Raw genomic sequence first — 1153433 nt, 5'->3', positions numbered from 1 at the left:
AAGAAAGAGAATAAAGACTTTTTAGAGTTTAATGAAAATGAAGCCACAACATACCCAAACTTATGGGACACAGTGAAAGCATTCGTAAGAGGAAAACTCATAGCTCTGAGTGCCTCCAAAAAGAAACTAGAGAGAGCATACATTAGCAGCTTGACAACACGCCTAAAAGCTCTAGAACAAAAGGAGGAAATCTGTCCAAGAGGAGAGACAGCAGAAAATAATCAAACTCATGGTTGAAATCAATCAAATAGAAACAAAAAGAACTATACAAAGAACCAACAAAACCAGGAGCTGATTCTTTGAGAAATCAACAAGATAGATAAACATTTAGCCAGACTAACCAGAGGGCACAGAGACAGTATCCAAATTAATAAAATTAGAAATGAAAAGGGAGGCAAAACAACAAAATATATCTTAAAATATTTATTCTGTTTGTTAAATACTAACAGTTGAAAATATTAAAATCATGTTCTACAAGCATCATGGAAATATTATTGATAATTTTTCTCACTGTGTTTGAAATTAGCATTTTCTTTTCTTTTCTTTCTTTTCTTTTTTAAAAAAGATTTATTTATTTATTTTATATAAGTACACTGTAGCTGTCTTCAAACACACCAGAAGAGGACATCAGGTTTCATTACAGATGGTTGTGAGCTACCATGTGGTTGCTGGGATTTGAACTCAGGACCTCTGGAAGAGTAGTCAGTGCTCTTAATCACTGAGCCATCTCTCCAGCCTGAAATTAGCATTTTCTTAATGTTGAACTTCAAAGAGTTTTTTTTTTTTTGCTATTTTGAAAAATTTTAAATATACTTACTGATAAAGTAATTTCTTTTCTAGAAACACTGATGATATTTTTTAAGTAAACTGATTGTTAGACAATGTACACAGATATATAATGCGCTTTAAATACTCTCTCACTATGCCAGGTGGTATCACATAAGGGCCTTTGAATATATTTCTTAATGATTCTTTTTTAATATTTTATGCTCCTTTACTATGCATAACTCCCAAAGAATATTTTGTATGTTTTGAAACAATTTAGTATTCCACATTAGATATAGGATCCTAAGTTATGAATAGTATTAAATATTCATTATTGATATTTTTAGGGTATGAAAGGATATGAATATAAAAGCTGAATATTTTTATGTATTATTTAATTCTCAAAATACTATTTTTAATATGTTTGATGTATAAAATGCATTTAAATAATAAAAAAATTACAAAAGAATTGTTTTTGCTATGCTAAGTTTTTTTGCTTTTCCATATAAAACTGAAAATTTCTATTTTCATGACTTTGAAGAATTGTGTTGGGATTTTGATGGGGATTGCATTGAATTTGTAGATTGCTTTTGGTAGGATGGCCATTTTTTATAAAGTTAATTCAACCAATCTATAAGCATGTAAGATCTCTCCATTTTCTGAGGTCTTCTTCAATTTTTTTTCTTGAGGGACTTAAAGTTCTTGACATACAGGTCTTTTACTTGTTTGCAAGTAAAGATATACAAGTTATTTTATTTTATTATTTTATTTTATTTTATTTTATTTTATTTTATTTTATTTTATTTTATTTTTGGCTTTTTTGAGACAGGGTTTCTCTGTATAGCCCTGGCTGTCCTGGAACTCACTCTGTGGACCAGGATGGCTTCGAACTCAGAAATCTGCCTGCCTCTGCCTCCCAAGTGCTGGGATTAAAGGCATGCGCCACCACCGCCTGGCACAAGTTATTTTTTATTATTTGTGGCTATTGTGAAGGATGTCATTTCCCTAATTTCATTCTCAGCCTGTTTATCATTTGTATAAAGGAAGGCTACTGATTTTTTTTGAGTTAATTTTATATCCAGCCACTTTGCTGAAGTTGTCTAATCAACTGTAAAAGTAGAATTTTGGGGGTTGCTTATGTGTACTATCATATCATCTGCAGATAGTGATACCTTGACCTCTTCTTTGCCAATTTGTATCCCCTGTATCTCCATTTGTTGTCTTATTGCTCTAGTTAGAACTTCGGTTACTATATTAAATAGGTAGGGAGAGAGTGGGTATCCTTGTCCCTGATTTTAGTGGGATTGCTTCAAGTATCTCTCCCTTAAATTTGATATTGACTGATTGTTTGCTGTATATTGCTTTTGTTATGTTCAGGTATGGGCCTTGAATTCCTGATTTCTCCAATACTTTTAACATGAAGGGATGTTGTATTTTGTCCTATGTTTTTTCAGCGTCTAATGATATGATCATGTGATTTTTTTTTCTTTGAGTCTTTTATATAGTGGAGTACGTTAATGAATTTGTGCATATTGAACCAACTTTGCATCCCTGGGATGAAGCCTACTTGGTCATGGTAAATGATGGTTTTAAGATGTTCTTGGATTCAGTTTGTAAGAATTTTATTGAGTATTTTTGCATTGATATTCATAAACGAAATTGGTCTGAAGTTCTCTTTTTTTTTATTGTGTTCTTGTGTGGGTTAGGTATCAGGATAATTGTGGCTTCATAGAATGAATTAGGTGAATTAGGTAGTGTTACTTCTGTTTCTATTTTACAGAATGGCTTGAGGACTGTTGATATTAACTCTTCTTTGAAGGTCTGATAGGATTCTGCACTAAAGCCAACTGGCACTGGGCTGTTTTTGGATGGGAGGTTTTTAATGACTTCTATTTTCTTATGGGATATGGGCCTGTTTAGATAGTTTACCTGCTCTTGGTTTAACTTTGGTATGTGGTATCTAACTAGAAAATCATCCATTTCATCCAAAATTTCCAGTTTTGTTGAGTATAGACTTTTGTAGTAGGATCTGATGATAGTTTGAATTTCCTCAGTTTCTATTATTATGTCTCCCTTTTCATTTCTGATTTTGTTAATTTGGATACTGTCTCTTGGCCCTTTAGCTAGTTTGGCTAGGGGTTTAATCTATCTTGTTGATTCTCTCAAAAAACCAGCTTTTGGTTTTGTTGATTCTTTTTTAATTTTTTTATTAGGTATTTTCCTTATTTACATTTCCAATACTATCCCAAAAGACCCCCATACCCTCCCCAACCCACTCCCCTACCCACTCACTCCCACTTCCTGGCCCTGGCATTCCACAGTACTGAAGCATCTAAAGATTGCAAGACAATGGGCCTCTCTTTCCAATGACAGCTGACTAGGCCATCTTCTGATACATATGCAGCTAGAGACATGAGCTCTGGGGGGGGGGTTACTGGTTAGTTAATATTGTTGTTCCACCTATAGGGTTGCAGACCACTTTAGCATCTTGGGTACTTTCTCTAGCTCCTCCATTGGGGGCCCTGTGATCCATCCAATAGTTGACTGTGAGCATCCACATCTGGGTTTGCTAGGCCCCGGCATAGCCTCACAAGAGACAGCTCTATCTGGGTCCTTTCAGCAAAATCTTGCTAATGTATGCAATGGTGTCAGCGTTTGGAGGCTGATTATGGGATGGATCCCCAAATATGGCAGTCTCTAGATGGTCCATCCTTTCATCTCAGCTCCAAACTTTGTCTCTGTAACTCCTTCCATGGGTGTTTTGTTCCCAATTCTAAGAAGGGGCAAAGTATCCACACTTCAGTCTTCATTCTTCTTGAGTTTCATGTGTTTTGCAAATTTTATCTTGTATCTTGGGTATTCTAAGTTTCTGGGCTAATATCCACTTATCAGTGAGGACATATCATGTGAGTTCTTTTGTGATTGGGTCACCTCATTCAGGATGATGCCCTCCAGGTCCATCCATTTGCCTAGGAATTTCATAAATTCATTGTTTTTAATAGCTGAGTAGTACTCCATTGTGTAAATGTACCACATTTTCTGTATCCATTCCTCTGTTGAGGGACATCTGGGTTCTTTCCAGCTTCTGGCTATTATAAATAAGGCTGCTATGAACATAGTGGAGCATGTGTCCTTCTTACCGGTTGGGACATCTTCTGGATATATGCCCAGGAGAGATATTGCAGGATCCTCTGGTATTACTATGTCCAATTTTCTGAGGAACCGCCAGACTGATTTCCAGAGTGGTTGTACAAGCTTGCAATCCCACCAACAATGGAGGAGTGTTCCTTTTGATCCACATCCTCAGCAGCATCTGCTGTCACCTGAATATTTGATCTTAGCCATTCTGACTGGTGAGAGATGGAATCTCAGGGTTGTTTTGATTTTCATTTCCCTGATGATTAAGAATGTTAAACATTTTTTCAGGTGCTTCTCAGCCATTAGGTATCCCTCAGTTGAGAATTCTTTGTTTAGCTCTGTACCCCATTTTTTAATAGGGTTATTTGATTTTGTGGAGTCCACCTTCTTGAGTTCTTTATATATATTGGATATTAGTCCCCTATCTGATTTAGGATAGGTAAAGATCCTTTCCCAGTTGTTGGTGATCTTTTTGTCTTATTGACGGTGTCCTTTGCTTTACAGAAGCTTTGCAATTTTATGAGGTGCCATTTGTCAATTCTCGATCTTACGGCACAAGGCATTGCTGTTTTTCCCCTGTGCCCATATCTTTGAGGCTTTTCCCCACTTTCTTCTCTATAAGTTTCACTGTCTCTGGTTTTATGTGGAGTTCCTTGATCCACTTAGATTTGACCTTAGTACAAGGAGATAGGAATGGATCAATCCACATTCTTCTATATGATAACCTCCAGTTGTGCCAGCACCATTTGTTGAAAAGCCTGTCTTTTTTCCACTGGATGGTTTTAGCTCCCTTGTCAAAGATCAAGTGACCATAGGTGTGTGGGTTCATTTCTGGGTCTTAATATCTGTTCCATTGGTCTACTTGTCTGTTGCTATACCTGTACCATGCAGTTTTTTATCACAATTGCTCTGTAGTACAGCTTTAGGTCAGGCATGATGATCCCACCATGAGAAGAGTTTTTGCTATCTTATGTTTTTTGTTATTCCAGATGAATCTGCCGATTGCTCTTTCTAATTTGTTGAAGAATTGAGTTGGAATTTTGATGGGGATTGCATTGAATCTGTAGATTGCTTTTGGCAAGATAGCCATTTTTACTATATTGATCCTGCCAATCCATGAGCATGGGAGATCTTTCCATCTTCTGAGATCTTCTTTAATTTCTTTCTTCAGAGACTTGAAGTTCTTATCATACAGATTTTCACTTCCTTAGTTAGAGGCATGCCAAGGTATTTTATATTATTTGTGACTATTGAGAAGGGTGTTGTTTCCCTAATTTCTTTCTCAGCCTGATTATTCTTTGTGTAGAGAAAGGCCATTGACTTGTTTGAGTTAATTTTATATCCAGCTATTTCACCGAAGCTGTTTATCAGATTTAGGAGTTCTCTGGTGGAATTTTTATGGTCACTTATATATATACTATCATATCATATGCAAAAAGTGATATTTTGACTTATTCCTTTCCAATTTGTATGCACTTGATCTCCTTTTGTTGTCTAATTGCTCTGGCTAGGACTTCAAGTACAATGTTGGTAGGGAAAAAGTGGGCAGCCTTGTCTAGTCCCTGATTTTAGTGGGATTTCTTCCAGCTTCTCACCATTTACTTTGATGTTGGCAACTAGTTTGCTGTAGATTGCTTTTATCATGTTTAGGTATGGGCCTTGAATTCCTGATCTTTCCAAGACTTTTATCATGAAGGGGTGTTGGATTTTGTCAAATGCTTTCTCAGCATCTAATGAGATGATCATATGGTTTTTGTCTTTGAGTTTGTTTATATAATGGATTACATGGATGGATTTCTGTATATTGAATCATCCCTGCATCCCTGGAATAAAACCTACTTGGTCAGGATGGATGATTGATTTGATTTGTTCTTGGATTTGGTTAGTAAGAATTTTATTGAGTATTTTTGTATCGATATTCATAAGGGAAATTGGTCTGAAGTTCTCTATCTTTGTTGGATCTTTGTGTGATTTAGGTATCAGAGTAATTATGGCTTCATAGAATGAATTGGGTAGAGTACCTTCTGCTTCTATTTTGTGTAATAGTTTGTGAAGAACTGGAATTAGATCTTCTTTGAAGATCTGATAGAACTCTGCACTAAACCCATCTGCTCTACGCTTTTTTTTTGGTAGGGAGACAATTAATGACTGCTTCTATTTCTTTAGGGGATAAAGGACTGCTATCATTAACCTGATCCTGATTAAACTTTCTTACCTGGTATCTGTCTAGAAATTTGTCCATTTCATCCAGGTTTTCCAGTTTTGTTGAGTATAGCCTTTTGTAGAAGGATCTGATGGTGTTTTGGATTTCTTCAGGATCTGTTGTTATGTCTCCCTTTTCATTTCTGATTTTGTTAATTGGGATGCTGTCCCTGTGCCCTCTACTGAGTCTGGCTAAGGTTTTATCTATCTTGTTGGTTTTCTCAAAGAACCTGCTCCTCGTTTGGTTGATTCTTTGAATAGTTCTTCTCCTTTCCACTTGGTTGATTTCACCTTTGAGTTTGATTATTTCCTGCCATCTACTCCTCTTGGGTGAATTTGCTTCCTCTTGTTCTAGAGCTTTTAGGTGTGTTGTCAAGCTGGTAGTGTGTGCTCTCTCTAGGTCATTTTTGGAGGCACTCAGAGCTATGAGTTTCCCTCATAGAAATGCTTTCACTGTGTCCCATTAGTTTGGGTGTGTTGTGGCTTCATTTTCATTAAACTCCTAAAAGTCTTTAATTTCTTTCTTTATTCCTTCCTTGACCAAGGTATCATTGAGAAGAGGGTTGCTCAGTTTCCACGTGAATGTTGGCTTTCTATTATTTATGTTGTTATTGAAGATCAGCCTTAGTCCATGTTGCTCTCATAGGATGCATGGGACAATTTCAATATTTTTTATCTGTTGAGGCCTGTTTTGTGACCAGTTATATGATCAGTTTTGGAGAAGGTACCATGAGGTGCTGAGAAGGTATATCCTTTTGTTTTGGGATAAAATGTTCTGTAGATATGTGTTAAATCCATTTGTTTCATAACTTCTGTTAGTTTCACTGTGTCCCTGTTTAGTTTCTGTTTTCATGATCTGTCCATTGATGTTGGTGTTGTGTTGAAGTCTCCCACTATTATTGTGTGAGGTACAATGTGTGCTTTGAGCTTTACTAAAGTTTCTTTAATGATTGTGGCTGCCCTTGCATTTGGAGCATACATATTCAGAACTGAGAGTTCCTCTTGGAAGATTTTACCTTTAATGAGCATGAAGTGCCCCTCCTTGTGTTTTTTGATAACTTTGGTTTGGAAGTTGATTTTATTTGATATTAGAATGGCTACTCCAGCTTGTTTCTTGGGACCATTTGCGTGGAAAATTGTTTTCCAGCCTTTCATTCTGAGGTAGTGTCTGTCTTTTTCCCTGAGATGGGTTTCCTGTAAGCAGCAAAATGTTGGGTCCTGTTTGTGTAGCCAGTCTGTTAGTCTACGTCTTTTTATTGGGGAATTGAGTCCATTGATATTCAGAGATATTAAGGAAAACTAATTGTTGCTTCCTATTATTTTTGTTGTTAGAGTGGGCATTCTGTTCTTGTGGCTGTCTTCTTTTTGGTTTGTTGAAGGATCACTTTCTTGCTTTTCTAGGGCATGGTTTCTGTTCTTGTATTTTTTTTCCTGTTATTATCCTTTGAAGGGCTGGATTCCTGGAAATATAATGTGTGAATTTGGTTTTGTCGTGGAATACTTTGCTTTCTCCATCTATGGTAATTGAGAGTTTGGCTGGGTATAGTAGCCTGGGTTGGCATTTGTGTTCTCTTAGTGTCTGTATAACATCTGTCCAAGCTCTTCTTGCTTTCATAGTCTTTGGTGAAAAGTCTGGTGTAATTCTGATAGGCCTGCCTTTATATGTTACTTGACCTTTTTCCCTTACTGCTTTTAATATTCTATCTTTATTTAGTGCATTTGTTGTTCTGATTATTATGTGTTGAGAGGATTTCTTTTCTGGTCCATTCTATTTGGAGTTCTGTAGGCTTCTTGTATGTTCATGGGCATCTCTTTCTTTAGGTTTGGGAAGTTTTCTTCTATTATTTTGTTGAAGATATTTGCTGACCCTTTAAGTTGAAAATCTTCATTCTCATCTACTCTTATTATCTGTAGGTTTGGTCTTCTACTTGTGTCCTGGATTTCCTGGATGTTTTGAGTTAGGATCTTTTTCCATTTTCCATTTTCTTTGATTGTTGTGCTGATGTTCTCTATGGAATCTTCTGCACCTGAGATTCTCTCTTCCATCTCTTGTATTCTGTTGCTGATCTATGGTTCCAGATTTCTTTCCTAGAGTTTCTATCTCCAGCATTGCCTCACTTTGGGTTTTCTTTATTGTGTCTACTTCCCTTTTTAGGTCTAGTATGGTTTTGTTCATTTCCATCACCTGTTTGCATGTGTTTTCCTGTTTTTCTTTAAGGACTTCTACCTGTTTGGTTGTGTTTTCCTGTTTTTCTTTAAGGACTCTTTAGCAGTGTTTTTCTGTATTTCTTTAAGTGAGTTATTAAAGTCCTTCTTGATGTCCTCTACTATCATCATGAGATATGCTTTTAAATCCAGGTCTAGCTTTTCGGGTGTGTTGGGGTGCCCAGGTCTGGGTGAGGTGGGAGTGCTGTGTTCTGATGATGGTGAGTGGTCTTGGTTTCTGTTAGTAAGATTCTTACGTTTGCCTTTCGCTATCTGGTATTCTCTGGAGTTAGTCCTTATAGTTGTCTCTGGTTAGAGCTTGTTCCTCTCATGATTCTGTTAGCCTCTATTAGTAGACCTGGGAGACTAGCTCTCTCTTGAGTTTCAGTGGTCAGAGCACTCTCTGCAGGCAAGCTCTCTTCTTGCAGGGAAGGTGCCCAGATATCTGGCGTTCAGACCTGTCCCCTGGCAGATGTTGTGTTCCACTCACTAGAGGTCTTAAGATCACGTGGAGTGTCCTCTAGGGACCGTGGGGGTGTCCACCGACTCCGCGCCTAAAGTGACCTGGTGCTGGCGCCTACCGGAAGGGACTTGTGACCCTTGTCAGGCTGGGTTTTCTGTTTCCCTAATTAATGCTGTCTCAGGTCTCTCACGACTGGATTGGTACAGAAGTTGTGTTCCACTCACCAGAGGTCCTAAGATCGCGTGGAGATTCCTCTGGGGACCTTGGGGGTGTCCACACACTCAACGCCCAAGGTGACCCAGTGCTGGCGCTGACCGGAAGGTTGGTTTTGTTGATTCTTTGTGTAGTTCTCTTTGTTTCTATTTGGTTGATTTCTGCCCTGAGTTTGATTATTTTCTATCATCTACTCCTCTTGGGTGTTTGCTTCTTTTTGTTCTATAGTTCTCAGGTGTGCAGTTAAGTTACTACTGTAGGATTTTTTCAATTTCTACACTTAGTGCTATGAATTTTCCTCTTAGCACTGCTTCCATTGAGTCCCATATGTTTGGGTACACTGTGCCATCATTTTCATTGAATTTCAGGAATTCTTTAAATTTTTTAAAAATTTCTTCCCTGATTGAGTAGATAGTTGCTTAGTTTTTGTGAGTATGTGGGGTTTCTGTTGTGTTTTTCACCTTTTCTTTCTTTCTTTTTAATAATTAATTAATTAACTTTACACTCCAGATTTTATTCCCTTCCCGGAATATCCTCTGACTAATCCACATCCCATCCCTCCTCCCTGCCCCCTTATCTCCACAAGGATGTCCCCACCACCCATCATCCATCCCACCATACCTCTTAACTCCCTGGGCCTCCATTCTCTTGGGGGTTAGGTGTATCTTCTTTGACTGACCCCAGACCTGGCAGTCCTCTGTTGTATAAGTGTTGTGGGGATGGGGGTGGTCTCATATCAGCTGGTATATGATGCCTGGTTGGTGGTCCAGTGTATGAGAGATCTCAGGGGTCCAGCTTAATTGAGACTGCTCGTCCTCTTACAGAGTCGCCTGCTTCCTCAGCCTCTTCCAGCTTTTCCCTAATTCAACCATAGGGGTCAACAGCTTCTGTCCATTGGTTGGGTACAAATATCTGCAATTGATTCTTTCAGCCACTTGTTGGGTGTTTTGGAGGGCAGTCATGATAGATCCATTTTTGTGAGCACTCCATAGCTTAGATAATAGTGTCAGGCCTTGGGACCTCCCCTTGAACTGGATTCCACTTTGGTCCTGTCACTGGACCTTCTTTTCCTCAGGCTCGTCTTCATTTCCATTCCTGCAGTTCTTTTGGACAGGAACAATTACGGGTCAGAGTTTTGACTGTGGGATGGCAACCACATCCCTCACTTGATGCCCTGTTTTTCTGCTGGATGTAGGCTCTACAGGTTCCCTCTCCCCACTGTAGGGAATTTCATTTAAGGTCCTCCCTTTGAATCATGACAGTCTCTCACCTTCCAGGTCTCTGGTACATTCTGCAGGGTCCCCTCAACCTCCCTATTTCCATTCTTTCTGCTGGTCCTTATGGCTTCAGTTCTTTCCCCACATCCAATGCCAGATCATGTTCCCCTCTTCCCCCTCCAACCCCCAGTCCAGTTTCCCTCCCAGATCCCTCCTTCCCTGCACCCTTGTGATTGTTTCCTTCTCCCTTTGTTGTTATTGGGGTCTAGCCTTAGTGTATGGTGATCTGATAGGATGCATGGAATTATTTCAGTCTTTTTGATTCAGTTGAGGCTTGTTTTGTGTCCATTTATATGATCAATTTTGGAGACCAAAATGACCTGTGGTCAATTAGTATAGGGTTTAATGTGTGTTTTGAGCTTTAGTAAAGTTTCTTTTATGAATGTGGGTGCCCTTGTATTTGGGGCATAGATGTTCAGAATTGAGAGTTTCTCTTGGTGGATTTTTTTCCTTTGATGAATATGAAGTTCCTTCTCCATCTTGCTTTATAACTTCTGGTTGAAAGCCTATTTTGTTGGATAGTACGATGGTAACTCCAGCTTGTTTCTTGGGACCATTTGCTTGGAAGACTTTTTTCCAGCTGTTTACTCTGAGGTAGTGTCTGTCTTTGCTTTTGATGAGGTGTATTTCTTGTATGCAGCAAAATGCTGAACCCTGTTTGCATATCCAGTCCGTTAGCTTATGACTTGTTATTGGGGATTTGAGTCCACTGATAACTGCAGTTATTAAAGACAGATGATTGTTAGTCCCTGTTATTTTTTTTTGTTGTAGGTGGTATTATGTGCATGTGGTTCTCTCCTTTTGGCTTTGTTGTGAGATGATTAATATCTTGTGGGTTTTTTTTTTTTTTTTTTTGGTGTTGGTAACCTCCTTGTGTTGGAAAATTTTCCCTAGAATTCTCTGTAGGGCTGGATTGGCAGATTGATATTGTTTCAATTTGGTTTTATCCTGAGATATTTTGATTTCTCCATTCATGTTGATTGAAAGTTTTGCTGGGTAAAGTAGCCTGGGCTTGCATTTGTGTTCTCTTAGGGTCTGCATGATATCTGTCCATGTTCTTGTGGCTTTTAGTGTCTCTGTTAAGAAGTCTGGTGTAATTCTGATAGGTCTGTCTTTATATGTTACTTGGCCTTTTCCCCTTACAACTTTTAATATTCTTTCTTTGTTCTGTGCATTTAGTGTTTTGATTATTATGTGACAAGAGTATTTTCTTTTTTTGTCCAGACTATTTGGTGTTCTATAGGCTTTTTGTCTATCTATGGTCATGGGGAAGTTTTCTTTTATGATTTTCTTGAAGATGTTTTTGGGTCCTTTGAGCTTGGAGTTTTCACACTCCTCTATTCCTATTATTATTAGGTTTGACCTTTTCATTATGTCCAGGATTTCCTGGATATCTTGGGTTAGGAGTTTTGCATGTTTTGAATTTTCTTTGACAGTTGTTTCAATATCTTCTACGGTATCTTTTACACCTGAAATTCTCTTATATTCTGGTGATGCTTACATCTGTAAATCCTGACCTCTTTCCTAAGTTTTCCATTTCAAGGGTAGCCTCCATTTGTGTTTTCTTTATTGTTTCTACTTCCATTTTTAGGTCTCAGACCACTTTGTTCAATTCCTTCGCCTGTTTGTGTTTTACTTTATTTCTTTAAGGGGTTTATTTGTTTTCTCTTTAAGGCTTCTACCTGTTTACATGTCTTCTCCTGTATTTCTTTCAGTGAGTTATTTGTATCCTCTTTAAAGGATTTTATTATCTTCATGAGATAGGATTTTAGGTCAGCTTCCTGATTTTCAGGTGTGATGGTATATCCAGTGCTTGCTGTGGTAGGAGAACTGAGTTCTGATGATGCCAAAGGCTTCTGTGGCTTATGGTCTTGTGCTTGCCCCTCACCATCTGGTTATCTCTGATGTTAGCTGGTCTGAGAGTCTCTGTCTGGAATCTGCCTCCTGTGTTCCTGTGTTGCTACAAGTCTCCTAGTAGGCCTATGGCCCTGGCTGTAGCAGACCTCTTGTGAAACCTTTAGCTGCTGATTTATTGTCCTGCATGCAGCATGTCTCCTGGGAGACCTTCAGTCTGTGGGGTGTTCAGAGGAGCAGACAAGCTCATGATCCTGTGTGTAGCAGGTCTCCTGGGAGGCTTTCAAACTTTTGGGTCTTCAGAGGAGCAGTCAGCCTATTGCCCTGCATGTAGTTGTTCTCCTGGGAGGCCTGCAGACTGGGGTCTGTTATCCTGTGTGCAGCAGAACTCCTTGGAACCCTTCAGACTGTTGGATCAGTTCTCCTTCATGCAGTGAAACTCTTGGGAGGCCTTCAGACAGTGGGGTCTGTTGCTCTGCATGCAGCAGAACTCCTGGGAGGTCTTCAGGTTGTGGGATCTTCCAAGGAGCAGATAAGCTGGTGATCTGCTCAGGTGCAAGGCACAGGCTGGAAGGGCATGTCAGATGAATTTATTGTACAATTTTACCAGATCTTCAAAGAAGAACTAACAGTTCAAGAGGCTAATACAAAATATTGATGTGATTGACAGGACTGACTAAAGGCATGCTCAGCTTGAGCCATGAGATTTTAGTTGAAAATAAGGAAAGGAAACTGAAGGTGCCTTAGTATAGGACTCTGCTTTTGTAGGTGCTCCTTTCAGAGGCTAAAAATTTCCCCAGAACATTTTTAAAAAAAAATCATTCTTTAGAGGGACTGTAATAAAGTCTATTTTCTGAATCTGCTTGTGGCTGAATGGAGATACTTTTTTTTTCTTCTAGTTCTAGCTTTTTATTAAAGGACCAATGGCATCATCAGCCTCATTGTTTTTTTTCTTACCATTTCTCAGCTGTGGCTGAAAGACTCTAAGACTCCCAAAAGGAGTCACTTACTCAAACCTCGGGACAGCCGCGCACCCAAGAAGACACTGAGACCGAACTTAAGATATAGAGAGTAAGATTTTATAAAGCAACAGCAAGCAAATACATGAACCAGAGCTCTGGGGTCGAAACTCATACACCAAGCAAGGTGCAGAGGAGAATCGACAATCGGCCCAAACTTTTCACAAGCTTTTATAGGAAAAAAAAAGGCAGGTTGGGGAAAGTACAAATGTGCGTCACTAAAGAGTTCTGCCAAAGGTTATTTCCAGGGACTTTCTAAGGGGCTTTTCGTAACCAAGGGGTCGTGTCCTATATTTTGGCAATGTATATTGATTTATTGAAACACTCCGAGGTTGTTCTTATCTCAAAAATGTTCTTGAGGCTTGTTCCAGGAAACCCCTATTTTAAAAATGTTCCTGGCACAGTCTCAAGTTGGGAGGGTTTGGACTGGGTTTGTTCCAGGAGACCCTTATCTAAAAATGTTCCTGGAACAGTTTTCATTTGGGAGGGGGTCAGCCCTGGGGTGAGAAGTTCAGAAGTGTTTCGGGAACAGTCTCTGGATGGGAGGGGTAAGAGGACTAGAGGACTTTGAGTTGAAGGGTTCAGGAAGAGTTCAGCTTTCCCTCTTTCATGGCAATGGTGGTAGAGGGGTCAGGACTGACTGCTGGGGTGGAACCAGTAGTTAGAGCAGTTGACCAGCCTTAATACTGCAGATGAAGCTCTCAATGTTAACAATGGGTAGGGCCCTTGCAAAAAATGTCAGGCCCAGAAGGTTCAACATTGAAACTTGCTTCTTAAGTGAGAGCATCAATATCACCTTCAGTGTAGGCAATCTCATCTTTGTGCAGGGTGAGGGGGAGTAGGTACAGGCAATCTAAAACCCAAAGTCATTTATGTGAACTGGCTGGTGCAGTGCTAGGCACTAGGTGAAGCAAGGGACACAGCTTCCTCAGAAAGTTGGAGCATTTTGGCAGCAGCTGAGCAAAACTGGTGACATTTGACAGGGCATTGAAACTCTCTCGTTATTAAAGCAAATAGTTCTTATAAAATCAGATCTACTGTATTAGTCAGGGTTCTCTAGAGTCACAGAACTTATGGATAGTCTCTATATAGTAAAGGAATTTATTGGTGACTTACAGTCTGCAGTCCATTTCCCAACAATGGTTCAGTAGTAGCTGTAAATGGAAGTCCAAGGATCTAGCAGTTACTCAGTCCCACAAGGCAAACAGGTGAAGGAGCGAGAGCGAGACTCCCTTCTTCCAATGTCCTTATATGGTCACCAGCAGAAGATGTAGCCCAGATTAAAGGTGTGTTCCACCACACCTTTAATCCCAGATGACCTCGAACTTGGAGATCTCCCTGTCTTAATCTTCTGGAATCCATAGCCACTATGCCTCAAGATCTCCATTCCGAGATCCAGGTCAGAAACTTCTATCTCCCAGACTCCAGATTAGGGTCACTGGTGAGCTTTTCAATTCTGGATTGTAGTTCATTCCAAATATAGTCAAGCTGACAACCAGGAATAGCCACTACATCTACTCTAGGTTATTTTCTTCCAATTGTAAAAACATTTTAAAGCATATGTAATTATTATATAAACTCTGAGCAAACACTGACATTTGCAAGTTATGTGGCCCTGAAAATATAGATTTACAATCTGTGAACTCCAGTGACCAAGATGGTCAGGCAGACAGGCTTCTCGAAAGGAGAAGTTGCTTGTCATAATGCAATTGCACTGATTCAGATTTCAAACTTAACTAAAGTTAAAATGTGAGATGCTCAAACCATCAGAAGAGTTCAGGGTTAGGGTTAGGGTTAGGGTTAGAGTTCTCTTCTGATGATGAACAAACAGGATGGCAGGACAGACAGACTCATTTACTGTCCAAAGGTCTTTGGTTGATGTTGTTTTCTTGAGCAGGTTTTATGGACACTGTTCCTAACAGGAGCAGTAGGAACTTCATTAGAGTTCTGATTCTTTTTGTCCTGTTTACTCTGGCATATTTAATTAAAGGAATTAGCAATGTTATTCAAAAAGGTTTGTAATTTGCAGTTAGTTACTGATATTTAAAAAGATCATAATCAAATTAAGTTAGATTTATCTGAGGGGACTGTGATTCCTAGGCCTTTTAGTATTTTTATTTCCCTGATTCATATTAGCGAAGTCTTATCTCCATAGAAGAAATATTAAGGTTTGGATATCTACGTAGCTTCAAGGTTATATGCCATTCATTTAATATTAAATGACTTTAAAGGAGCTGAGATTGCATTTCTCTTTGAGGTCAGCTGCAGTGTAGATGAGAGCAGCAGGTGCCAATTTTAACTCTTTTTTATAAGGTTCTGACACAGCCTGGCCAATGTAACTGTAAGTGTATTATTGACCCAATGACTGGGCACCCCATGTTGCATTGAATCAATATTCTCTAACAGTCTAGGAAATTCTACTCATTACCTTGAAATAAAAGTACCATTTGAATCCATAGATGTAATGTTGTGTGCCATAGTTTACATCTATGCTTCTGTGAAGACTGACTGCTTGCATTTGCCCGGGGGATAATTTGCATCACCCACACCATCCCATTCTATAGTCAGACTTCCCAAGTCCTCCTCCAGTGTCTAGTCTGGTAAGTACCATAACCTCTTCACCTTTTCATCTTTTCCACAATCTATCAAATTTAGCCTGGGTTGTAAAACCAGTGTACTAGCTTAGTCTGGCTTTCCTTATCTTCAGTGCAGGAAAGCTCTGGACTTGGGCCAGTGTCCTCTCTACCTATCATAGATACTACAGGACTCTTCCACACCATATCGAATTTTTCCTCATAGATATATCTAATCCCATACTCTCAGCTTGAAACAGGAAGCACACACACACACACACACACACACACACACACACACACACACACACACGGGACCATGAAAGGCATCTTGTTGTTTTCTGGTTGAGCTAGGTTTAAGCCCCAGAGACCCAGCAGATAACTCTGCAAGGAATGGAAGGTGTTTGCCACTCTCCTAGACACCAGGATCCTGACACAGGGCCTCAACTCTCCATAATTCTGTGGCCATCAGTCATGTAGGGCCATGCCCCAAGCCCCTCCACAGATAAGAGGGTGTGAGTACAGATCATGTAGCCTGAAGGCAGATCTCCATTTTAATGCAGTACCTAAAAGCCTGAAGGGCTTAGCCAATTAAGCTCTCCTTCCCAGACATTCCTCCCTGCAAAAGGTATTTAACCTCAGGTCTGCCATGTGAAGTGGGGCGGGTACAGCTTCACTCATCACAACTCTCTGCCATGACAATAAATGCTTTAAAACCATGGACTCACTCTTCTCATCAAGATATGCCTTGCTGGAGCAATGCAGCAGGTCTTCCTCTAAGGAGCCACATCTAATCTCCCACAGGAGGCCTCTCTGCACTCCCAGCCACTATTTCCACTGAGCCAAGGAGCTGCCCCTTAACAAGCCAAGGACACTCTCTTCCCAAGGGACCCAGCCAGAGCTCTCCTTCCCTTCTTTTCCCTTTGTCTCCAGGCTAGAGTCCCCTGCCTCCCACACTCCCCTCAGGCTCACACTTTGTTCTCAGCTCTTCCACAGCATCCAGCAGCATTGCAGTGCCCAAGAGCTTCCTTGCCTCAATGTGGCTTGGGAACCCACTAGCTGAATTCTGGCAGTTCCTCAGGGACCTCAGACTGTGTTTCCCAACCCCTGGAGCGGGGCCTCGTGGCTCGCTCACCCGATAGCAGTGTGGAGTGTGCAGTCAATACTTCCCATATCCAACCTCCACCATGCCCTAGTCCTGTGGCAGACCAGACATCAGACATCACTCTAACCTCTCTCCTGCCTCCTGTCCCCCACAGACTCCAGTACCCTGTGCCCATCTATTCTCTACTAGAATAGAGTTTATTCAGGGCATGGGGAGGGGAGTTCAGAGGGTTGTAGAGACATAGAAGGGGAGAGAGAGAGAGAGAGAGAGAGAGAGAGAGAGAGAGAGAGAGAGAGAAAAGAGAGAGAGAGAGAGAGAGAGAGAGAGAGAGAGAGAGAGAGAGAGAGTAAAGGAGGAGAGGAGAGAGGGGAAGCGAGATGGGGAGAGAGGAGGAGTGAGACAAGAGCACAGAGCAAGAGCAAAAATGCAAGAGCTAGAAGAAACTTTCTAAAACTAAGGAAAGACCCATCCATTCAAATACAAAAAGCACACAGAATCCTGAAAAGAAAAGTCTAGAAAAGAAAACCCCAAAGAATATCATAGTTAAAATTCTAAGTATTCATAACAAAAACCGTGTATTGAAAGCTTCAAGAAATGAACCAAATGGAATTAAGAGATATCTATAGAATATTTTATTCTAAAACAAAAGGATATACCTTTTTCTAACACCTTATGGTACCTTCTCCAAAACTGACCATATAATTGGTCACAAAACAGGCCTCAACAGAAACAAAAATATTGAAATTATCCCATGCATCCTATCAGATCACCATGGACTAAGGCTGATCTTCAATAACAACATAAATAATAGAAAGCCAACATTCACATGGAAGCTGAATAACACTCTATTCAATGATAACTTGGTCAAGGAAGAAATCAAGAAAGAGAATAAAGACTTTTTAGAGTTCAATGAAAATGAAGCCACAACATACCCAAACTTATGGGACACAATGAAAGCCTTTGTAAGAGGAAATCTCATAGCTCTGAGTGCCTCCAAAAAGAAACTAGAGAGAGCATACATTAGCAGCTTGACAACACACCTAAAAGCTCTAGAACAAAAGGAGGAAATCTGTCCAAGAGGAGAGACAGCAGAAAATAATCAAACTCAGGGCTAAAATCAACCAAGTGGAAACAAAAAGAACTATACAAAGAATCAACCAAACCAGGAGCTGGTTCTTTGAGAAAATCAACAAAATTCATAAATCCTTATCTAGACTAACTAGAGGGCGGAGGGACAGTATCCTAATTAACAAAATCAGAAACGAAAAGGGAGACATAACAACAGAATTTGAGGAAATCCAAAAAAAACCATTAGATCATACTACAAAAGCCTATACTCAAAAAAAAAAAAAAAAAAAACAACAACAATAAAACAAAAAAAAACCAAAAAAACCCTGAAAAATCTGGATGAAATGAACAAAAGGATATACCTTCTTCTCAGCACCTCATGGTACCTTCTCCAAAATTGACCATATAATTGTTCACAAAACAGGCCTCAACACATACAAGAAAACTGAAATAATCCCATTTCCATGCATCCTATCAGGTTACCACGGACTAAGGCTGGTCTTCAATATCAACAAGAACAACAGAAAGCTCACATACACATGGAACCTGAACAACACTCTACTTAATGATAACTTGGTCAAGAAAGAAATAAAGAAAGAAATTAAAGACTTTTTAGAAATCAATGAAAATGAAGGCACAACATACCCAAATTTATGGGACCCATTTTTTGCTAGGAGCAAAAAATACAGTTTCTCCTTTTGAATGAGTTTCACAATTTCTTCGTTAATATTTTCAATGAAAGTTTAAACCTGTTCTTATTTTACATTAATTTTTGAGTATTTTAAAATTATCCTCTAACAATAGAGTAATGAAGCCTATCTCCAAATACTACTACAATGATGAAACTGGAGGTTGTTTAAGAGAGATATAGTCATTGTAGTTTCAATTGTTTGTGTGTTTATACTAATAAAATAAGGCACATTGAAATAGGTTTTCTGACCTTCTCCAGGCAGGTATGGCAGTTTATACCATAGCTACAGTCAGATGCAAGTTCACACCTCTAAGCCAGTCTGTCCCCCTAATTTAGAAAATTTCTTTATTATGAAACCAGTATTTAATTTATTTAATTATTTGTTGCTCTGTTCTGCACACACACACAAATACTAATGATGAACTGCTTATTCATAACTAAATAATCATACTAATAGAAATTAGAAAGAAGTCTGTTTTTCAATTATTTGCATTTAATTTTCATAATTATTCCATAGACAATCGGAAGTTATCAAACTAATTCCACGATTGACTATAATTATATACACTATAATTACATGTACTTTATCTACTGTATAATAAACTTTACATTGTTACAAAAAGAAAACTATTAACAGAAATCATTGATAGTACCTTAGTATTTCTCAATGCATCTTTTAAATCATTCATTCATGATTTGAACTGAGAAAATTCAGTTGTCCCATTTTACATGTTACTTGTTAAATTGGTTTTGTATCTCAGAAGAAATCTGCATTGTGTTGAGCATGCCCTCCAGGTCCATCAGATGTAGCGCCATCCACACCCCTGGGAGATGTTACAGAGTTTTCAAGTTGCAAATAACCTACAGGCAGGTAGATTCTCTCCTCCCTGATAAGATTTTAATTGATTTCTTTATTTCCCAGAGAAAATCAATTTGTATACATTTTCAGCTTATCTTAAAATTCTTTCTTTGACATGAATATGTGTTGTTTTCATGTTTATTTTGAAGCAATGACAATGTTCCTAAGTGAGTAAACATTTCATATCTTATGAAAGTGGCTCATTACTCTAAATAATACCTGTAGCTGTCACACATCTTAAATTTATATAATATTTGGGAAATATTTTCTTATGTAATATTCAGTCCTGATATGTGAAGTTTTGTATGTTCCTGGTATATGTTTTCATAATTTTAAATATTCCTTTTACAGTATTTTGCAGTATCTCTTTGTCTGCTAACAGAAATATAGTTGAAGACTGATCAGCCAACAAAATGACATTTAATTAAATCACATTCTCCTTACCCAATTTGTTTATCAAATTCAAGTTGGTATGTTGTCTTATCACTTTGACCTTGATCTTTTAGCTGTCTGTTAATAGTCTTAACAGAAAGCAAAATATACCGCTGTAATCTGCACTTAAGACATACACAGGAATGCTGAAATTTTAACATGTTTATATTTCAGACTTGCAGATATTGAGATAGAACTCTGCACATTACAGTCTGAGAGTACTAGGCTTCAGCTTCCAAAGCATTGAGCAGCCTTAAGGAGAGATGGCTGATTGAAGACTTGTTAGAAATGCTGGGACTCAGAGTATGGAATTTTGAATTCAATAATATTAGAAAGGTTTCAGAAGTGAGCTTCTTCTGATGGTGTGGTGGATGGTTTTATGTCAACTTGACACAAGCTAAAGTTATCTAAGAGGAGGGAACCTCAATTAAGAAAATGCCTCCAAGAACTCTCGAGGGGAGGGCTTTGATGGAGACATCCCATTTACTCTCTCTCTCTCTCTCTTTCTCTCTCTCTCTCATGTCTGGCTGTGATCTTTGAATCTGTTCCCATCTGCTTCTAGAGAAAGCATCTCTGATGATCTCTGGATAAGACACTCATCTGTGAGTCTAGTTATCATTAGTTGGCATTTGGTTGATACTATATTTTTAGACCAGTCTTATTTGCTTTTACAAATTGGTGTCTGGGCTGTCTTGTCTCTGGTTCTTGGTCACCTAAACAATGTCAGGTATGGGCAATAGTTTTTGTTTATCTTATTATATTTTATGTTGTCATGTTTAGTTGCTATCTCTTAAAAACTTGCTCTTCTCTAATAAGAGACAGAAAGGGAGTGGATCTGGAGGGAAGGGAAGGTAGGGACTGTCTTAGTCAGGGTTTCTATTCCTGCATAAACATTATGACCAAGAAGCAAATTGGGGAGGAAAGGGTTTATTTAGCTTACACTTCCACACTGCTGTTCATCACGAAAGGAAGTCAGGACTGGAACTCAAACAGGTCAGAAGCAGGAGCTGATGCAGAGGTCATGGAGGGATGTTTCTTACTGGCTTGCTTCCCCTGGCTTGCTCAGCTGGCTCTCTTGTAGAACCCAAGGCTACCAGCTCAGGGATGGTCCCACCCACAAGGGGCCTTTCCCCCTGATCACTAATTGAGAAAATGCCTTACAGCTGGATCTCCTGGAGGCATTTCCCCAACTGAAGCTCCTTTCTTTGTGATAACTGCAGCTGTGTCAAGTTGACCCAAAACCAGCCAGTACAGGGAGTAACTGGGAGGAGTAGAGGGAGGGGAAACTATAATCAGGGGGTAGTGTATGAGAAAAGAATCTATTTCAGTAAAGGGTGTGTGTGTGAAAAGAAGAATGCCTTCATAAAGAGTATTTCCTTAGTCAATTGATAGAGGAGGGTCCAGCCCATTGTGAATGGTGGCAATTCCTGGGCTGGTGGTCCTGGGGTCTATAAGAAAGCAAGCAGAGGCAGCCATGGGAATAAGGTGGTAAGTAACACCCCACTATGGCCTCTGTGTCAGCTCCTGCCTTCAGGTTCTGTTTGAGTTCCTGTTCTGACTTCTTTTGATGATGAACAGTGGAAATGTAAGCTAAATAAGCCATTTCCTCCCCAATTTGCTCTTTGCTCATGGTGTTTCATCAGAACAATAGTAACTCTGATTAAGACAAATTGATACCAGCTGCGGTGCGTGCGGTGAGGCAGTGCATAGACAGCCTGGTTCCCAGTCAAGCACAGGCCTTGAACCCCGTGACTTGGTGGTTGGTGACTTCTTTCTGCATGGGATGGCAGGTGTTTGGCCACGCCTCCTGGGCCCCTGGCTCCTGTCATAGCTACAGTCTTCTACAACCCCCTGCAGAGAGGTGTGTGGCCATCAGTCATATAAGCAATGCCCCAAGCTCCTGCTATTCTGTCTGGACTCCACCCACAGTTACCTGGCAACAGATAGGTAGGCCTAGCCCACAATAAAAGTAGCTGCTTGTCCCCTCCTTGATCTCTTAACCTCTTATTCTTTGCTCTTACTCTTGCTCCCTTGTTCCCCCTCTCTTTGCCTTCCCTTCTCCACCACTCCACATGGCCAGGCCAGCCTCTACTTCTCAATCTCTCCCTCTCTCTGATTTACTACAATAAACACCTTAAAACCATGGATTGCCTCTTCTCATCAGGACCCATGTGCTGGAGCAATGGAGCTGGTCTCCCTCATTATAGGGAGATAACTGCCTTGTCTAACCTCCCGCTGGGAGGCCTCCCTGAGCACCAGCCATGACTGCCAACCAACGCAAGGAACCTTCCCACTGAAAGACTCTCCTTGTCACTGCAGTAACCAGCCAGAGCTCTCCCTCTCTGCCCTTTTTCCTTCGGCCCCTGGGCCAGAGTCTGCCCGAGGGTCCCCACTCTGTTCTCAGCTCTTCTGCGACATCTAGTGGCATCTGAGGTGTCCAAGACTGAAAACCTGACATACCTGGCCTCCATGCGGCCCAGGGACCCCAGAATGGGCTCTTCTGAGGCACCCAGTGGCGTCTGTGGTGCACGAGTCTGATCTCCACTCCAGCAGGTCCTTGGGGACCTCAGACTGTGCCTTCCCCACCCCTGGAGTGGAGTCCTGAAGCTTTCCACAACCTGACGCCTGCCGGGTGGTGGCAGTGGGGCCCACGCAGTCAGACTTCCCATGTCCCGCCTTGCCCAGCGGCCCAAGCCCTGAGTGGACACGGGACCCCATTTTGACCCACAACCAGCTATGGGGTATTTCCGTAACAGACATAACCATGTTGTTTTGGGGAGGATTGTGGGAAGACTTTGGAGCTTTGTGCAAGAAAAGCCACGGAGTGTTCAGTGTTTGGTGAGGTGTTCTGTATGATCTTGGAAGATATGAATGCAGAAGGTGGAGTCTTGGCTTGTAAAGTTTCAGAGGGAAGTGTGGATTGTGGGGTCATAACAGTGATGTCATGTTCTACATCTTGAAGATTCAGTGAGATCACTCAGTGAGAACTGAGTCTATAATCCCAAGGAAGAACTACAGTTCTCATTTTAAAGTTTGACTCATCTAAGGTCTCTCCCTTTGAGTCCTGAGTGTTTCTTACCTCCCACATCTCTGGTACCTCCTAGAGGATCCCCCCACCTCCTACCTCCTGAGGTTGCCTGTTTCCATTCTTTCTGCTGGTCCTCAGTGCTTCACTCCTGTTTCCCACCTGCCCCTAGTACTGGATCATGTTCCCCTTTTCCCCTCCCTCTCCCTTCTCCCACCCAAGTTCCTCCCTCCCTCTGCACTCTGTGATTGCTTTCTTCTCCCTCTTAAGTGGGACTGAGGCAACCTTACTTGGGCCCTTAGGTTTGTTAATCTTTTTGAGTTCTGTGGATTGTAAACTGGGTATTCTGTACTTTTGAGGGGGGGGGGCTAACATCCACTTATTAGTGAGTATATACCATGCATGTCCTTTTGGGTCTGAGTTACCTCACTCAGGATGATATTTTCTAGTTCCATCCATTTGCCTGCAAAACTCAGATGTCCTCATTCTTTTTTTTTTTATTAGATGTTTTCTTTATTTACATTTCAAATGTTATCCCCTTCCCTCCAAAAAGTTTAGTTTCCCCTCCAAAAATCCCCTATCTCCTCCTCCCTCCCCATGCTCCCCAACCCACCCACTCCCATTCCTGGTCCTGGCATTCCCCTATACTGGGGCATAGAGCCTTCACAGGACCTAGGGCCTCTCCTCCCATTGAAGACCAACTAGGCCATCCTCTGCTACATATACAGCTAGAGCCACAAGTTCCACCATGTGTTTTCTTTGATTGGTTGTATATTTCCAAGGATCTCTGTGGGGTACTGGTTAGTTCATATTGATGTCCCTTCTATGGCTTCAGACCCCTTCAGCTCCCTGGGTATTTCTCTGGCTCCTTCATTGGGGACCTTGTGCTCCATCCAATGGATGACTGTGAGTATTCACTTCTGTATTTGCCAGGCACTGACAGCCTCACAGGACACAGCTATATGAGGCTCCTGTCAGCAGGGTCTTGTTGGCATCTGCCTAGTGTATGGGTTTGGTGGTTGTTTATGGGGTGGATCCGGATGTCCTCGTTCTTAATAGTTGAGTATTATTCTATTGGGTAAATGAGTCACATTTTCTATATCCATTCTTCTGTTGTGGGACATCTGGATTGTTTCTGTCTTCTGGATATCACAAATAAAGCTGCTATAAGTATAGTGGAACATGTGCCCCTGTGGCATGGTGGGCCACCTTTTGGGTATATGCCCAAGAGTGGTATAGCTGGGTCTTCAGGTAGATCTATTTCCAATTTTCTAAGGAATCTCCAGATTGATTTCTAGAGTGGTTGTTTGTAATTCCACCAGCAATGGAGGAGTATTCCTCTTTCTCCATATTCTTACCAACATGTGCTGTTGAAAGGAAATAAAACTTGAGACCTGTGATTCATGTAATGTATGTCAAATAGCCCAAAGAGTTGTTTGTGAGCTTTGAAACCTGGGGCTGAGAACATAGCAGAACAGACCAGGACATGCCCGGGCAGGCCCATCGCCTCCCTATCTCCCACCCCTCTGACCTAAGTTAAATGTTAACAGGCTGCTGATGTTTAAATGGACTAATCATGTGAAACCGCGCCAATTCCTCCCCCAGCCCCACTCCTTTTCTATAAAAACCCCTAGCTTCCAAGCCTCATGGTCGAATCCACTGTCTCCTGTGTGAGATACGTTTCGACCCGGAGTTCCGCCATTAAAATACCTCGTGTTGTTACATCAAGGTGTTGTGTTCTATTCGTGATTCTTGGGTGCATGCCGAATCGGGAGTTGAGTGGGGGGTTTCCCCACTAGGTTCTTTCACTGTCACCTGAGTTTTTGACCTTACCCATTCCGATTGCTGTAAGGTGGAATCTCAGGGTCATTTTGCATTTTGATTTGTATTTTCTGAAGACTAAGGACTTTGAACATTTCTTTAAGTGCTTCTCAGCCATTTGAGATTCCTCTGTTGTGAATTCTCTGTTTAGTTCTGTACCACATTGTTTGATTGGGTTGTTTCGGGTTTTTGGAGGCCAACCTTCCTGAGTTATATAATTTGGATATTAACCCTCTATTAAATATGGTGTTTGTGAATATTTTTTTCCCAATCTGTAGATGAAATGCCCTAGAGTGGGAAGAGGGACCTTGTTGTATCTCCAGTAGAAAGACAGGGCATCAAGTGTAAGGATAGGGTTGCAATCCCACTGTCAAAAACTCTGACCCAAAATTGTTCCTATCTAAAACAACTGCAGGGACAAAAATGGAGAAGAGACTAAGGGGAAGGAGGTTCAGTGATTGGCCCAACATGAGATTCAGTTCAAGGGGAGGCTCCAAAGCCTGACACTATTACTGATCCTACAGTGTTTTTATATATGGGGCCTAGCATGGCTGCTGCCCTTTAAGAGGACAAACAAGCAGCAAAGTACCCAAGGAGCTGAAGAGGTCTGCAACCCTATAGGTGGAACAGCAATATAAACTAATCAGTATCCCCAGAGCTCGTGTCTCTAGCTGCATATGTAGCAGAAGATGGGCTAGTCAGCCATCATTGGGAAGAGAGGCCCCTTGGTCTTGCAAACTTTATATGCCTCAGTACCGGGGAACGCCAGGGTCAAGAAGTGGGAGTGAGTGGGTAGGGGAGCAGGGTGGGGAGAGGGTAGGACTTTTGGGATAGCATTTGAAATGTAAATGAAAAAAAAAACCTAATTAAAAAAAAAGAGTCAGATAGATAGAAGCTGGGTACCCCTGGGGTTAAATTAAGGAAAAGCTGGAAGAAGCTGAGGAGGAGGGCGGTCCCTTAGGAAGACCAGCAGTCTCAACTAACCTGAACTCCTGAGATCACTCAGACACTGAGCCACCAACCAGGCAGCATACACCAGCTGATATGAGGCCCCCAACACATATACAGCAGAGAACTGCCTGGTCTGCCCTCAGTGAGAGAAGATGCACCTAACCATTGAGAGACTTAAGGCCTCAGGGAGTGGGAGGTTTGGTGGGGTGAAGGTAGGGGGCTGGGACATCCTTTTGGAGAAGGGGCAGGAGGAATGGGATGAGGTACAGTCAAAGGGTGGACTGAGGGGCAGATAATGACTGGGCTATAAAAAAAAAAGATTAAAGAATAAAAAAAAAACAGTTTGACTCACTCTTTCAATGCGCAGTGTTATTCAAGCAGATGCATTGAAAATAAACTAGATTGACCAGGGCAGCTGGGGCGCAGAGTCGGCTGACACTCGCCAGCTACCCACAACACCCGCCACAGGATCTTAAGACTTCTGGTGAGTGGAACACAGCTTCTGCTCCAATCCAATTGCGCGCGGGACCTGAGACTGCATTAGTTAGGGAAGCAGAAACCGGCCTGAGTAGGGCCACAGGCCTCATCCGGCCGGATCAGCGCCAGGGTAGCGGGAGAGCAGGGTTGCCTGACACCCGCCAGCTACCCACGACCCCCGCCGCAGGATTTTGGGACTGCTGGTGAGTGGAACACAGCTTCTGCTCCAGTCCAATCACGCGGGACCTGAGACTGCTCTGGTTGGGGAGAGAGAAATCCGGCCTACATAGGGCCACAAGCCTCTTCCGGTCAGAAAAGCACCGGGGCAGCTGGGGCTCAGGGTCGGCTGACACTCGCCAGCTACCCACAACACCCGCCACAGGATCTTAAGACTTCTGGTTAGTGGAGCACAGCTTCTGCTCCAATCCAATTGCGCGGGACCTGAGACTGCACTAGTTAGGGAAGCAGAAACCGGCCTGAGTAGGGCCACAGGCCTCATCCGGCCAGATCAGCGCCGGGGTAGCGGGAGCGCAGGGTTGCCTGACACCCGCCAGCTACCCACGACCCCCGCCGCAGGATTTTGGGACTGCTGGTGAGTGGAACACAGCTTCTGCTCCAATCTTTAAACAGTGACAACGATAACAACTAACCCCAGAGAATACCAGATGGCGAAAGGTAAACGTAATAATCTTACTAACAGAAACCAAGACCACTCACCATCATCAGAACCCAGCACCCCCACTTCGCCCAGTCCAGGGCACCCCAACACACCGGAAAAGCTAGACACGGATTTAAAAGCATATCTCCTGATGATGATAGAGGACTTCAAGAAGGACTTTAATAACACACTTAAAGAAATGCAGGAGAACACTGCTAAACAGGCAGAAGACAATAAAGAGGAAGCACAAAAATCCCTTAAAGAATTGCAGGAGAACACTGCTAAAGAGTTACAAATCCTTAAAGAAAAACAGGATAACATAATCAAACAGGTAGAAGTCCTTACAGAAAAACAGGAAAACACATCCAAACAGATGATGGAAATGAACAAAACCATACTAGACCTAAAAAGGGAAGTAGACACAATAAAGAAAACCCAAAATGAGGCAACACTGGAGATAGAAACCCTAGGAAAGAAATCTGGAACCATAGATACGAGCATCAGCAACAGAATACAAGAGATGGAAGAGAGAATCTCAGGTGCAGAAGATTCCATAGAGAACATCGGCACAACAATCAAGGAAAATGTAAAATGCAAAAAGATCCTAACTCAAAACATCCAAGAAATACAGGACACAAAGAGAAGACCAAACCTACGGATAATAGGAGTGGATGAGAATGAAGATTTTCAACTCAAAGGACCAGCAAACATCTTCAACAAAATTATAGAAGAAAACTTCCCAAATCTAAAGAAAGAGATGCCCATGAACATACAAGAAACCTACAGAACTCCAAATAGACTGGACCAGAAAAGAAATACCTCCCGACACATTATAATCAGAACAACAAATGCTCTAAATAAAGATAGAATACTAAAAGCAGTAAGAGAAAAAGGCCAAGTAACATATAAAGGCAAGCCTATCAGAATTACACCAGATTTTTCACCAGAGACTATGAAAGCCAGAAGATCCTGGACGGATGTTATACAGACACTAAAAGAACACAAATTCCAGCCCAGGCTACTATACCCAGCCAAACTCTCAATTAACATAGATGGAGAAACCAAAGTATTCCACGACAAAACCAAATTCACACATTATCTCTCCACGAATCCAGCCCTTCAAAGGATAATAACAGAAAAAAACCAATACAAGGACAGGAACCACGCCCTAGAAACAACAAGAAGGTAATCCCTCAACAAACCTAAAAGAAGACAGCCACAAGAACAGAATGCCAACTTTAACAACAAAAATAACAGGAAACAACAATTACTTTTCCTTAATATCTCTTAATATCAATGGACTCAACTCCCCAATAAAAAGACATAGACTAACAAACTGGCTACACAAACAAGACCCACCATTTTGCTGCTTACAGGAAACTCATCTCAGAGAAAAAGATAGACACTACCTCAGAATGAAAGGCTGGAAAACAATTTTCCAAGCAAATGGTAGGAAGAAACAAGCTGGAGTAGCCATTCTAATATCTGATAGGATTGACTTCCAACCCAAAGTCATCAAAAAAGACAGGGAGGGGCACTTCATACTCATCAAAGGTAAAATCCTCCAAGAGGAACTATCAATCCTGAATATCTATGCTACAAATACAAAGGCAGCCACATTCATTAAAGAAACTTTAGTAAATCTCAAAGCACACATTGCACCTCATACAATAATAGTGGGAGACTTCAACACACCACTTTCACCAATGGACAGATCATGGAAACAGAAACTAAACAGGGACACAGTGAAACTAACAGAAATTATGAATCAAATGGATCTGGCAGATATCTACAGAACATTCTATCCTAAAACAAAAGGATATACCTTCTTCTCAGCACCTCATGGTACCTTCTCCAAAATTGACCACATAATTGGTCACAAAGCAGGCCTCAACAGATACAAAAATATTGAAATTGTCCCATGCATCCTATCAGATCACCATGGACTAAGGCTGATCTTCAATAACAAAATAAATAATAGAAAGCCAACCTTCTCGTGGAAACTGAACAACACTCTTCTCAATGATACCTTGGTCAAGGAAGGAATAAAGAAAGAAATTAAGGACTTTTTAGAGTTCAATGAAAATGAAGCCACAACATACCCAAACTTATGGGACGCAATGAAAGCATTTCTAAGAGGAAAACTCATAGCTCTGAGTGCCTCCAAAAGGAAACTAGAGAGAGCACACATTAGCAGCTTGACAACACACCTAAAAGCACTAGAACAAAAGGAAGCAAATTCACCCAAGAGGAGTAGACGGCAGGAAATAATCAAACTCAGGGGTGAAATCAACCAAGTGGAAACAAGAAAAACTATTCAAAGAATCAACCAATCAAGGAGCTGGTTCTTTGAGAAAATCAACAAGATAGATAAACCCTTAGCCAGACTCACTAGAGGGCACAGGGAAAGCATCCTAATTAACAAAATCAGAAATGAAAAAGGAGACATAACAACAGATCCTGAAGACATCCAAAACACCATCAGATCCTTCTACCAAAGGCTATACTCAACAAAACTGGAGAACCTGGATGAAATGGAGAAGTTCCTAGACAGATACCAGGTACCAAAGTTGAATCAAGATCAGGTTAATGATCTAAACAGCCCTATATCCCCCAAAGAAATAGAAGCAGTCATTAATAGTCTCCCAACTAAAAAAGCCCAGGACCAGATGGGTTTAGTGCAGAGTTCTATCAGACCTTCAAAGAAGATCTAATCCCAGTTCTTCACAAACTATTCCACAAAATAGAAACAGAAGGTACTCTACCCAACTCATTCTATGAAGCCACAATTACTCTGATACCTAAACCACAAAAAGACCCAACAAAGATAGAAAACTTCAGACCAATATCCCTTATGAATATTGATGCAAAAATCCTCAATAAAATTCTTGCTAACCGAATCCAAGAACACATCAAAACAATCATCCATCCTGACCAAGTAGGTTTCATCCCAGGGATGCAGGGATGGTTCAATATATGGAAATCCATCAACGTAATCCAGTATATAAACAAACTCAAAGACAAAAACCACATGGTCATCTCGTTAGATGCGGAAAAAGCATTTGACAAGATCCAACACCCATTCATGATAAAAGTCTTGGAAAGATCAGGAATTCAAGGCCCATACCTAAACATGATAAAAGCAATCTACAGCAAACCAGTAGCCAACATCAAAGTAAATGGTCAGAAGCTTGAAGCAATCCCTCTAAAATCAGGGACTAGACAAGGCTGTCCACTTTCTCCATACCTATTCAACATTGTACTTGAAGTCCTAGCCACAGCAATTCGACAACAAAAGGAGATCAAAGGGATACAAATTGGAAAAGATGAAGTCAAAATATCACTTTTTGCAGATGATATGATAGTATATATAAGTGACCCTAAAAATTCCACCAGAGAACTCCTAAGCCTGATAAACAGCTTCGGTGAAGTAGCTGGATATAAAATTAACTCAAACAAATCAATGGCCTTTCTCTACACAAAGAATAAACAGGCTGAGAAAGAAATTAGGGAAACAACACCCTTCTCAATAGTCACAAATAATATAAAATATCTTGGCGTGACTCTAACTAAGGAAGTGAAAGATCTGTATAATAAAAACTTCAAGTCTCTGAAGAAAGAAATTATAGAAGATCTCAGAAGATGGAAAGATCTCCCATGCTCATGGATTGGCAGGATCAACATTGTAAAAATGGCTATCTTGCCAAAAGCAATCTACAGATTCAATGCAATCCCCATCAAAATTCCAACTCAATTCTTCAACGAATTAGAAAGTGCAATCTGCAAATTCATCTGGAATAACAAAAAACCTAGGATAGCAAAAACTCTTCTCAAGGATAAAAGAACCTCTGGTGGAATCACCATGCCGGACCTAAAGCTCTACTACAGAGCAATTGTGATAAAAACTGCATGGTACTGGTATAGTGACAGACAAATAGACCAATGGAATAGAATTGAAGACCCAGAAATGAACCCACACACCTATGGTCACTTGATCTTCGACAAGGGAGCTAAAAACATCCAGTGGAAGAAAGACAGCATTTTCAACAAATGGTGCTGGCACAACTGGTTGTTAACATGTAGAAGAATGCGAATCGATCCATTCCTATCTCCTTGTACTAAGGTCAAGTCTAAGTGGATCAAGGAACTTCACATAAAACCAGAGACACTGAAACTTATAGAGGAGAAAGTGGGGAAAAGCCTTGAAGATATGGGCACAGGGGAAAAATTCCTGAATAGAACAGTAATGGCTTGTGCTGTAAGATCGAGAATTGACAAGTGGGACCTCATGAAACTACAAAGCTTCTGCAAGGCTAAAGACACCATCAATAAGACAAAAAAACCACCAACAGATTGGGAAAGGATCTTCACCTATCCTAAATCAGATAAGGGACTAACATCCAATATATATAAAGAACTCAAGAAGGTGGACTCCAGAAAGTCAAATAACCCCATTAAAAAATGGGGCTCAGAACTGAACAAAGAATTCTCACCTGAGGAATACCGAATGGCAGAGAAACACCTGAAAAAATGTTCAACATCCTTAATCATCAGGGAAATGCAACTCAAAACAACCCTGAGATTCCACCTCACACCAGTCAGAATGGCTAAGATCAAAAATTCAGGTGACAGCAGATGCTGGCGAGGATGTGGAGAAAGAGGAACACTCCTCCATTGTTGGTGGGATTGCAAGCTTGTACAACCACTCTGGAAATCAGTCTGGCGGTTCCTCAGAAAATTGGACATAGTACTACCGGAGGATCCAGCAATACCTCTCCTGGGCATATATCCAGAAGATGTCCCAACCGGTAAAAAGGACACATGCTCCACTATGTTCATAGCAGCCCTATTTATAATAGCCAGAAGCTGGAAAGAACCCAGATGTCCCTCAACAGAGGAATGGATACAGAAATTATGGTACATTTACACAATGGAGTACTACTCAGCTATTAAAAAGAATGAATTTATGAAATTCCTAGCCAAATGGATGGACCTGGAGGGCATCATCTTGAGTGAAGTAACACAATCACAAAAGAACTCACACAATATGTATTCATTGATAAGTGGATATTAGCCCAAAACTTAGGATACCCAAGATATAAGATACAATTTGATAAACGCATGAAACTCAAGAAGAATGAAGACCAAAGTGTGGACACTGTGCACCTTCTTAGAATTGGGAACAAAACACCCAGGGAAGGAGTTACAGAGACAAAGTTCGTAGCTGTGATGAAAGGATGGACCATTTAGAGACTGCCGTATCCAGGGATCCATCCCATAATCAGCTTCTAAACGCTGACACCATTGCATACACTAGCAAGATTTTGCTGAAAGGACCCAAATATAGCTGTCTCTTGTGAGACGATGCCGGGGCCTAGCAAACACAGGAGTGGATGTTCACAGTCAGCTATTGGATGTATCACAGGGCTCCCAATGGAGAAGCTAGAGAAAGTACCCAAGGAGCTAAAGGGATCTGCAACCCTATTGTTGGAACAACATGATGTACTAACCAGAACCCCGGAGCTCTTGTCTCTAGCTGCATATGTATCGAAAGATGGCCTAGTCGGCCATCAATGGAAAGAGAGGCCCATTGGACTTGCAAACTTTATATGCCCCAATATAGGGGAATGCCAGGGCCAAAAGAATGGGAATGGGTGGGTAGGGAAGTGGGGGGCGCTATGGGGGACTTTTGGGATAGCATTGGAAATGTAATTGAGGAAAATATGTAATAAAAATATTAAAAATAAAAAAAACAATAAAAAAGAAAATAAACTAGATTTAAATTATCTACTCAGTAAAATCTTTGAAATTATTCAAGAAAATCATCAAGATTGAACTCTTAAGATTCTATTGCAAGGTCAGTAAGAGTTTGTATTCAGTATGCTTGGCAATTACAATGAGTGTTAAACATGGTTATTGTAGCTACTTGAAAAGCATACAGCAGAGGCAACCTTGTCCTTTGGGCTACTTTTTAAACTCTTCCGAATTCTTTAAGCAGCTTCCTGTGGAGACAGTTATTGGAATGCCATAAAAATGTTCTTTTTGAAAGACTGTAATTTTCTCAGTTGTTAGAAAAAATAGTATATGTGACAAATGTTTCTCCTGCTATGGCTTGCAGCATGACTTTATTTTACTCCTGGTGGTAACTTAAATAATCGTACCAGCACGATGGAATATTAATTCTAAATATGTTTTTGAAAATATTATTTTAAGAATAATTCATGTTCCTGATAGATTGAATTGGCATTTTAAAAAGCCATTTTCACAGCAAGCACCTGTATTTAATGGTGTGGCTGATTATAGGAAATGTTTTGTGAATCTATTTTTGCTTTTTCCTTGCATATTTTTTCTACAGTTGATTATCTGATTTGACCAAAGCTTTGGTTATATACTTTTATCACATTTCATAATGAAGAATGTTCTATAACTTTGAAAGCTGTTTATTACACTAGCCTTATAGCACTACTTTGTATAACCAATTAGATAATGTTGTATTCTGTTTGCAAACATTAGACTTGAGTTGTCTACTCACCTGTGTGCATCATTCTCCTTACCATACATGAGAAGACTAAGATGTTTCGGGAACAGGACACAAAAGCCTTGGTGGCATCTACTTTCTCTTTAGCCACCTATAGGATCTAGTGATTTTTTTTATGCTGCAATCCTATGATTGAAAGTATATTTTGGCACAAACTGAAGCAGTCCTATAGGTATGTGTATAGGTCTCCCTACAAACACATGGTCTACATAGACTGTAAGGCTACAGCCTAGTGAGCACGGTTATCTTTGCAAACATTTACAAGTATAACTTCCTTTGTGAAAGAAAGGATTTGTGCAAAGTTGCTGGATATGAAGCTTTGAAGTGTATTATCCTGAGAGATATGACTACATGTTCTGGTAAGCTTTTGTGAAAATCTCAGAAAAAATTAACGTGTGCACTACCTCATTTAGTTACACAGCTCAGAACAGCTATACTGAGACAGGAAAGCTGTTGCATTTCATGTGTCAGCCTTGGTCTCAGGCCATAAGGTGCATAAAATCAGGCCAAAACAAATTGTTTAACTTCATAGTGGCTGGCAGATGGTGACACTCATTACTATATGAATGAAAAAAAAAATGGGTTGACGAAGTGCAGTGACTCAGTTACTCTAGAAGAGAGGAACACCATCTCTTGAGAAACAGTGGAAATTTGATAAGATAGGGGAAAATAGATGATGTATAATATGTTGGGTGGTTTGATTTTTGTATGTACATAGCTATTACACAAAATAAAGCATATTATTTAACACGAATTTATTGTTGTTCCATTTTCCCTTTTCTTAAAACAGAAAGTCATGGCAGAGGAACAAACTCTCTGCCCTAATTAAAGTAATAGACCATAATTAGAGCTGTCTTTACCAATTGCTTTTCTATTTTTGCTGCTTGCATTTTTTTCAGTAGAATGAAATTTTGGAATCTCCTGAAGCATTAAATTGTAATTTTGAAGGTATAGGAAGTTTTCAAACAACTTTCTTGGACATTTTTTTTTGAACAGAGCATCTAAGATGATTTCAGGGACTTTGCATTCTCATCCTCTTCCCCACTGAGGGCAGAGGAGATGATAGGGTGACTTCCGGAACATCTATCAAACCAGTCTACATTCTGCAAAAGTCTCACAACTGTATCCAATGTCTCAAGAACAGTACAGGAATTAATGAGAGGTGCTTCCTTTAAGATTTTAAAAATCTCCTGAATGGATTTAAACTGACTTCTAGTGAATTATTATTATACCCATGAATGAATGACTTGTGAAACTCTCACCAGAAAAGCTTTTATCTTTAATAGAAGCTGACTAACACAAATACCTACAATTGGTCAAGATGCAATAAATAAGACTGCAGAGTATGCTCAACCCTAATGGAGCATCTACAGCACACCCTCTCATTCTGTGGCTCAGGGATTATTGCAGAAGAAGTAGTAGATAACAAGGAAGTAATGTATTTTGGACACAGCAGGCTAGTTATACATATGAACTCATACCTTTTGTGACAATGTACATAAGACCTAAGCAAATTCAAGCCAGACAAAAATCTCAGTATGGAGAAGTGAGTTGGGCATGAAATTCCACCACTAACAGAGTAGCTATAGCTAATTAATAACTACAGGAGAGGAAGAGCCAGTTCTTTGTAAGGTGTGTGTGTGTGTGTGTGTGTGTGTGTGTGTGTGTGTGTGTGTATGCTAAATCTACCATGCTCTAGTGAAAGAACATGTTTCTAAATATAGAAATAGTACAAATTAAACTTTACAAGTGATGAACAAAAGAAGACAAACCTTGGTTGGTTCAGAAGAGGGTAGCGTGCATGTATTTGAGAAAGGTATGAATATGACCAAAAGACATTGTATGAAATTCTAAAAGAACTTGAGTTTTTTTAAAGCATACATTGTAGGAAGTACATCTTCATCAAAGACACTATAGAGAATTGCAGATGAAGCTTCATGGTACAACTGAGTTGTATTTTGGATGAAAGCAACTATAGGAGACAAAAGCTTTGTTTTTACTGATTTCTGTCTTAAAAAAATTTAAAATTGATTTCCATTCTTCTATAATTAAAAATTTATTTATGTATGTACTTTAAAAAAATGTATCAGTGTTCTGTCTATATATACACCTGCATGCCAGAAGAGGGCATCAGATCCCCTTATAGATTGTCATGAGCCACCATATGGTTGTTGGGAATTGAACTCAGGACTTTGGAAAAGCAGGCCGTGCTCTTAAACATGAAGCAACTTACCCACCCACCACTTATTTGTTTAATAAAAACAAAGATACTCTTTATTTTATAAATAATCTTTAAAAGGATATACATTTTAGGGAATTAAATGTAATGGAATTCAGGTTATAGTAAGGTTCTTCTGTTACTATGAGGACAAACCATGATTTTCATGAGTATGAACAATTACTTAATGTCAATTCAACTTAGGTTTTAAAAAAATACATGTTTGAAAAAGTATGCTCATGTCTCTATATTGCCAAAACCTACAAATATGGGCCTAATTTTCTATCATTACAATGCTGCCTTTGTAGAATTTCACATAAAATTAAACCATCTTTTTTTCTAACATTTTGACTTAATATAAATCACTGCAATAATTATAATTATAGTTTTAATTCAATGCTTCGATTGAAAAGTAGTTTATAAGCACTGACCTTTGCATATTCCATATTTAAGATAAATACATACACTTTGAAACCTCTATGCTCATTCTATTAGCTCAGAAGCAAAGAAGCTCCTGTGAGCACGTATGTGAGCACGTATGTGGGGATCTGTATGGATTTCCACTTGCCTTCAATGTGAATAGGAAGATGTTTACTAGGAAGTGTGATAAATAGAAATTTGATGTATCAGAAAAAACTCCAAAATGACTTTCCAAAGTTATAAAATTTTACATGCCAATAAGCAATGTATTGGAAATTATTGGGTATACATCTTGACTGGCCCGTTTTCTACATTAACCACTATTCATAAGTAGCATATGGCTATTGATTCCTCCTTCTAAATTTTGTCATGGTTCTCTAACACCAGATAGTATCTTGACATATGCTTATGATGACTGTATATATATGTCACCAAAAATATGTTAATGTAGTTTATATTCTTAGAGTTAAATTGTATGATATGACATAGAACACTATAGTAACACTGATGGTTTACAGATGCATTTCTTGATTTGCTTCCTATTTATATGTAATGTAAACTTCAGTAAATTAAAAATTTTTGTATTTATTCTATAAAATTTTATTCATACTTCAGACCCATCTATTTATATCATAAAGGGTTTCCTATTTTGATGTCATAAAACAGTCTTGTTTTTGTCCTGAAAGGTTTTAGGTTTAGAGGTATATCACAGTTAAAATGTGAGGTTTGCTTGAACAGTTATTGCCATTTGTCAACTTGGAAAAATCTAGACTCATCTGATAGTTTTGTCTCTGGACATGCCTGTGGAAATTACTTTGACTTGTTTAGCTGAAGTGGAATGATAAACCCACTGTGGTTGGTGACAATTCATACATAAGGTTCCTGACTCTAAGGAAAATGAGTAGCTAATTCTTTTGTTGACAGATATCATGTCACTAGGTGTTTTGATTCTATGCACATTGATTTTACAGATACTACACCTTGAACTATGAGCTAAAAATAAACCTTTAACCAAAAGTTATCATAAAAGGTAAGGAAGGGCACTTCATACTGGTCAAAGGAAAAATCTACCAAGATGAACTCTCAAATTCTGAACATCTATGCTTCAAATACAAGGGCACCCACATTCATAAAAGAAACTTTACTAAAGTTCAAAACACACATTGCACCTCACACAATAATAGTGGGAGACTTCAACACCCCATTCTCATCAAAGGACAGATCATGGAAACAGAAACTATACAGAGACACAGTGAAACTAACAGAAGTTATGAACCAAATGGATTTAACAAATACATACAGAACATTTTATCCTAAAACAAAAGAATGTGCATTCAGGAACCTCATGGTACCCTCTCCAAAGCTGACCATATAATTGGTCACAAAACAGGCCTTAACAGATACAAGGAGATTGAAATAATCCCATGCATCCTATCACATCACCATAGACTAAGGATGATCTTCAATAACAAAAAGAACAACAGAAAGCCCACATACAGATGGAAGCTGAACAATGATCTACTCAATGATAACTTGATCAAGGAAGAAATAAAGAAAGAAATTAAAGACTGTTTAGAACTTAATGAAAATGAAGTCACAACATACCCAAACTTATGGGACACAATGAAAGCAGTGCTAAGAGGAAAGCCCATAGCTCTGAGTGCCTCAAAACCAAACCAAACCAAACCAAACCAAACCAAACCAAACCAAACCAAACCAAACCAAACCAAACCAAATCAAACCAAACAAAAACCTAGTCAGAGCATGCACTAGCAACTTAACAGCACATCTGAAAGATTTAGAACAAAAAGAAGCAAATACACTAAGAGGAGTAGGTGGCAGGAAATAATCAAATTCTGGGCTGAAAACAATAAAGTAGAAACAAAAAGCTATACAAAGAATCAACAAAACCAGGAGCTGGTTCTTTGAGAAAATCAACAAGATAGATAAACCCTTAGCCAGACTAACCAGAGGGTACAGAGACTGTATCCAAATCAACAAAATTAGAAATGAAAAGGGAGACATAACAGTGGAAAACATGGAAATTCAAAAAATCATCAGATCCTACTGCAAAATTTTATACTCAACTAAATTGGAAAATCTGTATGAAATGGACAATTTCATACTACCAGATTCATTCTATAAAGCCACAATTACTGTGTGTATTCTCCCTTGGAGATGGAAAGGTTACTGTCTAATCAGGAACTTGCCACAATTTTCTTTCACAGAGGACTTCAGAACAAATTTTCTACTTCTATCATGTTTAATATCCAAATAGATTTTAAAAATGGGTTGAGTGCATGTTATTTTTAGCTTTAGAAGATATCATGTATATTTAAGAGGCAATTAACTATTATAAATTATTTTGATGACTTAAAATGTCAATACTGAATTGTATAATTTAAAATAAATTGTATTAGTTTAATAAAAATAAAAAAATCCAAAAAAGAAATACTTGCTGAATAACTAGATATTTCTGTCACTAGCTCCACAGGTTCATTGAAAGCTAAAAACTATAATTCTCATGTCTAAGTTAACAATGAAGTTTTGTATAGATAAACTAGTCAATATTTTATCTTCTGTCCTTGCACCTACAATAAATCATTTGCTACCCTTTATGACCTTTGGCTAATTGTTTTACATCTCTAAGGAATGTATCCTAAGTTGTAAATGTTTGTTATCTATCTCAGAAACTATTAACTTGTGACACTTGAATATTGGTAGAGTTTTAATTGCAGTTCTTATATATCAGAGAGTACTTAATAGCAGTCTTATAAAGCACTTAATAATTACTAGTATAATTCTAGGAATTCTTATAGAATCATAATTAAGAAATCATTTTTTTTTTTGTCTGTATAGCATTACTACAAGACAGGACATCTCCGCTGGTCTGGAAAAAAATGTGCCCAATAGTGTGGGTGAATGCCCAGGGATTATTATATTAATTTAATAATGACAGGAAAGGCATATGAGTAGCAGGAATCAAGTCCTGAAAATGTTGTTCTTTGGGCCTTGGCTGCAAGGGCTCATTCATCACCGTTCACAGTCCACGGTGAAACCATCTCAGGAAGAATACCTGCTAGCTTTTATCCTTTCCTAGGTGGCTCCGGACAGAACCTGACTTTGTTCTGTAAACCTATGTTCTGTAAACCTGAATGAAACTGAGTTTAAAAACAATGGACTAATTTATTTCTCAGAGTAAACTTGAAAGGGAGAGAACATTTAGGTTGATACTAAGAAAGTACTTGTAATGGCTAGGAAGGCTGGCTATTCTGTGGGTTCTTTTCCTTTTACCCTTTTTACCCCTGAAAGTTATGCTGATTTTATAGGCATGAAAGACTGGATGTGGGAGTCATGGGCTTTTCATCACAGTTTAAGAGAAAAGGCAAGTGTGAGCAATGAGTATTGTGATTTGAAACCTTGAAGGGAGGACTTAATCAGATATTATATGAGGATATGAAGGTGGAGACTAGCTTATAATAGAGATCTCAGGAAACTGGAGACGTTAGAACCATGGGATCGGACTTAAAGAGAACTAGAGAGCTGAGAACATGAAATGGAACTGGCCCAGGAGAGAATCTATCTGTGTGTGTTGATTGCAGCAGAGTTGAATGGGATGGATACCCACAAATCCAGAGCCCAGTTAGTAACATTATGAGTACCAGATGGTGTACATGGAGCTCTAGAATTTTAAAAATTGATTTATTTACTTTACATCACAATTACAGCTTCCCATCCTTCCTCTCCTCCCAGTCCCTCCTTATTCCTACATCTTCCCTAACCCTTTCTCCACAGAGGAGAGGCCTCCCATGAATATCAACTGTCTTTGGCATATCAAGTTACAATAGGACTAGGCACATCTCCTGTTGAACCTAGACAAGGAATCCCAGTTAGGGCAAAGGAGTCCTAAGGCAGGCAACAGCCAATACAGCTCCTGCTCCAGTAGTTAGGGGTCACATATGAAGAGCAAGTTGTACATCTGTTACATATGTATAGAGGGCATGCTCTTTGGTTATTGGTTCAGACTCTGTCAGCCCCTATTGGCCAAGGTTAGATGACACTGTAGGTTTTCTTATGGTGTCCTTCATCCATCTGGCTTCTTCAATTCCTCCTACCCATCTCCCACAAGATTCTCAGAGCTCTGCCTAATGTTTGGCTGTGTGTCTCTGCATCTGTTTCCTTCAGCTGCTGGGTAAAGCCTTTCAGAGAAAATAAGGAATGTTTCATGAATTTGCATGACATCCTTGTGCAGGGGCCATGCTAATCTCTGTATCATTCAATTTTAGCATATGTGCTGTAGAAGTGTGCACTCTAGAATTTTTTGTTCCTCCAGATGGATTTTGCTTTTGCTTAGATGTGATTATGTATTTCTGTGCTAAGAAAATTTACATTTGACATTATATGTTGTAAGGATGTTATTTTTATTTTTTAATATTATAACATGGTCATCAGTCTATAGGGTCAAGTGTTAGTCAAGGTTATAGTTTAAAAGTGACTTAGTTGGATGTCAAGATGCCAAGGGCTGGAGTTGTAATGGTGGTAATTGTTAACTTTAAAGAATCCTAAATCATCTGGGGGATGGTTATCAGGCCATGCCTATGGGGGATTATCATGATTTTATTTGAAATTTAACTTAATTTAATTGCTTATCTTGTTTATCTGCTAGCTGAAATCGTATACTAAATAAGTGGGGAAGGGTAACTGCACAACATGCATGTGTTCATTGCTCTGGTAACTTTATACATATGACCAACTTCGTTTCTGTTGACGTGACTTCCTGGATGATGGACTTTAAGTTGAACTTTGAGCTAAAATAAACTCTTCTTTAAGTTTATTTGATCAGATCAACAGAAAATAGAGCTAAGATATAAGCTAAAAGGATATTTTTATTCTTTCATTATATCTTACTAAAAGAAAATACCATGCATTTTCTCTGTGTGCTGCCTTTGTATTTTTTTAAGCCATTCCTACCCATTCTAGTTTCATTTGAAATGTCTCCCAAGGCCTCTGTTGGGAAAGATGCAGTCCTGAGTAACGGTTCACTGAGAAAAGACAGAACCTTGAAGAAATGGGGACAACAGGAAAAAGTTCAGTTATTGGAGGTATGTCCTTAGCTTGGTTGCAGGCCCCTGGTGTTTCTTCACCTTCCCTCTTGAGCAGATTTCTCCTGGCATGCTCTGTAAGCACTGGGGAAGCCATGACTTGTGCTAGAAGCATAGTCAGGCATCACAGATGGAAACTTCTAAAACAGAGAGAAAACAGACTTTTCTGTAAACACTGAATATTTGGTGTGTTTCTATACAGCAATGGGCAGGTAACGGCTAGAAGCTCTTTGTAACAAGCTGTGAGAAGTGCACTATATAAGTCTGTAATGTGAAAGTGTCACAAAATGTGGTGGTTTGTGAGTCTCTTACTCACTTTTTTGAAAACCGTCTACTAAAATTTTCCTTAAAATTTCTTTACCGGTAAATTGAGGGAAAATGATACTTTGAGTGAACATTGCAAGTTTAAGATGCCTTTTCCGTGTTTTGTAATTTTCAGTATAAAAATGTTCCTATCTACACTTTTCTTGCAAATTTTTATTTTTTATTATCTAATGATAGAGGTTTTAATGCTTTTAAAGAGTTTAATGTTAACATTTGCATGTTAAACTCTCATTCTATAATAATGCTAGATTGCCTTATTGTTTTCAAAAATCATATTCCTGGTGATTAACTAGAAAGATAACCATAACACCAGAAAATGAAAACAATTTTTTCCTTTATTCCTCTTTCCACAACTTTTTTTAAAAGTTACTTTAAACCGAGGGCTTATGTTTAGCTTTGAACATAAGGAAGGGCATACTTTTATTACCAGAGACATGGAGCTGAGGATAGAAAACAAAGCCCATTAAAACAACACTCTCTGTATGAGTTACTTTTGAACTGCCTTGATAAAGCACCATGACCAGGAAGGGTTTATCTGAGCTTACAGCCCCAGAGGGATAGAGTTCATCACGGCCACAGTGTAGAAGTGTGGAGCAGGCAGGCATAGTTTCTGTAGGAACAAGCTGAGAACTCACATCTTGAACCACAAGCAAGAATCCAAGAGGGTCACCTCCAAATGGCAGATCTTTAAATTACATGATCCCAGTGACCTTCTTCCTCCAGCACAACCATCCCTTCTAAACTTACCCAAGCAGTACAATCAATCGAGGACCAAGAGTTCAAAGGCCCGAGACTATGGTAAGCATCTCATTCAAACCATCATGGCCTCTAATTTCCCCATGTATCTTATTTTTATCCCCAGAACTCTCTTTCTGTTTCAGCATGTAAAACACGAGGTTCAGGTGCCATTGTTCCTCTGTTTTTTTCCCATGAGAATTCCTTGTCTGTATAAAAATTTACATATGTATATATATATATTTAATTCCCAAGGTTAACCAGATACTGGCGGAAGCCTTACAGTCTTTCTGTAAGAAGTATAGACTGCTGTCTATACTTGCAATATTAGTTAGGCTGACATTTTGTTCCTGCTTTTGTTTTTGTGAGATGTGGACATCTGTATATACTTAAGCTTGATGTTTTTTTCATAATATTATCCTTCAAAGAATTTCTCCACTTCATAAATCATTAAAGTTAGCATAATATCACAGTCACATTTTTACATGTGTGCAGATCAATAAACATTCTATGTTTCTTTCCTAATGTTAGTGAATTCATTCTTTTTGAAATTTTTATTTAATTTTTCAAAAAATTTAGTGTTTTACTTGATTAGTTTTATTGATTGCCATGATTTTTGGCATTTTCCATTGCACTTGCCTTTATTTTGTTAGCAATATCCTCCTCCTCCTCCTCTTCCTCCTCTTCCTCCTCTTCCTTCTCCTCCTTCTTCTTTTGGTTTTTCTTTTCTTTTATTAAATGTTTTCTTTATTTACATTTCAAATGTTATTCCCTTTCCCAGTTTCCCCATTGAAAATATCCTATCCTCTCCTCCCTCCCCTTGCTATCATCTGTTATTTCAGATGAATTTGCAGCCTAGAGCCCCCCCCTCCCCCTTGCAGATTCCAAGATGTCTTTCCAGACTAGAACCCAGACATGTGAGCCGCTGGCTGGCTGCAACAGCTATTAATGACTGTTTTTTATTTCTTTAGGGGATATGAGACTGTTTAGATCGTTAACCTGATCCTGATTTAACTTTGGTATGTGTTATCTGTCAAGAGAATTATCCATTTCATGCAGACTTTCCAGTTTTGTTGAGTATAGGCTTTTGTAGTAGGGTCTGATTCTTTTTTTTTTTTTTTTTTTTTAATTTCCTCAAATTCTCTTTCTAACTCTGTGAATAATTGTGTTGGGATTTTGATGAGGATTACATTGAATCTGTAGATTGCTTTCAGCATGTTGGACATTTTGAGTGTTAATCCTGCCAATCCATGAGCATGGGAGATCTTTCCATCTCTGAGGTGTTCTTTGATTTCTTTCTTCAGAAACTTGAAGTTCTTATCATATAGATCTTTCACTTGCTTAGTTAGGGTCACAGCAAGTTATTTTATATTATTTGTGACTATTGTGAAGGGTGGTGTTTCCTAATTTTCTTTCTCAGTCGGTTTATCCATTGTGTAGAGAAAGGCCACTGATTTGTTTGAGTTAATTTTATATCCAGCTACTGCACTGAAGCTGTTTATCAGGTTTAGGAGTTCTCTGGTGGAATTCTTGGGGTCACTTATATATATCATCTGCAAATAGTGATATTTTGACTCCGTCCTTTCCAATTTGTATCCCTTTGATCTCCTTTTGCTTTCTAATTGTTCTAGCTAGAACTTCAAGTACTATATTGAGTAGATAGGGAGAGAGTGGGCAGCCTTGTCTAGTCCCTGATTTTAGTGGGATTGCTTTAAATTTCTCTCCATTTATTTTGATGTTGGCTACTGGTTTGCTGTATATTACTTTTATTATGTTTAGGTATGGACCTTGAATTCCTGAACTTTCCAAGAATTTTATCATGAATGGGTGTTGGATTTTGTCAAATGCTTTCTCAGCATCTAGTGAGATGATCTTGTGGATCATGTGATTTTTGTCTAAAAGTTGGTTTATATAGTGGATAATGTCGATGGCTTTCCTTATATTAAACCATCCCTGCATCCCTGGGATGAAGCCTACTTGATCATGATGGATGATTGTTTTGATGTTTTCTTGGAATAGGTTTCTGAGAATTTTATTGAGTATTTTTGCATCGATATTAATAAGGGAAATTGGTCTGAAGTTGTCTTTCTTCGTTGGGTCTTTGTGTGGTTTAGGTATCAGAGTAATTTTGACTTCATGGGATGAATTGGGTAGAGCACCTTCTGTTTCTGTTTTGTAGAATAGTTTGAAGAGAATTGGAATTAGGTCTTCTTTGAAGGTCTGATAGAACTCTGCATTAAACCCATCTGGTCCTGGGCTTTTTTTGATTGGGAGACTATTTGTAACCTCCCCAACCTGAAACCTGTTTGCTCAGGTTTCAGAAGAGAGCATCGGGGCAGAGCTTGCCACCCTATCGTTCTGCCACTCCCACTGCTGCTGCCTGCCACCTTGCTGTACCGGAGTCAAATGTGTGGTCACCTGCAACTTTACTCCAGGATGATTTGGTGGGAAAGGGCCCCTTCCCCTGCTTCATAACCGAGTGTCGGAAATAGTAAAATCGAACCTTGATCAGACTGGTTGTCTTGGTTCCATCTTTATCTTGCAGCCTAGCGCCCCCCCCCCCCCCTTGCAGATTCCAAGATGTCTTTCCAGACTAGAACCCAGACATGTGAGCCGCTGGCTGCAACAGCTATTAATGACTGTTTTTTATTTCTTTAGGGGATATGAGACTGTTTAGATCGTTAACCTGATCCTGATTTAACTTTGGTATGTGTTATCTGTCAAGAGAATTATCCATTTCATGCAGACTTTCCAGTTTTGTTGAGTATAGGCTTTTGTAGTAGGGTCTGATTCTTTTTTTTTTTTTTTTTTTTAAATTTCCTCAAATTCTGTTGTTATGTCTCCCTTTTCGTTGGTGTTTTTGTTTACTAGGATACTGTCCCTGTGCCCTCTGGTTAGTCTAAAGGTTTATCTATCTTGTTGATTTTCTCAAAGAACCAGCTCCTGTTTTTTTTTTTTTTTTTTTTTTTTTTTTTTTTTTTTATTCTTTCCATAGTTCTTTTTGTTTGCTCTTGGCTGATTTCAACCCTGAGTTTGTTTATTGCCTGCTGTCTTTTCCTCTTGGATGAATTTGTTTCCTTTTGTTCTAGAGCTTTTAGGTGTGCTGTCAAGCTGCTAGTGTATGTTCTCTCTAGTTTCTTTTTGGAGGCACTCAGCTATGAGTTTTCCCCTTAGGAATGCTTTCATTGTTTTCCATAAGTTTGGATATGTTGTGACTTCGTTTTCATTAAACTCTTAAAAAGTCTCATTTATTTCTTTATTTCTTCCTTGACAATGTTATCATTGAGTAGAATGTTGTTCAGATTCCACGTGTATGTGGGCTTTTTATTATTTATGTTATTACTGAAGATCAGCCTTAATCCATTACGATCTAATAAGATGTATGGGATTATTTCAATGTTTTTGTATCTGTTGAGGCCTGTTTTGTGACCAATTATATGGTCAGTTTTGGAGAAGGTACCATGAGGTGCTGAGAAGAAGGTATATCCTTTTTTTTTTGTTTTAAGATAAAATGATCTATAGATATGTTAAATCCATTTGTTTCATAACTTCTGTTAGTTTCATTGTGTCTCTGTTTAGTTTGTTTTTCCAGGATCTGTCCATTGATGAGAGTGGGGTGTTGAAGTCTCCCACTATTATTGTGTGAGGTGCGATGTGTGCTTTGCCCGTTAGTGAAGTTTCTTTTATGAATGTGGGTATCCTTGTATTTGGAGCATAGATGTTCAGAATTGAGAGTTAATCTTGGTAGATTTTACCTTTGATGAGTATGAAGTGTCCCTCCTTGTCTGTTTTGGTAATTTTAAGTTGAAAGTTGATTTTATTTGATACTAGAATGGCTACTCCAGCTTGCTTCTTGTGACCATTTTGCTTGGAAAATTGTTTTCCAGCCTTTTACTCTGAGGTAGTGTTTGTTTTTATCCCTGAGGTTGGTTTCCTGTATGCAGCAAATTGTTGGGTCCTGTTTATGTAGACAGTCTGTTAGTCTATTCTTTTTATTGGGGATTTGAATCCATTGATATTAAGAGATATTAAGGAAATGTAATTGTTGCTTCCTGTTATTTTCCTTGTTATAGATGGAATTCTGTTTTTGTGGCTATCTTGCTGAAAGATTACTTTCTTGCTTTTTCCTTTTCTGTTTTTTGTTTGTTTGTTTGTTTGTTTTGTTTTTAAGGCATCAACATACATCCTCCAAATTTCAAGGTCTTTATTTTTGATAATCTGTCCATAATTTGGTTAAATAATATATAAACTAGAAGTCAAAGTTACCATTTTAATGAGAAATAAACTTGAGATTCTCTGGAGCTCTTGAGAATTTCTTATAAATCAAGGACCAGTAAACCATTTCTGATGAAGACCAGAGTAAAAACTTGTAGACACTTGACGTGCTATGTGTCATAAAAAGTCTGTGCTCCACATTAGCAGCTTGACAACATACCTAAAAGCACTAGAACAAAAGGAAGCAAATTCACCCAAGAGGAGTAGACGGCAGGAAATAATCAAACTCAGGGGCGAAATCAACCAAGTGGAAACAAGAAGAACTATTCAAAGAATCAACCAATCAAGGAGCTGGTTCTTTGAGAAAATCAACAAGATAGATAAACCCTTAGCCAGACTCACTAGAGGGCACAGGGAAAGCATCCTAATTAACAAAATCAGAAATGAAAAAGGAGACATAACAACAGATCCTGAAGACATCCAAAACACCATCAGATCCTTCTACCAAAGGCTATACTCAACAAAACTGGAGAACCTGGATGAAATGGAGAAGTTCCTAGACAGATACCAGGTACCAAAGTTGAATCAAGATCAGGTTAATGATCTAAACAGCCCTATATCCCCCAAAGAAATAGAAGCAGTCATTAATAGTCTCCCAACTAAAAAAAGCCCAGGACCAGATGGGTTTAGTGCAGAGTTCTATCAGACCTTCAAAGAAGATCTAATCCCAGTTCTTCACAAACTATTCCACAAAATAGAAACAGAAGGTACTCTACCCAACTCATTCTATGAAGCCACAATTACTCTGATACCTAAACCACAAAAAGTCCCAACAAAGATAGAAAACTTCAGACCAATATCCCTTATGAATATTGATGCAAAAATCCTCAATAAAGTTCTTGCTAACCGAATCCAAGAACACATCAAAACAATCATCCATCCTGACCAAGTAGGTTTCATCCCAGGGATGCAGGGATGGTTCAATATACGGAAATCCATCAACGTAATCCAGTATATAAACAAACTCAAAGACAAAAACCACATGGTCATCTCGTTAGATGTGGAAAAAGCATTTGACAAGATCCAACACCCATTCATGATAAAAGTCTTGGAAAGATCAGGAATTCAAGGCCCATACCTAAACATGATAAAAGCAATCTACAGCAAACCAGTAGCCAACATCAAAGTAAATGGTGAGAAGCTTGAAGCAATCCCTCTAATATCAGGGACTAGACAAGGCTGTCCACTTTCTCCATACCTATTCAACATTGTACTTGAAGTCCTAGCCAGAGCAATTCGACAACAAAAGGAGATCAAAGGGATACAAATTGGAAAAGATGAAGTCAAAATATCACTCTTTGCAGATGATATGATAGTATATATAAGTGACTCTAAAAATTCCACCAGAGAACTCCTAAGCCTGATAAACAGCTTCGGTGAAGTAGCTGGATATAAAATTAACTCAAACAAATCAATGGCCTTTCTCTACACAAAGAATAAACAGGCTGAGAAAGAAATTAGGGAAACAACACCCTTCTCAATAGTCACAAATAATATAAAATATCTTGGCGTTACCCTAACTAAGGAAATGAAAGATCTGTATAATAAAAACTTCAAGTCTCTGAAGAAAGAAATTATAGAAGATCTCAGAAGATGGAAAGATCTCCCATGCTCATGGATTGGCAGGATCAACATTGTAAAAATGGCTATCTTGCCAAAAGCAATCTACAGATTCAATGCAATCCCCATCAAAATTCCAACTCAATTCTTCAACGAATTAGAAAGTGCAATCTGCAAATTCATCTGGAATAACAAAAAACCTAGGATAGCAAAAACTCTTCTCAAGGATAAAAGAACCTCTGGTGGAATCACCATGCCGGACCTAAAGCTTTACTACAGAGCAATTGTGATAAAAACTGCATGGTACTGGTATAGTGACAGACAAATAGACCAATGGAATAGAATTGAAGACCCAGAAATGAACCCACACACCTACGGTCACTTGATCTTCAACAAGGGAGCTAAAAACATCCAGTGGAAGAAAGACAGCATTTTCAACAAATGGTGCTGGCACAACTGGTTGTTAACATGTAGAAGAATGCGAATCGATCCATTCCTATCTCCTTGTACTAAGGTCAAGTCTAAGTGGATCAAGGAACTTCACATAAAACCAGAGACACTGAAACTTATAGAGGAGAAAGTGGGGAAAAGCCTTGAAGATATGGGCACAGGGGAAAAATTCCTGAATAGAACAGTAATGGCTTGTGCTGTAAGATCGAGAATTGACAAGTGGGACCTCATGAAACTACAAAGCTTCTGCAAGGCTAAAGACACCATCAATAAGACAAAAAAACCACCAACAGATTGGGAAAGGATCTTCACCTATCCTAAATCAGATAAGGGACTAATATCCAATATATATAAAGAACTCAAGAAGGTGGACTCCAGAAAGTCAAATAACCCCATTAAAAAATGGGGCTCAGAACTGAACAAAGAATTCTCACCTGAGGAATACCGAATGGCAGAGAAGCACCTGAAAAAATGTTCAACATCCTTAATCATCAGGGAAATGCAAATCAAAACAACCCTGAGATTCCACCTCACACCAGTCAGAATGGCTAAGATCAAAAATTCAGGTGACAGCAGATGCTGGCGAGCTTGTGGAGAAAGAGGAACACTCCTCCATTGTTGGTGGGATTGCAAGCTTGTACAACCACTCTGGAAATCAGTCTGGCGGTTCCTCAGAAAATTGGACATAGTACTACCGGAGGATCCAGCAATACCTCTCCTGGGCATATATCCAGAAGATGTCCCAACCGGTAAAAAGGACACATGCTCCACTATGTTCATAGCAGCCCTATTTATAATAGCCAGAAGCTGGAAAGAACCCAGATGTCCCTCAACAGAGGAATGGATACAGAAATTATGGTACATTTACACAATGGAGTACTACTCAGCTATTAAAAAGAATGAATTTATGAAATTCCTAGCCAAATGGATGGACCTGGAGGGCATCATCTTGAGTGAAGTAACACAATCACAAAAGAACTCACACAATATGTATTCATTGATAAGTGGATATTAGCCCAAAACTTAGGATACCCAAGATATAAGATACAATTTACTAAACGCATGAAACTCAAGAAGAATGAAGACCAAAGTGTGGACACTGTGCACCTTCTTAGAATTGGGAACAAAACACCCAGGGAAGGAGTTACAGAGACAAAGTTTGTAGCTGTGATGAAAGGATGGACCATTTAGAGACTGCCGTATCCAGGGATCCATCCCATAATCAGCTTCTAAACGCTGACACCATTGCATACACTAGCAAGATTTTGCTGAAAGGACCCAAATATAGCTGTCTCTTGTGAGATGATGCCGGGGCCTAGCAAACACAGGAGTGGATGTTCACAGTCAGCTATTGGATGTATCACAGGGCTCCCAATGGAGAAGCTAGAGAAAGTACCCAAGGAGCTAAAGGGATCTGCAACCCTATTGTTGGAACAACATGATGTACTAACCAGAACCCCGGAGCTCTTGTCTCTAGCTGCATATGTATCGAAAGATGACCTAGTCGGCCATCAATGGAAAGAGAGGCCCATTGGACTTGCAAACTTTATATGCCCCATTATAGGGGAATGCCAGGGCCAAAAGAATGGGAATGGGTGGGAAGGGAAGTGGGGGGCGCTATGGGGGACTTTTGGGATAGCATTGGAAATGTAATTGAGGAAAATATGTAATAAAAAAAAAAAAAAAAAAGAAAGTCAGTATTCCTTGTGGGGGGATTCCTGATAGGCTGATAAGCCTGAAAAGTTTAATTATATAACACATCAGGACATTTATGCTCTACTGATATAGATTTGTTAAAATAAATTATCCTTCGTGAAAAAAAAAAAAAAGTCTGTGCTCGGCCAGGTGTGGTGGCGCACACCTTTAATCCCAGCACTCGGGAGGCAGAGGTAGGCGGATTTCTGAGTTCGAGGCCAGCCTGGTCTACAAAGTGAGTTCCAGGACAGCCAGGGCTACACAGAGAAACCCTGTCTCAAAAAACCACAAAAAAAAAAAAAAGGTCTGTGCCATGCCCACTCCAAGTATCCATAGAGAACAAGCTTTGCTATGCTGCAGAAAGGTTCCACAAAACATTGGTGTTTGTACTTCAGCTGTCATATCATGAAAAGGTATAAATACTGGTGCTTAAACTTTAGGCAACCACTGTATCATGATTAGTTTTTTCATTTCCTTCCCAATAATTAAAAAATGAGAAAACCATTTCTAGCTGCAGGCTGCATGAAAATGGACAAGATTCCAGGCCTAGCCTCTGTGCTATGGTGTGTTGACCTTTGCTCTAAAATAAAGTTCAGAATTTCAAATCAGTGCTTCCCAGAGATTTAAAATAACTATTCAAATCTTTATCAGTAAAATCTTTTAGACTGCTGGTTTTCATTTTGAGTCTGGTCTTTGTCAATGATAACAGCTCTAACACCTTCATAAATGTTATAACCTTTCATACATGCTTGAGTTAACTGATATTCCATGGTCAGTATCTCTTGCAAGGTCTTTGAAGAACCCTCCATGAGCTGCCTTTGTGTGATCTTTAGTGATGTCAGAGACATTTTATTAATTACCTTCATCTATTCTATGGCAAAAGGTGATCCATTTTGCCATAAGTTTTCAATTATCTGTTCCATCGTATTGGCTGAAAAAGGAGTGTATTTTGCCCATGTATTCCTTAAATATAAAGATTTGTCTTGATCCATCTTGGACTTGGCATGATAGCTTTCTAAGACAGCTGCAACATCCTCAGCTGGAGGTGAGTTTAAGGCTACCAGCTCCTCCTCCAACACATGCAACTTTTCTGAATCTACAAAGTGTGTGTCAATTCCCGCTCTGTGCACATCTCTTCCTTTTAGTCTGTATCCCGTCAGTGCAAGGAAGTAACCCAGTTTTCCTTGAAGTCTTGGCAGGAAATAACCTCTACCCACATCAGGAAATAGTCCTATTCCTGTTTCTGGCATAGCAAAGAGAGACCTTTCTGTAGCCACTCGGAATTGACCATGGACTGAAAGACCAACTCTCCCAAACATGGTGATTCCATTAATAAGGGCAACATATGGTTTCTGACAAGATGCGATTGCATTGTTCAGGATATATTCTTCTCTGAATACATCATGAGTCAAATTCTGTCTCACTTTTTTAGCTTCTGAGAGTGCTTTGATGTCCCCTCCAGCACAGAAGGCCTTTCCTCAGGCTCCCTTTATGATGATCAACAATGTGTCAAGGTCTTGTTTCCACTTCTTTAGCTGTGGATAGATCTGCTGGATCATATTCAGATTCAGTGCATTGAGTCTGTTGAGTGTTATGACCCCTGCACAGCCTCTCCTTTCCAGCAGCACTTCTGTAGCTTCTGTGTGCATGGACATTCTCAGTTGTTGCAGAATAACACTAGCTCTTCTGAATGAGATGACCCTCTTCTGAATGAGATGACCCTCGACAGGAGCCGCCACGCATTCTGCTGCCCCATGGCCTAAAAATTCAGAGCTGAAGAAGTAGATCCTAGCAGCTAGACCTGCTCTTGTAGTTAGATCCACCCACCCTTCTTGCTTTTTCTAGGGTGTAGTTTCCCTACTTGTGTTGTAGTTTTCCCTTTATTACTCTTTGAAGGTCTAGATTCATGGAAAGATATTATGTGAATTTGGTTTTGTCACTGAATACTTTGGTTCCTCCATCTATGGTAATTGAGAGTTTTGCTGGATATAGGAGCCTGGGCTGGCATTTGTGTTCTCTTAGGGTCTGTAAAATATCTGTCCAGGATCTTCTAGCTTTCATAGTCTCTGGTGAGATGTCTGGTGTAATTCTAATAGGTCTGCCTTTATATGTTACTTGACCTTTTTTCCCTTATTGCTTTTAATATTCTATCTTTGTTTAGTGCATTTTGTGTTTTGATTATTATGTGTCTGGAGGAATTTCTTTTTTGGTCCAGTCTATTTGGAGTTCTGTAGGCTTCTTGTATATTCATGGGAATCTTTTTCTTTAGGTTAGGGAAGTATTCTTCTATAATTTTTTTTTGAAGATATTTACTGGCCCTTTAATCTTCATTCTCATCTATACCTCTTATCCTTAGGTTTGGTCTTCTCATTGTGTCCTGGATTTCCTGGATGTTTTGAGTTAGAATCTTTTTGCATTTTGCATTTTCTCTGATTGTTGTGTCCATGTTTTCTATGGAATCTTCTGCACCTGATATTCTCTCTTCATCTCTTGTATTCTGTTGATGATGTTTGCATCTATGGCTCCTGATTTTTTTCCTAGGGCTTCTATCTCCAGAGTTGCCTCCCTTTGTGATTTTTTTTTTTATTGTTTCTACTTCCATTTTTAGATCCTGGACGGTTTTGTCCAATTCCTTCACCTGTTTGGTTGTGTTTTTCTATAATTCTTTAGGGGATTTTAGTGTTTCTTCTTTAAGGGCTTCTACCTGTTTACCTGTGTTCTCCTGTAATTCTTTAAGGGATTTTTGTTTTTCCTCTTTAAGGACTTCTACTTGTTTAACTGTGTGCTCCTGTATTTCTTTAAGGGAGTTATTAATGTCCTTCTTAAAATCCTCTACCAGCATCATGAGATATGATTTTAAATCCAAATGTTGCTTTTACGGTGTGCTGTGGTATCCAGGACTCACTGTGGTGGGAGATCTGGGTTCTGATGATGCCAAATAGTCATGGTTTCTGTTGGTAAGATTCTTATGTATGCCTTTTGCCATCTGGTAATCTCTGGTGTTAGATGTTCTAGCTGTCTCTGGCTGGATCTTGCTCCTCTTATGAGTCTGTAAGCCTCTGTCAGAGACCAGCTTCCATTGGGCAAGACCAGTGCACAGAAGGCTGCAGAACAGCCCCACCTCCTGGCTGCAGATGTAGGCCTGTAGAAACCTATCCTAGAAGCTCTGTTGCCTGTGCTCTCCTGAGCAGACTGCCTTAGTCACCTGAGAGAAAATGGCAGTCTCACCTGAGTCCTGGGGGTCAGAGCACTCCTGCAGGCAAGCTCTCCTCTGGCAGAGAAGGTGCACAGAGGACTGAGGATCAGATCTACCTCCTGTCTGCAGATGTAGGCCCATAGTAGGACCATGTCCAAGAAGCTCTGTGTTTTAGGTTTTTCTAGACAGGGCTTCTCTGTGTAGCCCTGGCTGTCTTGGAACTCACTCTGTAGACCAGGCTGGCCTCAAACTCAGAGACCTGCCTGCCTCTGCCTCCCAATTGCTGGGATTAAATGGTGCACCTCCACTGCCCAGGGCGATATTATCTTCTTACTTTGGCTTTCTCTATCCTTATTTAATTGCTTTATGCTGCATAGTTGTAGATGGCATTGACTTTAGACAGTTTCTTTATTATTGTGTTTGAAATTTAAATAGTTTTGGATACTTTATTTAGAAGCAATTCACATTTGCTGGGGCTTCCTTTTTGTGTGTATGTGTGTTAATTTTTATTTAATTCACAATATTTTCTGGCTTCTCTGATACTTCTTATGTGAGTCATAAAGTATATGTGTATTTTTCATTTAATAGTATGTTATGTAACTTTAAAATATTTGAGACTTTAAATTTTATTAACTTATAATTTAACTCAGTTTCTAGAACATGCATTTTATATTATAGTTTTCTTAACTATGTGAACTTGCTTAATATTTTTGTTTTGTTTATTTAGTTTTTAAAATGGAGTTTAACTGTAGTACTGAGACTGGGAATTTCTGGGCTTCCCTAAGCCTCTCTTCTCTCCTTTCCTGCAGATGAGCAAAACCAAGCTAACTTTAAAAACTGAGTATATCTTGGGCAACACAGAGCTCAGAATATACTCAGTTGGCAAATGTTATGGTTTGAGTCTTGAATATCATCAATAGGTTTAGATTTTCACTGTTCATTTTCTAGATGATAGCACTGCTATGAATACTGTAAATTGTTTATGATTTGGTATGCCCCTGACAAAAGTTACTAGGAGCTGTGTTTCTTTTTTAGACTGTTTATATTGTTTTATGTGTATGACTGTTTACATTATTTTATGTTATGTGTAAGACTGCTTATATTATTTTATGTGTATGACTGTTTTGTTTATGTATCACATGTGTACCTATGCAATGGAGTTTAGAAGAAGGTGTCAGACACATAACTGTCAGCTCTCATGCTGGGAAACAGAATCAAGGTCCTCTGCAAAAGCGACAAGTGCTCTTAACCCCTGAGCTATCTCTTCAGCCTTGAGGCTTATCTTTTAAGGCTATAGCCAAGTGCTAGTTATTTTCTTGCCCTTTGCTTGGTCTAACAGGACATGGCATCAACAGTCCCTATTCCACATTCCTACAGCTGTGAGTTTTGTAAGCCTTCTTTTACTGTCATAATGAACCAAAGAGTCTTTGACAACGTGAGACAAAATAACGTTCCTTCTCTTCAATTGCTTCTGTCAGATATGTTGGTCAGAATGACAAAGAAAATAATTCCCCAAATCTCTTTTAACTGAAAAACAATTATGAATATTATTGTGTTTAGTCAAGTGCTTCATTAATGCCAATTATTTCATGATTGTTATAATTTTCATCTAAATTCTTAAATTTGTTATCTTCTACCTTCTTCTCTTACCAAACTCTTAATATGTTTTGAAATTCCAAAGTAAAATATTAGATGTGTCTATTTTCTTTTGAATGTTTTAAGCTTTTACCTTAGTAGTTTCTGTTAATAGGAAAGCTAGAAAGAACCAAATGTATATATCATTGACACATTAAGGACCAAATGTATATCATTGGCATATTTTCTAAGTTTTATTTTTTTAAAAAAAATTTAATTAGATATTTTCTTTATATCCATTTCAAATGCTATCCCAAAAGTCCCCTATACCCTCCCCCTGACCTGCTCCCCTACCCACCCACTCCCACTTCTTGGCCCTGGTGTTCCCCTGTACTGGGGCATATAAAGTTTGCAATACCAAGGGGCCTCTCTTCCCAGTGATGGCCAACTAGGCCATCCTCTGCTACATATGCAGCTAGAGACAGCAGCTCTGGGGGTACTGGTTAGTTCATATTGTTGTTCCACTTATAAGATTTCAGACCCTTTCAGCTCCTTGGGTACTTTCTCTAGCTCCTCCATTGGGGGCCCTGTGTTCCATCCAATAGCTGACTGTGAGCATCCACTTCTGTATTTGTCAGGCACTGGCATAGCTTCACAGGAGATAGCTATATCAGGGTCCTTTCAGCAAGATCTTTTTGGCATATGCAATAGTGTCTGGGTTTGGTGGCTCATTATGGGATGGACCCCTAGGTGGGGCAGTCTCTGGATGGTCCATCCTTTTGTCTTAGCTCCAAACTTTGTCTCTGCAACTCCTTCCATGGGTATTTTATTCCCTATTCTAAGGAGGAATGAAGTATCCACACTTTGGTCTTCCTTCTTCTTGATTTTCTTGCGTTTTGGAAATTGAATCGTGGGTATTCTATGTTTCTGGACTAATATCCACTTATCAGTGAGTGCATATCAAGTGACTTCTTTTGTGATTGGGTTACCTCACTTGCTACCTCCACTCCAGTAGTGACAAGTGCGACACGCCCCGAAAACCTGGGTGCTGTCCCGAGGTGAAAAGTTCATGGAAACTTAGTCTCCTGGAACCGTGGCATCCTGTATAAAGAATGCTCCAATGTCCTTGCTTTAGTTGGTAAACGGATCTGTGTGCTTTCCCTTAATATTGCTTTATTACAAGTGCTCCTAAGGATTGATATTTTGACATATAGCTAAGTTAGTTTCTAGGCAGTCTGAGATCCGACCTTGGGCATGGATAGCTAAATCACTGCCATACACAGGAATTTACCATTATCTAGGAAGAAGGAAGTTTGTGACCTAAAGCAGAACCAGAGTAGATACTTAGAACTATAGACAGCTGAGTTACACCCATACACAAGTATTTACAATGGCCTAGGAGAAGGTGGACTATACAATAGACTAGAGTAGGAACTATGGCAAGGGCACGAAGCCCTTGCCCCTGACTCCTAAGATTAAGTGGACCTTAGGTGGAGCTGTTTTTGATCCCAGTTGTTAACATTGAATTTTATCCCAGTTGGTTCCTGCTAGTCCTTCTGTGTTTGCATTCCTCTGTTTTGTGTAAGAATCCAGTAACCTCTTTGTACCTTGCTGGTTGTGTCACCCAACTTCCCTATTTTCTTCTGTATAAAAAGTTTGATGCTCGATTTGACAAATTACATTCAGATCCACACTCCCTTTTGTCGTCTGTCTGTCACTTCCTTCCTTGCCCACCTGCACTAGAGACCCGTTCCACGCAGACAAGGGACCAAGAGGGTCTGCGGCACTCACTCAGGATGATATCCTCCAGATCCATCCATTTGCCTAAGAATTTCATAAACTCATCATTTTTAATAGCTGAGTAGTACTCCATTGTGTAAATGTACCACATTTTCTGTATCCATTCCTCTGTTGAGGGACATCTGGGTTCTTTCCAGCTTCTGGCTATTATAAATAGGGCTGCTATGAACAACAATAATAAGACAAACAATAATAATAAGACAAACAATAAGACAAAAAAACCACCAACAGATTGGAAAAGGATCTTTACCTATCCTAAATCTGATAGGGGACTAATATCCAATATATACAAAGAGCTCAAGAAGCTGAACTCCAGAAATTCAAATAACCCCATTAAAAATGGCGTACAGAGCTAAATAAAGAATTCTCACCTGAGGAATATCGAATGGCTGAGAAACACTTGAAAACATGTTCAACAGCCTTAATCATCAGGGAAATGCAAATCAAAACAACCCTGAGATTCCACCTCACACCAGTCAGAATGGCTAAGATCAAAAATTCAGGTGACAGCAGATGCTGGTGAGGATGTGGAGAAAGAGGAACACTCCTCCATTGCTGGTGGGATTGCAAGCTTGTACAACCACTTTGGAAATCAGTCTGGCGGTTCCTCAGAAAACCACCTAAGTTTTATTTTATCATCATAAAATATTCTTTTACATTTTTGATAGTTAACATTTTGAAGTTGACTGTTATGAATATTAATTAATCATCACTTGAGCTTTCTTACTGTGTTTTTTTAATATATCTGTCTGTATTTCTACTGGTAACTAGTTTGTGATTAAGGTAGAAGAGGCATGTCCTTTTGGCCAGCTACATATAAATCTTTATTTTCTAAAATTAAGTATAACTTCTGAATTTCAATGGAAATTTTAGATTTTTATACAATCACATATGCAATTATGAATAACATTGCACTTAATTTGATTTTAAAATTGTTTTCTATTAAATTTCAATTATCTTTATAGTGTCTTTGCTTTATTTTATTACTGATTTGAATAAATATGCTTAGTGTTGCACTGATCTTTAAATTATTCACTAGGTATTCTGATTTATTGCTGGTGGATTTAGTGTTTACAATATGAGCCTGTAATTTACATCAACTGTCATATCACGTGATGATAGCTCACATACAAGGACCTCACACTTCTCATCTTTTCTTTTTTCCCTTACAATTGTGGTTCTCAACATGTGGGTTGTGACCACTTTGAGGTTCACATATTAGGCATCCTACATATCAGATATTATGATTCGTAATAGTATCAAAATTACAGCTCTGAAGTAGCAACAAATTTTATGATTGGGGTCACCACAACATGATAAACCATATTAAAGGGTCACAGCATTAGGGAGGTTGAGAACCACTGACTTACAGAATTAATTTTGTGTATGTTTTCTATCATTATATTTTATTAATAACATATTACAACTGCTAAATTTTGTTTCAAAAATTTTGTTTTAATTTTCTAATTTTAAATAGCAAATATATTTATTCATATATTTCTACTTCTAATATGCTTATTTATTTATAAATGAAAGAACTAAAATGTTATCACTTTCTTTAGAGTGTTGAAGCTATTCTTTCATAATTTTCCATAATTTGACTTTATAATTTTATATATTTGTACTGTATTTCTATCATTCTTCCTTTCCCTAATACCTGCCCATGTTAACTTCTGCCCAGTTTTCCTCTAATTTATGGCACCTTTTAATGTGTATGCGTATGTGTGTGTGTGTGTGTGTGTGCGTGTGCGTGTGCGTGTGTATGTGTGTGTTTGAGTGTGTGAATGTGTGTGTGTGCATGTATGCACACACGTGCACATAATATATGAATACATTCTGAGTCTGTTTAGTGTTGCATCTATCTATCTATCTATCTATCTATCTATCTATCTATCTATCTATCAGCTATCTCTATGGTTTGGGACTGATTGAGTGTTTTTTTATTAGATAATGAATTAGGAGACTCGTCCCTGAACATTTGATTCTCCTTCTCTCAGTAGATATTAATTGCCTGTAACTCTTCATCTAGGGTTGGACTTTGTGAGATTTACCCCTTCCACACTGACATGCAAACTGGTGTCAATATTGTGCAGGTCTTGTTTAGGCATCCATGTGTTTGAGATTTCATGGGTATATCTTCTGTGTCACATATAGAAGATACTATCTCAGAGTAGATATCCTAGTCTGCTGACTCTTATAATCTTTCTAACTCTTCTTGACAGTGTTTCTTTACCTTAGGTATAGAGTGGTGTTAAAGATGGGTCAGCTTGAGCTAAACACACCACAGTCAGTTTTTCTCTGCATGTTGTCTACGTTTATCTTCTGGAATGATCTCATTCTCATGCAAAAAGAGGCTTTATTGATAAAGTATGAGAACTACAGTCATCTGTGGGGATAATAATAACTACTGAGGGGGCAGTAAGAAATTATATTGATTTCAGAAAGTAGTTCTGGTAGGTTTTTCACTAGGTTTCCTGACCTTAGCAGTTTTGAGTAGTTGGTTAGATTTACAATATGAGACATGAACTTTCATCTATTGAGAGAGACTTAAATCCAATTATACATCTGCTGGTTATGTCCAAGATGTATGTGACTCTATTGTATCTCTTTCCATGTTGGTGATTGTTGTGGTTTGTAGGCATTATAGCTGGGTAGGATTATTGTTGTTTTCTTCTTGGCAATTTTCTCAGAACTATCTAGTATCATGAAAGCTAATCCTAAGCAGGAGGTTTCTGGGTCAGACACAGATAAATTCTTAGCCATGTGTACGAATTTATTTTTTTTTTCTTTCACAACAGGATTGTATTTAAATTCTAGGAAGTGACCAAGGACAAAAGATTAGCCTATATTGTTTTGGGAGTTGCATGGACTCCCCCAAACAAAAACTTGAAAGGTTTGTCATATTCCATCCTTGAGAATTTGTGAGATAGTCTATGGATTTTGTGGGAATAGCCTTTATCTCTTTGGGGATTCATTATCAGCCAGGTTTCTTCCATGTCTGTTCTTAGTTTTTATTGGTCATTCTTTTTTCTTCATTAATTAATTAACTTTACAACCCATTCATAGCCCATACTTTCCTCCAGGTCCTCTCCCTTACACAGCTCCTTCCCCAAGCCTCCCTACCTTTCTCCAATGAGAAGGGGGTGCTCCTTACCCTGTGTATAAATTCATCCTGGTGCATCTAGTCACTACAGGACTAGGCATATCCTCTTCCATGGAGGCCAGAGAAGGCAGCTTAGTTCCAAGGTGGCCCAGCTACTGTAACGGGATCCACAGACAGGCAACAGAGTCATGGTAAACCCTTACTCCTGTTGTTGGGGGACCCTCATGAAGACCAAGCTGCACATCTGTTACATATTTCTGGGGGCCTAGGTCCAGGCTATGCTTGCTCTTTGGTTGGTGGTTCAGTTTCTGGGAGCCTCAAGGGTCCTTGTTAGTTGATTCTGTTGGTCTTCTTGTGGAGTCCCTTTCCTTTTTGGGTTCCTCAATCCTTCCCTCAATTCTTCCACAAGACTACCTGAGCTCCATTTCATGTATGGCTGTGGGTCTCTGTATTTGTTTCCACTGCCTGATGGGTGGACCTCTTAGAGGACAGCTACGCTAGACTCTTGTCTGTAAGCAAAACAGAGTATCATTAATAGTACTAGGGACTGTTTTTTGCCATTAGTATGGGTCTAAATATGGGTCAGTCAATATTTGGCCATTCCCTCAGTCTCTTCTCCATCTTTGTCCCTGCACATATTGTATGCAGGACACATTTTGGGTCTAAGATTTTGTAGATGGGTTGATGTCCTTATCCTTCCACTTGGCAGTCCTGCCTGGATATAGAAAGTGGTACTTCAGAATTCATATCCTCCACTGCTGGGTGTCTCAGCTAGAGTTGCCCTGCTGACTTCCTGGGGCCTCTCCAACCTCTTGCCCAAGGCCACTTCAGGCTATATATCTCCCACTACTAGGGGTCTCAGTTAGAGTTCACCCCCATAGACTTCCTGGATCTCTCACTATGCCCAGTCTCTGGCACATCTTGGATATGCTTCTCCCCACACCCCCAATCAGCACAGCCTATTTCCATTCTCTTTTCCCTGCTTTCCCTACATTTGATCCCTTCCAAGCCCTGTTACCCTTACCATCCACTCTTCCACCCAAGTTCCTCTCTTCATCAACCTCTGATGTCTATTTTACTTTACCTTCTGAGTGAGATTGAAGCATCTACACTTGGGCTCTCCTTGTTTTTTTGGCTTTTTTTGTGTGTGTCTGTGAATTATAGCATGTTTATCTTGTACTTTATGGCTCAAATCCACTTATCAGTGAGTACACACCATGCATATCTCTTTGGGTCTGGGTTACATTACTTAGGTTGATTTTTTTTCTAGTTCCATAGATTTTTCTGAAAAATTCATAATATTCTTTTAAAAAATACTTTTTAAAAATAGTATTCCATTCTTTTGGTCTGAGCTGGTTCCCTGAGCAAACCTTGGGTGCTAGATCCACACCCAGTCCAATAACACCCAGAGGAAGCTCCATGCCCAGGTGCTCTGACACACCCAGGATCTCAGAATCACAGGTGCTCTAACATGCCCAGGATCACAGGATCTTAGGAGCTTGGTCACACCAGGATTTCAGGATCCCAGAGGCAGCTTGACTCCCAGGAGCTCTGAAACACCCAGGATCTCAGAATTACAGGGTCCAGAATCACAGGATCACAGAGACAGCTGGACTCTGAGGAGTTCTGACACAACCAGGATCATAGGAGGGATAGGCTTCAGTCAGAGACAGCGAGGGCAGGTAGCACCAGAAATAAACAGATGGCTAGATCCAAGTATAAGAACATAAGCAACAGAAACCAAGATTACTTGGCATCATCCGAACCCAGTTGTCCCACCATAGCAAGTCCTGGATATCCTATAACACCAGAAAAGCATGATTCACATTTAAAATCACTTCTCATGATGATGATAGAGAACTTTAAGAAGGTAATAAATAGCTCTCTTCAAGAAATATTGGAGAGAGGAACTGAGGAGTTGCCTGGGATAGAAATCTTCTGGTTTTTGATTAGGCTGGAGCCGGTCCTCTGCCACAGGGCTCCATACTCAGGTGGCACATGGAGAGCACTAGCCTCCCAGGAGTGCAGACAGGCCTGTGAGAGCAGGTAGGATCAGCAGTGCTGCTCAGAGGAACCCACCCAGAACCCTCAGAACACAAGAACCAAGGGGCGACCTGGTATGGAAGTCTTCCAGTTTCCGTCTGTGCCCAGAGCTGATCCAGTGCCACAGAGCTACTTACACAAATACCACCAGGAAAGAGCTGGTTTCTCAGGAGTGCAGACAACCCTGTGAGAACAGGTAAGACCACCACATTTCTTCAAATTCCTGGCCCAAGAGGGACCCTCATAGAGCCATCAGGAAACAGGAAGCAAGGACCAGCTGAGGACAGGATCCTTCTGGTTTCTGTCTGCACCGTAGAGCTGACCTTGTACCATAGTTCTCCAGCTTCCTCTGGGAACTAAATTCCTCCCAAAGAAAATTCATCTCCCAGGAGTAGTGACACAGAGGCTTGGCAGAAGGACTAGCCACAGTCAAAGACAGCAAGACCAGCTAACACCAGAGATAACCAGATGGTGAAAAGCAAGGGCAAGAACATAAGCAACAGAAACCAAGAGAAACCAGATCTCCCACCACAGCAAACCCTGGTTACCCTAACATACCAGAAAAGCAAGACTCTGATTTAAAAATCACATCTCATGATGATGAGAGAGAACTTTAAGAAGGACATAAATAACTCCCTTAAAGAAATATAAGAGAACACAGGTAAATAGGTAGAAGACCTCAAAGAGGAAACACAAAAATCTCTTAAAGAATTATAGGCAATCACAACTAAACAGGTGAAGGAACTGAACAAGACCATCCAAGTTTTGGAAAATGGAAGTAGAAACAATAAAGAAATCATAAAGGGAGTTCTAACTCTGGGGTTAGAAAACCTAGGAAAGAGATCAAGAGTCATAGATGCAAGCATCACCTACAGAATACAAGAGATAGAAGAGAGAATCAATCTCAGGTGTAGAAGATACCATAAGAAATATTGACACAAGAGTCAAAGAAAATGCAAAATACAAAAAGTTTCTAACCCAAAACATCCAGGAAATCCAGGACACAATGAGAAGACCAAACCTAGAATAATAAGTATAGAAGAGAGTGAAAATTCCCAACTTAAAGAGCCAGTAAATATCTTCAACAAAATTATAGAAGAAAACTTCCCTAACCTAAAGAAAGAGATGCCCATGAATATAGAAGAAGCCTGAAGAACTCCAAATAGATTGGACAAGAAAAGCAATTCCTCCCATTACATAAAAATCAGAATACCAAAGGCACAAAAAAAAGAAAGAATCTTAAAAGTAGTAAGGTAAAAAGGTCAAGTAACATATAAAGGCAGACCTATCAGAATTACACCAGACTTCTGATTAGAGAATATGAAAGCTAGAAGATCCTGGGCAAATCTCACATAGACCCTAAGAGAACACAAATGCCAGCCCAGGGTACTATACCCAGCAAAACTATCAATTACCATAGATGGAGAAACCAAAGTATTCCATGACAAACACAAATTTACACAATATCTTTCCACAAATCCAGCCCTACAAAAGATGACTGATGAAAAATGCCAACACAAGGTGGAAAACTACACCCTCGAAAAAGGAAGAAAGTAATCTTCTTTTAACAAACCCAAAAGAAGATAACCACACAAACATAAAAATAACCTCAAAAATAACAGGAAGCAACAATCACTATTCCTTAATATCTCTTAACATCAATGCACTCAGTTCTCTAATAAAAAGACATAGACTAACAGACTGGACACGTAAACAGGACTCAACATTTAGCTACATACAGGAAATGCACCTCAGTGTCAAACACAAACACTTCCGAAGAATAAAGGGCTGGAAAAAATTTTCCAAGCAAATGGTCTCAAGAAACAATCTGGAGTAGCCATTGTAATATCAAATAAAATTAACTTTCAATCAAAATTCATTAAAAAAGATAAGGTGTGGAGAGCCGTTCCGCGAGCAATCGCCATTATAAGATGGCGCTGGCCTCCGCTGTGCCTAACTAGTAAACAAGCCTTGTACGCAGGTGTGAGAGTGAACTCACACCTAGTCACTGCCCATCTCTGGGCGTACGTAGTAATGGGGTGATGGGCGAGCAATGAATCAGGAGCTGACACAACACATCAGGTGCTGAAATACCATGGCTGAGGGCTATATAAGCAATGCCATTTTCCGGGGTCTGGGTCTTCCCTCTTGAAGAAGCAATAAAGCTTTTTGCTGCAGAAGAATCCGGTTGTCCTAGTGTGTTCTTGCTGGTGAGAACGTTAGCTCGGGACAAGTGGTGCCGAGGAACCCGGGAACTTTATACCATCACACCGGCACAAGGGAGATCCCCCGTTCGCGGGGCGGAATCAGAACTGCAGGACATTAAGGCTCTGTAAGGTACGTACAGTCTTGAAATTTCTCCAGAGTTTTGTTTTCACGGCGATTGTTCCTTCGCTTTTGGTTTCATTTTGCTTCCACCGCTGAAAGTGCTGACTGGTTCTTAGTCGAGGTCAGGCCTGGACAGCGACCAGTATGGGAATCTCCCACTCTGTAGTAACGGTCTTGAAGCAGTGTGGCCTGAAAATCGCCACTAAGACTATAGAGGGATTTGTCAGGGAGATAGACCGTGTGGCACCATGGTATGCTTGCTCAGGGTCATTAACTGTCGCCTCATGGGACAAACTGAAAGGAGATCTAGTTAGGGAACAGCAGAATGGCAAACTTAAAGCAGGGATCATGCCATTGTGGAAAATGGTGAGATCGTGCTTAACAGACGAGGATTGTCAGCAAATGGTTGAAGCGGGGCAAAAAGTTTTGGATGAAATTCAAGACAGTCTATCAGAGACAGAGCGGGGAGAGAGAGTAAGAGTTGAGAGGAAACAAGGTGCACTGAAGAATAAAGGCCTTTCCACGGGCCTTGAGCCCGAGGAAATGAAATATAAGGGAAAAAATGCACTGGGAGAGCTTAGAAAAAGGGATGGAAAGGGAGAGAAGAAGAGAGATCGAGCTGGGGAGGCACATAAGGAAAGGAGCCTCTACCCGCCATTAGATGAGTTCAAGGCACTAGCTGTCAGTAGCTCAGAATCGGATAAGGAACTTAGCTCCTCTGAGGAAACAGACTTAGAGGAAGAAGCGGCAGGCTATGAGGGAGAAAGATATCAGCCAGATGAAAGGCGAGCTAATCAGTCACAGAATAACATAGAGAAAGCAAAAGCAGCTAGAGATAAATGTCAAATCGCTGCATGGTCTCCGGGCCCTCGACTTCTGGGTCCTAGTGCACCTCTGCCCTATGTGCAGAGGTATCATTCAGACTCATTCATTTCAAAAGAGGAACAGAGAAAAGTGCAGCAAGCATTCCCAGTCTTTGAAGGCGCCGATGGCGGACTCGTTCACGCCCTGGTGGAGTATATACAGGTTAAAGAACTTGTGGAGTCAGTCTGTAACTATGGAGTCAATGCCAATTTTACTATAGCGCCAGTCGAAAGGCTTGCTACTCTGGCAATGACCCCCGGCGATTGGATGACTGTAGTGAAAGCTGCATGTCAAGCTTTACAAACTATAGAAAAGGCCTTACAAGATGCTCAATTACAACGCATTGACGAGTCAGAGTCATTTGAATTGTGCATATTAAAAACTGCACAGTTACCAACAGCAGTCTTGTGGCAAAATGGACCCTTATTGTGGGTCCATCCTAATGCTTCCCCTGCAAAAATCATTGAGTGGTATTCTAATGCAGTTGCTCAACTCGCACTTCGGGGGATAAAAGCAGCCATTACTTATTTTGGGAAAGAACCTCATATGCTAATTGTGCCTTATACTTCTGCTCAAGTTCAAACCCTGGCAGCAACAACTAACGATTGGGTAGTCTTCGTTGCCTCCTATTCAGGACAAATTGATAATCATTATCCAAAACATCCAATTTTACAGTTCGCCTTAAGCCAAGCCATAGTGTTTCCAGTAATAACAGCCAAACACCCACTTCTGGATGGGGTAGTAGTATATACAGATGGATCCAAATCTGGTATAGGTGCATATGTAGTAAATGTCCAAGTAACATCTAAACAATATAATGAGACATCACCCTAAGTTGTAGAGTGGTAGTTCTAGAGGTCCTTGAAACTTTTCCGGGACCGCTCAATATTGTATCTGATTCCTTATATGTGGTTAATGCAGTTAATATGCTTGAAGTTGCTGGCTTAATTAGACCCTCTAGCAAGCTTGCTCACATTTTTCAGCAAATTCAGTCATCCCTGTTACATAGAAGACATCCTGTGTATATTACTCATGTTAGGGCTCATTCTGGCCTTCCTGGCCCCATGTCTCATGGAAATGACTTGGCAGACAAATCCACTAGAATTGTGGCTGCTGCTCTGTCCTCACAGGCAGAGGCTACAAGGGAGTTTCATAAACGCTTCCACGTGACCGCTGAAACATTACACTGCCGTTTCACTTTAACCAGGATGTCAAAACTTTAACCCAATGTCAAAACTGTTGTCAATTTCTGCCTACTCCTCATGTAGGGGTAAAGCCCCGAGGCATCAGGCCATTACAGGTCTGGCAAATGGATGTCACTCATATTTCCTCCTTTGGAAGAAATCAATATTTACATGTTTCCATTGACACCTGCTCTGGTGTTATGTTTGCTACACCTTTAACAGGTGAGAAAGCCTCTCATGTTATACAGCACTGTTTAGAAGCGTGGAGTTCTTGGGGCAAGCCCACAATCCTTAAAACTGATAATGGGCCAGCATATACCTCTACTAAATTTCAGCAATTTTGTCATCAAATGGATGTCACTCACCTGACTGGCCTTCCTTATAATCCTCAAGGACAAGGCACTGTGGAACGTGCCCATCGTACACTCAAGTCTTATTTTATAAAACAAAAGGGGGGAGTTGATGAGACTCTGCCCTCAGTGCCAAGAGTAGCTGTATCCATGGCACTCTTTACACTTAATTTTTTGAATCTTGACGAGCAAGGCCGCTCTGCAGCCGATCGACATAGCTCAGACCCTGATAGACCAAAAGAAATGGTGAAATGGAAGGATGTCTTATCTGGTCTGTGGAAAGGCCTGGATCCTATTTTGATAAGTTCCAGGGGAGCTGTTTGTGTTTTTCCACAGAGTGAAGACAACCCATTTTGGCTGCCAGAATGACTCACCCGCAAGATAGTAATCAAGGATGGTGTGGAAGATGCTGACCTCCCGAGGACTGCTCCTGATCCTGACAATGCTGAACTTGTCTCAGGTTCCTAGTATGATGGGAGAACAGAGATGGGCCACTCTCTCGACTTTCCCTAAACCAATGCCAGTTCGCCATGATGCTATAGTTTTTCCAAAATTCTTTACTACTAATAAAACATTAGATTTACCATATCTACCCTATGATCCCACCCGAGCACCATTAAGAGAAAATCGCTCTTTATTAGAACAGGGTTCTTTATGTTTTCAAATTAATGGACCAGGAAAATGTGTTAACCTCACAGCTCGAGCTTTGGGGATGTTTAATGAGTACCGAGGAGGTTGGGTGAGCACAACCCAAGATACTTCCAATGCAGATATAACCTTTACAAATCCGACCTTCTGGCAGGAGGCAATTTGGGTTAATGGTACATTTCTACCACCTAACTTTTCAGACAAAGGTTGTCCCCACCAACCAAAAATTGCCCCTCATTGTAGCTTGGAAGATGAAGGGCTGGCTGATTCTGCCTTGGTCTGATTGTCAATCCTCTATCACTCATTGGGCAGATCGGAGTAAAACCTTTTCCTTTTCTCCCAACATGATGGCTGACCCAGAGAAGGAATTTGTTATGAAAAAGGGACTTTTCATACAGGACTTTAGAATGCATCCCTTTCACAAGTGGGTGCTTTGTGGAGTCAATGACAGTTGTACAGAACTCAATCCTTTGATCTTTATTCAGGGAGGAGCAGTTGGAAAGGCTTCTTTTACTGGCATCTCAAGATTTGCTCAGTATTGGGGAATACATGCTGCCTCCCTGGACTCTTATGGATATACTAATACCAGTGTAGAGATCACTGGGTTCAATAAAACTCTGGTAAACCAGATTAATTATCCACCTACCCCAGTCTCTGTTTACCCCCCTTTCTTGTTTATTCTTTCAAATGATTCATTTGAAGTCTGTTCCAATGATTCTTGTTGGATTTCTCAATGTTGGGATGTAACAAAGGACACCCATGCCATGGTGGCACGGATCCCACGTTGGATCCCTGTTCCGGTGGAAACACCCTCCACCTTATCCATGTTTCGACAAAAAAGAGATTTTGGCATTACTGCTGCCATGATCATAGCAATTTCAGCCAGTGCAGCTGCTGCTACAGCTGCAGGGTACTCTATGGCTAGTACGGTTCCATCAGGCACAAAATTAAATCAGCTTTCAGCAGATCTGACTGATGCCATCACTGTCCAAACTTCTGCTAGTACCAAGTTAAAGGGAGGGCTGATGATTTTGAATCAGTGCCTTGACCTGGCGGAGGAACAGATAGGCGTCCTATACCAGATGGCCCAGTTGGGTTGTGAAAGAAAATTGGGCGCTCTGTGTATTACCAGTGTACAATATGAAAATTTTACTCATGCAGCTAATCTGTCTAGACAGCTTTTCTTGTATCTTGCAGGAAATTGGTCCGAGGGATTCGATGAGACTCTTGAGGTCCTGAGGGTGACAGTTTTAAAGATCAACTCAACATGAGTGGACCTGTCATTGACAGAGGGCCTCTCCTCCTGGATTTCATCTGCATTTTCTTATTTTAAGGAATGGGTGGGGGTAGGTTTATTTGGTGTTGCCACCTGCTGTGGACTTGTGTTCATGCTCTGGTTGGTTTGCAAGCTCAGAACCCAACAAACACGTGACAAGGTTGTGATAGTCAAGCACTTGCTGCCATTGAGCAAGGGGCCTCCCCCGAAATCTGGCTATCTATGCTCAAGAACTAGTTGACATTGGTGGCTGGCCTCTTTTGTAGAGTTCGCCCTAGGTCATTTAGTAGTTACTGTCACATAGCACTGCGGTATCCAGGGACGGGCAACTTTCCTCATGCACAGTTCAACCTAAGACACAGGGCCTGGTGGTGATAGGGTTACCCTATGACAGGAAAGGCTGTGACATTAGAGGAACGACCTAAGACAGGAGCCACAGTGGATGGACATAATTACACAGACCTAATCCAGCCTCATTTTAATAAAATAAAAAGGGGGAGATGTGGAGAGCTGTGCCGCGAGCAATCGCCATTATAAGATGGCGCTGGCCTCCGCTGTGCCTAACTAGTAAACAAGCCTTGTACGCAGGTGCGAGAGTGAACTCACGCCTAGTCACTGCCCATCTCAGGGCATAGTAATGGGGTGATGGGTGAGCAATGAATCAGGAGCTGACACGCCACATCAGGTGCTGAAACACCATGGCTGAGGGCTATATAAGCAACACCATTTTCCGGGGTCTGGGTCTTCCCTCTTGAAGAAGCAATAAAGCTTTTTGCTGCAGAAGAATCCGATTGTCCTAGTGTGTTCTTGCCAGTGAGAACGATAGCTCAGGACAATAAGGAAGAACACTTCATATTCATCAAAGGAAAAATCTACCAAGAAGAACTCTCAGTTCTGAACATCTATGCTTCAAATGCAAGAGCACCCGCATTCATAAAAGAAACTTTATTAATGCTAAAAGCACACATTGCCCCTCACACAATAATTATGGAGACTTCAACACCCCATTCTTATCAATGGACAGATCATGGAAATAGAAAATAAACAGAGACATAGTGAAACTAACAGAAATTATGGACTAAATGGTTTTAACAATATGTATAGAACATTTCATCCTAAAACAAAAGAATAAACCTGCTTCTCAGAACCTCATGGTACCTTCTCCAAAACTGACCATATAATTGGTCACAAAACAGGCCTCAACAGATACAAGGATCTATGCATACTATCAGATTACCACAGACTAAGGCTGGTCTTCAACAACAACAACAACAACAACAACAACAACAACAAAACAGTGGAACTACTTTAAGTTTCTCTTCATTTAATTTGATGTTGGCTATTGGCTGCTGTATGTTGCCTTTACTGTGTTTAGGAATATGTTTTGTATCCTTGATCTCTCTAAGACTTTTAACATGAGGGAGTATTTGATTTGTTAAAGACTTTTTCAGCATCTATGAGATGATCATGTGTGTTTTCCTTTTAGTTTGCTTATATGGTAGATTATTTTGATGTTTTTCTTGTATTGAATTACCCCTGCCTACTTAACCATGGTCGACCATATCTTTGATATATTCTTGGATTTGGTTTGTGAGTATATTATTACTTTTACATCAATATTTAAAAGTGAAATTGGTCTCAAATTCTTTTCTTTGTTGAGTCTTTGTGTGGTTTATGTATTAGAGTGACTGTGGCCTCATAGAATGAGTTTGGCAGTGTTCTTTCTGTTTCTATTGAGTAGACTAGTTTGAGGAATATTAGTATTAGCAGTAAAGAAAACACAAACTGAGGCAATATTGGAGATAGAAAACATAGGAAAGAGAACAGGAGCTAGAGATGTAAGAATCATTAACACAATACAAGAGATAGAAGAGAAAATCTCAGGGGTAGAAGATACTATAAAAAATTGATACATCAGTCAAAGAAAATGATAAATACATAAATTTAATGACATAGAACATCCAGGATATATAGAATGCTATGAAAAGTCCAAACCTAAGGATAATGGGAATAGAAGAAGGTGAGTATTCACAACGACCCAGAAAATATCTTCAACCATATTATAGAAGGATATTTCACTAAAGAAAGAAATGCCTATAAAGATAAAAGAAGCTTACAGAACACCAAATTGATTGGACCAGAAAAGATAATCCTCCAACACACAATAATAGAAATGCTAAATATAGAGGATAAAGAAAGAATATTAAAAGCTGGAAGGAGAAAAGGCCAAATTTTTCGACAGAGATTCTAAAAGCCAAAATGGCCTCAGCAGTTGTCTTGCAGACCCTAAGAGACCACAGATGCCTGCCCAGACTACTATACCCAACAAAACTTTCAATCACTATAGTTGAACAAAACAAAATATTCTATGATAAGACCAAATTTAAATAATATCTTTCTCCCAATTCAGCCCTACAGATTATTAGAAGGAAAACTCCAACCCAGGGAGGATAACTAACTACACAGAGGGAAAGAGAAGATAAAGAATTTGAGACCAGCAAAACCAAAAGAAGACACACACACACACACACACACACACACACACACACACTACCACTACCAACATCAAAATAACAGGAATTTATAATCATTGGTCATTTACATCTCTGAATATCAATGGATTCTATCCCCTAATAAAAAGACACAGGCTAACAGAGTCGATGTGTAAATAAGATCTATAAAAGAAACACACCTCAGAGTAAAGGGCTAGAAAAAGATTTTTCACCAATCAGATCCAAGAAATATGGTGGAGTAGCCATTGGAATACTTAAACAAAATACACTTTCAACCAAAAGTAATCAAAAGAGATGGGGAAGGACACTTCATACTCATAAAAAAAAAAAAAAAAAAAAAAAGAAAAGAAAAAAGAAAAAAAAAAACATACCAGGATGACATCTCAATTCTAAATATCTACCAAGTGCAACGGAGCATGTATTCATAGAAGAAACATTACTAAAACTTACATCACACACTGAACCCCACACAATAATGGGAGACTTCAACACCCCACTCTCACTAATGGACATGTCATTTTGACAGAAACTAAATAGCAAAATAAATAGTGAAGTGCAGGTAGCTTTGAAATAGTCTGTAATGCTGGTCCCAAGTTGGGGCTCAGACTGGTAGAAAATTTTGTCAGAAGTACTTGGTTTATATTGGTTTTAATGTGGGATTTGCTAGTTTTGAAAGACCACCTAAGGCTGGTATGTTTGCATTCTTTAGCTGATTGGAAATCTGCTGGGACAAATATATAGACTAGGAGCAAAAGTTAAAGAATTTAAAGGAAAATCTTATATTTGTAACTTTTAGGCCCATTATCCTGGTAGGGGGAGAAGAGGAAGCTCAAAGCTAGGGCAGGGGGAGGACTATCCTTAGGGATAGGCAAGTGGGGAAAACTCAGGCCATACTTATGTGGAGTCTATTTGACCTGTGAGAGGTGGATCCAAGTCTTAGGACTCCCTCTATCCCCTGAAGCTTATATGAACTCTTTTTTTTTTTTTTTTTTTTTTTTGGTTTTTCGAGACAGGGTTTCTCTGTGTAGACCAGGCTGGCCTCGAACTCAGAAATCCGCCTGCCTCTGCCTCCCGAGTGCTGGGATTAAAGGCGTGCGCCACTACGCCCGGCGTTATATGAACTCTTTTAGTTTATTCAAAGAGATGAAAATTTTAGGCATAATAGCATTACTATTGTTTGGAATCTATACTAAAACCTATATTGTAGAAAAATCTGTAAGACAGCTGTAGTAGACTCATACTACTAAATCATAGCAAAAGCTATGAATTGGGTTAAAAAGCATGAACTTTGTTTTCTCTGTTCAGAGAGCTGTATGTATGTATGTATGTATGTATAGAACATGTTTTTAGTTTGTTAAGAAGCGCCTTGAGTCTATATTTAGAAGACAACCAAAGGAAATCTAAAATCTTGAGCTTGTGACTGAATGGTAAGTAGTCTGAACTTATCAGAGCTCCATTGATCAGTGTTAAAACTCTGAACTTCTGAAATATTAGTATAACAATAGCAAAAATGGGAAAAGATTTCAAATACTTTATTTTTCATGTACCTTAAATAATTTTCTTACATCTTTACAATGTGCATTTATATACTTCTTTAGACCCTCAGAACTTAAGCTTTCTTTTCCTCAGAACTTTCATACATCTTAGAACATTTTCTTAGATTCTCAGAACTAACATAGACGTTAACCCTTTTTCTTTTCATCTAATCCTTTACCAGAGTTGTGAATGGTTATTGCTGAGACATTGCAAAGCAAATTCTTTTAAATAAAAGAACAGTAAAAAGTAAAACCTGTTTAATATAAAGCCTGTTAGCACAGCAACAGCAAACTTGTCTGTCTTTCTCAGCAGGAGACCCAGTAGCTCAAGAAAATGCAAGGCCTTATTTTTGCATATGAAGTGAACTAACTGGGTGGCTATAGCCTTGGGGAAAGGAGTTGGTTGCTAATGGACAAAGTTCATTTAACCAGCAGAGATCTGAGTAGAATTCATTGTAGGAGGAAGTATAATCCAAATATATCAGTGAAAATGACAGAGACTTAGGAGGCAGAGGCAGGCAGATTTCTGAGTTCGAGGCCAGCCTAGTCAACAGAGTGAGTTCCAGGCTACACAGAGAAACCCTGTCTCTGAAAAAAAAAAGAAAAAAAAAAAGAGGAAAAAAAAAAAAAAGAAAAAGTTAAAGTGACAGAGACTTGCCCATTACTTGACAGTCACAACAACAGACTCCTGTGGTCTCCATGGGTTTGTTGTGGGTATAGGCCCAAATGCAGCGAGTCTTCAATCCCAGGCCCAGAAGTTCTGAGAGGCTTTCTTGTGGAGGAGTGTGTGAAATAAAGGGGGGGGTGAGAGGAACGGCGGGGGGGGGGGGGTTTGGGGGGAGGGGGAGGGAGGATAGCCCACATCTAGCCAGAGTTCTTCCTATGCTCTGGGCAGGCAGATCCACTTGGCCCCGGGTGGGCATCTAAGCCACTGACCCCACTCGACAGGGGGTGGACAGGGGCATATCCCGACTGGGGGCCCCTGGGGTGACACCCTATAGCCCCGGGGTTATGGGAGAGAGGGCAGAGGGAGAAAGGTTCCTACACAGGCGAGAGTAAGCATAGCTGGCCTTGATGAAGAGAGACAGTCTATGATTTTAGAGCTTTATTGTAGAAAGGCAGGGGGAAAGAGAAAAGGTAGAAGAGAGAGAGAGAGAGAGAGAGAGAGAGAGAGAGAGAGAGAGAGAGAGCAGCCATGGCCAAGAGAAAGTGGGGGGGGGTGCGAGAGAGAGAAGAAAGGCTAGAGAGTAAGAGGGAGGAGAGAGGAAGAGAGTGAGAGGAGAGAGGAGAGGATAGAAGAGAGTAAGGGGAGAAAGAGGAGTAAGAGAGTGAGGAGGGGGCCAAGCAGCCTTTCTTATGTTGTGCTTTTATTTCTACCGTTGCTAGGTAACTGGGGAGGAGTTTAGCCTGAAGGTCAGAAGCTTGGGACATTGTCTTCTTGACTGCTAGCCATGGTTCTCTTCTGAGGGCTGAGGGGTTGGTAACTTCGACAGGACCCAGAGTCCAGGAGACATGAGAGAACTCCTTCCATCCCATGTAGGAATTAATACCACCAGGTCCCCTGGTTCAACATCTCAGCTCAACTGAAGACCAGACTGTCTGTATAGCCCAATGCCCAACAGAGGAGGAACTTGTGGGACTGACCTTAGCTCATCTATGCAAAGTGGGGCAATCAACTCTGTAATGTCCTGCTTATCCACAGTTTGGGCCAGGTCCTGGCAACAGGCAAGGCATTTGCCATGGATATGGCCCATGGCTAGTGTTACCACATCCAAATAGAGTCTGAGTGTTCCATCATTTTCTTTGGAGACCTGTGGAGATCTTTGGTCACCACTAGGAGCTGGGTATGTTTGTCATAGTAAGCTTTTTTTCCATTAAACATTTAAAATGACACATTCAGCAGATATCTGACATATTTGAGGATCATTATCTATTACAGATATCTGAGCTAAACAAACTTTGCTTCTTTTAGTTACTAGTTTTAGGCTTAACTTAGAAAACATAAACAAAAGGTTAAATAAAGCTTGTCCTTGAAAATGAATTACATTTGTACTTAGCATGATTACAAACATACTTTTGAGCATATTAAAGAATTTGATCATTTATAACATGACTTTACATTAACTTGCAGGTCCTAGTTATCATTAATTAATTACAAGAAGCTAACAGCTTTAATAAGATTAGGATTTTACAGTTTTATCTCTGGTAAGTTTTAGCCTTAAAAATTATAATATTTGTATTGAAGCTTAGTATCAAAATAAAACTTTATATCATAAATGTAGCCTATAGAGAGACTGGGAATTATATAAAACCATAAATATAGCCTATAGAAAGATTGAAAACCTTATTATATTTTATTTTTGATTCTTTTACAGAACACCATTACAGAATATTATAGTTTGCTGTATGATTCAATCTATCCAAATAGTTAAAGCTTAACAATGCTAGCAAAGACTTGTAAGGAAGGTAGACATATATCTCTAGGTCAGTTATTCTTTATCTACAGAGACTTTAAAAAATTATAAAACTTATTTATCAAATATATTTCATTTTTTAAACATGTATTGTCTTTTATTTAAAAATTTCAAAACAAATATCTTCATATAAAAATCTATCTTGGTGGGTTGGGGTGATGGGGACATTCTCTTGGAGATGGGGACAGGAAGGAGGAGTAGGATGAGGACCTGTCAGAGGGTGGACCGGGAAGGTGATAATGACTGGACTGCAAAAAAAAAAAAGATAATAATAATAATAATAATAAACTATCCTAATCTACACATCTTAGAACCTGTTGTTGTCTCTTTAGTATAGAAAGGATATAATCAGAGTTCTATTCAAGTTATATATAAGCATGCAATAGCAAATTATGATTATGTATTGAGTTTTAATTATTAATTTTCTTGCTACAAGTTTTAAGCTAATATTTTTGCTTGGCATTTTATAGGTCTCCCTTTCCCCTACAATACATTTTAGCAAGAGTTTTGAAGATCCATGACCTTGAATGAGGAAATAATTTTTGTAAACAATAACCAAGAAAGGGAGGAGAAGTCAAGGAGTTAGACATTTTAAATTACATTTAGCCATCTTTCCTAATTTTTCTATAAGCACTTAAAAAACTTCAAGGTGTACAAACAGAATCTCAGTGATCCTCAGTCGTCTGAGCCAGGCAAGCCTCATGGAAGTAAAACATGGTGGGCAGGCATTGTGAGATGCTGGCTATGAATTTGATATGCTTCACTCTTGTACAGAAGAGAGCAATCTGGGATCTCTGAACAGTCTTGGATGCCACTGACCAGATGTGGCTGCCAGTGGTCAGGACCTGGTGCTTCAATGACAGATACTATGGTGGTGGTGGTATGGTGATAGGACTATTTAACTGGTTGGTCTCAATAAAGCAGAAATGGTGAGGTGCAGATAAAGATCTGAGGTGATCATCCAATTTTCCACTTCCTCTGATGGAGCCCAATCACCCCTTATACAGCAACATTAGTAAGGACCACAGATATGTAGACTTTACTGAGGACTAACTACCCTCCTGCATGAGCCTGAAGGACACTATTTCCATAGCACTGCCTTTCTGGAATGAAGCCATTGTCCCCTAAATCAAGGAAGGGGAAGAGTCTTGACTGCTGACCATAGCAACAGCCTTCAGGGCATTGCCAAGCATCTGGAGAGTCTCTCAGAAGAGGCCATCATGGAGCTGAACCCATGACCAGGCAATTCCACTGCCTATGAATTGGACAAGAACTGGCCCCCCATCAGGTGGATATGGTTCCTGGAAGATGAAGAGATCAAGTGTAAAGCCATGCAAGCTGTGGTTGCCCAGGGCAAGATGAAGCAGTGAAGGCGAGCAGGCAGACTCCCTGCCTATTCATGCCTCTTATACGCTTCCACAACATCGGTCATATAGACTACATCTTTAGGATCTTAAGTTATGGCTGCAGATGGGGATATGTGGATCCTGTTTTCATTTTATTATTTTATCTCTGTACCCACTCACTTCAAAGAATCTAGTCAGAATAACACCTTTGGGGAGAGGGTACAGGTTCTTGGTCAACACCCAGGGATGGCTTCTCTTACTAGGAGAGGTTGAAGGTAGTAATTATTTGATTTCCTTACTCCTTTATTTATAAAGGGTCTATGTAGGAAGATGTCAGGGAGGAATCAAGCTGTGGCATGACCAATGAGGAGAAGCTGAAGCCTAGTTTTGTCCTGGGACACAGTAAGGTAACTGGGGGCTGCAGTCATTCTAGTGGAGGTTTAAAATAACTTACATACTGATTTAAAAGATTATATATATAATCTTTTAAAAGCCCCTTTGAAGTTTCTGGTGGCTGTTGAAACAGTTTCACGTGGCCACCAGAAAATGCCATACCTCATATCAAACGGGATAACCTTCTCCCCAGGGGTCAGGAGTACCTCATGCTATGTGCCTTGTTCTGTAGAGGTGAAGTACACCTTAGTCATGTCCAAGTTTTTTTGTCTTTACAGTCTAAATCATGTTCCAGCTGCTTGACCCTCCCATGTGGGTTCAGAACTTGTTTGGGAATAACTACTAAATTTCATATAATAAAAGAACAATGTGCAATAAAAAATGAGAGATAATAGTAACACATTTACAGTTGGTTATAAGATTTTTTTTCCCTATGGGTGCTAGACAATATCTGGAGCTTTTACCCAGTATGTGTATGTGTATGTGTATGTATGTATGCATGCATGTTGCATAGGGGAACCCCATCCTTATTCTTAATTTTTCACCAGTATATTCTTGTTTCTCCAGAAAACTCTGAGACTTTGCTTAATTAGGGCCTAATTGCATACAACCAGCTGGAAGGAGTGACTGGATTCTCTGGTGAAGGTTCAATGACCTTGTCTAGCTCCTTTCTGTTTTCAAAGGAATATTAACTTTTAACAAGTCCAGCTCTGATTATTTTAAGCAAGCATATCTAGGGTTGTTATTGGGAGATTTTAGACTGCAGATTTGATTTGATTTTATAACCAGTTTGTGTGTGTCAGTAGATGGAGGCAGACAACCCGAAAAGCTATCTTGTTATAACTTTAATAAGTTATCTTGTAAAGTCATTAGGTTGTATAATAATATGAGTATTTGCAACCTAAACACTATTAAACAGGAAACTGTAAAAATCAGACCTCTACAGGGACTCAGAAAATGTTGGCATTGGGCTGTATTTGTTTTCTTTATGGATTTTGTTTTACAGGTTTTTAACCATATCCAATAACCTTACAAATCTTAAGGTACGGAATGTTTTTATTTTAGCTGTTTTAAAGAACTTAGTATCTTTTCTTGGGTTGTTTTATTTTCCCTTTTTGTCCTAGAGTCAGATGATCTTCAGACTCAGGACAATGATTTTGGAGGAAAATTTTAAACAACCATACTTGCGTTGGAAAACTGAGGCCATACCTCAGCTCCAGAGCCAGCTTTTTAATAAAGAAGATGAGCATAAAAGAGTATTTTAATATTAAACATATCCAAAGACCCTTAATCCCTGCAGTGATCATATGGGGAAAACAGAGCAAACAAAGAAGGTCTAGAGATAAGAAACTGTGGGTGCAGGCCAGCTGCGCTAGCACAGAGAGCAGCAGGAGGCAGAACAGTGGGCTCATGTTGTCCAGGAGGAGGTCTGCATGCCAGGAGTTTCCATAATGATCCATTCCTGAGGTGGGGGAGTGGTTCAAGGCAGAGCTCCATGGTCAGAGACAGGAGACAGCTGGGAGATAGCACAACCTGGAAAAAGGCATCCTTCCTAACAGAGTGAGAAGAAATGAGCCAATTAGAGGGACATAGACAGAGCAAGCTTCAGTGGGAGCTGTTGTAACCAAGAGTAGCCTACCTCACAGCAATCCTGAAAATACTGGATGGAGCTCAGGGGCAGTTTGGATGTGCTTAGTTTGATTCCAACTGTGACAAAGCTTGAAAACACAAATACAACGGACAACAGAGAAGAACAGAAAAAGACAGTATGACAACACAGTCAGAAAAAACAAAAATAAAAAACAGACAAAACTCAGAAATACCTTCACTCACATACCAAAACCAGAAGAATATTAGGTGTCTTCTCTGTCCCAGAGACTGGATCTACAATCCTGTCAGATCTCACTTTCTTTCTGTCCAAATATCTGGACTCTAAAACAGAACAGAACAAACAACTCACCAAAAGGGCCAAGCTTCAGAGCACATTGGCCAATGATTCTTGCTTTCAATGTTGAAATTTAGGGTAGTTGCAGTATAGGACACTTGATGCATCATCTCAAGTCCACGTTGGACTTTCTCCTTCTAGTGTCTACTACAGACCCCTAGCTGAGAACTCCCAGGGATCTCACTTGGGCCTCCAAATGTTATGAAGTTTGTAAACCCCTGGGAAAAGGCTGTAGACTCAATCCAATTATAAGGGAAATATTTCTTGATTAACTGCTAGCAGGATGAAAAATCTCTGAGCCAAAATTGAGATTTAGATGTCGGAGGGGTATGAGAAATAATTTTTAAAGGGGAAAACCACACAAAGACCTTTTATATCTAGGCAAGTAAGTACAAACTGTTCTGTTCTGCCAAGTTACATGGTTAATGCAACTCCAAACAATCTGTAGGTATCTGTTTAAGAAAATTACAGAAGAAAAAAGCAGCTAGTCATATCATGACAAATCGATAGTCATTGCTGTACACTTTTGCGTGGGGATCGCTGAGTCATGGTTACTGGAAACTTATCTTCCAGGGACTGGAGTCAGAGACTAATGTCTGATAGGTACCAAGATGGATGCCTAGTATAAAATGGAGCCATAACACTTATTTCATTTCTTATTCTTTGTCCTCCAGGGACTGTAGCTGGGAGGATTGGGAGGATATCATGCCTCATTCCCTGTGGGTATACAGTACTAGTTTTGTTTCTTCCTTTGTTTTTATGTATATTTGAAATCAAAGGCTCAGCTTTTAATCTGTTATTTTCTAGACAATTGATGTGAGTATGTGCATTGCCTCCCCCCCCCGTTTGTCTGTCTCTGTCTCTGTCTCTGTCTCTGTCTCTGTCTCTGTCTCTGTCTCTGTCTCTGTCTCTCTGTGTATGTGTGTGAAGAGCCAGAATTAGTTAACTTTTCTCATTGCATGGTACCAGTAGTGTAATAATGATTCATTGTTATAAGAGAAGAATATAATAGGGGTCAGCCTTGCTCATAGATGCATTCTTTTGATGATAATTATAGCAGAAACAATATAAATTAGAATAAAAACTGTATACAAAATGTGTTTGATATCTGAGAAGGAACAGTTAATGATAAAAACTGTTGCAAATGTTTGCTTGGCTAAACAGTGTTTGAAAGCTGGTACATTTTTTTTCACATTTCTTATATTACTGTGACCTGTACTGTTTTTAGACTGACCTTACACAGCTGACAAGAATGAAGAAACAACAGTGCACAAACATAAAAGCTGGGATTGGGTGTGTTATGCATTCTGAGAAACACCAGCAGCAGCCTGCCACAGCCAGCACAATCACGAGCATCACAGGGACCTGGAAAAGAGAATCATGGTAGACAGATACATAAGACTCCAAGTTTACTTCAAACATAAACAAGTTTTTATTTTTCCACTGCTGTTGGTATATTGTTTGGGCAGCTGTTAGGGAACACTGCCGCTAAGTTAGAGTAAACAGCATCTCTGATCCAGTGTCTGAGATTTTTTTTTCCCTGTCCTTGTGACTTAGTTTTTTGCCATGGAGAACATTCTGTGTAAGCTTTAGTTGTAGCTACATGAGTCAAAGTTTGTGTGTTATGGAAGTATGGACACTCTGGATTGGAGAAACTCAGCACAATTATTATATAGCATGAATGAGGAAGTGGGTTAGCTAGTCTGGGTAGGAGGTCTCCCTATGGGAACAGTCTCAAGTTGTAATCATCTGGGAGGAGGGACTTCCAGGTGCCAATTTCTGCACACATTATCAGCATCCTTATTTTAACTAGGCAAAAGCTTTGTCATTCTTCTGAGCCTGCTTCAGGGAAAACTTTCCCATTCCCATGGATTTGAGGCATTTGAGGCCCTTAACATGGCTGTGCTCATATCAATGATATACATTCATTAAGGACGTCATTTGCTCTCACAATAGTAGTTTCCACAATATCAAAGTTCTTAACTGATTCCCCAGTACTCTAGTCATTTCAGTTTCAAAAGTTAATGTCTTTTGCATATATTCTGGATGAAGTAGACTTATGAGCTTGTCCAGATGACTTTTATTACAAATTCAATGTCAGTTTTCAACAAGTACATTGCTGTTGTTAGACCCAAAGCATTTCTGCTGGTAAGGGAATGTAGCTATAAACACTAATTAAGATCACCCTTGCAGTTCTTGCTCTGTGGAGTTTCCAGCCATATTGCCTCCTTTTAGTGTGTCTTTTATATGTAAATTATTGTTGAATGTCACTTGTGACTTGTCACTAGCATGTCATTTGTGGATCATCACTAGCACATCTTGCCCTCATCAGAAGCCTTTCTTTTTTAGTAAACAGAAGCTGGTCAAATTCTGAGTCCTATATTACCTTCAAATCTGGCTTTGATTGTAACAGATGCCTATATTTTTACTTTGCATGTTTATTTTATTTGACACAACTATACATATTTATGGCTGCATAGTGATGCTTATCTATATGTCCACAAATTAGATATTTAGTATGCTCATCTCCTGGGATTCCTATAATTTTTGTGTTATGAAAAAATTCAAAATTCTGTTTCCACTCATTTTGAAGTCTACAATCTAATGATATTAACTACAGAGTACAAAACACCAAAATTTATTCTTTTTACCTAATTGTGCTATTTCACTTGTTGACAGATCTCTATATTATGGTTTCCTTTTGAAGTGAATGTTTTTTTTTTTTTTATCTTTTATCAAATAAATTTTATTGTTCCTGTTCTGATCTTCAAATCTATTGGGAAAGACCAAAGACTTAATCCAAGTTTACACTAAAATTAATTGAATATATTTTTACTAAGGTATTCTCAGGAATCGTTTTAGGTTTCTTTTTCCAAGTTAGGGTGTAGCCCTTCCCCTAAAGCAATACCATTGGAACCGCCATTCGGGACTGGCTTTGTTGCTGACTCTGGAGCTTCCATGCTCTCAAGCTTGCAACGTTCCAAGCAATGCAATGTTTTCCTGTTCTCCAGAGTCCTGGGCAATACTATCACCAAAGTGACTCTGAAAACTACCACAGTCTGTGTCTGTACATGCTAAACAGTGAACAAAGGTTAAATATTTGTGTTATCAGAAGCTATAACGTTGTTGAGAATCCCATTGCTTTGGCTTTTTAGGGTCATGTATATGAGTGTTGTTGGCTAAGGAGGCTCTCCACTCCAACCCCCACCCCAAATAAAGGCTATTACCATCTGTAGTGGATTGAATATGCTTGGCCCAGAGAGTGGCACTATTAGGTGTATCCTTGTTGAAATAGGTGTGGCTTTATCGGGGCAAGTATGTCACTGTGGTGGTGGGCTTTGAAACCTTCCTCCCAGCTGACTGAAAACAGTCTGCTCCTGGCCTCCTTACAATGAAGAACTCTCAGCTCCTCCAGTACCATGCCTGCCTGGACACTGCCATGATCCTGCCTTGATGATTATGGACTAGACTTCTGAACCTATAAGCCAGCCCAAATTAAATGTTGTCCTTTATAAGATCTGCCTTGGTCATGGTATCTCTTCACAGCAACAAAACCCTAAGACAGAACTTGGTACCGGGATTTGTTATTGCTGTGATAGGCCTGATCATGCTTTCATTTGGAGGAGTGTGGTTTTTGGGACTTTGGGAAGCAGTGAGATGGTTTAGATGGGGCTCAATGGGCTATCTTAGTAGGAATTTGGAAGACTTTGTTGTTGAGGGTGATTTGAACTGTGGCACCAGGAAGTAGAATGGAGCTGGATCATATGTTCTAGGTGATAAACAGATTAAGGTAGTAGTGACCTCAAAGCAAGTTCAGGCACGGTGGTACACAACTTTAATCCCAGCAGATAGAGGGCAAGCAGATCTCTGAGTTCAATGCCAGCCTGTTATAGGACAAGTTCCAAGTAGAAAATGCTTAGGTAGGTGTGGTTGAACACACCTTTAATACCAGCATTCAGGAGACTGAGCCATGGAGATCTGTGGGTTCAAAGGTCAATCTACAGAGCAAGTTCCAGGACAGCCAAACTTAGGCAGTGAAGGAATTAGAAACATAAAGCTTGTGATAATATAGTAGAGTAAGGGGGCCGTGTTTCATCTCCAGTAAGCAGCAGAAATTTTCAGCTTTGACCATATGGCTCTGGCTTTAGAATCAAGAGTAGAAGGAAACTACTGTACCACTTGATGCTGGGTAAGTGGAGCTGAGAAATTAGTGGTGATTAAGAAGAGACCAGCATCACTGAGTTGAAATCTTCTGGGAAGTGTTTTCTGAGAGCACAAAGAAGTTGTGTTCCAGAAATAGCCAAGGTTGTGTCCCATACTTCAAGTGGACTTGGTGATGTGTAAGAATTACCCAGGGGTACTGGTTTTGGAGGCATGAAGGGGTTATGGAGAACAGCTGAGGCTTGGCATTGTGAGAGGCCAGGGAAAGTCAGTATTGAAGGAGTATCCTCAGTCACAGTTAGTGGCCCAGGACTGAAGGGGTCATGCAAAGAATTTGAGGCTTATTACCATAACGGAACCTATGAGAGACTATTGGTGAAGCCCAGTTGTAGTGGAAGATTCCAGATTATTGGAGATGCCAGTACCATGGGATGATCACCAAGAACAGCAACAGCAGTGGAGTGGAGTCAACCAGGACCTAGAGTGCTACAGAGGGCAAAACTGGAGATGTAACCCAAGCCCTTTTGAGAAGCCCAGAAGATTGTGAATGGATTCCAGACATTGGAGCGAGAATCTGTGAAGTTGAGTTTGCTTTGGATACCCCAAGATGTTCTTAGAGATGCCAGAGCCCTGGGGTACTTGTCAAGAAAATCTGCTAAGAGGGAGCGGAAGGAACCAGCCCAGAAGAGAAATGTTTGTAGTAGTCAACAAAGATGAAAGGAGTTGGAGATATGAAGATCCCCTTTACACCAGACATGGTGATGCAGAGTTTGGAATTTTTCCAGCAGTGTTTTTGGTTTTGCTTTGGTCCAGTATTTCTTCACTATGACATTTTAGAACAGTAATGTATGCCCTGTTATGTTGGAGGCATGTGATCTGCTTTTTGATTTTGCTTTTATAGGGGATTACAGTTAAGTGACTGGATGAACATCACAAGACTTTGAGCTTTGGGCTTTTAACATTATGTAGACTGTTATAGACTATCAGGACTTTTGTTGTCAGACTAAAGGTTTTAGAATTATATTATAGCTAGGTATGGCCCCCACAGACTCATGTGCTTAAAAAACCTGTGGGTGCCAGGGAGTAGAATGTGGTGGATTGAAGGTGCTTGGCCCAGGGAGTGGCACTATTAGGAGGTGTGGCCTTGTTGGAGGAAGTGTGTCACTGTGGAGGTGGGCTTTGAGATCCTTTTCCTAGTGACATGGAAACTAGTCTTCCGTTTGCCTTCAGAACAAGATGTAGAACTCTCAGGTCCTCCAGCACAATGCCTGGTTGGATGCTGCTATGCTCCTGCCTTGATAATGGACTGAACCTCTGAACCTGTAAGTCAGCCCTAATTAAATGTTGTCCCTTATAAGAGTTGCCTTGGTCATAGTGTCTGTTCACAGCAATGAAACCATACCTAAGATACTGGAGAAGGAATTCTTTCAACGTTGCATAATATTTTCTGAAAAATTCGGACACTTTCACAATTCTGATATTAGATCAGAATCAAACATTAAAATAATGTAGTAATTGTACTGCATTATACTAACAACAGTAGATTCTCTGCCTTTAAACTAGAATTTTAAATAAAAAAATTTATACAAAATTTAGTTCAGAGAACACTTAAATTCACAGAGACCAAAGAATACCAAAGAGAAATGAATATTCAGTGCATACTGAACAGAATCTATAGATTACTCGAGTCTGATTACTTTCTTTAGAACATTGCTTCATAGTACTCCTAATAGCTCAGCAGGAAGGAACATGCTTCAAAGTCCAGAACTGTCAGGAGAAGATGATAGCTCCTCAGTAAACTGTTGCCTCCTATTCCGACCAGCAGAAAAGAGCGACAACACTACGTTCTTCTCAAAGCAGTTTATTCAGGAACCATTCAACATCATGCATGAATCTCTCTCCAGAAATAAATCTCTCCAGGAAAAAAACAACAACCACCCACCCCCAATCACAATCCCTTATATATCCTCTCAACCACACCCTATCAGCCCAGTCCACGTAACAACAGTCCATTGGCCAGAATCATCACTCGTCATATGGTCCGATCTTGCATCAGGGTGCACCTGCGCAGTTCTCACAATGGATGCGGCTTATTTTCAGGTGTAGAGGAAGTCAGGTGCAAGTCATAAGACTTGGCTGCAGTCCCAGGCACCATCTTGGGACTGCTGCCACACCTGCTCCTCACAGTAAGCTTCACTGACACACAGGCATGTACCAGTCATATCATCATAGGTCATGATTATAGGTCATATCATCACACTTCTCCCTAACTTTTCAAGCCTGTCTAACACAACGATATCACCCCTCTGTGATGTGCATAAGATAAGAACCATCTAAAGATAGAATACTTTACTCAAGCCAGGGAAACATCCAGTCTAACTGTGGGTTTTCCCCTCTTCCTCATTTCCTCTAAATACAATTTCCTAGTCTCACCCCCAACTTTGTAGCAGGCTACGTGTTGTAGCCTGTCTCCCCTCTGTTCATCTCTAGTGGATTGCATAGATCTTGTGCACATTTCTCCCCACACATTCTGTTATCCCAGCCCTGGAATCCATCAGGTATTGCCTGAAAATCCAACATCAACCCTGCCAGAGAAGCAAGTAGGCCAGCAAAGCAGGAAGTGGTCTTCAGATATTCACACTCCCTCATTTCCTCCATATCCAATCATCCAGTCTCAGCCTCAGCTTTGTAGCAAACTGACTACTTGTTGTGGACTCTTCTCACTCCCTGACCCCATTTGCAGGGGATTAAGCACATCCTGGTGGGACACCCTGTTTTCTGCCCACCCATGGAACTACTTAGTACTCCTCTCCTAGCATATTCCCGTTTTTTAAGTGTTAGCCTGTAATACCTGGAAATACATTTTATCAGGAATCTTCAATGGCAACAAGTAGAAGTATTCCTTCCTAGGTACATACAGCCAACATAACCTCCTAAAAAACAGAGAGGAGACATAAACCAAGGAAAAAAAATAAAGACAACACCAGATATCAGCACCTAGAGTCACAATCTTCCCAATCCTAGGTGCCTAGATTTATTGGCAGAGTTACTGGAATAATACCTGAGTTACTGATAGAGACTCTAGAATCTAGAAGGACCTGGTCATATATTCTACAGACTTTTAAGAGATCACAGATGCCCGTCTGAGGAGAACAATGGCTTCCCTTTGGTTCTGGCCTGAAAGGGTCAGAGCAGTTAACTGGGGGAAAGTTCAGGGGTCGTCCCTCCTGGAAGGGAGGGATGTCCTAACATGACTTTCTGTGTGCCAAAGTTATGTCCTTGTTCCTAGCCAAGAGTCAATATTTACCCGGTGAGGAGTGTGTCTTGGGTCTACTTGAAAAACAGTCCTTATTTTGAAGAAGTTCTTATTATGAGAAAATGAATCTGAGAATGATAATATTGTGTGTTAAGGTTAACTAAGCAAAGATGTTATTGTTTGAGTAAAAATTGCAAAGACATACCCCATGCATATAAGCTAAAGAAATCAGTAAAGCTTTGTTACTTGCCACCAGAGCAGTAGTCTGTCTGTCTCTTTAAGGCGTTCGTGAAGCTGGTCTTTGTCATTTTGTGCTGGAACCCGGAAATCTTCAGAGCCTTGCTTACCTCCAAAAGCCGCAGCTAGGTAAGAGAATCGGAGGTAAGGAATAGAGTAAAAATAGGGACAGTCGTAAAGTGTAAATACAGTGAAACTAAAATATGGGAGTTTCCGCTAGCACTGAAAGAGCTCTTTTTGAAGGAATGCTTAAATCATTGATACAAGCTAGAAGGATTTCTGTACATGCAAAACAGATTCATTGTTTTCTTGCTTTTATAGAGGATGTGTGCTATTAATGTGGAAACATGGAATAAAGTTGGTGAGTGAATTAGAAGCTTTTATGCTGCTCATGGTCCTGAAAAGGAGCCCACTGAAGCTTTTACTTTGTGGTCCTTAGTAAAGGAATGCCTGAAAGGAGATACAGGAGATGAGAAGTGGGCACGGGGGACTCAGTCGACAGTAAATCTGAGAAAGGTAGGAAGAGTGGCTAGACAAACATTAAGTAAACATGAATTGTTTTTAACGGGATCTCAAGGAATCCCTCAAGACATGAGGAATATGGGTTAAGAAAATTTGTTCACAGCCAAGAGCTGTTCCAGGTGGGAGGAATAGGGTTTAAAATAAAATAAAATAAACAAAAAGAGTAAAACACAAAACTACAAAACCAAAATAACAGGTGTTAGAAAAAATTCTTAGCTCAAGTACACTTATGTTGTTCTTAATTCCCAGAAGTAGGAATGGTATATATATATATATATATATATATATATATATATATATATATATATATATGAAAGAATTTGACAAGTTTGAGGAGTAATTAGGAGAGTTAGAAAAGCAGGGCACTGGGCAGCAACTATCAGAAGCAACCACTGTGACTCCTCGCCCTTATCTGGCAGTATTAGAAGAAGGAGATAAAGAATTAGACTTTGAACATGAGAGAGAGAAAGAGAGAGAGAGAATAGGTTTCAGAAAAGCAGTTATCCCCTGTTCAGGACCTTTTAGCAAAAGAGAAGGAAAATGAAAATAAGCTATTTCAGAGCTCTCCTAGGGAAGGATGAAATCGGGAGACGTCCTGCTTCCTCTCTGGCTCCTATGGAGATATTCTGAGTTCTGGTTAGGATATCTGGGTCCCTTTGAGACATCAAGTTCTATTCCCTGTCTGTCTATTGTCTGTTTTTGGTGGACCAATTTGTCCATACGTCTGTCAATTTTTGTTTTTGTTTTGTTGTTTGAATGATTGTTCTGTGTTTCATGTTGAAAAATAAAAATGGTTAAAACTTTATCTGCTGGCTGTACATCCTTTGATTTAGTTTAACTTGTTTAAAAGGTAGTCTCAATTTGCACAGCAAAAACTGATAAGTTACACTGCACAGTGGCTAGGAGTTAAGTAAAGCTGGAAAAGCCCTGCTAGAGGCTGATTATCTACATAAGCAGCTCTTAAAGGGGCCAACAGATTTTTGCTTGTAACAGAAAGTTAGCTTAAAATTGATAACTCAGGGTTGGAGTCATTCTAAGCAACATGTGGCATGAGCCAAACCAGGAAAACAGGTCTTTAAAGATACTTCTAAATTGGGATAATATTTTGTGTAATTAGTATTCTAGAAACTAGATTTATAAAGGATAGAATTTAAAACAATGTCTCTTCAATGAGGTATTCAATGCTTCCAGCACTAAGGTTATAAGGAATGTTTTAAGTATAAATCTTAAGAAAGAATGTCCAAAAATTAGAGGCATGGACAGACAGTCGAATTGTTCCCTGGAATCTATTCTCACTGCAGAAGGGATAATCCTTGGGCCACAACTCTGGCAATATGCTCAGATTATATTTGAGTTAATGAAAAACTTAGAGCAGCCTCATCGAGGCTTGTGTGGCGCTTCTTTGGTTTTGCAAAACCTGCCTAGGGAAGTTTTGGGACCTCACCTCTCCTTGCCTCTTGGGAATTATTTTTAAGCCAAAACAACATTATTACAGATATATTCAGATGTTGTTCAAAATAAAATTTAAACTTAGATATATGAAATGTCAATGAGGCTGTGGAACTTCTAAAGGCATTACAATCTGGCCTGTCCATTCCATATAGAATAGAGGAAGCTTCTGTAATCAATTGTTATCTATTGTAATCAGTGGTAATTAAACATTAGCTGCTTATTTTAGTTATTGTATCTCAATGTGCCCACAGCAATTCTTTGGTAAAAGAGAACAGTAATGTGGAATCACCTTTCTTCATCTCCATGTAAAGTTTTAACATCCTATTATGACACTGTTGTGGTGTTAATCAAGAATTGTAAGATAAAATCATGAAGATATTAAAAAAAAATCTTGAAGACCCGATGAGGTGTCTATTTCTTGTCTCAAACAGCAATTAAATTGGTTATTGCAGAATATTGATACTTGGTCTCTTACATAGTAAATTTTTTTTTTAGGTAAAATTGATAATCATTACACAAAAGATAAGTTGTTAAAATTTCTTCTATGTGTGGGACGCCTGACTCGCCAGCAAGAAAGACACCACAATAGGATCCTTCTGCACACGTTTATTGGGAGAGCATTGACTGTGTAGGTGAAAGACCCCGAGCCCTGGGCCTCTCACTCTTATATACTATCAGTTCCCATCCACTCACAGCAGGCCACATCACCTCACCAGGTACACAGCTTCAGCTAATCAGGGCAGCAGGGGCATATCTCCACCAAAATGGCTTCGCCAGTAACCTGGTACACCTGCGCAGCTCTCACGATGTTTGTGGCTTATATTCAGGTGTATGAGGAAGTCAGGTGCAAGTCATAAGACTTAGCTGCAGTCCCTGGCGCCTTCTTGGGACTGCTGCCACATCTGCTCCTCACATTTCCCCCTTTTATCTTTTTTGGCAGAGAGAATGTCTTAGTTTGCCCCCTGCAGCAATGTCCCTTACCCGTCCTTGGGAGACAAACAGCATTGGTTTGATCCCTGTCTTAGGTTGGTGACATGCCCAGGGAGTCTTATCACTGACTACCTCTCTGTCATGCCAAGCCACACTTGGGGAGATTGTGCTTTGCTTGCGGCAGGTGCATCAAAAGGCCAGGATGCTGATTAATCTATGGCCAGATCTTAATTGCTGCAAGCAAGCCTCATGGGTGAAGGTAGAGGTCTGATCCCCAGTGTGCAAGCATAGGGGCCTTACACAAAACCATCCCTTGGGCTCATCACCCAGAGAGGTCTTGGCCAGCTCCTGTGTCGTTTTTCCTGGGGGAAGGGAAGTAGGACACTGAACCTTCATGCAATCAGACATGCCTTCCACAGGATGCCAACAGCAAGCTATCCTCTGTGCAGTGCTTAGCCTCGCAACCCATGGCATAATGCAGCATAATTTCTTTTAGAGTGGCAAACCGAATCTGAGGAGATTGTCCCGCCTCCACTGCAGCAAAAGCCTATGCTACCATGGCGAAAGTGCAGGGCTGCACACGCTGCACCTGACACATGTGCCAAACACACAACACACACACACTATTACAAGCATACATCCCAGGGCTCCCATCCCCGCTCATCAGCCCTGAAGTAAGGGATAGACAGTTTGTAAACAAAGTAACTTGAACAGGCAAAGGTACAAAGCAAGGCATCCTAGTCACAACAGCCAAATGATATAACGAATATCACTACTACAATTAACATTCTTATAAACAATAAACACAAAAGGAGATCACATACAAACAGGCATAGCCAGAAAAGAAACATTCCTTCCTCCAGCAAATTGAAATACAGAAGTTTCAAACACATTAGAACCATTCCAATAAAATTTGCATTATCCCAGGTCCCTCCTGCCACCTGGCTTAAGGGGGAAAGATCAGTGCAACTACCATTCACCCCACATAACAACCATACATATAAGGAGCACTGCCCAAGGTGGAAGGGAATCATGAACACTCCTACAAAAAGGAAAGGGAGCCCATCTAGGTTGGGAGGGTATAGTGCCATTGCCCTTGGATATACTGGCAGGCCACACCCCTCGAATCCAGGTAGCATTAGTTTTAGTAGATACAGCTGAACACAATCACTCAGTGAAATATTTTGAATCATCTGAAAACAACAATCCTTTTAGCTGAAGCAGCATAGAAAAATGGCAATTGTAGTGAGGCATTAGATGTAAAGAATTGAGGAAACACTTGAATGCGTCAATGACATGGGTTTCAGGAACACAGCCCCAATGTAGCTCTTCAGTTCTCACTAGCCAGAGCACCTCCAGCCACAGGAACATCCACGTCCTCACAGCTCCACCTGCCCTGAATTGCTCTGGTCAGCCACTCTGGGACCTGCAGCTGTTGTCAATGATCCTGAGGAAACACAAACAGACCCTCTCTCCCAAACCAATTGAGAGCGCTCCTCTCTTACCTGATTCAGCGCCTCATTGACTCTCTGGAGTTCTACAAGACCTTATAGGGAGGGGGCGAGGAAGCTAATTCGCCTTCCTCCTCCGCCTCGGCTCTTTTGTTTTGTCCTTTCTGTCCACCTGATAACACTGTGTCTCCTTTCTTTTTTTTTTTTTTTCTTTTTAAGCCCTTCTCCTCTTCTGATATACTTTCTTGTTGCTCTGTAAGGATTTTCTGACCTGTCTTGACTGCCTGACAATTCAAACAGTAACAGAGTCCATATATCAGAACAAACAAGACCAAAATTATCAGACCTACCCACAAAGGGTCAATGGGAGAAAAAAGCATAACTACACAGCGAGGATCTATTGATCACTACACTGAGATTATCATAGTTCCTTAAGTTGTCCCCAAACCATGAACCTTAACTTGTCCCAAAGCTGGGAACCTTAACTTGTCCCAAAGCCGGGAACCTTATCGTTACTTTGTGCCTGCTTCCTGGCAACTTTATATTTGCCTCTAAAACAACAAAACAAAAGCAAACACGAATTGACAGACATATGGACAATTTGGTGCACCAAAAACAGATAATAGACAGGCAGGGAATAGAACTTGGTGTCTCAAAGGGACCCAGGTATCCTAACCAGAGCTAAGAATATCTCCATAGGAGCCAGAGAGGAAACAGGACATCTCCCGTTTTCCTTCTGTCCCTAGGAGAGCTCTGAAATAGCTTATTTTCATTTTTCTTTTCTTATATTCCTTATTTTACTTATATTTCTGCGCATGCCTTCTTTTTCATTTCTGTTTCTGATATGCTTCCCTGGTGCTCCTGCAAAAGTTGCTACCCTTATCAAGGCAAGCGACAATTACTGGACCTACTGCGTAAGAAAGCATACCTCTCAGAGACTCACAGCTGAAGAGTTCTGAATCCACGCAGTTGAATCCTTCTCAAGAGTCTGTGTTGCGAGAACACTACATTAACCGCTCCTTCCCCGTGATGCAGTTCTGAATCCTCCCTGTAACAGGGGGTCTTCACTCATGCCTGAAGATGTTACTTCTCCCGGGTTTCAGCACCATTTGTGGGACGCCTGACTCGCCAGCAAGAAAGACACCACAATAGGATCCTTCTGCACACGTTTATTGGGAGAGCATTGACTGTGTAGGCGAAAGACCCCAAGCCCTGGGCCTCTCACTCTTATATACTATCAGTTCCCATCCACTCACAGCAGGCCACATCACCTCACCAGGTACACAGCTTCAGCTAATCAGGGTAGCAGGGGCATATCTCCACCAAAATGGCTTCGCCAGTAACCTGGTACACCTGCGCAGCTCTCACGATGTTTGTGGCTTATATTCAGGTGTATGAGGAAGTCAGGTGCAAGTCATAAGACTTAGCTGCAGTCCCTGGCGCCTTCTTGGGACTGCTGCCACATCTGCTCCTCACATCTATGCATGCTTTTTTAATTTCTGTAATTTTATGCATGCATCCCATAAAAATACATCTACTGTATTTATAAACAGCCCTTCTATGGGAAAGAAGTATATGTGATTGGATCACATGTTTATTCTTTGGCATTTCCTCCTGCTTCGGCACAGATAATTGAATTGTGTGCTGTAGTTAGTGTTTTGAAATCTTAAAAAATCAAGCAGTTGGAGACATTCATAAAGGATATTATAAAATAGTAGTAGATTTGTAAGACCGTTTCTTTACTATTCCTTTGCATTCTAAGGATTGTGAAAGATTTGCTTTAAGTGTTCTTTCTATTAATTTTAAAAAGCCAATGAAAAGGTATCAATGGATAGTTCTTTCTTAAGGCATGGCTAACACTCCTATATTATGTCAAAAATTTGTGGCACAAGCTGTTCAGCCTAATAGACAGCAATAACCAATGATATACATAAAACATTGCATGGATGATATCTTATTAGCAGGGAACAATCCTCAGTATAGTTAGAGAGCTAGAATCTCTGGAGACCATCAGTCCTTAAAGTTACACCTGCATCTAACTCTGTCACCATTTAACTCATTCCAGGCTGGAAGGCACACTAAAAGAAAAATATACCAACTACAACAAATAGTGTTGGTCAAACTCCATGACTACATGTAGAAGTATCCAAATAGATACATATTTATCATGCTGCAAAAAGTCACAAGGACCTCAACATACACTGAATATAATAGAAGAGAAAGTGGGAAATAATATTGAACTAATCAGCACAGGAAAAGTTTTTCTGAACAGGACAACAGTGGTACAGGAAAAATTGAGTGTAACCTTATGAAACGGATAAACCAACAGGCTACAGAATGGGAAAAGATTTCTACTATATACACATTGGCTAGAGGGCTACAACCTCAAATATATGAAGAACTCAAAAAACTTGACATCAAGAAATCAAATAACTGCTGGGCAGTGGTGGTGCACGCCTTTAATTCCAGAATTTGGGAGGCATAGAAAGGCAGATTTCTGAGTTTGAGGCCAGCCTGGTTTACAGAGTGAGTTCCAGGACAGTCAGGGCTACACAGAGAAACCCTGTCTTGAAAAAAACCCACAACCAAACAACAACAACAACAACAAAACAAAAAACAAAAAAAGGAGAAAGAAATCAAATAACTGAATTTAAAATGGTGTACAGATCTAAACAGAGAATTCACAAAAGAGGAAACTCAAATGTCTGAGAAACACTAAAAGATATGTCCAACATCCTTAGCCATTAGGGAAATGCAAATCCAAACTAGTTTGATATTTCATCTCACACCTATCAGAATTGCTAAGATCAATAAAACAAGTGGCACTTCCTGATATGGAATATGTTTGCTGCTGGGAGTGCAAGCTTGTACAGCCACTATGGAAATCAGTTTGGAGTTTTCCCAGGAAGATGTGACTCAGTGTACTTCATGACCCAGCTATACCACTCTTGGTCATATACCCAAAGGATGGAGTATCCTAGCACATACACCTTATTCATTGATGCTTTATTCATAATAGCCTGAAACTAGAAACAACGTAGATATCCTTCAACAGAAGGATAAATGAATAAAGAAAATATGGTACATTTGCACAGTGGAGTATTACTCAGAAGTTAACAAAAGTAAAATGAATGGAACTAGATAAAAGCATCCTGACCCAGACCCTGACTCAGATCTAGAAGGAGAAATATGGTATCTATTCACTTATAAGCAGACCTTAGCTGTTATGTAAATGATAACCATGCTACAATCTGTGGAATCTCAGAGGTTAGGTATAGAGTAACAGACTAGAGAGGGATAGACTGATAGTTACTTGTGACTTAGAACACCTGAAGCAGGAGAGTCAAGTGTGGGGGAGAAGAGAAGAGAGAGGTGTGGGATGTTATATGGGAAGGAATCCAATTAAGGCCAATTTGAAGGATAGCATGGAAAAATAATATAGTAGAAAGATACTAAAATATACACATATATGGAGGGTATTTTGCCTTAATGTATCTCAGTACACATGTGCATGCCTGAATCTGCTATGAAGGGGTTCTAAAATATTAAATCAGCAAATAACAGGGGAATCAAAGCTCCTCTTGGACATCTAGTGTTACCAAATGAAGCTTCCAACACTAGGATTGTATTACATCTAATGTTGGTCAAAGGGGTCTCAGTGAAGCCCCCAAACAACCTTGGTTTTGCCAAAAATATATACTGCTCTCCAGAAGTTGACTACAAGGCACCATTGCCAAAGAACATCATACAATTCATGGAGAAACCAGGCTGGTTAATAAAGCCTTAACCCCTACATACTAGCATGGTTGGGTACTAGGATGTATTCTGCATGCTACCAAAGGAGACATGTAAAACACCAATCTAGCTGCAAACCCTTAGATCTACAAGGCTGTTCTGCTGACAAGATATGCTTGTGCAATGGTGGTACAAAGCTTGTGAGGGTAACCAACCAATATCTGATTTGTTATAAAATTCACTCCACAAGATGGAACACAAATCTGAATCTTCTTGGATGTCTAAGAACTTTAGATTAGCTAGCCTGGGATCCTAGCGTAAAACCAAATACTATTGTTCTAAACCAGCCAACCAAGCAAAAAGAACAATAAAGTGACCCCTATTGACATTATGCTATACTCATAATTCAGTGCCTTGCTTAGCCACCATCACAGAAGCTTTCATTTCAGAGACCCACAGCCAGACATTATGCAGAAAGTGAGAGACCTTGGAATACCCACACCTTAACAGGATATTTCCATCAAATCCCTCCCCTCAGGGCTCAGGGAACCCTGTGGAAGAGGAGGTGGAGAGAGTGTAAGAGTCTTATGAGATTGAGGACATCAAGAAAAGAAGGTATGATTGAAGTACATATGAACTCACAAAGACTGAGGCAGCATGCATGGGGCCTGCATGGGTTTGTACCAGATGGGATCCTAGAGCTGTACGTTAAAATGGACACATGTTCCTATTCCTAAGCTGTCTCCACTTGATAACCATTTGCAAATGCAAATTTTGTTTTATCCAGATGAGTCTCACTGGGGAAAATACCTCTTTTTCTTCTTTTTCACTGTACAGGTCCTTTGTGTATATACTATGGCTTGTAAATGCCAGTGCCAAGCCAGGGTGACCTGATTATGGTAACTGAGTAATGAAAACCAGGCCCGGATGGAGGGGTCTTAGCAAAACTGAGGCTGAGAGAAGTTTATTGCAAGCAATCAGACTTTTTATACCTTTATCACAAACAAAATATAATTGTGGTTGCCAGGATCAAAACAATTGTAGTTTCTAGTATACAATGACATTTGCAAACTATACAGAGTACACAAGATTAATGTCTGAGACCAACTGTTCTGTCAAGCCTCTGTATGCTTCACTGACTTTTAGGGAACACAGATACACAGAAGTGGCCTGAATGCTTCACTGCCTGGAAGAGGGCCCTGATTTCTTAGGAACTGAAAGGCATACAGTGCCCCAGGAGCCATAGGCTCTAGCCTGAAATACTCATGCTTCTTAAGGCAGCTAGATCAGGCCAACTCTCTGATTCCTGGCAATGGCTTCCAGTTTGGTGTTTTTATGTGATTAGTGAGCATGGAAACAAGTAGGTCTCTGTATTTATATCTGTTTCATATGCTTTTTCTTGGGCTCTTGTTTTCTTCTGTTTGTTTTGTCCTACTACAAACTAATAGTTTTGGCTTTATCTTATCTTTTATTTTATTACTGTGCCTTAGAAACTTGTTTGTTTCCTAATGGAAGAAGTGCATTTGGATAGAAGAGTGGCTGGTACAAAACTAGAAGTAGAGGAAGGGGAAACAATAGTCACAATATATTATATGAGAAGAAATTGTTCTCAATTAAAGGGAAAAGAAAGATGGAGTCTTTCACTAAGGAAAGTTCCTCTTCCTCATCTTCATCCCCTACTCCCCTCTTCTCCTTCTCTCCTTATTCTCCCTCTCTTTTTCCACTCATCTAACCATACCTCTTCTTTCTTTCCATTCTTCCTTTCTTTTTCTCCCCACTTCCTGTCTTCTTCTTCCTTTACCTCCCCTTTTCCCTACTGCCCACCTTCTTCCTCCTCTTTTCTTCTCTCCTTCTGGGGTAACTTTTTGTTTTAAATACAAAAGGATGTTGTGATTAACATTCACTAAACCACCATATTTAGTGGGGGAAGAGTATGAATTTTAATGAAGAATAAATTGTCCTACTTGCAGTAATTTATTATAAGGTTTATCACTTTTTACACAAGTTAATACAAGAATATATTGCTGCTTTTGATATAGCAGCAAAACCCATAGAGATTTTAACATTATATTTATGCATAGAAAAGACATTTCAAAATATCATCTCACTCCTCAGTGAGGTGATGACATTTATCAATTGAAGTAGGCTTTAATAAATTGCATTCTTTATTAGTCCACTGTTAGATCTTGTTTACTGTAGCTAAGAAGTACAATTCAAATTAATTTCAGTACACTCTATTTATTTCAGAAGGGGAAGCATACCATGAGAAAAGGGCTTGAAGAATTGGCATTTGTTTTGAGACATGAATATCAAGAAGATTCTAATCACAATAATCACATTGATAGGAGAAACTCTAGAATGCAGACACTCCTGGGAATTACTTAACCCATGAGAGACAGGGAGAAGTACATTTCTGAACTTATTTGATATGCATAAAGTAAATAGAGGTGGAGCCACAGCAAAGAGTTTATGGCACCTTAATCTTTTTATTCTTTGACAATTTCACACATGCATATAATGATGTTGAGTCATTTGCATCCTGTCTTAATTCTCTTGTCTGATCAGTGCCTGTGGAATGTTCTAGAGGAAAGTAAATTCCATCTGATAAAAGCAGATACTACTGGTTTATGTTGAATTAGCACAGGTCTAGAATCAAGAACAGGCTTGAATCATATTATTAACAAATAGAGTAGCACTGAGATCCTCTTTCAGGCCATTCTTTCAGGGCTTGTTAAGAAATAGCATTTTAGGAAAGATGAGGATATGTGTATAATTTACTCTCCAAACTATGACACTTAAAACTAAAATGAAGTAAATTCTTAAGCCAGGATGAATGGTATAAATCAGGACTCTCTTTGTTCCAGATTTAAAGAGAAAGAACTACATGTTTAGGCCTTATTAAATATATGGGGAGAAGGGGTATTGGTTAAGGAGTCAGTAAACTTGTGGCTTGATGAAACTTGTAGGAGAAGCTGAACTTTCCCTTCTAGAAGTCCTGTTGGAGAGACAGATATGCATGCATTCTCTGGCAAGGTCCCAATTACAGGGTTGGGTTTAGAGGTTTAGAATCCACTGCCGACAGTGTATATTCCTGATCTACTTGGGGTTTTCCTTTTAACTTGCTAAAATAGCTGGGCCACACTTTACAGCTCTATATTCTGAATTTAATAAAAAAGAATCAGTAGCAATGTTACTTCCTAAGGAATGATAAGAAAGAGATTATAATTAAATATATCAAAATATATTGCTTTTTCATGCTCATTCCTTTGTAAAATTGTTTGTATATGACTGGCTTGTCATTTCAAAATTGGAATGAGAAATATATACAGTGGCTAAGTTTGATTTTCTTCTTTTTTTTTTAAGGAACTCCAGTGATATTTGGAAACTCTGTCAAAGTGAGCACTAGCATTTAGAATTTCAAGGATATGTATTCTTTTAAGACATAGTTAAAACATGTGTGTTCAATAAAAGCCAGTTCTAAATCCTCCCACTTCATTTTAAGCTGAGGACACAAATTCAAGGTGGATAAGTTATTGTCTGGTAGTGATGGCTTCTTAGCATTTCTTTTTTTTAATTTTTAATATTTTTATTACATATTTTCCTCAGTTACATTTCCAATGCTATCCCAAAAGTCCCCCATAGCGCCCCCCACTTCCCTACCCACCCATTCCCATTCTTTTGGCCCTGGCATTCCCCTATATTGGGGCATATAAAGTTTGCAAGTCCAATGGGCCTCTCTTTCCAATGATGGCCGACTAGGCCATCTTTCGATACATATGCAGCTAGAGACAAGAGCTCCAGGGTTCTGGTTAGTACATCATGTTGTTCCGACAATAGGGTTGCAGATCCCTTTAGCTCCTTGGGTACTTTCTCTAGCTTCTCCATTGGGAGCCCTGTGATACATCCAATAGCTGACTGTGAACATCCACTCCTGTGTTTGCTAGGCCCCGGCATCGTCTCACAAGAGACAGCTATATTTGGGCCCTTTCAGCAAAATCTTGCTAGTGTATGCAATGGTGTCAGCGTTTAGAAGCTGCTTATGGGACGGATCCCTGGCTACGGCAGTCTCTAAATGGTCCATCCTTTCATCACAGCTACGAACTTTGTCTCTGTAACTCCTTCCCTGGGTGTTTTGTTCCCAATTCTAAGAAGGTGCACAGTGTCCACACTTTGGTCTTCATTCTTCTTGAGTTTCATGCGTTTTGTAAATTGTATCTTATATCTTGGGTATCCTAAGTTTTGGGCTAATATCCACTTATCAGTGAATACATATTGTGTGAGTTCTTTTGTGATTGTGTTACTTCACTCAAGATGATGCCCTCCAGGTCCATCCATTTGGCTAGGAATTTCATAAATTCATTCTTTTTAATAGCTGAGTAGTACTCCATTGTGTAAATGTACCATAATTTCTGTATCCATTCCTCTGTTGAGGGACATCTGGGTTCTTTCCAGCTTCTGGCTATTATAAATAGGGCTGCTATGAACATAGTGGAGCATGTGTCCTTTTTACCGGTTGGGACATCTTCTGGATATATGCCCAGGAGAGGTATTGCTGGATCCTCCGGTAGTACTATGTCCAATTTTCTGAGGATCTGCCAGACTGATTTCCAGAGTGGTTGTACAAGCTTGCAATCCCAGCAACAATGGAGGAGTGTTCCTCTTTCTCCACATCCTCGCCAGCATCTGCTGTCACCTGAATTTTTGATCTTAGCCATTCTGACTGGTGTGAGGTGGAATCTCAGGGTTGTTTTGATTTGCATTTCCCTGATGATTAAGGATGTTGAACATTTTTTCAGGTGCTTCTCTGCCATTCGGTATTCCTCAGGGAGAATTCTTTGTTCAGTTCTGAGCCCCATTTTTTAATGGGGTTATTTGACTTTCTGGAGTCCACCTTCTTGAGTTCTTTATATATATTGGATATTAGTCCCTTATCTGATTTAGGATAGGTGAAGATCCTTTCCCAATCTGTTGGTGTTTTTTTTTTTTGTCTTATTGATGGTGTCTTTAGCCTTGCAGAAGCTTTGCAGTTTCATGAGGTCCCACTTGTCAATTCTCGATCTTACAGCACAAGCCATTACTGTTCTATTCAAGAATTTTTCCCCTGTGCCCATATCTTCAAGGCTTTCCCCCACTTTCTCCTCTATAAGTTTCAGTGTCTCTGGTTTTATGTGAAGTTCCTTGATCCACTTAGACTTGACCTTAGTACAAGGAGATAGGAATGGATCGATTCGCATTCTTCTACATGTTAACAACCAGTTGTGCCAGCACCATTTGTTGAAAATGCTGTCTTTCTTCCACTGGATGTTTTTAGCTCCCTTGTCGAAGATCAAGTGACCGTAGGTGTGTGGGTTCATTTCTGGGTCTTCAATTCTATTCCATTGGTCTATTTGTCTGTCACTATACCAGTACCATGCAGTTTTTATCACAATTGCTCTGTAGTAAAGCTTTAGGTCCGGCATGGTGATTCCACCAGAGGTTCTTTTATCCTTGAGAAGAGTTTTTGCTATCCTAGGTTTTTTTGTTATTCCAGATGAATTTGCAGATTGCACTTTCTAATTCGTTGAAGAATTGAGTTAGAATTTTGATGGGGATTGCATTGAATCTGTAGATTGCTTTTGGCAAGATAGCCATTTTTACAATGTTGATCCTGCCAATCCATGAGCATGGGAGATCTTTCCATCTTCTGAGATCTTCTAGAATTTCTTTCTTCAGAGACTTGAAGTTTTTATTATACAGATCTTTCACTTCCTTAGTTAGAGTCACGCCAAGATATTTTATATTATTTGTGACTATTGAGAAGGGTGTTGTTTCCCTAATTTCTTTCTCAGCCTGTTTATTCTTTGTGTAGAGAAAGGCCATTGATTTGTTTGAGTTAATTTTATATCCAGCTACTTCACCGAAGCTGTTTATCAGGCTTAGGAGTTCTCTGGTGGAATTTTTAGGGTCACTTATATATACTATCATATCATCTGCAAAAAGTGATATTTTGACTTCATCTTTTCCAATTTGTATCCCTTTGATCTCCTTTTGTTGTCGAATTGCTCTGGCTAGGACTTCAAGTACAATGTTGAATAGGTATGGAGAAAGTGGACAGCCTTGTCTAGTCCCTGATTTTAGAGGGATTGCTTCAAGCTTCTCACCATTTACTTTGATGTTGGCTACTGGTTTGCTGTAGATTGCTTTTATCATGTTTAGGTATGGGCCTTGAATTCCTGATCTTTCCAAGACTTTTATCATGAATGGGTGTTGGATCTTGTCAAATGCTTTTTCCGCATCTAACGAGATGACCATGTGGTTTTTGTCTTTGAGTTTGTTTATATACTGGATTACGTTGATGGATTTCCGTATATTGAACCATCCCTGCATCCCTGGGATGAAACCTACTTGGTCAGGATGGATGATTGTTTTGATGTGTTCTTGGATTCGGTTAGCAAGAACTTTATTGAGGATTTTTGCATCAATATTCATAAGGGATATTGGTCTGAAGTTTTCTATCTTTGTTGGGTCTTTTTGTGGTTTAGGTATCAGAGTAATTGTGGCTTCATAGAATGAGTTGGGTAGAGTACCTTCTGTTTCTATTTTGTGGAATAGTTTGTGAAGAACTGGGATTAGATCTTCTTTGAAGGTCTGATAGAACTCTGCACTAAACCCATCTGGTCCTGGGCTTTTTTTTAGTTGGGAGACTATTAATGACTGCTTCTATTTCTTTGGGGGATATAGGGCTGTTTAGATCATTAACCTGATCTTGATTCAACTTTGGTACCTGGTATCTGTCTAGGAACTTCTCCATTTCATCCAGGTTCTCCAGTTTTGTTGAGTATAGCCTTTGGTAGAAGGATGTGATGGTGTTTTGGATGTCTTCAGGATCTGTTGTTATGTCTCCTTTTTCATTTCTGATTTTGTTAATTAGAATGCTTTCCCTGTGCCCTCTAGTGAGTCTGGTAAGGGTTTATCTATCTTGTTGATTTTCTCAAAGAACCAGCTCCTTGATTGGTTGATTCTTTGAATAGTTCTTCTTGTTTCCCCTTGGTTGATTTCGCCCCTGAGCTTGATTATTTCCTGCCGTCTACTCCTCTTGGGTGAATTTGCTTCCTTTTGTTCTAGTGCTTTTAGGTGTGTTGTCAAGCTGCTAATGTGTGCTGTCTCTATTTTTTTTTTTTTTTTTGGAGGCACTCAGAGCTATGAGTTTTCCTCTTAGAAATGCTTTCATTGCGTCCCATAAGTTTGGGTATGTTGTGGCTTCATTTTCATTGAACTCTAAAATGTCCTTAATTTCTTTCTTTATTCCTTCCTTGACCAAGGTATCATAGAGAAGAGTGTTGTTTAGTTTCCACGTGAATGTTGGCTTTCTATTTTTTATTTTGTTATTGAAGATCAGCCTTAGTCCATGGTGATCTGATAGGATGCATGGGACAATTTCAATATTTTTGTATCTGTTGAGGCCTGTTTTGTGACCAATTATGTGGTCAGTTTTGGAGAAGGTACCATGAGGTGCTGAGAAGAAGGTATATCCTTTTGTTTTAGGATAGAATGTTCTGTAGATATCTGCCAGATCCATTTGATTCATAACTTCTGTTAGTTTCACTGTGTCCCTGTTAAGTTTCTGTTTCCATGATCTGTCCATTGGTGAAAGCGGTATGTTGAAGTCTCCCACTATTATTGTATGAGGTGTAATGTGTGCTTTGAGATTTACTAAAGTTTCTTTAATGAATGTGGCTGCCTTTGTATTTGGAGCATAGATATTCAGAATTGATAGTTCCTCTTGGAGGATTTTACCTTCGATGAGTATGAAGTGCCCCTCCCTGTCTTTTTTGATGACTTTGGGTTGGAAGTCAATCTTATCAGATATTAGAATGGCTACTCCAGCTTGTTTCTTCATACCATTTGCTTGGAAAATTGTTTTCCAGCCTTTCATTCTGAGGTAGTGTTTATCTTTTTCTCTGAGATGAGTTTCCTGTAAGCAGCAAAATGTTGGGTCTTGTTTGTGTAGCCAGTTTGTTAGTCTATGTCTTTTTATCAGGGAGTTGAGTCCATTGATATTAAGAGATATTAAGGAAAAGTAATTGTTGTTTCCTGTTATTTTTGTTGTTAAAGTTGGCATTCTTTTCTTGTGGCTGTCTTCTTTTAGGTTTGTTGAGAGATTACCTTCTTGTTGTTTCTAGGGCGTGGTTCCTGTCCTTGTATTGTTTTTTTTCTGTTATTATCCTTTGAAGGGCTGGATTTGTGGAGAGATAATGTGTGAATTTGGTTTTGTCGTGGAATACTTTGGTTTCTCCATCTATGTTAATTGAGAGTTTGGCTGGGTATAGTAGCCTGGTCTGGAGTTTGTGTTCTTTTAGTGTCTGTATAACATCCGTCCAGGATCTTCTGGCTTTCATAGTCTCTGGTGAGAAATCTGGTGTAATTCTGATAGGCTTGCCTTTATATGTTACTTGGCCTTTTTCTCTTACTGCTTTTAGTATTCTGTCTTTATTTAGAGCATTTGTTGTTCTGATTATTATGTGTCGGGAGGTATTTCTTTTCTGGTCCAGTCTATTTGGAGTTCTGTAGGCTTCTTGTATGTTCATGGGCATCTCTTTCTTTAGGTTTGGGAAGTTTTCTTCTATAATTTTGTTGAAGATGTTTGCTGGTCCTTTGAGTTGAAATTCTTCATTCTTATCCACTCCTATTATCCGTAGGTTTGGTCTTCTCATTGTGTCCTGTATTTCTTGGATGTTTTGAGTTAGGATCTTTTTGCATTTTACATTTTCCTTGATTGTTGTGCCGATGTTCTCTATGGAATCTTCTGCACCTGAGATTCTCTCTTCCATCTCTTGTATTCTGTTGCTGATGCTCGCATCTATGGTTCCAGATTTCTTTCCTAGGGTTTCTATCTCCAGTGTTGCCTCATTTTGGGTTTTCTTTATTGTGTCTACTTCCCTTTTTAGGTCTAGTATGGTTTTGTTCAATTCCATCATCTGTTTGGATGTGTTTTCCTGTTTTTCTGTAATGACTTCTACCCATTTGATTATGTTATCCTGCTTTTCTTTAAGGATTTGTAACTCTTTAGCAGTGTTCTCCTGCAATTCTTTAAGGGATTTTTTTGATTCCTCTTACTGTCTTCTACCTGTTTACCAGTGTTCCTTTGTATTTCTTTAAGTGTGTTATTAAAGTCCTTCTTGAAGTCCTCTACCATCATCATGAGATATGCTTTTAGGTCCGTGTCTAGCTTTTCCGGTGTGTTGGGGTGCCCTGGACTGGGTGAAGTGGGAGTGCTGGGTTCTGATGATGGTGAGTGGTCTTGGTTTCTGTTAGTAAGATTATTACGTTTACCTTTTGCCATCTGGTAATCTCTGGGGTTAGTTATTGTCGTTGTCACTGTTTAAAGATTGGAGCAGAAGCTGTGTTCCACTCACCAGCAGTCTCAAAATCCTGTGGCGGGGGTTGGGGGTAGCTGGCGGGTGTCAGCCGACCTTGCACTCTAGCTACCCTGGTGCTCGTCCAGCCGGAAGAGGCCTGTGGTCCTACTCAGGCTGGTTTTCTGCTTCCCTAACTAATGCAGTCTCAGGTCCCGCGTGCAATTGGATTGGAGCAGAAGCTGTGTTCCACTCACCAGAAGTCTTAAGATCCTGTGGCGGGTGTTGTGGGTAGCTGGCGAGTGTCAGCTGACCCTGCGCCTTAGCTACCCCAGCGCTTTTCTGACCGGAGAGGCTTGTGGCCCTACTGAGGCCGGATTTCTGCCTCCCCAACCAAAGCAGTCTCAGTTCCCGCGTGATTGGACTGGAGTGGAATCTGTGTTCCACTCACCAGCAGTCTCAAAATCCTGTGGCGGGGGTCGTGGGTAGCTGGCGGGTGTCAGCCGATCCTGCGCCCTAGCCTCCCGGAGCTTTTCTGACCGGAGAGGCTTGTGGCCCTCCTTAGCATTTCTTAAGAAGTAATTTTGCTAATGATTCTTTTTCATAGAATTTGGAATATAAAACTTAGTAGCTCAGGTGTTCTAGGGATACCACTGAGCTGCAGTCCCAGACTGTAGACATAAGAATCTTAATTCCTGTATTCAAAAATATCTCATGACCTTCCATGCTGTCTTTGAACATCAAATTGCCATGTACACATATTTAAATAGTAAATTGTAGCAATTCCACTAACATACAGCAATGTGTGCACATGGGAAAGCAAGTAATTATAGATCATATCTTAGGATTTTACTTCTGTGGACAGAAACCATGACCAAGGCAATTCTTATAAGAATGACATTTAACGCCGGGCAGTGGTGGCACACACATTTAATCCCAGCACTTGAGAGGCAGAGGCAGGTGAATTTCTGAGTTCGAGGCCAGCCTGGGCTACAGAGTGAGTTCCAGGACAGCCAGGGCTACACAGAGAAACCCTGTCTCAAAACAAACAAACAAACAAACAAACAAACAAACAAAGATCAAAGTCCTTAGTCATCAGGGAAATGCAAATCAAAACAGCTCCCCGAAGACTCCATATCCTCATATATCCCAGATGACCTGCTGCACTCAGAGCAGTTGGTGAGAACACACACCCCTGCTCCAAGTCCCTGAGCAGCTGCTGGGAGCCTGGTGGACTCAGGACCCATCACCCAGGAAAACCCCACCCGCCCACAAACCACTTCCCTTCCTTCCATCCCTCCCACCCCTTCTGCCTGGTTCTTGATGCCTGGGTAGACCCCTAGTTGCTCTGTTCCCCTGAAGACTCCATATCCCGGTACATCCCAGAGGACCTGCTTCACTCAGAGCAGTTGAGAAGTTGAGGAACCTCTGCACTCAGAGAAGTTGAAGATCCCCTGCTCTCAGAGAAGTTAAGGATCGGTTACACTCAGTGCAGTTGTTCAACTTGACTGCTCCATGGAAGACCCGACAGTCTGAAAGCCTCCCAGGAGATCTACTGCATCCAGGGCAACAGATCAGCAGCTTCTCTGCCCCCTGTGAAGAGCCCCCAGTAGAAAGGAGGCCCCACAGGTGGTCTGATACAGCCAGGGCTGCAAGCCTACCAGGAGACCTGAAGCAACCCAGGGACAAAAGAGGCAGACACCCAGATCAACAAACACCATATGGCCAAAGGCAAGCACAAGACCATAAGCAACAGAAGCCAAAATACTTGGGCATCATCAGAACCCAGCTCTCCCATCACAGCAAGCCCTGAATACACCAACACACCTGAAAATCAGGAATCTCTCCTAAAATTCTATCTCATGAAGTTTATAGAGTCCTTTGAGGATGATATCAATTACTCAGTGAAAGAAATACAGGAAAACACAGATAAACAGGTAAAAGAATTGAATAAAGTGATCTAAGACCGAAAAGTGGAAGTAGAAACAATAAAGAAAGCATAAATGGAGACAAACCTGGAAATGGAAAACCTAGGAAAGAGGTCAGGAATTACAGATGTAAGTATTACCAACAGAATACAAGAGATGGAAGAGAGAATTTCAGGTTTAGAAGATACAGTAGAAGAGATTGACACAATTGTAAAAGAAAATTCAAAACATAAAAAACTCGCCTCTGCCTCAGGAGAAGGGAGCGCCATCTTGGATCCGGGACTCCGCCGAACTTAGGAACTTAGTCTGCACAGGTGAGAGTGTGCACCATAGAAGCTGACAGCTTCTGTGACCTGCCAAAGCAACACAGCATCTGGGAAAGGTCCTGTTTTGGGCCTACTTCTTCGGCCAGGAGGAGGTCCAAACACCAGGTATCTGTGCACCTTCCCTGTAAGAGGAGAGCTTGTCAGCAGAGAGTGCTCTAACCACTGAAACTCAGAGGAGAGAGCCTGTCTCCCAGGTCTGCTGATAGACGGTAATCAGAATCACCAGAAGAACAATCTCTAAACAGAGACAACTATAACAACTCCAGAGATTACCAGATGGCAAAAGGTAAACGTAAGAATCTTACTAACAGAAACCAAGACCACTCACCATCATCAGAACCCAGCAGTCCCACTTCGCCCAGTCCAGGGCACCCCAACACACCTGAAAAGCTAGACCTGGATTTAAAAACATATCTCATGATGATGGTAGAGGACATCAAGAAGGACATTAATAACTAACTTAAAGAATTACAGGAGAACATTGCTAAAGAGTTACAAGTCCTTAAAGAAAAACAGGATAACACAATCAAACAGGTAGAAGTCCTTAAAGAAAAACAGGAAAACACATCCAAACAGATGATGGAAATGAACAAAACCATACTAAACCTAAAAAGGGAAGTAGACACAATAAAGAAAACCCAAAATGAGGCATCACTGGAGATAGAAACCCTAGGAAAGAAATGTGGAACCATAGATGCGAGCATCAGCAACAGAATACAAGAGATGGAAGAGAGAATCTCAGGTGCAGAAGATTCCATAGAGAACATCGGCACAACAATCAAAGAAAATGTAAAATGCAAAAAGATCCTAACTCAAAACATCCAGGAAATCCAGGACACAATGAGAAGACAAAACCTACGGATAATAGGAGTGGATGAGAATGAAGATTTTCAACTCAAAGGACCAGCAAACATCTTCAACAAAATTATAGAAGAAAACTTCCCAAATCTAAAGAAAGAGATGCCCATGAACATACAAGAAGCCTACAGAACTCCAAATAGACTGGACCAGAAAAGAAATACCTCCCGACACATAATAATCAGAACAACAAATGCACTAAATAAAGACAGAATACTAAAAGCAGTAAGAGAAAAAGGCCAAGTAACATATAAAGGCAAGCCTATCAGAATTACACCAGATTTTTCACCAGAGACTATGAAAGCCAGAAGATCCTGGGCAGATGTTATACAGACACTAAAAGAACACAAATTCCAGCCCAGGCTACTATACCCAGCCAAACTCTCAATTAACATAGATGGAGAAACCAAAGTATTCCACAACAAAACCAAATTCACACATTATCTCTCCACAAATCCAGCCCTTCAAAGGATAATAACAGAAAAAAACCAATACAAGGACGGGAACCACACCGTAGAAAAAACAAGAAGGTAATCTCTCAACAAACCTAAAAGAAGACAGCCACAAGAACAGAATGCCAATTTTAACAACAAAAATAACAGGAAGCAACAATTACTTTTCCTTAATATCTCTTAATATCAATGGACTCAACTCCCCGATAAAAAGACATAAATTAACAAACTGGCTACACAAACAAGACCCAACATTTTGCTGCTTACAGGAAACTCATCTCAGAGAAAAAGATAAACACTACCTCAGAATGAAAGGCTGGAAAACAATTTTCCAAGCAAATGGTATGAAGAAACAAGCTGGAGTAGCCATTCTAATATCTGATAAGATTGACTTCCAACCCAAAGTCATCAAAAAAGACAGGGAGGGGCACTTCATACTCATCAAAGGTAAAATCCTCCAAGAGGAACTATCAATTCTGAATATCTATGCTCCAAATACAAAGGCAGCCACATTCATTAAAGAAACTTTAGTAAATCTCAAAGCACACATTGCACCTCATACAATAATAGTGGGAGACTTCAACATACCGCTTTCACCAATGGACAGATCATGGAAACAAAAACTTAACAGGGACACAGTGAAACTAACAGAAGTTATGAATCAAATGGATCTGGCAGATATCTACAGAACATTCTATCCTAAAACAAAAGGATATACCTTCTTCTCAGCACCTCATGGTACCTTCTCCAAAATTGACCACATAATTGGTCACAAAACAGGCCTCAACAGATACAAAAATATTGAAATTGTCCCATGCATCCTATCAGATCACCATGGACTAAGGCTGATCTTCAATAACAAAATAAAAAATAGAAAGCCAACATTCACGTGGAAACTGAACAACACTCTTCTCTATGATACCTTGGTCAAGGAAGGAATAAAGAAAGAAATTAAGGACATTTTAGAGTTCAATGAAAATGAAGCCACAACATACCCAAACTTATGGGACACAAGGAAAGCATTTCTAAGAGGAAAACTCATAGCTCTGAGTGCCTCCAAAAAAAAAAAAAAATAGAGACAGCACACATTAGCAGCTTGACAACACACCTAAAAGCACTAGAACAAAAGGAAGCAAATTCACCCAAGAGGAGTAGACGGCAGGAAATAATCAAGCTCAGGGGCGAAATCAACTAAGGGGAAACAAGAAGAACTATTCAAAGAATCAACCAATCAAGGAGCTGGTTCTTTGAGAAAATCAACAAGATAGATAAACCCTTACCATACTCACTAGAGGGCACAGGGAATTCATTCTAATTAACAAAATCAGAAATGAAAAAGGAGACATAATAACAGATCCTGAAGACATCCAAAACACCATCAGATCCTTCTACAAAAAGCTATACTCAACAAACCTGGAGAACCTGGATGAAATGGAGAAGTTCCTAGACAGATACCAGGTACCAAAGTTGAATCAAGATCATGTTAATGATCTAAACAGCCCTATATCCCCCAAAGAAATAGAAGCAGTCATTAATAGTTTCCCAACCAAAAAAAGCCCAGGACCAGATGGGTTTAGTGCAGAGTTCTACCAGACCTTCAAAGAAGATCTAATCCCAGTTCTTGGGCAAATGATTGTATCTGGAGAATATCAACCTTAGTGGGGTACCCAATCATAAAAGAAGTCATTAGATATGTACTCACTGATAAGTGTATATTAGCCCAGAAACTTAGAATACCGAAGATACTATTTGCCAAACACAAGAAAATCAAGAAGAGGGAAGACCTGAAAGCTTGTACAACCACTCTGGAAATCAGTCTGGCGGTTCACCAGAAAATTGGACATAATACTACCGGAGGATCCCGCAATACCTCTCCTGGGCATATATATGCAGAAGATGTCCCAACCCGTAAGAAGAACACATGCTCCACTATGTTCATAGCAGCCTTATTTATAATAGCCAGAAGCTGTAAAGAACCCAGATGCCCCTCAACAGAGAAATGGATACAAAAATTGTGGTACATTTACACAATGGAGTACTACTCAGCTATTAAAAAGAATGAATTTATGAATTTCCTAGGCAAATGGTTGGACCTGGAGGGCATCATCCTGAGTGAGGTAACACAATCATAAAAGAACTCAAATGATATGTACTCACTGATAAGTGGATATTAGCCCAGAAACTTAGTATACCCGAGATATAAGAGACAATTTGTAAAACACATGAAACTGAAGAGGAACAAAGACCAAAGTGTGGACACTTTGCCCCTTCTTAGAATTGGAAAGAATCACCCATGGAAGGAGTTACAGAGACAAAGTTTGGAGCTGAGACAAAAGGATGGACCATCTAGAGACTGCCATATCCAGGGATCCATCCCATAATTAGCCTCCAAACGATGACACCATTGCATACACTAGCAAGCGTTTGCTGAAAGGACCCTGATATAGCTGTCTCTTGTGAAACTAGGCCGGGGCCTAGCAAATACATAAGTGGATGCTCACAGTCAGCTATTGGATGGATCACAGGGCCCCCAATGGAGGAGCTAGAGAAAGTATCCAAGGAGCTAAAGAGATCTGCAACCCTGTAGGTGCAACAACATTATGAACAAACCAGTACCCCGGAGCTCTTCACTCTAGCTGCATATGTATCAAAAGATGGCTTAGTAGGCCATCACTGGAAAGAGAGGCCCATTGGACATGTAAACTTTATATGCCCCAGTACAGGGGAACCCCAGGACCAAAAAGTGGGAATGGGTGGGTAGGGGAGTGGGGGGAGGGTATGGTAGACTTTTGGGATAGCATTGGAAATGTAATTGAGGAAAATACGTAATAAACAATTAAAAATAAAAAAATAAATAAATAAAAAAGAAGAGGGAAGACCAACGTGTGGATACTTCATTCCTCCTTAGAATAGGGAAGAAAATACCCATGAAAGGAGTTACAAAGACAAAGTTTTGAGCTACGACAAAAGGATGGAGCACCCAGAGACTACCCTACCTGGGGATCCATCCCCTAATCAGCCACCAAACACTGACACTATTGCATATGCCAGAAAGATTTTGCTGAAGGGACAATGATATAGCTGTCTCATATGAGGCTATGCCAGTGCCTGGCAAATACAGAAGTAGATGCTCACAGTCATCTGTAGGATCAAACATAGGGCCCCCAATGGAGAAACTAGAGAAAGCACCCAAGGAGCTATAGGGGTGTGCAACCCTATAGGTGGAACAACAATATGAACTAACCAGTCCCCCCGGAGCTTGTGTCTCTAGCTGCATATGTAACAGAAGATGGCCTAGTTGGCCATACTGGGGAGAGAGGCCCCTTGGTATTGCAAACTTTATGTGCCCCAGTACAGGATAATGCCAGGGCCAAGAAGTGGGAGTGGGTGAGTAGGGAAGCAGGGCAGGGGGAAGGTAGAGAGAACTTTTGGAATTACATTTGAAATATAAATTAAGAAAATATCTAATTAAAAAAAAGAACTCTCAGCTCCTCCAACCCCCATGTTTATCTGAATGTTGCCTTGCTCCTGCCTTGATGGTAATGGACTGAACTTCTGAACATGTAAGCCACAATTAAATGTCATTCTTCTTTTGTTTGTTTGTTTGTTTTAATTTTTAATTCATTATCTACACTCCATATTCCATTCTCTGCCCCCCACCATCTACCCTCTGACTGCTCCACATCCCACACCTCTTTCCCACACCACCCCATCTCCACGTGGATTCCCCCATGCCCCATGCCCCATGCCCCAGGCCCCATGCCCCAGGCCCCGCCCCACCCCACCTGACCTCTAAACACCTGGGCTTCCAGTTTCTTGAGGGTTAGGTGCTTCATCTCTCAATGAACCCAGACCTGGAAGTCCTCTACTATATGTGTGTTAGGAGCCTCATATCAGCTGGTGTATGCTGTGTGTTTGGTGGTCCAGTGTTTGAGAAACCTCAGAGGTCCAGATTAATTAAGACTGCTGGTCCTCCTACAGAATTTCCCTTCTCCTCAGCTTCTTTCACCTTCCATAATTCAACAACAGGGGTCAGCTGCTTCTGTCCATTGGTTGGGTGCAAATAAATGCATCTGACTCTTTCAGCTGCTTGTTGGGTCTTTTGGAGGGCAGTCATGACAGATCCCTTTTTTGTGAGCATTCCACAGCCTCACTAATGGTGTCAGGCCTTTGGACCTCCTCTTGAGCTAGATCCCACTTTGGGCCTGTTGCTGGAACTTCTTTTCCTCAAGTTCCTCTCCTTTTCCATCCCAGTAATTCTTTCAGACAGAAACAATTATGGGTCAGAGGTGTGACTGTAGGATGGCAACCCCATTCTTCACTTGATGTCCTGTCTTCCTGATGGAGGTAGGCTCTATAAGTTCCTTCTCCCTACTGTTGGGCATTTCATCAAAGATCCTCCCTATGAGTCCTGGGATTCTCTCACCTCCCAGGTCTCTGGTGAATTCTGGGGGATCCCCCCAACCTCCAATTTCCTGAGGTTGCCTGTTTACAATCTTTCTGCTGGCTCTCAGGTTTTCAGTCCTTTTCCCTCACCCTATACCAGATCAGGTTCCCTCCATCCCCTTCTGCCCCACCCCCACCCCATACACATCCCCTCCCAAGTTCCTCCCTTACTCCCTCCCCACTTGTGATTGCTTTCTTCATCCTTCTCCCAAGTGAGACTGAGGCATCCTCACTTGGGCCCTTCAGCTTGTTGAGCCTTTTGAATTCTGTGGACTGTATCTTGTGTATTCTGTATAGGTTTTTTTTTTTTTTTTTTTTGCCTAATATCCACTTATTAGTGAGTACATACCATGCATGTCCTTTTGGGTCTGAGTTACTTCTCTCGGGCTGATATTTTCTAGTTCCATCTATTTGCTAAGTAGTATTCCATTGTGTAAATGAACCACATTTTCTGTATCCATTCTTCTGTCCTGGGTTGTTTCCAGCTTCTGCCTATAAGGCTGCTATAAACATAGTGGAACACGTACCCCTGTGGCATGGTGGGGCATCTTTTGGGTATATGTCCAAGAGTGGTATAGCTGAGTCTTCAGGTAGATCTATTTCCAATTTTCTGAGGAACCTCCAAATTGATTTCCAGTTTGCAATCCCACCAGCAATGGAGGTGTGTTCCTCTTTCTCCACATCCTCTCCAACATGTGTTGTCACCTGAGGTTTTGATCTTAACAATTCTGACTGGTGTAAGGTAGAATCTCAGGGTCAATTTGATTTGCATTTCTCTGATCACTACGGACTTTGAAGATTTCTTTAGGTGTTTTTCAGCCACCAGAGATTCCTCAGTTGTGAATTCTCAGTTTAGTTCTATAACCCATTTTTTTGATTGGGTTGTTTGGTTTTTTTTGGTGATTAGCTTCTTGAGTTCTTTATATATTTTGGATATTAGCCCTCTATCGAATGTGGGGTTAGTGAAGATTTTTTTCCCAATCTGTAGGTTGTTAATTTGTTTTACTGACTATGTCCTTTGCCTTACAAAAGCTTTCCAGTTTCATGAGGTCCCATTTATCAATTCTTATTCTTAGAGTGTGAGCCATTGGAGTTCTGTTTAGGAAATTTCCTCCTGTACCCATAAGGTTGAGGTTTTTCCCCCACTTTCTCTTCTGTTAGATTTAGTGTATCTAGTTTTATGTTGAAGTGCTTGATCCACTTAGACTTGAGCTTTGTACAAGGTAACAAATATGAGTCTATTTTCATTCTTCTACGTACGGACAGCCAGTTAGACCAGCACCAGTTATTGAAGATGCTTTCTTTTTTTTCCTCTGTATATTTTTGGCTTCTTTGCCAAAGATCAAGTGACAGTAAGTATGTGGTTTTATTTCTGGGTCTTCAATTCTATTCCATTGATCAACATGTCTGTCTCTGTACCAATACGATGCAGTTTTTATCACTATTGCTCTGTAGTAAAGCTTGAGGTCAGGGATGGTGATCTCCCCAGCCGTTCTTTTATTGTTAAGAATTGTTTTAGCTCTTCTGTGTTTTTTGCCTTTCCAGATAAATTTGAGAATTGCTCTTTCCATGTTTTGAAGAATTGTGTTGGGATTTTGATGGGGATTGCATTGAATATATACATATCATCTGCAAATAGTGATGCTTTTATTTCTTCTTTACCAATTTGTATCCCCTTAATCTCTTTTAGTTGTCTTATTGTTCTAACTAATGCTTGGAGTACTATATTTAATAGATATGGGGAGAGTGGACATTCTTCTCTTGGCCCAGATTTCAGTGGGATTGCTTCAAGTATGTCTCCATTTAATTTGATACTAGCTATTGGTTTGCAATAAATTTCTTTTATTATGTTTAGGTATGGGCCTTGAATTCCTGATGCCTCTAATACTTTTAACATGAAAGGGTGTTGTATTTTGTCAAATGCTTTTTCAACATCTAAGGAGATGATCCTGTGATTTTTTTTTCTTTGAGTTTGTTTATATAGTGGATTACGTAAATAGATTTTTGTATATTAAACCAACCTTGCATCCCTGGGATGAAGCCTACTTTATCATGGTGAGTGGTGATTTGGATGTGTTCTTGAATTTGGTTTGCAAGAATTTTATTGAGTATTTTTGTATTGATATTCATAAGCGAGACTGGTCTGAAGTTCTCTTTTTTGGTTGAGTCCTTGTGTGGTTTAGGGATCAGAGTAATTGTGGCTTCATAGAATAAGTTAGGTAGTGTTCCTTCTCTTTCTATTTTATGGAATAGTTTCAGGAAATGGTCTGGTAGAACTCTGCACTAAATCCATCTTGCCCGGGGCTTTTTTTTTTTTTTTTTGACTTCTTCTATTTCCTTGTCTGATATGGGCCCGTTTTAGATAGTTTACCTGCTCTTGATTTAACTTTGGTATGTATAATCTGTCAAGAAAACCACCCATTTCATCTAGATTTTCCAGTTTTGTTGAGTATAGCCTTTTATAGTAGAATCTGATGGGTTTTTTTAAATTTCCTCCATTTCTGTTGTTATGTCTCCCTTTCCATTTCTGATTTATTAATTTGGATACTGCCTCTTGGCCCTTTAGTTAGTTTGGCTAGGGGTTTATCTATCTTGTGGATTCTTTCAAAGAACCAGCTTTTAGTTTTGCTGGTTCTTTGTAATGTTTTCTTTTTTTCTATTTGATTAATTTTGGCCCTGAGTTTGACTATTCCCTGTCTTCTCCTCTTGGGTGAGTTTGCTTCTTTTTGTTTTAGGACTCTCAGGTGTGCTGTTAAGTTGTTAGTGTAAGATCTTTCCTGTTTCTTTACCAGGGTACTTAGTGCTATGAACTTTCCTTTTAGCACTGGTTTCATTGTGTTCCAGAGGTTTGGGTATGATGTGTTAACATTTTCATTAAATTCCAGGAAGTCTTCAATTTCTTCCTGTATTTCATTCCTGACCAAGTTATCATTGAGTAAAGAATTGTGCAGTTTCCACATATATGTGGGTTTTCTGTAGTTTTTGTGAATACTGATGACCAGGCTTAGGCCATGGTGGTCTGATAAGACGCATGGTATTATTTCAATCTTCTTGTATCTGTTGAGGGCTATTTTGTGACCAATTATATAGTCAATTTTGGGGAAGGTACGATGAGGTGCTGATGTTTTAGTGTGAAATATTCTGAAGATATCTGTGAAATCCGTTTGGTTCATAACCTCTTAGTTTCACTGTATCTCTGTTTAGTTTCTGTTTCAATGACTGGTTCATTGGTGAGAGAAGGGTGTTAAAATTTCCCACTATTATTGTGTAGGGTTCAATGTGAGTTTTGACTTTAATAAAGTATCTTTTATGAACTTGGGTGCTCTACATTTGCGGCATAGATATTCAGAATTAAGACTTTCTCTTGGTGGATTTCTCCCTTGATGAATATGAAGTGTCCTTCTTCATCACACTTGATAACTTTTGGTTGAAAGTCTATTTTATTGGATATTAGGATGGCAACTCTTGCTTGTTTCCTTGGACCATTTGCTTGGAAGACCTTTTTCCATCCTTTTACTCTGAGATAGTACCTGTATTTGTTGTTGAGGTGTGTTTTTTTGTATGCAGCAAAATGCTGGATCTTGTTTGCATATCCCGTCTGTTAGTTTATGTCTTTTTTTTTAAATTCATTTTTTATTAGGTATTTTCTTCATTTACATTTCCAATGCTATCCAAAAAGTCCCCAATACACTCCCCCCCCAATCCCCTACCCACTCACTCCCACACCTTGGCCCTGGCATTCCCCTGTACTGGGGCATATAAAGTTTGCAAGTCCAATGGGCCTCTCTTTCCAGTGATGACCTACTAGACCATCTTTTGATACATATGCAGCTAGAGTCAAGAGCTCTGAGGTACTGGTTAGTTCATAATGTTGTTCCACCTAAAGGGTTGCAGTTCCCTTTAGCTCCTTGGGTACTTTCTCTAGCTCCTCCATTGGGGGCCCTGTGATCCATTCAATAGCTGACTGTGAGCATCCACTTCTGTGTTTGCTAGGCCCCGGCATTGTCTCACAAGAGAGAGCTATATTTGGGTCCTTTCAGCAAAATCTTGCTAGTGTATGCAATGGTGTCAGCGTTTGGAAGCTGATTATGGGATGGATCCCTGGATATGGCAGTCTCTAGATGGTCCATCCTTTCGTCACAGCTCCAAACTTTATCTCTGTAACTCTCTCCATGGGTGTTTTGTTCCCAATTCTAAGAAGCGGTACAGTGTCCACACTTTGGTCTTCGTTCTTCTTGAGTTTCATGCGTTTAACAAATTGTATCTTATATCTTGGGTATCCTAAGTTTTTGGGCGAATATCCACTTATCACTGAGTACATATTGTGTGAGTTCCTTTGTGATTATTTTACCTCACTCAGGATGATGCCCTCCAGGTCCATCCATTTGCCTAGGAATTTCATAAATTCATTCCTTTTAATAGCTGAGTAGTACTCCATTGTGTAAATGTACCACATTTTCTGTATCCATTCCTCTGTTGAGGGGCATCTGGGTTGTTTCCAGCTTCTGGCTATTATAAATAAGGCTGCTATGAACTTAGTGGAGCATGTGTTCTTATTATTAGTTGGAACTTCTTCTGGGTCGTGGGACACAACATGGCTCTCTTACCTGCTCTGGTGGTCAGAGCTCTCCTGGGCAGGTACCTCTCCTCTGGCGGGGAAGGTGCCCTGATGTCTGGAGCCTGAAATGGGGTCTGTCCCAGAAGCTGTGTAGCTTCTGCAGTCTGTTGGCTAACCCTTCTCAGTTCGTGAGCTGACTTGCACAGACTTGGAGCTGAGAGTTCTACCTCTTGTTCCTAAGTCAGCTAGATAGCAGAAGACAGGCTTTTAGGCAGAGAGGAGGAGGGTCTTAAAGCTCAAGCCTAAAGTGACACATCTATTCCAATGTCACACCTACTCCAACAAATCCACACATCCCTTGGCTAAAGCATATTCAAGCCTCCACAGATTACAATGTGGGAAGTTACTTTATTTTTCAATATCTATGAAAGATTGTAGCAGAAAATACATTTGACTAATTTGTTAAAAGGCTCACTTTAACAAACAAAATAATAATTAACATGATAGTGTCAAAACTAACATATTGAGTATGTTATTAAAGTATTAGAACCATAAATTTTAATGACAAAATAAGAATGAATTACCAAAATGTGTTTGCAAGGCTTAGTTGCAACAAAATTTACATAATATTATTTATGTAATAATAATGAAGTGCATGCTTTATGGCATTGTCATAAAATTAAGGAAGCAATCACTCCATTTTATGAAAAATAGATGAACTCTTTTTAGATAACCTTCAATTCTTATCTCAAATACCATAATTTGTCCCATAACTCTTTTCAAGTTACTTTCCTATCTCTGTATTTTTGCTGCAATATCAGCTTCTTGTCTCTAATAGACTTGTAAAAATGTATTTCATTGTCAAGTATGATAATTAAAAAAAACTCTAAGGATCACTTTGTACTGAACAATCTCCTTGATATTTATTTTGTAATATTTGTTTCATATACTTAAAACTTGATAAAAATTAATGTTTCTCTATAGCATTTACAAACAACAGAAAAACTTGTAGAATGTTTTCAGTCACTTTGTGCTTTCATCCTTTCATCCTGGCATCCTGGCTCTCACCACCACCATCGTCCCCATCACAACTATCAGTTATGCTTCACTGAATAGATACCATGCTTCCTGCTTGTGATCTTTGTATCTTCATGCCCTGGTGAATATACTCCTTCCTTCACCTAGATCTTTGATTATTTTCTTATCTAGAGCAGAAGGAATTTATTTTGGCAACATTGGAAAAAAATAAGTGAAATATTCTACCTTGTTACAAAGATATGACCAGAGAAAATTAGTACCTGGCTGTAGGACCATGAAAGGCAGCCTGGTTCCTGGTTGAGCTAAGGCTAGAAACTCCGGTGACCCTAAAGGGATGGCAGGCATTTTGCTTGATTCCTGGACACTAAGCTCCTGACAGGAGGTGGCAGCCCTCCATAGATTTGTGGCATAAATCACCTATGCCCCAAGCCCCCCCACAGGTAGAGGATTAGACCTGTGGCCACATAGCCTCAAGACAGATCTCCATTTTAATGAGGTACCTAAAGGCCTGGAGTCTTAGCCAATAAATCCCCCTTCCCAGACACTCCTCCTTGCAAAAGGTATATAACCTCAGGCTTACCCTGAGGATACAGTTTTACTCATCCACTTTCTGCCCCGACAATAAATGCCTTAAAACCATGGACTGTCTCTTCTCACTAGGATCCACTGTGGGGAGCCATAGAGGAGGCTTTTGCCTATAGAGCCATGTCTAATCTCCTGTATAAAGCCTCTCAGCAACCCCAGCCATGGCTGCCATCAAGACCAAGCTCAAACCTGCGCGTGCCATGCCACCAAGCCAAGGACTCTCCCCTGAGGGATCAGCAAGTGTTCCCCTCTTTTCCCCCTTGGCTCTTGGCTAGATTCAGCCCACTGGCACCCACTTCTTTCTCAGCTCTTCCAAGGCATCCAGTGGCGCCTGGGTGCCCAAGATCCTGAGGACCCGATAGCCCTGGCTTCCCTGAAGGCCCAGGGACCCCAGAGCCAGTTTTGACTGTCCCATGCCTCAGACTGTGCTCCCCCTACCCCAGCAGTGTCCCTAGGCTTCCCCATAGCCTGGCAGCAGCCGGATACAGTCAAACTTCCCTTGTCCTGCATCCCTGAGTAGACGCAGGACCACACTAACCCTGCTCCTGACTTCTCATAATATAATGTTATTATAAGAAGTAATCTTGAGAAATCTTTTTTTTAACATTTCTTTTTTTATTAATCATTTTCTTCATTTACATTTCAGATGATATCTTCTTTCTGGTTACCCCTCTTCATCAATATTACACAATGACTTGTGTTTCCTGTAGCTGGAGGGATGGTTGTGATATTAATAATTTTCTTAGAAACAAAGATTGATGGACTGTGCTTAAGAGTGTTGTTTATGGCTTACACATCCCTAGTTAGCATCCGTATGTGTTCGGTTGTTTATGTACAGAAAGTTAGGAGTATCTTTATTCTCAGGCATTGTAGTCCAGGCTAAGGGGTAAAGTTTACATTTTCTTATCACTCATAGATAAATTGCTGTATTCAGAATTTGATTAGCAAGAACAGATTTAAATAGAGAATATTGTTGAATACCTCTGGCTGATCAAGATAAGGAGAAATACATAGAATCTTATCTGTAGACTAAGAATGCAAACAATAATAGAATTAGCAAATGCTTCTTGAGATCTTACATTGGGTTACCACTATTCAATCTGTGTTTTTTGCAACAAATTCTGTACTGCAAATTCTGCAAAGAGGGATTGCTGTTGCTGTGGCAAAATATTTTAGAAAACTATTTGACAAAGGTGATTTATTTTGGCAAGATGGGTATTCTTGCACCAGATTTTTCTTGCTCCCCTTTATTATATCTCTATCTCTAACATATTGCATGGTAGTTTACACATTCAAGGACTACTCCCTTAACCTTCTCTAGAAATGATCTTTATGAACATACAAGAGATAAACTACTTAGAACAGTGCATCAAGCCAACAATCAAGATTAATAATCACAATACTTACCCCATTACCACTTGTGAAAAGAAATGGGGGGCATGTTCATTATCTTATTCCTTTCTGCTCTTCGACGCTGCCAAGAAAGCATCGCTGAAGGCTCTCATAACCCTGCCATCTTGTCTAAGTCAGAGTCTCCCAAGGAGTTGGAACAGCTGTGGAAGCTCTTCATCAGAGGGCTGAGCTTCAAAACAACCGACAAGAGACTGAGGAGCCATTTTGAGTAATGGGGAACACTAACCAACTGTGGTAATGAGAGATCCAAACACCAAGAGATCCAGGGACTTTGGGTTTGTCACATAAACCACTGTAGAAGAAGTGGATGCTGCCATGAATGTAAGACCACACAAGGTGGATAGGAGAGCTGTGGAACCTAAGAAAGCTGTGTCAAGAGAAGATTCTCAGAGACCAGGTGCCCATTTAACTGTGAAAAAGATCTTTGTTGGTGGTATTAAAGAAGACACTGAAGAATATCACTTATGAGATTATTTTGAGCAGTATGGGAAGATTGAAGTGATAGAAATTATGACTGACAGAGGCAGTGGAAAAAAGAGGGGATTTGCTTTTGTCACCTTTGATGACCATGACTGTGGGAATTAAAAGGGGGCAGGGGAAGGAGAAGGAGGGAGGATAGCCCATGTCCGGCCAGAGTTCCTCCTATGCTCTGGCAGACAGATGCGGGAGGGCTGCTTTCCACCTGGGGCCGAGTGGACATCTAAGCATCTGACCCCACTTGATGGGGGGTGAGGTGGGGGATAGACAAGGGGCAGCCCCTAAAACCAGGGGTCCCAGAGCCACACCCTGAAGCTCCGGGGTTATGGGAGAGAGGGTCCCACATATGCAAGAGTTTGCACAGCGGCCTTGAGGAGCAGAGACTGTCTATGGTTTTAGAGCTTTATTATAAAAAGGCAGGGGGAAACAGAGAAGGTAGAAAAGAGAGAGAGAGAGAGAGAGAGAGAGAGAGAGAGAGAGAGAGAGAGAGAGAGAGAGAGAGAGAGAGAGACCGGCCATGGCTAAAAGGAGACATAGGGGAAAGTAAGAGAGAAAAGAAAGGCTAAAGAGTAGGGGAAGAGAGGAAGAGAGAGGAGAGAGGAGAGAAGAAGATAAAGAGACAGGAGAGAGGAGTGAGGGGCCAAACAGCCCCTCTTAAAGTATGCTGCTATCTTTTCTGTTGCTAGGTAACTGGGGAGGAGTTTGGCCAGAAGGTCAGAAGCTTGGGACATTGCCTATGTGACTGTTAGCCATGCTTCTCTTGTGGGGGCTGGGGGGGGGGGCGGTAACTTAGACAGGAGCCAGAGTTCCAGGAGACATGAGAGAACTCCTTCCATCCCATGAAGGTGAATTAACACCACCAGGTCCTAGGGTTCAGACCTCAGCTCAACTGGAGACTAGGCCATCTGTGTATAGCCCAATGCCCAACACATGACTCTGTGGATAAGTTTGTTATTCAGAAATACCATACTGTGAATGGCCACAACTGAGAAGTAAGAAAGGCTCTGTTGAAGCAAGAGATGGCTAGTGCTTCATCCAGCCAGAGAGGTCGCAGTAGTTCTGGAAACTTTGGTGGTAGTAGAGACAGTGGTTTTGGTGGCAATGACAACTTTGGTCAAGGAAGGAACTTCAGTGGTCATGGTGGCTTTGGTGCCAACTGTGGTGGTGGTGGATATGGTGGCAGTGGGGATGGCTATAATGGATTTGGTAATGACGGTGGTTATGGAGGAGGCAGCCCTGGTTACTCTGGAGGAAACAGAGGCTATGGAAGTTGTGGACAGGCTATGGAAACCAGGGCAGAGGTTACGGCGGGAGTGGCAGCTATGACAGTCATAACAACAGAGGAGGCAGAGGCAGCTTTGGTGGTGGTAGTGGAAGCAATTTTAGAGCCGGTGGAAGCTACAATGATTTTGGCAATTACAACAATCAGTCTTCAAATTTTTGACTGATAAAGGAAGGAAACTTTGGAGGCAGGAGCTCTGGCACTTATAGTGGTGGAGGCCAGTACTTTGCTAAACCACGGAACCAAGGTGGCTATAGATATTCCAGCAGCAGCAGCAGTAACTATGGCAGTGACAGGAGGTTCTAATTACATACAGCCAAAAACAAAGCTTAGCAGGAGAGAAGAGCCAGAGAAGTGACAGGGAAGCTACAGGTTACAACAGATTTGTGAACTCCACCAAGCACAGTGGTGGCAGGACCTAGCTGCTACAAAGAAGACATGTTTTCGACAATACTCATGTGTGTGGGCAAAAACTCCAAGACTATATTTGTGACTAATTGTATAACAGGTTATTTTAGTTTCTATTCTGTGGAAAGTGTAAAGTATTCCAACAAAAGGTTTTACTGTAGACCTTTTTCACCCATGCTGTTGATTGCTAAATGTAATAGTCTGATCATGACACTGAATAAATGTGTGTGTGTGTTTTATTGTTTTTTTATTAGATATTTTCTTTATTTACATTTCAAATGCTATCCCAAAAGTTCCCTATACCCTCCCCCTGCCCTGCTCTCCTACCCACCCACTCCCACTTCTTGGCCCTGGCATTCCCCTGTACTGGGGCATATAAAGTTTGCAATACCAAGGGGTCTCTCTTCCCATTGATGGCCGACTAGGCCATCTTCTGCTACATATGCAGCTAGAGACATGAGCTCTGGGGGTACTGGTTAGTTCATATTGTTGTTCCACCTATAGGGTAGCAGACCCCTTCAGCTCCTTGGGCACTTTCTCTAGCTCCTCCATTTGGGGCCCTGTGTTCCATCCTATAGATGACTGTGAGCATCTACTTCTGTATTTGCCAGGCATTGGCATAGCCTCACAAGAGACAGCTATATCAGGGTCCTTTCAGTAAAATCTTGCTGGCATATGCAATAGTGTCTGCATTGGCTGTTTATGGGATGGATCACCCCCACCCCTTTTAATGTGCTGTGTAAAGTTAGTCTACTCTGAAGCCATCTTGTCAAACTTTCCCAACAGTGTGAAGTTAGAATTCCTTCAGGGTGGTGCCAAGTTCCATTTGGAATTTATTTATGGTTGCTTGGGTGGAGAGGCCATTGTCTTCAAAGATCTTGGTGTTGTTAAACTGCCAGTTACTGTTGTAAATTTAATGAGTTTCACCATTGAAAGTGTCATCCAAGCAAGGTCACAATTTGGCTATAAAATGGTTTTTGGCACACCTATGCAATATCAAAAGTGAATAATGATATCAGATAAAAATAACAGATGGGAATGAAGCTTGTGTATCATCCATTATCATGTGTACTCAATAAAAGATTTAATTCTCTTGAGTGGAAAAGAAAAGTAAAGAAAAAAAAGAAAAGAAAAGAAAAGAAAAGGAAAGGAAAGGAAAGGAAAGGAAAGGAAAGGAAAGGAAAGGAAAGGAAAGGAAAGGAAAGGAAAGAAATGTGGCCCCAGGTAATAAGGAAAACAGTAATAGTGTTGCACCAATATTCTGTTAGATGGTCTATTTCTTTATGTTTGTATTGCTATTATTGTTATTATTTGGTTTTGGACACTGAGTTTCTGTATACGGTTTCAGTTGGTCTTGAACTCATGGTTCTCCTGTTTTTGCTTCCTAAGTCTTAGACTTACAATGATATGCCACCATACTGGAACGATGGAGCTAGAATTCTGCTTTAGGCTAACCCATACCAAAACATGGGATCTAGTCTATCAGGGTACTGTGAATTATACCATTCTTCATATTATTAAACAAGAAACAAGGATTTTTGTCAATGGTATTGTCTTTAGATATTATAATTATATATTAATCAAGCTTGAAAATTTCATCAAAGGATTTCTTAGGTGCCAGACTACTTGAAAAGTGTATATTAGAAACTGTATAATTTGAAATACACATAATTTCTAAAAATGCTTAGGCTTTATCCCCTCATATTTATAAGATATTCCAGTATATATATGTGTATATGCATATTTTAATATAGAATTCCTATATTAAAATATTAGTTCTATGTTTTATCATAGTAACTTTCTTAAACCTTTACATGATAAGTAGGAATATAGACAACTAAGAGGACAAGGAGTTCTCCATAAATAGAAGGTCTTGCCCTTCTCCCAAGCATTATGCTGTATAGAACTCTCTCCACTGAGAGAGCTCATTTGGTTTCTAAGTATTTTGTTGAGAATTTTGTAGCTATGCTTATAAGGAAAATCAGTCTGTAGTTCTCTTGTTTGCTAGAATCTTTGTGTGGTTTGGGTATCTGGGTGACTACGACCTCATAAAATGAATATGGCAGTAATCCTTATGTTTCTATTTTGTAGAATAATGAGTAACTCTTCTTTGAAAGTCTTATAGAATTCTGTCCCCAGTTTGTTTTTGTTTTTATTTTTTGTTTGTGAGACTCTTATTCTATTTCCTGAGGGACTATAGGTTTATTTAAATTGTTATTATTAAATTGTACAATCTTGATTGTAAGTAAGTAGTAAGTAGTATTGTGAGATAGTAGGTAATATCTATTGAAAAATTATCCATTGTTTTTAGATTTTTAAATTTTGAGGACCACACGTTTTTAAATGAAGTCCTTTGGTTCTTCGAATTTCCTCGGTGTCTGATGTTATGTTTCCATTTTTGTTGATTGTTTTAAAATTTTGATATTCTCTGTCTTTTAGTTAGTTTGGATAAGGGTTTGTCCATCTTGTTGATTTTCTCAAAGAACTAACTCTATTTTTGTTGATTCTTTGTATTGTTCTCTTCGTTTCTGTTTTATTGATTTCAACCCTCAGTTTGATTACTTCCTGACATCTACCTCTTGGGTGTGTTTACTTCTTTTTGCTCTAGAGCCTTCAGGTGTGCATTAAGTATGAGATCTCTCCATTGTTTTTTAAATGTAGACACTTAGTGCTAAGAACTTCCCTCATTCATTGTGCCCCATAAGTTTGGGTATGTTGTGAATTCATTATCATTGAATTCTAGAAAGTATTTTATTTTTTTTCTTGACCCAGATTTCATTTAGTAGACAGTTGTTTAGTTTTCATGGGTTTGAAGCCTTTCTGTTGTTCACTTGCTTTTGAAATTGAGCTTTAATCCATGGTGGTTTGATGGGATGTAGGGAGTAATTTCAATTTTTTTGTATCTATTGAGACTTGATGAGTAGCCAAGTCAATTTTAGAGAATGTTCCATGAAGTGCTGAGAAGAAGGCAAATTCTTTATGTTTGGGTGAAATGTTGTATAGCCATCTCTTAAGTCCATTTGATTTATAATGTCTCTTAGGTCCAGTAATTAATTCTCTGTTTAATTTTTGACTGGATGGTCTGTCCATTGGTGAGAGTGGGGTATTGAAGTCACCCACTAACAATGTGTGATGGTTAGCCTGTGATTTAAGCTTCAGTAATGTTTCTCTTATAAACATGGTTGCATGTGTTTGGTGCATACATGTTAAGAACTGAACGATCATCTTGGTAGATTTTTCCTTTGATGAATATAAAGTGTCCTTCCCTGTTTCTTTTGCTTACTGTTGGTTTGGTCTATTTTGTTAGGTTCTAAAGTGGCTACACCAGCTTGTTTCTTAGGTCCATTTGCTTGGAAAATCTTTTTATAACCCTTTACTCTGAGGTAATGTCTGTCGTTTATATTGAGGTGTGTGCTTTGTGTATAGCAGAAGGATGGATTCTGTTTTTGCATCCATTTTGTTAGTCTTTGTATTTTTATTGAGGAATTGAGACCATTGATATCATTGAGAGATATCACTGGTCATCAATAACCATCAAAACCCAATTCCTGTGGGTTTTGTTGACATTGATGTTGCTGTTGGTATGTGTGTGTGTGTGTGTGTGTGTGTGTGTGTGTGTGTGTGCACATGCTTCCCTTCTTTTGTTTTAGATGGTATTAGATTATTATTTCCTGTAGTTTCATGTGTCTAATTAACCCAAGTTGGAGTTCTTTTTCTGGTGCCTTCAGTAGAGCTAAATTTATGGACAGATGTGGTTTAAATTTGAATATATCACAGACTATCCTGTTGTTTCCATCTGCGATGATTAAAATTTTTGCTGGGTATAGTAGTCTGGAATGGCATCCGTGTTCTCTTAGAGTCTGCAGAACATCTTTCCAGCTCTCTGGCTTCTAGAGCCTCCATTGAGAAGTTTGTTATAATTCTTTTTTTAAATATAATTTTTATTTAAGAGTTTGCTATCCAAAGAAATATTCTATGCCTTTTACGTGGAGCTTTTTGCATCAGCAGTTCTTTTTTTAAAATTTAATTAAATTAATTAATTATTTATTTATTAGATATTTTCTTTATATACATTACAAATTCTATCCCATAAGTTCCCTATATACTCCCCCTGCCCTGCTCCCCTACCCACCCACTCCCAATTCTTGGCCCTGGCATTCCCCTGTACTGGGTCATATAAAGTTTGTAATACCAAGGGGCCTCTCTTCCCAATGATGGCCGACTAGGCCATCTTCTGCTACATATGCAGGTAGAGACATGAGCTCTGGGGGTACTGGTTAGTTCATATTGTTGTTCCACCTATAGGGTTGCAGACCCCTACAGCTCCTTGGGTGCTCTCTCTAGTTCCTCTATTGGGGACCTGTGTTCCATCTTATAGATGACTGTGAGCATCCACTTCTGTATTTGCCAGGCACTGGCATAGCCTCATATGAGACAGCTATAACAGGGTCCCTTCAGCAAAACCTTTCTGGCATATGCAATAGTGTCTGGGTTTGGATGGATCCCCAGGGGGGTAGTCTCTGGATAGTCTATCCTCTCGTCTTAGCTCCAAACTTTGTCTCTGTAACTCCTTTCATGGATATTTTGTTCCCTATTCTAAGGAGGAATGAAGTATCCACCCATTGGTCTTCCTTCTTCTTGATTTTCTTGTGTTTTGCAAATTGTATCTTGGGTGTTCTATGTTTCTGGGCTAATATACACTTACCAGTGAGTGCACATCTAATGACCTCTTTTGTGATTGTGTTACCTCACTAAGGATGATATCCTCCAGATACATCCATTTGTCCAAGAATTTCATAAATCCATTGTTTTAATAGCTGAGTAGTACTCCACTGTGTAAATGTACCACATTTTCTGTATCCATTCTTCTATTGAGGGACATCTGGGTTCTTTCCAGCTTCCAGCTATTATAAATAAGGCTGCTATGAACATAGTGGAGCATGTGTTCTTATTAACAGTTGGAATTTCTTCAGGGTATATGCCCAGGAGAGGTATTACTGGATCTTCCTGTAGTATTATGTCCAGTTTTCTGAGGAGCCTGAAGAATGACTTCTGGAGTGGTTGTATAAGCTTGCAATCCCACCAGCAGTGGAGGAGTGTTCCTCTTTCTCCACATTCTCGACAGCATCTCCTGTCACCTGAATTTGTGATCTTAGCCATTTTGATTGGTGTGAGGTGGAATCTGAAGGTTGTTTTGATTTGCATTTCCCTGATGATTAAGGATGCTGAACATTTTTTCAGGTGCTTCTCAGCCACACAGTATTCCTCAGTTGAGAATTCTTTGTTTAGCTCTGAACCCCATTTTTTAATGGGGTTATTTGAATTTCTGGAGTTCAGCTTCTTTAGCTCTTTATATATATTGGATATTAGTCCCCTATCAGATTTAGGATTGGTAAAAGTCCTTTCCCAATCTGTTGGTGGCCTTTTTGTCTTATTGATAGTGTCTTTTGCCTTACAGAAGCTTTGTAATTTTATGAGGTCCCATTTGTCAATTCTTGATCTTACAGCACAAGCCATTGCTGTTCTCTTTAGGAATTTTTCCCCTGTGCTCATATCTTTGAGCCTCCCCCCAACCCCGCCACATTCTTCTCTATTAATTTCAGTTGCTCTGGTCTTCTGTGGAGGTCTTTGATCCATTTAGGCTTGAGCTTTGTACAAGGAGATAAGAATGGATCAATTCCCATTCTTCTCCATGATAACTTCCATTTGTGCCAGCACCATTTGTTGAAAATGCTGTCTTTTTTTCCAGTGAATGGTTTTAGCTCCCTTGTCAAAGATCAAGTGACCATAGGTGTGTGGATTCTTTTCTGGGTCTTCAATTCTATTCCATTGATTTACCTATCTGTCACTGTACCAGTACCATGCAATTTTTAATTGCAATTGCTCTGTAGTACAGCTTAATGTCAGGCATGGTGATTCCACCAGAGGTTCTGTTATTGTTGAGAATATTTTTTGCTATCCTAGGTTTTTTATTTTTCCAGATGATTTTGCAAATTGCCCTTTCTATCTCAGTGAAGAATTGAGTTGGAATTTTGATGGGAATTTCATTGAATCTGTAGATTACTTTCAGCAGGATAGCCATTTTGACTATATTAATCCTGCCATCCATGAGCATGGGAGATCTTTCCATCTTCTGAGATCTTCTTTAATTTATTTCTTCTGAGACTTGAAGTTCTTATCATACACATCTTTTACTTCCTTAGTTAAAGTCACACCAAGGTATTTTATATTGTTTGTGACTACTGTGAAGGGTGTTGTTTCCCTAATTTCTTTCTCAGACTGTTTATCCTTTGTGTAGAGAAATGCTATTGACTTGTTTGAGTTAATTTTATATCCAGCTACTTCACTGAAGCTGTTTATCAGGTTTAGGAGTTCTGTGCTGGAATTTTTGTGGTCACTTACATATACTATCATATCATCTGCAAATAGTGATATTTTGACTTCTTCCTTTCCAATTTGTATCCCCTTGATCTCCTTTTGTTTTCGAAATACTCTGGCTACAACTTCAAGTACTATATTGAATAGGTAGGGAGAAAGTGGGCAGCCTAGTCTAGTCCCTGATTTGCTTGCTTCTTATTTCTTGCTTGCTTCGTGTTTCTCTCCACTTAGCTTGATGTTGGCTACTGTTTTTCCTGTATATTGCTTTTATCATGTTTAGGTATGGGACTTGAATTCTTGATCTTTCCAAGACTTTTATCATGAAGGGATGTTGGATTTTGTCAAATGCTTTCTCAGCATCTAATGAGATGATCATGTGGTTTTTGTCTTTGAGTTTGTTTATATAGTGGATTACATTGATGCATTTCTGTATATTAAACCATCCTTGCATCTCTGGGACAAAACCTACTTGGTCATGATGGATGATCGTTTTGATATGTCTTTGGATTCAGTTAGTGAGGATTTTGAGTTTTTTTGCATCGATATTCATAAGCGAAATTGGTCTGAAGTTCTCTTTCTTTGTTGGATCTTTGTTTGGTTTAGGTATCAGAGTAATTGTGGCTTCATAGAATGAATTGGGTAGAGTATCTTCTGTTTCTATTTTGTGGAATAGTTTGAAAAGAGTCAGAATTAGGTCTTCTTTGAAGGTCTGATACAACTCTGCACTAAACCCTTCTGGCTATGGGCTCTTTGGGGGGTGAGGGGAGGAGGCTATGATGACTGTTTCTATTTCTTTAGGGGAAATGGGACTGTTTAGATCGTTAACCTGATCCTGATTTAACTTTGGTACCTGGTATCTGTCTAGGAAGTTGTTCATTTCATCCAGGTTTTCTAGTTTTGTGAGTATAGCCTTTTGTAGTAGGATCTGATGATGTTTTGGACTTCCTCAGGTTCTATTGTTAGGTCTCCTTTTTCATTTTTGATTTTATGAATTAGGATTCTGTCCCTGTGCCCTCTAGTTAGTCTGCCTAAGGGTTTATCTATCTTATTGATTTTCTCAAAGAACCAGCTCCTGGTTTGGTAGATTCTTTGAATAGTTCTTTTTGTTTTCCACTTGGTTGATTTCAGCCCCGAGTTTGATTATTTCTTGCCATCTACTCCTCTTGGGTGAATTTGCTTCCTTTAGTTCTAGAGCTTCTAGGTGTGCTGTTAGGCTGCTAGTGTATGCTCTCTCTAGTTTATTTTTGGAGGCAGTCATGGCCATGAGTTTTCCTCTTAGGACTGCCTTCATTGTGTTCCATAAGTTTGAGTATGTTGTGGCTTCATTTTCATTAAACTCTAAAAAGTCTTTCATTTCTTTCTTTATTTCATCCTTGACCAAGGAATCATTGAGTAGAATGTTGTTCAGGTTCCATGTGAATGTTGGCTTTCTAATATTTATGTTGTTATTGAAGATCAGTCTTAGTCTGTGGTCATTAGATAGAATGCATGGGGTAATTTCAATATTTTTGTATCTGTGGAGGCCTGTTTTGTGACCAATTATATGGTCAATTTTGGAGGAGGTAGGATGTGGCACTGAGAAGAAGGTATATCATTTTGTGTTAGCATAAGATGTTCTGTAGATATCCATTGAATCCATTTGTTTCATAACTTTTGTTAGTGTCCATGTGCCTCTGTTTAGTTTCTGTTTCCAGGATCTGTCATTCGTGAGAGTGGGGTGTTGAAGTCTCCTACTATTATTGTGTGAGGTGCAATGTGTGCTTTGAGCTTTACTACAGCTTCTTTAATGAACTTGGCCCTTGTATTTGGAGCATATATATTCAGAATTGAGAGTACATCTTGGTAGATTTTACCTTTGATAAGTATGAAGTGTCCCTCCTTGTCTTTTTTTTTTTAAACTTTGGGCTGAAAGTAAATTTGATTCAATATTAGAATGGATACTCCAGCTTGTTTCTTTGGACCATTTGCTTGGAAAATTGTTTTCCAGCCTTTCACTCTGACGTAGTGTCTGTCTTTTCCCCTGAAGTGGATTTCCTGTAAGCAACAAAATGTTGGGTCCTGTTTGTGTTGTCAGTCTTTTAGTCTATGTCTTTTTATTGAGGAATTGAGTCCATTGATGTTAAGAGAAAGTAAAGAAAAGTAATTGTTGCTTCCTGTCATTTTTGTTGTTAAAGTTGGGATTCTGTTCTTGTCCTGCCTTCTTTTAGGCTTGTTGAAGGATTACTTTCTTCCTTTTTCTAGATGTAGTTACCATTCTTGTGTTGGTGTTTTCCCTTTATTATCCTTTGAAGGGCTGGATTCATGGAAAGATATTGTGTGAGTTTGGATTTATCATGGAATACTTTGGTTTCTCCATCTATGGTAATTGAGAATTTGCTGGGTGTTGTAACCTGGACTGGCATTTGTGTTCTTTTAGGGTCTGCATAAATCTGTACAGGATTTTCTGGCTTTCATAGTCTCTGGTGAGAAGTCTGGTGTAATTCTAATAGGCCTGCCTTTATATGTTACTTGAACTTTTTCCCTTACTGCTTTTAATATTCTATCTTTATTTAGTGCATTTGTTGTTCTGATTATTCTGTGTCGGGAGGAATTTCTTTTCTAGTCCAGTCTATTTGGAGTTCTGTGGGCTTCTTGTATGTTCATGGGCATCTCTTTCTTTAGGTTAGAGAGATTTTCTTCTATAATTTTGTTGATGATATTTGCTGGCCCTTTAATTTGAAGATCTTCATTCTCATCTATACCTCTTATCCGTAGGTTTGGTCTTCTCATTGTGTCCTGGATTTCCTGGCTGTTTTGAGTTAGGATCTTTTTGCATTTTGCATTTTCTTTGATTGTTGTGCCCATGTTCTCTATGGAATCTTTGGCACCTGAGATTCTCTTTTCCATCTCTTTTATTCTGTTGCAGATGCTCACATCTATGGTTCTTGATTTCTTTCGTAGGATTTCTATCTCCAGAGTTGTCTCACGTTGAGTTTTCTTTATTGTTTCTACTTCCCTTTTTAGTTCTTGTTCAATTCCATCACCTGTTTGTTTGTGTTTTCCCGTATTTCTTTTAGGACTTCTACCTTTTTTTGCAGTGTTCTCCTGTATTTCTTTAAGTGAGTTATTAAAGTCCTTCTTGATGTCCTCTACCAGCATCATGAGATATGATTTTAAATCTGAGTCTTGCTTTTCAGGTGTATTGGTGCATCCAGGACTGGCTGAGGTGGGAGTGCTGGGTTCTTATGATGGTGAGTGGTCTTGGTTTCTGTTAGTAAGATTCTTACATTTGCCTTTCGCCATCTTGTAATCTATGAAGTTAGTTGTTATAGTCTGTGGTTGGAGCTTGTTCCTCCTGTTTTTCTGTTGGCCTCTGTCAGCAGACCTGGGAGTCTCAGTGGTCACAGTACTCTCTGCAGGCAAGTTCTCCTCTTGCAGGGAAGGTGCACAGATATCTGGCATTGGGACCTGCCTCCTGGCTGAAGATGAAGGCCTGAAGCAGGGCCTGTCCCAGAAACTGTCTAGCTTCTGTAGTCCACACTCTCACCTGCGCAGACTAGTCTCTGAGGCATCTGGGACCCAAGATGGCTCCCCCACCTGCTCCAGCAGAGCCCTCCTGGGCAGACACCTCTCCTCTGACAGGGAAGGTGCCTGGATGTCTGGTTGGTATAATTCTAATAGGTTTTTCTTTTTTGTGTTACTTGTTTTTTTTCCTTTCCAGCATTTAATATTCTTTCTTTGTTTAGTATTTTGGTTATTTTATGGCAAGAGAATTTTCTTTTCTGGTCCAATCTTTAGTATTCTATAAGGTTTTTGTACCTCTATAGGCATCTCCTTCTATGGGATGGGGAATTTTTCTTCTATATTTTATTGAAAATATTTTCTGGGTTTTGAGCTGGGACTCTTCTCCTTCTTCTATTCCTATTATTCTTAGATTTGGTCTTTTCATGGTGTCCCAGATTTACTGGATTTTTCTTGAGTCAGGAACTTTTTAGATTTAACAGTTTCTTTGATGGATGAATCTATTTCTTCTATTATATCTTCAACACTTGAGATTATCTTTTCAATCTCTTGTATTCCATTGTCGATGCTTGCCTCTTATGTTCCTGTTCACTTACCTAGATTTTTAATTTCCAGACTCCCCTCAGTTTGTGCTTTCTTAATTGCTTCTATTTCCATTTTCAGATCTTGAACAGTTTCTTTTGTTTCCTTCAACCTTTTGGCTTTTTCTTGGTTTTCTTTTAGGAATTTATTCATTTCCTCTTTAAGAACTTCCATCATCTTCATAAAGTTGATCTTAAGATTGTTTTCTATTGCTTCAAATGTGTTGGAATATTCAGTACATGCAGTAGTAGGATAGCTAGGCTCTGGTGGTAATATATTACTTCAGCTGATTTTGACTGTATTCTTTTTTCTTTATTTTTATTAGATATTTTATTCATTTACATTTCAAATGTTATCCCCACAGCCCCTATACCCTCCCGTCACATTGCTCCCCAACCCACCCATTCCCAATTCTTGGTCCTAGCATTACCCTGTACTGGGGCATATGATCTTGGCAAGAGCAAGGACCTCTCCTCCCATTCATGGTCAACTTGGCCATCCTCTGCACATATGAAACTAGAGACACAGCTCTGAGGGGTACTGGTTAGTTCATATTGTTCCTCCTCCTATAGGGTTGCAGACCCCTTTAGCTCCATGGATACTTTCTCTAGCTCCTTCATTAGGTGCCTTCTGTTCCATCCAATAGATGATTGTGAACATCCACTTCTGTATTGGCCAGGTACTGGCATAACCTCACAAGAGAGAGCTATATCAGGCTCCTGTCAGCAAAATCTTTCTGGCATATGCAATAGGGACTGGGTTTGATGGTTTTATATGGGATGGATCCTTGGATCTGGCAGTCTCTGGATGGTCCTTCCTTCCATCTCAGTTCCGAACTTTGTCTCTGTAACTCCTTCCATGGGTATTTTGTTCCCCATTCTAAGAAGGATCTAAGTATCCAACTTTGGTCTTCCTTCTTCTTGAGATTCATGTGTTTTGCAAATTGTATCTTGGGTATTCTAAGTTTCTGGGCTAATATCCACTCCTCAGTGAGTGAAAATCATGTGTGTTCTTTTGTGTTTGGGTTACCTCACTCAGGGTGATATCCTCCAGATGCATTCATTTGCCTAAGAATTTCATGAATTCATTGTTTTTAATAGCTGAGTATTACTTCATTGTGTAAATGTACCACATTTTCTGTATCCATTCCTCCATTGAGGGACATCTGGCTATTATAAATAAGGCTGCTTTGTACAAGGAGATAAGAATGGATCATTCCCATTCTTCTCCATGATAACTGCCAGTTTTGCCAGCACCATTTATTGAAAATGCTGTCTTTGTTTCCACTGGATGGGTTTAGCTCCCTTGTTAAAGATCAAGTGACCATAGGTATGTGGGTTCATTTCTGGGTCTTCAATTCTATTCCATTGATCTACCTGTCTGTCATTGTACCAGTACCATACAGTTTTTATCATAATTGCTCTGTAGTACAGCTTGAGGTCAGGCATGGTGATTCCCCCAGAGGTTCTTTTATTATTGAGCTTGTTTCTTCTGACCATTTGCTTGGAAAATTGTTTCCACCCTTTTATTCTGAGGTAGTGTCTGTCATTTTCCCCGAGGTGGGTTTCCTGTAAGCAACAAGATATTGGGTCCTGTTCATGTAGCCAGTCTGTTAGTCTATGTCTTTTTATTTTGGAATTGAGTACATTGATATTCATAGATATTAAGGAAAACTAATTGTTGCTTCCTGTTATTTTTGTTGTTAGAGTTGGAATTCTGTTCTTGTGGATGTCTTCTTTTAGGTTTGTTGAAGCATTACTTTCTTACTTTTTCTAGGGCGTCATTTCTGTCCTTGTGTTGAAGTTTTCCCTTTATTATCTTTTGAAGGGCTGTATTCATGGAAAGATATTGTGTGAATATGGTTGTCATGGAATACTTTGGTTTCTCCAGCTATGATAATTGAGAGTTTTGCTGGTTATAGTAACCTGGGCTGGTATTTGCGTTCTCTTAGGGTCTATATAACATCTGTCCAGGATCTTTTGGCATTCATAGTGTCTGGTGAGAAGTCTGGTCTAAGTCTAATGGACCTGCCTTTATATGCTACTTGACTTTTTTCCCTTACTGCTTTTAATATCTATCTTTTTTAGTGCATTTGTTGTTCTGATTATTTTGTGTTGGGAGGAATTTCTTTTCCAGTCCAGTCTATTTGGAGTTCTGTAGGCTTCTTGTATGTTCATGGTCATCTCTTTGTTTAGGTTAGAGAGATTTTCTTCTATAATTTTGTTGAAGATATTTGCTGGCCCTTTAATTTGAAAATCTTCATTCTCACCTATACCTCTTATCCTTACATTTGGTCTTCTCATTGTGTCCTGGACTTCCTGGATGTTTTGAGTTAGGATCTTTTTGTATTTTCATTTTCTTTGATTGTTTCAATGTTTTCTATGGAGTCTTCTGCACCCAAGATTCTTTTTTCCATCTCTTGTATTCTGTTGCAGATGCCTGCATCTATGGTTCCTGATTTCTTTCCTAGGGTTTCTATCTCCAGAGTTGTGTCCCTTTCAGTTTTCTTAATTGTTTCTACTTCCATTTTTAGATCCTGGATGATTTTGTTCAATTCCATCACCTGTTTGGTTGTGTTTTCCTGCAATTCTTTATGGGATTTTTGGTTTCCTCTTTAAGGACTTCTACCTGTTTAGCAGTGTTCTCCTGTATTTCTTTAAGGGAGTTATTAATGTCCTTCTTAAAATCCTCTACCAGCATCATGAGATATTATTTTAAATCTGAATCTTGCTTTTAGAGTGTGTAGGTATATCCAGAACTTGCTGTGGTGAGCATACTGGGTTCTGATGATGCAGAGTGGTCTTGGTTTCTGTTAGTAAGATTCTTATGTTTACCTTTCACCATCTGGTAATCTCTGGTGTTAGATGTTCCAGCTGTCTCTGTCTGGAGCTTGTTCCTCCTGTGATTCTTTAGCTTTTCTCAGCACTCCTGGGAATACATCTCTCTTCTGAGTCCCACTGGTCAGAGCACTCTCTGCAGGCAAGCTCTCCTCTTGTAGTGAAGATGCACAGAACTCTGGAGCTCACATCCACCTCCTGAGTCCTGGGGTCAGAGCCCTCTCTGGAGGCTGACTCTCCTCTGGTGGCGAGGGTGCCCAGGGGTCTGGGTTTCAGCTTTGCATCCTGGCTGAGGATAAAGGCTATAAAGGACCCCATACAAGAAGCTCTGTTGCTTCTGCCACCCACATGCTCTCTTCAGTAGACTGGTCTCAGTGATCCCAAATCCTCAGTGTGCTAGGGCTTGTCGAGTTTGTATCCAAGATGTTGTGGGGCTGGTGCCACCTGAAACAAACTCCAGCCACTGATTGAACGGGTTTCCTTTGTTCCTGTTCCTGCTGGCACAAGACCCTCCGGGTTTTTTGGAACAGATGTTGCATTCCACTCACCAGTGCTCTCAAGATCCTGGGTGTGCTAGTGTGCCTGCAGCGTGGAGAGTCCTCTGGGGACCTTGGGACCCTCCACCAAGTTTGCACCCAAAGTGGTGTGGGGCTGGTAGGATCCCCAGCCACTGATCGGGCAGGTTTTTTTTTTTTCCCTGTTCCTGCTAGCACAAGAAGACCCTCTGGGGTTTTTGGAACAGATGTTGCATTCCACTTACCAGTGATCTCAAGATCCTGGGTATGCTAGGGTGCCTGCAGCATGGAGAATCCTCTGGGGACCTTGGTACCCTCCACCAAGTTTGTGCCCAAGATCTTGACTGTATTCTTAAGCTGGCATCTAGGTATCTGGTGACTATAGGTCTAGGTGCCAATTTCTGAGTTTGGTTTGTTGAATGTGTTCTCTGTTTACTATCTGGTCTTCTGGCTGGTGTGGTCTGTTGTTAACCAGAGTTCTCCACAGGAGTTGTTGACTGGATGTCTGGTGGCCCAAATGGCCTCTGGTTGAGCAGGTTGTCTTTGTCTGAATTGAGGGTTAGGACAATTCAGGAGGGGCTGTGGCATTAAGAGATAATTTAGAAAGTGAGGTGGGTCATGGGAAGGTGGCCTATCTGGACTTCTGGCAGCACATATAGTCTCTGGTAGAGCAGGGTATCTCCACTGGAGTTGGGAGTGAGGACACAGTGAGGACTAGGGGAACAGCAATTGGTGGTAGGGTGAGTGTGCACTAAAAGAGTGGGTGTGATCCACAGGTAGGCAGCCTATCTGGAGTTCTGACAGCTGGCATGGCCTCTGTTTGAGTTGGTATGTTTTTTAGCTCTTGGGGATCATTATTACTCTAAGTGGCAGAACTTAGTTTTAATTATACACACACACACACACACACACACACACACACACACATATGTGTGTGTGTGTATATTCCCATTTATATGTATTATATATGTATTTTAAGTAAACATAAAATATTCTTATAGCATTTTTAATCATCCTTGATATTCTTTTCCCTCCTAATTTGGTCTACCTCACTGTTTCCCTCCACCTGTCCTTCCCCGATAAAGTTGAAGACTTTCAACTCAAATAGTACAGTAAAGTCATACAGCAATTAAACTCTAAGAAGAGAAACTAATTTAAAGTGTTAAATGATCAGTGTTAAGGAAGCTGAAAGGTAGGGTTCAGAGATGACTGCGGAAGTGAGGACATTCCTCAGCATGAAAATCCAGGTAACAGCCTTCAATGTAGAACCACCATGGGCAGAGGTCCAAAGCTGCTCATCTGAGAGCACAGCTACTGAGCACAGCTACACACACTGCTGTGGTTTGAGAAGGTCATGCTCAGCCTTGTCTGTGTGAGGAGGGGGAACCAGTGAGTGAATTACTTCTTGCCTGTAGCTGGAAATAAGACTGAAATCCTTAAAAGGGTGGCTGGAAACTAGGCCAGGCCAGCATAGTTGGTTTAGAATAGCTCAGTATCTGCCCAGCTATAGCATGAGGAGTTTATTAATAAACAAAAAGATGTCTGTGTCATTTTTTGGGAACAAGGGTACATACAGAAAAACCTGTACCTCTACAATTAGGCCAAGGTCCCTGATAGGGCTACAAGGAGTTAAATCAGGCTAGTTGGAGGGGCCACAGCACAATTGAAGCTGTGACAATTTTGAGATCAAGCAGACCTTTTATACCTGTATGAGAAATAGAATATAATAACATTTGCCAGGATTAATACAGATGTAGTTGCCAAGACACAATGACCTTTGCAAGCTATACAGGGTACACAAGATTAATGTCTAAGACCAATTGCCCTGTCAAGCTTCCATGTTTCCTTGACTTCCAAGGGAATGTACAGAGAAACACAAAGTGGTCTGAATGCTTCACTGCCTGATGAAGGGCATCAGTTCCTCAGGAACTGGAAGGAACATTGTGCCCCAGGAGCCATGGACTTTAACCTGAAAAATCTATTATGTATGCTTTTCAAGGCAGCTAGGCCAGGCCAGCTCAATGGTTCCCTGAAATACTTCTCTTTTACTCTGATTTTGCTGTTGGTATTCAGCTTTCCTTGGTAGGTAACCCATAGTTCTGGAACATCTAACTTCCTGGGGTCTCCAATACAACCCAGGCTTCACTTTCAAAATTTCACACACAGGCTCTTGGAGCCTCCATATAGAAAATCTTCCTGCCAAGTGCCTGGACTCAGAAGCTCCATTTAACCATGAAAAAGATTTCACAGCCCCTTACTGTATCCTTCATGACGCTAAAACCAGAATGACACAGATAACACTGTCATGTTTAACTACCATCTTGAAGTTTAGCAGAGGCCTTGCATTTGCAGCATCTTTCCTTTATTTATGCCTTTTAGCAGTAGCAAATTCTGCAGGCCTTTCCTTTGCACAAGTTAGAGGTTTAGCTGGGTGGGTGTTGCCCTGAGAGCCCCTTCCCCTTCCTTCATTACATTTCATATCAAGCATCTCCTTATCTCTTTTAGCACAAGCCTTGCCTCCAACATTAAATTATGGTGCTTATTTTCACTTCAAATTCTTCACTTTGTAATTATTTTTATCTTAATTTATGCCAAGACTACACCACAATGTTATTTGATGGGAGTCTAGATAATTGCCACTACTATGACTTGGGTTAAGCCTTTTTTTTCAAGAGCTAGAATTTTCATATTTAAAACAATGTAAAATGGGAGAAATTAATGATAGTAAAAAAGGTGCTTCAAAATGCATTTGAGGTTGGCAATGTTTGTTGGTACTGAAGAATAGCTCCCTAGTAAGGAGAGGAATGTTTTCAAAAGTTGATGGAGCCAAGAGAGCTGACTGATAAATTGTATATTGCTGTTTTCTTACTAGCCCAGAGAGTGAAAAGAACAGTGTATTTTCTCTTGCATTTACACAAGACATATTTTTTCATCTGTGCTCAATTTAGAACTGAAGGAAAAAAAAACAAGAAATGGATGCCAGCCCTAATACCTACAGCCCCATTCAGCAGGGATGCCAGCAGATCAATTGTTAAAAAACTAAGCAAGCAATGTTAGAGAGTATTGCTTCTCTTCAAAATAATTTTTATAGGAACATGGGCCTGTCAGCCTAACAACCAACCACCAATGGCAGAGCAGATGGTGTTTGAGCTCTGAGTGTTGAGTTTGGTCTGTTGCTATGTATTGTAATGCTAAATATAGGTCCCCAAGGTCTGGCTGCCACAGAGAGAAGAAAGTCCACTTGTAGACAAAAGTGCCCCTATGTGACCTTTCCCTCAATTTATTTCTGATTGGTCAATAAAGATCCAACAGCCAATAGCTGGGCAGAGGAGACATAGGTGGAGTTTACAGTTCCTGGGCTTGGGGTCAGAGGAGAACTACAAGGCTGGGGTGGGGAGAAGGTGGAGAGAGCTGAAAGCTGCCATGGGTTAGGAAAGTCATAAAATAATGGCCACATGGGTTGGCTAACTGGAGTTAAGACCAGCCCAAATGAAACATAGCAAATTATATAATGGGATTATTGGCTGGGAAATAGACATAATAACATAGAGAATAGATATTTTCTAAGCTCTTGTGCTGATTGAGGCTTATTATAAACATAAAGGTTGTGTGTGTCTTTTATTTGGGAACTAAATGGTCAAAGGCAGGGTAGAAACTGGGATTGAGATGAAATAATTTCTACATATCTCAATTCTTAGAATTGTCACTAAATTTTTACGTCCAATAGTTAAAACAGTATATATTTCAATGGCAGTGTATGGGTTTTGTTTTGTGGTATTCATCGTTTATTATGTTTTAAATATCACAAAATATGGCATGTATTTTCTCACAAATGGCTGTGCAAGTGTATCCCTTCTAGACATGGATGTTGTAGGGAGATTAGATAGCAACAGAGGCCTAGGTGACAGTATCACATGTAGCTCTTGACATTTTGGAACTTAACTTTACAATTATAAATTCTAATGTTTATTTTATATCTATAGGTATATGGCTGATTAAAACACTACTAAAATAACAAACCCACACATAAAGCTTTACCAGGTTTCTGGTTTAATTTTTTCCCCCCAGGAATTGTATTGTTCTAGAGTTTATATTAGTTAATGCTCTGATTTCAATCTATTGTGATTCTCTGGGTTCCACAAGGAGAACCATGGAGCAGTAAATAGCTTTAGAATTTCCTAGTTTTTTAGTCTCTGGGATTGATGAGATATTGCTGTCAGTAACTACTTGGTCAAGTGTTTGGGGCTTCTGAAATCCTCCAAACTCCACTTTACAGTGTTGACTGGCTTGATCTTGTAATGGATGTATGCAGATAGAAAATCACAGATTTTGTGAGTTCTTGAGTACAGTGGTCCTATCATAATCATATGGCAGCATTTCTCCCTGTCCCTTCTTGACCCATGGTTCTTGCAATCTTCCTATTTGCTCCATCTTCCTCCTTCCTCAATCTTCCTATTTGTCCACTGAGACTAAGAGGGGACATATATGACCCATTTGTGGCTGACCATGCACAGAGTTATTCACTATTGTATATGTCTTCATTAACCACCATCCACAGGACAAAGAAACTTCTCTGATGTTTGAGAGCTTCAGTAATCTATAGGTATAGATGCCAGGAGCCATAATGGGACAAGATAATAACTAGCAGGTGATTATCCTGAAGTGGCTTGCCTCGGATTATTATATAATCTGTGACAGGTGAGCCCTCATTAAGCAAGACTGTGAGGGACTAACTTTAGGAAAGACTCCTGCTATTAGTATGCTTTTCCTGTTATATATGTTTAATAATAACAATCACTAAGTAGGAGCACATCCCCTTTGAGGCAGATCTCTGCAGATCCACAAAGATGTACTATCTTGTAGTGATGCTATATAGACAAATAGATGACTTAAGTCTTAATGATGATCCTATAAGAATTCCTAAAATTATATTTGTGATTATTAAGCTCTTTTACAACGGGACTGCTATTAGGTCCTTTTCTGATAGTCAAAGCTGCAATGAGAACTCTGCCAGCCTCCCAAGGGTCACCAAGTTAATTGCTCTTAGATGGTAACCAGACTTTCTCCTACTCAGAGCACATTCCAAGAGGTTGTAAAACAATTAACCAAAGGTCATTAAAAGGCAACTAATGATTTTTGTAGGTGATAGGACAGAAGATAAAATATCAACTGGACTTATCTCTACACAACTTCACTAATAACTTAGTTATGGTTTTAAACAATCAGTGAACCTGTGGAGCTGAGACAGGTGATGGATGTTTAGCCAGATAATTACTACTAATGGATATGCATGTAAACATTCACTGTTGTAAACTTCTATTTCAATTTATGATTTGATTTTTTGTGTGAACTTGTGATGAACTTTGTAACATGTGATCATGTACTCTGAAAGATGTCTAAGTACTGAGGACAAGGAGAAGCACAAAAAATTACCAATGGCGAGCTAAGATCAATAGAGGAGACTTTTTTACCTTTCCCACTTAGACTAGAATCTTTTCCCTTTCCCCACTTAGAGAATTTTTCCCTTTACCCACTTAGGATCTTTCTGCTTTCCTCCTTAGATAGCTTTCATAGGAAACTTTTTACAACTTGATAATAAACTCTGTAACAACTTATCTAAGTGTCTTCTCCTTCTGAGACTTCTAGCAGGCTAAAAGTTAGAGCCCAGGAGTTCCTGGTGAGATAGAACAAAGGCTGCATTGCTTAATCCTCTGCTGTTAGGCTACAGGTGTTAATCGCCTAAGCCAGCAATCTTTTACCCTCAGAAAGAGCAAGAATGTTTTAAAAGACTTTTTAGAAGTTATCATCAGCATAATTAGAGAGCTAGAGAGCCCTGAGACCCTCAGACTTTAAAGCCATCACCAGAGTCCTACTCTGTGGATTCAACGCTACCCTGGCCTGGGCCGGGAGGTTCCTGGCATATAGAAATATGAATTACATGACAATCTGATAGTGTGTCCATTTAGCAACATAATAATAGGTTCAGCTCTAGGACTTACGAGTTTCTCTGCTTGACATTTTGGTTATATTTAAAGTATCAGGCTTTGGCTTCCTCCTGTGGAGTGGGCCTAGATTTTAAATTGAATTAGAAAGTGCTTGTCAATCTCAATAACAATTGTGCCATGATTGTACTCATAAGTGTATCTTGACAGAATGGAAATTATTATTCGCTCACAGGGTTCGCAGCTGTATAAAACTATTGATGACTCTTTCCCCCCCAGTATTCTGTATGGCACCTTTAAGTACTGTGAAAATTAGCCAGTAGGTAGGTGGTTTCTTGGTCATTACTAACTTGATTTCTGTATGCTCCATGTCTGGTACAACTACTCTGGAAATCAATCTGGAGGTTCCTCAGATAATTGGAAATAGATCTACTTGAAGACTCAGCTATACCACTCTTGGGCATCTATGCAAAAGATGCCCCACCATGCCACAGGGGCATGTTCCACTATGTTCATAGCAGCCCTATTTGTGATAGCCAGAAGCTGGAAACAACCCAGATGTCCCACGACAGAAGAATGGATATGGAAAATGTGATTCATTTACACAATGGAATACTACTCAGCTCCTAAGAATGAGGACATTCTGAGTTTTGCATGCAAATGGATGGAACTAGAAAATATAATCCTGAGTGAGGTAACTCAGACCCAAAAGGTATGTACTCACTAACGAGTGGATATTCACCAAAAATAAAATATAAAATAAAATAAAATAAATTTATAGACTACCCAAGATATAGTCCACAGAACTCAAAAAGGTCAACAAGCTGAAGTGCCCAAGTAAGGATATCTCAGTCCCACTTGGGAGGGAGAAGAAAGCAAGCACAAGTGGGGAGGGAGGGAAGGACCTGGGAGGAAAAGTGGAAGGAGGTGGGGAGGGAGAGAGAGGGGACCTTGATCTGGTATTGGGTGGTTAATTAGTTTTTAATTCCATATTTTTGTTCCATAAGACAATTTTAAAGTAAGTACATCAAGAAAATATAGGACTTAATGTTGGGCATTGGGCTATGCACAGACAGCCTTGTTTCCAGTTGAGGCTAGATGTAGAACCCCAGGACCCGGTGGTGATAATTCACCTACATGGGATGGAAGGAGTTCTCTCATGTCTCCTGGAGCCCTGGCTCCTGTTGAAGTTACTGCCCCCTCAGCCCCCCACAAGAGAAGCATGGTTAGTAGTCAGAGGCAATGTCCCAAGCTTCTGACCTTCAGGCTAAACTCCTTCCCAGTTACCTAGCAACAGTAAAGATAGCAGCATACCATAAGAGGGGGCTGCTTGGCCCCACCTCACTCTCTTACTCCTCTTTTTCCCCTTACTCTCCTCTCTACTCTACTCTCTCTCTCCTTGTCCTCTCCTCTCACTCTCTTCCTTTCTCTCCCTCTTACTCTCTAGCCTTTCCTCTCTCTCTCTCTATTTCCCCCTACTATCCTCTTGGCCATGGCTGGTCTCTCTCTCTCTCTCTCTCTCTTTCCACATTTTCTCTTCTCCCTGCCTTTCTACAATAAAGCTCTAAAACCATAGACTGTCTCTGTTCATCTGCACTTACTCTCGCCTGTGTGGGAACCTCTCTCCCTCTGCCTTCTCTCCTGTAACCCTGGGGCTACAGGGTGTTGCCCTGGGGGGCCCCTGGTCAGGGGATACCCCTTGTCCACCCCCCTGTCTAGTGCGGTCAGTGGCTTAGATGCCCACCCTGGGCTGAGTGGAAAGCGTCTGCCTGCCCAGAGCATAGGAGGAACTCTGGCCGGTCATTGGCTATCCTCCCTTCCCCCTCGTCCCCAGCCCCCTTTAGTTCCCACAAGTTAAGATATAAAACATTATAAGTATTGTTTTTGTATTATAGAAATAATATATGCTTTCCCAATGAGAAGTAACTCCTCATACTTAGAAATTATTAACGGAAAGTATTTTCATTTTGTATATTTGTTTCTGGCTAATGTTCAAGAAGAATCCGGTCCCCAAAAGAAGATTCTATTAACATATATAGTTATCATCCATATTATTCTATAACTATTGTAATTTATTCCATAACTTATATATAAAGCTTCAGCTTATGTGACATATGCTGTTATTCTTAATTTTATTTTAGGTTCTGACTTTCAATATACTCTGAAGAATTTAAATAGAAATAGGAGGAGACTGCAAATCTAGTCACTTGGGTAGGTTGGAAATCCATACAGCAAAATATGTTGCCAGAACTGTTTATTAAGTATACCAATGTTATTCTTTCATTATAGCCGTTACCCAGGTTCATCTTGCCCACCTGGCATAATCATGCTGTTCTTGATAAGAGCAGAGGGATTTAATGGCAACCCAGGACTTCAAGATTGTTATAACCTTATGCTGACTCCGTGAGTTGCCAGATTGAGAAATGTTCTTTGATGCAGAGATGTAGCTAATGGCTGGTTATAAGTCTGGCTTGTGTCCTTTTGTTATGGGAATGAAGCCTAACTGGAGGTCAGTCTTGGTAAATATCAGCAGAAACTTTCTCAGCAACCTTAAACTTCAATTATGGTACAACATTTTCTTCCTCACAGTTCCTACCAAGCTTGATTACTGCACAATTTATCCTCCAGTCATATTGGAAACAGCATTCCTTAGCTGTCTTCTACTTCATGCAGCTTAGTATTCCCTCAGCAAGTTTATTAGAAAATCCTTCATTAGCAGCAGTTTTATTTCTTCAAATTTCTCCTGCATCTATTAGAGATTGGTATCTTTCTAAAATCAGACTGAGTTAACCCAAATCTTTGCATATCACTAGCTAGAGTAAATGGAGTTAAAATTTAACTTGAAAACTAAATTTCTGGATTTGTACAAATTCTACTGAATAATTACTGAATAATATACATAAACTTGAATCTTTCAAGTATTAGTTTAAATAAAGTAGGAGTTTAGGCTATTCAAACATAACAAATGAAAGCACATAATACTACTTTGTCATTTATAAACATGCCAGGTATAATATTAGGTGTCATAAACAATTTTAAAAATTGAATTACAAAAAATATTTAAGCAATATAAATAGTGAGAGGAATGTTTAGTTACTGTGAGAACTTGATAGAGGTTTTTAGGTTTCTTAGTTTTACTTGATAAAGTCTTTGGATTTTTCATGTTGTTTTTGAGAAAAACTGTATAACTTTGCATTTTGGTTATTGAAGTTAAGTCTTTTACAATACTATGTGCTATTTGTTTATCTAAGAGACCAATTTTATAAACAGATTTAAATATTTTTTCTTAAACAAATTTTACAGTGATTATTTATTTTAATAGGCATATTCTGAGCAGTCATCCCTCTTTAAACAGGATTTATTATTGTTAATGTTATGCTGAAAGCCCCAAACACAAAGTCTGTCCAATAAGAATTCATTGAAATCTAAGAGTTAATCATAGGTTTTTAAATGTCCATTTAGGAAAAGAATTGCTTTGTGTTGTATAGACACTTTCTGTAGATATGAAAGTTAAAAGCAAAAAACACTCAAGGAAAACCATATGATTGGTAAAAGATAAAGAAGCAAGGTCAGAGAAGAAGAGGAAGTAGTTATTTTAGAATTTATTGTAAATTCTGATATAAGCTCTGAAAAGTTAACTTTTTTATTTTAACATTAAATGTAACTAATATATAGCTTTTCAGGAGAGCTCTTTTTCATTATGAACTCCCAGTTTTATATTTTTACAGACCATTTTATATTTTAATTATAGTAGGTTATGTATTTGAGTTCTAAATTTTTATTGTCTAGAACTTTTGTTAAGTGTGCAAGTTAAAGCACTTTGAAGGTAATAATATTTCCCCAAATTTCCCCAAGTACTTACAAGTTAGTAATTATCACACAAAAAGCCAGTTATTATACCAGATGGCTCTTTATCACCAACCCTTGTCTCCTTTTTGCAAACACAGAAAATGTGTTTTGGGTCAGTTTTATGTTTTGCTTTTGGGATCAACTTTCTCAGTTTTTACCCTAATATTACCTTGCACATATGCAAGTATGTGGGGATTCAAGACACCAGGTGACCAATTCCTCACATGTGTCAAGGAGAAAGAGTTCCTTCTGATCCGAGAATGTCGTTTGTAGGTTGGGTTTTTTCTATGAGCCTGTTGTACATTGTGGGGTATTCTCTCTGACACATCTATACATTGAGCTAGGAAGAAACCAATGCCTTTCAATGTCTTTATCATCAGTTGCTCATAGAGTTCCTAAGCTAAAGGCTTAGCAAGGTCACAAAGAAGCAGCAGAATATTTGAAAAGAAATGTTAAGGATAGAATGATAATAAATCAAGATATTTCAAGGGCAAAGAAAAAAAACAAGACAAAAAAAGCAAACCCCAAAACTCTAGACCAAAATGTTTTCAAAGAGAACAGCAATAAATATTCTGTGGCAAACAATTTAAAAGTAAACAAAGATCTAAACAAATACAATCCTAAACTTCAGCTCAGAATAAACAACAGGATCATCTACCAAACCAAGGGAGGACCTGAGCTCCAGAAGGAACTCACCAACAACCCCCTGCAGGAAGATCAGATGGCTGGACTCAGTTGATCCATGGATGTACCTGGTTTCCATTCAGGTGATAAAGTTGATTGTTCTTGGAGTCACATTTTATGGTGCCATAGTTGTCAATATAAAATCCAAAGCTCTCATCTTAAAGACAAAAAAGCAAAACAAAACATAGTTTATTCTGGAGCAATCTGAGTGACCATGAACTGGGAACACAGATTTAGGTTACCTCAAATTCTATGTTCCAACATGAAAGCAGTTTCATGGAGTTTTATAGTTTTGTAGAACAACAGGAAAAATGTCATAAATCAAAGTGAGTTTAAAATACATTGGCAGATAAATGAGAGGCATTTACAGTAAGATGGGGGAACATTTCTATAGGTCTGGATGCCATCTGGTGACATTCATAGCTTTGGGTTGGTGAGGGCTAGTGCTCTCTTACCTTGATAAACTATAAAATATCTAGTAATCATAAGATGTTAGTTTTGATACAGAGGTGGACAAGGAATGGCTATGCTGAGGGCTAGACTAGACCAAGATAATGTACATAGTATTTGGATGTGCAACATTCCAATGTTTCCACATTACTGAAATTCTAATCAGTCATTTGGCAGACACAGCTTCTTTTAGGGAGTTTTCTGCAGTCCCAGTAAGCACCATGGCAGGCAGCAAAATGATCTGCATGACATTAAGAATAAAGACTTTCTAGGTCCATTTTTGTGAGCACTCTATAGCTTCAGTAATAGTGTCAGGCACTGGGACCTCCCCTTGAGCTGGATCCTACTTTGGGCCTGTCACTTTTCCTCAGGCTTCTCTCCATTTCCATCTCTGTAATTCTTTTAGACAGGAACAATTATGGGTCAGAGTTGTGACTGTGGGATGGCCCCCTCCCTCATCTTCTTGCTGGAGGTGGGCTCTATAAGTTCCCTCTCCCTACTGTCGGGCATTTCATCTAAAGTCCCTCCCTTTGAATCCTGAGAGTCTCTCACCTCCCCGGTCTCTGGTTCATTCTGGAGGGTTCCCCTAACTTCATATCTTCCGAGGATGCCTGTTTCCATTCTTTCTGCTGACTCTCAGGGCTTTAGTCCTTTTCCCTCACCCAATACCAGATCAGGTTCTCCTCTCTCTCTGACTCCCTCTCTACCCCTGTCCACTTTCGCTCCCAGGACCCTCCTCTCTTCCCACTTGTGCTTGATTTCTTCTCCTTCCCAAGTGGGACTGAGACATCCTTATTTGGGGACTTCAGCTTGTTGAGCCTTTTGAATTCTGTGGACTGTGTCTTGGGTAGTCTGTACATTTTATTTATTTTATATTTTATTTTTGGTGAATATCCACTCATTAGTGAGTACATACCTTTTGGGTCTGAGTTACCTCACTCAGGATTATATTTTCTAGTTCCATCCATTTGCATGCAAAACTCAGAATGTCCTCATTCTTAGGAGCTGAGTAGTATTCCATTGTGTAAATGAATCACATTTTCCATATCCATTCTTCTGTCGTGGGACATCTGGGTTGTTTCCAGCTTCTGGCTATCACAAATAAGGCTGCTAGAAACATAGTGGAACATGTGTCCCTGTGGCATGATGGGGCATTTTTTGCGTATATGCCCAAGAGTGGTATAGCTGAGTCTTCAGGTAGATCTATTTCCAATTATCTGAGGAACCTCCAGATTGATTTCCAGAGTAGTTATACCAGTTTGCAATCCCACCAGCAATGAAGGAGTGTTCCTCTTTCTCCACATCCTTTCCAACATGTGTTGTCACCTGAGGTTTTGATCTTAGCCATTCTGACTGGTGTAAGGTGGAATCTCTAGGTCATTTTGATTTGTATTTCTCTGATCACTAAGGACTTTGAACATTTCTTTAGGTGCTTCTCAGCCATCTGAGATTCATCAGTTGTGAAATCTTGGTTTATTTCTATACCCCATTTTTTGATTGGGTTGTTTGTTTTTTTGGTGATTAGCTTCTTGAGTTCTTTATATATTTTGGATATTAGCCCTTTATTGGATGTGGGGTTAGTGAAGATTTTTTTCCCAATCTATAGGTTGTTGATCTGTTTTACTGACTATATGTCTTACAGAAGCTTTCCAGTTTCATGAGGTCCCATTTATCAATTCTTGATCTTCGAGCATGAGCATGTTTAGGAAATTTCTTCCTATGCCAATGAGTTCAAGGCTCTTTCCTACTTTCTCTTCTATTAGATTCAGTGTATCTGGTTTTATATGAAAGTTCTTTATCCACTTGGACCTGAGCTTTGTGCAAGGTGACAAATATGGGTCTATTCTCATTTTTCTACAAACAAACATCCAGTTAGACCAGCACCATTTATTGAAGATGCTTTCGTTTTTCCATTGTATATTTTTGGCTTCTTTTTCAAAGATCTAGTGTCCGTACATGTGTGGTTTTATTTCTGGGTCTTCAATTCTATTCCATTGATCTGATCTACCTGTCTATCTCTGTACCAACACCATACATTTTTTTTTCTTTATCAGTATTGCCCTGTAGTAAACCTTGGCATCAGTGATGGTGTGATTCCCTGAGCTGTTCTTTTATTGTTAAAATTTGTTTTAGCTATTCTGGGGATTTTGCCTTTCCAGATGAATTCTAGAATTGCTCTTTCCATGTCTTTGAAGAATTGTGTTCGGATATTGATGGGGATTGCATTGAATATATAGATTGCCTTTGGTAGGATGGCCATTTGTACTATGTTAATTCTGCCAATTCATTAGCATGGGAGATCGCTCCATTTTCTGAACTCTTCTTCAATTCCTTTCTCGAGAGATTTGAAGTTATGGTCATGTAGGTCTTTCACTTGTTTGATTAGAGTTACCCCAAGATATTCTATACTATATGTGGCTATTGTGAATGAAGTTGTTTTCTTACTTTCTTTCTCAGTGTGTTGATCATTTGTATAAAGGAGGGCTACTGATTTATTTGAGTTAATTTTATAGCTGGCCACTTTGCTGAAGTCATTTATCAGCTGGAGAAGTTCTCTGTTAGAAATTTTGAGACCGATTATGTATAAATCCATCTTGCTCTGGGCTTTTTGTGGTTGGGAGGTTTTTAATGACTTCTATTTCCTTGTGAGATTTGGGCCTGTTTAGATAGTTTACTTGCTCTTGATTTAACTGATATGTGGTATCTGTTCATATAGTTTTTTCTGGTTTTGTTGTGTATAAGCTTTTAATAGTAGGATCTGATGATTTTCTGAATATCTTCCATTCCTTTCGTTATGTCTCCCTTTTCATTTTTGATTTTGTTAATTTGTATACTGCCTGTAGTCCTTTAGTTAGTTTGGCTAGGGGTTCATCTATCTTGTTGATGCTCTCAAAGAACCAGCTTCTGGTTTTGCTGATTCTTTGTATTGTTTTCTTTGTTTCTATTTGGTTGATCTCAGACTTGAGTTTGACTATTTTCTGCCTTCTACTCCTCTTGGGCTAGTTTGCTTCTTTTTGTTCTAGAGCTCTCAGATAAGCTGTCTTTTGTGATGAGTAGTTGTTAAAAAAAATCCACTTCTATAGGCTGCAACTATGTCTGAATGGTGCTGTCCTTTGCACTACAAAAGCTTTTTAATTTCATGAGGTCCTACTTTGACTCTGCTCAAATTCAAACTCTGAATCTCTTGAGACAATAGGAGAGAGTATTTACTGTGTGGCTTAGACCAGGAACCAGATGTGAGTTTGAACTCTGGTCTCCCTTAAGGGGGTCAAACAGATAGAGGAAAAGTGAGTCACAGTGCCCTTAGTGATCTTAGTGGCCTCATTTGTTGCTCTAGTCCTCAGCCCCTTAAGATAGTCCTTAGGGGTAGCAGGTAAGAAGTACAAAATCAATGACAGACTCAGGGAGTCAAGTGAGAAGTGGAAACAAACTCATTTATTGTGGAATAGGATGTGTGTGCCTTTATACTTTCCATCTGTGCCTCATTGGTCCATGACAGCTCTCTCCCTGTAGCTGGCACCATCTGGATTAGTTGTTCTGGTCATTATTGTCATTTGTGTCCAGGTGGCAGGCAGATTCCAAGGTTGTTGAATGCAGAAGTAGCTGTTGTGCATGCATGAGACATTATAGGCCACCAGTCAGGATGTGCTGACTCATTCCTTCCATACTCCTTAACAGTGTTCTGTTCAGGAAATCTTTTCTTATGCCAATGACTCAAAGGCTATTCCCACTTTATCTTCTATCAGGGTCAGTATACCTAGTTTTATACTGAAGTCTTTGATCCACTTGGAGTTGAGTTTTGTTCAGGGTGATAAGTATGGATCTATTTGCATTCTTCAACATTCAGACATCCAGTTTGACCAGAATCATTTTTGAAGATGCTATCTTTTTTTCTAAGATGTATTTCTGGCTTCTTCATAAAAAATAGGGTGTCCATAGGTGTGAACATTTATTTCTCTGTCATTTCATTCCACTGATTGACATGACATGTCTGTTTTTGTGTCAGTGCAATGCTATTTTTATAACTATAGCTGTGTTTTAAAATTTGAGGTCAGAATAGTGATATTTCCAGCTGCTTATAGCTATTCTGTCCCCCCCCCCCGTGTGTATGTATCTATATGAAGTTGAGAAATGTCCTTTCAATATATGTGTAGACCTGTATTGGAATTTGGATGGGTATCACATTGATTATATAGATTGATGTTGATTGGATGGCCATTTCTTACTATATTAATGCTACTATTCATAAGTATGGGAGATATTTCCATCTCCTGATCTCCTTTTTAATTTCTTTTTTTTTAATATTTTTTTATTAGGAATTTTCCTCATTTACATTTCCAATGCTATCCAAAAGTCCCCAATATACTCCCCCCTCCCACTCCACTACCCACCCACTCCACTTTTGGCCCTGGCTTTCCCCTGTACTGGGACATATAAAGTTTGCAAGTCCAATGGGCCTCTCTTTCCAGTGATGGCCAACTAGGCCATCTTTTGATACATATGCAGCTAGAGTCAAGAGCTCTGGGGTACTGGTTAGTACATCATGTTGTTCCAACAATAGGGTTGCAGATCCCTTTAGCTCCTTGGGTACTTTCTCTAGCTCCTTCATTGGGGGCCCTGTGATCCATCCAATAGCTGACTGTGAGCATCCACTTCTGTGTTTGCTAGGCCCCGGCATTGTCTCACAAGAGACAGCTATATCTGGGTCCTTTCAGCAAAATCTTGCTAGTGTATGCAATGGTGTCAACGTTTGGAAGCTGATTATGGGATGGATCCCTGGATATGGCAGTCTTTAGATGGCCCATCCTTTCGTCACAGCTCCAAACTTTATCTCTGTAACTCCTTCCATGGGTGTTTTAATTCCCAATTCTAAGAAGGGGCACAGTGTCCACTTTGGTCTTTGTTCTTCTTTTTTTTTTTTTTTTATAGTTACTTTTTATTTTATTTTTATTTTTTTAATATATTTTTATTACATATTTTCCTCAATTACATTTCCAATACTATCCCAAAAGTCCCCCATAGCGCCCCCCACTTCCCTACCCACCCATTCCCATTCTTTTGGCCCTGGCATTCCCCTATATTGGGGCATATAAAGTTTGCAAGTCCAATGGGCCTCTCTTTCCATTGATGGCCGACTAGGCCATCTTTCGATACATATGCAGCTAGAGACAAGAGCTCCAGGGTTCTGGTTAGTACATCATGTTGTTCCAACAATAGGGTTGCAGATCCCTTTAGCTCCTTGGGTACTTTCTCTAGCTTCTCCATTGGGAGCCCTGTGATACATCCAATAGCTGACTGTGAACATCCACTCCTGTGTTTGCTAGGCCCCGGCATCGTCTCACAAGAGACAGCTATATTTTGGTCCTTTCAGCAAAATCTTGCTAGTGTATGCAATGGTGTCAGCGTTTAGAAGCTGATTATGGGACGGATCCCTGGATACAGCAGTCTCTAAATGGTCCATCCTTTCATCACAGCTACGAACTTTGTCTCTGTAACTCCTTCCCTGGGTGTTTTGTTCCCAATTCTAAGAAGGGGCAAAGTGTCTACACTTTGGTCTTCCTTCTTCTTGAGTTTCATGCGTTTAACAAGTTGTATCTTATATCTTGGGTATCCTAAGTTTTTGGGCTAATATCCACTTATCAGTGAGTACGTATTGTGTGAGTTCCTTTGTGATTGTGTTACCTCACTCAGGATGATGCACTCCAGGTCCATCCATTTGGCTAGGAATTTCATAAATTCATTCCTTTTAATAGCTGAGTAGTACTCCATTGTGTAAATGTACCACATTTTCTGAATCCATTCCTCTGTTGAGGGGCATCTCGGTTCTTTCCAGCATCTGGCTATTATAAATAAGGCTGCTATGAACATAGTGGAGCATGTGTCCTTCTTACTGGTTGGAACATCTTCTGGATATATGCCCAGGAGAGGTATTGTGGAATCCTCCGGTAGTACTATGTCCAATTTTCTGAGGAACCGCCAAACTGATTTCCAGAGTACAAGCTTGCAATCCCACCAACAATGGAGGAGTGTTCCTCTTTCTCCACATCCTCACCAGCATCTGCTGTCACCTGAGTTTTTGATCTTAGCCATTCTGACTGGTATGAGGTGGAATCTCAGGGTTGTTTTGAGTTGCATTTCCATGATGATTAAGGATGTTGAACATTTTTTCAGGTGCTTCTCTGCCATTCAGTATTCCTCAGGTGAGAATTCTCTGTTCAGTTCTGAGCCCCATGTTTTAATGGGGTTATTTGATTTTCTGGAGTCCACCTTCTTGAGTTCTTTATATATATCGAATATTAGTCCCCTATCTGATTTAGGATAGTTAAAGAACCTTTCCCAATCTGTTGGTGGTCTTTTTGTCTTATTGATGGTGTCTTTTGCCTTGCAGAAGCTTTGCAACTTGATGAGGTCCCATTTATCGATTCTCAATCTTACAGCAGAAGCCATTGCTGTTCTATTCAGGAATTTTTTCCCCTGTACCCATATCTTTGAGGCTTTTCCCTACTTTCTCCTCTATAAGTTTCAGTGTCTCTGGTTTTATGTGGAGATCCTTAATCCACTTAGATTTGACCTTAGTACAAGGAGATAGGAATGGATCAATTCACATTCTTCTACATGATAACAACCAGTTGTGCCAGCACCATTTGTTGAAAATGCTGTCTTTTTCCACTGAATGGTTTTTGCTCCCTTGTCAAAGATCAAGTGACCATAGGTGTGTGGGTTCATCTCAGGGTCTTCAGTTCTGTTCCATTGGTCTACTTGTCTGTTGTTATACCAGTACCATGCAATTTTTATCACAATTGCTCTGTAGTACAGCTTGAGGTCAGGCATGGTGATTCCACCAGAGGTTCTTTTATCCTTGAGAAGAGTTTTTGTTATCCTAGGTTTTTTGTTATTCCAGATGAATTTGCAGATTGCCCTTTCTAATTCGTTGAAGAATTGAGTTGGAATTTTGATGGGGATTGCATTGAATCTGTAGATTGCTTTTGGCAAGATAGCCATTTTTACAATGTGGATCCTGCCAATACATGAGCATGGGAGATGTTTCCATTTTCTGAGATCTTTAATTTCTTTCTTCAGAGACTTGAAGTTCTTGTCATACAGATCTTTCACTTCCTTAGTTAGAGTCACGCCAAGGTATTTCACATTGTTTGTGACTATTGAGAAGGGTGTTGTTTCCCTAATTTCTTTCTCAGCCTGTTTATCCTTTGTGTACAGAAAGGCCATTGACTTGCTTGAGTTAATTTTATATCCAGCTACTTCATTGAAGCTGTTTATCAGGCTTGGGAGTTCTCTGGTAGAATTTTTAGGGTCACTTATATATACTATCATATCATCTGCAAAAAGTGATATTTTGACTTCATCTTTTCCAATTTGTATCCCCTTGATCTCCTTTTGTTGTTGAATTGCTCTGGCTAGGACTCCAAGTACAATGTTGAATAGGTAGGGAGAGAGTGGACAGTCTTGTCTAGTCCCTGATTTTAGTGGGATTTCTTCCAGCTTCTCACCATTTACTTTAATGTTGGCTACTGGTTTGCTGTAGATTGCTTTTATCATGGTTAGGTATGGGCCTTGAATTCCTGACCTTTCCAAGACTTTTATCATGAATGGGTGTTGGATTTTGTCAAATGGTTTCTCAGCATCTAACGAGATGATCATGTGGTTTTTGTCTTTGAGTTTGTTTATATACTGGATTACGTTGATGGATTTCCCTATATTGATCAATCCTTGCATCCCTGGGATAAAACCTACTTGGTCAGGATGAATGATTGTTTTATATGTTCTTAGATTCAGTTAGCGAGAACTTTATTGAGGATTATTGCATCCATATTTATAAGGGAAATTGGTCTGAAATTCTCTATCTTTGTTGGGTCTTTTTGTGGTTTAGGTATCAGAGTAATTGTGGCTTCATAGAATGAGTTGGGTAGAGTACCTTCTGTTTCTATTTTGTGGAATAGTCTGTGAAGAACTTGGATTAGATCTTCTTTGAAGGTCTGATAGAACTCTGCACAAAACCCATCTGATCCTGGGCTTTTTTTGTTTGGGAGACTATTAATGACTGCTTCTATTTCTTTAGGGGATATGGGACTGTTTAGATCATTAACATGATCTTGATTTAACTTTGGTACCTGTTATTTGTCTAGAAACTTGTCCATTTCATTCATGTTCTCCAGTTTTGTTGAGTATAGCCTTTTGTGGAAGGATCTGATGGTGTTTTGGATTTCTTCAGGATCTGTTGTTATGTCTCCCTTTTCATTTCTGACTTTCTGTTAATTAGAATACTTTCCCTGTGCCCTCTAGCGAGTCTGGCTAAGGGTTTATCTATCTTCTTGATTTTCTCAAAGAACCAGCTCCTCGATTGGTTGATTCTTTGAATAGTTCTTCTTGTTTCCACTTGGTTGATTTCACCCCTGAGTTTGATTATTTCCTGCCGTGTACTCCTCTTGGGTGAATTTGCTTCCTTTTGTTCTAGAGCTTTTAGGTGTGTTGTCAAGCTGCTAATGTGTGCTCTCTCTAGTTTCTTTTTGGAGGCACTAAGAGCTATGAGTTTTCCTCTTAGAAATGCTTTCATTGTGTCCCATAAGTTTGGGTATGTTGTGGCATCATTTTCATTGAACTCCAAAAAGTCTTTAATTTCTTTCTTTATTCCTTCCTTGACCAAGGTATCATTGAGAAGAGTGTTGTTTAGTTTCCACGTGTGTGTTGGCTGTCTATTATTTATTTTGTTATTGAAGATCAGCCTTAGTCCATGGTGATCTGATAGGATGCATGGGACAATTTCAATATTTTTGTATCTGTTGAGGCTTGTTTTGTGACCAATTATGTGGTCAATTTTGGAGAAGGTACCATGAGGTGCTGAGAAGAAAGTATATCCTTTTGTTTTAGGATAAAATGTTCTGCAGATATCTGTCAGATCCATTTGTTTCATAACTTCTGTTAGTTTCACTGTGTCCCTGTTTAGTTTCTGTTTCCATGATCTGTCCATTGGTGAAAGTGGTGTGTTGAAGTCTCCCACTATTATTGTGTGAGGTGCAATGTGTGCTTTTAGCTTTACTAAAGTATCTTTATTGAATGTGGCTGCCCTTGTATTTGGAGCATAGATATTCAGAATTGATAGTTCCTCTTGGAGGTTTTTACCTTTGATGAGTATGAAGTGCCCTTCCTTGTATTTTTTGATGACTTTGGGTTGGAAGTCCATTTTATTAGATATTAGGATGGCTACTCCAGCTTGTTTCTTCCTACCAGTTGCTTGGAAAATTGTTTTCCAGCCTTTCCTTCTGAGGTAGTGTCTATCTTTTTCTCTGAGATGAGTTTCCTGTAAGCAGAAAAATGTTGGGTCCTGTTTGTGTAGCCAGTCTGTTAGTGTATGCCTTTTTATTGGGGAGTTGAGTCCACTGATATTAAGAGATATTAAGGAAAAGTAATTTTTGCTTCCTTTTATTTTTGTTGTTAGCGTTGGCATTCTGTTCTTGTGGCTGTCTTCTTTTAGGTTTTTTGAGGGATTACCTTCTTGCTTTTTCTAGGGCATGGTTCCCATCCTTGTATTGGTTTTTTTCTGTTATCTTTTGAAGTGCTGGATTCTTGGAAAGATAATGTGTGAATTTGGTTTTGTCATGGAATACTTTGGTTTCTCCATCTATGGTAATTGAGAGTTGGGTTGGGTATAGTAGCCTGGGCTGGAAATTGTGTTCTCTTACTTTCTCTATAACATCTGTCCAGGCCCTTCTGGCTTTCATAGTCTCTGGTGAAAAATCTGGTGTAATTCTGATAGGCTTGCCTTTATATGTTACTTGACCTTTTTCCCTTACTGCTTTTAGTATTCTATTTTTATTTAGTGCATTTGTTGTTCTGATTATTATGTGTCGGGAGGAATTTCTTTTCTGGTCCAGTCTATTTGGAGTTCTGTAGGCTTCTTGTATGTTCATGGGAATCTCTTTCTTTAGGTTCGGGAAGTTTTCTTTTATAATTTTGTTGAAGATATTTGCAGGTCCTTTGAGTTGAAAATCTTCATTCTCATCTACTTCTATTATCCGTAGGTTTGGTCTTCTCATTGTGTCCTGGTTTTCCTGGATGTTTTGAGTTAGGATCTTTTTGGATTTTTTATTTTCTTTGATTGTTGTGCCGATGTTCTCTATGGAGTCTTCTGCACCTGAGATTCTCTCTTCCATCTCTTGTATTCTGTTGCTGATGCTCACATCTATGGTTCCAGATTTCTTTCCTAGGTTTTCTATCTCCAGCGGTGCCTCATTTTGGGTTTTCTTTATTGTGTCTACTTCCCTTTTTAGGTCTTGGATGGTTTTATTCAATTCCATCACCTGCTCGGTCTGGTTTTTCTGCAATTCTTTAAGGGATTTTTGTGCTTCCTCTTTAATGTCTTCTACCTGTTTAGCAGTGTTCTCCTGCAATTCTTTAAGGGATCTTTGTGCTTCCTCTTTAATGTCTTCTACCTGTTTAGCAGTGTTCTCCTGTATTTCTTTAAGTGTGTTATTAAAATCCTTCTTGATGTCCTCTACCATCATCATGCTTGTTTACCTTTCGCCATCTGGTAATCTCTGGAGTTAGTTGTTATAGTTGTCTCTGTTTAGAGATTGTTAGCCTCTGTCAGCAGACCTGGGAGACAGGCTCTCTCCTCTGAGTTTCAGAGCACTCTCTGCAGGCAAGCTCTCCTCTTACAGGGAAGGTGCACAGATATCTGGTGTTTGGACCTCCTCCTGGCCGAAGATGAAGGCCCAAAACAGGACCTTTCCCAGAAGCTGTGTTGCTTTGGTGGGTCACAGAAGCTGTCAGCTTGTGTGGTGCACACTCTCACCTGTGCAGACTATGTTTGGTGGAGTCCCGGAACCAAGATGGCTACCGCTACTCTAGAGGCAAAAGCCTCCCGGCCCCGGTGGATACCTGTCCTCTGGCTGGGAGGGTGGCCTGATGTCTGGGGCCCAAAAAGGTGGCTGCCTCAGAGGCTCTGTGGCTCCCACCTGTCCCAGAAGCTGTCAGCTTCTGTGGTGTACACTCTCACCTGTGCAGAGTAAGTTCCTAAGTTCGGGGGAGTCCCGGAACCGAGATGGCCTCTGCCGCTCCTGAGGCAAAGGGCTCTCGGCCCGGGTGGACACCTGTCCTCTGGCCAGGAGGGTGGCCGGCTGTCTGGAGCCCGAAAAGGGCACTGCCTCAGAGGCTCTGTCGCTCCCGCCTATCCCAGAAGCTGTCAGCTTCTGTGGTGCACACTCTCACCTGTGCAGACTAAGTTCAGTGGAGTCTCGGAACCAAGATGGCTTCCGCTGATCCTGAGGCAAAGGGCTCCCGGGCTGGGCGGAGACCTGTCCTTTGGCCGGGAGGGTGGCCGGATCACCTGAAGTCTTAAGATCCCGTGGCTGGTGTTGTGAGTAGCTGGCAGGTGTCAGCCGACTCTGCGCCCTAGCTACCGTGGTGCTGGTCAGACCGGAAGGGACTTGTGCCTCTACTCAGGCCGGGTTTTCTGCTTCCCTAACTAATGCAGTCTCAGGTCCCGCGCGATTGGATTGGAGCAGAGGCTGTGTTCCACTCACCAGAAGTCTTAAGATCCCGTGGTGGGTGTTGTGGGTAGCTGGCAGGTGTCAGACGACTCTGTACCCTAGCTATCCCAGTGCTGGTCGGACCAAAAGGGCTCCTTTTTAATTTCTTTCATTGATGTTTTCACTTTCTTGGTTAGAGTTACTCCTAGACATTTTATATTTTTTGAGGCTATTGTGAAAGGGTCTGCTTCCCTGATTGTTTTATAAGTCCATTTTTCATTTTTGTATAGGAAGGGTATTGATTTCTGTTACCTATTTTTTATCTAGCTACTTGACTTAATGTTTTCATCAGCTATAATAATTTCCTGGTGGAAATTTTAGGGTTATTTTTTATATACTGTCATTATTATTAACAAATAAAGATACTTTGATTTCTCCTTTCCCAATTTGTATCCCTTTGATCACCCTCAGTTGTTCAAGTACTATATTGAATGGCTATAGATACTAGAAAACCTTGTGTTGTTCCTGATTTTAGTAGATTTGTGTCACAAATTGTCATGAATCGGGGTTAATGACAGAGGTGGAAAGTAAATCCTAGAACTAGGACAAACGTTTTAACAGCTTATAAACATAAACAGCAATAACCAATTAAATGGCAAAATGGGACCGCACTCGTTCACACAAATACATGCTTCACTAATCTTCTGGTCTGGCCGGCAGTAACTTGGCTAGGATCCACTGGAGCTGAACTGCGGTGGTGCAGGCTTGTCTCGTCTGGGCTGGTCCAGGTGAATTGTCTCTCCACACGATGCATCTCTGTTGGGCAACGGGAGTTTAGAGAATCATAGTGCCAGACTGGAGTTTTTAAGATAAATTCAGCCAATCAAAACTACAGGGGAACGCCAGGGCCAAAAATGGGAATGGGTGGGTAGGGAAGTGTGGGGGGGGGAGGGTATGAGGGACTTTTGGAATAGCATTAGAAATGTAATTGAGGAAAATATGTAATAAAATATATATTAAAAAAAAAAAAAAAACAAAGCCGGGTGTGGTGGCGCACGCCTTTAATCCCAGCACTTGGGAGGCAGAGGCAGGAGGATTTCTGAGTTCGAGGCCAGCCTGGTCTACAAAGTAAGTTCCAGGACAGCCAGGGCTACACACAGAAACCCTGTCTCGAAAAACCAAAAAAAAAAAAAAAAAAAAAAAACCAACCCCCCCCCCAAAAAAAAAAAAACAAACTAAGACATTTCACACAATACTTCATGGGCTGCCCTTATCATCCACACACACACATGCTCTCTATGGCTTGGTTTTCATAATTATCTGGGGCCACAGGTGCCGTCCAGAGCCACAGGGGATGTGCAGGGCAATGTCCCCTCCAATTCTATTTTGTGGAATAATTTGAGTAGTATTGGTATAAACTCTTCTTTTAAAGTTAGATAAAATTCTGCAAAACCATTGGACCTTTGACGTTTGATTTAGGAGATTTTTAACTACTAATATTTCTGATAGGTCTGTTTAAATTGCTTATCTGATATTGATTTGACTCTGATAGGTAGTATATATTAAGAAAATTATCAATTCCTTTGAGTTTTAAGATTATTCATTTTCTTCAAACTTTTGAGTTTTTATAGACTTCTTTAACAGATATATTTATTTCCTCTTTAAGGACCACTTCATACTCAGAAAGGCTAGTATAAGGTGTTTTCCTTGTGCTTTAACTATGTTGCATTTCTTATTACCTACTGAGAATGGGGTGCTAGGCCTTAGTGGACATATATTGTCCTGATTGTTATCGATTGCATTTCCATGCTGGCATATAGACATCTGTTTTGAAGATAAATATAGTTTCAGGTGCTGATATTTTTCCTTTTCTTTTTTTTTTTTTTTTTTTTTTTTTTTTTTTTTTAATATTTTTATTACATATTTTCCTCAATTACATTTCCAATGCTATCCCAAAAGTCCCCCATAGCGCCCCCCACTTCCCTACCCACCCATTCCCATTCTTTTGGCCCTGGCATTCCCCTATATTGGGGCATATAAAGTTTGCAAGTCCAATGGGCCTCTCTTTCCATTGATGGCCGACTAGGCCATCTTTCGATACATATGCAGCTAGAGACAAGAGCTCCGGGGTTCTGGTTAGTACATCATGTTGTTCCAACAATAGGGTTGCAGATCCCTTTAGCTCCTTGGGTACTTTCTCTAGCTTCTCCATTGGGAGCCCTGTGATACATCCAATAGCTGACTGTGAACATCCACTCCTGTGTTTGCTAGGCCCCGGCATCGTCTCACTAGAGACAGCTATATTTGGGTCCTTTCAGCAAAATCTTGCTAGTGTATGCAATGGTGTCAGCGTTTAGAAGCTGATTATGGGATGGATCCCTGGATACGGCAGTCTCTAAATGGTCCATCCTTTCATCACAGCTACGAACTTTGTCTCTGTAACTCCTTCCCTGGGTGTTTTGTTCCCAATTCTAAGAAGGTGCACAGTGTCCACACTTTGGTCTTCATTCTTCTTGAGTTTCATGCGTTTATCAAATTGTATCTTATATCTTGGGTATCCTAAGTTTTGGGCTAATATCCACTTATCAGTGAATACATATTGTGTGAGTTCTTTTGTGATTGTGTTACTTCACTCAAGATGATGCCCTCCAGGTCCATCCATTTGGCTAGGAATTTCATAAATTCATTCTTTTTAATAGCTGAGTAGTACTCCATTGTGTAAATGTACCATAATTTCTGTATCCATTCCTCTGTTGAGGGACATCTGGGTTCTTTCCAGCTTCTGGCTATTATAAATAGGGCTGCTATGAACATAGTGGAGCATGTGTCCTTTTTACCGGTTGGGACATCTTCTGGATATATGCCCAGGAGAGGTATTGCTGGATCCTCCGGTAGTACTATGTCCAATTTTCTGAGGAACCGCCAGACTGATTTCCAGAGTGGTTGTACAAGCTTGCAATCCCACCAACAATGGAGGAGTGTTCCTCTTTCTCCACATCCTCGCCAGCATCTGCTGTCACCTGAATTTTTGATCTTAGCCATTCTGACTGGTGTGAGGTGGAATCTCAGGGTTGTTTTGATTTGCATTTCCCTGATGATTAAGGATGTTGAACATTTTTTCAGGTGTTTCTCTGCCATTCGGTATTCCTCAGGTGAGAATTCTTTGTTCAGTTCTGAGCCCCATTTTTTAATGGGGTTATTTGACTTTCTGGAGTCCACCTTCTTGAGTTCTTTATATATATTGGATATTAGTCCCTTATCTGATTTAGGATAGGTGAAGATCCTTTCCCAATCTGTTGGTGGTTTTTTTGTCTTATTGATGGTGTCTTTAGCCTTGCAGAAGCTTTGTAGTTTCATGAGGTCCCACTTGTCAATTCTCGATCTTACAGCACAAGCCATTACTGTTCTATTCAGGAATTTTTCCCCTGTGCCCATATCTTCAAGGCTTTTCCCCACTTTCTCCTCTATAAGTTTCAGTGTCTCTGGTTTTATGTGAAGTTCCTTGATCCACTTAGACTTGACCTTAGTACAAGGAGATAGGAATGGATCGATTCGCATTCTTCTACATGTTAACAACCAGTTGTGCCAGCACCATTTGTTGAAAATGCTGTCTTTCTTCCACTGGATGTTTTTAGCTCCCTTGTCGAAGATCAAGTGACCGTAGGTGTGTGGGTTCATTTCTGGGTCTTCAATTCTATTCCATTGGTCTATTTGTCTGTCACTATACCAGTACCATGCAGTTTTTATCACAATTGCTCTGTAGTAGAGCTTTAGGTCCGGCATGGTGATTCCACCAGAGGTTCTTTTATCCTTGAGAAGAGTTTTTGCTATCCTAGGTTTTTTGTTATTCCAGATGAATTTGCAGATTGCACTTTCTAATTCGTTGAAGAATTGAGTTGGAATTTTGATGGGGATTGCATTGAATCTGTAGATTGCTTTTGGCAAGATAGCCATTTTTACAATGTTGATCCTGCCAATCCATGAGCATGGGAGATCTTTCCATCTTCTGAGATCTTCTATAATTTCTTTCTTCAGAGACTTGAAGTTTTTATTATACAGATCTTTCACTTCCTTAGTTAGAGTCACGCCAAGATATTTTATATTATTTGTGACTATTGAGAAGGGTGTTGTTTCCCTAATTTCTTTCTCAGCCTGTTTATTCTTTGTGTAGAGAAAGGCCATTGATTTGTTTGAGTTAATTTTATATCCAGCTACTTCGCCGAAGCTGTTTATCAGGCTTAGGAGTTCTCTGGTGGAATTTTTAGGGTCACTTATATATACTATCATATCATCTGCAAAGAGTGATATTTTGACTTCATCTTTTCCAATTTGTATCCCTTTGATCTCCTTTTGTTGTCGAATTGCTCTGGCTAGGACTTCAAGTACAATGTTGAATAGGTATGGAGAAAGTGGACAGCCTTGTCTAGTCCCTGATTTTAGAGGGATTGCTTCAAGCTTCTGACCATTTACTTTGATGTTGGCTACTGGTTTGCTGTAGATTGCTTTTATCATGTTTAGGTATGGGCCTTGAATTCCTGATCTTTCCAAGACTTTTATCATGAATGGGTGTTGGATCTTGTCAAAAGCTTTTTCCGCATCTAACGAGATGACCATGTGGTTTTTGTCTTTGAGTTTGTTTATATACTGGATTACGTTGATGGATTTCCGTATATTGAACCATCCCTGCATCCCTGGGATGAAACCTACTTGGTCAGGATGGATGATTGTTTTGATGTGTTCTTGGATTCGGTTAGCAAGAATTTTATTGAGGATTTTTGCATCAATATTCATAAGGGATATTGGTCTGAAGTTTTCTATCTTTGTTGGGTCTTTTTGTGGTTTAGGTATCAGAGTAATTGTGGCTTCATAGAATGAGTTGGGTAGAGTACCTTCTGTTTCTATTTTGTGGAATAGTTTGTGAAGAACTGGGATTAGATCTTCTTTGAAGGTCTGATAGAACTCTGCACTAAACCCATCTGGTCCTGGGCTTTTTTTGGTTGGGAGACTATTAATGACTGCTTCTATTTCTTTGGGGGATATAGGGCTGTTTAGATCATTAACCTGATCTTGATTCAACTTTGGTACCTGGTATCTGTCTAGGAACTTCTCCATTTCATCCAGGTTCTCCAGTTTTGTTGAGTATAGCCTTTGGTAGAAGGATCTGATGGTGTTTTGGATGTCTTCAGGATCTGTTGTTATGTCTCCTTTTTCATTTCTGATTTTGTTAATTAGGATGCTTTCCCTGTGCCCTCTAGTGAGTCTGGCTAAGGGTTTATCTATCTTGTTGATTTTCTCAAAGAACCAGCTCCTTGATTGGTTGATTCTTTGAATAGTTTTTCTTGTTTCCACTTGGTTGATTTCACCCCTGAGTTTGATTATTTCCTGCCGTCTACTCCTCTTGGGTGAATTTGCTTCCTTTTGTTCTAGTGCTTTTAGGTGTGTTGTCAAGCTGCTAATGTGTGCTCTTTCTAGTTTCCTTTTGGAGGCACTCAGAGCTATGAGTTTTCCTCTTAGAAATGCTTTCATTGCGTCCCATAAGTTTGGGTATGTTGTGGCTTCATTTTCATTGAACTCTAAAAAGTCCTTAATTTCTTTCTTTATTCCTTCCTTGACCAAGGTATCATTGAGAAGAGTGTTGTTCAGTTTCCACGTGAAGGTTGGCTTTCTATTATTTATTTTGTTATTGAAGATCAGCCTTAGTCCATGGTGATCTGATAGGATGCATGGGACAATTTCAATGTTTTTGTATCTGTTGAGTCCTGTTTTGTGCCCAATTACGTGGTCAATTTTGGAGAAGGTACCATGAGGTGCTGAGAAGAAGGTGTATCCTTTTGTTTTAGGGTAAAATGTTCTGTAGATATCTGCCAGATCCATTTGATCCATAACTTCTGTTAGTTTCACTGTGTCCCTGTTTAGTTTTTGTTTCCATGATCTGTCCATTGGTGAAAGTGGTGTGTTGAAGTCTCCCACTATTATTGTATGAGGTGCAATGTGTGCTTTGAGATTTACTAAAGTTTCTTTAATGAATGAGGCTGCCTTTGTATTTGGAGCATAGATATTCAGGATTGATAGTTCCTCTTGGAGGATTTTACCTTTAATGAGTATGAAGTGCCCCTCCCTGTCTTTTTTGATGACTTTGGGTTGGAAGTCAATCTTATCTGATATTAGAATGGCTACTCCAGCTTGTTTCTTCAGACCATTTGCTTGGAAAATTGTTTTCCAGCCTTTCATTCTGAGGTAGTGTCTATCTTTTTCTCTGAGATGAGTTTCTTGTAAGCAGCAAAATGTTGGGTCTTGTTTGTGTAGCCAGTTTGTTAGTCTATGTCTTTTTATCGGGGAGTTGAGTCCATTGATATTAAGAGATATTAAGGAAAAGTAATTGTTGTTTCCTGTTATTTTTGTTGTTAAAGTTGGCATTCTGTTCTTGTGGCTGTCTTCTTTTAGGTTTGTTGAGGGATTACCTTCTTGTTGTTTCTAGGGCGTGGTTCCTGTCCTTGTATTGGTTTTTTTCTGTTATTATCCTTTGAAGGGCTGGATTCGTGGAGAGATAATGTGTGAATTTGGTTTTGTCGTGGAATACTTTGGTTTCTCCATCTATGTTAATTGAGAGTTTGGCTGGGTATAGTAGCCTGGGCTGGAATTTGTGTTCTTTTAGTGTCTGTATAACATCTGTCCAGGATCTTCTGGCTTTCATAGTCTCTGGTGAAAAATCTGGTGTAATTCTGATAGGCTTGCCTTTATATGTTACTTGGCCTTTTTCTCTTGCTGCTTTTAGTATTCTATCTTTATTTAGTGCATTTGTTGTTCTGATTATTATGTGTCGGGAGGTATTTCTTTTCTGGTCCAGCCTATTTGGAGTTCTGTAGGCTTCTTGTATGTTCATGGGCATCTCTTTCTTTAGATTTGGGAAGTTTTCTTCTATAATTTTGTTGAAGATGTTTGCTGGTCCTTTGAGTTGAAAATCTTCATTCTCATCCACTCCTATTATCCGTAGGTTTGGTCTTCTCATTGTGTCCTGTATTTCCTGGATGTTTTGAGTTAGGATCTTTTTGCATTTTCCATTTTCCTTGATTGTTGTGCCCATGTTCTCTATGGAATCTTCTGCACCTGAGATTCTCTCTTCCATCTCTTGTATTCTGTTGCTGATGCTTGCATCTATGGTTCCAGATTTCTTTCCTAGGGTTTCTATCTCCAGTGTTGCCTCATTTTGGGTTTTCTTTATTGTGTCTACTTCCCTTTTTAGGTCTAGTATGGTTTTGTTCATTTCCATCATCTGATTGGATGTGTTTTCCTGTTTCTCTTTAAGGACTTCTACCAGTTTTGTTGTGTTTTCCTGTTTTTCTTTAAGGACTTGTAACTCTTTAGCCATGTTCTCCTGTAGTTCTTTAAAGTCCTTCTTGATGTCCTCTACCATCATCATGAGATATGCTTTTAAATCCAGGTCTAGTTTTTCAGGTGTGTTGGGGTGCCCTGGACTGGGCGATGTGGGAGTGCTGGGTCCTGATGATGGTGAGTGGTCTTGGTTTCTGTTAGTAAGATTCTTACCTTTACCTCTCGCCATCTGGTAATCTCTGGAGTTGTTATAGTTGTCTCTGTTCAGAGGTTGTTCTTCTGGGGATTCTGAGTATCCTCTGTCAGCAGACCTGTACAGACTAAGTTCGGCGGAGTCCCGGAGCCAAGATGGCGCTCCCTGCAGGGCAGGTCACTGTTCTCCGGCTGGGAGGGTGTCGGATGTCTGCGGCCCCAAAAGCGTGCTGCCTCAGCGGTTCTGTGGCTCCTGCCTGTCCCAGAAGCTGTCTGCCCCCGTGGTCCCCACTCTGACCTGTAGAGACTAAGCTTGGCGGAGTCCCGGAGCCAAGATGGCGCTCCCTGCAGGGCAGGTCACTGTCCTCCGACTGGGAGGGTGCCGGATGTCTGCGGCCCCAAAAGGGTGCTGCCTCAGTGGCTCTGTGGCTCCCGCCTGTCCCAGAAGCTGTCTGCCTCTGTGGTCCTCACTCTAACCTGTAGACTAAGTTCGGGGAGTCCCGGAGCCAAGATGGCGCTCTCTGCAGGGCAGGTCTCTGTCCTCCGGCTGGGAGGGTGCCGGAAGTCTGCGGCCCCAAAAGGGTGCTGCCTCAGCGGCTCTGTGGCTCCTGCCTGTCCCAGAAGCCGTCTGCCCCCGTGGTCCCCACTCTGACCTGTAGAGACTAAGCTCGGCGGAGTCCCGGAGCCAAGATGGCGCTCTCTGCAGGGCAGGTCACTGTCCTCCGACTGGGAGGGTGCCGGATGTCTGCGGCCCCAAAAGGGTGCTGCCTCAGCGGCTCTGTGGCTCCTGCCTGTCCCAGAAGCTGTCTGCCCCCGTGGTCCCCACTCTGACCTGTAGAGACTAAGCTTGGCAGAGTCCCGGAGCCAAGATGGCGCTCCCTGCAGGGCAGGTCACTGTCCTCCGACTGGGAGGGTGCCGGATGTCTGCGGCCCCAAAAGGGTGCTGCCTCAGTGGCTCTGTGGCTCCCGCCTGTCCCAGAAGCTGTCTGCCTCTGTGGTCCTCACTCTAACCTGTAGACTAAGTTCGGGGAGTCCCGGAGCCAAGATGGCGCTCTCTGCAGGGCAGGTCTGTGTCCTCCGGCTGGGAGGGTGCCGGAAGTCTGCGGCCCCAAAAGGGTGCTGCCTCAGCGGCTCTGTGGCTCCTGCCTGTCCCAGAAGCCGTCTGCCCCTGTGGTCCCCACTCTGACCTGTAGAGACTAAGCTCGGCGGAGTCCCGGAGCCAAGATGGCGCTCTCTGCAGGGCAGGTCACTGTCCTCCGACTGGGAGGGTGCCGGATCTCCTTTTCTTTTTTGGGTAAATACTTTGTTCCTTGTTTTCTATTGTCCTCTCTGTTTTTCTGTTTCTTAGGAGGTTGTGCTTTCTGTATGTTGTCTGCTTGAAAATTTTTCTGGGATCCTGTCATGTACAGCCACTTGGGGTTCCATGTAGAATGTGGTACTAGGTATTGGTAACTGACACTTAGGCCTTGTCATGGGCTTGGAGGTGATGGCTATGTTGGTCCACAGTCCATTACAGGCAGTCTGCTTCTAAGAAGGAGATGATACTGGTAGATTAGGTACAGAGGAAGAGTGAAGATCTGCAGTTACTTGCTTTTCTTGTAGGCATGGCTGGTGGGTTCCTAAGGAATGCCTATGTAAGCTGGGACAACAGGATAAGTTGGGAGAAAGGTTTGAGGAGACTGTTTATATAATCTACTGGAGAAAAGGGGCAGAGGGAAGGAGACAATGCAGCAGATGGTTTGGTACAGAGATGGTAGTGAGGTTGGAGGGTTATATTTGGAGGAGATGAAGAAGAGGTGAAGATCTATAGTTAGCTGGCCTGCTACCCTGACTGGCATCTGGAATATATTTTTGACATAATTATAGAACATTTCCTCAAACTAAAGAGAAAGATGAGTATCAAGGAACAAGAAGCATATAAAACACCAAATAAACAGGACCAGAAAAGAAATTCCCCATAACACATAACAACAAAACACTAACTATATAAAATAAGAAAAACTATTAAAAATGCACAAGAAGAAGACCAAGTAACATGAATGCAGGCCCACTAGAATAACACCTGACTTCTCAATGGAGTCTCTAAAGACAAGTTGCGCCTGAAAGATTGAGATTCTAAGACCCAAGAAGATGGATATTCTATAAACTCTGATAGATAACAAGTGGTTATATACCAAAACTATCAATCACAGTTGACAAAGAATGAAAACCATTCCATGATAAAACCAAATTTAAGCTATCCAACTCTACAGTAGGTACTAGAAAGAAACCTTCAACTTGAAGAGATTAACCACACCAAATAAGAAAGAGGAGCTAAATAATACCAGAACAGTAAGTCAAAAGCAGGAGGGGGCACGCCATAGCAACATAATATTAGGAATCAATAAACACTTCTCATTGGTAACTCTCAATAGTCACCAGGGGGGCATGGTCTCAGGTCAAGCAGCTTGGGTTCCAGTACTAGCCCATCTCCTGCTCACTGTGACCTTAGGCAACTGCCACAACCTACTAGAATCTCAGTTTCCCCACTTGTGAGTTGGCTCAGAGTTACTGAATAGAACACTGGGCCCAAAGCCTGCTCACCAGCCTGGGAGCTAATTGAGTGTCTCCAGGGTTCTGGAGACTTGTTGCCTGTGGGCTTATTGGCAGCTTGGGAAACTCTGTCTGCTCTCAGCATGTCTCAGCTCTCCTTCTCTTTTTCCCACATCCACACACTGGATATTATTTGCAAGAATCTGTGAGGCTCTGGCTCAACTGGAGCATCCAAAGAGTTGGGCTTTCCAAGGGGGTAAGGGGAGTTGGATCAAGGTGGGCTGCCAGACCTTTTCTGTGGCTGCCACTGCTCCAGAGTTGATTGCAATGGGCCGATGGGGAGTAACTAGAAGGGTGCAGTGGGTGGCTGGGGGCCAAGGTTGGGCAGGAAGTGACTGCCTATGGACTAATTGTTACAGTCCTCTCCATGGTATGTTGTGGTCATGTGTTACATAATAGGAACCTGGTCAGAAGTAAATGAAATGCTTGCCATTCTCAGGTATGAGAGTTACTGGATTTCTAAATCCACTTGACCTTACCAAGTTTTCTGTCTGGTGGCACAGTACATTGTCCCACAATGGTCAGAATTTCCCCAATAAAAAGACAGATACTAATAGATTGGATATAAAAAAAATAGGACCCATCTTTCTGTTTTATCTAAGAAACATACCTTAACACCAAGTAGGGATATTACCTAAGAGGTGAAGTATATCCCAAACAAATAGAACCAAAAAGGAAGTAGGTATAGCTCTTCTTGTTTTCTCACAAAGTAGACCTCAAATCCATATATATCAAAAGAGATAAAAAGGAACACTACATACTCAACAAAGGAAAAATTCACCAAGACAATAATGTAATTCAAAACATTTATGCACCAAACACAAGAGTAAACAAACACAAGGGTAAACAAAAAAGAAAGGTAAAATCGCATACTGACTTTACACAGTGTTTTATGTGATTTCAGTATCCAAAACTAACCAACAGACAAGTCATCCATACAAAAACTTAACTGCACTGAAGGTGTTTATCAGGTTTAGGAGTTCTCTGGTGGATTTCTTGGGGTCAGTTATGTATACTATTATATCATCTGCAAATAGTGATATCTTGACTTCTTCCTTTCCAATTTGTATCCCCTTGACCTCCTTTTGTTGTCTAATTGTTCTGGCTAGGACTTCAAGTACTATATTGAATAGGTAGGGAGAAAGTGGGCAGTCTTGTCTAGTCCCTGATTTTAGTGGGATTGCTTGCAGCTTCTCTCCATTTAGTTTGACGTTGGCTACTGGTTTGCTGTAGATTGCTTTTATCATGTTTAGGTATGGGCCTTGAATTCCTGATCTTTCCAAGACTTTTATCCTGAGTGGGTGCTGGATTTTTCAAATGCTTTCACAGCATCTAATGAGTTGATCATGTGGTTTTTGTCTTTGAGTTTGTTTATATAGTGGATTATGTTGATGGGTTTCCTCATATTAAACAATCCCTGCATCCCTGGAATGAAGCCTACTTGATCATGATGGATGATCATTTTGATGTGTTCTTGTATTTGGTTTGTAAGAAAAATAAAGCTTTCGAACTCATGGAAACTAAGCATCTCACTACTGTTTGTAAAATACGTCAACACAGAAATCAAAAAGTAAATTAAGAAGTTTTTGACTTAAATGAAAGTGAAAGTATAGCATACTTAAATCTGTGAGGCCCAATGAAGGGCGTTTTAAGAATCAAGTTCAAAGTACTAAGTTCCTAATCTAATTTTTTTTTTTATTAAGAACTTAGTGGCATATGTGGTAGCACTAGACCAGAAATAATAACACCCAGAAAGTTTAGACTGCTAGAGATAAACAAACTCAGGGATGAAAGGGACAAGATAGTAACAAACAAACAAAACAATACGGTACAATGAATCAATGAAATTTAGATTGACAAACCCTTAGTCAAATTAATTAATAGATGAAAACAGAAGAGCAAAATTAATGAAGTTAGAGACAATGTGGTGAGATAAAACAGATATCAAGGTAATGCAGAGAATCATAAAGAAATACTTAAAAAAAAAACTATACTCCATCAAATTGGAAAGCCTAAAAAAAATGGATAAATTTCCTGATTAACATAATCTACAAAAGTTCAATTAAAGTCAGATAAGCAATTTGAAGAGGTGTATAAACTCTATTGAAATGGAAGTAATAAATTAAATATGTGCAACAACAACAACAACATCAGCAGCAATAATAACAATAGCAGCAGCAGCAGCCCTTGGACAGATGTATTTAATTTACAATTTTACCTGTACATCAGTGAACAATCAATGCAAATACTTTGTATTGTATTGGTTGTATTTGTATTATATAATACACAAAATATTCAATCTTGAATTGATCTTGAAGTGAATAAATATTGAATTGAATATCTTGTGTAATTGTATGGATGCATCACCAACCATTTAAAAAACCGTATGGCCTATAGAAAAGGGTAGAATAGAAGTTGGGAGATCCAGAAGGCAGAAGAAATTCTGGGATAGAACCAGTCACAGAAGATTCACCTGGAAAGATGTATGAATAAGGATACATGGTACTTCAATACAGTTACCAATGGTAGAATGTAGATTAGAGTAAATTAGTTATAATATTATGATCAAGTCAGAGAAGAGTCTAGCTATATGGCCAAGGTATTTGTAAATATATTTTGAGACTGGGTTTTATTTTTGGGAGCATGAGGGTGGGAGGAAGAGCCAGAACCAAGTTTCAACAAAATACTTTTCACAACATTCCACAAAATAGAAACTGAAGGAACACTACCTAATTCTTTTTATGAGGCACCAATTACCCTGATAGCTAAACCACATAAAGACCCAACAAAGAAAGAAAATTAGATGCCAATATCTCTTTGAACATAGATGCAAACATTCTCAATAAAGTACTTGCAAGCAGGAATCCAAGGAAACATCAAAAATATCATTCCCTGTGATGAAATTGGCTTCATTTCAGAAATCAGGGTTCATTACTCATAATTTGGTAAGTGTAATCTACCACATAAAGAGACCCAAAGACAAAAACCACATGGTCATCTTATTAGTTGGAGAAGAAACATTTGATAAAATCCAACATTTTTTTTCATTGTTAAGAGACCTGGAGAGACTAGGGATACAAGAAGAATAAATACTTCAACATAATAGAGGCAATATACAGCAAGCCCACAGCCATTATCAGCATAATCTAAGAGAAACTCAAAGTATTTCCATCAAAATCAAGAATAAGACAAATCTGCTCACTCTCCCCATTCCCATTCAATATAGTAATTATTGTCTTAGCTAGAACAACAAGGCAAATGAAGACCAAGGGTATGTAAATAGGAAAGGAAAAAAAAAGCCAAAATAGCAAAGTTTATTTGCAGATAATATTATTTTATACATAAGAACACTAAAACCTCCACCAAAGAACCTTTACAGTTAATAAATATTTCCATTAAAATAAAAGAATACAAAATTAAAATCTTGAAGTGAGTATACTTTATACAAATGAGAAATAGACTAAGAAAAAAATCATAATAGCTTCAAAATAGCAAAAATATCTTGTCATAACTCTAGCCAAGCAAGTGAAAGTCTTGTATGATAAAACATGTATGATAAAGCTCATAGGATAAATAGGTTAAAACCTTGAAGAAGAAATTGATGGAGATATTTGAAGATGGAAACATGTTCATGAATCAGTAGTATTATTACAGTCATCCAACTAACAGCAATCTAAGGTGCAATGCAATCCTCACAAAACTTTAACACAGTTATTCAAAAGAATTAAAAAAAGCCAATTTTTAGCTTTATATGGAAATATGACCTAGTATAAATAAAAACAATACAAAACAACAAACAAACAAAAACAAACTTATAAACAATAAAAGAACTGCTGGAGGTATCATCATCTCTGATTTCAAATTATGTGACAGAGCTATAGTCACAAAAGCAGCATGATATTGGTATAAAAACATATATTGATCAATGGAATAAAATTCAATACCCCAAAATAAATTCACACATCTACAGACACTTGATTTTTGACAAATAAACAAAAATATGCACTATAGAAAATACAACATTTTTAAAAAGATGGTGCTGATTCAGTTGGATGGCTGAATGTAGAAGAATGCATATTTATCTATATGTAACCTCCAACAAGCCTAAAGTAGGCTGAGCCAGACTTTGACATTGCTGCCACTTAGGGGATTTCCTAAGGTGAGCCTTCCTCCCTAGATTACTCTATTGTTCAGCCATTGTCCCTGTTCCTCTTCAAGATACTGCTACCTGCTGAGAGGCCCCTGGAGCTATTCCGGAGACTATGCCCTATCCTGCAAGTCATCACCTACAGCTGGTTCCAGGCTCCAAGAAAGAATTGGCGGGAATGGGCCTCCCCCTCCTTTATAAAGCGTGTCCGCCTTTAAACATTTGAACCTTGAGCAGACTAGCATGTCTTGGTTCCATTACTTCTCTACCTGCCTAAGTTCCCTCTTCTTTTTCAGTTCCAGGCTGCCTCCCAGGCTCGAACCTGGACATGAGAGCTGCTGGCAAGCTCACAACATCTATACTTATCACCCTGCACAAAACTCCACTCCACATTGACCAAGAACATCAGATATCCTTTATATGACAGAAGATAAAGTAGAAGATAGCCTTGAACTCATTGTTACATTAAAAGATATTCTGAATAGGATACTGACAGAAGAAGCAGTATGATCAACAAGTAATAACTGAACCCCATGAAATTGAAAAGCTTCTGTATGGCAAAGGACACCATCATTTCGGCAAAACAGCAGCCTTCAGAATGGAAAAAGATCTTTAAGAATTATACATCCAATAGTGGGTGAGTATCTAAAATATATAAACAACTAAAAATGTGGAATCAAGATCACATCCCAATTAAAAATGAGGTACAGATCTGAGCAGAGAATTCTGAAAAGATGAAACACAAATGGCTGAGAAGCACTTAAATTTTCAATATTCTTGTCATGAAAGAAATTCTAATTAAAGCTATTTTATATGAATCAGAATGGCTAAGATAAGATAAATGATATAGCTCATGCTGGCAAGGATGTGGGAAAAGGGAAAACATCATCCATTGCTGGTAGGAGTGAGATCTTTTACAGCAGCTGTAAAAATCTGTGTTGTGGTTTCTAAAGAAGCTGGGGATAAATTTACCTCAAGACTTAGTTGTACCCAAAGGTCTCTACATCCTACTACAGAGATATTTGCTGCTTATGATCACTGCTTCTCTGTTCAGAAATAACCATAAATTTGATTTGTCCTAGATGTGGTTCATTTACACAATGGAATATTATTCACCTGTTAAGAAAAATCATATCATGACATTTTATAGGTAAATTGATTTAGACAGAAAAAATTATCCTGAGTATGATAACTCAGACCCCAAAAGACAAATATTGTATTCCTTCTCTTAATAGGTATGCTAGGTTTTCAGCCTTTGATAAACACACTATAATCTCTGCAAAACTTAGTTAGCTAGAAAGGTACTAGAGGGAAGGACAGAATCTTGAAAAGAAGAGGGAATGGTGGCACACACCTTTATCCCAGAACCTGCAGAGGCAGGCAGATTTAGGAGTTCTAGGCCAGCCTGGTCTACAGAGTGAGTTCCAGGACAGCCCGGGCTACACAGAAAATCCCTGTCTCAAAAACCAAAACCAACCAACCAACCAACCAACCAACCAACCAACCAACCAACCAATAAAAGACACAGGAGGAAGACTGGAAACTAAATGAAAAATGGAAAGGCAGGGAGGGGAAATGGAGGAAATATGGGGAGGGACAAGTGACACCAAGAGTGATTCCCGGGACCTTATGGAAACCTACCATTACTATATACTGTGTATATAAAAGAAATCTAAATGGCATCACCAAATAACAATGTAGACAATGTCCCAACTAGACACCTTACATCATGAAGTATAACCCACAATTTCAGGAATGGGCTACTTCTATTGAGTCATTGGTCACAAGTATACCAAGGAAACCTCTAAACATCTCAAGCTGTTGAGAAAGCTATTGATTACTCTTTAAAAGCTTTTTGTAATGGCCTATATGAAGATGACACTTGCTTATCTCATCCTACATGGAGATCTTAAGCTGGTACCCGACTAGGGGTTTCATCACTTACTTAAAGTTATGCTGAATGCTACTGGGGAGAAAGATTAGCATCAACCCAGCCACAGACCCTTCTCCATACAATGGTTACCCACCTGAAAGATATTCTGGTGCTGTAATGGCATAGATGTTATGAGAATAATGCTTTGATTGGATTTAAGACATACTATATGAGATGGAACCCATGTCTGACCCTGCTTGAGGGTCAAGAATCTGTGATTAGGAAACCAGTAATTGCTGTTTTGATAAAGGAACATTTCAATAAAATGATTCATAATGACATTATTCCATATTCATAGATCAGTGCCTTGCTTATCCTTCATCATAGAAGCTTCTTCCTGCAGTAGATAAGAACTAACACAGTGGCCTTCCAGTTTCCTTCTGTGCCTGGAGATCTGTGCCACCGCATCCAGAGCTGATCCTGTGCCACAGTGTTCCATATCTAAATATTAGGAGAAAGCTGGTCTCCCAGGAGTGCTGACACACCTGTGAGCACAGGTAAGACCACCACATCTCTTCAAATTCCTGGCCCAAGGGGGATCCTCCCAAAGCCATCAGGACACAGTAACCAAGGGACAGCTAGGGACAGGATCCTTCTGGTTTCTGTCTGCACCATGGAACTCACCTTGTGCCACAGCTCTCCACACCCAAATTCCTCATGGAGAGAACTGGTCTTCCAGGAGTACTGACACACAGGATTGCAGGAGGGACAAGACACAGTCAGAGACAGCAAGACCAGCTAACACCAGAGATAACCAGATGGCTAGAGGCAAGGGCAAGAACATAAGCAAATTAAGAATATAACAACATAAGAAACAAAGAAAACTTGGCATTATCAGAATCCAGTTCTCCCACAACAGCAAGTTCTGGATACCACAACACAACAAAAAAGCAAGACTCTGATTTAAAAATCACATCTCATGATGATGATGGAGGACTTTAAGAAGACATAAATAATTCCCTTAAAGAAATACAGAAGTACACAAGAAAACAGGTTGAAGACCTTAGAAAAGAAACACAAAAATCCCTTAAAGAATTACAGGAAAACACAACCAAACAGGTGAAGGAAGTGAACAAAACCATCCAGGATCTAAAAATGGAAGAAGAAACAGTGAAGAAATCACAAAGGGAGACAACACTGGAGATTAAAAACAAAAACAAAAACCAAAAACAAAAACAAAAAACCTAGGAAAGAGATTAGGAGTCATAGATGCAAGCATCATCAACAGAATTCAAGAGATAGAAGAAGAATTTCAGGTTCAGAAGATACCATAGAAAATATTGACACAAGTGTCAAAGAAAATGCAAAAATGCAAAAAAGCTACTAACCCAAAATATCCAGGAAATGAAGGACGCAATGAGAAGATCAAACCTAAGGATAGTAGGAATAGAAGAGAGTGAAGATTCCCAAGTTAAAGGACCAGTAAATATCTTTAACAAACTTATAGAATAAAACATCCCTAACCTAAAGAAAGACATACAAATAAACATACAAGAAATCTAAAGAATTCCAAATAGGTTCTACTAGAAATGAAATTCATCCAGTCACATAATAGTCAAAACACCAAATGCACAAAACAAGAAAGAGAAAAACAGTAAGGGGAAAAGGTCAAGTAAAAGACAGACCTAACACCAAGACTTCTCACCAGAGACTGCAGATCACATACAGACCCTAAGAGAACACAAATGCCAGCCCAGACTACTGTACCCAGTAAAACTCTCTATTACCTTAGATGGAGAAACCAAATTTACACACTATCTTTCCACAAATCCAGCCCTAAAAATGATAATAAATGGAAAATGCAACATAAGGAGGGAAACTACACCCCAGAAAAAGCAAGAAAGTAGTATTCTTTCAACACACTCAAAAAAAGATAGCCACACAAACATAAAAATAACCTCAAAAATAATAGGAAGCAACAATCACTATTCCTTAATATTTCTTAACATCACTGGACTCAATTCCCCAATAAAAAGACATAGACCAACAGAGTGGATCGGTAAATAGGACCTAGCATTTTGTTGCATACATGAAATCCACCTCAGTGTCAAAGAAAAGAACTACCTCAGAGTAAAGGAGTGAAAAACAATTTTCTAAGCAAATGGTCCCAAGAAGCAAGCTGGAGTAGCCCCTCTAATATCAGGTAAAATCGACTTTTGATAACCAGAAGTTATCAAAAACAATAAGGAAGGACACTTCATACTCATTAAAGGAAAAATGTACCAAGAAGAAATCTCAGTTCTGAACATCTATGCTCCAAATGCAAGGACACCAACATTCATAAAAGAAGCTTTACTAAAGCTCAAAGCACACATTGCACCTCGCACAATAGTGGGTGATTCCAACACCCTACTCTCATCAATGACAGTTCAGGGAAACAGAAACTAGACAGAAACACTGTCAAACTAACGGAAGTTATGGACCAAATGAATTTAACAGATATGTGTAGAACATTTCATCCTAAATCAAAAGAATATACCTTCTTCTCAGCACTTCGTGGTACCTTCTCCAAAACTGACTATATATTCGGTCACAAATTAGACCTCAACAGATATAAGAAGATTGAAATAATCCCATGCATCCTGTCAGAACATTGTGTATTAAGGCTGGTCTTCAATAGCAACAAAAACAACAGAAATTCCACATACACATGAAAGGTGAACAATGTTCTAGTCAATGATAACTTGGTCAAGGAAGAAGTAACAAGAGGAATTAAACACGTTTTAGAATTAAATGAAAATGAAAGCACATCATACCAAAATTTATGGGACACAAAGAAAGCAGTGCTAAGAGAAAAACTCATAGCTGTGTGTGCTTCCAAAACGAGCCTGGAGAAAGCCTAGACCTGCAGCTTAACAGCACACTTGAAAGCTCTAGAACAAAAGGAAGCAAACAGACCCAAGAGGAGTAGATGGCAGGAAATAGTCAAACTCAGGTCTGAAATCAATCAGGTAGAAACAAAAAGAACTATACAAAGAGCCCACAAAACTAGGAGCTGGTTCATTGAGGAAATCAACAAGATAGATAAACCCTTAGCCAGACTAACCAGAGGCACAGAGACAGTATCCTAATTGGCAAAATCAGAAATGAATAGGGAGACAGAACAACAGAAACTGAGGAAGTTAAAAAATCAAGAGATCTTACTACAAAATCCTGTACTCAACAAAACTGGAAAATCAGGATGAAATGGACAATTTTCTAGACAAATAGCAAATACCAAAGTTAAATCAGGATCAGTTAAACCATCTAAATACTATCATAATGCCTAAAGAAACAGAAACAGTCATTAAAAATCTCTTAACCAAAAAGAAAAAAAAAAGCCCAGGATCAAATGACTTAGTGAAGAATTCTATCAGACCTTCAAAAAAGACTTCTAATAACAATACTCTTCAAAATATTCCACAAAATAGAAACAGAAGGAACACTACCCAATTCTTTTTATCAAGACAAAATTATGCTTATACCTTAATCACACAAAAACCCAACCAAAAAAAAAAAAAAAAAAAGAACTTCAGACCAATTTCCCTTATGGATATTGATGCAAAAAATACTCAATAAAATAATTACAAGCCGAATCTAAGAACACAGCAAAATGATCATTCACCATGACCAAGTAGGCTTTATTCCAGGGATGCAGGAATGGTCCAATATACAGAAATCCATCAATCCATCCATTATATAAATGAGCTCAAGGAAAAAAAATATACATGATCATTTAATTAGATGCTGAAAAAGCAATTGACAAAATTCAGCATCCTCTCATTTTAAAGTCTTGGAAATATCAGGAATTCAAGGCACATAACTAAACATAGTAAGAGCAATATAAAGCAAACCAATAGCCAACATCAAACTGAATGAAGAGAAACTTGAAGCAGTCCCACTAAAATCAGGGACTAGGCAAGGCTGTCCGCTCTCTCCCTATCTATGCAATATAGTACTTGAAGTTGTAGCTAGAGCAATTAGACCAAAAAAGGAAATAAAAGGGGTACAAGTTGGAAAGGAAGAAGTTAAAATATCACTATTTGCAGATGAAATGATAATGTAATTAAGAGACCTCAAAAACTGCACCAGAGAACGACTATAGCTGATAAAACAACTTCAGCAAGTGTCTAGTTTTGTAATTAACTCAAAATTAATAGCCTTCTTATTCTCAAAGGATAAACAAGCTGAGAAAGAAATTAGGAAAACAACAGCCTTCACAATAGTCAAAAATAATATAAAACACCTTAGTGTGAGTCTAACCAAAGAAGTGAAAGATCAGTATGACAAGAACTTCAAGTCTCTGAAGATAGAACTTGAAGAAGACCTCAGAAGATGGAAAGATTTCCCATGCTCATGTATTGGCAGGATTAATATAGTGAAAATGGCCATCTTGCCAAATTCATTCTACAAATTCAGTGCAATCTGCTTCAAAATCCCAACTCAATTCTTCATAGATTTAGAAAGAGCAATTTCCAAGTTCATCTGAAATAACAAAAACCCAAGATAGTGAAAACTATTCTCAACAATAAAAAACTTCTGGGGGAATCACCATCCCTGTCCTCAAGCTGTACTACAGAGCAATTGTGATAAAAACTGCATGGTGTTGGTACAGTGACAGGCAGGTAGATCAATGGAATAGAATTGAAGACCCAGAAATGAACCCACACACCTATGGTCACTTGATCTTTGACAAAGGAGCTTAAATCCATCTTATGGAAAAAAGCATTTTCAATCAATGGTGCTGGTTCCACTGGCAGTTATCATGTAAAGAATGTGAATCGATCCATTCTTATTTCCTTGTACAAATCTCAAGTCCAAGTTGATCAAAGCCTGCCACATAAAACCAGACGCTGAAACTTATAGAGGAGAAAGTGGCGAAGAGCCTTGAACATGTGGGCACAGGGGAAAAAATTCCTAAACAGAACACTAATGTCTTGTCCTGTAAGATCAAGAATTAATTAATGGGACTTCATAAAATTGCAAAGCTTCTGTAAGGCAAAGGACACCGTCAATAAGATAAAAAGGAATCCAATAGATTGGGAAAAAATCTTTACCAATCCTACATCTGATAGATGGCCAATATCCAATATATACAAAGAACTCAAGATGTTAGAGTCCAGAGAACCAAATAACTATATTAAAAAATGGAGCACCGAGCTAAACAAGGAATTCTCAACTGAGGAATACCAAATGTCTTAGATGCACCTAAAAAATGTTCAACATCCATAGCCATCAGGGAAATGCAAATCAAAACAACTGTGAGATTCCACCTCACACTAGTCAAAATGGTTAAGATCCAAAATGCAGGTAATAGCAGATGCTGGCAAGGATGTGGAGAAAGATGAACACTCCTCCATTGCCAGTGGGATTGCAAGCTGGTACAACCACTCTGGAAATCAGTTTGGGAGTTATTCAGAAAACTGGACATAGTACTAACTGAGGGCCCAACAATACCACTCCTGGGCATATACTCAGAAGATATTCCAACATGTAATAAGGACACATGCTCCACTATGTTCATAGCAGCCTTATTTATAATAGCCAGAAGCTGGAAAGAACCCAGATGTCCCTCAACAGAGGAATGGATACAGAAAATGTGGTACATTTACACAATGGAGTAATATGCAACTATTAAAAACAGTGAATTTATGAAATTCTTAGACATATGGATGGATCTGGAGGATATCATCCTGAATGTGGTAATGCAGTCACAAAAGAACACACATGATATGCACTCACTGATTAGTGGATATTAGCCCAGAAACTCAGAATATCGAAGATCCAATTCACAAACCACATGAAACTCAAAAAGAAGGAAGACCAAAGTGTCGATACTTCTATTCTTCTTAGAATGGGGAACAAAATACCCATGGGAGGAGTTACAGAGACAAAGTTTGGAGCAGAGACTGAAGGAATGGCCATCCAGAGACTGCTCCACTTGGTGATTCATCCCATAAACAACCACCAAACCCAGACCCTATTGTGGATGCCAACAAGTGCTTGCCGATAGAAGCCTGATAAAACTGTCTCCTGAAAGTCTCTGCCAGTGCCTGACAAATACAGAAGTGAATGCTCACAGCCATCCTTTGGACTGAGCACGGGGTCCCCAATGGAGGAGTTAGAGAAAGTACCCAAGGAGCTGAAGGAGTTTGAATCCCCATAGAAGGAACAACAATATGAACTAACCAGTACCTGCAGAGCTCCCAGAGAGTAAACCACCAACCAAAGAGTTCACATGGTGGGACTTATGGCTCCATCTGCATATGTAGCAGAGGGTGGCCTAGTTGAACATCAATGGGGGGGGGGAAGCCCTTTGGTCCTGTGAAGGGTTTATGCCCCACTGTGGGGGAATAACCAGCCAGGGCCAGGAATCAGGAGTGGGTGGGTTGGGGAGCAGTGGGATGGGTGAGGGGATGGGGGGGGGGGGTGGGGTGTTCGGAGGGGCAACCAGGAAAGGGGATCACATTTGAAATTTAAATAAAGAAAATATTAAATAAATTTTAAAAAGCACAAAATGACTTTATTGCTTTTGCTTTTCTTTCATGTCTTTTCGTGAAATGTGTGCTTGTGTCTATGTGTTAGCAGATGGTGGTGTATGTTTCTCTCTTCTTCTTCTATATCAACAGAACACTGTTGATATAATAGAACACAGCTGATTTTTTACAGCAGACAAACGAATGGATACTTCAGTATGTTTTGAAAATGTTCTAAATCAAAGCCTCCTATGGCATGCTTGCTACAGCAGTCACAGATGAACTGCAGTTTGTAAGAACAATAAAACAATCCTAGGAAAACAGATATCCCAAGTTAAGATGCAAAAGGTTTGTATGGGAAATAATTAGTAGAAAAGGCTATCAGATCAACCTGCTGTATATGTGGAAATTAGAATCAAGCTTTATTTATTCTAGTTAGCTTTTAGCTATGTAACAGCAGCAGCAGCAGCAGCAGCAACAATAAACCCTGAAGTACTTTACATATAAAATAATGACACTGAGAGTGGGGTTTCTTAGTAGGATGTGTAACTGCAAGTGTTTATGACTGATTAGAACTTCAATGAAGTTCAGAGGTTAGATATTTCAAGTCCAGATCCAAATTATCTTGAGGCATTCTTAGCTTTGTAATAATCATTTATTGTTATACTTTGTACTTGGTCTAACATATATTGTGAGCATCCATAAAATTTTTGGAATATAAAAACAAACCCTTAGTTTTTATCAAATCATAGATGAAGCATTCTATCACATAGCAACACAAGATTGTAATAGAATTTTCTCCAGTTTGCTGTAATCTGCTTACTTCTTATACCTATCAATGCATTGGAAAAGTGTGTTTCATGGGTGTCTTCTATTACTATAAATATTTGTGAAGCTGCTACTTCATTGGAACTTGGTATTTGGAGTGATGTAAATCAAGCAACACACTACATCATTGGTCACTCATATTTGGCCTCAGAATAAAATATCTTTGTTTCCTTTAAAAAGAAAAAGAACTAAAAAGTGATTTCAATTGGTCAATATTCGTAAAACAAGAGATTTTGGAGTAGTGGAATCAATTTCAAATGGTCAGGCTTGTGTTCTATGGCAAATATCTTTATATATAGAGTCAACTTGCTGGCTCTAGATTCAGTGATCTTTAAATCCAATGTCTAAGTGTAACGAGGGCACCTTTGTGTATTCCTTTATTGCTAGATACAATTCCTGCTTTCATAATATTTGCCAAGCAAAGTGAAGCTTATATATCATTACATTTTTTAGATGTAATATGTTCAGTTTTTTGAGTGTCTTAATTAAAAAATTTGCTAATATTTGTTTTTTTTTCCCTAGAGGCTCCTTTGCTTTTCCATAGCTGCAGACATCAGTAGATAAGGTACCAGTGGGGTCAGTTGCTCTATCTATTGTACCTTGCATTGACTATTGATAGATCTTTGTGGCTTGGTAATGCATTCTATATGCTGGAAATATCACCAGGATCTAAGCCCAGCTTCTGCATAGAAGCCCTATTCTTGTGATCTTTATTGAAAGAATTCAGGCAAGACAAAAAGAACATATGTGGTATAGAAAGGAGGTGGGGGATGTTGCTTTAGTGTTTTTTTTTTTGTTTGTTTGTTTGTTTGTTGACAGTCTCACACATATATATACTGAATTGTATCCATATGCAGATACCTCCATTCCTATTATGGTCTTCCTCCCATTTCTTCAGAAACCTCTCTTCCCAAACAGGTCCTTTCTTATTATCATGTATGTAACTCATTGAATTCAATTACAGTTGCCTGTGTACACTGGGTGAAAAGTTTTAACTTGAGCATAGGCAGCTACTGAAGAAAATGATGGCTCCTCCTCTAGCATCTGTTAATGACCAATGTCCCCTGGAAAAGATTATGTAACATGTAGAGACAAAAACCTAAAAGTAAGAGACAGAATGACAATGATGGCAGCATTCAAGCTCAGTTGTGCCAGAACTGTGTCAAGCAGCCATGATGGCTTCATGACTTTTGCCATTTCCAGTGGAAATGGCAGTGTCTGAGTGCTATTTCTAGTTCTGGAGAGTAAGCAAACAATAGAAGTAGTTTATTGTTTGGGCGACATCTGCCCCCCCCCCCCCGATTAAAAACTCATAAAGAAGTATCTTACATAAATCTTGAGATTTTTCACTTAATAAACTATGGCCTTGGGAGAAATAGTATCTATACATGCAGGATACCTTCATTTAAACTCATTTTTAAATTACATTTTTAGGAAACCTACAAAATGTAGGTTTCCATTTGACCTTTAATTTTACATCCTTATTTTGGGTTACACCTTCCATATTTCCCTCCTGTGATGGTTTGTGTATTCTTGGACCAGGGAGTAGCACCATCTGGAGGTATGGCCTTGATGGACTAGGTGTGACCTGGTTGGAATAGGTGTGTCACTGTGGGTGTGGGCTTAAGACACCCCAGTTGCCTGGACGTCAGTCTTCCACTAGCAGCCTTTGGATGAAGATGTAGAACTCTCAGCTCTGCCTGTGCCATGCCTGTCTAGATGCTGCCATGCTTCCACCTTGATGATAATGGACTGAACTTCTGGACTTGTAAGCCAGCCCCAATTAAATGTTTTTTATAAGACTTGCCTTGGTCATGGTGTCTGTTCACAGCAGTAAAACCCTAACTAAGACACCTCCCATTCCTTGCTCTTGCATTATCTCCCATATTAAACCTCTACACCCTCAGTGTCTTTCTCCATTTTAATGTCACATGAGTTCACTGTCACTCCTACATTAAGGACTCTTTTATTTTCCTCTCCTTCTGATTGGTCACTTTCTACAGAACACTGGTGTTTGTCTTTCTGAGTCTGGTTTATTACACTCTGTATATTTTGTAGTTCTGTTCACTTTCCTATAAATTTCACCATCTCATTTTGTTACATGTGGGAAAATTCCATTTTATATGTACACCACATTTTATTATCAATTGATGGAAGCATATGCTGTTTTCATTCATTGTTATGAATACAGCAGCGATGTACATGGGTGCACAAGTGTCTCTGCTTGGTTTGTTTTTTTGTGGTCTAGTTTACCTTTCTATCAGTGATAGTGGGGGTATCAATGCCTCCTACCACTACTTTGTTGGGGTTAATCAGCGTCTGCATATATAATAGTATTTTTTAAATATGAAATTAATCAGCCCGTGATTGGTACATATTTATAGATTGTTTTTGAAACTAAGTCATAGGATGTTAAGAACAATCAATCATCTACATTTCAGTTCTACAATACTAATATTTGAAATTAGCATTTGGTATTCTTACACTCAAGTAATTGCTTTCTTTGGCACAAGGGGTTTCAACCCCTTAAATTTGTACTTGATTAACTCCTTGAGGAGTCAACTTTTGAAATTTCAAAGATCAAAAAGAATTAATTTCTATGCAAATTCTTTTAGCTAGGTTAAGTTCTCTTTCTAGAAATTCTCTCTCTAATCTGTCTCTAACATCTCTTCTCATATTTTATCAATATTTCTACTTATTTTTACATTTGCATTTTTTCTTTTACAATTTTGCACACATTTCTTTTTACCTTTAAATTTGTATTTAAGAAAATTTCAGATAATATATTTTGATCATATTCTCCCTACAACTCCTCTCATATTCTTCCCACCTCCCTACCCATCCAACTTTATATTCTTTTATTGCTCTCAAAACAAAACTACGGAAAATAACAACAAAATTAAAAAAAAACTAGAAAAAAAGTAAAGACGAAAAAAATTAGTAAGACAAACAAAAAACAAGCAAAAAACCTCACCCAAGCCAGTCAAAACAAAACAAAACAAAACAAAACAAAACAAAACAAAAACCAAAAAAGTGACTGACAGCTACTTACTCCTGGGCAGACGGTCTGTGTTAGACTGGGGTAGTTGGACCTAGTAACACTCTATTGGAAAAGAAATTGATGCCTCCTTAGATAGCTGATTAAATACAAATGGCTTCTATGTTCAGATTGAGACTTTATGTCCACTTCCCTTTCTCAGTGCTTGGATTTTGTCTGGTTTTAACTTGTGCAGGTATCATGTGCATTGTTACAGTCTTTGTGAGTTCATATGTATCAGTTCTACTTTGTCTGAAGGTACTAATTCCTTGGAGTCATTTACCATTGGTGGCTCTTAAAATCTTTCTGCTTTCTCTTCTATGCAGGTCCCTAATCTTTGAGGGGTGATGTTTAATAAAGATGTACAATTTAGGGCTCAATTCTCCAAAGATTCTCACTCTGCATATTGTCCTATTGTGGACACTTACCATGTGCTACAAGAAAAAGCTTCTCTGATGAGGGTTGGGCAGCACTAGTGTTCAGTTTTATGGGTATATCAATATGCCACAGGATCACTTTATTGCTATGTTCTGTTAGCAGACAAATAGTCATAAGTTTTTCCTAGCCCTGTTTCCTAACTAGCGTTTGGTTCTTTGTCACATTCGCAGTCTCAGGTATGGGTTCTATAACATGAAAAGGGCCTTAAGTGGAATTCTCTTAAAAAGTAGTTTGGTTCACAATGGTGTCAGTAAATTTTTCAGGCAGGTCCCTTTTGCATTTACCTTGACCGTTGTATTTTTGAATTTACCGTTGTATTTTCAACATGAAACTTAGTGACTAATATAGAGTGAGCTTTCCAGAACAATTTTGCAGTAAATTCATTAAAGTATATTCAATTTTAAGCTTGTCTTTTTAAAAATTAGGCAGTATTCAAACAGCAAACCAGTAACCTTCAGAGTAAAATGTCATATATGGCAATCTTTGAAGCTTGGGATGCCATCAAAAGATTATAAATCCTTGAGGGAACATTGCTTTATGAAAGGCATGTAATAGTGGAGGATTATAAGAAAAAAAATAAGCACTTCCACTTTTTTCCTTCTGAGAATCTGAGTTCTCAAGTTGAAAATCTTAAGTGTGAGTGATGACTGTTTAGTAGCTTCATGGACTTTGACAAGACAAACAATTTCATTCTACTTCTCTGAATGTAGATTATGATTGGTATCAGTATCAAGAGGATAATGGAATATAGAGCAGAATGCTTGGCATTTAGAAAACTGTAGCATAGTGGGGCTGGTGTCACAAATATAGTGATTAATATTGTTGTAGTTGTCACTCTTGCCCCTAATCAGCAAGAACATGACAAGTATTACATGAGGAAAATGTAGAGCAATTGAGGCACTTCCTAGAAGGCAATTTTAATTCTTGAAATATGGGTTTCTGAATGGCATATTTCAAGCTGAATAATGAATTTCTTTCATGGCTTTATTATGGATATTTTAGAAATTCACAACTCTGTCCATTCTTGCCTAGAAAAATGGACACATTTTATCTAGAAATTCATTTTTGAATTCAAAGTGTTCATAAAATCCCCAATTGAGAAATTTGCCTGTATATAACATGTACTTAATTCTTTGGAATCATGTTAAAATCTGCATGGCAGACTGTGTATCGTAAGCAGTTACTGACCAGATTTGAAGGAATACCTTGAACTGTGACTTCAAATGCCTTTGACAGCTTGCTTTGATCTTTGTTGAAATTGTGTAATTACTGATGACTGCTTTGCTACTAAGGAGGGTAAACAGCTTCTGAGCTTTCCCCAAGAGTAGTTTGAGGCCATGCCTGGTGATATACATCTGTAACTACAGCACTTAAAAGAGAGAGAAGATGATGAGTTCCTGGCCAACCTGAGTCTCTGTCACAAAACAAAACAAAATCAATCAAACTCACAAAAAACAGATACTCATGATATTTTAACAGTTTACATAAATTTCTTGAAAATCTCAATAAATATCATCTGTGTGATATTTCCTTTTGACGTTATTTCCATTTTTCCATTTTTTCTTTGTATTTCTTTACATTGACCCTCAGGTTAAAAATGAAATTTTAGCCAAGGTTGTCATTGTAAATTAATCTTAAAAGGAAGTTAAAAAGGAAACTTTATTAATGAATTGATAAAAAGATACATTTTGGAGAATGATAACATGGGCTTGGACATATGCAGTGACATTGAAAATGACTTTTTATTTTTTTCCGTGTGTAGTGGTGCATAAATGTAATCCTAGCAATTGGAAAGTGAAAGGAGGAGGATCAGGAGTTCTGTCCAGTTTGTGTTATATCAGTAGTGTGAAAAAGAAGGCATTGCTTAATGCAAAAATTTTTTCCCTTCTCACAACCACACACATTATTACAACAAAACTGATGCCTTTTTATTTAGAGAGACATAAAAATGGGTTTATAACTTCCCCTCCTCAGAGGAGAAGGGGAAAGGGATTTATAAGGGTGGGATTGGGAGGAGGGGTTGCAATTGGAATGTAATATGAATAAAAAAGTAAATTGTGAAAATATGAATTTATAAAAGTGATTCAATAGACAACAAGGAAAAAGCCAATTACTTTTAAAGAAATTGAGTACTAATTTTTTTTGCTGAAAAAAATACATGATGTGCAATTTCTAGATCCTTTTAAAATTTGCATTTCAGTGGCATTCACACTGTGCAATGCACACACTAAATAAAAGTAGATTGAAATACTTGATAAAAAATCTGTCATTCTTTCTTAATTGACATCGGGGAGCAAAGAAGATGCCTAGAGAAATATGGCAAAAGGTAGAGTTGCCCAGGTAACTGTGTAGCTCTCTAGACCCTTAACTCAGATCCCTTTTCACTTACCTGGCTCAATATGCTGCAACCAGAATAAATTTTATCTTCATATTAGGTTTCTTTTTAAATTGAGATTACAATATAACTACATCAATTTCAGGAGTGCTGAGGGACTAGGGGAGAATGATGGTACCATCTGATAGATTTATTTTTTAACTGTCCTAGTATGAAGGAAGATATTTTAAAGAGATTCTTGTGCCCCACCCTTCAGATATCAGATCATTGAACTAATGAACAAATTGCATTTTTCCAGGAATCTCATAATGGGAGAATGAAAAGATTGCCTGAGAGCAACTTGTATCTTCAGAAAGCATTCATGAGCCTTCCAGGAGTGCAGACAAGCCTGTGAGTGCAGTTAAGGCCACAACTGCTGCTCAGAGGAACCTGCCTGGAACCCTCAGGACACAGGAACCCAGGAGCTGCCTGGGACAGGGGCCTTACGATTCCCATCTGTGTCCATAGCTGATCCTATGCCACAGAGCTACCTATACAAATACCGCCAGGAAAGAGCTGGTCTCCTAAGAGTGTAGACAAGCCTGTGAGCACAGGTAAGACCATCACATCTCTTCAAATTCCTAGCCCAAGAGGGACTCCTCCCCCAGAGCCATCAGGACACAGTGACCAAGGATCAGCTGGGAATAGGATCCTTCTGGTTTCTGTCTGAACTCTAGAGCTGAACCTGTACCATAGTTCTCCATACCTAAATTCCTCCCAGAGGGAACTGGTCTCCCAGGAGAAGTGACACAGAGGCTTCCAGGAGGGACAAGCCATAGTCAGAGAGAGGAAGACCAGCTAACACCGGAGATAACCACATGGCAAAAGGCAAGTGCAAGAACATAAGCAACAGAAACCAAGGCCACTCAGTATCATCACAACCCAGTTCTCTCACCACAGCAAGCCCTTGTTACCCCAACACACCATAAAACTAAGAGTCTGATTTAAAAACACATCTCATGATGATGATAGAGGACATAAGAAGGATGATAGAGGACCTAAGAAGGACATAAATAACTCCCTTAAAGAAATACAAGAGAATATATGTAAATAGGTAGAAGACCTTAAAGAGGAAACACAAAAATCCCTTAAATAATTACAGCAAAATACAACCAAACGGTAAAGGAATTAACAAAACCATTCAGGATCTAAAAATTGAAGTAGAAACAATAAAGAAATCACAAAAGGAGTCAACACGAGTTAGAAAACCTAGGAAAGAGATCAGGAGTCGTAGATGCAAGCATCACCAACAGAATACAAAAGATAGAAGTGAGAATCTCAAGTGCAGAAGATACCATAAAAAACATTGGCACAACAGTCAAAGAAAATGCAAAATGCAAAAAGCTCCTAACCCCAAACATCCAGGAAATCCAGGACACAATGAGAAGACCAAACCTAAGGATAATAGGTATAGAAGAGAGTGAAGATTCCCAACTTAAAGAGCCAGAAAATATCTTCAACACAATTATAGAAGAAAACTTCCCTAACCTAAAGAAAGAGATGCCCATGAACAAACAACCACCAAACCCAGACCTTGCATATGCCAGAAGATTTTACTGAAAGGACCCTGATATAGCTGTCTCTTGTGAAGCTATGCCAGTGCCTGGCAAATACAGAAGTAGATGCTCACCGTCATCCATTGGATGGAAAACAGGGCCCCCAATGGAGGAGCTAGAGAAAGTACCCAAGGAACTGAAGGGTTTGCAACCCTATAGGAGGAACAACAATATGAACTAATGAGTATGCCCAGAGCTCATGTCTCTAGCTGCATATGTAGCAGAATATGGCCTAGTAGGCTATCACTGGGAGGAGAGGCCCTTGGTCTTTCGAAGATTATATGCCCCAGTACAGGAGAATGCCAGGGCCAGGAAGTGGAAGTGGGTGGCTTGGGGAGCAGTCCTGTGGGAGTGTGTAGGGGATTTTCAGGAATGCATTTGAAGTGTAAATGAAGAAAATATCTAAAAAAACCAACCAACCAACCAACCAACCAACCAACCAACCAACAAAACAAACAAAAAACTCTAAATATATTGGACCAGAAAATAAATTCCTCCTGTTACATAATAATCAAAACAACAAATGTACTAAACAAAGAAAGAATATTAAAAGCAGTAAGGGAAAAAAGGTTAAGTAATATATAAAGGCAGACCTATCTGAATTACACTAGACTTCTCACCAGAGACTATGAAAGTCAGAAGATCTTGAGCAGATCTCATACAGATGCTAAGAGAACACAAATGCCAGCCCAGACTTCTGTACCCAACACAATTCTCAATTACCATAGACGAAGAAACCAAGATATTCCATGACAAAACCAAATCTACACACTATCTTTCCACAAATCCAGCCCTAAAAAGGATAATAAATGGAAAACGCCAACATAAGGAGGGAAACTACACCCCAGAAAAAGCAAGAAAGTAGTGTTCTTTCAACACACTCAAAAAAAGATAGCCACACAAACATAAAAATAACCTCAAATATAACAGGAAGCAACAATCACTATTCCTTAGTATCTCTTAACATCAATGGACTCAATTTTACAATAAAAAGACATAGACTAAAAGATTGGATATATAAACAGGACCCAGCATTTAGCTGCATACAGGAAATGCATATCAGTGTCAAAGACAAACACTACTTCAGAAAAGAGCTGGGAAACAATTTTCCAAGCAAATGCTCCCAAGAAACAAGCTGGAGTAGCCATTCTAGTATTGGATAAAATTGGCTTTCAACCAAAAGTTATCAAAAAGGATAAGAAAGGATACTTCATACTCATGAAAAGAAAAATCTACCAAGAAGAGCTCTCAATTCTGAACATCTATGCTACAAATGGTGGGACACCCACATTCATAAAAGAAGCTTTACTAAAGCTCATAGCACACATTGCACCTTGCACAATAATAGGGGAGGACTTTTAACACCACACTCTCATCAATGCACACATTAGGGAAACACAAACTAAACAGAGACACAGTGAGACACAATGAAACTAACAGAAGTTATTGACCAAATGAATTTAACAGATATGTGAAGAACATTTCATCCTAAATCAAAAGAATATATCTTCGTCTCAGCACCTCATTGGACCTTCTCCAAAATTGACCATATAATTAGTCACAAAGCAGACCTCAGGAGATATAAGAAGATTGAAAGACTCCCCTACCTCCTATCAGATCACTGTGGATTAGGGCTGGTCTTCAATAGCATCAAAAACAAGAGAAAGCCCATATACACATGGAAGCTGAACAATGCTCTACCCAATGACAACTTGGTCAAGGAAGAAATAAAGAAAGAAATTAAAGATGTTTTAGAATTTAATGAAAATGGAGGTACAATATGCTCAAACTTTTGGGACACAATGAAAGCAGTGCTAAGAGGAAAAGTAATAGCTCTGAGTGCCTCCAAACAGAAACTGGAGAGAGTATACACTAGCAGCTTGACAGAACACCTGAAAGCTCTAGAACAAAAAGACACAAATACACTCAAGAGGAGTAGAAAGAAGGAAAGAATCAAACTCAGAGCTGTAGTCAACCAAGTAAAAACAAAAAGAACTATACAAACAATAGTAGTTGGTTCTTTGACAAAATTAACAAGATAGATAAACCCTTAGTCAGACTAACCAGAGGGCACAGAGACATTATTCAAATTAACAAAATCAGAAATGAAAAGAAAGATATAACAACAGAAACTGAGAAAATTCAAAAATACTCATCAGATTCTTCTACAAAAGGCTGTACTCAACACAAATCGAAATTCTGGATGAAATTCTGGACAACTTTCTTTTTTTAAAATATTTTTATTAGTTATATTCCTCATTTACATTTCCAATGCTATCCCAAAAGTCCCCCATACCCTCCCCGCCACTCTCCTACCCACCCACTCCCACTTTTTGGCCCTTGTGTTCCCCTGTACTGGGGCATATAAAGTTTGCAAGTCCAATGGGCCCCTCTTTCCAGTGATGGCCCACTAGGCCATCTTTTGTTACATATGCAGCTAGAGTCAAGAGCTCCAGGGTACTGGTTAGTTCATAATGTTGTTCCACCTATAGGGTTGCAGATCCCTTTAGCTCCTTGGGGATTTTCTCTAACTCTTCCATTGGGGGCCTTGTGATCCACCCAATAGCTGACTGTGAGCATCCACTTCTGTGTTTGCTAGGCCCCGGCATAGCCCCACAAGAGACAGCTATATCTGGGTCCTTTCAGCAAAATCTTGTTAGTGTATGCAATGGTGTCAGCGTTTGGAAGCCGATTATGGGATGGATCCCCGGATACGGCAGTCTCTAGATATTCCATCCTTTCGTCACAGCTTCAAACTTTGTCTCTGTAACTCCTTCCATGGGTGTTTTGTTCCCAATTCTAAGAAGGGGCAAAGTGTCTACACTTTGGTCTTCCTTCTTCTTGAGTTTCATGTGTTTAGCAAATTGTATCTTATATCTTGGGTATCCTAAGTTTCTGGGCTAATATCCACTTATCAGTGAGTACATATTGTGTAAGTTCCTTTGTGATTGTGTTACCTCACTCAGGATGATGCCCTCCAGGTCCATCCATTTGCATAGGAATTTCATAAATTCATTCTTTTTAATAGCTGAGTAGTACTCCATTGTGTAAATGTATCACATTTTCTGTATCCATTCCTCTGTTGAGGGGCATCTGGGTTCTTTCCAGCTTCTGGCTATTATAAATAAGGCTGCTATGAACATAGTGGAGCATGTGTCCTTCTTACAGATTGGAACATCTTCTGGATATATGCCCAGGAGAGGTATTGAAGGATCCTCAGGTAGTACTATGTCCAATTTCCTGAGGAACCACCAGACTGATTTCCAGAGTGGTTGTACAAGCTTGCAATCCCACCAACAATGGAGGAGTGTTCCTCTTTCTCCACATCCTCGCCAGCATCTGCTGTTACCTGAATTTTTGATCTTAGCCATTCTGACTGGTGTGAGGTGGAATCTCAGGGTTGTTTTGATTTGCATTTCTCTGATGATGAAGGATGTTGAACATTTTTTTCAGGTGCTTCTCTGCCATTCGGTATTCCTCAGGTGAGAATTCTTTGTTCAGTTCTGAGCCCCATTTTTTAATGGGGTCATTTGATTTTCTGGAGTCCACCTTCTTGAGATATATATATATATATATATATATATATATATATATATATATATATATATATATATTTATTCTTGGCCCCCTCCATTCAGGTGTGTGGGGAGAGAGAAAGTGCTGGGAGAAATGACTCAAATTGGGGCATATTTGGGGATTGAGATAGACACCTAGGAAAATGGAAACTCCATGGAATCTGTGAAAGTAACCACACAAAGTCATTTAGTAAATGGGGGACAAGGAGCCTGAACCAGTCATCTTCTGTAACCAGTCAAGGTCTCAAGTGGAGGAATTTGGACACCAATTCAGCTACAAAACCTTTGATCTGCAGTTTGTTTTTCCTGCAGAGTTGTTCTGGGGCCAGGGCCCAAAGATCAAAGAGACCAGAGAGACTTTGTTCAGCAACTGATGGAAGTATATGCAAAATTCCACAGCTAAACAATGGGTGGGGCTTGGGGCGTGCTGTGGAGTGGGGGAAGAAGTATCAGAGGAACCAGAGTGGTCAGGAACACAAGAACAGGGTGCACAGAATTAATTGACCATGACTCATTGGAGGTAGGTCACAGAGATCCAGGAGCATGTAGGGGTCTGATAGAGGTCCTCTGCATATGTGTCAAGGCTATGAAGCTTGGTCTTCCTAACTGTGGGGTTCCTAATAGTGGGAGTGGGATCTGTCCTTACTTTTTTCCTCCTTGTGGGATCCTTCTCCTCCTATTGGATTGCCTCATCTAGCCTTGACATGATGGTAGGAGTGTTTTGAAACCTCAAATTCCACCGTAAACTATGACACACTTCCTCCAACAAGGTCACACGTAATCATTCCCAAACAATTTTACCACCGGAGGACTAAGTATTCATATATAATGAGCCAGAGGTGGGGAGGAATTTTAATTCAAACTACTACACTAGGCAAATTCAAAATGTGAACTTAAATGATCCATTTTAGAACTGGCTTATAGGTATATGTGATTAGGTTTGATTTGTCACCCTTGGTCCAAATGAAGTATGCCTGTATTTTTGTCAGTGTTCAAATACACAACTTTTTCTATTGAAATACTTGCCGATAGGTAGTAAATAATGCTATAAAATTTCATATTTTAATGTCTGATCTAGTGTACCTATGCATCCTGTGATTACCATGATTGTACATTTCTTTAAAGTAAATGCTTATGCTTCCTTCTGGTTTTTATCAGGGTTGTTATTACTTAGAAAACTGTCTTAATACAGCCAAGAGTCATTTAAATATTCATGTTAAAGTCCTTTATATGTTATAAGAAATCATTTTTAAATTTAGTCTGGTTAGTTTTAACTGTCTGATTATCACAACTTGTAATCACCTAGGAAGAGAATTTTAATAAAAAATTTTCTAGACCATCTTAGTCATGAGACATGCCTGTTGGGGTGATTTGATTATTAATTAATTTATGAAAAGTGAGTGCATTCTGAATGGTATCATTCTGTAGGCACAATGTCCTGGACTCTGGAAGAGAGCTAGCTGAAAGCAGGTACTTCTACAAGAATGTGCTTCTGTCTTTCTCCTTTGGGCGATTGCTGTGATATGAATAGCTTCCTGAGTTCAAGCCTAGACTTCCAGAGCTTCAGTGATGGATTGCAGCTGGAATTTAAGCTAAAAGTCTTTTTATCTCCTACATTGCTTTTCCTCGGGGTGTTGTCACAATGATAGAAATGAAATTAGATTGAATTACAGTTGTCTTATTTAGGCAAAGATCACCAGACACACTTGCATTCCAGTGATTCATAATAATGAAAATATATAGGATGTTGTTCATCTAGGGACTCCATCTGTAAGCAAGTATCTGATCCTCAGAGTATTTTTCTTGAAGGATTTTCTCTTGATTGCTGTGTTTGGTCTATTAAAATTCTAAGGAAGTAAAGCTTCTGTCACAAGAACCTGAGTGAGATTTCTGAGATGCTAGAATATCTTTCAAAGAACAGATACAATTAAAAATCAGGAATAGACTCTAGGTAGAAGAGACCTAAGAGCTACCACTTCCATACATCTAGCTGCTTAAAATCTGTTAGAAAGAATTTTAGTGGCATTAAATCCTTGAGCTCTGTCATTTTTATGTGATCCTAAAGTGAACCCAGATTGGATTAACTGGGAAAGATCTTATCCCTGCAACAAGAGACAGGTGACATCAAACTACAAGATGGTTAATCAGTGATGTTTTCAGAAAATATTGTTCTGAGACGAAAGAGGAAGTTTTTAAACCTGAAAACGTGTTCTATTGGACATGGAGAATAAGGCAAGTAGATTATAAGTTTGAGTCCAGCTTGCCTCAAAGCTGTCTACATAATGAAGTCACTAGTGCTATCCATTTCAAAAACAATTAAGGTTTTAGACATTTTATTTTTATAAAGAAGGTTACAATTCTTGATTTTTGTGCAAGGGTATTTGTAATTAACTGAAAGTTAGTCATTTCTCCTTACATTTTTTGATAACTGTTTTTCAGACATAAGTACATTTCACCTCAAGATTGAGATCTAAAAGTAAAGATTAGGGAAATGTAATTACTCCAATAAGAATAAAGATAGTCTAGAGATACTTACACATTCCCTTTGGGTATCAGATTATTAAAAGAAAATTCTTCGAGAACTGTCTTAGCAGTCTCTTGCAGAAAGAATACAAAGCTTGGGGTCCTGCTGCAAGTCAGAATGGAAATTTGTCTTTGGGAAAAAGATTTGTCAGTTCTGACAGCTTGTGAGACCTTGTTGCAGGAGAGAGTGGAGCCTGACAAGGATGGTTAATAACCCATACCTGTTTTCTTCTATTTAAATCTAGTCCTCATGTCACTACGCTAGAAGAGGCAGTTGGGAATACTGAGTCTCTGAACCGTTCTGTGTCTCTTCCCGCCATGGCCGGCCACACTGCATAAATCCCTTTCCTAGTTTCACTTTTGTAGTTTCAGTTGGCCCATTGAGGGCATGTAGCTTAATCTAGCTTGTTAGGCATGTCAAGGTCCAGCCTGTACCACTGTCATCTCCAGTTACAATACCATTATTGAGAAGTGCTTAATTTAAGAAATGCTCAGTTTTATAGAGATGCTGCTGCAAATATAGTCAACTTTTGCTCTATAATCATCTTTATTATTTTAATAGAAGCATCTTCCATATTGCTTCATTACTTTGGGCTCCCAAGGGGTTTGCTATACAAACATTTCTGAAAAGATTGTATTAGATGAAGACTACTGCAGGACATGTAGGAATGCTGGGAAGAATCCTTGCTTCCTGGTATCTACTTCCTTTATAATAAATTAGAATGAGTGTTATTTGAGGTGTGTGTGTGTGTGTGTATGTGTGTGTGTGTGTGTGTGTGTATGTGTTTGTGTGGCAGAGCCCACACTTGGTAGGTTCCAGTATGTGGATTCGTCTTGAATAAAGTTACAGAATAAATGTGACTTACATGTCATACCTTATATGACAAAGAGAGAGAACAATCAAACACTCAGCTTTGGAAAAACAAAGGAGGTGTGTCTCACTTTGGTTTGGGGTGACAGCTAGAGAGCCATCTCCCAAAATGGCTCACAGGGACAAGGCCTCACATACTTCCCTTTCTATATACTTCTTAAATGCTGAGATAAGGCACGGTGAGAGAAGGTTAAAGCAGTATTTTAAAAATTTAAATCAATTTCCATTTTATAATTTTCACATGTAAAGTTCAAACTTATGGTTACTTTTCTACTACTTCTGATACAAAATGGTTAACATTCTAGCAATCCCTTGGATTAAATATGGTGCCCTACAGTAACTTAAATATTCAAATATTCATGCTTACTCTTTTCCATTTTCAAAAATTACTTTTTAATGCATATTATTTACTCAGAATTAAAGCATATACATATAATAGTCATTGAAACTGAGGTAAAACTAAATATTAAAAGCTGTGTTCTGAATTGTAGAAAATGAATTCTAAGACTTTTCCATTGATTTTTTTCCAAAGGTTTTTGTTGAAACATTGAAGACTAATGTCAAGATACACATTCTTTTGTGGAAGTGAGTTCAAGGCTATTTCTCCTCACTTTCTCTTATTTCAGGTTCAGTGTATCTGATTTTTATATTGATTTATGTATCTTTGATTATTATACCTGCTCTTGGGGCTCTTTTATTTCTGTTGGGTTACCTTGTCCAGTGTACTGTGATAGTTTTTGTTTTATTTTTTATTTTGTAATGTTTCATTAAGTAGAAGAGCAAGAGAAGGGGGAGGAGGAGGAGGAGGAGGAGCAATTCCTCCACCAGATTGAGTTATGACTTTATCCCTTGGTCCTAGGCAAAGCCTTCATATCCATCTTCAGTCTCATTTCTGCTATTGCTAAATCAGCCATGATTGATAGTATCTTTGGATGCTTCATATAATGCACAGGATATGGTAGAAATGTGAAAATAACATTGGAAGAAAGGGATACATGCAAACCCTTTGTGTTATTTAAACAAGTGTAACAGTGTCATAATTGGGGTGGGGGTGCTGTTCAGGCTTCATGGTTCAGTTTTGTGTTATTTGCTGCTTGGTGCATTCTTAAATCAAATTCATATATATATATATATATATATATATATATATATATATATATACACCTCACCCTCAATTGTTTGAGGCCAGGAATCTGTAAGGGCTTGTGAATCTGGCAAACTCCTGATTCATGCTGGTGATAGAAGAAATGATACAAAATAACATTAATGAGTCTGTCTTTCATCTATGGAGATAGATAGCCATATTCAGACCTTACATTATTTTAGTTAAATTGACATTAAACTAAGAGTCCCATAATCAGCTTCCAAACGCTGACACCATTGCATACACTAGCAAGATTTTGCTGAAAGGACCCAGATATAGCTGTCTCTTGTGAGACAAAGCCGGGGCCTAGCAAACACAGAAGTGGATGCTCACAGTCAGCTATTGGATGGATCACAGGGCCCCCAATGGAGGAGCTAGAGAAAATACCCAAGGAGCTAAAGGGAACTGCAACCCCATAGGTGGATCATTATTATGAACTAACCAGTTCCCCAGAGCTCTTGACTCTAGCTGCATTTGTATCAAAAGATGGCCTAGTAGGCCATCACTGGAAAGAGAGGCCCATTGGACTTGCCAACTTTATATGTCCCAGTACAGGGGAATGCCAGGGCCAAGGGGTGGGGGTGGGTGGGTAGGGGACTGGGGGGGGGAGTGTATTGGGGACTTTTTGGATAGCATTGGAAATGTAATTGAGGAAATTACCTAATTAAAAAAAATAAATAAAAAAATTTAAAAAAAGAAATATTAAAAAAAATAAAGTTGCAAATGGTCAAAAAAAGTTGCAAACATCTTATAAAATATGTATTCCTAATAACTGAACATTTTAGGAATTAAAAATTTTATGGTTAAAAAAGGGCACATTTCTCTAGACAGAAAGTATATAGGCTAAGTGGTAAATGTTTAACATGGTAAAGAGAATTTCTTTTAACCCATATAAAGTAGAAAAATTTCTAAATTATACATACACCCAAACTACTTCTTTAGATTATGTTTATGACTCATGACATGAATATTAGAGTTCAATTTTAAAATGAGTTCTAGTAACATTCTACTTTATTACTATTGGCAATAAGTTGTTCCAGAACATTCACTCTTAAGTTAATGTACAGGTTACCAGAGAAACAAAGCTGTGTGCCTGTGGTGCTTTCCCAGATTACATGAAGCTATATGCCATCTCTAATAGTTTACAGACTTTAAAGCATACTTTAACTATAAATTGAAAACTTACTTTGTTAGCTCTATTTGAAAATGTAATCTTAAATCCAAGTTTCTAACTTTTGGAAATTGTAGGGCCCAGAAACAGCCTTTCTGAACAAAGCACCATTACTTACTGGGTCAGTCTGAATAAGAATAGTTCCCATACATTCACATATTTAAATGCTTGGTCCCCAGTTGGTGAAACTGTTTGGAAAGGATTAGAAGGTGTGTCCTTGTTGGAATATGTGTATCATGTTGGAATAAGTGTGTCCTTGTTGGAGTATGTGTGGACTTGTTGAAAGAGATGAGTCAATGATGGTGGGCTTCAAGGTTTCAAAAACACACACCATGCTCAGTCCTCTCTCTTCCCCCTGCTCCCCTCTGCTACCATCTGCCTGCAAATGGTAGATAAGATGTGAGTGCTAGGCAAATGGATGGACCCAGGGGACTTTTGGGATAGCATTGGAAATGTAAAAAAAAAAAAAAAATGGGAAAAAAAAAAAGATGTGAGTGCTCATCTACTTATTTTTTTAATTAGGTATTTTCTTCATTTACATTTCAAGTGCTATCCCAAAAGTCCCCCACATGCTCCCCCACCGACTCCCCTACCCACCCACTCCCACTTCTTGGCCCTGGCGTCCCCCTGTACTGAGGCATATAAAGTTTGCAAGACCAATGGGCCTCTCTTTCCAGTGATGGCCGACTAGACCATCTTCTGATACATATGCAGGTAGAGACAGGAGCTCAGGGGGGGTACTGGTTAGTTCATATTGTTGTTCCACCTATAGGGTTGCAGACCCCCCCAGCTCCTTGGGTACTTTCTCTAGCTCCTCCATTGGGGGCCCTGAGATCCATCCCATAGCTGACTGTGAGCATCCACTTCTGTGTTTGCCAGGCACTGGCATAGCCTCACAAGAGACAGCTATATCAGGGTTCTTTCAGCAAAATCTTGCTGGTGTATGCAATGGGCTCACCTACTTATATAACACCATATTAGCATGCCTGCCACCATGCTTCCCACTGTGATGATAATGGACAAAATAAGCTCCTGGAATTGAAGGTTGTAAGCAAGTCTCCAATGGAATGTTTTCTTCTGTAAGCTGTTTTGGTCATGGTGTTTATTCACAGCAACAGAACAGCAACTAAGACAGAAGTTGGTAGAAGTTGCTGTGATAGGCTTGACTATGTTGTTGTTTGAAGGGATATGAGAGACTTTGTGATTTTAGACTGGAAAGTAGTTGAAAAATGTAAGTAAGGCTCCTACAATCCTAGTAGGAGCCATGGAAGACAGTAGTGCTGAGTGTGTACTGTGGAAGCCTGGTCCATGAGATTTCAGAGGGGAAGAATATTGGTACCTGGCCTAGAGACAATTCTTATGGTGTTTTTGCAAAGATTGGCTTCTTTCTTCCTGAGGAAGAGCTTAGAATTAATGTTGTTGGCAGAGTAGATTTTTCCAGTATTGACTGGATAGGCTAGTATTGACTGTGTCAAGTGGTTACTGGTGATCACTCTTATGCAGATCTACAATAAAAAAGAGAAAATAGGGCAAAAGAAAAAACTATAGAATTTGAGGAGAGAAAATAACACTGGGAAATACAATTTTTGAGCCAAGTCTTGTGCTCAAGGATACAAAATGTTTAAAGGAAGGCCTGATTCAAAATGGAATGCACAGAGTGGTGTCCTCAGGGAAAGACCCACCCAGCTAAGTTTCCAACTTATGAGAAGGAATTAAAGGAGAGCTTAAGCACTGTAATTCAAAGACAGGGACCAAGTTTCATAGCAAGCAGGCAGATGAACCTGAGGTTTTCAAGCCCCACCTACTTCTCTTCTGCCTAGCTACAGGTGTAGGCATTTCTTTTAACCAATAAGGGATAACTTACCGGACAAGGTTTATACACACACACATCCCCAGGAGGGATGAGATAGACTGATTCCATGATGTTGGGTAGTGGGTGTGGGGGAATAAAGGGAGTGGGAGTTCCGGTGTTCTGGGCAGGCAGACATGGGAGGACTGCCGCTCGCTTTCCACGTGCCCTGGTGGGTGTCTGGCTGTGGGAAGCCACAGAACCCCAGCTCAGCGGGCAGTGGAAAAGGGGCAGTCTGAGGTAACAGCTTCTCAGTCTTGGGCATCCCAGACACCTCTGGACACCACGGAAGAGCTGAGAAAAAATGGGGGGGGGGGGCGGGGGGCTAGGTCAGCCCTGGGGTGGAAGGGAGGAGGGGCAGGGAGAGAGGGGGTGCTGGGTGGTTCCCACGCAGGCGAGGGTCCTTGGTTGTGTCTGTGGCTGGAGTGCAGGAAGGCCTTCTGGCTCTCTCATCGTTCTAGCATGGCAGGCCTTGATGAGCAGAGAGAGTCTGTGGTTTTAGAGCTTAATTGTAGAAAGGCAGAGAGAAAGAAAAAAGGTAGAAAGAGGGAGACTGGCCATGGCCACATGGAGAGAAGAGGAAAGGGAGGGTGAGAAGGAGAGCTAGTGATGAGAGTAAGAAAGGTGAGAGCTTTAAGAGAGTGAGTAGGGGCCAAACAGCTCCTTTCATAGTGGACTGGGCTATCTTGCTGTTGCCAGGTAGCTGTGGGGAGGAGCATACCTATCTATAGTCAGGTAACTGTGGGGATGGAGTCTATCCAGAATTCCAGAAGCTTGGGGCTTTGGGATAGTCACACACCTCTCCTGCGGGGGCTGTGGGGGTGGTAACTTCAACAGGAGCCAGGGGCCCAGGGGAGGCATGCTCGAACACCTTCTGTCCCATGTAGGTGGAAATCACCACCTATTGAGTCTCCGGGCTTCCAGACCTTTGCTCGACTGGAGACCAGGTTGCCTGTGCCCAGCCCACTGCCCCACACCATGACAGGCTTCAAATAGGCGTGACTAGGCCTAAATCTCTGTTTCCAAGAAGTGGGCAAGTCCCAGCAAGCCCAGGTAAGTCAGTTACAAAAACCAACCAACCAACCAACCAACCAACCAACCAACCAACCAACCCAAACAAACCAAACCAAAACCAAAACCAAAACCAAACCAAACCAAACCAAACCAAACCAAAACGCCCAACCTTCAGGCAACTAATTAGAAGCTGCCCTGCTACCTGGCCTGAGGCAAGGACAATTGGTCAGCAGCAGGTCCCAGACTTCCCCAGCAACAGTTTTTAGCCTAATGCCCTGGTAATGGTTCTGGAATTTCCATAGAGATGGACCCAACAGATTAAGCTAGAGGTCATCTACCCTGGAATTCCCCTAATATGCTTTAAATTGGGCCTGTCAGCTCACTTTGGGGTCTCTTTATCTTAGTAATGGGAGACCCCAGCATGCTGGACTTCTGCAAAATAAAACACTCTTTGTGTTTACATATTCCTTGAGTCTGGGGTATCATTCTTCAGCAAATCATGGGCCCTTATAATCCCTTGGGAATATCCTCCCCCTCAAGTCTCTCTGGCCACTGGCTACTCTGATCTTTTAAGAGTGTTTGCCTTCACAATGATCTCTCGTGCAACAGATGATATGATTCTCACCCCTTAAGAATGCTTGCTCCATAATGGTCTCCGTGATCATGGCCTACCCTGATCTCTTGTGGGTACTTCATGATCTCTATAGTGACCCTATGTTCTAAGTTACATTCTGTGTGCTATGTCTGGACTTTTTTTTCAGGAAGATCTCCAGACATGGAAGCTAAGGGGATGCCACTGCAAGATCCTTGTAACACTGTTCCCTACCTCTTAGATATTTTGAAGTGAATCCATATTTCCTATAGTGTAACAGTGATATATTGCCACTGAAACTTTTCTTTTCAGAGCTGCAGGAATAGTTTGGATCCTGATGTCTGTTGGTAGGAGGGACACGTCTTCCCTCCATTGTTTTGCAAAGTGCCTAGCATAAAGTATAGTGGTAAGCAAATAGGATACTGATCAAAAATAAACTGAACATAATTGAGAATAAAGAAAATTACATTTCACCTGAGGTTAATAAGGATAGAAATTAAGAAAATTAGATCCCTTGAAAATGTGCTCTAGTACTTTTCAAAATGACAAATGTATTTATAGCCTTAAACACCAAGGCAGTTGGAAATAGAGTGTTTTAGACAGAAATTATGACCATGGCTAGTAACTGTTGAGTTCTTATAAAAAAGGGACTGAGTACAGCCTGTTGGGGGCATTTGGGCGATGGGTTCCTTTTTCAGGTCACCAGAAGTTAACAGTATCTCAAACACTCAGAGTTGGGGCTGTCATTGTGCAGTTTAGAGTGACCTTCAGACTAAACATGTCCTTGTAATTTTGATTTAAAAGACACAGCAACTGATACAGTTACCATACAGTTGTGATACTGTTAACCATCCCAGAAGGAGTAAGAATATTCTAAAAACACACTGTGGCCTTCCTATTAGGTATTAGACTAGTAAAACAATGGTCCTCAATAAATTGGAATTTTCTATTCTAAAAGAAGGAAGAAGTCTATACCTGCTGCTAGCTAGAGGAGAATCTTGTTTTCAAGATACTGATTTAATACAACTCTAATAATTTGTCAGATCATCTTGCAGGGGAGTCTGGAACATGGAGATTTTCCCTACTATGATTTTCTGTTGCTGTAATTAAATACTGACCAAAAAACAGCTCAGGGAGGAAAGGGTTTATTTCAGCTTACAGGTTACAGTTCATTGCTGAAAAGACCTCAAGGAGGAACCGGGAGGCAGGAATTAAAGCAGAGACCATGGAGAATCACTGTACGTTGGATCACCCAATTTCTTCTATATTTCAGGACCATCTGCCCGAGATGACACTACCAATAGTGGGTAAGCCTTCCAAACCCAAATGCAAATCAAGAAATCATTTCCAGAGAGAGGCCAATCTGATGGAGGCAATTTCTCAGGTGAGTTTGCCTCATCCCAGGTGTCTCTAGTTAAGATGACAGGAAGTCAAACAACAACAATGAGTTAATAATTTGTATAGCCATGCTTTGTCCAGGGCACCTTAGTTTCATATAATTTTTTCTTTGTACTCACACTTAAATCTTCAGTTATGACCTGGAAGATTGTGGTGTGTGTGTGTGTGTGTGTGTGTGTGTGTGTGTGTGTGTGTGTGTGTGTGTGTAGAAGTAGGCTTTCATTTGACCTCCTTTTTATTCTTTCCCATGTGACCACATTAAATGCATCTCATTTCTACATTTTCATTCCTTTTCTCTTTAGTAGGAATACTGAGGACAGGTGACTGAACCTAGTTGTTGGGTCTTCTATGGTCTAAGCTTTGACTATCAACTCTAATAACTCTATACTACTATGATGTTTTTCCTTGTTCAGTAAGTCCAAAAGGATTCACTAGATGAATTTTGAATGAAATCATGGAAGAATCAAATAAATGCTCAACACACATTGCTGCTCCAGACAAGCAAGCAGAATGTCTAAAGATACTTCTCTGCTCCCCCCCACCCACTTGCCTCCTCTCTATGCCTAGCAAGAGGCTCATTCTACATAGAAAGTTTGGCTCTGCAAAAGTCACTATGGTTTCTGATAATACAAAAACTCACAAAAATATTTTGCACTGAAAATATAAATCTCCATTGGTAATAAGGTCTGTGTTATATATGAAATGGTGGGGTGGGGTCAGGTGTGGGCTTAAACTATTTCCTAAGTCCCATCAGCTTTTAGACCTGTCAACGAAAGGTAGATTCACAGATAAAAGCAGGAATTTTGGTAACAGGTGCATGTGAATACTGGAGACAGAATTGTTTCTCTTTGAAAACTAACTTCCTCTCAAAACAGTGGCTTGGAACTCTGTCTTAAGTGGGATTCCAACAAAGAGGAATGTATTTTAGAATGACAGACAGAGGAACAAAAAGATGCTAGCCCCAGAAGGAATGTTCCAGAGTCCACGCTGGGTTCTACTGTCTATTGGCTAGGCCTCAACCTGATATAGAGCTGTTTTCATGGATCGGGGTTTTTCATATCTTCTGTAGGAAGGAACTGGAACAGATATGAAAGGCCTTTTGTCTCTATGAGCTTGTGTTCTGTGATTAGGCAGACTGAAAGGAAGAGAACTCTTCTGTATTCTAACTATCATTTTATTCAACAGTGCTTAATTGTTTTATTTATAGTATATTTTGCTTGAGGACAGGACCCAAGGCCTTTCTTTCCCATGTGACAAGTACTCCTGTACTGTTACACTCACAGTCCCACACTTTAGGGAGAGATAGTTAATTTTCAATGTATATTTCTATACTTTGTCCTATAGAAGATGAACTGAAAATGAGAGAAGAAGGAAGAAAAGGAGATATGATAAAAGGGATGGGTTAAAAAAAATCAAAGTCTAAGCATATACTGCGGAAAGAAAATGAAAAGATTCCACAACAGCTAAATGTGGCCAGTATTTATATAGCCTGCTTACTGCAGCTTTGGGAATTTAGGAGTATAGAAATACTAATATTTACTCAAAGAGGCATAAAGCCGTTTCATAAAAAGTATTTCTTCATTAACATATGTACATTTTATATCTGTTGGTTTTAAAGCTATAATATCTAAGTCTCATATACCATTAATTAGTGTTATTTTAATGTTGAAGCAGATATTTGGTCTTCAAGTAAAAGATCCTGAAATTGAAGAAATTCCTTTTTGGAAGAATGGCCTATTTTTTTTTTTTCTATTTTGAGGGAGTTCTTTGGATTCCACAGTAGAACCTTCTTAGGTGCTAAAGAGAGGGTTTTCTGAAACTTACTAGGGGCAGCATGGCATCTCTGGGCCTATAGACAGTCACATTTGTGACTTAATTGAGAGAGTAGAATGCTCTCAGCTGTGGCAATAGATCACAGGAATTATTACTGAATATAATGAGTCTAACAACCTCTGCTTTAAAACAAGCAAGGAGATAGGTGGATAAATGGTAAAAGGAAGTGGCTTTAGTAAAAGTTAGGCCTGAAGAAAATAGAGGATTTTCTGTTTCAAATTTCCATTGTGGGTAGTGGTGGTGATAAAGGGCATGGGGGTGTAAAGGGCTTCTGTGGGGGCACAGTAGATAATCATGACACAATGGACATAACTAGGATCAACTAGGATCTAGGACCTTGACCTTCTGGGAGAGCACACACATTATATTATCAGAAAAGTTAATTATCTCTAAATGTCAATTCATATGAGCTGAAGCAAAAAGAAGGTATTACAAAGAAGTCTCAGTTTAAAGTCTAGAAGCATGTGCTAAGGAAGGCAAATGTGACTGTTTCCATCCGCCTTGCTACAGAGAGATAACATGAGCATCCTTTGATCAGCATCTGTTATGACTAATTCCTGAGTCTGTATCTTTACTTGAGATTCACAGACCCTCAGATTCCAGCTGCCCTTCCATCATTCCTTAGTGAGCACAATATACAATCAATAAATATTTTCCAGATGAGCTTGCTGAATGGGTATCCAGAGCTATCTTTTCCTGGTTATTTCATTAAATGTTTGAAATAGCAAGCCAACTCACAGAAAGGTTGGGAAATGGAGTGTCAATGTTTGTACCTGACATCAGCCCTAACACACCAAAATGCCTAATTCTGCTTTTCTGGAACTCTCATATAGGAATTGTTAATGTATTTCTTATTTTATCTTTTAAAATGTCAGCATAAGTAAAGGAATGACAGCTGACTGTGAAACATGTTATATGATCATGTTTGTGGGTTCATTCCCTCCATACATTTTATTCAATTCCTGCACAGAAAGAGAAAGGGGGAAAAAGAAGCATGGGAGATTGTGTTCTCAGTCAGGTTGTCACTAAGGGATTTGTAGTAGGTCCTGGAGATGAAAGATTATGTTCTCAATCAGATTGTTGCTCAGGGATTTGTATTGGGTCACAATGATGGCTCAGCAGGTAAAGGTACCTGTCACCAAGACTGGCACCTTGAATTTCCACAAATGTTCCATGGTGTGTATGCCCACATGTATACACACTGCTCATAGAATAAACAGATAAAATGGAACAAAATGCTTTGAAGGCTTAATGAAAAACATTGCATTTTAAGTGTAACTATCCTAAAACGAGTCTCACTCATATAATCTCATGTGGATATCTATCTATCTATGTATCTATCTATGTATCTATCTATGTATCTATCTATGTATCTATGTATCTATCTATGTATCTATCTATCTATGTATGTATGTATCTATCTATCTATCATCTATCTATCTATCTATCTATCTATCTATCTATCTATCTATCTAATCTATCCCAATAGTAACTTGGTGAGCTGGCTATGTAAAAGTCTTCTTGGATAATTGGTTGGGAAGGCAGAACACTTTCCTTCTCATGCCTCATATTCTAGCAGGTTTTGTGGGAAAAGTTCTGTGGGAGAACTCAACTGTTCAATGGCTCTTGATGCCCAGTCTTTATACCACACAGCCAATGTTGCTGCACTGCATTAGTAAAAGCAGATCCCAAAGGCACAGAGTCAAGATGTGAAGACATAGATCACATCTCTATGGAAACTGCTAAGATTAATTGCAGAATGCACAGCCTATCATTTTTAATTTTTTGTTTTAATATTTTATTAGATATTTTCTTTATTTACATTTCAAATGCTATCCTGAAAGCTCCGTATAGCCTCCCTGCCCTGCTCCCCTACCCACCCACTCCCACTTCTTGGCCCTGGCATTCCCCTGTACTGGGGCATATAAAGTTTGCAAGACCAAGAGGCCTCTCTTCCCAATGATGGCCGACTAGGCTATCTTCTGCTACATATGCAGCTAGAGAAATGAGCTCTGGGGGTATTGGTTAGTTCATATTGTTGTTCCACCTATAAGGTTGCAGACCCTTTCAGCTCCTTGGGTAGTTTCTCTAGCTCCTCCATTGGGGGCCCTGTGTTCCATCCAATAGATTACTGTGAGCATCCACTTCTGTATTTGCCAGGCACTGACATATCCTCACACGAGACAGCTATATCTGGCTCCTTTCAGCATAATCTTGCTGGCACATGCAATAGTGTCTGGGCTTGGTGGCTGATTATGGGATGGATCCCCGGGTGGGGTAGTCTCTGGATGGTCCATCCTTTCCTCTTAGCTCCAAACTTTGTCTCTGTAACTCCTTCCATGGATATTTTGTTCCCTATTCTAAGGAGGAATGAAGTATCCACAAATTGGTCTTCTTTAGACAGAGTCTATCATTAATTAAATTTATTATTTTAATCACTCCACAACCAGTGGTTACATAGAGATGAATATTGAGAAGTTGATATGTTTCACACATCTTTGTATTTGACTAGCAGACTTTGACATGATGTGGCACAAAGATAGTCACAACAGAGCAGACAGCAGAGTCCCTTCAGAGAGTTACTACTTTCCATCTGTGGAGGCAGAAAAGGCAGTGAGTCAGCAATAAAAGGGTATGATATTTATTCTCCATGCAACAAAAAGTTTTGAAACCCATCACAAATTTTTATTTTCATATGTTGCATTCCAGCTAGTGATTCCAATATTTCTGAAGGAACAAATATGTTTAATTATGCCCACTGCCCCCTTTAGAGAGAAAACATATACTCTATGACATTGGATGTTAGATTAATGTGATTTTTTTGTTTTAAAAGTGAAGTTCAAGGTCTTGAGATTTCCTGGGGTTTCAGAAGATTCTTTGGCCTTTGAACAATGTTGATATTTTAAAGACTATGGATATTTTAAAAACTAGATTGAACATCTTGTGCATTAAGAAATAATGATACACCTATGAGATGTGGATGATGTTTGAATAGGACATCTCCCTCATAGGCCTCATGTTTGATTCTCATTTGGTCTCCAGCTAGCAGCACTGTTTCTGAAGATTGTAAAACCTTTCAGAGGTGAAACATCAATCGAAAAGTGGGTAAAATCAAATATTGAGGTGACAAATATATAGCTTCTGTGTTCGGTCTGATTTTCTTGTTTTTTTTTGTGTATGTTTTGATTTTTGTCTTTATCAATCAAGTTGTTATCAGTCAAGTGGGGCATGGTAGTGTATTTCTGTTATTGCCCAGCATTCATGAGATAAGCATAGGAGGATCAAAAGTTCAAGGTCATGCTTGACTACATAGTGGTTCATGATTTGAAATTTACTCTGGTATATGTAATGCTTCACCTCAAAAAACAAACCAATACAATAGAAATGGGATGAGAGCAGACAAGGCAACTTTAGCAAACATGCAGATAAGTGAAAGTAAAGACAGAGGGAAAACATTCTTGCGTGTGAAAAGAATCACCTTAGAGAGGGGAACAGTGCCTCAGTGAAGAGGAAGTGACTGACAGATGTGTTAAAAGCAGATAGCTATCAGGTAGAATGCAGTGGACAGAAAGGACAGAATAAGAGATAATGCTTTGGAAACAGTGAACTCATTTGGGTCCGTGACAGAGAAGTCAGATTAGAAGAGTCTAAGGAAGAAATGGTGTTATAAGAGTTAAGTTAAAATAACAATACAAGTACAAGTTAAAATAATACAATACACTTTCCAAGTGCTTTTTTCCCTCCTAATTTAGAATACATCACTGGGAGTTACCTAGAAGCATATCCCTAAATATCCATGTGCTATTAATTTATTTTTGTTTATATGTATTGACATGCACATTCATATACATCCATGTATAGACACACATATGTATACATGTACATGTATACATACAGAAAAATAGGAACATTTTTTTCTTAAGAAAGGAACTTTTGATAGCAAATGATTGGCTATATAATATAAATGCTATAAATCATTTAATAAATATTTAGTGAAGCTTAGTTAATTAGGTAATATATCCTTTAAGTAGGTTTTTAAATTTTTATTGTTAGGAATTTATTGTTTATATGTTGTAAAGACATTTCCATAGTTCAATAGTCAATCTAAAGTTAATGACATTTCTACCATTTGTGCTTGGCACTAAGGAACCCAAGATGTGCATGGGTAAAGAATTCTTGGCAAAGAGGTGTGGAGAAATGCTGCTCTACCAAGGTTTCCTCCTATATGAAATGTTTCCTCTTGGAGGGAACATTCTCAGAACACAGTGTTATCTAGAGAGGGGGAACACCTTGTAACATGCATGGGTGATCTTTAAAGATTCAGGATGGTCTAAAGAGAGGTGCTATTCCTTCCTTTGGGGAAGCTCAGGTGGTAAACAACTCAAAGCCATCAAGAAGTCCTGGATGTAACAAAATATACTGGGCATCTCAGTGTTCAAGCTTTTGTAAAGAATCAGGACTATTAAAAGATACTGTCATACAAACATCTCAGTCAGTAAAGTGCCCATCATACAAGCCCAAGGACAAAAATCTATCTGCATATATCTACATAAAAAGATAGGCATTGCAATATGTACCTTAATCCCACCTCCGGGAAGACAGAGACAGGAGAATCCCTGATGCACATGGGCCAGCCAATCTATTTGAATATGTAAGGTCCAGGCTCAGTGGAAGTTTCAAAATATGATGAGAGTGATACAGAAGGGCTGCATGTCTATTTTTGGTCCCTGCACACACTCTTGCACACACATGTAAATGTGTACTTGCACACACACACACACACACACACACACACACCACATGAATACATCCTATTAGATCAGGTATGACGGAGGTGTCATGGAAATATAAGATGGCAGATAGTGATCTCCAGAAGCAGAATTGTTCATCTAGTCCAAAAAACTTAAGAGATGGAGGCTCTCTTTGGAAGTAGGGAGGGAGCATGTGGTATTGTGTGTGTGTGTGATTGTGTGGTGTTGGGGGTCTTGGACTTTTATAGGGTGAAATGAGGGGGAATTTGGAGGTGGAAGAGTCCATGTGCAGGTCAGTTCCCCTACAGTCTTAGAGGTGGGTGCTAGCAGGTTTGATGTGTGGATCTCCTTACCTGAGGCTTCAGTGGGTGATATTGGTCAAGTCAGCTTTCTTGTCTGGAGTTTTGCAGTTCACACAAGGCTTTTAGTTAACTTACTCACCATACACCAACAACAATAAAACTAAATGAAGAAACAAACTAAAAAGTTTAAGCAACTTTTCTAAGTGGCAGAAAAGAGCATTCTTTTTCAAGTGAGTCAGCAATCAGAATCGAGTAAGAGAAAGCGTGAAAACAAAGTGGTGTGGGATGGGACCTCACGGATGCTGCTAGTGGCTGTTTAGGTGTCTACTTTTCTTCTGCTCCATTCGACCCACAAACAAGAAGCAAATTGGACTGAGTTTTGTACTTAGTCAATGTGAGGCATCTGCCTTTATCTGAAACCAATTGTGCTCAGCGCTACAAGCACAAGCACACAAGAAGCCCCAAGGCTTGCCTGGTGATGGTTCAACAAAGAATATCTGAGCTGATTAAAGTCACCCCCGCCCCCGACCAGTTCTTACACAGAAAATGAGCAAGGGATGTGCCCCCTAGCACCACTTCGTTAGGAAGTCCTCAGAACACATCAAGATAACTGTTTCATTTCAGACGTACTTGCCTATAGGTATTTTTAGTTGTATTTGATACAATAAAAAGAAACAAACTAGAATTCAACTGAAGGCACTGAAACTTTGAATTGAACACTACCTAAATTTGTTAGATTGAGTGTTGACTAGGTCAGTTGAGGACTCTGGTCACTGCCTGTTTTTCATAGGTTGTTGTGCTAACTTACCTTCTGTATTCTATTTATGCATTCTATATAAGAACATTTAGAAAATAAAAGTAACCTTTCAGAATGAAAGTGATTTAAATGATTTTTTTGACAAATCTTATCCAACAGAAAATTTACTTAAAATAGCTCTTCAGTTCACCTCAGACTATCTGTCCCTGTTTTATTTATACTTTATTTATTTACACTTCATTTATACACATTTGTAGCATCAGGTGATACACTTCATCATCTCTGTCCCACAATGCTTTGGACAGGTTGACGAGGAGGAATGTGCTACAGGTTTGTTTCTTCACAAAAAAAGACATCAAATGTCATAATCAGCTAGTCTGACAGTTCAAAATTAATCAACCCTTTCTTTTTTCTTGGTGGCAAGAGAGGGTGGCAGGAGAGAGGGAGGAGGGGAGGATTGAGAGAGAGGCTCTGTTATTAGCATGAATCTGTGCTCTACAAAGGGAAATCTGTCCCTGTGGTTGGATAATGAAGTGCATATGTTTTCAATTAGCAACATCTCGGTGCTTCACTTAAAGGCTTTTATTTGCTGTGCTAATTTCCTGTATGATTCATGTTTCTACATGTACAAAGAAAATGATTCAAACAATTACTTGAATCAATTGAAACAAGCATGCAAAACAGCAAAGAAAACCCATTTATTTTCAGGGGTTGGCCACAACAGGCAAACACAGCCTTTAAATAAGCCATTTTCATTCTCTAACCAAAAATAGGGCAGCTACTGAAACTTATTTGGAGAAAGACGTATTTGTTTGCATGGATAACAGAAACACATGTTTGCATTGGTAGAATGAAGGGGGAAACGCAATTTACAATAATGCTGGAGAATTTATTTCTCCAGGAACCGGAAAACAAAGCAGCTCTTTTAAAATTATCTCCTAGTGCTAAATTGCATCTTATGTAGTGTTATCTTAGAGTGCTGAAGCGCTTCATCAACTAGGCAACCTTTGGACTCCAGAATTCAGACATGGAGAAAGTGGAAGCGAGCCTGGTCCCTTGAGCTTTTCCTGTGAGGGGTAGCTCCACAAAGCATCCCGAAACGAGGGCGACACTTACTGGGAGCCTCTTCTAGCGCGAGCCAGGGGGTGCAGCCAATGCAAGGAATGGCCCCAGACCAGGGAAAGGAGGGTTCTTGCTGGAGGAAGGATGTTCAGTGCACTTCTCCAGAACTCCTTAGTTTCCCTCAGGGCAGTCGCCAGGCCTTTGGCGGTGCTGTTGCCTCCCGCATCCACCCTACAGCCCAGTGAACTGCGTAAAATGCGGGGGCGCCGCAGCTCAGGCCATAGGGTCGCGGAACCCAGCGGGAGACGCTTGTGCAATCACTCCACGACTTCCCCAGTGCAGCCGGAGGTGGATAGGAGCGAGCATCCAGCAGCACTGCGTGCCCACGCGTTGTCCCTGCGCTAAGCCTGCACGCCCCCCTCTGTCGGAACAAACTCCGGGTGCACAAGTCTGCGCTGCACAAGTTCTTCAGCTGGAGCTGGGCGCTACCCAGGTTGGCGTTTGTGGGGCGCTCTTCAGCCTTACCACAGTCACTCAGAGCTCCGCAAAGACGCCTTGTTAAGCAGATTGCCTCATTCTCCACTCTGTGTATTTCAGTTCCCCCACCTCACTCCATTCGTGCCTGCACCAGTTGCCTTGTGTGGGCGGCGGAACCTCGGCGGCCTCCTATAGGGCCACCTTCTCGAACCCGCGTCCAATTCCACCGCAAGCTTCTCTACTGGAAGCCACCAGAAGCCTGACCGCGGAGCTAAGTAACCCGGGGGACGTCTCGGTCCCGTGCCTAGGCCTTGCTGGAGCCTTTTAGGGATAACAGCCCTGCCTACCTGATCCACTACCCTCATCCAGTCTTTTGGGCGGCGACACGCCCCCGCCCCTGCGGGAACCAGGGCTGTAGGCGGTGGGAGGGCGGGAGCTGGAACCCAAGCTCCCTGTCCCTGCTGTCCCTGTTTGAGTCTCGCGGCCGTGGCTAAGCTCTCCGTGGCGATACAGCCTCTCGGAAACAAAGGTATCCCTAGCCTTTTCCTGGCCCTTTCACGGTTTCTGCATTTTCTGACAAGAGTCTGTCTGTGTATCTGGGAACTGAGCATCCTTACTCTGTCATCTCGGAATTCCATCTAGAGCTTCGAAAATGTGAACGTGTCCGCGCCCTAGTTAGGAAGCAATATCGCAGGGGGACCTCCAAAATAGCCCTTCTCGTCTTATGTAATTAAGGACCCACGAGCTTCCCAAAAGCAGAAGTCTCCACAGTGCTCAGCTTCTCTCCTCCTCCCCCTTCTCTCGCCTGTCTCTTTCTCTCTGTCCCCTGTCCCCGTGCGCGCTTGTGCGCGCGCCCGTGTTCGTGCGTTCTTTTTTCATTTCTACCATTAGGAAACCTACTCAGAGCCGCTGTGAACTTAGAAGAGGCTCAGCATTTGTTTCCCACGGATTTCTGCCTCTCCGGAAACGTTGCCAGCCTATACACATAAGGGTATCAAGATGGAGAGAACATTAATCCCCAAGAAATGAAACACAGCGGAGAAACGGCAAAGCCAGAAGTCTGGAAGAGGCCTTAGCAGGAGTATAGGGTCTGGAGTAGACTAAGGGGTCCTGGTTTCCCCTCGCTTCAGCACCGGAAGGGATGGACAGCGTCTCCCAGCTGCGCGGCTGCCTGGGAGACCCAACTGTGTTGCTGCTGCTGCCTCTGCTGCTGTCCTCCTGGCCACAGTCATCTACAAGAGCTGTTAGCAGCTAAAAGGCGGTGCCTCTGGTCCCCTTCCTTGATGGACAAAAACTAGCCCTCCTCATCCTCTACCACTCATATCAACCTGGCTCTACGGAGTTAAACTCTAGGCAGCAACTTCAGGAAATTTTTCTATATAGGACTCCGGGGAATGCAGGCAGAAGAGTGGAGTCGAAGTTCTTAGAAGCACCAAAGAACCATGGGCGTTGCAGTAGGAATTGAAATTCTCAAAGGCCCAGAGTTTTTAAAATAAGAACGTCCCTGAGTGGATTGCAGCTGTTGTGGAGTCAGCTTTGTGAGAGGTCAGAGATACTAATACCCCAACATTAAAGAAGCTGAGAAGACATCAATACCTCTGCTCAGCAGGTATGTGATAATAATATTACATCTGTGTTTCAACACACACTAATGACTTTGCAAGGTTTAACAGAAAAGATGATGAGAATTAAGGAAAATGAGTACTTCTGGTTGTTTAAAAGTAATAATTCCTAGATTAGTATCTTAGAAAATCTCTTCCTTGATAAATTAGTGTGGAATTTTACTTTTCTGGAATCTCTTGACAGAGGTGACAACAATATGTAGTTGGCTTACATTAGTATAGCAAACTTTTACTTGGACATTTTCTTCTTGCTTAACTAATAGCTTTGGGGATCTCTGTGTACCTTATTGTTTTCTTTAAAACTAATGTACATTGGTGTTTGGCGATCATACATATTTAGCTAAAAGCAACTCTGGTTGTGTTACATTGCATCTGAAATATATATTTGAAATTTAAATATATTAAAAAGTTGAAAATGGTCCAATGACCTCATATAATATTCTAAATGGTTATATTTTGTTAAAATGTTTAAGGCACAAAATATGTATACATCAATATCTGATCCCTTTTGTAATCAGAGTCCCCAAGTGTAGCTAGACCTTAGACTTAGCAACAGATATCTCAAGGCAGGAAGTGAGCAGCCTCCTTGTGCGTCTGTAAGAGAGTAGGGGTTCCTTCAGTATTCTGACTGATTAGTTCTACAAAACCCATTTGTTTCTGAAATCAAGTGATAGAGACTAATCGGTTAGTAATAGACCAGAAACCTTAACATGATAATTAATTTTTCTTGATACTTAACGTGATAATTTTTTCTTGATACTTCTTTCTAGACTCTTCCTTTAGAACTTTAAAATTACAGCTTCCACAATGACCTTGATAAGCATTGGACTTTAATGAAAGGGTTTTCTGTGTAAAAAGCAGTTATACAAATGTGTAGTCCCTGGCTGGCATTTCAGAAAGAACTCATTCAATTCCAGCGATTGCATTCTGCTCAACGGAGAGCTTTGACTCACAGTAATGATTCTCATAGTCGTGATGGCATATGCTTAGCCAAGTCTGTGGAGTTTGTCTCTTGAAAAACTGCAGGAGTTTGGAAGACTTTTTTTTTTTAAATTTTATAAACCATGTATAGCTGAAAATAAAATACCTTTACATCACATACAGTAACTCTCACTTTCTTTATTTGAATGCCCAATCTCCTGAGCCAGGGTGGTACTTGTTGGTAGACTCATGGCTGCCTGTTATATAGTGACCAAGAGTAACAATTCTACTCTGAGGAACTGTCATTTTTAACTGTCACTCACCACAAAGCTGCCTGCCTCACAGAGAGCAGCATCTCCTTGGAGCCATGTTTGCCCTAGATAGGTCAGAAGTGATCTTTGGAGGATTAGAAAATCTGCACTAATTGCTATGGATTCTTCCAATGGAGCTCAGAATTTGTTTCTTTTTCTAGTTTAAGAAACGTGGAAGCAGATTGCCACATGGAAGATGGAATCACATTTTAGCAGAGTTACAGCATGTGACTAGACTATTATTTTGATTCTTAATTAATGTAGACAGACTCTCCCACTCAGTGGAGCATAAAATGAAATGTGGGAATGTGCTCTGGAATGAAGAAGCCTGTGTGTCTTATGACCGCAGTTCCCTTCTCGGTGGTGGAGGGGGCAGGCTTTCTCTACATGGAACAGAAATGAGTAAAGTAAAAGTTACCTTTGTCTGTCCTTTTGCCGATTTGGAAGTAAATAAGTTGAGTTCACCACTCCAAACTCAACCAAGTGTATTGAAGTTCTTGCCAGAAGCTGTCTCTGGAGAAATGTTAAAATACTGAGATAAAATTTTTGTAAGCATCTTTAGTAGCTGTCTAAAGGCTAATCTCTAATCACAATTAAGCAAGTAAGTAAGTGGATAAGTAAGCGAACCAATAAAAGAGTAACAGGGTCATTGGAAATCTGCCTTTATTTTGATTTCACTCATCTCTGAAAAGAAATCAGCACTGTATTTGAAAAATTGTCTCCTATGCATGCAAGCAGTCCTTGCCTATTGGATATATATATATATATATATATATATATATATATATATATACATACACACACATATCCATATATATATGTATATATATATATATGTATATGTATATGTATATATATCCCTCCATATCCAGGTTTTACGAGTATGGCAAGTGTCAACTCAATGAGTATCTCAATACTAGAGGTGATTTGAATCCTGGAATCTTTTTGCCCGGAGATAGAGGGATAACAATTTGGAAAGAAATTCTGACTCAATTTTTTAAAATTATAAATTATTATAAAAACAGGGCATAGGTGCTAGGAGTGGTAAATCATACCTCTAATTTAAGCATTGAGAAGGCTGAAACACTACAACTATAGGAAGGCTGAGGCCCACATGAGATACACAGTGAGCAAGCGTTTAAGTGGGATAATGATGCCAAACATCAAAGGCTTCTTAAATATGAAAATAATATTCTCATGCTTTGAAAAAATTTGAACTTATTAAAACTCAAGTAAGTGAACAACATTAGCACCAAGCCATGGAAACTCAAATTAAAAATGATCTAGAATTAATGATACTTAAATTGGGATAGTCAGTTAACATTTAGGTAGTCTTCAGAAAAGTTTAGCCAAATGGTTTTTAGTTTTCTGGCTTAGCTTGTATTTGGGTTTGGGTTTCAGTCAGATTCTCAATATTCTGCCCAATATTCTGAAAAGCTAGGAATTACAGACAATGAATCTGTTCATTGAACTCTTACCTGTGAAGTGAAAGCTACTAAGGAAGAAAAGAATATTATCAGCTAGAAACTGATGGTCATATCTTTCCCCAAACCTGTACAGCAAGCAATGGCAGAACACTCATACAGAGAGCACCTTTACTGAGTGTTTTTTTTTTTTCTCTGTAGCTGAATGAGCTAAACATGGCATATTCAGCACCAAACATGCTATGTATTATGATGAGGAAAAACAAGGGTGGTTTGGTTGTAAAATGACCAGGCTTCCTGAAATGCTGGTGTGAGGAGAGGATAAGCCACCCGCCCCATTGAGGCTTCATTTCTTCTCTCAAGTGGGAGAAACTATATCCGCCAGTCAGAAGCGGATCTTTACATATAGATACACATTTGTTTCTTAAATGTTAGTGGCTGGTTAAGTGATATGTACTTTATGGACAACTAGGAGGTGTGAACATCTGACAGTCTCCTGGGAACCTCAGTGTTGGATCTTGGTGTGATTATAAGGGATTTCTAACAGCATTCATTCATCCATGAAAAAGTTCCCTGAAAATTATTACATGTCAGGAATGTAGGTAAAATCTCTTTTGCTGAAAATATAAAACTTTATCCTGATAATGCTGTAGTTTTTAACATCTGTTTTTGGTATAACTATATCAAACTAGGTTGAGTTTGTTTTAAAATATTTAATACCAGCAGTGCTATGTTTTCTATCAATTGGTCAAATTTAGGTCAGCATGATCCCATTCAGTCTATCACCTTTCATTTAGACCTTTGAGAAAATTATTACTGTCCTTTTGTTATGATTTTCTTCTAATTTATCACTAATTGTATGGACACAGAAACTCAGAAGACTAGGTAGACTTTGATACTATTTGAAAATGCATGAAGAAAGCATTTTGTTTGGTTTCTGGTCTGTGGGGATGGGTGAAATGTAGATTCTGTGGCACTGACTGTTGAGAGGAACCTGCAGTGGGTGTGGGGTGCAGCCTTCACATGGACTGAAACCTATGCTGTGCTCATGTTCCTTCAGGGATTCCCAAGTTTCATCATGTCACCATTTGTTTTTGTCAGATGGCATTTTCTAGAATGCAACACAGAAATATTTTTATTTGTATAGGTTCCTAGGCTATCACTGAAGTATACTGGTACTATGTTTGAGAAATATAAATGATTGTTAGACATTATAGTCATTTCTAGTATGTTTTATGGTTAAACTATTTATGATTAGTCCAGAAAATAATAATTTGTAATTATTTGGATATAGAATTTTAAATTGTGAGAATCTACTTTTTATATATGAAAGAGAAAGAATAGATGATAAAGATTTAAGAAAGAGAATAGAAAGTGAAAGAAAATAATTTCTTGTGTCTGAGAATTTTATTTTTTATCATTGTGAAGCTTCCTCAGAATTATAAATACTCAAAGAATACTGAAGTTTATTGAGCGATTCATTAAATAATTGATAATTACTTATCAATTTTAACTTATATATGTATATATTTAAAAAATAAAACATTGTAATGTAATTATAGGTTTACTATTATATAATTATTATACCTAGTGAATATATTAACATCCATTCAGAATTTTAGCTAAGGATTTCTCTTTCTCCTTTTTTAAAGGAATGAATACTTGACAATTATTCATAATAAATGGATAAAAGAACAATCTTTTAGAAATTGCTCCTGAATTTAATAGTAATGTGTTAAAAACCTATAAAACACATTTTAAAATGCTTAAGTAAAAGAGGGCAATGCATCTCATCTTCAAATCTTTGGTAAGGACTAAGTATCCCATAGGAAGCAAACTTATGATATGAGTGAGAGAACAGTGTTGCACTGAGTACATACAACATGCTTTTTATTACATTCATGGTTACGTAGTATTGGCTAAATTAATTTACTTACTAGCTTATATGAATTCTTGATACTGTAGTAAAATCACTACTGTGCCCATAAGGAAAGTATATGGAAACTCAAAGATTCATGTGAACTCAAAACTCTTTCTCATGCTCTAGTGTGCTCGTGGCGGGCAGAGCACAAGCTCAGGACCCATTGGTACATTCCTTGCTGGATTACTTTGTAGACAAATGGATTCAGGTGTAGAGATAGCACTTACACCTCATAGTCCTGTCTTCACTTACCTCCTTTCTCTCTCTCTCTCTCTCTCTCTCTCTCCCCTCTTCCAGTTTTGTTAACTTTTACATCTCTTTGGCTTATTCAAGGTTAACATAATTTCTGTTTCAAATTCATTTCTTCTTCCTTTTTTCATTCCTTCCCCTTTTTCTTTTTAACTGTGGTACTTGCCTACCAAGACTTGAGTGGGGGAGGCTCTTCCAAAACCACACTGACTGAGGGGACAAGGTGATCTTCAACGGATAACTATTGTGCATTTGTCAGGGGAAAGTGAAACACAGTATGAAATAGTTAAAAATCATGCCCTGAAATCCTATTGACTACTCTAATAAAGATTTCCAAATTACTTATCTTTACTTGTTATAATCAGCAAAAACAGCTTCATTGCTTTCATGCCTCATGAAAGTTCACTGATTTGTAGTGAAAAGTTAAGATGAAATTCTCAGTGTGGTCTTCAAGACAGGAACCCATTCTTTGTGGATATCCTTCTGCTTTGTTATTCAGAAACAATAATCCGAGGCACAGAAATGGAAAATAAACAGTGAGCACAAATGTAATTTATATTGAATAGATTTTTGTCATATATTAGTTTTGTTAACCATCAATTTCAAATAATATTAGCTAATTTGTTATATGTGAGGCCTGCTGCAGATTAGCTAGACTATTTACCCTTTGACTTCCTGGTCTCTTTTTAATTTTGAAGTTAAGCCTTAAAAACAGATCAATTTTGTTGTCTACACTTAACACCAAGGTATAATACATAGGTTGAATTTAAAATCAATGTAAGTCAGCTCATGGTAGTCTAATTTAGTAACTGTACAATGTAGGGGCTGCTCTTTTTCTCTCTGAGTACATAATTTTCACCAATTAAGGATCATTCTCATAATTTATAAAATGGAATTTTCCTGTTCACTTAATCAGCTTATTTTAATTTCTATATATTATGATAGTAAATTTCTGATCAGTCTCTTAGAGTGTGTGCATTTCATTGGTATGTGAAAACTTCATTGAACATAATAAATAAACCCCAGGAAACTTAACACTGTCTTGTTTCTGTTAATCAAATTATTCCATGGTATTTGGCACAATGTTAATGACTTCTAGAGGCCAATTTAGGAGATCTTACATAGTTCTGACAGCAGAACTATGTAGCTGACTTTCATTACTAGTTTCAAAAGTTATGATCGAAAGCAAGTACAGATAAGTTGTTCTAACTCCTAAGTCAACGTTATAATTTAAGGGTGAGTTTTCATGCTTTTCTACATTTTACTTGTGGTTTAGGAAGAGCTCTCTCTTCTATTGTCTTGTTTACTACATTATTACATTGTAAATACATTATATTATTTTAATTGTGTGTAAATGTTTGTGGGGGCTGCTGTATGTACACATGGATGCAAGTGCTTATTAAGGTCAGAGGAATTAAATCCTTTTGAACTTGAGTTACAGGTGATTATGAGCCATACTTTGTGATTGATGTGAAACAAATTTAGGATCCTTTGTAGGAGCATGCTCTGGACTGCTGGGCCATCTCTTTCCAGGTCACATGCTTCCCTTTTCAGAGTATGATAATATTTTTTAATAACAAAAGGAATGAACACATGAACAAATGCCATTGTGACGGTCTTTTATTGAGTTTATATTTGGGTGACTCAGTTTCAGGAGTTATTGAGATGTGTGAGGATCTTGAAAGGATCATGCAGTATTTTGACTTTAGCAGCATAATCAAATGTTGAAAGTCACAATTTAGGAGCATCATTCAGTTATAGTGGGCCAGGCTTAGTTCTGTAGCAGAGTCCAGATCTGGGGTGAGGACAGATATACTTTATGGGGTGAAGTTCAGAAAACTGTCAATTAAAACTGGATGGCTAGATGCCATCAGATCACAAAAGAGAAGCAAAAGTCAGAGCCAACTGACACCGTGTATGCTTTGTACCTGTCAGGTCAGTGCTATTATTCTCTCCTTGTAGAGTATAAAGTACTCTTCAGAAAGGTTTAAAAATTTTTCAGAGATGGAAGGTTGCCTTTCATCAGAAAGGGAAAACTGACACTTGTAATGAAGTTCTCTGAATGGAGGTTCTGCTAAAACTGTGAAACTGTAAGCTACTGAGAAAATGAAAGAAATATATGGATGAGCAGAACAACACATATTTCAGAAGGAAGACCAGATAGAAGGAAAGATTATGAGAAAAGGAGACTTAGGAAAATATAGAGAAGAAAAGCGAGGGGCAGGAAAAGTGCACAGAACTGTTTCATATTCTCTGTACTTTCCTCTTGCTTTTCCATGTCATGGTGTCCTTGGTAATGGTGACACTCCATTTTGGGTAATATATATTATGTAATTATATATTATAGAAATTTATATTAATAAATATAAAATTACAATTTCATAGTATATTATATAAAATATATTGTATATATAAAAGAGTGAAGTATAGATACATACATATATACACACATACATACATACACACACACACACACACACATATGGGGGAATTGAAATTCATTTTGTTTGCTCTGAGTTGTTATAGGCCCATTTTTAGGTAATCATGTAAAATACAAATGAAAGACGAGAACAATATTTGCCTTAGTCACTAAAATACTGATTTTACTAGTGACATGTAGCATGTTATTGACGAGAGGTTAAAGTAATCTGGAAAAGTAATATGTCTCTTTTTTTTATTATACATTCTCATTATAAATTCATATAAGCTATTATTTTTCTTTGTTTTTGATGTGAAAAACTGAAAAATTCTGAATATACAGAATGAGCTCAAAAAGAGCTACACACTAATGTCATGTTCTGTGCTTTATGTTTGCTTTAAACTCTTCATTACTTTTATTTTACTTATTATTTGTGTGGGTGAGGGGACTTGTGCAAGTCTGAGAATGTGTGTCCATGCATTAATGAAAACATGATACATGCCTCATTGAATGTTAGGGAACAACTTAGCATGCAGCAACGGATTCTCTCCTTTGTCATTTGGATCCCAGGGATTGAATTCTATCAACAGGAATGGCCGTCAGCATGTTTACCCTGTGACCCAAAAGGCCTATAGAGGGCAATTTCATAGAAACAGGTAGTAATCCCCAGGCGGTTCGGGCAAAGTGTAAATTTCCATTTATCTGATGCTCAAGTTTTTTTTTTTTTCTTGAACCACTTAAATTCCCTGTGTAACAGTCTGGCTTTATCATGCATCCTGCAGGAGTAAATTATCTACTTTTCTAGAGGCCAATTAAGTTTTCTAAATCAACAATGTACCATTTAGCAAATTACCTTTCAGTACACTAAAAGACTCCCCAGTAACCCAAAGAAGTTAATGTACCACCAAACAGTGGGCAATTTATTCCATCCTTGCTGAGAGATCAGACAGCCGAAAGCATTAATGGGAGCTGTTGCAGGGGATCACTGTGGAGCACAAAGTCCTGGGTGGGGGCGTCCTGATCTGTGTGGAAGAGGCGGGGGACGTGGTATGAGGTGCAGTTATCTGTATTCTTAAGACCAACAGCTAGCTTGGTCTCAGTGGCATCCCTATAGGTCATCTGTGTGCACCACCTGTACATATGGAAACATAGATAAGTCACCAATCTGTGCTCTCAAAGAATTATGTGGTTGTAGCTTTATATATAAGTGTTCCTATTGAAATAATCAGCACCCTCATTTTTCATGTAGTGACAACTGGCTATTTATGTCTTGACTGTGTTATGAAATGGGATAATTTATTCCCTCAGAATCAAAAATAGCTATATGTAGATGAATGTACTAAATGTAATCCTTTTGGATATAACCTTTTTATAAACTTGTGAAAAATGTTGTGACTCAGGCCTACCTGTTATTTACTATTGTTTTCTGTTGCTATTACTATTCTATCAGAATACAGTTTTCTGTTCTTTTTCCTTTTAACTATAGCTGTTATTAAAAAAAAAACATGAGCATAAATAAATAAATAAATAAAAATAGCTGACAAATTTTAGAACATTGTGAAAATTATGGAGGGATGTTGAAAAATGTAATTGTGTGTAAAGAGGATTGACTGTTTTGTGACTCAGGAATTTCTATTATGCTCAAAGGCCTTTTTCTCAACAATGAAATTCCTTTGGAGTCTCATCCTACTTTTGTTTTTATTTGAAACTCTTTCCAGAGATGATATGTGTAAGTAAGGTATGATCAAAGAATAGTAAATTAATCAAATTAGATAAACAGCATACATTACTTTTATAAGCATATAAAACTTTGAACAGGATTTTTTTTTTGTGCTACAAAATTAATGAGATTGTAAATCACATAGTTTCCTCCTTTGGTATGCAGACCTAGAGTATTTGCACAGGAGCCTCAATGTCCTATGCTCAGCTAAGCCAATTACTGTCCCTTTACATATAGAGCATGGCTGCATTTTAAGAGGCTGAGCCTCAGGAGAAACATGGCACTCAAATAAAAATTTAAGTGTCATTCTGAGCCTATATCATAATTGTTCCTGATGAATGTGGATTTTGAACACTTGGACTAAGGCCACTATATGGAAATTAAAAGGGAAAAAAAAAGGCTGGCATGTGATGAATTACTTAGCATTTCTTTTTGTAAAGAATAAAAGCTTCCTGGCTGGCAATGAAGGATTTGTGATCTGTATGGCAGTATTTTGAACAAGGAGATCTTTTATAAATGCTGTCCTTGTATTTAGTAGATGATTATGGGATGCAGCTGCAGGTTTTAATGGCTTTTAATAAGATATGTTAGAAAATGCATTAACAATAAATGTCTAACATGAGAGCCAAGACACTATGAAGCATCATTAAATATACATATTGCTTGGCTAAAATAACATACGTGTTCCTGTAATACTAGTGGGTTTGTAATTTTCTAGGGTATTTTGGAGAAAATTTCAAGACACACTTAGTGATTAAGATTAGTTTAGATGAAATCTGTAAAAAGCAATAAAGTTTCAGATTTATAACTGATAAAGGGTTGAAACACCTAAGTTTCAAAAAAAATGTACAATTGCAAAATAATTTTATATGTAGTGCATGAAAATATATTCCAGCTGTTTTTGGTAATTATTCTTTCATGAACAAAAATGGATATACTCTAAAGGAAAAAGTAACTTACTAAAAATCTCTGTTTAGCATTTGTCTTGCTTAGTTTACTACAATTCTTGTTTTCAACATCAAGTTGCCAGGATACCAATGAGAAAGCAAGTGCTTGTCAATCAGAGATGTCTTTTTGGTAGTCATTTGCTTATACATTAAAGATTCATTTTAAAAACTAAGCTGGATCACCAAGTTCAAGAAGATTAAAGTGTAATGAAGCATAGCAAAGTCACCGTGCAGTCAAGATGCTGTTGCTGGACAGAGATGGAAATGCTTTTATTGATTGCTATATCCAGTTAGCCCTTGGGAGATATGTGATATTTGTTATGATTTTAAAGTTTAGTTCATGCCCGAGTTTAAGCAGAACCATTTAGGTAATGATTATATTTGAAGAGTGGTGAAAGTTGAACGATTATCAATCTCCAGCATAGAAAAGGGAAATGAATAAAGGAGCTGGAGGAGAAAGGGCAGGGTGCAAGGTTTCCTAAGGAAGGCATAGCAACATTGGATTTAGACAATCGATGTATTTCATATTTTTATTTTGAGATCGTTATAGACATTAAGGAAGTTATAAAGTTTCTTGTGGGACTTGATCCATCATACCCAACTAGAGTTTGTAGTTAGACCAAGAACTGATATTTGTGCAATACTGTGAAAATTAGAATCTAGCCTTTCTTTGGGTCTCATCAGTGTTGACCTGGACTCATCTGCACCTTGAATTTGTATTTCTGTATCATTACTCTTCATGGATTTTTTCAGAATCTCATTCATAGTCAGGATACACAGTGCTTTATTAACACAGAAATGTTCTCTTTGTAGTGTGTCTCAGTCCACACTTTTCTGTTTTCTGCCTCTGTAAGCTTGCTGCTTGGGAAGATTCTATTCGTGGGATCATTTAGTATCTAGCATTCCATATTTACTGAGGCACTGTCTTTGAGGCACAAGCTTTAGCACATGTAAGTTGTTTGAACTTTTGTAACTGAGAACCTTCCAGTATATGGATTTGCTACTTTGCCTGCTTCCTAGTTGAAGGACATTTACATTGCTTTTTGTTTGATGTTAACACCTGAAGAGGTGTTGCACACAAGATGGTTTTTTTTATATAGTAACATAAATAAGTCTTTCTCTCTGTGTCTAAATTCTGTCAAAGATGTTAGCATAGCAACATATGTTGAACAGATTAGCAATGTTCTAGAGAGAGCCTAGACTTTGACCCAGTCATGTTCTATTGCATTTCAAATGCTGACTTTCCACCACTGAATAATAATTCCATGCAATACTAGTTTCTCTTGGTCTATAAGCATCGATTTCTGATATGTAGAAAACATAAAACAGAATAATTTTTAAAAAAAGCTCTGACAGAAATATTGGTATATTGATATCTTGAGATCCTAAGTACCATTTTATAATTTCCTACATATATCATAGCAACAAAAAAGGATGCATTAGAGAAAGTTCTAAAAATCTGTACATACTTCACCAAAATGTCATTTACAATGTTTATTCTTAGGAATCTCACAAATACATTTATAGAGTTGAAGTGTACATTGTGCTATAAAATAAACTATGCCAAAGTTAAAATTACTGCAGCACTAAGGCACAGACGGTCACCAAGAGTTTGTCTTATTTCCCTTCTGGGGATTAACCCAGGGCTTCACACACACCAAGCAAGGACTTCACCTCTGACTGTTAGCTCTAGCTCTCACCAAGAGATTGATTTGTTTAGAGACAGTGCAGGCCAGAATGGTATGAAACTCATGTTCCCTTTACCTCAACTGGGATTACAGATTTAAGTCAAAATAGGATTTAATTAAAAATAAAATAAAAACCACTAGTCTTTTTTTTTATTAGATATTTTCTTCATTTACATTTCCAATGCTATCCCAAAAGTCCCCCATACCCTTCCCCCCAATACCCTCCCCCCTCCCACTTCTTGGCCCTGGCATTCCCCTGTACAGAGGCACACAAAGTTTGCAAGACCGATGGGCCTCTCTTTCCAGTGATGGCCGACTAGGCCATCTTCTGATACATATGCAGCTAGAGACACGAGCTCCGGGGGGTACTGGTTAGTTCATATTGTTGTTCCACCTATAGGGTTGCAGACCCCTTTAGCTCCTTGGGTACTTTCTCTAGCTCCTCCATTGGGGGTCCTGTGATCCATCCAGTAGCTGACTGTGAGCATCCACTTCTGTGTTTGCTAGGCCCCGGCATAGCCTCACAAGAGACAGCTATATCTGGGTCCTTTCAGCAAAATCTTGCTAGTGTATGCAATGGTGTCAGTGTTTGGAGGCTGATTATGGGATGGCACTAGTCTTTTTAATAAGTGGTTTTGAAACACTTGAACATCTATATGCAATAAAAAAGATTCTGAACTTTACCTTATTCTCCTAAATTAGCTTACAATGAATCATCTACCTAAATGTGAAACACAAACTGACAAACTCTTAAATATAATGTAGGTGAAAATCTGTGCAGCCTTGGATATATAACTGACTTTTCTTGGTATACCACTAAGGATATCATCTGAAAAAGAACTGCTAGATAACCCGGACTCATCAAAATTAAAAGCTTCTCTGAGAAACCAATATTCAAAGGACAGTAAAGCAAGCCACCATGTGGGAAAGAAAAATTTCAGTACTGCGCCTGATAAAGGAGTATTATCCAACACACATAAAGAATTCTTAAAATACAACAATTAAAAAGTCAACCCAGCAGCCGGAGGACAGTGATCTGCCCTGCAGGGAGCGCCATCTTGGCTCCGGGACTCCGCCGAACTTAGTCTGTACAGGTTAGAGTGAGGACCACAGAGGCAGACAGCTTCTGGGACAGGCGGGAGCCACAGAGCTGCTGAGGCAGCACCCTTTTGGGGCCGCAGACATCCGGCACCCTCCCAGCCGGAGGACAGTGATCTGCCCTGCAGGGAGCGCCATCTTGGCTCCTGGACTCCGCCGAACTTAGTCTGTACAGGTTAGAGTGAGGACCACAGAGGCAGACAGCTTCTGGGACAGGCGGGAGCCACAGAGCTGCTGAGGCAGCACCCTTTTGGGGCCACAGATATCCGGCACCCTCCCAGCCGGAGAACAGTGATCTGCCCTGCAGGGAGCGCCATCTTGGCTCCGGGACTCCGCCGAACTTAGTCTGTACAGGTTAGAGTGAGGACCACAGAGGCAGACAGCTTCTGGGACAGGCGGGAGCCACAGAGCCGCTGAGGCAGCACCCTTTTGGGGCCGCAGACATCCGGCACCCTCCCAGCTGGAAGACAGTGGTCTGCCCTGCACAGGAGCCCTCTGCCTCAGGAGCAGGGAACACATCTTGGATCCAGAACTCCACTGAACTTAGGAAGTTAGTCCGCACAGCTGAGAGAGTACACCACAGAAGCCTACAGCTTCTGTGACCTGCCAAAGCAACACAGCATCTGGGAAAGGTCCTGTTTCCGCCTTCTTCTTCGGCCAGGAGGAGGTCCAAACACCAGATATCTGTACACCTTCCCTTTAAGAGGAAAGCTTGTCAGCAGGGAGTGCTCTAACCACTGAAACTCAGAGGAGAGAGCCTGTCTCCCAGGTCTGCTGACAGAGGATACTCAGAATCACCAGAAGAACAACCTCTGAACAGAGACAACTATAACAACTCCAGAGATTACCAGATGGCGAGAGGTAAACTTAAGAATCCTACTAACAGAAACCAAGACCACTCACCATCATCAGGACCCAGCACTCCCACTTCCCCCAGTCCAGGGCACCCCAACACACCTGAAAAGCTAGACCTGGATTTAAAAGCATATCTCATGATGATGGTAGAGGACATCAAGAAGGACTTTAAAGAACTACAGGAGAACATGGCTAAAGAGTTACAAGTCCTTAAAGAAAAACAGGAAAACACAACCAAACTGGTAGAAGTCCTTAAAGAGAAGCAGGAAAACACATCCAATCAGATGATGGAAATGAACAAAACCATACTAGATCTAAAAAGGGAAGTAGACACAATAAAGAAAACCCAAAATGAGGCAACACTGGAGATAGAAACCCTAGGAAAGAAATCTGGAACCATAGATGCAAGCATCAGCAACAGAATACAAGAGATGGAAGAGAGAATCTCAGGTGCAGAAGATTCCATAGAGAACATCGGCACAACAATCAAGGAAAATGTAAAATGCAAAAAGATCCTAACTCAAAACATCCAGGAAATACAGGACACAATGAGAAGACCAAACCTACAGATAATAGGAGTGGATGAGAATGAAGATTTTCAACTCAAAGGACCAGCAAACATCTTCAACAAAATTATAGAAGAAAACTTCCCAAATCTAAAGAAAGAGATGCCCATGAACATACAAGAAGCCAGAACTCCAAATAGGCTGGACCAGAAAAGAAATACCTCCCGACACATAATAATCAGAACAACAAACGCACTAAATAAAGATAGAATACTAAAAGCAGTAAGAGAAAAAGGCCAAGTAACATATAAAGGCAAGCCTATCAGAATTACACCAGATTTTTCACCAGAGACTATGAAAGCCAGAAGATCCTGGACAGATGTTATACAGACACTAAAAGAACACAAATTCCAGCCCAGGCTACTATACTCAGCCAAACTCTCAATTAACATAGATGGAGAAACCAAAGTATTCCACGACAAAACCAAATTCACACATTATCTCTCCACGAACCCAGCCCTTCAAAGGATAATAACAGAAAAAAACCAATACAAGGACAGGAACCACGCCCTAGAAACAACAAGAAGGTAATCCCTCAACAAACCTAAAAGAAGACAGCCACAAGAACAGAATGCCAACTTTAACAACAAAAATAACAGGAAACAACAATTGCTTTTCCTTAATATCTCTTAATATCAATGGACTCAACTCCCCGATAAAAAGACATAGACTAACAAACTGGCTACACAAACAAGACCCAACATTTTGCTGCTTGCAGGAAACTCATCTCAGAGAAAAAGATAGACACTACCTCAGAATGAAAGGCTGGAAAACAATTTTCCAAGCAACTGGTATGAAGAAACAAGCTGGAGTAGCCATTCTAATATCTGATAAGATTGACTTCCAACCCAAAGTCATCAAAAAAGACAGGGAGGGGCACTTCATACTCATCAAAGGTAAAATCCTCCAAGAGGAACTATCAATCCTGAATATCTATGCTCCAAATACAAAGGCAGCCTCATTCATTAAAGAAACTTTAGTAAATCTCAAAGCACACATTGCAACTCATACAATAATAGTGGGAGACTTCAACACACCACTTTCACCAATGGACAGATCATGGAAACAGAAACTAAACAGGGACACAGGGAAACTAACAGAAGTTATGGATCAAATGGATCTGGCAGATATCTACAGAACATTTTACCCTAAAACAAATGGATACACCTTCTTCTCAGCACCTCATGGTACCTTCTCCAAAATTGACCACGTAATTGGGCACAAAACAGGACTCAACAGATACAAAAATATTGAAATTGTCCCATGCATCCTATCAGATCACCATGGACTAAGGCTGATTTTCAATAACAAAATAAATAATAGAAAGCCAACATTCACGTGGAAACTGAACAACACTCTTCTAAATTATACCTTGGTCAAGGAAGGAATAAAGAAAGAAATCAAGGACTTTTTAGAGTTCAATGAAAATGAAGCCACAACATACCCAAACTTATGGGACGCAATGTAAGCATTTCTAAGAGGAAAACTCATAGCTCTGAGTGCCTCCAAAAAGAAACTAGAAAGAGCACACATTAGCAGCTTGACAACACACCTAAAAGCACTAGAACAAAAGGAAGCAAATTCACCCAAGAGGAGTAGACGGCAGGAAATAATCAAACTCAGGGGCAAAATCAATCAAGTGGAAACAAAAAGAACTATTCAAAGAATCAACCAATCAAGGAGCTGGTTCTTTGAGAAAATCAACAAGATAGATAAACCCTTAGCCAGACTCACTAGAGGGCACAGGGAAAGCATTCTAATTAACAAAATCAGAAATGAAAAAGGAGACATAACAACAGATCCTGAAGACATCCAAAACACCATCAGATCCTTCTACCAAAGGCTATACTCAACAAAACTGGAGAACATGGATGAAATGGACAAGTTTCTAGACAGATACCAGGTACCAAAGTTGAACCAAGATCAGGTTATTGATCTAAACAGCCCTATATCCCCCAAAGAAATAGAAGCAGTCATTAATAGTCTCCCAACCAAAAAAAGCCCAGGACCAGATGGGTTTAGTGCAGAGTTATATCAGACCTTCAAAGAAGATCTAATCCCAGTTCTTCACAAACTATTCCACAAAATAGAAACAGAAGGTACTCTACCCAACTCATTCTATGAAGCCACAATTACTCTGATACCTAAACCACAAAAAGACCCAACAAAGATAGAAAACTTCAGACCAATATCCCTTATGAATATTGATGCAAAAATACTCAATAAAGTTCTTGCTAACCGAATCCAAGAACACATTTAAACAATCATCCATCCTGACCAAGTAGGTTTCATCCCAGGGATGCAGGGATGGTTCAATATACCGAAATCCATCAACGTAATCCAGTATATAAACAAACTCAAAGACAAAAACCACATGGTCATCTCGTTAGATGCAGAAAAAGCATTTGACAAAATCCAACACCCATTCATGATAAAAGTCTTGTAAAGATCAGGAATTCAAGGCCCATACCTAAACATGATAAAAGCAATATACAGCAAACCAGTAGCCAACATCAAAGTAAATGGTCAGAAGCTTGAAGCAATCCCTCTAAAATCAGGGACTAGACAAGGCTGTCCACTTTCTCCATACCTATTCAACATAGTACTTGAAGTCCTAGCCAGAGCAATTCGACAACAAAAGGAGATCAAAGGGATACAAATTGGAAAAGATGAAGTCAAAATATCACTTTTTGCAAATGATATGATAGTATATATAAGTGACCCTAAAAATTCTACCAGAGAACTCCTAAACCTGATAAACAGCTTTGGTGAAGTAGCTGGATATAAAATTAACTCAAACAAATCAATGGCCTTTCTCTACACAAAGAATAAACAGGCTGAGAAAGAAATTAGGGAAACAACACCCTTCTCAATAGTCACAAATAATATAAAATATCTTGGCGTGACTCTAACTAAGGAAGTGAAAGATCTGTATAATAAGAACTTCAAGTCTCTGAAGAAAGAAATTCTAGAAGATCTCAGAAGATGGAAAGATCTTCCATGCTCATGGATTGGCAGGATCAACATTGTAAAAATGGCTATCTTGGCAAAAGCAATCTACAGATTCAATGCAATCCCCATCAAAATTCCAACTCAATTCTTCAACGAATTAGAAAGTGCAATCTGCAAATTCATCTGGAATAACAAAAAACCTAGGATAGCAAAAACTCTTCTCAAGGATAAAAGATCCTCTGGTGGAATCACCATGCCAGACCTAAAGCTTTACTACAGAGCAATTGTGATAAAAACTGTGTGGTACTGGTATAGTGACAGACAAATAGACCAATGGAATAGAATTGAAGACCCAGAAATGAACCCACACACCTACGGTCACTTGATCTTCGACAAGGGAGCTAAAAACATCCAGTGGAAGAAAGACAGCATTTTCAACAAATGGTGCTGGCACAACTGGTTGTTATCATGTAGAAGAATGCGAATCGATCCATTCCTATCTCCTTGTTCTAAGGTCAATTCTAAGTGGATCAAGGAACTTCACATAAAACCAGAGACACTGAAACTTATAGAGGAGAAAGTGGGGAAAAGCCTTGAAGATATGGGCACAGGGGAAAAATTCTTGAATAGAACAGCAATGGCTTGTGCTGTAAGATCGAGAATTGACAAGTGGGACCTCATGAAACTGCAAAGCTTCTGCAAGGCAAAAGACACCATCAATAAGACAAAAAAACCACCAACAGATTGGGAAAGGATCTTTACCTATCCTAAATCAGATAAGGGTCTAATATCCAATATATATATATAAGGAACTCAAGAAGGTGGACTCCAGAAAGTCAAATAACCCCATTAAAAAATGGGGCTCAGAATTGAACAAAGAATTCTCACCTGAAGAATACAAAATGGCAGAGAAGCACCTGAAAAAATGTTCAACATCCTTAATCATCAGGGAAATGCAAATCAAAACAACCCTGAGATTCCACCTCACACCAGTCAGAATGGCTAAGATCAAAAATTCAGGTGACAGCAGATGCTGGCGGGGATGTGGAGAAAGAGGAACACTCCTCCATTGTTGGTGGGATTGCAAGCTTGTACAACCACTCTGGAAATCAGTCTGGCGGTTCCTCAGAAAATTGGACATAGTACTACCGGAGGACCCAGCAATACCTCTTCTGGGCATATATCCAGAAGATGTCCCAACCGGTAAGAATGACACATGCTCCACTATGTTCATAGCAGCCCTATTTATAATAGCCAGAAGCTGGAAAGAACCCAGATGTCCCTCAACAGAGGAATGGATACAGAAATTATGGTACATTTACACAATGGAGTACTACTCAGCTATTAAAAAGAATGAATTTATGAAATTCCTAGCCAAATGGATGGACCTGGAGGGCATCATCTTGAGTGAGGTAACACAATCACAAAGGAACTCACACAATATGTATTCACTGATAAGTGGATATTAGCCCAAAACTTAGGATACCCAAGATATAAGACACAATTTGTTAAACGCATGAAACTCAAGAAGAATGAAGACCAAAATGTGGACACTGTGCCCCTTCTTAGAATTGGGAACAAAACACCCATGGAAGGAGTTACAGAGACAAAGTTTGGAGCTGTGATGAAAGGATGGACCATCTAGAGACTGCAGTATCCAAGGATCCATCCCATAATCAGCTTCTAAACGCTGACACCATTGCATACACTAGCAAGATTTTGCCGAAAGGACCCAAAGATAGCTGTCTCTTTTGAGACTATGCAGGGGCCTAGCAAACACAGGAGTGGATGCTCACAGTCAGCTATTGGATGTATCACAGGGCTCCCAATGGAGAAGCTAGAGAAAGTACCCAAGGAGCTAAAGGGATCTGCAACCTTATAGTTGGAACAACATGATGAACTAACCAGTACCCCGGAGCTCTTGTCTCTAGCTGCATATGTATCGAAAGATGGCCTAGTCGGCCATCACTGGAAAGAGAGGCCCATTGGACTTGCAAACTTTATATGCCCCAATATAGGGGAATGCCAGGGCCAAAAGAATGGGAATGGGAGGGTAGGGAAGTGGGGGGCGGTATGGGGGACTTTTGGGATAGCATTGGAAATGTAATTGAGAAAAATATGTAATAAAAAAAAAAGATGCAAAAAAAAGTCAACCCAATTAAAATTATCTAAAAGATCTTTAAAAATAACTCAAAGGAGATATCACAGCTGTCAGACAAGCACTCAAACATGTTTTCCATTAATTTTTCTAATTAAATGATTAGAAAAATAATTAAAATTGAACATTAAATAGTAAATACTGGTACAACTAAAATATTTACTGAAATAAATAAATAAAAATAGAAAATTAAAATGGCCAAATTCCAAAGAATCAACAATACTGGAGAGGTCGTACAAAAACAGGATCTCTTGTTCAGTGCTGGTAGCAATGCCCAGAATTAGAGCTATCATCCCCAGGCAATTTGGCATTTTCGTCAAAGTCTAACCATATGGTTACTGAAGATCCAGAAATACTACATGGTATGTACCCAAATGAAATGAAAACTAATCTACATACAACATTTTTACAGGAATATCTATAGCATGTTTATTCTTAAATACTAAGCTTTGGGCAACCAGTGTACCCCCAAGGAGGTGAATGGATCCATAAACTATAGCACAGACAGACAAAGTATACCAAGTGTGCACATGTGTACTTATATCAACAGACTGGTGCAGCTCTTAACCTTTGTCAGCAAAGCTTCTTACTGTAGTATGTTATTGCAGATATTTTGTTCATTGTGGAAAATAAAGAACTGTGAGTACTGAGCCTTAGACAGGATATCTCTATCAATTCCCCATCTTCATGACTTAGGAAACAGTGAACAAAAGGTGCAGAAAGAATGCTAAGAGGTAGAGGAGGGCTGTGTAGTGCTGTCATCCTAACATCACATGTTTGTTTTATACATGAACCCTTTGCAGCAGAGATTACCCACACAAGACCTGCACAAGATCCAGCCAGTGAAATATTCCAAACATGGAGGAGGGAGGGCCTCCCAAGGCCACATCCTTGAATGAGGAGCTCAATAGCAGTTGATGGCTGCTGGTTGAAATAGAGTCACTTTTATTCAGGAGTACAGCTACTGGAAGCTTGTCCACACTTGAGTGATGGCCACATGCCATTGGTTTGGGAAGAATGGGAATGATAAACATAGAGCACATGGACTTTTGAGGCTAGTGACACCAATCTGTGGGACTGTGATTGTGGACACATTTTCATACATTGTCTAAGCCAATACAATGTGCAACACTAAGAACAAAACCTACAAAGCTGCATCAACTGGAATAAACAGGTGTGCTGTGTGGTGGCAGACATCAATCACAGGAGGGTTGTGTTAGGAGCAGAGCCCTTAGGAGAACTTTAGATTTTCTGCTTAATTTTTCTGTGGATGACAACTGCTCAGTTGGTAGAATGCCTGCCTAGAATGCTCAAAATCCTGCATTCAATGGTAGCACTGAACACAGCTACAATAATGCACATCTAATCCTATTACTTAGGAAGCAGAGGGAAGAGGCATCCTGGAATACATGAGACCCTATCTCAAAACTATAAAATTCCCATATGGTTAAAAATAAAGAATCATTTTTTCCTGCAGTAAAACAACTCTTTTTTTATTTTATTTTATTTTATTTTATTTTATTTTATTTTATTTTATTTTATTTTTTAATTAGGCATTTGTTTCATTTACATTTCCAATGCTATCCCAAAAGTCCCCCACAAGCTCCCCCACCCACTCCCACACCCACCGACTCCCACTTCTTGGCCCTGGTGTTCCCTTGTACTGAGGCATATAAAGTTTGCAAGACCGATGGGCCTCTCTTTCCAGTGATGGCCGACTAGACCATCTTCTGATACATATGCAGCACGAGCTCAGGGGGGTACTGGTTAGTTCATATTGTTGTTCCACCTATAGGGTTGCAGATCCCCCCAGCTCCCTGGGTACTTTCACTAGCTCCTCCATTGGCCGCCCTGTGATCCATCCAATAGCTGACTGTGAGCATCCACTTCTGTGTTTGCTAGGCCCCGGCATAGCCTCACAAGAGACAGCTATATCTGGGTCCTTTCAGCAAAATCTTGCTAGTGTATGCAATGGTGTCAGCGTTTGGAAGCTGATTATGGGATGGATCCCCAGATATTGCCGTCTCTAGATGGTCCATCCATTCGTCTCAGCTCCAAACTTTGTCTCTGTAACTCCTTCCATGGGTGTTTTGTTCCCAATTCTAAGAAAGGGCAAAGTGTCCACACTTTAGTCTTCGTTCTTCTTGAGTTTCATGTTTCACAAATTGTATCTTACATCTTGGGTATTCTAAGTTTCTGGGTTAATATCCACTTATCAGTGAGTACATATCATGTGAGTTCTTTTGTGTTTGGATTACCTCACTCAGGATGATGCCCTCCAGGTCCATTCATTTGCCTAGGAATTTCATAAATTCATTCTTTTTAATAGCTGAGTACAGCTCTTTTTAAATAGAAAAATGATAAATACCACACACAAGAAATTGTAGAGCACAGACAATTTAAAGGTAAATTTAATGACAAATATTTTTTAGAAAGAAAAAAGGAATGAAATTAGTAAGAACAATATAACTTCTAAAGACATAAAAAATAATGTAAATTGAAGAAAGGCAACAATTAATATAAGAATGCAATTAATGTAAACAAAGAAAAACATAGCATAGAAAAATCAATAGGGAAACAATTGGTTCTTTAACAACTTAAGACCAATCTTTGATTTGTCATTAAGGAAAAGTGTGTGTGTGTGTGTGTGTGTGTGTATGTGTGTGTGTGTGTGTGTGTGTGTGTGAATGAATAGCATGGGAAATGAGGAGAGGCACACAATGACAAAGTGCATTTCATAGATAGTAGTGGCCCAAAAACCAGTTTACAAAATAATAGATCTTTCATTTACAACTTACAGACTGTAAGAAAACATAATTCCTTGAGGAATAAGAGTGAACATGTGATTCACTCCACTTTTGGCTGCATATTGACTATTTCTGATCTCCTCATGAATAGGTAGGAGCCCAGGCTCAGCTGTGCCATTTGTTGACAGAATGCTCGACTTGTGGAGCACTGCCCTGAGTTGGGACCGGCCAGAGCAAACAGGCATGGCATTCATAGCTTTCGGAAGAACCATTATCCAACTATCTGATTTTATGGCATTCATTTGAGTTCACCTGTGCTTCAAGATCTCCTCTACAGTGGTCTACTGAGTGGTTAGGATCAAAAGAAGCAAGTGGTCCATGCAGGATTGAAGCCATCTCTCACCTCGAGACTGCAGCCGTCATGGCTCTAGTTATCAGGGCTTGAATCTGGCTGAGATGCCTACACCATGGATATCATATTAAGCAACTCATCCCTTTGCTTTAGCTCACCCTACAGAGTGTTGCACAAAAGAGGCAGAAAATTGAAAGCTTAACTGGCGGAAAACAAAACACAGAGCAGACACCCAGCAATCTCTGTGGGCAAGACAGGAATTGGATTGTTATGAAGGGGAGGAAAACCACCATTCCATATAGCTTTGAAGTCAAGTTGCACCGAGTAGTTAAAATACTCTGGAGGATGTAAAGGCTTCTGTTGTGAATGTTCCACAGCTACTATGGTTGACTGTGAAATGTTTCTGGCAGCTTTGTGCATCACAGTCCTGCTTCCCTCTTGGTGGTGCTGCTTTCCTAGCTGGCAGAAACACTGGGAAGTCAGCCCTTATCTGAGTAAGTATGACACGGGCTGTGCCTTGAAGATTATTTGTGGTTCCTAGTCCCTTTCCTTCTAGTGGCTTCCTGTCCTCTATAAGCTTACTGTTATCTACCACATATTGCTTTGCTGTGATGCTCCGCTTCCTCAAGGTCCAGTAGGGCAAAGGATTATAAACTGCACTTAGGAAACCATTAATGAAACAAATCTTTCCTCCTTCTCTCAGACATTCTAGTCATAGAATGATAAAACTGAGAAATACTTTAGATTTGAAAAATTTCTACCTATACATGGAAAGAATCAAATGCAAAGCACTGTACAAAAATCTATTAAAAATACATTTAGGAACATTTAGCATGATCCTTATGACTGAATTACATGTGTACCAGAAGACAAAACCATCTTAATTATTTATAAAGTCACAGAGCTCTTAATAATTGTGAGAGGGCCAGCTAAATTGCCCAGTGGGTTGAAGCATTTGCCTTCAAACCTAATGACATGAGTTTGATCCCTAAGATTCACATGGTGCAAGGAGAAAATTCATTCAAACAAGTGTTCCTTGACCTCCATATACACATTGGTATATGTGTGCTGACAAATGTGCATGTGTGTACACACACAGATGAATAAATGTGCTTTCTTAATCTGATGAAGTATATACAGACACATGTATATACATATTTTTATATTATTTAGTAGCATATTATTTACAATTAACATATATTCATAAATACTATAGAAATCAGTATATTTTTATTAGTTTTCAGGCTACCATAAGAAGTAATGGACTTTATCATGGCATTTCCACATATATGAATCATCATAATTCATTCTCATGAGGTTCCCTTCCCTATTGTCTTCTTGTGCCTTCTACCCTCTTCTGACTGTTTCTTTTTTCCCTCCAGATAATCCCATTTTCTACTTTATTAACATTTGTGTTCTATTTCCCTCATTTATCGTTTTTTGTTAAGCTTCTTCCTCCTCACTCATGAAATTCTCTTTAGTTTTATGCCCCTCATATGAACACACACACACACACACACACACACACACACACACACAGTTTTTGAAAGTAAAATTTTTTAACCATATATTTTGATCATATTTTTCCTCCCCCCAATTTCTCTCCACATTCCCCCAACATTCAACTTCAAACCAAAATAAAAAATAACCAAACAAAATGAAAACTGAGAACATACACACACACACACACACACACACACACACACACACACACACACAATAAAACCCCCAAACAAAAAAAAAAAATTGGATACCATAAAGACATATAAGATGACAAAAATACTCAAACAAAGCAACGAGACAAAGAATCTACAGAAATACCATTGAGTTCATTTGAATTGTGTTGGCTATCTAATGCTGGGCATGAGGCTTACCCTGAACTGTTGTTAACATACACAGTGAGATTGCATTAAAGGAAACTATTTTTCTCTTTTGCAAGAGAGTATCAATTACAGATAACCTCTTGGTCAGAGTGCCCAAGTCCATGTCCCCTTTTCAGTGCTGGAACCTGGTCTAACTAGAACCTGTGCAAGCCCTGCACATTCTGCTACAGTCTCTGTGAGTTCATATGTGTATTAGTACTGTTGCTTCTGGAAGATACTGTTTTCCTGGAGTCATTCATCACTCTATCTCTAACAATCTTTCTGTCTCCTTTTCTGAGGGGAGGGGTTCATCCCCTTTAGGGCTGAGTGCTCCAAGGTCTCTATCTGTGCATTTTCCAATTGTGGGTCTCTGATTCCCTAATGATGAGTGATCTCTGATCTATAGGTATAGCAGAATGTCATTAGGAGTCATTTTATAGCCACACATGTTCCTTTATCAGAACAGTAGTATTTGGCTTTTCTTAGACCTGACTCTATATAGTCTCAGGTTCTTGGCATGAGTTGCATCTCATGCAATGAGCTTTTAATCCAGCCAGAGAGGGTTTAGCAATTACCACAATGCTTGCTGCCCTATAGTGACAGCATATGCTGCAGGCAAGTCAGCTGCTGTAGACCACAGAGGTTGTAGCTGGCTGCATGGTTACCTTTCTCCTCTGGCATTGTGTACAGTCACTTCCAGCACCATAAACGATTGCTAGTAGAATTGAAGCCTCTAGTTAGCCATTGGTGTTTTGGCTTTTTGATGAGATATGTAAGTGGTACACTAGCAATTTTTAATCTGAGTTCATATAAGGGCAAATGTGATATTTGCCTTTCTGAGTTTGTCTTATTTTGATTAGCATGGTACTTCCCATTATATCTTTTTTGTGCAAATGTTATGATTTCATTTTCTTTATAACTGAATAAAATTCTAATACGAATATATACTACTTTTTCTTATCTGTTACTCTCTTTGTGGATGTTTAGGTGGGTTATAATACCTGGCTGTGATAAATAGTCCAACAGTAAACATGGAAGAGCAGTATTCTTGGGTCCCACTGTAGCTCTGTATTTTACTTTTAAGGCAACAGCATACTGATTTCCACAGTGACTCCCAATATTTGCATTCACTCCTACCAGCTCTGAAGAAGTGTTCCTCTTTCCTCCAGTCTTCAGCAGAACTTGTCATTTATCTTATTGATGATACCCATTCTGATTATGGTGAGATAGTTACAAAGCTGCTTTAATTTGCATGTCTCTGATGGCTAATGGTGCAAAAAATGCTTTTTAACTATTTATTGGCTACCTAAATTTCTTAGTCATTTAATGTTTCATTGTTTGACAGTTTCATACATTTATAGGAATTTTATTTATTTTCATGTCCTCATTCTCTCCTTCCATCCACCCCCACCTCTACCACTGTGAACTTCCTTTTTAACAAGCATGCCTTCTACTTTCATGCTGTATGTGTGTGTCCCAGTGAGTTTAATTAGAATTTATTGCAGGAGCTTAGGTGAGGCAAAGTATCAATAGCTACACCACTGATACTTTTGTCCAACAACTGTTAGTTGCCAATAGGAGTGTAGCCTCACTGGTACCTCTTCTGCGCATGAAGAAATGTCAACTGACCCTATGTGATGCAGATACTGTACAGATAATGACAGCTGAGTGCAATAGTCTTGTCATGTCCAGAGACATTTTGCTATACATCTCCTCACCCCGTGGCTCCTACATTATTTCTATACTCTCTTCCCCACTGTTCCTTATATCTTGTAGGGAGTTATATAGATGTCTCATTAATTGAGAAGTACTTCACAATCACGTATTCTTAGAAGTTTGGCTAGTTATGGGTTTATGCTTTAACTGCACCCCTCCCTGCACTGCAGTAAAAACTCTTAGTCATGGCGTTTCAACACAGCAACAGTAACCCAAACTAGGTCATTACACACACATCCTTCATATCTCTCTATTTCTATCTCTATTCTATTTTATCTATCATCTTTGTATGTATGTATGTATGTATGTATGCATGTATCTATCTATCTATCTATCATCTATCTATTTATCTATCTCTATTGTATATCTTCTATCTATCAATCCATCATCAATCAATCAATCAATCATCCATCTCTCCATTGTCTATATACATTCATCAGTTGATGGACATTTTGGTCCATTCATTCTGGTTTTGGTGCTTGTGACTTAAGCGGGTAACATACATGTAGCTAAGGTAAGGACTCAGTTACTCTCCAGCCCTTTCCTTTTTTACCATTATTATTACAATAACTTAGACAATTTTATAAGTTTTATGTGATTATACATTTTTAGGTTTTGTGGGTATGTGCCTAGTTGGATTATGTACATAGTATTTTAAAAGTAGTCTTTCAGAACATCTTAGCCCAAATGATTTTTAGCAGTTACTCCATCTTTATTTTGGGTACCATCTGTCATTAGTTTGATTTGGTCATGGAGGCAGATCTTTGAAGGACCCTGATTCCAACAGATATTTCACAGTAAATGTCTGTTTTCACTTCACATTTCTCTTAGTAAAAATGAACAGTGAAGGGCAATGAATTATTTAAACTTGTGGAGATTTTTGTGGGCTGAGCCTGGATTTCTATCCAAAGCATTTATTCAGTTCACTATACCTTTCCGACAGTAGCAGATTCAGGGTAGGAAGAAATCACCTGTGATTATTTTAGCATTTATTCTCAAATTTTAATTTCACTTGTATTTGTTATAAAGTTGTTCTAGTACAATCTTAATTTCAGGGGCTGGAAAGTCAGCTCAATGGAGAGGTCCCAGGTTCAGTTCCCAGTAATCTGTGGCTAAAACAGTTGTAACTCCAGTTCAGGGGAGCTAACACTTTCTTAGGGTCTTCAGGAACTGAACACATATGGTGTGTGCACATACACAAACATACATGCAGGTGCAATACCCACATGAACAAATAAAAATAAACAAAGATTTAAAATAAATTCAAGTACCATTCAGTCTGCTTTCATAACATGTCACAAATAGATAAGTAGTAATTGAGAATTTAATACCTTACTTAAAATTAATCAATTTATTCCATCTTTTGTTACAATGTTAAAGTGTTATAAGTTTACTAAATTAATATTTGTGCTAAGAGGTGCAAGGCATGCACACACATACACATGTACTAATAGGCTGATGTGTATTTGATGTGTGTAAGGTTCTCCTTCCCATTTAGCCAAGTGGGGTCTGATTAATGACCAAGGCCTTGTTCTTGGATTTCATTCTCATGTCTTTCCTTAAGGTTTTCTCTCTGTATCAATCTGTCTGTCTCCCTTTCCTCCCAAACTGCATAAAATAACATCTCTGCTTTAGCTACCATCTTTCTTAATGTTCTATTAATTCTTTGTATATACCTATCCATCACCTTATGTCTAGCCAGACAGCCATCTGTTATTTATTTGTAAGAGTTGGAAATGGATTCCTAAAGCTTTGTTTTGCTTCAGCCTTACTGTTCTTCCTAATTATTCTCAGCATCTCTTCATTTTTTCTTGTAAATATAACTCTTAGCTACAGTACTCAAAATTATTCTGCATTCTTAAGCATATTAAATGTATTTCTACTGAGTTTATCAGAATATTAATCAAAAATGTTGCATAGAATTTGGACTACTATTATATTCTGTGAATAAAACTTCTCCCCATTGAAAGCTGTCAAACTATACATGAGTAGAGATTTCAAATGTTCCTAAATCCTCTGTTGGTTTCTTTAAGTTTTTGGTACTTCAGACACTATTCTAAAACTGAATGGAGCTATCTAATCTTTTGGAAAAGTCAAAAGGAGCTAATTTCAAAATGTCTTTTGTTTTTAATCCCAGAAAAGATTTTATTTTACTTCATTTAAGGCAGAGAAAACTGAATGTTTCTTTTTCTTCTTTGTAAAAAGTAGCTTGAATATGGTTTAAATTGAGTTATTTTTAATATATATATATATATATTTCGATATAATCAGAAATGATCATGTTGGTAAAAGTAATCATTGTGCAACATACTTACATTTTTTTTATCTAGATATTTTCAAAACTATGAAAAGGTCAGCTTTTTATAACTGGGAAATAATCTTAAGAAAATTAGATTAAAATTGATTTCAGCTGCATAGCATTTTACTAACTAAATGAATATGTTCATAAGTTTTCTTAGTTTTAATTTTCATATAAACATGTATGTTCATTATATTTACTATTTAATTAAGTAGACCTCAGATGTTATAAGGAGTATAAAAGAGAATAAAAACATGATTTCTGTTCTTAGTTAAAGTCAGCTTCCTCTGTCATAAGACAAATATAATGAACAAAAGCCTCAGTGAAAATTGTCACATAAAACAAGAATGAGAAAACCACACCTTGCTTGGCTTGGCCACAGACACTGTTGCCATTTGAATGCTATAAAAGTAGCTATCTCCTAAGTTTCATGTAGCTCATTTGACCAAAACTACAAAGCTGTTAGATTTTGTAGAAAGGACACAGATTGTTGAGTTATCCACACAAATTCCTACTGTGAGGATTCTCAGTAAATATGTGCTTTCTATATTTCTTTTCTATAATGAATTTCATTAAATTCAAAGATGAGGAATATAGATGATAATGTATGTACTAGCAAGGCTTTCATTTCTAGAGTATATCCATTTATTACCAATATTTATATAAAACTAGTCATCACAGTCATCATTCAAAACATAAGTTTCTGAACTCATATGTTATAGGGACTTGGATTTAGGTATATTAACATTTCAAAGTATTTGAATTTTGAAGTGCAACTTTTTCTTTAAAAGTATTTTGAAGGACAATCCAACCAGGGAAGCAGATAGAGTGACTGCAGATGTTCATTTTCTCTTTGCTCTTCCAAACCCAATTCCCCAGTTTCATTTGCAGCTCTGCAGCAGAACACTGGCTGTAGCCTCTTGTACCCCTCTGCCCCTGTTCCCAGTAGATCACACAGATCTTCCTTGCCTAGTATTCCTCACCTCACTCACCGCTTTATCCCAACCAGCCAGGCTGGCCAGGGAAGCAGTAGGCTAACTGCAAATCTCCAATTCAATGGTCCAGTCCCCTCCCCAGCTGTTCAGCAGAAGACCTGCTGTGGCTTCCCTTCTCACCTGCTCTCATATGCATTTGATCACACAGATCTTCTTCTAATACCTCCATCCCCAACTCATTGCTTTATTTCAACCCTCCAACTCCAGCAGAGGGTCCCTGAGAATGCAAGGACACTCTGACCATGGAAGGAAGTAGGCCAAGTGCAGATCTTCACATCTCCCTCAATTCTTACAAATGTCTGTAACAGACCTGTTGTGGCCTGTCTTCACTCTCTGCCACTATTGCCAAGGGACTAAGCAGATCTCAGTAGAACACTTTGTTTTTCTCTTTTTCGTGGACTCCTTCATCTACCCATAGCCCATCCCATTTCTAAGATTCAGCTCAAAATACCTGGAACCACCAGTGGGCAAACATATCTGGATCACAGAAGAATTTCCTAGCAGGCAGCACACAGCCAGGACACTCTACTAAAAACCAAGAGCAGAACAGCTATCATATAAAGGCAATGTCACCTATCAGCACCTAGAATTAGAATATTAATTCCAGATGCTTAGACACCTTTATGAAAACACAACCAATAACAACCAAAACAATGTTTCCACTAGAACTCAGCAAACCTAGCAGAGCAGGCATAGTGTATTGCAACACAATGGAAGTACAAGAAAAGACCTTGAAATAGCCCTTATCAATATGATAGTGGTCCTTAAAATTGAAATGACTGAGTCCTTTAAAAAATATAAGAAAACACAGTGGGAGAAAATGAATAAAACATACTGAAATGAATAAAACATACATTTAAATGGCTATACCAGTTTCTTAAGTCCATTTGCTTGGGATTTTTTTTCAACCCTTCACCATGTGGTGATGTCTATCCTTGATGTTAAGTTGTATTGCTTGAATGCAGCAGAATGATGCATCCTGGTTTTGTATCCATTGTGTTTAGTCTGCCTTTTTTTATGGGAGAATTAAGACCACTGATATAGGGAGTCATCAATGAGCAGAGTCTATTGATTCTTACTTTTTTATTGGTGGTGATTTTGGTTTTGATGGTGGTGATGGATGGGTATATACATGTGTATATTTCACCTTTTTTGATTTGCTAATCTGGAGTTCTTTATTCCTTGTGTTTTGAGACTGTAGATAACTTCTTTATGTTGGAGTTTTCCTTCTTAATGCTTTATGTATGGGATATTTTTGCTTAAATTTGTTTTTTTCCATGGAGTGTGTTATTTTCTCCATCTATTGTAATTGAATGTTTTTCTGTGTATAGTAGTCTGGGCTGACATCTGTAGTCTCTTAGAGTCTGCAACACATCTGTCCAGACCTTCCGGCTTTTAGAGTCTCCATTAAGAAGCCAGGTATAATTCTTATAGCTCTTCCTTTATCTTTTTTTCCTTGTAGCCTTTAATGTTCTTTCTTTGTTCTGTAATTTAGTATTTTGAATGCCTGTCAAGCAGAAGTTATTTTCCAGTCATGCTTTTTTGAAGTTTTACATGTTCCTACTATCTGAGACATCTCTTTCTTTAAGAAAGTTTTTTTCTGTGATTTTGTTGAAAATATTTTTTATGCCTTTGATCTGGGTTTCTTCTCCTTCCTCTATTCCTATTATTCTGAGATCTGGTGTTTTCATAGTGTCCTAGATTTTTTGGAGTTTTCTACCAGGAGGTTTTTTTTTTTTTTTTTTTTTTTTTTTTTTTTTTTTTTTTTTTTTATATTTAACATCTTCTTTAGGTAGCCATTTCTTCTAGTATGTCTTCAATGGCTGAGATTCTTTCTTCTATATGTTGTATTCTGTTGGTGAGGCTTTCCTCTATGTTTCCTGTTAGAGTCCCTAAACTTTTCCATTCCAGATCATCTCAGTTTGGATTTTCTTTATTGGTTCTATTTCCATTATTAGGTGTCAGTATGTTTTATTCATTTCCTCCCACACTATGCCTGCTCTGCTAGGGTTGCTGACAAATTAGACTTCAAACCAAAATGTAGTCATAAGAAATAGGAAAGAATATTACATGCTCATCAAAAAGAAAATCCACCAAGAAGTCATTTCAATTCTTAATTTATGTCCCAAACACAAGGGCATCCAAGTTTGGTAGGGCAAAACTTCAATATCCCATTCTTGCCAATAGAGAGACAGGTTATCCAGACCAAAAAAAAAAAAGAGAATAATGCTGGAGGATAATACTGATGAACTTAAATGGTATTTAGGACCTGAATTAAAAGGACCTAAAAGGTATTTATAGTATGTTTCACATGAACACACACACACACACACACACACACACACACACACACACACACACCTTTCTCCAAAGTTAACCACATACTTGAACACAAAGCAAGTCTCAGCAGATATAAGAAAATGAAAGTAACACCCTGCATTTTATCTGACCAACATGGATTAAAGCTGGAGATCAGCCACAACAGAAACAATAGAAAAAGTACAAACTCATGGAAGCTGAACAATTCTCTATTGAATGAAAAAATGGGTCAAGACAGAAGGGTTAAGGACACTTCAACAAAAAACACAGAATCAACTAACCTGGGTTCATAGGAGCTCACAGAGATGGAACTAACCAGGGAATCTGTATGGGGCTGACCAAGATATGCTACATATATATTACAGTTATATATCTTGATCTTATTGTAGAACTCCTGATAGTGGGAGCAGTGGTGTTGCCTGCTTTTGAGACTATTTCTTCCTACTAGGAGAGGAGGTGCCTAGTCTCATTGCAAGTTGATATGCTTTGGGTAGTTGATATATATGGAAGAACTGCCTTTTTTCTGAAGAGAAACAGAGGAGGAGTAGATTTGAGGTCAGGGTGTAAGGGAGCTAGTGGGGAGGGACTGGGAGAAGAGGTTAGAAAGCAATCAATCAATCAATCAATCAATCAATCAATCAATCAAGCTGGTTGAGTAAGTCATGATAAGTAAGCCAGTACACAGCACCCCTCCATGGCCTCTGTATCAGCTCCTGTCTCAATGTTCCAGTCCTGTTCGCCTTCCTTTTCTGGCTTTCTTAATGATGAACTACAGCATAAAAGTGTAAACTAAATAAACCCATTCCTCAACAACTTGCTTTCTGGTGATTGTGTTTCATAGAACTGATATAAACCTCTCCCGAGCTTGTGCCTCGCCAGCAAGAACACACTTGGACAACCAGATTCTTCTGCAGCAAAGCTTTATTGCTTCATTAGGAGGAAGACCCCGAACCCTGGAAAATGGTGCTGCTTATATACACCTTGGAGTGGTGTGTCAGCACCTGATTTGTTGCTTGCCCATTGCCTCATTGCTACCCCCCGGGATGGGCAGTGACTTGGCACGAATTCACTCTTGCATCTGCGCACATTGCTTGTTTACCAGTTAGGCATAGTGGAAGCTGGCGCCATCTTGTAATGGCGATTGCTCATGGCTCTACACATCTCCCCCTTTTTGTTTTATTAAAATGAGGCTGGACTAGGTCTGTGCAATTATGTCCATCTGCTGTGGCTCATGTCTTAGGTCGTTCCTCTAATGTCACAGCCTTTTCCATCATAGGGTAACCCTATCCCACCGGGCCCCGTGTCTTAGGTTGATCTGTGCATGAGGAAAGTTGCCCATCCCTGGATACCGCAGTGCTATGTGACAGTAACTACTAAATGACCTAGGGTGAACTGTACAAAAGAGGCCAGCCAAAAAATGAAGAACTCAAATGCCGACTAATTCTTGAGCATAGATAACCAGATTTCGGGGGAGGTCCCTTGTTCAATGGCCGCAAGTGCTTGAGCAATGATGACCTTGTCACATGTTTGTTGGGCTCTGAGCTTGCAAACCAACCAGAGCATGAACACAAGCCCACAGCAGATGGCAGCACCAAATAAAACTACCCCCACCCATTCCTTAAAGTAAGAAAATGCAGAGGTAAGCCAAGAGATGAAGTCTCCAAGGGTCACTGGTTTCACTCTGGTTCCATTAAGGTGCAGGATCTGTATCTGCAGCTTCGTCTGCAACCTTTCCAACTCCTGCGACCAGTTCCCCTTCAGATAATTCGATAAATCTGTACTTTTAATGAAAGAATTGTTAATATACCTAATGGGAGTAATGCACACATGCGGGGTTGATGCCACACAACTCATTTGTATGGCATCCATCATCTGTTCTATGTCATGTTGTAAAATATCTACTCTTTGATTCACTAACATTAATCCTGAGGCGATATGAGAATCCACCCTTTGCAGGGTAAGCAATGCCTCAGACGTTTTTTCTGCTATCTGACTTATGGTGTCAGCAGTATTAACTTGATTGGCCATAGCAATTCCTGCGGTAACCGCTGATGCCACGGACACTGCAATGGCAGTAACAATGGCAGCTGTGATTCCAAAATCTCTCTTTTGCCGAACAAGACTCATGATTGGGAACTTCTCTGGATCTGCCTCAACAGGGACAAAGGTTGGTAAATGTACCACTAAGGCTAAGAAACTAGTTCTATTCTAGCGTGGCGTCAAAAAACAAGTGACATTTGTACAATCTAACCATTCTGTATTATTTTGAAATTCAGCCAATATAAGGAAAAATGGAGGATTAACACAGACTTCTACTGGAGAAGTAGTCATATTTCTGATAACTCTATTAGATGTCACATTATCTAAATGAGCAGAGATATTGGAAAGTGTGGCAGAAACATTCAATATCTCATGAAAGGTTCCAGTCAGCAGTGCAAAGGCTGACAAACTGGTACTAGCACCTGCCTCATTACTTAAAATCCATAGGTAATATGGCTAAATATTTTCTTTTCCTGTAGCATCGCCTTTATCATACATTACAGCAAAATCCAATGGAGGTGACAAAACAAAACCCTTTGCTATTTCTTTCCGAGGAAAAATTTTTTGATTGACAAGGTGAAAAAACTATAGGAAATGCAAGGTCCGGATGGCACCAAGGCACACTGCATATAGCAGTAGCATTGCCAACAGGCCACCGTGATCTTTTGGGAATAGTCGCATTTCCCTTTATCATAATTGTGGTGATGTTTATAGGTGAAGTTACATTATTTCCAACATCACTTGAGCCTGACTGTGCTCCTTGAGCAACTGCATTAAAGCATTAAATAACACTCCAGAGCTCACTTTATTTTGGCTAATGGAATCTGCCCAATTAGAGATAATCTTTTTCTTTAAAAATTGCTTGTTTACCAGTTAGGCACAGCAGAAGCCGGAGCCATCTTGTAATGGCGATTGCTCACGGCTCTCCACATCAACCCTAACTGAGACAGTAGTCCACTCTTTCCATGCTTATTCAATATAGGCTAAAGTGGAAAATAACAAGTCAAAGTGTCATTATTTAAAAATGATATGTGACCCAGAAATTTATACTGGGAAACTTTGACAACTGATAAACAGTTTTAGCAAAGTAGTTGAATACAAGATAAGCTCAAAAAGAAAAAATCAATAGCCCCTCTCCCATATACAACTGACAAATAGATTGAGAAAGAAATCAAGGAAACACATTTTACAATATCCTAAGATATTAAAAAGTATCTTGTGATAACTCTAACCAAGCAAGTAAAAAACTTGTTTGATAAAAACTTTAGGACATTGAAGAAAAACATTGAAGATTACACCAGAAGATAGAAAAATCTCACCAGAGGAAATTTACAAATTCATTGTAATCTTTATCAGAATTCCCATGCAATTCTTCACAAACCTTGAAAGAACAATGTTCAGCTTTATATGGAAATACAGAAACCCCAGTATTTCTAAAAGTACCCTGAATAATAAAAGAACTGCAAAGTGTATCATCATCCTTAATTTCAAACTGTACTTGAGCTAAAATACTAAAAACAACATGGTATTGGCATAGAAACAGGCACATTTATCAATAAAATTGAATTGAAGACCCAAATATAAGTCCACACACCTATGAATACCTGATTTAAAAAGAAGAATCCAGAGCTACACATTAGAAAAAAAACCATTATCTTATTAAAAAAAAGCACTGGTCAAGTTTGATGGCTGTGTGCACAAGAATTTAAATTAATCCTTATTTATCATCCTGAAACAACTCAAGTCCAAATGGATCAAAGACCTCAACATAAAACCAGATACACTGAATCTGATAGAAGAAAAGAGAGGAATACTCTTGAATTCCTTGCCACAGTAAAAGACTTTCTGAACAGAACTACATTAGCACAGGCACTAGGATCAACAGTTAATAAATGGAACCTCATGAAACTGAAATGTTTCTGGATGACAAAGGACATCATCATTTAGACAAAGTGCCAGCCTACAGATTGGGGAAAGAGTTTTTACCAACTCCATATCTGATAGAAGACTAATATTCAAAATATAATGAGAACTCAAAAAATAGGATATCAGAAAATAAATAACACAATTAAAAAATGAGTACAGAACTAGAAAATTCTCAAAGTAGGAAACTCAAATGGCTGAGAAATCCTTAAAAAAATGTTCAATACCCCTGGCCATCATGGAAATGCAAGTCAAAACTACTCTGAGAGTTTATCTTATACCTGTCAGAATTTAGTGTGGTAGTTCCTCAGGAACATAGGACTAGATGTACCTTAAGATCTAAAAGAGGCTTAATTCTATCACAAAGACATTTGCTCAACAGTGTTCATTGCTTCTCGATTCATATAGAAATCGGAAAAAGCCAAATGTATCTCAACAGAAGAATGGATAAAGAAAATGTGGTGCATTTCCACAATAGAGTATTACTCACCCATTAAAAAGAAAGGACAACATGAAATTTGCAAGTAAAAAGTAGAAAGGGAAATATCATCCTGGGTTAGATATTCCAAAGATAAATGTGATGTTATATGTGTACATTAAGTACTAAGTCAATGATAACTAAGCTACAACCTTTAGAAGAATAGAGGCTAGGCATAGAATAAGGGACTAAGTAAAACAGGTAGATCTTGTTAGGAAAGGGAAGTAGAATAGATACTTATGGATATATGGGGGTTGGAATGAGAGGATCATTTGGGGAGGGGACAGAGAGAGATAGACGGATAAGTGAGGGAGTATGGGTGAGACAAAGCTAAAGCTAATGGGCATTTGAAGGTTAGTATGGAAGTCTAATACAATAGAAGCTTTATAAATTCTATACATATATAAAGCCAATCTAAATGAAATTGCAAAATAATGGGAGAGACAGAGTCCCTACTGACCATCTCTGGTTACCCTATAAAATCTATTCTATTTCTTCCTCCCAAGAATATCCACATGTACACTGTAGTTCTTTCCTCTATGCCTAACTTCTCTTGGTCCATAGAGACTGGTGGCTTAGTTGTCATTTACTTAACAGCTAATATCCAGATAGAAGCAAATATGTACCATATTTATCTTTCTGGGTCTAGATTACCTCATTCAGGATAATTTTTTTCGAGTTGCATCCATTTGTTTGAACATTTGATGGTGTTTTAAAAATAGCTGAGTAATATCCCATTGTATAAATATATCATATATTCTTTATTTACTCTTCTATGGAGGAACATCTAGATTGATTCCAGTTTCTGAATATTATAAATAAATCAGCAATGAACATATTTGAGCAAGTGTCCCTATGGTAGGATGAAGTGTCATTGATATATGTCCAAGAGTAGTAGAGCTGGATCTTGAGTTAGATTGATTTCCCTCTTTCTGAGGAACCACCATCCTGATTTTTATATGGTCTACACAAGTTTTTATACCCACCAGTAATAGTGGAGTGTTCCACTTGCTCCACATCCTCACCAGCATGAGCTGACACTTGTATTATTGATCTTACTCATTCTTACAGGTATAAGATAGAATTTCAAAATAGTTTTGATTTGCATTTCCATGACAGCTAAGGTTGATGAATATTTTTGATGTGTTTCTCAGTCATTTGAGGTTCCTCTATAATAATTTGAATTTTATTAAGAATAAAATTAAATACATTAATATCTTACATCTTCTGCAATATAGGACTGATAAAAATTAAACAACTTCTTTCTTATCTAAGTATAATTTTAAATGGTTAGAACAAATGTTCTGTGCATTTTGCAAAGTATTTTTCTAGCAGCAACTGTTTGAGATACTTTTAGTCTATCTAGTTGAAATTAGGAATTCATGGTAAACAATTAATACTTAATTGAACAAAGAAAGGTATGTTATTTTGTCTTATAATTCAGAAATGGCTTCATGAAGCTTTTAGGAGTAACCAACTCATGTCTGATTTGATTTAAGGACCATTTCATGAAATTGAACCCATACACAACACTTCTTGGGTGAACAAAAACCTCATCCAGATTATGTATTTTATTTCACAAAATGATAGATTAGCTGTGTATGAAATAGCAAGTTGAATTTAGTTTGTCCAAAACCAAAGCCTATATTTCTCACCTTCCACATTTGTCAAACATGGGCTATATCACTATTTCCTGGCTATTATATGATCCCCAAAGCTCAGAAAAGTATGAATTATGTCTGGATTTCCAAAAAATATTGTCTATATTTTTGGTTTTTATTTTTCCACATTTTTATTATTTCCTTTTAACTTTTGTATAAATTCTTTTGATTATATTCAATCTATTTTCCAACTCTTTCCAGATCCACCCACTTTCTCCCCATCCAATTCATATTCTAACTCTTCTAAACCTCATCAAGTTTAACTTGTGCTGTACAAATACTCTCTGATGTCTGGCTTTAGAATGGAGCTTGATCCATCAAACTGCTGCCACATCCTTCTTTATATGCCCCAGTACAGGGAAATACCAGGGCCAAAAAGCAGGAGTGGGTGGGTAGGGGAACAGGGCAGAGGGAGGGTATAGGGAACTTTCAGGATAGTATTTGAAATGTATATAAAGAAAATATCTAATAAAAAATAAATTAAAAAAAAGAAAGAAATCTGACTCTCTAGCCAGCAGCTATCAGTTGCCAATAGCTCCTTATCTAAAGGTGGGACTTAATGCTCATTTTCCCTTTATATTATGAGATTTTGTCTGGCTTGAGTCTACATAGGTTATTTTGTGTGTGTGTGTGTGTGTGTGTGTGTGTACTGTGGCAACCATTGTGATTTCAAGCATGCAGCTGGCCAGTTGTATCCAGAAAACACTGTTTTCTTGTAGTACCTCTAGATCTTACTATCTTTCTACTTCCTTTTCTGTAATGAGCCCAAATCCTTAGGAGAAAGAGTATGTTATAGCTGTGTACTTTAGGGCTGGGTATTCCTCAGTCTCTTGTTATCTGAACTTTGATTATAGGTGTTTGTGTTAAATTACAACTACTTCAATGAGGAACTTCTTCATTTAGAGTTAAGAAAAGCACTAATTTATTGGATTTAGAGATTAGTCAGTAGGGGTTTAACATTGTGGCCATTTAACATCAGAATAGTAGTAGACTTTTCCTAGGTTCTATGACCTGGGTAGTTACATGTTTTTGGCTCCAATTAATGGTATCATGTATGGGTTTCAAATCGAGCAAGCCTTAATTCCAAGTAGAACATGATTGGTTACTTTAATTATGTTTATGCCACTATTGCATAAGTGGACACATCCTAAAATGTTGATTATTGTTGTAATTCACTGGATCAGAGCTGTATAAGCTTGATGACCACTTCTGTCCTCTGGCAGTTGCATAGAACATTATACTTCTGTGAAAACGAGCCAATACGTCTGAAGCTTCGATATAAACAGCAGTTTGTTTCCCATGTGCTGTGAATTAAGTATGTGGTGTTTCAACAATAATCTGAAGGGTAGCCAAGAGCACTGATAACAACATAATTATTCTTTTGGTGATGGTGGTGGTGGTTCTAGGGAACTAAGAGATCTTGCTGCCTAATAGTTCCAAAACCCATTTCTATCCCTGGACCTTTTTATTTGTTAGCTTGGGTTGTATATCAGGGGCACATACATTCAGCTATCTGACGAACTATAAATTTCAAGTCAAAGCTAGTTAGAAGAAATAAGGAGTAACAGTGACATTTAATACTCATTAAATGAAAAAAATCAAAAAACATAATATTGCATCTTAGAACATATATGCACCAAGCATAGAGTACCCAGTTTCACAAAAGGATATACTATTACATCTAAAATCAAAGGTTGCTCTCAACATAGTAATAATGAGTGAATTCAGAAGAGAAACTCTGGAGTTAAATGATATCATAAACTAGATAGATCTAACAGAGAATCTATAGAACATTTCACGCAAGCACTAAAGAATATGTTCTTTTTAGAAGCTCCATTCCAAAATCAACCACATATTAGAACACAAAGCTACTTTCAACAAATATACAAAAGTTGAAATAGCATCTTTTATTCTATCTGACCACTATAAGATAAAGCTGGATGTCAACAGAAAGTACATGCACTCATGGAAGTTAAGCGACATGCTACTGAGTGATAACTGGGTCAAAGAGGATGTTAAAAATTATCCAAGGTAAATAAAATGAACATACACATATCAAAGTCTATGAGTTTTACCTTTGATAGTTTTAAACCAGTTTTACCGTTGCTAGCGCTTGGAGGTGCTAAGCATGGGAGAAGAGGAAAGTAATTATCAGTTTTCCTCACTAAGTACCTATGCCCAAAACATTGATATATTGAAAATTAATAACAATAATGCACATGAAGAACTTAGAAAATGAAGAAAAATGTTTCCTTGAATAACAGGTAATAAAAGTCAGAGTTGAAGTGAATAAAAAAGGGAAAATACAAAGAATCAATGAAACAAAATAGACCAATATGATGGCAAATATTTCATCAAATTTACCAAGAGAAAGGAAGAAAGGATCTAAATTCTTAAAGTTAGAGATGAAAATGAACTACTACAATGACTATTGAAGAAATACACAAAATTTACTTTAGAAATCCTCTAAATATACTAAACTGAAAAATCTAAAATAGTGGATGCATTTGTAGACATATACTGCATATCAAAACCAAATTAAGATTACATAAATAATTTAAATAGATTCATAATATTGAAGGAAATATAAACAATAATTAAAATCTAACTGTAAAAAACCCATGGAAAAAAGGACAGAGTACTGAATTCTACTAGAACTTCAAAGAACAATATTAACTATTAAATATTAAGTAGTAGTAAATATTAAGGAGTATTAGCCATCCTATTATATAAAATGGGAAAGGAAGCAACATTTCCAAATTCTTTTTTTATTTGATATTTTTTAAACTACATTTCAAATGTTATCCCCTTTTCTGGTTTCCCCTCCGAAAGCTCCCTATCCCTTCCCTCCTCCCTGTGCTCACCAATCTACCACTCTCACTTCTTGTCCCTGGCATTCCCCTACATTGGGGTATAGAGCCTTCACAGGAACAAGGGCCTCTCTTCTCATTAATGTTCAACTAGGCCATCCTCTGCTCCACATGTAGCTAGAGCCATGAGTCCTACCATGTGTACTTTTTGGTTGGTGGTTTAGTCCCTGGGCGGTCTGGGGGGTACTGGTTAGTTCATATTCTTGTTCCTCTATGGTGCTGATACCCCTTCAGCTCCGTGTGTACTCTCTCTAGCTCCTTCATTGGGGACTTTGTGCTCAGTTCAATGGATGACTGAGTGCATCCACTTCTGTATTTGTCCTGCACTGTCAGAGCCTTTCAGAAGACAGCCATATCAGGCTTCTGCCAACAAGCACTTGTTGGCATCCACAATAGTGTCTGGGTTTGGTGGTTGTGTATGGGATGGATCCCCAGGTGGGGCAGCCCCTGGATGGTCATTCCTTCAGTCTCTGCTCCACACTTTGTCTCTGTAACTCATTCCATGGATATTTTGCCCCCACTTCAAAGAAGGATTGAAGTATCCACACTTTTGTCTTCCTTCTTTTTGAATTTCATGTGGTTTATGAATTGTATCTTGGGTATTCTGAGCTTGTTAGGCAAATGGATGGATCTGGACGGTATCACCCTGAGTGAAGTAACCAAATCACAAAAGAACACACATGATATGTACTCACTGATAAGTGAATATTCCAAATTCTTCCTACAAAACCAGTTTTTCTCTAAAATTAAAGCATACAAAGACGCAATAAATTAAGACCACTACAGGCTAATATCTCTTTGAATATGGATGCAAAAATTCTTTTTTAAAATATTTATTTATTTATTTTTATTAGATATTTTCTTTATATACATTTCAAATGCTATCCCGAAAGTTCCCTATACCCTCCCGCTCCCTTAATAAAATACTTGAGAAGGTCCCCAGAAGACTCTCCAAGCCTACCACACCCAGGATCTTGGGATCACTGGTGAGTGGAACACAACATCTATTCCAAAACAACCCACAGGGGCTTGTGCCAGCAGGAACAGGGAACAAAGGAAACCCACCCGACCAGACCAGCAGCTGGGGTTCATTCCATTCAGAGCCAGATCTCTGCCACCTTGGGCACAAATTCAGTGGACAGTCCTAAGGAGGTCCCCAGAGGACTCTCCACACTGCAGGTGACCTAACACACTGAAGATCTTAGGATCACTGAGGAAAGTTGGCCTCCAGAGAGGGCTCTTACCCTGAGCCTCAGGTGCACCTTCCCTGCCAGAGAGAGCTTGCCTGACAACTGGGGCTCTGGAGAAAGTTGGACTCCCAAGAGTGCTAACAGAGGCTAACAGAATCACAGGAGGAACAAGCTCCAGCCAGAGACAGCAAGAACATCTAACACCAGAGATTACCAGATGGCAAAAGGCAAATGTAAGAATCTTACTAACAGAAAACAAGACCATTAGGCACTCCACCCAATTCATTCTATAAAGACACAATTACTCTGATACTGAAAACCACATAAAGACCCAAAAAGAAAGAGAACTTCAGAGCAATTTCCCCTATCAATATCGATGCAAAAATACTCAATAAAATTCTTGCAACCTGAATCCAAGAACACATCAAAATGAGCATCCATCATGATCAAGTAGGCTTCTTCCCAGGGATGCAGGGGTAGCTTAATATATGGAATTCCATCAACATAATCAACTATATAAACAAACTCAAAGACAAAAACCACATGATCATCTCATTAGATGCTGAGAAAGTATTTGACAAAATCCAACATGAATTCATGATAAAAGTCTTGGAAAGATCAGGAATGCAAGGCCCATACCTAAACATAATAAAAGCAATATACAGCAAACGAGTAGCTAACATCAAAGTAAATGGAGAGAAGCTGGAAGCAATCCCACTAAAATCAGGGACTAGACAAGGCTGCCCACTTTCTCCCTACCTATTCAATATAGTACTTGAAATCTGAGCAAGAGCAATTAGACAACAAAAGGAGATCAAGGGTATATAAATTGGAAAGAAAGAATTCAAAATATCACTATTTGCAGATGATAGGAGAGTATATATAAGTGACCCTAAAAATTCCACCAGAGAACTCCTAAACCTGATAAACAGCTTCAGTGCAGTAGCTGGATATAAAATTAACTCAATCAAATCAATGGTCTTTTTCTATACAAAGGATAAACAGGATGAGAAAGAAATTAGGGAACCAACACTTTTCACAATAGTCACAAATAATATAAAATACCTTGGTGTGACTCTAACTAAGGAAGTGGTAGATATGAAAGATAGGAACTTCAAGTCTTTGAAGAATGAAATTGAAGAAGATTTCAGAAGATGGAAAGATCTCCCATGCTCATGGATTGTTAGGAGCAATATAGTGAAAATGGTTATCTTGCCAAAAGCAATCTACAGATTCAATGCAATCCCTATCAAAATTCCAACTTAACTGTTCACAGATTTAGAAAGGGCAATTTGCAAATTCATCTGGAATAAAAAAAAAACCCTAGGATAGCACAACCTCTTCTCAACAATAAAAGAATCTCTGGTGGAATCACCATGCCTAACCTCAAGCTCTACTACAGAGCAATGTGATAAAAACTTCATGGTATTGGTACAATAGATCAATGGAATTGAATGGAAGAAACAGAAATGAATCCATACACCTATGGTCACTTGATGTTTGGCAAAGGAGCTAAAATCATTCAGTGGAAAAAAGACAGCATTTTCAACAAATGGTGCTGGCTCAACTGGCAGTTATCATGTAGAAGAATGTGAATTGATCCATTCTTATCTCCTTGTACAAAGTTCAAGTCTAAGTGGATCAAGGACATCCACATAAAACCAGAGACACTGAAACTTATAGAGGAGAAAGTTGGGAAAAGCCTCGAAGATATGGGCACAGGGGAAAAAATCCTGCACAGAACAGCAATGGCTTGTGCTGTAATGTTGAGAATAGACAATTGGCACCTCATAAAATTGCTAAGTTTCTGTAAGGCAAGATACTGTCAATACAAAAACAAGGATACCAACAGATTGGGAAAGGATCTTTACCAATCCTAAATCTGATAGGGGACTAATATCCAATATATACAAAGAATTAAAAAAGCTGTACTCAACAAAACCAAATAACCCCATTTAAAAAAAGGTGTACAGAGCTAATCAAAGAATTCTCAACTGAGGAATAATGAATGGCCGAGAAGCACCTGAAAAAAATGTTCAACATCCTTAATCATCAGGGAAATGCAAACCAAAACAACCATGAGATTCCACCTCACACCAGTCAGAATGACTAAGATCAAAAACTCAGGTGACAGAAGATGCTGGCAAGGATGTGGAGAAAGAGGAACACTCCTCCATTGCTGATGGGATTGAAAGCTGCTACAATCACTCTGGAAATCAGTCTGGAAGTTCCTCAGAAAATTGGACATAATATTACAGGGTATCCATCAATACCTCTCCTGGGCATATACCCAGAAGATGTTCCAATTTGTAATTATTACACATGCTCCACTATGTTCATAGCAGTCTTATTTATACTAGCTAGAAGCTGGAAAGAACCCAGATGTCCCTCAACAGAGGAATGGATACCAAAAATGTGGTACACTTACACAATGGAGAACTACTCAGCTATTAAAAACAATAAATTTATGAATGTCTTAGGCAAATGGATGTATCTGGAAGATATCATACTGAGTGAGTGTCTTAGTCAGGGTTTCTATTCCTGCACAAACATCATGACCAAGAAGCAAGTTGGGGAGGAAAGGGTTTATTTGGCTTACATTTCCATCACCAAAGGAAGTCAGGACTGGAACTCAAGCAGGTCAGAAAGCAGGAGCTGATGCAGAGGCCATGGAGGGATGTTCTTTACTAGCTTGCATCCCCTGGCTTGCTCAGCCTGCTCTCTTATAGAACCCAAGACTACCAGCCCAGAGATGGTCCCACCCACAATGGGCCTTTCTCCCTTGATCACTAATTGAGAAAATGCCTTACAATTGTATCTCATGGAGGTATTTCCTCAATTGAAGCTCCTTTCTCTGTGATAACTGCAGCTGTGTCAAGTTGACACAAAACTAGCCAGTACAGTGAGGTAACCAGTCACAAAAGAACTTACATGATATGCACTAACTGAGAAGTGGATATTAGCCTAGAAACTTAGAATACCCATGATACAATTTGCAAAACACATGAAACTCAAGAAGAAAGAAGACCAATGTGTGAATACTTTGTTCCTCCTTAGAATGAGGAACAAAGTACCCATGGAGGGAATTACAGACACAAAGTTTGGATTTGAGATAGGAGGAAGGAATTTCCAGAGACTGCCCCTCCTGGGGATCCATCTTTTAAATAGCCACCAGACCCAGACACTATTGCATATGCCAGCAAGATTTTGCTGACAGGACCCTGATATAGTTGTCTCTTGTGAGTGTGTGCCAGTGCCTGCCAAATACAGAAGTGGATGCTCATAGTCATCTATTGGATTGAACACAGGGCCCCCAATTGAGTAGCTAGAGAAATTACCTAAGGGGCTGAAAGGGTCTGCAACCCTATAAGAAGGCCAACACTACGAACTAACCAGTACCCCCAGAGCTCGTGTCTCTAGTTGCATATGTAGCAGAAGATGGCCTGGTCGGCCATCATTGGGAGGAGAGGCCCTTGGTTTAGTGAAAATTATATGCGCCAGTACAGGGGAATGCCATGGCCAGGAAGCAGGCATGGGTGGGTTGGGGAGCAGGGCATGTGGAGTGTATTGGGGACTTTCAGAGAGGAAACTAGGAAATTGGATAGCATTTGAAATGTAAATGAAGAAAATATCTAATAAAAAATACTTGAAAGTTGAAGTCAAGAACATATTAAATAGATTATCCACAGTGATCAAATCAGCTTCATTCCTGAGATACAGGAATGGTTCAGACTAAGTCTTAAGTTACAAAGAGCTCACACCATACTATTGTTTGTTTTTCAGTTTAATATGTGAGAAATCCACCAGCCAACATATGAAAGTTACTTTCCACATTGACTAATTTTGTGTCAAGTTGACACAGGCTGGAGTTATCACAGAGAAAGGAGCTTCAGTTGGAGAAATGTCTCCATGAGATCCAGATGTAAGGTATTTTCTCAATTAGTGATCAAGCCGGTGGTCCCCCTTGTGGGTGGAACTATCTCTGGGTTGGTAGCCTTGGATCTATAAGAGAGCAGTTTGAGCAAGCCAGGGGAAGCAAGCCAGTAAAGAACATCCCTCCATGGCCTCTGCATCAGCTCCTGCTTTCTGACCTGCTTGAGTTCCAGTCCTGACTTCCTTTGGTGATGAACAGCAGTATGGAAGTGTAAGCCAAATAAACCCTTTCCCCACCCCCAACTTGCTTCTTGGTCATGATGTTTGTGCAGGAATTGAAACCCTGACTAAGACACTTTCTTCATTGGTTATTCAGGAAACCATTATAATAGAACTTGAGTGGGATTTTAATTTACCACTTTTCACACTTGCACTTTGTGGGTTGTAATATGGTACCAAGAAAGACTATTTATTTAAATCCCATGTAGAAACTTCACATCCCAAATAAGGGTAGTTTAGACTTGTTTTTGTGCAATTCCTCAAAAAGTTACTTCAAAGGTGAAAGAATTTATGAAGTAAGAAATTCTGATTATATACAGTGTTATTAACTGATGCCCAATACAGCATAGTGTAGAAATCAATATTTACAAACTTTTATCAAGACATTTGTCATGGAGTTAGACAAATTAATTGCCCAAAATCACCCATGTGTGGAGACTACATGTCCTAGCTATGCCACCTTTGCTTAGAAATAATAATCCTTCCCATATCCTATACTAACAGACTGATTTTCAAGAGGTCAGTGGCGATTTCCCAAGGCCCACTTTTACTATTAGAAAATGTACCTCATCACTAGCATTCATTCAACCTTTAAAACAACTGCTACATACAAGGGAAGGGAACAGTAGTTAGTTATAAGTGAATATATCTCAGAGCTACTTTGTGTTTGTCTTGCCATAGGAATAGTTGGAATTAGATGGATCTCAGAAAATCTCATATCACCTTGTCTATAGAGAGACATAGTGCTGGTCCTCAGAGAGCTTCTTATGGAGTAATCAGATTGAGAAAAATGCCTTAAACTCTCTGTGCAGTTTGTATTAAGTAACAGAAAGGCCCAATGAGGATGTGGAGAGAGGGTGTGAAGGGAAGAGAAGGAGTCAGGCCTGCATAACATGGTGGGAGAGGTGTTACAAAAAGGAGAACAGAGGTTAGAGGATAGGAGAGGACTGAGAGATAAGTGACTAGTACTCACTACAGTGGGAATACAGGAATAAAGCAATGATTTTTAGACTCAATCAGAGACATAGGCTATAGCTCCATACATGCAGCTGACATGTGGCATAGTATATCTTTTATTATCATTGCCACAATTTTACCAACAACCTTTATACCTTGATAACTGATACGTAACATGAAACATGGCTATGATAGAACCCAGTACACTGTGATGTTCCATTAAGATCAATGTACATCATGGAACCTTGCACTAGCACCATTACTCCCAGACTGGAATTTACCACTGGATCCCAGTGAAAGTTTGATCTTTAGCTGACAATGAATCAGAGGAACTCCTGGGCTGACTTGGTAGTGATATAACCTACTGAAATGGACATCACTTGAACAAGAACAAATTTTGAATGAGAGGATAATTGAAAATCAAATTTCAGCACCACAGTTGTTCATGCTCATGTCTTTATGCCTTTCAAGATTTAAATCAGTAGTTAGATTTAATTCAGGAGAGTGGGATATACAAACTTAGATACTGTTAATTCTTAGATGAGATTAATAGCCATGGCAATGGATGAAGCTAACAGTGGTACCAAGATCAGAATTAATGATTGAACTTACAATGTTTCAAAATTCAGAAGGAGTATGGACTGAAAAACCTAGCAAAGAGACTGAGTGAGTCCCATTCCCAATAAAAACAGAATGCACAGAAGAGTAGGAGATTTGTACTTGAGGGATTTGTAGAAAACATCCATGATCCATAGTCTACCAAGAAGGCCAACTAGTCTGCAGAGAGATGAGTCCATCTTAGATGACTTTGAGAGAAATGTAAGAAATGTTCTTTCTTTATCCCTCTCTTCTGTGCTGACACTGATTATATACTGGAGGGTAGCTTATAAGCACCTGTCAGGTGGGTCATGCTTTGGAATAGATAATAATGGGGGAAGGCAACAATCACAACAGGGAATCAACCAAAGACACCAGGGCCAGAAAAGTAACTATTATCAAATTCAATCAGAAGCTTGTCAAATAGCTATGTGGCTTGTGTTTTGTTAGCAATTGTGTCAAACATAAAAGTCACCAACAGCTCTCCTATTAGAGTTAGTGTGGGCTGTAACACATAAGAAGGACCATCAATCAGAGCCAGTTTTTACATGCTTTTATAAAAGATAATCAGCTTACATTTTCCCAATTATGTGTTGCTTTTATGGGGAAATGTGTATCCAACAGCCAAATTAAAATAATTAGAAAGATTTAAGATCTCTCCATCTTTAATGCATGATTTTGCTGTTTGGTTTTTTATTGAAATAGTTTGATGCTCTTTCACAACAGAGCATGTGGAAAGTCTTAACTTTAGTATTCCAATTTCAAAATGATCCTGAGATAGTCACTCCACCAGTAGTATTTCCTATTCTCCTAGAAAAGCAAAACATTTTAATTCATTCATGTACAGTATTATTTTATGCAGTGTGTAGTTTTAGTCTCTTGTTCTAATGAAATTATTAAACTGCTATTTCAGTTGTGCTCTAGGTGGTTTTGATACACAGCAGTTCATTATCCAGAAATACTCAAGCATGCTCTTTGTCAGTACTATTAATGACTACAAGAATGTAAACACTTAAAGCATTTCATGAACAACTGAAGGAGAATTATCCTTGCTGTCACTCTAATTTTTCTTTAATTTACTATCATCATTTTCAGATTATGTTTCATACTGCCTTGGCTTGTTTCCATCTTAGGATCCTCTTGCCTGGATCATGGCTATCCTGGGATTATAGTTGTGGCACCAGGATCATTGCTCTTTTTAAATATTAGTTGTATTTTGTATTTTTTTCTTTTCTTGGTGCACAAAACACATGTTTCATGAATTCTTAGCCACAGTACTTAATATCCTTCCAAGTTTGAAGAGTTATGTAAGAATATATTTCAATGTATGTTGGGTTATCTTCTTTTTAAAATATTTTTATTAGGTATTTTCCTCATTTACATTTCCAATGCTATCCCAAAAGTCCCCCATACCCTCCCCCCCCACTCCTCTACCCACCCACTCCCACATTTTGGCCCTGGTGTTTCCCCTGTACTGGGGCATATAAAGTTTGTAAGACCAAGGGGGCCCCTCTTTCCATTGATGGCCAACTAAGCCATCTTTTGATACATATGCAGCTAGTGTCAAGAGCTCCGGGGTACTGGTTAGTTCATAATGTTGTTCCACCTATAGGGTTGCAGATCCCTTTAGCTCTTTGGGTACTTTCTCTAGCTCCTCCATTGGGGGCCCTGTGATCCATCCAATAGCTGACTGTGAGCATCCACTTCGGTGTTTGCTAGGCCCCAGCATAGTCTCACAAGAGACAGCTATATCCTTTCAGCAAAATCTTGTTAGTGTATGCAATGGTGTCAGTGTTTGGAAGCTGATTATGGGATGGATCCCCAGGTATGGCAGTCTCTAGATGGTCCATCCTTTCGTCACAGCTCCAAACTTTGTCTCTGTAACTCCTTCCATGGGTGTTTTGTTCCCAATTCTAAGAAGGGGCAAAGTGTCCACACTTTGGTCTTCGTTCTCCTTGAGTTTCATGCGTTTTGAAGATTGTATCTTATATCTTGGGTATCCTAAGTTTCTGGACTAATATCCACTTATCAGTGAGTACATATTGTGTGAGTTCCTTTGTGATTGTGTTACCTCACTCAGGATGATGCACTCCAGGTCCATCCATTTGCTTAGGAATTTCATAAATTTATTCTTTTTAATAGCTGAGTAGTACTCCATTGTGCAAATGTACCACATTTTCTGTATCCATTCCTCTGTTGAGGGACATCTGGGTTCTTTCCAGCTTCTGGCTATTATAAATAAGGCTGCTATGAACATAGTGGAGCATGTGTCCTTCTTACCGGTTGAGACATCTTCTGGATATATGCCCAGGAGAGGTATTGCAGGATCCTCTTCTGAACCCCTCATGAGCACTGACTTGAGAAATGACATATTGTATACTGGCTAGTCAAAGAAACATCATGCATGGCACAGAAGTTTACTTCTGCAGCAAAACTGCTGTCCAAGGCTCAGTGGCAAGTGTACTTGATGTTGATTCTGGCAAGGTATTGTCTTGATCTCTCCACTGAGGCAAATCTCTGCTCTTCCATCCAGCCCAAGTACTTTGTGCCTCTGCTACACATTCAAGTGCACAGCATAGAAGAATTTCAGGTGCCCCTTTCATCACTTACTTAACTCTAATGGGAAATAAACTAATATGGTGCTTACCATGCATTTTGTGGTATTCCTTGGACTTTAACAAAGTTTCTGCTTATAGATGTTCACTCATAACATACTAAAGTTGTTAGTATTCCCTGTGTTCTCTTTGGTAAACAGAGAAAATTGTTATTTGTACTTGCCAGAGACATTGCAAAAGTCTTTGACTCTCAGACAGATTACCAAAAAACAAACAAACAAACAAAGAAACAAACAAACACCAAAAAAATAAAAGAATAATCACTCAATACATTATGGTTAAATATAGAACTTGACATTGTAGCTAAAGCCACAAAACAATGAAGTTACTGGTAGAGGGGAATCCCATTAGAAAAGAAAGATGTGCTGGGCAGTGGTGGTGCATGCCTTTAATCTCAGCACTTGGGAGGCAGAGACAGGCAGATTTCTGAGTTCGAGGCCAGCCTGTTCTATAGAGTGAGTTTCAGGACAGCCGGGGATATACAGAGAAACCCTGTCTTGACCCCCCCCCCCCAATGCCCTTCCTCCAGAAAAAAAAGAAAAGAAAGACATTAAATATATTCACTTGTATATTACCTGGTTCTATTATATAAAGGAACCAAAGACTTAACCAGAAAACTCCTACAGCTGATAAATACATTCAGCAAAGTAACATGATACAGAAAACATAGAATTTCGAAGCTTCTTTAAATGCAACAAATAATCGCATTGAAAAAGAAATCTAGGAAACAATACCATTCACAAAAGTGGAAATGTGTCATGTGTAAATTTCTTTGATTTTATTGCATATTTTAAGGAAAATTATAGCACATTATACAAAGTTATCTAATAAAATTCCTAATTTGGTTTTATCTTTTATATTAACTAGAAAATTGATTTTAAAGTCTACTTTGAACATAAGTTACCTTGTCTCTGAGAAGACTGAAAATGTTTCAATCACAGTATCTACTAGACATAAAAATTCTGTTTCAAATAGTTTTCTGAGTTAATTGTAAAATTCATGCACATGTACTGTCATATGTTCACATATGTCACCTGTTACTAGAAGGCACAGAGTAATCAGTAAAAATAATTCTGACAGGAACTGTGTCTTATTCTAGTTTTGCTACTCAAGACTTTAGAACAGTGTTCCTTAGCATCTCATTTTGTTGGAATACAGCAAGGAAAATTCCCAGGACCAACATAAAAACCAAAATACACAGCTAGGAGAAGGTTCTTCCACATTCTCTCACAGTGCAAATGAACTTTCATCAAAAGGGACATGTTGAGGAATCACCATTCTGTGCATGGCTAGGATCCTTCCCAGACAAAGTTATCAAAAGAGAAAGGAGCAGTTTCCATCCTCCCAGGGAGGGGTCCATATAGTGTTGCTCTTGGTTCCTAGTGTCATGTTCACACAATGTACAGAACCTTAAAATGTCTATACAATGTACAGCCTGATTGACTGGCTACATGTGAATAGGGAGGATTTCTTCAAATTCTCTGCTGCAGAAACCTACTTAGTTGGGAGAAACCTTGACTTTTAAATGCAACAGCTCATTTATTAGGGAATAATGATGGCATCTATGTCATAATTCTAAGTAGGGAAAAGCTGCTGGTGCCAGCTCAAGCCATTGTTACCTTTGGGAACACTGCTGACATCAGCATCATCTCCTCCAGGAACACTGGCCAATGAACTATGCTAATATCATTTGCTGCTATTGGAGCCATCCCAACTGCTATCTGCTTTACTTCTGGGACCTTCATCATATCCAGAAAGCTTTCAGGAAACCATGACTTCTGGTGATGGCTAATCACAGGCCTGACTACCAGCCCCTCACAGGACTGTCTTACACAACCTGCCTACCATTGTTCTGCTCTGTACAACACAGATTTTCCTCTGCAGTATCTGCACATTGTCATTTCATGCAACAGTAGGGAAACTCACTCAGTGGATTTGACATCTGTTAGGAGAGGGAGAGTCAGTTTTCTTCAATTATGTGGACCCTAGTGGATTGACCATGCTTCAATAGAAGGTCACACATTCGAGAAAAATGGTCCATGCTAATTGGACTTGATGGGCATTAAAAACAACAGAAGGAAATGCAGGGTTGGATGGATAGGAAGTGGAAGGTGTATCTGAGTAAAGTTGGGGGAAAATCAACACACTTTGTATGAAATTCTCATACACTTTGTATGAATTAATAAAAATTGAAAATCATGGAACCAAAGAAGGAAGGAAGAAAAGAAAGAAAGGAAGGAAGGAAGAAAAGAAAGAAAGGAAGGAAGGAAGGAAGGAAGGAAGGAAGGAAGGAAGAAGGAGAAAAGAAACCCAATTCTCACCAACTCCAATAGGCCTATTTCCACTGTTTACTCAAATCCACTAGCTATGTGAGCCAGAACAGTCAGTGCCAACTTGCAAAATCATGGAGACAACTTTTAGTCTATAAAAATAACCATTCTTAGATCCCGACTCTTTCTTTTCCGAAATAAAGCTTTTGATTTTTGCTTTTAGTTGTTGATGTTATAATTCCATTGGGATTCCTTGTGGTAAGACTTGCTAGTATGAATTGCTTGTCAGATGCCCGAGATGCCAGGTGGCAGCACTGGTCACATCTGTAGAGGCACTGTATGATTCAGATGTCCCACGTATCCTCTGAGTCTGGGTCTCCTGTCATCTCTTCCCAATGTGGGACAATAAGACTTGGCAAGGTTCCATGATTTTCTCAAGCTGCAGAATTAAAATAATAACAATTCACCTTTTGCACATTAGACCAGTTATAGAAAAGAGTGTAGTTTCTACTGATTTTTCAATAGTGAAAAAGTTATGATTGACTTGTTGGGATTCTGAGAATGGCAAGGAAAGGCATTCTGCCAGCAACTAGGCAGTGTTGCCAACCCTACCTTTTCCAGGAGCTCCAGTCCAGGATGTGTAGAAGATCTCATGGGTTTTTGCTGCTGATGCTGCAGACTCAGGGAAGATACAGAGGGTGGGCATGGGATTCCACAGCCTTGACCAGAGGGTAGGCTTAATGGCCCAATTAGATTTGACTGGGGTCCCAAATGCCAGACTTCCTGGGCAATTCGTGGTGAAAAAGAGCAAACCAATTCCAGTTATCAGATGGCACACCCATAATAGGCACAGAGCATGGTGGGATAGGAAGCACTTGTTAGTGGCTGCTCTTCTCTCTCTCTCTCTCTCTCTCTCTCTCTCTCTCTCTCTCTCTCTCTCTCTCTCTCTCTCTCTCTCTCTCTCTCTCTCCTCTCTCTCATTCTCTTTCTCTTTCCTGCCATAGTTACATAGGCAAACGATCAAAAGGCTTAAGAGGTATCCTTTGTCCTCAGCCTTCATTGCCTCCCTGGTCAGCACACGTAGCTGCCAACAGAGCAACATTCTGTGAACATCATTCTGGAGCTTGAATGACTCCTGGAAGGAGAACCAGTTAGAAATGGAACTAGGAATTGCCTACTTCTTAGGTTCTTATCTTGGCAGAGATAATTTCGTTTTGATTCCTGTCTCGGACTTTCAGTATCTATATATTCGCTAAAACATTTTAATCATTTGTGTTATATGAAAGTGTATGGGTACACAAAACATGTGGACATAGTAGGGCAACTTGTAGGACTCTGCTTTCTGTTTCTTCCAAGTCTGCAGGCCTGTTGCCTGCTGGGTCATCTTGCTGGCCCTCAGTGTTTATTTTAATGTTTCTACTTCATGATCTTGTTTTCACTCTTAGTTTGTAAAGACAAAGTTCATTATATTTTAATTGCCATTATTTCAATGTAGTAGCCTCTCCTCTCTCTCTCCTCCCTCATTTCCCCTCTCCCTTTATCCATTTCTTGCTCACTTGGTACCTGCTTTCTGGTGTTTGGTATATTTTTCCAAAAGAAATTAAAAAACATCTTGTTTCTTTATTTTTTGGGGGAAAGCTTCTGAGCAGCTGACCATGTCAGCCTCTTTCCATGTCAGAGACAGGGACTCTGGGCCCAGACTGTGCTGGGTAGAGTTTCATTTGTGGTAGCCTGTAGGTTTTATGCTTTACCTAAGTGCCTATTTGAACTTACAAGTATGTCTTTGTGCTAGGAATGGAGCACAGCCTACTCCATTGATTCTAAAACCTTTATAGTGTGATGTCTTAACAGCAGCACTGCTTTCTTTGCCTCCCAGGGCAGATGAAATCAAATATTATTTGTAAATTTCTTCAACTAAAAAAGGAGTTTCTTCTTTAATTCCCATAGATTTTTTTTTAAAAAAACCAACTTCTGAAGATCAAAATGTTAAAACAATCTTCAGTCAAGTCAATTAAATGCCAGGGTTTATGTCTCAACACAGCTAAATGGAACATGCGTTTCCCGTGTGCCACAGTGCCCTGTTCATTGCAGGTATGATAGTTACATCATCTTGGCTGGGCCAGTGGCTGATCATTACTCCAGATAATTCTGTGAAGCTTTCCCCCCCCCTTCATTAACTCACTATTTTTTTCCAGTTGACCTGACCATTTTTTTTATGAGCTTTCATTTTCTTACATAGGAACCAACATTAGCCACATTACTGAGATTTTGTTCTGGCTTCTGTGGAGTTTCTCAGCTTGAGTTTTCTTCCCCTTGTAGTGCGTTTTTGTGTGTCACTCCTGAACATCTTTGCCTTGTCATATTTCCCTTAAAAATACATTAGAATTGTAAACTGGTTGGCTTAAATCCCTGTCAATCATCAAGTAGCATTTTAAATATTTAGCTACCCTCATCATTTTTCTTGTTGAAAATCCTATTATTGACTATTATCTTCAAAGAGTTTGTTTTGGTTTATTCCTATAATTGAGTTTTTTTTTTTTTTAATAAGCAAAGAGAATGATGATGTGGGAAATTACTTTTGTTACTACTTAGCCATGTTCTGTGCATGCACTATATGTCTACCTAGCATATATGAAATAGTCAATGAATAAATGTGCTAAGATTATACTGCTGTGCAAATAGATGATTCATGGGTTGTTTAAATTTACAGTCACAATATGATTGTGCCAACAGATTCTTTTAAATATTTCTATAAACAATGCCAATAATTATGTTTTTACTCCATTGAGTAGGAGATGTATTGTGAGGTTTAGTGATCTGATTCTATGTCTCATACCTCATGAAATGGCACAGAATGACATGAAGAACAACAGACTTGCTTTGATTACATATTCTGAAAATCATTCTATATAGTTCTGCCACATGGCAGAGCCCCACCTTCAGAAGATTGCAATCTTCTTATGCTGTGGTAATTGTATACAGCACAGCTCCATTATAAAATATATATTTCTTGATATGAACCTAAGTTACCATTTTTTCAAAGAAAATGCAAATTTCATGTAAATGAGCAGAAAGTCTAAGAAAAATATTTTCATCTCTGTAAAGAATGTGCTCAGGAAGATCACTCCAATTTTGTGTGTGGACTAACAATGAGAAAAAGAATGGGGATAAATCGAAAAATACAGATATCCAAAACGTTTGCAAAGAAATGATCAAACTTTTTTTCGTAGTATACTAAATTAACAGTAATTATTTTCTTTTTTTCTTTTTTTTATTAGATATTTTCTTCCTTTACATTTCAAATGCTATCCTCAAAGCCTCTTATACCCTCCCCCTGCCCTGCTCCCCAGCCCACCCACTCCCGCTTCCTGGCCCTGGCATTCCCCTGTATTGGGGCATATGATCTTCTCAAGACCAAGGGCCTCTCCTCCCAATGATGGCCGACTAGGCAATCCTCTGCTACATATGCAACCAAAGACACAGCTCTGGGGAGTACTGGTTAGTTCAAATTGTTGTTCCTCCTATAGGGTTGCAGACCCCTTTAGCTCCTTGGGTACTTTCTCTAGCTCCTCAGTTAGGGGCTCTGTGTTCCATCCTATAGATGACTGTGAGCATTCACATCTGCTCTTAAAACACATAAATAAATGAGAAAAATAATAGGAATAATAAATAAGATTTAATATAAAAAGATACTGTCTCTTTTTTTCTTTAATTTTAATTCTGATATACAAATTTACTCTTTGCATACTTGTTATCAGCATTTGTAAACTCATTATAATGCATGTACTTTTGCTTAAATTCCAAAGGTTGGACTTCAGGATGTAATTTCCTCAAGTTTAATTTCTAGGTATGCTTAGTTTGCCTTTGCCATGTTAGTGGCAGGTTTTCTGAGTTCATTGAACTTTCTGGGATACCCTTCCTTACAGTGAAAATAGATAGGTATTAACTATCACTGACAACAGAGTAAATCTCCTAAATGTTCCATTCAACAGAATGAATCATGGTGTTGTCATTTTGCTAAAAGGTTTTAAGCAAATCCTACAAGGATCCTCTTATGGCATTTTGCTATTATTATTTGTAATCTAAGAAGTGGTGAACAAATTCTGTTTTTCACATCCTCTTCCCTATAATTGTCTACGTAGGAGGGCATTTCTTTGCAATTGGCTTTGTGCCACATGTGTCCTGTAACTCACGCCGGAATCACCCACCTGTGGCTCACACCAGAATCAAGTCTGATACTCTTGGTATCTGGAAGAACATTCTTTGATTTATATGTAAAGAAACGGAATAGTTGCTGCCTTGTGTGTATCTTTTTCCTATCTGTTACATGTTCTTTGGGAGCAAAGACATCTCTGGAAGAAAAAAAATGACTGATGTCTTTTTCTCTACCTTCTCTGTGTCTAAATCATATCTCACATACTGCACTGAAACCAACGATTTGAGATTTACTATTAATAGTGATGTTTTTTAGCAAACCATCATATGCTAAATTCGAGAATGTCAGCATTATATTATAACAAATCATCCCAGAATAGAGGTTTTATTAATTGGTTATTTTATTTATTTACATTTCAAATGTAATCCCCCTTCCCAGAGCTGGACCAATACAGATGAAGATGTACACAGCCAAACATTGGACTAAGATTGGGGACCCCAATGAAGAAATCAGAATAGAGTATTTTTTCCTCCCTCTGAGGATTTAGTAAGTTTTTTTGTTATGATTCTTATTTTTATTAGATATTTTATTCATTTACATTTCAAATGCTATCCCCTTTCCTAGTTTCCTCTCTGAAAGTCCCCTATATCCTCCCCCTGCCCTGCTCCCCAACCCTCCCACTCCAGCTTCCTGGCCCTGGCATTCCCCTGTACTGGGGCATATAATCTTCACTAGACCAAGGACCTCTCCTCCCAATGATGGCCAACTAGGTCATCTTCTGCTACATATGCAGCTAGAGACATGAGCTCTGGGGGTACTGGTTAGTTCATGTTGGTGTTCCTCCTATAGGGTTGCAGACCCCGTTAGCTCCTTGGGTACTTTTTCTAGCTCCTTGATTGGGGGCCCTGTGTTCCATCCAATAGATGACTGTGAGCATCCACTTCTGTGGATTGGCATAGCCCCACTTGAGACAGCTCTGTCAGGGTCCTGTCAACAAAATCTTGCTGGCATATGCAATAGTGACTGTGTCTGGTGGCTGATTATGGGATGGATCACCGGGTGGGGTAGTCTCTGGATGGCCCATCTTTTCATATTAGATCCAAACTTTGTCTCTGTAACTCCTTCTGTGGGTATTTTGTTTCCCATTCTAAGGAGGAACGAAGTATCTACACTTTGATCTTCCTTCTTTTTGAGTTTCATGTGTTTTGCAAATTGTATCTTGGGTATTTTAAGTTTCTGGGCTAATATCCACTTGTCAGTTATCATGTGAGTTCTTTTGTGATTGGGTTACCTCACTCAGGATGATATCCTCCAGATCCATCCATTTGCCTAAGAATTTCATAAATTTATTGTTTTTAACAGCTGAGTAGTTCTCCATTGTGTAAATGTACCACATTTTTGGTATCCATTCCTCTGTTGAGGGACATCTGGGTTCTTTCCAGCTTCTGGCTATTATAAATAAGGCTGCTATGAACATAGGGGAACATGTGTCCTTATTACCAGTTGGAACATCTTCTGGGTATATGCCCAGGAGAGGTATTGCTGGATCCTCCAGTAGTACTATGTCCAATTTTCTGAGGAATTGCCAGACTGATTTCCAGAGTGGTTGTACCAGCTTACAATCCAGCAGTGGAGGAGTGTTCCTCTTTCACCACATCCTTGCCAGCATCTGCTGTTACCTGAATTTTTGATCTTAGCCATTCTGACTGGTGTGAGGTGGAATCTCAGGGTTTTTGGATTTGCATTTCCCTGATGATTAAGGATGTTAAACATTTTTTCATGTGCTTCTCGGCCATTTAGTATTCCTCAGTGGAGGATGCTCTGTACCCCAATTTTAAATAGAGTTATTTGATTTTCTGGAATCCAGCTTCTTGAGTTCTTTGTATAGTTTGGATATTAGTCCCTTATCTGATTTAGGATAGGTAAAGATCCTTTCCCAAACTGTTGGTGGCCTTTTTGTCTTATTAAACAGTGTCTTTTGCCTTACAGAAGCTTTGCAATTTTATGAGGTCCCATTTGTTGAGTCTTGATCTTAGCACAAGCCATTATTGTTCTGATACAGGATTTTCTCCCTGTGCCCACAAAAGGAGATCAAGGGGATACAAATTGGAAAGGAAGAAATCAAAATATCACTATTTGCAAGTGATAGCATATATAAGTGACCCTAAAACTTCTACCAGAGAACTTCTAAACCTGATAAACAACTTCAGTGAAGTAGCTGGATATAAAATTAACTCAAACAAATCCATGGCCTTTCTCTACACAAAGGATAAACAGGCTGAGAAAGAAATTAGTGAAACAACACCCTTCTCAATAGTCACAAATAATATAAAATACCTTGGTGTGATTCTAACTAAGGAAGTGAAAGATCTGTATGATAAGAACTTCAAGTCTCTGAAGAATGAAATCAAAGAAGATCTCAGAAGATGGAAAGATCTCCCATGCTCATGGATTGGCATGATTAATATAGTAAAAACGGCCATCTTGCCTAAAGCAATCTATAGATTCAAAGCAATTTCCATCAAAATTCCAACTTGATTCTTCACAGAGTTAGAAAGGGCAATTCTCAAATTCATCTGGAATAACAAAAAACCTAAGAAGGCAAAAACTATTCTTAACAATAAAAGAACCTCTGGTGGAATCACCATGCCTGACCTAAATCTGACAGAGCAATTGTGATAAAAACTGCATGGTACTGGTACAGTGACAGACAGGTAGATCAATGGAATAGAATTGAAGACCCAGAAATGAACCCACACCTATGGTCACTTGATCTTTGACAAAGGAGCTAAACCCATCCAGTGGAAAAAAGACAGGTTTTTCAACAAAAGGTGTTGGCTCAACTGGCTGTTATCATGTAGAGGAATTTGAGTTGATCCATTCTTATATCCTTATACAAAGCTCAAGTCTAAGTGGACCAAAGAACTCCACATAAAACCAGACACTGAAACTTATATAGAAAAAAGTGGGGCAAAGCCTCGAAATATGGGCAAAGAACAGAGTTTTTATCCCCACCTTATAACTCTTTTTTTTGTTGTTTTGTAATTATTTTCTAACTTGGCAATACCCATAAAACACACACACACACACACACAGCAAAGAAACAATTCCAAAATTTCCAACACTGTGGATGAAATTTTTAGTTACCAATATTTCAGAAAAAATACAGAATAGTAGATGAAAAATAAAATATGAAGTGAATTTTCTGTTAGTTTTCCTTGTGAGGAATTCTAAATTCATCAAGTAGATTACCCCAGCAGAAGCCTTTTTTTTATAGGACAAAATGTGTTTTATGCAGGGCTCAGATGCAATTTGATAGGACAAACAACAATGAATGTACATCTGGGAGAACAAGGTCTATATTCTCATTGGAGATAGTGTCCCACCACAGGGGGACTCTTCATTCCTATAATTTATAAGAAATCCACTCTTAGTTGAGTTTTTTTTGTAGGCAATGTAAAATGGTAGGGCAGATGAGAGAATCCAGGCTGCATGTGAGGCAGAAGAGCTTTGGGTGCCAAGTGAATGTATTTGAACAACTCTTAAACATCCCAAATGGGACAGGTGAGAACATTTGCAAGAATCCAAATATCAGTTTCAAATACCATTATTCGAGTGAATTGAAGAAAAATGAGAGATATGGTATGCAACAGTCTGTCCTTCTGGGTAACTAATGAAGTAGTGGCTTGGGTGGATGCTACTTAACTCAATTAAAGTCTTTCATTTTGCTTAGTTTTCTCTGTAATGAGATGTTGAACTTTTTTTTTTTAATAAGCTCAGTCCACTTTTCAATTTCCTCCTTTTAATTAGTTTTAAGCCTACAGAACTCTTTGAGAAGCATTAATACAAAGAAACTCTGGATTTGTTTAACCACAGAGCCCATCAATTATACTATGGGGACTTGAAGACCTTAGCGAGACTCTCAAGAGCAAGTTTGTTTTAAATTTGGTTTTCCAAATTATTCCTGCTGCATATGTTATGCTTGAGGCATGTTCAAAGAAAAGACATTACTGTATTATCAAGGCAGAGAAGATGTAGTGGTGTTGATTCAAGCTTTCAGAAACTGGAAAGTAGCTTTTTATTCTGCATCTCTTCTCTTCAGTCACTCTCTACAAACTGCCACTGAGCTTTCTGCTAAGTGATGTTAGTGATGGGAGGAGCTATTTGTGTTTTAGATGACTGAATCTTAACAACGTAAGATTTTACTATTTATTTTAATCAACTTGCTATTGTATTTACTGGCTCATGAGACCACTTGCACCAACCATGGGAAGATTCAAGGGTAGAGGTAGGTGGTATAATGGAGCTCCTAGTCTGGATAATGTCAGATTATTAAATGGCTCAGTGGTTTGGCAACTCTAGTAATAACATCTCTGTTTCTCCCTTTCTTGGAAAATTTCCTAGTGACTGTTTGGTGACGAACAGAGTCTGCATGGCCATAAGGCAATTGTGAGCACCAAGGAAGAGTTTCAACCATGGCTTGCATCAGTGGGTTCTGGTGTAAGCTCTGGCATGTGGCATCCTTTCAGAAGAACTTTCTGTTCCTTGTGTCTGTTTCATTAAAAATCCAGATCCTGTTGACTTCGTATGATCTGAGCACTGATACTCTCTCAGGAAACATAAAGTATCAGATGGTTGTTTCTGTCCTTAAGCATCTAAACTAACCATTTCCGAGTTGTCCATGTTATTAGAAACATTAATATTCACTACCTTAAGTTCCAAACTTATACAGCTCCTCCATGTCTCTGGAGAACATTCTGCTGTCCTAGATTCTGCAGCTAGTAAGCCCTGAGAAGAGCTCATTTATAAATGCTAAAGACTCCTTTCTTCCACCTTGAACAGTTGGCAGCTGTGGTTAGGGAGTGATGCCAGGGACAAAGTTGATTTAAAGGTACAATAGATCTGGCCAAACCAGTAATGCTATGGATGCATGAAGGATTCTTCTCTCAGTGTGCTGTAGAGGGAACGAACCTGGTTGTGCTTCAGAGGAAATGAAACCCTCTGCTTCATTTTGATGAGTCTCAACTTTTATAAAGTATGTACCAATATAGCAAAAAGAATTCAAATAATTCAAGCAAAGTTTTAAATGTATAAGTACATTTCCAACAGGAATATTCTTTTAAATAACTTAACATGGATCAAATCATTTGAACTTAGCATTTTAGAATCTAAAAACTAGTGAGGCAGAGGTCACAAAGGAATATTTATAGAAAACAGAACTGAAAACAACCATAATAATTCTGACCCTATTTGATAACCTATATAGCATTTTGTGTTGCAGTTGCACTAGCATCTAGAGTGGCTTCCAGTTTCAGTCTGAAATTAGAGAAGAATCTTGACATTTGATTCTGTCATCTGTAGCACTATTTTGAAGAACCTCATTTCCTGTAAGCCTTCTTGGCAGCTTCCAGTTTGGATTCACTAATTGTGTCTTTCAGTTCAAGTTTTTACACTTACACTGGTGTGCATGCTGCTCTCCAGAGTGAATGAATGCATGCTCAGAAGTTCCAAATTGTCCTTCTTTTCTAATCTAACAGCACACCTCCATAAAAATTAACTACAGGTTGAGAATATTAATTACTAAAACACATATTTTTATTTCTCAAGTAGAGGTCAGTGAAATACAACAGCCTCCAAATTCTCAGTGCGGATATAGTAATGCTTCCTGGCCTCATGTCATGCATGGACTGATATATTTTCACTTCTTTGATATTTATAATTCTGCAAATGGATGATAAAACCTATTATTAATCTGAATAACCTACATGTTCAGTTTAATATATTTAACAAGGACTCTTGAGCTCAAATTCTATAAGCATATCTACAATGATGGCCTGGGGAGTTAAATGGCACAACCTTTTTTTCGTCAGATCAGCTCACCCAGCTGTGTGAAATATGGTTATCCTTCAGTTGGAGAGAAACACTTTGAATCAAATGTTTAATTGCTAGCAGCTATGGTATGCAGTGATTCTACTTAAATTGTTTCAGAAAGTTGTACATATCATATTTTAATATATTGCTCAGAATATACTTTCTAGACAATGGCTAAATAGGTCTTCATATACATTGTGGGCATGGATGAAATTTTAGCCCATATGACTTGGGGAAATTGAGGGTAAAGGTTTCAAGACCATCTCTCCCTAAGATATGACTTCTACTAGGAAAATTCCAACTTAATATATCATGTATAGAGAAAGGAGCAAGAGGACTAAACATGTGCCCCCTCCTTGGTGGTGTATCCTCAGGAGTGATGGATCCAAAGATGCACATTGGGAAAACCCACCAGTACCAGAACAGTCACTGGTGGTTTTCATATGACAAACTTAGTTTCTTCCAAAACTGATTTTGAGCCAAGTGTTATGTATTAAATGACATGCTTTATTAAATAGAACTGCTACAGTGTCTTCATCACCTTCAGCTCACTTCAACTGTCCAGAATGTTAAGGAATATTCAAGGGAGGTTTTTCATTTGTCTTTACTTTCAATAGTATCTTCTGTGCTCACAACTCTCAAGGATGTTTAAAGAGATGGTCATTATTGTAGTTTGAGTAAATCTTTGTCCTGACCCTCATGGATACAAAGGAGTATGAAATATACTAGACTTCTTGATAGATGTTATTGATTTTTAAGATGAACACTTTAATTTACTATAGAAGAATTATTCAAAGAAGATGTACTTTGTGACCAAAGGCAACTTTAATTAAATTTTTGATCATTTAAAATCAAGTATGACTTTCCTTGAAGGTACAGTGTGTAAATATTTTTATAAAAATAGAAAGGGATAGGGAGAGAAATGGGTCTCTGTTTTGCTTTTGAAGGGGATTTTTACATAAACCTATTCTATCGGTGGCAAGGCTTACTCTCTGTCCTTTTCTATTTATTTGTATTCTCCGGATATACATAAAGCATACTTTATGGCAGTTCAGGAGGATGAATAAGTCTGTTTTTAATTCCACAAAACATACATTCTAGTGTACATACTTGGGTGAATTGGATTAACCAGAAATAACCAAAAGAATTATAATGCAGGTGATTCCTGAATGTGATGCAGAACATTTATAAATATCAGGCAAAAAAGAGGAGCTTAAGTTTTCCCAGGCAATCCTTATTTGAGGGGTGGATGGAAAACTGTGATGTAATCAACAAAACAGAGCATCCACATGTGGATTAGAGGAAGAATTAATGAAGTATAGCAGAAGTGCCAAGGTGATAGAGAGTCAGAGGCAGAGAACTGGCAACGTGGGTCCTGATCTTGTGGAAAACTGAAAGCTGAGCAAAGGAGATTGACTTCAAGTGTGACTCCAGAGAACCAAATAACCCTATTAAAAATGGAGTACAGAGCTAAACAAAGAATTCTCAACTGAGGAGTCTCCAATGGCCAGGAAGCACCTAAGGAAGTGTTTAACTGATTAGGGGATGGATCCCCTGGTGGGGTACTCTTTGGATAGATTGTCATTTCGTCTTAGCTCCAAACTTTGTCTCTGTAACTCTTTTCATGGGTATTTTGTTCCCTGTTCTAAGGAGGAACGAAGTATCCACCCATTGGTCTTCCCTCTTCTTGATTTTCTTGTGTTTTGCAAATTGTGTCTTTGGTGTTCTATGTTTCTGGACTAATATTCACTTATCAGTGAGTGCATATCTAATGACTTCTTTTGTGATTGGGTTACCTCACTAAGGATGATATCCTCCAGATACATCCATTTGTCCAAGAATTTCATAAATTCATTGTTTTTAATAGCTGAGTCAGCCACCAAACCCAGACACTATTGCATATGCCAGCAAGATTTTGATGAAGGGACCCTGGTCTCATATGAGGCTATGCCAGTGCCTGGCAAATACAGAGTGGATGTTCACAGTCATCTATAAGATGGAACACAGGGCCCCCAGTGGAGAAGCTAGAGAAAGCACCCACGTAGCTGAAGGTGTCTGCAACCCGATAGGTGGAACAACAATATGAACTAACCAGTACCACCAGAGCTTGTGTCTCTAGCTGCATATGTAGCAGAAGATGGCCTAGTCGGCTATCACTGGGAAGAGAGACCCCTTGTTATTGCAAACTTTATATGCTCCAGTAAAGGGGAATGCCAGGGCCAAGAAGTGGGAGTGGGTGGGTAGGGGAGCAGGGCAGGGGGAGGGTATAGGGAACTTTCGGGATGGCATTTGAAATTTGAAATGTATATAAAGAAAATATCTAATAAAAAGAGAAAGAAGTGTTTAACTGTCGCGTCCGCTCTCGACCAGCAAGAACGACATGACCACGAGTCCTTCTAACAGCAGTTTATTCAGTCCTGTTTCTTCTTGTTTATATCTCCCCCTGAGCCCTGGGCCTCTCACTCTTAAATACTCTCAGTTCTCATCCACGCACAGCAGGCCACGCCACCTCACCAGGCATGCAGCTTCAGCTAATCAGGGCAGCAGGGGCATATCTCCATCAGAATGGATTTACCGGTATCCTGGTACACCTGCGCAGCTCTCAAGATGTTTGTGGTTTATATGAGGAAGTCAGGTGCAAGTCATACAACTTAGCTGCAGTCCCTGGCGCCTTCTTGTGACTGCTGCCACACCTGCTCCCCACATTTCCCCCTTTTTTTTTGGCAGAGAGAATGTCTGTTTTAGATTGCCCCTGCAGCAATGTCCCTTACCCGTCCTTGGGAGACAAACAGCATTGGTTTGATCCCTGTCTTAGGTTGGTGACATGTCCAGGGAGTCTTATCCGTCACTGACTACTTCTCTGTCATGCCAAGCCACACTTGGGGAGATTGTCCTGTCTGCATGCAGCAGGTGCATCAAAAGGCCAGGATGTTGATTAATCTATGGCCAGATCTTGATTCCTGCAAGCAAGCCTCATGGGTGAAGGTAGAGGTCTGATCCCCAGTGTGCAAGCATAGGGGTCCTACACAAAACCATCCCTTGGGCTCATCACCCAGAGAGGTCTTGGCCAGCTCCCGTGTCGTTTTTCCTGGGGGAAGGGAACTAGGACACTGAACCTTTATGCAATCAGACGTGCCTTCCAGAGGATGCCAACAGCAAGCTATCCTCTGTGCAGTGCTTAGCCTCGCACCCCGAGGCATAACGCAGCATAATTTCTTTTAGAGCGGCAAACTGAATCTGAGGAGATTGTCCCGCCTCCACTGCAGCAAAAGCCTATGCTACCATGGCAAAAGTGCCGGCCTGCACACACTGCACCTGACATATGTGTCAAACACACAACACACACACACTATAACAAGCATATATCCCAGGGCTCTCATCCCCGCTCATCTTCCCTGAAGCAAGGGATAGATAGCCAGAGGGGCTATCTCTTTAAAGGGAATTCAGGGATCAAAAAGGTGTGGAAAAATTTGAACGTCATGTCGAGCTGGTATCGGCTTCTGGAACACCGAAAGGATCTCCCATCTCGGCTCCATCGTTTGTGCTTGTGGGACCATCCACCACATCCACAGGGGCAACTGGATCAGGAGCCTCATTCTTGCAGCGTCTCACCAATCTCTCCGGCACCCAAAGAGGTTCCTTCTGGTCCTGTGGAAACACACAAACAGACCCTCTCGCCCACGTCAACACCGGATCTGGTCCTTTCCATGTGCCTGTAAGCACATCTTTCCACCTGGCATATCCTTGTAGGCCAGGCACTCTTTGAACATGTCTATCTGCCGCTGCGTGGCCATCTTTATTCAAATTTTAAAAATTTAAAGTATAAAGAACTAAAGAAAGTCTCATCTTAGGGGTGTGGCTATAGCCTATTCCCCCCTTTTGTTTGTATAACATCTCTTTGATGGTTCTATGGGTTCTTTCAAAATCCCCTGCCCTTGAGGATTATAGGGCAAGAAGTAGGTGAAGATTCATTGGTAAGTCTCAAGCCTAAATCTTTTAATAGATCTCTTCCCCATAAAGAAATGGGGAACTCCAGCACGTAAGGCTGAATTTCCCCTGAATGGCCCTCAGCATCTTTCCATTTCAGACTCCGTGCACTCATATCCGGAGTGCATACCCTAGGCCTCGCAGCATCTGATTAGAATTTTGCACTGGCCATCCCTGGGGCCAATCCTTCTGTGCTATGATGCTGCGATCAGCTCCAGTATCTAGGAGCCCTAGGATGGCTTTGCCATCCACCTTCAACTCCAGAACTGGACGCTGGTCCATCTGGAGAGAGAGACATGTCAGGTCTACGCCCGAGGCACCAAACCCTCCTTTTCCTCTTTGTTTACCAGCGGAGGGGAAGAGCCAATGAAGGCTAGGTAAAAGTACAATTTGAGCTACTCGATCCCCAGGGGAGATGGACACAATACCTCATGGTGATGAGACCATAACCTTAACTACCCCTTGATAATCAGGGTCAATAACTCCTGGATGGACAATGAGCCCACGTAAAGCAGATGAGGAGCGGCCAAATAACAATCCTACCGTGTCTTTTTGTAGAGGACCTTTAAAATCTGTCTCAATCACCTTTGTGCCCATCTGGGGAGTTAATACGAGTCTGGTGGTGGAATGGAGGTCCAATCCTGCTGAACCTTCAGTGGCTCTCCGCGGTTGTGGGGATGTCTCAATGTTGGCCAGGTCTCCTCTTCCCCCTGGAAATTGTCCACTGCCCCATATATTTGCGGGCCCTGGAAGCGAGGGCCCCACTGCCCGTTTTTTGACCACACACTTTCATTTCCAGGAGTAAGAGGCTGGCCATGGATGTTTCTGACTGATCTGCATTCACTAACCCAGTGGTTCCCTTTCCTACACTTTGGACACAAAGGGACTCCAGGGGGGCGAGTCCTGCTTCCCCTGGAGCCACTTCCTTTTCCAGGACAATTCTTCCTCAAGTGTCCCTGCTTGCCACACCTAAAGCAAGCTCCGAGAGGCACATCCCTCTTTCTCTTTTGCAACTGCATGACAGCTGCAGCAAGACCAGCATTGGTCAATGGCCCACCAAGCTCTCAGCACACCTTCATCCATGCCTCGATACCCCTGCTTTTAAAGGGCGTAATGGCAGTCTTACACTCTTGGGTACATTGTTCATAAACCAACTGCCTTATCAGGGGCATAGCAGTATCAGGGTCACCAAAGATTCTTCCTGCTGCCTCAACCATCCTAGCTACAAAGTCTGAGAAAGGCTCAGTGGGACCTTGGATGATCTTAGTTAAGTTTCCACTAACTTCCCCTCTGTTGGGCAATGATTTCCATGCCCTTATGGCAATCTGATTCACCTGCTCAAATACCTGCAGTGGATATCCTATTTGTTGTTGTGCAAATCGACCTTGACCAAGCAGCATATCCCTATCCCATGCTAGATTTCCTGCAACAGCGTTAGCAGCTGCCTGTTCGTTTGCAAATTCAATAAGGAAGGCTTTCCAATCTAAATACTGCCCAGGTGAAAGGCACGCCTTCACCAAGCCTGCCCAATCGGATGGCGTCATGCAATGTCTATTCAAGGCCTTCACCTGAGCCACAGTATAGGAAGCACTCAGGCCGTATGTCCGCATGGACTCAGCCAAATTCCTGATTACTTTGAAATCCAGAGGCTCGTGATATCTCTGCCTTGCTTGGTCGGTGAAAATAGGACATCCCAGCAAGGAGAGCCTAACTTCTTTCCAGACCTCCGGACAGAAGGTCTGCCCATTGATGGCCGTCGAGGAGGCATAGGGAGGGGGAGCAGAAGCTAATTCACCTTCCTCCTCTGCCTCAACTCTTTTATTTTGTCCTTTCTATCCACCTGATAACACTGTGTCTCCTTTCTTTTTCTTTTTTCTTTTTAAGTCCTTTTCCTCTTCCGACATACTCTCTTGTTGCTCTATAAGGATTTTCTGACCTGTCTTGACTGCCTGACAATTCAAACAGTAACAGAGTCCCCATATCAGAACAAACAAGACCAAAATTATTAGACCTACCCACAAAGGGTCAACGGGAGAAAAAAGCATAACTACGCAATGAGGATCTATTGATCACTACACTGAGGTTATCATAGTTCCTTAACTTGTCCCAAAACTGGGAACCTTAACTTGTCCCAAAACCGGGAACCTTATCGTTACTTTGTGCTTGCTTCCTGGCAACTTTATATTTGCCTCTATTTTATCCGAGGTCCTTCCCAAACTCCTGGGTTACTTTGTGCCTACTTCCTGGCAACTTTATGCTTGCCTCTATTTTATCTGAGGTCCTTCCCAAACTCCTGGGGTCGCAAGTTTCACTCACCGTGAACTTACCCTGCCGGCAACCACTGACTGCTGAAAGTTCTGAACTCGGTGGGGGAGTTGGTTCCCCGTACGGGCCACCAATTGTCGCATCACATATGAAAAAGACATGTAATATTTGTGTTCTTGATTCTAACTTATTTTGCTTGACATAATGATCTCTTACTTAATACATTTTCCAACAAATGCCATGACATGATTCTTCTTCATGGTTGAACACAGTTCCATTGTGTGCACATCATTCTCACTACTACATGCAAAAGAATGTTGTAGGGACAAGATGGCTGCTGATAGTGGGGAGAACTTATTGCTGAGACCAGGGGCAGAGCTGGCAGTTTGTAGTTCTTGCCAGCAAAGAACAATGGGCATATTTGGAGTTTTGATTCTTCAGGTTAATAATGAAATATGTAAAGGACCGGCCAGATCATCCAACCTATCCAATTAAAAGAAAAATGATGGTAGTCTGAAACAGAATGCAGGATAGAATTAAACAGAGTAGATAACCCTGTGTTCTGGAAAGTTTAGGTAAATACCTTCTGTAACATATGTTAGACGAAACAAAGGGAAAAACCATAAAAATGGGTATATAAATGCATAGAAAACTTTTGTGGATTTGTAATACATCTTCATACATAGAAATATTCTTTAGTAAACAGAAACACATTTGTAGCCTTGAAGGAAATTAAAGGTTGGCATCACAGCAGAAACTTGTGTCAAAATTGAGCTTTTGGCTAGTGTGAGGAAGAGGAGGAGGAAATAACAACAACAACAACAACAACAACAACAGAATGAGAATTTATTCTTTTGGTACTCTTGGTTCATGGAGATTTTCATACCTAAGGCATATGGATGTCACCAACCAGGCTTCTAAGAAGCAGACTAATGGGCCAATGGTAAAATTTCATCTTTCCATGTTGAATCACATGTAGGTTCAACGAAAAGGTTTTGTTCATTTGGTTTTTTTTTTGTTTGTTTGTTTTTGTTTTCAAAAAACAGGCATTAAAGAGGAAATCATCTCTAGAAGACATTCAGTAGTTAAGAGGTTGGTCTGATGGTGTGGGCACTGATGGATACAAGAGTCCTTGGGGTGGTGTCAAATGTCACTATTCATTCACTAAAGGAAGAAAATAAAGAGATACTCTTAAGTTCAGCATTTCTCTTTAGAGTCTCTATTCTGGCATACAGCTCTGGGAGCAGCATTCTATCCAGTGTTGGGTCTTCATATGTCACCTGTGTGAGCCTATTGAGCGTCTACTGTCAGCAGATGCTGTGTTTAGGACTTTATCTCTGATCTTTCTGGATCTTTCTCCCCTGCACACTTACTACTTCTCATCATACCCGCTGCCTCATATTTCCTCATTCTCTTGTTCTTGGGTGACCTGGGATGTTTCCTAATGCTTTATAAATGTTATAAATGGTTTATTTAAAGGTTTATTTTACATGTTTCCTGTCTGTGAATGGGGACTATAGTCACTACCTGTGTGGATGGCATACATTCAGTCAAAGAAACATGAAGTGTCTGCATTCAGATCAGTAGAGACTACAAAGAGTGTGGGACTCAGTCAGAGCTCTGTGTTTGTGCATGAGCTCCTGCATTTGTGAGTCTCTGTCACTCTTTCTCTATATGTGCACATGTGTGTGTATATATGTATATGTTTACATATATTTGTGTATGTTTGTTGGTATGGACATCTTCGACAGGACAAAGGAATACAGTTATTTTTATACAACTTCAAGTTACTTCTGTGGATAAATTCTCCACTGGTAATAGAACCCACTGTTGAACATAATCACTGTAGCCATTTTGAAGTCATAAAATTCAGAGGGTATTGCTGGATAATTAGATGTCTTATTGTCAGGTTAAAAGCAGGCCAAAAGCCACTTTGACATGCAGATGGCAAAAGAGCCAATAAAGGGAAAAATACAGAACAGGGACTTTTTGTATTGTCCTTCAGTTGTTTAGACAAATTTTTTTTCTGTTAATTCTTTGTGAATTCTATATATTGTATTTTAATCATAGTCACCCCCACCAAATTCTCTCAGATCTATTCCTTCCTTATCCACCCAATTTATGTCTTCTTCATAATTCCATCAAAATCAATTTGTGCTGTCCATATATTCTTGGATGTGTGGCCTATCATTTGAGTTTGTTCTACTTCAGAGGCTGCACTTATTATTATTATTATTATTATTATTTTTATTATATCTTGTTTTTTTACAGTCCAGTTGTTATCCCTCTCCTGGTCTGCCCTTTGACTGTTCCTCATATCATACCTCCACCCCCCACACCACGCTCTTTCAGTTTCCAAAAGGATATCCTCACCCCCACTCCACTCTCCCAGGCCTCCTCACTCCCTGAGGCCTCAAGTCTCTTGGAGGTTAGGTACTTCTTCTCTCACTGAAGCTAGACTCAGCAGTCTTCTGATATATATATATATATATATATATATATATATATATATATATATATATGTTGGGGGACTCATTTCAGCTGGTGTATGGTGCCTGGTTGATGGCTCAGTGTTTGAGAGATCTCAGGGGTCTAGGTTAGTTGAGACTGCTGGTCTTCCTATGGAGTCACTCTCCTCTTCAGCGTCTTCCAGTTTTTCCCTAATTCAATCACAGCTTATGTCCATTGGTTGGGTGTAAGTAAGTGCATCTGACTCTTTCAGCTGCTTGTTGGGCCTCTCAGAGGGCAGGCTCCTCTCTGTAAGCACACCATAGCATCAGTAATAGTGTCAGGCCTCTTAATACCAAGTATCCCTTTTCTGCCACCTATAACTTTCTAGTAGTTTTTTGATTAATGTAAGATATCATGTACACCTCTCTTCTCCATGCTGAGATTTTGTCTGGTTTGAACTTACACAGGTCTTATACATGTTGTTACATGTGAATAGCTAATTGTCCTGCAAAACTCATGTGCTTTCTAGTGTAAGTGTCCCCTTTCTGTTTGGTGGTTACTCAAGGGACACTGATTTCTTGCACTCTTCATTCTGTCTGAGTCTTAAAAACTTTCTGGGTTCTTTCTGTCTTTCTGTCTTTCTGTCTTTCTGTCTTTCTTTCTTTCTTTCTTTCTTTCTTTCTTTCTTTCTTTCTTTCAATTAGCCTTGGGAGGAGGAGATGAGATATAGATAGCCCATTTAGGACTGACCATTCCAGTCTCTTATTCTCTGGATTTTGGCCAGTTGTTAGTGTCTGTGCTGATCTGCTGCAAACAGAAGCCTCTCTGATGAGGACCGAGGGATGTTTCAATCTATGGGTATAATGATAAACTACATGATGTTCATGCCTCTATCGTACCAGTACCTGTGTCTTGCCAAGCTAGTCATCAGTTTAGCTTAAAGAGTTCATGACAAAGGAGTATACAATATACAAATAATTCCAAAAATAATAGCCAGGAAATTAAACAATTTAACTAAAAATACAGTCTGGAACTATAAACAGAGTTATAAGAAGCTGAAACACAAATGGCTAAGAAACATGTTTTTTTTAGAAATGTTCAGCATCCTTAGTCATAAGTAAAATGCAAATTGAAACTACTCTGAGATTTCATTTTATTCCAGTCAGAATGGTTAAAATAAACAAAAACAAACAGAGAAGAACAAACAAAACACAATAAATGCAGACAAATGTTGCCATAGATACTGGGAAAGAGGAACACTATTCATTACTGGTGGGAGTACAAACTGTTGCAGCCACTATGGAAATCAATGTGGAGGTTCCTTAAAAAGCTGGAAATAGATTTGCCCAGTGACCCAGCTATAATGTTCCTGAGCATACAGCCAAAGGACTTTGTATCTCCCTACAGAGATACCTGCTCATCCTGTTTATTGCTGTTCTATTCACGATAACCAGGAGATGGAAACAGCTTAGATTCCCACCAGCTGTGAATGAAAAGTGAAAGCATGGGGTATTTCACCCTTGGATGTTATTCAGCTATTAAGAAAAACAAAATATGAAATTTGCTGGCTAGTTGATGGAGCTGGAAGCAATCATTTTAAATAGGGGTAACCTGGACAACAGTATTTTGTAACTAAATTTTCTAATTTCCTTAAATTTGTAACTTCTTTGTTATTATTAAATCTAGTCCATTATGTTAGTTCCTTGTTTTATTTTTTAACAAATTCGTTAAAATACATGTGGAAAAGACATACAAAACAAAATTTACCATCTTCACCATTTAAGTGTCCAGTAGTTGATTATATTAAAATTACCAATACAACAAATTTCCAGAGTCCCTCATCTCACAAAACTGAAACGGAACACAATGAAGCATCAATTACTTTTCTACCTTTTTCCAAGATGCTCCTAGAAATTATGGCCTCTTTCTGTTTGTATATATTTATTCCTGTAGATAGTGCTTTACATGTTTATTGTAATGTGAGAGACTTCTTTTGGACAAGCAAAACTTATTCTTCAACAAGCAACTATTCTACAGACCACGACAAAACCTCTAGTTGCTTAAGCTCCAGCAGGCTTAGTTCTTATCCCTTTGGTAAATCCCCCTTTTCCCAACTTCTGCTCTCAGGTTTCATGCTCTGCCCTCTTTTCCCAGACTCCTTTTATGCAAGCTCTTGGTCCAAACCTGTGCTACCTCTTCTCCTGGGAATCTGGACTCGTGAAGCACAAGTACATTGGATTGCTCTCAGCAAAAACTAAAACTGTCACCAATACAGTTATGCCTGGAAGTGATTATTCATACTTGAGTGTGGTTGAAGTGGCATTAGTTCAAGGTATTTCTTAATATAATATGACTGTGTGGCTCATACCAAAAAGAAAAGATTCAGTAAAAAATTATTTAGCAGAATATGTCCCTATACATTTTATATAGAATACACCTAAATTCTGGAATCAACTACCTATCCAATACCTAAATAGACTGGACTCCTGATAAACATTGGATTGAGTTTCCTGTGTCCCTGTACCAAAGCAGACTTCAGCGTTTGTGGAGTTAGCAAAAAGTCTAAACATTGAGAGAAATCAACCAGCAGAGAGAATCAGCCAGCAGCAGACCCGTGTGCATAACTGCAGGTGCCCAGTGGCCCACACGGGAGCACAAGACCTTGTATTTAAGCTCAATTCTCAGGCCCACAGAATTTGAGCTCCACAGCTTTGCCTGTCTCTTTACTGTACTCTAAAAGTGATTGCTCTGTTTATATTAGAGGCAGCTAGACTAGGATCATGGAGAGGCAGCATGCTATTACATGTAAGTTTACAGTGCTAAAGGGCTGTTTTAAAGCGCAGCATTATTGATTAGAGCAGGACAAAGACTTGGAGCCATATAATTAATTTAATTTGTTTAAGTCTGTCCTGCATCACTTGTTTATATAGGTTGCTGCCAACTGTGTTAAACAGCACCTCAAGGAAAATAATGGCTAAAGTATCACTGTATCTTATAATTTGTGGGTGAGCATTAATAGTTGAAACAATATTATGTGCATTTATACTTCTTCTACTAGTTCCTTCAATTTATAGTACAATATTTGCTTTCAAGTACATTTTTTTTTCTGGTAGTTTTATTTCAACTTGATACAAGCCAAAGCTACTTGAGAGGAGGAAACCTTAATTAAGAAAATGCCTCCATAAGATCAACAGGCAGGCCTGTAAGGCATTTCCTTAACTTGTTTTGATGGGGAAGGGCCTAGCCCATTGTGTGTGGTGCCATCCCTGGGCCATCGTATTACAAAGTATGTTAAGCAAGCCATGAGAAACAATCCATCTATACCCTTTGCATTAGTTTCGACCTCTACATTCCTGCCTTGCTTAATTTCCAGTCCTGACTTCCTTCCATGATGATCAGCAATACGGTAGTGCAAACTGAATAAAGCTTTTTCTCCTAGAGCTTTTGGCTATTTGGCTTTTGTCATAACAATAGAAACCCTAACAAAGGCATACAGCTTAAACCTGATTTAATACTTTTACCTCAAGATTCTTAGGACACATAAAATTTCTAAATACACACAAATAAAAATTTGTAGTAAAATAATAGTACCAAAAAATAAAATTCTACCTTTAGGGTATCTGTATAATTGCTATAACAGTATAGTGTGTTTATTGTGAGGGTGTAGATAATATTTGCACTTTTATTACAGTTCATTGTAAATAAGATAAAAACTAGATATTATAATCACCAGAGAAGATAATAGCACCAGAAAAAAATCTTTGTAAAAATGTATGACTTTAAAATATTTTGGTTCAATTAAAATACACTCCTTATAAAACATGTACTAGCTGTCCAGCTCAGTATGAAGTAATTTGAAGCAGTAAAGGCATGTCTGCTCGCTGGAGCATTGTGTGATGAACATTTCATTTCTCTCTCTCTTTTTTTGTTGTAACAAGTGTGAGCAAATGAAAATGCCCAGTCTTTTAATGTTTAGCTATTTTCGTTTGAATACTTCATTTTGAAGGTTCAAAATATTTTGTGGATTAAAGTGAGCTACTTTTTATACACACACACACACACACATATATGTATATATACATATATACACATATATTTCTGTATAATATACATATATATATTATACAGAAATATATATTTCTGTATAATATACATATATATATTATACAGAAATATATGTTTTACATAGTTATTTGCTAAGCTCTGGTTTAACTTTTATAAATAGGAAAATGTAAACTAAACCCTAATTGTTACATAATAGTAACATTATAACTGTATACATTCAAACATTTTCAATTGCAAACTATGATAAACACGTATTCACAAAATATTGTGTTTGTAAATATAAATTTATATGTATATTACCCTAGCTTTTATTTGCCTTAAGAAGTATGATGAGAAGTTTTATAAAAGTAACCAAATGGATATTGATAATTGCTGGCCAGGCTCTCATAATTATTCAGATTCTGTTAGAGTTCTTCATTCAGTCTTGTCAAACAGCAAGAAAAAGAAAATACAGCATCATTGGTGTAGTTTAATTTAACTAAGTTGGAAATTTTTTTTAATTAAAAAGGGAACATTAAACAATATGTACCATTTGATGACATCTAAAAGTCTGAAGTGCCTGCCTAAAAGTTCTTCATAGGCACAGAGCCCTTTCCTTCGCCAGAGGACGGACGGTGCCAGGGGAGCAGGATTTATGTCATACTGCTTCATGGGCCATAAAGCCTTCAGTAGCTCCACAGCTCTCTCATCACTCTGAGGCTTGGCCACTGTCTGTGAGGGATAATTTTCTTTTATGGGAACTTAACTATAACTGACAAGGGAAACATTTAAAGGAGAGGCTTCTGATTAATCTTTATAAAGAGAGGCTTGTCTACATCTCAAGTAAATTTCAGAAGACCTCAATAAAATAAAATAAAATATCTTTATATTTTAAAAAAAGTAAAATAACCGACTCTATAAAAATTACATTTATAGTGTGACTTCACATAGATGAGACTACTACTTATTTTGTGGTTAAAGGATTGGACTCAGCCTTCAACACTGTGGGTGTGAATGTTATATATTTAAAGATTCCTTTAACAGTTTGGGTTGTCTAATACTTTAAAAATAATCTCATTTACTCTTTTTCCTGGAAACCTATGAGACAGGTGAACATATACACCCCATTAAGTAACATATATTAACACTTGAGTGTATTGCCTGAATGTCTAGGAACCTGATGTCTTCTTGTTGTTTCTAAAGAAGGATATCAACTTTGATCTGAAGAGAAAGGCCACAGTTTAGCCACAGACACCTGGAGTGGCCTCTTCAGTTCCCTCCATCTGGTTAGTCTGAGGCTTTTATAGGTTTGCAGAGAGCACCATAGAGAAGAAAGAGTTGGAATTATGCATCCCCCTAAGAATTCTTTATCCCCCTCTAAAGATGACTGCTCTACTGACTATCAGGTCTTCATGCAAAATCTTATTCCTCCAACTCTTTGCCACAGTTAGATGGGGTGGGACTGTGGTCTCGTAACTCCGGTAGGGTTTGACTTTGAGGCATGATCATCTACTGCTTGCTTAGTTCAACCCTTGTTTATTCTACACTGGTTGTTTCTTACTCACTGGGTTGCTGGTTTCCTTTGGGGGAACATTTTATCGTTTAGATTGTAGATTGAAAAGCTGACTTCAAGTAATGTATAAACATGTAGAAGTAAAACTCATGATGTGTTCAGTCCTTGTTTTATGTTTTTTATACAGCATAGCTTTCTTGGACGGGAGGTAGATCAGATATGAATTAGTTCCAACAATACTAAATGAACAGAGATAGATTGAATGCCTCTGTAATGCTCCAGCTCTCAATGCATAATCCTTATTACTTAGATGCTATAGTGAGTAGCTCCCTTAATTTAACAACCATCATGACATTCCATAGAAGTAAACTGAAGAACTGACACTCTGGTTCTCTATCTAGATAGAGTGCAAATTGAAGAAATTGCTGCCTTGCTAGATTCATTAACCAAATGGCACACTTCCCAAAGATACCATTAAGAACATTTAGCTGGAGGTATGTCAACAAAACATAGTTCCTTCTGTAGCCTTAACCTTGTTATCATGTATAACTCCAAGAAATCTAGCATTTTGTTGGAGTACCTCTCCTGACTCTTGCCTTTACTATTTCCAAATGGAAATGGTCTCAAAGGCACATTTGATTGGATTGTAACTAATCAGATTTCCTCTGATGCCCAGGATTCGATTTCCAAGGAAATAAAACACCAGAAAAATGAGCTCAGGATGGAAGTTGAAGAGGCACAGATTGATAGCTGGCACATAGCCAACCCAATATGAAACTGGAAGCAATCTGTGCTTTGTTCTATTAATACAAACATCAAAGGTATAATTCATATTATCAATAATAAATGTTATTTTTTTAACTGAAGAAAAATTATCCTTATGCTTGAAGTTTGAATGATGTCTCAAAAATATTTTATGTAAGTTGTATAACAGATTAAAGTAATGAAAGAACATACTCAGAAATAGAAATTTTTGATGAAGTAAATCAGACATTTCCAATTGCCACACAGAAGTACTGCACTCCAGTTCTAAGTGGCTTATCTCTCACCCCAGAAATCACATCTACATGAGACAGTTTTCTTTCTTTTTTTTTTTTTGCGTATTTTATTTATTTATTTATTTTATTTATTTATTTATATATTTTATTACATCTTTTCCTCAATTACATTTCATCCTAAAAGTCCCCCATACCCTCCCCCCCACACACTCCCCTACCCACCCATTCCCATTTTTTTTGCCCTGGCGTTCCCCTGTACTGAGGCATATAAAGTTTGCATGTCCAATGGGCCTCTCTTTCCAGTGATGGCCGACTAGGCCATCTTTTGATACAAATGCAGCTAGAGTCAAGAGCTCCGGGGTACTGGTTAGTTCATAATGTTGTTCCACCAATAGGGTTGCGGATCCCTTCAGCTCCTTCGGTACTTTCTCCAGCTCCTACATTGGGGGCCCTGTGATCCATTCACTAGCTGACTGTGAGCATCCACTTCTGTGTTTGCCAGGCCCAGGCATAGTCTCACAAGAGACAGCTATATCTGGGTCCTTTCAGCAAAATCTTGCTAGTGAATGCAATGGTGTCAGCGTTTGGATGCTGATCATGGGATGGATCTCTGGATATGGCAGTCTCTAGATGGTCTATCCTTTCATCACAGCACCAAACTTTGTCTCGGTAACTCCTTCCATAGGTGTTCTGTTCCCAATTCTAAGGAGGGGCATAGTGTCCACACTTCAGTCTTCATTCTTCTTGAGTTTCATGTGTTTAACAAACTGTATCTTATATCTTGGATATCCTAAGTTTTGGGCTAATATCCACTTATCAGTGAGTAATATTGTGTGAGTTCCTTTGTGATTATGTTACCTCACTCAGGATGATGCCCTCCAGGTCCATCCATTTGCCTAGGAATTTCATAAATTCATTATTTTTAATAGCTGAGTAGTACTCCATTGTGTAAATGTGCCATAATTTCTGTATCCATTCCTCTGTTGAGGGGCATCTGGGTTCTTTCCAGCTTCTGGCTATTATAAATAAGGCTGCTATGAACATAGTGGAGCATGTGTCCTTCTTACTGGTTGGGACATCTTCTGGATATATGCCCAGGAGAGGTATTGCTGGATCCTCCAGTAGTACTATGTCCAATTTTCTAAGGAACCTCCAGACTGATTTCCAGAGTGGTTGTACAAGCTTGCAATCCCACCAACAATGGAGGAGTGTTCCTCTTTTCCCACATCCTCGCCAGCATCTGCTGTCACCTGAATTTTTGATTTTAGCCATTCTGACTGGTGTGAGGTGGAATCTCAGGGTTGTTTTGATTTGCATTTCCCTGATGATTAAGGATGTTGAACAGTTTTTCAGGTGCTTCCCTGACATTCAGTATTCCTCAGGTGAGAATTCTTTGTTCAGCTCTGAGCCCCATTTTTTAATGGGGTTATTTGATTTTCTGGAGTCCACCTTCTTGAGTTCTTTATATATATTGGATATTAGTCCCCTATCTGATTTACAATAGGTAAAGATTCTTTCCCAATCTGTTGGAGGTCTTTTTGTCTTATTGACGGTGTCTTTTGCCTTGCAGAAGCTTTGCAGTTTCATGAGGTCCCATTTGTCAATTCTTGATCTTACAGCACAATCCATTGCGGTTCTATTCAGGAATCTTTTCCCTGTGCCCATATCTTCAAGGCTTTTCCCCACTTTCTCCTCTATAAGTTTCAGTGTCTCTGGTTTTAGGTGAAGTTCCTTGATCCACTTAGACTTGACCTTAGTACAAGGAGATAGGAATGGATCAATTCGCATTCTTCTACATGATAACAACCAGTTGTGGCAGCACCATTTGTTGAAAATGCTGTCTTTCTTCCACTGGATGGTTTTAGCTCCCTTGTCGAAGATCAAGTGACCATAGGTGTGTGGGTTCATTTCTGGGTCTTCAATTCTATTCCATTGGTCTACTTGTCTGTCACTATACCAGTACCACGCAGTTTTTATCACAATTGCTCTGTAGTACAGCTTTACGTCTGGCATGGTGATTCCACCAGAGGTTCTTTTATCCTTGAGAAGAGTTTTTGCTATCCTAGGTTTTTTGTTATTCCAGATGAAGTTGCAGATTGCTCTTTCTAATTCGTTGAAGAATTGAGTCGGAATTTTGATGGGGATTGCATTGAATCTGTAGATTGCTTTTGGCAAAATAGCCATTTTTACAATGTTGATCCTGCCAATCCATGAGCATGGGAGATCTTTCCATTTTCTGAGATCTTCTTTAATTTCTTTCTTCAGAGACTTGAAGTTCTTATCATAGAGATCTTTCACTTCCTTAGTTAGAGTCATGCCAAGATATTTTATATTATTTGTGACTATTGAAAAGGGTGTTGTTTCCCTAATTTCTTTCTCAGCCTGTTTATTCTTTGTGTAGAGAAAGGCCATTGACTTGTTTGAGTTAATTTTATATCCAGCTACTTCACCAAAGCTGTTTATCAGGTTTAGGAGTTCTCTGGTGGAATTTTTAGGGTCACTTATATATACTATCATATCATCTGCAAAAAGTGATATTTTGACTTCATCTTTTCCAATTTGTATCCCCTTGATCTCCTTTTGTTGTCGAATTGCTCTGGCTAGGACTTCAAGTACAATGTTGAATAGGTATGGGGAGAGTGGACAGCCTTGTCTAGTCCCTGATTTTAGTGGGATTGCTTCAAGCTTCTCACCATTTATTTTGATGTTGGCTACTGGTTTGTTGTAGATTGCTTTTATCATGGTTAGGTATGGGCCTTGAATTCCTGACCTTTCCAAGACCTTTATCATGAATGGGTGTTGGATCTTGTCGAATGCTTTTTCTGCATCTAACGAGATGATCATGTGGTTTTTGTCTTTGAGTTTGTTTATATAATGGATTATGTTGATGGATATCCGTATATTAAACCATCCCTGCATCCCTGGAATAAAACCTATTTGGTCAGGATGGATGATTGCTTTAATGTGTTCTTGGATTCGGTTAGCAAGAATTTTATTGAGGATTTTTGCATTGATATTCATAAGGGAAATTGGTCTGAAGTTGGCTATCTTTGTTGGATCTTTCTGTGGTTTAGGTATCAGAGTAATTGTGGCTTCATAGAATGAGTTGGGTAGAGTTCTTTCTACTTCAATTTTGTGGAATAGTTTCTGCAGAACTGGAATTAGATCTTCTTTGAAGGTCTGATAGAACTCTGCACTAAACCCATCTGGTCCTGGGCTTTTTTTGGCTGGGAGACTATTAATGACTGCTTCTATTTCTGTAGGGGATATGGGACTGTTTAGCTCCTTAACTTGATCCTGATTGAATTTTGGTACCTGGTATCTGTCCAGAAATTTGTCCATTTCGTCCAGGTTTTCAAGTTTTGTTGAGTATAGCCTTTTGTAGAAGGATCTGATGGTGTTTTGGATTTCTTCAGGATCTGTTGTTATGTTTCCCTTTTCATTTCTGATTTTGTTAATTTGGATGTTGTCCCTGTGCCCTCTAGTGAGTCTAGCTAAAGGTTTATCTATCTTGTTGATTTTCTCAAAGAACCACCTCCGCGTTTGGTTAATTCTTTGAATAGTTCTTCTTGTTTCCACTTGGTTGATTTCACCCCTGAGTTTGATTATTTCCTGCCGTCTACTCCTCTTGAGTGAATTTTCTTCCTTTTTTTCTAGAGCTTTTAGATGTGCTGTCATGCTGCTAGTGTGAGCTCTCTCTAGTTTCTTTTTGGAGGCACTCAGAGCTATGAGTTTCCCTCTTAGAAATGCTTTCATTGTGTCCCATAGGTTTGGGTAAGTTGTGGCTTCATTTTCATTAAACTGTAAAAAGTCTTTAATTTCTTTCTTTATTCCATCCTTGACCAAGGTATCATTGAGAAGAGTGTTATTCAGTTTCCACGTGAATGTTGGCTTTCTATTATTTATGTTGTTATTGAAGATCAGCCTTAGTCCATGGTGGGCTGATAGGATGCATGGGACAATTTCAATATTTTTGTATCTGTTGAGGCCTGTTTTGTGACCAATTATATGGTCAATTTTGGAGAAGGTCCCGTGAGGTGCTGAGAAGAAGGTATATCCTTTTGTTTTAGGATAAAATGTTCTGTAGATATCTGTTAAGTCCATTTGTTTCATAACTTCTGTTAGTTTCACTGTGTCCCTGTTTAGTTTCTGTTTCCAGGATCTGTCCATTGATGAAAGTGGTGTGTTGAAGTCTTCCACTATTATTGTGTGGGGTGCAATGTGTGCTTTGAGCTTTACTAACGTGTCTTTAATGAATGGGGCTGCCCTTCCATTTGGGGCATAGATATTCAGAATTGAGAGTTCTTCTTGGAGGATTTTACCTTTGATGAGTATGAAGTGTCCCTCCTTGTCTTTTTTGATAACTTTGGGTTGGAAGTCGATTTTATTTGATATCAGAATGGCTACTCCAGCTTGTTTCTTCAGACTATTTGCTTGGAAAATTGTTTTCCAGCCTTTCACTCTGAGGTAGTGTCTGTCTTCTTCCCTGAGATGGTTTTCCTGTAAGCAGCAGAATGTTGGGTCCTGTTTGTGTAGCCAGTCTGTTAGTCTATGTCTTTTTATTGGGGAATTGAGTCCATTGATATTAAGACATATTAAGGAAAAGTAATTGTTGCTTCTTTTTATTTTTGTTGTTAGAGTTGGCATTTTGTTCTTGTGGCAGTCTTCTTTTAGGTTCATTGAGGGATTACTTTCTTGCTTTTTCTAGGGTGTGATTTCCGTCCTTGTATTGTTTTTTTTTTTTTCTGTTATTTTCTTTTGAAGGGCTGGATTCGTGGAAAGATAATGTGTGAATTTGGTTTTGTCGTGGAATACGTTGGTTTCTCCATCTATGGTAATTGAGAGTTTGGCTGGGTATAGTAGCCTGGGCTGGCATTTGTGTTCTCTTAGTGTCTGTATAACATCTGTCCAGGATTTTCTGGCCTTCATAGTCTCTGGTGAAAAGTCTTGTGTAATTCTGATAGGCCTGCCTTTATATGTTACTTGACCTTTCTCCCTTACTGCTTTTAATATTCTATCTTTATTTAGTGCATTTGTTGTTCTGATTATTATGTGTTGGGTGGAATTTCTTTTCTGATCCAGTTTATTTGGAGTTCTGTAGGCTTCTTGTATGATCATGGGCATCTCTTTCTTTAGGATTGGGAAGTTTTCTTCTATTATTTTGTTGAAGATATTTGCTGGCCCTTTAAGTTGAAAATCTTCATTCTCATCTACTCCTATTATCCGTAGGTTTGGTCTTCTCATTGTGTTCTGCATTTCCTGGATGTTTTGAGTTAGGATCCTTTTGCAATTTGTAATTTCTTTGATTGTTGTGCCGATGTTCTCTATGGAATCTTCTGCACCTGAGATTCTCTCTTCCATCTCTTGTATTCTGTTGCTGATGCTTGCATCTATGGTTCCATATTTCTTTCCTAGGTTTTCTATCTCCAGCGTTGCCTCACTTTGAGTTTTCTTTATTGTGTCTACTTCCCTTTTTAGGTCTAGTATGGTTTTGTTCATTTCCATCACCTGTTTGGATGTGTTTTCATGTTTTTCTTTAAGGACTTCTACCAGTTTGGTTGTGTTTTCCTGTTTTTCTTTAAGGACTTCTACCAGTTTGGTTGTGTTTTCTTGTTTTTCTTTAAGGACCTGTAACTCTTTAGCAGTGCTCTCCTGTATTTCTTTAAGTGAGTTATGAAAGTCCTTCTTGATGTCCTCTACCATCATCATGAGTTATGCTTTTAAATCTGGGTCTAGATTTTCGGCTGTGTTGGGGTGCCAAGGACTAAGTTGGGTGGGAGTGCTGCGTTCTGATGATGGTGAGTGGTCTTGATTTCTGTTAGTAGGATTCTTACATTTGCCTTTCACCATCTGGTAATCTCTGCAGCTAGCTGTTATAGTTGTCTCTGATTAGAGCTTGTTCCTCAGGAGACTCTGTTAGCCTCTATCAGCAGACCTGGGAGGCTGGCTCTCTTCTTAGTTTCAGTTGTCAGAGTATTCTCTGCAGGCAAGCTCTATTCTTGCAGGGAAGGTGCCCAGATATCTGGTGTTCGAACCTGCCTCCTGGCAGAAGTTGTGTTCCAATCACCAGAAGTCTTAGGATCCCGTGGGGAATCCTGTGTGGATCCTTGAGGGTGTCTGGAGACTTCACTGGCAAGGCACCCTAGTGCTTGAGTGGACCGGAAGGGACTTGTGCCCCACCTCAGGCTGGGTTGCCTGCTTATGTAGTTAATGCAGTCTCAGGTTCCGCACAATTGGATTGGAGCAGACGCTGTGTTCCACTCACCAGAGGTCTTAGGATCCCGTGGGGAGTCCTGTGTGGGTCCTTGCGGGTGTCCGGAGACTCCTCTGGCAAGGCACCCTGATACTTGAGTGGACCGGAAAGGACTTGTGCCCCAGCAGAGGCCGTGTTGCCTGCTTCCCTAGTTAATGCAGTCTCAGGTTCCGCACGATTGGATTGGAGCAGATGCTGTGTTCCACTCACCAGAGGTCTTAGGATCCCATGGGGAGTCCTGTGTGGGTCCTTGCGGGTGTCCAGAGACCCCACTGGCAAGGCACCCCGATACTGGAGTGGACCGGAAGGTACTTGTGCCCCAGCAGAGGCCGTGTTGCCTGTTTCCCTAGTTAATGCAGTCTCAGGTTCCGCACAATTGGATTGGAGCAGATGCTGTATTCCACTCACCAAAGGTCTTAGGATCCTGTAGGGAATCCTGTGCGGGCCCTTGCGGGTGTCCGGAGACTCCTCTGGCAAGGCACCCTGATGAGACAGTTTTCTAAACAAACTTATAGACATCTCCTTGTTTGGCATTTTCCCCCTCTGAATATAATATTGGTGCCTCTAAATCAGGCAATCTGTTATAAAAGTATGTATTCTTGTGACAAAAATCTTACAAAAGTCATTAAAAATATTCATTTTAATAATAAGGACTCCTTCAGGAAATTGTTACATTGTTAATTGTTTGAGAATCATTTACAGTTACTGAATTGACCCTTATTTGAGGTCTGGGTACAGTCTGCTAATTTATGTTCTAAAACATATCAAGACATTTCTAAACAGCAGGTGTACTGATAGATGTCTATAAATAATTTTCTAGATTTAGTGTTATGCAGAGCTCTGACTCATTTCTAGTGATTCCATTTCAGCCAAGAAATTTTTGTGTGATTTTTATATACATATATATGTATATGAATATGTGTATGTGTGTGTAGTGTATATCTGTATTGTGAAATGTGCATACAAATTAAGCATTTGTTGATTGATAAAACAGGAAGAATTTATTTTAAATAATTCTTTGTGTATATATAATTATGCTGTTTATTTGAAATGAAAGAAAATTTGCATACAAATACGACTGTGTGTGCTTATTATACAATGACTTATACTTTGAACAATATTTGGTGCTTTTGGATATAAGGCATCTTCAACAGTTTTCAGAATGGACTAGGTTTTTGTAATCATCTATGCTACCAGTACCTCTCCCATGAAAAATGCTGTAGCAAATGGAAGAAGCATGTTCACAGCCATTTTAGAATTGAGCTGCGTATGATGAGAAATGTCCTCAATACTAACACCTGAGGGGAGGGCACAGAGACAGGCAGGTTTCTAAGAGGTTCAGGCCAGTCTGAGCTATCTGATGAGCATACATTATAACACTACACATTTTCAAAAGGTCAGGATACATACCAGGATATACCAAACATACTTACATTTTCATGATTTTATATATCAGTCAAAAACAAACTTAAGCCGGGCGTGGTGGCACATGCCTTTAATCCCAGCACTCGGGAGGCAGAGGCAGGCAAATTTCTGAGTTCGAGGCCAGCCTGATCTACAGAGTTAGTTCCAAGACAGCCAGAGCTACACAGAGAACACTGTCTCGAAAACAAAAACAAAAACAAAAACAAAAACAACTAAAAAAAAACAAACTTAAATTTTCTGAATCTGAATAAGATCTCAACCATTGAGCAGAGCAGCAATGCTTAAGCTAATTGGGTCACACGTGTTCCTCTATGGAAAACATATATCAGTTTTTCCAGATGAGGTTGAGGTCTATAATCCCAGCACTTATGATTTACACTGATAAAATTATGAGTTTGAGGACACAGGACATTATATACTGAGGTCATATCTCAAAAGAAAAATAAACAAAAACTCTCCCTAGAAGACTTCATCAGAAAAAAGGAACAAAGCACTACATACAGAAGTAGGCACTGTAGATTAGGTACAACACTCAAGTAGCCTATAATAAAGGGGATCCGATTAGATACCAAAGACTGACAAAAGTCTTTTAATTGAGACCAAGATTCAAAAACAACTTAAAGCTGAAAAATGAATTAATTAATTCCATTTGCCCTTAGATTATGCTAGGAAATGAGAAATGGGTTAAGTAGAGGGAGACATGAACAATTACACTGAGGGAACATTGAACTTGAATCACATGCTCCTATCCATGAGGAGATACAGTTGCCCTAAAATGATTCATTCGGCCCAGAAGAAGCTGAGTCATATGTATACAGAGTCATATATATACTATATAGATAGACAATAAGGTAGTGTTTATATAGTGAAAAAGCATGAGGTCTGTAAAGTTTGTACACATAAAGTCATGAGACCAAGGTTGTTCTAACAATGACTTCCAAATGGCACCATAAAATAGATCTATAGGGGATATAATGAAATAAACAGAGACAATAAATAAGAATTTTTAAATGTCTGAAAATTATCCTAAATGCCATAGAGCTTATGTAGAAATATTTTAGAGGTTTGCCAGATCTTGATAACAAAATTGGGAGTCTACATTTCAGCTGCAAATGCTTTACCTTCTCTGGTGCATCTAGGAATACAAGGCTCACTTCCTACTTAGTTTGAAGTCTAAGCTCAGTTTCTATCTAGTTCCAAATGTTCTCTTTTGAAGGCTCAAACACACTTCTCATCTCTAGCTGTTTTCTGTGGCAACTCCATTGTAGTCAAGAAAAACTTGAGGTTTGTGCCTCACTTCCTCTATTCAGCATTGCAGGTATTGGAACCCTGATTTTCCTAGTCCCAGTGTATTCATGGTCACATGCTAACAATAACGTCAGAACCTCTTTCAAATAGCCAGAAGACACTGCAGAACAGGTACATATCAATATTATAAGGGGACGACTGTTTCCACCTAAACTCTGGTGCAGTGCAACACAAGATTTTCAAGGAAGACATGAAACCTTGAGCCAGCATTCCCTAAGAAGGTTTTAAAGGAATCTATTCCATTTGTTGCAGGCCAGGAGAAACTTATGTTCCAAAATATTATTGAATAGTATGAAATTCCCCCCCCTTCCCGCATAGTAGCTGCAGATTTCCATTCATTTTTCTGGCTCTCTAGATTTCTCACCTGTCTCTCTCTACACCAGATCCTGTCTCACCATTCCCCTCCCCCTCTCCTCTCTACTACCTAGTTCCCTCCCTCCCTCTGCCTCCTATGACTATTTTGTTTCCCCTCAAAGTGTAATTCAAGCATCCTTGCTTGGGCCTTCCTTCTTGTTTAACTTCTTTGGGTCTGTGGGGTGTATCATGGCTATTCTGTACCTTTGGCTAATATCCACTTATTAGTAAGTACATATCATGCCTGTTCTTTTGGGCTTGGATTACCTCACTCAGGATATTTTCTAGTTCCATCTATTTGCCTGCAAAACTCATTATGTCCTTGTTTTTATTACCTGAATAGTATTCCATTGTGTAAATGAACCACATGTTCTTTGGTTGAGGAACATCTGGGTATGAAGATGTTGGTTGTAAGCATTAAGTAGACATCAGGAGCACTACATGGAAAGAAATCTAGAGCCCGTGTCACTTAAAACAGGGAGAACTAAAGACTCAGAAGGACTTTCCCGGGTCAGAATAATGTGGAAATAGTACCTAGAAATTACCACTGATGATTTATTCAAAGTACGCATATATAAACATGTGAAATATATTGATTTGCATAATTAATACATAGCAATTAACATCTCTGCCTCCCCAATTTTAATTGGAATAAGTGATGGAGTAATTGGTACTCAGAGAATTCTTCTTTTGTATATAGAGTGCTCAACATAAGATGAAATGTTTTTATTTTTTGTAAGATGCCTTGGTCATGGTGTTATATCACAACAATAGAAACATATGTAGTAAAGAAGACAGAAGTTGGTACCAGAAGTAGGATTTGATTTGGAGTTTATAGTTTTAGAAGGTTAGAGTTCATGAAGGCAGAGTGAAGGCATAGCATCAGGAACAGGTGAAATCTTATAACTTATCTGCAAGTTGGAGGCAAAGAGAGGAATGGTAAAAATATTTTGAAATCTCAAAACCTACCTCCAGAAACAACACACCTATCAACAAAGCCATGCCTTCTAATTGTTCCCAAAGAGTTCAGCCTCCTGGGAATCCAGTATTATTTGCAGCAGGGTCACTTTTCAGGACTCCTTATTACGAGGAAAGTACCAAGAAGATGAAAAAAGGAAAAGACACCTGTGTAAAGCCATAACCCACTACAAATTATGGAGCCCACTGAAAATACAAGTGGGTGGAGAATTATCCTCTCCTCAATGGAGGGAGTTATTAGTATGATAGATATGGAAGGATATTACCATGCCACTGTAAGGTAAAGTGATAGTCTGGAAATGTAGGTCTCATAGGCTTCTCCCAAGAATATAATTGCCTGCATGGATATAATTAAAAGCTACATCAGAAATATAGCCACTGTGTTATTCTTAATTCTTTCTGGTTTATGTCAATGTAACACAGGCTAGAGTCATTGTGAACCTTAATTAAGGAACATTAATTGATAAAATGCCTCACCACGTTGCCTTCTGGGCAAGGCTGTGGTACATTTTGTCTTTCCTTCTCTTCCATCATTCTATACCATTCCATATGCTTTCTCCACTCTTTTCAAATTCATGGACTCATTTTTACTAATTTGTTATTTCATGCATATTTGTATATACATATATATTCCTAAATATGATCTGTTCATTCCATATGTTACTTGTATACATGTCTTCAAGGCTGACCATTTCGCCTATTCCCAGCTTTTCTCAGTTGCCTATAGTTCTTTGTGTATGGCTGTAGCTTCATGGACCTTTCTTTTTCAATTTGACATGTTCATTGTTGTCATCCTTGGTATATTTTCCTGAATGAAGATTTATGTTAGTGTTACCATTCCACAAAGGAGTGATGCCATCCCCGCGTAAATGATCCTGGATTGTATAAAAAAGCAGGCTGAGCATGCTGGGAGTGAGCATGTTAGTGAACAGCGTCCCTCCAAGGGCAGTCTTTGCTTCAATTCTTGCCTCCTTGTTCCTGCTGTGAAATCCTACCTTGACTTCCCTCAGTGATGGACTCATAGTCCATCTCAGTCATATGAGAGTTATAAGCTGAAACAAACCCTTTCCTCCCCAAGTTGTTTATGATCACGATGTTTTACTATAGCAATAAAAACCAAGACAGACATTAACCTAGTGCTTCAAGTGTTTTCCTCTGCCATTTGGTTTGGATTCTGTCAATCAGATCACTCTAACATAAAAATAAAAGTTATAACCATTAATGTCTTCCTTTAAATTTCTCACCCTAAATATGGTTAGCTGTACAGAAGTGAATTTATTTCCCCTTAAGTACTATGACAGTTCAGACTCAAGGTAGTATTTGGCCATGAGTTGGGTGACAATGTTTTTATTGCCACTTTCTTTAATACCCATGTCCAAGGTTTCAAGCAGGTCAGGCCAGGCATGGAACATCTATCAATTTGAATCTCTGTCTCAGGGGGAACTGTCAGAGCTGCAGCAGAGCTGTTCCTCTCTTCTTCATCACTGTAGTGATTGTCTCTTGGAGACAGGGGCTCAGTTTTTTATACTCAAGGGGCAAGAAGTATGGAGCCAAACTTCCCATGGACCCAATTTGACAGAGCCCTTTCATGAGAAAATAGTTGCTGATCTATAGAATAATGTATAAATCTCCATAAATCAAAAATAAAATCAGAATATGTTTGGGTCCTGCAGCCATGTATCTATGCCCTAATTTTTCTTCAGCCATGCTTACTCTCCTTCTGGAAACTAAGGGCTTGTCTCCTGAGTAGTCTAAGAAGTGATGAAAATATCATTCCTCCATTACTTCCATGGTTCTTCAACCTCTCATCCAAATTACTGTCACTTAATCACCTATGTGTAGATTCTACTTGGCCTATGGTTTTCATCTGAAGAATAGAAATATGACACATACCCCTTTGCTTTATTTTAGCACTTCTCACAGGTGTGTCACATTGCTCAAATACCAAATTTAATGTCCTTTCTTCAGGACACCTCCTGAATAGTCTAGGAATGGAGGAAGCTATAATGTTTTATATTTTCCACAGTTCCAGAAAATGTCTTCCAGATAATGAACATAACACAATGCATAGAAATGTTCTCCCTTTACTTTTATCTGTTGCTTCTCACCAGGATGCCCCATGTTTTACTAATGCAAGTTCTGCATAGTCATAGTCCTTGTTCTGCCCCCAGGTCCCCACTTGCTGCAAACTGCAGAAAATGACCTGACTGGGGTCATAAGAAGTGGATATATGGCAGACACAATTAACACAAAGCTGGTGTTGGGCAAACCATGTGCTCAGATTGAGATACAGCAGCAATACTCTGAAAACTCAGTGCATTTTCAGTGTCCAGTCTCAGTAGGAGAGCAGTCTCAGGTTGTAGTTAGTACTTTCTGAATGTATTGTACTGGTTTTAACTAGACATTATCTGCTGCCATCCATATTCAGACCAGGGTAAGACCTTGCCATCCTCACGGGTCTAAGGTAAGGCATTAGTATCCCAGACATGGCTATACTCATATCAGTAATAGATAGTCACTCAGGACTTCATTACACAGACTTTGGAAAATCAAAGATTGGCAACATTCAGAGGAGGTGCAGAAGCCAGCTCCCAATGGGTACTGAGCTGAGTTTCTTTCTGAATTGATGAAATGCTTTTAGATCAGACAGGGTCATGTTTGGCCACTCAATAATAAAGAATTTGCAGCATAATTGGTGGTCATTAGGGTATATTTGTGCTTTCATTTCCTCATTTGTTTTGTTTTATGGGTTCAGGGTCTTTCTGTATATACTCCAGGCTAGTCTTAAGTGCTCAATCCTCCTGCCTCAGCTTCCTGAGTCTTGATGTTACACACATCATGCTTGGAACATTATGCTGATTGCAACTGCAAACAATCAAGGAATCTGAATTCTTCTTCCTGTGTTCTTCCTTTCCGTCTCTTTCCATATCACTGCACAGTATTCCTCTGCCTTATATACAGTACTATTTCCCTTCAGGAGCAGAATTTGAACACCCCATAGTTCCAACTCTAAGAATCTAGGAAAGTATTTTTAGAAATGGTACTTTATTTTGAAACAGAGAATCAGATATAATGAAGTAAAGGAGAGCAACAGCACTGGACTCCAGTGAGCTAGCCCATCACAAGAACCTTTAGTGACATTACATGTTAGAGCTTAATTTACCTTCAATGGTTAGACATATTTATTTATTTTATATCTGTGCACATGGTACCAGACTGAATGAGGGTGTCAGGTCTTCTGGAACTAGAGTTACAGATGCTTGTGTACTCTTGTATGGGCTCTGGGAACTGAATCCAGTTCTGGGGAAGAGCAGCCAGAGCTTTTTACCTAATATGACATCTCTTCAGCCCCTTGATGTATTTTTGGTTAAGAAAAATTTCTTGATTCAAATAAAGATTGAAAAGTACTATTTTATTACATAGGATCATCTACATGGATTTGCGGAACGCTTAACTTGAAGCCTGTTAACTTTTAGATTATTGGTCTTTTGCTAAGAAATGGATATTCAAGAGGGAGGATCACAATTTAAGACCTACTTAGGCTTCAGAGAAAGTTCAGAGCTTGCCTGGGAAACTGCAAGACTGTCTCAAAATAAAAATTAAGGGTTGGGTATATACCTCATGGCAGAGCTTTAAGGGTTGGGTATATACCTCATGGCAGAGCACTTGCCTAGAAAGTTTATGCAGAATTGCACAAGTTTTTTTGATTATTTGAGGCCTTAATACTTAAGTAAATCTTGGTGAAGAAAAGACAGGCACGCACAGTCTTAGAAAGCTTGTGTCTGGGAAACTAATTCCACATGTCTGCACTGACAAATGATAGTATAAGAAGAAGCTTGAACTGGTTTCATGGACGTGCTCACCATCATCGGGAGAGTGGAGTTCTAAGTAGAAATTTCCCACGATTTTCATAGCTTTCCATCCACTGTGAGGTAAAGAGGCTTTCATCTAGTCATGAGTGTCTTAAGAACAGTTCAGTTTGGTTTACTTCTTTAGCTATTAATTTACATACATAATCCAAGGTACAATTGTTAAAATGTATTCTTAGTGAATAAAAGCTGATTCTTTCTTTTAAGCTTGTTTATCAGTGTTGGAGTGACAGAGAAACCTTCTCCAGCATACCATATGAGTTTTGTAGTGAAAAAAAAAACCATAAGAAGGACATGTTCAGGACAAACACACAGTGGCCAGTGCTCATTCTTTACAAGTGAGCTTCAACAAGTACTATAGAGGGAAAGAAGCAATGTGCTGTGTTCTTTCAGTTTTTGAAATTAAGTGTTAAAATACTCAGCAGTAAAAAAAGAATTTTGTTTGAAAAAATAATGCTGGGTTGATGCCTTAGCAGATAAAAGCATTTATCTGTTTGGTTCCTGGAGCCCAAGTAAAAGTGAAGTGAAGGGATCAACTCTACAATGTTATCCTCTGACCCCAACACATGTGATATTATTATGTATGTATGTATGTATGTGTGTGTGTGTGTGTGTGTGTGTGTGTGTAAATGCACATTTTAAATAACTAAAAGAGATCCACCTGCCCATCTCCCAAAAGAAAAGAGAAAAAAAAAACTATACAGACTGGAAGCTATCAAAGAGAGTTTTTAAAAATGAAAATAAAGATTCTGAAGTATAGCTTTACACAGTCTATGGCTTCTGTTGGAATAAGGGGCTGGGGAATGGAACAGGACTAGTTTTTGTTAAGGGGCTGGCCACTGGAAGTTTGATCAGGTTTTATTTTGTTTTGTTTTGGGACACACCAAAGGGTAGGAGGGTGTAGCTGGGAGGAACACTAAGCAAGGATGATTGGGGTGCATTGTATGAAATTCCCAAATAATTAATAAAAATATATTGGATGGGGGAAGAAATAACACATCAGGAAAATGTAAAAAAGTAAAAGAGAAAGCTGAACAATTAAAAAAAAATTAGCAGAGGTCTTGTGTTTTTGTAAAATCTCTCAATTTCTAGCTAGTCTTCACTTGTCAAGGTAGTTCATTTTCTGGGGAGCACCTTGATCTTGAAGACTTGTGAAGTTTCAGGACTCCATCTGCTTTTGCTGTCACTTCTTGTGAGGCATAGACATATACATGTAGTTCTTTTAACTTTTTGGATGTTTCATGAGATAACTGAAAACCTCCAAACCTGACTTTTAAATGTTTCCTTCGGAAAGAAAGGTTTTACTTGCATTTTTTATTGTGTTTTTGTGAAGTGAAATCTTTCTTTTCTATCTTTCCTCCACTTCCTTTTGATTTATTGAGAGATTAGCTCATCCTCAACTCTAGCAGAATGCAAATATAGTTCACTGCTAATATCTCTCACTGTACAAACCAGCCTGGACCTGCTCATTACTTGAGCCTCCTGGCTAGAGGTCCAGTGTTCTTGTCTAGGGTGTTGCCCACCCTTTCCTACCATTTGAGATTTTTGCACCTCCCATAGAAGACAGCTTCTGCCATGGTCTCTAATAAGTCTGGTTGCTCATCCTCTTCTTTCTGGACACACTTTTGCCCAGAACCATGTCCTTCCTGCACAGCACTGTGGTCTCTCTATGTGACATTTTGCACTTACTATCCCTTCACACTTGGCAGTTTGTTCAGAGATTTACATGGCTCTCACCCTCTCTCTTCTCAGTAAGACTTCATTGCCATGGCTGCTTAGCAACATTGCTGAAACTGGGCTTAAGTGCCCTGCCACACTAACATACCATTCCCATATTATAGTGCATAGTTTTTATTTGCACTTATCATTACTCTGTACTGCAGCAACACTAAATATTTTGCTTAATTTTATCTGTAACACTCCTAGTAGAATGCGAGTTCCCAAAGATCCAGAATGAATTTTGTTCTCTAGTCATTGTGCAGGTTACGCAGGACTGCAGCAGAACTGTGGAACAGGGCATGCTCAGATATTTATACCCTGATGCCTGTCTCTTATGCAAACTGTTGTGTCTGTGTATATAGCCATGTGTCTATTCTTGAACACTTGACATCAGCCCTAGACCTCACATAATACCAATACTTCTGTCCTAATTGGGGCTCTATTGCTGTGATAAAACATGGTGACCAAAAGGAAGATGGGGAAGAAGGGGCTTATTTGGCTTATAGCCTCACATCTTAGTTATCATTGAAAGAAATCAGGACAGGAATTCAAATAGGTGGGGAACCCAGGGCCAGTAGCTGATAACATACGAGTCCACAGAGAAATACTGTTTACTGGCTTGCTCCTCATGGCTTGCTCCACCTGTTTTCTTATAGAACTCAGGAGTATCAGCCCAGGGATGGCACCACCCACAGTGGACTGTGCCTTCCCCATCAATCACTAATTATGAAAATGACTTACATCAGGAACTTAAGGGAGCATTTTCTCAACTGAGGTGTTCTCCTTTGAGATGACTGTAGCTTGTGTCAAGTTGGCATAATGCTAGCCAGCACAACTGGTAAATAGTTACATTTCATTGTTTATAAAACAATGACAAAAATGTTCATATGTATTCAAAGAGAATTTAGGGGGTTTTCTTATTGTTATTGTTTATTGTTTGATGGCCAAACCTATTAATGAAGGCACACTGTGTTCTGTTCTCAAGATCCAATCTACTGCTTGGATAATCATAGCTGGTATTAACTTTTAATCATTCCCTGTGCTGAAATAGCAAGGCCTTCTCCTGGGCTGCCCAAAGCATGTGTGCACTCACCTGATATCTTTGTTGTTGAGTACTGGCTGCCATCTGTTCATGTAGTAGCACCATGAACAGCTTCTGTTCTTGATTCCTGCCATTTGTGCTGAAATGATCAATTTCCTGGCTCCCAGAGTTAGTGTTTGGAGGAGAGCATGTTAGTCCTGTTTTAGGGCATATTCCTAGTACAAGTTTTAAGCACAAATGTTATCACATCTGTATCTAAATTGTTTTCAGTTTCAGTTTCCTCCTGCTTTTCAATAATGAAATGCCAGGAGCCTCTGTGTGCACTGACAGTTCCTGCTCTTCCCTGTTAGTCCACAGTGGGTTTTCTTATTATTATGTTAGCATTTCCCTTTACAGGCCTTATTTACAGATATGGCTTTTGCAGCTATTGTGAAAGCTCAAGGGAAAAACTCTTTCCTATTAGCAAAAATAAACTTGAACATTGAGCCTGACCTGAGAAAAGCCAGCGTGCAGTGCAGGCACCACAGACAATGTGTTCCTTCTCATGAGCACTCTCAAGTGTTGTCCTTGGTGCCAATAAACTGAGTTTTGATTTTTTTTCCTGCTCCTGAATATCACACAAGAGAACAAAGGGCACACTGTGAAAATAGCCTTTGCTATCTGCCTCTGCTGCTTATGAAATGCCTTTCATTCTGTTTTGTTAGAGCCCCAAAGATATGAAACCCAAGATTATGCCTTGTACCAATAGCAGGCAGATTTATTTCAGGTGACTGAGTGATTTTGTTTAGCCACATCTGAACATCTGGCTCTTTGAAATCACTAGAGCTCCCTTGCTGAGCATTACTAGTGCCAGAACTCTTGCTTTTTGACTCTGGTTTTCTTTCCAGCACACTTATATCAGAAGTAAGGCTAGAACTCTGAGTGAAGTGGAATCATGGATTTTAATGAACAGCAGACCACTGCACTGCTGAACCCATCTTTTATTCTACAGGGATGAAGCAGGATTAGGAATGTAACCAGGAGTTCAGGACGGTCAAGTGTGTGAATCAGCTTCCAATTGCTGTAAAAAATTGCTAAGACAAATCAGCTTAGGAGGTAGAAAGGTTTATTTTAATTTAGTTTCACAAGGTTCCACTGTCATTTTGCTTGTTGAATTGAGTATCACATTGACTCACAGTCACTTATGGTGGCCAGGAAACAGAGAAGGGGGCTTGGGTTGGGTAGTTCATAAAACCTTTACGGGCATAACTCTGATGACTTACTTCCTACTACTATTCCAACACTTAAAAGGTCCATCACCTCCTAACAATATCACAGATTGAGGACTAATTCTTAAATTCCAAGCAAATCCAAGCCACAGAATAGGAGGCATGAAAACTTACCCAAACAAAGCAGTAGGAAGGGCTTCGTCCCTGTCATGACTATGAGTATGTCCCACAGACTTGTGCTTTGAATGTTTGCTCTCAGCTAGTGTCTCTTTCTTGAAGGCCATAGAGGTTTTCAGATATGGGGCCTGATTGGTAGCAATAGTTCACACTGAGAGCAGGCTTTTGCAGGGTATCTGAGCTTATATTTATGGCTGGATTTGTGTGCTTTCAAATCAACCACAGGAGAAGACTATGCCATGTGCTTCTGCCATAGGGAAATCCTTCAGCAGGATCTGGCTGGTCATTGATCAGGAGGTAATTAATGTCACTTGCCATCAAGTAAGTTTGACACTTCCTGTTCTCCAGTTCCACAGAGGAACCAGTTGCTCTGGATTTTCTGCAATTTCTAGCAAGTCCTTTGAACAAGAAGACAGGTCCCCTTTAGCTTAGAGCTAGCAGGGTACAAGATTCCCATGCTAAGACTTCTTGGTGTACCAAACTTCTGTAAATCCTTTATTTATGAAAATGCAGTCTTCGCCCGTCTCTCACTGCATAGCTTAACCATTCTCAAAGTTGAACAGTGAATTTGCAGCCAAATTTATAGGTTATACATTTGTATGTGATTTAAGCAAGCTTCCTGGGACAAAGGCAGGGGACAAGACTATGTTTTATAGAAAAGAATGCTCACCAAAGTCTAAGCAAGTACTTAAAATAGGAACATCTGTGAGGATAGAATCTAGGTTTTACGGACCATATCTGTTTCCAACTTTGCATCCTATCACAGCAGACTTTTATCCTGTGGTTGGCATTTCCATTCTCTGATGCTGTTAGTCATAGTTAAAGCTTCTGTTACTGACTGATATCTGGAAGCTATAGAAAAGCTGCTGGTATGTTTCATGAGGTTACACAGTTGTAGCAAAGTGATATATGACAAAAGATGTTTTTAAAAGGTCCAATTTCAGCTCTTTCCTTCCCCCTGTATACTCAGAACTACAGTGTCAGTTCTCTTAAGCCTACATAGACACTCTCTCCTCTTCTCTTTGTGTCTGTGGATTTTGTAACCCTTTTCGAGATCTGGAGTATGTCTGCTATATTTCCTTGTATGTTATCACTGTGAATTTATTTATATTTTACTTAAAATTTTAGGAGTAGTGACTTCTCTTCAGGGCTATTTAACTACCGATAATATGAAATATAAATTATTTATGTTATTAATTACAACATTGCCTACAAATTAGGTAGAATTGAACATAGTTTGTATGATAAGCATATAATACAACTCAGACGTTCCATTCTTGATTACATGCCCAAGAAAAATTTAAAATATATCCATACAAAAACTTGTATATAACCTTATTCAAAACTATAATAGTATAAGTCATAATAGTCATTGCAACAAAGCAGTGTCCAAATATATGTGCTGCATAAGCATATGCAGCACATATCTATGAATATCTATCTATTAAATATGTATAGAATATGTAATATATAACACATATATGTATATATTATATATATGGGTGTGTATATATATTATATATTTATATATATATATTATTTACATATATATAAATAATAACGCCATGAAAGTGCAGTGCTTCGGTACCTGCTATTGTACCTGAGCAGCAGTATGCTGCGTGAAAGAAGCAAGTTACTGAGGACCATGCGCTGGAGAGCCCTTTTGTATTTATTGTTAGAAACAGACGAATCCAGGGAGGCTAAGTGTAGATTTATATTTGCCCTGTGCTGGGAGGATGGGTATATGGGATATAACTATTTATTGTAGGATATAACTATTTACTGTTTGGGGAGGATTATTGGTTTTTTGGAATGATGAAAATTTTCTGGCATTAAGTTGTAGTAATAGCTATACAATCTTGTAAATTTAATGGCATTTTAATTACAGCTCTGAAATTAAAAAAGACAGTTATGCTATATATCTTTTTAAAGGGCAAGAAAAGTATTTTTGATGTTATTTAAAAAATAAATGAAAATAACACTGGTGCTTTATTCTAAGAGGGCGCCTGAATCTTTTGGGAAATAGAGGTAGTTTAGGAAAAACTCAGAGGGCCTACCCAATGTTGATTTTTAATTAATTGCCCAAACCAAACATGTGTATTTTAGTTAAAAGTATAAATTTTAAATTCAAAGATAGACTAATACATATCAAACATTGATGTAATTAAAATATCCCATTTCACTTTAATCAAGTTTTATTGGTTGCTTTTAATTAAAAAGCAAGTTTATCGTATGAAATTGACATTTTCCCTAAAGAATCTCTGAGGAGAAAAACTCTATTATACAGCTGTAATTGATGGATCTTTTTTTTTTTTCCTAGAGGAGCTGTCTGTGTTTGTATTTAAACATTGTGTTAATGTGTTCAGGGAGAATAAATATGATTTGGTCATTTTCCTTCTGAAAAATACCCAAATGAGAGCTGTTTGCTCACTTGGCACTAGCAGTGAGAATTAAGTCATGCTTCCAGGTGTCTGCCATTGCTGGAACCTGGCCAGGACCCAGAACCCAGGGAGTACATATGGGGGTGGGGATGAATTACACTACAGTTAGCCTCCAGTCATTGTTCCAGTTCAGATATTTTGCCAAGGAACCAAAATAAAATGTGGACTTTTGTTCTTATTTTGATCATGGAGATTTGTAAATTGATGCAGAGGATGCTGGGTGAGCCTTGAGTACACTGAAGTCAGGAAGAAGCTCTGCTGTGTCATCATGCAGATGTTGCTCAGTTGGCAGACGTGAAATGAAGCTACTGGTAGATATTTGTAAGATCTAAACCCCAAAATGGATTAGAAGTCTTAGCACCTTTAGTACTGGGGGTTGGGGGTGGACAAAGACTTAGATTCTATCCATTCTTAAAGAGGGGATTCTGAACTTTACTAGATAATCTCATTTTATAAAAACCAGATTCCAAAAGTGTAAAGGTGTCTGAAATTGCTAGTGATCTTTGGAAGTACAGTCACATAAAATTATTCCAAGAAAAATACAGATGCTTTTCTCAATCCCAGAAAGCAGAAAAGACAAACTATGCTTATAAGGCTATTTGGGTTTCAGAGTCTTGGAGCTGAGCTTACTGCAGCTCTGCCCAATTCTCCTGTGCTGTTCTTTGGCTCGTCCCTCATGCCTTCCATGCCCACTTATGGATTTCTTACAATGCATACTGACAGCTGTCCTTATTGAGCAGGTTACACTGCTCAGGTCTAATGTCTGCTCCACTGGTCATATTTGTTTATGGAGTTATTTGCCTGTGATCCAATGTGGCCTAATAATTACTACAGGGCATGTGGGCATGTGGGTGAAATTATGAACTTCCTTTAGTCTCTTTTAATAAGTGTCAGAAGACATATTCCGTTATCCAGCAGCCCCATGCCTACTGAGAACTAAGAGAGGCCTTTTTTGGGATGAAACTCTGAAAGCTAAGCAGAGCTCAAGGCCCGCATTGAAGTGCTCACTTGTTATTGTACTCCACATAAACCATACAAGTCCTCTTCCTGCAGGTAATCTGCAGCACTAGAAGATAATCCTTTCATTGCACAGGTTAGCTTGAATTCAACTGTATTTTTTTCTTTAATCAAAAATATATTGAGATAGAGTTTAAAGTAATACATGTTTTAATACTATCTCCGATGCTGCCATATTTCTTAGTAAAGGCCTAAACTTAATTTCTTGATTATATTGATGATGATGAATATATTGATGATGTATAAGGATACATTTAAGAAGTTAAAAGCTCACCCTAAACATGGGGACTGATGAATGCAGAGTGAAATGTACCCTTGCTCTGATTGTTTCAGGGTTAAAGACAGTCATTTTATTTGACCTGGGTAAATGCAGTGTTCTCTGCCAAGAATAAAGAAATAATTGGCCTTTATGCTGTAACATACATATCATATTTAAATGAATTCCTTTAAGTTTTTTTGTCTTGTTTTTCATCTTGTTATAAAGAACACATGGTTGAAGAGTATAGCAAAAGTGGAAATTGGTCATTTGATAATGGATTACAGTCGAGTATATCCTTGTATTATTAGTCAGGATTCCCTTGAGCAGTGGTTCTCAACCTTCCGAATGCTGCAACCCTTCCTCATGTTGTGGTGACCCCAATTACTAAATTATTTTGTTGCTACTTCAAAAACTGTAATTGTGCTACTGTTATAAGTCATAACATAGATATCTGATATGCAGAATATCTGATATGTGAAGGACCATTCAAGCACTAATGTGGTCGTGAACCATAGGTTGAGAACTGCTGCTTTAAAGGAACACAAGTGATAGAATGGATATAGGTATGAATGCATACATACATTATACATATAAGGGGGACACACAGGCTGTGGTCTGAATAGTCCAACCTTGACTGCCTCTTGACAGAAACACCAAGCATCTGGTAGTTGTTCATTTTATGAGCCTAGATGTTTCACTAGTACCAAACTGGTGATGGAGTCCCAGGGAAGTTCTAGGGAATTTCCAGTTCTTAGTCTACATTGGAACCCTGAGGAAGCAGATTCTAACACCAGAGAAGGAATGTTTTAGCAACAGGATAGATGGACTTTCCAGGGAGAGTAAAAGCAAGGAAGCAAAAAGCAAGCTATTTTGTTCCATGTAGGCTGCCACTAACAGGTATGGCCCAGATTTAGGGTGGATTTTCCCACTTCAAATGATCTAATCAAGGTGGCGCACGCCTTTAATCCCAGCACTCGGGAGGCAGAGGCAGGCGGATTTCTGAGTTCGAGGCCAGCCTGGGTGGGCTACAGAGTGAGTTCCAGGACAGCCAGGACTACACAGAGAAACCCTGTCTCGAAAAACCAAAAAAAAAAAAAAAAAAAAAAGAAAATCCTTCACAGGGGTGTCTGGATGCTTTGATTCTAGTTAATTCCAGGTGTAGTAGTCATGTTGATAGCAAAGATTATCTAATACACTTGTTAAATAAATATTTTTCAAGTATATTTTTATTCAAAATAAACACAAAATGACCTATGGGACGTGACAAACGTCTATCATGATGACTTATGCTATCCTGTCTGAAGTGTAATGAGAGCACTGCTTATGCTCAGTTCAACACCACATGGCAATTACAGAACAAGCTGGGTGGTAGACATTGATTTGCTTTGTCGGTGGGTGCCTGACTCTATATACACCATGCACACAGGGATAAGTCTCTGCCTGGCCAAGGACAGCTTCCATCTCCTTCCAACTGTGACCTGCCATCTCATTCTGAATCCATGTATATGGTGAGTATGTTCCTAGTTTCAAAATCATGCATTTTATAACTTATAAAACTTATCTTCTCTGTTGAAATGTTCTGTTTCCGAAAACTCCAAATAACTTGAGGTATGTTTTATGAAAGTTGTTTGAGTATTTTGTCTGGTGATTGCAATGTGTGATGCTAACAACAGCTGTTAACAGTAGCTGTTATATGACCATCTTTTATTCTTTCATGTTGCAGATTTCATAATTTCCAGTAAACCACAAATTTTATTGGCTCTTTTCTTTATATTTATTATGTCACAACATTTTGTGTCCCAATTAACATGTGCATATGTGTGCAAATACACAGGCATATATGTGTGCACATACATACTTGGACTGTGGGGACCACATGACTTTAAGGGCACAGTAATTTTGTCAGTATAAGTGTCCCTGAGCAATGGGGCCTTTTCTTTTGGGTAGAGGAGGAATCCTACAAAAAAGAGAAGATCACTCCCAGAGGTTCTCAATGTCATGGCTTTTCCGATTAGTACCATTTATTGTTTGCTTACAACTTGTGTGGTACAGTGTGGCTCTCTATTCAACCAGTGGTGGTGTAAGACTGGCTCTCTGTTTTTAGGTTGGGGTTGGTGGGATTTTAGGCCTGGATATCATTCCTCTATTTAGAAGTGGGACATGAAGCCTTCCGTCTACTCAATTCATCAAGTCCTGCACCCAGTGTCCCATGCCCCCTTTCTATTTCTGCAAAGTCTACCATTGAGCTTATAGGCAGGGTCAGGAAGTGCTGGTCATTACCATATTGCCTGGAGTGTAATAGTTTGGAATTTCTTACTGAGTTTTCAGCATTGTTCTTCCCCTTACACTTTAGCAACACTGTATTCCCTAGAGGGAAAATAAAGTAAATGATAAGAATTAGGGATCCAAATTCTGAAATCCTATTAGACAAATTTTAAAAGGAAAGCAGAGAAAACATTGTTCAGTGCACATATATAGTTTGGGACAGTTCCACGTTCCTGTGTGCTGAAAGGCAGCTGTGACCGTCCCCAGTGAGCACAGGATAGGTTATGCAAAACTTTGGGAAGGAGAAATATAATAGTGGGCTAGAAGGGGCAGGATGATTTTATAGAAGAGATCCATTTCCACTGGAAGGCATGCAGATGAACAAAAATGAATACCATATGTTGTATTAAACTGCAGCAGCATATTTTTGTGAATATAGAAAAAAGTAATTTGTTATTAAAAGCAAGAGAAGGAGAATGAAGATTCTGGATTCCAATAGTGGACATTCTTCTCCCAGTACCTGGTGACATGAAGAATTTTACATTTCTACACTTCAGCTTCTCTTCATGAAAATGATTTCATATGCCCTTCTGCCTCAGGGGCTTCTTGGGGGATTAAAGGAGCTATTTGCACATTTCTTTTATTATAGCTTAAAACTAAATACACAAAATGTGTATACTTTTTGTAATGGCAGTGTGTTAAAGTTGTTTTTATACAAGTATATAGTATATGTTAAGACTATTCCCACCAACCTCCCATTAGTCATGTTTTATATGTATCCCATCAGTAGATAGTCCTTCACGAGTTGCCAGGAGCCATCTAGGAGAAGCTAAAAACTAGCATGTGATCTTCCTAAGATGGTTTCACCATGGACTGTAAATCATGATGACCTTTTCAGGAAAGGTCAAAAGGGACTACATTTTAGGAAAGATTCCTGCTATTGATTTTGTGTGTGTGTGTGTGTATAAATAATCACTAGATATTATCTCACCCTTTTGGGCAGATTTCTGCAGATCAATGAAGATGTACTGTCTTGTAGTAATGCTATATAGACAAATAGATAATATCTTAATTCTTAGTGATGATCCTATAAGAATTCCTAAAATTATACTATTTATTAAGCCCTTTATAGTAGGATTGATATTAAAAATAAAACATTTTCTGATATGAAAACTACAACTAGAGGTCTGCAGGTCTTCAACTGTCAGGAGTTAATTGCTTCTGAGGTAGAAAACAGGTATGTACAACTTAGAGAATGCACAACCTACATTCCTTAGGCTGTAAAACAATTAAGAGAAGGTCATAAGATGAACCCAACAATTTTATTGTGGGTGTTAGACCACAGACGATAAAATATTGGTTGGGTTTATCTATACAAAACTTTAATGCTAACTTAGTCACAAGAATTACATGTTTTTTAACTTTCAGTGAATTTGTGGAGCTAGTGACAGAGAAGGAAGTCTTAGCTGGATAATTAGTCTTAATAAAAATACATGTAAATGTCTCTTGTAAACTTCTTATTCAATTTTTGATTTGAATTTATGTTTGAACTTTTAGTGAACTTTTGAAAAAAAAGGTGCTTGGAGTAACCAGGTGATCTATTCCCCTATAAAAAGAACAAAAGGCTAGAAAGGATTACGTTACATTGCAGCAGAGGAGAAAGCAAGATTAGGAGGGTAAGGAGAGAGCAAATTTGGGAGGAAGAAGATGAAAGCAGAGTAGAGTATCTGGGGCTCCCTCCCATATACTAAACCCGGGCACTATAGCAGACGCCAAGAAGTGCTTGCTGACAGGAGCCTGACATTACTGTCTCCTGAGAGGCTCTGCCAGAGCCTGACAAAGTACAGAGGTGGATGCTCACAGCCAACTATTGGACTGAGCACAGGTCCCCAATGGAGGAGTTGTAGAAAGGACTGAAGGAGCTGAAGGGATTTGCAACCCCATAGGAATAACAACAATATCAGTCAACCAGACACCCTCCTCCCACCCACCCCAGAGCTCCCAGGGACTAAATCACCAACCAAAGAGTACAAATGTGGGGACCCATGACTCCAGCCGCTATGTAGCAGAGGATGACCTTGTTGGACATCAATGGGAGGAGAGGCCCTTGGTTTAGGGAAGGCTTGATGCCCCAGTGTAGGGGAATGCCAGGACAGGGAGTTGGGAATGGGTAGGTGGGAGGGGGAACACACTCAGAAGTAGGGGGAGAGGGATGGGATGGGGTTAACATTTGAAATGTAAATAAATAAAATATCCAATTAAAAAAAGAAATTAAGAGAGAAACTTGGAAATTTAGAGAGCATATAGTCTGGTAGGTCCCCCCCCCTTTTACTTTTTCTTAGAAATAAAGATTAGAATCCTTTTTAAAAGAGTCTCTTTTTCTCTCTTCCTGCAAGCAACTTGGCTGGAGGAGGGCCAGTGAAGCAAAGAACAAAGGACCTCTTTATTTTATCTCCCACTGTTAGGGGAAAAGTGTTGATTTGACCAGAGGCCTGCAGTTTCTGGCTTTAGAATAACTTAAAGTCAAATTAGGTAAACGATGAAATTATAAAAAAGCAACCCTAATCTTGCACAAGACCAAGTCTTACTCCCAGTCTTTCCCTTGGCTACCTTCAAGAAAGAACCAGAGCTCTGGATTTGAGTCAGGCTATAGATGCTGGCCACATCTTTGGGTAGTCCTTCAGAGGACTGATGCAAAGAGTGTCCTGGCCCTTGGCAGTGGTTTCCTTGGAAACTGGGTTCATATGCAGACCCTTCCTCTGACCAGGTTTCCATCTTGCTTAGTACTGCAACGTTCCTTGCAGTTTCTTTTCCTGCAGTCTAAAGATACTCCCTTAGTGAGGATTTTGAAGATAATCCCGTGCCACGTGCCACCGGTCTTAGTTTTCCAAGAGTATTATTTATAGAGCACGTGGATCACCAAGTTTCTGCCTCAGCAGGGATCATTCTGACACGGCATCTCACCGTTGCTCCTGCCTAGTACTGAACAAAGTTTCTCTTCTCACCTCTGTCACCAAGCCCATCTTTATTCTCCTTCTTGTCTTTTTCTCTTTAATCGTTGTTACTGAAAGTAATGTGCCAATTCACCAAGGTCAAGCATGGCTCTACTTGCTTGGGAGGTGGAATGCTTCAGACTTGACACTCACTCTGGCTAGACACTGAGGGTTATTTTCTCTTCATGTTTTGACTTATAAAGTTCCCTTCACTACCAGATTTTTGTTCACCATTCACCTCTTCTGATAGTCATTATCCAGTTTATTTCAGAAAGTCTAGCAGACTTTTAACATGCTTGTGTTCATAGTCATTGATGCACGATTCTGAGTAAAATCTGATGATTGATATATTTCTATTAGATATATACTGTAGGAGAAAGTACATTTTTCTTTTGTCTAACGTTCAAGGCTGGGGCTTCTGGTGTGGGTGACCAGGTGGATGGATGGATGATTGGGTGGTAGGATAGATGGATACTGAGACATTCTCTCAGCTTTACAATAGAGAATTCAAGAAAATGCTTTGCTTCTTTAGTTCTTCCTAAACTTAGTTCAATAAATGAAATCACATTTTAACCACCTGCTTTGCCCTATAGCCAATTAGTCAGGACAATACATTGTATTTCTTATAGGATTTGAAGGTGTGCTAAGGTTTGTGTGTAATTAAGTGTGTATCCTTAGGCAGAAAATTAAATTAGTGAATTAAAGAGGTATTGTGGCATTTTCTTACATGTACATTCTTATTTTGGATAGTTTTCAACTATCATTAATTTTCATTTTTCTCCTCTACCACTTACCTCTTATAGAGAATAAATTCTCAGTTTGTGCTTCAACAAATTATTAATTATCACAATTTGATATGTGAGGCCACCCAGTTGTCCATCTTTGTCTCCTTTGCAGCATGAGTTTGTATGGCTTGTATGTGAATTAACAAGGGCTTATTCTGAGATGGTACATAGCTCTCATTTACAGCTAACATTTGATTTATTTACTTTATATCCTGATCACAGCTTCCACTCCCTCTTCTCCTTCCAGTACCTCCCTCTCATCACCCCTTCAATCACCCCTCCTTACCTTACCCTCAAAAAAGGGGAGGCTTCCCACTGATATATCGACCAGCCATGGCATATCAAGTAAGACTAGGCACATCTTTGATTGAGGCTGGATAAGGCTTCCCAGCCAGGGAAAAGGGATCCAAAGGCAGATAATGCAGTCAGAGATATTCCTTGCTCCTACTTTAGGAATCCCATATGAAGACCTAGCTACAGAACTGTTTCATATGTACAGAGAGACTAGGTTTGGCTTATGCATGCTCTTTGGCTTGCTGTTCAGTCTCTGTGGGTTGCTACTGGCCCAAGCTAATTAATTCTGTAGATTTTCTTATTGTGTCCTAGACTCTTCTGGGTCCTTTAGTTCCCCCTCCCCCTTTCACAGAATTTCCCAAACTCCACTTACCATTTGGCTGTGGGTTTCTGTATCACTTTCCATCTGTTGCTGGGTGAGGCCTTTCTGGTGACAGTTATGCAAATATAGCAGAATATCATTAATAATGTCAGGGGTGGACTCCTTCTCATGGCATAGGTCTTAAGCTGGGCCAATCATTGGTTGGCACTTCCCTCAAATTTTGCTTCATCTTTTACCCATGCACGTCTTATAGACAGGAACAATTGTGGGTTTGAGATTTTGTGGTTCATTGGTGTCCCAGTTCCTTCACTGAAAGTCTTGCCTGGTTAAAAGAGATGGCCTCTTCAGGCTCCATGTCTTCCATTGCTAGAAGTCTTAGCTAGTGTCACCCTTATAGATTCCTAGGAGTTTACATTGTTCTATGTTTCTAGCTTGTCCCAGAGATGGTTCCTCAGTCCATATGTCTCTTCTAATACTCTCTGCTATGTCCTCTCCCCTCAGCCCTCCTATCCCCATCTCCTCCTCTCCCCTACACAGTCTGTTCCATCTATCCACTCTCTATATCTATTTCCCCTTCTCAGTGAGATTCAACCCTCCAACTTGGGTCTTTCTTGTTACTTAGCTTCTTTTGGTCTGTGGTTTGTTATCCTATAATTTATGGCTAATATCTACTTATAAGTACTCACTTTACCATGTTTGTCTTTCTATGTCTGGGTTACCTCACTTAGGATGGTGTTTTCTAGTTCCATTTATTTGCTTGAAATTTTTATAATGTTACTGATTTGGATGGCTGAGTAGTACTCCACTGTGTAAAGTACCAAGTTTTCTTTATCCATTCTTAGGCTAAGGGTTATGTAGAATGTTTCCAGTTTCTGGCTGTTACAAATAAAGCTGCCATGAAGATAGTTGATCAAGTGTCCTTGTGGTATGGTAGATCTTCTTTTGGGACTTTGCCCAGGAGTGGTACAGCTGGGTTTCGAGGTAGAACTATTTCCAATTTTCTGAGAAGCCATCAAAGTGTTCTCCAAAGTTTTACAAGTTTGCAATCCTACCAGAAATGGAGGAGTGTTTCCCTTGTTCTACATTTTCATGAGTATAAGCTATCACTTGCATTTTTATCTTAACAACATGACCATTTCATTAGATGTTAAAAAAGCCTTTGACAAAATCCAACACCACTTCATGATAAAAGTCTTGGAGAGATCAGAGATCCAAGACACATACCTAGATATAATAAAGGCAAGATACAGCAACCTGATAACCAAAATCAAATTAACTGGAGACAAACTTAAAGCAGTTCCACCCTAATCAGGGACAAGAGAAGGCTGTCCACTTTCTCTGTATCTATTCAACATATTACTTGAAGTTTTAGCAAGAGCAATAAGATAACTAAAGGAGAACAAGAGAAAACAAATCAGAAAGAAAGAAGTCAGTGTTGCTATTTGCAGATCACATGCTAGTATATATAAGTGATCCAAAAAATTCTACCACGGAACTCCTACAGCTGATAAATACCTTCAGCAAAGTGGCTGGATACAAAATTAACAAAAAGAAAACACCAGTATCCTGCCTTTATACAAAGGATAGATAAATGAACTGAGAGAGAAATTAAAGAAACAACACCCTTCACACCTAATATAAAGTATCTTGACATGTTTTCTTATTTAACAGTGAGACTCTATCATAGAGTTTTGCATTCTCATTATCCAAAGAATAAGAAAGGTGGCTCTATAGTTAAGAGCACTGGCTGCTCTTCAAGATGGCCTGGGTCTAGTTCTCAGCACCCACATGGCAAATCACAACCAACTATTCCTCAATTTAGTTCTTTAGCGTCCATTTCTGGCATCTGTAGGCACTACGTGCATTTACTGCACAGACATACTTTTCTTTGTGTCAGAAGTGCATGGGTATGTAAATCGGCACATGTTTATTATCTTCCTCAGAAACACACCCTTAGAGGAAGTTCTACAACTGGAGCATTGTCAGCATTTTGGTGGTAGTTTTGAGGTATCATTTTGTTTCTTCATGTTCTGGGGTACAAGAACCACTTCTTGCTATAACTAATTGCTAATATTGGATTTTTAAAATTTATCATTTTTCAGAAGTATATGTGTGGTGGGCATGTGTATATGTGTGTTTACATGGGTATAGACATATGTACATGCACAGGTGCACATTCATGTGTGTATATAAGAAGGCCCAAGTTTAATGTCACTAGTTTTCCTTGATCAGTTTCTATTTCAGTCACTGACTGAGGCAAAACCTTATACTTGACCCTATAGCTTGCTGATGAAGTTGCTTTGGATAGCCAGATTGCTCCAGGGATCCACTCTATATACTTTCTCAACACAGAGAATACAGGTGGTTACCATGCCTACTCAGCATTTATGTGGGTGCTAGAGACTTCTAGTACTACTTTATTGTAGCCTTTGTTGTTGCATATATTTATTTAGCATGTCCATGTGAACGCTTTATTTTATCTAGTATTCAAAATCAATAGAGGATTATTTTAGTCCACATAAAAATTATATTACAGTGTGCTAGTCAATATTTTAAAAATAAGACTATGTGCAGCATCCAAAGGCTATTATATATTTATTGATCCACTCCCTGTTCCATTTTAATCAAGTCTTCTCAGTTAAGCTTATATTTGTATTGTTTTCTATTATTTTGTTAATTATTTGAAAATTTTATATAAGTTCATTTGATCATACTCACTCCTGACTTCCCCACACTCACCCTCTGCACTTTCACCTTTTTTTTTGGGGGGGGGGGGGCGTGCTTCAAGACAGGGTTTTTCTGTATAGGCCTGTCGGTCCTGGAGCTCACTCTGTAGACCAGCTGGCCTCAAACTTAGAAATCCACCTCCCTCTGCTTTCCAAGTGCTGGAATTAAAGGTATGCTCCACCACTGCCTGGCCCATTTTCACCTTTCTACCCAACCAAAAATTTTAGTTCCCTTCTTCTCCCCTCACCTATGCCCATAGAGTACAGTTATTGCCCAAGTATTCTCTAGAGTGGAGTTTTCCCTGGAGTGTGATCAACCTCTCAGGGGTCATGACATTAAAGAAACCAGCCTCTTCCTCTTTCATCAATAGCTACTTAGCTGGTTGGAGGATTTCCTGACTATCTTGCCCACTCTATCCTTGGATTTTGTGTGGTTTGAGTTGTGTAAGTCTGGTAGATTCTGTCATAGTCACTGTGTCCTTACATATACAACTGCCCAGTTATGAAAACACTGTTTCCTTTATAGTGATTTTTCATTCTGTCTCTTAGAATTTTTCCACATCTCTTCCACAAAGTTCACTGAGACCTATGGAGAAGGGTACCCTTTAGGGATATGATTCTGAAGTTTCTGCACATTAAACTGTTGAAAGTATTTTGTTACTGAAATTTGATGGAAAATTTCTCTGATGAGGGTTGAGAGACATACTATTTTATGGATATAGCAATGCTATTAGAAATAATTTTAATATCATGTACATTTAACAAAGCAATAGTACTAGGTTCTCTACTAGGCTTATGAGCTGTCTAGACAGAGATTTGTGTCCCTATCAACACTACCAGGAATAGGTTCAATGTCATGAAGCAGGTCCTATAACCAATTGGATAGTGGTTGGTTATTCTATTAATGTAAGTGCCACTATTGTATCAGTGGCCATATCTTTCTGGGCAATTAAATTTTATAGCTTGTGGGATTCAATGCTTGGTAAAACTGGTGTTTACTTCCCCACTTCTGTAGCATCCATGGCAAATTCTTTTACTTTAGTATCTAGTTAATAGGGATGACACTTCCAATGAGTATCAGCTTGTTTTCTCCATGTTCAATAAGTTCATTATTTGGTATCTTAAGCAATAGGTCTATCTTCAAGTACAGGAGGATACCCAAGAGCACTGAAAACAGCCTGTTGCTGGAGTCTGTAGAAACTTATAAGACAGCAGCTTAAAAAGAGGTAACCTATTTCTGGAACTGGGATTTTTATTAGCTAGCATACAGCGTCTAATTGGAGAATTGTGCTCACATTGTAGGGTAATTTCATTAATTTTTTAATATATGTATATATTTCAGAAGCTTTTACAGTAGTAGGTTCCATATGGCTTTGCCCAAAGACCTTTAGTGTGAGTTATGTGTTCCCATATTCCCTCTACCTTGTCCTTCCATGTCCCACCCCAATTTAATTCTTTTTTGTTGCATTTTTCCTCTTTAATTTTTTATATCACTATATTTTGTCTCCTTTGCCTTGACAGCCCCCTACATGGCTCCTTACTAATTTCCTGCCCCTTATACATATTTCAGATGCACAGCATAACTGAAGATTCAAAGCTTACATTCATAAAATGAGAGTATACATGCATGGCTTTTTGTATTACCTCAATCAGAATATTTTTTTAATTATTAAGGAAGATATCTTAGTATCTTAAAGATATTATTCTAAAGATAAAGATGTCATATTATTATCTTAAAGATAAAGATATTTTCTTAATAATAGAACATTATGTAAGCATATGTTTTCATTATCCATCTATCTGTTGATGGACATCTAGGCTGGTTTTATTTCCTGGCTATTGTGAATAGGACAGCAATGAACATGGATAAGCAGATAACTCTATAGTGGGATATAAAATTTTGTGGACATATGCCAAAGAGTGATACCATAGTTTGCCTTTTACTACTTTTGTAAGATATTATATTATAATCACAAACAACTTAGAAAGGAAAGGATTTACTCCAGATTATAGTTTATATTCTCTCACAAAACAAAACAAAACAAGACATCCAGCAGCAGTAGTAGTAGTAGCAGCAGCAGTAGTAGCAGCAGCAGCAGCAGCAGCAATAACAATAACAACAACAACAGCAAATCAGGGCTGGAACTCAAGGCTGGAATCTGGAGGCAGGAACTGAAGCAGAAGTAAAGGGAGAACTCTGCACACTTATTTGTTCCACATGATTTGCTCAGCCTGCTTTTCTCTTCTTTTCTTTTCTTTTCTTTTCTTTTCTTTTCTTTTCTTTTCTTTTCTTTTCTTTTCTTTTCTTTTCTTTTCTTTTCTTTTTCATTAACCATTCCATTCATTTACATCTCAAATGATATTCCACTTCCCGGTTACTCTTCCACAATACCTCTCTCCCCATTCCAATCTACCTTCTTCCCTCTCTCTTTGCCTCTATGAGGTTGCTCCCCCACCTACCCAACCTCTCTGGCCCCATCTCTCCAGCATCCCCCTATGCTAGGGCATCAAGTCTCCACAGGTCCAAAGGCCTCCCGTCCCATTAATGTCAGACAAGGCCATCCTCTGCTACATATGTATCTGGAACCACAGATCCCTCCCTCTACACTCCTTGGTTGGTGGTCTAGTCCCTGGGAGCACTGGGTGGTCAGGCCAGCTATATTGTTCTTCCTATAGTGTTGCAATCCCCCTCTGCTCCTACAGTCCTTCCACCAGCTTCCCCACCAGGATCCCTGAGCTCAATCTGATGGTTGGCCCCAAGCATCCACATCTGCATTGGTCAGTTGCTGGCAGAACCTCCCAAAGAACAGCCACACCAGGTTTCTGTCAGCAAGTGCTTCTTGGCAACAGCAATAGTGTTGGGGCTTGGTGTCTGCAGATGGGATGGATCCCTAGGTATGGATGACCATTCCATCTATCTCTGCTCCATTTTGTGTCCCTGTCTTTCCTTTGAACAGAAACATTTCTGGGTTAAGACCTTTGAAATATATGGGTGGCCCCATCCTTCACCTGGAGGCCATGCCTATCTACTGGAGGTGGTCTCTACAGGTTCTATCTCCCTATCTCTCCACATAGTCATCCTCCTTGAGTCCTTGGAGCATCTCCCTTCCTCTGGTGTCTGCAATCCTCCAGTTGCTACCCCTAGTTCCTCATCCTCCACTGCTACATATTTTTATTCAATTTCTTGACCCTCTGTACCTTTCTGCTGTCCCCTCCAGTATCTGATACTTCCCCCTTATTTCCTCCCCCTCCTCTCTCCCTCCCAGTCCCCCTCCTTCCACCTCCTTCAATCATCCTGTTCTCCCTTAATGCAGGGCTAAAGTCTGCTTTTCTATACAACCTAGGACCACATATCCAGGAATGGTAACTCACTATGGTATGGACCCTCCCATATCAATCATTAATCAAAAAATAAAAATGCCAGCAGCCTTCCTAAAGGGAAATCTAATAAAGGCATTTACTCAATTGGGAGTCCCTCTTCTCAAATATATCAAGTTGACAAAATAAAATGATACAAACAAAATGAAAAGAAACAAAACAAAACAAAACAAAACAAAACAAAACAAAAAAAAACCAACAAAACCCAACTAATCAGCAAAATTGAGCTATCAGCATCTTGTCATACAAACATAGCACTATAAAACCTAAACTTTCCTTTCTTGTTAACAATACATCACGTTAATATTAGTATCAAAATATGAAACATAGCATGACTAACATCTTCACTATCTTTAAAAGATTCTTAAATAATAACTTGAAAAGAGTAAGATACTGACATGAAAATAGATTGATCAATATTGTCTGAATGACAATGTCCTTTGATGTATAGAAGTGTTTAAATTTTTGAGGTTCCATTTAGTGTTGTTCCTGTGCTAATGGAATTCTGTTCAGAAAGACTTTTACTGTGTCACTGAATTCAAGACTATTACCACATTATCTTCTGAGGTCAGTGTATTGGGTTTATGTTGAGGCCTTTGATTCATTAGAAGTTGAGATTTTGGAGTGTGAGAGTGAGGATCTATTTGAATTCTTGTAATGCAACAATTTATTTTGATCAGCACTATTTGTGCTGCCTTTTTTCCTAGTGTTTATTACTTACAATTTTTAAGAATGAAGATAGCAAAAAGAAAAGAAAAGAAAAAAAAAACACCACCATCACCACCACCAACAAAAACCAAACAACAACAACAAAACAAAAGTAAAAAAGTATATATTGACCAATCTCTGTAATGAACTTAGATGTGAAAAATTTGTAATAAAATACTTGTACACTGAATCTGAAATCACATCAAAACAGTTATCCACTGTTATCCACTGTCACCAAGTTGACTTCCTCACAGAGAGTCAAGGATTGTTTAAAAAACTTAAATCAATAAATGTAACCCATCACATAAATAAAAAAACAGAAACCACATGCTTATCTAATTCAATGCAGAAAATACAATTCCCAAAATCCAATGGCTGCTAAGAAAAAAAAAATGTGTATTCATTAGTTTTGGGTTAGAATGTTCTGTAAATATCTGTTAATACATTTGATTTATTATAATATTTAAGTTCAGAGTTTCTCAGTTTGGTTTTTGTCTGAATATTCTGCCTATTGGTGAGAGTGGAATATTAAAGTTTCTCGATGTTACTATGTTGGGAATCAACCTGTAATCTTAGAACAAATAGGTTTTTCTTATAAAGTTGGATGCCCCTGTGTTTGGCATATAAACATATAGAATTATAAAATTTTCTTGGTAGAGTTTTTCCTTAATGAGTATGAAATGTTTTTCCCTATATTGTCTGATTAATTTTGGTTTGAATATTTTTTCAGATGTTATGACCTGCTTATTTCTTTTTTCAATTTATTTATGGTTCTTTTTCCATCTTTCAAGTCCAAGGTGATATCTATCATTGATGGTAAAGTGTGTTTCTTAGAGAGTTAGAGATAACAAAAAAGTATAATTTTTAATAATTCAACCTCTTACTGTCTTTTTATTGGGGGAACTAAGACAGTTAATAATGAGAACTATTATTGGATGCTTATTAATACATGTTACATTATTGTCATATCATTGCTTTCTTATATATAATTTGATTATCCAGTCTGGGATTACATATTGTTTGTGCCCTCTTGAGGATGTTTAATCTTCTTTCTGGACTGAAATATTTATTCCAGTATCTTCTATAGAGCTGAGTGAACATACAATCATTAAATCTGTTTTAATTATGGAAATCTATGCTTTCTTCTTTGATTACTAGTGATAGTTTTGATGGTTATAGTAGTATGGTTTGGCATGCAAATACAGGTATTCTGAGAGATCTGTTCTATATGGCACTTGATATTTCTCTCTTGCCACTTTCAGTATCCTTTCCTTGTTCTGTTCATTATTTGTTTCGATTATTATGTGACATAGGAAGTTTCTTTACTTCTCCTGTTTATTTGGTGTTCTGTATGTTTTTGCACCTTAATAGGCATCTCTTTATTTAGATTTGTATACGTTTTATTATTATGTAGCTCTGGATAGGGTCAATAGTTCTCCAAAATAGTTTTGTTTGAAAGGACAGTGTGTAACTCACTTTTAAGACCACAGGACCACATCAGAAGCTTTGGGGTTTGTCAGGATGCAAGGGATGAGATCTGCACACACCCAACCTCACATAGATTTCTGCAAGCAGGAGCATGGGAGGCAGGGAGAGCAGGCATTGGTTCATCCCTTCAGTCATTCCACTGGCCATTGATTAAGGAGGCTGCCACAGGTGTCTGGTATTGGGCCTAGATAATTATAATACGTGGGCTACATTGCAGAGCATGATTCCAGGAAGGAGGGGTTGGCTATGGAGCAGTTGGTTTGCAAATGAGAAATGGTGTCTCATGAATGAGTTTTTTATTATGGGTGAAGCCTGAGGGGATCTAGGCAGTCCTTCCAGCATCTGGTGTTATAGTAATCAACAGACATGTATGGACAATGTGGGCCTGAGAACTTTGCTCAGTAAGTAACTGTCAAATGCATGAATGAATCAGATCCATTAGTCACCATATTGCAACATTATGAATGTTTAGTCCAGGAGAAAAGGGAGAGTGCTATTATTGAACTTACAAATTGCAACTCTTAGGAAAAGGCTTTCTTTCCTGTGAGGAAAATATCCAATAGCAAATTGTTTTCTCAGAACAAATTCTTTGAGACTATTTGGTTGTCTTTTAACTTAAGTTGTAGTAACTATACAACTTCTAGAAATGACTAATGTGCATTATTACAAATTTTGTCAAAATAGTTCTCAGGACATATCAGGTAAATGTACTTTTCTTTTGAAGTATTTTTTTAGGTATTTTCTTCATTTACACTTCAAATGCTATCCCAGAAGTCCCCCATACCCTCCCCCCACTCCTCTACCCACCCACTCCCAATTCTTGGCCCTGGCGTTCCCCTGTACAGAGGCATATGAAGTTTGCAAGACCAAGGGGCTTCTCTTCCCAATGATGACTGACTAGACCATCTACTGCTACATATGCAGCTAGAGACACGAGCTCCGGGGGTACTGGTTAGTTCATATTGTTATTCCTCCTATAGGGTTTCAGACCCCTTTAGCTCCTTGGGTACTTTCTCTAGCTCCTCCATTGGGGGCCCTGTGTACTTTTTAAATGTGCCTATATTGAATTCTATAAAGCTTTCATGTATTTGATATATTTTTTCTGGGGCAATTAAAAAAAGAAAACAGTGGTCAGAATCACAAGGTTAGAAATTTTATGGATAGGCATGCTAATGAGGATAGACTTGGGATCTAAAAACCTTACCTGGATTGGTGAGGGAGGTATACCTCCCTTGTAAGTCAGAACATGCAAATCAATGAGGTGATGGATGTTACAGTCAGATCATCTCCATACCTGAAAATGTTTTGTGGAAACCCACTAGTTACTAAACTAACTTCAAAATATACCTATCATCTCTGCACACAACTCATCACAAAAGAGTCTAAGCAGAATGACTTGAACAATGACATTTCCAGAAGACATGGGCTATGAATTAAAAGTTAAGTAACAGACACAGAATTCCTTCCTGTGTATATTGGTCAGGGAGGCACCAAAGGTCTCCAAAATAGCACAGGCTATTGCCATTTGTTATCCATGGTAACTACAAGGTATAGACACTGCTGAAGTTAAGACACATTTTGACTTTATATCATTGAAAAATGGATCTCAAATCCATTGGAAAATGTCATTCTTGCTGTCTGGATTTCATAGTACTGAAGATGCTGTGAGAAAAGAAATCAATGATCATATGTAGTGCTGCAAACTACACACAGGAAAGACATACTCTCTAGTGTCATAATGCCTGGATTATGATGACCCTAACAATGTTCTGATTGGACATGAGGCTGGTTCCTTAGGGAAAATATATTACGTCTAATATAATCCTGATGAAAAACCTACAACTAGGGAAGTCAAAGGCCCCTATTCAGATATTTCTATTGTCATCTTCTTAAATGGTCATATAAAAATACCTTCTAAATATTTATGTTTATACCCATGGATTTGGACTACTCCTAGCTTTATTCAGAAAAGTTTTATAACTTTTATTTTTTTGTTTTAGTTGTATTTCTGTTAGGGGCAAGTGAATGTGGAGATGCAAAGCTGGTCAGGGTATTGAGAAAGGAGGCCAAATGCCCAGCCCTGAATAAGATATTTTTTATTGGATATTTTCTTTATTTACATTTCAAATGTTTTCCCCTTTCCAGGTCTTCCCATCAGAAACCCTCTATCCCATTCTGCCTCCCCTTGCCTCTATGAGGGTGCTCCCCCCACAAACCCACCTCCTCCAGTCTTCCCACCATGGCATTCCCCTACACTGGGCATCAAACAACCTCAGGCCCAAGGGCCTCTCCTCCCACAGATGTTCAACAAGGTAATCCTCTGCCACATATGCAGCCAGCGCCATGGGTCCTTCCATGCATAATCTCTGGTTGGTGGTCCAGTCCCTGAAAGCTCCAGGGGCTGGCTTGTTAACACTGTTGCTTCCTCCATGGGGCTGCAAACCCCCTCAGCTCGTTCAGTCCTTTCTCCAACTCTATCGGGAACACCCAAGGTCTCTGGATGGCCTTTCCTTTAGTTTCTGCTCCACACTTTGTCTCCATATGTCCAGTATTTTGTTCACCATTCTAAGAAGCACTGAAGCATCCACATTTTGGTCTTCTTTCTTCTTAGGCTTCATGTGGTCAGTGAATTGAATCTTGGGTATTCTGAACTTTTGGGCTAATATCCACTAATCAGTGAGTACATATCGTGTGTGTTCTTTTGTGACTGAGTTAACTCACCCAGGATGATATTTTCTAGTTCCATCTATTTGCCTGCAAATTTCATGAAATCATTGTTTTTAATAGCTGAGTAGTATTTCATTGTGTAAATGTACCACATTTTCTGTATCCATTCCTCTGTTGTAGGACATCTGGGTTGTTTTCAGCTTCTGGTTATTATAAATATAGCTGCTATGAACATAGTGGAGCATGTATCCTTATTACATGTTGGAGCATCTTTTGGTTATATGCCCAGGTATAGCTGAGTCCTCAGGTAGTACCATGTCCAATTTTCTGAGGAATCACCAGACTGATTTCCAAAGTGGTGGTACCAGCTTGCAATCCCACCAACAAAGGAGGAGTGTTCCTCTTTCCCCACATCCTTGCTAACATCTGCTGTCACCTGAATTTTTGATCTTAGCCATTCTGACTGGTGTGAGGTGGAATCTCAGGGTTGTTTTGATTTGCATTTCCCTGATGACTAAGGATGCTGACCATTTCTCTATGTGCTTCTCAGACATTTGTGTTTCCTAAGTTGAGAATTCTGTTTAGCTCTGTTCCCAATTTTTTAATAGGGATATTTGGTTCTCTGAAGTCTAACTTCTTGAGTTCTTTGTAGATGTTGGATATTAGCTCTCTATTGGATGTAAGATTGGTAAAGATCTTTTCCCAATCTGTTGGTTGCCATTTTGTCCTATTGACAGTGTCCTTTGCCTTACAGAAGTTTTGCAATTTTTTTTTAAGATTTATTTATTTTTATTATATGTAAGTACACTGTAGCTGTCTTCAGACACACCAGAAGAGGGTGTCAGATCTCATTACAGATGGTTGTGAGCCACCATGTGGTTGCTGGGATTTGAACTTCGGACCTTTGGAAGAGTGGTCGGGTGCTCTTACCCACTGAGCCATCTCACCAGCCCAAGTTTTGCAATTTTATATGGTCCCATTTGTCGATTCTTGATCTTAGAGCATAAGCCATTGGTGTTCTGTACAGAAACTTTTCCGTTTGCCCATGTGTTTGAGACTTTTTCCCATTTTTTCTTCTATTTCAGTGTATCTGGTTTTACATGGAGGACCTTGGTCCACTTGGGCTTGAGATTTATACAGGGATCTAAAAATGGATCAATTTTCATTCTTCTACATGTTGAAGGCCAGTGAATTCATGATCTTTTCAAGACTTTTAACAGGAAGGAATGTTAGATTTTGTCAAATGCTTTTTCAGCATCCAATGAAATGATCATGTGATTTTTCTCTTTGAATTTGTTTATGTAGTAGATTACATTGATTGAATTCTGTATACTGAATCATCCCTGGGATGAAGCCTACTTGGTCATGGTGAATGATCATTTTGATGTGTTCTTGGATTCAGTTTGCAAGAAATTTATTGAGTATTTTTGGATCGATATTCATAAGGGAATTGTTCTGAAGTTCTCTTTCTTTGTTCAGTGTTTGTGAGGTTTTGGTATCAGTGTAACTGTGGCTTCATAGAATGAATTGGGTAGTCTTCCTTCTGTTCTAGTTTGTGGAATAGTTTGAAGAGTATTGGTATTATGTCTTCATTGAAGGTTTGATCGAATTCTGCACTAAAGCCATCTTGTCCTGGACTTATTTTGGTTTGGAGAATTTAATGACTGCTTCTATTTCTTTAGGGGTTATGAGGCTGTTTAGATGGTTTATCTGATCCTGATTTAACTTTTGTATTTGGTATCTGTCTACAAAATTGTCCATTTCATCCAGATTTTCTAGTTTTGTTGAGTAGAAGCTTTTGTAGTAGGAACTGAAAACATTTTTAATTTCTTCCATTTCTGTTGTTATCTCTCCCTTTTCATTTCTGATTTTGTTAATTTGCATACTATCTCTGTGCCCTCTGGATAGTCTGGCTAAGGGTTTATCTATATTGTTAATATTTTAAATTTTTTATATTTATTTATTTCTAAGGCATTTTTATTAGATATTTTCTTCATTTACATTTCAAATGCTATCCCCAAAACCCCCATACCCTCCCCATGTCCTGCTCCCCAACCCACCCACTCCCGCTTCCTGGACCTGGCATTCCCCTGTACTGGGGCATATGATCTTCACAATACCAAGGGCCTTTCCTCCCATTGATGGCCGACTAGGCCATCCTCTGCTACACCTGCAACTAGAGACAGAGCTTGGGGGAGGGGTTACTGGTTAGTTCATATTGTTGTTCCTTCTATCTTGTTGATTTTCTTAAAGAACCAGCTCCTGATTTTGTTGATTCTTTGTATACTTCTTTTTGTTTCTACTTGGTTGATTTCAGCCCGAATTATTTCTTGCTGACAACTCCTTCAGGGTGTATTTGCTTCTTTTTGATCTAAATCTTTCAGATGTGCTGTTAGGCTGCTAGTGAATGCTCTCTCCAGTTTCTTTTTGGAGGCACTCACAAGTATGAGTTTTCCTCTTAGCACTGTTTTCATTGTGTCCCATAAGTTTTGGTATGATGTCCCTTCATTTTCATTAAATTCTAAAATGTCATTAATTTATTTCTTTATTTCTTCCTCGACCAAGTTATCACTGAGTAGACCATTGTTCAGCTATCATGTATATGTGGGTTTTCTGTTGCTTTCGTTGCTATTTAAGACCAGCAGTGATCTGATAAGATGCATGGGAATATTTCAATCTTCTTATATCTGTTGTGGTCTGTTTTGTGGCTGATTATATGATCAGTTTTGAAGAAGGTACCATGAGGTGCTGAGAAGAAGGTATATTCTTTTGTTTTAGGATGAAATGTCCTATAGATATCTGTTAAATCCATTTGGTCCATAACTTCTCTTAGTTCCACTGTGTCTCTGTTTAGTTTGTATTTCCATGATCTGTCCATTGATGAGAGTGGGATATTGAAGTCTTTCACTACTAGTGTGTGAGGTGCAATGTGTGCTTTGAGCTTTAAGAAAGTTTCTTTTATAAATGTGGATGCCCTTGCATTTGGAGCATAGATGTTAAGAATTGAGAGTTCTTCTTGGTAAACTTTTCCTTTGATGAGGATGAAGTGTTCTTCCTTATCCTTTTTGATAACTTTTGGATATTAGAATGGATACTCCAGTTTGTTTCTTGGGACCATTATCTTTGAAATTTGTTTTCCAGCCCTTTACTCTGAGGTAGTGTTTGTCATTGACACTGAGGTGTGTTTCCTGTATACAGCAAAATTCTGGCTTCTTTTTATATGTATTCAGTCTGTCATTCTATGTCGTTTTATTGGGAAATTGAGTTCATTGATGTTAAAAGAAATTAAGAAATAGTGATTATTGCTTTCTGATATTTTTGATGTTATTTTTATGTCTGTGTGGTTATCTTCTTTTGGGTTTGTTGAAAGAAGATTACTTTCTTGCTTTTTCTAGGGTCTAGTTTCCTTCCCTGTTTTGGTGTTTTCCTCTATCATCCCTTGTAGGGCTGGATTTATGGAAAGATATTGTGTAAATTTGGTTTTGTCATGGAATATCTAGGTTTCTCGATCTATGGTAATTGAGAGTTTTGGTATAGTACTCTGAGCTAGCATTTGTGCTCTTTTAGGGTCTGTCTGAGATCTTCCAGGGATATTTTGGCTTTCATAGTCTCTGGTGAGAAGTCTGGTGTAATTCTGATAGGTCTGCCTTTATATGTTACTTGACCTCTTTACCTTACTGCATGTAATATTCTATCTTTGTTTTGTGCATTTGATGTTTTGATTATTATGTGGTGGGAGGAATTTCTTTTCTGATTCAGTTTATTTGGAGTTCTGTAGGCTTCTTGTATGTTCATGGACATCTCTTTCTTTAGGTTAGGTAAGTTTTCTTCTATAATTTTTTAAAAAAATATTTACTGGCCCTTTAAGTTGGAAATCTTCACTCCTTTCTATACCTATTATGCTTAGGTTTGGTCTTCTCATTGTATCCTGTACTGTGCATTTCCTGAGTGTTTTGGGTTAGGAGCTTTTTGCTTTTTGCATTTTCTTTGATGTTTTTGTTAATGAATTCCACGATATCTTCTGCACCTGAGATTCTCTCTTCTATCTCTTGTATTCTATCACTCTTGTGTCTATCACTCCTGATCTCCTTCATAGGTTTTCTATCTTTAGGGTTGTCTCTCTTTTTGATTTCTTTATCATTTCTATTTCCATTTTTAGATCTTGGATGGTTTTGTTCAATTCCATCACCTGTTTGGTTGTGTTTTCTGTAATTCTTTAAGGGATTTTTGTGTTTTCTCTTTAAGGTCTTCTACCTGTTTACCTGTGTTCTCTTGTATTTCTTTTTTAAGGCTGTTACTTATGTCTTCTTAAAAGTCCTCTATCATCATCATGATATGTGATTTTAAATCAGAACCTTGCTTTTCTGGTGTGTTAGGGTATCCAGGGCTCATCGTGGTGGGAGAACTGGGTTCTGATGATGCCAAGTAGCCTTCGTTTCTGTTTCTTGTGTTCTTGCCCTTGCCTTTTGACATCTGGTTTTCTCTGGTGTTAGCTGGTCATGCTGTCTTTGACTTTGGCTTGTCCTTCCTGCAAGCCTGTGTGTCAGTACTCCTGGGAAACCAGTTCTCTCTGGGTTGTATTTAGGTATGGAGACATGTGTCATGGTGTTAGCTCTGGGGTGCAGATAAAATCCAGTATGATCTTGTCCTTGGTTCCTGTGTCCTGATGGCTCTGGGAGGGTTCCTCCTGGCCCAGGCTTGTGAACAGAACTTGTGGGCTTACCTCTGTTCACAGATATGTTGGCACTCTTGAGAGACAAGTCCTCTCCTGGTGGTAATTGGATTTGGGTATGGAGCACTGTGACATAGAATCAGTTCTGGGTGTGGACAGAAACTGGAATGCTCCTGTCACAAGCTGCTCCTCAGTTCCTGTATTCTGAGCGTTCTGGGTGAGTAGGTCCCTTTAAGCAGAAGTGGTGGTCTTACCTGTGCTCACAGGCTTGTCTGCACTCCTGGGAGGGTAGCTCTCTCCCAGCGCTATTTGGGTGTGGATCCCTGTGGCAGAGGATCAGCTCCAGGCATAGAGGGAAACTGTAAGGCTCCTATCCCAGGCTGCTCCTTTGTTTCTGTGAATATGATTTTTTCCTATTAATTAATTTATTCTTTATTGGGTATTTTCTTTATTTACATTTCAAATGTTATTTCCTTTTCCGGTTTTCTTCCCTCCTGTCTTCCCTGTGCTTGCTTCTATGAGGGTGTTACTGTGCCTACCGACTCACACCTCCCCACCCTCGATTACCCTATACTGGGGCATCTATGGAGCCTTCATAAGATCAAGGACCTCTCCTTCCATTGATGCATGACAAGGCCATCCTCTGCTATATAAGCTGCTGGAGCCATGTGTACTACTTTGTTGATGGCTTAGTCCCTGGGAGTTCTGGGGAGGGGGGCATCTGGTTGGTTGATACTGTTTTTCTTCCTATAGGGTTGCAAACCCCTTAAACTCCTTCAGTTCCTTCTCTAACTCCCTTCTCTAACTCCTCTATTAGGGACCCTGTGCTCAGTCCTGCTAACGTCCACCTCTGTATTTGTAAGGCTCTGTAAGGGCCTCTCTCTCCACGAAAGCTTAGGGATTTGAAGTTGACATAGAGACAGAATGAATATTTGTATGGAAGATGGAGTGTAGGACTGTGAAGTTCTGTCTTTTGGACATGACATTGCTATTTAACTCATGAGCACACAGAAGCTGTGGATACCTACACCATACCTGCACAAAATGAAGATAACCAGAATTCTAGTATATATATGTGAAGTAGTCTTTTGGTGCTACCCATTATGAGAATGTACTGGAGTTGATTTCTGCTGAGGAAGAGAGAATCAACTTTTTGAGTGTGTTCCAAATGGCTGCTGTCCATTGCTCCTAATTCCTTTCACTCCTAGCATCTCCTCTCTTCTTTCATACCATGTATACTCTGCATAATCCAATTGTATTTTTCAGTTAAGTTATGACATGTAGTCTTCAAGAGAGCTTTCCATTCACCTTTCTTTCCCATTAACTCTTCTCTCCACAACCTGGTTTTGCCCAAACACTTATACCTCTCCCTGCCTAAATCGTCCCACCCTAGGCATTACATCTCTTTAATTTAATTTTATCTATAATCTAGTATCAATGATTATGCTATACCAAGAAAATGCAAGATGGCATTAATTCCTTGTTAAAATGACTTACAAAACCATAATACTAGATTGCTTTTAGAAAAGCTAATTTTATTTTACTTTTTATTAGATTTTTTTATTTACATTTCAAATGTTATCTCCTTTCCTGATTTTCCATCTGAAAACCATCTTTCTTTATCCCCTCCCCACTCCCCCTGCTCAGCAACCAACTCACTCCCACTTCCTTGCCCTGCCATTCCCCTACACTGGGGCATTGAGCCTTCACAGGACCAAGGGCCTCTTCTCCCATTGATGACCAACTAGGCCATCCTCTGCTACATATGCAGCTTGAGCTATGAGACCCACCATGTGTAGTCTTTGGTTGGTGGTTTAGTCCCTGGGAGTTCTGGTCGTACTTGTTAGTTCATATTGTTGTTCCTCCTATGGTGCTGAAACCCCTTCAACTCCTTGGGTCCATTCTCTAGCTATTTCACAGGGGACTCTGTGTTCAGTCCAATAGATGGCTGTGCGCATCCACTTGTGAATTTGCCAGGCACTGGCAGAGACTCTCAGGAGACAGCTATATCAGACTCCTGTCAGCAAGCACTTGTTGGCATCCACAATAGTGTCTGGGTTTGGTGATTGTATATGGGATGGATCCCCAGGTAGGGCAGTCTCTGGATGGTCATTCCTTCTATCTGTGCTCCACATGGAAAGCTAATTTTACTATAAGTGAATAATACCTTCTTCATGTGAATTATATACTCTATTACTCTCCTCCAGGTTTCTCTTCCAAAGACAGCACTGTACACGTTACCTAACAAAGCAAGCTGTCTGTACTGAAATGTAATATTTCATACATTTTCCTGATAATATTGTTTTGCAGAAATAGAACCCCCCAGAGCTCATGTCTCTAGCTGCATATGTAGCAGAAAATGGCCTAGTTGGCCATCATTGGGAAGAGAGGCCCCTTGGTCTTGCAAACTTTATATGCCCCAGTACAGGGGAACGCCAGGGCAAAGAAGTAGGAGTGGGTGGGTAGGGGTGCAGGATGGGGGGAGGGTATAGGGAAGTTTCAGGATAGCATTTGAAATGTAAATAAAGAAAATATCTAATAAAAAAAAAAGAAAGAAAGAAATAGACAAAATGATGCAAAAAGCCAAGTGGAAGCATTTATGAGTATGTTAAAATCTTGACCTTCCATGACACAAACTAGAAAACAATTTTCCATCAAAGAGAGCATTTTCATGAATTTATTTTAAAATGACTCAGTTTATCATTTATCTTAATCCTAGCTCAGGTAAACTTCTAACTCCTGGGTATATTTTTCTAGACTTACTGTGCATCCATTTGTGTCTGTAAAGGTACTAATAAATCCAGACATTAAATTGTTCAAAATTGGTGCAAATTATAATAGTTCTGTGAAATATTTAGTTCTTTGCAAGAAGTGTGTTTTTACCATAATAATTACACTAATACACTATGTAGTATACTAAAGCTGAGAACCATTAAATGAGGATCTGAGACCATAGTAGGTGAGTCCAGTAATGCCCTCTATAAGTCCTACAGCAGGATAAAGCTACCTTATTGTTTTGAAGTCTTCCAACAGCAATTGGAGTTTTCCAATGGTTTGGAAAATACTGTATCTTTGTAAATCATACCATATTAAATATTTATGCCAATTTCAGCATAGTAAAAGCAGTAAGATCTTCTCTCAGTGATATGTGGCCCTCACTCCTATTCTTAGATTCCATGAATAAGGAGACTCTCGTAAGGGCAAAGGGCATATTACTGGCTACACTGAAGCCACTAACTTTCTCTCACACATTGACAAAATGATGGAATAGTGCTTATGTAAGCGAGCTTGCAGGCAGCCTGGATTTTTTCCCCGGAATTCTGTATTTAGGTGTGTGGCCCAGATTTTCTTCAAGTTTAGGCTGCTATATATTTAGAGTAGAATACAAATGAGTTTCAGAATATAAATTGCCTAAAGTTGAACTGCACCAAAGTTCACATATTTATCCTCATGTTTTATTTGATCCCTCTGTATCATTTTCCATCTGCTTGATTTTTATTAAAGGCTAATATGAAGGCTCTACTACATTTTTCCAAGCTGATTTCTTTTATATATTGGCACATGCTCATTTTATCAAGATGATTTTGCTTTATGTGTAGGATATTTTAAAATGGCACAATGCAGAGAATTCTAATACTGGTTTTTCTGTCTCTTCTCTGGGAAGATATTTTCAATTTTAATTCTGTAGTGTCTTAGGCTACTTGCTATGTATATGTGTAAAAGAACATGATGTGTTTTCCTTCTCTAATTGTAGTATGCTTGTCTGTTCTGCAAATTGCTCAGCACATGTAGAGCTTCTATCAGAGACAACATTGGAGTTTCTAAAACTGGAGATAGCTGAAAGATGATGTAATGTTGGTGCCAGGAATTGAACCCAGGTACTCTGAAAGAGTAGTCAGTGCTTGGTCTTAACAGTTGACCCACCTTCCAAGATTCCTCCCTCTCCCCTCAACAAGGATGCTCTCCTGCTTTTTCCATTTCTCCCTTCATATCACTGTATACTGCTCTTCTTCTCTCTAGTGCTTTTCCCCTGTTCCAAGAATACAGATTTTTAAAGCATGAGCTTATGCTTCTCTGAATTTCTTTATTTCTATTTACATGTCTCCTTTTCCACCTCTAAGTTTATGAGTTAGAGTCCTCTTTTTCCTCTGGTTAATGTGACTAAAGGTTTGTAAATAATATTGACCATTTACAAGAACTAACTCCTAATTTCATTGATTCTTTGTATTGTTTTGTTTATGTTTCATTAAATTAAGACCTGAGTTTAATTATTTCCTCCTATTTACTCCTTTTGAGTGTTTCTTGTTTTTGTTTTTCTACTCCTTTTGAGTGGTTTTTTTTTTAAGATTTTCAAGTGTATCATTAAGTTATTAATATGAAACCTCTGGTGTAGGCACTTAAAACCATGATCATTCTTCTCAGGACTGCCTCACTTCTATCCTGGACATTTGAGCATGTTTTATATCCATTTTAATTCAATTTTAGTAAGTTTTTATCCTTTCTTAATTTCTACCTTCAGTCAATTTTAATTCATCCATGAATTGTTTTATAGTCATAATTTTGTGTACTTGTTGCTGTTGTTATTTTCATATCTAGCTTTACTCCCTTGTGATCAGTTAGGCTGTAGACAAAAACCAGATCTTAATAAACATTGAAAAATTAATTGTATTGTTTATATATTTAAAACACTCACACAAAAATGGGATGAGTATGTTTTAATAGTGGGAGGAACCAATAAAACAACATTTTCATAGAAAAGTGTAAGCTCAGGTCATGGGACCATGTGCTATCCTGGGCCTTGTTTTGGGCATATATTTCACAGATGCTTACATGACTCTGTTATGAGGTGGCTTGGCATATTCTGATCCACACATTCGTCACATTCTGTGGCTTGGGGAGTTGATGGAAAGCTGTGTGATTGTCTCTAAACAGATATATTGACAGCCTGTCTACTGGGTTTATTCTTCTTATGTTTTGGAGCTATTATTTGATATGCACACAGAGGAAATGTGTGTTATTTCCTCTTTATGACACTGTTATTGGCAATCAACTCTGTTGGCATCATGGATGTATTTGCTCTATTTTAATTCCTGTTTTCATGACATGTCCTTTGCAGGGAGCTCATAGTTTGGTAACTTTGTTGTTATCTTTAAAAATACAACCTATTAATGTCTTTTGTATTTGAAAACATAGGATCGTGTAATTCCATCTGGCTTCAAATTTACTATGTAGGTGATGATAAAATTGAACTAACCTTCTAAGTTTTCCCTGTGTTATTAAAAAAAAAATACAAAGTTTGTTTCTATTTATTTGTTTTGCTGTTGTTTCTTTAAATTGATTTCTTAAAAAGTCACACGTAGAAAAGATAAACAGAAAGAAGGAAAATTATATTTTCAATGGCAGGAAGTTTAATGTATTCTTTCACTGCAGAGGCCAGAAATCAACAAAGAGGGTAGATTGGGAGTGGAAAGATTTCTTCTGTTCATTTAACAGACAGCATAGAAATCTCCAATAGTCAGATACATCTCTTACTGGACTTGGGCTTTGAAAAGTATTACCAGAATTTTCATTCCCAGTCCAAACAAATTCAGAAATTATATTGCACAGTTCTTGGCAGAACACTTATAAAACATGGTCACTCTTGTTTTATATGTTCAACTCCATCATAGACCTGCTTTTATGCACGATGCCACCACTGTCTTCAGTAAGCTATTGTTAGAAAAGCTACAATCATCAGCCTTATGGTGATTTCTGTGTCTGTCTACTTTCTGGATGGTAAATCACAATGGGAGGGAGAGAATCTCACTCACTCTCTGGGCATCTCCAGATCACTACATGCCTTGTTGTTGAAAATGAGTGGTATCTCTGAAGACATAGTATGTGTCCTTATATGTAAACAGGCTACACCAAAGCTTTGTCCTTTTAGTTACACCAAACTTCATCACAAGTTTAGAAGGACTGTGGTTTCTTTTTCTCCTGATGTGATATCATCTTTTATTTTGAACTGAAATTGTGTTCTAACAATATATTTGTTTGTTTGTTTGTTTTGTTTTTGAGACAGGATTTCTCTGTGTAGCCCTGGCTGTCCTGGAACTCACTTTGTAGACCAGGCTGGCCTCGAGCACAGAAATCCGCCTGCCTCTGCCTCCTGACTGCTAGGATTAAAGGCGTGTGCCACCACGCCTGGCCCATAATTTGAATTCTTGCTTTACATCATTAGATGATTCAGATTCCCTTTTAAAGTACATATAACAATTAGCTAGGATAGCCATCATGTTTATTTTCTAAGCTTAGAAAATTATCAACATTTGGTATGTTTTTGTAATCCAATTTGTTGGCTAGTTGGCAGCTTTTTACAATGATCTTTTTCAGACATATGATTTTATGGTAGGATATTTTTGAAGTACTTTCTGAATGTATAATCATGGATACTCCCGCTAACCCTCTGTCTCATCCTTGGCTTCCTCTATCTTTCTCCTCCTCCTATTTTTTCCCCTTCTCCCTCCTCTTTTTCCTCCTCCCCCCACCCACCGGAAGTATTTTGCTATATAGGTCAGTCTTTCCTCACATTCACCATCCTTCTGCCTTCCCATCTTAACCCCAGGTGCTGAGATTGAAGGTGGGTACCCAAAAACCTTGATAACCACTCCTAGTCCCCACAGTGCTACAAATAGAGGGCTTTGCACAAATGAGGCAACTATTCTGTGAATGAGCCCAACCTCAGGCCCTAAAACTACTTTCAGTGAGTCAAGAGAGGGAAATGGGCACTGAATTTTAGACTACCTTAGTAATATTAGTTAAAAGCTGGAAGAGCTGCATTGAGGGAGGGTCTGCATAATCTTGCTTGTTGAAATCATGTGTACAGCACTATTTCTCCTGTGTTCCCATGCAAACTATTGTGTGGAGAACCAGGATTTCATATCCTGGGTAACACTATGAATATGATCAGAGACTGAATGCTACCTCTTTGCAATGTTCTGACAGTTAGGTCTATAGTTTTGCATCAGGAGGTCACAGAAATTGACTTAAAACTATTGTTGACTGTCACAAACTCATAGCTAAGTAACCCCCAGGAGGAGACAGTGAATGGGAGGAAGAAGACCAGGGGGAGAAGGTAACTGCTGTTTGAGAGTACCTCCACCACCTGACATTGAACTCTGAATTTCAGCTCATTGGATACCATCTTAGCAATACAAACTTGAAGTAGTGCTTTATATTTCACTGAAGTACAGCCAGAAAGTCTGTTTCCCTGACCACTTGACTTGGATTACACTAAGTGCTGGTCTCCTGCCTAGCCTGATCATGATTTTTCAGGTTTCATAAAAGTCATGTGGAACCTGGTACAAGCATCCAACTGCTCTGGGCAGACAAGAATACATGTGCATTTAGCAGCCTGAGTCCCATGGTTTCTGGGATCAAACTATGGTGTTAAACAATGGAAATCTGTGCCATGAGCTTAAAATAGGCACAGCTGTTCTCTGTATTGATCATAGTCTCCAGCTGGATATGATCATTTTATTTCATAAACTATTCTTGGAATAAAAATTCAGCACAATTAGCGTCTTATTCCCTTGTCTAAACTGAGATCCAGCACATGTGGGACCCTGTAATTGGGGCATATTAGCTGACCATTTTATCCACGTTTAATCAAATAATGACATTGTCTTAGTTCTCTGTTTTGAGAGCTCAAAGACTGGGCTGTTTATTAGAAAAAAAAATTATAGTTTCCATTTCTGGGGAGTGGGAGGTAAGTGGTTCAGAGGCCACATCAAGCGAGGGCCTCCTCACTAGTAAGGGGTGTTTGCAGTCTCTAAACACTGTGCATTAGCAAAAGCATGTGGATACTTATGAGATGGTGTTCCCTCAAGATCTAATCAATTATGAATGAATAACTTAATTAATACAAGGCAATGCAGCTTCTTCACCCAATCAGATGACTGAATAGAATCAATATATTAAATTGAATATTAACTTTATAAGAAACATAATTCCAAAAACACAGGTAATCTTCCTTGGTTAGTTTTTTAGTGATGTTTAATCCTTTTTGTTTTTGTTTTTGTTTTTGCTTTTGTTTTTGTTCTTTTGGATTTCTTCGAGACAGGGTTTCTCTGTATAGCCCTGGATGTCCTGGAACACACTCTGTAGACTAGGCTAGCCTTGAACTCAGGAATCTGCCTGCCTCTGCCTTCCAAGTGCTGGGATTAAAGGTGTGCACCACCACTGCCTAGCAATTCCTTTTGTTTTTAAATTAATAAATTAATTTATTTTTACACTCTATATCCCCCCTCCCATCTACCCTCTGACTATTCCACATCTTACACATCCTCCCCACCTCCTGTCTCCACGTGGATGTCCCCACCCTCAAACCCCACCTGACCTCTAAACTCCCTGGGGCCTCCAGTCTCTTGAGGGTTAGGTGCATCATCTCTGAATAAACACAGATCTGGCAGTCTTCTGCTGTATGTGTGTTGGGGGTCTCATATCATCTGGTGTATGCTGTCTGTTTGGTGGTCCAATGTTTGAAAGATCTCGAGGATCCATGTAAATTGAGACTGCTGATCCTCCTACAGGATCACCCTTTTCCTCAGCTTCTTTCAGCCTTCCCTAATTGAACAACAGGGGTCAGCTGCTTCTGTTCATTGGTTGGGTGCAAATATCTGCATCTGACTCTTTCTGCCACTTGTTGGGTCTTCTGGAATACAGTCATGCTCCCTTTTTGTGAGCGCTCCATTGCCTCAGTAATAGTATCAGGCCTTGGGACTTCCCCTTGGGCTGGATTCCACTTTGGGCCTGTTGCTGGACCTTCTTTTCCTCAGGCTCTTCTCCATTACCATCCCTGTAATTCTTTCAGACAGGAACAATTATGGGTCAGAGTTGTGATTGTGGGATGGACCTCCTCTCCCTCATTTGAGCCTGTTTTCCTGGACGTAGGCTCTATAAGTTCCCTTTCTCTACTGTTGGGTAAAGTCTCTCTCTTTAAGTCCTGAGAATCTCTCAGTTCCCAGGTCTCTGGTGGATTCTGGAGGGTCTCCCTAATCTCCTATCTCCTGAGGTTGCAGGTTTCCATTCTTTCTGCTGGCCCTCAGGGATTCAGTCCTTTTCCATTACCCAATACCAGATCAGGTTCCTTTTCCCCCCACCTCCCCTCATCTCTGTCCACTTTCCCTCCCAAGTCTTTCCCTCCCTCCCCACTTGTGATTGCTTTCTTCTCCATCACAAGTGGGACTGAAACATCCTCACTTGGGCACTTGAGCTTGTTGACCTTTTTGAGTTGTGTAGATTGTATCTTGGCTATTCTGTACTTATTACCTTTTTGTACTTATTACCTTTTTTTTTTTTTTGGCTAATATCCACTTATTAGTGAGTACATACCATGCATGTACTTTTGGGTCTGAGTTATGTCACTCAGGAAGATATTTTCAAGTTCCATCCATTTGCCTGCAAAATTCAGGATGTCCTTGTTCTTAATAGCTGAGTAGTATTCCATTGTGTAAATGAACCACATTTTCTGTATCCATTCTTCTGTTGTGGGACATCTAGGTTGTTTCCTGCTTCTGGCTATCACAAATAAGACTGCTATGAACATGGTGGAATGCGTGCCCCTGTAGCATGGTGGGGCATCTTTTGGGTATATTCCCAAAAGAGTATAGTTGAGTCTTCAGGTAGATCTATTTCCAATTTTCTGAGGAACCTCCATATTGATTTCCAGAGTGGTTGTACCAGTTTGCAATTACACCAGCAATGAAGGAGTGTTCCTCTTTCTCCATATCCTCTCCAGCATGTGTTGTCACCTGAGGTTTTGAGCTTAGCCATTCTGATTGGTGTAAGGTAGAATCACAGGGTCGTTTTGATTTGCATTTCTCTGATCATTAAGGACTTAGAACACTCCTTTAGTTGCTTCTAAGCCATTTGAGATTCCTCAGTTGTGAAATCTCAGTTTAATTCTATACCCCATTTTTTGATGGGTTGTTTGGTTTTTTTGGTGATAAGCTTCTTGAGTTCTTTATATATTTTGGATACTAACCCTCTATCAGATGTGGGGTTAGTGAAGATTTTTTTTCCCAGTCTGTACATTGTCTATCTGTTTTATTTTTTATGTCCTTTGCCTTACAGAACTTTCATGAGGTCCTATTTATCAATTCTTGATCTTAGAGCATGAGCCATTGAAGTTCTGTTTAGGCAATTTCCCCCTGTACCAATGAGTTCAAAGCTCTTTCCCAATTTTTCTTCTGTCAGATTCAGTGTATCTGATTTTATGTTGAGGTCCTTGAGCCACTTGGACTTGAGCTTTGTGCAAGGTGACAAATATAGGTCTATTTTCATTTTTCTACATACAGACAGCCAGTTAGACCAGTAGACAGCCAGTTAGACTAGTACCATTATTGAAGAGGCTTTCTTTTATCCACTGTATATTTTTGGCTTTGTCAAAGATCAAGTGTCCATAAGTCTGTGGTTTTATTTCTGGGTCTTCAATTCTATTCCACTGATCAACATGTCTGTTTCTGTATCAATACCATGCACTTTTTATCACTATTGCTCTGTAGTAAAGTTTGAGTTAAGGGATAATGATCCCTACAGCTGTTCCTTTATTGTTAAGAATTATTTTCACTATTCTGTTTTTTTGTTTTTGTTTTTGTTTTTTGCTTTTACCTTTTCAGATGAATTTGAGAATTGCTCTTTCTATGTTTTTGAAGAATTGTGTTGGTATTTTAATGCAGATTGTATTGAGTCTGTAGATTGCATTTGGTAGGGTGGCCATTTTTAATATGTTAATTCTGCCAATCCATGAGCATAGGAGATCTCTCCATTTTCTGAGATCTTCTTTGATCTTTTTCTTGAGAGACTTGAACTTATTGCCATACAGGTTTTTCACTTGTTTGGTTAGAGTTACCCCAAGATATTTTATATTACTTGTGGCTATTGTGAAGGGAGTTGTTTCCCTAATTTCTTTCTCAGCCTGTTTATCATTTGTATAAAGAAAGGCTACTAACCAGTAGCCTTTTTTGAGGTAATTTTATATCTCAAATAAAATTTGAGGTAATTTTATATCTGTCCACTTTGCTGAAGTTGTTTATCAGTTAGAGAAGTTCTCTGGTAAAATTTTTTGGGTTGTTTAAGTATACCATCAAATCATCTGTAAATAATCATACCTTTATTTCTTCTTTGCCAATTTGTATCCCCTTGATCTCTTTTTGTTGTCTTATTGTTCTAGCTAGAACAGATATGGGGTGAGTGGGCATCCTTGTCTTGTTCCCGATTTCAGTGTGATTGCTTCAAGTATTGGTTGTTGATTTGCTTTATATTGCTTTTATTATGTTTAGGTATGGGCCTTGAATTCTTGATACTTTTAAAATTATGGGGTGTTGTATTTTGTTAAATGTTTGTTCTGCATCTAAGGAGATGATTATGGGATTTTTTTTCCTTTGAGCTTGTTTATGTAGTGGATTATCTTCATGGATTTTTGTATATTAAACCAACCTTGCATCCCTAAGATGAAGCCTACTTGATGGTGGTGAATGATGCTTTTGATGTGTTCTTGGATTTGGTTTGCAAGAATTTTATTGAGTATTTTTGCATTGATATTCATAAGTAAGATTGGTCTGAGGTTCTCTATTTTTGTTAGGTCCTTGTGTAGTTTAGGTATCAGAGTAATTGTGGCTTCATAGAAAGAGTTAGGTAGTGTTCCTTCTCCTTCTATTTTATGGAATAATTTGAGGAAAATTGGTATCAGGTCTTCTTTGAAGGTCTGGTAGAATTCTGCACTAAATCCATCTGCCCTGGGTGGTTTTTTTTTGTTTGTTTGTTTGTTTGTTTTTGTTTTTTGTTTTTTGTTTTTTTGTTTTTTTTGTTTTTTGTTTTTTTTTGGTTGGGAAGTTTTTAATGACTTCTTTTATATCCTTGTGTGATACAGACATGTTTAGTTTACCTGCTCTTGATTTAACTTTGGTTTGTGGTATCTGTAGAGAAAACCATCCATTTCATCTGGATTTTTCAGTTTTGTTGAGTATAGGCTTTTATAGTAGGATCCGATGATATTTTTTTTAATTTCCTCCATTTCTGTTGTTATGTGTCCCTTTTCTTTTCTGATTTTGTTAATTTGGAAACTGTCTCTGGGCCCTTTAGTTAGTTTGGCTAGCGGTTTATCTATCTTGTTGATTTTCTCAAAGAACCAACTTCTGGTTTTGTTGATTCTTTGTATTGTTTTCTTTGTTTCTATTTGGTTGATTTTGGCCCTGAGTTTGACTATTTCCTGTCTTCTACTCCTCTTGGGTAAGTTTTCTTCTTTTTGTTCTAAAGCTCTCAGTTGTTCTGTTGTTAGTGTAAGATCTCTCCAGTTTCTTTACCAGGGCACTTAGTTCTGTGAACTTTCCTCTTAACACTGCTTTCATTGTGTTACATAAGTTTGGGTGTGATGTGTCAACATTTTCATTAAATTATAGGAAGTCTTTAATTTCTTTCTTTATTTCTTTCCTGACCAAGTTATCATTGAGTAAAGAGTTGTTCAGTTTCCACATGTATGTTTACTTTCTGTAGTTTTTGCTGTTATTAAAGACCAGCCTTAGGGCATGGTGATTTGATAGGATGTATGGTATTATTTCATCTTCTTGTATCGGTTGAGGGTTGTTTTGTGAGCAATTAATGGTCAGTTTTGGAGACGATACCATGAGGTGTTGAAGAGAAGGTGTATTCTTTTGTTTTAGGGTGAAATGTTGTGTAGATATCTGTTAAATCCATTTGGTTCATAACCTCTCTTAGTTTCATTGTGTCTTTGTTTAGTTTCTGTTTCAATGACCTGTCCATTGGTGAAAGTGGGGTGTTGAAGTCTCCTACTATTATTGTGTGAAGTTCAATGTGTGTTTTGAGCTTTAGTAAAGTTTCTTTTATGAATGTGAGTGTTCTTTGATTTGGGGCATAGATGTTCAGTATTGAGACTTTCCTTGATGAATATGAAGTGTCCTTCTTTATCACACTTGGTAACTTTTGGTTGAAAGTCTATTTTATTGGATATTAGGATGGTAACACCTGCTTGTTTCTGGGGACCATTTCCTTGGAAGACATTTTTCCATCCTTTCAATCAGAGATAGTGTCTGTCTGTCATTGAGGTATGTTTCATGTATGCAGCAAAATGCTGGACTGATGGATCTTGTTTGTGTATCCAGTCTGTTACCTTATGTCTTTTTTATAGGTGACTTAGTCCATTAATATTGAGGGATATTAAAGAGAGATGACTGTTGGTTCCTGATATGTTTGTTTTTGTAGTTGGCTTTATGGGTTTGTGGTTTTCTCTTTTTGGTTTTATTGTGAGATGCTTAATATCTTGTCCTTTCTTTAGTGCAGGTACCTTCCTTGTGTTAGAGTTTTCCTTCTAGAATCCTCTGTAGGGCTGGATTTGTACATAGATACTGTTTGATTTTGTTTTTTTTTCCTAAAATATTTTGGTTTCTCCATCTATGTTGATTGAGAGTTTTGCTGGGTACAGTAGCCTGGGCTGGCAATTGTGTTCTCTTAGAGTCTGCATGACCTCTGACCAGGTTCTTCTGGCTCTCATGGTCTCTGTTGAGAATCTGGTGTAATTCTGATAGGTCTACCTTTGTATGTTACTTGGCTATTTTCCCTTGCAGTTTTTAATATTCTTTCTTTGTTCTGTGCACTTAGTGTTTTATTATGTGACAAGACAGTTTTCTTTTCTGGTCCTATTTATTTGGTGTTCTATAGGCTTCTTGTACCTTTATGTCCATCTCTTTCTTTAGGTTTGGGGAATTTTCTTCTATGATTTTGTTGAAGACATTTTCAGGTCCTTTGAGCTGGGAATCTTTGTTCTCTTCTCTTCTGATTGTTCTTAAATTTGGTCTTTTCATTGTGTCCTGAATTTCTTGGATGTTTTGGGCTAGGAGTTTTTTATGTTTTGAATTTTTTTGCAGTTGTGTCAATCTCTTCTACGTTATCTTTTACACCTGAGATTCTCTCTTCTATCTCTTGTAGTCCATTGGTGACACTTACATCTTTAATTCCCAATCTCTTTCCTTGGTTTTCCATTTCCAGGTTTGCCTCCATTTGTGTTTTCTTTGTTTCTACTTCCACCTTTAGGTCTTGGATCACTTTATTCAATTCCTTCACCTGTTTGCCTGAAAGGGTTCTATTATCTTCATGAGATAGGAATTTAGGATATATTCCTGATTTTCAGGTGTGTTGTATTCAGGGCTTGTTGTGGACAGAGAACTGGGTTCTGATGATACCCATGTATAATGGCTTTTGTTGCTCGTGGTCTCGTACTTTCCTTTTGCATCTGGATATCCCTGGTGTGTGTTGGTCTAAGTGATTGTCTTGAGTTTGCCTTTTTTGCCCTTGGCTTGCTTCAGATCTCCTGGTAGGCCTGCAGCCTTGGCTGTAGCAGATCACCTGTGGGGTCTTCCAACTGGGAGCTCTTCACAGGGGCAGAGAAGCTGTTGATCTGTTGCTCTGGCTGCAGTAGATCTTCTGGGAAGCCTTCAGACTGTTGGGTCTTCACTGGAGCACTCAAGCTGTTGTCCAACTGCTCTGAGTGCAGCTGGTCCTCAACTTCTCTGAGTGTAGTGGGTCCCCTACTGCTCTGAGTGCAGTAGATTCTCAGGATAGGTCAGGATATTGTGTCTTCATAGGAGCAGAATAGCTAGGAGACTACCCCAGCAGAAATGACTGGGCAGAAAGGGCAGAAGGGACGAAAGGGAGTGATATTTGGGAGGGCAGGAATTTTGGTGGATGATGGGTCCCGAGTCCATCAGGCTCCCAGCAGCAGCAGCTCTGGGACTTCAGAGAGGGGTGCTGTTCTTACCAACTGTTTTGAGTGCAGCAGCTCCTCTAGCATGAGTCATGATATGGTGTCTTTACTGGAGCAGACCAGCTAAGAGTCAGTGATTTTTTAACTCTTATTAATTAATAAACAAACCAACATATTCCCTACTAACCACGGTAATTTTTGTCATTGGAGTCTCCTGTATTCTTCAGTGGACAACAGGTTTCTACTTTCCTTGCTTATGTTTTAGATTGGTTGGCTATGTTGCATTATATATATTTTCTTTCTTTTCAATTTTTAAGTATGCATGTGTGTTTGTGTGTGGTTGAGAACATGTATGTGCAGGTACAAACAGAGGACAGGAGCGAGTGACAGATCTTCTGAAGCTCAAGATTCAAGTGGTTGTTGGCCATCCAACATAGGTACTAGGAACCTAATGAAAACTTATTTCAGGAAGCATGCAAGAGCAATACTTGATCTTAACTGATGGTCTATCTCTACAGTGGGGTGATACATCTTTTTTGCTCACAGGAGCAGCATAAGTGAAACCAGAGAGGCAGAAATTAAGAACTTCTAAAGAGATACTTGTGTCTCTCAATCATACTATCAGGCCATTGAAACAATGGACTCTAGGTGATGTACAAGCACATAAATTGCAATTTAAAACCTTACTTTACTAATGAAAGGTGAGATAGAGTGTAGATGTGGCCTTTGCCTTTGTTGACAGATTTCAGAGTGAGGTCTTGGCATGCCTGTGAGAATGGAGTCAAGTGGAACTGGCACCAATGTTTTCTGTGTTGCTTACAGGGTCACTGGCTGTCAGCACTAATATCTAACCTTGCTTCAGACTAATAGACCTCTCAACTTCTACTTGAGCTGTGAAGAGGCTATGGTCTTTCATACATTTAAGCCCATTGTATATTATTACTCCATATATTTGTTTTTACAAAAAGGAAAAAATCCCTTCATTTTTTGTTATAAAACTTGTTAAATAATATATAAATACACATTAACAATTTATGTATTAGTTATCAATCATTACTTTCCTTAGTTACTATAAGGTTAATATTGAAATACAGGTTTTAATTTGATAATCACCAATTAAAATCATATCATAAGAAGTATAACATGAAGCTTATACAGACATCACAGGGATTGCCAAGTGTTCTATCCAGGAAACATGCATTGCGATTTATGCTATAGGACAACCAACATGATCTTTTGAAATAAAACTTGGGGCAGGATAAAGGGGTGGGGAGTCTGGCCTGTGAGATAGCTCACTTTCCATTAAACCTGATGAGATGAGTCAGATCTTCAGATACCTGGTTCTGGAAGGAGAGAACTGACTCCTGCAGGTTGTCCTCTGACATCAACATATACACATTAAATTCCCCCTCCCCCTTTTCTCTCTCCCTTTCTCCCCCTCTCATACACAGTATACAAATAAATAAGTATATATTAAAACTATAAAATATTTATAAATAGATGGAAAATGATGAATATCAAAGGGTTCTTAAATGACAGTGTAAACATAGACATTGTTTAGATCTCAATTTAAGCAATAATTTAAAAAAAGATATCTGCGAGTTTATGAAAAGTTTACAAATGAACTGAGCATATTATAGTATTAAACGACTGTTACTGATTTTATTATGAATTTCATTACCCTGTGGTTGTTTCATCTAGACACAAACCAGGAGCTTTCTATTTTAAATTCAGTGTCATTACTGAGTTACTTTAAAATTTAGTAGACACTGTTGGAGAAGGAAGGCAGATGATAGACACATAAGGAAATAATGGGAACAAGCAGGGTCTCTACCTCATTCTAATCTGTCACTTTTGAAAACATAATAATAAATTATGTATGTTAGATTAATGGGAATATTATTAAGAGCTTTAAATATTTAATTTTACAAAACCAATGACATTTTTGGTTAAAAGGGACCACCAATGCTTCGTAGTGTGCACATCTCTTTTACAGCTTATGAGTTATTTCATCTGAGCATCTCGGGGAAACATTATTATTTCTGGTCCTTTGAGAAGGACAGTGGAGCAACATGTGTGCCTTAGTTGAAGGGAAACTGCCCCTTCATTCATTCCTGTTTAACTACTGAGACTAGTTTCTAGATTTAGTATTTGATACTTTCTGAAGCTAGATAAAGTACACTAATTCTCATAATGAGATTGTCTACATGCAAAATGAAATTATATCCTGGGGACAGTATATTCCTTGAAGATATGTCTGTCAAATTCTTAGCTGTACCTAAACACTCTATGTGTATACTTTCCAGGTTTGTTGTATATTTCTGACTTCTATAGTTTTTTGTTGTTGTTATTATAAATCTTTATATATGGTACAGCTTTTTGGTATTCAATTCTCTTAGTCTCCAATGTAGGACAGTTAAATACAATATTACTTTTATTCTCCCTATTCTAAAAGAATAAATACAGCTAAATTGTTTGCACTTGATCCAATTTTAGTATGCAAAATAGCAATTTGTAATCAACCTATTAAAATAAAAATTGTGTGTTATCAGTAAAGTCTCTCTTAGCCTGGAACAAAGCCAGGGATCGGATATTCTTTTAAGCACCAGAAATGATCATGCTGGCTCCAGGACTCCGCTGAACTTAGTCTGTACAGGTGAGACTGAGGACCACAGAGGCAGACAGCTTCTGGGACAGGCGGGAGCCACAGAGCCGCTGAGGCAGCACCCTTTTGGGGCCACAGACATCCGGCACCCTCCCAGCCGGAGGACAGTGATCTGCCCTGCAGGGAGCGCCATCTTGGCTCCGGGACTCCGCCGAACTTAGTCTGTACAGGTTAGAGTGAGGACCACAGAGGCAGACAGCTTCTGGGACAGGTGGGAGCCACAGAGCCGCTGAGGCAGCACCCTTTTGGGGCCGCAGACATCCGGCACCCTCCCAGCTGGAAGACAGTGATCTGCCCTGCACAGGAGCCCTCTGCCTCAGGAGCAGGGAGCACACCTTGGATCCAGGACTCCACTGAACTTAGGAAGTTAGTCTGCACAGCTGAGAGTGTGCACCACAGAAGCCTACAGCTTCTGTGACCTGCCAAAGCAACACAGCATCTGGGAAAGGTCCTGTTTTCCGCCTTCTTCTTCGGCCAGGAGGAGGTCCAAACGCCAGATATCTGTACACCTTCCCTTTAAGAGGAAAGCTTGTCAGCAGGGAGTGCTCTAACCACTGAAACTCAGAGGAGAGAGCCTGTCTCCCAGGTCTGCTGACAGACGATACTCAGAATCACCAGAAGAACAACCTCTGAACTGAGACAACTATAACAACTCCAGAGATTACCAGATGGCGAGAGGTAAAGGTAAGAATCCTACTAACAGAAACCAAGACCACTCACCATCATCAGGACCCAGCACTCCCACTTCCCCCAGTCCAGTGCACCCCAACACACCTGAAAAGCTAGACCTGGATTTAAAAGCATATCTCATGATGATGGTAGAGGACATCAAGAAGGACTTTAAAGAACTACAGGAGAACATGGCTAAAGAGTTACAAGTCCTTAAAGAAAAACAGGAAAACACAACCAAACTGGTAGAAGTTCTTAAAGAGAAACAGGAAAACACATCCAATCAGATGATGGAAATGAACAAAACCATACTAGACCTAAAAAGGGAAGTAGACACAATAAAGAAAACCCAAAATGAGGCAACACTGGAGATAGAAACCCTAGGAAAGAAATCTGGAACCATAGATGCAAGCATCAGCAACAGAATACAAGAGATGGAAGAGAGAATCTCAGGTGCAGAAGATTCCATAGAGAACATCGGCCCAACAATCAAGAAAAATGGAAAATGCAAAAAGATCCTAACTCAAAACATCCAGGAAATACAGGACACAATGAGAAGACCAAACCTACGGATAATAGGAGTGGATGAGAATGAAGATTTTCAACTCAAAGGACCAGCAAACATCTTCAACAAAATTATAGAAGAAAACTTCCCAAATCTAAAAAAAGAGATGCCCATGAACATACAAGAAGCCTACAGAACTCCAAATAGGCTGGACCAGAAAAGAAATACCTCCCGACACATAATAATCAGAACAACAAATGCACTAAATAAAGATAGAATACTAAAAGCAGTAAGAGAAAAAGGCCAAGTAACATATAAAGGCAAGCCTATCAGAATTACACCAGATTTTTCAGCAGAGACTATGAAAGCCAGAAGATCCTGGACAGATGTTATACAGACACTAAAAGATCACAAATTCCAGCCCAGGCTACTATACCCAGCCAAACTCTCAATTAACATAGATGGAGAAACCAAAGTATTCCACGACAAAACCAAATTCACACATTATCTCTCCACGAATCCAGCCCTTCAAAGGATAATAACAGAAAAAAACCAATACAAGGACGGGAACCACGCCCTAGAAACAACAAGAAGGTAATCCCTCAACAAACCTAAAAGAAGACAGCCACAAGAACAGAATGCCAACTTTAACAACAAAAATAACAGGAAACAACAATTACTTTTCCTTAATATCTCTTAATATCAATGGACTCAACTCCCCAACAAAAAGACATAGACTAACAGACTGGCTACACAAACAAGACCCAACATTTTGCTGCTTGCAGGAAACTCATCTCAGAGAAAAAGATAGACACTACCTTAGAATGAAAGGCTGGAAAACAATTTTCCAAGCAAACGGTATGAAGAAAGAAGCTGGAGTAGCCATTCTAATATCTGATAAGATTGACTTCCAACCCAAAGTCATCAAAAAAGACAGGGAGGGGCACTTCATACTCATCAAAGGTAAAATCCACCAAGAGGAACTATCAATCCTGAATATCTATGCTCCAAATAAAAAGGCAGCCTCATTCATTAAAGAAACTTTAGTAAATCTCAAAGCACACATTGCACCTCATACAATAATAGTGGGAGACTTCAACACGCCACTTTCACCAATGGACAGATCATGGAAACAGAAACTAAACAGGGACACAGTGAAACTAACAGAAGTTATGGATCAAATGGATCTGGCAGATATCTACAGAACATTTTACCCTAAAACAAAAGGATACACCTTCTTCTCAGCACCTCATGGTACCTTCTCCAAAATTGACCACATAATTGGGCACAAAACAGGCCTCAACAGATACAAAAATATTGAAATTGTCCCATGCATCCTATCAGATCACCATGGACTAAGGCTGATCTTCAATAACAAAATAAATAATAGAAAGCCAACATTCACGTGGAAAATGAACAACACTCTTCTCAATGATACCTTGGTCAAGGAAGGAATAAAGAAAGAAATCAAGGACTTTTTAAGAGTTCAATGAAAATGAAGCCACAACATACCCAAACTTATGGGACGCAATGAAAGCATTTCTAAGAGGAAAACTCATAGCTCTGAGTGCCTCCAAAAAGAAACTAGAAAGAGCACACATTAGCAGCTTGACAACACACCTAAAAGCACTAGAACAAAAGGAAGCAAATTCACCCAAGAGGAGTAGACGGCAGGAAATAATCAAACTCAGGGGCGAAATCAATCAAGTGGAAACAAAAAGAACTATTCAAAGAATCAACCAATCAAGGAGCTGGTTCTTTGAGAAAATCAACAAGATAGATAAACCCTTAGCCAGACTCACTAGAGGGCACAGGGAAAGCATTCTAATTAACAAAATCAGAAATGAAAAAGGAGACATAACAACAGATCCTGAAGACATCCAAAACACCATCAGATCCTTCTACAAAAGGCTATACTCAACAAAACTGGAGAACCTGGATGAAATGGAGAAGTTCCTAGACAGATACCAGGTACCAAAGTTGAACCAAGATCAGGTTAATGATCTAAACAGCCCTATATCCCCCAAAGAAATAGAAGCAGTCATTAATAGTCTCCCAATCAAAAAAAGCCAGGACCAGATGGGTTTAGTGCAGAGTTCTATCAGACCTTCAAAGAAGATCTAATCCCAGTTCTTCACAAACTATTCCACAAAATAGAAACAGAAGGTACTCTACCCAACTCATTCTATGAAGCCACAATTACTCTGATACCTAAACCACAAACAGACCCAACAAAGATAGAAAACTTCAGACCAATATCCCTTATGAATATTGATGCAAAAATACTCAATAAAGTTCTTGCTAACCGAATCCAAGAACACATCAAAACAATCATCCATCCTGACCAAGTAGGTTTCATCCCAGGGATGCAGGGATGGTTCAATATACGCAAATCCATCAACATAATCCAGTATATAAACAAACTCAAAGACAAAAACCACATGGTCATCTCGTTAGATGCAGAAAAAGCATTTGACAAAATCCAACACCCATTCATGATAAAAGTCTTGGAAAGATCAGGAATTCAAGGCCCATTCCTAAACATGATAAAAGCAATATACAGCAAACCAGTAGCCAACATCAAAGTAAATGGTGAGAAGCTTGAAGCAATCCCTCTAAAATCAGGGACTAGACAAGGCTGTCCACTTTCTCCATACCTATTCAACATAGTACTTGAAGTCCTAGCCAGAGCAATTCGACAACAAAAGGAGATCAAAGGGATACAAATTGGAAAAGATGAAGTCAAAATATCACTTTTTGCAGATGATATGATAGTATATATAAGTGACCCTAAAAATTCCACCAGAGAACTCCTAAGCCTGATAAACAGCTTCGGTGAAGTAGCTGGATATAAAATTAACTCAAATAAATCAATGGCCTTTCTCTACACAAAGAATAAACAGGCGGAGAAAGAAATTAGGGAAACAACACCCTTCTCAATAGTCACAAATAACATAAAATATCTTGGCGTGACTCTAACTAAGGAAGTGAAAGATCTGCATAATAAAAACTTCAAGTCTCTGAAGAAAGAAATTATAGAAGATCTCAGAAGATGGAAAGATCTCCCATGCTCATGGATTGGCAGGATCAACATTGTAAAAATGGCTATCTTGCCAAAAGCAATCTACAGATTCAATGCAATCCCCATCAAAATTCCAACTCAATTCTTCAACGAATTAGAAAGTGCAATCTGCAAATTCATCTGGAATAACAAAAAACCTAGGATAGCAAAAACTCTTCTCAAGGATAAAAGAACCTCTGGTGGAATCACCATGCCAGACCTAAAGCTTTACTACAGAGCAATTGTGATAAAAACTGCATGGTATTGGTATAGTGACAGACAAGTAGACCAATGGAATAGAATTGAAGACCCAGAAATGAACCCACACACCTATGGTCTCTTGATCTTCGACAAGGGAGCTAAAACCATCCAGTGGATGAAAGACAGCATTTTCAACAAATGGTGCTGGCACAACTTGTTGTTATCATGTAGAAGAATGCGAATCGATCCATTCCTATCTCCTTGTACTAAGGTCAAGTCTAAGTGGATCAAGGAACTTCACCTAAAACCAGAGACACTGAACCTTATAGAGGAGAAAGTGGGGAAAAGCCTTGAAGATATGGGCACAGGGGAAAAATTCTTGAATAGAACAGCAATGGCTTGTGCTGTAAGATCGAGAATTGACAAGTGGGACCTCATGAAACTGCAAAGCTTCTGCAAGGCAAAAGACACCATCAATAAGACAAAAAAACCACCAACAGATTGGGAAAGGATCTTTACCTATCCTGAATCAGATAAGGGTCTAATATCCAATATATATAAGGAACTCAAGAAGGTGGACTCCAGAAAGTCAAATAACCCCATTAAAAAATGGGGCTCAGAATTGAACAAAGAATTCTCACCTGAAGAATACCAAATGGCAGAGAAGCACCTGAAAAAATGTTCAACATCCTTAATCATCAGGGAAATGCAAATCAAAACAACCCTGAGATTCCACCTCACACCCGTCAGAATGGCTAAGATCAAAAATTCAGGTGACAGCAGATGCTGGTGAGGATGTGGAGAAAGAGGAACACTCCTCCATTGTTGGTGGGATTGCAAGCTTGTACAACCACTCTGGAAATCAGTCTGGCGGTTCCTCAGAAAATTGGACATAGTACTACCGGAGGATCCAGCAATACCTCTCCTGGGCATATATCCAGAAGATGTCCCAACCGGTAAAAAGGACACATGCTCCACTATGTTCATAGCAGCCCTATTTATAATAGCCAGAAGCTGGAAAGAACCCAGATGTCCCTCAACAGAGGAATGGATACAGAAATTATGGTACATTTACACAATGGAGTACTACTCAGCTATTAAAAAGAATGAATTTATGAAAATCCTAGCCAAATGGATGGACCTGGAGGGCATCATCTTGAGTGAGGTAACACAATCACAAAGGAACTCACACAATATGTATTCACTGATAAGTGGATATTAGCCCAAAACTTAGGATACCCAAGATATAAGATACAATTTGCTAAACGCATGAAACTCAAGAAGAATGAAGACCAAAATGTGGACACTGTGCCCCTTCTTAGAATTGGGAACAAAACACCCATGGAAGGAGTTACAGAGACAAAGTTTGGAGCTGTGATGAAAGGATGGACCATCTAGAGACTGCCGTATCCAGGGATCCATCCCATAATCAGCTTCTAAATGCTGACACCATTGCATACACTAGCAAGATTTTACTGAAAGGACCCAAAGATAGCTGTCTTTTGTGAGACTATGCAGGGGCCTAGCAAACACAGGAGTGGATGCTCAGTCAGCTATTGGATGTATCACAAGGCTCCCAATGGAGAAGCTAGAGAAAGTACCCAAGGAGCTAAAGGGATCTGCAACCCTATAGTTGGACAATATGATGAACTAACCAGTACCCCGGAGCTCTTGTCTCTAGCTGCATATGTATCAAAAGATGGCCTAGTCGGCCATCACTGGAAAGAGAGGCCCATTGGACTTGCAAACTTTATATGCCCCAATATAGGGGAATGCCAGGGCCAAAAGAATGGGAATGGGAGGGTAGGGAAGTGGGGGGCGGTATGGGGGACTTTCGGGATAGCATTGGAAATGTAATTGAGGAAAATATGTAATAAAAATAAATAAATAAATAAAAAGACTGCTATGAAAAAAAAAAAAAGAAATGATCATGCTAGCTCATGTTATCCAGAGAACACTATCCCATAGCCTTTTAAAATCATTTAGTGCATATTAAAAAAATTTATTTAACCTTTTTTTGGTAAAAAGTTTAAATATATATTTTATCACAGAATTTCAGCACAGCAAAAGATAAAAATTATTAAAAAGAATAACTGAAATTTCTTTACATTGTTTTGGGTACTTACTTGTGTGAAATTAATAAAAGTAATTTTAGTAAATGATTTTCAAAGGTTGTATTAGTACATGTCAGAGTGGCTGGAGTGAAGTGTGATGTGTGTGTGTGTGTGTGTGTGTGTGTGTGTGTGTGTATTAGCTATTTCAAGTGACCTGCCTAAAATTTCCAAAATCTGTTATGTATATCTGCAATTAAGACACCACACAATTCTCAAAGTCATTTATGGAATATCTCATCAACAGCAGCCTTGAAGCTGCTATGGACCACACTGTCGAGTGCTTGTAGAGTAAGACTATGATGATCAACAATAAGCATCTGTGTGTCCAAAACATATTTATTTGTACATCCCCCAGAGACAAGACTGAGAGGAAAGGACATCATCTTGAAGTATGTGGATTTTCTACAGTAATATAAGTCCAGGGAGACCTGCTTAGTGAGTATTCATGAAGATTCTTTCCAGGCAGAGGTTCTCAGCATCTCCCAGGCCTCAGGAAGAGAAATCATCTAGTACATCTCCAGCCAAGGCTAATTTTGTCTTCCTATGCTTCCCTGAACATTGCCAGTACTATCTAACACTGAACAGACATTTTAAAAAGTCGATTTGAAAACTAGAGGCAGGAGAAAGGAGGAAAAAAATGCATATCTCCCCTAATAGGAAAGAAGTAGCTAAATCAAGTTCAGTGTTAGTAAATTCAATTTATTAGTTGGAAATGAGTCCCTGAGTTGAAATGCCTACAGAATTTTTAAGGAAGCAATTTGAGAATTCATGAGACTGACAACATGTTTATCGAATAGCAATAAAAGAACTTATCCGGTTCTCTTTTAAGGTTAATTTTAGTTACCAAGTGCTACATTTTCTAGATAAAAATCTCCAATCATAGTTGGTATTGTAGAGCATACTTTTAATCCCAGCATTCATGTCGTAGAAGTAGGAAGATCTCTAAGAATTCCAGGCTCACCTAGTCTATACAGTGAGCTTCAAGACAGCTAGGAATATCAAGTAAAAACCAGTTTCATATCAACCAACTGACTGACCAACCAACCAACCAACCAACCATCCTTTCCCTCTATGCTTTTTTTTTTAAATTAGGTATTTATTTCATTTACATTTCCAACGCTATCCAAAAAGTCCCCCACTCACTCCCCTACCAGCTCCCCCACCCACCCACTCCCACTTCTTAGTCATGGCGTTCCCCTGTACTGAGGCAGATAAAGTTTGCACGACCAATGGGCCTCTCTTTCCACTGACGTCCCAATGGCCATCTCTGCTACATATGCAGCTAGAGAAACGAGCTCTGGGGAATACTGGGTAGTTCATATTGTTGTTGAACTATAGGGTTGCAGATCCCTTTAGCTCCTCAGGTACTTTCTCTAGCTCCTCCATTGGGGGCCCTGTGATCCATTCAATAGCTGACTGTGAGCATCCACTTCTGTGTTTGCTAGGCCCCGACATAGTCTCACAAGGGACAGCTATATCTGGGTCCTTTCAGCAAAATCTTGCTAGTATATGCAATAGTGTCAGCGTTTGGAGGCTGATTATGGGATGAATCCCCGGATATGGCAGTCTCTAGATGGTCCTTCCTTTCGTCTCAGCTCCAAAGAGTGTCTATGTAACTCCTTCCATGGGTGTTTTGTTCCCAATTCTAAGAAGGGGCAAAGTGTCCACACTTTGGTCTTTGTTCTTCTTGAGGTTCATGCGTTTGGCAATTGTATCTTATATCTTGGGTATCCTAAGTTTCTGGGCTAATATCCACTTATCAGTGAGTATATATTGTGTGAGTTCCTTTGTGATTGGGTTACCTCACTCAGGATGATGCCCTCCAGGTCCATCTGTTTGCCTAGGAATTTCATAAATTCATTCTTTTTAATAGCTGCGTAATACTCCATTGTGTAGATGTACCACATTTTCTGTATCCATTTCTCTGTTGAGGGGCATCTGGGTTCTTTCCAGCTTCTGGCTATTATAAATAAGGCTGCTATGAACATAGTGGAGCATGTGTCCTTCTTACCGGTTGGGACATCTTCTGGATATATGCCCAGGAGAGGTATTGCAGGATCCTCTGGTATTACTATGTCCAATTTTCTGAGGAACCACCAGACTGACTTTCAGAGTGGTTGTACAAGCTTGCAATCCCACCAACAATGGAGGAGTGTTCCTTTTGATCCACATCCTCAGCAGCATCTGCTGTCACCTGAATTTTTGATGTTAGCCATTCTGTCTGGTGTGAGGTGGAATCTTAGGGTTGTTTTGATTTGCATTTCACTGATGATTAAGGATGTTGAACATTTTTTCAGGTGCTTCTCTGCCATTCGGTATTCCTCAGGTGAGAATTCTTTGTCTAGCTCTGAGCCCCATTTTTAACGGGGTTATTTGATTTTCTGGAGCCCACCTTCTTGAGTTCTTTATATATATTGGATATTAGTCCCCTATCTGATATAGGATTGGTAAACATCCTTTCCCAATCTGTTGGTGGTCTTTTTGTCTTGTTGACGGTGTCTTTTGCCTTGCAGAAGCTTTGCAACTTTATGAGGTCCCATTTATGGATTCTCGATCTTACAGCGCAAGCCTTTGCTGTTCTATTCAGGAACTTTTCCCCTGTACCCATATATTCGAGGCTTTTCCCTACTTTCTCCTCTATAAGTTTCAGTGTCTCTGGTTTCATGTGGAGTTCCTTAATACACTTAGATTTGACCTTAGTACAAGGACATAGGAATGGATCAATTCGCATTCCTCTACATGATAAATACAGGTTGTGCCAGCACCATTTGTTGAAATTGCTGTCTTTTTTCCACTGGAAGGTTTTAGCTCCCTTGTCAAAGATCAAATGACCATAGGTGTGTGGGTTCATCTCTGGGTCTTCAATTCTGTTTCATTGGTCTACTTGTCTGTCGCTATACCAGTACCATGCAGTGTTGAAGTCTCCCACTATTATTGTGTGAGGTGCAATGTGTGCTTTGAGCTTTACTAAAGTTTCTTTAATGAATGTGGCTGCCCTTGTATTTGGAGCATAGATATTCAGAATTGATAGTTCATCTTGGAGGATTTTATCTTTGATGAGTATGAAGTGCCCCTCCTTGTCTTTTTCGATGACTTTGGGTTGGAAGTCGATTTTATTAGATAATAGAATGGCTACTCCAGCTTGTTTCTTCAGACCATTTGCTTGAAAAATTGTTTTCCAGACTTTCATTCTGAGGTAATGTCTATCTTTTTCTCTGAGATGAGTTTCCTGTAAGCAGCAAAAGTTGGGTCTTGTTTGTGTAGCCAGTCTGTTAGTCTATGTCTTTTTGTTGGGGAGTTGAGTCCATTGATATTAAGAGATATTAAGGAAAGGTAATGTTGCTTCCTGTTATTTTGTTGTTAAAGTTGGCATTCTGTTCTTGTGGCTGTCTTCTTTTAAGTTTGTTGAAGGATTACCTTCTTGCTTTTTCTAGGATGTGGTTTCTGTCCTTATATTGGTTTTTTTCTGTTATTATCCTTTGAAGGCTGGATTCCTGGAAAGATAATGTGTGGATTTGGTTTTGTCATGGAATACTTTGATTTCTCCATCTATGGTAATTGAGAGTTTGGCTGGGTATAGTAGCCTGGGCTGGCATTTGTGTTCTCTTAGTGTCTGTATAACATCTGTCCAGGATCTTCTGGCTTTCATAGTCTCTGGTGAAAATCTGGTGCAATTCTAATAGGCTTGCCTTTATATGTTACTTGACCTTTTTCCCTTACTGCTTTTAGTATTCTATCTTTAGTGCATTTGTTGTTTTGATTATTATGTATTGGGAGGAATTTCTTTTCTGGTCCAGTCTATTTGGAGTTCTGTAGGCTTCTTGTATATTCATGGGCATCTCTTTCTTTAGGTTTGGGAAGTTTTCTTCTATAATTTTGTTGAAGATATTTGCTGGCCCTTTAAGTTGAAAATCTTCATTCTCATCTACTCCTATTATCCGTAGGTTTGGTCTTCTCATTGTGTCCTAGATTTCCTGGATGTTTTGAGTTGGGATCTTTTTGCATTTTGTATTTTCTTTGATTGTTGTGCTGATGGATGTTCTCTATGGAATCTTCTGCACCTGAGATTCTCTCTTCCATCTCTTGTATTTTGTTGCTGATGCTCGTATCTATGGTTCCAGATTTCTTTCCTAGGGTTTCTATCTCCAGCGTTGCCTCACTTTGGGTTTTCTTTATTATATTTACTTCCCTTTTTAGGTCTAGGATGGTTGTGTTCATTTCTAACATCTGTTTGGATGTGTTTTCACGTTTTTCTATAAGGATTTGCAATTCTTTAGCAGTGTTCTCCTGTAGTTCTTTAAGTGATTTATTAAAGACCTTCTTGATGTCTTCTACCATCATCATGAGATATGCCTTTAAATCCTGGTCTAGGTTTTCGGGTGTGTTCGGGTGCCCTGGACTGGCTGAGGTGGGAGTACTGGGTTCTTATGATGGTGAGTCGTCTTGGTTTTTGTTATTAAGATTCTTAACGTCTGCCTTTTGCCATCTGGTCAACTTTGGAGTCAGTTGTTTTAGTTGTCTCTGGTTAGAGCTTGTTCCTCTCATGTTTCTGATATTCTCTACCAGCAGACCAGGGAGACTAGCTCTCTCTTGAGTTTCAGTGGTCAGAACACTCTCTGCAGGCAGGCTCTCCTCTTTCAAGGAAGGTGCACAGATATCTGGTGTTCAGACTTGCCTCCTGGCAGAAGATAATGGCCTGAAACAGGACCTGTCCCAGAAGCTGTTAGCTTCTGTAGTCTATTCTCTCACCTGTGCAGAGTAGTCTTGGTGGAATCTGGGATCCAAGATGTCTCCCACAGATGCTCAGGCAAAGCCCTCCTGGTCCCGGTGGACACTTATCCCCTGTGCAGAGTAATCTCGGTGGAGTCTGGGATCCAAGATGTCTCCCGCCCTTTTCCCTCTTTGTAAAGCATAAAATAAAATTATATTGATGTTTTCTAATGATGCAGTGAGTTAACAAATAGGATTTATACTGATAATTTCCTACCAGAGCCTTTGGGTTTTGCTAATGCTTTCCATGACCTCACCCAGAATCACCCATGATTCAGGCAATGTGGCAAGCAGCCCAGAACCTGTAGTTCTTAATAGCTCTGAAATAAACAAAAATGCACTCTTTGCTGAGGAACATAGATTTATATAAAGGTCCAGAATTTGAGATTTGATATTTTGCTTCTGTCATCACAATAATTATATTTATATATTGATGTATATGATTTTAATATACAATTAACAAATTGTTTCATAAAATTAGCCATCAAAAACATCTGACCTCATAAAGAAGGAAAAAGTTGTTGAATTTTCAAGAACATTTGGACATTAAGACTTAATAACTGTTTTATGGCCATAAGAGAAATTTATAATTGATTAGTAGATTAAACAAGAGAATGCTTCTTAAACAGAATGTTGTAAAAATATAGACACTATTATACTATATAGATTGATAAGTGAGAGAAAGGTACAAAGATAGTAGATAGTCAGACAGAGTGATAAAAGGTAACACTAGGTGTTCACAGTGTGGTGATAAAATTTAGATGTAATATGTACCCTTTTCTGGGCCAGATTGCCTGAAAAACGTCCCCTTAGATGAGGATGAAAGATGCAGAAGTGTTTGCAAGAGGAAGGCATTGACTATCATCAAGTTGAAGCTATTATCATCATCATCATCATCATCATTATCTCATGACCAAGTCACAGAAAATGAGAATGACTACATTGCATGTTGTAATGATCAACTAGGTAAGAAAATTACTTCAGACAGTGGCCCACGCAGCAACATAAATGCTGAGTAGAACTCAAGAATTCCCTCAGTCGCTAAGATCCATTGCCATGTAATTTCATCAGGACTGAAGAGATGAAGGGTATAGAATAGAAAGTTCTCACATACAGATTGGCATTATTCTGACTCCAGGTCTGATAGCAGTTGTTAGCAGGATGTCAGACATCTCGTCACATCTCTGAAATATAAGGAATTAACAAACACTTTAGACAAAGATTGAAGTATCCATGCTTTGGTTGACAGTCGAAATTTGTTGCAGTAATTGACTACTCTAGAAGGAAGAAAACTAGCATTCTAGGTTCGAGGAACTAGATAAATGGATGCTGAAATTTATATATCTATTTTCATTAAATTGTTTGTTGCTTGTATTTGAACTATAATATTGAAACATAAAAACAACAAAACAAAAAAACCAAATCAAACAAACAAAACCAAAAAAAATCTCTCCCCTTATAGGCCATGAATAAACTTCATTTGGTGTTGAAGCTTAAGTTTGCTTAACTGAAGATTTCTTCTAGCAGTCACTATACTGTTGAGTTCTGAATTCTTGCATGACTTCCTACTCTTCCTTAGGCTGCTTTCTGATCCTCATGACTACTTGAGTGTTATGTTTATCTGTCTGATATTTTTTTTTCTGAAAACCACCAGGTACTTGCAAGAAAAAAAGTTTCTCCAGGACAGTAGACATTCACAAGACATATATTTTCTATTTAACTCTTATACATTAGTTAGATAATTATTGCTCTTCCTTGAAAAATGTTTCATACACAAGTCCCTTACAGTCCACTCCAGCACCGGGGGATCTTGGGCGTGGCGTCTGCGGACACCACCAAGGTCCCCACAGGACTCTCCAAGGGATCGTAGGACCTCTGGTGTGTGGATCACAACTTCTGCCAGGAGGCAGGTTCGAACACCAGATATCTGGGCACCTTCCCTGCAAGAGGAGAGCTTGCTTGCAGAGAGTACTCTGACCACTGAAACTCAGGAGAGAGCTAGTCTCCCAGGTCTGCTGATAGAGGCTAACAAAATCACCTGAGGAACAAGGTCTAACCAGAGACAACTATAACAACTAACTCCAGAGATTACCAGATGGGGAAAGGCAAACATAAGAATCTTACTAACAGAAACTAAGACCACTCACCATCATCAAAACGTAGCACTCCCACCACACCCAGGCCTGGGCACCCAAACACACCCAAAAAGATAGTCCCGGATTTAAAAGCATATCTCATGATGATGGTAGAGGACATCAAGAAGCACTTTAATAACTCACTTAAAGAAATACAGGAGAACATGGCTAAACAGGTAGAAGAAGTTAAGGAGGAAGCACAAAAATCCCTTAAAGAATTGCAGGAAAACACGACCAAACAGGCGATGGAATTGAATAAAACCATTCAAGACCTAAAAAGGGAAGAATGAAGATTTTCAACTTAAAGGGACAACAAATATCTTCAACAAAATTATAGAAGAAAACTTCCCAAACCTAAAGAAAGAGATGCCCATGAACATACAAGAAGCCTACAGAACTCCAAATAGACTGTACCAGAAAAGAAATTCCTCCTGACATAATAATCAGAACAACAAATGCACTAAATAAAGATAGAATACTAAAAGCAGTAAGTGAACATATAAAGGCAGACCTAGCCTATCAGAATTGCACCAGATTTTTCACCAGAGACTATGAAAGCCAGAAGATCCTGGACAGATGTTATACAGACACTAAGAGAACACAAATGCCAGCCCAGGCTACTATACCCAGCCAAACTTTCAATTACCATAGATGGAGAAACCAAAGTACTCCACTGGGGAAAAAAAAAAAAAAACAATACACGGAGGGAAACCACATCATAGAAAAAGCAAGAAAGTAATCCTTCAACAAACCAAAAAGAAGACAGCCAGAAGAACAGAATGCCAACGTTAACAAAAATAATAAGAAGCAACAATTACTTTTCCTTAATATCTCTTAATATCAATGGATTCAATTCCCCAATAAAAAGACATAGACTAACAGACTGGCTACACAAATAGGACCCAACATTCTGCTGCTTACAGGACACCCATCTCAGGGAAAAAGACAGATACTACCTCAGAGTGAAAGGCTGGAAAACAGTTTTCCAAGCAAATGGTCTGAAGAAACATGATCAAGTAGACATTCTAATATCTAGTAAAATTGACTTCCAACCCAAAGTTATCAAAAAGACAAGGAGGGACACTTCATACTCATCAAAGGTAAAATCCTCCAAGAGGAACTCTCAATTCTCAATATCTATGCTCCAAATACAAGGGCAGTCACATTTATTAAAGGAATTTTAATAAAGCTCAAAGCACAGATTGCACCTCACTCAATAATAGTGGGGGACTTCAACACACCACTTTCATCAATGGACAGATCATGGAAACAGAAACTAAACAGGGACACAGTGAAACTCACAGAAGTTATGAAACAAATCGACTTAAAAGATATCTACAGAACATGTTATCCTAAAACAAAAGGATATACCTTCTTCTTCCCATATCCCCTAAAGTAATAGAAGCAGTCATTAATCGTCTCCCAGCCAAAAAAAAGCCCAGGACCAGATGGGTTTAGTGCAGAGTTCTACCAGACCTTCAAAGAAGATTTAATTCCAGTTCTGCACAAACTATTCCACAAAATAGAAGTAGAAGGAACTCTACCCAACTAATCCTATGAAGCCAAAATTACTCTGACACCTAAACCAGAGAAAGTTCCAACAAAGATAGAGAACTTCAGACCAATTTCCCTTAGAATATCGATGCAATAATAGTCATTAAAGTTCTTGCTAACCAAATCCAAGAACACATGAAAACAATCATCCATCCTGATCAAGTAGGTTTTATTCCAGAGATGCTAGGATGGTTTAATATACAGAAATCCATCAATGTAATCCATTATATAAACAAACTCAAAGACAAAAACCACATGATCATCTCCTTAGACATGGAGAAAGCATTTGACAAAATCCAACACCCATTCATGATAAATGTCTTGGAAAGATCAGGAATTCAAGGCCCATACCTAACCATGATAAAAGCAATCTACAGCAAACCCGTAGCCAACATCAAAGTAAATGGTGAGAAGCAGGAAGCAATCCCAATAAAATCACGGACTAGAGGAGGCTGCCCACTTTCTCCCTACCTATTCAACATTGTACTTGAAGTCCTAGCCAGAGCAATTCCACAAGAAAAGGAGACCAAGAGGACACAAATTGGAAAGGAAGAAGCCAAAATGTCACTTTTTGCAGATGATATGATAGTATATATAAGTGACCCTAAAAATTCCACCAGAGAACTCCTAAACCTGATAAACAGCTTTGGTGATGTAGTTGGATATAAAATTAACTCAAACAAGTCAATGACCCTTTTCTATAGAAAGAATAAACAGGCTGAGAAAGAAATTAGCGAAACAACACCCTTCTCAATAGTCACAAAGAATATAACATACCTTGGCGTGACTCTACCTTAGGAAGTGAAAGATCTGTATGATAAGAACTTCAAGTCTCTGAAGAAAGAAATTAAAGAAGATCTCAGAAGATGGAAAGATCTCCCATGCTCACGGATTGGCAGGATCAATATTGTAAAAAATGGCTATCTTGCCAAAAGCAATCTACAGATTCAATGCAATCCCCATCAAAATTCCAACTCAATTATTCAACTAATTAGAAATAGCAATATGCAAATTCATCTGGAATAACAAAAAACCTAGGATAGCAAAAACTCTTCTCAATGATAAAAGAACCTCAATTGGAATCACCATGCTTGACCTAAAGCTGTACTACAAAGCCATTGTGATAAAAACTACATGGTACTGGTATAGCGACAGACAAGTAGACCAATGGAGTAGAATTGAAGATCCAGAAATGAACCCACACACCTATGGTCATTTGATCTTTGACAAGGGAGCTAAAACCTTCCAGTGGAAAAAAGACAGCAATTTCAACAAATGGTGCTGGCACAACCTGTATTTATCATGTAGAAGAATGCGAATCGATCCATTCCTATCTCCTTGTACTGAGGTCAAATCTAAGTGGATCAAGGAACTCCACATAAAGCTAGAGACACTGAAACTTATAGAGGAGAAAGTGGGGAAAAGCCTCGAAGATATGGGCACATTTGTGTAGGTTTATGACATTTCACATTTTGTTGTGAATCTGATTATGCTGATGTCTTTATTTGGTGTTTTTTCATTCTAATATTTATGCAAATTTCTTAGATTATTTCATAATATGCCAAAACAGTTAAAAAACAAAACCCTAAATGTAATATTTTTAGACTGCCAAATAATGGATTCCGATATTACACTTTCTCACATGTTGGATTTTGTTCATGGACACCCATTTTTCTCCTTTTCCCCATTTACTACTAAACTTACATACTCATATCTATTCAAAATCATGAAACTACCTTTTCTTACTTCCTAAGGACCACTGTGTCTCTGAGCTATATAGAAATCTCCTGGTTTTATTCAACAAGTTTGGTTATCACAATGTAGCACAGGCTGGCCCCAAGTCTCTATCCTCTTGCCCCTGACTTTCAAATGTTGAGATTATAGATGTGTACAGTCATGCCTCTAAATTTATCACCCTTTACAAAATTAAGTAAAATTAGTATCACCATGTGATTCATAGAAGTTAGATTTAATAATCAAAGTTAAAGGACATTAAGTAATTTTAAACATTATTTTCATCACAAAAATACAGTAGTCACATGTGCAGAGTATTTAAAAAATATTTTCTATGAAATTAGCATTCATAGGGAAGAGGACCCTTATTTACTGCTGGTGGGAATACAGACTGGTGTAGCCAGCATGGAAATTAGTGTGTAAGTTCCTAAAAAAGCTAGAGTAAATCCAGACATACTACTCTTGGGTATATACCCTAAGGATTCTATATCTTAATATATAGTGTAATCCATATTCATTGCTGCTCTTCTTACAGTAGCTAATAAATGGAAGCAGCCTAGATATCATTCAATTGATTAACATGATTTATAAGTAGATATTAGAAATATTATATAGTTAAACAATAGACTATTATTCCACTATTAGGAAAAGTAAAGTTATGAAAATTTCAAATAAATAGATGAAGCTGAAAGGAATAATTGTGAGCAAGGTAAACCAGGCCCAGAAAAACAAATGTCAAATGTTTCTGTCATTTCCAGATAAGTGTTTAATTTTGAATAGAATGGGCAAGAAGAATTCTATCAAGTGGAGGAATATAAATCACCTTTGTAAAAAGGGTTAAAAGTAATAAAGAAACAGAAAAGGTTAAACTTTAGAGGAAGGGAAATGGAGAGTAGGCATAGGGTACATGTGTGAGTGCAGGGAGAGATAAATAACACTGAGGGCTTTTCAAAAAATACAATAAAAATGACCATTATAGACATGTCTGTGTGTGTGTGTGTGTGTGTGTGTGTGTGTGTTGTGTTAAAATGAAACTACCCTATACTGGGAAATAGTTATTTCCCCTACCTGACAACAGAAGTTAACAAATATGAATCTAGAAATGGATTACTTCTTTTGGAGTCATTTGACAATGAGGTTATAAGACCACAAATCATTACAGGCTATTGTCAATTTTCTTAGCTACCCTCCAGAACTTTTGAGTAAGAGCCTGTTGTTGAAGACATCACTTATTGAATCATATTACATGGTGAAATGAAGCTGGTACTGATATGGAAGCTTCATCCTACTGGCTGGCTTCCATAGTGTTGGAAGGTACCTATGCATACTACTGGAAAAGACAAATAATCATGAGTCATACCTAGCTATAAAGTTCACTGCCTGGCAAGACATGCCCATTTGTGCAAAAGTAGTACAAATTTTATGGGAGTAGCCAGAAATGTTCTCATTAGATATAAGTACCACTCCACAAGATGAAACCCAAACTGGACTAAGAACTTGTGGCTAGACAGATCATAAATCTGCAAGTAGGGCCTACCACTCTTGTTTCTGAATTGACATGTTATTAAGCTGATCTAATGAGTTACTATACATATAGACAAAGAATTGCTCAACCTTTGACTGAGCAGCTTCTATTTTCAGTAGATGGTGATTAGCACGGTGATTCACAACTGGTCAATGTGTAGAGAAGAAAGTGTACAATGTTTAGCTGTAAGTGGAACATTTATACTATACTTCCTCATCTAAGGTACAGGAGCCAGAAGTGGGAGATGATTACAAGGAATCACTGTTTTCTGGACATAGCAGGGCAACTACATATATAAATTTGCAATGTCTGCAGCCACATGAACAAAACACATGTGAGCCTAAACTACACCAAATCCCAGCATGAAGATGGGAAATAGGAGCACATTTTCACCCCTAGACATGGAGCTTTTGGCAATTATTTGCTGATGGAAAAGGAGCTTGTGGTAAGTTGAACACACTCCAGGCAAAGGCTATACATGAAAAAATATTTGGATAGCACATATTGATCTCAAATATTTTAAAGGGAAAAAGGGGGACCAAATTGAATAGGTACAAAATGGAGATGGATTTGGGAGGAGTTGAGGGACGGGTTAATTTGATGCAAACACATGTATAAAACTCTCAAAAAATTAGTAAGACAAATGAATGCCTTACTTCAAAATAAAATAATGCTCATTAGCTAATTAGACTTTTCTAGGATATTTTATTTCCTTTATCACATTATATTTTCATAAAACAGAAAAATACTGGCTGCTGATAAACTTAACAATCATTATAAAATGGGAACAATGGTGTTTAATTTACTTAAAACATCAGCAGTGAATTTTTTACCTTGTGTTCATACTTGTCAACAAAAAAAAAAAATTAAAGAAACATGGACAAACTAGCATATCCAACCTTTTGTGCTTGGCTTTTGTATTTTTCATCTCATTTTAAATTAATTTTGTATTGTTATAAATAAAAATCACTGGCTTCCTTTTTCTTTAATTTTGTGATATGATTAACACCTGAATGCTGAACTCATTCCTTGTTCACAACCACTCACAGGAGAATGAAATTAACATCAAATATAATTAGCCCCAGAGCTATCCCCAACAAATTCCTACCTTGAAAAACCAACTAAAGAAGAATCAACTAAATCCAAAATAAAGATATATAAAAAAATGCATAAATAGGTAAAGATTGCTTAAAATCACTATTCACCTCTGAAATGAATATAGAAACTACTTGAAGACACTGCTTGCTTTTTACTATAATAACCATAACAATAACAACAGCAACAACAACATAATCAAACATATATAGAAGTCAACCTGGAGTGGATAAATTAGAGGGTTTTTATTTTGCTGGAGGAAATATGCAAAATGATCTAGCCACTTTGGAAAATGGTTGGCAGTTCTTATGATCAGCTTTAAGTTCCTTCCAGTCTGAAGAATACTACTAGTATAACTAACAAAAATATATCTCATAGTGACCCAGAACAAATTGCACCTGCAAAAATACTATTATGAAATGCTTTATAGGAACATTATGTGTAAGAGTCACAATGTGTAAATGATTCAAATGGGTATTCAATGATGAGTGGAATAAAAATTACAATATGTCCGTATATTTGAATGAAACAATTTTACTACCATGAACCTTGGCAACATCAGGCCAAATGAAGGAATTAAATTTCTGTGTGAAATGTGCAGAACCCGTGGTTCATATATTTGAAATGTGCAGAAACGGTTGCTCCATGAAGACATAAATAGATTTAAAGTCTGAAAAGACAAAAGGTAGCAATGATGAGAGAGTAACTGTTAATTGACTAATAGTTCAAATTAATAGTTCATCACCCTTGTGGATATATTATACATCATCAAAATGATATCTTCAAAAAATAAATGTAATTCACTTTTGTGAATTCTATCCCAACAAAGCAAAATTTAAAATTACATGTATTGGGGGGGGATATAGTATGTTCCCATGTCTCTGTGTTTCCTTTGCAAAATTGTCAGCTCGTTCAAGATTTTTCAACTCATAACACCAAAGATTGGTCCATGACATGACACCTTTGTTATATCTTAAAACAAACTCAAGTTTTGAAACTATCATCCAACAAGAGCAGAGTGAATAAGCAAAGCTTTTTTTGTGAGTGACCTGATATTAACAGTCTATATTGTCTTTTAAAGCAATGTGTAAGACACTGAAACTGTCCAGTTGTGTCAGATGAACAAGAAGCTTCAGGAACCCCTATGAGGTATAGTGTTTGTATCAGACAACTTAACCAATCTAGAAAAACCTAGACACATTGCCTAGGTGCAGTTGGAAACATAGTTTCCATTCTTGCTTTGATCTGTTCACTTCCTAGAATATTGACTCTTCTTAAGGAAAACAAAGATAGTTTCACTATTATGCTAAGTATTTTCAAATATCAATTTTCTCCTCTGGCCTCTCTTGAGTTATGATCTTAACTCTACTTGGAAGCAAGTTTCCATCCCATAAACAGAGGCAAAACTTGACTACTCTTTCATCTTATTTATGGTCTATATCTAGTCACCATGTCCTAAACTCATTATATTCTGAAGATGTTTTGGATTTTTTTCATCTCTATCCTTACCCACAACTTCCAACCCCATTAAAACATTTTCATTTTTATAATAAAAACATTATTCACACCAATGAATTTGTTCAGTGGCTTCCAACACTGAGAGAAATCTAGATTTCACAGCACGTTCTTGAATAACCTACCCGTTGTGTAGGATTTGGCTGCAGTAACTACCTGTCTTTCACTGCACATCGCTGAAGCACTCCACTGTCTTCACATTCTGCAAGAGGGCTGTAATCCACCCAACAACCCAGCTCACCTACAATCCATTCTCTCTCACATGGACATTGACTGCTTTTATGCCCAATGAACTAATTCACCTGAAGATTTGTGAATATTTTCTGAGCTTAAACTGCTCCTCAGGGACATTCTGACATCTCTAGCTTGGTGAAGTACTTTTGTTGTGTATTTTTCTTTTTCTTTTTGTCATCACATGTTTTACTTTTTAGTTCCTCTAGTCAGTAAGTTCTGTGGAGCAGGGATGGCTCTTGTTTCACAATACCTTGTTCTGAATACAAGACACTACACAGTAACATTTCATATGGGTTCAGCAGAAGCTGATCTGAAAGATGTTTTCTAGACTTCAGTAAGCTGAGAAATATGTTACTACATTTGTCCCTTCCCATCTTACAGCGAAGAAGCCCATATCACAAGAGTCTATAGCAGAGGAGGGAGAGCAGGAAGAGTACAATGTGTCCTTGTTAGCAAGTTGAAAGCTATGTCTGAATCTCTACTTCTCTGTAGAAGGCATGGTTACACAGAAGGCATGTATAAGAATAAAAGAAATGTTATATAAAATATATTAATTTAGTGGGCATTTCTTTTCTTCTGCCTCTGCTCAATGACTATCCTCTCCAGGTTAGTCTTAACAAATGGTGTTTCTAGTGTGCATTAACTCATAACTCGTTCCGTTGAATTTCTCATAGGGAAATGAGTCATTTGTGTTATTTGTAAGATGAGTTATAAAACTAATAATGGTATATCCTGCCATTTAAAAACTTCATTTTATATATTGGATTGGCTTTTTAGTTTCATTTTTAGAGAATATGCTTGATGAATTTTTATCAAGAACAATGATTAATGTACTATGCCATGAAATTTTCTTTGACCTCATCTTGTCCTTTCTGTTCTCAAGAGCTTGGAATCTCTTCCAAGGGCAGGGAAATGAGTCATCAGCTTTCCATACAAGCATCTCAGATTGTCAAAGTGTGTTTGAAAATAGCCCTACATTGTTTTATTCCACAATAGCTAAACCATGGATTTCTATCAGCCTTGTGACCTTCTTTGTTCACTCAGAATACCTGCTTGAGTATAAGGATTCTTTGTCCTTGGCTCAAATCTTGGTAGAGTTAGAGAAAGGTAATAAAAGACCCAATATTCTACAATGTTCTGTAGTTAATATATCAGTTCATGTGTGACGGTCAAATAGTAATAGTACTATTGGAATAAATAAAATTAGTAATATTGCATAAGAATGGTAATATTGGACCTAGAACTAATATTATGTTTAGGCTAGTTTGAGGAAAAGAATGTACCTCACTTGTGGCTACATATGGTTCCTCCTTTGTTACTATGGAGTTTTTCTCATTTATTTTTCAAATATACTAGTCAGTCAAATGACACAGCAGGAAAGCTGAGGTCAATGGTGATGTCAGCAGTTGAGTACCAGGCCATTTTTCAAATATACACCAATCTATGCATCAAGCACATAGAACTTGTGTACTCATCACATTCTATTGCAAGGACGACAACAGTGTGAGCAACTCCTTTGATGTATGCTGTGGTACAGAAAGTTGTCTATAAGACGTTGGTTGGAACAATTGATTTTACTTGTTGTTTTCAGCCTTTTCTCAAAGAAAGTCAATCAAGACAAATGTATGCTTTTGCTCCAGGGAGGGGTCTGTGTATACAACCCAACAGTTTACTGGACAGTCTGCATGATGATCAAGTAATTGTAATTTATGACAAAATAATGAGCAAGCAGGCATATACCAACTGAGCATTTACGCCTAAGTTTGTAGAGAGAAAGCATGTCATATCTACTGCACTTTAAATTTATCTTCTAATTTATTACATCTAACATAAATAGCTTGTTATAGAGATAATACAGTAGGTCATATTTCACCAAGTGTTACTGACTTCTGTGATTATTCATCACACATGATTTAGAGGAAACGTGCAAGATTATGATGGTTACTACGAAGTAGATTACTGAGATGACTGAAAGAGCTCTCTCTCTCTCTCTCTCTCTCTCTCTCTCTCTCTCTCTCTCTCTCTCTCTCTCTCTCTCTCTCTCTCTCTCTCTCTCTCTCTCTCTCTCTCTGAATTTGTGGAGGAACTGGTTTGCTTAAAACCAGAAGCTTTCCATGCCAGTACACTAGTCCACATACAGATGAGTTTTCTATAGCATTTATCAGAGCATCCTCAGTGGAGCTGCAGTTGTCTCAGACTCATCCAGCCACGACACCTGAAATACTGAGGCTAAGGTGATTAGAACTCTGTGAAGGGATACCTGTATAATATCTGTTTATTTTATTTTAATGTCTTGAGTGGTTTGATGTTTTGTTTTATTTTTAATTAAAATGTACTTACATAGTATCTTCCTTCATTTTCCTCCCACCCACCTTTCTCATGTCACCTACTCATTTTAAAATTCATGAACTCTTTCTATCATTGTTACAGTTCCATACACATATACACATATATGGATAAACATGTAGATATAAACCATTGAGTTCCATTAGTGTTGTTTGTGTATTTAGGGCTGGCCACTTGGTTAAATAATAAATTAGCATCCTTATCCCTCAGAAACACTAATTTCTCTTCTCTCAATAGTCATTACTTGCCTGTAGCTCTTAATCTAGTAATGGGGCCCTATAAGATTTCCCCCATCAATGTTATCATATTCAGTTGTTTTGTCAGTAAGGTCTGATTTAAGCAGACATAATGGGTTGAGATTTCATAGGTCTAGTTTTCCTGTCACGTCTAGTAAAAACTAAAAAACACAATCTTGCATCAGATTTCCTCTTCTTCTGGCTCTTACAATCGTTCTGTCCCTTCTTCTGTGATGCCCACTGAGATTTTAGTTTAGGGATAGTGTTGTAGATGTACCCATTAGGTCCAGGAAGCCCAGGGTAAATTGTTCTCTACATTTTGAACAGCTGTTGTTTTCTGTGATGGTCTCTATCTGTGGCAAAGTGAATGAAGCTTTATGAAGGGATATACTTATTTGTGGATATAAGGATACATATTTAGAATACAGTCAAGAATCATATGGTTTTAGGAAGGTAACATTTTAGAGGAACATTTTCCTCTGAGATTCATAATCTCACTAGCCATTTTCTCCTGTTGGGTTGTCCTGAAGACCATTTAGACATATTTTGATTTCCACTAAGTTCTAAGTGCCACTATTTCACCCTTAGAGGTGCTTTGCCCTGCTGGTCATAGTTGTGTCTCATAGGCATCATAGCTGGTTAAGACTATTGATTGCTTTCCTCCTTTGGCTACTTGCATACCACCTTCAAGTACTATGAAACTATTCCTCAGGGATGTGGCTTTGAGGTAAGTTCCAGCTCAAATTATCTGAGTCCTTTGTCAGAAACTGTCTTTAGCAGTAGAGACTTACCTCCAATCCTTGGTTGTCAATCAAGGACAACAACAATAGCCTATATTGTTTGTGGATTTGCTTGAACTACCCTGACCAACAACTCAAAAATGAATTTTCTCATGCTATTGAGGATTTTGTTAGAGAGTCTATGGCTGTTGGGGGTATCATCATGAGCCCAAGTAGCATGACTTATATATACATAATATGTAATTTTATATGTAATATGTAAATAAAAACATGGTTCCTTATGGATTTTTCAAGAATCCTTGTTATCTATCTCTCTTTCCCCCTTACTCTCCTTCTATATTAGCCTTCCTTCCCAGTTAAAGCTCCTCTATTTTTTCCTGTTTCCCTCATATCACTTGTACCTTGCAATTCCTTTCTCTATTGGTTCCCCTCCCTTTCTACTTTCTTGGCTTTTGAGATTACTCTGGTACACATCCTCATATCTTGATATTTACAGCTAGGAGCCATAGGTAAGGGAGAACATGTGACAAATGTCTTTCTAGATTTGGACTAGTTCACTAATACAATATCTTTCACATATTCTGAAAATTTCCCAATCTTGCATTAAAAATGTGATCATATTGATATAGAAAGCAAATAAAATCCAAAATATATTGCTTACCTAGGAAAATTATGTGATCTCTCCAGTACCTGAGTAAAAGTCTATGAAATTGGGATGCTTTTGAATGATGAGGAATGCTTTAAAGGTTAAATGATAAGGTATATTCTAGAGTCTCTCCACAGCAGAGTGGGAATCCCATGTAGTATAAACACGAATTTCCTACTCTTCTGTTTTAGACTCAAATTATTTTGTGGGAAAACCGTGTCCAGGTTTGCTGTCTTGATGAGAAGCAATTGTTGTACCTTTCTAGCTTGTGGAAAGGAGGAGCCTATGATCCTATTCCAGTACTCATGATCACTCTAGTTTAGGGAATAATATGTACAAAACACTTTTGATTGGTGATATATCATTAAGATGGTAGCAATCTAGTGGTGCTTTTTAACCTCTAAGATGTAATCAGCGTACAATTTGGTAATCATCTGCAGATGTGGCCGAATGTGAGCCATGGGCAAACTTTGTCCATGGATAGTCAGAATTTTTATGCATTTTTTATAGGTGATATTCTACAGCTCCCCATCCAGAGAATTTTATCTCTGAAAATGACCTATATTTTAGCCTATGTGATTATGTTTGCAAATCCTACACCATGGCCTTAAGGGGTTAAGGAATTACAGCAAGAAGAGCCTTTGACTATACAGGCTGCAAGAACACAGAAATTCATAGAACAGTCCATCTCAAATGTGAAAGTATTTTCAACTTACTTCTATAGTATCAAAACCAGAACAGTGGCATGGATGCAGCCTGTGGACCTCTTACTGAGTCACATGTCTTTACTTACACATGCCTGTGTGTGAGTTCCTGAATGTGAGTGCATTTGTGTCACTGTGTATGTGTGAGTATAAGCACATGTGTGAATGTGTGGGTGTATGCAGGATTGTGTATATGAGAGAGAGGATATAGATAATAGAGAGGTAGATGATAGATGATTGGGAGAAAGAGAAATTCTGGCAATGTACAATTTTATCACAGATTTAAAGGTTTTCCTATCTCTCACTTGTCCAACAGCTCTCTATCACTATAGCAAGTACCTGAAAAAAAATCAACTTATAAAAATAAAAATTGGATTTGGCACATGTTTTGGGAGTTTTTGTTGCATTATTAGTTGGGTATATGGGTGTGCTTTTGTGTTGAATCTACTAGAGGTGTGCCAGAGCCAAGTGCTCACTTACTTCCTGGGCAACTGAAAGAACAAAGAAAACTGGATCCAACAATTTCCCTTCAAGGCAGCCTCCAGATGACTCATGAGTCTCCCACTAGACTCTGTACTTCCCAATAACACCACCCTAAGGACCAAGGTTTTAACATAATGGTTATGGGAGAAGTTAAGGTCCAAGCCACAGCAATTCCCTGTCTCTGTATCTGGATGAAGAAAAGGTCCATCTCCATCTTGGCTCTCCATTGTGCTTTACAATTATTTCATCCCCTACCCATTCCCTCTCTAGATTATGATCTTTGATAGTACATTGTTCTCCTTCCCTACACCTTCCTTTTAAGGTCATAAATGTAGTCCTGTGGTGCATAACTCTTCAAGAGAGGAATTTTTACTCTGTCATTCCCTCAAGTTGCATGCAAGCTGTTGTACATATAGATAGTTCTTTCCTCTTTGTTTCTGAGTGGTGTCTGAGCATGGTTTATTTAAAATTGTTTTGTTCATGAAGGCGTTTGGTTTATTTTTACTTTAGAGCTTTTATAAATTAAGCTTTTATCATTTGTTTAAGTTTTTGTTTATTTATATGTAATTTTTGTTTGGATATATAAATGCTTGAGATTATAAGTGGTGTATTACTTAATAAAATTTGTGATCATTTATTACCTTATAATATATGATTGCTGAATCACCTGCTAATTTATATTTGCTGCATTACCTGATAACTTATTTTAATTTAGCACAATTTTATTTTAAAGAACCTGGATTACTATACCTCATATACTCATTTGAACTCACTCATTTGAAAAATACAGTCAGATGACATTTTATACATGCATCATCATGCATCACTTATATAATCAGTTTTGTAAATATTACATCTTTCATTTTACCCTAACTCATACCACTACATGCCATGATACAGTACCCCGGCCTTTGGTAGATGATAATCAATTTTCAGCCTCAAACTGCTGTTCTTGACCTGCACACTTCATACAGTGCAGTTATTGAAGTTGTGGGGTATGGATTGTTTCTTTCACTGATCATACTTTCTGGTTCATTCCAAGTTGGAAAATATGCCACGAAGTTTTAATTACCTAATGTAATGCTGTTGCTTGGCTATAATCAAGTTAATTAACTAATTTGTGGATATTTTTGTTGTTTATGTTATTTACTTATCAAGAACAACGGCAGGGGCTCATAACATCAAGACAAAATTTCAATAAATATGTGGGTGAAGTTAAGGAGGTCCTAGGCCTTGCTGAGAAGCTATTGACAGATGGGACTATGTAATGGCTATTCCTAGTTGTTAACTTGACAATATCTGGAATGACCTACAATTAATAATTGGAGGGTTCACCTGTGATCCAGATCTTGAGGCTGGACAACGCAAGTTTTTGATGTGGATCTTGGCATGGAGATTGTGAGGCATGGTGTGCATTAAAAGCTTAGGCAAGGTAGTACACACCTTTAATCCCAGGAGACTGAGGCAAGGATATCTCTGAGTTCAAGCCTAGGACAAAGCAAGTCCCAGATAGAGGTGTGGTGGTCCACACTTTTAGTCTGGGCCACACCTAGAGACCTACATAAGGACATTGGAAGAAGGAAGACTCATTCTTCTTCCTCTGCTTGCACTTACTCGCCAGCACATCTGTTGGAACCTACTCCTACAGAAGACCAGCTAAAACAGCTTGCCACATGGGACTGAGCAACCACTAAATTCTTGAACTTCCCATTCACACCTGAACATTGTTGGGTCAGTTGGACTATAGTTATCACAATAAATTCCCTCAATATAGAGATATTCTCCAAGTTTTGTGACTCCAGAGAACCATGACTAACACATAGGGCTAGGGGAAGAAGAATGATTTTTCTTTGAGGATGCAGCCACTGATAAGTCATCTACTTTCCAGTGGATGATCCTACACTCATGCACACAAACCTACCCACATACACATACACACACTACTAATTGGACTTGGTGTGTTTTAAATTATGTCTAGAAGTTGAGAGGGAGATAATTGAGGGAAGTGAGGAAAGAGGGGAAATCAATATAATCTGTATATATTATATACATATTTGAAAATTTCAATGATTTTAAATACAGACATGCATTAAAGAAAGATCAGTGACAATTGCTCTCAGCATTTGTATATAAGTTGTGTGTATATACGTATTTATATTCTAGATAAAAATGTTTTATTGGAAAAATATCCCTCTCTCATTTTGTGAGCTGCCTTTTCACTTGCTAGAGTAGTGAAACGGTCTTCACTGTCATGTACATTAAAACTTCATTCTCAGTATTATTACCTTTCGATATTTGATCTACTCTGCTTTTAGTGTTTTAGGCATTGGGAGGTAAGAGATATTTTGAGATATTCATTTTTTATCAGAGAAAATGGAATATAAAGACACTCTTTAAATGAACTTATTAAGAGCAAAGACACATACCTACTCCTGACTTATACCCAGTAGGGTTATATCTTTGGCCACCATGTGAATTGTTGGTTTTAGTTTTTGTATTCTTTATATATTCTTTATATCTTTTCCTTTCTTGTTTTAGTTAACAGTTTTCCTCTATGGATGTATTTAATGATTTTTCTAATGACATCTTCAGTCAGTTAAAATGATCATTATTTTTAATCCAAGCTTTTGACATAGAACATGTTTTACATGCAGAATTCATTTGGTATAAGTGTAATATGTCCCAATAAGCTTCAGTTGATGGTTCTATTTATATGTTCTTACATTTAATTCATTTATACATAGTTTAAACTTTATTTAAGGAAATTCATGACAAGCACATTGCATGTGTGTGATATTACTTCTCAAGCTGTTGGTCAGATGTCTCAGAGACTCCCCAAACAATATAGTCTATTGCAATTATCCTTTGTTGTCCACCATAACTTGATGATAAAATCTTCTTGCTGAGGTCACCATGTACTTTGGCTCTAGAATGTGAATAAAACAAGTTAATATTGACCAGGAAGATTTCTTCCTTCCAGGTAACCCTCAGAGAACTAGAAGTTGCTCAGTAGGCTACGTGTGTGTGTGTGTGTGTGTGTGTTATCAACATTTTTAACAAACTTTGAATCCTGTTGTGGTGCTTTGAATAGGTTTGGCCCCTATAGATTCATATGTTTCAATGCTTGGCCAAAAGGGGGCACTACTAGGAAGTGTGACCAAATTGGAGTAGGCTTGGCCTTTTGGGAGGAAGTGTGTCACTGTGTACCTGGGCTTTGAGGTCTCTTATGGAGGCCCTATGTAGAATCAGAGCCTTCTACTGGCTGCCTGCAGAACAAAGTCTCTTCCTGGCTGCCTTTGGATCAAGATGTAGAACTCTTAGCTCCCTTTCCAGCACCAAGTCTGCCTGGATATTACCATGCTCCTCACCATGATAATAATGGACCAAATCTCTGAATTTTTTAGGCAATTCTAATTAAATGTTTTCCTTTATAAGACTTACCTTGGTAACGGTGTCTCTTCACAGCAATGAAACCCTACCTAAGGTAGATGTTATACCAGTAGAGGGCCCCAGGAAGTAGAAGGGAGCTAAATCCTGTGTTCAAGGAGATAAACAGATTAAGGGAGAGCTGACTACAAAAGTCTACCCAGCAAAGCTTTCATCTTATAAAAAGCATGTTGAAAAAGAGACATAGCCATCTAGTCTAAATTTACTATGTACTTGCTGTTGTATTTTGGATAATTATATCATGTTAGGCATTATTATGACCTGGTTATAGTTTTCCCTTGGACATAAAAAGATATGGTTGTTTAGTTCTCTATATTTGGAATGAACTACAGTTAGAAATGGAGGGCACACCTGCTCTCCACATCTTAAGACAGGAAGACAAGATGCCTTTAATCCAGATCTTGAGGCATAGTGGCCATACTCATAATGAAAAGGAATTAAAGAAAAGCTTAGGTCCAGGTGTGATGGAACATACCTTTAATCTTGGAAATCAGGAGACAGGGCCATGCAGATCTCTGAATTCAAGGTCAGTATACAGAGCAAGTTAATGGACAGACAAGCTTAGGCAGTGAAAGAATTCATCAAAACCAGAAAGCTGGTTATTTCGAGCTTTTGTGTCCCCCCTGGTAAGAACACGCTCAGGGCAACCGGAATCTTCTGCAGCACAAGCTTTATTGCTTACCCCATCAGGAGCCAGTGGAGAAGAGAGCCAGAGAGGGAGCCAGAGAGAGAGAGATAGAGAGATCCCCTGAATGGCGAAAACCCGTCCCTTTTATGGAGGACTGTCCTCCGCCTCGGACGTGTCGCTCCCTGATTGGCTGCAGCCCATCGGCCGGAGTTGTCGTCTCGGGGAAGGCAGAGCACATGGGGTGGAAAACTACCCCAGCGCATGTGCAGATGGTTTGTTTACACAGGTGCCAGTGCCATCAGCGCCATCTTGTAATGGCCAATGTGAGGGCGGCTCCTTACAGCTGGTGAAAATTAATAGAACAAGGGGGTCATGTTCCAGCCCTAGCAATCTGCAGAACTTGTCAGCTTTTGTCACATGGCTCTGAGTTTAGAGTCAATAATAGAAGGATTACTGGGGAAATTGATGCTTTTTACTTGGAGCTAAGAAATTAGCAGTGATTTTATCAGAGATGGGGAGAGAGAACCTGTAGAGATCACCTCCAGTAAATAGGCACTGCCTCCCCCCCAGTCAAGGGATGAGGCCACACACCCATCTCAAAGTTTTTAACCCAGAACTGTTTCTGTCCAAAAGAAGAACAGGGATAAAAATGGAGCAGTGACTGAAGGAAGGGCCATCCAGGGACTGCCCTACCTGGGAATCCATCCTGTCTGCAAACACCAAATCCAGCACTACTGCCATTGACAAGAGGTACTTGCTGACAGGAACCTGGTGTGGCTGCTCTTTGGGAGCTTCAGCCAGAAACTGACTAATGTAGATGTGGATGTTTGGAGCCAACAATCATACTGAGCTCAGGGACCCTGATAGGGGAGCAGGTGGAAGGATTGGAGGAGCTAAGGGGATTACAACCTCATAGGAAGAACAACATAGATGGCCAGACCATCCAGTGCTCCCAGGGACTAGACCACCAACCAAGGAGTATACATGGAGGGATCCATGGCTCCAGATACAGAGTAGAAGATGGCCTTGTCTGACATCAATGGGAGGGAGGACTTGGTTATGTGGAAGTTTGATGCCCCCGTGTAGGGAGATGATGCTGGGGTAGGGTGGAAAAGGGTGGGTGGGGGAACACCCTCATAGAGGCAAAAGGGAGGGAGGAGAGGAAGGTTGTGGGATGGGGGTCTTGTTGGAAAGTGGAATATCAAAGAGAGAGGGGTTGGTGGACTAGTACCATTGAGGTCAAATCTAAGAAACATTTTCTGAGTGCACAAAGCATCTGTGTTCCAGAGATAGATCTCATACTGCAGCTGGACTTGATAATGTTTAAGAATCACCCAGATGTACAGGTTTTGAAGGTGTGAAGGGAACACAGAGAACAACTGAGGCTTGGCACTGTGAGAGTCCAGGCTGTTAGTGAAGATGTAGCCATAGTGACAGTTGAAGACCCAGGACAACAAGGTCATGAAAAGACATTGGAGCTTGGCACCATGAAGAGAGCATATGAGAGGCTATTAATGAAAGTGAAGCCAGTTGCAGCAGAAGATTCCAGTATACTGGAGATACCAATAACATGAGGTGACCACCAAGAACAGCAGAAACAGTGGAGTGGACTCAGCCAGAGCCTAGAGTGCTACAGAAGGCAAAGCTGGAGAAGTGATCAAAGTCCTTTGGTAAGCCCAGAAGATCATGTATGGATCTCTGATATTAGAACAAGAAGCTGTAAAGTTAAAGTTGCCTTAGAAATTGCAAAATATTAGTGATGCCAGAGCTGCGGGTTACCTTCTGAGGAAAGCTGTTAATGGAGTGGAACCAGACCAAGAAAAGAATTGTGTTATAGTCAAAAAGTTGAAAGGAGTTGGACATCAGACATATAGTTACAGAGTTTGGAATCTGCTCAGCTGGTCTTTGGTCTTGCTTTGGTTCAGTATTTCCTCACTATGATGTTTTGGAACAGTAATGCATATCCTTTAATGTTGGAAACATTTAATCAAATTCATGATTTTCTAGAGGTTTATAGTTTATAGAGTCTCCTTCTGGTTGTCTGCAAAACACAGGTCTCTAGATAAACTGGTCTCTAAATTCATATTTCTGTATCTGTAGATATTGCATGAATATCAGAAGAGACTGAATTTGGACAAATACATTTTGCATTATGTTATGACTACAAGTCTCTAGTGGGTGAAAGAATGGAACATAGTGGTTTGAGTAGGTTTGGTCCCCATAGATTCATGTATTTCAATTCTTGCCCATAGAAAGTGGCACTATTAGGGGGTGTGGCCTTATTAAAGTACTTGTGGCCTTAATGGAGGAAGTGTGTCACTGTGTTCATGAGCTTTGAGGCCTCCTATGCTCATGCTCTGCCCTTTGTGGAATTAAAGTCTCCTTCTGGCTGCCTGCAAAACACAGGTCTCTAAATAAACAAGTCTCTAAATTCATATTTCTGTATCTGTAGATAGTGTAACTCTCAGACTTCATCAGAGAAAATCTATTGTTGAGTGGATAGTAGTTAACACAAAGACTTACAACTGGTCAAAAGGCAGAGACTAAATGACAAAAGCATGCTAAGACATGGATAGGACATCTATATCATACTCCCTCAACAAAGATCCTGGACCACTGTGAAGGAAGAAGTGGAAAGTTTGTCAAGGCCTTGTTGTCAGGGCAGGAAGTATTAAATGGAGACAGTGCTTCTAAAACAAACAGGATCTTGGCAGGCATGAACCCACTGCAGCTTTGGTTGCCAGTATATAGTTTGGGAAGGATAAAGCCAGTCAATGTTATAGCATAGAGAGAGGAGTTTCTGAGAGCCAATCTTTTTTCAAAAGCATGGTAATGATCACTGATAGTCCATTCTTAGTCAAACCTACTAAAGCTACCTTTTTTCCACTTTATTTATTATTAGATATTTTCTGTTTTTACATTTCAAATTTTATTGCCTTTCCTCATTTCCCCTCAGAAACCCCCTGTATTCTATGCCCCTCACCCTGTTCACTAACACACCCACTCCTGCTTTCCTGTCCTGACATTCCCCACAACTGGGACATTGAGCCTTCACAGGACAAGGGCCTCTCATCTCATTGATGTCCCACAAGTCCATCCTTTGCTACACATGTGGCTAGAGCCTTGAGTCCCTCCATGTGTACTCCTTGGTTGGTGGTATAGTCCCTAAGAGCTCTGGGGGGGGGTACTGGTTGGTTCATATTTTTCTTACTACTATGGGGCTGTAAACCATTAAGCTCCTTGGATCCTTTCTCTAGCTCCTCCATTGGGGACCCTGTGCTCAGTCCAATGTATGGGTGTGAGCATCCATTTCTGTATTTGTCAGGAACTGGCAGAGCCTTTCAGGAGACAGCTATATCAGGCTCCTGTCAACAAGCACTTGTTGGCATCCAAAGTAGTGTCTGGGTTTGGTAACTGTATATGGGATGCATCTCCATGTGGAACAGTCACTGTATGGCCTTTCTTTCAGTTTCTGCTTCACACTTTGTCTCTGTATCTCCTTTCAAGGGTATTTTGATCCCCCTTCCAAGAAGGACTGAAGTATCTGCACTGTGGTCCTCTTTCTTCTTGAGCTTCATGTGGTATGTGAATTGTAACTTGGGTATTCCAAATTTCTGAACTAATATCCATTTATCAGTGAGTGCATACTGTGTGTGTTCTTTTGTGATTGGGTTACCTCACTTATGATAATATTTTCTAGTTCTATCCATTTACCTAGGAACTTCATGAATTCATTGTTTTTAGTAGCTGAGCAGTACTCCATTATGTAAATGTACCATATTTTCTGTATCCATTCCTCTGCTGAGGAACATCTGGGTTCTTTCCAGCTTCTGGCTATTATAAATAAGGCTGCTATGAACATAGTGGAACATGTGTTCTTATTACAAGTTGGCACATCTTCTGGTTATATGCCCAGGAGAGGTATTGTTGGATCCTCAGGTAGTACCATGCTCAATTTTCTGAAGAACCACCAAACTGATTTCCAGAGTTGTTTTACCAGCTTGAAATCCCACCAACAATGGAGGAGTGTTCTCTTTTTCCATATCCTTGCCAGCATCTGCTGTCACCTGAGTTTTTGGTCTTAGCCATTCTGACTGGTGTGAGGTGGAATCTCAGGGTTGTATGATTTGCATTTCCTTGATGACTAAGGGTGTTTAACATTTGTTTAGATTTGTACCCCATTTTTAATAGGTTTATTTGGTTCTCTGGAGTCTAACTTCTTGAGTTCTTTGTATATATTGGATATTATCCCTTTATCAGAAGTAGGGTTGGTAAAGATCTTTTCCCAATTTGTTGGTTGCTATTTTGTCCTATTGACTGTGTCCTTTGCCTTACAGAAGTTTTGCAATTTTATGAGGTCCCATTCATCAATTCTTGATCTTAGAGCATAAGCTATTGGAGACAGATGCCAGGTACCAAATTAAATCAGGATTAGATAAACAATCTAAACAATCCCATAACCCCTAAAGAATAGAAGCAGTTATTAATAGTCTCCCAACCAAAACTGCCCATGACCAAATGGGTTTAGTGCAGAGTTCTATCAGACCTTCAAAGAAAACTTAATTCCAGGACTCTTCCACACTGTTACACAAAATAGAAACAGAAGGAACACTACCCAATTCGTCCTACAAAGCCACAATTACCCTGATACCTAAACCACACAAAGACCCAACAAAGAAACAGAACTTCAGATTAATATCCCTTATGAATATTGATGCAAAAATACTCAATAAAATTCTCGCAAACCGAATCCAAAAATACATCGAAATGATCATCCATCATGATCAAGGAGGATTCATTCCAGGGTTGCAGGGATGGTTCAATATGTGGAAATCCATCAATGTAATCCACTGTATAAACAAAGTCAAAGAAAGAAAACCCACATGATCATTTCATTAGATACTGAGAAAGCATTTGACAATATCTAACACCCATTCATGATAAAAGTTTTCAAAAGATCAGAAATTCAAGGCCCATACCTACCCATATTACTATAGAGCAATATACAACAAACCAGTAACCAACATCAAACTAAATGAAGAGAAACTTGAAGCTATCCCACTAAGTTCAGGGACTAGAATAGGCTGTCCACTGTCCCCCTACCTGTTCAATATAGTATTCCAAGTCCTAGCAAGAGCAATTAGACAAAAAAAGGAGGTCAAGGGGATGCAAATTGTAAAGGAAGAAATAAAATTATCACTATTTGCAGATGATATGATAGTATACTTAAGTGACCCAAAAAATTCCACCAGAGAACTCCTAAACCTGATAAACAACTTCAGCAAAGTGGCTGGATATAAAATTAACTCAAACAAATCAGTGGCCTTCTTCTACTCAAAGGATAAACAGGCTGGGGAAGAAATTAGGGAAATAACACCTTTCACATAAAAGCAGTGAATAATATAAAATATCTTGATGTGACTCTAACTAAGCAAGTGACAGATCTGTATGACTATCTTAGTCTTATCTAAACTGCCACATCTTAAAAGTTGCTTAGAAAAACTGATGAGATATTCTGAAATCTTCAAGACTTTTACCCATAAAATGGACACCAAAATGGCCGAAATTCTTCTCCACTATGCAAGTCATACAATCCATACTTCAATAGCTGAACAAATTGTGACTTGAGGTTTTGATTCATCCTTTGAATTCACTGGACATTTCACACACCTGCTTCTCTTCTTGAAGAATCTTAAAAACTTTTCACAGGCAAAATGCTTCCACAATCAGGAGGATGCAGAAGATGCTTCTCATGAGTTCCTCCAATCCAAAAATTGAATTCTTATCTTCATAAAACACACTTTTGTATTTTTGAGTGAGAAATGTATTGATTACACGATTTTCATTTTATTTAAAGATGGTGTGTTTGACCCTAATTATAATAATTTAATATTCCTGGCCTTAAACCACATTGCAGCAACCTAATAAAAACCAAGGAAAAATATTTAGACCATGTTATACACATTAATGAGATAATTTTTTGAGACTGTGTTGTCTTCCTCTATATATTGCCTGTTTTTTAAAAAGCATTGAGGTATAACATGATGGTTGTGGATACATAAATTCTGGATTCAGACCCTCAAAATCTTCAATCCTAGATTTTCAACTGTATCATTAAAAGTATAGTATTTCCATGTGTTAGACAATTGACAGAGTAAGACAACCTTGGGATGTGGGCACACAAAAGCAGTGAATGGCAATGCTGGGGTCTTCAGAGCATCTAGGATACTCATTATTGTGAGGATACACACTTGTGTATTTATAAAAAATCACTTTGTGTGCCTATGTCATAGGGCAAAGAGGAATACTCAGGATAATAAAGAAGAGACAAGAGAGTGAATTATATGTGATAAATGTCATCAGGCTCTGCTTATAGGATTGTGATTGCTGATTTTCTTCAGTGACTGCTGACATCACAGTTCTAACTTAACTTTCCCGAGACTCTGTGGAATTAGAGGAAGAGACTACTGTGTCTCTTCCTCTAATTCCAGACTATGAACCAATGCCTTTGTATTTAAGTATCATTTGAAAATAAATATAGATTTCTTAGATTATATGATGGAAGTATGTCCCTTTCTCTTCAAAATTGCTGATTTTCTTTCCTTTGATTTTAAATATGTTACCAATAAATAGTTTAACATTAAGAAAGAAAGGCTGGCCTCCAAGTCAGAGATGCACCTGCCTCTGCCTCCTGAGTGTTGAGATTAAAACTGTGCTACCACTGCCGCCGTATTCTATATGTCAACTTCACTGTGAATTCAAAATGCTGGAAATTCATTGTCGAACCTCCTGTGCATGGTGCATTCACTGTTGTTGAGTTCCTGGGGTTTATTCCCCTTTTAAAGTCTCAGTAACATGGTATAGGTAAAAGGAAATAGCTGCATTCATGCTGACTGTCAGAACTTTCTCATTCTGTCTCTATTCATCTCACTTTAGATCCTGATAACATTCAACACTTTCATGACACTAAATAAATTTTCATAGAAAAGAAAAGCTTTAAAATATATATGAGGCAACAAAATAAACAAGCATACTTGTGAAACTGTAAGATTTAGATTTTAGGTTCTTAGACTTAAATATCTATTGTGACATCATAATTGGATGAACCATCAACCTTATCTCACACATACATTTAGGTTTCCTACCTTTCAATATGCCAGAAAAAGTTGATTTTAAAATGATATTTTACCACAGATTTTAAGTATTTCAGAATAAAATAATTATAATTTAACAATTTTACATAATACAGAGTCAAACAATAAATTACAACAAATAAATATATTGGATAAATAAAAAGTCAAGTGAAAGCCAAATTTTATAAAATTGAGTAGTAAGGTAAATCTTTGGATATAGTTTCAAAACTGAGAGATTTTAATCATACAGTTACCATTAAGAGAAATGTGTGATTCTTTTATATAATTTCTTTATTATATGTTAGAACATAAGACCCTTCCCATACACATAAGATATGTATTAAAATTATATTGGAAAACATGTATGCAATCACTGTAAAACCTTTGGTTATTGCATGAATGGACCATTTCTGCCATTCTTGGATTTCTTTAGTTGCCTATAGTTCTTTGTGTAGAATCGAGGCCTCTTGGATTTTCCCTATTCATGTTAGGTTATTGTGTCTATTGTTGTTCTTATTCAATTCTTATTTAGGGAGCCATACTGATGAGACTTTACAGATGTAGATTCTGACATTCTTGGACTATACAGTGTTACAGCAAACTCCCTGATCCTTTGGCTCTTACAATTTTTCTGCCCTTTCTTCTACAATGATCCTTGAGCCTTAGGTGTAGGAATTATACTGTAGATTTATCCACTGGGATTAGGGTTCACACTCTGCATTTTGATTGCTTGTAGTTTTATGGAATGATCTGAGTTTGTTCCAAAAAGAAGTTTCCTTAATGAAAATTGGGGACTACACTTATCTGTGGGACCATTGAGAAATATTTAGATTGTTATTAGGTATTATGTTAGGCTAATAAAGAGGTTTTGTAGGCTCTCCTTTGGAATCTATCACTTCACTGGCTTTGGGTAGTTGGCTAGATTTCCATTATCAGGTATGATTAACTTCTTGTTGAGTGAGTCTTAAGTCCAGATTTTATTATTTTCAAGGTATGTAAGCCACTCTTGTATCCTCAGGTTATAGTACCATGCTGGTCATTATTATGATTCTTAGACATCAAAACTGGATAGGGCTGTTTGTTTGCTCCCTTCTCTGGAAACTTGCATGATGCCTTCTAGTTTCATAAATGTGATTCTCAGGGAAGAGCCATTCATGTCAGATCCACTTTAAGGACCTCTATTTTAAATTTATCATTTGCTTATTGTTATCTAGAGACATTATAATAGAAATTTCTTAAAATATCTATAAGTACATATATAAAAATAGTTTAAATGCAGTTATCATTTAGTGGTGAACAACACCTAGATACCACACACTACAAAACTAAAAGCCTCATTGCTAGGATTGGGTTACCACTTCCTAAGTAGTTGGTCAATAAGTTTCAATAGAGCCTCAAACATTTCTGACTGTTGAAATTATTCTAGGTTATATTCCAGAAACTGTAAGATATTCATCTTGAAGAGACCATATATTAAACTCATAAATTCAGAGGAATCAAATAGGTATTCCCTGGAAGCTTCATTTCTACTGGTTATCATCCACAACACTGGACAGTCTTATAATGCTGCAAGAGGAAAGTAATTTTTTATCATCTGGTCATAAATAAATTAAGAGTTACAATGACCAGTCTAGTAAGCTATGCCCACTGATGCAGTAGTGGCATGGATTTTATGGAGGTAAACTAACCAACTAATTTCTGACTGGATTTAAGGTGAAAACTTTTCCTGGCTTTATTAAAGAGACCAGGAACTGTGGCTGGACATGTAATAAGTCCTAGTGTAAGATCTAATACTAGAACTGTGATAAATAGATTTAATATTAAAGTACCCGCTAATGGCTTACTACTAAAGCCATAAATGAATGCATCTCTCAGTCTTAAACAGAGAAGCTTCCTGCAGTAGATGTTAATTAGTACAGAGACCTCCCACCCCAAGTGGGCAAGATCAAGGGCTAAGAGCACTAAATGAAGCATCTATTTCATACCCATTCCTTCAAGGTTCAGAGAACTGGAAGAGCACTGGGAAGATTGTAAGAAATGGAGGTAATAACCACTTTCAAGAGCACAGCATTTTTTTAGACACCAAAAAGAATTATACACACATGATTAAAGCTGTGATTAAAGCTCGGGCCAGACAAAAATCCCACCATGGTGGTGGGAAGGGGTGTAAGCTTAAAGTCTCACACTTAGCTGAGGTTCTATTGGCATTTGACAGGTACTGGGACAGGCAGATTCAGTTTTCATTAACAGCATGATATTGATCGCACTCCAGGTGGGCCTCACACTCAAGAGCTGTTGGACATCACAAACTGGATTTATGGTCTGTTGTTTTATTCTTGTTTTTGTTTTTAAATAAAATGATTACTAGAATGATGGTATGGCTGTTAAGAGCACTTGCTGCTCTTCCCCAAGAACTGGATTAACATGGCAGCTCACCTCTAATCTCAGGGGATCAAGTACTTTCTTCTGTCATCTGCAGACACTAGCCATGTACATAGTATTCCGAAATACATGCAGGCAAAGCATCCATGAAAGCATCCAGAAAGACTTAAAATAGAGGTTGTGGGGCATATAAGCTTCTAGGGCAACCTGGACTACACAGGAAAACCGTGTCTTAAATTACAAAACAACAGAACTACCACAACAACAAAAGCGTGAAGTTGGATGGGTAGAGGGGAGGCAAGGGTGGCTTTGGGAGGAGATTCTTTTGTTTTCTGTTATGTTTCAGTGTTAGTCATTTCAAAGGGCTGAAAGCATTCTTACTTTACACATACATGAAATTTACCAGTTTATTTAAAAATCCAAACTAATGTCATTGCTTTAGAGATGAAACTATTATTTTACACACCATTTAACTTACAATTGCATTCTGAACCTAAGTTAACTTTAAATTTACCTTTAAGCCATTAAGAAAATAATAAAATTAGAGGGAAGAGGATTGAATCCCATATGGTTGTTCTAGGCCTCTCCATTTTGATGCAGAATCTGACTTCAAATGGGCTTGTTTACTTAGCTTAGAGTGAGTGTAATCATTTTCTGAAACTATCCTTCCAGCCCTTGCATTTTATTAAACACCTTAATCTTCTTTTTAACAATTTGTAATTTGTTTTCATTTCTTACAGAGGCATTTCTTTACAGAGGCATTTCAGCTCATGTGATACCTTTCCTTACTGGTGATCAGCATTGACCAGCTTTTTCTTTCTGTCAGAACTCAAGAATTTTTACTTTGAGTTATATGGCATGTGTCAGCATGCAGTCCTGTACAGATTTGCTAACAATCTAGTCACTGATGATCTTAATCAGCACAATGTTAAGAGATGCCACGTACCTTTGACATTTGTCACATCAGACCATGGGTTTACTCAAGGCAAGATCTGAATCACCAGTTATTCCTTGAAGGTTAGCAGAGATCCCTCTAGAAATTGTCATCTTGTTCCCACATATTATGGCTAAGGACATTTAATAATTCTGTCACAACAAAAGCCAAATTGCATAGAAAATGTGTAGGACTAAATCTTGGGGTTTCATGTGAGAAAAAATTCAAAGCTTTGATTAAGGGAATAAAGGATTCAAAGAAATGTAAAAGGCTCAGCCAGATACATTGTCTATATGAACATATTTCTGTGTGAAAGTCACAGGTTTGATACAATCTGCACTCTGCACTGTGGTTTGCATGGGGCCAGTGAGCACCAAAGAGAGACGTTCCATCCAGTTCTTTTGGCATGATCTAGCAGCGGCTGATGTCTGTCACATCAACTCCCATCACAACTTCTCTTGACACTTGACTTGCTGCTTCTTCTCTTTAACAGGGATATGAAGCGTAGACCACAGCAGTCCCAGTGCTGAGCAGAAGACTCGTTACAAATGAATCAGGGGAGTTTAGCACAAAGCAATCCTGAGGTACTTGCTATCATCGTCATTAACGTGTCCAGATGCTCAGAATCTACCTCTGTCAACTAGGACAGTTTCTGGTCTCCTGTTTCTGACTTATGTTTTTCCAGAAGCACAAACACTTTATAATTCCGTGATATCTCTGGAATCTCTTTTTTCAACCTCCTCTACCCACAGGCTTTAGTCCATTTAACAGCCTTTATTGCCCACTTTTGAGTCTGTTCCAAAATCCTTACTGCTATCAGATAAAACCTTTGTGATGTGTTTATATAATTGACTAGTAGCATCCACAAACACAAAAGCTAAGAATGGCATCTGATAGCACCTGACAACTGCTTTTATGTAACCTTACCTAACATCCTCAACAGTTTACCTGATCAAATATATTGATTTGTGACAATATTTTGTGAAAATAAATGTTCTGGTCACTTTTTTCTCACAGTGGGATGTGTAATTCAGGGTACTCTGAATCTACATTCCTCTGGCAATTATCTTTGACTCATTCTTTACCTACTTTAAACAAGAACTATATTTTGTATTAATAAAGGGTTATCTAACTTGGATAAAATAGTTAAAAGCCACTTTTTAGAAATCCTTAGGTAGAATTTTTTCCCTGACATTTCAGGACTTGAGATGAGAACACAAAAACTATTTTTTTGCTGTTGTTATCATTATCTGTAAACAACAGCAACAATAACAACAGCAACACAACAATAACAACAAAATACAGCTTTTAAAAATTATTTTATTTATTTACATCCCAAATGTTATCCCCTTCAGGTCCCCCCCTCAGAGTTCTTCACCTATCCCCTTCCCCTTTGCCTCTGGGAGGGTGCCCCCCCCATCCCTCATCCCCCTTCTCTGGGGCATCAGGTCTGTATAGGATTAGGCACATCCTCTCCCACAAGCAGTCATCCTCTGACTGTGCACTTATAAAGGTTACATATGTGAGTCTAGGGTCTAATAAACATTTTTGAGATAGGTCAGGAAGACAGACATAGATTATCTATAGAAGACTGGCTTCTGGTCTGTTGAATGACAGTGAATCACAAGGGAAACAAAAAGGTTCTGAAACTTTTAAACAAGTAAAAGTATTTTTTGTGACATTATTCTTTTTTAAATTAGGTATTTCTTCATTTACATTTCAAATGCTATCCCAAAAGCCCCCCATACCCTCCCCCCCAAACTCCCCTACCCACTCACTCCCATTTCTTGGCCCTGGCCTTCCCCTGTACTGAGGCATATAAAGTTTGCAAGACCAAGGGGCCTCTCTTCCCAATGATGGCCAACTAGGCCATCTACAATTAATAAAACACATGAAACTTAAGAAGAACGAAGACCAAAGTGTGGACACTTTACCCCTTCTTAGAATTAGGAACAAAACACCCATGGAAGGAGATACAGAGACAAAGTTTGGAGCTGAGATGAAAGGATGGACCATCTAGAGACTGCCACACCCAGGGATCCATCCCATAATCAGCCTCCAAACGCTGACACCATTGCATACGCCAGCAAGATTTTGCTTAAAGGACCCTGATATAGCTGTCTCTTGTGAGGCTATGCGGTGCCTACCAAACACAGAAGTGGATGCTCACAGTCAGCTATTGGATGGAACTCAGGGCCCCCAATGGAGGAGCTAGAGAAAGTACCCAATGAGCTAAAGGGGTCTGCAACCCTATAGATAGAACAACAATATGAACTAACCAGTACCCCTGGAGCTCGTGTCTTTAGCTGCATAAGTAAAAGTATTTTTTAGCTTGGCTGAAATATATCTAAATTGGGGGTTAAATAAAGGGAAATAATTTTGGGTCCCAGTTGCAGATGTGGAAATCTGAATCAGAGATTTCCAGAGTTTAGGAAGACAAGACTCCAGTCCTATCACAAATTGTTGAGTGCAATAAAACAGTATTGTTTTCAGGCCTTGAGATCTAGAGGAATTTTAACTACTAGGTATTAGACGTTCAGGAACATATGGCCTGTTTTATTTTTCTCAATTCTCGACTGGAATATTGACTATGTGCCAGTTTCATTCTTCTATTTCAGAAGCAAATTTCTTGTCTAGCCATATGGGGTCATTTACCTAGAAGAATTTGTCTACAATAAAGTATATCAGGGCTATCACTTAGAACTGATTAAAATAAGCTTGATGAAGTTTGATTTTACATTCTATGAGTTGGGCACATTTAGGAGAGTCCTCAGACTTAGATTTAAGTTGTATTGGCAGGATGTTTGGACTGACTGATAATACTTATCATCTAAGAGAGCATGAATCTTGAGAAGCTAGGAATGAGCATCCCATAATAATAATAATAATAATAATAATAATAATAGTAATGATGATGATGATGATGCCATCCTAACCCAGTTACATTTATCTTATAGAATTGAGAAAAATAAAACAAGCATTTTACTCCACTCTCCACATCTGCCATTCCATGGTATCTCCATGTCTCTGCTTTCATGTGGATTATTCTCCCCTAAGGACAGAGAAGTTAGTCATATTGTATTAAGACTCAAGTTAATGGCCTCATATTAACTTGGTTCCATAGTCAAGATTCTGTTTTCAAAAGTTTTAAACACTATGTGTTGGACTTCAACATATCCTTTTATAGATTTCTTTATAAATACCATCTCTCTCTGTATGGAATGAAGTACCCGGGTCTGGTAGTGATGGTTGAGGCTTATTAGGAGAGAACAAGTGCTCACTGAGAATCCCTCACCTGGTCACTCTCCATCATAAACTAACCTCATCTTCAAGGACAATATCCTCTGGATGATTGCTGTCACAATGCCTGGTGTGCATCTCTATATTATGGTACCTCTACCCCTGAGCATGTAGCACAAACTAAAGAATCCCTCAACCCTACCACTTTCTGTCATCCTCAGATCCACTAAAGACAATTAAAGATTTTCATATTATATCTTGACCCCATTATTTCTTATATAAACACTTTAGATTCTGTTTTTGTATTTGCTATTCTCTTGAAAAGAAAATTTCAATAATCAATATAGTAATTCAGCTGTGTGATGATATATTCTGTCTTTACATTTTAAATTAGTGTAATTCAGAATGTATACTACCTGTTTTTGCTTTCTTTAAGTTGTTAAATGTTTTGTGCTTTCTTTTAAATGTTTGAATGAACTATATTCAAATTGAAATTATCATTCAATGTCAGTCTTAAGTCTGTTTTACTGAAGGATTTCCCTTTTTATAAAATTGTCATGACACATTTGGCAAAACTCATTTAAAAAATAACAGTGTTGGTAAACTTAATTCTATTTACCAATTTTCAGCTTTAGAAGGGGCTACAGTCTCCATTGCTGCTTAAAGCTTAAAGAAAGCAAGCTTAGAGACAGAGGACATGCCACCCACATTTATTTTCCTCAAAATTGCTTTGGGTGCTTCTCCTTCACTTTCACATGAAAGTTTTCAGTCCACTCCGGCAAGGTCTATAGTGAGTATTCTTGGTTTTGGATTAGAGAATGCATGGATTCCATGGGTGCAATTGTAGAACAATTTACTTAGCAATATTGACTTTATGACCAGAACATTTTGTATTTATTTCAGTTTTCCTTGGTATGTCTCAGCAGTGATTTGTGTATTTTAGTGTGAAGCTGTGGGTTTGCTTCCTGGTTTTGTAACTTGATTGTTGTGCTGAAAGATTGTTCTTCTAATCCTAATACCCATTGCTGTTATTTGGAAAAAATGTATATTTATTGTGCTCTATGACACTGAGACCTTACCAATAATTTTACTGAACTTTTATTGTGAAGTCTACAGTCCTTCCTGTATTCTTGTATCACACTAACAAGTTAATCATTATGAAATGTCCTGTTTTTTCTCATGCATGAGCTGCTTCTCAGACAGCTGTACTGCTTTCCAGTCTTTTATCTTTAATCCTCAAACTACTTATGACCTTTGGTATAGGTTTTATCTCTTCTTGATAACATCTAATCACATCTTGCTTTTATGCTAATGGCAGAATCCAGCTGTGAACAGGATCACTGACCCACTCAAGTCTAACGTTGCTTTCTACATGTTAGCAAAAGTATGCCATTTGCTCCTTACTTTACAAAATCGAAACCTTATTTTTCCAGTACCCCCTTTTCTCTATTTCTGTCTCACTTTGTACTAAGTCAACACTTTTAATGTGTCATTTTGATGTCCCTGCTTATAACTTACCTAAGTTATTTTGACTTGTGTTCTTTAACGTCTGTGGAGAATTGGCAGACGTTTCTATAAAGGGGATGATGATAGAGTTTAAGCTTTGGAGCATCTGCTCCTGTTTCCACTGATCAACTCTGTGACTGTGGTTTTAAAAAGTCTCCAGAAAAGTTGAGAACAATCTCTCTTACTACTTCCCAGGAAATAAAAATTCAAACAGGTTGCAGACCAGTTTGTTCTGAGCACCATGGCTTCCTCTGGCTGATTATAATCTACTGCTAAATCATAATGGCTTAGTTTGGGTTAAATATATAAACATGTGCTAGGTGGTGGTGGCATATGCCTTTAATCCCAGCACTTGGGAGGCAGAGGCAGGCGGATTTCTGAGTTCCAGGCCAGTCTGGACTACAAAATGAGTTCCAGGACAGCTGGACCAAATATATATATATATATAAACATGCTTTAATATGGTTGTTTTTCCCCCACCTTATTTGGGCTAATATGTATTACATCTATACAATGTGAGGTTCAAAATATGTTGTAAGTATTGGCTTATACCATCTTAGTATTCTAAAGAGTTAATGAATACATGACAAAACTATGACATTACCCTTAATTTCCATCAAAAGTCAAATGTGATCTGATTATCAATTTTCACCCTAAAAGTTTGTACTTCTTGTACATTGACGATTAACAAATTACTTTTATGTTTCTTGGACTTTATGTTGGGTCTCTTGGTTAAAAAACTCTTCATGAGTGAGTCTGTTCTGCTGTCAGCTTGCTAACACACTGTTTGATGCCTTATTTCAGAAATGTCAGACATCAATCATGTTGTATATGATTGATGATCTATTTCTAAAAATATTCTCTCTGTCTCTGTCTGCTTTCAGAAACTCTACTACTGTGTGGGTATGTAATATCTTCATTTTAATTTTATTTGGACCTATTAGGTTTTCTATCTGCAACTGAGATGTTGTGAGGACATTTGACAGATTTTTATCTTTTCACCTTTTCTCCCCTCTACTCTCTGCTCTCTCCGTTTCTCTTTGACTGATTCATGATATTGCTGTGTTTCACATTTTCTCACATATTATGAAAGCTCTGTTGGATTTGATTTCAACATTTTCCATTTCTGAGATTAGATAATTACTTAGTGCTATCTTTAAAGTTTAGTGATTTAAATTAATGTTAAACTCCTCCAAAATTTAATTTATTTTTTATATTATTTCCATCTGATTCTTTTTAACAAAGTGTATATCTTTTGAGACTACTGGATGAATCACTGTGAGTCAGTGCCGTTTAATTCCTTGGAGATGTTTCTCCCTTTTTGAAATAGACCTGCCTCTCTTTCCTTTTTGAATTCTGCCTTCGTTGAGAGAAACAGTATTTGTGTACTTTATTTTTGTAAATATCAGTAATCTTTTCTTGTGTTCTTCTATAATTTTAGGTAACAATAATATCAATGAATAAATTATGACTTTCTCATTGCAGGTTGCCTAGTTTATTGATTTGTGCAATATATTATGGATTCTTTATTTCTTGATTGTTCGAATTTATTATTTTATGTGGACAGGTGTTTTGTTTGCAAGTATGTCTGAGTAGCACATGTAAGCAATATCCTCAGAGGTTATAAGAGGGCCTCAGATCTCCTGGTATTGGGGTTTGGGGTTATAGATGGTTGTGAGGCACCACGTGTATTGTGGGAGTCAAACTCTGTAAGGCACTCTGTAAGAACACCCAATTCTCTTAACCACTAAGCTATTGCTTCAGCCTACAGAGCCTATTTTCTGCAACGGGAGTCTGATTATTTCTCTTCTCTTTCCAAGTATTTTTGTTTGTTTGAGAGTTTTTAAATGCCATCCCACCTTAAAGCCTACCCCCTCCTGCCTTCTCTCTGTACATGTATGCAGTCTTCCCTTAACAGGGGTCTTTGGGTGTGTAGGCCCTGCTACATTCCCCTAGGGATGCAAATTAAGAATGTGTGACAGTGTATTTTATCCCCGTAGTCTGCTAGCTTTTTCAACCTTGATCCTATTAAATCCATGCTGCTTCTGTAGTCAGCTGTTGCCCCAATATAACCTGCCAGTTAATTAGACACTCATTCTCAAATACACCCAGATGAAGACTTCTGTGACAGTGTTAAGAACCTAGGCCAGATATCTCTCCTTGGGTTAGGAACTTTGGTTTCTGTTGTCTCCATGAGCCTGCATTCATACGTTTGACAGAGCCCGGAATAGATTCACTGTGTGATGCTGGACCAAATCTAGATTCCATCTGCTGACTGACTGTCCAGTTTTCCACAGTGTTTTGAGGGAAAAGTTTTCTACATTCTTCATGCCCAATGTCAAAGCAATATTTTAATATGAACGCTTATATAGAAATCCAAAGATGTTTATATATCTTTTCCTTTAAATTCACTGCTCAATAGTGGAAATTAACTTTGTAACCACAAACCAAACAGTGACAGCTACAAGAAATGTAACGAAAGCTTCTTAAAGAAAACAAACAAACAAGCTAACAAATAAATAATGGTTTTGTAATGAAGAAGAAAGAAGGCAACTGAAAATTTGTGCACCATCATTGTTCACATGTGAGTTAACATGTTCTTTTAGTAATGTGTTCATCATGCATATTGTCTGTGGATACACGTGTTAGGATATATTAATATTTCTGTTCCTTGAGATACATCACTCACTTAGAAGACAGAACTCTTCTGGTTCTTCTTTGTTCGGTTTACCACACTTTCTCATTACCCAATTCAATAGCTATGCAATATTAGATTATTCCATGATATGAATACTTACCTATGAAAGTTATCGATTGCATGGCTTTCCTGTTTGTTAATTACTACAGAACCCAATATAACAGGGGTTGTAGAGATGGTTCAGGGGTTAAGGCTGCTCTTCCAGAGGACCTGGGTTTAAATCCCAATACTCACATAGTAGCCTTGATTGTGGAGACCACTGGAAAGCTGTGGGTATAGTTTTCTTTAAGAAGGACAATGCAATTAACTCATACAATGGAAGAAGTAAGTGGCAGGGCCATAGACAGGAGATATGTATAGGAAAATGATTAATAAATTGTAGTCATTGAATAGTTTTATTTAACATGATATGGAAAACAAAATTCATTATGAGTTTTCTATTTAAATACTCAGATGAGAATATCTGTCATTTGTATAGACAGAAAGTACCAGGGTAAAGATTAGCCTGGTGGACAAAATCAAGGATAGTGTTTCAGTTTCTGAGTCACTGGGTAGGTCCAGGTCTAGAGGACAAGTAGAAAGTAATGGAGAGGAACTGGTTGCAAGATTAGGATATCTTTGGTGTGTGCAGAAATAGATGAAAATATGGACATAATACCTAACATCAGAAGAAAAACAACTTATCTACTTTGTTTAAAGAGTCTTTAGGCTTATGTTCATCCTAAGAGATATGAGTAGCTAGGGAAAATGTTTGAAAAACAAGATATGGTAGGTTTTAATGTGGCTGTTTCTGGGGCTTAATTAAATTCTGAGACTGGAAATGGGCAGTATGTTAAGAATATTCTGTTCTAAGTGGCTGGATAGTTCACAGTGGGGTCTTTGGTGTGGGCTTTTATTCTATTATACTTTTTATCATTGAAAATAATTTTTAAATTTAAATATATTTTGATCATATTCATCCCCTGTCACAGGTCTTTCCAGATCCTCTCCATTATGTGTTGGTCAACTACTCCCACATATGATGAGGCAGATCCTGGAGTGGTTAATGTATACAGTGTCACTCCATTGGAGAACACAGATTTTTTCCCTCTGCAGCAGGTATAAATGACAGTTCAGCCATTAAACTTTACCTTAGTGGCTAGGTTTTCATTCATTCATTCATTCCTCATTCATTCATTCATTCACTCAGTATTTATTTTATTAAACATAACAAAAGAAAAATAATTAGGTAAAACAAAAACTATCACATTGAAGTTGGACAAAACAACAACAGAAGAATAGAGTCCAAGAGAATTCTCAAGAGTCAGAAACCCACTCCTTTGTACATTCAGGAATCCATAAAATCATTGATCTGGAAGCCATCATATGTATGTAGAGGACCTGGTGCAGACTAGTCGGTCCTGCACATTCTGCTTCAATCTCTGTGAGTTCATATGAGTTCTTCTCATGTTTATTTAGAAGGCCTTGTTTTCTTTCTGTTTCCTACCCCTTCTGGCTCTTATATTCTTTTAGCCTTCTCCTCTGCAGGTTTCCCTGACCTCTGCAGGGAGGAACTTGATGGAGATATCCTATTTAGGACTGAGTGTTTCAAGGTCTCTGGATGACCTTTCCTTTAGTTTCTGCTCCATTGTTGTTTTTGCATTTTCTTTGGACAGGAGCAATTGTGGGTCAAGATTTTGAAGACGGTTGGGTGGTTGGATGCCTTAAACGGGGACTGTGTTTATCTACTGGAGCTGGTATCTTTAGGTTCCATCTCCCCACTGTTAAGCATTTGGGTAAGGTCCTCTCTATTGGGTCCTGGGAGCCTCTCACATTCCTGGTATCTGGGACTTTCTAGAGGTTCCTTCCATCCCCCTCACTCAGGCATCAAACCCTGACATGATTACTAATGCCATGTTGTGCTTGCAGAGAAGAGTATGGTTGTCCTTTGAGAGGCTCTACCAGCAAATGACTGAGACAAATGCAGATACCTATAGTCAGCCATTGGACTGAGGTCAGTGACCCCTATGGAAGAGTTACTGAAGGAGATGAAGGGAATTGCAACCCTATAGGAACAACAATAGTATCAATTAATCTGGGCCCATTAGAGATTCCAGAGGCTAAGCCACCAACCAAAGAGCATATGTGGGCTGGACCATGGCCCCTGCTACATATGATGCAGAGAACTTCCTTGTCTGGCCTCAGTGGGAAAGGATGCACTTAATCCTTTAGAAACTTGATGCCCCAGGGTATGAGGATGCTAGGGGGGTGAAGTTGGAGTGGGGGGGGGAACACCCTCTGAGAACTAAAAAGGAGGAAGGATGGGGTGAAGAACTCATGGAGTGGGGACTAGGAATAGGGGCAACATTTGGAATTTAAATAAATAAAATAATTATTTAAAATATGAATGAAAGGAAGGAAAAAAAAAGACATGTGACAAATTCTCACTTATTTTACAGAAGCTACCAAGCAAATAATGGTGTACTGCCACAAAGTACTTTTAGTCTGCAAAAAAACCAGGAAGGGGAAGGGTTTTTAAAAATCCAACAGCAGCAAACTTGTACAGTCATGAGAGAGCTACCATCAGTGCAGCAGTTCCATCAGGAAGACGAGTATTATTCTACCTCAAGATTCATCTAATACCACTCTTGGGCATATTGAGTATATTGGGCACATACCCCAACAATGCTTGATCCATTTTCATTGCTTCTCTATTCATACATAATAGCCAAAATTTGGAAATAACATATGTCACTCAACAAAATATGGATAAAGAAAATGTGGTGCATTTACACAATAAAGACTTATTCACATCTTCACCAGAATCTGCTGTCACCTGAATTTTTAATCTTAGCCATTCTGACTGGTGTGAGGTGGAATCTCAGGGTTGTTTTGATTTGCATTCCCCTGATGATTAAGGATGCTGAACATTTTTTCAGGTGCTTCTCAGCCATTTGGTATTCCTTAGGTGAGAATTCTTTGTTTAGCTCTGAGCCCCATTTTTTAATGGGGTTATTTGATTTTCTGGAGTCCACCCTCTTGGGTTCTTTATATATATTGGATATTAGTCCCCTATCTGATATAGGATTGGTAAAGATCCTTTCCCAATCTGTTGGTGGCCTTTTTGTCTTATTGACAGTGTCTTTTGCCTTACAGCTTTGTAATTTTATGAGGTCCCATTTGTCGATTCTCGATCTTACAGCACAAATCATTAGTGTTCTATTCAGGAAAATTTCCCCTGTGCCCATATCTTCGAGGCTTTTCCCCAGTTTCTCCTCTATTGTTGGTGGGATTGCAAGCTTGTACAACCACTCTGGAAATCAGTCTGGGCGTTCCTCAGAAAATTGGACATAGTGCTACCGGAGGATCCCACAATACCTCTCCTGGGCATATATACAGAAGATGTTCCAACTGGTAATAAGGACACATGCTCCACTATGTTCATAGCAGCCTTATTTATAATAGCCAGAAGCTAGAAAGAACCCAGATGCCCCTCAACAGAGGAATGGATACAGAAAATGTGGTACATTTACACAATGGAGTACTACTCAGCTATTAAAAAGAATGAATTTATGAAATTCCTAGGCAAATGGGTGGACTTAGAGGGCATCATCCTGAATGAGGAAACCCAATCACAAAAGAACTCACATGATATGTACTCACTGATAAGTGGATATTAGCCCAGAAACTTAGAATACCCAAAGATACAAGATACAATTTGCAAAACACATGAAACTCAAGAAGAACAAAGACCAAAGTGTGGACACTGCCCCTTCTTATAATTGGGAACAAAACACCCATGGAAGGAGTTACAGAGAAAAAGTTTGGAGCTGAGATGAAAGGATGGACCATCTAGAGACTGCCACACCCAGGGATCCATCCTGTAATCAGCCTCCAACCTCTGACACCATTTCATACACCAGCAAGATTTTGCTGAAAGGACCCTTATATAGCTGTCTCTTGTGAGGCTATGCCGGTGCCTGCCAAACACAGAAGTGGATGCTCACCGTCAGCTATTGGATGGATTACAGGGCCCCCCAATGGAGGAGCTAGAGAAAGTACCCAAGGAGCTAAAGGGGTCTTCAACCCTATAGGTGGAACTACAGTATGAACTAACTAGTACCCTCAGAGCTTGTGTCTCTAGCTACATATGTATCAGAAGATGGTCTAGGTGGCCATCGTTGGGAAGAGAAGCCCCTTGGTCTTGCAAACTTTATATGCCTCAGTACGGGGCAATGCCAGAGCCAACAATTGGATGTGGGTGGTTAGAGGAGTGGGGAGGTTCTGGGGGACTTTTGGGATAGCATTTGAAATGTAAATGAAGAAAATACCTAATTAAAAATAACAACAAAAAAAGAATGTATAATGAAAAAAAGACTCATTCAGTAGGTTAACAACAATGACAAGGGGCTGGTGAGATGGCTCAGCGGTTAAGAGCGCCGACTGCTCTTCCAAAGGTCCTGAGTTCAAATCCCAGCAACCACATGGTGGCTCACAACCATCCATAACAAAATCTGATGCCCTCTTCTGGAGTGTCTGAAGACAGCTACAGTGTACTTACATATAATAAATAAATAAATAAATAAATAAATAAATAAATAAATAAATAAATATTTCTAAAAAAAAAATCTTAAAAAAAAAACAATGACAAGAAAAATGACATCATGAAATTCGAATGTATATGGATAAAAATAGAAAAAAAATTCTGAGTGTAGTATCTTAGACACAGAAAGACAAAAATGGAGTGTATTTACTGTGTAGATATTAGCTTTTAAGTCGATGATAACCAAGCTCAATCCACAGAACCACAGGGGGTATGTATAAAGGAAGTTCCTAGGAGGAAATAGAATAGATAGATATGGATGGAATCTGAGGTATTGTGAATATTTTGGCTAATATCAACCACTTATCAGTGAGTACATACCATGCATGTCCTTTTGGGTCTGTGTTACTTCACTCAGGAGGAAGTTTTCTAGTTCTATCCATTTGACTGCAAAATTCATGATGTCCTTGTTTTTAATAGATAAATAGTATTATATTGTGCAAATGAACCATATATTCTGTATCTAATCTTCCATTGAGGGACATATGATTGTTTCCAGCTTCCTGTTATCACAAATAAGGCTGCTATGAACATAGTGAAGCATGTGTCCCTGTGATATGGTAGAGCATCTTTTGGGTATATGTCAAGTAGTGGTATAGCTGGTTCGGGTAGAACTATTTCCAATTTTCTGAGGAATTGGCAGAATGATTTTCAGAATTCTTGTACCAGTTTGCAATTGCACCAGAAATGGAGGAGTGTACCTTTTTCTCCACATCCTTGTCAAAATGTGCTATTACCTGAGTTTTTTTTTTTTTTTTTAACCTTAGACATTCTGATTGGTGTGAGGTGGAATCTCAGGGTCATTTAGATTTGCATTTCTATGATGACTAAGGACTTTGAATATTTTTTAAGTGTTTCTCAGCCATTCAAGATTCTTCTGTTGTGAATTCTCTGCTTAGCTCTGTACTCCTTTTTAAAAATGGGTTATTTGGTTTTTTAGAGGTTAACTTCTTGAGTACTATATAGAATAAATGGGAAAGGAGAGGGCAGCCTTGTCTTGTTCCTGATTTTAGTAGGATTGCTTCAAGTTTTTCTCCATTGAATTTGATATTGTCTGTTGGGTGGCTGTATATTACTTTTATTATGTTCAGGTACATGCCTTGAATTCCTGATCTCTCCAAGACTTTTAATATGAACAGGTGTTTTATTTTGTCCAAGGCCTATTTAGCATCTAATGACATGATCATATGACTCTTTTCTTTTCTTTTGAGTTTGTTTATACAGTGGATGATGTTGGTGGATTTCACTATATTGAACCATCCCTGCATCTCTGGGATGAAGCCTACTTAATCTTGGTGAACGATCATTTTGATTTGCTTTTGGATTCAGTTTGTGAGAATTATATTGAGTATTTTTGCATCAGATTCAAAAGCATAATTGGTTTGAAGTTCTCTTTCTTGTTGGGTCTTTGTGTGGTTTAGATATCACAGTAATGTGGCTTCATAGAATGAATTAGGGAGTGGTCCTTCTGTTTCTGTTTTATGGAATAATTTGAGGAATGTTAGTGTTAGGTCTTTGAAGGTCTGGTAGAACTCTGCACTAAAATCATCTGGTCCTGACTGCTTCTATTTCCTTAGGGGTTACAGGACTGTTTAGATAGTTTATCTGATCTTTATTTAACTTTGTTACATGTTATATGTCTGGAAAACCATCCATTTCACCTAGATTTTCCAGTTTTGTTGGGTATAGGCTTTTGTAGTAAGAGCTGATGACTTTTGAATTTCCTTAGCTTCTGATGTTATATCACCCTTTTCATTTATGATTTTGTTAATTTTGATACCATCTCTGGGCCCTTTATTTAGTTTGTTAAGGGTTTACCTAACTTTTTGATTTCCTCAAAGAACCAGGTTTTGTTGATTCTTTGTATTGTTCTTTTTGTTTCTAATTGGTTGATTTCAGCTCTGATATTATTTCCTGTTGTCTATGCCTCTTGGATGTGATTGCTTCTTTTTGTTCTAGAGCTTTCAGGTGTGCTGTTAAGCTGCTAGTGTAGGATCTCTCCAATTTCTCTTTGGAGGCACTCAGAGCTTTGAGTTTTCTTCTTAGCAATGCTTTCATTGTGCCCCATAATCTTGGGTATGCTGTGCCTTCATTTTCATTAAATTCTAGAATGTCTTTAATTTCTTTCTTCATTTCTTCCCTGATGAAGTATCATTGAGTAGAATGTTGTTCAGTTCCATGTGTATATAGGTTTTATGTTGTTTTTGTTGTTGTTGTTATTATTATTATTGAAGACCAGCCTTGGTTTTGGGTGATCTACTAGAATGCATTGGATTATATCAATCTTGTATCTGTTGAGGCTTGTCTTGTATGTGATTATATGGACATTTTTGGAGAAGGTACCATGAGGTGCTGAGAAGAAGGTGTATTCTGTTGTTTTAGGGTAAAATGTTCTGTAGATATCTGCTAAATCCACTTGGTTCATAACTTCTGTTAGTTTCACTGTGTTTATGTTTGGGGTTTTGAAATATCTCACTACTATTGTGTGAGGTGGAATGTGTGCTTTGAGCTTTAGTAACATTTCTTTTACAAATGCATTTAGACCATAGATGTTCAGAGTTGAGAATTCATCTTGGTGGATTTTTCATTTAATGAGTATATAGTTCCCTTTCCCATATTTTTGATGACTTTTGGTTAAAACTGTATTTTATTGAATATTATAATGGCTACTCCAGCTTGTTCCTTGGGACCATTTGCTTAGGATCTGTTTTTCCAGCCTTTTACTCTGAGCTAGTGTCTTCCTACATGCAGCACAATGCTGGGTGCTGTTTATGTGTCCAGTCTGTTAGCCTATGTCTCTTTATTGGAAACTGAGTCCATTGATGTTGAGAGTTATTAAAAACAGGTGATTGTTAGTTACTGCTGTTTTGCTGTTTGAGGTGGTATTTTGTTTGTGTGATTCGCTTCTTTTGGGTTTGCTGTGAGATGATTAATTTCTTGTGTTTTCTTTGATGTAGTTACCATCCTTGTGTTGGAGTTGCTTTTCCCATATTCTTTGTAGGGCTGGATTAGTAGAAAGAGATTGTTTAAATTTGGTTTTGTCACGGAATATCTTTGTTTCTCATCTATGTTGATTGAGAATTTTGCTAGGTCTAATATCCTGGATTGACATTTGTGTTCTCTTGGGGTCTGAATTACATCTGTCCAGGATATTCTGGCTTTTAGAGTCACTTTTGATAAGTTTGGTGTAATTCTGATAGGTTTGTCTTTCTATGATACCTGGCCTTTTCCCCTTAGCACTTTTAATATTCTTTCTTTTTTCTGTGCACTTATTGTTTTGACTATTTTGTGAAAGGAGAATTGCTTTTTGCTGAACCAATCTATTTGCCGTTTTGTAGGTTCTTATAAATACATGGCCATCTCTTTCTTTAGGTTAGAAAAGTTTTCTTATAAAAGAAAGATTTTGTTGACAATATTTTCTAGCTCTTTGAGTTGGGAATCTTCACTCTCTTCTTTTCCTTTTATTCCTAAGTTTGGTCTTTTCATTGTGTCCTGAATTTCCTGAATGTTTTCCATTAAGAACCTTTTGCACTTTGTATTTTCTTTGACCTATTGTGCCAATATCTTCTTTGATATCATCTACATTTGGGATTGTTTCTTCTATCTCTTGTGTTCTTTTGTTGATGCTTGCATCTGTAGCTCCTGATCTCTTTCCTGATCTCATCTCCAAGGTTGCCTCAATTTCTGATTTCTTTATTGTTTCTATTTCTATTTTTAGGTCATCAAATGGTTTTTTCAATTCCTTCACCTGTTTGATTTTTTTCCTGGGATTTATATGTTTCCTCTTTAAGGGCTTCTACCTTTTTGCTTGTATTTTTCTGTATTTCTTTCAGAGAGTTATTTGTATACTCCTCAAAGGCCTTTGTATTGTTCTTGAGATGGGTTTTAAGGTCAGAATCTTGCTTTTTCATGTGTGTTAGGATATCCAGTGCTTGTTGTAGTAGGAGAACTGGGTTTTGATGGTTCCAAATTACATTTGCTTCGGTTGCTTATGTTCTTGCATTTGCCTTTTTCCATCTTATTATTTCTGGTGTTAACTAGCCTGGCTATCTCTGATTGGAGCCTGTCCCTCCTTGGTGGCAGGTAGAGCTCAATGACATGGGTTAGAACAGGCCTCCTGGGAGGCACGCACTGCTATCTCTCCTTAGGAGAGGCCTCCTATATCCCTGGTTACAGCAGACCTCTTGGGAGTCAAACAGGCCGTGGGATGCTGGAGAGGGGTAGTAGCAACCCTATTTTCCCCGGGGGAGTTGCAAACTGGAATGCAGATGTGGCTCTGGCAGAGCCCATCCACTGAACTCCATTGGGGCTCCAACTGGGGCAGACATTAGGTCAAGGTTCACATTTGTGTCCCTGTTTAAGGCAGACCTGGGAGACAAGCAGGCTGTGAGCTGTGGAAGAGGGGCAAGGCTCTTTCTTTCTTTCTTTCTTTCTTTCTTTCTTTCTTTCTTTCTTTCTTTCTTTCTTTCTTTCTTTCTTCCTTCCTTCCTTCCTTCCTTTCTTTTTTTCTTTCTTTCTTTCTTTCTTTCTTTCTTTCTTTCTTTCTTTCTTTCTTTCTTTCTTTCTTTCTTTCTTTCTTTCTTTCTTCTTTCTCTTTTAACTTTTCTCTGATTGAACTATTGTGAGAAGATGATTTAGAACAATTCTAGGAGCCATGGCGGCGCCTGTGAGGAGGAGACTCAGTGTTTGAGATGGATAAGCGAGGACTGCGCCGCAGTGGTTACTTTTTTAACATCTCTGAGCATGCCTTCATAAAGTCGTGCAAACAATGGCTGACGACAGCGTGTTACCATCTCCTACTGAGATAACTAGCTTGGCAGACTCTTCAGTGTTTGATTCTAAAGTTACTGAAATGTACAAGGAAAACTTGTGCTTGGTGTCTACTTCAAATGTTGATGAAGAAATGCTGCAGGTTGAAGCAAGAGTGATAATGGTCCAGGATGCTGGGAAACAAGAAGAACTTCTAAAGGCCTTAAAGGAAATGAAAGTGCCCTGTGTAAAGATGGACTCAATGGAAGAATTTGAAAGTTTGGATTCCCCAGAATTTGAGAATATATTTGTAGTTACTGACTTCCAGAATTCTGTCTTCAATGACGTATACAAGGCTGATTGTAGGATTGTTGGACCACCAGTTATACTCAACTGTGCACAAAGGGGAGAGCCCTTGCCGTTTTCCTGCTGGCCGCTGTATTGTACGACTATGCTGAACCTGGTGCTCTGCTTCACTGGATTCAGGAAGAAGGAGAAGCTTGTGAAATTGGTGACATTGGTTCATCATATGGGTGGAGTTATTCGAAAAGAATGTAATTCCAAAGTAACACATCTGGTGGCAAATTGTATACAAGGCGAAAAATTTAGGGTTGCTGTGAGCCTGGGCACTCCAATTATGAGGCCAGAATGGATTTATAAAGCGTGGGAAAGACGCAATGAACAGTGTTTTTGTGCAGCAGTTGATGACTTTAGAAATGAATTTAAAGTTCTTCTATTCCAAGATTGCATTTTAAGTTTCCTGGGATTTTCAGATGAAGAGAAACATAGTATGGAAGAAATGACTGAAATGCAAGGAGGTAGCTATTTACCAGTTGGGGATGAAAGGTGCACTCACCTTATTGTTGAAGAGAATACAGTAAAGGACCTTCCATTTGAACCTTCAAAGAAACTTTTTGTTGTCAAGCAAGAGTGGTTCTGGGGAAGCATTCAGATGGATGCCCGTTCAGGAGAGACTATGTATCTGCTTGAAAAGGCTAATATTCCTGAACTCAAGAAATCGGTGTCTCTGCTTTCTCTAAGTACTCCAAACAGCAACCGCAAGAGACGGAGATTGAAAGAGACCCTGGATCAGCTCTCCAGGGAGACTGACCTCTCTCCTTTCCCTCCCCAAACACCGAAGTCCTGTGCTAAGTCTTCTAGAAGTTCTACTCCAGTTCCTCCAAAGCAGTCAGCCAGGTGGCAGGTGGCAAAAGAGCTCTACCAGACTGAGAGCAATTATGTCAATATACTGGCCACAATCATTCAATTATTTAAGGTTCCCTTAGAAGAAGAAGGATAACGTGGTAGATCTATTCTTGCACCTGAGAAGATCAAGACTATTTTTGAGAGCATCCCAGATATCTTTGATGTGCATATGAAGATAAAGGATGATCTTGAAGACCTTATTGCTAACTGGGATGAGAGCAGAAGTATTGGTGACATCTTTCTTAAATATGCAAAAGATTTGGTAAAACCCTACCCTCCGTTTGTAAACTTCTTTGAAATGAGCAAGGAAATGATCATTAAATGTGAGAAACAAAAGCCCAGATTTCATGATTTCCTCAAGATAAATCAAGCTAAACCAGAATGTGGACGACAGAGTCTTGTGGAACTTCTCATCCGGCCAGTGCAGCAGCTACCCAGTGTCGCTTTACTTTTTTTTTTTTTTTAATTAGGTATTTTCCTCAATTACATTTCCAATGCTATCCAAAAAGTCCCCAATACACCCCCCCAGTCCCCCACCCACCCACCCTCACCCCTTGGCCCTGGCATTCCCCTGTACTGGGGCATATAAAGTTGGCAAGTCTAATGGGCCTCTCTTTCCATTGATGGCCGACTAGGCCATCTTTTGATACAAATGCAGCTAAGAGTCAAGAGCTCTGGGGTACTGGTTAGTTCATAATAATGTTCCACCTATGGGGTTGCAGTTCCCTTTAGCTCCTTGGGTACTTTCTCTAGCTCCTCCATTGGGGGCCCTGTGATCCATCCAATAGCTGACTGTGAGCATCCACTTCTGTGTTTGCTAGGCCCCGGCATTGTCTCACAAGAGACAGCTATATCAGCGTCATATCAGCAAAATCTTGCTAGTGTATGCAATGGTGTCAGCGTTTGGAAGCTGATTATGGGATGGATCCCTGGATATGGCAGTCTTTAGATGGTCCATCCTTTCTTCACAGCTCCAAACTTTATCTCTGTAACTCTTTCCATGGGTGTTTTGTTCCCAATTCCAAGAAGGGGCACAGTGACCACACTTTGTCGCTTTACTTTTAAACGATCTTAAAAAGCATACAGCTGATGAAAACCCAGACAAAAGCACTTTAGAAAAAGCCATTGGATCACTAAAAGAAGTAATGACACATATCAACGAGGATAAGAGAAAAACAGAAGCACAGAAGCAAATTTTTGATGTTGTTTATGAAGTAGATGGATGCCCAGCTAATCTCTTATCTTCTCATCAGAGCCTGGTGCAACGAGTGGAAACGGTTTCCCTTGGTGAGCACCCTTGCGACCGAGGAGAGCAAGTCACTCTCTTCCTCTTCAATGACTGCCTCGAGATAGCAAGAAAGCGGTACAAGGTTATTGGCACTTTTAGAAGTCCTCACAACCGCACCCGGCCCCCAGCTTCTCTGAAGCACATTCATCTCATGTCTCTTTCTCAGATTAAGAAGGTGCTGGACATCTGAGAGACAGAAGATTGTCACAATGCCTTTGCCTTGCTTGTAAGGCCACCAATAGAACAGGCCAATGTACTGCTCAGCTTCCAGATGACGTCAAAGGAGCTTCCAAAGGAGACTGGCTGAAGATGCTGTGTCGACATGTAGCCAACACCATTTGTAAGGCAGATGCTGAGAATCTTATGTATGTGGCTGATCCAGAATCTTTTGAAGTAAATACAAAAGATATGGATAGTACATTGAGTCGAGCATCTAGAGCAATAAAAAAGACTTCAAAAAGGTTACAAGGGCATTCTCTTTTTCCAAAACTCCCAAAAGAGCCCTGTGGATGGCTCTTTCATCATCCCATAGCTCAGAGGGAAGGAGTCCTCCGAGCAGTGGCAAACTTGCTGTGAGCCGTCTGTCCAGCACATCATCCTTAGCAGGTATTCCATCTCCCTTCCTTGTCAGCCTCCCTTCTTTCTTTGAACAGAGAAGTCATACATTAAGTCGATTTATAACTCACTTGATATGAAACTTAAGTCCCGTGGGACCTTATGCTTCAACAAGATGCTGACTTACGTGGTACTTTGAATTAGCACTTGGTAAAGTTGTAGAGAAGATTAGTAACACTAACCAACGCTGTTTTATTTTCTTGAAATACATTTTTCAAGATGGTCCCTGTAAAAAAATATTGATTTTTGATGTAATTTATCTTTATTTGAATCTCACATCTGAAGACCAGCGACTTAAGTTATTCCTGATAATCAGTAGCTTTGTAACCCTGATACAGTAAACAATTGATGGGTGCAAAATACTATTGTGTGTTTGTATAGTATCTTGAATTTTTGAAAGTACATATTTGTGTATCTCAATTTGTGCAGAGACTGAACAGCAATGCAACACTTGCTGAATAAAACCCTCTGATTAAATTCTAGAGGCTTGTTCAGTTGGATTGTTTGATGTACTTAACTGCGCTTTTGCAGTTTATTTTCTTTTAAAATAAGAGATCTAACACATGAATTTTAAAAGATACACCATTATTAACCATACAATTACAATCATTTGGAATTTTCTTTTACATATTGAGATAAGAAGAGAAAGATTATAAAACATTGTATATGTTGCAAAGATAAGATATTAGTATGTACTTTATAATTGTTTCAGAGACTTTTATTTTTATTTTATTTTCTTATTCTAGACACTAGCAAATCTTGATTTAGTTTTGACTACTGTATTTAATTTATTTCAAAGGATAAGACCATGGGAAAACTGTGTTAAGAATTGCTTCTGTTCTTTGTACAGTTCTGAAGTTGTCTTCAGTTTTGCTAATCGCCTGTGAAAAGCATAGATACAATGTGTGGTGAATTTTTTATTGTGGTCATATCATTAAAATAAGATTGGAAATTCATTGTCAAAAAAAAAAAGAACAATTCTAAATTTCTGTCTCACGTGCTTCCTTGTATTGAGATTTTCTGGGCTTTAAATCTTCTGAAATAGATAAATTTACAAAACTGATGCTGAAATATTTTTCTACCCTCTCCCCTACTCTGATATACCAGTTTGATTACTTCCTAGCTCTTAGAGTTTTGGAAGTCTTAACTACATTTGAGTTTCTACTATAGTATACTTATTTTGTCTAACACATATCAAAATGTCATCACATAAAGTCAGGTTCTATTGTATCCTGTCAGAGGAAGATAATTTCTTCAAATTCTTTTTCATCTACTTTATCAGTGGATATGGTCTCTTTAGGCTTATGAGAATATGTGACAAAAAATTTCTGATGGGCTACTTTAAGCTACTATCCTATTGTTGTAAAACTGATGGTAAGTCTTCTGCAAAACATGGGCATATTCTCCTTTATGCCCTTCATTAATATTTTTTCAGTCTTCTCTGATTCAGGAGTTGTTTAGGACATTTTCATTCTACTACCTTTGTTCTTTACTTCAGTATAGATTGGAGATCCTCTAGTGCAGTGGTTCTTAAACTTCCTAATGCTGCAACCCTTTAATGCAGTTCTTTTTTTTTTTTTTGGTTTTTCGAGACAGGGTTTCTCTGTGTAGCCCTGGCTGTCCTGGAACTCACTTTGTAGACCAGGCTGGCCTCGAACTCAGAAATCCGCCTGCCTCTGCCTCCCGAGTGCTGGGATTAAAGGCGTGCGCCACCACGCCCGGCTAATGCAGTTCTTTATGTTGTGGCAACTCTCAACAATAAAGTTATCTTCATTACTACTTTATAATTGTAATTTTGCTGCTGTTATGAATCCTAATATAAATATCTGATATGCAGGATAGTCTTAGGTGACTGCTATGTAATTGTCATTTAACCCAAAGTTGTTAGAGTCAAAAGGTTGAAAACCACTGTTCTTGATTTTTGGGACATCCCCTACATTTTCTAATATAGGATGTTTCATGATTAAATGTCTATAATCTGAATCATAGCTTAGTAGTTGCTTCTTAGAAGACTCAGAGAAAAACAGACCAATGAGAACCTCTGTGAAATATAGTGCCATTATGATGATTACATAAATGCAAAAATGAGATAGAAAATATATAAAACAAAATCTTACTGTACTGGGAGAAACCATTACATAATCCCATGAAAATACGATCCTTCTCATTGCATATATTATCTAAAAAGGAAAATGTACATTATATACTGCTGGAAGATAAGTTTGAATAGCAGAAACTATTCTTTTTTTAAATATTTATTTATGTATTTATGTATTTATTTATTTATTTATTTATTTATTTATTTATTTATTTATTTATTTAGTTTTTCGAGACAGGGTTTCTCTGTATAGCTCTGGCTGTCCTGGAACTCATTTTGTAGACCAGGCTGGCCTCGAACTCAGAAATTCGCCTGCCTCTGCCTCCCGAGTGCTGGGATTAAAGGCGTGTGCCACCATGCCCAGCCAGAAACTATTCTTATGCTTATGCATATACTATTACAGACATATGAAACAATGTGCTTGGTTTTTAGTACCATGATTGGAAGAAAATCTAAAACTAAAAGATTTTAAAACTACTGTTACTTTTAGTAATTATAAGATTTTAATATGAAAAAAAACAACATAAATTATTAGGAAATCTCAGCTAAGCTTCAGGAAGATGTAGCAAAAGTCATTTTGCTAATATAGAATTGAGACTTCTCAAATTAACCTGTGAAACACATAATTCTTTGGTTTTAGGATATTCAAAGTCCTACAACATCATTATTTTGCAATACTGAAGGGTATTCACTAATAAGTTACATCCTTAATACTAAAGGTAAAAGTGTATGACTGAGTCACCACTGGCCAAATCCCAGGTGTCCATGCTATACAGTGAGCTGGCTACAACAGTGTTAGAGCTTCTACCTTGGAGTATCTTTCACTCAGATAAGATCCTTCATTTAGAGTAAGGTGAACCCAGAAAAGGAGGTTCATTCAGCAGTTCATTATGAAATGAATTCAGTTGAAGATTACTCTTCTATTTGCGTACAAAGCTCTGGAGATATTTTGGCATGAAATAATATGTGTTAAAATATCTGCAAAATGTTTACCATTAAGAAAACATGTCAATGCTGCTCATTTTCGATGAGAAATTTATTTTAATGAAATCTTGGGCTGCCTATATTTTGTAGACATTTTGGGTTTTATCTGAAGATAGAGAAAGCTATATACACATAGGCATTGAAAGATTAAAACCCATTGTAGAAAGGTCAAAAGGCTAAAAGATTGTTACTTCAAAATTGAGATTACTGCAGCAAGCTCACTCATATATGTTTTGCAGCTATCAGACTATAATTGTAAGGCTCCTGGCAGTCTACCTACACTCTCAGTTAGAAAAAGATTAAAGAGGAAAATTTGATAGTAAAATAATGCAATGTTTTGAGTGTTCAAATGAAGGGTATGGGAATAGCAAGAACCTTATTAAGCCTCAAAAGTATGGGTGAATTTTTAACTCAGCTGTACATTTTAGGAAGGTTATTGTAAATAGTACTATGTGACTTGAATATATGTTGTTCTGAGGCTTGCTGACGTGTTCCCATCTGGCTGAGTTTGAGACAAAGAATCGTGTTCTTTTCTGCGGGTCTGGTTCTTAGAAGCCATTTTTAACAGAATGAACTTGTCAGCATATGAAAAAAGAGGATATGACCCTTTCTTCCTATAGCAACAGGGCAATTTGTATCCACAATGAGGATATTTGTAAAAAAGAAAGATTTATTTTTATTTGTTTTGTTTTGCTGGATGATTGCTATTAAATAAGAAAAAAGAATGAAAGAAAATTCTCCTAGTAAAGATTTAGTTTACATTGGTTGCTTTTCTGGATCATACCTTTGTGTGTTAATGTTTTTAACTGGACTAGTTTTATAATTTTCCAAAAGAGCATGAGCATATCACAAGCACTTGCACTGGTTGTTAAAATATATGTGTATGATATTTAGAAATGTGAAAGCTAATATAAGCTTGTAAATTGCTATCTTAAAATCACTACTCAACTCCAAGCAATAACCCTGTGGATAACAGATATTTTATAGTCAACAGAGCCTTAGTCAGCTAAGTTGTCAAATGTAGGGATTTCAGTGTAATGTATTTCATCATTTTAGTATTTGCACTGAAGTACGTTTCATTATACTGTCTTTCCATGGCCAGACAACTAGTAATTTCCAGAACCAAAGTAAGGCATTCACATTTCCATCCATGTCACTATCTGTCTCCATCAGCAATGTTTCTTGACAATACATTAAAAAGGAACGAATAAGTAATTATAAAGAATTATCAGCAAAAAGTTTCAATTATTATAGTTAACTTTGTCACTTTGAAAATCCAGGATTACTATGGAAAACACAATCGAGGTAAACTTTTCAGAGAACAAGACCTAAATGATTCTACCTTGAAGGAAAAGTAAAACAGAATTTGGGCAAGTTCATAATATATTTTCTATAATCTTACTAAAATTTAATTGTATTTTTAGAAAATGGGAAGTTATCTCTTTTTCTTCACAACATTAACCACTGAGGAAGATTATAAAATTTGCATAGCAAAGTACAGAGATGTGATACCATATTGGTAAGCAGAGTAGACAACATATGTTTTGAAATGAGTATTTGTTGCTATTTTAGTTTAGCTCCAAAGATTTATTTATTTATTTATTTATTTATTTATTTATTTATTTATTTATTTATTTATTTTTATTGGGTGTTTTCTTTATATATATTGCAAATATTATCCCATTTCCTCATTTCCCCTCTGAAAACCCCACTGTCCCACCCCTACTCTCCTTGCTCACTAACCCACCCACTCCTGCTTCCCTGTCCTGGCATTCCCAGACACTGGGGCATAGAGCCTTTACAAGACCAAGGGCCTTTCCTCTCACTGATGTCCCAAAAGGCCATCCTCCACTACACATGCAGCTGGAGACATGGGTCCCTCCATGTGTACCCTTTGGTTGCTGGTTTAGTTCCCAGGAGCTTTGGGGGTACTAGTTGGTCCATATTATTGTTCCTCCTATGGGACTGCAAACCCCTTCAGCTCTTTGTGTCTTTTCTCTAGATCTTCCATTGGGGGCCCTGTGCTCAATACAATGGATGGCTGTGAGCATCCACTTCTGTATTTACCAGGCACTGGCAGAGCCTCTCAGGAGACAGCTATATCAGTCTCTTCTCAGCGAGCACTTGTTGGCATACACAATAATGTCTGGGTTTGGTAACTGTATGTGGGATGGATCCTCAGGTGGGACAGTCACAGGATGGCCTTTCCTTCCGTTTTTGCTTCAAATGTTATCTCTGTAACTCCTTCCATGGGTATTTTGATCCCCTTTTGACTAAGGACTGAAGTATCCAGACTATGATCTTCCTTCTTCTTGAGCTTCATGTGGTCTGTGAATTGTATCTTGGGTATTCCAAACTTCTAGACTAATATCCACTTATCAGTGAGTGCATATCATGTGTGTTCATTTGTGATTGGGTTATCTCATTCAGGATGATAGTTTCTAGTTCCATCCATTTACCTAAGAACTTCATGAATTCATCATTTTTAATAGCTGAGTAGTACTCCATTGTGTAAATGTACCACATTTTCTGGATCCATTTCTCTGTTGAGGGACATCTGGGTTCTTTCCAGCTTCTGGCTATTATAAATAAGGCTGCTATGAACATAGTGGAGCATGTGTCCTTATTACAAGTTGGAGCATCTTCTGGGTCTATGCCCAGGAGTGGTATAGCTGGGTCTTCAGGTAGTACTATGTCCAATTTTCTGAAGAACCACCAAACTGATTTCCAGATGGGTTGTACCAGCTTGCAATTCTACCAGCAATGGAGTGTTCCTCTTTTTTCACATCCTCTCTAGCGTCTGCTGTCGGCTGAGATTTTCCTTTTTCCTTTTTCTTTTTTCTTTTGGTGTTTCCGTTTTAATTTATTATAATTATTAGACATTTTTTTCATTTGCATTTCAAATGCTATCCTGAAAGTACCCTATTACCTCCCCCCACCTGCCCTGTTCCCCAACCCACCCACTCCCGCTTGATGGTGCTGGCATTCTCCTGTACTGGAGCATATGATCTTCGCAAAATCAAGGGCCTTTTCTCCCATTGATGGCCAACTAGGCCATCTTCTGCTACATATGCAACTAGAGACACAGTTCTGGGGTGGGGGGTACTGGTTAGTTCATATTGTTGATCCTCCTATAGGGTTGCTGACCCCTTTAGCTCCTTGGGTATTTTCTCTAGCTCCTTCTTTATGGGCCCTGGGTTCCATCCAATAGATGACTGTGAGCATCCACTTCTGTATTTTCCAAGCACTGGCATAGCCTCACAAGAGATAGCTATATCAGGGTCCTGTCAGCAAAATATTGCTGGCATATGCAATAGTGTCTGGGTTTGGTGGTTGTATATGGGATGGATCCCCGGGTGGGTCAGTCTCTGGATGGTCTTTTCTTCTGACGAAGCTCTGAACTTTGTCTTTGTAACTCTTTCCATGGCTATTTTGTTCCCCATTCTAAGATGGAACGAAGTATCCACCCCTTGGTCTTCCTTCTTCTTGAGTTTCATGTGTTTTGCAAATTGTATCTTGGGTAGTCTAAGTTTCTGGGCTAATATCCACTTATCCGTGAGTGCATATCATGTGTGTTCTTTTGTGATTGGGTTATCTCACTCAGGATGATATCCTCCAGATACATTCATTTGCCTAAGAATTTCATAAATTCATTGTTTTTAATTACTAAGTAGTACTCCATTGTGTAAATGTATCACATTTTCTGTATCCATTTTTCTGTTGAGGGACATCTGGGTTCTTTCCAGCTTCTGGCGCTTATAAATAAGGCAGTTATGAACATAGTGGAGCATGTGTCCTTTTTAGAAGTTGGAACATCTTCTGGGTATATGCCCAGGAGAGTTATTGCTGGGTCCATTCTGACTGGTGTGAGGTGGAATCTCAGGGTTGGTTTGATTTACATTTCTCTGATGACTAAGGATGTTGAACATTTCTTTATGTGCTTCTCAGCCATAAAATATTCCTTGATTGAGAATTCTTTGTTTAGATCTGTACCCCATTTTTAATAGGGTTATTTGATTTTCTGAAGTCTAACTTTTGAGTCCTTTGTGTACATTTGGTATTAGTCCTCTAATCGGATGTAGGGTTGGTAAAGATCTTTTCCCAATCTGATGTTTGCCATTTTGTCCTATTGACAGTGTCCTTTGCCTTACAGAAGCTTTGCAATTTTATGAGGTCCCCTTTGTCAATTCTTGATTATGGTCTACATAAGCTATTTGTGTTCTGTTCAGGAAATTTTCCCCTGTGCCTATGTGCTTGAGGCTCTTCCCCACTTTCTTTTCTATTAGTTTCAGTGTATTGATATTTTGTGTTGGTCCTTGATCCATTTGTACTTGAGCTTTCTACAAGGAGATAAGAATGGATCAATTTGCATTCTTCTACATGCTAACTGCTGGTTGAACAGCACCAATTGTTGAAAATGCTGTCTTTTGTCTACTGGATAGTTTTAGTTCCTTTGTCAAAGATCAAGTGACCAAAGGTGTGTGGGTTCATTTCTGGGTCTTCAATTCTATTCCACTGATCCACCTGCCTGTCACACTGTACTGGTACCATGCAGTTTTTATCACTATTGCTCTGCAGTACAGCTTGAAGTCAGGGATAGTGATTCCACCAAAGGTTCTTTTATTGTTGAGAATAGTTTTTGCTATCCTGGGTTTTTTGTTACTCCAGATTAATTTGGAAATTGCCCTCTCTAACTCTATGAAGAATTGAATTGTAATTTTTATGGGGATTGCATTGAATCTGTAGATTGCTTTTGGCAAGATGGCCATTTTTACTATATTAATCCTGCCAATCCATGGGCATGGGAGATTTTGTTTTTAATACATTTGGCTTGTTTTCAGATTAGTACAAGAGGAAGGTTTCGAGATGATACACAATGACTTCCACTCCAGGACCTTTGACCACATTCAGACCAGCCATCCTGGACACAAATGAACACACTGCTCAAGCATTTATGTGTAATGATGGAAGTAATAATAGTAGTGTTGTTATGTAATATAGTCAAATGAAAGTCACTTTGCATCACATAGTTCTTACTAGAGTAAAATACTGATGCAAAGTTCAACACCAATTACATTGAAGAGCATTTAAATTTTGATATAGTTCACATTCAAGAATTACTCTCCAGTAATGCCTATAGTTTTAGACAGATTTTTCTCTTTGGAAACTTAAAAACATAACAATTTGTTTTTGACAGTGTGTTGAGAAAAGTTTCCTAACCACACTTTTCCTTGTGGAAATTTTAGTTGTTAAGCCTTACAGAACTCAATTTTTAAGAGAAGAGAGGTATTAGTAGCGTGTCAATTTTTATATATTTGCTATAATATAAAGAACACTAGGTAAATTCTAAATGAGGACTGGGAAATTTATTTTTTTATTTTTTTTATTATTTTTTTATTACGTATTTTCCTCAATTACATTTCCAATGCTATCCCAAAAGTCCCCATACCTCCACCCACTTCCCTACCAACCCATTCCCATTCTTTTGGCCTTGGCATTCCCCTGTATTGGGGCATATAAAGTTTGCAAGTCCAATGGCCCTCTCTTTCCAGTGATGGCCGACTAGGCCCTCTTTAGATACATATGCAGCTAGAGACAAGAGCTCTGGGGTACTGGTTAGTTCATCATGTTGTTCCCCCTATAGGGTTGCAGATCCCTTTAACTCCTTGAGTACTTTCTCTAGTTTCTCCATTGGGAGCCCTGTGATCCATCCAATAGATGACTGTGAGCATCCACTGCTGTGTTTGCTAGGCCCCGGCATAGTCTCACAAGAGACCACTATATCTGGGTCTTTTCAGCAAAATCTTGCTAGTGTATGCAATGGTGTCAGCGTTTGGAAGCTGATTATGGGATGGATCCCTGGATATGGCAGTCTCTAGATGGTCCATCCTTTCATCACAGCTCCAAACTTTGTCTTTGTAACTCCTTCCATGGGTGTTTTGTTCCCAATTCTAACAAGGGGCAAAGTGTCCACACTTTGGTCTTCATTCTTCTTGAGTTTCATGAGTTTAGAAAATTGTATCTTATATCTTGGGTATCCTAAGTTTTGGGCTAATATCCACTTATCAGTGAATATATATTGTGTGAGTTCCTTTGTGATTGTGTTACCTTACTCAAGATGATGCCCTCCAGGTCCATCCATTTGCCTAGGAATTTCATAAATTCATTCTTTTTAATGGCTGAGTAATACTCCATTGTGTAAATGTACCATAATTTCTGTATCCATTCCTCTGTTGAGGGGCATATGGGTTCTTTCCAGCTTCTGGCTATTATAAATAAGGCTGCTATGAACATAGTGGAGCATGTTTCCTTCTTACCGGTTGGGACATCTTCTGGATATATGCCCAGGAGAGGTATTGCTGGATCCTCCAGTAGTACTATGTCCAATTTTCTGAGGAACCGCCAGACTGATTTCCAGAGTGGTTGTACAAGCTTGCAATCCCACCAACAATGGAGGAGTGTTCCTCTTTCTCCACATCCTCGCCAGCATCTGCTGTCACCTGAATTTTTGATCTTAGCCATTCTGACTGGTGTGGGGTGGAATCTCAGGGTTGTTTTGATTTGCATTTCCCTGATGATTAAGGATGTTGAACATTTTTTCAGGTGCTTCTCTGACATTCGGTATTCCTCAGGTGAGAATTCTTTGTTCAGTTCTGAGCCCCATTTTTTAATGGGGTTATTTGATTTTCTGGAGTCCACCTTCTTGAGTTCTTTATATATATTGGATATTAGTCCCTTATCTGATTTAGGATAGGTAAAGATCCTTTCCCACTCTGTTAGTGGTTTTTTTGTCTTATTGATGGTGTCTTTTGCCTTGCAGAAGCTTTGCAGTTTCATGAGGTCCCACTTGTCAATTCTCGATCTTACAGCACAAGCCATTGCTGTTCTATTCAAGAATTTTTCCCCTGTGCCCATATCTTCAAGGCTTTTCCCCACTTTCTCCTCTATAAGTTTCAGTGTCTCTGGTTTTATGTGAAGTTCCGTGATCCACTTAGACTTGACTTTAGTACAAGGAGATAGGAATGGATCGATTCGCATTCTTCTACATGATAACAACCAGTTGTGCCAGCACCATTTGTTGAAAATGCTGTCTTTCTTCCATTGGATGTTTTTAGCTCCCTTGTCGAAGATCAAGTGACCGTAGGTGTGTGGGTTCATTTCTGGGTCTTCAATTCTATTCCATTGGTCTACTTGTCTGTCACTATACCAATACCATGCAGTTTTTATCACAATTGCTCTCTAGTAAAGCTTTAGGTCCGGCATGGTGATTCCACCAGAGGTTCTTTTATCCTTGAGAAGAGTTTTTGCTATCCTAGGTTTTTTGTTATTCCAGATGAATTTGCAGATTGCACTTTCTAATTCGTTGAAGAATTGAGTTAGAATTTTGATGGGGATTGCATTGAATCTGTAGATTGCTTTTGGCAAGATAGCCATTTTTACAATGTTGATCCTGCCAATCCATGAGCATGGGAGATCTTTCCATCTTCTGAGATCTTCTATAATTTCTTTCTTCAGAGACTTGAAGTTTTTATTATACAGATCTTTCACTTCCTTAGTTAGAGTCACGCCAAGATATTTTATATTATTTGTGACTATTGAGAAGGGTGTTGTTTCCCTAATTTCTTTCTCAGCCTGTTTATTCTTTGTGTAGAGAAAGGCCATTGATTTGTTTGAGTTAATTTTATATCCAGCTACTTCACCGAAGCTGTTTATCAGGCTTAGGAGTTCTCTGGTGGAATTTTTAGGGTCACTTATATATACTATCATATCATCTGCAAAAAGTGATATTTTGACTTCATCTTTTCCAATTTGTATCCCTTTGATCTCCTTTTGTTGTCGAATTGCTCTGGCTAGGACTTCAAGTACAATGTTGAATAGGTATAGAGAAAGTGGACAGCCTTGTCTAGTCCCTGATTTTAGAGGGATTGCTTCCAGCTTCTGACCATTTACTTTGATGTTGGCTACTGGTTTGCTGTAGATTGCTTTTATCATGTTTAGGTATGGGCCTTGAATTCCTGATTTTTCCAAGACTTTTATCATGAATGGGTGTTGGATCTTGTCAAATGCTTTTTCTGCATCTAACGAGATGATCATGTGTTTTTTGTCTTTGAGTTTGTTTATATACTGGATTACGTTGATGGATTTCCGTATATTGAACCATCCCTGCATCCCTGGGATGAAACCTACTTGGTCAGGATGGATGATTGTTTTGATATGTTCTTGGAGTCAGTTAGCAAGTACTTTATTGAGGATTTTTGCATCAATATTCATAAGGCATATTGGTCTGAAGTTTTCTATCTTTGTTGGGTCTTTTTGTGGTTTAGGTATCAGAGTAATTGTGGCTTCATAGAATGAGTTGGGTAGAGTACCTTCTGTTTCTATTTTGTGGAATAGTTTGTGAAGAACTGGTATTAGATCTTCTTTGAAGGTCTGATAGAAGTCTGCACTAAACCCATCTGGTCCTGACATTTTTTTTGGTTGGGAAACTATTAATGACTGCTTCTATTTCTTTGCGGGATATAGGGCTGCTTAGATCATTAACCTGATCTTGATTCAACTTTGGTACCTGGTATCTGTCTAGAAACTTCTCCATTTCATCCAGGTTCTCCAGTTTTGTTGAGTATAGCCTTTTGTAGAAGGATCTGATGGTGTTTTGGATGTCTTCAGGATCTGTTGTTATGTCTCCTTTTTCATTTCTGATTTTGTTAATTAGAATGCTTTCCCTGTGCCCTCTAGTGAGTCTGGCTAAGGGTTTATGTATCTTGTTGATTTTCTCAAAGAACCAGCTCCTTGATTGGTTGATTCTTTGAATAGTTCTTCTTGTTTCCACTTGGTTGATTTCACCCCTGAGTTTGATTATTTCCTGCTGTCTACTCCTCTTGGGTGAATTTGCTTCCTTTTGTTCTAGCGCTTTTAGATGTGTTGTCAAGCTGCTAATGTGTGCTCTCTCTAGTTTCTTTTGGAGGCACTCAGCACTATGAGTTTTCCTCTTAGAAATGCTTTCATTGCATCCCATAAGTTTGGGTATGTTGTGGCTTCATTTTCATTGAACTCTAAAAAGTCCTTAATTTCTTTCTTTATTCCTTCCATGACCAAGGTATCATTGAGAAGAGTGTTGTTCAGTTTCCAAGTGAATGTTGGCTTTCTATTATTTATTTTGTTATTGAAGATCAGCCTTAGTCCATGGTGATCTGATAGGATGCATGGAACAATTTCAATATTTTTGTATCTGTTGAGTCCTGTTTTGTGACCAATTATGTGGTCAATTTTGGAGAAGGTACCATAATGTGCTGAGAAGAAGGTATATCCTTTTGTTTTAGGATAGAATGTTCTGTAGATATCTGCCAGATCCATTTGATTCATAACTTCTGTTAGTTTCACTGTGTCCCTGTTTAGTTTCTGTTTCCATGATCTCTCCACTGGTGAAAGTGGTGTGTTGAAGTCTCCCACTATTATTGTGTGAGGTGCAATGTGTGCTTTGAGCTTTACTAAAGTTTCTTTAATGAATGTGGCTGCCTTTGTATTTGGAGCATAGATATTCAGAATTGATAGTTCCTCTTGGAGGATTTTACCTTTGATGAGTATGAATTGGCCCTCCCTGTCTTTTTTGATGACTTTGGGTTGGAAGTCAATCTTATCAGATATTAGAATGGCTACTCCAGCTTGTTTCTTCATACCATTTGCTTGGAAAATTATTTTCCAGCCTTTCATTCTGAGGTAGTGTCTATCTTTTTCTCTGAGATGAGTTTTCTGTAAGCAGCAAAATGTTGGGTCTTGTTTGTGTAGCCAGTTTGTTAGTCTATGTCTTTTCATTGGGGAGTTGAATCCATTGATATTAAGAGATATTAAGGAAAAGTAATATTTGCTTCCTGTTATTTTTGTTGTTAAAGTTGGCATTCTGTTCTTGTGGCTGTCTTCTTTTAGGTTTGTTGAGGGATTACCTTCTTTTTTTTTCTAGGGCATGGTTCCTGGGGGACTGGGAAATTTAATGGAGTTCACACCTGTTATAAATTTTGGTATTAGCCAAGTCAGAACAAGCTTTTATATGGTAGATGCGGGCTCCATATGTGTTTAAATTTTCTTATGATACAGCTTTTAATGACTATACCTTTCCTGCTAAAACATTTAACAAAGTCAGCATAAATATTTCAAAAACTGTTAACACTTTATGTGAAAAGCCTGGATTCTTTTTTTCCCCATCATTCTTTACAAACTCCTATCACCATCAGTTTTCATATGGCAGTAGGAGTTGCTATGAACTCAAACATGATTTTATTTCTAGGCAAACTTATAAGAAGACAGATCTTTATCTTTGTTATTAAGAGCTCTGAGGATCATTATGATGAGGTGTAGTGCCACCAGTGCCTTTGTCTTATTGCCCAAAAAGAGTCTGTGTACCATACTGATCTAAGAATTCACAATGAACAAAAGTCTTTCTGTAGATATTGTATTTTCAGAGGAAGTAATAGGATGCTTTGTCGAGTAGTGACATGGTATAGACTTTATACTCAGACAATAAGACCTGTGTAATATTTGTATGAGGATATTATTCATTCAAGCATCAGTTCTTATTCAGAAGTTATACATATTAGTGAAGGTTTAGCAAAGTTCTGTGCATTCACTTATTCCTCAGTACACAAGACTTGGGAGTGCTATGGAACAAAAGGTTGCTTTCATTTAGAGTAATTTGGTATACACATGACATTTACATACAATACATCTGTTGTACATAAATACGCAAAACACTCTGCTACTCTTCTCAAGGGAGAGTTGTGTGCCACTCAGATGTAGAAAGTGCTACCATATAGAGGATACTGAGTGGGTTATTGGGTTGTTGACATCCTATACTGAGTTTAATAATATATGAAGGGAACTCAAAACATGGACAACTCAACTAAAATCTACATGTCTTTAATGGTAGAATTCTAGATTCTTGTTACCTTTAGGTAGAACACATAATTCCATCCATGTTCTTCCATTAGCTGTATTTTCTACTACACAAGAATATTTTCTTCAGCTGGAATCTGAAAAAATTTCTAGTTTAATAATTTCTAAATAGAATTCACTTATCTTTTAAAATTTTTAATAGTTGCTTTCTCTGAAACACATAGATGTACAGGCATACATATACATACACACATATATAAAACATTTATATGCACACACACACACACACACACACACACACACACACACACACACATACACACACACTGACCTGATGTTCTAAGCTAGGTAAGTAACTGAAGAGAAAAATTTAAAAGTGTATTGGTTCTAAAATAAGGTGATTATTATTCAGAAAATTATTACCATGTATTTTATTTTTAGTAATCTTTCTTTCTAGTAAGTCTATGTCATTTAAAAACAGAAATCTGCTTGTTATAATAACTTCATCTCTCTTTTTTCCCCTTTCTTGCATACGTGGTGTATTTTCAAAGAAACAGAGTCCTACTTTGGAGTTGAATTTATTTATAAAACACAGATTTCTTAAAGCAAATCTGAATACTGCTTTTTGTCTGTATTTTATTTAGGGTTTGATAACATTTGTGCTTGACTCTTGCATCTTTTACTACTTTGCAAATATAGTTATTACAAACAACATTATCTCTCTATTACAGTTACTAATCTTATGTGTTTTTGAGTATTATGTATATGATGAGTATAACTAGCCATCTAAGCATAAAGAGATTTAACAAAAAGTACAGCATGCTAATTGATGCCACCCCAATGAAAGGTTTATGATTAATCCCAGTGGAAGGAAAGGGCTACACTGACAGGAATCTTATAGCACTCCTCCATAATCTTCAATAAAACAGAGACCACTGTAGAAGTTTAAAATTTTCCAATCAAGATTTATTAATCTTATTAATATTAATATTTACTAATATTAAAATGTAAAAACATTGTCTTAAATTACTCTTAGTATTTTCAGCTTTTAATTATATTCACCTTCTCCAAAACAATTAAGCATGTTGCAAGTTTCCAAAACAAAGTATAACTTGACTAAACTATAAGAAAATATGTGCCTTTCCCACATTTCTATGCTAATAGTTCATCTATAATATTAATATATTGGGTTGACTGCCCTACTTTTCCTGGCCAAGGTATATTAATTGTCCCAAGTTCCTTTTACACAGGAAAACCTATCAAACTTTCTGGTTCTGACAGTCGAAGGCCCAACCTGTTATGTACAAAAACTGCATATGTAATATTGTTTTATGTACCAAAGACCTACCACATCTGCCCCCCAGCAAAGCCACCAGGACCACTGGAGCCTAGGCTAACATTCTAGATAGCAGGGTCAGCCTCTCATTTTAATTGATACAGAAGCCATTTGGATTATATATACTTCTTGCTATAATTCCTCCTCAGATCACTGATGATACTGATGACTGACATTCAAGCTTTCCTGGTCCAGACAATGATGCCACAATTTCAGCAGTAAATATTTACAGAAGATATTGCATCATTCTTTAACATCAACAAAAAAGCCCGAATATCCAGTTCCAAAGAAACCTGGATCAAGTCTCAGAATCTATGGCTCCTCCCTACACTTCTAACCCTGATACCTACTCTCAACCACTCCAGCTCAGGGTCTGGGCTTCCCTTCCCTTCTCTGGACTTTTAATTCTATATAACTCAGCCACTTTGGACACTTACTTTCTTGGCTCTTGGCTCCTGGCTGGCTTGTCTTGTCCTCCTTACCCTGTTTTCTCTTCTCTCTTCTTTTCCTCTTTCACTCTTCCACCCTGTCTCTCCTCTCATGGCTTTGTTCAGCCTGGATTCTTCACAGGCCTCTGGCTGTTTTCTCCCTCATATCTGTAATGAAAACCATCTTGTAAACTATACCTAGGAATGGCCATGTCCTCATTTTTTATTCAGTTTGAAAGCATATTTAATAAGCATTTGAATCATGTTGGAATGAAGTGTTTGTTTACATTTCTCAACAATAAAGTGTGCACAGTATAAGTTTGCCACTGTCCAGAGTTGTTCAGCATGTAAAAATGTAGAGCTTTTATTTAGGTATTTTAGGTAATCACCAGTAAGCTTTCAAAAGACAAGTATGCCTCAAAGAGTTTTTTTGTTTATATAAAATTTGAACATAACTAGTCTATCTATCTATCTATCTATCTATCTATCTATCTATCTATCTATCTATCTATCTATCTATTTGTCCATCCATCCATCCATCCATCCATCCATCCATCCATCCATCCATGTAACATATTTGTATCAATTAATAATGCTTATGCTTGTGTGTGTTTAGTGTTAACTACTGAGGATTGGGGGTCTCTTTCATGAAAAATAAAACAAAACTAATCAAACAGACAAGCAAAAACGGATTCTCCTTCTGTCAGCAGCCAATTGCTGCTTATAGCTCTTCATCTAGGTGTGAAATATAGAAATAAGTTGTTCCTGAGTTTGAAGAATAAAAATTTTTTTTTACAGTTATTTTTTTAATTAGGTATTTTCTTCAATTACATTTCCAGTGCTATCCCAAAAGTCCCCCATACCCTCCCCTCAACTCCCCTACCCACCCACTCCCACTTCTTGGCCCTGGCATTCCCCCATACTGAGGGAATATAAAGTTTGTATGACCAATGGGCCTCTCTTTCCACTGATGGCCTACTAGGCCTACTTCTGCTACATATGCAGCTAGAGACATGAGCTCCAGGGGGTACTGGTTACTTCATATTGTTGTTCCACCTATAGGGTTGAAGACCCCTTTAGCTCCTTGGGTACTTTCTCTAGCTCCTCCATTGGGGGCCCTGTGATCCATCCAATAGCTGACTGTGAGCATGCACTGATGAAAATGAAGAAAACAAGGGATTATGTAGTCCCTCCCCGATTTGCTGTGAGATTGGGTGTTCTAGAAGTGGCAGAGAAGAACCCATGAAGTCTCACCAGCATGACTGTGTAAATAATACCTGAATAACAACACTATCAATAGATATGTTAACTATTCATTTCTTTCAACCTCCAATTCATCTTCTACTTTTTATATTTTAAAAGCTTTTAAAAAATCTCATACTTTATTTTAATTTAATTTATTTAATATATGAGTGTGTAGTTCCACACTCATATATTAAATAAATTAAATTAAAATAAAGTGTGAGATTTACATTCACATGCCAGAAGAGGGCATCAGATCCCCTTATAGATGGTTGTAAGGCACCATGTGGTTGCTAGAAGTTGAATTCAGGATCTCTGGAAGAGCAGCTAGCTTTTAACCACTGAATCATCTCACCAGCCTCCATTAATAAAAAAATATTCTTTTTAAAAATTTCATACAATTGTAATTTGTTTGTATTCTTTCCTTTCACCCAACTTTTCACAGATTCTTCCCAGCCAACTTCATGTCCATTCCCCTTCCAAAAAAAAAAAAAAACCCATAAAACAAAAACTGAAAAGTATAGATTATAGTTGATATACTCATTGACACTCCATAGAAGAGAACTGATTTTTCACTTTCCCAACAGATATCAATTGCAAATCATTTCTTGATTATGGTTGGGGCTTTGTGCTCATTTTCCCTTCTCAGTGCTTGGATTTTTGTCTATTTTGAACCTGTGTAGACCTTGCTCTGTCGCAGTCTCTGTGAGTTCATATGTGTATCAGTGTGTTATAAAGATGGTGTTTCTTTGTAGTCACCCATCATATCAGGCCCTTACAGTCTTCCCAAATCTTCTTTTACTTAGACCTCTAAGCCTTCAAAGAGAGCTTTATTAAGACATTTAGTACCAACTGCCCCAAATTCACTCTAGGCATAGTGTCCTGTTGTGAGTTTCCTGGAAATCTTTTTTGATGAGTGTTGTGTTATGCACCGACAATGACTATAGCAATATATCACTAAATGTAATTTTACTGCTATGTTCCCTTATAAGAAGAATGGTAATTGGTTTTGCCATAGGCTTATGATGTATCTAGTCTCAGGTTCTTTACATATCATGCAATGCTATGAATCCAATCAGAAAGAATTTGGTTACTCCTGTAACATTTGTGCTACTATTACACCAGTATATTTTTCAGACAAGGCTCTGTTGTAATCCATAAGATTTGTACCTGGGTGATATTGCTGACTATCTTTGTCATTTGTTAATTTGCAGAAAACCTTACGACACCATGAATTAATGAATAGGGATGAAGCTTCTAGTTAGGCAGCAGTTTAATTTCTCCATGACAATATAAGTAAATGTTGTTTTAAGCAATATGGTAATCAAGTGGTAGACAGTAACCACTAGGTTATGTGATAGTTTGGAGGGATAAATGTGACCCATTTTGGTCAATGACTGAATGAGATATAACTCACTCATGACTGAAGAGTTTACTTAGTGGCATAAGATGTCTTGGTTGGGCATTGTGTTTCCAATTATAAAGTGATTATATTTAAATTTATTTCAGATATGTACATATTTTAGGAAACCTCTATAGCAGTGGTTTTCCGTGTGAATTTTCAATAGATGTATACTGTTAGTTGTCCCTCTCCATATTTCCTCCTTTCCTGACCTTGTATTTTCTTCCCCAATTACTCCTCCTACTTGTTTCCTACTTATCTATCTCTTTATAACACTGTGCTATATTTACTTTTTGAGATGATCTCCTTCTCCTCTTTGGTTCTTTGGCCAAGGAGATGACTCATCAGATAAAAGTGCTTGCTTTAGCAAGCATAACAACTTGAATTGAATCCCTTGAACCTAAGGTAAAAGAAGAATACAAACTCTACAAAGTCTACACCTGCATACATAAACACATAAGAATAATAAATGGAATTAAAAGTAAAAGACCATGTTAGTCTTTCATAATGAACAATAAAGAATATATATATATATATATATATATATATATATATATATATATATGCCATTCTTAAAAACATCAATCATACAGAAGGCAAAGAAATCTTAATAGTTAGAACAACACATAGCCAGAAGGTCATTGTGCTAAGTGAAATATGCCAGACACAAAGAAAATATTTTATAACCACATGTGTGCTTGGCATCTTAAGAAGCTTTATAAAAACAATAGTTGTCCGGATCTGGAGTATAGGGAAGTGAGATCGTGGAGTTAATTTCTGACAAAAGATAGATGAGTTGATTCTGTGAATACACTAACAATTCATAGGTTAAGTATATAAAATATACATTTAATATTTCAGCAAAGATAAATAACAAAAGATTAATTTTACTGGAAATGTGCATGGCTTATATTGGAGGTCTATGTTAAGGATGTTGTATTTGAAGTAAAATCAGTCATATTATAGTGTGATTTTTTTCCTGCAAAATTGAGGTATGAGTACTATATGAGTACTGGAAATTGAGGTATGAGTACTATATGAGTACTGGAAAATGCAATTGAGTTGCATTGAATATGTGGCTTGGTTACAAAGGTTTTTGAAGTTCTTTTATAAAGCAGTATCTAGATTCTTTGAGACTTGGGCAAATGATTGGAAAGAAAGCAGAATAGCTGTGAGTGTGTAGCTTTATTAAAAGAGAAAAAACTGAGAGGCACACACAATGGAAGGACCAGCAACCATGTGCATCTACAATGTTAACTTCTTTTCCAGGTTATTTTTTATAGATCTACACAGAAGAAGGAGCTAATCCCAAGAGGACTTACTTCTTACCTAAAATGACCCACCAGCTGTTAAACAATTTTGGATGATATGTACAAGTGTGGGCCATATATCCAATAACCTTAAACACATGTACTCATCTTCATGCATACATATGAGATAGGGAATAGAGACTGTTTATGACAGGCCACTTCAAGAACAGAGGAGCCTTGAATGTAAGCCTTTAATTTGGTGTGACCTGGATGTCTTTCTCTCTTTCTCTCTGGACACTAATTACTGACAGGAGAGGAAATACTAAGAATTGCTCTGGGGGAATTTGTATGTCTTTTTCAGGAGAAGAACTCTAGAGGAGGGACCTCCTTTTGATTTTTTTCTGTATCATGATGACTCACAATTACTAAGAATAAAGGACAAATAAGAGATCAGAGGTAAGAAAAAGAAGCATGGGAAGGATGTTGAGTTTGCCTAATTTCCTCTTCAGTCTTTCTGCAGAGCAGTAGTTCCTTCTGACAGTCTAAAAATCTATATAAATATAATCTAAAAATCCATATACATATGGATTATTATTTCTGTATTAAATCTAAGAATTCTTGTTGGTCTAACATCCATTTTCTTATTTTTTAATTTATTAGGTATTTTCTCCATTTACATTTTCCAATGCTATCCCAAAAGTCCCCCATCCTCCCCCCACTCCCCTACCCACCCACTCCCAATTCTTGGCCCTGGTGTTCCCCTGTACTGAGGCATATAAAGTTTACACAACCAAGGATCAAGGGGCCTCTCTTTCCAATGATGGCCGACTAGGCCATCTTCTGATACATATGTAGCCAGAGACACAAGCTCCGGGGGATACTGATTAGTTCATATTGTTGTTCCACCTATAGGATAGCAGACCCCTTTAGCTCCTTGGGTACTTTCTCTAGCTCTTCAATTGGGGGCCCTGTAATACATCCAATAGCTGACTGTGAGCATCCACTTCTGTGTTTGCTAGGCCACTGCATAGCTTCACAAGACACAGTTATATCAGGGTCTTTTCAGCAAAATCTTGCTAGTGTATGCAATGGTGTCAGCATTTGGAGGATGATTATGGGATGGACCCCCAGGTATGGCAGTCTCTAGATGGTCCATCCTTTCATCTCAGCTCCAAACTTTGTCTCTGTAACTCCTTCCATGGGTGTTTTGTTCCCAATTCTAAGAAGGGGCAAAGTGTCCACACTTTGGTCTTTGTTCTTATTGAGTTTCATGTGTTTTGCAAATTGTATCTTGTATCTTGGGTATTCTAGGTTTCTGGGCTAATATCCACTTATCAGTGAGTACATATCCTGTGAGTTCTTCTGTGACTGGGTTACCTCACTCAGGAAGATGCCCTCCAGGTCCATCCATTTGCCTAGGAATTTCATAAATTCATTCATTTGAATAGCTGAGTAGTACTCCATTGTGTAAATGTACCACATTTTCTGTCTCCATTCTTCAGTTGAGGGATATCTGGGTTCTTTCCAGCTTCTGGCTGTTATAAATAAGGCTGTTATGAACATAGTGGAGCATGTGTCCTTCTAACTAGTTGTAACATCTTCTGGAAATATGCCCAGGAGTTATTGTGGGATTCTCTGGTAGTACTATGTCTTCTTTATATATATATTGGGTATTAGTGCCCTATCTGATTTAGGATAGGTAAAGATCCTTTCCCAATCTCTTGGTGGTTTTTTTGTCTTATTGATGGTGTCTTTTGCCTTGCAGAAGCTTTGGAGTTTTATGAGGTCCTATTTGTAGATTCTCAATCTTACAGCACAAGCCATTGCTGTTCTATTCAGGAATTTTCCCCTGTGCCCATATCTTCCAGGCTTTTCCCCACTCTCTCCTCTATAAGTTTCAGTGTCTCTGGTTTTATGTGGAGTTCCTTGATCCACTTAGATTTGATCTTAGTACAAGGAGATAGAAATGGATCAATTCGCAATCTTCTACATGATAACCGCCAACTGTGCCAGCACCATTTGTTGAAAATGCTGTCTTTTTTCCACTGGATGGTTTTAGCTCCCTTGTCAAAGATCAAGTGACCATAGGTGCGTGGGTTCATTTCTGGGTCTTCAATTCTATTCCATTGGTCTACTTGTCTGTTGCTATACCAGTACTATGCAGTTTTTATCACAATTGCTCTGTAGTACAGGTTAAGGTTAGGCATGGTGATTCCACCAGAGGTTCTTTTATCCTTGAGAAGAGTTTTTGCTATCCTAGGTTTTTTGTTATTCCAGATGAATTTCCAAATTGCCCTTTCTAATTTGTTGAGGAATTGAGGTGGAACTTTGATGGGGATTGCATTGAATCTGTAGATTGCTTTTGGCAAGATAGTCAGTTTTACTATATTGATCCTGCCAATCCATGAGCATGGGAGATCTTTCCATCTTCTGAGATCTTCTTTAATTTCTTTCTTCAGAGACTTGAAGTTCTTATCATACAGATCTTTCACTTCCTTAGTTAGAGTCACACCAAGGTATTTTATATTACTTGTGACTATTGTGAAGGGTGTTGTTTCCCTAATTTCTTTCTCAACCTGTTTATCCTTTGTGTAGAGAAAGACCATTGACTTGTTTGAGTCAATTTTATATCCAGCTACTTCACTGAAGCTGTTTATCAAATTTAGGAGTTCTCTTGTGGAATTTTTGAGGTCCTCATATATACTATCATATCATCTGCAAAAAGTGATATTTTGACTTCTTCCTTTCCAATTTGTATCCCCTTGATCTCCTTTTTTTGTCGAATTGCTCTGGCTAGGAATTCAAGTACAATGTTGAATAGGTAGGAAGAAAGTTGGCAGCCTTGTCTAGTCCCTGATTTTAGTGGAATTGCTTCCAGCTTCTCACCATTTACTTTGATGTTGGCTACTGGTTTGCTGTAGATTGCTTTTATCATGTGTAGGTATAGGCCTTGAATTCCTTATCTTTCCAAGACTTTTATCATGAAGGGATATTGGATTCTGTCAAATGCTTTCTCTTCATCTAATGAGATGATCATGTAGTTTTTGTCTTTGAGTTTGTTTATATAGTGGATTATGTTGATGGATTTCCATATATTAAACCATCCCTGCATCCCTGGAATGAAACCTACTTGGTCAGGATGGATGATTGCTTTGATGTGTTCTTCGATTAGGTTAGCGAGAATTTTATTGAGTACTTTTGCAACAATATTCATAAGGGAAATTGGTCTGAATTTCTCTATCTTTGTTGGGTCTTTCTGTGGTTTAGGTATCAGAGTAATTGTGGCTTCATAAAATGAGTTGGGTAGAGTACCTTCAACTTCTATTTTGTGGAACAGTTTGTGCAGAACTGGAAGTATATATTCTTTGAAGGTCTGATACAACTCTGCACTAAACCCATCTGGTCCTGGGCTTTTTTTTGGTTGGGAGACTATTAATGACTGCTTCTATTTCTTTAGGGGATATGGGACTGTTTAGCTCGTTAACTTGATTCTGATTTAACTTTGGTACCTGGTATCTGTCCAGAAATTTGTCCATTTCATCCAGGTTTTCCTGTTTTGTTGAGTATAGCCTTTTGTAGAAGGATCTAATGGTGTTTTAGATTTCTTCAGGATCTGCTGTTATGTCTCCCTTTTCATTTCTGATTTTGTTAATTAGGATGCTTTCCCTGTGCCCTCTAGTGAGTCTGGCTAAGGGTTTATCCATCTTGTTGATTTTCTCAAAGAACCAGCTCCTGGTTTGGTTGGTTCTTTGAGTAGTTCTTCTTGTTCCCCTTGGTTGATTTTGCCCCTCAGTTTGATTATTTCCTGCTTTCTATTCCTCTTGGGTGAATTTTCTTCCTTTTGTTCTAGAGCTTTTCGGTGTGTTGTCAATTAAATGAAAGCCATAGTGGAGCGTAATAAAAAATAGCAAGTTTAGTCTTTATTTTGTCCATGCCATTTTTAAGTATACTCATGCAACTGTTTTATAGTTCCAGTTAAGTAGATAATTTTTAATCCATAGTTTATATCAAAAAAGGACCAAGTGAACGGACATTAGTAATTCCAATTAAATCTTGTTTAGTTTTATGTGTCTGTATGAGTATGTAACACATGTGTAACCAATGCTCACAGAGTCCAGAAGGGGTGGGGTGTTAGTTTCTTTTGTCCATGGTTATACACGTTTTTGAGCCATCTGACTGGGTTGCTGATAATTGAACTTGGGTCCTTTGAAAGACCATCAAGTACTCTTAACCATTCAGCCACTTCTCTAGTCTAGCTTAAATTGCTCAGATTCATTGTACTTTCCAGAACCAATGCTCAAAATTATTTTAATACTAAGTATCATTTTGCATGTTATAAGTGACAAGTACAACCAAATAATTCCCATGATCCCATGAAATAGAATTTTACTCAGAAATAATTTTTAATGCAAGACTAATCTTTCTGCTTGATCCTCAGTGATGTGGGAATTTTCCATCTTCTCTCATAGTTCTGGAGGCTCTGGCATTCTTCTTGCCCTTTACTCTGCTATATTTATAGTTTTAATGCTTCATTAATGCCCACAGGATGAGACTTGTACCCATATTTTAATCCTAGTCTATAGTTGCTTCTTCTAAGTTTCAACGTATATAAGAATTTTGAATTTGCAATCCTTGTAGGAACAGAGAATGCCTCTGGAGTTTATTCCTAGTCAAAATGTTCTATTTTTAAACTTTAGTCTGTGTGTTTACTCCTATTGTGATGTTGGCTTGATAGCATGCCAGGCTTTATTTTAAACTCAATTCCTCTGAGCATTTAGCCAGAGGCTTAATGTGACTGCTGCTCCTATCCCTATGCAGATGCAGAAGTCATATCTTAATATAGCCTGAGCTTACTTTGGAAGGTTACATTAGTCTCTACTTGAGCACGCATTATTAGAATTTCTTGCAAAAATACTAAAAACACTCCATATAATATAGGCACATGGAGTCTTTACACTATCCCCTTGAGATATGCACAACATAGATGTAACCTCTATGCTGTGTATAAAAAGTCCAGCTTTTTACATGGCCATGCAGGGAATGTATGCAGAATGAGCTGATTTAAGAGTTCTATTCTTCTCCTACACAGCTGCATAGACACCTGGCATGCATTAACAGCAACAGCTATGATTTGAAAGCAAACACAAAAGTTAATAAAAAAACTAGTTTACAAATGACAATAAGTCAGTATTTTTATAGTAAGTAATCACATAATAGTTTTTAATTAACTAATACTACAACCAAACTAATTTAGGAAAGAAAATACAGAGGCAGAGCCATGTACTATAGAACCCTTTTGTATTCAGTTCAAAAAGAGGCTCCTGTGTTTTGCTTGAGATCAGAATTATCCCTCCAGTTGTCTCAGAAAGAGTCATGCTTGGACAGAAAGGATCACAAAAAATAATAAATGGGAACTCCTCAGACTACTGGAAGAGTATGGAGTTACATAGCAGGACTTCAGAAACAATGGCAATGGAAAGAAAAACATACTAGAAGTCATTTTGCATTCATGATTCCTGCTTTTTTCCCTCTGATATGGCCACCTTCTATCTCTTACGGCTTTCGCCATGTGGTAACAGACACATGTGGAAACAGACAGCCAGTGAAAATATTCAGTTTTACATCTGTTTCACTGCCACCACAAAACCAGGGAGGATTCTCTTTTTCAAGCAGCTCAGACTGACAGCTGGTGGTGGACTTCCAGATTAATCAAATGTTGTCTAAGGTCACACTGTGGACGAAGATGCTTCAGAAATGAGGTTGGCACCCAGGATCTCTGTTCAGGAGTTGGGTAGTACTAAACAGAGAGGAGCCAGGAAAGTCTGTCCTCTAACTTAGTAGAGCTAACATAATTTATCCAAGAGCCTGGATAAAAGAGCTGGTGAAACATTGAAATTCTTTTTTATTTATTTATTTTTTTGGTCAATGTTTTTATTTATTTATTTTTCCAAAATTTTATTAGGTATTTACTTCATTTACATTTCAAAAGCTATCCCAAAAATCCCCTATACTCCCCCCTCCTCCCCTACCCACCCACTTCCATTTCTTGGCCCTCGTGTTTACCCTGTACTGGGGCATATAAAATTTGCATGACCAAGGGGCCTCTCTTCCCAATGATGGCCAACTAGGCCATCTTCTGCTACATATTCAGCTAGAGACACGAGCTCTGGGGGTACTGGTTAGTTCATATTGTTGTTCCACCTATAGGGTTGCAGTTCCCTTCAGCTCTTTGGGTACTTTCTCTGGCTCCTCCATTGGGGGCCCTGTGTTCCACCCAATAGCTGACTGTGAGCATCCACTTCTGTATTTGCCAGGCACTGGCATAGCCTCACAAGAGACAGCTATATCAGGGTTATTTCAGCAAATTCTTGCTGGTGTATGCAATAGTGTCTGTGTTTAGTGGGTGATTATTTGATGGATCCCTGGTGGGGCAGTCTCTGGATGGTCCATTCTTTCATCTCAGCTCCAAACTTTGTCTCTGTAACTCCTACTATGAGTATTGTTTTTTTAATTAGATATTTTCTTTATGTACATTTCAAATGCTATCCCTAAAGTTCCCTATACCCTCCCCCCTACCCTGCTCCCCTACCCACCCACACCTGCTTCTTGGCCCTGGCATTCCCCTCTACTGGGGCATATAAAGTTTGCAATACCAAGAGGCCTCTCTTCCCAGTAATGGCTGACTAGGCCATATTCTGCTAAATAACATTGAAATTCTTACCCAGCTACAGACTCCGTGATATTGTCAAGTTCCTCACCATGTCCCACTTCAGAGCAACTCTTGCAACAAACAAAGCCACCAGCAAGCAGGCAGTGATTAAAGCTTGGAGGTGACTTAATTTATTCAGGCTAATGATGGACACGCTGCCTAAGGAAAAGAGAACTTCAACAAACCTTCTGAAGGTTCATATTTGATAAAACACCAGTTAAAATGGTACATGTTCAAACTATATTATCAATATAATCCTTGAATAACATGAATTTAAGTAATCTTGAGAACATAAGCAATTACACATTGCATGCTTCTGTGAGAAGGACTTAGACATACCAGGTCTTTAAAAATGCCCTTGCTAGTCATCTGTCCTGTGCTTGGTCATGGAAGCAGAGAACTTAAACCAGGTATTTAAAGTCATTCTTCTGAGTTACTGTAAATCAAAATGAATGGGTACTTGTAAAGTTTAAGTAATGTAAATGCTTAAGAATTAGGCTATGAAATCAAAACAACCCTGAGATTCCACCTCACACCAGTCAGAATGGCTAAGATCAAAAATTCAGGTGACAGCAGATGCTGGCGAGGATGTGGAGAAAGAGGAACACTCCTTCATTGCTGGTGGGATTGCAAGCTGGTACAACCACTCTGAAAATCATTCTGGAGTTTCTTCAGACAATTGGACAAAGTACTACCGGAAGATCCAGCAATACCTCTCCTGGGTATATACCCAGAAGATGTTCCCAGTTGTAATAAGGACACATGCTCCACTATGTTCATAGCAGCCCTATTTATAATAGCCAGAAGCTGGAAAGAACCCAGATGTCCCTCAACAGAGGAATGGATACAGAAATTATGGTACATTTACACAATGGAGTACTACTCAGCTATTAAAAAGAATGAATTTATGAAATTCCTAGCCAAATGGATGGACCTGGAGGGCATCATCTTGAGTGAAATAACCCAATCACAAAAGAACTCACACAATATGTATTCACTGATAAGTGGATATTAGCCCAAAACTTAGGATACCCAAGATATAAGATACAATTTGCTAAACGCATGAAACTCAAGAAGAATGAAGACCAAAGTGTGGACACTGTGCACCTTCTTAGAATTGGGAACAAAACACCCAGGGAAGGAGTTACAGAGACAAAGTTCGTAGCTGTGATGAAAGGATGGACCATTTAGAGACTGCCGTATCCAGGGATCCATCCCATAATCAGCTTCTAAACGCTGACACCATTGCATACACTAGCAAGATTTTGCTGAAAGGACCCAAATATAGCTGTCTCTTGTGAGACGATGCCGGGGCCTAGCAAACACAGGAGTGGATGTTCACAGTCAGCTATTGGATGTATCACAAGGCTCCCAATGGAGAAGCTAGAGAAAGTACCCAAGGAGCTAAAGGGATCTGCAACCCTATTGTTGGAACAACATGATGTACTAACCAGAACCCCGGAGCTCTTGTCTCTAGCTGCATATGTATCGAAAGATGGCCTAGTCGGCCATCAATGGAAAGAGAGGCCCATTGGACTTGCAAACTTTACATGCCCCAATATAGGGGAATGCCAGGGCCAAAAGAATGGGAATGGGTGGGTAGGGAAGTGGGGGGCGCTATGGGGGACTTTTGGGATAGCATTGGAAATGTAATTGAGGAAAATATGTAATAAAAATATTAAAAATCAAAAAAAAAAAAAAAAAGAATTAGGCTATGGTCCTCAGTGCCTCCCAACACTGCCCTGCACCATTTCCACAAACCTCTACATGGATAGCAGTAAGGGGTTAGAGGAAGAGTTTTGTATTGTCACCTTCAGCAGCCTCTGTCATTCCCTTAATCCTTTAAAGAGCTCATTTCTGGACAAACTAGGTTGCATGACATTCACATTATGTCATTTTTCGCTAATCATGGATTTTATTAAAAAGAGAAAGATATTCAAGAGAAAACTAAAGAACTCAACAGTATTTGGCTGTGGACTTTCAAAGAGTAATTGTGTATTCAAAGATATTTTCTTCTACATGCTAATCATCAGTTGAGCCAGCACCATGGTTGAAAATGTATTTTCCACTGGAATGTTTTAGCACCTTTGTCAAAGATCAAGGTACCATAGTTGTGTGGGTTCATTTCTGGGTCTTCAATTCTATTCCACTGATCTATCTGCCCGTCACTGTGACAATACCATGCAATTTTTTTTTTATTTATTACTATTGCTCTGTAATACAGCTTGAGGTCAGGGATGGTGATTCCACCATAGGTTTTTTTTATTGTAAGAATACTTTTTACTATCCTGCTTTTTTTTGTTGTTATTCCAGATGATTTGGAAATTGCTCCTTCTATATCTATGAAGAATTGAGTTGAAATTTTAATGGGGATTGCATTGAATAGGTAGATAGCTTTTGGCAAGATGGCCATTTTTACTATATTAATCCCGCCAATCCATGAGCATGGGAGATCTTTCCATCTTCTGAGGTCTTCTTCGAGTTCTTTCTTCAGACTTGAAGTTCTTGTCATAGAGCTCTTTCACTTTTTTGGTTAGAGTCACACCAAGGTATTTTATATTATTTGTGACTATTGCAAAGGGTGTTGTTTCCCTACATTTTTTCTCAGCCTGTTTAACCTTTGTGTAGAGGAAGGCCACTGATTTGTTTGAATTCATTTTATATCCAGTCACTTTGCTGAAGCCGTTTATCAGTCTTGTACAAAGCTCAAGTCCAAGTGGATCAAGGACTTCCACATAAAACGACATACACTGAAACTTATAGAAGTGGAAGTAGGGAAGAGACTGGAACATATGGGCACAGGGGAAAAATTCCTGAACAGAAAACCAATGGCTTGTGATGTAATATCAAGAATCAACAAATGTGACCTCATAAAATTGCAAAGCTTCTATAAGGTAAAGGACACTGTCAATATGACAAAAAGACCACCAATAGATTGGGAAAAGATCTTTACCAATCCTACATTCGATAAAGAGATAATATCCAATATATACAAAGAACTCAAGAAGTTAGACTCCAGAGAAACAAATAACTCTATTAAAATGGGGTACAGAGCTAAACAAATAATTCTCAATTGAGGAATTATGAATGGCTGAGAATCACCTAAAATATATATATTCAATATCCTTAGTCATCAAGGAAATGCAAATCAAAACAACCCTGAGATTCTACCTTACACCAGTCAGAATGGCTAAAATCAAAAACTCAGGTGAAAGAAGAAGCTGGCGAGGATGTGGAGAAAGAGGAACACTCCTCCATTGCTGGTGGGATTGCAAGCTGGTACCACCACTCTGGAAATTAGTTAGGCGGTTCCTCAGAAAATTGGACATAGTACTACCTGAGGAACCAGCATTACCACTCTTGGGCATATACCCAGAAGTTTCTCCAACATGTAATAAGGACACATGCTCCACTATGTTCATAACAGCCTTATTTATAATAACCAGAAGCTGTAAAGAACTCAGATGTCCCTCAACAGAGGAATGGATACAGAAAATATGGAACATTTACACAATGGAGTACTATTCAGCTATTAAAAACAATGAATTTATGAAATCCATAGGCAAATGAATGGATCTTGGGGATATCATACTGAGTGAGGTAACCCAATCACAGAAAAACACACATGATATGCACTCACTGAGAAGTGGATATTAGCCTAGAAGCCCAGAAGCTCGGAATACCCAAAATACAATTCACAAACCACATGAAACTCAAGAAGAAAGGAGACCATAGTGTGTATACTTCAGTCCATCTTAGAAGTGGGAAACAATATACCCATAGATGGAGTTACAGAGACAAAGTGTGATGCAGAGACTGAAGGAAAGGTCATTTAGAGACTGCCCCACTTGGGGATCCATCCCATATCCAGTCACCAAACCCAGATACTCTTGTTCATGCCAACAAATGCTCATTGACAGGAGCTTGATATAGCTGTCTCCTGTGAGCTCTGCCAGTTCCTGGCAAATACAGAAGTGGATGCTCAAAGCCATCCATTGGACTAAGCATAGGGTTCCCAATGAAGAGGCTAGAGAAAGGACATAAGGAGCTGGAGGGTTTGCAGCCCCATAGGAAGAACAACAATATGAGCTAGCCAGTACCCCCAGAGCTCCCTGGGACTAAATCACCAACCAAAGAGCACACAGTGGGACTCATGGCTCCAGCTGCATATGCAGCAGAGGATGGCCTAGTCAGTTACCAATGGGAGGAATTCCTTGGTCCTGTGAAGGTTCTATGCCCCAGTGTGGGGGAATGGCAGGGCCAGGCAGCAGGAGTGGGTGGGTTGGTGAGCAGGAGGAGGGGTGAGGGTATAAAGGGAGGGGGTTTTGGAAGGGGAAATGGGATAACATTTCAAATGTAAATAAAGAAAATATCCAATAAAAAAGATATTGTTAACATAGATTTCAAGTACAAAGGTTTAGGGAAAGAGAGACATTTGGAAAAGAAAGAATGAAAGAAGCAAAGAGAAGAAAAAGAAAGACACCGAACTATGAATTTGAGGTTTGCAAAGGAGATTTACAATTCATTGACTTACAGCATTTGCTATACATACTACCTTGCTGTTTCTCGAGTGATATCACAAAAGATTGCCAAGAAACTTCTCTATCACTCTCTGTGTCTCTGTCATTATTAATGGGATTACAGGATCGGTCGTCCTGTACCTTGACTGTAACTATAATCTGATGAGGGAAAAGCAGGAGTCAACGGGGTTGCACCAAGGATTTCTGATGACATTCCTAGAAAAGAGCAAATTGAACACTGGAAAGGGAGAAAAGCCTTTTGCAAACATTAGCTGCAAGAATTCTGATTTCTCAGCTTGTGAAAGGCTTCAGTCTGACTTCTCAGTGGAGTCTATTCTCTTTTCCCTGAGCTTGTCATTTTCCCTGCCTCTTTATCGTTCCTTAACCATTACAAATACTTCAACTAACAACAACCGTCCATCACTATTTTCTTAGCTGCCAATGATTCTCAGAAGATCAGCCCTAGCCTTGGTACCATCACATCTATCTGTACTACAGTTACTTCCATGTCCAACATCACTGGTACAAGCATTACTGCCATACTGCTATGACAGACTATTCTGCAACACTCACCACCACACTGCTATGACAGCCTCTTCTGCCAGAATTACCACCACATTGCTTTGATAGCCTATTCTGCAACACTCACCACCACACTGCTATGACAGCCTCTTCTGCCAGAATTACCACCACATTGCTTTGATAGCCTATTCTGCAACACTCACCACCACACTGCTATGACAGCCTCTTCTGCCAGAATTACCACCACACTGCTTTGATAGCCTATCCTGCAAAACTCACCACTGCACTGATGTGACTTTCCTACCAACATTATCACCACACTGCTATGAGAGCCTTTTATGGCAGTGTTACCACTGCACTGTTATGAGAGCCTTCACTACTGCTAAAATCTTGTAACCTATCTACCACTGCAACTGTTTCTCTGACTGTGTTTCCAAAATATCTACAATATTGCTGCTACCACCACTTCTGTTAGTTATATTGATGAGTGTCCTTCATACTTACAATGTTCTAATCATAGTTTCCTTTCCACATATTGATTTTGTTATTATCCCTAAAATTTCATGAAGTCTAGCAGTACATGTCGGCCTTGAACCCTTACCACAATGGTAAAGAAGAAGTATCAGATATGTTAATGTCATGGACTACAGAAACTATAACCAGCTGAGTTTCTGGGCAGCTTGTGGTCTCATGTGAACATGTTTCAGGGGCATTTATCCTTCAGGAAACACTGAGTTGCACTCTCACTCCTCACTGCCTTCCTATCTACAATAGTTTCATGAACACACCAATCACTAAATACTAAAATGATACTTTGTAGTTTTTATTATCTGAGAATAGTAAATGTCCAATACTATTATTTCATTTGAATATAACTGTTTTCATAGTAAGATGTCAATTCCCGCGAAGAAACTTCATGACTACCTGGGTGTCTGGAATTGGGACCATTCATATGGCTGGGTCATTCCAGTCAAAAAATAATCAAGAATTTGTCTCAGAAGCTTGCTCATAGACAATTCTGTTGGGGGATCTGTTCTATAGAGTTTCCCTCTTCCCAATGACTCTAGTTTGTGTCACTTTTCCTTCCATTTATTTATTTACTTACTTATTTACATCCCAAATGCTACCCCCTCCTAGTCGCCCCTCACAGAGTTCCTCTCCCTTAACTTCTGCTATGAGAGGGTGGTCCTCACTTGGTTATCCCCAAACCCTGGATCATATAGTCTCTGCAGGGTTAGTCACACAGACAAAGAAGCCCTGTTGTGGAACAGATTCCACAGTCAGGCAACAGCTTTAGAGACAGCCACCACTCTAGTTATTGTGAAACCCACAAGGAGATTGAACCGCACATCTGCTACATATGTGCTGGGAGTGGGGCATGGCCTAGCTTTCCAGCCCATGTATGCTATTTGGTTGGTAGCTCAGTTTCTGAAAACTCCCAGAGATCCAGGTTAGTTGAATCTGTTAGTCTTTTTGTGGTGTCATTATCCCCCTCAGGGCTTTTACTCCTTCCCCCATTCTTCCATAAGAGTTCTAACCTCTATCCAATGTTTGGCTGCGATAAAAAAACAATGTTTTGCATTTGTTTCAGTCAGCTGCTGTGTACAGCCTCTCAGAGGACAGTTATGCTAGACTCCTGTCTGCAAGCATAACAGCATATGATCAATAGTGTTAGTGATTGGTGTTTGCTCATGGGACGTGTCTTAAGTTAGCCTGGTTATTGGTTGGCCACTCCTTCAGTCTCTGTTCCATTTTTGTCCCTGCATTTCATTTAGATAGGTCAAATAATGGGTGGAAAGTTTGTGGGTGGATTGGTGTCTTTATCCCTCTATTGTGGATCCTGTCTAGCTTTGGAAGGTGGCATCTTCAGGTTCCATACCCCCACTGTTAGGCTTCTAGGCTAAGGTCACCTGCATTGACTCCTGGGAGCCTCCCCATTCCAGGTTTCTGGGACTTCTAGAATTCTTCACTCTTTCCACTCCTGGAAGCTTAAGATTTCCATTCATTCTCCTGTCCTTCTGGCCTTTTCTCCTGCCTCTCCCAATACCTGATCCCGACCCTTCCGATTCCCCTTCCCATTCCCTCTCCAACCCAGTTCCCCCCAGACACCTCCTATGACTATTTTATTCTACTTTCTTTTTTTAAATTTTTTTAAAAAAATTTATTAGGTATTTTCCTCATTTACATTTCCAATGCTATCCCAAAAGTCCCCCATACCTACCCCCCCAACTCCCCTACCCATCCACTCCCCCTTTTTGGCCCTGGCGTTCCCCTGTACTGGGGCATATAAAGTTTGCAAGTCCAATGGGACTCTCTTTCCAGTGATGGCCGACTAGGCCATCTTCTGATACATATGCAGCTAGAGACAAGAGCTCCGGGGTACTGGTTAGTTCATATTGTTGTTCCACCTATAGGGTTGCAGTTCCCTTTAGCTCCTTGGGTACTTTCTCTAGCTCCTCCATTGGGGGCCCTGTGATCCATCCAATAGCTGACTGTGAGTATCCACTTCTGTGTTTGCTAGGTCCCAGCATAGTCTCACAAGAGAAAATTATATCAGGGTCCTTTCAGCAAATTCTTGCTAGTGTGTGCAATGGTGTCAGCTTTTGGAAGCTGATTATGGGATGGATCCCTGGATATGGCAGTCTGATTCAAGCATCCTCATTTGAGCTTTCCTTCTTGTTTAGCTTCTTTGGGTTTGTGGGGTATAACATTAGTATCCTTTACTTTATAGCTGATATCCAATTGTCATCGAGTACATACCATGTACATCCTTTGGGGTCTGGGTTACCTCAGTCAGGATTATATTTTCAAGTTTCATCCACTTGCCTGCAAAATTCATGATGTCTTTGTTTTTAATAGCTAAGTAGTATTCCATTGTGTAAATGAACCACATTTTCTGTATCCTTTATTCATTTGAGGGGCATCTGGATTTTTACAAATAAAGCTGCTATGAACATAGTGGAGAATGAGTCCTTATGGTATGGTGAAGCATCTTTTGGGTATATGCCCAGGAGAGATATAGCTGGGTATTCAGGTAGAACTATTTTCAGTTTTCTGAGGAATTGACAGATTGATTTTCAGAGTTGTTGTACAAGTTTATACTCCCACCAGCAGTGGAGGATTGTTATCCTTGCTCCACATCCTCATCAGTATGTAGTTCATTGAGTTTCTAACTTTTTTTAATTACTTTTATTTTTTATTGTTTTATAGTCCAGTTGTTACAACACTCCCCACACCATTCTTCCCTCTCACGTTCCTCATCCCATCACTCTTCCCTCCTGTCTCCAAGAAGATGTCTCTATCCCACCCCCACTCCACCCCTGCCAGGCCTCCCCACTCCCTGGGGCCTCAAGTCTCTTGAGGGTTAGGTACTTCTTCTCTCACTGAGGCCAGACCAGGAAGTCTTCTACTATATATGTGTCAGTGACCTCAGACCAGCTAGTGTACGCTGCCCGATTGGTGGCTCTGTTTGAGAGATCTCAGGGGTCTGGGTTAGTTGAGACTGCTGGACTTCCTATGGAGTCCCTCTCCTCCTCAGCTTCTTCCAGCGTTTCCCTATTTTAACCACAGAAGTCCCCAACTTCAGTCCATTGGTTGGGTATAAGTATTTGCATCTGTATCAGTCAGCCTCTCAGAGGAAGCCATGCTAGGCTCCTGTCTATAAGCACACCATAGCATCAGTAATAGTGTCAGGCCTGGGAGCCTCCCCTTGAGATGGATCCCAAGTTGAGCTGGTCACTGGACCTCCTTTCTCTCACTATCTTCCCATTTTTATCCCTGCAGTTGTTTTAGATAGGAACAATTCTGGGTCAGAATTTTAGACTGTGGATGGCAACCCCATCCCTCTACTTGATGCCCTGTCTTTCTACTGGAGGTGGATGCTGCAAGTTCCCTCTCCACAGTGTTGTGCATTTCATCTAAAATCCCTCCCTGTGAGTCCTGAGCTTCTCTTACCTCCAAGATTCCTGGTACTTTCTAGAGGGTTCCCCCACCCCCTGCCCACCTCCTACCTTCCCAGGTTGCATATTTCCATTCATTCTGCTGGCCCTCAGAGCTTCTCTCCTGTTACCTGCACACCCAGTATTTGATCATGTTCCCCTTTCCCCTCCCCTTCCTTCTCCCACACACATTCCTCCTTCCCTCTGTATCCCAAAATTGCTTTCTTTTCCCTTAGAAGAGGGATTGAAGCATCCTTACTTGGGTACTTCGGCTTGTACATTCTTGAGTTCTGTGGATTGTATACTGGGTATTCTTTCCCTGTTTTGGCTAATATTCACTTATTACTACATATCATGCATGTCTTTTTAGATCTGAGGTACCTCACTCAGGATGATATTTTATAGTTCCATCCATGTGCCTGCAAAATTCATGATGTCCTAATTCTTAATAGCTGAATAGTACTACATTGTGTTAATTAACCACATTTTCTGTATCCATTCTTTCACTGTGGGACATCTGGGTTGTTTTACAGCTTCTGGCTATCACCAATAAGGTTGCTATAAACATATTAGATATTTTCTTCATTTACATTTTAAATGCTATCCTGAAAGTCTCCTATACACTCTCCCCACCCTGCTCCCCAACCTACCCACTCCTACTTCCTGCCTCTGGCATTCCCCTGTACTGGGGCATATAATCTTTGCAAGACCAAGGGCCTCTCCTCCTAATGATGGCCAACTAGGCCAACTTCTGCTACATATGTAGTTACAGACACCGAGCTCTGTGGGTACTGGTTAGTTCATATTGTTGTTCCTCCTATAGGGTTGCAGACCTCTTCAGCTCTTTGGGTACTTTCTCTAGCTCCTCCATTGGGGGCCCTATGTTCCATCCAATAGATGTCTGTGAGAATCCACTTCTGTATTTGCTAGCACTGGCATAGCCTCACAAGAGACAGCTATATCAGGGTCCTGTCAGCAAAATCTTGCTGGCATATGCAATAGTGTCTGCATTTGATGGCTGATTATGGGATGGATCCCTGGGTGGGGCAGTCTCTGGATGGTCCTTCCTTCTTTCTCAGCTCCAAACTTTGTCTCTGTAACTCCTTCCATGGATATTTTGTTCCCCATTCTAAGGAGGAATGAAGTATTCATACTTTGGTCCCATTAATAAGTTCTTGATCTTGGAACCTGAGCCACCAGAGTTCTGTTTAGGAAATTTCCCCCATGGGTATAAGATAGAATCTTAGGGACATATTGACTTGCATTTCCCTAATGACTTATGTTGTTGAACATTTCTTTAAGTATTTCTTGGCCATTTGAGATTTCTCTGTTGAGAATTCTATTTAGCTCTGTTCCTCATTTTTAATTGGTTCTTTGGTTTGCTGGAGTCTAACTTCTTGAATTCTTTATATATTTTGGATATTAACTCTCTTTTGAATAAAGGGTTAGAAAAGTTCTTTCCCCAATCTGTAGGCTGGCATTTTGTCCTACTGACAGTGTCCTTTTCCTTTCACTTTCATGAGGTACAATTTATTAATTGTTGACCTTAGAGCTTGAGCCATTTGCTATCAGTTCTAGAAATTGTCTCCTGTACCAATGCATTCAAGGCTATTACCCACTTTTTAAAAAATTAGATTTAGTGTATCTGGTTTTATGTTAAGATTCTTGATCCACTTGGACTAGAGTTTTGTTGGGGGAATAAATATAGGTCTATTTGTATTCTTTTACATGCAGACATCTAGTAAGACTAGCACCGATTTTTAAGATGCTTCCCCTCTCCTATTGTATAGTTTTGGCTTCTTTGTCAAAAATCAGGTATCCATAGGCATGTGGGTTTATTTCCAGTCTTTGATACGATTCCATTGCCTAACCTGTTTGTTTCTATACCAATATCATGCAGTTTTTTTTATTACTATCTCTGTTTCATTTCTCTTTCAATGTCCTGTCCATTGGTAAACTCTCCCACTATTATTGTGTGGGATTCAATGTGTGATTTAACCTTTATTCAAGTTATTTTATGAATGTGACCGCCCTTGCATTTGGGCCATAGATGTTCAGAATTAAGACTTTATTTTGGTTGATGTTTCCTTTTATGAGTATGAAGTTTCCATCTCTTTTGATTACTTTTTGTTGAAAGTTCATTTAATTTCATATTAGAATGGCTACTCCAGCTTTTTTTGGGGGGGGGGCAGTTTGCTTGAGAAACCTTTTCTATCCCCTTATTCTGAGGATGTATCTATCCTTGCTGCTAAGATGTTGATTTGATGTAGCAGAATGATGAATGCTGTTTATAGATCTACTCTGTTAGTCTGTGTCTTTTATTTGGTAAATTTAGTCTATTGATGTTGAGAGATATTAATGACCAATTATTGTTAGTTCCTGTTATTTTGAAGTTGGTGGCAGTGGTGTGTGTGTGTGTGTGTGTGTGTGTGTGTGTGAGAGAGAGAGAGAGAGAGAGAGAGAGAGAGAGAGAGAGAGAGAGAGATTGATTTACTTTTCTTTTGGTTTTGCTGTGAAATAGTTAATCTTTTGTGTTTTCTTGGCTGTAGTTATCCTCCTTGTGTTGAAGTTTTCCTTCTAGTGTCCTCTGTAGGGCTGGATTAGTAGAAAGATACTGTTTAAATTTGGTTTTGTCATGGAATATCTTGAGTAACATTTTAAGAAAACTAATCAGCACACTCAGTTTCTTATTTTAGAGTGAAATTTTATTGTGGTGGATACCTAAACCCTCATTTTAGCTTAAAGGTTTTATTTTTTGTAAAGCAGGTTATAAGCTCCACGTCTTACTTTTATATCTATAAGACAAAAGACTTCAAGTTTATGTTGTTTAAGATTCACTGGAGTCTCTCCTAGTCCTACATATAACACACAAAATCCAATTAATCAAATCATACTTCTCCTAAGTTCACTTTCATAGTGAACTAAACAAGTGGATGTTCTAATTCTGCATACTTCCTAGATATGAATTATATATATTCATGAATATTATAAACTGATTTCTACTTAAAAGTATGTAATATATGAATGTATATATGTATACATACATACACACGCACACACACACATATAAACATATATACATATATATATACATATGTATATATGTGTGTGTGTGCGTGTGTGTGTATATATATATACACACACACATATATGTGTGTGTGTGTGCGTGTGTATGTATGACTATGCCAATTTAGTCTTATTTTAACAACTTAAGAAACTAACAATTTGCTTCAACTCACAGTTTCAGAGATATAAGTCTATCATCTATTATAGAGGGGAAGGCATGATATGATGCAGAAGCCAAACTGTGGTGAAAGTTTTTATCATTATGGCAGACCAGGAAGCAGAGTTCAGAGAAGGGAAAAGGGACTACATATAACCTTTGAAACCTGCAGTCTAGTGGCCTACTTGAAGAAGTGAGATTTTACATATGAAAGCCTCCACAACTTCATTCAGTTAATGCATACATGTTAGTACTGTAGTGGGGAACAAAGACTCAGAACAAGAGTCTTTGTGATGCATTTCATATTCAAACTATGACAGAGGCCTACCAACTTTACTCCTTGATAATATGAATCAATCTTTACACATGCTCATGGGTCAATATCTAGAAGTCATAACTTCTTAAACATTTCTCCAGAAATATTTGGAAATATAGTCATATATTTTAAATTGTGCTTTGTTATATTGCATCTTGCAGATATTGCATTTGAGAAAAAATATTACTTGAAGTTTGTAGCAACTTTGTTCAAGTGATTCTGCAACGACAATTTTTCTGAAAGTGCCCTCCCTTCCTGACTGGCATCACATTTTTATAAATCACTGAATATTGAAGGGTTGTTATAATTTTTAAGTCTTTTATACAGATCTTGGATAATTAATCTTTGATACTACTGTAATTCTTTTGAGGTATTGTGAATGTGCTCATTTAAGATGGCTGCAAACACAGGGGAAAAATTCCTGAATAGAACAGCAATGGCTTGTGCTTTAAGATGGAGAATTGACAAATGGGTCCTCATGAAACTGCAAAGCTTCTGCAAGGCAAAAGACACCATCAATAAGACAAATATGCCACCAAGAGATTGGGAAAGGATCTTTACCTATCCTAAATCAGATAGGGGACTGATATCCAGTATATATAAGGAACTCAAGAAGGTGGACTCCAGAAAATCAAATAACCCCATTAAAAAATGGGGCTCAGAGCTAAACAAAGAATTCTCACCTGAGGAATATCGAATGGCTGAGAAGCACCTGAAAAAATGTTCAGCATCCTTAGTCATCAGAGAAATGCAAATCAAAACAACCCTGAGATTCCATCTCACACCAGTCAGAATGACTAAGATGAAAAATTCAGGTGACAGCAGATGCTGGCTAGGATGTGGAGAAAGAGGAACACTCCTCCATTGTTGGTGGGACTGCAAGCTTGTACAACCACTCTGGAAATCAGTCTGGCAGTTTTTCAGAAAATTGGACATAGTACTACCAGAGGATCCCCCAATACCTCTCCTGGTCATATATCCAGAAGTTGTCCCAACCGGTAAGAAGGAAACATGCTCCACTATGTTCATAGCAGCCTTATTTATAATAGCCAGAAGCTGGAAAGAACCCAGATGCCCCTCAAAAGAGGAATGGATACAAAAAATGTGGTACATTTACACAATGGACTACTACTCAGCTATTAAAAGGAATGAATTTATGAAATTCCTAGGCAAATGGTTGGACTTGGAGGGCATCATCCTGAGTGAGGCAACACAATCACAAAAGAACTCAAATGATATGTCCTCACTGATAAGTGGTATTAGCCCAGAAACTTAGTATACCCTAGATATAAGATACAATTTGCAAAACACGTGAAACTCAAGAAGAACGAAGACCAAAGTGTGGACACTCTGCTCTTTCTTAGAATTGGAAACAATCACCCATGGAAGGAGTTACAGAGACAAAGTTTGGAGCTGAGACAAAAGGATGGACCATCTAGAGACTGCCATGTCCAGGGATCCATCCCATAATTAGACCCCAAATGATGACACCATTGCATAAGCTAGCAAGCGTTTGCTGAAAGGAACCTGATGTAGCTATCTCTTGTGAGACTAGGCCGGGGCCTAGCAAACACAGAAGTGGATGCTCACAGTCAGCTATTGGATGGATCACAGGGCCCCCAACAGAGGAGCTAGAGAAAGTATCCAAGGAGCTAAAGCGATCTGCAACCCTGTAGGTGCAACAACATTATGAACTAAACAGAACCCCGGAGCTCTTGTCTCTAGCTGCATATGTATCAAAAGATGGCCTAGTAGGCCTTCACTGGAAAGAGAGGCCCATTGGACATGCAAACTTTATATGCCCCAGTACAGGGGAACACCAGGGCCAAAAAATGGGAATGGGTGGGTAGGGGATTAGGGGGGTGGGTATGGGGGACTTTTGGGATAGCATTGGAAATGTAATTGAGGAAAATATGTAATAAAAATATTTTTAAAATCTCTAAAAAATTAATATAAAATATTAAGTAAATATAAGCAAATAATAAAAAAAATTTTTAAAGAAAAAAAAGATGGCTGCAAACAATAAATATTTGTGTTCTGCTCTACAAATCAGGTAGTACAAAGAAATGAGGCCACTTAATAACCTCATGTTAGGTGTTTATGTATTTAAGTAAGAGAATCACACATCACTACTTTAAAAGAAAAGTTAGACATAAAGAATATTAGTGAAGAGGAGTAGTGCTCATAGTCCAAGTGCTAGGCCCCTTGCACTAAAGCAGTGTGACGCCACAGGAAATTTATTAGTGCTCTGCTACAAGCATATTAACAGTAAGGAAACCAAGCCCTTATCTATATTTGGAGACTTTTGGTGATCTGGATAGAAGCTCAAAGAAGCTAATCCATTCTATTAAGCTAAAACTTAATTCAGACCAGATGTTTAAATCAACTCTGTGAAGCTGAGGGTCAGGAAACTTCAGAGCAAAAGGGTGAAGCCAGCAGAGCCAAAGTCTATGAAACTGAAAGAAAAAGGCTAGTGTCACACCAAGATATTTTATATTATTTGTGAATATTGTGAAGGGTGTCATTTCCCTAATTTCTTTCTCAGCCAATTTATCCTGTGAGTATAAAAATGCTGCTGATTTATTAGAGTTAATTTTATATCCAACAACTTTCCTAAAGTTGTTTATCAGCTGTAGGAGCTCTCTGGGAGAATTTTTGGGATCACATATGTATATTATCACATCATCTGCATATAGTGATAACTTGACTTCCTCCCTCCGAATATGTATTCCTTTGATCTCCTTTTGTTGTCTAATTGCTCTTGCTAGAACTTCTAGTACTGTATTGAATAGGTAAAGACAGAGTGGGCACCCTTGTCTAGACCCTGATTTTAGTGAGATTGCTTTGAGTTTCTCTCCCTTTAGTTTGATGTTGGCTACTGGTTTGCTGAATGTGGATTTTATTATATTTAGCTATGGACCTTACATTCCTGATCTCTCCAATACTTTTTCAAGACCAGGTGTTGTATTTTGTCAAAGGCATGTTCAGCATCTAATGAGATGATCATGTGGTTTTTAAATTTGAGTTTGCTTATATAGTGGATTACATTGATGGAGTTCCTGAAGAAATAAATTGAAGAAGATCTCAGATGATGGAAGGATGCTCATAGTTTGGCAGGATTAACATAGTAAAAATGGCCATCCTACCAAAAGCAATCTACAGATTCAATGTAATTCCCATAGAGTTAGAAAGAGCAATTCTCAAATTCAAAAAAATCCAGGATAGTGAAAACTATTCTCAACAATAAAAGAACTTCTGGGGGAATCACCATTCTTTACTTCAAGCTGTATTACAGAACAATAGTGATAAAAACAGCATGGTATTGGTATAGAGACAGGAAGGTAGATCAATGGGATAGAATCAAAGACCCTGAAATGAACTCACATACCTATGGTCACTTGATCTTTGATAAAGTAGTTAAAACCACTCAGTGGAAAAATATAGCATTTTTAACAAATGGTGCTGGATCAGCTGGCAGCCTGCATGTAGAAGAGTGCAAATTGATCCATTCTGCTCTCCTTGTGCAAAGCTCAAGTCCAAGTGGATCAAGGATCTCCATGTGAAACCAGATACACTGAATCTAATAGGAGAGAAAATGCGGAAGAGCCTTGGACAACATGGGCACTGGGGAAAATTTCCTGAACAGAATAGCAATGGCTTGTGATGTAAGATCAAAAATTGACAAAAGGGACCTCATAAAACTGCAAAGCTTCTGTAAGGCAAAAGACACTGTAAATAACACAAAACAGTAACCCACAAATTGGGAAAAGATCTTTACAAACCCTACATCAGATAGAGGTCTAATGTCCAAAATATACAAAGAACTCAAGAAGTTAGACTCTAGAGAACCAAATAACTCTATTAAAAATAGGTACATAGCTAAACAGAGAATTTTCAACTGAGGAATCTCAAATGGCTGAGAAGCACTTAAAAAAATGGTTCTAGTCCTTAAGCATCAGGGAAATTCACATCAAAACAGAACTGAGATTCCACTTCTCACTAGTTACTTGGCTAAGATCAAAAACTCAGGTGACAGCAGATGCTGTTGAGGATCTAGAAATAGAGGGATGCTCCTCCATTTTAGGTGGGAGTGCAAGCTGGTATAACCACTCTGGAAAGTCTGGCAGTCCCTCAGAAAATTTGAAATAGATCTACCTTAAGACTCAGCTATACCACTAGTGGACATATATCCAAAAGATTCTCCAACATAAAACAAGGACACTTGTTCACTATGTTTATAGCAGCCTTATTTATAATGCTAGAAATTGAGAACAACCGAGATGTACCTCAACAGAAGAATGGATACAGAAAATGTGGTACACTGACACAATGGAGTACTACTCAGTTACTGAAAATAATTTCACAGGTAAATGGATGGAACTAGAAAGTATCATCCTGAGTGAAGTAATCTGGGTTCAAAAGAACACAGATGGTATGCACTCCCTGACAAATGGATATTATCCCCAAAACTAACAATGGCCAGGATACAACCCACAGACCATATGGAGCTTAGGAGGAAGGAAGATCAGGATGTGAATCATTCAGTCCAGCATTGAGGGGGAACAGGTTGATAGCAGGAAGTGGGGGAAGGGGGAAGATCTGAGGAGGAGAGAAGTAGGGGAAGAAATAGGTGGGGCAGTATCAGGTACTGGAGGGGACAGGAGAGAAGCAAAGAGGGTCAGAAAGTCAAATAAAAATATGTAACAGTGGGAAGGCTATGAGGAAATGGGGGTAGCCACTGTAGAGGTCCAGTTGCCAGGAAAAGGAGAGGATCCCAGGACCCAAGGGAGACGATTTTAACAGAGAAGGGGAATAGAACCTGTAGAGACAACTTCCTGTAGATAGGCACTGTCTCCAGTCAAGGGATGGGGCCATACACCCATCTCAAAGTTTTTAATCTAGAAATGTTCCTGTCCAAAGGAAGAACAGGGGTAAAAATTGAACAGAGGAGGTGAGGGAGCCATCTTGGGTCCTGGGTCCCTCAGAGACTAGTCTGCGCAGGTGAAAGTACAGACTACAGAAGTGACACAGCTTCTGGGACAGGCAGAAGGGACACAGCTTCTGGGACAGACCCCATTTTGGGCTCCAGACATCTGGGCACTTTCCTTGCCAGAGGAGAGGTGTCCACCCAGGAGGGCTCTGCCTGAGCAGGTGAGGGAGCCAACTTGGGTCCTGGGTCCCTCAGAGACCAGTCTGCACAGGTCAGCTCACAGACTGAAAAGGATGAGCAAGCAGACCACAGAAGCAACACAGCTTCTGGGACAGGTAGAAGCAGCACAGCTACTGGGACATATCGCATTTCCGGCTCCAGATATCTGGGAACCTTCCCTGCCAGAGGAGAGTGTCCGCCCAGGAGGGGTTCTGACCACCAGAGCAGGTGAGAGAGCCTTCTTGTGTCCCGAGTTCCTCAGGGACCAGTCTGTGCATGTGAGCATTCAGACTGCAGAGGCAACACATCTTCTGGGACAGGTCCTGTTTCTGGCCTTCATCTTCAGCCAGGAGGCAGGTCTGAACACCAGATATGTGTGCACATTCCCTGTAAGAGTAGAGCTTGCATGCAGAGAGTACTCTGACCACTGAGACTCAGGAGAGAGCTAGACTCCCAGGTCTGCTGACAAAGGCTAACAGAATCATAGGAGGAACAAGCTCCAACCAGAGACAACTATAATAACTAACTCCAGATATTACCAGATGGCGAAAGGCAAACGTAAGAATCTTACTAACAGAAAAAAAGACCACTCACCATCATCAGAACCTATCACTCCCACCTCAGCCAGTCCTGGATACACCGACACACTCGAAAAGCAAGACTCAGATTTAAAATCTCAGATTTAAAATCATGAGATATGTCTCATGATGCTGGTAGAGGACATCAAGAAGGGCATTATTAACTCACTTAAAGAATTACAGGAAAACACAACCAAACAGATGATAGAATTGAACAAAATCATCCAAGATCTAAAAAGGGAAGTAGAAACAATAAAAACAAAAAAAACCAAAAACCCAAAAAAACCAAAGTGAGACAACACTGGAGATAGAAATCCTAGGAAAGAAATTTGGAACCATAGATGTAAGCATCAGCAACAGAATATGAGAGATGGAAGAGAGAATCTCAGGTGCAGATGATTCCATAGAGAACATGGGCACAAAAATCAAAGAAAATAAAAAGTGCAAAAAGATCCTAAACACAAAACATTCAGGAAATCCAGGACACAATGAGAAGGCCAAACCTACAGATAATAGGAGTAGATGAGAATGAAGATTTTCAACTTAAAGGCCCAGCAAATATTTTCAACAAAATTATAGAAGAAAATTTCCCAAACATAAACAAAGAGATGCCCATTAATATACAAGAAGCCTAAAGAATTCCAAATAGACTGGACCAGAAAAAAATTCCTCCCAACACATAATAATCAGAACAATAAAAGCACTAAATAAAGATAGAATATTAAAAGGAGTAAGGGAAAAAGGTCAAGTAACATATAAAGGCAGGCCTATTAGAATTGCACTAGACTTCTCACCAGAGACTATGAAATCCTGAAGATCCTGGACAGATGTTATGTATGAAATAAAGAAAGAAATAAAGACTTTTTAGAATTCAATGAAAATGAAGCCACAACATCCCCAAAACTTATGGGACACAATGTAGGCAGTTCTAACCGGAAAGCTCATAGCCCTGAGTGCCTCCAAAAAGAAACTAGAGAGAGCATACACTAGCAGCCTGACAGCACACCTAGAAGTTCTAGAACTAAAGGAAGCAAATTCACCCAAGAGTAGTAGACAGCAGGAAATAATCAAACTAATGCCTGAAATTAACCAAGTGGAAACAAAAAGAACTATTCAAAGAATCAACCAAACCAGGAGCTGGTTCTTTGAGAAAATCAACAAGATAGAGAAACCCTTAGCCAGACTAACTAGAGGGCAAAGGGACAATATCATATTTAATAAAATCAAAAATGAAAAAGCAGATATAACAACAGAAAATCCAAAATATCATCAGATCATACTACAAAAGGCTATACTCAACAAAACTGGAGAACCTGGATGAAATGGAGAACTTCCTAGACAGATACCAGGTACCAAAGTTAAATCAGGATCAGATTAACGATCTAAGCAATCCCATTTCCCCTAAAGAAATAGAAGCTGTCATGAATAGGCTTCCAACCAAAAAAGCCCAGGACCAGATGGGTTTAGTGCAGAGTTCTATCAGACCTTCAAAGAAAACCTGATTCCAACTCTTCTCAAACTATTCCACAAAATAGAAACAGAAGGTACTCTACCCAAATGATTCTATGAAGCCACAGTTACTCTGATACCTAAACTACACAAAGATCCAACAAAGAAAGAGAACTTCAGACCAATTTCCCTTATGAATGAAATACTCAATAAAATCTTTGCAACCCGAATTCAAGAACACATCAAAGTGATCATCCATCATGACCAAGTAGGCTTCATCCCAGGGTTGCAGGGATGCTTTAATATATGGAAATCCATCATTATAATCCACTATATAAACAAACTCAAAGACAAAAACCACATGATCATCTCATTAGCTGCCGAGAAAACACTTGACAAAATCTAACACCTGTTCATGATAAAGTCTTGGAAAGATCAGGAATTCAAGGCCCATACCTAAATATAATAAAAGCAATATACAGCAAAGCAGTAGCCAACACCAAACTAAATGGAGAGAAACTCGAAGCAATCCAACTAAAATCAGGGACTAGACAAGGCTGCCCCCTTTCTCCTTACCTATTCAATATAGTACTTGAAGTCCTAGCCAGAGCAATTCGACAACAAAAAGAGATCAAGAAATACAAATTGGAAAGTAAGAAGTCAAAATATCACTATTTGCAAATGATATGACAGTATATATAAGTGACCCCAAAAATTCCACCAGAGAACTAAACCTGATAAACAGCTCCTGTGCAGTAGCTGGATATAAAATTAACTCAAACAAGTCAATGGCCTTTCTCTCCACAAAGGATAAATGGACTGAGAAAGAAATTAGTGAAACAACACCCTTCACAATAGTCACAAATAATATAAAATACCTTGGTGTGACTCTAACTAAGGAAGTGAAAGATCTCTATGACCAGAACTTCAAGTCTCTGAATAAAGAAATTGAAGAAGATCTCAGAAGAAGGAAAGATCTCCCATGATCACGGATTAGCAGGATCATTATAGTAAAAATGGCTATCTTGCCGAAAGCAATCTACAGATTCAATGCAACCCCCATCAAAATTCCAACTCAATTCTTCACTGAGTTAGAAAGGGCAATTTGCAAATTCATCTGGAATAAGAAAGAACCTAGGATAGCAAAAACTATTCTCAACAATAAAAGAACCTCTGGTGAAATCACCATACCTGACATTAAGCTGTACTACAGCTGTGTTTTTATCACAGAGCAATTGTGATAAAAAAAAAATTCATGGTACTGGTACAATGACAGACGGGTAGATCAATGGAATAGAATTGAAGACCCAGAAATGAATCCACATACCTATGGTCACTTGATCTTTGACAAGGGAGCTAAAACCATCCCGTGGAAAAAAGACAGCATTTTCCACAAATGGTGCTGGCACAACTGCTGGTTATCCTGTAGAAGAATGTGAATTGATCCATTCTTATCTCCTTGTACAAAGTTCAAGTCTAAGTGGATCAAAGACCTCCACATAAAACCAGAGACAATGCAATTAATATAGGAGAAAGTGGGGGAAAGCATCAAAGATATGGGCACTGGGGAAAAATTTCTTAACAGAACAGCAATGGTTTGTGCTGTAAGATCAAGAATTGACAAATGTGACCTCATAAAATTGCAAAGCTTTTGTAAAGCAAAAGACACTGTCAATAAGACAAAAAGGCCACCAACAGATTGGGAAAGGATTTTTACCAATTCTAAATCTGATAGGGGACTAATATCCAATATATACAAAGATCTCAAGAAGCTGGACTCCAGAAATTCAAATAACCCCATTAAAAATCGGGTACAGAGCTATACAAAGAATTCTCAAGTGAGGAATATAGAAAGGATGAGAAGCACCTGAAAAAATGTTCAACATCCTTAATCATCAGGGAAATACAAATCAAAACAACCTTGAAATTCCACCTCACACCAGTCAGAATGGCTAAGATCAAAAATTCAGGTGACAACAGATGCTGGCGAGGATGTGGAGCCAGAGCAACGCTCCTCTATTGCTGGTGGGATTGCAAGCTTGTACAACCACTCGGGAAGTCAGTCTGGAGGTTCCTCAGATAACTGGACATAGTACTACTGCTAGATCCAGCAATACCTCTCCTGGGCATATACCCAGAAGATGTTCCAACTGGTCTTAAGGACATATTCTCCACTATGCTCATAGCAGCCTTATTTATAATAGCCAGAAGCTGGAAAGAACCCAGATGTCCCTCAACAGAGGAATGGATACAGAAAATGTGGTACATTTACACAATGGAGTACTACTCAGCTATTAAAAACAATGAATTTATGAAATTCTTGGACAAGTGGATGTATCTGGAGGATATCATCCTTAGTGAGGTAACTCAATCACCAAAGAAGTCATTAGATATCCACTCACTGATAAGTGGATATTAGCCTAGAAACTTAGAATACCCAAGATAAAATTTGCAAAAACAAGAAAATCAAGAAGAGGGAAGACCAATGTGTGGATACTTCATTCCTCCTTAGAATAGGGAACAAAATACCCATTAAAGGAGTTATAGAGACAATGTTTGGAACTAAGACGAACGGATGGAGTAACCATAGACTACCCCACTCGGGGATCCATCCCATAATCAGCCACCAAATCCAGACACTATTGAATATGCCAGGAAGATTTTTGCTGAAGGGACCCTGGTATAGCTAGCTGTCTTGTACAAGGCTATACCAGTGCCTGGAAAATACAGAAGTGGATGCTCACAGTCATCTATAAGATGCAACGTAGGGCCTCTAATGGAGAAGCTAGAGAAAGAACCCAAGGAGCTGAAGGGATCTTCAACCCTATAGGTGGAAAAACAATATGAACTAAAAAGTAACCCCAGAGCTCGTGTCTCTAGCTGCATATGTAGCAGAAGATGGCCTAGTTGTCCATCACTGGGAAGAGAAGCCTCTTGGTCTTGCAAACTTTATATGTCCCAGTACAGGGGAATGCCAGTGCCAAGAAGTGTGAGTGGGTGTGTAGGGGAGCATGGCGGGGTGAGGGTATAGGGAACTTTCAGGATAGCATTTGAAATGTAAATAAAGAAAATATCTAATAAAAAGTATGAAATATACATTGATTTAACAGTTACTAAATTGTGTAGAATTTTTGTAGAGTTCAAGTAAATATAAATTTATCCCTGTTATATGTTTTTACATAAAAAATGTACAACAATAAGAATATAAGAATTGGAACAACAACAACAAAAAAATTGAACAGAGACTGAAAAAGGGCCATCTGGAGCCTGTCCCACCTGGGAATTCATCCTGTCTGCAAACACCAAACCCAGCTCTGCTGCCATTGCCAAGAGGCACCTGCTGACAGGAACCTTGTGTGGCTGCTCATTGGGAGGTTAAATCAGCAACTGATCAATGGAGATGTGGATGCTTGGAGCAAACCATCAGACTGAGATCAGGAACCCTGGTGGTAGGGGAGCTGGCAGAAGAACAGGAGGAATGCAGGGGGACTGCAACCCCATAGGAAGAATATCAGCTTGCTGGACTACCCCGTGCTCCCAGGAACTAGACCACTAACCAAAGAGTGTACAGGGAGGGATTCATGGCTCTAGATATATAGTTAGCAGAAGATTGCCTTGTCTGACATCAGTGGGAGGGGAAGCCCTTGTTCTTGTAAAAGTTTGATGCCCCAGAGTAGGGAAATGCTGGATGAATGAGCAGGAGAGTGTATGTGGCTGGGAAAGTACCTTCATAAAGACAAAGGGGAGGGAGGAGAGGGAAGTTTTGGGATGGAGAACATGTGAAGGGATAACTGGGATGTGAGATATCATTTGAGATGTAAAAGAATGGAATGATTTAATTTAAAAAGGGAAAAAAATAAAGAAAAAGGCATTCCCATAATTTAAATGTATCAGTTAGAGGGAGCTGAAGTAACAGCTACTATTCAGTATTCAGAAGATCCAGAATGTGATCCAGAAGAACTGATGATGAGGCTGCACTAAATACCATTACGAAATAGCATTATATTAAAAGAAGGACTTTGATCTCTGAGGATGAGATGTAAACAACTTACTTCAAAGCATCAAAGGACAGCACAGCTCTTATTAGGGGTAATACAGCTGGTGACTTTGAATTGAATTGGATGTTCATTTAAGATTGAGGAAATCCTACAGCTTTTAAGAACCGGGAACTCTATTCCTGTTTGTGTTTTACAAAGAGAACAACAAAGTCCAAATAGCAGCATGCCATTTGTACTATGGTTTACTGAATATTTTAAGCCCTCATTTATATGTGTATTGTTCACAGAACAATTTTAAAATATTACTGCTCACTGGTAATGCATCTAGCTATGAAGGGTCACTGAAGAGATGTATAATAAGATGAATTCTGCCTTTATGCCTATGAACACAACATTAGTTTTTTAGTCATGGGTCAATTAATTCTTTTTACACTTAAGTTTTATTTAAGACATATTTTGTAAAGTATTGTTGTTGAAATGGACTGAAAAAGCTCAGCATACTAGACACCATTGGGACCATCTGTGACTCTTGGATGAAGTTAAAATAGCCACATTCACAGAAGCTTAGAAATTGATTTCAACACACATGAGTGACTTTGATTCCAGGATTTCAGTGGAGAATATAACCACACAAGTGGTTGAAGTAACAAAAGAACCAGAATTAAGAGTGAACCATTGAGAAATGAATGAATTACTGAAATATTTTGGTAAAAGTTCAAATCATGTGGAATTGATTCTCATGGTTGAATATAGAAAGTGCTCTCTGAGGTTGTGTCCCACGGTTGAAAATGTGAACATTGGTGTACTGGCTGGTTTTGTGTCAACTTGACACAACTGGAGTTATCACAGAGAAAGGAGCTTCAGTTGAGGAAATGCCTCCATGAGATCCAACTGTAAGGCATTTTCTCAATTAGTGATCAAGGGGGAAAGGCCTCTTTGTGGGTGGGACCATCTCTGGGCTGGTAGTCTTGGTTCTATCAGAGAGCAGGCTGAGCAAGCCAGGGGAAGTGAGCCAGTAATGAACATCCCTCCATGGCCTCTGTATCAGCTCCTGCTCCCTGACCTGCTTGAGTTCCAGTCCTGACTTCTTTTAGTGATGAACAACAATGTGGAAATGTAAGCTGAATAAACCCTTTCCTCCCCATTTTGCTTTTTGGTCATGAAGTTTGTGCAGAAATAGAAACCCTGACTAAGACAATCGGTAAACTGACAGTAAGGGATCTAGAATATTGCAAAAACTCAATATAAAAAAGTGGCCAGATTTGAGATAGTTAATTACAGTATAGAAAGATGGTGTACACTGGATAAGATGTTACGAAAACATATCACAGATAGAGCATTTCTATAAGAAAATTTTACAGATCAAGTTCCATAATGGAATCTTTTACAAAATTGCTATAGGCTTAGTTTTTGTCATACAAACTGTAGTCACCAGAGAAAAGGGAACCTCAACTGAAGAATCATCTCCATTGTATTAACCAGTGGAGCATTTCCTTAACTGACAAATGATGTTGAAAAGCCCAACGGCACATAAGCCTGGACTGTATAGGAAAAGTAGCTGAGCAAGCCAGCAAATAATGTTCCTTCATAATCCTTGCTTCAGTTATTGCCTCTAAGGTCCTACATGAAATTTCTTCCTTGTCTTCCTTCAATAATAGACTGTATCTTTTAGCTAAAAACATCCCTTTCTTTCCTAATGTTTCAGTTACTGTTTTATTATAGCAACAGAAAAGTAACAAGGACAGAAGTTGTTATTAGAGAGTGAGATTTTTTATAAAGGGAAAATTTGTGTGACTTTTCTGTCTTGAACTGTTTTGTGGGAGAAAGGTGGAGAATTCTGGAGCTTTGACCTGGAAAAATGTTGACATTTAACACCGAGTTTAATAAGATGTGGGAAAATGGAAGACAATGTTGAAAGTAATGTAGAAATGGAGGTAAGACTTGTGAAGCTTCAGAGGGAAGCAAAACCACTACTGATGCTCAAATAAGTGAAAATTTGGCTTTACCAGGAAAACTGGATCTGGTCAGCAAGCATGGAAGAATCACTTATGATCAGTAAGACAACATCATCAATGAGCTGAAATGTTCAGTGAAGTATTCCCTCAGGTTAGGACACAGAAGCAGCATGTCATAGCTGAAAGTCATGTTGGAGCAGAACCTCGTGATTTAAGCCTAGAAGCAATAACATAAAGAGGACTCACCAGAAGTTCACTTACCACAAAACCTGAACACTTCCCACTAATATACATCTAAACATTCCCTAACTAAGTAGCCTATGGGCTATGAACCAAAGTGTTAACATGTGTGCCTGTGTGAGAAACTTAAGATGGAAAACTATGACAGTAAAAGTTGCTGCTAGTAATCATTGTCATAATAGCACCCAACAGTTACTGATATTCACTGGTATTCATTAAGGATTTGTGCATGTGTGTGTGTGTGTGTGTGTGTGTGTGTGTGTGTGTGTGTGTGTGTGTTATGTGTTCACATAGGTATATAGGTATAGATGTTCATATGTGAATATTTGGATGGCAAAGATTGACAGTGGATGTTTTTCTCCATATCCCTCTGTCTCACCTTAAGACAGGGTCTATCACTAAAGCTTATGTCCACCAACTGGCCGTACTGACTAATCTTAAGCCCCTATGGGCACCTATTTGCATCTCTTAGAGCTGGGATTACAGATGGATGCTACAACATTCATGATTTTTACAAGTTGTGTTCTGGGGATCTAAACTCATACTCTAGTCCTTGTGCAACACTTTAATCATCAAGCCATCCATTACTCTACCCCCAATAGTTTTCTTATATCATTAAGAGACCTGAGAAGTATATATTAAAATTACAGATTGGTTGGTTTTCTATCAGGCTACCATGATGAAATAGTGTACTTGGGTGGATAAAGGACAATGTACATTAATTGTCACTGTTCTGGAGTGTGTAAAATCCAAGAACAAACTCAAGGTGCCATCAGATAGAAGGTTCCAATAAATCATCAGTGGTATCCACTTACTGTTTCATTGTGTGATGGAAGTGACAATGCTACAGACATTTGCATCATCTGAAAAGAGCCATGAGCTCAACTCAATTGCCTTTCAAATGACCCAGCTTTAGTGTCATTGTCTTTGGAGTAGGATTTTAACATATGCATTTTAGGAACACACAATCATTCAGAGAACTGCAGCTATCTAACACCCTTTGTTCTAACTCAAAAGACTATCCTTCTTGTTGCTGACATCTTGTTTTGTCTAGTTCTTAGTATTCTTAGGTCCAGAAAATTAAGACTAATAGTATGTTCAAAGTATGGTATAATGTTCTGTGAATGTGACTAGTCAGGAAAGGCTAGTTCTGTGTCCTATTCTGATCAAATACATTGATAAAGAAGAAAGAGTCATGACAAGGTTCTACTCTGTCTGGCTACATAACTTTTTGCTGCCATGCTTTAAGAATTCTTGTGTGAATTCACCATAATGTGTCCTGTGGCAGTTGGCTTTGGTTAATACACCAGGAAACAACTGGATACACATTGTAGAAGAAGAAAAGAATAAAGGCTTGTGTTTCCAAGGCAATACATATATCTATATTACTCAGTAAGGAAAATGATCTGAAGGTTTGGAAGGGTAACAAAAGTAAATATTGAAGAATATGAAACAAGGTTTTTAGATTCATATTGATCAGCTGCAACACACTAATTTTACAACAAGAATCAGAATATAAGACCAGAGGGAATATGTTCTATGGGGGTGTAGTCAGGTATGGGGGAAGGGGATGTCTCAGTAGATCAGTGCCAAGGCATTTCTTTCTCCTGAGGGACCAGTCACACAATAGTATAGTATTAAATAGAGTTTATTAAGGGCATGGGGAAGTGAGTTAAGAGGGTAGTAGAGGCAGAGAACGGCAGAGAGATGGAGAGAGTAGAGAAATAGAGGCCGGCCATGAGCAGCAGGTGTGTGTGTGTGGGGTGGGGGGTGGGGAGGAGGATGGGAAGGGGAGATCAAGAGCAAGAGAGAAGCAAGAGATCAAGAGAGGGAGGAGGGGGCAAGCAGCCTCTTTTATAGTGGGTCAGGCATACCTGGCTATTGTCAGGTAACTGTGAGGTAGAGTTTAGACAGAATGCTAACAGCAAGATCTAAGACATTTACTGGGACATAAAATACAAACAAAACAACTTCAACAACAGAAAATAAAACAATCAATAACATTAACAACAACAACAAATTAATGCTAGCTTGGGCTTCAAAATAAGGAAAGTAAGAATTAAGGTGAGACATACTTCAGTAATTGTCTTAGTTAAGGTTTCTATTGCTGTGTTAAACATGATGAGCAAAGCAACTTGCAACTTGGGGAAGAAAGGGGTGTATTTGCCTTACACTTACACATTATTGTCCATTATTGAAGGAGGTCATGGCAGGAACCTGAGGACAGGTCTGATGCAGAGGCTAAAGGGTTGCTGCTTACTGACTTCCTCCTCATGATTGATGCAGCTTGCTTTCTTTATACCCAAAGCCCTCTGTCTTCAACCTAGAAATCCTAACTTTCATCCCCTATACCTATATTTCTTTATTCTACTATCTGCCTCATAGATAAGCCTGCCTGTGATGATGGCATTTTGTGTATTCTGTGCCTCTGAACATTTCCATCTTCTTTATAGATGCTCACAGACTTCCACTGTTGAGTCTATTTTTTCTTGACCTCTAAACAAGAAAGCATCACTCTATCTTCATCTTAAGTGTCTCCTAACTTATGGCAGTTGCCAATATCTTCAGCTTGCCTGCCCTGTAGCTTTTTCTTTCTGTCAAACTCCATAAACTTATTCTTTTGTTTCCTTCTGGAAAGTTTTGTATTCTTTCATTTGTAGACAAAAAAGCTATAAAATGGATTCTGTGTTTCTTGGTAAAAGTTTTATTCTGTTCCAATAGCAGCCAAGCTGATGACCAACCTTCCGCACTGGGACCATTTCACTTTCATACCAGAGCCCACTCTAAGGAAGTTATTGTCCTCCAGTGTGCTTCTGTATCCAAGTTCTTTTCACATGCTTCTTTGCAGACCCAATTTCTACTCGTAAATCTGGGCTTCCTTAGTAAGACTGAATGGTGTCTGTTCTAAATACCTCTCAAGCTTGTCACAATCAAACTAGCAATTCCTCTGTGACCCTGGTCTTTGCTATGAGACATATGGCCTCTTCAACATGAAGTACTTGAATTTGAGAGTCACTCATGCTTTTCTATGGGTCTATTATATTTTAGAATTAAAAATAATGCTTCATGATAAGAATGTAAATGTGGATACAAAGATTAAAGTGAAGCGCAACAGAAGGCAGAGAAACAGAGCAAGGAGTAGACGATAAAGGAAACAGAAGAAAGGGGGAATGATCATTACAATGATATAAATCCTTACAGAAGATGGAGATGATAAACAAGGGATGTCAAACAAGGGATGTCAAACATTGGTCCTAACCATGGCAGAGTAGGCAAAGCAGGAGGTACTGTGTATATAGACTGTACAAAAGGTGAGAAAGGAAGTTTGAAAAGTAGAGACTCACCAGGAGATAGAGTCTCTTATGGCCAGACATTATTTTTCATGTCTTTGGTCATGAAGACATTATATAAATTGATTTTCTCATGTTTTGTCTTCAGCAATAGGGTCTTACTATCTATTTCTGGTAGACAACCAAGAGTGATGTCAATAACCCATATGGTTTTAGGGATCTAGAGGACTCCTCTGATCAACAACTTGAAAGAATGATTCCACACTTTTCACTTGGTCTTAAGCATTATCATCTTTGGCATTGAGGAGAAATATTAGTCCTTCCTATATGATAAATCTATTACATGTCCAATACATATGTATGTGTGTAAATAAATATAAGTAAATAAAAAACTTCTATAATATTTCCATATGTGGTTTCAACATCCTTGGTATTTGTTTAATACTCAGAAATTCAGGCTGGCTTATCAGCAAGAATTTGTAGACAAATGTTGTAAGTGAACAACTTTTAGATGTGTGAGAAATAATATGTCTCATTAAGGGGATAGCCATTCATCTCATTTTCTTTTTTTTTTAATATTTGTTTACAAAGTAACAGGTTTGATTATGGCATATTCGTGAATATGGTTGGTTCTTTGACCCTCCATATCCTTATCATCTTCCTACATTACATTCTCTACTTTTAGCTTTTGTCCCTAGTGTACCATCTTAAAATGTAATATTCTATGTGTTCCTTTTCTAGCATTTATTCATATTGTATCCTCCTAAGTAAATACATTTAACAATTAGCAACTACAATTATAAAATGAACTTATAAAAATGAACATATGGTTGGGCATGGTGGCACATGCCTTTAATCCCAACACTTGAGAGGCAGAGGCAGGCAGATTTCTGAATTCGAGGCAAGCCTGATCTACAAAGTGAGTTCCAGGACAGCCATGGCTACACAGACAAACACTGTCTTGATAGAACAGTAATGGCTTGTGCTGTAAGATCGAGAATTGACAAGTGGGACCTCATGAAACTACAAAGCTTCTGCAAGGCTAAAGACACCATCAATAAGACAAAAAAACCACCAACAGATTGGGAAAGGATCTTCACCTATCCTAAATCAGATAAGGGACTAATATCCAATATATATAAAGAACTCAAGAAGGTGGACTCCAGAAAGTCAAATAACCCCATTAAAAAATGGGGCTCAGAACTGAACAAAGAATTCTCACCTGAGGAATACCAAATGGCAGAGAAGCACCTGGAAAAATGTTCAACATCCTTAATCATCAGGGAAATGCAAATCAAAACAACCCTGAGATTCCACCTCACACCAGTCAGAATGGCTAAGATCAAAAATTCAGGTGACAGCAGATGCTGGCGAGGATGTGGAGAAAGAGGAACACTCCTCCATTGTTGGTGGGATTGCAAGCTTGTACAACCACTCTGGAAATCAGTCTGGCGGTTCCTCAGAAAATTGGACATAGTACTACCGGAGGATCCAGCAATACCTCTCCTGGGCATATATCCAGAAGATGTCCCAACCGGTAAAAAGGACACATGCTCCACTATGTTCATAGCAGCCCTATTTATAATAGCCAGAAGCTGGAAAGAACCCAGATGTCCCTCAACAGAGGAATGGATACAGAAATTATGGTACATTTACACAATGGACTACTACTCAGCTATTAAAAGGAATGAATTTATGAAATTCCTAGCCAAATGGATGGACCTGGAGGGCATCATCTTGAGTGAAGTAACACAATCACAAAAGAACTCACACAATATATATTCATTGATAAGTGGATATTAGCCCAAAACTTAGGATACCCAAGATATAAGATACAATTTGATAAACGCATGAAACTCAAGAAGAATGAAGACCAAAGTGTGGACACTGTGCACCTTCTTAGAATTGGGAACAAAACACCCAGGGAAGGAGTTACAGAGACAAAGTTCGTAGCTGTGATGAAAGGATGGACCATTTAGAGACTGCTGTATCCAGGGATCCGTCCCATAATCAGCTTCTAAACGCTGACACCATTGCATACACTAGCAAGATTTTGCTGAAAGGACCCAAATATAGCTGTCTCTTGTGAGATGATGCCGGGGCCTAGCAAACACAGGAGTGGATGTTCACAGTCAGCTATTGGATGTATCACAGGGCTCCCAATGGAGAAGCTAGAGAAAGTACCCAAGGAGCTAAAGGGATCTGCAACCCTATTGTTGGAACAACATGATGTACTAACCAGAACCCTGGAGCTCTTGTCTCTAGCTGCATATGTATCGAAAGATGGCCTAGTCGGCCATCAATGGAAAGAGAGGCCCATTGGACTTGCAAACTTTATATGCCCCAATATAGGGGAATGCCAGGGCCAAAAGAATGGGAATGGGTGGGTAGGGAAGTGGGGGGCGCTATGGGGGACTTTTGGGATAGTATTGGAAATGTAATTGAGGAAAATATGTAATAAAAATAAAAAAAAAAAAGAAAACAAACAAACAAGTAAAACAACAACAACCAAAAAGAACATATGATATTTGTCTTTCTGATCTTTTACCTTGCTTAGTGTAACTTTTCCAGTTTCATGTTTTTACATGCAAATTGTATAATTTCATTTTCTTTACATCTGAAGATAATCCTGTTCTGTATGTGTACCATATTTTCAGAATCATTCATCTCTTGATAGCTATTTAGGTTGAGTCCTTTTCTTGCTGTTGGAAAGCAGGAGTGATAAACACAGTTATGCAAGTATCTATGTCATAGGATGTAGAGTCCTTTGGGAATACAAACAAAAGTGGTATCAAATTGTGGTTCTCTTAATTTTTAAAAAGAATTCTCCATATTGGTTTCCAGAGTTGCCACAACATTTACATTCGAACCAACACTATAAAAATATTCTTTCCCCGCTGTATCCTTGCCAGCATTTTTTTTTTACCATTTTGTTTGTTTGTATTGCTTTGTTTTGTTGATCTCACTAAATGTGGTGAGATGGGGTCTCAAAATACTTTTGATTTGTATGCCTTTGATGACTAGAAATGTTAAATATTTCTTAAACATGAATTGTCTCTACGTATTTTCTCTTTTTAAAATTGTCTGTTAAATGGCTTACTAATTGACTGGCAGTTCTGTTTTATTGGTATATACTTTTGCAGTTATTTATGTCTCTTTTATATTAACCTTGAAGCTCCTTATATAGTTTTTATATTGACCACATATTTGAAATATAGATAGCAAAATTATACTTTTTACTGTGTTGTTCTGTGTTTACTCTGTTTATAGTTTCTGATGATGTGTAGACACTTAAATTTCATTTAATCCTACTCTTCAACTGTGAGGGCTATTCGGGAGCTACTGGGATTTTATTCAGAAATGTATTTCCTATATCTAACACAATAGTGTTTTATTTATGATTGTGTTTAACTTTCGAGTTGATTTTTGTGCATGGGAAAAGATATGAATCATCCTTATGAATGCTTGCAGGTACCATTCATTGAAAAGGCTATTTTTACCCCATTAAAAATGGGGCACAGAACTAAACAAAGAATCTCAACTGAGGAATACCGAAGGGTTGAGAAGCACCTGAAAAAAATGTTCAACATCCTTAATCATCAGGGAAATACAAATCAAAACAACCTTGATATTTCACCGCACACCAGTCAGAATGGCTAAGATCAAAAATTCAGGTGACAGCAGATGCTGGCGAGGATGTGGAGAAAGAGGAACACTCCTCCATTGATGGTGTGATTGCAAGCTTGCACAACTACTTTGGAAATCAGTCTGGCAGTTCCTCAGAAAACTGGACATAGTACTACTGGAAAATCCAGCAATACTTCTGGGCATATACCCAGAAAATGTTCCAACTGGTATTAAGGACACATTCTCCACTATGTTCATAGCAGCCTTATTTATAATAGCCAGAAGCTGGAAAGAACCCAGATGTCTCTCAACAGAGAAATGGATACAGAAAATGTGGTACATGATATGTACTCACTGATAATCCTAGAATACCCAAGATACAATTTGCAAAACAAGAAAATCAAGAAGGAAGACCAATGCAAGGATACTTTATTCCTCCTTAGAATGGGGAGCAAAATATCCATGGAAGGAGTTACAGAGACAAAGTTTGGAGCTGAGAGGAAAGGATATACCATCCAGAGACTGCCCCACCCAGGGATCCATTCCATAATCAGCCACCAAACACAGACACTATTGCATATGCCAGCAAGATTTTGCAAAAAAGACACTGATATAGCTGTCTCTTGTGAGGCTATGCCAGTGCCTGGCAAATACAGAAGTGGATGCTCACAGTCATCTATAGGATGGATCACAGGGCCCCCAGTAGAGGAGCTAGAGAAAGTACCCAAAGAGCTGAAGGGTTCTGCAAACCTATAGGTGGAACAATAATATAAACTAACCAGTACCCCCAGAGCTTGTGTCTCTAGCTGCATATGTAGCAGAAGATGGCCTAGTTGACCATCATTGGGAAGAGAGGCCCCTTGGTCTCGCAAACTGTATATGCCCTAGTGCAGGGGAACACCAGGGCCAAGAAATGGGAGTGGGCAGCTAGGGGAGCAGGGCGGGGGCAGGGTATAGGGGACTTTCAGGATAGCATTTGAAATATAAATGAAGAAAATAAATAATAAAAAATTTAAAAAGGGTATTTTTGTTAATTCTTGATCTTACAGTACAAGCCATTGGTGTTCTGTCCAGGAACTTTTCCCCTGTGCCCATATGTTCAAGACTATTCCCCACTTTCTCCTCTATAAGTTTCAATGTCTCTGGTTTTATGTGGAGGTCCTTGATACATTTGGACTTGAGCTTTCTACAAGGAGGTAAGAATGGATAAATTCAAATTCCTCTACATGCTAACTGCCAGTTGAATAGTACCATTTGTTGAAAATGCTGTCTTTTGTCCTTTGGATAGTTTTAGCTTCTTTGTCAAAGATCAAGTGACCGTAGGTGTGTGGGTTCATTACTGGGTCTTCAATTCTATTTCATTGATCTACCTGTCTGAAACTGTACTAGTACTGTGCAGTTTCTATTCCAATTGCTCTGTTTTACAACTTGATGTCAGGCATGGTGATTCCACCAGAGGTTCTTTTATTGTTGAGAATAGTTTTTGTTATTCCAGATGTATTTGCATATGGCTCTTTCTAACTCTGTGAAGAACTGAGTTGAATTTTTGATGGGGATTGCATTGAATCTGTAGATTTTTTGTGCAAGATAGCCATTTTTACTATATTAATTCTGCCAATCCATGAGATCTTTCCATCTTCTTAGATCATTTTTGATTTCTTTCTTCAGAGACTTGAAGTTCTTATCATACAGATCTTTCACTTGCTTAGTTAGAGTCACACCAAGGTATTTTATATTATTTTTGAGTATTGTGAAGGGTATTGTTTCCCTAATTTCTTTCTCAGCCTGCTTATACTTTGTGTAGAGAAAGGCCACTGATAAATCGCAAAGCTTCTGTGAGGCAAAAAAACACTGCTAATAAGACAAAAAGTCAACCAACAGATTGGGAAAAGATCTTTACTAATCCTAAATCCAATAGAGGGCTAACAGCCAATATATACAAAGAACTCAAGAAGGTAGAGTCCACAAAACCAAATAACACTATTAAAAAATGGGGTACAGAACTAAACAAAGAATTCTCAACTGAGGAATACTGAATGGATGAGAAGTTTCTAAAAAAGAAAAATCATCATCCTTAGTCATCAGGGAAATGCAAATCAAAACAACCCTGAGATTCTACCTCACACCAGTCAGAATTGCTAAGATCAAAAATTCAGGGGCCAGCAGATACTGGTGAGGATGTGAAGGAAGAGGAACACTCCTCCATTGCTCGTGGCATTGCAAGCTGCTACCACCACTCTAGAAATCAGTTTGGCAGTTGCTCATAAAATTAGACATAGTACTACTGGAGAATCCAGTAATACCACTCCTGGGCATATACCCAGAAGATGCTCCAACATGTACTAAGATCACATGCTCCACTATGTTCATAGCAGCCTTATTTATAATAGCCAGATGCTGGAAAGAACCCAGATGTCCCTCAACAGAGAAATGGAAACTGAAAATGTAGTACATTTACACAATGGAATACTACACAGCCATTAAAAACAATAAATTTATGAAATTCTTAGACAAATGGATAGATCTTGGGGATATCATCCTGAGTGAGGTAACTCAATTACAAAAGAACACACATGATGTGAACTCACTAAAAAGTGGTTATTAGCCTGAAACTTGGAATATCCAGGATGCAAAAAGGTGAAACTCAAGAAGAAGGAAGATGAAAGTGTGGATACTTCAGTGCTTCTTAGAAGGGGAAACAAAATACCCATGGGAAGAGTTACAGAGAAAAAGTGTGAAGCAGAGACTGAAGGAATGACCATTCAGAGACTGCCCCACCTGGGGATCCATCCCATAGACAACCACCAAAACCAGATACTATTTTGGATGCCAATAAGAGCTTGCTGACAGGAGCCTGATATAGCTGTCTCCTGAGAGGCTCTGCCAGTGCCTGATATATTCAGAAGTGGATGCTCATAGCTATCCATTGGACTGAGCATAGGGTCCCCAATGAAGGACCTAGAGAAAGGACCAAAGGAACTGAAGGGTTTTGCTGCCCCTTAGGAGGAACATCAATATGAACTAACCAGTATCTCCAAAGCTCACTGGGACTAAACCACCAACCAAAGAAAACACATGCTGGAACTTATGGCTCTAGTTAATAGCAGAGGATGGCCTAGTCAACCATCAATGGGAGGAGAGGCCTTTGGTCCTGTGAAGGTTCTATGACCCAGTATAGGGGACTGCCTGGGCTAGGAATTGGGAGTGGGTAGGTTGGTGAGTAGGGGGTGGGGAGGGGATTTTTGGAGGGAAAACTAGGAATTGGGATGACATTTGAAATATAAATAAAGAAAACATATAATAAAAAAGAAAAAGAAAAGGCTATTTTTAAAGTATGATTTTAAGAAAATTTTCAGTATTATTAGGTGCCCATATTCCTTTTACTTAATTTCTGGGTTTTCCTCTAAGTTCTACTAGTCTACATGCCTATTATGTGTGAGTAATATGTTGTCATTACCATCATGATTCGTATACATTCTGCTTATCACAATAGGGTGCATTTTAACAGGCCAGAAGCAAACAACAGCCAGTTTCTGAAACAATATGTTAAATACAGATTTTTAAAATTTATAATCTCAGATATTATGTTCTAATAATCAGGACCTGATATCATTTTCAGCATAGTGCTTGCCACATGGTACCCACATAGTACTTGGGAGACCTGAGAGTATTACGTCAAGTCCAGTGTTATATCTAGAGAATTTTACCTAAGCAGTGTAGAGGATTGACTGGGTTAAGAATAGTGAGAAGGTACCATCATGTTATATTACATAAATGAGTACGATTATTTTACCTTACTCTAAAGAATAAATGCTATGAAGAAATGAAAGGAGGAACTGAACATAGAATTTTATTCATCTGTGTATGCATCCTAAGTCTTATGTACATGACTAGTTATGAGTTCTTCTGCATATAACTGGTCCTCCTGCACACATCTTAACCCCTGCAGAAGTGGATCCACCAAACTTCCTACCTCCTGTAACAGTGTGGTTGATTTAACAGGAACTACATCTTTAAATAAACTCTTTACTATGGAAGCCATCAACTGGCCATAGTTACTCAGTTAGGGATGGTACTCTCATGAAACCTTTCCCAATCTGTGCTAGAATGCTGACTGGCTTGATCTGTGCAAGCAACCTCAGCTTCTCTGACTGCTCTGTGACTGCTGTTATCCTGTCATGTCAAGAGTAGAATGTTACTTACGTCCTCCCTGACATCTGGCTTGTATAGTCTTACTTTCCCCCTTTCTGTGATGCGGCCTAACCTTCGGGAATGGTGCAGATGATACAAATGTTCCATTTGTGCCTGAGAACTCTGCTTTCACCTAGTCTCTACACTTTGATCCATTATAACAATTGGTGTTAACCACCAGACACTGCATAAACACAGTGCTCTGGTGAGGTGTGAGAGATGCACTGATTTATTGTAGAAAAATATGAATATAAATGTCAGTTTGATACTGTGACCTTTAAGCAAAATAATAGTTTTTTGATTACCCATGGGTATTCTGGGCTCCCTAATTATCAGTTCTGAGACATACTTGCAGTGTAAAGCATGTGTTTCCTCTTTGCATGTTTGAAAAAAAATTCAAATTCTCTAGACTGTTCCTTCTATCAGTTAACAGTTTTTCTCACAGTACAGAGGCCTTTTAGTCTCATTAAATCTTGTTTATTGACAGTTAGCTTTATTCCAAGGGTAACTGGATTTCTATTCAGAAAATTCATTTCTGAGCCTTTATCCTGAAATGTACTACCCTCTTTTTTCTCCCAGATGTTTCAAGAATAATATTTAAAAGTATGATGAATATGAGTGATATATACTGCCTTTGTGTATGAACATGCATGAGTGCGTGGTGTGTTCCATGTGCTAAATATGCAATATGTGGTTGTGTGTGTGTACACTATATGTGTGTGAGCTCTGATTTGTGTGTATGTGTTCCTGTATGCAGACCGAGGAGTTAGTGTGTGTAAGTAGTATGGTATGTCTCAACATCTGTGATTTTATTTAGACGAATAAAATAAAATTATCATGCTAACCAAAGATGACCCAATGCTGTGTCTGAGTTTAAACATTGAAGCATTAAGTTTACAGATCAGCACATTGATTTATTTCCTTATGTATGAATCATTACCAAAGTGTGGTTATTTGGGGAGATTAAGGAGACCTTTTCTTTTTAGATATCATGGTATAAATATTGTATGGAGCAGAGCTATTAGAAAGTGGATCAGGAATAGTTTAAATCAATGATGATTGTCTGGTTACCAAAGCAGTCATTTTAACAAAGCCTGAGACCTGGTGAGAAATTGTAATGATTGTGTATATCTATTGCACCCATACTAACATAAAAAGTAAACTTATCTATATGTCTGTGCAGAAATCAGTTTGGTGGATGATTGGGGATTAACCTTTGACAAACAACCAAGGCATATCTTCCAGGGGTTTATGTTTCGGTCTCATTTAAATATCTGATTGGGGGGGAGTTGAACTTTGTGATAAACATACATATTGACATGGGTTTCTTTTTTTTTTTTTTGGATTTTTTCCTTTTTTTATTAGGTATTTTCCTCATTTACATTTCCAATGCTATCCCCAAAGTCCCCCATACCCTCCCCCGCACTCCCCTACCTACCCACTCCCACTTTTTGGCCCCGGCATTCCCCTGTACTGGGGCATATAAAGTTTGGAAGTCCAATGGGCCTCTCTTTCCAGTGATGGCCGACTAGGCCATCTTTTGATACATATGCAGCTAGAGTCAAGAGCTCCAGGGTACTGGCTAGTTCATAATGTTGTTCCACCTATAGGGTTGTAGTTCCCTTTAGCTCCTTGGGTATTTTCTCTAGCTCCTCCATTGGGGGCCCCGTGATCCATCCAATAGCTGACTGTGAGCATTCACTTCTGTGTTTGCTAGGCCCCGGCGTAGTCTCACAAGAAACAGCTATATCAGGGTCCTTTCAGCAAAATCTTGCTAGTGTATGCAATGGTGTCAGCGTTTGGAGGCTGATTATGGGATGGATCCCTGGATATGGCAGTCTCTAGATGGTCCATCCTTTTGTCTCAGCTCCAAACTTTGTCTCTGTAACTCCTTCCATGGGTGTTTTGTTCCCAATTCTAAGAAGGGGCACAGTGTCCACACTTTGGTCTTCATTCTTCTTGAGTTACATGTGTTTTGCAAATTGTAACTTATATCTTGGGTATTCTAAGTTTCTGGGCTAATATCCACTTATCAGTGAGTACATATCATTTGAGTTCTTTTGTGATTGGGTTACCTCACTCAGGATGATACCCTCCAGGTCCATCCATTTGCCTAGGAATTTCATAAATTCATTCTTTTTAATAGCTGAGATGTACATATAGGTGTAGATATAGAGATACACCTTTGAAACACCTGAGTTTCTTTTCTTAGTTGCTATTAACCTATATTCTACAATTTTTGTTCTTGTTTTGTTTTGATATTAAACTTAGGAATTCTAATCATTGTTTACAGATCTCATGCATTCCTTTTAAAAAAAAATATATATATATGTATATATGTATGTATATATATATCACGCAGACACATACACACACACACACATATATGACTTATCAAAGTGGCTTACATGCTGTAGTCCAACAATAGCTGTCTGACAACCAAAAGGCTAAAATTCTGGTACTTTTTAAGCCCACAAAGCTGGATCACAACAGCCTCATTCTAACACTGGAGTTGTGGATTCCTGGAGAGTTGCTGACCTTCTTCTTGATGAAGTTGGAGTTAACATATGTGGTGATAGGGTAGATGATCTTGCCTATAAGAGTTATGGCAAGCAAGCAAAACATGTTTTTTTCTCCCACATGTTTTGGTCTGGCTGTCACTAGACGGTATGATTCAGATAGAGGCTGGGACTTCTTCCTTCAAATAATGTAATAATGAAAATCCCTCACAGAAGTTCTATGTATCTTGGGTTTTAGTTGAGGCCATATGTAGTCTAGTTGACAATGAAGTAACCTACCTATCACAGCATGTTTAACTTTATAAGACACTGCTATGACCTCTTCAGTCACACTGGGGTTCTAGTCTTCATTGTCACTAATTCATAGTCTGAAGTTCTTATTTTGTTTTGCTTTTAACCTTAAGAATCCTACAAGCTATTTAGTAATCTCATGTTTTGTTTTTAATTAGTATTTTTCTATTAATTAGTGAACAAGAATTATATTTAATAATGAATCAAATCTTCCAGAATATTTGGAATATGTATTAAGAATTTTTACATATTAGCTATATGTTATGGAGTTATTGAAAAGTTAAAACTATGTATTTTGGGTACACAAAAGAAAAATATCTGATAAAATATGTTATCTAACAACACCCAAAACAAAGTATGAGAAATCCACCTTAGAGAACTATTTGTTTACTGGATGGTGAAATAGACATACAAACCAATAAATTATAATCTGTTGTGTTAAATTTAGGTAAGAAAAGAGAGAGAGATAGAGAGAGATAGAGACAGAGACAGAGAGAGAGAGAGAGAGAGAGAGAGAGAGAGAGAGAGAGAGAGAGAGAGAGAGAGAGAGAGAGAAAGGGAAATGAAAGAAAGAAAGAAAGAAAGAAGAGAAAGGCACCAGTGACTTATCTGAGTAAGATATTGAGATTTGACAGTGTGGAACTACATGTCTTAGGATTTAGTGATGTGTAGAGGAAATATGGTCACATAGTCACAGTATTTTATATTGCCTGTCTTTTACAATGTCATACAAGAATCACCACATAATTGCCTCCCTTGGTACTCATTGTTAACAAATCCCTTCCCATCTTACTGACTGCTCTCCAACCTATCAATTTTATGCATAGTAGTTTTAGGGGTCATCTTAATTTTGTTTTCACAGATTGTCTTCATTTTTATGATTTTATGCCATATAGTATCTGATTTTTGCATTTTCAAGGTCATTTAGAGAGAAACAAATATTAAGTAGATACTTAACATAATATAGACTTTTTATAATATTCCAGACACAAAAGAATAAATTCTTTTTCCCCCATATGCACATGAAGATAACCTGGGTTTAATTGTGGGGCAGGAAAGAATATGCCCAAATATATTGTATAAAAATTAAATCAAAATTTAAAAACCCTAACAGCAGAGAAGATGAATAATACAGTATAGTTTGTGTAATGTAGTAACATAAATTTCATAACAATTCTGAACAAGGAAAGCTCTGAGAGCAGAGTACAAGGTTATTTTTTCTTCAATTCTTAGTGGATATTCATAGCAATCAAATGCTTACTTTTAAGAAAATTCAATAACAATATCAATAAGAATTATTATTCGTGTCTCCTTGAGAACAACTGCGCTTTGCAAATAAAGATGTTAGTAAAAAGAATACAATTTTCTAATGATTTCTGTTTTATTACATAAAATGGAAACATTTAGTTTGATATATTTAAATCATCATCCTAAGATTTTCAGTGAAATTTTGCAAACTTATAGCATGTTAAAAGTGAAGCTTAGTGCTTCCACTAAGGGACAGTGGCATCTGGTTACTGAGCAAGAATATTTCAGGGCGAAGAGGTTCTACAGTCCTTATTGATCTTTCCAGCTTCCCTTAGTATCACCTCAGTCAGGGGTAAACCTATCCTGCCTAGATTTTATGGTTTACCTTGCTACTCCTGTTTTACTTTATTATCTTTAAGGGAAAGTTTAATAATTGTGCAACTTCCTTTCTTGAAATAGGAGTAATAAATAGGAAAATATAATACAACCTAATGCAAATATACTTTAGCAATGTAACATTTGATTGCATGAAATACTTCCCAGTTCAGAGGCCAATGTTTAAATGTGTGTCATTAGGTGATCCTAAACAGCACATATGTATTACATCAGACACAGTCTTTAAAACACATTCATGCAAATGCAATTATAGATACACATCCCTTATTAGAGAGCATGTGAAAGTGATTTTGAAAAACAGACATACCATGGTTTGGGTGTACAGTTCTTTGGTTCAGTGGATTTTCAGAGTCTATTTTAGTGTAGTTGAAATGAGATGAGGAAAGCACATTCATGAATAAAAATTCCATTAAAGGTAGCTTTTGCTTTTTTTATTGTAAGAAAAGCTTGAGAGCTGATCCCTTGAAGTGGAAATAGTCGTTCTCTGAAGCTTACTGTTCAGCAGTAACACCACAACCAACACTAAAACTTGGTATCTTCTTGATACAAGCAAGAGTGTACTTATGTAGAATTAAATTAATCATGTGAGAAAATTAGACTCACTTTTGGCCAGAAATGTTGACAAGTGGACACAGTCTCACTTGCTGGTCTCTACAACCAGCTAGAAACATGAGCCTAGGACATTTTGTAAGACTCAGTGAAAAGTCCACTTCAGACATAACTGAATAACACTACCCCTTGGTACACCATACATGGCATACTTTTAACATTTAAATATTTCTGAAGAAATACTCATTTTAAGCTATATTTTTCCTAAAGATGCACCATATGATTAAAGTACAAATAAAACTCAAGGTGAAATATTATCAATTCAATAGAATCTGCACAAGACAACAACTTCTTATAGTGGTAATTTCTAAAAGGAATAAAAGTAGAGCTAAATGTTAGGGATAAGAAAGAAGTCAGCTTGGATGCTGATGAGATGGCTCAGTGGGTAAGAGCACTGACTGCTCATCCGAAGGTCCTGAGTTCAAATCCTAGTGACCACCTGGTGGCTCACAACCATCCACAAAGAGATCTGATGCCCTCTTTTGGTGTGTCTGAAGACAGCTATAGTGACCTATTTATAATAATAAATAAATCTTTAAAAAAAGGAAAGAAGTCAGTTATGCATAGGCTAGGAAACTCAACCTGACATTCCTTTGAAGTATTTGGATTGAAGTGAGGTGTGAGTAGTCAGGCTGAGCCAGCTATGCACATATTTTCTTTTTTTTTTTCCTTAGGTAATTTCCTCAATTACATTTCCAATGCTATCCAAAAAGTCCCCAATACACTCCCTCCCCCAGTCCCCCACCCACCCACCCCCACCCCTTGGCCCTGGCATTCCCCTGTACTGGGGCATAAAAAGTTGGCAAGTCCAATGGGCCTCTCTTTCCAATGATGGCCTACAAGGCCATCTTTTGATACAAATGCAGCTAGAGACAAGAGCTCTGGGGTACTGGTTAGTTCATAATAATGATCCACCTATGGGGTTGCAGTTCCCTTTAGCTCCTTGGGTACTTTCTCTAGCTCCTCCATTGGGGGCCCTGTGATCCACCCAATAGCTGACTGTGAGCATCCACTTCTGTGTTTGCTAGGCCCCGGCATTGTCTCACAAGAGACAGCTATATCTGGGTCCTTTCAGCAAAATCTTGCTAGTGTATGCAATGGTGTCAGCGTTTGGAAGCTGATTATGGGATGGATCCCTGGATATGGCAGTCTTTAGATGGTCCATCCTTTCTTCGCAGCTCCAAACTTTATCTCTGTAACTCTTTCCATGGGTGTTTTGTTCCCAATTCCAAGAAGGGGCACAGTGTCCACACTTTGGTCTTCGTTCTTCTTGAGTTTCATGCGTTTAACAAATTGTATCTTATATCTTGGGTATTCTAAGTTTTTGGGCTAATATCCACTTATCAGTGAGTACATATTGTGTGAGTTCCTTTGTGAATATGTTACCTCACTCAGAATGATGCCCTCCAGATCCATCCATTTGCCTAGGAATTTCATAAACTCATTCCTTTTAATAGCTGAGTAGTACTCCATTGTGTAAATTACCACATTTTCTGTATCCATTCCTCTGTTGAGGGGCATCTGGGTTCTTTCCAGCTTCTGGCTATTATAAATAAGGCTGCTATGAACATAGTGGAGCATGTGTCCTTCTTACCGGTTGGAACATCTTCTGGATATATGCCCAGGAGAGGTATTGCTGGATCCTCTGGTAGTATTATGTCCAATTTTCTGAGGAACCGCCAAACTGATTTCCAGAGTGGTTGTACCAGCTTGCAATCCCACCAACAATGAAGGAGTGTTCCTCTTTCTCCACATCCTCGGTGCATCTGCTGTCACCTGAATTTTTGTAGCCATTCTGACTGGTGTGAGGTGGAATCTCAGGGTTGTTTTGAGTTGCATTTCCCTGATGATTAAGGATGATGAACATTTTTTCAGGTACTTCTCTGCCATTCGGTATTCCTCAGGTGAGAATTCTTTGTTCAGTTCTGAGCCCCATTTTTTTTTTTTTTTTTTTTTTTTGGTTTTTCGAGACAGGGTTTCTCTGTGTAGCCCTGGCTGTCCTGGCACTCACTTTGTAGACCAGGCTGGCCTCGAACTCAGAAATCCGCCTGCCTCTGCCTCCCGAGTGCTCTGAGCCCCATTTTTAACGGGGTTATTTGATTTTCTGGAGTCCACCTTCTTGAGTTCCTTATATATATTGGATATTAGTCTCCTATCTGATTTAGGATAGGTAAAGATCCTTTCCCAATCGGTTGGTGGTCTTTTTGTCTTATTGACGGTGTCTTTTGCCTTGCAGAAACTTTGCAACTTTATGAGGTCCCCTTTATTGATTCTCAATCTTACAGCGCAAGCCTTTGCTGTTCTATTCAGGAATTTTTCCCCTGTACCCATATCTTCGAGGCTTTTCCCTACTTTCTCCTCTATAAGTTTCAGTGTCTCTGGTTTTATGTGGAGTTCCTTAATCCACTTAGATTTGACCTTGGTACAAGGAGATAGGAATGGATCAATTCGCATTCTTCTACATGATAACCGCCAGTTGTGCCAGCACCATTTGTTGAAAATGCTGTCTTTTTTCCACTGGATGGTTTTTGCTCCCTTGTCAAAGATCAAGTGACCATAGGTATGTGGGTTGATCTCAGGGTCTTCAATTCTGTTCCATTGGTCTACTTGTCTATCGTTATACCAGTACCATGCAGTTTTTATCACAATTGCTCTGTAGTACAGCTTTAGGTCAAGCATGATGATTCCTCCAGAGGTTCTTTTATCCTTGAGAAGAGTTTTTGCTATCCTAGGTTTTTTGTTGTTCCAGATGAATTTGCAGATTGCCCTTTCCACATCGTTGAAGAATTGAGTTGGAATTTTGTTGGGGATTGCATTGAATCTGTAGATTGCTTTTGGCAAGATAGCCATTTTTACAATGTTGATCCTGCCAATCCATGAGCATGGGAGGTTTTTCCATCTTCTGAGATCTTCTTTAATTTCTTTCTTCAGGGACTTGAAGTTCTTGTCATACAGATCTTTCACTTCCTTAGTTAGAGTCACGCCAAGGTATTTTATATTGTTTGTGACTATTGAGAAGGGTGTTTTTTCCCTAATTTCCTTCTCTGCTTGTTTATCCTTTGTGTACAGAAAGGCCATTGATTTGCTTGAGTTAATTTTATATCCAGCTACTTCACCAAAGCTGTTTATCAGGTTTAAGAGTTCTCTGGTGGAATTGTTAGGGTCACTTATGTATACTATCATATCATCTGCAAAAAGCGATATTTTGACTTCTTCTTTTCCGATTTGTATCCCCTTGATCTCCTTCTGTTGTCTAATTGCTCTGGCTAGGACTTCAAGTACAATGTTGAATAGGTAGGGAGAGAGTGGGCAGCCTTGTCTAGTCCCTGATTTTAGTGGGATTGCTTCCAGCTTCTCACCATTTACTTTGATGTTGGCTACTGGTTTGCTGTAGATTGCTTTTATCATGGTTAGGTATGGGCCTTGAATTCCTGATCTTTCCAAGACTTTTATCATGAATGGGTGTTGGATTTTGTCAAATGCTTTTTCAGCATCTAACGAGATGATCATGTGGTTTTTGTCTTTGAGTTTGTTTATATAATGGATTACATTGATGGATTTTTGTATATTGAACCATCCTTGCATCCCTGGGATGAATCCTACTTGGTCAGGATGGATGATTATTTTGATGTGTTCTTGAATTCAGTTAGCGAGAACTTTATTGAGGATTTTTGCATCAATATTCATATGGGAAATTGGTCTGAAGTTCTCTATTTTTGTTGGGTCTTTATGTGGTTTAGGTATCAGAGTAATTGTGGCTTCATAGAATGAGTTGGGTAGAGTACCTTCTGATTCTATTTTGTGGAATAGTTTGTGAAGAACTGGGATTAGTTCTTCTTTGAAGGTTTGATAGAACTCTGCGCTAAACCCATCTGGTCCTGGGCTTTTCTTGGTTGGGAGACTATTAATGACTGCTTCTATTTCTTTAGGGGATATGGGACTGTTTAGATCATTAACCTGATCTTGATTTAACTTTGGTACCTGGTATCTGTCTAGAAACTTCTCCATTTCATCCAGGTTCTCCAGTTTTGTTGAGTATAGCCTTTTGTAGAATGATCTGATAGTGTTTTGGATTTCTTCAGTGTCTGTTGTTATGTCTCCCTTTTCATTTCTGATTTTGTTAATTAGAGTACTTTACCTATGCCCTCTAGTGAGTCTGGCTAAGGGTTTATCTATCTTGTTTATTTTCTCAAAGAACCAGCTCCTCGATTGGTTGATTCTTTGAATTGTTCTTCTTGTTTCCACTTGGTTGATTTCACCCCTGAGTTTGATTATTTCTTGCTGTCTACTCCTCTTGGGTGAATTTGCTTCCTTTCCTTCTACAGCTTTTAGGTGTGTTGTCAAGCTGCCAATGTGTGCTCTCTCTAGTTTCTTTTTGGAGGCACTCAGAGCTATGAGTTTTCCTCTTAGGAATGCTTTCAGTGTGTCCCATAAGTTTGGGTATGTTGTGGCTTCATTTTCATTAAACTCCAGAAAGTCCTTAATTTCTTTCTTTATTCCTTCCTTGACCATGGTATCATTGAGAAGAGTGTTGTTTAGTTTCCACGTGTGTGTTGGCTTTCTATTATTTATTTTGTTATTGAAGATCAGTCTTAGTCCATGGTGATCTGATAGGTTGCATGGGACAATTTCAATATTTTTGTATATATTGAGGCTTGTTTTGTGACCAATTATGTGGTCAATTTTGGAGAAGGTACCATGAGGTGCTGAGAAGAAGGTATATCCTTTCGTTTTAGGATAAAATGTTCTGTAGATATCTGCCAGATCCATTTGTTTCATAACCTCTGTTAGTTTCACTGTGTCCCTGTTTCGTTTCTGTTTCCATGATCTGTCCATTGGTGAAAGTGGTGTGTTGAAGTCTCCCACTATTATTGTGTGAGGTGCAATGTGTGCTTTGAGCTTTACTAAAGTATCTTTAATGAATGAGGCTGCCCCTGTATTTGGCGCAAAAATATTCATAATTGATAGTTCCTCTTGGAGGATTTTACCTTTGATGAGAATGAAGTGCCCTTCCTTGTCTTTTTTGATGACTTTGGGTTCGAAGTCAATCTTATCAGATATTATAATGGCTACTCCAGCTTGTTTCTTCCTACCATTTGCTTGGAAAATTGTTTTCCAGCCTTTCATTCTGAGGTAGTGTCTATCTTTTTCTCTGAGATGAGTTTCCTGTAAGCAGCAAAATGTTGGGTCCTGTTTCTGTAGCCAGTCTGTTAGTCTACGTCTTTTTATTGGGGAGTTGAGTCCATTGATATTAAGAGATATTAGGGAGAAGTAATTGTTGCTTCCTTTTATTTTTGTTGTTAGAGTTGGTGTTCTGTTTTTGTGGCTGTCTTCTTTTAGGTTTGTTGAGGGATTACCTTCTTGCTTTTTCTAGGACGTGGTTTCCGTCCTTGTATTGGTTTTTTCTGTTATTATCCTTTGAAGTGCTGGATTCGTGGAAAGATAATGTGTGAATTTGGTTTTATCGTGGAATACTTTGGTTTCTCCATCTATGGTAATTGAGAGTTTGGCTGGGTATAGTAGCCTGGGCTGGAAATTTTGTTCTCTTAGTTTCTGTATAACATCTGTCCAGGCCCTTCTGGCTTTCATAGTCTCTGGTGAAAAATCCGGTGTAATTCTGATAGGCTTGCCTTTATATGTTACTTGACCTTTTTCCCTTACTGCTTTTAGTATTCTATCTTTATTTAGTGCATTTGTTGTTCTCATTATTATGTGTCAGAAGGAATTTCTTTTCTGGTCCAGTCTATTTGGAGTTCTGTAAGCTTCTTGTATGTTCATGGGCATCTCTTTCTTTAGGTTTGGGAAGTTTTCTTCTATAATTTTGTTGAATATATTTGCTGGTCCTTTGAGTTGAAAATCTTCATTCTCATCTACTCCTATTATCCGTAGGTTTGGTCTTTTCATTTTGTCCTGGATTTCCTGGATATTTTGAGTTAGGATCTTTTTGGATTTTGTATTTTCTTTGATTGTCGTGCCGATGTTCTCTATGGAGTCTTCTGCACCTGAGATTCTCTCTTCCATCTCTTGTATTCTGTTGCTGATGCTTGTATCTATGGTTCCAGATTTCTTTCCTATTGTTTCTATCTCCAGTGTTGCCTCAATTTGGGTTTTCTTCATTGTTTCTACTTCCCTTTATAGGTCTTGGATGGTTTTATTCAATTCCATCACCTGTTTGGTCTGGTTTTCCCGCAATTCTTTAATGGATTTTTGTGCTTCCTCTTTAATGTCTTCTACCTGTTTAGCAGTGTTCTCCTGCAATTCTTTAAGGGATTTTTGTACTTCCTCTTTAATGTCTTCTACCTGTTTAGCAGTGTTCTCCTGCAATTCTTTAAGGGATTTTTGTACTTCCTCTTTAATGTCTTCTACCTGTTTCCCAGTGTTCTCCTGCAATTCTTTAAGGGATTTTTGTGCTTCCTCTTTAATGTCTTCTACCTGTTTCCCAGTGTTCTTTTGTATTTCTTTAAGTGTGTTATTAAAGTCCTTCTTGATGTCCTCTACCATCATTGTGAGATATGCTTTTAGAACCGGGTCTAGCTTTTCCGGTGTGTTGGGGTGCCCTGTACTGGGTGAAGTTGGAGTGCTGGGTTCTGATGATGGTGAGTGGTCTTGGTTTCTGTTAGTAAGATTCTTAGGTTTACCTTTCGCCATCTGGTAATCTCTGGGGTTAGTTGTTATTGTTGTCACTGTTTAAAGATTGGAGCAGACTCTGTGTTCCACTCACCAGAAGTCTTAAGATCCTGTGGCGGGTGTTGTGGGTAGCTGGGGAGTGTCAACAGACCCTGCGCCCTAGCTACCCTGGTGCTGGTCTGACCGGAAGAGGCTTGTGGCCCTACTCAGGCCGGATTTCTGCCTCCCCAACCAAAGCAGTCTCAGGTCCCGCGAGATTGGACTGGAGCAGAAGCTGTGTACCATTCACCAGAAGTCTCAAAATCCTGTGGTGGGTGTTGTGGGTAGCTGGAGGGTGTCAGCCGACCCTGCGCTCTAGCTACCCAGGTGCTGGTCAGACCCGAAGAGGCTTGTGGCCCTACTCAGGCCGGTTTTCTGCTTCCCTAACTAATGTAGTCTCAGGTCCCGCGTGCACTTGGATTGGAGCAGAAGCTGTGTTCCACTCACCAGAAGTCTTAAGATCCTGTGGCGGGTGTTGTGGGTAGCTGGCGAGTGTCAGCCGACCCCGCGCCCTAGCTACCCTGGTGCTGGTCTGACTAGAAGAGGCTTGTGGCCCTACTCAGGCCGGATTTCTGCCTCCCCAACCAAAGCAGTCTCAGGTCCCGCGCGATTGGACTGGAGACATATTTTCAAGGAAGAATATTTTATGCAACAGGAGGCACTAAGTGCAAAAGTTGAAATGGGAATAAATAAAACTATTTTTAAAATGACAGAGACTCAGTGAACAAGACAGAAATGGTTTCTCCATTGCTCAGGGTGCTCAGGCAAAGCAAAAAAAAAAAAAAAAAATACCATATATTCAATAAGATGACACTAGAAAAATTTAAGGCAGGCAACACCCCAATTTGACTTACATTTTTATTACTGGTAATTGTATATTACACATTTAGTGAGATGATTTCAGTGAGCAACAAAGAAGTATTTTTAGAAAGACAAAGGATTTCTATCATAGGGCAGTAGGAATCATTGTGATAGAGAGACCATGTGCTCTCCAGTCCTGCTGCAAAACCCAGCAGATCATAATGAATGCACACGGTATGTCTTAGGGCTTCTATTGCTGTGAAAGACATCTCAGAAAAGACAGAAGGACTTGGAATACTTGGCATATATGATATATTAGTTATAGGCCTGAATGAAATCTTAAAGGGCTAGACAATACGATTTGGGCCCACCCTTGATGTTCATTAGAATACAGACTCAAGACTCTGTTAGATTGTAGAAAGAGAGGTAATTGGATGCGTTGAAAAAGGCAGGAATAACACTGTCACATATGGTCTCCAAAACTCCCCAAAGGCTCCAGGAATCTCATTAGATTGAATGGAAGAAGGTCTCAAGAAAAGGGAGTGAAATGTTCTTGTCATGGTTTCTTTTACTGTGCTAAACAGTAATTTTACCTAAAGCAATTTTAGAAGAAATGGATTTATTTCATCTCACGGCTAACAGTCCATCATGAAGAATGACTTCAGAGATATCTCAGCCATTAATGACCAAGAGCCATAACCATTATGAATGGAAGCCAAGGCAGGAACCTTGAGGCAGTAACTGAAGCTGAAGCCATGGAAGAGTGCTACTTATTGGCATGCTCATCATGGCCTGCTCGGCCAGCTTTCTTAAATAATCCAGAAACATCTGCCACAAACACCACTCTCATTGGACAGGGCCCTCCCACATCAATTACTAATCAAGAAAATGGCTGACAGACTTGCCTACAGGTCAATCTTATGAAAGCTTTCCAGGTTTTCTCTTCCCAGATACCTCTAGCTTATGTTAATTAACGTAAAATTAATCATTACACAAAGATAAAAACTATAGGCAACTCTTATAGGAATGTTTAACACACATAAATATGGAATCCAGACACATATCTCAGTACAGGAAATTATTGACTTTTATTTGTTCGTTCTTGTATCTTGGAGAAACGACCTGATAGCATTTTTAATATGCTAAAAGTTTACTTGTACAACAATTCATTCACAACTGTTTATCATGCAAATAAATTGACACCAAGGCTAGTAGATGTTTTCAAAACTTGTTAAGGTTAGAGTTCAGCAAGAATTTGGTTCAAAAATTGGAGCTTATTTGCATATTTAGTGATTATACATATAAGCATACAGCCTAAATGTCCAGACAACGTTATAGGCAATAGATAATGAAGGCACATCTAGAATATTTTATAGAAGAGCTAGTGCTATGGCAACCAGAAGAGAGTATGGAAAGTGTAATTAAAATAGTGGGTTTTTTTCCTAAAGTTTTCTTTGGTTATTGAAAATAGATTCTTTTCTAAAGCAAAATATCTTGATTATAGTTTTCCCTTCCTCTGCTTCTCCAAGTCCTTCCCTTCTTACCGTCCAGGCTGGATCCATTCCTCTATTGTCTCATTAGAAAAGAGCAGTCTTCTGGGAAATAACAACATAAAATACAATAAGATAATACAAACATCATTGTACCAAAGCTGGGGGACTCAAACCAACAATGGGAAAGGGACCTCAAGAGAAGGCACTAGAATCAGATTCATACACTCAGGACTCCTACATACAAAACTAAACTGAAAACTATAACGTACATACAGAGAGCCTGGTGCTTACTGCTTTAGTCTCTGATAATTCATATTAGATTTGCTCAGTTGACGTAGAGGACCTTCATCTCCTGGTATCTTTCAACTCCTCTGGTTCCTACACTCTTTCTGCAGGTGTTCCATGAGCTTCAAGGGAAGGAATTTTATGGAAACAACTGTGTATTTCAAGGTCACTCACTCTGTGTGTAATGTGTAGTTGCAGGTCTCTGTATATTTTCCCATCTTCTGCTGTAGGAAGGCATTCTGATGATGACTGAATGAGGCACAAATCTATGAATATAGCAGAATATCATTTGGAACAATTTTATTTATTATTTTAATTTTATTTTTGACCAGAAGTATTAGATTTTTAACCTATGTCTCTTGGCTATCTAGTCTCTGGTTCTTGATCACACAGTTTCAGATATGAGTTCTGTCTCATGGAGGGAGAAATAAAGTATATCTTATTTGTGGACTAGGGGTGGGTAAGGACATGAATGAGAGCATTGTGGTGGGGAAGGGAGAGGGAAGATAAGGTTGAAGGAGAGAATGTGGAAAGAGACAACTAGAATTGAGGGGCATTTGAGACATGGTTTAGAGACCTACCTAGTACAGTAGAAACTCCCTAACAGTTAAAAAGATGAGGTCTCCTAATAATGGGGTGACAAATTCCCAACTGGACATTTCTTGTCACAAAACAAGTCATCCAGTACTGAGACTGGGCTGCATTTAATTGAGCTGTTGGCCAAAGGGGTCGAAGGATTTCTGCAAACAACCCAAGCTGTTGCTAAAGGAATGGGTTGCTCTCTTCAAATTGACTGCAGGGTCCCATTGCCAAGGAGGACACCTACACAACTCATTGAAAATGGAGAGGTCAAGCTGGTGCCTAGATGGAGCCTTCATTCATTTGTTCTGATGCCTTTGGTACAGGAAGGTACCCAACAGGCTTGCAAATGAGAAATATGGACACCAACCCAGCCACAAAGCCTTTTACCTACAATCTGCCCTGCCTGAAAGATAGACAAGGACAATGGTGGCAGGGACTACTTAAAATATTACTTTCACTAAACCACTTCAATCTAGGGAAAGGAAACATAATTACTTATTCTAGAACAATAAAGCTCTGTTTTTTATTTATATTTCCCTGTATTTTAAAACTTACAAAGAAATATTGTTACTTAAATAGTTTGAAGTAGGAATTTAATTTCCAATCAAAAGATATAAAAATATAAGCAATAAAATTTAAATGTCATTAAAGGGCAAACAAAATATGCTTATTTAAGTATAAAAATATATACAGATGACTAATTATTATTATATAGAATATAAAGGGGAAATTTAAAGTAAACAGATAAACATATATAATGATTTAGTTGAATTTAACACAGTGTTTTTGAAAGAAACAAAACAAACCCTATATTCAAAATTTTTTTATAAAAAGGAAACTATTGATGGAGTGTTCCTATTTTCTAAGTGCACATGAGTTTTCAGATCATCTGTGTGAATGGCTAAAGATGTGCCAGATGTCTCACTTTAAAGGTTAGTGTTATTAACACAGGATACTGCAATCATATTTTCTGTGGTTGGATGTTTAGGACTTTAGATTCCTTGTTTTCTTTCCCTTGAATTTCAATGTTTATTTAGGTTTCTGAATAGCACAATTTAAAAGACATATCAGATATGTGATTTCCAATTTCTTTTCTCTCAGGATATGACTTTTCTTAGTTTTTTTTTTTTTTTTCTCATTGCTTTGCTGAGCAACACTTCTCCCCTACATTTCTTAGAATTCTGTTGTTTTTTGTTGTTGTTGTTGTTTATTTTTTGTTTTTTTGGGACAGGGTTTCTCTGTGTAGTCCTGGCTTTCCTGGAACTCACTTTGTAGACCAGGCTGGCCTCGAACTCTGCCTCCCAAGTGCTGGGATTAAAGGCATGCACCAACATGCCTGAATTCTGGGTTTTGTTTTGTTGTTTTGTTTTTGTATTTTCATTTAACTGACAGTGGATATAAAGGTATAGATAGAATTGGCTCAACACAATCACAGGGGTGTGAACATAATAAAACCTATTATGCTGTTGGTGATGTTTTAGTGATTAGATAGCCTCATGCCAATGCAAATAGAGAACTTAAAACCTAAATAAACTGATAGGTAATTGCAAAGGTTACTGATAAGTTTAAGCAAGAAAATACAAAGCAGAGGAATGGATAATTACTCAATTTTTTCTGTGAACACACACACACACACACACACACACACACACACATATATATATATATATATATATATATATATATATATATATATATATAAAATTAATAGCATTAAAAGGCTGAAGAATAAAGGTCTTAAAAATCCCCCCAGGAAAAGAAACCAGAAGGAAAAGAACATTTTAACTTTTATATCTTTAAGGGGTCGATGGTAGGTCCCATACCACATGATTTTGTCTGGCCTAGTCCAAGCATCAAGGGAAATAGACCATAATATATTGTAGTAGCAAAGGTTAGGAGCTGGACCTGGTCCTTCCCCTCAGACAAATACTACATTAGCATTAGCTAAAAACATAATCCTTTCTTTAGTGAATTACCTTTGTGGCTTTATCATAAGAATAAGGTTCAAGAAGAAGGAAGACCAATGCATGGATACTTCATTCCTCCTTAGAATAGGGAACAAAATACCCATGGAAGGAGTTACAGGTACAAAGTTTGGAGCTGACCAAAGGATGGACCATAAAGAACTGCCCTACCCGGGGATCCATCCCATAATCAGCCACCAAACACAAACACTATTACATATGCTAGCAGGATTTTGCTGAAAGGACCCTGATAAAGCTGTCTCTTGTGAGGCTATGCCAGTGCCTGGCAAATACAGAAGTGGATGCTCACAGTCATCTATAGGATGGAACACAGGGTCCCCAAATGAGGAGCTAGAGAGAGTACTCAAGGAGCTGAAGTGGTCTATAACCCTATAGGTGGAACAACAATATGAACTAACCAGTACCCCCAGAGCTTGTGTTTCTAGCTGCATATGTAGCAGAAGATGGCCTAGTCGGCCATCATTGGGAAGAGAGGCCCATTGGTCTTACAAACTTTATATACCCCAGACAGGGACAGCTATAACAGGGTCCCTTCATCAAAATCTTGCTGGCATATTACACATCACTTTCTAAGGTTTCTAGAACCTCTACTATTGTGCCATCTACTAAGGTTCAAACACTCAAATACAAGTCTGTAGGGAAGCACTGTATTCAAGCCACAGTCATCTTTTTATGTATCTTCCCACAAGTATCAATGGTCTTCATTACCTTTGAGTTGTATCATGCTTTGAAATGGGAAGTCCAATTACACTGTATCTACTGAAATGTCAAGTTTAGTTTCAGTTAATACATTTTCTGAGAGGCAATCAAACTCCTTCACCAAATATTTTAAAATTATTTTAGTTGATATTTTATTTTGGAAGAACTGATTATCTCAAGAGAAGTTTCAAAGGCACACATATATATGTGTGTAAGTAAGTATGTGTGTATATGTATCTGTAGGTGTGTGTGTGTGTGTGTGTTTACAGCAAAAATTGAGTAATTGTCCATTCCTCTGCTTTGTATTTTCTTGCTTAAACTTATCAGTAACCTTTGGCATTACCTACCAGTTTATTTTGGTTTTAAATTCTCTATTTGCATTGGCATGGGGCTATCTATCACTAAAACACCACCCACAGCATAATAATTTTATTATGTTCACACAGAAGTTAGGGACCAAATGGATTTAACAGATATGTACAGAACATTTCATCCTAATCAAAAGAATTTACCTTCTTCTCAGCACCTCATGGTATCTTCTCCAAAACTGATCATATAATTGGTCACAAATCAGACCTCAACAGATATAAGAAGATTGAAATTGGTTTGGAAGGAGAAACCAGGAAAGGGATAACAGTTGAAATTTAAATAAAGAAAGTATCTAATTAAATAAAGAAAGAAATAAAGAAATAAAATGCATATTAATTTTTGTTTTTTTACACAAACTAAAAAATTAGTGAGTATGCTTGTGACTCTTGGCTTAACTTATATAGACTTTATATTTCAGATTTATATAAGAAATAATCAATATTTAGAGAATTATGTAAATTGTACCTCACCAAAATTACCTGGAAAAACAACTAAAAGATAATTTACAAAAGCATAAAAAATTTGAGATGAGATGCAGCTGAAGTCATACTTATAAGAATGATATATTCTCAGGATTTTAATATGAGGAAAATTGTTTATGATAAAATCTCAGCTTTTCATTTATTATGTGTGAAAGATTTAATAAAACTTGAAGAAAACATATAGCAAAGATAACAGCAAATAATCAGCCATTCAGAGAATTTTATTAAATATTGTTAAGCCACATCTCACACTACATAAAAGGCTAATACCTGTGATTGTCTTAGTGTTTCCTCCTGTTTCTATGACAAAATGTCCTGAAAAAAAAAATGTGAGTAGGCACAAATTTCTAGGTTGTATTCCATCATTGTGGGGGAGTTGTTGTGTCAGGAGCTTAAAAGCAGCTGGACATATTACATCCCCAGACAAGAGTAGAAGGCAATGAATTAAAGGATTCATGCTTACTAGTGCTCAGTTTGCTTAGTCTACTCTCATACAAACCAGGATCTCCCTCTTAGATAAATGTCCCACCTACAGAAAGCAGGTATTCCTATCTCAGATGACAGTGATAAAGGTAACACTCCACTGACATCCTCACAAACGAATACAATCTAGACAATCCTTCATTGGAATTCTGTTTCCAGGGTCTAGAGTATCACAGTCTACTCATTGTCAATCTGATACACAAGCATATCACTTTTAATACAATCTTCCACCCAATTTCCCTGCAGTTCCATGCTTTTCTCACTATCTAAAATATAGTCTAACTTTAAAAGTCCCCATATTCTTTTTGAAGATTTCAACACTTCCAAGTCTTTTAATTGCAAGCTCCTATCAAATAAAAAATTACACACACACACACACACACAATTTAGAGTGGTATAGAAGCATTCCTGTTCCAAAATGGAACCTTGTCTGGCTACAAAGAATGATCAAACTAAACACCAAACTAAAGCAGCAAAAACAAATCCAACATCTTTGTTTCCCTGTCAGGAGCTTATGACAAAGAAATCTGCTAAGCTCCTAAGGATGAGGTATCCCTTCCCCTCCAGATCTGCAATCTATAGGACATGCAGCTGCTTTTGTAGACTTATGTCGACTCCACTTCACATCTGCAGCTCATGTTAGATATCCCTTGGCTTTGCCATTTCCAATATTCTGGGATTTCCATGTCAATTTAGGCTTCACAACTTCCTACAATGATCTCTCTGCAGGGACTCCATTTATGTTCCAAGGTGCCTAGCCTTATCTGTTGTCTATGACTCCCTCAATCTAATAATACCTTTCCCGCTTTTCCTCTAGGGTCATGCAGATACTGGCAAATTTGGCCACTGACTGAGAGACATCCCAGCCACACAGCTTTATCAGAACGTGTGGGAGATCCTTAGGAAACATTGTTCTCATAGAAGAGCATCAGTTTCTCTTTAATGACGCCAACCACTGCAAAACTAAAAGTACTTTCTGGTTTGCACTTTGTCCAAAACTTTAGATTGCTCACATGCCTTTTATTCCTCAAAACAAAATAATCAATTATCTATAAATTCAATTTCACCTGTGTTCTCAATATATAGGTAGAATAAAGCAAGATTCTTTGCTAAAATATCAAAGAAATGGTCAGTTCTTTGCTCAGTTACAGACAGAGCAGTCGTTCTTAATCTTACTAACACTGTAATTTTTAATACAGTTCCTCATGTCGTGGTGGCCTCCAACCATAAAATTATTTTGTTGATACTTCATAAATGTAGTTTTGCTATGGTTATGGATCACAATGCAAATATACTTGCATATAGTGATTTATCAAAGGGGTTGTGTCCCCCAGATAAAGAACGATTCTAGTAGATTTTAAAAGTCAGTTGTTTCCCTTATTCACAAAAACTATCTATAGTTTTCTAGCTTGATGATTACAGGTTACACTGTGTAGAAACCAATGAACATAAAACTTTTTGACATGATTACTGGGTTCTTCTTTCTCTGATATTCTCTTTGGTCCATTACTATATTGGTTATTTGCCTTTTTCCTTCTCTCAGTAAGTTGTGCTTTATTGCAATTATTTCTATGACGTTATCGCTATATTACTTTTAGTCTTGCCTGTTTAGTGTTTTCAGAGACATCACTTTCTGCACTTCCTAGCTTTACAGGAATTATATGCCACAGTTACTTTATTTCCGCCCTTACCCAGCTGTTGGCCTAGGGCAGATCTCAGCATTCTTCAGCTTTCTGAAGAAGTTTTTCATGATTCATCTGATTTTCGAGTTCCTAAATTTTGTTCTACTATTTCCTGTTCTTTGAAATTGCTTACTGCATCTCAGTGGCATTTTAAATGATGGTTAAAAAGAAGTGCATAACTTTAGTCTCTCATACCATACTTAGCTACAAAGAAATTACACTGCTCAACAACACATGTCACAAAGGGACTGTGATTGTCATTGATTTGAAGTTTTGAGAGAATTGTAGGCCATGTCTCCACACTTCAGGATTTGACACCATCTGCATAGCTCTAGAACCTTTCACAGACAGTTTCTCAGTCCACCCTCATAAAATACTGCTCAGTGGCCTTACCCATGAGTTCTAATGCATGAAGAAAACCTTAGCTCAAAAACCCAATTGTTCTGACCTTATATATTTCTAATCATGTAGACCACGCAATAAAAGCAACTTTCATCATCTTCTGAAAAAGAAAATGTGCCAATGACTTAAAATAAGCAATTCCCCAATAATGAGAAATCAGCTGGGGGCAATTTTAATGCACAAAATCAAACCAAAAAATTGTGTGTTTGACATGAATGTAGCCCAGTGTATTTGGACAAGGTGTTTTCTGACTTTAGTTTATTTTTTTATAACAGAAAAGCATGATCCTTGGCAAGAAGCTTAAATTTTGCTGCAGGTTGCTCTATGTAACTTCAGAAGATTCATTAATCTTTAGAATTGTGAGCACTGTTTCTAGATAATATATACTTGGGGACTTATGGGATTGAATTCATGCTTTGACCCATAAACGTAGTTTCAGAAAATTGACTTTCAATAATATGTGAATTTCTTTTTGTGTGAAAGAAGTGATATAAACAATATCTATTTTATGGAAACCACTAACCTTTTGTTGACCTCTGAAATAGATTTTCAAAGAGAAAACTCTATTGCTATGAAAAATTACCTCCTTCTCAGAAGAAAATTCCCTTGCTTACGTAAGAGTCATAAAGATTACTTGTGATTAACCTTACTTAAACAACTGGAGACTCTGACTTGTTGTTTTATTCTTCTGATGCATGAATTTTAAATTGCAGACTAGAGTGCTATTTAGACTTTATATTCCCTTGTGTGTGGAATGTAAGTAAAACAGCAGATCATTTCTTTCTTCAGAAAAATTAAATATGTATTTGGTGTTTTTTAATAATAGGATGACCATCATGTCTTCCTGAGAAATGGTGTGTACCCCAGCACTACTTCTAAGGTGTCCTGTGTATTGAAGAAAGCATCAGAAGCATATATGAGTTAATTGACTCTAGCTGCAAATGTATCAAAAGATGGCCTAGTTGGCCATCACTGGAAAGAGAGGCCCATTGGACACCCAAACTTTATATGCCCCAGTACAGGGGAACGCCAGGGCCAAAAAGTGGGAATGGGTGGGTAGGGGAGTGGGGGGGGGAGGGTATGGGGGACTTTTGGGATAGCATTGGAAATGTAATTGAGGAAAATACGTAATAAAAATATTTTAAATTTTTTCTTAATACTGAGCTCTTGCAGAAGAACAGACAAGATGAAGTATTTACAGAATGTAGACTGAGTATGAAAAGTGTTCAGTTTCTGGTAGACTTTTAAAATAAAAAGTAGGTAGATGCCTAAATGAAAGAAAGCAAGTTCGAGATTCAGGGACAGATGTCCAGTAGACATATCAAAACTACAAAACTACAAAAAGGACTCCTGATGTCAACAGAGTATGTCTCTCTTAAGAATGAAAATGATCTCAAAAATTTAAAATCAAGATAGATTATAAAGTTGAGACTTACAGTGGTCTCTCACTAGGGGTAATGTGATAGCATTTGTGTTCTAAGAACATATTCTTAGACACAGATCCTTATATGAACTTTAATAAAAGTCACATGGCTAGATATTTGCATTTGTAAAAATTTGTTAGTCAAAAAGACAACTTCATTAACAAAGTATAGGCAGAATCAGGGTTTAGTATTTAGTCCCATATGAACCATAATTCTATAATGATGGAAATACAAGCCATGTGCGTGGTGGCTCATGCCTTTAATTGCAGCACTCGGGAAGCAGATGCTGGTGGATTTCTGAGTCCGAGGCCAGCCTGGTCTACAAAGTGAGTTCCAGGACAGCCAGGGCTACACAGAGAAACCCTGTCTCAAAAAACAAAACAAAAAACAAAAAACAAACAAACAAAAAGAAAGTAAATTAAATTTCACCAAAGGTAATAGGATGATTTAAGAAATATGTGAAATTTAGAAGGTATGAGCATAGTGGTTTTTCTTTTGTGGTTCTGCAGCTTAAATCATATATGCAAGCATTTTATGTTTCCAGCCCAAGAAAGAGGTTTTAATGGAACTTGATGACTCAGTGTGACAGCTTATAGAAGGAAAAAAGAAGCTATGAAACATACTCATAGCATGGAAGACTTGTATATGGGTATTATTGCTAGAGACTGCATATGTAGAAGGATTTAGGTTTGGATTCAGTAAAGTTAGCATCCCATTTTTTCATCTTCTGAGATTCTGAGAGCTTTCTCAAAGGATCTTCCTGGAAAGAGGTAATATGACTATCTGAAATTGAGAGAATACTCTAACTAAGAGGTGTTAGCCAATGATGGATTGCTGTGTAATGAGGCAATGCAAGCTATTGATCTGAAGAGTGCTAGAGTGAGAGATGAATTCCTAGAAGAGAGGTATATATAGAAAGATCAGGAAAAAGAATGACTCAAAAATTCTCAGTAGCAACAATTTTTAAGAGGCAGAGGCAAAGACCCAAATAAGAACAATGAAGACTTGTCTTTTCCAAAACCCGAATCAGTTCCATTTGTGTATATACAGAATGTGTTACACAAGGTAGATATTGGAAATTCTCATCTGCCTGGAAAGAACAGTCTTGGCCAACATAAAGGAGAAAGAGAGAGAGAGAGAGGGAGGAGAAAGTAAGGAAAGAAGGACTATCATGAAGGAAAAAATTGCTGTGTGTTTGATCTTAGTTGTGGAAGCAACAAACAGGGAAGGTAGAGAACTACTAAGATATTTAGGATATTTTAGGTTAGGAAATTAGTAATTGTAGTTCTTGTCAGCTTCCCTCAGTGAAGAACTTGATGTGGTGGGAGATGAGGATTCCCTGGATGACTCCTCTTCCCCACTACTTATTCAAAGCCACTGGCTCATTAATAGAAATTTTCAACTGTCATTGATCTTCCCCACTCAGTTTCTAAGTCTCTATTGTGTCTATGAAGCTAGGATAGTAAAGTGCATTGATATTTTATATGTAGATTCAAACTCTTTTAATATGATCAGATAAGTTAGGTCATTCCATAATGCTACAGTAGCTTACACCACCTGCCTCACTTCCCCATGGACAGAGATAAATTCTCCCCTGTTTGCTGTTTTCTTAAATGAAGACATCTCAGACATAGTAGTTGTCTCACATACTCCACTGTCAGGCACAGAAAAGTTCTTCAAAAATTTAGGATGACTAAAGGATGAGTAGAGGGGATGTGACTAGGCAACTTCAAGTTCTGTCAACTCAGTCTCCATGTAAAATTTGGAAACAAGCTGCTTCAAGGTTAAACTGCAGCATTCCTTTGACTCAGTCTTTCCACTCAGTGTTCTACAATGTCCTTCCTTGTCTCTCAGTTCTTGGTATGTCAGATCATTCCAAAAGAGAATAAAACTTTTCTTCTCAATGCAACGCAGTATGGTCCCTCTCCTTTGTATCACAGATTCATTTGGGGCAGTAGTCCTATATTTTCTAGTTTTGTCTTTTAATGGATATATACATAGTTATAAATTACGGACTGTGTTTCTTCTGTTACTTAGCAGGATTCCTAAGCAAAACTTTCCTGAAACAAAGCTTAATTTTCTCAAAGATAACTATGTCTTGCAAGTTTGTTTCTGGATCTCCTTCTTGTGTTTGTTCCTCTTTCCTCTTTTCTACTTTTATATTTTTGTTGACTTCAGAGTCTTTAGGGAAGACAAGGATATCTTCTTTTTGTGCTGTATATGATCATTGACTATGTTTAAATGGCATCACAAAAATAAATTCCCAGAAAAATTGTTTTGTGAATACAAGCCTAAAATGGCTCTCATTCAAGTACTTTACATGGCCAAGTCACAGAGATGTGCTTTTGAACAAAGTGTCATTGCTCAGCTACCGCTCCATTTATCCAGGTCCTTTGTCTAAAGTACATGTTGTCTTCAACAGTAGGGCTTATGTTTGAGTTCTTGGAGACAACTAAGGGCAACAACCACACCCAACATTGTTTTGGTGTTTTCTTAGACTCCCCTTGATCAATAAATCAAACATAGGGCTTCCTGTTGTGGTAAATCTCCAACCCAAATAAGCCTGGGCAATGAGAACACAACTCAATTAATATGAATACATGCTGTGCACCTAGATTGGGCAAATCTACCACTACACTAGGGAAGGAAACTAGGAAAGGGGATGGCATTTGAAATGTAAATGAAGAAAATATCTAATAAAAATTAACCTTTAATAAAAAAAGAAATAGCAAGACACCCAACTGTGGTGTTTTTGCCAAGTTAGTCCTTCTAATGTTAAAGGACAGAAAATATGTCTCCCTGTGTGATGGACATAATACAAAGAGTATGGAGCTCACATTAATTTTTGCAATTTGTTATAAATATGTCAGTGCAGCAGTTGATATGGTAAAAATTTGATTAATCTAATTGTACATATTCATATATATATACATACATATTTATTAAAATATGTGTGGATTTATAACCTAATGAAAGAGGAGAATAATGACAACCTACAAAGTATACAGCTCTTTATGGCTACTATATGTTGTGTCAGATTTCTACTACAGTAACAATGACTTTAACTAATCAGTTGAAGAAAAGGTTCATTTAGGCTCACAGTACTGACGGTTTCAGAGTGCAAAACATCCTTCCATGTGTCTGCTTTAACAAAAGCATCCTCTCATAAGATAGTTTCCAGAAATACATCACATGACACTATTGAGTCTTCAGAGAAACCAGAAACTTCCATTTCAATTGGGGGTCATCCTCAGCTATGTAAGAAAGTTCATGTCTCAAAAGAAAAAGATCCTGAACTAATATACATATACACATCACATACAGAATAAGTTAGAATCATTTCAAAGACTTAGAATGGACAAATATTTTATAAAAATTAAAAAGGGAAGAAATTTCATTTTACTACACAACTATAACATTAATTTATATAATAATATATTCTACTCATATAATGTATGCTATATATTGTACATCAATAATCAAGGAAATACTTTATTGATTAAAATAAAAATATATAGTTGAAAGAAATAGAATGCCAAATAAACCTGTAAGCATATATCTAATTAATTTTGGCAAAGGGGCTAAATGTAACTCAAGGAAGATAGTCTTTCCAAACAATTCATTGCTGCGCTGTACTTTGTAGAATATGTCATTTTTCTGGAAGCAGCCTGGCAGATTCTTGAGAGAAATGTGATGTTTGAAAGGAGGTAAGTATAACCCAACAGACAGTGGACAATGCTGTGTAGGATTGGTTTGCCTTGCCATTCATTGCTGGTCATTGTTTGCCATAAGTTCATAGACAGAAACACACCAAGCTGGTGTTCTAGCAGCTTCTTGCTGCTTCTGCAGACTTCAGCCAATTGGCAGAGCCTTGTGATTTTGTCTGGATCCTCCAAGTGGACTGATCTGCCATTACTGATTTGTGTTAACTGAACTGCTGATATCCTGACAACACAGATTGGATTTGCTTCAAAGAACTATTTCTAAACAGGGCCACATCCTCCTTTGCTCTAGTAGTCTTTCCTTTCTACTTCCTCTGGTGGGTGGTGGGTTCGAAGGGGATTTCCTGGGCATATACCCAGAAGATGCTCCAACATGTAATAAGGACACACACATGCTCCACTATGTTCATAGCAGCCTTATTTATAATAGCCGGATGCTGGAAAGAAGCCAGATTTCCCTCAACAGAGGAATGGATACAGACAATGTGGTACATTTACACAATGGAGTACTACTCAGCTATTAAAAACAATGATTTCATGAAATTCTTAGGCAAATGGATAGAACTAGAAAATATCATTCTAAGTGAGGTGACTCAGTCACAAAAGAACACACATGGTATGCACTCACTGATAAGTAGATACTAGCTCAAAATGTCCAAATAACAAGGAAACAATTCACAGACAACGTGAAGCTCAATAAGAAGGAAGACCAAAGTGTGGGTGCTTTGGTCCTTCTTAGGAGAACAAAATACCCACAGAAACAAATATGGAGATAAGTGTAGAGCAGAGACTAAAGGAAAGGCCACCCAGAGACTATAATTACCTTGGTATTCATCCCATATACAGTTACCAAACCCAGACACTATTGTGGATGCCACAAAGTGTATGCTGAAAGGAGCCTGATATGGCTGTGTCCTGAGAGGCCCCACCAGAACCTTATAAATACAGAGGCAGATGTTAGCAGCCAACCATTGGACTGAGCATAGGGTACCTAACAAAAGAGTTAAAGAAGGGACTGAAGGAGTTGAAGGAGCTTACATTCCCATAGGAAAAACAACAATATCAACCAACTAGATCCCCTAGAACTCCCAGGGACTGAGCCATCAACAAAGGAGTACACATGGCTCCAGCTGCATATGTAGCAGAGGATGGCCTTGTCATGCATCAATGGACGGAGAGTTCCTTGGTCCTATGAAGGCCTGATAGCTGCCCCAGTGTAGGGGAATCAAGGGTGGGGAGGTGGGAGTGATGGTGGAGGAGCACCCTCATAGAAGCATGGGGAGGGAGCATGTGACAGTTTCCCAGAGGGAGGGAAACCGGGAAACGGGATAACATTTGAAATGTAAATAAAGAAAATATCCAATAAAAAATAGAGGGGAGTTAAAAACATGTAAGAACTGTTAATAAAAGTAGGTTAAGAAAGATCTAAGCCTACACCCGACTGCTGATTCTCCTGCCTCTGTATCCCAGGTATTAGGATTTAAGGCATGTTCCACCATACTTGAATTATGGTGTGGTAGGCTTTGAATCCAGGCTTTGCTGCACGGAGGACAGGCATTCTGCTACATGAGCTATGCCTCCTAACAGATGCTTTTTTATAAAACACTTCTTTATAGTTTATTATTATATAATGTATTATTTACAGTTTCTTACTATTGTATTTTCTAGTTTGTGGATGATTTTTTTTTATCATGACTAGGTATTGAATTTTGTCAAATTATTTTTCTGTGTGTACTAATTAGATCACCCTTAATCTGTTTATTACTGAATAATGCTGATTAGTTTTCTTTTTTCTTTTCATCTTTTATTATAGTTAGCATAGCAGACATGGAATTCTATAAAGTGTGTAGCAGTGAATTAGTTAAAATGCTTTGGCTCCCTACAGGTTGCACATGTGCTGCAGCCACCAAAGAGCTCTCTGGATTTGTAAATGAAAGACACACACACACACACACACACACACACACACACACACACACTCACACACACACACACTCTCTCCCTCTCTCTCTCTCTCTCTCTCTCTCTCTCTCTCTCTCTCTCTCTCTCTCTCTCTCTCTCTCTCTCTCATATGAGCTACCTAATTTGATATGCCTTGACTAGTTCAATGACTGGGCACTTCTAAACCTCCTTGAGGCTAGCAAACACCCCCCTCCAGTATTCCTGAGTTAACATCTTTTAAAATCTAAATTTCACCTGTGTACTTCAGACCCAATCCAGGAAAGTGGCCCTATATTCTTCCATCTCAGTGAGCCTTTAAGTTTCATCTATCTGCTTTCCCATTATGGTCATGGTGATTCTCTGTCTCTCCCGTCTCCCTTGGTCTCTTGCCTGCTCACTCTAAAAATCCTGCCTTGTCTCCCTGCCCAGCCATTGGCTGTCTGGCAATTCTTTATTATCAGTTGAAGCCAGCTGGGGGCAGGGACCCTCAGGTCTGGAAGCCCAACTTTTGGGAGCCAAAATAAGACAAAGCATTAGAACCAATTCCCAACAAAAGTATTTGTGATTTACATATCTCTCTTAGAAATGTGTTAAGTTATATTTTCTTTCTTTCTGTTTTTAATATTTCTCTTTTATTAAACATAGTTTCTTATCTTACATAGTTTATCCTGATTACAGTTTCTCTTCCTTCTCCTCCTCCCAGCTTTTCCCCAAGTCCCACCCCCATCCAGATCCACTCCAGAAGACAACTTCCTCAGAGATTAACAACAAAATGCAAGAAATAAAATATAATAATTAAAACAAAAAAATCACATTGGTATTAGCAGGACAAACCAATAGAAGGAAGAAACACAAGAAAATAGAATCAGAGACTTACTCATTCACACACTCAGGAGTTTCATAAAATACTAATCTGAAATATGTAATATAATATATACACAGAAGACCTGGTGCAGACCCAGGTGTGTCCTGTGCTTCCAGCTTCAGTCTCTGTGATTCATATGAACTTTGCTCGGCTGATTTAGAGGGTCTTGTTTTCCTGGTGTCCTCCAATTCTCTTGCTCACACATTCTTTCAATCTCCTCTTCCACACTTTTTTTTTTTTTAATCTCTTAGGGGTAGGATTTGATGGAGACATCGTAGAGAAGTATACTCCAAAAGTCTCTCCTTCTTTCTCTGCACAATGTGTGGCTGTGGGTCTACGTATTTGTTCCCATACACTGCAGGAGGAAGGCTCTCTGATGATGACTGAATAAGGCACTGATCTGTGGGTATAATAAAATGTCATTAAATAGTCTTTTGTTATAACTTTTTCTTTAGCCCAGTAGTGTTTGGTTTTACTCTAGGTTTCTGGGCTATCTGGTCTCTGATTCTTGGTTACTCAAGCAGTGTTTCATGTGGCTTCTATCTTTTGGTGTGACCCTTAAGTCAAATAAATTATTGGTTGGTTACTCCTACAAGCTTTGTGCCAATGTTGCCCTAGCATATTTTGCAGATAGGACAGATTATAGATTGAAGATTTTATGGCTGATTTGGGATTTACATTTTTCTTTTAGTACTCTGCAAAGTACCTTCCCTTACCAAAGAGGTTAGAATGTAGGGGTGAAAATTCTATGCAGTCACCAGCTCTACCTCTCCATATTCAGTGAGTTGTGTGGGTATTATCTTCAGCAATGAGTCCTTACTGTCAGTTTGTGGAGAGCAACCTAGTCTCTTGGCAGCAACTTGAATTTCTTGCGGATTTCCATGAGAACTTTTTGGCCAACAGCTCTACTGATTTTCAAATATTAGCCTACCAGGGTAGTTATAATCAATGTGTCACATATCTTTTATACATTGCTGTATATCTCTTTTATCTCTTTATACATTGCTGGACTTTAGTCTAGTGTTGCAGAGGGGTGAATATTTTTCTGGCTTTACAAATTTTATTAAGTGGTTTTTTTTCTCATAAAATTTGCAAAGGTTACCTAAAGAGATTTCTTTAAATATTTGGCAAAGTTATGCAGTAAAATCACCCAGGTTTACAGATTATAATCCTATATATATATATATATATATATATATATGTGTGTGTGTGTGTGTATGTGTATATATATATATATATATATATATATGTATAATTTTAATTTTTCCAAAAATCTTAAACTATAAATTTAAGTGGCTTCTTAGGTGTGGAAGAACTTAATTTTCCCATTTATGGTTAGCTAAGTTTGACAGTTATTGTTTAAAAGAAAATAGTACTCTTATTTCTTAAATTTTGTTACATTTATGATAAGAATTTTTTATCATAGTCTTGATATTTGACCATTTAGGTGGTATAGGGTTGGTTATGGCCTTCTCTACTTCATATTATACCCCCTCTCTCTGTACCTTTTCCATTCTTGCTAAGAGCTTTACAATTATACTTTTTGTTAATAACCAAACATTTATATTGCTATGTGTTACCTCAGTTTTCTAGTGTGTTTATTGTTCTCATTACCTTTGTTCTCTTTTCTTCTGTTTTCCTGGTTTTGTTACTACAAAGAGAAGCTAGCATTACTTCCTTCTTGAGGTGGGTCTTGGGCTGGGATGTTCAGTGTTCCTCAGATAACCATTAAGTTGCTCAGGTCTCCTTTACCTGTGAGTTTTTCCCTGTGAGTTTCTTTACACTCTAATCTGTGTTTACCTTTTGCACTATTCACATATAGTTGTAAAATAGGCCTTTGCAAGTTGTTCATAAAACTATGCATTATTTATAATTTTATTTAATTGTATAGTTTGTACATGTTAAGGTTTTTCTCATCTTCTGTTACTTTGTATAATTACTTTAAACTTATTAAATTTGGAAAAATTATGAATTAAAATTAGATATTTCAGGTGTCTTAAGTTTGTTAATATTGATTTTATGAACCATGGTGTGCTTTCCCTTGATAATTGTTCTGTGGGAACATAAAATACAAATACTTTCTGACTTTATTAAGGTTCCTTTGTAAACCAACACAGTCTTGTTTCTTGATAGAACAATGATCTTTTCAGGGCTTTATTTTGTCTAAAAAGTGAGGGACACAAGTCCTAAGCTGTAATGGATTTGAATTGTTAGACTTTGGCACATAAACATGAGATGTGAATCCACTGTAACTCAGTCTCTTGATGACTATATGATGCTCTCTTTTGTTTTGGGCAAACACCTGTTCTGAAACCAGTTAAATCTAATGACAAAACTGCTCCACCATTTTATCATTTACACTTTTACATTGTTGGGTACATTGGCTTCAATCAAGCTATTGTTTTTACTTTAGTTGAGTTTCTTATATACAGACTAGAATTTAGTTGGGATTTTATTTCCCTTCTATAAGCTTCTTCAATTAGCAAATTGACATTTTGTGATAATTTGCTTTGATGGTAATTATAAATGTTAAATTTTATATTTGAAATTTTCTTATTCTGTTATCTTTAAATTTCTCCCTTCCATATTTCTTTAGTTTTTTTTTTAAACCTTGAGTCATAACTTCAGAAAATTTCAATTTGACACATATCTTAAAGTATATTGCTTCTGAGTAGTTTTGAGAGATGTTTGTTATTATACTATTCTCTATTTAAACCATCAAGTATATATATATATATATATATATATATATATATATATATATATATATACTTGGTAAGGTCATAGTACTTATATAGCATTTTATATATGTGTTGACACAACATCACATATTTTTAATAATTTTTTAAATATTTTATTAGGTATTTTCCTCATTTACATTTCCAATGCTATCCCAAAAATCCCCCATACCCTCCCCCCCACTCCCCTACCCCCCCCCCCCACTTCCACTTTTTGGCTCTGGCGTTCCACTGTACTGGGGCATATAAAGTTTGCAAGTCCAATGGGCCTCTCTTTCCATTGATGGCTGACTAGGCCATCTTTTTAATAACTTTTAATGCCACTAAAAATTTGAATTAAGATCATCAAGGGGTGTTGTTGTTTCCAGGAGCATGGGCACCTTCTGACTGACCATATTATTGAAGGAAACATCTCTTCTTCCCTAGTAACTAGTAAGTATCTTAGAGAGCAGTAAGACCTTATGGATATCTTCTTTCATATGACATGGTATCATGCAGGTCTTGTATAGGTAATCAGAGCTTCTGCAGGTTTAAGTTGTAACAGTCACGCCATGGCTAGAAAACAACGCTCCATACAACTCCACTCTTTCCTTGATATTCTAGTCTCTGTACAATGTCATCCTTTTCTTTTTGCAGTGTGTTAACCTATGATGCAATCTGTGGTTTAAATGCAATCTGACAAATACACCATGTTCACTTAGTAAAACAACACCAGGAGCATCACAATTGGGGACTCTCCAGCTGAGGACTCACAGGTTTATGGTACCATCAAAATTGTCTTACCAGTATATTCTTGTAGATTTCTTCAGTCTGACCTTTCTTGTATTGGGTCTGTTTGTTGAATATGCAAGTTTATGTGTTTTTCCAAAAGTGGTTTATTGTCACTCTTCTTCTTTGTTTACATTTTATCCTGCTTCTTCTCACCTCAATGTCTGTTCTCCTCTCAGTGACACCAGTTAGAGCTTTCGAAACTCCCTACTACAGGGTCAGTGAGCTCCCCTCTGCTTTTATTCTTATAATTTTCACATTTCTGTTGCTCATAGTGCACAAGTTCTCTCTTTTCCTTCTGGATTTAGAAGCTGTATTTGACACATTATCTTTTGGGACAAGTTCTTTTTTATTTTTACCTAATTATTTTTTAAATACTTAGAAATATGCTATTTACAATAAAGATAAATATTCTTTGTTATTTTCACACTAAAATTAGACTCATTTAACATTTGCTATGAGTTTTTGTTATTAAAGAGTTAATTAAATAATTTGCATTTAGACAATCTTGTCACTTCTTTCTTTTTCTTCTTTCTTTCATATGTATATTGTCCTATGGAAGAGTAGCCAGTGCTCATAACCATGGAGACATCTCTCCAGCCCTGACACCTATTTCTTTAAAGGGGAATATTATACAGCTCTTAAGAAAAATGACACCACAAAATTTTCTGGTAAATGAATGGAGTTTAAAATGTGCGATATTAAGTGAAGTGACCCAGAAATAGAGGAAAACCACATGTTCTTTTCCATGTGAATACCAGAGTATAATGCATGTGTGTGTGTGTGTGTGTGTGTGTGTGTATGCAAGTGTACATGTGCATATGAGCATATGCTTTAAGAGTTCAAAAGTTGGAAAAAGTAATGTTAGGTTATGTGGAAAGGTAAAAAGCAATTAAAAGACCCATGAGTCACAAAATAGGATAGGGCTAACTTTTCATTGTTTTTTTAGTTTTACCTCTGTAATGAGATTTTTTCCCCCCTGTGGAAGGTAAGTTCATAAAAATGTAATTGATGGTGAAAACGTAAGCCTGAAGTGAAACCTAGTGACTTCAGAATGGCCATCCTAACTCTACAGATGTTTATTAGGTGTATAAAGTTTAAGATAGAGTTTAATACTGGTCAATTGTTAGCTTGCATAGCTACCTAATACAGCAGTGTGAAGTTTCTTTTTTTTTTAAATATTTATTTATTATTTTATGTAAGTACACTGTAGCTGTCTTCAGACACACCAGAGGGCATCAGATGTCATTACAGATGGTTGTAAGTCACCATGTGGTTACTGGGATTTGAACTCAGGACCTTCAGAAGAGCAGTCAGTGTTCTTTTAACTACTGAGCCATCTCTCCAGCCCCCAGTGTGAAGTTTCTAATTTGTGAGTAAATTATAATGAAGTAGGTCTCATATTAAATTTATTCTTTCAAGAGAATCAGTAATTGTTTAACCTATTACAATCTATTTGTCTATTTTACCATTTGATCAATATTTGTGAATATCAAATATATTTATGATGGCCTAAGTATGATGTGCTCATTTTATTATTTAATGAACATTGTATATATTATGTAGGATAGTACTGATTCTTTTTAAGTCTTCCTTTTCTACAAACAACCACTTTAGTTGATATGTAGGTTGTGTTCTTTTTTATAAGTCACATGTAGTCTCTGTGGTATTTAGTTTCCAGAGTGAACCCTCAGAATACTATGCTTTGCTTCCGTTCTCTAATGTACTCTCTTAGAATCCTGTGCAAACTGAGTTCTAGTTTCTTTGGGTGGGGACTTTGGGACAAGTTCGTTCCTGATCACCAGAACTGGGAGAATAAGACCAGTGGGCATCTTACATGCCTGGGCCTGGATCACCTGAAGTTGTAGCAGTCAGGTATGATGCTGCCTTTGTTGTTAACTGTAACTTCTCCTATGCTATCTTCTCAGCAGACAAAATCCACAGCTGCCATTATTGCTGAGAGGCTATCTCAGTGAAGGAGCTGCAACAATAAAGCAGGTTACTGCTGCTCCATACAAATAGTCGAAAGGGTCACCAATGCTGGCTAGGTCCTGGTGGCGGCGGGGATGCTCTAGGTTAATATAAAATTGTTCAAGTTTCAGGCAGAGCCACCCCTAGCATCACTCTGATATATCAAGGGGATTGTGCTTCAGCAGGGAGTAAGTAGTATCCCTGACTTCATCACGGTTACTATCACACTGTCACTGTTGGAGGTGAGAACATTGATTTGAGTGACTGTGGGGAACACAGTCCTTGTTGTGGGCAGTTTGCAGGACTGTCACACAGTAGGTTGGCTGGTCTCCCTGTGATGCTTTTGTTTCACTGACCATTTTCAGTTCTCTGGCTAAAGGAAACAGGCTTTCTGTTGAAATTGTTTGATTTTTATTGCTTATCTTAACTAGTTGGTGGTTATAGGTTGCAGAGCTGTCTTGCACCCCATCTAGGACATATGTAACACTGTAGTATTCCTAAAGTGGTAGATTCCTAGAAATTTTACTCTTTCCTATTTTCTATTTTAATATGATTGTAGATTAAATTACTTTTGTGACATTTAGTTGCATATAAAGGGATCCCCAGGGACAAGTGAGTCGACTCTACTGTGTTCAGAGTTGTTGGCTTTCCTTTTAGAAAGTATCTCTGTCTAAACATGCTAGTATTCAATTTCCTTTTGTTTTAACTTCATAAAAGGATTATTAGAAAAAGACACATTTTTATGGATATATTTAACTTTATTTTGAAGACATAAACAGTGTCCCTATGTACAACTTATCTATCTGTGAAATACTGCATAGCCTTTGTATATTTGTTTCACAGTATTTTTCAAAATTGCTGCATTAACTCAAGGAGGGAGAAATAAATTTATCTAATTATAATGAATAAAACGAAATTTTGATTTTTTGCTATCGTTATTTGCAAATTTGTTTTGATATGGTATTGGTAAAAAATGACCAAAGAATATAGCTTGATGTGTATAGCTATAAATATATAGAATGTACTTTTATATATTGCTCTTTTCTAAAGGAAAGTATATAGGGGAGTAATGGATCTGGGGCAAAGGGGAGGCAGTGGTGACGAAACTGGAAGAAGTGGAAAGAGAAGAGGATGCCATCAAGATGCATTGTATGATAGAAGAATGAATAAATAAATATTTTCCCACACATACACATAATGCTTGCTCAACAACAATTTCACTCAGCCATGAGTCCTGAAAGCTACAATAATTGCTGCTTAACCAGACAGACCCATGAATGAAATAATTTGAGAGCTACAATAAAGACCTGCTTAACAAGACAGTCCTATGAATGAAATGTGACATGGTTGCTACCGGGGTGGCTAACTGCTTTCTGATTGGTTTTAAGCCTTGCTCCATAGAAAGAGAACCATGCCTGGTAGTATAAATAGATCCAAGATCTCATGGTTGAAGAGTTCATAGACTATTATTTTGATGAGTGGACATAGTATCAGATTTCTTCTAAGTCTGTATTATTGTACAAAGAGACTCACATGTGTTGAGGCCTCATCTGTGTACTTTCTTAGGGCAGTGAATGGTGGTTGACACAAACTACTAAAAATGCCTTTATAGGCCTCCATGCAAGGAAACCCCTAACATAAACTTGGCCTCAGCAACTTTTCTTATTCACAGAAGGAGATTCTATAGGCCCTCTTCTATAGTTCCTAACACATAAATACAATCAGCTCACCTGATCAGTCTATGTATACAGACACACACACACACACACACACACACACACACACACACACAAATCCAATTTTGTTAATCAATGAGTCAACAATTCAGCCCCAGTTTGTTTTTTTAAATTTTCTGTCATACTAATTGTGAGATTTCTTTGCTTTGTCTGTTTTGTTTTTTTTCCCCTTGAAAACATGGATTCTTTGTTTGTTTGATTTTGTATGGACTCTACCACATTACATGAAGGCTTTGAAGAACTCCCAACAACTACTTAAAAGAGAAAATAAGTGGAAATCACAAAATTGAGTCTTTTTTTAGATTTCTAAGTGTTTTTTAATTGGATATTTTCTTTATTGACATTTCAAAAATCCCTTTTCTGGTTTCTCTTCCTCACAGAACCTCCCTATCCCATCTCTGCTTCCTAATCTATGAGGATGTTAGACCAACCCACCCACTCCTGACTCCCCACCCTCAAGTCCCCTACAGTGATGCTCTATCAAGTCTTCATAGGACCAAGGACCTCTCCTCCCATTGATGCCTGACAAGATCATCCTCCACTACATATGCAACTGAAGCCATGTGTACTCCTTGGTTGGTGGCTTAGTCCTGGGAGCTCTGTGGGTTCTGGTTGGTTGATATTGTTGTTCTTTCTAAGGGATTGCAAATCCCTTCAGTGCCTTTAGTCCTTTCTCTAACTCCTCCATTGAGGATCCCATGCTCAGTCTACTAGTTGTTTGCAAGTACCTGCTCCTGTATTTGGAAGTCTCTGGCAGAGCTTCTCAGAAGACAGCTAAATCAGGCTCCTTTCAGCAAACATTTCTTGGCATCCACAATAGTGTCAGGTTTTGGTGACTGTATATGGGCTGAATCCCCAGGTGGTACAGTCTTTGGATGGCCTTTCCTTCAGTCTCTGCTCTGCACTTTGTCTCCATATTTGCTCCTGTGTGTATTTTGTTTCCCTTTCTAAGAAGAACAAAAGAACCCACACTTTGGTCTTCCTTCTTCTTGGGCTTCCATGTGGTCTATAGATTGTATCTTGGGTATTTGGAGGTTTTGAACTAATATCCACTTATCAGTGAATGCATACCATGTGTGTTCTTCTGTGATTGGGTTACCTCACTCAGTAAGATATTTTCTAGTTCCATCTATTTGCCTAAGAATTTCACGAATTCATCATTTTAAAAAAGCTGAGTAGTACTCTATTGTGTAGATGTGCCACATTTTCTGTATCCATTCCTCTGTTGAGGGACATCTGGGTTCTTTCCAGCTTCTGGCTATTATAAATAAGACTGCTATGAACATAGTGGAGCATGTGTGTGTCCTTATTACATGTTGGAGCATCTTCTGGGTATATGCCCAGGAGTAGTATAGCTGGATAATGGCTGGATCTTCTGGTAGTGCTATGTCCAATTTTCTGAGGACCACCAAACTGATTTCCAGAGTGGTTGTACCAGCTTGCAATCCCACCAAAAATGCAGGAGTTTCCCCCTTTCTCCACATCCTAGCCAGCACCTGCTATCACCTGAGTTTTTGATCATATCCATTCTGACTGGTATGAGGTAGGATCTCAGGGCTGTTTTGATTTGCATTTCCCTGATAACTAAGGATGTTGAACATTTCTTTAGGTGCTTCCTGGGCATTTGATATTCCTCCGTTGAGAATTCTTTGTTTAGCTCTGTACCCCATTTTTTAATTTTTATTTTTTATTAGATATTTTCTTTATTTACATTTCAAATGTTATCCTCTTTCCCAGTTTCCTCACCAAAAATAACCTATCCCTTTCCCCCTCCCCCTGCTCCCCTACCTACCCACTCCCAGTTCCTGGCCCTGGAAGTTCTCTATACTGGGGCATAGAACCTTCACAGGACCAAGGGCCTCTCTTCCCATTAATGACTGACTAGGCCATCCTATGCTACATATGCAGCTAGAGCCATGAATCCCACCGTATGTTTTCTTTGATTGGTAGTTTACCTCCTTCGGGGTACTGGTTAGTTTATATTTTTGTTTCTCCTATGGAGATGCTAACCCCTTCAGCTCCTTGGATACTTTCTCTAGCTCCTTCGTTGCAGACCTTGTGCTCTGTCCAATGGATGGCTGTGAGCATCCACTTCTGTATTTGTCAGGCAGTGGCAGAGCCTCTCAGGAGACAGCTATATCAGGGTCCTACCAGCAAGCTCTTGTTGGTGTCTACAATAGTGTCTGGTTTGGTGGTTGTTTATGGGATGGATCCCCAGTTGGGGCAATCTCTGGATGGTCATTCCTTCAGTCTGCTCCAAACTGTGTCTCTGTAACTCCTTCCATGGGTATTTTGTTCCCCCTTCTACGAAGGATCAAAGCATCCATACTTTGGTCTTCCTTTTTGAGTTTCATATATTTTGCAAATAATATCTTGGGTATTCTGAGTTACTGGGCTAATATCCACTTATCAGTGAATGCATATCATGAGTGTTCTTTTGTGATTGAGTTACCTCACTTAGGATGATATCCTCCAGATCCATCCATTTGTCTAAGAATTTCATAAATTCATTGTTTTTAATAGCTATGTAGTACACCATTGTGTAAATGTGCCACATTTTCTGTATCCATCCCTCTATTGAGGGAAACCTAGGCTCTCTCCAGCTACTGGCTATTATAAATAAGGCTGCTATGAACATAGTGGAGCATGTGTCCTTATTACAAGTTGGAGCATCTTCTCAGTACATGTCCACTAGTGGTATTGCTGGATCTTCTGATAGTACTTTGTCCAATTTTCTGAGCAACCACCAAACTGATTTCCAGAGTGTTTGTACCAGCTTGCAATCCCACCACCAATGGAGGAGTATTCCTCTCTCTCTACATTCTTGCCAGTGTCTGCTGTCACCTGAGTTTTTGATCTTAGCCATTCTGACTGGTGTGAGGTGGAATCTCAGGGTTGTTTTGATTTGCATTTCCCTGATGACTAAGGGTGTTGAACATTTTTTTAGGTGCTTCTCAGACATTTGGTAGTCCTCAGTTGAGAGTTCTTTGTTTAGCTCTGTATCCCATTTTTAAATAGGGTTATTTGGTTTTCTGGAGTCCAACTTCTTGAGTTCTTTGAATATATTGGATATTAGCCCTCTATTGGATTTAGGATTGGTAAAGACTTTTCCTAATCTGTTGGTTGCTGGTTTGTCTTATTGGCACTGTCCCTTTCTTTACGGAAGCTTTGTAATTTTATGAGGTCCCATTTGTCAATTCCTGATCTTCCAGCACAAGCCATTGGTGTTCTGTTCAGGAATTTTTTCCTCTGTACCCATATCTTTGAGACTCTTCCCCACTTTCTCCTCTATAAGTTTCAGTGTCTCTTATTTTATGTGGAGTTCGTTGATCTGCTTAGACTTGAGCTTTATACAAGGAGATAAGAATGAATCAATTTACATTCTTCTACATTCTAACTGCCAGTTTAGCCAGCACCGTTTGTTGTTAATGCTGTCATTGTTTATACCCTATTTTTAATAAGGTTATTTGATTTTCTGGAGTCTAACTTCTTGAGTTATTTGAATATATTAGATATTAGCCATCTATTGGATGTAGGATTGGTAAAGATCTTTTTCAAATCTGTTGGTTGCCTTTTTGTCTTATTGATAGTGTCCTTTGCCTTCCAGAAGCTTTGTAATTTTATGAGGGCCCATTTGTAGATTCTTGATTTTAGAGCATAAGCCATTGATGTTCTGTTCAGGAAATTTTCCCATGTGCTCATGTGTTCAAAGCTCTTTCAAATTTTCTACTGTATAAGTTTCAGTGTATCTGGTTTTCTATGGAGGTCTTTGAACCACTTAGATTTGACCTTTTTAAAAGGAGGTAAGAATGGGTCAATTTGCATTTTTCTACATGCTGACTTCCAGTTGAACCAGCACCATTTGTTTAAAATGCTGTCCTTTTTCCATTCAATGGTTTTAGCTCCTTTGGCAAATATCAAGTGATCATAAATGTGTGGGTTCATTTTTGGATCTTCAATTCTATTCCATTGTTCTTCCTCCCTATCTCTGTACCAATACCATGCAGTTTTTTTATTGCTATTGTTCTGTAATTCAGCTTGAGGCCAGGGATAGTGATTCCCTCAGAAGTTCTTTTATCGTTGAGAATAGTTTTCTCTATACTGAGTTTTTTGTTATTCCAAATGAATTTGAGAATTGCTTGTTCTAACTCTATGAAGAATTGACTTGGAATTTTGATAGGGATTTCATTGAATCTGTCGATTGTTTTCATCAAGATGGCTACTTTACTTTATTAATCCTGCCAATCCATGAACATGGGAGATCCTTCTATGTTTTGAGACCTTCTTTGAGACTTGAAGTTCTTGTCATAAAGATCATTCACTTGAGTACCTAGAGTCACACCAAGGTATCTAAGATTATTTGGACTATTGTGAAGGGCATCTTTTCCCTAATTTCTTTCTCATTGTGATTATCCTTTGAGGAGAGGAAGGCTACTGATTGATTTAATTTTATTTGATTTAATTTTATATCTGTTCACTTTGCTGAATTTATTTACCAGCTGTAGGAGTTCTCTGGTGGAATTTTTGGGGTCACTTAATTATACAATCATATCATCTGCAAATAGTGATATTTTGACTTCTTCCTTTCCAATTTGTGCCTCTTTGACCTCCTTTTGCTGTCTAGTTGCTTTAGCTAGAACTTCAAGTATTATATTTAATGGATAGGGAGAGAGAGAGAGAGAGAGCAGCCTTATCTAGTCCCTGATTTTAGTGGGATTGCTTCTAGTTTCTCTCCGTTTAGTTTGATGTTGGCTACTGGATTGCTGTATATTGCACTTACTGTGCTTAGCTATGGGCCTTGAATTCCTTATCTTTCCAAGACATGAAGGGATGTTGAATATTGTCAAATGCTTTATCAGCATCTAATGAAATGATCATGTGTTTTTTTTTCCTTTGAGTTTGTTTACGGACTGGATTCAGTTGATGGATTTCCGTATATTGAACCATCCTTGCAAATCTGAGATGAAGCCTACTTGATTGTGGTGAATGATAGTTTTAATGTGTTCTTGGATTTGGTTGGCAAGAATTTTAATCAGTATTTTTGCATCAAAGTTCATAAAGGAAATTGTTCTGAAGTTGTCCTTTTCATTTCATTTTTGTTTGGTTTATGTATAAGCATAATTGTGTCTTCATAGAATGAACTGGGCAGTGTTCCTTCTGTTTCTATTTTTGTGGAATAGTTTGAAGATTATTGGTGTTAGGTCTTCTTTGAAGATCTAATAGAATTCTGCACTAAAGCCTTCTGGCCCTGGGCTTTTTTGGTTGGGAGACTATTAATGACTGTTACTATTTCTTTAGGGGTTAGGGGACTGCTTAGAGGGTTTATCTGCTCTTGTATTAACTTTGGCACCTGCTATCTGTCTAGAAAATTGTCCATTTCATTCAGATTTTCCAATTTTGTTGAGTATAAGCTTTGGAAGTAGGGTCTGATGATTTTTTTGAATTTCCAGTTTCCTTTGTTATATCTCCCTATTCCTTTCTGATTTTATTAATTTGGATACTGTCTCTGTGTTCTCTGATTAGTCTGGTTAAGGGTTTATTTATCTTATTGATTTTCTGAAAGAACCAGCTCCTGGTCTTGTTAATTCTTTGTATAGTTCTTTTTGTTTCTACTTAGTTGATTTCAGCCTGGAGTTTGATTAGTTCCTGCTGTCAACTCCTCTTGGGTGTTTGTGCTTCTTTTTGTTCTAGAGTTTTCAGGTGTGCTGTCAAGCTGCTCTTGTTAGCTCTCTTCAGTTTCTTTTTGGAGGCACTTAGAGCTATGAGTTTTCCACTTAGCAGTGCTTTCATTGTGCCCCAAAGTTTTGGTATCATGTGTCTGCACTTTCATTAAATCCTAAAAAGCCTTTAATTTCTTCCTTGATCAAGTTATCATTGAGTAGATCATTGTTTAGCTTCCATGTGTATATGCTTTTCACTGTTTTTGTTGGTATTTAAATTCAGCATTAGTCCGTGGTGATCTGATAGGGTGCATGGGATTATTTCTGTCTTCTTGCATCTGTTGAGTCCTGTTATGTGACCAATTATATGGTCCCTTTTGGAGAAGGTACCATGAAGTGCCGAGAAGAAGGTATATTCTTTTGCTTCAGGATAAAATGTTCTATAAATATCTGTTAGACTCACTTGGTTCATAACTTCTGTTAGTTTCACTATGTCTCTGTTTAGTTTCTGTTTCCATGATCTGTCCATTGTTGAGAGTAGGGTGTTGAAGTCTCCCACTACCATTGTGTGTTGTGCAATATGTGCATGCTTTGAGCTGTAGTCAAGTTTCTTTTATGAATATCCTTGCCCTTGGAGATGGAGCATATTTGTTCAAAAATTGAAAGTTCATCTTAGTAGATTTTTTTCCTTTGACCAGTATGAAGTTTCCTCGCTACTCCAACTTGTTTCTTGGGACCATTTGCTTGGAAAATTGCTTTCCAATCATTTACTCTGAAGTAGTGGCTGTCTTTGTCACTAGGTGTGTTTCCTGTATGCAGCAAAATGCTGGGTCCAGTTTATGTGTCCAGTGTGTTAGTTTATGCCTTTTTATTGTGGAGTTTAGTCCATTGATGTTAAGAGATATTAAAGAAAAGTGATTGTTACTTCCTCTTATTTTTGTTGTTAGAGGCAGAATTATATTTTTGTGGCTATCTTCTTTAGGGTATGTTGAAAGATTAGTTTCTTGCTTTTTCTAGGGTGCATTTTCACTCCTTGTCTTGGTGTATTCCATCTATTATCCTTTGTAGGGCTGGATTTGTGTAAATATATTGTATATATTTGTTTTTGTCATGGAATATCTTGTTTTCTCTGTCTTTGGCCATTCAGAGTTCTTGTTATAGTAGCCTGGGCCTGCATTTTTCTCTCTCTCTTAGGGTCTGTATGGCATTTGCCCAGGATTTTCTAGTTTTCATAATCTGTGTTGAGAAGTCTGGTGTAATTCTGATAGGTCTGCCTTTATATGTTACTTGACCTTTATCCCTTACTGCTTTTAATATTCTTTCCTTGTTTAGTGTATTTGTTGTTTTGATTATTATATGACAGGAGGAATTTCTTTTCTGGTCCAGTGTATTAGGAGTTTTGTAGGCTTCTTGTATGTTCATGGGTCTCTCTCTCTCTCTCTCTCTCTCTCTCTCTCTCTCTCTCTCTCTCTTCTCGAGGCAGGGTTTCTCTGTATAGCCCTGGCTGTCCTGGAACTCACTCTGTAGATCAGGCTGGCCTCAAACTCAGAAATCCTCCTGCCTCTGCCTCCCCAGTGTTGGGATTAAAGGTGTGTGCCACTATGCCCAGCAGGCATCTCTTTCTTTAGGTCAGGGAAGTTTTCATCTATAATTTTGTTGAAGATAGTTACTGACACTTTAAGTTGGGAATCTTCACTCTCTTCTATACCTATTATCTTTAGGTTTGGTCTTCTCATTGTGTCCCACATTCTTGGATGCATTGGCTTAGAAGCTTTATGCTTTTTGCATTTTCTTTTACTGTTATGTCAATGTTTTCTATGGTATCTTCTGCATCTGAGATTCTCTCTACTGTCTTTAGTATTCTCCTGGTGATCCTTGCATCTATGGCTCCTGATGTCTTTCCTAGGTTTTCTATCTCCAGTATTGTCTCCCTTTGTGCTTTCTTTATTTTTACTATTTCCAGTTTTAGATCCTATATGGTTTTGTTCAGTTCCTTCACCTGTTCGGTTGTGTTTTCTTGTAATTCTTTAAGGGATTTTTGTTTGTTTGTTTGTTTGTTTGTTTGCTTGTTTTCTCTTTCAGGGCTACTACTTGTTTACCTGTGTTCTCCTGTATTTCTTTTAGGGTGTTATTCATGCCCTTATTAGAATCCTCTATCATCATCATGAGAAGTCATTTTAGATCCATATCTTGTTTTTCAGGTGTGATGGTGTATCCAGGACTTGCTATGGTCAGAGAATTGGGTTCTCAGGATTCTAAGTAACCTTGGTTTCTGTTGCTTATGTTCTCAAGCTTTCCTCCTGCCATCTGGTTATCTCTAGTGCTACCTACCCTTGCATGTACTTTATGTGATCTTGGTTGTGTCAGAACTCCTCAGACTCTAGCTGTCTCTGTGATCCTGTGATTCTGGGATCCTGTGATTCTGACATCTTGGGTGTGTCAGAGCTCCTGTAAGTCAAGCTGCCTCTGGGACCCTGAGCTCCTGGTGTGAGCAAGTTCCTGGGACCTTAGGATCCTATGATCTTGTAATCCTGGGTGTGTTAGAGCACCTGGGATTGGAGTTTCCTTGGGTGTTATTAGACTGGCTGTGAAGTTCAAGCTCAAGGGGTGCTCAGGGAATTGGATCAGTCCAGAAGTAACCCATGCCACTGGTCCAGTGGTAGTACTATGTCCCTGGATCCCACTGGTCCCAATTACTTTCAGTGTATCTGGAACCTATGTTATATCCTCCTCACCTCTGATCCTATGATCCTGGGCATGTTAGAGCACCTGGGAATGGAGCTTCCTCTGGGTGTTGAAGGACTGGTTGTGTAGTTCGCACCCAAGGTCTACTCAGGGCACTGGCCCAGACCCCCTAAAATTGAGCCTTAATGTGTAAGATATTGGGCCATGTTGAATTGAGGCTGATAAATATTTTAATAGGAGACAGGAGCTGAAGCATTCAGTCACCAAGTTTTCTTCTCTCACTTTGTACTTCAGATCTGGCAGTGAGTGTTCCTGCTGCTGTAAGAACAAAAAGCCACCCTGGGTTCCTGTAGCCAAGGTAAGGCTTTTTCATCTGTTCTGTCAGAACCAGGCATGGGCAGAGAATCGGGTTCTATACATGGAATGTAGACATCCTTTTTAAATTGGAGAGGTATAATATGCACATTCCCTGAAATAAACCTCATTGAATCCAGGTAAAACAAAATAAGGAAATAACATAAGATTCATTCTAAATTGTTATTTCTTATACATATGTCTATAGAAGCAGCCCTGACAAGTCTTCATCTGAAGATTAGCAACGTTAGTGGAAATAAAATCAAAATATTTTGGGTAAATATAGCTTTTAAGAAAAGGAACAAAAGATAGTTTAAAAGATTCTGTTGCTATTTTGAGTGACCATGACTCAGGAACACAGATTTATGTTACTCCCAATCTCATGTTCCAATGTGGAAGCAGTTTCATCAACTTTTTATCGTTTTCCAGAACAAAGAAATTCTCAAGTCAAGGCAACTTTAAGATCCATTTGTAGATACATCAGAGAGGCGGAAACAGCAAGATGGGAGAAATTTTTCTCCAGGCCTATGAAGCTATCTGATGACATTCTTAGTTTTGTATTGGTGGACACTAGTAGTTTTCTAAATTAATAAATCCTAAATGTTTTTGTCTATTATACACAAGGTGGTAATTCCAACACAGGTGTGAAAGAAATGAATGTTTCAGAAGGCAAGAACTAGCCCAAAATGAGGTAGTTAGCTTTTGAACCTGCAACATTCTAACTTCACTGTAGGACTGAAATTATAATCAGCCAGTTAGTCTCTAAAGACAGTTTCTTTTCTGAAAATTTCATTCATAGTTACACACAACTTTTTTTTTCAGGAGTTTTTGTTCACATGCTTATTTGTCCAATTACCATAATTGCATGCAGGGTCCTTATAATATTTAAGTTTTAACAAATAATATGTGGCTCACAAATATACAAAATGTGATTAAGATCACTTGAAGCTAGGAATACCAATTCTAGTGTATATATGATGCTGAGTAGTGGTCAAATCAAATATCTTCAGGAGAGAGAAATAGGTAAGGAAATTCAAAAAGTTCTGGATCACATCAAAACTATTAGTCATCATAATCTGAACCTGATATTGTTCTTACACTCCTTGTATCTGACATAATATTTACATGGGATATAGATTATTATACCTAAAATTAAATAATCAAGAATAAATTTTATCCTAATGAATTGAAAATTACAAATGAAGCAAACATCTAAAATTACCCAAATTTACATAATTTTAACAAGATTAACTATGTAGTGACTATGTAGTTCCGATCATTTGTATTAGATACTTACAATCATTTGTATTAGATTAACTATCTTACTTACATTTAAATAATTATTTAATTAAATAATTAAAGCCCCATTAAATAATAGTGGGACTTTAAAAAGTTACTACAGTACTGTCTCTTTTTTATTACTAACATATAAATATTGTTTAATTAATTTTTAAAAATAACTAATTGTATTATAAAACATTTTAGATTCTATTTAAATCAAGTAATGTCAGTACTTGAGATATAGGTCATTATGAATGTTATTGTTATTAGACATTGGTGTGTTTTTAGATAACTTGAATAAAAAGAATTAACCAAAACCTTTGGATATTTAAAAACTAGTTCTTTTTTGTTTGTTTTATTAAAATTACATTGAATAATGAGAGAAAGAGAGAAACACACACACACATACACACATGCACAAGAGAGAGAGAGAGAGAGAGAGAGAGAGAGAGAATATTTTTAAAAACTATGAAAGAACTTAAAATTTTTAAATGGGGTTTAGGGTAAGCAACCTGCTGTAACAAGAAGGTGTGATTAAATGAAAGGATGTGATATCTCCATTTGTAACTTCATTGAATTTAAGATTAGTATGATTCTGTTACTTAAAAATAAAGGAGGTTAAATGTTAGATACCACAAACAATGCTAAAAATCTAACCATCTAACCGCAAAAGTATTTAAAAAACAAAAATATGAGAAAAATTAGTTATTTGGGGTACTTTATCATCAGTAGTGTTAAAGATGAGTATCATCAAGAGTTTTCAAAGTCCACATGAAAGTTCTCTCAGATGACTTGAGAAAGTTCACCACCTCTTAGGAGTGTGGGAGATATGCCTCTATGTAGTCCTGGTTTTTAAATCATGATGCAATCTTTGATGTCTTCTTATTCCTTTTAGTCATTAGCAAAATATCTGGCTTTTTATCCTCTGCAGAAAACTCTGTAACTAATTTTAAACTATCATAGTTTTACATTATGCACTATTCGTTTATCTAGGAGACCAAATTCAACTTTATAATCACTACATATACTAGTAGGAATATTCCAAGTAGGCATTACTCTCTTAACAGAATTTTAGAATTACTGACTATTTAAAACACAGAAGCTTGGTATGATGGCAAAACATTTAACATGGGTGTTAAATGTCCATTTAGAAAAGAGAAACAAAAAACAAATCAATATTTAAGAAATAGTGTCGAAATTCAGACATTTTATTTTAGGGTATTAAATTAATCTATAAAACATTTATAACGTTTTTATTAGTTACAATAATATTTATTAAATAACCATTTCAAAAATGCTTTAATCTTAGCATTATTTTTGTTGTTACAAATTTTAGAAAACAATTTCAATGAGATAATTTTTTGACCTCAGAACACTTCTGCTGTGCCAGTAGACTACTTCTAATGAGGTAATTTTACTTTACTCTTTATTATAATATTTGATTATATAGGGAAAATGATTGGTTTGGACAAGAGAAATGCTACTATATAGTATACAGTATGTTTTTGTTATAGCAAATAATTGTGGCACATTAATTTTATAAAGAGAAGATGTTATCCCTCTCACTCTCTGTAGATTTTAGTGAGGATCATGGGATGGTGTCCCATAGTGCCAGCAGCAGGTATAAGAATGAGCAATCATTCCTTCAGTTGAAACCTAGAGAGAGACTGCAGTCATGGCAGAGCTCACTCTCCTCAACCTGTGGTAATGACACTCCTCTTACACAGTTTTTCAGTAGACTGTTTTCACTTCTGTTAATACTTAAGGTTGATCCTTCAAATCCAAACACTTTGGGAATAATGTTATAAGGCTAAGTTGTTGCCATGTCTTCTCGTTCAGATCTGTTCACCATTTCTTTAGGTTGGCTTTGTTGTTGTTGTTGTTGTTATTTATATACCTTATGGTGATAGACTGGAGTTATTGTCCATTTGGTTCAATTGTCTGTACAAATAGCATGTTAGTTAGTTTCCAGTTTTCTGTTGTCATGTGACAAATAAAATTAAGACTATTGGGCTGGTGAGATGGCTCAGTGGGTAAGAGCACCCGACTGCTCTTCCGAAGGTCTGAAGTTCAAATCCCAGCAACCACATGGTGGCTCACAACCACCTGTAATGAGTTCTGATGCCCTCTTCTGGTGCTGTCTGAAGACAGCTACAGTGTACTTACATTAAATAAATAAATAAATAAATAAATAAATAAATAAATAAATAAATCTTTAAAAAAAATTAAGACTATTAAAACTAAGCAGTTTTATCACATTGAGATGTACAGGAGCTTGGGAGGAGCTAACTGGCTAGTTTAGATTTAAGATCTCAAGAAGTTGTAGTCACAGTTAGCTAGCTAATAGCAGAGATTCTTCCAAATTCCTATGAGTACTTGTTAGCAAGTTTTGTTCTCAGTTGATCTGATCTATAGACCACATTTATTTGTTGAATAGGCTGCTACATAACTCCATTACTCCATTAAATCTCTTCTATATGAGTTGTCATGTGATAGAGTAACTGATAGAAGAGAGAAAAAAATATCCCAGGTAGAAGTGACTTTTTCTTGCTTAATCTATAAAGTGCCACACCATTGTGTTTCACTCTATTTGATATTCTATTTGAGCTTATTCGTGCTACCACAACAAAATGACACAGAACATATAATTTATAGTGAACAAAAATTTACTAAGAAGTGTGCAAGACTTGGTGATATATACGAGGTGCTTTCCTGCATAGTATAAAATGAAAGGGTGAGAAGGTAAGAGAGTGGATCCAAACTTGTCCTTTTGTGCTAAACATACTCATAAAATACTAGCAATAATTCATTCATGTTAATGCTGTTTCAGTGTCAGTTATATCTGAATGTACTGACATGCAAATCTGTCACTTTTAATGAACTCTCATTGAACGAGGAAGATGAAAGTAAGAAGATGAGGTGATCTTTGAGTGCAGTCTTGAGAGATGCTCACTGAATTGAGCTAGTTTGTACTCCTAAGTCTCTATAATAGACCACATTTCTAGTTAAATACTGATTCCATGAAAGGTGGAGGGCTTTCTTATATTTCAGCTTCACTTGTCAAGAAAGTTGTGACACTTATAACTTCTGATAACTACTAATAAAAACTCATTTTGAGAGTCATTGGATTTAATAGATTTCTTTTAGATTAAAGACAGTGACTTTTCAGAATTGAGTGAAATGAATAGGGGCTGTGAGGCCTAAATTATTTTAGCATTAGTCTTTCTATATCAGTTTTCCTAAGGTTCAGTCTTTCTGTCAACTAACATACAATAAAAATACCAGATTCAGGACAATTTTCCTTCTGGTCATATGCATTTGCATGGTCCTCTCGGTTGGGTGTAGTGGCTATGTTCCAAAGCAGGTATACAGATATAGAGTGCCTCCTCTCCTACTTGTTTCATATTTCTGGGATTCCTGGTGTCTGAGATCATTCAACCTTGTCGGGTCTTATGTCTTTTTGGTAACATGGTCCTACATGCCCTGTACCACCATTGTGCTAGCATATTTTGTAAGCAGAAAAGATTGCAGATCAAAGGCTTTGTGGCTAGGTGGTATTTACCTTTCTCTTTCAGTAGTCTGAAGAGTAATTTCCCCTACCAAAGACACTAGAAGATGGAGGTGGAGGTTCTATGTAGGCTCTACCTCTCCATGTTCAGTGCGTTGTGTGGGCATTATGTTAAGCGATAGGGTCTTGCTGTCCATTTGCAGATATGAACCCATTATCTTGGTTACTGCTCAGATTGTTTGGGGATTTCCACGGTACCACTTTGGCCAACAACTTAATTGGATGTAATTCATTCCCTGTACTGCAAGCTCTGTTTGGTGATGAATGTCCAGTTGGAACTCTGACTCCCTCACAATTTGGAGGATTTGTTAGTACTGCCTTCACAATATTTTAGGGAGTTCCTATTGCACTATGTTTCCATATCACCTTCTAAACGTCCTGCAACTCTAGCTGTCTTTCCCCATATCCCCTCCCTCAACCACATATCCTCTCTTCCTCCCCATTCAAACCTCCCATTCTCATTCCCATTGGCATCCCTCAAAACACATCCCAATTCTGCTCATAGTTTGTTCTATTCAGTTTTTTCTTCCCAGGGAGATCCATATGTTCCTTCTAGTCCCTTTTTCTAAAGTTGACCTTTTTGAGATTGTGAGTTATAGTCTGATTATCATTTATTTTATACTTAATATATATACCTATACATATAATTGAATACATAGAATATTTATCTTTATGTGTCTGGGTAACATCTCTCAGGATGTCTTTTTCTAGTTCTACGCATTTGCCTGCAAATTTCAAGATGTCATTTTTTAAGAGTTCAGTAGTACTGCATTGTGTAGATGTATCACAATTTCTTTATCCATTCTTCTGGTGAAGGATATCTAGGTTGTTTCCAGTTTCTGGATATTATGAGTAAAAGCAACAATGAACATAGTTGAGAAAGTGTCTGTTTGGTAGGATGAAGTATCCTTTGAGTATATGACCAAGAGTCGTATAGTTGGACCTTGAGGTAGATCAATTCCCAATTTTTTGAAGAACTGCCATATTGATTTCCACAGTAGCTGTACAAGTTGGCACTTTTACCAGCAATGGAGGAGTGTTCCCCTTGCACCACATCCCCTGCAGCATGAACTGTCACTTGGGTTATTGATGTTAGCCAGTCTGATAAGTGTAAAATGGAATCTGAGAGTCATTTTGATTTGCATTTCCCCGAGGCTAAGAATGTTAAACATTCCTTTTAGCATTTTTCAACCATTTGAATTTCCTCTATTGATAATTTTCTATTTATATCTGTACCATATTTTTAATTGGATTACTTTGGGTTTTAATATCAAATTATTGTCTTGTTTATTTATTTTAGATATTAGTCCTATATTGCATGTGGACCTGGGGTTGAGTCTGAGGCAATTGGGACTGAAGGACAGAAGGGGAGGCAAATACCCAGTCAGCCCATTTGTTTCTCTGACAGGACTGGCCTTTGGGTTAACATTGCTGGAGTTGCAGGCTGGGATAGATCAAGGAGTTGGTAAGGGAGGTTAGATCTGTGGGATCTACAGGAGATGGGAGCAGGGCATGGGGGTGGAAAGACTGCAGCACATAAGGGATTATGTCCGGATGAACAAAGAGAGAGTGGAAATCTGTAGTTAGTTTACCTAGTTTCCTGGCAGAGTCAAAGATAAATATTCATAAAGTAAATAACAGGATGTACATAGAAACCTCTAGTGACTACATATTTGGGAACACTTCTAGCACTGAAACAAGAAGCCGGTATCTAACTGACAAAAGGTACTGAGTCACCTGTAACTCTTGACAAAGATGTTTATGTGAGCTCTATGTCTGGGGTTGGGGCTGGAATGTAATGTGATCAATTTAAATGAAAGGTATCTAAAACACAGAAAACCCATGGTACCATAGAAATTTAATAGTTATAAACATCTTTGTTTAACTTATTAAGTTAAAACTAAATTTAATTTGTTTATTAAGATTTAAGGTATTATACCTAGTACCTTGAGGGATTATTTTTGTGTGTTTTGTTGTTAGAAAACATGTTTACTTTTGTTAGTGCTGACCATATGAACACAAATATGAAATGTTTCAAGAATTTGCATGTCTTCCTTTTCTCTATATTAGTCCAATTTTAATATACATGCTTCCAAAACAATCACTCAATTATAACTTTTTTTAAAAAGTGTGAATTTGCTGCATGGGTCATGCCTTCCTTTAGGATATACTGAGCTATGAGAACATAGGATGCAAGAGTGAAACACTAGGATTCTGTCATACATGGGAGTCCCTTGGTTTGAAGGAAACAGCCTCATTTCCAGTATCTAAACAATTACTTGTTATCCCAGTCATTGACTCATAGAAATGAGCACAAATAATTCCTTATTCAGGGTCTCTTAAGTCATCTAGCATGCCTTGCCACCCAGAGCTTGGGCTCTTTCTCAAAGCTTATTTGACAACTGAATGCAGCTCTTTACTTTCGTAAGGACCAGACCTGTTTTTTTTTTTTTTTTTTTTTTTTTTCCTGTGTGATGAAAAAGGTTTCTCTGAGTTTCCAGTCCCCATCATTTACAATTAATGGGTATGTGGTCAAGTCTAGAAAATTTGCTTGTCTCCCAAGCTAGTAGTAGAGCATATATCCTCCTACTATTGGAGGACTAACCTCTGACTACCCAGGATTATGTCCTATAAAGTGGTAGTTGCAAAAATTAATGATTCCAACTTTACCATTTTGTTCCAAATAATGTGTAGTTCTCTACTCTTCTGTATGAACTTAGTTCCTAGTCCAAATAAAATGGAGATAGCTGAGTCTTGAGATAGATCTCTCCCAAATTTCTAAGAAGCCACCATATTGATTTTGAAAGTGGCCATACTAGTTTGCACTCCTACCAGAAAAGGAGTGTTCCTCCTTGCTTCATACCCTCACCAGCATGAGCTGTTACTCATGTTTCTGATCTTAGCTATTCTCATAGGTGTTAAATGAAATCTCAGACATTTAGATTTGTACTTCCCTAATGGGTGAGGATGTTGAATATTGTTTCTTAAGCATGGTGTCCAACCAATGACTGGTCCAACTTGAGAGTCATACCATGAAGGGGAGACCATTCTCTCATCACCAGAAAAAGTCAATAAAATGATTCCTAATGATACTCCGCTATACTTGTAGACTGGAGCCTAACATAATCATTATTAGAGAGGCTTTATCTAGAAACTGATAGGAGCTGATGCAGAGAACCACAGATAAACATTAGGAAAAGCTCAGGGAATCCTTTAGAAGAGGGTGAGATAGGGTTGTAGGAGCTAGATAAGTTAAGGACATCATAAAAAAAAATGGACCACAGAATCAACTAACCAGGGCTCATAGAGGCTCACAGAGACTGAAACAACAATCAAGGGGCTTGTATGGGACTTACCCAGGTCCTCTGTTTATATGCTATGGTTGAGAAGCTTAGACTTTTTATGGGAATTCTAACAGTGGAAGCTGGAAATGTCTCCAACTGTTTTGTATGCTTTGGGGACCCTTTTCCCCCTACTGACCAGTCTTAATATGGGGGGATATGCCTGGTGTTATAACTTGATATGCCATGTTTCACTGATATCCTTGAGAGGCCTGCCCTGTTTTGAAGGAAAAGGAGGAGCAGTTTATCTGGGGTAGAGGGACTGGGAAGAGAAGCGGGAGGGCACTGTGATGTATGTATGAGATGACTTTTTTTATTACATAGTTTTTTTTATCCACATTTTTTATTAGGTATTTTCTTCATTTACATTTCAAATACTATCCCAAAAGTCCCCTATACACTACCCTGCCCTGCTCCCCTACCCACTCACTCCCACTTCTTGGCCCTGGCATTCCCCTATAGTGGGGCATATGAAGTTTGCTAGACCAAGGGGCCTCTCTTCCCAATGATGGCTGACTAGGCCATCTTCTGCTACATATGCAGCTACTACATGAGTTCTGGGGTACAGATTAGTTCATTGTTGTTCCACCTATAAGGTTGCAGACTCCTTCAGCTCTTGTGTAGTTTCTCTAGCACCTATATTGGGGGCCCTGTGTTCCATCCTATAGATGACTATGAGCATCCACTTCTGTATTTGTCAGGCACTTTTTTCTGTTTATATCTGTACCTCACAGGAGACAGCTATCTTGCTGGCATATGCAATAGTGTCTGCATTTGGTGGTTGATTATGGGATGGACCCTCGGGTGGGGCAGTCTTTGGATAGTCCATCCTTTAGTCTTAGCTCCAAACTTTGTCACTGCAACTCCTTCCATGGATATTTTATTCCATATTCTATGGAGGAATGAAGTATCCATGCATTGGTCTTCCTTTTTGATTTTCTTGTGTTTTGGAAGTTGTATCTTGGGAATTCTAGGTTTCTGGGCTAATATCCACTTATCAGTGAGTGCATGTCAAGTGACTTCTTTTGTGACTGGGTTACCTCACTCAGGATGATATCCCCCAGATACATCCATTTGCCCAAGAATTTCATAAATTTATTGTTTTTAATAGCTGAGTAGTACTTCATTGTGTAAATATACCACATTTTCTGTATCCATTCCTCTGTTGAGGCACATATGGGTACTTTCCAGCTTCTGGGTATTATAAATAGGGCTGCTATGAACATAAGGGAGCATGTGTCCTTATTACCACTTGGAACATTTTCTGGGGATATGCCCAGGAGAGGTATTGATGGATCTAGCGGTAGTACTATGACCAGTTTTCTGTGGAACCGCCAAACTGATTTCCAGAGTGGTTGAACCACCTTGCAATCCCACTAGCAATGGAGGAGTGTTCCTCTTTCTCCACATTCTCACCAGCATCTTCGGTCACATGAATTTTTGATCCTAGCCATTCTGACTGATGTGAGGTGGATTCTCAGGGTTGCTTTGATTTGCATTTCCTTGAAGATTAAGGAAGTTGAACATTTTTTCAAGTGTTTCTCATCCCTTTGGTATTCTTCACTTGAGAATTCTTTGTTTAGCTCTGTACCCCATTTTAAATGGGGTTATTTGAATTTCTGGAGTTCAGCTTCTTGAGCTCTTTGTATATATTAGATATTAGTCCCCTATCAGATTTGGGATTGGTAAAAACTCTTTCCCAATCTGTTGGTGGTCTTTTGCTTATTGACAGAATCTTTTGCCCTACAGAAGGTTTACAATTTTATGAGGTCTCATTTGTTGACTCTCGATTTTATAGCACAGGTCACTGCTGTTCTGTTTAGGAATTTTTCCCCTGTGCTCATATCTTCGAGGCTTTCCCCCCACTTTCTCCTATATTAAATTCAGTGGCTCTGGTTTTATGTGGAGGCTTTGATCCACTTAGACTTGAGCTTTGTACAAGGAGATAAGAATGGTTCAATTCGCATTCTTCTACATGATAACTGCCAGTTGTGACAGTACCATTTGTTTAAAATGCTGTCTTTTTTTCCACTGGATGCTTTCAGCTCCCTTGTCAAAGATCAAGTGACCATAGGTGTGTGGGTTCATTTCTGGATCTTCAATTCTATTCTGTTGATCTACCTGTCTGTCATTGTACCACTACTGTACTGGCTATTTTTGTGTCAACTTGACACAGCTGGAGTTATCACAGAGAAAGGAGCTTCAGTTGAGGAAATGCCTCCATGAGATCCAACTGTAAGGCATTTTCTCAATTAGTGATCAAGGGGGAAAGGCCCCTTGTGGGTGGTGCCATCTCTGGACTGGTAGTCTTGGGTTCTATAAGAAAGCAGGCTGATCAAGCCAGGGGAGGCAAGCCAGTAAAGAACATCCCTCCATGGCCTCTGCATCAGCTCCTGCTTTCTGACCTGCTTGAGTTCCAGTCCTGACTTCCTTTGGTGATGAATAGCAGTATGAAAGTGTAAGCCGAATAAACCCTTTCCTCCCCAACTTGCTTCTTGGTCATGATGTTTGTGCAGGAATAGAAACCCTGATTAAAACAACTACCATGCTTTTTTTTTTTTTTTTTTTTTTAAATCGGAATTGCTCTGTAGTACAGCTTGAGGTCAAGCATGGTGATTCCCCCAGAGGTTCTCTTATTGTTGAGAATAGTTTTTGCTATCCTAGGTTTTTTGTTATTCCAGATGAATTTGCAAATTGCCCTTTGTAATTCAGTGAAGAATTGAGTTGAAATTTTGATGGCGATTGCATTGAATCTGTAGATTGCTTTTGGCAAGATAGCCATTTTTACTATATTAATCCTGCCAATCCATAAGCATGGGAGATCTTTCCATCTTCTGAGATCTTCTTTGATTTCTTTCTTTAGAGACTTGAAGTTCTTATCATACAGTTCTCTTTCTTTGTTAGATCTTTGTATAGTTTAGGTATTAGAGTTATTGTGGCTTCATAGAATGAGTTGGGTAGAGTACCTTCTGTTTCTATTTTGTGGAATAGTTTGAGTAAATTTGGAAATAGGTCTTATTTGAAGGTCTGATAGAACTCTGCAGTAAACCCATCTAGTCCTGGTTTTTTGTTCGTTTGTTTGTTTTGTTTGGTTTTTTTTGGGGGGGGTGGGAGAATATTAATGATTGCTTCTATTTTGTTAGGGGATATAAGACTGTTTAGGTCATTAATCTGATCCAGATTTAACTTTGGTCCCTGTTATCTGTCTAGGAAGTTGTCCATATAATCCAGGTTTTCCAGTTTTGTTGAGTATAGCCTTTTGTAGTAGGATCTGATGATGTTTTGGATTTCCTCAGGTTCTGTTGTTATGTCTCCTTTTTCATTTCTGATTTTGTTAATTGGGATACTGTCCCTGTACCCTCTAGTTAGTGTGGCTAAGGGTTTCTCTATCTTGTTGATTTTCTCAAAGAACCAGCTCCTGGTTTGGTTGATTCTTTGAATAGTTCTTTTTGTTTCCACTTGGTTGATTTCAGCACTAAATTTGATTATTTCCTGACATCTATTCCTCTTGAGTGAATTTTCTTCCTTTCATTCTAAAGCTTCTAGGTGTGCTGTCAGGCTGCTAGTGTATGCTCTCTCTAGTTTCTTTTTGGAGGTACTCAGAGCTATGAGTTTTCCTCTTAGCACTGCTTTCATTGTGTCAAATAAATTTGTGTATGTTGTGGCTTCATTTTCATTAAACTCTAAAAAGTCTTTAATCTCTTTCTTTATTTTTTCCTTGACCAAGGAATCATTGAGTAGAGTGTTGTTCACTTTCAACATGAATGTTGGCTTTCTATTATTTATAATGTTATTAAATATCAGCCTGTTTCCGTGGTGATCAGATAGGATGCATGGGATGATTTCAATATTTTTGTATCTGTGGAGGCCTGTTTTGTGACCAATTATATGTTCAATTTTGGAGGAGGTATGATGTGGTACTGAGAAGAAGGTATATCCTTTTGTTTTAGGATAAAATATTTTGTAGGTATCTATTAAACCCATTTGTTTCATAACTTCTATAAGTGTCCATGTGTCTCTCTTTATTTTCTGTTTCTGTCCATTGGTGAGATTGGGGTGTTGTATCTCCCACCATTATTGTGTGAGGTTCAATGTGTGCTTTGAGCTTTACTAAAGTTTCTTTAATGAATGGGGCTGCTTTTGTATTTGGAGCATAGATATTCAGAATTAAGAGTTCATCTTGGTAGATTTTACTGTTGATGAGTATGAAGTGCCCCTCCTTGTCTTTTTTGAAAACTTTGGATTGGAAATCAATTTTATTGTATATTAGAATGGCTACTTCAGCTTGTTTCTTTGGACCATTTGCTTGGAAAATTGTTTTCTAGCCTTTCACTCTGAGGTAGTTTCTGTGTTTTTCCCCGGGATGGGTTTCCTGCAAGCAGCAAAATGTTGGGTCCTGTTTCTGAAGCCAGTCTGTTATTCTATGTCTTTTTATTGGGGAATTGAGTCCATTGATATTAAGAGATATTAAGGAAAAGTAATTGTTGCTTCCTATTATTTTTGTTGCTAGAGTTGGCATTCTGTTCTTGTGGCTGTCTTAGGTTTGTTAAAGGATTACTTTCTTGCTTTTTCTAGGGTGTAATTTCCATCTTTGTATTGTTTTTTGTTTTTTTTTTTCCTTTGAAGGGCTGGATTCATGGAAAGATATTGTGTGAATTTGATTTTGTCATTGGATACTTTGGTTTCTCCATCTATGGTAATTGAAAGTTTGACTGGGTATAGTAGCCTGGGCTGGCATTTGTGTTCTCTTAGTGTCTGTATAGCATCTGTCCAGGATCTTCTGGGTTTCATAGTCTCTGGTGAGAAGTCTGATGTAATTCTAATAGGCCTGACTTTAAATGTTACTTGACTTTTTCCCTTACTGCTTTTAATATTTTGTCTTATTTAGTACATTTGTTGTTATGACTATTATGTGTCAGGAGGAATTTCTTTTCTGGTTCAGTCTATTTGGAGTTCTGTAGTCTTCTTGTATGTTCATTGGCATCTCTTTTTTTTAGGTATGGAAAGTTTTCTTCTATAATTTTGTTGAATATATTTGCTGGTCCTTTAAGTTGAAAATCTTCATTCTCATCTACTCCTATTATCCATAGGTTTGGTCTTCTCATTGTGTCCTGGATTTCCTGGATGTTTTGAGGTAGGATCTTTTTGCATTTTCCATTTTCTTTGATTGTTGTGTACATGTTTCCTATGAAATTCTGGACCTGAGATTCTCTCTTCCATCTCTTTTATTCTGTTCCTGATGCTTGCCTCTGTGGTTCCTGATTTCTTTCCTGAGGTTTCTATCTCCAGAGTTGTCCCCCTTTGGGTTTTCTTCATTTTTTCTATTTCCATTTTTAGATCTTGTATGGTTTTGTTCAATTCCATTGCCTGTTTGTTTGTGCTTTCCTGTAATTCTTTAAGAAATTTTTGTGTTTCTTCTACCTGTTTAGCAGTGTTTGCCTGTATTCCTTGAGGGATTTTTGTGTTTCCTTTTTCAGGGCTTCTACTTGTTTAGCAGTATTCTCCTGTAATTTCTTGAGGAATTTTTGTGCTTCCTCTTTAAGGGCTTGTACCTGTTTAGCAGTGTTCTCTTTTATTTCTTTAAGTGAGTTATTAATGCCCTTCTTAAGATCTTCTACCACCATCATGAGATATGATTTTATATCCGTGTCTTGCTTTTCGGGTGTGTTGGGGCATCCAGGACTTGTTGTGGTGTGCATACTGGGATCTGATGATGCCTAGTGTTCTTGGTTTCTGTTATTAAATTCTTACGTTTGCCTTTCACCATCTGGAAATCTCTGGTGTTAATGTTCAAGCTGTCTTTGGTTGGAGCTTGATCCTCCTGTGATTCTCTGTCAGCACTCCTGGGAGTCCAACTCTCTCCTGAGTTCCAGTTGTCAGAGCAGGTGTCCAGCAGTCTGGAGCTCTGATCCACCTCCTGAGTTCTAGGGTCAGAACTCTCCCTGTAGGCAGACTCTCCTCTGGCAAAGAATATGCCCAGAGGTCTGGGTCTCAGCTCTGCCTCCTGGCTGAGGATGAAGGCCAGAAGGGACCCTGACCAAGAAGCTCTGTTGCTTCTATTGCCCATGTTCTCTCAGATGATCAGGAGGTCCCGGGTGTGCTAGGGATCCTGTGGTGTGGAGAGTCCTCTGGTTCCCTAGATACCTTCGGCCGGGTTCATGCAGAAGAGGCAGGGCTGGCCCCGACCTGAATGGATCCTAGCCTCTGGTCGGGGGGTTCCTTTGTCCTGTTCCTGACAGCACAAGACCCTCTGCAATTCTTTGGAGATGATATTGCATTCCACTCACCTGTGATCCTGAGGTCCTGCAGCATGGAGAGCACTCTGGAACCCTTAGTGGCCTCAGCTGGGCTCAGAAGGAAGATGGCGGGAGATATTTTCTTTATTTACATTTCAAATGTTTTCCCCTTTCCTAATTTCCCCTCCGAAAATCCCCTATCACTTTGTCCCTCCCCCTGCTCCCCAACCCACCCACTCCTGCTTCCTGACCCTGGCATTCTCCTATACTGGGGCATAGAACCTTCACAGGACCAAGGACCTCTCCTCCCATTGGTGACTGACTAGGCTATTCTCTGCTACCTATGCTGCTAGAGCCATGAGTCCCACGATGTATTTTCTTTGATTGGTGGTTTAGTTCCAGGGAACTCTGGGGGTACTGGTTAGTTCATATTGTTGTTCCTCCTATGGGGCTGCAAAGCCCTTCACCTACTTGGGTGCTTTCTTTTTAAAAATGGACCTCTTCCATATGTCAAATATTTGTGAAAGCCACAGTAGCAGTTCCCATGCCAGAAGAAAACCAATTCAAACTGATGCTAAACTACATTTTATTGTGATATAGACATCTCTCCTAATCATCATTTCATAAGGTACTAGAATTATGAAAAACTATAATTAATCTCAGAAGAACACAAAAATGTAAATGGGAATATTAAAAGTTAAGTGGCAAATGCAGAAACACAGTTTTAGCATCTGAAATGAGAAAGCTGTTGCCAAACCTTGAATTGTATTACTTTGTGGGTTCAACCTCCTCCTCTTTCATAAGACTGAGATAATAGCTGTGTTCCATAAAAGCATCATCAATGGTTGGCATTAAGTCAGTAAACAATTCCTCATAATGATATCTTTAATTATCACTGTAGATTTGAACTTGGATACTCATTCTCAAAGCCTCCCAATAGGATGGCAGTTTAGATGTAAATGCCTGTTACTGCGAAGGGGAAGTTTGTGAATGTTACAGTATATTATCTTGAATTTTTCTTAAACCTAATTGTGTTATGGAGAACCTATAATATTAAGCCTAATTAGGAATAATCTTGCTGCACAGAAATATTGTGACCAAAAGTAAGTTAGGGAGGAAAGAGTTAATTTTGCTTACACTTCAACATCAGTGTCCATCATTGAAGGAAGTTAGGACAGGAACTCAAAAAAAGCAGGAATCTGAAGTCAGGAGCTGATGCAGAGGTCATGGAGTGATGCTGGTTACTTGAGTGCTCAGCAAGTAATTATTCTTATACAATGAAGTATTAACAGCCCAAGGATGGGAGCATCTGCAATGGATTGGACCTTTCCCCATCAATCACTCATTAAGAATATTTTTACAATTGGTTACTTCATTCAGGATGATACCCTCCAGGTCCATCCATTTGCCTAGGAATTTCATAATTTCATTCTTTTTAATAGCTGAGTAGTACTCCATTGTGTAAATGTACCACATTTTCTGTATCTGTTCCTCTGTTGAGGGGCATCTGGGTTCTTTCCAGCTTCTGGCTATTATGAATAAGGCTGCTATGAACATAGTGGAGCATGTGTCCTTCTTACCAGTTGGAACATCTTCTGGATATATGCCCAGGAGAGGTATTGCAGATCCTCTGGTAGTACTATGTCCAATTTTCTGAGGAACCGCCAGACTGATTTCCAGAGTGGTTGTACAAGCTTGCAATCCCACCAACAATGGAGGAGTGTTCCTCTTTCTCCACATCCTCACCAGCATCTGCTGTCACGTAACCCAATCACAAAAGAACTCACATGATATGTACTCACTGATAAGTAGATATTAGCCCAGAAACTTAGAATACCCAAGATACAAGATACAATTTGTAAAACACATGAAACTAAAAAAGAATGAAGACCAAAAAAGTGTGGACACTTTGCCCCTTCTTAGATTTGGGAGCAAAACACCCATGGAAGGAGTTACAGAGACAAAGTTTGGAGATGAGATGAAAGGATGGACCATCTAGAGAGTGCCACACCCGGGGATCCATTCCATAATCAGCCTCCAAACGCTGACACCATTGCATATGCCAGCAAGATTTTGCTGAAAGGACCCTGATATAGCTGTTTCTTGTGAGGGTATTCTGGTGTCTGGCAAACATAGAAGTGGATGCTCACAGTCAGCTCTTGGATGGAACACAGGGCCCCCAACGGAGGAGCAAGAGAAAGTACCCCAGCAGCTAAAGGGGTCTGCAACCCTATAGGTGGAACAACAATATTAACTAACCAGTACCCCGGAGCTCGTGTCTCTAGCTGCATATGTAGCAGAAGATGGTCTAGTTGGCCATCATTGGGAAGAGGTGCCCGTTGTTCTTGCAAACTTTATATGCCTTAGTACAAGGGAATGCCAGGGCCAAGAAGTGGGAGTAGGTGGGTAGGGGAGTGGGGGGGGGATATGGGGAACTTTGGGGATAGCATTTGAAATGTAAATGAAGAAAATACCTCATTAAAAAAAAGAATATTTTTACAGTCATATATTATGGAGACACTATCTTAATTGAAGTTCCTCCCTTTCCAATGATTCTAGCTTTTGTCACACTGACATAAAACTAGCTTACTAGACTTTTCCTGACTGAACCAGTTTGTTCAAAATCCAGCTACATTTAGTATAGCTTTTAGATGATTCACCAAAACATGAACTAGAGTCCCATTTGGCAGTAATTGAGCTGTCTTGAAGAAAAGAAGATGAATAATGTCTTTGGAAGGACACAGAAAAGCCATTCCCAATATGTGCTGTATCAGGGGAAAATGGGAGCTCTCATTTGTCTAGTGATGAGCAAGAATGAAAGATGCAAGTAGAAGCAGGTGGAAGATCAATGTCATCTGTGACCTCACACCAAGATAAATGTCACATTGTGAAGATGTCACACACTACTTATTAAAAAAAGATGGAACCTTAGGTCCGAAGCTGAATTGGCCCTTATGTTTACTTTTTAAAATATAACTTATTTTTTATTTTATGTGTACTGGTATTTTTCCCACATGTGTAAGGGAGCTGGATCCCCTGAAATAGAAGTTATAGAGAGTTGTAAGCTGCCATGTAGGTGCTGGGAATTGAACTGGAAGACCAACTAGTACTCTTAACCAGTGAGCCATCTTTCCAGGCCCTGTGTTTGTATTCTTACATCATGATATATTTGAATTCTTACTTTGTGGACTATAAAGAACTGCTGAGTGATATTAATGATTATTGGGATATTCACTGCTGCCTGTTGTATTTCAAGATGTGCTAATAGTGAAAAGTGTATTATGTGTGTTGAAGAGTATGATACTTGAGATACACAACTGGGAAAAGACCTGAATGCATGTCTGTCTGTATGTTATGGAAACCATAGTAGTTTGGAAGTGCATGCTTCAAGTTGTTTGTGGGTAGAGGGCCCAGCCAGAGTCATTTGGCCTCAGGTCATGTTGTCTTAGGGTTTACATTGCTGTGAAGAGACACCGTGACTAAGGTAACTCTTAGAAGGACAACACTTAATTGGGGCTGGCTTACAGGTTCAGAGAGGTTCAGTTCATCAAGGCAGGAGCATAGCAGCATCTAGGCAGCATCTTGCAGGAGGAGCTAAGAATCCTAGTTGTTAATTTGAAGGCTTCTAGGCATACACTAGCTTCCAGGTAGCTAGGAAGAGGGTCTTAAACCCCACACCTACAATGGCACAGTTCTTCTGCTAAGGCTACACCTCCTAATAATGCCACGTCCTAGGCCAAGCATGTTCAAATCTCAAAAATAATCAAATTGAGAATTGCATGAGATTAAAAGGTACTGGTTCTCAGGCTACTCTGCTTAGCTTGAGATACCAAGAAGCTTGCTTGATACCATGTATCTATTGGATATGGATATTACTAGGCCATGTAATCCACTAGTTATTTTGATGACATCTCTCTAAAGAGGATAGAAGTTGTCCTTTATTTATTTTAATCTACATTTTAATTTTCTGTGATGTTGTTTACCTGAAATCCATTGCATTTCAAGACACAACATGGAATTTTGAGAAATAAACATTGGGAGAATTTGAGATCTTATACCATAGTACTTGATCCCATTTGAGCAAAATCTATCTCTTCAATCTGAGCATTTGCATAGTAAACCAGCACAGTAGACATTCTAAATAATTTCTGTGGTCAGGCTTGCATTGGAGATAGGAAAGTGTGTGCTAAAGTAGCAGTTATTTTTAACTTTAACTTTGTATGACTCCAAATTAGAAGAACACTGATGCTGATGATTTTATTACAGTGTAATCTTATACCTTTTCTATTATATCATTGGCTATTTTAATCTCTTGCTGTACCTAGTGTATAAATTTAACTTTATACTTAATATATATAGGAAAAATGTTATGCCTTCAGTTTCACATATGGGCTGGTGTCCAGGCTCATATTCCAGTTGATGAGATGTTACAGCTGTGTTAAACAGGGAAAGGAAAGAAAGAGTTGATGGAGAGTTGGGAATATTCACTTGGTGGCGGTTCACATTTTCAAAGCATGTTCTTACAATTACAAAAAGCAGTTAATATTTTATTGTTTTGCACTCTTGTGGAATGGATTTCAAGTATTCTTCTTTCTTGTTCCATAGCATATATGCACATATTTAGGTTCTGCTCACATTTCTTCATATGCAACAGCAACATGGTTCCATTCTTGGATGGGGTGTAACTCCTGAACAGTAGTAGCTGCTTTGTGTGAATAGCTGTCCATGCTACCTGGCTTCCCTGTGCTCAATGCTCTTTTATACTTGACGAGATGGTCACTCGAACATCCATAGCATCTTCCTATTGCCAGAACAAGATTATTCTAAGTATCAAATATTTTAATTATCAGATTTTATGTTGGTGCTCTTCTTACCTGTGCTGCTGCAGGTATTTAAAACATATGTTTTCTTTGCTTTGTTATACCACTTGCTGTTTGTTTTCTGTGCATGAAAGAGCTGCTCACAGAATGAATCATCTCTTGATTCATTTGCCACTAGAATTGTTCGAGTTTCTGGTTCTTTCAGGGGTATTAATGATTCTTGAAGTCACTGGTTTTGTTGTTGTTTTGTTTGTTTTTGTCTCAAGACAGGGTTTTTCTGTGTAGCCCTGGCTGTCCTGGAACTCACTCTGTAGACTAGGGTGGCCTCAAACTCAGAGATTTTCCTCCTTCTGCCTCACAAGTGTTAAGACTAAAGGCATATGCCACCACTGCACAGATCTGTGCAGCTTTAATAATCTGTTGTAAATGGAGGCTATATAGCAGCTTTGTTGTTTTTACTTGACTAACCTTCCTACAGGGAATGCAGGCACAGATCCTGGAGATACTGAAGGTTATCAGGGACTAGAAGTAAATATGATGGCTTCAGTCATTTGTTTTATTTTATTTCCATAAAAGTTTAAATATAGAAACTTTAGTTTCTTTTTGTGACTTCAGGACTCCCTGTTATTAGACCCAAACAACATTGCAGAAAAATTAATGAATAGATGGTAACACATTTACAGTTATATTCTACAGATTTCAAAGATTTTTCTTTTGAAGTTGAAAAGACTGACTATATATACTGTTAAATGTGATTATTCTTTCTCTCCCAGAGTCTGCTTCAGGGGACTTTCTGAAAATTCATGGTATTTCTTCCCTCTTTGAATCAATGCAGGCTACTTGGTAACATACTAAATTCCTTTTTTTTTAATCAGGAAAAATTAACCAAGAAGAGGACTATCAGGTGAATTCCATTGACAATGTTTTGAAAAAAGAATGGTTTATATGAATTTCTTTCCATGTAGATTTATGATCAGACACTTTAAACAACATAGAAAAAGCAGCAAATATTTCTCACAAATGTTTTTCTTATAAATATTACATTGAATACTGGTTTAGGATTCAAAACTGAAGAGAAGAATTAACAAAACCCTGGAAGAAGCAACCACAATGGTGCACACATAGATCATTTTCCTGTGCATGGGGATCAGTCCATCATTCCTTCACTGCCTACCTCAAATGTCTGCCAATTTTGCAGTTTTATTGTAGTCTAGTGATAATGCACATGATATTGCTGTCATCATACAGCCTCACTGCAGCTAAGCCTTCTTCTTATCATCTTTTCTATCATTTATTGTGGATACCAAGGCCAGTGTGTAGTACATATTTCACCATTCTATGAGGATAACACACAGTAGCAGCTAGCACACTAGCTCTAACTTGGCTGAGATTATAGAAGTTCTGTTTGCTCAGAGCAGCTGATTCTCCACACAGAAGTTTAGGACCTTTGAGAGGATCACTGTATTTTGAAATCTTGTATTTTAATGAATGGCTGTTTTACTCTTTTTAGGGCTTTAGTTTCCTTTTCTGCCCCATCTGTGCAATGGAGGGAGGGGAAACTTCAGACTCAATATTAATCTCTAGAAACCTCCTCACATCCACACTGGTATTGTTTTACTGGTTTTCTTTTTTCATCATCCTATGCATTATAACCTGACTGCACTTTTCTCTTCCTCCATTCTTGCCAGTCCCTCCTTCATACCTCCCCTCTCCCAAAGATCCACTCCTCCTCTGTCTCCCTTTAGACAAAAGAGAGCATCCTAGGGATATCAACTGAATATGGCATAGCAAGTTACAATAAGACTAGACACAAACCCTCATATCAAGTATGGATGAGGCAACACAGTAGGAGACAAGTCTATGTAGTTATCCTGCCTAATGTGATGCAGAAAGCAAGCTTAAAACACACTCACTTGTCTTCATGGTTTCCTGTCCATTTCATGGACCTTAATTTTAATTTTAATTTTTTATTGTCCGTGAATTTCAGACATGTCAATAATGACTTTTGATCAAAGCCACCCCAAAACCTCCCCTCCAACTTTTGTCACTCCCACAATTTTACCTGCAGACTTCATGCATTATTTTCTTAAACCCACTGAATCTACTTAGTGCAGTTGTATGTATATACATGTATGGTCACATTAGGGTATGGATAAGGCCACATCTTTCAAGGGCTGCCTTACTGAAGAAAACTGACTCATCTCCCCTCAGCAACCATCAAATACCAGTATCTATAGAGCTAGGAGTTTGACTTATTGAACTCCTCCAATCATGCTGGGATTTTAGCTAGCCTGATCTGGTGCAGATATTGTGCATATAGTCAGAACCACTGTCAGTTTATGTGTGCATAAACTGTTATTTCGAAAAGTATTGCTTAGCTGTAGATGTTCACTACCTCTGGCTCTTTCTATCTTTCTTTTTCCTTTTCCTCAGTGATCCCTTGGGGCAGGAGATGTGCCATAAATTTTGTATTTTGAGCCCAGTCTCTAATTCAGTGCATGCAGACCAGTTGTCAGCCTCTCTGTTAATTGTTATCTACTGCAAAAAGGACCATCTCTGATGTGGGTTGAGAGATGTAGTAATCGATGGATATAGCATTTAGAACTTAGGGCAGCCCCCTAACTCTATTTCCAGTTAGTAGACTAATAATTAGCTTGTCTGCTATCTATGACATGGAGAACTAAGAGATTTGGTCCAGTTAAGTCTTTAAGAGAGTAAAATTACAATTTCTGCATGTTCTTCAGAGATAGATAACACCAATCTCACAAGCCATTGGCATCTCTGTTAAGTGTTGACAACAAAGTTTCTGGTGCCATAAACAATATTCCATTGTTTTTCTGTTCCAGAATTAGAAGCTAAGATCCTGTTGCAAAAGACAATTCTCTTTGTATATAAGACATAATGGAATCATGCTAAAATGTTTCTCCATGCTGGCTAGTTTTCATTGCCTTGGAAGTTGCTATGCAAGAAATCAGGAGAGAAAAATCATCACTGTGCATTATGGCTAACGTCATTCCCATGGGTCCTGTGAGCCTCACATTTCTCTGGTGTCTAGGACCCTCCAGTGGCTATCCCCAGTTCCTCATCCCCCATGCTACCTATTTTTATTTGATTTCTTAATCCTCTGTACCACTATCACATGTCCTCCAGATTCTGATGCTGCTATCCTTATTCCCTCCTCCTCCTGTATCCCTCTCTTGTGCCCATCTCCTTCCACCTTCCCCAATTGTACTGTTCCCCGTCAATGCAGGACTGAAGCATCCACCCCCAGATTTTCCTTCCTTCTTCTCTCTATTAGGTCTATAAGTTGTATCATCAGCATTGTGAGCTTTGGGGTTAATGAGTTCATACCATGTGTGTTTTTTTATGTCTGGGTTACCTCACTCAGGATGATATTTTCTAGTTCCATCAGTTTGCAAATTTCATGAACTTGTAATGTGCAGAAAAGGGGGAGATAGAACCTGTGGAGACCACCTCCAATAGATAAGCATGGCCCCTTGTCAAGGGATGGAGTCACCCTCCCTTCTCAAAGGTTTTCTAACCCAGAAATGTTCCTGTTCAAAGGAAGAACGGGGGGGGGGGAGGAACAGAGACTTAAGGAAGGGCCAACTGGGGAATGGCCCCACCTGGGGATACATCATGTCTGCAGACACCAAACCCAATACTGTTGCTGTGGTCAAGAGACACTTTCTGACAGGAAACAAGTGTGGCAGTTACTTGGGAGGTCCAGCCAGCAACTGTCCAAAGCAGAGGCAGAAGATTGAAGCCAACCATCAGGCTGAACTCAGGGAACCTGGTTGGGGAACTGGCAAAAGGACTAGAAGAATGGAGAGGGATTGCAACCTCATTGGAAGAACAACACAAGCTGGCCTAACCACCCAGTTCTCCCAGAGTCTAGACCACCGACCAAGGAGTATACCTAAAGGGATCTTTGGCTACATATACATATGTAGCAGAGGATGGCCTTGCCCCACAGCAATGGGTAGGTTTGATGACCCAGAGTAGGAGGATGCTGGAGTGGTGGACAGGGGAGTATGGGTGGGTGGGAGAGCCTCCTCATACATGAAAAAGGGAGAGGGAGGACAGATGTGGAATAGGTGGTGGTTGAGGGGTAACTGGGAAGTGGTATATCATAAGATGGGGGCTGGTGGAGGCAGTAACCAGGAAGTAGGATATCATCTGAGATGTAAATGAATGGAATGATTAATAATAATAAAAGAAAAAAATCCCCCCCCAAATGAAAGAAAAGTTATCACTGTTATTACCCATCTGTGGACCTGTGTAAGAGTGGTATGACTGTTGTAGGGACAAATAACTTCTCTCTTTGGAATTAAGGCCTACTTCTCAGAAACAAGTTCATGACTGGTATTGAAAAAATGAAAGCCCATTGTGAGGATAAACTGATTGCTTATGGACATTTTGTCAATGTACTCATTAAATATGTATGCTTATGTCCATAGAATAATTCTGCCTACAGAATTCTTCAAAGAAGTTTCTTATTTTGTAAGTGGTAGCTAATGGGAAAACTCATGGTTAGTCAAATTGCTGAAATTAAGTGGCTGCTGAGTGCTGAACCCTCAACTGAGCATCCATAGCATACCTTCAAGGCTCAGGAAACGTATTGGAAAGTGAGGTCCCAGAAAGAACACAAGAGCCACATGATGGCAAGTGTAACTGTGAAATTCTGTATTCTCAGTTGGACATGACTGATATATCCATAATTTTTAGAGACTGCATAGTACTACCCTCATCAACATTCATGCTTAGGATAGGGATGTGTTAATTGGTTTGTTTTCTCTCTGGAGAGATATTGAAAGTTGATAGGTGCTGGATAAGGGTAGGTCCCTGCCTTCAGTGGTCTTGCCACTGGTGAATTACCAGTGAGGAAGAGGATAGCTCAATACCCACACCTTATGCAGAACAGCACTGGGAAAACTCAGTGTGTCATAGAACAAAGAATTGTTCAATGGAGAATTGTTTCAATCAGAGTGACTTGGGGCCATGTGTGTGAGAGATTGTCTTGGTTGAAGAATGTTGTGGGAAAGCTCAGCATACTGTGGGTAATATCATCACCAAGCAGCTGGGTTTGAACCTTTTAGAACACTCTTTGAACATGTCAGAATGAATGTGTTTTATCGTTTATGCTTCAGTTTCTGCTTCAGTTACTGTCCTTGATTTTTCTCAGTGATAGACTGTAACCTGGGAGTATAAATTGAAATAAACCATTTCCTCCTCTTAGGTACATTTGGTCATGATATTTATCACAGTATCTGAAAAGAAAGTAAAACAACAGTGAGAAGAAGAATTTTCAGGAGGCAGGTAGACTTAGTGAACATGAGATATCAGAGGATGGGATTATGAAATGTGACAAGAAGATGTATAAGGAGTTATAAAAATAAAAATATAAGAAAAGGAAATAAGCAAAATATGATTTTTTTAAAAGCCAATAATCAAGAAAACTCAAATTATAGATTCAAGGACTACTTTTAACTCTTTAGAATCCTTATGGTTTATGAATTCTGTTTATTCAGTATTGACCTGAGAAACTTCAATCTCTGGCTTTTGCATTGTTTGAGATAGGTTTCAGATCTGTGATGAAAAGTCTTTCCAGAATGGTGACAATAGGTTTACTCTTAGAAAACCCTTCTACAGCCCTCTGGTCAGCAGCAGCACTGGGTCACCTTGGGCGTGGAGTTAGCGAATGCCCAGAAGGTCCCTAGAGGACTCTCCACACAATCTTAGGACCACTGACCAGACAGCTCCACGATCCTCAAAGGAGACACCACTTCCAGGCACTGTAACACACCCAGGATATTTGACAACAGGATCCCAGGATAAAAGGAGCTTGGTCACACCAGTATTTCAGGGTCTCAGAGGAACTTGACTGCCAAGAACTCTGACACACCCAGAATCTCATGTTCACAGGAGCCCACAAGCAAAGGATCACAGAGAAAGCTGGACTCTGAGTAGCCCTGAATCAACTGGGATTATAGGAAGGACAGGCTCCAATCAGATATATTGAGGTCAGCAAATACTTGAGATAATAATAAGGCAGGAGGCAAGCATAAGAACAGAAGCAACAGAAACCAAGGCTACTTGGCATCATGAGAACCAAACTCTCCGACCATAACAAGTCCTGGATACACCATCACACCAGAAAAGTGAGACATGGATCTAAAGTCACTTCCTATGATGATGATGGAAGACCTTAAGAAGGAAATACAGGAAAACACAGGTAAACAGCTAGAAGCCTTTAAAGAGGAAACACAAAAATACCTTAGAGGATTACAGGAAAACAGTACCAAACAGCACATGAAAGTGAACAAAACCATGCAGGATCTAAAAAGGGAAATAGAAACAATAAAGAAAACCCAAAGGGAGACACTGGAGATAGAAACCCTCGGAAAGATATCAGGATCCATAGATGCGAGCATCAGCAACAGAATACAAGAGAAAGAAGAGAGAATCTCAGATGCAGAAGATTCCATAGGGAACATGGACACAACAATTAAAGAAAATGCAAAACACAAAAGGATCCTAACTCAAAACATCCAGGAAATCCAGGACACAATGAGAAGACCAAACCTACTGATAATAGGAGTAGATGAGAATGAAGATTTTCAAGTCAAAGGGCCAGAAAATATCTTCAACAAAATTTTAGAAGAACACTTTCCATACCTAAAAGAAAAAAGAGATGCCAATGAACATACAAGAAGCCAATAGAACTCCAAATAGACTGGACCAGAAAAGAAATTCCTCCCTACATATAATAATCAGAACAACAAATGCACTAAATAAAGACAAAATATTAAAAGCAGTAAGGAAAAAAGTCAAGTAACATATAAAGCAGGCCTATTAGATTTACATCAGACTTCTCACCAGAGACTATGAAGGCCAGAAAATCCTGGACAGATGTTATACAGACACTAAGAGAACACAAATGCCAGCCCAGGCTACTATACCCAGCCAAACTCTCAATTACCATAGATGGAGAAACCAAAGTATTCAATGACAAAACCAAATTCACACAATATCTTTCCAGGAATCCAGCTCTTCAAAGGATAATAACAGAAAAAAACCAATACAAGGACAGAAACCACGCCCTAGAAAAAGCAAGAAAGTAATCCTCCAACAAAACTAAAAGAAGACAGCCACAAGAACAGAATGCCAACTCTAGAAACAAAAATAATAGGAAGCAACAATTACTTTTCCTTAATATCTCTTAATATCCATGGACTCAATTCCCCAATAAAAAGACATAGACTAACAGAATGGCTACAGAAACAGGATCCAACATTTTGCTGGTTGCAGGAAACCCATCCCAGGGAAAAACACAGAAACTACCTAACAGTTAAAGGCTGGAAAACAATTTTCCAAACAAATGATCTGAAGAAACAAGCTGGAGTAGCCATTCTAATATCGAATAAAATCGACTTCCAACCCCAGGTTATCAAAAAAGACAAGGAGGGGCACTTCATACTCATCAAAGGTAAAATCTTCCAAGATGAACTCTCAATTCTGAATATCTATGCTCCAAATGCAAGGGCAGCCACATTCATTAAAGAAACTTTAGTAAATCTCCAAGCATATATTGCACCTCACACAATAATAGTGGGAGACTTCAACACCCCACTTTCATCAATGGACAGATCATGGAAACAGAAACTAAACAGAGACACAGTGAAACTAACAGAAGTTATGAAACAAATGGATTTAACATATATCTACAGAACATTTTATCCTAAAACAAAAGGAATACCTTCTTCTCAACACCTCATGGTACCTTCTCCAAAATTGGCCATAAAATTGGTCACAAAACAGGCCTCAACAGATACAAAAATATTGAAATTGTCCCATGCATCCTATCAGATCACCATGGACTAAGGCTGATCTTCAATAACAACATAAATAATAAAAAGCCAACATTCACATGGAAAATGAAGAACACTCTTCTCAATGATACCTTGGTCAAGGAAAGAATAAAGAAAGAAATTAAAGAGTTTTTAGAATTTAATAAAAATGAAGCCACAACATACCCAAACTTATGGAACACAATGAAAGCATTTCTAAGAGGAAAAGTCATAGCTCTGAGTGCTTCCAAAAAGAAACTAGAGAGAGCACACACTAGCAGCTTGACCACACACCTAAAAGCTCTAGAACAAAAGGAAGCAAATTCATACAAGAGGAGTAGATGGCAGGAAGTTATCAAACTTAGGGGTGAAATTAACCAAGTGGAAACAAGAAGAACTATTCAAAGAATCAACCAAACAAGGAGCTGGTTCTTTGAGAAAATCAAAAAGATAGATAAACCCTTAGCCATACTCACTAAAGGGCACAGGGACAGCATCCTAATTAACAAACTCAGAAATGAAAAGGGAGACATAACAAGAGATCCTGAAGACATCCAAAACACCATCAGATCCTTCTACCAAAGGCTATACTCAACAAAACAGTAAAACCTGGATTAAATGGACAAATTTCTAGACAGATACAAGGTACTAAAGTTAAATCAAGATCAGGTTAATGACCTAAACAGTCTTATATCCCCTAAAGAAATAGAAGCAGTCATCAATAGTCCCCAAACCAAAAAAACAAAAAAACAAAAAAACAAAAAAGAAAGCCCAGGACTAGATGGGTTTAGGGCAGAGTTCTATCGGACCTTCAAAGAAGATCTAATTCCAGTTCTTCTCAAACGATTCCACAAAATAGAAATAGAAGGTCTCTATAGGACCAGATGTTAGAGTACCCAATTCATTCTATGAAGCCACAATTACTCTGATACCTAAACCACAGAAAGATCCAACAAAGATAGAGAACTTCAGACCAATTTCCCTTATGAATATTGATGCAAAATACTCAATAAAATTTTCGCTAACCAAATCAAAGAACACATCAAAACAATCATCCATCCTGACCAAGTAGGTTTCATTCCAGGGGATGCAGGGATGGTTTAATATATAGAAATCCATCAAAGTAATCCACTATATAAACAAACTCAAAGACAAAAACCACATGATCGTCTCCTTAGATGTTGAGAAAGCATTTGACAAAATCCAACACCCATTCATGATAAAAGTCTTGAAAAGATCAGGAATTCAAGGCCCATACCTAAACATGATATAAGCAATCTACAGCAAACCAGTAGCCAACATCAAAGTAAATGGAGAGAAGCTGGAAGCAATCTCACTAATCTCAGGGACTAGACAAGGCTGACTTCTTTCTCCCTACCTATTTAATATAGTACTTGAAGTCCTAGCCACAGCAATTCGACAACAAAATGAGATCAAGGGGATAAAAATTGGAAAGGAAGAAGTCAAAATATCACTATTTGCAGATGATATGATAGTATATATAAGTGACCTCAAAAATTCCACCAGAGAACTCCTAAACCTCATAAACAGCTTCAGTGAAGTAGCTGGATATAAAATTAACTCAAACATGTCAATGGCCTTTCTCTACACAAAGGATAAACAGGCTGAGAAAGAAATTATAGAAACAACACCCTTCACAATAGTCACAAATAATATAAAATACCTTGGTGTGACTCTAACTAAAGGAAGGGAAAGATCTGTATGATAAGAACTTCAAGTCTCTAAAGAAAGAAATCAAGGAAGATCTCAGAAGATGGAAAGATCTCCCATGCTCATGGATTGGCAGGATCAATATAGTAAAAATGGCTATCTTGCCAAAAGCAATCTACAGATTCAATGCAATCCCCATCAAAATTCCAACTGAATTCTTCAATGAATTAGAAAAGGCAATTTGCAAATTCATCTGGAATAACAAAAAAACCTAGGATAGCAAAAACTCTTCCCAATGATAAAAGAACTTCTGGTGGAATCACCATGCCTGACCTAAAGCTCTAATACAGAGCAATTGTGATAAAAACTGCATGGTACTGGTATAGCAACAGACAAGTAGATCAATGGAATAGAATTGAAGATCCAGAAATGAATCCACACACCTTTGGTCACTTGATCTTTGACAAGGGAGCTAAAATCATCCAGTGGAAAAAAGACAGCATTTTCAACAAATGGTGCTGGCACAACTGGCATTTATCATGTAGAAGAATTCGAATAGATCCATTCTTATCCCCTTGTACTAAGGTCAAATTTAAGTGGATCAAGGAACTCCACATAAAACCAGAGACACTGAAACTTATAGAGGAGAAAGTAGGGAAAAGCCTCGAAGATATGGGTACAGGGGGAAAATTCCTGAATAGAACAGCAAAGGCTTGCGCGGTAAGATCGAGAATCGATAAAGGGGACCTCATAAAGTTGCAAAGCTTCTGCAAGGCAAAAGACACCGTCAATAAGACAAAAAGACCACCAACAGATTGGGAAAGGATCTTTACCTATCCTAAATCAGATAGGAGACTAATATCCAATATATATAAGGAACTCAAGAAGGTGGACTCCAGAAAATCAAATAACCCCGTTAAAAAATGGGGCTCAGAACTGAACAAAGAATTCTCACCTGAGGAATACCGAATGGCAGAGAAGCACCTGAAAAAATGTTCAACATCCTTAATCATCAGGGAAATGCAACTCAAAACAACCCTGAGATTCCACCTCACACCAGTCAGAATGGCTAAGATCAAAAATTCAGGTGACAGCAGATGCTGGCGACGATGTGGAGAAAGAGGAACACTCCTTCATTGTTGGTGGGATTGCAAGCTGGTATAACCACTCTGGAAATCAGTCTGGCAGTTCCTCAGAAAATTCGACATAGTACTAATGGAGGATCTAGCAATACCTCTCCTGGGCATATATAAAGAAGATGTTCCAACTGGTAATAAGGACACATGCTCCACTATGTTCATAGCAGCCTTATTTATAATAGCCAGAAGATGGAAAGAACCCAGATGTCCCTCAGTAGTGGAATGGTTACAGAAAACGTGGTACATTTAGACAATGGAATACTACTCTGCTATTAAAAAATGAATTTATGAAATTCCTAGGCAAATGGATGGACCTAGAGGGTATCATCCTGAGTGAGGTAACCCAATCACAAAAGAACTCACATGATATGTACTCACTGATAAGTGGATATTAACCCAGAAACTTAGAATACCCAAGTTACAAGTTGCAAAACACATGAAACTCAAGAATAATAAAGACCAAAGTGTGGTCACTTTGCTGCTTATTAGAATTGGGAACAAAACTCTCATGGAAGGAGTTACAGAGACAAAGTTTTTAGCTGAGAAGAAAGGATGGACCATCTAGAGACTGCTGCACCCTGGAATCCATCCCATAATCAGCCTTCAAATGCAGACACCATCGCATATGCCAGCAAGATTTTGCTGAAAGGACCCTGATATAGCTGTCTCTTGTGAGGTGATGCCAGTGCCTGGCAAACACAGAAGTGGATGCTCACAATCAGCTCTTGGATGGAACACAGGGCCCCCAATGGAGGAGCTAGAGAAAGTACCCAATGAACTAAAGTGGTCTGCAACCCTATAGGTGGAACAAAAATATGAACTAACCAGTACCCCCAGAACTCATGTGTCTAGCTGCAGATGATGGCCTAGTCGGCAATCTTCTGGAACAGAGGCCCCTTGCTATTGCAAACTTTTTATGCCCCAGTACAGGGGAATGCCAGGGCCAAGAAGTGGGAGTGGGTGGGTAAGGGAGATGGGGAGTGGGTGTGGGGGACTTTTGGGATAGCATTTGAAATGTAAATGAAGAAATATATAGTTTTAAATATATATAAAGAGGGTATATGAGAGGATTGAGTGGTATGGGTTTACATGGTCAAAATGTTTTGTGTGAAACTTGTAAAGAATTAAATGCTTTTCAAGGCAAAAAAAAAAGAAAAAAAGAAAAAAGAAAACCTTTCTACAAAAAACCGTTTCTATTAAAAATGAAGTAATGCAGTTATGAATATCAGCAAAGAAAGAAGTTGGGGTTTGAAAATGAAGGAACTGTTGGACTCAGGAAGAGAAGTGAATTATGATGCCCTATTAGATGAAGTTGTGGAGAGGTTTTCTTTCTCCCCGTTAAGTGGTGGGTATTCAGCCTTCAAGAGAAGTCTATTTGATTAGGATGTGCAGTACCCTGAGAACTGAAGAACTACTCAGTGTGATTCACAGATCCCATAATAGAATCACATGCATCGTGAAAAAGCAAGGCAGTATGACTCTTCCAAAAGATCACAACTCTGTAACTTCTAAACTTTAAGATACTATGGTAAAATTTCAGGTGAATATTTCCAAAAATTCAGGGCTATATTTTAGCTGATCAAGTGCTTACTTAGCATGTTCAAAGCCCTGAGCCTAAAACCACATAGGCAGCATGACTGTGCATGACTGTAATTCCAGCTTTTAGATAATAGTCAGGAGCCTCAGAAGTCCAAGTCATGTCAGGCTACAGTGTTCATTCATATTCAGCCAAGTCTATATAAGGCTCTTTGTCCAAACGGCTAAAATGTTTGTTGTGAAAATAAAATGACACAAAAGAATCCTTTGTGTCAAAGAGGGACATATAGTTAGTCCAGGGTCTAGAGAAGTGATTTAACATAAAGAAAAAAGGATAACACATAGCAAAAGAAATAAGAAAATCAAAAATATGGATTTGAAACATCAAAAATGTAGAAGATAGAAATGAGAAATCACTGTCTTTGAAAAAAATCCTTTTAGTAGCCAGGCAGTGGTGGCGCATGCCTTTAATCCCAGCACTTGGGAGGCAGTGGCAGGTGGATTTCTGAGTTCGAGGCCAGCCTGGTCTACAGAGTTCCAGGACAGCCAGGGCTACACAGAGAAATCCTGTCTCAAAAAAATCCTTTAAGTAGAAATACTGTAAATAATAGTAATGAAAATACCCAAATGAAACACTAAGAGAAAGAAAACTGCCTATATATTAGTCCAAAGAGAGAAAGAACACTAGTGATAGAGAAGACTAAGTTTTGCATTTAAATATTAGTAAGGGAAATAAATGAGCATGACCTTACTCTTCAGTATATATTTTTCCTTCTCTATCTCATGCCTTATGCTATATGTCCATGAATCATGTATTTCTTCAGACTTACCTGTAGATAATGACATCATCTATTGAACACCCAGTATCTTTTACTGATTTACTAGAGATTTTACCCTTAATTCAGTGTGTGTTGTGCATGTAAATTGCTGAAGTACTCAAGTGTCAACAGCCATATAGAATCACCCGAGTTCATAGTTCTGTCACTTCATCCTCATCTATCTGTGCTCTCATCTATATAATTATGTTCTAATTGCAACCTGTGACAATTGTCTCTAGACTCTTAGTATCAACTGTGAACCCATCCTCATAACTCTCCTGTTGTAGTCACATTACACTAGAGGTTTTGTTTTTTGTTTCTTTGTTTTGTTTTGTTTTGTTTTTTATTTTGAGATTTCTACTCCATCATTCCTTTGTCAGTGTCCTTAAGCCTTCCTGCCTCCAGGCCATTCTTACAGATCTTATATCTAATCAGATAATATTATAGTCACCAATCGTAACACATCATCCTCTTGCATTCTCCTGATTAATGCAGTCTGCCCAGGAAACCAATTTAGCTTGTGGAAGATGATATTTCTGTCTGTTTATGTGCTTAGCTGAGTAGTACTATAAGGAAACAATAATGTTGAGCTCATGACCCCCATGTACCTAGTTATTAATTGTCCAACTACCAAAATGTTTTCAAATGTACTTCCATGGTTTTCTATCTGATAATTACAATATTTTTTGTCTACTAAAATTAAAACAATATCAAGAACATCCCAACTGGAAGTCAAGAAATCTGTCCCACTGTCTACGTGAATGCTATAGGTTCCTGTAACTGAGAAGAATAGAGTGTGCTCTGCAACAAACACAATTTTTCATTTGTCGCTTGGCCTCACACTTCTTCACTGACCTGAGGACAGTACTTCTGAATCTGCAATTGAGATTTTCAAGTACCACCAGTATGTCCTTGGCACTTGTCTAGTCTCATCATAACATAAGCATAATTATTTCTTTAATATTATAATTCAGGTTACTGTAACTCTACTTGTCTTTAGTTTTAAGCCTAAACTTTCTGCCTTCTATAATAACAAACTCCTCAGAGTACTCATAATTGTTCCATTTTTTTCTAAGATTTCATGGTTTATTCACTCTTAATTCTGTTCAGAACTTTATCCATACACTGTACAGCAGCCACTCTCACAAGGGCAGTTTATGAAAAACTACATGTCTAACCTTTTTCCCTTCTTGTGTTGGCTCATCCAATTTTGCATTCACATTGTCTAAGCCATGTATACTAGTGTAACACTTTTAAAAATAAAGTTATTACATGTGAAAGTGATTTGACTGGATCATCTGTCACTAGTGTATCTGACTGGCTACACAGGTTGCCTCCTTCTCTCTCAATACTCCATATGCTTTTTTATGTCATCATCTTAATGAGAATGATCCTACAGGCTCATATGTTTGCTTGTTCTTCAGACAGTGGAACTGTTTGAGAAGGAGTACGAAGTATGGATTTGCTGGTATGTCACTGGGGTTGGGGTTTGAGGTTTCAAAATCCCACACCAGGCCCAGGCTCTCTTCTTCCTGCTGAATCAGATGTGAGTGCTCAGCTACTGTTCTAGTGCCATGCCTGCATACCTGATGCCATGCTTCCTGCCATGATGAACATAGATTAGCCAACTCAAACTGTAAATAAGCTCCCAATTAAGTTTTTTTTTTTAAGTTGCCTTGGTCATGGCACCTCTTAATAACAATAGAACAGTAACTAAGACACCTCACCTAAGCTACACGTAAGGCCCTCCACATGGAAATGGGAGGACTGTGCTTCAAAATCTCAAGGCTCTTAGTGGTGAGTCACTTGTGGGGCTATCTGACAGCTTCTTTATCTGACATCCACACTTCAAGCAACATTACTTCTGCTGAATTATGTAGCTCATGAGGGAGTGTAGTTTACACAATAGCCTTGGTATGTTCTGGGAATCACATACAATTGATACCTTTAGGGTAACTCCTGAAATAAGCCAGAGTAGCACACTCAAATGAGGTATATCCTTCCTCCAGAATCCAGAGACCAGCAAATGAGGTACATTACAGATACATTTATTGTCTTTTACTTCAAAGGAGATGTTTGGACAATACTCAGACCACTATATACTTGAAATGTGTTGTAAGAAAATAATATTAAGTCAAAAGAGATTCTATCAGGAATCCTTAGATAACATATACACGTTTATCCTTAATCTATATCATTATCATGGTTGAGGAGTTGCCTAGAGCAGTGGATCTTAAATTCAAACATACTAAACAAGCACCTAGAGGGCTTGTTGGCCTTAGTGTGTCAGAGTCCCAAACCCCAAGTGCCTGTGTTAGCAGATAGGATGGAGCTGCAGAATTTGAAGTCTTATTAAGCCTGAAGGTGCTACTGATGCAGGGGCTACTCTGTGAGAACCACTTGAAAAACTTAAATGAAGACTTTGTATCAGAAGCAAATTCTAAATTGATATGATCCATTATTGACAGTGTTTCTAATCTTCTTGTGTGAGTAAGAGATTGCTACCCTGTGCAGAAGAGAAGTTAGCAGTATTCAGACTCAAAGTTGAGAGGAACAGAGAGAGACTTAGTATCTCTGTGATAGTTCCACTTGTACATGGGCACCTCAGAGCATTTATCATATTCCAGAAGAAAAGAGATGTCAGTAAGTGTGAAAATTGAATACTTTTTAACACTAATATAAAAAATGTATGAAATAGAGATAGAACCTAAATTGGATTTCCATAGAAGTTCTAAGGATTAGGTTCTTTTCATTCTTGATGTAAATCTAAATTAAACTCTGATTAATTCTCCTGCAGGGAGTGATTGAAGGAAGGTTATTCTTGTGAACAAGAGAAAACATTTGCTTATATTAGGCTTTTATTTAATATTTTTAAATTTAATTATTCTTTTTTTATTAATTTTTTTATTACATCTTTTCCTCAATTACATTTCCAATGCTATCCCAAAAGTCCCCCATACCCTCTCCCCTACTTCCCTACCCACCCATTCCCATTTTTTTGGCCCTGGCGTTCCCCTGTATTGGGGCATATAAAGTTTGCATGTCCAATGGGCCTCTCTTTCCAGTGATGGCCGGCTAGGCCATCTATTATTATTGTTCCCATTTATTCATTCATTGATCTACTTAATAAACACTACAGAATATCTATTCTATTCCAACAGTTGTGCTTAAAAAACAAATGCTATATAATTCACTGTATTCAAAAGTGCACAGTCTAATTGTTTTACAATGGAGTCTTTATAGAGGAAGATTAGCCTTCCACTTCTAATTCTTTCTCTTTTTTGCTGTTTTTATTATTTTATTAAAGATTTCCCCCACTTTTTTATTAGGTATTTACTTCATTTACATTTCAAATGCTATCCCAAAGGGCCCCTATACCCTCCCCCACCCCACCCCACCCCGCTCCCCTAACCACCCACTCCCAGCTCTTGACCCTGGTGTTTCCCCTGTACTGGGGCATATAAAGTTTGCAAGACCAAGCAGCCTCTCTTCCCAATGATGGGCAACTAGGCCATCTTCTGCTACATATGCAGCTAGAGACATAAGCTCTGGGAGTACTGGTTAGTTCATATTGTTGTTCCACCTATAGGGTTGCAGGCCCCTTTAGCTCCTTGGGTACTTTCTCTAGCTCCTCCATTGGGGGCCCTGTGTTCCATCCAATAGATGACTATGAGCAACCACTTCTGTGTTTGCTAGGCACTGGCATAGCCTCACAAGAGACAGCTATATCAAGGTCCTTTCAGCAAAATCTTGCTGGCATATGCAATAGTGTCTGCGTTTGGTGGCTGATTATGGGATGGATCCCTGTGTGGGGCAGTCTCTGGATGGTCCATTCTTTCATCTTAGCTCAAAACTCTGTGTCTGTAACTCCTTCCATGAGTGTTTTGTTTCCAATTCTAAGAAGGGGCAAAGTGTCTACACTTTGGTCTTCGTTCTTCTTGAGTTTCATGTGTTTTGAAAATTGTATCTTGGGTATTCTAAGTTTCTGGGTTAATATGCACTTATCAGTGAGTGCATATCATGTGAGTTCTTTTGTGATTGGGTTACCTCACACAGGATGATACCCTCCAGATCCATCCATTTGCCTAGGAATTTCATAAATTCATTGTTTTTAATAGCTGGACTCCAGAAAACAAATAACCCCATTAAAAAATGGGGCACAGAGCTAAACAACGAATTCTCAAGTGAGGAATATTGAAGGGCTGAGAAGCACCTGAAAAAATGTTTAACATTCTTAATCATCAGAGAAATGTAAATCAAAACAACCCTGAGATTCCACCTCACACCAGTCAGAATGGCTAACATCAAAAATTCAGGTGACAGCAGTTGCTGGCGATGATGTGGAGAAAGGGGAACACTCCTCCATTGTTGGTGGGATTGCAAGCTGGTACAACCACTCTGGAAATCAGTCTGGCGGTTCCTCAGAAAATTGGACATAGTACTACCAGAGGATTCCACAATACCTTTCCTGGGCATATATAAAGAAGATGTTCCAACTGGTAAGAAGGACACATGCTCCACTATGTTCATAGCAGCCTTATTTATAATAGCCAGAAATTGGAAAGAACCCAGATGTCCGTCAACAGAGGAATGGATACAGAAAATATGGTACATTTACACAATGGAGTACTACTCAGCTATTAAAAACAATGAATTTATGAAATTCCTCATTCTTTCTGAAACCATCTTAAAGTTTATTAAGCAAATTCTCATATCTATTGGAAAATGCAAATAAATCATATTTTCTGATTATCTCCATGATGAAGGAGTTTAGCCACAATGAAGACAGTGAGGCATATGTAACATACTATCTGTGCACAACTCAGAGTTATTTTATTAAATAATCAGTGGTGACATCAGTCATAAGGTGACTTCTAGAAAACAGTTTCAAATGCATGGTAACAGTTGTTTTAAATTGTTTCTCCTAGGTAAATATAAGAATTAATCATAAATATTTGACCTGTTCTGTTTGTTATTAATGCCTTTTTCATTGGAAACCAAGAGAGGAAAGTGACAGAGAGATTTAAAAATAAAAATAAAAATACAAATACAAATTACTAGTGGCTTTCAGTGGTAAATTCTTTCAATAAAGCATCTTGCACACTCTTGCAGAAGCCTTGCAAACTACTTCACCATCTCCCGTTGAGAAACAGCAAGGTGCTCTACCCAGCACAGGGATACCCAGCACATGGTTGGTCATTTGGGGTGTGCAGTCCACCAGACTCAAGAAACAGGGCAGTTATCTGTTGCTTTTATCTATATAGGAAGAAAAGCAGCTTGAGTATATGAAGGGAAGAGGTGGTCTTACAAGATAATAAGGATAAACTGGGCTGGGAGAAATGGTGTCTATTATTTCAGTGAAGCATCTGACTGGCCATGATTTTTGCAGAAGTACTTCATTGTAGTTTTCTTTCACTATAATTTTCTTCCCTTTGAATGTAACTGTTTCAGTTTTTCCTGTCAATACCTCTCTTGCTTGACTTCAAAATATTCATTAAAAGTGAACCTAATAGATTAACCTTTTTTTCTTTGCCAAAGATAGTGTGTTAAGGGTTCATTTTTCTATATTTGTGTTTGTCATATGAGGGTATAATTTTTTACAAGGACAAAGACAAAACCCTCTGCCCTAATCCTGTATGGACAGCCTGTATCATTTTGATCATGGTTAGACAACTAAGATTTTATGTAAAGAATTTTTATTTTCATACTGGATCTCTAGAAGCAACATTATGGGTAAAAGTAGAACAGTGTTTGGTAAATGAGATTAATTCTGAAATATTAAATATTTGGCACAGCGTGATCCAAACTGCCAAACCAATCCATTTCATGCATTTTGATAAGAGAATAATTTCTGTTAGCTGGGCAAACTTTGTTGTCTTATGCTGCAATTTTACTTAATAGAGGTGGTGGTGGCGAGCCCACAGCTGTTTGCTGCGACCTCATGGAGGGTGGCAGAGGAAGTAGCAACAAATCCACCAGCAGGTTAGCTGGCTTCTTTGGAGCGGGAGGAGTGGGTTACTTGAAAGCTGATTTGGCCCGCGTCCCGCTGACTGGTATGAACCCCCTGTCTCCTTATTTAAATGTGGATCCACACTATCTCGTTCAGGATACTGATGGAATTTATTTTGTCAACTGGAGCTAATAAAACCCGAGGCAGATTTGAACTAGCTTTCTTTACTATTGGAGGATGTTGCATGACAGGGGCCACATTCGGGGCAATGAACGGTCGGTCTTCCTTTAGGATTGAAGGAAACCCAGAGCATGGCCTGGTCCAAACCAAGAAATGTACAGATTTTGAATGTGGTGACTAGGCAGGGGGCATTTTGGGCTAATACTCTAGGCTCCCTGGCTTTGCTCTATAGTGCTTTTGGTGTTATCACTGAGAAAACACAGGGTGCAGAAGATGATCTCAACGCAGTAGCAGCTGAAACCATGACCCGAATGTTGTTTCAATGTACAGGTGGTCTCCGAGGACTAGCACGCGGTGGCCTGGCAGGACTGACACTCACCAGTCTCTATGCACTGTGTAACAACTGGGAGCACATGACAGGTTCCCTGCTCCAACAGTCACTCTGAAGATTTTTGCCACCTCAGGAATGGGGGACACTTCATGGTCATCCAGATCAATTAATAAGCCAGTCTGGAGTTGCTTTCTCTCTTGTACCTACAGTTACTTTGAACAATTGGAGACTCTGATTTGCTGTGACAAAGATCATGGATGGTTAGCCTGGACTGCACTGCTTGCCCTCAGTGAGGGGAAGCCAAACCCTTGGTGGCTCACTGAGTATGTGTTCTCTTTTCCTTTGGAGATGATCTTGCACCCCAAACTGGAAAACCACTTACTCTCCAAATTCAGGCCATACTTTTTATTACCATGTTAATTCATTTAAAAAATCTAAAACTTAAATATTGCCCTGTTTTCCAAATAAAGGGTGAAAATAGAAAATAAATAAATAAATAAATAAATAAATAAATAAATAAATAAATAAATGCAGGAGACCTAGTATGCTCAGGACTGGGAAATGGGGAAAAAAGAGGAGGAACTTTGGATGGTAAGCTGGGAAGAGAGTAATATGGGGGCGGGAATAAATAGTGCTACAGGTGTTTGAAAGACATAATGAATCATACATGATGTGTACTAAAATTACATGCAATATATGTAGATAGAGAGATAGATAGATAGATGATAGATAGATAGATAGATAGATAGATAGATAGATAGATAGATAGATAGATAGAAAGATGATAGTTTAAATGAAGTTATGCTATTTGAGATGATAATGCTCCCCCAAGAGCCATGGATGATCTAATGAAAACCTCTTCTCTAGATTTTGGTCAGGGGAATCCAACAGACTTCCAAAATAATCATATGCCATTGACTGACTTCCAGAATGAGAAGGTAAGACCTTTTACTCAAGACACCACACACTTTGGACACTAGACTTGGAAATATTAAGCTGGAACAAAACAAGAAGCCTCCTTCCTGAGAACTGGGTCTTGTATTGTCAGACAGTGTTATGCAAGATCTCAAGGGAGAGGAGCAGCTGGTGGTCCTACACAGCTTCAAGCTTATGAAACACAAGCATGACTGGACAGGAAGATATCCACAAGGCCAGTAGTGACAGTTTTGCCTTTGAGATAACTGACAGTTGTACGATTGGATTTAAGACCCACTCAAATGGAAAATATTGATGCCTGTACTATAAACCTGTCAAACTACCCACAACTGAAAAGATTACAGACTGAAAAGGAGAACCTAAAATTGGCAGTTTCCTAAGCCAATATAATTTCCTATTGTTTTCTAAATAATTATCCTTATACCACAGATAAATGCATCTATCACCCTCATCAAAGAAGCATTGTTTTTTACAACAGATGAAGACTATTTTAAAAATCCACAACCTGTCAGAATTCAGGGAATAAGTTACTGTGGTACACAATCCCATCTGATGTATTTTCAATGCAACTCTTAAACCTAAGACTTGGGGAAAATTGTGGAAGAGAGGGCAGAAAGTCTGTAAGAGTCTGGGGTTTAGGATGTCTGCTGTTACTAGGGTCCCCTAGGCATAATGGGGAAGTTCATGTTCCCATGAACTCTCAACAACATGGTTGCTTGAACAAAAACAGGATAATGGCAATCTTAGTTGATATGCCACTGTAGACAAGGGAAATCCACATGGCCTCACCACTAGGTGACGGGCTACAGGCCATTATAAATGGATACAGAGAGGGAGGATCAGATTTCTCTGTGAACAAGCTACCCAATCAGTTACCCAATCCCAAATGGTCAACCCTGGACACACATACACATGAACGAAGCTAAATAGACTCAGTGGGTCATATGTACATATATATCATAGTACATACATGTAATAGTAATGATAAAGAAGAGAGCATGGATTTGGAAGTGGAGACGTGGCAGGGGTTGGAGGTGGGTGAGGAGAGGAGCGAGTGATGAGAGTGCTGTACTTAAGTATACGTTCTCAGAAAGAAAACTATTAAAAAAGAAAAATACCAACAAAGTCCCAACCAATGAACAAAAATTCACAGAGCCGTCTGCTCTGTTGGAAACTGGAAATATGTTGCGTGGAAATGCTTGAGTCAGAACAACATCAGGACAGACTGGCCAGGGGCATCAGACCCTACCTTCAGGCTGGGGCAGTTCTTGTTGTTCCACTTCAGAATTAGAAATATTCAAAGCCATTGGGTCAATCAAACTCCAAAGCAAGCTGGAGTGGCTTCTCACAGGTCAGTGAAAAGCCATGATTCTACATCCTCTCCCAAGTTCCCGTCTGAAGGCAGTCCCTTTCTAGCAGGGCCAAGGAGAGTTAAGGTTACCACAGAAGTAGCAATGGCCAGAAGCAGTGAATGAGGAAATACATGAATGAATGCTCACATATTGCCTCTTTAGAGCAGCGGCTGTCTCTGTCTCTGTCTCTGTCTCTGTCTCTGTCTCTGTCTCTCTCTGTCTCTCTGTCTCTCTCTGTCTCTCTGTCTCTTTCTCTGTGTCTGTCTCTGTCTCTCTCTCTCCCTCTCTCTCTCTCTCTCTCCCTCTCCTGTTTTTTTATTGTTTAAAATGCTACTAAAATACACACAACCCAATCATGATAAGGTTCTATAGTCAGTCCATGTTTAATGGCATTTGACATAAATTGTGCTAAAACAGGTAGTATCATTCTTCAGATATGACTCATCTCAACTTAAACTCTTTGATTACAAAAGCAAGAAAACTCACTGTTTTTTTAAAAAAAATACCTGGCCACTATCACTTTAGATCAGTAAATCCTGATCTTAATTGTAGCACTTCAAATATGCATTGTCTTAATTTTTATTCTTCTTTTATATAGGTTCTTTTATCCCCTTATGCCTTTTTTCTATTGGATATTTTCTTTATTTACATTTCAATTGTTTTTCCCTTTTCAGGTCTCCCCTTCAGAAATTCCCTATCCCATCCCCCTTCCCCTGCCTCTATGAGGGTGTTCCCCCACCCACTCACCCATTCCAGTCTCCCCTCCTTGGAATTTCCCTACAGTGGGGAATCGAAAACCCTCAGGCTCAAGGGCAGCTCTTCCCACTGATGCCAACAAGGTCATCCTCTGCCACATGTGCGGCCATGTGTTGCTCCATGTGTACTCTGTGGTTGGTGGTCCAGTCCCCTGGAGCTCTGGGTGGTCTGGCTGGTTAACAGTATTGCTCTCTCCCATGGGGTTGCAAACCCCCTCAGCTCCTTCAGTTCCTTCTCCAACTCCTCCACTGGTTACCCCCCACTCAGTCCAATGGTTGGCTGTGAGCATCCATCTCTGTATTTGTTTCCATGTGTCTGAATGTAGCCCACCATGTGAATACACAGTCTCTTGTTTACTCTGCTGATGGACAGTTGTCAGACAGGAAAGTGTTCTCAGAGGACAAACTACTATTTCAGTCTATAGACTCTGAAACTTGCTTTCATGTTTAGAATCTAATCTACCCCATCATAAACATACTTGTGTATATGATCCAGCCATTGAATTTCTTGATATTTACCTAAAGGAGCTTAAAGTTTATGTCAAAACAGAAAGCTGTGTATATTTGTAGTAGCATCACTAATAATTAACGCAACTTGGAAGCAACCAAGATGCCTTTCCATAGACGAGTGGAAAAGCTGAAACATTCAAGGCATGAAATATTATTTAGTACCAAAAAGAAATGAACTGCAAAGTCACAGAAAGACACAGAGGAAACTACAATGTATATTTACAGGTGGAAGAAAATGCAATGTGTGTATAAGCATCCAACTCCAACTATAGGACAGTCAGTGGTCTCCGGGAGCTGAGTGTGTGTGGACAGAGGAATAGACAGAGCCCAGGATTTGGGTCGTGAAAATGTTCTGCTTGATACTGTAATACCAGACACATATTACTGCACATTTGTTCAAGGCAATAGAATGCGTAACATTAAGCATTGATGGTAACATAATCGACAGACTTTGGGTGATGAGGTATCCTTCTATGCTCATCACTTGCACATATGCAGTGCAACAGAGGAAGGCAAGGACAAGCAGGAGACCTTGGCAGGTGTAAGGGCAGAGAATATATTGGAAATCTCTGCTTTCTTCCCATGGTTGATGTGACCCTACAACATGAAACAACCTTTAACTTTAAAAAAAAAAAATTAACTGTCTTAAAGTACTTCTGAAACATCAGACTAATCTTTGATTGTTGCTAGGTAGTAGCTGGGAGTAACTCTGGGGTATGGTCCAAGGACAAACCACGTATTATGCTTTGACCAAGGACAAACTTAGTATTTGGGTGCATCTTGGGTTCAGTTGTAGGTCAAGCTCTCTGGCTTTTTTTTTTTTTTTTTGCTTTTAAGATGGAGTAGATTTGGCTTCTCATTGCTTGCTTTCTCTGCTAACTAGAAGGCGCAATTATGGGACTTCCTGAACTTTCTAGGCTTTGTTATAGAGGGACTGATAGTAACTTCTTATATCTGTATTTATTATTTTTCTCAGTATATCATAATATTTTGTTTTATAACATCAGGGAGGTCTATGTCAGTGTCAGCTATGTCTAATCTCATGAACACAGTAATAGGGATATATCTTTATGACTCAGTTAATTTAGGCCTGGGTGTATTGGTGACCTGAAAAGACTGGACCATAATATTTTAGAGGGCATCTAGGTTGTTATTGCCTAGTCTTAGTTGTGATTGTGGGGCTTGGGTAGGAGTCCTATCAGTGGGGGATAACAGGGAGTCCTGAGGCTGAGTTTTCTCTTGTTGGTTGGGGTCATCTTTAACTGCCAACAGGTGTATGGTGTATCCATGCTGTAATCCCATTGACCTTCAGGTTAATGGGTGTGGTCAAGATGATAATACAGAGACCTTTCAAGACCCCTGGCTGGAGGGGGACCTGTTTCATAGAGAACATGAGGTTTACGCAAAACATGTTAATGAGCCCGTTGGACACCTTTAAAATAGTCTAGCAATTGGCAATCTTTGAACTCAGCAGTGACCTCTGCCTGCATGTTAAGAAAAATGAGAGGTCGTATCTTGGACATGATTTTAAAAGGGACGAGTCTCATGTGGTGGCGGGGAGGGGAGGAGTGTTTCATATCAGTAGAAAGCAAAGGGAAGGAGAGTTAATCAGCCCTTGTGAGTCTCTCAGGTCAGTTTAGTTGAGGTCTCTTTTAGGGTTCTGCTTATTTTCTCTGTCTGTCCTGATCTCTGAAGTCTACATGTACAATAAAGTGTTCAATCCATCCTCAGAATACTGCTTAGTCTCTCACCTGGGACACAAAAGCTACTTTATTTATTTATTTATTTATTTGTTTTGCCATGTATGTAGTTTCACTTTTGGTGGAGAAAGTCTCAGTCCAACCGGAAAAGGTATCTATAAACATCAATAAATATTTATATCTAATTCTTTTCCTGTTTTACCTCTGTGAAGTCGGTCTTCCAGTAGGCTCCAAGCTTTGTACATCTGAACGTATTATTGTTTAGTATTTGTTGTTGTTCGTGTTTTGTTATTTTTGTTTTTTGTTTGTTTGTTTTTGCTGGAAGGCTTTATAGTTCTTGACAATTTCAGCTATCTTTGAGTTTATATCTGTAATTCTGATATTAGCATGCCAAATGCATTCTGCATTCTCCGGATGTTGGAAAAGTGGTGGATCTTTTGAAGTATGTGTAGTCTCATATTTTTACTGGCACAATGAGTTTGTAATCTGCTCTTCTCCACAATCCATCATAATATTGAGACGTGGATAAATCTCTAGTTTAGATTATGTCATCTTTTTTTTTTTTTTTAAGATTTATTTATTTATTATATGTAAGTACAGTGTAGCTGTCTTCAGACACTCCAGAAGAGGGCGCCAGATCTCATTACGGATGGTTGTGAGCCACCATGTGGTTGCTGGGATTTGAACTCTGGACCTTCGGAAGAGCAGTCCGGTGCTCTTACCCACTGAGCCATCTCACCAGCCCTCTCACCATCTCACCAGCCATCTCACCAGCCATCTCACCAGCCATCTCACCATCTCAGCCATCTCACCAGCCATCTCACCAGCCAATGGAGAAGCTAGAGAAAGTACCCAAGGAGCTAAAGGGATCTGCAACCCTATTGTTGGAACAACATGATGTACTAACCAGAACCCCGGAGCTCTTGTCTCTAGCTGCATATGTATCGAAAGATGGCCTAGTCAGCCATCAATGGAAAGAGAGGCCCATTGGACTCTCAAACTTTATATGCCCCAATATAGGGGAATGCCAGGGCCAAAAGAATGGGAATGGGTGGGTAGGGAAGTGGGGGGGCGCTATGGGGGACTTTTGGGATAGCATTGGAAATGTAATTGAGGAAAATATGTAATAAAAATATTAAAAAAATAAATAAATAAAAAAAAAAAGATTATGTCATCTTTTGAATATTTAGGGTAGTCAGGGAGCATAGTACCGCCCAGATGCAGGGAAGCCAGGGGCAAGAGAGATCCAATTTCTAAGGCAGTTTGACAGGCTGCTTGATCTTCCCTATTGTTGCCCTCTGAAACTGTATCTTTCCCTTTCTGGTGTCCTGAGCAGTGGATGATGGCCAGATTTTTAGGCCCCTTAGAGCTTCTCGCTACCTTTAACAAGCCTTAATAACTGGGATCACATACCCCATCTCTAGTGAACATTTTGTGTCCTGTGACTTTGCCTTATACAAGCATGGTTTTGGCTCTAGAATATTTTGCAGAGGAAAGAAGGGGTCAATTTCTGGGAACTAGCTAATAATTATATCATTGGAAAACAGAAACAGTCTTCTAAAATTTCTAATCTTATTATTAATTTATGGTCATATTGTCCTAACACCTATAATACTGCCCAATTACAGTAACAAGATTAAATCATTCATTTGTTTCCTACATTAATGGGGTAAATTCAATTCTTTCACGCAGGGACTGCCATTGCTTGCATGTAATCTTTATTGTCACCAACAAGTGTTAGGTTTTTATTGCTTTCTATGTCTATTCTGCCGTGTTATTGGACTTTTCATTGTCAAGTCTAATGAGGCAGCATATTTTACTACTTACATGTGAATGTCAAACAAGATTTTTGTCCCACAACTGTGATACATAGTCCTTTTTGTTATTGAATTTTGTTGTTGATATTTTGTATAAAGGTATACATCTATAGTCACAAGAGATACTTACAACTGTGTTTCCTTTTTTTTCCAATTTTTTATTAGATATTTTCTTCATTTACATTTCAAATGCTATCTTGAAAGTCCCCTATACCATCCACACCCGTCCTGCTCCCCTACCCACCCACTCCCATTTCTTGGCCTTGGTGTTCCCCTGTACTGGGGCATATAAAGTTTGCAAGACCAATGGGCTTCTCTTTCCACTGATGGCAGACTAGGCCATCTTCTGATACATATGCATCTAGAGACACAAGCTCTGGGGGTACTGGTTAGTTCATATTGTTGATCCACCTATAGGGTTGCAGACCCCTTTAGCTCCTTGGGTACTTTCTCTAGCTCCTCCATGGGGACCTGTGTTCCATCCAATAGATGACTGTGAGCATCTACTTCTGTGTTTGCTAGGCCCCGGCATAGTCTCATACGAGACAGCTATAACAGGGTCCTTTCAGCAAAATCTTGCTGGCATATGCAATAGTGTCTGCGTTTGGTGGCTGATTGTGGGATGGATCCCTGTGTGGGGTAGTCTCTGGATGGTCCATTCTTTCATCTTAGCTCCAAACTTTGTCTCTGTAACTCCTTCCATGGTATTTTGTTCCCTATTCTAAGGAGGAATGAAGTATTCACACGTTGGTCTTCCTTCTTCTTGATTTTCTTGTGTGTTTCCTTTTCTCTCCAACTGCTTTGGTTACTAGATAGTGCCAACCTTAGTGAGAGAGTTAAGAGAGCATGGGTTTGCTTTAATTTTCTGGAGTTTGCCGAGATGTGACTTTGTTTGTTAGTCATATGGTAGATTGCCCAGAGACAATAGTAGTGTTGAAAGTGATGCATTGCTTCACTTTCCTATTTATTATGTATCTCATATATCTATCATAATTCAATGTATATCATAAAATAAATGTGTATTGTCTATTAGTTTTATTATATGACATATTGCAAAAGTTGATTTTTACCAAGATCATCACATTTATGTGTTTATACTCAACTTACACTTCATTGTTTTCCTTTGATTTAATGGAGTAATAAGTCTGTCTTTGTGTCTAACATTAGACATTTCTTTCTTGTCTTTGTCCTTGAGTAACCAATTTCTTATTTAGTGATGAGGAAGATCCATGACCATTGTGAGTAGTGCTGATCTTGTTCAGCTGATCCCGGGGTTTACAATAAGAAAACAAACTGAGAAGTCAGTAAAAAGCAGTTTTTTTTTATAGCATCTGTATGTTCAGGCACTGTTTGAACTCCTGCCTTAAGAAACCCTTTGCCCCAAAGGTACTTTTGGTTCATGGTGTTTTACTACAGCAGTAGAATCCATAAGACAATTACCAATTTGTTTATGTTTCAAAGAACAGTTGCTGGTTTTATTCTATGATTTTCCTGTTTTCTGCTCTAGTGCTTTTGGCTCTAACTTTTATAACCATGTTTCTTAAATTGCTTTAAACTTGCGTGGCTTGTCTTACTGTAATTTTCCCAGGTACTTATTTAGGCACCATTTTATGTCATTCATTTTTTAATCAATGCATTTCAATGCTATAATTTTCCCTCTAAAAACTGTATCCTATCACCTTTAGAGCAAATACACACATAAGTTTTTTTTCTTTTATTTGCTCATTACATTATTTTGTAGTGAATGTATATGGAAGACAAAGGGTATTATTCTTAAAACAAACACTGAGGCAAATTCATTCATCTTTTTGTTATAGAGATGTTATTATGATTTTAATATGATCTGAAGGCATGCTTTTAGTGTCTCTAAAAGGTATCAAGTTAAGTATTTTGTTCTGTGATATGGTCTGCCTCCATGAATGTTCCACAAAAACTAGAATACAGTGGATGCTTTTCATGCTAGCATGGTCATGTCAATAGCATTCTCCCATTGCCAGCCTTGGGAATTTGTTGTTTTAGAAAGAGGGTATACTTGTGAAAAGCAGCTCACTTGTCTGTTAGGTTTTTTGAAGCTCCATAAGTTTTATATTTGGTATTTAATTTTGAAGAGCAAGGGTGTTCTCCATTAAATGACCTTAGGGAAAATGCTATAGTTTTTCTCATCATTTTTCATTTTGATGACTGTTTAAACATCCATGTCAGCTTTTCTTTGATTCACAGCAGTGAAAACATTTCATTGTTTGAGCTTCTAATGATATCCTATCACGTTAATTTATGTAAAGTGATAATTTTCATAATTTGCAGTTGAGTTTTTCTTTGACTATCTGAGTTTGGTCTTCTCTATGCCTGTTTTTTTACTTGAAAAATTTAGACAATCCATACATAAAATGATTATTGAATGTATTCAGTTGTGTCTACTGCCCTTATGGAAATTTGACATTGTTTTAGGTATTTTTAAAAAAAATTCTGACTTTTCTGGTTTCCGACACACATTTTTAAATGTTTCTATTTTTTTCTCTCTTCTCCAGTATTCCAGCAATATTCACTGTTTACAAAAGTTTAATTGATGAGCTAGAGTTTCTAATTTATGTTTGCAATAATTTCACAGGATGAAATACCATCTGACTTGCAGGTCTTGAACTGTAGTGTGTCTGCCTTCACACATGTCCCTCAAGATCTATATTGTTCATTTTACTTCTTTATATACTGTTGTATCCAAATACATTGTTACAGTTTCTTTTTAAACTTAGAATTTCACTGGAATAGATAAAAATGTAAGGAGATATGGTCCACCTCAATGTTTTGTTGGCTCATTTTTCCTCATCTTGTTTCTTTTACACATGGTTCTCTTATAACACACCGACAAGATAGGTGTGCCATACGCAGTTCAGTCTCTTCTTCCACTGTTGTAACTTTTGTACCATCCCATTTTAGTGATATATTTGTCCTTTACTCACACTTGAAGGAAAAAAATACCTTGCTATAAAGCAACACATTTTATATTTTTCTTTAAACAAATAAATACACCAGATGACAATACTCATGCACCTTTTTTTTTTAAATAAAAAACAAAACATAAATCTAGCCCTTGTTCTTAATGATGAGGGCCTTTTCTACTTCCCACTCCGAGTTGGCTGTGTGCCTGTGACTATAACTCTGCATCATGAACTGTGGAGAGTTCCCAGACATTTGGCTTCAAGTCATTTTACTTATTTAAAAATCACTTATTGTTTCAACCACAAACTTTGGACATTTAGCTATAGGTATATTTATTGTGCAGGTTTTGGATCTCTCATGTCCTTTGATTCTTTGTTAAGTTTGGTGCTATGCATCAAGTGGCCATGCTGTCCAGCTTCTTTAGAAGAGTCCAGCTGTGGGTCCACAAGTGTCTCCTCCAGTGCGGTTTGCCTTCCTTGTTCTCTTCATCTGCTCATATCTCCAGACTTAGAGAGCCATTTCTGAGATGATCTAATGAGTCACTGATTCTAGTGTGTTTCAGTTTTCTTATAAGGATGGAAATGATTTCTAAACTTTACACATGTCAGAGCTATGAAAAGAAGCTGTGAATTTGCAATTATTTACAGATATTTCACATAAAAGTTTATCTGAGATAGCATCTAACTGCTAATGTGACGAGTTTATTTTATTATATACTATCCAGGTGGAGACAGGGGGTGGGAAGGAGGTATGGGGTGTGGAACAGTTGGAGGGTGGGTCGGGGAGAAAATATGGAGTATAAAATATATATATGCATATATATATATATAAATTAAAAATAAATATGTTTTAGTTGTTTTTATTTTTTTCTTTTTTAAATTACAGTTATATTATTTCTCCCTTTTATCCATCCAAACCATTTCATGTACTTTTTTGCTTTCTTTCAAAGTCATGATCTCTTTTTTCATTAAATAAAGAAGTCTATTCTCTGCTCTGATCATTCTTTAGTTACCTTTAGTTCTTTGTGTAGGATGGAGGCTTCCTGGGCTTCCCGGGCTTCCCTGTTTACAGTAGAATGTCTATTGGTGCTATTCTATTAATCTAATTTCTAGGCAGTTATGTTGGTGAGACTTCATGAGTATAGTTTCTGACATTACTAGTAGACACAATTTCACAGCAATCTCCCTGCTCCTTAAGCTCTTACACTTTTCAGCAATGTTCCCTCTGCTTAAAGTACCAGAGTCTTTTGTAGGTGTATTCATTGGGACTGATGGCACAACTACGCATATTGGTTAGTTCTGTTTTCCTGAAATTTTCTTCACCTCTTTCAAAAGAAGTTTCTTTGATGGGGCATGAGGACAACACTCATCTGTGAGCATAAGGACTAATATTTAGAATGTGGTTAGGAATTATGGTGGTTTAGTAAATTGATGGCTGTAGGTTCTCCAAGGTCTGTGATTTAACTACATAGGTTTTCATGCTCAGGCATGACTTCCCTCTTGTTGAATGGGTCTTAAATTTAAAGTGTTGCAAGATATTTGATCATGCTATGAACCTTGAGATTTTCTTATTTAATTTATTTAATGGAAAAACCTGTTTCTAGTTGTGGTATGGCTCAGCCTTAGCATACTCCTTTAATTCAAGAGCTTTCTGTTTATTATAAACAAAATTAAATAAATTCAACCATAGGTCAAGGGCCAGAGCAAGCAAGAACTTGATGGGGAGTGAAAATAGGAAAAACTATAAAGAGTAAGAGGAAGTCAAGAGGATGGATAGAGTGATGCACAGGCGGTAGAAGGAAGTGAGATTGAGTTTGAAGGGTTTCTGAAATGAGTGTGGACAAGGAGAACACAGGGAGGTCTGTGAGGAGAAAGTTTAGCTGGGTTCTTTCTGCATCTCTGAGCTAATAGGCTTTCACTTCAGTATCTGGCTCCTGAGTCTATTGCACAATTGAATAGAGAGCTATTGTTTGAATACAAGGAGGTATTCATACCACTAGTGTGTGCATAAGACTATGGTTCCATGCTGGTAATTGTTGTGGTTATTAGGCTTCATAGCTGGGTAGCACTATTGTTTGTTTCCCTTCTTTGGAAGCTTGCCTTGTGCCTTCTGAAGCTAATATTCAGAGAGGAAGCATTCAGGTCAGTTCCAGCTCAGGTCCTCTGGGACCTGTGCCATGGTGTCTTCTGCACTAAAGAATTACCTTCTTCATCTTGGGGGCAATCACGGGCAATCGCAATGGAGTATTATTTTTAAAAGTCTCTTGGATTACTTTAATCAACAACACAAAAGAGGAATTCTTATGTCTAATTTGGAGTTTTTGTTTGGTGATCTTTAGCTGTTGGAAGAAGCACTGTCAGTCCAGATGAAAAAAGTTCATTTAAACTATTTATGTATATTTATATTCAGACTTACTTGCCTTATAAGATGTTTTTAGGTAAATAGTTATTAGTATGTTTCCTTAGGATTTTTTCAAATACCCTATTGTCGTTTCACTCTCCCCTTTCCTTCTGAATCCATCTTCCACTCTCTCTGTAATTAAAGACCTGTCATTTCATATTTTCCAGGTCAGATTACCTGTACCCTCCCTATTGCTCCTGTACCTGACAATGATCCCTTTGAACTTTCCCAGTTTTTCCAGCTACTTCACAATGGACATACACCTGAAATTTAAAGCAAGGAGCCTGTTAAGAGAGAGAATACACAACACTTGTCTTTCTGGATCTTTTCTAGTTCCATTCATTTTCCTGAAAAGTTTATGATTCTGTTTTTATTTATAAATTAATAGTATTCGATAGAGTGTATGTTCCACATTGTCATTATCCATTTGATGGATGAAGGAGATTTAGGTTGTTTCCATTTCCTAGTTATTAAAAATAGAGTCTTGAAAAACCAAAAAAAAAAAAAATAGAATAACAGCTGTGTAAATATCTGTGGAATAGGATGCTGGGTCCTTTGGGTATATGCCAAGGGATGGTATAGCTGTGATGTTTAATAGCAGCATTTATATTTTTCTTTCTGATTGTATCCTATCTGTAAAACCTAAATGTTATAAATGAAAAAAATATGTACATATTAATCAATATTACATTGGTTCATAGAACTAGAAAACATGAGTTCACCCAGGTTTAACTAAAGGTTTAATTCATTGCACTATCCTTTCCAGGCTATTTGGTAGATATTTGCATATCTAGTTGCTACAAACATGTCTATAATGGATGCATATGTATAATTTATATTTGTAATTCAATCTTATAATAATTTTAGTGGACAATAGCACAACATTTTTAGTTTAAAATGAATTATGAAAGAAAATAAGATGACGAGAATGTGTACATGATGTCGATACAATTTTGCAGCATAGTTATCATTTTTCAATCTAATAAATTTGTTGTTATTGATGATGTTTATAAAGGGCAATCCTGCCTTGGTGACCTTTCAGTTTCAAGAAATTCTGAAAACTAAAGTGACAGTCTCTGGGGGAAAAGTAGCTGCTGTATTTGGTGTACAGCCATGAACATTAAAGCTAAATTCAATGATATTTTAATACATTAAAGCAAAAACCATGAATGTCTGGATTTCCCAAATGAGGAATGCCTGGTGAAGTAGGCATTCTTCTCTGTAAATGTCTACAGTTGAGACCTTTTTCTTTCAATGGGGACTTGCTATTTTTCATATATTATTTACATTGTGCACTAGGCATGTAACAGCTAGCCTTTTCTGTTAATGATTGAAATTTTGAGATGAACTCAAGGGAACACTCCATTGTTTGGGTTCAAATATTGCTTCAGTGGATTATTCCAATAATTTTCATTTTTTGTTGCCAGCCCTTGTCTCTCTAACCACACTGATATGAATATCCTATATCTCAAGTATAAATTTTTTGTAGGCAGTCAATCTAGACATTTCATGAATACAAAACAAATATTATAAACAAATTTATTTAATTGTAAAATCAAGTAAAAATTCTTAATGATATACTTAATTTTAAAATAGTGCTATAGTACACACAAATGATAGGGAGATTTCCAAACTTGAGTTGTAAAAAGTCCAAAATTTTATCAAATATCCCAGAATAGTATCTGGTTTTGTAAACACAGCTTAAAAATTGATTTTGTAGTGCTTTGATTTATATAAAATGACAGGATTAAAAAAATCAACTGGATTACAGACAAGTTGTATATATGTAGTGTTGACTTTGCTCATGTCCCAAATGACTCTTTCTAGATGGCATTGTGAAACTTCCTGCAAAAATGTTGCTTCTCACTGACAGTTTACAGCCATAGTTTCATCAGCTTTGTATTGTAGAAATGTCAAGTGAGAGATAATGTAATAAAATTTATTTTAAAAATACATTAAATAAACTAATGAAAAATATAAAATATAACTAATGAAAAATATAAAGGATTTTTTTTGAGGTTCCATTAGTACATGTTAAACTCAAATAATAAAATCATCATCATGGCATTTTCATATAGATACATAATGTGTTTTAATAATATCCACTTCGTCATTATTTTTCTTTGCTCTCTCCTGCCTCTTCTTTCTGACTAGCTCCCTTTCTACATTCATGCCTTTTTTTTCTCACTGATTTCCATTAGTGCTATTTCTAGCACATGTGTGGGAGTTTGTTTTCCAAATATTTTCATTATTATGGCAAAGTGAAATTCAGATAAAATCCTACTTTAGTTATTTTTCCTAGCCTTGTTCAAAAAAATTTGGAATAGACAACTTAGTGGAGAAAAATTATTCTTTAGCTCATGTTTTAGGCTCTGTCAGCTTTTGTTGTGATAATCAGGAAAGTCATTTAAACCGGGCAGCTCTGTTGCCTGGGTAACACATTTCCTCCCTGCTATTCAACCCATTAAAGGTAGGGGTCTATTTAGCCATGCAGAGTCTTGTGGATTGTGTTCTCTAATGGATGCTTGGAAGCCTATCATATCTGAGGAATGAACATCAGTTGTAGAAGAAATAGCTCTCTATAAAACAACATAGGGAAGGGGGTGAAATGGGCTTATATGAATCCAGGGAAATGGTCACTCTCAGAGAACTGAGAATTCCTGAGACAGGCATTTAGATGATGTGTGATATGCACAGAAACACAACTCAGGCTTCCCAGAGATTCATGGTCTAGCAGGAGAAAGAGAAGAGCAAGCCAAGCACAGGCAGATAACCATTCCTGTGATAAAAAGAAAACTCATTCTGTTTTCCTATTTTAGTGACCCACAGTGATGTGAGAGTTCATTCATATTACTAGCATACAATGCATTCACTAAAGCCTGCATATAAATATGTGCTTATGTGTATGTGTGTATATCTGTATGTGCTCTGTGGCAGATAATTTTAAATTCTAAAAGTATGTGGGGTAGAACAGATGTCAATTAGGCAGCTCAAGTAGTGCAGATTCAAAAGCACATTCACTTGTTTTGAACAGCTGTGTCATAAAATCAGACTGACCATTTTGAGTGGAGCTTTTCCCTGGAATATTTTTAAATATCTCTGTGAAAGGATGTGCAGGCAGCAGTACCCAGGAGTTTTAGTTGCTGACAGGCAACAAAGAACGTTCCAATGATGTCTCACCCTGCTCTAATCAGAAACAATTAGTCTGCCTTTCAGCTTTCTGCTGCAGTGATTATGTGCTCTAGGCCTTATTTTTTCTATGCATTTGAGGTGTGCACATATAACACTTTCACAATCAAAGTGTATACACCACATGACTTCAACAATACCACACTTTCTTGCTTCTGATAGAAGCCATCCAGTGTATGTGTCTGGGGCAGGGGCGGGAGGAATCCTTAGGCATACACACAGATTCCAACAGCTTAACAATCAAGTAGTAATTCCTTTTTTCTTCTTTTTTTCTTTTTTCTTTATTGTTCTTTAATCGTTCTTTTAATGACCAGTTGTTATCCCCTTCTTGGGCAGTCCTCTGACACTTCCTCATCCCATATCTCCTCCCATGTCTCCAAAAGGATGTTCCCACTTTCCCACCCCCACTCTACCACACCTCCCTACTCCCTGGGGCATCAAGTTTCTCAAGTTTCTTCTCTCATCATGGTCAGACCCAACAGTTCTCTTCTATATATGTGTCAGGAGCCTCATATCAGCTGGTATATACTGCCTTGTTAGTGGCTCAGTGTCTGAGAGATCTTGGGGGTCCAGGTTAGTTGAGGCTGCTGGTCCTCCTATGGGATCGCCCTCCTCCTCAACTTCTTCCAGCTCTTCCCTAATTCAACCACAGGAATCCCCAGCTTCTGTCCATTGATTGGGTGTTAGTATCTGCATCTCACTCTTTCAGCTGCTTGTTGGGACTCTAGGCTCCTGTTGTAAGCACACCATAACATCATTAATAGTGTTAGGCCTTTGGGGTCTCCACTTGAGCTAGATCCCAATTTGGGTTGGTCACTAGACTTCCTTTCCCTCAGGCCCGTCTCCATTTTGTCCCTGCAGTTCTTTTGGACAGGTACAATTCTGGGTCAGAGCTTTAGACTGTGGGATGGTAACCCACAGTTACCTGTCGTTCTACTGGAGGTGGACTCTACAAGTTCCCTCTCTCCACTGTAGAGCATTTCATCTAAGGTCCCTCCCTTTGAGTCCTGAGTCTCTCATTTCCCAGGTCTCTGGTACATTCTAGAGGGTCCTCCCACTTTCTGCCCCCGAGGTTCCCTCTTTCCATTATTTCTGCTGGCCCTTAGGGCTTCAGTCCTGTTCCCCCCAATACCTGATTATGTTCCCCTTCCACCCTCCCTGTCCCCTTTCCCAACCTCCTTCTGCCCCTCCCCCCCAAGCCCCGTGGTTGCTTTCTTCTCCCTTCCAAGTGGGATTGAGGAATTCTCACTTAGGCCCTCCAGTTTATTAATCTTCTTGAGTTCTGTGGATTGTATCCAGAGTATGCTGTACTTTTTTTGGCTAGTATCCGCTTATTAATGAGTATATAACATGTGTGCCCTTTTGAGTCCAAGTTACCTCACTCAGGATGATATTTTCTAGTACCACAGTAGACATAGCTTGAACATAGGAGACTCCAAAGCCTGCCCTCATTGTGACACACTTCTTCCAATAACGGCACACCTACTCCAACAGGGCCACAATTCCTATTAGTGTCACTTCCTATGGGCCAAGCATTCAAACACAGAAATCCATGGAGGTCATACCTTTTTAAGCCATTATATTCAGTTTGTGAGTAGAGGGACATATGTCTTCCTATTTTTTAGGTGTCTTGAGATGACTTTGAGTATATTCTTCTATTGCTTTATGTTTTCAGCTTTTGAAAATATCCATCAGTATTATTTACACAGTAATATTTTTCTGTCCTAGTTTAATAAAACTTCTTCTCTAATTATATTTTGATTTGGGGACCTTGTTAGTATGTTTACTCTAGGTTTTGACATTTAAAACAGCAAATGGTATATGGAAAATGGCAAATAATAAACATTTGCTAGTGGGATAGGTATGCTACTAAAACCCTGACAAAACTAAAGAATTTGGATGGTGTAGACTTTAAATATCCTCTAAGGTTTATGTATAAATGCTTTTTCCCAAGCCCTTGGAGATAGTAGGAATGTTAAGAGGTGGAGTCACAGTTAGAAGAACGTAGGTCATTGTAGGGTATCATTGAAAGGGTCTCCTGGGGTCCCTGCCCTTCCTCCTCTCTCTCTCTCTCTCTCTCTCTCTCTCTCTCTCTCTCTCTCTCTCTCTCTGTCTCTCTCTCTCTCTCTCTGTCTCTGTCTCTGTCTCTGTCTCTGTCTCTCTCTCTCTCTTTCTTTCTTCCCAAATGCATCCCATGACATGACATGAATAGCTTCCTCTACTGTGTATTTCTGCCCTAGTGCACTCCTTGCTATAATACTGAAAGCAACAATGACAACCAACCATGCTCTAAAACCTCAATATTGTAACCAGAATAAGCTCTATTTACTTTATTTGTGACATTTGGAGATGAAGAGAAACAAATCCCTGGGTCCAGTTTTCACTTGTGAAAAGCAGGATGTAGATGTTTGGATTTTCTCTAGGGCCCAATATATAGGCCTAGAAGGTTTTCTATTACCCATCAGAGCTAGTTGTGGTTTTCTGTGGTGCTTTCCATTTGTTATGAAGAGAAGCTTGCATGATGATGAGTGGAGACTATGCTTACCTGTGGATATAAGATATTTAGAATGTAGTTAGGGCTCATGTTGGCTTAGTAAAGTGTTGATTGTTACTCCAAAATCTGTAACTTTACTGGTATAGAGTCATTTTCGAGGTTTCCAAATCACTCTTTCTCAACTTCTTTCCTTTTATTTAATAGGTTTTCTCTGCTGAAAAAAATAAGTCAATGCCAGCCAAATTAAAAATAAAAAGAGGCAGATTTATTTGGGAACAGAATCCCAGGAGAGTTCACCAGCCCTAGAGAACAAAACTGAAAAAAACTTGAGGGGAGACTATGGTGGGGAAGTTTTTATGGATCATAGGCAATGGAAAATGACAAGTCTGTCATGGCTTGTGAATAGGTATGGTAATCTAGGGTTGGGGCTTGGATGCCTGGAGTCTAGAGGGTGAGGATTGGATATTGGACTGTGCTATGGCACTTTTTTTTCCCTGTTTGGAGGCTTTCTAAGCCACAGGGGTTGGAGAGAGAGGGAAGAATGAAATTTACAGATCATTTTGGAGCTAGGGGAGCAAGCTACAGTTCCAAACAATGTTTACTTAGAGACTTTCCAGGAATACTGCACATTTTGTCAATAATCATCTATTGGATGGCTAATTTTTTGGTTGACTAATTGATTTTAAGATATCTTATATCCTATGTTAACATGCATTTTGGAATGAGAACATGTAAGAGAAAGTAAAATTTCCACTAGTTTTCATTTTTGGTGAGTGTTAATATAATCTTCTTCCATAACCTTCCCTTGGCTTGTAAAATGGACTTTTAAAAAGCTAAAACTTGTTTTCTAATCTATAAATACATCCATATATATATATATATATATATATATATATATATATATATATATATATGTGTGTGTGTATGTGTGTGTGTGTGTGTGTGTGTGTGTATTCATTTATATGTGTGTGTATGGTGTGGTTGTGTTTGTACATATATGGATGTGTATATACACTTGTGCATTTTCTATATTTTCAAAACCAACGTGAAATTATCAAATCTTAGACCTAAAACATAGTTTTAATCATCTGTTCTAATAACCACTACCCAAGAAAATCTGTGAAGCAGTCATATCTTAGTAATGTAAAAAGGAACAGTTATAATAAATTAGATATAAGTACCATTACTCCCTAGTCTCTTACAACTTTTAAAACCATGGAGTTATTGATTTCACCTTCTTTCAAGAAAAAAATCTTTAAAAAACAAAAATGCTAACTAGTTAAGCTGTTGCACATTTGAGAGAGTTGGGTACATGCCTATAATCCAAACATTCTGTAGGAGGAGGTACAGGCATCAGACGTACAAGATCATCTTATAGCTACTATAGCTTGAAGCTAGCCTGTACTGTATAAGATATCTTAAAATCAATTAGTCAACCAAAAAATTAGCCATCCAATAGATGATTATTGACAAAATGTGCAGTATTCCTGGAAAGTCTCTAAGTAAACATTGTTTGGAACTGTAGCTTGCTCCCCTAGCTCCAAAATGATCTGTAAATTTCATTCTTCCCTCTCTCTCCAACCCCTGTGGCTTAGAAAGCCTCCAAACAGGGAAAAAAAAGTGCCATAGCACAGTCACAGCACCATTGCAGACACAAGGGATAAGAGGTAGATCAGATATCACCAGTCTCTACTTATGCTGATGAAGAGAGAATTTAATGCTGAATATAGTGAAAATCCTTTCAAAGATAAATGCAGGAAAATATCTTTTAAATGTACTGCTATAAAACAGTAATAATTATACTAGTGCCAAAGAAATTTTATTTTTATTTAATTTAGCAGATGTATTAATCTCATATAAGTAAATCCATATCTTGATTATATTTACCAACAAATATTATGAATTAAAGTATGATTAGTTTATATATATACATATATATATGTATGTATATGTGTGTATATATATATATATATATATATACTGTAACATTTCATATCATGAAGAAAAAGTGTCATGTAGTGTCATGTAATATTAATAAAACCACATCAGCCTGAGTAGTAATGTTCAAAAGGGGAGCAGTTTTATTTCTAAGCACTAAGGAAGCCCAAAGAGTAAGTTATTATATCTGTTATGTGTCAGACTTAAATATGGAAACATCAATTTCTGACATTTATTGTAAACACAGCAGTTTGTCTAACTTGCTTTCAGCTCCATCCTTACAAGGATCTACGGAGGAAAGCATTTGTCTAGTCCATATAAAAATACAAACTAATTATAGATTTAATAGAAAACAGTGTAAGCACACAGGACGATGTTTATATTTTAAGTACAGAATGTATTATAGACACATAATAATCAAAGTTTACACTATGTAAAGCACTGCTTGCCTCCAATGGAAACAAAATCACTCTGACAGATTTAGCAGTTCAGAGGCTAAGACAATTGCCTTCTAGTCTTCTGATGAAGAGAGAGCAGGGAGGTTCTGAAGCTGGACTCTCTCTAGCCCTGAGCTCTGATTATATAACTGAACCAAAAGAGGAATGAGCAAGTACATCTGTGAGGATGAAGAGAGAAAATAGATTGCAGAGAATTTCCTCCTGAGCATTGCAGAAAGAAAGCTGCTAGCCAAGCTTTCCGTACTTCAATTCTTTGTGCTAACATTGCTATTAATTGTGACTCTGTGAGTGACATCAGCTATAATGAACTCCAAATTACCTCAGACCATGAAATCGAAGTTTTTATGAGTTCAAACTTAGAAACATTATTTCAGCAGGAGATAATTCTTCACAAAGTTTGGGCATATGGCTTTTGTCACTTTTCTTAATTCTATTTTAAAATTTGTCTACAAATATTAATGTCCTTATACTAAATGAGAAGAGTGTTTTCCACTGATTAACATGAATGATGTACTTAACAACATCTTTGAGAAATATAAAGATATAAAGACAGTTGTAGAGGACTACAAGATTACAGATCTGAAAAGATAGGTAGGGCTAAAATTTTTACTTTACCTATAAATACCTTTCAGCCATTCCAGATTATAAGGATCCATTACTATTTAATTATATTACAGCTCAGTACAGAAGAATAACTTAATTATGGTAGTAATTCACAATTATCTTATATCCCTAAATGTGGGTACTATGCATTCTTAAAAGAATAAGATCAGCTTTTTAGAAGTGGTAGAACTCACAGATTTCTTGACACTACCACATTATTTAAGTATAGAGGTTGATGTGAAGTTTTTATTAAATTAGTGTTATATTTGAAATAGTATTTTTCATGATAACAATATGTCTCAGTTTTATAAATTAAAAATAAAAATACAAGGAAGGGAAAGAGAAAGACAATTGTCAGCCATAGGTAGCAGAGCAATGTCTTTAATAAGGAACATGATAAGTAGTTGCATATAGCATCCTGAAGGCAGAGAGGAGTTGGACTATGGCTGATTTGGCAAATGATGCAAACACAGTATCCTGTATGAAGAGGGTTGTTGAACAATGGCTATGATATGGCACATGATACACAGACAAACAACAATCAGCCAACAAGACAACTTCCTATATAGAGAACAGAGTTGTCAATAGCGTGATAAAGTCCCCAGAGGGAGAAGCAGTCATTCCAACTGTTAATAAATAGCCAAATTGAAGTTTACTATAAGATTGTGGCTTTCTACCTCACAGAGCTTCTCCAGGAAAACATTAAGAAAAAAACCAAAAAACAACAACAACAACAAAACCCTGTGTTCTAACTGGGTGATAAGTTATTACAAGAATCTTATAAAACAAACTCTAAAAATGTTAAAGGAAATATCAAATTTTAAAAGGAAGTGAGTTTCTGGTGAGCAATACAAAAAACTACTGTGGATATTGGATTCAAGTGGAAGCAAAGAAGGAGACTAGCTTTAACCAAGAGTCTCTACAGGAACAGGGCTATCCTGTAGCCTTTACAAGAGAATCCCCTCTTCTTCCACTGATCCCAAAAGAAGAAAGTCCAGAATTCACTGAGTTTTTCTTGTTTATTCTTCTCAAGAACTTGAGAGAATTAGTGGAATTCATCACTCAAAAGCAGAAACATTCCATGGATAAAGAAAGCCGGGTGTGGTGGTGCATGCGTTTAATCCCAGCACTCAGGAGATAGAGGCAGGCAGATTTCTGAGTTCGAGACCAGCCTGGTGTACAAAATGAGTTCTAGGACAGCCAGGGCTATACAGAGAAACCCTGTCTTGAAAAAACAATAACATAAAATAAAATTAAATAAATAAATAAATAAAATAAAGAGAAAGAGAAAGTCTCATCACCCATCATGCAAGTGTCATAAAAGGCAAGTAAAACACTGAACATCCTGAGATACTATAGAAAGATAACATCAACAAAGAAGGAATAAAAAATCCTGGTGGAAAAGCCCAACAAGGAATAATAATAACAGAAAAATAGTTGACTCATATTGTTAAAAGGCAAAAATAACTTTTAGCTCAAAAACATTGTAGGGATCAGAAATGGATGTCAAATTCACAAAGAAAATGCTTTTGTTTGGGCTGAGATTCATCTTTAGAGACTTACCCTTGTTGGGTAATTAACTGCTCTAAGACTAGTCTATATAACTTGCTATATTAACTCTCACCTAAATATTACCTAATTTTACTTTTGTAAAATTAAAGGAAAAAAAAAAAAACAAAAACTACAAGGAGAAACAAATGTTTGAAGTCAGATGTAATGAAACTGGAGGGTTCTTTACGGGATATCGGTTCTGTTGTGTCAAAACACAAGAACTAATAGTCTCCCCTTGCCAGGAGAATGAAGCAGCCCAGAATAGAAGCAAAAAGATGCTTTTATGATAAATGAGCTAGTGATTTCAAAAGTGGAATTTAGCAATTATTTTTATGATCATGGGAAAAGTACATGTTATAAGTTTGTATTCATATATGTTATAGTTTTATGGTCAGATAGTTAAAGTACCATGAAACATTTTATGGTCAGTCAATTCTTGGAACAATGGGAACAATTTATGGTAAGTAATTCACAAGATTTTGAGGAAGAACAAATCAAAAGCCAAGTTGACCTCTAGCTAAGGACATGATTAAAGAGGAGAAAAAAAGAAAGATATCAAAGCCTAACATTGTTTAACTAAAATGAAAATGCAGTCAGCTGCTCTTTTACAGTTTAAAATGGTAAAACTAACAGGATTTCATGGTGGTTTCCTACATGCCTACTACAAAAGGTCACTCCACTGACTTGTGTATAGCCACAAAAAAGAGCTGTTGGTATACTCAAATGTTCTTCAAATCCTTGAAACATGACATGTCGAAAGTGTAATCCACAGCAACACTAGTGAAAGACTAATCATATTTAGTTCAGCATGTGTCCTCCAGATTCAGTAATCTTTAAAGACAAGAGAAGCTGGAGGGTTATTATAGATTTTCAGTTTCTGTTACCATTTTGATTGTTGATCTTTCCCAGGGCTGATGAGGCACAATAATTTCCTCCCCCAATGTTGAGCTGTGGCAGTAAGCTATAGACATAATCACACACATGATTATGGAAGAGAAGATAATTTTTTTTTGTGCTGCCCAGCTGTAATGGTTGTAAGTTGGGACATTCACTACATGCTCTTCCTTTGATATTTTGATCTTATAATAGAATCATCACTAGGAAGAACATGGTAAATCAAAGAGCTTTTGAAAAAAAACCCAGCAATTTAGATTAAATTTTCTGAAGACAGAAAAACTAACTTAGAAGGAAAAAGGACACCAATGAAAATACCTATACATTTAGAATGTTGTGAACCGGCCAGCGGCTCACATGAACTGGGTTTCTCCTGGGAGGCAAACCAGGGCTGAAAGAGGGAAACTAGGCGGACAAGACAGAGAAATGGAGCCAAGACAGTGTTCTGATCAAGGCTCAAATGTTTAATGGCGAATGCACTTATAAAAGGGGGGAAGGAGGTCCATTCCCACCAATTCATCCTTGGAGCCTGGAACCAGCTGCAGATGATGATGTGCAGGATAGGGCAAAGTCTCCGTAATAGCTCTGGGGCCTCTCAGCAGGTAGCAGTATCTTGAAGAGGAACAGCAATAGTGGCTGAACAATAAAGTGATCTGGGAAGGAAGGCTCCACCCTAGGTAATCTCCTTAGTGGCAGCAAGGTCAAATTCTGGCTCAGCCAGCTTCAGGCTGAGGGAAGGTTACAATTTCCTCCCTGTTATTTAAGATTAAAAAAAAAAAAAAGCTGAACTGAGGCACAAAATTTAATTATGCTCCATAGTCCTGCCTGGGAATTATGGTGGCTGGAGGCCATACCTGTCTTAGAAAATCTTAGATCTTCCCAAACCATCCAGTTCCATCTTAGAGGCTACATGCAGCTAGTTTGTGTTATATTTCACACAAACATGGCTCTGTGGTGTGTTATCAACAGCCACAGACTTTTGGCATGAACCTCTGTCTTAGATTGGTATGGTTCTGAAATCTGGGTGCCCCTCATTGACTGTCCGGCTCTCATTAGCACACCTTATTCCCAATTCAGACCAAAGCCACAATATGTACTTAGAATGCTTCTTGATAAAGATTAATAACTACCACCTGCACTGTTGGAGGTGAGGCCACCTGCACTGTTGGAGGCGAGGCCACCTGCTGCAGTCAGGCTGAAGGGCATTGACTGACCTGCTTGCGAAACAAGGGTGGGACAGTGAAAAGCAACAGTATAAAAGCTTCTTTGGGGAAGTCCAGGTACTCCATTCAGTTGCAAATTAGCAAAGATCAAGCTTTGACCTAGAGCTCCTGGTTTGAGGGAGGTGACAAATTGCAGAAAGGCTGCAGCTTCACTGGGAGTGGAGGCTGTACTCCAAAAGAGGATTTTTAGCCATAATCAAGGTTAGAATCATACTAGAAGATTCAGGATCTGCGCTCAGTTGATGAACTAATCTCTCAGGCAACCATCGCTCTCCATCTTCTTTTTGTGAAAAAACACAGACCAAGCTCCTTCCCCAGATTAGGACCAGGTCTGGACCCACTTTACCTTGGCATAAGAACTAGAAGTAACTGGATGCCAGTGGCGATCCACTGCAGACTGACCTTTAATATCAGTTTGCAAAAAATTTAGAAAAAATGAAGCAAAAGCAAGATGTGCCTTTGGTGACCTTGGTGGACATATCTGCCCTTGTTTTGTTTTTAAAAGCCAATTTTTTTAAAGTGCAATGAGCACGTTCAACTATTCCTTGTCTCCTGGGGTTATAAGGAATTCCAGTTTTATGTGTGGCACTGGAGATAATGTAATACATTTAGGACATTGTTTTACAATCATTCTTGCCTGCTCCTTAGTGATCTTATGTTGGAGACTTAAGGTATGACTAGAGAGATGAAATTTTTCATTATCACATTTGGCCAAAGCAACAGGATCTGAAATTAAGGCTTCTCCTATTAGAGCTCTGATGATGCAATCATTGCCTTCAGCTAAAGGTCCAGGAAGACCAGAATGAGATCATATGTGGCCAATATAGAATGGGTGTTTTCGGGCAAGAATAATGTCTTGCAATTGTCAAAACAGGGATCCTGCTGATGTATTAAAGTTAAACGTACAACAGGTCTCCACTAAGTGTACCGATTGTGCAACATATGAACTATCAGTAAAAATATTAAAAGCCTCATGCACAAACTGAAAGACATTCAGTACTGCTGTTAATTCTGCTAATTGAGCTGAGAGGCCAGGAGTCTTTATGATTGCCTGTTGATTATTTATAAGAAATCCAGCTCGCCCTTTAGAGGAGCCATCAGTAAACACCAGAACAGCATTTTTTCTTATGAGTTATGTATGCATAAACCATTGCAAATTTGAGAATTTATAGTATCTGAGGGATGAACAATTTTAAGCAATTGTGAGCTCTGAGATATAATATTGACTATTAATATACAAATTAAAGCTTGATTATTCAACATTTTAAAACACCATCTACAGCACACAATTTAATTATCTGTGCTGAAGCAGGGGTAAGCTCAAAAGAATAAGCATGTGATCCAATTCACATGTACTTTTCTCCCATACAAGGGCTGTTTTTAAACACAGTAAATGGGATGTATGCATGCATGAATTTATAGAAGATACAGAAGCATGCATAAAAGCAATTTTAACTTATCTTTTATTATTTAAAATAATAAAAATAAAATAATAAAAATAATTGATGGTATGCAATAGGTCAATTATTAATAATCTGTAATAACCAAATTAATTGCTGTTTGGAACAAGGAACAGACACTTAGTCAGATTCTTAAGACACAATTTTTGTTATAGTTATCCTAAACTATATGAATTTATCTTATAATTCTTTGTTAGCACCACAGTGGCCTTAATAGGATGCTGAAACTGTGCTTTGAGGTGAATGCCACCTTGGTCTTGCCCGCCCCCAGCCTTCCTCTCAGGCAGAAGAAGCTGAAGGCGGCCCAATCTGTTGTAGGCCGGAAAGCCCAAGCAAGGGCGCCAGAGCACCCCGAATCTTAGTGGGAGGAAAAAAATAAGGCTACCCCAAGCGGGGACAGGCAGAGGCTCATGGGGGCAAAGGCCCTCCCCTGAGTTCACTACAAAGGTGCCTGCTTTCTGGCGGCCTCTCACGCTACTACCAACCACTACCGCTCAGAGAAAGCTGTGAGCCCCAAGGCTCCGACCTGCAGCAGCCAGCAGCCTCTGGCTCCACGTGGGCCAACGGTCGACCGTGAGGAGAAGAAAAAAGACTTTACAATAATGTTTTCTCTTGCTAAAGAATTGCTGTGGGCACAGCTAATATTTAATTACCATTGATTATAATTGATAACAATTATAGAATCTTTCTTTATTTTTCTGCAAAGCCTTTTGTTCTTTGACAGTTAATTTGCGTGTCACTTAATAGGACCTAACAAAAGCTTAAGTTCGCCTGTGGTGAGTTTAAGGTAAGATCTTAGCCAATTATCATCTCCTGGAAGCTTTTGGAAATAAAATTTTGAAGCAAATCAATTTCTCTTTCTTAGATTTTCTGTCCCATAATGTTCTAGTATAACTAAAACCCTAAGTATTAAAAAAGATATTGCCTCTGAATCTTTTCTTGAGCAACAGCTACTCCCCAGAACTTAAAAGCTCCTTGTGTGAGAGCAAGGATTTAAAGCAAACTTCCCTTTAGAGGCATTAGCTAATAAAATACTTTCTACTTAGGAAACAATATACACTGAAAGATTCAAACTCTTAGCTTCTTATATTGAGGCAGAGACGCTAAGAATTTTTCTTATATAATGTAAAACTATGTTAGCCATACCTACAGGCAAAATTTTCCAGTGATCACCAGTTCACTAGAAGCAAAACTCTTTACAATTTTCTGGATGCAAAGGAAAAAACAAACTCTTAAATCTATAATAACTTTACATGAAGTAGGCAAGTCAAATCACAATGTCCTCATAAATTCTACAGCCTGATTGACCCTTTTTATAAACTTAGAATTTAAACTTTATTAGAACAACATCTGGGTAGATCTGCAACAGTGTTCTTTCAGCTAAAAGAAAATTCCCCTGGAGGCAAGGAGAGGCAAGTTTCCAGAGCTTCCTTAGGCACTGTTTGCAGGACAAAAGAAAGTCACACAAACCTCGCAGAAGCTGCTTTGAGCTTAGAGTTCCTCTTGTTGTGAGGACATATTTCAGAACTTTTAAGTTTCTTTGCAATATTAGACTATAACTACAACCTTGGGAAAGCAAAACCCAATTTCAAAACAATTTATCACCTTAGAATCAACATTAAAACTTCACTACTACATTGCGAGATTTGGCTGCCAATTTATACCTATGAATGCATGACAGTGGAAGCTTGAATGCTTCATTCAAGAGACATTGCTTTAAATCCTATCTTAATCCTACTTTCTAGGATAAGAATCACATTAAATATTATCTCAGCTAGAAGTATCTTAGGAGACCCAGGGTTTTTTGGCCTGCTTATGCCACATGTTTGAAAAGATTCCTGAGTTGCCAATTTAAGGCTAGCCTTCTGTTATCAATGTTACAATTATTTAATCCTAACCAATAACTTATGAGCTGATACTCTTGTGAAGACACGCAGAGCACATTACCAGTAAAAAAACCAAATGAAGTGGCTACACTTTGACCAATCAGAGAATTTTAATTTTTCTACCTATAATTATAAAATAAAAAGCACTTTGTCATTAGCTAAACGCAATAATCATGATTGCAGAGAATTTTCTTAGGGAAAAACCATCTATCAGCTTTTTTACCCCAAAACCATGAGGCTGCAGACTCCCTTTCTTAAAAAACAGTTTTTCCAGCAGGGGCCCTCCTGCTGTGCCTGATCCTGTCTAAAGCTTGTGGCCATTCTCTTGCTGAACCGGCAGATTAAGTTTTAGCCATCTTTATTTTCCAACATGAAACACAGAACATTCAGTCATTCAGACGACAAGACATGAACACACATGAATTGAACATGTGAACAGACCAGTGCATCAGACATTTGACGTTAGACAACACAAAGAGGGCAGAGAACCTCTGCTGTAGGGGTTAGAGAAAAAAAGGCAGGGCATCCCCCAACATTTCTCTCTGCCTCTGGGAGAGTTTCAAAATCCATTTTCTTCTATATTATTTTAGAGGACCTTATTATACCATCTTTAAAACAATTGATTCACGCTTCTATCTATAACTGCTTATAAATAGGCAGCTAGTCAAACCAGGATTTAAACCCCAAATTCCCGTGTATCCTACGTTAGACAGAATTAGTATCTTGTAAGACTTATTAGAGCAATATATCTTTATACTATCTTTATAGCAATTAATTCAAACTTAGAAGCCTGATCAGTTCCTAGTTCCTAGTTCTGATAATTCCACTGCAGACCTAAGAGAATCCAGCGCTGGGTTAGCACCGAATTCCAACCTTAGCCCATATCTTCCCACACCTCTAGCAACACCTTAAAAATGAAATTTTAAACTAGCACGCTAGAATGTGTACCTGTTGCTTCAGCTCACATGAACTGGGTTTCTCCTGGGAGGCAAACCGGGGCTGAAAGAGAGGGAAACTAGGCGGACAAGACAGAGAAATGGAGCCAAGACAGTGTTCTGATCAAGGCTCAAATGTTTAATGGCGAATGCACTTATAAAGGGGGGGGGGGGAGAGGTCCATTCCCGCCAATTCATCCTTGGAGCCTGGAACCAGCTGCAGATGATGATGTGCAGGGTAGGGTGTAGTCTCGGAATAGCTCTGGGACCTCTCAGCAGGTAGCAGTATCTTGAAGAGGAACAGCGACAATGGCTGAACAATATAGTGATCTGGGAAGGAAGGCTCCACCCTAGGTAATCTCACTTCTTCTCCACATAGGCTTATGAAAATTTCATAATTCAAAATATATTTGATCTACCTTTAAAAGTTCCCAGAGTCTACAACAGGTCCTAGATTGTTTAAGAGTCCAAAATCTGAGTTTCCTTTGAAAGTCAAGACAATCTCTTAAACTGTCAGCTGGTATAAAACAGAAATCAAGTTACATAGTTCCACCATACAATGACACTTCCAAAGGGGAAGAAATGGGGTACCAACAAATAATGATGGAACCAAGGCAAAACCAAAGCCCAGCCAGACTAATGAGAAAAGCTTCAGCTTCCTGCAGGTCTCTGGGGTTTGTGATGGAATCAGTAGTGCTCTAAAGTCTTGAACAGACTCTCAGCTCCAATCATGCTGACTGCAATACAAAGAAGCTCTCCCTTATGCTGGCTCTACTTCATGCTAGCAGGTTTCATTCTTAGACCTCTTTTGGTTTCGCAGATATTGTGGAGTATGCATTTCAATGTATACTTTAACTGCCCCCCCCCCCAGCTTTATGTAATGACACTTTAGAACTTCCTTCCAGAGGATCTAACATTGCCATGCATATTTGGCTTCGGAATATTTCTGGAACCATGATATTAGCCTCCATTATGACCCACAATTTTACATGTTTTTTCATGCACATAAAACCATAACCACATGGCAGTCCTGCCACATTCTAATGCCAGGTTGAGATGCAACTTGGTATTCCTAGGTAACCGTTGCTGTGGTGGCTTCTTTCTGCAGGGACAGTTGTTTGGGAGATCTTCAGTGTGCCATTCTCACTTCAGCAACTCTCTTGTAAGATGTGTTTCCATTCTTATTAGTTAGAGCTTTCAACAAGTAGAATCTTGCAGTCAGGCACCATGCTTTAATGCCTGTGGAGAAAATGATATGCTTTAATGGTGTGAATCTCTTTAGCAACCACGGAAACTTTGTTATCTGTGTTCACTTCAATGTTAAACAGGATCATAATCCACTCCTAACAAGATGGCACATTTCTCTGGCATCATTTTGCTCTCTCACTATAGCTATAAATAAAAACACCAAGCCTAAGAATTTCATAAATTCATTGTTTTTAATTGCTGAGTAGTACTCCATTGTGTAAATGTCCCACATTTTCTGTATCCATTCCTCTGTTGAGGGACATCTGGGTTCTTTCCAGCTTCTGGCTATTATAAACAAGGCAGTTATGAACATAGTGGAGCATGTGTCCTTATTACAAGTTGGAACATCTTCTGGGTACATGCCCAGGAGAGGTATTGGTGGGTCTTCCAGTAGTACTATGTCCAATTTTCCTAGTAACTGCCAGACTGAATTCCAGAGTGGTTGTACCAGCTTGCAATCTCATCAACAATGGAGGCGTGTTCCTCTTTGTGCACATCCTTGTTAGCATCTGCTGTCATCTGAATTTTTTATCTTAGCCATTCTGACTGGTGTGAGGTGTTATCTCAGTGTTGTTTTGATTTGCATTTCCCTGATAATTAAGGATGTTGAACGTTTTTCAGAAGTTTCTCAGCCATTCAGTATTCCTCAGTTGAGAATTCTTTTTTAGTTCTGTACCCATTTTTTAAATAGGGTATTTGAATGAGGCAACCCAATCACAAAAGAACACACATGATATGCACTCACAGATAACCCAGAAACTTAGACTACCCAAGATACAATTTGTAAAACACATGAAGCTCAAGAAGAAGGAAGACCAAAGGGTGTATACTTCATTCCTTCCTAGAATGGAGAACAAAATACCCATGGAAGGAGTTATGAAGACAAAGTTCGGAGCTGAGACAGAAGAAAGGACCATCCAGAGACTGCCCCACCTGGGCATCCATCCCATATACAACCACCAAACCCAGACATTATTGCATATGCCAGCAACATTTTGCTAACAGGACCCTGATATATTTACCTCTTGTGAGGCTATGCCAGTGCCTGGCAAATACAGAAGTGGATGCTCACAATCATCTATTGGATGGAACACAGGGCCCCTAATGAAGGAGCTAGAGAAAATACCCAAGGAGCTAAAGGGGTCTTCAACCCTATAGGAGGATCAACAATATGAACTAACCAGTAACCCCCAGAACTGTGTCTCTAGTTGCATATGTAGCAGAGGATGGCCTAGTCAGCCATCAATGGGAGGAGAGGCCCTTGGTCTTGCGAAGATCATATACCTCAGTACAGGGGAATGACAGGGCCAGGAAGCAGGAGTGGGTGGGTTGGGGAACAGGGCAGGGGGAGAGTATAGTGGAGTTTCAGGATAGCTTTTAAAATGTAAATGATGAAAATATGTAATAAAAATAAAAAAATAAAAATAAAACCACCAAATATTAGCATCCCATGACCTGAAAACCCTATTCTATTGAAATTTCTTCCACTGAAAAAGTTAGGCCATTACTTTAAAATTCAGCAGTGTGATTGCTCAGTAAATGTGCAGAATACAGCCTCAATGTGACCCAAGCACCCTTCTTCTCATTTCTCTATAGAGACTATGTTCTGCTTAGAAATCCCATGAATCAGGGCTTTCATATTTTTATTTCTTAGGATTTCTTTGTCTTCCCAACCCACAAAAGAAAATGTTCTATTCACCTGTGCTTACAGGACTGAAGGGCTTACCTAGTCCAAACTTCTATACATGTCCACAGTCTTAGCCATTGAAGAGTCTTAACCAACTCTTAAACCATCTCCAAAAGTTTATGGACCACAGGGCTGATTTTATTACATCAACAACCTCCATCTCACTGCCAATTCTTATATGACTTAGTTTTATTATTGTTTTAACCAAATATGGGCATTGAGATATCTTTGGAGGCGGGGAGGACAGGGAAAACACAAAGACAAAATCTTTCTCCCAAATCAGCATTCCCTTGAGCCAGTAACCAGAAAAACTTTTATTTTGACCCCTCTCCCAGAGGAATAATATAACCACAAAACTCAAAATCATACCCATATTGAAAATAAGAACAATCCAAAACAAATGAAGTCAACCAAAAATTACCAAAAAACCCAAAATTTCTGTGGAGCCCACTTTCAAAGAATATGAATTATCTTGTAGGACTTCAAGCTTCCCTAAAATAATTATTTTCATACAATCTCCCTACTATCAAAAACAAACAAACAAACAAACAAACAAACAAACCTTTTGCTTTTGGTAAAAACCTGTCTTTTTTCTAACCTGTCATATCAGAATATTCAAACCAAACTTCCCGTGGATCCCATGTTTAAAGAATATGAATTAGTTATCCTGCAGACCTTATTATACCATCTTTAAAACAATTGATTCACGCTTCTATCTATAACTGCTTATAAATAGGCAGCTAGTCAAACCAGGATTTAAACCCCAAATTCCCGTGTAGCCTACGTTAGACAGAATTAGTATCTTGTAAGACTTATTAGAACAATATATCTTTATACTATCTTTATAGCAATTAATTCAAACTTAGAAGCAGGTAGTTTTTACTTGTTAAGCTCTCTGCCTGGAGCAGCCATTCTGTTATATCAGCTATCTGTTGTGCTCTTTACCTGGAGCCACAGACTTCTATTAATTAATACCTATTCATAGCAGGCTATTACTTCTGACCTCTCTACTTGGAGTCAGTGACTAATTTTCCCTATCCTAGTTCTGAACTACAGGCAAAATTCCCCAGGTGATTTGGACGAAATCTGTTTATAAATCTATCCTAAAAGCAATAAACCCAATTTTATAAATTCACAGTTAAATCAATATCTTCCCCAAGATGTAGGCAGCTTCCATTCTCTGACTCTCTAACTCAGAGCAGCCATCTTGTCTCTTTCCACATCAAGCAACCTCAGAGTCCTCTTTCTTTGTTCCAGGGCTCCTCTGTTTCTCTCACTTAGAAAATAAATATCTAATTCTCAGGCTAATATTCTTAAATTTCTAGTGGATTCTTTCCCCACGTTGGCTAGCCATTGCAAATCCCCTTAACCCAGTAGATCAAAACTCTTAAAGCTTATAATTATTAGTCAGTTTTGAATATCAATAAATTCTCAGTTCACAAGATGTCAACACAATAAGTTTAGAGCCAATTGATAATGATACAAGCTGCCCACCTAGACTAGACAAATTATCCCAATTATTCTATCCTTTTATGATATTCATAACTACCTGTGGCTATATAAAGCCACATGGATAAAGTTTGTCCTCTTCTCCATCCATCTTTTCTCATCTCCTCCTCCTCCTCCTCCCTTCTTGTCCCTGTCTCTGTTTCTGAAACTCTTTGCTCTGCCTTCCTTTTCCCGTCCAATCACAGGCTTCTTGTTGCATGAGTATTTAAATTAATTGGGGGAAAATTCTGCTACACCATTCCCCCTTGCAGAGTTCTTCCCCCATCCTCCCTCCTCTTCGGCTCTGAGAGGGTGCCCCCCTCAGGTAATCCTCCAACCCTGGGGCATCAAGTCTCTACAGGATTAGACACATCCTCTCTCACTGAGGCCAGACAATGCAGCCCTCTACTACATATGTGCTGGGAGCCTCAGACCAGCTCATGTATGCCCTTTAGTTGGTGGCTCAGTCCCTGGAAGCTTCCAGAAGTCCAGATTAGTTGACTGTTGGTCTTCCTGTGGGGTTGCCATCTTCTTCACTTCCTACAATATTTTTCCTAACTCTTCCATAGGGGTCCCCAACCTTTATGCAGTACCTGGTTGTGGGTATCTGGCAGATGCATATTTCAATTAATTTTCCTCACCCTTTGGGCCTCTCTCCTGTCTCTCCCTATACCTGATCCTGCCCCCTGTCCCCCTTCCCCTCCCCCCTTCTTCCCTCTGTCTTCTTTGACTATTTTGTTCCCACTTGTAGGTGGTATTTAAGAACTTAAGGATTCCCCACTTGGGGCCTTCTTTCTTGTTTACCTTCTTTGGGTCTGTTAGAGCAAATATGAGAGAATAAAATAAGAGGAGTATGAAGGTGCTAATGATTCTGTCATGTTACTGGTAATGCCTCAGGTTTATTGGGAACTTACCATAGAAAACACACATATAGGTTGAATTACTAAGTTTATTCTGGTTGTAGAAATAAAATTGGATAAAATTTGGACAAATAACTGACCTCATTTTGCCCAGTGATTAAAATTGGATCTGAGATTGAAACATTTAAGCTTTGAAATGCACTTCAATTAATTAAAACTCTTAATTAGCTGTGTTGTCAAACTGCTTTCTGATACTCATGCTCATATCCATTGATTAGCCTTAATAAAGGAGGGTTTTTAAAAATTGTGGCAAGCTCTTTTACTTTAGTTCAGAATCCCAGCTGAAAAAAGAAAGAGATGGTTCAGTGCTCTGCCATAAATGGGATAGTAATATCACCCTCTCAATTTCTCAGGGTACATTGAGAAAGGAATTGCAAAGAATGTAAGAGCCAGAGAATAGACATGTTTATAGTAACAAGGGATCTTGTAGTCTTCCCTCCTCCAGCCTAAAACCAGCTTGCTCAGGGGTGGAGCTTCCTGCTCAATCGTTCTGCCACGCCCACTACTGGAGCCCGCTGCTTTGCTGTTCCGAAGCCATCACATGTTCACCTGCAACCTTACTCCAAGATTATTTGGCGGGAATCGGGTCCTTCCCCCTTTCATAACTGAGTGTCGGAAATAAAAAATTGAGCTTTGATCAAAATGCCTGTCTTAGCTGCATCCTTTCTCGCCAGCTAGCCCTTCTTTTCCAGGTTTCCAAAATAAATGTCTTTCCAGGCTAGAACCCAGGCTGTGATCTGCTGGCCGGACACAACAGGATCTTATAGACATAGCTTAGGTACAGCACTTGTAAACTCACTGAAGTCTTGATTATTGTGTAAGGAAGACCAGCAACAGGATTGGTTGTGCCAGGATTTAATCTCAGTTTGGAGAATATCTGATGATGCCCTACAGATCTCTAAGGGACTATTGCTATGTAATGGCTGCTGGAGGAGGGTGTTTCATTTTTCTCAGTGACATGGACTCTGATAACCTCTTTTCCAAACTCATGCAGAACTTCTAATTAATTAAATTTACGTGCCACACACATAAGGAATACATGAAAATAGAAAAGGGACCTGTTGAGAAAAAGAACAGTTCCAGAGAGATGGCAATCCATGTGGCAGGGATCATGTTAAAAATGTGTACAAAACTTGTCAAATAAAATAGCAGATAAAAAGCAAATAACATGACCCACCCAAAATCTTTGTGCTTGATGCCACCGTTTTTTTTTTTTAGAACTCATCTTTATCCTCAGCCTTATTCCAAGCCCAAAGATTACTAAAAATAGCTGTGAAATTTTATTCTCAAGATTTCCATTGGAAAGCCAGGCAATGGTGGCATGACTTTAATCCCAGCACTTGGGAGAGAGAGGAAGGTAGATTTCTGAGTTAGAGGCCAGTCTGGTCTACAGAGCAAGTTTCAGGACATCCAGGGCTACACAGAGAAACCCTGCCTTGAAAAACAACAACAAAAAAGAAAGAAAGAAAGAAAGAAAGAAAGAAAGAAAGAAAGAAAGAAAGAAAGAAAGAAAGAAAGGAAGAAAGGAAGAAAAAAAGAAAAAAGAAAAAAAAAGAAAGAAAGAAAAAGAAAAAATTTCCACTGGAGCCCACAAATTTCCAATTAATGTATTTTTCTTTATTTTGTTTTGTTGTATTTATATCCAGTTTAATATTTTTTGTTTCCTTTCCCCACTGTGGACAGTTCATTTTTATTGTTTTTTATTGATAACTTCACATTAATATATTGTGTTTTGTTCAAGTCTTTTGATATTCTATCTCCTTCACCACTATTCCCTCCTAAATTTTGTAACTCACTTAGGTGATCTAGTGATGGCTGTATTTGCACTGGTGAAAGAGCAGCATTCTTTTTTTTTTTTTTTTTTTTTTTTGGTTTTTCGAGACAGGGTTTCTCTGTATAGCCCTGCCTGTCCTGGAACTCGATTTGTAGACCAGGCTGGCCTCAAACTCAGAAATCCGCCTGCCTCTGCCTCCCAATTGCTGGGATTAAAGGAGTGCGCCACCACCGCCCGGCTTCAGCGCCTGCATTCTGAAGAAATGATAACTCTTCCTCTTTCAGGAGCAATCAGTTTCCAGAAGGCCCTAAGCTAGCACTGGTACTGCCAGAGTCCTCCTCCAAACTATGGTTTTTGTCTGTCTTGATATTGTGCAGACCTTGTGCAAGATGTCAGAAACACTGTGAATTGAGATGTGCAACTATGCTGTTTAGTCAGGAAAACATTATTTCCCTGTAGCTATCCATGCTTCTGATACTTTACATAATTCTGTCCCTGTGTCTGTGATAACCCCGAGACTTAGGGAGTGTAGATACAGATCATCTTTTAGGGCTGAGCAGTCTACAGGGTTATGTTTTGTAATGCAGTGGCATGATGCAGCAAGTGGTGGTGCCTTAGCAGGCCAATTCTGAGGCTTCCCCCTCCACATCCCAGGTACCATCCTAGAAATAAAATGAAGTGCGGAAGGGAGTAGAAGCAGAGTAAGAAAGAAGGAAGAAATGGACAGAAAGAGAGAGGAGAGAAAAAAAGGAAGGAGGCTGGCCAGGAACACATGAAGAGTAGCAGGGAAGGAGAGAGAGAGAGAGAGAGAGGTCAAACAGTCTTTTTTTATAGCAAGCCAGGTTCATACATGGCTGTTGGTAGGTAGCTGTTGGATGGAGCCTAGAGGAAATGCTAGCACACTGTCTTTAATTTTCTTCATGTTAACTTGTGTGCATTTGTGTTAATCAAAATTGATTGCAAGAACACAGGATTTGATAATTGAGGGGTGTACTCATTAAACACAAATCTATGTGTAAGTGTAATACTGTGTTGCAATATTAAAATAATAGCAATAGTTTGTCCCCTATGGTACATGACCTACCTAGACAGGCATTCTTGGCTACAATAACAATGCCAGGCATGAATTGCATATTGTGTAATAGGCCTTAAATACAATCATAAAATGGTTGGCTATCCCCATTACATTCAATAAGCATAACTGATGATTAATTTTCTACTCTGATAGCATACATAACACCTTCCAAAACTAGACTCCTCTCAAACTTAAGCTCCTCAGAGTCTCCAAATGCACCAAAACCATGAAAACTCTAGGATGCAAGTCCGTGATTTTGCTGAGTGAGGAGCATCTAATTGAGTTAAATAACCAAGGAATATTTTTAAAGTTAAAGTAACAGCTTGTGATTGCTAATTTTGATTATTAATCACACATTTGTGCATAACCACTGAATAACAACTACAAAAAATAAAAGAAATAAAAACAAAAGAACATGACTGCTTCTAAGTATGGTGGAGGTGAAATTTTATTGTAGATAAAAGGGAGAATATAGCCAGAGGCAGACACATCTGGGAAGGTCCAGAGTGTTCATGGCCCTGTGAGAACTGGAAGTGGAAGGGAGAATAAAAGAGAGGTGAACCCAGTGCTGCTGCCAAGAAGGTAACCTTACCAAAAAAAAAAAAAAAAAAAAAAAAAAAAAAGAAGAATCAAAACAAATGGCTGGATTATATAGGGAAGGACAAACCAGCTCCCTGAGCTGGAGGGTTTACTGTAGGGAACCTGAGGCAGGAGGACCCTAACAGGTAACTGATATGTTAAATAGGCACCTTAGCCATTTGTCCCAGATCGGATCGGAGAAAGACCATGTTTCTAGCAAGCAGAAACAAAAGGGCAGTCCTTTCAGCTCTCTATGTGAGAGTTTGATTTTCTTGCTTGTTGAGGTTGAAATGCTTATTCGTTTCTGAAGCTGTGGGGTCATGGACATTTTCTTTTTTCCTAGTTTTCAGGTTTTTGTTGTTCATTTGTTGTTTGGGGGTTTCCTTAAACATTCTTTTTAAAAAGTAGTTTGTGTAACCAAGGGTTCAGAGATGCCACAAAACAAAGCAATCCATGCTTGAGAAGGTTTTTATTACAGATATGAGAAAGAGAATATCCAGAAGCCTTGGGGAAGTCCAAAGCAGCTGTACTTATCTCTTTGGCGTACACCCTTTCAGGGTAAAATGGTTATTTTAACAAGCAAGCTTCAAGACAAGCTACAGGATATTTCTATAGGCTATTGGCTATAGTGTTCCTTGTTTTGTGAGCTGATCTTGGCTATGATTCCTTTTGTTTAGCTATCTCTTCCTATATAAAGTTGCTAGTTTATCCCATGCCTGAAATCCATACATGAATCTAAAACTATACATTTGATTTTCTCATTTTAAGTTACAAACTTTGGCAAAATGAAATTATCAATCTCACAGGTCCTAAGTGTTAGTACTGAGGTCACAAGTGTTTCTAAGAACCTGTTGCTCTGGCCCCTGGGTGAGGCAGGATGCAGGAAGTTTGACTCTATGCAGCCCATGCTGCCTGGTGGGAATCAGGCTGTGAGAAGCCGCAGGACTCTGCTCCGTAGGTGGGAAAGCGCTGGGGTCCCTGTGGACTGCTGGAGTTGTCTTGGGGGTCCTGGCCATATGGAGACCAGAGGCCAGGACATCAGGTTCCCACTCTTGGGCACCGCAGACTCCACTGGATGCCACAGAAGAGCCAAGAAAAGAGTGTGGGTCTGCGGGCAGGTTCTTGCCCAGGGCCAAAGGGAAGAGGGCTGGAGGAGAGAGTTCAGGCTGATTCTCAAGAGGATAAAAGTCCTAGGCTTGGTGGTGGCCATAGCTGGGAACTCAAAGAGGCCTCCTGCATGAGATTAGACGTGCAGTTCTTTAGAGAAAGACCTGCTACATTGCTTCAGCATTTGGATCCCGATGAGAAGAGACAGTACATGGTTTTAAGGCATTCATTGTCATGGAGTAGGGGCAGAGAAAAGCAGAAAGAGGAAGAGAGTAGAGGAGTAGGGGCTGGCCATGGCCATGTGGAGAAAGTGGGAAAGGTAATGTAGAGACAGGGGGAGCAAGAGGCAAGAGAGAAGCAAGTGGGAAGCAGGAGTAAGAGTAAGAGAGGGAGGAGGGGGCAAGCAGCTCCTTTATAGTGGGTCAGGCCTATCTGGCTGTTGCCAGGTAACTGTGGGGGTGGAATCCAGAGAGAATACCAGGGACTTGGGGTGTGGCCCTACTGATGGCCTTAGAATTATGGAACTGGGGCCTCCTATCAGGAGCCTAGTGTCCTGGAACATGGCAAAAGGGCCTACTATCCCTTGCAGGAACACCTGCTGTTCTCGGAGATTTCAACCTAGCTCGACCAGAAAAACAGGCTGCCTTTCCCAGTCCCACATGTTGTGTTAATACATTTATTTTTATTACTTTTCCTTTTGATTGTGTGTGTGTGTGTGTGTATGTTTATGTGTGTGAGAGAGACACACACAAAGAGAGAGACAGAAAATGAGAGACAATGTGAGAAAATTTTGTGTGTGTGTGTGTGTGTGTTTGTGTGGAGAGAGAGAGAGAGAGAGAGAGAGAGAGAGACCTACTAGATTGCAGCATGTTCCTTTTTTTTTTTTTTTTTTTTTTTGGTTTTTCGAGGCAGGGTTTCTCTGTGTAGCCTTGGCTGTCCTGGAACTCACTCTGTAGACCAGGCTGGCCTCGAACTCAGAAATCCGCCTGCCTCTGCCTCCCGAGTGCTGGGATTAAAGGCGTGTGCCACCACGCCCGGCTGCAGCATGTTCCTAACAGAGTAGAAAACAATGCTATCTAGTTCGCAGGTGCTGCAAAATGAAATCAACCCCTCCCGTTGCTTTGATGATGACACACAGAATCATTTATATTAACAGATGTGATCCTGTTGTAAATTGGGTACTCTTACCCAAGACCAGGAGGCCAGAATGAGCTCTTTGTGAATTTGAAGTTTTTATTAAGCCACACAGATCGATATGTGTTTTGTACTCTTATCCTGTGATACAGGTCTAGAGGTACCTCCAGCTGAGTAAGCAGGGGTTTTATGATGACAAAACCCACAGTCAGTGTTTCCCATTGGTGTAGTTGGGGTAATTGTTTACTGGTATGGCAGGATATCAAGATATTCTGCCTTGCAGAATAGCAAGAAAGTTGTAAAATAGCAGTAAGTACCATAAGTGTCTGGGGGTCAGGCTGACCTCAGGTTTAGCCTGCGATAGAGTCAGGATTTAGTAAATGTGTCTTTCTCACTTCAGTCTTATTTTTTGAACAGATATTTGCCTAGGGATTGAATATTTACAGTTTTCAGTGTTATGTTTCCTTGCAGGAAACACATGTCACTCTGCTCTAAATCTTACTGGTATTTATTGGTGACATTGAAACATAAAAGAATATTTTAATGGGGACTGGAGAGATGGCTTTGCAATTAAGAGCACTGATTGCTCTTCTGAAAGTCCTGAGTTAAAATCCCAGCAACCACATGGTGGCTCACAATCACGGGATCTGATGTTCTCTTCTGGTTTGTTTGAAAACAGTTACAGTGTACTCATATAAATTAAAAAAAAATTAAAAAGATTTAAAAATTGCCTGCTGTAACAATTCCACACCATGTACAGTACCTGGGTTGTGTCTAGTTTATAACTCCTTGTTCTACTTGTTTTGTATTTTCTTCTTTCTTGTGGCTTTCACCTTGGAGTGTATTTTACCCTTCACTAAAAATATTACAAGGAACTGTGCTTAATTTAAATGGAAATCTCTTTCTTCCAACCTCCCAAGATTGAATTTTTTTGTGTATCATTAACGAGAGCTCTTAGATGAACAAATATCTACATATTGATTCACGCTTAAATGTTCAGGCTCTTATAAGCTACGTATTTGTCAAATACTGTGTCCCTGTTTAGTATTCTATCAATTATCTGAGTGTTCTGGGAAATAATTAATGGCTCTTAAATCAAAAAGTCTCATGCATGAAGCAAAAAAGGCCTCTGTGGGGAAAAGAAGATGAAGGAATAAGCTAGGTGAGAAAGTGGTAGAATATTTTTTAAATTATAAGTTAGATCAAATAAAGGTATGTTTCTGGGGAAATAAAGAAGAGGTAGTTGCTTTCTTTAGCCACCATGTCTTTAATTGTCTTTTATTGTCTAAAGCTGTTCTTTTTTTTTTTTTTAAATCCTTATTATTTGGAGAGGACAGCTTAAATGATTTACTGCTATGTTCTGTTGTACAAGGTCCAGGGATTGTGTATTGCTCTGTGAAAGCTCCTAAGCACCAGTGTTGTCACTGAAACAAAATCAAAATGGAAATTTCAGGCACCATACACTTTAATTAAAGCTGGAGTTCAGATGTTCTTATACAGCCAATTAGTACATGTTCCCTGGAACTTAATGGCCTCCTGGCGAGCAGAATGTTATGCATCTATACTTTGATGTCTTAATATGGGAGTGTAGAAATAAGATGATTTTACTGATGAAACACTGAGTTTTTGTAAAGTACTGAGGGAGTGAAGGAGACCTAACAGAAGCACACAATGAGATCATTGAAGATGTAGACGTACGGCATTGAAGAAGCCCTTTATAAGTTCTTATGTATCTCTTATGCTTCTTGCTACTTATCCTAAAAGAAAAACTCTAAAACAGGCTGTTTGACCTAAAAAAAAGTCCAAAATAGGTATGTTAAGAAAATTTTATAAGCAGCTACTTAATAAAGTTTACCTAATAAAGCTTCATGGCTGCTTTAGTTTCTTTTGATTCTGGAGGTTGATCAAGAGGTTCTTTCTAAGGGTGCCTTGTTAGCCTGCAGATTGCTCCTTCTTATCTTACATTCTCTTCTTATTGTACCTATCAGTCTCCCAATCTTCTATTTTTTTAAAGCTACTAGTGACTTTCAGTGGGTTACATTCCATCTGAATGTCTTTGTGTTAACTTAATTTCTAAGACCCCCTAAGTGTGGTCATCCTCACTGATACACATGGTGAATATTTCAATTTGTGAGTTTTGGAGGAAAATAACAGATCTTATAATAGTCAGATTACATATTGCATATGTTCTATGCTTTATTTTCAGTTTGTTTGTTTAGTTTCTTGAGTCTAGAAATCACTATGTATTCCAGACTGGTCTCTAATTTACAGAGATCCATCTGCGATCCTCCAGAGTACTGAGATTAAAGGTGTGCATCACTACACTGGGCTTATAAATCCTATGTTTTTAGGAAGTATACCTATACATTAATTACTATTGTTATTACATATAAATATTATACAGTTATTAAGCCCAACAATAATGATAAATTAACGTGTACTTTTATTAAAAATATGGAGAATAGGATCAGGTTGTATAAGTAGGTACACATAAACATCCACTCTCTCTTTTACTCTCAAACTCAGGAAACAGTGAGTGAAAAGCATAGTGTAAATCTTTAGAACACAAGAGATTAGAAAAAAATCTAACATTTAATTTATTCATTCTTAAACGTAGGAGTGTCATAGAACTCCTACAGGAACATCTTAATCATAAAGAGCTTACTCAGGAAAATGTGGTGTTAGTCAAGGCTCATTGGATATAGTAAGAATAAGTACCTAGGATTCCTCTGGATGCTTCAGGAAAGCATCATTTGGCAGAAATGCAGAATGAACAGGATAAAAGTCTGTAGAAAGAGATAGAGGACTTGGCTCAAGTACTCAAAAAGGTAACTAAGCCCTCCACTTACTATATCTCAAAACCACCAGCCCCGAGCATTGAAAGGGAGCTATATTCCTTTGTAAGTTCAAAGTCTGCTGACAAACAAATGTAGAAGGGAAGAAATTCAGCCTCTATTCTTATCCTTTCCTTCAATTGATTGAATGAGAAACAGCTACTTTTTAAAATCAATCTACTTTGCTAAAACCCACTTGTTTGGTGTCAATTTCCATCTAAAACATTTATACATTACTAGAAATCTGAGCATCATGGTCCAGCCAATTGGATCCATTAAATGAGCCAGTTTAGCAATCTGTTTCTCTCTTACTTTCTGCACATAGACAAATCTGAATGTCAGATAACAGATATGCTGATGAGGGCCATGTGGTCAGTACTCTGAGGAGAGACTTCAAAACTACACAGGGATTACTAAGTCCCTCTGCCCTTAGTTACCAGTATGGATTTGTAATCAGCCCCCAGAGAAGAGCACTACAGACATAAAACACATTCCCAAACCTGTAAGGATGTCTTATAGAAGAAGAGCTAAGGCAGTCTTTACTTCCAAAACATTTTTTCAAATAAAAAATATATGTAACGATTTTTGAAGATTACCAATTAAACTTGAACTAGTTAGGAAGAGTGTATAGTTGAGAGGTAGCAAATATGTAATGTTTTAGATTCAATTCCTAACTTGATAATGTATATAAAAAATAAATAACAAGTAACAAATGTGTCTTCTAAGAATGTAAGTCTATAGATGGGTATACAACTCCAGCCTTGATAATCAATGAGACAAAGGATATGATTTTGCTGCCAACATTCATCTCAAATTTCTAAAGATTCCAGCACCCCTACTTACTACCAAAAATATATCATTAATTGATTTTACTGTTTGAGTTAGAGAGATATTTTTATGCTTTTATAAACTACAAAAATGCTTTCTTTCAAAAGAAAATTTTGATAATGATTGAACAGTGTGTCTCTGAACATTCTTGCTGTTGTTTGAACAAGAAGTCATTTGGTGCTGGCATTCCAGACATGATTGGAGTCACCAGTGTTTCCAAATCACAGTTTACTGCTTTATGTGGCAGTTTAAAAGGAGAAAAACATAACTTCCAATGAGAACTGATGTAGACGAATAACATTTTTGGAGGTTAATTATTCTTATTGCAGTCTATTTTCCTTAATCACTGCAGCTAGCATTTGCTTAACAGCTCAAATGGCAATTAGAGAGATTTAGAAATAAGATTCCCTGTTTAATAAAGGAAACCCCAAAGTCAAGGGTATACTTGGACAAAAGGTCTCCTGACTAGATTCTAATTTCGTTCCAAGGACTTTGATTCCTAATGGCTGACAAATCTGGACTGGAAACAGCTACACTGAAGTTTTGGTGATTTTGGGGGGATGAGCTTATCTCAGGTCTTAGCCTGGGAAACTTCACATCAGAAGATGATGAGACCTTACCTTGTTTCAAAGTAGGCCACAAATTCAGCTTGTATTCTGTAATTTGCTTGAGGGAAAAAAGACTGGGGATGGAATGTAGAGACTGCCAATTATGGCTAAAACACAAACAGAAGCACACAACATTCCTTCCATGGATTTACAGTTTGTTTCAGGAAATAAGGCAATACATCTCTACAGCAGTAAGCAGACTATCCCCCATTCTTCTATGGCCTCTTAATTCATTACACAATTTTGAGTTGACTGCTCACTAGCTGGATTGAGGTTTCCTGAGAATGGAGTCCTCCTAGATAGCACCTCCGTGTGTTCTTCAACTTAATAGATGAAAATGGTTTGTTAAATTGACTACAGATTATTTGAGAAGGTGAAACTTTTGAGCAAGAAGTCATATGAATGAGTGTATACTACTGTATACTGTGCATATCACCTGCTGTATGTTGGACATCTGGTTGATATATGTTGGTAACAAACAGCCAAATGGCTAGTTATATCTGCCATATGAAAAGTCAACTAGGCAATGTAAATACAAAAAGAATCACAGGGTATCCAATTTGTTGATTGAGAAGAAACAAGAAGACAGAAGTCCTGTACAAAAGGTTAAAAAAAAAATTCCACAGAACAGTCTGAATGTTATTATCAACTAGGACAATAGACTTCCTGCAATGTGACATACAAACACATCATTATTCAACTGTAACCTTTCTTTCTTGTTTGCCCTCAAGATCTTATACTAATAATAATATCACAATAACAAGTGTAAATAACTCTAATAGTTCCTCCACAATATAAAAAAAAAGATTTAACATTTTAAAAGTTAAAAGTTTCTTTAAAAATTCAACTCTCTTAATTGTGGACTTTTGTGAAATAAAAAATAAGTTGAGTACTTTCTTGCTTTAGGAGGGAAGAGCCAGGGAAGAGTCACAACCAAACCCATGCAAACCATAACTAAACAATATAAAAAGGTCAGAGCTTGATGTTGGCCACATGTTATCTTCTGGGATCCAAAGGGCCTGAGCTGTTGCATTATTTTGAACCTATCATCTGTAACACACACAAGCTCAAGCCAGCCCCATTCTATAGATGATGTTATCCTTGGTGATCATCCCATAGTAGTATCTCCACTCTATTGGGGGTCTACTGCAACCAGTTACATTTCTCTTCCTCTCCTCAGAACTACAGCCGTAGGGATAATAGCTTGTGTACTGTGTGGAAGGAAGCCTCACCTGTCAATAAAAAGCTGATGGCATATCAGTAAAAGGCAGGAAATAGGTGAATGTTTTGGTAGAGAGATAGGAATTTTGAGAACGAGTCAGGTATGACAAGATTCACCATCTAGACTCAAAGGCTAAGTCAGAGTATGAATCTGAGAAGAGGTAACCAGCCATGTGGCAGATAGAAGAGTATAAATGGGTTAATATAAGTTATGAGCTAGTTAGGGAACAAGCCTAGTTCAAGGTCATAAGCATTGTAAATAAGTAATAAGCCTCCGAGTTATTTGGGATCTGGGGAACTGGTATAAAAGCCTGCGGTGCTCAACATGGGCCTGGTAAAATCCAAGATTAGAGTATGAAAATAGAAGAACCAAACAACAACAACAACAACGACAAAAACAGGTGGAAAAGCCCATGCTTACAAATAGCCCTGCTGTATAGTTTCTTCTATTTTCCATGACCCCACTTGTGTTATCAAGACCTGGGTGATTCCTATACATTACCGTAAGATACAGCTTTGCCCATTGGACCACAGCTTCAGTATGCTAACCCTGAGGAAATACTCCCAGAAATTTCACCTTAATGATGCTGGTCTCTTTTTAATCACTGACAAGTTCTCAGGTTCAGTTTATCAATATCAAACATTCCAGAAAAGCTAAAGTTTCACTTTAGTGGTGCTGATCACCTGTTAATCACACACGTTCTCTGTTCAGTTTATCATATCAAACATTCCAGTAAAGCAGAAGTTTCACTTTAGTGGTACTGATCACCTGTTAATCACAGCTGAATCTTTAACTTCAGCTGAGCAGTCACCACTGAATATTAATACAAAATATCACACAGATGACCCAGTAGAGTCTTTGCATTCCTTGGAAACTCCACAAGCTAGCCTTTCATTCTGTGCATTGCTCTTAACATTCTTATCTTGTAAGGTTTTACAGGACACCCCACTGGGCTCTGAGCTCTCAATGGATTTTCCAGTCCAAAGTTCTAGTGCCACCACAGTCCTCCCCCACATGTCCATGTCTCTCACAGAAATCACCCATGATTCTAATTCAAATTCTCTCTTAGTTTAGTTTCTATTTGTGTGACAACCACTATGACCAATGAAACATGGGGAGGAAAGAGTTTATTTTATTTGGCTTATATATCTCTGGACATAGTACACTGAAGGAAGCTAAGTCAGGAATCCAGGGTAGGAATCGGGAGGCAGCTAAGAATAATATTTCTTTGCTTGTTCTCCATATCTTGCTTAGCTTGCTCTCTTATACAACCCAGGACCACCTTGCAGGGTTGATACCACTTATAGTTGTCTGGCCCTTCCCAACAATTAATAATTAATACATCAATAATTAATAAAAATGTGCCCTACAGATTGTCATGCAGGCATTATAATGGAAACATTTTCTTAATCTAGCTTCCTATTCCCAGACAATTTTAGCTTGTGTCAAGTTAACAAAAACAAAACAAAATAAAAACAACAAACAAACACAATATTATACCTCCTGCATCAACTGTATTGAGTTGCTCTAATTCATATTTTCTTCTGTGATTGAAATTACTGGACTTATTAGAGTTATGAAGCATTATATAAATAAGGAAGTGTGGCTCAAGCAAAGTGATCACCATAAACAGAGGCACAAAAGCATGAAGAGTATAGTTATTTCAGAGCCATATAACTTGAGATAACTCTTAGTGATTCAGAAAGAAGACAAAAATCTCCAGACCCTATTGAGATAGATCACTGTTGCAGGTATTCACAGGGGAGTGTTCTGGGTTTTTCTTTGTGTTTTTGTTCACATTCCATAGGTGTCTATTGAGCTGAGCCAAAAAAGTAAAAGTTTATAGAACTACAGAGTGAAAAAACAAACCAGCCAGATTCATGAAAGAGATGTCAAGAATTGAAAGAGGCTTGCTGGAAAATGGACTGAAGGATGGGGTGAGGAATATCCATTTATACTAAGTTTATCTTGATTACGTACAAGAAGCCTCATCACTCATTCACAGGAGACATGTTCCAAGAGTTCCATATACATATATACAAATAAATTTAATTTACTGGTTAGTTACATTAACATAAGTAACAATTACTAACTAAATGCTTATTGTACAATTACTCTATTTCTCAAAGTTTCCACTTTGTATTTTGAAATGGAATTGACTATAAGAAACTGAAATCTTAAGAAGAAAACAAATTCATGGGTGAAAGAGTGAATGAACCTCAAAATAACTGGGATGGAAGCCATGCACAGCTTCATCCTCTCCTTAAGCTATGAGTTCAACAGGGAGTATGGGGAACATGAGCCCAGGGGACTGCGTAGCCATACCATAGACATGTAGCAAACTTTTATAATTAATAAGCAATGGTGTTCAACCGTGTTTCTTCCCCTTGAAGGCCTCTTTGGAGTTACTGTGTACTTCAGTCCTAACTCTGACCCTTGACTCAACATAGCTGTGTAAGACTCTGTCGAGCCTTAACTTATCAAAGACCCCCTGAGTGAACAACACAGAGTCGGTGATTGATGCAAATGCAAGAGGAATTTTATTGTTCCAGCATGCTGGGGTCGCCCTGCACACAATGGAGAGAGAACAAACACTCACAGCCCATTTCCTGAGTTTTTATACAGTTTTCAGAGCAGCAGCCGCCATTAGGCACAATGAGATTGGGAGAACAGTGTGACTTTTAAACTGATTAGTCTTTAGGGAATGAGGTGACAAGGACTTCCCTTGTCTGTAGGTGGCCAACAGCCAGTCCATGCTGCAGAATGTGTCTATGTACTCTGGGCTCTGGGCTCCCCCACCAGCAGGTGACAAATGGTCAGTTACCACCCCCAACCCCTCCGAGGTCTGAGGAATAGAATTAAGCCTCTCCCTTCCAGAGGGGAGGGGTGCCTAAGTGCTCTATGACATTTCTCTTCCAGGAGGGGAGGGGGCTGGTTGAATTTCCCAAAGGTCCTGAACTGACCTCCTCATCTGCATGTGGCTGGATGCTTCTAGCTTATAGATATTTCCAAATTTCTAGGCATTGTTCCACTTTATAAACACCGAAAGAAGCAGCTACTTTAGTATTCTAATATTTGACTATTTCTCTAACCCCAAAGATCAGAGAATCTGATTACTCTCTCTGGTCAGAGACATAACATAGATAAATGACAGTACGTACTGTTCTGAGAGGAAGATATATGTGGAAAAGAATAATATCTAGGGCTCCACACCTGCCTTTTTAAAAGAGATTTTCTTTCTTTTTCTCCTGTGTGTCTGTGTGTGCTGATGCTTGCAAAAGGCAGCAAAGGGGTCAGATTTCTTGGAGCTAGAGTTACATGCAAGTGTGAGTCCTGTAGCATGGATGCTGGAAACAAACTCAGGCCTTTTGTATTCTTAATCACCAGCCACCAATCCTACCCCCAGGGTTTCTCTTTTCATACAGATCAATTTATGCATCAGAAATAAGGGATTTTCACAATCTCTGAGGAAGCCAGGGACCTTTTATTTTCACACAAAGCCTTCCTGCTTGGTTGAATACTTTTAGATCCTTTTAATAAAATGGATGGAAAAGTATTAGTTCTTTGAAAATTTCAAATAATATGTTTTGATCACGTTTACATCTCTTTGACTCCTTTAAGTCAGTTTCCCTCCCTACCCACCCAACACCCATCCTTTTTAAAAAGTTTATACTTTTCAAGTGGTGCTGTGCACTTATTTATGTGGTCTTTCACTGGAGTGTGGACAACTAATCAAGGGGGCTACTCTTGGAAAAAATTGACTATTAAATCCTGATCAAGATGGACTTTCATCAGGACCACACGCTGGAACTTCCTCTTGAGTGACATTGAGACACGTATTGCAGAGGCTTATATGGACAAAACCCATAGGCTACCACATTTTTCAATTTGGATTTGTTATTTTTCAAGAGCTACAACTTCCAGCATTCTAGGAAGTTGTCTGATCCTTGGTCAGGTGGGGCTGACATATTAATCTCAGGTATTACAAGTGCCCTTTTGCCTGTTCATTTTGTAATTCAGTCTGCCTTGAGTTTCACAGGTCTTACACATGCTGCCACAACTGCTGTGAGTTCTTGTATGCAGCTGCCCTATTGTCTCTGGAGAAAGAGTATCATTGTAGTCACAGCACCAGTGCTAATCAAAAGAGTTGATAGAATTTTATTTTTTATAATGCAAAGATTTTCAGCTGGATTTAAATACACATGTTTCAAAGTGAAATATCGCATACCTTGAACTTGGACATTCGAAATGCGTATAGTGGTGAATCAAATGAAACAATTCTAAAAAATTGCACCTGTTATGTATTATGAAAACCAAGGTGCTCTTTCCCCCAAAACCAGTTCACATTTTTGTCAGTTTTAAGATTCAGCATAATGAAAGGTACTGGAACTCAGAGAAATCTCAGTGCCTTCTGTATTCTTTTGTAGTTATTCAAAAATATCTCCTTGTACATTCATTGTACATGGTACTGGTATATAAGGACACTGGTTTTTTTTCTTTGTTTAAAATTTGTAATTAGAAACCCCAAAAGTTATTTGGCTAACAACTGCATTTCTGGCAAGTGAATTTAACAACTTACATATATTTTTATTGTGGTTAGCATAGCATTACACATTGGATATTCTGTACTTTGAACATAAGGTTGAAACAATAAAACCAACAGTAAAAATGAATAATTTTGTACACAGGCAAAATTTGCATTTATTCTGAAGAGGTCAGCTCAGCTGTTAGAAAATTCCACTGGACTCCTCCTCGCCTGGAAGTGAAAGGTCATAAAGAACAGAGGCACCCCTCCCCTCTGGAAGGGAGGGGCTAATTACATCCCTCAGACCACAGGGAGGAGGGACCAACCACCAGAGCTCACACATTGAGATCATTGGCCACCCACCTCATTCCCTATAGACCAATCAGTTTAAAAGTCACACTGCTTTGCCAATTATATTGTGCCTAATGGTGGTGGCCGTGACAACAATATAAAGGCTTGATGGATGGGCTGTGCAGGGGGCAGGGGGGCGACCCTCTCCCTATGTGCAGGGTGACCCCAGCATGCTGGATTGAATAAAATTCCTCTTGCTTTTGCATCATTCTGGCTCCAAGTGGTTCACTCAGGGGGTCCCTGGTAAGCTAAGTCTCAACAGAGTCTTACAATTTGACTGTTTGTTAGGGGGTTCTAGTTTGTCTTCTTGTTGCCTCTTCAGATCTCTCTGCTTTTCTGCTCCCTTTTCTTCATTGTTAACTTTTCCTTATTATAGTTCTTGTTATCCTTATTTTAGAGTAAAAGAAAGTGATGCTTATATTGAGCATGTGGCAAAAACTAGTACTTAGAAGGCATTTTAAATCTTAGTTTTCAAATAATTTGTTGAAGAGACAAAGAGGTTCAGAGGTTAACTTAGCCCAAGATAAGTGTCAGAGAGATATATGTGAGCCATCCAAAAGCTTCTGATGGTCACATTAAAAAAATGTAACGCATAGGTGAGTTTAAGTTTACTCAGCAGATCTAAAGTATAATTTCAGTTCATATGGTGTACAAACAGCATCAAAGAACCTCGAGAATTTTGACTAGATTTCTATCTTATATTGTATTCTGTAGTTGATATAATTTATCATCCTTTTACTCAATTATTTTGGAAGTGGTTTAAACGTAATAACCACAGGTTATTTAAAGTCTACAATAGGAAGTGTTAAACTTATAAATTATCAGAGGCATTGTCTAATAGCTGCCTGGTTGTATTCTCCCCATTGGGAGGCATTCTTTTTATTTTAATGCCTGTTTTATTTTTTGTTGCTAGAAAATTTGCTTCCTTCTTTGAGACTAAGCACTATAGTATAACACATATGGTCATCAATTCTTTGGACAGCAGTCTTCCTCCTCTTGCAGCCTCTCATGTACACGTGTACTTTTAATATATTCTTTATATAATACATTTAAAATTACACTATACTGCCTCCTCAATTAGCTCCTTTTATTCTTTTAATCTGGGTCTTGACTTTTTACTGAATCACATAAAAGAATTACATAGAATTCATTTTCCTGTAAATAAAACACCTTTAATGTTTTTGTTGATGTTATTTTATTTTTCTTTTTTACCCTGGCTGTGTATTGATTTCTTGTGGATTAGTCTTGCTTAGTGCACAGTCTTTAATTTTTCAGAGGGTGTGCTTAATTGGTCAGTGGAACTTTGTCATTGAGTTCAAGTGTGAACTGAAAGCCTATCCCAGGAAGAAGTATTATGCAAGTTTGGATTAATTTTGGTCTCTGAAGCAAAGCCATCCAACTCTGTCCCACAGTTAGACTTTGCAGACTAGCGTCATGCTGGGATAAAGAGACTTCCAGCCTGATGGAGCACTTTGATTGTGTCAGAGAGAGCTTTCAGGTAGATTCATGGGTCTTTCTGTGAATTCTTGACTGCTCTACGACTCATGGTTATCAACAATGTGAGTTCAGACTCATTGATGTCTGCTGTGGTATTTGGTTTACTCCACTCTATATTTCCAGGTGGGTGCAATTCCCTCTTCTTGATCCCATTATTCCTCAGTTAATATTTACTAAATATATCTTTCATCTTTGCAACCCTGAACTTTGCTGGACAGCCCTCCTGGGGCTGCTTTCCACCTGTACCTGAGTTGTCTCTCCCTCTTTCACCTTTCTGGAATGGCCCTTCTACTAAGCCCTCATCATGGCGGAATCTCCTCTTCTTTGGTCCCTTCCAGGGACTCCTAAAAGTCCTGCTTATCTCCCTGTTTAGTCACTGGCTGCTGGTAACTTTATTGACTAGTCAAAAACCAAATGGGTTCAGGCTTCTTTTAGTCTTCCCTGCAGGACACTGCAAACAGGTTTCTCTGTAACATAATTAGCATGAAAACACAAGTTGCTACACTGTCCTTCTCTGATTGTCCAGACTCATTGTTTGACCCCCACATGCTGGGGAGCTCATTTTCTAGGATTCACACTAGCTTGTGAAGTTGAAAACCACTACAGACACAGGAATAACCACTCCAATTGTCCTCACTCAGTGTCAGGACATTTTCTGGAATAAAATGCCTACTAATTTGATTGTTTGTTTTGCATGTGTGTATGTGTGTGTGAATTTATAGTGTCTTGAAATGAATGTATTTGACAATTTTCCAACTACCATGTTCTCTCACTTGAAAGCATTCTGATAAAGTTAATAATACATGTACTTGTAAGCCATGTTACAGAAACCATGTTTTAAAATGGAAATTTAAACTTCAAAATCTAATATATTTAAGGTATTTAAATGGACTTTTTACTATTATCATCAAAGTTTTCTATTATATATTTTATAAGTTCTCTCAAAATAGTTTACAAGTTACCAATTTTCCAAATTATTAATTTTAAGTAGAAAATTAAATTATCTTCTACAGATAATGCCTATCAAATTTGCAACAAAAGTGTTTCAAGTAATTGAGACTTGTTTGAGTATTATACATCAAATAAGCAAAGATACAAAAAGATAATTTGACACAGGGCTGAAGAGAAAGCTTGATGGTTAAGAGTACTGGCTCCTCTCCAGAAAACTGATTCTATTTCTATTAATCACATGACAATTCACAACTGTATAATTTCAATTTCAGGAACTCCAATGCCTTCTTCTCCCTGCTGTGGACACTACACACATATGGTGAACAAATATATTTACAAGTAAAAAAAAATTACACATTAAGTAAAAATAAATAAATCTTTAAAATTTGACACACCCCCAAAGGAAATAACTATAATTTGTGACACAAATTTATCAATGATATAAGTTAAAAATAATATGAAATTTAAGGATAGAATAAAAATATTCTATGTGGAGATTTGTATAATTATAAATAAAATTAAATATAATTAAAATTCTTTAAATTATAAATTATAATTTAAAGAATGAAAATTTTGTGGAAAATCATGCTTCTTAGATATGCAAAATATATGGTTGTAAATATTTTCAAAGAATTTCCAAATCTAGAATGTATTTTTTTGTTCTAAAATGTATTTGTCTTATGTTAAACATGTAAAGATACTGTAAGTTGCTGTTTCATATTCCCATGGGCTTTAAATACATCACAAATAGAGCAATTTCAGAGTGAATAGTTTATATTTTCAAAAGGAACACTCTTATTTTTTATACTTAGAATATTTTCTCCTATAGTTTTATTTTAAAAAGGAGGCTTAAAACTGTCCAAGTTGCCTTTCTCTGTTACTGCTACATGAGGGCAGATATTGAGTCACAATATAATTTTGGCAAACAGACTTGTGTTTTTGCTTTAAAAGCTACTCTTGGCCCTCTCTCTCTCTAATAATATTATAAATTCTATTTTTCATGTACCTTAACTGACTTGCTTTGCGAAATATTGATTGTCAAAAATATGAAATAAAATATAGAGATAATACTGTGGGCAAATAGAAGAGAAGGAGGAAGGATCATATACTTGATATCAGATGAGATTTAAGAGTGAAATTCTATTTAAAATGAGTTAAATGATTGCATTGTCCTACTCTGGGTGATGCATTATTTTCACCTGGGCAGTTGTCATAGTCCAGCTACATTCTAGTATATGCCCTTTTTAACAATATCTGATACTAACGTATAGAAGACACCATTGACACCACTCTTACTCACTGGCCCTGCCATCCTCATTTCCATAGCTCACTCTTGGTTTCTAGTATTTCCAAGAAGTCATCATGGGAAAGTGTCCCCAGCTCTTAACAATTGCTACTTGCAGTTTATGACTTCTATACTTCAAAGGCTCTTGCATAGATCACACTTTACAGAGTATCATGAATGAACTGTCTCATTTTCTTTTGACACAAAGAACAGAAATTGGAAAGAAATACCTAAGGGCATTTCTTTCTCATGTAATTGACCTCATTTCCTCCTAGTATAATAAATAGGATTTTGAACTTTGTCTAAAATTATAGTACTTTTAAAAGAATATGTCATGGTATTGATCACTTTGATTACTTAAGCCAAGTTTTATATTTGCTAATTTCAGGCTAGTTTTAGGTTCACTCTTGTTTTGATTTGCCTTGTTTTGTTTTTATCAAGATAGGATTTCTCAGTACAGCCTTGGCTATCTTGGAACTCTTTCTGTAGACTTGCCTGATTTAGAACTCAGAGATCCATCCACCTCTGCCTCCTGAGTGGTGGGAGGCATACACTAATATGTCAGCCTATCACGGCAGTACTTCCGGTGTATTTTTTTTTTTATTCATCCATTTTTAGACAATACCATCTTCTTTAAACTCCCACATTGTATTTATTTAATGGCTTAACTTCAAATATAGTGTCTTTGTGAGTGAAGATATAATTAGTTAAGTGTTAATTTTATTGGTAATTGAAAATTGGGCTCTTTGAGATTCTTGAATAGGTTCTTCCTGAACTACTAAGATGACTGCCTGTCTCTTGGTTACAGTATGAATATGTCTTCTTGCTCCTGTAGGTAGGAATGGGATTAGTGTATAAAAGGCTATAGATGTCTAGGTTTAATTACTGATATTTCTATGAAACCTTGTGTCAACCAATATAGACATTAGCTGTTACTTAGCATGCTCATTATATTGTTATTATTTCACTTCTTGAATATACAGAGTATTGAAGTATGGCTTATAATTTGTATTTTTTTCACTTTTGTTTTTTGTTAAAAATATTTTGAACCTTCCAGTTTGCATTTTGTATCTAAGAAATGTTAATTATTTTATATTTGACTATTTTATTAGTTACTACTTTGAATATGTAGTAGATTTTATTTATAATTTCTCTGTTTTATAAATTAATTTTTGATTAGGCCTATAGTGTACATCATGTTGCTAAAATATTTGAGTTAATCTTTAATTATTACCTCATCATTTTTAGATTTTTATGGCATGCCCTGTGCTACCACTTTCTTTTTCATATTAGTTGTTTTCTCGTCATTTTCTTGTAAAAGGTTTTCATTTTACTACGTATAAATACAATATCTTTCTGTTATTCAAAATTTAGATGAGATTTAGCTTCTCATGGACTTCCAGGAAGGAGAATTTGTTAGTTTGTATCCCATCTTTTGGATAAGGAAAATCTTCTGTTCACAAAGGTGATACCCAATGAGATACCCTGAACTACCCCTTTGTCCTTTCTGCACTAATTCCATCTCTGTTAAACCTTTTTGGTAATGCTCAGACATGTCCAGAGGTGTGACTCTAGGCAATTCCTAAGACAATCAAGTTGACAATGAAGATGAACCCTCATGGAAGTAGTACCAAGCAGGACTTGTGACCTTAAAACCTCTAAGAGTAAACTGAGAGGTATCTTCAACAACTTATTATATGTTTATATTATAAATTGTATTAATATAAAATTACTATATGTGTAATATAAATATGTATGATATACTAATATAAATTTATTATGATGCCATATATGCATATGTGTATGTACATGTGTGTGCATATGTATACATGTGCATGTACACGCATATGTAGATGTAGATGTAGATGATGTAGATGTCATGGACTGGCCATGAGGCATGCTCCCAAGGCTATGTGGTTCTACTAGTACAGACCTACTCTGAACACTTGTACTTATCTTAACTTTTTAAATTTGTCACTATTGACCTCAAAGTATTCACTCTAATTTCCTGAGCACTCTTGGTAGACATTAGCATTTCTCTTTTAAATTTTTTGCAGTTGCTAGAGCTTTGTCTGCTTCTCTGTCTCTGTCTCTCTGTCTCTGTCTCTCTCTCCATATATATATATATATATATATATCTACCATATGTATTTCTGAGCATTTTCAGAAAGGTTTAACAAAGAAAGGAAGACCCACTTTGCTTGTAGGCAGCACCATCCCAAGGACCTGGGACCCAAACTGAATGATCCTAGAGCCATATAAAGCCAGCTGAGCAGCAGCCCACTCTCTTCTACATCCTGAGTGATTATATAATCTGGTGTCTCACACTCTTGCTGAAGTCGATTTCCCAATCTGAATGATTCTCAGCTCTCAAAGTGTGAGGCAAATTAAACCCTCCCTTCTTTTGGTTGTGTTTATTCATGTATTTTGTCATAGCACCAAGAAAAACAACTAATATTTCTGTACACAAAGGACAAACAGGATAAGAAATTAGGGAAACAACACCCTTCTCAATAGTCACAAATAATATAAAATACCTTGGCGTGACTCTAACTAAGGAAGTGAAAGATCTGTATGATAAGAACTTCCTGTGTCTGAAGAAAGAAAATAAAGAAGATCTCAGAAGATGGAAAGATCTCCCAGGCTCATGGATTGGCAGGATTAATATAGTAAAAATGTCTATCTTGCCAAAAGCAATCTACAGATTCAATGCAATCCCCATCAACATTCCAACTCAATTCTTCAACGAATTAGAAAGGGCAATCGGCAGATTCATCTGGAATAACAAAAAACCTAGGATAGCAAAAACTCTTCTCAAGGATAAAAGAACCTCTGGTGGAATCACCATGCCCGACCTAAAGCTGTTCTACAGAGCAATTGTGATAAAAACTCCATGGTACTGGTATAGTGACAGACAAGTAGATCAATGGAACAGAATTGAAGACCCAGAGATGAACCCACACACCTATGGTCACTTGATCTTTGACAAGGGAGCTAAAACCATCCAGTGGAAAAAAGACAGCATTTTCAACAAATGGTGCTGGCACAACTGGCTGTTATCATGTAGAAGATTGCGAATTGATCCAATTCTATCTCCTTGTACTAAGGTCAAATCTAAGTGGATTAAGGAACTCCACATAAAACCAGAGACACTGAAAATAATAGAGGAGAAAGTAGGCAAAGGCCTCAAAGATATGGGTACAGGGGAAAAATTCCTGAATAGAACAGCAATGGCTTGTGCTGTAAGATCAAGAATTGATAAATGGGACCTGATAAAATTGCAAAGCATCTGCAAGGCAAAACACACCATCAATAAGACAAAAAGACCATCAACAGATTGAGAAAGATCTTTACCTATCCCAAATCAGATAGGGAACTAATATCCAATATATATAAAGAACTCAAGAAAGTGGACTCCAGAAAATCAAAGAACCCCATTAAAAAATGGGGCTCAGAGCTGAACAAAGAATTCTCACCTGAGGAATACCAAATGTCTGAGAAGCACCTGAAAAAATGTTCAATATCCTTAATCATCAGGGAAGTGCAAATCAAAACAACCCTGAGATTCCACCTCACACCAGTCAGAATGGCTAAGATGAAAAATTCAGGTGACAGCAGATGTTGGCGAGGATGTGGAGAAAGAGGAACACTCCTCCATTGTTGGTGGGATTGCAAGCTTGTACAACCACTCTGGAAATCAGTCTGGCGGTTCCTCAGAAAATTGGACATAGTACTACTGGAGGATCCAGCAACACCTCTCCTGGGCATATACCGAGAAGATGTTCCAACTGGTAATAAGGACACATGCTCCACTATGTTCATAGCAGCCTTATTCATAAGAGCCAGAATCAAGAAAGAACCCAGATGTCCCTCAACAGAGGAATGGATACAGAAAATGTGGTACATTTACACAATGGAGTACTACTCTCTATTAAAAAGAATGAATTTATAAAATTCCTAGGCAAATGGATGGACCTGGAGGGCATCATCCTGAGTGAGGTAACCCAATCACAAAGGAACTCACACAATATGTACTCACTGATAAGTGGATATTAGCCCAGAAACTTAGGATACCCAAGATATAAGATACAATTTGTTAAACCCATGAAACTCAAGAAGAACGAAGACCAAAGTGTGAACCCTTTGCCCCTTCTTAGAATTGGGAACAAAACACCCATGGAAGGAGTTACAGAGACAAAATTTGGAGCTGTGATGAAAGGATGGACCATCTAGAGACTGCCATATCCAGGGATCCATCCCATAATCAGCTTCCAAACACTGACACCATTGCATACACTAGCAAGATTTTGCTGAAAGGACCCAGATATAGCTGTCTCTTGTGAGACTAGGCCGGGGCCTAGCAAACACAGAAATGGATGCTCACAGTCAGCTATTGAATGGATCACAGGGCCTCCAATGGAGGAACTAGAAAAAGTACCCAAGATGCTGAAGGGATCTGCAACCCTATGGGTGGAACAACATTATGAACTAACCAGTACCCCGGAGCTCTTGACTCTAGCTGCATATGTGTCAAAAGATGGCCTAGTCAGCCATCACTGGAAAGAGAGGCCCATTGGACGTGCAAACTTTATATGCCCCAGTACAGGGGAACTCCAGGGCCAAAAAGGGGGAGTGGGTGGGTAGGGGAGTTGGGGTGGGTATGGGGGACTTTTGGGATAGCATTGGAAATGTAAATGAGGAAAATACCTAATTAAAAAAATGAGAAAAAAAAAGCAACTAATGGCACTTGTTCCTGCTGTCTGTTTAGATTTGTGACATTTCAAGCTTCCTGTCTTGCTCTAGAACTCACAGCCACCCATAGCTACTGTACTCTTATAGGTGGAGTATATATGGTATTGGATTATTTTGTTATATCTGAATTTCTACCTTCATTTTCATTGCAAAGTTGATTTTTTATGGGTTGCATCTCTTCTTAAGTAATTTTTTTGTCCTTCATAAATAAGAAATAATTGCTTTAATCTATACATCAAAGATTTTGAATAGATTTCATGACAAGGTGCAAATGTATATATAAATAGATAAGTATATAAGTAGGTAACTACTCTTTGCATTTATAGTCACCTGTAACATCCTAGTATTATAGATTAATAAAAAAATGCCTTTAATTTTTCTAAAACTGCTGTGTGGAATTTTTGACCCTTAACTGAGTTTGATCACCCACATGTTTAGGAGATGAAGAAAACCAAGCATTTTTGGTTATTGTCAAGTTGCTTGGCAGTTCCATAGATTTAAACTCCTTCTGCCCCTTGGAGTACCTGTCTACACTATAGCAGACCGTGTGCTGTGATGGGAGGGGAGAGCATATGTAATCTTAACTCATTTCTTAAAGCTTCTAAATGATGAATAATAGTCTGTGCCTTGTTTTCTTTTGTGGAAAAAGAAACTGTTCTATAGAACTATGCTTACTATTCCAACCAGAAACTTGGGAGATTTTGATTTCTTTTGCTGATGTGGGGCAGGGTAGAGGTACTACTGGGTAGTAGAGGAATTGGAAGTTAGCTGTATAGCATGACATTTGGATTTCAAGGAGAATTTTTACATGTGTACTGCATTCATTGATTCATTGATTAATTCATTTTGGACAACTCTTTCTTGAGAATTTAAAGGGATATAAGGTTTTTAAAAGCTACCCAGTTATCAGGTGACAATTAGTGCTGAAACAAATATTCCATATCATTTCCTGTAACTGAGCATCTATTCCCCCAAATCCTGACATTGGCTCACAAAAGAGGATCTAGGAATGTAAAATAATTACAAACCACTTAACCTAATATCTTTTCTAAATCTTTAGATGATCTGTGGAAAGGAATTTTAATACTTCATATCATATTAAGCCCTACTATAAAAGAGCTTAATAAATACTGATATAATTTTAGAAATTCTTATAGGATCATCCTAAAGAATTAAGAAGTCATCTATTTGTCTATATAGCATCATTACAAGACACTACATTTATGTAGCTCTGCAGAGATCTGCACAAAAGGTTGGCTAATACCTAGTGATTGCTATATATGTTAATAATAAAAGGAAAAGGATATTAATAGCAGGAATCTTTCCTAAAATGATTTTCTTTTGGGCTTTGTCTATGAAAACAGATCTATTATAGATACTTGTAATCCAAAGCAGACCATTTCAGGAAGACCACCTATTAGTTACTCACTTGTCCTACGATGGCTCCTGTCACTGAATTTTGTGAATGCCAATGTATTTCTCTGACTTTGTAAGTAGATAGGTACAGTTAATGCATTCTCTTTTCCACTCTCCAACTCCCCTGACACTGGCTAAGGCTGCAGTCTTGCCTAAGTAATTAGGAACCAAACCCCAACCTTCATTATCTGGGGCTGCAGGAGTTCAAGAGGTAAGCCACTTTAGCAAAGGTTATGATCCATTGTGGATGGCAGCATGCTGATGATTAGCTTTCCAACTTCATGTTTTAATGCAGAGCCAAGTACTTCACTGATCACCTGGTGATGCAATGTGTGCTCACATGTGAGTTTTGAATGAAAGATAATTTAACCTTTTATTAACAGGGGGCCTTCGAGTACTAACATTATGTAAGCCCCTTGCCTATAATTACAAATAACCTTTTCTACTTAAATGTCATTCTTTAAAAAAAAATATCATTTTTATATACACAGTGAAAGTGGGAAATACTAATGATTTTGGTCCAGGTGCCCTTGGTAGCCTAAAAACAATTTATATTCTGAAACTGCTATTCATGCAATTCAGTGCATTCCCCTTGCAGAACTCTTAATGGGATTTATAAGAAAAACATCTTTAAAAGTAGGTATGAATTGAAAATTATTTATCTTAAGGTTATTTCTTAAGACATGCTGTAGAAAATGCATTGAGATGCACTTATGCCTTTTGAATTACTCAAGAGTAATATGTTCAATTAAGCAAGTTGCCAGGGTAACCAAGTCCACACTTTGAACTTTAGTTCTCTTGTTCATTTATTTGACATTGTACATCATCTATATGTACTCCATCACAATGGAGTCTTTGTCTTCACCACTAAAGGAGAGAGATGAAAATAGTTTCTGTATAAAAATAGTCCTTTATGAAACATATCTTACAGTGAGCCTGTCCTAACTGTATTGGAATAGACATGTTCCTTAATCCATACAGGGTGTCAATCTGGCTCTAATCAAATCTTGAAAATGTGTACATTTAATTGAATATTAATTACAAAGTTATTATGATGTATGGAACCTGTGATCTCAGTGTTCATGGGAAAAAAATGAATTGAAACACAATTTTGTCTCCAGAATAGAGTATGTTTAATGATTATTTTAGACTAATTTAAGAAGATAACTTGACACTTTTTTCTTAGAAATTTTAGCAGATTTTAATATTATTCTTTCATAATCTTTATTGAGTCATTTATTGTTCTAAACACTTAAAACTAACTATATTAAATTTAGGAGTCTAAAATATGGAATTTTTTCTATATTATTTGAAAATTTTGGATATAGTAAATTTTTTGGTGCATGACAAACTTCACAAGTCAGGTGAAAAAGTAAACATCAGAGGAAGAAAAGCAAGAACTATATGCTGGCCTAAGTTACCACTGTAGAACCAGACAGGACCTTCTAATTGCTGCTGAACCATCAGAGGTCAGAAGCATTGTGATTTATATTTCTTTTTTTTTTTGAGTTAGTTTTTTATTAGATAATTTATTTATTTACATTTCAAATGTTATCCCTTTTCCTAGTTTACCCTACGAAAATCCCCTCCTCCCTCCCCCCTCCCCCTGCTTCTCAACCCACCCACTCCCATTCCTGGTCCTGGCATTCCCCTATACTAGGGCATAGAGCCTTCACAGGACCAAGGGCCTCTCCCCACATTGATGACTAATTAGGCCATCCCCTGATACATATACAGCTGGAGCCACAAGTTTCACCATGTGTTTTCTTTGATTGGTGGTATAGCTTCAAGGAGTTCTGGGGGGTACTGGTTAGTTCATATTGATGTTCCTACTATGGGGCTTCAGACCCCTTCATCTCCCTAGGTACTTTCCCTAGCTCCTTCATTGGGGACCTTGTGCTCCATCCAATGGATGACTATGAGCATCCACTTTTGTGTTTTCCAGGCACTAGCAGAGCCTCACAGGAGACAGCTATATCAAACTCCTGTCAGCAAGCCTTGTTGGCATCTGCCTAGTGTCTGGTGGTTGTTTATGGGATGGATCCCCAACTGGGACAGTCTCTGGATGGTTGTTCCTTCAGGCTCTTCTCTGAACTTTGTCTCTGTAAATCCTTCCATGAGTACTTTCTTCCCCCTTCTAAATAGGATTCTAAACTTCTGGCCTAGTATTCGCTTATCAGTGAGTGCATATCATGTGTGTTCTTTTGTGATTGGGTTACCTCACTTAAGATGATATCCTCCAGATGCATCCATTTGTCTAAGAATTTCATAATGTTTTTAATAGCTGAGTAGTACTACATTGTGTAAATGTACCAAATTTTCTATATCCATTCCTCTGTTGAGGGACATCTGGGTTCTTTCCAGCTTCTGCCTATTATAAATAAAGCTGCTATGAACATAGTGGAACATGTGTCCTTATTACATGTTTGTTGGGAACAAAAAAAGTGGGTCCTGGGGAAAAGGGGGAAGGGGAGACCCACACCTCACCAGAGTTCCACCTATTCTCTGGCCAGTCAGGTGTGAGAAAAGTGCCATACACTTTCCACTCATCCTCGAGTGGACATCTAAGCCTCTGACCCACTCTTTGGGGGGTGGCAAAGGGGCAGTCCTACCTGGGAATACCGGAGCTACTTTGCTAAAGCCACCAGGGTTATGGGAGAGAGGGATGAGGGAAGAGAGGTTCCAAACACCAGCGAGAAAGAGTGCAGCAGATCTTGATTGGAGCAGAGACTGTCTATGGTTTTAGAGCTTTATTATAAAAAGGCAGGGAGAAAGAGAGAAGGGAGAGAGAGAGAGAGAGAGAGAGAGAGAGAGAGAGAGAGAGAGAGAGAGAGAGAGAGAGAGAGAAAGAGAGAGAAAGGGAGAAAGGGAGAAAGGAGAGGAGAAGAAGACAAAGAGAGAAGACAAAGAGAGAGGAGAGAGGGGGTGAGAGGTAACAGAGTGAGAAGAAAGAGAGCAAGCAGGGGCTAAAAAGTCCTTTTTATGGTCTTTACTGTTGCTAGTTAGCTGGGGAGGAGTTTAGCCTGAAGGACAGAAGCTTGGGCCATTGCCTACATGACTTCTAGCCATGCTTCCGTTGTGGGGGCGGTAACTTAGGCAGGAGCCAGAGTTCCAGGAGACACGAGAGAACTCCTTCTGTCCCATGTAGATGAATTATCACCACAGGGTCTTGGGATTCAGCATCTCAGCTTGACTGGAGACCAGCCTATCTGTGCAAGCCCTATGTCCCACACATGTTGCAGCATCTTCTGGGTATATGCCCAGGAGTGATTTTGCTGGATCTTCTAGTAGAACTATGTCCAAATTTCAAAGGAAATGCCAAACTGATTTCCAGATTGGTTGTAACAGTTTGCAATCACACCAACAATGAAGGAGTGATCCTCTTTCTCCACATACTCACCAGCATCTGCTGTCGCCTAAATTTTTGATATTAGCCATCCTGACTGGTGTGAGGTATAATTTCAGGATTGTTTTGATTTGCATTTCTCTGATGATTAAGGATTTTGAACATTTTTTTTTCAGGTGCTTCTCAGCCATTCAGTATTCCTCAGTTGAGAATTCTTTGTTTGGCTCTGTACCCCATTTATAATAGGGTTATTTGATTTTCTAGAGTCCAAATTCTTTATATATATATATATATATATATATATATATATATATATATATATATATATATATATATATGATATTAGTCCCCTATCAGATTTAGTATTGCTAAAGATCCTTTCCCAATCTGTTGGTAGCCTTTTTGTCTTATTGACAGTGTCTTTTGCCTTACAGAAGCTTTGCAAGTTGATGAGGTCCCATTTGTCAATTCTTGACCTTACAGCACAAGCCATTTGTATTCTGTACCCTGTGTTCATATCTTCCAGGCTTTTCCCCACTTTCTCCTCTATAAGTTTCAGTGTCTCTGGTTTTATGTGGAGTTCTTTGATCCACTTAGAATTGAGCTTTGTACAAGGAGATAAGAATGGATCAATTCACATTCTTCTACATGACAACTGCCAGTTGTGCCAGCACCATTTGTTGAAAATGCTGTCTTTTTTCCACTGGATGTTTTTAGCTCCCTTGTCAAAGATCAAGTGACCACAGGTGTGCAGATTCATTTTGAGGGTCTTCAGTTCTATTTCATTGAACTTCCTGTCTGTCACTGTACCAGTACCATGCAGTTTTTATCACATTTGTTCTGTAGAATAGTTTGAGCTCAGGCATGGTGATTCCACCAGAGGTTCTTTTATTATTAAGAATAGTTTTTGCTATCCTAGGTTTTTTACTCTTCCAGATGAATTTGCAAATTTACCTTTCTAACTCGGTGAAGAATTGAGTTGTAATTTTTATGGAATTTTGAATCTGTAGAATGCTTTCAGCAAGATAGCCATTTTGACTATATTAATTCTGCCAATCCACGAGCATGGGAGATCTTTCCATCTTCTGAGATTTTCTTTGATTTCTTTCTTCACAGACTTGAAGTTCTTGTCATACAGATCTTTCACTTCCTTAGTTAGAGTCACACCAAAGCATTTTATATTATTTGTGACTATAGTGAAGGGTGCTGTTTTCCTAATTTCTTTCTCAGCCTGTTTATCCTTTGTGTAGAGAAAGGCCACTAATTTTTTAGGGTTAATTTTTTTTTTTTTTTTGGTTTTTCGAGACAGGGTTTCTCTGTATAGCCCTGGCTGTCCTGGAACTCACTTTGTAGACCAGGCTGGCCTCGAACTCAGAAATCCGCCTGCCTCTGCCTCCCGAGTGCTGGGATTAAAGGCATGCGCCACCATGCCCGGCTAGGGTTAATTTTGAATCCAGCTACTACACTTATGCTGTTTATCATGATTAGTAGTTCTCTGGTGGAATTTTTAGGATCATTTATATATGCTATCATATCATCTGCAAATAGTGATATTTTGACTTTTTCTTTTCCAATTTGTATCCCCTTGATGTCATATTGCTGTTGAATTGCTGTGGCTAGAACTACCAGTACTGTATTGAATAGGTAGGGAGAAAGTGGGCAGCCTTGTCTAGTCACTGATATTAGTGGTATTGCTTTAGTTTTCTCTCCATCTAGTTTGATGTTGGCTACTGGTTTGCTGTAGATTTAGTATGTTTATGTATGGGCCTTGAATTCCTGATCTTTCCAAGACTTTTATCAAGAAGGGGTGTTGGATTTTGTCAAATGCTTTCTCAGCATCTAAGGAGAGGATTGGATCCTGTGGTTTTTGTCTTTGTTTATATAGTGGATTACGATGATAAATTTCCACATGTTAAACCATTCCTGCATCCCTGAGATGAAACGTACATGGTCATGATGGATGATCATTTTGATGTGTTCTTGGATTCGGTTTCCAAGGATTTTATTGAGTATTTTTGCATCGATATTCATAAGGGGAATTGGTCTGAAGTACTATTTCTTTGTTGGATATTTGTGTGGTTTAGGTATCAGAGTAATTGTTGCTTCATAGAATGAATTGGGTATAGTACCTTCTGTTTCTATTTTGTGGAATAGTTTGAGAACAGTTGGAATTAGGTCTTCTTTGAAGGTCTGATAGAACTCTGCACTAAACCCATATGGTCCTGGACTTTTTTTTGGTTGGGAGACTATTGATGACTGCTTCTATTTCTTTAGGGGAAATGTGACTGTTTAGATCATTAATCTGACCCTGATTTAACTTTGGTACCTGGTATCTCTCTAGGAAGTTGTCCATTTCATCCAGGTTTTCTAGTTTTGTTGAGTATAGCCATTTGTATTAGGAGCTGAAGATGTTTTGGATTTCCTCAGGTTCTGTTTTTATGTCTGCTTTTTCATTTTTGATTTTGTTAATTAAGATACTCTCTCTGTGCACTCTAGTGAGTCTGAGTAAGGGTTTATCTATCTTGTTGATTTTCTCAAAGAACCAGCTCCTTGTTTGGTTGATTCTTTGAATATTTTTTTTGTTTCCATTTAGTCGATTTCAGCCCTGATTTTGATTATTCCTGACATCTACCCCTCTTGGGTGAATTTGCTTCCTTTAGTTCTAGAGTTTCTAGGTGTGCTTTCAGGATGTTAGTGTATGCTCTCTCTAGTTTCTTTTTGGAGTCACTCAGGGCTATGACTTTTCCTGTTAGGACTGCCTTCTTTTGGTCACATAATTTTGTGTATGTTGTGGCTTCATTTTCATTAAACTCTAAAATTTCTTTAACTTCTTTCTTTATTTCATCCTTGACCAAGCAATCATTGAGTAGAGTATTCAGTTTCCACGTGAATGTTGCCTTTCTATTATTTATGTTGTTATGGAAAATAAGCGTTTGTCCGTGGTGATCAGATAGGATGCATGGCATAATTTCAATGTTTTTATATCTGTGGAGGCCTGTTTTGTTACCAATTATATGGTCAGTTTTTGGAGGAGATACCATGTGGTGCTGAGAAGAAGGTATATCCTTTTATTTTAGGATCAAATGTTCTGTAGATATCTATTAACTCCATTTTTTTTCATAACTTTAGTTAGTGTCCATGTGTCTCTGTTTAGTTTCTGTTTCCAGGATCTGTCCATTGGTGAGAGTGGGGTGTGGAAGTCTACCACTATTATTGTGTGAGGTGCAATGTGTGCTTTGAGCTTTACTAAAGTTTCTTCAATGAATGTGGCTGCCTTTCTGTTTGGAGCATAGATATTCAGAATTAAGAGTTCATCTTGGTTGATTTTACCTCTGATGAGTATGAAGTGCCCCTCCTTGTCTTTTTTTGATAACTTTGGGTTGGAAGTCAATTTTATTCAATATTAGAATGGCTACTCCAGCTTGTTTCTTCAGACCATTTGCTTGGAAACTTGTAGCCTTTCACTCTGAGATAATGTTTGTCCGTTTCCCTGAGGTAGGTTTCCTGTAAGCAACAAAATGTTGGGTCCTGTTTGTGTACCCAGTCTATTTGTCTATGTCTTTTTATTAGGGAATTGAGTCGATTGATGTTAAGAGAAATTAAAGAAAAGTAATTATTGCTTCCTGGTATTTTTGTTGTTAAATTTGGGATTCTATTCTTGCAGCTGTCTTCTTTTAGATTTGTTGAAGGATTACTTTCTTACTTTATCTTGGGCGCCTATTCAGTCCTTGTGTTGGAGTTTTCCCTTTATTATCCTTTGAAGGGCTGGATTCATGGAAAGATATTGTGTGAATTTGGTTGTCATGGAATACTTTAGTTTCTACATCTATGGTAATTGAGAGTTTTGCTGGGTATAGAAGCCTGGGCTGGCATTTGTGTTCTCTTAGGGTCTGTATAACATATGTCCAGTCTCTGGTGAGAAGACTAATGTAATTCTAATAGGTCTGTATAACATATGTCCAGTCTCTGGTGAGAAGACTAATGTAATTCTAATAGGCCTGAATTTATATGATACTTGACCTTTTTCCTTACTGCTTTTAATATTCTATATTTATTTAGTGTGTTTGTTGTTCTTATTATTATATGTTTGGAGGAATTTCTTTTCTGGTCCAGTCTACTTAGAGTTTGGTAGGCTTCTTGTATATTCATGGGCATCTCTTTCTTTAGGTTTGGGAAGTTTTCTTCTATAATTTTGTTGAAGTTATTTGCTGGCCCTTTAAGTTGAAAATCTTCATTCTCATCTACTCCTATTATCCGTAGGTTTGGTCTTCTCATTGTGTCCTGGATTTCCTGGATGTTTTGAGTTAGGATCTTTTTGCATTTTCCATTTTCTTTGATTGTTGTGCCCATGTTCTCTATGGAATCTTCTGCACCTGAGATTCTCTCTTCCATCTCTTGTATTCTTTTGCTGATGCTCACATCTATGTTTCCAGATTTCTTTCCTTGGTTTTCTATCTCCAGCATTGTCTCATTTTGGGTTTTCTTTATTGTTTCTACTTCCTTTTTTAGGTCTTCAATGGTTTTTTTCAGTTCCATCACCTGTTTCGTTGTGTTTTCCTGTATTTCTTTAAGGACTTCTACCTCTTTAGCAGTGTTCTCTTGTATTTCTTTAAGTGAGTTATTAAAGTCCTTCTTGATGTCCTCTACCAGCATCATGAGATATGATTTTAAATCCGAGTTTTGCTTTTCAGGTGTGTCGGGGTATCCAGGATTGGCTGAGTTGGGAGTGCTGGGTTCTGATGATGGTGAGTGGTCTTGGTTTCTGTTAGTAAGATTCTTACGTTTGCCTTTGTCATCTGGTAATCTCTGGAGTTAGTTGTTATAGTTAACTGTCTCTGGTTGTAGCTTTTTCCTCCTGTGATTCTGTTAGCCTCTGTCAGCAGACCTGTGAGTCCAGCTCTCTCCTGATTCTCATTGGTCAGAGTACACTGGGCAGGCAAGCTCTCCTCTTGCAGGGAAGGTGCACAGATATCTGGTGTTCAGACCTGCCTCCTGGCTGAAGATGAAGCCCCGAAACAGGGCCCATCCCAGAAGATGTAATGCCTCTGCAGTCTACAAGCTCACCTGCACAGACTGGTCTCCAAGGGATGTGGGACACAAGAAGGCTCTCTCACCTGCTCTGGCAATCAGAACCCCTCCAGGGCAGACACCTCTCCTCTGGCAGGGAAGGTGCCCAGATGTCTGGAGCCTGAAATGGGGGTCTGTCCTAGAAGCTGTGTTGCTTCTGCCTGTCCCAGAGCTGTGTTGCTTCTGCAGTCATCTTGCTCACCCTTTGCAGTCGGTGAGCTGACCTGCACAGACTTGTCTCTGAGGAACCCAGGACCTAAGATGGCTCCCTTACCTGCTCTGAAAGGGTCCATTTGGGCTGACACCTCTCCTCTGGAGGGGAAGGTGTTTGGATGTCTGGAGTCTGAAAAGGGGTCTGTCCCAGAAGCTGTGTTGCTTTTGCAGTCCACTTGCTCACCTTCACAGTCCATGAGCTGACCTGTGAAGACTGGTCTCTGAGGGATCCGAGACCCTATCATTTTGTATTAGTTAACCATGTAGGGGTCTTATCCCTGTAAGAGGCCAATTCTACTTTTCCCATAAGTCATTAGTTGCCTATAGTTCTTTTTTTTAGTCATAAACTAATTTTTATTTTATTTTATGTCATTTTTCCTGTCAATAAATAATTGTAATCAAGAAAACCCTTTCCAAAGAAGCTGTTTTTCTTTCTTTTTTTTCTTATTACATATTTTCCTCAATTACATTTCCAATGCTATCCCAAAAGTCCCCCATACACTCCCCCCCACTTCCCTACCCACCCATTCCCATTTTTTTGCCCTGGCATTCCCCTGTACTGGGGCATATAGAGTTTCTGTGTCCAATGGGCCTCTCTTTCCAGTGACGGCCAGCTAGGCCATCTTTTGATACATATGCAGCTAGAGTCAAGAGCTCCCAGGTACTGGTTAGTTCATAATGTTGTTCCACCTGTAGGGTTGCAGATCCCTTTAGCTCCTTGGGTACTTTCTCTAGCTCCTCCATTGGGAGCCCTGTGATCCATCCAATAGCTGACTGTGAACATCCCCGTCTGTGTTTGCTAGGCCCCAGCATAGTCTCACTAGAGACAGCTATATCTGGGACCTTTCAGCAAAATCTTGCTAGTGTATGCAATGGTGTCAGCGTTTGGAAGCTGATTATGGGGTGGATCCTTGGATATGGCAATCTCTAGATGGTCCAATCTTTTGTCACAGCTCCAAACTTTATCTCTGTAACTCCTTCCATGGGTGTTTTGTTCCCAATTCTAAGAAGGGGCACAGTGTCCACAGTTTGGTCTTCATTCTTCTTGAGTTTCATGCGTTTAGCAAATTGTATCTTATATCTTGGGTATCCTAAGTTTTGGGCTAATATCCACTTATCAGTGAGTATATATTGTGTGAGTTCCTTTGTGATTGTGTTACCTCACTCAGGATGATGCCCTCCAGGTCCATCCATGAAGCTGTTTTTCTTATAAAAGGAGAATATTTTAGCTCTTGCCAGACATCCTTGTTAGAGTGACGTCATGTTTAAATCTTTTTTTTTTTTTTTAGTTAGGTATTTTCTTCATTTGCATTTCCAATGCTATCCCAAAAGTCCCCCATATCTTCCCCCCACTCCCCTACCAACCCACTCCCACTTCTTGGCCCTGGTGTTCCCCTGTACTGAGGCATATAAAGTTTTCAAAACAATGAGCCTCTCTTTCTACTGATGGCAGACTAGGCCATCTTCTGATACATATGCAGCTAGAGACATGAGCTCCGGGGAGTACAGGCTAGTTCATATTGTTTTTCCACATATAGGATTACAGATCCCTTTAGCTCCTTGGGTACTTTCTCTAGCTCTTCTATGGGGGCCCTGTGATCCATCAAATAGCTGACTGTTAGCTTCCACTTCTGTGTTTGCTAGTCCCCGGCATAGTCTCACAAGAAACAGCTATATCAGGGTCCTTTCAGCAAAATCTTGCTAGTGTATGCAATGGTGTCAGCGTTTGGAGGCTGACTATGGGATGAATCCCCGCATATGGCAGTTTCTAGATGGTCCATCCTTTTGTCTCAGATCGAAACTTTGTCTCTGTAACTCCTTCCATGGGTATTTTGTTCCCAATTCTAAGAAGGGGCACAGTGTCCACACTTTGGTCTTCCTTCTTCTTCAGTTTCACGTGTTTCGAAAAATGTATTTTATATTTTGGGTATTCTAAGATTCTGGGCTAATAACCACTTATCAGTGAGTACATATCATGTGAGTTCTTTTGTGATTGGTTTACCTCACTCAGGATGATGCCCTCCAGGTCCATCCATTTGCCTAGGAATTTCATAAATTCATTCTTTTTAATAGCTGAGTAGTACTCCATTGTGTAAATGTACCACATTTTCTGTATCTATTCTTCTGTTGAGGGGCATCTGGTTCTTTCCAGGTTCTGGCTATTATAAATAAGGCTGCTATGAACATAGTGGAGCATGTGTCCGTCTTACCAGTTGGAACATCTTCTGGATATATGCCCAGGAGAGGTATTGCAGGATCCTCCGGTAGTACTATGTCCAATTTTTTGAGGAACCACTAGACAGTTTTCAAGAGTCGCTGTAAAAGCTTGCAATCCCACCAACAATGGAGGGGTGTTCCTCATTCTCACAGCCTCACCAGCATCTGCTGTCACTTGAGTTTTTTATCTTAGCCATTCTGACTGGTGTGAGGTGGAATCTCAGGGTTGTTTTGATTTGCATTTTCCTGATGATTAAGGATGCTGAACATTTTTTTCAAGTGCTTCCAGGCATTCTGTATTCCTCAGGTGAGAATTCTTTGTTTAGGTCTGCAACCCCATTTTTAATGGGGTTATTTGATATTCTGGAGTCTACCTTCTTGAGTTATATATATATATATTGGATATTAGTCCCCTATCTAATTTAGAATGGATAAAGATACTTTCCCAATCTGTTGGTGGCCTTTTTGTCTTATTGACAGTGTCTTTTGTCTTACATAAGCTTTGCAATTTTATGAGGTCCCATTTGACCATTCTCAATCTAACAGCACAAGCCATTGCTGTTCTATTCAGGAATTTTTCCCCTGTGCCATATCTTCGAGGCTTTTCCCCTCTTTCTCCTCTATAAATTTCAGTGTCTCTGGTTTTATGTGGAGTTTCTTGATCCAGTTAGATTTGACTTTAGTACAAGGAGATAGCAATAGATCAATTTGCATTCTTTTTTTTTTAATATTTTTATTACATATTTTCCTCAATTACGTTTCCAATGCTATCCCAAAAGTCCCCCATAGCGCCCCCCCACTTCCCTATCCACCCATTCCCATTCTTTTGGCCCTGGCATTCCCCTATATTGGGGCATATAAAGTTTGCAAGTCCAATGGGCCTCTCTTTCCATTGATGGCTGACTAGGCCATCTTTCGATACATATGCAGCTAGAGACAAGAGCTCCGGGGTTCTAGTTAGTACATCATGTTGTTCCAACAATAGGGTTGCAGATCCCTTTAGCTCCTTGGGTACTTACTCTAGCTTCTCCATTGGGAGCCCTGTGATACATCCAATAGCTGACTGTGAACATCCACTCCTGTGTTTGCTAGGCCCCAGCATCGTCTCACAAGAGACAGCTATATTTGGGTCCTTTCAGCAAAATCTTGCTAGTGTATGCAATGGTGTCAGCGTTTAGAAGTTGATTATGGGATGGATCCCTGGATACGGCAGTCTCTAAATGGTCCATCCTTTCATCACCGCTACGAACTTTGTCTCTGTAACTCCTTCCCTGGGTGTTTTGTTCCCAATTCTGAGAAGGTGCACAGTGTCCACACTTTGGTCTTCATTCTTCTTGAGTTTCATGCGTTTAGCAAATTGTATCTTAAATCTTGGGTATCCTAAGTTTTGGGCTAATATCCACTTATCAGTGAATACATATTGTGTGAGTTCTTTTGTGATTGTGTTACTTCACTCAAGATGATGCCCTCCAGGTCCATCCATTTGGCTAGGAATTTCATAAATTCATTCTTTTTAATAGCTGAGTAGTACTCCATTGTGTAAATGTACCATAATTTCTGTATCCATTCCTCTGTTGAGGGACATCTGGGTCCTTTCCAGCTTCTGGCTATTATAAATAGGGCTGCTATGAACATAGTGGAACATGTGTCCTTTTTACCGGTTGGGACATCTTCTGGATATATGCCCAGGAGAGGTATTGCTGGATCCTCCGGAAGTACTATGTCCAATTTTCTGAGGAACCGCCAGACTGATTTCCAGAGTGGTTGTACAAGCTTGCAATCCCACCAACAATGGAGGAGTGTTCCTCTTTCTCCACATCCTCGCCAGCAACTGCTGTCACCTGAATTTTTGATCTTAGCCATTCTGACTGGTGTGAGGTGGAATCTCAGGGTTGTTTTGATTTGCATTTCCCTGATGATTAAGGATGTTGAACATTTTTTCAGGTGTTTCTCTGCCATTCGGTATTCCTCAGGCGAGAATTCTTTGTTCAGTTCTGAGCCCCATTTTTTAATGGGGTTATTTGACTTTCTGGAGTCCACCTTCTTGAGTTCTTTATATATATTGGATATTAGTCCCTTATCTGATTTAGGATAGGTGAAGATCCTTTCCCAATCTGTTGGTGGTTTTTTTGTCTTATTGATGGTGTCTTTAGCCTTGCAGAAGCTTTGTAGTTTCATGAGGTCCCACTTGTCAATTCTCGATCTTACAGCACAAGCCATTACTGTTCTATTCAGGAATTTTTCCCCTGTGCCCATATCTTCAAGGCTTTTCCTCACTTTCTCCTCTATAAGTTTCAGTGTCTCTGGTTTTATGTGAAGTTCCTTGATCCACTTAGACTTGACCTTAGTACAAGGAGATAGGAATGGATCGATTCGCATTCTTCTACATGTTAACAACCAGTTGTGCCAGCACCATTTGTTGAAAATGCTGTCTTTCTTCCACTGGATGTTTTTAGCTCCCTTGTCGAAGATCAAGTGACCGTAGGTGTGTGGGTTCATTTCTGGGTCTTCAATTCTATTCCATTGGTCTATTTGTCTGTCACTATACCAGTACCATGCAGTTTTTATCACAATTGCTCTGTAGTAGAGCTTTAGGTCCGGCATGGTGATTCCACCAGAGGTTCTTTTATCCTTGAGAAGAGTTTTTGCTATCCTAGGTTTTTTGTTATTCCAGATGAATTTGCAGATTGCACTTTCTAATTCGTTGAAGAATTCATTTGGAATTTTGATGGGGATTGCATTGAATCTGTAGATTGCTTTTGGCAAGATAGCCATTTTTACAATGTTGATCCTGCCAATCCATGAGCATGGGAGATCTTTCCATCTTCTGAGATCTTCTATAATTTCTTTCTTCAGAGACTTGAAGTTTTTATTATACAGATCTTTCACTTCCTTAGTTAGAGTCACGCCAAGATATTTTATATTATTTGTGACTATTGAGAAGGGTGTTGTTTCCCTAATTTCTTTCTCAGCCTGTTTATTCTTTGTGTAGAGAAAGGCCATTTATTTGTTTGAGTTAATTTTATATCCAGCTACTTCACCGAAGCTGTTTATCAGGCTTAGGAGTTCTCTGGTGGAATTTTTAGGGTCACTTATATATACTATCATATCATCTGCAAAAAGTGATATTTTGACTTCATCTTTTCCAATTTGTATCCCTTTGATCTCCTTTTGTTGTCGAATTGCTCTGGCTAGGACTTCAAGTACAATGTTGAATAGGTATGGAGAAAGTGGACAGCCTTGTCTAGTCCCTGATTTTAGAGGGATTGCTTCAAGCTTCTCACCATTTACTTTGATGTTGGCTACTGGTTTGCTGTAGATTGCTTTTATCATGTTTAGGTATGGGCCTTGAATTCCTGATCTTTCCAAGACTTTTATCATGAATGGGTGTTGGATCTTGTCAAATGCTTTTTCCGCATCTAACGAGATGACCATGTGGTTTTTGTCTTTGAGTTTGTTTATATACTGGATTACGTTGATGGATTTCCGTATATTGAACCATCCCTGCATCCCTGGGATGAAACCTACTTGGTCAGGATGGATGATTGTTTTGATGTGTTCTTGGATTCGGTTAGCAAGAATTTTATTGAGGATTTTTGCATCAATATTCATAAGGGAAATTGGTCTGAAGTTCTCTATCTTTGTTGGGTCTTTCTGTGGTTTAGTTATCAGAGTAATTGTGGCTTCATAGAATGAATCGGGTAGAGTACCTTCTGTTTCTATTTTGTGGAATAGTTTGTGAAGAACTGGGATTATATCTTCTTTGAAGGTCTGATAGAACTCTGCACTAAACCCATCTGGTCCTGGGCTTTTTTTGGTTGGGAGACTATTAATGACTGCTTCTATTTCTTTGGGGGATATAGGGCTGTTTAGATCATTAACCTGATCTTGATTCAACTTTGGTACCTGGTATCTGTCTAGGAACTTCTCCATTTCATCCAGGTTCTCCAGTTTTGTTGAGTATAGCCTTTGGTAGAAGGATCTGATGGTGTTTTGGATGTCTTCAGGATCTGTTGTTATGTCTCCTTTTTTATTTCTGATTTTGTTAATTAGGATGCTTTCCCTGTGCCCTCTAGTGAGTCTGGCTAAGGGTTTATCTATCTTGTTGATTTTCTCAAAGAACCAGCTCCTTGATTGGTTGATTCTTTGAATAGTTTTTCTTGTTTCCACTTGGTTGATTTCACCCCTGAGTTTGATTATTTCCTGCCGTCTACTCCTCTTGGGTGAATTTGCTTCCTTTTGTTCTAGTGCTTTTAGGTGTGTTGTCAAGCTGCTAATGTGTGCTCTTTCTAGTTTCCTTTTGGAGGCACTCAGAGCTATGAGTTTTCCTCTTAGAAATGCTTTCATTGCGTCCCATAATTTTGGGTATGTTGTGGCTTCATTTTCATTGAACTCTAAAAAGTCCTTAATTTCTTTCTTTATTCCTTCCTTGACCAAGGTATCATTGAGAAGAGTGTTGTTCAGTTTCCACGTGAAGGTTGGCTTTCTATTATTTATTTTGTTATTGAAGATCAGCCTTAGTCCATGGTGATCTGATAGGATGCATGGGACAATTTCAATGTTTTTGTATCTGTTGAGTCCTGTTTTGTGCCCAATTACGTGGTCAATTTTGGAGAAGGTACCATGAGGTGCTGAGAAGAAGGTGTATCCTTTTGTTTTAGGGTAAAATGTTCTGTAGATATCTGCCACATCCATTTGATCCATAACTTCTGTTAGTTTCACTGTGTCCCTGTTTAGTTTCTGTTTCCATGATCTGTCCATTGGTGAAAGTGGTGTGTTGAAGTCTCCCACTATTATTGTATGAGGTGCAATGTGTTCTTTGAGATTTACTAAAGTTTCTTTAATGAATGAGGCTGCCTTTGTATTTGGAGCATAGATATTCAGGATTGATAGTTCCTCTTGGAGGATTTTACCTTTGATGAGTATGAAGTGCCCCTCCCTGTCTTTTTTGATGACTTTGGGTTGGAAGTCAATCTTATCTGATATTAGAATGGCTACTCCAGCTTGTTTCTTCATACCATTTGCTTGGAAAATTGTTTTCCAGCCTTTCATTCTGAGGTAGTGTCTATCTTTTTCTCTGAGATGAGTTTCTTGTAAGCAGCAAAATGTTGGGTCTTGTTTGTGTAGCCAGTTTGTTAGTCTATGTCTTTTTATCGGGGAGTTGAGTCCATTGATATTAAGAGATATTAAGGAAAAGTAATTGTTGTTTCCTGTTATTTTTGTTGTTAAAGTTGGCATTCTGTTCTTGTGGCTGTCTTCTTTTAGGTTTGTTGAGGGATTACCTTCTTGTTGTTTCTAGGGCGTGGTTCCTGTCCTTGTATTGGTTTTTTCTGTTATTATCCTTTGAAGGGCTGGATTCGTGGAGAGATAATGTGTGAATTTGGCTTTGTCGTGGAATACTTTGGTTTCTCCATCTATGTTAATTGAGAGTTTGGCTGGGTATAGTAGCTTGGGCTGGAATTTGTGTTCTTTTAGTGTCTGTATAACATCTGTCCAGGATCTTCTAGCTTTCATAGTCTCTGGTGAAAAATCTGGTGTAATTCTGATAGGCTTGCCTTTATATGTTACTTGGCCTTTTTCTCTTACTGCTTTTAGTATTCTATCTTTATTTAGTGCATTTGTTGTTCTGATTATTATGTGTCGGGAGGTATTTCTTTTCTGGTCCAGCCTATTTGGAGTTCTGTAGGCTTCTTGTATGTTCATGGGCATCTCTTTCTTTAGATTTGGGAAGTTTTCTTCTATAATTTTGTTGAAGATGTTTGCTGGTCCTTTGAGTTGAAAATCTTCATTCTCATCCACTCCTATTATCCGTAGGTTTGGTCTTCTCATTGTGTCCTGTATTTCCTGGATGTTTTGAGTTAGGATCTTTTTGCATTTTCCATTTTCCTTGATTGTTGTGCCCATGTTCTCTATGGAATCTTCTGCACCTGAGATTCTCTCTTCCATCTCTTGTATTCTGTTGCTGATGCTTGCATCTATGGTTCCAGATTTCTTTCCTAGGGTTTCTATCTCCAGTGTTGCCTCATTTTGGGTTTTCTTTATTGTGTCTACTTCCCTTTTTAGGTCTAGTATGGTTTTGTTCATTTCCATCATCTGATTGGATGTGTTTTCCTGTTTCTCTTTAAGGACTTCTACCAGTTTGGTTGTGTTTTCCTGTTTTTCTTTAAGGACTTGTAACTCTTTAGCCATGTTCTCCTGTAGTTCTTTAAAGTCCTTCTTGATGTCCTCTACCATCATCATGAGATATGCTTTTAAATCCAGGTCTAGTTTTTCAGGTGTGTTGGGGTGCCCTGGACTGGGCGAAGTGGGAGTGCTGGGTCCTGATGATGGTGAGTGGTCTTGGTTTCTGTTAGTAAGATTCTTACCTTTACCTCTCGCCATCTGGTAATCTCTGGAGTTGTTATAGTTGTCTCTGTTCAGAGGTTGTTCTTCTGGGGATTCTGAGTATCCTCTGTCAGCAGACCTGTACAGACTAAGTTCGGCGGAGTCCCTGAGCCAAGATGGCGCTCCCTGCAGGGCAGGTCACTGTTCTCCGGCTGGGAGGGTGTCGGATGTCTGCGGCCCCAAAAGGGTGCTGCCTCAGCGGTTCTGTGTCTCCCGCCTGTCCCAGAAGCTGTCTGCCTCTGTGGTCCTCACTCTGACCTGTACAGACTAAGTTCGGCGGAGTCCCAGAGCCAAGATGGCGCTCCCTGCAGGGCAGGTCACTGTCCTCCGACTGGGAGGGTGCCGGATGTCTGCGGCCCCTAAAGGGTGCTGCCTCAGCAGCTCTGTGGCTCCCGCCTGTCCCAGAAGCCGTCTGCCCCCGTGGTCCCCACTCTGACCTGTAGAGACTAAGCTCAGCGGAGTCCCGGAGCCAAGATGGCGTTCCCTGCAGGGCAGGTCACTGTCCTCCGACTGGGTGGGTGCCGGATGTCTGTGGCACCAAAAGGGTGCTGCCTCAGCAGCTCTGTGGCTCCCGCCTGTCCCAGAAGCTGTCTGCCTCTGTGGTCCTCACTCTAACCTGTAGACTAAGTTCGGTGGAGTCCCGGAGCCAAGATGGCACTCTCTGCAGGGCAGGTCTCTGTCCTCCGGCTGGGAGGGTGCCGGAAGTCTGCGGCCCCAAAAGGGTGCTGCCTCAGCGGCTCTGTGGCTCCTGCCTGTCCCAGAAGCCGTCTGCCCCCGTGGTCCCCACTCTGACCTGTAGAGACTAAGCTTGGAGGAGTCCCGGAGCCAAGATGGCGCTCCCTGCAGGGCAGGTCACTGTCCTCCGACTGGGAGGGTGCCGGATGTCTGTGGCCCCAAAAGGGTGCTGCCTCAGAGGCTCTGTGGCTCCCGCCTGTCCCAGAAGCTGTCTGCCTCTGTGGTCCTCACTCTAACCTGTAGACTAAGTTCGGAGGAGTCCCGGAGCCAAGATGGCGCTCTCTGCAGGGCAGGTCTCTGTCCTCCGGCTGGGAGGGTGCCAGAAGTCTGGGGCCCCAAAAGGGTGCTGCCTCAGCGGCTCTGTGGCTCCTGCCTGTCCCAGAAGCCGTCTGCCCCCGTGGTCCCCACTCTGACCTGTAGAGACTAAGCTCGGCGGAGTCCCGGCTCAATTTGCATTCTTCTACATGTTAACCACCAGTTGTGCCAGCACCGTTTGTTGAAAATTTTTCCACTGGATGGTTTTAGCTCCCTTGTCAAAGATCAAGTGACCATAGGTATGTGGGTCTTCACTTCTATTCCATTAGTCTACTTGTCTCTTGCTATACCAGTACCATGAAGTTTTTATCACAATTGCTCGGTATTGCAGCTTTAGGTCAGGCTTGGTGATTCCACCAGAGGTTCTTTTATCCTTGATAAGAGTTTTTGCTATCCTTATTTTTTGTTATTCCAGATGAATTTGCAGATTGCCCTTTTTTATTCGTTGAAGAATTGAGTTGGAGTTTTGATGGGGATTGCATTAAATCTGTAGATTACTTTTGGCAAGATAGCCATTTTTACTATATTGATCCTGCCAATCCATGAGCACGGGAGATCTTTCCATCTTCTGAGATCGTCTTTAATTTCGTTATTCAGTGACTTGAAGTTCTTATCATACAGATCTTTTACTTCCTTAGTTAGAGTCATGCCAAGGTATTTTATATTATTTGTGACTATTGAGAAGGATGTTGTTTCCCTAATTTCTTTCTCAGCCTGCTTTTGTGTAGAGAAAGGCCATTGACTTGTTTGAGTTAATTTTATATCCAGCTACTTCACTGAAGCTGTTTATCAGGTTTAGGAGTTCTCTGGTAGAATTTTTAGGGTCACTTATATATACAACCATATCATCTGCAAAAAGTGATATTTTGACTTCTTCCTTTCCAATTTGTATCTCATTGTTCTCCTTTTGTTATCGAATTACTCTGGCTAGGACTTCAAGTACAATGTTGAATAGGTAGGGAGAAAGTGGGCAACCTTGTCTAGTCCCTGATTTTAGTGGGGATGCTTCCAGTATCACCTTTTACTTTGATGTTGGCTGTTGGTTTGCTGTAGATTGCTTTTATCATGTTTAGGTATGGGCCTTGAATTCCTGATCTTTCCAAGACTTTTATCATGAACGGGTGTTAGATTTTTTTCAAATGCTTTCTCCACATCTAACGAGATGATCATGTGGTTTTTGTCTTTGAGTTTGTTTATATAGTGGACTATGTTGATGGAATTCTGTATATTAAACCATCCCTGCATCCCTGGAATGTAACCTACTTTGTCAGGATGGATGATTGTTTTGGATTCAATTAGAGAGAATTTAGAGAGAATTTTATTGAGTATTTTTGCATTGATATTCATAAGGGAAATTGGTCTGAAGTTCTCTATCTTTGTTGGGTCTTTCTGTGGTTTAGTTATCAGAGTAATTGTGGCTTCATAGAATGAATAGGGTAGAGTACTTTCTGCTTCTATTTTGTAGAATAGTTTGTGCAGAACTGGAATTTGATCTTCTTTGAAAGTCTGATAGAACTCTGCACTAAACCCATCTGTCCTGGGCTTTTATTGGTTGTGAAACTATTAATGACTGTGTCTATTTCTTTAGGGGATATAGTACTATTTAGATCATTACTGATCCTGATTTAACTTTGATACCTGGTATCTGTCTAGAAATTAGTCCATTTTATCCAGGTTTTCCAGGGTTTTTTTTAGTATAGCCTTTTGTAGAAGTATCTGATGGTGTTTTGAATTTCTTCAGGATTTGTTATGTCTCCCTTTTCATTTCTGATTTTGTTAATTAGGCTGCTGTCCCTGTGCCCTCTAGTGAGTCTGGCTAAGGGTTTATCTATATTGTTGATTTTCTCAAAGAACCAGCTCCTCATTTGGTTGATTCTTTGAATAGTTCTTCTTGTTTCCACTTGGTTGATTTTGCCCCTGAGTTTGATGATTTCCTGCTGTCTACTCCTCTTGGGTAAATTTTCTTGCTTTTTTTCCTAGAGCTTTTAGGTGTGTTGTCAAGCTGCTAGTGTGTGCTCTCCCTATTTTCTTTTTGGAGGCACTCAGAGCTATAAGTTTTCCTGTTATAAATGCTTTCATTGTGTCCCATAATTTTGTGTATGTTGTAGCTTCATTTTCATTAAACTCTAAAAAGTCTTTAATTTCTTCCTTGACCAAGTTATCATTGAGAAGAGTGTTGTTCAGTTTCCAGATGAATGTTGGCTTTCTATTATATGTTGTTATTGAAGATCAGCCTTAGTCCATGGTGATCTAATAGTATGCATGGGACTATTTCAATATTTTTGTATTTGTTGAGGCCTGTTTTGTGACCAATTTTATGGTCAATTTTGGAGAAGGTACCATGAGGTGCTGAGAAGAAGGTATATCCTTTTGTTTTAGGATAAAATGTTCTGTAGATATCTGTTAAATCCATTTGTTTCATAACTTCTGTTAGTTTCACTGTTTACCTGTTAATTTTCTGTTTCCACGATCTGTCCATTGATAAAAGTGATGTGATGAAATCTCCCACTATTATTGTGTGAGGTACAATGTGTGCTTTGAGCTTTACTAAAGTTTCTTTAATGATTGTGGCTGCCCTTGCATTTGGAGTATAGATATTCAGAATTGAGAGTTCCTCTTGGTGGATTTTACCATTGATGAGTATGAAGTGTTCCTCTTCGTCTTTTTTTGATAACTTTGGGTTGGAAGTCCATTTTATTCGATATTAGAATGGCTACTCCAGCTTGTTTCTTCAGATAATTTTTTTGGAAAATTGTTTTGTAGCCTTTCATTCTGAGGTAGTGTCTGTCTTTTTCCATGAGATGGGTTTCCTGTAAGCAGCAAAATATTGGGTCCTGTTTGTGTAGACATTCTGTTAGTCTATGTCTTTTTATTGGGGAATTGAGTCCATGGATATTAAGAGATATTAAGGAAAAGTAATTGTTACTTCCTATTATTTTTGTTGTTAGAGTTGGTATTCTGTTCTTGTGGCTGTCTTCTTTTATGTTTGTTGAAGGATTCCTTTCTTGGTTTTTCTAGGGCTTGGATTATGTCATTGTATTGTTGTTGTTGTTGTTGTTGTTTTTTCTGTTATTATCCTTTGAAGGGCTGGATTTGTGGAAAGATGTTGTGTGAATTTGGTTTGGTCTTGGAATACTTTGGTTTCTACATATATCATAATTGAAAGTTTGACTGTGTATTGAAGCCTGGGCTGGAATTTGTGTTCTCTTGGTGTCTGAATAACATCTGTCCAGGATCTTCTGGCTTTCATAGTCTCTGGTGAAAAGTCTGGTGTAATTCTGATAGGCCTACCTTTATATGTTACTTTCCCAATAGATTTGTTTTTAAGGTGTTGCAAATATGTTATGCTGCCTTTTCATTTTCACTTATTTCCAGGAATATTTGATTTTTTCTTTTACCCATTCATCATTCACATGCTTACTCTAGAGTTTTTGTTTGTTTTCTTCTGTTTTGTTTTCTATTGATTTTAACTTTTATTATATACTGCTTGTATAGGATATATAGCATTATTTTTTTCTCTTCCTTTCTTCTCTCTCTCTCTTTTTCCCTTCCTTCCTTCCTTCCTTCCTTCCTTCCTTCCTTCCTTCCTTCCTCTCTTCTTTCTTCCTTCCTTTTTTCCTTCCTCTCTCTCCTTCCTTCCTTCCTTCCTTCCTTCCTTCCTTCCTTCCTTCCTCTCTTCTTTCTTTCTTTCTTTCTTTCTTTCTTTCTTTCTTTCTTTCTTTCTTTCTTTCTTTCTCTTTCTTTTTTCTTTCACCTTGTATTTGTGAAGATTTGTTTTCTCACCAGTATGTTATCTATTTCAGAGAAGTATCCATGTACTGCTGCATAGAATTTATATTCTTTGGCATTTGAGTGGAATTTTCTATAAAAATTTCTTAGGTCTATTTAACGCAAGGAACCACTTAATTCTGAAATATCTCTGAAAAACTTTGTCTGCATGATCTACATGATCTATTATGTCCACATGGAAAAGGTGAAATGTTGAAATTGCTTATAATAATATTTATTATAAAATAGTTTGTGTAAACTATGACTTTAATTGTTAGTATTCTTTTTAATGAAATTGAATGCACCAGAGTTTCATGCATACATGTTTAATATTATGATATTTTCCTGATTGGTTAATTTGTGGGTTAGAATGAAATATTCTTTGCCTCTTACAATTAATTTTAGTTCCAAGTCTTATTTTTTCAGGTATTAGGATGGCAAGATCATCTTGGTTTCTGATCACATTTGCTTGGAATAATTTTCTCCATTCTTTCAATTTAAAGTGGTGCCTATCTCTAAAATTAATCTTTTTTTTTTTTTAACAAGAGAAAGATTGATTATGTTCTTTACTCTATTCAGGTAGCCTGTATCCTGTATTCTTTCTTTCTTTCTTTCTTTCTTTCTTTCTTTCTTTCTTTCTTTCTTTCTTTCCTTTGGTAGTTTCTGTTCTTAGTTGCACATTGTATTTCATTTTTTTCTTTTCTGAATGTTTTTTACTTTTATATAATTAAAAAACAATACACCAACAAATAACCCCAAAACCAAACCAAGAAAACAAGATAAAGTCACCCCATCCCAAACAAACCAAACCAAACAAATAAAAAATGAATGAACAAACAAAAACCCTACTAAATAGTTATCAAATGAAAGCTCACAAAAACTGTTGAGTACATTATATGTTGATTAACTACAATTGTACATAAGGTCTACCCTGGATTGGTTTATATACCCAGTGTTACTCTATTGGAAAAAATTGATTTTTCCCTTTGTCAGTAGGTATAAGTGACAGTTTAGTTGTTAACTTTTGCTCTACAGGATAGATTTTCATTTCTTTATTCACTCACTAATTCATTCACTCATTCAGTTTCTAAAACTATAATAAGATAAAATAAAAACTATCACACTGGAGCTGTATAAGACAAACCAACAGAAAGAAAAGAGGCCAAAAGAAGGCATGAGAACCAGAGACCTACTTATTTGCACACCCAGGTATTCCATTAAAAAGCCTAAACTGAAAGCCATAATGTATATGAGAACTGGTATAGACCCATGCAGGCCCTGTGCATGCTTTTCAGTGTCTGTGAGCTCATTTAGCTTTGCTCATGTTGATTTAATAGAGCTTTTTCAATTGTTGTCCTCTATCCCCTCTGATTCTTACAATCTTTTAGTCTCTCTCTCTCTCTCTTTTTTTTAATGGGTTTTTCTAAGCTCTAAGGAGAGGAATTTGTTGTAGACATCAAGTTTAGAGCTGAGTGTTCCAAAGTCTCTTACTATCTGGGAATGAGTCTCTATATTTCTTCTTCAGGAAGCTTCTCTGATGACAGCTGAAGAAAGCACTGATCTGGGAGTATAGCAGAATATCACTGGAAGCCATTTTATCTCTACATTGTTTTTAGACGAGTATTATTTGGGTTTACCATAGGTCCCTGGGCTATCCAGTTCTGGTTCTTGGTCCCTCTAGTGGTGTTAAGTATGGGTTCTATTTCATGGAGTGGGACTTAAGTCAAATCAGCTATTTGGTGGTTATACTCACAAGCTTTATGCCACCATTTCTCTAGCATATAATGTAAGCAGTACACCAGTTGTCAATAAAGGGATTTGTGACTGATTTGATGTTTATATTTCTTTTTTAAGAGCATGCAGATCCATTCCTTTTTTTTAAATTTATTTTTACTTTTTTTTTTCGAGACAGGGTTTCTCTCTATAGCCCTGGCTGTCCTGGAACTCACTTTGTAGACCAGGCTGGCCTTGAACTCAGAAATCTGCCTGCCTCTGCCTCCCAAGTGCTGGGATTAAAGTCATGTGCCACCACCACCGGGCTTCAGATCCATCCCAGTACATGGGGTGAAGGCCCTATGTAGGCACTGGTTCAACATCTCCATGTTCAATGAATTGTATAGGTGTTATATTTAACATTGTGTCCTTGCTGTCAGCTTTTAGAGAACAGCCTTGTGGTCTTTACAAGAACCTGGGTTGTTTGAGGAGTCTGGTGGGACCCCTTTGATTACAAACTCAATTAGAGGCAATCCAATTCCAGTGCTGGATGCTTTGTTTGGAGACAAAAAAAACATCCAGTTGGGATATGGTCTTTCGCATTACTAGCAATTTTATTTAGTTTACCTTCATATATGTATATATTTTAAGAGGTTTCTATTGTATTAGATTACAACAATATCCCTCAACTGCCCCTTAATTTTGGCTGTCTCTCCCTGTATCCCTTCCAACAACCTGTTTTCTCTTCCTCCTGCCAACTTGATACTCTCATTCCATCGTCCTTCCATTCTATCTATATCTATCTATTTTATTCCTATTTCCTAATAAACTCTATCTGTTCCTTCAGTTCTCCGACTCACTGCCTACCCTTTGATCTCCTATGGAATGTAGCTTGGTTACCATTGACTTAACAGTGAATATCCACATATAAGTATATATTATATTTGTATTTCTATGTGTGGTTTACCTCACTCAGAATGAGTTTTTTTCTACTTTCATACATTTACTTGTAAATTATATAATTTTTTTAAAGGCTGAGTAATTATCCATTGTTTCAATGTACCAGATGGTCTTTATTCATTCTTCTGTTGAGGGACATCAGAATTATTTCCAATTTCTGGTTATCATAAAAAAGAGTAGCGGTGAACATGTTTGAGTAAGTATCTCTGAGATAGAATGATGCAGCATTTGGATTTGGATATATGCCCAAGAGTGGTATAGCTGGATCTTGAGGTAGATTGATTTCCATCTTCCTGAGGAACCAGGAATTTGATTTCCATAGTGGCTGTACAAGTTTGAATCCTACCAGTAATGTATGAGTGTCACATTCTCAAAAGCATGAGCTGTCCATTGTTTTGTTGAGTTTAACAACTCAATACTCTAAGATGTATAAGATAACATCATTTCCCTTGATGGCTAAGAACATTGAACATTTCTTTAAGATTTTTGAAACCACTTGAGTTTCTTCTATTGACAATTCTGTTTAGGTGTAAGTCTATAACTCATTTTTCATTGGATTATGTGTTTTCTTGATATCTGTTTTTTGGGGTGAATTGTTTGTGTACTTTGCCTATCAACCTTCTATGAGATTTGTAGTTGGTGAAAATCTTTTCCATTTTGTAATCTGTCATTTTGTCTGAATAACAATATCCACTACCTTGCAAAAATTTGAGTTTCATGAAGTACCATTTATTAATTGTTGATCTTATTGACTGTATAATAATTTTCTGTTTAGAAAGCAAAAGCTGATTTAATAAGTGAAGTGAAAACTTCTTATTTCTTTGGAAAGTTAGTTATGTCAAATTATATTTTACTGGGGCACATAGGTAAAATTATATCTTGCCAAAGCAGACTCATTAAAGAATGTTTTCCTGAAACAGACACAGATGAAGGATGTTTTGATATAGCAAACCTGTGAAAAGACCTTTGATGAAAGAGTGTAAATATGACCCCACATATAGTAGGAGATGAGCACTGAAGTTTGGTTTGGTTTGCTCTGTCTTGATATTCTTCACTAGCTACAGGCATGTATTTGACTTATGTAGCATTGTTGAACTCAGCTTGTGGTAACAGCACCATTGAGAGAAACTTGCCAAAGAACTGTTCCTGAGGTTACTGTGGCAGCCTGCTGCTTCCACAGCTTTTCCGCAGGCTTGTTGTTGAGCCTGGTGGTTTCTTCAGGATTAAACTGCAGCTGGTTCATGTGTGGTGTCTGCCTGCCTGGCGGGCTGGTCTGCAGCTGCTGAGTCATATTTGGTGTTTGTTATGGGACTGAACTTCTGCCAAGAAGATTGAACTCATCCTCAAAGAACTATTGCTGAGCAGATCCACTTCACCCCATCCCCGCATCCAAATAACTTGTCTCTTCCACTACCTCTGCTTGGTGGCGGGCTAGAGGAGATGTTGAACCTTTATTAAAAGTAGGTTGCAAAATATTTATGCCTACAAATGAGTTCCTGGCTATTCCTCCTTTTTCTTCTTCAGGTTCAATGTATCTAGTTTTATATTGAGGTCTTTGATCCAGTTGTAGTTGTGTTATGTTCAGAATGACAAATATATATCTCTTTGGTTTATTCTCAATGCGGCTATCAAGTTTGACCAGCACCATTTGTTTAAGATATTGTTTTTGTTTCTAGTGTGTATTTCTGGGCCCTTTAGGAAAAACCAGGTGTCTGCATGTGTGTAGAATTGTGTCTTGGACTTCAGTTAGATTATGTTGATCAATGTAAATGCTTTTGTGCCAACATGATACTGTTTTTTTATTGCTATAGTTTTGTACTACATCTTCAAATTGGACATAGTAATTCCTCCATCAGTTCTTTGTTATTCAAGATTTTTCTTTTTTTTAGCTATTCTGGTGACATGTGTTTACATAGGTTCAAAAAGAAATGAAGTGGACAGTGCCTCTGGAGTAACTGAGCATGTCCATATTTCTGTGGGTGTGCATGTGTGTGTCTGACCTCTATACACAAGGAAATAATTTGTGCAGACATAGTGATGTGCATCCACACAAATATGCATACACAGTATTAAAGTTATTTTTAATCATGTGTATTTTTTATTTTAGCATAATATATGTATGTTCTGTAGCATTTAATTTGCAGGTATGAATAGTGAAGTGTTTGTATTTTTTTCTATACTACATCCAATGTCTGGCCACAGTTGGAACAAATGGTTTTCTAGGTCCAGCCTTAGGTTCATTCCTTAGGAGGTGCTCTGGCTCCTAGCTATCACTCTATATTTCTTCCACAATTCTGTCTTGACAATCTGGATATCTTGCATACTCAGAAGGATACCAGTGATCTAAAGTCCATTCCAGAACTTTTCCACATTTGTGTAGGAGATGTCCCAAGAGAGTCAGGGAAAACAGACAATTATAGGCACTGAGTGTGCCAGAATCCTGATCCTCTTAGCAATTTAAGATTCTTGGCATACACTTTTCATTTCAATGTTTGTATTTGCATGTGTACATACATGTGTGTGTGTGTGTGTGTGTGTGTGTGTGTGTGTGTGTGTGTGTTTGTGTGCATGCCTATAGTGGCCAATGAAAAACTTGGGCCCAGGGATCTTTCTGTTATGGCATTATAGGAATGTCACCCAGCTCTGTCTTTTATTATGTGGATTCTGGATATTAAACTAGGTCCAGGCGCTGATCAAACACTTTACTAACTTAGCTATATTCATAGCCCCCATTTCTATGTTCTGTAAATTGAACTCTCACCCTAAAGCAAAATACTGGTATTTATTGAATATTGAATATTTGAACTCTCCCCAAAGATTCAATTAGGAATAAAGAAATGAGACAATATGTAATGTTATTTTGTGTGCCCATTATTTTGTTGTATTTTGGTTGACTTCCAAAAAAGGTGTATCACACACACACACACACACACACACACACCAGCATTCATGCTTCAGAATTGATCAATTCTAAAGCCTTTTATGATTACCTATCTATTTATGGGATCTGAATTTTCCTTTAAGATAATGAAGGTACTAACAAGCGCAAATTTATATAATTTGTGTGTCTTTTTCCTTATTATTATTACTATTATTATTATTATTATTATTATTATTATTATTATTACTATCATTTTGAGACTGAGCCTCATAGATCTGAGCTGGGCTTAGCTTTGACCTCTTGATCCTGTTGCCTCTGTTACCCTGATACTGGGAATAGTTACAAACTACTTTGTCTTACTCATATCTGTTATTGTAACACCTATAGTTTTAAAGTACCTAAGTTATAAAATTAATCTTTCCCAATACCAAATTAGATTCTTACGGTTAGCATTCAATTTAATAAATTATATTAACAAAACTATGGATTGAAATGTATATGTTTAAAAACAAAATTTACACAGGCAGAATAGTGTTAAGTCTTAAATTTTTTCATCACTGACAGTATAGTATTTTTAGTTTTTATTTTATTCTTTTATATTTTCATTTTCAATATATTCTGGCTGAAGCTAACCCTCCTTACACACACACACCAAAACACACAAAGATCTACTTCCCCTCTCTTTGACTTTAGAAAAGAACAGGCCTCCCAGAGATATCAGCTGAAAACAGCATAACAGGATACAGCATCAAGGCTGGGCAAGGCAGACCAGTAGGCGGAAAAAGGTCTCAAGAACAGACAAATTACTCAGAAACACTCCTACTCCCACTGTTAGGAGTGCCACCAAAACACCAAGCCAAACAACCACAATAGAAACTCAGAGGATCTCTTGCAGACACATGCAGACACTGTGATTGCTTCTTCAGTCTTGGTGAGCACCTATGAGCCTTGGTTAGCTTATCCTGTGGGCTCTTGATGTAATTTACCTTTTTGGATGAGTTGTAAATATATACATATACTTATGTATTTAGCTGTGTCATTAGATAGTAGAGAAATATATCTGTATTTTAAATATACTTATATAAACTATTCATATATTTTGGAATAAGTTTTTAATGGTTAATAAAAACAATAAAATTTATGCTTCTTGAAAGGATAATAAAATTAAAACTACTAAAATATATGAATGTTATAATTCTACAATTGTAAGGCCAAGGCATAAAGATCCTGAGTTGATGGTCAGCATGTGCTACATAACACGTTCAAAGATGATCTAGGCATCACTCAAAACTGCAGAGCTGTGATGTTGCTATTTCACACCGATTCTGGTGATGATCCCTTGCTTAACCTGTATTCTGTTAGAATGAAAGTATCTTTAGCAGTTCTTTGCAGGGTGGTCAGGACAGCCTGGTGGATAAAGAAGTGAACAGTTTGCTTCTTGCATGTCAGGGCAGCACTTGGTACTAAGTGATCAGCCAGCAGGCAGCAGCCAGCAGGCAGCAGGCAGCAGGCAGCAGCCAGCAGGCAGCAGCCAGCAGCCAGCAGCCAGGAAAGGACACTGATACAGAGCAGCAGAGGATTTCCCTTACAGCAAATTACTCTGTTCTCAGAATGAATGAAATCATTCAAGCTAGTCCTTTCCTTTCCCATCTCAAACTGCAAATGCATGTTAGTGTGTAGCATCATATAAATATGGAAGAATCTGTTGTTTTTAAAATAATTATTTTATTATTATTTTTTTATTACATATTTTCCTCAATTACATTTCCAATGCTATCCCAAAAGTCCCCCATACCCTTCCCCCAACTCCCCCAACTCCCACCCATTCCCACTTTTGGCCCTGGCGTTCCCCTGTACTGGGGCATATAAGCTTTGCGTGTCCAATGGGCCTCTCTTTCCAGTGACGGCCAACTAGGCCATCTTCTGATACATATGCATCTAGAGTCAAGAGCTCCGGGGTACTGGTTAGTTCATAATGTTGTTCCACCCATAGGGTTGCAGATCTCTTTAGCTCCTTGGATACTTTCTCTAGCTTCTCCATTGGGGGCCCTGTGATCCATCCAATAGCTGACTGTGAGCATCCACTTCTGTGTTTGCTAGGCCCCGGCCTAGTCTCACAAGAGACAGCTATATCAGGGTTCTTTCAGCAAACGCTTGCTAGTGTATGCAATGGTGTCAGTGTTTGGAAGCTGATTATGGGATGGATCCCTGGATATGGCAGTCTCTAGATGGTCCAAAGGCAAAAAAGCAAAAAGCAAAAAAATCACAGTGAATGTTGTCAAAAGTTAACATATTCTACAATATCATATAGTATCTCAACCCTTACCCTAATGCATACTTTGCAGAATAACTTAACTAATTTCCTCCAGAATTTTGTTATGTGGCATAGGCAGGTTTTAAATATATATTAAGTGATGGTTGGTACTGCATACTTGTAGGTATACTATAAATATTGCTAAGGGACTCACACTGGAGTCAGACTGCTGGTCACTACTGACAGGCATGACATCTCTTATCCTCTGGGTGCCAATGTTTCATAAGTAATACAGTTTGGATAACAAAGTGCCTACTTTAAAGGGTGTTATGGATTAATATCTCATATTCTACATAAGGGTAAGTCTTAGTTTGATTTTTATTTCTGTGATAAAAATCATGTCCAAAAGTAAGTTGATGAGGAAAGAATTTATTTCATATTACAACTCTCATGTGACAGTCCATTGAGGGAAACTAAGCTGACTGTGAGCATCCACTTCTGTGTTTGCTAGGCCCCGGCATATTCTCACAAGAGACAGCTATATCAGGGTTCTTTCAGCAAAATCTTGCTAGTGTATGCAATGGTGTCAGCGTTTGGAAGCTGATTATGGGATGGATCCCTGGGTATGGCAGTCTCTAGATGGTCTAAGGCAGGAACTCATATCAGGAACCTAACCTGAGCAACTGAAGCAGGCACTATTGAGGAGCACTGCTTATTGGCTACTTCCCACTCACTATCTCCACCAAGAGAAACTCTCCACACTGGGCTGTGTTTCCTTACAACAATCAAGAAAGATTTGCCTATAACCTAATCTAATGAAACGATTTTCCAACTTGAAATTCCTTCTTCCCAAATAACTTTATCTTGTATCAAATTGATAAAACACCGACCACTGTAAGGTATTTGGTAAATAATGAAAACTATATTAATGTTTTTCTTTACAATTTTTTCCTACATTTTCTTATCTAAGTATGTTTTAAATGGCCCCTTTATTTTGTTTCTTGCTCACCTCATTTACTTTTGATAATTTGGTAGTGTGAATTCCAAGACAAATGTCAATCTCATAATATTTTGCCTCATTCTTCCTTATAAAATCTAGTTCTTTAATAATTTGTGTTATGTGAATCCTTTCACAACTACTACTGAAAATGCATTATTTGCCAGTAGAAAAAAATGTAGAAAGAACAAGTTGTTTTGGAAACTATAGCTGCACAATTTCCTTTTTTTAAAAAATATATTTTATTATGTATTTTCCTCAATTACATTTCCAATGCTATCCCAAAAGTCCCCCATACCCTCCCCGCTCTCCTCCATTTCCCTACCCACCCATTCCCATTTTTTTTTTTTTTTTGTCCCTGGCATTCCCCTGTACTGGGGCATATAAAGTTTGTATGTGCAATGGGTCTCTCTTTCCAGTGATGGCCGACTAGGGCATCTTTTGATACATATGTAGCTAGAGTCAAGAGCTCCGGGGTACTGGTTAGTTCATAATGTTGTACCACCTATAGGGTTGCAGGTCCCTTTAGCTCCTTGGGTACTTTCTCCAGCTCCTCCATTGGGAGCCCTGTGATCCATCCAATAGCTGACTGTGAGCATCCACTTCTGTGTTTGCTAGGCCCCGGCATATTCTCACAAGAGACAGCTATATCAGGGTTCTTTCAGCAAAATCTTGCTAGTGTATGCAATGGTGTCAGCGTTTGGAAGCTGACATGGATGGATCATCCATCATGGGATGGATCCCTGGGTATGGCAGTCTCTAGATGGTCCATCCTTTCATCACAGCTCCAATCTTTGTTTCTGTAACTCCTTCCATGGATTTTTTTGTTTCCAATTCTAAGAAGGGGTACAGTGACCCCACTTTGGTCTTCATTCTTCTTGAGTTTCATGTGCTTAGCAGGTTGTATTGTATATCTTGGGTATCCTAAGTTTTGGGCTAATATCCACTTATCAGTAAGTACATATTGTGTGAGTTCCTTTGTGATTGTGTTACCTCAGTCAGGATGATGCCCTCCAGGTCCATCCATTTGCCTAGGAATTTCATAAATTCATTCTTTTTAATAGCTGAGCAGTACTCCATTGTGTAAATGTACCACATTTTCTGTATCCATTCCTCTGTTGAGGGGCATCTGGGTTCTTTCCAGCTTTTGGCTATTACAAATAAGGCTGCTATGAACATAGTGGAGCATGTGTCCTTCTTACCGGTTGGAACATCTTCTGGATATATGCCCAGGAGAGGTATTGCAGGATCCTCAGGTAGTTCTATGTCCAATTTTCTGAGGAACCGCCAGACTGATTTCCAGAGTGGTTGTACAAGCTTGCAATCCCACCAACAATGGAGGAGTGCTCCTCTTTCTCCACATCCTCGCCAGCATCTGCTGTCACCTGAATTTTTGATCTTAGCCATTCTGACTGGTGTGAGGTGGAATCTCAGGGTTGTTTTGATTTGCATTTCCCTAATGATTAAGGATGTTGAACATTTTTTCAGGGCTGCACAATTTCCTATGCTTGAATTCCTACAGTGAGAAAAATATCATCAGACATAAACAAACAAAAATTTCAGATCCACCGAGCTCCTAAACATTTTCACTTTTTCTTCATAGACCAATCTAAATTAGCCAAAGAATCAGTTCTTTCAGAATCAATCAGTCGAGCAAGCAATATCCCCCCACCCCAATTTAAGGATAAATCAAAAGAGAAAGCAGAGGTGATTACAGGACATCTAGATACCAATGACTTTTCTCATGTCCGGTAAAGTATCATGTGAATACACATAGTCTTTTTGGAGTAGCATTCACATGTTAAATCCTTTTCCAGAGAATTATGTGTAGTAACAACTATGTTTAAAGCCATTTTCAATGTGTTTTGAAAAGATTGTGAGCATGTTACAATGGCTTCAGCCTCATTTCTTGGGTCCTCATGTTTTCCCAGAATCTCTTTCTATTGTATTCTACATCCTCCCTTATTAAGCTAGAATCTATAACTTACTAAGAATTGGAAAAATAAATACAATAGTCCTTCCTTATGTAGAACATATTCTTTTTGAGAGTTGAATGTAGAATGAGATAGTACTCCAATGACTTATGACTTCACCTAATAGAGAAACATAATATTATGATATGTTTAATTTGACAACTTGACTCTATGCAACAGATCAGTTCTTAGATATCTGGCAGAAGGAAGGGACAGTTGAAGTTTGTGGGAGAAGCCCGGTGAGAGAGTTCTGACATGGCTGTAGGGGAGACAGGGACTTCTGTTCTGGGATTTTCTTCTGCTGCCATTCCATAAGGGTTCCAGAACACAAAGAAAGAATCAGTCTCATGCAGATGCATGGTCCTGTTTGATAATGAGAACATAAATCATATATCTTAGTATTTGTCATCTGCTGTCAAATTGAACAGATTGCTCTGGCTGAAATCCAAACAGACCACCAGTATTCTTTTGTCTTCATGGATGATTGATTCCCCCTCTATTTTAACATTTGAGTCTATGAATTAAGAGTCCATCTATCCCATGTCTGACTTTTGACTTACAAAATTGGGTGCTGATAAAGCAGAGCTGTTCTAAGCCACTACACCTCTGATGACTTGTTAGGGTAACAGTGAAAAATGAATATACCCCTGTAGCAGAAACAGCCTTCTTTCACTCCCTGGGATTTTCTCTGCCTGGCCTAATCCATCATCTTCTGCCCTGAATTTGCTTTATTTTTGTATGTCTGCTTTCATTAAGAAGCACTTGCCCTGTTGCTTAAAAACCAGATGCTTTCATCCCTCATCTTAAGATCAACAGTAACAGAACATCTGCCTGGGATGGTGCTTTAAAAGAGAATATTTGTCAAAGTCAAGAAATGTCAATTGCTTTGTTGCCCAAGCAAACTGATCAACTCTAATTGTGTGTGAAGGAATTAAATTATGAGATGATAGACTCAATTGTTAAAACAAGCAAACAACCCCAAAACCTACCTTCACAGCATCTCTAATGCATCCATCCCACATTTTATTTTCTGAGCATTTCCTCTTCAAGACTGTGCTCTGCAAATGTGCCTATCCTGTTGCAAGAGTTTTACTTGGTAAATATAATATGCATTTTGTGAAAATGTATATATCTTCATGTCGCCTACTGAAACGTAACTGAATTGATAATACTTGTGTGCTTACTACAAGATAATGTAGTTCTTAGAAGATGTTAGGCAGTCCAGAAATGTCTACTAAAAGGGAAAGTGATTTTTTTCCTTAACTTTTTAAAATAAATTTTGTTTATTGTGTGTGTGTGTGTGTATGTGTGTGTGTAGTAACTTAGAAGACAATTTGGTTCTCTTCTTCTACCATGTTGCTCTTGAGGTTGAACTAAGTCATTAGGCTTGGTGGAAAGGGTCTTAATACACTAAGCCACTTCATCAGCTGCTATAACTGTCTCTAGAACATTACTAATGTAAGGTTCTAGAAAATCATGATCTTTCAATCTATGCTTAAACATTGTCTTTCGTCATTTTTAGGAGGCCCAGGCTATGTAAAATTATCTCTTGTTCTATCATTCTATTATAGTTACAGATATGATTGACCATATATTTGTTGACTTAAAAATACCCACTTATCACCTCATAGCTCTCTTATGTTGTTTATAAAATAGTCCTAATTCATGTGTTTGACTATCAGAATATATTTGAATTGCCCAGGTTTGTACTTCTGTGTACTGTGTACTATGTACTGCTCTAAAAGTCTGAGAAAGCCACTGTCAGTCTGCATACCAGGCACTGTCCATGATGGATCTGTGGAGCTCTAGTGGGGCCAGAGAGGTTAAAGAGTTGCAGCTCTCTGAGTGGATGGTTTTCACTGAACAAGGTGGGCTTCTGGGTCTCTTTCACACCTGCTGCTGTTCTGGAGTCAGTGGCAGACAGGGAGATGCACTGGGCAGCTAGGGAACAAGGTCAGGGCCACCAAGTCAGCAGGAAGTGGCTGCAGTTAGGCTTGCACACCTGGTTGGTGTGGCTGAGTTGAGGTCCAGCAACAAAATCCTTGGGAAAGAAAATAAGACAGCTCAGTAAGACATTCTCAGATGATCGTTGGTGAAATAACTTGTGTACTTTATTCCTTGAGGAGAGGACCTTATGAACATTTGGGGGTGGGTTAGTATTTAGAGGCAGATGCTTTCTATTGGCTTGATCTGAGATGTTAGGGATGCCTCATCTGCATGTGGAAGGACTTCAGGTATTGTCTCTTGTCCCGGTCTCCGGTCTCCTCAGTCTTCAGCCCGGACACCAAGTCGGGTTCACGCAACAATGTCTTTACTTCAGGCTTTTTCTTTTACAGCTCTCGTCCCCAGCAGCTTCTTTTTAGGGCAAGGGCTAAACTACTCCTATTACAACAGCTTCTCTTACTCTACTTCTACTCATGGCAAGGGCAACAGCTTCTCTTCTACTACTTCTACTCACAGCATCATCTAGCTCCACCCCACCTCATCCAATCAGAATTCACACACGCTCCAGGCACGAGCTCAGGTTGTTCACAGATAGGCTGACAGGTCCCAGTCACAAGGAGCGGTCCAGCCTGGCAGAAGCCCATGCATGCAGCCTCACTTTGCAGGCTCAGGCAAGGCAGTAAACAAGTAGGTTTCACGGGGCCTGCTTCCCACAATCTCTACTTGACTGATTGCCATAGTCCTCTCCATGGGGTGTCATGGTCATATCATCAGGACAGGAACCTGTTCAGGAGTAGATTTAAACACCTACTTTTCTCCATTTTGAGAAATCCTGGAGTTCCTGAATCTTCTCGACCTCACCAGGTTTTAGTCTAGTGACATGGTTCATTGTGTCACAGGCCGCTGCTCTTTCAGATTTAGTTCAGACTATACAAGTCAGATTGTTGTTTACAAATAAAATGTTAAAGTGATTTTGTTCATGATAAAGCTCTAGCATTTGACCTCTGATGAAGCCTCTCTTTCCACTCACCTTTTCTTTAGCTAAAAATGATGGCTACAATACTCATATGGTGAATAGAATAGTTTACTAAGACTCTGCTTATAAGAATTTTAAAGGTAAAAAATAAAAAAAAGTATATCCATAGCTCTTCAGATTATATCTCTATTGTCTCTAAAATGTTAAACAATGAAAAGATTTCTCAATAAAAATAGTTCAAATCCTAAAGTTCGTTTATCTAGAAAAGAATAAGACAGAAAATACTTGAAATTTTTTTGAGAATGTGTTTTAATTTCAAGTGGAAATTAATTTAAGCCCAATCTTCAACTATGGGTCTTCTTCAGAAAAATTAAAGGAAGCCATGACTGTTTTCAAGTTCAGCTGCTTTCACTGTTCATGTGGTACATGGGAATTTCCAGTGTGTCATAGACTTGAACAACAGAAGGCAGCAAGCATTGCAGTGGCTTAGGCCAATGATTCCTGGAAAGATTGGCTTTGCAATTTAATTAATTATAAAAATATTTTACTGAGCTACTGTTAAGTACACAGTGGTATGGTCAATGCTATCAAAATAGCTCATACCCTGGAATTAAAACTAAGAAACAAATAAAAGATAAGGATTGATCTCTAATGTTTTCTCTTCCTGGTTGGTTGTACCGTTCTTAGGAGATATTAGCCACAGATTTTTATACAAGTAATAGTGATTCAGTAAGTGTATAATCTCTTCAAGGAACATTTATGTAAGCTTATTCCACAAGTTCTTATGAGAATGATATCCTGTCCCTGGGCCTCAGATGTGAATGGAGATTTGTATAACATTAATGTTAGACAGTGCTATCTGACATGAGGAATAAAATACACAGAAGGTTGTCTGTTCTTTTAGAGTCATTCATTCACTTGCATGATTTTTGAGTATTGATTCTTGGACCTGCACTGTTAGGCACACACTTGCTACACTGGTCTGTATTACTGAACCCTAATGATGAATTTAGATTGGAGGAATGAGAGAAATTACATAGATAGAAAAGGCCTGTTAGTGGGTCTATTTCCCAAATAAGATGGAATTTAACAGGAATGTCTTAGTGAATTTAAGAAGACATGGAGTGCAGTGGTTGAACCTGGTTTAATCAAAGTGAATGGCATAACAAGGCTCAGTCAACAGTAGATGGCATCAAAATAATGAAGGTCATTTTCAGCTTAAATACAATATTTTATATTTATTTTATTATATATAAGATCATTGTCAGGGAATCATTTTCAAAAAACACGTTGTTTTTATCATGACTGCCTATTTTGTCTCAGATTGCATTTACCATCACAAACATAGTGATTTCACTTCATCCAAGCCACTCAGACTGCTTAGGTATAAAAATGGCATAATCACTACCTGTGCAGTTACAATTTTGTTGTCCTGTGACAGAAAACAAAAGCCTGTAACTTGTTTTACTCCACAGAATGAATAGGCAGTTACATTTTCTTCTGCTTAGTTTATATATTTCTAGTATTTTTTTAAAAGATTTATTTATTTATTATATGTAAGTACACTGTAGCTGTCTTCAGACACTCCAGAAGAGGGCGCCAGATCTCGTTACGGATGGTTGTGAGCCACCATGTGGTTGCTGGGATTTGAACTCTGGACCTTCGGAAGAGCAGTCGGGTGCTCTTACCCACTGAGCCATCTCACCAGCCCCTTATATATTTCTATAGTTTGAAGACTTTGAGAAGATATTGTCATATGTAGAGATAGTTATGAAACCATCACTCTTTAGTTTTATCTATATCTCTATTATTTATATTTAAATTTTAAGTAGAAATTAATCTATTTAACAACAATAGTTAAACATGAGTCTTCAGATAGATTTAAGGAAGCCATGATTTTATTAATCAAGCTGCTTCTACTGTTCTTGTACATGGGAATTTCCAGTGTGTCACAGCCTTAATCAAAGTAAGCAGTGAGCATTGAAGTGGTTTACCCTAAGCTGCCTGCAGAGACTGCCTTTGCACTTTTATTTGTATTTTTTATTTGTGCCAAGAGTAACTCAAATTTTAATACAAAATATACATATAACATATATTACACACACACACAAACACACACACATATATTTATATATACTTTCAATATCAAAACCCAATATGTTTAAGTATTAGTAATTGGCTTGTTTATTTTAGTCTTGTATTAAAGGCAAAAATAAATGTAGCTAATGTAAGGCTAATTATAATTTGTAGATTAGATAAATATTTTTATACATAAATCATTACATAGGAAAATATTTTTTGAATTTATGGAAACACGAGTTATATTTTGAAAAATATGTGGCTGTAAGTATTTAAAACACATCAACTGTTTTAACCTCCAACAGCTCAACTCTGTTCTGTTCTATTATACTCTATTTGAGTCTATTCTATAGTGTCTTAAATCTATCCCCCTTATCCCTAAATGAAATTGAGGGCATACTTTGCCTCCACAAGCACCACTACCCCTGGCAAAAAAACAAAAGTTATTGGTACAGAGACAGGCAGGTAGATCAATGGAACAGAATTAAACACCCAAAAATGAGTCCATACACCCATGGTCACTTGATCTTTGACAAAGGAGATAAAACCATCCAGTGGGGAAAAAAAGACAGCATTTTCAACAAAGGGTGCTGGTTCAACTGGAGTTCATCATGTAGAAGAGTGCAAATTGATCCATTTTTATCTCCTTGTACAAAGCTCAAGTCCAAGTGCATCAAGGACCTTCACATAAAACCAGATACACTGAAACTAATAGAAGAGAAAGTGGGGAAGAGGCACAAACACATGGGCACAGGGGGGAATTTCTTCATTAGAACACCAATGGCTTATGCTCTAATATCAAGAATTGACAAATGGGACCTCATAAAATTGCAAAGCTACTGTAAGACAAAGTCAATAGGACAAAATACCAACCAACAGATTGGGAAAAGATCTTTACCAACCCTACATCCAATAGAGGGCTAACTAATATCAAACATATACAAAAAACTCAAGAAGTTAGACTCCAGAGAATCAATTAACCCTATATAAAAACGAGGGGTTCTGTGCCGCCGCCATGGCCGTCATGGAGGACGGCGAGGAACCCTGCGTCCTTTCTTTGCACTCCAGAGCGCAGGCTCCAAGTCGGGAGGAGACAAATGTTCTCCCTCAAGAAGTGGAACTCGGTAGCCATGTGGAGCTGGGACATTGAGTGTGATACCTGTGCCATCTGCAGGGTCCAGGTGATGGATGCCTGTCTTAGATGTCAAGCTGAAAACAAGCAAGAGGACTGTGTCATGGTCTGGGGAGAGTGTAACCATTCCTTCCACAACTGCTGCATGTCCTTGTGGGTGAAACAGAACAATTGCTGCCCTCTGTGCCAGCAGGACTGGGTGGTCCAAAGAATCGGCAAATGAGAGGTGGCTCAGGTGCTCCTGGTGTGGTTGCTGACCCTGGACAACCTTGCCATCGAGTTACTGGACAAAGACTAAACACTGCAGGGGATTCACCCTTGAGAAAGAGAGGATGCTGTATGCCTTTGAGACTCACCAAAGGCATGCTTTATTAATTTGTCTGTTTAGTTTTGGGAAATTCTCTACAATTAAGATAATTTGTTAAAAATGGCCTTTCCTACCTCTGTGGTGTGTGTGTGATACGTATGCATAGAAGAGCGAGAACACCAGAAAATGATCTTTGTTTATCTGTCAGTACCCACGACTGTGGGAACATTGTGTTCACAGAAGAACATTGTTTGTGTTTATGCTTGAGGGTTAAAAAGTAGATAAAAGAATGTTACAGTAACAAATAAAATACATTGAAAAGCCAACTCCTCCTAATCCTTTTTTGTGTTGGGAGAGAGGCAAGCGAGGCAACCCGTGCTGTCTTCATTTGCTGTGAATGGGGATTTTAACCTGCACTCAGTGAAGAGGGTAAATACGGTGTAACTGTCAGGTTTTTCTCCTGATTTCTCCATCTTTGACTTGGCCAGGAGCCTGGACTGTTCAACCACTTAGTTCTGAAGAACTGTTTTCTGTTTTTGCGAAGGTTGTATTGTATGTTTTAGTCAAAATATTAGTAGGAAAATGCTTACTAGTGTAACACTGAAATTCATTATGCAATGTTTTAATAAATAAAATATTGTGCTTCGAGTTATTAAAGTTTGATATATACTCTTAAACTCATTAAACTAATTCATCAATTAAAAAAATGAGGTACAGAGCTATACAAAGAATTCTCAACTGAGGAATACTGCATGGTTGAGAAGCACCTAAAGAAATGTTGTACATCCTTAGTCATCGTGGAAATGAAAATCAACACAACCCTGAGATTCCATTTCATACCAGTCAGAATGGCTAAGATCAAAAACTCAGGTGATAGTAAATGCTGGCAGAGGATGACCTTGTTGGACATCAGTGGGAGGAGAGGCTCTTGGTCTTGTGAAGATTTGATGCTCCAGTGTAGGGGGATGCCAGTATGGGGAATGAGGGAGTGGATAGGTGTTGTAGGAACACCCTCATACAAGCAGGGGGTGGGGGATGGGATAAGGTGTTTCCAAAGGGGAAACCAGGAAAGGACATAACATTGAAATGTAAATAAAGAAAATATCTAATAAAAAATTAAAAAGGAGAAAATCCTCCCAATAGAACATAGAGTCTTATAGATCTGGAGGAGATCAGAGTTTGGCCAGGATTCCCTGCCTTCAATCACCATCAATTTTTTAGTGAAATTATCTTGATTTACACTTGGTATTGTACAGTGTTTATGAAGTCCAAACAATTTTTATTTTTATAAAACAGTTGTATGTTTAATCTGTTTCTGAAATCATTTTGCAATATATGGAGATAGAGTAGAAGTTGATATTTCTAAATTGTGACCATCAGTCGAGATTGCTTTGAGAACTGGTAGTTTTTCTCTTTATGTTTGGTGGCAGTCATTAGGCTATAAGCCTGCTCACTGCACAGCAATGGACATGCTGTGCATATTCTGACCACTGGCATGCTGCAGTAACTAAGTTCTCAAATGTGGGAAATCAGCAGACTGAAAGTTTTTTTTCAGAGTTCTTTTCAAACCTTCTCCCCCTTTTCAAATTTTAAAGCCTGCATAATTCTACAGATGATTCAGTAACTTGTGAATGGAAGAGTCATTGGTATTTCATTATGTGGTTACAGTACTAATTTGACTTTTCTCTTCAGTTTTGAAAGTGTATGAGCTATACAGGTCTCCTGTTGGAAATGTGAAAAAAAGCACAATGGAACATGGCTTGGTGCTTTGTTCCTGCTTTCTGTTTTGGTTGGTTTTATTATCAGATGGATTTGTGTTTGTTTCAAAGCAACATATACATGTAGTCAGTTAGCATGTTTGAAAGGACAATAAAAGCCAGAGAAAGGCTGATGGGAACTTGGAAGTTCAGGAACCAAGGGAAAATGTCCTGAGATAGCATTTGCATTTTTGACCTCTGTTGACTATCTTTACAATAAAAATATTTTGCAGCTTAAAAAAAAGTATGTGATTATCTTAAAGAGCAACTTCTCCTTATATAAGTTAAACACAACATTTAAAGAAAAAAATTCATGGTTTCAAGTTAAGTTTATCTTGCTTTGTGTTTCTGCAAACCTCCTACACACCCAGGTCCACCATACTAAGAGTGGTCACTTAGTCAGGCTACTACTCTAGAAGTAAGAACAGAGCATTACCTGGCATACTTACCAATGTTCATATTGTAAAATATCTATCTCTGTGTCTAAGTGTTTATATCATGTGTCTGTGGAAGGTACAGAAAAACTTCAGGAGTTGGTTCTCTCTACCATGTGTACCACGTGGGTCTTAAACTCAAGTCATTAGACTTGGGTCAAGTGTCTTTATCCATGGAGAAATCCTACTTGCCCTATATTTCATTTTCACAGCTGAGACCTGAATGTCCCTAGTCAGCCTAGAACTTCTTGGCAGAACTATTTTGATTATTATGTCAAAACCACTTGCAAGAGAAGTTCAAGGAATTTAATTTGGAAAAAGGAAACATGAAAACATACAGAGTTCAAACCTACAAATAAAACTTTATTAAATTTGTGGTTAAATGTACTACTTCTTTATCAGAGCAGTAGGATTTGTATTCAGTCAAATTTGAAAGAGCTTAACTAACTAGTGAGTAAAAGTGTTTCAACCCATTCTGGGAAAAAGAAAGAAATAGTAGCTCCGATGAAACTATATTCTTCTAATTAGAAAACCTTTACAAACCAAATTCTTAAAACAATCAAATTCTTGATTTTTATGTCAATGCCTGGCTTCTTTTTAATAATTTCTTTGAGAAGTTTGTACAATGAATATTAACATTCTCCAACCCCACTGTCAGGCTCTTCTAGATCCAGCCACTTTCCCTACTGACTAAACGTTGTGTCTGTTTTGTTTCTTTGTTTATTTTGTTTTCCCACCAAGTTAAATTATGCTGCCCATATAGTCAAGGATATGTGCCCTTCCACAAGAGTGTGCTTTGTCTACCAGTGGAAACACTCTTAAAGACTGACTCCTTTCTTGCAGCAGCTATCAGTTGCCAATGTTTCACTGGATAGAGGCGGGACTTTGTGCCCACCTTCTTTCTTCCTCACTGGATTTGGTTTGGTTTGAGCTTTCTCAGGACTTTTACATGCAGTCAAAACTGCTGTGAGTTTGTATGTACAGCTGCCATGCATTCATTCATAGACTATGACTTACAGTCATTCTTCCATTCTTCTGCAATAATCCTTGAATTTGGTAGGAAGGAATGCAGTATAGATGTTATTTTATAACTGAATAGTACAGTCTTTTTTTTTATTGGGTATTTATTTCATTTACATTTCCAATGCTATCTCAAAAGTCCCCCACATGCTTCCCCACCCACTCCCCCACCCACCCACTCCCACTTCTTGGCCCTGTCGTTCCCCTGTACTGAGGCATATAAAGTTTGCATGACCAATGGGCCTTTCTTTCCACTGATGGCCAACTAGGCCGTTTTCTGATTCATATGCAGCTAGAGACATGAGCTCCGGGGGGTACTGGTTAGTTCATATTGTTGTTCCACCTATAGGATTGCACACGGTCTTTTATTCTCTACACCATGTCCATTTGTACATCTCTGTACTAATTGCCATCTACTGCAAATACGAGCATCACTGAAGAAATTTTAGAAATACATTAATCTATGGGTATAACAATGTCATTAGGGTCAGGTTAGTACTATGTTCATTAGCAGAGTAATAGTAGTAGGTTTTCCCTTAGGACCCATACCACCTGTCTACCCACTACACTGTTTTTCAGAGTTAGTACCACAGTGATACTAAACTAGACAGTGATCTAATGGGAGAGGGAGTTGGAAGGGGAGAGGGAGGGGAGTCAGTCTTTGTCTTTCCTTCCTTCCTTCCTTCCTTCCTTCCTTCCTTCCTTCCTTCCTTCCTTCCTTCCTTCCTTCCTCCCTTCTCAATCTCTCTCTCTCTCTCTCTCTCTCTCTCTCTCTCTCTCTCTCTCTCTCTCTCTCTCTCTCTCTCTCTCTCCCTCTCCCTCTCCCTCCCTCCCTCCCTTCCTCCTCCTCCTCCTCCTCCTCCTTCTTTCTCTCTCTGGAGATTAAAAAGTAAAACCAGACAAAACAAAGTAAACAAGCTATAAGTATATACTATGCTTATTAATATTGTGTCAGTGTTAAAAGCTTAAAAAACAATTAACAGTAAACTAATAGCAAACCATGCAAGATTTCTTATCCTATGTTTTAGCTGTAGGTTCAGGAAAATTATTTTAATCATTCACTAAATTGTATTTTGAATCTGAAGTTATCATTATACCAGTTAAGTAGAATGAGGTTACCAGATAAAATGAAAATATGAGAACAACTCAGGACATGGGAGGACATGCTTTCAGGTTGTGGTCTAAGCTGGATGGGATAGAGTACTGGATGCTAAGACTCATAGTATTGACTAATGTGCATATAAGCTCACAAACTCAGTGATACCACGTCAACAAAGGAGCATAAGTTACAGTGGCCATTGTGAGAAGCTCCTGTTAACTCAAGCCTGCCGCTGTTCTTAATGCTCTGGGAGTGAAAAGAAAGTCAATAAAAATGCTGCAAAATCCTCTGTGGAAAATGCTATCAAGAACACTCCAGTGTATGCCTGAGAAAAACTAAATTCTGGGGCTTAGGAACCATGTTTTACTTGATGCAGTGGTCTTGAAGACCTCATAAATGTTATTTTTGAAACAAAGAGAAAGTGGCTAAATGTTCCACAGCCAATGGCTTTGAATAAAACCACACAAAAACTATTGGTTTCAACACAGCTTCTTTTGTGAGGTTGTTAACTTGAATATGAGAGTTACACATAAAAATATATAATAAAGAAATGGTTTCTAAAACTCACTAAATAAAAATATGTTCTAAATATATTATGTGATGAGTCCAAGGAACTCCTGGAATTTCTCACTTGTGTTACACTGGACAAACTCACAGCAGGCCTGGTTATGAGCAGACACCTGTACTCTGTACTGTGAAGATCTCTACACCAGGCAATGCCAACAAATATTACATGAAACTCCTCACAGATTCGAGACTACTGTATGCTATGAGTGGTGATGCTTTACTGTATATACAAAGGTCTCTGCATCCATAGAAACATGGCTTCATTGCAGAAGACAAACACTTTCAGCATTCCTTACTATTATTTTCCAGTATGTAGTATATTAGCGTGTCTTTGAACAGGACTCTGTTAGAATGCTTGATTCAGAAATTTTCATTTGAGCTGTCTTGAATTTCATAAAGTATGCCTTGGGAATAGAATAGTATTTCCAACTATTTCTAAAATGGCCTTAAGTATGCCTGTGACATACATTTTTTCACTATGTATGGGAAGTGGCATTTTTGACACCTGTAATTATAAAGTCAAAATTCTGATCAACTCTAAAATCTGTTGGAGATCTCCTACAATATCAAATATTCAAGCAATATTTTTAAGAATTTATACAAAATAAAAAGCATATTTATCTCATTAGATGTATTTGATTTAGTGATTAATAAATAGTAAATTATGTGAATATGAGATAGATGTTTTGAACTAAATCTCTTCATTATTCATTATAACTAAGTGTTCAATTTGCATACTTACTTAATAGTCTTATATGTTTGGGCTGCATTAGGATATCTGATGGGAAAAGGGATTACAAGTGTAAAACTATTTCAGAAGCCTTGGCTTAAAACAACTACAGTTTACTTTGCTCAAAAAAATCTTTATTTTAGCTAGCTAACCAATGATCAAAAGTTAAGGAAACCTCTTTAAAGTAAATAAAGTTGTATCCTTCAAAGTAGGGAGGCAGTTGCTTAATGATTTGTATCATGGAGATTGAAACTTCAATGATAATGAATGGTGAAGGGATTTAGTTCAAAACAAGTATTTGATATTCATAAAATTTACTATTCATTAACCAGTAAAGCAAGTATATCTGATGGGATAACTATGCTTTCTTATCTCCTTTTTATCACTGGGAATTAATGTTGAACTGTTGTAGTAAATGTTGAAATCCTTCATGGTATAAGTTTTAAGGTTTCTGCAGTGATGGAGGGGAAATGCATGCTTATGTCTGGGTGCCAATTAGCAAGCACATCTCACATTTAAAAGCAAAGTAAGGTGGAGTACTGTGCTACTGAATGATGACCATGATAAGATCTACAAGATAGCATTGTAAACAACCAGGCATCAGCTTTGAGACACTACTGGAGGTGGGAAAGCAGATAATAAGGCTTCTAGCTACATTTTTTTCAAAGCAGGAGTTTCATGTCAACATTTCCTGGGTAGATCCAGCAGGCAGCCTGTCTGACTTTCTTCTCTGTATGTGTGTTGACATTGCTATCTTTATTCTTTATTAACTATTTCTAAAGTAAGCCTTGCTTTGTGTTTCCTAAAACAAATATGTCAAACCTATAGACAGTTCTCTATATCTGCAGCTAATAGTCAGAGATCCATATTTTATCAAGAGATGCTACCAACTCTGAAAACTAAGACAAAGATAACCTAGGCTTAAAATCAATATATACAAATATTTGCAATACACTTACCATTATACCTTTATGGAATACTCTGTAAAATATTAGTAACAATCTTCCTTTCCTTCCTTCCTTCCTTCCTTCCTTCCTTCCTTCCTTCCTTCCTTCCTTCCTTCCTTCCTTCCTTCCTTCCTTCCTTCCTTCCTTCCTTCCTTTCTTCTCTCCCTCTCCTCCACCACCTCCTCCTCCTTCCTCTTCCTCCTCCTCCTCCTCCTCCTCCTCCTCCTCCTTCTTCTTCTTCTTCTTCTTCTTCTTCTTCTTCTTCTTCTTCTTCTTCTTCTTCTTCTTCTTCTTCTTCTCTCTCTCTCTCTCTCTAGGTTTTGGGTCATTTTTACGTGAAAAACATATTTTTATGTGGTGTGTCAATACTGAGTCTTCTCTATCGTGGTTAGAAAAGTAATTATCTACAAATACATGTTTTTACCTAATCCTAGAGACCAGTAGTGACTACCAGATAAACCTTGCAATCTGGGCATTAGTGTGACTCTCTTCTCTTTTATTCCTCATTGTTGTATAACAGGTTTGAAAGCATGTTGACTTAAGATAGTCATGCAGCTTCTCATAGTTTCAACATATATGTGGTACAGAAGCAGCTCAGCTGGCTGTGCAGCTCTGGGACATTTAGGGCTGCAACATTGTCTACTTCCAAAGTCATGTAGTCATGTCAGAATTCCTTTTATGGTAGGGCTGACTACCCCATTTTCCTTTTGACTGAAAGTGAAGAAAAAATACAGGAGACATGCTCCTTTAGTACTGCATATTATCTGGATGACTGAAACTGGAACATGCTTTTGATGCTACTAGGCTTTCTGAAGGCTAAACAATTTAGGAAAATTCACTGAGATATGAAAAGCAAGCACCTTTTATCACCATCATCAACAACAAAAACATGGCATTATGCAGGCATATTTCATTCTAGGATTCCTGAGGCCTGGAAGTTGTAGAAGAATTTAAATGCATGTCTGTTTCTTTTCATCTCCTGCATTATTTTCTCTAAAATCATGCTTCACAGAGAACATAATTTAAAGCTACATTTTATGCAAAGGAGACAGAAGAAAATTGGAAATTGAAAAACGAGTGTCTTTCCCTACCCATTTATTGATTTTCATATAAATAAGATTACAACTTCAGTTCACATGATATGTCCACATTTCTAATTCATGATAAAGCATGATGGGATATTATGCACTGAAGAATAAAATTTAGTTCATTTACATTATCTCATTAAGGCACCTGCCAATATCCACAATTATAACATCAATTTAAGGTTAGCCTGTAGCTTTTAAGATATGGCCTTATTTTGTACTCACTTGATTTACTATTGAAACGATCCATAACACCTCTGTAAGACATGTCCATCTTCCAGGCCTTCTGGAATGATTGGCTGAGAACCACTTTGTCCCAGTCCTCTGAAAAGCTTCACAATATCTTCCATCAACCACTGCAAAAAAGAAATTTAATGTTCAAATATCTCACATTTGTATAAGAATCACCTGGGAGGAGTGAAATAAGCCTGTGGGATTCCTATGCTGTAAGATGTGAGAAGATAATAAGTTTATCTTTAGCTTTAATTGTCACAGAGATAATTTAATTTCAACACTGGTGAAACTTTTAATTATTTGCCTGGAGTTTAGTCAAGCTTCTAAACCTACTTGGATGGTTGATTCTTTAGAGGGTTGGGACCTTTTATAAGCACTCCATGCAATCTTGTCACAGTTTATCTTGGTACTCTTGTCTTTTCTGCTGCCAAATGTATTCGTAGTCTTCATGCCTTTGAGCCTTCTGAAAATTTTGGAACATTGTGGCTGTACCAGTTCCTCACCCACTTCTATCCTTAGTCTGAGGGGGTATTTTTCCACACATTTGGGTCAGCTGTATTCCTTAGAAGAAAAGCAATCTAGTACTTACCCAGTTTACTCTTTTCTTTCTCAAACACAATCACCTATATAGACTACTCTGGCATTAAATGCCTTTTGACTCAGGTTCTCAGGTGATGGCACTATAGGTGTGCATCATTGAGCCCAGTTGCAAATTTGGCAATTTTTTACAGGGCTGCTTCAAGTTATCTGAAACAAGACTCATTGGTTTTTCAAGGGAAGGTCCAATATAGAAGTAAATGGAAACACAGGGCTGAGCATCACTATTGGAAGTCCAGGTGAAAAAGCAAGATGAGAAGCATACAGATGTTCATGTGTGCTTCCATATAACTCATAGGAAATGTTTGATTTCATAGATACAATGGGAAGTGGTATTATGCTGGAATGATAGCTTTTTTATTTTTTTATTTTTTTACATCTTTTATTAGATATTTTCTTCATTTACATTTCAATTTTTTCCCAAAAGTCCCCTATACCCTCCCTCCTGCCTGCTCCCCTACCCACCTGCTCCCACTTCTTGGCCCTGGCTTTTCCCTTTAATGGGGTATATAAAGTTTGTAAGACCAAGGGGCCTCTCTTCCCAATGATGGCCAACTAGGCCTTCTTCTGCTACATATGCAGTTAGAGACACGAGCTCTGGAGGTAATGGTTAGTTCATATTGTTGTTCCACCTATAGGGTTGCAGACCACTTCAGCTCCTTGGGTACTTTCTCTAGCTCCTCCATTGGGGACCCTGTGATCCATCCTATAGATGACTGTGAGCATCCACTTCTGTATTTGCCAGGCACTGGCATAGTCTCACAAGAGCTGGCTATATCAGGATCCTTTCAGCAAAAATTTACTGGCATATGCAATAGTGTCTGTGTTTGGTGACTGATTATGGGATGGACCCCCAGGTGGGGCAGTCTCTGGATGGTCCATCCTTTCATCTTAGCTCCAAACTTTGTCTCTGTAACTCCTTCCATGGGTATTTTGTTCCCTATTCTAAGGAGGAATGAAGTAGCCACGAATTGGTCTTCCTTCTTCTTGATTTTCTTGTGTTTTACAAAATGTACCTTTGGTATTCTAGGTTTCTGGGCTAATATCCACTTATCAGTGAGTGCATATCAAGTGACTTCTTTTGTGATTGGGTTACCTCATTCAGGATGATATCCTCTAGATATATCCATTTACCTAAGAATTTCATAAATTCATTGTCTTTAATAGCTGAGTAGTACTCCATTGTGTAAATCTACCACATTTTCTGTATCCATTCCTCTGTTGAGGGACATCTGGGATTTTTCCAGCTTCTGACTACTATAAATAAGGCTGCTATGAACATAGTGGAGCATGTGTTCTTATTACCAGTTGGAACATCTTCTGGGTATATGTCCAGGAGAGGTATTGCTGGATCTTCCAGTAATACTATGTCCAATTTTCTGAGGAACCGCCAGACTGATTTTCGGAGTGTTATTACCAGCTTGTAATCCCACCAGCAATGGAGGATTTTTCCTCTTTCTCCACATCCTCACCAGCATCTACTGTTAGCTGAATTTTTTATCTTAGCCATTCTTATTGCTGTGAAGTGGAATCTCATGGTTGTTTTGATTTGATTTGCATTTCCCTGATGATTAAGGATGTTGAACATTTTTTCAAGTGTTACTCAGCCCTTCAGTATTCCTCAGGTGAGAATTTTTTGTTAGCTCTGTACCCCATTTTTTAATGGAGTTATTTAAATTTCTGGAGTTCAGCTTTTTGAGATCTTTGTATATATTGGATGTTAGTCCCCTATCAGATTTAGGATTAGTAAAGATCCTTTTCCAATCTGTTGGTGGCCTTTTTGTCTTATTGACAGTATCTTTTGGCTTACAGAAGCTTTGCAATTTTATGAGGTCACATTTGTTGATTCTTGATACTATAGCACAAGCCATTGCTGTTCTGTTTAGGAATTTTCCCCCTGTGCCCATATCTTCTAGGCTTTTCCCCACTTTCGCCTCTATAAGTTTCATAGTCTCTGGTTTTATGTGGAGTTCTTTGATCTACTTAGACTTGAGCTTTGTACAAGGAGATAAGGATTGGCAGGATTAATATAGTAAAAATGGCTATCCTGCCGAAAGCAATCCACAGATTCAATGCAATCTCCATCAAAATTCCAACTCAATTCTTCACTGAGTTAGAAATGGCAATTTGCAAATTCATTTGGAATAACAAAAATCCTAGGATAGCAAAAACTATTCTCAACAATAAAAGAACCTCTGGGGGAATCATCATGCCTGACCTCAAGCTGTACTACAGAGCAATTGTGATAAAATCTCTATGTTATGGTATAGCAACAGACAATGGTAGATCAATGGAATAAAATTAAAGACTCAGATGAACCCACACACCTATGGTTACTTGATCTTTGGCAAGGGAGCTAAAACCATCCAGTGGAAAAAAGGTAGCATTTTCAACAAATGGTGCTGGCACAACTGGTGGTTATCATGTAGAAGAATGTGAATTGATCCATCCTTATCTCCTTGTACAAAACTTTTTTTTTTCATTTCAGAGTCTAAGTAACTCATAAAAGAGCAGCCATTTGATCTCATGTGCTCTCAGTTCTTGGGGCTGAGAGATTCTAATATAAGTTTGCCCGGGGCTTGAAGAGGGCTTACTTACTGTATAGGAGGGAAAAAGGAAAATGCAAAGGGAAAATAGGGTGGACTGTCTATGACCAGCACTTTTTTTTTTTAAATACTTAATCCAATTCTTGAGGGAGGTGGTATCTATAAATCTCTTCTTGAATGCGACAGGTTTCAAGTCCAAAATGCTCCTGAGTCTGTTGCTTAATCAAAATGTAACTCAATGTGGAATCACTAAGATAATGCGTTCAGTGCTGGGATCAGGTGTGCTCTGCTTAATATAGTGATGTCAACTGGGGACTTTGTGAGCTGGATCCAGGTCTGCTTCTTGGTCCATAGTAAGCATCAGGGGAGGAGCCACTAGCTGCCTTGTATTTGAAGTTGCTGCTCTGACCAAGCATGAGGCCTTTCTCTCTCCAACAGCACTCCTCTGCTATGCTTCATAATTTGGCATCAGTTCAGAGAGAAACTCCATTTCTGCTGTCCCCTGTCAGATGTTCTCTAAGACTGAGTGTTCCTGCTGTAACCTCAGCCAAAATGGGCCCATAGGGCACACAGCTTCACCCCTGAACATCTGTGGTTGCTCACTGGGTGGGATTGAAATTATTAAGTATATAGGTTTATCTGAGACAGGTATCTGAGGATGGCTTTATTATGACATGAATTAGTATTACTAATTCTAAGGGTATCAATGGCATTTGTGTTTTAAAAGTAAGTTTAAATTTACACTCTGAAACAAATAGTTCTCTTGGCATTTGGGAATTATCACTTCTTCCCTCATGACCAACATGGATATATTGTATAACAAATGAATTAACATTATTTTCTAGGTGATGGGAATGGTCTAAAATGGAAATTGAGCCCTCATGATCCTGAAAGTGGTTTAACGTTGGCACCTAGTCATCTTTGTCCAGACATATACCCCAGAACAGTTTTGCCTTATCACATAGATTAGTTTCTGGTGAATAGAAACTGATTTTAACTTAGGTTGTTATAAATGAAGAAAGGATCCCAGTAAGAAAAGGGGGAAATGTATGATGACATTCAGATTCCACCAGAAATAAATGATGTAATTCATGGCTTCAGTTCACTTACAGAGCTTGACAGACACCAAAAACATCTGCACAGAGAGTGCATCCAGCTAGCCATTGCTTTCATTTCCTTCATTTCACTCATAACATCTAAGCACCAGCTTATCCATGAACCCCAGTTACCTTGATCTCTTTCAAATATTTCCTGTGTCACGTTGTGTGGTAGACTCCAAAATGAATGGTAGGGATAATGTGAAGAGCAACTGGAGCAACACACAATGGAGTCCTTGGGCTATTTCAGATGTTGGACTTGATAGAAGAGTTAAATGCCAATATAAAGTAAATGGTTGTGTCATACAGGCTATTCCAAGGTCATCACTGTTTGTTTTGAAGAATGCTCTCTCTTGGCTTGGTTTAGGGTAAGCTTTTTTCTTGTTTTGTAAATAGCATTAATGAGTGAAGGATGAAAGGAAGTCCCACCATTTAGCTGCAGACTTTTTCAAGAGTTTCAAGGACTACAGTACAACCATTGTCACATTTTCAACGAATGAGTGAATCAAACACAGAGGAATAGAGAACCTTGGTTACCCACCTCATATTTCATGATAAGAACTTGTAATTTTTGGTTCAGGTGATGAAGGACCCACACCACGAGCTGTTCTGTAGTCCATTAAGTGCTGGGGGCCATCACTATTTTGAATACAACTTCTAATATTTTTTTAGAGGGTCCTTATAATAAAATTACAGATGTGCCAGGGTGCATATACCTGAAATATAACAATTCTCTCTGCTGCTCTCTTCTGAGTTCCTCAGGCAAGGCAGTGATCTGGATCAGTTTGGGTTCTGGCTATAGCTATGGGAATGGCAGAGACCACGAGGGCAGAAGAGAACACCAGCTTGGTTGCAGTGTCTCTCATTTATGCAATGAGCCCTGGATGTTGTTCGCATGTTGTCAGCTGCCACATGGGGTGGGATACCTGTAGCTCAAGGTGTGGGAGAAACTCAATTCTGACTCTGCCGGTAGTTCCCGTAGTAGCTCTGTATGCCACAACTATCTTGGCTCCATCCTCTAATGTAGGTCTTTATCTCTCAGTACAAAAATAAATCTCCAAACTCTTCAAAGTCCTGAAACTGTGACACTTCTAGATGAAAAGTGAGAAATGCACAAATATATATATATATATGCACAATAAGAACTCTATGAACAGAATTTCAATCACCCAAGAATTATTAAGAACAAGAAAATAAACCATATGAAATTAGAATTTCTGAATAGCAAATGAAACCATTAAGTGAAGTGAAACTTACTGGGATTGGTAGCATTGACTTCTTTCTGTCCACACATTAACTCATATCAACTCCTCCTTTAAGGATGTGCTCTCCTCTTTATATTTTAGCTTTTACTAAAGCCAAGTTATAAAAATGCCTAACAAATGTACTGTCATAGTGTTTGGGGTCATATCCTGTCTTCCTTTCCCAGCTGTTGAGATGAACTACTCTTCTGAGTTCTTTGTGCTATCATGTTTCCTCACACACAGAAGAACTTAATCATGGGAATCTAGTTTAATTGCTAAATAAAAAGTAAATATAATGGTCACAGAGTTGTTACAAGTTCAGTTGAAGCAGCTATAGCAGGCATGGCAGTCCCATTTGCAGAATTGTGCCAAATCTTGGTTTTTGGCTTCCTGTTCATGTGACTAATTTGTTTTACCTTAAAAAACTTGGAGACAACTTTGTAAAGATATCTTCACCTCTCTCATTGCCTGGGCTGTGACATACTGAGTTTGATCTCTGTTTGGAGGTGAGGGTTTAACCTTGCTGTGGCAAGCTTTTGCCTGTCAGATATATCACATTGGCCTTCTCCCTTACCTCAGGGAGATCTTATCTAACATGACTTACAGTGTCCTCAGTGGTCTCAGGAAGGATTTTTCTGTCCTCTATGGTCAGTACACATTTTCTCCTCTTTGATTATACCCATGCAACACTTCTACTCTTCCCAAACCTGTCATCCACTCCTTCTTTTCTTTCTTTGTCAATTTCTTCCATCAATTTTTTTCTAAAACACCCTTCTCAGAATGAACAACACTTCTGTCAGATTTCCAGTGTGGCTTTGTCTTTGGAGGGCATAGCTTAGGGACTAAAACTCATACTTCATTTTATTCAGGGCTGGGAGACTGGAATTTGTTCTATGAATCCTTTCATAGGCTGAGTTCATATTTATTTTCTTATTCTTTTATTTCTGTAATATTTGAGTTATTCTTGCATGTAACTATGGAGCATTTTACTTGTATTTATTGTTATATAGTGCACATATCCTCACTACTGTTTAATGTCTGCTCTATGGAGACATCACACCATCTCTTCATTTGCACAGTCTATTCATAGTATCCTCATCTGTCCTTGGCATAAAAATCGTTATCCAGAGAGATTAGATGGGGGAACTAAGTCTTACAAAATTTAAACAATTGCTCATACCTTAAAGCCAGCAAGAAATGCTCTGAATTCCACCCCCAATATAACTGTCTTCCTAATAATAAGTTTAAACTATTTTTTAACACTGGAGACAATGACCAGCCTCTAGTGTATTTTACATTATACCTAACACTGATGCCTTAACATATACCCATTTAATAAACAGCTGAGTGACCATGAAAGCAGTAATTCACACACGTATGAAAAATAGTTCATTCTAAATTTAGACAGAGTCCTTGGCATGTTTAGAAAATAGTCTCTCCTCTCATTTTTGTGAATAAGAGAAGGTTAAATTGAAATAATTTTGAAAGCTCTACTTACCTTATCCTTTTTATCATCTTTTAATTTGGTTAGATGCTTAATGGAGTCTTAAGAATTATCTTAAGGGAGTTAGTGGCTAATACATATGTTTACAAACATGATTTAGTTACTGTCATTATGAAATTGTTCTTCCATGTGTTACCAAGCATTCTTTACTTTGTAATTAGTGCTACAGTGTTTTGTATTGAAATCTGATGCCCACTGTGAGGTATTCAGAGTGATAGAAATAGTTCAAAATAATATGTAAATGTGAGATTTTTGTGATATTATAAAGATTGGATGATCTCACAGGCAGATTTCCAGAACATCAGAGGCTCTCTGAGCAAAGGAAATAGAGGACACATACATACCCATCCTGCCAACTACCACACACACACACACACACACACACACACACACACACACACACATGCACACACACACACATATTTACCATTAAAATAAATTTTATGAGAAAATTAATGACACCTGGATAATAAAGAATGAGGAGTGATTCTTAATTTCTTAGAAGTTTGCTTTCCTTTGAAGATTCAAGAAATTAGGAACCTGTCTGCCAACATAACTCTATGAAGATTGATTTTCGTAGTAAATTTTAAGTTGTATTTCCCTGAAATATGAGTTGATTTCTCCCCTAGCCACTTGTGTGAATAAAGCAGCTTTATGCATGAGAGAGACCTCATTTTTATTAGATAACTTCATTAGCTTGTTGGGAATTTCATACTTGTCTTGATAATATCTGCCTACCCTCAATCAACTTCCCAAATCACTTGTCCCCTCCAGTTTTGTGTCCTAAAAAAAAAAAAAACAATATTGTTTATGCTGCTCAAATATTCTTGCATATATGTATTCCCTCTAGAGCATAATGAACTATCAAAAGCGATAACTTAGAAAGAATTGATGCTCCCTCTTTCCAGAGCTATCAATTGCCAATAACTGTGTGGTACTTGGTGTCCAAATACATTCTTCATGCTAAGATTGCTGTTCCTAGGGATTTTACTGATCTTGTGCAAGGTTTTGTAACCACTATAGGTTTATACATAGATCTGCTCTTCTTCGTACAGAAGACACTGTTTTCTTCTAATTATCTACTGCCTCTGCTTTTATACTCTTTCTGTACCTCACCTCTTTTCTCAAAGATCCCTGATCCTTGAGAGGAAAAGACAGCACTGTCTATGAAATGAGCCCTTTGGGGCTAAGCATTCTTTTTTTTTTTTTTTTAACTCTGCATTTTGGGTAGTTTTGTATATACTGAAAACAAAGTTTTTGTGACAAGGTGTTGGGCATTGGGCTATATGGCTATGCACTGACAGCCTGGTTTCCAGTTGAGGCTAGATGTTGAACCCCAGGACCCTGTGGTGATAAATCACCTACATGGGATGAAAGGAGTTCTCTCATGTCTCCTGGAACCCTGTCTCCTGTCAAAGTTATTGCCCCCTCTGCCCCCCACAAGAGAAGCATGGTTAGTAGTCACATAGGCAATGTCCCAAGGTTCTGGCCTTCAGGCTAAACTCCTCCGCAGTTACCTAGCAACAGTAAGATAAAGCAGCCCACTCTAAGAGGGGCTGTTTGTCCCCTCTTCACACTCACACTCTTTGTCTTCTCTCCTCTCTCTTCTCTCTCCCTCTTACTCTCTAGCCTTTCTTCTCCCTCTCCATTTCCTCTTTGTCTCCTCTTGGCCATGGCCAGTCTCTCTCTCTCTCTCTTTTCCCTTCTCTCCTTTCTCCCTGCCTTTCTAGAATACAGCTCTAAAACCATAAACTGTTTCTGCTCGCCCTCTTCGAAGACTCTTGCCTGTGTGGGAACCTCTTTCCCTAAGCCCTCTCTCCCATAACCCTGGGCCACAGGGTATTGCCCTGGGGCTCTGTGGTTTTGGGGGCTGCCCATTGTCCACCTCCCCATCGAGTGAGGTCAGTGGTTTAGATGCCCACCAGGGGCAGAGTGGAAACCGTCTGCTAGCACTCCTGGTTCGCCTGCCCAGAGCATAGGAGGAACTCTGGCTGGACTCGGGCTACCCTCCCTTCCCCCTCCTTCCCCTACCCCTTTTAGTTCCCACAACAAGGTTTGAGAGATGCATTAATCTTGGGTATAACTATAAAGTCACTAGAAGTTGATTTAATACTATGTTCATTTAGCAGAATAATAAGAGTTGGTTTCCTCTGGTGTATATGAAATTTCTATCCAAAGGTTCTTATCCTGATATTTGTATCAGGTTTGGATTACAGATTCTGGATAAAGATTTAAATCTAACAAGAAGGTGGCTGTTTACTCCCATGATGTTCATACCAGTATTGACTCTGGACTTGTTTTGCCAGGCAGCCCATTATTGTAGATTGTGGGATTCATATCTGGGTAAGACTGGTGATCATTTTTCTATCCTACTAGTGTGCATAACACCTTTCCAGAATCAGTGAGTGGTAGTGACTAATGCAGATTCTCACACAGGAGACTGCTTGGGTGGGAGGAGAAGTTCTGAGTAACGACAGTCTTGAACATGATGAACATTAAGGGCAAGCCATCAAAGAAAAGGAAAGCATTTGGTTTTAATCATGTAATCAACAGAGAATACCATCAACTGCATTACATATGAGTTTTAGGGCTTTATTCCCATTTACAGTATGTCTTCAGAATCTTCTTAGAGTATGATGGATAATCAGATTTTAATATAAGACTTTCAGAAACAAAGTCACTCACATAGATTCTTGTTGAACTGTACTGTGAAATAAAAAACTAGTTAATAACAGAATAATTAAGTGCTGTACCGAAATGTAGATGTATAATGAAACTACTCAAAGAATGACTATGCTGCAAAAGGTTATTTGGGTTCCAGTTTGTATAGTATACTAAAGGGAGGGTAAAGCATGTAAATAGGGAGGGAAGTTAACAGCATACTTTGTTAGAGAAATGGCAGGCTGATAAGGCAGAAAATGAACTTTTCATCTTTATGACTGGAGTCTAGGGAGGAAGGATAGTGAGTACAGGTTGATAACATGGCTCTGTTATATAAACTCACATGAAGAGTATGCAGAACCGTGTCTGGAGTTTTCTATACTGGTCTAATGAAGTTCTCCCAGGAGAAGGTGGAGGCAGGATGCATTTTGGCCTTATGAGCTGATATTTGTCTTAGTCAGGGTTTCTATTCCTGTATAAACATCATGACCAAGAAGCAGTTGGGGAGGAAAGGGTTTATTCAGCTTACGCTTCCACACTGGTGTTATCACCAAAGAAACTCAGGACTGGAACTCAAGCAGGTCAGGAAGCAGGAGCTGATGCAGAGCCATGGAGGGATGTTCTTTACTGGCTTATAGAACCAAGACTACCAGCCCAGAGATGGATCCACTCACAAGGGACCTTTCCCCCTTGATCACTAGTTGAGAAAATGCCTTACAGCTGGATCTCATGGAGGCATTTCCCCAACTGAAGCTCCTTTCTCTGTGATAACTCCAGCCTGTGTCAAGTTGACACAAAAGCAGCCAGTACAACATTGTATTTGGGAAATGGAAGGAGAGCCTTTTCCATGTGCTTCTGCTTATTTTGTATTCAGTTCAGCCATTCTCCAGTCTCTGGAGACTTATCCTGATCTCCCACAAAGTTCCTGCACTCACTCTCATTACCAAGCCAGCACTTCCTAAAACTGAGACTTAATTGAGAGTTACTGTTGGATCTCTAGAATGGGTAGGACATGCTTCTAATCCACTCTACTAAGGATTGAGAACATTGCTAGTGGGCTTTACAACCATATTTATAGCTATTTATACAGTCTTCTAGAATGCTCATTGTATCTTAGTTTTACCTGATCTTTTGGAAATATGTCAGTAGAAGGTTTTTTCCCCAATTGTATAAAACACATTACTCAGGGTTAGAAAGATGGCTCAGCAGTCAAGAGTGGGTACTGCTCTTGCAGAGAACCTGAACTCATCCTCTAGCACTCACTCTGCGTGGCCTAGAAATTTCTTTAATTGCTGCATGGGATATGATGCACTCTTTGGCCCTACAGTCATAAGTACAGTGGAGAGATATATTCACACACACACACACACACACACACACACACACACGTGTGCACACACACATTTCAAAAATATATTTTATAAAGAAACAACAAAAAAGACATACTTAAATACACATTTCAGCTACTGAGTAATTCAGCTAACAGGGGCCAAGCTTCTCTATTTTCACCCAACACTCTCCGTGTGGTATAGCTTCTGACTGTTATATTTGACAGTTTCCATCTACCTTCTCCAACTACAGAATTTCTTGTCAATCAATTTTACAAATATTAATAGAAATCATTTTCCTCAAGTGTGAAAGAAATTTGCCTTATCTTACTGTTTTCTTCATCTTTTTCTTCTCTTGTAAATACATTGATTTTTTTTCTTTTAAATGGTCTCAAAATTCTGTGACATATTTTTGGTCAAGTTGTTTCCATTAAAAAGTACTGATTTTGAAAACTAATAACTTAAAACTGCCACATACAAAAAATATGGTCTGTTGCGGCCTGCCCGCAGTCCACAACACGAACAGTTCAACTGAGAATGGCAGTTCGAGCTGAAAAGAGAGGAATCTAGACGGGACGGAAGAAAGAATGGAGCTAAGACAAGATTCTGATCAAAGCTCAATTTTACTATTTCCAGACACTCAGTTATAAAGGAAGGGGGAGGGAACCCGATTTCCCGCCAAGTAACTCAGGGTACAGTAGCAGGACGAATACGTGTGTGCCTCTTCCAAGCAGCAAAGGCAGGATCCAGCAGTGGGCGTGGCAGGACGAATGAGCAGGAAGCTCCACCCTTGAACAAGCAGGTTCCAGGCTGGGGGAAGGGAGGCCACAATGGTCCACAAACCATTCTTTCCTACTGAAGGTTTTCCCATTCATTGTTATCATTAACCAGTCTTTTACTATTAAACTTAAACGGCCAATTGAGACAAACAGTTCTGAGACCGTTCTTCCACCACTGATTACGACTGGGGTGGCAGGTGTTAGGGGTAATATTCATTTAACCTTCTGAGCTTTCTGGGCAGACTTGGTGACTTTGCCAGCTCCAGCAGCCTTCTTGTCCACAGCTTTGAGGACACCCACAGCAGCTGTCTGCCTCATGTCATGAACAGCAAAACGACCAAGTAGAGGATAGTCAGAGAAGCTCTCAACACACATGGGCTTGCCAGGGACCATATCAACAATGGCAGCTCCTGAGACCATTTTCTGGACTTTCCCGGACTTCATGCCTCAAATCCCAAACTTCTCAGAATATCTGAAGTGGTCATGCAGCTGGTCAAAATGCATGGCCCCAACATGCAGGTGATGAGAGAGAGAGAGAGAGAGAGAGAGAGAGAGAGAGAGAGAGAGAGAACAAATAATTGACTTTAAAACAAGTTGTATTATCTTTTTGTGCCTAGAAAGACCTAGGAGTTCTATTATATCTATAGATATGAGACAACTGTTTTTCAGAAAATAGAATAAGTAACTAGAAAAACAGAACTAGTTTGAAGCTCCTAATCTCCCAGGGTCTTAACCAGAGGACCACACCAAGGTCCCAGAATGATGCTCCTAAATTCCCTAAGCACAAAGAGCACATGTAAAGAATGAACATCTTGAGACCTTTGGGAGTGTGCACATGGAAAGACAGAAGGAGAATTCCATTAAGAATGGCATGCACAGAAGCTTGGCTGACATTTTGAAACTGAAATTCCAGAGCTCTGAGAAACTCATACCTTCATGAATAAAACAAGGTGTTAGGAGATGAAAAGTATGTGTATCAATATGTATTCTCTGCACATGAGAACACTTAAGTTTTCAATTTAATTTCTACTATTTCATCCATTTTGTACACTTGAAGGAGATAATTTTGCAAAGCAAAGGCTATTCTTCCAAGAGATTTCAACACATGCATATACCAGCACGACATCTTGTTTAACTTCTAATTCATAGGTTGCAGTATTAGTCACCCACACAGCCATAAATTTGATGACTTCATGTTTTTCCTCTCACTAAAAACCACTTGCTGAAAAAGACATTTAGCTAGGCATGGTAGTTTATGTTTGTAATTCCCAGTTGAAACAAGAGGATTGCCAACTTAAGCTAGAGAATGACCAAAAATAGAAAAGAAAATAGAGAAAATGGCACATTTTTACAGTGTATTATCAGACTTGTATGAATATAAACTAAATATTAATGATTTAAAATGTTTATTAGCTAACAATCTATTTTTATATAAACTCACCAAAAGAATTATTTTTTTGTTTTTGTTTTTGTTTTTGTTTTCTAGAAGAAAAAAAACTAGAATTCAGAGATGTTAAGTTTCTGAAAACCTGATTTTCTGAAAACAGTGTTGTTATTCTGAGTAGCCTCATGGCATAACCTCCTGTCCTAGCCACCAACCCCCCTCCCCACATTCCTCCTCATATACAGAGAAGCAGTGGATAGGCCCCTTTTATGCTTGCCTGGGGAAGGGGCCAGAGGCTCTCTGGGAAAGTAATAGAAGGTGAAAAAAAATCACCAAAATCAAACCAAAGTAAAATTAAGAACAACAAAAAATCCTGGTAACACAAAGAAAGTCATAATAATTTCAGAAGTAAATAAGAATGGAAATTTTTATAATTTTTATAATTTTATTTCTATATCTTTTTAATGGTGTTTATGTGTAAGAATCATTGAGAGTCAGATCTGACTGTTTCATGAAACAAATCCTAGGGATCAAAGTCAAGTTTGCAGTCTTGGAGGCACCAGCTACTTCTTAGCCATCTCAACTGACCAGGCTACAGACACTTGAAGAAATACTGGGGCTATACATTTAGACAAGTACAAAAAAAATTACTTTTCAACATCATTTTTTTTTTTGAGTTTGCATTCTAAACTGCAATTATCCTTTGTCTAACTCATATTTGGGGACGTGCATTTCTCTCCCTTTGCAATTCCCTCTCTTCATTTCCCCTGCATGTATCACCTTCCTCCTCTTCCTCCTTCTCCTCTTCCTCCTCCTCTACCTCTTATCATTTCTCACCCACCCTCACCTCCATTTTTCTGTTCTTCCTTACCACATATCTTTTCTAATTATCCTTGTTGCTGATTTTCTTTCCCATCATTTGAGCTCAAAGATTACATAATAGCTTTTAGTCTTACAAATAAATAAAAAGGCTAAGGGCGATCCTTGAAGTTCTTCTCATTGGAAGAAACTCCCTCCTTACTGTCTGACAAGCATCTCCTGGGTATGGGTGGTAGTGCTGCAGCTGTCTACTTTTGTGTGGTGTCTGTTTATAGTACAAAACCAAATGTAAATGTGGCCAACATCATCATAGTGGGCTCTTCATGAGGCTGCAAGTGTGCTCACATGGAGAAGGCACTGAAGTATTGTAACACAAATGGAGGACATAGACTTTTGAGCTTCCTTATCATGTAAATTATTCATGTCTCTCAGGTCCTTGTGAGCCTGATAGAGTATTGCTATGCACATCCACTGTTTGACCTGTTGGGGATGATAATACTCAATTAACTGTAATTTTGCTACTGTGATCAGTGTCCCAGTTCTTAAGACTATCAGTCTAAGACAATTGCCTTAGAAATCTGAAGTCACTGCTCTATGAGGATTTTGTTCACCTCCAAGAATCAATTTACTCCTAGGACTTTAGCATTTAAAGTGAAAACTCCTGTCCTAAATGGAAAATTAAGAAAAATAACTTATGGTTGGGGGTCACCATAACATGAAGAACTGTATTAAAGGGTTGCAGCATTAGGATGGTTACTGCTTTTCAGTGACATGAGACAGAGAGAGAGATAGAGAGAGAGAGAGAGAGAGAGAGAGAGAGAGAGAGAGAGAGAGAGATTTCTGAAAACTTGAAAACTCCCAACAGGACACCAAGGCATTGTTCAGCTCCCATGTATATAAAAAGCTACTTACAGCAACATATTGCTTACATTTGGAAGAATATGGTGCCATTCCTCACACACTGGACTCCTTGCAATGTCACCAGAGTACAAGGCTCTGAATTTTGTCAGACTAATTCCCTAATGTCAAAGATAAAAATACCTTAACAGTAACTTTATTGTGTTTTATACTTCTTCTTTTTTGCAATTTTTATTAGATATTTTCTTCATTTACATTACAAATGCTATACCAAAAGTCTAGATCCAATCCTTACATTTCCTGAATAATGATAGAGCAGTGTCTTGTGTAATGGGAAGGTAGTCTTTACCTTTCTATTCCTTTATGTACTTTGCCTCTGGGACAGTCTTTTCCCAGGTGCCAAACATTAATCCACTTTCTTGGGAGTCAATATGGGTATTAAGAATGAGAAGGCAGAGAATTAGAAAAGAAAAACATTACATTGGAGAAAGCTATGCACATTTTCTCTGCTACTTGGTTAGTTGATTAGTGATGGCTCTGATTTGAATGGATAATAATTGTGTGGCACTTTGTGTTCTTGTCCCTAGTAATCAACAACTGTAATTTAATTATGAAACATTGAGTCATACTTTTAGTGGAATTGCACTGATAAGTGTCTGGGTACTTCTCAGCATTGTTAGATTCTTTAAACAAAAGGAAATATGCGAAAGGGTTCAGCTAAGAGGAAGCTGGGAAGATTGGTAGAGTAAATGCTGTGTGGTGCCTTGGGTGGAATTCAGGAGCAAAGGAGAACCACTGAGGTTGACAAAGGAAGTATTAATACACATCTCTTTAGGTAGCAGTGAGTCAGTCATTTCAGGAACTATAATAAATATGTCATGTTTATGGAAGATATTAATAATAGATGTATTTGTCTAAATAGGAAATCTGCTAATTTCAAAATTTTCCTATAACCTCTACAACCATTAAAGTTTATATAATAAAAAAGATTTTTTGAAAGATTCAATGTATTTTTGTCATTTTAAAATTTATAATCACTAAAAATTGCTTTATTACAAATATAACATGATTACATGCTAATTAAATGGAATGCTTGGCATTCCACACTAATATTCGTTTCTGAGTAAAAATATGAAATTATTATCTAGTGTTTTGATGAAATATAGTGCAAGATTTGTGTTTTAAAAACCATAACGTGTACTTCTGCCAGGGAAGCTGGTAGGCTAGCTGTAGATCTTCAGCTTTCCTTCCATTCCTCCAAGCTCAATCCCCTCTTCTCATCTCAGCTCTGCAGCAGAACACCTGCAGCAATTTCACCTATATCTGGTAGATATCAAAGATCATCACAACCTAAGCATCATTCTCTTACTCTTTGCTTTGTCCCAGCCCCACCCGCACTGCAACACAGGCCACTCCAGTCAGGGAAGCAGGTAGGTTAATTGCAGATCTTCATTTCTCCCTCCTCTTCTCTAAGTTAATCTCCCGGTCTCATTTCTCCCGTTCTCAGGTGTCAGCAGAACACCTGGTGCAACCTTGCTTCCCCTCCTGCACCCATCTTTAGTAGATATCACAAATCTTCCCCTCCAAACTCCCCTCCCCCCTCCCCCCCACTGCATTGTCCCAGCCCTCACCTCCAGCATACACTGCTGGGAAACCCACAGACCACTCTGACCAGGGAAGCAATCAGAGTAACTGCAGATCCTCACTTTTTCCTGTTTCTCCAAGCCCAGTCCTCCAGTCTCATCCCCAGTTCTAATATAGACTTTCTTCCATGACATCGTTACTGGCCCTGCAGTCATTCCCAGTGGACTAATCATTGTGTAATACCCTGCTCTTCTTGCTCCTTTGAAGCACTTCCATTTTCACATGTCCATGCCCATTCAAGTCTCGGGATCAAATACACAGAGACACATTTTATCTGGAACTCTCAGTGCACACATATATTATGACCCAAGAAGATTTTCCTACAAGCAACAAATACTGTCACATGTTCCTAAGAACAACAGAAAACAGAAACCAAGAAAACAAAAACAAAAACAAACTAACAACCCAATCAACAAAAACAAGGCAAGATGTCACTTAGAATTACAATCTTCACAGATCAGGGTGTCTAAACACCAGCGTAAAACACAACAATAGCCAGAACAATAATTCTCCACTAGGGCCCAGGAATACCACTACAACAAGCCCTAAATATTCTATCATTCCAGCATAATAAAAGACCTTAAAACAGCTTTTATGTATCACCTCAAGTTAAAGGGTTCGAAAAAGTCATTCCAAGCAAGAAACAAAACTGGTGCAGTCATTTTAATATCTGACAAAACAGACTTTAAACCAAAACTAATCAAATGACATAAAGAATAATATTATATACTCATCAAAGGGAAAAAAGCAAAGGAGGACATTTTAATTTTTTGTATTAACAATTTTATTTATTTACATTTTAAGTTTTATTCCCCTCCCCAGTCCTCATGCCAGGAGCCCCTCACCTCATCCCTCCTCCCCTTCACTTTTAAGAGAGTACTCCTCTACTAACACCCACTCCCACCTCACCCCTCTAGCATCCCCCGTTCTCTGGGGCATCAAATTTGCACAGGAACAAGCACATCTCCTCCCACTGTGGCCAGACAAAGGCTGTCCTCTGCTACATATGTAGCAGGGGACCAAGGACCAGCCAATGAATGCTCTTTTGTTGGTGGCTTAGTCTCTGGGAGCTCCAAGGAGTTTGTTGATATTGTTCTCCTATGGGATTGTAATCCTCTTTAGCTCCTTCAGTCCTTTCCCTAACTCTTCCATTGGGGTCACTAAACTCAGTTCAATGGTTGACTGTGAATATCTGCTCTGCATCTGTCTCAGTCAGGTGTTGGTAGAGCATCTCAGAGTACAGTCATGTTAGGCTCCTATCTGCAAGGACAACATGGCAACAGCAATAGTGTTGGGTTTGGTGCCTACACATGGGATGGATCCCAAGTTGGGACAGTCTCAGTATAGTGTTTTTCCAGTCTCTGCTCCATTTTTGTCCATGATTTTCCATTAGACAGGAACAAATCTGGGTAGAAAATTTTAAGATGGGTAAGTGGTCCCATCCTTTCACTGGGGACACTGTCTATTTACTGGTAGTGCTCTCTTTAGGTTACATCTCCCCACTGTTGGGCATTTGAGCTAAGATCATCCCCAGTAGTTCCTGAGAGCCGCTTACTCCCTGATGTCTTTAACTATCTAGAGATTCCCCTTGTCCACTACCCAGGAAAATGACTTGATGTAAAATTAATTCAAATAAATCAATAGCCTTCCTTTATACAAAGGATAAATGGGCTGAGAAAGAAATTAGTGAAACAACACCCTTCGAAAGAGCCACAAATAGTATAAAATATCTTGGTGTAACCCTAACCAATCAAGTGTAAGATCTACATGACAAGAACTTCAAGTCCCTGAAGAAAGAAATCAAAGAAGAGCTCAGAAGATGGAAAGATATCCCATGCTCATGGATTGGCAGGATTAGCATAGTAAAATGACTGTCTTACCAAAAGCAACCTACAGATTTAATGCAATCTCCATCAAAATTCCAACTCAATTCTTTACAGAGATGGAAAAAGTAATTCTTAAATTTCACATGGAATAACAACAACAGCAATAACAACAAGAACAACAACAAACAAGGATAGTTTAAAACAATTCTCAGCAATAAAAGAAGTTCTTGGGGAATCATCATCTCTGACCTCAAGCTGTACTACAAAGCAATAGTGATAAAAACCACATAGATAGTACTGGTACAGAAATAGACAGGTGGATTAATGGAATAAAATTGAAGACCCAGAAATAAATCCACACACCTATGGACACTTGATCTTTGACAAAGAAGACAAAACCATACAGAAACCATCTTCAACAAATGGTGCTGGTCTACCTGCAGTCTGCATGTAGAAGAATGCAAATTGACCCATATTTATCACCTTGTATAAAGCTCAAGTCAAAGTGAATCAAGAACCTTCACATAAAAGCAGATACACTGAGTCTAATAGAAAAATAAGTGGAACACATTGGCATGAGGGGAATTTCCTGGACATTTTAATTCAAAGGATCTGTGTCTCCCCATCAAGGGCAGACAATTTTGTAAAGGAATCACTTCAACAGCTTAAACCACACATTGACCCTCACAGACTGATAGTAGGAGACTTCATTACTCTGCTGTTGTCAAAAGATGGGTCATCCAGACAAAAACTAAGCAAAGAAATAATGAAGCAGGCTGATATTATAGACCAAATTGTTCTAAGGTTTATTTACAGAGCATCTCAACCAAACACAATGAATATGCATTCTCAGCACCTCTTGTAATTTTCTCAAAATTGACCACATACTTGAACACAAAGCAAGTCTCAACATATATAAGAAAATTGAAATATCATCGTGCATCCAATTTGACCACAGCAAGTTTTAATTTAGATGCCCATCAACAACAGAAAGTTTACAAACTCTCAGAAACTTAACAACATTTTACTGAAGAAAAAGTGGATCAAGACAGAAACTAAATATTTTATGATATTGAATGAAAATGAAAACACAGCATATCCAAAGTTATAAGAACACAATAAGTGCTGTTGAAAAGTATATTCATATTACTAAATCTCTACATTAAAAAAAATGGAGTGATCTCATACTAGCCACTTCACAACACCTGAAAGCTCTATAGGAAAAAGAAGAATTCACACATAAAAGGAGTAGATGGCAAGAAATAATTTAACCCAAGGCTAAAATCAATCAAATATAAACAAACAAAGCAATACAAAGAAACAATTAAAGAAATAGTTGGTTCTTTAAGAATATCTAAAGATTACCAACTCTTGCCCAAATTAACTAAAAGAGCTTCACTGACAGAATTAGGGAAGAAAGGGGGTAATTAATAACAGGCATTGAGGAAATCCAAGGAATCACAGGACATACTTTACAAAACTGCACTCCACCAAATAGGAATATCTAAAAGAATGGTATAATTTCGTGATAGGTACCATTTACCAAAGTTAAATCAACACCAAATAAACAATTTAAACAGACCATTATTCCTTAATAAAATAGAAGCAGTAATTAAACAAACAAACAAAACTCTCAGGGCCAGGTGGCTTTAGCACAAAATTCTACTGGACTTTCGAAGAAGAATTAATGCCAATTTATCTAATCTTGTTCCACATAATTGAAACAGAAGAAACCTTTCCCAGCCCATTTTATGAAATCATAGTTATGCTGACACTTAAACCACATAAAGATGTTATGAAGAAATGGAATTAAGTACATAAAAAATAGCACCACCATGATAGAGACTTCATCCCAGAGATGTGAAGGTGGTTCAGCCTACATAAATCAGTAAATGTAATCCATCATACAAACTAACTGAAAAACAATACCCTCATGATTAAAGCTGCAGAAAATCCTTTTGATGAAATCCAACACACTTCATGATTAAAAAGAAAATCCTGCAGAAATTAGGAGTACAAAGGACATGCCTAAACACAATAAAGGTAGTTTAAAACAAGCTCATAGACCGTATCAACTTAAATGTAGAGAAACTAAAAGCAATCCCACTAAAGTCAATAACAGGACAAGGTTGTCCATTGTCTCTCTGTATATTCACTATACTACTTGAAGTCTCAGCTAGAGCAATAAGAAAACTGAAGTAAATAAAAAGATACAAATTTGAAAGGAAGAGATCAAAGTATCTTTATTTTCAAATGATATGATAATAGACATAAGTGACCCTAAAAATTTCAATGGGAAACTCCTACATTTGATACATACTTTAAGAAAAGTAGCTGGATTCAAAAGTCACAAACACACACACACAAATTCCTCCTAAATAGAAAGGACAAATGGTCTAAGAAAGAAATCAGGGGAAAAACACCTTTCACAATAGCCTCAAATAAAATATCTTTGGGTAACTCTTTCCAAGCAAGTAAAAAACAAGCATGATAAAAACTTCAAAGTACTGAAGAAAAAAACTGAAGATATCAGAAGGTCTCCCACATTCCTGAATCAGTAACAGTAACATAGTAACCATAGATATCTTACCAATGGTATCTACAGATTCAAGACAATCTCCATCAAAATTTCAACACAATTCTTTACAGCCCTTTGAAAGGTGGGTCAAAAGATTTTATACTTGTTACAGATTGTAACCAGGAAACATCTGGCCAAACTCTATGAACATGAAACACTGCTTTTCCCAGAGAATGAATGAAGGGCTAATTACCACCAAAGAACATTTTATATATAATTACATGAAATTGCCAAATAATGAGGGAAACAGAATTTCAGATGGCCATCTCTTATCACCAGTCAAAGCTTCAAATACCAGGATTTAGTTACATCTAATTGAGATGTTGGACAAAAGGGCCTCTTGGTAATCTCCAAGCAATCCAGGCTATTGTCATGACTATAGAAACTTACTGCAAGACCCCATGACTGAAGACAGCACCTGTATTGAACATGGAGATGTCAAGGTGGTGCTGAAACAGAGCCTTCACGCCTATGTTTTAAATAATAAATATAATAAATATAATGAAAAACAAAATATGATAAAATTGTAAAGGTAAATAGGCAGAGCCTTTGTTTAAATGCAATATTGCTATGAAATAACAACTTAAAATGAATATGCTAAAGTTACATTCAGTACATGAATCTCAATATGAGGTTTGATTTAGATTATTGCTTAACATCAATTATTAGCAGCAAAACATTAATTTTGATGTTTCTTACTTTCATTTACTTGTTATGGGTATTCATATGTGTGCTTGTTGTGGTGCACTTCTGTATATCAGTTCACATAGGCTAGAGGTCAATGCCAGGTTATTTACTCAACAGCTCTTCAGCTTATTTTTTGAGACATTGTTTCAGTCTGAGCTAGACCTTACACACTTGGCTTGCCTGGCTTGCTAGGGCATGGCAAGGATCTGCCTTGCCTGTCTCCATCTTTCCAAAGCTGGAGAGAAATGCTACATTTCTCCTTCTCTTCTCCTTCCCCCTCCTCCCTTTCCTCCCTCCCCCTCCCTCCCCCTACCCCCTCTTCTTATTTTCATATAAGTAATGGATTGATGTCAGGTCTGTATGCTTCTCTTCTCGAGTCGGTGATCAATGCATGTTTTCTTTCTTGTATAGACAGGAGAGCCCTTTCATCATAAGGTTACTAATGATTTGTTGTGTAAATGTATGGCAAGCAGTCATCTTCTGCATTTTAGTGAAATAAAATTAGTTTTACAGTCCACAAAACATATCATGCATTCTTTATATGTTACATGAAATATTCAGCTTCTACTGAAAAAGTGCCAGTTTTAATTCTGTTGGAGCTAACAATCTCTGACAGTTAAGGGTCTTCCCACATGAATTTCTGCACTTACTTGATCAAGCATTCCTTGATCTCATATAACAAACTGTGACACCAGAGAAATATCTTTACTGTTTCAAAGATAAGTATTTTGGGGCAGCATGTTTTTCTATTTGAAAAACTATATACTATTCTTTGAAGTTTTCTTTATATAATCATTGTGCTTAGCTGGATATTATTTTGCTTAAATATGTAAAAAGATACTATTTTCTGTTAATGCTTGGCGTTTGTGTTTAACATATATTGTAAACAAAATGCTAAAATAAAAAATTTGAAATATTATATGGGCTGTCCCTGACTCTGTTGTCTGCCTATGGATCCTGTTTCCCTAATTGGGTCATCTTGTCTGGCTTCAGTGGGAGAGGAAGTGCCTAGTTCTACATTGACATGAAATTCCTGGGTGAGTTAGTAGCCAGGAGGGCCTCCCCATTCTCAGAGAGGGGAGAAGAGCATGACAGGAGGGTCTTGGAAGGGGGGATTCGGAGGAGAAAGGGAGCTGCAACCAGAATGTAAAGTGAATAAATGAATTAATGGAAAAAACCAAATGAGATGTCTCATTAGCCTAATCCATCTACTTTGATATTTAAAAAACATTCTACATTCTACGTATTTAAATCTCTTCACCATTTAGCTATACAGTTACTTCTGTTTTCAATGATCTTATTTTTATGTAAACTAATGAGTAACTCACTTTATTTTATCATAATGTTTGTGAATAAAAATTTAAGTTTCAAAGAGAATTATTCATGCATGTAGCTTTTCAATTAGAAAGAGTAAGATTATTTAACTTTTCATTCAAGAGATAACTAGATGACAAGCAATATTTAATTAAACTCTTTGAAATCATCCCTCCTAGAAAGTCAGGTTTCAAAACAAATGGTGCAACTGAGGAAGAACCAAAGAGGCTAGTCACATGGCAAATCAGCCTGTACAAAGACAGGTGGAGAGGCCTGGAATGTTCTCCAATGACATTCTAGATGATCAAAGCTGTCTATACCTCCACAAAGCTTGAATAGAAAATTTTTTAGGTCTTCTTTTCTCTATTGTTCTATTTCTTCTAACTGACTGTCCTGTTTTCCCACAGCAGTGTTTTGGTTTCTTGCGCTGTGTCCATGGTGTTCTGCATTGCCTTCTATGATACTTGTAACAATCCTTCTTTCTGTCTTTACAGACCACATCCTTCACAGTGCCACAGCACATGGATTTCAGAACTACCTGTGAGGAGGTAGGTCAAACGATTTTCTACTTCTTACATACAGATTGTAACTAGGAAACACCTGGCCAGACTCTACAGACATGAAACACTGCCTTTTTCAGATAATGAGTGAAGGGTTCATTACGACCAAAGCACATTTTATTCCTTAAAGATAGAAACCCAAGATCACTTTGGAAGCCTTGGTTCTTAACACTTTCTGGAGTATGTGAGCATAACAGAACTGCTTTTATCCATAAATGACATATTGCATGATGGCACAGGAGGAAGATATTGGAAGATGCTGTTTGCACATAAATATTTCTAACTTGTGCTTCTTATCATCACTAATATGTTGGGATTTCATGATCTGAATCCTATGTAGATATTTAAAGCAATTAAAATTTGTAGCAGCCCTGTCCTTAAACTTTGGTTTGAGTTATAGTGATGTATACTCCTTTCAGCATATGAGAGTTCTTTCAAGTATGTTCTTCCATAATACATGGATTTGGGCCTTGAGGAATATAGCAATATATCTTAGTACAAAAGAACATCTTTTTTTATTATTATCTATGATGCATTCAAAATACCATTTGTTTTAATTTTTCAGGTAAAATGCAAATGTTCATAGATAAATATATTTTGTATTTGCCTAAGAATTTCAAGTATTTTATGCTATCAAGTGAATATCTCTCCCCCCCAAAAAAACAGAGTTATAACTCAGCATCTGTATTAGTGTTAAAATCAATCATACATAGTAATCATCACTTCTTAACTACTTTGAATACTGACCTTTTATATTTTACATGACTCAAACTTGAATCTCTTGCATCAGTTTCTAGAAAGCAATTTGTATTGACCTATAATGAAATTATGACTATATCTGATTAGAACATTCTAACAAATAGTGAAAAAATAAAAGGGTGAGGTTTTTCTGAAACTGGTTATGTTGATGTTACTATAAAATCTTTGTGCTTTGTTTTATTTTCAAAACTTTAAAAAGAATGACATTTCACAAAAACTTATACCCTCTGATACTTCCAATTAGTTATTGGAATTGGCCTAAAATGGTTTACAAACCAGTTTCATTTGATGCAGAGAAAACTCTAAGGTCAAGGTATGTGGTTTATTCATGTTTTAAACGCAGCACCTGCAGGTCATACATTTTACTTATTGAAGTAATATTCAAAAAAATATATAAGACATTCTATGAGATTTATATTTTACCTTTCAAATTGAAAAATAGATCATTTTATTATTCCTCATCACAGTTTCCTCTCCCTTTACTCCTCCCAGTTCTTATATACCTCCTCTAGCCTTTAATTCAATCCCTTTCTATTATTTGAAAAGAACAGGCTTCTAAGAGATAACAACAAAACATGATAAAATAAGATATGAGGTAATAAAAAAAAAACAAATTTTAAATCAAATAAGATATTGATTGGCTATTCGACATGCTCTGTGCCACCATTGCCCTAGCATATTTTCCAGCAGAACAGATTATCAGTGTTTGTATTTCTTCTTTTGGTAGTCTGCAGAATATCTGAACATACGACAGACACTAGAACATATTGGAGGAAGCATCCATGTAGGCACAATCTTGACTTATCCATGTTCAATGAGTTGTGTGAGTGCTGTCTTCTGCAATGGGATCCCACTGTCTGTTTGCAAAATGACTTGGCAACCATGAGGGTTATTTGGAGACTACCATGGAACCACCATAGCCAAGATCTCAACTGAATGCAACCCAGTAATTGTACTGGAAGCTTTGTTTGGTGACAAGAGATGTGTGTTTGGAACGTTGTCTCTCCCATTACTAGGAGATCTCATTAAAGTCACCTTAAAATATACTAGGAAGTTTACACTGCACTAAAGTTTTATACCATTCCTCAAGTGACTCCATTTCTAGCTTCTCTGTCTGTATTCCCTCCTTCAAGCTTGTGTTCCTTCCTGCTCCCCACATGATCCTCTCTTTTTTGTCTCATAAAACCTATTTTATTTTTTCCTCCCAGAGAGACCAAAAGTACCCAACTAGTCACCGCCTCTATACCCAACCTTTCTGGGAGTTTTAGGTTGGTTACCTAATGGCTAATATGTACATATATTTGAATATATTAAATATTTATATGTATAGGACTCTGCTAACTAACATAGGATGATTTCTTTTTTAGTTCCATCTATTTGCCTGCAAATTTTAGGGTGACTTTTGTGTTTAAGAACTAAGTAATAATCCATTTTGTAAATAGTGCACCTATTTATCCTTTCTTCTGGTAAGGGACATCTAGATTGTTTTCAGTTTCTGGATATTATGAATACAGCATCAATTAACATGGTTGAGCAAGTATTTCTGAGGTAGAATGAAGAATCCTTTGGCTGTATGTGTAAGAGTACTATATATAGCTGGATCTTGAGGTGGATCAATTTATAACTTTTTAACGAACCACACAATTGATTCCCATAGGGGATACACAAGTTTGCACTCATCAGCAATGGAGGAGTACTCTTATTATTTCAGAGCATTACCAGCATGAGCTTTCCCTTGTGTTACTGATGTCAAATATTCAGACAGATGTAAGATAGAATCTCAAAGTAGTTTTGATTTGCATTTTCCTGGCGGGTAAGGGTGTTGAGCATTTTTTAAAAGTTTATTGGCTGTATGAATTCCCCTTTTTGAGATTTTTCTATTTAAATCAGTACTCCATTTATAAATTAGGTTAGGAGATATTTAATGATTACTACTATTTCACTAGGGGTTATGCTTGTGTTTCAATTTCTTATCTGATCTGATCTTGATTTAATTTTGATAAGTGGTACCTGTCAAAAATATTATGTTTCTTTTAGATATTTCCTATATGGTAAATGTCTTACTTAGAGTTTTCATTGCTGTGAAGAGACACCATGACCAACACAACTCTTTTTTTTTTTTTTTTTCCAACACAACTCTTAAGGACATTTAATTGGGTCTGGCTTACTGGTTCTGAGGTTCAGTCCATTATCATAATCTGCCTTTATCATAATGGTGGGAAACATTGCAGCATGCAGGAAGGCATGGCATTGGAGAATTGTACATCTTGTTCTGAAGGCAAACAGGAGACTGGCTTTCAGGCAGCAAGGAGCTGGGTCTCACCCCCACAGTGACACACCTCCTCCAACAAGGCTACACCTACTCTAACAAGGTCACACCTCCTAATAGTGCCACTTCTTGTGCCAAGCATATTCATACCACTATAGTGAAGTACGTTCATGTTGTTGTTGTTATCTGTATTTTATTGATCAATTATTTTTATTTATTTACATCTGAAATGTTACCCATCCTCCTGGTCCCTCCTTGTATTTAAAGTATGTCCTCATGATTCCTTGCATTTTTTGAGGTCTATTTATACAGGGTATCTATATATTTTATCTGTTTAACTTTTCATTTTGTTGGATATTCTCTCTCTCTGCCTTTTAGTTAATTTTCATAAGAGTTTTTCTACCTTGTTGATTTTCTCAAAGAACCAACTCTTTCATTTATTTTTGTATTGTTTTCTTTGTGCTTACTTTATTCATTTCAGCCCTGAGTTTGATTATTATTTCTTGAAATTTACTCCTCTTACATGTGATTACCTTTATTAGTTTTAAAGCTTTCAGGTGTGCAGTTAATTTGCTATTACGGATTTTTTTTCAGTTCTATCTTCCTTCCTTCCTTCCTTCCTTCCTTCCTTCCTTCCTTCCTTCCTTCCTTCCTTCCTTCCTTCCTTTTTTCTTTCTTTCCCTCATTCCTTTCTTCCTTCTTATTTATTTTTTTTAATGTAGACACTTAATGCTACAATGTGACTCTTAGAACTGCTCTCATTGTGTCCTATAAGTTTTGATATATTGTGTATTTATGTCACTGAATTCTAGACAGTCTTTAATTTCTTCTGTATTGACCCCTTTTCATACAATAGAGCATTGTTCTGTTTCTCTGTAAGCTTTGTGTTGGTTCTGTTGTTTTTGATTGAGAGTTTTTAACCCTTGTGATCTGATAGACTCCAAGAAATTCTGTCTTGTTGTTGTTGTTGTTTGTAACTGTTCAAACATGCTTTGTGTCTGAGTATGTGGTCAATTTTGGGGAAACGTTTTCTAAGGGGCAGAGAAGAAGGTATAGTTTTTGTGGGGTGCTAAAATTTTCTATAAATATCTTTGAGGTCCATTTGGTTTATAAAATGTGTTAGCTCCTGCATTTCTCTGTTTAGTTTTTCTCCATTTATGAGAGTGGTATATTGAAGCCTCCCATTATCAGTGTGTGAGGGTCAGTATGTGATTTAAACAGTAATATTTCTTTTACAAACTTGTGTGCACTTGTGTTTGGAGTACAGATGTTAAGAACTGCAATGTCCTTTCAGTACAGAAAGGAAAACTTCTAGAGGGAGACTTCTAGAGACTTTTTGTTTGTTTGTTTGTTTGGTTTGTTTTTGTTACAGAGATAAGGATGAGATTCATCAGATTGGATCTGGAGAAGCAGGAAGAGAGGTGTGGATATGCTGTTAGCATCTCTAATTGTAAAACTGTGCCTTATGTTATTTTAGTTATACAATCTTGCTTTTCTTTTTTTCCTTTTTCTTTTTCCTGTTATGTTGTGGGTATTCATGTCTGCCAGAGTAGATAGTGGATGTTGTCAATATATATGACATTCTCTATAGAGATTTGTCCTTGATTTTGAATGAGTACGTTTATTTAGTAAGAAAGCAAGAGTAGAATAAAAGAATAAAAAATATAATAGAGCAGCAGATCTGACACCTCAATCAGAAGAAACTTATCTCGAGCTTTTGTCCCCGCCGGCAAGAACACACTCAGGACAACTGGAATCTTCTGCGGCAAAGCTTTATTGTTTACTTCTCAGGAAGATCCCGACCCCAGAAAATGGAGTCCCTTATATAGCACTCAGCCATGACGTTTCAGCACCTGATGTGGCGTGACAGCTCTTGATTCGTTGCTCGCTCATCACACCACTATTACACCCCGAGAATGGGCAGTGACTAGGAGTGAGTTCACTCTCGCACTTGCGCACAAGGCTTGTTTACTAGTTTGTCACAGCGGAGGCCAGCGCCATCTTATAATGGTGATTGCTCGCAGCACACGCACGGCTCTCCACAGCGATTGCTCGCTGCTCGCTGCACGGCTTTCCACAGAAACTTCCTTGGAAAGCTCCAAGAACCAAAACAATCAACCATAGCCCCTGATAAACAAAGGTGATCTCAGGAAGAATATCTTTTCCTGGCTGAACTTTCAATTAGTGATTCCTGACATAGGTATTTTTATATCATGAGATAAACAGTAGTTTTGCTGTCTTTGTCTGGTATAATTGCTAGATTCTAGTTAAAGTGATGGTTTTTTATTATGAGGCATTATTATGACCACCGTACTCCTGATTCCATGGCTGCCTTTATTTTCTCATTGCAATAAGAGCTATGGGATGCTGAACAACTTTAGACTAGTACAGTAGTTCTAGAACACTATATTCTTGCCTAGCATGGAACAATGAGTTTTCCATATCTGTCTGAATCTGCAGGAACACATAACTGTGAAATAACAACATATCTGAAGATTTTCAAATCTATGAAGATGTCTCAAAGACATTCTTTGAAATTTATAGGCTTCCAGCATTTATGTATCCAGAAACCATAAAAATAATCAATATAGCAATTACTTTGTCTTTGAGGAAATCATTTCTATGAGACACTAAGTGTTGTTTAATTATTCAGTTAAATACAATGTCATAACATGTAACTTGGAACACCTTACAATAAGTTTAAATCTCCTTTAAGGGATTATATTGTTGTAAAATACATTAGAATCTAAGATATAGTAAACAAGGCCTATTTATAATTGACTGTTAATAAGAAATGAGTGTAAAAACAAATGCTGATGTCCATGAGATCTGTAATGTTACCAAGTGAGAATGGAGAGATAGTTCAGCAGTTGAAAGTCCAGTGGTTTAGTTTCTAGTACCTACATGGTAATTTCAAATCACCCTCAGCTCTATTCTAGTATAGTCAGTACATTCCTCTGACTTCTTCAGATACTAGGCACTCAAGTAATAAACAGACATACATGTGTGGAGAACATTCATAGATGCAAAATAAATAAAATGTAAAGAATAAAGGATGGAAGTGGAAGGCAAGGCTTGTAAAGAAATTGAAGAAATTTGATTAGATAGTTTCTATTTAAAAGCACTTTAAGTAATAAATATTGATTTCTCTTTTTTCATTTATGTTTTTGATCATGATTTAATTATAAAATTTCTCTCTTCCCTTTCCTCCAAATTCTTTATAGTCATGACTCCTTTTTAAAAAACTAATTGATACAGCATGTATATTTGTATATACATATAATTCCTAAGTACAACCTGTAAAGACCCTTTTATATTAGCTGTATATTTGTTTTGAGGATTGACCATATTCACTGGACAGACAATTGGTGTGCTCTTTCCTGGGAGGGCTACCACTCCCACTTCCACTACTAGCTTTACTCAGTTATCCTGTAATTCTTTGCGTAGGTTTGAGGCTTCCTGAGATTTTCTCTATGCAGTTTGACATGGTCATTGGTGTCCTTGTTCAACTCATGTTTGAACAATTGTGTTGATGAGACATTATGGGTATAGCTTCTCTTATTTCAAAGAGATACAATCACAGTCTCACGGCAAAGGTACTGATTTTTTGGGCACATATATTCTGTCTATCTCCTCTTCCACAGTGTTCCTTGTGCCTTAGGTATGGGAATGTTTTGTAGACTGATCATTTGGAATTTGGCTTTCATATTCTGCATTTTGATTGGTTGTGGTCTAATGTATTGATTTCCATCTGATACAAAGGGAAATTTCTTTAACAATTGGTGAAGACCACACTTATCTATGTGTATAAGGACAAATGCTTTTAGATTGTTTTTAGAGATTATGCTGGTTTGATCAATTAGTGGTTGGTTTATTCTCCTGTAATAATCATGACCTAGCTAACACTTAGCAGTCAACTAGATTTTCAGTCCCAGTCATGGACACTCTTTTTCTTTTGAGTAGGTGATAAATCTTATTAGAGACCTATTGGTTACTGCCAAAGTATGTGTGCTCTTACTATACCACTAGGATTGTTATCTTATGTTGGTCATTGATATCTTTCATAGATATCATTGCTGGGTAGAACTGTTGGTTGTCTCTTCATTTAGAAACTTGCATGGTACTTCTGATACCATAAATGTAGTTCTCATGAAGTAGCATTCAGGTCTTCCTCCTTGCTGGTTCTATTTAGACATCCTCTGTGGGCTCTCAGATACCAATAACTTGCTGAATAATCCTCCGTAGGATCAGATCAAAACTTCTCCTAGGAGGGAGAAGAAACGCAGGCTAAAAGCAAAGAAAATACAATTTCTAATTGTAGAATGTCTTCTCAACCTAAAGAAAAAGGTGCCTATCATGGTATAAAAAACAGACATAACTCCAGATACACAAGAATAGAAAAATTCCATGAGACATAATAATCAAAACATTAAGTATAGAAAACAACAAAAAAAATATTAAAAGCCACATGGGAAGTAAGACAAGTAATTAGAATAACAAGCTCATTAGGATAAAACCTGACTTTTCTTTTCTTTTTTTCTCTCTTTTGTTTTCTTTTCTTTTCTTTTTTTTTTTTTAGATATCTTCTTTATATACATTTCAAATGCTATCCCAAAAGTTCCCTATACCCTCCCTCCACCCTGCTCCCCTACCCACCCACTCTACTTATTGGCCCTGGCATTCCCCTGTATTGGGGCATATAAAGTTTGCAATACCAAGGGGCCTCTCTTCCCTGTAATGGCCAACAAGGCCATCTTCTGCTACAAATGCAGCTAGAGATATGAGCTCTGGAGGTACTCCTTAGTTCATATTGTTGTTCCACTGATAGGGTTGCAGACCTCTTCAGCTCCTTGGGTGATTTCTCTATTGGGGGCCCTGTGTTCCATCTTATAGGTGACTGTGAGCATCCACTTCTGTATTTGCCAGGCACTGGCATACCCTCATACGAGACTGCTATAACACGGTCCCTTCAGCAAAATCTTTCTGGCATATGCAATAGTGTCTGTGTTTGGTGGCTGATTATGGGATGGATCCCTGGGTGGGGTAGTCTAGGGATAGTCCATCCTTTCATCTTAGCTCCAACCTTTGTCTCTGTAACTCCTTCCATGGGTATTTTGTTCCCTATTCTAAGAAGGAATGAAGTATCTACCTGTTGGTCTTCCTTCTTCTTGATTTTCTTGTGTTTTGCAAATTGTATCTTGGGTTTTCTATGTTTCTGGGTTAATATCCACTTATCAGTGAGTGCATATCTAATGACTTCTTTTGTGATTGGGTTACCTCACTAAGGATAATATCCTCCAGATACATCCATTTGTCCAAGAATTTCATAAGTCCATTGTCTTTAATAGCTGAGTAGTACTCCATTGTGTAAATGTACCACAATTTCTATATCCATTCTTATGGTGAGGGACATCTGGGATATTTTTAGCTTCTGGCTATTATAAATAAGGCTGCTATGAACATGGTGGAGCATGTGTTCTTATTACCAGTTGGAACTTCTGGGTATAAGTCTAGGAGAGGTATTGCTGGATCTTCCAGTAGTATTATGTCCAATTTTCTGAGGAACCTCCAGACTGACTTCCAGAGTGGTTGTACAAGCTTGTAATCCCACCAGCAGTGGAGGAGTATTCCTCTTTCTCCACGTCCTCGCCAGCATCTGCTGTCACCATTTTGACTGGTGTGAGGTGGAATCTCAAGGTTGTTTTGATTTGCATTTCCCTGATGATTAAGAATGTTGAACATTTTTTCAGGTGCTTCTCTGCCATTCGATATTCCTCAGTTGAGAATTCTTTGTTTAGCTCTGTACCCCATTTTAATGGGGTTATTTGAATTTCTGGAGTCCAGCTTCTTGAGCTCTTTGTATATATTGGATATTAGTCCCCTATCAGATTTAGGATTGGTAAAAATCCTTTCCCAATCTGTTGGTGGCCTTTTTGTCTTATTGACAGTGTCTTTTGCCTTACAGAAGCTTTGCAACTTTATGAGGTCCCATTTGTCAATTCTTGATCTTACAGCACAAGCCATTGCTCTTCTGTTTAGGAAGTTTTCTCCTGTGCCCATATCTTCAAGGCTTTTCCCCACTTTCTTCTCTATTAATTTCAGTGTCTCTGCTTTTATGTGGAGGTCTTTGATCCACTTAGACTTGAGCTTTGTACAAGGAGCTAAAAATGGATCAATTTGCATTCTTCTATATGCTAACTTGCAGTTGAGTCAGCTCCATTTGTTAAAAAATGCTTTCTTTTTTCCACTGGATGGTTTTAGCTCCCTTGTCAAAAAATCAAGTGAACACAGGTGTGTGGATTCATTTCTGGGTCTTCAATTCTATTCCATTGAGCTATCTGTCTGTCACTGTAGTAGTACCTTTAAAAGAAGAAGGGCCAGGGAAAATGTACATATTCTGAGAAACTAAAAATTCCAGTCATGGCTATGATACCCAGCAAAATTATCAATTACATTTGATAGAAAAAGAAAAACATCCCACAATAAAATCAATGTAAGCAATTTTTATCTGCTAATCCAGCTTTCTGTACAGAAGACATTAAAAGGAAATCTTCAATCTGAAGTTGTTAACTATATGCAACAAAACAGAAGGAAAAATAATGCTAGAATAATCAGTCAAACGAAGGAGAAAAACCCACACCATACCAACAAATAGCTGGCATCAATAAACACTTTTTACTGATAACTATCAATATCAATAATGTCAATTACTTAATAAAAAGGTACAGACTAAAAGGCTGGATTAGTAATACATGAAATATAATCTCTCAGACACTGCTCCGGGGGCCCAAAATCCAAGAATGTGTAAGGTGTGGGCCTAGCAGAAAATCAGAGAGTGTTATTCTGCCAAGGAACATAGCAATACATTTACTCATAGTGACATGTCACAACACTCATAAATTAGTACCTTACCCAGTCATCATCTGAGAAGCACCTTCTTGCAGTATATGGGATCTAATACAGAGAACTACAACTGGACAATGGATAGAGTAAAATATTTTATAAAAATAAAGGAAAAGAAGGATGAATATGAAGTATAAAGGTATGCTAAAATTGTAAACAAGCAATGTGTTAGGGAATATCTAATTCATAAGAAATTAGGATTTTGGATCTCTGGAGACTGCTTGATGAAAATAATCACAGAAAAGGTGAAAAACAAACTACTCTATGTGATAGAGCATTCTAGTCCTCCAGTTGTATGGCTTTGGGAAAATAATTTACTAGTTACAAAGGAAACTGTTGTTGAATTTACCCTTCATTGACCCAAGTGTTTGTACTTGATGGGCATCTGGGTTAAGGCAATGATGTCATTTTAATAATTTTTCATAACAGTTCAAGAGTCTTTAACTGGTTAAAGAGATCTCAATGGCCTAGAAAGTCATTCTTAGATAATTTTCGCCAGAAAGAAATGAAGGCAACTACTAGAGAATACAGAACTAAACTATCCCCCAACCCACCCACACCCTCCACCCTGTTCACCTTCAGCGTGGCTTCTGCTTCTCTGAAGTTAGAATAGATTGTAAGAGAATAATGTGAATTACTATTTCCTCAGCGGACACTAAGGCATATGCAAATGTTTATCAAAGAATAAAATACACACCCACATTTTCTCTGTTTTCCTTGATCTCACAGAGGAATATTGGAGCTAGGGCAGCTGTCTACCATTTCTTTATGCTCTTTGCTCAAATTCAAAACATTTCTTTGGCAACATATACACTTAAAATTCCCATTTTCTCTTCATCCTCTAGTAAAAGAAACAAACTTAGACAGTACATGGTTCTTTGGGGTGTCATCATCACCCCATGTATCATAACACTAATATGTGTGTTTGTGTCTCTGTGTGAATATGCATACATATACATATATTATATATGTATTTAAGCTTACAAAGTAATGTTTCTCTGCTGTGTTTTGAAACATCCTTATTGTTATTTATCTCTCCTTTAGTCTCCCCCTCTACAACCTCTTCTCCCTCTTCCCTAAAGTTCTTCCCTTTCTCCTTCTTTTAGCACCTTTAGACATACCTATCATCATCTCTATATAACTATTTTCTATTCTTCCACGTTCCTTTTACTTTTCTACTTTCTTAGATTATTTCAGATTATATACTCAAATATAAAAACTTAGATCTGTGGTTTATAAATTAAAGACAACATGTGTCACATTTCTTTGTGTGTATATTTTACTGTATTCCATATAATACTTTCAGTTTTAGCAATTTAACTATAAATTTTATTTCATTTTTTACAGTTGAATAGTATTCCATGTTACATATGAAATAGTTTTTCATTATCCATTCATCAGTTAAAGGGCATTTAGGCTAATTCCATTTTCTCTCTATTATAAATATGGAGGTATATAGAATTATTTTGGAGGCAGAATATAAAAAAGAAATTGAAATATAAACCTAGGAGTAGAATTCCTGAATCTTAGGTTAGATCTATTTGAAGATTCTCTACACTTATTTGCATAGTATCACACCAATTGTTAATCTTCTTAACCTAGGATTTTTGGTTAGAGGGAATATAAGAGTCTCCTAAAACTATATTGGCTATTGCCGTTGCCCTTGGTTGACTTCCAGAATTTGAAGGTAGACCTTGTTCCTGAAAAAGCAACATTGTTTTAGAACCAATATTGGAGTAAACCAATTGCAATGAATCTCAATGTCTTTTCCATGAGAACTGTATTGAAAACTCCCAGAGAACATGTCCCTCAATATTGAAATATAGTACATGTGCTGCCAAGGGAGAGGAGCAATTGGAATTCCTGCCCAGATATAATGCCTGTGACAGCAACAATGATTGGCCCAGAAATATCTCTAATGGTATGGTGGAAAAGTGCTTATTTTGGAGATAATTAGCAGCTGTCAGAATGTAAAGCTTGCTTGATGGAAAGGAATTCATACTTTTTATCTAGCAAACTCCTTATGGCTCGGGTAATCATAGGTGCTAAATGTCTACTAAAGCAATTTTCCTAAACTAATGTAGTTTCTAACTATATTTTAAATACTTCATATGTCCACGAATATATGATATATATAGCTTTTACTACTCATTAAATAAAAGTTGAAAACAAAACACATAAACACAAACCCCAAAGCTTCTTTTTAAAATATAGATCCACAACTGGTTAAAATAAAGAGAATATGGGATTTCCAACACCGTTCAATATTTCTATATGCAAAATAGTCCTATATCAGAGGACATAGAGGGGTGCTGCTTACTGGCTTTAACCCTATGGCTTGCTCAGCATCGTTTCTTAGAGAACCCAGGAACATCAGACCTGGGAGAACAACTTAGAATGGACTAGGTCCTCCCTCATCAATCAGTAATTAAGAAAATGCCTTACAGCTATGTTTGATGAATGCATTTTCTCAATTGAAGTTCCCACTTTTCACATAACTCTAGTTCATATGTCTAATTGACTTAAACGAGCCAACACAACATCTAGTAGTGTATTATGTTTTCTGATTCTGTATTTTTCATTGTTGCAGCTATATTTTTTAAATTTTTTTTAATTAGGTATTTTCTTCATTTAAATTTCCAATGCTATCCCAAAAGTCCCCCATACCCTCCCCCCTACTCCCCTACCCACCAACTCCCATCTTACCCTGCTAGCATCCCCCTTCCCTGGGATATCAAGTTTTTACAGAATTAAGTACATCCTATCCCACTGAGGCCAGAGAAGGCAGTCCTCTGCTACATATGTAGCAGGAGCTAGACAGGGCCATGTATGTTCTTTGGTTGATGGTTTAGACTCTGGAAGCTCTGAGGGGTCTGGGTTAGTTGATACTGTTGTTCTTCCTATGGGATTGCAATCCTCTTTGGCTCCTTCAGTCCTTTCCCTAATTTCTGTATTTTTATGTGGTTTTTGTTTTGTTTTGTTTTGTTTTGTTTTTTGGTTTTGTGTGTGTGTGTGTGTGTGTGTGTGTGTGTGTGTGTGTGTGCGTGTATGTGTGTGTATCAATGCCTATATATTTATATTTCTTTCTTTTTAAATTCTTTTTTTTTTCCAGCTTGTTTTCTGAAGAGAGGGAGAGAAATGAAAGCATGGATGTATTGAGTTGGACAGCTAGGGAGAAGGGAAAGTTCTGGAAGGAGATGAGATAGGAGACTATAATCAGATTATACTGTATGATACAAATTCTTTTTGATAAAAATGGTATGGTTTAATTATCCAGAGTACTGATTCTCACACAGAGGAAAAATTAAAGAGGTTTGTGAACCACTCGCAAAGAAAAATCAATCCATATCCAGAAGATGTTCCAAGTGGTAAGAAGGACACATGCTCCACTATTTTCATAGCAGCCTTATTTGTAATAGCCAGAAGCTGGAAAGAACCCAGATGCCCCTCAACAGAGGAATGGATACAGAAAATGTGGTACATTTACACAATGGAGTACTACTCAGCTATTAAAAAGAATGAATGTATGAAATTCCTAGGCAAATGGATGGACCTGGAGGGCATCATCCTGATTGAGGTAACGCAATCACAAAAGAACTCACATGATATGTACTCACTGATAAGTGGATATTAGCCCAGAAACTTAGAATACCAAGATACAAGGTACAATTTGCAAAACACATGAAACTCAAGAAGAACGAAGACGAAAGTGAGGACACTTTGCTCCTTAGAATTGGGAACAAAACACCCATGGAAGGAGTTACAGAGACAAAGTTTGGTTCTGAGATGAAAGAATGGGCCATCTAGAGACTGCCATACCCGGGGATCCATCCCACAATCAGCCTCCAAAGGATGACACTATTGCACACACTAGCAAGATTTTGCTGAAAGGACCCTGATATAGCTGTCTCCTGAGAGGCTATGCTGGGGCCTAGCAAACACAGAAACCAAAAAACAAAATAAAGCAAAAACCAAAGTGTTTAAGCAAAAAGATGAGCTTACAATGAATCTGTATTAGCCTATAAAAAATGACTTTAAAAATATCTCTGTTCATTTATATAGTTTGCAAAACTCTCATCTTCGTCTTTTTATAGGTAGAGTTTATTTATTTTTTATTTTTGGTGCGTGTGTGCATGCAAGTGCATGCATGAATATGTGCTCACAAGTAGAGGTTATGACATACTGGAAATTTAAGTAAATCCTAAGCATGTAGTTTTAGTTTTGAATTTTATATCAGAGACAGAAAATGACTTAATGCTTAGTGAAAAAAAAAAAAAAAGAGGTATGGAGACCAGATTTTCAGACTGTTCTTTCTTATCTTTCTTTGGAGTAACTAGAATTGATTATACACACACACACACACACACACACACACACACACACACACACACATATATATATATATATATATATATATATATATATATATGAAGAGAGAGAGAGAGAGACTATATATACCACAAACTATAATACAAACCTTAAAAGGTTAAATTTTATACAAAGAAAAATGTGTTACCTTTATATTTAAAGTATTATACAATAATTTCATTGTTTATCAGTGTAATGCAGCATCTTTGATGCAGCCTGAGTCTTAGTTTGGTCTCTCTGGCATGGTCTCCATTATCTAAAACTCCATATTCCTTGAAGTGGTTATCCAGTCTTTAGTGTCTCGGTGAATTCATGTGTGAGTGGCTGAGAGCATTGCTCTTAGCTCACAAGTATTATCCATCACATTTTTCTGTAAATAGTTTTGAGAATTATAACTTGTGAATTGAGCAATTTTTCTTTCTTGCTCTTTTTATCTGAAGACGAAGACAGGTGTTTGCTTGCTACAAGATGGTAATCAAGAACCTTTTAAAGTCCGGTTACACCTTGCCAGAGACCTGTTGATGCTACAGGAGCAGGATGTGCTGTGTGTGTCTGGTGAGCCTTTCTATTCTGGTGTAAGTAGCTCTTCTGTTGACTTTTTTTACTTGTGCTTTTCAATGATGAAAATGCTTGTTCATAGAAAACTCTGAACATATTTTCTCTTATTCTTGGAACCTAGTCAATGGTCCTGTGAATTCTTTTTGTTCACACTGTTCAGTAAGCTATGCCCTTGTTTGAGACCACTGATTTATGCCACAAGACAACACAGTATAGAGAATTCTCACTTTATCTACTGAGTCCTGGCTGTCATATAACAGTGAGTGATAGCTGCATTTTCTTATCATGAAAGAGTAAAGGTCTTATTAAGATAGCACACTTTCAGGAGTGGTATTGAAAGTGATGGTAGAAATTATCTCCCGATGTCTTTGAAGAAAGAGAACCAAATTCACGAAATTCAGTGTGAATTATTTTCCTCTGAGACTGTGTCTAAATGGATCTGTAGATATTCACGAGAGAATTAACAAGAATAGTTAAAAGAACACTTATTGTTCTAACAGATGTGTGATGGTCTACTGAATCCAGCCTCAGGGGGGAAAAAACAGAATCAAAAAACAAAATCTTGTTTTGTTTTGTTTTTTTCCTTTCACATTGGCTTATTTATTTTCACAATGCCACAAATAAGTCCCAAATCTTTACAATTCTTTACTTGCTTCTCATTTTTTAAAAAAGAAAAGCCCTAAATATCAAATCATGTTTTAAAAAAATTTAACTGAATTATTTAAGTTATGACAATGATAGAATGTGCCAGTCAATCAAACTTCCAAACTACTAAACCTCTGAAGTAAGAATGAACCATGACTGGAGCTCATCCCATTTCACAGCTGTTCAGGCTGAGCAGCTATCACGAATGCCAGTGCACAGCCAATGCCACTCACACACTGAAAGCATGTGTTCTCTACATCTGACACGCTGAGGTAAACTTAGTAACATATCACACTATGAAAGGCATCCTTAGGTGAGATTTTATTTTATTAGATAAAACATTAGTTATAAACAGCACAAGTTCTACAGTCTACCATTCATTATATTCCATTACTGAAGACACCATATCAACCTCATTGAAATATATCGACTCAAGGAGCGTGCTTTCTATAGATTTCTTCTCAGCATGGAGATTTAATTTATGCTTTGCTGATAGACTTCCCCTGCAAAGTTATGACGGTGGTGAACAGTGCTGATTTAGAGTCATCATATCTTTTTTTACTAACACACTTTAGGAGTCACACAGGGTCTGAAATCAATAGTTCTTTGCTAGTTCAAAATAAGGAACATTTTACAAACTGTTAACTATTGTTTTTTTTTATAATCCACTTAAATAATCCTAAATCATGGGCTCAATGTCAAGGCTGGCTAAACTGTTCTTGTGCGCTTGCTTACTAAGAGAGCAGTGTTTGATTCCTTTCCTTTTGTTTTCTAGAGAAGAGGTATGATTGATTCACTTAACTCTGGAATAAAAATATCTTAGAGGTTGTAGATGATTGATATTTTAAATAAGTAAAATTTGATACTTTACTGCTGAAAGAATAGGATTGATGTGAAACTTGCCAATTAAAAGACCTCAAACACATGGATCCACTCTTTTTTTGCATGTAAATTGCAATATAAACAAGAACTCAGAATGAAGGAGAAGGAGAAATCTCTCATAGCAATTCCAATAAAGGCAAAACAAAATGTGTGATAAAATTCATCTATAGGAAACACTGTCAGCAAAATAAGAACAATGTTTTTGATACAGGGCTGTACTGAACACGGTCTACTAACTACAGCAAACATCTATTTAAAACTGAAATAAGTTGGTAATCATCATGAGCCCCACTTTGTCAAAACTCTCCTCTGGGTGTTCCAGCTGGGATAGCAATTCAGAATGTTGGCACAGAATATGCTATTTATAAAGGAGCAAGCAGAACTGATGCATTTGCAGGTTTTATGACTCTGTACAGAGAAAATTCTAGGAAGTCTACAACAGATGGAAAATGCACAAACTTCCAAGACTTTGGGAAAAAAAAAAACAAAAAACAAAACAGGATCTTAAGATAATTATCTTTCCAAAGCTAGCAACAAGCAATCACAAATGAAACTTAACAAACTATAATTCATTTAAAGATGAATTTGACATGTGTATAATACCCATCCTGAATACTGCAGAACCTGACAAATAAAAATAATTGAAGTAAACAAGGTAGTAGAAGAAAACTAACAATGATTGACCTGAATTAAAGGTTACATGTCATTCAGGTATATTCTCCCAAATACCACAAACCAGACTAAGCCACAATACCACTTCTATAAAAGACAAAATCCTTTGTTTGGTGGTTTAGTCCCTGGGAACTCTGGGAGTATTGCTTGGTTCACACTGTTGTTCCTCCTATGGGGCTGCAAGCTCCTTCAGCTAGCTCCTTTGGTCCTTTCTCTAGCTCCTCCACTGGGGACCTTGTGCTCAGTCCAATGGTTGGCTAAGAGCGTTCACTTTTGTATTTGTCAGGCACTGGCAGAGACTCTCAGGAAACAGCAATATCAGGTTTCTGTCAGCAAGCACTTGTTGGCATCCACAATAGTGTCTGGTTTTGGTGACTATATATGGGATGGATTCAGTTGGGCAGTCCCTGAATAGTCTTTCCTTTAGTCTCTGCTCCATACTTTGTCTCTGTATCTCCTTCCATGGGTATTTTGTTCCCCCTTCTAAAAAGGACTGAAGTATTCATACATTGGTCTTCCTTATTCTTGTGCTAAACCACCAACCAAAGAGTACACATGGAGGGATCCATGGCTCCAGCTGCATATGTAGCAGAGAATGGCCTTATTGGACATCAATGGGAGGAGAGGCCCTTGGTCCTGAGAAGGCTGGATGCCTCAGTGTAGGGGAATGCCAAGAAAGGGAAGTGGGAGTGGGTGGGTTCATTAGTAGGGAGAAGGGGGGTGGGATAGGGTGGTTTTGGAGGGGAAACCAGGAAGGGGGATAACATTTGAAATGTAAATAAAGAAAATATCTAACAAAAAAAGAAAGAGAAACAGTAGTTTGTTTCACAGAAGTTCTATTATTCCCTGCTAACATTTGTTTTAACTGAAACAGGGTAAGGAGTCATTTCCTATGGCTAGTAGTAGGTAGCTGAAATACATTGTCTCTTTTGTCCAATATCTACATAAAGGATCCCTTTAATCCTCTCTGCATTATCTATCTGTAAATCAATAAGCAGCTGAAGAATGCTAATTTAGGAGTTTCTGAAGAACAAATGACAGTGATGGAGAGTTGGTGAAAGAGAGAACTGTTAGGCCAATTAATTACAAGAAACTTATTAATTACCTTACTTTATTCCACTAGAGTTCAATTAATATCTCACAAATTATAAAATACTCATGTATACTTATTGAAGGGAAAAATAATAGTCAAAATCATCTAAACCAAAAGGGAAAAGTATATAATGCTTATACTTCTGGATTTCAAAATTAATGTAAAACAATATTCTTCTGCACTTGGACAAACAGAATTTCTAACAAAATTGACATCACAACAGTTATAAATGGTTTGAATGCAAAACCCCTTATGGCTCCTCTATTAAATTGCTGGGTTGTGAAACGTCTAAGATCTGAAGTTTAGCCCAAGGATGCTCATTGTGGTAGGCTTTAAGAAATACTTCCTGACTTTACTTCCTGTATTAATACTGCCTTTTGGTCTAGTGAGATGTCAGCAAGCTGTGACATATATCTTTCACTTTTTCTCTGCTATTATGAACTGTACTCACAATTTATAAAGAAAAATCAATCTTTCTGCTCTTAAGTTGTGTTGTCAGGGGTGTTGGCCAATCTTGTTTGTTAACCTGAGACACCAGGAGGGATTCTCAGTTAAATTGCTGACTCCGTCAGATTGGCTCATGAACATGTCTGAGGGACATTTTCATAAGTATTAAGTAATATTGAAGGATCCAGTCTAATGTGAGAAGTACCATTCCTAGGTAAGTGGGTCTGGGATAGACAATAAAGGTTATTTGGGTGTATATATATATATATATATATATATATATATATATATATATATATGCATGTAACAAGAAGTAATGATATAAAGAGGTTATGAACTTAAAAGTAAGCAAGGAGGGGTATATGGGAAGTTTTGGAGGGAAGAAATGGAAAAGAAAGGAAAGAAAGAAATTATACTATAGTCACAAAAAGTAAAACAAATATTATTTAAAAAAAAAAAGGAAGATAAATATTTGCCTGGGAGCAAGCCTGTAAGCAATGTTCCTCCTTATTCTCTGCCTGCTGGTTCCTGCTTTGAGTTTATGCCTTGCTTTCCTTCTAATAAGTCAAATAAACTATTTCTTCAAATTGTTTTTGGCCAATGTTATATCATAGCAGCAGAGATGCAAACTAGGTCATGAGTAATATTTTCATGGTGATGAAATAGTAGCTAATGGGGTGTCCTTGTCAAGGTCAGTTGGAGCATAGTCACTCTAATCACTTAAGCCCCAGTCCGCTTGCCAGCAACATACCAGCAACATATGATGCCAGCAACATACTTTTACTTACTCTGGCTTTGTGACAGATTTACAAATCAGGAGGTGTGTGGCATATTGTTTTCAAAATTACTTTGGGTGGCAGGTTCCTTGGCATTCCATACAAATTATAAAATGGATCTTTTTATTTGTAAAAATAATGCCACTGCAGTGTTTATTAGGAAATTGTTTACTGTGGATCAGTTAGGGTTGTATGTTTTCTTCTTTTATTTCTTTTTGCATTATATTTTTGTTTGGTGCATAAGCATTTGACTTTATTCTTAAATTGTTTATTGTTTTATTCTTTTTTTGTGACATTGTTAAGAAATCGTGATGTCAGTTTCCTTTTTGGAATTTTATATTATCAGAAATCTGATATTTGTGTGTTAATTTTGTATCTTGTTCCTTTGCTGAATTTACTAGTAGTTTTAATAGTTTTATATACTGATGAGGGTTTCCTACAGAGAAGACAATGTCTGGAAAAACAGATAATTTAACTTTTAGTCCTTTCTTTGGTTGTATTTCACCTCTTGCTTCTTTAATTTGTATTGTACTTCCATGAATACATTTAACAAATGTAGTAAGACTAGAATCCATGTTCTGTTACTGAACGAATGGAGAAAGTTCAGCCCTTCATCTTTTGAATATGATTTTATATGGATTTGTTATACATCTTTTTTTATTAGGTATTTTCTTCATTTACATTTCAAATGCTATCCCAAAAGTCCCCCATACCTTCCACCCCCACTCTCCTTCCCACCCACTCCCACTTCTTGGCCCTGTTGTTCCCTGGTACTGAGGCATATAAAGTTTGCAAGACAAAGGGTGCTCTCTTCCCAATGATGGCCTACAAGGCCATCTTCTGCTACATATGCAGCTAGAGACACAAGCTCCAGGGGTACTGGTTATTTCATATTGTTGTTCCACCTATAGGGTTGCAGACCCCTTTAGCTCCTTGGGCACTTTCTCTTGCTCCTCCATTGGGGGCCCTGTGTTCCATCCAATAGCTGACTGTTAGCATCCACTTCTGTGTTTGGCAGGCACCTGCATAGCCTCACAGCTATATCAGGGTCCTTTCAGCAAATTCTTGCTGGCATATGCAATGGTGTCAGCGTTTGGAGGCTGATTATGGGATGGATCCCCAGGTGTGGCAGTCTCTAGATGTTCCATCCTCAGCTTCAAACTTTGTCTCTGTAACTACTTCCATGAGAGTTTTGTCCCTAATTCTAAGAAGGGGCAAATTGTCCACACATTTTTTGTCTTTGTTCTTCTTGAGTTGCATGTGTTTTGCAAATTGTATTTTGTATCTTGGGTATTCTAAGTTTCTGGGCTAATATCCACATATCGTGAGTATAAATCATTTGAGTTCTTTTGTGATTGGGTTACCTCACTCGGGATGATACCATCCAGGTCCATCCATTTGCCCAAGAATTTCATAAATTCATTGTTTTTAATAGCTGAGTAGTACTCCATTGTGTAAAAGTACCACAATTTCTGTATCCATTCCTCTGATGAGGGACATCTGGGTTCTTTCCAGCTTCTGGCTATTATAAATAAGGCTGCTATGAACATAGTGGAGCATGTGTCCTTATTACCAGTTGGAACATCTTCTGAATATATGCCCAGGAGAGGTATTGCAGGATCCTCTGGTAGTACTATGTCCAATTTTCTGAGGAACCACCAGACTGATTTCCAGAGTGGTTGTACAAGCTTGCAATCCCAACAACAATGCAGGAGTGTTCCTCATTCTACACAGCCTGGCCAGCATCTGCTGTCACTTGAATTTTTGATCTTAGCCATTCTGACTGATGTGAGGTGGAATCTCAGGGTTGTTTTGATTTGCATTTCCCTGATGATTAAGGGTGCTGAACATTTTTCAGGTGCTTCTTAGCCATTTTTAATGGGGTTATTTAATTTTTTGGGGTCCACCTTCTTGAGTTCTTTATATATATATTGGATATTAGTCCCCTATCTGATTTAGGATTGGTAAAGATCCTTTCCAAATCTGTTGGTGACCTTTTTGTCTTATTGACAATGTCTTTTGCCTTACTAAGCTTTGCAATTTTATGAGTTCTCATCTGTAGATTCTTGATCTTACAGCACAAGCCATTGCTGTTCTATTCAGGAATTTTTTCCCCTGTGCCCATATCTTTGAGGCTTTTCCCCACTTTCTGTTTTTTTTTTTTTTTTTTTTTTAGTTTCTTGATCCACTTAGGTTTGACCTTAGTACAAGGAGATAAGAGTGGATCAATTTACATTCTTCTACATGATAACTGCAAGCTGTGCCAGCATCATTTGTTGAAAATGCTGTCTTTTTTCCACTGGATGGTTTTAGCTCCCTTTTCAAAGATCAAGTGACCATAAGTGTGTGAGTTCCTTTCTGGGTCTTCAATTCTATTCCATTGGTCTACTTGTCTGACGCTATACTAGTACCATGCAGTTTTTATCACAATTGCTCTGTAGTACAGCTTTAGGTCAGGCATGGTGATTCCTGCCACAGACCCTCTTGGTCCCTTGTCTGCGTGGAACAGGTCTCTGGTCACAAGTGGGCAAAGAGTTGGTGGGAATTGACAGCAAACTCAACACAAGGCAGAGTGGATCTGAATGTAATTTGTCAAATCGAGCATCAAACTTTTTATACAGAAGGAAATAGGGAAGTTGGGTGACATACTAGCAAGGTACAAAGAGGTTACTGGATTCTTACACAAAGCAGAGGAATGCAAACATGGAAGAACTGGCAGGAACCAACTGGGGTAAAACTCAATGTTAACAACTGGGATCAAAAATAGCTCTACTTAATGTCCACTTAAACTTAGAAGTCAAGTGCAAGGGCTTCGTGCCCTTGCCATAGTTCCTACTCTAGTCTATTGTACAGTCCACCTTCCCCCTAGGCCATTGTAAATACTTGTGTTTGGGTGTAACTCAGCTATCTATAGTTCTAAGTATCTACTCTGGTTCCTTCTTAGGTCACAAACTTCCTTCCTCCTAGATAACGGTAAATTTCTGTGTAGGGCAGTGACTTAGCTATCCATGCCCAAGGTCAGATCAGGGACTGCCTAGAATGTAATTTAGCTATATGTCAAAATATCAATCCTTAGGAGTACTTGTAATACAGCAATATTAAGGAAAAGCACACAGATCCGTTTACCAACTAAAGCAAGGACATTGGAACATTCTTTATACAGGATGCCACGTTTCCAGTAGACTAAGTTTCCGTGAACTTTTCGCCTCGGGACAGAGCCCATGTTTTTGGGGCCTGTTGTGCTTGTCACTACTGGAGTGGATGTAGCAGTTCCACCTGTTTTTTATTTTTTAGACGAAGTTCCAGAATGTCCTGCCTCGTGGTAGCTACAGATCTCAGAAGAACTCTAAAGACGAGTGGAAACACAATGATTACTAATAAAATAATGCCAATAATAATAGCAAGCAAGATTATACATTGAACCTAATCCAAGGGATTCAATGCACTTAGGTCATTCTTTAAATCTCTGGCCAATTCATCAATGTTCCAAGTATCCAAATGACTTCTGCTAATATCTGAGATTTCTTTTAACCTAGCCTTAATATTTTCTATACTCTGTCTCAATCTATTGCTAAATCTAACTTTTTTTAAAAAAAAATAAAGCATTAACCTTTGCCTCCAGTTTATCTATAAGAAAATGAGAGGTATGTAGTTGCTGAACTAAAGATGTGGTAGATATTGTAACAGAAGTTAAAATTGCAATTAAAGCAGTAATTCCTAAAATTAGAGCTGTAACAAATCTCTTTTGGTCTAATAAGTTCATTTAACTTTTTCAAAGTTTGCAATCCCGAATTCTCAATCCAAGCATTATTTCCTAACTCTACAGGCAGCAAAACGTAAGCAGGTCTTTTTAACAACATCATAATAGCAGATTGCTTATCTAAATTAGGATCTACACAATTAGTTGATTGACAAGTATTACAATGAATATGAAAAGACTTGCCAAGATTGGTGATCTTAACTCTATCAAAACTTCCCAATAATATAGCATACAGGTAAGGCACACAAGCTCTCACAGCTAGTGGAGAGTTGGCCTGAATGGCCAAAAACATTGTCTCTGACAAAAACATCTTGTCTGTTCTCTGTACCAGTCCCTCTGCCTCACGAGTCAGCTTTTTTTGTTGTTTTTATTTTAAGTTGGCACCAGGTCGGTTCTCTTGCGGTAATCTGTAGTAGATATAGGAAGAGTTTCTTTATTTTGCTTGAAAGTGTCTGCTCTCCCCGATTCCTCCTCCTCTGTGTGCTCAATACAGCTTTCCTGTCACCACTGTCAGGGCACTCAGGAACTCATAGGTCAGCCTGTCACAGGAATCATTCTGGAAGCTAGCATGCTCCTGTAGCGTTCTGTGGAAAAATCAAAAACATTCCCCCTCTACCCCATTTTAAGTACCTGAACAGAATCATGCCATGTGCCAATAAATGGATCTTTTCTCTTTACCTAGGCATATATATGCCTGGTTGTAGAATATTATAAGGCACTCACTCAGCAATAGGATGTTAAAACTTTACATGATTCTACATTAATGTTCTCTTTGCCAAAATAAGCACCCAATATTTGATTACCCTTGATTTTAATTGATAACAACTGATCAAAACTTCCTCTACTTTCCACAAAGCTTTTTTTTTTTTTTTCTCACCAGTTAATTTGAATCTCACTTGATAGCACCTAACAAAGGCTTAAGTCCTCCTGTGCTGAGTTTAAGGTGTGGTCTTAGCCAATTAACATCTCCTGGAAGCTTTCGAAAATTATTTGTAATAAGCAAATCATCATTTTTTAAAATTTTTCTTGTACTACAATTTTTCTAGGATAACTAAAACCCTAAATATTAAAAAGACATTGTATCTGAATCTATTTTGGAGCAACACTTACTCCCAAAACTTTAAAGCTCATTGTGTGAAAGCAAACATTTGAAGTAAACTTCCCTTTAGAGGCATTGGCTAATAAAATACTTTCCACTTAGGAAACAATATACACTAAAAGATTCAAACTCTTAGCTTCTTATATTGAAGCAGAGATAATAAAAAATTTTCTTACATAATGTAAAGCCATCTTAGCCATACGTAGAGGCAAATTTTTCCAGTGATCACCAGTTCACTAGAAGAAAAACTCTTTACAATTTTCTGGATGCAAAGGAAAAAACAAACTCTTAAATCTATAATAACTTTATATGAAGTAGGCAAGCTATCTTGTAATGCCTTATATAAGTTCTACAGCCAGATTGATCTTTTATACATTTTGAATTTAAACTTTATTATGAACAACACCTGGGTAGATCTGAAAAAAAAAATCATGTTTAGCTAAAAAGAAATCCCCCTGAAGACAGGGAGAGGTGAAGTTTCAAGAACTTCCTTAGGCGCGGTTTGCAAAACACAAGAAACATTATACAAGCTCCCCTGAGGCTGCTCTGGGCTTTGTATATGCTCAAATGTGTATATTTTTTAATCTGAGTATTTTGGCCCTCCTGCAATGAGGACAGATTCTAGGGAAACAATTTGACTGTCTGTCTATACTTCTAATTTTGGACAGACTTCCTTAAGACGACTTATAGTTAAAAGGTTCTTTATAACTTTAGTGCTGTGAACAAATTGCTTGTACTGTAGTCTTCTGCCAGGCAGCAACCATAGCCAAGACTGATTGTCTGAGGGTCTAATTTATGTACAAAAACAAACATATCTAGATAAATCTGCCTTTCTTTGTATGGCTGGATGGCTGAAATGAGCTAAAAACATCACTTACACATTACGAAGTTTGGTTGCCAATTTGTATATGAATGTATGACAGTGCAAAATTCAATGCTTTATTAAAGAGACATTGTTCTGAATAATATCTCTTATAAGTCTAGTTTCTAGGATAAGAATTACATAAAATATTATCTCAATTAGAAGTATTCCTAGAGGCCTAGTTTTCTGGACTGCTTTATGCCACATGTTGGACTCCAACCCTGAGTTACCAATATAAAGCTACTTTCTTGTTACGAATGTTACACCCTTTTAATCATACCCAATAACTTATAAGCTAATACTCCAGTCAAAAACCAAATGAAGCGGCTACCCGAATCTTATAAATTCATACCAAAGAATTTTACTTTTCCTAGCTATAATTTCAAGATAAAAAGACTTTGTCAGTTGATAAACGTAATAATCACGATTGCAGAGAATTTTCTAGGAAAAAAACTATCAGCTTATTTGCCTTAGAACCAAGAGGTTGCAGACTCCTTTTTAAAAAAAAAAAAAAAACAAAAAAAAAAAAAAACAGTTTTTCAGCAGGGCTTCTCCTGCTGTGCTTGATTTTTGGCTAAAGTGAGGGGCCTCTCTCAGCCTCCATTGTGCAAACTGAGAGTGAATCAGCAAGTAAAGTTTTAAGCGTTTATTTTTCCTTTTCTTTTCAACATGAAACATAAACCAGTCAATCATTTAGACAACGAAACAATCATTCAGACAATGAAACAAAAACATATATGAACTGCCACGTGGACAGATTGGTGTACCAAACATAGACAATCCAAAGAGGGTAGAGAACTTCTCCTGTAGGGGCCAGAGAGAATAAAACAGGGCATCCTCTGATTTCTCTCTGTCCCTGGGAGTGTTCTAAAATCCATTTTCCTCTATCCCTTCCTTTCCTTTCCTGCTTGTAAGAGGCAGCTTGTCAAACCAGGATTTAAACCCAAAATTTTCTAACAGCTTCTGGCAAGTATCCAAAACTTCTAATTGATTTAATTTGAGGGCAATTTTTTGAGAAAACACACAATCTCTATCCACTAAATGTTTGAAATAGCCTAAAAGTTTACCATGCTGAATCTTTTTTGAAGCCATCATCAGCCCACTTAGTCAAATATTTTACAGCCATCTGCAAAACTCTCTCTACTTTCTGCAACCAACAAAAACACCATCAACAAAATGAATTATATATGTTTTAGGAAATGATTTCCTAACTTCCAATAAAACCTAATCTACATTTTTTTTTTTTTTTGGCACAATGTAGGATTGGGGAGTTGTAAATAAGGTAACAGTAAGAATTGAGATATATTTCAACCTTTATGAAATCTCTTTTTAATGCTTTAACCATAACTTTTAATTTTATCTAAAGTATCAAAATCCACAACTTGAAGTTTTTCTTATAACTGGGGCTGTGTCCTATAATGAGGTCCACAGTTCCTGAATGGGGCTAAGAGACTGCCCCTATAGTTTTTTGTCTTACCTTCTCCTTTAGTGAGCCGAGTCCCATCTTTATGGGACTTTATTTGCAATCATTCTCCAGTGCTTTCCTTTGCCACAATGCGGGCAGGGACCCGAAGGAATGCTCTTCTTGTCTCCCGAGAAATTTTTACAATCCTTTCTCAGGTGCCCCAGTTTTTTACAACCGAAACATGTAATTCCATAAGTATTTCTGACATAGGCACCGAATCTCTCCCCTTTCATTGCTGTGGTGTAAGCTATCCCCTGAATTACTGCCGGTGAGGCAAATGAAAGACTCCGAGAGGAGCCCCTCTCTCAGGCCTCAGGACAATAGCAGACACCCAAGAACTCAAGATAGACTGAGCTTGATGCAAACCACATGAGGCTTTATTCGGAGAAAGCCAGAGCTCATATCCCATGCAGGAGTAGAGGAGTCGACCTCGAGGGGAAAGAGGTCCCAGTTTTTATAGACCCTCAGGGGAGAAAGGAGAAGGGGGGGGAAGTAGGGGATTTCCAGATCTAAACAATGTCTATTCTCAAGAGATGGGTATGCGAGGGGTACAAGGAAAGACTCTGGTACAGGTGTAGTAACTCAGGAACAGAATAAAGAGATGGAAAAGAGAATCTCAGGTGCAGAAGATTCCATAGAGAACATGGGAACAACATCAAAGAAAATGAAAAATGCAAAAAGATCCTAACTCAAAACATCCAGGAAATCCAGGACACAATGAGAAGACCAAACCTTTGGATAATAGGAGTAGATGAAAATGAAGATTTTCAACTCAAAGGGCCAGTAAATGTCTTCAACAAAATTATAGAAAAAAACTTCCCAAACCTAAAGAAAGAGATGCCCATGAACGTACAAGAAGCCTACAGAAGTCCAAATAGACTGGACCAGAAAAGAAATTCCTCTTGACACATAATAATCAGAACAATAAATTCACTAAATAAAGATAGAATATTAAAAGCAGAAAGGGAAAAAGGTCAAGTAATATATAAAGGCAGGCCTATTAGAATTATACCAGACAAGATCATATGTTTTTTGTCCTTGAGTTTGTTTATATAGTGGATTACTATTACATTGATGAATTTCCATATATTAAAACATCCCTGCATTCCTGGAATGAAACCTACTTGTTCAGGATGGATGATTGTTTTGATGTGTTCTTGGATTTGGTTAGCGAAAATTTAATTTAGTATTTTTGCATCGATATTCATAATGGAAACTGGTCTGAAGTTGGGAAATTGGTATGTATCTTTGTTGGGTCTTTATGTAGTATAGGTATCAGAGTAATTTTTGCTTCATAGAATGAGTTGGGTAGAAAAACTTCTGATTCTATTTTGTGGAATAGTTAGAGAAGAGCTGGAATTAGATCTTCTAGGAAGGTCTGATAGAACTCTGTACCTATTTGTTATATATCTTTACTTTTACATATCAAGATGTATTTTTTTTTTAAGATTTATTTATTTATTATATGTAAGTACACTGTAGCTGTCTTCAGACACTCCATAAGAGGGTGCCAGATCTCGTTACGGATGGTTGTGAGCCACCATGTGGTTGCTGGGACTTGAACTCTGGACCTTTGGAAGAGCAGTCGGGTGCTCTTATCCACTGAGCCATCTCACCAGCCCCCTCAAGATGTATTTTTAAGTTAACATGCAGGATAAATCGGTTTTTTAGTGATTTTTTTGCACATATAGTGCATGATTCTTTTTTCCCTCCAGTCCTCTGGACTGATTTTTTTTTATTATGTTAAGGTGGTTTTCTTTCTTTTTTTTTTTTTAGTGCCATTTTCAAAACATATTTTATTCTTTTTTTTTTTTTTTTTTTTTTTTTTTTTCTGAGACAGGGTTTCTCTGTATAGCCCTGGCTGTCCTGGAACTCACTTTGTAGACCAGGCTGACCTCAAACTCAGAAATCTGCCTGCCTCTGCTTCCTGAGTTCGAGTGCTGGGATTAAATGCGTGTGCCACCATGCCCGGCCTACATATTTTATTCTTATTCATCTCTCTCTACTCCCCTTCTTTAACCCATAACCCTTTTTTGTTAGTCCCCTTTCTCGAGTTTTCACTAGTTATCTTCTATCTACTGGCCCCCTCTTCTTCTGACTATGACAGAGATATATTGTATCAGGGAAGAGTCTTAATTAAGAGGGGGATACATTTCTTATACTACTGACTTGTTGGTGTCAGAAATTGTTAAATTTCAATATGAATAACTTTGAGGATTTTTCACATGCTTTTCTGCATTGGTTAAAAGGATCAAATGCTGTCTCCACTTTGTTCCTATCTACCAATCCTTATCTGAATGAACCTTCTGTAAATGTCTTCCATATATCATTCTATTTCATGAGTTTGTTCCTTTAAAAGGCAAACTTACACAAGGAAAATTGAAATCATACTTTCAACTGCTAGGTATTCAGTCTCTGGGAGAACTCTTTCTTGTTTTCAAGCCTTCGGTGATCTATAGCCCTCATGTAACCTAAATAGAAGAACAAATATTTGGATTTAATCTTTCATAGTAGTCTTTGTTGTATTGTCACAGTATATTGCAAAAGCACTCTCCCTACAGTGAAAAATTCAATAACACTTTGTTAGAACAATTTAATAGTAAAAGGCTAAGAATGACAATGTTAAAGTTTAGAGAGCAATGAATCTCACATTGGACTATTACAAATATAATTTTTGTTCTGTTTGCTCAGTAGTGATATGGTTGGAAGAGTTTAAAGGACAAGGTAGGTTTGGTGTCAGACACTCATTAGCTTATCTGTCATCTACATTTTAAATTAACTTTAATGCACTCCTCAAAGATGAACTATAGTATGACAAAAAGTGCAGAAAGCTATAGTGTTTCTATACTCAGTGTTGCATTCTCATATTACTGCCATACTTTTCAGGAGCCCCTTCACCCTCCCAAATGGCTTCACATTAACCTGCATCAGACACTTAACCCTGTTCAGAACATTTTGCCTTGCTATCTATTTATTATTCACTTTGGAAGTCCTTGACAAGTACATAGAATGGAAGATAAGGTCAAGATCCTGCATATTTAACCCACCTGAGACTTTTATTACAGTCTTATTTAGAAAAACCTTAACTTACATATCATGGAGAAAACCATACAAACTTTTTCACCAAGATAGAGAGATAGAGACATAAACTGTACTATGCCTCAATTTTATTCAAATTCTGCTGGCAAAAAATAAGAGACTGAACTGTTTTTTCTAATGCATTCCTTAGCTACTTCCAACAACCTTTTTATTTATTCAGAGATCATAAGGTTGAAATATTACCATTGAGTTCATATTTGATAGATCATGTTCAATTTATGGTATCTTGAAAATAACAACAAAAATTCAAGATTATTTTGGAATAGAAAGTGACTGTGATGTGAATTATATGTGGCAATTGTTAAGTAGGCTTGCTAAAGTATTGGTTAATATAAAAAAGTCTGGTGTCATCTCCTGCTGCTAAGAAATGAAACATCCTGTTGCTGATATCCTTTGGAATGATTTGCTACTCTAAGACATAAATGTCTATGACTTTCCTGGTGATATTACCCTCTTCACTGTGCCCTGGGAAGTGATTAAGTTTAAGGTCTGTACTTGTAACTATTCTGTGGTGGTACATGCCTTTAATCCCATCACTTTGGTTGCAAATTCAGGCAGACTTCTAGTTTCATTCCAAGCAGCTCTATGGAGTGAGTTCTAGAACAGTCAAGACAACATAGAAAAACTTAGTCAAAAAAAAAAAAAAAAGAAAAAAAAGAAAAAGAAAAGGTAAGAGAAGACAAAAGAAAGAGAGAGAGAAAGAGAGAGAGAGAGAGAGAGAGAGAGAGAGAGAGAGAGAGAGAGAGAGAGAGAGAGGAAGGAAGAAAGAAAGAAAGAAAGAAAGAAAGAAAGAAAGAAAGAAAGAAAGAAAGAAAGAAAGAAAGAAAGAAAGAAAGAAAGAAAACACTTTTAGTAGACCACTGGGGAGAAAAAGCCATACAAAATTATTATATTTTACTGGGTACACATGTATTTCAAACTATTTCAAGCAAACTATAGGAAGACTTTGGAGACTAGATTTCAAGATTGGTAGAATAATTCAACACACCGTTGGTGTTGCATAGCCTTGTCTTCCAAACTGATATTCTCATTCCTAAAAGGAGGATAGGCACTCTTAAGAGCATCAGCTAAGGAAACTTAGTGAGGGTAAACAAACTGAGAATTGTACAGGGTGCCCAAGGTTCCATAAACATTATATAATTGTTAAGGATAGGAAGTTCTTAATGGAGTCATCTGAAAGTTGACCATGGAGTTCCAGGGATGCAAATTTTATGAGTTGCCAGCTTGCTGGAGTAAACTTCAATGATGTAGCTGCCTCAGAGTCATTCAATTTCATATATGTAAACCATCAGCCATGTTTCTGTAAGTTACCCCACTAAAATAATTGGCTTACCACACAGTCTTGGATGGAACCATTTATTTTCTCTGTGGGCCATACCTTATTAGTGGCAGTCACAGCAGGATTGCGTGTGGCTCTACTTCCCCTTAGGCTTGAACTGGGTTTTTTGTTGCACGCTGGTTCTGCCAAGATCATCAGCGATGGAGATATATACAGCTGCACAACCCCACCCAAATATTAAGGCTGGATGGTACCTGAGCATGGATAGCCAGATTTTGAAGGGATAGATCAGGAATTCTTCCATCAGTGACACCCTACTTGTCATTAGGGTCATTATGGGACATAAAAACACAGGAGAACATTCTATTTTTCTTCTGGGATGAAGCATGCAAGTAATAGTGCCTATGAACAGAATCATGATTTCCCCAATGACACATTAATTTCACAACCTTTAACTTGTAGTCCAGGCTTGCTCCCCATGAGTGTGACAGCATGATACTTTTTTGTTTGTCTGTTTGTTTATTTGTTTGTTTTCTCTTAAAAGTCATCACAGGACCTTTCACTGAAATCTATTATGCCTTACTCATGTAAATTAATGCATTGTATATATTTGATGCATGTACAAAAACATATCATTTACCAATGATTATACTTTAAAATATGAAATTACATTTTTCTTCTTCTTCTTCTTCTTCTTCTTCTTCTTCTTCTTCTTCTTCTTCTTCTTCTTCTTCTTCTTCTTCTTCTTCTTCTTCCTCTTCCTCCTCCTCCTCCTCCTCCTCCTCTTCTCTCTTCTTCTTCTTCTTCTTCTTCTTCTTCTTCTTCTTCTTCTTCTTCTTCTTCTTCTTCTTCTTCTTCGTCTTCTTCTTTTTCTTCCTCCTCCTCCTCCTTCTCCTCCTCCTCCTCCTCCTCCTCCTCCTCCTCCTCTCCCTCCCTTTTTGTTCTATTCATTGTTTTTTCTACACAAAGACCATTTTACTCTGCTTTATAACATTTGGCTATAATATGACAAATTAAAATATAATAAGATAAAAAAAAACTATCATGTCAAAGTACACAGGACAAATCATCAGAAGGAAACGAGCCTAAGAGAAGGCAAAAGAGTCAAATATACACTTGTTTGCACATATAGGAATCCCATGAAAACAATAAAATCAAAGCCATAATATATACACAGAGGATCTAATACAGATTTTCACAAGCCCTATGCATGCTACTTCAGTTCCAGTGAACTCATATGTGCTATGATCATGTCGATTTAGAAAGCTGTGTTTTCTTGGAGTCCTCCAACCCTCCTGGTTCAGATCTCTGAGTGTGAAAGGTACCTTTATATAACGAAATCTCTAAAATATAGGACTGAAGTGTCTGTGTAGACACCAGGTTAACTTTTTTGTGTACAATGAGTTGTGTACATGTTGTCTTTGGCAATGAGGCCTTGCTTGATATCAATTTTTAGAGAGCAACCAATTTTCTTGGCAGCAGCCTGGGTTGTTTGGAGATTTATATGGTGCATCTTGGGCCTATAACTCAGTTAGAAGTAACCAGATCTTGTTCATAGAAGCTTCTATTGTATTGTTTTCATAGTAGCCCTTAATTTTGGTTGTCTTTCCCTATATCCCCTTCTTCAACCACTTCTCTGTTCTCCCTCCAGACTTTATCCTTTAGTTTTATCCTCCTCCTCATCTAATATCTATCTATTCTATTTCCCTTTCCTAATAAGATAATTTTGTCCCTTTGGTCCTTTAATCTGTACCTATGGTTTGTGGTTTTATGAATTGTAACTTTGTTACCATTCACTTAACATTATCATTGACTTATATCATCATATAAGTGAATACATTCCATATATGTTTTTGGAGTCTATGCAGAAGCTTTTTACAGTCATGAGGTCCTATCAGAATTACACTAGACTTCTCACTAGAGACTATGAAAGCCAAAAGATCCCGGAAGATCTCAGACAGACCCTAAAAGAACACAAATGCTAGCTCAGAGTACTATACCAAGCAAAACTCTCAATTACCATAGATAGAGAAACCAAGATATTCCATTACAAAACCAAATTTACACAATATCTTTCCACAAATCAAGCCCTACAAAGGATGATAGAGGAAAACACTCCAAGATCCTGGACAGATGCTGCAGACAGACCTTACTTGGGTCCTCGATCCACGGGTGAAACTTAGGCTTTGGTGGTTACAGGCGAGCAAGGAGTTGGTGCAGATGACAAACAAACACAGACCAGAGAGAGTGTCTATCTGAATGTAATTTGTCTCAAAGAGAGCACCAGTCTTATAAGTGACTTTTACCCAAAACAGAGGAATGCATATAAAAAGCTAACTGGAACCATTTGGGATAAAAATCAATGTTAACAACTGGGATCAAAAGCAGCCCTACCTAAGGTCAGCTTAATCTTAAAAGCCAGTGGGAGGGGCTTCATGCCCTTGCCATAGTTCCAATTCTAGTCTATTGTATAGTCCACCTTCCCTGTAGGTCATTGTAAATTCCTATATATGGAAGTGGCTTAGTTATTGTGCATTTCCTGCATGTATTGGGTTAGGAGCATTTTGCTTTTTGCATTTTTTTTCATGATTTTGTCAATGTATTTTATGGTTCTAAGTATCTACTCTAGTTCTTCCTTAGACCACAACCTTCCTTCTTCCTAGGTCATTGTAAATTCCTGCATATGGGAGTAACTTGGCTATTATTCTAAATGATTGTGTGTGGTGATTTTCTACTAATAAGTAATATAGTCTGCCATACATAACTATAATAAGAATTCTAAACTTACTTTGCTAAGCTTGCCCTGAGATTTCTAACTCTATGTAATAGATAGTAATGCCTGATTTCGTTCTCTATCTCTCTTTTAATACTAGAGGGAAGTCTGAATGTCACTGAATAGGCAACTTTCTTACTGAATTAAAAGCCCATGGTCAGCTCAAAGTCTACCTTGGGCATTGGTGAAGGCCAGGAAGCAAAGTTCACTTTTGCTTAGGTATTTGACTTGGGGAAACTTATAATAAAACAATACTGAGGGAAAGCCCACAGATTCGTTCACCAACTAAAGCAAGGACATTATTGGAACATTCCTTATACAGGATGCCACGGTTCCAGGAGACTAAGTCTCCCTGAAGTTTTTGCCTCAGGATTGCGTCCAGGCTTTTGGGCCTGTCACTCAGGTCACTACTGGAGTGGATGTGGCAGACAGATATTATACAGACCCTAAGAGAACAACATGCCAGCCCAGGGTACTATGCCCAGTAAAACTTTCAATTACCATAGATAGAGAAACCAAAGTATTCCATGACAAAACCAAATTCACACTATATCTTTCCATGAATCCAGCCCTTCAAAGGATAATAAAGGGAAAACCCCAACACAAAGAAGGAAACTAAGCCCTAGAAAATGCAAGAAAGTAATCCTTCAACAAACATAAAAGAAGATAGCCACAAGAACAGAATCTCAACTCTATCAACAAAAATAAAGGGAAGCAACAATTACTTTTCCTTAAAATCTCTTAATATCAATGGATTTAATTCCCCAATAAACAGCCACAGGCTATCAGACTGGCTATGTATACAGAACCCAACATTTTGCTGCATACAGGAAACCCACCCCAGGGAAAAAGACAGACACTAGTGTAAAAGGCTAAAAAACAAATTTCCAAGAAAATGGTCCCAAGAAACAAGCTGCAGTAGCCATTCTAATATCGAATAAAATTGACTTCCAACCTAAAGTAAAAAACAAACAAACAAACAAAAAAAACAAGGCGGGGCACTTCATACTCATTAAAGGTAAAATCTACAAAGAGGAACTCTCAGTTCTCAACGACTATGCTCCAAATGAAAGGGCATTCACATTCATTAATGAAATTTTAGTAAAGCACAAAACATACATTGTACCATACACAATAATAGTGGGAGACTTCAATACCCTACTCTCATCAAGGGACAGATCATGGAAACATAAACTAAACAGACACAGTGAAACTACCAGAATTATGAAACAAATGGATTTATCTGATATCTATAGAACATTTTATTCTAAAACAAAAGGATATACTTTTTTCTCAGCAACTCATTGTACCTTCTCCAAAATTGACTATACATTGGTCACAAAACAGGCCTCAACAGATACAACAATACTGAAATACTCCCATACATCCTATCAGATTACCATGAACTAAGGTTGATCTTCACTAAAAACATAAATAATAGAAAGCCAACATACATGTGGAAGCTGAACAATACTCTACCAAAGGATAAGTTGGACAAGGAAGAAATAAAAAAAGAAATTAAAGGCTTCTTAAAGTTTAACGAAAATGAAGACACAACATACTGAAACTTATGAGACACAAAGAAAGCATTACTAAGAGGAAAACTCATAGATCTGAGTTTTCAAAAAACTGAGTGCCTCCAAAAAGAATATGGACAGAGCATAGACTAGCAGATTGACAGCACACTTAAAAGCTCTAGAACAACAGGAAGCAAATTCACCAAAGAAGGCAGGAAAAAAGCAAACTAAGGATTGAAATCAACCAAGTGGAAACAAAAGGAACACTACAAAGAATCAATAAAACCAGTAGCTAGTTCTTTGAGAAAATCAACAAAATAGAAAAAAACCTTACCCAAACTAACTAGAGGGCACAGGGACAGTATACTAATAAACAAAATCAGAAATGAAAAGGGAGACATAACAACAGAACCTGAGGAAATCTTTAAAAAGTCAGATCCTACTACAAAAGCCTATACTCAACAAAACTGGAAAATCTGGGTGAAACGGACAATTTTTTAGACAGATACCAGGTACCAAAGTTAAAACAGGATAAGAATAATGATCTAAACAGTCCCTAATCCTCTAAAAAAAAAATAGAAATAGTCACTAATAGTCTCCTAACTAGAAAAAACCCAGGACCAGATGGCTTTAGTACAGAGTTCTAAAATATCTTCATAAAAGACCTAAATCCAAATATTCTCTAACTTCCACAAACTAGAAATAAAAGGTACACTACACAATTTGTTCTATGAAGCCACAATTAGTCTGATACCTAAACCACACAAAGACCTAACAAAGAAAGAGAACTTCAGACCAATTTCACTTATGAATATCGATGCAAAAATACTCAATAAAATTCTTGCTAACCAAATCCAAGAACACATCAAAATGATCATCCATTATGATCAAGTAGGCCTCATCCCAGGAATGCAGGGATGGTTCAATATACAGAAATCCATCTAAGTAATCCACTAAATAAGCAAACTCAAAGACAAAAACCGCATGATCATCTCCTTAGATGCTGAGAAAGCATTTTACAAAATCCAGCACCTGTGCATGATAAAAGTCTTGGAAAGATCAGAAACTCAAGGCTCATAGCTAAACATGATAAAAGCAATATACAACAAACCAGTAGCCAACATCAACTAAATGGAGAGAGCCTTGAAGCAATCCCACTAAAATGAGGGATAAGACAAGGGTGCCCTCTCTATCCTTACCTATTCAATATAGTACTTGAAGTCCTATCCAGAACAATTTGACAACAAAAATAGATCAAAAGGATGCAATTTGGAAAGGACGAAATCAAAATATCTATTTGCAGATGATATGACAGTATATATAAGTGACCCCAAAAATTCCAACCTAATCTCCTAAACCTGATAAACAGCTTCAGTGATGTAGCTGGATATAAAATTAACTCAAACAAATCAGTGGCCTTTCTCTACACACAGGATCAACAGAATGAGAAAGATATTAGGGAAACAACACCCTTCACAATAGTCGTGAATAATATAAAATAGCTTGGTGTGAATCTAACTAAGAAAGTGAAAGATATGTATGATAAGAACTTCAAGTCTCTGAAGAAAGGAATCAAAGAAGAATCAGAATATGGAAAGATCTCCCATGCTCATGGATGGTCAGGATTAATGTAGTGAAAATGGCTATCTTGCCCAAAGCAATCCACAGAATCAATGCAATCCCCCGTCAAAATTCCAATTCAATTCTTCACAGAATCAGAAATACCAATTTGGAAATTCTTCTGGAATAACAAAAAATTAGGATAGCAAAAACTCTTCTTAACAATAAAAGAACCTCTGGTGGAATCACAATTTCTGATCTCAAGCTGTACTACAAAGAAATTATGATAAAAACTGCATGGTATTGGTACAGTGGCAGGCAGGTAGATCAATGAAATAGAATTGAAGTCCCAGATATGAACCAGCACACTTATGGTCACTTGATCTTTGACAAAGGGTTGAAAATCATCCAGTAGAAAAAAGACAGTATTTTCAACAAATGGTGCTGGCTCAACAGGCAGTTAACATGTAGAAGAATGCAAATTGAACCATTCTTACCTCCCTGTACAAAGCTCAAATCTAAGTGGATCAAGGAACTCCACATAAAACCAGAGATACTTAAACTTAGAGAGGAGAAAGTGGGGAAGAGCAAAAAAGATATTGGCACAGAGGAAAAATTCCTGAGCAGAACAGCAATGACTTGTGATTTAAGATCAAGAATCAACAAATGGGGTCTCATAAAATTGCAAAGCTTCTGCTAGGCAAAGGACCCTGTCAATAAGACGAAAAGGCAACCAACAGATTGGGAAAAGAGATTTACGAATCCTAAATGTGATAGGGGACTAATATCCAAAATATACAAAGAACTCAAGAAATTAGACTCCAGAAAACCAAATAATCCCATTTAAAATGGGGTACAGAGATAAAGAGTTCTCAACTGAGGAATACTGAATGGCTGAGAAACACCTAAAAACATGTTCAACATCCTTAGTAATCATGGAAATGCAAATCAAAACAACCCTGAGATTCCACCTCACACCAGTCAGAATGGCTAAGATCAAAAGCTCAGGTGACAGCAGATGATGGCAAGGATGTGGAGAAAGAAGAACACTCCTTCATTGCTGGTGGGATTGCAAGCTTGTACAACCACTCTGGAAATCAGTTTGGAGGTTCGTCAGAAAACTGGATATAGTACTACTGGAAGATCCATCAATACCACTCCTGGGCATATACCCAGTAAATGCTCCAAATTTTAATAACTACACATGCTCCACTATGTTCATAGTAACCTTACTTATAATAGCCAGAAGCTGGGAAGAGACCAGATGTCCCTCAACAGAGGAATGGATACAGAAATTGTGGTACAATTACACAATGGAATTCTACACAACTATTAAAAACAATGAATTTATGAAATTCTTAGACAAATGAATGGACCTGGAGGATGTTATCTTGAGTGAGGTAACCCAATCACAAAAGATCACACATGGTATGCACTCGCTGATAAGAGATATTATTCCAGAAGCTCAGAATACCCAAGATACAAATTACAAAACACATGAAACTGAAGAAGACAGACCAAAGTGTGGATACTTCGAAACTTCCTATAAGGGGGAACAAAATACCCAAGCAAGGAGTTACAGAGACAGAGTTCAGAGCAGAGACGGAAAGAATGACCATCCAGAGACTACCTACCCCACTTGGGGATCCATTCTATAAAAAAGCACCAAACCCAGACACTATTGCAGATTCCAACAAGATTTTGCTGAGTGGAGTCTGATATTGCTGTCTCCTGAGAATCTCTGCCAGTGCCTGGCAAATACAGAAGTGAATGCTCACAGTCATCCATTGGTCAGAGCACAGTCTCTCCAAGGAAGGGGGGAGACAAAATACCCAAGGAGCTGAAGAGGTTGTAGCCCTATAGGAGGAACAACAATATGAACTAACCAGTATCCCCCAGAGCTCCCAGGTACTAAACCATCAATCAAAGAAAACACATGGTGCGACTTGTGTCTCTAGGTGCCTATGTAGCAGAGGATGGCCTAGTCTGTCGTCAATGGGAGGAGAGGCCCTTGGTCTTGTGAAAGTTCTATGCCCCAATATAGAGTAATGCCAGAGTTATGAAGCAGGTTTGGGCGGGTTGGGGAGCAGGGCAAGGGAGTGGGGATAGGAGATTTTCAGAGAGGAAAATAAGAAATGGTATAATATTGGAAATGTAAATAAAGAAAATATCTAATTAAAAAAAGAAAGAAAGGACAAAGAAAAAAGAGAGAGAGAGAGAGAGAAAGGAAGGAAGAAAGAAAGGAAGAAAGAAAGGAGAGAGACAGAGAGAAAGAAAGGAAGAAAGAAAGGAGAGAGACAGAGAGAAAGAAAGACAGGAGAACACAGGCAAACACAAAACAAAATCACAAAAATCCTTTAAAGAATTACAGGAAAACACAATCAACCAGGCAAAGGGAATGGACAAAACCATCTAAGATCTCAAAATGGAAATAAAAACAATAAAGAAATAACAAAGGGAGACAACCCTCGTGTTAGATAACCTAGGAAAGTGATCAGGAGTCATAGATGCAAGTATCACAAGAGGAAAGAATACAAGAGATAGAAGAGAGATTTTCAAGAGTAGAACAGTTAAAGAAAGTGCAAAAAGCAAAAAGCTCCTTACTCAAAACATCCAGGAAATCCAGGACACAATGAGAAGAACAAACCTACGGATAATAGAGAAGAGAGTGAAGATTCCCAAGTTAAAAGGTCAGTAAGTATCTTCAACAATATTATAGAAGAAAATTTTCCTAACCTAAAAAAAGGGATGCCCATGAGCATACAAGAAGCCTACAGGACTCTGTATAGACTTGACAAGAAAAGAAATTCCTCCTGTCACATAATATTCAAAACACAAAATGCAGTAAACAAAGAAAGAAGGGGCTGGTGAGATGGCTCAGTGGGTAAGAGCACCCTACTGCTCTTCCGAAGGTCCAGAGTTCAAATCCCAGCAACCACATGGTGGCTCACAACCATCCGTAATGAGACCTGACGCCCTCTTCTGGTGTGTCTGAAGACAGCTACAGTGTACTTACATATAATACTAAATAAATAAATCTTAAAAAAAAAAACAACAAAGAAAGAATATTGAAAGCAGTAAGAGAAAAAATGTCAAGTAACATTTAAAGGCATACCTATCAGAATTACACCAGATTTCTCAACAGAGACTATGAAAGCTAGAAGATCCTGGGCAGATGTCATACAGAAGCGAAGAGAACACAAATGCCAGCCCAGTCTATTATACTCAGCAAAACACTCAATTACCATAGATGGAAAAACCAAGATATTCTATTACAAAACCAATTTTACACAATACCTTTCCACAAATCCAGCCCTACAAAGGATAAGTGAAGGGAAACACCAACACAAGGTGGGAAACTAGACCCTAGAAAAGCAAGAAAGTAATCTTTCAACAAATGCAAAAGATGATAGCCACACAAACATAATTCCACCTCTAAGAACAAAAATAAGAGGAAGTAAGTCACTTTTTCTTAATATCTCTTAAGATCAATGGACTCACTTCTCCCCCAAAATCATACACTAGTAGAATAGATATGTAAACAGGATCCAATATTTTGCTGCATACAGAAAATCCACCTCAGTGACAAAGACAGACACAACTTCAAAGTAAAAGGTTGGAAAACAATTTTTCAAGCAAATGGTTTCAAGAAAGAAGCTGGAGTAGCCAATCTAATATGAAATAAAATCAACCTCCCACCAAAAGTTACCAAAAAAGATAAGGAAGGACAATTCATACTGGTCAAAGGAAAAAATCCACCAAGATGAACTCTCAATTCTGAACGTCTATGCTCTAAATGCAAGGGCACCCACATTACTAAAAGAAACTTTATTAAAGCTCAAAGCACATATCACATCCCACACAATAATAGTGGGAGACTTCAACATCCCACTCATTAATGGACAGATTCTGAACACAGAAACTAAAACAGAGACACAGTGAAACTAACAGAAGTTGGGAACTAAAGGGATCTAACAGATATTTATAGACCATTTTATCTTAAAGCAAAAGACTACACCTTTTTCTCAGCACCTCACAGTACTTTCTCCAAAATTCACCATATAATTGGTCACAAATGAGGTCTCAACAGATATAAGGCGATTGAAATAATCCTATGCACCCTATCAGATCACCATGGACTAAGGCTGGTCTTCAATACCAACAAAAACATCAGAAAGCACACATACACATGGAAGCTGAACAGTGCTCTACTCATTGATAACTTTGCTAAGGAAGAAATAAAGAAAGAAATTAAAGGCTTTTTAGAATTTAATGAAAATGAAGACACATCATACTAAATTTTAAGGGAAGCCGTGAAAGCAGTGGTAAGAGGAAAACTCATAGCTCTGAGTGCCTCCAAAAATAAACAAGATGGCTTACACCAGCTGCTTAACAGTACACCTAAAAGCTCTAGAACTAAAAGAAGCAAATAATCTAACTCGGGCTGAAATCAACCAAATAGAAACAAAAAGAACTACACAAAGAATCAACAAAACCAGGAACTTTTTTTTTTTTGAGAAAATCAACAAGATAGATAAATCCTTAGTCAGACTAACCAGAGGCCTCAGAGACAGTATCCAAATTAATAAAATCAGAAATGAAAAGGGAGACATAACAATGAAAAATATATTAAAATAATTATTCTGTTTTTTGAATATTAACAGTTGAAAATATTAAAATCACTTTCTAACAAAAACAAAACAAAACAAAACAAAAACTGGCTAAGACCAAAACCTACACCCTCATAGAAGCAGGGGTTTGGGGGATGGGATAGAGGGTTTTTGGGGATGGGAACCAGGAAAGGCGATACCATTTGAAATGTAAATAAACAAAATATCCAATAAAAAAGTAATAAAAAGCAAGGCATCCTTCACCTAACGAAAAAAAGAAGAAATAAAGAAAATGACCATCCTATGAAAAACAATTTCAACCTCCTTACTTTTGACAAAGTGGAAAGCAATTCATACTAGAGAAAAACATAACATCTTTGACAATTAGGAGTTAGAAAATGGGATGCCTAAATTTAGAATATTAAATTAAATCCTTTTGTCTTATGTGGAAACCAAATCCAAATAGATTCAAAGCTCAGTGTCACACGTCAAACTCGAAAAGTAACAAAGAAAATGTAGGGAGTGCATGGCAAAGCACTGTAGGCACAGGCAAGCAGGCAAACATTCTCTAATACTAGTCACTCAACTCAGGAAACAAGACCAACTGGACAAAGGACAAAGAGGCTTCCTGACATCAGAAAGCTTTTGATCACTGGAAGAAAGTGTCAGGGAGTGGAGGATCATTCACAGACTGGGAGATGAATTTACCATCTCTACACTAGGCATAGAATTAACGCCTGGAATATAGAAAATGTTTCAAAACTAAACACCATAAAAAACTAGTAAACTAAGCCAAAGTGTTTATATGAATTTGGGCAGAGAATTCACAAGGCAAATTAAAACTCCTGAGATACGCTTATCCTAGTCTTTATTGCTACTGGAAAGAAAGCAAAAGCTGTCAAAGATATAGAAAGCGGGCCCTTATTTATTGATGATGAAAGGGTAAGTCATCCACTTGCTTGTTTTTTTTTTTCAAAATGCTAAATATATAACAATATAATTCAGCTTTCACAGTGCTAAACATGAATCCAAAGGACTTCATACCTCAGAGATACTTTTCTTCTTATTCATTGCTACTGTATTCATAGTCTACAGGATGTCACTTGTCCACCAACTGATGGTTGAATAAATTAAACATGCTGCACATACTTAATAGAATTTTATTCTACTGTAAAAAACTTACAGGAAAATAGGTGCCATTGGGAAATATAGTAAGTGAGATAACCTAGACCCTGAAAGAGAAACAACATATATTGTTTATCACATATGTGGACTACAACTTAGAAAAATTTAGATAGCTACTTTTAAGCTAGAGCAAGTACTAGTAAATTGAAGAAAGCAAGGAAAAAAAACATTTAAGTTGTGTGTGCATGTGTGTGTGTGTGTGTGTGTGTGTGTGTGTGTATGTGTGTGTGCGTGAGCACACACATGGTAAGGTAGGGAAGGTGGATTTTAGTGGGGGGAAGTAAAACATCTATAATAAAAAATTGATAAGGATACACTAGGTGTAGAAAGACTTAGATAGAGCATGGAGAATCAGAATAAGGAAAAGGTGCAAAATTAAAGGTTTGTGAAAAACACAGAAACCTACTAGTTTATAATCTAACAGTAGAGTAGAGGTACTCTTTATCAGTGGATAACCCTGTCTCAAAAGCCAAACATCTGTAAATGAAAATTGTAATATCAGGTGTGGCACACTTCCCTGTGAGTTGTATAGAATATTGCTGGTGCTCTTGGTTGCTCACTATAATTAGACAGTGCCATGACATGCATAGTGTTGGGGTCCACCTAACTGGTGTGATGAGGGAATGAAGAAAATCAAGCACACATATAGAAAATCTGGAATTTGATATGCCATGTGCTTTAATGGTGATGCACAAATAGCAGCCTGAAACCTTATCATGTTTATTTTGTACATTTGAATCAAGGAGGTAGTTTATTGTGGGGAATTGCAGGCTAGTCTCCAGTTGAGCTGAGGTCTGAACCTGATGGTCATAATTCACCTACATGACATGGTAGGCATTCCCTCATGCTCCTGGAACTCTGGCCCCTGCCTAAGCTACTGACCCCCACAGACCCCACAAGAGAAGCATGGTCAGTAGTCATGTAGACAATGGCCCAAGCTTCTGACCTTCAGGCTAAACTCCTCCCCAGTTACCTAGCAATAGTAAAGACCATAAAAGGGGCTGTTAGGCCCCACCTCACTCTCTCATTCCTTTGTTCCTTTACCTCTCACTTCTCTCACTCTCCTCTCCTCTTTCCTTTCTCCCTCTCCTCCCCTCCCCTCCCCTCCCCTCCCCTCCCCTCCCCTCCCCATAGAGAATCTCTGGCCATTACGATCCGCTTCGTACTCTGGTCTGTGTTGGGATGCCTCTCTCCTATAACCCTGGGTCTACAGGGTGTGGCCCTGGGGCCCCTAGGTCGGGGGCTGCCCCTTCTTCACCCCACACTGAGTGGGGTCAGTTGCTTAGATGCCCACCCAGGGCTTAGTGGAAAACGTCCAGCAGCCCCCCCACCCCACCCCTCCCCATGCCTGTGTCCACCTGCCCAGGGCACAGGAACTCTGGCCAGATGTGAGCTATATCCTTCCCTTCCTCCACTTCCCCAGGGCTCCCTTATTTTGTTCCCAACAGTTTATTGTATACAGATGAATGAAGTGGCAGGGTTATTATACACAGTTGAACAAAGAGGACGGTTTAAATAATCTCTGTTGGAGGCCTCTATAAGGAACTAGACTCCAAGCTAGCCAGAGTCTTCACTTCAGTCCTTCGTATTTTCTCTTCCTGCCAGTGGTGACATTTAATGCTGTTCACTGTTGAAATGTTTTCCTTTTGCCACAAGACTAGAGGACCCTGGGGAACAGGAACTGTGGTGTCAATCATCCCAAAGCCTCTCAATTATCCAGCAGGGAGCTGTGAAAAATGTTTGATGAGATTTACTGTAAGGAGTGAATTCTCTCACACTGGAAAGAGAAAAAAGTTCATTGATTTAAAATGTTTCAATTGACAAGCAGCCAGTCTGAGTCTAGGTTTAGCCTGGAATAGATTGAGGATCTTTGAGCAGTGGCTGTCATGAGAAACACAAGTGAGATCATCCAGTGTGGATGTTTGTAAAGAGTACAATAAAGAGTGGTTTCTTTTCCATGTTACCACCACATGTGAGTGGACCAAGAGTAGCCAAGTAGGTGAATATAATGTAGAGCAGGATACATGGCTCCTCTAAATTTTGTATGTCCACAACACACTGTAAATCTCCGGCCTTGAAGTGAATCAGGAACAATTGTGAAGGGGACTATTATTGACACAGGAACAGCAACCATTGGGCAATACGTCCAAGGATGGGCTCTAGAATTGAAAGACCCACAATGTGAGGACTCCCCCATGTTCTGACTCAGGGGAGGTGACACCCCAAATCACTCACAAGAAACGGTCTTGCTGCAAACTGCAAGAGGACTTTTTTATTTAAAGAGCACTCTCAGACCCACAGTCATACACAACGCAGGGGTGGAGGACCTTGGCGCCCTGAGTAGCTGGGTAAGGGGGTATTTAAAGGAAGAAACCACAACTCAAGGAGGTTGGGAGGGCGTTGTTGGAAAATACCAAAAATACCAATTAAGAGTCACAAGGAACTGCAAAATCACAAGAGTAACAAGGAATACCTGGTAATTTTGCTGGTTATTTCTCAAGACAGTTTCTAAGAGCCCCTAACAATAGCACATTTGCATAGCAGGTTCCAGCAATGGTCAGGGTGACTTTCTTTGAATGAATACTCCTTGAACCCAGGAAGTGTGTGGGTGGAGGAATGTTGCTATCTGTTTTATGATTAGCATACCTTGGAGCATTGAATCACAGAGGTCACATTCCCAAGCCTGGGCCTAAAGGCCTAGAATTTTGCTTTTATGTTATACTTTTTCAGAACCACCATGGATATTTTCCTGGAAATCTGAGATTGATATGTCCCTTGTATCAATTTGTAGAGTACAAGTATTTCCTGAAAACTTAAAGTTCAGAATTTAGTGGAAATCCTGCTTACATGTTTGAATTTGACTCTTTCTCAGAACTGTCACATGCTGTCAATTGATACTTTTGTGATAATGGGCAGCAGTTAGGGCCACAGCTCTGTCAGTCAAATAATGGATAAGGATAAACAATTTTCCTCTCCAGTTTTCCTTGCCATTAGGCTGTGCATTAAATATGCTTTTGATAATGACAACTGCTTGCAAATTAATTGCTTCATCAGGCTATAACTCCATCTAAAGTTGAGGGACTTTAGTATTTGTCTGTGACTCATACACAACTTTCTACATTCTACAAATCATACCAAGTGACCTTAGAACACTAAGCACAATGCAAATACTTAAGCATTTCTTATGCATTCCTCTATAGCTAATAGAAAGCCATTGTTTTAATTATTTGTATAAATAATTTTTCAAGTAGTCTTTCCTGCAGCTGATATGTGACTATGGGAGGCTGACTATATACTGAACTAGAGCACATATTAAAAACATGACATACACAGAATATTTCAGAATCTCAGTTGCAAACAAACAAACAAACAAACAATATATATATATATATATATACATGAGACAATATTGGTGAAAATTGATAGAGAAGAAGAATGACATCAGGGAGATATAGGACATATACACAAATATTCTGTTTGTAGAATAAATGTGTACAAATATTCCAGGAGAATGAGATGATGTATGAACCTCATAAATGGCCATGCAGAAGCAATATTTCTGTCAATACTACAAAGACAAAGAAAAAAAGGCCCTAGGAACTACCTTGTTAATTTTGAATTAGGATTATTATAGTATCTATAAATTTTTCTTAAAATATATCTTAGATTTTGTTGTTTTCCAACAACTCTTAGTTACATCTATTTAGTTGTTATATTTGCTCATACTTATAATTTATAAATATAACATACTTACTGAAAGGTAAATTTGTACAACGAAAGCTCTGTAACATGAAATTTAACTAAGACTTTTCCTCACAGTAAAGACATTTTTAAGTTCATGAATTTCCATTTTCATATTCTTTCCTTGGCAATGAGTTCTATTCAGAAAATCCTTACCTAAATCTATTTGTGCACAAAATATGGTTTCACTATCCTGCACATTTTGATATTTTTATTAGATATTTTCTTTATTTTCATTTCAAATGTTATTCCCTTTCCTATTTTCATCTCCAAAAATCCCCTATTCCTTCCCACCTCCTCCTGCTCCCCAACCCACCTACTCTGCTTCATAACCCTGGCATTCCCCTATATTGGGGCATAGAATCTTAAGAAGACCAAGGGCCTCTTCTCCCAAAGATGACTGACTAGGCCATCCTCTGCTACATATAAAGCTAGAGCCATGAGTCCCACCACGTGTGTTCTTTGATTGGTGGTTTAGCTCAGGGAGCTCTGGGGGTACTGGTTAGCTCAGATTGTTCCTCCTATGGAGCTGCAAACCCCTTTGCCTCCTTGGGTATTTTCTCTAGCTTCTTCATTGGATGGATGGCTGTGAGCATCCACTTCTGTATTTGCAAGGCACTGGCAGGCCTCTCAGGAGACAGCTTTATCAGGCCCCTGTCAGCAAGCTCTTGTTGGCATCTGCAATAGTGTTTGGGTTTGGTGGTTGTTTATGGGATGGATCCCCAGGTGGGGCAGTCTCTGGATGGTCATTTCTTTAGCCTCTGCTTTGAACTCTATCTCTGTAACTCCTTCCATGGATATTTTGTTTCCCCTTCTAAAAAGGTTCAAAGTATCAACACTTTGGTCTTCCTTCTCCTTGAGTTTCATGTGTTTTGCAAATCATATGTTGGGTATTCTAAGCTTTTGGGCTAATATCCTCTTATCAGTGAGTGCATATCATGTGTGTTCTTTTGTGATTGGGTTACCTCACTCAAGATGATATCCTCCAGGTCCATTCATTTGTCTAAGAATTTCATAAATTCATTGTTTTAACAGCTGTGTAGAATTCCATTGTGTAATTATACCACATTTTCTGTATCCATTCCTCTGCTGAGGGATATCTGGTCTCTTTCCAGCTTCTGGTTATTATAAATAAGGCTGCTATGAACATAGTGAAGCATGTGTCCTTATTACATGTTGGAGCATCTTCTGGGTATGTGCTCAGGAGTGGTATTGCTGGGTCCTCAGGTAGTATTATGTCCAGTTTTCTGAGGAACCTCCAAACTGATTTCCAGAGTGGTTGTATCAGCTTGCAATCCCACCAGCACTGGCGGATTGTTCCTCTCTCTCGAAATCCTCTCCAGCATATGCTGTCGCCTGAGTTTTTTGATCTTAGCCATTATGACTAGTGTGAGGTGGAATCTCAGGGTTGTTTTGATTTGCATTTCCCTGATTACTAAGAATGTTAAACATTTTTTTAGGTACTTCTCAGCCATTCAGTATTCCTCAGTTGAAAACTCTTTGTTTATATCTGTACCCAATTTTTTAACAGGGTTATTTGGTTTTCTGGAGTCTAATTTCTTGAGTTCTTTGTATATTTTGGATATTAGTCCCCTATCACATTTAAGATTCATAAAGCTCTTTTGCCAATCTGTTGGTTGCTTTTTTGTATTACTGACAGTGTCCTTTGCCTAACAGAAGCTTTGCAATTTTATGAGACCCCATTTGTTGATTCTTGATCTTACAGCACAAGCCATTGGTGTTGTGTTCAGAAATTTCCCCCCTGTGCCCATATCTTCAAGACTCTTCCCCACTTTCTCCTCCTTTTTGAGTGTCTCTGTTTTTATGTGGAGTTCCTTGATCCACTTAGACCTCAGCTTTGGACAAGGAGGTAAAAATGGATCAATTTGCATTTTTCTATATGCTAACTTCCAGTTGAGCCAGCTCCATTTGTTAAAAATATGCTTCCTTTTTTCCACTGGAATATTTTAGCACCTTTGTCAAAGATCAAGTGACCATAGGTGTGTGGGTTCATTTTTGGGTCTTCAATTCTATTCCATTGATATACCTGCCTCTTGCTGTACCTGTACCATGCAGTTTTTTTTTTTTTTTTTTTTTTTTAATCACAATTGCTCTGTAGTACAGCTTGAGGTCAGGCAGGGTGACTCCACCAGAGTTTCTTTTATTGTTGAGAATAGTTTTTGCTATCCTAGGTTTTTTGTTATTCCAGATAAATTTCCCTTTCTAACTCTATGAAGAATTGAGTTTGAATTTTGCAAATTTGCAAATTTCCCTTTCTAACTCTATGAAGAATTGAGTTTGATTGGAATTGCATTGAATCTGTAGATTGCTGAAATCTACAGATTGATATCCAGCACACTCAACAACATTTTAAAAGATGTTTGTTTTTATCCAATGTATGTTTTGATCTCTTTGTTAAAATTTTGATAGGTGTTTGTATCTGGAGTGTTTCTGGGCCCTTAACTCTATTTCCTTGATAAATATTCCTGTTTCTGTATGAATACCATGCTATTTTTGCAGTATAGCTTGAAATCACATTTGCTGATAATACCTCTAATATCCATGACCTCACTATTTCCAGAGAGTTGCTTTTGTTTTCAGTAATAGATGCAGTTTCTTTCCTATGGAGCAGGGTCGAAGTTTATCTAGAAAGCTGTAGTTACCACCAATTTGTGATTCCAACAGTTGCACCCTTAGGGAATACTCACCATACTAGTAATTGTTATGTCTCACAGGTGTCATATCCTGGTAGGATATTATTAGTCATCTCTCTTCTTTGGAATCTTGCATATCATCTTTTAATACTATGAAAGCTAAGCTTCTAGGTCAAATCCAGCTCAGATATCCCAAGTCCTACATCTGAAGTGCATGCTGTCCTTAGCAATAAAAACTTAGCTGCAACCTCTAAGAGGCCACAAAGGCAACAATACTAACCTATAGTGTTTGAGAAGACTCTTGATCTCCTCTGACCAGTAATTTGAAATTGTATTCATTATGTCTGGTATTGTGGGTTTTGTTAGATAGTCTATGACTTTTGGGAGTAGCAGTGTCAGTTCAAGTGGCATACTTCACTTAAACTACATCTATACCTAATCTATATCTATATCTAATTTATATCTACATCTATATCTATATCATCTATATCTATATCTATCTATATCATCTATCTATATCTATGCATATATATCATCTATATTCATACATTTTATATCTATATACCTATACTATACTTATAATCTATCTATATATGCATATGTACATGTACATACATTTATTTATGTGCATTATGTACAATAATAGGCAAAAAATACAATATGATTATGGCTTTTTCAGATATTCTTAGTGATTTTTACATACTTTTCTTCTTCTAGATTAAAACCTCTTCTTTCATTCTCAAATACTGACCCTCATTTCCCCACCTTGCCTTTCATATCACTTTCATCCTGCTATTCTGAAATGCCCCCCCTTCTCTCCCCCCCCCCCCCACATAGAGTGTGTGTCTTCAGTTCTGCACTTACTCCTAGTTTTATCTTCAAATCTGCAGATCTGGGAATAGGAATCTCAAAAGACAGAAAATATTTACTCTTTGTCTTTCTGGGTTTTGTTTATTTCAATCAGTATAATAATTTCTAGTTACAAACATTTACCTACAAACTGATCTTATTTTTCTTTGCAGTTGAATAATATTCTATAGCACACATGAATATTTTATCTATTTCTCAGTTTAAGGAAGATTAGGTTGTTTAAATTTCCTAGCAATCATGAAGGTAATGACACTTAACAGGTCTGAACAAGTCCCAGTGTAGTGTTCATATTTTTCAAGCAGTTTTGCCTCTCCTAAATGTCCTAAATCATTTTTGCTTGAACATGAATTTTAAGGGGTTTTATGAAGAATTTCATTGGAATTTTTGTGGATTTACATTTAATAGTAGCTTGACCTTGACTGGATGGCAACCTTCATGATATTAAACCCATGAGCATAGTGGAAGTTTGTCTTTCCATCCTCTGGTAACTTTTTAAATCCCACCCCCTTCCTGTTTTTAGATTTCACTGTAGAAGTCCTTAACTTGGTTAGTCATAGTAATTTCAGTATTTCCCACTTAGATTGCTGTGAGTGGAACCGTTTCATTTATTTTATTCTCAATATGTTTGACATTGGCATGTAAGAAGGCTATTGGTTATTGTATGATAATATTCTATACTGATACTTTGGTAAATGTGCTAAACAACAGTATATTTCTGGTAGATTCTTTAGGGTATTTTGTGTATAGGGTACTTTAAGTTTTTCTTTTCCTATTTGTATCCCTGCTTACTTCCTTTACTTGTTTTACTGCTCTGGTGCTTCAAGCATGACACTGAATAGGAGTGGAGAGTGTAGATTGAACAGGAGTGAAGAGTGTAGATTGAACACTGAACAGGAGTGGAGAGTGTAGATATTCTTTTCTAGTTCAGGATTTTGGTGGACATTTTTCAAGTTTTTCTCTGTTTAGGGAGGGTGTGGTTTTGTTTTCTATTGCCTTTATTATGTTGAGATATGTTTCCTATATCTCAAATTCATATAATTTTTTCATAAAAAAGATATTGTTTAGTTTGTTTATTCTGTAGTTTCTCTTACTGTTAATATCAAGTTTTAGTTAACTGTGTTCAGAAAGAATGCAGGATATTACATCAATTTTTCCATTCTGCTGAGACATGCTTTATGTAATAATTTTGTGGCCCATTTTGGAGAAAGTTCCATGGGATATTAAAAAAATATTTTAGTGTCTGTTTAGAGTGTTCTGTATATATGTTATGTCCATTTGATTAATGTTTTAGCTGCTTTGTTTTAGTAAGAGTATGATATTGAAGTCTATTATTATCACTGTATTACAGCCAATTTGTGATTTTAGATCTGATATTATTTCTTCCATAAAGTTAAGTGTTTCTGTGTTTGTTGTGTATATATTTAGAATTATAATATTCCCTTGATGGATTGTTCCCCTAATACAGTGGTTCTCAACCTTCCTAATGCTTTAATAATTTAATAGTTTCTCGCATTGTGGTGACACCAACCATAAAATTATTTCAGTACTACTTCATAGCTGTAGTTTTGCTACTATTACAAATCATAATATAAATATCTGATATGCATGATATCTGATTTGTGTCTCCGATGAAATAGTCATTGGACCCAAAGGAGTGGCAACACACAGTCTGAGAACTGCTGATCTAATAGGAAAAGAGACTCTTTTTACCTCTCCCAACCAGTTGGAAATTAATTTGGGGGTATGATAAAATAGTTATATAATTCCTATGTAGTTCCCTTTTTTGGAAAATTTTCATGCTTTTACTTCAAGGTAGAGGTTATTTTTAATGTAACGAGGTTTTATTTTGTTTTGTTTTGTTTTGTTTTTGGCATCCAAAAGATGGACCCTGGTTTTAATCCAGTCTTCTGGTCTGTATCTTTTTATTGGACAATTGACTTAATATTAAGAGGTATTATTAAGCGGTTTACATTAAATTGCATTATTTTGATGTTGATGCTTTCTTAGACTTCAGTCTATTTAATTTTCTAATGTTCTAAAATTTTTCTTTGTGACTTTTTAGGGTATTTTTGTTTGTTTTTTTGTGGGTTTTGTTGTTCTTGTTGGGGGGGTTGTTTTGTTGTTTGTTTGTTTTTGAGAAAAGGCTGCTCTGTGTAACTGCTGTGGCTATCCTGGAACTCTGTAGAGCAGGATAGCCTCAAACTCAGTGATTCCAGACTCCCGAATGCTGGGACTGAAGGTGTGTGCCACCACCACTAAGTCCTTTTAGATTCTTTTATCCTTGTCTTCAGATCAAATATTCCTTCGCGGATCCTCTTTAGAGCTAACATTTTAGTCATAAATTGCTGTAATCTGTCTTGATGCTGCTTTATCAGATAATGATGACTTTATTTATCATTTGAAGTTTGTTTCTCCTCAAATTTTACTCAATAGTTTTGCTGTGTACAATTTGCTGACAACAAAAACTTGTTAATTTTTGCCTTTTAAATTTGGAATATATCTTTTCAGGCCTATCTGCTTTAAAATATCTTCATTCTCTAGGTTTGGTAAATTCTCTATGATTTCCTTGAAAATACTCTCTATGTCTTTGCTAAAGTTGTCTTCATTTCTTTTATGTTCAAAATCAAAAGTAGGGTCTTTTCATGGTTTTCCAGAGCTCTCTCACTTTCTGACCATATTTCTTTCAAATGTACTGTTGATCTGGACCAAGTGACTAAATTATTTTACCATGTTTTTCACTTCTGAATCTGTTTTCCACTGTATCTATTCTATGTGTGAAGCTTTCAGTGTGACATCCATTTGGTTTATTGAATATTACAGTTTGCCTCCTGTTGCTTTGCTAAAATATGGACCAAACCCAAACTTGATACGTATGAATGGGTTCTAATTAGGCTTACTGGTTTTAGTTCACCATTGAAAAAACTCAAGGCAGGAATCTAGAAGTAGAGATAATAGAAGAATGCTGCTTAATAGCTTGGTTTCTCTGAGTTGCTTAGCTATCTTTCTTATATAACCCAGACTCACATGCCTAGGAAACACACTGTCCAAAATGATCTGTGCCCTTGTCCATTAAATAACAGTCAAGAAAAATGATTCACAGATATGTCTACAGGCCTATCATTTGAAGCAATTCCAAAAATGTGTCAAGATGACTAACAAGATTGACCTCACATTGTGTTTTTCATTTTTAACATCCATATAGTTCTATTTTACTTCAATCCTATCTTTGTTTTCATGTCATCACTTAACTTTTCCATCTCTTTTCTCTCTTTGTTTTATCTTGGAGTATAATTTTGTCTTTGTTGAACTGAACATACCTATAATCATTCTCTTGGATTCTTGGATAGTTCTTTTAAGTCATTTTTATTTCTGTGGGATTAGTGCTTGTGGAGGAGACATGTTGTATTGGTTCTTTCTGCATGCTTTTTCTGTTCCTGGGATGGATTCATGCATCTGAAGTTGGCTAATTGACTTTTCTTTCCTTGACACCTTTTTATTCTAGGTATCTTTACCCTGCCCTCTTTTTCCCCAATAGTTTATTGTGCTGTCTTTGGTGTAGGTCAACATTCTACTGATATTGAAGTATACCCTTTGTGGTACAAAACTTTACCCTGAATCTTCTTCTGAGTATCAAATATTTCGATGAGTCAGTTGTTCCTTCATTTCTAGGTCTGCAGTTTTCCCTGTAACTTGTGGAATCATCACATATGAGATTCCCACAGAATCAAATCTGGTTCCCACCCTGGTTCAACTTTGTTAGCATCCCTGAGATATATGAAACTTCCAGTTTAGTTTGGTGCCTAATCCAAAGTTAAATTCAGCCCTTATCCATGGCTCCCAGCTTCTTCTGAATTTGATCTAATATTTGAAACCCCCAAAGTATCAATGGGCCTCACCCTCATCAAAATGAGCTTGACTCTCTAAGATAGAAGCAATTGTTGATGCTTCTGAGAAACATGGACCTTGCCAAACACTGTGGCTATAACATGGATTTAAATTGAAACCCATTTTTAATCTTCAGTTATCTCTGAAGCCTCTGCATGATGTAGTACAGGTATTGGTGATGGCTATTCTGGATTTCTTACCTGTAGAATTTTACAATTAGTCACCATTCTTTATAGTAGAAATGTTCCTCTTTTTACTACATTATCTATGTTTAGAATTGTTGTTTTCTTTATAATTTTGTTTTGTAATTTCTTAGTAAACCATTCTAATGAGTTAAATGAAAACCTTTTCAATAAAAGGTGTGTGTGTGTGTGTGTGTGTGTGTGTATGTGTGTGTGTGTGTATGTGTGTGTGTGTGTGTGTGTGTGTGTGGTATTTCTTACTTTTCCACCAGTTTTTCCCGTTTTCACCTCCTATCTAGATAAGAGAGAAAGAAGAATAGAGGCAGAGAAAGAGAGAAATAGAGATCTCTGAATCTAATTTCTTTCTTCTTTGCTTGTAACTTTTCTTTACTACTTTGTGGATTCTTCTTTTTACTATCCTTTATCCCCAGGCCCTTAGGTTTCACCAATATCACTAAATAAGATAAAACAAAGGATAGAAAGGGAGAGAGATTTCTGAATCTAATTTGTTTCTTTTTTGTTTTTTCTTTGAGCATGACTACTAATAAACAACAATCAACCCCCCTGAACAACCACCAACCACCCCCTATATGGGTACTAGTATTTATATACCCTCTGAAAAGTTCGAAGAATTCCAAACATTACACAATTTCAGAAATTATCTGTAGCTGGTAAAACTCTGCTAGAACACACAGAAAATCATAGTCAGCTGTTGTAGACAGTCTAAACTAGACCCATATCACTACACTGGGATTAAGGTAAAAGCATATTCTTATAATATTTCTGTGTTTTTAAAAAACAAAAGTTCTAGAATTTTTACTATGTAAATACTCATGCATGTGCACACAGGAATGTGTGTGTGTGTTTGTGTGTGTGTGTGTTGAGACCTACCTATGTTTGATAAAATCTATCATCAATTTGTCTCATTCTGGTATGTGTGTGGTATATATTTTGACCTATCATCCATTTATCTAATCTATTTCTTTTTATTTATGTGTAAGTATTTGTGTCAGTTATAGACATGTATTTATTATGCCCATGTTTATGAATGTGTAAATGTCAATATGTGTGGAGGACAAAGTTCTTCTTGGAGTTTCTTCTCTATCACTCTATAGCTTATCATTTGAGATATTGTCTCTTTAATGAACTCCAAATTTACTGAATGAGTAGGCAATCTAAATAGCAAGATCAAGGGGCCCACTTGTCACTACCTTTTCAGTGCTTGGATTACAGAAATGGGCCAACTTCTTATGTGTGTGTTGGAGATATAAATTCAGGTTGTACTTGTGTGGCAAGCAAACTCTTGACAGATCCATCTCTCTGGTCTCAATTCTACCTATTGCTAAAGAACAAAATATTAGACCTGAATGATGCAGACTTTTCTCTGAATTAGGTAGATTTATGATCTTATATGGGTTATTCCACTCTGAGTTTTCATTGTAATGAGTGAAAAATTATAACTCACTTTGTGTTCATTGGTATATTGTGTCAAAAGTATGGTACTGCATACCATACACCCAGAGGACACTTCTCTGCTTTCTTCTATTGTTTTAAATATCCTTCTGTTCCTTTTAGTTCCACAATCTCATTTGAGGTTATAAATATTTTCTGACATAAAATATGAAATGCAGATCAGCAGATTTGGTTCCTCTCAAGTTGTTTAATGCTTATATTTTATTATCATTTTTAACTGGATAACTAATCTTACAAAAAGTTAGGAAAAAATACTACCTTGAGTAAACATTTTATGAGTTAGGTGAATGTTTTTGGGTGCAATGGAGATTTATTATTACGTAGTGTCAATAGTACGATGAAAGCTTAAGGATGTTCCCAAGATCATGCTTCTCATGTTTCACCTTGTTTTTGTACAAATTCCTTTTACTGTGCGATATCTATTTAATTAAAATTTAACCACATCAATTTTCTACTCCTTCTGCTACCACCAATCACAACCACACCTAAGTCTTTCTACCTCCCACATTCAAAGGTTCTGCCCTTCTTTGAACATTGTTGATTTGATATATTTTTTGCTGAGTCCATTTCAGTGTAGACTACATATTTCTATGTAGGGTTGACCTCTTGGTATTTGATGACCAAACAAGAAAGTTATCTCCAGTGAAGACAATTGTTTCCTCTCTTAGAAGTTAATTGCCCATATCTGTTCATCAGAGGAGGATCCCTGTGAGATTTTTCTCATGCCTGTTAGAACTATGATATATAACCCACTATATGTGTTGTATGAAATTTTAAGAAAATATAAAACAATAATTCTTTATTTTACAAGCATCTTTATTGTTATTTATCCTTCATCCTTCACTGTCCTCCATTAAATTTTGCTCCTTTTACTTTTCTAGTTTCTTAGTTATATGTTCATAATCTGTAAACTTGGATCAGAAAATCACACAGAAAGAACATGAAATCTTGTCTTTTTGGATCTGTGGTATTGCTTCCTCATTCAATTAAATATCTTGCCATTCTTTCCAGCTAAATAGAATTCAGTTGTGTACATCTATTACAAGTTTCATTATCCATTCATCAATTGAAAATTATTTAGGTTGCTTATTTTGTAGATATTGTTAATATAGCAGCAATGACCATGGCCGAGTTTCTGTAGAATAGGCTATAGAGCTGTTTGGCCGTAGGTCAAGCAGTGGCATAGCTCAGTAATATGATAGATGATTTTTTTTTCTCCAAGATGATTTCTAGAGTGGCTGTACCAGTTTGCAATTCTGAAAACAGTAAATGAGGGTTCTGCTTTCACCACAACACTAGCATATCCATTGTTTTGTTAATTTTTGCCATTATGACATCAGTAAATAAAATCTTACTTAATCTGGAAGGTGGTTTAATATGCATTTCTCAAGTTGCTAAGAATGATAAAAAAAATTTCTGAGACAGGTTTTGTTTTGTTTTAAGTCAGAGATCTTATTTAACTAAAGGAAAATATAAAACCTGCAAAGAATCATTGTATCCTTTTAATAGAATTTTAAAAGTGAAATGATAGAAAGAGAATCAAGGGACAAAACTTCAACTACCATCTCTTTTGCCTTTCCTTGTTTTCTTTATGTTAGTGTCTTCACTACTGCTTTCTTGTCCCAATGCCTAGAATTTGCTAAACACAGCATGGGATGCTTCATTATTTCACCCTTCCACTTAAGGCTGCATTAGAAGTATGTCTTCCATTCATGCCAACACGTTGCTGAACAGATGCCATTGGTCCAGTAGCACTATGCCTTACATAGTCATTGAGTATCTATTCTAAAGATGGCTTAACATTGTTGCTAAATATCATACAGTGTTTAGTTAATATACAAAATTTTTTTGACACCTAACAAAAACTCAATTTGACATGACTATACGAAGAAATGACTCAACTATACCATTTCCTATTGTGATTTGATCACTTAAAATTTCATTCTAAAAGGTAAATCATCTTGTTTTTCCATGATTGCGAGATTTATTTTTTAAAGATTTATTTATTATTATATATAAGTACAGTGTAGCTGACTTCAGACACACCAGCAGAGAGCATCAGATCTCATTATGGGTGGTTGTGAGCCACCATGTGGTTCCTGGGATTTGAACTCATGACCTTCGGAAGAGCAAGTCAGTGCTCTTACCCACTGAGCCATCTCGCCAGCCCCGATTACAAGATTTATTATTCCAACATAATATGTTATTGATTATTTGGGAATTTTATATAATGCACCCCAATCACATTCACCTCCAAATCCTCCAAGGTCCACCCCTTCATGTTTGTGACTTACCACCTCCACACAAAGAAGAAGAAAAAGAAGCAGGAAAAGGAGGAGGAGGAGGAGGATGGGGGGAGAAGGAGGAGGAGGGGGACAGGAGAGGAGGAGGAGGAAGAAAAAGAAACTTGTGAAGTCCAATTTTTAATGCATTTTATTGACCATACTCACCCAGGGGCCAGCCCCTTAAAGACAACTGAATACTCCCCCACATGCACTCCTGCAGTAGCCTTCAACTCTAAAGAACTTCAATATCACTATTATGATTTTTATAAGTTCCCTTCAGTAGTCTAGTCCCTGTTTAGACTATTTCTTTGAGGGGGTGGTGGTGAGGGAGATGTCATTAAAGTCTTTCATTCTCAACTGAGTCTGCAGTCATCTATATCACTGCAAAAGAAACCAACCTCCCCTTCAAGTTAGCATAGTCCACTCATATCAACATTGTCTTCTATGGTAACAGAAATCATGGAAGTCAACATGGCCTTAGATAGCAGTACAGACCACAGACATGACATGGCCCTGAACTGCAGTATGGACCACTGACACAGTCATGGTTCTTGGTGGCAATACACACCAAAAATGTCTACATGGCCTCCTGATGTGGCAGTGGATGTCCACACAAATCTTGGGCATCCACATGACCTGGGGTGACAGCACAAACCCCAGACACCAGCATGGATTACATGTAAATTATCTATAGCATGGATTACTGATACTAACATAGCTTCCAAGGACAGTACAGACCATGTCGGTCTTTTGAGGAGGCCCAGTCCAGAAAACAAACCATTCTACATCTTGTACATCCTATCTTTGCTCAAAGCCAGGGTGATTGTGGGCTGAATAAAAGGGGCTGAGCCTTGTCAAGCTCCAGGCAGCTGCACACCATCCTGTCGGACCTATTTGGTAATGGTATGCTTCCCCATCCACTGCATTCTTCTCCCACACCTGTCACCTCCATCACATCTTTAGTTCTACCTCTCCACTAATCACACAATACTCCATCTCTCCATCTTTCCAATCTCTCCATTTAATATTGTTTGTAGAAGTGGTGTTGTAAACTGCAGTATATGCATGTGTGAGAGTGTATGACTATATGCGTGTGTGTCTGTGTGTGTATCCCCAAACAGCTTTACATTCAAGTACTCATTACAAGTCATTGGTCTAGTTGAAGGTTTCTGGTTTCTGAAGCACCATAAATCCTGAACCATCATGGAGATTCATCTATGGCATGGTGCTGTTGCCTAGAGTAAACACGATCTTTTGACTAGACAAGGCATCCAGGAACAGGAATCTGAATGAGCTCCATGCCACCACATACTTCCTGTCCTTGGTGCTGGCCACTCTGAGACTTGTCAGGCAGGATCATTGTACTTTCATTCTGTGGTCAGTACCAGGCCCCATGGTCCTCTACTACCAGCTCCATGAGGACTGGCCATATTGCTGCCATGTTGTTCCTTTACAATTCACCATTATGTCTTTAGTTTCAGCATTGCTGGAAGCCAGCATCTTCTTTATCTTTCCTTCCAAGTTCTTGAATCTACTTTTTAAAATATCTTCCCACAGGACCTGCCTTTTAAAAGTTGTTCCAGAGATATTTGGGGCTCTGCAGACTCCTGACAACAGTGGCCACTGCAGTGTCACTTCCATGGAAGCTTCAGAGCTTCCCTAGATTATTCTTTACTTCCCCTTTTCATTGCTGTTTTCCTAACTTTGCAGACGCTTTTTAGTTTTATGTGGTCTCATTTGCTTAATTCCTGAGCACATGGCATCATATTCAGAAATTCCTTTGCTGCCTCTATGTCTCATAGTCTTACATAAAGTTTTCTTGAAGTAGTTTCAGCATTTTGGGTTGATTTGGAATGTGCAGAATACCATATATGACTCCAATTTCATTCTTTTACATGTGGATATCCAATTTTTTTTTTTTTTTTTTTTTGGTTTTTCGAGACAGGGTTTCTCTGTGTAGCCCTGGCTGTCCTGGAACTCACTTTGTAGACCAGGCTGGCCTCGAACTTAGAAATCCGCCTGCCTCTGCCTCCCGAGTGCTGGGATTAAAGGCGTGCGCCACCACGCCCGGCTTGAAGATACTTTTTTTTTAACCCAGTATATTTTGGCATGTTCATCAAATATCATATGTCTACAGTTACTTTTACTCATATTGAAGTCTTCTTTTTTTGGATTGGTTTTAATAAAGTTATATTATTTTATATATATATATATAATATAGCTCTGTGATGTCTTGGAATCTAGATTAGAAATCTGTTTCTTTCTTTGGAAATTTGACATTTTTCATTGTATCTTTTTGATATGTGCTTGTTCTTGCAAGTATTTTATTGAGGGACTTTTAAGCCTATATTCAGTAGAGATAATGAGAAAAATTCTCTCTCTCTCTCTCTCTCTCTCTCTCTCTCTCTCTCTCTCTCTCTCCCCTCACCTCTGTGTATGTGTGTGTGTGAGAAAGAGAGAGAGACAGAGAGAGACAGAGACAGAGAGAGACAGAGACAGAGAGAGACAGAGAGAGGGAGAGAGGGAGAGGGAGAGGGAGAGGGAGAGGGAGGAGAGGGAGGAGAGGGAGAGGGAGAGGGAGAGGGAGAGGGAGAGGGAGAGGGAGAGGGAGAGGGAGAGGGAGAGGGAGAGGGAGAGGGAGAGGGAGAGGGAGAGGGAGAGGGAGAGGGAGAGGGAGAGAACCTGATTTTAGTATTAAAATAATACTGGCTACATAGAAGGAAATTGAAAAGGTTGAAAAGGTTGATCGGTTTCTATTTTTTAAATAATCTAAGAAGTGTTGGCTATAGTTCTTTGAAAGTATAATAGAGTTATTCTGTGAATACAGCCTTGTCCTGAGTTGTTTTGTAATTTTTTATATTTTTAGTCAGAAGAAATTTATTATTGGTTTAATCTCATATGTGTAGAACAATGTAAGGTAATATTTTCTTGAATTAGTATGGATGGCTTAGATGAATATAAAATTTTATCTATTAATTTCAGATTTTCTAATTTATGGAGAAAAAAGTATTACCTAAACTTCTATATTATCTAAACTTCTTTGGTGTTTGTTGTAATATTTCTTCATTCACTCTTGGTTCTACTAATTTTGGCATTCTCCTTTCTTTTGGTTAGTTAGGCCAAGAATTTGTCTGTCTTCTGCATCTACTATACCAAAGAACCAGCATTTAGACTTGTTGATTCTTTTAAATTGTTTATTTTGTTTCTACCTCTATAAATAATGCTCTGGATTTTATTTCTTTTTTTATTCTAATTTTTTATTAGGTATTTACTTCATTTACATTTCAAACGCTATCCGGAAAGTCCCCTATACCCTCCCACCCACTCCCATTTCTAGGCCCTGGTGTTTCTCCTGTACTGGGGATAATAAAGTTTGCAAGACCAAGGGGCCTCTCTTCCCAATGATGGCCGACTAGGCCAACTTCTCCTACATATGCAGCTAGAGACAAGAGCTCAGGGGGTACTGGTTAGTTCATATTGTTGTTCCACCTATAGGGTTACAGAACCCTTCAGCTCCTTGGGTACTTTCTCTAGCTCCTCCATTGGAGGCCCTGTGTTCCATCAAATAGCTGAATGTGAGCATTCACTTCTGTATTTGCCAGGCACTGGCATAGCCTCACAAGAGATAGCTATATCAGGGTCCTTTTCAGCAAAACCTTGCTGGCATATGCAATAGATTGTGCATTTGGTGACTGATTATGGGATGGTTCCCCTGGTGGGGCAGTCTCTGGATCCATCCTTTCATCTCAACTCTGAATTTTGTCTCTGGGTGTTTTGTTCCCAATTCTAAGAAGAGGTGAAGTGTCCATACTTTGGTCGTCGTTCTTCTTGACTTTCATGTGTTTTGCAAATTGTATCTTGGGTAATCTAATTTTCAGGCTTATATCCACTTATCAGTGAGTGCATATCATGTGAGTTCTTTTGTGATTGACTTACCTCACTCAGGATGATACCCTCCAGATCCATCCATTTGCCTAGGAATTTCATAAATTCATTGTTATTAATAGCTGAGTAGTGCTACATTGTGTAAATGTACCACATTTTCTGTATCCATTCCTCTGTTGAGGGACATCTGGGTTCTTTCCAATTTCTGGATATTATAAATAAAGCTGCTATGAACATAGTGAAGCATGTGTTCTTATTACCAGTTGGAACATCTTCTGAGTATATGCCTAGGAGAGGTATTGCGGTATCTACCAGTAGTACTATGTCCAATTTTCTAAGGAACAACCAGATTGATTTCCAGAGTGGTTGTAGAAGCTGGCAATACCACAAACAAAGGAGGAGTGTTCCTCTTTCTACACAGCCTCAACAGCATCTGCTGTCACCTGAATTTTTGATCTTAGCCATTCTGACTGGTGTGAGGTGGAATCTCAGGGTTGTTTTGATTTGCATTTCCCTGATGATTAAGGATTTTGAACATTTTTTCAGGTGCTTCTCAGCCATTCGTTAGTCCTTAGTTGAAAATTCTTTGTTTAGCTCCGTGCCCCATTTTTTAATGGGGTTATTTGGTTTTCTGGAGTCCATCTTCTTGAGTTCTTTATATATATTCAATATTAGTCCCCTATCTGATTTAGGATAGGTAAAGATCCTTTCCCAATCTGATGGTTGTCTTTTAGTCTTATTGACCGAATATTTTGCCTTACAGAAGAAATTTTATGAGGTCCCATTTGTCAATTCTCGATTTTACAGCAAAAGCTATTGCTGTTCTATTCAGGATTTTTTCCCCCTGTGCCCAATTCTTCGAGGGTTTTCCACACTTTCTCCGCTATAAGTTTCAGTATTTCTGGTTTTAAATGGAGTTCCTTGATCCACTTAGACTTGATCTTAGTACAAGGATGTGGGACACCTGACTCGCCAGCAAGAAAGACACCACAATAGGATCCTTCTGCACACGTTTATTGGGAGAGCATTGACTGTGTAGGCGAAAGACCCCGAGCACTGGGCCTCTCACTCTTATATACTATCAGTTCCCATCCACTCACAGCAGGCCACATCACCTCACCAGGTATGCAGCTTTAGCTAATCAGGGCAGCAGGGGCATATCTCCACCAAAATGGCTTCGCCAGTAACCTGGTACATCTGCACAGCTCTCACGATATTTGTGGCTTTTATTCAGATGTATGAGGAAGTCAGGTGCAAGTCATAAGACTTAGCTGCAGTCCCTGGCGCCTTCTTGGGACTGCTGCCACACCTGCTCCCCACACAAGGAGATAAGAATGGATCAACTCGCATTCTTCTACATGATAACCACCAGTTGTGCAAGCACCATTTGTTGAAAATGCTGTCTTTCTTCCACTGGATGGTTTTAGCTCCCTTGTCAATGATCAAGTGACTATAGGTGTGTGGGTTCATTTCCGGGTCTTCAATTCTGTTTCATCAGTCCAATTGTCTGTCGCTATACCAGCACCATGCAGTTTTTATCACAATTGCTCTGTAGTACAGCTTTAGGTCAGGCATGGTGATTCCACCAGAGATACTTTTATCATTCAGAAGAGTTTTTGCTATCATAAGTTTTTTGTTATTCCAGATGATATTGCAAATTGCCCTTTCTATTCTTTGAAGAATTGAGTTGGAATTTCGATGGAGATTGCATTGACTTTGCAGATTGCTTTTGGCAAGATAGTCATTTTTACTATATTGATCATGCCAATCGATGAGAATGGGAGATCTTTCCATCTTCTGAGATCATCTTTGATTTCTTTCTTCAGTGTTGAAGTTCTTATCATACAGATCTTTTACTTCCTTAGTTAGAGTCATGCCAAGGTATTTTATATTATTTGTGACTATTGTGAAAGGTGTTGTTTCCCTAATTTCTTTCTCAGTCTATTTATTCTTTGTGTAGAGAAAGGCCATTGATTTATTTGAGTTAATTTTTTTTTCCAGCTACTGCACTGAAGCTGTTTATCAGGTTTAGGAGTTCTCTGGTGGAATTTTTAGTGTCATTTATATATACTATCATATCATCTGCAAATAGTGATATTTTGACTTCTTCCTTTCCAATTTGTATCGACTTGACTTCCTTTTGTTGTCTAATTGCTCTGGCTAGGACTTCAAGTACTATATTGAATAGGTAGGGAGAAAGAGGTCAGCCTTGTTTAGTCCCTGATTTTAGTGAGATTGCTTCCAGCTTCTCTCCATTTACTTTGATGTTGGCTACTGGTTTGCTGTAGATTGCTTTTGTCATGTTTAGGTATGGGCCTTGAATTCCTGATCTTTTCAAGACATTTATCATGAATGGTTGTTGGATTTTGTCAAATGCTTTCTCAACATCTAACAAGAAGATCATGTCATTTTTGTCTTTGAGTTTTGTCGAGTCCAACTCGGCCAGCAAGAAAGATGCAACCACCGGTTCTTCTTAAAGCAGTTTTACTCAGGCAGCTTCTTTCTTAAAATCCCCCAGCCTCCCTGGTTACAAGTGTTTATCTCCACTCCAGCCACAACCACGCCCCACCAATGACCACAGGTCACATCACCTCACCAGGCAGGCTTGTTCAGCCAATCAGGATTTAAGGGCGGACCATCCACCAAACCTGGGCTTCTTTACAGCCTGGAATAGATTTCCATCCGGCTGGCCTGTTTACAGCCTGGAATGTCTTCCCACAGAGTTTGTTTATATAGTGGATTACATTGATGGATTTCCATATATTAAAGCATCCCTGCAACCCTGGGACAAAGCCTACTTGGTCATGATGGATGATCGTTTTGATGTGTTCTTGGATTCGGTGTGTGAGAATGTACTCCAGCTTGTTTCTTCAGACCTTTTGCTTGGAAACTTATTTTCCAGTCTTTCACTTGAGGTAGTGTCTGTCTTTTTCCCTGAGGTGGGTTTCCTGTAAGCAGCAAAATGTTGGGTCCTGTTTGTGTAGCCAGGCTCTTAGTCTATGTCTTTTTATTGGGGGAATTGTCTCCATTGAATGTCGATATTCATAAGGGAAATTGGTGTGGTTATCTTTCTTTGTTGGGTCATGTTTTTAAGGTATCAGAGTAATTGTGGCTTCATAGAATGAATTTGGTATAGTACCTTCTGTTTGTATTTTGTGGAGTAGTTTGAGTACATTTGGAATTAGGTCTTCTTTGAAGGTCTGATAGAACTCTGCACTAAAACCATCTGGTTCTGGGCTTTTTTTTTTTTTTTAATTGTTTGGGAGATTATCAATGACTACTTCTATTTCTTTAGGGGATATAGGACTCTTTAAGTCATTAATCTGATCCTGATTTAATTTTAGTACCTGGTATCTGTATAGAAATTTGTCCATTTCATCCAGGTTTTCCATTTTTGTTGAGTATAGCCTTTTGTAGTAGGATCAGATGGTGTTTTGGATTTCCCCAGGATCTGTTGTTATGTCTCCCTTTTCATTTCTTATTTTGTTAATTAGGCTGCTGTCCCTGTGCCCTCTAGTGAGTCTGGGTAATGATTTATCTATCTTGTTGATTTTCTCAAAGAACCAGCTCCTGGTTTGGTTGATTCTTAGAATAGTTCTTTTTGTTTCAGCTTGGATGTTTTCACCCCTGAGTTGATTATTTCCTGCCATCTACTCCTCTTGGGTGTATTTGCTTCCTTTTGTTCTAGAGCTTTTAGGTGTGCTGTCAAGCTGCTAGTGCATGCTCTCTCTAGTTTTCTTCTTTCTTTTTTTAAAAAATGTACTCAGAGGTATGAGTTTTCTTCTCAGGAATGCTTTCATTGTCCCAAAGTTTGGGTATGTTGTGGCTTCATTTTCATTAAACTCTAAAAAGTCTTTAATTTCTATCTTTATTCCTTCCTTGACCAAGGTTTCTTGAGGAGAGTGTTGTTCAGTTTCCACATGAATGTTGGCTTTGTATTACTCATGTTGTTACTGAAGATCAGCCTTAGTTCGTGGTGATCTGATAGGATGCATAGGACAATTTCAATATTTTTGTATCTGTTGAGGCCTGTTTTGTGACCAATTTTATGGTCAATTTTGGAGAAGGTACCATGAGGTGCTAAAAGAAGGTATATCCTTTTGATTTAGGATAAAATGTTCTGTAGATATCTGTTAAATACATTTGTTTCATAACTTCTGTTAGTTTCACTGTCTCTGTTTAGTTTCTGTTTCCAGGATCTCTCCATTGGTGAGAGTGGGGTGTTGAAGTCTCCCACTATTATTGTGTGAAGTTCATTGTGTGCTTTGAGCTTTACTAAATTTTCTTTAATGAATGTGGCTACCCTTGCATTTGGAGCATAATTATTCCGAATTGAGAGTTCATCTTGGAAGATTTTACCTTTGATGAATATGAAGTGCCCTTCCTTGTCTTTTTTGATAACTTTGGGTTGGAAGTCGATTTTATTCAATATTGGAATGGGTACTCCAGCTTGTTTCTTCAGACCTTTTGCTTGGAAACTTATTTTCCAGTCTTTCACTTGAGGTAGTGTCTGTCTTTTTCCCTGAGGTGGGTTTCCTGTAAGCAGCAAAATGTTGGGTCCTGTTTGTGTAGCCAGGCTCTTAGTCTATGTCTTTTTATTGGGGGAATTGTCTCCATTGATATTAAGAGATATTAAGGAAAAGTAATTGTTACTTCCTGTTATTTTTGTTGTTAGAGTTGGGATTCTGTTCTTCTTGTGGCTGTCTTCTTTTAGGTTTGTTGAAGGATTACTGTCTTGCTTTTTTAAGGGCAGAGTTTTCATCCTTGTATTGGTGTTTTGCTGTTATTATCCTTTGAAGGGTTGGATGCATGGAAAGATGTGTGAATTTGGTTTTGTCATGGAATACTTTGGTTTCTCCATCTATGGTAATTGAGAGTTTTCCTGGGTTTACTAGCGTGGGCTGGCATTTGTGTTCTCTTAGGGTCTCTATGACATGTGTCCAGGGTCTTCTGGCTTTCATAATCTCTGGTGAGAAGTCTGTAGTAATTCTAATAGGTCTTCCTTTATATGTTACTTGACCCTTTTCCCTTACTGCTTTTAATATCCTGTCTTTATTTAGTACATTTGTTGTTCTGACTATTATATGTCGAGAGGAATTTCTTTTCTGGATCCAGTCTATTTGGAGTTCTGTAGGCTTCTTGTAAGTTCATGGGCATCTCTTTCTTTAGTTTAGGGAAGTTTTCTTCAATAATTTGTTGAAGATATTTGCTGGCCCTTTAAGTTGAAAATCTTCATTCTCATCTACTCCTTTTATCTGTAGGTTTGATCTTCTCATTGTGTCCTGCATTTCCTGGATGTTTTGAGTTAGGATGTTTTTGCATTTTGCATTTTCTTTGATTGTTGTGTCTATATTCCCTATGGAATCTTCTGTACCTCAGATTCTCTCTTCCATCTCTTGTATTCTGTTGCTCATGCTCTCATCTATGGTTTCTGATTTCTTTCCTAGGGTTTCTATCTCCAGAGTTATCTCAATTTGGGTTTTCTTTATTGTATCTACTTCTGTTTTTAGGTCTTGTTCAATTCCATCACCTGTTTGGTAGTGTTTTCCTGTAACTCTCTAATGCATTTTTGTGTTTCTTCTTTAAAGGCTTTTAGGTGTTTACCTGTGTTTTCCTGTATTTACTTCTTAAAGTCCTCCATCATCATCATGAGAAGTGACTTTAGATCCATGTCTTGCTTTTCTTGTATGATGGTGTATACAGGACTTGCTAAGTTGGGGACATTTGGTTATTATGATGCCAAGTAACCTTAGTTTCTGTTGCTTCTGTTCTTATGCTTTCCTCCTGTCATCTGTTTATCTCAAGTGCTTGTTGCCCTCAATATATCTGATTGGAGCCTGTCCTTCCAATAATCCCAGTTGATTCAGGACTCCTCAGAGTCCAGCTTTCTCTGTGATACTTTGATTTTGGGCTCCTCTGAACCTGAGATTCTGGGTGTGTCAGAGTTTTTGTCAGTCAAGCTTCCTCTGAGACCCTGAAATACTGGTGTGACCCAGATTCTGTTATCCTGGGATCCTGTTGTCCTAAGATCCTGGGCCTGTTACAGTGCCTGGAAGTGGTGTCTCCTTTGGGACCTTAAATCTATCTGCTCATTGATCCTAAGATCGCGTCGAGAGTCCTCTGGTGACCATGGGGGTGTCTGCCGATTCTGTGCCCTAGGTGACCTGGTGCTGTTGCCTACCAGAAGGGACTTGTGCCCCTGGTTAGGTCAGGTTTTCTGCTTCCCTTCTGCTGTCTGATGTCCCGGACTATTGGATAGGAACAGATGTTGTGTTCCTCTCACCAGTGATCCTAAGATCAAGTGGAGAGTCCTCTAGGGACCGTGGGTGTGTCCACTGACTCCGTGCCCTAAGTGACCAAGTGCTGGCCTGGATTTTATTTCTTGCTGTCAATTGTATTTGGACTTAGTTTGTTCTTCTTTTTACACATTTTAATTTGCATCATTATTTCATTTTTGTTTTTTTTGATTTTTTTTTTTCTTTTCCATACAGGGTTTCTCTGTATAACCCTGGCTGTCCTGGAACTTACTCTGCAGACCAGGCTGGCCTCAAACTCAGAAATCTGCCTGCCTCTGCCTCCCAAGTGCTGGGATTAAAGGCATTCGCCAGCATTGCCTGGCATTTTTCTAATTTTTAAAAATATAGTAGTTCAGAGACTTCTTCTAATATGTCCCAGAGATTATGTTTTATTTTCATTTTTGTCTATTTTCAGATATTTTTGATCTTTTAATTTTGACTTTAACCCATCCATCATTAGGTAATGAGTTTTATAAGCCCCTGGTTGAGTATATATATTTTTGTTAGATATTTTTCAGTCAATTTTAAGTTTTGTAACAATTGTTTCAGGTAGGATACAGTCGATTATTTCACCTGTTTTTCTGAATTTATTTAGGTTAGGTTGATTTCCCAGGATGTGGTGCATTTTAGAGAAGATCCTATGAGCTGCTGAGTATAATATATATTTTCTGTTGTTTGGGTAGAATATTTTTAAAATATTTAAGTCTATTTGCTGTATGATGCCATTTAATTCTGATATTTCTCTGTTTAATTTTGCAAAATGATCTGTCTTTCAGAGAAAGTGAAGTATTAAAATCATATAGTGTTGAGTCAGTGTTAATCTGTGTCTTTAATTACGCCTTTTACAAAACTGTGCATAACAGTCTGGTGAATTAATGTTTAGAATTACAATGCATTGGCTAATTGTTCCCTTGATTAGAGTTAGTATACTCCCTTGTCTTTTCTAATTAGCTTTAGGTTAAAGTCTACTGGATCTTAGGATAGTAGTGTTATCTTGTTTCCTGGCTGTATTTGATTGTAATATTTTCATGCATTTCATTACTTGAAAATTGTTTCCATCTATAAAAGTAAGACATGTTCCTTATGTACCACAGGTAGATAGCTTTTGTTTCTGGATCCATTCAGCTAGCTTCTTTTCTGTTTTTAAATTAGAGTTGAGTATATTAATATTGAGAGTTATTGTTGAAAAGTTTATGTTGATTACAATAATTTTTTACTTGGGTTTTTGTTTGTTTGCTGTTTATGGTCTTAGTGTACTCGGTGTTTTAGTGATAATGGGTTCATAGTTTTCTTTCTACAGTTTTTGGTCTGTTCTTACTTTCTTCAGTCTGAAGTATTGCTTTCATTACTCTTTTTGGTACTGGTGTAGTTGTCTGTAACTCTTTTAGCAACTTTGTGTCATGAATGATTTTTTTTTTACCTTCAACTAAGGTGTGTATTTTTGTTGGATATGGTAATCCATATCAGTCAGTCTGTTTTAGAGCATTGGAGTTCATTGCTCCAGGCTCTTCCGTTTTTAGTGTTTCCATTAATATCTCAGCTGCTCTGTTGGGGTTTTCTTTATATGTGTCATGTTTTGTTTTATTTTATTTTTCTCTCTGGCTGTTTTTCTTGTTCTATTCATTGTTTTAACCATGATATGCCATGAAATTTTTTTCTATCCCTGTCATTATGTGCTCCTTGTATATGTTTGGTTATGCCTTAACATAGTTTGTAAAAGTTTTTCTTAATTATTTTGTTGAAGATATAATCTATGTTATTGAATTCTATCACTTTCTTATCTTTTTCTAGAATTTGCACATTTCTTCTTTCCATGGTGTCTGATTTCTTTAATGTGTTTGTGTTTTAAATTTTTTCAAACTTTTGCATGTGTGTTCTGATTTCTCTTGTCTTTAAGTTCTAATAGTCTATCTTCTATTTAATTTATTCTATTTGTAAGAATTTAAGTTCTATCATCATTTTATTTTTACTTCTCTACCATAATTTTTATTTCTGTACTGAATTCACTTTTCAAATTATAGGTTTACTTTATAATTTTATTAAGCTGTGTATTTGTGTTTTCTTAGGCACTACTTACTTGTTTCTTGATGCTCTATTAAACAATTCATTGTTTTAAAATGAACTGTTTGCTTGTTCATTCTGTAAATTACTTGATTCCTTTAATGAAGTTTATTGTTGTTCTTTTAAGTTATATGTCCTGAGTTCATCAAAATAGTTCTCATTGGAGAACATTTCTATAGCACTGGTGGATTTAGGAAGAAATCCTTGGTATTTTATATTGTTTGTGTTTTTTTATGATAAGTTCTATTCATATGGATTTCTTTCCTTGGCTGTGTGTCTGATATAAAATTTTATGCTTCCTCAGTCTGGTCCAGACTATGTAACAAGATACAAGTATACGGGAATGGCATCTTTAGGACAGATTCTAAGGACGCATCAGGTTGTATCCTAGCACACATGTATACATTGGGCTAAGCCTAGACGTTGGATATGGAGTAGACAGGCTAGTATTTGGGGTAAGGTGCTCACCAGATTGATCTCTGCACAGGATATGTAACCATGTCTAGATCTGAATTCTGAGCAAGGTGCAAGGCAGGCTTAGGTTCAGGGATCTCAACAGACTAAATATATGCACTGTCTACACTAATAGTGGTAGACCAGGTAATTGGAAGTGGTGGTAGTGGTGGTAGTGGAGGCAAGTGTCAGAAGGATTCATCAGGATCAGTTGCTCGTTGTTTATAGGATAGGCCAGTCATGAGAGGGGTAGAAATAGTGAAGAAATAAATGAAACTGAGCATGTAAGTAGAATGTGAGTCTTAGGTGAGCTATCAGGTGGAGCAGAGTTTAAGAAATCCACTGGCAATTGATAGGACTTGATCTCAGGAAAGAGTACCAAGTTCCAGCATGATCTGGACATATGACTCAGGCAGCTGGGGTTGTATAGGATAGCATAGAGGGAGAGAGGGAGAGGGAGAGGGGGAGGGGGAGGGGGAGGGGGAGGGGGAGGGGGAGAGAGGGAGGGAGGGAGGGAAGGAGGGAGGGAGGGAGGGGGCGAGGGAGCAGAAATCCTATCTGGTTCCCTGTCACATGTATTACTCATGAGCTCCAGGTCAGAAGCATAGCAGTGAGTCCAAGAGGAAAGGGCATGTGTTGAGAGAGGTGATTGAAGCAAATGGTATGGTAGGCTAGCAGTATCCTAAGAAGATTAGAATGGATAATGGGAAAAAGAACTGGTAGCCTTTCTGAGCCCTGAGCCTGTGCTTGTGTGAAAGCTGTAGGAATATCTGATAGAAAGCAGTCTTTTGTAATCAGGAGGTTTCAAGGAAATGGAGATTGACTGAAGGGGAAGGCTGAAACTGGAGGTGGCAGGACCAGATACATCCTAGCAAGACCTAAGTAACCAGGGAAAAGAGGTCTTAATATGTGAAATTTATACGAGACAAAAATAAATGATGATGTTCTACAATTTGTATCGTTCTGGAGATAACAGGTCACACCACAAGAGGAAATTCCTTTCTTTTTTTTTTTTATTACGTATTTTCCTCAATTACATTTCCAATGCTATCCCAAAAGTCCCCCATTACCCCCCCCCACTTCTCTACCCACCCATTCCCATTCTTTTGGCCCTGGCATTCCCCTGTATTGGGGCATATAAAGTTTGCAAGTCCAATGGGCCTCTCTTTCCAGTGATGGCCGACTAGGCCGTCTTTCTAAAAATGTGAAAATAAGTTCAATGTGATTTATAGAAAAGTTCCTATATCAGGTGTCATCATATATCAAATGTTGAAATATTCAATAAAAATGTTCATTTCTGTTAAGAATGTTTTGTGGCTATCACCTATAGTAAATGTCACCATTAGATTTTGTATTACAGATAGACACACTTTATTTTTCTTCAAGTCTGTTTAAAGCTCTCTTCAAGAATTTAAGATGAAACCACTATATCTCTAGGGTAACAAATGAGAATAGAAATGTAAATTTCAGGAATTTTTAAGAACATGACTTGTGATGCATGCTCCAAATTACAGGGCTGATTTATATGATTTACACCATTTAATACCATTCCAAATGTATGAGGTTTTGGTTAATAAAATTATTTTGAATTTCAAATGTTATGATATCTTGCATTTGCTTAATATGGTATAATTCACAGGACAATCTAAAGACATTATCTTAGATTTATTCACATTATTATTTGGAAGTATGTGCATAATATTGCTTTTGTTGCATAATTGATGAGGATGAAGACTATGTGGTGTGGTTTTGAAGGTCTATACAACTTTAAACAGTGTGGCGGGCACTAAAATTTCATCTATAAAAGATCATTAAGATGAATGAAAATAAAACTTACAGCATATCAGAATTTGTGGAATTCATGCTATACTTTATGAGTTAGCATGAAATTATAGATTTCCAGGAGTTTTCCGAAGAAATAACCCAAAAGGAAAAGTACAGACTCCCTGAGAAGATGTATGCTCATAATGCATTGCTCTTACTGAACAGATTTTTTGGTTATATTATTAAGAAGTTGAGTGAAATGCCTTACCTTTCTTAGAGGGAAAGTTACTATTTCCTTAGAACATGACTTACTTCTAAATGATATTGTTCATTTGAAAACAGCACCAAGACCATTATAAGTGAACAAAACTGCAAAAACATACTCTGAAAACTAAAATAACATGATTAAGTTAGAGAACAAAGGACCTAAAATATTAAAAGATGTGCCACTTCTATAAATTAAAAATGTAAATATTATTTATATAGCAGTGTTCTTTAGGCTATATATATATATATATATATATATATATATATATATATATATTAGATACTTTCTTTATTTGCATTTTAAATGTTATGCCCTTTCCTGGTGTCCCTCCTAAAACCTCTTCCCGTTATCCCCTTCCCCATCCCCCTGCTCACCAACCCACTCACTTCTACTTTCTACCCCTGGCATTACCCTACACTGGGGAATAGAGTCTTCACAGGACCAAGGGCCTCTTCTCCCATTGATGAGCAACTAGGCCATACTCTGCTACCTATGTAGCTGGAGCCATGAGTCCCTCCATGTGTACTCTTTGGTTGGTGGTTTCGTCCCTGAGAACTCTGGGGGTACTGGTTAGTTCATATTGTTGTTCCTCCTACAGGGCTGAAAATCTTCAGTTCCTTGGATACTTTCTCTAGCTCCTTCATTGGTGACCCCGTGCTCAGTCCAATGGATGGCTGTGAGCATCTACTTCTGTATTTGTCAGGAACTGGCAGAACCTCTTAGGAGATAGCTATATCAGGCTCTGGCCAGGAAGCACTTGTTGGCATCCACAATAGTGTCTGGGTTAGGTGATTGTATATGGGATGGATCCCAAGGTGGGGTAGTCTCTGGCTGATCACTCCTTCAGTCTCTGCTCCACACCTTTTCTCTGTAACTCCTTCCATGGGTAATTTGTTCACAATTATAGGAAGGATCAAAGTATCCACACTTTGGTCTTCCTCTTTCTTGAGTTTCATGTGGTTTGTGAATTCTATCTTGCATATTAGCCTCTGGGCTAATACTAATCTGTGAGTACATACCATGTGTGTTCTTTTGTGATTGGGTTACCTCACTCAGGATGATAGCCTCCAGATCCATCCAATTGCCTAAGAATTTCATAGATTCATTGTTTTGTATAGCTGAGTAGTACTCCATTGTGTAACTGTGCAACATTTTCTGTATCTATTACTCTATTGAGGGATATCTGGGTTCTTTCCAGCTTCTGGCTATTATAAATAAGGCTGTTATGAACATAGTGGAGAATGGAGCATGTGTCCTTGTTGCCTGTTGGGACATCTTCTGGGTACGTGCCCAGGAGTGGTATTGTTGGGTCCTTGGGGAGTACTATGTCAAATTTTCTGAGGAACTGCCAGACTGATTTCGAGTGGTTGTACCAGTTTGCAATCCCACAAACAATGGAGGCGTGTTCCTCTTTCTCCACATCCTCACCAGCATCTGCTGTCACCTGAGTTTTTGATCTTAGTCATTCTGACTGGTGTGAGGTGGAATCTCAGGGTTGTTTTGGTTTACATTTCCCTGATGACTAAGGAAGTGGAACACTTTTTTAGGTGCTTCTCAGACATTTGGTATTCCTCAGTTGAGAGTTCTTTGTTTAGCTCTGTACCCTACTTTTAAATAGGTTTATTTGTTTCTCTGGAGTCTAACTTCTTGAGTTCTTTGTACATATTGGATTTTTTTTTTCTTGGATGTAAAAGCATGAGGTAGTTTAATGACGCAGCTCCAGGCCGACACATATCTCCTGCAGGAGACAGAGGTGTCTACCACATGGCGGAGCCATAATGGCAGAGCTCCGGGTCGAACTGTATCACATGCAGGAGACAGTGGATTCGACCCTGAGGCTTGGAAGCTAGGGTTTTTATAGAAAAGGGGTGGGGCTGGGGGAGGAATTGGCACGGTTTCACATGATTCGTCCATTTAAACATTAGCAGCCTGTTAACATTTAACTTAGGTCAGAAGGGTGGGAGATAGGGAGGTGCAGGGCCAATCCGGCATGTCTGGCATGCCATTCTCTTTATCTCTATCTTTAGGGCCAAGCAGCCTCAGGAATGTCTTAAAGACAGACCTCCCCGGGCATGTCCTGGCCTGTTCTGCTATGTTCTTAGCTCCAGGTTTCAAAGCTCACAAACAACTCTTTGGGCTATTTGACACAAATTACATGAATCACAGGTCTCAAGTTTTATTTCCTTTCATTCCCCTCTTCTTCTACTAAGTAATTCTAATCTTAGAATTTTAGAAGTCTATATCTCTATGTGGAGAATAGAAATCATATTCTATTTTTATAAGAACAAAAACAGAATAAGAAGGGATAGTAAACAGAACTCGGCAGGGAGCCTTCTAGTGAGGCTTGAGTGTCTGGACATGATGTAGGTGTATGTGGATCAGATCTTTGACTGGAACTGGTGAGATGTCTTTTGTGGTACCCGGCTCATTTGCTGTAGCCAATTGTGACCAGTCTTCTTTCTGCACCACCTGCAAGCCTTTTAACTTAGCATACAGATTATTATTACAACAACATGTAGGTTTAAACACATCATTTAAGACAGTTATGGGCATGGGATCCCCAAAAAGGATCTTAAAAAGAGTAAGGCTGAATCAAAAGGGAGTATTTTTAGTTCTAAATAGGGCATGGGGAAGAACCAAGTCTGCACCAGTCTCTTTTAGATTTTGGATATTAGCCCTCTATTGGATTTAGGATTGGTAAAGATATTTTCCCAATCTGTTGGTTGCCATTTTGTCTTAATGACAGTGTCCTTTGCCTTACAGAAGCTTTGTAATTTTATGAGACCCCATTTGTTGATTCTTGATCTTACAGCACAAACCATTGTTGTTATGTTCAGGAATTTTTCTCCTGTGCCCATATCTTCAAGGCTCTTCCCCACATTCTCCTCTATAAGTTTCAGTGTCTCTGGTTTTATGTGGAGTTGTGGAGTTCCTTGATCCACTTGGACTTGAGCTTTGTACAAGGAAATAAGAATGGATTGATTTGCATTCTTTTTTTTTTTTTTTTTTTTTTTTGGATTTTTAAGACTGGGTTTCTCTGTATAGCTCTGGCTGTCCTGGAACTCACTTTGTAGACCAGGCTGGCCTCAAACTCAGAGGCCTCCCGAGTGATGGAATTAAAGGTTTGCACCACCAGTATGGGCACCTTTTGCATTCTTGTACATGCTAACCATCAGTTGAGCCAGTACCATTTGTTGAAAATGCTGCCTTTTTACTACTGTATGGTATTAGTGTAGCTGCCTACAGCTACACGAACTGGGTTCCTGAAGGGTAGGCAGGGGCTGCATAGGGGGAAAGGCAAGAGAAATAAGGAGACCAAGACAAGATACTGATCAAGGCCCAAAGTTTACTTAAGAGTCTGAGCTTATAAACGGGGAAGGCCTATCCCCCACCATGCCAGATTCTTGATGCTTTGTTGCCAGGCTCTCAGCACATGGTTGCCAGGCTGTTGCTTATTCAGGAATGTCTCAGGAAGACAGGTTCATCTTCTCAGCAGGTAGCAGGGTCTTGGAGAAAAGCACAGAGGTGACAGAACAGTAGACCTATCAAGGTAGGAAGACTCCTCCCTAGGTGGTCTCCTTCACAGTAGCAGAACATATCTGAGCCAGCCTGCTCAAGGCTGGGGGAGGCTACATATTAGCTCCTTTAAAGATCAAGTGACCATAGGTGTTGGTTTCATTTCTGGGTCTTCAATTTTATTCCATTGATCTATTTGCCTCTTGCTGTACCAATACCATGCAGGTTTCATCATAATTGCTCTGTATTACAGCTTGAGGTCAGGGATGGTGATTCCACCAGAGGTTCTTTTATTGTTGAGAATAGTTTCACTATTCTAGGTTTTCTGTTATTCCAGAGGAATTTCCAAATTGTTCTTTCAAACTCTATGAGGAATTGAGTTGGAATTTTGATGGAAATTGCATTGAATCTGTAGATTACTTTTGGCAAAATGGCCATTTTTACTATAATAATCCTGACAATCCATGAGCATGGAAGATCTTTTCATCTTCTCAGATCTTCAATTTCTTTCTTTAGAGACTTGAAGTTCTTATCACACAGATATTTCACTTCCTTAGTTAGAGTCACACCAAGGTATTTTATATTATTTGTGATTATTGTGAAGGGTATTGTTTCCCTAATTTCTTTCTAGGCCTGTTTATCCTTTGTGTAGAGGAAGGCCACAGATTTGTTTGAGTTATTTTTATATCCAGATACTTTGGTGAAGTTATCAGGTCTAGGAGATCTCTTGTGGATTTTTGGGGGTTATCTAAGTATACTTTCATATCATCTGCAATAATCATATTTTGACTTCTTCCTTTCCAAATTGTATCCCTTTGATCTCCTTTTGTTGTCTAATTGTTCTGGCTAAGATTTCAAGTACTTTATTAAATAGGTAGGGAAAAAGAGGGCAGCCTTGTCTAGTCCTTGATTTTAGTGGGATTGCTTCAAGTTTCTGTCCATTTACTTTGATGTTGGCTATTGGTTTGCTGTATATTGCTTTTATTATGTTTAGGTATGGGCCTTGAATTCCTGATCTTTCCAAGACTTTTATCATGAACAGGTGTTAGATTTTGTCAAGTGCTTTCTCAGCATCTAATGAGATGATCATGTGGTTTTTGTCTTTGAGTTTATTTAGTGGATTACTTAGATGGATTTCCATATATTGAACCATCCCTGCATCCCTGGGATGAAGCCTACTTGATCATGATGGATGATCATTTTAATGTACTCTTGGATTCAGTTTTCAATAATTTTATTGAGAATTTTTCATCAATATTCATAAGGGAAATTGGTCTGAAGTTCTCTTTCCTCGTTGGGTTTTGTATGGTTTAGGTTTCAGAGTGATTGTGGCTTCGAAGAATAAATTGCGTAGAGTACCTTTTGTTTGCATTTTGTGGAATAGTTTGAGGAGTATTGGTATTAGGTCTTCTTTGAAGTTCTGATAGAACTCTGCAGTAACCCCATCTGGTCCTGGGCTTTTTTTTGGTTTTGAGGCTATTAATGCCTGTTTCTACTTCTTTAGGGGATATGGGACTCTTTAGATCATTATTCTGATCCTTATTTAACTGTGGTACCTGGTATCTGTCTAGAAAATTGTCTATTCCATCCAGGTTTTCCACACTTCCTTCCTGACAGGCCACAACTAACTGTGAAGAGAGCCCATGAGTGGAGGAAAGACCTCTCAGACTGATCTCTGCAGGAAGCCAAGGCTACCTGCTTTACAGATAGGAGCAGTCTTCTCCATGCTAGTGGGTGCTGCCATGGTGGATGGCTAAATGTCATCTGGGCAGAACCTCTAGCCTCTGGCATGTAGGCTCAGAGAGCCGACCTAATTGCCCTCACCAAAGCCTTGGAACTTGGAATACCATTGTTACATCTCACCCAAGAGAGAGGGCTGTTCAAATCAGAGAGAAAAGAAAAAGAAAAAAAAAAACATTCAGGAAATTGTGAATTGTGGATCTCTTGGATGCCTTAGTGAAGTTGGCAAATGAGAGTTCATTGCTCAGGACATCAGAAGGGAAGAGACTCAGTGGCCCAAGGTAATAACCAGGTTGATCAAGTGGCTTGATAAATGGCTATGGAGGCCACTTGCAGTTATGGGCCTGCAAGAGGCACCTGCTGTTAAATGGGACTGGACTAAAGGATGGCTTCACTTAAAATATACTGAAGAAAAAAGGATGCAGATTGTTAGCCACCCTAAAACTACTACCTAGAAAAGGAAGGGCAGTGGCACACACAAGAAGGAAAACCTATACTCCCCAGAAAACAAGTTGGTGAGGACTTACTTGATAAAATGTATGCATTTGGTCCCATTTGAGGGATAAGAAGGCTCATTCAAGCAGTTAAGGGATCTAAGGTTTATATATTGGACCTTGTAGAACACTGTGATGTATGTCAGGAAGTAAATATGCAGCCAAACAGGGTAAGAGACCTAAGGGAGAGCAGCCTGGGGTTTATTTGAAGGTCGATTTTACAGAAGTTAAGCCAGGAAAATATGGTTACACACACCTTATAGTATTTATGGATACTTTAGAATGGGTTGAGGCTTTTACCACCAAGCAGGAAACAGCTACCACGGTAGCCAAGAAGATATTACAGAAAAATTTCCCAAGGTTTGGAGTGCCCAGGGTAATTGGATCAGACAAAGGTCCTGCTTTTGTTTCTAAGGTAAGTCAGGGATTGGTAGAGATATTGGGGACAAATTGGAAGCTCCATTGTGCATACTGTCCCAAAGCTCAGGGCAGGTAGAGAGAAGGAGCAGAACCTCAGAGACCTTAACTAAATTGACCTTGGATACTGGTGCTCACTGGGTGGTGCTCCTTCCCCTGGCCCTCTTCTGAGCCTATAACACCACTACTATTTTAATGTGACCCCTTTTGAGATCCTGTTTGGAACCCAAACTCCCTTGGTATCCATTGGGCCCTCCCTAGAGGTATCCCGACTTGCTGATAGGAACCTCTTCTTGAGGCTCCAAGCCCTTCAGACAATACAACATGAGATTTGGCCCAAACTGTCTGCCTTAAATGCTCCAGGGATGCCAGAGACCCCCTCACCGCTTCCAGACTGGTGATTGGGTCTATATCCAGAGGCATCAGGCACAATTGCTGGAACCCTGGTGAAAGTGACCTTCCTGGTACTGCTAACCACTCTCACAACCCTCAAGGTGGACATTATTACAGCCGAGGTGCATGCTTCCCATGCACCTGCAGACATCCTGCAGACATCCTGCAGACATCTTGCAGACATCCTGCAGGCATCCTGCTCCCTGTGGACCCCCGCTGGATGGTACAGAAGAGGAACGATCTACTCATGCTCAAGATCGATCTGCTCATGCTCAAGATCACTGGGCCTTGATCATGACCTCCTGGGGGTACCTTTGGATTCTGGTACCTTCCCCTATCCTATGTGCATGTCTGCCAAACCTGTTACAGCATTCACTGTCTCCCTTCTGTTGGGGTTGGAGGTGGCAAGGGCAGTCACCGGGACCTCTGCATTTGTCTTTCAGGGGAAAAGTTATGACAGTCTGAGGCCAGCCATTGATTTAGATATAGAGAGAATAGAAACTTCCATCAGTCACCTTCAAGAATCATTAACTTCATTATCAGAAGTAGTACGACAGAATAGGAGGGGATTAGACTTAACTTTTCCTCCAGCAAGGAGTGCTATGTACTGCCTTAGCTGAGGAGTGTTGCTTTTCTATAGACTATTCTGGGGTTCTTAAAGATTCAGTGGCCAAGGTGAAAGAAGGGCTAACCAAGTGGAAGAGAGGAAGAGAACAGAGTCAGCACTTGTTTGAGTCTTGGTTTAACTCCTCCCCTTGGTTAACCACCCTCATATCCAACTTGTTCAGACCCCTAATTGTTTTCCTGCTATTATTGCCCTTAGGACCCTGCATGTTGAACAAGCTTATAGCCTTCACAAAAGAGAGAATCTGAGCAGTGGAGCTGATGGTCCTGGGCCAACAATATGAGACCCTGAGGACAGGATGTTAAGAATATGAGTTAGATAACCAAGACTCCTGAGTGTAGCTCCAGAATTGGAGCTTATACAAGAAAAGGGGGGGGGGAGGATGAGAGACCCTAAGGAGTTTTCCAGTCCCATACCTTCCTTACAACTTTCCCCCTCCTGCCTGGAGTCAATGCTAGGTCAAGTTCCATTTTCCACACATAGGAACATTCTTGAGTAAAAAATTCTCAAAATGTACTGACTGATAGTTACCTGACCCTTTGGAAAGTCGCAGGTAGAGTTCAAATGCATGCCATGCTTGGTAGTCAATAGATTTAAAGGTCAATATGTTTAGCTAATAAGTTTGAACTGTAACCTTGCTGATGTAACCTGTGTCCCTAAAAAGTATAAAAACTGCTTGTAATAGCCATTTGGGGTCCCCTTCTTAGTAACTCATCTCAGGAACTAATTGAAGGTCGACCCTGATGTGCTGGAAAATAAACCTCTTGCTTTTGCATCCATCTTGGTATCTCATTCAGGGGCATCTTGAAGTAAGTACCACTGATGGAGTGTCTGGGTCCTACACTTGAAGAGAGAGAGAGAAAGAGAGAGAGAGAGAGAGAGAGAGAGAGAGAGAGAGAGAGAGAGAGAGAGAGAATGAGAAAGAGATTGGTACATATGTGTGTATTGGTATGGTGCATACATGTATGGATGTGTGTGTGTGTGTGTGTGTGTGTGTGTGTGCATGTGTGCATGGAAGTATGGTGTTGGTATGTTTATATGTGTTGATGTTTTTAAAAGTATTAGGTCTAGAATCACAGATGTATAACTTTGTGGTCCAGATTGTGGTATAGACAAGACAATTTTACATTTTCAGAGATTATGAATTTAGTAGAATTTATTATGGCAAGTAAATTATTGACATGTGATTTAAAACTGTAAAAATTTCCACCAAATGCAATCGTTGACATCTCCTTTGTTGTCAAATATTTTTCTCCAAAATGTAAACAGCAATGTCAAAAACTACAAGAAAAAAGTGGCATTAGTGTGAAGAAACACTCAGCACTCTTAAATCTCTTGTCTTTCAGGAAAGAACGGTGACCATCAGAAGACAGACAGTAGGAGGATTCGGATTAAGCATAAAGGTAGTCACCTTCTAGTCTGTCTTTTCAAAGGTTTCCCTTTAAAGGCTAACTTTTGTATACTTTGTTGTTGGTACTCATGACTAAAAATGAATGGTTTTGTGATGTGTAGAGTGGGTTGTAATCTGGGATGTTCTTACAGAACCTGATATCCATTATCTTCTCATTTAGATTTACAGGAAAAGACTGGGGATCACACTTAGTGTTAAGTAAAACTTGGTAGTTTCCTTCCTTCCTTCCTTCCTTCCTTCCTTCCTTCCTTCCTTCCTTCCTTCCTTCCTTCCTTCTTTCATTTCTTCCTTTATTTTTTAAGGATTAATTTAATTTATGTATGTGAGTACACTGTCACTGTTTTCAGACACACCAGAAGTGGGCAACTGATCCCATTGCAGATAGTTGTGAGCCACCAGGTGGGTGCTGGGTCCTCTGAAAGAGCAGTCAGTGTTCTTAACTGTTGAGCCATCTCTCCAGCTCTTGGAAGCTTTCTTTATGTGACTTCCCATTAAGATGAAATATGCTGGTGGCAAGCAGTTTTTCCTTCTTCTCCATTACAGAAGATTGGTGGATAGAGTCAAGCAGATCTCATATGGAGGGTTCCTGGAGACATGGGAAGTAGAGATCTATCATATTTATCTTTTTGCTTGATTTTCACTTTGTTAAAAAGATTCGGGGTCTGGTGAGATGGCTCAGTGGGTAAGAGCACCCGACTGCTCTTCCGAAGGTCCAGAGTTCAAATCCCAGCAACCACATGGTGGCTCACAACCATCTGTAATGAGATCTGACTCCCTCTTCTGGAGTGTCTGAAGACAGCTACAGTGTACTTACATATAACAAATAAATAAATCTAAAAAAATTAAAAAAAAAGATTCATAAACATCACTTATCAGTTCCAAGTTGTAATTATTATGATACTTAAGAGCTTTTTAATCTGTACAGTGTTAAATGGTAAAGATGTATCACTCATTAAAATGATTGATAAAATTGAGAGAATTCAATTGTATGTGAATAATTAAGACTTAATCAAACAACTTTAATTCTTTCGATCAAGCTGACTTTCTGAACACCTAAATGAAGGCTGTTAATTATATAATTCTTCAGTTTGTATATACTTACTAAATCTTTGTTGCAGATTTAAAGACATTTTATCCAGTTCCTGTTTTCTATGTCAGGAATAGGGTATTTTGAAATTTTGACTATCACCTCTTGTCAGTTTTGTCAAAATGACTTAATACAATGACAACGTGTAGTAATAAGAATTTCAATGTTCAAAATGCGAGTGTTAAAACATACTTTATATATACTTGCTATCATTTCAGACAATGAAAAGATGCAGAATAAATTATAGGATATGTAAATTAGGCTATGGAAACATTTTTTTCCCAAACAACCCCTTGTTGTTTGCTCCAGTTATAATCAATGTTGCCACATAGTAGAGGCATAGGGAGACCTGCTAAAGGAAACTTAATGACTTAGCTAAGGATAGCAGAAAACTGCTGTGGTGCCCATTGTACACTGTGTGTAGAAATTATTGATTAGACCTTCCTTCATAATTCCCAGAGCATGCTGTGTGCAGACAACTCTTAGGTCTCCCAGGTGTGGGCCCCTCTGTGCAGTGTTTGGATGAATCCTCAGATCTTGCTGCTATGGTTCTCACTGTGTATTGCATATGCAGATATTCCTTCAGCTCACCATTTTGCATTTTGTTTGAAATTCAATAGCAAACAATGCCAATAAGATGTGATTGTCAGATTTTTTTCCCAATACTTTATTTACCAATGCACGTTAGATAGGACTGGAACTTCAGATATAGGTTAAATTGTGGGTCCTGAATTAGGACCATGCCAGTTTATGACACTACCTCTTTCTGTATTTGATGAAGGTTGGGGTAAATGGACATAGAGCTCCTTAGTAAGATATATTAAGTTAAAAAAAATAAGCTGATTAGTGGTTTTGAAAATCAATTTAAATAACATTATAGTTTTATTGTTTTACTTTTATTACCTTGGTAGTAAAAACAAAATAAATAAAAGTTTAAAAAATATAATTGAACTAATGATTTTTTATAAGTGATTTTCTGTAACATATCTAATTCTTTTTAGTGTTACAAATGGATGCTCATGGGTGAATGTATCTTAAAATCCTGTATTTATGCTTATGGGCAGCTTCAGGAGTTATTTACTCTAAACATAGAACAGCACCAGTGCCTTTAGATGGCTCCTTCAACCCCTGTGCTGAACATGTGCATGTTTTCTTTACACAACATTTCAGCTGTTCATGTATGCATTTGGCTTTTAGCTACCATATTCAAACTTATTATACTGTAATGGCAAGACGCCAGGCTTTTTCTAGCAGTTACTCTAAGAATTGTTTTTATTTTATTTTATCAGAACTTTAATTCATTCTTCTTCTTTTATTCCATTTAAATTTGAGCCAGTACCTGAGTGTGGCTATAGAGTTCTTGGTTTTTGTGTTTTGTACTGACAATTACTTAATCTATGCTTTCACACATGGGAATCTAATTCTAATTAGGAAACACAGATGGTTCTGTTCCGTTCGTACTTAGAATTTATTTATCGATTTGTGCTAGTAAAGAGCCTCTCTGGCTACTTAGCATTCAGAATGTATGCCTGAAAGAGTGCCTGTTAGGCAGAAGAAAATAAATTAATCAGAGAATTGATATGTATAAATATCTGATGTTTAGAATCCTGAGATGTCTTGCATTCCTATACAGGACTTTGAAGAGAATGTCACTACTGATGTTAATCAATCTTATTTGAGAAATAAAAATTTTTAGTCAACTTTTATTAATTAGCAAGTGTCATCAGAGTAGGTAAACTTTATGGAAATGCTGCCACTTAAAAGTCCTACTCATTCATTTAAATGCTTTCTGGTGATCGCTTGATGCACTATTTTATAGCTTGCTGTTTGGTTTTTTATTTTTTATTTTTTGGCTAAAAGCAGAAATTTGAAGAGCTTAAATACATGATACATGACTGTCTCTTTCTAGGGAGGTGCAGAACATAACATCCCGGTTGTCATTTCCAAAATATCTAAGGAGCAAAGAGGTAATGTACTTATCTAACCCTTTAGTGGCCAGTCTGCTATAAGTCTTGTCCAGAGATAATTCAGTGAGTGGTATGGAATGTCTTCCCTGGATCCCCAGCCTCAGAAGTGGAGAGGCTAAATCCCATTCTCCAGATCTCCTGGATCCCCCTACAGGACAGAAAGGGAAAAGTGGTAGACTCTATGTAACAGTCCAAATGATCATATAAAAACTGAGGAGTTCACAGCTTCTGCACTGTTCATTAAAGTAAAAAATTAAGTCACATTTCATGGAGCAATTTAGATATAATCGTTTTTCTCAACTTTAGTCAATTCCTGTGAGGGTTCATAAATGATGAATATACAAATCAAGTTTTCATTGACAATCAGGAAAACAACATAGTATTTCTCAATAAATGTGAAACTGACAGATAGAAAGTCTATATCCCAGGTATTTGCACAGAGATATAATAAATGCATAAAGAAAATTGATCACTCATCAAGAAGAGTGATCAATTTTCAATAAACGCACATACATACCTTCATACATAAACACACATATATGTACACACACACACACACACACACACACACATATGTCTTTGAGACTTGTGTACAACATGCTTTGATCATATTAATATTCCCCCCCCCACTCTTTCCAGACAGTACCTCTTGAGAAGTTCACCATGCTCCAGGTGAAAGCCACATATTCAAGAATATTTGGGCACTATAGATTGGCATTGCTGCAAAAGAAAACTCACAAAGCAGGGAGGGCAGTGACCATGTTATAAGGACTATAAAGAAAGAACTGTTAGACTGAAGGGAAATGTCTGCCTATTTTAGTAACTGAAAAGAACTAAATCATATTATTGAGTTTCTACTCTTTGTGGACCCTACAAAATGCTAACGATATAAAATGTTCATACTTTGTTTAAAATTTTACCCTTAATTAAAAGAAAAAAAAAACTTTGTTTATTTGAGAAATGCCAAAGTGTGTTCAATTGTTCTCATTCACAGCAGAGCTGTCGGGACTGCTTTTTATTGGAGATGCAATTCTACAGGTACGCATTTCATTGTTATCTATGTGGATGCAAAGAAAAGCCAGTTTATAATACACTATGTGGAACTGAGCTTTGCCTTTCATTACAGATAAATGGAATTAATGTGAGGAAATGCAGACATGAGGAGGTGGTGAGTTTACTTTTTTTTAATGCTGTCATTTCTCAACTTCAAGTACAGCTTTGATGAATTGCTAAAACCACAATCTTGTTAATTATGAAGGTATAAAATTACATAGCATCTTAGTGATCTGTCAGAGACTTTACAATCCATTTTGGCTCTTAGAAACACAATTATATGTACTGTCATAATGAAATGTATTTCAAGGTGAACTACTTAAAGTTTTCAAATACTTGAAAGTTTATGACAAAAGGAATTGATTTCTGTACATTTTTAATAGCATTAGGGGCAAATAGAAATGCACATGAATGTGTGTGTGTGTGTGTGTGTGTGTGTGTGTGCACGCACAGTCGGATGTAAAGGAGAAGGGAATGACAGTAAAAGAAGAATTTACCAGAAATTTCACTGTGGCATTTTCTTGAATACTTTTAGATGTGCAGACCAGATACAAACGTTTTAACTCAGACAGCTGAGATATAGAAGTTGAGTTTTAGCAACCATTATACGTGATTAAACTGTAAATGTCTTCTAGTCTATACTTAAATGGAAAGATTAAAGAACATCTATTGCAGATAATGAGCCTTACAAAATTGAACGAGTGTTAGACATTTGGGAAAATATTGGTAAAATTGACTAAACATCATGGAGAAGTCACTAAATTTTTTGCTAGTTCCTATTGGAAGAGATAAAGAGAAGCTAAATTTAAGATACACTCAAAGATGAAAAAGAAGTTATTTTGATGTATTTATATATTTAAAATTTTAAAAAGAAAGCTGCAAGTGTCTTTGTGAAATTTCGATTACACAGATAGTGCTGTTTGCTGAGAGCTGGGCCTCATGGTCGGCTGTTATTGGCCAATGACTTTGTAGTTAGAAAAGCATATTCGATCTTGGTTCCGGGACTCGGCCGAACTTAGGAACTTAGTCTGCACAGGTGAGAGTGTGCACCACAGAGGCAGACAGCTTCTGGGACAGGCGGGAGCCACAGAGCCGCTGAGGCAGCACCCTTTTTGGGCCGCAGACATCCGGCACCCTCCCAGCCGGAGGACAGTGGTCCGCCCAGCACGGGAGCCCTCTGCCTCAGGAGCAGGGAGCGCCATCTTGGTTCCAGGACTCCGCTGAACTTAGGAACTTAGTCTGCACAGGTGAGAGTGTGCACCACAGAAGCTGACAGCTTCTGTGACCTGCCAAAGCAACACAGCATCTGAGAAAGGTCCTGTTTTGGGCCTTCTTCTTTGGCCAGGAGGAGGTCCAAACACCAGATATCTGTGCACCTTCCCTGTAAGAGGAGAGCTTGCCAGCAGAGAGTGCTCTAACAACTGAAACTCAGAGGAGAGAGCCTGTCTCCCAGGTCTGCTGATAGACGGTAATCAGAATCACCAGAAGAACAATCTCTAAACAAAGACAACTATAACAACTAAATCCAGAGATTACCAGATGGCAAAAGGTAAATGTAAGAATCTTACTAACAGAAACCAAGACCACTCACCATCATCAGAACCCAGTATTCCCACTTTGCCCAGTCCAAAGCACCCCAACACACCCGAAAAGCTAGACCTGGATTTAAAAGCATATCTCGTGATGACGGTAGAGGACATCAAGGAGGACTTTAATAACTCACTTAAAGAAATACAGGAGAACACTGCTAAACAAGTAGAAGACATTAAAGAGGAAGAAAAAAAATCCCTTAAAGAATTGCAGGAAAACACAACCAAACAGGTGATGGAATTGAATAAAACCATCCAAGACCTAAAAAGGGAAGTAGACACAATAAAGAAAACCCAAAGTGAGGCAACACTGGAGATAGAAACCCTAGGAAAGAAATCGGAAACATAGATGCGAGCATCAGCAACTGAATACAAGAGATTGAAGAGAGAATCTCAGGTACAGAAGATTCCATAGAGAACATCGGCAAAACAATCAAAGAAAATGGAAAATGCAAAAAGATCCTAACTCAAAACATCCAGGAAATCCAGGACAAAATGAGAAGACCAAACCTACAGATAATAGGAGTGGATGAGAATGAAGATTTTCAACTCAAAGGACCAGCAAACATCTTCAACAAAATTATAGAAGAAAACTTCCCAAATCTAAAGAAAGAGATGCCCATGAACATACAAGAAGCCTACAGAACTCCAAATAGACTGGACCAGAAAAGAAATACCTCCTGACACATAATAATCAGAACAACAAATGCATTAAATAAAGATAGAATACTAAAAGCAGTAAGAGAAAAAGGCAAAGTAACATATAAAGGCAAGCCTATCAGAATTACACCAGATTTTTCAGCAGAAAATATGAAAGCCAGAAGATCCTGGACAGATGTTATACAGACACTAAAAGAACACAAATTCCAGCCCAGGCTACTATACCCAGCCAAACTCTCAATTAACATAGATGGAGAAACCAAAGTATTCCACAACAAAACCAAATTCACACATTATCTTACCACGAATCCAGCCCTTCAAAGGATAATAACAGAAAAAAAACAATACAAGGATGGGAACCACGCCCTAGAAACAACAAGAAGGTAATCCCTCAACAAACCTAAAAGAAGACAGCCACAGAACAGAATGCCAACTTTAACAACAAAAATAACAGGAAGGAACAATTACTTTTCCTTAATATCTCTTAATATCAATGGACTCAACTCCCCAATAAAAAGACATAGACTAACAAACTGGCTACAGAAAAAAGACCCAACATATTGCTGCTTACAGGAAATTCATCTCAGAGAAAAAGATAGACACTACCTCAGAATGAAAGGCTGGAAAACAATTTTCGAAGCAAATGGTATGACGAAAAAAGCTGGAGTAGCCATTCTAATATCTGATAAGATTGACTTCCAACCCAAAGTCATCAAAAAAGACAGGGAGGGGCACTTCATACTCATCAAAGGTAAAATCCTCCAAGAGGAACTATCAATCATGAATATCTATGCTCCAAATACAAAGGCAGTCACATTCATTAAAAAAACTGTAGTAAAGCTCAAAGCACACATTGCACCTCACACAATAATAGTGAGAGACTTCAACACACCACTTTCACCAATGGACAGATCATGGAAACAGAAACTAAACAGGGACACAGTGAAACTAACAGAAGTTATGAATCAAATGGATCTGGCAGATATCTACAGAACATTCTATCCTAAAACAAAAGGATATAACTTCTAATCAGCACCTCATGGTACCTTCTCTAAAATTGACCACATAATTGGTCACAAAACAGGCCTCAACAGATACAAAAATATTGAAATTGTCCCATGCATCCTATTAGATCACCATGGACTAAGGCTGATCTTCAGTAACAAAATACATAATAGAAAGCCAACATTCACGTGGAAACTGAACAACACTCTTCTCAATGATACATTGGTCAAGGAAGGAATAAAGAAAGAAATTAAGGACTTTTTAGAGTTCAATGAAAATGAAGCCACAACATACCCAAACTTATGGGACACAATGAAAGCATTTCTAAGAGGAAAACTCATAGCTCTGAGTGCCTCCAAAAAGAAACTAGAGAGAGCACACATTAGCAGCTTGACAACACACCTAAAAGCACTAGAACAAAAGGAAGCAAATTCACCCAAGAGGAGTAGACAGCAGGAAATAATCAAACTCAGGGGTGAAATCAACCTAGTGGAAACAAGAAGAACTATTCAAAGAATCAACCAATCAAGGAGCTGGTTCTTTGAGAAAATCAACAAGATAGATAAACCTTTAGCCAGACTCACTAGAGGGCACAGGGAAAGGATTCTAATTAACAAAATCAGAAATGAAAAAGGAGACAAAACAACAGATACTGAAGAAATCCAAAACACCATCAGATCCTTCTACAAAAGGCTATACTCAACAAAACTGGAGAACCTGGATGAAATGGAGAAGTTTCTAGACAGATACCAGGTACCAAAGTTAAATCAAGATCACGTTAATGATCTAAATAGCCCTATATCCTCCAAAGAAATAGAAGCAGTCATTAATAGTTTCTCAATCAAAAAAAGCCGTGGACCAGATGGGTTTAGTGCAGAGTTCTATCAGACCTTCAAAGAAGATCTAATCCCAGTTCTTCACAAACTATTCCACAAAATAGAAACAGAAGGTACTCTACCCAACTCATTCTATGAAGCCAAAATTACTCTGATACCTAAACTACAAAAAGACCCAACAAAGTTAGAAAACTTCAGACCAATATCCCTTATGAATATTGATGCAAAAATCCTCAATAAAGTTCTTGCTAACGGAATGCAAGAATACATCAAAACAAACATCCATCCAGACCAAGTAGGTTTCATCCCAGGGATGCAGGGATGGTTCAATATACGGAAATCCATCAACGTAATCCAGTATATAAACAAATTCAAAGACAAAAACCACATGATCATCTTGTTAGATGCAGAAAAAGCATTTGACAAGATCCAACACCCATTCATGATAAAAAGTCTTGGAAAGATCAGGAATTCAAGGCCCATACCTAAACATGATAAAAGCAATCTACAGCAAACCAGTAGCCAACATCAAATTAAATAGTGAGAAGTTAGAAGCAATCCCTCTAAAATTAGGGACTAGACAAGGCTGTCCACTCTCTCCATACCTATTCAACATTGTACTTGAAGTCCTAGCCAGAGCAATTCGACAACAAAAGGAGATCAAAGGGATACAAATTGGAAAAGATGAAGTCAAAATATCACTTTTTGCAGATGATATGATAGTATATATAAGTGATCCTAAAAATTCCACCAGAGAACTCCTAAACCTGATAAACAGCTTCGGTGAAGTAGCTGGATATAAAATTAATTCAAACAAATCAATGGCCTTTCTCTACTCAAAGAATAAACAGGCTGAGAAAGAAATTACAGAAACAACACCCTTCACAATAGTCACGAATAATATAAAATACCTTGGTGTGACTCAAACTAAGGAAGGGAAAGATCTATATGATAAGAACTTCAAGTCTCTGAAGAAAGAAATTAAAGAAGATCTCAGAAGATGGAAAGATCTCCCATGCTCATGGATTGGCAGGATCAATATAGTAAAAATGGCTATCTTGCCAAAAGCAATCTACAGATTCAATGCAATCCCCATCAAAATTCCAACTCAATTCTTCAACAAATTAGAAATGGCAATCTGCAAATTCATCTGGAATAACAAAAAACCTAGGATAGCAAAAACTCTTCTCAATGATAAAAGAACCTCTGGAGGAATCACCATGCCTGACCTAAAGCTGTACTACAGAGCAATTGTGATAAAAACTGCATGGTACTGGTATAGTGACAGACAAGTAGACCAATGGAATAGAATTGAAGACCCAGAAATGAACCCATACACCTATGGTCACTTGATCTTTGACAAGGGAGCTAAAACCATCCAGTGGAAGAAAGACAGCATTTTCAACAAATGGTGCTGGCACAACTGGTTGTTATCATGTAGAAGAATGCAAATTGATCCATTCCTATCTCCTTGTACTAAGGTCAAATCTAAGTGGATCAAGGAACGTCACATAAAACCAGAGACAGTGGAACTTATAGAGGAGAAAGTGGGGAAGAGCCTTGAAGATATGGGCACAGGGGAAAAATTCTTGAATAGAACAGCAATGACTTGTGTTGTAAGATCGAGAATTGACAAATGGGACCTCATGAAACTGCAAAGCTTCTGCAAGGCAAAAGACACCATCAACAAGACAAAAAAAAAAAAAACACCAACAGACTGGGAAAGGATCTTTACCTATCTTAAATCAGATAAGGGACTAATATCCAATATATATAAAGAACTCAAGAAGGTGGACTCCAGAAAATCAAATAACCCCATTAAAAATGGGGCTCAGAACTGAACAAAGAATTCTCACCTGAGGAATACCGAATGGCAGAGAAGCACCTGAAAAAATGTTCAACATCCTTAATCATCAGGGAAATGCAAATCAAAACAACCATGAGATTTCACCTCACACCAGTCAGAATGGCTAAGATCAAAAATTCAGGTCACAGCAGATGCTGGTGAGGATGTGGAGAAAGAGGAACACTTCTCCATTGTTGGTGGGATTGCAAGCTTGTACAACCACTCTGGAAATCAGTCTGGCGGTTCCTCAGAAAACTGGACATAGTACTACCGGAGGATCCAGCAATACCTCTCCTGGGCATATATCCAGAAGATATCCCAACCAGTAATAAGGACACATGCTCCACTATGTTCATAGCAGCCTTATTTATAATAGCCACAAGCTGGAAAGAACCCAGATGCCCCTCAACAGAGGGATAGATACAGAAAATATGGTACATTTACACAATGGAGTACTACTCAGCTATTAAAAAGAATGACTTTTTGAAATTCATAGCCAAATGGATGGACCTGGAGGGCATCATCTTGAGTGAGGTAACACAATCACAAAGGAACTCACACAATATGTATTCACTGATAAGTGGATATTAGCCCAAAACTTAGGATACCCAAGATATAAGATACAATTTTCTAAACGCATGAAACTCAAGAAGAATGAAGACCAAAGTGTGGACACTATGCCCCTTCTTAGAACTGGGAACAAAACACCCGTGGAAGGAGTTACAGAGACAAACTTTGGAGCTGTGATGAAAGGATGGACCATCTAGACTGCCATATCCAGGGATCCATCCCATAATCAGCTTCTAAACGCTGACACCATTGCATACACTAGCAAGATTTTGCTGAAAGGACCCAGATATAGCTGTCTCTTGTGAGACTATGCCAGGGCCTAGCAAACACAGAAGTGAATGCTCACAGTCAGCTATTGGATGGATCACAGGGCTCCCAGTGGAGAAGCTAGAGAAAGTACCCAAGGAGTTAAAGGGATTTGAAACCCTATAGGGGGAACAACATGATGAACTAACCAGTACCCCGGAGCTCTTGTCTCTAGCTGCATTTGTATTGAAAGATGGCCTAGTCGGCCATCACTGGAAAGAGAGGTCCATTGGACTTGCAAACTTTATATGCCCTAGTACAGGGGAATGCCAGGGCTAGGGGAATGGGAATGGGTGGGTAGGAAAGTGGGGGGGGTGTATGGGGGACTTTTGGGACAGCATTGGAAATGTAATTGAGGAAAATATGTAATAAAAAAATGGTAAAAACAAAAAAAAAAAAAAAAAAAAAGAAAAGCATATTCAGGTTTTCTCTTGGTACTATGTGTTGAAAATCCTGTACAATCTTTGGACTTCCTGTAAATCTGTGCAGAGCAAGGTTATATGTCAGGGGACAATTTGCAGCAGATGAGAGACCAGTACAATTCCTGTTTTGCAGATCTCAGCCACATAAGCAAGGGAACTTTATTTTCATTCTTGCAACTCATTATCGAGAAAGAGAAAAGGAAAGTGTGTTCTCTTTTCAAACCACATGCTGTTAGTTGAAATCACATTTGTGGTTTGTTCTTCAAAGACAGACAGCTGCTTAGACCAACTTTGCTAGAGCTATGATTAAACAGATAAGCATAACATGAAGATCAATACTAATAGCCTAATGTAGGATGGTATATATTCTGATCCTAGGGAAAACTATTAAACATTACTAATTACACTTAGTTATTTGTAACAAAGACATAGAGAAGCTTACTTTTATTGGCTTTGAAATATATGTACCATTTTTTGTTTTGTTTTTTTGGTAGTGGTGGTTTTGTTGTTGTTGTTGTTTTTATTGCTGTTTGATTTTGTTGGAGAAAGTCTTTCTGCATAGTCCTGGCTATCCTGAAACTCACCTTATAGACCAGGATGGGTTTAAACCCACAGATATTTGCATGCCTCTGCCTCCTGAATGCTGGATTAAAGGTGTACATCACAACATGCATCTACAGTCATGCTTTTATTTAATTCTAATCTTTGCATTTCAAAGGCAATTAGAAATTTTCCTTTTGTTTTAATGCCTTTGTGATTGTATACTACCTCAGAGAAACTGAGGCTTGTTGAAGATCAAATGTATATGGGTCAAAATGAACAGAGCTCAAATGATATAAGTAATTATGGATTATTATACTCATATAAATATTCTTTCTGAAGTTCCAGTTTCAAAAATAAATAAATTGACTGGTATGACCACATACTGGTTTGAAGGAAGATTTCTTCTGTTAGTCTCTGGTACCGTTGGAAATCATTGATTCAGCCCCTCTGGAGAAACAGGATTCGCTGGCAGACCTGATACTGTGTTTGACTTGCAGGTTAGGTTCTGACTAAAGGAATCCTACACTGTTAACTGAGATCACTCAGTAGGGATTCGTTAGATGAATACCTTAAATGAGCTCACAGAAGCATCTGTGTTTCTTATGATACCAGATCGGGCTGAAATAAGTCAGATTTGAGCTTCCTACTTTGCCCAGGGCTTACTTTTGTACTTGAAGCCTGGAGTAAAGATTCCTGAAAAATAAAATTTGTAGTTGTTCACTAAAAATCTTAGAACTAGTGTCTGGTGCCAATTTGGGGAGTGTGACATGTCATGCACACTGGGCACTAAGTCACACAGCATCAGCTATGTACTGATGCTGGCTAGACTGCTTTGTGCTGATGCAGATTTAGCTGAATCGATTTGCCATGTCTGTGTTTCTATGTTTCTGTCATTCATCGGAAAGAATGAACTGATGACTATTGTCATGAGACCCAAGTGATATTACACTTGATTCTTCTAACCCACGTCAGCACAGAAAAAACAATGTTTTCTACATTCTGGCTCTATACTTATACACTTGTACATGCATGCACACACATGCACGCGCACACACACACACACACACACAAACATGTGTGCGTGTGTAATGTATGTATGTAAGTATTTGTATATGTATGTGTATACTATTTCAGTTGATTCCAGTCAGAAGTCAGTGTGAGCATTCATAGCCTTTTGAGGAATGATGATTTCTTTTTCATTTTATTAGAACTTCCTTTTCATATCTGATGTCCCACTTTCTTCATGTCTCCAGGGATTCATGCATCTGGGGCCACGAAGGAATGAAATAAGACAAACATGCATAGACAGGAATGCTGGGGTTGGGTGGACAGGCCTCATGATGGAGAAACTGCAGAACCCTGGAAGCTCAAGTATGATTATGGTGCACTACTGAACAAAGAAATGGGGTTTGTCGCTCCACAGCCGAGCAAGGACTCAGGTTTATTCAAGTTTAGTTTTGATAAGCATTTTCTGCATAAACTGTCAAGCTTCACTTTCAGAGCAGAGAAAGTCTTTCCAATCCATTTGACGCTAATCTGAGGAGGCCTTGGTACTTAGGTGAGGGTGAGGATTTGTGGCACTTGCTATGTCTCTGCACATGTCAACAGCACACTCATGACCTCACTTGATCTAGACACTGGTGTGAATATGATTTATCACCTTTATGATTTGACAAATACTACCAGAAGTGTCTAGCTCTACAGATTTTCTTCAAAAAGAGCTGCATCTATTATCTTTGCTATGCTAAAATTTATACAGCTGGCCCAGGAATGTTGGTACACATACTTAATTCATTACTTAGAAGACAGAGGAAGGTGGATCTCTGTGAGTTCAAAGTTAGCCTGGTCTATGTAGCAATTTCCAAACCAGCTTGGACTGTGTAATAAAATTATATCAAACAGCAGCAATTTTTAAAAAATCAGGAATTCAAGACCCAAACCTAAACATGCTAAAAGCAATCTACAGCAAACCAGTTGCCAACATCAAAGTAAATGGTGAGAAGCAAGAAGCAACTCCACTAAAATCAGGGACTAGACAAGGCTGCCCACTTTCTCCCTACCTATTCAACATTGTACTTGAAGTCCTAGCCAGAGAAATTCGACAACAAAAGGAGATCAAGGGGCTACAAATTGGAAAGGAAGAAGTCAAAATATCACTTTTTGCAGATGATATGATAGTATATATAAGTGACCCTAAAAATTCCACCAGAGAACTTCTAAACCTGATAAAGAGCTTCAGTGAAGCTTCTGAATATAAAATTAACTCAAACAAGTCAATGGCCTTTCTCTACACAAAGGATAAACAGGCTGAGAAAGAAATTACAGAAACAACACCCTTCACAATAGTCACGAATAATATAAAATACCTTGGTGTGACTCAAACTAAGGAAGGGAAAGATCTATATGATAAGAACTTCAAGTCTCTGAAGAAAGAAATTAAAGAAGATCTCAGAAGATGGAAAGATCTCCCATGCTCATGGATTGGCAGGATCAATATAGTAAAAATGGCTATCTTGCCAAAAGCAATCTACAGATTCAATGCAATCCCCATCAAAATTCCAACTCAATTCTTCAACAAATTATTAAGGGCAATCTGCAAATTCATCTGGAATAACAAAAAACCTAGGATAGCAAAAACTCAATGATAAAAGAACCTCTGGAGGAATCACCATGCCTGACCTAAAGCTGTACTACAGAGCAATTGTGATAAAAACTGCATGGTACTGGTATAGTGACAGACAAGTAGACCAATGGAATAGAATTGAAGACCCAGAAATGAACCCACACACCTATGGTCACTTGATCTTTGACAAGGGAGCTAAAACCATCCAGTGTAAAAAAAGACAGCATTTGCAACAAATGGTGCTCACACAACTGGGGGTTATCATGTAGAAGAATGCAAATTGATCCATTCCTATCTCCTTGTACTAAGGTCAAATCTAAGTGAATCCAGGAACTCGACATAAAACCAGAGACAGTGGAACTTATAGAGGAGAAAGTGTGGAAAAGCCCCAAAGATCTAGGCACAGGGGAAAAATTCCTGAATAGAACAGCAATGGCTTGTGCTGTAAGACTGAGAATCGACAAATGGGACCTTAGAAAATTGCAGCTTTTGTAAGGCAAAAGACACTGTCAATAAGACAAAAAGGCCACCAACAGATTGGGAAAGGATCTTTACCTATCCTAAATCAGATAGGGGACTAATATCCAATATATACAAAGAGCTCAAGAAGCTGGACCCCAGAAAATCAAATAACCCCATTTAAAAATGGGGCTCAGAGCTAAACAAAGAATTCTCATCTGAGGGATAACGAATGGCTGAGAAGCACCTGAAAAAATGTTCAACATCCTTAATCATCAGGGAAATCCAAATCAAAACAACCCTGAGATTCCACCTCACACCAGTCAGAATGGCTAAGATCAAAAATTCAGGTGACAGCAGATGCTGGCGAGGATGTGGAGAAAGAGGAACACTCCTCTATTGTTGTTGGGATTGCAAGCTTGTACAAGCACTCTGGAAATCAGTCTGTAAGTTCCTCAGAAAATTGGACATAGTACTACCAGAGGATCCAGCAATACCTGTCCTGGGCATATACCGAGAAGATGTTCCAACTGGTAATAAGGACACATTCTCCATTATGTTCATAGCAGCCTTATTCATAATAGCCAGAATCAAGAAAGAACCCAGATGTCCCTCAACAGAGGAATGGATACAGAAAATGTGGTACAGTTACACCATGGAGTACTACTCAGCTATTAAAAAGAATGAATTTATGAAATTCCTAGGCAAATGGATGGACCTGGAGGGTATCATCCTGAGTAAGGTAACCCAATCACAAAAGAACTCACAGGATATGTACTCCCTGATAAGTGGATATTAGCCCAGAAACTTAGAATACCCAAGATACAAGATACAATCTGTAAAACACATGAAACTCAATAAGAACAAAGACCAAAATGTGGACACTTTGCCCTTTCTTATTTATATTTGGGGAAAAAAACACCCATGGAAGTTACAGAGATAAAGTTTGGAGCTGAGATGAAAGGATGGACCATCTAGAGATTGCCATACCCAGGGATCCGTCCCACAATCAGCCTCCAAACGCTGACACCATTGCATATGCCAGCAAGATTTTGCTGAAAGGACCCTGATATAGCTGTTTCTTGTGAGGCTATGCAGGTGCCTGGCAAATAGAGAAGTGGATGCTCACAGTCAGTTATTGGATGGAACACAGGGCCCCCAATGAAGGAGCTAGAGAAAATACCCAAGGAGCTAAAGGGGTCTGCAACCCTATAGGTGGAACAATATAAACTAACCTGTACCCCCAGAGCTCGTGTCTCTAGCTGCATATGTATCAGAAGGTGGCCTAGTTGGCCATCTTTGGAAAGAGAGGCCCATTGGTCTTGCAAACTTTATATGCCTCAGTACAGGGGAATGCCAGGGCCAAGAAGTGGGAGGGGGGAGTGGAGTGGGGCGGTTAAGTGGGGACTTTTGGGATAGCATTGGAAATGTAAATGAAGAAAATACCTAATTTTAAAAAAGTGGAAAAACAAAACCAAACAAGGAAAAGAAACCAAAATTAGACCTTTCTACCTGCCAAAGAACTCTAGTCACATTAAACTCATTGGTACCTTTACACCAAGTATATCTTTTCTTAAAAAGATCACAGGGAAGAACTTCATTGCAAGGTACTGTGTGAATAATACTGTCACTGAGTCCTTTGTGATTCTATTCTGAGATCAACTCTATGTGACTCAAGCCTGATGTATACATGATCATCTTATTTTATTTATTTTGTTTTATAGAATTTGGTAGCTAAGAAAGTATGCAAAGCATTGGAGAAAATAATTAGGAAGAAGATATGAAAATAGTGTTGTCTTAGTGTAATCTTCATAATGTAAGAGTGAGGTACTATTTATATCTATTAATTGTGAATAGGAATACCCCCAAAATACCTAATAAAACCTAATATGGACTAGCAATTAATATCAGAAAAAGCAAGTTGATTAGAAGTGTCCCAATTTTGTTTTATTTATTTTATGTTTAATTCATATTTTAGTTTGTATGTACATGGGTGTTTTGCCTTTGTAGTGTGTAATATTAAAAAACAATCCACCCTAATTCCAGCTAGGCATTGGCTCGAGGTCTTGGTCTGTTCTCAGCTCAGTATTGACTCCCAGACTGCATGTTTTTCTTAGCCAAGTCCTCTCCAGATCTCTGAGATAACTCTCTCCTTCCTGTGGCTGGATGCTGCCAAACCCACTCAGCCACGAGGTGAAAAACATCAGACATTCTTAGTTTAGAATCAATAGATAACACGGTCACTGGGCATGGAATCTAGCATCCTAAATTCACCAACTATTCTATGTTAAAAATCTTCCAGTGGTGGATCCTGGTGGATTCTGCCACACAAATTAACATCACTTGGCCTACAATATTGTTGTCTTGCTCCCACTGTCAAAAAGAAGTCCTCTCAGACAGGGAAGGCCCACCTCTTCTCCCCCAGTGATTGGCTTGTTGTTGTCTTTATTATGTAATCAATTAGGGGAAAATTCTGCTACATGCCTGCATGTATTTCTCTATACTACTTATGTGCCTGGTGCTGGTTGAAGCCAAAAGAGAGTGTCAGATTTCCTGCACCTGAATTTATGTATGGTTGTGAGCTGTCATGTTGTGATTGGAAATCAAAGGGTGGTCTGTTGGAAGAGCAACCCACGCTTAGGAACTAAACTATCTGCCTCTCAAAAATCTTGATTTTTAAACAAAGACAGTAGTATAGCTAAGGCTTCCATACAGTAAGTCTTTTAAAATTAGTAAATAATCATTATGCAGAGTCAAATGAATGGGTGAATAACTTTTCCAGAAACTTAATTCTAAATAAATAGAATTATTTCTCCCTTAAAGTTTATGGATCTCAAGAAAATGCCTTCTTTCTTCCCATCATGATTCTTACAATCACAAATTATTCTATAATTTGAAATCCAAGTAATTTTATCTTAATTCTAATTTTGTGATATTTGATGAAATTCTAGAAATATCTTCAAAATTCTTATTAGAGACAAAAGCTAAAATTTTATCTTAAATGATATATTTAAGATACATTAAAATGACTTATTTTTATAGGAAAAACAAGTATTTTAAAAACTAATACAAAATGCTAACTACTAACCTTTTAGCTGTCTTTATATATGCTTTACCTAATTTAAAGTTTTGGGTGAAGATAAACACAATGTGTCTCTAAGCAATATTTCAGCATATACACCAAACATAGAAAATACAGTGCTGCTCTATGAGTCAGCAGGTGCAGGGAGACTAGCAGCAGGGAGCTCATGTGAGGATGATGAGAACAGACAGCTCACTTTGGACAACAGCAAATGAACATTAATCTTCCAGCCCCACATCATGTATTAACTGCTAACATGGTTCAAAATTTAGGAATTGATTTTGAGCAGCAAATGATTAATAGCTTCTTGAGAATTTGAACCACAGCGGTCAATTTCTTTTTGAATTATATCCTGCCAAGGAAAGTCATCTGTGAAATTATTTAATTTTAATTATTTTCAAATAGTTTGTGAAATGTTAATTGTCAAGACTGAAAGGTCAAAATTGATGCCCCTACTATTTAAATTTGCAAAAACTAAATTGAAATATACAAGAAGTTTTTTCAGTATATTTTTTTAACTTACACTTAATTGGTGCCCATAGGTGTTTTCTTCTTTGAATTTGTGTTTGTTACCAATGTTGGGAATTCTCAGATAACATGTTAATAGCTGAATCTTCTTTTGGCTGCTGATTTTTATCAAATTCTTATTTGTAGTCTTACTTTTTTAAGGCAAAGATGAACCACAAATTCTTAAAACTTCAACTTCTTTAATACTGGGATAAATCTAAGCCTGATGAACTACCACTTGGCATGCATTGCCAATTTCTTATGTTACTATAATTTATTTTGTGACAATTTTATATATACTCACATCTTGTATCTTTCTTCTCATACAGCCATTTAAGCCTTTCCTCTTCCCTTCTTCCTATCAAGTCACCACCCACATGGTACTAGTTTGCGTCTCTGTTAGTGTGACTACCCCCTACACATACACACACACACACACACACACACACACACACACACACACACACACACACAATTTGAGAAGGAAAGGTTTTATTTGGCCATACTTATAGGTCTAAATGGGAATCCAGGACAGGAATTCAAGGCCAAACTGAAGCAGAGACCATGGAAAAACACTGCTTCCTGACTTGTTTCCTTCAGTTCATCAAGATTAATTTCTTATAAATCAGAACCACCTATCAACAATTGGCTGAGTCCTTCAACATCAATCATCAGTCAAGAAAGCAGACCCACCAACATGCTCCAGGAGAGTCTAATGAAGGCAATTTTTAGATTGCTTTTTTTTTTTTTTTTTAAATCTTCTTGGATAACTCTGTTTTGTGTGGAGTTGACAAAACAAATGAGAATGTATGTTAAGCTATTTTGGTGTTGTTCTGTTTTCACTTTGTGTTCTACTGAGTTTAATCAGAGCTATCCATGCAGATATGAATAGAAAGCTATTCACTGAAGTATGAGTAACTCACCAAGTGGCTACATCATTGGAGATAATGACTTCTCTTCATTGACCAGTTGGCTTTCCTGGGTGAGCAGGCACCCATGAGCCATCCCCACAGTGATGATTGAGTTTTTACTATCATAGTCTTTTGCAGCGTTCCACAGATGTTGAGTGATAAGTGCCTCAGCCCATAAGACAGGGGTTCAAGCTCATCCTCATGCTTATTCAGCTTTTATATTCACTCCACACCCCCTTTTGCATTGTCCCCTTAGCCTTAGAGAAAGTGATATAGAGATCCGCTTATTGGTGAGCATTAACGATTTATTGTTCTCAGCATCTTAACTAGCTAGGAGCTTTCATATTACCTACCAGGCATTGCAAAGAGATACTTCTTTGATCAAGGTTGAGAACATTGTTAATCTGGAGTTGTAAACATAAGAATTTAAAAGACATGTTGACATTATGCCCAATTAGCAGAATAAATTTCTGCGTAGATTCACGCATAGTTCCTATAACCCCTTGCCATGTGTCTTTGAACACAGTACACAGTAATTGGCATTAACTACAAAGCGGTACTTTGATACAACAAAAATAAAGTGTTTACTTCTAAGACAGTTGTGTCATTATTGAGCCAAGAAGCATATTTTGCTTGACAAGTTGGTATCGTAGCATGAAAATTCAAAACTCAGAAAGCGATTGCTGACTTTTCTCTCCAGCTGTATGTAAGCCGTTTCCAGTAGTATGAAGTCTAGCCAGCAGAGAGGAAGACTTCCAGTTCAGTTCCAAAAAGATTTATTTGAATTTTGAAATGGAAATTTATAGCATTTTCAGAAACAGATTCTTATCATATAGTTCTAGATGGCCACCAATAAAATGGCCATAACCTACATAAATTTCTTTTTAGGGTGTGGCTATTGGACTTTCTTGAGTAAGTACTTCTACAGAGGCATCTCTTTCTTTGCACTGGAATTTCACTAATAACCAGAGCTTCCAGGATCAGCATTATCCACTCATGATATATGCTAATTCTGTTTAAATTCATTTTAAATGACTTATAAAGTAGTAGATTTCTATGTGACTTTTATATACATCCTTAGCTTTACTATGCATCCTTATTTTGAACTCCAACTTCTCTTCTAACCTCCACAGCCATTCTTGTTTAAAATTTGCCATCCCAAGTTGTTTCTTTCTGTATTTCATAGGATTCATGTTCTACTACCCCTACTCCCTTTAAACTCTCTGTACACCCTCCTGCCATAGCTTTTTTCTTGTTTCTATGTCTCTACAGATATAATACTTTAAATAAACAAATATGAAACATTAAATCCTTGGCCTACTTATGAGAAACTTTATGCCATATTTGAATTTCGAGATCTAGGTTACTTCACTCAATGTAATTTTTCTAACTCCATATATTTTCCTGAAATAGTTATAATTTCTGTTTTATATAATTTAAACATGCTACTATCTATACATACCATTATATTTAGTATATACTCATCTGTTTATGAATATCTAGCCTGATATCAATTTTTCCTACTTCAAAAAGAGCAGTAATGCACATGTATATGCCAGTGACTCTCTAGAAGCATATAGAGTCATTTGGGCATATAATCTGGAATGGCATAGCAATGTTACATGGTAGTTCTATTTCTAGCCCTTTGAGGAACCCTTACATTGTTTTCTCAATAGCTACATAGTTTAAATCCATACCAACATGTATAAGAGTTTCACAATTTACCTATATGTACTCACCAATGGTACTGAGTTTACCACAGTAAATCACAATTTTAAGGAGGAAGTTCCTCTGTACTAAGATGATAATGCTTTGGATGAAAAGCATAGTATGCAAAACTCATGAAAGAAAGCTCTAACACTGAGTGTTGTTAATCATGCCTATTCTTAGAATTTTGTCTCTTTTTCTTTCCTCCTTTCCCTCCATCTTTGACTTTTTCATCTTCATTTTTGTTTTCTTCTGTTTCCTTTGTAAGCCAACGTTTGAACATTTAAAGTTGAGAGTATTAGTAGAACCAAAACAAAGATGAATGGAAATGGTCTAGGGAAAACACTTTTAAGACATCAGCATTAAACAAACAATTCATTGTTATCTATAAACAGTGGCTTTCAGACCTCTTTGGTTGCCCCTGTGCAGTTCACTGAAATACTTGGTGTGGTATATATTAAACAACAATGTCAAAACAGGCAGCACCGTGGGTCAAAGTCATCAGTGACTAAGAAAAACAGAAGGCACTGGATAAAGTAACAAGTACTTGAAGTTGACCAGAAATACTAAAGACCAAGGGCATATTTTTTTCTCACTTTTATTGGTTTTTTGAGAAGTTCATGCAGTATATTTTCATCATACCTAAATCCACCCCAACTCCTCCAAGATACAATTCTCTTGTATCCACCATACTTTGTGTTCACTTCTTTTGTTTTTGAAAATTCATCAAGTAAAATTTTATTGCCCAAATAAGTTTGCATATGCAGCCTACCAAGGAAAGATGTTAGATCCACGAAGGGGCACACCCTCAAAAAAAGTCTGACTTTCCTTTCCAAACATGCTATTGGAAATAGCTCCATGGGATTTCATGCCCACTCCCCCCACCTCCATTCTGGGATTATCTCTGGCCTGAATTTGTATAAATCTTGTCTTAATTCTTAAAACCATTGTTAGTTAGTATATACAGTTGCTCTATTGTGTCTAGCAAACACTCTTTCCTTAGTTTTACAAACCTGTATATATTTATTACAATATTTCCACTTGCCTTCCACAGTGACCCCTAAGCTTTCAGATGAGAAGATGTGATATCAATTGAGTAAAGAACAGTCCATTGTCTCTAATTCTCTACATTTTAATCAGTTGTGGGTCTATATGTTAGTCAAGAGTTGAACATCTATGAGTGAATGAAGATAAAGATGAACAGAAAGAGAAAATAGCAGCTTTATCTGGTCTGAATAGACCAGAGCCTTAGGGTAGGTGTTGTGTTTTATAAAAAAGATAAGGAGAGAAGGAATATTTTTAGTAGATGTGCAGTCAGGTGTGGGAGAAGTGGGTGCCTCCATGGGCCCATGCTGAAGCATCCCTCCCCCTCACCCCCCCCCATGGACCAGCAACATTAAGATATAGTCTATAATCTAGTTTATTGAGGGAATGGGGATGGGAGCTGAGAGGGTAGTAGAGACATAGAAAGGGAAAGGGAGAGAGAGAGAGAGAGAGAGAGAGAGAGAGAGAGAGAGAGAGAGAGAGAGAGAGAGAGAGAAGGCAAGAGAGCAAGAAGAGAGAGGAGGGGACAAGCAGTCACTTTTATTGTTAGTCAGACACATCTGGCTGTTTTCAGGTATCTGTGGTATGGAGCTCAGACAAAATGCTAACAGTAGGAGTCCTCTAAATGGACTTTGTCTGCATTTTCCACTTTCAAATACTTAATCCAATTTAGATAATCATTCCCATGCCTTTCTGCCATTTCTCCTCTCAATGTCTTCTTGGAACAAAAAGCTACATCTCTGAGTTCTTGATTTTGATTTCCCATCCACCTGAATCCCTATGTCTCTTAACTCTCCTTCATGAAGTTTGATTGACAGCTTCCACATTAAACTTCCTGTAACTTCAGCGACAGGGAATCCAATGCCTATAAACTCTGAGGAAACCTTTATTCAAATGCACATACCTTCTCAAAGATACCTTTATATACACACAATTTAAAATATAAAAATAAATACCTCTTTAAATGAAAAATAAATGAGATCATTATGTTTATCTTTCTCTCACACACATTTCTCATGAGCAGAAACAAACAAACAAACAAACAAGAAATAAAAACAGGAATCCTTAAGACTATAAGAACTTCACAATGGACTTTAGCTAAAACACGTTCTGGAACTCCTATCTATCCCTGGGCTCTACTGGAAAGTTTGCTATAAGTCTTCTGGAATTATAGGCTCCAAAATCATTCTGACATAGCTTAGGCTGTTGTAAGTTACTACTGAAGATAACTTAGGAAGAATTCTGACCACAGTTTTCAGAATCAAATATATCAGGGGTGGGGAGGAGGAATGGAAAGCAAAGCGTTCGTATTCTGTTAGAAATCCATGTATCAGTGGTCACCCATAAAAAGTTTGGAATGCTAGTAGTGAAAGAAAATTAAATTCAAGGTCCATGACTCATGCGGCTTGCTTGTTAGGAGGGCTTTTTGGGCCAAGGGCAAAGAACAAAGGCTGTTGCTGTTAAGTAATTCCAAGAACTGGCTAGCCATAAAAATAGAGGCATACAAGGACTATCTCAGCAGGGTCGTCCAGACTATCTCAGCCAAGTTAAGCACCTGCCCCTCAGAATTGCTGTTACCTCGCTCTGCACGTACAATTTGCTGATGTTTAAACTGTCCAATTATGTGTAACCGTGCCAATTCTTCCCCTGCCCCCAACTTTTGTTTTATAAACCCCTAGCTTCTGAGCCTCGTGGTTGATCCCTCTGTCTCCTGTGTGAGACATGTGTTGGCCCAGAGCTCCATCATTAAACTACCTCATGTGTTTACATCAAGACAGTCTCTTATGATTCCTTGGGTGTGCATGCCATCTCAGCACTTGAGTGGAGGTCTCCCCATTAAGGTCTTTCAGTAGCTTTCTTATAAAATGGTTTCTATGGTATTTCCTATATTCTTTTGTTTTTCTTTTTACTTTTCTTTTCTTTTCTCTTCTTTTCTTTTCTTTTCTTTTCTTTTCTTTTCTTTTCTTTTTTTAATGACATCTGAAATCCTAAAGCAGATTTTATTTGACTGTGTTAGAAATATGTTCATGGAGCTTCCCAGCCATCCCAGCCATAAGCGCATCTTGTGATCTTCTTTTGGGAGTTAGCTATCAAATTCAGGGCCTTGTAAATGCACAATTGAAAAAACACAATATAAATTTGGAACTAATGAAATGCTTTAGTGTAGCCACCTATGGTCAAGGGTTACTGGGTTTCTGAAAGGAAAGCAGGGGATGGATGGGAAGGACTGCTAGAGAAATAATGAGCCAAGACAAAGTTCTCTGATCAGGGCTCAATCTTTAATTGTAGGGTCTGATTTTTAAAGGAGCAGGAACCCATCCCCCACTGTGTCAGGATCATCAGTGGCTTTGTTAGGATCTCATCAGAAAAACAATCTCAGCTGCTCAGCAAGTAGCTTCCTGCAGGAAGCTGTAGATGTGGCAGACAAAAGACTTTACCTAGGTCAGAAGACCCCATCCTAATTGAGCTAACAACTGTGGCAAACAAAGTCTGATCCAGCCTGCTCAAGGCTGGGGGAAAGAGCACATTTTAGTACATCTATTTTTCTAAAAGAAATTGATTAATGTGCTATAGGATTTTAATATTAAAAGTTAGGAGAAAATGAGGGATGGTGTTGAGCAAGAGTTGCTTGTAATTTTATACGGAAAAAGTAATTCAATGAGTGAGGACTGTCCTGGAACCTTCAAAGCTTGTGAGAAAAGCCATACCCAGCAATCATTTCCAGGGGCAATCCTAGAGTACTTGAGATGGCAGGCTTGTTAAAAGCTAGAGTTGAGAATGGATGGTGAGTGGCAGGGTATGGAATAGAATTCAGTCCCTTAGGCACAGTCAAGGACATGAGTGAGTTGTTTATTCGGCATCCAAAACCTTCTGCCCTGTCTGTGCCCTTTCTGTCCTCTCAGTAGAGCATCCAAAATTGCCTTTACCTTTTTTATTTCCATTAGGAGAGGACATTAGAAGTCTTTTCTTCGGCAAAACTAATCTCAGAGAAATACCCACAAATAGTGTTTTGGTCTTTCCACCACATATTGATTTCTCACTAAGAAGAAGACTCTGGAACTCAGCTGTGCATAAACTCTATCCTGAGCCCCAACTGTCAAGCTTTGTTTCAGGCTCACTCTTAAGTACTCCAAAGACCATTCACATTTGAAGAAAACCAACCACATCAATGCACAGTCTGAAGCATATAGAGAAAAATAGGAGAACCAGTTAAATGACAATATTTTATAAATAAAATGATGCCAGAAGTTTATATATCAAAGGAATATAGGGAGAAGCTAGAAGAGCATGTAGATATTAAATTTGACTGCAATATTGAAAATAAGGAAGAATGTAGCCATATAAAACAAATCAGGAATCCTCACACTGTTAAAGAACCACATTAAGCAGGCAGCTTGAAAGAAGCTAAAGGTGAACAAAATTAGCAGTGTTCATACAAGATCAATAAAATTAAAGAAGAAAAACATGAAGTAAAAAATAATGAGCCATTATCAAAGACTTATACAAGAAAAGTCCATGGAATGGATGCCCATGCTTTCAAACACAGGCCGTGCCAGAAAAGGAAAACTAGAACAAAGCTTTCCTATAGCTCTTTCTTGGCAGACATATCACAATACAGGTTTACTTCACCTTTCTATTCTCTAGGACAGCTAAGCATCTTTTGTGCTTTTGAAATTTCTCCACATTAATTGGGTTAATTGTGCAGACTTCCCATTTATTATTAAGAATTGGTTTGTGTATGTTGATTACAATTCAGAATTACAATTTGTACATTCATTTCCCCCTTCTTTGACTGTATCTCTATTTTCTTAATTGCATCCTCTGAGTCTTAGTGATTTTGTTTGTTATGTTATCCTATAATTCGACTATTTTTCTCTCTCTCTCTCTCTCTTTTTTTGGCTTGTCTTGTTTTATTTTGTTTTTTGAGACAAGGTTTCTCTGTATATTTCTGGCTGTCCTGGAACTCACTCTGTAGACCAGGCTGGCCTCGAACTCATAAATCCACCTTCCTTTGCCTCCCACGTGCTGGGATTAAAGGCATATGCCACCACTGCCTCGCTTAATTCGACTATTTCTTTGTGTGGCCATGATTGTTTACTACTATGTTTTATGCAAAGGTATTTCATAACTTTAATTTACCCCTTCATTTGTTCTAATTTTTTGAGTCAAAGTTTGTATATGGGATGTACAGTAGGGTAGCCAGTATCATAGTACCAAAAGTTGAATTAAAAAGTTGATTATTGAGAGGATAAGTGTCTGCCCAGCCCAGGAGGGAATTGCCAGAGACATCTTAGTTCCCAGACTCCACCGAGGCTAGTCTGCACAGATGAGAGTGTGAACTACAGAAGCTAACAGCTTCTGGGATAGGCAGGAGTCACAGAGCTTATGAGGCAGCCTCCTTTGCGGGCTCCAGACATCCGGAACCCTCCCTGACAGAGGAGAGGTGTCCGGCCCAGCCCTGGATGGAATTGCCAGAGCATCTTCTGGAGACATATTGGTTCCTGAACTTCACTGAGACTAATCTGCACAGGTGAGAGTGTGAACTATAGAAGCTAACAGCTTTTGGGACAGGTCCTGTTTCAGATCTTCATCTTCTGCCAGGAGGCAAGTCTGAACACCAGATATCGTGCACCTTACCTGAAAGAGGAGAGCCTGCCTGCAGAGAGTGTTCTGACCACTAAAACTCAGGAGAGAGCTAGTTTCCCAGGTCTGCTGGTAGAGAATAACAGAATCATGAGAGGAACAAGCTCTAACCAGAGACAACTATAACAACTGACTCCAGAGTTTACCTGATGGCGAAAGGCAGACATAAGAATATTACTAACAGAAACCAAGACCACTCACCATGATCAGAACTGAGCACTCCCACCTCAGTCAGTCCAGGGCACCTCAACACACCTGAAAACCTAGACCGGGATTTAAAGGCATATCTCATGATGATGGAAGAAGACATCAAGAACGTCTTTAATAACTCACTTAAAGAAATACAGGAGAACACTGCTAAAGAGTTGTAAGCCCTTATAGAAAAAGAGGAAAACACATCCAAACAGGTTATAGAAATGAACAAAACCATACTAGACCTAAAAAGGGAAGTAGACATAATAAAGAAAACCCAAAGTGGGTCAACTCTGGAGATAGAAACCCTAGGAAAGAAATCTGGAACCATAGATGCAAGTATCATTAACAGAATACAAGAGATGGAAGAGAGAATCTCAGGTGCAGAAGATTCCATAGAGAACATCTGCACAACAATCAAAGAAAATGGAAAATGCAAAAAGATCCTAAGTCAAAACATCTAGGAAATCCAGGACACAATGAGAAGACCAAACCTACGGATAATAGGAGTGGATGAGAATGAAGATTTTCAACTCAAAGGGCCAGCAAATATCTTCAACAAAATTATAGAAGAAAACTTCCCAAACCTAAAGAAAGAGATGCCCATGAACATACAAGAAGCCTACAGAACTCCAAATAGACTGGACCATAAAAGAATCCTCTCTACATAAAATAATCAGAACAACAAATACACCAAATAAAGATAGAATATTAAAAGCAGTAAGGGAAAAAGGTCAAGTAACATATAAAGGCAAGCCCATCAGAATTATACCAAATTTCTCACCAGAGACTATGAAAGCCAGAAGATCCTAGACAGATGTTATACAGACACTAAGAGAACACAAATGCAATCCCAGGTTACTATAACCAGCCAAACTTTCAATTACCTTAGATGGAGAAACCAAAGTATTCCTCGACAAAACCAAATTCACATATTATCTTTCCATGAATCCAGCCCTTCAAAGGATAATAACAGAGAAAAAACAAAAAAAACAATACAAGGATGGAAACCACATCCTAGAAAAAGCAAGAAAGTGATCTTTCAACAAACCTAAAAGAACACAGCCACAAGAACAGAATGCAAACTTTAACAACAAAAATAATAGGAAGCAACAATTACTTTTCCTTGATATCTCTTAATATCAATGGACCCAACTCCCGAATAAAAAGACATAGACTAACAGACTGGCTACACAAACAGGACCCAACATATTGCTACTTACAGGAAACCCATCTCAGGGAAAAGACAGACACTACCTCAGAACGAAAGGCTGGAAAACAATTTTCTAAGAAAATGGTCTGAAGAAACAAGATGGAGTAGGCATTCTAATATCTAATAAAATTGATTTCCAACCCAAAGTCATTGAAAAAATACAAGGAGGGGAACTTCATACCCATCAAAGGTAACATCTTTCAAGAGGGACTCTCAATTCTGAATATCTATGCTCCAAATACAAGGGTAGCCACATTCATTAAAAAACTTTAAAGCTCAAAGCACACATTGCACCTCACACAATAATAATGGGAGACTTTAACACACCATTTCACTAATGGACAGATCATGGAAATAGAAACTTCACAGAGTCACACTTAATCTAACAGAAGTTATGAAACAAATGGATCTAACATATCTACAGAACATTTTATCCTAAAACAAAAGGATATACATTCTTCTTAGCACCTCATGGTACCTTCTCCAAAATTGACCATATACTTGGTCACAAAACAAGCCTCAACAGATACAAAAATAGTGAAATTGTCCCATGCATCCTATCAGATCACCATGTACTAAGGCTGATCTTCAATAACAAAATAAATAATAGAAAGCCAACATTCACATGGAAACTGAACAACACTCTTCTCAATGATAACTTGGTCAAGGACGGAATAAAGAAAGAAATTAATGACTTTTTAGAGATTAATGAAAATGAAGCCACAACATACCCAAACTTATGAGACACAATGAAAGCATTTCTAAGAGGAAAACTCATAGCTCTGAGTGCCTCCAAAAAGAAACAGGAGAGAGTACATGGTCGCAGCTTGACAACACACCTAAAAGCTCTAGATCAAAAGGAAGCAAATTTACCCAAGAGGAGTAGACAGCAGGAAATAATCAAATTCAGGGGTGAAATCAACCAAGTAGAAACAAGAAGAACTATTCAAAGAATCAACCAAAGGAGGAGCTGGTTCTTTGAGAAAATCAACAAGATAGATAAACCCTTAGTCAGACTCACTAGAGGGCACATGAAAAGCCGCCTAATTAACAAAATCAGAAATGAAAAGGGAGACATAACAACAGATCCTGAAGAAATCCAAAACACCATTAGATCTTTCTACAATAGGCTATACTCAACAAAACTGGAGAACCTGGATGAAATGGACAAATTTGTAGACAGATACTAGGTACCAAAGTTAAATAAAGATCAGGTTAATGATCTAAAGAGTCCTATATCCTGTAAAGAAATAGAAGCAGTCATTAATAGTCTCCCAATCAAAAACAAAACAAAACAAAACAAAACAAAACAAATAAAACAAAAACAAACAAACAAACAAAAAATAAACCCAGGACCAGATGGGTTTAGTGCAGAGTTCTATCAGACCTTCAAAGAAGATATAATCCCAGTTCTTCACAAACTATTCCACAAAATAGAAACAGAAGGTACTCTACCCAACTCATTCTATGAAGCCACAATTACTCTGATACCTAAACCACAAAAAGACCCAACAAAGATAGAAAACTTCAGACCAATATCCCTTATGAATATTGATGCAAAAATCCTCAATAAAGTTCTTGCTAACCGAATCCAAGAACACATCAAAACAATCATCCATCCTGACCAAGTAGGTTTCATCCCAGGGATGCAGGGATGGTTCAATATACGGAAATCCATCAACGTAATCCAGTATATAAACAAACTCAAAGACAAAAACCACATGGTCATCTCGTTAGATGCTGAAAAAACATTTGACAAGATCCAACACCCATTCATGATAAAAGTCTTGGAAAGATCAGGAATTCAAGGCCCATACCTAAACATGATAAAAGCAATCTACAGCAAACCAGTAGCCAACATCAAAGTAAATGGTGAGAAGCTTGAAGCAATCCCTCTAAAATCAGGGACTAGACAAGGCTGTCCACTTTCTCCATACCTATTCAACATTGTACTTGAAGTCCTAGCCAGAGCAATTCGACAACAAAAGTTGATCAAAGGGATACAAATTGGAAAAGATGAAGTCAAAATATCACTTTTTGCAGATGATATGATAGTATATATAAGTGACACTAAAAATTCCACCAGAGAACTCCTAAATCTGAGAAACAGCTTCAATGAAGTAGCTGGATATAAAATTAACTCAAACAAGCTGATGGCCTTTCTGTACACAAAGGATAAACAGGCTAAGAAAGAAATTAGGGAAACAACACCCTTCACAATAGTCACAAATACTATAAAATATCTTGGTGTGACTCTAACTAAGGAAGTGAAAGATCTGTATGATAAGAACTTCAAGTTTCTGAAGAAAGAAATTAAAGAAGATCTCAGAAGATGGAAAGATCCCCCATGCTCATGGATTGGCAGGATCAATATAGTAAAAATGGCTATCTTTCCAAAAGCTATCTACAGATTCAATGAAATCCCCATCAAAATCCCAACTCAATTCTTCACCAAATTAGAAAGGGCAATCTGCAAATTCATCTGGAATAACAAAAAATATAGGACAGCAAAAACTCTTCTCAATGATTAAAGAACCTCTCAGCAAATGAACACACCTGTCCCAAAGCTGTACTTAAGAGCAATTGTGTTAAAAACTGCATGGTACTGGTATAGTAACAGACAAGTAGACCAATAGAATAGAATTGAAGACCCAGAAATGAACCCACGCACCTATGGTCACTTGATCTTTGACAAGGGAGCTAAAACCATCTAGTGGAAAAAAGACAGCATTTTCAACAAATGGTGCTGGCAGAACTGGTGGTTATCATGAAGAAGAATTCAAATTGATCCATTCCTATCTCCTTGTACTAAGGTCAAATCTAAGTGGATCAAGGAACTCGACATAAAACCAGAGACAGTGCAACTTATAGAGGAGAAAATGTGGAAAAGCCTTGAAGATATGGGCACAGGGGGAAAATTCCTGAATAGAACAGCAATAGCTTGTGCTGTAAGATCATGAATTGACAAATGGGACCTCAGAAAATTACAAAGCTTCTGTAAGGCAAAAGACACTGTCAATAAGACAAAAAGGCCACCAACAGATTGGGAAAGGATCTTTACCTATTCTAAACCAGATAGGGGACTAATATCCAATATATACCAAGAGCTCAAGAAGCTGGACTCCAGAAAATCAAATAACCCCATTAAAAATGGGGCTCAGAGCTAAACAAAGAATTCTCACCTGAGAAATACTGAATGGCTGAGAAGCACCTGAAAAAATGTTCAGCATCCTTAATAATCAGGGAAATGCAAATTAAAGCAACCCTGAGATTCCACCTCACACATGTCAGAATGGCTAAGATCAAAAATTCACCTGACCTCAGTTGTTGGTGAGGATGTGGAGAAAGAGGAACACTACTCCATTGTTGTTGGGATTTCAAGCTTTTACAAGCACTCTAGAAATCAGTCTGGCGGTTCCTCCGAAAATTGGACATAGTACTACCTGAGGATCCCGCAATACCTCTTCTGGGCATATATCCAGAAGATGTTCCAACTGGTAAGAAGGACACATGTTCCACTATGTTCATAACAGCCTTATTTATAATAGCCAGAAGCTAGAAAGTTCCCAGATGCCCCTCAACAGAGCAATGGATACAGAAAATGTGGTACATTTACACAATGGAGTACTACTCAGCTATTAAAAAGAATGAATCTATGAAATTCCTAGGCAATTGGATGGACCTGGAGGGCATCATCCTGAGTGAGGTAACCCAATCACAAAAGAACTCACACAATATGTACTCACTGATAAGTTGATATTAGCCCAGAAACTTAGAATACCCAAGATTTAAGATACAACTTGCTAAACACATGAAACTCAAGAAGAACGAATACCAAAGTGTGAACAGTTTGCTCCTTCTTAGAATTGGGAACAAAACATCCATGGAAGGAGTTACAGAGACAAAGTTTGGAGCTGAGATGAAAGGATGGACCATCTAGAGCCTGCCATATCCGCGGATCCATCCCATGATCAGCTTCCAAATGCTGACACCATTGCACCCACTAGCAAGATTTTGCTGAAAGGATCCAGATATAGTTGTCTCTTGTGAGACTATGCCAGGGCCTAACAAACACAGAAGTGGATGCTCACAGTCAGCTATTGGATGGATCACAGGGGCCCCAATGGAGGAACTAGAGAAAGTAACCAAGGAGCTAAAGGGATCTGAAACCCTATAGGTGGAACAACAATATGAAGTAACCAGTACCCCTGGAGCTCGTGTCTCTAGCTGCATATGAATCAGAAGATGGCCTATTTGTTCATCAGTTTACTACACTTGATCTTAGCCAAAAGGCGGAGAAGCGATGGTCATCAGTTTAAAGAGAGGCCCATTGGTCATGTACACTTTATATGCCTTAGTACAGGGGAACGCCAGGGCCAAGAAGTGGGAGTGGGTGGTTGGGGGAGTGGGTGGGGGAGCTTGTGGAAGACTTTTGGGATAGCATTGGAAATGTAAATGAAATAAATACCCAAGAAAAATATTCAATAAAAAAGTTGATTATTTCCCATAAAATTACCTTTGGGATTTTGGTGAAAGCAAGATGCCCAAATATGACCTTTTTTAAACCTAGTCTTTATTGTCTTTCATTTATCAGTTTATATATGCAAATATCTTTTTTGACTATTGTAAATTTGAACTATTTTATGCTATTTAAGTACAAAATGAACAAACCTGTTCATTTGTACACTCAGGTTATGCAACTATGTTGTATCTCCACATTTATTCATTACTTAATGTACCACTATGGCCTCTTCCCTTTGCTTAACTAAAACTTTCCTATCACATGACAATATCTGCCATTTCTCTTAATTATTGTAGTTAAAGATTCATATCTTAAACAGTTCATATGTAGCCAAACATCAATCAAGATAAAAGATATTTTTAAGCTCAGTAGAAGGTTTCTATCCAGTACATTTGGACTTTGGACTTACAGACTTGCCCATCCTCTAGTCTTACCTAGGATGAGATTGCTAACAAAAAAGTAATGAATAAACTCTCTTGTTACATTCTATATTTTATAGTATCTCTTAGACTCAGGCATTTATATTTTTAAATTTTCTTTTAGAATTTGACACTTCAATTCATTCTTTTTGGATTCAATGGAGTTTAAAAATTGTCTAATCATTACATTAAATGTAATAAATTTATTTTTCTAAAAATCTGTGTCTCGTCTCTATTAGACCCACCTAGTGATCTCTGTGAATCATAGACCATTTTACTGTTTATAGTAAGTGACCATAATGTACCATTACAGCAATTTTCAAAGAATCAGAATTTCAAAATGGCTTCTTCTGCTCAGCAACACACCTTTATCTTTCTTTAGAAATGTTCTCCCCTGAATTGTAAGTTTATATAAAAAAAATTCTGAGTAATGTTCTGTGGTAGGGATGAAGTGTGTGTTTTATACATATCTTATTTAATATGTTCAACCATTGACATTTTTCTTATATACAGATTTGGTTAATATCAAGCTGGGATAGATATTTCTATATAGCTTTTTAATATGGATATGTAGTTTGAAATCAATATAATATGGAGTAGTTGTTCAATGATGGTTAGACTATTTTTAGCTTCATAAAAAAATGCTTTATTGTCATTCAAACTGTCTGTGCAATTTCAAGAATCCCCAATGGCGAATTTTGTTGTTGCAGCCAGATCCTTGCCAGCATGTGGACTTATCAGGTTTATTATTGTTTTTTTTTCTTTTTCTCTCTATATTGTTGCTGTTTTACATAGTTCGAATTATAATTATATTCTGATACATCATTGTTATTTTGATTTATAAGGCCTTATTTACAAAAGGTCTCCATTATTTCTTAATATATTTATTTTCCCAATTTATATGTTATTTGATGATTTTTAAAATTTTTGTTTGTACACTGGATTTTTGGCTTATTTACTTTTTATTTCTCTTGAAATAATGTTATTTTCATACAATATATTCTCTTGAAAATTTCCCCTCCCTCATCTCCTCTCAGGTCCTCCCACCTCTCCACCCTTCTAATTCCATCCCTTCTCCTTTTCTTTCTTAAGAAAATAAACAAGCAAATATAAAGATAAGGAAACAAAGACAAACACCATAATGAACAAACAAAAAAACCAAACAGGATATAGAAAAAAAAAAAACAACACACACACACACACACACACACACACACACACACACACACACACACCACAAAATCAGAAAACATAATACATAAGCAAACACCAGTAAGTAAAAAGAATGCCCAAACAAAGCAATGTGAGTTAGAGATGAGGTCTTGTTTCTACTTCTCCGTTTCAATGATGGAACATATCTGGTTTGAATCTTTATAGGCCCTGTGAATGTTACTACAATCTCTATGAGTTTATATGTATGTTAGCTTTCTTGTTTGTGGAAGACATTGTTTATCTGGAATTCTCCATCTCCTCAAGCTCTCACAATCATTCTGCTTCTTTTTCCAGAGAATGTCATGAGCTCTGAGGGGATGGATTTCATTAAAATATCTTATTTATGAATAAGTAGTTCAAGGTCTTTCACTTTGCATATCCTCCAGTGTTGGTCTCTGTGTTATTTACCAACTATAGCAAGAAGAAAGATTTTCTGATGATGGCTGAGTGAGACAGTTATGTATGAATATTGCAGAATATCATTAGGAGTCATGTCATTGCTAAGTTCCCTTAGTAGGACAATAGCATTTTTTTTTCCCTCTAGGTATACAGCTTACCTAGTCTTAGATTCTTGGCTTCTTGAGCAGACTGAGGCAAAAGTTCCATCTCACAAAGTAGACTTTAAATCCAGTCAGATAAACATGTCTTTGCCACCATTGTACCAGTTTACCATGCAGGTGCTTCACCGTAATAGAGATGAAGGGTTGTAGCAGGGCTGGAGAATTACTTTCCTTATTTTGATGGAGTGTTGAGTGCCTTCCAGAGCCATTAAGACTAGTCAGTAGGGGTGCAGGCACTGTTAGAGCACCAGCTTGACATATTTGTGTTCAATGAGATATGTAAGCATTGTCTTCAGAAAGAGGACCTTACCATAATAGCTTGAGTAGTTTGGGGACTCCACGGGGCCATTTGGTCAACAAATCAATTAGTATAACTCATTACTTGCTGGATGTTTTAATTGGGGCTTTGTCTTCCTTGTTATTTGCTGCATCTATCTATCTATCTATCTATCTATCTATCTATCTATCTATCTATCTGTCTGTCTGTCTGTCTGTCTGTCTGTCTGTCTGTCTGTCTGTCTATCTATCTATCTATCTATCTATCTATCTATCTATCTATCTATCTATCTATCTATCATCTATCTAACTTAGTTATGACATCTCAAATGACCTTTAGTGTTATCTCTCCCCTCATATTCCTGCTTTATCACCTTCTTTATTCCCTCTCCCTGTTTAATTTTCTGGCTTCAATCTCCCCCTATTTCTTTCTAACTATATGATATATTTACCCTTCCTTGGGAGATCTTCCCTTCTAGTTCCTTACTCTTCTATATATAACCTCTGTGGTCATTCAGATAATAGAATGTCTATTAAAACCTTAAAATAATATATGTCATATTTGTCCTTTTGGGTTTGAATTACCCCATTCAAGACCATTATTTTTTCTGGCTCTATACATTTGTCTGTAAGTTTCATGAATTATGTTTTATTTCTTCATTTGAATAATATTTTAGCCTGCAAATATATCATATTTTCTGATCCATTTATCTGTTGATGGGTCATCTAGGCTGCTTACAAATTCTGACTATCATGAAATAAGCTGCAGTAAATAAGGTAGATCAAGTGTCTCTGCAATAGATGGGGGAGTTCTTTGTGCTCAAGAGTAGTATAGCTGGAGGTAAGTAGTGTACATTCCTGAAGGAAGTCATGGCAGGAACTCAATAAGGACAATAACCTGAAGCAGAAGCTATGGAAGAATGCTGCTTATAAGCTTGCTCCTCTTGCCTTACTTTCTTGTTTTCTTATGTCACCTACCAGCCCATGGATGATATTGCCCACAATGCACTGCCCCAATATATCAATCATCAATGAAGAAAATGTACCAGGGCTTGCCCAAGGCCACTCTTTTGCAAACAGTTTTTGAATTGAGGTTCCCTCCTCCAAAATGACTCTAGCAAGTGTCTTATAAACTAGCTAGGATACTGTATAAACATTAAGCTTACTTTTTGATATTTCAAAATGGCTATTTTGAGTTTGATGGAGATTTCATCAAGCTGATCGGTCCAACACTGACTCCTTTAATGTAAAAAAAAAGGGGTGATTGATCAATGGAGCTATCTGTGTTCTGTCATCACAGACTTGCTGTGTCATGTAAAGAATCCTGTGAATATTTTGTTTGATGAAGACCAGCATATTTAATTTCTTCCATATCATTTTGAAATGTACTATTTTCTATGTTCAAAACTTAGTTGTTTCTAGTAAATAAGGAAGCAATATTTTTGTGTGTGTATTGGTGTAGAATGAACCAGAATTTTTATTTTCTTTGCATGGATTATTTGTAAATTTTTACAAGATCAATCTTTATGCATTTATTTTGTAGTCAGTGTACCACAAATCATTTGCAACTTTGGTGTATGCTGAGTCTTTTAGAGAACCTTTCTTCACTGACTGAGATGCTATATATATGACTTATTTTCTTTGGTTTTGACATAGTGGCTACATTGACTGATTTTTAAGTTTTGAAGTTTCCTTACAAGAATAATTCATGCCAGGCATGGTGGCACATGTCTTTAATCCCAGCACTCAGGAGGCAAAGGCAGACAGATTTCTGAGTTCAAAGCCAGCCTGGTTTACAATGTGAGTTCCAGGACAGCCAGGGTTATACAGAGAAATCCTGTCTCAAAAAATCAAAAAAAAAAAAAAAGAATAATTCAAATCCTGTGGGTTGTAAAATTACTTTTATTGTTGAGTGTTGTTGTCTGCAAGAATTTTATGGAAGAGCATGGTAGCCATATTGTTTGGGAAGAGCATGATAGCCACATTTCTTGGGGAGAGCATGGTGGCTACATTCTTTGGGAATAATTTTCTTAGTCTTTTTACAATACTTTTTAAAGGTATTTTGGATGGGTAGGAAATGTACCACAGAGTAAGTGAAAACTCATTCCTTCTTTTTGTGTTTTCCAGAAAAAGCTGGGGAGTAATTGCATAAGTCCTACATAAATTCTAGTCAATTCACTAGAGAAACATATAGCATTTAGAATTCTTTTATTTTAATATTGTTATTTATTAGTTCAGTTATTTTGCTGAAAATGGCATTTTGGACCCCCTATTTCTCCTTATGTGAGCTTTGTACATTTCTTCATGCACATTCTCAAGACTGTGGGTCCAGACTTGTTCATGGTGTGTCTTTATTAATATTTCAATGCCTTGGAAGGTCAATTGGAATAATATACCCCATTTCTTGGTCAGTTTTCAGGGGAATATTAGGAATTTATTGATATTTCAAAACATCATTTATTCATTTATTCATTAATTTTTTTTACTTGTTTCCCTTTTTGACTTTAGAATATTATTTAAAGAACATTTTAATTTTCCATTGAGTTCATTTAAGATTTTCAGGCAACCTTGGTCTTGCAAACTTTATGTGCCCCAGTACAGGGGAACACCAGGGCCAAGAAGAGGGAGTGAGTGGGTAGGGGAGCAGGGTGGGGGTGGGGGGGTGGGTATAAGAGACTTTTGAGATAGCATTTGAAATGTAAATGAAGACAATATCTAATAAAAATATGGAAAAAAAGGTTTTCTGGCAAAATAAAAAGTAAATAAAATAACTCTCTTTGTCTTAATAAATTATTGAAAGGAAAAGACTTTTAATCATTACCATACCAGGGAATAGGATTTAGCTCACCACATGTAGCTCCCCTATGTACTCAGCATAAATCCTAGATTTCCAAAACCACCATTGTCCTAAAGTTTACATTCATCTCTTGGGTGATTCTTCGTCTATTTTGTATAACTTTTACATATGCACACACATATTTGTGTGTGTGTGTGTGTATGGAATAATAAATTTTGTTATATAACAAGAGAATGAAATATTATGGTCACACAAAAGTGTATACACAAATGCAGCTGTACCCATAATAACATAACATTGGAAATTACAATGACAAAAAATTATTCAATGATTAAGTAAGCATTAAGACTATGAAATACTGCTAAGTAATTAAAGCTAGTGACCTCTTGACATATCAGATGATTATAAGGCAGGCAAACTTTTATTGAGGGATTCATGTGTGTGTGTGTGTGTGTTTTAAACTAGTATAGTGTGTTTGCACAAGCTAGCTAATGAACAGTAGCTGAAAGATTTTCAATTGTTTCACTGACTTTTGAAAAGAAACAAAATATAATAAATTTTCTGAACTCAAAGTCAAACTTGTTAAATTTTGACCTTTTTTTTTTAAATCATTGTTACAACTTGTCTTTTTGTTACTGTGACAAAACAGTGAAAACAGCAATTTCAGGAGAAAAGGATTTATTTCATCTTACAATTTGCATCTCACAGGGATGTGAGGGAGGAACCCAAACAGGAACCTGGGCGCAAGAACTCAAGCAGAGTTCCTCAAGGAACTCAACTTTGTGACTTGTTCTCAGGATCCTCTGTAGCTTCTTTTCTCCCACCTTCTAAGACCACCTCCCCAAGGATGTCAAAACCCACATTAATCTGCAACAAAGCAACTACACCAGACATGTTCACGGGACATGGAGGCTCTTCCTCGAGGTTCTCTATTCCCAAGGCAACTTTATCTTATTGCAAGTTGACAGTGGCAAAGTCATGCACACACATCACAATTGTACTATTGCTGTTTTTGGAGATTTCCTGAAATTTAAAATGTAAATCCCAGGGATCTTGAACTCAATAACATTTAAAGCAAGGGAGTTTCCATTTATTCATTCAGTAATTATTCAGTAATCTTTAAATAAGTAGCAAATCTTTTTATGAAGTTATATAATTAAATAAAGTTATATAATAAAGATAAATGAACAAGTTTTCACAAATCTGTAGTGCCTATGTGAAGATATGTATAATTTATAATTTTTGGTTTTGACTTACATTTATCCCAAAAGATCATGTGGGAAGTTTGTATCAGCTTCATAGCTGAAGATGAAAATATCAATTTTTTCCCATTTGTGTTTGTTTAAGTCCCTGGGAAAACCACAGTAGATTGGGGGAAAATGCTCTTTTGTTTATTGGAATTTCAAGAGGTGCTGAGAAAATAGGATTAATCAGTAACTAAATAAAGTGTTGATTTATATTTTTCTTTGACATAGTACTTTTTGCAAATACAACCATGAAGTATATTTCAAAGGAAAAAAAAACAAATTTCCTAACAAAATGATAAAATCTCTTCAAGAGAAAGCCAAGTATCATGTTTATCATTCTTAGATATGTGTCTCTGTGTGTTGTATGTTTGCATATCTCCAGGAAATGTGTGTGTGGATGTGCCTCTGCTTGAGTGTGTGTACCTATAGTGGCTTAAATCTGACACTATGAGTGTTTCTAAATTATTTTTCATGGTACTTTTTGAGACAGTATCCCTGAATTGACCCCAAATCACGTTAAGATATTCTCTAACTAGTTGCTCAGGGGCTCCCTATCTCTACCTTCTTGTGCTAGAATCAATGGCCCTTTGACAAATCAACCTAAAACACACACACAGATGCTGAGAATCTAAGCTCTGTTCCCCTTCATGCTTGTGCAACAAGTATTTTACACCAACCATACAGCTGAGTAGTTTTTATTTGTTCCATGAGAATATTGTACTTATATGAAGTAAACTGTATTTGAGTATTAAAATTATCACTGGGCAGTAGAAATTTGTTGACTGTTCCCAGATTGGACAGAAGATAATTAGTAGTATTACTTTGTATTAAATTAACTTGTATAACTTCTGAATTTCCATTTTTAAATGTACATAGCACTAAGATTTAGAGTTTCATGTGGATGAGTTACTTAGATATTAAATGTAACAACAACAGAACATAAGTAACAGTGTACTGAAATTGCCACTGAAAAGCTGTGACAGTAGCCCACAACAGTGAGCTACCCTGCCCTGCACAGTATGACTAACACAGGAAGAAAGAAATGTCAATCTGTATTATAAATACGGCGTTTTTATATTATATCAATTTCATTTTTATGAAACACATCTGCAAAGGAGGGTCAAAGACTTGGGTATAATTTATACAAGTCTAAGTAAAACTTGAATTTCAGCATAATTCACTCAAATCTAGTATCTATACAATGCTTAAAGAGACTTCAAAATGTTGTTTTCTTAATGTCCTTTTGAAAACCATACATTTTTCTATGGCAGGATTTTCCCTATCCAATCTATTTAAGTATTAGTGCAGCAGGAGGCCTGTGATTGGACAGGGAAACAGGAAGCGGGGCTAAGAGTTGCAGAGCCAGAGAGGATCTCAGGAGAGAGAGGGAGGAGGCAAGATGGAGGATGGACTGGAAGATTCTGGTCCCACATGGTTAATAAAAAGCTACAGGTAGTTATGAATATCATATAGGGATAGAATAATTGGGATAACATGTCAGATCTAGTTGGGCAGTTTGTACCATTATCAATTGACCCTGAAATTTTTGTGTGAGCATCTTGTGAATTGAGAATTTATTGTTATATGAATCTGACTGGCTAATTATAAGTTTCTAGAGTTTTGTTTTACTGAGTTACTGAAAGGTGATACCACAGGGGGACATAATCTCTGAGAAGGTACAGTGACACTGAGGCAGTGAAGCAGAGCTGAGAAGACTGCAATAGGTCACTTCATGGGGCTAGCCATGGAGGCAGTGGAGTTGAAGAGCAGAGAGTAGCTGGATGGAGAGTGGGAACTTAGTAGTTCCTTTTTAATTTCCACTAAAAATTATAAAAGCAAGCTAAATATTGGAAAGAACTCAGATGTCCCTCAACAGAGGAATGGAGACAGAAAATGTGGTACATTTACACAATAGAGTAATACTACTCAGCTATTAAAAAGAATGAATTTATGAAATTCCTAGGCAAATGGAAGGACCTGGAGGATATCATCCTGAGTGAGGTAACCCAATCACAAAAGAACTCACATGATATGTACTCACTGATAAGTGGATATTAGCCCAGAAACTTAGGATACCCAAGATACAATTTGCAAAACACATGAAACTCAAGAAGAACGAAGAGCAAAGTGTGGACACTTTGCCCCTTCTTATTTATATTTGGGAACAAAACACCCATGGAAGGAGTTACAGAGATAAAGTTTGGAGCTGAGATGAAAGGATGGACCATCTAGCGATTGCTAAACCCGGGGGTCCATCCCATAATCAGCCTCCAAACGCAGACACCATTGCATATGCCAACAAGATTTTGCTGAAAGGACACTGATATAGCTGTCTCTTGTGAGACTATGCCGGTGCCTGGCAAACAGAGAAGTGGATGCTCATAGTCAGCTGTTGGATGGAACACAGGGCCCCCATGGAGGAGCTAGAGAAATTACCCAAGGAGCTAAAGGAGTCTGCAACCTTATAGGTGGAACAACAATATGAACTAACCAGTACCCCCTGGAGCTCGTGTCTCTAGCTGCATATGTATCAGAAGATGGCCTTCTCGGCCATCATTGGGAAGAGACGCCTCTTGGTCTTGCAAACTTTATTTGCCTCAGTACAGGGGAACACCAGGGCCAAGAAGTAGGAGTGGGTGAGTAGGGGAGTTGGGGGTGGGTATGGGGGACTTTTGGGATAGCATTGGAAATGTAAATGAAGAAAATACCTAATAAAAATAAATAAATAAATAAATAAATAAATAAATAAATAAATAAATAAATAGCAAGCTAAATACTTCTCTAAGCCAAATTTTATGTTTATAGTGATTTCAACAAGGAACTCAGTCTCAAGCAGCATTAGGAGAAATTTCTGTACTGTCTATAGTTCATTTATAAGGACTTCATGACATCCTTCAAAATTGCTTTTTAAAAAGATTTCTCATTAAAAAGTACATAAACAAACTTTGTGAACCTGTAGAGCAGAGTTTTTTTTTATTTATGATAAAAATAAGATTTTGCCATATAGCATATTCTCATTATAGTTTTTCCTTTTTAATGAATTTATCTTTAATTAATAAGTGCATAAAGAAATGAATAGATAAACTGCCCTTACAGATTATACAAACTTGCATGTAAAAATCCCCACAACAAATTCATCCTTATACCTTAAACCAAGACTCCATAAAATGTTTTAAATAATAGACAAATTGCCAAGACAGATCTAGTGTATGTAGCAACAATAAAAATGCTGAAAACATACTAGGAAATGAGTGATTTATAGTACCATCAATAATAAAAAATTATAAATAAACTTCATGAAGAAAAATAAAAATATTTACACATAAAAAATGCCAAAACATCACTGAAACAAATAAATATAATATATAAATAAATGGGAGGAGATATCCTGTTGATAGACTAAGAAACATTACTTTGTTAAGATGTTAATACTATTCAAGGCAGTCTACAGATATAATATTGGTAAAAATCCTAAGAGTGCCTTATGAGACATGGGGGAAATCCTTACAAAACATCTAGGATGTCTAAAGAAATGTTACAGGGTTATAACAATCAGTATGGACAATTTTCCAAAATAGAGATCAGATGGAAACTCAGTTTTCAAACATCTGAACAGATAGGAAATATATTATATTCAACCCATAACAAAGGCTCAACATAGTGATAGAAGAGGGGGAGTTGAGTCAGCAATATCAAAGTTAGCATGTGGGAAAAGATGATTGATGAGGACAGACTGAGACCCTTTCCTACCTAGGCTTCCTACAACAAAATTAGCAAGTGACAGCCAGCTTGCTGAGGAAGATGAGGAGTTCTTCTTCCCCTGGACTCAATTAATGAACAGAGCATAAGAATCAAAAGCCTGAAATACTGAACAGTTAGAAAGGTTCTATGCAAATACCCTGAAAATGTTCCTATTCCTGGAGGCCCAGTGGTTTTCAAGTAGTCTTCCTTCTGCTTATTAGCCCATTCCACTCCTCAGAGTGCTTTCCATTTCTTAGCGAATTGTCTAGATTTTATTTCTAACAAATAGAATCATTGCTCCTGGACACAGAAACCTGGACACTTCAACAGTTGGCCCTGGAATACTCTGGTATTCAGAATGACACCTGTTAATAAAACCTATATAACAACAAACCCCTAGAATCAAATATAGGAAAATTCACAATATAATTAGCTGTGACACCAATAATCAGACAACAATATAAACAATAGGTAAACTGTACTGTTTTCAAGTTTAAGATGTCTGTTATTAGTTCAGATCATCAAGAATATGAAGAAGAAGAGTGTGGAATGGGATCAACTATTTTTAAATTACATATATGACAAGCAGCTAATATGGAAAGTACATGAGGAGTCTCATAATTTAACAAACTAAAATATCTAAAGGGGTATTTCTTCAGATAAATTTATATATAGTGCAATATGAAAAATGCTAATTATCATGAAAAATAGAACCCAAACCACAAAATATTCAACTCAGCTATTAGAAAATAAGAGACAGAAAGCTAAAGCAATAACTCTAAAATAAAGGGTATGGAGAAATTTAAACCCTATGCACTACCATCGGCAACAAAGAGAGTACACCTCTGTTGAACTGTGGAGCGCTTCAAACAAAAATCAAAGGCAAAACTGTTGCATTATCCATTAATTATTTGGTGTATACCCAAAGAACTGACACTATTACATGCTATCGCATTTCAGATACACATTTATCTTTCTCCTAATGAAAACAGCCCTTTCTTCAGTTAATAGGAAGAACTTATCACTTCTCCAAGCATCTTGCTGGTTGCAAGTACATAATTTTCACAAGTCTGTTAAGTTGTTTGCACCATTTCAAAGATGAAAATATGCAATCAGTTGCTTAGGAGTATGCAGCTGACAAATTATGGAAACAAGTTGAATATAGTAGAATTGCATGCAGAGTGCACACTTATGAAGGACATGCCATTTTTGAGAAACAAAAATGGGAATGGTTTTGAAAATATAATCTCTGTTTTGATAATGCAGTTGGAATAAATGTCCCTAGCTTTCAAGCTGTTCTGTGGTGAGGGAATCTTGTGATCAACTTTTTTTTTTTTTTTCTGGAATGAATCCTCTTACAGCACAAATGGCAAGAAGTGTTTTCAACTACTTGAAAATAGATGGATTCACAGAAAAAAATGGTTTTTATTTGCAAAATACACAGTGGACTTTCTCAGGGTTTGTTTTTCTGCTTGTTTCCCACCTGGGTGGACTTTTCTGGCTTTGTTCGTTTTTACATTTTTACTTTACTAAGTATTTCTAGTACCCATCTACCTCACAGAATTGGGTTACAGCACATGAAGTTTGTTTTGATTTTGTGATAATATTCTGTATAGGCTGTCTCATTGACTCCTGAGTACCTGCCTGACTTAGTGTTCCTGAGCTCACTAGCACAGTCTCCTCAAGTGCCCTCATCAGGTGAGGTCACTCCTGCTGATTCCTCACAATACTGCTGAGATTTTTCCAAGACAAAATTTTCTCCTGTGAAATCCCCAAATTGACACCTACTGATTGGACTCTCATAATTACAATTGTTTATCTTTATTTTAAGTTTCTCTGTGCTCTTAATGATTGCTGCTCTATTTTTTTTTTTATTTTAGCAGTCAAGTAAATGTTTATTAGGATAGCAAATTGGATGAGGAAAGACTAAACATGAAAGACATCATTATCGTGATATTTATATAACAGAGAAATATTACCAAAATGAGGATAAAGCAACTGTAGCTAGGAATATATTAAATTATAATACTGTTAGTATCTGGTTTTTATAACTTTCATTTCAAACCCTTCAACACAGCATAACTCAGCAAGTTATTTTATATCTAACTTGGTCTACACAGACAAATCACTTTGATTTAGGATCTTAAACATAAAAAAAAAAAAAAACTTCTATCATATTTACCTACTAAATATCAACAGGTAGGAACTTAATCTGGTATCTAGCCCATGATTAGAAATGAATAGGTGGAGGCTGGTGAGATGGCTCAGTGGTTAAGAGCACCGACCACTCTTCCAAAGGTCTTGAGTTCAAATCCAGGAAGCACATGGTGGCTCACAACCATCCTTCATGAAATCTGATGCTCTCTTCTGGAGTGTCTGAAGACAGCTCCAGAAGAGATATGTAAGTGTACTTACATATAATAAATAAATAAATAAATAAATAAATACATAAATACATAAATACATAAATAAATAAATATTTTAAAAAAGAAATGAATAGGTTCATTTGGAACAGATATATCCGCCTTTAGTTCATTGACTAGATATACCTCAAAAATGCACAGCAGATCAACTAGAGAGATGGCTCAGAAAGCAAATGCATAGGCTGCTCTTCAGAGGACCCTAGTTCAATTTCCAAAACCCACATGGTGGTTTGAAACAATCCATAACTCCAGTTCAAAGAGATCTGATGCCTTCTTCTATTGTTTGAAGACAACATGAATGCAGATGTATGTGCAGACCTGACACCCATACCTATAAAGTAAAATTATATATACACATATATAGATAGATGATATAGATATAGATGATATAGATATAGATATAGATATATGAAACACTGCAGGATCCAAGACTGTGGATGAGGAACAGGCAGGTCTGTTAGAATCTCCAAGAAACAACTGGAGAAAGCTTGGTGACAGATGTTAGAAGTAGGTGATGGTGTATCTACTCTAATAGAGAGGCAAAATAGAAAAACACAGGAGGAGAAACAGAGTCCTTGAGAGAGGGATTGATACAGTGTGGAGAGGTCCCACTCTCAGTGACAGCCAGTGATAATAGTTACATTTAAAAGAGAAAATCTCAATAAATTGATACCTTTATCTTAGTGGTAGATTTTTATTTATTTATTTAATTTTTATTACGTATTTTCCTCAATTACATTTCCAATGCTATCCCAAAAGTCCCCCATACCTTCCCCTACTTCCCTACCCACCCATTCCCATTCTTTTGGCCCTGGCATTCCCCTGTATTGGGGCATATAAAGTTTGCAAGTCCAATGGGCCTCTCTTTCCAGTGATGGCTGACTAGGCCATCTTTTTAAAAAAAGACTTATTTTATTTATATGAATATTTATTTATTTTATTATATGAATATGCTGTCATCATGCACACCAGAAGAGAACATCAGAGCCCAGTACAGATGATTGTGAGCCACCATTGAATGTAGGACTGCTAGAACAGCAGCCAGTCCTCTTCACCACTGAACCATCTCTCCAGCCCCAGTGAAAGATATGTTTAAAATAATTTTTCAAACAAGAAGAAGAGGAAAATATTCTGCATAGTAGCAATGGTATGGATGAAAAATACCACAGGAAAACTTGACAAAGACATGTATTAAATCATCACAGCAACAAGGAGATAGAGTTTAAAAAGATGCCTGCTATGTTGGCAAATTGACAGTTTCAGACACCTAAAGTCTTAATAGACTCAGGGCAAATGTTAGGACCCATATTGAAACCTGAGCATCTGAATATTGCTAAATACAGGGCAACACTTTGCCTCAGAAATATTCAATATCAATAATGTGGAGGCCTACAAAGATGGGTAAGATGCACTGCTAAGATAGCAGGAGAATATACACACAGATTCATATTGTGTGCCCAGCATCAATAAGGCAAACCATAGGGTGAGATTCAGAAAACAGATTTTGTGGGACAACTCAGAGAAATAACTGGCGTCTGCGGTCTAACCCACAAATGAACCCCCATCCAAAGTATCTATAACTGTGGGGAGCCCGCCCCAAGCACCAATTTTCTCTGGAAGGCAGCCAGTTGGGTTGAGTGTTGGAGGCAGGAGTGGCAAAACTTGGCTTCGCAAGAGTAAAGGTTGCTTAATATAATATTTACCGGTCCTGTCTGAGGCCAAAAGCCACAGCCACAGTTGATTAACACTCAATTATTAGCTAGTTTAACTTTAAGTGAAGTTCTTTGATCTTTCCTCCTCAGGTCTGATGCTGGGAGTATACAGATTCCTTGACAGCTAGAGAAAGTCACAGAAACAAACAAACACTTTATAAAGAGATTCTAATCTTTATTTCTATGAGAAAGAAAAGGAGGAAACTAACTTTCTATTGATCTTAAGAAAAATCTGACTTACTATTTTGGTTGTTCTCAGTACTTAAACATTTTTTCAGTATGCATGATCACATGGTTTTCCAAGCATCTTTTTTCAAAAGTTCACAACAAGTTCAAGCATAAATGCAAATCATAAATTGAATAAGAAGAAACAACCAAGATGTTTACATGTGTTTTCATTAGGACTAATTATCTAACTAAATATTTGCTAACTCCTATCAGCTCCACAGGTTCACTAAAAGTTAAAAAACTATAATTTTTAGGTTTAAGTTAGCATAGTATGTCAAGAGGCAATCTACTTAGTGTCTCATTAATATTGAAGTTTTGTGTGTGTGTGTGTGTGTGTGTGTGTGTGTGTGTGTGTACGTAATCTCCAGGTGTGGAGAGCCGTGCCTCGAGCAATCGCCATTATAAGATGGTGCTGGCTTCCACTGTGCCTAACTAGTAAACAAGCCTTGTACACAGGTGCGAGAGTGAACTCACTCCTAGTCACTGCCTATTTCGGGGCGTAATAATGAGGTGATGGGCGAGCAACAAATCAGGAGCTGACACGCCACATCAGGTACTGAAATGCCACGCTGAGGGCTATATAAGCAGCACCATTTTCCGAGGTCCGGTCTTCCCTCCTTAAGAAGCAATAAAGCTTGCCACAGAAGAATCCGGTTGTCCGAGTGTGTTCTTGCCAGCGAGAACGATAGCTTGGAACATCCAGGCAATATTTTATCTTCTGTCCTTGTACCTACAATAAATCATTCATTCCCTGTTTATGGCCTTTAGCTATCAGATGATGGTTTTAAAACCAGCCTAAAAGGAATTGTTACCTAGATCATAAGTCTGTTTCATGCTTGCCTTCTATCCTAGTACAAATAGCTTTTGATGCATGAAAATTTGTAGGCCCTTAATTGTAGCCCTTTCTATAAAGGATTCATTGTTAGTAGTATAAACTTAGAAAATCTATAGAATAAGTATTAGAAATTAAGAAATCATCTATTTATTTGCATATTGTTATTATAACATAATATACCTTTGTTGGTCTGCAAAAAAATCTGACCAATAGGATGAGCTAATGCATAGGTATTTTACATTAATTGAATGATGACAGGAAAGGAATACAAGAAGAAATCCTGTGACAAATTCTCACAGTCCATACAAACACAGCGAACCATCTTAGGAAAGTCATCTGCTAGCCTTAGCCTCTTCTGGATGACTTTTGACATGTATCCAAACCTGGACCTTTCAAGTGATCACGAAGAATGGTAACATCAACTAAAACCTGAATTCTGAACGTCTGTCCAGGAGTGTGAACTGTAACTCTGTTCCAGGGTTGTAGTCAGCATCTGGGGATTCAAGAAGGACTGCTGAGAAGATTCAAGCTGCAAATATCAATGAGGGGAGACTGCATTTGGACTCTATGTCCCAGTGACTTTTCTTCCCTTCACATTTATTCCTCCTTTGTTTAATGCATGCCTGTTTAGCAGGCTAGCTTTTGTTCCCTCTGTTTTTATTTCCAGGCCCACTTCCTTTTGTCCTCTTCTTTTTTTGTTGTTATTTATTTATATTGTCATTTTATTCATTGTAAAAGCTGTCCCAAAGAAATAGTTTAGCCTGATTGGAAAGAATTCCATGTGTCAATCACAAAAGAACTCACACAATATGTATTCACTGATAAGTGGATATTAGCCCAAAACTTAGGATACCCAAGATATAAGATACAATTTGATAAACGCATGAAACTCAAGAAGAATGAAGACCAAAGTGTGGACACTGTGCACCTTCTTAGAATTGGGAACAAAACACCCAGGGAAGGAGTTACAGAGACAAAGTTCGTAGCTGTGATGAAAGGATGGACCATTTAGAGACTGCCGTATCCAGGGATCCATCCCATAATCAGCTTCTAAACGCTGACACCATTGCATACACTAGCAAGATTTTGCTGAAAGGACCCAAATATAGCTGTCTCTTGTGAGACGATGCCGGGGCCTAGCAAACGCAGGAGTGGATGTTCACAGTCAGCTATTGGATGTATCACAGGGCTCCCAATGGAGAAGCTAGAGAAAGTACCCAAGGAGCTAAAGGGATCTGCAACCCTATTGTTGGAACAACATGATGTACTAACCAGAACCCCGGAGCTCTTGTCTCTAGCTGCATATGTATCGAAAGATGGCCTAGTCGGCCATCAATGGAAAGAGAGGCCCATTGTACTTGCAAACTTTATATGCCCCAATATAGGGGAATGCCAGGGCCAAAAGAATGGGAATGGGTGGGTAGGGAAGTGGGGGGCGCTATGGGGGACTTTTGGGATAGCATTGGAAATGTAATTGAGGAAAATATGTAATAAAAATATTAAAAATCAAAAAAAAAAAGAATTCCATGTGTCAGTTCATGAAACCTAGGGCTCATTTAAGTCATCTCATTGTATTTTTAAATTTCTCACTGTTCATTGTAAATATCATGAATTAACAGGTAATACAAATACTAAAGAAACATCTGAATTAAATGACATTATAGACCTAACATGCCTAACAAACATTTATGAAACATAGACTCTATGTCCCAGCAGCCTATGGCACTTTCTTTGAAACAAATTTTGTAATAGGACACAAAGGAAGTCTGAACAAGTATAAGAATATTACCATATTATGTTCTTTCTGAAACATAAAATATATGCTGGAATATAAATGGAAACTGACAGCAAGAGAAATAGAAAGCATACATAGTCTGTGGAAGTTGAATAGCAGTGCACTCTTGCATAATGATGCCTTAGATAGATTGTGTAAATATGTTTATGAGCTTTATTCCAGTAGCTTACAAGCTGTGGTTCAACTAGTCCAACAATGGCTCTTAATACTAGTGAAGGAAACAACTTGTCAGCATGAATGAGGACAAACAGGCAAGGAACAAGCACTTCTGTTTTCCATGTCCTTTATATAGGATGTCACTTGAAAATGTGGATCTTCCCAACATAAAAGATCTGAATCTAGGATGGGTTCTCACACCCTAAATGATTCAACCAAGAAAAATTTCCCATGGGTGTACCCAACCCCTTGAATTATTGTTAATTCTAGATGTTGTTTGTTCACAAGCAATAATTGCCAGTGAAGATTAAGGTAAAGTCATTGGAGATATGGAAAAATATATCATTCTAGAATTGAAAGAGAATTTAATGAGAATGGCAGAATGTCATATAAAAACATATAAGTTAATCCAACCTTAAAATTTAAGTTTATTGCTACAACTTACAAAGTTAAAAACAAATAAAAGGCACAGCATGTCTTTGTGTGAATCCTATTGCTCTAATAAAGACATGACCTAAAGTAAATTAAGTAGGAAAGGGTTTAATTGACTCACATATCCTGAGTCACAAGAGATTGAGGGAAGCCCAATGGAGCATACACTTAGAGGCAGGAACTGAAACAGAGACTACAAAGGAGTATTGTTTTATTCCCCTTGGCTTTCATAGTCTTGTTTTTGTTGTTGTTGTTGTTGTTGTTGCTTTTGTTTGTTTGGTTTTTTGTCTTTGTTTTTTTCCCATACAACCGTGGACTTCTGCTCAAGTGTGATACCACCTCCAGTGTGTTTCAGGGTTTCCACCAGAAAAGACTACTTATATGGTGGGTTTAAGCCAATAGGAAGTCTTCATTAGTCAGTTATTAACTACACTTGATATTTGGGATCCCAGTGTAGCACTGAACCTTTCTCAGGGTGAGATTTTAAGCACAACATCCATGTTCCAGGTTGATATATTTTAATTAAGAACAATTACTCAGAAATCGAGCTATAGAAGCAACAAAGCAAAGTTAGATACTTTCTGAGAAATATGGTCATTGATGGATTAAGTCTTTGTTTTAGTTTTGGCAGATGGAGTTGTTTCTATGTTGAGGTAGTTTATCATGGAGTCAGTTATACTAAGTTCTTGGGCCCTGGTAAAAATGGACTGAGCCTTTTCATATCAATCATTAATCAAGAAATGTCCCATAGATTTGCCTACAGGCAATATAATTAGGATTTTTTTCCTCAATTGCAGTTCTTCTACATAGATGAATATTGCTTGTGCCAACTTGAGAAAACAAACTATCAAAACAAAACAAAAACAAAACTAATTATCATACTTTATATAACTTAATGATATAGCTTAAGGCTAGGAAGAAAACAAAAACAGGAAAAAAACATTCAAATCCAAAGTAATTAGATAAAAAGTAATATATTAATGAAAGAGAAATAAATAAAACATAACAAAAGAAATTAAATCAAATTAGCATTTGCAACATAAGCAAGACAAACCCTTAGCAATAACAAGAGAAAGAAAACACAAATTTCAACTGACTGAAGATGAAAATGATGCACAGCTCTCAATAAAATTCAGAAAACATACATTACACACCTCAAAGATAAAGTATAGTAAATTAGAAAAGCCAATGGTGTAGATAAATTTCTCTATGTATATGACTTGCCTAGATTTAGTCATCATGATGTAAATGATTTAAACACACACACACGCATACACACACACACACACACACACACACACACACACATATATGTAGAGAGAGAGAGAGAGAGAGAGAGAGAGAGAGAGAGAGAGAGAGATTGGTACTTTAAAGATCTACCAAATAAAAACAGCTTCCAGGCCTAGACCTAATCACTTTTGAAATCTGTCTTTCAAAGAACTGATGTAATTGCTCATATCCCATGAAATGTAAAAGGAAGAAGTACCACCAAACTGTTTTTTCTTATTTACTTATTTATCTAATCATTCATTTACATCCCAAACATTGCCTTTTTCAGAGAAATGAACCAATATCTCTGACAAACTAGATGCAGACACTGTAAAATGCTTGCAAATGGAATTTAAGGCCAAGTTTGAAAGATCATGATAAAATTCTTTATTCCAGAGCTTCAAGGATGTCTTAACATGTCAGATAAAAACAAACAATTCAGCATATATATACATATATAGACAAAACACAGGATCATTGGTCATGTCAATAGAGGCAGTATATGCTTTCTGATGAAATACAACATTTCTTCATGATAAAAGCCTTGAAGAACCTAAGGAACACATACCATCTTAATAAAAGCTATATGTGACAGACCTATTGTCAGACTTTATTGAGTATGGAAATACCAAAGCATTTCTACTAATATCAGGATTGAGTCAAGAATGTGTGCTCTCCATTCTTAATATAAATTTTCTGGCTATTATAAATAAGGCTGCTATAAACATAGTGGAGCATGTCTTTATTACCAGTTGGAACATCTTCTGGATATATGCCCAGGAGAAGTATTGCTGGATCCTCTGGTAGTACTATGTCCAATGTTCTGAGGAAGCGCCAGAATGATTTCCAGAGTAGTTGAACCAGCTTGCAATCCCACCAACAATGGAGAAGTGTTCCTCTTTCTCCACATCCTTGCCAACATCTGCTGCCACCTGAATTTTTGATCTTAGCCATTCTGACTGGTGTGAGGTAGAATCTCAGGGTTGTTTTGATTTGATTTGAGGGAGGAAGAGAATGGAAGAGAGCAGAAGCAAGAAGGCAAGAGCAGGAACAAGAGCAAAAGGAGCTGAGGGAACAAGCAGGCCTTTTCATAGTAAGTCAGGCATACCTGGCTGTTGCCAGATAACTATAGTGTGGAGCTTAGGCAAAGTGCTAACACTGGGCAAATGGTTGGTGTGCTCTCTCTCAGTTTTCTAGAACTTTATGTGGGATTGCAGCCTCAAGGGCTTTTTCCCACAAAATATGGCATGTTTAATGGTGTCATTATCCTTATTCATCTCACATTTATTTGGACAATCATGTTTGGTGCACTGAAATCCTAGTTAACTACTCAGTGCTAATGAAACCAAAGTTATTGGAGAAGAATTTACAACCACTATTTTACTAAATCATCATAAACCATAATGGGTCTATAAACATTTGTTACAACTAAGGATCAGGAAACATTGCAGAAGAGTGTAGAGAAAGACTATAAAAGCAAGAGAACCATGGGGTTTGCTGTGAGAGAGACCCCATGCAAATTCGGATTTTGTTTTTGTGTGTGTGGGGTCTCTCAGTAACATCAGATGGTACATCCATAAATGCTCTCACTGACTTTTTAAACAATTTTTATTTAAAGTATACAAACAATTTGAACATATGAGCTGTGTGTGTGTGTGTGTGTGTGTGTGTGTTATAGAAAGTTTAAATACAGTAAAAGCTGTTTCTATTTACCATTTTTACTCTTGGCCTTCTTGCTTGCAGTGTCACCCTGCAACACTAGAATGGCTCATTCCTATATTAATACATGAGGTTAAAGAAGCCAAGCCAGGAGTATAAATGGAACACGATTCTACTTTCAACACAAAAATACAATTCCAACTTCAATATGAATAATAAGTAGCTAATTCTAGAGCCAAATATAAGTGATCCTGTACCAGAAACACATATTCAGCTTACCCCAAACATCTTGCTGTAACATGGCAATAGTTTGAAGATTTTATATTACCAGAACAAAGAAAACAATAAATCAAAATATTTTTCAAATACACTAAAGAAAATTGTAGGTAGATGGGCATAGTAACACAGCGAAATCTCAGCTACCAGACTCAAATTCAGCATTTGGTTGGAAGAAACTTGTGGCCTGTTAATGCATTCCAGGTAGATTGCTACTGCTTCTATTTCCTTCGTGGTTATAGGTCTATTTAGATTGTTTACCTGATCTTAACTTTAGTAAGTGGTATCTATCAAGAAAATTATCCATTTTATTTAGCTTTTCCAATTTTAGTGAGTACAAGCATCTGAAGTAAGAGCTAATGATTCTTTGGATTTCCTGTGAGCCTGTTCTTATGACTGTCTTTTTATTTCTGGTTTTGTTAATTTAAATATTCTCAATCCATTTTAGTTAGTTTGGCTAAGGATTTGTCTGTTTATTGATTTTCTTAAAGAATCAACTCTTGGTTTCATTGACTCTTTGTGTTGTCCTTTTTGTCTCTACTTTATTGATTTCACCTCTGAGTTTATTTCCTGCCATCTATCTCTTGGGTGTATTTGCTTCTTTTGTTCTAGAACTTTCAGATGTACTGTTATGATGCTAACATGAGAAATCACTAATTTCTTTATGCAGTTTTTATTACTATTGCTCTGGAATACATCAAAGTTGCTGAATATAAAATTAACTCAAACAAATCCTTACCATTCCTATACTCAAATGATAGACAAGCTGAGAAAGAAATTAGGGAAATGACACCATTTGCAATAGTCACAAACAATATAAAGTATCTTGTTGTGACTCTAACCACACAATTGAAAGATCTGTACGAGAAGAACTTCAAGTCTCTGAAGAAAGTAACTGAAGATCTCAGAAGATAGAAAGATCTCCCATGCTCATGGATTGGCAGGATTAATATAGTAAAAATGTCCATCTTGCTGAAAGCAATCTACAGATTCAGTGCAATCCCCATCAAAATTCCAAATCAATTCCTCATAAGTTAGAAAGAGGAATTTCAAATTCATTTGGCATAACAAAAACCCAGGATAATGAAAACTATTTGACTAAAGTAATTATCATAGATATTCATTTTTTTCCCAAGCCTGGGGGATTCTGGCTTTGTGTCTTTCTTCACTTAGGATTATCTTATTCATAGGTTTTCACATATTATGTGTATCAATTCTAGGAAGTTTGCTTAAGATGTTATTCAGTGTTTATTACATATGTACACTGCAGAATACAGCTGCTGTATATTCTGGGTCTTTTTAAAATTAACATAACTTTTTGAATCTTTGGGAACTTTATATAATGCATCCCAACCCCACACATTTCTAAGTTCTTCCATTTCTATTCTCTACCCATTTAATCTCAAGGAAAATAAAAATAATTTCCCAAGGAAAATAAAAATAAAGTTCTGAAGAGAAAAACAAAACAAAACAACAACAAAACCCACAAAAGCAAACAAACAAAACCAAAGAAAACAACAACAAAAACACATTTTGTGAACACCTCTGGGGCATGACCTGCTCTATCAACTGCAGACTTCTGTGCATGTACCATTCGGATCCTCCATTTTGCCACCTCTCCATTACATACTCTTTTATCACACCGGCACTGTAAGTTGCTGTATACCTTTTCATGCATTGCACAATACCTTTTCTCCTAAATAGGTTTACTTTCGAATGTTTATTGCCATGAGTCATCAGTCTAATTCAAGGCATCTGGCTTCTGCTATACCATTAATACTGAACCCTCAAATAGTTTCTTTGGTGTCCTGCTTTTGCTCTGAGTTATGGATCTCCTTTGGCTACGGATCTACAGGAGCAGACTCTTCACATGCTCCAGTTGCTTGTAGTTTGGGAAAATGTTGGGGGTTGGGGAGCAACTCAAAGCTACAGATATGGGCCTGTGTAGTAGCTGAATTGGTTAACCTGTCATATCTCCACCATCCATACCACCAGAAACAGTTCTCCAGGCAAGGGGTGGGGCCACTTCCCCTGCATTCATGCTAAAGTTCTCCTGTGTTTTTACCACCAAAGCCAGCTTCCCCATGCTTCCTAAGTATAGCTCTTCATTACCCATGTTACCCCTGGCACCACCTTGAGTGGAGCCAGCTTAGTGAGGCCCTTCGATATCCACAAGGCTTCAGGCTACAGTACAGAGCATAGGCATCTGCATAGCCTTTGGTTGTAATACAAAGCATATATATCAACACAGACCTTAGCTGCAGTAGGACTATAGACCTAGATATGGCTCTCAGCAGCAGCATAGGCCTGGACATCCCCATCGACTCAGAGGTAGCACAGACCTCTCACATCAAGCTGTTTCTCACTGCCTTTGTTTCTCCAGTTCTGCCTCAATACATTGCAAACAAACAATCTATGCTCTTTTTCTCTCCTATCTTTCTACCACATGCTTGCTTCAACAAAGCCCACCCAGCAAGGTCCAGGCATAGTCCAGTGCTTGAGTGTGCTTTAACAATTTTTTAATGTTAAATAATGTTGTGTTTCTAGATTAAACTCCATCTGATCACGATGTATTATCTTTAGATACTTTCAGATTTCACTTACTAAAGTGTATGTGAGATTGTTCACATATGTGCATGTCTGCCTGTCACTGAAGCTCTTAACTCTGTTGATTTAGTTTTCCTGATTCTCAAGCACTGCTCTATTCTTCCTTAACTCAGAAAGCATTCTACATATGTCATTATATTTTGTGTTCTATGAATTCTGTTTTAATGTTTTTATAATTCAACATTTCTTTGCTGCAAGCTTAAAATATTTCAATGGATTTGATGCAGTTGTAACTTCTTGCTGGATATTTTACGGTTCTTTTATGGTCATTGCCATAGAGCTCTAATAGGTGGTTTACCTTGTTGTGAGCTGGTTGTTACTTTCCCTTTCAAATGGTTAATTTATTGCTTTAATATGTTTTATTTCATCTTCACTAACTTTTTATGTTAGCTAAATATTTGTAAAAATCCTGTTAGTTTTCCATAATTTATAAAGCCAGAAATTCACTACGTAAGTCTGGCTATGTATCCTTTTAGACTATGTAGTATGGAGTTAATTTGCAAGATTCTGTTTGGGTTGATTGATCTTTTCTCACTAGAAATCCCACTGTTCTGTGCTTGTATAGCCTGAAGAGATGAAAGAGATTCCCAGATTGGCCTCCTGGCGTCACTAATTAGAAAAGGGTTGGTTTAGTTGGACATTTCTAGCCAGCCCTTGCTGTGGGATAATGATTTGATGAAGATTGTGGGCTTTGCTTATAATGCCAAGCATTTTCTTCAGGGTATCTGGGGTGTCAGGATGAGAGACCATGACTACTGTTGTTGCTCAGTCTCCATATTTGGAAAAGAGGACTTTCAGAGCAATAGGAAATTCCCAGCATGGAGATTGTCTTTATGCTTATGAGTAATGTATGCTTTTGTGTGTCTTTAGCTACATCTACATCTTTAAGTTTCTTATTTCTACCTATGGTTTATATCAGTATTTATAATCACACCTATATTTATCTGATTTGCCATATATACATATGTTGGAAGCCAGCCTGCTGCTCATAAGAAATGGGGTTTCACCTGAGAGGCAAACCGGGTCTGAAAAGAGGGGAAACTAGGCAGTTGAGAGAAAGAATGGAGCTAAGTCAAGTTTCCTTATCAAAGCTCAAATGTTTAATGGCAAATGCGCTTATAAAGGGGGGGGGTGCATTCCCACCAATTCATCCTTGGAGCCTGGATACAGCTGCAGGTGATGACGAGCAGGATAGAGTGTAGTCTCTGAATAGTTCAAAGGCCTCCCAGAAGGTAGCAGTATCTTGAAGAACAGTGGCAGTGGCTGAACAATAGAGTGATCTAGGGAGGAAGGCTCCACCCTAGGTAATCTCCTTAGTGGCAGGTAGCAAGGTTAAGATCTGGCTCAGCCTGCTTCAGGCTGGGGGGGGGGTTTACATACATCAAAACTTCTACATCTCAGACTCTTAGCCTTTCTTTAATTCCTTTCTTAGACTGATTTTCCACTGATTGTTTTTAATTTCTTTGATTTTATAAGAAAATCAGAACTGTTTTAGGTGGTAGTACTAGACCTATCTATTCTGTAATTTCAAGTGTTGAAGATTACTGATGATACCAAAATTTTTATTTCCACAGCTTTTCAGGGACAGAAAAGATTTAGTTATGTTTTAAAGTGTTTGAATAAAGTGATACAGCTTTATAAGAAGTATTTCTTTGGACTATACTGAGAAGATCGTTTTCCATTTACCAGCAATGATTAGTCAATTTAACATTACAAATATGTACCCAATAAACAGTGATTACATTAAAAGATATAGTGGTTCCAACATTACTTAACAATTGCCATTCTTTAGAGCTTGTGATAGACTCTAACCCTGCCTAAGATAACCATAGTTTAGTTCTGTGGATATGGCTGAGAGGTTCACCATGCATCCTATCAGGCTGAAGAGGACATAAGCAGGGGGAGTGTTAGGTTTATGACAGTACTTAGGAAGTTAAATTTTTATCTTTCAAAAAGTGTTTCTAGTCACAACAGAAACTCCAGATGTGGGAAAACAGTCGATAGTGCTCAGGATTTATGATTGTACAAAATTGTATAACTAATGATGACCACATTCTGTTAATCTTTTCTGTTTCCAGGTTCAGGTTCTTCGGAATGCTGGGGAGGAAGTGACCCTGACAGTGTCATTCTTAAAACGAGCACCTGCTTTCCTCAAACTCCCAGTTAATGAAGACTGTGCATGTAAGCATTCATAGAATAGAAACAATAATCACAACATGGCATTTGTTCTCCGTCCCCCATTTCTTTCTAAACAGTACTTGGCATTTTCTTCTAAGAGTACAGTATGAAGTGGATATATGTATACTGCATAGAATCACCAAATCATATAGAATTCACTTGTCTTGAAAGTTAAAAATTTATGGTTTTATGTTGAAAATACTGAAATGCTTCCTTTCTACTGATTTTGAAATCTGCCATATAATTTTCACCAGCTCTGCTCTCCCCTTGTACTTTTACTTTACATAGCCTTTAACCATGTTCCATGTGCTTCTTAACCATTCTTATTGCTTTTGGCATAAATTTATGTTCAGATAATTTTCCTGTCATTTAACTGCTAGGATGTTTTGTGGCTTAATCTTGTGCAAATTTTGTGACTGCTGTGGTAATTTCTGTGAGTCATTTATGCCTCTTCCCCTTTGTGTCTAAAAAGCATAACTTTTTTTGAGGTCAGCTACCACCTCTAGCTCTTATAATCTTTCTGTCCTGTCTTCTGCCAACAACCTTGAACCTTGAAAGGAATGATTTGATATAGGTATCACATTTACATGTGGGAATTTTGATGTCTTATATTTTCTGCATACTCACTACTTGTGGGCTTCTGTGTTAGTTGCTATCTACTGCATGGAAAAGCTCAATGATGAGGATTGAGTCTTATACTAATATATGGGTTGTCTTAGTTATGGTTTGACTGCTGTGAATAGACATCATGATCAAGGCAACTCTTATAAAGGGCATTTATTTGGTACTGGCTTACAGGTTCTGAGGTTCAGTCCACTATTATCAAGTCAGGATCATGGCAGCATCCAAGCAGGCATAGTGTGAGAGAAGCTGAGCATTCTACATCTTGTTCCAAAGGTCAAGAGGAAAAGAGCAAATCTTCTACACTGGGAAGAGCATCAAAGCTCACCCCCACAGTGACACACTTCCTCCAGCAAGGCCATACCTACACCAACAAGACCAATCTCCAAATAGTACCACTCTCTGGGCCAAGCATGTTCAAACCACCACATTCCACTCCTTGGGTCACACCCACATGCTTGTTCAAAGACATGAGTTTAAGGGGGCTATAGGCATAGCATAATGCAAAATATATTTGTCCAACTTCAAAAGTCCTATGGTCTATAACAGTCTCAACAACACTAAAAGTCCAAAGTTCAAAGCCTCTTCTGAGATTCATCCAATCACTTAACTGTAATCCCCTATAAAATAAAAATTAAATAACAGATTACATCCTCCTACATCACTGGGTATATATTATCATACTACAATTCCATAGGAATTAAACACTGGACTAAAGCAAGGCCAAATACCAGTTGGGCAAACTCCAAACTCAGCATCTCATGTCTAATGAAAACTCCTTGTAGATTTATTGACTGCAACACAATTTTCTTTGTCTGGATCCACTCCCTGTTAGCAGCTTTCTTCAGTAGGTATCACATGGCTCTGCCATTTTGAAAATCTTAGTGCTTCCAAGGCAACTTCAATACTACAGCTTTTTGTTCCAGTGTCTGGGATCCACACATGATCTTTTAAGCTTTGTCATATCTATAGCTCTGTATTCTGTAGCACTCTAGGCTTGGGTTGCGTCTACTCCACTGCTACTGTGGCTCTTGGAGATCATTCCATGTTACTATCATTTCCAATAAACTGGGGACTTCTGGTACAACTAGGCTTCACTGATAGCCTCTCAAAGGCTCTCTTTATGGTACCAAGCTTCAACTTATTTGCATGACCCCTTCAGTTCTGGGCCATCAACTACACCAGAGGCTGCACTTACACCAATGGTTTTCCATGGCTTCTCACAGGGTCAAGCATCAGCTGCTCTCCATGATCCCTTCACACCTTCAAAACCAGTACCACCTGAGTGATTCTTACACATTGCTGAGTCCAGCTGTGGAATGAGGTACAACTTTGGTTATCTCTGTAACACAGCTTCTTTGTACTCTCAGAAAATATTTCCCAGAAGATTTCACCTCAGTGATTTTGGTGTCTTCTTAATCACCACTAAATTCTTAGCTCCAGCTAACCAGCATCAATTGTCTCACTTATCCCTTCTATTCTTAACTCTAAAACCAGAGCCACATGACCAAAGCAACCAAATTCTGCTGCTTGCTTAGGATGTAAACCCCCCCCCCCCAGTTCTATTATTATCTTTCTGTTTTCCAACACTCTTGATGCCTAAACTTGGCTGTCTAGGAACTTGCTCTGTAGATTGACCTTGAACTCAGAGATCTGCAAGACTCTGTCACTTGAGTGCTGGGATTAAAGGCTTATACCACCATGCATGAACTTAAGCTTTTCTTTGTGTAGAACTTGCTCTGTCCCAGGCTAGCCTTAAATTCAGCTGTGTACCATCATGCCTGATCCTAAGCATTTTATGGAAACTATACCTCAAGATCTGGATCAAAAGCCTCAAGATAAGGAATCCTTATGGAAGAATAGGGGAAAGGATTACAGCTTCTAAGGGAATAGGAATAGTAACATGTCTTCACGCCTCAAGATCTGTATAACAGTGTGCCCACCATTTCTGGATTGTAGTTCATTCTAGGTTAGAAGTCTAAGCTATTCCTGTTCAACTGCAAATTCAAACAGTACATTTAGCTGGGTGGGATATTGCTCCTTTAATTACTTTATCTCTGTCAATACTGGATACAGGTATGTTTCACTTCCTGGTGTCTTTTATTATTACTTGAACCATATACTTTGTATTTTTTTCTTTTTAAGCTTACTATGTTTGGTCCGAATGTTCTTTACGAGACTAAACCAGAAAGCAAAGTCTCTGATGAACTTTTCCCCATAATTAATCCAACTTTATTTAATTATTTATTTTACTCATTTATTTTACATCCCTCTAATTGTCTCTATCACTCTCTTTTGCAATCCTTCCCTCAATTCTCTGAGCAAGTGGGAACACACTGGTTATTCCCCCATCCTCAAATATCAATGGAATAGGTACATCTTCTTCCATTGAGACCGGATAAGGCAGCCTAACTAGAAGAAAATATCCCACTTACTGGCAACATCTTTTGGGATAGCCCCCACTCTAGTTGTTCAGAATTCACATGAAGATCAAGCTTCACATCTCCTACATATGTCGAGGAAGGCCTAGATTCCTGTATGCTCTTTGGTCCAGGTTAGTTGACTCTGTTGGTCTTTCCTATTCCCTTAGAAGCTGTAATCCTGAGAAGGTGCACAGTGTCCACACTTTGGTCTTCATTCTTCTTGAGTTTCATGCGTTTAGCAAATTGTATCTTAAATCTTGGGTATCCTAAGTTTTGGGCTAATATCCACTTATCAGTGAATACATATTGTGTGAGTTCTTTTGTGATTGTGTTACTTCACTCAAGATGATGCCCTCCAGGTCCATCCATTTGGCTAGGAATTTCATAAATTCATTCTTTTTAATAGCTGAGTAGTACTCCATTGTGTAAATGTACCATAATTTCTGTATCCATTCCTCTGTTGAGGGACATCTGGGTTCTTTCCAGCTTCTGGCTATTATAAATAGGGCTGCTATGAACATAGTGGAACATGTGTCCTTTTGACCGGTTGGGACATCTTCTGGATATATGCCCAGGAGAGGTATTGCTGGATCCTCCGGTAGTACTATGTCCAATTTTCTGAGGAACCGCCAGACTGATTTCCAGAGTGGTTGTACAAGCTTGCAATCCCACCAACAATGGAGGAGTGTTCCTCTTTCTCCACATCCTCGCCAGCAACTGCTGTCACCTGAATTTTTGATCTTAGCCATTCTGACTGGTGTGAGGTGGAATCTCAGGGTTGTTTTGATTTGCATTTCCCTGATGATTAAGGATGTTGAACATTTTTTCAGGTGTTTCTCTGCCATTCGGTATTCCTCAGGCGAGAATTCTTTGTTCAGTTCTGAGCCCCATTTTTTTAATGGGGTTATTTGACTTTCTGGAGTCCACCTTCTTGAGTTCTTTATATATATTGGATATTAGTCCCTTATCTGATTTAGGATAGGTGAAGATCCTTTCCCAATCTGTTGGTGGTTTTTTTGTCTTATTGATGGTGTCTTTAGCCTTGCAGAAGCTTTGTAGTTTCATGAGGTCCCACTTGTCAATTCTCGATCTTACAGCACAAGCCATTACTGTTCTATTCAGGAATTTTTCCCCTGTGCCCATATCTTCAAGGCTTTTCCCCACTTTCTCCTCTATAAGTTTCAGTGTCTCTGGTTTTATGTGAAGTTCCTTGATCCACTTAGACTTGACCTTAGTACAAGGAGATAGGAATGGATCAATTCGCATTCTTCTACATGTTAACAACCAGTTGTGCCAGCACCATTTGTTGAAAATGCTGTCTTTCTTCCACTGGACACTGTGCACCTTCTCAGAATTGGGAACAAAACACCCAGGGAAGGAGTTACAGAGACAAAGTTCGTAGCGGTGATGAAAGGATGGACCATTTAGAGACTGCCGTATCCAGGGATCCATCCCATAATCAACTTCTAAACGCTGACACCATTGCATACACTAGCAAGATTTTGCTGAAAGGACCCAAATATAGCTGTCTCTTGTGAGACGATGCCGGGGCCTAGCAAACACAGGAGTGGATGTTCACAGTCAGCTATTGGATGTATCACAGGGCTCCCAATGGAGAAGCTAGAGTAAGTACCCAAGGAGCTAAAGGGATCTGCAACCCTATTGTTGGAACAACATGATGTACAAACTAGAACCCCGGAGCTCTTGTCTCTAGCTGCATATGTATCGAAAGATGGCCTAGTCAGCCATCAATGGAAAGAGAGGCCCATTGGACTTGCAAACTTTATATGCCCCAATATAGGGGAATGCCAGGGCCAAAAGAATGGGAATGGGTGGGTAGGGAAGTGGGGGGCGCTATGAGGGACTTTTGGGATAGTATTGGAAATGTAATTGAGGAAAATATGTAATAAAAATATAAAAAAAAATAAAGAGATGGAACAATAAAAAAAAATACTACAGTAAAACCTATTTTTGTATACTAACTTAACTGTAATTCGATATTCAAAAGACAAGGAGTTTTAAGAAATAAAACTACCAATTACATAACAAAAAAAAAAAAAAAAAGAAGCTGTAATCCTTTCCCCTATTCTTCCATAAGGATTCCTGAATTCTGTCTACTGTTTGGCTGTGGATGTGTGCATCTGTCTGAGTCAGCTTCTGGGTGGAGCCTTCCAGAGGACAGCCATGTTAGATTCCTGTCTGCAAGCATAACAGAGTATCTTTAATAGTGTTAGGGATTGTTTCTTGTCGATGGGATGAATCTCCAGTTGGGCTAATTATTGTTTGGCCATTCCCTCAGTCACTTCTCCATCCTCTATTTCTTCATTTCTTGTAGACTGGATAAATTTGGCTCAAAAGTTTTTTGGGTGAGTTGTACCTATTGCTCCACTGGGGTTTCTGCATGGCTACATGAGGTTCCTTATCCCAAATGTTAAGGACACCCTCACTGATTCTTGGGTGCATCCCTTATCCCAGGTATCTGTCTCTTCCTGGGGATGCCCAGTACTTCCCCACCACAGCCAGTTGCAGATTTCTATTCATTCTCATGGACATCTGACCATCCCTCCTGTCGCTCTTCACACCTGATCCTGAATCACTCACCCCTTCTCCCTCTATGTCTGCCACCTAGTTCCCTCCCTCCATCTGGCTCTTAGGACTATTTTATTCCCATTTCTAAGTGGGATTCAATCATCCTCTCTTGTGCCTTCCTTCTTGTTTAGCTTCTTTGGGACTATAGATTATAGCATGTATCTACCGTATTTTATAGCTAATATCCACTTTTAAGGGAGTATACTCCCTTTGGGACTGGGTTATCTCACTCAGGATGATATTCTTTTATTCTTTTTTTTTTTTTTAGTTTTTCGAGACAGGGTTTCTCTGTGTAGCCCTGGCTGTCCTGGCACTCACTTTGTAGACCAGGCTGGCCTCGAACTCAGAAATCCGCCTGCTTCTGACCCCCCCCCCCCCCCCAGTGCTGGGATTAAAGGCATGTGCCACCACACCCGGCCCCAGGATGATATTCTTAAGATCCATACATTTGCCTGTGAAATTCATGATGTCTTTGCTTTTCATAGCTGAAAAGTTTTCTACTGTGTATAGCTGAAGAGTATTCTACTGTCTAGGGGTACCACATTTTCTTTATCCATTCTTCAGTTGAAGTATATCTAGGTTGTTTACAATTTCTCATTATTACAAATAAAGCTGCTATGAACACAGTTGGTCAAGTGTCTTTATGGGATGGTGCAGCATATTTTGGACATATTCTCTGGAGTGGTATACCAAAATTGATTTCCAAAGTGGTTGTACAACTTTGCACACCTACCAGCATTAGAGGAGTGTTCCTCTTACTTCATATCCTTGCCAGCACGTACTATTGCTTGACTTTCTGAACTTAGCGATTCTGATGGGTATAAGATGGAGTTTCAGAGTTGTTTTTGTTTGCATTTCTCTGATGACTAAGGATAGTGAACCTGTCTTTAATTGCTTCTCTGCCATTTGAGATTTTCCTGTTGAGAATTCTGTTTAGCTCTGTGCCACATTTTTTAATTGGGTTATTTGAGTTGTTGATGTTCAACTTCTTGAATTCTTTACAAATTTTAGATAGTAGCCCTCTGTCAGATGTAGGGTTGCTGAAGATCCTTTCTCAATCTGAAGGCTGCTGTTTGTTTTATTGATAGTGTCCTTTGCCTTATAGAAGCTTTGTAGTTTTATGGAGTTTCATTTATCAATTGTCTTAGAACCTAAGTCATTGGTGTTCTGCTCAGGAAATTGTCTCCTGTACCAATTCATTTGAGACTTTTTCAGACTTTCTTTTCTATGAGATTTCATGTATTTGATTTTATATTGAGGTCCATAGACATTGAAAGAGCAATTCTCAACTTCATGTGGAAGAATGAAAAACCCAGGACAGCCAAAATAATCATCAACAATAAAAGTACCTCAGGAGGATTTCCATCCCTGACCTCAAGCTGTATTACAGAGCAATAGTGATTTAACAACAACAACAACAAAAACTGCATATTATTGGCCCAGAAATAGACATGTTGATCAATGGAAGACCCAGAAACCCTAAGGACACTTGATTTTTTATTTAAAAAAAGAAAAAAAGGCAAAGCCATACAGTGGAAAAAAAGAAAGGATCTTCAACAAATGGTGATGGTCTAATGGTATGTCTACATCTTGAAGAATGAAAACAAATCCATATTTTTTTACCCTGCACAATATTCTCCTGGGCTCTTTTGAGACTTCCTTTGTCAAGGAATTAGTCTAAATCTCTTTGCCTTAGTCTCAAGCAGACTTTTTGGACAAGGACAAAAAGCAGCCACATTCTTCACCAAATATCACAAGAATGGACTCTTGGCCACATACTGAAATTTTCTGCTGCTATAAACTCTTGGGACTGCAGGCTTACAGAGCTCAAATCAGTACCATCTTCCTTATTCTGGCTAGGATAGCCCATTATGCCCCATTTAAGCATTTTTCTCTTCCCAAATCCAAAGTCCCAAAATCCACATTCTTCCAAACAAAAACATGGTCATGCCTATAATAGCAATACCCCCAGTCCCTGATACCAACTGTCTTTGTAAAGGTTTTGCTGTTGTGAACAGACACCATGACCAAGGCAACTGTTATAAAAGAGGACATTTAATTGGGGCTGGCTTGCTGTTAATATGTTTAGTCCATTATCATCAAGGCAGGAGCATGACAGGTAGGATGCAAGAGAAGCTGAGAGTTCTACACCTTGTTCTAAAGACGTTAACAGGATTAGACTGACTCTTCCACACTGGGCAGAGTTTCAAAACCCACCCCTACAGTAACACACCTCCTCCAACAAGGCCACACTCATCCCAACAAGGCCACACTTCCAAATAGTGACACTCCCTGGACCAATCATATTCAAAACACCACATGGGTATGACCATAATTAATAAGACCTCATTTTACTGCTATCTCTACTTACCAGAAAATTAATAGGTTTTATCCAAGAGCCCATGATATTTCTAGCCATAGGTTCTTGAAGTCACTGACAATCTCAGGAATAGGTTTTGTTTCATGGAGTAGGACTTAATTCAAACAAAACAGAGAGTGGTTGGTCACTCATAACATCAATGCCCATATTATACAGGTGGACATACATTGCCAAGCAGGTCTTTATTGTTTGGTTCAGGTTTCTTCTCTTCTGGTAATGTGTACAGTATCTTTAAGAACCATGAAGTCTAACCACTAGGGATAGATGACCTAGTGGAATATCAGCTAGCTTTCTTTATGTTCTATAACATAAAAAAGTGGTATCTTTAGAAATATTCTTACCATCAAGGTTCTGGTGTGTAACCAGTAGCATTGACAGTGGCCTAAAATATTTGGGAAAGGGTCTAAGATATAATGACTCAAAAAGGTGTAGTCCATTACTGACACTGGAGGTTTTATTTGGTAGCATATGGTGTCTAACCTGGGCATTGTTTTCTCATTATAGTGTAACTCAATTTATACTCCAAGTATTCATGTGTATATGTGTTTGTCTGCCTTTTAATATTTCAGCAATACTAGGTGTCTAGTTGGCTTTTTCAAAAGGTCTTTAGTATTATCTATTCCCCATTCCTCCTCTACTTATTCTTTCTATCCTACAACCAACTTGATTCCCCCTTTTCTCTTTGTAACACTATATTTTATTGAAACTTTCATTAGAAATCATCTATACCTCCAAGGCCCTTTAATTAGATACCTAACTTCTGCAAGTATTCCAATTGAAACTTGTATGTCTAAATATTTTGAGAAAGTATGCAGTGTTTGTGCTTGTAGGTTTAAGTTAGCACATTAAGAGTAGTTGTTTCTAATTCTACTAATATAAAATCAAGTTTATTAATTTTATTTTTAAATGGCTGAGATATAGATTGCATAAATGCATCACATTTCTTCAACATCTTTCAATTAATGGGCATATAGGCTCTTTCCATTTCCTGAGTATTTTGAAAAGAAGCAGCAATAAACATGGATAATCTATTATTTGTGTAGTAAATATAGAATCCTTTAGCTATATGTCCACCAATTGTATATCTGGATCTTGTGGTAGATCTATTTTCTAGCTGTTGAGGAACCTCTACATTGATTTCCAATTGTTATTGTAGCAGTTCAGACTTCCACCAACAGTGAATAAATGTTCCTCTTTCCCCTAGACCACTGTAACACTTGCTACAATATTTTTGAAGTTTTAGCTATTATGATTTTGGTACGATGAAATCTCAAAACCATCTTATTTTTGCAGTCCCTAATGGCTAACATTGTTGGTTATTTATATAGTGATCCCAACCATTTTTGTTTCAGCTTTTGGAATATCTCTGTGTAGTTGAATGGCTCATTTTATAAATGGATAATTTTATAATTAGATGTTTAGTTTGTGATTTCTTTGTATAATCTAGATGCTAACCCTCTGTCATATGTATAATTGGTAAATTTTATTCCCCCATTCTATAGAATAGCATGCTGCTTGAATGATGTTATCCATTTCTTTACAGCATCTTCTGAGTTTCATTTAATGTTGCTTGTCATTTGTTGCTCTTAATGCCTCTGTTATTAGAGTTCTATTTAGAACCTTCTTTTCTGTGTCTATAACATCTAAAATATGTCTTACTTTTTATTACTTTAAATAGAACAAACCAGGATTTATGTTGAGGTTCCTGATCCACTTAGTGTGTGTGTGTGTGTGTGTGTGTGTGTGTGTGTGTGTGTGTATTCAGAGTAAGAAATACAGATCTACTTTCATTTTGACTAGTATCATTTCTTGAACATTCTGGCTTTTTCAGATCTTTACCTAAAATTATACAGCCTTATGTCTTTTTCTTTAATTCTATTACATTTATCAACACACTTGTTTTTCTGTCAGAACCAGGTAGTTTTCACTATAGCTCTGCAGTGTTATTTAAATCATGAATAGTGATACCTCTAGCTGTTATTTTAATGTTCAGGATTATTTGGGTTTTCTGGGATCCTTGGGTTTCTATATAATTTTTAAAATATTTATTTTATGTAAAGAAGAAGTACATGACTATTTTCATGGGAGTTGTACTTAATCTGAAGTTTGCTTTTACCAAAATGGATACTGGATAGTATTAAAAACAAAAAAACAAAAAAACTTTTTGCCGGGCAGTGGTGGTGCACAACTTTAATCCCAGCACTTGGGAGGCAGAGGCAGGCAGATTTCTGAGTTCGAGGCCAGCCTGGCCTACAGAGTGAGTTCCAGGACAGCCAGGGCTACACAGAGAAACCCTGTCTCGAAAACCAAACCAACCAAACAAAAAACAAACAAACAAACAAATGAACAAACAAAAAACCAAAAAAAACCCAAAAAACAAAAACCTTTCCTACTTCTTATGAGATGACCATGTAGATTTTTTTCCTTGAGAATCTATGTGATGCATCCCATTTGTAAATGTATGTATATTGAACAACATATATAAATCTCTGGGAGATTCCAAGTAGATCATGAGTTATACTATTTTTATATGTCTTGAATTTAGTTTGCAAGTATTTTATTGAAGATTTTTCCATCCAGGATTATCAGAGTTCTTGGCCTATAATTCTCTTTTATTACTGAATCTTTGTCTGATTTTGATATTTTGGCAATACTGGTTCTGTTAAAGCATTTGGAAATCTTTTTCTTCTTTTTATTTTACCAAATCACTTATAGAGCATTGGTATTATTTGGTTTTTTTTGAAGGTCTGATAAAATTCTGAGCTAAATACATGTGACTCCAGGTTATTTATTCATATAATTTAAAATTATTGATTATATCTCATTAGTGTGAACCTACTAAAAGTATTTTCCTTCTCTTGATTTAACATCAGAGGATAGTGATATTTTCTTTTGAACTCTAATTAATTTAGATCTTTTCTATTTTTCTTTTGGATAATTTTGTTAAGTTTGCTAACCTTCTTAAGTTTTACATAGATGTAACTCTTTATTTCATTGTTTCCCTGTATATTTTTCTCAGTTAAATTTCATTCATTTCAGCTATGATTTTGATAATTTCTTATCATTTACTATTTTGGGGTATTCTTTCTTCTTGTTTTCCTAACATTTTCAAGTTATGAATATGAGATCATTCAATATTTTGCTGTAGTTTTGTAAACTTTACTCTTGAGGCTCCTTTCATGTATCTCATATATTTTGTTTTTTTGTGTTTTCGTCTATGCCCCTGCATTTGGGTCATAGACGTTCAGAATTGAGACTTCCTCTTGGTGCGATTTTCCTATGATGGATATGATGTGTCTTTTTCCATCTCATTTGATAATTTTTGGCTAAAAGTCTTATTTTATAAGATATTAGATTGTTAACTCCAGGTTATTTCTTGAAACCATTTGCTTGAAATTTTTTTTTCCAGACTTTTACTCTGAGATAGTGTCTGTCTTTGTTACTGAAATGTGTTTATTGTATGGTGGATCCTGTTTCCACATCCAGTCTGTTAGCCTGTGTCTTTTTATTGAGGAATTGAGTCCATTGATTTTGAGAGCTATCAAAGACAGATGATTGTTCCTCTTATTATTGGTGTTAGAGGTAGTTGTGTGGTTGTTTGTTTGTTTGTTTGTTTTTATTTTATGGGCATAGTTACCCTCCTTTTCTAGAGAATTCCTTCTGGTGTTCTCTATAGAGCTGTATTCATAGAAAGATATTATTTAAATTTGACATATAATACCTTGGTTTCTCCATCTACAGTGATTGAGAGTTTTGCTTGGTACAGTACCCTGGGCTGGCATTTGTGTTCTTTTCAGGCCTGGATAACGTCTGTCCAGGATCTTCTGGCTTTTAGAGTGTCTGTTGAGAAGTCTGGTGTAATTCTGATACATCTGCCTTTATTTATAACTTGACCTTTTCCCCATCACAGCTTTTAATATTCTTTCTTTATCTGTGCATTTAGTGTTTAGATTATTATGTGAGGAGAGGATTTTCCTTTCTGTTCAAATCTACTTGGTGTTCTGTAGGTTTCTTGTGCATTTATGGCTTTCTCTCTCTTTAGGTTAGGCAAGTTCTCTTGTATTTGTTGAAGCTGTTTTCTGGCCCCTTGAGCTGGGATCCATTGCCCTCTTCTATTCCTGTTATTCTTAGATTTAATCATTTCATTGTGTCCAGAATTTCCTGGATATTTTGGGTTAGGAGTTTTTCATACTTTGTGATTTCTTTGACTGATGAGTCAATGCCTTCTATGGTATCTTCTATGCCTGAGATTCTCTCTTCTATCTCTTGTATTCTGTTGCTCATGCTTGTATCTGTAGCACCTGATTTCTCCAAGATTAACTCCATTTATGCTTTCTTTATTGTTTCTATTTCTATTTTTAGTTCCTCTACCATTTGTTCAATTCCTTCAACTTTTTTATTTTCCTGAATTTCTTTAAGGGATTTCTTTGTTTCCTATTTAAGGGTTTCTACCTGTTTGCCTGTGTTTTCCTGTATTTTTTTGAGGGAGTTATTTATATCTTCCTTAAAGACCTCTATCATTTTCATGAGATGTAATTTCAGGTCATTATCTCACTTTTCAGGCATGTTAGGCTATCCAGCACTTGTTGTGGTGGGGGAACTGTGTTCTGATGCTACCAAATTGCACTGGTTCCTGTCCTTTATGACCTTGTGTTTGTCTTTTGGTATCTGGTTATCTCTGGTGTTAACTGGTCCTGGTGTCTTGTACTGGAGCTAGCCTCCTTGGAGTTATATAGAGCTCTGTGACCTGGATTAGAGCCAATCTCCAGGGAGGCAGGCAGTGCTGTATCTGGTTAGAGCAGGTCTCCTGTGTCCTGGTTACTGCATATCACCTGGCAGGTAAACAGGTGGTAGGGAATGGGAGGGGATATGGCTGCTGATCTGTCCTGCATGGAAAAGCAGACTAGAAGCAAGATGGAGCTCAGGATGGTGGGTAGGTCCTATGTCAGCTGTGCTCTGTGGGTGCCCTAGCTGGTCTGTGCATTTGGGTGAAATCCTTACATGTGACCCTGGTTACCAGAGACCTCCTGTGAGGCAGATAGATTGTAGCATGTAGGAGGGTCAGTATTTTGATTTTGTTTAGTGATGGTATGTTATACATATTTGATTTAATGTATGCATTTTATGCATGTTTTAAAGTATCTTATTGTAAATATGTTAAAGTATCATTTTTCCAATTATCTATTGTGAATTCACTATGATAGACCACAATTTTATTAATTACTTAAGAGAAATTACTTGTAAGATGGAATAATAAAATTCTTGTGCATTATTTGGTTTCTAGAATGATTACAATATTCTTTGTGGTCATTTTTATAAAATTCAATATGGCTAGATTCTTTTCATGCTACTTTCTACTTCAGTGAAGTTATAAACTCCTTTGTAGTCATCTTATCCTTTCAGCATTTGCTTTAGTTTTATGAGCCTTCTGAAGTGGCCTCATAGTTATTTCGGACAATAGTAGTTTGTACTTTCTCCTTTTTTTTTCTATGTAGTTCTTTCTATGAATCTATGATATAACTTTTTAATTTTTAAATTTTTACTTGTTTACATTTCTATTCAACTACATCTTTATGATATGAGTGAAGGTCATTGAATGTATAGCTAGATTCTTATTGTATATTCCTTTATATGTATATATTTTCTTCATAATATTTTAAATACATGTACAGAATTTGATATTTTGTGTTGTATAAAACAAATATTTGATATATGATGTTTAAATATGAAAATAAACTCTTTTAAAAATAATGTTCTAAAGATAAAAATGCATTTCAACTTTAAATGAAGTAGCAAAATAAGGTGTAAATTTTAAATAAAAGTTATTATTTATTCTTGTTTTATATGTGTGTTTACTTGTAAGCATGTAAGTAAATGCATCATGAGCTTTTAATTCTCAGGGTGGCCAGTAATACTCAGGGAGATCATAAGAAGTTGTCATATTCCCTGGCACTGGAGGTAAGGATGGCTGTGATTTGCCATGTGGGTGTTATGAACTGAACCTAGGTCTTCTGCTAGAACATCGTGTGTTCTTAACCACTGAGCCATCATTTTATCCTCTAACTACAAAACTTTGCATTTGAATAGTAGAAAAATTTAGTTCAGGCAAATGACTTCTTAGTTGCAGAAAAACTAGAAACTTTAGTAATAAAGAAGGGAACAATTCTTTTGTATCCCTAAGAAGTTTGATGCTTAAATTCAGTTGCAAACTTTCAAAAAATAATTGTTTGCTCAAACACATTAAAAACTCTAAAGTTATAATATTTTGTCACAGTGTAGAATCAAGTCCAGGCACATGTGTCCAGTCCTGAAGTTTATAGTTTCCATAGTGTGATATCATCTTTAAAAAATGTAAATCATTAATTGTTTATCTTCAATTTTAAAAATGGTATATGTTACTAGATTTCTCATAAGGTTTGAATAGTTTTGCCTTACAATATCAAAAAACAAGGAGTTTGATGAGGATTCAGGATGTATGAATACATACTGAGAACAAACATAAATCTGCAGACTCTACTGATATAGAATTAGTCCATAGTTTGAAAAAAAACCCATAAAATAGAACTTTGCAGACAAATTCAATATTAAACATCTGGTTAGAAGAATTAGGGAAAATGGTTTAGAAGTTAAGAATATTCACTGCATTTTCAAAGGGTACAGATTATATTCCTACCATCCCATTGTGGCTCACAGCCATACATAACTCCAGTTCTATGAGATCATGTACCCTATTCTAATTTCTCTGAGCAAGAGGCACTGAAAAAATCATAAGATACCTTTTTAGAAAGTACAATGCTTTTTAAAATTTAATTTTATTTGTAATTCATTTTTTACACTCTATATCCCTTTCTCCACCCCCACCCACCCTCCAACTTCTCCATATCCCATACCTCCTCCCCTCCCCACCCTGTCTCCTCGTGGATGTCCCCATCCCCCACCCTATCTGACCTCTAAACTTCATGGGGCCTTCAGCCTCTTGAGAGTTAGGTGCATCATCTCTGAATGAACAGATCTGGAAGTCCTCATTAGTATGTGGGTTGGGGGCCTCATATCAGCTGGTGTATGCTGCCTGTTTGGTGATCCAATGTTTGAAAGATGTCAGGGAGTCCAGATTAATTAAGACTGTTGGTCCTCCTAGAGGTTCTTTCAGCCTTCCCTAATTCAACAACAGGGATCAGCTGCTTCTGTCCATCGGTTGGGTACAAACATCTGCATTTGACTCTTTCAGCTGCTTGTTGGGTCTTTTGGAGGGCATTCATGATAGATCCATTTTTGTGAGTGCTCTATAGATTCAGTAATAGTATTAGGCCTTGGGACCTCCCCTTGAGCTGGATCTCACTTTTGGCCTATCACTGGACCTTCTTTTCCTCAGGCTCCTCTCCATTTCCATCCCTGAAATTCTTTCAGACAGAAACAATTATAGGTCAGAGATGTGACTGTGGGATGGCAACCCCATCCCTTACTTGATGTTCTTTCTGCTGAAGGTTGGCTCTATAAGTTCCTTCTCCCTACTGTTTGGCATTTCGTCAAAGATACCTCCCTGTGAGTCCTGGGAGTCTCTCACCTCCCATGTCACTGGTGCATTCTGAGGAGTTCCCCCAACCTCCAATTTCCTGAGGTTGCCTGTTTCTGTTCTTTCTGCTGGCCCTCAGGGCTTCCGTTCTTTTCTCTCACCAAATACCAGATCAGGTTCCCCTTTATTCCCCACTGCCCCCCTACCCAATCCACTTTTCTTCCCAAGCCTCTCTCCTCCCCACTTGTGATTGCTTTCATCTCTCTTCCATTTGGAACTGAGGCGTTTTCACTTGGGTCCTTTGGCCTTTTGAAATCTGTGGACTATATCCTGTGATTCTGTATGGTTTTTTTCCCCTAATATCCACTTATTAGTGAGTACATGCCATGCATGTTTTTTGGGGGTCTGAGTTACCTCACTCAGGATGATATTTTCTAGTTCGATCCATTTGCCTGCAAAAGTCAGGATGTCCTTGTTCTGAATAGCTGGGTAGTATTCCACTGTGTAAATGAACTACATTTTCTGTATCCATTCTTCTGTCCTGTGATATCTAGGTTGTTGTCAGTTTATGGCTATCACAAATAAGCCCGCTATGAACATAGTGGAACACGTGCCCCTGTGGCATGGTGGGGTATCTTTTGAGTATATGCAAAAGAGTGGTATAGTTGGGTCTTCAGGTAGATCTATTTCCAATTTTTTGAGGAACTTCCAGATTGATTTCCAGAGTGGTTGCACCAGTTTGCAATCCCAAAGGCAATGGAGGAGTGTTCCTCTTTCTCCATATCCTCTCCAACATGTGTTATCACCTGAGGTTTTGATCTTGGCCATTCTGACTGGTATAAGGTGGAATCTCAGTGTCATTTTTATTTGCATTTCTCTGATTACTAAGGAATTTGCACATTTCTTTAGGCACTTCCCAGCCATTTGATTTTCCTCAGTTGTGATTTCTCGGTTTAGTTCTATACCCCATTTTTTGATTGGCTTGTTTGGTTTTTTTGGTGATTAGCTTCTTGAGTTCTTTAAATAATTTGGATATTAGCCAATAATAATATGGATATAGCCCATATCTATCAGATGTGGGGTTAGTGAAGAGTTTTTTTCCCAATCTGTAAGTTGCCAATCTGTCTTATTGACTATGTCCTTTGAATTACAGAAGTTTCATGAGGTCAGCTGCAAGGGAAAAGGGCCAAGTAACATACAAAGTTAGAATATCAGAATTACATGAGACTTCTCAACAGAGAATAAAAAGAGGGAAAAGCCTGGTCAGAGGTCCTGCAAACTCTAAGAAAACACAAATGCCAGCCTGGTCTACTATACCCAGCAAAACTCTCAATCAACATAGATGGAGAAACCAAAATATTCCAGGACAAAACCAAATTCAAATAGTATCTACATACCAATCCAACCCTACAGAGGATCCTAGAAGGAAAACTCCAACACAAGGAAGGTACTTGCACCAAATAAAGGACAAGATATTAAGCATCTCACAACAAAGTCAAAAGAAGAGAACCACAAGCACATAAAGCCACCCACAAAAACAAAATATCAGAAACCAACAGTCATCTCCCTTTAATATTTCTCAATATTAATGGACTCAAATCACCTGTAAAAAGACATAAACTAACAGACTAAATATGCAAGCAAGTTCCAGCATTTTGCTGCATACAAGAAACACACCTGAATAACAAACGCAGACAATATCTCAGGGTAAAAGGATATAAAAAGGTCTTCCAAGAAAGTGGCCCCTGGAAACAAGCAGAAGTTCCCATCCTAATATCCAATAAAATAGATTTTCCACTAAAAGGTGTCAAGCATGATGAAGAAGGACACTTCATATTCAACAAGGGGAAAATCCATCAAGAGAAAGTCTCAATTATGAACATCTATGCCCCAAATGCATGATCACACACATTCATAAAAAAAATTGCTAAAGTTCAAAATGCACATTGAAACCCACACAACACTCCAGTCTCACCAATGGATGGGTCATTGAAACAGTAACTAAACAGAGACACAGTGAAACTAAGAGTGGTTATGAGCCAAGTGGATTTAACAGATATCTACAGAACATTTCACACTAAAACAAAAGAATACACCTTCTAAGCATCTCATGGTAACATCTCCAAAATCAACCATCTAATTGGTCACAAAACAATACTCAACTGATGCAAGAAGATTGAAATAATATCATGCAGCTTATCAGGTCTTCAAGAACAGCAAAAAATACAGAAATCCCACATACAAGTGGAAATTGAATAACTCTTCAATGATAACTTGGTCAGGGAAGAAATAAAGAAAGAAATGGAAGACTTTCTGGAATCTAATGAAAATGTTGACACATCATACCTAAATTTAAGAGACACAATGAAAGCAGTGCTAAGAGGAAAGTTCATAGCACTAGGTGCCTTGGAAACTGGAGAGGTCTTACATTAACAACTTAACAGCACACCTGAGAGCTCTAGACCAAAAAAAAAAAAAAAAAAAAAAAATCCTACTCATCCAAGAGTAGTAGAAGGCAGGAAGTAGTCAAAAACAGGGCCAAAGTCAACCAAATAGAAACAAAGAAAATGACACAGAGAATCAACAAAACCAGAAGCTGGTTCTTTGAGAGAATCAACAAGATAGAAAAACCCCTATCCAATCTAACTAAAGGGAAAAATGGCATTATCGAAACTAACAACATCAGAAATGAAAAGGGAGACATAACAACAGAAAGAGAGGAAAATCAAAAATCCATCAGATCCTATTATAAAAGCCTATATTCAACAAAACTGGAAAATCTAGATGAAATGGAAGGTTTTCTAGACAGATACTGTGGTTTCCCTTCCCCCACCTGCTTGAACCTGCTTGCTCAAGGGTGGAGCTTCCTGCTCATTCGTCCTGCCACGCCCACTGCTGGACCCTGCCGCTTTGTTGCTTGGAGGCACACACGTGTTTGTCCTGCTACTGGACCCTGAGTTACTTGGCGGGAAATCGGGTTCCCTCCCCCTTCCTTTATAACTGAGTGTCTGGAAATAGTAAAATTGAGCTTTGATCAGAATACTGTCTTAGCTACATTTCTTTCTCTCACCGCCTAGCCCCTCTTCTCTTCCAGGTTTCCAAAATGCCTTTCCAGGCTAGAACCCAGGCTGTGATCTGCTGGCTGGACACAACAAGATACTACATACCAAAGTTAAATCAAGAGCAAATAAACTACCTAAACAGGCCTATATCTCACAAGGAAATAGAAGAATTCATTAAAAACCTTCCAACCAACAAAAGCCCAGGGCCAGATGGATTTAGTGTAGAAATAAAACCACATACTTACCATCACTTGATTTTTGACAAAGACACCAAAAATATACAGTGGAAAATAGTAAGCATCTTCAATAAATGGTGCTGGTCTAACTGAAAGTATGTATTATGTATGTATGTATGTATGTATGTATGTATGTAGAAGAATGAAAACAGACCTATACTTGTCACCTTGTACAAAGCTCAAGGTGAAGTGGATCCAGGACCTCAACATAAAACCAGATACACCGAATCTAATAGGAGAAAAAGTGGAAAAGACACTTGAACTCATTGGCACAGGGTGAAATTTCCTAAACAGAAGTCCAATGACTCATGCTCTAAGCTCAAGAATTGATAAATGGGACCTCATGAAAGCTTCTGTAAGGCAAAAGACATTATCAATAATACAAATATGCAACCTACAGATTGGGAAAAAATATTTCAATAACCCCACATCTGATAGAGGGCTAATATCCAAAATATATAAAGAACTCAAGAATTTAATCACCCAAAAACCAAACAACCCAATCAAAAGTATAATGTTTCTAAAATTGAAACTATTCTCTTTTAGGGTATCACATGTACAATATTACCATCTATCTATCTATCTATCTATCTATCTATCTATCTATCTATCTATCTATCATCCATCTATCTATCTATCTATCTATCTATCTATCTATCTATCTATCTATCTATCTATCTCTACCTAACCTAATCTATCTATATCATCTAATCTGTATCTTATTTATATATCTATTAATAGATACTATTAAAGATATCTATATATTACTATATATATCACTTGCAAAGCTCTGGCTTTAGTATAAGTAAAATTTCTTTGTATTTTAACTTACATTTTTTATATTATTATTGAAAATAATTGGACAGAGTCATTCTACAACAGCATGCCATTGTAACCTTTATGGTGTTATGCTTTTGTCTTCTGCAGGTGCTCCAAGTGACCAAAGCAGTGGTACCTCCTCTCCTCTTTGTGACAGTGGCTTACATCTCAACTACCATCCAAATAACACAGTAAGGCAGCTGAACGCATTTGACCCTAATAAGGATGGCTCAAGAGCAGAATATATATGTATTTGTGATTTGAAAACACTGCTTTTGGGTTTGATTTATCTGGTGAACCATGATTCCTTGGTGACTTCATCATCATTTAAGTGATAAGACAAGCCAGAAGGAAAAATCAAGCAGTCACTTTATGTGACATCCTTTCTCTTAGGCGTGAATTAGTAAATCATCTGTAAGTGTTGAAGAGTTCGGAATCAGAGAGATTACTCAGAGTCACAGTATCATACCTCTTTTCAGAGCATTTCATGCCATGTAGAATTTCATGAATTACATGATTTGACAAGATTTTTATCACTTTTATTTTGATAACAGTTAAGTAAGTATAACCACCATTGTTGTTTTTTGTGATCTTTATGTATATTATGGAACAATTGAAAGAGAAACAAATTTAGTATATGTATTATGATATAGAACAAAGAATGTTAAATTATATATTTGATAAAGCATACTTTTATTTAGCACATCAGTTTTCATTAATTTAATTGAATTTTAGTGTTTGTTTAGTACATTCTTTTTGACAAAATTTGTTATCTTTATTAAATATTTTTGGTTGTGATCTTAGTCTTTAATGGATGAGTCATCTCTCCAGACCTATTAAATATTTTTTGAAATTTCATGTTTAGTATTTAAAATGTGTATTACAAAATATATCTCTGATTACATGTAGATTTAAGTATGAATTAGCATGGCTGACCTGTAGCACAAATTGATTTTCTTGTCTACAATAGAAACAAATTCATTTTTATATTAGAAATTATTGACCTAATTTTAGAGTTCTTTTCAAAATCTGCCTTTGAACATTTGCAAGTTCAAACTATTTTGTTCCTAATTCCATAGAAATTATTTTATAGCTGGGTGACATAGATTCTTAAGTTGACTATCATATCTGTCAGTCTAATCTATCTATCTATCTATCTATCTATCTATCTATCTATCTATCTATCTATCTATCTATCTATCTATCTATTGATCTATCTATCCATATCATCTTGAGGAACTTTTTTATTATACTTATTTATTCACTTTACAGCCCAATATCCATCCTTCTTCTGCTCCCAGTACCCCCTCTAGTTGCTCTGGGACTAGGAACATCCTCTTCCACTAATACCAGACAAAATGGTATATTTTGGGGCCTGGGATTTACAGACAGGAAGGCAACAGGCTGAGGGGCAGCTACTCCAATTGAAGGCAAGCTGCTTATCTGGTACATATATGCAGGGGGCCTACATCCAGCCTGTGCTTTCTCTTTGGTTGGTAATTAAATTTCTGTAAACCCCCAAGGGTCCTCCTGTGGAGGACCTCTTGATCTTCCTGTGGAGTCCCTGTGCTCTTTAGGTCCCTCAATCTTTCCCAACTTTCGTGGACTCCCCCCCCCAACCCGATTTCCATGTAATGCTTGGGTGTGAGTCTCTGCATCTTTTTTCCATTGGCTGCTGGGTGGAGCCTCTGAGAGACAGTTATGCTAGGTTCATGTCTGTAAGCATAACAAAGTAGTATTAATAGTGTCAGGGATTTAGTTCTTGCCCATGGGATGGGTCTTAATTTGGGCCAGTCATTGGTTGACCATTCCTCAGGCTCTGCTCTATCTTTGTCCCTGCACGTCTTATAAACAGGACACATCTTGGCTCGAAAGCTTTGTGGGTGGGTTACTGTCCTATCCTTCCACTGGGAGTCTTACCTGGCTATAGGAAATGGCCAATACAGGATCCATATACCCCACTGCTAGGAATCTCAGTGAGAGTTGCCCCCATAGATCCTCTAGAGCCTTTCCCCATCTCAGGTCTCTGGCATGTCCTACGGATTGACCCCCATCTCCATCCTCTCTCTCTTGTTCTCTCTACCTATGATCTAACCCCTGCCCACTCTGCTCCCCTCCCTATCCCCTCTCCCACCCAGTTCTCTCCTTCCATTGACCTCTGATATCTGTTTGTTTGTTTCTCCTTCTGAGAAAAATTCAACCACATTCCCTTGGAGTTTAATTATTTGGTTTCTTTGGGTCTGTTGATTATAACATTATTATCTTATACTTTATGGCTAATATACACTTGTAAGTGAGTACATACCATACATGTCCTTTCGGGTCTAGGTTACCTCACTCTGGATGATATTTTTTAGTTCCATTCATTTGTCCACAAGATTCATGATGTCCTTCTTTTAAATGGTTGGCTAGTATTCCATTTTGTAGACATACCACATTTTATGTATCCATTCTTCAGTGGAGAAACATCTAGGTTATTTCCATTTTCTGGCTAGAGCATTTTTGAGCATAACTGAACAAGTGTTTTTCTAGGATGGTGGAATGTCATTTGAGTCAGTGCCCAGGAATGGTATAGCTGAGTATTGAGGTAAAACTATTCTCAGTTATCTGAGAAACTGTTAAATTGATTTCTCAAGAGATTGTATGAGTTTTCATTCACATGACATCATGTTTATTTATCCATGAGGAACAATTTTAAGATCAATGATTATTGCTGGAAATATAAGAGTCTCATGAAGCTAACTATATCTGGATATAGTTCATTAAATCTTTGTTTTACTTTTATTTACAACAGAAATATTTTAATAATAGTTAAAAATCAAAACACTGATCTCTCCAAATTCTGGGTCATTTAAAAGTGGTTTTCAAGAGAGAAAAATGCACATGGAGAAGTGGTAATCTAATCAACTCCTTATGTTATACAAATGCCTTTCATTGCCCAACCAACTGTGTGTGTTTCTGGACCAATTTGTTTAATACCATCCCAACCCCCAACCCCCTTTTATAAATGTTTGCTCTTCATTTTTCTTTGGTGCCCATTATCCTCATGTACTATGCCGATGATGTAACCAGCTGTGTCTTTTTATAGAAGGCAACTTCCTTCAAGTGTTTGTCTGAGATTCACAGGCCCCTGACCTTCAGTTAAAGTATGTTGTGTGATTTGGTAGGGGAAGGACCAAGACAGGCCTCCTCTGGATGACCAATAGAGGAAATAGAATAAATCTTTGCTAAAGTGTTGGCTTCATCATCCTATACATTCTGCAGTCTTTCAGGTTTCCTCTGATAATCTTCCTACTACTTATCATTATATAAGAATTTATTTATTAGTTATGTTCTTAAGACAGAAAAAGTACTTTATCTACTTTGTAGATGGAGAAAGTTATCTAGTCATGTTCTTAATCTAGATTTTGTCTAAACTCCTTGAAATTATCTTGAGTAATGGCAAGTAGTGGGGTAAGAATGAAAGTTTTAAGGGAAGAAGTCATTGTACTTTTTTACAATTCATTCCATTGTTTTATATAGAAATAATAAGTCATTCTTTGGAAAGCTATAATTATGGCATAATAATTACTACTAATCTAAAGTCTGGCTGTTTCCAGCATGGAAGTTGTATAGAATTTAGAATACTACATGCCATATACATTCCATACTTCAGTAGGCTCCCTCACATTGTGTTACTATTTTCAGTATTGATAATGAAATATATTATTACATTGCTGGATATGTTTTGGTGTAATGAAAGCTTATACTGGTGATCTAAAAATGAAGAAGAATTGGCATGCAAATTAAAGTGAAGTACATTTACAATTGGAATGTATTCTTAAATTTCATGAAATTGATATCTTGCTGATTCTATAAAGGCACTGTATGGGCTATTGCAGGGAGTAATTATGGATTCTGATCCTCAGAATCTTAAATCCAGAGCTACACACTAGTACTTAAAATCAACTTTAAAGTAAAGAGAAATCCCTGAACAGAGATATAGTTGCTATCTGACAGTTGGGAGTCTATAAAGCAAACATGACACCATTTCTCTTGAGGACATAAGCTGACTATGCCATCAGACCTGAGTGCAGTTGATTCCATCGAGTTTTCCTTCCATTGTGTGCCTCAACATAGGAAGGGATAGTATTAACTCTCTCTATATATTCACAGATTTAACTAGTGTTTAAAAACAGGGAGATTGTGCAGAATAGCATTTTAAATATCTATGTATTATTTTTAAATATTTTATTAATTATTTTTATACACTGTATTTTATTTCCCCTGATCTACTTTCCCCCTGATCTACCACATCCCATTCCTCCTCCCCACCTACCTGTCTCCACATGGATGTCCCCATCCCCCACTCCACCTGACCTCTAAACTCCCTGGGGCCTCCAGTCCCTGACCCAGCAGTCCTCTACTGTATGTGTGTTGGGGGCCTCCTATCAGCTGGTATATGCTGTCTGTTTGGTAGTCTATTGTTTGAGAGATCTCGAGGGTCCAGATTAATTGAGATTAATTCATTGGCCTACAGGATTGCCCTTCTCCTCAGGTTCTTTCAGCCTTTCCTAATTCAAGAACAGGACTCAGCTGCTTCTGTCCGGTGGTTGGAACATAGAAAGGGATACTATGAACTCTAGTCACACATTAGTGTTTAAAAACAGAGAGATCATGCAGAATAGCATTTTAAACATCTATGTATTATTTTTAAAACAAAATTTGAGTAACTAGATGTTGTTTTATTGAAAAGTCCTTTTACATTTTATGAAAGCATTTAAAACACCCAGAGAACTTAAACTTTATGTGTAAAATAAGGCTATTACTATTTAATGTCTACTCCTTGAAGAACAAAATGTCATTGATTTTAATGGCACAAGTATCCCTTATTTTTCTGAGAGTAAGTCTCCTGGGCCAAACTCTGCTGCTGAATTTCTTTCTCTGGAGGTGAAGTAAAGAAATGTCTTCTCTGTTCAATGTAAGATGCTTACTCACACAGTCAGATAACACAACTTACTCACACAGTCAGATAACACAACTTACTCACACAGTCAGATAACACAACTTACTCACACAGTCAGATAACACAACTTACACACACAGTCAGATAACACAACTTACACAGTCAGATAACACAACTTACTCATACAGTCAGATAACACAACTTACTCATACAGTCAGATAACACAACTTACACAGTCAGATAACATATCTTACTCGTACAGTCAGATAACACAACTTACTCACACAGTCAGATAACACAACTTACTCACATGGTCAGATAACACAACTTTAAGAACATTTCTTTGACCTTACACATCAGAGTCAGCTTTCTCTGCCAAATTTGTAAAAAAAAAAAAAAAGCATCTGGACTGATATTTTGCTTCATATGTACTGACAATTTAATTGTTTTCAAAGCCATCATGTGACATGTATAAAATATTTGAGAAAATTCTGTTGCAAAGTATGGAGTATATAAATGCTACTTGTTACATGTACCTCAATATTTTAGCAAACAATATTCTTCAAATTGAGAGTAAGTTTCTGAGAAATATGCTTCTCAACGCAATATAATTATTATTTTCTAGGCCACTATATATATATACATATATATATATATATATATATATATATGACCATAAAAAACTTATAATCAATAGCAAAAGAAGACTTGAATAAAATAAGGAAGAATTATTTTAAAATAATATTAAATATTCAACTATAAATATTAGGCTTGTGCATTTTAAAAGTTGAAGTTGAATGTGTTTCATACTTTTGACACAGATATGTAACATTAGAAAATTAAGTTTTACATTATTTAATAAATTATCAAGGTGCAATGATAACAGTTTCAGATCTTTTAATAATGTCATGTAAATATTATGCCCACTTACTAGCTATCATCATTCTCAATATCACATCACTTCAACCACTTAATACTTTTTCTAATTTTTCATCTTGTTTATGGATAGAAATGATAATCAAAGGAAGTAATTACTATTTATAGAATATGAGAAAATATTGCTAAATAACTTACAAAAATATATGACCAAAATATGAAATAACCAACAAAAATATCTGAGTTATTATTTTCACTGTTCCATGTCTGCTTAGAGCATATAATGTGCTGTGATAGATGTGTTGACTGTAGAATCAAAGAAGTGTTAGTTGGTATGAATCAATGATCCCTGGCTGTCATAGAATGAGTTACTTCGCAAATGACCTTCTAAGCGATATACATGTACACAGAATCTTACCCTGATGTGGGGTTGCCTACTTCAGGCATAGAACATAAAGAATCATATCTCTCCTTTGGCAGTTTTCCCATGACATTTGACAGTAGGACAGTAGATATATTATCATGATCAATTGGGAAACTTTGTGTATTTGACCAGACTATGGCACAAAATATGGCTGTTCCCCATATTCCGACTTTCTATGAAATGACTCATTGCTGCTGCTGAACAGTCTTTGGTATTCGCTCAGTAAGATGAACATACCTTTATCTTGAAAAATAATGTTACAAAGTACTTAAGTAATTCATAGAAAATAATACAGATGGTAATTAGAAACAACAACAGCAACATTATTGTGATGCTGTAAACATTTTTTCCTTGCAAGTCTCATGTTTAGAAATAACGTCAAATACTAAAGTTTATTACTGTTTAGGTAAAATGTAATTATATAGATTTTCCTCTTCCTTTAAGCACTCCAACCCCTATCATGTTGACACTTACTCAGTTTCAAATTCTTAACTGTTTTTTGTCAGAGAGAGAGAGGGAGGAGAGAGAGAGAGAGAGAGAGAGAGAGAGAGAAAGAAAGAGAGAGAGAGAGAATGAGAATATTAGAGATGATTTCCCTCTTGTTGAGTGGATCTTAAATACTATTAGACAGCTTTTGGTTACAGCAAAAGTTATAAGTGACACTATTGTACCCTTAAAGACAGCTTGCTGTTGTGCTCATTGTTGTGGTTAATAGGTGTCACAACTGAATAGGACTACTGTTTGCTTTCCTCCTTTGGAAGTCTGCATAGAACCCTTTGGTACCATGATATCTAGAACTCAGAGTTTAGGTTTTCAGGTTGGATTCAGATCATGCCCTTGAGTTCTGTGTCAGTAAGAAGCACTTACTTTTAACCACTGGGAGGCAAGTGAGGGAAGCAACAGCAGTCTATATTATTTGAGGAGTCTCTTGAGCTTCACAGATCAATTATTCAAATTGAGATTCTCATGGCTAGTGTTGGAATTCTTTGTTTATTTGGGGTTTTTTTTTGCTTGTTTGTTTTGTTTTGTTTTGTTTTGTTTTGTTTTGTTTTGTTTTGTTTTGTTTTGTTTTGTTTGAGACAGGGTTTTTCTGTGTAGCACAGGCTGTCCTGGAACTCACTCTGTAGACAAGGCTGGCCTCCGACTCAGAAATCCACCTGCCTTTGCCTCCCAAGGGTTGGAATTAAAGATGTGCACCACCACTGCCCGGCTAGTGTTGGGATTCTTGTCAGATGAACTATGACTACTCTGAGAAGCATGTAGCCTGGGTAGCATTGTCACTCCTGGTGATGTAGTCTCCCTCTCCCCCTCCCCCTCCCCCCTCCCTCTCCCCCTCCCCCCTCCCTCTCCCCCTCCCCTTCCCCCTCTCCCCCTCCCCTCCCCCTCTCCCTCTCCGTGTGTGTGTGTGTGTGTGTGTGTGTGTGAATGTGTGTGTGCTTGTGCATATGTACATTAGTTTTCAGAATATATTGCACTCTGATCTGTGATTGTTTTGAGCAAATTTATAATTTCAATTAGGTTTTTGGATATAGTAGAAGTAGCACAAAGCTTGTTGATGAATTATATTTTAAAAAATCTCTCTAATTATGCCTGACTAGAATCTTATCTGTTGTTAATATTCTTGCTGTCACATTGTAAACAAGACCAGTGAGACATTTTGAATGACTTGACCATATGGAAGTGGAGTAGCTATTAAGTAAATTTTGGATTCCTATAAGGAGGTGTCCAATACTGTTTTGGAATGTGATCCCTCAAACTTGTGCTGCATTTTCCCAATCTGATCCTTTGTTATGTGTTGAAAATCAGTGGTTACAGCATACTATCAAAAACTGTTATCTATAGCAATGAAATAAAGAAGAACTGGCTCCATGTCATGTGTTGATTACCCATGACATACCATTCACTATTGTCACCTGATGGTTAACAACCAATAAATAGATTCTCATAAGAGAATGGGTATTCTAAATGTGAAGGCCTCATAAGTCCCCAACATGGACAACTCTGTGTGACTTGCCACTCTAACTTCTCTGGTATTTTAAACAGCTCCATGTTCTTAGTATCTTCTAAATATTCTTGTTTCTCCTTAATCAATAAAATAAATCAATAATGGAAGGTAATCCTTAGTACTATTAAGACAATATTAGTTTCAAGAAACAGTAAAATAAAACTTTCTGTATTGTATGACTAATTGGATAGACAGGAAACAAAATCAACAGTTCTTTAGCCAAACTGAATAACACACAACTAGAATTGCCTACTGATGTTGAGAACCAACAAAGTTTCCAGTGCATTTGAGACAAACTATCAAATGGAAAAAAAATACAGTTTTCTTCAATATGTGAGGCAAAATACAACTTGACATACTGATGATGCTTCTACCCTAGAAAAAGAATTTCAAGCAACTAAGGAATGTTGAGAGCAGGAGAAATACTGTCCCTTGGGAAGATCACATCAATTTGTTATCCATTACCAAAAGGTCAGCCTTAAGAACATATACATTATAATAAGATTATATTAACTAAGCAAGTTGTATTTGTGTATTTAGAAATAAATAAGCATACACCCATATGCACGTACACATACACACACACACACACATATTTATATATATACACTCACCAACTAAGAAAAAGAGGATATGAATTTGAGTGAGAGAAAGATGGAGGGTACACAGGAGAGTTTGAAGGGGGGAAAGGGAAGAAGCAAATTATATAAGAATCTCCTAAATGACAGAAAGGATTTTAGAAAACCATCATAAAATTAGAAGCACATGTAATATGAAAGCAGCAGCCATGGCCTGGATATGACATAAATGAAATATAAAAGGACCTAAATTTCTGAAACTAAAATAAAAAGAGTGATTAAGACTTCCTAGGACTGGATGTTAGTGATTCGCTTGCATCAGTACTAGCAAAAAATTGAGAAATATTTAAAAGATTCATAATTAATGTGCTCAGTCTGCATTACACTGTGGCTGGAAAAAGTATTTGCAAAGATGGTGGTTCTGGATACTTGGAGGCACTCAGAGCTCTTGGCCAATTAGGCTATTGTGTGCATTTTTGCTGCTTCACTGTGGTCATAAGTTTGCTCATCCATTTTCTTCCATTCCTGAACAGATTCTATTCTGTCACACTTTCATGCATTTTTTTCTTCACCACCCATAATTTTCACATATTTACTTGGTGAATCTTTCTTAGCTTTCTTACAAATGTCTATTAACAACATTCTGAAGTAGAATTCTGGGCTGAAGCATGGGGATTACTTAGTCCTATAAAAGTATTCAAAACATTTAGAAAAATTCAACACTCCTGAGTAATAAGTCTGAGACCACATGGATGCCCCAACATTCTGAACATACTGCTTTTTACAGGACACGCTTTCCTGCTCTTCGTGGCCCACATCTCCAGGCCTGAGGTGGGAGAAGCGGTGGTGTGACCTCAGGCTCATTCCCCTGCTTCATGCCCGCTTCTCTCAGTACGTGCCCGGGACTGACCTGAGTCGGTGAGTTTGTTTGTGGTTTCTAAACTCTGAATAAAAAGGGAGGGCAGAGCAACCTTTCAGCATAATGTGCCATCTCATTCTTATTATAGCATGCTTTTGAAAGTATAAAAGAGTGCTTTTAAAGGAATATACGACTACTGCAGAACCAGGAGAAAATGATAAATTTGAGGAACAAAGCCATTGGAAATCCTGATTCTGTCACAGACAATTGCAATGGACCTGGTGTGTACAAGACTATATGTAGCGTCATAATTTTCTTGACTTAATGTTAATAAGTTGTTTCATTATCAAAGCAGTTGTGTAGCCTGCACATTTATCTTTCTGAGTGGTGTTAAGAGTCTAACCCTGAGCCTCGAGTAAAACCTCAGATCTGTACTTGTAGCTTATCATCTACCATTATCACATTATTAGTTTTGGAAATAAGTATATGAGTTTACTTTTTATCTTTTTATCAGACTCAATATTGCTCAGGATGTGGAATGAATTTTCTTGATACCAGATTTGGGGCTTTGTTGATTTCTTTTTTCCTTAGATTTTAAAATAAAAGCTATCTGCCGTTTTTACCATCTATTTAGTTTGTTTCTTGAGTCCTTTGGTTTGATAATTTGTCTTTTTTTTTTTTTTTGAGGTAGATGACTCAGGGCCCCAGAAACCTTTCTGAAAAGAAGGCTTTCTGTGTGCTTACAATGAAGTCTCTGATCAGCTCACACACACACAGATCTTAGCTACTCACTTGGTCACATAGGCTCTTGTCTATGGTTGTTTAATATCTCCTTCTGCCATTAAGCTCAGAGATGTTATTTATGTAGTTTGTGACATTCCAGTATGAAAGACATCTTCTAGGCCCTCCAAAGGATGGGTAAGAGGAACCCCAGGGGAACTACCATATTGTCATTGTTAAACTCCAGTATCCCTTTATAACCAAAAGTTTTAGAGGAAGCCTTTCTTTCCCTGGTTGTAGTGACTGCCTTTGGCCATGTGTCTTTAGTTGACTTTAGTAGACCTCATGAGAATTCAGCTACTTTTTCCTTGCCAATATTTAAAATTTGTTTGTATAGATAATCATGTATTTTCATCTACCAAATGAGATTCATGAATTGTGGACTAGAAAGGGATATATGGCAAAATTTCAAAGGACTTAGAGATTTTAAGTATTGTTTTGGGTTGATTTGGCTCTTTCTATCATGATTTCATGCTAGATATTTTTAATCTTGTGATATGTTTAACAGTGAGTTTTTCTCAGAATATACATAATTTGAAAATATGTTCCACCTGCTTTTTGTTTTTGTTTTGTTGTGGTTGTTTAATGTTGTTTTGTTTTCCCCTGAGATAGAGTTTCTTTGTTTAGCCCTATGTGTCCTGTAACTCTCTGTCTGGAACTCTCTGTAGACCAGACTGGCCTTGAACTCAAAGAGATCTACCTGCCTCTGCCTCCCAAGTGCTAGGAATAAAGGCATATACCAAAACTGCCCAGGCCCATATGTTTTTATAAAAGCACAAGCAATATTCTTTTGTTGCACAACTCTGCATGTTTTGGCTTGAGCATATTCATTTATGAGTAGTTTTGATCCTTTGCATTATGAATGATGATTTGCCACTATGGATTGTAAAATATAGAGTGGCTGAGCTAGAGTCCTTCTTTTTAATGTACATAAATGTATTTCTTTTAGCTTTTCTGAATTTACTCTATATATTGATTTAAGTTATTAGACACAAGAAGATTTTTAAATTTTTGCTTATTTTTGCAAAGCTTCAATGTATGTTTTCCTTCTTTCAAATATATTTTATTTATATTACAGTCATGTTAAAAACAAGGTTGCTATCAATTCACATGCACCTGTATATTTCTCTTTTCTTTCAATAAATCTTAGTTTTCTAAAATGTCTTTCCTTAGTTGCATGTGTTTGAATTTTTCTATGCTTTTTTTGCTTTTTCTAAAATAACAAATCTAATTTTTAAATTATTAAGTCTAGTTGCTTTAAACTTAACTAATGCTATTTTTATTATATCTACTGTGCTGATATTTTCTCCCCAAAATGCTATTTTGTGATTATATTGCTTCTGCTTTAAATTAATTGTGGTATAGCATTCAGTTTGAAGAAATGATATGTACAATTTGTTGTACCTTTAGCCATTGTTGTAATATAAGTGCTTGTAAAAATATATTGTTGATTTCATCTCTAGAAAATTGACATTGATAACATGGGTATTCTATTATTATTTTGTGTGAGTATTTTATGGATGGGTAGGTTTTGTCTGCAAATATTCCTAAACATCTCTCTCTTCCTATGGATCCACTGTGGTCTTTCATGACATTCTTACATCCCTTTGCCCTATTCCTTTTACTGTTTCTAAGCCCCACAGTTGCAAATCTGTTCTTCATCTCTATCATTTTACCATTTGGATGTTATTGTGTTATTGGACTCTTTTACCATGTAGCCTCATTAGATCAGATGTTGCTTAGTATAATTTCCTGGAGATACATCTAGGTAGCTTCATTTTTCAAATGTTCATCTGCAAACCCCACTTTTCCCCTCTCAAAGTAGTTTGATTCATTTTTTAAAATAAGAACAACTTTAAGACCTTAGGTTATCTGATTAACTTAATGTTAAATGGCACGGATGGCATGAATAATGGCATGGACATTTGATAGATAGCAATTTCTATGGAAAATGGCTGGGAGTTTTGTAACAGGCTCTTGAGTCTTTCATCTGTGAATTCTATATGTGACCAAGAAAAGTTCATTCAATCAACAAACTAGGTGTTAATAATCTATTTTATTTTCCCCTTAATTTTTTAAGTAATTATTTGTTCTAATTGAGTTTTTATACCTTGGGCTGTTGAATACATCCTTTTATTGCTGTTTTTATTTGGACTGAATGTCATACTAGTATGACTGTTTAGTGTAATATAATACATTAATTTTGTTTTTCTCTTGAGGAATTATATATTCTTATAATACCGAACACTGCTTTTCTGGTCTTTTCACTATTTTGTAAAACTGCAATGATTCCTTTCAGTTTTCTCAAGATATATAACTGCATTCATAAATCTGTTTATTTAAGTATACCCTGTTTGTAATTATCTATTTTTTTAAAATTCTTCTCTGGACTCTAAAATTTCTGCTTTAAGAGTTCTCCTGATATGTGCATTATGGCCTGTTTTAAAAGATTCTCTTGTCAGACCTCACTAACCTTCCTCCTGTGAACTCTCTCATCCCCACACTTTTCTGGTATAATCCTATTCCTTCATGTCATTTCCTAATCAAGAGAAAAAAAATTCCATCCAATACCCCAAAGTGACCATACTTGACAGGGACCCAGAATCATTCCCTACAAGGTAACTCACAATTATCACATTCTCCTAATATCAAGAGATGGCAACAGAAACCAAGGAATGGAAAACTAATCAAAGACAAGATCTAATATTAACACCTAGATGTAAAACCATCCCAAATCCATACACTTAGACACCACCATAAAAAGAAAATTAATAACATCCAGGATGATAAGTCTTCACTAGAGTCCAAAAATAGTAACACAGTAGGCCTGAGAAATATAATACAGCTGAAACAAAAACCAAGTACAACAAAATAGATAATATGGATATATTGAAAAATATTGAAGAGGAAATAAATATATCTACTAATCAACTCTATTTAAACACTAACAATCAGCAAAAGAAAACTATTCAAGACATGAAACTTGATATAGAACCACTAAATAAAAATTCAAACTGGTAAAACTGGAAATAAAAAATTTAGAAGCGTTACAATTTTATGAGGTCCTATTTGTTGATTCTTTATCTAACAACAAAAGCCATTGGTGTTCTGTTCAGGAATTTATTTCCCATGCCCATATGTTCAAGGATCTTCCCCACCTTCTCCTCTGTAAGTTTCACTGTATCTGGATTTATGTGGAGGTCCTTGATACACTTGGGCTTGAGCTTTGCACAAGGAAATAGTTATGGACTGATTTGCATTCTTCTACCTGTTGAGCCATCACCATTTGTTGAAAATGCTGCCTTTTTACTCTGTCAAGATCAAGTGACCCTAGGTGTGTGAGTTCATTTCTTGATCTTCAACTCTATTCCATTGATCTACCTGCCTGTCACTGTACTAGCACAATGCAGTATTTATCACGATTACTCTGTAGTACAACTTGAGTTCAGAGATGGTGATTACACCAGAAGTTCTTTTATTGTTGAAAATAGTTTTTGCTATCCTGGGATTTTTGTAATTCCAGATGAATTTGAAAATTGCCCTTTCTAACCCTGTGAAGAATTTGAGTTGGAATCTTTGTGGGGAATGTATTGAATCTTATCAATTGCTTTTGGCAAGATGGCGATTTTTAATATATTTATCCTGCTAATCCATGAGCATGGAAGATCTTTCCATCTTCCGAGATCTTCTTCGATTTCTTTCTTCAGAGACTTGAAGTATTTATCATACAGATCTTTCACTTGCTTAGTTAGAGTCACATCAAGGTAATTTATATTACTTGTGACTATTGTGAAGGGTGTTGTTTCCTTAATTTATTTCTCATCTTTTGTGTAGAGGAAGGCCACTAATTTGTTTGAGTTAATTTCACATCCAGCTACTTTGCTGAACTTTTTTTTTTTTTAATCATGTTTAGGAGTTCTCTGGTAGAATTTTTGGGATCACTTAAGTATACTATCATATCATCTGCAAATAGTGATATTTTGACTTCTTCCTTTCCAATTTGTATCCTTTTGATCTCCTTTTGTTGTCTAATTGATCTGGCTAGGACTTCAAATACTACATTGAATAGGTAGGGAGAGAGTGGGCAGTCTTGTCTAGTCCCTGATTTTAGTGGGATTACTTCAAGTTTCTCTCCATTTAGTTTGATACTGGCTACTGGTTTGCTGTCTATTGCTTTTACTATGTTCAAACTTCTGTAAGGCAAAAGACATTGTCAATAAGACAATAAGGCAGCCAACAGATTGGGGAAAGATCTTTAATAATACTAAAGCCAATAGAGGGCTAATACTAAATATACACAAAGAACTCAAGCAGTTAGACTCCAGAGAACCAAATAACTGTATGAAAAAATGGGGTACAGAGCTATACAAAGAATTCTCATCTGAGGAATACCGAATGACTGAGAAGCACCTAAAAAATGTTCAACATCCTTAGTCATCAGAGAAATGCAAATCAAAACAAACCAAAGATTCCGCCTCCCACCAGTCAGAATGGCTAAAATAAAAAAATTCAGGTGACAGCAGATGCTGGTGAGGATGAAGAGAAAGAGGAACACTCCTCCATTGCTGGTGGGATTGCAACCTGGTACAACTACTCTGGAAATAAATGTTGGGTGTTCCTCAGAAAATTGGACATAGTACAACCTGAGGATCCAGCAATACCACTTCTGGGCATATACCCAGATGATGCTCCAACATGTAATAAGGACATATGCTTCACTATGTTCATAACAGCCTAATTTATAATAGCCAGAAGGTGGAAAGAACCCAGATGTCCCTCAATAGAGTAATAGACACAGAAAATGTTGCACAGTTACAGAATGGGAAACTACAGTATTAAAAAACAATGAATTTTCTGACCAGCACCGGGGTAGCTAGGGCACAGGGTTGGCTGACACCTGCCAGCTGCCCACGACACCCACCACAGGATCTTGGGACTTCTGGTGGGTGGAACACAGCTTCTGCTCCAATCCAATTGTGCGCGAGACCTGAGACTGCATTAGTTAGGGAAGCAGAAAACTGGCCTGAGTGGGGCCACAGGCCTCTTCCTGTCTGACCAGCATCGGAGTAGCTAGGGTGCAGGGTCAGCTGACACCTGCCAGCTGCCCACGACACCCACCACAGGATCTTGGGACTTCTGGTGGGTGGAACACACCTTCTGCTCCAATCCAATCGTGTGGGACCTGAGACTGCTTTAGTTAGGGAAGAGGAAAGCCGGCCTGAGTGGGGCCACAGGCCTCTTCCTGTCTGACCAGCAAGGGTGTGGTTGGGGCGCGGGGTCTGCTGACACCCACCAGCTACCCATGACACCCGCCACAGGATCTTGAGACTTCTGGTGAGTGGAACACAGCTTCTGCTCCAGTCCAATTGTGCGCGGGACCTGAGAATGCATTAGTTAGGGAAGCAGAAAACCGGCCTGGGTAGGGCCACAAGCCTCTTCCTGTCTGACCAGCACCGGAGTAGCTAGGGTGCAGGGTCAGCTGACACCCGCCAGCTACCCACGACACCCGCCACTGGATCGTAAGACTTCTAGTGAATGGAACACAGCGTCTGCTCCAATCTTTAAACAGTGACAACGATAACAACTAACCCCAGAGATTACCAGATGGCGAAAGGTAAACGTAATAATCTTACTAACAGAAACCAAGACCACTCACCATCATCAGAACCCAGCACTCCCACTTCGCCCAGTCCAGGGCACCCCAACACACCGGAGAAGCTAGACCCGGATCTAAAAGCATATCTCATGATGATGGTAGAGGACATCAAGAAGGACTTTAATAACACACTTAAAGATATACAGGAGAACACTGCTAAACAGGTAGAAGACATTAAAGAGGAAGCACAAAAATCCCTTAAAGAATTGCAGGAAAAGCAGATCAAACAGGTGATGGAATTGAATAAAACCATCCAAGACCTAAAAAGGGAAGTAGAGACAAAGAAGAAAACCCAAATTGAGGCAACACTGGAGAAACCCTAGGAAAGAAATCTGGAACCATAGATGCGAGCATCAGCAACAGAATACAAGAGATGGAAGAGAGAATCGCAGGTACAGAAGACCCCATAGAGAACATCAGCACGACAAGCAAAGGAAATACAAAATCCAAAAAGATCATAACTCAAAACATCCAGGAAATCCAGGACAAAATGAGAAGACCAAACCTACCAATAATAGGAGTAGATAAGAATGAAGATTTTCAACTCAAAGGACTAGCAAATATCTTCAACAAAATTATAACAGAAAACTTCCCAAACCTAAAGAAAGAGATGCCCATGAACATACAAGAAGCTTACAGAACTCCAAAAGACTGGACCAGAAAAGAAATTACTTCCGACACATAATAATCAGAACAACAAATGCACTAAAGATAGAATACTAAAAGCAGTACGGGAAAAAGGTCAAGTAACATATAAAGGCAAGCCTATCAGAATTACACCGGATTTTTTACCAGAAGGGCCTGGACAGATGTTATACAGAAACTAAGAGAACACAATTTCCAGCCCAGGCTACTATATCAGCCAAACTCTCAATTAACATAGATGGAGAAACCAAAGTATTCCACGACAAAACCAAATTCACACATTATCTTTCCACGAATCCAGCCCTTCAAAGGATAATAACAGAAAAAAAATATAAGAATGGTAAACACATCCTAGAAAAAGCAAGAAGGTAATCCCTCAACAAACCTAAAAGAAGACAGCCACAAGAACAGAACACCAACTATAACAACAAAAATAAAAGGAAGCAACAATTACTTCTCCTTAATATCTCTTAATATCAATAGACTCAACTCCCCAATAAAAAGACATAGATTAACAGACTGGATACAGAAACAGGACCCAACATTTTGCAGCTTACAGAAAACTCATCTCAGAGAAAAAGATAGACACTACTTAGAATGAAAGGCTGGAAAACAATTTTCCAAGCAAATGGTAGGAAGAAACAAGCTGGAGTAGCCATTATAATATCTGATAAGATTGACTTCCAACCCAAAGTCATCAAAAAAGACAAGGAAGGGCACTTCATTCTCATCAAAGGTAAAATCCTCCAAGAGGAACTATCAATTCTGAATATCTAGGCTCCAAATACAAGGGCAGCCACATTCACTAAAGATTCTTTAGTAAAGCTCAAAGCACACATTGCACCTCACACAATAATAGTGGGAGACTTCAACACACCACTTTCAACAATGGACAGATCATGGAAGCAGAAACTAAACAGGGACACAGTGAAACTAACAGAGGTTATGAAACAAATGGATCTGACAAATACCTACAAAACATTTTATCCTAAAACAAAAGGATATACCTTCTTCTCAGCACCTCATGGTACCTTCTCCAAAATTGACCACATATTTGGTCACAAAACAAGCCTCAACAGATACAAAAATATTGAAATTGTCCCATGCATCCTATCAGATCACCATGGACTAAGACTGATCTTCAATAACAAAATAAATAATAGAAAGCCAAAATTCACGTGGAAACTAAACAACACTCTTCTCAATGATACCTTGGTCAAGGAAGGAATAAAGAAAGAAATTAAGGACTTCCTGGAGTTTAATGAAAATGAAGCCACAACATACCCAAAATTATGGGACACATTGAAAGCATTTCTATGAGGAAAACTCATAGCTCTGAGTGCCTCCAAAAAGAAACTAGAGAGAGCACACATTAGCAGCTTGACAACACACCTAAAATCTCTAGAACGAAAGGAAGCAAATTCACCCAAGAGGAGTAGATGGCAAGAAATAATCGAACTCAGGGGTGAAATCAACCAAGTGGAAACAAGAAGAACAATTCAAAGAATCAACCAATCGAGGAGCTGGTTCTTTGAGAAAATCAACAAGATAGATAAACCCTTAGCCAGACTCACTAGAGGGCATAGGAAAATTATTCTAATTAACAAAATCAGAAATGAAAAGGGAGACATAACAACAGTCCCTGAAGAAATCCAAAACACCATCAGATCCTTCTACAAAAGGCTATACTCAACAAAACTGGAGAACCTGAATGAAATGGACAAGTTTCTAGACAGATACCAGGTACCAAAGTTAAATCAAGATCAGGTTAATGATCTAAACAGTCCCATATCCCCTAAAGAAAGAGAAGCAGTCATTAATAGTCTCCCAACCAAAAAAAGCCCAGGACCAGATGGGTTTAGTGCAGAGTTCTATCAAACCTTCAAAGAAGATCTAATCCCAGTTCTTCACAAACTATTCAACAAAATAGAATCAGAAGGTACTCTACCCAACTCATTCTATGAAGCCACAATTACTCTGATACCTAAACCACAAAAAGACCCAACAAAGATAGGGAACTTCAGACCAATTTCCCTTATGAATATTGATGCAAAAATCCTCAATAAAGTTCTCCCTAACCAAATTCAAGAACACATCAAAACAATCATCCATCCTGACCAAGTAGGTTTCATCCCAGGGATGCAAGAATGGTTCAATATACGAAAATCCATCAATGTAATCCATTATATAAACAAACTCAAAGACAAAAACCACATGATCATCTCGTTAGATGCTGAAAAAGCATTTGACAAAATCCAACACCCATTCATGATAAAAGTCTTGGAAAGATCAGGAATTCAAGGCCCATACCTAACCATGATAAAAGCAATATACAGCAAACCAGTAGCCAACATCAATGTAAATGGTGAGAAGCTGGAAGAAATCCCACTAAAATCAGGGACTAGACAAGGCTGCCCACTCTCTCCCGACCTATTCAACATTGTACTTGAAGTTCTAGCCAGAGCAATTAGACAACAAAAGGAGATCAAGGGGATACAAATCAGAAAAGAAGTCAAAATATCGCTTTTTGCAGATGATATGATAGTATACATAAGTGACCCTAAAAATTCCACCAGAGAACTCCTAAGCCTGAGAAATAGCTTCGGTGAAGTAGCTGGATATAAAATTAACTCAACAAGTCAATGGCCTTTCTGTACACAAAGGATAAACAGGCAGAAAAAGAAATTAGGGAAACAACACCCTTCTCAATAATCACAAACAATATAAAATACCATGGCATGACTCTAACTAAGGAAGTGAAAGATCTGTATGACAAGAACTTCAAGTCCCTGAAGAAAGAAATTAAAGAAGATCTCAGAAGATGGAAAGACCTCCCATGCTCATGGATTGGCAGGATCAACATTGTAAAAATGGTTATCTTACCAAAAGCAATCTACAGATTCAATGCAATCCCCATCAAAATTCCAACTCAATTCTTCAATGAATTAGCAAGGGCAATCTGCAAATTCATCTGGAACAACAAAAAACCTAGGATAGCAAAAACTCTTCTCAAGGATAAAAGAACCTCTGGTGGAATCACCATGCCTGACCTAAATCTGTACTACAGAGCAATTGCGATACAAACTGCATGGTACTCGTATAAAGACAGACAAGTAGACCAATGGAACAGAATTGAAGACCCTGAGATCAACCCACATACCTATGGTCACTTGATCTTTGACAAGGGAGCAAAAACCATCCAGTGGAAAAAAGACAGCATTTTCAACAAATGGTGCTGGCACAACTGGAGGTTATCATGTAGAAGAATGCGAATTGATCCATTCCTATCTCCTTGTACTAAGGTCAAATCTAAGTGGATTAAGGAACTCCGAGTAAAACCAGAGACACTGAAACTTATAGAGGAGAAAGTAGGGAAAAGCCTCAAAGATATGGGTACAGGGGAAAAATTCCTGAATAGAACAGCAAAGGCTTGTGCTGTAAGATCGAGAATTGATAAATGGGACCTCATAAAGTTGCAAAGCTTCTGCAAGGCAAAAGACACCATCAATAAGACAAAAAGATCACCAACAGATTGGGAAAGGATCTTTACCTATCCTAAATCAGATAGGGGACTAATATCCAATATATATAAAGAACTCAAGAAGGTGGACTCCAGAAAATCAAATAACCCCGTTAAAAAATGGGGCTCAGAACTGAACAAAGAATTCTCACCTGAGGAATACCGAATGGCAGAGAAGCACCTGAAAAAATGTTCAACATCCTTAATCATCAGGGAAATGCAACTCAAAACAACCCTGAGATTCCACCTCACACCAGTCAGAATGGCTAAGATCAAAAATTCAGGTGACAGCAGATGCTGGTGAGGATGTGGAGAAAGAGGAACACTCCTTCATTGTTGGTGGGATTGCAAGCTGGTACAACCACTCTGGAAATCAGTTTGGCGGTTCCTCAGAAAATTGGACATAATACTACAGGACGATCCAGCAATACCTCTCCTGGGCATATATCCAGAAGATGTTCCAACCGGTAAGAAGGACACATGCTCCACTATGTTCATAGCAGCCTTATTTATAATAGCCAGAAGCTGGAAAGAACCCAGATGCCCCTCAACAGAGGAATGGATACAGAAAATGTGGTTCATTTACACAATGGGGTACTACTCAGCTACTAAAAGGAATGAATTTATGAAATTCCTAGGCAAATGGATGGATCTGGAGGGCATCATCCTGAGTGAGGTAACATATTCACAAAGAAACTCACACAATATGTACTCACTGATAAGTGGATATTAGCCCCAAAACTTAGGATACCCAAGATATAAGATACAATTTGTTAAACGCATGAAACTCAAGAAGAACGAAGACCAAAGTGTGGACACTGTGCCCCTTCTTGGAATTGGGAACAAAACACCCATGGAAAGAGTTACAGAGATAAAGTTTGGAGCTGTGAAGAAATGATGGACCATCTAAAGACTGCCATATCCAGGGATCCATCCCATAATCAGCTTCCAAACGCTGACACCATTGCATACACTAGCAAGATTTTGCTGAAAGGACCCAGATATAGCTGTCTCTTGTGAGACTATTCCAGTGCCTAGCAAACACAGAAGTGGATGCTCACAGTCAGCTATTGGATGGATCACAGGGCCCCCAATGGAGGAGCTAGAGAAAGTACCCAAGGAGCTAAAGGGAACTGCAACCCCATAGGTGGAACATTATTATGAACTAACCAGTACCCCAGAGCTCTTGACTCTAGCTGCATTTGTATCAAAAGATGGCCTAGTCGGCCATCACTGGAAAGAGAGTCCCATTGGACTTGCCAACTTTATATGCCCCAGTACAGGGGAATGCCAGGGCCAAGGGGTGGGGGTGGGTGGGTGGGGGACTGGGGGGGGAGTGTATTGGGGACTTTTTGGATAGCATTGGAAATGTAATTTCGGAAAATACCTAATTAAAGAAAAAAGGAAAAAAAACAATGAATTTATGAAATTCTTTGGCAAACGGATAGATCTGGAGTATATCATCCTGAGTGAGGTAACCCAATCATAAAAGAACACACATGATATGCACTCACTCATTAGTGGATATTTGCCCAAAACCTCGGGATACCCAAGATACAATTCACAAACTACATGAAACTCAAGAAAAAGGAAGACCAAAGTGTGAATATTTCGATCCTTCTTAGAAGTGGGGAACAAAATACCCATGGAAGGAGTTACAGAGACAAAGTTAGGAGCAGAGACTGAAGGAATGACCATCCAGAGTCTGCCTCACCTGGGGATCCATCCCATATAAAATCACCAAACCCAGACACTTTTGTAGATGACAAGAAGTGTTTGCTGACAGCAGTCTGATATAGCTGTCTCCTGAGAGGCTCTTCCAGTGCCTGACAAATACAGAAGTAGATGCTCAGAGCTACCTATTGGGCTGAGCAGAGGGTCCCCAATTAAGAAACTAGAGAAACTACCCAAGGAGCTGAGGGGTTTGCAGCCCCATAGGAGGAACAACAATATGAATTCACCAGTATCCCCAGAGCTCCCTGGAACTAAACCACCAACAAAAGCATACACATGGTGGGACTCATGGCTCCAGTTGCATTTGTAGCAGAGGAAGATGTAATTGATCATCAATGGGAGGAGAAGCCCTAGGTCCTGTGAAGGCTCTATGCCCCAGGGTAGAGGAATGCTAGGGCCAGGAAGCAGAAGTGGTTGGTTTGGTGATCAGGGTGAGTGGGAGGGAATGGGGGGCTTTCAGAGGGGAACCAGGAAAGGGGATAGCATATGTAAATAAAGAAATTATCTAATAAAAAGAAAAAATAGCAGCTTGAACATTCACCTCAAATTCAGGCTTCATTAACAGAATAAAAGATGTGAAAAGAGAATCTCAGGAATTAAAGACATGACAGAAGAAATGGATACAGAAAATTGACAAAATAGTCTTACAAATCTTGAGATAAGGTAAATACTTTAGAACATTTTAGTGAGTTAAGTAAAACTTAAAAAGAGTGTGAGATGGGTGGAAATAACTCCCATTGGGAATAGTCTGGGCTTTGATTTTGATTTTGATGTTTCTCCCTCACATATTCAGGTAGTCTGTCTGATATAGGGCACAGATTTAGAGGAAAACTTTAAACAACCTCTAGAGGAGGGGGAGACATAGCCCAACTCCAGAGCAGCTTCTCATTTAATTAGAACAGAATAAAGCAACATTTTAATATCATCCATATGTAAAAGACACATGAAACAATTTTAAAGGAAAGAACACCGAATCTGTGACTAAGGGGATGGACCAGAGTAAGCTGCAATCAAAGAATGGCAGAGACAAGAAGAAAAAAAAAATGAGCCCTGGCTAGAGAGCTCAGCAGAGGAGGCTTCAGGAAGAAGTTGAAAGATGCATCATGTTGCAAGTAGGCAGTGTGAACCACAGCTCTGCCTACTCATCTTTAACCTGGCTCCTGGTTCTGCATCTGCAACAAACCTATAGACAAAGAGAAAGCTCAGATTCATCAAACAGTAACTTTAAAAGACAGAGCATTCACACAGTCAGGTGGTGAACACCTTTACTCATATACCCAACAGTCAGTTTCCATCTCAGCTTTTACAGCAAGGGCCAACAACATCCTGGTGGTCTTTCACCTCATGGATTTATGCTCTATCCATCTTTTTCAGGAATCCTCCCTCAAAATGTGTGCTACAGACATACAGAATATTTATCTACACCTCTGGAAGGTTTCTGATGCTTCTTATTTCACAATCTAAGTGTTGAGAATGTGACAGTAGCTCCTTCTAAATGCTGGGCATTTCTTAGCTTCCAGCATGCTTGAAACATTGAGTGACTCAAAGCTCTTCTATAAAGTATAGTCATTAAAGAACCCTAGCTCCCTCCAAATACTGGAACTATCTGATTTTTCCAGCTTCCACTACTCTGGGTGCCTCTAGGGTCTCAAGAGAGGCAAAAATAAAAAGAATGAAAGACAGACAGACATACAGATAGAGAGGAAGGAGGGAAGGAAGGAAGGAAGAAAGAAAAGAAAAGAAAAGAAAAGAAAAGAAAAGAAAAGAAAAGAAAAAAGGAAAGAAAAGAAAAGAAAAGAAAAGAAAGAAGAGAAGGAAAAGAAGGAAAAGGTGAATCTAGGTGAACACCCAAATCTTGGGGTAAGCTCCCAAATATTATAAGTCTATAGTCATTTAGAGATTCGCCAGTCTAACAAAGAATAAAGTTCAAAAAAAGAGAAGCTTTTATTCACCAGGGTTACTCCAGAGTCTCATAATTACTAAATGTAATGCTCAGGTACAGCAGTAGAGGTTAATACAGGCAAAGAACACAACGTTACATCATTACACTGTGTTCTTCTGTAAGCAGAAGGTCCTCTCATGTAAAACAAACTTTTGTTTACAGTAACAGAAACAGTGGTGACCAGCAGTTAACCTTGTGACTTATTCCCTTGTATAACAATAGCTTTCTTAAGCTTTTACAAGAGCAGGTAATTTCATAAATGAAACCTTAACAGCACTTAACATTTGGCAGTCCATTTCTGCTTTAAAGATCTCTAAATCACAGTTCTGCTTAAACTTTGAAACCTAAAGTAAGTCATCAGCAAATGTAAGGTTAGCCCTGATATTACAACTGTGTGCTGTAGTTATGCCTTTATCACTTCTCTTCACCTTCACTCTCCCCTCATCATTCTCTTTCGCCTTTCCATTTCTTAGTTACTTTTATGTACTGAGATAGTAATGGACCAAAGTGGAGGAACATTTGAAATGTAAAGAAATATAATAATTAATAAAATAAATAAATAAAGGAAAAACCCAAACAGATAAGAAAATAGAAAATAACATACTGAGATAGTATGTTGGTCAAATACTAAAATGTTGACACAGATAATCCATGATCTAGGGATGAGCTACACATGTGTAGAATGATTTATAAATCTTATTGATGATCCCTTATTGTCACAGGTCAAGAAACCCGTGTTTCCCAAAATATGTCTTGTTTTTCAGGCCCCCTCAGGTTTGTTTTTGGATTTCTGATTTCTATGTGAGATTTGTGGTTTCCATTAGCTTCCCCATCGTAGCCTTTCTACTGTGTAGGTTGAGGACTCAGGAGCAATTTTCTTGTCTCTAATCAACCATTCTTATTTATGAACCTATTGAATGCCATTCATTCATGTGTCATCATTCATCTGTGCACCCAAGAAGAGTCTCCAAGTCACATTATTTCCCTCATGTTATAGTAGACCTAACCTTAATGCTTATTTATACATGATAGCCACACAAACACTTGCCATGGATCTATGCCAACTTCATTGCCTGTAAAGTGCAGGAGCCTTCCTCAATTTTATCTGCCTATTCTATACCCATGTTCCTACTTAAATATGTGTTAATCAAGTCACAATAACTGTTTTTTTTGTTTGTTTGTTTTTTGTTGGTTTTTTTTTTGCCTCTGAAGCTCTTGGTTCTAATGCATAAAAATCACTATCTCATTCCTATCCAAACCTTGAAAAGTAAGCATAGTTATGACACAGAATCAATTATGAAGAAAAATAAGAATAATTAACTTCAATGATTAGAAATATATCTATTTTAATGCATTACCCAGAGTATAAAACTATTTTGTATTAATATGAAGATCTGGGTGTATAAAACTAGTCTCCTAGGTTTATTCTATCTGAGACTATATCAGGTATTACATAGATTTAAGAATTGAATTGAATGCATGCATGAATAGAAATATCTAGCTGTCATTCTCTTTTTGTAGCTTTTGAAGAAATGACTGTAAGAAACACAGAGTGGAAAATATGAATTGCTATCAAATGTGTCCTCCTATTCCACAGATAGTTGTGCTTCTGCCTGGACTTCTTAAAAAATTATTGATATATATGTTTGTGTGTGTGTGTGTGTGTGTGTGTGTGTGTGTCTGTGTCTGTGTTTAGCATGCATGTATGTCTGTGTAGCACATGGATACTTGGTTCCCTTGGAAGCCAGAAGAGAGACTGTAGTTTACAGATGGTTGTGAGTTTACTTGTGGATGTTCAACCTAGGTTGTCTAGAAGATGAGCCTTTGCTTTTAACTGCTGAACCTTCCCCTGAATCCAACTTCGTGATATTTTAAGTGTCACAGTCACTCTTGAGTATTGGAGTGAAAGCTCAAGTGTAGGGGGATGGCTCATCCATTAAAGGCTAAGCTCACAATCAAAACTATAAGAATTAAGTTCTATGTGTGGGTGAATCAGGAATCTACATTTTTCATGAAGCACATTTTTATCATAAAAAGGTTTAAATTATTTTTATTTAAGCAAACATACTTTTTTTTTTTTAACAGGAAATAAGCAGTGCATGTTTGAGTACATTCCTTTCTCTGGCATGAAGTGTCAGGTGTGATAATTAGTTTCTCTACACAAATTGAATGCACAATACTTTGGCTGCCAAAACTGGTACCAGGTATTTCCTTTAGAGACTGGATTTAGCCTAGAGAGAAAATAAATGGACAGACCCACACATGACTCTTGAGCTAGATGTGTGCTCCCTGGGTTTACCTTTCTTTCAGGAAATGCATAATATCTAATATCCTCAAATACCCACTTGTAGAACTGATAGAGCCAGGAAAAGTGTGTGTTTGGAAAGAATATGTGAATGCATGCAGTTTGTGTCACATTTCAAATGCCTAGCTAAGGAAGTTGTCTATCACTCCATGATTGGTGGATTTAAGTATGAATTGTGGATTTTCTAAAGTGCCGCACATAACCCAACAGAGTAATTCTCCTGGTCAGGGCTTTGGTGACTCCAATTTCATGTTTTCTGCCCATTAATCCTATATTCAAACAATGATCAAGAAATTAACATGAGTTTTACCATGTAGTGCTTAACATTTGTGTTTCCAATTCTTGTACTGTAAAAAAAAAAAAAAAAAACTTACAAATGTCAAGAGCAGAGACAGAATTATAGACTGGGAATGTTTGGTCAAAGAGAAAAGAATGTCCCCTAAGTTGACGTTGTTCAATAGCACATGCTTTGCTTTATATCTCAAAGGTTGTCCATATTTGGGTGAATATAAGAATGTCATCTCATTATTTGTAAATAGATATTATCCTGGTCTTTTCGTTGATTCACTTTAAAATGGATATATTTATAAAGGAGGTAATTGGATTTGAATCTGGAAGTTTGCTTTATCGTCTTAAGGACCAAACTATAAATGGCTAACTAACAAAGTATTTCATCTGTTCTGTTCTTATGCACTTTTAGGCAGAATGCTTTCCAAGTTGTTGCTGTGGATGGAGTCTGCAGTGGAATTCTTCAGTGCCTCTCTTCTGAAGACTGCATGGATTGGCTCCAAGCAATAGCAGCTAACATTTCAAACCTCACAAAGCACAATGTAAGTGCTGATTTAAGGAATAAACATCTAACCAGCTAGTCATTCAGCATTTGTAGGTTTATTCAGTGGCATTTAACTTTGCTTCATCTGCTTAGTGCCATTCCAAGAACAAGTTTCCTTCTGCTTCCTGGTAAAGCTGTTCTGAAATACAAGAGAAAAATCATGTCAGCATGAAAGCCCAGGCAGACCTGACCTGTGAGAAAACACTCACAGTCCAGTGCCAAAAGCAACTGCTTTAAGTAAACATGATACAGAATCTTGCATAAAAATAATATGCATAATTAAGAGTACCCTTAGCAAGCAAGCTGATGAATTTCAAAGAAATGAACTTGATTTGTCTTCAGTGACCCTAGGACTGTGGCAGAGAATGTATGAATGAAAAGATCCAAATAAAAGGTGACAACATAGAGACTGGAAGTTTCCTGTGGTGCTCTGTAGGCACAAGACTAGTGAGTGGCTGTCCTTATGAGTTGCAAGAACCTGTGTAGCATGACAAGGTCTCTGTCACTAGAAACAGCTTCTCTCTTATCTTGTGTTTCTCATAACCTTCTTTATTCGCCCTCATTTCCTGTGTGGTTTTCTGGTCATCATGTCTTTGCTACCATTACATTTGCCACAGACTAACTTCTATTGGGTCTCCTACCTGTGGGGAACAGGTTTCTGGTTGCAGGTGAACAAGGGTCGGTGAGAATTGACAGACAGACGCAGGCACTAGAGAATGCTGAATCTGAATGTATTTTGTCCAAAGGAACATCAGACTTTTAATACAGAAGAAAACCAAGAAATCCAGGCAAACACATCTGCCAAGTTACATTGACACAGAACAAAAAGAATGCATACATAAAAAGATAGCAGGAGCCAGGCCACCACTGAGAATAAGAACAACCCTTAATTAAAAAGATCAGCTAAACACAGGAACCAGGTGAATGCTCTGATGCAATGCTAGTCTATTGTTAAACCTACAACCAGGGGTTCTTTAGTAAATACCTGATTATGCTATTCCTCTGGTCCTAGTGAAAAAACCTGGACCAGGGGAATCTGTTTTACTAACCCACCTATTTCCTAGGCCATTGTGTATTCCTGGGTTTGGGTGAGTCTCAGCTATTGTCCCAAGTAATTACTATGCAGACTAGCCCTGAGCTTTTCTAGCTCTGTTCTTTGTAATGCCTAATTAGTTTCACTGTCTCTACTAGAAGTGAATTTGAATGTTACTGAATAGGTAACATTCTTACTGAATTCCAAGCTCAGGGTTGGCTTCAAGGACTGCCTAGGACATTGGAACACTGGCGAAGGCTTAGCTATATGTCAAAATCAATCCTTAAAAGGGCTTATAATAAAACAATACTGAAAGAGAGCATATTGATCTATACACCAGACTAACACAGGGACAGGGTTTGAGTATATGGGCTATTGGAATGCCAAGGTTCCAGGAGGCTGTTTCTGTGAAACTCTTTGTCTCCTAACTGCTTCCAGGCTTTTAGGCCTACCAAGCAGACTGCACTGGAGTGGACGTAGCATACATTGAAATAGTTTATCCTTTCTTGATATTCTAGAAAAATATTCTAATAAAGTTTGAAAATAAAAAAACAAGAAGAAGTACAAAGCTTAGACTATAAAATTCTTTTTGGACAAAAGCAAGGACCTGGATTTATACCCAGAACATGTGAGAAAAAGCATAGTGCCCTATATTTTTAATCAGCACAGGGGGACAGAAACAATCAAATCACTGACACTTACTGGCCAGGATGTATAGAGCATTTGGCAAGCATCAGACAAGTGGATGCTCTGCAAAGAACTGATGAGTTACAGCTGAAGTTGCTCTAGAGCATCTGTACACATGCATCTATACCTACGCATGAATAGAAGTACACTTACACAGTTATACCCACCTACTAGTGTCATGTTGTTTAATTTTGATAGTATTATAATAGATTGTTCCATTTTTGCATCTATACACATGAATCTACAATTGTACATGAATATACAAACATTTGCATAGAGACACAAACCCACTAGTGTCACATCGTTTAATGCTGGTAGTATTATAATAGATTATTCCATGTTTCATCTATACATATGTATACATCTGCACATGGACGCATGTACATTTATACAGACACATACCTCTACTAGTGTCATATTGTTTGATGTTTGTAGTATTATAATAGATCTTTCCATTTTTGCATTTATACACATGAATCTATACTTGCACATGAACCCACACATATTTACACACACACACACACACACACACATACACACACACACACGTCACATTGTTTACTGTTGATAATATAATATAAATCATTCCATTTTTGAAAAAAAAATTGTGATCAGCCATTCCTTTGCCTCTGTTCCTTCTCATGCCCTCAGTTATTTCATAATACTTGAGAAATCATCGTGGAAAATCAGAAGTTTGAATTCAGGAGTTAGGCAAAATGTGCAAATCTTATGAACTTATGAAATCACAAATCTTTCTTAAAGCTAATGTCCCTTTCAGCCAGAGTAACTGCAGATTTTGCTTTTGGCCCCAGAAAGATCTCAGTAAATATTTTGTATCTTTCTTCAAACTAAGACAGGCCAAGATGTTATAGCCAATTGCCTTATATTTGTGTTACTTTTTAACTATTCTGGGGGTGAGAAGATTGACAAAGCTGAGTTTAACTGTTGTGCTAATGAAGACAGAGGAAAATTAAGATGTGCCTGTAAAAACACAAATAGACTGAATATCCATAACCCTGACCAAGCTACATGGTTTGAGTCAAAGCGATGTTCTGTTTTCCTGCCAAACTTTGTTAATTTGTGGTGTCCTACTAAAGCTGAGATATGAAGATTGTAATTCTATCTCTCCTGTGTTTCCATGCCAATATCTTATGAGAATGTGACTTTATGTTTCTTGGCAGCAATCAGAAGGATACCTTACTCATGAACCCTGGTTTTGTATATGTGAGAAACTTTTTTTAAAGAGTAGAATGCTAATCTTTAAATAATTTCTTTCTTCATAGCCAGAATCAAATTGTCCTAAAGATACTTTTAGAAAATCTGCTCCTTACAAGAAATGTTTAGTTAAGGGAAAGAGAGGCAACTAAGAGCACTTGAAAATCTAGTACTGTGATAGAGAGAATGTGAAAGTGTAGAAGCTCTTGTAGAAAACACATACCAGCTTCATGGCACAATTTCCACCTAGAAAAGTGTTCACCATGAAATGTACAAAAGAGAAACCATCTATGGACACTTGGTGTTACCTTCCTTTCTGCAGCTGTGGTAAAGCTTTCTAACTACAAGACACTTCAAAATTTATTGGATGTATACTCCATAGTCTATCATGATTGAAGTCAGGGCAGGAAGTCAAAGAGGATCTTGACTCAGAAACCATAGAGAAAACCTGCTGACTCTTAGATCACTCAGGTTCTTGTTTAGTTACCTTCTCATAAAGTCTATGGTCACCTGTTCAAGGAATTGTACATCCCATAGTGGGCTAGGCCATCCTATATCAACTTATATTCAATTAAGTCCCCAACAGACATGCCCACTAGCCAGTCTGATCTAGGAAACATCTCAGTTGCAACTTTCTTCTTAGGTGACTCAGCTGTGTCAAAGTAACTTGGACATCTTATTTCATCTTCTAGGCGACTCCCATGCTTGCTCTGCAAGTACTGTAATATAACTTATCTGTCCATTATTTAATTGCTCTGTATTATCATGTCATTTTGTTCTTCTAGTCAGTTCTCATTAACAAATATTTATGATTATAATATATGTTGACATGTGTGTAGCAGTACATCAGTTTTGAATTATAAAAGTACAAAAGGAGAAATTCACATTTTCCCCACAGAAACCAAGCCATGATAGTTAGATGTTACTTCAAGTTCTCTTACTTTTTCTTATTCTAAGAAAGTTCTAGAAAGAAAATCTTGTATAAATATTTAGAACTGATCATTTTTCCTATTATTTAACTAATCTTTTTCAGAATACTGAGGTAGTGTGGCTGCTAACAATGGATGAAAATAATTCCATGTCTGTAAATATATCAGATGTGGAAATTAAGATGTAAAAATTTCACACAAGTTATTGTTAAACATATAACAAATTTGAAAAATATTAAAGTACATGAGAAATTGTAACTTGTACCTATCACACTTGAAATGATATAACTCATTTGTGCTTATGTGCATATAATGATTACATCTGAAAAGGTACACTTTAGATCAACATTAGTTAGTCAGAAAACAAGAAGTATATCCTGTTAATACTGGATACACGTTAGCAAGAATATATAGTAATTTTGTATTTGTAAGCTTTGGTACTGTGGTATCAATATTTCAAAAGACAAAATTTTAATTTACAGATGGCTCTAGTAAAACTCATAGTGGAGGACCTTGGTGCACCACTGTGATCTTTAGATAGGTCATCCAAGCTAAATTTTCAAAGAGAAACTTCAGAGTTGAATTATGCCATGCATCAAACTCAATTAACACAAATTTACAGGATACAATTAAATATTCTTGGATTACACATTACCTCAAAAGCACATGGAACTTTTCATAAAACAGATTAGATTTGATGCCACAAAGCAAGCCTTCCTAATTTCAGAACCATGAGGTAGTTTCTTATATCTTATGTCGTAGTGTAATAAGCTAGAAATCAATGAAAAAGAAGTCACAAAGTTTGTGGAACTTCTTAGAATTTGAAAATGCACTCTTGAGTGACCAGTAGACTAGTGAAGAGAAGAACAATTACAATTTTTTAAAAATGCAACAATTAAAAATTAAATAGGATTGGGGACCCTGAAGGGGGTAGGAACTCCACAGGAAGACAAATAGAGTCAACTAATATGGACCCATGGGGGTTTTCAGAGACTGAGCCACCAACTAAAGAGCATACATAGGCAGGACTGAGGTCCCCATACCATATGTAGTAGATGTACACCTCAGGTTTTATATAGGCCCCCAACAACTGGAGCAGGGTCTATGCCTAAAGCTGGTGCTTATCTGTGGAATCTGCTCCCCTAACTGGACTGCTTTGTCTGAGCTCAGTGGGAGAAGATGTGGCTAGCCCTTCAGAGACTTGATGTGCCAGGGTGGAAGGATACCCAGACGACCCCCACCCTCTCAGAGGAGAAGGGAAGGGGGGCAATTATGTGAGAGAGGGAACCAGGAAGGGGGACAGTTATCAGGATATAAAACTGAATTAATAAGTAAATTAAATGAAAATAACCTATGTTTTTAGAGCATTTGGGATCTTTAAAGCTGTTTTATACACAGCATTTATATGTGTGTGTTTCAGATAAAAATTGATAGGTTTCAGGTAAAAAATAATGTGTCTCAAGGAATATGAAGAAATAAAACTTAAAATAATATATGGCAAAAAACAGACAAAAATATCATGGGAGAAATTAATAAATGTGATGAAAAGAATTATAAGAATTGATGAAATGAAGAACTGATTCATTGTGACATAATCAAGATTTATAAACCAAAGTAATGAAAAGAAAGAAAAGATACATATTTAAAATATTAGATGAGACAAAACAAAACACAACAAATATTACAAGAGATGCTAACACAATCCAGAGACTTGTGAGGACATACTTTGAAAACATGTTTTTAAAAACTAGAATATGAAGAAATACTGGAAATTGATAGAGAAATCTTACTACATATCTTTACAAACAACTTATCCAGATGCATAGCCAGCAACAAAGAATTTCAGAGATAGCTCATGACAAGATAGATTCACTGATGAATTACAACTCTCAAATTATTCTGTTTAATTGAAAGGAACAAAAAGGAATGTGGTCAAATTCATTTCATGAACCTATTATTACTATGATTATGATCAGATAAAGACAAAAAGGAAAAAGAAACCAAAATGAATACTATAGTGTGATGCCCTACTGAACATAGGAGCTAAAAATCTCAATGAAATACTTATAATCAATTTAGCAAAGTAAGATCAAGACAGTTCATTCCAGGAGTACAAACACATTTTAGCATGTATAGATCAATTAATATGATATAGAAGATAAAAAAACAACAATTAGCCATGCATTTTAGAAAGAGCAAGGGCATATGCAAAAAGCACTGGGGATGGAGGGAGAAGGGAGAATATTATATAATTACGTTTAAATTTAAAAAAGTATATATAAAAGAAGAAATATCACATGCTCTCTCAATAAATGTGGAAATTTCTTTCCAAGAATTTAACACACCTTCAGGATTAAATCCTAAAGATACTAGAAATAGGAATTATATACCTCAATAGTAAAAAAAAAAAAAAAAAAAAAAAAAAAAAAAAACCTGTATACAACAACCTATATCTGACATATAAGTAAATATAGAGTCATAGCATAACCTCTAATATCAGGGATGAGATAAGGGTATCACTGCACTCTTACTCAGTATAGTGCTTACAGTTATACACAGAAAAATAAAGCAAAAGAAAGAGAAACAATACATATCAGGAAGAATGATCTCAAATTCATTCACATGTTGATTCTGCAGTTTAAAAACCCTACTATAAAATATCTAGATATCATAAAAAAAGTAGGAGACAACATCAATACATAAATCTCAGAATTTTCTTTATACCAGTATTTGGTTTACCGTTAAAAAAATTAAAAAAGCAAAAATAGAATCTCCTTAACAATTGTTTCAAAAACAGAAGTACTGAGGGATAACTGAGGAGAAGAAAGACCTCTACAGTACCATTTCTCAAGCTCCATAAAAACACTGATGATCTCAATAGGATATAAAAAATAACCCAAATGATTATGGATTATAAAATTAATATTATGAAAATATTGGTGAGAATAAAAAAATAGAATGAATACAGTCCCCATGAATCCATAGCATTCATTACAGAACTAGAAATTTGCATGTTTTGCAATTTATATATATGGAAGCATAACGTGCCCTCAACTGTCAACACAATTTAGGTTTAAAAAAAAAGCAATTATACATGAACTCAACTTCTACTAAATTCAATAATTAATAACAAAACCAGCAAGTTGCTCAAGCAAACAGACAGAAAGATCTATGTGACTGCATAAAGAACCCAGAGATAAATGTGGACAGATATGACTAGCTAAAAGCTGACAATGGTGCCAAAACACACAATGGGAAAGAGAGGAAGTCTTTAAAAGATATTGTCAAAAACTGGAGATCCCCCGGAGTGCTTTGCCTGAGCATCTGCAGCAGACATCTTGTTTCCGGGACCCCACCGAGAGTATTCTGCACAGGTGAGAGTGCAGAATACAGAACCTAACAGCTTCTGGGATAGGCAAAAGCAACTCAACTTCGGGACAGGTCCTGTTTTGGGTCTTCATCTTTGGCCAAGAGGGAGGTCCTAACGCCAGATATCTGTGCACCTTCCCTGTAAGAGGAGAGCTTGCCTGCAGAGAGTGCTCTGACCACTGAAACTCAGAGGAGAGAGCTAGTCTCCCAGGTCTGCTGATAGAGGCTAACAGAATCACCTGAGGAACAAGCTCTAACCAGAAACAACTAAATCAACTAACTCCAGAGATTACCAGATGGTGAAAGGTAAACATAAGAATCTTACTAACAGAAACCAAGACCACTCACCATCACCAGAACCCAGCACTCCCACCTTGCCCAGTCCAGGGCACCCCAACACACCCGAAAAGCTAGACCTGGATCTAAAATCATATATCATGATCATGGTAGAGGACATCAAGAAGGACCTTAATAACTCACTCAAAGAAATACAGAAGAACACTGCTAAACTGGTAGAAGATCTTAAAGAGGAAGCACAAAAATCCCTTAAAGAATTACAGGAAAACATGACCAAACAGGTGATGGAATTGAATAAAACAATCCAAGACCTAAAAAGGGAAGTAGACACAATAAAGAAAACCCAAAGTGAGGCAACACTGGAGATAGAAACCCTAGGAAAGAAATCTGGAACCATAGATACAAGCATCTGCAACAGAACACAAGAGATGGAAGAGAGAATCTCAGGTGCAGAAGATTCCATAGAGAACATTGGGACAACAATCAAAGAAAATACAAAACGCAAAAAGATCCTAACTCAAAACATCCAGAAAATCCAGGACACAATGAGAAGACCAAACCTATGGATAATAGGAGTAGATGAGAATGAAGATTTTCAACTACAAGGACCGGCAAATATCTTCAACAAAATTATAGAAGAAAACTTCCCAAACCTAAAGAAAGTGATGCCCATGAACATACAAGAAGCCTAGAGAACTCCAAATAGACTGGAGCAGGAAAGAAATTCCTCCCGACACATAATAATCAGAACAACAAATGCACTAAATAAAGATAGAATATTAAAAGCAGTAAGGGAAAAGGATCAAGTAACATATAAAGGCAAGCCTATCAGAATTACACCAGATTTTTCACCAGAGACAGTGAAAGCAAGAAGAGCTTGGACAGATGTTATACAGACACTAAGAGAACACAAATGACAACCCAGGATACTATACCCAGCCAAACTTTCAATAACCTTAGATGGAGAAACAAAAGTATTCCACCACAGAACCAAATCCACACATTATCTTTCCACGAATCCAGACCTTCAAATGATAATAACAGAAAAAAACCAATACAAGGATGGAAACCACGTCCTAGAAAAAGAAAGAACGAAATCCCTCAACAAACCTAAAATAAGACAGCCACAAGAACAGAATGCCAACTTTAACAACAAAAATAATAGGAAGCAACAATTACTTTTCCTTAATATCTCTTAATATCAATGGACTTAACTCCCCAATAAAAAGACATAGACTAATAGACTGGCTACACAAACAGGACCCAACAGTTTGCTGCTTACAGGAAACCCATCTCAGGGAAAAAGATAGACACTACCTCAGAATGAAAGGCTGGAAAACAATTTTCCAAGCACATGGTCTGAAGAAAGAAGCTGGAGTAGGCATTCTAATATCTAATAAAATCGACTTACAACGCAAGGTCATAAAAAAAGACAAGGAGGGACACTTCATACTCATCAAAGGTAAAATCTTCCAATAGGAACTCTCAATTCTGAGTATCTATGCTCCAAATACAAGGGCATCCACATTCATTAAAGAAACTTTAGTAAAGCTTAAAGCACACATTGCACCTCACACAATAATAGTGGGGGACTTCAACAAACCACTTTCACTAATGGACAGATCATTGAAACAGAAATTAAACAGGGACACAGTGAAACTAACAGAAGTTATGAAAGAAATGGATCTAACAGATATCTACAGAACATTTTATTCTAAAACAAAAGGATATACCTTCTTCTCAGAACCTCATGGTACCTTCTCCAAAATTGACCACATAATTGGACACAAAACCACCCTCAACAGATACAAAAATATTGAAATTGTCTCATGTATCCTATCAGATCACCATGGACTAAGGCTGATCTTCAATAACAAAATAAATAATAGAAGCTAACATTCATGTGGAAACTGAACAACACTATCCTCAATGATAACTTGGTCAAGGAAGGAATAAAGAAAGAAATTAAGGACTTTTTGGAGTTCAATGAAAATGAAGCCAAAACATACCCAAACTTATGGGACAGAATGAAAGCATTTCTAAGAAGAAAACTCATAGCTCTGAGTGCCTCCAAAACTAAACTACAGAGAGCACACATTAGCAGCTTGACAACACACCTAAAAGCTCTAGAACAAAAGGAAGCAAATTCACCCAAGAGGAGTAGACAGCAGGAAATAATCAAACACAGGGGCAAAATCAACCAAGTGGAAACAAGAAGAACTATCCAAAGAATCAACCAAAGGAGGAGCTGGTTCTTTGAGAAAATCAACAAGATAGACAAACTTTAGCCAGACTCACTAGAGGGTACAGGGAAAGCATTCTAATTAAAAAAAAATCAGAAATGAAAAGGAAGACATAACAACAGATCCTGAAGAAATCCAAAACACCATCAGATCCTTCTACAAAAGACTATACTCCACAAACCTGGAGAACCTGGATGAAATGAACAAATTTCTAGACAAATACCAGGTACCAAAGTTAAATCAAGATCAGGTTAATGATCTAAACAGTCCTATATCCCCTTAACAAATAGAAGCAGTCATTAATAGTCTCCGAACCAAAAAAAGCCCAGGACCAGATGGGTTTAGTGCAGATTTCTATCAGACAATCAAAGAAGATCTAATCCTGGATTTTCACAAACTATTCCACAAAATAGAAGTAGAAGGTACTCTACCCAACTCATTCTATGAAGCCACAATTACTCTGATACCTAAAGCACAAAAGACCCAACAAAGATAGTAAACTTCCGACCATTTTCCCTTATGAATATCGATGCAAAAATCCTTAATAAAGTACTCGCTAACCAAATCCAAGAACACATGAAAACAATCATCCATCCTGACCAAATAGGTTTCATCCCAGTGATGCAGGGATGGTTCAATATATAGAAATCCATCAATTTAATCCAGTATATAAACAAACTCAAAGAAAAAAACCACATGATCATCTCTTTAGATGCAGAAAAAACATTTGACAAAATCCAACACCCATTCATGATAAAAGTCTTGGAAAGATCAGGAATTCAAGGCCCATACCTAAACATGATAAAAGCAATCTACAGCAAACCAATAGCCAACATCAATGTAAATGGTGAGAAGCAGGAAGCAATCCCACTAAAATCAGGGACTAGACAAGGCTGCCCACTTTCTCCATACCTATTCAACATTGTACTTGAAGTCCTAGCAAGAGCAATTCAACAACAAAAGGAGATCAAGCAGATACAAATGGCAAAATGAAGTCAAAATATCACTTTTTGCAGATGATATGATAGTATATATAAGTGACCCTAAAAATTCCACCAGAGAACTCCTAAGCCTGATAAACAGCTTCGGTGAAGTAGCTGGATATAAAATTAACTCAAACAAGTCAATGGCCTTTCTCTACACAAAGAATAAACAGGCTGAGAAAGAAATTAGGGAAACAACACCCTTCTCAATAGTCACAAAAATTATAAAGTACCTTGGTGTGACTCTAACTAAGGAAGTGAAAGATATGTATGATAAGAACTTCAAGTCTCTGAAGAAAGTAATTGTAGATGATCTCAGAAGATGGAAAGATCTCCCATGCTCATGGATTGGCAGGATCAATATAGTAAAAATGGCTATCTTGCCAATAGCAATCTACAGATTCAATGAAATCCCTATCAAAATTAAAATTCAATTCTTCAACGAATTAGAAAGGGCAATCTGCAAATTCATCTGGAATAACAAAAAACCTAGGATAGCAAAAACTCTTCTCAAGGATAAAAGAACCTCTCATGGAATCATCATGCCTGACCTAAAGCTGTACTACAGAGCAATTGTGATAAAAACTGCGTGGTACTGGTATAGTTACAGACAAGTAGACCAATGGAATAGAATTGAAGACCCAGAAATACACCCACACACCTATTGTCACTTGACCTTTGACAAGGGAGCAAATACCATCCAGTGGAAAAAAAACAGCATCTTCAACAAATGTGCTTGCCCAACTGGCGGTTATCATGTAGAAGAATGAGAATTGATCCATTCCTATCTCTTTGTACTAAGGTCAAATCTAAGTGGATCAAGGAACTCCACATAAAACCAGAGACACTGAAACATATAGAGGAGAAAGTAGGGAAAAGCCTCGAAGATATGGGTACAGGGGGAAAATTCCTGAATAGAACAGCAATTGCTTGTGCTGTAAGATCAAGAATCTACAAATGGGAACCTCAGAAAATTGTAAAGCTTCTGCAAGGCAAAAGACACCGTCAATAAGACAAAAAGACCACCAATAGATTGGGAAAGTATCTTTATCTATCCTAAATCAGATAGGGGACTAATATCCAGTATATATAGAATGAACTCAAGAAGCTGGACCCCAGAAAATCAAATTACCCCATTTAAAAATGGGGCTCAGAGCTAAACAAAGAATTCTCACCTGAGGAATACAGATTGGCTAAGAAGCCCCTGAAAAAATGTTCAACATACTTAATCATCAGGGAAATGCAAATCAAAACAATCCTGGGATTCCACCTCACACCAGTCAGAATGGCTAGGATCAAAAATTCAGGTGACAGCAGATGATGGTGAGGATGTGGAGAAAGAAGAACAGTCCTCCATTGTTGGTGGGATTGCAAGCTTGTACAACCACTCTGGAAATCAGTCTGGCAGTTCCTCAGAAAACTGGATATAGTACTACTGGAGGATCCTGCAATACCTCTCCTGGGCATATATGCAGAAGATGTTCCAACCGTTAAGAAGGACACATGCTCCACTATGTTCATAGCAGCCTTATTTATAATAGCCAGAAGCTGGAAAGAACCCACATGCCCCTCAACAGAGGAATTGATACAGAAAACATTGTACATTTACACAATGGAGTACTACTTAGCTATTAAAAAGAATGAGTTTATGAAATTCCTAGCCAAATGGATGGACCTGGAGGGTATCATCCTGAGTGAGGTAACCCAATCACAGAAGAACTCATACAATATGTACTCACTGATAAGTGGATATTAGCCCAGAAACTTAGGACACCCAAGATATAAGATACAATTTGCTAAACGCATGAAACTCAAGAAGAATGAAGACCAAAGTGTGGACAGTTTTCTCCTTCTTAGAATTGGGAACAAAACACCCATGGAAGGAGTTACAGAGACAAAGTTTGGAGCTGTGTCAAAAGGATGGACCATCTAGAGCCTGCCATATCCAGGGTTCCATCCCATAATCAGCTTCCAAATGCTGACACCATTGCATATACTAGCAAGATTTTGCTGAAAGGACCCAGATATAGCTGTCTCTTGTGAGACTATTCCAGTGCCTAGCAAACACAGAAGTGGATGCTCACAGTCAGCTATTGGATGGATCACAGGGCCCCCAATGGAGGAGCTAAAGAAAGTACCCAAGGAGCTAAAGGGATCTGCAACCCTATAGGTATAACAACATTATGAACAAACCAGTACCCTGGAGCTCTTGACTCTAGCTGCATAGTTTCAAAAGATGGCCTAGTCCGCCATCACTGGTAAGAGTGGCCCAGTACCCTGGAGCTCTTGACTCTAGCTGCATAGTATCAAAAGATGGCCTAGTCCACCATCACTGGAAATAGTGGCCCATTGGACTTGCAAACTTTATATGCCCCAGTACAGGGGAACGCCAGGGCCAAAAAGTGGGAGTGGGTGGGTCGGGGAGTGGGTGGGAGGGTATGGGGGACTTTTGGGATAGCATTGGAAAAGTAAATGAGGAAAATACCTAATAAAAAGTAGAAAAAAAACAAAACTGGAGATCCACCTGCAGAAATATGAAATTAATACTTGACCTCTTATTTTACACAAAAATGAATTCAATGTAAACCAAAACCTACAAAATAAGACTTGAAACTTTCTCACATTGGAGGAAAACACAAGGGGTAAATCTTGAATATATAACCATAAAGAAGGACTTTCTAAAATGCACTCTAATAACATAAGAAATAATCCTAAAAACCAATAAATGCAATCATGTGACTCAAGCAAATAAAGTCATGAATGAATAGCCTGCACGATGAGCAGTAGACAAACCAAACCTGTATGTCAAGGGACTAATATTAAAGTGTATAAACAACAACAACACACACACAAACACACAAGCACACATACCACTACCATCACCACCACCATCACCACCACCATCACCACCACCACCACCACCACCAAGACCACCAGTTGTACAATCAATAAGTGGACAAAAACACTGAATATAAAGTTTTAACAGGAAGTAATGAAAATGGCCTATAAATACCTTGTAAAGTTTTTCATATACTTAGGTGGTTACAATTTAAACTATTCTGAGGTTCCTACTTACTCCAGGCAGAATGGTTATTGTCAAGAAAACAAAGAAGCTGCGTATGGTGGCATACACAAGTAGAATATGCTGAAGAGGAGAGGCAGAAAGAGCATCAAGTTCAAGACTGGCCAGGGGAGAAAGTTGGGCCATGTGTGGTACTATGTGTCATTAATCCTAGCACCCGGAAGCAAGAGATTTCCTCCAAATCCTATATTCCTTTCTGTGAAAAATGAGGCGAAGTTTATAGTTTTGATCATCATTGTCATGTAGTTGAGATATGTTACTATATGGAGATTAACATAGATTATCGAAGGGATTAAAACATGGTCACTAGGCGATCCAAGCCTTGATGTGAAGAGTTGGCATTATAGGAAGGACTGGCTACAAATTGCTAAATTGGAGGACATGAGATTGGCTGTGGAAAAAAAAAAAACAGGTCCAGTAGATGAGAACAAAAGCTTCTGCTATGTGCTACCACTGATAAATGGAGTTCTACTAACACCTGCGAATTTTCTGTGTGACCTACTTGGAACTGAAGTCTTACAGAATTGTAAAATGACAGACCTGTCTTCTGTTTGTGAATTTAATAATGCATGAAGTTTGTAGCTCTTTTTCTAGCACCACTTCAATACCTCTCAGGAGGGATGCATATGTGCCTAATACACAAGTTCACAGACAACCAGTAGACCCTTCAGCATCTCCACACTAGGCAATGCTTTTATATGCCCAGGTGAAATCCTAGTCTTGTACCATGGGAAAGGCATGTTAACTTTTTCTTTGACTCAGTAGGTAGCAACTTGGCAGTTACACTGATAAGTACAAGCAAATAGTACATATTGTAATCTGATTACTTACAATAAATAGATTCCTATTATTGTTAAGCTATTACATACTTCTTTTCTCCTGCTTCCTTTCTCTGAACATAGAAGCTCTTCAGAATGAATAGAGTATGAACCATACACTTATGTTTTGTTATTCTCATCAATTCAAATATTTTATGATTTTATTTTTTATTGAGAATTTCATATGATTCCTGAATCTTCTTCATTTCCTCTCCCTTCTCTTTTCTACCCCTCTCATGTCTTTACAAATCATTCCAAATTATTGCCACTTACTTTGTTTATTACTTTTATACAGATATGGATATGTGACAATGACCTGTTGAGTCCATATAGTTTACCATATATATATATATATATATGTATATATATATACATTTAATGCTGACCACTTGGGATTGGATAGACTATCAGAGAACTCATCCCTGGAGAAAACTGTCTCTCTGTGTGTGTGAATGAGTGTTAATTACCTATAGATCTTCATCTAGGTGCGAATCCTTATGAGACTTCCCCATGTTCTGATAGGTTTTTCTGAGTATGTGACTGTCTTGGTTAGGGTTTTACAGCTGTAAACAGATAACATGACCAAGGTAAGTCTTTTAAAGGACATTTAATTGGGGCTGGCTTACAAGTTCAGAGGTTCAGTCCAGTATCATTGTGGGAGGATGGCAGCATCTAGGTAGGAATGGTGCAGGCAGAGCTGAGAATTCTATATCTTCATCTGAAGGCAGCTAGTGGAAGACTGACTTCCAGGCAGCTAGGACTAGTAAGACCACGCCCACAGTGACACTCCTACCTGAACAAGTCCACACCTCCAAATAGTGCCACTTCCTAGGCCAAACATATACAAACCATCACAGTGATGTCTGTATAATATTAAATATCAAGAGCTCTCAAAGACATTACCTATTTTTATTAGATATTTTCTTTCTTTACATTTCAAATGTTATTCCCTTTCCTAGTTTCCCCTCCAAAATTCCTCTATTCCCTCCCCCTTCTCCCTGCTCCCCAACCCACCCACTCCCATCCCCAGTCCTGGCATTCCCATATACTGGGGCATAGAACCTTCTCAGGCATCTCCTCCCATTGATGACCGACTAGGCCATCCTCTGCTACATATACAGCTAGAGCCACGAGTCCCACCATATGTATTCTTTTGTCGGTGGTTTATTTCCAATAAGTTTTGGATGTACTGGTTAGTTCATAGTGATGTTCCTCCTCTGGGGCTTCAGACCCCTTTAACTCCTTGGATACTTTCTCAGGCTACTGCATTGGAGAGCTTGTGCTCTGTCTAATGGATGATTGTGAGCATCCACTTCTGTATTTGCCAGGCACTGGAAGAGGCCCTCAGAAGACAGCTATATCAGGATCCTGTCAGCAGGCTCTTGTTGGCATCTGCCATAGTGTCTGGGTTTGGTGGTTGTTTATGTGATGGATCCCCAAGTGGGGCAGTCTCTGGATAGTCGTTCCTTCAGTCTCTGCTCCAATCTTTGTCTCTGTAACTCCTTTCATGGGTATTTTAATCTCCCTCTAAGAAGGATTCTGTGCTTGTGGGCTAATATCCACTTATCAGTGAATGCATATCGTGTGTGTTCTTTGGTGATTGGGTTACCTAACTCAAGATGATATCCTACAGATCCATCCATATTTCTAAGATTTTCATAAATTCAGTGTTTTTAATAGCTTCGTAGTACTCCATTATGTAAATGTACCACATTTTCTGTATCCATTCCTTTGTTGAGGAACCTTTTTATTGCTATTAATTTAAGCTCATGCTTTAAAATTTCCGGTTTAGCTATGTATCTCATATTTAAGCCAATTTTTGAATCAAAAACCTGCTGTTTCTACGAGTGCTTACATAAGTTGGAATAGTCAGTGAGACAGGAAAAAATCCACCAGAAGTCCATGTTTTAAAACTGAAACAACATTGTCCTTGCCTTTCTTATTAGGATTTAATGATATTTAAACAAGAGACTTTATGTAAGTGAAAAATATTCCCTTTCCAGTCTCCATCTGCACCCTAGAGCTTGTGCTGTTCTTAGCCCACTGAGCACAGGTCCTGCGAGAGGAAAGCTGGTTTCATAAGCATGCCAACAAAGGCTTACAAGCACATAGGATGGAAAATATCAAGGCAGAAACAGCAAGACCAACTAAAACCAGAGATAAACAGAAAGTGAAAGGCAAGCACAAGAAACTTACGAACAGAAACCCAGACTACATGGCATCATCAGAACCCAGTTCTCCCACAATAGCAATTTCTGGATATCCCAACACAACAGAAAAGCAATATTTGGATATAAAACCACATCTCATGATGCTGAGAGTGGACTTTAAGAAGGACATAAATAACTCCCTTAAGTAAATACAGGAGAACACAGGTAAACAAGAAGAAGCACTTTAAGAGGAAACCCAAATATCCCTTAAAGAATTACAGGAAAACACAAATAAACAGGTGAAGGAATTGAACAAAACCATCCAGGATAAAAAAAAATGGAGGTAGAAACATTAAAGAAATCAGAAAGGGAGACAATTCTGGAGATAGAAAACATAGGAAAGAGGTCAGGAGTTATAGATGTGAGCATCAGCAACAGAATTCAAGAGATAGAAAAGAAAATTTCAGATGCAAAAGATACCATAGAAAACATGGGCATAATAGTCAAAGAAAATGCAAAATGCAAAAAGCTCCTAACCAAAAACATCCAGCAAATCCAGGAGCAATAAGAAGGCTAAAACTAAGAATAATAGGTATAGAAGAGAGTGAATGTTCCCAACTTAAAGGGCCAGTTAATATCTTCAACAAAATTAGAGAAGAAAACTTCCTTAACCTAAAGAAAGAGATGCTCATGAACATACAAGAAGCCTACAGAACTCCAAATAGATTGAACCAGAAAAATTCTTCCCATCACACAATAATCAAAACAACAAATACACAAAAAAGAAAGAATATTAAAAGCAGTAAGGAAAAAAAGGTCAAGTAACATATAAAGGAAGACCTATCAGAATTACAACAGACTTCTCACCAGAGACTATGAAAGCCAGAAGATCCTAGGCAGATGTAATACAGACCCTAAAAGAACACAAAAGCCAGCCAAGGCTACTATGTCCAGCAAAACTCTCAATTACCATAGACGGATAAAACAAGGTATTCCAGGACAAAAACAAATTTACACAATATAATTCCACAAATCTAGCCCTTCAAATGATAATACATGGAAAACTCACCATAAGGAAGGAAACTACATTCTAGAAATAGCAACAAAATAATCTCCTTTGAACAAACCATAAAGAAGATAGCCATATAAACATAATTCCACCACTAAAAATAAAATAACAGGAAGAAACAATCACTTTTCCTTAAAATCTCTTAATATCAATGGACTCAGTTCCCCAATAAAAAGACATAGACTAACAGGCTGGATATGTAAACAAGACCTAACATTTTGCTGCATACAGGAAACCCTCCTCAGTAACAATGGCAGACACTACCTCAGAGTAAAAGGCTGAAAAGCAATTTTCTAAGCAAATGTTCCAACCAAACCAGCTGGAGTAGTCATTCTAATACTGAATAAAGTTGACTTTCAACCAAAAGTTAGCAAAAATTGTAAGGATAGACACTTCATACTCATCAAAGGTAAAATCTACCAAGATGAACTCACAATTCTGAACATATATGCTACAAATGCAAGGCTACCCACATTCATAAAAGTAACTTTATTACAGCTCAAAGCACACATTGCACCCCACATAAGAATTGTGTGAGACTTCAACACCACATTCTCATCAATAGACAGATCAGGGAAACAGAAACTAAACAGAGACACAGTGAAATTAACAGAAGTTATGAAACAAATGGATTTAACAGATATTTACATAAAATTTTATCCTAAAACAAAATAATATACCTTCTTCTCAGTACATCATGGTACATTCACCAAAACTGACCATATAATTGATCATAAAACAGGCCTCAACAGATACAAGAAGATTGAAATAATCTCATGCATTCTATGAGATCACCACCGAGTGAGGCTGGTCTTTAATAACAACAAAAACAACAGAAAGCTCACAAAAACATGGATGTTGAACAACACTGTACTTGATAACTTGGTCAAGGAAGAAATAAGGAAAGAAATTAAAGACTTTCTAGAATTTAGTGAAATTGGAGGTGCAACCAACCCAAACTTGTGGACAAATGAAAGCAGTGGTAAGAGGAAAACTCATAGCTCTGAGTGCCTCCAGAAAAAACTGGAGAGAGTATACTCTACCAGCTTGGCAGCACAACTGAAAGCTCTATAACAAAAAGAAACAAATAGACCCAAGAGGAAGGGAAGGTAGGAAATAATCAAACTAATGGCTGAAATCAACCAAGTAGAAACAAAAAGAACTATGCAAATAATCAACCAAACCAGGAGCTAGTTCTTTGAGAAAATCAACACAAGGATAAAACCTTAGCCATACAAACCAGAGGGCACAGAAACCTTATCCAAATCAACAAAATCAGAAATGAAAAGGGAGACATAATAACAGAAAATAAAGAAATCAAAAAATTGTCAGATTCTACTACAAAAGTCTATATTCAACCAAACTGAAAAATCTGAAAGAAATGGACAATTTTCTAGACAGATATCAGGTGTCAGAGCTAAATTAGGATCAGAAAAACTATCTAATCTGTCCCATAACCCCTAAAGACATAGAAGCAACCATTAGTAGTCTCCCAACCAAAAAAAAAAAAAAAAAAAAAAAAGCCCAGGACCAGATGGCTTTAGAGCAGAGTTCTATCAAACCTTCAAAGAAGACCTAATTCCAAAACTCTTCCAACTATATCACAAAATAGAAACAAGGAACACTGCCAAATTCATTCTATGAATCCATAATTAATATATATACAACACAAAGACCCAACAAAGAAAGAGAACTTCAGACCAATATCCCTTATGAATATCGATGCAAAAATACTCAATAAAATTCTTGCAAATCAAATCCAAGAACACATCAAAATGATTATCCATAATGATCAAGTAGGCTTCATCCCATGAATGCAGGGATGGTTCAATATATGGAAATACATTAACATAATCCACTTTATAAATTAATTCAAAGGAAAAAAATACATGATCATTTCATTAGATGCTGAGAAAGCATTTGACAAAATCTAACAGCCTTTCATGATAAAAGTCTCGGAAAGATCAGGAATTCAAGGCCCATACCTAAACATAGTAAAAGCAATATACAGAAAACTAGTAGCCAATATCAAACTAAATAGAAAGACACTTGAAGCAATCTCACTAAAATCAGGGACTAGACAAGCTTTCCCCCTACCTGTTCAATATAGTACTCCAAGTCCCAGCCAGAGCAATTAAACAACAAAAGGAGATCAAAGGGAGCCGGGTGTGGTGGCGCACACCTTTAATCCCAGCACTTGGGAGGCAGAGGCAGGCAGATTTCTGAGTTCCAGGCCACCCTGGTCTACAAAGTGAGTTCCAGGACAGCCAGGGCTATAAAGAGAAACACTGTCTCGAAAAAAAGAAGGTCAAAGGGATACAATTTGTAAAGGAAGAAGTCAAAATGTCACTATTTTCTGATGATATAATAGCCTTCCTCTACTGAAAGAATAAACAGGATGAGAAAGAAATTATGGAAACATCACCTTTCATTATAGTCACAATAATAAAAATAAATCTTGGTGTGATTCTAACTAAGCAAGTGAAAGATCTGTATGACAAGAACTTCAAGTCTCTGAAGAAAGAAATTGAAGAAAATCTAAGAAGATGGAAAGATCTCCCATGCTAATGGATTGGTAGGATTAATATAGTAAAAATGGCCACCTTGCCGAAAGCAATCCACAGAGTCAATGCAATCCCCATCAAATTTCTAACTCAATTCTTCATAGAGTTAGAAAGAGCAATTTCCAAATTCATCTGGAATAACAAAAATCCCAGGAGAGCAAAAAATATTCTCAAAAATAAAGAACTTCTAGGGAAATCAGCATCCCTGACTTCAAGCTGTACTACAGAGCATTCATTATAAAAACTGCATGGTATTGGTAAAGTGACAGGCAGATAGTTCAATAGAATATAACTGAAGCCCCTGAAATGAACTCACACACCTATGGTCACTTGATCTTTGACAAAGGAGGTAAAACCATCCCATTGGGGGAAAAAAAAAAGACAGCATTTTTAACAATTGATGCTGGTTCAACTGGCTATTGACATGTAGAAGAATGCAAATTGATCCATTCTTATCTCCTTATACATAGCTTATAGAAGTCCAAGTGGATCAAGGACCTCCACATAAAACCAGATACATTGAAACTAATAGAAAAGAAAGTGGGGAAGAACTTTTAGCACATGGACACAGGGAAAATTTTCCTGAACAGAACATCAATAGGTTATTCTCTAAGAACAGTTATTAAAAACGATGAATGCATGACATTCTTAGGCAAATGGATATCATCCTGAGTGAGATAACCCAATATCAAAAGAACACACATGGTATGCACTCACTGATAAGTGGATATTAGCTTAGAAGCTCGAAATACCCAAGACACCATTCACAGGTCAACAAGAAGGAAGACCACAGTGTGGATACTTCAGTTCTTCTTGGAAGTGAGATCAAAATACCCATGAGAGAGACAAAGTGTGGAGCAGAAACTGGAAGAAAGGCCATCCAGTGACTGTCCCACCTGGGGATTCATCCCATATACAGTTACCAAACCCAGACACTATTGTTGATGCCAACAAGTGCTTGCTGACAGGAGCCTGATTTAGCTGTCCCTTGATAGGCTCTGCTAGTACCTGACAAATACAGAAGTGGATGCTCATAGACATTCACTGGACTGAGAACAAGCTCCCTAATTAAGGAGCTAGAGAAAGGTCCCAAGGAGCAGAAGGGGTTTGCAGCCTCGTAGGAGGAACAACAATATGAACCAACCAGTACCTCCAGAGCTTCCAGGGACTAAACTACCAACCAAAGAGTACACATGGAGTGACTCAAGGTTCCAGCTGCATATGTAGCAAAGGATGGCCTTTTGAGACCTCAATGACAAGAGAAGCTCTTGCTTTTGTGTGGACTCTATGTCTCAGTGTAGGGGAATGCCAGGACAGAGAAGCAGGAGTGGGTGGGTTAGTGAGCATGGGGAGAGGGGATAGGATAGGGGTGTTTTCTGGGGCTCTTGAGGAAAGGGGATAAAATTTGAGATGTAAATAAAGAAAATAAAATAATAATAATAATAATAGTAAAAAGAAAAAATATTGTATTTGTCAGATAGTACTTTTAAAAGTCAGCTCTTTGCTAACATTAAAAGAATCTAATGATTTCTCTCGTCTTGAGGAGAACGTTTCACAACAGAGAATTCAAAAAAAATTTTAGTATATAAAATATACATTTACAGATATTGAAAATATACTTTATTGAAAATATATTTTATTTTAATCTTTAGTTCCTTAGTATTTACTCAAATATTTTGCCATTTAGAGGTTGGAAAGAAGAAACTGTAGAATTGTCTTCTAGTTTAATTTCACAAATAATAAAGAAAGTGAGCAAGAGTAACAGCAGAAATGAGGGTTGACACTGTGTTCATGTGAGATCTGATAACAATTACATTTTACCTCTATGGATATCTCTCAAAATATTTTATCCTAATTTCTGCCTGAGAAAACATTTACACAGATCCTAACTAATGAATATTCTAGAATTACTAAATTCATTCCATGTGTAGGAACTTCAAATTCTTCATGAACAAGACCATTTTGAAAAGTTTTGCTGTAAAAGTAGAATTGGAAGAGACATGGAAAAGTGTATGTCATGGAAGTGATCTTGGAAAGAGAACAGGTATTTTGAAAATCCACATAAATGAAAATAGCATCCAGATTTCAGTCAAAAGTCGTGCATTTCAATGGACTCACCATTTTACTCAAGGGTCTATAGTAAAGAAATCAATGGTGGTTTAGTAATACCGAAAACTGTTTTGTGTTAGTGGGTACTCTTTCTGCCATTTTTCCATAAAACTAATAATGTTTAAGATAAAAATTTTTACATATTTATGTGTGTATTAAGGCATTAGCATATTTTAACTTCATTGGTGGCATTCTCATTTTTAATATACCCATTTATGCATTTATGTTCTTTCTGGGAACCTATTACATGAACTTAAGTGCTAGATAGGGGGTTTTCAGAGAGGAAACCAAGGGGATAACATTTGAAATGTAAACAAAGAAAATATCTATAAAAAGTGCTAGAATGTAATATTGAGAAAAAATAGGTCATGTCTGCCTTTGTGGTACAGGAAGCTAAATGAAGAAGGATGAAATAAAACAACTAAGGACATAAATGAGGTTGAAATTTCTGTTTCATGTGAGTGAAGGATTATGAGATGCTGTGTGTATCTAAAAGACATGTTGATACATGAACTGTGAGTAGGGATTACAGGTGATCAGTGATAAGAACAGAGCAAGAGCATCTATGTGGAAAAGAAAGTAATGGGTTCTGTTATAAAAGTAAATACCAGTAAATGCAGACAATTTAACTAGTATGGGCTGAAATGAATCATTCCAGAAATGCTTATCTTAAGGACATGTCATATGTAAATTGCATGCTGTTACTATATTCATGCCATTAACTATTACTTCATGAAATGACATCAATCATAATTTTCATTTAGTTGGTATTTTTGATTAATAAAACAAGGCAATGAGTGAAAACTATCATGTATTTTAAAGATCTTAACACTCAAAAGATAGGCAAGTTTGATTGAACAAGAACTTTAAAAGCAAAACCCTAGCAGGTTTAGATTCTATACAAATAACTACCATCCTTGAAGGAATTAGGACCAAGTTACTGAATACTGGGTTTCAAGTGTGAAAAGATAAGGTGTGAAAATATTGCCTACATTCCAGGAGAGTGGATCATAGGCTGAACCTCACAGCTGGAGTCAATAATAGACCCATAGGTTACCTAAGACTATGACAGCTTTCCTACTGTGTATGCAGCCTGTTTGTTTAACCTACCTTTAAGAGAACAATATAATCAAACTTAATCGCCTGACATTCTCCCGTGTAATCAGCTTTTACAACCTAAGCTTTAGTATTAAGTAGTGTATTCTTCCAAACTGCAAACCAAAAAACAATGTTTGTGTATATAAACACACAGTAATGTAGTCATTTGCTGAAAGCAACAATAGGCTGAAAAGCAACTTTATATAATAAAATATGCACTATCAATTATGGAAGCACCATTCCGCTATTACACAATAACATTTGCTTGTTTGTTTTCTGGGTTAGTTGGAGTCAGTGAATTAATCCCTTGTAAAACTTTGTTAGAGATTTCTGTAAAGACGACTCCCTCATCATATGGTTTCTGTGCTGTACAATATATACAGAGTGAAAGATCTTTGTTAAGGACAGAAACAGACACAGGGACAGACATCATCCAACTGGCATTCAGACTTGTAGTATAGGTTATAGAAAGGATGGACAATCAGATATGCAGGGAGAGAGAAGTACAGATTTAAACCTAGGCCTGCTCAGGGTAAAATTACTCCAAGGCAAAGTGCTTATATTATTTTCCCTAATGTAAGGTTATTACTGATTCATTTTGGGTACTGTAATATTCTTACTAATATATTCAAATGAATATGAGGTAAGGATACTATTATTAAAAGAATATAACAAGCATGTTATTAAGAGGTCATATTTTAGAAAAACAACATAACATTACCAAAAATTGGTCTCTTATTATCCTTTACAATGTGAGTAACATGTGCTCAGTGTAACTACACATGCACACACTTGAGTTCTAGGAGAAAAGCAAGTATTTGTTACACATCACGGTAGAAGTCTGCTATTTCTGTGATTGCAGTAGGAAGTGGATAAGGACCACTACAGCAACATACTTTTAAGTATGTGAGGCTCAAAAGCACCATAGCATCAAAATATCCTTTATTTGCTAGGCACTAGCAGAGCCTCCCAGGAGACCACTATATCAGGATCCTGTCAGCAAAATCTTGTTGGCATCTGCAATAGTGACTGGGTTTTGTGGTTGTTTATGGGATGGATCGCCCAGGTGGGGCAGTCTCTGGATGGTCATTCCTTCAGACTCTGCTCCGAACTTTGTCTCTGTAACTCCTTCCCTGGGGATTTTGTTCCCCCTTCTAAGAAGGGTCAAAGTATCCACACTTTGGTCTTCCTTCTTGAGTTTCATGTGTTTTGCAAATTTTATCTTGGGTATTCTGAGTTTCTGGGCTAATATCCACTTATCAGTGAGTATGTATCATGTGTGTTCTTTTGTGATTGGCTTACCTCACTCAGGGTGATATCCTCCAGATATATCCATTTGCCTAATAATTTCATAAATTCATTATTTTTAACCGCTGTGTAGTACTCCATTGTGTAAATGTACCACATTTTCTGTATCCATTACTCTGTTGGGAGACATCTGGGTTCTTTCCAGATTCTGGCTATTATAAATAAAGCTGCTGTGAACATAGTGGAGCACATGTCCTTATTATAAGTTGGAGCCTCTTCTGAGTATATGACCAGTAGTGGTATTGCTGGATCTTCTGGTAGGACTATGCCTAATTTTCTGAGGAACCACCTAACAGATTTCCAGAGTGGTTGTACCACCTTGCAATCCCACCAGCAATGGAGGAGTGTTCCTCTTTCTCCACATCCTCACCAGCATCTGTTGTCTCCTGAGTTTTTGATCTTAGCCATTCTGACTGGCATGAAGTGGAATATCAGCAAATACAGAAGTGGATGTGCACAGTCATCCATTGGATCGACCACAAAACCCAAGTACCCAAGGAGCTGAAGGGGTTTGCAGCCGTGTAGGAGGAACAACAACATGAACTAAACAGTACCCCCAGAGCTCCCTGGGACTAAACTACCAATCATCAAAGCAATCACATGCTGACTCATGGCTCTAGCTGCACATGTAGCAGAGGATGGTCTAGGCAGCCATCAATGGGAGGAGAGGCCCTTGGTCTCGTGAAGGTTCTATGCCCTAATATAGGGGAATGCCAAGGCCAGGAGGCAGGATTGGGTGGGTTGTGGAGCAGGAGGAGGGGTGAGGGGATAGAGGATTTTCAGAGAGGAAACTAGGAAAGGGGATAACATTTAAAATGTAAATAAAGGAAATATCTAATTAAAAATAATAAATAAATTAAAAATAAAAATTTAAAATAAAGCAGGGAAAAATATCCTTTATCTACCAAAGTAAACAGCTCCTGTCTTTTCACAGGTATTTTTATGCTGAAGATAAACATGAGATTTGGTATCATTAAATTTGGTTAGAATACAACTTCTTGATATTTATGTGAATCTTAAACCCCTTCTCATAAGTAGTATTAAGTAATTACAAGTTACATTAATGATTTAATTTAAATAAGCTTTTAAATTTTGTCTTTTATATGGCACCAACATATTTTTAGTTACCCTTTTGAGGCACCCTCTAAACTAAACTAAACTAAACTAAACTAAACTAAACTAAACTAAACTAAACTAAACTATTTCACAAGTCATTAGTGAGTGATGGGATCTGTCATATACAGGGTTATGTGTTTCCACATATTTGGGATAATCATTTTATGATAATTACTGAGATTCTGAAAGGTTAGTTATTTGAGTATCGGTACCTTAAGGAAAATGAGAAAACTCAGTAAAATAAACTTTAAATAATGACTAAACTATCAAGAACCTGCAGGTCTGCATCCATGTGGAAATGGGTAACATTTAGACCCATCCTCAGAGAGTATCCTCACTCAGGTCTTTCATTTTTCTAAATGTGAAATTATCATATCAAAGTGTTCTGAGAGAACTGTCTCGTTTGTTATAGATTCAAATATAAATACCCCGTAGTAGCAGCATTTATTGTAATAAAATGTTTCACTTTAAACCATATGAAATATGTGTGTACCAGGAAAGGGGACAACATTGAAATGTAAATAAAGTAAATATATAATAATAAAAAAAAAAGGAACACACACACATATTGTATAACAATGTGTATACAATATGATCTGTATTTAAAGTAAGAGAAATCTTATATATTGATCAAGAAGACTAAATTTTCTTTTTCTTTCTGTGTGACAAAGTTTCTGAACTACAGTAGCTGCTGACTCTCTCAGTGGTTCTGGGAATTTCTTCAACAGCTCTTGCATTGATAGTGTTTTTTTCCCACTCTCTTTATAGTACTGACTTGCCTAATTTTTGCTACCTCAGGATCATGTAGCAGCTGTCCTGCAATTTGTAAAATCAATATTTAACTGTGGATGATATAAGCCCTCAGAAAAATGGACAGATACCTTTAGGATTCACAACAGAGGCAGAGAATATTAATTAGACATGTGAATTTAGTCAGTTGTTATTTCCGCTTTTTTCCTACAATCTTTTTTTAATTTATTTTTTATTTTATTTTTTATTAGGTATTTATTTCATTTACATTTCCAATGCTATCCCAAAAGCCCCCCCACATGCTCCCCCACCCACTCCCCCACCCATGCACTCCCACTTCTTGGCCCTGGCATTCCCCTGTACTGAGGCAGATAAAGTTAGCATGACCATGGGCTTCTTTTTCCACTGATGGCCGACTAGGCCATCTTCTGATACATATGCAGCTAGACACACGAGCTCTGGGGAGTACTGGTTAGTTCATATTGTTATTCCACCTATAGGGTTGCAGATCCCTTTAGCTCCTTGGTTACTTTCTCTAGCTCCTCCATTGGGGGCCCTGTGATCCATCCAATAGCTGACTGTGAGCATCCACTTCTCTGTTTGCTAGGCCCCGGCATAGTCTCACAAGAGACAGCTATATCTGGGTCCTTTCAGCAAAATCTTGCTAGTGTATGCAATGATGTCAGCGTTTGGAAGCTGATTATGGGATGGATTCCTGGATATGGCAGTCTCTAGATGGTCCATCCTTTCATCTCAGCTCCAAAGTGTGTCTCTGTAACTCCTTGCATGGGTGTTTTGTTCCCAATTCTAAGAAGGGGCAAAGTGTCCACACTTTGGTCTTCTTTCTTGAATTTCATGTGTTTAGCAAACTGTGTCTTATATCTTGGGTATCCTAAGTTTCTGGGCTAATATCCACTTATCAGTGAGTACATATTGTGTGAGTTCTTTTGTGATTGGGTTACCTCACTCAGGATGATGCCCTCCAGGTCCATCCATTTGCCTAGGAATTTCATAAATTCATTCTTTTTAATAGCTGAGTAGTACTCCATTATGTAAATGTACCATAATTTCTGTATCCATCCCTCTGTTGAGGGGCATGTGGGTTCTTTCCAGCTTCTGGCTATTATAAATAAGGCTGCTATGAACATAGTGGAGCATGTGTCCTTCTTACGGGTTGGAACATCTTCTGAATATATGCCCAGGCGAGGTAATGTGGGATCCTCTGATAGTACTATGTCCAATTTTCTGAGGAAGCGCCAGACTGATTTCCAGAGTGGTTGTACAAGCTTGCAATCCCACCAACAATGGAGGAGTATTCCTCTTTCTCCACATCCTCACCAGCATCTGCTGTCACCTGAATTTTTGATCTTAGCCATTCTGACTGGTGTGAGGTGTAGCCATTCTGACTGGTGTGAGGTGGAATCTCAGGGTTGTTTTGATTTGCATTTCCCTGATGATTAAGGATGTTGAACATTTTTTTCAGGTGCTTCTCAGCCATTCAGTATTCCTCAGGTGAGAATTCTTTGTTTAGCTCTGAGCCCCAATTTTTAATGGGGTTATTTGATTTTCTGGAGTCCATCTTCTTGAGTTCTTTATATATATTGGATATTAGTTCCCTATCTGATTTAGGATAGGTGAAGATCCTTTCTCAATCTGTTGGTGGCCTTTCTGACTTATTGACGGTGCCTTTTGCCTTGTAGAAGCTTTGCAATTTTATGAGGTCCCATTTGTTGATTCTCGATCTTACAGCCCAAGTCATTGCTGTTCCATTCAGGAATTTTTTCCCTGTACTCATATCTTCGAGGACTTCCTACAATCTTTATAGTTAAGAGGTTAAGAATCATATATTTTTTCTTTTGAGTGAGTTTATAATATTAGGGAAAAACAAGGTGGGAAAACAAGACATTATTCTTCATAATGATATTGCTTATGGAAAGCTAACATAAAAGTAAATAGAAGACCTTTTATCAAAGCAAAAAGCTTGTAGTTGAATAAAGCCTCCCAGAAAGTAAGTGTCCTTAAAGATGAACTAAGGGCTGTGATCAGAGACTGCAGAATGAGGTTCAAATAGGCATGGCTGTCACTGAAGTTCTTACTTTTCATAGCCATGACCATGTTGAATAATTAGATGTAGGTTCTAGCTACTAGCTTGTTTTCTGCATCATTTTTCCTATACATCGTAATGGAATTGTCAGTCACATAGGTATCAGGTAGAAATCTGGGTTATGTCAAGTGAAATCAAATAACTACAGTCACTTAAGTCAGAACAAAAGCAAGAGTGAGTGAGGTGATGCATTATATGCAAACCGTAGCAGTTATAGTTTTATTCTTTATTTTGGCATCTGTGTCAGAAGATGTATCCAGTGAGCTTGAGGTCCTCACAACCCATTGATCACTGTTTTGTGTCCAGTCATGGCTTAACATGATGATCTCCATTTACTATAAAAAGATGCTTTATTAATGAGTGTTAGCTACATCTGTGGATATGAAGATAAAATTTACAGATAAAATTTGCATTGAGAAATAATGCTCATTTAGAGAAGTGTTGGGTTTAGATAATCCTCTAAGATCCATTATTTCACTAGAAGACCAGCTAGATTTTCAGAACTAGCCATGATTTCTTTTTTATTAAATGGACTGTGAGTCCAGTTGGACAATCATTGCTTGCTACAGAGATATGAGTACCACATCTAGCACTGTCATATATGTCTTGTTATTCTTATCATTGCTAGGTCAATAGGTGTTTCAACTGAGTAAGACTGTTTAATTGTTTCTATCCTTTGGCAACTTTCATAATTTTTTTTGGAACAATTAAATTTACACCAGGAAAGAGGATTTCACATTAGATTCATTCTATCCACGGGAACCATGTGCCCATTGAGTATGGTGTCTTCAGCAATAGGAAGCCATCCTCAAACCCTGGATAATCTATATTTTTCTGGGAATCACTTGGACTATCCTGGCACTCTTTAAAAAGAGGTTTCTCATTCCTGGTGTTAAGGTTTTTGTTAGTCTGTGGCTTTTGTGAATAACACTATTAGCCCAAGAGACTTAATTTTCCTTAAGCTTTATGTATGTATTGTAAAATTTTAGGTAAGTACAAAATATTATGATGCCTTTGGGGCCTTATTAAATAACTCTGGTGTTATTTGTCCCTCCTCTTTATGTCCCTCTGTTTTCCCTAGTTGGAACTTCTCCATCACCTGTTACTGTTTCCCATTTCATCATCACCATACAGGCAGCACCTTAAGCCATTATCTGGTGCCCATTATGACAGCACTATGCATGTGCACCACATACATGAGGGTAGTTTTTCTGTTTCAATTCTTCTATAAGTGCTTGATATTTTTACCCTAAGATTTGGCATTATTTATTGCACTTTTAGAAACCATACAAAATAAATCTTCATCATAGGCCCCCAATTACCATGGATGTCTGCATTCTTGATTTTGGTGAAACAGACAAAGATGAATACTTTAAATGTGAGTTTCTGAATAGGGATTGTTTGGATGGTTGCAGAAATTTTCAGTCTATCAATCACACTGGTGTGCTTCAGTGGGTGTGTATGTTTGTGTATGTGTGAGTATCTACATGAGTGTTTGTGAGTATATATGAGTTCATTTATGTGTGTAGTATGTGTAAGAGAGTGTGTGTATGTGTGTGAGAGTTCATGTATATGTGCACTTGTGTGTGTGTGTTTGTGTGTATGTGCATGCAGTGTACAAACTTGAATCAGGAGCAATGCTATCTCCATGTGTTCTCAAATCCTATTCCATAACATAGGATCTATTTTCTATAGCAGAACCAACACAAAGATCCATAAAATGCAGAGGACAGCTGACTATGGCCGCAACTGCAATTAATATATCTACAATAGAGCACAAGGGGCGTTGTGTAAAAGGAGGTAGATGAGTTTTAAGAACCAAAGAAACATGAAGTTTTTTATAAGATTGTGTCACTTAAGTATGACAAAACAAAACAAACAAAAACCCCCAAACCAACAAACACTCACAAAAATTTAACAACATGGCTTCCTAAAAAGGACCCAAATAATGATACTAATTGATATGAAGGTGATCCTTCAGAACCCCATGCTAAGTATTGAAAAGGAGAGACTTAGTCTCTCCCAGAAAAGAGCCTCCTAAAACCATATACCTATAAACAACACTAAAGTCACTCATAAGGTTTGTTGTTGTTGAGTGTTTATGTATGGGTGTGACAATAATAAATAATAAGGGATCATGAATCTGAGAGGAGATGAAGTGAGGAGAAAGAAGGGAAGTGATGCAACTATATTTTAATTAAAGAAATATTATCCACACATGCTTATGCAATTTGAAATAACGTTTTGTGGGGCATTGAGCTATGCATAGACAAGCTAGTCTCCAGTCTAGCTGAGATGCTGAACTCTGGTACCTGGTTGTCATAATTTACCTACATGGGATGGAAGGAGTTCTCTCATGTCTCCTGGAACTCTGGCTCCTGTCTAAGTTACTGACCACCTCAGCCCCCACAGGAGAAGCATGGCTAGTAAGCAATGTCCTAAGCTTCTGACCTTCAAGCTAAACTCCTCCCCAGTTACCTAGCAACAGAAAAGATAGCAGCTCACATTAAAAGGAGCTGTTTGGACCCTTCTTGCCCTCTCCCTCCTCTCACTCCTTTGTTCTTTTACTCTCCTCTCCTCTCACTCTCTCCCTCTTACTCTTTCTTTCTAGCCTTCCCTCTCTCCCTTTCTACTTCTTCTCTTTCCCCCTGCCTTTCTATAATAAAGCTTAAAACCATAGACAGTCTCTGCTCATCAATGCTGCGTTCACTCTCACTGGTGTGGGAACCTCTCTTCCCTCTTCCCTCTCTCTCATAACCCCGGGGCTACAGGGTGTGGCCCCAGGGCCCCTAGGTTGGGCTGCCCCTTGTTCACCCCCTGACAAGTGTGTTAGTGGCTAGGATGCCCACCAGGGGCTGAGTAGAAAATGTCTGGTAGCCCTCCCACATCTGCCTGTCTAGAGGTGGAACTCTGGTGGGACCTGGGACCTTCCTCCCCCTCTTTCCCAGGCCTCTTGTTAGTTCCCACAATATTTCTTCTCAATGATCATCTTGGAAAGGTTTATAAATAAATACCTTTTGTTGATCACGACCTAAAGACTGTGTAGCTCCATGCATCAAACTAACTTCTGTAAAGCATTTGAAAATTCAAAGAGGTGTGAATTAGAATCCATTTAACATTTCTTTCATTGGAGCACGTGTGTGCATGTAGTCCTCTATATAGGTGTGAGTTGCAGCACTATGGGAAGGTTCAGTATAGTTACCCTTACTCTCTATGGGTTAATAACTTCAGATATTTGAGAAACTATCAGCAACATCATGTTTTTCTGTTCTTTTGTATTTTCCTGAAGATATTTGTGTGTGTGTGTTTGTCTGTGTGTCTATGTGTCTGTGTGACTGTGTGTGTATAATTTGCTAGTTTACTGATTTATATTTAAAGTTTGGATTCACTTTGAGTTGATATTTGCATATAAAAGGGATGATCCAAATTGATTCTTTAGTATTGATATACATGCATAAACTTAGCACCTTGCTAAAAACAGTTATTTCATGAATGTTAGAAGGTATGCTAGTATGTCTTCCATGTATCCACATGATTGTGTGTATGTGTGTGTGTGTGTGTGTGTAGTGTGTATGCACATGCGCACAAATGCAGACATTGAGTGCATGTCTGTGTCCATGCATGTGTGTGCGAGCAGTTGTAGGTCCATATCCAGCAGCTCTAATAATGCTTTGTAGTAAATTTTATATCAGTGTCTGGGACTCTTTTGGAAAGGCAAGATGAAGAACAAGTTGACCTACATGATCAATTGTTAGAGAAAAAAGGAAGGAAAAAAAAAGGAAAAGAAAAATGGAATCAAAAGCAAGCTGTCAAATATCACTGAAACATAAAGAAGATGTGAATAAATTCTCTTTTTAAATTTCCTGTGTGATTATGACCTTTTCAGATTCCCTTTGAATTCAAGGACGTTTAACTTCTGTCTTCTTTTCCAGTGTAGGGAATCTAGTCAGGCTTTGCTGTAGGATGAGCTACACCTCTGAGCTAAATCCAGTTTGAGAAAGGGTGTCTCTATTTTTTTCCTTTTTTTATTATATATTTTCTTCATTTACATTTCAAATGCCATCCCGAAAGTCCCCTTGCCCTGCCATGCTCCCCAACCCACCCACACCTGCTTCATGGACCTGGCATTCCCCTGGCATATGATCTTTGCAAGACCAAGGGCCTCTCCTCCCATTGATGGCTGACTAGACCATCCTCTGCTACATATGCAACTAGAGACACAGTTTCGGGGGTACTGGTTAGTTCATATTGTTGATCCTCCTAAAGGGTTGAATGCCGCAGACCCTCAGGGTCCCTTGTCTGCGTGGAACGGGTCTCTGGGGCAGGTGGGCAAAGCTTCGGCGAGTGACAGACAGACCAACTTGCGAGACTGTGTAGAATCTGAATGTGTTGTCACAAAGTGAATCTCAATCTTATATAGTACAGAAAATACAAAGGGTAGCAGGCAAAGTACATTGAAGTTACCTGGTACAAAACAAAGGAATGACTTCAAAAGGATTTACAGGAACCAGGTAGATGTTTACAGTAAAGATAAAGCAGTCCTGCCTAGGGGCAGCTTAGTGACAGGTAAGGATTTCACACCCTAGTAACAATTTGTGCTACTCCTTTGAGCCTTGTGAAAGCTAGCACCAGGGGGTTCTGCCCTTAACAGACCTTCTCATAAATAATGGAATGCCACAACCCCCTTATTTCCTAGGCCTTGCTAAATTCTTATATGAGTGTAACTTAAGTATCTGGAGAATCTCCATTTGTCAGGAGAATTCACCAACATGCTTCTAATAGGCAATGTAGCCTGTACTGAAGATTTCTATCTCAGTGGGATTCCCTGGCTCTATTTTGGTATTCCCTTGATTGGGTGTGATTAGCTACCATCCTTAATAGACCATCTCTGAGCTACTGGCTCCATCTTTTGTAATGCTTAATTAGTTATTGAATAGGTTAACTTCCTTACTGCATTCTTACAGGATTTTAAGTTCCGCTTCTGGGACCTTGGAACACTGGGGAGACTTAGCTATAACAGAATTTTTCCATACACAAGACTAATGCAGGAATAGGGGATGAGGATATGGGTAAATGATAACTCCAAAACTCCAGGAGGTGAGTTTCTGTGAAACTCTGCCTCGTGAGTGGCTTTTAGGCTTCTCAGCCTGTCAAGCAGACTTCACTGGAGTGTGTGTGTGGTAGTTGAAGACCCGTTTAACTCTTTGGGTTTTTTCTCTAGCTTTCTTTAGGGGCCCTGTGTTCCATCCACTTCTGTATTTGCCAGACACTGTCATAGCCTCACAAGAGATAGCTTTATCAGGATCCCGTCAGCAAAATCTTGCTGGCATATGCAATAGTGTCTGGGTTTGGTGATTGTATATGGGATGGATCCCCGGGTGGCAGTCTCTCGATGGTCCTTTCTTCTGTCTGAGCTCCAAACTTTGTCTCTGTAACTCCTTCCACATATTTTTTTGAATAAAAGTATGTGTAGAATTTCACTGAATTTGTGCAGCTACCGAGAAGACAGTGATTCTGAAATAGGAAGTCATAAAAATCACCTATTATAGAATGTTGTCACATTTCTCTACATTTTCTTTAATTTCCTTTGATGACATATAATAGTTGCATTTTATACTTTTTCTTTTTGATGAAACTCTGAATATACTTTCTCTTCATGAAATTATAGTAGGGAAATTTTAACTAACCTTTGCAGGTTGTCTTATCCTCCACTATAGGGAAAAGCTCCAGTCATTTACTACTGAGTATGATGTTTTAGTATGAATTTCTCATCTTTCACTTTGTTGGTGATAAAGTTTGCTTTTTTCATTACATTTTGGGAGCTTTTATTATAAATAGGGATTGAATCTGATTAAATGTGTTTTTATTTCTCAACTACATTGACAATATAAGTGTGTGTGTGTGTGTGTGTGTGTGTGTGTGTGAATGCATTTATTTGGGCTAGGTTTATGTGAGCATGTAATACAATACATCTGGAAGTGTCATTGTATCTAATATTTCTGAGTCCCAGGATGAAGCAAACTGCCTGTGCTCAGCATGTACTATATAATTACTGCTCCCTGCCCATTGTTGCCTGTCTACATGGCCAATACTCAAGTTACCACATAAGGTTTCTCAGACTATTTGTCAAATTTAAAAAGTCAAGTTAAGAGTAAAAATGTTCCACACACGATATTCATCTATTCCTACAATTATTTCTCGATGGAAAATAAGTAAAGATGTGGTTTTACTCATGCTAAATAAGTTCAGATTGATTAGTTTGTGATGTCTCTGTTTCCAAATTATAATCATTGTTGTGAAAGAAATCTAGTAAGCAGATAATTGCCCTAGTACAAGGTAAGGTTAACCAGACCAGGTTAACGTTGTTTATTTGTTTTGTTTTGTTTTGTTTTGTTTTTTTTAATTTTATTTAAACTACTTTTCACTCCAGATTTTATTGCCCTCCAGGTCTACCCTTTAACTGTTCCCTATCTCATACCTCTTCCCTGCCCCGTGTTTCCAGGAGGATGTCTCCACCTCCATGCCGCAGACCCTCTGGGTCCCGTGCCTGCATAAAACGGTTCTCTAGAGTAGATGGGCAAAGATTAGGACGTGACAGACAGACAAACACACAAGAGAGGTGTTGAATATGAATGTAATTTTCTGGTCGAGCTTAGACTAATTATATTACAGCAAATATCATCAATAGTAAAAGATAACAGATACGGTACATTGAAATTTCCCAGGTGCAAAGGGAGTGACTGCAAAGTTTAAGCTAGCGATCAGCATCCCTCCAGATGTAAGAGGAATGACTTCAAAAGGACTATGTTAATCTTAGATTAGCACCTGCTGGGGTCATCGCTGAGTTTCACACTTTAGAGTTAATTGGGCAAGAGGGGTATTAACTCTTGTCTGGCCTCAGGAATAAAGTAGTGTCAAGGACTTAGGCCTTGTTAATATTTATCTATATCTGGAGAATTCCCATTTATCAGTATAGTAACTTAATTTGCTGTTGGCATGGAATATAGTCTGTAATAAGAATTTCTATCTCAGTGAGAATTCCAGTCTCTTTCTGTAGATAGCTGATTTAGTGACTAGTACTTAATTGGTTATTGAATAGGTTAAACTCCTTGTTATTATCTGGAATCTAAGAACACTGGGAGAAGGCTTTAGCTATGTTAGAATACAATCTTAAAAGGCATTTACTATAAGGTAATGCTTAATAGAGTGCACGTGAATCCATATAACAGACTAGCGGTGAGTGGAGGATTGATATTATGATTTATAAAAATTAGGGGAGAAGAATGTCAGACTTAAGGAAGAGAGTTCCCTTTGAAACCCATTGCTTCATCGGTCAGTTTCCCAGCTTTCGCTATGTCAAACTGACTCAACCAAAGTACGTGACACCTCCACCCTCACCCCACCAGGCCTCTATACTCCCTGGGGTTTCCAGTCTCTTGAAGGTTAGGTGCATCTTCTCTGACTGAACCCAGACCTGGCAGTCCTTTGCTGTATATGTTGGTGGCTTCATATCAGCTGGTGTATGCTGCCTGGTTGGTGGCATGGTGTCTGAAAGATCTCAGGGGTAAGGGTTAATTGAGATTGCTGGTCCTTCTACAGGGTTGCCCTCCTCCTTAGCTTCTTCCAGTTTTTCCCTAATTCAATCACAGGGGTCAGTAGCTTCTGTCCATTGGTTGGGTACAAATATCTGCATCTCACTCTTTCAGTTGCTTGTTCAGTCTTTTGGAGGGCAGTCATGATAGGTCCCTTTTTGTGAGCACACCTCAGTAATAGTGTCAGGCCTTGGGGCCTCCCCTTGAGCTGGATCCCACTTTGGTCCTATCACTGAACCTTCTTTTCCTCAGGCTCCTCTTCGTTTCCATCCCTGCATTTCTCACTTGATGCCTTGTCTTTCTGCTGGAGGTGGGCCATATCAACATTGTTATAGCATTAGAGGAATAACAGGGTTTTTGCATAAACCTCCTCAAAACTTGCTTAAAATATATTCATTTGCAAATTTTATTTCAGTTTTCCATTTTACATGAAAAAATACCTAGAAGGTCAGTTTGTGCTGGTAGAAGAGAGTTTAGTGATTTTTATAACTTTGTTCTTATATGCATGTAATTGCACATTCATATTTACTAGATAATTCCAGGAAGTTTAAAAAGAAAAAAATATGTCAATAACATAATTTTTCATATAAAGAATGAGTCTATATTTATTTAGTTTGATATAAGCTTATACCATATAAACCTGGTGCTGTCTCCCTGAATTTGATGGAGAGTAATGGATTTCATCAGCCAGTACACTGCTGAGCATATACATCTTCTAGGAGTATCTACTTCCATTTGCTTTTTCATATCTGTTTCCATGTTACTTCAGAGGAGATGCTCCTGGAGAGTTTAGATTTTTATGCAATGTAACTCTATATTTTCTTAAAGTAAAATATATTCTGTTTGGATTATGACTGAAAATACATATCATATACTTTAATACTTGGCTTTTCCATCTACTCTCTTGTTATGAATATTAAAGTAAATTTACTGTTCTATGATGTACAGTATGAATTCAAATCGTAAACCTGCTTTTACTTAATTTTGGCTGATACTCATTTATATCACATGGAATTAATATTAGTTTTCTATAAATTAAAACAATTAAAAGGTTTCAAAATCTTTATATTTGATACAGTGTATGATCTGTAATTAAAATGGGACTATATGCAATAAGTTTAGTATGTTGAGGCACCCTTTAGTGTAACATAGCCTACTCCCAGCTATGTTTTGAGACAGGTTCTCACTATGTAACCTTGGCTTACTTGAAACTCCTGTCCAAAGCAGGCTGCCCTTAAATACAGAGATCTGTCTCTAGCCTCTGCCTCTCTGCCTCTCTGCCTCTCTGCCTCTCTGCCTCTCTGCCTCTCTGCCTCTCTGCCTCTCTGCCTCTCTGCCTCTCTGCCTCTCTGCCTCTCTGCCTCTCTGCCTCTCTGCCTCTCTGCCTCTCTGCCTCTCTGCCTCTCTGCCTCTCTGCCTCTCTGCCTCTCTGCCTCTCTGCCTCTCTGCCTCTCTGCCTCTCTGCCTCTCTGCCTCTCTGCCTCTCTGCCTCTCTGCCTCTCTGCCTCTCTGCCTCTCTGCCTCTCTCTCTGCCTCTCTTCCTCTCTGCCTCTCTTCCTCTCTGCCTCTCTGCCTCTCTGCCTCTCTGCCTCTCTGCCTCTCTGCCTCTCTGCCTCTCTGCCTCCCTGCCTCTCTTCCTCTCTGCCTCTCTCTCTGCCTCTCTCTGCCTCTCTCTCTGCCTCTCTCTCTGCCTCTCTCTCTGCCTCTCTCTCTGCCTCTCTCTCTGCCTCTGCCTCTGCCTCTGCCTCTGCCTCTGCCTCTGCCTCTGCCTCTGCCTCTGCCTCTGCCTCTGCCTCTGCCTCTGCCTCTGCCTCTGCCTCTGCCTCTGCCTCTGCCTCTCAAATGCTGGGAACGAAGGCATGCATAAGCCCCTGGCTCATGTAAAATAACTCTTAGAAATAGATCATCAGAAATATTTTTATTCTCACTGATATTGATTAATTTATCATTGCAGATCAAAAAAATCAACAGAAATTTCCCTGTAAACCAGCAGGTAAGATTAAATAGTGATTGAACACTGATTTACACTTTTGCTTCAATGTTCCTTTTCTAGAAGATAATCTTGGTGCCATCTGATTCTCATATAGAAATAATTGGTACTATAGTCTATCTTTACAGAAAAATTAATATATCTGCTTTGCTGAATACATAAGAAGTTGGTTTTGAGGATGTGTAATCTAAGACAAAACCCACTTTTGCCAAAAAAAATTATATTGATTTGTGCATGGTGCTGAGGATCTAGGCATAGTATTTCTATAATATAGCATTAGTATATCTTAAGTTAAAAATATTTTATGTGTTTTGTTTGCATATATGCTTGTGCATGCTGTACCTACAGAAACTAAAAGAGAATGTCATGCACTTAGTGCTAGATTTTCAGATAGGTCTGAGTGCCATATAAGTGCTTAGAACTGATTCCTGGTCCTCTGGAAAAGCAAGTACTATTAGCAGCTGAACCGCCTCACCAGGGTTCACTAGTATATCTTAATTTTGTTTACTGAATCTAGTATATTTACTTTCTTTTTGTGTTAGCTTATCAGTATATTTTTTAATTAAATCACTTTATTTGTGTTTCCAATGTTGCCTCACCTACTTGGTTCCACCTTCCTGAGTTCTTAACCCCCTCCTCACTCACTTTTGCCTCTCAAAGGATGCTCCCCCTACTCCCCACCTTCCCCACCCACCTCAACCTCACCCCCAAGCATCCTCCTTCCCTATCTTAATTTTTAAAGACATTCTTTAAATTGGTTTCAGTGCCTAATATGTTGACAGTATTCCGGATGAGTTTAACTTAATAAATAGAATGAAAATAATGTCTGCTTAATATAACAGGTTAACAAGCTTATTGCTCTTAATATTAATTTTGATTTCCTGCTGTCACTCATCGTCTAAGCATACATTAAATGATTTGAACTATATTTTACTTGAAAAAACTTGAAAGGATCCAGTTTTCTGCCCTGCAACATTTGTATAAAAAGCTAATTATTTTAACATATATTTTGAATATTAAATAATAAAGCTACATTATATATACTTACTATCATTAGAATTTTTAAACTCTTAAATATACATTGTTCTGTGAATAACAGCCTCATTTTTAGTAGAGACTGTTGGTGGTGCTCACAAATCTATTTGTAAAGGAAATAGTAGGGAAACAGCCAGTCTCTGGAGTATTCTGTGTGTCTACAAAGATCTGATCTACATCTTTAACTCTTGCCTACTTAAACAGACCCTCATTTGTGAACCTATTTGATAATGGCTAGATTCAGAGGGTAGAAAAACATACCAAAGTCAACACATTTTCTAATGCATATTTGAGTCATTTGAACTCAGTGAAGATACCAGAGCTTGGAGTGTCTGATCGATCTTGAAGTCTACAAAGATATCTAAGATGTTTCCTGCATGGCTCCATTATCTTCAGCATTTTGTTCTGATGGTAACAAGGGAATATAATTGATTCCATAGGACTGTGATAGAGGATGGGACAGTAATAAGAAAGTGTTTTAATACAAAGAAACAACCCTTAGAGAGAAAGTCAGAATAGATATCATTAGATGAATCTCTTTTGTTGCAAACCAGATAAAAGTGAAAATCTGTGATGTTTGTGTATCTTACAAAAATAAAAATAACTATTTCCTCATCTATGAATGGCTTTCAGAGGTCTACCAGCCTTCCTCTTTCTAGACTCAGCATGTGACTCTGAGTCTGAGTCTAGGAAGTTATTATTGTGTTTCATAACCTAAATAGTTTCACATCATTTCTTTACTTACAATGGTAACTACATTTTATCACTGCTGCTAAGAGTAAAATATAAGACAAAAGAGAGATTTCTAACCATTTATTTGAGGGAGGATCTTCATAAATAAGGAAATACTAAACTAAAGGAATTTGGTGTTTTACAGCATAGTTGAGGATAATTATATATAGGAAAATGTTAAATGGAAATAAATGCTTGCTTTAGTACAGTAATGATGTTATTATTATTATTATTATTATTATTATTATTATTATTATTATTTTTTGGTCTATCCTATGGAAAACTTCCTAGTTACATGACAATACTGTTGGCCAATTGTGACTGGCTTACCTTTCGTTTTGCATTTCTTTAACACAAACCTTTACAGGGACTAGATCAAATTAGCTATACATATGGATATAAATCAAAGGTTCACATGTCATCATCACCCCCGTTTGACAAAGGTTTTGGTCACTTGTAAGACCAAACTTTAACATAGTATGGTTGCTGTCTCCACTGACATAAGATCTTCTTATCACACAGAGAATCTCCACCTATAAAAATCACATAAAGAGGACTTGAGAGATAAATCAGACTGCAAATTAGATATTCCAAACTGGAGGACCTGAGTTCAATACACAGAACCCATATTAAAACCAAAAACCATGTTAGTATGTTCATTAGTATCATTCAGATCTTATTTAGAAGCAATATTGGTGATGCATAGTAAGTATAGACTCCCTGACATTCTTAGGAGACATGATATCACAGCAAGCTGTCTGCTTCTTTGGCTCTTGCAATCTTTGCCTACTACTTCTTCAATTTTCTCTGAGCCTATGCTTAGGGATTATGCTGTATAGATCATGGCTGTGACTGAGTGCCACACTCAGCTTCCTGCTGACTCTAATTATCATGGAGCCATTAACCTTGGCAGAGAGGACATTCAGCAAAAGAGGAGCATGAAAATATGTACATTATTATACAAAAAAACCTTATGTCCACTCCAACCATCAACAGTCGTGGATTGCCCTACCCTGTTGGCTCTGTTTGGTGGGGAGAACCATGGCAGTCTGTTCCTTACATGGCCAGGTGGGACCCAACACCACAGTATCTCTTGTTCTTTGCATTTTGATATGTTGTGATTGATAGGTTCTTTGCCTGTGACAAAGAGATAGCTCTTTAATGAGGGGTCAAAATTATACTAACATGTGGGTATAAGAATAAATACTTAGATTCTAGATAGAAATTACTCTGGTTTAATAAAGTAGTAGTTACAAATATAATTATACAATAATTTCAACAGTTAAAAAAATAAACAAATCACCTAAGCATGCTGGAATAGGGTTTTAATCACAACACTGGGGAGATGCATGCTGGTAGTCCTCTGGAATTCACTGTCTTCTCAACCTGTTGAGCCTCAAACCAATGGGAGATCTCGTCTCAAAAATCAAGACAAGTGGCTCTACTGGAACAAAGCCCCAGGTTGACTGTTGGCCTTTATATACAGGTGCATGCATGAACATATATACACTTATAGAATAAACAACAAAACTGGCACTGCATAATACTGTTCTATTATGCATTCTACTCCAAAGGGAATATGGGTTCATTCTCAGGTAAATGGGAGTGACCATGACAGAAAAATGAATCCAGGGTATCTGAATGCTGTATAAAGTCATAATCAATTCACTTGCCTAATGTATTACTGGGTTCAGGCTACAGCAAAGTAGGGAAGTCTCTGGTACAGGTCTCAGATAGTACTGATGAAATCCTTAACTTTTTTTTTTTTTTGAGACAGGGTTTCTCTGTGTAGCCCTGGCTGTCCTGGAACTCACTCTGTAGACCAGGCTGGCCTCGAACTCAGAAATCTGCCTGCCTTTGCCTCCCAAGCGCTGGGATTAAAGGTGTGTGCCACCACTGCCTGGCTGAAATCCTTAACTTCTGACTTGATGGAACAAAAGGATTGTAAGAGCCAGAGATGATGGACAACTCCAAAGACACAAGACTGATGAACATATAAATTTACAGACACTTTAACATTATAGACAAACAAGTACAGGTTTAATGAGACAGTGTTCCAGTACTGAGTGGAAAGTAGATGTGGGGCCCACCTAATCAAAGGATATTTGGAGCTGAAACCTTCTGGCAAATGGAACATCAAATTTGTCCAATTGATATTCACCAGGTTTTGCAATCATATCTTAGGGCAGAAAGACACCATGTCTAGAAGAGGTTGGATAACACAAATTAAACTCAGTGGTATTTTAGTGGACTTATTGTTTTGGATTTGTCTTTTCTTATTAGTCTTTGCTTGTATGCTGTGAATTTTGCTTTTGTACTTTTGTGGATGTTTTTGTTGCTGTTTGGGTTTGGGTTTACTTCTTTGAATGTAGAAAGTGGAGAATGTAAAGGAAAGGGAAGAGGGAGAAGGAGCAGCAACAGAAAGTGAGCAACAGTCAGAGAAAGGGAGAGGGAAATGGAGAGGAAGAGGGAGAGAGAGATTGGATAGCTAAGGAGCTGGGGAGGATTTGGAAGGATATTGGAGAATTGTATTGAATTTGTAGATTGCTTGTGATAAGATGGCCATTTTTACCATGTTAGTCCTACTAATCCGGGAGCATGGGATGTCTTTCCATCTTCTGATACTTTCTTCAGTTTCTTTCTTTAGGGACTTGACATTTTTGTCATACAGGTCTTTTACTTTCTTGGTTAGAGTTACACAAAGATATTTTATATTATATGTGGCTGTTATATAAAGGGTATTGTACTCCTTATTTCTTTCTCCACCCAGTCATTTTATTATAAAGAAGGGATAATGATTTCTTTGAATTAATTTTGTATCCAGTCACTTTGAAGTTCTCACCTCTTTTCAGCTTTCGGCATTTTCTGCTATAATTTTTGGGGTCACTTATGTATATTATCATATTATTTGTGAAAAGCAATATATTTTTACTTCTTTTCCAATTTGTGACTCCTTGATCTCCTTTAGCTGTCTTATTGGTCTACCCAGAACTTCAAATACTGTATTGAAGAGATACTGAAGGAGTGGGCAGTCTTGCCTTGTCCCTAATTTTAATGGAATTGCTGTAAGTTTCTCTACATTTAATTTGATGTTGTCTATTGGCTTGTGGTATATTGCCTTTTACTGTGTTTAGGTATGTGCCTGTATCACTGATCTCCTGACAATATTAAAATGAAGTGCTGTTGGATTTCGTCAAAGGGCTTTCAGCATCTAACAAGATGACCATGTGGGTTTTTTTTTTCCTTTCAGTTTGTTTATATGGTATATTTTGTTTATAAGATAGATTTTACTATATTGGACACACCTGCATCCCTGGGACAAAGCCAACTTGATTGTGGTGGATGATGTTTTTGTTGTGTTCTTAGATTCAGTTTGTGAGTATTTTATTGAGTAATTTTCCACCAATGTTCTTACGGAAAATTAGTCTGAAATTCTCTAATTTTGTTGAGTCTTTGTGTGGTTTAGGTATCAGGATGACTCATAAAATTTGTGGCAATCTTCTTTCTGTGTCTAATTTGTGGAATAGTTTGAGAAGTATTGATATTAGCTCTTCTTTAAAAGTCTGGTAAAATTCTGTGCTAAAACCATCTGTTCCTGGATTTTTCTGGGTTGGGAGACGTTTAATGACTTCTTATTTATTGATAGATTGTTTACCTGATATTAATTTAACTTTTGCTAGTGGAATCTATCTAAAAATCATCCATCCTTTTTAGATTTTCCAATTTTGTGGTGTGTAGGCTTTTTAAGTAAGACTGAATGCTTGCTTGGATTTCTTCAGTGTCTGTTGTTATATACTGCTTTTTATTTCTGATTTTGTTAATTTGGATATATTATGTCTCTGCTTTCTTGTTAGTTTAGCTGAGGGTTTGTCTATCTTGTTGATTTTCTCAGGAACAGGCTCTTGTTTTCCTTCATTCTTTGTATTGTTTTCCTTGTTTCTAATTGATTTGTTTCAGCCCTAACCTTGATTTTTTTTTCCTTCTGTCTACTCCTCTTGGGTGTGTTTCGTTCTTTTTGTTCCAACAGTTCCAGGTGTGCTGTTAAGTTGCTAGTATGAGAACTCAGTAATAGTTTTATAAAGGCAGTTAGAGCTCTGAATTTTCTTCTTGACACTGCTTTCATTGTGTCCTATAAATTTGGGTATGTTGTGGCAGTCTAGAAAGTCTTTAATTTCTTTCTTGATTTCTTCCTTTACCTAGTCGTCATTGAGTAGAGTGTAGTTCAGTTTCTGTGACTTCAAAGGCTTTCTGTTATGTCTGATGGTGGAGTCCATCTTTAATCCATGGTGATCTGATAAAATGCCAGGAGTTACTTCAATCTTCTTCTTTCTGTCCAGACTTGATTTTAGACTGAGTTTATAGCTAATTTTAATGGGTTCCTGAGGTGCTGAGAAGTATATTATTTTTTATTTTGGATTAACAGTTCTATATATATCTGGGAGGTTATTTTTATTCATAATGTCTGTTGGTTTCATTTTTTTTTTACTCAATTTTTATGATGACATGTTCACTAGTAAGAATGGGGTGTTGAAGTCTCCCATTATTAATGTATAGGGTTTGATGTGTGGTTTAATCTTTAGTAATATTTCTTTTATAAATGTGGGTGTCCTTGCATTTGGGGCATAGATATTCAGAACTGAGATGTTATCTCTGAGGATTGTTATCTTTTGAGGAGTATGAAATTTCCTTCCCCATCTCTTTTCATTACTTTTGGTTGAAAGGACATTGTATTAGATATTAGAATGGCTACACCATCTGGTTCTATGGGTCTGTTTGCTTAGATAATATCTTTACAGCATTTTCCTCTGAGGTAGTATCTATCTATATTTGTTGCTGATGTGTGTATCCTGTATGCAGCTGAATGATGGATACTGTTTATATAAGTATTCTGTTAGCCTGTGTTTTTTCATTTGTGAATTGAGTCCATTGATGTTGGGAGATATTAATGACCAATGATAGTTCCTGTTATTTTGATGTTGGTAGTGGTAGTGTGTGAGTGTGTGTGTGTGTGTGTGTGTGTGTGTGTGTGTGATTCTTTTATTTTTGTTTTGCTGGTATGAAATTATTCATTTCTTTTGTTTTCTTGGCTATAGTTAGTCTCCTTGTGTTGGAGATTTTCTTCCAGTATCCAATGTAGGGCTGAATTAGAGAAAGGGTGTTGTTTAAATTTGATTTTGTCATTAATATTTGATTTTGTTCAATCTATGGTGATTGAAACATTTTCTGGATATAGTAGTGTTGAAAGACTTTAAGATTCCCAAAGGGAGACACTCACTCAAGCCCCGGGTCAGCCGCGCACCCAAGAAGACACTGAGACCGAACTCAGGATGTAGAGAGTAAGATTTTATAAAGCAGCAACAAGCAAGCACATGAACCAGAGGCTCTGGGGTCGAAACTCATACACCAAGCAAGGTGCAGAGGAGATTCGACAACCGGCCCAAATTTTTCACAGGCTTTTATAGAAGAAAGGCAAGGGGGGAGCAGGGCAGGGAAAGTACAAATGTGCGTCACTAAGGGGTTCTGCCAAAGGTTATTCCCAGGGTCTTTCCAAGGGGCTTTTCGTAACCAAGGGGTCGTGTCCTATACTTTGGCAATGTACTTGATTTATTGGAACATTTTGAGGTTTGTTCAAACCCTTATCTTGAAAATGTTCCTGGCACAGTCCTAAGTTGGGAGGGTTTGGACTGGGTTTGTTCCAGGAGACCCTTATCTAAAAATGTTCTTGGAACAGTTTCCATTTGGGAGGGGGACTTCTGGGGTGAGAAGTTCAGGAGTGTTCTGGGAACAGTCTCTGGATGGGAGGGGTAAGAGGACTAGAGGACTTGAGTTCAGGAAGAGTTCAGTTTTTCCTCTTTCAGTGTGAGCTGACATCTGTTGTCTCTTAGGGTTGGTCCAGGACATTGTGGGTTTTAGAGTCTCTTTTGGGAAGTCATGTGCAATTCTGATAGGTCTGCCTTTATATGTTACTTGGACTTTTCTCCTTGCAACTATAAATATACTTTTTTCCCTATATATTTAGTGTTTTGATTATTAATGTTGTGTGAGGATTTTCATTTTTGATTCACTCTATTGGTGTTCTGTAAGCTTCTTGTATGTTTACTGGTATCTCCTTAGGTTAGGGATTTTTTTTTTCACTGATTTTGTTGACGGTATTTTCTGGGTCTTTGAGCTGGAAATCTCCTTCTTTTATTCTTAGTATTGTTAGATCTGGTCTTCTCATGGTGTCCCACACTTCTTAGATGTTTTGTGTCATGAACTTTTTAGATTTGTCATTTTCTTTGACTGATGTATCAATTTCTTCTATCATATCTTCCACTTCTGAAATTCTTTCATCTTTTGTATTCTGCTCTTGATGCTTACATCTGTAGTTCCTGTTCCCTTTCCTAGGTTTTCTTTCCATCTCTAGGATTGCCTCAGTTTCTGTTTTCTTTATTGCTTCTATTTTTTTAAGTTGTTTTGTTTTGTTTTGTTTTGTTTTGTTTTGAAGACAGAGTTTCTCTGTATAGCCCTGGCTGTCCTGGAACTCACTTTGTAGACCAGGCTGGCCTCAAACTCAGAAATCCACCTGCCTCTGCCTCCCAAGTCCTGAGATTAAAGGCATGTGCTACCACTGCCTGGCTTCTTTTCAGTTCTTAAGCTGTTTTATTCATTTCCTTCACCCTTTTGTTTGTTTGTTTTTTTCTATTTCTTTGTATTTATTTGTTTTCTCTTTAAAGGTGTCTACCCATTTGCTTGCATTTTCTGTATTTCTGTAAGAAATTTATTTGAATCTTCTTCCAAGGCCTCTATAATCTTCATTAGATAAGATCTAAAGTCATTTGTTTAGGCTTCAGGTGTGTTAAAATGTCCAGGGTTTGCTGAGGTTGGATAGTTGTGGCCTATTACCCTGGCTTTTCTTGATTGTATTCTTATGCTGGATTCTTTTAGACATCTGGTTATCCCTGGTATTTGCAAGTTTGATAATCCCTGATGGCATTAGGCCTCTGGGTCTGCAGGTAGAGCTGATAGTCCCCAAAGACAGTAGGCATCTGGGATTGCAGATAGAGCTGATTGTCCAGAGTGGCAGCTGGGTTCTCTGATGACTTGAGGCAGGTGGGATTGCAGGTAGAGATGAGGACCAGAGTTCAGAGGGGACAGGCAAGACCTCACAGCTTCTGTGCATACCAGGGACCCCATGGGCAGGATATTGGGGAATGAGGATCTCACTTGGTTGTTCCTCTTGACATCAGGCTTCCACAGATTCAGGCAGAGCTGGGAAACTGGTTGTAGATCCCAGATTGTAGGTGTAGCTGTGGCCCAGAAGATGGAGCACAGAGGCTATTGGCATATTTTCTTTTTACTGCTGAGTCACCCTTACAATTCTATAAGATATAGTAGATTATAATATATACTGATATTTTCTGTTATCTTTGTGCTCTGTTATATGCCTTTTAGGCTTTTTGGAGTATATTGAAAACCATGATAGCACAAGACCTTTTAGCCATAGTGTACTGATGCTTCATATATTTTTAGCTCATGGAAAGAGTTGATTTAAACATGTTCATAGCCTTAGCAAAAAATCTTGATTAATTTATTAATTGCTGTGTGTTACTAAATTCACAATTTACTCAAACTTCCTTAGTTTCTCATTAGAAGGCATTGAACTTCAACTAATGATAGGGAATTCATGCTTCCTTTCTGTCACTTTTCATAAATCATATCATCTACACCCAGAGTGCTAACTCTTTATATGAGAACAGTCACAGTCCAGACTTTTCTTTTCTTTTCTTTTCTTTTCTTTTCTTTTCTTTTCTTTTCTTTTCTTTTCTTTTCTTTTCCTTTCTTTTCTTTTCTTTTCCTTTTTCTCTTCTCTTCTCTTCTCTTCTCTTCTCTTCTCTTCTCCCCTCCCCTCCCCTGCTCTTCTCTTCTCTTCTCTTCTCTTCTCTTCTCTTCTCTTCTCTTCTCTTCTCTTCTCTTCTCTTCTCTTCTCTTCTTTTCTCTTCTCTTCACAGAATACAAATATGTGCACATAGTTTGAATGTGTAAGTTTTCCTATTCTTGTGTTATTTATTTATTTGCTGTTTATTCATTTAGAAACAGGTTCTCATATATTCAAAGCTAACCTGGAACTCATTTTGTAGCCAAGGATGACTCTGAACTTCCTTTTCTCTTGCCTTCTTTCTCTCATGAGCACTGTGATTATACTCATGTGCCAGAATGCTAGGTACCCATTATTTAGTTAAATATCAGTTCTGCTTTAATTACCTCTAGTTGTCATGGTTGTATTACCTTTGTATGATGGCCAGAGCACTATCTTTCCAATACTTTAAAACAGTATATAACATTTCACTGAACTCATAAAATTAATTATAGTAACTGCTATAAAAAGATTTTTCAGAGAATACTTAGATTTTGATACAAATTAGAAAAGAACACATCGCTCTCTGTCTGCAGGACCAGGTGAGAATGCCATCTTGTATCTTGGGTCCCAAAGAGACCAGTCTGCACAGGAAATCACGCAGTTGGCAGAAGCGGCAAAGCTTCTGGGACAGGGTACCTTTTGGGCCTTAATTTTTAGCCATGAAACAGATGTGAGACCCAGACCTCTGCACACTTTCCCCACCAGAGGAGAGGCAGCCTTCAGAGAGGGCTCTCAGTCCCCAGGACCAGGTGAGAATGCCATCTTGCATCTCAGGTCCCAAAGAGACCAGTCTGAGGAGGGACACTGCTAAACAGGTAGAAAGCCTTAAAGAGGAAACACAAAAAACACTTAAAGAATTACAGGAAAACACAATCAAACAGGAGGTGGAATTGAACAAAACCATCCAAGATCTAAAAATGGAAGTAGAAACAATAAAGAAAACCCAAAGGCAGACAACTCTGGAGACAGAAACCCTAGGAAAGAAATCAGGAAACAGATGTGAGCATAAGCAACAGAATATAAGAGATGTAAGAGAGAATCTCAGATGCAGAAGATTCCATAGAGAACATGGACACAACAATCAAAGAAAATGCAAAATGCAAAAAGATCCTAAGTCAAAACATCCAGGAAATACAGGACACAATGAGAAGACCAAACCTACCGATAATAGTAGATGAGAATGAAGATTTTCAAATTAAAGGGCTAGCAAATATCTTCAACAAAATTATAGAAGAAAACTTCCCTAAACTAAAGAAAGAGATGCCCATGAACATACAAGAAGCCTAAAGAACTCCAAATAGACTGGGCCAGAAAAGAAATTCCTATCGACACATAATATTCAGAACCACAAATGTACTAAATAAAGACAGAATATTAAAAGCAGTAAGGGAAAAAAGTCAAGTAACATATAAAGGAAGGCCTATTAGAATTACTACAGACTTCTCACCAGAGACTATGAAAGCCAGAAGATCCTGGACAGATGTCATAGAGACCCTAAGAGAACATAAATGCCAACCACACTACTATTCCCAGGAAAACTCTCAACTACCATAGATGGAGAAACCAAAGTATTCCATGACAAAACCAAATTCACACAATATCTTTCCACAAATCTAGGCCTTCAAAGGATAATAACAGCAAAACACCAATTCAAGGATGGTTTACAAGCCCCAAAAAAAGCAAGAAAGTAATCCTTTAACAAACCTAAAAGAAGACAGCCACAAGAAAAACAGAATCCCAACTCTTACAACAAAAATAATAAGAAGCAACAATTACTTTTCCTTAATATCTCTTAATATCAATGGAGTCAATTCCCCAATAAAAAGACATAGACTAACAGACTGGATACACAAACAGGACCCAACATTTTGCTGCTTATAGGAAACCACCTCAGGGAAAAAGACAGAGACTACCTCAGAGTGAAAGGCTGGAAAACAATTTTTCCAAGCAAACATCCTGAAGAAACAAGCTGGAGTAGCCATTCTAATATCTAATAAAATCGACTTCCAACCCAAAGTTATCATAAAAGACAAGGAGGGGCACTTCATACTCATCAAAGGTAAAATCTTCCGAGATGAACTCTCAATTCTGAATATCTATGCTCTAAATGCAAGGGCAGCCACATTCATTAAAGAAACTTTAGTAAAGTTCAAAGCACACATTGTACCTCACACAATAATAGTGGGAGATTTGAATACCCCATCCTCATCAATGGACAGATCCTGGAAATAGAAACTACACAGAGTCACACTTAATCTAACAGAAGTTATGAAACAAATGGATTTAACAGATATCTACAGAACATTTTATCTGAAAACAAAAGGATATACCTTCTTCTCAGCACCTCATGGTACCTTCTCCAAAATTGACCATATAATTGGTCAAAAAACAGGCCTCAACAAATACAAAAATATTGAAATTATTCCATGTATCTTATCATATCACCACGGACTAAGACTGATCTTCAATAACAACATAAATAATACAAAGTCAACAATCACATGGAAGCTGGACAACACTCTCCTCAATGATAACTTGGTCAAGGAAGAAACAAAGAAAGAAATTAAAGACTTTTTAGAGTTAAATGAAAATGAAGCCAAAACATAGCCAAACTTATGGGACACAATGAAAGGAGTCCTAAGAGGAAAACTCATAGCTCTGAGTACCTCCAAAAAGAAACTAGAGCGAGAATGCACTAGCAGCTTGACAGCACACATAAAAGCTCTAGAACAAAAGGAAGCAAATATACCCACAAGGAGTAAATGACAGGATCTAATCAAACTCAGGGATGAAATCAAACAAGTGGAAACAAAAAGAACTATTTATAGAATCAACCAAACTAGTAGTTGGTTCTTTGAGAAAATCAACAAGATAGATTAAACCCTTAGCCAGACTAACTAGAGGGCACAGAGACAGTATCCTAACTAACAAAATCTGAAATGAAAAGGGAGACATAACCACAGAATAGGAGGACTTCAAGTCCAAAACATCATCGTATCCTACTACAAAGGGCTATACTCAACAAAACTGGAAAACCTGGATGAAATGGACAAATTCCTAGACAGATACCAGGTAACAAAGTTAAGTCCCCTAATACCTAAAGAAATAAAAGTAGTCATTAATAGTCTCCCAACCAAAAAAAGCCCAGGACCAGTTGAGTTTAGTGTAGAGTTTCATCAGACCTTCAAAGAAGATCTAATTCCAATTCTCCTCAAACTATTTCACAAAATAGAAAAAGAAGGTACTCTATACAATTCATTCTACCAAGACACAATTACTCTGATACCTAAACCACAGAAAGATCCAACACAGAAAGAGAACTTCAGACCAATTTCCTTTATGAATATCAATGCAAAAATCTTCAATAAAATTCTCGCTAATTGAATCCAAGAACACATCAAAACGATCATCCATCATGATCAAGTAGGTTTCATTCCAGGGATGCAGGGATGGTTTAATATACAGAAATCCATCAATGTAATCCATTATATAAACAAATTCAAAGACAGAAACCACATGATCATCTTGTTAGATGCTGAGAAAGCATTTGACAAAATCCAACACCCATTCATGATAAAAGTCTTGGAAAGATCAAGGCCCATACTGAAACATAATAAAAACAATATACTGCAAACAAATAGCCAACATCAACGTAAATGGAGAGGAATTTGAGGCATTCTCACTAAAATCAGGAACTAGACAATGCTGCCCACTTTCTCCCTACCTATTCAATATAGTACTTGAAGTTCTAGCCAGAGCAATTCGACAACAAAAGGAGATCAAGGCGATAAAAACTGAAAAGGAAGAAGTCAAAATATCAATGTTTGTAGATGACATGATAATACTATATAAGTGACCCTAAAAATTCTACCAAGAAACTCCTAAACCTGCTAAACAGCTTCAGTGAAGTAGCTGGATATTATATTAACTCAAACAAATCAGTGGCCTTTCTTTACACAAAGGATAAAAAGGCTGAGAAAAAAATTTAGGAAAAGAGCACCCTCCACAATATTCACAAATAATGTAAAATATCTTGGTGTCAAGCTAACTAGGGAAGTGAAAGACCTGTATGATAAGAACTTCAAGTCTCTGAAGAAAGAAATCAAGAAGATTTCAGAGGATGGAAAGATCTTCCATGCTCATGGATTGGCAGGATTAATATAGTCAAAATGACTATCTTGCCAAAAGCAATCTATAGATGCAAGGCAATTCCCATCAAAATTCCAACTCAATTCATTACCGAGTTAGAAAGGGCAATTTGCAAATTCAACTTGAATAACAAAAAAACCTAGGATGCCAAAAACTATTCTCAACAATAAAAAACCTCTGGTAGAATCACCATGCCTGACCTCAAGGTGTACTACAGAGCAATTGTGATTAAAAACTGCATGGTACTGGTACACCGACAGACAGGTAGATAAATGGAATAGAATTGAAGACCCAGAAATCAACCCACACACCTATGGCCACTTGATCTTTGACAAGGGAGCTAAAACCATCCAGTGGAAAAAAGACAGGAATTTAATCAAATGGAACTGGCTCAACTGGTGATTATCATGTAGAAGAATGCGAATTGATCCATTCTTATCTCATTGTACAAAGCTCAAGTGGATCAAGGAACTCCACATAAAACCAGAGACACTTAAATTTATAGAGGAGAAAGTGGGGAAAAGCCTCAAAGATATGGGCACAAGAGAAATATTCCTGAAAAGAACACCAATGGTTTGTGTTGTAAGATCGAGAATCAACAAATGGGACCTCATAAAACTGAAAATCTTCTGTAAGTCAAAAGATACTGTCAATAAGACAAAAAGGCCACCAACAGATTGGAAGAGGTTCTTTACCAATCCTAAATCAAATAGAGGACTAATAACCAATAAATATAAGGAACTTAAGAAGATGGACTCCAGAAAATCAAATAACCCTATTAAAAACAATGAATTTATGAAATTCTTAGGCAAATGGATGGCTCTGAAGGATATAATCCTGAGTGAGGTAACCCAATCATGAAAGAATACACATGATATGCACTCACTGATAGGTGGATATTAACCCAGAAACTTAGACTACTCAAGATACAATTTGAAAAATACATGAAACTCAAGAAGAAGGAAGACCAAAGGGTGGATACTTCTTTTCTTCCTAGAATGGGGAACAAAATACCCATGGAAGGAGTTACAAAGTTTGGAGCTGAGACAGAAGAAAAGACCATCTGGAGAATGCCCCACCCAGGGGATCCCTCCCATGTACAACCACCAAACCCAGACACTGTTGCATATACATTGCATATATTGCATATATAACAAATACAGAAGTGGATGCTCACAGTCATCTATTGGATGGAACACAGGGCCCCTAAAGGAGGAGCTAGAGAAAATACCCTAGGAGCTAAAGGGGTCAGCAACCCCATAAGAGGATCAACAATATGAACTAACCCTGAGAACTGTGTCTCTAGTTGTTTATGTAGCAGAGGATGGCCTAGTTGGCCATCAATGGGAGGAGAGGCCCTTGGTCTTGACAAGGTCATATGCCTCAGTACAGGGGAATGCCAGGGCCAGGAAGTGGGAGTGTGTGAGTTGGAGAGCAGGGTAGGGGAAGTGTATAGGGGACTTTAGGGATAGCATTTGAAATGTAAATGAAGAAAATGTCTAATAAAAAAAGAAAAGGACACATCAAGACCCATAGAGGACAAAATTATCTCCCTTAATCCATGGAGGGAAGCTTAATTGATTAATGTCAGAGACACTTATAGTTACGATGTTTGGCCTGAAGGACCCATTTACCCTTTATGGTTTTATGGGTTGATTGCAAATTCCATAGTACCACTATCTGTACTGTCTAAGTGGCAGGATTCTCTTTCCATTTCTTCATGATTGAAACAGTAACACAGTCCTTATATTTTCTTTATTTTACTCGTCTAGATTTTAGCAGAACTTGAAGCATGAAAGTGCAACTCAGAACATATAACTAATATGCTATGTGACCTGTCCCAGGAAATACTTTCAAATAAAGTCCTTGGAAGCAGAATCACATTACTGTTTAAGAATCACAGTTTTCAATAGCAGTTAACTTTCATAAGCATGGTAAATGCTATTAACTGAAGGACAAAGCAGGTGAAAACCACAAATGTCTCTTAAACTCTATTTATATGTATGGTTATACTTGAGGTATAAATTTGAGTGGAGGGTTGGTAATTGGAAGACTACATAATGCAATATTAATCGTGCCATATGCTTTACTGTTATCACTTTTTATCAATTTAAAATATATCTTCTGATTTTATCAATTTAAAATATATCTTTTGAACTATGTCCTTTCATGAAAAACAAAACAAACAAACAAACAAACAAAACCCAAAAACAAAACAAAACAAAAAAAATAAGAGCACTATTTCAAGCAGAGCCTTGAGTCAAATACTATAAAAAGAAACATAAACCAATTCAGATCTTGAAGTCTGAAGAAGGCTGTCAGGCTCAAAGAGGATACATGGGCATGTAACCAGAGACAACTAAGGTTAGTTCCATACATGCAGAACAATGCTGTGGCAATATGCTGCCTAGAATGGTCAGGAATCGAAGCAGTGGAGCACATCTGAACCAGATCAGCATTCTACTGAACTATGAGAGAAAGGGAAGAGAAACTTTGCTAAAAATGAACCAAAGGAAAATAAAGAGTTAAAAACTCATCAAGAGAACTGCTGAGCTCCTGTGCTTTGTCCTGAGTTTGATGGGTCTTTGTCACTTTGTCATGTGTAAGAAAGAAACCAGGCAGAGTAGTTCTAAAGTAAAGGCCAATAAAAATGTGTTACATAAAGAGACAGAGCAGATAAGTCTGTCTATACAAGCACCATCATTACACAGAGAAGAGAATGTGGTTCATGTTTCTGTGCAGGAAACAGCATGGTGTCTGTGAAAGGAAGGCTTTGAAGCATATGTACCAATGTGCTGTAGTCTGCAGAAAACCCACACTGTGTCACAGCTTGCTGCGGGTGCAGGTTTTACTCTTTTCCTATGTTATAGTAAGATTGGACACCAGTTGTCAGCCAGAGCCCTGACCATTGTTTGATTAACACCTGTTTATTCTAACTTAACTCTCCATACCTCTCTCTGCTTATCTCAGAGAATGTAGCTGTTCATTTCACAGTTAAAATAAAAAGTGCAGCATCTTGACAGTTTTTTGTTTGTTTGCCTGTTTATTGTTGTTGGTGGTGGTACTGGTGCTGGTGGTAGTTTTTTGTTTTGTTTTGGTTTGGTTTGGTTTTTGTATTTTGTTTTTCTCTGCTTGTTTTACTTCTAAGTTTGTCTCCTATAAAAATTACTGTACGGTCTTAGTTCACAGAAAACCTCATGCTGTTTAAGATGACTGAACATTTAAGAGGTGTTAGTCTGTAATGTTGCACAGGTACTGTCTGGTCTTCATTGGCCACTGAGAAACGTGTTGGAGGGTGAGGCTGCCTCCTCTATTTTATTATTTTCCAAGTCAGGGAACACAGAAGTGATTTCTGACCCAAGAGCAAATAGAAAGGCATACCTATGATCATTATCAATTTGGGTCCCAGTCTGGTGAGGTAACTCGGCAGGTAATGCGTTTTCAAAGCAAGCATCAGGATTTAATTTGAAACCATCATATAAAGCTGGAAATAGCAGCAAGCACTGTAGATGCCTGCGGCCACATGAACTGGGTTCTTGAATGGGGGACTGGAGCTGCAAGAGAAGAAAAGAGACAGACCAAGACAGATTTCTGATCAAGGCCCAATGTTTACTAAGACTCTGTGCTTATAAAGGGGGAAAGCCCATATCCTGCTGATCCACTCTTGATGCCTGTTGCCAGCCTGTAAGCAATTAGGCTGACAGAACTAGTTTGGCAGTATTGTGTCAAATGACAACTTGCTGGCTGTGGCTGTCTCAGGAATTTCTCAGGAAGGCAGGTTCAGCCTCTTAGCAGGTTGCAGAATCTTGGAGAAGAGCAGGGGCAGGTGACAGAACAATAAAACCATCTAGGTCAGAGGGCTCCTCCCCAGGTGGGTTCCACCCCAAGGTCTGAATCTGCCTGGTCAAAGCTGGAGGAGGCTACAATGCACCTATCATTTCATTAGTTCTATGAGGAGAAGAGAATCAGGAGTAAATGAATTCCAGTATTCCATTGGCCAGCATGCACATCATTAAACAAGACCATGTCTCAAATAAGTTCCAGAAGAGAAGCATTTTGTTTTATTGTAGGTCCATGTGATATCTAGTTTCAAGTTCTTGTTCACACAAGCAGTGATGATTATGTGTTTTAATTCATGGAATGGACCCAAGCAAATCAGATATTGGTTGATTAGTCCTACAAATTTTGTGTAACCACCATTGATTTCCCTAGTATACATTACAATCAGAACATTATTGTAAATGAAAGCTTTGTAACTGGGTTCTTGTTTAAGTTTTCATTTTCTTTTTTGCCTTCAAAGAACTGCCTTGTACCAAAGACTTGAAGGCTCTATGTAAGCACCAACTCAACTTCTCAATGTTCAGTGGGTTTTGTAGCTATTGTCTTCAGCAATGCACATTATCATCAGTTTTTGTGAGGCAACCTATATAGTATCGACAAAGGATTTGTTGTTTGAGAATTCCTATGAGATACATTTGGCCAACAACTTAATTAGATTAAAACCAGTCTAGGTACTGGAAGCTTCATTTGATGACAACAGATGATCTACTTGGGCTCTTTTTCTCCCATTATTTGGCAATTTCATTTAGATCACCTTCATATGTGTATATATTTTAGGAAGTTTCTGCTGTATTAAGTTTTAATATTATCCCTCAAAAGGCTCTTACCTTTAGCTATTTTTCTTTGAATTCTCTCTCATGAAAACTTCTCTTCTTCCCCTCTGCTTTCACTCTCACAATGGAGCCTGCCCCATTCATCCTTAATGACATACAGATACTCTGTACTCCCTTACTGTAAGTTTAACTTCTGTGGTTCTATAGACTATAGTTTGGCTAATATTGACTTAATTAATAATATCCACATATAAGTCAAGTAAGGGGATTCATGCTATATTTGCCTTTCAGGGTTTCAGATACCTCACTCTAAATAATGTTTTTTTTTTTTTTCTAGTTCCATCCATTTGCCTAAAGAATTTATGACATTTTTCTTTTCTTTCCCTTCTCTCTTTCCTTTCCTTTCATTTTTAAAATTTTTTTGGTGGGGGGACACTTAATGTAATGTTCCATTGTGTGAACTTTCATTATTCATTTTTCTTTTGAGAGGCATTTAGGTTATTTGAATTACTGGTTATTGTGAACAGAACAGAAATGAAGATTATAAAGCAAATGTATTAATGGTAGGATGAAACATACTTGGGATATATGTCCAAAAGTACAATGGCTGGATTTTGGAGTAGAACAAATCCCATCTTCCACAGGAACCATCACACTGATATGTATAGTGACTACAAAAGCTGTGCTATCACCAGCAATGGATGAATGCTCCTCTTACTCCACATGCTTATTAGGATGAACAGCGATTTGTTTATATTGATGTTAGCCATTCTGACAGGTACAAGATGAAATCTCAAAGCAATTTGAATTACTTTTTCATGATGGCTAAGGATGTTGAATATTTTTAAAGAGTTTATTAGCTGTTTAAGTTTCCTCTACTGTGAGTTCTCTGTTACAATCTGTACCCCATTTTTAATTGGGTTATTTCATACACACACACACACACACACACACACACACACACACACACACACACACACACATATCTTTTGGATATTAACCCTGTATCAGAGGTTTAGTTTGTAAAAATGTTTTCCAGTTCAGTAGGTTACTAATTTGTTCAAGTGACAGTATCCATAGCCATGCAGATTTTCAGTTTCCTGATGTCCTGCTTATAAATTGTTAACCTTAGTGTTTTCTTTTCTTAAAATGTCTTTTCTTGCTCCATTGAATTTAAGAATACTCCTCAATTTCTCTTCTATAAGATTCATTTTATGTTTAAATTTCTGATCTACTTGAGGCTGAGTTTTGTGCAGGGTGATCAGTATAAATATATTTATATTCATCTACACACAGTCATCCAATTTGATCAGCATCATTTGTTGAAGATGCAGTCTCTTTTTCACTCTGTATTTCTGGCTTCTTTATCAAGCATCACATGTCCATAGGTTTGTGGATTTATGTCTGAATCTTCAATCCAAACCCATTAGTCACTTTTTGGAACAAAACAATGCTGTTTTTTATTTCTATATCATTTAGTACAACTTGAAATTTGGGATAGTGATAACACCCACAGTTCATTTAATATTCAGGATTACTTTAGCTATCATATTTTGTTGTGTTTTCATATGAAGCTGAAGATTATCTTTTCAAAGATCTGTGAAGAATTGTTTTGAAATTTTGATGACATTACTTTAAATCTGTAGGTTGCTTTTCAATATATATTAATATTAATAATTATGCTAATTTATAAAGTAATATATTTTAATATATTAATTTTGTAGCCATTTTTGCTGTAACAATTCTACCAATCCAATGAGCATGTAAAATCTTTCCATCTTTTATCTTCAATTTCTTTCTTCAATGTCTTCAGATGTTATCATACAAGTGTTTCACTTGCTTGGTTAGAATAACCCCAAGATATTTTATATTCTTTGAAATTATTGTGAAAGGTTTTGTTTCCCAGATTTCTTTTTCATTCATATATAGGAGGGCTATTGATTTTTGTACATTAATGTTTTTTATCCAGCTACTTTGCAGAAAGTATTGATGAGGTATAAAAGTTTCCCAGTTCTTTTCAGGATAATTAATATATACTATGATATCATTTCCAAATAAAGCAACTTGATCTCCTTTAATTACCTTGTTATTTTAGCTGAGACTTCAAGTACTATCTTTGCTACATATGGAGAGATTAGATAATCTTGCCTTGTTCAGACATCAGTATAATTGTTTTGAGTTTCTTTCCATTTAAGTTGATATTGGCTATGAGCTTGCTGTAATCAACCTTTATCATTTTTAGGTAGGTCTCTTGTATTCCTAATATCTCTTGGACTTTTTCATGAACGGATATTGGATTTTGTCAAAAGCATGTTCTGTACCTAATAAGATTATCTTTTTTTTTTGTCTTTAAATTTCTTTATATGGTGGATTACCTTAATCTATTTACATATGTTGAATCATAACTGCATCTATGGGATGAAATTTACTTGATCAAGGTGGATAATTTATTCATGTATTCTTGGGCTTGATTTTTAAAGTATTTTATCTAGAATTTTTTTACATCTATGTCCATAAGAGAAACGGGTCTGTAAGTAATTCTCTTCTTCTGTTAGGTTTTATTTGGTTTTAGTATCAGAGTAAATGAAATTTCATAAAGTAAATTGGACATATTTTTTGTTTCAATTTTGTGCAGTAACTTGAGGAATATTTAGATTTAACTCTTTGAATATATGGTAGAAGGCTGCACTGAAACTATGTGGTCCTTGTTTTTTGGTTTCTTTTGGTTTGTTTTTTTGTTTGTTTGGTTGGTTGGTTGGTTTGGAGACTTCTAATCACTGGGGATTATAGGTCTGTTTACATTGCTTATCTCATCTTGATTTAACTTTGGTAAGTGGTATATATCATGATAATCATCCATGTTTTTAAGATTTTCTAAGACAGTTATGGTCTTTCCTCGTGTGTCTGCTTTGTTGCAATACTAGTGGCCTGGTATAGTGGGGCTCTAGTGATGACATATTTTCCTGGCTGTTATTAATTATAATTTTACTGCATCTAGGCATCTGGGTTTGGAAAAATTGTCAAACTAGAAGCCTATATCTGTTTTTGTCTTTGTTGAATGGGTGCTTTGTTCCTTGGTTTCTGTTCTCTATCTGGTTCTTAATAAAGCTTGTTAGCTGTGTGTTGCCTGGTATTAAATTCTTCTGGAATCCTGCTAGGTGTAGCCACTGGGAGTTTCATGTAAAATATGTTCCTACGTATTGAAACTGACATTAAGGAATGGAGATGGTCTCAGAGGAGGTATAGCTGAGAGGGTTCATAGGAGAGTGGAAAGCAGGGTGTTCCACCTGAATTTACTTAGACTCCTGGGAACAGGGCATAGAATGAAGAAAGGTCACAGCAAAGGGTTTGCCTCAGACTTGGAGATGAGACTTGGGGGCTAAAATTGAAACACATAGGGGAAAGATGAAGATTTGCAGTTACTCTACCTGCTTATCTGGATGAGATGGTCTTTGGGTTGCCAAGGATTACCTATTAAAGTTGGGGGGCTGGAACAAAACAATATGTGATGCAAAGGAAGTTTGGAGTGGAAGATCTGTGTGATCCATTGGAGATTGGTGAAGAAAGAAAGTAGAGTCCACATGGGAGTGACACTGGGGTATTAAACTTCAGGAAATAGGGAGAGGGAAAGATCTGTAGCTAGCCTGCATGCTTGGTCAGCTTTTGGGATTCCAGGGAATGTCTGTTGTAGCTGGAGTCTGGAATAAAGCAATAAGTGTGGGGAGGAAATTTAGGAGGGAAGATAAGTTTGGTCATAAACTGGGCCCTAAGGTTTAAAGAAAAAGGTAGGATACAGCACATGGTCTGTTGCAGAGCTCTAGATAAGGCTGGGGAATTGGTTTTGGATGAGCAGAAGGAGAAGTCTACAATTAGCCTACCTGCTTTCTTGGCTGAAGTTACATTCTTTGTTTTTCATACCCACAAAAAGATTAAATTAAGAGTTGAGTTCCCAAACTTCAGGAAACCTGTCATAAACAGGAACATAAATTTGTTTACTGAACATAATATGCAAATAGTCAAATTTGTGATGAATAAAGTCCTGTATTTCTAATTCTGGAATATTGTGCTGGTAGCCATAACCTGTAGGAATCATTGCACAATTACCTAAACTGGCTCACTGATGTTCTAGCCAAGCTAATTCCGATGTGCTCACTGGGCTCCTTAGTTGATCAGCTATTATATCTCTAGACTCATATTCAGACAGTTAAAATAAGCATTTAATGACTGGTATGTTGTCTTTTTGACCAACTATTTAATTAAATTTCCTATTGAACAATTTATAACTTGAATAAGACTTAAAGATTATAAAAAACATGTGAACTACTTATCTATTTCTCCCCAAGTGGCATAGTTTTCAAAAACTAGAGTGTGATTTATATACAGATAGATAACAAAGTAACCTCTCTATAGGGTTTTGAATTTTTAAGTATTATTCTAGGCCAATGTATAATTGTGGAACAGGTGATAGTGTGCTCGTGCATATACTATTAGCACTTTACAATTTTAAAATATATGTCCTCAGTTCAGATCCTGAAAATGCTAACCTCACCATGTTCCTTCAGCTTATGTCATGCTAACCAATGTTTTTCAAATATAAACTGCATCTATCCTTTTAAATCTCTTCTCAGAAACACATTTCATATCAGGTCAAACTTCAATCTCTTCTAAACCTTATCATTTCAAAGTTCAGAATATCACCATTTAAGTTGCATAAAGTATGTCTAGATGACCTGTCTCCACATGGCACAGGAACATATACAAATCCTTCCCATCTCTGGACCAAAACCCCTGAATTGGCAGCTTGTCTAAATTAGAAATACACTGGAGAATCACATATATCCACAGTATATTCACACACAGTGCAACAGCAATGGGGAAAAGCCAATTTTCTCTGTATTGCTGACATCTAGCAACCACTCATTTTCTTTGGTTATATTTCAAAATCTGATCAGAATTCTGAGACACTCCTTTATTTATAATAATAGTACTATGCATTTGTAGCTAAGTAGACTTATGAGACTTTTGATCCTTGCCAATAGAAGTTAGAATCAGCCCACTTTTCCTCTGCATTATTTTGTGCATCATATTTACAAGCTTAAGCTGTTCATTTTCCTACTGATTATTTTTATTTTGAAATATATTAATTCAGTTGTATGGTTGTTTAACTTGGACATATATCTGTGTATTATGTGAGTCCTTGACTGGAGTAGTGGATAGTTGCATGTTGCCATATGGGTGCCGGAAGTCAAACATAAGTCCTCTGGAAGATCAAGGACCCTTGACTTACCTCTCTAGTGCCATGAAGCAAAGTTTTTAATTAATTAGAGCTCTCACTGTTTTCAGGGACAATTATTTCATTAAATAGAAGACTTTTCTTGGTTCTTTTGAGCTATCATCTTTCTATCTTACTGACTCTTGATGTGGATGAGAGACAATAAAAGTAGCTTGGGCCTATCTTTAAAGTTCTGAAAAGCTCATGTGTGAGAATTGACTTTTTCTGAGGTTGTCTTAGCAAATGGTATTCTCCTCAGAGACCCAGGCTTCTTTATGTCTGATTTCAATAGCTATCCCCTCTATATACACTATTCCCTCTACAGAAGTTAGTCAAACTAAAAGTATTTCATATGGAGGAAGGTCTTTCCCTGTACTTTCCTTTTACATTTTAAGTTTTTACAGCATGAAGATACCAAATCATACCTAAAACCATGGGCATGTCAGAACACACATTTCCTAAAACTTAGGAACCACACAACAAAGAAAATTATCTCATCAAATAACCACTAGATAATAAACACCCTCTTCTTCCAGTTTTCAAAGTGTTCTCAGGTCCTATGGGATATAAGGTCCTTGAAGTTCAGAATCCTATTAACAATCTAGGTTGATTAAATGATTTCTCTAAGGGGACTTAAAATCATCTTAAAGTGTCTTCTAGTTTACACTCTCTTGCCAGTACCCATCTGTGCCACAGTTTAAGGATCTGTGGGAGCAGCGCCGCCATCATTCTAATTCTGTGTTTTCATTGTGTCACAATTGCAGCACATTGCACCAGCACAACAACCTTAAAGAAGATATATTTCCTATTTAAAAGTCACTGTCTCTGAGAGACACAGGGTCAGGGTCTCACAAGGCTGCAAGACTTGAGCCAGATGAATTTCTCACCTACAGCATGGAGTCCTCTTCAAGGAATCACTTCAGACTGAGAGATTGTCTGAGCTTTCTAAGGTTGCTGTCAATTGCTAACATGCAACACTTTCCATAAATGATAGTTTTATTCTTCATGGCTTGTAAGCCTGTGTCACTACTATTTTCTAATCTACTTAAAACGTTTTTCCTGATTAGTCTCCTCCAGTATAATGTTCCTATTAATTAAATTGAATTGAACTTATCAGAGACTGTTTATTCAGTATCTCAATATCATTGCCAACTTTGCAACATTGAAAGAAATTTCTATAATCACAGATAAAAAGCTACCAAGTAGTGAGTTATTTCTTATTTTTGTGATCTCTGAACTATGCAAGGGTGTGAGCTGTTAGATACCATGTTGGAGTATAATTTCTACATTCTATTTTTCTTAAAAGTTATTTTTACTAGATATTTTCTTTGTTTACCTTTCAAATGTTATCCCCTTTCCTAGTTTCCTCTCTGAAAATCCCCTATCCTCTCCCTCTTCCCTCTGCTCCCCAAACCACCCACTCACACTTCCTGGCCCAGGCATCCCCTGTACTGGGGTATAGAACCTTCACAGAACCAAGGGCCTCTCTTCCCATTGATGACTGACTAGGCCAACCTCTGCTACATATGCAGCTAGAGCCATGAGTCCCACCATGTGTTTTCTTTGATTGGTGGTTTAGTCCCAGGGAGCTCTGGGGTTACTGGTTAGTTTATATTGTAGTTCCTCCTATGGGGCTGCAAATCCCTTCAGCTCCTTGGGTACTTTCTCTAGCTACTCCATTGGGGACTCTGTGCTCTGTCTAATGGATGACTGTGAGCATCCACTTCTGTATTAGTCAGGCACTGGCAAAGCATCTCAGGGGACAGCTATATCAGGCTACTCTCAGCAAAAGCTTGTTGACATCTGCAATAGTGTCTGGGTTTGGTGGTTATTTATGGGATGAATCCCCAGGTGAGGCAGTTTCTGGATGGTCATTCCTTCAATCTCTGCCCCAAACTTTGTCTCTATAACTCCTTCCATGGGTATTTTGTTCCCCCTTCTAAGAAGGTTCCAATTGTCCACACTTTGGTCTTTCTTCTTCTTGAGTTTCATGTGTTTTGCAAATTGTATCTTGGGTATTTCTGAGCTTCTGGGCTAATATCCACTTATCAGTGAGTGCATATCACGTGTGTTCTTTTCCGATTGGGTTATCTCACTTAGGATGATATCCTCCAGATCCATCCATTTGTCTAAAAATTTCATGAATTAATTGTTTTTAATAGCTAAGTAGTACTCCATTGTGTAAATGTACCTCATTTTCTGTATCCATTCCTCTGTTGAGAGAGATCTGGGATCTTCCCAACTTCTGGCTATTATAACTAAAACTGCTATGAATATAGTGGAGCATGTGTCCTTATTACAACTTGGAGCATTTCTGGCTATATGCCCAGGAGTGGTATTGCTGGATCTTCCAGTAGAACTATGTCCAATTTTCTGAGGAACTACCAAACTGATTTCTGGGGTGGTTGTACCAGCTTGCAATCCCACCAGCAATGGAGAAGGCTACCCACTCTCTCTCTCTCTACCTATTCAGTATACTACTTGATGTCCTAGCAAGATCAATTGGACAGCAAAAGGAGATAAAAAAAATACAAATTGGAAAGGAAGAAGTCAAAATATCACTAGTTACAGATATGAGAGTATATTTAAAGGATCTCAAAAATTCCAACAGAGAACTTCTAAACCTGATAAACAACTTCAGTGAAGTAGCCGGATATAAAATTAACTCAAACAAATCAGTGGCCTTTCTCTACATAAAGGATAAACGGGCTGAGAAAGAAATTAGGAAAACAATACCCTTGAAAATAGTCACAAATAATATAAAATACCTTGGTGTGACTCTAACTAAGGAAGTAAAAGGTCTTTATGATAAGAACTTCAAGTCTCTGAAGAAAGCAATCAAAGAAGATCTCAGAAGATGGAAAGATCTCCCATGCTCATGGATTGGCAGGATTAATATAGTAAAAATGGCCATCTTGACAAAAGCAATATACAGAGTCAATGCAATCTGCATCAAAATTTCAACTCAATTCTTCACAGAGTTAGAAAGGGAAATTTCCAAATTCATCAGAAATAAAAAAAAAATTCCTAGGAGAGCAAGCAAAAACTATTCTTAACAATAAAAGAACCTCTGGAAAAATCACCATTCCCAACCTGAGGCTGTACTTCAGAGCAATTGTGATTAAAAACTGCATGGTACTGGTACAGTGACAGACAGGTAAATCAGTGGAATAGAATTGAAGATCCAGAAATGAACCCACACACCTATGGTCACTTGATCTTTGACAAAGGAGGTATAACCATCCAGTGGAAAGAAGACAGCATTTTCAACAAATGGTGCTGGCTCAACTGTCAGTTAACATGTAGAAGAATGAGAATTGAACCCTTCTTATTTCCTTGTACAAAGCTCAAGTTTAAATGGATCAAGTAACTCCACATAAAGCCAGAGACATTGAAACATAGAGAGGAAAAAGTGGGGATGAGCCTCAAAAATATGGGCACAAGGGAAAAATTTCTGAACAGAACAGCAATGTCTTGTGCTGTAAGATCAAGAATTGACAAATGGGACTTCATAAAATTGCAAAGCTTCTGTAAGGCAAAGGACACTGTCAATAAGACAAAACAGCAACCAATAGATTGGTAAACAGTTTTTACCAATCCTAAATCTGATAGGGGGCTAATATACAATATATATAAAGAACTCAAGAAGTTGGACTTCAGAAACCAAATAACCCTGTTAAATATGAGGTACAGAGCTAAACAAAGAAATCTCAACCAAGGACTACTGAATGGCTGAGAAGAAAAAAAAAAGAAAGAAAGAAAGAGAAAAAGAAAAAGAAAAAGAAAAAGAAAAAGAAAAAGAAAAAGAAAAAGAAAAAAATGTTCAACATCTTTAATCATCAGGGAAATGCAAATCCAAACAAGCCTGAGATTCCACCTCAGAATGGGTAAGATCAAAAACTCAGGTGACAGCAGATGCTGGCAAGGATGTGGAGAAAGAGGAACACTTTTTAATAGTTGTTGATTCCTTCTAACCTAATCCTAAAAAATGCTACCAAGAAGTGTATGATGTTTGGATTAGACAATTTGGAGTAACATGTCAAACTACCATATTTTACATGGAAAGCAGAATAAATACTTAATATACAAGCAGAGTATCATCTATCTATCTATCTATCCATTGAGAGTCTATAGAGCCCTGGTTGTCATAGAACTCACAATGTAGACCAAGGTGGCCTTGAACTCACACATATCCACCTGCCTTTGCCTCCTGAGTGCTGGAATTAAAGGCATGTGCCATCATGTCTGGCCTCAATTCTGTATTTCTAAGGAAAAAAAAATTCAAGAACAAGACACCATAGATTTTGTGTCTGGTGAGGATCTGATTATTGATTCACTCATGGCCATCATATTGCTTTAATGTTGACAAGTATAAGGGAGTTGAGGGAGTTCTCTATATCATCTAATCTCTTCCATTAGAACTCCAGCCTTATTACATTATTACCTTTCAAAGTCCCTTGGAAATGCTCTCATATTAGACAACAAGATTTAAAATATTTATTTGAGAGATACAGATTCTGGTGTATATAAATCAAAAGCAACTTCTTTATAGTGTGTGTGTGTGTGTGTGTGTGAGAGAGAGAGAGAGAGAGAGAGAGAAAACGTGATGCAAAAAACAATTATTCCATCCCACACATTACTACCTAGTATCTTGATAGTTGTATACAGCCAGCAAGAAAGTAACACACCAAGGCTTGGTGGAATGAATATAAACATATTAGCTATTAGCTCCTTAGATAAATAACACATAGATAGATAATACATATTAGTTACTGATATACTACTGTATTAATTATATTACTATAGTAATTAGGTATACTACTATAGTATTTATAATTCCATGGTATTTTATACTACTGTAGTAACTATAATTCTTCAAGAGGAAAGGAGAATAAATTGCATAAATTTAGAAAAGTGGCAGTAACAAATTTTTTCTAGGATCATAGAACTTTCTTATGGTAGATTTATAGTACTAAAGTGTATATATCTATATCTATATATATATGCACACACACATATATGTATATATACACATTATATACAAATATCTATGGTATATTTTATGTATCATATATACAATAGTATATATTCTATATATATCCACTATAGATTACATTTATAGTGTACAATATGAATTTCCTCTCATTAAATGGGCCTTAAGTCAAATTCAACTATTATTTGCCCTAAGATATAGTGCCACAGTTGCACTATATCTTATATAGTGCCACTACATAAGACTAGTCATCACTGCAGGTTTTGTACTTTGTAACTGGGTGGGGCTATTGGTTTCTTTTCTCCCTTGGCAGCTTACATGGTACCTTCTGATACTAAGAGACTCCATCATTCAGGAGTGGCTTCCCGATCAGTTCCTGCTCAATTCCCACAAGCCCGGTGTCTGCTGCATGTGGTGTGTTCAAAAATAGAGTATTTTTCACTTTCTACTTCTGAAAGGTAAATGGCAATATTCTGTACAGCTTTTGGAAATTTTTAAATTTCCTTGTCCAAAGATTTTAGGGGAGTTTTTCCATGCCTGGCACTGAGGGACACACCATCACCTCATGTGTCACAACTCCATAAATGCCTTGAAATAAGAAACCATGCTGTTACTTGTAGGTGAACCTCAATAGCCTAATCCCTTAAATTTGCTTTTAACTTGCTAATATGTACTGACCAGATTAATATTCCAAATGGTATGCACACATCCTAATCCTGGTTACCTATGAAATGTCACTATACATGCAAAAAAAGCACTTTTAATATATTGGGAAAATGAAAGGTTAAGAAAGGGCTGGTGAGATGGCTCAGTGGGTAAGAGCACCCGACTGCTCTTCCGAAGGTCCAGAGTTCAAATCCCAGCAACCACATGGTGGCTCACAACCATCCGCAACGAGATCTGGCGCCCTCTTCTGGAGTGTCTGAAGACAGCTACAGTGTACTTACATATAATAAATAAATCTTTGAAGAAAGAAAAAAAAAAAAGGTTAAGAAAGGGACTTTATCCTTGATTAACCAAATGTATCTAATTTAATTACACGAGTACTTAAAGTCTTGAAAATCTTGTCAGATAAAAAGAGAGGGGTTAGGGGTGGGGAGCTGAGTAAGAATAATGTTATTTATTTGATAATGAAGTCTATGATACTGTGGTCAAGCATAGAGGCAGAGCAGGCTAGGCAGTGCAATGTGCTGATGTTTTAACTTACATCCTGTGAGATTTAAGTGTGTCATTTTAAAATTACTTACTTGTCATTTGTGGTAGGTTATTTTTAAAGCTATAACACAAAACTACATATTTTGATATTCGGGAATAATCTGCTGCTATTAATTCATGGAATTTGCAAATCTCAATGAGCTCAGATTCAAAGTATTAAGCAATAATATTGATTTCTTTCTGTTGTACTTCTGGAGAAATGGAGTACTAATTAATTTTTTCCCCAGAACACTGAATGTAATGGTAGTTTGCTAACCATTCTGTACTCCCGACTGGTTGCATGCACGCACCCACCCAGGAGTTATCTGTATTTATGAATGAAACACACATGTACATGCATGCCCGCCTCCTGCCCGCGCGCGCGCGCACACACACACACACACACACACACACACACACAAGTAAATTTTAAACATGCTTTGACTAGCTTAATAGTTGGGCATTTCTAATATTTCCTCCTGCTAGCAAACATTCCCTTTTGGTACTCCTGAGTTAAGATCTTTCCAAATCTATATTTCATCTCGGCTAGCCCAAACACAATTGGGGAAGTGGCCCGTTTGGGCACTTTCCCTGATTCTCACGTGTTGGTGGACCTTCAGGTATGTTTTTTCTTCTTCCCCGTCATCACAATCTCTGCTTCTTTCTCTGTCCCAGTTCCTTGCACTTGCAAAACTAAAGGTCCCCCTTCAGACTACCCGACCAGTCATTGGCCGTTGGCTCTTTATTGATCGATAAAAATCCAATTGGGGTCAAGGACCTTCAGAGTTTGGACACGCTGATTCCTGATTTTGGGGATTAATTCAAAGCATTAAAGCCAATCCCCAGTTCTCAAAATGGCAAAAAGAGAGGATGGTTCAGTTACTCTCTTAATGGCGAACGTTTTGCAAAATACTAACATGTTCTGATGAGGATGACAACCAGTTACTCCTGTCAGCAGTGGCGTTTGTAAGGCTTCTGAAGGTTTTGCAAATAAACACCCCTGAGGAGCCTACCATGTGTCTCCAGCAGGGAAAAACAACAACAACAACAACAACAACACAAAAAACAAAAACCAAACAGCACTTATCACCTTGGTGCTTTTATTTCACTGATAACTTCTTTGAAAATTAAATTTAGTGTTTACAGTGAAGTATTCTAAAATAGTGATGAGTTTTTTTGTTTTTCACTAATACCTAATTCCATATTGTTATGAAGACATGTCATTGTAGGTGTGAACTATACTGATTAACTAAAGTTGGTAATAAAAAAGGAAGCATTATTAAGTGCTTAAAAATCATTACATGCTACCACTTTTGTTACTTTGTTTTTGTTTAGTTCAGTATAGTTTTGGTTTTTGAGGTTGGATTTCTCTGTGTACCCCTGACTGATCTGGAACTCTCTGTATAGACCAGGCTCATCTGAAACTCAAAGATCTACCTGCCTCTGTCTCCTGAGTGTTAGGATTAAAGGCATGCACACATGTAGCTCATGTTAGTTACTGTTTTAAAAACTTTTAAATTATTGAATTATTGCAGTTCATGTAATATTGTTAGAATGTATGCTAACTCCAACCTGGTACTAGGAAGATTTTATTATTTATGCAAAGAAAACCTAAATATATTTTAAATAGAAGGTTGAAGAATTATAGAGGGAAAGCTCTATATTGTAATAAACACATGTGGTCCTGAAAGTATTTATGGAGTAAGCACTGTTGCTCTTTTAGAAGATGTTTGTTTCCTTATCTGATGGCTTTTACTATAATAAAACGTGTCTGCCAAAGTCTAGCTATGCTATGGCTTCTGTAATAACCTTTCTTCCTATGTTTCTCATCTATCCATCAAGTTTCCTGAAATGTTTAATGTATAACTGATATTGTTCTTTGAACTATGCAATAGGCATCACAGCAATAGCACCAAGATAAGTTCCAAGTAATGGTGCTTAACTAGTCTCTTTATGTAAATCTAAAACATATATCTATTTACATTATTAGGAATGGTGCTTAACTAGTCTCTCTATGTAAATCTAAAACATATATCTATTTACATTATTAGGAATGGTGCTTAACTAGTCTCTTTACGTAAATCTAAAACATATATCTATTTACATTATTAGTAATGGTGCTTAACTAGTCTCTTTACGTAAATCTAAAACATATATCTATTTACATTATTAGTAATGGTGCTTAACTAGTCTCTCTATGTAAATCTAAAACATATATCTATTTACATTATTAGGAATGGTGCTTAACTAGTCTCTCTATGTAAATCTAAAACATATATCTATTTACATTATTAGTAATGGTGCTTAACTAGTCTCTTTACGTAAATCTAAAACATATATCTATTTACATTATTAGTAATGGTGCTTAACTAGTCTCTTTACGTAAATCTAAAACATATATCTATTTACATTATTAGTAATGGTGCTTAACTAGTCTCTTTACGTAAATCTAAAACATATATCTATTTACATTATTAGGAATGGTGCTTAACTAGTCTCTTTACGTAAATCTAAAACATATATCTATTTACATTATTAGGAATGGTGCTTAACTAGTCTCTTTATGTAAATCTAAAACATATATCTATTTACATTATTAGGAATGGTGCTTAACTAGTCTCTTTACGTAAATCTAAAACATATATCTATTTACATTATTAGGAATGGTGCTTAACTAGTCTCTCTATGTAAATCTAAAACATATATCTATTTACATTATTAGGAATGGTGCTTAACTAGTCTCTCTATGTAAATCTAAAACATATATCTATTTACATTATTAGGAATGGTGCTTAACTAGTCTCTTTACGTAAATCTAAAACATATATCTATTTACATTATTAGGAATGGTGCTTAACTAGTCTCTTTACGTAAATCTAAAACATATATCTATTTACATTATTAGGAATGGTGCTTAACTAGTCTCTTTACGTAAATCTAAAACATATATCTATTTACATTATTAGGAATGGTGCTTAACTAGTCTCTTTATGTAAATCTAAAACATATATCTATTTACATTATTAGGAATGGTGCTTAACTAGTCTCTTTATGTAAATCTAAAACATATATCTATTTACATTATTAGGAATGGTGCTTAACTAGTCTCTTTATGTAAATCTAAAACATATATCTATTTACATTATTAGGAATGGTGCTTAACTAGTCTCTTTATGTAAATCTAAAACATATATCTATTTACATTATTAGGAATGGTGCTTAACTAGTCTCTTTATGTAAATCTAAAACATATATCTATCTATTTACATTATTAGGAATGTAGACCATTTCCAACGGAATTCTAATCATTCTTATTCTTATAATGGAATGTTACAAGCAATTAATGGAAACCATCATGCTTTTAATGTAAAAACACACTTTATAAACTGTATAGTGATGCATTCAAATCATGCAGCTACTCAACTTTCAGTCCAGATACTGAGAAACTGAAATCTAAAATAATACAAAAGTCTTGCCTTTTATTGTACTATGATTTTTATCTTCTCAATAAATCATTCTTTCAAGTGTATTCTTTATGAATTTTTACTGGCAATGTCCTTCCTACCTTTAACTACTACTTGGTAAATAAAGCAATATATAAGGCTTTATTTATTTACCTTAAAAAAAAAACACTATGTACATAGTCACTTCAAATCCATTCTTGGGTATTATCACGGTGAGTTTTAATATACTTGAATCTCATCACAAAAATGAATTGACCTACTGCTTGAAAAATTCATTCAGAATGGTAAAGAAAAAATTCAGACCTCTAGATTAGTTTGCGTAATGAAAATTACAATTTGAGAACTGCTGAGGATCGGGGTAGGGTGAGCTCCATGTAGTGTACATTTAATCATGAGGAAGAATGAACTTTTTGTTTTGTTTATACTTTAGATGCTTTTCCTCTCTACCTATTCTCCAATTTTAAATGTAACAGGGATGCATAGAGATAAATATACATAAAGACAAATCCAGTAATCTGAACATTATGATTTTCTGCAGTTATGAAAGCTGTAGTCTATTTCTACTCTAATTGACTCTTTGATCATCTGTGGAGAATTGTTTCATCCCATAGACCTACTAAGTGCTAACTAATTCTTACATTTCTCTCTCACTGGACATTAAGATGGATTGACATTCCTGATCTATATACTGTTATCTTGAGAACACGCACACACACACACACACACACACACAAACACAGCTACCACACATCTACAGACATTTTTCTAGCCAAGGTGATCTAGCACCTAGATTACAGAAATGATCCCTGTCATAAGTCTTTTGCTACTTTTTATATGATCTTGCTTTTTATTTGTGCTGGACTTTCAATTTCTTAACCAGCTCTTATCTATTTGTCATGATTTTCACTCCTCTTCAGTGACACAGTTTAGTGGTCAGTACAAATAGCTTTAAATAAGTATAATATGGCTATTAACAAAATCTCAGCTATTGTAATTTCTGTACATCGTCTGCTATAGTTTGGACCTAGAGGGTTCTTTGAATTTCATAGGTTGTATGTTTAATCACTGTATAAGCTGTTGACATGACAGACCCATATTATACTTAAAGGGAAAGTGTTTTGTTGTAGATATGAGAGAAACAATAACCAGAGGCATCTGGAAGGTCTAGTGCAGAAAGAGAAATTAGCAGACTTGACCTGGCCATTTGAAATGCAGGAAAAAAGCAAAGAGATGGAGAGAAAAGGAATGAGACAAAAGAAGGAGAGTGGAGCAATGAGAAAGAGATAAGTGAGTGATAGATATATAAGGAGAATGAAGAGTACGGGAAGTCAAGGTGCTTGTGAGCTCCAGGGCATTTAAAGTAGGAGAGAAGATAAGGGCTAGAAGGCTATCATGAACTTTGAAGTGTGTAACAGGAACGTGAAATACAGTGGGAGCCTGGAGGCCATCATGCACAGATAGCCATTTGTCTCTTCTGTCAGTGACAAATAAAATAAATTCTTCTGGTAAAAAGGAATTGCGTTCACTTTACAATTTTCTTGAGAAATGCTGGCTTCTAATCACTAGAAATCTTCTTATAGTCCAAGTTGTGCTCATTTTGGATACTTGGACTTCCTTTAGGAGTTTGGGGAATATGGAATCTCCTTTGGACCTAACAGTTACTGGACTGTGGATGATAATAAAAGGATGTAGTTCTTAGCAGGTAAGACTCAATTGAAATATATTAGTTCCCAGGGGCATACAGGGGCATACCAGGATCTTCATCCTCATCTCGTTATTTTCTTCCTTGCTTTCCTTTGTTAGAGTTTGTGGATTTAAAAATCTGCTTCCACCATAATATTATATCTTTGCACAGGCTCCAAACCAATATAACTCTGAATTGAAAACCTCTGAGACTGTTATTTCAAACAATGATTTCCTTCTTACCTTTATAACTTTAGTATTTCGTCATAGTTATGAAGAGCTACCTCCATTTACAGCATTCTCTCTGATCACATTAAGTACAGCAATGCTCCAGCTCTAAAGGAATCTTCTAACTTTTGATCCATCTCTTTTAATTCATTTTATCCATCAATGCACTATTAATTTACTTGGCTATTGCTATGTTCCCTTTTACCCCTTAATATCTCTAAGGGTCTCTGCACCACTTTTGTTTACATAATTCCCAAACAAAAGAAACAGAGTTAATGTAAATTTATTTACAAGCTGTAAAGCTATAATGGATAGATTCTGAACTATTCTGACCTATATTCCAACCACAGAGCCCATGTTATTTGTAGTTAGAGTCTCACTTAGCTTTCTCTGTCCCATGTGTGTCCTCAAGACCAGCTTCTCATTGTATATTTGACCTCTTGGTGATCTCTCTACCCCTGTCCTCTTTCCTTCCTTTTCCTCTTGGTCTCACTTGAGACCCCTCATTCAGTTCTAAATTTTGCCTTCTTCTCTCTGCCCAATCATTAGCCTAGGCCATTTACTGATCTATCAGATTATTGGGAACATTTTTATAATATGTAGTATAGTATAACCAATTTAAGCCTATCCCTGACTAGCTTTCAATAAATGAGACTCAGACTATCATTTTATTTAGCTTTGACACTTACTGTAGTTAACCCCCAATCTACCATTCTAACTGCTGGCCTGGCTACCTTCCTAGCAGTTTACCACCAATACTTGCTGTTTCTCTTGACCATGTGCTCAAGGTATCTCCCCTCCCCTCTTGGTGGCTTCCTCCTCCTCTTCCTCCTCCTCTTCCTCCTCCTCCTCTCTCCCCCATTTCTCTCTCTCCCCCATTTCTCTCTCTCCCTCATTTCTCTCTCTCTCTCTCTCTCTCTCTCCCTCATTCTTCCTCCTTCTCTACCTGGTCTCTTCTCTCTCCTCATCTCCTCTCCAACCAGGTCACTCCAAAACCACCTACCTCTAATCCCTTCAGTATTTGCCTGTAGCCAATTTTGTTTAACCAATAGTTTGAAATCAAGAACCAAATTTGTACAACAAAAGCTTATAAACATGAGAAGTCACTCTTATTCCTCAACCTTCAGGTATAGAATTTAGCATTACACTACATGTCAATAGAATAAACCTCAACACCATAGGCTAGTACAGTGCCAAAAGAACAGATGAAAGTCTGGATCAGAGGATCAGAGCACTGAATTCAGCCTCTGAACACAGGATGCACTAGAATAACCCCAACAAGCTATCTTCCCTACTAACCCAGATAAAATACCATAATCTACTATCTGTCCACACCCTCATTTTCTAAAAGTTCCTTCCTTCCTGTTCTGCCTTAGGCTAACATAACTCAAACTAAATCCATGTAGCTGAATATCCCTGAAGGAAGACAAATACGTATCTTATCTCTAGTCTCTCATTAAGCACATGTTATATTATTTGACTTCATTTAAAATCCTAAAGCTACTGAGTAGCTCTTCTATATTCCCCCCAGACACTTATCACTTATACTTATATGAGTGTGTTGTATATGTCCTTAAATGTCCAACACCACAGCCATCATTCTCCCTCCAATGTTTCCTTTGCATTCTGAAAAACAGATGTGATCAGAGACTTGAAAACTACTACTGCCTTTTTGTACTTATATTTTGCTGTGTTGAGTGTCCTGTATATCCTCAGTACAGAGACAACATCAGTCAAAAAATGCTTTTTCACTGTCACTTTTCTTCCCTCTCTCTCCTTATCACTATCATTTACTTCTCCACCAAATCTTTCTTATGATCTACTGTCTCTCCTCCTTTCAGAACTAGTTTCACTCAAAAAGAAAAAGAGATTGTAACTGCTGCCTCTCACTAGCCTCCTCCTGCCCTGCCTTGAAACACACCCAGTTCATTGTCAGTAATCAGTGACAACTATGTTTTCCCCAAGTTACAAATAAAGGAGGTTCAGTCCTCTATTAAATTAGTTATCACAGTTTCTTTCAATAGTATCTCATGAGTAAGATCAGCATAATTTTGGCTTTCTTTCCTTGTATGTTCTTTCTCTTTTTCACTGCTCCAAATATCAACCTTTCTAGTATTTGAACATTTGCTTTGTTGATACTTATATAGTTTCTTGGTTTTGAAATGATCACTCAAGATTCTATATGACAAGATTTGACTATTCTCTTTAAAATCCAGTCAATATTCTTCACTCTTTATCAAGCAAATATCCTTTTGCAAAAGACAGAGAATACTACAGACAACCACAACCAATATAATGCTGAGTTGTAGAGCTTAGTCCCAATGAGAACATCTAGAATATCTGACAGAACCTAAGGATTATGGAACACTGTGGGAGCCAAGACAGCAAGATTTCAAGAGCCAGAGATTCAGTGTTTGCTGTGAAATTGTGTCTCCTCGTAACATCAGAAGCTCTACCTGTAAAGTCTTACCAACATGGCGATGGAAACATAAACTTAACAAGGATGGCAGTAGCAAATATGTAAAATTTGATAGGGAAAATCTCACTAGCCCTCATTCCTTTTCAGAATACTATAGTCAACTGAGTAAATTTGGGGTTAGTAGAGTTGATCCTTTCTAGGGAAGAGTATACTGATTGATTGTCAAGTGTCAATTGTACAACCATAAAAATATACATACAAGTAACAATATATGGTCTCAACATGTTATGTTTAGGAATAAATATGTACATATGAATATTTACATTTCTTTAATAATAATTGTTGAAAAGTGAGTCCATGAATTTGAAGCAAAACAGGAATGGGTAGGTTTGGTGAAGAGAAAGGAAAAACATGTAATTCATTCTCAAAAATGAAAAGAACAGAAAATACACATACGCACATGTAAGCTAAAAGTCATTCAGAATGGTTGAAAACATTTAATTTTGGTATTTATTTTTATCAGTTTAACATTTTGAGAATTTAATACATGAGTAGTGCATTTACATCAATTCCACCCATCAATATCCCTCTCCATCATTTTCTTTGTCTACAAAACTCCCTCTGAAATTGAAGACTTCTTTGATTATTATTTTTACATATATACATTTTTAGTGTATCTCCTATACTTGGTCATATATTTCTAATAGTACTAAAAATGTATAAAATAGAATTTCTTGCTTTCCTACCTCTTTACGTTTTCTCAAAATCTTTATAATTTCAGAGTAGTACCTTTTATTCTTCTATTTAAAAGTAGCAATATATATATGTCATTTTAATTTAGCTTTTTATTTTATACCACATGTTAAAATTTTATTTTCAAAATATATTTAGAACCCAACAGATTTCTAGGCCCTCAGTTGATGTGAATATCCACTAACTTCCATCTTTTTATTTAGACTCACTACAAGAACGTTTTTAATTCTTTTAATTATGGAAATTGCTTAATTTTATGCATAACAATGTACTTTACATATTAAATGACACTATATCATAATGATTTTATACATCCCTAAACAGAAGTTAAACAATCTCTTTCACAGAATAATTTCTTTTGAAATCAGTTTTGTTCTTTCTGTGTCAACAGACAAATGTATCCAGTGACTAATCATGTCTTATTTCTATTGCACAATGGGCATTGGAATTTAAGAGATAATAGCCTGATTGTCAGAGGAGAAAAAAAATGGCTCTTGGTCTTTCAATTCATAAAGAGATGAACTCACAACCCAAGAGAAATGGGGGGAGGGGTATGAAAGAGTTAAAACTTGAAAAAAAAACTTTTGTATTCATTTTCAGGAGTCATGTGTTCTTTTGCCTGTACTTCTTTCTTCTCATCACCAGCTATTTTCCTCTTTTGATTTGTTGTCTAAGTATCTACACATTATTCATATTACACCTGTGTACATGTATTCATGTATCTACTATAGGAAAGCTCTGCAAATGATGAGAACATTTTTTTTTCTTTCTGAGTTTGGGTTATTCACCCATTTTCCTGTGAATTACATGACTTTGTCTTTTTTATAGTTCATTAATATTACATCTACATGTACCACATTTTAATTTAGCATTTTTCTTTTGATGAACAATCTAATCTGCTTCCATTTATTTTCAATCCTGGATACAGCAGCAACAAACTTGGATGTGCATGTTTCTTGGTGGCAATATAGATTGTTCTTTGAATATATGCTCAGGATTATTATTGTAGGATAATGAAAGAGTCTACTTTTCATTTTTAGTAACTACCATAACGATTTACCTAATGACTGAATTAATTTTCATTCCCACCAGCAGTGAATAGGTGTTCTTCTTTCCCCCAAATTCTCAATAACATTTCTTGTTAGATTTCTTGATGGTAGCTGCATTATTTACTTTTATGTAGCTGTAATATAGTTACTGCCATGACTGACAGCCACCATGATGGCCATGAACTCGTGCTCTGAAACTCATGTCTGATATACTGTTGGCAAAATTTTTCTCCTATACTATGAGTTGTGTTTGATCTGCCTCATACAGTATCTGGCTTTTTCAGTATACTTCCAAGTACCCATATGGATAACTCCCTCAGTTTCTTAAGCTTGTATTTATACAGTCTTTTCCTGAGACCGCATGGCAATCAAAACTAAAATTACCACTCCTTCCCAACATTCCATTCTTTCCATTCATAATTAATTTACTTTCTTGTTATTGTTTTAATACTTTTATCAACATAAAAGATACATAAAAATTTTTATTCTTACTCTTCCAAAGCAGAGACTTGAATGCATACCAACACATTTTTACTGCTATATGCCACTCAATGTTTATGACAGAGGCTTATGAAATTTAGTTTATTTTTGTTCACCTGAAAATGTTGAATTAAAAATTCTGAAACAATGAATAATGTGGTATATAATATTACTCTTGACCAAAGGGTAAAAATAACCTACATTTTAATCCTCATTTATGAAACTAGATGAAATATTTTATCAAAACATTCTGCGAAGAAAATTTTGTTTAGGTAAAACTGATTTCATGTGCCCAGAAAATATGTACCCACTTTTCTGTCAGTGTGTCCTGCCCTGCTGTCAAGTCTACCTTATTTTTTGTTTGGACACTGGTGTGACTTTTTTCTATCTCAATTACTACTGTCCAAATTGCCTTAGCTTATCTCAAACTACCTAATTTCAGTGCCTCAAATGAAGCCTTTGTAGTTAGGCATTTACAATGGTAGATCAGGGTAATTGCTCAGGGGATTTGTGTTGAATCAGTAATTGCTGCTTAGTAGAGGCTTTCAGAGAGAGGCTGCCAGAAGACAAAAGAGGTTTGCACAATAGAAAAAGAGAGAGAGAGAGAGAGAGAGAGAGAGAGAATAGGCTCATTTGCAAATTCAAAATCAACCTTGTGTTCTTCTACATTAAGTAAAGAAGATATTCCTTCTGAGTTCCAGTGGCTTGTCTCATCTTCACTGTACTCCTTAACAGTTCTCCTTAAAGTTCATTCTGTTAAGATGGCTTTTATAGAAATACAAACACAGCCAAGGTCTTATAAATACTCCAGAAAAATAAAATTGCTCAATAACAAATTATTCAAATCATGGCCAACTGATAATGGGTTTAGTGTAAGTAGAAGTTTCCTGGAAGGGACTGTTAGGGGTTGTTTGGTTTCTTTTATGAGAAAGGATGTGGGAAGCCACATATGCCATTGCAGGGTAGTAACGCTGGCTACCGCTGGCCACCACGCATAAGTTTGGGTAAACAACCAATGTGTACATATGCAGTAAAGTTTTTTGCCAAGACACTGCCTGGCCCAGGCATGATAATGAGGTTTTGTGAGGTACTGAGAGTATAACCAATCAGATGTGAGACATGCAAATGAGGTATGTTAATGAGGTTTTGTGAGGTACTGAGAGAGTATAACCAATCGGATGTGAGACATGCATATGAGGTAGAAAGCATAACCAATCCAGGTATGAGACACGCCTCTCCTAGGCCTATATAAGCAGCACCAGTTCTGGGCTTGGGGTCTTTTCGCCTCTGCAATCAAGCTCTCCCAATAAACGTGTGCAGAAGGATCCTGTTGTGGCGTAGTCGGGCGCTTACAAGAAAAGGAGAGCAAACTTCAGAACAGCAAAGTGAACTTGAATGTTAGATGCTATCAAAGCCTGGGTTATATGAGAGCTGGACTCTTACCTGGAGCTAAATAGTCACCCAACATGCTACCACTGGATGATTCTGTAGGCAGAGAACAAAATCTACATCAATTATTAATAAGTAGATGAACAAACCCTTAGTTAAACTTCAATGCTTCTGGATCCTTTCCTAGAGAGGAAGCTGCAACAATGAATATATAGAAATGGCACCAGAGGAGCGATTGGTGACTGCCAGTACAGTAGAAACAATATCAAAAGCAAGTATCTGTATTTGTGATGGAGACATCATTCTCTGCACAATTATAAGCAACCTCATATATAAAGAGAAGTCCAATCTTCTAAAAAATCCTGTCTTTCCCTGACTCAGAAAGAAGATAAGATGTAGAGTTCTAGTTGGGGGAGGGGGAGGAACATCTTGGAGAAAAGGTATAACCAAGCCAGGTCTCCTCAGCATTTAATTTCAGCCATATTGTTCATTGCAGTCTAGATGTATCTTAAATAACCTCTGTATACAAAACAGCTTCTACTGAGAGAAGCTTCTGACTATAAGATTTAAGCTTCAGTGAGAGACTGTACAAACCCATACCAAGGGACAGAGAAACAGAATTTTCAACGTAAAAATGTTTCAGAATTCTTCACATATTTCATACATAATGACTGTTATAATCACTTAATTCTGTCTTCTTCTTGCCTATATATGTAAAATAATTTAAAATTAAAACCTGAGGTGTTAAGTTCATAATTTTTATAAATTTATTAATGTATATTTATTTTTGTTATTTTATAATTTCTTATGACCAGCTATACAGGTCTTGATATGTTAAGCATATGTTTTAAATATCTATAATTACTTACTTATATTTTGAACATTAGAATTTTAATCCCTGCTTCAGAATCCTTTCAGTGTTCCTCTCTTCTGTGGCTGAACTTCCCTGGTCTGACTCTGTAGGCTCTTGGTTCTCTAAATTATACTTCTGTGGCTCATAAACATTGCCTAAAGAATAATGCATATAAAATGTATAAAAAATTTGAGATGTCAAACGATGTTTTTTTGCTCCAGAAAGAACCTACATTTATTCCTAGTCAAGTAAAATTGTGGCAATATTATTTGACCCCAATCTAGTTATGAGCATATTTGCAGCAGCTCCATCTGAGTGGGGCATGGCCTGTTACTTGCTTGTTTCTCCTTAAATGTAGACTCTTCCTGTTTTTTTGTGTTGGTGTGATTTCTTTTTCCTCCTTTATGTCCCATGTCATTCAACATTTGAGTTTTAGGATCTTGAAACTGAAGGGATTCACATTTTAGAAACAACCAACTACATTATGAAAACAGAAAAGAGGCAGTGAAGTGACTCACTTTTAGATTTCTTGGATGCTTATGCCTTTGTTGCCTTGGTGACCTTATTCTGCTCTCTAAAATGCTATACTTTCTGTTTAAAAAGCTGCTTCTTTTGTTACCTATTTCTAGTTGTAGAATTAGTCTACATTTACCATACCACTTTTCTATTTGGAAATGTTCTGGGCATCAAAACTGTATCTTTGTTGTTTTCTCTATCATGTCCCAATACACTCCCACTATGGTTTTTGTTAATAGCTAGCTACCAGCTGTTGGAATTATAACATAATTACATGGCTTTTGCCATGATTTAGGGAGAGATATCATTCTCAGCTGTAGACACTATCACCATTATCTAGACAGCTGTTAAAATAGTGAGGCCTGACCTGTGACAGTTTCTTTATAGTTCAGCATCTTTGGAGAGGACTGTTAGAATTCATGCATCACAGTTTCCAGATGACATAGGAATGGGCCCACACAGTCAAAGGAAGATAAGATAAGCCAGAAAGATGTGCCATGGGTTTGTATTCACTTTGTCTAAGAAGACAGATGGGTTGATGGCTCTTTTTCAATTAAACAACTAAGTTAGATAGTCATTAATACTGCTAGGATTCATTCTTGCTTGCTTTTATTTCATTGCTATATATTCTGAGTATGCCTTCATAGATGGTATTCATTCTTCTTTGTCAAATGCTTCAAGTGCTTTTTCCCTCTTTGTTTAGAAAAATCAGGAATAAATATACAAATGTAATTATTGTAAAATTCTGTCAATACTAATGAAAACCTTAGCATATAATGTTACATATATTGACTACTGCTTCTAAAGATTGTATGAAAGTTAAAAAGATTCAAACTATCCCACTAATGCCGAATAAGAACAAAACTAGAAAACAAGACAAATGGCATCAAGGAGGAATCAGAACTCTAGAGCAGTTGAGAATGTTAGAAAGAGCCACACAAACACAGGTAACTAATTTTTGACAAAGATAAAGATGCTGAAAGATAAAGCTCATTGTTGTCCTAACAATTAGAGCTGAGAAACTAAATATAATTAATAATTTACACATGATTATAAAGTACAACATGGGTCAATGACCTAAGTGTAAAATGTAGAGCTGTGAAATTTCTAATAGACTACACAGGAGAAAATAAAGATGACTTTGAGTGATGTTATTGATGACTTTAGATGATAAACCAGCTACAGAATAATGTGTGCAATAATTGCGAGACTGAGCTTCAGTGAGAGCAAATTTATATATAATGAAATGCACTGAGGAAAATGAGACTATAAGCCAAAAGCCTAGAGAAAGCCTTCCCAATACAAAAATCAATAAATGGCTGTTAAGAAAAAATTCATAAACTCTTAAAATGAAAAATTTAGTATAAGAAATAAATGTACTAGCTGAGCATTGGTGGCACATGCCTTTAATCCCAACACTTGGAAGGCAAAGGAAGGCAGATCTCTGAGTTTAAGGACAGCCTGATATACAGAGTGAGTTCTGTGAGTTCCTAGACAGACAGGTCCATACAGAGAAATCGCTAACCCCACGACACTGCAAATAAAAAAAAAATAAAAAAAAAAACAGGAAAGTTTACAGATAGAATGCAAATGACAATTAGATTGCTGATTTCAATAGTCAACTTAGTTGGATTTTGTCTATCCAGTGCCTTTGAAAAAAGTTTAACTAGGAGGCAGCATGCATCATGAACTAGATGGTTCATTCTCATGAGCTAGGGGACTAGACTGAAGGAAAATGGGAAAAGGAAAAGGCTTTCTCTTTACTTCTTAATCTGCTCATACATGAGAAAGCAGGTTCATACTCCTGTAGCCAAAGATGAGATTTATCTTCCACTGTAGAGTGCATCCTTTCTAATTGTGTGCAAAATGCAAGTTATTGCATAATGGGGCCTTGAACCATGTTTGAGCTACAGAAGTCAACTAATGCATTCTAGTGTCAAATTCCCTGTGAGGTACTTCTGAGTAGGCTGTGTCTAAAGATGCTAAGGTAAAGCCAAAGTTATAGTGGAGAACTCAGGATATTGAAGATTCCAGGAATGTTGAATGTCTTTTGAGGTAAGCCCTTTCTATCTAGTAGAGACTGTATCAGAAACAGAACAACAACTGTTGCAGGCAACAGAGCTGGAAAGATGGCTTTCTAAAACCATGTGAACACCAGCTAATTCCAAAATAACCTAGGATGCTATACATAGAGCTCTGCTAGCCTTTAGTTTTATTATATTCACACTCTTATCTTTTGCAAAGGAAATTTTTATTCTGTAATTATATATTGAATTTTGAGTGTTGTTTTTTTTTATTTTACAAAGATTTACAATTTCAAGGCTATCTTGAATACCAGAAAAGATTTTGTATTTGCTCTATAGAAAGTATTGAAACAATTAAGTCTGTGGGAAAGCTTGAAGCTGTACTGAAGAGATTTGGCAATGTGTAATGTCCATGAACTGATGAGAGCCAGGCAAAGAATCTCACAGTTTGAATGTAGACCACCCTCACCCAGCTTATCTGTTCGCAGATTTGTTTACCAGCTCAAGGAGCTACTCTTGGAAGTCTTGAAACTTTTATAGAGGAAATAGGACAACAAAGGGAGGCAGTCTCTCATTTCTGCCCTGCTTTGGATTCCTGTTCCACTTGGATGTAAGCAAGGAGCTCCACTGCATTTTGCTAAGCATGTCCAAGTGATTTTTACTCTCAATCACTAGTGAAAATAAATCATTCTATTAATTTGGTCACAGAAATAATAACAGCAACCAGTTCAGCAAACTTTCATCTCATAGATATTCATGGGTGGGGTCGGGGAGGGGGGCAGAACTCACATTTATGAAAGAATGACTCTTTGCACTTAATTTTTCTATGAACCTATAGTTTTCCTAAATGAAGATTTCAAGCATAAAACTGGGAGTGTAGCAGCATGGTAGAGTGCATAGCATGTATGATACACTGGGTTTAACTCCCAGCACCACAGAAAAAAGAAAGGAAAGAAAAAATAAATGAGCAAGAAAGAGAATGTGAGATGTAAGAAATGAGGGAAGAGTGAAAATAACAAAGTAAATTAAATAGAAAGATGTAACAAATAACTAGAAAAATATTTTAAGAAATAACTCAATTTTCTTTGTGTAGTATAAGTAGCACACATTTGGCAACTGTTGTATGATAAAACCTCCCCTGGAGAGACAAACAACAAACATGTCTAGTCATCACAAGCAGGGAACCCATGACATAAGAATGTCTCCCACAAGGCTCTGATGTTTGAATGCTTAGTGGCACTACTTGAGAAGAATTTGGGGGAATTGCTTGGCTGGGGTAGGTGTGGCCCCATTGGAAGAAGTGTGGAACTAGGGAGGAACTTTGAGGTTTCAAAAGCCTAATCCAGGCCCAGTATCTCTTTTTCTTCCTGCTACCTGAAGATACCAGTGTGGAACCCTCAGCTATTTCTCCAGTATCACATTTGCCTGCATGCCACATGCTCTCCACTATAATAATAATGTGCTAAACTTCTGAAACTGTAATAAAGCTCCAGTTAGATGCTTTCTTTTATAAGAGTTCCTGTTGTCATGGTGTCTCTTCAAAGCAATAGTAAAAGGACTCTGGCCAGCTCAAGCTTGGCAAGCTGAGCTTTGATATGCCTTGCCCTTCTCTCCTGTCCCCACTGTCTTGCTAAAAACCATTAGATTGTATTTCTAAATCTAGCTACCAAGGTCTATTCCCATATTTGGCCACTTCTTCCTTCTGAGGCTGACTACCAAGGTACAACTACAAAAGTACTGAAGACCAGCAATAAAAACCCCTTAGTATCAACTAATTAACACGCCCAATTACAATTAAACACCTCATCCTAACACGGGGCTTCCTATTGTACCTTTATTAAATGTCATTTTGTATGTGCCATGTCAGTCTGCTCTCTATCTAGAGGCAGTCCTTTGTCCTCTAGGCCAAATACCTCTCCTTCCTCTTCCCTTTTATCTTTTGTTTCTCCTTCATTCTCATTTCATGTCCTTGCCTCTTATTCCCTACCTCCTGTCTCTCTGGGGCAAATTTATCTCCTTTGTGCTGAGAGATTGGTCTTGGGCATCCTGGGCCAATACTGTTCCTTTCAAATGGAACACTAACCAAGTTACCACTAAAGTCCACCTTGGTGAAACAATGAATTTTATTGGAGTTATTTATAGGAATATGGGTGAGTAGTTACTAACAGGACCAGAAATGACACAAAGACAGCTCTATCACCAAGGTCCATGCCAGGATGTGTAACAGCTTGCAAATGCTGGATCATCTGGAGCATATTGCACATCCTGCAAATAGATTAACTGATTTGAGAGTGTCTTTTATAAACCACTCTAGTCTAAACTGCATCTAGTCAGGTTGGCTGGTTTCTTTTGTTAAACAGTCTTTGCAGCCTTCCTTCTCCTACTGCAATATTCTAAACTCAGTATCTGAGCCTTTTTGCCCGCTCAACTTCCTTTTCTGAGGGGGCTTTCCAGCTTTCATTACTTACTCTGATAGAGAAGGGCCTGGTGAATTAGGTTAATTTCAGGGACTTCCTGAAGCTATCTTGTGTTTACTTTCTTGTTTAAAGAGTTTCCCCTGCAGGATAGAATGTTTCAATCTCTGAAGAAACTGCCACATAATAGCAACTGACCAAAAAACTCCCTATTAAAAAAGTAATGCTTACAAGCTCTCCTCACAGGAGCATATGGGAAACTTTCCTCTTATTATTCTTGTTTTTGTATACTCCTTTTCTAGTTTTCCTGTATTTCCAAGTTTTATAAAAAAGCATTAAAGATTAGCTGGAACAGCTTCTCTTTCAATGTGTTCTTTGCTGTGACAGATAGGAGGAATTTTCTGTGAATGTCTTGTCACTTCAACCATGTAATTATTTCACATGTGTGTGAGCAATTATGACAAATGAAATGGTTTTTACTCTCTTTCAGCTGTCTATGCACCAAAAAGAGTCCCTTACTCTTGTTTTAGTAGAAATGAGACATGGGAATTTTAAATGGAGAGAGATAATCTAGCCCAGAATTCAGGATCACAGTGTTGTGAAGCAGTTTCATCTGTGATTAAAATGTAGCATCCTGCAGGAAAGGGCAATAAAAGAGACGGTAAACAATTCAAAATAGCTCCAGGAAGTCCCTGAAACTGACAAAATTTACTAGGACCCTTTTTTTTTCCCAACACTAATCAATAAAAATTGTTGAGAGAAACTCTCAGAAGAATAAAGCTGCAAACAAGAAGCAAACACCAGCCCACCAACACAGAAAGAAGCAGAGACCAGGCATACTAATTGGAAGAGGTGAAAACCAAGTGCACCACATGAAAAGGAAACTAAACCTTAGAAACGTGTGCAGAGTACTTTAGGCTCCCAAAGCTGTCATTTGTGTTGTTGTCAGTGATGAAGGTATCTTTGAGTAATTTTTGTTCCTCTGTGTAACCCCCTTAACTTTTATTCTTATAAGTAACCCAAATAAAATTCATAAGTTCACAAAATTGAACTCTGATGCTATATGTACTTTGGTCTATCATGAGTTTGTCTATCTGGGATGATTAGGTATGTACTATATCTTCCCTGAAAATATCTTCTCACACAAAATTATTGGCATATGAACAGGAACACAATGGAGCCAAAGATGAATTAGGGAGGGGGTGAATGCATGGTTCTGTTTGTGGGTAGCAATGCATGCCACTGAGTCTGTACAGCATGATGGGCAAGAATTAATGAAGGAAATTATGGTATAGTCAACCCTTCCTGTATGATATGTTTTAGTGCCTATTTTTTGTTACAACAGCAGTTATGTAATCCTTTGTATGGTGAGTGAAGCTTGCCACTAAGTCTGAGGCATCCAATTTGGAGTGTCTGTGGGAAGAATCCCAATATGGCCATCTTAGTCCTTGTGGTATAGAGTGGCATACCTGCTTGATGAGTAGGGACACCACAGGAATACAGAGAAACTTTGAAAACAGTTATGGTTTTGCGAGACATTTGCAGCAATTGAGATTAGTATGCAAGTGTTGAGCATTTGGTAAAACTCAGCAGAGGTTGCTTGGCCTCTATTATGTGTACTTAAGATGTATCTGAGGGTGAGATGATATTAATCAGGAGATTGTTTATGTAAAGCAGGAGTTGCAACAAGAAAGGAAGATTTTGGTTAGCATTCTTTGTGTTAGCCTGTGGCTTGTCAGGTAAATTAGCTAAAGAGGATGAGGTGGAGGTATTGACTTGGAGGCTAGAGAGGAGAAGTAAGATCCAAAGTGAGATGCACTTCCTGCGATCCCATAACTTGGTGCCCATGAGAGCATTTAGAAAGTAAAGAAGAAAACAAACATGGTAAAAGTAATAAAGATAACCATAGGGTACAGAGTTTAATTGGAAAAATAAAAGGAAAAATCTTAAATCAAGCATGTAGATAAGGACACAATATTTCAGGGCAAGAAACTACAATAATCAGAGAATTGTCAGCACCTGAGAGGCTAGAATTGTTTTAAACAAGTAGTGAAAGAATTAGTTACAGCGTAGCTTTTGAGTCTGCATGGATAGGCTCAGTCTGTCTGCTGTGGAGGAAGGAAAACTGAGTAATGTAACTCCCTATCTCTTCCTTAATGCAAAAGCTACACAACATACAGACAGTATAAAGGAATTAAGTACATAGTTTATTAAAGTCATCAGGACTTTGATAGCCAAAGGGTGATCTTATCTAAGCCATTAGGAACACTTGATTATCTCCATCTGAGACCCGTACAAATATCAGGGGTTGGAGGACAAAGAGGTAGGACAGGTGCTATTGAGGAAATTTGGAATAAGAGAATCTGTGTTTGAACCCCAGTTCACTGGGCCAGATAGAACTGCATTGATCCATTTAGAACCTCAAGGATTTTATGCCTTTAGAAGCTTTCTGGAGCCCTTTGGTGGTTAATATCATTATTAAGTACAAAGTGATATGGCAGGTATAAAAATAAAGAGTACCTGCAAAGTCAGAGAGAAATGTAGAAGAGATAAGAAACAGGCAAAGCAAAGGGAGCGTGTTTCTGGGTTACCTAAAGTCAAATGTGGCAAGATCTACATTAAGTTAGACTTTCTAGTGAAAACATTGATAGAGGGTCAGCTTTCATACTTGGGACTATTTGGAAAGTATTTAGGCTGACAAACAATTCACCAAAGGATTAAAGGGTTTAAATGAGTGGAAGGCAAGTAGGCCCCTAAGCTGCTCCAGTGTACGAGAAAATTATCTCATTGTGGGATCCTCCAAGGCACCCCTGACAATGTGGCCAAAGAGGCCTCCTGTTGAGTCACAGGTATATTGTGGTACTGGAACTGAATGTACCTAAATTTATGGCAATCCCCAAAAGTATCAAACACAATGGCCATAAGATAGTGTTGGTAAAAGGATTAACCTGGTTTGGGGAGTATTTCCAAGTGTATATACTATATATTTCTCTACTACAAGGAAACATTCTGGGGATGAATACATTGCTGGACTATATATTTTATACATTATATAATTTATATATTTATACATTTTATGTTGGAGAGTTTTGTTTAAAAGTGTGAACAGTGAAGTCAGTCATGCATCCTCTGGCAAGAACCTATAAAATTACCTACTTTGATTGGGGTGACAGAAGTTAAACAGTATAGATTGTCCAGGCCATGATAAAATTAGAGAAACCATTAGAGAATTTAAAAGGATAGACCTTATTTGGCTAGTACAGAGCCCTTTCAACAGTGAAATATGGCCTGTTGGCTCCTGGACAATTACTACAGATTATAGAGAGATACTTAACATATTTTTCCCATCCATGCTGCTATACCAAATACTGAGTTTTAACAGAACGACTAGTACAAGTGATTAGATCTTTCCATGTTGTACTAGACCTTGCAAGTGAATTTTTTTTATTTCCTTAGTTTATGTGTTTGAAAACTAGTGTGCAGCAACATAGAATAGTCAACAGTGGACCCTCAGAGTATTTCTACAAGATTATACTTATAGTCCCACTGTTTGACAAGGGATGCTTTTGTTGTTATTCTTCCTATTCTCTGAAAAAAAAACTCAATTAATTATGGGGATAAGATATGACTAAATGCTGAATGTTTTGTACATCTAGAAAAGCATTAAAAGAATGTATAGATGCTTCTAAAAGAAGATGCATGAAGGACAAATCTACACAAGGTAGAAAGGCCAGACACAGGTGAAAATTCTTGTGAGTTTTATGGTCTGATAAGACACACATAATACTGATAAAATTATTGGTGAAAAGGTTCAGCAGCCTGTACTTATAAGTAAAAAGGAGCTACAGTTATTTTTGAAGTTCTTGGGATACTGGCAGATTTTCATACCTCATCTTGTGCAAGATACTGTCACCAGAAGTTCAATAGTCTATAGTTGAGAATTGTAGAAAAACGAACCTGAGAAAACATTTTTAATAATATTTTTGTCTCATTCATGGAAATGATCAGAAGCTTTGTACACATCAGTAGAATAGAAACTCTCTCTCTCTCTCTCTCTCTCTCTCTCTCTCTCTATCTATCTATCTATCTATCTATCATAACCTATCTATTTATGGCAGTTCAACAGGTAGAATCAATAACTTGTTTACACTCCAGTGACTAAATACACCTTATCCAATACAGGGATAAATTGAAGGCCTTCTGGCCAAATCTATTTTTTTAAGCTCTACAGAGATGACACTGTCTTCAAGCCTCATCACCCATGCCATGTTTGCTCTCTTATGGCTAGAGTTCTTTAAAGCCATTGAGCACTCCTAGTGATTGGACTGACAGCTATGTCAGATAGAGTACTGGAAGAACTATAGGTACATCAAGCACTAATGGCTATCCTGTGACACTACAAAGAATAGAGAAGTCATGTAACTGGAAAAGAGACAAGAAAAAATAGCCAATGGAGTGAGTTAAGAGCAGTATTTACTAACTCATGAGACTTGGTCCATAAGAAGGTGTACTGAGAGGCAAATTGGGGCTGTATTTAGTGGAAAAAGGAGGACTGTCAGGTGCTGGGATGGTCACTGTTGGGTCAACGTATGTGAAAAGAAATATCTAGAGAATTCAACAGGAATCAGAATCTCTGTAGCATCTGGTTAATTATTCCATGGAAATCAGAAGGGAAGTGCTGTCACCAAACTATTGGCCATTTTCCGATAGGTACACTTGAAAGCAGCTCACAGAGCCCATATAAAGTGTGGTCATAGGTGAGTGTCTTAGTCAAGAAAAATTCTATGAAGAAACATCATAACCATAGCAACTCTAAAAAGGAAAACATTTAATTTGGGACATCTTTCAGTTTTAGAGCTGTAGCCCATTATGATTGCCCTTGCATTAGAAGCATAGATATTCAGAATAGAGAGTTCTTCTTGGTAGATTTTTTCCTTTGATGAGTATGATGTGTTCTTCCCTATCCTTTTTGATAACTTTAATATGGATGTTTATTTTATTCAATATTAGAATGGTTATTCCAGCTTGTATCTTGGAATAATTTGCTTGGACACTTCAACACGCCAATTTCTGCAATGGACAGACCATGGAAACAGAAACTAAACAAAGTCACGGTGAAACTAAGAGAAGTTATAAAACAAATGGATTTAACAGAACCTTTTATCCTGAAACAAAAGAATATACCTTCTCAGCACTCATGGTACCTTCTCCAAAATTGACCGTATAATCAGCTACAAACCAGGCTTCAACAGATACAAGAAGACTGAAATAATCCCATGTATACTATCAGATCACCACAGTCTAAGGCTGGTCTTTGATAACAACATAATAGAAATCCCTCATACACGTGGAAGCTGAACAATACTGGACTCAATGATAATTTGGTCAAGCAAGAAAAAAAGAAAGAAATTGAAGACTGTTTAGTGTTTAATGAAAATGAACCCACAAAATCCAAACCTATTGGACACACTGAAAGCAGTCCTAAGAGGAAAATTCATAGCTCTGAGTGCCTCTGAAAAGAAAATAGAGAGAGTATACACTAGCAGCTTGACAGCACATCTGAAAGTGCTAGAACAAAAAGAAGTAAATTCACCCAAGAGGAGTAGATGGCAGGAAATAAACTCAGGGCTGAAATAAACCAAGAGGAAAGAAAAAGAACTGTACAAACAATCAAACAAACCAGAAGTTGGTTCTTTGAGAAAACCAACAAAATAGATAAACCCTTAGTCACACTAAGTAGAAGGCACAGGGACGGTATCTTAATTAACAAAATCAGAAATGAAAAGGGAAACCTAACAGAAACCAAGGAAATCCAAAAGACATCAGATCCTACTACAAAAACTTATATTCAACAAAAGTGTAAAGTCTGGAGGAAATGTACAATTTTCTAGACAGATACCAGATAACAAAGTTAAACCAGGATAAACAATCTAAACAGTCCCATATCACCCAAAGAAATAGAAACAGTCATTAATAGTCCCCAACCAAAAAACGCCCAGGACCAGATGTGTTTAATGCAGATTTCTATCAGACATTCAAAGAAGACCTAATACCAATACTCCTTGATCTAGTCCACAAAATAGAACTAGTAGGTACTCTACTCAGTTCATTTTGTGAAGCCACAATTATTCTGACACCTAAACCACACAAAGACCCAACAAAAATAGAACTTCAGACCGATTTCCCTTATGAATATCGATGCAAATATACTCAACAAAATTCTCACAAACTGAATCCAAGAAATCATCAAAATGATCATCCATCATGACCAAGTAGGCTTCATCCCAGGGAAGCAGGGATGGTTCAGTACACAGAAATCCATCAACATAATCTACTATATAAACAAACTCACAGAAAAAAAAACCCATATGATTTTCTCATTATATGCTGAGAAAGCATTTGACAAAATCCAACTCCTGTTAATGATAAAAGTCTTGGAAAGTTCAGGAATTCAAGGCACAAGCATAAACATAGTAAAAAACAATATACAGCAAATCAGTAGTCAACATCAATCTAAATGGAGAGAAACTTGAAGCAATCCCACTAAAATCAGGGACTAGACAAGGCTGTCCACTCTCTCCCTACCTATTCAATATAGTACTTGAAGTCCTAGACAGAGCAATTAGACAACAAAAGGAGATCAAAGGGATACAAATTGTAAAGGAAGAAGTCAAAATATCACTATTTGTAGACAATATGATAGTATGCTAAAGTGAACCAAAAATTCTACCAGAGAACTCCTAAACCTGATAAAACAAACTTCAGCAAAGTAGCTGGACATAAAATTAACTCAAACAATTCAGTTGCCTTTCTCTACAAAACAGACAAACAGGTTGTAAAAGAAATTAGGGAAACAATGCCCTTCACAATAGTCATAAAGATTATCTTAAATACCTTGGTGTGAATCTGACTGAGCAAGCGAAAGATCTGTATGATAAGAACTTCAAGTCTCTGAAGAATGAAATCGAAGATCTCAGAAGATTGGAAAGATCTCCCATGTTCATAGATTGTCAGGATTGATATAATAAAAATGGCCAGCTTACCAAAAGCAATGTGCAGATTCTATGCAATCCTCATCAAAATTTCAACTCAATTCTTATAGAGTTAGAAAGAGCAATTTGCAAATTCATCTGGAATAACAAAAAACCTAGGATAGTGAAAACTATTCTCAACAATAAAAGAACTTCTGGAGGAATCACCATCCCTGTCCTAAGCTGTACTTAGAGCAATTGTGATAAAAACTGCACAGTATTGGTACAGAGAGAGGCAGGTAGATCAATAGAATTAAAAAACCCAGAAATGAACCCATACACCTATGGTCACTTGATCTTTGACAAAGGACCTTAAACTATCCAGTGGAAAAAGACTGTGTTTTCAACAAATGATGCTGACTCAACTCGCGATTAGCATGTAGGAGAATGCTAATCAATTCGTTCTTATCTCCTTATTCAAAGCTCAAGTTCAAGTGAATCAAGGGACTCCACATAAAACCAGAGACACTGAAACTTAATAAAGGAGAAAGTAGAGAAGAACATTGAAGATATGGGCACAGGGAAAAATTTCCTAAACAGAACACCAATAGCCTATGCTCTAAGATCAAGAATCAGCAAATGAGACATCATAAAATTGCAAAGCTCCTGTAAAGCAAAGGACACTGTCAATAGGATAAAAATGCAATTACCAGATTGGAAAAATATTTTTACCAATCCTATATCTGATAGAGAGCTAATACCCAATATATAAAGAGAAGTCAAGAACCAAAGAACCAAATAACCCTATTAAAATTGGGATTCAGAGCTAAACAAAGAATTCTCAACTGAGGAATACAGAATTGCTGAGAAGCATTTAAAGAAATGTCCGACATCCCGGGAAATGCAAATCAAAACAACCCTGAGATTCCACCTCACGCAAGTCAGAATGGCTAAGTTAAAAAACTCTGGTGACAGCTGATGCTGGCAAGGTTGTGTAGAAAGAGAAACACTCCTCCATTGCTGGTGGGGTTGCAAACTGGTAAAAGTACTTTGGAAATCAGTTTGGTGGTTCCTCACAAAATTGAACATAATACTACCTGAGGACCCACTAATACCACTCCTGGGCAGATACCCAGAAGATGCTCCAACATGTAATTAGGACACATGCTCCACTATGTTCATATCAGCCTTATTTATAATAGCCAGAAGCTGGAAAGAACCCAGATGTTCCTCAACAAAGGAATGGATTCAGAAAATGTGGTACATTTACACAATGAAGTACTTCTCAGCTATTAAAAACAATGAATTTATGAAATTCTTAGGCAAATGGATGGGACCAGAAAATATCATCCTAAGTGAGGTAACCCAATCACAAAAGAATACACATGATATGCACTCACTGATAAGTGAATATTAGCCCAGAAGCTTGGAATATCCAAGATACAATTCACAAACCACATGAAACTCACTCAAGAAGGAAGACCAAAGTGTGGATACTTTTTTTCTTCTTGAAGTGGGAACAAAATACCCATGGAAGGAGTTACAAAGTGTGGAGCAGAGACAGAAGGAATGGCCATCCAGAGACTGCCTCACTAGGGGATTTATCCCCTATACAATCACCAAACCCAGACACTTTTGTGGATGCCAACAAATGCTTACTGGCAGACTCCTGTTATAGCTGTCACTGGAGAGGCTCCACCAGTGCCTGACAAATACAGAAGTGCATCCTTGCAGCCTTCCATTGGACTGAGAAGAGGCTCCCCAATGAAGTATCTAGAGAAAGGGCCCAAAGAGCTGAGGGGATTAGCATCCCTATAGAAGGAACAACAATATGCACTAACCAGTACCTCCAGAGCTCCCAGGGACTAAATCACTAACCAAAGAATACACATGGTGGGACTCATGGCTCCAGCTGCATGTATAACAGAGAATGGCCTAGTCAGTCATCAATGAAAGCCCTTGGTCCTATGAAGGCTCTATGGGCCAGTGAAGGGGAATGCTAGGGCGAGGAAGTGTGTGTTGGTGGGTTGGTGAACAGGGGAATGGGGTAGGGAATAGGAGTTTTTCAGTAGTGAAACCAGGAAATGGGACATTTGAAATGTAAATAAAGTAAATATCTAATTAAAAAATCTAAGATAAATTATCATACCAAGAAAGCTTCTGCACAGCAAAGAAAACAATGAACTATGTAAGAGGACAATTCCTGGAATGGAAGTAGATGTTTGCAAGCAAGACACCTAATGAAGGTTTGTTATCTCAAGTTATAGGTAACTAATGAAACTATTTAGACAAAAGTTAAAATAAGAACAAAGATGTGTTAGGTTTTTCTTTTCTCTTCTTTTTTCTTTCTTTCTTCCTTCTTTTCTTTCTTTCTTTCTTTCTTCCTTCCTTCCTTCCTTCCTTCCTTCCTTCCTTCCTTCCTTCCTTCCTTCCTTCCTTCCTTCCTTCCTTCCTTCCTTCCTTTCTTTCTTTCTTTCTTTCTTTCTTTCTTTCTTTCTTTCTTTCTTTCTTTCTTTCTTTCTCTGTCTCTCTCCCTCTCTCTTTCTTCCTTTCTTTCTTTTCTTTTTCAAGAAAGGGATACATGTGGCCATAAAGTGTGTAGAAAGATGTTTAACACCACTGATTTGAGAGGAAGGCGAATGCAGCTCACTATAAGCTATACCACTTTTTATGTTAGGATGCCTGATGTCAAAATTCAAAACACACAAACGATTTATGTGATTTAAAGGGATAATTAGCCCTTAGACCCACTCCTGTGTTAAAGACTCCAATTAAATTCAGAGGATCCTACCTACAAAAAGAAGTCATGAGAATGAGATGGTGCTGGTTGGGAAAAAAGTCTCCAACAGGGGATAGAGGGTAGAGAATGCAATGGGACAGAGGTAGAAAAATATCCATTATTTATTACTTAAGTGTTTGAAATTCCCAAACAATGAGCATATTTAAATAAACTCAAAAAATAAAGTGTTGACAATGATGTAGAGGAAGGAAATCTTTTACATTGTTAGAAACTCTGTAGGTTTGAAGAGATAAGCAGTTGCAGATGGGAATCATTTGGAAAGTTGATGTATAATAATAGTGCCACTCCATTCAATCCATATTCATATTAGAGAAACTGCTTTTGCTTCAGTTTGGGTTGAGATCTGGTTTTAAAGATGACGTCTGTCTATATAGTCCAGGATAGCTTCACACTCATGAAGACACACACACTGGAAAATAATCATGGATGACAATGTCTAGACATATTGAGCAATGAGATCTTTCTAGGATCTGTTTATCAAAATAAAACAAACTATTGACATAAAATGTGCCTAAAATACCATAAAATATGCCATATTTACACTTTTCCAATTCACTTCAGTTGTAGTCTATACTTTAAAAGCTATAATAAGAAATATGACAGCATATGCTTGGAGGATGCAGAGAAATGCAAATATTTACTTTAGTGGAAGCAGTAACTGTGTGAACATGAGTAGATGATCTTCAGAAATATGAACCATGGTCTACCTCATGATACAGATATACTACTCTACAATATATACTCAAATAACTCTACATTGTGTTCATCCATGCTCATTGCTGTACTATTCCATAATAGCCAAAAGGTGGAAATAGCTTAGATATTCATCAGTCAATGAATACATTTGAAAAATATGTTGCAGTTACATGAACAGAACATTAATCACTTGTTAAGAAAAATGAAATTATAATATTTGTAGGTAAATGGATGACATTAGAAACATTCATCCAGAGTCTGGTAGCTCAGAACCACAAAAATATTGCATTAAAAATAAATTTGCAAGACATACTAATACAATATTGGCACTAATAATATAGAAGTGTTTTTGATTGGATTTCAAACTCACCCATGAAATGACACTGCTAAAGTGGCCAAGAACCTCAGACTAGATGTGCCCTGTGGAATATCTTCTACTATAACTCTGCTAAGAGAACTCAGAAATAAAATTACTCTTAATGACATACTGCTATACCCATAGATTGGTGTATACTTTTCACATATTTTGTGCTGTTATTCTTCTTTAGAATGCAGTTATAGGCATCACTAAATAGAATATTAACAAATAAGAATGTCAACCTTCTAGAAATAATATATTCATCTACTGTAAAATAAGTTCGACTTTTTCAAGAGTCTGTTCCTGGACACCTCCAGTTGTACAAATAGTACTGTAAGTTGCAATCTCCTACACCAAACTTAATCCTTCTCAGAGAAGTTCTTTCTTGAAGTAGGTGGGAATTAGAGACCTACAGCAGAGAGACAGAGGGTGAGAGGGAGAGAGAGAGAGAGAGAGAGAGAGAGAGAGAGAGAGAGAGAGAGAGACAGAGACAGAGACAGAGACAGAGAGACAGAGAGAGAGAGACAGAGAGAGAGAGACAGAGACAGAGACAGAGAGACAGAGACAGAGACAGAGAGAGACAGAGAGACAGAGACAGAGACAGAGAGACTTTGTAACACTCAATCCTAAGTGGGGTGTCTTCATCAAACCATTCCTCTCAAGGTTCAGGGATCTAATTGGAAGAAGAGGGAGAAATATTGTAAAAGTCAAATGTGGTAGTAGACTTCAAGGAAATAGTTTCTTCCACATGTAACAGGGCCCATGGAACCCATAGGAATCCAAGGAAACTGTTACAAGGAACAAGCAGAAAACATACAGCTTCAAGCCAAACAAAATCCCAGCCATGAAAAAGAAAGTAGATGCAAAGTCCTATCTTAACTAAGAAGCTACTTGTAAATGATACCTGCTGGGAAATGTAAGATCTTTTTCATTTTTCCAATGCAGTGTCACTGAGCATATCAATAATGCTATAGTTCAGATCTCATGGCCAGTAATTAGCCATGCTATATTTTGTTTCTCTATTGATTTTTTTGTTGTGTTTTGTCTTTTTGTCTCTCTGTGTGTCTCTCTCTGTCTCTCTGTCTCTCTCATCTCTCTCCAGAAAAAGAAAGAGACAACATGAAGTTGGATAGGTAGGAGGAACTGGGAGAAGTAGGGAGAGGGGCACACATAATCAAAATACATTGAATGAAAACATTTTTAAATAAAAAACAAAATAAATTTTAAACAGTAAATTTCATGGAAAATGTTCATCTCTGTGGGGAATTGCAGGCTGGTCTCCAGTTGAACTGAGGTCTGAAACCCGAGGTCATAATTCACCTATATGACACGGTAGGTGTTCCCTCATGCTCCTGGAACTCTGGCCCCTGCTTAAGCTAACGCCCCCTCCCCAGCCCCCACAAGAGAGGCATAGTCAGTAGTCATGAAGACAATGGCCCAAGCTTCTGACCTTCAGGCTAAACTCCTCCCCAGTTACCTAGCAACAATAAAGACCACAAAAGAGGTTGTTAGGCTTCCACCTTGCTCTCTCATTCCTTTGTTCCCTTACCTCTCACTTCTCTCCTCTCCTCTTCTTTTCTCCTCTCTCCTCTTCTCTCCTCTCTCCCTCTTTCACATTCTCTCTCTCTCTCTCTCTCTCTCTCTCTCTCTCTCTCTCTCTCTCTCTCTCTCTCTCTCTCTCTCTCTCTCTCTCTCTCCTCCTAACTTCTTTCTTTCCCCCTGCATTTCTATAATGAAGCTCTTAAACCATAGAGAGTCTCTGCTTATCAAGATCTGCTGCACACTCGCACACTCTGGTCGGTGTTGGGAACCTCTTCCCTTGTCCCCTCTCCTATAACCCAGGGCTACAGGGTGTGGCCCTGGGGCCTCCAAGTTGGGAGTTGCCCCTTCTCCACCCCCTCCCCCCCCAAGTGGGTCAGAGGCTTGGATGCCCACCCCGGGGCTGCCCCCACCCCCACGCCTGTGTCTGCCTTTCCAGAGTACAGGAACTCTGGCGGAACATGGGCCATATCCTCCCCTTCCTCCACTTCCCCGGGGTCTCCTTTTTAGTTCCTAACACATCTCACACTAAGTATCCTTGTAAGCTCAGTTTCTTAGGTCATAATGACCCTATAAAGTAACCTGAGGATTGCTCTTTTCTTTATTCTTTGAAAGATTTTGCAAGTATGTAGTTTGTTTTTTCCAACAATTAACAAAAGTTAAGGACATATTTAACCTATCCTCACATTTTTCTTTCTAGTTTTAAATAACAAATTGAATTGCCTTAGTAATTATAGGATTATTTATTTTTGAAAAATTTCCTCCATCATTTATGATATTCTAGTAATCATTGTAGTTCATTTTAAACTCAAAATTAATTTTATAAATATTGCATTTTACATTCTGGTAGTGTTTGTGAGGTCTGAGAATGAAGATATTTTTGCTCTTAATACTAATTATAAGAATAGTAAACTTTGAACAACTGTTTTTCTTTTTCAAAACATGTATTACAGCTTTATTTACTATTTAATTAACACCTGTCCCTATTTTCCTTATGTTTTCATCTTTTTCTAAAAGGAAATATATATCATAAACCATGGATTATCAGGTTAATCAAATGCATGTCTATAGAGTGTTCCTAAGAACAATATGAGTTGAATATCTTAGATTTTATTGACAAACTAATGTCTTACTTTATTTATGATTCATCCTTTCACCTATGATGTTATGTTGCTTAGTTTTAACATATTTGTGTTAAACTTTCAGTAGAAGACTTTCTACTCCCTTGTGAATTCCAAATTATACTTAGAACAGAACCTGGTCATTTGAATGATGAAAGTCATTATCCAAATACAGAGATTTAAAGATTTTATATGATTGTACCCACTTCTTTAAGTTTACACCAAAATTGAAGTCAACTTGTTCTAATTTCTTGTTGAACATTGATTCTTTTAGGTATAAGAAACTGCTTAAAACATATTAACTTGTGTGTCTCAGTGAGTATAGAGCCTTATTTGGTAATTGGCATATTTTGAAAATGAGATGTCTCCATTTGACCATGTTCTTTGTTATTTTTATTTGGAATTTTAAATTTAAACAATTTAATTTAAAAGAGCTTCATAATATACACCATGCCGACCATTACCATATCATACTGGGGCTCTGATCCTACAGTCTCACAGAATGATTCTCTCTTCTAGTAGTGCTTTTTGCTCTGTATGGTGTTCTAATGTGAGCAACACTGCAGAAGTTTGACATTTGGACTATATTTGTCTTAAATGTTTCAGTTCCTCTTGTTAGTATAACTTCTGTTCCCCATGAATTATACGTGCTCCATAAGCAAGACAAAAGTTCCCTTTGCCTTTTGTTTTATTTATTGCTTGTTTAATGTAGTATTAAAGTTCTTATTAGAGCCAGCAGAGTCCTAGCTTACGCAGGGGACACTGTACCTCTGCTGTGCACTTTCTCTTTCCCCAATCCTTGTTTTCTTTTCTCTGTCTCTCAGTGTCTCTATGTCTCTGTGTACCTATGTCTTTCTGCCTCTCTATCTCTCTATCTCTCTCTCTTCTTTAGTATTGTCTAGCATTTTTCAATATTTAAGGGTTTTTTTGTTTGTTTGTTTTGGTATTTTGCACTTTTCACTTTACTAGTTAGAGATTAAAATAGCTTGAGTGTTTGGGATCCTATGAAAACAATTCTTACTGCCACAGAGGTATGTGGTACTTGTTTTTTTTTTTTTCTTCCACATTTTCTTTGTCATATGTGTGAAGAGGACATCTTCTGGAAGCTAAACTAATAATGGAAAGGCATATATTAAAAATAAGTTGCCTTCTATTAAAGCAAACATTATGTAAACACTGCTGCTAATCTTGCTATTTTTTGAGAAAATTTCTCATAAAATACATGCTGTTTCTCTGACCTAATTGACTTTAATATTATCAGAAATGAACTTGTATATATAGTTTCATTATTGTTTTATTTTCTATTGTGGGAAATATAGGCATAAGTTCAGTTTAAATAACCATCATTATCTTCTAAAAATAGAAGAATACTTAGAGTGAATTGTGCTGGAGGTAGAGTCTTCACTGAGCAGCTTGGTAGGGATTTAAGAGTGTGGATGTGACTACTAAACTATGCTGGATGCATTGATATCACTTGGAAGCAGACTGTAAGAGTAGACTGTTGTCACCAAACTGCACTTGTCATTTCAATGTTGCAATTGTGTGGACATTAGTAGTGAAAGCACCATCATTTGATCATTTAACGCCTTACTTTCTCTAAATTTGTTTTGCTCCTTTCTCTGGGGGCATTTCCTATCTTTCTTGGGCTTGTCTCCCTCCTTTCTCTGAATACTGCTGTGTTGGCTTCTCCAAGGCTGATATGATGCCATGGTCATAAAAGCCCAAGTTTCATCTTAAATGATAATTCATACATATATAGAAATGTGGGTTACTGGGATTTTCTATTTTATGACGTGATATCCTATTTTGTTTCCATTTAGAAATCAGTTATTAACCTAACTTATTTCAGCATAATTTGGGTTACGTGACAGTTTACTGTTAAAATACTTGCCTAACATGTATTGGCTCTGCCTTCTGTCTTTAGCACTACAAAAAGCAACAACTCTTTTCCTGCTTCTTGGTCCCTATTATTATGTTTGTTTTCTCTCTAGTTTTCTGAAGAATTAGGATGAAATACCTCTGTTCAATTATAGCTCTTGGTAGACTGACCCTTTATTTACACTTGGGAATCCCTTTGTGTGTGAGCATTTCTCTGTGTCTAAGCTCTGTTTATCTCTTCTTGCTTGGGAACTAGATTTTAAGGGTTTAATTTTTCATTGTGATGCCTGTTTCTTACCTTTCTACCCATATTCATGGCTTTGATCATCACTCTAGAACATTTTTACTAAATCAACTTCTTTCAAATGTTGTCCCCTTTCCTGGTTTCCTCACTGAAAACACCCTACCTCCTTCCCCCCACCCTGCTCACCAACCCACCCACACCTGCTTCCTGGCCATGGCATTTCCCTACACTGGGGCATAGACACTTAAACAGGATCAACGGCCTCTCCTCCCATTGATGAACAAGGTCATCCTCTGCTACATATGTAGCTGGAGCCATGAGTCCCACCATGTGAACTCTTTGGTTGGTGATTCAGTCCCTGGGAGCTCTAGGGGTACTGGTTAGTTCATATTTTTGTTCCTCCTATGGGGATTTTAACCCCTTCATCTCCTTGGGTACTTTCTTGAGTTCCTTCACTGGGGACCGTGTACTCAGTCCAATGGTAGACTGCAAGGATGCACTTCTGTATTTTTCAGGCACTGGTGGAGCCTCTCCAGTGACATCTTTAACAGGCTTTTGTCAGTAAGCATTTGTTGGCATCCCCCAAAGTGCCTGGGTTTGGTGATTGTATAGGGAATGAATCATCCACAGGTGAGACAGTTTCTGGATGGTCATTCTTTCAGTCTCTGCTCCACACTTTGTCTCTGAAACTCCTCCCATGGGTATTTTGTTTCCCCTTCTAAGAAGGATCGATGTATCCACACTTTGGTCTTCCTTCTTCTTGAGTTTCATGTGGTTTGTGAATTGTATCTTGGATATTCCAAGCTTCTGTGCTTCTGGGCTAATAGCCACTTATCAGTGAGTGTATATCATGTGTATTCTTTTGTGATTGGGTTACCTCACTTAGGATGATATTTTCTGGTTCCATCCATTTGCCTAAGAATTTCATAAATTCGTTGTTTTTAATAGCTGAATAATACTCCATTGTGTAAATGTACCACATTTTCTATATCAATTTCTCTGTTGAGGGACATCTGGGTTCTTTCCAGCTGTAGCATTCTACTATCTTTTTTTTTGTCTCTTTTATCTAAATGTACTCACAATATTTAAAAGTATCCTTTTTTATGTTTTTGAAGCCATAGGAAAATGAACATGAAAGTGTATAGAAATAGAAGTGCCATTATGAAAAGAACTACTGTGTAGGATCACCTCTATTTGCAGATTGACTTTTTTGCCCCATCTCTCTAACTTCTGCCTGAACCCACTTTACATATGACCCTGATCCTTTTCCTCTAGATTTGTTGCTAAGCAGAGGTTTTCTCCTCTACTTGTGATCATGACTGTAGAAATTCTGTTTCTGCACTGATGTTGTTATTACGTTATGGAAAAATAAGACCCATGTTTAGATTTATATGTTACATAGGTGTAAATGACCATAGACTGGGTGTTCTCTATCCATTCCTAATACTTTGGTAAGTATATAGGACTCTAAGCCCAGTATATTTTCCAGTCTTCTAAAACAACTGCCTTGGTGGCTTTTCTGAATTATTTAAAATAGAAATGTCAAAGATAGACCTGGCCATTCCCTTCTTTTACCATAACTCAATTACTATAATACAACTAAACTAGCTTGCATGCTAAGCCTTAGTTAGGATTTCTATTAATGTGATACAATACATGACCAAAGCAGCTTGGGAGAAAAGGCCTCCTCTTAAAACTACCATTCACATTTTGTCATCTAAGGAAGTCAGGCCAGGAGTCGTAGGTAGGAACCTGAAGGCAGCAGTACCACAGTAGTGCTGTTTCCTGGCTACCTCCTCCCTATGACCTGCTCAGACAGCTTTCCTGTGATATCCAAGAATGTTTGCCTGGAGGAAGTATCACCACAGTGGTCTGGATGCTTCTATACCAATCATTAGTAAGAAAGTCTCCCACAGGTATATCCACAAGCCAATCTGGCAGGGGCAATTTCTCAATTGCATTTCCCTCTGCTCAAAAGATGGTAACTTATGTCAAAACAAAAAGCTAATCAGGAAAATCAACCCCTTTTAAATCTGACACACACACACATTACTCTTAATATATAACCTTTACTTTCTTGTTCATTACCAACATATGATATTAATATCACAATACAAAACATTTCAACTTTTCAAAGTCCCACAATCTTGCAAAATTCAAACATTTTAAAATATCTTTATAATATTCATGTCTGTTTCAAAGTTCAAAGCCTGTCTAAAATACCTAAATCCTCTAAGATGTCCTTTCATTTGGAAATTCCAAAGTCATATAACATTCTCCAGTCTTTTTTTCAATGGGCTCCTGTGAAATAAAAACTAAGGACTCAAATTCTTATTACAAGGAGGCATTAGTAAGGGCATGATCACACACAAATCAAAGTGAAACTAAAATACAAAAGTATAAAAAACTCAATGCTTGACATCTAGAGCTCCTCACTTTTATCAGGACCCTGAGGGTCCAGGGTCACTTCTCTGACTCTGTTCTCTACTGCACACACATCGTTTCTCACTGGCTGGCTCCACTCCACAGCTTCTGTTGTCTTTTGCAGTCATCTCATGATTCATCTCTAAAATTTTAGGGTCTCCCCTGCAGCTGAGCTGTTCCACCAAAAATAGCCTCTCTTCAAAGATTCTGAGCCTACCACATGGTGCCAAGTCTCAACTTCTCTTTATGATTTGTTGTGGGCAGGCCTATGGGTGTGTGGGAAAGAGCCCACATCCCACCAGTGTTCCAGTGTTCTGGGCAGCCAAATGTGGGAGGACTGGAGGACGCTTTCCACACAGCCCTGGGTGGGCATCTGGCTGTGTTAAGCCAGATGGTGGGTGGTGGACAAGGGGCAGGCCCAGGTACCAGGTTCTCAGTCTCCTGCATCCCACGCTGGATATGATGGAGTAGCACTAGGGGCCCTGGGGCGGCACTCGGACCCAGAGATAAGGGAAGAGTGCAGTGGGAGAGGCAGGCACTAGGTGGTTCCCACACAGGTGAGAGTCCTTAGTCTGGTCCGTGGCTGCAGTGTAGGAAGGCCTTCTGGTGGGAGGTTAGACATGACTCCTTAGGAGAAAGCCTATTCCATCGTTCAAGCATGGTGGGCCTTGATGGTCAGAGACAGTCAGTCTATGGTTTTAGAGCTTTATTGTAGAAAGGCAGGGGGAAGAGAGAAGTTTAAAGAGAGAGAGAAAGAGAGAGAGAGAGAGAGAGAGAGGCTGGCCATGGCCACATGGAGAGAAAGGGGGAAGAGAGAGAGAGAAGGAAGGCTAAAGAGTAAGAGAGGTAAAAGCTTAGAGAATGTAGGAAGAGAGAGAGAGAGAAAAGGAGAGTTAGAGAGTAAGAAAGCTTAAAGAGAGTGAGGAGGGGCTAAGCAGCCCTTCTTATAGTGGGCTTTGTTATCTTGCTGTTGCTAGGTAACTGTGGGGAGGAGTCTAGCCAGAATGCAGAAGCTTGTGACATTGTCAGCATGACTGAAAGCCACACACTTCTCTTGTGGGGGCTGTGGAGGTGGTAACTTTGACAGGAGCTTGGGGTCCAGGAGACATGATCGAACACCTTCCATGTAGGTGGAAATCATCACACACAGGTCCCACCAGGGTTCAAGACCTCAACTTGACTGGAGACCAGGCTGTCTGTACATATCCCATTGCCCCACAGTTTGGGAGTTCTACTTCAACTGTGGCAGCATTTTCAGTAATATTCTTTGCTGACTTTTCAGAGGCCAAGCTTCTCCTGCTTTCTGTGGCCCTTTTAAGCTTCCATAACTAGTAATACCTACAATTTTTCTTACCCATTACCAAGTTTGGCTGCCAGAATTGAGGTTCTACATTTGTCACCTCTGGGCCATAGCTACTTTATGCTGACCCTGAGGAAAAATCTCCAGAAGATATTGTCTCAATGATGTTGGAGTCTTGTTCATCACAGCCAAGTCTTCAGCCCTAGTTGACCAAGTTTAATTCAAAATACTGAATAGTCTTAAAGTCTTTATGGACCACTCTAACTTCCCTCTGAAACTTCACAAGCTGGTTCTAGATTATCTGAACATTCACAGGTTTAGCTTCTTAGTTCCCCCAACAGCTCACTACACATTAAATACTCAAGAGATTTTTCCCCCCAAATTCTAAAGTCCTTTTACAATACTACATAAAATATATTCAGGTCTACCATAGCAATAACATATGATACACTTAGAGTTTCATTGTTGTGATACAACACCATGACCAAATGTAACTTATGGAGGAAAGAGTTTATTTCAGCTGGCAACTCTCAGATTACAGTCCATATCTGAGGGATACCAAGGTGGAAACTCAATATGCCTGGAGACAGCAACTGACAGAGACTGAGTCGGAACACTACTTCCTGGCTAGTTCTTCATTGCTTGCTAAGTTTATTTCTTTTTTTTTTAATTAGATATTTCTTTACTTGCATTTCCCCTCTGAAAACCCCCTATCCCATCCCTCCTCCCCCTGCTCACCAACCTGCCCACTCCCACTTTCTTGTCCTGGCATTTCCCTAGACTGGGGCATGAAGCCTTCCCAGGATCAAGGGCCTCTCCTGCCACTGACAAGGCCATTCTCTGCTACATATGCAGCTGAAGCCATGGGTCACTCCATGTGTACTCTTTGGTCGGTGGTTGAGTCCCTGGGAGCTCTGGGGGTACAGGTTGGTTCATATTGTTGTTGCAGTCTCCTATGGGGCTGCAAGCTCGTTCAGCTCCTTGGGTATAATAAGATCCCAACACATTAAATTATTTGGATTTATTTTTATATAGTCAATTATAATTAATAAAATGATACCAAACATTGAAAATAATAAAGTCACTCTCCTCATAAAAACATGTAACTAGAATGGAGTGACAGATGCGCGGAGGGTGGGAGGAGGGAGTGTTGAGGGAGGGGGGAGGGGGGACACAGAGGGAGGAAGAAGCAGCTGCAGTCAGCATCTCTTTGGTGCAGAGGGAGAAACTCCTTGGGCTCTGAGAAAGAATAATGCTGAAGCAGGCAGGCTGCTTGCTCTGGGGTTTGGCAGCAGCTGGCGGCAGCTCATCACCCCAGACACTGACAGCACAGCCGGCCCGCTCCCTCGCTGACTGTCAACTGTCAATGGAGCTGGAAAACCTTGTGGCCAACAAGGTCTAGCTGAAAGCCGGGGAAGGGGGTGGAGGAAAGAGCAAAGGGAAAAGCAAGAAGTGGAAGGAAATCCTGTGAAGACCCCCGAAGGGACCATAGACAGAGATTACTACAGTCTATGTGACAAGCAACCAATTGGGAGACTGCTTTTTCGACAGTTCTGTAAAACCAGGCCTGGGCTGGAGTGCTATATTCGGTTCCTGGACTTAGTGGCAGAATATGAAATTACTCCAGATGAAAACCTTGGGATGAAGGGGAAGGAAATAATGACCAAGTACCTCACTCCAAAGGTCACCTGGCCTATGCCTATGAGACCAAAGATGCACTATGCCTGGTTCTGACCATTATGAATGGTGGTGACCTGAAGTTTCACATCTACAACATGGGGAATCCTGACTTTGAGGAAGAGCGAGCCTTATTTTATGCAGCCAAGATCCTCTGTGGCCTAGAAGACTTACACCGTGAGAAAACTGTCTATAGAGATCTAAAACCCGAAAACATCTTGCTGGATGATTATGGCCACATAAGGATCTCAGACCTCAGACTGGCCGTGAAGATCCCCGAGGGAGACCTTATCCGTGACCGGGTAGGCACTGTTGGCTACATGGCCCCAGAAGTTCTGAACAACCAGCGATATGGACTGAGCCCTGACTACTGGGGCCTGGGGTGCCTCATCTATGAGATGATTGAAGGCCAGTCACCATTTCGAGGTCGCAAGGAGAAGGTGAAACGGGAAGAGGTGGGTCGCTGGGTTCTGGAGACTGAGGAGTTGTATTCCTCCAAGTTCTCTGAAGAGGCCAAGTCCATCTGCAACACGCTGCTCACCAAAGACTCGAAGCCGAGGCTGGGCTATCAGGAGGAGGGAAACACCGAGGTCAAGAGGCACCCTTCTTCAGGAACATAAACTTTAAGCGCCTGGAGGCTGGGATGATGGGCCCTCCCTTCGTTCCAGATCCCCGGGCTGTATACTGCAAGGATGTGCTGGACATTGAGCAGTTCTCCACTGTGAAAGGTGTCAACCTGGACCATACGGACGATGACTTTTACTCAAAGTTCTCTACAGGCTCTGTGCCAATTCCATGGCAAAATGAGATCATAGAAACAGAATGTTACAAGGAGCTGAATGTGTTCGGACCTAACGGTACTCTCTCACCAGACCTGAACAGAAGTCAGCCTCCAGAACCGCCAAAGAAAGAGCTGTTCCACAGACATTTCAGGCGTCAGCATTGAAGCAGCTAGTTTCGGCTCTGGCCTTGAAGTCAAAAGTGGAACCAGCTCAGAGCCCTCTACTTGGAAGCAGAACTTGTAGCCAGGAGAGCTTCCACTGTGGCTCAGTGGCCAGCAAAGCTCCAATGGGAACTAAAATAGGATACCGTTCCCCCAATAACAAACCTCCAAGTTTCTCAAAGAAATTTCCACTCAGGTCTGTTTTCCAAGGTGGCCCCAAGCTGGGGTGGACTAGAATTTTCCTCGTTGAACATTGCAATAGAAACCCAATGGGATATGACAGCTTGCACGGATTTTAATAGCATCCTAACTAGAACTGAATTTTGTCTTTATTATTTTTAAAGGAAAGCTTTGAAAATCTCTCTATTGTCTCTGTTTACATTTTGGATATTTGTATTTAAATGAAAGTCAGACTTTGAGGGTGTATAGTTTCTGTGCAGCCACTGTTAATCCATGTGTTTTAAGACATTTTAGATGGGGGGGTTTTACAAAAAATGTGACTCTAGACTTCCAGAACCTCAAAAGCGATAATGCTTTTATTAAATATAGAAAATATCTCACTTTTTACCTTAAAAAACATTTAACTATGCATACATTTATACACACACACACACACACACACACACACAAATGCAGGCATGCACGCATGTTGAAACATGCTACAGTCTTATTATCTCTTTCGCTAGCTCCTCCAATGGGGACCTTGTGCTCATTCCAATTGCTTGCTGAGAGCATCAATCTCTGTATATGTCAGGCACTGGCAGAGTCACCCAGGAAACAGCTATATCAGGTTCCTGTCAGCAAGCACTTGTTGGCACCCAAAATAGAGTCTGGCTTTGGTGATTGTGTGTGGGATGGATTCCAAGTTTGTTTTCTTAAACCATCTAGGAACAACTGCCTAAAGGTGGCACCATCCACAGTAGACTGGACCCTTCCACATCAATCATTAACTAAGAAAGGACATGGACTACAGGCTTGCACTCAGACCAGTACTCTTGGCCATTTTCATAATTGAAATCCTTCTTTTCAAAGGACTTAGTGTGTTTCAACATGCGTGCATGCTTGCATTCGTGAGTGTGTGTGTGTATGTAAATATATACATAGTTATATGTTTTTATGAGGAAAGTGACTTTATTATTTTATTATTTTCAATGTTTGGTATTATTTCATTAATTATAATTGATTATATAAAAATCAATCCAAATAATTTATTGTGTCTGGATCTTATTATTATTTCATTAACAACTGAAAAGTCTAAGAAGTGTTCAATTATAATGTAAATTTCAAAACATACATTAATTCTCTAGAGAAGATATGTAAATCACAATTCCTAAAGTTGTTAAGTCAGAGACTTTATAAATGCAAGAGAGTTATCATAATATAAACTAAGATAATGGACAATCCAGTTTATTATACAGAAAAAAATGATGCAGTAGGAAGAAAATGTCATTGGGCATAAGTGGGAATTGTTTGTAAAGGTTCTTGTGTTATTATTCTTCAACTGTTACAATAGTATGGTGTATACAAACCATCTTAAATCCAGGTTTGGACACAAGAAGGACCTTATCTTCTGCAATGAGCTGATAATTTGTTATTAGCAGCTGCATGAGCATGACAGCTGTGCTGGACACTCTGCTACTTCCACCATTGTATCTTAGAAGCAGTGTAGTGGACACTAAGTCCAGCTGAGTTTCCTCATATGTTTCATATTTTATTGGACATAAGAAGGTGTTATAGAAAACAATGTAATTGATGAATCAATGTCTGAAAATAAGAAATCAAAAAGTAAAACTAGTGAGATAAGAAGGGTATTCCCATTTGGAATCAATAAAATGTGAATCAAATATCAAAACTAACATTCAACCGACATTTGTGTGTGTTGAGTCTCATAGCAGCTTAATGGTGGAGCATGAGGAACAGTGGAACTGCCCTGCCTCTCACCATAGACTTTTCTTAAGTTTGGATTTTATGCCCCATGTATGATATGCCAAATGTAGAATTCAGCTTTTCCACTCAGCCTCTTTGTTTCCCCCAAATAACAAGACTGGGATAAATAATTTATGAATAATTTCTTAGCTAAAATGCTTTGGCTTATTCCCTGGCTAGTTTACAGCTTATTTAACTGGTTTAAAGTATTCTGTTTTCCATATGGTTAGTTACCACTTCTCAGGTTTATGCTACCTTCTTCCCCAGAGTTTAGGGCAAATTCTCTTTCCCCAACCTATCTCAGAGTCCGCTTTTTGTACTGCAATTTCCACCTTCCTCTTTCCTGCTAAACTCAAAGGCCAGTAGCCTTTTATTGACAAGTGAAGCCTCCATATATTGCTCAAGAGATTCTCTCTACAGAACAGTGCTTTCCCTTAGAAACTGATGTCTCTCAGTCAACAAAACCCAGAACTATGATCAGTCACTGCAGCTTGATGTGTAAAAATGAACCTCAATTTTTTTAATTATAAAAAATGATAACATATGCTTTACCACCTGAGGTTAGTGCTCAGAATAAGTGTTTTGTCATCCTATCTTGTGAATCCCAGAGGATGGTAGGCTTCATTCTGGTGGACAGACTGACTGGCTTACATTGCTTACATTGCTCATTTGCATGTTGTGTATTATGAGAATATCCAGGTTTAATAAATAAAAGTAATTGGTAAAACAATAGTTAAGCTAATAATCTGTTGTAAATACTTTTAAGAGCAGAAAAAGAGAGGGAATGTGTGACAAATGTCATTAGGCAATGTTTGACAATGTTATAGAGACAAACTCCTCTGTTGTTTAGTAGAATTTGCTATAAACCAATTTGATAATTTTTCATGAAATGTTATCAGCACAAGACACACAAATAGACTACAATATGTAAAGTGTATTTTGTCAGTCAACAGAACTCACTTTCCTTGCAGATAGTCTACATGGGCTGGTGTGAAGCACGGGAGCAGGAATCCCTCCAGGACCGTGTGTATACACCTGTGTTTCTTGCCCTGAGGGGCTCCTGTCTTTACAGGTTCCTCTCACCTCCAGTAAGTGTTTATAGCCAAAGTTTGAACTCCCAGATCTGTTTAGAGCAGGTTCACATCACCTGAGCAACACATAATTAACAATGTATTTTGAAAATAAGGCATTTAGGAAATCATTAATCTTTGTTTAAAATATTTTGCCAAATGTAAAGCTTTGAAGACATTAGATGTTTTTTTGCTTGAGAACCTGAAAAATGGAGCAAATCATAATATTGTTGTTAAACATTTCATGAAGACATTGGAAAGGATTTAAGAAATGTCCCTAAAGATATATCAAGCAATTTCATGTATTGAATGAAAAAGTAATGATGATAGGTAGAGTAAGAGATTTAAACATTTATTCTATATTAATGAACATTTTATTCCTTTTGTATCTATGGACTCTTTGAGAGTCCTTAGTCAGAATTTGGTTTCAGTTCATGGCCACATGGTTGTGTTGTACAGGTTAGGGCAGCACAATACAACATGCTTGGAGTACACATCGAGTGAGGAAGCTTGCCTTATGGCAGCCAGGAGGTAGAGAATATAGAAGGACTTCAGATGTTAATACTCCATGGAAGGTCATGTCCCTAATGACATAAACTTTCTTACATTATAGCCCACCTTCTCAATGTGCTGCCATGTTCCAAAATATAAAAGACCAGAAGTTTCTAACTTCATGTGTCTTTGGGGGAATATACAAGCTTGGCTGTTGGTATCACAGTTTAATATATGACCTTCCATACTGTTCAATTCTTCTGGAACCTAATCTATTTGTAATATGTTTTGTTGTATGTTCTATGTCTGTGCATTTATTTTCTTGAAAGGTTTGCTTTGAAAACATGTACCTTACCGAGAATTAGCACCCAATAAGTATTTATTGACTATAAACACAAGATACCATGCTGTTCACTGACAGATTTAATAATATAAATGATCTGAGAGTTCTCAAGTCTGAATTATTACTATTTTTAATGTTTATGTCCTTACAAAATTCAGAGAACCACAAAGGAAAAATAATAGTTTATATATTGTGCTATATTTCTACCCTGAATAATTTCTTCTGCTTGGAGAGATGAAATATTTTAGAATGACTTCAGAGTAGAGTTGACATCTTCACATTATCTTAATAATTTTAGAATGACTTTAAAATATCAATAATCTAATTTTAAATAATTGAGGCAATTATTGATGTCTATTTTCTTCTCTATATCTTACTAAGGAAAATGCATATTGAGTACTTGCACATTTAATATTTGTTTTAAAATAATACAAGAATTATTTTAAGACATAAAAGATTTTGTCAAGTAGAAATTATTACAAACAACATAAAATGTGTCCTGAAAAGAGGGAGACAACTCCTGACAAGTTTTGAAAAAAAAAAAAAAACTCAAATGCTATAGAAGGAAATTTATATGGAGTACCACTGAGAGACTACAGAAACACATCTATGAAAGCATAATTAACTAGATGAAACAGAGGGAAGCAGAAATGCCTTACTAGCACAAATGATCTGTTATTACCTGTCTTTTAAAGGTGACCACCTGGGACTGGACTCGAGCAGAGAAAACCTTCTCCGTGTGTGAGATCATGTGCAAGGTTCTCAAGGTATGTGCAGTAAGGACAAGCACTTGGATGGAATGTCTTCTGAAGTGTGGGTATCTGATCAGACACAGCGTGTAAAAACAATCTGTGATTTGAAGAGAACATGAACAGTGAGAGTATCTCAACATACAAAAATTCACAGGCATGCAGAGAGTAAGCTTAAGCAAGGAAAAAACACAAAATCCAAAGGAGAAAGACTCATTTTCTTTGTTTTGAGATTTGACAATCAGTGTATATCATATATTGGTTAAATCTTGGTGACTCATAGAACTCTCACAGCATCAAGTCATCAGAGATTCTTATCCAGGGATCCACCCCATAATCAGCTTCCAAACGCTGACACGATTGCATACACTAGCAAGATTTTGCTGAAAGGACCCAGATATAGCTGTCTCTTGTGAGACTATGCCGGGGCCTAGCAAACAGAGAAGTGGATGCTCACAGTCAGCTATTGGATGGAACACAGGGTCCCCAATGGAGGAGCTAGAGAAAGTACCCAAAGAGCTAAAGGGATCTGCAACCCTATAGGTGGAATAACATTATGAACTAACCAGTACCCCGGAGCTCTTGACTCTAGCTGCATATGTATCAAAAGATGGCCTAGTCGGCCATCACTAGAAAGAGAGGCCCATTGGACACACAAACTTTATATGCCCCAGTACAGGGGAACGCCAGGGCCGAAAAACATGGGAATGGGTGGGTAGGGAAGTTGCGGGGGAGGGCATGGGGGACTTTTGGGATAGCATTGGAAATGTAATTGAGGAAAATACGTAATAAAAAATATTATAAAGTAAAAAAAAAAAGACTGAAATGACTTATACAGTCTAGTGGATTAATTTGAAAGAACCATCAGTGCACGTTTTCTTTCAAAAATTTTTATTGTCTAGATTTAATGTATACAACATGAATCTATGGGAAATTATATTAATATATTGACATGCATATTACAATATATATTAGTATATTATGTATAATGAAATGGCACATGAAATACATTTGCATAATCTTCACTTCTTTAATCAATTGTTTTTCTTTTTGAGTAAAGAACAGATGAAATCCTGTATTGCTCTTCAGATTTGTACATGTTCTCTTCCTGTGTATCTGCCTCTTTGTGGCTTTTCACCTATATTTGTGTGGTTCTCCCACTGTCACACCTGTTCTTCATGTTTCCATTTCTATATATTTGAATTGCACTTTTCAGTGATTTTCTAGAGTCCAAAATCAAAGGAGCTCATTTATCCTTATAGCTAACTCATTTCATTTAGGTCATCTTACTGCTCATATTTGCTATATGAGATAGTGGGATCTTAGCCATTCTTTTTTATTATTATTAATTAGGTATTTTATTCATTTACATTTCCAATGCTACCCTATAAGTCCCCCAACCCCCCACTCCCCTCTCCCCCTACTCCCACTTCTTGGCCCTGGCATTCCCCTGTACTGAGGCATATAAAGTTTGTAAGAACAAGGGGCCTCTCTTTTCACTGATGGCCTACTAGGTCATTTTCTGGTACATATGCAGCTAGAGACACGAGCTCCGGGGGGTACTGGTTAATTCATGTTGTTGTTCCACCTATAGGGTTGCAGACCCCTTTAGCTCCTTGCATACTTTCTCTAGCTCCTCCATTGGGGGCCCTGTGATCCATCCAATAGCTGACTGTGAACATCCACTTCTGTTTTTGCTAGGCCCCGGCATAATCTCACAAGAGACAGCTATATCAGGGTCCTATCAGCAAAATCTTTCTAGTGTGTGCAATGGTGTCAGCGTTTGGGGGCTGATTATGTGATGGATCCCTGGGTATGGCAGTCTCTAGATGGTCCATCCTTTTGTCTCAGCTCCAATCTTTGTCTCTGTAACTCCTTCCATATTCCTGTTAATTTGAAAAATGAAAGTATAAAAGTATTAATGAATGCATTAAGAATAGCCATTCTTAGAGGTGGATAATATTCCCTTGTGTTTATACAACATTTTAGTCATTTTGTCTCTCACAGTTTCTTCAAGAGCTTCTATATTCTTGTTAATTTGAAAACTGAAAGCATAAAGGTATTACTGCCTTCATCTAGTAATGATTATATCTCCTCTGGTATAGGCCCAGAGCAGAATTGCTGCCTGGGTCATAGTTTTTCATTTGTAAATCCTTTAGCAATATGTATACTCTTCCATGTAATTGGTAATTTGACCTAACTCTCCACGCAGCTGTATTACATCTGTATTAACCTAACAGCCGGTGTCTTTTTCCTTTTAGAAAATAAACATGTTAAGTAATAGGAGGTAATACCTCCAAATGCTTTATGTGTGAATTTCCCCTATTAGTGATGTTGATCTTTATTGTCTGTGCTTATTGGCCAAGTTTTGTCTTCTTTAGAGAAATTCAGGTACTTTTTTCCATTATTTTAAATTTCATTGAGACTTTTATAAATATTTTTTGTGGTTTTTAGAAACATCAACTTGGGATACATTGTGGTAGTGCATGAGAAATGTGTGGAGTTGTCAAATAATTACAAGCAAGTATTTCCAAATGAACAACAGTGATTTATGAATAGAAAAAATTACATTTTCTACCAGTAACTATGTCAGATGTTGTGGTACAAACCTTTGATAACAGCACAGAGGAGACAAAGCAGATGAATCTCTAAATTTGAAGCCAGTTTTGTCTACATAGTAAGTTTTAGATCAGCTGGGAATATGTAGTAAGGCCTTATTATGAAAACAGGATTCTTGAAATATTGTATAGAAACTTCTAAACTGTAGCCACCCTTCTGTGCTATGGCAAAGCTTAAAACAGTTCCAAATCTCTTATGTGTGGCTTGATGCTGCTAACTTCTATTCCCTACCTTCTTGTGGTTTTCAGTCTCAAGTAACAGATATTTGGTTTTGCTTTTCTATGAGATTCACATAGGAAAGAGAATGTGCAGCATTTGAAGAGTAAGCCTGTCTTATCTCACTTAGTATAACACTTATCAGTTCCACAGATATTTTTTGCAAAATTTTTATCTATTTTTCCTTAAAGATTAATAACATCTCATTGTATACGTTTTTCTTCTGAGAACTCTCTATTCAGTTTCATAGTCCCTTTTTGCTTTTAAAATTCCAGTTGAGTGATCTGGTGTTATTCTAATGAGCTTGTGTTTATTGACTATGTGTTTCTATCTTATCATTTCTCAAGGTAAGTTTTAACATAATTTCTTTGTCTTGTGTACTTAGTGATTTCTTTCTGGACATTATCTAGTTTTGTTTCTTAAATGCCCCTTGTTTCTGAATTTATATCTCTTTGCCTCGTTCTTGGGAATTTTTCTGTTATGATTCTTTTGAAATATTTCTTATTCTCATAATCTTTCCAAAACCGGTATGATAGAGGTACTCCCTGTATCTTGTCTAGCATCTTTTGCAATAAAATTAGTAACCAGAAGCAGGAAAGATGGTCTTTTTCATGAGAGCAAATGACAGCAGAAATGTTCAGATGATTAGTCTAGAATGGTGGGTGATCGAGGCTGAGGAAGAGACATCCTTGTCTTGATGCTTGTCTTGCTGTTAAATGACTAAGTATTCTTTCTATTTTAATCTGTGTATCTTTCCTTTCTCCATATCTTTCTCATCTCTACCTGTATCTCTTTCTGTTTCTATCTCTTCCTCTATATCTATCTCTATTCCCATATATTTATCTTATTCTCTATTTCTATCTCATTCTCCATGACTATCTCTATATATCTTCATCCTTCCTCCTTCCTCAATAGTAGGTATATGTAGTGAGATTTGTGTATATGTGTGTTGTATATACATGTATTACATGCATGCTAGAGGCCCTGAGTTCTATACCTAATAATGAGAAGGACAAAAAAAAGATGGAGAGTAAGAATAAAGATAAATGGAGAAAAACACTTTGCATTTAAAATTAAAATAAACAATGAGAAAGTCATATATTAAAGACACAGATACATAGATGATTAAATATATTCCTATGCCTCGTGTTTAAAAAGCTAAATCCACTCTTCATTTTTTTCATTATTTTATTTACTTTACATCCCAATATCAATCCCTACTCTTCTCAGACTCCTGATCATACAGCTCCTTCCCCATTCTCCACTCCCCTTCTCATCTGAGACAGATGAACATCCCCTTCCACCTCCCACAGGACTAGGAACAGATGAGGCAGCCCAGTTAGAGGAATGGGATCTACAGGGAGGCAACAGATTCAGGGGCAGTCCCTCTCCAATTGTTGGGAAATCTACACAAAGACCAAGTTGTATAACTGCTATATATGTGCAGGAGACTTAGGTTCAGTTGATGAACAAGTGTAACATGTTCTTATTCAACAGAAATGCTTAAAAGTAACAATTGTGACAGGTAAATAAATTTTGAAACATATTTTAATAGTTACATTATATTGTAAAAAAGGAGAGAACAGAGACCAAACTTAATTAATATTGCGATCAAGTGTCTGTTGTAGTTTACTCTGTAGATGTTTTTAACCATTTTCAATCCGTTGCATTCAGTGCTTTTATAAAGCAATGGCATTGACCTTCTCCAGCACTGTTACTTGTATTCAAACAAATTCATTTGTTGTCTTCTGGAAGTTTCTGTGTGGATGCTTAATGACATTTACCTCTACACCCTAATCTTCCATCTGTTTAAGTATAAGACCTTTGATTTGTGTCTAAAACTCTTATGATACCTTTGATGTGATATCTCAGTTCTGTCCTCTGCTGAGACAAGGTCAATTCATTCTCAGAACCCTGTTGTATCAGTGCCTTCATTGCTCATCTGTTTGGGCTCTACTGGATTTTTTTGTAGCCTTAGTCCACAAATTCTTTCATTTTACTGTTTGCTCTGGAACCAGAGTCATTAAGTCCTAGTATCTCAGACTGTTTGATCTTTCTTCATGAGTGTCCTTATAGGCCACCCTCACTCTGTAGTGAAAGTCAAGGTAAATACTCTCTGAAGCTTCTAAGAGGCTCAGTCACTCTGTGTCATTTCCAACTTCTGTGATTTTAAGCTTTTTCTTATTCCACTCAGAACAAAGCTCAAGGACATAGAAATGTCATATGTTTTGCCAGGTGGGAAATGTCCACAACAAGATAATGTGCAATACATATCAGATGTGGAATTACTTCTAAGCATCTTTGAACTGTATGTCTGTGGTAGATATTGCTGTAGGCCTCAAATAAATGATTACTGAGGTAGTAAGATTACATAATTTTGAATGCTAATGCAAGATATTTTTAAAATTATATACATTTTGAAATAATATATAACAACATCTGTGACACAATGGGCAGCTAAAGAGACTGTAGGTGAAGTGACCATCTCTAGACCAGAGTCTTTTTTAGAAAGGTAATATGAAGCCACTCCAAAGATGCATTCTGTATTAATGAACACTTGCTGAATATATTTATCACAATGCATTCTTTCCATAAAAATCCATCACATTAACTAATCCCATTTTTTAAGACTATCATACCTTTTGTAGTTCCCACAGTCACCAGAATATTTACCCCTTCCCTGATAATGGCTTATACTAGTGCTTATGGAGAACAGTGAAAATCAGGAAACACAAAGTTTGCCCCATATTCAATGTTATCTGCATTATAGGAGTTCTTCCTACTAGTCAAGTCTTTGAAATCTGCAGAAAAAATTGAATATGTTGAGGCAGTGAGATATTAAAATAATGAAATGCTAAACTAGCTTAATATGAGGAAAGATAACATACCATGTTTCATGCACTTTGAACAGTGGAATTTGAGATGTGTCTTTATAATTATATTTAACAGAGAAAAATATTTTAAATAAACTACTTGTAATTTCTTTTTAATAAAAAATAAAGAAATTGTAAAGAAAAAAATCTCATAGGTCTGGAAAGATAGTTAGCCAATTAATAACGTGACTGATTTTCCCAAAGACTTAGGGATGATCCCCAGCTCCATGCTGAGGCTTACACAGGCCTGTATCTACAGTTCCAGGTGTTCCATTTCCTCTTCTTACATCTCCAGGCAAAATGCTCATAACAACTAACTAAAAGTAAAGCTCAAACTCAGTTTCCTTATGAGAGACAGTCATTATATCATCAGAAAGGAATGCATGTAAGAATATTGGAGAATAAATATCATCCTTCAGGCTTTAAACCCTAAGAATTGCAGTTCTATTCCTTTAGTCTTATATGTTCGAAAAAAAATTGTGAGATTAGTTTTAATTTGTTTTTATGGAAGGACTAAATGTTAACCTGTGACATCCTCATTTGCAGCTTCAAAGAATATAGAGTTTCTGTGCATGTGCTAATATGTCAAGCTATATCCCCTTTAGTTATTTCCTAGTATGATTCCATTTTTCTTGGAGGTAGAATATTAGAATTGAAATAGAATAGTCTTTGAACTGATATTTAAAATCATTAATCTCATTAGGCAACTATGAAACACATCTCATTTAATAATTCTGTCACAGATAAGTCATACTGGCTCATCATTTTAATTTATTTGCTTTTCCAGTTCTGATAATGCTGATTTTGACAGCAAGGTTTCTGTTTCCCTGTAGCAATGTCTTACAGAAAATTCCTTTGTATATTAACCAAAATAATAACAAAACAGACTAAAGTATACTAAATAAGAAATCAATAATGCAAATCAACTCTAATGATACAAGTCATTTACTAAAACTCTCTACTATGTCTCTACTTTTAAAAAATATCACATAAGAATTTTTTCACATGAACATGAAGTGCACATTCCCACACTGATCATTTATACACTTTGAACAAACTTTAGTTTGCTTCATTTTATTTTTCCAAATAAGCAAGAATACTATTTCAGTGAAGAAGCTTAAGCAGTTATGTGCTAGGATATTTATCAAAGGCATAATTATCATTGTCATAGAGAAAGGCATTTAGGAAAGATAGGCAGTTGGAGAGGTTAATTTACATGCTGCTCTGTGTAGCCATGAAAATTAATCTTTGTTCTGCTCCATGCAATCAGTTAATGCACTAATGTATAGTGAGTTGATATGATGACATTTAGACTCTGCTGAAAGAAAAGTCTTGGGAGAGTTAGACTATTAATTCCAACTATGGTGATGAGAAAAATCAGCTGGTGTTAACTACATTAAAAACATATTGTACTTATATATTTTATAATTCATGACTGTTCCATATAAATAGTTCAGGTCTATGAAACAGTCAGTTACTTGTTTTGCTTGCCTTACTTACAATTGCATGTATTGCTTCAACTGATCTCTAAATACAAAAAGTAATTGAATATATTGACAGAGCAACATGATGCTTCAGTAAATATATACACTGACTAATGTTTAAGTCAGGGTAAACATCCACCTTTTAATTATTTAATTATTTAATAGTTAAAATTCTTGATGCTTTTTGAGAATTTTATACATGAGTATTGTTTACATATTTTCTACTACATTCTCTCCCCCATTCAACGCCATCCATGTCCTCCTATTCTCTCTCTCTCTCTCTCTCTCTCTCTCTATTTCATGACAACTTTTGTGTACATACATGCATACAAATAAACATGTATTAAAAATACCAATTGGATCCATTTAGTGTTGCACTTACATATACATATTTAGAACTGTCAGTTAGCATTGAATAATTGGAATTATGTCTAGAGTATGCTGATTTCTCTTCTTGCAATTATTGTTTACCTATAAATTAGGCAGATTTTCATCTTTTGGTTGGCCTTGTGAAATGTCCCCAGTCAATGTTGGCATGTGGTCTGGTGTCATTATGCAGGTCTTGGTGAGATTTTTGTGGTTTAATTTCACTTTTATGACATAAAAATAATATTTTGCTGTAGATGTCCTGGTCCTCCAGATTTTACAATCTTACATATCTGCTTTTGAGATGAGCACTTAGCCTTGTGTATAGATTGTAAATGTGCCAACTGAATCTAGTTACCTCATGGTCACTCATAATTTGAATTTTTACAAGTTAACAATCTGTAATAGTCCCACTATGTTGCAAAAAGAAGTTTCTTTGGTGAGAGGTTATCCCGTCCCACGGGATTCAGTTATTCGTGGGTGTGAGGGGGACTGCAAACCTGGAAGGAAATGGGAGGAAGAGAAAGAGAAACAGGAGACCAAGAAGATGGTACCTATTGAGGTCTCGTTTGTTATGATGAGGTGCTTTCTTTTTAAAGCATACATCCCGGGGAATAGGGGAGGGGTCGAGGGGGAATTTTACAAAGAACAACGAAGTGGGCATCTGCTGACATGGGGGCTGAAGTCAGGCACCAGGCAGCGGGCACTCTGCATCTTATCTCTGGAACATAGATCCTCCTTGACAGCCTTGGGTGTCAGGCTGGGCTCAGGCGTAATTCATGTCCTTGGATAGCATGGGAGTTTAGGAAGAGATGGGGAAGAGGGGACAATTATTCAGCTTTTACAGCCTCGGGTGCCAGGAAGGGAATAGGGAGGAAGGAGTGATAACCAGCTCCTAGCATGAGACCATTTGGCCTGTTAGGGAGATTGTGAAGGGCTCGCTTTCTCATGGGATGGTCTCTGACAAGAGGTGAAAGCTAAACTTATCTATGGGTACAAGGATTGGTATTTAGAATTCAGTAAGGTCTTATATTGATTGATGAATACAGCTATGGTAGGATCTCCTTTAAGGTCTATGGGCACTCTAACCGTGAGTAGTTGGATAGGTTTAAAATATAAGGAATAAAATTCTCCCATTGAGCAGGCATTAAAGCAAACTGAATAATTATAGGTTACCACAAGGATAAAAGCGTCAATTCTTCATTCTTGTGGGTTTTATATAGGGCCAGTTATTGTTGTGCTTATCAGCTTTATAGCTTGGTAGCTTTACAATTTGTTTGTTTTTCTCCCTTGGCAGCTGGAAAAACTTTAAATACTATGAAAGTTCACCCTCAAGAAAGAGGCTTCAGTTCCAGCTGATTGCTTCAAGACCTGTGTTCAAAATGTGGTTGTCTTCAGCAATAGAGATTTACCTTCAGTTTTCTAGAGCCAGTCAAGGGCCATTTCAACAGCCTAAAGTGTTTTGGTAGAATTTTGAACCTTACACACAACAAATTCAAATGCTTTCCTGTGTCTGATAGGGGGTTTATGTAAGGTGGTCTATGGCTCTTGGGAAGAAACATTCTCACTCTATACTGTCTAACCCCATTTAGAGAAATATGTAGAGATGAAGATAAGAGAGACAGAGATGAGAGAGAGAGAGAGAGAGAGAGAGAGAGAGAGAGAGAGAGAGAGAGAGAGAGAGAGAGAGAGAGAGGAAGAGGGAGAGGGAGAGGGAGAGAGAGAGAGAGAGAGAGAGAGAGAGAGAGAGAGAGGGAGAGGGAAAGAGAGAGAGAGAGAGAGAGAGAGAGAGAGAGAGAATGAATATCAGAGAGGGAGATAGAGACAGATACAGAGTAAGCATAATATTAATCTTGCAAATTGATTCTCAATGACTTTCCCCAATACCTTTAATGGTACTTGTCTCCTCTCTCTTCCTGTGTAATGCCATTCCTGTCCCTCATTTTTGCTTTCATCCATCACTTTGTGTCTTCTTCTTCCCTCTCTAGAGTCTTTTCTTCCCTTGCTGCTGCTATGGGATCACCCTACTTTCCTGACTTCTGTGATCAGTTTGTGCACTCAACTCTAAGGATACAGAGCTAACAGCCATGTGTAAGATAGAAACTATGGCATTTGGCTTCACAATCTTGGTCTTTCATTATTCAATATCATATTTTTTGTTTCATCGATTTACTTGTGATTTTCACAATTTCACAGATTTTTTCGCAGTTGTTTTGTATGAAAAGCATATTTTCATTATCTATCCATCAATTGAAGGACTTCAAGGCAGTTTCCAAATACTTCTTTTAAGTTAACACCTTAAGAATTGTTTTCTAAACTTCAGAGTATGGAGTACATAATGACAATCTTCATTCACCCTCTTTGCTATAAAAGCACCTCTGCACACTGTCATTTCTTTCTCCACTTAACTCCAGCTCAGTGTCCACTTTTCACTCCTAGGTTTCTCTGTACATTTACTTGCATCTTGCACCTGGGATCAATATGCTACTCCCAATTTCTAAGAGATCATTGAACTTATATTCTATGCAGGTATGAGGTCATGTTTAACTTGTATTTCTGAGTCTGGCTTGTTCAATTTAGCATAATGATTCTGACCTTTCAAAAGCTTAATTTGCATAGTTATGTTATGAAAATTATCCATTGTAGTATTTCACTGTATAAGTGATATGTTTCAAAGAGGAAAGCATATTAATGAGAAATGGTGCATATTTCTATGGGCTAGGCTTCAGCACTTATATAAGTATTTTGATCTGTGACAGCTTATCCTCTATAACAGCATCCATAATGCAGAGAGAGGAGGTTAGGAAAGGCAGGGAAAGAGAGAGAGAGAGAGAGAGAGAGACAGAGACAGAGACAGAGACAGAGAGAGACAGAAGAAATCCTGATCCTGCACAGGACTAAGATCTGATCTAGTTCTTAACAAACATCAACTGTGATGTTAAAATGACAGTTATCAATGATATTGTGAACATCATGCAAGCCTTTATATACAGAAGTCACTTCTCCAAATGATGAACATGAATAAGGAACTTTGCCTACACAAGAATTACAAGGGACATACCATTAAATCCATTTTAAATGTTTCTTTAGGAAATGAATAATGGTAATATTATCTCTCCAAATTTATCTGAGTAACCCCAGAACTGATATTCTCACTTTCCAGACCTCCTGGAGGACTATATAAGAGATAGACTGCATTAGAAAACTATTTTCCTTGAAAGAAAATAAAGACTATAGCCTAATTTAATGGATTAATAAAAGATTAGAGAAAATATTTAATAATTTGGTCATTTGTATTAAAAAGTATGGTTTCATGGGAAAGAGGGCTCTTAACATTATCTGAAATCCCCAAAACAATAATAAGCAGATTTAATATAGGCTTGTATATGGATAAGTCAAATGCATTGTTTGATTTTTCTAAAATTTTTATTAGATATTTTCCTCATTTACATTTCAAATGCTATCCCCAAAGCCCCCTATACTTTCCCCCAGCCCTGCTCCCCAACCCACCCACTCCCACTTACTGGCCCTGGCATTCCCCTGTACTGGGGCATATGATATTCGCAAGACCAAAGGCCTCTCCTCCCATTGATGGCCGACTAGGCCATCCTCTGCTACATATGCAACTAGAGCCAGAGCTCTGGAGAGTACTGGTTAGTTCATATTGTTGTTCCTCCTATAGGGTTGCCGACCCCTTTAGTTCTTTGGGTACTTTCTCTAGCCTCTTCATTAGGGGCCCTGTGTTCCACCCAATAGATGACATTGTTTGATTTTCAATTGACTTAAATGTTTCAAAGGTAAAAGTTTTTCTTCAAATTATTGAAAAATCTTATTTTACATAATTATGAAAAATTCATTTATATTACTCTTTTCAAATATTATCATCCCCAAGATCATATGCATACAGATAACATTAAATGGGTCAATAAAGTTATATTTATGTATTTACATGTGTATTTTTGTGTGTGGTGTGTTTGTGTGCATGAGAGCAAGAGAGAGAAAGAGAAAGAGAGAGAGAGAGAGAGCAATGCATGAGAAAAGGTTGGAGGGAGAAATGGGAAGGGAAGTTATGCAATTACAAGTTAAAAATTTTTTTAAAAAAGTAAATATTGAACAAATTTCCTTTCAGGGAAGCAATTTACCCATAGAGTATCTAAAATCACTGGCTATACCTGGTGTATTTATCTAAGGGTGATAGCTGTCATTTTATATCTTGATGAGCAGCCACAGCAATAAACTCAGAGGTTTTTTGTTTGTTGTTTGGTTTTGGTTTCTCTTATTTAGTTCCTTGTGAATGGAGGGAGGCCACAGCAGGTCTGCTACAGAGTGGTGTTGAGATTAGGTGACTGGACTTAGAGAAAGGGATGGAGAAATGAAGGTCTGCAGACTTCCTGCTTTCTTGGCCTGAGTGGCCTGTAGGTTCTCAGTGAATGGCTGGCTGCTGTGCTTGAAGGTTGGGATAAATGAGTGGTGTTCCGGAAGTTAGGAAGGAAAGATCTGAGTGATTCACTGGAAATGGGTGCAGGAGGGGAAGGGGGGCTGCAGTAGGTGGTTTACTACAGAACTGGGAAAGATACTGAGGATATTTGGAGGAGAGGAGGGAAAAGTCACCTACCATTAGCCTACTTGCTTCTCTAGCTAGTGTAATCTGTAGGTTCCCGGGGAATCAGAATATACTTTAAAAGTATTTTTTATCTGTGTAGAATTATATCAAGATTATGAGTGAGGCAGCCTCATTTGTCAAGGATTGCTTTGTACCTACTATATAATTATAGATAATATTGAACTTCCTTCAATTACCTCTAGAGAAGATTATTGCTTTTATAAAAAATGAAAATATTGTTGTAGTTTCTGGATTTACATATTTTAATTAGACCAGATATAGATTTGATCAGCTAGCTTGTGCACATGATTCACACCTGAAAGCAACTGTTAAATTAGACTCAAGTTTAAATTTAAATATATATAAATCTACTACTGTATTTTTTAGTCTCAGTGAGTAGAATAACTGTGAAAAAGTTTGAAAACATTATTTTTAGTGGAAGAAATTTTACAACGGGTACTTTTTTTCTTAAACCACAATATTTGTTTGTCTAGAGCAACTTTGCATCTAAATGTGGAATAATTTCCTTACTCAATAAATGATGAAGTAAATACAGTAGTGGCAAATGGCAGATAAAATGCGAGCAAACAGAAGCAGCTGATATTTAGCAAAATGATGAAAAAAATTACCCTTGTCATGGTCATTTCATCAGTTATACTTCTAAGTTTTATGAAGTTTTGCATCATTGTAAAGGGAAGATGTTTCTATGGCAAGGTCAGTGCCAAATGGAGGAGGAAGGAACCACACTGCACACACAGAAACTACCTCCAGAAAAACATGCTCAGTTTTACTGTCTTTTCTGCTTAATCTTACATATTTTAATTAAAATAGAAAATCTGTGGCTGGGAATATGTATATGCTTAAATTTTATTTAAAGTCTATGAATGTTTAACATAAATTTATAAAACATTAGAAAACATTTACATTGTTAACATTGAAAAAATGCTGCTCCTTCATCTCTCTGTTTCACATAGCCATTGTCTATTGAAAGGATTGCAGTGAATTGAGGTGGACCCTTCAGTGTGAACCGAGGTGGATGCTTCAGCTGGAGCACTCACACATCAGACTGAACGTTGTTGTTCATGATATGGTTACCTATTTCATTACAATCACCTTTATTAAACTGCACTTTACAAATGAACAAAAAGTCACAAATTTGACAAATACCGAGCAATGTGTGTCTCCAGGGCCAATTATAGAAGGAAAAATTCCACAGATATATTTTATTGCATACCAATTTTGAGTGTAGTACTATTATTTATAAAGAACTACTAGCATAAAAACTAATTTAAATTATAAATAATTTTAAATAACTTCTGGTGCATTATTATTCATATCAGCTTGATAATGAGTGCAGATTTTCAAAGAGAAGAAACAGTGCAGAGAGCAAAGATGAAAATTAAATGAGTGGATTCAGGGTCTCTACTGAAGGTCAGCACTGCTGAAGCAAAGCCATGCTTCAGGGGCTACAGTCAATTCCATTAAATTTGTGGGGAATGATTCTTGAATTTCTGTCTTTCTCCAGGTCTTCCTCTCTTGCTCTTCTCTGCACCTCTTTCTGTAACATCCTTTCTGCTCATGGTTCTTGGCAGGATGCTAGGTTTTTCTGAGCTTGTGATGCAGTGAGTCTCAATACTACAGGCTCTTCTTAGAAGAAAACTCTCTTTTCTTATACTCTCTCTTGCTGTTTTCTTGACTTTTAATTCACAGCACTTTTATAATGCTTTTGCTACTTTCAACTGTGTACTTAATACTCAGATGAGCCCCAGATGTGCACAGTGTGATGTTTTACAAGTGACAATAGCAATTATTCAGAAACGCTTAAATGATGTTTGCCAGCTTGATTAGATAAGAATTTTTCCTAAGGGGCTCAAGACTCAGCAATAATTGTTGCTCCATGTGGTTTAAAAATGTGTAACCTAGTTAAGTTTTATCAAAAGACTATAAAATATGTCAATGAAAGTCACTTTAAGATTGTTTCCTTATTATGAGAATGTAAAGATTGCTGAGCTAGCAATTCCACTGGTAAACATTTTAGGTTACAATGGAAAATGAGGGTCTGCAAAGATAGCTCTGAAGGTAATGTGTCTACTGCACAAACATGAGAGGAATGTGCAAGCAAGGATGTTAGTGCCCAAAAAAAGGCATGGCATCCTAACAGTGACGGGCATGGAAAGGAGTATTCCAGGGCTAGCTGACTTCAGCCTAAGCTAATGGATGAATTTCTGGCCAATAGTAGATCTTTCAACAGAAAATAAAACAAGCAAGTAGTAAACAAAACCGAGATTGGCAGATTAAGTTACAATACCCAAGGTTGATGTCTGGCCTCCTTATGAATTCGAACATTTGCATCTCCCCATGCTCACATATGCACCAGTATCCCCTCCCCAACACACACCAAAGAAGAAGTTAAGACCAGAGTAATGAATAGTAAAGATGGCAAATTCTGAAAACTGAAGTTAAGTTATAATTTTGTGCCAAGGTTATTAATTTTAAAAAGTTAAAGAAGAAGATAAAATATTGGCAACAGAGATTAAGGATACCAAGAAACTTTGTTGGTAGAATGGCTTATAATTACACTTAGGCTCAAGTTCAAAATCTGTGCCTGACCAGTGACCTCATCTCCTAGCATGTGAGTCCTTGGTACTTCCTACTTTTGTCATGGGATTCTGGATAGTCCAATCATCACTTCAGGCCTCTGCCACTGCTGTTCCTTTTCTGGAAGAGTAATCTTGCTGTTTATGTTAAACATTGTTAAATATCAATCCCATTTTCATCCCCTGTTCAATTAATGTTTGTTACCTACCCAATCTATAAAGATTGTAGTCACACCCATAATAATTTGTGCCATCATATTTGTGGCTGTTTTTATTTAATATCTTCCATGGAAACACTCCCCAGATACAATATTCACTCAAAATCACCAAAAGCCCTTTCCCACCTATTTATCTCTTTGGTGTGTTCACAGTGTGTCTTCAGTGTTTTCCCCTTAGACGAATCATAGGTCATCTTCTAAGCGCTCTGAAAGTTTACTGATAATAAGTGTCAGAGCTATTTCTACAATACTGGAATAACTGCCTTTATTCTTCCAGTGTGTACTTATAATATTTGGATGCAAGGAAGTTAGATATTCTTTTAAAATTTATTGCCAAAGCTAAGGACTTGATTCACTTCCACTGCTTAGTGATGAGCCATTTGCACGCATTCTCTGTCAAAGAATATAATACCAGTGATTGGGCTTTTTTTGCAATTTTCAGTACACCAAATATATATATTTCAAATCATATATTTTAGAAAGTTGTATATCCTCTTATCCCCTTACTTAAACATGTCACTGTATTTTTTTAACCTATTAGAGTCTTTGAATTTGGAAAGCACATTGGAATTGAAATGTTTTGGAATAGGTAAACACCTTAGTGTAAAACTTGAGGCAAAACCAGGAATCTTCTAGGAACAAAATCATTTGACACAGTGAAATGTTTGGGGGTGGAGGGTGGGTTGTGATACAGTGTAATTGGTGTAGATAAATTATACTCGTTTTTTCCCACAATTTCCTATGTTCATCATTTTTAAATGATTTCAAAATCATCTCAGTAAAAATCCTTATTGCCTATAAGAAGTGGCGATATCTTCATTTCTGTATACAGACAGCTTTGTAAAAAAGTTTGGGGTTATATATAAGTGTGTTTTGCAATCAAAGAGATGTTTTGTATATTCAGCACTGTGGTTATTCCTTAGTTAGTTCGAGCTGAACCTAGGGTCTCTTCTGGTGGATGGGCATCAGAAGTTACAAAAGGAAATGGTGTGTTAGGTATAAACTCCTAATTTCTTGATTAAGACTTAATGGTTATGTGGAGCCTAAACTTTGTTTTGAGCAGTGTTAGTAGACGTTTGCTGTGCTGAGTAGGAACTGATGTATGCCAGCCTGTGTAACTCCAGGTTTTCATCAGGACAGTGACCTGCTGGATCGGCGGAAACATTGCTTCACTATGCAGTCTGAGTGTGGGGAGGACCTCTACTTCTCTGTGGAGTTAGAGAGTGACCTTGCCCAATGGGAACGAGCCTTCCAAACAGCCACCTTTCTTGAAGTGGAGCGCATACAGGTGAGAGTCTGTGGAGTTCAGTAGGTGTGGCACTTGGAGAATGTAGCACTTACTGGAGTACTCAGAAGATGTAAGCCCAGTTCTGTGAGTTTGACCTCCATATCAAATGCATCCAGTGTTTAACTGTTATTTAAAAATGAATAATTAGCCATATCTGTATATTCATTGATTTTTTTGCCTTTGTAGGCTACTTCCTATCAAATATTACTATAACTTGAATCTTATACAGAAAACGTTCTGGCTGTAGTTTACTATTTACAAAGTTCTTCCTGTTGAACAGACCTGGTCACCTAGGTGCTAGAAGCCTCTCTTTCATCAGTGCATTTTAAGTCTATGCATAGTGTGTGAGGCTTTCTCCAAGGGTTGCTTCTGGGACATCCCATGATTTCTAGGACTTTCTACCAGATGCCTTCCATAACTCTGCGGACTTCCTTCTTCCCCCTGAAGCAAAGGAGACCACTTTCACTGTTTTCTTTGTATGACGCATATCCTAACACTGGATGAACTTCTTGTCATAAGGTGATTTATTTTATTTCTGTATGTGTTGAAATTTAATACATTTTGCAAATCACAAGTGTCCAGTGAGTATTTACTAAATTGTAGTACTCCAATGTGAAGCTATATCTAGATCAGAATTCATAGAACCTTTCGTCTCTTGACTACATGAGAAGTTGAAATGCAATACCTCATAGAATTGGTTCTATGGTTGACCTGGAACAAGATACAGGGAAATTTGAAGTTAATTAGGTTCTTACCCCTTGAAATAGATTCATAGTTCAAGGACCATCATACATGGATACTTATTTTTCAATCACATATGACAGATATGAAACTAAAAGAGGGTGAAGTTAGTTGAATGTTTGGATATATCATTTTTTATTTGAAAATCTGAATATACTAACATGATGAATATTGTTTAATTTTGAAATAACAAATGTCTGTTTTGTTACCATTGTAAAAATTAGACTTGGGCCTTATAGTATATGCCTATAATCCCAGCAATTGGGCAGTAAAGGCATGAAAAGCAGGTAACTGTCATCATGAGCTACTTAAGGCAATTTGATTCCAGTTTGTGCCACATGATATGCTGTCTCAACATAATAAAATAAAATAAATAGGCAGAAAATGAAAATGTTATAACGTGATTAATACTACTGAAGAACTCAAATAAAACTGTTTTGAAATATATTTATATTATAAGGACTACAAAATAATGTTCTCTACCTTCAAAAGTGTCTATTTATTATTTTATACTTTATTTTATACCTTTATTAAGCAGTATAAATACTAGCATACTTATTTGAAAGGATGATCCAGGAAAGCAAACACTTTGAGTATATTCAACGTGATCATTTAAAGTTACAATTAAACTTTAGAAAATGCAGTGAATATTAATGTATAAAATACACAAGTTATAAATAAAATGTTACATATCCTAGATTAAAAGAAACATTGTGAGGTTCACTTAGGGTAATTTCCCTGACTCTATTATTTTCCCAGGTCAGTGAATTTTGGCAGTAAAGAACATTTGTTTCATAACTATAATCCAGTTCAACAATTACTTATTTTAGTATGACAGAGAGTATACTAATTTCAAAACGTTATTGCACATAAAGTTACTATGAATTGATTCCTTATTTAATCTGGTGCTAGAAATTTAGTTCCAAGGGCCATTTAAAATACTTATCCTATGTATATTTATCTATGGATGTTATTTAATATATAGTTATAAACAAATCTTGCCAAGCAATTTATCTTGGAGCTTTCATAAAGAATAATTTTGGTTATCACTTATTTTACACTGAAACCCATGTTTTATTAAATGGATAGTGTAACTATACAATAAATAAGCATTTCTTTACTTAAGTGTATAAAATACACTCAGTACATCTCTTAACATTATACGATATAAAGTAAACTATTAGCTGACTTCAACTTATCCTATTTATTTGCTTCCATTTAATGATTTTTGAGGCAATGTAACTTAATTTGCAATGTTCAACTTAATGAGAAAATTTGGATGTACTATAATGTATTTTTACCCGAAATCTTTCCTTTAATGGCCATACATGAAAATAGCAAATAATTAAGCCTAAATTAAAAGAAAACAATATAGCCTAAAATGTTCCTTAATGTTGATATTAGTTTTCATAAATCACTAATGGCTTAATACAGCTACCTAAGATATCTACATATTTAGCAAATACAATTATACCTAAGCACGAGCTTTCAATGCCCAATAATAATGCCTTCTAATTTATTATTTTAACTTCAAATAAATATTTTGTCATGGTTATAAATTTTTTAATGCAAACTAGGCTTTAATCATTTGAATATAACAGTCTCATAAAACCAATCTGATAATTATAGGTATTTGTGAGAGACAATATACTTTGAATTAATTTAATACAAATTAATGCAATATGAGCATTGGTATTTGAAAGTTGCTGAAAAAATTTAGCTCCCTTATATGTGAATTATGATTATAGTTCATATAATTCATTGCTCTGTAGCTTGAAATCAAACTCTAATACAACTAGATGACCAGATATAACAATGTGTTAGGTTGTACATAAGATCCATGTTAGTTCATATCTTATTTATGATATTTTCCTGTTTCAGTATTCATATTTATTTATCTTTACAAAATATTTACAAGTAAAATTATAATGCTATGGATCAAACCTAGGGTCTTACTCATGTTAGGAATGTATTCTACTACTGAACCATACTCTAGTCAGCTACTAGTATTACATTCATAGAGATCTCATATTCCTCTTGATAATGAGTTTATATAAGCCACATGGAAACTACCAATATTCTTTGTTTTCTCCAGTGCAAGACCTATGCATGTGTGTTGGAGAGTCACTTAATGGGCCTCACTATTGACTTCAGCACAGGCTTCATCTGCTTTGACGCAGCAACTAAGGTAATATGCATCAGGTGGCAGGAGAAGTAGGTACCAAAACGATCACTCAAGAATGCATGAAAAGCCTTTGAATTACTTGCAGCCTTTAAAATAATTGTACATTGGATTTATGATCTTCAATTTTATCTATGGAACATAACCTATTAAAGCAATGTTAATGCAAACAATTATAGCAAAGTAATTTCATGCCACTCTGTCCATATATACATATAAATATAGAAAGAGACTATTGGTAAATATTTTATATAGAGAGATGTATTATAGGTCAGTAGATTATAGATAATAGATGAATAAATGATATATTGATGAGGTAACAGAAAGTATACACTGATAGATGATAAATGATAGGTACTGATTTATTCTCCTTCCTTAAAAAAATATATCTTTATATGTTTGGAACAATTTCTTCCTTTGCCAATGATTTTTTAGAGTTCCTTCATATTTTTTTCTGAGTCAAATGTAGATGATGAATGTATGAAAAACATTTTTTTCAGTTTTATAGTTGATATCTTAAACTTAGTTACAGAATGGTGCAATTTGGGTGTTTGGAATTTCTACTAGATACCTGTTATAAACATATGACTTAATATGAGTGCTATGTGTTCTGATGACTTTCACATTTCCAACATACTCTGGTCCATTGGAACAGTAATAGCCTTTCTTCAGCAGTATTATCTATAGTCATTCTTGTTTATCATCGTGTAACATGTAAAAAAGTTAAGGTATTACACATCATTATTATCAGTTTGAAATGATCTTACACCTCTTCTGGTTCTGATCTCATAGTCCTTGCTGCGGTATCTTCTTTGGGCTTTGAAATTTAGAGAAAGAGTCTTGCTAGTATCTCCATCAAAAGAAGGACTAGCATAGTGTAAGTGGAACCGTACCCTCCCATTGTTTCCGTGGTTAATAAATAATCTGTTATAAACTTTCTCTTAGGTTAATGTGTGCACAAAATTTTTGAAAGAAAATTTATAACAAATACAATGATACATGCATGAGGAAGATAGAATATAGTTTGTTCAGGAAAGAAGTGGATCTATAGGTGTGTCAAGCTAGAAATGAAAGTAGCAAACCTAGCATATGTACAGAGTACTTATGATGGTTCAAGATGCAGCACCTATGATTGTCATTCACAATGTCCCAACTGTCCACGGACTGCTAGTGGAGGTTTGGTGTTCACAGGAAAACCCAATGTTACTTGTAGAAGAACAGATTCTATCACAAAGAATGTGGCCTTTGTGTGATACATAAAGGATATTCATTAAGAATTCCTTTTTTTTAAAAAATTTTAACATTTTTTTATTACGTATTTTCCTCAATTACATTTCCAATGCTATCCCAAAAGTCCCCCATACCCTCCCCCCTACTTTCCTACCCATCCATTCCCATTTTTTTTGGCCCTGACATTCCCCTGTACTGGGGCATATAAAGTTTGCAAGTCCAATGGGACTCTCTTTCCAGTGATGGCCGACTAGGCCATCTTTTGATACATATGCAGCTAGAGTCAAGAGCTCCAGGGTACTGGTTAGTTCATAATGTTGTTCCATCTATAGGGTTGCAGATCCCTTTAGCTCCTTGGGTCCTTTCTCTAGCTACTCCATTGGGGGCCCTGTTGTAGCAACATTTCTGATACTTTAATAAGATTACTATCAAGTGAAAATAAGCCTGTGAGTATTACTGTAATGAAGTAACTGATTTACTGATTAATTAACCTGAGTATTAATTTGTCAAATATACTCAGCTATTGATTAAACTGACTTGAAAAAAAATCCTTTAAAATGAGAGTTTGTTTATTTAATCAGAATGAGTATCCCAAAAGTCTATTCTCGATCATGTCTTAGTCTCTAAGATTTATTTTATGAAGTTGATAATTTTTATGTTACTTCCATTGTAAAAAGTAACAGCCTGATTAAAACAAAATGCACACACTATATTCTTCACTATTATGGTACGTGTTGACAGTTTTAAGGATAGTCACAGAATGGGGTTACTATTTCCAAATTCACTTCAGACATTTTTTCTTACTCTCAGAAGAAACTTTCTATTGATTATTCTTTGTATCTTTAACTTTTTTAGAATTTTTAAAAACTACATATTTAGTTTATTTGAAAATTTTGCCTACATGTATGTCTATGAACCACATCCAAGCAGTACCCATGTAGACCAGAAAACTCATCAAGCCCTCTGGAACTAGGTGGAATTATCCATACAGTTGGATGCCATATGGTTGCTGGGAGCCAATCCCAGTTCCTCTGCAAGAGCAACAAGTGCTCTTAACTGTTCATCCATCTATCTAGCCCAGAGATCATTTTTAATTAAATATAATTACATTATTTACCTTCTCCCTCTCCTCTTCCATTCACCCTTTTTTCCACACCCCATTTTCTTTCAAATTTATGGCCACTTTTTCTTTAAATGATATTGTTACAGGCATATATTCACATATGTTCATAAATATACAAATACAACTTGCTGAGTCCATTTGGTCTTGCTTGTCTGTTTATGTTTTCAGGGCCAATTACTTGGTATTGGATAACCAATTAGGGGGCTCATCTTGGGGAAGTCTTTAATTGCCTCTACCACTTCTTTGTCTAAGGAAGAGGCTCCAGGATATTCTCCTTTCATATTAGCATGTATATTGATACGTTATGATCTTGTTTAGGCTACCATTTTTCTGACATTATCATATGCATCTATTTCCTATCATTTATAAGAGACACAAACTCAAAGTTGATCCTGATACTCTGGATCTTACAATCTTTCCACTCCCACTTTCATGATGTTTCCTGAGTGATAGAACCTAGTGGGGAACCCCCCCCCCCCACTCAATTCCTGATTTGGCATGCACCCAAAAAATCACGAACAGACCATCCTGATGTAAATACACAAGGTAGTTTAATGACGGAGCTCCGACATGCATCCCACACAGGAGATAACGGATGTCGGCCACGAGGCTTGAAAGCTAGGGGTTTTTATGGGGTAAGGGGCTTAGGGGTGTGGAATTCAGAATAGCAACACACTATTGGCTTATTCAAACATCAGCAGAAAAATTACATGTACGTGCAGGGTGTCAGAGTTCTGTGAGTTGTTGACTCAGTTCAGATTGCCCTATTATGTTCTCACATTCCTCTTTATCTATATGGTCAAGCTGTTCCCAGGAATGTTTTAACTATGGGGCATACCCGGGTTTGTTTTTCTTTTTTCTCAGCCCCAGGCAGCCTCTAGGCTCACAAACAACCAGCAGTTTCTGAGTACTTTATATGACTTACAGGTCTTGAAATTTCATCTTTCTTTCACTGAATATTAGGTGTATAGGTTGTATTGTAGATATATCAATTGGAGTTGGAAATCCAGTGATCTCTGCATTTTAACCTGTCATGGTTTTCTGTTATGGCCAGATGCAGGTGCCCTCTCACCAGCCAGCCTGCACTCCACTGTGGTTACCTCTCCCCTGTAGCTCTGTCCCTTGCCCAATCTTTCTGTTTCAAAGCCTGGCTGAATTCTGCCCCAGCTATGTTCTTTACCTCCTTCCTACCTGAGTCACTGTGAGTGGAAAACACCAGACAATCTTAGTTTAAAATCAACAGATGACACAACCACTGGGCATGAAATCTATTGTGCTGAACTCATCAACTATTCTATGTTGGAAATTCTTCTGGTGGCAGAGGTTGCCACCAGGTCTAACAGTTCCCAATCTACATACTGCAAACCCTTGCTCTCTGCCTTACCATTAAAAGAAGGTTATTCCTTCCTTGTCCCCTTTTCCTCTCTCAGATCAGGAAAGCCTGTCTCCTCCTCTTTGCCCAGTGATTGGCTACATGTCATCTTTATTAGCCAATCAATTAATTAGGGAGGATTCCCCTACACTTAGACATCAGGAAAATGCAAAAAAAAATGACTCTGAGATTCTACATTATAGCCATCAGAATGGTTAAGATCAAAACTCAACCTGCTGGAGAGGTTGTAGAGCAAGGGCAACACTCCTCTACTGCTGATGGGAGTGCAAACTTGTACAACCACTCGGGAAATCAATTTGGTGTTTTTTCAGAGGATTGAGAATAGTTCTACCTCAAGACCTTGCTATATCACTCCTGGGAATATACTCAAATGATGTTTCATGTCGCCAGAAGGACACTTTAACTATGTTCATAGCAGATTTATTACAAATAGCTAGAAACTAGAAACAACCTAGATGCTCCTCAACTGAAAATGGATAAAGAAAATGTGGTTCATTTACACAAATGAATACTACTCAACAATTAAAACCAAGGACATTGTGAACCTCATAGGCAAATGATAGAACTAGAAAATATCCTGAGAGGTAACCCAGTCCCAAAAGGAAACATATGGTCTGTACTCACTTAAAGTGGATACTAGTCATAAAGTAAAGGATAATTATGATAAAATCAACAGACCCCCAAAAGCCAAATAACAAGGAAGGCCCAAGGGAGGATTGTTGAGTCTTTCTCAGAAGGGAAAACAAAATGGATATTGGAAGTCGATGGAAGGAGGGGACTGGGTAGAAGAGGGATATGGAGGGAAGTCATATGTAGGGAGAGTAGGAGAGAGAGAAGGAATTTGACTGCTATGGGTGTGAGAGAGACCTCAGAAGGTCGATGAGGGTGATTCTAGCTGAGACCCATAGCAGTAAGAGATATGGAAGCTGAAATGGCCACTCCCTGTTGTCAGACAGGACTCCCAGTAGAGAAATAAAGATAGCAACCCACACATAAAACCTTTGACCCAAAATATTTCCTGCCTGCAAGCTGCCCTAAACTGAGACCAGTTCCTGACACTATTAATGATACTCTATTATGCTTGCAGACAGGACCTAGCATAACTCCTCTGAGACGTTCCACCAAGCAGCCAATGGAAAAAGATAGAAAAGCTTATACCCAAACATTAGATGGAGTTTGGGAAGTATTTCAGAAGGAATAGAAGAAGGATTTGGGGGCCGAAAGATGACAGGGACTCCATGGAAAAACTAACAGCATAACAGCATCATCTAACTTGGAGCCCTAGGGACAGCAAGCAGAGAGTGAGCATGGCCTGGACAATATATATATATATATATATATATATATATATATATATATATATATATATATATATATGTGTGTGTGTGTGTGTGTGTGTGTGTGTGTGTGTGTGTGTGTACTGGCTAGTTTTGTGTCAACTTGACACAGCTGGAGTTATCACAGAAAAAGGAGCTTCAGTTGAGGAAATGCCTCCATGAGATCCAACTGTAAGGCATTTTCTCAATTAGTGATCAAGTGGGAAAGGCCCTTTGTGGGTGGGACCATCCCTGAGCTGGTAGTCTCAGTTCTATAAGAGAGCAGGCTGAGCAAGCCAGGGGAAGCAAGCCAGTAAGGAAAATCCCTCCATGGCCTCTGCATCAGCTCCTGCTTCCTGACCCGCTTGAGTTCCAGTCCTGACTTCCATGGTGATGAGCAGCAGTATGGAAGTGTAAGCCGAATAAACCCTTTCCTCCCCAACTTGCTTCTTAGTCATGATGTGTGTGTAGGAATAGAAACTCTGACTAAGACTATATATATACATATATATATATATATACATATATATATATGTATATATATAGTAGTTGAGCAGCTTGGTCTTCATGTGTGTCCCCCAACAACTGGAGCAGGGGCTGTGCCTGAGTCTATTGCTTGCCTTCCTATAGATCCTGTGCCCCTAAATTGACTACCTTCTCTGGTTTCAGTGAAGTAGGGGAAGGACTTGAGTAAGGGAGTACTGCAAGGAGAGGAAGGGCTGATATTGGGATATAAAGTGAATAAATAAATATATTTTTTAAAAAATACTTGACTTAAATATTTTCAATTAATTTAATTTATCTTATATTGAAATTATTAATTAGCTTGCATACAAGTATTTTTATTAATTTGAAGATAAATCTTGGAAAACTTCACATATTAATTGAATAAATGAACTTTTTTTTTTTTTTTTTTTGGTGTTTTTGAGACAGGGTTCCTCTGTGTAGCCTGGGCTGTCCTGGAACTCACTTTGTAGACCAGGCTGGCCTTGTACTCAGAGAACTGCCTGCCTCTGCCTCCCAAGTGCTGAGATTAATGGTGTGTGTCACCACGCCCAGCTAAATGAGCTATTCTTAAACCTTACAACTTTATGCTGAAATTAGCAGTATTTAACCATTATTTCTAAGTATCCCATATTTCAATGGATTTTGTCTCAACCACAAACATGTTATTTTCTGTAGGCAAGTAATCTGTGTTAGGAGACATTGTGTTTCAGTGAATTGCTTTATGATCAGTGTAAAGAGAGAAAAGCAGGTTTTGGCACACAGTTTCAGAACCTCTAGCTTACAAATCAGTACTTTGTTTATTCTGGACTTGTAGTAGGGCAACACTGAATGACAAGGAAGACAAAAAGATGAGAGCCCCTTGTATTCTTTGTGAACATGGCCTTAATGACCAAGCTTCTCCTAGTCGGTTCTCTGCACATATGTAGAGATAGCACATAGTTGAGCTGTTCATAAAACACCTCTGCAGTGTGGTCTTGAGGAGGACCTTAACATTTGGGCCTTTGGAAGACTCTTCTCCAAACCATAGCGAAATCCATTATGCTTGCTTTTTGTTTTGATTTACTCTAACAGCAATATGCTGTTGCTGTCTTCTGAACATGGTACCCATAAGGACTCTGCATATGAGAAAGCCACTGTTAACTTTACTGTCTTCGCTGCTGGTAGATAACTGTGAAGTTCTGCCACTATGAGGATTTCCTTCCATTTGATAGTAGTAGATTCCTGTGCTGCATGTAATTCTATGCCTTGGTGTGTCACATGACACTCAATTTATGATGGGCAGCTCAGGTCAGGGTAAGTGGGTCACCCATTGTCAAATACTATTTCAAGTAAGGCCAAATAGAAGAATAAGAGCTTTATTTCAAAGGGAGAACAGTTGTCTGCAGATGTTGGTATGGCCTTGCTCTAAAATCCAAAGGTTCTTCTGTGATTTACCTTATATGACCTGCCAAAGGCTTCAAACAGTATCTCTGACACTGACACCTGAAATACCACCGGGTCTGCAGGATCATATGGTCCAAGTGGTAGAGCAGCTTGTTCAGTGGCCTAGATCTGCTGAAAAGCCTTCTCCTATTCCAGCCCACACAAAAATCTGGCATATTTCCAAGTCACATGGTATATGGACTGGGGTAACACACCCAAGTGAGGAATGTGCTATCTCCAGAATACAAATAGGTCCATTAAATGTAGTGTTTCTTCTTGGTAGGATGGACCTGGTGCAATAAATTATCATTCAGCTTAGAAGGAATATTTCTGCATGCCCCATACCACTAGACTCCTAAAAATTTTACTGTCTTCTGCACTGGCCACACAGGAGCTTAAAAAAGAGATGTTGTGGGAACCACTGCTCCTGCATCATTCAAGTCCTTGATGGTGGCATTAATTTCTGCAATTTCTCTAGGGATGTGATTTTTTAATTTATTATTTTCTCTAGTAGGGTCAATTCTAAAGTCTTCCAGTTAGCATTTTCAACCATAATAGCTCTCACTGCACAGGTAAGGGAACCAATGTGAGAATTCTGCCAGCTTCTAAGTTTATCTATTCCAACTACATATTCTGGGACTAGGCAAATCACAAAACAATAAGTTCAAAGGCCAACTGTACCTATTGTGTGTCAGACTTCAGCCAAATCTCCATTAATCACCTGACTCAATAAGCTCCTACTTTAAGTAGAGGAGTAAAATATATTTGGAGATCTCTTGTAATCAACATAAGTTCAGAACCAATATCCTATAGACTCAAGAAAATCTGATTGTTTCCTTCCTCATTGTAAAAGGCTTTTACTCTTGTAAAAAGTTGTAGGTCCCTCTGGGGGAAGGACTGGAGAAATGCTGCAGTAAAATTTTTGGAATTTTATCAAGTTCCTTCCTCAGGGGAACCTAGCTGTCCCTTCATTCAAGGGGTTCATTGCTGGTCTGAAAACTGGCTCAAGTCTGGAAATTTATTCATGGACTAAGCTTGCCTTTTGCCACCATCCAGAATAGCCTTTATTTCATTTGTTTGAGAATCTTTCTGCTCAATTGGCTCTTTATATATTTCATTCCTGGAAACATTAGGAGTGATTAGCTTGTACCAAAAGTTTATGTGAATCATGCCATCATAAAATTCCTTTTGCCTGTGCAGATCATTACATGTTAAATTATTATGGTCACAACTTTCTCTGTAATACTCATTATGATAACTATGATCACCTTTGTTTTTGTTCATTGAGAGCTGCTACCTGCCACTACCATGGGTCAAACTGATTGCATATAATATGTCCAAGTGAGCAGTAACATCTCGAACTCTAAGTTCTGCTACACAGAAAAGGACAACAAAACTCTGCAAATATTCTGGTGTCTCTCTCTCTCACCAATTTGCATTTTATAGGATTAGTACAGGGCATGCCTTCTGGGCCTTCCCATTGTGGTGGATTAGATTTTGCACACATACCCACTCTAGCATTGCAATTTCTCTGACCCTTAAAATCCTTTCATCAACACTAAGCCAGGGGATATAAAACATTTCCAATTCCGTCCCAGGAGGCCATCTTTTGACAAATGCTTCAGCATTTTTTTTTTTAATTTTGATACCTTCCTAAAATTTTTAATTTCTAATTTTTTAATTTTTAATTTGTAACTTTTTTATTTTTATGTCTTTTCCAATTGAAGGAGCTGGCATATTAAACATTGAATCTCCACTGAGAGGAACCATATCAATAAACTCAGCCTGAGTCAGTTTTATGTTCCTTCCACCATTATAACACAACCTTAAAATTTGTTCCCAAATATATTCCCCAGACTTCTGTGTGAACGAGTTAGCAAATTCCTTAAGCTCTTTAGTAGTGAAGATGCTATCTCTTATATCCGGCTGTCTCTAGAAGTGTGTTTGTTTCCAGAGCCCTAACTAACCATTTAAGTGGTAATGGTTCAAAAAGAAAGGATGAATAATGAGAAGAGATGATTACCAGTAATAGTTGCAAGACTGGAATTGTCTTGTGCTGAGAAATAAAAGCAATGAAAACAATACACAGAAAATAAAAATAAACCATTGCACTTTGGTTTGAATGTATATTTCCATTTTAAACTTACATTGGGGCTAGAAATGTATCTCAGTGCTGTAGTACTGATGTGGCATGCACACAGGATTGGGTTATATTCTAAACAATACAAATGAGAAAAACATGTTCATATACTGGAAGGGCAGACTTTGCTTCTCAAGATGGCAACAGTAGAATTTAGGTGGCAGTGTAGTGGAAGTGAGGCAGAAAGAGAGCCAATTATTTCTAGATGATATGGTCGCTTTCTCTATGTACTCTATGGAGTTTGGAAGCACTCATTCAAACCCTACCACTTGCAATAAATTTTAGGATTTGAAAAGGGAACTGTATCTTATTTGACAGTCCTAGTACCTGACATTGTTCATCACAAAGCCCATACCAGCATGCCTAGAGCTCCCTGCGTGCCAAGCACTGCTCCATCACAATCTCCTTCTCTAGTAATTGTTTTCTGCTTTTACAAAGTTAGTGAAAAAATTATGAATTCTTGAAGTTTTCTGTGCTTTAGTGAGTTTCTTCAGCCTTCCTGTGTTTTATTCATCTTCTTGGCTTCTTCAGTGTTTGAAGCCTGTTTTCCCTTTCCAATATTTTACGTCATAGCAAAGTAGCTGCACACTATATGATTTTATCCGGAACTATATCTGCTACAATACAATTGATATATGGCTTCCAAGCCTATGGAAGTATAAGAAGAAAAACTTTGTTATTTGCAAATTACCCAGTATCTAGTTTTCTGTAACTAAGTCACGCATAAAATTCAAATCCCTGACAATTAAAGTTCTGTCTCTTAGCTATATAGGTACTATTTAATTTTTAAAAATATATAGTACATAAACAATAATAAATAGCATATTAATCTAGTTGTTAGTTTTTGTTTTGTCAATGTGACAAAAACTGGAGTTATCTGAGAAGAGGCAACTACAATCAAGAAAATATCTCCATAAGATTGGACCACTAAGGTACATCAGACCACTCCTCTCAGTCAAATCCTGACCATCCCTCTTCATGGTCTAGCCTGCATCAAGGAACTTCTTGCAACAAATGGAGACCAATACAAAAAAAAAAAAAAACCCACAAGCAATCAAAATGAAGAATCTTAGAACACTCCAATACATATGGCTCAGGGAACGTTGAAGAAGAGGGACTGGTATAATTGAAAGAGCCAGAGGTTCAGGGTGTCTGCTATGAGATATGTCTCTTAGTAATGTCAGAAGCTGGGGTCATGATTTAATTGTATATGAATTTAGTTCTATAATCTCGATTCTGGACTTTCTGATTGAACCTGATTTTAGACTCCCCATGAAATCTAGATGGTTTTCTTCATTTTACTTTCTTCTATTACTAATTTCAGTAACCTCTTATTTATATTGTGTCTTCCAGATGATACTCCTTGTAATATTTATCAAGCACCTTTTTGTGATAATTCTACTATGTTTTATGACCACTACTCGACACTAGGAATAAAATAAGAGGCAAAGCCTAAAATCTGCTACAAAGATCAGGGCTTGAGTGATTGCTTTTACACTGTAGAGGAGACTACAGCTTTATGTAGGCACAAGTACTTCTCTCTGCCTCTATATCTACATGACTCACTCGTGGTGTACAGTATTATCCCACGAGGTTCAGTCTAGTCTAAAGTGTGTGCTTCACTTGGGCTGAAAGCCTTGCAGAGTTCTGGCCTTTACTTGCATTTTAAATTATCTTCTGCTCTGCCCCAGGTGTGAGAGCTCAGACTTATGCTATTCAAATGCATAGGATATCATTGATTCTAAAATTTTCTTCAAAAACGTACTCACTGGTGGTCAGAATTCAGGGCTTTCATATTATGAGTGTATATTGTCAGTTCACTTCTGTGGGGACTAGAATTAGCTCAGGACAGCCCAAGACCAAGTTTCCAGAACAAAGGATTTGTACTTGCCCCAAAGGGACAAAGGACAGAGAATAAGAGACACAAGTAGGAGATAGAGGATGAGGGAGAAGGAAACAAAGAAGAGGGGGAAGGGACATTTGTCCCTAAAGGTGGTAGGGGTTGGAGGTGCATAAAAGAGTGCCTTTGGATAGAGAGGAGACAGTCAAGGCACATAAGCAAATGTTGGTTTTTGAAATGGAAAGGGGAAACCACCTGTTAGAATGAGGTGTTCAACTGTAATTGGGCATGTTAATTAGGTGAGCTAAAGGTTAGGTGAGCGAAAGGGGTCTTTTGATTGTTGGACTTCAATCCTTTGGTAGTCAGCCTCAGAAGGATGAAAATTTGGTCAATAATGGAATAGACTTTGACAGTTGGATTTTGAAATATAATTTGATGTATTTTAGCAAGGTAAAGGGAATGGAGGAGAAAGACAAGGCCTGCCAGAGCCATTTTTGTCATTCTCAGGCTGGCTTCATTTCTTTCAACTTCTATAACAGTAGTATACGGTAAAACTTGGAAGAATTATAAACTAGAACTTCTTCCTGTAGACTAAATCATAGTTCAAAGATGGACAATGTCTTCAATAAGGAAAAAATATGTGGATAAATAGAATACCATGTAAAGAAAGGAGTGAAGAAAAGTATACTCTCATCTAAATCTGGTATATTCCTAGTTTCCACTTTCATTCTTTATCATTTGTATAGGTATAAACTTGTATATTCTTGGTGCTCTACTCTTAGTGATAATATAATTACATGCACATGAAGACCTAAACAACATTCCTTGATATCTATAGCGAATAGTAAGACTAGTTCTTAGATGAACCTTCAGATTTTCCATCACTTCTATAAATTGATATCATGTTTGAATATGGCACAAAACATCATCATTTAAATCATTTCTAAATCTTAAACAACACCTGATATAATATGGATACTGTGTGAGCCATTATGCTATGCTGTGAAAGCATCAGTTACATAAAATGTTCTGTCTATTCAGCATAGGCACAATCTCAAGAAATCATTCTCTTTGTGTTTACAGAATCTATAGAAAAGTTTAAGCATAATTACATCATTTCTGCTTCGATTTTTTCTACTACCTTTTATAATTTTTATTTCATCTCAAATTCATGGTCTGTACTTCTTTAACCCAATAATCATATTTATTATATTTCTAATACATATAAATACAACATACTCATTCCATACAAAGTTTCTTGTATGTGTGTGTTTTCAACGAAAATCTGTTTTAAAATGTAAGAAAAAAACATTTATTCAGGTTTCTTTTTATTCTTTTTTCTACAGCAGTATGATTTATTACTGGATATTTCAAAAATTGACCCAATCTTAATGATGTATCGTATTCAAATAAATAGTGTGGGGGAACTATTTTCACTACTCTCCCATGTAGGAAAAGAAGCTTAGAATAGCATCAGAATTCTTATGAAGAAATGACAACACAGAGCTCTGTGTTTGATGATATTGATTTCTGGTTTGTCATCTTGCTCTATAAAGATCCTGACGCTAAGAAAATTAAAAGTATATACAATGGAAGCTCAGTTATGATAATTATCAATCTGTGATTAGCTGATATTTGATTAAGGAAATAGTTTCAGAAAGTCAAAAAAGCAAATGAAGATACATGAAATAATAGCCATTAATAATAGCCATAGAGAATGGAAGGTAGGATTTATTCTTATTAACTATGAAATATGAAGAATAATGTTAATAATTATAGCATCTATGTCATGGCAATAATTATAACTATTGCATGTCTCTTGCAAGAACTGAGGTTGGGGTCTGAAAAGCCGCAGGATGATATCTCATTCCCATCCATCTCCAAGGCAATGCTACTCTGAAGCTCAAGGATAGACTACAGGATGTTTCCCATATGCTCACTGGAGTGTTTAATGAGTATTAATGATATATGTTCTGACATATTAAGCAATTGTCTTCATTAAGAGAGCACACAGTGTTCATCATGCCCCTCAGTTTCTTCACACAAACTTATATTTAATCTGAAGTCATACATGCATTAATTGCTCTTTAAGATTACGTTGACACCAAAATACCAACCTAAGGAAGAATACTGATCTTAAAACTTTACACATTTTATATTGTAAAGGTATTATCTCTTTGTTTAAGATTAGTGCTAAATATTTTTTAGGCTATTGTGAATAAGAGTGTTTCCATGATCTTACTCAGCATATATTTTATTAAACATATAAAAATTATTAATTTTGTAATTTGTTATTCAACGTGCCATTTTTGAAAATATTAATTATAAGTTTTCTGGTAGAAGTTTTGGTTTGTTTTATCTAGAATACCATATCATCTACATATAAGGGTAGTTTGAGTTCTTTTCCTATTTGCATCACTTCCCCCTCTCCCATCTTCAGTGAGGGTGCTTCCCCACCCACCCACCCACTTAACCTCACACACACTCCCACCTCACTACCCTAGCATTCCCCTATGCTGGGCCATTGAGCTTCCACAGGACCAAGGGCCTCCACTCCCACTGATGCCAGATAAGGCCATCCTCTGCTACATATACAGCTGGAGCCATGGGTCCTCCATGGATACTTTTTGGTTGGTGATTCAGTTTCTGGGAGCTCTGGTGGTCTGTTTGGTTGATATTGTTGTTTTCCTTATGGGGTTGCAAACCCCTTTAGCTCTTTTTCCTGTCCTCATGAGAATTGGGCATATCTTATTTCTGATCCATTCTGGCAAATCTTTGTTTTTTCTCACTTTGTCTTCCCCTCAATTAGGCATCATTGTTTTGGGATCAAAGACATGTACTAAAGGTTTGTTTGCATTCCAGTCAGAGAGATTAAAGGTCTGTGACATGTCTGCATCCCTACAGATTTTTATATATTATGACTCAGTTCTTCACATTTTCATTTTTACTGCAAAGGAATTTTTTCTTACTTAATATACCTACATTAATATTTCTTTGCTCTCTACACCTGCTAGTCCACCCTCCCCATGAAAAAAAATCTGGATCCTCTTCCTTTCTGTTTCTTATTAGAAAACAACAGGCTTTTAAAAGATAATAATAAAGTAAAACATAATATAATTGGAAAAAAGGAAAGTAAAACATACATCTGATTTGAACAAAACAAACAGAAGGTAAATATTCCAAAAGAAAACACAAGAATCAAAAGCTCACTTATTCACACACTCGGGAATCTTTTAAAAGTACTGTACTGGAAGCCAAAATATATGCAGAGGATCAGGTATACACTCTTACAGTCTCTCTTCATCATGCCTCAGTCTTTGTGAGTCTGTATGAACGTTGATTATGTTACTTAAGAAGGCCTAGTTTCCTTGGTGTCTTCCACACCCTCTGGCTCTTACATTCTTTCTGCCTCCTCTTCTGCAGAGTGGGTGGGAGATCAAGAACCCTGAAGAGAAGGAATTGATGGAGACATCCTGGTTAGGAAGGACTGTCCCCAGGTCTCTCAATTTCTATCTGTGAATCTCTATATTAGTACCCATCTGCAGCAGGAGGAAGCTTCTGATGGTGGCTGAACAAGTCACTGATCAGAGAATATAGCAGAATGTCATTAGGAGTCATTTTTTTATTTCTTTTTTTTACAATAGTATCATACTATTTGATTTTATTAAATTTTCTTAGGAGACCTAGTCTCAGCTTAATAGTCACACTCATAGTGTCATGTATCTGTTTCATCTCATTGAGTGTGCCTAGAGTAATATTAGAGATTGGTTGATAACTTCCACAAATTTTGTGCAGCAACAACCATTTTTGTATTTGCCAACAGGACAGCATTGAAGGCTGAAGTGCACATGACTTGGTTTGTGTTTATGTTCTTTCTTTGTTATCAAGAAGAATACCTTCCTATACTGAAGGCACTGAAAATAGTGATGATGGCTTTATGTAGGCAGGGGGCTCAATTTCTTTCATGTTCAGTGTAGGTATGGTCATCAGCAATGGGAAATTGCCATTAGTTTTTGGTATGCAACGAATTATCTTGGTAACAGCCAGGGTTTGGGTGGAATTCCCATGTGAACTGTCTTCAGGGTTTTACTGCTATGAACAGATACCAAGTTCAAAGCAACTCTTATAAGAACAACATTTAATTTGGGCTGGATTATAAATTTAGAGGTTTAGTCCATTATCCTCATGGTGGAAAGGACAGCAATGTCCAGGGAAGCATGGTGCCGGAGTAGCTGAGAGTTCTGCCTCTTGTTCCAAAGGCAACTGGAAGATTGACTTCCAGGAAGCTAGGAGGAAGGTCTCAAAACCTACCTCCACAATGACATGCTTCCTCCAATAAGGCGACTTGTACACCAAAAAGGCCACACATCCTAATAATGCCACCTGTTGGGTCAAGCCTATTCAAACCACCACAGGACCTCTTGGCCAACAACCCAATCCTAGCACAGAAAATTCTCTTTGGCGATATGAAATATCCAGTTGTGTTTTTGTTTCCCTCATTATTTGGCAATTTCAGTTAAATTGATTTCACATATTTTTGTATTTTAAGAACTTTCTACTATATTAGGAACCCTTAAAATGCTCTTGGTTTTAGCTGTCTTTTGGTGTACTTCCTCCGATATACCCTTTTCTCTTCCCTTTCATCAACTGAACATGTTACATCCTTCATCCATCCATAACTATCTTTTCTGTTTTTCTTTTCTAAAAATCATCTGTCTGCCCTTTTTCGGACTGTGCTTTATGTACCTCTGTGTGTAGTAAGAATTGTTGTTTCTTTAAAAAGCACTGAAATTGGAATTTATTTTCTGAGAGTTTGCAAGCTGCAGATTGTTTCTGTGATTGTGTGATATTTTTGAAATTCTGGGAACTTTTTAGAAGGTATCTATCTATCTATCTATCTATCTATCTATCTATCTATCTATCTATCTATCTATCTATCTATCCACTAGGACCCCCAGGCATTGGGGTTGTTTGGTTTTTGGTGGGTTGCTGTTGGTTCCTATTTGTTAAGTAGGCATGCAAAAGGAGAAGAAATTAGATATCCTTATGGTAAAGATCAAATTCATTCCAAAGAGCCCTAATCAACAAAATTTAGTCTATCAATTAATAACAACACTTACCTGTCAATACTTTTTTTCTCCTATCTAGTGTTAGGGAGTTGCATGGTTGGAAAAATGATGAAGAAATGTGTAAATTAAATGAACCCACAAAGTAGCCAAAATACAGCTACAACTCTGTGGTTCTACAGAGTATAGCTTGGTTATTGATGTAAAAGCTCATATAACATATAAGTTAATACACCACAGATGTATTTCTGGGTCTAAAATACCTCATTCATGATTACTTTTTCTAGTTCTATTGATTTTTTTGGTCAAATTTCATATAAATACACAAATAAATAAATCTTTTAAAAATAATATCAGAGAAATGTAAATCAAAACAACCCTGAGATTCCACCTCACACCAGTCAGAATGGCTAAGATTAGGTGACACTTAGATGACAGCAGATGCTGGCAAGGTTGAGGAGAAAGAGCAATACACTCGTCTATTGCTGGCAGAATTGCAAGCTGGTACAACCATTCTGTAAATCAGTTTGGTTGTTCCTCAGAAAATTGGACATAGTACTACCTGGGGACTCAGCTATACCACTCCTGGGCATATACCTAGAAGATGCTACAACATGTAATAAGGACACATGCTCCACTATGTTCATAGTAGCCTTATTTATAATAGCCAGAAGCTGGAAAGAGCCCAGATGTCCTTCAACAGAGGAATGGATACAGAAAATGTGGTACATTTACACAATGGAGTACTACTCAGTTATTAAAAACAATGAATTCATGAAGTTCTTGGGCACACTCTTAATGATCTGAATTTTACACTGAACAGGATCAGTGTGAATTTTATGATAGAGATTTATTATACTAGATGAAAATGAAGATTATAGTTGGGCATAGTGGCACACACCTTTAATCCCAGCACTCGGGAGGCAGAGACAGGAGGCTTTCTGAGTTCAAGGCCAGCATGGTCTACAAAGTGAGTTCCAGGACAGCCAGGGCTACACAGAGAAACCCTGTCTCAAAAAAAAAAAAAAAAAAAAAAAAAACAAATAAACAACAACAACAACAAAAAAAAAAAAGAAAAGAAAAAAAAGGAAAATGAGGATGATTTATATATTCTAATGATAATAAAATCAACTTAAAATAATAAAATGTAAACATGTATAAAATATGATTTACAAAGTAAGCTTTCTGTATAGGCTACTTACTCATAGAAAGAAAATCTACTGATTGCTTTTGTTACTATGAGAATATTTTAATAGAGTGATAAACATATGGGATTGAGGAACTTAAAAACAATGCTTTTATTACATAATTTTACATTTAAATTTCATAAACATCTATTTATTTGGATCACATAATTGGCTTAGCAAACATAATGCTATATTCTAACTACCATATCTTAAATGGGGTCAATGACAAGAAATCTGGAGCCATTATTTAGTTTCAACAATATCTTTAATGAGTATAACCATGATTAACACACTGCACAAATTCTAATTAGGGGATAATGAGATGTCTCATAAAAATGACAGCCAGTTTTCTCATTCCTAAGACCCACATAAAGCCTGGCCAATGGACTACCTGTAATCCCAGGGCACAGAGATGCAAACATAAACTCCACAGGGGGAGCTGGCATTTAGACTAGCAAGAATTTGTTATGTGGGAGGTTCAAAAGAGAGAGACACTGTATATAAAGTTGGGAGCAATAGAGACAGATACCAGAGGGCACTTCAGCCCTTCTAATGCATCTGTACACTTGTGCACTAGTACCAATACATACATACCTACTACAAACATGATGTAGACATACAAACATACCACACATATCCTTGGTTTTTCTTGAAGGTACAAATCAGGGGAAATATCTGGATAAGCTGTAGTGTTAAAAGACATTCCTTTTTCTTTTCTTTTTTTATTAGATATTTTCTTTATCTACATTTCAAATGTTATCCCCTTTTTTAGTTTCTCCTCTGAAAATACCCTATCCCCTCCTCCTCCCCCTGCTCCCCAACTCACCCACTCCCATTTCTGGTCCCGGCATTCCCCTATACTGGGGCATAGAAACTTCAAAGGACCAAGGCCTCTCCTCCCATTTATGACCGACTAGGCCATCCTCAGCTACAAAACAAACAAACAAACAAAAAGATATTCCTTTATTTATTGCAGGATAACATTCTGATAGGCCCATTGTAAACTAATGAAATTAGATGACTCATTTAAAATTTAAAATTTGTAAGTACAAAAGATCATAGCTTGGTACCTCTGCATACTGTGGAATACTCATTGTTCTTCCAAAAGCCTGAATACCTGTATTAGAGTCATGCCACTGATGTCTACTCCATTCCTCTCTTCAAAGTAAGCATATGTGGAACATACGTAATGGTACATCATCACTTAAGTTTACTAAGTTATAAGTTAAATTTTGCTAAGTGAATATTCATACAGATTTTTATTTTTAAAATTGTTCTGAGGAGAAATGGAAACTCATGATTTGTTAGAAAAAAAAATTTACTCTGATAGGCTTCCAAGCCATACACTCACTAAACAAGTGTCATGGGAATTCTTGAACTTTTCCATGAGAAGGCTGCAGGCTGATTTTGAGTTTAAACTTTGATGTCCATGATCATACTGCACATGTGCCTTCATTTTTAAGCACTCCAGATGTTTATGATCATTCTTTACACAGACTTCTGAATTCCAGCTCAGGTGCTTCTGATCACACTACACATGTGCTTTCATGTTTACGTCCATGTGCCTATGATCATGCTACACCCACTCTTTTATGCCCATGCTCAGGTGTCCATGATCATCTTTTACATGTTCTTTCATGTTCCAGCTCAGAAACCTGTGATCACACATGTGCTTTCATGTTCATGTTCAGGTATGGTCATGCTTTTATACATGCTTTCAAATTAAACCTCAGCTACCTATACAGTATAAATTGAACAGTTGCAACATATCTTGTGTGTGTTAGTGTTTTTTATTCTTTTTAAACAGCTGATATATGGGTAAACTCCAGCAAGCATCAATATAAGTATTTATAAGTTTGTTAGATATATAATCTCAGGGTCAACTCTAGAACCATTATATCAAATTTAGCATTGGAATCTAGCAAATTAATTATACAAGCCCTCCAGACTATTCTGGTGCTGCTAATTTCTGAAAATCTAAAATACCACATTGGATCATAATGCTGGCTGAGTGTTGATGTTTAATGATTTGGAACACTGTGTGTCCACAAGAGCCAATGTCATGACCAGCAACAGTTAGATTAAAGGTCTTATACAAGGATTGTGAAAAGGAACATTTTGTTTGCTGGAGATGAAATGGAGGAAATACTTCTTGACAAGTATACTGTTTTCATTTTAAAAATATGATTATACGGTAATTCATGGTTAAGGGAAGGAAAAGGTCACTGAGGATTAGGATTGTGCTTCATTGTAAGCTGTACTTCTGGATCATTCTTTTAGCTCAAGTGTGGTGCAAAAAAAGGCATTTCTCATTTTTTATAATTAAGCAGGAAAAACACAAGGTGGCGTTTATGGTTAGCTAAAGGAAATATAAGTACAGTAATGGAATACACCTGATATTATGTCTTATCTTTAACAATGTGAAAAGAGCTAAGAATATTCTTCCAAAGCCTTTGCCTTTCTTACAGAGATGATGTTGATATGACACAGCAGTCCCTTCATGGTCTTGATTTCAAGTCCATTGACATGTCATAGTTTAGGCAATCCTTTCTAGAAGAATACCTTTTGGGAAGAACATTCTGCACTCTACTTTGTCCATAGTTAATAGTAAGTTCACAGCTTTTTTACAGCTTTGCTACTTAAGTACCCCTTTTTATTTTGCATAATGTCAGAGAGCAAAGAATATATAAGCACACGTTTAGTGCCAAATTTTGTATACATTGCACAATTATTGCTAGCCACATAATTACTACTAATACCAAGAGGAAAGGAATCACAAAATGTTATATTCATGTAAGCCATCATGGCCAGTAGATATGAGTTGTAGAAACTATATCTAATTACTTGCATGCAAAGAAAATTTAATTGATCTTTATGCTACAAGAGAAATCTGAGTCATTAAAGCAGTACTTGTCAGGAAATTATCTTTTAACAGTAAATAATCACTTGTTGCATGGTTTTGGAGGATTTTCTCTTTCTTTTTTAATGGATAGCTACTAATTTTTGTCTCAATTGTGTTTTTTAACAAAATAGAATATAATAAAATAAAACAAAGAACATTATCTTTAAGTTAGACAAGCTAAACCAATGTAAGGGGAAAAAAACACTCTAGAGGGCACATAAGAAACAGAGACAAACTCATTCACACATAAAGGCATCCTGTAAAAGTACTAAACTGAAAGCTATAACATATACACAGAAGAGCTGTACAGACATGTGTAAACCCTCTGTTTATTGCTTCAGTCTCTGTGAGTTTATTTGAACTTTGCTCAGTTGACTTAGAATGTTTTGTTCTCCTAGTGTCCTCTATCCCCTCTAGCTCACACATTTCTTCTACTTGCATCATAAGAACACAGGTAAAGACACCAGCTCTGCCTTGTATTCAATGAGTTTTGTAAGTATTCTTTTTAGCAATGATGCCTTGATATCAGTTTTTGGATAGGAATCTATAGTCTTGGCAGGAACATTGGTTCGGGGGGATTTCAATGAGACCCCTTTGGGCAACATCTAAATTGGATCTAACATAGTTCCAAACTTTGCTAGCATGAAGCTTTGGTGACAAGAAATGACCAATTGAAGCTCCATCTTTCTCATTATTTGGAGACTTCATTAGGATCACATTTATACATTTTAATAACTTTTTACTGCACTAAGATTCCCTGCTGCCCCTCAAATACCCCTTTAACTATCTCTACCTGTATTCCCTCACTCATCCCCATCTTCCCTCCTTTAACCCACATGATCCTACCATTCCTGACCCACCCTCAGCACCATATCTATTGTGTTTTTTCCTCCAATGGAGATCTATCCCATTCCTTTTCTCGGTGACTAACCTGTCGGGTCAACAGTTTGTATTAATGGCTAATTTTCACACATAAGCTAATAAATAACATAAGGCCTGGTTGCCACACTAAAGATGATATTTTTTTGTAGTTCTAGTCATTTGCCTGCAAATTTCAATATGTCCTTTTTTGTTTGTTTGTTTGTTTGCTTGTTTGTTTTTATTTTGAGACAGGGTTTCTCTGTATAGCCCTAGATGTTCTGGAACTCACTTTGTAGACCATACTGGCTTCAAATTCAGAAATCCGCCTGCCTCTGCCTCCTGAGTTCTGGGATTAAAGGTGTGTGCCACCACGCCCTGCAATAAGTCCCTTTTTAAAGAGCTGAGTAATGTGTCAGTGTGTAAATTTAATCACATGTTCTTTACCCACTCTTTTTTCAGAAACATTTTATTGTTTGTAGTTTCTGGCTATTATGAATAGAGCAGCAATGAACATGTTTGATCAGTTGTCCTTGTGGTATAATGAAGCATCCTTTGGGTATATGCCTAATAGTGGTACAGCTAGATATTGAGGTGGATTGATTCCCATTTCTCCAAGGAACCACCAAAATGGTGGTTCTTGTGTCTACTCCCACCAGCAATATAGGTGTGTTCCTCTAACTCTCCCTGTAAGATTAATTTTTCTGTTAAAGTGAACTAACTAGTTATAAGAAAAATAAGCAGAATTTATATAAAATATTGACTGTTTGCTTCATATAAATATATATGTGAATATATACTTTGTTACAAATGAATGTTTACTCACTTCTTGTTATGTACGCATAGGTTTACCCTTGAAACTTTTACTAATCTTATTGTCTCTAATATAAGACAATCATAATGCACAGAGATTTTTACCAGGGACAGTTTTCATTTTGTTGGGGATGAAATAGTACTAGGCAGTACTACCGAAGAATCTGCTTAAACAATTATATCTTTGAGAAACATTGGTGGCACCTGCTACATATGTTAAAGGATACACTGAACTTTGAAAGATAGCCTTTGATGGATACATTTTCATTTACATGTTGGTGTTGGGGCACATTATTAAATAAGATTAACTTTTATATTTAAACTACATAATTTCTTGACTTGAATGCAGACATTTACTTTTATGACTTATGTGTTCCATTTCTATCTCCTTTTAGGCTGTACTTTGGAGGTATAAATTTTCTCAGCTTAAAGGCTCATCAGATGACGGCAAAAGCAAAATCAAATTTCTGTTTCAGAATCCAGATACGAAACAGATTGAAGCAAAGGTAAACACAAGAAACCACCATATAATACATCTCTAATTATGTCAGTATCACTAAGACTCAATGGGGAGAAATTTCCAGATTAACCATTGCAAATGTTCTTTGCTTACTTTGGAATATTCCTGTGATCCTCAAATACTTTTACTTTAAGGCTAGCAACAGATTTTCATTGAAAGGCATTACTCCAGAAAAATTATATTCAACTGATTCTGTTCTGAGTCTTAATCTTGTATGAACTACAATTGTGTGTGACTAAAATAACATACTAAGAGCTGAAGGGGCTATATTGCAGGTTCTCCATTTTAAAATACTTTTAAAAACTATCTGCTTCATAGTCATCCATCAATTTTAAATGTGAGTACAAATTCTGAAAAATGATTTTAATGAAATCATTTAATGAGTAATAGCTATGTAATTATGACTGAAAGAAAATGAATTACTAAATAACTTTTCATATTGATTTATATAGTATTTCAGCATTTAGGAATATGTTAACTATGTTGTTAACTCAATAGAAGTTTAACACCATTTACATTTAAAAGTATTTATACTACAAAAATTAGAAATACAACTTATTTCCATTACCCTATCATGAGTTCACAGTGCCACTGATTGAGTTTAACTAAATTATAAAAAATATTATTCCTCTGTAGAGGAAAGAATAAATAAATAACAAAATGAAAATTTAATCCTGTAACATAGAAACCCAATGCTCATTTTTGTCTACGAAATAAAATTACCACAATTTTTTTTAATCAATTATCTATATTCAGGGTTATTCTTAGGCTGTCTTTCCAAGTTTTCCTGAACTTGGCTCTGTGTGATATTCTATGCAGTCTCTTACATTCTGATCAGAAGCAATCCTTTTAACTTGCTTTGCTTTTAACCTGTGACACTACTTTGTCTTATATATATTTCCATGCCCTTTTTCGACATTTTCTTGCTCATGTTTGCATAGTTTTGGAGAGCTCTCTCCTTCATTTATATTTGTCTCAGTTAAAGTAACTGTGGTCTTCTCTGCCATGTATGTATTCCTTTTCTTTCACATCTCCCAAAGAATGAATGTAACCACATTCACATATAACATTTGATTTTTTTTTTTTTCGAGACAGGGTTTCTCTGTGTCGCTAGCCCTAGAACTCACTTTGTAGACCAGGCTGGCCTCGAACTAAGAAATCTGCCTGCCTCAGCCTGCAGAGTGCTGGGATTAAAGGTGTGCGTCATCACTCCCGGATACATTTGATTTTTTATTAGATACTTTCTTTATTTACATTTCAAATGTTATCCTCTTTTCTAGTTTTCCCTCTGAAAATCACCTATCCCCTCCCCCTGGTCCCCAACACACCCACTCCTGCTTCCTGGACCTGGCATTCCCCTATACTAGGGCATATAACCTTCACATAATCAAGGGCCTCTTCTCCCATTGATAACCAACTACACCATTCTCTGCTACATATGCATCTAGAGCCATGAGTCCCACCATGTGTTTTCTTTGATTGGTGGCTTAGTCCAAGAGAGCTCTGGGGTTACTAGTTAGTTCATATTGTAGTTTCTCCTATGGGGCTGCAAACCCATTTAGCTCCTAGGGTACATTACCTAGTTCCTTCATTGGGGACCCTATGCTTCGTCCAGTGGATGGCTGTGTACATAAACTTCTGTATTTGTCAGGCACTGACAGAGATTCTCAAAAGACAGTATTATCAGGGTCCTGTCAGCTAGTTCTTGTTGGCATACACAATAGTGTCAGGATTTGGTGACTGTTTATTGGATGGATGCCAGGAGGGGCAGCCTTTGGATTATCATTCCATCAGTTTCTGCTCTGAACTTTGTCTGTAACTCCTGCCATGGGAATTTTGTGCCCCATTCTAAGAAGGAACAAAGTATCCACCCTTTGGTCTTCTTGAGTTTCATGTGTTTTGCAAATTGTATCTTGGGTATTCTGAACTTCTGGGATAATATCCACTTATCAGTGAGTGCATATCATATGTGTTCTTTTGAGATCCAGATCTATGCATTTGTCTAAGAATTTCATAAATTCATTGTTTTTAATAGTTTAGTAGTACTTCATTGTATAAATGTACCATATTTTCTGCATCCATTCCTCTGTTGAGGGACGTCTGTGTTCTTTCCAGCTTCTGGCTATTATAAATAGGCTGCTATGAACATAGTTGAGCATGTGTCCTTATTACAAGTTGGAACATTTTCTGGGTATATGCCCAGGTATTGCTGGATCTTCCATAGTATTATGTACAATTTTCTGAGGAACCACCAGACTGATTTCCAGAGTGGTTGTACAAGCTTGCAATCCCTCCAGGAATGGAGGAGTATTTCTCTTTCTCCACATTCTTGCCAGCATTTGCTGTCACCTAAAATTTTTATCTTACCCATTCTGACTGGTGTGAGGTGGAATCTCAGGGTTGTTTTGATTTGCATTTCCCTGATGATTAAGGATGTTGGAAAAATTTTAAGTGCTTCTAAGCCATTCTATATTCCTCAGTTAAGAATTCCTTGTTTAGCTCTGTACCCGATTTTTTAATAGGGTTATTTGGTTCTCTGGAGTCTAAATTCTTGAGTTATTTGAATATATTGGATATTAACCCCCTATCAGATTTAGGATTGGTAAAGATCTCTTTCCAATCTGTTGGTTGCCTTCTTGTCTTGTTGACAGTGTCCTTTGCCTTACAGAAGATTTGCAATTTTATCAGGTCCCATTTGTTGATTCTTGATCTTCTAGCACAAGCCATTGGTGTTCTGTTCAGGAATTATTCCCCTGTGCCCATATGTTCCAGGCTCTTCCTCACATAATTTTCTATGTGTTTCAGTGTCTATAGTTTTATGTGGAGTTCCTTGATCCACTTCGACTTGAGTTTTGGAAAAGGAGATAAGAATGGATCAATTCACATTCTTCTACATGCTAACTGCCAGTTGAGCCAGCACCATTTGTTGAAAATGCTGTCTTTTTTCCCCACTGGATGGTTTTAGCTCCCTTGTCAAAGATATAGTAACCATAGGTGTGTGGGTTCATTTCTGGGTCTTCAATTCTATTCCATTGAACTATCTGTCTGTCACTGTACCAGTAACATGCAGTTTTTAATCACAATTGCTCTGTAGTACAGCTTGAGGACAGGCATGGTGATTCCACCAGAGGTTCTTTTATTGTTGAGAAGAATTTTTGCTATCCTAGGTTTTTTGTCATTCCATTTGAATTGGCAAATTTCCCTTTTTAACTCTATGAAGAACTGAGCTGGAATTTTGATGGAGATTGCATTGAATCTGTAGATTGTTTTTGGCAAGATAGCCATTTTCACTATATTAATCCTGCCAATCCATGAGCATGGGAGATCTTTCCATCTTCTGAGATCTTCTTTGATTTTTTTCTTCACAGACTTGAACTTCTTATCATACAGATCTTTCACTTCCTTAGTTATAGTTATACCAAGGTATTTTATATTATTTGTGACTATTTTGAAGGATGTTGTTTCCCTAATTACTTTTTCAGTCTGTTTATCCTTTGTGTAGAGAAAGGCCACTGATTCGTTTGTGTCAATTTTATATCTAGCTACTTCACTGAAATTTTTTATCAGGTTTAAGAGTACTCTGGTGGAATTCTTGGGGTCAGTTATGTATATATCATCTGCAAATAGTGATATTTTTGACTTCTTCCTTTCCAATTTGTATTCCTTTGATCTTCTTCTGTTGTCTAATTGTTCTGGCTAGTAGTTCCAGCACTATACAGAATAGGTAGGGAGAGAGTGGGCAGCCTTTTCTAGTCCCTGATAAAAGTGGGATTGTTTCACATTTCTGTCCATTTAGTTTGATGGTGGCTACTGGTTTGCTGTATATTGCTTTTAAAATGTTTAGTTATGGGCCTTGGATTCCTGATCTTTCCAAGACTTTTATCATGAACAGATGTTGGATTTTTTCAAATGCTTCCTGAGCATCTAATGAGATGATCATATAGTTTTTGTGTTTGAGTTTGTTTATATAGTAGATTATGTTGATGGATTTCCATATATTAAACCATCCTTGCATCTCTGGGATGAAGTCTACTTGGCCATAATGGGTGATCATTTTGATGTGTTCTTGGATTCAATTTGTAAATATTTTATTGCATATTTTTGCATTGATATTCATGAGGGAAATTGGTCTGAAGTTCTTTTTTTTTTGTTGGGTCTTTCTGTGGTTTAGGTATCAGAATAATTGAGGCTTCATAGAAGAAATTGGGTAGAGTACCTTCTGTTTCTGTTTTGTGGACTAGTTTGAGTAGTATTGGTATTAGGTCTTCTTTGAACGTCTGATAGAAGTCTGTAGTAAACCCATCTGTCCTAGCCTTTTTAGGTTGGTAGATGATGAATGACTGCTTCCATTGCTGTAGGGGATATGAGTCTATTTAGATTGTTTATCTGTTCCAGATTTAAATTTGGTATGTCATATCTGTCTAGAAAATTGTCCATTTCATCCAAATTTTCCAGTTTTGTTAATTATAGGCTTTTGTAGTAGTGTCTGATGATTTTTTTTTAAATTTCCTCAGATTCTGTTTTTATGTCTCCCTTTTCATTTCTGAGTGTTTTAATTAAGATAATGTCCCTGTGCCCTCTAGTTAGTCTGGCTAAGGGTTTATCTGTCTTGTTGATTTTCTCAACGAACCAGCTACTGGTTTGGTTGACTCTTGACTCTTTGTATAGTTCTTTTTGTTTCTACTTGGTTGATTTCAGCCCTGAGTTTGATTATTTTCTGCCATCTACTCCTCTTCAGTGGATTTGCTTCCTTTTGTTGTAGAGTTTTAGATGTGCTGTCAAGTTGCTCGTGTATTCTATCTCCAGATTCTTTTGGAGACATTCAGACCTATGAGTTTTCTTCTTAGGACTGCTTTCATTGTCACCCATAATTTTGGGTATATTGTAGTTTCATTTTCATTAACCTCTAAAGAGTCTTTTTTTTTTTCCTTACTTCTTCCTTGAACAAGTTATCATTGAATAGAGTGCTGTTCAGCTTCCATGTCTGTATGGACTTTCTATTATTTATGTTGTTATTGAAGATCAGCCTTTGTCTGTGGTGATCTGACAAGATCCATGAGATTATTTCAATCTTCAAGTACTATGTTGAATATCTAAGGAGAAAGTGGGCAGCCTTGTCTAGTCTCTGATTTTAGTGGGATTGCTTCTAGCTTTTCATCATTTACTTTGATGTTGGCTACAACATAATTAATAGAATCCAACATTACCTTGGAACTTGAACAACTCAGTGGTACCTTGGTCCAGGAAGAAATAAAGAATGAAATTAAAGACTTTTAGAGTTTAATGAAAATAAAGTCACAACATACCCAATCTTATGGGATACAATGAAAGCATTCCTAAGAAGAAAACTCATAGCTCTGAGTGCCTCCTAAAAGAAACTAGAGAGAGCATATACTAGCAGCTTGACAGCACACCTAAAATCTCTGGAACAAAAGGAAGCAAATTCACCAACTAGGAGCAGACAGAAGGAAATAATCAAACTCAGGTCTAAAATCAACCAAGTGGAAACAAAAAGAACTATTCAAAGAATCAACCAAACAAGGAGCTAGTTCTTTGAGAAAATCTACAAGATAGATAAAGCCTTAGCCAGACTCACTAGAGGGCACAGGGATAGTATTCTAATTAACAATATCAGAAAGGAAAAGGAAGACATAACAACAGATCCTGAGGAAATCCAGACCACCATCAGATCCTTCTACAAAAGGGTATACTCAACAAAACTCAAAAGCCTGGATGAAATGGACAAATTTCTATACAGATACCAGGTTCCAAAGTTACATCAGGATCAGATTAATGACCTAAACAGTTCTATATCCCCTAAAGAAATAGAAGCAGTCATTAATAGTCTCCCAAACAAAAAAAGCCCAGGACCAGATGGGTTTAGTGCAGAGTTCTATCAGACCTTCAAAGAAGACTTAATTCCAGTTCTCCTCAAACTTTTCCACAAAATAAAAACAGAAGGAACTCTACCCTATTCATTCTATGAAGCCCCAATTACTGTGATACCTAAGCCACATATTGACCCAACAAAGATAGAGAACTTCAGACCAATTTCCCTTATGAATGTTGATGCAAAAATAATAAAATTCTCCTTAACCGAATCTAAGAACACATGAAAACAATCATCCATCATGAACAAGCAGGCTTCATTTAGGGATGCAGAAATGGTTTAATATAGGGAAATCCATCAACGTAATATACTATGTAAACAAACTCAAAGACAAAACTCACATGATCATCTTGTTAGATGCCAGAAAACAAAAGGAGGTCATGGGGATACAAATTGGAGAGGAAGAAGTCAAAGTATAACTATTTGCAGATGATATAATAGTATATATAAGTGATCCTAAAAATTCCACGAGAACTCTAAACCTGATAAACAGCTTCAGTGAAGTAGTTGAATATAAAATTAACTCAAACAAATCAATGGACTTTCTCTACCAAAAGGATAAACAGGCTGAGTAAGAAATTATGGAAACAACACCCTCATAATAGTCACAAATAATATAAAATACCTTGGTGTGAATCTAACTAAGGAATGAAAAATTTGTATGATAAGAATTTCAAGTCTCTGAAGAAAGAAATCAAAGAAGATCTCAGAAGATGGAAAAACTCCCATGCTCATGAATTGACAGGATCAATATAGTAAAAATGGCTGTCTTGCTGAAAACAATCTACAGATTCAATGTAATACCCATCAAAATTCCAACTCAATTCTTCAACAAATTAGAAAGGGCAATTTGCAAATTCATCAGGAAATCACACAAAACCTAGGATAGCAAAAACTCTTCTCAAAGATAAAAGAACCTCTGATGGAATCACCATGCCTGACCTCAAACTGTACTACAGAGCAATTGTGTTAAAAACTGCATGGTACTTGTATAGCAACAGACAGGTAGATCAATGGAATAGAATTGAAGAACCAGAAGTGAACTATGTTCACTTCATGTTTGTCAAGGGAGCTAAAATCATCCAGCAGAAAAAAGACAGCATTTTCAACAAATGGTGCTGACACAAATGGTGGTTATCATGTAGAAGAATGCGAATTGATCCATTCTTATCTTCTTCTACTAAGGTCAAGTCTACATGGATCAATGAGCTCCACATAAAACCAGAGACTCTGAAACTCATAGAGGAGAAAGTGGGGAAAAGCCTCGAAGATATGGGCACAAGGGAAAAATTCCTGAATAGAAGGCAATGGCTTGTGTTGTAAGATTTAGAATCAACAAATGGGACCTCATAAAATTTCAAAACTTCTTTAAGGCAAAAGACACTGTAAATAAGACAAAAAGGCTACCGACAGTTTGGGAAAGGATCCTTACCAATCCTAAATCAGATAGAGACTAATATCCAATATATATAAAGAACTCAAGAAGATGGACTCCAGAAAATCAAATAACCCTATTAAAAATGGGGTAGAGAGCTAAACAAAGAATTCTCAACTGAGGAATACAGAATAGCTGAGAAGCACCTGAAAAAATGTTCAACATCCTTAATCATCAGGGAAACAAAAATCAAAACAACCCTGAGATTCCACCTCAAACCAGTAAGAATGGCTAATATTAACAATTCAGGTGACAGCAGATGCCGGGGTCGATATGTAGAATGAGGGACAATCCTCCATTGTTAGTTGGATTGCAAGCTTGTACAACCACTCTGGATATCAGTCTGGCAGTTCCTCAGAAAATTGGACAAAGTACTCCCAGAATATCCAGCAATTCCTCTCCTGGGCATATACCCAAAAGACGTTCCAACTTGTAATAAGAACACATTCTTCACTATGTTCATAACACCCTTATTTATAATAGCCAGAAGCTGGAAAGAACCCAGATGTTCCTGAACAGAGGAATGGATACAGAAAATGTGGTACATTTACACAATGGAATACTACTCAGCAAGTAAAAACAATGAATGCATGAAATTCTTAGGCTAATAGATGGATCTGGAGGATATCATCCTGAGTGAGGTAACCCAATCACAAAAGAACACATGTGGTATGCACTGAATGAGAAGCTGATATTAGCCCAGAAACTTTGAATATTCAAGATACAATTCACAAAATACATGAAGCTCAAGAAGAAGGAAGACCAAACTGTGGATACTTTGTTCCTTCTTAGAATGGGGAATAAAATACCCATGGAATGAGTTAAAGAGACAAAGTTCGGTACTAAATGGAAGGAAAGACCATCTAGAGACTGCCCCACCCAGGGATTTATCCAATATACAACTACCAAACCCAGACACTATTGCATATTCCAGAATGATTTTGCTGACAGGACCCTGACGTAGCTCTCTCATCTGAGTCTATGCCAATGCCTGGCAAATACAGAAGTAGATGCTCACAGTCATCTATTGGATGGAACACGGGGCCCCTAATGAAGGAGCTAGAGAAAGTACCCAAGGATCGAAAGGGGTCTGCAACCTTATAGGAGGAACAATGATATGAACCAACCAGTACCCCCACAGCTGTGTCTCTTGTTGCATATGTAACAGAGGATGACCTAGTCGGCCATCAATGGGAGGAGAGGCCCTTGGTATTGTAAAGATCATATGCCCCAGTACAGGGGAATGCCAGGGCCAGGAAATGGGAGTGGGTTGGTTGGGGAGTGGGGGTGGGGGGAGGGTATGGGGGCTTTGGTGATAGCATTTGAAATGTAAATGAGGAAAATATCTAATAAAAAACAAACAAACAAAAAAGAAATCCACACACTCTATAGATAGATAGATAGATAGATAGATAGATAGATAGATAGATAGATAGATAAAAGCAGTAAATAGCAAACCGGTAGCCAACATCAAACTAAATGGAAGGAAACATGAAGCAATCTCACTAAAATCAGGAACAAGACAAGACTTTCCAATCTCTCCCTTATCTATCAATATAGTACTTGAAGTTCAAGCCAGAAACAATTAGACAACAAAAGGAGATCAAATGGATAGAAACTAGAAGTGAGGAAGTCAAGATATCACTAAATGCACATGACATGAAAGTATATATAAGTGACCCAAAATAATCCACAAGAGAACTCCTATATCTATTAAACAACTTCTGCAAAGTGGCTGGATACAATATTAACTCGAACAAATCAGTAGCCTTCCTCTACTCAAAGGGTAAATAGGCTGAAAAAGAAATTAGAGAAATACCACCCTTTAAAATAGTCACAAATAATATGAAAACTTGGTGTGACTCTAACCAAGCAAGTGAAATATCAGTATGACAAGAACTTCAAGTTTCTGAAGAAAGAAATTGAAGAAGACCTCAGAAGATGGTAAGGTCTCCTATGTTCATTGATTGGCAGGATTAACATAGTAAAAATGGCCATATTACCAAAATCATTCTACAGATTCAATGAAATTCTCATGAAAATTCCAACTCAATTCTTCATAGGGATAGAAAGAGCAATTCTCAAATTTATCTGGAATAAAAAAAAATCCAGAATATAAAAAAAAATTCTCAACAATAAAAGAACTTCTGGGGGAATCACCAGTTTTATCCTCAAGCTATACTACATAGCAATAGTGATAAAACTGCATGGTATTGGTCCAGAGACAGGCAGGTAGATCAATGGAATAGAATTGTAGTCCCATAAATGAACCCACACAACTCTGGTCACTTGATCTTTGACAAAGGAGCCAAAACCATCCAGTTAAAAAAAAAAGACATATTTTTCAAATGGTGCTGGTTCAACTGGAGGTCAGCATGTAGAAGAATACAAATTGATTTGTTCTTTTCTTCTTGTAACAAGATCAAGTCCAAGTGGATCAAGGGCTTCCACATAAAGCCAGATAGGATGAATCTAATAGAAGAAAGTAGGAAAGAATCTCGAAGACATTGGCACAGGGCAAAATTTTCTGAATGACCAATGACCTAAGCTCTAAGCTCTAGACCAACCTTACATTTGATAGAGGGCTAACATTCAAAATATATAAAGAACTCAAGAAGATTGACTCCAGAGAACCAAATAACCCTATTAAAAATGCGTTACAGAGCTAAACAGAATTCTCAACTGAGGAATCTCAAATGGGTGAGAAGAATTTAAAGAAATGAACAACATCCTTGGTCATCAGAGAAATACATATCAAAACAATTCTGAGATTCCATCTTACACAAGTCAGAATGGCTAAGATCAAAAACTCAAGTGACAGCAGATACTGGAGTTGATGTGGAGAAAGAGGAACACTACTACATTTTTGAGGCATTTCAAGCTGGTGCAATCACTCTGAAAATCAGTCTGGTAGTTCCTCAGAATATTGGACATAGTTCTACCTGAGGGCCCAGCTATAACACTCCTGATATATATCCAAAAATGCTCCAACATATAACACCGACACAAGCTCCACTATGTTTATAGCAGGCTTATTTAAAATAACCAGACTCTATATATAGAACCCAGATGTCCCTTAACAGAGGAATACATACAGAAAATGTGGTACATTTACACAATGGAGTACTATTTAGCTATTAAAAACAATGACTTCATGAAATATGCAGACAAATGGATGGAACTTGAAAATATCATTCTGAGTAAGGTAATGCAGCCACAAAAGAACACAATGGTATGTACTAAAGTGATAAATAGATGTTATCCAAAAAGAAGCTTAAAATACTCAAGATACAACTTACAGACCATGTGAAACCCAAGAAGAAAGAAGACAATAGCAAACTGTGGATGCTACAGTCCTACTCAGAAGGGGGAAGAAAATAATCTTGCGAAGTAGAGGGAAAGCAGGGTCTGGGATGGAAAGAGCAGGGAGAGAGAAAAAGAGGGCAATTTAGGTAAGGGAGGAGATGGGAAAGAAGTACAGAGGGTCAAGAATTTGAAAGAAAGAGGGTAGCAGTTGGGGAGAGGGAACTGGGTGTAGCCACTAGAAAGTCTCTAATGTCAGGGAAACCAGGGTTTCTCAGGACCCAATAGGGAGGGCATTACAACCTGTAGAGACCATATCTAGTGGATAGGCATGGCCCCTTATTGAGGGATGGGGCCACCCATCCATCTCAAAACTATTAATCTAGAATTCCTCTTGTCAAAAGGAAATGCAGGGACAAAGAGTGGAGCAGAAACTGAAGGAAAGGCCATCTGGAGACTGCCCCACCTAGGGATCCATCTCATCTGCAGACACCAAACCCAGACTCTATTGCTAATTCCAAGAAGTGCTTGCTGATGGGAGCCTGTTATAGCTGTCCCCTGAGAGGCTCTGATAGTGCCTGACCAATACTGATGCAGATGCATGTAGCCAATCATCAGACTGAGTGTGGGGACTACAATGGAGAAGTTAGGGAAAGGACTGAAGGAGCTGAAGGGGTTTACAACCCAAAAGGAAGAACAACATTATTAACCAACTACCCCCCCCAATCTCCCAGGGACTAAACTACCAACCTAAGTGTACACATGGGGGGACCCATGGCAACATCTGGATATGTAGTAGGGGATTGCCTTACTGGGCAGCACTGAGAGACAAGCCCCTTGGTCCTGTGGAGGCAAGATGACTCAGAAGAGGGTAGTGCTAGGGCACTGAGGCAGGAGTGATTGACTGGTGGAGGAGAATCTTCAGAGGCAGGGGCAGGGGAAAGGGATAGAAGGTTTGTGGACAGGATACTGGGAAGGTGAATAACATTTGATATGTCAATAATAAAATAACCAATTAAAAATGATAAAATATGAAAATAGCATTTCTGCAGAGAATACTAAAATTACCAAGTAGGATGAAGCTCAAGTGCACCAGCAGAGTGGCAGGCTGCTAGTCAGTAAATCTGTAGTGTTCAGAGTCTCAACTGGCAACACACAGCATCTGGCTTATTAATCACAACCCATCTAACTGCAAGGGCAGTGCTGTGGAGACAACTGCATGGATATGTTTTCATTTTTTCAGGTATAACAGTCTGTAATTACAAATGAGAGACCACCTGTTTAAGATAAAACAAACAAAACTGTGGATTAGATTCACAGCCACTGTAACATTTTATATTTCCATTTGCAATTTTGGGAAGTTGTTTCTCCCAGTCTCTACAAGCAACATAAGCCAACACTACATTTTATTATAGTTTGCTTTTTTAATTTTAATTTTAATTTTAACTGGCAGTTCTCCAGTTGTTTTTAACATGAGCAACATCTGTTGCTTCTATTTCACAATTCTATTGTTTTCGATAAAATGTTTTATTGTTTTTGCCCATTTCTATAATACACTATTTCACTCATTGTTTTCATTGTCATTCTATCTCAGGAAGATAGTCTCTATGTATGCTTACTTGTGTTTCTTTTAGTTTCTTCAAATATACTTAAATGATCTGTGTACAAATCTTTTATCTCCATAGTTAAATTTATCCCCAATTACATTTTAAAAGCTATTGTAAATGGAAGCATTTTCTCATTTTTTTTTTTACAGAATTCTGTTGATACATAGTAACCTCCTGAATTTTCTACTGTATGTGATACTTGCTCAGTGGAGGCTTCTTAATACAGCAACATCACTTCCTCATTGACTTCCTTGCTCATTTGTAACTGCTTTGTTCATTTTTTTACTCTTCTTTTTCTAACTAAGCAGTTCTTTATAAATACTACCTTTAGATTCTAAGTATATAGAAATGTATATTATAAATATTTTATCTTTTTATTTTTCATTAGATATTTTCTTTATTTACATTACAAATGCTATCCTGAAAGTCCCCTATACCCTCCCCCTGCCCTTACGCACCCACTCCCACTTCTTGGCCCTGGCATTCCTTTGTACTGGGGCATATAAAGCTTGCAAGACCAAGGGGTCTCTCTTCCCAATGATGGCCGACTAGGCCATCTTCTGCTACATATGTAGCTAGAGACACGAGCTCTGGGGGGTACTGGTTAGTTCATATTGTTCCACATTGTTGTTGCAGACCCCTTCAGCTCCTTGGGTTCTTTCTCTAGCTCCTCCATTGGGGGCCCTGTGTTCCATCCTATAGATGACCATGAGCATCCACTTCTGTATTTGCCAGGCACTGGCATAGCCTCACTCGAGACAGCTATATCAGGGTCCTTTCAGCAAAATCTTGCTGACATATGCGATAGTGTCTGGGTTTAGTGGGTGATTATGGGATGGATCCCTGAGTGAGGTAGTCTCTGGATGGTCCAACCTCTTGTTTTAGCACCAAACTTTGTCTCTGTAACTCCTTCCATGTGTGTTTTGTTCCCTTTTCTAAGAAGGAATGAAGTATCCACACTTTGGTCTTCCTTCTTCTTGATTTTCTTGTATTTTGCAAATTATATCTTGGGTATTCTAAGTTTCTGGGCTAATATCCACTCTAATTCTCTGGGGACAAGAGAATATAGTCTACATTTGTATTTTTTGAAACTCTATATAATTTCATTACTTAAAATATACTAATATTTCCTTTGTTGCTGAGGAAACAGATTCATTCAACAATGACAAGTGATGCACTGATATATAGTTCTTTTTTCTCTTGATATTTAATGCCAGATAAGCACATTTCAAAACCATAAAAGCATAGCCATGTTCTTATTCAGCAGCTGCCACCTGCCAAAACAGTTATTCAAAACAAAGACATAAAGGCATTCAGATAGTGCAAGAAGGTTAATTTATAGTGATATTACCTTATATGAAAGGAAATCCAAATGACCTTACCAAAGCCTTCTAGAGCACAGTACCACATGCAATAAAGTAAGACATCAAATCAGTTGACAAAAATTAGTATTTTGCTATATATTAATAGAACTCTGAAAAAAAATTGAGCAAATACTTCCACCTCCAATATCTTTAAAATGTTAATATGGGATGTAAATATTTGTGAAAGGAACATTAAAGTATAGTGAAAGAAACTAAGGAAGACACAAAAAAGCATATGGTCTATATATTGTGATGAATGCATTAATATTGTTAAAATATTATTATAAACAAAAATACAAAGATTGTATATGCTGACTACAAAGATAATGACTACTATAATCACAGAAAGGGAAAAACAAAACAGAAAATCTCCTCAAGTCAATTAGAATTCAAACAAAATTTAAATAAACAATAAATCTAAAGGTCCTAAGGAGCCACGACTGACTTGAGCCCAGATAATAAAGCTAAAATTATACTCTGCCTGGCAGCAGTTACAAAGCCATAGGGACTAGGCAACACCCCCCCCCCCCAAATACAAATTGGTTGACCAGTTTAATGGCGTGACTGTACAAAAAAGAATTCATGCATTTAGAGTCAGTTGAATTTTGACCAAGATGTCAACATTAGGAGATAGAAACAAACAAACAAACAAACAAACAAACAAACAACAACTAGCCAGTAAATATTTGAAAAATAGTAACCAGAGTATGAAATTTCTATCTTAAGTCAAAATAGAGTAAATTCTCCTTTTTTCATTTTTTATTAGATATTTTCTTCATTTACATTTCAAATGCTATCCCTTTACCCTCCTCCTGCCCTGCTCCCCTACCCACCCACTCCCACTTCTTGGCCCTGGTGTTCCACTGTACTGGAGCATAAGAAACTATAAAATTATAGAAGAAGCCTATAGGTTATGTTTTATGCAATTGATTTCACATTTCACCTCAAAAGGTAAGCTAATACAAGCCAAACCAAATAAATGAAATGATATCAAACTAAAATGCTCTGTACAACAAAGGAAATGAACAATGAAAGGGCAGGCTACATAATGGCAGACCATCATTACAAGCTGTGTATGTGAGAAAGAACTCATTCAAAGCATGTAAAGAATTCAGAAAAGCAAACAGCAAAACCCACAAATTAATGCATTAACCACAAAGAGAAAGAAACATGTCCAGATTGTCTCATATCAGAATTTGCTAAAGGTTATCTTTACAAATGGCTACTATGAAAAATGACTGAGTCTAATTGTCAGAGAAGATATGGTGATACTATATTCAATATGAATATGGATAATTTAAAATCATTATGTTTCAGATATATCTACATGTTTGTTACAACATAATAGATAAGTTAGGTATGCAATAAACATAAATGTCCTCCAGTCAATTCATACATAAAAAATATGTGTGCACATTTTTGTGTACATTTTGATAGAGCAGCATTTAAACAGAGAGAGAGAGAGAGAAGTGCTGTTTACAACAGAAGGGCAGCAACTGTATATAATACTACTAATACACACAATACAAAATAATATAATGGTAGAAACAGAATATTATATGAATATAAGTAACACTAGGGGATAGGGCTGCAAGAGGATCCTCACTAGTTCTATGCCTCAGCAAGGGATGGCAAACAAGTCTATGGCCTTTTTTTCTTTAGGTCTATGATGAACTTAGCAATAAAAAGCAAATGCTTTATCAGTGATTTCTACAATGACAGAATTACTTGTTTTCTGGTGTACATCTACTGGTATGTATGGTTCTCAAAAATCTACTTTTGGAACGTGTAAAACATATAAAGGGCCCAGTGAATTTGTGATAGTGCTACCTCTCTGTTGTTGAAAGTGTGTCACTGTGAGTCTTATCTTTAGAATACCCTTCTGTTTGTTGTGTATATCTTATGGGATTATCTCTAACTTTAATTTGTGGAATGGACAGAATTGGCACACTATCCTTGAAATAGAAATCAATCGTGCTTTGAAGTACCATTAACCCTAATTCTAAAACACTCACCAATTTTGTTGTCTGTTTCTTTCCCTCATCACTGTACTGCAATTGCCACAGAGAGCTTAAAAAGAAAAACATAATTTTTGTTAGGGAGAATCTTCTTAAAGATATTGTGCTAAATCTCTGCATTTAAAAACACAGTTACCAAGACAGCAAGAATCATTTCTTTTGACAAGGAGAAAATGAATGCAGATAATGATGAAAGGTCATTGGTTTGTAGACTGAAAACAGTATCTACAGATCCACACATGTCATTAGTTTGAGAAAAAAAATTATAAACCATTGGAGCAATATATAGTTATAGATGTTTTAGATATACATAGAGATAGATATACATAAAGATATATCACATATAATAAAATACAGAAAAGAAGATTCTGTCTTTATGATTATGAGTTTGAGTTATTTATAATGAACAAATATTTTGACTTTGTTTCTGAAGTCTGGGAAGTCCATAAGCATGCCATGGATATCTAATATGATATAGCTTTTGTGCTATATCATAATATTATAAATGGCACTCAAAACATACAGGAACAGAGCCTGGGCAAGAAGGAGAGGTGGGGTGAAATAAAGCAAAAGAGAAAGAAACAGAAAAATACAGAGACAGCAAAGATCAGTGGTTAAATAAGAGAATGTGCTCTTTTTTTAAAAAAAATATTTTATTTTTAATATATTTTTTATACTCCATATGCCATTCTCCTTCCCCCATCCACCCTCTGACTGCTCCACATCCCACATCTCCTCCCCACCCCTACCATGTCTCTTGTGAATTCCACCACCCCCAATTCCACCTGACCTCTAAACTTCCTGGGGCCTCCAGTATCTTGAGGGTTAGGTGCATCATTTCTGAATGAACATGGACCGAGAAGTTCTCTACTGTAAGTGTGTTGGAGGGCTCATATCAGCTGGATATGCTGTCTCTTTTGTGGTCCAGTGTTTGAGAGATCTCGGGGTTCCAGATTTATTGAGACTGCTGGTCCTCCTAAAGGGTTGCCCTTGTCCTCAGCTTCTTTCAGCCTTCCATAATTCAACAACAGGGGTCTGCTGCTTCTGTCCATTGGTTGGGTGCAAATATCTGCATCTGACTCTTTCATCTGCTTGTTGTGTGTTGTGTCTGGCCAGTGGCTCACATGTCTGGGTTCTAGTCTGGAAAGGCATCTTGGAAACCTGGAAGAGAAGAGGGGGGGACTAGGCAGCGCAAGAGAAAGTCGGAACCAAGACAAGTCTCTGTTCAAGGTTCCATTTTAAGATTTCCGACACTCAGTTATGAAGCCAGGGGAGGGGCCCTATTCCCGCCAAATCACCTTGGAGTAAGGTTGCAGGTGAACACGTGATGGCTCCGGAACAGCTAGGAGGCAGGCAGTGGGAGTGGCAGGACGATAGGGTGGCAAGCTCTGCTCTGACCGCGCTCTAACACTGAAACCTCAGCAGACAGGTTTCAGTCTGGGGAGGGGAGGTTACATCTCCTCCCTGTTGTTAATATAAAAAAGAAAAGGCTGGGCTGAGGCATAAAATTAATTTATACCCTTTAGTTCTGCCTGAATTCTAGGGCCTAATTAAGAAACCTGTCTCAGTGGGATTTTTTAACTTTTCTTATGGTAAACTGTATCTGGATAAGACTGTCCTTTCTGTCCTAGTAAACAACTAGCAGATTAGCCCTGAGCTGTAGGCTCTGACTTTTATAATGCTAATTAGTACTGAATAGGTAACTTCCTTGTTGAAATTTTTACTGAATACCAAGTAGTCAGCTACACAGTCTTTTTAGGGCTTTGGAACCCGGTGAAGACTGTACGAATTTGAAAGGCACTTTATTATGAAAACACTGTAGAAGAGTATTCCTCCGAATTCTTGGATGACAGGCAGGGAACAGGGAGGAGGGGGTGACGACCATAGTACAAGGCCAATTGGCTTTTTAGGGTGGGAGGCTGTGAAGGGCTTGCCCTTCTAACTGTGGTCTCCAACCTCTCTCCCCCCATATTAATTAAGTTTAACAAGGCCACACTTAACTCATCCGTAGATGAGTGGGCTTTAACCTTGGCTTGGGGGGAAATTGACTGGATTCCTACCATGGGTGCTGTCACGACCCACACTTGTGGCTCTTGGTATCATTTGGGGAGGGGAGGCAGAGCCTTAGAAAGATATTTTTGGTTGTAACTGGAAATAGATACCAACCTCCATCCAAATCAGTGTATCTCACAGGGAACCCAGAAATGGTCAAGCTGGACCTTCCCCTGCAGTAAATTTCTGCACCCAAGCAGTACCCCTAAGGTATTCGTATGCTCACGAATCAGTATGCACAGTTCTGAGTACTATGCAGCTCCTAAAGGAGAATTGTCAACTTCAGATTTAGTAAGGCCTCAACAAGAATTATGTCACTAGTAACACCACAATTTGTGGCTCTTAGGCTATATTAGGAGCTGTAGGTCACCCTCCTCATCCCTGTTATTCCCACAACCTGAGGAAATAAGGGGACCTTGCAATAACAGCAAGGGTGGAAAACCAGAGACCAGCTAAGGGACTAAGCCTGTCTATCAGAATAAAAAAAATCTCTTCTAATATTTGAAATTTTTGCCTTTCTAGCCCTCATAGCAAACCTAAATTTAAAGTCAGACCAAAAGCCACAATGTCTTTAGAATGAAAATAACAGCTGCCTCTAGCACGCTCTAGGGGGTGGGGATGCATGCCCACTGCAGTCTGGCTGAAGGTGTAGATTGACCTGCTTGAAAGATAAAAATCTTAGACAGTGAAGAGTAACATCACAAAGCTTCTTTTAGGGAAGTCCAGGTACTTTATTCATTTGCAAATTAGCAAGGCTCAAGCTCAGTCTCTGAGCTGGTTTTAGAATTAGTCAAAAGGCCAGAGACTCTCTGGAAGTGGGGGATGTGCTCTGAATTAACTTCACTAGGTAATTAAGAATATAATTATCTACAATAGGAATCTCTAATATTGGACTGAATATTAGACCAGTCTAAGATTGAGTTAGAATGACTGGTCACACTGAAGAAAAGAGAAAAATCATTATGACTCTATTAAATGACTAATCTTACTAAGTCAGAATATACAGTCTCTGATGTACTATTGCCATAAAATTAAAAGGCTTAAAGCTAGTCTAAACTGGAAAAATGGTAAGCAAGGATGGATCTAAAACATGAACCCAATTTAGTTTCCTAGTCTTTGATTAGGGCACTGAGTCAATTTACCTGCCAGCTCGTCACATGAATTAACCGTCATGCTTCTGCAGTGTTCTGTGGAGAGAACCTGTTTTTCCCTTCCCTAATAAGGTAGCTGTTTAGGATCAATATATCCTTTTAAGATACTATAAAGCATTTATTACATTTTTTGACATTTAAATTTTAAAATTTGAAAATAAAGGTATGATTTAAATAATGTGCATGGGAATGCACTAAATAATATGTATGGGGATACAATTTCTCCCTCTTTTGTCTTTTAAGAAGTTAAAGTTCTAAAGTTTCACAATATCTAATCTTTTGAATTAATAACTTGTTGATAAAACATTTTAAATACTTGACTGAAAAGGGGCAGTGGCTACTTGTACTTTCAATCATTTCTTTTAAGGAGCGGTTGTAACTAGAAAGCTTGAAAAGTTATTAAGAGTCATATGTGCATAATTTATTTATTAGCTAGAAATAAGATCATTCATTTGTAACAAATTATTAAGTAAAAGTCCTCAAGAATTAATACTATTATGTGGCAACAAGTAGTAACTGAAGACACTAAAAGGAAAGAATTATACATGTACAATTTTTAAGAATAGTAAAATATTATTTTAAACCATAACTGTTATGAATATACAAAGAACAACGTTATATATCTAATCTGCCTTATATTATGACCTATAGACTGTCTGAGATATAAATCTAGCCTGGCATTGTTTTAAAATGTCCAGGCAATTTAGAACAATTTAACAAATGTCTAAACACTGCCTTCTTAAAGGGACAGCATTATTTTTATGAGTTGTATATGCATAAGCAATTGTAAATTTGAGAATTATTAGCATCTGAGGGACGAACAATCTTAAGCAATTGTGAGCTCTGAGATATAGCATTGACTATTAATATAGAAATTAAGGTTTGATTGTTCAGTATTATGAAACACCATCTACAGCACACAACTAGATTATTTGTGCTGAAACAGGGGGAAACTGTGTGTCTCAAGGCAGCCAGCAGGTAGCTGGGCCCACGTGGGCCAGCGATTGGCTGGGAGGATGAGAAAAATGACTTTACAATGTTTTTTCTGGCCAAGGAATTGTTTTGGGCACAGCTAATATTTAATTACCACTGAATATAATTAATAATAATTATAAAAGCTATCTTAATTTTTTGTAAAAACCTTTTGTAGTAAACTAAAACACTAAGTAATAAAAGGGTATTGTCTCTGAATCTTTTGGGTGAGAGCAAGGATTTAAAGTAAACTTCCCTTGAGAAGCATTAGTTAATAAAACATTTTTCACTTAGGAAAAAAATATACATTGAAAGCTTAAAACTTTTGGCTTCTTGTATAGAAGCAGAAATGATAAAAATTTCTTACATAATGTAGATCAATATTTTGCCATATTAGAGGCAAAATATTTCAGTTATTATAAACTCACTAGAAGCAAAACCTTTACAATCATTAAGATGCAAAGGAGAGAGAAAAAGAAACAAACTTTCGGATCTAGTATAACTATATAAAAGGTAGGCAAATCAGATTGTAATGCCTTGATAAATTTTACAGTGTGATTGACTCTTTATAAACTATAAATTTGAACTTTATTAAAACAGCATCTGGCTAGATCTGTAAAGAATTATTAAGTTTCTTTTGCAACATTAACTATGGGAAAGTAAAACTCAATTTTAAAAAAATTATTACTTATAGAATTAATATTAGAAGCATTACTATCATATTACAAAGTTTGGCTGCCAATTAATACTATGAGTACAGGTAAGCTTTAATGCTTTAATAAAGAGACATTGTTTTAAATCTTATCTTAAAATTTACTTTCTAGGATAGGAACCACATTAATTATTATCTTAACTAGAAATATCTTTAGAGACCCAGCCTCTTGGCCTGTCTTATGCCATGTGTAGGAAGGACTCTAAACTTGAGTTATCAATTTTAAGACTAACAATCTGTTAGCAATGTAACAATTATTAATCTTAACCCATAACTTATGAGCTGATAGTGAAAACACGCAGAGCACATTACCAATAAAAAAGAACCAAATGAAGCAGTTACATTTAGACCAATCAGAAAATATTAATTTTTCTAGCTATAATCATAGAATAAAAAGCACTTTATTATTTGCCAAACACATTAATCACTATTGTAGAGAACCCTCCAGGAAAAAACCATTTATCAGCTTTTTTACCCCGAAACTAAGAGGCTGTAGACTCTCCCTCTTTTCTTATAACGAACCATTTTTTCCAGCAGGGGCCCTCCTGCCATGTGTCTGTTTCCTGGTTGAAGCACATGACAGCTCTCGGCTTTGCAGATAAAGTTTTTTTTTGGTTTTTTTTTTTCCATCTTTATTATCCAACATAAAACATAGAACATTCATTCATACAGACTGGACACAAACATACATGAATTGAACACTTGAACAGATTGGTGCACCGGACATTAGACAAGACACAAAAGGGGCAGAGTACTTCTGCTGTAAAGCACCGAGAGAACAAAGCAAGGCACTCCTGAAATTTCTCTCTGCATTTTGGAACATTTTCCTTCCACATGATGCAGTCCACCTGATTATTAATTTCCTTTTAACAAACCCTTTCTTTTCTCACGCCTAAAAATGTAGCTTCTGGGAGCTATGGCTAATTGCCTGTTAAGTTCCTAGCTCCTGATAAACTTCACTGCTGAACCTAAGTGAATTAGCGCTCAGGTTAAATGCTGTTTCAACTTAGCCCATACAGACCTTCTCTGGTATGAATTTCCTTTAATTATTTTCTTCTTCTATGGAGCTCCAAACCAGCAGTGTTTCTTCCAAATGTCCTCTGCCATTTCTCAGTCCCGCATGGGCACCAGATGTTGTGTCCGGCCAGCAGCTCACATGTCTGGGTTCTGTTCTGGGAAGGCATCCTGGAATATGGTAGAGAAGAGGGAGCCAGGCAGATGAGAGAAAGACGTAGCTAAGACAAAATTCTGATCAAAACTCAATTTTACTAATTCATGCACCAAGTTATGAAGGAGGGGAAGGGGCCCGATTCCCACCAAATCATCTTGGAGTAAGGTTGCAGGTAAACACATGATGGCTCCAGAACAGCTAGGAGGCAGGCAGTGGGAGTGGCAGGATGATAGGGCAGCAAGCTCTGCCCTATACTCTCTAACACTGAAACCTCAGAAAAAAGGTTTCAGGCTGGTGAGGGGAGGTTACAGTTGTGTCTTTCAGAGGGCAGTCAGAGTTGGGGAAAAGGGAACCTGATCTGTTAGTGGGTGAGGGAATAGAAACTGAAGCCCTAAGGGCCAGCAGAAAGAAAGGAAACATGCAACCTCAGAAAATAATAGGTTGGGGGAAACCCCTAGAATGCACCAAAGACCTGGGAGGTGAGAGACTCCCAGGACTAAAAGGGAGGGACCTTTGATGAAGTGACTGACAGTAGGGAGAGAGAACTTATAGAGCCCACCTCCAACAGAAAGACAGGATATCAAGTGAGGTATGGGGTTGCCATCCCACAGTCATATCTTTGATCCATAATTGTTCGTGTTTGAAAGAATTACAGGGATGGAAATGGAGAGGAACCTGGGGAGAAGAAGGTTCAGCGACAGGCCCAAAGTGAGATCCAACTCAAGGGGAGGTCCCAAGGCCTGACACTATTACTGAGGCTATGGAGAGCTCACAAAAAGTGACTTATCATGAGAATGTGCTCTTTAATAATGAAATCTCCAGGAGCTCAGGGACTCTTTAGGAAGAATGGGAGGAAGGATTGAGGGCAATTTTGTGGAAAGTTTGTGGAAGAATTGAGGGACCTGCTGGGGATAGGAACTCCACAAGAAGACCAACAGACTCAACTAAGCTGGACACTTGATGTTTCTCAGAGACTGAACCACCAACCAAAAAGCATACATGGACTGGACCAAAGCCTCCTACATATATGTAGCATACATGCAGCTTGATCTTCATCTGGTTCCCCAACAACTAGAGTTGGGGCTGTTCCTAAATCAGTGACCCAAGTGTGGATCCCATTCCCCTAACTGAGCAGCCTAGGATGGTCTCAGTGGGAGAGGATATGACTTGATGTCCCAGGGAAGGGTGATACCTGGGGCTTGAGGGAGCTCTCCCTTCTCAGAGGAGGGGAGGTGCTTTGTTTGGGTTGGACTGCAATTAGAATGTGGAGTGAATATATAAGTTAATTAAAGAAAAAACTGAAATTACTCAAGATAGCAGTGAGTCTTCATGACATAATCACTTCTTACTGTTCTTTTCCATCCTATTAACAACTAAATTTTATTACAATTCTTGTAGATGAACTCATTAAAATAATATTGTTATGATATACTTCTAAGGTAATGGCCATTCTTAAGAAACTAATACATAATGGAAACAAATGAGTAAAAGAGAAGAAGGGCAGAGCAGTGATTTAGAAGATGGAGCTGAGTGCAGAGGTCAGTGAACCTGATCTTTCCTTACCTCTTAATCTGGAGGTGGCTTTTAACAAACAAATTTAATGATATATTTTTATGTTCCTAAGTCAAATGAATTCTAAGTGATGTTCATAAATATGAAGGAAGCATGTTTGGTTGAAAACATTGATCAATTGACTTTTATATTATTGAATTAGAAGCACTGAATAGTGATTAAAAGTTTGTTTGGGAAATATCTCAAAAATATTTAAGGGAACTGATCTGGACATATAAAGGACCTGGGTGAGCTTTGTTTCTTTGTTTTTAGCTGGTATGACTAGCGCCACTAAAGAAAACCTCATTAGATATTTTCCCTCTAAAAGTATGAACTCATACATGCTTACGTTATTATTTTGAACTTAGTATGTTTCCTTAATGTTTTTCATGTCTCATTAAACGTCTTAGGATTTTTCTTGTTAATTGGGGTTGTGGTTCACAATAGAAGCCATAGAATATTTTGAAATGTCTCCCAAAACTTAGTTGATTTATTTTGAGAACTCTGAATGTCCATACATTTGACACTTGTGACCATGGTGGCAGTGATACACACTGGGCCAATAGCAAATTCTTCATGTTATTCAGATCCTTGTATTCTACATAGACTTTGGTAGATCTGCAAGTATATGGTTATGTGAGTGTCCTGCAGTTTTGTAAATTACATTTTCAGATAACATGACCATAATCTTGATTTCAAGGTGCCTAAAAATGAAATAGAAATATTAAGTAACATTCAGAAAAAAACAGGCTAGTGACTTTTAAATAGCACAATACAAAACAGATTGGTATGCTTTCTATCTGTGCATGCAAGGAAACATTTAAAAATCCACTTGAACATTGAAAATCTTTCTCTAGACTTCTGATACCCAGCTATGTTATCTCACAACTCTATCCTGCCATAAGAGGCTTTTCAAATATATTAAGTAAGATTTAAAACAGAAATTGAAGATAGCTAACCTCTACGAAGTAGCATTTTATCTATTATAAACTGTGGGAAGAAGTACATACCTTAAAGATCTGTCTTTTATAAAATTGTTCTGTGCTGCAAACAAGCCCTGCATATGGAATTTAGATGCCAGGTTCTCAGATTCAGTAAATGTGTGTCAAACATCCTCACGGAGGAATTCATGATGTGTTGAATAATCTATGTGAAGCATGTCTGGCACTTCCTGGCTGAAAAATCTGCAAGTATTTCTAATCCAGGGTGTCTCTCCTAAATGAACAATAAGAGTGAGCTCTTTGTCCATCCTATTGTTTATGATGCCTGACCATTTGTAGAGCTAAAGGTTTCTGAAGCTCAGAAATACATCATTACTTATTGGCAGGTCCAGCTTACATCTGTATTTGGTGATTTAGTTCCAACACTAAAACAAACAAACAAATAAAAATAAACATATAAAATTAAAATTAAATTTTTATTTTATTCACATTTATTAATATTAATGTATCTTTATATATTATATTTATATAAATATATAAATATACTTATATATTTATATATTATATTTATATTATATATACTTTTATATTATTTACATATACTATAATATATTTTAATGGTAGATATTTTATATTATTATATATTTTACAAGTATATTTATTTTATATTACACATCTTATACTTTAGTATATAAAATATATTTACATTATTATATATAGGTTAAATATTATTTTATATTGATATTATATTATAACATATAACTATATTATCTTTATATTTATTAATATTTATTTGCATTTCAAATATAAAAATAAAAATACAAAAATTAATATTGACTTTATTTTGTATGAAAAAATTTTCATCTTTCTTTTTTTAAAATTTATTTTATTAGGTATATTCTTTATTTACATTTCAAATATTATACCCTTTCATAGTTTCCCCTCCAAAAACCCCCTATCCCTTTTCCCCTTCCCCCTGCTCACCAACCCACCTGCTCCTGCTTCCTGGCCCTGGCAGTTCTCTATACTGGGGCATATAACCTTCACAGGTCCAAGGGCTTCTCCTCCCATTAATGACCGACTAGGCCATCCTCTGCTAAATATGCAGGTAGAGCCATGAGTCTCACCATGTGTTTACCTTGGTTGGTGGTTTAGTTTCAGGGAGCACTGAAGATACTGTTTATATTGTTGTTCCTCCTATAGGGCTGCAAATCCCTTCAGCTCCTTCGGTACTTTCTCTAGCTCCTTCTTTGGGGACCCTGTGCTCCATCCAATGGACGGCTGTGAGCATCTACTTCTGTTTTTGTCAGGAACTGGCAGAGCCTCTCAGGAGACAGCTGTATCAGGCTCCTGTCAGCAAGCTATGGTTGGCATCTACAATTGTGTCTGTGTTTGGTGGTTGTATATGGGATGGATCCCCAAGTGAGGCAGTCTCTGGATGGTCATTCCTTCAGTCTCTGCTCTGAACTTTGTCTCTGTAACTCCTTCCATGGGTATTTTGTTTGCCCTTCTAAGAAGGAGTGAATTATCCACACTTTGGTCTTCCTTTTTCTTGAGTATCATGTGTTTTGTGAATTGTATCTTGGGTATCCCGAGCTTCAGGGCTAATATCCACTTATCAGTGAGTGCATATCATGTTTTGTTTTGTTTTGTTTTGTTTTTAATTTTATTTTTCCCATCTTTTTTCCTGAGAGTATCTTAAGTAATCTTTATTTATGAAGTCTTAATGTTGATGATCAGAGAATTCATAATCTGCAGTTCTTCTCTTTCAGCAGGGGTATTGTACTTCCCATAGGCTATATAATTTCTGGTGAGATTATCATTTGAGTTCTGGTCTTCTCTAGGTAAGGTTCTGTTTGTTGGCTCCCCTCTTCAGAAGTGTGATTCTGAAGAGTCTTGGAGAGAATTTTTTTTTTACCTTGTGTTTCACAGAGCAACTCAATTGTAAATTGTATAGATATAGTAGATATAGCCTTCCATCAATTTTGACAATTTTCAATTCTTATCTTTCAATATTTTGGTTTCATTTTTCATTTTCCCTCAGTATTTTTTAGTATCTTTATAGCTTCTTTCTAGGTGACTAAATGACATTGCTTTCTTTCTTCTTTTTAAAACTAATTAATTAATTAATTAATTATTTTGATACACTCCATGTTTTACCCCCTGTCCCGTCCACACTCCAACTGTACCACATCCCATACCTCCTCCCCAGCCCTCTCTCCTCATGTTGATGTACCCACTTTTCTCCCCACCTGACCTCCAAAATCTCTGGGACCTCCAATCTCTTGAGGGTTAGGTATATCATCTCTGAATGAACACAGACCTGACAATCCTCTATGTAAATGTATTGGGGGCCTCTTATCAGCTGGTGTATGCTGCATGTTTGGTGGTCCAGTGTTTGAGAGATCTCAGGGTTCCAGATTAACTGAGACTGCTGATCCAACTTACAGGGTTGCCCTTTCCCAATTCAACAACAGTGGTGAGCTGTTTCTGTCCATTGGTTGGTTACAATATCTGCATCTGACTCTTTCAGCTGCTTGTTGGGGCTTTAAGAAGGAACTAAGGGGTACACGGAAAGAAGGGTGAGGGAGGATAGCCCACATCAGGACAGAGTTCCTCCTATGCTCTGGGCAGGAGGACACAGGAGGGCTTCCAGACGCTTTCTGCTCAGCCCTGGGTGGGCATCTAAACCACTGACCCCACTTGAAAGGGGGTGGACAAGGGGCAACCCCAAAACGGGGTTATGGGAGAGAGGGCTGAGGGAGAGAGGTTCCCACACAGGTGAGAGTTTCTAGTCCAGGCCTTGACTGGAGCACAGGAAGGCTTTCCACCAGGAGATTAGAAAAGGCTCATTAGAGGAAAGCCTATCCCATCATCCAAGTGCAGTGGGCCTTGATTAACAGTCTATGGTTTTAGAGCATTATTATAGAAAGGCAGGGGGAAAGGAGAGAAAGTAGAAAGAGAGAGAGACCACCCATGGCCAAGAGGAGAGAAGGGGAAAAGTAGAGAGAGAAGAAATGCTAGAGAGTAAGAAAGAGAGAGTAAGAGAGTGAGAGGAGAGAGCAAGAGGAGTGTGAGAGTAGAGAGGAGCATAAGAGTGAGGTGAGGGCATGCAGCCCCTCTTATGGTAAACTGTTATCTTTACTGTTGCTAGGTAACTGGGGAGGAGTTTAGCTGAAGGCCAGAAGCTTGGGATATTGTCTATGAGACTAAAAGCCACATTTCTTCTGTTGGGGCTGAGGTGGTGGTAAACTTGACAGGAGCCAGGGTTCAATGAGACATGGTTGAACGCCTGTCATCCCATGTAGGTGGGAATTACCACTCATTGGGATCTCCCAGGATCCAAGATCTAGCCTCAACTGGAAACCAGGCTTTCTGTACATAGCCCATTGCCTCAGAAGTCATGATAGATCCTTTTTTATAAGTCTGTCAATATTTTTTATTAGATATTTTCTTTATATACATTTGAAATGCTATCCCGAAAGTTCCCTATACCCTCCCCCCGCCCTGCTCCCCTACACACACACTCCCATTTCTTGGCCCTGGCATTTCCCTGTACTGAGGCATATAAAGTTGTTTGCAGTTCTAAAGGGCCTCTCTTCCCAGTGATGGCCAACTAGGCCATCTTCTGCTACATTCGCAGCTAGAGACACGAGCTCTGGGGGTACTGGTTAGTTCATATTGTATAGGGTTGCAAACCCCATCAGCCCCTTGTTTGCTTTATCTAGATTCTCCATTGGGGGTCCTGTGTTCAATCTTATAGATGACTGTGAACATCCAATTCTGTATTTGCCAGGCACTAGCATAGCCTCATGCAAGACAGCTATACCAGGGTCGTTTAAGCAAAATCTTGCATATGGGATTGATCCTGGGGTGGTGTAGTCTCTGGATAGTCCATCCTTTTGCCTTAGCTCCAAACTTTGTCTCTTTAACTCACTCCATAGTATTTTATTCCCATTTTAAGGAGGAATGAAGTCTTCCCTCTTCTTGATTTTCTTGTGTTTTGCAAATTGTATCTTGGGTATTCTAAGTTTCTGGGCTAATATCCACTTATCAGTGAGTGCATATCTAATGACTTCTTCTGGGATTGGGTTACCTTACTAAGGATGATATCCTCCAGATGCATCCATTTGTCCAAGGATTTCATATATTCATTGTTTATAATAGCTGAGTAGTACTCCATTGTGTAAATGTACCACATTTTCTGTATCCATTCCTCTGTTGAGAGACATCTGGGTTTGTCCAGCTTCTGGCTATTATAAATAAGGCTGCTATGAACATAGTGGAGCATGTGTTTTTATTACCAGTTGGAACATCTTCTGGGTATATATCCAGGAGATGTATTGCTAGATCTTGCGGTAGGATTATGTCCACTTTTCTGAGGAATCTCCAGACTGACTTCCAGAGTGGTTGTACAAGTTTGCAATCCCACTAGCAGTGGAGGAGAGTTTCTCTTTGTTCACATCCTTACCAGCATCTGCTGTCACCTGAATTTTTGATCTTAGCCATTCTGACTGGTGTGAGGAGGAATCTCAAGTTTGTTTTGATTTGTGTTTCCCTGATGATTAAGGACGTTGAACATTTTTTTCAGGTGCTTCTCAGCCATTCAGTATTCCTCAGTAGAGAATTCTTTGCTTAGCTGTACACCATTTTTAATGGGGTTATTTAAATTTCTGGAGTACAGCTTCTTGAGCTCTTTTTATATATTGGATATTATTTCCCTATCAGATTTAGGATTGGTAAAATTCCTTTCCTAATCTGTTGGTGGCCTTTTTGTCTTGTTTAGAGGGTCTTTTGCCTTACAGAAGCTTTACAATTTTATGAGGTCCCATTTGTCAATTCTTGATCTTACCACACAAGGAATTGCTATTCTCTTTAGGAATTTTACCCCTGTGCCCATATATTCGAGGCTTTTCCCCACTTTCTTTTCTATTTATTTCAGTGTCTCTGGTTTTATGTGGAGGTCTTTGATCCACTTAGACTTGAGCTTTGTACAAGGAGATAGGAATGGATCAATTCACATTCTTCTACATGATAACTGCCAGTTGTGCCAGCACCATTTGTTGAAAATGCTGTCTTTTTTTTTCCACTGGATGGTTTTAGCTCCCTGTTAAAGATCAAGTGACCATAGGTATGTGGATTCATTTCTAGGTCTTCAATTCTATTCCATTGATCTACCTGTCTGTCACTGTACCTACCAACATGCAGTTTTGTTTTTTGTTTTTTTATCACAGTTGCTATATAGAATAGCCAAATATCAGGCATGGTGATTCCACCAGAGTTATTTTTATTATTGAGAGTAGTTTTTGCTGTCCTAGGTTTTTTATTATTCCTGATGAATTTGCAAATTGCCCTTTCAAACTCAGTCAAGAATTGAGTGGGAATTTGAAGGGGATTGCATTGAATCTGTAGATTTCTTTTAGCAGGATATCATTTTTACTATATTAATCCTCCCATTCCATGAACATGGGAGATCTTTCCATCTTCTGAGATCTTCTTAAATTTCTTTCTTCAGAGACTTGAAGTTCTTATCATACAGATCTCTTACTACCTTTGTTAGAGTCACATCAAGGTATTTTATATTATTTGTGACTACTAGGAATGGTGTTATCTCCCTAATTTATTTCTCAGCCCGTTTATCCTTTGTGCAGAGAAAGGCCATTGATGTGTTTGTGTTACTTTTATATTCAGCTACTGCACTGAAGCTGTTTATCAGGTTTACGAGTTCTCTGGTGGAATTTTTTTAAAATATTTTTTTATTACGTATTTTCCTCAATTACATTTCCAATGCTATCCCAAAAGTCCCCCGTACCCCCCCACACACATCCCTACCCACCCATTCCCATTCTTTTGGCCCTGGCATTCCCATGTATTGGGGCATATAAAGTTTGCAAGTACAATGGGCCTCTCTTTCCAGTGATGGCCGACTAGGCCATCTTTCGATACATAAGCAGCTAGAGACAAGAGCTCCAGGGTACTGGTTAGTTCATCATGTTGTTCTCCCTACAGGGTTGCATATCCCTTTAACTCCTTGGGTACTTTCTCTAGCTTCTCCATTGGGAGCCCTGTGATGCATCCAATAGCTGACTGTGAGCATCCACTTCTGTGTTTGCTAGGCCCCGGCATAGTCTCACAACAGACAGCTATATCTGGGTCCTTTCAGCAAAATCTTGCTAGTGTATGCAATGGTGTCAGCGTTTGGAAGCTGATTATGGGATGGATCCCTGGATATGGCAGTCTCTAGATGGTCCATCCTTTCATCACAGCTCTAAACTTTGTCTCTGTAACTCCTTCCATGGGTGTTTTGTTCCCAATTCTAAGAAGGGGCATAGTGTCCACACTTTGGTCTTCATTCTTCTTGAGTTTCATGCATTTAGCAAATTGTATCTTATATCTTGTGTATCCTAAGTTTTGGGCTAATATCCACTTATCAGTGAATACATATTGTGTGAGTTCCATTGTGATTGTGTTACCTCACTCAAGATTATGCCCTCAAGGTCCATCCATTTGCCTAGGAATTTCATAAATTCATTCTTTTTAATAGCTGAGTAGTACTCCATTGTGTAAATGTACCATAATTTCTGTATCCATTCCTCTGTTGAGGGGCATCTGGGTTCTTTCCAGCTTCTGGCTATTATAAATAAGGCTGCTATTTACATAGTGGAGCATGTGTCCTTCTTACCGGTTGGGACATTTTCTGGATATATGCCCAGGAGAGGTATTGCTGGATCCTCCGGTAGTACTATGTCCAATTTTCTAAGGAACCGCCAGACTGATTTCCAGAGTAGTTGTACAAGCTTGCAATCCCATCAACAATGGAGGAGTGTTCCTCTTTCTCCACATCCTCGCCAGCATCTGCTGTCACCTGAATTTTTTATCATAGCCATTCTGACTGGTGTGAGGTGGAATCTCAGGGTTGTTTTGATTTACATTTCCCTGATGATTAAGGATGTTGAACATTTTTTCAGGTGCTTCTCTGCCATTCGGTATTCCTCAGGTGAGAATTCTTTGTTCAGTTCTGAGCCCCATTTTTTCATGGGGTTATTTGATTTTCTGGAGTCCACCTTCTTGAGTTCTTTATATATATTGGATATTAGTCCCTTATCTGATTTAGGATAGGTAAAGATCCTTTCCCAATTTTTGGTGTTTTTTTTTGTCTTATTGATGGTGTCTTTTGCCTTGCAGAACCTTTGAGGTTTCATGAGGTCCCACTTGTCAATTCTCGATCTTACAGCACAAGCCATTGCTGTTCTATTCAAGAATTTTTCCCCTGTGCCCATATCTTCAAGGCTTTTCCCCACTTTCTCCTCTATAAGTTTCAGTGTCTCTGGTTTTATGTGAAGTTCCTTGATCCACTTAGACTTGACCTTAGTACAAGGAGATAGGAATGGATCGATTCATGATTAACATTCTTCTACATAATAACAACCAGTTGTGCCAGCACCATTTGTTGAAAATGCTGTCTTTCTTCCACTGGATAGTTTTAGCTCCCTTGTCGAAGATCAAGTGACCATAGGTGTGTGGGTTCATTTCTGGGTCTTCAATTCTATTCCATTGGTCCACTTGTCTGTCACTATACCAGTACCACGCAGTTTTTATCACAATTGCTCTGTAGTAAAGCTTTAGGTTTGGCATGGTGATTCCACCAGAGGTTCTTTTATCCTTGAGAAGAGGTTTTGCTATCCTAGGTTTTTTTGTTATTCCAGATGAATTTGCAGATTGCACTTTCTAATTCGTTGAAGAATTGATTTGGAATTTTGATGGGGATTGCATTGAATCTGTAGATTGCTTTTGGCAAGATAGCCATTTTTACAATGTTGATCCTGCCAATCCATGAGCATGGGGATCTTTCCATCTTCTGAGATCTTCTATAATTTCTTTCTTCAGAGACTTGAAGTTTTATTGTACAGATCTTTCACTTCCTTAGTTAGAGTCACACCAAGATATTTTATATTATTTGTGATTATTGAGAAGGGTGTTGTTTCCCTAATTTCTTACTCAGCCTGTTTATTCTTTGTGTATAGAAAGGCCATTGATTTGTTTGAGTTAATTTTATATCCAGCTACTTCACCGAAGCTGTTTATCAGGTTTAGGAGTTCTCTGGTCGAATTTTTAGGGTCACTTATATATACTATCATATCATCTGCAAAAAGTGATATTTTGACTTCATCTTTTCCAATTTGTATCCCTTTGATCTCCTTTTGTTGTCTAATTGCTCTGACTAGAACTGCAAGTACAATGTTGAATAGGTATCGAAAAAGTGGAAAACCTTGTCTAGTCCCTGATTTTAGAGGGATTGCTTCAAGCTTCTCACCATTTACTTTGATGTTGGCTACTGGTTTGCTGTAGATTGCTTTTATCATGTTTAGGTATGGGCCTTGAATTCCTGATCTTTCCAAGACTTTTATCATGAATGGGTGTTAGATCTTGTCAAATGCTTTTTCCGCATCTAAAGAGATGATCATGTGGTTTTTGTCTTTGAGTTTGTTTATATACTGGATTACGTTGATAGATTTCCGTATATTGAACCATCCCTGCATCCCTGGGATGAAACCTACTTGGTCAGGATGGATGATTGTTTTGATGTGTTCTTGGATTCGGTTAGCAAGAACTTTATTGAGGATTTTTGCATCAATATTCATAAGGGATATTGGTCTGAAGTTTTCTATCTTTGTTGGGTCTTTTTGTGGTTTAGGTATCAGAGTAATTGTGGATTCATAGAATGAGTTGGGTAGAGTACCTTCTGTTTCTATTTTGTGGAATAGTTTGTGAAGAACTGGGATTAGATCTTCATTGAAGGTCTGATAGAACTCTGCACTAAACCCATCTGGTCCTGGGCTTTTTTGGTTGGGAAACTATTAATGACTGCTTCTATTTCTTTGGGGGATATAGGGCTGTTTAGATCATTAACCTGATCTTGATTCAACTTTGGTACCTGGTATATGTCTAGAAACATCTCCATTTCATCCAGGTTCTCCAGTTTTGTTGAGTATAGCCTTTTGTAGATGGATCTGATGGTGTTTTGGATGTCTTCAGGATCTGTTGTTATGTCTCTTTTTCATTTCTGATTTTGTTAATTAGAATGCTTTCCCTGTGCCCTCTAGTGAGTCTGGCTAAGGGTTTATTTATCTTGTTGATTTTCTCAAAGAACCAGTCCTTGATTGGTTGATTCTTTGAATAGTTCTTTTTTCCACTTGGTTGATTTTGCCCCTGAGTTTGATTATATCCTGTCATCTACTCTTCTTGGGTGAATTTGCTTCCTTTTGTTCTAGTGCTTTTAGGTGTGTTGTCAAGCTGCTAATGTGTGCTCTCTCTAGTTTCTTTTTGGAGGCACTCAGAGCTATGAGTTTTCCTCTTAGAAATGCTTTCCTTGTGTCCCATAAGTTTGGGTATGTTGTGGCTTCATTTTCATTGAGCTCTAAAAAGTCCTTAATTTCTTTCTTTATTCCTTCCTTGACCAAGGTATCATTGAGAAGAGTGTTGTTCAGTTTCCATGTGAATGTTGGCTTTCTATTATTTATTTTATTATTGAAGATCAGCCTTAGTCCATGGTGATCTGATAGGATGCATGGGACAATTTCAATATTTTTGTATCTGTTGAGGCCTGTTTTGTGACCAATTATGTGGTCAGTTTTGGAGAAGGTACCATGAGGTGCTGAGAAGAAGGTATATCCTTTTGTTTTAAGATAGAATGTTCTGTAGATATCTGCCAGATCCATTTGATTCATAACTTCTGTTAGTTTCACTGTGTCCCTGTTTAGTTTCTGTTTCCATGATCTGTCCATTGGTGAAAGTGGTGTGTTGAAGTCTCCCACTATTATTGTGTGAGGAGCAATATGTGCTTTGAGCTTTACTAAAGTTTCTTTAATGAATGTGGCTGCCTTTGTATTTCGAGCATAGATATTCAGAATTGATTATTCCTCCTGAAGGATTTTAACTTTGATGAGTATGAAGTGCCCCTCCCTGTCTTTTTTGATGACTTTGGTTTGGAAGTCAATCTTATCAGATATTAGAATGGCTACTCCAGCTTGTTTCTTCATACCATTTGCTTGGAAAATTGTTTTCCAGCCTTTCATTCTGAGGTAGTGTCTATCTTTTTCTCTGAGATGAGTTTCCTGTAAGCAGCAAAATGTTGTTTGTGTAGCCAAAATTATAGAAGAAAACTTCCCAAATCTAAAGAAAGAGATGCCCATGAACATACAAGAAGCCTACAGAACTCCAAATAGACTGGACCAGAAAAGAAATACCTCCCGACACATAACTTGTTTGTGTAGCCAGTTTGTAAGTCTATGTCTTTTTATTGGGGAGTTGAGTCCATTGATATTAAGAGATATTAAGGAAAAGTAATTGTTGCTTCCTGTTATTTTGTTGTTAAAGTTGGCATTCTGTTCTTGTGGCTGTCTTCTTTTGGGTTTGTTGAAGGATTACCTTCTTGTTTTTTCTAGGGTGTGGTTCCTGTCCTTGTATTGTTTTTTTTTTTCTGTTATTATCCTTTGAAGGGCTGGATTCTTGGAAAGATAATGTGTGAATTTGATTTTGTCTTGGAATACTTTGGTTTCTCCATCTATGTTAATTGAGAGTTTGGCTGGGTATAGTAGCCTGGGCTGGAATTTGTGTTCTTTTAGTGTCTGTATAACATCTGTCCAGGATCTTCTGGCTTTCATAGTCTCTGGTGAAAAATCTGGTGTAATTCTGATAGGCTTGCCTTTATATGTTACTTGGCCTTTTTCTCTTACTGCTTTTAGTATTCTATCTTTATTTAGTGCATTTGTTGTTCTGATTATTATGTGTCGGGAGGTATTTCTTTTCTGGTCCAGTCTATTTGGAGTTCTGTAGGCTTCTTGTATGTTCATGGGCATCTCTTTCTTTAGATTTGGGAAGTTTTCTTCTATAATTTTGTTGAAGATGTTTACTGGTCCTTTGAGTTGAAAATCTTCATTCTCATCCACTCCTATTATCCGTAGGTTTGGTCTTCTCTTTGTGTCCTGGATTTCCTGGATGTTTTGAGTTAAGATCTTTTTGCATTTTCCATTTTCTTTGATTGTTGTGCTGATGTTCTCTATGGAATCTTCTGCACCTGAGATTCTCTCTTCCATCTCTTGTATTCTGTTGCTGATGCTAGCATCTATGGCTCCAGATTTCTTTCCTAGGGTTTCTATTTCCAGCGTTGCCTCACTTTGGGTTTTCTTTATTGTATCTACTTCCCTTTTTAGGTCTTGGATGGTTTTATTCAATTGCATCACCTGTTTGGTTGTGTTTTCCTGCAGTTCTTTAAGGGATTTTTGTGCTTCCTCTTTAATGTCTTCTACTTGTTTAGCAGTGTTCTCCTGTATTTCTTTAAGTGAGTTATTAAAGTCCTTCTTGATGTCCTCTACCATCATCATGAGATATGCTTTTAAATCCAGGTCTAGCTTTTCGGGTGTGTTGGGGTGCCCTGGAGTGGGCGAAGTGGGAATGCTGGGTTCTGATGATGGTGAGTGGTCTTGGTTTCTGTTAGTTAGATTCTTACGTTTACCTTTCGACATCTGGTAATCTCTGGAGTTAGTTGTTATAGTTGTCTCTCTTTAGAGATTGTTCTTCTGGTGATTCTGATTAACGTCTATCAGCAGACCTGGAAGACAGGCTCTCTCCTCTGAGTTTCATTGGTTAAAGCACTCTCTGCTGGCAAGCTCTCCTCTTACATGGAAGGTGCACAGATATCTGGTGTTTGGACCTCCTCCTGGCTGAAGATGAAGGCCCAATACAGGACCTTTCCCAGATGCTGTGTTGCTTTGGCAGGTCACAGAAGCTGTCAGCTTCTGTGGTGCACACTCTCACCTGTGCAGACTAAGTTTATAAGTTCTTATAAGTTTGGTGGAATCCTGGAACCAAGATGGTGCTCCCTGCTCCTGAGGCAGAGGGCTCCCGTGCAGGGCGGACCACTGTCCTCCGGCTGGGAGGGTGCCGGATGTCTGAGGCCCCAAAAGGGTGCTGCCTCAGCGGCTCTGTGGCTCCCGCCTGTCCCAGAAGCTGTCTGCCTCTGTGGTGCACACTCTCACCTGTGCAGACTAAGTTCCTAAGTTCGGTGGAGTCCCAGAACCAAGATAGTGCTCCCTGCTCCTGAGGCAGAGGGCTCCCATGCAGGGCGGACCACTGTCCTCAGGCTGCTCTGGTGGAATTTTTGAGGTCACTTATATATACTATCATATCATCTGCAAATAGTGATACTTTGACTTCTCACTTTCTAATTTGTATCCCCTTGATTTCCTTTAGTTGTTGAATTGCTCTGGCAAGAACTTCAAGTACTATATTGAATAGCTAGGGTGAAAGTGGGCAGCCTTGTCTACTCCCTGATTTAGTGGGATTACGTCAAGTATCTCTCCATTTAGTTTGATGATCGCTACTGGTTTGCTATAGATTGCTTTTATTATATTATGTTTAGGTATGGACCTTGAATTCCTGATCTTTCCTTGATTTTTATCATGAAGGGGTGTTGAATTTGTGAAATGCTTTCTCAGCATCTAATGAGATGATCATGTGGTTTTTGTCTTTGAGTTTGTTTATATAGTGGATTACATTGATGGATTTTGGTATAGTAAAACATCCCTGCATCCCTGGGATGAAGCCCTCTTGGTCATGATGGATGATCATTTTGATGTGTTCTTGGATTCACTGTGCAAGGAATTTATTGAGTATTTTTGCATCGATATTCATAAGGGAATTTGGTTTGAAGTTCTCTTTCTTTGTTGGATCTTTGTGTGGTTTAGGTATCAGAGTAGTTGGATCTTCATAGAATGATTTGGGTAGACTACCTTCTGTTTCTATTTTGTGGAGTATTTTGATAAGAGGTGGAATTATATCTTCTTTGAAGGTCTGCTAGAACTCTGCACTAAACCCGTCTGGTCCTGGGCTTTTTTTGGTTGGGAGACTATTGATGACTACTTCGATTTTTTAGGGGAAATGGGACTGTTTAGATCATTAATCTGATCCTGATTTAACTTTGGTACCTGGTATCTGTCTAGGAAGTTATCCATTTCATTCTTGTTTTCTAGTTTTGTTGAGTATAGCCTTTTGTATTATGATCTGATGATGTTTTGGATTTTCTCAGGTTCTGTTGTTATGTCTCCTTTTTCATTATTGATTTTGTTAATTAGGACACTGTCCCTGTGCCCTCTTGTTAGTATGGCTAAGGGTTTATCTATCTTGTTGATTTTCTCAAAGAACCATTTCCTGGTTTGGTTGATTCTTTGAATAGTTCTTTTTGTTTCCACTTGGTTGATTTTAGCCCTGAGTTTGATTATTTCCTGCTGTCTACTGTTCATGGGTGAATTTGCTTCCATTAGTTCTAGAGCTTCTAGGTTTGCTGTCAGGTTGCTAGTGTAAGCTCTCTCTAATTTCTTTTTGGAGGCACTCAGGGCTATGAGTTTTCCTCTTAGGATTGCCTTCATTGTGCCCCATAGGTTTGGGCATGTTGTGGCTTCATTTTCATTAAACTGTAAAAAGTCTTTAATTTCTTTCTTTATTTCATCCTTGACCAAAGAATCATTGAATAGAGTGTTCAGTTTCCACGTGAAAGTTGGCTTTTGCTCATTTATGTTGTTATTAAAGATCAGCCTTAGTCCATGGTGATCAGATAAAATGCATGGGATGATTTCAATATATTTGTAACTGTGGAGGCCTGTTCTGTGACCAATTATATGGTCAATTTTGAAAGATGTATCATGTGGCACTGAGAAGGTATATCCTTTTATTTTAGGATAAAATGTTCTGTAGATATCTATTAAATCCATTTTTTTCATAACTTCTGTTGGTGTCCATGTGTCTCTGTTTAGTTTCTGTTTCCAGGATCTATCAATTGGTGACAGTAGGGTATTGAAGACTCCCAATATTATCGTGGGAGGTGCAATGTGTGCTTTGAGGTTTACTAAAGTTTCTTTAATGAATGTGGCTGCCCTTGTATTTGGAGCATAGATATTCAGAATTGGTAATTCATCTTAGTAGATTTTACCTTTGATGTGTATGAAGTGCCCCTCCTTGTCTTTTTTGATAACTTTAGGTTGGAAGTCGATTTTATTCAATATTATAATGGCTACTCCAGCTTATTTCTTCAGATAATTTGCTTGGAAAAGTGTTTTTCAGCCTATCACTCTGAGGTAGTCTGTTTCCTTTTCCCTGAGGTGGTTTTCCTGTAAGCAACAAAATTTTGGGTCCTGTTTGCTTAGCAAGTCTGTTAGTCTACATATTTTTATTGGGAAATTGAGTCCATTGATGTTAAGAGAAATTAAAGAAAAGTAACTGTTGCTTCCTATTTTTGTTGTTAAAGTTGGGATTCTGTTCTTAAGGCTGTATTCTTTTAGGTTTGTTGAAGGATTACTTTCTTGCTTTTTCTACAGAGTAGTTTCTGTCCTTGTATTTGTGTATTCATTTTATTATCCTTTGGAGGGCTAGATTCATGGAAAGATATTGTGTGAATTTGGTTTTATTATGGAATACTTTGGTGTCTCCATCTATGGTTATTGAGAGTTTTGCTGGGTATAGTAGCCTGGGCTGGCATTGTGTTATCTTAGGGTCTCCTAAGATCTGTGCAGGATCTTCTGGCTTTCATGGTCTCTGATGAGAAGTCTGCTGTAATTCTAATAGGCCTGCCTTTATATGTTACTTGACCTTTTTCCCTTTCTGCTTTTAATAATTGATCTTTATTTAGTGCAGTTGTTGTTCTGATTACTATGTGTCAAGAGGAATTTCTTTTCTTATCCAGTCTATATGGCATTCTGTAGGCTTCTTGTATGTTCATGGGCATCTCTTTCTTTAGGTTTGGTAAGTTTTCTTCTATAATTTTGTTGAAGATATTTGCTGGCCCTTTAAGTTGAAAGTCTTCATTCTCATCTACTCCTATTATATGTAGGTTTGTTCTTCTCATTTTGTCCTGGATTTCCTGGATATTTTGAGTTAGGACCTTTGTGCATTTTGCATTTTCTTTAATTGTTGTGCCCATGTTCTATTTGGAATCTTCTGCACCTGAGATTCTCTCTTCCATCTCTTGTATTCTGTTACTGATGATTGCATCTATGGTTCCTGATTTCTTTCCTAGGGTTTCTATCCCCAGAGTTGTCTCACTTTGGGTTTTCTCTATTATTTCTACTTCCCTTTTTAGATCTTGGATGGTTTTGTTCAATTCCATCACCTGTTTGGTTGTGTTTTCCTGTAATTCTTTAAGCACTTCTACCTCTTTAGCAATGTTCTCATGTATTTCTTTAAGTGAGTTATTAAAGTCCTTCTTGATGTCCTCTACCAGCATTATGAGATATGATTTTAAATCCGAGTCTTGCTTTTCAGGTGGTTTGGGGTATCCAGGACTGACTGAGGTGGGAGTACTGGGTTCTGATGATGGTGAGTGGTCTTTGTTTCTGTTATTGAGATTCTTACATTTGCTTTTTACCATCTGGTAATCTCTGGAGTTAGTTGTTATAGTTGTCTCTGGTTTGAGGTTGTTCCTCCTGTGATTTTGTTAGCCTCTGCCAGCAGAACTGGGAGTCTGGCTCTCTCCTGAGTCTCAGTGGTCAGAGTACTCTATGCAGCCAGGCTCTTCTCTTGCAGGGAAGGTGCACTGATATCTGGTGTTCAGACCTGCCTTCTGGCTAAAGATGAAGGCCCAAAACTGTGTCTGTCTCAGAAGATGTGTTGTCTCTGCAGTCTGCATGCTCATCTTCACAGACTGGTCTCCGAGGGATACAGGACACAAGATGACTCTCTCACCTGCTCTGGAGGTCAGAGCCCTCCAGGGCAGATACCTCTCCTCTTGTGGGAAAGGTCACTGGATGTCTGGAGCCTGAAACAGGGTCTGTCTCAGAAGCTGTGTAGCTTCTGCATGTCCCACAAGCTGTGTTGCTTCTGTAGTCCACACTCTCACTTGTGCAGACTAGTCTCTGAGGGACTCAAAATGGCTCCCTCACCTGCTCTGGCAGAGCCCTCCCAGGCATATACCTCTCCTCTGGTGGGGAAGATGACCGGATGTCTGTAGCCCAAAACAGGTTCTGTCCCAGAAGCTGTCACTTCTGCCTGTCCCCAAATCTGTGTCTCTTCTGCAGTCTGCTTGCTCACCCTTGCAGTCTGAAAGCTGACCTGTGCAGACTGGTCTCTGAGGGACCTGGGACCAAGATGGCTCCCTCACCTGCTCTGGAAGAGTCATTCCAGGTGAACACCTCTCCTCTGACAGGGAAAATGCCCAGATATCTGGAGCCCGAAACAGGGTCTGTCTTAGAAGTTGTGCTGCTTCTGCCTCTCCCATAAGCTGTGTTGCTTCTGTATTCCGCACTCTCACCTGCACAGACTTGATAGATCCCTTTCTGTGACCTCTCCATAGTCTCAGTAATAGTGTCAGGCATTGGGGCCTCCCCTTGAGGTGGATCCCACTTTGGGTCTGTCACTGGATCTTCTTTTCCCCAGGCTTCTCTTCATTTCCATCCCTATAATTCTTTCAGGAAGGAACAATTATGGGTTAGGGTTGTGACTGTGGAATGGCCTCCCTCTCCTTCATTTGATGCCCTGCTGGAGGTGGGCTTTATATGTTCCCTCCCCCTACTATCGGGCATTTCATCTAAGGTCTTTCCCTTTGAGTGTTTCTCACCTTCCATGTCTCTAGTACATTCTGGAGGGCCCCACCAATCTATTTCCTAAGTTTATCTGTTTTCATTCTTTCTACTGGCCCTCATGCTTCAGTCCTTTCCCCTTACCAGACACCAGATTAGGTTCCCCTCTCCCCCCAACTACCCCACTTTTCCTCCCAGGTGCCTTCTCCCTTCCTTCCCACTTGTGATTGCTTTCTCCTGCCTCCCAAGTGGGATTGAGGCATCCTCACTGGGGCACTTCAGCTTGTTGAACTTTTGGAGTCCTGTGGACTATATCTTGGGTATTCTGTGCTTTTTATTTTTTGTGGGGTGGTGGTGGCTAATATCCACTTATTAGTGAGTACATACCATGAATTTCCTCTTGGATCCGAAGTTACCTCACTTGGGAGGATATTTTCTAGTTCCATCTGTTTGCCTGCAAAACTCAGCATGTCCTCACTCTTAATATTCCATTGTGTAAATGAACCACATTATCTGAATCATTTTTTTCTGGCATGGGACATCTCTGTTAGTTCCAGCTTCTGGCTATCACAAATAAAGCCACTAGGAGCATAGTGGAACACATGGTCCTGTGGCATGGTGGGGCATCTTTTGGGCTATAGCTGGGTCTTCAGGTAGATCTATTTCCAATTTTCTGAGGAACCTCCAGATAGATTTCCAAGAAACCTTACTAAAGCTCAAAACACCTATTGACCCCACTCAGTAATAGGGGGAGACTTCAACACCCCACTCTAACAGGACATTGAGACAGAAACTAAACAGAGACAGTGAAACTAAGAGAGTTTATGAGCCAATTGGATTTAACAGATATCAGCAGAACATTTCACACTAAAACAAAAGAATATACCTTGTTCTTAGCAACTCATGGTCCCTTCCCCAAAATCGACCATACAATCTGTCACAAAACAGTCAACAGATACAGAAGATGGAAATAATACTATGCAGCTTATCAGATCACCATGGGCTAAGAAGGGTGGTCTTCAAGAACAGCAGAAACTACAGAAAGCCAGCATACATGTGGAAATTGAACAACTCTTTACTAAATGACAACTTGGTCAGGGAAGAAATAAAGAAAGAAATGAAAGACTTCCTGGAATTTAATGGAAATGTTGACACATGATACCCTAACTTAAGGGACATAATGAAAGCAGTGCTAAGAGGAAACTTCATAGCACTATGTTCCCTGGTAAAGAAACTGGAGAGATCTTACACTAACAACTTAACAGCACACCTTAGAGCTCTAGACCTAAAAGAAGCAAACTCACTCAAAGAGGTGTAGAAGGCAAGAAGTAGTCAAACACAGGGCTGAAATAAACCAAATAGATACAAAGAAAACAACACAGAGAATCAACAAAACTGGTTCTTTGAGAGAATCAATAAGATAGATAAGCCCCTATTAAATCTAACTAAAGGAAGGAATGGCAGTATCCAAATTAACAACGTCTGAAATGAAAAGGGAGACATAACAACAGACGAGGAAATTTTAAAAAAAATGTCAGATCCTATTATAAAAGTCTATACTCAACAAAACTGGAAAATCTAGATGAAAGGGATGATTTTCTAGACAGATACCACATACCAAAGTTAAATCAAGAGCAGGTAAACTATCTCAACAGGTTCATATTGCTCAAGGAAATAGAAGTCACAAAAAAAAAAAAAAAAAAAAAAAAAAAAGCCCAGGGCCAGATGGACTTATTGCAGAAAGAGCCTTGATATTGCTTTTCATTTGCTATTTCTTGTTTGCTTTTCTGTACTGTTGAGTAATCTATTGTTCCATTGTGATTTTGTTTTGTTTTATTTTCACTGTATCTTTTCTTTTAAAGTTCCTATGCAGATATTCTTTATGTTGTGTATTTTTGGGATGGTTTCCATTCTTGGAGTTTTGACTCTTTTATCTGTTTGAAGCATGCTCAAAATGTTCCTTGGCACAATTTTATTAGGAATATATATATATATATATATATATATATATATATATATATATATATATATATATATATATAATTTAGCTTAAGATTTTACCATCCCTTTTTTTAGTATTTTCTTTCATGTGTAGGGGACATGAGACATTTCTTCAACAGTTTATATACTCCAAATTTTAGTTAGATCTTCTGTTTTGCCTGACTTCTACTCAGATTGTTTTATCAAAGTAAGAGTGTTGCAGTAAATAGTATCTGGGGGTTTCTAATTTACCTTTGGTTCTCAAGTAAAAGACTAAAAATAACCTTTAAAGGAGATTGGTGAAATACCAAACCAGTATGCTGTTTTGTCTATGTCTCTGTTGATAATCTTGAGATAGCTTTTCTCATATTCCACATGAACCACTCCTACTCCAACTGATCAATGCCCATGGTACATTCTTCCTTTCTCCTACTCTCTCCTAGTGGTCTCCCCTCAAACCTCAAACCTGGGAACCAAAGCCCTGCCTTCTTCTCTTCTGTCCAGCTACAGGCTGCAGGCATCTTTATTCAACCAATAGTCTTAAATGAAAGAACTAGGTTTGCACAACAAAGCATAGTACATAGAGAATTCACTTGTCTTGGGGCAGATAGGTCTTGGCATACAGAATTTAGCATTATAGTACATAGCAATAGACTAAAGCTCAACATAAGGGAGGTGTCAGAGTATTATTGCCAAGAAGGTGAAAATTACAGGCATAATCCTCACATAGCCTTGTGGACAGTGGGCTCTTCATTATAACTGGGAAGGAGGGGGAGTTCAGATCTCCAGTTATCACCCACTGTCTATAGTCTGTCCAAAAGAAACCTGACAAAACTTCAAATTAAACATGTTTTAGTTTGAAATACAAGATACAAAAGCATACCTTTCAAATCAGGAGAAAACTAACATATTTGGCAATGCATTCACAAAAATTAAAGTATAGATTGTTTCTTGAATCCTAGGCAGGAATTTTATTATGAAGCACAAAATAATCATTTTTACTATATACATATATGACACTCTCAAAAGTAAAACTTTGTTGACATTGTAACAGTTATCTTTTTATTGTTGTTAGCAAAATACATATAAGAACAACTAAGGGATATTTACTTTGGCTCACTATTTTAGAGTTCAGCCTATGGTTCACATGTATATCAAGATTATGTGACCCGTCCAGCAGGTCCAGTTATTCGAGGGTCTCGAGGGGACCTTCTCCTAATAACCAAATGGGGGGGGTGGGTAGAGAGAGACGAGGGCCTTGTGTGAATAACGACACAGAAACCATTCTGGAATGCATCAAGGCCCCAAATGTATTGAGAAAGGCCCAAGGCTTAAATGCACAAGCAAAAGGGGAAGTACAGATACTTAGTGGGAGGGGTGGGGCAATACAAGCAAAAGGAGAAGTACTTATGGGAGGGGGGCAATAGAAATTCTTTCTTTTGGCAGCTACACAGGGAAGCAGGAACTTGCTATCAGGGTGTGGTCAGGGTGTGGCAATGACTTAGGGCTGGAACATCCTGTGGTTGTTCTCGGAATTGATGTGTCGGTGGCCCGCTTTTGACCCTCTTTTCTTCTCGGGGGAGAGGCCCAATTTAGAGATCAGGACAATAGTGTTGTCTTAATAGCTTCCAACAATTATGTATGTCAAGATTATGGTAGGAACACATAGCAGACAGTCTTCCTTTTAACAGTCATGAAGCACTGAGAAAAGAATACATAAAGCATATAGTCCCAAGAATTCACTGGCCTTTCAGTAGCTCAAACCTACTTCCTAGATTTTCCAGAGCTAAATATTTCCACAAGCTTTGTTCTAATCTTTTAAAACACAAATCTGTGGGAGACTTTCACATTCAAATAATTTCATTTTCAAAATATAACAATATTGTCATTGTTAAAAAAAAGGTTGATAATAATAATAGATCTCCAAAATAAATGAAAACTCTTATTTGGAAATTATGGAAAAGATAAAACATACAATTGATTCATCGAGGTCTTCAGTACCCCATGTGACCAATGGACAGAACAATTAAACATAAGATTAATAAAATTATGGAAAAACCTAGTCAGTGTGATTAACCAGCCAGATATTCAAATATACTTATAGCCTGCCACCCAATTACATTTACTATGCATTCATTTTAAAAATAATTTAGGTCATTCATAAAATCAGCCTCAATAAATTTAAAATAAATAAAATCACAAAAACATGTTCATAAACATAGGCTAGATGACTAAATAAATATGGAGAGATTGAAATTAAAAAAATTAGAAAGTAAACAAAATATTTCCAAGGTTCATTTAAATAATATGAACAGGGTAATACACATGTAATTACCTAAGCTAATTATAGAATTTATATACTTTTATAAAAGATGTAAATTTCTATAAATGTATAAACCAATGAGTGGGCCTCAAGGATAATTACCCAAGCATATCTAATGCAAGCTATGAAGACAAGATTCTTTATGAAGATGCATATTTAGAGACCTGTAAACACCTAGTAAATCATTGTTACCAATCTTTCATAAAGTTTTCCACAAAATAAGAAAAGGACCTCACTCTGTCTTATTATTTGAAAGCATACTAATATAGAAACAAAAACATTGGGGTGAAAGGGAGCCTGCAGACTTCATTCCTGAGCACAAATCAAGCAACTCTAGGGAAAATGCTAGCATGCCACATCCAGTGACAAAACAATACTATCAAGAACCATTGTTACTTGTGATATATCTTATAAATGTATAAGAATATTCATTAAAGCTGGGCAGTGGTGGCACACGCCTTTAATCCCAGCAGATTTCTGAGTTCGAGGCCAGTCTGGTCTACAAAGTGTGTTCCAAGACAGCCAGGACTATACTGAGAAACCCTGTCTTGAAAAAAAAAAAAAAGAAAAGAAAAGAATATTCATTAAAATTAGTGTAAAACAGTAGATTAATTTGCTAGAACATAGAAATATACAATTATTTCATTATCTGAAAAAATATGGCCTTCTCTATTAGATTCTCCACTTCTTTTTTCCCAAGGAATATCATTTCAATAGTTGTCTGCATATTTGAGTCCTCTAGCACTTCATAAATGCAATCTACACATACACTATTAAACCTTTTCCATGGTTATGCATTATATGGTTTTATTAACCCATTTTCAGTGGGTAGTAGTCTAATTAATGGTAGATTGTAAATTGCAGAATTAAGCAATTCATGAATTTTAAATTGAGTACTCTTTGAGTTGTATGATGAAACGGTGAGTCTGTGTGTTCATGTAGTGTCTTTCATCATTTATATAGAGAATACTCATACTACATATATTCTACCAATTCATTGGCTGTTTCTGAAATATTTTGAAAGGAACAATACATTTAAAGACTCTATTGTTATTATTAATTATTATTATAGAACATAAATATATACATTATAAATACACTTGAACTATATACACATATGAATATATAGTTTAAAAATAGAAAGTGTTTTATATTTGCAAGTTTTGCAGGGAGAAATTAGAAACAAAAATTATACATGTGTGTCTCTTGGTGCTACACCAAAACTTATTGAAAGCACATTTTATATACAAATCACTTTTCTTAAACCATAGTGTAGTTTTTAATTCTTTTTGTTCTAGAGCTTTCTAGTTGTGCCCCTAAGTTGCTATGATAGGAATCCTCTAATTGTTTTATGTAGGAATTTAGTTCTATGAATTTCCTCTTAGGACACTTTGTGTCCCATAATTTTGTATATGTTATGGATTCATTTCCATTAAAATCTGCAAAGTCTTTAATTTTGTTTTTATTTCTGTTATGAACTAATTTTCATTAAGTAACAAATTGTGCAATGTCCATGGGATTACAAGGTTTCTGTTTGTTTTGATATCTAGTTTTAATTTGTGATGGTCTGATAGGATGCAAGTAGTTATTTCACTTTTTTGTATCTGTTGAGATTTACTTTGTACCTGAGTATATCTTCAGTTTTGGAGAAAGTTTCATTAGGTGCTTAGAAGAAGGTTTATTTGTTTGTGATTGGGTGAAATGTTCTGTAAATATCTGTTAGTTTCATTTAGTTTATGTCATCTGTTATCTCCAATATTTCTCTGTTTAGTTTTGTCTGGATTACTTGTTAGTTGTTCCAAGTAGGATATTGAAGTACCCAACTATTTGTGTGTAAGGGTCTTTGTATTTTAAGTGTTAGTAGTGTCTCTTTTACAAATGTTTATGCTACTGTTGTTGAGGCATGAATGTTGAAGCTGAGACAGCACATGCTTTCAATTCTAGCACTTAGAAGCCAGAGGCTCACAGATCTTAGTGTAAACCCAGCCTAGTATGCAGAGTTAGTAACAGCATAGCCAAGTATACACAAAGAAACTGTGTCTTGAAACACAAAACATCATCAACAACAACAACAACAACAGCAAACATCAAATGTTATCTTGGTGGATTTATTTTCTTCTTATGAGTATGTAATATACTTCTTTATATCTTTTTATTAGTTTTATTTAAAACCTGTTTTATTAGATATTTAAAAAGCTATACTTGCTTCCTCCTTAGGTCTGTTTGATTGGAATATCTATTTCTAGTCTTTGACCCTGATGTAGTGTTTATCCTTGATGTTGAAGTATGTTTCTTAGATTTAGCAGAAGGATAGATACTGTTTTTGCTGCCATTCTATTAGTCTGTATTTTTTGTTGAGAAATTGAGAATGTTGATGTTGAGAAATATTAATGACCACTGGTGTTTTCTCCCTATTATTTTCTTCTTCTTGTTGTTTTTTGTGATGTTGATCATGGTGATGATGGTGGTGTGTGTATGTGTTTCTATTCTTTTGGTTTTGCTGGTGTGAGAGTATTTATTTCCTGTGTTTTCATGGTTGTAATTAATCTTCTTAAGTTGGGATTTTTGTCTAGAACTTTCTGTACATCTGGATTTATATAAATATATTGTTTAAGTTTATCATTATCATAGAATATCTTTTTTCCCCTTCTGGTGATTCAAAATTTTGCTGGGTATAGTTATCAGAGATGACATGTGTGGCATCTTAGAGTCTGCAATGCATCTGTAGAGGCCATTTAAAGTCTCCAAGAAAACTCATGTATGCCTTTATATGCTCCTAGGTCTTTTTCCTTTGTAGCTTTTAATATTATTATTTTTTGTTCTATATGTTTAGTGTTTATTATCTAGCAATGTGATGCTTTTCTCTTTTGCCCAATATATTTGGTGTTTTATCTGTTTCTGAACCTTTATGAGCCTTTTTAGGCATCTTCTTTAGTTCAGAAAATTTTCTATGATTTTATTGAAAATATTTTCTAAGTCCTTAAACTGGGTTTCTTTTCCCTACTCTATTCCTATTATTCTTAGGATTGGTGTTTTTATTGTCTTCAAAGTATCCTAATTGTTTTATATTGGGGTTGTTTTTTAGATTATATATATATATATATATATATATATATATATATATATCCTTATGTATTCATTTTTCAAGAGTTCTCCCTTCCATTTTTGTATACTGTTGGTTGGCAATTGCCTTTGCAGTTCCAGTTCAAATTCCTAAATTTTTCATTGCAAGAGTTCACTCAGTATGTTTTCTTTATTGTTTCTATTTTCCTTTTCAGGTCTTAAACAGTTTTATTTGTTTCCTTCATCTGCTTGTATTTTCTTGGTTTTCTTTATGTGATTTATTAATTTTCTCTATAACGTTCTCTATCAACATTTAGTTGGTTTTAATGTCTTCTTCTTGTGTTTCAACTATGTTGAAATATTCAGGGCCTGCTGTGGTAGGATAGTTGGGCTATAGTAGAGACTTACTGACTGGCTTATTTGATTTTATTCTACTGCTGGCATCTTAAACATCTGGGTTTGGAATGATTATACTTTTAGGCATTGGTTTCTGAGTGTTTTGGTTGTGTGGGTGTTTTCTTCTTTGGTTTTTGTTTTCCCTTTGGATTTTAGTGCGTATGATAGCCATGTGTTGCTTGTTTTATTGGCCTACACAGCTGGTATGTGATTCAAAATTTTGCACTGAATGTATGTTGTTGTTGGAGGCCAAGATGTAGTGGGGAATGGGATGTTAGGAAGAGATGGTCTGTGGGATTAGACAGGAGTTATGGATCTATAGGAGATTTGGAGAGAGGGCAAGGATGCTTAAGATGGTGTTCTGTTGTAGTGCTTGGTGAAAGAATGAGTGATTTGCTCTAGGAGAAAACATGCACATGCACACACCCATGCACAACACACACACACACACACACACACACACACACGGGGAGAGAGAGAGAGAGAGAGAGAGAGAGAGAGAGAGAGAGAGAGAGAGAGAGAGAGAGAATGAATGAGAGAGAGCTCTGTGTACAGTTTGAGGTTGAGCAAAAGGTGTGCTTGGGTTGAGAAATAGGATATAGTGATAAGCTAGGAAAGGGATAAAAATAATCTGTGGGATCCTTAGGAGATGTGGGTGGAGAAAAAGCAAGTCTTTAGATGGTGATCTGTTGAAGGACTAGTAAAGAGACCTAGTGATTGCATCTGGGGAAAGAGTGTGTGGCAACTATTCGTGATTCAGTTTATTGGTTGATTTCCCTACTGTCATTACAAAAGAGAAGACTGTTCAACATGGGCTTGTCTATCTTGTCTCTAGTTTCTTTACACTTTCCTAATAATCTTTTCTTCCAATTTCTGTACAAAAACCCTTTCTCATACTGAGAAGATAAATAATGTTCAAGTTGTTAAACAAAATGGCCAATTCAAAGCACCACTACCCAAGACAGTCCCATTTAGCCAGAGATACTCTCCCTTATTGTTCTGTTCATTCTTATTTCTATGAGTTGCTGAATCCCATGGATGAGAATATGATCTTTCTTCTATATACTATATATGCCTTGTTTTCACCTATAAAAAATTTCATCCATCACTTATAAGCTGATAGACACAAACTTTTTAAATCTACATTTACTTTATGACTTGCTCCTTTTATATCAAATGCAACCTCAAATTTAATGCACTAGACAAAGAGTTTTACCTTAGTGTTGGAATAGTTCTTCTTACAATGTCATAGTATCTGGCAGCTTCTCTCACACATTCGACTTTACTTTCAAAGCTGGCACCTTTTCTTAGTGAATAACTTTTCAGATTCTCTCCTCTTCCAGTGCCACAGATATCTCTATCAATGGTACACCCAGGTGACCATTTAATGAGTGTGTCAGATCTTGCTTCAGAAGCCTCTTATGTTATTAACCATAAAAATGTAATCTTCTACTCATAAATCCATAAAGTATATGCTCAATGTCTCAAATTCCCTTAGAATGGTTCTACCTCATGGTCTACAGGACTATACTCCTCCTGCCTAGAGTACATTACAATAGACATAATTTTGGTTCACCTAGATATTCTTCCCAGTTATACCTATAAGGCATTGTGGATTTGTTGACCTGGAAACTCTTAAATGAATTCTCCCAATCCCTGTGTTTATGAAGTATCATCAGTCCATCCTCATCTATCTTGCTTTCTGATACATGTTTAACAAAAATAGAGATCATGATATATATTCATTTAATGACCAAATAATTAAATGTTTAAATTAGATTTTATTTTGTAAGATTCATGGAGGAAGAAAAAAGAAGACAAACTTTGTTGCAAGTCAATAGCATATAAAGCTCATATAAGTATGGAAACGAAAGTCTCAGAAACATGAGGACTGGGTAGAGAGAGGAAAATATCTTCTGGAAATTTATACAGTTGTGATCAAGGACACCATGGAAATAACTGTGGCTGTAAGATCTTCTCATGGATGCAGAACACTAGGAAGGTGGTGGTGAATTATTGCCAAACATGAATTCATCAGTCTCCTGCAATCTCTTCTCATTATCTGTTCATTCTTATAATCCAGAACAAAGCTCAGTGTGATAAAGATATACAAACTAATTGAAGTCTTAATCAGCATCAAATTATTGTAAAATACTGAACAAGGAGGGTAAAATAATTAGAAACATTAATCTTACATAAGATGCTTAAATATTTAGATGTTTGGAAAGCCTAAAAAACAAATATTATCTTCAATGTAATAGAAATATTTTGAGAACTATTGCTTTAATATTTGTTTTCAATGACAGTCAAAATTATTGTTCTTCTAAAGGAAAACAGAACATATACACAGAGAGAAACACAAAAATACACAGATACACAGAAATATTAGTGGGATGGAAGGAGAGAACTTGGTAGGGATTTATCAGAGGAAAGAAAAGGGAAGAATAAATCATATGATTGTAATTTATTTAATTATTAGAACAAAATACATTTTAGATAATTATGACAAAATAAAAAATCTTCCTTAGTGGAATACTTTTAGAAACTACAATAATGAAGTGAAAAAATTTAACACTTTCAGAAATGTCACTAAAATAAACTAACTGGGGACTGTAAAATGGGGAGAAAGACAACTGTTGAGACACTAATTGAATGCTATTATGTTATTCTTGCAAAACCGAAGAGAAACCACTAACATCTGTCAATTTTCTTAAGCAGCATTTTGACATAGTATAATCTCTTCTAATAGTCTGGATTGTATAAATTGCAAACATCAGGAATAGTATATAAAACAGTTGTAGTTCATCATATACCACAAACATATAACTAAACAGAAAATATGTCATTAACCTCTGTTGTTTACATGTGGGTTATCCTCATTGCAATAATAATCTGCATATCATCTTCATTAAGCATGTAAATCTATTAATCAACCTTCAGTCTTCTTGGCATTATAATGTGTCTATCATACCATTGTATTTTCATGCATTCCATTTCCTTGATTCCAAATGTTTGTTACACATAAATATGACCACTTGTTGACAATTTTGTGAAGAAATTATTTTTCCCCTGATCTATTTTTCTTTTCCTTTCAGGAGTTGGAATTTTCAAATTTATTTGCTGTTCTTCACTGTATTCATTCATTTTTTGCTGCCAAAGTAGCTTGTTTGGACCCTCTGTTTTTAGGTAATCAGGCTTCCACTTCTGCTGCTGTCAGCTCTGCTTCTACAAGCAAGGCAAAGCACATGGCTTGACATGCTGAGCTCTGCCTGACAGCCTTCAGGGTCACTCACTCCCTACTTTCACCCTGAAGAGTCCATGCTGTCACCAAGTCAACCATGGAGTCAGACTGCAATTCCAGCAGCAGAAAGGTCAGGAGGCATCTGTAAATGACCCTGGGATGGCAGAACAACCTATTTTTTCTCCACTGATCTCTATCAGGATACAGCTGTCATCATGTTTGGTGACAAGGATTGATTGGTGTAAAGTATGTAAATAATATAAAAATTGTAAGCTACCTATAAATAAAAATACCAATTAAATGGCCATTTCTCTATTTTAGATGATTTTGTATGACAAATAGATATTGGGCCAGATCATGAATCAATGCCCTATCATTGTATTATGAGTGTAAAGAAGTTAAAAAATAAAAGCAAGGCAAGTAGCATGCAAATCAAACAAACAACAAAACAAAATGAAAGCAAATGACCTCAAAGACAGAAGCACCTTAACTTACTCATGTGAGTGACTTCCTATAATCTCATCAAACAGTTCAATATGAGCACTACAGCTGTGTTTATCTTACTGTAAAATATTCTGCAGAATTAATAAAGACAATTACATTGGCCTGTGACAACACCCTAGTAAATTAACTATTTCTTCTTTGGTGAATGTTACTAACATGTTTTATATTAGAAAATGGTATTAATCATGAATGTCAAAAACACTCTTCATTTAAATACATTTCTTCTTTTTTGCCTAATGAGATTAATGAACAAACTAAACTTTAATAAATTTAAATGTCCCAAAGCTCTTGCAGAAAAAAATATCAATAAATTCTGTGTAAGAAACATGTCTTTGTTATACTTTTCTATTTAGTCATGAACTAAAGAGTTCCTGAAAGTTAGCTACAGACATTATGAGAGCTGGTGATATTTTCATTTGAGTTTATTTTTGTGTAAATTAAGTGAGATTTGAAAACCAGCATCAAAATTCATGTTATAAAATGCAATGGAAAGTAATTGACTATGTCAAATGATGTAGGCTGCTGCAGGTAGCTTGTTTCAGCATTAGGAAGGTAAAAAGTCAGAAATGTGCATTGTGGGGTGGGCACCCAAAGCCAGGAACTAGAGACCTTTCATCATACAAAACAAGAAGCATTCTTCATTCTTTACTAAAGCTCTGTTGGTGTCTGCTTTTAAACAACTAGCTACTTCTTGAAAAGTGAACAAATAAAGTCCACTTTTATTGGTATGCATTTCAATTGAACACTGTTGGATTCCCCCTTAAAATGACCAAATTTCTAATAAGTAGGTCAGTATCCCTTCTTTAAATAGAAGACAGTCCCACATTAGACTCAAGAGGAAAGCTAAATTATTTTTTAAAGAAACACCCATCCATAAGCATAAAGTCATCAACTAGCAAACTATTTTCATAATAATTAAAAATATTAATTCATTTTGCAGTGGATTACGTGAAATCTCACAATGAGATCTGAAAATGTTATTTTGGATCTAAGATGCTTTGTCAACATAACATGAAAATATGATAATAAAGGTTTATATATTCTACTTTTACAAGAAATTTCAATGTATACCCACAATAATCATTTTGGGATTACTGCTTACTAGAGCAACCAAACACAAGAGCTATGACAATTTTGAATTTTACTGAATTCTGAGTTCTGCCTTTCTAACATCGAGGAGAAAGATTAAAGAGAGAACCTCTATCATCTCTTCTGAAAGCTCGGCTACTACACTTGCTGCTGCCCCATAGTGGGCAACAACTGGAATTTAAAACTATGCAGAGGTCTTCTGTAATCATTCAAAACTTTATAGAGCAGGAGAGATGGCTTAGTGGATAAAAATGTTTACTTCTCTTTCAAGGACCTGGATTTGATTGTAGCACCCACAAAGTGACTTACAATCATCTGAAACTACAATTTTTAGAGAATTTAATGCCTGCTTCAGAACTCAGTAGCACCAGATACACATGTGGTGCATATACATACACGCAGGTGAAATGTCACCTGAAAAAAAAAATCTAAAACTAGATTTTACAAAGCTCAATTGAAAATTCAAACCTGAGCTAAGTCTTTTTGCTGTTATTGTTATATCAACTATTCTATCAGTGCACATGTTGGGAAAACAGCTGAAGTGTGATATTAGATCTTGAGTATAGAGCTTATATCCTATGTGTGTCTACAGACACATAAATATATGTACAGATACAAGTATAAAATGTTAAGCTTAATTATCCTGAAAGAAAGTGTTTCACATATGGGACACATAGCTATATATGTATTCAGCTATAAGGTGTTGGTTGAATTAAAACCTACTAGAACAACCTTGGTTTTGTTACATTTTATAATCTTGGTAAAAATATCACCATACTGAAATTGCTATTTAACATGATTAGTAGGATAGGCACCAATTATGAAAGTACTGTTCTGGTTCTCATCCATTTAACAGTTAGTGTTTAAAGCTTTCTTTATAGTGTGATTAACCACTGTCAGTCTCTATGACTTTAGCTACTTAAATGAAAAAAAATGTAGAAATTCATGAAAACACAGATTTCAACTTCTCAGTAAATTAGGTTCAGATATATATATATTTTTAACAATCTCAAGTTTGAGCATTAAACATACATGAGAATGCTTAATGATGTGTTAACCCTTCCAGTGCCTTTTTAGATGTGCATGCACATACATGTGTGTGTGTGTGCATGTGTAGATCATTAAAGGGCTTCTTACAGTGTATACACTGCAAGCTTACAGGAAATGTAGTTACATGAGTTAGACAGAGAAGTTTTAAACAACTAAGATAAGAATGTCTTTTCTGTGATAAAAAAAAAAAAAATCACCTGAAATGTAGTGTATCTAAGTAGGAGGACTTGAATTTGTTATAGTTTAACTTCAAAATTACCTTAGTAATTTAAATATAACAAATACCCAAGGCTTTCCTATCTAATTTAATTTTATATAGCTGAATGTGCTAGTAATCTCACATTTTAGTCATGGGCTGACTTGTCATTTTAAAGCCTTTGCTCATAAAACTGTCATTCAGCAAGAAGAAAAGAAAATGATGTCAAGTCAATATTGGCCAGCAGAGAAGGCACTTCCATATAGGCAGTGTGGTTGTGCTCTGAACATACTCGCTAATGAATCCACATGTCCCTCATTTACAGTGACAAAGATTGTTTATAGTATAGTCTATGCTGAATGCTGGTCTTAAGTGAAGCTTAACTTCTCCCTGATGAAACCTAAATCTGAACAATCACTTCATTTTATTGTTTTAAACCAGCAGTGTGAAGAAGCTTTATCAGTGCAAGCACACACTTGTGCTTAACTTTGTAAGGTAAGTGTCTGTGTTCCAGCTTAAAATTTTGTTTCTGTTGGTATTGATGTGCTTATAAGCTAAAGGAACATCTTCATCTATATCTTTAAACTTGCTGTTTGTGTTTTGTTCTGACTCCTTAATATTTTAAATCATGTCACTTTACATTATAGCTTACCTTTAAAGATAAATAAAATATTATAAATATTATATATTTTATACATATTACAATGCAATGAGAAAATAAAATGTAAATATATTTATTTCCTATTTAAATGTTTTGGTGGATGTTTGTAAAATGTAAATTCAGATCTGTGATAACTGGCCACTTGTCTTTGCGTTCATTAATGTACTATTACTAAAAAGAAAATATCTTTTTTAATGAACCATATTAGAAAATAAAAATGGAAGCTTTTCTATGTTCAATTTTGCATTTGTTTGTCAGGCTTTGATCTGTAAGATTAATACACATTTAAACTACACTCCTAATAGAAAGAACTTCAAGGTAAAAGTGAAAATCTGACCTTTCTACACAGAGTACAAACCATTTCGAACATAATCTGCTCTGGTTCATTAATATTCATGAATATTTGATGTCTGACCTCTGAAAGTCTGGGAAGACCTAAGAAAGGTACTATTTGCCAAATTAGTTAAACAACCTAGGAGTTGCAACTTTTGAAAGCATTACCATTTTGATATCTATATAATGGTCCATTAGGGATGGGATCTATATTGGGAAGCTAGGGCAAAGGCAACATTATCTTGTCACTAATAATTGATGAGTAATTATTGTAGTATCATGTGCCATCCCCAAGCCACAGTTTTTCTTCATGCGGTATCAGTGTCATAAGAGCATGATCACAGGAATCACTTTAGAACAGTTGTGATATTCATAATGTCCTTGTTACTAAATGAACTTTTATAACTTGTCCAGCTTGTTTTTCAGTTTAAAAAGAGAATGAAAATTAAACCTCCTCTGAAATAAAATACTAACAATCCATCATGTATAACTCCAATAGTTTAAGTAAATACTGAGGCAGAAAATATACAGTAACTCTTAATACCACTAAAATAAGCAGTATTAATATTAATAATAATAATATAAGCAGTAATAATATTAATGAAGTATTTTAAGCTTATCTACAAGTACATGCATCGAAGTGTTTTTACAAAAACAATTATGTTGGTTAGACCAGAGCAATGCTGGTATACCATTAATAATGTCATTGGTTCTACCCCTAGTACAGCAAATAATAATTATAATTAATATAACAATAAAATACTTCATGACTTATAAATTCAATAAATAGTTATTCAAAGAAAATATGTAAACCAAATTAACACAATATAGAGATATTTTCTTTTATAGAAAGATTTATTTGTTTATTTAATGTACATGTGTGCTCTATTTCTTCTGCAGGGGAGAAGAGCATATCAGATGACATTATAGATGATTGTGAGCCACCATTTGGTTGCTGGGAATTGAACTCAAGTACTCTGAAAGATCAGCCAATACTCTTAACCACTGAGTCATCTCTCCAGCTCCCAACTGTTTTCTTTTAAAAGTAGTTTATTCTTTAATAGGGCAGGATCAGGTGTGGAAGGAGATGGGGGAGATATATAGAGGATCAGGAATTGAAGAGAGGTGTGTAGCAATGGGGAATGGAGAAGTGGGGATAGCCAAAAGAAAGTCCCAGATGCCAGGAAAGCAAGAGATTCTCAGGACCCAATGGGAATAACATTAGCTTAAATGCCTAGCAAAGGGAAGAGAGAACCTGTAGGGACCATATCAAGAGGTTAGGCATGGCTCCTGGTTGAGGGATGCTTCTCACAATTTTTTTAATTAAATTATTTTTATACTCCATATTCCATTCCCGTACTCCCCATTCACCCTCTCCCTGCTCCACATCTCACACCTCCTCCCCACTCACCCTGTCTCTATGTGGATATCCCTACCTCCCACCCCACCTGATCTCTAAACTCCCTGGGGCCTCCAAGTCTCCTGTGAGTTAGGTGTATCATCTCTGAATGAAAAAAGACCCAAAAGGCTTCTACTATACCTGTGTTGGAGGTCTCACATCAGCTGGTGTATGCTGTCTGTTTAGTGGTTGAGTGTTTGAGAGATCACGGGGGTTCAGATTAACTGAGACTGCTGTTCCTCCTACAGGGTTGCCTTTCTCCTCAGCTTCTTTCACCCTTCCATAATTCAACAAGAGGGGTCAGCTGCTTCTGTCCAATGGTTGGGTGCAAATATCTGCATCTGACTCTTTCAGCTGCTTGTTGAGAACAACTGGGGCAATCACAATCCCTGACTGCTCAAGCTTTACTAGAGAGCAATAGTGATAAAAACTTCATGGTATTGGTACAGAGACAGACACGCTGATCAATGGAATAGAATTGAAGACCCAGAAATAAAACCACACGCATATGGTCACTTGATCTTTGACAAATACACCAAAAACATACAATGGAAAAAAAAAAAGAAAGAATCTTCAATAAATGGTGCTGATCTAACTGGCTGTCTGTATGTAGAAGAATGAAAATAGACCCATATTTGTCATCTTGTACAAAGATAAAATCCAAGTGGATCAAGGATCTCAACATAAAACCAGATACACAGAATCTAATAGAAGAGAAAGTGAGAAAGAGCCTTGAGCTCATTGGCACAGGGTGAAATTTCCTAAACAGAACTCCAATGACTAAGATCAAGAATTGATAAATGGGAACTCATGAAACTGGAAAGCTTCTATAAGGCAAAGGGCATAGTCAATAAGACAAATTGACAATCTACAGATTGGGAAAATATCTTCACTAACCCCACAGCTGATAGAGGGCTAATATCCAAAGTATACAAAGAACTCAAGTTATTCACACACAAAAAAAATGGGGTATGGAACTAAACGGAGAATTCACAACTGAAAAAATATTGAATGGCTAAGAAGCACCTAAAGAAATGTTCAAAGTCCTTATTTATCAGAGAAATGTAAATCAAAACGACCATGAGATTCCACCTTAAACCAATCAGAATGGCTACGTTCCAAACCTCAGGCAACAACACATGTTGGAGTGGATGTTGAGAAAGATAAAACACTCCTCCATTGCTGATGGGATTGCAAACCGGTACAACCACTCTGGAAATCAATCTGGAGGTGCCTCCGAAAATTGGAAATAGGTCTACCTGAAGACCCAGCTATACCTCTCTTGAGAATATACTGAAAAGATGCCTCACCATGTCACAGTGGCATGTGTTCCACTGTGCTCATAGTGGCCTTATTTGTGATATCCAGAAGCTGGAAACTACCTAAATGTCCCATCACAGAAGAATGGATACAGAAAATGTGGTTCATATACACAATGGAATACTACTCAGTTATTAAGAATGAGGACATGCTGAGTTTTGCAGAAAAAAATGGATGGAACTAGAAATTATCATCCAGAGTGTGGGAACTCAGACCCAAAAGGACATGCAAGGTATGTACTTAGTAATAAGTGGCTATTAGTCCCCCCCCAAAAAAAAAAGTACAGTTCACAGAACTCATAAAGGCCAACAAGCTGAAATGCCCAAAGTGAGGATATCTCAGTCACACTTGGAAGAGAGAAGAAAGCAATCAGAAGTGGGGAGGGAGGGAGGTACCTGGAAGAGAAAATTAATGGGGAGAAGAGTGAGGGTGGGAGAGGAATCTGATCTGGTATTGGGTGAGGGAAAAGGACTGAAGCCCTGAGTCCAGAATAAAGAAAGGAAACAGGCACCCTCAGAAAATAGGAGGTTGGGGGAACTGCCCAGAATGCACCAGAGACCTTGGACATAAGAGAATCTTGGGAATCGAAGGGAGGAACCTTAGTTGAAGTGCTCGACAGTAGGGAGAGGGAACTTATAGAACCCCCTTCAGCAGGAAGACAGGATATCAAGTGAGGGATGGGGTTTCCACCCCACAATCATATCTCTGACCCATAATTGTTCCTGTTTGAAAGAATTACAGGGATGGAAATGGAGAGGGGCCTGAGGAAAAGAAGATCCTGCCACCAGCCCAAAGTGGAATCCAGCTCAAGGGGAAGTCCCAAGACCTGACAATATTACTGAGGCTATAGAATACTCACTAAAAAGGACCTATCATGACTGCATCTCAAAAATTTTAACCCAGAATTTTTCCTATCTAAAGGAAATGTAGGGACAAAGAGTAGAACATAGATGGAAGGAAAGACAATTCAGAGACTGCCCCACCTGGGCCACACAATGGAGTACTACTCAGCTGCTCAAAACAATGACTTCATATAATTTAGAGGCAAATGGATGGAACTAGAAAATATCATCCTGAGCGAGGTAACCACAGAAGAACACACATGGTATACATTCACTGATAAATGGATATTAGCTCAAAAGCTCAGAATACCCATGATACAGTTCATAGACCATGTGAAGCTCAAGAAGAAGGAAGACCATAAATTGCTCCTATCTAAAGGAAATAAAGGGAGCAATGTGGAGCAGGGACTGAAAGAAAGGTCATTCAGAGACTTTCCCACCTTGGAATCTATCCCATATACAGACACCAAACCCAGACACTATTGCTGATGCCAAGAAGTGCTTCCTGACAGGAGACTGATATAGCTGTCTCCTGAGAGGCTTTTACAGAGCCTTATAGATACAGATGTGACTGCTTGCAGTCAACTATCAGATTGAGTATGAGGACTCCAATGAAGAGTTAGGGGAAGGACTGAAAGGAGCTGAAGGAATTTGCAATTCCACAGGAAAAACAATATCAACCAACAAAACCCCCTAGAGCTCCCAGGGACTAAACCACCAACCAAAGAATACACATGGAGGGACCCATGGCTCCAGCGGCATATGTAGCAGAGGATGAACTTATGTGGCATCAATTAGAGAGGAGGCCCTTGGTCCTGTGAAGGCTTAATGCCCAGGTATAGGGGAATGGTAGGGCAGTGAGGCAGGAATGGGTGGATGGATGAAGGAGCATCCTCATAGAAGCAGGGGGTGGGATGTGATAGGGAGTTTGTGGAGGGGAAACTAGGAAGAGGGATAACAACTGCAGGGTGATATGACTGGACTATCTATTTTCTACAAAACCATCTTTAAACTGCAAAGAGCTGCCGGTCTGAAAACAGGCTGTTATAGGCTTGCTTGCTTAAACTTAAATGATTTATAAGATTTTAGAAATAAAGATATGGGGTTCATGATAATAAAAGTTTTCTAACTGTACTTAACTTGTAACCCTGGCTATACTAGAAAAGTGAATGAGGCACTAAGTTCAATTTTTAAGGGCAAAAACAAACAAACTTTCCATGGATATGGAAAGATGGTTCATTCATTAAGAGTACATGCTCGAGATCCACCCCATAATCAGCTTCCAAACGCTGATACCATTGCATACACTAGCAAGATTTTGCTGAAAGGACCCAGATATAGCTGTCTCTTGTGAGACTATGACGGGGCATAGCAAACACAGAAGTGGATGCTCACAGTCAGCTAGTGGATGGATCACAGGGCTCCCAATGGAGGAGCTAGAGAAAGTACCCAAGGAGCTAAAGGGATCTGCAACCCTATAGGTGGAACAACATTATGAACTAACCAGTACCCCGGAGCTCTTGACTCTAGCTGCAAATGTATCAAAAGATGGCCTAGTTGGCCATCACTGGAAAGAGGCCCATTGGACACACAAACTTTATATGCCCCAGTACTGGGGAACACCAGGGCCAAAAAAATGGGAATGGGTGGGTTGGGAAGTGGGGGGGGGGAGGAAGGGTATGGGGGACTTTTGGGATAGCATTGGAAATGTAATTGAGGAAAATACGTAATAAAAAATATTAAAAATAAAAAAAAAAAGAGTACATGCTCAGTCAGGCAGTGGTGGTGCACAACTTTAATCCCAGTACTTTGGAGGCAGAGGCAGGTGGATTCTGAGTTCTAGGCCAGCTTGGTCTACAGAGTGAGTTCCAGGACAGCCAGAGCTATACAGAGAAACCCTGTCTCGAAAAACCAAAAAAAGAAAAAGAAAAAAAAAAAAAGGAAAAAGAAAACAGAACAGGCTCTTTCAATCCATTAGGCAACACATAAATACCTATAATGTCAGTGCTGGAGGGATCTGAAACATTCTTCTGGTTCCCAGGGGCATGCATACACACATACAATACAAAACAAAACAAAACAGAAAAAAATAAGATAAACAGAAAACAAAACTCAACAAACAAACAAAAACTTCAAACAACTTCATCTGGGTACAGGAATCTGTGCAATGCCAATGTTCTTGAGATTAGGGGCGGAAACTCAGTAGTTGAAGATAGGTCCATACTAGAAAGCCAAACACTATTTCAAAACCAAATTAAAGGGTTGGAGATATTGAGCAGTGGTATGGAGCACCAGCTGGTCTTATAGAGAACCCAGGATTAATTCCTAGCACCACTTTGTGGTTTCAAAATTGTCTCTAATTACAGTTCCAGGAGATCTCAGAAAATACTGAATGCATGTGGTTCACACATGAATATGCAGGCAAAAGACTCATGAACATGAAGTAACATAATAAAAAGATTTTAAAACAGCAAGTAAAACATACTGTCTTATATTGAAGTGTCTCTCTGAGTCTGATATTTTCTGAGATAACATGATTTTCCATTGGTCTAGAAAGTTTATCCTAAATATCCCAGATATTACACTTTCTTAAGGAAATTTTGACACTTAAAGTTCATCCTTTCTTGGCAATCCAGACTTTTAACAATTTTAATTCTCAAGTATCTCTAAATTTTATTATAATTATTAAACTTATTTGGAAAACTCAACAACCTCAACTAACATTAAATCATAATCACATTGATGCACGGAGGAGAAATATGAGAGTGTAAGTTGTTGTCGAAACTTAAAAAGTCTATTTCAAATACATATACATAACTTTTTATGTAAGAAAGAATGACTGCAGTGCTTTACATGAAAACCATTAAATTAATCTTACTGACTGGAATTTTCTCAGTACAGAATTGTATGTAATTAAAGTAATTCTGGTAATGTAGGAAATAAACGGAGTCTCAATCAGAGCAAAACTAGTTAGTTTTAACCAACAAGAAGCTAATAAATACTACAAAGAACTTCAAGGATCAGTTAGATATCATTTGATAAAAGTTCAGGAAACAAAACCTTGCTTTAATTACACAGAATCATAATACTAGCAAATACAAATTGAGGAATCATAAATAAAATCACAAAAGTAGAAAATGCCAGACAAACATCAGAGATTGAGACAACAATTAGAACACAGTAAGATCCAGAGGCCACAAAAAAACCAGTATTTGCTCCACCATTCACCACAAACATCCAAACACATACCAACTTGTGTTTCACAGCAAGGATCTGAGACAATTTAGTTCATTTTAGTACATCTGAAATAGTTTGATTATGATGCTTTATTCGAGATTTTTTCCTGGTCTTATTCTGTTTGGGGGTATTTGCAGACATATGCATGTTTTACAATATTAGGATCTTATAGAGTCCAGAGTGCTCACCATTAAAAAAAATTAAAAATGTGATACAGATCTAAACAGAGATTGCTCAATACAGGAATCTCAAATGGCTTAAAGAAATGTTCAAAATCTTTAGCCATCAGGGAAATGCAAATCAGAACTTCTTTAAGATTCTATTTTATACATGTCAGAATGTCTAAGATCAACAGTATAAGTGAACACTAATGAAGGTGAGCATATGAAGTACAGGGAGCACTCCTTCTTTTCTGGAGTAAGTACACACTTGTATAGCTGCTGCTGTGGAAATCAATTTTTTCTTAAAAAAAAAAACAAAAAAACAAACGGGAATCAATCTACCTAAAGACCCAGCTATATCAAAGGACCTCCATCCTACCACAAGAATACTTGCTCAGCCATGATAATTGTTGCTCTCTATTCATACTAGCCTGAGACTGGAAACCACCGAGATGTGCCTCAACCTGTAAACAATCAATGAAGGAAATGTGGTCTATGTTCACAATAGAGTATTACTCAGGTGTCAAAAGATTTCAGGTGTTAAAATTTTCAGGCAAATGGATGGAACTAGAAGAAGTATCCTGAGTGAGATAACCACACCCAGAAAGACAAATATGGTATGTACTCACTTATAAGTAGATATTAGCTTTTAAATAAATAATAATCATACTAAAATTCAGGGCTCTACAAAGTCTAAATAACACATATGGTTTACAGATGATACATGGATCTCCTTGGGAAGGGTCCATAGATTAGATGTTGCAGGTAGACTGGGGGTAGGTACAAATGGGAAGAAGAACAATGAGTTGGTAGGAGATAAAGTTAGAGAGTACAGGTAAAGACAAATGGGATTATAGGACATTTAGGGGGCAGGGTGGAAACCCAGTGCAGTAGAAACTCCAAGGAATCTATGAGGGTGACCCTAGCAAGCACTCATTAGTATTTGGAACCTGAACTGGTAAGCTTTTGTAACCAGGAAAAATTTTGAGATGAGACTATGACACCAACCCAGCCAAAAAGCCTTTGACCTACAACCTATCCTGCCTGCAAGATGTGCTGGAGAAATCAAAGCAGAGAACTTGTGGGAGTGAGCAACAAATGACTGGTCTAATTTGAGGTCCACACCATGAGAGGAAGCCCATGCTTAACACTGACTGAATGACTTTAACCCAGAGGCTGTATAGGTCAGAGACCTAGGATAGAGGAAAAAGAAAACAATAAAGCAATTCTTTTTTTTTTTTTTAAATCTTTTTTTTTTTTAAGATTTATTTATTGATTATATGTAAGTACACTGCAGCTGTCTTCAGACACTCCAGAAGAGGGCGCCAGATCTCGTTACAGATGGTTGTGAGCCACCATGTGGTTGCTGGGATTTGAACTCTGGACCTTCGGAAGAGCAGTCGGGTGCTCTTACCCACTGAGCCATCTCACCAGCCCCCAATAAAGCAATTCTTAATGTTATTCTGCTATACTTATAGATCAGTGCCTAGCTCAGTCATCATCAGAGAGGTCTCTGCCTACAGCTGATGGGAGCAGATGAAGAAACCAACAATCAAGCATTAAGCAGAAAGAAAACTGAAATTGGAGATCTCCATTGGGTCCCTCTTCTTTGAACTCAGGGAACCCTATAAAAGAAGAGGGGGAAGAACTGTAAAGATCAAGGACACCAGGAGAATATGGCCCACAGAATTAACTAAGCAGGGCTCATAGGGATTCATAGACACCAAAGTGGCCATTAGATAGCATTCATGGGTCTGTCCTAGGTACTCTGCATATATAATATGATTGTATAGTCTGGTATTCTTTGTGCAACTCTTAACAGTGGCAGCAGGGCTGTCTCTGACTCTTTCACCTGCTTTTGGGTCCCCTTTCCCTCTCCTGGATTGCATTGCACAACTCTGATATGAGGAATTTTGCCTAGACTTATTGTATCTTGCTATGCCATGCTTGCTCTGTATCACTGGGGAGCCTACTATTTTCTGAAAGGAAACAGGGGAGTGGATCTGGAAAGAGGGGTGGCCTGGGATAAATAGAGAGAGATGAAATTATAGTCAGAATTTATTGAAAAAAAGAAAATAAGTTTTAATTCAAAAATTTAAAACACTTTAAAAATTGAGAACTTTCAGCCATGAGTTTCAATTATGCAATTGATTAACTAGCATTATATCAATGCAATAACTAGCTTTAATTGATCAACTATGCTAGGCAAGTACTATCAATGAGCTCTACCCACAGTTCAGTTTCTTCAAATACTTTATAACTCCCTACCCTATTGTTTCTTTCCTTTTAGGCTCTTTTAACAACTCAACTATCATATATTTCCTTTGGATTATAGATCTCAAAATTACTGGTCTGTTTTCTCACCTTTCCTGGTAGTCTGCATTGTTTTAAGGAGCCAAGAAATTTATGTTCGCTTCCAGACTATTTTGTGCAAATTTGCTTAGTCTTGAGCAAAATAATAAGCTGATTTATTAGTCCCTTTAGATACAAAAAGGAGGTAAGATTATATAAGCCAAGTCTGTGATGATTCTAGGGAGCCCTTCTGGTAGAGATTGTGTTACTGATTTCCTGTGAAAACCACCTTGAGCTTGCTGATTCTACAGAGAAGAGCATGGTTAAATGAAAATCAAAGGAAGTCTAGAGAGGGTGGGCCCAGAGATGCAAGGAGGGAAAAGAGAAAATGAAGGCTAAGCCAGGGATTAAAGGAGCGACCAGACAGTCTGGCACCTGACACTCTGGAGCCCTATTGCCACTTTATATCAAACATTCACAGCATGTCACCACAGAACATCATATCATTCACTCATTAGGAGCATCTGTCCTAGATCAGACAAGATTGTTCCATTTAGTACCTTCATTTCTCTGAATTTAGCACCCTATTGTTCAGGCTTTATTTTTCATGTTTGTTCAAGACCTGTTTAGAAAAGAGGATTTAGATAGCCCAGAGTTTCTTTTGGAAGGGATATGTACTCAACATTTTATGACTGATCTCAACAGTGAGGCAGACAATAAAAAGGTAATTGGTTTCAACCCTAGCTGAGAAACTCATAAACCACAAAGTGTTTGGGATGCTCACCAGTATTTCCGATATTTTGGTTTTGTTGTAATGAGTCCAAAGACCCTTCAGACATTAGAAGACCAGACAGAGGATTCTCCAATTTAATATGCTCATGTATCATAGTGACTTCCAAAGTTCCAAATTTTCTGCCCCCATGCCACAGAAGACCTTGCCTTTTAGCTACCTCCTGAAGTGTGCATAACTTACTTATTCTATACTGCTGAAAGCTACGTGGATCAAAGTGTTGTCTCTTCTCTACTACAGAAGTTCCAGAGCTTGTGTTTGTGTTTAAGATCATCATTAGATGTGTTCACCTATTTTCTTTGGAATATGTACTATGATGTAAAGTGAGAAATTAACATAAGGTGGTGGATCCTGACAATATTTTTCCATAAAACTTAGGAACTACAAGACACTCTGGATACTGGGAAAAATGTGACCAATGGATAGGAACTTAAAATATAACATATTCTTCAGTTGGACCCATGTTGTAGATACCATGCAGAGTTGTGGGAAGTATATTGAGTGGAAGAATCTATAAAGATATAAAAGAACTTAGCCATGCAAGACATATGGTGAAAGACACTTTCTACAATTCATGCACTCCTATGCCCATTGTATTTTTTTCTAGATGGAAATCCTTGACTCCTCAGAAACAATTAATATCCATGTTCCTTTTTAAGTCATGAAAGTTTAACATAAAGTAAAGCTAAAATTCTCTGGACAACCTCCCAAAGAAACTACTATGCATGAATTAGCCATATCTAATCTGTCTCCAATTTAATATGCTCATGTATCATAGTGACTTCCAAAGTTCCAAATTTTCTGCCCCCATGCCCCAGAAGACCTTGCCTTTCAGCTACCTCCTGAAGTGTGCATAACTTACTTGAGCCAGACCTGTCTCTCTAAGAAAACAATGCTTTCTAGTACTACTAACACAGCTGCACTGTTGACCCCAACTTAAAAATATGATTTCCTTTCTCATCTTCATTTTCCTCTGCTGGAAGCTTCCAGGATTTACAATTGAATGTCATACTGGTTTTATCTCAAAATCTAATGAGATAGTCTTCAAACTTTCTTAGGAGTCTGTTTTTGTTTGTTTGATTGCTTTCTTGTTTTTTGTTTTTATTTTTAAGCAAGGTTCTAAAAAATTAAGATTCCATTCTTAATCTAATTGATAAACAACATGAATGAAATTAAGGAAAATATTAAGATTCCATTCTTAATCTAATTGATAAACAACATGAATGAAATTAAGGAAAATATTAAGAATGGAATCTTGATTGTAGTACCTAATATCCAATATAATACAATAGCGTTAATTGCATAGTGCCTTATTTTCAAAATAATTGGAAAAATGTAATACATAGAAAAGGTGATCATCACTTTAAAAATTAGATAATATTTCCTACTTCTAGGGTCCCTTTATCATATTTGTAGACCAGGCATTACATTCAAGATTTTATGTATTATTCCATAGAATTATTTATTTAATGCTATAAGACCTATAAACAAGGCATTTCACACTTGGTCCCACATAATTTTTAACTTGTCTCTTAGACTGATATATTAACAACCACTGGAATCAAGGATGTATTATTCATATGGACTCAGATAACCTGACTCTCTGGGTGCTTGGATATTTATTCAATGGGGAGTCCCGAGAAAAACTTACTTTGCTTAATTTCTGAAAATGTTGGCTTTCTTTGACTCCTTTGGTAAACAATATGAATTACAATGTTCAATGACACTAGAAAAGCTGTATAAATCCACATTTAGAGACTATTTAAAACAACTCTAAATATTTGCAGGAGGGTTTACATATTCTTGTGCAGATCCACCATTGAAGGGAAACCAGTAAACACACATGCCCAGGTAAAGCTATAAAGCTGTCATCTAGAAGACAGATATTTTAGCTCATACAAATTCTGACAAAATTGTACGATATCTAGCCATATTAGAAATGGGAATTGTTTCCCTCAGCTCCTCAGTTTAAGTATAAATATACTCTAGAAACTCTGTTCAGAGACACTCAGAAATGATTAAATGCGTATTTGGTTATCACATGGCCCAATCAAGATGACTAATAAACCATCCTAGGCCCTGCATGGAAATACTGTGAGAGGTAAAGTAATCGATATTAGTTAATCTTAAAAGTTAGATGAGTTATCTGTATGATGGCTCAACAGGTAAATGTATGTTAACCAAGCTTGACATGTTCAACCTCCAGGACTAGCATACTGGAAGGATATAACCAACTCTCACAAGCTATCCTCTGAACGCCACACAAAGGCCATGGCAGGCACATGTACATGCCCATATGCATGTCTACACATACACAAAATATAGCATCAATTAAATAATGTATGTTTATATATTGTAAAGTATTAGTATAATTGTAGCCCCACATGAGAAAGTTAATTCTTATTTGCATAAGAATGTCTTTAAAGTCTAAAACATTTTATTTGCCAAGATAGAACCACAATTACATCTTCAAGTCATGAAAGAAAATGTAATTATGAGTGACAGAAGAAAAGTTGAATACACCTTCTTCACCACAATCACCAATGATTATGGCAGAATAGCAAAGATATCTGGATCAACATGGCTTCTTACAATGTCTGTAAGGGAAATACAGTTTCACTTTGGCAATAAAGCTATATATGTTGAAAAATGTTCACAGATAATGCCTTAAAGTTAAATAGTTTTCTCTTTTATGCTTCACATTACTTCAAAATGATTCATGTTACAGGTCATTTAATAATGCACCAAAAGTCAACATGTATTTTATAATAAAGTTATAGCATAAAAATAACATAATGATGTAGTATTAAATGGCAAATTAAATAGTATATATTTTGCATATTGTTATATTTAAACCACATTTTAAATATATTGACTATAGTTTACGATTCAACAACGTATATTTTGTAAATGCTATAAATGTTTGTCATGTATTTATGTATACTATTATGTTTGTTATAGCAGTCATAGCAAATATTATACCATTAATCTAAGAATGTTCAATCAAATTATCCTGGCTTTTGTTTATGTATTTTAATTAGAAAAAGGTGGATCTTTTATGTGTGGTATTAGACTTGAAATGGCTTTTCTAGGAAATAAATCTAGAGAAACATGTGCACTGTACACACATTGTAAAAAAATATGATGTCCTTGGATGAAAAATACAATCTGTCAATTTACAGATAATGAAGAATGTCTGGAAATATGTGGATTCTCAGGTGGGGACTCCCAAAATTTCAAGTAACAGTTTTGCTGCTTTTTTTTTTTTTTTGAAAGGAGGTAGAAAGTAATAAGGAGAAATGGATGTGCTTTCAGTTTGGATAAAACAAACAACAAAATGTGGAAAGCAAACACTGAAGACTGGTTAGCCTTCTGAGACCTGTGTTTTGTATTGTGCACATGCAAACAGAAAGCTCTATTAATATTGAAGTTTGAAGCTTATTTCCTTTAAGTGTACATTATATACCTTTCTCCAAATAATGCCCCTAGCAACTCCAGAACATTTCAACACTCTAACTTCATTAAGCTACCAATATTCCAATCCCTGAAAAAAAGTATAAGTTTTCCTGCCAATAATTACAAATTTAGGCAGTTTCTATTCAAGTGTATTCTGAATATATCTAGGTTTCAAGAATATAGCACCAATCTAACCTGAGCAAGTTATAGATGCTTTCAAAGTAAAACCAAATTGTATATACTAATAATCTTTTAAGGAAAATCCTGTTAAATATCTCATGCTTATTCACAAATGATGTGCATGGGAGTAAACTTAGATGTATTTTGGAAAGTAATATTCACAGAAGGGAAAGTCAATATATGACCAAATCTACCAATCAAAATAGACAGCGACTAGCTGGGCAGGGGTGGCGCACACCTTTAATCCCAGCACTTGGGAGACAGAGGCAGGCAGATTTCTCAGTTCAAGGCCAGCCTGGTCTACAGAGTGAGTTCCAGGACAGCCAGGGCTACAAAGAGAAATCCTGTCTCAAACAAACAAACAAACAAACAAACAAACAAACAAACAAACGTAAGACAGTTACTATTACTATAACCCTTAATAGCCAAAACCCTCTCCATTACCTGAAGTATTCAAAAGAAAACCATGAGGAGTCCCTTGAGAATCATCATTCTTGAAAATGGTCTAATGTCAGTCATGATTTCATTTGGTACTGTCACTTTTTGTCCTGCCTCCTTTGCTAATCTGTGGGGGTCTCTTGTTTTCTTCTCTTAAGATAAGAATCCAGGAAGCTAAAAAGCCCTTGCATTGATCCCAACCACAAGTACTTGAAAGCTCGATATGCTTTCTTCTCCCCATACTGTCTAAGAGAAATTAATTTACAGGTAAAAAACAATTAGTGAGAGTGGTGTGTTGAAGTCTCCCACTATTATTGTGTGGGGTTCAATGTGTATTTTCACTTTAGTAAAGTTTCTTTAATGAATGTGGGTGTACTTGCATATGGGGCAGAGATGTTCAGGATTGAGACTTTTATATTAAGTATCTTTCCTCATTTCCCTTGATAACTTTTGGTTAAAAGTATAATTTATTGGATATTAAGATTGTAACTCCTGTTTGTTTCTTGGTGCCATTTGCATGGAAAATCTTTTTCCAGCCTTTTACTCTGAGGTAGTGTCTCTCTTTCTTATTTAGGTGTGTTCCTTTGTTTGCAGCAAAATGTTGGATCTTGTTTGCATATACAGGCTGTTAGTTTTTTTCTTTTTATAGGTGAGTTGAGTTCATTAATATTGAGAGATATTAAAGACAGATGATTGTTAGTTCCTGTTGTGTTTGTTTCTGTTGGTGGCATTATGTGCATATGGTTCTCTCCATTCAGTTTTATTGTGAGATGATTAAAAATCTTCTCTTTTCTTTGGTGTAGATATCCTCCTTGTGTTGGAGTCCTATAATCCTTTATAGGGCTGGATTAATAAATAGATATTGTTTAAATTTGGTTTTATCATGGAATATTTTGATTCTTCCATCTATCTTGACTGAGAATTTTGCTGGCTATGTTGCTTGGGTTGGTATTTGTGTTCTCTTAGACTCTCATGTCCTCTGTCCAGGCTCTTCTGAATTTTAGTGTTTCTATTGAAAGGGCTGGTGTAATTATGATTGGTCTGCCTTTATATGTTACTTGGCCCTTTTCCCTTGCAGCTTTTAATATTATTTCTTTGTTCTGTGCATTTAGTGTTTTGATTATTATGTGATGAGTATTTTCTTTTCATAAATTCATTCTTTTTAATAGCTGAGTAGTACTCCATTGTGTAAATGTACCACATTTCTGTATCCATTCCTCTGTTGAGGGGCATCTGGATTCTTTCCAGCTTCTGGCTATTATAAATAAGGCTGCTATGAACATAGTGGAGCATGTGTTCTATTGCCAGTTGGAACATCTTCTGGATATATGCCCAGAAGAGGTACTGCTGGATCCTCCAGTTGTACTTTGTCCAGTTTTCTGAGAAACCACCAGACTGATTTCCAGAGTGGTTGTACAAGCTTGCAATCCCACTAGCAATGGAGCAGTGTTCCTCTTTCTCCGAATCCTCACCAGCATCTGCTGTCACCTGAATTTTTTATCTTAGCCATTCTGACTGGGGTGAGGTGGAATCTCAGGGTTGTTTTGATTTGCATTTCCCTGATGATTAAGGATTTTAAAATTGTTTAGGTTCTTCTCAGCCATTCAGAATTCTTCAGTTCAGCATTCTTTGTTTAGCTCTATACCTCATTTTTAAATAGTTTTTTTTTTTGGTTTTCTGGAGTCTAACTTTTTGAATTCTTTGTATATACTAGTTATTAGCACCTTATTGGATTAAGGATTTCTAAAGATCTTTTCCCAATTTGCTGGTTGAATTTTGGTCTTATTGACAGTGTCCTTTGCCTTACAGAAGCTTTGCAATTTTATGAGGTCCCATTTGTCAATTCTTGATTTTACAGCACAGGCCATCGGTGTTCTGTTCAGGAATTATTCCTTGTGCCCATATGTTCAAGACTCCTCTCTACTTTCTAAGCTATATGTTTCAGTGTCTCTGGCATTGTGTGGAGTTCCTTGATCCACTTAGACTTGAGCTTTGGAAAAAGGGATAAGAATGGATCAATTCACATTCTTCTACATTCTATCTGCCAGTTAAGCCAGCACTATTTGTTGAAAATGCTGTCTTTATTCCACTGGATGGTTTTAGCTCCTTTGTCAAAGATCAATTGACCATAGGTGTGTGGGTTCTTTTCTGGGTCTTCAATTCTTTTCCATTGATATACCTGTCTGTCACTGGACCAGTACCATGAAGTTTTTATCAGAATTGTCCTGTAGTACAGCTAGAGGTCAGGGATGGTGATTCTACCAGAGATCCTTTTATTGTTGAGAATAGTTGTTGCTATCCTATTTTTTTTTTTTTTGTTTTTGTTATTCCAGATGAATTTGCAAATTGCCCTTTCTAACTCTGTGAAGAACAGAGTTGGAATTTTTATGGGGATTGCATTAAATTTGTAGCTTGCTTTTGGCAAGATAGCCATTTTGACTATATTAATCCTGGCAATCCATGAGCATGGGAGATCTCTCCATCTTCTGAGATCATCTTTGATTTCTTTCTTCAAAAACTTGAAGTTCTTATCATATAGATCGTTCACTTTCTTAGAGTCATACCAATGTAATTCATATCATTTGTGACTATTTTGAAGGATGTTTTTCCCCTAATTTCTTTCTCAGCCTGTTTATCCTTTGTATAGAGAAAGGCCACTGATTTGTTTGTTAATTTTATATCCAGCTACTTCACTGAAGTTGTTTGTCAGGTTATGATTTTCTTTTAGAACATTTAGGGTCACTTATATATACTATGACATCATCTACAAATAGAGATAATTTGACTTCTTCCTTTCCAATTTGTATCCCTTTGATCTTCCTTTGCTGTTTAATTGTGCTGGCTAGGACTTAAAGTACTGTATTAAAAAGGTAGAGAGACAGTGGGCAGCCTTGTCTAGTCCCTTATTTTAGTGGGATTGTTTCAAGTTTCTCTTCATTTAGTTTGATGTTGGCTAATAGTTTGCTGTATATTGTTTTTATTATGTTTTGGTATGGGTCTTAAATTCTTGATCTGTCTAAGACTTTTATCATGAAGGGATGTTGGATTTTGTTAAATGCTTTCACAGCATCTAATGAGATGATCATGTGGTTTTTGTCTTTGAGTTTGTTTATATAGTGGATTACATTGTTTTTTTTTTTTTCTATTTTATGGAATAGTTTGAAGAATATTGGAATTAGATCTTCCCTGGAGGTCTGATAGAACTCTGCACTAAACCCTTTAGGTACTGGGGTTTTTGTTTTTGTTTTTTTTTTTTTTTTATTTGGGAGACTATTAATGACTGTTTCTATTTCTTTCGGGAATATGAGACTTTTTCATCATTAATCTGATCCTGAATTAATTTTGGTACCTTGTATCTGTCTAGAAAATTGTCCATTTCATCCAGATTTTCCAGTTTTGTTGAGTATAGGCTTTTGTAGAAGGATCTGATGATTTTTTTATTTCCTCAGATTCTGTTGTTATGTCTTCCTTTTCATTTCTGATTCTGTTAATTAGGATACTGTCCCTGTGCCCTATAGTTAGTCTGGGTTTATCTATCTTGTTGATTTTCTCAAAAAAAAAATCTCCTGGTTTGATTGATTCTTTGTATAGTTCTTTTTGTTTCCACTTGGTTGATTTTAATCATGAGTTTTATTATTTCCAGTCATCTATTTCTCTTGGTTGAATTTGCCTCCTTTTGTTGTAGAGCTTTCAGATGTGCTGTCAACCTGCTAGTGTATGCTCTCTCCAGTTTCTTTTTAGAGGCACTCAGAGGTATGAGTTTTCCTCTTAGGACTACTTTCATTGTCACCCATAAGTTTGGCTATATTGTGGCTTTATTTTCATTAAACTCTAACAAGTCTTTAATTTCTTTCTTTATTTCTTCCTTGACCAAGTTATCATTGAATAGAGTGTTTTTCAGCTTCCACATGTATTTGGCTTTCTATTATTTATGTTGTTATTGAAGATCGGCTTTAGTCCATGATGATCTGATAGGATGCATGAGATTACTTCGATCTTCTTGTATATGTTGAGACCTGTTTTGTGGCGATTACATGGTCAATTTTGGAGAAGGTACCATGAGGTGCTGAGAAGAAGGTATATCCTTTAGTTTTAGGATAAAATGTTTTGTAGATATCAGTTAAATCCATTTGTTTCATAACTTCTGTTAGTTTTACTGTGTCTCTGTTCAGTTTCTGTTTTCAGGATCTGTCCATTGATGAGAGTGGGGTGTTGAAGTCTCATCACAATTATTGTGTGGGAATCCAATGTGTCCTTTGAGCTTTATTAATGTTTCTTTAATGAATGTGGATGTCATTGCATTTGGAGCATAGTTGTTCAGAATTGAGAGTTCATTTTGGTAGATTTTTAAACTTTTACAGATATGAAGTGTCACTTCTTGTCTTTTTTGATAACTTTAGGTTGAAAGTCAATTTTATTTGATATTAGAATGACTACTCCCACATGTTCCTTGGGACCATTTGCTTGGAAAATTGGAAAATTTCTAGCCATTTACTCTGAGCAAGTCTCTCTCTTTGCCCCTAAGGTGGGAGTCCTGTATGTAGCAAAATGTTGGGTCCTGTTCACTAAGCATCAACACAACATCCTACTCTTCCATAAAGATATTGTTTATGCAAATTTCCCCATGATAGTCTCACATATATATGTGCAATTTATATATTTTTATTATATATATATGTGTGTTTACATAATCTATCTTTTCTCAAGATCAATTATACTTAGGGGATGTTGGAAAAGGATAAAGGGTGAAATCCTTGCTACAGGTCTCTCTCTTTTTTTTTTTTAGATTTAATAATTTCCCTCTCTCTCTCTCTCTCTCTCTCTCTCTCTCTCTCTCTCTCTCTCACATTGTCTAACAATCAGTTTATTTAAAAATGATTATCACTGGTTCTAGGAGAGAAATTATTTTATCAGTAAGTATATTTTTAAAATCTCAAAATAACAAAAAAACTCTTTGAAGTTAAACATTAAGAAAATGCTAATTTCAAGCACACTAAGCAAAGTTATCAATAATATTTCCATGATGTTTGTAGAATGCTGAGGATAGCATACAATGACAAGGACTGCCTGCAGTAGGCCAGGATGGAGACATCTCAGAAGACTGTGGCATCTCCTTGTAGAAAAGAATGGCATCTGGGACCCTGAGAAGCAGGAGACACATCACTTCAGGAGACCCATCATCTAAAATAAAGGACTGACTGCAGTAGGCCAGGATGGAGACATCTCAGTAGCCTGGGACAGCTCTTTGTAAAAAACAGTTGTTTCCATTTCTCCTAACCTTATCCCTGGACAACAGCTGTATAGATTTCATTTGTGCATGACTTTCTATCTGACTTTCTTACTTCTTTCTTCTTCTGCTCTGGTGAATCTGTGAATCTAGATGTTCCTTGATGGAATGATTTTTAAACAATTAAAAATTGAGGCGTAGGATACAGCACAGCACAGACCTAATGGCCCAGGTGCATGCTGTGTGTTCTCATCTAGAAAACAATGCAGTAGATACCCAATGGTAGTTTCAGATTATTGCCCAACTTGCAAAGAAAATTTGAAGAAATTATTAGAAAATGAAATAGAGCCAACATTGGGACCCCAAGAAAGAAGAAAACTGTTGAAGTTATAAAATAAGTTTTGCATAACATTTGAGAGTGGTTCCTGGATAAGCAAGTATAGAATATGTAAGATCTTATATTAGTAAAACAAAGTCAAAACACTGGGACTCTTAGGAGAGTCATTGTGTGCAATGTGCAGAAGCAGGAAGCTAGCAGAACTATTGAGTTAAGGGTTTAACTTGATTCTTTCTGGCCATTGTCTGGCAGCTTTGCTCATGTTATTTATCATTAGAGTTTCATAAGAAAATGCAAGTAGCTGGCCTCAGAGCTCTGAGCTCTGAAATATAAGTTAAAGTTTAAATAATGATGAGTTTGCAATTATTATTATTTTGGCTGTAGTCCTGGGAATAGGGAAGCTTGAAACTTTGGGGAACAATTGTAATTCTTTTTTTTTAAAAAATATTTACTTATTTATTTATATATTTATATTAAATACTTTCTTTAAATACATTTCAAATGCTATCCTGAAAGTTCCCTATACCCTCCCCAAGCCCTGCTACCCTACCCACACACTCCTGCTTCTTGGCCCTGGCATTCCCCTGTACTAGGGCATATAAAGTTTGCAAGACCAAGGGGCCTCTCTTCCCAGTGATGGCCGACTAGGCTATCTTCTGCAACATATGCAGCTAGAGACATGAGCTCTGGAGGTACTGGTTAGTTCATATTGTTGTTCCACCTATAGGGTTGCAGACCCCTTCAGCTCATTGGGTTCTTTCTCTAGCTCCTCTACTGGGAGCCCTGTGTTTCATCCTATAGATGACTGTGAGCATCTACTTCTGTATTTGCCAGGCACTGGCTTAGCCTCATACGAGACAGCTATACCAGCATCCCTTCATTAAAATCTTTGTAATTCTTGATTCTTTGTGGGACGTGGTTATTCTTTTGAATTTGATTTGGCAATAATTGTATAATGTCTTATTTCTACCTGCTTTTAGAGTAACAATAAAAGACTGGAGCAAGAAAGGCAAGAAAGCATGTAGAGAGCAAGTGACGTGAGATGAATGTGAGGTGAATGTGGTGAGTGAATGAAGAAAAAGAGAGAGAGAAACAGAGAGAGAGAGAGAGAAACAGAGAAAGAGAGAGAAACAGACACACACACACACACACAGAGACACACACACAGAGAGAGAGAGAGAGAGAGAGAGAGAGAGAGAGAGCATGAAAAGAGCATGTGAAGAGAGAATGTGAAGAATGAGTGAAGAGAGAATATGAGGTGTGTATGGAGAGTGTTTGTGTGAGTAAAAGGAGAGTACATGTGGTGTGTGTGAGATGTGTGTGAAGAGTGTGTGTGGAAGTGAAAGGGGAATGCACAGAGGGGTGTATGAGTATGAGAGTTCAAGAATAGAAAAGAGCACAGGAGAAAAGCAGAGTGCACAGGAGAATACTGAGTGTGCAGCCTCCAGCTGGGAGACATTGAGCAAGAGAGAAAGAAAGCAGAGAATGAGAGAGAAGAGACAGAAGTTTCAGACCTTGAAAAATTGCTGTCAACTTGTACCCAAAAAAGTAGTCTGTGTATATTTATTACATGCCTTCCAGATATTCCTGCTTCCAATTGAAAACTCTCATCCTGTGTTGAGGCTGGACCCCAACAAATATATAATATTATATTATAGTAGGTGAGGCAGCAATCTATGAGTATAGCAGAATATCATTAGGAATTATTTAGGTGATTTTTTCTCTCATTTTTCTTATTTTTCCTTAATTTTCATTTGTGTTTCATTACATCCTAAGTCTCTGAGCTATGCAACACTGACTCCAGGCAATGTTAAATGTGGACTTTCTCTCATGGCATGTGGTTCAAGCTGGACCAGTCACTAATGAGCCAACTGCACAGTTTCTGTTCCACCTTTATGCCAGGCCACTTAGTAGACAGGACAAATTGTAAACCAAAGGTTTTATTGGCTGGGTTCATATCTCTCCATTAGAAATCCTTTATAGTTATGAGAAGTGGCCAGTTCAGGCTTTGTACCCCCTATAGCTAGGAGCCTTAGCTAGGGATATACTCATAGATTCCTAGAAGTGTCCCTTGTCCTAGGTTTCTAGTGCATCCCAGAGATTCCCTGATTCTAGTTGTCTCTTCCAATACTCTCTCTCTCTATTCCCTCTCCCCACCTTTTGTTTAATATGGTAATTTGTGTAATAAAATTTAAGAAAATATTGGAAAATACGCATTTGTTTCAAATATCACAAAACTGCAATTCAGTTCTAAATATTAAAAACTACAAAGGAATTCTCAGCAACATTTAAAACAGTATGTGATACTTGATAAATGTTTGCTTCAGGCAATTCATCAAATCTTATTAAGTAATACAACTTTTTAATGAGATAACACCCCAAGCAAGTGTGAACAGGTTTTGAGAACGCTTTGATTGAACAGTATTCTAAGTAGGTTTTACAGTCCTGTACTCAAATGTGTCAACCCTGATTGAAAGCAAAGTTGATTGCAATTGCAATGCAGTATACTAGATAATTCTTATTCACTAGAGTAATGATAAAATCTAAAGTTTATAGGCAAGAAAAGTCTTTAAAGTTTATTTAAGACACGATTTTGATCAATGTATTAATTTTGTTGGTATTCATTCATTTTCATGGAGATTAATACTGTGCTAAGTTATATCTTCTTACCACTTGTCAGGTAGGCAGGTGCTCCAGAAAACTATAACTATAACAATAACTATAACTAACTATAACTATAACAAGTATAACCATTACTATACCTATTACTATAACTAACTACAACTATATAATAAATAATAATTACATATAAAGTATAATATATAATATTCAGAACTCTACATTTAGAATTCACATTTTTCTTGTAAGTAAACCTACTTAATTTCTAAATTCCTATTCAATGGAAGTATATAAAGTTCTTTAAAATTTTAATTCCAATAAGTATATTACTTTAGACAACTTCTGCAGTGGCTCAGAGTGTGACAGTTTTCATATTACAATAAGCTCAGGCATTCCCTAAAGCTGTCTTCACTTGCTTTCTTAGTACCACCTGCTCACAAATGTCACGGTCCACAGTGGAATGGGCTCTGTGACACTGATCATTAATCAAGAAAATGTCACACACATATACTCAGAGGTCAGTGTCATGGAGTCAATTCCCTTGTTGAGGTTTTCACTTCAGGAATAAGTCTAGGTTGTGTCAAGTTGACATAAAGTAAACAACAGTGTTCTCCTAGCTTATTGTTTCATATGTTTTGCATTTTTCTTAGTTGTGTTTCATGGACCTGCAAAATAGATTGGCAAGCCATTAAATGAGCTCCATGGGCTCTGCTTCAGCTCCTGATTCAAGGTTGCCTCCTTTGCTTCCCTTGATGTTAGATTAACTGTAACTTGTAAGACAAATAAATCACCTCTTCCCAAGGATGTTGTTTGATCAGTAATGGTAAGTATTTGGTGAGTATTTATTAGAGCAACAGAGACTCAAACTAGTACTCAATCCCCAAACACTCCAACAACAGAAACCCAAAGAACTAAAATCTTCAGAATATCAGACAAATGTTAGAGCACTATATTTTAAAAGAATCAGTTTCCACAATAGAAGAATAAAATAATCAGATGAATAAACTAAGAAAATTGATTCAGATTAGGCCTTTACTAAGGTGAAGAACAAAATAAAACAGCTATGTGGAAGAGAAATTTTAAAATGTGGAGGGAAATATCAGGAAGGAAATTGAAATTAGAAAAAGAAACAAAGTCTAGAAACAAAGACACAAAGACAAAGTGATCAATTTTTTTTAAAAGGATAAATAATGGACAAAACCAGAAGAAGGAATAATTTCAGGGTTGAAGATCAAAGTCAGTCTGGTAGTGTATTCAGACATATTTGAAGCAAAATAATGTAAATGACATATTCAAGAACTCTGTGATACATTCAATTAACAAAACATAAGAATGTGGAATATAAGTAGAAGCTAAGATAAGGCAAAAAGTTGTAGATAATTTATTTAATGAAATTACATCAAAACCATTCATAAATTAGAGAAACAAATTGATGTTCAAATCTTACCATCCGTAACACAGTATTACAAAATCAGTGTAGCAAAAGAGAGGAAGCCAAGCTCAAACCCTGGAGTTAGCAAGAAACAAACAAACAAAGGTTTTACGAAAGGTGCTAACAAAATATAAACAACAATAGAATAAATATAATACATCAAATAAATAGTCAAACTAACAAAGGTAATGACATATAATTGATAAAATAAGAACCTACATGACATTAAACTTAAGTCCCTAAAGGGGGTATAGAGAACCCAGTGTAATCCAGAAGTTCTTTAGGAAATACATTGAAAGATTCTATTTTAAAAAGATGGAATCCTAGAAGTAAATTTCTAAACTTATAAACTATGTGGTCTATAAAAGTGAAATCTAGAAGATATAGTTTAAATAGGTCTATGACAAACAGCAAAACTAAAAGTGTCTTTAAAAAATCTCTCCTAAAAAAATACCTAAAACCAGATAGACTCACTACTAAATACCACAAACTTTTAAAGAAGAGCTAATAGTCAATATTTTTCACACTGTTCCACAACACAGAAGTTAAAGCAGCATAATAAAGTTCATTCCACGAATAAGAATTACCAAGAGAAGAAATTTTATAAACATAACAATGAAAGAAAAGCACTACTTACTTTTTCAGATAACAGAGATGCAAATATTCTCAAGGATATACTTGTAAAGTAAATTTTAAAATACACTAAGAAGAAATTAATAAAATACCATAATTAGGTCAGTTTCATTGCCGGAATTTAGTGTTGGTTCAATGTACATGAATAAATGTAACACACTATATAAATGGGCTTAAGGATAGAAAAAAATTACCTCTGTTGTTGTAGAAAAGGCAACTGACTATGTTCAATATGCCTTCATGATAAAAGCTTTAAAGAAACTAGGAGCAAATGGAACATACCTTACACTATTAAAACTTATATATGACAAACTTGTAGATAACATAATAAATGAGGAAAACTTCTAAGATTTGGAAAGAGACAAGAGTACCCACCTTTTTCACTCTCGTTTAATAAAATGTTAAAAATTCTTATTTATAAAATGATAATTGTTATAATAGCTATAATAATATTACATATATAACTAGGATTGAAAAATGAGAAAATCAAATAACCTTATTTGCAGATTACATGATTCTATGTATATATCCTATGGAGAATCTCTCAAAGAGCTGATATTTGATAATCATTTTTTTGTAAAGTATTTATGCCAACAGAGTACTGTTGAGAACTGTGCCCAAGGCCATTCTTACTACATTTGGGGTATAATTTATTTGTGTTCTCCCTTTGCCTTGAGAGATTAGTTGAGGTTAAATGCAAAAATGATGGTTTAATTTATTTGGTAGAACTTTTAAGACAGGATAGAATTTAGACTGTAGCATATCTACTACCTACTGATGTTATCCAAGTGTATAGGCAAGGAGAGGGGAAAAAATAAACATAAATGTGTTTAAAATGCATTTGTTGCAGAAAAGAGAAAGAACAAGTTAAACCTCACAGATGAGGAATATCTGAGAACAGCAATCATTGTGAATGCAAAAGGAGGCAAAAGAACAAGGCAGGTTGTATGAGGGTTGGGAGGATAAAAAATAACAAAACAAAACAGGGAAGTATATGATTGTGTTATCACCAGAAAAGGGGGAGGGAGGGGGTGATATTGCAGAGAAATTTGTCACACTGCCTGGAACAATAAATATGTATTCTGAAAATAAGACCCACCCATGAAAGGCTCCTCCATCTTGGGAAATGCAAATTCATGATACCTGTTTTGTATATGTGAAAGATGCAAGGTTTAGAAGGTCATGGAGTCTTCAGAGAAATGTTTCAGCCAGATAGTTAGGGGCAGGAGCAAAATCCCTGCAAAGTGATCTGAAAAGGTCCCTGGGTAAAGCTTTGAGGTGATGTGTAACTTGCAGTGGAGATCCCAGAATGTTAGAGTTCATAACTATGGGACATCTGCTGAGGAAACCTGTGGCATTGAGTAGAGGCTGTGAAAATTAAACGTTATGTTTACCACATGAAGCAGGAGGAACTATTCAAGACGTTTAGAGCACCAATATGACCATCATATTTCCTAGATATTTGACATAGATCTTTATGGTTCAGTATTGTACAACTAGTCTTTGATCTTGTATTAGTCTACATTTTCCTGGCTGTGACCTCATTTTTCAATTTGATCTTTTCACTTTGTTTCACTGTATTTTGGAATGGGTAGTTATCTGTTGTAAGTATACACTGCTAAAAAGTTGTTTAAATATCAGATAAAACATAGCATTTATACTGATAAATTTTCAAAGACGATGGTAAGTTTTGAAGTTGCACTAATTGTATTGAGAGATTGTCATGAACCAAGTGATAAGGATAGAAAGAAAAGTCTTAATAATGCACTATGTTTGCAACCGAAATTAACAATTAGTTGGACTGTGATGGATAATAGACATTTTTAGATTGACAGATTCTAGAGCCTTTGTTCTTCTTAGTATCTAGTTCATTAACTAAGGTGGGAGAATCCATTCTAACTTCAGGCAGCCCTGTTCTCTGGTTAATGTCCGATACTTCATAAAAAAGAGACTTGTTGAAGAGCAGAATGCATCTCTCTGCTTATAATTGTGAATGTAATGTAAATAGCCACCTCAAGTTCCTGCCAACATTACTTCTTTCCTATGACAAACCATACCCTCAAAATGAGCCAGAATAAATCCTTCATTCATTAAATTATTTTGGTCAGACATGAAGTTACACTGAATAGAAAAGGAGCTAACATGATGTTTCATTGTTTCTTAACAAGTACTTATGTGGTTTATGGTTCTTGGCTAAATAATTTTACTTAAATATTATAGCTGCAGATATGATTTTTTTCCTAAACTTACACACACACACACACACACACACTCATACACACACACAATCTTTTTGGATATTTGAACTAATTGTTATGAAATTCATGATTCTGCAATCATTTGTCTTCATGTGGAAACAAAGATAGCTGGCCCTCAGTCAATTGTGACCAGGCTATCTTTTCCATAAGGATCATTTTGTATCTCTAGCATCTGCTCATTTCCATATGTTTGTGTATACTAAACATTTGAAGAATCTAATTAATATGGCTTTTTATCAGGAGCAATCATAGGACAAGCTAATATCTACCAGGTGGTCTTCCTGAGAAGATCTGCCTCAAATTATAATAATCCACAATAAATTTGCTCTGGTAGACAGGCCTAGACGAAAACCATTTTAGGAACGATCCCTGCTATTAATATGCTTTTTTAATTACTATTAAACATATATGACAATCACTCAGTATTAGCCCACCCTTTTGAGTAGATCTCTGCAGACCTAAGAAGATGTACTACTCTCCTGTAGTGATGCTATATAGACAAATAGATGACTCATCAATTATTTATGATGGTCCTATAAGAATTTCTAAAATTATGTAAATATTTATAAGGCTCTTTTATAGTGGCTCTGCTATTAGGCCCTTTTCAGGTATTTAAACAACTCTGTCATTCTACCATGTGTCACCAGTTAATTGCTTCTAGATAGTAACCAGACTTTCTATACTCAGAGGACATTCGAAGAGGTTGTGAAACCATTAACCAAAGATCATAAAATGGGAACTAATGATTTATTATAGGTGATAGGACAGAAGATGAAATATTGACTGGGTTTATCTATAAAAAATTCACAATTAACTTGTTTTTTACCTCTTCATGTACCTGTGTAGCTATGATTAATGTTGAATGTTTAGCAAGATGATTACTCCTAATGGAAAATATTCATTGTTGTAAACTTCTTATTCAACTAATGGTTTGAATTGTCGAATGCTTTTTCCGCAACAAACGAGATGATCATGTGGTTTTGTCTTTGAGTTTGTTTATATACTGGATTACCTTGATGGATTTCCGTATATTGAAGCATCCATGCATCCCTGGGATGAAACCTACTTGGTCAGGATGGATGATTGATTTAATGTGTTCTTGGATTCAGTTAGCGAGAATTTTATTGAGTATTTTTGCATCTATATTCATAAAGGAAATTGGTCTGAAGTTCTCTATCTTTGTTGGGTCTTTTTGTGGTTTAGGTATCAGAGTAATTGTGGCTTCATAGAATGAGTTGGGTAGAGTTCCCTCTACTTCTATTTTGTGGAATAGTTTGTGCAGAACTGGAATTAGATCTTCTTTGAAGGTCTGGTAGAATTCTGCACTAAACCCATCTGGTCCTGGGCTTTTTTGGCTGGGAGACTATTAATGACTGCTTCTATTTCTTTAGGGGATATGGGACTGTTTAGATTGTTAACTTGACCCTGATTTAACTTTGGTACCTGGTATCTGTATAGAAAATTGTCCATTTCGTACAGGTTGTCCAGTTTTGTTGAGTATAGCCTTTTGTAGAAGGATCTGATGGTGTTTTGAATTTCTTCAGGATCTGTTGTTATGTCTGCCTTTTCATTTCTGATTTTGTTAATTAGGATGTTGTCCCTGTGCCCTCTAGTGAGTCTAGCTAAGGGTATATCTATCTTGTTGATTTTCTCAAAGAACCAACTCCGCATATGGTTAATTCTTTGAATAATTCTTCTTGTTTCCACTTGGTTGTTTTCACCCCTGAGTTTGATTATTTCCTTCCGTCTACTCCTCTTGGGTGAATTTTCTTCCTTTTTTTCTAGAGCTTTTAGATGTGTTGTCAAGCTGGTAGTGTTTGCTCTCTCCAGTTACATCTTGGAGGCACTCAGAGCTATGAGTTTCCTTCTTATAAATGCTTTCATTGTGTCCCTTAGGTTTGGGTATGTTGTGGCTTCATTTTCATTGAACTCTAAAAAGTCTTTAATTTCTTTCTTTATTCCTTCCTTGACCAAGGTATTCATTGAGAAGAGTGTTGTTCAGTTTCCACGTGAATGTTGGCTTTCCATTATTTATGTTGTTATTGAAGATCAGCCTTAGGCCATGGGATAGGATGCATGATAGGATGCATGGGACAATTTCAATATTTTTGTATTTGTTGAGGCCTGTTTTGTGACCAATTATATGGTCAATTTTGGAGAAGGTCTCGTGAGGTGCTGAGAAGAAGGTATAGCCTTTTGTTTTAGGATAAAATGTTCTGTAGATATCTGTTAAGCCCATTTGTTTCATAACTTCTGTTAGTTTCACTGTGTCCCTGTTCCGTTTCTGTTTCCAGGATCTCTCCATTGATGAAAGTGGTGTGTTGAAGTCTCCCACTATTATTGTGTGAGGTACAATGTGTGCTTTGAACATTACTAAAGTGTCTTTTATTAATGTGGCTGCCCTTGCATTTGGAGCATAGATATTCAGAATTGAGAGATCCTCTTGGAGGATTTTACCTTTGATGATTATGAAGTGCCCCTCCTTGTCTTTTTTGATAACTTTGGGTTGGAAGTCGATTTTATTCTATATTAGAATGGCTACTCCAGTTTGTTTCTTCAGGCCATTTGCTTGGAAAATTGTTTTCCTGCCTTTCACTCTGAGGTAGTGTCTGTCTTTTTCCCTGAGATGGGTTTCCTGTAAGCAGCAGAATGTTGGGTCTTGTTTGTGTAGCCAGTCTGTTAGTCTATGTCTTTTTATTGGGGAATTGAGTCCATTGATATTAAGAGATATTAAGGAAAAGTAGTTGTTGCTTCCTTTTATATTTGTTGTTAGAGTTGGCATTCTGTTCTTGTGGCTATCTTCTTTTTGGTTTGTTGAGGGATTACTTTCTTACTTTTTCTAGGGCGTGGTTTCCGTCCTTGTATTCTTTTTCTTTTTTTTTTTTCTGTTATTATCCTTTGACGGGCTGGATTCGTGGAAAGATAATGTGTGATTTTGGTTTTGTCGTGGAGTAGATGGTTTCTCCATCTATAGGAATTGAGAGTTTGGCCGGGTATAGTAGCCTGGGCTGGCATTTGTGTTCTCTTAGTGTCTGTATAACATCTGTCCAGGCTCTTCTGGCTTTCATAGTCTCTGGTGAAAAGTCTGGTGTAATTCTGATAGGCCTGCCTTTATATGTTACTTGACTTTTCTCCCTTACTGCTTTTAATATTCTATCTTTACTTAGTGCATTTGTTGTTCTGATTATTATGTGTCAGGAGGAATTTCTTTTCTGGTCCAGTCTATTTGGAGTTCTGTAGGCTTCTTGTATGATCATGGGCATGTCTTTCTTTAGGTTTGGGAAGTTTTCTTCTATAATTTTGTTGAAGATATTTGCTGGCCCTTTAAGTTGAAAATCTTCATTCTCATCAACTCCTATTATCCATAGGTTTGGTCTTTCATTGTGTCCTATATTTCCTGGATGTTTTGAGTTTGGATCCTTTTGCGTTTTGTATTTTTCTTTGATTGTTGTGCCGATATTCTCTATGGAATCTTCTGCACCTGAGATTCTCTCTTCCATCTCTTGTATTCTGTTGCTCATGCTCGCATCTATGGTTCCAGATTTTTTTCCTAGGGTTTCTATCTCCAGCGTTGCCTCACTTTGGGTTTTCTTTATTGTGTCTACTTCCCTTTTTAGGTCTAGTATGGTTTTGTTCATTTCCATCACCTGTTTGGATGTGTTTTCTTGTTTTTCTTTAAGGACTTCTACCTGTTTGGTTGTGTTTTCCTGTTTTTCTTTAAGGACTTGAAACTCTTTAGCAGTGTTCTCCTGTATTTCTTTAAGTGAGTTATTAAAGTCCTTCTTGATGTCCTCTACCATTATCATGAGATATGCTTTTAAATATGGGTCTAGCTTTTCGGGTGTGTTGGAGTGCCCAGGACTAGGTGGGGTGGGAGTGCTGCATTCTGATGATGTTGAGTAGTCTTGATTTATGTTAATAGGATTCTTACATTTGCCTTTTGCCATCTGGTGTTCTCTGGAGCTAGTTGTTATAGTTGTCTCTGGTTAGAGCTTGTTCCTCAGGTGATTATGTTAGCCTCTATCAGCAGACTGGGGAGACTAGCTCTATCCTTAGTTTCAGTGGTCAGAGTACTCTCTGCAGGCAAGCTCTCCTCTCGCAGGGAAGGTGCCCAGATATCTGGTGTTTGAACCTTTCTCCTGGCAGAAGTTGTTTTCCACTCACCAGAGGTCTTAAGATCCCATGGAGGATCCTGTGAGGACCTTGGGGGTGTCCAGAAACTCCACAGACAAGGAACCCCGCTGCTGGAGTGACCTGGAAGGGACTTGAGCCCCTGATCAGGCTGGTTTATCTGCTTCTTTAATTAATGCAGTCTTAGGTCCCACGAGATTGGCTTGGAGCAGGCGCTGTGTCCCACTCACCAGAGGTCTTAGGATCCTGTGGGGGATCCTGTGTGGGTCCTTGCGGGTGTCTGGAGACTCCCCGGGCCAGGAAACCACGTGCTGCAGTGGCACAGAAGGGACAGTGTAACTTTTAATACCTCATTAAAGAGACATTGTTTTAAATCTTATTCCTTATAAGTCTAGTTTCTAGAACAAGAATTACATAAAATATTATCCCAATTTAGAAATATCTTTAGAGACCTGTTTTCCCGGGTTGGTTTATGCCACATGTTGTTTTCTAGTATGACTCCAATCCTGTGTTACCAGTTTTAAGCTAACTTTCTGTTACCAATGTTACAATATTTTAATCATACCCAATAACTTACAAGCTAATACTCTATAACCAAAAAGTGCAGAACATATGTATACCTATAAAATCAGTGAGAAACAAAAAGTAAGTGGCTACACACATCTTATATATTTAGACCAAATAAAAATTTTACTTTCTCTAGCTATAATTTCAAGAAAGGAGCACCTTATTGTGGTTATTGGGTTAACTTCTGAACCCAATAATCACAATTTCAGAGATTTTTTTTCTAGGAAAAAAAAAAAACAGCCATCAGCTTGTTTATCATAAAACTTGAAAAGCTTCTGGCCCCTGACAGCATTTCTCCTCCTGTGCTTGACTCTTAGCTAAGGGTGCAGGGTAACTTATCACTTTTGGTTGTGCAAATTGAGCCTGACTTCTAAACTAAATCAAGAGATGGATATCCACCAGAATGCTGTTTGTTGCTTACTGTGCAGGATACCATAACTTCTTCCATTTTCTGTGGATCCACCAAGACAGCATTTCTCAGTTGGTTTCCCCTCCCCCCCCAGCCCCTGTTTTTTAGCCCCTCGTTCGGGGAAACACCTGTAGCTGTCCAGCATCCATGGAGAACTGGGTACACCCGAAAGGGAGGCTAGGAATGAAAAAATAACTCTTCAAGGCTCCATAGGAAATGCAAATGTGGAAAGGCCAGGTACTGACTCTGGCAGGCAACGTTGTAAAATGTTTGTTTTGCCTATTCAAGGCTCAGAGAAGGACACACTGAAACAGTCTAGATGTCCCTCAGCTGAAGAATGGATAAAGAAAATATGGTATATTTACACAATGGAATACTATTAAACTATTAAAACAAAGCCATCAAGAGATGTGTAGGCAAATGGGTGGAACTAAAAAATATCCCGAGTGAGGTAACCCAGGCCCAGAAAGATTTCATGGTATGTACTAATTTATAAGTGGACATTAGCATAATCCAGAAACCCAAAGAGTCTAAGTTATAAGGAGGGCCCAAAGAGGATGCATGATTATCACTCAGAAGGATAACAGTCATTGGATGTGGATGGAGGGAAGCAACTGGGTGAGAGGCAGAGAGGAAGGAAACAGAGATGGGAATCCATTGTAGGGAGAGGGGTGTGGAGGAGAGCTGGGAGCTAAAATGACAATCATCTCTGGGAATAGGTAGAGATTTGAGATGTTCTTTAGAGTCCATGCTGGTGACTTTACTGAAACTTCTACCAGTGGGGACATGGAGGTGGGGACTGATGTGATCACCTCCTGTAGCTGGGAAGAACTTCCAGTGGAGGGAGAACATCAACCCACCAACAAAGCCTTCAATCCAAAATGTGTATTGCTTGCAATTTATACAGGGATAAAGATTGAATACTGATCGAAGGAACTGATAACCAATAACTGGCCCAACTTGAGACACATATCCTGTAAGAGAGCAAATCTTTGACATTATTAATGATACTCTGCTATGCTAACAGACAGGACCTAGCATAACTTTCCTCTGAGGCTTCATCCAACAGCAGACAGAAACAGATGCAGAGAGTCACAGCAAAACATCAGGCAGAGCTCAGGGAGTCTTGTTGAAGAGTTAGGGATAGAATTGAATGAATTGCCACCTTCATGTCTGGGATTTGGTGTACACCCTCTCAGAGAAGAAGGGAAGGGAACATAGGAGAAAGGATCCTGTAAGGGTGGACTGGAAGGGGTCAGTGGTTGGGATGTAAAATAAATAAATTACATCAATGGACACAAAAGAAAAAGCACAATTGCATATAGAAAGGCATTCTATATATACCTAATCATACATAAAACATTTTAATGAAACAATATTTTGAGAGAAATAGAAGAATTGAGCAACCCAGAGGAGTTGAAGACACCACAATAAAACTGTTAAAATCAACTAACCTGGTACCATAGGGTCTCACAGAGAGTGAACTACCAACCAAAGAGCATACAGAGAGTAGACCTAGGCTCCCTACACATATGTAGCAAATGTGCAATTTGGTCTTCTTGTGGGTCCCCTAACAATTGGAGAGGAGTCTGTCTCTGACTTGGTGTCATTGGATCCCTTTCCCTTAACTGAACTACCCTGTTGGGCCTCAGTAGGATATGTTTAGTTCTACTGGGACTGGAAGTCCTAGTGTGGGGCAATACCCATGTTGGGGTGGGGGCACTTCCCATTCTCTGCATAAAAGAAGGAGGCAATGGGAGAAGGGATTTGTAAAGGGAACTGGGAGAGAGGAGGGACAGGGTGGCTGGTATTTATAGTGAATGAAAAAACATACAACTAAAAATAAATAAATACATAAATAAATAAATGATAAACACTGGTCTTGAAGGAGTCATGTGCCCCAGTATAAAATGGACATTCATCTTACACAAACTGTGCTAGACGTCTTCTCTCTTTCTCCTAAAGTAAGTATTCTCTTTTGTACAGAACACAATAAAAGACTATCAGGAAAACATCTCTGTATTCATCTTCAGGTTTTCAGGAAGGAGAAGCCTTTAAAACAAGGAAAATCAAGGTTCTATCTTCACAAGTTGATTGGTTTCCCATTGTACATGTCAGAACCCCAGCTGACCATGTCATATGACATCATATGTCATAACCTCAATTGTACCACATGCATGGCCCTTTCAACTGCAAAAGTAGAACCATGATGTTCACTTGATTAGGTAGTTATGATGACAATATAGAGGGACATGCCAGTCACATAGTAAGCACTGTAATATGTAAACAAATATGTGTAAAGAGATAAACGAACTGGCAACCCTCATTAATCCATCAATATTCTGCTTTTGTTTCCAAAACTCTTTTTTTCTTTTTAATGACCAAAATTCTCTCACATAACGCAAAGTCATGGACAGCTGCAAAAACTCCTAAAATGTAACTTTTATTGTTTGCTTTAAATAGATAGAAATAAATGATAATGAAATTAATACTCTCATATAACTTGTATTTCCAAATAGAGTGTTTAAATTTGTTTTTAAGATAAAATACTAAGATAATATCTTCATCAATTATTTAAAAATAAATTTGAAAAATAAAAAGACCTACTTGGAGTCATTGTTGATAATTCTAACATAAGATCAGCAGACAACATCTTCAATTCCAAGCATAATCAGAAGCAGAGCCATCACGTCCATTATCCCAGACTCCAAGCTTAGGTGTCTGCTGCTTCCATGTGTGAAGGCACATTGTCTCAGGAGAGCAGCAAGTCGAACATGAACTAGTTTTATGACTCAGCATATATTCAGTTCTCTTCTTTACTTTTCATTTTTACTGTAAACTGAAGATTCTATTTTCATTCACCTTTCACCATTTCTGGTTTTTATACATGGCAGTTCTAGTTGCTAACTGCCTCAAGTATAAATGTTTGAACTTTCACGTGGCACACAATAAATTGTGTTGCCAATAAAAACAGGCAGAATTTTGAAACCTGCAAGACATATGTGATCATCTCCTCGGTATTCATTTTCATATGCCTTTGCTTAGTATTTACATACTTTTACACTATACTTTCTAAGATATGATTAAAATGTTTATGCAAATTATCTATGTATTGCACCATGGCTTTTAGTTTAGCCACAGAGGTTTTCATCTATCACCACCATAAATATCCAGAAAATTTTCAACACAGACAGAAGTCTCAGATCTATTAGTAGTCACCCCTGATTGGCTTCACTCCAATCCATGACAAACACTACCTTACTTACTGCACATGTATTAAAAAAAAAAAAAGCATAGACTAGAAAATTTGAATCTTAAGACTTACTTTCGTTAATTAGAATTTCTCACTGCCCACCAAACTATTTCCAAACACTTTGGTATTACACACATGTACATAATTTATTATTCATCATCCAATGCCATTTGAGTTGTGTTAGCCTAATTGCTATTGTGAGTAATGCTACTAGGGATATTTATGTACAAAACTCTGTGCAAACATGGGATTCTGATAATCCAACTTAGAAACCTTAGAGTGACTTTCTGAACTATTGGGTCATTTCATTTAAAACTTCAACCCTTTCCCATCCCACTCTAGTAGCTCTTGAGAACACCAATTCCTGTACCTACTTAACTTTTTGGAATACAGTTTGTCTGTCTCAGGATGGTCAGATCTTGAGGCAGCTATAGCATTAAAACCTTGCTACTAATTATATTCAACATATTTCCCTGGAATAGTCATTTTTTTGATAAGTATTTTCACATTATTCAAAATTTGATTAACTTCTAGGTTCAAAGAAAGTATTTTGGTAATTTTGGAAGTGTTTTGTCTCCTTCCATAAAGGGCCTGATGTTCAGAAGTCATTATTCTGGTGTTCTGAAAGTTCCTTCTTTACCTTAAATTTTGATCTTTTAGAAATGAAAAAGGAAGAACAAAGAAGGGATGGGTCCAGGTGATTAGAAGATAAAAGGGTAGGGCAAGGGTACTGAAAAATAAAGGGATTGTGAGGGATCAAGAAAAGAAAATATGTGTCTTTAATTCACTTCATCCCAACTACTTTACTAGAGTTATTATTATGCATCATTGATATTATGACAAAATAAGCTACTGATTCTGTTATAGGTTTTAGAAAACTATTTAGTCATGCTCAGCAAGAAATACTAATGCTGCTTTATATTCTTTTACTTGTTTGTTTGCTTTAAAAGATACTTTATAAGTTTAGAAGAGAATTGATGATACACAGGCACAAACTTAATTTCTAGGAAATTAACTCAACAAAGTTGGATAACAACTATCAAAAGAACTGCAAGACAGTTTACAAAATTAGTTTACTAAAAAGAAAAATTGGGAAAATTCACAAAAACAAGCGAACAAACAAAACAAAAAACAAAACAGGGATGAAGTAGAAACGTAAGGGCTTTTTGGTGAGTCAATTGTGTTGGATGGTGTTTTGCTGAAGCAAACATGTGAAGGAGTGTTTTTCTGAAGGATATACAAGAGAAAGGTTAAGGGAGACTCAAGAAAGAACGTTTCACTAAAGCAGACATAGGAAAAAGGATGTTCTTCTAAGACAGACCTAAGATGTGTGATAAAGGAGTCTTTGCTAACAACATGTATGCATTGGTTCTCCTTACATTGTGTAGTTGAGCTACAGTTTTTGGAACTAGATACAGAGAAACACACCAAAAACTTCTGGTAGTGTGCTGCAGTTTCTTGCCTTTTCCACTGACTCAAGCCAATTGGCAGAGTGATGTCAGATGAGGCAGGACATATGCTGAGGCAAGACCCATATTTGGAGGGATATAAATAGGACTCAGTGAACAGTGATAGCAGCTGAGCTTGGCTTGCTGGTACAGCTAGCTGTGCAAAGTTTGTAGACCTCGAACTCAGAAATCCGCCTGCCTCTGCCTCCCGAATCCCGAATGCTGGGATTAAAGGCGTGCGCCACCACACCCGGCTTGCGTAAAGTTTGTTGGTATCACATCTTTACTGATCTTTGCTTCACTGACAGAGACACAGCTGAGAACTTTTCCTGACATTCTTCCTGGTCCCTTCTGCTGACTCATGCAGAGACTGAGGCCTGTCTCTGCTAGGTAGTGCCACCACAGCTGATTCATGTTTGCTATTCTGACTCTACCAAACTGGACTGCTAAAGTGTTTACAAGTAGATTGAGCTGCCCCATACTAACCTGTGAACTAAACTGTAGATTTTGAGACAACACAGACAAGAGTTACTCCAAAGAACCTTTCTAAACAGGTCTACTTCTCCCATTCCTTTCTCTTTCCCTACCTCTGGTGGGGGTAGACTAAAGGAGAGGTCAAAACATTTAAGTTATCAGTAAAAATAAGGTTTTTAAAATAGAAATTACACAGAGAAAATAAAATTTTTACTCTCTTTCAGTGGGATTGGTGAGTCTGAGGAGATTCTCCTCTACGAAAGGGCACGACTTTAAGTATGCTTGAGACAGAGGGAATTAGAAAATCTTCTTCGCCAGTATTCAGAAAATTGGTATCTTGTCCAATTGCTAATATTTTCCCCTATGAAATTTATTCACATCGACCTCCATAATCCACATTGTTCTCAGTTTCAGATGGACCTCCATAATCCACATTGTTCTTTCCAAGGTCCTACTAGACTGGTCCATTAAGCCTATTTATAGGATTCAATAGTTTCTTACTTCAAAGACTCAGAGTCTTTTAACAAGACAGCATGGTCAAGCCTATCAGAACAATAGTCTATTCCTTAGTATGAACTTCTGTCTTACTTAATTTTCCATCACTGTGCCCAGGTACCATAAGAAAGACAACTTGTAGATTAATGAGTTTATTGGGCTTAGAGTTTTAGAGGGTGAATCCATAACCATATCAGGAAAATGGCAGCATTCAGGCAGGGATAGCATGGCACTGGAGCAGTATCTCAGGCAGAATGAGGATGAAACAGCTAACTGGAAATGATATGCACTTTTGAAACCTTAAAGCTCATCTCAAGTGAAAAACCTCCTCTGATAAGAACAGACCTCCTAATCATTACCAACAATCTTAACAGCTGGTGGCCAATATCATATATTAAAATACATGATCTACTAGGGCCATTCTCATCAAAAGCACCACAATAAGCAATGATTTAAACAAATTTAAACACATTTTAGTACTTCTATATCGAATATAAAGGAAATATGAAAGCCAAGGCAACATGCATTCTCACAAGTATTGCTAATTTCATGGCAATGGTCTCCAATACATCAACAATGAAATTTCAGACAAAAAAAATAAAGAGTATGGTTATAAACATGCTCAAAAGGCATCAAAGGGGACACAAATATACTTTTGAACGAATTCCAAAAGAATAATGAAAAATATGAAAAATGAAATTCAGTCAAATAATAAAGGTAATTAAAAATGAAATACTAACATGAAAAATTTAGCAAGTCAAACAAAAAGCTCCCATAGAAAGCTTCAACCATAGTGTAGATTATTGAAGGAGAAAATAAAAGCAAAGGAATAGGAATATTCTGGAAACAAAACCAATAATTCTATGAGAAAGCATGAAAGAAACTTTTAATAGTTATTGGACAAAATGAACAAAGTAAATCTATGAATTATAAGAATATAAATGTAAAAAGTATGTGTGGTGTTTTGATTGAGGGTAGCCTGAATAGACTTATAGGGAGTGGTGCTACTAGAAGGTATGCTACTGTTGGAAGAATTGTGTCATTGGAGCAAGATTTTGAGGTTTCAGATGCTCAATCCTGGCCCAGATGCTCCCTTCCTGCTGATTTTGGATTCTGGTGTAGAATTCTCATCTCCTTCCCTGTCACCATGTCTGCAGGCAGGCAGTCATTCTTCCTGTCATGTAAACAATGGACTATAGCTCTGAACTGCCAACCAGTCCCCAATTAAATGTGTCCCTTTGTAAGAGTGGCTGTGGCCATGTCTCTTTACAGCAACAGAAACCCTTAGACTGAAATTCATACCCGGGACTGGGATAGTGTCATGACAGCGTGGGCCAATGCTTTTGTTTGAAAGAATATGGAACACTTCAGGACTTTGGACCAGAAAAGGTGATAATACACCTTAGTAAGAACATAAAAGACAAAGATAGTGAGGGTGATTTGAACTGTAGGGGCTTGGTTCAAGAGGACTCAGGAAAGCATATATATTATTTATTTACATTCTAATTGTTGCCCTCCCTTCTCCGTCCCTCCTTTCCTTTGTCACTGAGAGGATCTCCCCATGGCCACCCCCCCTCTCTAGATCATCATCTCTCTATAGAATGAAGCCAATCAAGATAGTCCTCTGCTAAATATGTGCCAGGGGCCATGGAACAATCCATTTATGTTCTTTAGTTGATAGCTTAGATGCTGGGAGCTTCCAGGGGTCCAGGTTAGTTGACACTGTTGGTCTTTCTATTGTGTTGTCCATAGGGCATCCCCTTCAATTCCATCAATACTTCCCTTAACTAGTCCTTAAGGGTCCCTGACCACAGTTCAATGCTCTGGTTGTGAGTAGCTTCATCTGTCTCAGTCAGCTGCTGGTAGAGACTCTCTAATCACAGTCATTCTATGTTTCTATCTTCAATCACAATACAGCATCTGTCATAGTGTAGGGTTTAGTGTCTGCCCATGGGATGAATCCAAAATTAGGCCAGTCACTGGTCAGCCATTGATTCAGTCTCTGCTCCATTTTTGTCCCTGTATTTCTTTTACATGAGAACAATTTGGGGACAAAACTTTTGAAAGTGGGTTTATGTCCCCATCTCTCCACTGAGGGTTCTGTTAATTACTGAAGGTGGTCTCTTTAGGTTCCATATCCCCACTGCTAGGCTTACATCCTGGGAGCCTCCTCCATCCTAGGTCTCTGCAATGTTCTAGATGTTTCCCTCACCACTAACTCCCAGCAGCTTCACATTTCTATTAATTCTTCTGACCCTCTGGACTTCTGTCCTGTCTCCTCCCCTCTGTTTCTCCATATCTTCACCTATTCCACCAAAGTCCCTTATTACCTCTGCCTCCCATGATTATTTTGTTCCTCTTCTATTTTTTCTTCCTTTTCTTTCTTTCTTTCCTTCTCTCTCTCTCTCTCTCTCTCTCTCTCTCTCTCTCTCTTTCTTTCTTTTTTCCTGTTTTATTTTTTTTCTTTTTACCACAGGGTTTCATTGTGTAGCCCTGGCTGTCCTGGAAGTCACTCTGCAGACCAGGCTGGCCTCGAACTCAGAAATCCATCTGTCTCTGCATCCCAAGTGCTGGGATTAAAGGCATGCACCACCAGGACCCAGCTTTGTTCCTTTTCTAATTGGGATTAACACATCATCAGTTGGGCCTTCCTTCTTGTTTAACTTCATAATATCTGTGGGATTATATCATGGATGGCTAACATCCACTTATCAGTGACTATATACTACACATGTCCTTTTGGGTCTGGGTTAACTCACTCAGATAATATTTTCTACTTCCATCCATTTACCTGAAAAATTCATGATGTTCTTGTTTTTAATAGCTAAATAGTATCCCATTGTATAAATGAACCACATTTTCTAGATCCATTATTTAGTTGAGGGACATTTGGGGTGCTTCCAGTTTCTGGCTATTATGAATATAGTGGAGCATGTGTCTTTGTGATGTTGTGAAGCCTCTAATAGATATATACTCAGGAGTGAGTCTTCAGGTAGAACTATTTCCAATTTTCTGAGAAACAGCCAGATCGATTTCCAGAGTGGTTGTGAAAATTGATCCATGTTTGTCACCCTGCACAAAGCTCAAGTCCAAGAGCATGAAGGACCTCAGCATAAAACCAAATACACTGAATCTAATAGAAGAGAAAGTGAGAAAGAGCTTCAAATGGGTTGGCACAGGGGAAAATTTCCTGAGCAAAAAACCAATGACTCAGGTTCTAAGATAAATAATGGATGTGGGAATTCTTGAAACTACAAAGCTTCTTCTGTATGGCAAAGGACACTGTCAGAAGAACAAAATGGCAACATACAGATTTGGAAAATGTCTTAACTAACCCTACATACCATCAAGGTTTAATATCCAAAATATGTAAAGAACTCAAGAAGTTATACTTCAAAAGACCAAATAACCCAATTAAACAATGGGATACAGTGCTAAACAGAGAATTCCCAACCGAGGAATTTTGAATGGCCAAGAAGCACTTAAAGAAATGTTCAATATTCTTAGTCATTAGGAAAATGAAAATCAAAATGACCCTGAGATTCCATCAATCAGAATGACTAAGGTCAAAAACTCAAGTGACAGCACATGCTGATAAGGATGTGGAGAAAGAAGAACACTCCCCTACTGCCTTTGTGTGGTTAGGTATCAGAATAACTGTAGCCTAATAGAATGAATTAGGTAGTGTTCCTTCTATTTCTATTTGTGGAATAATTTGTGGAGTGCCGTTATTCATTTATCCTTGAAGGTCTTATAGAATTGTACACTAAAATTATTTAGCCTTGTTTTGTTTTGTTTTGTTTTGTTTTGTTTTGTTATATTTTGGTTTGGTTTGGTTTGGTTTGGTTTGGTTTGGTTTGGCTTGGTTTGGTTGGGAGACTTTTTAATGAATTATTTTATTTTATTTTATTAGATATTTTCTTTATTTACATTTTCAAATGCTATCCTTAAAGTTCCCTATACCTTCCCCTGCTCTGCCCCCCTACCCACCCATTCCCACTTCTTGGCCCTGGCCTATAAAGTTTGTAAAACCGAGGGGTCTCTCTTCCCAATGATGGCCGACTAGGCCATCTTCTGCTACATATGCAGCTAGAGACACCATCTCTGGGGGTACTGGTTAGTTCATATTGTTCCACCTATAGGATTGCAGACCCCTTCAGCTACTTGGGTACTTTCTCTAGCTCCTCCATTGGTGGCCCTGTGTTCCATCCTATAGATGACTAAGAACATTCACTTCTGTATTTGCCAGGCACTGGCATAGGCTCACTAGAGACAGCTATATCAGGGGTCTTCAGCAAAAACTTGCTGGCATATGAAATAGTGTCTGGGTTTGGTGGCTGATTATGGGATGGGTCCTTGGGTGGGGTTATCTCCAGATAATCCATCCTTTCATCTTAGATCCAAACTTTGTCTCTGTAACTTCTTTCATGGGTAATTTATTCCCTATTCTGAAGAGGAACAAAGTATCCACACGTTGGTCTTCCTTATTCTATATTTTCTTGTGTTTTGCAAATTGTATCTTGGGCATTCTAAGTTTCTGGGATAATATTCACTTACCAGTGAGTGCATATTTAGTGACTTCTTTTGTGATTGGGTTATCTCACTCAGGATGATATCCTCCAGATATTTCATAAATTCATTGTTTTTAATAGCTGAGTAATACTCCATTGTGTAAATGTATCACATTTTCTGTATCCATTCCTCTGTTGAGGGACATCTGGGTTCTTTCCAGCTTCTAGCTATTATGAATAGGGCTGTCTGAACATAGTAAAACATAGTCCTTATTACCAGTTGGAACATCTTCTGGGTATATTTCCAGGAGAGGTATGCTGGATCTTCCAGTAGTACTATGTCCAATGTTCTGAGGAACTGCCAGACTGACTTCCAGAGTGGTTGTACCAGCTTGTAATCCCACCAGCAATGGAGGAGTGTTCCTCTTTCTCCACATCCTTGCCAGCATCTACTGTCACCTGAATTTTTGATCTTAGCCATTCTGACTGGTGTGAGGTGGAATCTCAAGGTTGTTTTGATTTGCATTTCCCTGATGGTTAAGGATATTGAACATTTTTTCAGGTGCTTCTCAGCCCTTCAGTATTCCTCAGTTGAGAATTCTTTGTTTAGCTCTGTACCCCATTTTTTAATGGGGTTATTTGAATTTCTGGAGTCCAGCTTCTTGAGCTCTTTGTATATTTTGGATATTAGTCCCCTATCAGATTTAGGATTGGAAACATTCTTTCCCAAACTGCTGGTAGCTTTTTTGTCTTATTGACAGTTCTGCAATTTTATGAGGTCCCATTTGTCAATTCTTGATCTTACCCCACAAGCCATTGCTGTTCTGTTTAGGAACTTTTCCTCTGTGCCCATATATTTGAGGCTTTTCACCACTTTCTCCTCTATAAATTTCAGTGTCTCTGGTTTTATGTGGAGGTCTTTGATTCACTTAGACTTGAGCTTTGTACAAGGAGATAAAAATGGATCAATTTGCATTCTTTTACATGATAACCACCAGTTGTGCCAGCACCATTTGTTGAAAAAACTGTCTTTTTTTCCACTGGATGGTTTTAGCTCCTTTGTCAAAGATCAAGTGACCATTGGTGTGTGGATTCATTTCTGGGTCTTCAGTTCTATTCCATTGATCTACCTGTCTGTAGCTGTACCAGTACAATGCATTTTTTAATCAAAATTGCTCTGTAGTACAGCTTAAGGTTAGCCATGGTGATTCCACCAGAGGTTCTTTTATTGTTGAGAATAGTTTTTGCTATCCTAGATTTTTATTATTCCAAATGAATTTTCAAATTGCCCTTTCTAACTCAGTGAAGAATTTAGTTGGAATTTTCATCGAGATTGCATTGCTCTGTAGATTGCTTTCAGTAGGACAGCCATTTTTACTATATTAATCCTGCAAATCCATGAGCAAGGGGAGATCTTTCCAACTTCTGTGATCTTCTTCAATTACTTTCTTCAGAGACATGAAGTTCTTGTCATACAGATATTTCACTTGCTTTTTGAACTACACGAAGTTTTTTTATAAATTTTTTGTGATATTGTGAATGGTACTGTTTCCATAATTATTATTTCCTGCCATCTACTACTCTTAGGTGAATTTGCTTCCTTTTGTTCTAAAGGTTTTAGGTGAGTTTCCAAGCTGCTAGTGTGTGCTCTCTCTAGATTCTTTTTGGAGGCACTCAGGGCTATGAGTTTTCCTCTTAGGATTGCTTTCATTGTGTCCCATAAGTTTGGGTATGTTTTGGCTTCATTTTCATTAAACTCTACAAAGTCTTTAATTTCTTCATTTGATCCTTGACCAAGGAATCATTAAGAAGAGAGTTGTTCATTTTCCACATGAATGTTGGCTTTCTATGATTCATGTTGTTATTGAAGATCAGCCTTAGTCCATAGTGATCAGATAGGATGCATGGGATAATTTCAATATTTTTGTATCTGTGGAGGCATGTTTTTTGACCAATTATATGGTGAATTTTGGAGGAGGTACCATGTGGTGCTGAGAAGGTGGTATATCCTTTTGTTTTAGGATAAAATGTTCTGTAGATATCTATTAAAACCATTTGTTTCATAACTTCTCTTTGTGTCCATGTGTCTCTGTTTTGTTTCTGTTTCCAGGATCTGTCCATTGGTGAGAGTTGGGTGTTGAAGTCTCCCCAATTATTGTATGAGGTGCAATGTGTGCTTTGAGCTTTACTAAAGTTTCTTTAATGAATGTGTCTCCTCTTGTATATGGAGCATAGATATTTAGAATTGAGAGTTCATCTTAGTAGATTTTAACTTTGATGAGTATGATGTGCCCGTCCTTATGTTTTTTGATAACTTTGGGTTACAAGTCAATTTTATTTGATATTAGAATGGCTACTCCAGCTTGTTTCTTTGGACCGTTTGCTTGGAGAATTGTTTTCCAGCCTTTCACTCTGAGATAGCATCTGTCTTTTTCCCTGAGGTGGGTTTCCTGTAAGTAGCAAATTGTTGAGTCCTGTTTGTGTAGCCAGTCTATTAGTCCAGGTCTTTTTATTGGGGAATTGAGCTCATTGATGTTAAGAGAAATTAAAGAAAAGTAATTGTTGCTTGCTGTCATTTTTGTTGTTAAAGTTGGGACTCTGTTCTTGCGGCTGTCTTCTTATAGGTTTGTTGAAGGGTTACTTTCTTGCTTTTTCTAGGTTGTAGTTGCCATCCTTGTGTTGGTGTTTTCCCTTTATTATCTTTTTTTTTTTAAATTTAAATATATTTTATTAGATATTTTCTTCATTTACATTTCAAATGCTGTCCCAAAAGTCCCCTCTACCCTCACCCTGCCCTGCTCCTTCACCCACTCACTCCTATTTCTTGGCCCTGGCCTTCCCCTGTATTGTGGCATAAAAAGTTTGCTAGACAAAGGGTCCTCTCTTCCCAATAATGGCCGACTAGGCCATATTCTCCTACATATGCAGCTAGAGAAAAGAGTTCTGGGGGTAATGGTTAGCTCATATTATTGTTCCACCTATAGTGTTGAAGACCCCTTCAGTTCCTTGGGTACTTTCTCTAGCACCTACATTGGGGGTCCTGTGTTCCATCCTATAGATGACTGTGAGAATCCACTTCTGTATTTGCCAGGCACTGGCAAAGCCTCACAGGATAAGCTATATCAGGGTACTTTCAGCAAAATCTTTCTGTCGTATGTAATAGTGTCTGTGTTTGGTGGATAGTTTTGGGATGAACACCCTAGTGGGACAGTCTCTGGATGGTCCATCCTTTTGTCTTGGCTCCAAAGTTTGTCTCTTCAACTCCTTTCATGGATATTTTATTCCTTATACTAGGGACATCTGGGTTCTTTCCAGCTTCTGGCTATTATAAATAAGGCTGCTATGAACATAGTGGAGCATGTGTCCTTATTAACATTTGGAACATCTTCTGGGTATATGCCCAGCAGAGTCATTGCTGGATCTCCTGGTAGTACTATGTCCAGGTTTCAGAGAAACCTCCAGACTGATTTCCAGAGTGGTTTTACAATCTTGCAATCCCACCAGCAATGGAGGAGTGTTTCCCCTTCTCCACATCCATGCCAGCATCTCTGTCAACTGAATTTTTGATCCTAGCCATTCTGACTGATGTGAGGTGGAATCTCAGGGTTGTTTTGATTTGCATTTCCCTCATGATTAAGGATGTTGAACATTTTTTCAATTTCTTCTTAGCCCTTCAAGATTTCTCAGTTGAGAATTCTATGTTTAGCTCTGTACCCCATTTTTAATGGGGTTATTTGAATTTCTGGAGTCCAGCTTCTTGACCTCTTTGTATATATTGGATATTAGTCCCCTATCAGATTTAGGATTGGTAAAAATTCTTTCCCAATCAGTTGGAGGACTTTTTTTCTTATTGACAGTATATTTTGCCCTACAGCACCTTTGCAGTTCTATGAGGTCTCATTTGTTGATTCTTGATCTTACAGCACAGGCCATTACTGTTCTGTTTAGGAATTTTTCCCCTGTGCCCATATCTTTAAGGCTTTTTGCCACTTTCTCCTCTATAAATTTCAGTGTCTCTGGTTTTATGAGGAGGTCTTCAGTCCACTTAGACTTGAGCTTTGTACAAGGAGATAAGAATGGATCAATTTGCGTTCTTCTACATGATAACCGCCAGTTGTGCCAGCACCATTTGTTGAAAATGCTGTCTTTTTTCCACTGGATGGTTTTAGCTCCCTTGTCAAAGACCAGGTGACGATAGGTGTGTGGGTTTATTTCTGGGTCTTCAAATATATTCCATTGGTCTACTTGTCTGTTGCTATACCAGTACCTTGCATTTTTAACCGCAATTGCTCAGTAGTTCAGCTTGAGTTCAGGCATGGTGAGTCCCAAAGAATTTCTCTTCTTTTTGAGAATAGTTTTTGCTATCCTAGGTTTTTTGTTATTCCAGATGAATTTGCAAATTGCCCTAACTCAGTGAGGAATTGAATTGGAATTTTGATGGGGATTGCATTAAATCTGTAGATTGCTTTTGGGAGGATAGCCATTTTTACTATATTAATCCTGCCAATCCATGAGCACAGGAGGTTTTTCAATCTTCTGAGATGTTCTTCAATTTCTTTCTTCAGAGACTTGAAGTTCTTGTCATACATATCTTTCAATTCCTTACTTAGAGTCACATCAAGGTATTGTACATTATTTGTGACTATTGTGAAGGTTGTTGTTTCCCTAATTTCTTTCTCATCCTGTTTATCCTTTGTGTAGAGAAAAGCCAATGATTTGTTTGACTTAATTTTATATCCAGCTACTGCACTTAAGCTGTTTATCAGGTTTAGGAGTTCTCTGGTAGAATTTTTAGGATCACTTATATATACTATCATATCATCTGCAAAAAGTGATATTTTGCCTTCTTCCTTTCCAATTTGTATCCCATTGATCTCCTTTTGTTGTCGAATTGCTCTGGCTAGGACTTCAAGTACAATGTTGAATAGGTAGGGAGAAAGTGGGCTGCCTTTTCTAGTCCCTCATTTTAGTGGGAATGCTTCTAGCTTCTCACCATTTACTTTGATGTTGGCTACTGGTTTGCTGTATATTGCTTTTATTATGTTTAGGTATGGGCCTTGAATTCCTGATCTTTCCATGACCTTTATCATGAAGGGGTCTTGGATTTTTTTCAATTTCTTTCTCAGCATCTAATGAAATGATCATGTGATTTTTGTCTTTGAGTTTGTTTATATGGTGGATTACATTGATGGATTTTTGTATGTTAAACCATCCCTGCATCCCTGGGATGAAGCCTACTTGGTCATGATTGATGATCATTTTGATGTGTTCTTGAATTCATTTTGTGAGTATTTTATTGAGTATTTTTGCATTGATATTCATAAGAGAAATTGGTGTGAAGTTCTCTTTTTTTGTAGGAACTTTGTTTGGTTTAGGTATCAGAGTAATTGTGGCTTCCTAGAATGAATTGTATAGAGTACCTTCTGTTTCTATTTTTTGCAATAGTTTGAGGACAGTTGGAACTAGGTCTTCTTTGAAGGACCGATACAACTCTGCACTAAACCCATCTGGTCCTGGGCTTTTTTTTGGGCAGGGGGAGACTATTAATGACTGCTTCTATTTCTTTAGGGGAAATGGGACTGTTAAGATCGTTAATCTGATCCTGATTTAAATTTGGTTCCTGGTATCTGTCTAGGAAGTTTTCATTTCATCCAGGTTTTCCAGTTTTGGTGAGTAGAGCCTTTTGTAGTAGGATCTGATGATGTTTTGGATTTCCTCAGGATCTCTTGGTATGTCTCCTTTTTCATTTCTGATTTTGTTAATTAGGATACTCTCCCTGTGCTGTCTAGTTAGTCTTGCTAAGGGTTTATCTATCTTGTTGATTTTCTCAAAGAACCAGCTCCTAGTTTGGTTGATTCTTTGAATAGTTCTTTTTGTTTCCACTTGGTTGATTTCAGCCCTACGTTTGATTATTTCCTGCCGTCTACTCCTCTTAGGTGAATTTGCTTCCTTTCATTCTAGAGCTTCTGTGTGTGCTGGCAGACTGATAGTATATGTTTCCTCTAGTACCTTTTTAGAGGCACTCAGGGCTATGAGTTTTCCTTTTAGGACTGCTTTCATTGTGTCCCATAGGTTTGGGTATGTTCTGGCTTCATTTTCATTAAACTCTAAAAAGTTTTAATTTTTTTTATTTCTTCCTTGATCAAGGTATCATTGAGTAGAGTGTTGTTCATTTCCCATGTGAATGTTGGCTTTCCATTATTTATGTTGTTATTGAAGATCAGACTTAGTCCCTGGTGATCTGATAGGATGCATGTGATAATTTCAATATTTTTGTATATGTTGAGGCCTGTTTTTTGACCAATTATATGTTCAATTTTGGAGGAGGTACCTTGAGGTGCTGAGAAGAGGGTGTATCCTTTTGTTTTAGGATAAAATGTTCTGTAGATATCTGTTAAAACCATTTGTTTCATAACTTCTGTTGGTGTCCATGTGTCTCTGTTTAGTTTCTGTTTCCAGGATATGTCCATTGGTGAGAGTTGGGTGTTGAAGTCTTCCATTATTATTGTGTGAGGTGTAATGTGTGCTTTGAGCTTTACTAAAGTTTCTTTAATGAATGTGGCTGCCCTTACATTTTGAGCATAGATATTTAGAATTGAGAGTTCATCTTAGTAGATTTTACCTTTGATGAGTATGAAGTGACCCTCCTTGTCTTTTTTGATAACTTTGGGTTGGAAGTCAATTTTATTTGATATCAGAATGGGAACTCCAGCTTGCTTCTTGGGGCGATTTGCTTGGACAATTTCTTTTCCAGCTTTTACTCTGAGATAGTGTCTGTCTATCCCTGCGGTGGGTTTCCTATAACCACCAAAATGTTGGGACCTGTTTGTGTAGCCAGTCTGTTAGTCTATGTCTTTTTATTGGGGAATTCTGTCCATTGATGTTTAGAGAAATCAAAAAAAAAGTAATTGTTGCTTGCTGTCATTTTGTTGTTAAAGTTGGGAATCTGTTGTTGTGCCTTTCTTCTTTCAGTTTTGTTAAAGGATTACTTTCTTGCTTTTTCTACTGTGTAGTTTCCATCTTAGTATTGGTGTTTTCCCTTTATTATCCTTTGAAGGGCTGGATTTGTGGAAAGATATTGTGTGAATTTGGTTTTGTCATGGAATGCTTTGGTTTCTTCATCTGTGGTGATTGAGAGTTCTGCTGGGTGTAGTAGCCTTGGTTGGCTTTGTGTTCTCTTAGGGTCTGCATAACATCTGTCCAGGATCTTCTGGCTTTCATAGTCTCTGGGGAGAAGTCTGGTGTAATTCTGATAGGCCTGCCTTTATATGTTACTTGACCTTTTTCCCTTGCTGCTTTTAATAGTCTATCTTTATTTAGTGCATTTGTTGTTCTGATGATTATGTGTCAGGAGGAATTTCTTTTCTGGTCCAGTCTATTTGGAATTCTGTAGACTTCTTGTATGTTCATGGGTATCTCTTTCGGTTTGGGAAGTATTTTTCTATAATTTTGTTGAAGATATTTGCTGGCCCTTTAAGTTGAAAATCTTCATTGTCATCTACTCCTATTATCCGTAGGTTTGGTCTGCTCGTTGTGTTCTGGATTTCCTGGACATTTTGAGTTAGGATCTTTTTACATTTTGCCTTTTCTTTGATTGTTGTGCCCATGTTCTCTATGGAATCTTCTGCACCTGAGATTCTCTCTTCCATCTCTTGTATTCTGTTGCTAATGCTCGCATCTATGGTTCCAGATTTCTTTCCTAGGGTTTCTATCTCCAGAGTTGTTTCACTTTGGGTTTTCTCTATTATTTCTACTTCCCTTTTTAGGTTTTGGATGGTTTTGTTCAATTCCATCACCTGTTTGGTTGTGTTTTTCTGTAGTTCTTTAAGCACTTCTACCTCTTTTGCATTGTTCTCCTGTATTTCTTTAAGTGAGTTATAAATGCCTTTCTTAAAGTCCTCTACCAGCATCATGAGATATGATTTTAAATACGAGTCTTGCTTATTGGGTGTGTTGGGGTATCCAGGACTTGCTGAGTTGGGAATGCTGGGTTCTGATGATGGTGAATGGCCTTGGTTTCTGTTAGTAAGATTCTTAATGTTTGCCTTTTGCCACCTGGCAATCTTTGGTGTTACTTGTTATAGTTGTCTCTGTTTGGAGCTTGTTTCTCCTGTGATTCTCTTAGCCTCTGTCAGCAGTCCTGGGAGTCCAGCTCTCTCCTGAGTCTCAGTGGTCAGAGTACTCTCTGCAGGCTTAAGATGAAGGCCTGAAACAGGGCCTGTCTGAGAAGCTGTGTTGCCTCTGCAGTCTGCATGCTCACCTGCACAGACTGGTCCCTAATCGACTTGGGACATAAGATGGCTCTCTCACCTGCTCTGGTGGTCAGAGACCTCCCAGGAAGACACCTCTGCTCTGGCGGGAAAGGTGACCGGATGTCTGAAGCCCAAAACAGGGGTCTGTCCCAGAAGCTGTGTAACTTCTGCCTATCCCAGAAGCTGTGTCACTTTTGCAGTCTGCTTGCTCACATGTGTAGACCAGTCTCTGAGGGACCCGGGACACAAGATGGCTCCCTTGCCTGCTCCAGCAGTCAGAACCCTACCAGGGGTCACCTTTTCTCTGGCAGGGAAGGTGCCTGGATGTCTGGAGCCCAAAACGGGATCTGTCCCAGTAACTGTGTTGCTTCTGCAGACCGCTCACTCACCCTCCGAAGTCCATGAGCTGACCTGTGCAGACTTGGTTGGGAGACTTTTAATGACTGTTTTTATTTCCTTAGGTGTTATGGGACTGTTTAGGCATTTTACCTGATCTTGATTTAACTTTGGGATGTGAAATCTTTCCAGAAAAATTTCAATATTCTCTACGTTTTTTAGTTTAGTTGAGTATAGTCTTTTGTAATGAGATCTGATAATTTTTTTAAAAATTTCATCAGTTTCTGCTGTTATGTCTCCCTTTTTATATCTGATATTGCTAATTTGGATACTAACTCTGAGTCATTAGTTAATTTGGCTAAGGATTATCTATCATGTTGATTTTCTCAAAGAACCAGCTATTGGGTTTGTTGATTCTTTGTATTATCCTATTTGTTTCTAAATGGTTGGTTTCTGCCCTAATTTTGACGACTTTCTACCTTCTAATCCTCTTGGGCCTATTTGCTTCCTTTTGTTCTAGACCTCTCAGGTATGCTATTAAGTGGCTAGAATAGGATCTTTATAATTTCTTTATGAAGATATATACTGCTATGAATTTTCCTCTTAACAATGCTTTCGAGACATCCGGCACCCTCCCAGCCATAGGACAGTGGCCCGCCCTGCACGGGAGCCCTCTGCCTCAGGAGCAGGGAGCACCATCTTGGTTCTGGGACTCCACCGAACTTAGGAACTTAGTCTGCACAGGTGAGAGTGTACACCACAGAAGCTGACAGCTTCTATGACCTGCCAAAGCAACACAACATCTGGGAAAGGTCCTGTTTTGGGCCTTCTTCTTCAGCCAGGAGGAGATCCAAACACCAGATATCTGAGTACCTTCCCTGTAAGAGGAGAGCTTGTCAGCAGAGAGTGCTCTAACCACTGTAACTCAGAGGAGAGAGCCTGTCTCCCAGGTCTGCTGATAGACGGTAATCAGAATCACCAGAAGAACAATCTCTAAACAAAGACAACTATAACAACTCCAGAGATTACCAGATGGCGAAAGGTAAACATAAGAATCTTACTAACAGAAACCAAGACCACGCACCATCATCAGAACCCAGAACTACCACTTCGGCCAGTCCAGGGCACCCCAACACAACTGAAAAGCTAGACATGGATTTAAAAGCATATCTCATGATGATGGTAGAGGACATCAAGAAGGACTTTAATAACTCACTTAAAGAAATACAGGAGAACACTGCTAAACAAGTAGAAGACATTAAAGAGGAAGCACAAAAATCCCTTAAAGAATTGCAGGAAAACACAACCAAACAGGTGATGGAATTGAATAAAACAATCCAAGACCTAAAAAGGGAAGTAGACACAATAAAGAAAACCCAAAGTGAGGCAACGCTGGAGATAGAAACCCTAGGAAAGAAATCTGGAAACATAGATTTGAGCATCAGTAACAGAATACAAGAGATGGAAGAGAGAATCTCAGGTGCAGAAGATTCCATAGAGAACATCGGCACAATAATCAAAGAAAATGGAAAATGCAAAAAGATCCTAACTCAAAACATCCAGGAAATCCAGGACACCATGAGAAGACCAAACCTACGGATAATAGGAGTGGATGAGAATGAAGATTTTCAACTCAAAGGACCAGCAAACATCTTCAACAAAATTATAGAAGAAAACTTCCCAAATCTAAAGAAAGAGATGCCCATGAACATACATGGAGCCTACAGAACTCCAAATAGACTGGACCAGAAAAGAAATACGTCCCAACACATAATAATCAGAACAACAAATGCACTAAATAAAGATAGAATACTAAAAGCAGTAAGAGAAAAAGGCCAAGTAACATATAAAGGCAAGCCTATCAGAATTACACCAGATTTTTCACCAGAGACTATGAAAGCCAGAAGATCCTGGACAGATGTTATACAGACAATAAAAGAACACAAATTCCAGCCCAGGCAACTATACCCAGCCAAACTCTCTATTAACATAGATGGAGAAACCAAAGTATTCCACGACAAAACCAAATTCACATATTATCTCTCCACGAATCCAGCCCTTCAAAGGATAATAACAGAAAAAACAAAAAACAAAAAACAATACAAGGATAGGAACCACACCCTAGAAAAAACAAGAAGTTAATCCCTCAACAAACCTAAAAGAAGACAGCCACAAGAACAGAATGCCAACTTTAACAACAAAAATAACAGGAAGCAACAATTACTTTTCCTTATTATCTCTTAATATCAATGGACTCAGCTCCCCAATAAAAAGACATAGACTAACAAACTGGCTACACAAACAAGACCCAGCATTTTGCTGCTTACAGGAAACTCATCTCAGAGAAAAAGATAGACACTACCTCAGAATGAAAGGCTGGAAAACAATTTTCCAAGCAAATGGTATGAAGAAACAAGCTGGAGTAGCCATTCTAATATCTGATAAGATTGACTTCCAACCCAAAGTCATCAAAAAAAAACAAGGAGGGGCACTTCCTACACATCAAAGGTAAAATCCTCAAAGAGGAACTATCAATTCTGAATATCTATGCTCGAAATACAAAGGCAGCCACATTCATTAAAGAAACTTTAGTAAATCTCAAAGCACACATTGCACCTCATACAATAAGAGTGGGAGACTTAAACACACCACTTTCAACAATGGACACATCATGGAAACAGAAACTAAACAGGGACACAGTGAAACTAACAGAAGTTATGAATCAAATGGATCTGACAGATATCTACAGAACATTCTATCCTAAAACAAAAGGATATACCTTCTTCTCAGCACCTCATGGTACCTTCTCCAAAATTGACCACATAATTGGTCACAAAACAGGCCTCAACAGATACAAAAATATTGAAATTGTCCCATGCATCCTATCAGATCACCATGGACTAAGGGTGATCTTCAATAACAAAATAAATAATAGAAAGCCAACATTCACGTGGAAACTGAACAACACTCTTCTCAATGATACCTCGGTCAAGGAAGGAATAAAGAAAGAAATTAAGGACTTTTTAGAGTTCAATGAAAATGAAGCCACAACATACCCAAACTTATGGGATGTAATGAAAGCATTTCTAAGAGGAAAACTCATAGCTCTGAGTGCCTCCAAAAAGAAACTAGAGAGAGCACACATTAGCAGCTTGACAACACACCTAAAAGCACTAGAACAAAAGGAAGCAAATTCACCCAAGAGGAGTAGACAGCAGGAAATAATCAAACTCAGGGGGAAATCAACCAAGTGGAAACAAGAACTATTCAAAGAATCAACCAAACAAGGAGCTAGTTCTTTGAGAAAATCAACAAGATAGATAAACGCTTAGCCAGACTCACTAGAGGGCACAGGGAAAGCATTCTAATTAACAAAATCAGAAATGAAAAAGGAGACATATCAACAGATCCTGAAGACATCCAAAACACCATCAGATCCTTATATAAAAGGCTATACTCATCAAAACTGGAGAACCTGGATGAAATGGAGAAGTTTCTAGACAGATACCAGGTACCAAAGTTGAATCAAGATCAGGTTAATGATCTAAACAGCCCTATATCCCCCAAAGAAATAGAAGCATTCATTAATAGTTTCCAAACCAAAAAAAGCCCAGGACCAGATGGGTTTAGTGCAGAGTTCTATCAGACCTTCAAAGAAGATCTAATCCCAGTTCTTCACAAACTATTCCACAAAATAGAAACAGAAGGTACTCTACCCAACTCATTCTATGAAGCCACAATTACTCTGATATCTAAACCACAAAAAGACCCAACAAAGATAGGAAACTTCAGACCAATATCCCTTATGAATATTGATGCAAAAATCCTCAATAAAGTTCTTGCTAACCGAATCCAAGAACACATCAAACAATCATCCATCCTGACCAAGTAGGTTTCATCCCAGGGATGCAGGGATGGTTCAATATACGGAAATCCATCAATGTAATCCAGTATATAAACAAACTCAAAGACAAAAACCACATGATCATCTCGTTAGATGCGGAAAAAGCATTTGACAAGATCCAACACCCATTCATGATAAAAGTCTTGGAAAGATCAGGAATTCAAGGCCCATACCTAAACATGATAAAAACAATCTACAGCAAACCATTAGCCAACATCAAAGTAAATTGTGAGAAGCTTGAAGCAATCCCTCTAAAATCAGGGACTAGACAAGGCTGTCCACTTTCTCCATACCTATTCAACATCATACTTGAAGTCCTAGACAGAGCAATTCGACAACAAAAGTTGATCAAAGGGATACAAATTGGAAAAGATGAAATCAAAATATCACTTTTTGCAGATGATATGATAGTATATATAAGTGACCCTAAAAATTCCACCAAAGAACTCCTAAACCTGATAAACAGCTTCTGTGAAGTAGCTGGATATAAAATTAACTCAAACAAATCAATGGCCTTTCTCTACACAAAGAATAAACAGGCTGAGAAAGAAATTATGGAAACAACACCTTCTCAATAGTCACAAACAATATAAAATATCTTGGCGTGACTCTAACTAAGGAAGTGAAAGATCTGTATAATAAAAACTTCAAGTCTCTGAAGAAAGAAATTATAGAAGATCTCAGAAGATGGAAAGATCTCCCATGCTCATGGATTGGCAGGATCAATATTGTAAAGATGGCTATCTTGCCAAAAGCAATTTACAGATTCAATGCAATCCCCATCAAAATTCCAACTCAATTCTTCAACAAATTAGAAAGTGCAATCTGCAAATTCATCTGGAATTACAAAAAACCTAGGATAGCAAAAACTCTTCTCAAGGATAAAAGAACCTCTGGTTGAATCACCATGCCGGACCTAATGCTTTACTACAGAGCAATTGTGATAAAAACTGCGTGGTACTGGTATAGTGACAGACAAGTAGACCAATGGAATAGAATTGAAGACCCAGAAATGAACCCACACACCTACAGTCCCTTGATCTTTGACAAGGGAGCTAAAACCTTCCAGTGGAAGAAAGACAGCATTTTCAACTAATGGTGCTGGCACAACTGGTTGTTATCATGTAGAAGAATGCGAATCGATCCATTCCTATCTCCTTGTACTAAGGACAAGTCTAAGTGGATCAAGGAACTTCACATAAAACCAGAGACACTGAAACTTATAGAGGAGAAAGTGGGGAAAAGCCTTGAAGATATGGGCACAGGGGAAAAATTCTTGAATAGAACAGCAATGGCTTGTGCTGTATGATCGAGAATTGACAAGTGGGACCTCATGAAACTTCAAAGCTTCTGCAAGGCAAAAGACACCATCAATAAGACAAAAAAAAAAACCACCAACAGATTGGGAAAGGATCTTTACCTATCCTAAATCAGATAAGGGACTAATATCCAATATATATAAAGAACTCAAGAAGGTGGACTCCAGAAAATCAAATAACCCCATTAAAAAATGGGGCTTAGAACTGAGCAAAGAATTCTCACCTGAGGAATACCGAATGGCAGAGAAGCACCTGAAAAAATGTTCAACATCCGTAATCATCAGGGAAATGCAAATCAAAACAATCCTGAGATTCCCCCTCACACCAGTCATAATGATTAAGATCAAAAATTCAGGTGACAGCAGATGCTGACGAGGATGTGGAGAAAGAGGAACACTCCTCCATTTTTGGTGGGATTGCAAGCTTGTACAACCACTCTGGAAATCAGTCTGGCAGTTCCTCAGAAAATTGGACATAGTACTACTGGAGGATCCGTCAATACCTCTCCTGGGCATATATCCAGAAGATGTCTCAACCAGTAAGAAGGACACATGCTCCACTATGTTCATAGCAACCTTATTTATAATAGCCAGAAGCTGGAAAGAACCCAGATACAGAAATTATGGTACATTTACACAATGGAGTACTACTCATCTATTAAAAAGAATGAATTTATGAAATTCCTAACCAAATGGATGGACCTGGAGGGCATCATCTTGAGTGAGGTAACACAATCACAAAGGAACTCACACAATATGTATTCACTGATAAGTGGATATTAGCCCAAAACTTAGGATACCTAAGATATAAGATACAATTTGTTAAACGCATGAAACTCAAGAAGAATGAAGACCAAAGTGTGGACACTATGCCCCTTGTTAGAATTGGGAACAAAGCACCCATTGAAGGAATTACAGAGACAAAGTTTCGAGCTGTGATGAAAGGATGGACCATCTAGAGACTGCCATATCCAGGGATCCATCCCATAATCAGCTTCCAAACGCTGACACCATTACATACACTAGCAAGATTTTCCTGAAAGGACCCAGATATAGCTGTCTCTTGTGTGACTATGCCGTGGCCTAGCAAACACAGAAGTGGATGCTCACAGTCAGCTATTGGCTGGATCACAGGGCTCCCAATGGAGAAGCTAGAGAAAGTACCCAAGGAGTTAAAGGGATATGCAACCCTATAGGGAGAACAACATGATGAACTAACCAGTACCCCGGAGCTCTTGTCTCTAGCTGCATATGTATCGAAAGATGGCCTAGTTGGCCATCACTGGAAAGAGAGGCCCATTGGACTTGCAAACTTTATATGCCCCAATACAGGGGAATGCCAGGGTCAAAAGAATGGGAATGGGTGGGTAGGGAAGTGGGGGAGGTATGGGGGACTTTTGGGATTGCATTGGAAATGTAATTGAGGAAAATATGTAATAAAAAATATTAAAAATTAAAAAAAAAGTAGGAAAAAAAACCCAATGCTTTCATTATGTTCCATGAGTTTGGATATATTGTGCCTGCATTTTCATTGAATGGTATAAAAAGTATTTAATTTTTTCCCTAACCAAGTTATCACTGAGTAGTGAGTTGCTCAGTTTCTGTTAGTATGTGGGGTTTCTGTTGTTTTTGTTTTTATTGAAGTACAGGCTTAACCCAACGTGATCTGCTATGATGTATGGGGTTATTTCAATCTTGTTGGGGTTGGTTTTGTGTCCAATGTTATTGTCAGTTTTGGAGAACTTTCTGTGAGGTGCTAGGAAGAAGGTATGTTCTTTTGTTTGGAGCTCTGTAGTTATCTGTTAAATCCATTGTGTTCATAATTTGTTAGTTTCATTTTGTCTCGGTTTAGCTTCTGTTTTGATGACCTGTATATTGATGAAAGTGGGGTGTTGAAGTCTCCCACTATTATTATTGTGTGAGTTCCAATGTGACTTTTGAGCTTTAGTAAAGTTTTTTTTTTGTTTTTGTTTTTTTTTGTTTTTTTTTTTTGTTTTTTTATGAATGTGAGTGCCCTTGCATTTGGGGCATAGTTGTTCAGAATTGAAACTTCATTGTATTTTATTTCTCTTTGATGAGTATGAAGTGTCTTTCCCCATCCTTTTTGCTTACTATTGCTTGAAATTCCATTTTATGAGATATTAGAATGGCTATTCCATTTATTTATTTATTTATTTACGAACCATTTGCTTGAAAAGTTTTTATCCAGTTCTTCACTCTGAGGTATCTATCTCTGTTTCTGAGGTGTGTTTCTTATAGCATTTATATGTTACATTTCCCTTTTCCCTTAAAGCTTTTAATATTCTATGTTCTGTATATTTATTATGTTTTTACATATTTAGTATGTTTCTATAGATTTTCTGTATATATAACATATTATGTGGCAGGAGGAATTTCTTTTAAGTTATAATCTATTTGCTGTTCTATAGGCTTCTTATATGTTTATGGACATCTTTTTCTTCAGTGAAGTTTTCTTCTATTACTTTGTTGAAGATGTTTTCTGGCCTGTTTAATGGGACTCTTCCACTTCTTCTATTCCTGTTATTATTTTATTTGGTCTTTTCATCGAGTCACAAATTGTCTGGATGTTTGAGGTCAGGAACTTTTTATATTTGGCATTTTCTTTGATCCTTGTATCAATATCATCCATGGTATCTTCTACATAGAGATTCTCTCTTCTATCTCTTGTATTCTGTTGGTGACACTTGCATCTGTAGTTCCTGTTCTCTTTCCTGGGTTTTCTATCTCCAGGGTTGCATCCATTTGTGATTTCTTTATTCTTTCTATTTCCATTTTTATGTCTTCGACCATTATGTTCAGTTTCTTCACTTGTTTGTATTTTCCTGTATGTCCTTAAAGAGTATATTTGTTTTATCTTCATTAGATTCTACCTCTTTGCCTGTGTTTTCCTGTATTTTTTAAAAAGAATTATTTATTTCCTCCTTAATGGATTAGAGACTGTTGTTGAGATATTTTTGTGAAAATGTGACTGCTCTCTGATCTTGGCTAACCAATCTCCCTCAGACGGCTTTGGAAGAGAACTTTTCCAAACATTGGCTATTTTGTGTGAAAATTTTGGCTATTCGTGGGCAGACTATAGTGAAAATGAGAAAGCTAAGCAAGGGAAAGTATAAAATGTAAAATTGGAGGAGAAAGTGAACACTTGTGATTGTAAGCAGGTTCAAGAAAAAACAACAGTGTAACAAAGGTAGTTGTGACCCCAGAAAAAGTCACAACTAATATAAACTTTCAAATTGTGAAAATAGGTTAGGGAAAAGTGAAAAGGATTTAAAGAAAAGGTTACTGGTAGCCAATATTTTGCACACTTTTAATCAAAGCAATTGAAGGCAGAAGCTGGTGGTTTCTGAGTTCAAGGCCAACTTGCTCTGTAGAGCAAGTGCCAGGGCAGTCAAGCTTAGGCAGTAAATGAAGCCATCAAATGTAGAAATCTGGATAAACTGTGTTTGTACAAGGAAGCTGGCCAATGGTCAAGTCCCAGCAGACAGTAGAACCTGGCAGTTTCAGCCACATTGTGATGGATTTAAAGTAAACGATGCAAGAAACAGGTTATAGAATTTCCTTCCTTAACTAAGGAAAGCTTCTAAGAACAAGCATATTTTAGGGGGATCTCTGCATGGAACACCTAGAGAGTTCATTGTATGAAGATGTAAATGTGAAGCCTGGATTGTCTTGGAGACCCCATGATGCTGGACATGCCAGAATCGTGTGGTGTGATACCTGTCCAGAAATTCTGCTAACAGGGAGTGGAACCAGTCCAGGAGAAAGAAGTATGTTGGATTCAACAAAAATGAAACAAGTTGAAGATCTTGAGTGCTTTGATATTATATGTGGAGATGCAGAATTTGGAAGTTTTCTAGCTGATTTTCAGTCTTTCATTGGTCCAAAGTTTCCTCACTGTCCTCCCTTTCCTTCACTTTGAAACAGTAATTTATATATTGTGCCACTGTATATTGGAAGTATGTGATATGCTTTTCATTTTGACTTCATAAGAGATTATAATTAAGAGATTGAATGAATTTCAGATGACACTTTCAACTGTAAATCGTTGAGATTGGGATAAACTCTAGGGACTTTTGAATTTGAACTAAATGCAACTCTGCATAATGATATGACTGCCAGGGAATGAAATGCAATGGTTTGAATGAAGGTAGCTCCATTGGCTTATAAGGAGTGACACTATTAGACTGTATGGCCTTCTTGGAATAAAAATGACCTTGTTGTAGAAAGTGTGTCACTGAGGGTGGCATTTTACATTTCAGATGTTAAAGCCAGGCCCAGTGTTATTCTTTTTTCCTGCTGCCTCTCAATCTGGATATAGAACTTTCGACTACTTTTCCAGTACCATGTCTGTTTGCATGCTACCATGCTTTCTGCACTATAACAATGGACTAAATCGCTGAACTGTAAAGAAGCCCAGTTAAATGTTTTTCTTTATAAGAGTTGCCATGGTCATGGAGTTTGTTTGTTTGTTTTTTCCTGCAACAAAAAACCATTGCTAAGTCAGTGTGCTAACAATAGAAAAACATTTTCAGAAATAAAAATCATTTTAGAGAATGTCTAAAACCAAGGGAAATTATGCCTATTATGTGAAAAAGGCAATTTTCATATCAAACAGACAAGGCAAAAATAATTTCTTCATATTTTACTGTAGTTAAAAGACTAAATATACAGAAGTAATTAAATATATTGAGGGATTAAATTGAGAAAAAAGTCAATACAGACCAATCATCTGTAACAGTAATTTTCTCAAATGAAATTTTTTTAAAAAAACATAAAATCTGAAAGATAGCAGCCAGTTTAGTTTACTATACCCAATGAACCTATCAGTCATAGCTGAAGAAAATAAAAACTTTGCAGGACAAACACAGAATAATGGATTCAAGAGCAGCAGTAAAACTCTATAGTGGATAAACAATAGAATCCTTGCCTGAAACTAGAGATATCTATATACTAAAATACAACAGGGAAGTGTAAGATATGGTAAAGGGTAGCTAAACCAAAGAGAATTAAGAAACTATAAAATTCCACAAAATTAACAAAATGTCAGGAATTAATATACTTCTTTTAATAATAATTTTGAAAATATTCAGAGACTCAATTCCCAACTAAAAGACACAGATTATTGGATTTGGTTATGAAATGTGTCCACTCTTTTTTCAAAGAATCTTATCTCATAGACTAATACTGATGCAACTTTAGGGGGAAAGAATGAAATAACAGAATTCAAAGAAATCTAACCAGAGAACTCTTTATTATAATATGTGCAAACATAAACTTCAAAACAAAGTAAGAATTGACTTTTTCAAAGTCACTTCCCACTGAATATGTAATCTGTGAGAAAGATATTACAATTTTAAAGATATATGTTCCAAATTGGGGTATACTCAATTCTTAAAACAAATGCTACTAGATGTAAATATACATAATTAAATCAACAAAGTAATAGTGAGCAACTTCAATATTCCACTTTCACCAGTAGTCAGAATATACTAGTAAAAAATAAGCCAAAAGAATTGGCTAAATTTCATCATAGACTAAATGAATCCTACAGAACAATTCATTCAAATACTACAGAATGAAGTTAGGGGCATTTTATAGGAAATTTAAAATAATTTATTCTATTCTATGTGATCACAATGGACAGTGATGAAAATCAATAGCAAAAGAAACTAAAGTACCTATACAAATTCATGGAAATTTAACAGTACATCATTTATGATGAATGAGTCATTAAGTAAATCAAGAATGAAATAAAATAACTTCTATGGAAATGAAAACATAATATACCAAAATCCATGAGATAAAATAAAATCAGTCTCAAGTGGGATGGTTATAGATAAAAGTGCTTACACTAAACAATTAGGGTGATATTAAATAAATAAGCTAATAATACACTATAGGATATTGGAATGTCCATAGAAAGATAAGCTCCAAATCAGAAGCCATATAGAAGTAGTTAGAACAGGATGAAAATTAATTAAATATAATTCCCATATTTATAGAGAATCAAAGAATTGATTCTCTGAAAACATAAATATGACCAAAAAATAGGCCAGACCAACCAACCAATACACAGAGAAGACCCTGTATTATTTTGTATGTCTCTAGAATATTCATGACTAAGAGTTCCAGGAAAGGTGTAGCACATATGATGCTGGGGTTTTTATTTGGTAACTCACAGTTTCTGTAAGAAACATTTTCTCATGTGTAGGATATTTAACTGTCCCAGAAACATTGGTGTAAAGCTGGTCATTTTTTCTTTTTATTGTGTTTTCAGTTTTGTGAAAAATCATTTGACTTTTCTGGACAGGAGCTACTTTTGGTCCTTTATTCCATTCATTTATGTGTCTCTACTTTTCTGCTATGAACATGAAACAATTTGATAATATCTAAATAATTTATTTCTCGCAACCCTATAAAGTAAGAACCCTGCTAACTCTGGACAGGTGCTATTGTACCTGTGTTCTCAGGACATTCGTTGCCCCCAGAGGGTGAATTTCCAGCACAATAGGAGCTGATATCTGGATATGGTACTTGAGCTCTGAGAATCAATGAATATGCACAGGTAGCCTTGGGGAAGCATTTTACTGTAATCTGCCTGAGATTGGGAAGAAATTACCAAAAAAAACCAAACAATATAAAGTCTCAAATCATTTCATGCTAGAGCATGTGGTTAAGATCTTAAGTTCATGCATTCAATCAATTTAAATATAATAACTTTATTATTTATAAGCCCCAACTGGATCAAATATTTCAATGCAAAATTAACGTCTATAATTTTTAGAAGAAACCATTAGGGAAATTTCTAGGAGTTATGACTCTGTAAAGATTTGATATGATTCCAGAGCTCACTATATGGAAAGAACAGGAAGAATCTGGACTCTTACAGAATATCGATTAGAAAGTCTTTTCTTGTATGAAAAGTAGTACTGACAAAATAAAAGCAAGCAAAGGCCTGGCATAGACATTTGCAAACAACCCATGTAGTAAAGAACATGCAGTGAGACTATGTACAGAGTTCAAAAGATCTCCAGATAGAAAATGGACAAAAGACATTTCAGTGAAGAAAATACATAGATGAGAAATAAATTCATGGGTGTGTATTTAGCTCTGCTTTCTAAAAAAACCCCACAAACTTAGATGGTTAAGAAATAGCACTGGAATGCCATTCATTCCAATTTTAAAAGCAAGAATAAACACTTGACAATAAAACCAGTCATCATGGGCTGCTTATTAAGGTCTAATTTTAAAAAGCTAACCTTCACAGGTTGTGCTCAGTATGATTCTATTTACAACGAATCCCCAAGGCTACTACTTCTTCCCAGTAGCCCTGGCAGACAAAGTGCAGCAGGTAGGAGAGACCATAATGTGGCTCATTGTGAGAGGTTTGCAGTGATGGTTGGAACAGTTCTGTATGTTGGTTACTATCACTGTTCTAGCAGGATAAGACATGGGAGAATGGAGCAGACAAGTGAGACAGACTACAGTTGTATCCAGTACCGAACTATAAAGTTCAAAGCCTTAGACGATTTATGTTCTGAGGGTTAAGAAAAACCAAATGAGTATACTTCTCATGAGTTCAAAATATATCCACTCACAAGATGCTGCACATGGCAAAAATCATGTTTATCGATAGAAGCATATAAGGAATTTTGTGAACATTAGCTGAATAACAGTAGCAAGAAATAAAGTATAATGTGAAGTAAGTTAACTTCTATCTGCTATACCTGGGAGGCACACATTCCAAGAATAAAGTCTATGTTTTGAAGAAACTAAAATCACCAATTTCTTGTATTGTTTTTTTTGAATGTGTTCTCACAAGCACTCAGAATTCTACCCACATGACTACAGTTTTAGACCATGCTTTATTGTTTTTTTAAATGCAGGATATCCAGAGTGGTTTCTATTTGACATGCTGTAAATAAATATAATCGTCACTTGATGTATGTGTAATTCATAAGCAAGAAAATAATAAAAATAATGAATAATATTTGCACAGTGCTTCTGGTTATAATATTATATTAATTAGAAAAGTCTAGAGAATTGTTTGCAAAGAGACCCATAAAATTAGATATTCTGGAATCTTGTGGAACACTTGCCCATATTTGCCTGTAATGTTGTGATGTCTTATGTAAATGAGTAGTTATTCAAATTCCAAGGAAAAAATTAAACTTAGACCATTTTTTCATAAGAAGTGATGAGTCTCCTACATCCCCAAAGTCCAGGCTCAAACAGAGTGATTTGTAAATATAACAGACTATCAATTTAAATAAATTTTAGCAAAACATAAAAGCATAAACTTTTTTTGAAATAACTGATATGTAAAAGTTTCTTTTCCATTATTTATCAGTAAAATATTCATTTGTTCTTATTACAGTCCTTACAATTTGTCTCTTTCATATTGTCTTTATTTACATGAAATAAGTATTTAATACTAATACTTTTTATTAATCATTTTATTCATAAACACTTCAAATGTTATTCCCCTTCCTGATTACCCCACCATAGACCCACACCATTCTATTCCCCCTCCCCACTCTCTTTTGCCTCTATGAAGGTGCTCCTATACCCACTTACCCACTCAGCCTCACTCCTCTAATATCCCCCTACTCTGGGGCATAAAGCCTCCACAGGAGCAAGAGCCTCCCTTCCCATTGATGTCAAATAAGGTCATTTTCTGCTACATATCTATGTAGAGCCATGGCTTCCTCCATGTATACTCATTGGTTGGTGGTTTAGTCACAGGGATCTTTGGTTGGTCCAGTTATTTGATATTGTTCATCCTATAGGATTGCAATCCCATTCAGCTTCTTAAGTCCTTTCCCTAGCTCTTGCCTTGGTCTCCCCCAGCTCAGGCTACTGGTTGGCCGTAAGTATTTGCATCTGTATTAGTCAGGTGCTGGTAGAACCCCTCAGAGAACACTCATACTAGGCTCCTGTCAGCAAGCATTAGGGAGGGTTGGTGTCTGCAGATTGGATGGATTCCTAGGAGAGGCAGTATCTGTATGGCCTTTTATTCAGTCTCTGTTCTACTTTATGTCCTTGTCTTTTCTTTGGACAGAAACATTTATGGATTAAAATTTTTGAGATGCATGAGTGGCCCCATCCTTCAATTGGGCACTGTGCCTATTTACTGGAGATGGTCTCTACAGGTTGTATATCCCCTTTGTTGGATATTTTGGCTAAAGTAATCCCCATTGCGTCCTGGGAGCCTCTTGCTTTTCTGGCATTTGAGACTTTCTAGTGGCTAACACCAGTTCCCCATCTCTCACTGCTACATGTTTCCTTCCCATTCTCCAAGCCGTAAAAGCAAAGTATCTTCAAAACTCATAGATGAAGTCCCACCTAACTCCATAGTCCCTTACTCCCAACCATTTACCACCCAACAACTTTGTAATATTTGAGACTCTTTTTTAAAAATTAACCCCACCTCTCATGCTACTCGGGAGTCCGATACAGAACTAAAAACCGAAACCGGTCAAGCATTCCCAGTTAATATCAACCCAAGCCATAATAAACCCCTTAATTGGTACCCATTCCAAGACTCAGACTTTAAAAAATCTCAGGCAGACAGTAAAGGAAGATGGCATCCATGCACTCTGGACAAAATCTCTCCTACAGAGCCATATTGCCAACTTAAACACCTCCCAAGATTGGAGAGATACTTGTTGTTCTGCTCTTTCAGGACCAATGTTTTTGAAATGGGAAGCCTTATTTCGAGATGAATGCCATCAACAAGTCAGGCAAAACCACAGCAGAGGTAATAGCCCATGGGGTTTTAATAGTCTTTGGCCAGGAAGACTTTTCTACTGGAGCACAGCAGGCAACTCAGCCAGCAGGGTACTATGAGCAGGTCTGCCTCTGTTTGACCCAAGCTTGGGACAAGTTCATTCCACCCTCAGGGTCAGAAGACCCTCCCTCCTCCCTGCTCTCTCTCCATCAAAAGCTGGGAGAACACCTATCTGATTTTATTCTCAGAACTAAAATGAGCCTAGAAAGAAAAATTCCCACCCCCACATCCAGAAACCTCCTTCTTAAAACCATTGTATTGGAAAACATGACTTCTGAAATTAGACTTGCTTGCCAGGATCTCCGGGAGGAACATCATGATAGGTGGATTGTGGCAACCAGAGATATAGGAACTGCATCACCCCAGATTACATCTGTGGCTCAGGCATTTGTAACAGCAGTAAAAACAGAAGGAATCTACTTCAAATGTGGAGAGGCAGGACACTGGAGGAATGAAAGCCCACAAAACATTCTCCACCAAAGAGATTCCAACCCCCCTAAGACAATCTGTCCAGCACTGCAGAAAAGGTTTCCACTGGAAGAGATACTGTACTGCTGTATATGATAAGGATTGTAAGCCACTGGAACCTTAAAATTCCAGAAGGAGCAGCCCTCAGCACCAACAACTACTCCCATAGAAGCCTTATGGATATCCAGCATCTCAGAAGGCTCCCATCCAAAATTAACCATTAAAATAGATAATAAACCATTCAAGTGCCTTATTGATAATGGAGCAGACAGGACATTTCTAAGTCAGCAATAGATCCCATGTGCCTGACAACTGATCCCTGAGCCCCAGCTCCTAGGCATAGGGGGTACCACTCACACATTCATCACCAAAAAAGCATACAGGTAGGAATGCCGGATGGAGCTACCAGCCACATGTGACCCCTGGTGGCTCAAGTAGC

General features: G+C 38.0%; 1 protein-coding gene, 1 non-coding gene and 7 pseudogenes across 18 annotated transcripts; 7 read left to right on the top strand and 2 right to left on the bottom strand.

Annotated features, from left to right (window-relative positions):
- Nucleotides 1-40179: 40179 nt before the first annotated feature.
- On the bottom strand, nt 40180-40282 carry LOC115032365 (U6 spliceosomal RNA). Its single transcript, XR_003838045.1, has one exon. It is a non-coding gene; the product is annotated as a U6 spliceosomal RNA (small nuclear RNA).
- Nucleotides 40283-50705: 10423 nt separating this feature from the next.
- On the bottom strand, nt 50706-51890 carry LOC110291563 (3-hydroxyisobutyryl-CoA hydrolase, mitochondrial pseudogene; annotated as a pseudogene).
- A 23828-nt stretch (nt 51891-75718) lies between these two features.
- LOC110303646 (phosphoglycerate mutase 1-like) lies at nt 75719-76372 on the top strand (annotated as a pseudogene).
- A 43023-nt stretch (nt 76373-119395) lies between these two features.
- LOC110301922 (heterogeneous nuclear ribonucleoprotein A1 pseudogene) lies at nt 119396-121434 on the top strand (annotated as a pseudogene).
- Nucleotides 121435-208641: 87207 nt separating this feature from the next.
- On the top strand, nt 208642-1086646 carry Sntg1 (syntrophin gamma 1). Of its 17 annotated transcripts, none has more exons than XM_085835535.1 (23): nt 208642-213572; nt 394198-394288; nt 521717-521780; nt 524394-524465; nt 535057-535100; nt 628854-628907; nt 691311-691364; nt 706116-706250; nt 772306-772362; nt 775367-775424; nt 776419-776462; nt 776551-776592; nt 830881-830983; nt 850732-850814; nt 860239-860369; nt 877593-877722; nt 916195-916233; nt 988239-988355; nt 989868-989939; nt 1006033-1006185; nt 1009022-1009114; nt 1031301-1031411; nt 1083018-1086646. In XM_085835535.1, the coding sequence occupies exons 6-23, from the start codon at nt 628902-628904 to the stop codon at nt 1083174-1083176; spliced, it is 1587 nt and encodes a 528-aa protein (XP_085691661.1). In that variant the 5' UTR covers nt 208642-213572; nt 394198-394288; nt 521717-521780; nt 524394-524465; nt 535057-535100; nt 628854-628901; the 3' UTR covers nt 1083177-1086646. The 17 variants fall into 17 exon arrangements, with proteins under 17 accessions (XP_085691661.1, XP_085691672.1, XP_029325692.1 ...); XM_085835540.1 differs by lacking the exons at nt 208642-213572; nt 394198-394288 and adding exons at nt 508993-509034; nt 513458-513652; XM_085835547.1 differs by lacking the exons at nt 208642-213572; nt 394198-394288 and adding exons at nt 508993-509034; nt 513458-513688.
- On the top strand, nt 410499-413799 carry LOC110311457 (protein ECT2-like; annotated as a pseudogene).
- Nucleotides 559978-560924, top strand: LOC110290125 (mitochondrial import inner membrane translocase subunit Tim23 pseudogene; annotated as a pseudogene).
- On the top strand, nt 659654-660333 carry LOC110290144 (RING-box protein 2 pseudogene; annotated as a pseudogene).
- On the top strand, nt 984413-985531 carry LOC110290135 (G protein-coupled receptor kinase 5-like; annotated as a pseudogene).
- Nucleotides 1086647-1153433: the final 66787 nt, after the last annotated feature.

This window comes from Mus caroli, unplaced genomic scaffold, assembly GCF_978045245.1.
Source record: "Mus caroli unplaced genomic scaffold, Mus_caroli_1 scaffold_1, whole genome shotgun sequence".
Classification (NCBI taxonomy): domain Eukaryota; kingdom Metazoa; phylum Chordata; class Mammalia; order Rodentia; family Muridae; genus Mus; species Mus caroli.
Note: the sequence above shows the minus strand (reverse complement) of the source record. Positions and strands in the feature narration are given on the sequence as shown.

Excerpts from the sequence above, each read along its gene's own strand:
- Sntg1 (XM_085835519.1), top strand. The coding sequence starts at position 520,944 with ATGGTGTATCCAGGACTTGCTATGGTCAGAGAATTGGGTTCTCAGGAT. Across the intron at positions 628,908-691,310 it reads AGTGCTGGGTTCTGATGATG|ACCACATCCTTCACAGTGCC; the intron begins GTGAGTGGTCTT and ends CTGTCTTTACAG. Across the intron at positions 1,031,412-1,083,017 it reads CGAAACAGATTGAAGCAAAG|GAGTTGGAATTTTCAAATTT; the intron begins GTAAACACAAGA and ends TTTTCCTTTCAG.